Source organism: Ambystoma mexicanum, chromosome 7q (genome assembly GCF_040938575.1).
Source record: "Ambystoma mexicanum isolate Mex_15411 chromosome 7q, UKY_AmexF1_1, whole genome shotgun sequence".
Taxonomy (NCBI): domain Eukaryota; kingdom Metazoa; phylum Chordata; class Amphibia; order Caudata; family Ambystomatidae; genus Ambystoma; species Ambystoma mexicanum.
In genome coordinates, this window is record NC_090941.1 from 568,049,240 (window position 1) to 568,919,876 (window position 870,637).

The window sequence follows — 870,637 nt, forward strand, 5'->3', positions numbered from 1 at the left end:
AATCTAATAAACTACAATACACAACCAATCAGTTTCTGAACAAGTTCAGCTCCCCTCAAGTGGGAGCAAAATGGCACTTGAGTTACCTTTTTAAAAGGGGTAGAAAGATAAGGTTATAAGAATCAATAGCACAAATACTTCCATGGGCAGGGCAAAGGGTTTCAGTTCACTACAACCAGCAATTCGATTCAATAGGCCTGGGCCAAAGTCAATGGTTCAGAGTCTTGTATAGGAGAGCACAGTTCTGGTAGTAAACGGTTAAGTCTTTGCCACGGATCTTAGAAGAATTTGGCCAGACAAAAAGTTAGATGTTGGTTTAGGGAAGGACAAGCCTTCAAAGTCAGGAAAGTTTCACAAACTTTCGCCGCGGCCGAACGGAGTTCTGCACCACACTTGCACAGTACCTTGTAAGTGAAGAAAAGCTGTAGCTGAGGCAGTGGTTCCTGGCAGTTCCTGCAGATCTCGCTGTTCCTGAGCTTCAGTCGTGGGGACAAGAAGGAGGACGTCGGGAGGTTCCTGCACTGCCCAGGGGAGAGGCCACAAGCTTGGCACAACATCGGTTTAAGGTGTGGGTACCTTAAAGAACACAAAATGGTATCCTTCTCACTGGCTATCCGGTTTTCAGCAGCACTCTGAAGAAAATTCGACCAGTATGGAGATGGTGTCCAGGGGTCTTGTGAGTTGGTTGTTCCCACCAACCTCAAGGGAAGAAGTTAACCTTGAAGGGCTTCTCTGTCGATGAAGTTTCAGGCAATTCAGACCGGCAGCAGGGTGCACCAGTTGTCCAGGAGTTGCAGCAGTCGTCTTCCTTCAGCTTGTCTTCGGTTCTTTCGTTCCAGTGGTCGACTTTGCTTTTCAAGACCCAGAGACCTGCTTTTAAACAGTTTTCCCCCATTCATTCCAGCCTAGCTGTCACTCACACAGCAGGGTGTCTGTCCTTGCCGGACAGCCAGCCGGCCAATCACGCCAGAGTGCATTCAGGTCTCCTAGGAGACTAAGCACAGGGAGTTTCGGGCACCTCCTTCACATCCTGTCCACCCCAGACACTCAGGCGCCAGAGGAGGGCTTCAGCACTGGAGCCCGCCAAAGGCCAACAGACAAAGGGACCAAACCTGGTTAGGCGTGCAGAGACAAACACAAGAAGGACCTTTCCAAAAAGAAATGGTGAAAAAAGAGGACTGGAGTCTGTTTTTACAGATAGGTCTGGGGCGCCATATTGAAAAAAATGGCTGACCCGATTTTTAGCTACTGGTGTTCGCGGTCTGGAAAAATCATGATAGTTTGTTTAAAACCACTGCCTCCAGCCATTTCAAGTGGGAAAGGGTAACATTTGACTGTTACATGAGTGTTTAGACTCAGGGGAAGCTAGGCAACCCCTCCAGCACTCTATAGTAAGATAGTGTGTGCTGGGTCTGTAAATTTAAAAAGACTAGTAAAGTCAATTTAACTTTACATGCTCTGGGAGGCGGTAGTCTGTCCCAGAGAAGGTATTTAAACCTTGGGGAGTCTGAAAGACACCTCTGTGAAACTGCACTGAGGGTGCTGTGTGACACACAGAAAAAGATGATGCCTATGGAGTTGTTTTAAAACTCCATAGCCCAAGAACACAAAAGTAAAACACATTGAAAATGAAGTTCAAAGTCCCAAAATATAGCAAAAGAGCTGGAGGGCTCTAAGGTAGAGGGAATTTAGCACTTGGGTGAGAAATCTCCCTAACAGCCCCTTTCTGACCCGCGGGCGGACATTGGTGGGCACACCCCAGTCAGCAGGGAAGCCCCAAGTGGGGGAAGCCGAGGGAAACCTGGCTGTTCTCAAGGGATGTGAAGAAACATCAGTGGGCGAACGATGGCCAGGCCCACCTTCCCTCTTGCCCAGGTACCTGGAGCTCAGCCCATGCAGCCGGGCTAGGGTTTGAAGACTAGCGGTCCCAGCCGACCACCCCCTGTCTGTGCCGTATCTGGCCCGCCTCTCCACCCCCTCCCCGAAAGGGGAGGAGGGAAGGTCGGGGAAGGATGAGTGGATCGGGCCGAGTGGGCCAGCGGCAGAGTGGCCTGCCTCCATCCCCATGGGAAGCAGCGTGCTGCTGCAGGCGACGGGTAGGCTTCCCGGTCTTAGTGCCTGAAATGTTTTTCTTGGAGTTTTAAAACCACAATGGTCTCAGCCAACTCACAAGTGAGGAAGCTAGATGGGGCGCTGGGCTGTCTCGCCTCGGGCGGGACAGGCAGCGCTGCCTCCGCCCAGCCTCTCCTGCACCGGCAGGGTCAGGCCCACGTCTGGAACAAAAAAAGTTGCCTGGGACTCTTGGCGGTGGATCACTCGGCTCGCGCGTCGATGAACAGCTAGCTGTGAGAATTAGTGTGAACTGCAGAGCGCATTGATCATTGACACTTCGAAAGCACCTTGCGGCCCCGGTTTCCTCCCGCGACTACACCTGTCTGAGGGTCACCTGAACGTCAATCGCCCGGGGTTCCCTCCCAGGTGCGTGGCTGGGGCTGTCGCAGGGACCCCGTTCCATTCGTCCCCCTAAGGTCAGCACAGTTGCAGGATCCCTGGACCTGGCACTCCCCCATTTCCCCACCTTGTGTGGTTTTTTGGAGGGCCGGGCCCCTCGGCGTGCCCGGTGGTGGCGGCAGCAGCAGCAGGCCTAAAAAAAAGCCTGCCGCACCTTCACCCTACCCCAGGGCACCTGGCCATGCTGCGTGTGGCTATCTGTGGTGTCCCATGGCTGCCGGCGCAGGATGGCCCTGGAGTGCGGGCCTCGCAACCATGTGGGCTTCGGCTGCAGAGGCATGGGGCTGGGCAACCTGCTTAATTTAAGCATATTACTAAGCAGAGAAAAATAAGCTAACCAGGATTCTCTCAGTAACGGCGAGTGAAGAGAGAGGAGTCCAGCGGCAGGCATGGGAAATGTGGAGTACACAAGACCGACTCCAGTGTCGCTAAGGGGGCTCAAGTCCGTCTGATAGAGGCTCACCCCGCAGACTGTGTTAGGCCGGTAGCGGCCTCCGGCGTGCCGTGATCGGGTCTTTTTGGAGTCGGGTTGCTTGGGAATCTAGGGCTAAATACGGGCACGAGACTGATGGCTGTACTGTAAGGGAAAGTTGAAATGAACTTTGAAGAGAGTTCAAGAGGGCGTGAAACTGCCGAGAGGTAAACTGGTGGGGTCTGTGCATTCCTCCCGCAGGATTCGACATGGCAAGCAGGTTGTTTGCCCGGAACGGCGGATGCCCTTGCGGGACTGCTGCCTGGGCGCACCCGGCCCCAGCAGGGCACATTTCCTCTGTGGTGGTGCACTGCGACCAGCTGTGGGTCGGCTGTGAAGGCCCCTGGGGGTAGGTGGCTCTCTGCTTCGGCAGAGAGTGTTACAGCCCCCTGGCAGCAGTTTTACTGTGTCCGCAGGGGTGAGGGGGATTGACTGCCGCCGTGCCCTTCTCTGGCAACCGTCCCAGCCGCTCTTGGGGTGGGGGGGTGGTGGCGACAGGAGACAGGGCTCCCAATGGGACTTGTCGACTGTGGTGGACTGCCCTCAGTGTGCACCAACCATGATGCGCTGCTGGGCAGGGAGGCCCACAAAGGGCGCTGGGGTCTGCAGTGATGTCGGTTACCCACCCGACCCGTCTTGAAACATGGACCAAGGAGTTTTAACACTTGCACGAATCTGGCGGGGCTGAACGAAACCCTGTGGTGCAATGAAGGGGAGTACTGGCTGGGATGGGATCCCATCGCGGTAGGGGCACCACTGGCCCATCTCGCCTGCTTTGTCAGGGAGATGGAGCATGAGCGTGTGTGATAGGAACCGAAAGATGGTGAACTAGGCCTGGGCAGGACAAAGCCAGAGGAAACTTTGGTTGAGGGCTGTAGCGGTCCTGACGTGCAAAAACGGTTGTCTGACCTGGCTATAGGGGCGAAAGACTAATCAAACCATCTAGTAGCTGGTTTCCTCCAAAGTTTCCCTCAGTATAGCTGGCGCACAGAAACCCCAGTTTTATCTGGTAAAGTGAATGATTAGAGGTCATGGGGCCGATATGATCTTAACCTAGTCTGAAACTTTAAATTAGTAAGAAGCCTGGCTCGCTGGCGTGGAGTCGGGCATCAAATGCACTTTTGGTAAGCAGAACTGATGATGTGGGATCAACTGAACACTGGGTTAAGATGCTCGGTTAAGGTGCCCGATGCCAGTGCTCATCAGACCCCAGAAAATGTATTGGTTGATATAGACAGCAGGACAGTGGCCATGGAAGTCGGAATCCGCTAAGGAGTGTGTAACAACACACCTGCCGAATCAACTAGCCCTGAAAATGTACGGGGCTGAGAGCTTCTGGGGCTAAACCGCGACGAGTAGGAGGGCCGCTGCGGTGTACATGGAAGCCTGGGTCGAAGGCCCGGGGTGGAGCATCTGCAGGTGCAGATCTTGGTGGTAGTAGCAAACAATATGGTCGAGCGCCGGTCGAAAAGGAGTCTGGTTCAGATCCCCGAACCCGGAGTGGTGGAGACGGCTGCCCTTGCGGCATCCAGTTCGGTAATGCAAGCGATCCTAGAGAAGCAGGCGAGATCCCCGGGGAGAGTTCTGTTTTCTTTTTTAAGTGCAGGACGCCCTGGAATGGGTTCTCCCCAAGAGAGGGGCCCAAGCCTTGGAAAGCGTTGTGTTTCAGCAAGCGCTGGCTGGTCCTTTAAAATGTGAGGAGATGGTGTAAATCTCACGCCGGGCCATACCAATATCCGCAGTTCTCCATGGTGAACAGCCTTTGTTATGTTGTAATAATGTAGATAAGGGAAGTCAGCAAGTCGGATCTGTAACTTCAGGAAGGGCTGGGTCGGCCCCCTGCTAGGGTTCGAGGCCAGCATTCTGCCTCGGCCGACGCCTAGCAGCTGATTTAGAACTTGTGCAGACCAGTGGAATTTGACTGTTAAATTAAAAGAAAGCATTGCGTAAGGCCCACAATGTATGTTGATGCAATGCCCAGTGCTCTGAAAGTCAAAGTGAAGAAATACGCTGGTAAACGGCGGGAGTAACTATGACTCTTAAGGTAGCCAAAATGCCTCGTCATCTAATTAGTGACGCACATCAATGGATGAACGAGATTCCCACTGTCCCTACCTACTATCTAGCGAAACCACAGCCAAGGGAACAGGGTTGGCATAAAACCCCGCTGGGATTCACTCTAGTATGCCACTGTGAAGTGACACGAGGTGTAGGATAAGTGGGAGGCCCTCAGGCCGCCGGTGAAATACCACTACTCATTGTTTTTTCACTTGCCCATTGAGGCGGGGGTGAGCTCCGTGGGGCTCCCGCTTCTGGCTCCAAGCGCCCGCCGGGCGTGACCTGCTCCGGGGACAGTGGCAGGTGGGGAGTTTGACTGAGGCAGTATGCCTGGCAAACGATAACGCAGGTGTCCTAAGGTGAGCTCAGGGAGGACAGACATCTCCAGCGGAGCAGAACGGCAAAAGCTTGCTTGATCTCGATTTTCAGTATGAATACAGACCATGAAAGTGGGGCCTCTAGATCCTTCTGACTTTTTGGGTTTCAGGCAGGAGGTGTCAGAAAAGTTACCACAGGGATAACTGGCTTGTGGCGGCCAAGCGTTAATGGCGACGTCGCTTTTTGATCCTTCGATGTAGGCTCTTCCTATCATTATGAAGCAGAATTCACCAAGCGTTGGATTGTTCACCCACTAATAGGGAACATGAGTTGAGTTTAGACCGTTGTGAGACGGGTTAGCTTTACCCTACAGATGATGTGTTGTTGCAATAGTAATCCTGCTCAGTACGAGAAGAACCACAGGTTCAGACAATGCTTGACTGACGAGCCAATTGGACGAATCTACCATCCCGCCGCCTAAACTGTAACGATACTGCAGCGCTGTGGAGCCTCGGTTGGCCTAGGATAGCCGGCCTCTGGGCCGGTGAAAAGAGCTGCTCGTCTCAGGACTAGTGTGGCCAGAAGGGGACCACCGCTCTCGCCCGTAGTGCACTGCATGTTCACGGGGAACCTGGTGCTAAATCATTTGTAGACTACCTGGTTCTGGGTCACGGTTTCGTAAGTAGCAGAGCAGCTACCTCGCTGCGATCTATTGAAAGTCGTCCTCTGAGCCAAGCTTTTGTCAAAAGGTGCTGCGGGGGTACTGCAAGTGCCTCCATCCTTCCGATGTGCCGCAGGGGGCACACAAAACTCTCACCCACCCTGGGAGAACACCCATGGGGGTGTTGCGGGCTGCTCGGAGGGCGATCTCCTCCCTTCCCGGTCAGCCTTGCCTTGGGAGGCAGGTGGGGAAGAGAGGTGGCAGCTTAAAGCCCCAGCACACTGAGGCGGTAGTGCCTTAAGCCCCGGTCCTACGAGCCCTGTCATCTGGTAATTGGCCATAGGAATGAATGCAAGGACTAGATGGCCCAGGCTGCTCTAGAAGCCTGGATGGCCGTCAATTAGACTTTTTTCTCCAGTTTGGTCTATAAGGAGCCTGGATGCTTTTGCCAGCAGGTCCCTCTCTGTCACTCTTGGTACACAGATAAAAAGAAAGCTTAGTCACCTTCCTCCAGATTACTATAGACAGGGTGTGGGGGGCCACTTGGTTCTCGCTGCCCAACCCGGGCTACTTGGCAAAGCCACCATCCCCAAATCCCCCCCGGGAAAGCCAGGGCCTGTGCCCCCTGCAATGCCCCAGCAGAGACTGGCCTGCTGGGGACACTATCTTGAAGGACTGCGTCCCCTGATTGGTCCTCTGGTCACACATGCTGTTAATACTTTCTCACAGGTCAGATCCCAGCTTCTCTCAAACACGCCTTCTTTAGACCCTCTTGTCCTGGCTAATTTTCATACCATTTTGCTTCAATTTCTTATGAAGCTTTTTGAAGCCTTAGTCTGTCCTTTCCTGAGTTCCTTTCTTGAGTAATCTTTCTTACACGCATCGCAATCCAATTTTTTTTTTTGGGCCAGAACGCAGCATAGAGGGGCTGCTGGTCTCCAGCATTGACAATGTGGCTCAGCTGCACGACTCTGGCAGCGTCCGTGCTTTATTGTTACTTGATTTATGTGCCGCCTTTGATACCATTGACCATACCGTCCTGCTCGACCGGGACGGCCTTTCTGGTGCTTTTCTTTCCTGGTTTTCTTTGTTTCTCTCTGACCTAACAGTCAATTTCCCTCCCCCTTTTCACTCTGTGCCCACTGCCTTGACATGTGGAGTCCCTCAGAGTTCCTCCATCTTCCCGGTTTTGTTTAACATGTACATGCAACCTCTTACCAAGCTTATCTGCTCTCACGGCTTCCAATGTTACTCTTAACAGATGACACAGATTCTGGTCCGTTTAGATCTCTCTCTCTCTCTCTCTCTTTCTCTCTCTCTCTTTCTCTCTCTCTCTTGCTCTCTCTCTCGTTGAAGCAGCAACCAGATTTAGAGCCTGCTTCGAAGCTGTGGGTGTATGGATAAGTCATAGCTGGCTCAAGTTGAATGGGGAAAAACAGAGGTGTTTGTGGTGGGCCCTCCTTCCTCTACTGCCTTTTGGACTCCCTCTTTTTGGCCATCTTCTTTGGGCCCTTTTTCTTCTCCTGTACTGCTAGTGAAGGATTTAGGGGTAAAGATATTAGCCTCTCTGTCTGTGGAATCTCAGTAAGTGCAGTATGTCAAAGGGGTTATCTTCAACTGGTTCTTTTGTGTTCTCCTTTCTCAGTTACGTGCCCCTGTGGTGTCCTCACTTGTTATGTCCTCCATGGACCAGTGCAACACCCTATTTCTGGCACAACCTGTCTACCTCTTATGGCACCCTCAAGTCCTGCAGAACTCTGCAGCCAGAGTAGAGTAGCCACTTCCACACCTAGTTGTGCACAATCTTCATTGGCTACCCATGGCTAAGCGCATTCAAGTCAAGGCCTAATGTCTAGTTCATAATGCCTTTTATGAAACTGGGGCAGAATATCTATAGGATAAATTCTGTCTGTACCTTCCTGCTTGGACACTCTGCTTGGCGAATTCCTGTCTTGTTTCTGACCCCGATCCTTTCCAGTCACAAAAGCCCACCTTTGGTATTCTATACCCTGTGCTTTACGTGCCACTGAGAACTATATCTGATACCAAATACATATCTTTTCTAGCTCTTTCCATCCTCATTCCGCTAGCTACCGTGAAGATGTCTTTGGGTGTATGCTGCAGTTTACAAGTATTGGTAATATAACCGAACACATTGAAGAAGTTAAATTAAACCTTGTGAGCCTCTGTTCACAGGTTCAGAGAGAGGGAATAGGTCGTCAGGAATTGCAGGGTTGAATGGAGGGAAGCAACCAGACTTTGGGAATGCCTTTTATCCATACCTGAGCAAGAGTCTTGTGACGGACTCCAGTCTTTCAGGTTCAGGAGCCTAGTGGGGCAATTGGAGGTCCATGACCTTTATAGCTCAGAGGAAGAGGCACACCATATAAATTGACTAGCACTCTGAGCAATCTGACATTGAAGGCGTTCTGCACCATCTGGCAGGTCACTACTGTGTGTTGATCTACACTGACAACACAACAACTCAGTTTTATGTCGGCATGAGGTCTGCAACTCTCTGCATGTTTGCACTCAAGTTGTGGGGCTGGTGCCTGCAATGTTTTCCCAATAGCGTCCCACATGGCGAAAGAGGAGAATGTATGGGCCAATGTTCTGAGTTGTCAAACGTCCCCCATGAATGGGAACATCATGTGAAAACATTACAGCCAATCTTCTGAGCTTGGAGCATGCTGACTTGGGAGAAAAAAGTGTACTCTGTATGCATCTTGGGAGGGGTAGAACTCTCAACAGGGATGCCTTTCTCCCCACTTGAGATAGCCGGACTCTTTCCACCAGTCCCTCTAGTGCCCTGCACAAATTGAAGCACACAAGCATAGTTGCTTGTGTGCTTCAATGTATGCAGGGCACTAGAGGGTAGTCCATCTAATTCTGATTTCACTGAACTGGCTCAAGAGGTTGTGGTATTCCAACCAGAAAGTGCTGAGTTTGGAAGCCCTGCAGAGCTTTCTATTGAGGTTGGATCTTCTCAGACAGTAAAGGGGTGCATGGGTGTCTTGTACCCAAGCACAAATCTTTCCTTGATGGCCTGGTCCCGGAGGACTGTGGTGACCTAGAATGAGCAGCCTGACCAAAAGCAGGTATGGGTTTGTTTATAAACATTATGGACAAAAATATGCAACACCCATCTTGCCCCTTAATAGAGGTGGTTCCCTACCTCAACAAAACTAAAACGTGTGCCTGAAAATCTGTTGTTAAAAAGAAAGTATCAAAATCTGTTGTCAAAAAGTAAAAGAGGCACGCGCCTCAGCAAGTGGCCTCTCAAGTGGCCTGTGGACTCTGCGTCTGCTCCCAACGTCTTACAGCTCGGCAACTTCAACTCGTTATCTGTTATGGAAAAGTAACGTCCTGCATTTCCAGGAGCACGTGACACAGAGACTTGGTCACGCCCACTAAGGGGGAGTATCCATAAAAGTACGAGGCCGCGCGCCATCAGCGCGCGCGCCTCAGCAAGTGGCCTCTCAAGTGGCCTGTTTCGTCTGTTTAGTCTGTGGGATAGGTAGGAAGTTTGATTTCTGTACATTTGATTCCCTACTGTCTGTAAGCACCGTGATAGGCGCTTGCGAATGAATATAGTCACCGTTTAGTTGAATTTAAGAAGTGGCTTGAGGAAAAATGAGTGTAAAGAAATCTGTTATAAGCAAGCAGCAATTGGCTATAGTGCCGTTTTCTAAACAAATGGCTACTAGGATGAGCGTAGCTCGGGCTACTGCTGCGTGTCATCTAGGCTCACCATATTTAACCGAGGACCTTGTTGAATGTGCTAATCAGTGTTCATTAGAGCAGAGAATGGAAGAGATAGCCCAAGAGGCTGGGTCTAATGCGGAGTTGATTGAAAGTTCACAATCAGTGTTTGCAGAAGACGGGGATCTAAATTAGTTAAATCAGATTGTTGACCTAGAAAATAATATGGAAAAAGCGATTAGTGTGAGCAGTGAGAATGCTGACACTCCCCACGTCTTTAATACTGTCGATAGTTCGCTGCTGGTGTTGTCACAGCACTTGGATAAGAACATGCTGGATGAATTAGAGAGTGAGCATCATGCTGATACAATACACATATCAGAGACCGCAAGTAATGAGACACAATTACTAATACTATCAGAACTGAAATCTCAGTCGAATCTATTAAAAGAAATGGTGATGGCATTTATAGCATTACCTGATTTTATTAATGACCTGATGAACAGGACACGGAACGAGACAATAGAAAATATGCAAAGTTCCGTGCCTGCTCATAAAGGAGCATACACTAGAATTGATGTTATAGACAGAGAGCCGATACATGTTTATGAATTGAATAGTGAGGTTGCAAAATCTAATGTGTGGCCTATCAAGATACCTTTGGTAATTGTGCAAAACTGCAATATGCCAGAGACAAATACGTATCCAATTCTGGTAGAAACCATGGCAAATACTGAAGCGGATAATAAACCTGCCGCAGTGACTGTAATAAGTGATGATGATAACTCCATGTTTGTTGAAAAAATCTCTAAAAGGAAAGTGAAAAAGCAAAGGAGAAAACAGGCAAAAATGGCTAAAGCGAGTAATACATCCTCAAGAAAATTTCTGAGAAATGTGGATATACGTAAGGCATGGCCTGACTGTCAGGTTGTTGACAAAAGTAAGAAAGATCTAGAACAAAATAAATCCAGGGATAATACAAACAATGAGATAGTCAACGAAATAGAGATTGACAGTAACGCTGGCAATGGTTATATTGATAGATCTAGTTATAGTGAAGGATCTTCCATGCTCTCAGAGGTTCTGAAAAATAAAGTAACATCTGAAAGGATTGATAGCAATCTTCGAGCCTTAGAAAGAGGCGTTCAAGATATTTTCGACATTTTTAAAAATCCAGATGCTCCTTCAAGGCCAAATACACCTGTTTCAGTGGAACACCTCGAGCCTTCAATCAGTAAGTCACTGCTAAGTTCTACTACTACTACTGTAAAGAGTACACTGCAAGGAACTAAAGAGGCATTGGACTCATTAGTTCACCCTAAAGAGTCACAGGAAATTAAACAATCAAAGCAATCCTTAGATGAGTCCAATGGGCCAGTGCTGAAAGACACACAATTGAGTAGCAAAGCAATAAAATCGATTGAAACATAAGTATAAAGATCCAAATAGCTTGCTGCATGTCTTAAATACATTTCCAAATGGAAATGATCAAAGTATGAATAATGGAAGTAATCTACAACCTGAAGGCGGAGTAATAGATGAGCATAACATAACTGCCCGAGAACAAGTGAGTTTGATAGAAATACAGAAAAAAACAATTACTGATCTAGAGGAAGCCATCTATGATACAAACAAGGCCCCCCAGTTAAATAGAGCAGACTTAAGCACGCTTGTAGAAGAATTAATATATCAAAAAAGGCCAGCTTTTCCAAATGAACCAAGCCTTATAATTTACTATGTGTTTGATGAGGGTGGTCCGCGATTTCTCAATAGACACTACCTTCTATCCTTATTTGGGGAAATACCCGAATTAAGCTTAATAACAACAGATATTCAACTTGTGGACTTCATACACAATGAGGGGTATGACTATGTTAGACTAATCATAACATCTCCACTTGTAAAGGCTCTGATACTGAAGGAGGCGGGTGCCCTACAGAAGAGAGGCTTTGATGTACAAAAATATCAAGAATTTACGCAAAGGGAAGATGGTTTAAGAAAACAAGAATATAACATTCAAGAAGTAACGGGACATAGCACTGATAGACTTGGATCCCAGGTTACAACCACTAAGATGCAAGATAGATCAGTAATAGACGTTGCTAGGTCCCAGCTAATTGACATGCAGGAATGGAGGTCACTTGCTATGTCATTGCGAGACTCCATAGAGAATCTGAAATCCGCAAAATATCACTTTGACAAAGTGATCCCATTTAGTCTAGTTTCCTGGAACACAAGGGGATACTCACATATCGTAGCGAACAAAACAATTGTGAGTTTACTTGAAGAATATGACTTTTTGTTACTACAGGAAACATGGGCAACTAACAACCTGCTATGGGATGGTTATGGAATCATAAACCTGAAAGTGATTAAAGGACCAATTGGTTGACCTAGTGGAGGGATGCTTATGGCATACAAATCGGATGTAAATATTACCATGTTAACTAATCAGCAACTATTGGAATGTGTAATAATTGGTACATTCAAAATACGAACTACACAAATGATAATATACATCATGATAATAAACATATACTGGAATGCAGCCCTTCACTCAAACGACCAGCTGGTTGATGTATTGGAGTTGTTGAATAACAGAATTACGGCCTGGTTAGAGCAATATCCTATGGGCGCACTTGTATTGGCAGGAGATTTGAATGCAGATTGTGATTTAGGGCATTCAGATATCTCATGGACACTAACATCCATAAATCTTAATTCTGCAGCAGCATTTAGCAAACGATACAGAGGTAGTCTATGGATGGAATTTGCATCGAGTTGGGGTTTACAACCTATGTACAACTTAAGTCCCACTTGGAAAGCCAGAGGATTGAGCTCAGTCTTAGATTACATAATAGTCAGTAACCATTTTTTCTTAGATAGCTGCAATATGAAAGTGCAAAGCTGTAAGGAAAGCGATCATACAATGATATCAATACAATTTCCTTGGAATAAACAAAAAGTGATGGAAGAGTTATGTGATATACGTATAGAAATAAATGTAGCAGGCAATAGAGTGAAATGGACACTGTATAACCTTGAAAAGGTAAACTCTTTGTTATTACAGGACTATATGTCCTTTCCAATTGAATGGAAAATGTCTACATATACTGGCAGGGTCTTTAAAGATTACATACAAGAAACGCTAGACAAATGTAATGTAAAGAAAACATATGACCAAGTACCTGTAACTAAAAACATTAATGCAATTGACATTGATGTAAAAAAAAAGAAAGGCGCAACTACGTAAAGAGGTGCGTAGTCTGAACAAGTCGAAGGGCAATTTAGTTGAAATCACACAAAAAATTAAGCCCTGTTAACAGATATATAAAAATTGGATCATATCACATCGTGCACATATGGCAAAAGAGACGGTGAAGCTATGCTTGCAGCTATGAAGGATAGTAATACACGTAAAACATGGTCTTTGATCAATGGCACTGAAACTACGCAACTGCAACTTTCTTTGAACCCTATAGCAGGAGACATATGGGTGAACTACTTTGAAGATTTATATAAGAGCTCAAAGGTGCAAATGTTGAATAACTATAATTGTGATCAGGCTTGGTTGCTGGATATTTCGATAAAGAAGATTTTGACGTATATCAAAAAGGTCAAATCCTCAACTACACCAGGTCCAAAGAACTTATCCAATATCACATTAAAGCATAACATGGAGCTATGGGCTAACAGTTTGCACTGCTTATTTAAAGAGATTACAACTAAACAAATTCCGACTTCTTGGAAGATGGCATACGTAATTTTAATATTTAAAAAAGGTAACCGCTTAAGTCCTTTAAACTATCGACCCATAATGATAACAGATGTGGAATCAAAAATATATACTGCAATAGTATTAGAAGAAATAAATATTTGGATTGAGAATAACAATATACTGGACTCGAGACAAATAGGATTTAGGCAAGCCATGGGAACAGAAATAGGAGGCTTGATAGTTGCAAGTCTACAGGCGAAGGCTAAAGTGAAAGGCAACCACGCACTCTATATAGCTTCAATTGACCTCTCCATGGCTTTTGATAAAGTAGATAGAGGTACGTTATGGAGAACCCTAGAAAACCTGGGAATGGATAAAGGTCTATTAGAACTCTATATTCAGACACTGTAATGAGTGTGCGCTTAAGTAACAAGGGCTTACTATCAGAACAAATTAAAGCAAATAATGGTTTGAGGCAGGGATGTAGGTTAGCAGCCACTCTTTTTAATCTCTGCGTATCTCAGATAGGAAAAACTTTGGATGTAAGTGGCTTAGTTTCACCAAAGATAGGTAAATCCATTATAAAGTGGATAGCATATGCAGACGACTTTCTTCTGTTTGACGGGACGAAAGTAGGTCTGCAGAGAATGATGAACTCATTTGTAAATTTTATAAATGAGAGAAAACTGTTGGTAAATCCAAACAAAACTGTGATTTTTCACACCTATGTGAAACCATTAAAACAAGATTCTTTGGTAATGTTTTGTGATGATGTAAAAATAAAAAATCATTCCGTACTTAGATATTTAGGATATACCTATACCAATACATACACACTTAGTTACATGATAAAGGAACTTAAAAGGACGGCCTTGTGTATCGCTAACCAAATGATGGTAATTGAAAAAAAATATGGCAAGTTTACATTAAGTGCATGTATCATCTTTTATCGAACCAAAGCCATACCAAGATTGACCTATGGCCTCGAACTCTGTTCAAATGATCTGTTACCGTATTTGAAAACGATTGAAGCTTGCATATGGCGTAAAGTCCTAAGACATCTACCAAAATGTTTACCCATAGAAACAATAAGATATGAATTAGGTTTAACATCACTGAAAAGTATTGTATACCGGAAAAAGCTTCTATTAATGCGTAAATGTCTCATTGATAAAAAGAACACAATGTGTCAATAGCTAGGAAATGATTTAGAGGGAGTTTTCATGAAGAACTAAAAAAAATATGTGATAAGAAATTACTGGATTTAGGCCTTACAAACAAGACTTTACTAATGAATCCGCGGAAGGTAAAAGAATTAATAAAAGCCTATGATTGGCTAGAGAATAACGTGGTGATATTAAATTCTGCCCTGTATTATCAAGTGATTTCCTTCTGGAAATGGTATGCAGTTCCGGAGAAATACATAATGGAATATCCCTCTAGATCTTTCCGCAACTCAACAATGAGATTCCGTTTTAATGTTCTGAACACCTACGAAATACAGAGTATCAGAGCGAAAAATTATGTGACTCTTAAAACATGTAGACATTGTAACATATCAGGAACAAAAGAAACCTTAATACATTTGTTATTGATCTGTCCTAGATTATTGAAACAACGAATAGAATATATTTCAAAGTTTGTTAATGATACCTCAAATGTAAACAGGGAAAATTGATGGTATGAGATGATGCATGGAAATTCAACGATATTGAAAATACGCATTAATGAATTCTTGAGGATTTTATGTGATGTATCTTGAGGTTTGAATTTGCTCCAGTCTATTATAAGAACGTCACAAATTGCTGATAATTGCTGGATATCATTGTAAATGGTGTTTATTTTAGTATGTTTTAAAAGTATAAGAAAGAAATTATGAATTGTATAAACAGTTATAATCTTGGAATAGATTTTAAGATATTTTTAGGTTTCGAATGTACATATGATTGTTTGTACTGATTTAAAAATTGTGTTTTAGAAGTTTGTAATTGATTGATTCTCAAGAAAAAAATGTGTAAAGGTTTGTAAAAAAAACAAAAAATATAAAGATTATGATAATAATAATAATAATAATAATAATAATAATAATATAAAAAGAAAGTATTCCATCCTAGTCAAACTCCTAAACTATCCTTGTCATTACAAAACAAACAACAAAGCTAACCAAAGACTTCCTATCACAACCCAGGAGAGTAAATGTCTCAATTGTCTGTGTTCACAAAGTTCCACAATTGAATCCTTCATCAACTTGTTTAATTCCTTCCAATGCTTTGGTGGTCTCTTTACTTGAACACTGTCTTTCAACTTGGCCCCACTTGGATGAGGGAGAGGCTCCTCAAGTTTTTCTCAACTACTCAATAACACAGTTTTATGGAACTGACCAGGGAATTGCTTCACAAAATGATTTACTACTTTTGTCTCTGTTTCCAGTTCATAAATTGCCCCGGCCCCCTCATGGACTTATCACTGTTCAATTTACCTTCTCTCAGGGAATTCTTCACCGGTTTTGCCAGCGGTCGTGGGTTCGATCGGCTACTTTCTTCTTCCACTCTCCTTCTGCTGGCTAAACTTTGCGGCCTTCACTCTCTTCCCCTCTCTGCTTGACTTTGTGGTCTCTCACTCTCTTCTTTGGCCCGCTCAACGTTGCTGGCCGTCGCTCTCTTGTTTACTCTGCTTCGGCCCACTTGACTTTGTGGTCCGTTATGACTGTTGATCATGGTGCACGTTTTCGGACAGTCTACCCATTACAGGTCTTGCAACCACTAGTTTCTCATACTTCCCACATGGTTTGCCATAGGCTAGTTCTAATGGTCAGGGTGTCGTTCTTGGATCATATAATGACCCGCTACAGGTAACGCCACCACCGCACTGACTTTAGACTTCAGGTTTGCTGGCTCTCCACAAATGGATTAGACAGTTCCCTTGGTTCAACTCCAGCATTTCAGATGGCTGTCTCGCTACCGCCTCAAAATGTGGGCTTTTTGTCAGTGTTCTTGCTTGTCGGACTCTCCTCCCAGAGGTAGCTCTCTCTTCAGAGGTTATTTTCCTAGTCCTTCTTTACTGTATGTCTTAAGTAGCTGGGACTGCCCTAGCATAACATCAGTTGGATTGAGAGCAGCTAGTTGAATACTAGTGTTCTTGGTTTCTTCTTCCTCCCAGTCCTTATCACAGGGAGACTGTCTGACACATTACAATAATACATTGTCTCTGATTTTATCATATGTAAGGAAGAGTTGGGTCTTATTACCCCTTGTGTTTGGAGAAAGTCACTGTATCCCAAACTCTCATCCTTCTCTCCAAGCAAGGAGTTCCTCCCTATGAGGTCCTCCCTCATGTTACCACCTCTAGGGGGACTATCGGTTGGCGGCCTCACCTCCCTAAACTCCAAGAAAGAGTCTCCCCCCTGGGGAGAAGTGACACCATCTGAAGGATCATTACAGGACCTAGATTACAGTCACATGGGACCCTCTCAAACGATCATGGCTAGCATTAGGGCCACTAGGAAGGATTCCACCAGGTCACAGTACGCAAGTAATGGAGGTGTTGTTGCCACTGGTGTTTAGGGAGTGACAAAAACCCACTGCAGGCAAGACTGGATGATATCTCCTTTATCACCCAATTAGTGGAAAGTGGTGTGTCTGTGGTCTCTTATGGAACCTATTTGGCAGCTATAGGGCATATTAGAACAGTTGAATGCGGATGCTGTCATTTGCAAATCAAATAATTTGGAGTCATTTGAACGGTCTACATAGATTACTTGCCAAGGAGAATACTGCACAACCAGTGGGACCTCAATGTGGTTCTGTCGGCGCTCAACTGTTTGAACCGCCAATTGTCAATGGTTGTCGTCCACGGTGGACTTTTTGGTTGCAGTCACCCAGGCCTGCCAGTTAGGGGAGCATCAAGCGCTCCATACAGAACAGCCTTTTATTATCTTCTACATGCAAAAGGTGGTTCTCAGAATACACCCCAATTTAGGTGGATTTTGCCTTCCACATCAATGAAGAAATGGCACTACCAATTTCTGCAAAATATCACTGTCTGCTGTGCAGCAACAAATCTCAATACACAAAGAACTCCATGGGTATAGACTCACTAATTGACTAAATAAACATTACTAGCTTTATTGAAATCAGCAATAAAAGCTTAACAATAAATTGATGTACTTTGAGTAATTTTCCTCAATATGTCAGACACAACGTGGAGCATAAATAAGTGAATTGTTTGAACAAAAATAAAAGCGTAATGCATATAATACATGTAATGGCAGCCAAATATATGCAGGTGCACTTTAATGTAGAAATACGTACCACTCATTTTGCCCTGCTCAAAATGACTTATTGCAAAACACTAACCGCATACCTAACACAAAGAGCTCATCAAAAAAATAAGAATACATATCAAAATGCATAAATGCATGTTAAATACTGACAAAACTGCCTAGTACATACAAATCCATTATACATCCATATAAAAATGATGAGTGAAAAATGCGTCAAAGTCAATGCAGAACCATATTACTTCACCAAGGCAAATTATACATATTGGAAATGCCTGACTAAAGTGCAAAGAGTATACCAGATAAAAAAAAGTGCCAGGTGCGCTTTAGAAAAGTGTCAAGTGTTTCCGAGTTCCTTCCACTGTAATCACGTTTTTAATTTTAGGCAGTGTGAGTTGCTTTTCATGCTATTCTAACTCACTGTCATACATCCATATTTTGAGTGAAACTCTTAACTTGGAAATGTTCTTTCTGAGATCTTTAGTTGTTGAAGGCGAGCGTCCCCCAGATAGCACGATCCTCCCCACAATGAGAGACAATAATGGACTCTCCCAAGATGGGAATGAGGCTAAGACAAAGTGCGGGTGAGCTTAAATGGGAGTTTATCAATCAGAATAGGGCATGCAAAGGACTCTGCAAACTCCGAGAGCGCTCTGTCTGACAATAGCAAAGACAGGCGTATATATTTACAAAAAACGTCATAAGAACCTACATACTATAGGGGGCACAAGTTCGTGGAGATTGGGTGGCGACGACTAACTATAGGTGCCGCTGTGATGTGATTTGCCGTGGTTGGTGGACGTCACTGGTTACCCTCGTGGGCCGGATCAGCTGGGTTCATCCGGATGGTGTTGCTGTGCCAGCCGTGACCAGTGTCAGTGATGAACGTCTTTCCTGGCTTTCTGCCCTAAGGCCACGCACATCGCATTCATTCAACCTTGCAATATTATCTTCCCCGGTAAATCTTCCAATATGTTATACTACAGGTTAATGCAACACAGGAGGAATGCACCTAGAGTGGGGTCTTTTGGTGATACATCAATACATGGTTACCATCGTCCTGTTGACCGGGTATCATAGGTCGCGAGGTTGGGTCTCAGGGCAAGGGGCGAGCTATCCGAGTTATCGTGTCCCGTTAGAAGTCATTATGAATGCGTTCCTGTAGTGTTGCTATAATATTGGGTGTCCCAATTTTACAGGGGCCATTAACCTAGGGTGAGCCGGTGGGTCGTGGAGGCTAAGGAAGGGCGTCTTCGGCCTGCGTTTATGGCCGGGGTTTACTGCTGGGTTGTAAATAATTCAGGTGGCAGGCCGTGGCCCTGGGTGCTGCGGGGGAATGTGAATGTTTGAAACGGCTCCAGCCGAATTGGGGGAGGTGGAGCAGAGCAGCACAGGCCTCTGCTTTCCGTCTGGCAGGCTTCAATGGGGAGGAAGGGGGAATGGCCTTGGACATGCCCACAAAGGTATTTTCCTTGTGTGTTGCAGATTTAAGTGGAAGAAGCATAAACATTCATATAATATACAATACTCATTGAGTCTTTTCAAAGCTTATGTTTTCAACATTGTTAGTGCCTTTTACATGGCCATTTCAAATGCGTTACCTATATGTTAAGTATTTAACAACCACAACATTTTGTTACATTTCTATACATGCACGGTAAGCGAGGTAGTAGTAATAAGACTGATGGCAGTGACACATGGTGAGCTTGGACATACATACTGTGCATTTTCATGCACCATTTACATGAGCTCCCAATAGGGTTGTATTTGTCTTCCTTTGCACTCTAACAGCATTAGTTCAGTTATGGCATGGGACCTTGGGGTGCAGTCTTCTCGGCGAAACATATAACAATGAAAACCCCGGGACACTTTTACCATTTGCGCATAGCTACGGGGATGTGGGTACTTTAACCCGAATGCCATATAAACACACATTCTGCCATCTTCATGGAGGTTACATGTTTTTAGTCAGAAAGGTCATGGAGGGGGGGCGCTGTTGAGCAAAATGGCTGCCTAGCTTTCCAGCTCTGTGTGCCGCCGCTCTATATCTGCCTTCATCTGCGGTCTAACATCTTGCCCCATCCTCTAAACCGGCTCCTGCCTTGCAGGCACTTCGCCCCACCTGCCCGTGAAATTCTGGCCCGAATCGGACCTCCTGGGCCTGAGTTCGGCCGGTGGCGCGGCCCCGCGTTGGACTGATTGGGCCGCCGCTCTGCCGCTGAGCGGGGGACGGGTTGCGCGGCTGGGGCCCACCGCTGCCTGCGGCCCTACTGCTCGCTTATTCTCGCCGCCCGCCTCCCTGGCTCCCGGAGCCTTGGGGCTGTAGCTGATCGTGAGCGCGGAGGCCGCCATCACGACCTGTGCTGATACGCGTGGGCGAATCCTGCCTCAGACGTCGCGGCCTTGCCGCTGGGATCCCCCGCGGCCGTCCGCCACTCTGTGCCCGTGCGGCGCCGCTGCCTGACTTCTTCCCGCGGCCCCGTGTCTCCGCGGGACCCATCGCGGAGATCGCCCCCGCCGGACCTATGGCCGGGGGGCCCCTCAGCGCAGCGCTGAAACTGTGCCATTGACGGCGTGGGATCCCCTCGCGCGGGCTCGCAGGAGACTCCGCCACCCGGATCCTGCACAAGCGTAAGGTGAGGATACCCCCCGCTCCCTCATCGCTGCACTCCATGACATTGGGATTCCGCGGCGATTACCCATTCTGCCTCATATGATCCATTGAGGCGCGCTGCATGGTCGTCTCCCCAGACACTGCCTCCCCTACACCCTGGCTCAGGAGCCTGGATAATACGTTTCTTCTAACCCTGTGGGCTACTGCTACATCATCCAAAAAGCCAGATCTCCTTCCTTTGACCTTTTGCTTTGCACAGCCCCAGGTCATATACAGCACCCGTATTCTACTTACTCATATTACACAATGTCTAACAGATCCAGGAATACCAGTAAGACTGGAGCTATGGATAAATTTGCAAAAGCCACCCCGAGATCCGAGTCGGCCCATTCTTCTTGTGACCAGACCGACACACCACTCCCTGCGGAGGGGCCTCCTGCGGACCTGACGGCCATGATGGAGTCTATGGCTAGAAACTTTGCTGCATTTCACGAAAAGCTAGACGATATAAATGCTAATGTGGCATCTCTTAGGGCCAAACTGGATCAACAGGGGACGCGGATCACTGAGGCTGAAAATAGAATCGGTGCCAGTGAAGACAATATAGTTACACTGCAGAGTACAGTGGCCACCCTTGTCACGGACATGAAATCAGTAAAGGCTAAGTGTGATGACCTTGAATCCAGATCAAGGAGGAATAATATACGCATTATTGGGGTCCCGAAAAATGCGCTGAAGGGCCGACTCGAATTGGCCGTCGAAAACCTCTTGAAAGACCTGTTGGGCAACCCGGATTTGTCTCCCTTCTTCACAATCGAAAGGGCCCACAGGGCACTCGCCCCACATCCCAAACCTGGTGACTTTCCGAGGCCCATTATTGCAAAAATTCTGAGTTTTAGAGATCGTGACCAGATTCTCCACCTCGCACGTGAGAAGGGTGAGCTCAGAATGGACTCGCAGGTGATCCGAATTTTCCCTGACTTCTCGACCGGAGTCCAGCAGGAGCGCCGCCAATTTCTTGGAGTTAAGAAACTGCTCAGGGAGAGAAGCATTCCTTATGCCATCCTATTCCCTGCGCGTCTAAAGTTCACATTCAACAACAAGCTTTACTTCTTTACGGTGCCCTCGGAAGCAGTGAAATTCATAGAAGCGCATATTCCCCCCTCATCCACCCGCTGAGGATATGATGGAGAATGACTGAACTTTGTCCGAAGCTTGCTCCCCTTGATCGTCCTTTGGCCAGCCGGTCTGCTGGCTCCATCGCTCATTAGCCTCCTCCACAACTATCCTGCTGTCACATTCACATGTCCCATGCAATCCGGGCTGTACTCACAGCACCTAATCTCTCAGATATGCACTGCTAAATTACCATAATGTTGAACTACTCATCGTGATCATGTTGACTTCTTATTGTTGTTTAGTGTAACGTTCCTTTGATTCACATTGAGGCCTGGCACGGCCACTTTTAGATGCAGCGACATGCATTACCAAACCGCAAACACTGCTTGTCTTTTCACGGATCCCACTGGGTTCCAAGCGTGCTAGCACACGGCAATAGCGCACCCCACTGCGATTGCACTGTTCTTCATATCGTTGTTCTGGGTTAGCCCCTGTTGGGCTCCTGCACAGGCTGGATCATGTTGGGGTCGATCCGACTGTGCGCAGTTAAGGATGGGTGGGGTTCACACTGCTAAACTAGGGTTGGTGGTGAGGGTGGGGGGTGGGTACGGGATGTTATCTAAAAAAGGCACATGAGGTTGCATGGTGCGAGCACTGAAGGGACACGATTGCAGGATTGACTCCAAACTTTGGGGCACATACTATTGCTGGATCCGAGATGTCCACTGAGAATATGTGTGGTATAATGGTTTATTTGTCACTGCAATGTCTACCGTCATAAGGTCCTGGAATGTCCGTGGGTTAAGCAATCATACCAAGGCCCGCAAAATCATAGCTTATGCCAACAGACACAGCTGTAAAATACTTCCCCTACAGGAGACACACTCCAATGGCCACATACCTAGAACTATGGCCCCGGCATGGGGACCTGCGAGATTCTTTACCTCCTATTCCACTCAATCCAGGGGAGTACTAACGATGATTCATAAATCCATTAAGTTCACATTGCACAAACGTTACACCGACCCCGAGGGACGTTATGTAATACTACATTGTACTTTGGCTAACAAAGAATATCTACTTGTCAACACCTACTGCCCCAATGTGGACTCTCCCGAATTTTTTGATAATATCACTACCATACTGCTGGGATATGTGGGCATACCGATCTTTTGGGGTGGAGATTTAAATCTTATTCTTGACATGGTCCTAGACAGGACTGGAACTGCTCCCCGCTCTTTGTCCAGTGCTGCACGCAGACCGCACTCCCACATTAAGACCCTTGACATCTGCGACGTTTGGAGGACGTTACACCCCCAACTGAGGGATTACACTTACTATTCATCAGTGCATGATAGCTCTTCTAGGATAGACCTATTTTTTGTGTCAAGGGGAGTCATGGGCGGGGTGGTGGACTCCCAGGTCCTACCTCGCACACTGTCTGATCATGCCCCGATCACAATCTCGGCGAAGTTGGGGATACTTGTCCCGACATTCAGCACCTGGCGTTTCAAATCCGAGGCCCTTAGGGATGTTGTGTTTAAGGCTGAAATACTTGCTGACATTCTGTCTTTCTTTGAACGCACCACTCTTCGGGACACCTCGGCTGCAGTCCGGTGGGACGCCTTTAAAGTGTATATTAGGGGTATGTCCATCTCCCGGTAGGCTGGAGTGCTGAAAACAATCAGAGCCGCATTGGGTCGATCTGAAACCAAACTGAAGCAATTGGAACTGCGATGTGCCGCTAGGGCTGACCCTGCCATACTTGCACAGGTCTCCGATGAACTCCAGGCATTCAACAAACTCGCCGTCAGTGAAATACAATACCTTAGCCGCCCACAAGCAGCCAGGAAATATGGGGAGGGGGATAGGCCTGGGAAAACGTTAGCGACATTGATCAAAAGGGAATCTGTCCGAACGCAAATCACCTCTATTAAAGACAAACATGGTAACGCTCAATGGGCTGACCAACAAATCCTAGACACATTCACTGAGTTCTACAGGTCTCTCTACTCTCAACCTGCTGAACACACTGAACAATATACTCCTCGACCAGATCCCCACCACAGAGATCTCCTCCACTACTCGAGACAAATTGGACTCCCCAATTACACTGGATGAGATAGTAACAGCTATCTCCGACTTGCCCAAAGGCAAAGCCCCGGGACCTGACAGCCTAACCGCTGATTTCTACCAAGAACACGTCGCCATAATCGCTCCCAGGCTACTTGAGGTCTGGGATGAATCGCTCTGACTCTCTATCCTCCCCCTTTCCATGCGCGAGGCAGCCATTACAGTGCTGCTCAAGCCTGGTAAACCTGATGATGAATGCGGGTCCTACAGACCCCTTTCCCTTATGAATCTTGACACGAAGATCTTTGCAAAAATGATAGCGAACCGATTTCTGCCTATTATGACATACTTAGTACATGAAGACCAGGCCGGTTTTGTACCTGGAAGGTCTACCTCCCACAACATCAGAAGATTGTTCAACGTGATGTCCCGCATTGATCAGATGTGCAAGCGGTGGCGGTCACGCTGGATGCCCAGAAGGCCTTTGATATGGTCTCCTGGAAATACACATGGCATGGCTGGAGACTATGGGCATTGGCCCAAACATGCTTAGGTTCATCAAATTGTTATACACCTCTCCTGTGGCGCGGGTTAGAACCAATACATTGACATCTGATCTTTTCACACTCTTCAGGGGTACCCGACAGGGATGCCCCTTTTCTCCGATTCTATTCGCTCTAGCAATAGAGCCGATGGCAGACTATGTCCGTGCTCATCACGCCCGCAGGGGAATAAGATTGATAGACAGCCCAGAAATTATATCTCTATATGCGGACGATGTTTTGCTATATATCAGAGACCCCACAACACATCTTGACCCGATATTGAGAGATATCACTCGCATCGGCACTCACTCCGGCTTCACTATTAATTACTCAAAATCAGAGATCTTCCCGCTCACTGAATCCACCCAGCAGCTCACCACCGAATACCCCCTTCGCTGGTCACCGAATGGCGTTAGATATCTGGGTGTGCAAATATCCTTAGCCAAATCCACCCTCCTTGCTGATAATTACTCCGCGATAGCACGAATAGTTGAGACAAAAATCCTACGGTGGCGTGCCCTTCAACTATCCATTGCTGGATGGCTCTCCCTCATCAAAATGATCCTACTCCCCAAACTCCTTTACACGTTTAGTAACGTACCCGTGTGGCCCGGGAGGGAATATTTTACTAGACTACACACACTGTGTGCACAGTTCCTCTGGCACTCTGGCGGAGTACGCAAAAAGTGGACGGACATGACACTCCCTTACAGACAAGGGGGACTCACGGCTCTGGATCTGTCACTTTATTGGCACGCGGCCCAGGCCCAACATGCCACTCACAGGTACCCTGGTACTCCGGTGCGTCCCCATATCAAACTGGAGCGACTGGCAGCTGCTGGTATCGACCTAATGTCCATCATACTACATCGTCAATACACGCCCGACTCTCCCATCGACCCAATCAACACGACCCTTCAAGCCTGGGCTCACCTGCTATCTCAGACACCTGAAGCCTCCCCGTATTACAAATGGCTTCCTGTGTGGGCCTTCCCCGGCCTAGAACCCACTCATGATGCGGCGCTGGCCCGACACTGGGGGAAGCTGGGATACCAAGCACTGACAGACTTTTACCCCGATGGCAGGTTCATTGACCCCCAAATCTGGAAACCGGGACACACCGGGACCGCCTTGGAGACCCTTCAATGCTATAGATTACGGGCCGCGTTTCGCACCAAATGGCCCACATTCCCTGCTGAGCCCCCGGATAACTCTGCCATTGCATATATTGCCAACTCGGGCGGTGCCCGTGGAATAGTCTCTTCACTTTACAAGATCCTACAGGATGCTACCCCTACTCCCACTCTCAAGGCACGTGTTGAATGGGCTAGTGAACTAGACCTAGAACTATCAGACGGGGCCTGGGGCAATATGTGCCTACACACCCAAAAAGTCTCCCTCAATTTCCGTTTTCGCGCCATGCAGTACAAACTTTTCAATAGACTCTACTATACTCCGCATAGGACCTCGAGGTTCACTCGCACTACGGCGCATCTCTGCCCCCGTTGCGGGGCCACAGAAGCGGACCACTTACACATGTTCTGGTCTTGTGACAAGTTGCTTAGATTTTGGGAAAGTATCCTAGAAACACTCATGGCCAATCCTGAAACGGTTATTGACCCTGATCCTTTGGTCGTCCTGTTTGGAGCCTGGAATACTGATGACACCAGACGTTCGGCTAGATTTCTCAATATTGGGTGTATGATAGCCAAAAAATGCATTCTCCAGAGCTGGAAAAGTCCCTTCCCCCCGGTCCACCAGAAATGGCTCCATATGCTTACTTGGTCGCGAAACTGTGAGGAAGAATTTATATCCATGCTCCCCGCCACCTCTCGCCCCAAGAACATCTGGGTGGAATTCAACTCCTACCTTAACAGACAAGGCGTGGACGCTTCCAGCTCTGGCTCTTCCCCCACTCCTTCAATGACCACTCCTACTACTGGATCCCGTACTCGTATGAATCGTATGTGACCATTACCTGACAATGCTATTACTAATGTACCATGTTTTATGTATTGCTCCACCTTATGTTGCTTAGTCATGCTTGTTGCCTTGATGTGTGTACCTTTTAAACCTCTGCCGCCAAAAATAAAAGTTTAAAAAAAAAGAAAGGTCATGGAGAGAAGAATTTCATCACAGGTAGTTTGCCCATTAGTATTTGGGGGCTCTGCTTTTGTCAGGGGACCATTTTTCAGTTCTTTTCCACCCCGGCCCTGCTGGCCGGGTCATACTGGGAACAGTGATACACTGCGGAAGGTGAAATGTTACAGTGTTTGCATCTAGCACTAGCTCATGTCCGTCTGTTCGTGGGAACGGGCTCTCAGCGGATCTGCCAGGGAGTCGCAGCCGCAGGGACAAGTAAGACTCTCCAGGGGTGGGGGCCGCGCTGTGGTGCACAGGGCTCAAACCATTTTGATTTCACAAAATGGTTTCCAGGGCCTAGCTAAATACAGCATGTTTGGTCAATGTCTTCAGCCAGTGGTCCACCCGCCACCTGGGCCCTGGTGGTAGGGGGAACCCCTGACGAGCCATGGACTTCACAGGGGAGTAGAGGCTGCAGGGGAGGGGGGTCTCTTGGACCAATCCTCCCATACATTTCCCCCTTTCGTTACTTAAGTAACGAATACTGTAACTCCCTCAACCTCTTGCGTTCTTCTTCTTCAGCTACAGCCTCATCCCATGCAGGGGTACCTTTTATGGGCATCCATGCCCTACACACTCCTCGCAGGCTTTCCCCCCTTCTAGCATACTCATCCGGGGTGCAGGTCAGATATATACACCCTTCATCCTCGTTCAAATCCACCCACACCTCCTCATACCATTCAAGTATACGGGGCTCTTTAATTGTAGTGTGCCACAGCCTGTCTACTACATCTCCACTGTGGTACCTAGGCACCATCTGGTATCTTGGTGTGTTTTCTGTTCCTGTTTGTACCTCTACTTCCTGCATATGTTGTACCGTACCGCGAGCGTTGCCCATTGTCACCATCATCATTCCACCGTTTGGTACTGCGTTTGCACAACATCGAAGGCCCAGCTGGCGCATACAAAAGATAAAAAGAAGGAACACTACAGTCGGCATAACATGTCTTCTCATTCTGCAGCATTTTAAAAGTTACCTCATGTGCCTGGAAGGTGTTCTTAATCCTGCACAACGTAAGATGAAGGAGACATTGGGCATCGACAATAGGCAACTCTTTGGGCAACAATACTTTGGGTGTACCTGAAGCATGGGGAATGAGGGAGCAGACATAACAGCTCTCATGTGTTGTTTGCTTAGCCATTGCACTCATGTCCGCATACCATTTATTTGTCTGGTGGGGGTGTCGTGGGTCTTCCATTTTGTCCAGTCCCAACCCGTAATACTCGTATTTCCTTCTTCCCGCCTCCTTAGAAATTATTTCTAAGGTATCTCCCAGCTTCATGGGCAAGGAACAGTGTAGGCCCCCCCTTTCTCTCCTTCGCCCCCCTTTCCCCATTCATTGTATAATGCTTCGTATCTCACAGCCATCTTTTCATTCTCTTTCTTTATACTATCTAGCAGTGTGTTTTCTGTTGCGGGAGTGGACACGCTGGTGGGGGTGTTGTATAACCATGATATAACAGAGGGGTTGCGATCATTTAAACTGTGGGCATTGTAATTAGATGCTTTTGGCGGGGAAGTTGTGCTGTTTCACATTTTTTCCTGCAGCCTTTCATTTGGCGAGATAGCAACATTGGGCGATGTCGTGTAATATCCCCATACAAGTTTAGATCCGTCCCACACCAAAAAATCACCTTCTTTAGTATTTGCAGTTGTTGTTTCATTTGTCGCATTAATCCCGTTGTTCCCTCCCCCCTCGTTCATCTCGATAGAGATGAACGCTATAAACCAATATGTAACCAAGCCAAACAGTATTGTAAAAAATAATGTAATGCATACAGACAATCCACACTCATACGAATATCTACATCTTTCAGCTAAAACCTCTCTATATCTAACAAATCTATCCGTTGCAGGTTGCCCGTTAGTTGCCATGGTAGTTCCTGTTTGAGATATAAAAGTGCATTAAGTGCGTGCATGTAAACATTCTTTTTGGCACTGTATGTACCAGGAGGTCATGAAAGGGAGATGGGTTAGGTGAGGGAGGGGGGAAGATGGGAAATGCACAGAGAAGGGAGCAGACAATATACATATTTTTCGCATCGTTATTTTCACTTGAAGGCATTTTTTTTTTTTTTTTTCATTTATCTTGATCAATAACCTGTAATACAATTTCTTTCGTTAAGAATTTTGTCCATCAGTTACACTCCCCCATTCACTTGTTCATGCTCACTCATCATTTTCATTACTTTTGTTTGCTGTTGTCTGTGCCTCCCCATCTGCCTCTTCCTGGACACTATTATATGCCTTTCGCACATCTGTCATATGTATCCAGTACTTGAGCCCCTTCACTTTTACAGCTGTAGGTGTACAAAATACCACTTCGTACGGCCCATGGAACCTTGGGGCATTCCACCGGCGCACAAAGCTCCGGACATATATGAACTCTCCTGGCATTAATTGCGACTGTGCTTCATGTTCTGCAAGGGACACCGTCGTGTTTCCTTCTTCCCTTGTGAATGGTGGTGAGAGCTGCTTTGAGATTGCACGTGCTGCCCTAGTTAGCTTCTTCAGGTATTCTGTGAATTCATCTCCTAATATCGTGGCGCTTCTGTGTGCATCTAAGTGTTGGCGTAGTGGGGAATGTGCAGTGTGCATCCGTCTCCCTGTCACAATTTCGTGTGGGGACAGATGGTGGTCCTTGCTCGGCTGATTCCTCAGCTCAAACAGCGCAAGGGGTAAGCAGTAGATCCAGTTTTTCTGCAACGAAAAACATAATTTAGACAGTCTCCCTTTTAACAGTCCGTTCATCTTTTCGACAACGCCATTACTTTGAGGATGATAAATCGAGCACAATTTATGCTTTATTCCCAATAACGTGGTCACTTCTTTGAAGAGCTCGTTCACAAAATGAGTGCCGTTGTCTGAGCGAATTACGTCTCAAATTCCCCAACGCGGGAACACTTCCCTTACTAGGAACTTTGCAGCGCTTTTAGCATCAGGTCGCGCACATGGGCCTGCTTCCACCCACCTCGAAAATGGACATACAACCACTATCATGTAGCGTGCTCCATTACATCTCTCCCCCATGTCTGCGTAATCAATGTGCAGTTCTCTGAAGGGCCCTATGTGTTTTGGAATTGTCCCCCTGAGTGTTCGTAGCGTCATTCCAGAGTTATATATTTGGCACGTTGTGCACTCCATTGTCAATCTAGATATGTACTCCTGGAGACATGGCACGAACCAGTCTTCTTGTATCTCTGCTGCAATGTGTTGTTTAGTGTTATGCGCAGGAAAGTGTAATTGCTGAAATGCTATCTCTAACAGTTTGATGGGCATTACTACTTTTCCTGAGTTATTTTGGCGCCATAATAAGTCTGTTGCCGATTGGCTGCACCCTCTTTTTTCCCACACCATCTTTTCGTCACAACTGGCCCTTTCCTGCAGCTCTAGTATTTGTGATATGGGCATGGCATTGTATCCTTCTGGGAGCTCTTTGTTCGTCTTGTGCTGCAATAGCTACTCACCTGTTCCATGTCTTTCAAAATATGAAGCTTCCTTGGCAGCAGCGTCTGCTGCCGCGTTCCCCAAAGATAAAACGTCTGTGTTGGACGTATGTGCTTGGCACTTCACTATTGCTACCACTGTTGGATCTTTTAGGGCCTCAATCAATTCTTTCAGTAGTTCAGCATGTTGCACTGGGGTCCCATCTGCCCTTCGAAACCCTCTCCACCCCCACCGGGCTAGACCTCCGTGTACTGTCGTCGTCATGTAGGCTGAATCTGTATATATTGTTACTGCACATCCTTTAGCTGCATGTAATGCTTCTATTAGGGCGATAAGTTCCGCTGCTTGGGCTGATAAATGGGACGGAAGGCGGTACTGTACTAGTACTTCATACTCACCTTCTTCTAACCTCACTACTGCCAGTCCCACATGTTTCTCATCCATCCACAAAGTACACCTCTCCCTCGCTCAGGGCATTTTCGCACTCCACCGTGCCCTGCCCCGTTTCTCCTGTGTAAGTTGCACAATTGTGTTCTTGCATGTCCTCTAGTGTGCATGGTTCTGTGATAAATGTTGCCGGGTTTACTGTCCTGCACCTTACCACGTGAATATTGGCGCTGGACAATATTATCTCATAGGCAGTTGCTCGCTGTGTGGTCAGTGTACTTTTTGATCTTTCAAGTATTGCAAATAATGAGTGTTCCACGAACAACGTGACAGGGCACCCCATTACTATTGTGGCACTTTTCTCAATGGCGAACGCGGCGGCGGCGAGAGATTGCTCGCACGCGAAGTGGCCTTGCATCACCGCATCCAATGTGCCACTATAGTAAGCCAATGGTTTGTGTCCTAGGGAAGTCTTTTGTGTCAGTACAGCTGTCATAAGAGTTCCCTTACAATGTGAGAACAGGTAAAATTTGCCCTCATAATCAGGATTGGCGAGTACTGGAGCACTCGAAATCAGCTCTTTTAGCGACCCAAACGAGTCACTCATTTCTTCTGACCACTCTATTTTCCTGATCTCATGCTGGGCCTCCCTGAGTGCTTGCAGTATTGGCCTGGTGTAGGCTGCATAATCTAATATCCATGCTCTACATGTATAGTTACACATACCCAAGAATTTCTGCATCTTCTTCACTGTTGTTGGTTCTCTCACTGACCTTATTGCTTCCACTCTGTCAGGTATTATTCTTTTCCCGTCTTTTGATATCAGCTGTCCCAAGTACAGCACCTCTGACTGACAGTATTGTAGCTTTCCCTTGTCCACCTTGTACCCTTTGTTCACCAGCAGCGTCAAAAGTGTTACTGAGTCTTTTCTGCACGTCTCTTCACTCTGTGCGCAGACGAGCAAATCGTCTACGTACTGAATGATCGTGCTTTCAACTGATAAATTACCCAGGTCTTCGTGTAGTATGCGGTTGAATATGCTTGGACTTTCACAGTACCCCTGAGGCAACCTGCAATGCTCGTACCTCTTTCCCCCTAATGTGAATGCTGTCAGGTATCTGCTTTCTTCTGCCAAGGGGATGGAGAAGAATGCATTTTTCAAATCAACCACTGTGAAATGGGATGCCGTTTTTGGGATGCTGCATAATATTGAAGCAGGGTTCGGGACTAAAGGGAACTCTTTCTATATGACGTCATTTAGGGGGCGTAAATCCTGGATCATCCTCCAAGCCCCTCCCTTTGCTTTTTTGATCGGGTAGATACAGGTGTTACATGGGGAATTTGAAGGCACTATTATCCCCTGTGCTAGCAATGCATTTATTGTCTCTTTTATCCCTTCCTCAGCTTCGCGGGACAATGGCCATTGTTTCACTCGGGGCACAATTGCCCCTCGTTTGAGCTTTATTACCACTGGTGTCACTCCATGCAACAGACCTACATCATGGGGGCCTGTTGTCCACAAATTCTTTGGCACCAGTCGCATGTCATCATCAAAAAAGGACGGTGGCGTTCCCACTACTGCCATCAACTGGACGGGAACTTGTCTTGTCTGAATCAAAATGTCACAGGGCATTGCTATTTCCATTATTATCTCGCCATCATTTTCCGCATCAGAAAAGAGATCCTCATCAGATAAGTCCCGTAGGGCAATATCAGCATTGATGCACAGTACAGTGCGGCATTCACACCCGTCTATGTCCATCCCAATTACTGCAATCCTTTTTGCTGATACCTGTACAGCATGTACCTCTAAGGATACCACTGACCCTGGTGCTATGTCTGGGCGCACTATTGGGCGGAAGATAAATTCTGCGGGTATTTTCCACTCCAACTTTTTTAGCTCGGGGACTACTTGGGCCAGCGTTTTTAAGCCTTCGATGAACATTCTTTCGTCCACTGGCATGCCACGTATTTCCGGTGCCGTTGTCCGAGCCTGCACTACTAGCATTACGCGTAATGGGCATATTCCTGGAGTGGAGCACACTATCCCTCTTTCTGTAAATGATATTGTCATGTTAAGCTTGCTAAGAAGGTCCCTTCCGAGCAGGTTTATTGGCGATTTTTCATAATACAGTAAGGGTGTCTTTACCCCCCACTGTCACATCCAAATCTTCTGTGTAAGGAACTTCAATTACAGCCCCAGAGAACCCCTGCGTCTCTAACTTCCGGTTAGATAACGAAAACCGGCCCTCACGAATACATGATTTCTCTGCTCCCGAATCCACCATGAATATGAACTGCTTGTCTCCTATCTGCGCCCCTACCAATGGTTCGTCCGCTGCATCGTAGGTTGTAGATAGAACAGGACACGCAAGTGTTCTCTGTGGGCTGTCCTATGCTGGTTGTCTTGTTGTCCCCCCCTGGCTGAAGACACTTCCTGAAACTACTGACACACCACTATAGGGGGCTGGTGCTAGTGCTCCATTGGCATTCGTTGTGAAAGGGTTGCCTGGGGTGTAGTGCATAATGTCGTTGTTTTGTGGGCGATTCTGTGTTCTGTAGTGATGCACTTGCCTTTGCTCTGGGTATCCCTGCTCTTGTTCCCTCTGTTGTCGTCCCATTGGAAGACCATATGGGCTTCCCGGGTGAGGGTTGCCATAGTGTTCTATCTCTGGAAATCCGTTGTTTGTTCTACTCCTGCACTCTCTGGAAAAGTGCCCCCACCTCCCGCAGTTCCAACAGCTTCCCTGCGCACCTCTGGGACCTTGCATCCATTCCCTCCCATTCCCCCGTACCCTTGTCCACCCCCTCTACGACCCCTGTACCCACCTCGTCCCCCTCGAGGGGCCCAATCTTGCCACTGCGGACCTCCACTCTGCTCGTTCCACTGTCGTTGCCCCGCTCCTGCCCAATTCGTTGCCATCTGCCCCTGTATTGCTACCAGCCCCTCCTCCTCCTCTTCTCCCTCCCTTCTGTGTGGGAGCGCGGCTACTGCTGCAGCGACCTTTACCAGCTTCATTTGTACTAATTTTGCCTCGTCTGCCAATCTTTTCTGCGCTATCTCCTTTTCCCTCTCTTTTATTCGTTTACAGTGGTGAACTATTATGCTCTGTATTTCGGGCCATCCTTTTGCTTCAATACCTGCAATTTTGTCAAGTGCCTTTTGTACCTCTTTAGGGAGCCCCCTCTTTATTATGAAGTAGAATAATGATGTTGACTGATACCAGGGCGTGCCCGTTTCTGCTCTCCACATCTCCTGGACCCGGAAAATGTAATCCATAGCATCTTCCCCATCGTTCATCGTACATTGCATGACAGACTGCAAATCTGGGGTGTCTGGGAACGTCTCTCTTAATGCGTCCCACACCCTGGCACGTACTGTGTTAAACGAGGCCCCTTCATGGCGATCACAGTCGAACGTTACTCCCGGGAAGCCAGCCTTTACCCATACTCTGTCAGCTTGATCCCTGACTGCTGATACTAGCAGACTTTTCACATCACCTATTGCTAGAGGTACCCCGGCTGTGTGTTTCTCAAATGCATATATCCGCTTGCTTGCCCCTCCTGATAGCGGCGGTAATAAGGTAATAACTTTAACAGATTGGCCTTATCCATCTGAGCCCAGGGTATGTAATTCGGCCTCCCTCCTCCCCTGTGTATTAGGGGGAGTTGTAACCTCCCATTTGTTGTCTTATCTGCACTCACCTTCATTCCGTTCTTTCCTAGTGGTGCCATTTTCCCCAACCTATTCCTTAGTCGTCCTGTCCACTCTTCTTCCATGGTTCTCCCTGAACATGCGCCATCCAACCCCTCACTTCCTCCTCCCATTGCCATGCTTAATCTTTCACTTTCCTCTAAGTCCTCTCCTATATCACACAATAGCTCCTCTCTACCTCCTGTGGTCCTTATCTCATCGTCAGTGCGCTCCTCCCTCTCCTCTAGTTCAATTATTCGGGCCGGGTCTTCTTGTATCCTAAACAATATCTCCCCCTTCTTCCATCCCTCCTCAATGATTTTATCCTGACTCTGTGCCCTTGATGTGGGCTCTGACCTAGCAGCATTAGTCGCAGTCTGTTCACATATGCTTTTTATCCTCGAGAGCTCGTCTTTTGCTACAGAGAGCCTGGACTCTAGGTCTTCTGTTAGTTTTTCTATGTTCACTATTGGTGTACTTACCTGGTCGCGCTCTCTATGACTCTTATACGGTGGGGTGCTGTTGGCCCTTGAGTCGTAGTAACTGTTGTTGGGGGCACATATGTTGGGTCACTGTATCCTTCTGCGGGCACTGGCTTATTTAGTATAGGGTACAACCTAGTTACCTCTACCGGTAGCTCCCCTTCCGGCAACACCTTGTCGTCTTTTGGTATTAGTAATGGATTGTCAGTGGTAGATGGCAGATCAATACCTAATTCCCTTTTCTTAGGTGGGGGTACTTCTTCAAACAATCTCCATAGGTCTAATATTTCTCTCCTATTATGTAGCTGCTTCCCTTGTATTTCAAATTAATACATGTAGCTACCATATCTAGGACACTCTTGTCAAACGATCCCCCTTCGGGCCATATTTGGGGTAACCCTTCCCCCTTCAGCTCTGTAATCCACTGATCGTGATATTTCTTAATGCGTTCAGCATACCCAGGTAGATTCTTACAAATATGGACTAATGGTGTTTCTGTCCCCATAGTTCGTGGCTGCTCGATACGGATGTATATATATATATATATATATATATATATATATATATATATATATATATATATATATAGATGTATCACTAGCTATATCTGAGTATTTGTGTATCACTGCGTGTGGAGACCTGCGTGTGCTTCTACCACCTGAACAATCTAAGAATTGCTGTGCACAGCCTTTTTTCTGTATGCTTTTAGGGGGCACATACAAGAGCAAAGCACCCTTCGTACCCCGCCAATATCTTCAGCACATTTATCCAAAGAAAAAACTGTCACCTTACTGCATTGCGCTTTTCCTTGCAAAATTTCTTCTCGTCGCACTTACCATGACCGCACCATAATTATACACTTATGACCACTCTTATACATTCAACGTGACCAATATGTTCTGGCACATGTGATGCTTACACACTCATAGACAACACTCTATTCACCGCTCAATTTGTAGTCCCTTTCCTCCCTTACTAGCTGTCCCTGTCTTTTTTAATCTGATATTAGTTCGTCTTGTCGTTTTGATATACACTCGTCTTTCTTCTTACATTATTATTATTATTATTTTTTTTTTTTGTACTACCCCTGTTTTTTCCCCGTAAACCCAGAGAGAAGAATAGAAAGAATAGCGGTCCCTAATATATTCACCGTGTCTCCCTTTCACCAGACACCTTTATCTTATTTTCACTTCCTCATATATTCCCAGTACTAGTCAAGATAGCACTATGCGGCGCCGCCTTCTACCCCCTCACGGAGCTATGTTCCCGTCTCTTTATCTCTTTTCACCTCTTGATCCTAATGGCCATATGCAAAGAAAAAGTAAAGAAAGTCTAAAGTGGTTCTTAGTAGTCCCAAAGTGTCCCCTTTCAAACAACCTCGTTCCCTGTCCTGTTTTCCTCCCCTGCTCCCTTTATGGTCGCTCGCACTTAATACTCACGTGCCCGTCTTGAACCGAGAGTCTCCGAACTGGGTCCGTCCAGGCAGTGTTGCCATACACTCAACGGTTAGCCCCGGCTCCGGCGAGCGGTACTCACAGGGGATTTTTCAACCGGGATCCCGAACCCTCTCTCTGCCACCTGAATTATTTACAACCCAGCAGTAAACCCCGGCCATAAACGCAGGCCCGAAGATGCCCTTTCTTAGTCTCCACGACCCACCGGCTCACCCTAGGTTAATGGCCCCTGTAAAATTAGGACACCCAATATTATAGCAACACTACAGGAACACATTCATAATGACTTCTAACGGGACATGATAACTCGGACAGCTCGTCCCTTGCCCTGAGACCCAACCTCGTGACCTATGATACCCGGTCAACAGGACGATGGTAACCATGTATTGATGTATCACCAAAAGACCCCACTCTAGGTGCATTCCTCCTGTGTTGCATTAACCTGTAGTATAACCTATTGGAAGATTTACCGGGGAAGATAATATTGCAAGGTTGAATGAATGCGTTGTACGTGGCCTTAGGGCAGAAAGCCAGGAAAGACGTTCACTGTCACAGCTGGCACAGCAACACCGTCTGGATGAACCCAGCTGACCTGCCCGGCCCGCGAGGGTAACCAGTGACGTCCACCAACCACGGCAAATCACATCACAGCGGCACCTATAGTTAGTCGTCGCCACCCAATCCCCACGAACTTGTGCCCCCTATAGTATGTAGGTTCTTATGACGTTTTTTGTAAATATATACGCCTGTCTTTGCTATTGTCAGACAGAGCGCTCTCGGAGTTTGCAGAGTCCTTTGCATGCCCTATTCTGATTGATAAACTCCCATTTAAGCTCACGCGCACTTTGTCTTAGTGTAACGCTCACCTGACTCCCACGGAGGCGCTGGCCTGGTTCGCGCTGCTGTGACCTCTTCTAAGGTGATGCGCAGGGTTCGGAAGGCGGACTGGACCGGGCCCCCAAATCTGGCTTGTCTGGCTCGCAGAAGTATCCTTCTGTAGGTGAAAATAGGGGATTAACTGTCTGCGGGGTAATGCAATCGGCCTCCCACTTTCCCCTCTCACCCTCCTCGAAACCCTTCTGTGATTCCCCGTAGCGTCTCACCTTAGGGTCTGGAAGGACGAGCTCGCCATCCTGCTTCTGATGCAGGGGCGCGTTGGTATCCAGTTACTTCACTGGATTGTCGGATTGGTGAGAACCAAACTTGCTTGGCTTCCAGGTAAGTTTTTTGATAAGAGGTTCCCCTTGTGTCCATGCATTAATGTACTAATGCTAGTGTCTTTTTCCCCATAGGGGCCGGGGTACGGAATGCCGGGGGAACAGGCACCGACCCGAGATGAGAGGTGAAATCCTTGTAGAAATCAGGTAAGTCTTTAATGAGCGTTTTTTGGTAATGTCTTTTCATTCGCTCATTAACGCTGATGTCTCTTTTCCCCTTAGGGGCCGGGGTCCGGAAATGCCAGGATGCGGCACGGACCCGAAATGAAGAGGGAATGAATCAACAGGTAAATCTTAACATGGAGATTTAGCTTTCCTTATTCCCTTCTCTCTCTCACCTTTTGTTCTTGTCTTTTTCTCCCTAGGCGCTGGGGCGTGACTGCGAATCCGGATGATCGCTGCTGAACATGGAGGCGCCCTGTAAAGGTGAGTGGAATGCGGCGCTGCAGCGATCGACGCGATGAGCTTTTAAATAAAAGTCTTCCTTTTCAGGATTGTCGGCGAGATGTCTCCGGGATGCGGGTTTAGCAGGTAAGGACTTTTCCTTCTTCTGTTCCCTTATTCTCTTCCTTTGCAGGTGATCCAGGATGCTGGCAGGCGTGGCAGAAGTCAGGATGCAGGAGCAGACATGGTGAGCGTCCAGCTGCTAGATGCAGAACAACGCGAAGCACGTGTGGCTGTTCGGGTGGGGTTTAAATAGCCTTGGAAGAAGTTCCAGGTATGTATCCTTCCTCCAATCAGGTATGTATCCTTCCCCGACCACGCCTGGATGGTAAATTAGTCTCACAGGTAAAGTAGTTCCTTTCAGGCCTCAAGGAGGCCGGGATCCTGCAGCATGGTCTGCATCAGGTAAGTGCACCCAAGCACTCCCATAATGAGCCTGGCGCCATAGGCGCCAGGACACTGTCCAAAGGGCCCCTATATGGGGTTGCTGGGTCCTTCCCTGGGGACTGTATGTCCGCTTTCGGGGACGCAGGGCTTGAACCGGCTCCCCGGGAGCGGGCATCATGACACTTAGCCTCATTCCCATCTTGAGAGAGTCCATTATTGTCTCTCATTGTGGGGAGGATCGTGCTATCTGGGGGATGCTCGCCTTCAGTGGTGACCCCGACAGCGTGATGATTATTTTCTCTTAACATATATATCCCTACCGTCCCCTTTGGCACGAAAATCTCTGGTCGAAAAGGGATACGCACGGTGCGCCGGCTCCGGAAGGCTGCCCGCCAACGGCGACCGGTACGCTCAGAAATGCGCACTCAACAGAGAGAGGGTACGGGATCCCGGTTGAAAAATCCCCTTTGAGTACCGCTCGCCGGGGCTAACCGTTGAGCGTACGGCAACACTGCCTGGACGGACCCAGTTCGGAGACTCTCGGTTCAAGACGGGCACGTGAGTATTAAGTGCGAGCGACCATAAAGGGAGCAGGGGAGGAAAACAGGACAGGGAACGAGGTTGTTTGAAAGGGGACACTTTGGGACTACTAAGAACCACTTTAGACTTTCTTTACTTTTTCTTTGCATATGGCCATTAGGATCAAGAGGTGAAAAGAGATAAAGAGACGGGAACATAGCTCCGTGAGGGGGTAGAAGGCGGCGCCGCATAGTGCTATCTTGACTAGTACTGGGAATATATGAGGAAGTGAAAATAAGATAAAGGTGTCTGGTGGGTGGCTACGAGAGCCATGTAGGAGGACGCGTTCCAGCGGAGCTCCCGAGATCCTGAACAGATCCGGGCAAATCAGTGCAGTACGACTGCTTATTGAATACCGACGATATGCATGCCAGCGTGTGAAGGTGCTACCGAAGTACTGTGAACTTTTGGAGGTCATAGCAGCTACGACGGCTAAGATCGGAGAAGAAAAGTCGAGAGACGCTGAGAACAAAGGGCGACTCAAAATGGCCGACATAGGCCCGAGACGGGATTGAAAAGAGTTGCGGGAAGACCTAACCAGATCAGCGTGCAGTGCGCCCACTCATCATTCGGTAGACCTGCACATCCTCAGAACCATGTCCAGTAAGGCAGTGCGACCTAAGGCGAAACAGCCCACGCTGGACGACTTCACCAAAACGTCCCCGGGCCCGGACGCCACCAAGAATAAGGATGCACCGGCCGTGGGTAGCGCGACGACTTCGAGCTCTAACCAAGAAATCCTGGCAGCGATTGCGGACCTGAGAGCGGCCTGGGAGTCGAAATTAGAACTAGCTGTCTCTGAATTAAAAACGGCATTGGACCTCAAAGTTGGGGAGGTCCAGGAGGACGTCAATCTACTGAGACAAGACGTTAGGGTTCTGGCGGAGCGCACAGAGTCCCTGGAAAAAGAAGTCGGCCCGAATACGGCGGACTGCGCCACCCACAAGGCAAAACTGCACGCCCTAATCCAAAGGGTGGGCAACTTGGAAAGTAGAGTGGAGGAGGCGGAACGACGGGCCCGTCGCAACAATATCCGCATTGTGGGCCTACCGGAGGGGACGGAGGGCCGTGACCCTACTGACTTTGTTGAGACCATGTTGCTGCAAGAGATATCCGGAGGGGCCTTATCCCAAGGCTTCGCAGTGGAGAGAGCACATAGAGCCCTAACGAGGAGGCCGCCTCCCGGAAACCCGCCCAGACCCATCATTGCCAAAATTCTTAACTATCGTGATCGGGAAAGAATATTAGAACATTTTCGAAAAGGAGGCACGATCAAGAGAGGAGCAGCAAACATCACGGCGTATCCGGATTACACCCTAGCTGTGCAGCGGAGCCGCATGAACTTTGGGACTGTGAAACGGAGGCTGAGGGAGGCAGGTTACAAATATATGTTGCTTTACCCTGCAAAGCTGAAGGTCATACAGGCGCATAAAACTTTATTTTTCGAGACCCCAGAGGACGCCATGGAGTGGCTCGACGCACAGGGGTGCCCTCAAGAATCGGCGGACCGGCCCCAGAAGGACTCGGAGGAGCTGCGGAAGACGTAAAATGGCGCAAGATGGCGCGACTCATGGACCCTGAGACTTGATTATAGTCGGTTCGGAACCTTCGGTATGGAAGGTCAGTTGGTTGTACTGTTTGTCACAAACATTGAGATTATCATTGAACGGGAGCCCCATGGAGCGATACTCTCTCCCCACAATAGCTTAGGTTAGGTGGCCATTAGGGCGACCTCACCCTACTGGGCTCCGTGCACGGACCGGTGTTTGCGGAACCAGATGTGGGGGTGCCTGAGCTCTTTTGTTGAAGCTGGGCAACAGTTGGGGTGTGTGGTGTTGGGGGGAGGGTGGGAGAGAGAGGGGAAAGGGAGTTGGAGTTTGGTTGTGTGTGTGGTTAGTTTGGGAATGAGCTTATTCGCGGAGTGGCTGCAGTGGGACGCCTTCTGTGTCATGAGAACCGCTGGAGGTTCCCGTAGGTGGGGTGGGAAGACACATAGCTGCCATGGGTGACCTCAAGATTGCCACCTGGAACGTCCGAGGCCTCAATAATTACCTGAAAAGAAATAAAGTCATGTTGTATCTTAAACGACAGAAGATCGACATTGCCCTACTACAAGAAACGCACCTGGCCCAACATAAACTAGACCTTGTAAAGAAAAAATGGGGTGGTACAGTGGTGGGCTCCCCGTACTCGGCCTATGCCAGAGGTGTGCTGATCTGGGTGGCCCCGCATGTCCCACTCAGAATTGTACGAGAGGAGGTAGACACGGAGGGTAGGCTGGTAATACTGAGGGTACTGATTGAGAACAGAGGACTGAGTATTATTAATACATATGCCCCCAATCAGAATACTGCTGTATACTTCAGGACTCTATGTACACGCCTGGGCCCGTGCGCAGGGGAACCGATCATCTGGGGGGGGGGACTTTAACTGTGTTCTTGACCCCAGGATAGATAGGTCCGACAGTAAAGTAGACAGGCCCACCCCAGCGGCCAGGGCTCTACGGGTACTATTAGACGACTATGGACTAGAAGATGTCTGGAGATTGAAACACCCCACGGCCTTGCAGTACTCTCATTATTCGGCCCCTCAACAGTTGCACACGAGACTAGATTACTTCTTTGCTACGCCAGAAGTGGCGATAACAACTACACAGGTTGAATACAGAGCGAGGGTCCTGTCGGACCATTCGCCCTTGGTGATGGCCTGGCAATATGGCCGCCCCAGAGGGCGGATTCCAACATGGCGCCTTCGGGCGGAGGCGCTCAGAGACCCGGTCTTTAGAGAAGATATTAGAGAGACGATTACAAGGTATTTTGAGGAGAACACGGGCAGTGTGGATTCGGCTGGTACACTTTGGGAGGCCTTCAAGGTGGTAGTGAGGGGCGACGCTATTTCTAAATCAAAGGGCCTTCAGGGGGGGGTTTTAGCTGAGCTGGAGAAAGTGGAGAAAGAATTGGAGCGTGAATGTACCAGAGGGGGAGGGGACACAGACCTAGTACTCGAATTACAACAACGATGCTCAGAGCTTTGGGAGCGGCTTTGCGACCTCAATTACAGGAAATACGTGGAGAGGCAACATGCAGGAGGTGACAAAACCGGTCGCCTACTGGCATGGCTTTATAAGAGGGAAACCCCCAGGGCCCCGGTCATGATGATAGAAAGGGAAGACGGAGAGGAGGCTCACACTCAGGAAGAGGTTAACGCTGCTTTCTTAGATTATTATAAAGCGCTGTATGAGGACAAAGGGGAAGACAATCTGGATAAAATCAGGGACACACTGGAAGATATAGAACTGCCCAGGATTAGTGCAGAGGAAAGGGAGGAGTTAGATGGCCCCATTACGCTAGATGAACTGGAAGAGGTGGTGAAACGGCTGCCTACTTGCAAGACCCCGGGCACTGATGGACTCCCGAGTGAGTTCTACAAAACGTATAGCGCAGAGATACTCCCCCCTATGCTGGAGATGTATAACGAATCATTCGAGGGAGGCCGATTGCCAGACACGCTCAGAGAAGCGCTGATCGTACCACTACCCAAGCCTAACAAGCCGAGACAACACTGTGGATCGTACAGACCGCTGTCGATGTTGAACCAAGACAGTAAGATCCTGACAGCGGTCTTGGCGGACAGGCTGCGCAAGGTCATCGGCAGACTGATACACTCGGATCAGACAGGTTATGTCCCTGGCAGGAATATAACTCATAATCACAGGCGGCTCCACCGAGTGATAGAAGAAGGGAACAGAAGAGATGAGGAAATGGCAGTGATCTCCCTAGACGCAGTTAAGGCGTTTGATTCGGTGAGGTGGCCGTGGCTGTTTGCGGTCCTGAGGGAATATGGGTTTGGGCCAGGCTATATCAGATGGGCGAGACTACTGTATAGCCAGCCAACGGCTAGGGTGCGTACGGGATCAGTGATATCCGATAAGTGGCACCTAAGTAGGGGTACTAGGCAGGGATGTCCTTGGTCCCCGATGTTATACATATTGGCCTTGGAACCTTTAGCGGTATATCTTAGACAGCAATATGACCTGGTAGGCATCGAGGTGGGAGGAAAGAGCCATTTGATATCCTTATATGCCGATGACTTGCTGCTGTACTTAAAGTATCCGGAAGAGAACCTCCAGTATGTTTTAGAGGTCATGCAGAAGTATGCCGAATTGTCCGGCATAGCGGTTAATCCCGGCAAGTCGAGCATGTTCCCCCTAGGGTACTATTCGAGGGTCCCCACGGAACGCTTACCGGTATTGCCCGTGCCTTGGGCAGCCGAGTCCTTCCGATACCTCGGAATAGACATATATCACACTGTGGGAAACGAACATCTGCATAACACCGAGGTTGCTGTGGATAAAATCCGTGCGGCTATGCGATTTTGGGAAAAGCTGCCGCTAGCGATGATAGGGCGAGGGGCGTTGCTTAAAATGGTTGTCTTGCCTAGACTGCTGCATTTCTTCAACAACATACCATACTTAATAGCTAGGAAGTTCTTTACCAAACTCGACAGTATGTGCAGGGACTTCCTATGGCACGGCACTCGCAACCGAGTGGCGCTGTGGAAGCTACGAAACTTCTACGATAAAGGAGGGATTAAATTACCACATTTTGAGGCCTATTATGTAGCGAGCCAATTGCAATATGTTACACAGTGGCTCTCTGATGAGGAATCTCCCGAGTCCAGGTTGGTTGGGACAGATTGCACCCCGTTTTATTTGAAGGAGATCATCTGGGTCCCTAGACAAGACTTAAATCTTCGCCCTGGTATGCTGTTACTTGGGTGGAAAATGTGGCGTAGAGCATGCCGGCTACTGGAAAGCCCGGATCCGTGTTCGCCGCAGGTGCCACTGGTTGCCTTGACTGCGGGGGATGGTCAACTTAGAAAAACGATCAGAATGTACTGGGAACCGGTTGGGTTGGCCACGTTAGGAGATATATGGCAAGATGGGGCCATCAAGTATTTTGCAGACCTAGAAGAAGAAGCTGGGTTACATGGGGGCCAATACGTTACATACCTCAGGTTGGTACGGATTATCCGAAAATCTTGGCCTGAGACGGTGTTAGCGGAGGATCCGGACGCCCTGATTGATACAATATATGACATATCAGAGGGCGGACACAAGATCTCCAGATTGTATGAGGTGGTGATGTCCCGAGTGGGAAAGGACTTGACAGACTTGAGACTAGAATGGGAAATGGAGGTGGGGGTTCAGATGACTGATGGGATGTGGGAACGGGCTCTGGGATATCATAAAAAAGTGTCCAGAAATGCTAGATTACAGCAAATACAACTATATATCACACACAGAGCGTATATGACCCCCAAGAGAATAGCTAAGTTTGCGTACTCGGGCAGGCAGGCATGCCCGAAATGTAACGAGGAGGACGCGGACATGACGCATATGTTCTGGTCCTGCCCAGTAATCGAAGTCTTCTGGAGAGAAGTGTCACAGAAGTTGGCTGACAAAGGGGTCCCGATAAGCATTGACACGACCTGGGCTTGCCTTCTAGGGGGGTTCCCCAGACCGAAGAACACCAGACATCTGGGGAAACTGAGAGACCTAGCGTATATACTCGCTAAGAGGAGGATAGCTATGAACTGGAAGCAATGCTACAAACCTAGGATAGAGATGTGGTGGAGGGATCTCCAAAAATGGGCGGAAGCCGAAACCATGGTCTGGCAAGAGGCATGCAGTAAATGCGGGGAGGAGGATGTGGGCAACCTAGTAGCCTGGAGGTCATTAGTCACTGGTCTGTTTGGGGTACGAGGAGAACCTACTGCCTCGGAGGAGGAAGTCACCCGGCCACACCAGGTCGATACGGAACTACCCTGTGGATGAGCTCTTGGGGGGGAGGGGGGGAGTGTAGTGTTGTGTTTTGTTAAGTGTTTATTGTCTTATTGTATATAATGTCACAAGTTTGTTTATACTGTTTTCACTTAAAACAAAATAAAAATATATTTAAATAAAAAAAAAGGTGTCTGGTGAAAGGGAGACACGGTGAATATATTGGGGACCGCTATTCTTTCTATTCTTCTCTCTGGGTTTACGGGGAAAAACAGGGGTAGTACAAAAAAAAATAATGATAATGTAAGAAGAAAGACGAGTGTATATCAAAACTACAAGACGAACTAATATCAGATTAAGAAAGACAGGGACAGCTAGTAAGGGAGGAAAGGGACTACAAATTGAGCGGTGAATAGAGTGTTGTCTATGAGTGTGTAAGCATCACATGTGCCAGAACATATTGGTCACGTTGAATGTATAAGAGTGGTCATAAGTGTATAATTATGGTGTGGTCATGGTAAGTGCGACGAGAAGAAATTTTGCAAGGAAAAGCGCAATGCAGTAAGGTGACAGTTTTTTCTTTGGATAAATGTGCTGAAGATATTGGCGGGGTACGAAGGGTGCTTTGCTCTTGTATGTGCCCCCTAAAAGCATACAGAAAAAAGGCTGTGCACAGCAATTCTTAGATTGTTTAGGTGGTAGAAGCACACGCAGGTCCCCCACACGCAGTGATACACAAATACTCAGATATATCTAGTGATACATCTATATAAAGAGATACATCTATATATATATATATATATATATATATATATATATAGATATACATCCGTATCGAGCAGCCACGAACTATGGGGACAGAAACACAATTAGCCCATATTTGTAAGAATCTACCTGGGTATGCTGAACGCATTAAGAAATATCACGATCAGTGGATTACAGAGCTGAGGGGGGAAGGGTTACCCCAAACATGGCCCGAAGGGGGATCGTTTGACAAGAGTGTCCTAGATATGGTAGCTACATGTATTTATTTGAAATACAAGGGGAAGCAGCTACATAATAGGAGAGAAATATTAGACCTATGGAGATTGTTTGAAGAAGTACCCCCACCTATGAAAAGGGAATTAGGTATTGATCTGCCATCTACCACTGACAATCCATTACTAATACCAAAAGACGACAAGGTGTTGCCGGAAGGGAGCCACCGGTAGAGGTAACTAGGTTGTACCCTATACTAAATAAGCCAGTGCCCGCAGAAGGATACAGTGACCCAACATATGTGCCCCCAACAACAGTTACTACGACTCAAGGGCCAACAGCACCCCCACCGTATGAGAGTCATAGAGAGCGCGACCAGGTAAGTACACCAATAGTGAACATAGAAAAACTAACAGAAGACCTAGAGTCCAGGCTCTCTGTAGCAAAAGACGAGCTCGCGAGGATAAAAAGCATATGTGAACAGACTGCGACTAATGCTGCTAGGTCAGAGCCCACATCAAGAGCACAGAGTCAGGATAAAATCATTCAGGAGGGATGGAAGAAGGGGGAGATATTGTTTAGGATACAAGAATAACCGGCCCGAATAATTGAACTAGAGGAGAGGGAGGAGCGCACTGACTATGAGATAAGGACCACAGGAGGTAGAGAGGAGCTATTGTGTGATATAGGAGAGGACTTAGAGGAAAGTGAAAGATTAAACATGGCAATGGGAGGAGGAAGTGAGGGGTTGGATGGCGCATGTTCAGGGAGAACCATGGAAGAAGAGTGGACAGGACAACTAAGGAATAGGTTGGGGAAAATGGCACCACTAGGAAAGAACGGAATGAAGGTGAGTGCAGATAAGACAACAAAGGGGAGGTTACAACTCCCCCTAATACACAGGGGAGGAGGGAGGCCGAATTACATACCCTGGGCTCAGATGGATAAGGCCAATCTGCTAAAGTTATTACCGCCGCTATTTGGAGGGGCAAGCAAGTGGATATATGCATTTGAGAAACACACAGCCTCTAGCAATAGGTGATGTGAAAAGTCTGCTAGTATCAGCAGTCGGGGATCAAGCTGACAGAGTATGGGTAAAGGCTGGCTTCCCGGGAGTAACGTTAGACTGTGATCGCCATGATGGGGCCTTGTTTAACACAGTACGTGCCAGGGTGTGGGACGCATTAAGAGAGACGTTCCCAGACACCCCAGATTTGCAGTCTGTCATGCAATGTACGATGAACGATGGGGAAGATGCTATGGATTACATTTTTCGGGTCCAGGAGATGTGGAGAGCAGAAACGGGCACGCCCTGGTATCAGTCAACATCCTTATTCTACTTCATAATAAAGAGGGGGCTCCCTAAAGAGGTACAAAAGGCACTTGACAAAATTGCAGGTATTGAAGCAAAAGGATGGCCCGAAATACAGAGCATAATAGTTCACCACTGTAAACGAATAAAAGAGAGGGAAAAGGAGATAGCGCAGAAAAGATTGGCAGACGAGGCAAAATGAGCACAAACGAAGCTGGTGAAGGTCGCTCCAGCAGTAGCCGCGCTCCCACACAGCAGGGAGGGAGAAGAGGAGGAGGAGGGGCTGGTAGCAATACAGGGGCGGATGGCAACGAATTGGGCAGGAGCGGGGCAACGACAGTGGAACGAGCAGGAGCAGAGTGGAGGTCCACAGTGGCAAGATTGGGCCCCTCGAGGGGGACGAAGTGGGTACAGGGGTCGTAGAGGGGGTGGACAAGGGTACGGGGGAATGGGAGGGAATGGATGGCAAGGTCCCAGAGGTGCGCAGGGAAGCTGTTGGAACTGCGGGAGGTGGGGGCACTTTTCCAGAGAGTGCAGGAGTAGAACAAACAACGGATTTCCAGAGATAGAACACTATGGCAACCCTCACCCGGGAAGCCCATATGGTCTTCCAATGGGGCGACAACAGAGGGAACAAGAGCAGGGATACCCAGAGCAAAGGCAAGTGCATCACTACAGAACACAGAATCACCCACAAAACAACGACATTATGCACTAGACCCCAGGCAACCCTTTCGCAATGAATGCCAATGGAGCACCAGCACCAGCCCCCTATAGTGGTGTGTCAGTAGTTTCAGGAAGTGTCTTCAGCCGGGGGGGGACAACGAGACAACCAGCATAGGACAGCCCACAGAGAACACTTGCGTGTCCTGTTCTATCTACAACATACAATGCAGCAGAGGAACCATTGGTAGGGGCGCAGATAGGAGACAAGCAGTTCATATTCATGGTGGATTCGGGAGCGGAGAAATCATGTATTCGTGAGGGCCGGTATCCGTTATCTAACCGGAAGTTAGAGACGCAGGGGTTCTCTGGGGCTGTAATTGAAGTTCCTTACACAGAAGATTTGGATGTGACAGTGGGGGGTAAAACGGTAAAGACACCCTTACTGTATTATGAACAATCGCCAATAAACCTGCTTGGAAGGGACCTTCTTAGCTTAACATGACAATATCATTTACAGAAAGAGGGATAGTGTGCTCGACACCAGGAATATGCCCATTACGCGTAATGCTAGTAGTGCAGGCTCGGACAACGGCACCGGAAATACGTGGCATGCCAGTGGACGAAAGAATGTTCATCGAAGGCTTCAAAACGCTGGCCCAAGTAGTCCCCGAGCTAAAAAAGTTGGAGTGGAAAATACCCGCAGAATTTATCTTCCGCCCAATAGTGCGCCCAGACATAGCACCAGGGTCAGTGGTAACCTTAGACCTACATGCTGTACAGGTATCGGCAAAAAGGGTTGCAGTAATTGGGATGGACATAGACGGGTGTGAATGGCGCACTGAACTGTGCATCAATGCTGATATTGCCCTACGGGACTTATCTGATGAGGATCTCTTTTCTGATGTGGAAAATGATGGCGAGATAATAATGGAAATAGCAATGCCCTGTGACATTTTGATTCAGACAAGACAAGTTCCCGTCCAGTTGATGGAAGTGGTGGGAACGCCACCGTCCTTTTTTGATGATGACATGCGACTGGTGCCAAACAATTTGTGGACAACAGGCCCCCATGATGTAGGTCTGTTGCATGGAGTGACACCAGTGGTAATAAAGCTCAAACGAGGGGCAATTGTGCCCCGAGTGAAACAATAGCCATTGTCCCGCGAAGCTGAGGAAGGGATAAAAGAGACAATAAATGCATTGCTAGCACAGGGGATAATAGTGCCTTCAAACTCCCCATGTAACACCTCTATCTACCCGATCAAAAAAGCAAAGGGAGGGGCTTGGAGGATGATCCAGGATTTACGCCCCCTAAATGACGTCATACAGAAAGAGTTCCCTTTAGTCCCGAACCCTGCTGCAATATTATGCAGCATCCCAAAAACGGCATCACATTTCACAGTGGTTGATTTGAAAAATGCATTCTTCTCCATCCCCTTGGCAGAAGAAAGCAGATACCTGACAGCATTCACATTAGGGGGAAAGCGGTACGAGCATTGCAGGTTACCTCAGGGGTACTGTGAAAGTCCAAGCATATTCAACCGCATACTACACGAAGACCTGGGTAATTTATCAGTTGAAAGCACGATCATTCAGTACGTAGACGATTTGCTCATCTGCGCACAGAGTGAAGAGACGTGCAGAAAAGACTCAGTAACACTTTTGACGCTGCTGGCAAACAAAGGGTACAAGGTGGACAAGGGAAAGCTACAATACTGTCAGTCAGAGGTGCTGTACTCGGGACAGCTGATATCAAAAGACGGGAAAAGAATAATACCTGACAGAGTGGAAGCAATAAGGTCAGTGAGAGAACCAACAACAGTGAAGGGGATGCAGAAATTCTTGGGAATGTGTAACTATTGTAGAGTATGGATATTAGATTATGCAGCCTACACCAGGCCATTACTGCAAGCACTCAAGGAGGCCCAGCAAGAGAACAGGAAAATAGTGGTCAGAAGAAATGAGTGACTCGTTTGGGTCGCTAAAAGAGCTGATTTCGAGTGCTCCAGTACTCGCCAATCATGATTATGAGCGCACATTTTACCTGTTCTCACATTGTAAGGGAACTCTTATGACAGCTGTACTGACACAAAAGACTTCCCTAGGACACAAACAATTGGCTTACTATAGTGGCACATTGGATGCGGTGATGCAAGGCCACTTCGCGTGCGAGCAATCTCTCGCCGCCGCCGCTGCCGCGTTCGCCATTGAGAAAAGTGCCACAATTGTAATGGGGTGCCCTGTCACGTTGTTCGTGGAACACTCATTATTTGCAATACTTGAAAGATCAAAAAGTACACTGACCACACAGTGAGCAACTGCCTATGAGATAATATTGTCCAGCGCCAATATTTACGTGGTAAGGTGCAGGACAGTAAACCCGGCAACATTTATCACAGAACCATGCACACTAGAGGACATGCAAGAACACAATTGTGCAATTTACACAGGAGAAACGGGGGAGGGCATGGTGGTGTGCGAAAATGCCCTGAGCGAGGGAGAGGTGTACTTTGTGGATGGGTCAGCGTCGATTGACATGGACACAGGAGAGAAACATGTGTGACTGGCAGTAGTGAGGTTAGAAGAAGGTGAGTATGAAGTACTAGTACAGTACTGCCTTCCGTCCCATTTATCAGCCCAAGCAGCGGAACTTATCGCCCTAATAGAAGCATTACATGCAGCTAAAGGATGTGCAGTAACAATATATACAGATTCAGCCTACATGACGACGACAGTACACGGAGGTCTAGCCCGGTTGGGGCGGAGAGGGTTTCGAAGGGCAGATGGGACCCCAGTGCAACATGCTGAACTACTGGAAGAATTGATTGAGGCCCTAAAAGATCCAACAGTGGTAGCAATAGTGAAGTTCCAAGCACATACGTCCAACACAGACGTTTTATCTTTGGGGAACGCGGCAACAGACGCTGCCGCCAAGGAAGCTTCATATTTTGAAAGACATGGAACAGGTGAGTACCTATTGCAGCACAAGACGAACGAAGAGCTCCCAGAAGGATACAATGCCATGCCCATATCACAAATACTAGAGCTGCAGGAAGGGGCCAGTTGTGACGAAAAGATGGTGTGGGAAAAAAGAGGGTGCAGCCAATCGGCAACAGACTTATTATGGCGCCAAAATAACTCAGGAAAAGTAGTAATGCCCATCAAACTGTTAGAGATAGCATTTCAGCAATTACACTTTCCCGCGCATAACACTAAACACATTGCAGCAGAGATACAAGAAGACTGGTTCGTGCCATGTCTCCAGGAGCACATATCTAGATTGACAATGGAGTGCACAACGTGCCAAATATATAACTCTGGAATGACGCTACGAACACTCAGGGGGACAATTCCAAAACCCATAGGGCCCTTCAGAGAACTGCACATTGATTACGTAGACATGGGGGAGAGATGTAATGGAGCACGCTACATGATAGAGGTTGTATGTCCATTTTCGAGGTGGGTGGAAGCAGGCCCATGTACGCGACCTGATGCTAAAAGCGCTGCAAAGTTCCTAGTAAGGGAAGTGTTCCCGCGTTGGGGAATTTGCGACGTAATTCGCTCAGACAACGGCACTCATTTTGTGAACAAGCTCTTCAAAGAAGTGACCACGTTATTGGGAATAAAGCATAAATTGTGCTCGATTTATCATCCTCAAAGTAATGGCGTTGTCGAAAAGATGAATGGACTGTTAAAAGGGAGACTGTCTAAATTATGTTTTTCGTTGAAGAAAAACTGGATCTACTGCTTACCCCTTGCGCTGTTTGAGCTGAGGAATCAGCCGAGCAAGGACCACCATCTGTCCCCGCACGAAATTGTGACAGGGAGACGGATACACACTGCACATTCCCCACTACGCCAACACTCAGATGCACACAGAAGCACCACGATATTAGGAGATGAATTCATAGAATACCTGAAGAAGCTAACTAGGGCAGCACGTGCAATCTCAAAGCAGCTCTCACCACCATTCACAAGGGAAGAAGGAAACACAACGGTGTCCCTTGCAGAACATGAAGCACAGGCACAAATAATGCCAGGAGAGTTCATATATGTCCGGAGCTTTGTGCGCCGGTGGAATGCCCCAAGGTTCCATGGCCCGTACGAAGTGGTATTTTGTACGCCTACAGCTGTAAAAGTGAAGGGGCTCAAGTACTGGATACATTTGACAGATGTGTGAAAGGCATATAATAGTGTCCAGGAAGAGGCAGATGGGGAGGCACAGACAACAGCAAACAAAAGTAATGAAAATGATGAGTGAGCATGAACAAGTGAATGGGGGAGGGTAACTGATGGACAAAATTCTTAACGAAAGAAATTGTATTACAGGTTATTGATCAAGATAAATGAAAAAAAAAAATGCGTTCAAGTGAAAATAACGATGCGAAAAATATGTAAATTGTCTGCTCCCTTCTCTGTGCATTTCCCACCTTCCCCCCTCCCTCACCAACACCATCTCCCTTTCATGACCTCCTGGTACATACAGTGCCAAAAAGAATGTTTACATGTACGCACTTAATGCACTTATATATCTCAAACAGGAACTACCATGGCAACTAACGGGCAGCATGCAACGGATAGATTTGTTAGATATAGAGAAGTTTTAGCTGAAAGATGTAGATATTCCCCCCTCCCTCACCTAACCCATCTCCCTTTTATGACCTCCTGGTACATACAGTGCCAAAAAGAATGTTTACATGCACGCACTTAATGCACTTTTATATCTCAAACAGGAACTACCATGGCAACTAACGGGCAGCCTGCAACGGATAGATTTGTTAGATATAGAGAAGTTTTAGCTGAAAGATGTAGATATTCGTATGAGTGTGGATTGTCTGTATGCATTACATTATTTTTTACAATACTGTTTGGCTTGGTTACATATTGGTTTATAGCGTTCATCTCTATTGAGATGAACGAGGGGGGGGAACAACGGGATTAATGCGACAAATGAAACAACAACTGCAAATACTAAAGAAGTTGATTTCTTGGTGTGGGACGGATCTAAACTTGTATGGGGATATTACACGACATCGCCCAATGTTGCTATCTCGCCAAATGAAAGGCTGCAGGAAAAAATGTGAAACAGCACAACTTCCCCGCCAAAAGCATCTAATTACAATGCCCACAGTTTAAATGATCGCAACCTCTCTTTTATATCATGGTTATACAACACCCCCACCAGCGTGTCCACTCCCGCAACAGAAAACACACTGCTAGATAGTATAAAGAAAGAGAATGAAAAGATGGCTGTGAGATACGAAGCATTATACAATGAATGGGGAAAAGGGGGCCTACACTGTTCCTCGCCCATGAAGCTGGGAGATACCTTAGAAATAACAGGAGGAAAAGGGAGGCGGGAAGAAGAAAATACGACGAGTATTACGGGTTGGGACTGGACAAAATGGAAGACCCACGACACCCCCACCAGACAAATCGTATGCGGACATGAGTGCAACGGCTAAGCAAACAACAAATGAGAGCTGTTATGTCTGCTCCCTCATTCCCCATGCTTCAGGTACACCCAAAGTATTGTTGCCCAAAGAGTTGCCTATTGTCGATGCCCAATGTCTCCTTCATCTCACGTTGTGCAGGATTAAAAACACCTTCCAGGCACATGAGGTAACTTTTAAAATGCTGCAGAATGAGAAGACATGCTATCCGAAGGCGGTAGGAGTGATATGTTTGGAAGAACCATTTTTTATAATACAAGGGACACTATTTTCAGAAAATAAGTGGAAAGATGAAGAGATAATGTGCAAAGCTGAAGCGCTGCGAGGTGTGGCACCAGAGAAACTGCAATGGATAGAAAAAACATGCACACCAGTATGGAAGGAGCACATCTCAAAATTGACTTGGGTGACGGCCATTGAAGAAATAAACTATGAACTGTGTTTCAAGGGAGACGGGGAAAGTCATCATGGGGGTAAACAAAGATTGCAACAAGACCCTCACCATCCCCAGATATGAGAAAGGGGACAGCAGCCCTCATGGACACTTATTGGGTATGTGGCAACCAGGCATACCTGCACCTCCCACAATCCTGGAGTGGCAGCTGCTCATTGGCTACCCTACATTCTGCACTAATGGTGATACCGGAAAGCCACATTGATGGGAGCAAGAAAATGCGAGGGACCCCTCAGCAAAATGAGGCCCAGCCAACTGCAGTCACACAAGTATATGTCCTGTCTTCCGGTAACAAGGAGGAGATGCTGTCACGAAACAAACGATCATCGAACTACATATCAAAAGCATCATCAGAGCTGCTGGCACAGATCCCGGATAGATATTGATCATTCAGCTCTGCAGAAACTTTCTTTGCCTCACTCGTCCCTAGCATCCAGGCACGAGCAAATGCAAAATGGCTCCAAATTACACGCTGGGAGCTGATCCAGCTGGCGAATGACACTGAAGAAGGATTTAACGTAATAAAGGTGGAACTGCGAGCACTGCGGCTAATGACCATGCAAAATAGGTATGTCTTGGACCTGTTGACAGCAATGGACGGAGGTGTTTGCCGAAAAATTGGAAGTGCCTGCTGCACTTTCGTACCTTCCGAAGACGTAGATAATGGTTCCTTGTCCCATGTGATCGAAGCAGTACATAACCTAGGAGAAAGAATGAAAATGGAAGGTGGAGCAGAAGCAAGCACATGGTTCGACAACATCTTCTCCTGGGTCCCATCATGGCTGGGAATGACTGTTAAATTTTTGATTCCGACTGTAGTGTTCCTCCTTTTTATCTTTTGTATGTGCCAGGTGGGCCTTCGATGTTGTGCAAACGCAGTACCAAACGGTGCAATGATGATGGTGACAATGGGCAACGCTCGCGGTACGGTACAACATATGAAGGAAGTAGAGGTACAAACAGGAACAGAAAACACACCAAGATACCAGATGGTGCCTAGGTACCACAGCGGAGATGTAGTAGATAGGCTGTGGCACACTACAATTAAAGAGCCCCGTATACTTGAATGGTATGAGGAGGTGTGGGTGGATTTGAACGAGGTTGAAGGGTGTATATATCTGACCTGCACCCCGGACGAGTATGCTAGAAGGGGGGAAAGCCTGCGAGGAGTGTGTAGGGCATGGATGCCCATAAAAGGTACCCCTGCATGGGATGAGGCTGTAGCTGAAGAAGAAGAAGAATGCAAGAGGTTGAGGGAGTTACAGTATTCGTTACTTAAGTAACGAAAGGGGGGAAATGTATGGGAGGATTGGTCCAAGAGACCCCCCTCCCCTGCACCCTCTCCCCCCTGTGAAGTCCATGGCTCGTCAGGGGTTCCCCCTACCTCCAGGGCCCAGGTGGCGGGTGGACCACTGGCTGAAGACATTGACCAAACATGCTGTATTTAGCTAGGCCCTGGAAACCATTTTGTGAAATCAAAATGGTTTGAGCCCTGTGCACCACAGCGCGGCCCCCACCCCTGGAGAGTCTCACTTGTCCCTGCGGCTGCGACTCCCTGGCAGATCCGCTGAGAGCCCGTTCCCACGAACAGACGGACATGAGCTAGTGCTAGATGCAAACACTAACATTTCACCTTCCGCAGTGTATCACTGTTCCCAGTATGACCCGGCCAGCAGGGCCGGGGTGGAAAAGAACTGAAAAATGGTCCCCTGACAAAAGCAGAGCCCCCAAATACTAATGGGCAAACTACCTGTGATGAAATTCTTCTCTCCATGTAACCTCCATGAAGATGGCAGAATGTGTGTTTATATGGCATTTGGGTTGAAGTACCCACATCCCTGTAGCTATGCGCAAATGGTAAAAGTGTCCCGGGGTTTTCATTGTTATATGTTTCGCCGAGAAGACTGCACCCCAAGGTCCCATGCCATAACTGAACTAATACTGTTAGAGTGCAAAGGAAGACAAATACAACCCTATTGGGAGCTCATGTAAATGGTGCATGAAAATGCACAGTATGTATGTCCAAGCTCACCATGTGTCACTGCCATCAGTCTTATTAGCCGGTTGTTCCTGCGTGCTCCACCAACCTTACTACTACCTCGCTTACTGCGCATGTATAGAAATGTAACAAAATGTTGTGGTTGTTAAATACTTAACATATAGGTAACGCATTTGAAATGGCCATGTAAAAGGCACTAACAATGTTGAAAACATAAGCTTTGAAAAGACTCAATGAGTATGATATATTATATGAATGTTTATGCCTCTTCCACTTAAATCTGCAACACACAAGGAAAATACCTTTGTGGGCATGTCCAAGGCCATTCCCCCTTCCTCCCCATTAAAGCCTGCCAGACGGAAAGCAGAGGCCTGTGCTGCTCTGCTCCACCTCCCCCAATTCGGCTGGAGCCGCTTCAAACATTCACATTCCCCCGCAGCACCCAAGGCCACGGCCTGCCACCTGAAATTATTTACAACCCAGCAGTAAACCCCGGCCATAAACGCAGGCCCGAAGAGGCCCTTTCTTAGCCTCCACGACCCACCGGCTCACCCTAGGTTAATGGCCCCTGTAAAATTAGGACACCCAATATTATAGCAACACTATAGGGACACATACATAATGACTTCTAACGGGACACGATAACTCGGACAGCTCGTCCCTTGCCCTGAGACCCAACCTCGCAACCTATGATACCCGGTCAATAGGACGATGGTAACCATGTATTGATGTATCACCAAAAGACCCCACTCTAGGTGCATTCCTCCTGTGTTGCTGTAGTGTCTACCCGTACTTGTTGACACTCCAGCACCCTTATTCAAACAAATAATGTATAGATCGATAATTGCATCACAAACCTCTGCCACTGTGTATCACTGTGCCCCTGCTGAAGGTGTGAAGTTGTGAACTGTTGATCCCTTACAGAAAATATTGTGACAAAGGATTGTGAGCGTTTGCAATAATAAAGTTTACTTATTCCGTTATCAAATTCTTGCAGCTTTTCATGTGCAGTTATGAGAACCGTTTTTCCACAAATGTTTCACTATAAGGTTTCTTTTTCTTCCAATCCCCACCCAGGTAAAGGTTCACTCCATATGGCTCCACCAACTCAATCTTTGGTTTTACAAAGGCAATTGCCAAATATACTGTGTAATGTATAGTATGTATCCAGTCTACGCATGTATATGCACTAGTTATTGCTTTACAGTGTAAGTACTTGTCATAATAAAAACACTTCCATTACCCAATTGTCTATTTATTTCTTTAAGCTAATGTTTGTTATTCTTTTTTAAAGTGTAGATTTTCTATTAAGAATATTAGTGAACATAACATCAGTTAACAGTATAATTATAGGTATATGTAGTTTGGTCGCCCCTACCCCGCCCCCCCCCACCAACTGGTTGAAATCCCCCCACCCCCTCTTCAATTTCTTTACATTTTGTATACCACCAATGGTAGATGGTTTGGGTCAGGCCATATTGGATTGTGTAAGGGGTGGGGAGGAGGGTTGGTGGTGAAGGGGCGACCTACCCCAATTCTGAAATTTAAAAAAATTAGGTACAACACATTTGGAAAAATTGCAACTACCTCAGGTTCAATTAGAACATTAATCCATAATTATGCCAATGGACAAGATATCTTACACTTTCGTCCAATTAAATGGTTATAATAAATCTTAAGGTCTACTTTAACAATATAAATACTTTCATGGAATATAAATGACTGAAAATATGAAACTGTCAATGAAAAGAATTACATATTGAGTACAACAATGCACTGACTAAAAGCATAAAAAAGGAGAGAAATGTGACTGTTTCTAGGTGGACACATGGAAATGGAGCTACGAAACCACGGGGGGTGGGTGGCGTACCTTCTGAAAGAAATTAACCAGTATATAAGGTATTCCCCAAGGCATCTACCCTATCCACTTTCTCCTTTGCCAGGTACCAGTCTGTAATTCAAGACCTGGTAAAGTTTTGAACAATCAACAACTCTGCATTAGAAGGCCAAAAGGTCTGTGGGTATTGTCTTTGATCCAACTAAAAAAACATGTGCATACACTGTCTGCAAGATGGACTGTGAACAAGACATACTTGAGATTGAGGGTATACAATGAATTTGGCAGATGAGGAGGTTCAAGGTTGGCAGAATTATTGTGCAGCTGCCTGCAGGAGGCACCATGGTAGGATTAAGGCAGCTATCATGACAGCGCTGCCTGACTTCAAGTTGGCAGTATGACAATTTATAACTGATACAAACCACTAGATCTGAAGATGATTAGTTACTCAGAAGAGCCAATCCCTTTGTCACGTACACACAAGGACTTGGGTACATTCATTAACACCCTTACATTTTCAGTTTCAAAAGGGGCAGGACTATACAGGGAGGCTTGGGTCGAAGGCCTAGTATTGGAGTTTGGAAAAAAGCATTTCAATAAAGTGCGAAGTAAAAGAGGAAGAGGGAAGGCAAAGGGAGAGGAAGGAGAGTAAGACTTAGCAAGGTGGATGGTAGAGAGGTGATGGGAGAGGAAGGTGAAGATGGGTGAAAGGAAGGGAAAGGGGGAGAGCAGCACGTAGAGGAGAAACCTAGTAAGGGGGAAAAGGAGAGAGATGAAGGTGAGACACAAGAGAAAGGAGGAAATTACTTGGAGAACAGGTTTAAAGGTACAGACAAAATCGGTGTAGGAAGATGAGGGCCACTGATGGCGGGACATTTTGGAAGAGGTACTGAGAAGAAGGAGGTGGAGGAAGTAAGAAGTGCAGAAGGTGGTCTCTGAAAATAAGGTCAATACTGTGGAAGAAGGCCTGTGTCCGTTAAGAAGTATGCTAGCTGGTGCCTGGTTGTACATCTTAACCTAATAACTAGCCCATCAAAATTAGAGAGGGTTAGTGGAAAGGCAAGGAGTGCAGTACCCTGGGTAAACAACTTGACTGTGGTTTAACTCTCAACACCAAGGTGAGTGGTGCCTCTCTTCAGTTTCTGGCCCTGCTGATGCATCACATCATCAGTTTCTGGCCCCAGAAGGGCCTATCTTTGTCTTCAAGCCCAGGACAGACAAATGTTCTTTCTGGCCAGGAGAGAAAAAAATCTTCATGCCTAATAGGGCCAATGTGTCATCAATCCTAGGAGGGTTAACCCATGCTCATATAGAGCACTAGAGGGGGACTAACTGAACCATTCACACTTGGCAATACAACTCTAGTTGAGTAATATTAGAATACGGAAAGTGGACACCGGAATAAAGTACTGTAGAAGAAAGGGGGCCTCCTCACGGTGTTAGGAATGTCAGCAGAGGCAATGTTATGGATGTGGAATGCGAACAGAGAACACTAGAAGAGAATGCAAGGCAAGTAGTACGGTGTTTAGTGTGGGGGTGAAGACAGAGGGAGTTGTTACTGCATAAAGATAAACTAAAAAGAAATGAAGTCACATATACTGGCTGTGTCCTGGTTCACTTCCTTAACTGGTGATGAGTTGCAGCAATGCCAAAGAGCCTGAACTTGCCATTGATTGTGGTTGCCCTGGCTGAGCAGGTACAGGGTTAGTTGCACAGTCGAATGGTGGCTCATTTGGACTCACCAGGCCTGTATTGGGCAGTATCTGGGCTGTGCGTGAGCCTATGAGGACACAGGAAGCCCCCTAGCAGCATAGCCGTGCATGCACGCAACAGATCATGTGATCCAAGGACGCATCATCCGGTGTTGCCAGTTGTTACCTGGCAATTTTAGACATAAGGAGTTGACATGTCTGTTGCTTAGCTCTGTAACAAGCTGAAGGCCTTCACTGCGGGCTCTGCGCTCCGTGCTGTGCTCTTCCCAAATGCAGTGTAGCGACCGGAAGAAACACTTGCACCCATAAAAAAGAGAGCATGCCGTAGCACAATTGGCTGTTACTCTGAGAGGATTTTTTTCATTGCACCTTAAAAGGAAGATTACAGACATTTGTCCCTGTGAACAAGGTGACAAATACCAAGGACAAGAAAATAGGGAAGCAAAATAAACAAATTCAAAGAATATGGCAAACATACCAGTCACTTGGGTATTCCTAGGTTATTTAATGGAAAGAAAGATTCCAGAAGTATATGTTGGCAGTATATGGTCATAATTATTTGAGTAAAAAGAAAAAGGCACTGTTTGATTGTCGAGGTCGTGCTGGACAACCATTTCTTAAAACTACCTAAATGCATCGAAATGGGCAACCGACTCAGTTTGATATATCCATGTATAGGCAACATGGATAAGCATTGCGAGGTGAAGGGGAATACAATGTTGGCTTGTTATCAATTTGCCATCAGACAACAGAAATGTTGTGAGACCATTGAGGAGTTTGTTACAGCACTGAGAGGGTTGGCTATAAAGTGTTGTTTTGAACATTATCAGAAAGAGTACATTCGGGACAAGATGATGATCAACAGGAGAGCACGAGGTCCCTCATCGAATGGAAACTAGCCTATTGACACTAAAGCATCGATTTCCCATTAGAGAAACGGCCATCGAACCGGGAGAAGCAGAGGGGTCCTCTCGTCTAACGGTAACTAGTCTACTCACAATGAAGCATCGATTTCCCATTTGAGAAACAGCCCTCCAACCTGGAGAAGCAGAAAGGTCCTCTCGTCTAATGGGAACTAGCCTTTTCAGTGAGAGTAATCTAAAACCCATTATTATGCAGGACCTGACCACTAGGGGAGCAAAAAGGGCCCTTTCTCTAAAGGGAACTAGCCTTCTCAGTGAGAGTAATCTAAAACCCATTATTATGCAGGACGTGACCACTAAGGGCAAACACGTCACTTTCTATAATGGGAACTAGCCTACTCACAATGATGCAACTATTTCCCATCTGAGAAATGGACCTAGCAACCAAAGGCCTGTTTCTCAGATGGAACTAGTATCAACCGTTCTAGCAGTTCAATGCTGATCCTACGTCTTCGACGTAACTGGAGCTGTCAGAGTGGTTATCCAGTACCCTTGCGACATGGGAGCATTAGGGGGGATGTAGTCGAAAAAAAAGTTGTTCTACTGAAGGCACGAGCACGTCTAGCCCAAAACACAGGCTAAGCGTTCACCATTTGGTTGTAATATGCCTATTGCATGCCGTAAGAGAGCTGCAAACCTTTGTCTCTTCACTTTCTCTTAAAAATGATCACTTACCCATGTTTAGACGGGAGGACAAAAGAAACTCTGCCAAAAAGAGATTGGATATTCTCCTCCCAACATACACGCCAGTATGGTAGTACAATCCTGGGTTTAACTTTGCATTGATTCTGGCACTTGTAGTGCTGGATTTAAAGCCGGCCACTGAATGTGTCATTCATTACGAAAGCCCCTCCTCCATCTTGATGCTATAGAAACAGGAGATGTACATCACTTATGGCATCTGATGCCTCCCCACCACCATATCGCAGGTGTGTGAGACGGTACTCACTGAGGCAGCCCTACCGACCCTAGCCCTGGAGGAATCGCAGAAGAGCTGAATCTGCAGGCTATTGAGGACATAAACATGCTGTGATCGAGATGGTGACAGCGAACAACGTCACTACTAAACACTGACAAGCGTGGGTACATTAGACGCAAAGCACATAAGCATCCATCAGGAAGACACACAAACAATAGGTCAAATTGCACTTATACACGAAGAATATGCTTGCATCCAACAGGTGTCAGGTGGTGGGGGACACAGGCTGCAAAACAGATCTGAAACTACAACTTCCATGGTCCTCGGCAGGACGCTTTTGGAAAGCGTCCTGCAAGGGCCTTGACAAGCCACACCTGTCTGTGCCACGTTTGCTGATCATTGAGGATTTTACGGCACAGGCAGGTCGCAGCAGGGTCTGGAGTGGCTAGGCAGCGTTATCCAGTATTTGTTTGGAAACCGGGGTGCAGCGGTGAGCCTCTGCACACTCTTGTCGGAACATTGAGATCACACCTGCATTTCAGCACTCTGGGACGCCAGTTGGCTCCCCAAGCATAAGTGAAAATGCTATAACTTGCTGTCAAAATTTCACTGCAACGTTTTCTTAAATGCATGTATTGCTAAAGTTTTGGTGGACACGCTGGTTATATGTTCTAACAGAAAAAATGTATTACAAGATTGTAGTAACTGATGGTGGTGTGAAAGACTGAATTTACCCTGGAAAGCACTGTGAGGCAAACAGTGGATAGCTTGGAAGAAAATCTATTTGTTATGAATATACTGTGAGACAACAATGTTTTTAGAAGTTTGCAGAAACTGTTCATTTTGGCATGAAGAGGCAGAGAGCAATATAGGTCTCCGTATTGTCTCTCGACGATGCAACAGCGTGTGAAGCAACCATTTCCTTGTCTTTGTGGTTCATTGTTAACAGTGTACCCATGCCATCTTATGTGTTTTCATTTCATTGTTCGTTGTGATGCTTATTTTATGAGGTTTTGAGCAGATAGGCAACCAGGTAATCCAGTGTGTAAATCAGGAGGAGAAGAGAACGTGTATGCACGCAAGGAATTTGCAGACACTAAGTAAGGGAGTGTCTGAGACTGTGTAAGAGGTTTGCTAATGTATGAAGCACTGGAAGAGATCCTTTCCTAATTTCCCCCTACCTATCCATTACATCTCCCTAACCCTCTTTCCAGTGTACCTCTCTCCCCCTACCTATCCACAACCTCTGCATAACCCTACCCCCGCCACCCCCCAATCGGCTGTCTTGTGGTGACCTGTTGCTCTAGGTTGGAGGGTCGTACTCCATTCGGCTTTGGCTTCCGTGGTAGTGGCGGGGGATTGGATTTCCCACCCTGTATGGCTTGATCAACCCGCAATCGGGAAAATGAGCCACCCAAGCCAAATGCAGCCTCCCTCCACACCATTAGCAGATGTGCTAAAGGCATTAGAGGACATACAGGTAGAACTTGCACATTCCAGGTAAGAGACAGAAGCTTTAAAGGTGCAGGGTACACCATTGTGAGGAGCTGCCTCATCCTCTGCAGATAGACCAACAACAGTGGTAGTAAACCTGCCTTTGAATGTACCACTAGCAGCCCCTGAGCGTTTCTCTGGGGATCCTCGGAAATATTTAACTTTCCTTACTCTGTGTCAACTACATTTTCTATGGAAAAAGTGACCTATGTTACACAGTTTAACAGACTTATCATTGAAACAGATTGGCCAGAGGCTAAACAAACAGTACTATTTTATCAGGTTTTAAAAGAAGAACAAAAGGATGCCATAGCTCAGGTGGAACCTCATCCAGCCACTTGTACAGCCTTAAATGATTTGGCATTAAGGTTGGATTACACAATCAGTGAAGGGATCAGAATCATCTAGTGAGAGGTGAAGTTGTCCCATAGGAGGACTTCCATTTAAAGCCCCTCGCTGTTTGTGCTATGTTAATTGTTTTAATTGTATGATCTGGCAACTATATTTTAAAATGACTTATTTATGGTGCTGTGTTATTAATCACAGGCATTTACTTCTGTGTTATATTGTATCCTGCTACCACTGCTAGCCGCTCTTGCGGCTTGTCCACTTTCTCTGTCGGTTGACCGGCGCTTTGAACCGCATTCCTGCCTCGCTTCTGCTCCCTCTCTGGCATTTGTGCCTGGAGATAACGCCTGCGCAGCAGATGGGTGCAACGGATGCGCCAAAGGTACGTTTAAGGCAAGCCTGTCTGTGCCCTGGCGGTTACCCTATGCTAACTCATCTCAATATGCATACTGGTCCCGGTCTGATCTTCTTGCGCTGGCTCCAGCAGCCACTGTTCCTCCCGCCAATTTCAATACCTGTTCTTCTCTGAGAGTCTCTCTCACTAACTCTAACACGGCTAAGCCAAAGGGTCTTCTGTTGAACGCTCAGTCGGTGACAGCACATGCTCAGTATTGTAGGGATCTGGTAGAAGACCTCCAGCCTGATTTTGTTTTCATCCCCGAGACTTGGCTAACTCTCCATTCTGAACCTATTATCGCTCAAATTCTCCCCTGTAATTATATGTTGCGCTGTGATCGCAGTTCTCCCAGTGTTGGTGGGGGGGGGTTGTTTTTAAAACTGATCTTAAAGTTCGTTTTATTCAGATAAACCATGATCTTAATATTGATGGGATCCAGGTTGGCATCCCTCTGTCGGCCAGTAATACTATTTATATCTTGCTGATCTATCGACCACTGGGCTTGACCGAAGGTTTTGTTACGATCTCCCCGGATTGATTACTTCACTTCGACAGGAGATATTCCAACTTGGTAATTGTTGGAGATTTTAATCTCCCTCTCACAAAGGCCAATTGTTGTCTGGCAAAAAAATGTACTGCCTCAATGTCTGATTTGGGTTTTTCCCAACTAGTCACTGATCCTACCCATCAATTGGGTAATATGCTTGATCTTATTTTTCCCCGACCAGCATTTCTGTCGGTTTTTCCAGCATTTCTCATTATTTGGTCTGACCATTTGGTGGTTCCCTTTTCCTTGACGGCAATGGCTGTTCTCTCTCCTCACCCCCAAAAGTTTGTCCAGAAGCGAGGCTGGCATACTGTTTCTTTGCCTAAACTTGCCGCTTTGATTCTTTAGGGCTGTAGTAGAGTGTCTCAGCGTACATTCAAGACTGTTTCTCAGACATTTACATCGATGGCTGATGCTTTTGTTCCCCATAAGCGCTTCTTGGTGAAGACCCATCGGTCTGATCCCTGGTTAAAGATCTTAGACTTTGCTGTAGGCAGGCGGAAAGGAAGTGGAGGTTGGAATACCTGCCGACCAACCGTGCCTTATACCGGCTGACTACTCTCGACTATCATAAAGCCATTATGGTTGCTAAACAGACTTACTTCAGCAATATAATTGAACAAGCCATAAACCAACCTAGAGCTTTGTTCTCGATGGTCCAGTCTCTATCTCTGCAGGCTAAATCACAACCTGATATTCTCCCATCTCAGGATCTTTGTGACTCCTTGTCTGTGTTCTTCCATGAGAAGATTATTACCATCTGCAAAGCTATCAATAAGGTTCTTTCCCAGGAGACACAGCCTATACCCTCTCCTTGCCCCACTGGCCATGCTCTTGTTTTGACTGCTCAATGGTCTTGTTTCCCATTGTTCTCTGATAGAGAAGTGCTGGCAGCTCTTAATAGTCTCAGGCCAGCGTCACCCAGTGATGCCATCCTGCCATCCCGCTGTCTGTATTAAAGACTATTTCTGATGTCATTGTTCCGAGACTCGCTGAGGCTGTCTGTTAACGATTCCTTTTCTTCTGGAATTATTCTGGATAATCTTAAACATGCCATGGTCATTCCACTGCTGATAAAGCCTCATTTGGATACTGCTGTTTTATCCAATTTCCGGCCTATCTCTTTGCTCCTCTTCCTTATGAAGGTTTTGGAATCCCTGGTCTCCCCTCTCCTCAGTGCCATCTTGGTGTCGTTGGATTTCTTTGACCCATTCCAATCAGGATTTTGCCCCAGCCGGGGCATAGAGTCAGTACTAGTTTCAGTTATAGATGACCTGACCCGTTTGGTTGATCAGGGTGGGGTGGGAGCCCTGATTTAGCTTGAACTGTCAGCAGCGTTTGACACCATTGACCACCCTACCCCGATCACAGTATGTCTTCGGTTGGTCTTTCTGGCCAAGTTCTAGCGTGGTTCTCATCTTTCCTGATGGGTCGCTCCCAGTCTGTGTCTCTTGCCTCCTTTATGTCTCAGTCTATTTCATTACTCTGTGGAGTTCCCCAAGGCTCCTCATTGTCTCTGACACTGTTCAATCTTTATATCCAAACGCTTTTCAGTATTATTCATGCCTTTGACTTTTTATGTTACTCTTATGCTGATGATACCCAAATCATTGTACGGTTGGATTTAACCCAACCCGAGACGGCGGGTAGATTGAAGAAGTGTTTTCAGGCCATTGGTGACTGGATGGCCTCCAATTGGCTTAAGTTGAACATAGACAAAACAGAGGTGTTGGTGGTCGATACTGATTCACCCTCTTTGTTTTGGACCCCTGACTTCTGGCCTGAGGGCCTTGGCCCGTTCCCTGCGCCGGTCTCCTCTGTGAAAGATCTGGGCATAAAAAATATCTGCCTCTCTGTCTATGGCCGACCAAGTATCCTCGGCTTGCCAGAAAGCTCATTTCAAGCTTTGGACTCTTCACAAAGTCCTTCCTTGCATTCCTTTAAAGTTTCATGCACCGATGGTTTCTTTCCTGGGTATTAGCAATATTGATTATTGCAATGCTCTGTATCTTTCTCTTCCACATTATCTACTTCAGCGCCTTCAGTTATTGCAAAATGCAGCAGCCAGGACTGTTCTCCAACCCCCTTTTGGCACTCGGATGACCCTGCTTCTGCGTCAACTCCATTGGCTTCCTGTGGAGCAGCGTATTAAGTGTAAATCACTCAGCTTAGTACACAAAGCTGTCCACAAACTATGAGCAGAGTTTTTCCAGGCAAAGTTTACAATCTACAAGCCCGCCAGGCCACTCCGTTCGCATGCACTGAAGACTATTCAGCCCCCAGCGTTAGGCTTGTTCGAATGGGCGGTTGTGCCTTTTTTTTAAGTGGGCCTTTTTTTTAAGTGGTGGCAGCGAAGGCCTGAAATCTTCTCCCGCTCTGCTTACATAGCATTGTGTCTTACCTGTCTTTCCGCTGGGCATTGAAGACCTTTCTTTTCTAGTCTTCTGAGCTGGGTTGACCTTACCTCTTAGCTTTAATGCAAAGATGCCTTTGTGCCTATGTTGCGCTCTGAAAATGCATTTAAGATAAGATAAGAAGGGAAGGGAGAGAGGAAGAAGGGAAGAAACCAGAGATTCCATTTGTACGGTTTACAAGAGTAGGGAGTCCAGTACACAGCACTCAGAGGGGAACCTATGCAGATAGGTAGCATACGGGGTCCCCTTACAAGGAATAAAAAAGGAGAAGAGGCAAAAGGAAAATATCTGCCTTTATTGTGGGGAGACCATTTCATCCGCAATTGTCCCAACACGCCTCAGCAGAGGGGCGGTTCTAAACCAAGACAGGAGGTGGTAAAAGAGCAGGCTCGTCAGTAGGGGAAACTGGATTGACAAGTCCAAAGAGCGAAGGGTTCCCAAATTGTATTGCTAATCCAGTCCAGAATAAGACGCCTCATTTGTACATATTCGTGCCACTTTTCTTCCATCACAAAAGTGACGGTTTTGACCATGGTCGACTCTGGGGCTACTGGTAATTTTATAGATGTTGTGTTGGTGGATAAATTGAAGTTGCCCACACAAGCCAAGGGTGTGACCGAGCGAGTACGATCAGTGGATGGCTCTATGTTAACTTCAGGCCCCAATACTACTCAAACCCAGCCAATGCGAATGATATGTCTTCTGGGGCATGAGGAGGTATTTACATTCGATCTAATTGCCGCTCCTCAGTTCAGAGTGATTTTGGAAATGCCATGGGTAGTGGCTCACAACCCCACCACAGACTGGGTAGAACGCACATTATCATTTAATGCAGTGCAATGCCTAGAACATGTACACGAAAGGACAGGGCCAGCAACTTATTTGGTGAAAGGTGTGGAATGTCAAAAGAGTATGTGTGCTATGTGAGGAACTCATGGTGACAACAGTAAATACAGGCACAAGTGATCACAGTTCAAGGGTGTTCATTAAACTGTAAGTGCATGGTGGAAAAACGCCCAACCTAAACCTAAATCTAAGATGGGAACAAGCGTTCACCATCAAATGAAAAATGAGGCAGTCGGGAGGCCACCAGGGGGCGCGCAGGCAATGGCTGCCTGAACGCGCTGCTCTCCCCGAAGCCAGGCGTCCAGCGGGATTCGAGCCCCCCCGAGACCCCCCCGGCGGGCCCGACACGGCGGACGAAGCGGGTGAACCCCCGGGGCACCCCGCAGGAAAAAGAACGGGGTCCGCAGACCCCGGGGAGCCCGAGAAAGGCCACTGCGGAGGAGGACGCGGCCCGGACACGTGATCGCGTCCGAGCGGGCGCCGCAGCTGAGGTCCCTTCGCCGCGACGAGGAACCAGGGGTCCGGAAGCCCGGCGGCGGCCTGGGAGACAGGCTCCCCCCCGCCCCACCACACGGAACAGAGGTACGGAGGCTCGGCGACCGGCCGGGGGCCTCCGTGGCCGGTCCCGCTCGAACGGAGAGGACCGGCGCTCGGCCTCCCCCCGCCCCCGCCGGGCTGCCGCGGTCCGCGGGGTCCCGGAGGAGGGGGACAAGAGGAGTGATCGGCAGCGACGCGGAGGGGTCCGGGCCTGCCCCCCCCCGCCGGCGCGAGTGGAAACACCAAGAACACCGCGGGGAGGACCCCCGGGGAGCATTGATTCCGTCCTCCCCCTCCCCCCCTGCGGAAGGAAGACCTCGGGGCGGACGGGGTGAGAGGCCCCCGCCCGCCGTTGGCGGGGCGTGTGCCCGCCCCCACCCCCCCCACACACCACAAGTCCACGGGCCCAGGCCGCACGGGCCAGAAGAAGCGGACCGCTGGGCCCCGGAGGAGGGGGGCGAGAAAAGTGAGCAGTAGCAACGCGGAGGGGCCCCCCCCCCCAAGAACACCACGGGGAAGACCCCCGGGACGCACCGATTCCGCCCTGCCCCCTCGCGGAAAGGAGAAACCGGGGCGTGTGCCCTCCCCCACCTCCCTACACTAGCCACAGAAGCCCTCGGGCGCGGCGCCGAGGCAGAGGTGCCCTCCGCGCCCACTGGACCAGGCCGCACGGGCCGGAAGAAGCCCCGGAGCACGGGGAACGACATCGAGAGGGGTGTGAGGCCCCCACCCAGGAACGGGTGGGGCGTGTGCCCGCCCCCCTCAGGCAAAGGCTAACCCCCAGGAAAGAGCCAAGCCCCCAGGTGAACCGCTGAGGGAGGTCGGACACTGACCCGGAGCGGGGGGGCTTCGACACCACAAGTCGCAGGAGATTATCGGATGAATTGGCGGGAAGCCCTACAGGGATACCGTTTCCAGGAGACCCCCAGAGGCAACATGAGCGCGGACCCCAGGGAAACCATGGCCCGACAGGAAGACGCGGCCCCCTCGTCGGCAGCAATGGAAAGAGGCTTTGCCTCGATATTGCAGGAAATCAGGGACATGCGTTCAGATATAGCCCAGAAATTCGAAAAAATGGACCAGAGGGTGGACAAGGTCGAAGATAGACTACTACAAGTGGAGGCCAACCAATCATCGACAGCAGCCCAGGACATACAACTATGCATGAGGTTGGAAGCCCTGGAGAAGAGGGACGAGGAAAGGGCTCGACAGATGGATGACTTTGAAAACAGAGAGAGGCGGAACAACCTCAGAATTTTCGGCGTGCCTGAAGCGGAGGGGGAGACGGAGAGGGACGTCATTCGAATAGTGAAGGACATCATCACCCTCCTATTCGCAGAGGCAATGACAACCGAGCCAACATTTGACAGAGTGCATAGGGCGGGGGGCAGAGCGGGGGCCCCCCGATCGATCTTGGTCCGATTCCACTATTACTCCGAGAAGACAAAGGTGCTGGAGGAGGCCCGAAAGACCAGAGAAATTACCTACAACAACGCCCAGGTCTCTATATATCAGGATCTTTCCTCCTACACGCTGGCCAAGCGCAGATCATGCCGACCCCTCACACTACTATTCAAGGAGCAGGGCGTGCGCTATAGATGGGGCTACCCCTTCTCCCTGAGCTTTGAATATATGGGCCGACGCTCAACCCTGATCACGGAAGAAGACATCCGGAACGCAATTCAAGAATATACAGCGGAACCGCACCCCCGGAGGGGTCCAGTGGGACCAGAAAACCTCAGAACGAACAGCCCCGGTCCATCCGGGGAGAGGAGAAGGCGCACCGGCGCAAGGAAATTTCGGAAAATGAACACTCCATCTCCAGCAAAAGAGGGAGAACGGCACGACTCCGAGGACTGCGAACGGGGGTGCCCCACTGATTCCGAGACGGAGATGCGCAGATTTGGAGTCTACCACTACCACCGTCTTCACGAACAGCAAGTACAGGGGTCACACGGTCGGGTTACGACCGGGGGGGAACGTTAGGGGCTCGAAGGGATGAGCTTTATGGGTGAAATGCCTGGCCGAGGTGGGCAGGCTGGTGGTTCGGCCAAAAGCCAGCAGTGGCAGAACTAATTGGCTGGACGCCGGGGAGGGGGGTGGGGGAAAATTCGGGAGCAGGGGTTGTTCAGACACTGTTGGGACACGGTGGGCAGTTGGGGAGTTTCAGGCCCACCGGGGGGGGGGAAGAGATCCGTAAAGTAGAACCAAGGGAGCATGCGAAGGAGAGAGATGCGTGGGTAATGACCGAGAGGGAGGGAATCTGGGACTATGGCTGACAGTCTACCTGCCCTGGGAGTGGGATCCCTCAATGTACGAGGCTTGAACACACCCACAAAGAGATCCCTGGTCTGTAGAGAGTTCAGAAGGGCCAACCTCGACATCCTCTTCCTGCAGGAAACCCACTGGCCACGGGGGAAGGAACCCAAAATCCGGGGAGGAGGTATCGGGGAGGTCTTCAGTGCATCCCATAAGAACAAAAAGAGAGGGGTGGCCATCCTGGTTGCGAGGAACGTGGGGCTAGAGAAAGAGGCAGTGCTGAAGGACCCTGAGGGGCGCTACCTGATGGTGCGGGGAACCCTACAGGGTGCCCCACTCACCCTAGCCGTCGTCTACGGCCCAAATGAGGGCCAAATCCAGTTTTGGGAAGAGGTGAGGGATAAACTTAAAGGCTTTGTCCAGGGGACGGTGGTGGTGGGGGGGGATTTCAACATGGTCCTGGACCCAATACGGGACAGGAAACGGGTCGGTCCCCAGGCCCCCAGGGCACTCGATGAGACCATGGCACGGGGCTTCCAGAGGGTCAACTCGGAGCTGGGCCTGGTGGACACGGTCCCGTCCCCTAGAACGGACACCCCCATATTCACTTACTACTCGTCCGTACACACATCATTTTCCCGGATAGACTATGTCTTGGTGGATGAAACCTTGCACCCATTTATCTCTGGCCATAGGGTGGATCCAGTCCCCTGGTCCGACCACGACCTGGTGCGAGTCACCATAGCGAGAGGGGGCTTTAATGAACACAGGGGAAGATGGAAGTGTAACGATGCCCTCCTGAAGGACGAGGTCCTAGCCCAGGAAGTCCTTGACGCCATTACAGAATTTTTTGAATTCAATGACAACGGTGAGGTGTGTACACACACCTTGTGGGACGCGTTCAAAGCAACCCTGCGGGGAGTCCTGATCCGACTGGGAACCCGGAGGAAAAGAGAAAGGGAAGCCCAGGAGAGGCATCTGAGGGGAAAAATTGCCCAACTTCAGCCGGGAGGCTCCCCCACGGAACCCTTAGACCGGGACCGGGTGGCTGCCCTGGACGACTATAGGCTCCAACTAAAAGACCTTCTCCTCCACAAAACAGAGAGAAGCCTCCACCTGGTCAAACAAAAGTACTATGAAAAGGGGGACAGGGCGGACAGGATTCTAGCTTGGAGGCTGAGGGAAGTACAGAAGAGTAGAATGGTGAAGGCGGTAAAGAACGAGGTGGGGGAGCTGGGACACGATACTTCTCACATTGGAGAGGCCTTCCGCCGATACTACGAAAGGCTATACTCGTCTGAGTACAGAGGGGACGGGGGGGAGATTGAGGAATTCCTAAACTCCATACAGGTCCCGTCTCTGACCAGGGAGATGGCAGAGGGGTTGGAGGGTCCGGTGACTGAGGAGGAGGTGGAACATGCGATCAGCGGCATGAAGGTGGGCACTTCCCCGGGCGAAGATGGATACTCAGTGTACTTTTATAAAAGGTTTCGGTCGGCCCTCGCTCCCCACCTGGTCAGGGTGTTCAATGCGGTCCTGGAGGGTGGTCCTCTCCCGGACTCCATGATGGAGGCAATCATTGTAGTTCTCCCCAAGGACGGTAGAGACCCCTCGGAGTGCTCCTCCTACCGCCCGATCTCCTTGCTGAATATTGACGTTAAGATCCTGGCCAAGGTCATCGGGAGCCGGGTGGAGGGGGTCCTACCGAAGCTGGTCCATGGGGACCAGGTGGGATTCGTTAGGGGGAGACAGGGCTCGGACAATATTCGCAAATCCATAGACTTGTTTCATTATGCCCAGGTGTCGGACCTAGACGCGAGCGTCCTCTCCCTGGACTCAGAAAAGGCATTCGACAGGGTCGAATGGAGGTTCATGGAGCTCACTCTTCGGAAGATGGGCTTCGGGACCCACATTAGGGACTGGGTGGCCGCACTGTACAGGGCCCCTAAGGCCAGAGTCCAAGTGAATGGTAGACTGTCGGCCCCACTCCCTCTATCGCGAGGAACAAGACAGGGATGCCCACTATCCCCGTTGATTTATGTCCTAACCATGGAACCCCTGGCAATAGCAATCAGATCACACCCAGACATCAAGGGGATCAGGAGAGGCGACGTAGAATTCAAGCTCTCCCTGTTTGCAGATGACATTCTGGCCTATCTGGTGGACCCAAGATCCTCACTCCCACCTCTCCTGTCCCTGTTGTCCGCATTTGGGAGGTTCTCAGGCCTAAAGATCAACACATCTAAATCAGTCCTCCTCCCCATGAGAACTCAGGACCCAGGGCTAGACTCCCGGGACAGTCTGGGGGGAATAGCGGTGGGGAAGACCTCAATCCGATATCTGGGGATCCTCCTGACCAGGGACCTGCACAAACTCGCCCCTGCCAACTACGACCCTGTTATGTCACAGATCACCGCTGATTTACGGAGATGGGGCTCCACGATCCTGTCCTGGTATGGCCGCATGACGGCAGTGAAGATGAATATACTCCCGCGCCTACTATACCTTTTCACCGCCCTCCCCACCATCGTCCCCGACCAAACATTCAGGGTCCTCCAGAACGCGGTGCGCGAGTTTGTATGGCAGGGCAGGACCCCGAGAACCGCGAAGGCCATTCTTACCTTACCTAGAGAGGAGGGGGGGTTCGGGCTCCCTGATTTTCACCTCTATTTCCGCGCCGCTCAATTGCGCGTCCTCTTGGAACACATGAGGGAAGGGATGGGCACATACTGGTCGTATCTGGAGGATATGGATGCGCACCCACTCAAGGTACGCGACCTCTTATGGGCCCCACCAAAATTCATCCCGAACAGACTCAAATCCCACCCAACTCTGGGTGTTCTCTGGGCAATATGGAGGGAGGGCCCCCAAACGGCACATCTGACATCATGGCCGTCCCCGATGTCCTCCCTTTGGGGTCACCCACTCAGACTGGGAAACAAGGGGTTCCGTAATGCACAGTCCTGGTCGGACTCAGGGTTGGAATGGGCTGGACAATTGTTCAAAGAGGGAGATTTCCTACCATACGAGGACTTGCAGGCCGCCCTCGGCCCGGAGACAATCTCCATATTCGAGTACCTCCGATTGAAGGGTATCCTGTGCGATCAAGCATGGGGCCAGCGGCTCAAGAGGCAGATGACCCCCTTCGAGAAACTACTCGATACTGCAACCTCCAGGAAGGGGGCGGTATCTGCAATGTACAGAATCCTCAACACGGTTGACCTGGAGAAAAGGAGGGGGTTCCGCACTTTCTGGAACGAGCTGGCCGGGGAAGAAATATCTGAGGACTCCTGGTCGAGGATATTCAAAATAGCATTCCACGGGAACCTGTTCACTGCAGACATGGAGCACAACTTTAAAATTCTACAGGGGTGGCACAGAGATCCCGTCAAACTGTCAAAAATGTTCACGGGAACTTCCCCCGCCTGCCCGAGGGGATGTGACCAAGCAGGCACGAGGGGCCACATGTGGTGGCACTGTCCGAAAGCGCAAACATACTGGGAGAGGGTAAGGGGCTGGATCGCCGAAGTCACGGAGGAATCGCTTCCCCACAATCCCCTAACAATACTGCTGGGCCTCCCCCCAGAGGATACGGAGATACACAGATACCCGAGGATGTGGGAAACAATGCTGAGGGCCGGGAGGGTGGCTTTGGCCCAGAAATGGAAGAGCAGGGAGATGCCCACGAAGGAGGATTGGACACACAAGGTCAAAAACATGTTCTTGATGGACAAATTAACAGCGATGATGAACAATGATATGACCTCCTTTCAGACTAACTGGTACGGAGTACAGCAGATCTGGGGATGGGAGGTCCACTGAGGCTCGAGGAGGGAAGGTGGATGGAAATGAGGACCCACGTCCCGGGGGAGAACGGACGACATACAGCCTATCACGCAGTTGGAATTTTCTTGCTTTTTTCCCGAACTCCGGTCACACAAAGGTTGCAACGCATCTCCCTGCAAAGGGGACTCTACTGGATCCAAGTTAATGGGGGGGAGGGTGTTTTTTTTCCTTTTTTCACTTCTTTTCTTCCTTTTTCTTATCTGGGTGGGCGGGGGGGGGGGCTCCTCTTCTTTTCTCCTTTTTTGGGGGCTGATGACATGTTGAATCTATGGTAATGCTTCCAGCCTGTTTGTTATATTATGAAAATGTTAATAAAATAAAGTTTAAAAAAAAAAATGAGGCAGTCCTTGTGGCGTCTTGTCAAAGTAAAAAGCCTATACTAAGAAAAACCTATTGCCAATTCCTTACAACTAATTACGGAAAGAGTGTGGGATTGGGTATTCAAAATAAGGAAGAAAGTGTTCACAAAGAATAAGTCAGGATGTGATTGCCTCGAGTTCTCTCGTCCCTGTATTTTTAGCACAGGACAAGGTGGGATTTAGGAACACAGCACACGTTTGTTCGAGCCTTCTCAGCATGAGCTAACAGTTCTGTATCAGCTATCCGGTTCTTTGATGGTTATGTCTCTTTATGATGAAAAGTATCTTGCCTTCGAGGTCTGATGTTCAACAAACAAACACAAAGTTCTGTTCTACGAACACTTTGGGTGATGGCTTCACTCCTGGGTCCCCCTCTTCTGGGTGCTGAACCCTCAGACTTATTCACAAATTACCAAGACAGTTCCTTTCTCAGCGAACTTTGGGTGGTAACTTTCCACCCTTGGATCTGCCTTGGCCGGGCTCTGACCCGGAAGACAAGGGGAACACTTCCATTCCCCTTGTCTTGCAATGTTCACGCTTTCACAAATCTTAATGTCTTTTTAGACAGGTTTTCGGCTTCCCTCAGCCGGGTAAACTCTTGCCGCCTTTGGGTTGTTGGCTTCCCCCTGCCAGGTTCACTCTCGTCAACTTTTGTAACACATTGTTCATGTACTGCTATTCACCATGCGGATTTACTTCCCTTTAGCTTTCACAATTCTCTGTCGGTCAAAGACTTTCAACGGTACAGAGGCTTTAACGAGACCCCTGTATGACCTCTTTGACCGTTCTTCGCCTCTTCACAAGGCCTTCTGGTTACGGTAGTCTTTACCGTTACGTAATCGCCCAGAGTATCCTGTGTGAGCATCCATGTGGTGCTGGACTCCTCTGTATCTGGTTTTCCCCCTCTTTCTTCAATTATATCTTTTTGCTTTTAAACATTCAATTTAGCCTTTGGCTACTTTTCATTCAACACAGTTCGGTTTCTTACCAACACTCCCCTTGACTCACTGGCTGTGATGAACTGCTTGGCTTTCTGATGTCTTGGAGTCAAGGTTTGTACCACCGAGACCAGCGTCTCTCCCCGGCTTGGTAATCAGCAGAGGAGGGTCTCGCGTACCAGGCACTTCTGTTGCGATACAGGTTGGCTATTGTTTACTGATTTACCATTTCCTTTGGGCACTGTCGACTCTCTCCTGGTCTCCCTCTTGGTCTGCGCCGTCTTTCTCCTCTTCTTGAACTGCTGTGTTGAGTTAGCTCTTATGTCGTGCGGTCTGCCTTGCTCGTCTTGTGCTCTACCTTTTATTCCTGTGGGGAAGGGAAAGGGCAGTCCGGTGTGTGTGATTCTGGTCAATTGCCTGACTTTGCCTGACCCTGGTATTGGGACATGTCAGGTAATCGGCTTGGGCGTTAGTCCGTTGTCTTTTGTGTTGTGAGAAAGTGTTCGTGTGGAAAATGGGGGGGGCAGTGTTTTGGAATATCCTACGTGGGAGGATGGGGCAAATGTGTTGAAAGAAAGGGGATACCTCATCTCACCAGTCAGTGTCCCACTCCCAAACGACTCCCCATCCAGGTGATCCTCCCTCACTGGTCCACCCCCAGGAACTGGATCCTATAGTGATGGCTGTGTCCTGGTCACCTGGATGACAGATCCCCGGGGTCTAGCTATGGAGACACTGTCAGTTTTCTCACAGCTGTTGAGACAGTACTCCCGGAAGTCTATGCAGAAAATATTGACTTGTTTGACAAGGGGAAGGCCGAGACACTCCCACTGCACAGGCCATATGACTGCGTAATTGTTTTAGAAGACAATGCAAAACTACAATATAGTCGCATCTATGCTCTCACTGAGCAAGAAAATCAACACTTATGCATATACATTGACAAGATGTTACTGTCACACTCACCTGTGTCTCTGCAGGAGCGATGGATGATCCTCCTTGGACCCCGAGTTCTCACTTCCCCTGTTTCACCCGGAGGAACACCTGTCAAATATAAGATGCACACTCAGACCTGGATTTACCTGATTCCCCTGGGCCCCCTCCCTTCTCTCTACTGTGTGCTGTGATGTCCCCTAAGGGCTTACCTTGGTTTTTAGTGGGGTGTGCACTCCATCCTGCACCCGCAGGGGTGCGATTCTATGGGAGATTCACAGCCCTACACTCGTAAGGCTGATGCCAATGTCTGTTTGCCGAGTTCTGATGCCACACGCTGTTATATGCCTTCACAGCGAGGCAGAGTGTTCAATGTGCTAGTTTTATCACTAGCAATAAAGTCTTTTCCACACGGCGAATGTTGCGCGGTGGATTTTGAGAGTCCGGAATTGTCCAAATTGTCTTTATTTGCCACGGTATCTCGGGTGAGTAGCGCTGCGTGTAGAAGTCAGAACCGCCGGTAGGTATGTGCGGCGTTATAGGTTCGAGCGCACCTAGTAATTTCTCTCCTTTCCCTTGCAGGAGTGGATTATGGAGTTGCACCACGAGCTTGGGTTCAGCGCTAATGGAGAGCCTCGGTGGTCCGATAAGTATGCACAGAGACTTCGGTAAGTATGCACAGCGTTACTGGAGCGAGCGCAGTAAGTAATGCATCGCCTTTCTTTTGCAGGAATTTCGGTATGTATGCACAGCGTTACTGGAGCGAGCGCCGTAAGTAGTGTCTCTCTTTTCTTTTGCAGGAATTTGGGCACTCGCACTACGAACCTGGATTCCAGTGTAGCGGAAGATTCGGTGAGCACGCGCAGCGTTACTGGAGCGAGCGCACTAATGAAAGTTTCTCTTTGTGCTTACAGGTGCCGGTGTAGGTTTCACCTCGTGACCGGAGAAAGCTGCGGCGTGGAGAAAGCACAGAAGTTGATCCAGAGCAGGTAAGCAGGATGATCCGGAGCAGATAAGCAGAAGTAGGATGATCCGGAGCAGGTAAGCAGAAGCAGGATGATCCGGAGCAGGTAAGCAGAAGCAGGATGATCTGGAGCAGGTAGGCAGAAGCACGGTGAGTGTGTTGCTGATGCAGCTTACAGAAAGCAACACCAAGCACTGGAAGACTCTTGGGTGTGGCTTATATAGCCAGCCACACCCGAACACTAGAGAGCTCATGGACTGTCATGCCCTTCCTGTTTGGCAACAGGAAGTGGTAACCAGGAAGTTACTACAAACACCAGGAAGGAATTAAAAGGAGGTATCTGCTATGTTTTTTTTTGTGTGCCTATGCCAGGCCTGCCAGGCCTCCACCCAGCTTGCCCCGACTACATGCCTGGTACCCATGACAGTCTTCTCCCTCAAGACCCCTCCCAATGGTGTGAGTGTGGGTTTTGGCTTATCAGAATTGTCCCGATGGAATCTTCGCACCAATCATGGGGGCATGCACGTGTGTGCTGGGTTGCCATGATCTTTCCTGGGGTCCATACCCCTTCCATTCAATCAAGTAATACAGGGTCTTTCGTACTATTTTGGAATCTAATATGTTCTTTACCTCATATTCTGGTGCTTCTTCACCTACTTGTATGGGTGCGGGAGGTGTGGAGGCTCAGGTTCCTGGGTGTACTGTTTTAATAGCGATACATGAATTACGGGATGTATACGCATATGTTGAGGTAACGCCAGTCTCATGGCGGCTGGATTAATCACTGTCTCAATCGTATATGGGCCGATGTATCTAGGCTGAAATTGTTTGGGTCCTTTTGAAGCAACGTGTCTAGCTACCAGCCAGACCGAGTCTCCCACTTGATAATCTGGGGCTTTTTGTCGATGGCGATCAGCGTTTTTTTTTGTTCTCTTTGGCTTGCTGTAGGTTCTTGCTGGTGTCTGCGGCTGCTTTATTGATGCTGGCGTGCAGATTCTTTACCGCAGGCATCTCAATGTTTTCTGGCGGGTCGTAGACAGATGTTCGGGGGTTTCGACCATATATAGCAAAAAAAGGTGTTGCTTGGGTTGATGAGTGTGTTCAATTGTTGTAGGCATACTCTGCCATCCATAGTATTTCTGTCCAGCTTTGACTTATTTGGTGTAACAGACAGCGCAAATACTGCTCCATGGTCTGGTTCATGCGCTCGGTTTGACCATCAGTTTGAGGATGGTGACTAGAGGACAGACGGATTTCTACTCTTGCCAGGGCACAACATTTCTTCCAAAAACGAGATACAAATTGGCTGCCTCTGTCAGAAATGATTACGGTGGGGAATCCGTGTAACTTGATGATTCGGTATAGAAAAACCTGCTCCAGAGTCAGAGCTGAAGGAATACCTTTCAGAGCTATGAAATGGGCCATGTTGGAGAAGAGGTCCACTACTACGACGATGGTATTATAACCTGAGCTGGGAGGTAAGTCTGTGACAAAGTCCATTGATACTGTGTGCCAGGGCACTGGTGGAATGGCGATTGGTTGAAGGAGGCAGCTGGTTTTTGCCTGGATGTCTTACATTGTGCACACACCTCACAGGTGCCTATGTAGGTAGCAATATCCTCTCGCCAAGTTGGCCACCACTAAGATTTGCTTACTTTCTTCATGGTTTTAGCTATACCTGGATGGGCTTCCAACAGAGAGTCATGGTAGTCAGACATATTTGCTTGTTGCAGATCCTTAGTTGGAATGTAGAGACGTTTTTGGTAATATGGTAGTTTGTCTAGAATGGTGAACTGTTCTTCCTTCTTGTCCCAAGCCAGTTGGTCTCTTTCAGACATACTTTTATTTATTGCTTCCTGCAGTTTGTTTAACGGAGATGGGCCAATGCAGAAGCAGAGAATTTTATGGCTAGGTATGATCTCCACCGGGTTACGGGCATTATAGACTTCCTCTTCTGCGCCAATGGGGGATAACGCATCCGCTTTTCCGTTCTTAACTCCAGGGCAGTAGGTGATCACAAAGTCATATTCCATTAAGGATAGGGCCCAACGGAGCTGTCTTGAAGACTGAGCTTTTGCTGAGCGTAAGTATTGCAAGTTCTGATGATCTGTTATTATTGAGATGGGGTGTTTTGCTCCAATTAAGTAATGTCGCCATTCGCACAGTGCACTCTTGATTGCTAGGAGTTCTTTCTCAGAAATCGCATAGTTCAATTCTGCTGGGGAACATTTTCTCGACCAAAAGGCAATGGGATGAAGGCATCTGGTTTTGGGATTCTGTTGGGACAGTACGGCCCCCGTGGCACTGCTTGAAGCGTCCATTTCCACGATGTACGGTAAATCGGGCTGCGGGTGTTGTCATATTGGGGCTGAGGTGAATTTTTCCTTGAGGGCTCGGAAGGCTTCTTCGCTTGTGTACATTCGAATTTTCGGTGTTTACGCAGCAAGGACGTAATTGAGTGTACTAAATGTGAGAATCCTGGTATGAAGCGTCGATAGAAATTTGCAAAACCTAAGAAACTCTGTACTCCCTTTACAGACGTGGGTGAGGACCAAGTGAGGATTGCCTCCACTTTTCTATTGTCCATCTTGATTCACTGCGGTGTCAGTACATATCCCAGAAACTCCACCTCGGTGACATGGAAGGAACATTTTTCAAGTTTTGCATACAGTTGGTTTTCACGCAGTTTGCGGAGTACTGCTCGCACATGGGTTACGTGTTTTTGGGAGTGGTGGAGTAAATCAGAATGTCATCGATGTAGACGACTGCGCAGACATCGAGGAGTTCCCGTAACACATTGTTCATAAAATGCTGGAACGCACCCGGGGCATTGCATAGACAAAGGGCATGACCTGGTATTCATACAGACCATAGCGGGTACGCAACGCAGTCTTCCACTCGTCCCCTTTCTTCATACGTAGCAGGTGATATGCTCCACATAAGTCTAGTTTTGTGAAAATCTTTGCTTGTCTCACCTGGTCTACAAGTACTGGTATCAGAGGTAATGGGTACTTGTTCTTTATGGGGACTTGATTTAGGGCCCGGTAATCGATACACATTCTTAAATCCCCTCTTTCTTAGGTACGAAGAAAAGTGGGGAGGCGGCTGGTGACTTAGATGCTCTAATGAAACCGTTGGCCAGGTATTGATCTAAGTGTCATGACCATTGCCCCTGGCCCTCACTGGCAAGACAGCCTTCCAGTTAGGGCCAGGTCAAAGGCCTTAAAACTTCATCCAAGACTCTCTCAGAGTCAGTCCTGGCACCTTTGGCGCCAGACTCATAACCATCATGAAGACCAACATTAGAATGGGACTATTTAACTTGGGGGCGTTCAGCCAACATGGAGGCACACACATAGTTCAATTACAAGGAACTGAGCTATGCGGTCTAGTCTTTTGGGTGTGGCAGGCCTGGGACTACTTTACCTGGACTACTTTGGGTGTGGCAGGCCTGGGACTATTTTACCTGGACTGCTTTACCCAAGTGTTAGGGAGAATTCTCTCTTTAGGCTGAATTTCCTAACCTAGTGAGTCCCCCAGCAGCTTTGCTGGATTTCTGGAGTTTGTTTTTTTTCCTCCAGCCAAGAGTGAGGCTCTTTTTCTCCCACTCTTGGACATGATTAATGGTATTCCTTTGATTGGTAATGTGTTTTATGGGCTATGGGGTCCTTTACGCCATAGGGTCTCATGTGTTTTTCCTATGTGTGTTACACAGCACCCTCCGTGCAGTAGCACAGGGGTGTCATAGTGACACCCCACCATAGACTCCATACCCTGGGACTGACTACTGTCTCCCAGGGCATGTAAAGTCACCATTGGCTTTACTAGTCCCAAATTATTAACAGAAACCAGTACAAACCATCATATTGTGGACGTACTGGTCGGGGCAATTCGATTGCCCCGGGGTCTGTTAGTCGAGGGGGCATGTCTCCGTCCCCCCTGATCGAGTTTTGGCTGGTGGCAGTGGAAACTACTTTTTATATTCGACTGCAAATATTTTCCTATGGGATTTTCCCATTGTTCGAGGCTACCAACTTTAATTATTTAATTCTCATAGCCTCGAACATACCTCTGGTTTATTTAATCAATATTAATTCTCCGGTTGGTATTTTTTTCCAAGACTCGATTCTAAAATGGCGTTTATGTTCTCTTCTGTGACTCCAACCCAAGTCGAGCCCTTTGTTCCACTTTTTAGCGGGCTTCTCCACAGAAGCCTCCAAAAGTGGTGCCACTCTGTCTGGGTATCACAGGGGGTGTGGGAGGGGGTTTAGGCACCCTGGACCGAGTTACCTTCGTAACTCAGGTCACACTCTTGTGTGATTGGCCCAAGTGGTGAGCCGGCCGGCTCACCACTTAACATGTTTGAGTGACAGCTAGGCTGAGTGATTGGGGGTTCTCTGCATAAAAGCAGGGCTTTGGGGACTGGAACTGCAGAAGTCGCCACAAGACCTGAGAATCCGGCGAGGGAGAAGCTGAGCCGACCTAACACGACGACACCACCGGTGGAGCCCTGCGGAACCGACTCACCACTTCCCGACGACAGAGAAGATCTCCCGGCTGAAGAGGCTTCTTCCCCTGACTGGTGGGCACAACCAGTTTACCTTTCTTTCTTCGCACCCCAGCCCGGTTTGTGGTCGAACTGCGCGTGCCAAGCACCCCGGCAGCCGGATAGCCACTCACCACTGAACCGCGAATCACCGGACCGCTCCTTGTACCTGAGAAACTCTGCGGCTGGTTTCTTCCCTGGCAGTGCAACGGACTCCTGTCTTCCTCCACGACGAGATCCTCTCTTCCACCGGACGAAGCACTGACTTGCACCCGCTGCCAGGAACAACTGCCCCCGCTGGAGTGTTCTCACCACTTTAAGGTACCGTGTCCGCCAGGCCTCCCTTTCTAAAGATTGCAACAAGGTAATAATTACTCCTTAACCTTCTGGACTGGGCTGGCCGCCTTGACCCTCTAACTGGTCCCTTTCTTGGTCCAACTCCTTTTTTGAACCGTTACGAGACGTTTGTGCACTGCAACCGTGTGACCTTGGACACATTTCTTTTTGATCCTCTTAAAGCGGATCCAGCCTATTGACTCTGAATTCACGGAGTTACTTTGCCTTTCCCTCTTATGTGTTCGTAAAAAAGTGGTGTGATCTGTTGCAATTTATCATCTGCTTTTCTCTCCCTTTTGTTAAAATGAATTATTAGAGTGCCATCTATGTTAAGCGCTCACCGCTGTCTGAAAATAAGTGGGTCTTTACTTAAGACTTGTCTAATATTCTTTTAAGGGAGTGTATATCTTTTAGTGACCGTGTTTTTGAATTGCTTACTATTAGTGCCTATGTGTTTTTCTAGATGTGGTTTTAAATAAATAATTATATCTCTTTTACACCAAGCCCTGGTCAGTGTTTGCTTGTTCTACTGTGTTCTCTTGACCTATTGTGAATACTCTGTATACTGCCTAACTCTTCTTGAGGGAAATCTGACTGCTCAGCCACAGATACCAAGTGAATCTGTGTGGTACAGACTGCTACCAAGTGGGTTTACTGCCAAACACCTGTAGTCCTAAATCTTTTGCAGTGGTCCCAGAGGGAACTGCACAGGTTTCTGCCTAACACCAAGACTATTTAAATCGCACCCAAAAGCAGAACATGCTTCGCGTTATTCTGGTGTGGGCAGCGTAACGCTCACTGTGTCCAGTTCTTTGATGCCAGTTTACCTGAAACCAAGGACCTGCAGAGAGAGAAAGAACACTACAAAACTTACCTGGAACAGTATCTTGTCTTCAATCTATCGCCGACTTCAGTTCCACTTACCTGAAGGTACGAACTCCATCATCCGGCACTGCCTGCATCCTGGAATACCATAACCTGGAAAGAGGAGAAAGAAAGACAGCATTAGTAAGCATTTACTCACGTTTCCTCCCGAACGAAGAAAGCCACACAATTCTTACCTGGGTAGTCATCTCCTGGTCAGTATCATCGCTGGAACATTACGGCGCTCAGCGAGGAACATCGCGACCTGCAAGGAGAGAAGAGACACAGGTTAGCAATACAAAAGGCGAAACAGCACATCGCGCATTACTCACCGGACAGCATTGCGGACACCGCTCTTTCGCCTACCGGCCCATGCTCATCTTCAAACTGCATGACAATACCAAAATACCTTTCCATACCTAAATGGAAAGAAGCAAGACATTATTATTTGAACTAAGAGAACTGCATATAAAGACTGTAAAGCAGAAAACCTACGGAGTCGCAGCAGGCCTGGATTCCCACAGGGGGGCTTGCACCAGTGAAGTAACTTGGTCGCTGCTCGCCCCCCACATCTACGTGCCCCTCCCATGAGGAGCAGGACGGAGAATCCACCTTTTACAATATTAAGGTGAGGCGAAGGCCCAAGGGGGAGGAAGGAGTTGAAGTCAAGGGAGGTGGGAAAACAAAGACAACCTGGTATTGAATCCAGCTCTCCTATATTGCAGACCCATCTTTAACCAGAGGCCTTACCAAGGGACTGGGAGAGGGTTTGAGAGTGCAAATCATCCAACCAGGGCTGGGTGGCGTCCCTGTGGATACCAGGTGAGCGTAACAGTCTCTAAGCACTGACGGGACAGACCAGTCCGCCGCGAGTCCTCCTAAATAGGAGAGGACGAAGGCTACTTTAGCCTGGTCATTCAGAAAAGAGTCCGGTTTGCATATGAAGTGTAGGTGGCATTGATTCATGAATGCTCCAAATTTCTTGGGATCCCCAGTGAAACGTTCTGGGGGTGCTAAAGGGATATTGCCTGGAAGCAATACCTGAATGGGTGCGACTACTGGTGCCACGGTAGGCTGCCCCTGAGGGGCTCCATCTGGTAGGGGTTCTAGACCGGCTTGGGTCTGTAAGAGCTGTCTCGCCAAGTCGCCTGTTTTATCCCTGTTGACTACCAGTTCGCGCATTAAGGCATTAGTCTCTGAGCGGGCTGCATGCACCTCGGCCCGTAGTTCGCCTAACAATAGGGAAAGCTGGTCTACATCAGAGGTTTCCATCGCTCGGGCAGAGTTGTTGTGGACGGCTTCGTGTTCCATCACACTCACCAGTGTCTATGCAGGAGCGATGGAAACCTCTGATGTAGACCAGCTTTTCCCTATTGTTAGGCAAGATGCACACTCACACCTGGATTCACCTGATTCCCCTGGGCCCCTTCCCTTCTCTCTACTGAGCGCTGTGATGTCCCCTAAGGGCTTACCTTAGGGTTTTTAGTCGGGAGTGCACTCCATCCTGCATCTGCAGGGGCGCGATTCTATGGGAGATTCACAGCCCTACACTCGTAGGGCTGATGCCAATGTCTGTTTGCTGAGTTCTGATGCCACACGCTGTTATATGCCTTCACAGTGAGGCAGAGTGTTCAATGTGCTAGTTTCTTCACTAGCAAGAAAGTATTTTCCACAAGACGAATGCTGCGCGGTGGATTTTGAGAGTCCGGAATTGTCCGAATTGTCTTTATTTGCCAAGGTATCTCGGGTGAGTAGCGCTGCGTGTAGAACTCAGAACCGCTGGTAGGTATGCGTAGCATTATATGTTCGAGCGCACCTAGTAATGTCTCTCCTTTCCCTTGCAGGAGTGGATTATGCAACTGCACCATGAGCTTGGGTTCAGCGCTACTGGAGAGCCTGGGTGGTCCGATAAGTATGAAAAACAAAGAAGAAATCCAATGTGGATAGCCACGTCCCCTGCAAACTTTCTAGACGGCCAAGATAGGCCTTTTGAACATTTTTTGTAAATTTTTTGAAATACAGTGTTGATAACTTTCAATCAATTCTGTAGAAAATGTCCATAAATGATTCAGTTGAAACTTTCTGTTTTATAAAAAACAATTTTTGCTTTTTATTTGTCTTTTGGTGAGCTCAACGCGTTTCGAGTATAAAAAACTCTTCATCAGGGGCGGCATTTTTCAACAAATTAAAGTCTACAAAAGAAAATACATATATACTTCAATTAGTTTGAACTTAAAGCAGTTTTTACACAATTTTGAAAAACATCATATCAAACTTTTAGATCAATTTTAACAAATAAATTGTTTACAAGTCAGTCAGCCTAGTCTATAGGGCAACATCCCATTTTTCAGTACTCATTTTAAATCCATCTCCCACAGGGCTACAAGCTATAGGATTTCGTCAAAAACCAACAATTAAGGTTGATATGCAAATGACCTAAGTCTAGTATGGGCGTATAGTTTCTTATTAAATTTCGAATGTGGGGTAATGTGCCTTATGTATCCATAGTTGTGGTACACAGAATTGGAGAATGTGGTATAATATCTTAAGTAACTGTGAGTATACGGAGGAAGTGATGAGAGAAACAGGCTAGGAGAGGTGGGTTAAATAGTAGCATTCGGAATGTGAAAAAATGGGCAACCATCTTACCCAGGAACATATATTAGGCTCATGGAATGATGCAATATTAGCAGAGCTGATCCAGGTGTCAAGCGGACACTATGTAGTGCATCTCATGGAAAGAAGACTTTGGTGAGCCTTGATGAATATGGATATCTAAATGAGATAATGGTATAACCAAGCGGTTATTAAATTAGCTGAGCGGAATAATAAGTGCAAACAAAAGGGTCCAGCCTCTAACTCAAAAGGAACTTACAAGTTCAGTATCCATCTACGTACAGGAGTAGTCCGAGTACGATCGGGAACCGCACCAGAGTGATGTATTCACTCGGCGTCCCTGTTTATACACTGAAAAGAGGCTGTGAGGTCATCGCGCGCAAGTGCGTGCAACGTCACGAAAAGCGTGACGTCACCCGCGCACGCGCGCCAAGATGTAAACAAACCAAGAAAATATGTTTTAGGGGACCGGGTTGGATTTGAGCCATAAAAGAATTATGAGTGATAAGGATGGTCATGAAGTTGAACAGTATTTGTAAAGACTAGGTGATGTAAATCACGATCAGAAGGTATGTATAAAAGAAAGAGTTAGGCACATAACGAACAATTAAAAACAATGTTATTAGTCCCATAGATTATTGGGTGTGCTTTCTGGTGTTCGTCTAAATGGCAAGAAAATGTGTCTGGCAAGGGAATTATCAGAATGCAGACAGTTTAGATAAATCTAGAGAATGTCATTTACATTTTAATTTGAAAACAGAATATGTACACAAATCTCGAGATGCCAACAGTATAGATATCCTAGGTATACAGACTAGTACATGTAGGAATAATTTATGTTTAGAAAATGAGGTAGCATATAATACACAATATCAGTCACAAATTTCACAATATTAGTCCCAAATTACAATTGTTGTGAGTTTACATGACATGAGTAAACTGTACATTTATATTTTATACAAAAACCGGGTACAGGTGATCCCTTGTCTAGACAAACAGGTGCTAAAAGTGAATAAAGTTTTAAGGAGTGTCAGGCGAAACCCTGAATTTTAATATTTGCGCTCCTATCATGGAATGAGATGTTTGGGCTCAAAGTATTACAGGGGTAATTTACAAAAAAGGTCCTAAATAGTAATCTTCATTGATTCCAAGTGGAGTCATGGAATCAAGTTTGTTTATCCAAAAAAGTTCTCTTTGGGCCAGAAGTTTTGGAAGGTCCCCACTTCTACTTAGGGGTCGTAGGACTTCGAGTACCACCAATCTCATCTGTGATACATTGTGTTTTTCGTCTCGGAAGTGACTGTACACGGGGGATTTGCAATTTTTCGTCCTCACACAAGATTTGTGCTCTGTCCACCTGTCCTTAACCTTTCTGTTTGTTTTGCCTACGTAGTAAATACCACATGGGCAGCGGATTGCATAGATTACGTTCTTTGTATCACATGTAGCAAAGTTCCTTAGCATTATTTTTTTGCCATTGTGTGGGTGTCTAATATTGTCACCTTTGATCACGTTGTTACAATGTTGGCAATGTAGACAGGCGAAAGTGCCTGTTTTTTGTTTGCCGAGGGTCATCTGAGTTGTCTGTTTGGGTTTCTCTGCTTTTATCAAATGGTCTCTCAAGTTTCTGCCTCTTTTAATAGGCCATCATAGGTGGATAGACAAGGGATCACCTGTACCCGGTTTTTGTATAAAATATAAATGTACAGTTTACTCATGTCATGTAAACTCACAACAATTGTAATTTGGGACTAATATTGTGAAATTTGTGACTGATATTGTGTATTATATGCTACCTCATTTTCTAAACATAAATTATTCCTACATGTACTAGTCTGTATACATAGGATATCTATACTGTTGGCATCTCAAGATTTGTATACATATTCTGTTTTCAAATTGAAATGTAAATGATATTCTCTAGATTTATCTAAACTGTCTGCATTCTGATAATTCCCTTGCCAGACACATTTTTTTGCCATTTAGACGAACACCAGAAAGCACACCCAATAATCTATGGGACTAATAATATTGTTTTTAATTGTTCGTTATGTGCCTAACTCTTTCTTTTATACATACCTTCTGATCGTGATTTACATCACCTAGTCTTTACAAATACTGTTCAACTTCATGACCATCCTTATCAATCATAATTCTTTTATGGCTCAAATCCAACCCGGTCCCCTAAAATGTATTTTCTTGGTTTGTTTACATCTTGGCGCGCGTGCGCGGGTGACGTCACGCTTTTCGTGACGTTGCACGAACTTGCGCGCGATGACCTCACAGCCTCTTTTCAGTGTATAAACAGGGACGCCGAGTGAATACATCACTCTGGTGCGGTTCCCGATCGTACTCGGACTAATCCTGTACGTAGATGGATACTGAACTTGTAAGTTCCTTTTGAGTTAGAGGCTGGACCCTTTTGTTTGCACTTATTATTCCGCTCAGCTAATTTAATAACCGCTTGGTTATACCATTATCCCATTTAGATATCCATATCCATCAAGGCTTCACCAAAGTCTTATTTCCATGAGATGCACTACATAGTGTCTGCTTGACACCTGGATCAGCTCTGCTAATATTGGATCATTCCATGAGCCTAATATATGTTCCTGGGTAAGATGGTTGCCCATTTTTTCACATTCCGAATGCTACTATTTGACCCACCTCTCCTAGCCTGTTTCTCTCATCACTTCCTCCGTATACTCACAGTTGCTTAAGATATTATACCACGTTCTCCAATTCTGTGTACCACAACTATGGATACATAAGGCACATTACCCCACATTCGAAATTTAATAAGAAACTATACGCCCATACTAGACTTAGGTCATTTGCATATCAACCTTCGTTGTTGGTTTTTGATGAAATACTATAGCTTGTAGCCCTGTGGGAGATGGATTTAAAATGAGTACTGAAAAATGGGATGTTGCCCTATAGACTAGGCTGACTGCCTTGTAAACAATTTATTTGTTAAAATTGATCTAAAAGTTTGATATGATGTTTTTCAAAATTGTGTAAAAACTGCTTTAAGTTCAAACTAATTGAAGTATATATGTATTTTCTTTTGTAGACTTTAATTTGTTGAAAAATGCCGCCCCTGGTGAAGAGTTTTTTATACTCGAAACGCGTTGGGCTCACCAAAAGACAAATAAAAAGCAAAAATTGTTTTTTATAAAACAAAGTTTCAACTGAATCATTTATGGACATTTTCTACAGAATTGATTGAAAGTTATCAATATTGTATTTCAAAAAATGTACAAAAAATGTTCAAAAGGTCTATCTTGGCCATCTAGAAAGTGTGCAGGGGACTTGGCTATCCACATTGGATTTCTTCTTTGTTTTTTGTATATAACCAGCCTAGGTACCAAGGCTGTGTCTTTCTCCCCCGCACCTCGAATTATTTACTAAAGATTACCATTCTGTTTAAACCTAACTAAATTAAATTCAAATTGGTGTGCAAGTGTACTTACCTGTGTTGGTTTTCATTTGTTTCCCTCCTTCCGAGGGTTGGTACCTCTACAACACTAGCACCCACACACAGAATATGTCATTTTCAAGCATTAGTACGCTTACGGATAAATCAGCCACCACTCTAGCCTTTACAGCCGAAGAAGCCACAAGGATTCTTGGGCTAATCAAAGACACCGGTACAACCACACCATTGGACAATAATCCAGAAAGGCTTATACAAAAACTTGAACGCCTAATTAGACGCAAAATCTCACAGAAGCTTCACGCTACAACTCTCGCTCAATATTACAAAGCAAAACGTATTCCAAGAGGCCTCAGAATCTATCTCAGGCCCACCCTTTGCAAGGAAAATAAGGATTTTGTCACTAGATGGGAACACATCCTTAACAAGTGCTCATTAGATTTAATTCTTCTCACCATTGAAGAGCTTTCAAAGTCTGTTACTAACCTACAGGAAGAAATTGAAGATATTTCAACCCAACTATCTAAACTCAAGACAGAAGCAGAACTTGCACAAATCCTCGAAGATACCAATACGAAATTAGAATCCTACAAACAGGATATAGAGCAAAGAAAAATTAGAAAATTCTGCAGACACACCTTGGACTACGCCCAGGATATAGTGTACTCGTGGCAAGAGTTTTATGCAAACAGCCGACCAACACCAAGAAGACCCCCCAGGCAACCAACAGGGGCAAATAATCAAACAGACAGCAGCGAAGTAACTAGTGGTGAATTTGAAGAAACACCTAGTACATCAGCAGCCCAGAGCCAGACTGGGACAATCCCTGATCCACCTACAGAGTCTTCTGAGACTACCGGTAGACCAACAACTGGAACCCCACAAATTCCTTTTTTAGGAAACAAAAAGCCAGAAGAGGACAGAAGAAAACTACGGCAGAAAAAGAAATAAAGAAGAATCTTGTCATCAATATCTCCTCCAAATCCCTCACTCAGGCACAAATGGACACACTTAACCTGGGAATTTCATTCATTCCTACAAACTCCACCTCTTACTTTGAAGAAGAAATCAATCTCTTTAAACTAATAAGAAAGATGGAATTGAAGGTATTCTTCAACAACATTGAGGACAACCTGCAACCTAAGCCTACACCAAGATACCTTGAAATGAAAAATAAAAGTAATTTTTACCCTCAGGTAAATCACCCATTGATCAATTTATTTAAACAGAAAACTACAAAAGATCTCAAAAGACTAAAATATGTGCCACCTAAGAAACGAAATATCCGGAAACACCAATTAAGACTCTTTAAGCAACTTGCTAAAGACAGTAGTCTCACTCTAAAACAAGCCGACAAAGGAGGCGCGTTAGTCCTCATGGACACAACCCTCTATGATGCTGGCTGTGGCAAACTTTTGAATGACACTCGAACCTACACACTACTTGACAGCGATCCAATTATGGGGATTTCCAACATGATCAAAACAACGATTGAGAAAGCATTAACAATGGATTGGATATCGGAGAAAACAGCAGAATTTTTGACACAAAAATACCCAATAACCCCAGTTTTCTATGGCTTACCCAAGATACATAAAAACCTACAAGACCCATCATTTCGCCCAATTGTCACAGGAACAAATAGCATCTTCCAACCACTTGCTATATAACTTGATGCAGCACTTCAACCATTAGTACAAGCCACTCCAACATACCTCAAGGACACCACGCATTTTTTGAAAATTCTACAAGCTCAACACCGTACAGAGGACAACCTGATTCTTTTTACTATGGATGTCAACAGTCTATACACTTCCATCCCACACTCAGAAGGCATTGAAGCACTAGAATGGTTTTTACTAAATCATGGACGGGTAAACATTCAAAAAATGTTCGCATTAGAACTATTGAACATCATCCTCTATAACAATTACTTCAGACATAATGGTCAATATTATCTTCAGATCTCCGGAACATCAATGGGGTCCTCAGTGGCCCCATCTTATGCAAATATCTTCATGTACCACTATGAAAAGACCTTTGTACTTGATAATATACTCTGGAATGATAAAATCAAATTCTGGCAGAGATACATCAACGACATTTTCGGGATATGGAGTGGCACCGAAAAACAGAATTGCTAAACTTTTGGAATTTCCTTAACAGCTGTAACCCAAAAATCGGATTTACCATCGAAATCGGCAAGCCACATGTGAATTTTCTAGATGTCACGGTGGAAATCACAGGCTCCTCTGTGAAAACCAAGATATACAGAAAACCTACGGACGTGAACAGTTGTCTTCACCACACAAGCCATCATCCGAAACATCTGAAAGACAACCTACCGTACAGCCAGTTACTAAGAGTAAAGAGAATTACGTCAGAGGCAGACACTCTGCATAATGAATACAGCACAATGAAGAAAAGATTCTTGGATAGAGGTTTTCCTCCGGAGGTTGTTGATAGTGCCATAGCACGCACGGAAACTCAAGCCAGAAATACACTATTGGAAGGAAACCCAAAAAGAAAAGACAAAGGACTAATCCACACACTAAGATACTCATGTCAAAGCTTCCAGATCAAAAGAATAATACACAAAAATTGGGACCTTATCAAATCCGACAGTACACTATCTGAATTGTTCCCGGACCCGCCTATAAAAGAGGCAGAAACTTGAGAGACCATTTGATAAAAGCAGAGAAACCCAAACAGACAACTCAGATGACCCTCAGCAAACAAAAAACAGGCACTTTCGCCTGTCTACATTGCCAACATTGTAACAACGTGATCAAAGGTGACAATATTAGACACCCACACAATGGCAAAAAAATAATGCTAAGGAACTTTGCTACATGTGATACAAAGTACGTAATCTATGCAATCCGCTGCCCATGTGGTATGTACTACGTAGGCAAAACAAACAGAAAGGTTAAGGACAGGTGGACAGAGCACAAATCTTGTGTGAGGACGAAAAATTGCAAATCCCCCGTGTACAGACACTTCCGAGACGAAAAACACAATGTATCACAGATGAGATTGGTGGTACTCGAAGTCCTACGACCCCTAAGTAGAGGTGGAGACCTTCCAAAACTTCTGGCCCAAAGAGAACTTTTTTGGATAAACAAACTTGATTCCATGACTCCACTTGGAATCAATGAAGATTACTATTTAGGACCTTTTTTGTAAATTACCCCTGTAATACTTTGAGCCCAAACATCTCATTCCATGATAGGAGCGCAAATATTAAAATTCAGGGTTTCGCCTGACACTCCTTAAAACTTTATTCACTTTTAGCACCTGTTTGTCTAGACAAGGGATCACCTGTACCCGGTTTTTGTATAAAATATAAATGTACAGTTTACTCATGTCATGTAAACTCACAACAATTGTAATTTGGGACTAATATTGTGAAATTTGTGACTGATATTGTGTATTATATGCTACCTCATTTTCTAAACATAAATTATTCCTACATGTACTAGTCTGTATACCTAGGATATCTATACTGTTGGCATCTCGAGATTTGTGTACATATTCTGTTTTCAAATTAAAATGTAAATGACATTCTCTAGATTTATCTAAACTGTCTGCATTCTGATAATTCCCTTGCCAGACACATTTTCTTGCCATTTAGACGAACACCAGAAAGCACACCCAATAATCTATGGGACTAATAACATTGTTTTTAATTGTTCGTTATGTGCCTAACTCTTTCTTTTATACATACCTTCTGATCGTGATTTACATCACCTAGTCTTTACAAATACTGTTCAACTTCATGACCATCCTTATCACTCATAATTCTTTTATGGCTCAAATCCAACCCGGTCCCCTAAAACATATTTTCTTGGTTTGTTTACATCTTGGCGCGCGTGCGCGGGTGACGTCACGCTTTTCGTGACGTTGCACGCACTTGCGCACGATGACCTCACAGCCTCTTTTCAGTGTATAAACAGGGACGCCGAGTGAATACATCACTCTGGTGCGGTTCCCGATCGTACTCGGACTACTCCTGTACGTAGATGGATACTGAACTTGTAAGTTCCTTTTGAGTTAGAGGCTGGACCCTTTTGTTTGCACTTATTATTCCGCTCAGCTAATTTAATAACCGCTTGGTTATACCATTATCTCATTTAGATATCCATATTCATCAAGGCTTCACCAAAGTCTTCTTTCCATGAGATGCACTACATAGTGTCCGCTTGACACCTGGATCAGCTCTGCTAATATTGCATCATTCCATGAGCCTAATATATGTTCCTGGGTAAGATGGTTGCCCATTTTTTCACATTCCGAATGCTACTATTTAACCCACCTCTCCTAGCCTGTTTCTCTCATCACTTCCTCCGTATACTCACAGTTACTTAAGATATTATACCACGTTCTCCAATTCTGTGTACCACAACTATGGATACATAAGGCACATTACCCCACATTCGAAATTTAATAAGAAACTATACGCCCATACTAGACTTAGGTCATTTGCATATCAACCTTAATTGTTGGTTTTTGACGAAATCCAATAGCTTGTAGCCCTGTGGGAGATGGATTTAAAATGAGTACTGAAAAATGGGATGTTGCCCTATAGACTAGGCTGACTGCCTTGTAAACAATTTATTTGTTAAAATTGATCTAAAAGTTTGATATGATGTTTTTCAAAATTGTGTAAAAACTGCTTTAAGTTCAAACTAATTGAAGTATATATGTATTTTCTTTTGTAGACTTTAATTTGTTGAAAAATGCCGCCACTGATGAAGAGTTTTTTATACTCGAAACGTGTTGGGCTCACCAAAAGACAAATAAAAAGCAAAAATTGTTTTTTTTATAAAACAGAAAGTTTCAACTGAATCATTTATGGACATTTTCTACAGAATTGATTGAAAGTTATCAATATTGTATTTCAAAAAATTTACAAAAAATGTTCAAAAGGCCTATCTTGGCCGTCTAGAAAGTGTGCAGGGGACGTGGCTATCCACATTGGATTTCTTCTTTGTTTTTTGTATATAACCAGCCTAGGTACCAAGGCTGTGTCTTTCTCCCCCGCACCTCGAATTATTTACTAAAGATTACCATTCTGTTTAAACCTAACTAAATTACATTCAAATTGGTGTGCAAGTGTACTTACCTGTGTTGGTCCGATAAGTATGCACAGAGACTTCGGTAAGTATGCACAGCGTTACTGGAGCGAGCGCAGTAAGTAATGTCTCGCCTTTCTTTTGCAGGAATTTCGGTAAGTATGCGCAGCGTTACTGGAGCGAGTGCGCTAATGAAAGTTCCTCTTTGTGCTTATGGGTGCCGGTGTAGGTTTCACCTCGTGACCGGAGAAAGCTGCGGCGTGGAGAAAGCACAGAGGTTGATCCAGAGCAGGTAAGCAGAAGCAGGTTGATCCGGAGAAGGTAAGCAGAAGCAGGATGATCCGGAGAAGGTAAGCAGAATCAGGATGATCTGGAGCAGGTAGGCAGAAGCACGGTGAGTGTGTTGCTGATGCAGCTTACAGAAAGCAACACGAAGCACTGGAAGAATCTTGGGTGTGGCTTATATAGCCAGCCACACCCGAACACTAGAGAGCTCATGGACTGTCATGCACTTCCTGTTTGGCAACAGGAAGTGATAACCAGGAAGTTACTACAAACACCAGGAAGGAATTAAAAGAAGGTATCTGCTATGGTTTTTTTGTGTGCCTCTGCCAGGCCTGCCAAGCCTCCACCCAGCTTGCCCCGACTACATGCCTGGTACCCATGACAGTTACCATGTAGTTTCATAAGGACATCCAAGTCTCCAGTATCATCGCCTCTATTTTTGTCCCAAAGAAGGAAGGTACCTTGAGGACCTGTATAGATTGTAGGGCCTTGAACAAAGTAACCATTAAGATCAGGTTAAATCTGCTGTTATGTGAACCAAGCTGGACTTTAGAGGGGCATATCACTTGATCAGAGTTAAAGCTGGGGACGAATGGAAGATTGCATTTCGAACCAAGTTCGATCTGTATGAGTATTTGGTAATGCCGTTTGGATTGTGTACTGCTCCAGCAGCATTTCAACACTTTAAGACATTCTCAGAGAGTACATCAATCTGTCTGTAATTGTCTGCATTGACGATATTATGATTTTCTCAGAATCAAAGGAACAACATTTACGAGCGGTATTGCAAAAGCTTAAGGAGCATTGGCTGTACTCTAAGTTGGAAAAGTGTGTATTTCATGCTTACAGGGTGGAGTTTCTGGGGTTTATTCTGACGCCCAAGGGGATTGAGATGGATCAAAGAAAGGTACAGGCAGTCACAGAATGGCCATCTCTACAGAGTGTAAAAGACGTGCAATGTTTTTGGGGCTTTACAAATTTGTATAGCTGATTCATTGCACATTTTCTCAAATCATTACACCCGTCACTAGGTTGCTCAGGAAGACAAGTCAGTTCAAATGGGATGGGGAAGTGGAACAGGCTTTTCAGGTGTTGAAGAAGGCTTTTGCGAGGGCCCCATTTTACAACATCCAACTGAAGAGCAGCATTTCCAGGTGGAGACAGATGCTTCCAATGTGGCATTAGGTGCAGTGCTTTCACAGATAGGGCACACAGGAGTTATGCACCCTGTAGCATTCTTTTCATGGAAATTGACTAGTTGTGAGAAAAATGATTCCATTACGGATAAGGAGCTGCTGGCCATCAGGGTAGCTTTTCAGGAATGGAGGCATTATCTGATGGGTGCACGTCACCAAGTAACCGTGCTAACTGTGAGAAACCTGAAGGTGTCTCACCCTCTAGTCCCCGGAGATCTGTCATCCAGGTGGCCAGGACAAGGCCATCGCTATTGAATCCAGTTCCTGGGAGTGGACCAGATGGGGATGATCACCTGGATGGGGGGTCTTCAGGGAGTGGAAGTGGGACACCCGACGGGTGCGACGCGGTACCCTCTTCCTTATAACACCTTTTCCCCAATCCTACCCCGTAGGATATTTAGAAGCTCTACCCTCCGCCTCTTTCTGACACAAACACTTTCTTACACCGTGAAACACACCAGAGCCATTTACCTGACATATCCCAACACAAGGGTCAGGCAGAGTCAGGCAATTGACAATAACTACACACACCTGACAGGCCTTTCCCTTCTCCACAGGGATAAAAGGCAGAGCGCGAGAGCACACTTTGAGCCAGGCCAAATGCACGAGGAAGCAGCTATTCCAGGATGGCAGTTCAAACGGAGGAGAAAGGTGGCGAGACCTGAAAGGACGACAATGAGGAAAGTGCCCTTGCCCTTTACGACCCAGACTCGCGAAGCCTCCATGAAAGGAATCATAAGACCGGGAACTACAGCTGGCATGTGGTGTCACAGATATCAACGGTGCACAGGACCTTCCTGTACTGATAACCAATGGAGGGAGACGCACTTGCTACCGTGGTAACGTCCCTGACTCCAGAGACAAGAAACACCAAGGAGTTCAGCACAGCCGGTGAGTAGGAGGGAGGACCGATGGTAAACCGGACTGTTTTGAGTGAAGGTTCCAAATGGCAACATGATATGAATTGAAAGAACTTGTGAAGAAAGAACTTGTGTGTTACTGAACTTTTAAGAAAGCCCAGGGAAAGACCAGCTGCAGACTGGTCCGGTGCCACGTGGATGCTCATTCGAAAGACTCTGGCTGGTCCCCTTTTGTTGAAACTGCAAATACCAGGAGGCCCTGGGCGAGCCAGGCGTAAGAGGTCAAAGTGGTCATACAAGGGTTGAGTAAAACCCCTTGTACAATCAAAAGTCTTTGACATGTTGTCAAGAGGAAAACTAAGGGAAGTGAATCCTGCATTGTGATAAAGAAAAGTGAATTATGTATCTGGCAAATGTGAACCCGGCAGAGGGATGCCTGCAAGTCAGGGTGAAGCATAATAACCCTGTGAACATTGTGTTGGCAAGAGTAAACCCGGCTGCGGGATGTCCACAGTGAATGATTGTTTAAAAAAGACATTGAGACTCGTGACCACTAGAGGTGAAAATATTTTGAGTAAAAGGCTGTAGCGAACCCGATGGAGGGAGGTTAACTTTCGAAAAGGATTGGAGCCCAGTTGAGAGAGATACAGGGGTGAAGAGTCATCACCCAATGTAAAAGATTACAGAAAGGAACTTTTTGTTTTGTTTTGTTATTGTTGACACATCAGACCCTCTGAGGCAAGAGTCTTTGTATGAAAAAGACTTGGCCACAGAAGGTCCTGATATCGCTGAAAATTGCTGTAGCCTCGTGCTGGAGAAGCCCAGGTGTGTGTGTGTTGTGCTAAAAACATGGGAAGGGAGACCCCAGCTATACCATCCTGACGTATCATTTTGTGAACACTTCTTTCTTTTCTGGTGAACATTATCCCACAATATTTTGTAATTTAGCGGTAAGTATTAGCAATAGTTTATTTTAGTATAGGCCCTTTTTATTTGACAAGACGCCACTAGAACTGCCTTATTATTATTTGATGGTTGTAGCTTGCTGCCATCTTAGATTTAGGTTTAGATTAGGCGTGTTTCTCTCCCATTTATACAGTTTAATAAACACCCTTGAACTGGGGTTCACTTGTCTCTGTCTTTACTTTTGCCACATGAGTTCCTTACATAACGGATCATAAGAATCTTCAGTATTTGAGAACAGCTAAAAACCTGAGTTTCAGGCAGTTGCACTGGGCACAATACTTTGTAGAATTTGATTTCATCATCACGTACAGACCAGGCAGAAAGAATGGCAAGGCAGATGCACTAACCAGACAGCCGAGTGCAGAAACTACAGTACCAGAATTTCATTCTATAATTCCAGTCTATCGGATTGTGGGTGCAGTTACACAGGGGTTGCTGGAAGACATTAGGAAGAACATGACCAGGGAGGAGTTGCAGTCTTGGAAATCCTCGGGCAAGCTGAGGAAGGACAGTTAGGGATGGGTAACCCTGTTTTGCAAACAAATTGTTTATTTCTACGGAGCAGTTAAGGGGAAAAAGCATTGCTGTGGTGCCACAAGTCCCCTCTAGCAGGACATATGGGGGAGCAAAAGACGCAACTATTGCTACGAAGATATTTCTGGTGGTGTGGCATGCAAAGACAAGTACGGAACAAGTTACTTACCTGTAACTGTTGTTCTCCAGCATGGGTCTGGCATGGATTCACATGCTCATGAATATTCCCGGTCGTCAGGCTGGGAATCCTCGGTAAAGAAAAAATCTTTTTCCTAATAACCAATCACTGGTCTCTGGGTCATACTGCCCACAGCCAATGACTGCCCTCTACCTAAACCCCTCCTCTGGCAGCTATCTTCCGATTTGGTAGCACGTAAAGTGGCAGGAGGACAAAGAGCCGCAGAGGGGTAGGGAGGGTTCGCATGTGAATCCATGCCAGACCCATGCTGGAGAACAACATTTACAGGTAAGTAACTTGTTCCTTCTCCAGCATGGATTCACATGCTTATGAATACAAGAATACATAGCAGTACACACATGCACAACCACGGGTGGCAAGGCTCAACATTAAGAATTTCATCAACTCAACATTAAGCATCTCTTACCTCCTCACCAGGCCCACCTTCAGGCGAACAGGTTGCGCAGCACTGCCTGGCCGACTCTGAACTCCTCCCTGGAATCCCGGTCGACGCAGTAGAATCTCGTGAAGGTGTGCGTCGACCTCCACGTAGCCACCCTGCAGATGTCCAGCAGGGGCACACCAGATAGGAACGCCGTGGTAGCAGCGATTGCTCTGGTTGAATGGGATCTCGGATTGGCCGGGCAACGGTCGGTTTGCCAACCGGTGACAGTGCATGATGCAGCCGGAGAGCCATCTGGAAATGGAAGCCTTCGAGAGGGCCTTCCCTTGGTTCACAGGTCCAAAGTTCACAAACAGCTGTGATGTCTTCCGAAAACTCTTCGTGCGGTCCACGTAGAACTTCAGCGCTCTAGCTACATCCAGCGAGTGCAAAGTCCTCTCGGCCGGCGACGGGAAGAAAACAAGCAACACCAAGGGCTCGTTGAGATGGAAGTACGACGGCACCTTGGGCATGAAGGAGGGGTGCGTCCTCAGCACCACCCTCGTCTCGTGGAAAGTCAGGTATGGGGGCTTGCAGGAGAGGGTCTGGATCTCTCCCACTTATCGTGCGGAGGTGATGGCCACAAGAAACGCTGTTTTCCACGACAGGAACTTCAACGGTGCCGAATGCAGAGGCTCGAATGGTGGCCCCATGAGCCTGGTCAGCACGACGTTGAGCTCCCACGCTGGGGCCGGAGCCGGAGCCTTCACCGGCGGGAACAATCGGAACAGTCCCTTCATGAACTCCTTCACCAGGCGATGGGACCACAGGGATGAGCGCCCCGGAGTTCGGGTGTAGCGGGAGATAGCCACCTGATGGATCTTGATGGAGGCATGGGCCACCCCCGCCTTGGCCAGCGATAGTAAGTACGGCAGCACTGGAGGGGCCGCAATTCGCAGAGGGTTAATCTTCTGTTCCCGGCACCAGACAGAAAACCTCTTCCATTTGTGTCCATAGCACTTGAGAGTTGAGGATGCCCTGGCCTTTGCAAGCACCTCCTTGCAGTCCGCCGGGATATCGTACCCTCCAAACTCTAGTGCTGCAGGAGCCAGGCCTGCAAGTTCAGCGACCCCGGGTCGTGGTGGAGGATGGCGCATCCTTCTCTGGAGAGGAGATCCGTGTCTGTCGGCAGTTTGACTGGGGGGGACGCTGACATGTCCAGAAGGTCCGGGAACCAGATCTGTCTCGGCAACGCTGATGCGACGAGGATCATCCTGCACCAGGACCGTCTGAGTTGGTTGATGAGTCTCAGCAGCAACGGCAGGAACGCATAGAGGAACAGGCCGTCCCAGGGGAATGAGAAGGCATCGCCCATGCTCCCTGGCTGGGGAAACCTGCTGGCGAACCTCCGGCACTTGGTGTTCGTCGCCGTCGTGAATAAGTCGATCTGGGGATTGCCCCATCGTTGGAATAGCAGATCCACTTGATCCTGTCGCAGTTTCAACTCGTGACACGAGCGTAGCTCCCTGCTGAGTGAGTCGGCGATGGTGTTCTTTATTCCTGCCGGTGGAAGGGTACCACAAACATCGTTTGGGCAACGGCCTAGTGCCACAGATCCTGGGCCTCCTTGGATAGGGCTGGGGATCTGGTGCCTCCCCGCTTCCGGATGTAAAACATTGTGGTGGTGTTGTCGGTGAAGATCCTCACCACCTTGCCCTTGAGGGGCGGGAGGAACGACCTCAGGGCCCAGAACACGGCTCTGAGCTCCAGGACGTTGATGTGTAGTGACCTCTCCTCCGGTAGCCAAAGGCCTCTTGCGTGGAGATCTCCGGTGTGTGCTCCCCATCCCTCCAGGGAGGCATCCGTCGTCACTGTCTCCTGATGTGCCGGGGTCTGGAAGTCCATATCCGCCGCGAGATGCGCGCGGGTGCCCCATTGGCGGAAGGTCTCATTGAGCGAGATCCTGTCTTCGAAGCTGCCCGCCGCTTGCATCCAAAGAGCGTCGAGGAACTCTTGCAGTGGACGCATCCGCAGCCTTCACAGGCGCACGAGGTAGATGCACGAGGACATCATGCCAAGAAGGAACTTGATGGACCTCACCCTGGCCACGTCCATGGTCGACAGCCATTGCACCTTGCCCAGGATGGCCTTCATCCTTTCCTCTGATGGAGAGGCCAATCGTGCCACTGTGTCGAGCCTGGCTCCCGGGAACAGTGCGACTTGCGACGGAACCAAGTGGGATTTCGTGAAGTTGATGGAAAATCCCAGATCCGTGAGCAGCTGGACGGTCTTCGCTGTGTGCTCGACGGCGAGCTCTCTTGTCCTTGCTCGGATGAGCCAGTCATCCAGGTAGGGGTAGACGTGGATCCCCTGCAGGTGCAGCCGCGCCACCACTGGTGGTAGGCACTTGGTGAATACCCTGGGCGCCGATTTCAATCCAAAGGGGAGAGCCTTGAACTGGTAGTGCCGTCCTTGGACTACGAATCTGAGAAACCTTCGGTGTTCCTTTAGAATGGGGATGTGGAAGTAGGCATCCTCCAAGTCCAGCGACGATAGGAAGTCGCCCTCCTCCAGTTGCCCCAGCACGTTCTGGAGAGTGACCATCCCGAACTTCTGGGACTTGATGTACTTGTTTAAACGACGAAGGTCCAGGATGGGTCGCCAGCCGCCGGTCTTCTTTCTTACGAGGAAGTAACGTGAGTATACTCCAGAGCCCGAGAGCCTCCTTGGGACGAGCTCGATGGCACCTTTCTTCAGCATCGCCCTTACTTCCAGCAGCAGTTGAGGGACGTGGTTTTCCTTCCTGGCCACGGGTGGAATGCAGGGGCACTTCTTTAGAAACTCGAGAGTGTGCCCGTGGGCCAGGGCATCCAGCACCCATCGGTCAGTGGAGATGGACTCCCACACGCTGATGAACTTTGCCAGCCGGTCTCCCACCGGGGTGCTCAGGTGGGGGCCCGACGCTCCGGCCAGTTCAGTCCTGCTTGGTAGTGGCCTTGCCGCCTTGGCCTCCTTGACAATGACGATGATATCCTCCTGACTTTCCGCGTCCTCTGTAGGCCTCCTGCGACGAGGAGCGGACCGCTTGGCAGTACATCGAGGAGCCACCGCCAAATCTCTTGGAGGCAACTTGCTTGCTTCCAGAGTTCCAAAAGGGCGGCCATCGTTGCTGCAAAACTCCCAAGGCCCGCGCCGTTTCCGTGTCGACCTTGTTGGCCTGCAGTGACTCGTCCACTATCTTGCCAAACAGGTTGTTTCCGTTGAAAGGCATGTCCAAAACTCTGGTTTGCACGTCCTGGCAGAAATCGGTTGCCTTGAGCCAACCACGCCGGCGATGCCCATCTGGCAGAAGCCAGTGTCGGCAATGTCCGTGGCCAGCGTTATGGCGTGGTCTGATGCCACCTCACCTTCCTGCAGGATCTCCAGGGCTTCAGCCGTCTTGTCGTCTGGGAGGAAGTCCAGCGGAGGAGCGATCTTAAACCACAGCTCCCTGTCGTAGTAGGCCACAATCGCGAGGGCGTTGGCTCCTTTAATCGTCGTCCCTGCCGACGAGATGACCCGTCGTCCCATGGCGTCCAATTTCTTCCCTTCGCCGTCTGGTGGGGAGGTCGAAGTTGAAGCCGTCGCCCCCCCCCGCTTTCTTCTTGGCCGCCGCTGAGACGACCGAATCCGGGGTCGGCTGCGCCCTAAGGCACATGGGGGCAGAATCCGGGACCCGGTACTTCTTCTCGTACCGGTCTCTCTTGGCAGGGGTCGTGGATGGGTTCTTCAAGAGCTCAAGCCCCTCGTCCCAGATGTCGTCAAGTAACGGGACTATGAGGTCTTCCTCTTGGCCTCGCGCCATTGATAGAGGAAACCTTCCTTCTTCTGTTCTACGGGGCAGAGCTGGAAGAGCTCGGATTCCCTGGCGATCATGGCGTGGAAAGAGCCAATTTCGTCGGGCGGGGAGGCCCAAGGAGGTGGTGGTGGAAAGCGCATCCCGTCGTCACCACTGTTGTCATCCGTCCCCGTCGTGGCCGTCTGTTCCCGTGTCATCCCTCGGATCCAGGGAAGGAAATGAAGGCCGTGAAGGCCGCGCAGGCTGGAAGGGCGGTGCGGGATGAGTTCTCCTTCGCTTACTAGGAGGGCTTCCCGACGTTCCAGGCTCCGCTGGGTCGTCCGTTGGGGGTAAGGGCAACCTTGTCCTTATTTCTGTACACAAGGCCTAGATCACCATCAAGATTGCTCCTGAGTTGTGCTGTGGCCCAAGTACCGGCTGCGACGGTTGGGGAGTGGAATCCTCCGCCTCCACGGGAACCTCGTCGGTGCCACTGTCACTTTTTTCGCCCGCCTCGTCGGGATCCCTCCCGTGGGACCGGACTTCCTCAGACCTCTTGTCCAGGATCTTCACGACTTCAGCCAGCTCCTCTTCAGAGGCTGTATCCGTGTCCGTGATGGCCACTGCCCACCCCTCTTTTTCCACCAGGGTTTTCACGGGGGTCTTATCGATGGGCTGAAAAGAGGATTCCCTCCACGGTGGCAGGGAAACTCTGGGCCCCGAGGTCACATCCAGTGGGGTAGCCTCCACAGGCTTTGCCAGGGCTGCCACGACTCCCTCGATAGAGGCCTTAGCCGGGTGAATCAAGGCCTTCACGACTTTGGACGTGCTTGAGGTCTTCACCTTGGGAGGAGGGTCGCCGCCTCGCTCCCCCTCGGCTGTCTCTGTCGGGATCGACCGGGGTCATCTTAAAGCTTACCCGGGTTCTCCGACTTCCTTTTCCCCAAGCCAGAGTGTTGGCTTGTGGTTGATGGCTTTGGTGAAAATGCGCCCTGCCTGGCAGCCGGGGAGCCTGACCGTTCGGCGGACTCGCTGTGCTTTGCCTTATGTTGGGCCCCCATTGCCAGAGCGCCCTCAAAGGTCTTAGAAGACCGCTCTGACCTCTTGTTCTTCTCACCTGCTGCTGGGCTCATCCCCTCCAGCCAGTTGGTGAGGCGGATACGCCGATCCTTCATGGTCCGCTCCGACATGTTCTGGCAAAACGCACAGTCCTTCTCCACGTGTGTTTTGTCTTCGTGAAGGCAGTAGAGGCATCTAGAATGCTCGTCCTCCTTGAAGACATTCTGCAATCCGCATCCAGGGCAGCTCCTGAAAGCTTGGATCCGGCCGTCGTGCTCCCTTTGTCCTGGGCCATGTCCATGCGGGGTAGGCCTCAAAGATCTTCTGGAATCCTCTAAGAAGCGGAACTCAACGAAAACATCGCCCTTGAGGGGCGTAGAAAATTCCGAAACGGGTCCCTGTTGATCGGAAGTAGAAACGGTGGAGCTTGAGGCTCGGTTGACTGAAAAAATTAGATTAAACTCTTTGAAAAATCGCAAAACGCAGTAAAAGCTCGAGAGCTATAGCACGACGACTCCCAACACTTGAACATGCAGTAAAAATCTGAAGATGGCTGCCAGAGGAGGGCATAGGTAGAGGGCACTCATTGGCTGGGGGCAGTATGACCCAGAGACCAGTGATTGGTTATTAGGAGAAACACAGTTCAGAAATGAAACTGAAACTGATTTTTTTCTTTACCGAGGATTCCCAGCCTGACGACGGGGAATATTCATGAGCATGTGAATCCATGCCAGACCCCATGCTGGAGAAATGCTTATATACAACATTGTGAAACATGTATGAGAAATAAGGCTGATCATTCTAGGAAGAAAGGCTTGTTACATCCATTACCCACCCCAGAGGGGCTTTGGTCACATATATCGATGGACTTTGTTACAGACTTACCAGAAGACAATAAACATCACACCATTATGGTAGTGGTTGCCTATTTCTCAAAACAGGCGCATTTTGCCCCGCACCATTGTCTCTGATCGGGGTTCACAATTCACATCACGATTTTGGCGTGCCTTTTGTGGATATTTAGGAATCAACTATGCGCTATCAACTAGTTACCACCCACAGACAGATGGTCAAACTAAGCAAGGGAACCAAACCATGGAACAATATCTGTCACTTTGCAGATGGTTTGGGTTCATGAGTAAAATCACTTTGGCTAGTGGAATTCACATATAACAACTCTGAACATGCTTCGTTGGGCATGTCACCCAACATGTGTCTGTATGGAGCATATTCCGTCATTAAACCACTTACCTCTAGGGGCAGGAAGTGCCTAAATAGAGGGTGGGAGACAAGTGTGGTTATGTATGCACAACATCAGAATGGTGGTGGCGCATAAACTGTTGCTCCGATTCATTGGACCTTATGCAAATATTAAATGTATCTCTGACACAGCTGCAAAATTGAAATTGCCTGGAACTCTAAAGATACAAATGAATGGGCAAAGGAGTATATATCTTTTATGGTGTACACCTACCAGTTACTGTAAAACACATAAAAGGACTGTCCCTAATGGGGAGCACACCCTAACCCTGTTAGGGCAAGCTCTCTCTAGGTGGCTGGTGGTGCGTGTTTGCTGATTCTACGGCACAGGCAGGTCGCAGCACGGTTGGGAGCGGCTAGGCAGCTTTATCCAGTATTTGTTTGGAAACCCGGGGTGGGTAATGAGACTCCTGATTCCCTTAAGAATGGATCCAAGTCGGCACCTCCGCGCACTCGTCAGAAACCTTATTTTCACCCCTGCATTTCAGCCGGTCGGCTCTCCGAGCATAAGATAAGTGAAAACGCTATAACTTGCTGTCAACATTTTGCTGCAGCGTTTTGTTATATGCATGCCTTGCTAAAGGTTTGGTGCAAATGCTAGTTATATGTGCTAACAGAAAAAACGCATCACAAGATTGGAGTAACTGATGGTGGTGTTAAGCACTGAATTTACCCTGGAAAGCACTGTGAGGCAAACAGTGGATAGCTGGGGAGACAAACTGTATGTTATTAATATGCTGTGAGAGAACAGTGTGTTTAGAAGTTTGCAGAGACTGCTCATTTCGGCATGCAGATGCAGAGAGCAAAATAGGTCTCCCTATTGTGTCTCTAAACGATGCAACCGCGTGTGAAGCAACCATTTCCTTGTAGTTGTGGTTCATCGTTACAAGTGTACCCATGCCATCTTATATGCGTTTTCATCATGTTTTCATTTCGTTGTTCATTGTGGTGCTTATTTTATGAGGCTTTGAGCAGATAGGCCACAAGGTAATCCAGTGTGTAAGTCAGGATGATAAGAGAATGTGTATGCACGCAAGGAGTTTGCAAGCACTAAGAAGGGAATGCCTGAGTCTTGGTGTAAGAGGTTTGGTAATGCATGAAGCACTGCAAGAGATCCTTTCCTAATCTCCCCCTACCTATCCATTACATCACCCTAACCCTCTTTCCTGAATCCTCTCCCTAACCCTCTTCCCCCGCCCACCCTCCATTGGCTGTCTCGTGGTGACCTGTTGCTCTATAATCAGAATAAAAAAACAAATAATGCTGGACGGTCAGATTCCCACAGACTCGTACTTAATATTGAGAAAAGGGTAGCTCGAACAGGTCTTTAGAAGGCAAGGAAGGTAATAACACCTGCATTAAAAAGGGCTAAAATCCTCATAAATACTAGATGGCTGGGGAGAAAAACTGTATTTTATGAATATGCTGTTATCCAAAATGTGATCTCCACACACGTGACCTGCAGTTGGAGGATAATTCCTATTGATTGGATTCAGAGACAGACCGAGACCTTGGTTCCCTTCCATTTCTCGAGACAAAAGATGCAAGGTAATGCGAGGCTGAAAGCTAAACGTCCTGGCTTGTGGCCTAGAGAATCAGAAATGGTAACCTTATTGAGAAAGTAGCACCTTGGTGCCATTATCACCAACTCCTATTGTTGCTCATGTGCTGGTAACCTTCCAAGTGCCAAGGCTGAGAAAGACACCAGGGACCAATCCCTACTCACCTTTAACGCTCATCTGTCAATGTTGCAACGGTCAATTATATTGCATTATGACGACATGTTTTGACTTGTATCATTTTAGTAGGCGGTTTCAAGTGGAGCCACCAGACCGAATGCAGCCAGTAAGTGTACTAACCCATATGGAGTGTATATCTAGTTGATTCCCCTAACCAATCCCTTCCCACCTTAGGTTTTCTAGGATGAAACATCAATTGTTATGTTATCAGAATTCGTAAAGTGCACCTCGCCCAAGGGCATCATGGGAAGAGGACACAGTTGGCAAAGGCTAGCAATAACCTAAAAGAGTCAAGTTTTCAAGAAATGACGAAAATGTAAGTGGTTCTCGACCTGCCTAAAAGCGACGGGTAATTATTCCATAATTTAGCTACAGAAACAGAGAAGGCACGCCCCCAGTCCTTAAACAGTGGAAATTGAGGATAACCACCAAATGTGCGGTTGCCGAACGAAGGGCCCGACCAGGCACATAGAGCTGAAACCTATCCTGAAGATACTCTGATGGTAGAATGCTTTGTGCACCAGACACAGAGACTTAATTTGGATCCTTTTTGCTACTTGCAGCCAGTGAAGGGAACGGAGCACAGGACTCATGTGCTCCCCCATAAGGGGTAGGCGTAGCTACCCTAGCTGGCAGATTCTGAAGGCACTGCAGCCGATGATTAAGGCCAAGTGGTGAACCAAAAACAGGGTGTTGCAATAGTCAATTCGACTGATAACCGAGGCAACCACCTGAGGACAAAGATGGATAGGTAGATACGTTAGTACTCTGTGCAGTACACGTAGCAAAAAGTGCCCCGTTTTGCATACTACATTCACCTGAGCAGACATGGAAAGTGAGGCCGAGAGGTAAAGCCCCAAATTCTTAACCACCATCACTAGAGTAGGTAAGACATGAAAAGCAGTGGGCTAGAAAGAGGAAGTCCAAGGAGCAGAATCAAGGGGAGAACCCACCACCAGGATCTCAGTCTTGTTCCCATTAAGTTTCAGCCAATTGCTGTTCATCCAGCCCCTCAAGGCCAATAGGCACTCACATAGCCGGGAGGACACTTCAGACTGGTCAAGATCTAGACGGACCAAAATCAGTGTGTCATCGGCATAGGTGTAGCACCAAAATCCGTGGGAGCGGATGAGACGAATCAGTGGCTGACCATAGATGTTGAATAGTATAGGGGACAAGGCAGGGCCCTGAGGAACTCCACAAGAAAGAAAAGAGGAAGAAGAATAGAATGGGGGAAGAGAAAGGAATTGGCTCCTATCATACGGGAAGGATGAAAACCATACCAGGACTGGACCACAGAGGCCTGATGCCATCATGCGGGATACAAGGATGGAGTGGTCGACTGTCATGATGCCTACCTCCAAGGAGCCAGGTCCGACCCAGCAACCCCAGAGGCAGGCATCATTTTCCCCCAGGGAAGTGCCAGCGGGCCCAAGCTGGAGCCCTTTGGACACAGTCCTGGCGCCTTAGGCGCCAGGCTCATGTTGGACCCCTGTCGGCGCCAGGCTCATAAAGCTAGACATGTGTTCAAGTGTTTTAATGTGCACTTACCTGATGCAGACCATGCTGCTACATCCAGGCCCTCTTGAGGCCTGAATGGAACTACTTTACCTGTGGGACTACTTTCCCTGGGTGTGGTCGGGGAAGGATACATACCTGATCGGTGGAAGGATACATACCTGGAACTTCTTCCAAAGCTATTTAAACCACACCCGATCAGCAACTCACGCTTCGCGTTGTTCTGCTACTCGCAGCTGGACGCTCGCCGTGTCAGCTCCTGCTTCTGGACTTCAGCCACGCCTGTCAGCATCCTGGGTCACCTGCTAAGAGAGAATTGGAGAGAAAGAAGACCTTACCTGCTAAAGCAGCATCACAGAGACATCACACCGACAATCCTGAAAGGGAAGACATCATTTTAAAAGCATTTCGCTTCGATCGCTGCAGCACTGCATTTCACTCACCTTTCCTGGGCACCTCCATCTTCAGCAGCGATCATCCAGATCCGCAGCCACTTCCCAGAGCCTAGAGAGAAAAAGACAAGAACACAAGGTGAGAGAAGGAAGGGAATAGGAAAAGCTCAGTTTCCTTCTAAGACTTACCTGTTGGGTAATTCCCATTTCATTTCGGGTCCTGCCGCTTCCTGGCATTCCGGACCCCGGCCCCTATGGGGAAAAAAGACAAAGACATTGAATGAGCGAATGCAAAGACATTACCCGAACGCTCATCCAGAACTTACCTGTCATTTACTGGAACTGCACGTTTCACTTCGGGTCGGCGCCATATCTCTGGCATTTGGAACCCCGGCCCCTAAGGGGAAAAAGACATAAGCATTAGCGCTTGCTGCAATAAGACAATGAACATTATTATTAAGCTTGAACTTTTGAACTTGCTACAGAACTCTTACAGCGCCTTAGCTGAATAGTCAAGCTTATTTGAACTCCCATCAAACCTCAATCCAGTGAAGTAACTGGGTTTCAACGCGCCCCTGCATCAGAAGCAGGATGGAGAGCTCATCCTTCCTGACCCTAAGGTGAGACTTCACGGGGAATCGAGGAAGGGTATCGTGGAGGGTTGGAAGGGAGTGGGAGGCTAGAGCATTATTCCGTCAGTAGGTAATACTCCCTTTTCACGCACAGGGGAATATTCCTGCGAGCCAGTGAGTCCATCTTCAGAGTCCTGCGCTTCACCATTGAAGAAGCATCAGCACTCAAAGCCAGACCTGCGCCTCCGTGGGAATCAGGTGAGCGTGACAGAACGCGAAGCCTACCCACAATTTCCCACCCGGGCGCTATGGAGACTTCCGAGACAGATCAGCTGGCCCAGCTTTTGGGGGAATTACGGGCAGAAGTGCACTCAGCCCGCCAGGAGACTAACGCTCTCAAAAGAGAACTGATCCTATCCAAGGAAAGAACAGATGACCTGGCCAAAAGGTTATTGCAGGCCCAGGCAGGGCACACTCCTTTACCTAATTCCGGAGGTACTTCCACATCAATGGGTTTGAATAACCCGGTACAAATCAATCTACCTGAACACATGCCTTTGGCCCCGCCAGAACGTTTTGCGGGGGTTCCCAAGAAATATGCCGTCTTTATGAACCAATGTCGTTTACACTTTCTATGCAGACCCGGGGCCTTCCCTAACGATCAGACCAAGGTAGCCTTTATACTATCTTACCTCAGTGGCAGTGCTGCCGATTGGTCTATTCCATTGGTAAATCAGGATGATCCCATTCTCCAGAATTTTCAGGGTTTCCAGGCCAGCATGGAGAGATTGTTTGCTCGACACTCTCAAGGACAGGCCCTTGATAACAAACTGCTATCCTTACGACAAGGTAATCAGGATCTCTGTCCTACGTTGCCACCTTTAATAGACTGGTTGTGGAAACTGGATGGCCAGAAAACAAAAGGATCACATTGTTTCATCGAGGCCTGCGCGGAGAGCTTAAGGATGTTCTAGCTCAGATAGTAGATCCACCCCAGGTCTGCGCAGACTACATAGACTTGGTGGTTCAACTTGATCACAGACTTCAAAACAGAAAAGCAGATCGGTTCAAGTACGAAACCCGAGTACCGATCAAAACCCACGCTAACTCCAAGAGTTCCGACGTATCTCAACCTATGCAAATCGGCGGTGTTAAAGGACCATTAACGCAGAAGGAACGAGAGAGAAGGCGGCAAAAGCAACTTTGCCTGTATTGCGGGACTTCCGGTCACTTTCTTCGAAATTGTCCGGTTACACCACCTAAGAAGGTTGTTGGAGCCACTGATAACGATTTATTGACACCTGATTCGGGAAACGACCTAGCCCGACAAGCGTAGGGGTCCGCTTGCCGAGCTTGAAAACAAACTCTTTGACCTCGCATTTTGTCATGCCAATGGTGCTCGTGGACCCAAAACAGCCTCAGCTGTTGCATGCTATAAAAGCATACATCGACAGTGGAGCTATTGGAAATTACATAGACCGTGAATTGGCTTCCAGGATTAAGCTCCCTCTCCGCCCGAAAGTAACCCAAGATGTCATTACTACAGTAGATGGAACCGAAATAGCCTCAGGGCCTGTAACGCATTCCACTGTTGAAATGACCCTGGTGGGTCAGGATGGACATCGGGAAGCAATCGTGTTTGATGTGATCAAGGCCCCACAATTTCAAGTAATTCTTGGAATTCCTTCGTTAGAAACACATAATTCCAGAATTGACTGGCGAGCAAAGAAGATAAGTTTTCCTGATTGTGAACCAACTTGTTACCCAAGAAATCCAGTTATGGGTCTAGCCTCAGCAACTTCCACCCCTGTACAGCTACCGTCAGAATACCAAGAATTCCAAGACGTTTTTCAGAAGGAACAAGCTAACACGTTACCTCCCCATCGGTCTTATGATTGCCAAATCGATCTGGTACCCAATGCTCAACTACCTTGTAGAAGGATTTATGCTCTTACGGAACCTGAGAACCTACATTTGCGTCAGTATTTAGATCAGTACCTAGCCAATGGTTTTATTCGCCCGTCCAAGTCTCCTGTCTCCTCAGCTCTGTTCTTCGTGCCGAAAAAAGAGGGCGACCTTAGAACATGTATAGACTATCGCGCCCTAAATCAAATAACGATTAAGAATCGTTACCCTCTGCCCCTGATCCCTGAGCTTATCGACCAGGTGAAAGACGCTTGTGTGTACACCAAGTTAGATCTCCGAGGAGCTTATCACCTGGTGCGTATAAAAGAAGGCGACGAATGGAAGACTGCATTCCGCACCAAATTTGGGCTCTTCGAATATCAGGTGATGCCCTTCGGTTTGTGCAATGCACCTGCCGCCTTTCAGTACTTTATGAATGATGTTCTTCGGGAACTTATCGACGTCTGTGTCATTGTTTATATTGACGACATCCTGGTGTACTCTTCTTCAGAATCTGATCACAGAAAACATGTTAGGGCAGTTCTTGAGAAATTGCGCCAGCACAGACTATTTGCAAAGCTCGAAAAATGCGTTTTTCATACCACAGAAGTGGAGTTTCTCGGATTCATCCTGACACCTCAAGGAGTCCGAATGGACTCGCGAAAGGTGGACTCCATCCTCAAATGGCCATCTCCTAGCTCGGTGAAGGGAGTTCAGAGCATGCTCGGCTTCGCCAATTTCTATCGAAGATTCATCCCGGAATTTTCCCGAACAGTCCAACCCATCACAGCTCTCCTAAAGAAAAACAAACGCTTTGAATGGACTCTTGAGGCCGAACAAGCCTTTCAGGACCTGAAAACCAAATTCACCTGTGCACCTATATTGAAGCACCCGCACCCAGATCTCCCTTACATTGTGGAAACTGACGCATCCAGTTCGGCCATGGGAGCTGTCCTGTCGCAAAGAGACCCAGAAACTAACCGACTACACCCTGTGGCCTTTTGGTCCAGGAAATTTTCTCCTCCTGAAATCAACTACGCAATTACCGACAAAGAGTTACTGGCTATTAAATCTGCTTTCAAGGCTTGGCGTCACTACCTTCTCGGGGCAAGACACACCATCACCGTAATTACGGACCACAGAAATTTACAGTATTTAAAGACGGCCAAAGCTCAATCTTCGCGACAACTTCGATGGGCTCTATTCTTTGCGGAATTTGATTTTGTAATTACCTATCGCCCTGGCTGCAAGAATGGTAAAGTGGACGCCTTATCCCGGATTGGCATGGAAGAACCCAATTTGAGTTTAGAACCTGTGCCAATCATACCTGAACAAAGAATCTTAGGCCTAACTTCATTGCAAACTATTGAGGACATCCAAACGCAAGTAAAACAACTTCTAGACTCTTCAGCCTTACTGGAATGGAGTCAAAAGGGTCCTCATTACACAGTTAAGGATGACTTACCCTACTTCCAGGAGCGGTTGTTTCTGCCTAGTAAAGAATTGCAAGAACTTGTTATTGCCCATCATCATGAATCATTAATGGAAGGACACCCTGGTATCGCTAAAACGGAGGAAAAAAATCAAACGCCACTTCTGGTGGCCTTCTTGGAGAAAAGACAAAGTCTTTTGTATTGTTTTGCGGAATTTGCGCCCAAAACAAGGGTCAAAAGAAAAGGCCAGCCGGCCTACTTCAACCCTTGGACATTCCACCGGCACCATGGCACACCTTGTCAATGGACTTTATAACTGACCTGCCTCCTTGTGCTGGTTACAACACTATCCTTGTAATTGTGGATCTATTCTCCAAAATGGCCCACTTTATCCCTTTAAAAGGTTTGCCTTCAGCTTCCACCTTGGCCAAGGAATTTCTGGAGAATATAGTTCGCATACATGGTTTCCCTTCCATATTAGTCTCGGATCGTGGAAGTCAATTTATCTCCCATTTTTGGAAGAAGTGTTGCCAACTAGCACAAATAGATGTGCCGCTATCCACCAGCCACCACCCCCAGACCGACGGACAAACCGAGAGAACCAATCAGACTCTCGAGCAATATCTTCGGTGCATGTTACACCAATCCGAGTTAAATTGGAAAGACATCCTTTGGATCGCAGAATATGCATACAACAATTCAGTGCATTCTGGAACCGGACAAACTCCTTTTTATACTTTGTATGGTCACCATCCTCGGACCTCTGATCTAGATCCACCTCTGACCCTGGAAATGCCCGCAGTAAATCATCTGCATTCCACAATAACCCGAGCCTTCAAAGAAGCTGCAATTCATTTACAGCAAGCCAAGAAAAAGTATAAAGAAAATGCTGATTTGCACCGAAGTAAAACTCCTCCTTACCAAGTAGGAGATCAGGTAGGGCTAGCAACGAAACATTTACCCCTCAAGGGCCCGCGAACCTTCAATCCCAGATTCATAGGGCCTTATCCCATCAAGGCTATAATTAATCCCGTGGCCTTTAAACTGGATTTACCGTCTAACATGCGTATTCATCCAGTTTTTCATGCATCACTTTTGAAGCCAGTACAACCAGGGACCCGACTGTCCAAGCCTCCAGACCCAGTTCAAATTGAAGGGGAATTAGAATTCGAAGTTAAAGACATTTTAGACTCCAAGGTGTTAAAGTCCAAACTCTTCTATCTTGTTGACTGGAAGGGATATGGACCTCAGGAGAGATCGTGGGAGCCTAGTAACCATGTTCACGCACCTCGATTAATACAAAGGTTCCACCGGAGATTTCCGAACAAGCCAAAACCCCCGTAGGGAACAACCTTGGGAGGGGCCTTGAGGGGGGGTACTGTCATGATGCCTACCTCCAAGGAGCCAGGTCCGACCCAGCAACCCCAGAGGCAGGCATCATTTCCCCCAGGGAAGTGCCAGCGGGCCCAAGCTGGGGCCCTTTGGACACAGTCCTGGCGCCTTAGGCGCCAGGCTCATGTTGGACCCCTGTCCTGGCGCCTTAGGCGCCAGGCTCATAAAGCTAGACATGTGTTCAAGTGTTTTAATGTGCACTTACCTGATGCAGACAATGCTGCTACATCCAGGCCCTCTTGAGGCCTGAATGGAACTACTTTACCTGTGGGACTACTTTCCCTGGGTGTGGTCGTGGAAGGATACATACCTGATCGGTGGAAGGATACATACCTGGAACTTCTTCCAAAGCTATTTAAACCACACCCGATCAGCAACTCACGCTTCGCGTTGTTCTGCTACTCGCAGCTGGACGCTCACCGTGTCAGCTCCTGCTTCTGGACTTCAGCCACGCCTGTCAGCATCCTGGGTCACCTGCTAAGAGAGAATTGGAGAGAAAGAAGACCTTACCTGCTAAAGCAGCATCACGGAGACATCACACCGACAATCCTGAAAGGGAAGACATCATTTTAAAAGCATTTCGCTTCGATTGCTGCAGCACTGCATTTCACTCACCTTTCCTGGGCACCTCCATCTTCAGCAGCGATCATCCAGATCCGCAGCCACTTCCCAGAGCCTAGAGAGAAAAAGACAAGAACACAAGGTCAGAGAAGGAAGGGAATAGGAAAAGCTCAGTTTCCTTCTAAGACTTACCTGTTGGGTAATTCCCATTTCATTTCGGGTCCTGCCGCTTCCTGGCATTCCGGACCCCGGCCCCTATGGGGAAAAAAGACAAAGACATTGAATGAGCGAATGCAAAGACATTACCCGAACGCTCATCCAGAACTTACCTGTCATTTACTGGAACTGCACGTTTCACTTCGGGTCGGCGCCATATCTCCGGCATTCGGAACCCCGGCCCCTAAGGGGAAAAAGACATAAGCGGTAGCGCTTGCTGCAATAAGACAATGAACATTATTATTAAGCTTGAACTTTTGAACTTGCTACAGAACTCTTACAGTGCCTTACCTGAATAGTCAAGCTTATTTGAACTCCCATCAAACCTCAATCCAGTGAAGTAACTGGGTTTCAACGCGCCCCTGCATCAGAAGCAGGATGGAGAGCTCATCCTTCCTGACCCTAAGGTGAGACTTCACAGGGAATCGAGGAAGGGTATCGTGGAGGGTTGGAAGGGAGTGGGAGGCTAGAGCATTATTCCGTCAGTAGGTAATACTCCCTTTTCACGCACAGGGGAATATTCCTGCGAGCCAGTGAGTCCATCTTCAGAGTCCTGCGCTTCACCATTGAAGAAGCATCAGCACTCAAAGCCAGACCTGCGCCTCCGTGGGAATCAGTTGAGCGTGACATCGACAGTGCCAAAGGCCACTGACAAATCAAGCAATATCAGGGCACCCACTCGAACCTGGTCAACCAGCATGGTAAGAATGTCAACAACTGACACCAGGACACTCTCTGTTCTACTTGCAGGCCTGACTGAAAGGAGTCAAAGGGAAGAGAAGACTCAATAAAATAAGACAGTAGTGGAGAGACCAAAGATTCCAGCAGTTTCATGAGAAATGGGAGAAGTGAGATGGTATGATAGTTAGCAAGAACAAAGGCGTCCAGTGACGGCCTTTTGAGCAGGGGGATAACCAATGCCTGCTTAAGATTATTAGGAATGATGCCCGATTGACAAGAAAAATGTACTGCTGTGGTGACCGAGGAGATGATAGAGGGCATAATTTCTTGAAGTACCTTCAGAGGCACCGGATCAGAAGGAGCTGCCGACTTCAGTAGACTAGCTGCCCCAGAGACATCTTCCATGGAAAACTCAGGAAAATTAGACCAGGCTGAAGAGTTAGTGGTGGAACCATTAGCTCCAGTAATATTGGCAGGAGATGGGGCACATGACCCAATAAAATTACAGATATCCGTAATCTTAGTGACAAAAAACCTGGATAATGAGTCACAGAGTTGTTGAGTGAATACTACAGTAGGTGTAAAGCAGGCGGAGGAAGAGAAGGACTTCACCACTGAGAATACATCTCTGGATTGGTTAAGTGAAGATTAAAAACAGATTCCACTTTAGACGTGAAGTAGGATTGTTTTGCGGCACAGATAAGCGCATGATATTCGCAAGTAAGTTGACGATAGACCAGTTATGCTTTGTGGCTATAAGACAGGTATACAATCAGAAAGTGTATGGAGTAGGAAGCATCCACTGCCAGACGCACAAGAAGCGCTTCCATACCCAGATTGCGTGATAGCAATTGTAATGTCATACTCATTTTGAAGCCACTGTCAAGCGTGGAGCTATTCAAGAGCCCATAGATCGAAAGATCGTCTTGATGTCTCTAACTGTCCCTGTTTATATGGGTTTTGTTAAATAAAACAGTTTTGTCACATTTTTGGACTAGTCCGTTTTTGGGGCATGGGATTTCCCCTGGCCCCTTCTCTTGCTTATCCCCAAGGGGTCCTACCCCACTTTAACATGTGGTAGCAGAGGTTGATTAGCCAATGACCCCAGAGTTTTACTGCTTTTTCAAGCCACAAGCTTAAAGGACTATGGAGTAACCCGTGAGGACCGGATATCCCATCACCTGTGAACTGAGACGGTCGTCCGGAGCCTCCTCTGTAAAAATCTTGCCCGCTTCCAGCGGGATACACCGTAAGCAGAAGGCAGAATAGCTGATTGTGGGAGGAGCAATTCCGAAGGCCTCTGCTGACCCACAGATGTAAGTATGAGAGCATTAATTTGACAAAGGTGGGAGGCAGGTGTTTGCACATTTCGAGAAGTTGTTTGTATAAAGTTGTGGGGGAAAGTGATCAAGTGTTTTTATTCATGAGAGTTTACCTGTAGCCACAGTGGCGGACGGTGGCGCCTTACACTCAGAGAAAGGGTATTGAATACGAGAAAAAAAAAACAAAAAAAAAAACACAGAAGTATATGAGTTCACCTGTGTCGAGGGCATAGAAGACGACGTCAGGCCCCAAGGGGCAGTTATTAAGAAGATACAGATCCTTTGTCAGAAGTAGAACAGGAAGACGTGGGTTTGGATTATTGTGGCATTTGAGGGTGCGCCCGTCGGTCTATATACATGTGTAGAGGTTACTGACACTAGTGGTAGGGTGTGAGGAGGATTCAGAGAATTGTCAGCAGTAGGTTGTAAATAGAATTTGGAGGATTGATGGGAGACATTTGGTTGCCCATGGTAGGGGGCAAAAATGATTTTGGTGAAGGGATGGAAAAGGTTCTGGTTTTGTGGTGTCAGGTAATAGCTGAAGGGCGAGAAGTTGGCTTGAGGCTGTGAAATGAGGTGTTGATACTGTTTTATGTCATATGAGCATGTGCAGTTTGGTTTGGACCCAAAGGGCGGAGTCCTGGCAATGGGCAGCCTGCCTCAATTGGTGTTGTTTAAGCCAGAGTGGCTTGGATGAAATTTTGAAAAGTGTTTAAAACTGAAGAATATATAGTTGATGAGAAGGTTGTGAAGGGAGAGTGGTTATATTTTGAGTCTAAAGAATGGTAACGGTCAGGTAAGTATCGGCAGTCAAGAGAGTGACGTGCCATCATGAGGGACACTCCCCTTATGCATATGTGCAAGCCCCTCCATTGCTATAAGGATAATATTTGCAAGTATAACACGGAATGGGCTGGCGAAACATCGGGGAAAATGTTTAAAGCCTGGCCCAAGGAGGGCAGTCTTTCGAAATCTGTGCTGCAACATATGACTACATATTTACATGCTGCCTACAAGGGAAATAATGTATGCAACATGTTAGCAATTCTGGAGCTATGGAAGATGCTTGGGGACGAGGTGGAGGACCCACCTCGGACGGAGTGGATATTTAAACAGCATGAAGTGGAGGGCGAAGTGCCAACGGCTCCTCCTCCTCCTAACCAGTGCATCGATCTGCCAGCTGAGGAATAGGAATTTTACCCATTGAAAGAATTAAAAGCAGCGGCAGGCTATACTAACCCCGTATATTCACTCCCTGCATATAGTAGTGAAGACGCAAATGGAGCCAAGTTAAATAACCCAAAGCCAGCATCTATGCGCAATGAGTGTCAGGAGCGCTGCGTGCTGCAGGCGAAACTGACAGAGTGACAAGGACGGGACAATGACTGGCACAGATGAATGGGTGGGACGACAAATAGTGCTTAAATTAGACGGACAACACATGAGTTACACCAAAGCCAGAGAAAAGGAAGTTAAGGAGAAGCAGGACAAGGAGGGAGAAGAGACACAGCAGAGAAGGAAGTTAGAGGAAGAAGAAAGAATGGGAAGAAATAATGGAGTAAGTGAAGGAAAAGGAAAGGAAGGAGAAGAAATGACAGGAGACGATGAGGAGGAAATTAGACAAAGCTGAGAAAGAGAGAGGACAGAGAAAAACTGAGAAATCAGAAGGAGGAAAAGGAAAGACAAAAGGAAGCAGAAGTGAAGAGAATGAGCGAAGTCGAAGAAGAAAGATAAAGTCAGATGCAGCTAAGCCAAGATAGGCAGAGAAAGGCGGTTGAAAGTCTCATTACACAGTGTCTACACAAAAGAGAGAACGAGAGTAAGGAACAGAAGCGAGAAAGCAAAAGGAGTTGCGAGAGGTGTTTCAAGGAAATGGAGGAGATAATGACAAATCACACACTCCCAGATGAAGACAAGGGAGCAGGGATATGAAGGAGGATTGGGACACTGTGTAGAAGCAGGATGGACACCCTTAAGGTGAAAATAAGCGTAGCCGGATCTCCCCAGAGGGAGAAATAGGGTCTACCGGAGAAGGTAATGAAGGGACTGCACGGAAAGAATACATCAAAGGGACTAGACATTGGATATGAGGAGGGCGAAGAAAGTGATGACAGTTGTGGGATAATGGGGTCAGATGAGGAAAGGGGAAAAAAGTGAAGATGAAGAAGAGAGGAGGGATGCACATAGCCCCTTCGGAGGGTAAGGGGGCACCAAACCAAGAAAGGGAAGCATAATGGTCAGAGGGGGAAGAGAAAGAAGGGTGTGCAGTAGCACCTTTTGAGCGTTCATATGCGCAGAATGGGATTACCCTAATAAATGATCTCCGGCACAAATAACCAGACAGACTCAAAGAATATGGCAAAATACTACTTTATTATCAGTTCAATAAAGTAGGGAAACCTGGCGAACAACAAATTGTAGTCCACGCACTCTCAAATACATTTCAGTTACACAAAGGCCTTATGCATTGATGTGCGTCAGCTATGACGTCATCCTACATGGCAAATAAAACCTATTGGATGGAGGGATTGGTTAGGGGAACATATCTACTTATAATTTCTATAACATCATTGGCTGCCCCTCATCTGGCAGGCATACCTTCAACTTCCCTCTAACTACCTCTAATCCAGATTATAGCAGCGTAACAGCAGTGGATGGGCCCCTGCAACATTGTATGTTCACCATTGCATAGACCCTTACGATTGGTTGCCATTCTCTCCCAACCCTGGACATTCGGCTCATTAGCAGCACGTAAGCAAAACAAAACACAGGTGCAGAGAACAACATCAGACTGCTGTCCACTTGCCCAATTAGTCTAAAATCTCTCATCAGCCAAGCCTTCAGCCAAGGCCGCTTTTTTTGTACTTGACCTTGCTGGATGTTCTCTTCTCTGGAATTTTAAGGGGAGTTAAGGTACATCGCTCTCTTTCTTTGGAGCTTATGAATAGTCTTTGTTTTCTGGTCTCATACCACGTGTGAGGAGACCATGATTTTGTCCATCTCGCCTTTCTATTTAGTACTATTTGATTCAATTATCCTTGGTGGCATTACCTTCTTCAGCCTCTGGAGACTTAGTTGCTCCTTCTCACATATGCTTTCTGGACCTTTAATTGTTCAACACTTGGCATACATAAATGTTTACTCATTTACCTAATCTAAGAGAAATATGTCCTGCGTGCATTGCTTATCCTGTTGACTCCCTTTGTACTCTACAATTGCTTCTTGCTGTGGCATTTTTGATCTCTGGCCAACAGCTATTCTTTGTTCATGCACAAATTTGTATTTCCAGCATCTGTCAGCTCTGCAGCTCTGGTCTGTCCCCTTCGAGCTTCTCACTTAATTTTATTCAGAGCCAGGGACCATCTTTTCAACATGGCCGCTTGACCTATCTTTAGTTTCTACTGCAGAAAGCTTGTGACTCATCTACCTTGCATTTCTGCGTATATACATTTACTACTCATCTAGTTACTTATCTTCTTTGTATATATGGTTTCTTCTCACTCGTATACATGTTTACTTTACTTCTTCAATTACATCTTCATTCTTAAAGTATTCTTACATCATTTTAGTGTGTCATCAAGTCTTCTCCTTATGACATCACCTTGCACCTGTCAGATTCCCTTTACAGCTCTTCAATATTTAGTGGTGTCTGCAGGTCTACTGCTACCAATTCTGTTCCAGGTTACATTTGGTACGGTTGTCTGAGTGCATTACGTCTCTCATATACTCGATACAGCATTGGAATAATGCCTGTTGTCATGAAAACTGTCTTCTTGATCTTCCTACAATAAGTCAGAGGTGAGGGGGCGGGTTCCATCAATGACGTTCACGTCTGCTGTTCTACAAGGGGAAAAGCATGAACTTGTCACATATGGTAAACACACAAAGGGACGATCGCGCAGCTTAGAAGGCGCCATCCCATACACTCAGGGGCTGAGAGCATTACCAGGATAAAAGAGAATGAGCATGACTGGTGCCTTTATGATGACAAAGGAGGTCATTGATTCTGAACTTAATGTAGAATTGGCACAATTCCCATTGCTAGAAAAGGGGGGGTGTTGGCGGCCATACATACCATGGCCACAAAAGGACAATTTGAGATGTAAATTGCCTTCGTTGACATCGGGAGCGGGAAAAGGAATTTCCGAGTTAGAAAGAATGACTGCGGGAATGATGATAGCAGTGGGCGATATAAAGAGCTTGTTGGCTGCCATTATTGGGGAGAAGGCGGATGACTTTTGGAAGCGAGCAGAATACCCAGGGGTGACTGTACAGAATACAGCACATGACGGAGTGGCATTTAATATTTGCAGGGCAGCAGTATGGAGGCTGCTTAGAGTACACAAGACCTCATTACTAATTTGGCGCTAAGCTGTAAAATTGGAGGTATTTCCTTTACCGCCAACTTTACCACTACGTCAAATGATGAGTCACGGAATATTGGTGTTAATTCCACCGGCGGATATTCCTCCAGCAGAATAAGCTCCAGTGGTAAATCCTCCAACAATTGGCGGAATCAGCCCCAGGGGCCAAGGCCATCGGCGGAATTACCTCCCCAAAATAAAATCAACCTATTTCCGATGAATGACAGGTTGTGAATCACCAGAATGTCCTCCAATGAATGGAGGAATTACAGGCAAAAACACAGAGGATATACCTCCACTAAAATGGTGGAAGTAAATGCAGACAGGTCATTGAAATCAAGGCGCAGGTGCACCAGATCATGTATGTAAGGGCCACACCCTCCCCAACACACATCCAGCCAACGTTCATTATGGGCATCACTACCCCCTGCTCCACATACAGCTACAGCAGAATGCAAGACCCCAGCAGGGAAGGAGACAGGCACCACAACGGCACATGGTACGGGGAGCACCCATACCATGTATCCATCCACCCCCATGGACACAGACGTTAGCCAATCAGTGACCCTCTGCTGTTTGGACCGTCTGACCATCACAGACCTGCTCTCCCTGATCCAGGACGATCTCCAGAGTGCCATTGGAATCAGAACTGCCACCCCACACCCCTGCTGAAGTTGGCGTTGGTCCTACATGTCTGTGTCACGGGTGAATCCCAGCACACCGTGGGTACACTGCATGGGATGTCACAGCCTGCATTTACTAAGGTGCTGGACCAAGGCATGCACTAATGAGGCATGCACATCACCATGGCGCAGGTGCATGCAGCGAAGTCATGTTTGAACAACATTGCCCATTTCACTAGTACTATAGCGGCATTGGATTGCACACATGTGGCATTGGTATCCCCCAAAGGAAATTGAGCAAGCATACAGGAACAGGAAACGGTAGCAATCAATTAATGTGCAAATGCCATGTGACACTAACCTCACAATCACCCACTGCTGCACTCGATACCTTGGGGCCACAAATGATGCCATGATACTGAGGAAAAGCACCCTGCCAGCGTTCATGCGGAGACACAGAGGACAGCTCACCTGGCTTGTGGGTAAGGATCAGACATACTTTTTTTTTAAAAACAACTTTATTAAATGACCAGATGCAACAGAATACATATATATTCAACAAGAAAGGCAGCTGTGTGGTAGCACCTTATGTGGATTGAGCCCCTCCACCCTTCCCCCCCACCACATGAACATAGTCCAGAAAGCCTCCTGGATACCGCGTCCCTCCCTTGTGTGAGGGGGCGGGGGGCACTAAGGCCGTAGGAAACGTCTTGTTAGCTGTGGTTGGAAGGTCAGTGCCGGGAACGTTCTATTATATTCCAGGATGGGGGCCCAGCAGTTTGTAAACCGGTGTAATGCTCCCTCTTTGGCCGCCGTGACCTTTTCAGCCACTAATATATCCCAGACTTTCATCCACCATAGTGGTAATAGGGGGCCTTTCTGAGTCTTCCACGTGTGAGCCAGGGTGATCTTTGCCGCCAGAAGCAGTTGAGTGAGAAGCTTTGCAATCATTCTCGATTTCGGGTACCACTCTGGCCACGCTGCTCCCAGCAAGACCACCTCTGGGGTCAGCAGTAATTTGCAATGGGGAATCGTTTTGAATCACCTTCTCCCAGAAAATCTGCGCCCTCTGGCACTCCCACCACATGTGGAAGATGATCCCGTGTGCACCGCCTCCAGCAAGCCGGGTCCCGGGACCTCTGAAAGTGATGTTGGCGTTCCGGGGGATAGTACCATCGGTGGAGGAGCTTGAGTGCGCATTCCCTGTTGGTGATGCATCTTGAGGCTGAGTTATTCCTAGTCCAGATGTCGACCCATGTTTGGTCATCAATGGGGTGCCCCAAATCAGTTTCTCACAGGGACATGTATGCGGCCTGGTTGTTAACATGTCTTGTAGCAATCTATATAGCTTGGCGATGAGTCCCAGGCGTGGGCCCTCCTTTAGCGCGAGATCCAGGGAGTGAAGCTCCCTCGTGGCTCCTTGTTTGATCGTTGGTTGAGAGATCCAGTGCCGGATTAGGTGAATCCTTTTCTGCCAGGGAGAAGCGTCTCTTGCAATCTTCGAAAGTTAAAGGGGTGGCGTTCTCGTACAATTGAGAGAGAGATTGTAGGCCCCCGCTGACCTAGTTTCTAAAGTTTGCTGTTTCCAGGCCTGGGGAGAAGTCTGGGTTCTGGAGGACTGGGGAAAGTGGGCTCGGCCCCCTAGGAAGTTTCTTCTTTCGAAACGCCCAGTCCCAAGAACTTAAGGTGGTTCTAGTTGAAGAAACTATTGTCGAGCAGTGCAGGCGCACCTTTCCTGAAATGTACAATAGCGAGCCTATTGTGCGGGGAGGAGGGCGTCTTAGCTTGTTCAATGCATGTCCACCGTTGGGCGCAGCTTGCGCCCCCGACCCATGCGGTACCGTTTGATATTTGGGCCACTATGTAGTAATTGTGGAGATTAGGCGTCCCCATCCCGCCCCATTTGGCTGCATCGTTGATCGCCTTCAACGGGATCTGGGGCCTACCTCCTCTCCATATGAACTTAAGAAGCTGCTTTTGGAGACGCATTAGCGGTTGTCTTGGGAGTTGCACTGGGACAGCTGAGCATAGGTAAAGGAATCTGGGTAGCAGGTTCATTTTACATGCTGTAACTCTTCACCAGGAGTGAGATTTCCTGGCTCTCCCATCTATTAAGGTCTGCCTCTAGACCTTTAAACAGGGGGGGAAGTTCGCTGCATACAGTTGAGTAGGGTTTGCCAAAATGTGCACCCCAAGATATTTTGTCGACGTGGAGCTCCATTTCAAAGGGCATGTCCCCTGGAGGAGGTTCATTGTCTCTTTGGCCATGTTTACCCCAGTGCCTCTGACTTAGCGTAGTTGATAGCGAAACCCGCCACCTGTTCAAAAGCTTCCAGCTCCGCTAGGGTCGCTTGAAGGGAGGTTTGGCAGTTGGTGAGTGAGAGCATTACGTCATCTGCGTACAGAGATACCTTGAATTGTTCTCCCTTTAATGCCATCCCTGTTATGCTGTCATTCTTGCATATTCTCTGTGCGAACGGTTCCATTATGAGGGGAAGATGGGTAGAGCAGGCATCCCTGCCTCCTCCCACAGGAGAGAGGGATAGGGGCCGAGAGTTTTTGGTTTATCCTTAAGGTAGTTTTCGGCACCCTGTAGTTGGCCAGCAGCATCTGGCAGAACATTGGGCCGAACTGAAAGGCCTCCAAAGTGAGACGCATAAACGTCCAATCTACACGTTCAAAGGCTTTGATAGTGTCCAGGGTAAGTACAGCTAGTTCCTGTCATTCCCGTGATGCCACTTCGATGAGATTAAGGGCCCGCCTAATGTTGTCTCCAGTACTTCTTCCCTTGATGAAGCCCGTCTAGTCAGCGTTGATGATGGCCCGGAGCACCAGCACTTTGGAGTAGATATTTGCGTGTATATTACTCTGTTTTGATCAGGGCCTGGGCTGTATCTTCCGCAAAGTGTGCCTCCAGCTTGGTGGAGGCAATTCAGTGGGCTTTAGCGGACCACCCTTTCTTGAGGTTTTTCTCAGCCGCCGCCATGTCTTACTCGAGCTGTTCTTTAATCTTTCTGTGCCATTTCCTGTATGCAGATGCCTGCGTGATCGATTCCCCTCTGATAACCACTTTCATGGCCTCCCATCTGGTGGCTGTGGAGGTGAGGCCCGCAGGGTTCTGGATATGTCGTCTCGCAATGCCATGTCATGCAACATTGGGTCATAGAGGGACCACTGGGGTCTCGAGGGAGGGTCAGGATCATAGACTCGAGCTGTTAAGATTATCGGAGCGTGGTCAGAGAGTACCTTCGTGCCCATATCTTCCACTACCCTCATCTCATTTCGCACTTCCCTTAAATCCTTCATCCTCCAATCCCCACATTGAAGCCCCCCTACCCTCTCTACACCACCCGTCTTTCCCCTCTTCTAATCCCCCCTCCCTTACCACCTTCCCTTTCTGCTTTACACTCTCTCTCCCTTCCTTCTACACTCACTCAATCCTTCCCCGCCCCTCCCTTTTCTCTCCTGTTCCCACTCCATTTCTCCCCCCTCTGTCAATTGCTCTTTGCACTGTTTTGTTGCTGAATGATTCAAGTTGCCACTTTGCTCACATTGCTATTTGTTGTTATTACTCTGTATTTTGTTGTTCCATTGTACAGCGCCTTGGTGTAAAGCGCTCTATAAATAAATAAATCAATCAATCAATCATATCCATCTCATCGGTAAAGGAAAGAAGTTGAGGGCTGGCCAGTAGCATGTCAATTCGAGAGGCGGTGCGGTGGACGAGAAAAACAAGAAGTCTGTTGCTTCCGAGGGGAGGACCCTCCATGTATCTATGACCAATAGGGATTTAAGCAGATGGCATAGACCCAAGGCGATTTTGAAGTCTTTGGGCAAGGGTTGGTTGGTTTGACTTGTCCATTAAGTGGTTTGGGACACCATTGAAATCTCCTCCTATGACCACCAGGGGAGAAGCGTGGATTACAGCTCAGTGAAAAATGTTTCCTGGCCATCATTTGGGGCGTATTCTGAGACTTGCATGTGTAATTGGCCAAAGAGTTCACCTTTCACCACAATGTATCTTCCCTCCAGGCTCTGCAGGATCTCTCGCTCGTTGAATGGTGTTCCTTTTGCCAGCAAGATTGCTGTGCCACCCCTTTTGTATCCACTGGATGCCAGGTATTGTTTCGGGAATGTTCTGTCACGTAATCATAGGAAGTCTGCTGAGAGCAGGAGCGTCTCCTGGAGGAAGATGATCACTGAGCTGTAGCGGTCCCATAAGGGTCGATTTGTGTTTCTCAGGTGAGTTTAGGCCCCTGACGTTCAGAGAGACATGGCGCAGTTTCTGATGCAGTGGGGGAGCCTCTTGCGGCTCCGTCTCAGATATCGGTGGGGTATAGTAGCGGGCTGATAGCGGGCTTCTGCCTTCCATAGCCATGATGTTTGTCCATTTCTGCTGCGACCTGGGCTTTAACTGTAGGAATCTGGTAACAAACCTGACCAGGGAACGAGAAGAACCAACAACAAAACAAAGTCAAACTGGGCCCTTGGGGCCTTGAGCCGATGTGCGTGTCCATGCACTCGGCTGGGGCAGGCCGTGGGATGCCCAAGTTCCAAGGATGTGTTCTAGCAAGGAGAGAGGGTAACCTTTTGCCGATTCCATATTGGTGGAGGACTTGTCACTGGCCATGGGGAGATGGCTCATGAGTGTTTTAGATGGTTTGGTGGCTTCCCTCCTTTAGGAATGTTTGTCCAGCGTTTTGTTGCGTATTCGGAGACTCACCCCATTATTTCGCTGGGGACAGGCTCATTAGGTCTTCATCCGGAGTCACGGGTTGCCCACCGGGATACCCTCTACCTCCACCAATGAGTGAATTATACGAGTTTGGCCTCCAAATCAGAACTGGAGAGATGCCAGGAAGAGCCATTGATACTTCATTTTCCAGTCCTGGAGGAAGGTTGCGAGGGGCCTTAGGGCTCTGCGCTTCTGGACCGTTTTGGCCACTAGGTCCTGGGAAATTTGCAGTGGGGCCTCTTGATAAGTTAAGTCTCCCTGGGTGCGACTTGCGGTCATGATTTCTTGCTTCGTAGAAAAAAAGTGTACCAGTTTGATTACTTCAGGTGGGTCAGCAGCCGGGCAGCCCCTACTACACTGCAGTCTATGAGTGCGGTCAAACAAGAGCAAGGTTTTGTCGCAGTCGGGGAGGAGAGTTTGGAAAAGGTTGCTTATGTAAGCCGGTAGGGCCTGGTCCGAGATTGAACACAGCACTCCTCTGATCCGTATGTTATTCCTACGGGCCCTGTTCTCCAATTCCTCCTGCCTGTGCTTCCTTCCCTCGCTTTCCTCCTTCAGGACCTGGAGTTGTCTCAGCAGATTTGTAAGCTCAGTCGTATGATCCAGGGATTGGTCCCCCATTTCCTCCATACGGTTGTCCAGGCGTTCTATCTTAGTTGAAACTTCTGTCATGCAGCTCTGGAAGTGCGATTTGATGTCTGTTGAAAGGGCCTGTATATTGTTCTTCATGGCCGATTGGCCATGGCCCCGGACCTCTCGGGGGATTGAGTTTGGGCGTGTCCAGCGTCAGCTTCTTTATTCTTTTCCAGCGAAATGTCAGCCGATTTTGGCAGTTTCTGTTGCTTGGCCATATTAGCTATGGAAGCTGGGGCGGGGCTGGAGTGCTGCGACTTGAGCTCTCTATGAGTGTCCCGCCGGTGTCTGGATGGACTTTGGGTCTTCCGCTGTTCTGGCCGTTGTGTACCTCTGGTGCTGCGCCTTGTGGCTTAGGGCTTGCGGCCCGTGCATTCTGTGCAAACTGGGCTTGGGTCACCTCACGCTCCTCCCACTCGCCGGGATCAGGCATACTTGACGCACAGGACCACTGTCACACACATTGGATACATAAAGTTCAGCAAAGTGTAACAACTACAAGTCCCATGATGCAATGACAGAAGTGTACAGAACAGACCTAGTACACGGACTGACCCACCCTGGTACACAGACAGTACTCATGTGATGACACAGGGTATACTGCCATGCAAGGCAGCACAACGCATTCAGGCCACCCATCACAACCATAGTAAAAATGTACTGCAACACCATAACTGAAAAGTGCTTTGCAGATGACATGACGCTGTCAAGTCATTATGGCTGAATCCTGCAATGTGAATGATTGCAATTGTACCATGTTTGAAGAGTCACATCAACCTCACACAGTCCATTCACGTCTTGCGTGGGAAGCTGGCCATCCACAGTCACCATGGCTGAGTACGCCTGTGAGAAACCCTGACAAACCACAGCAGGAAGCTTACAGTGATGCACAGAGGACAAGGCCATGCAATGAGTGCACATTTGGATTTCTGAAATCTAGATTCAGGTGCCTACGCCCCACAGGTGCAAACCGGACGAAGTAGGCAAGATAGTATTCATCACTGTAATGATGCACTACTCGTGCACTTGAAGGCATATTTAAATGCCACCAGATGAGGTCCAATCACACCCTGGCTCGGATGACAGTATTTCTGAAGGTGTAAACAGGTCCGCACAGGACATAAATTGGGATGTGATGGAAGGAACAATGGTCTGCAAGGACCTGGGGACAATTGGCCTGGACTGTGTATTTATGCAACACTGAGGACAAAAGATGGGTCACTGAATACACAACTTACTCAACCACAGAATAAACACCTCACACAAACACTAACTTCAAACAGTAATTTATTCAGAACCTTACATACCCTGATCCACAACTACACCTGCCACCCCACACCCTGATCCCCAATTCCACCTCCCACCCCACACCCTGGTCCCCAACTCCACCTCCCACCCCACACTCTGATCCCCAACTCCACTTCCCACCCCATAACCTAGCCCCTGGACATGAACCCACTAGCGCAACCTCTTGTCCCCCTTGTCATCAGCCATTGCGGCATGTGCTGCACGGGGCTGTGAGTGCTTGGGTGGGGTGCTGGCTAATTAACTCTCAGTCGGGGGCAGTGGATTGTGAACTCCCCTGTGTGGCTCCACGGACATGGTTTATGGTGGGCTGGATGGCCCTGGCCTCAGGGGAGGATGACAACTGTTCAGCCAGTTCACGTACCCTCTGGCCCATTAGACAATGGCTTGCGTTGCTGCGCTCCGTGCTCCTGCATAGCTTGTCGATGGATTTGGAGAGCTGCCTGGAGGCTCCCTAGATACAGTCCTGCATGGCCCGAGAATGACCCAATTCTTCCTGGGCCATGGAGTGCATCTCAGCCTGCCTCTGCTCCATCCTGTTGAGACGGTCCCAGATGGACTGCATTGTGGGGCCAGCTTTGGCCTGCTGGAATTGGGTCCTGTCATCAACACTGTGTCTTACATAAGGGGCCCCATTCAACACCAGCTGTGGTTGTGTACTGCCTTGTTTGTTTATTTGTAGGACGCACCAAACCCGAGGGCATCTGGGCGCAACAGTGAAGGTTACAAGAATACTTTAGGCATGAGTTACAGCGGTTATAACAGTAAATACACAAGATTACAAACACAATTACAACAAGGCATGAATTAACAAAGGTTGGAACACGGTGGTTACAGGAGATGTCATAGAAATATACAAATGATGGTCATAGCAATTATAAACAAATGATGGTCATAGCAATTATATACAGGCAGCTGTAAGCGAACAAAGGTTTATGCATAGGTACAGGGGAGGTCAGGCAGTTGTGGTGGGGCAATGATCCTTGGCTCTAAGCCAATTAAGGTTGTTGTGCCTGAATTTTAGGAATGTTTGGTCAGCTCTCAACGGCGGGGGGAGGGCGTTCGACATCTGTGCTGCCATGACAGGGAAGCTACTGCCCCCAGCCTTTTTGAGTTTAAATCTGGGAACACCCAAGCAAAAAGAGTTTACTGTTCTTGTAGGGCGTTCCGACGTTCTTCTAGTGATTCTACCAGACAGGTAGAGTGGGGCAGCTTTGTTGAGACATTTGTGTGTCAATGAAACGGTTTTCAACAAGATTTTATTGTTGATGGATAACCATTTGTTTTGTTGCCTCCGCTCTGAGATATGTTCTCTCCTAGAAATGCCCTGTGCCGCTCTGAGGGCGTTATTTTGAAGGATTTGGATCTTGTTGATGATGTGCTTGCTCGCACCTAGGTATAGGGCATTGCAATAATCCAGCTTGGAAAGGATCAGGGCTCTAGCTAGAATAGTACAGCTGTCCTTTGAGAGGAACGGTTTACAGGCTCTGATCAACGTGCAGGTGGATGCTGTAGCTGAGGCCATGGTATGGACCTTTTTGTCTAGTGTAAGAGAGGAATCTAAGTAGAAGCCAAGAGTTTTGACCTCTTTAACCACTTTGATGAGGTTACCATTGATGTTAAAAGCAGAGTAGTTCGGGTTCAGTTTTTTTAGGTTAGCTGTGGTGCCGAGAATGAGGATCTCAGTTTTATCGTCATTTAAGCAAAGGCCGTGGTCGGCCATCCATGCCTGGATGATAAGATACATTTTATTTACAAGGGCAGTGTCCTTGTCGTAATAGTGGTCTGTGTTGCTGTTTTTGTGGTGGTGTACTGTCGATGCACCATGTCTGTGTCCTTCTCAGCGCTTGTTGGGCCTGTAGATTGCGTACTCACAAGGTGCCTTTTTTAGGTGGCACGATCCCATTGTTACGCTCACCTGGTATCCACGGGGACGCCACCCAGCCAGTTGGTCATTGGTGCCCTTCTCTATGACTCCCTGGTGTGGTTCTCAGTGTCGATGGGATTCCGCCTGGAAATGAAGACTATATTAGGACTGGACGACCAAGGTAAGTTTTTCCCCACCTCCCTTGTGTTTTCAGCCCCTCCGGGTTCTCTTCTCACCTGGCTGTCGGAATTGGTGAGCTCTCCGTCCTGCTCTCTGGGCAGGGGCGGTTTGTTGTCTTTTGTGGGTGTGGGCGGTCCAGTTACTTCACTGACTGCGGCCCTTGTAGTGTCTTTCAGGTAGGTCTTATTGCGATTGATGGCGTTGTTATTCTTGCATGCCTTTTCTCTGTTCTAAAATGTCTCTTTTATCTCCCTTAGGTGCGCGGAGTATCCGCTTGGAGAACTGGGTAGGCTGGTTCTCAGCGATAGATGATGGCACACAATAGCGCTATGATGCGGTAAAGAGGCGCTTTGCGCAGCACAGCAATGTCTTGTCCTCACTGACCTGTGCTTTTCTCTTTTTCGTAGGTCGCAGTGTGCTCCCAGCGCAGATGGAGTTCCGGAGCTATGCCGGTTGAAAATCAGCCAGCCAGGTAAGTCTCGAAGCGCTTCGTGGTTGTAATGTCTCTTTTACCTCCTTTAATAATGTCTTTCTCCCTTTTTTCAGGTCCTTCGATCTGGGCGGCAAACTCTTCAAACGGAGCTGCCCAGGAGCTGCGAGCAGTGAAGAATGGAGATTACAGGTAAGATTCTGCTGCTAACGATGTTCTTTGTTTTCTGCAGGTCCGGAATTCGTCAGGCTCGTGAGAAAGCTGGACATGGTGAGCGTCACGTTGCTAGTAGCAAAGTAACACGAAGCGTGTTGTCTTGTTCGGGTGTGGTTTAAATAGCCACTGCAAAGTAGACCAGGTAAAGTAGTCCCTAGGCCACCACACCCAAAACACTAGACCGCATAGCTTGGTTCTAGGAATCAAGCTATGTAGATGCCTCCATGTTGGCTGAAAGCCCTAAAAATTAGTTTCACAAGCAGATGTCAATCTTTGTTTATGAGCCTGGCGCCAAAGGCGCCAGGACTGGCCCCAAGAGGGCCTAAGAAGTGGATGCCAGGCCTTATAAGCGATCCGAGTCCTGATTCCACCTGGCCAATGGGCTTGCCAGTGGGGATCAGGGCTGAGGGTTGTGACAGCACTCCCCCCCCCCAAGGCCCCTCCCATGGTGTGTCTCCTGCCTGGTCCAGGTTTAGTTGGGAAGTTCTGGTGAAACTTCTTGATTAGACGTGGTGCATGGATGTTCTCACTGGGTTCCCAGGACCTATCTTGAGGCCCAAATCCCTTCCAGTCGACGAGATAATATAACTTGGCTCTAGAGTATTTTGAGTGCAGGATGCCTTTGACTTCGAATTCTGGTTCTCCGTCAATTAGTATGGGTTGAGGTGGTGTCTTGACTCGTGTACCGAGTTGCATTGGTTTTAAGAGGGATACATGGAATACCGGATGGATTTGTAGATTAGGTGGTAAATCCAATTTGACGGCTGCCAGGTTGATTATTGCCTTGATGGTATAGGGTCCCAAATATCGAGGATGGAAGGTCCGGGTCCCTTTGATGGGTACATATTTGGCGGCTAACCAAAACTGGTCTCCCACTTGATAGTCTGGAGCCTTTTTCCGATGCTGGTCGGCGAAGTGCTTTTGTTTTTCTTTGGCATGAATGAGATGTTCCTTCGCCTTTCTGAACGCCTGAGTGATGGTTGTGTGAAGAGTCTTTACTGCAGGCATTTCCAAGTTGTCAGGAAGGTCGAGTTCTGAGGTACGTGGATGTCTGCCATACAGGGTGTAAAAAGGTGTTTGTCCCGTCCTAGAATGTACGCAGTTGTTATATGCGTACTCAGCTACCCAAAGTAAGTCCTTTCAATCTCTTAATTCATTGTGCGGCATGCACCGTAAATACTGCTCGAGGGTCTGGTTGGTCCTCTCGGTTTGGCCGTCCGTTTGGGGGTGGTGACTGGTAGATAGCCAGACGTCAATCTGTGCCATTGCGCAACATTTTCTCCAAAAATTGGATACGAACTGGCTGCCTCGATCGGAGACCAGAACTGATGGAAAACCATGTAGTTTGACAATGTTTTTTCCAGAAATACTTCTGCCAGGGTGGATGCGTCCGGGAGGCCCTTGAGAGGAATAAAATGTGCCATTTTAGAGAACAAATCCACGACTGCAAGAATGGTGTTAAAACCTTGACTCGGTGGCAGATCAGTGATAAAGTCAAGGGAAAGAGTGGGCCATGGAGCGGGAGGGATGTCCAGTGGTTGTAGGAGACCCGATGGTTTCTGTTTCTGGGATTTATTTTGTGCACAGACGCCGCAGGACTGAACATACTGGACAATGTCCTTACGCCAGGTAGGCCACCAAAAGTTCTTTTTCACCTTGGCTAAGGTTTTAGCGATTCCAGGGTGTCCTTCGATCAGAGAGTCAAGATAGCCTGAAATGATATGCTGTTGTAACTCCTTCTTGGGTACATATAGCCGGTCCCTAAAAAAAGGTAACTGATCCTTGATGCAATATTGTTCTCCTTGAGTTTGCCATGCGAGGAAAGCATCCGGGCTCATTGACTGTCGAATTTCATTTTGTAATTCGGCTTGTGATAGGGTTGTTGTGATACCCAAAAGTTTGTCTTCTGGTATGATGGGTACTGGGTCTGGCATTGTATACACTGTTTCATTGATGCCCATCCCAGATAAGGCATCAGCTTTCCCATTCTTGACCCCAGGTCGAAAGGTGATCACATAGTCATATTCGGTGAAGAAGAGAGCCCACCGCAACTGGTGTGAAGACTGGGCTTTGGCTGTTTTAAGATATTGTAGGTTCCGGTGGTCTGTGATCACTGTAATGGTGTGTCTAGCTCCCAGAAGATAGTGTCGCCATGCCTTGAAAGCAGACTTGATGGCTAGGAGTTCTTTGTCCGTGATAGCGTAATTAATTTCCGGAGGTGAGAACTTTTTTGACCAGAAGGCCACAGGATGCAGCTGGCCAGTTTCTGGGTCTCTCTGTGAAAGGACCGCTCACATTGCTATACTGGAAGCATCAGTTTCTATGATATAAGGGAGGTCTGGGCGAGGGTGCCGCAGGATTTGAGCGGAGGTGAACCTTTGTTTCAGTTCCGGAAAGACTCTTTCTGCTTCCTCGGTCCAAGCAAACTTTTTATAGCATTTTCGTAGCAGTACTGTGATCGGGTGCACAACCTGAGAGAAGTCTGGGATAAATCGGCGGTAAAAGTTCGCAAAACCTAGCATGCTCTGTAGCCCCTTCAGAGATGTTGGTGATGGCCATTTTAGAATAGCGTCAACCTTATGTACGTCCATTCTGATCACTTTGGGCGAAAGGATGAAACCAAGAAATTCTACTTCGGTGACGTGAAAAAAATATTTCTCCAGTTTTGCATATAAACGATGTTGGCGGAGCTTGGTGAGGACTGAACGAACGTGTCTGATGTGATCTTGTTTTGAGGCTGCGTAAACCAAGTTGTCATCTATGTACACTAAGGCGTAAACGTCAATCAGTTCTCTCAATACATCATTCATGAAATATTGAAATGCTGCGGGAGCATTGCATAAGCCAAAAGGCATGACTTAATATTCAAACAAGCCATATTTGGTACGGAAAGTGGTTTTCCACTCATCTCCGCTTCTGACCCGGACCAGGTGGTATGCTCCCCGAAGGTCCAATTTGGTATAGATCTGGGCATCTTTGACTTGGTCTAGCATTTCCGGGATAAGAGGCAAGGGGTAGCGGTTCTTCACGGTTATCTGGTTTATTGCACGGTAATCAATACAGGTCCTCAAGTCCCCTTTCTTATTCGGTACGAAGAACAAAGGACTGGCTGCTGGGGACTTAGATGGGTGGATAAATCTGTTTGCAATGTACTGGTCCAAATAGGATTTCAGGTGAAGATTTTCTGGTTCGGTGAGAGCGTAGATCCTGCCACATGGAATTTGTGCCCCAGGAATAAAGTCAATTGGACAACCATAAGGCCTATGCGGCGGCAATGTGTTAGCCTGGTCTTACGCCAAACTCGTAATGAGGGCCAATATGCCGACACGTCATACATGAGCCTCATAATGACATGCAAAATGCAGGAGGACGTACAACCTGTTGCGTACATTCAGGAGATTCAAGATCATGGGAGCCCCGAGACTCGTGAACCATGGGACAAACAATAGCACTCTTTTATCACATATTGTCCCACGGACTACCTGAGCCAGTGCAGAGACTGTTGAAGAAACTAGTGGGAAGGAAGCGAAAGCATGGCCAGAGATACAGTTGACTATAGTTCAACATTGCCAGTTATTACACGAGAAGAAGGAAAGAGGAAGAAAGGAAGCTAGAAAAAAGTTAGTTCAGAAAAAACATTTGAAGTTTTCAATGGAAGGGGCCATGTTGACAAGTGGTGAGGGAGTGGTTAGTGAAGATGCGCAGCCAATGGCTAGGGGGAGTTTTGCAGGAAGGGGAGAATACAATTACTGGCCATGTGGAAAAGGGAGCGTGCCTAGAGGGAGAGGGGATGTCATATTTCATGTCCTGGGTGTTAGTCTTAGCAGTGCACGGTGGTGGCGCGAGTTATGGTTGTTTAGCTTACACATTTCTGAGGTTTTTCATTTTTACTTGTAACCATAATGTCCCTTTAACAAAGTTTTTTAAATGAATTTCATAGGTTGCTATTAGTGCAATTTAACCATAAAGTCCCTATAACAATGTTTTCTCATTGAATTTCATGGGTTTTCACCAGTGCATGTTATTTTCCTACAACTTACTAATATCATACTTATCCTAAGTAGCAATATTTGTGTCCAATTTACAAAGTTTTATCGTAAAGCTCTGCCATTCCCCACCTTGTAGCATCATTTTCAACACTTTTTGCAACTTTTTCAACTGATTTTGCGTCTCTAGACATCCACAAACATCTGACTTCATCACTGACCTTCTGGACAGTGCCACGTGAGCATACGGTGGTGCGCAGCATGATGATGTGTCTGAGAACGAGTCTGCAAAATTTCCCTTGCACAGCACCTACACCTATTCTTACTCATTATCCATTAACAATCTAATACACAGTACATACTTGGAAGAACTTAGCAAAACTGCTACTTATCTTAAAAATGGCATCAGCTATTGCCATCCGTCCTCCTCAAAAGCCACCACCACCACCAGCTGGAGGACCTTCACAATAAAAAAAACGCTGTACTCCCAAAGACAATGAAGAGGACCAAGAGGATGAGATAGAGGAAGTGCCTACCTCTAGCACCCAGAGAGAATCATGGGCATGGCAGTTCTTTAACTGTTGGGAATGTACCAAAGGCTAAAGCGGCCAAAGTGAAATGCATTGAGTGCAACTTTGTACCCAGGCGCACACTCCCTGACAGTACTCTTACGGGACTACCTCCATGTGCTGTCCCGCCAAATCCAATGAGCGCAATGCTCTCAGAAAGGTTGTTTCTTTCTTAGCAAGTAGGAGCCTATCTTCCTCTACCTCATCTTCGTCAATCAATACTGTAACCACGCAGCCTACTTCTGTGGGACACAAAATCCCACCAGCTATCTTGCAAGCAATAAAAGAGTCTGTTGATCCATTTTTTTTGAAGACCACAGCCTCTGTATGTACTACAAGACAACATTCTGCAGAGGGAAGCAATGTTGAAGCGCTTTTGAAGCGGTAATGAAGGAGCATGAGAAACACTGCCCCCTACCTTAAACGTAACACATGTGCAACATCTTCCCCTCTCCACCTGCCCCTCCATATTAGTACTTGGTGCCTCTTCCCTCTTTTCCCTCCCCACCTTTCGTACTAAGCTCTCCTGCCAAAAAAGTAAATACATCAAAAAACAAGAAAATAAATATTCCATTAGGAACCACCTTCCACAGTTAAAAAATAGAACAAAAAGAAAACCTATAGACTACATCTACTTTACATTTCTCAGTAAAGTAGATAGAGTCAACAATATTTTCCAACATTTCCATTTGCATTTTGTGTTATGCTAATGAGAATATTGTGGCGTTCATCCCCCGTTGCAAGGACTGCAACAGTGGATACCAGCCCGGCAGCCCAAGTTATCCGCCCAAGGGAAGCAAGGGTGGATAACGAGGTCTCCGGGCCATTATCTCCCATTCCAGCCCATGCAATGGGAGTAGAAGGGCATTAGCACCCCCGGTTCCAAAAGCGGGAACCCGGGGTGCTAAAAGGATTTTCCTTCCTACGCCGGAGTAAGGAAAATCCTTTTCCAAGATGGCCACCATGGAAAGGGAAAGCGCAGTTCCATACAGGGACCCTCTTCACTTTCCATGGCAGCTTGCAGAAGGCTAAGAGAGAACCATATGACTATATTACTACAAGCAGATTTTTCTTCCCTTTCAAACCTATCCCATTTTCGAATAACTTTACCACAAAGCCAGTCCCAGGTGGACATGGCCACTTTAACCCCATGTGTTGTCCCTCGTGGTCATGGCCAGTAGGCAGATTATCTGGATCATGAAATCTGCCCTTATTCCATGACCCAAACAATGTGGCCACTGGCCATGGCCACAGGTTACACCTCAGTCACCAAAGGTATGTCACTATTATTTGAACCTACATTATGACACTTGTCAAAAAATAAAACACGCCCACATTTGCAACACCATGCTTTAAGGTCTTTCCCAATGCTCCTTACACACTTTTGCAGGAACTGGACCCATGTTTTATTTTTTGAAAAGTGTCAAATGTATGCACATAAAATAGTCATATAACTTAGCCCCCACTTGACAAAATCGATTCAGACTTTACAGAAAAACATTTCTATCTACATCTAAGATAATTTTGCAAACGTTTATGTACATTCATCAAATGGCACCACATGTGTAAGCCTTTACAATATTTTGGGACCCCCCTCTAATTTTGCCCCCCTTGACGAAACCTCACCAAACTTTGCAAAATAATTCACAGTGGGCCATATATTATTTTATGCAAAGTTTGGAGAGGATTCGTCCAGGGGGAGCGAAGTTATAAGCCGCCCAAAAAGTGCTCTTCGTATGAGTTCAGCTACTGAACCATAACTACATGGCCGCTACCACAGGCCATGTAATATATATAAATATAGAGAGATAGAGAGAGCTAGCTAGTTTGCATACCCACAATGCCTTGCTGTTGTGGCTCAGAACTGGAGGTGAACTTCCAGCAATGGCTTCTAGGTGGCGTAGTGGAATGTGACTTGCCTCAAATGTACTTTCCTATTTATACATATATAATAAGCACCAGTTATGGTAGGCTAAGCAACCATAACTTGCCCCACCAGTGTGCACTGCAAGAACTAACACCCATGACATTAAAGATGCCATCACAAATCTCATTGATGACATCACATGTGCATTTAGTTTGCATGGAAAGCCTCCACAAGGGATTGTTATTGTGATGGTGGCAGAAAACTATCAAACATCATTGAACAAGGGGCGTGGCTACAGAGCCGTGGGCTAAGGTGCAATTCCTGAGAGCTCCCGTGATCAGACATCGATTTGTGCATAATATGGGTGTTAAATGCATACTGTAGCAGAAGATTGATCAGCCACTGCTGTGGGAAGGAGAGGAGCGTCTGCAGGAACCTTTTCCCAGGAAAACGGAGCTTGGCAAGATACATAACGGTGACAGAAAAGTGCTGCGATCCCTGTGACCATAATAGAAGGGAGTAGTTTCTTACCTGTAACTCCATTTCTCCAGCGTTGTTATCTTTCATGGATTCACATGCTTAGAATATTCCCCGTCGTCAGGCTGTGAACCATCGGTATACTTATTAAGATATTTTCCATTGGAAAAAATTCGACACTTCTGTGTCCTATCTATGTCGTTTTGGGGCGCTTACGCATGACCCAATAGGACGTACAGTATGAATAGCCACGCCTCCGTGGCTCGCTTCAGATTTTAACCCCCAAAGTAGTAGGGGCATATCCCGTTTGCATTCAGGGGAGGCCGGCGAGCGCATGTGAATCAATGAAAGATACCAACGCTGGAGAAATGGAGTTACAGGTAAGAAACTACTCCCTTCTCCAGCATTGGATCTTTCATGGATTAAAATGCTTAGAATAGATTATATAGCAGTACTCCTAATCTGGAGGTGTGCAATGCAAACCAATATTACAAGAGCCGCACATGCAGTTAGTAATACAAAACCCCAATCACGGTACATTGACAGTAACCCCAATCATGGTACATTGACAGGAAGATACACCCCTTTGTGGGGCTTACCTTACTGAAACAGGTGTCGCAGGACTACTCGCCCCATCTGCACATCCGCTGCATGCTGTTGTTCTAGGCAATAATGCCGAGTAAATGTATGTGGCACCGACCAGGATGCCGCTTGACAGATGTCCACCAACGGGATTCCGGACCACAATGCCGCCGATGACGAGGTGGATCTTGTTGAGTGAGCATTTGGACATCTTTCCAGAGGCTTCCCTGCTTTAGAGTGGCAGAAGGCAATAGTCGACAACACCCATCGAGCCAGTCCTTGTTTGGAGTTTGGTTTTCCCTTTACCGAAGGACCATAAACCACAAACAGTTGACTCGTACGCCTAAAGTCTTGAGTACTTTTCTTTTACAATAAAAAAAAACTGCAGTTCAATAAATCAATATCAAACTTTTGTTACAATTATGCCTCTTCCACATCGCATCGATGCCCCCAAGTCCTTATTCACAATCCATTCTTTATGATGGTGATACATGTAAGTCCTTATTGATTAACCTGTTGGTTTTTTATCACAAGCTTTATCACAAAGAATCATGTCTAGGTAATCAATTAGCCTACATGATAGCTTGATGTTTTGGCCGGCACTTACATATGACCACCATTTGTTCATATCATGGTTCTGGGGTTTAAAGCTATTCAAGTGTAAGGTCCGCTGGCTAGTTGTGCCTATGTATTCAAGTATCAAATGTTTTAGGGACTCTGTTTCGCCCAATCCACAGAATCTACATTTATTGTCTGCGATGTCTTTGTTTCGTCTTATACAGAGCATTTCTCAATTATTTAAGGCATTTAGCCTGAATTTTAGAAACCTGTTCCGGTGGTAGCGTGAAGGGCAGTCTAGTAGGTATTTCGGTGGCTTGTGCAGTTTGATTTCTCCTAATCCTGATGGAAGGGCTGTTTTTAGTTTCATGCGTTTTTCAATGTTTTGCATCCAATCCCATTCTTCTAGTTTTTTTTTAGCGTGTTGGGGGTGGTTGATTAGCTCAAGTCGGCTTATATTTGCAGCTTCCATGATGGCTTCAAGTTTTTGTTTCCAAATTTGGATTAATTTGGATTGCATGTCGTCGTTTCCGATCTTGAAGATTTCATATGCTGGTATCTTTTGGCTACAGTACATTTTCCTCATGGTGGAATAAGATTTCCAAATTATTGTCATATATAGAGAATTGAGTGCCAGTTTGTGTCTCAGCGCCAATACTGGAATATAGTGCGGAAGCCTCAATGCACGTTTCCAGAAGATGCCTTCCAATCTTTGCCATAAGCGAAAATCCAGGTTCCAACCCGCTTCAGCACCAAACACAATGGTTGGAATAACCTTCTGTAGATAGAATTTCAGTATTGGCGCAATAGTAAATTTCCCGTAGTCGTGATTAATCTTTGCTCCTTGTAGACCGAGTTTAATTGTTCTACCGGTCAGATCATTAATCCATGCTGTTTCGCAAACGGAGTTATTAAACATCACGCCCAGGTATCTTATGGATGTTACAATATTGAGTTTGTCACTATCGATTTGCCATTTGAATTTTTTTCTGCCTTCTTGGGAATGTGACTGATACTCATGATTTTTGTTTTGTCGGTATTTATCAGCAGCTCATTTGATTTCATGTACTCATTCAATCGTGTCAGAAGCCGCTGTAGGCCAATCTGTGTGTAATCAGTTAGTACTACGTCGTCTGCGTAGATAATGCATTTGATTTGGGTGTCATTGATCCTGGGCAAGAAACATGATACAGAGTTTAACCATGCCGGTAAGTCAGCTATAAAGATTTTAAATAGTTCAGCTGCCAGCGGGCAACCTTGCTTGACACCTTTGTGGGTTATTACCGGTGGGCTCAAATCGCCTTGTTGGTTAACCTGATCTGTATCGTGGTGTTAGAATGAAGTGCTTTTAGTGAATCCAAGATTGTTGAAGGACATCCCCACTTTTTTAGCTTAGACCATAGTTTCTCCCGGTTTATCGTATCGAAAGCTTGCCTTAAGTCTATAAATGCAAAGAAGATTTTCCTCTTTGCATGAAGAGCCTCGCGTTTTAAGATGTTCAGTAAAAGTAGGTTTACATCGACTCCAACCCCCTCGGTAAAACCTGTTTGTCGAATATCGTGTATTCCTGACTTGGAGGCCCATGAAGCAAGTCTCTTTCGAAGGAAGAAACCATAGACTTTCCCGATTGTATCTAGAAGGGCGATGGGACGATAATTTGTCGGATCGTTCCTGTCGCCCTTCTTCTAGATTGGTACCACGATCGCCTTTGACCATGACTCGGGAATTTTCTTGTTTTCCGACACTATTCTGAACAGAGATTCCATGAACTTGGCCCAATGTTCTTTGTTTTTCTTCAACATGATATTTGAAATTCGGTCAGGGCCCGCTGCTCTTCAGTTTTTTAACTTCTGTATTGCTATTTCTATTTCGTCGCTTTGAAGAGTTATATCCCACGGTAGTGCTGAGCTACTTTCTTGCACTTGAGTGTCTTCTCTGGGTTGTTTGTACACTTTCTCGAAGTGCTCTACCCATTTCGTACCATCAATTGGATTGGAGATTGTCGGTGCAACTTTTGTGTGGCCTTTATTTAGGATGGCCCAAATATCGCACGTGTTTTTTGTAATCAGCAATTGAAGCATCAACTCAGCACGATTTTGTTCTATCATTACTGAGTGCGCTTTTAGCCAATGTCGATATTCTTGACGTCTTGCTTTTACTTTGATCGCAATTTTCCCTGATGGTGACTTCTTTTTCTTGATCTGCCGCAAGTCTTCCCTTAAATCCCTTTTTGCTTTTGCAATGACATTGCTGAACAGATGTTTATTTGAGTGACCAATTACTCTAGAGTTTACAACTTCCAGCCGGCAATCTGACAACAAGGGGACATAGTTCACGTTGTTCTCATTGGTTATGTCAGTTGTAAGTTTCCCAATTTGCGACCGGTTGATCCTCAAGCGATTTCCTGCTGCATCTGATGTGACTTGTAAGTCGTATATTTTAGGAGGTTCTCCCAAGTCTGTCTCCAAAACTAGGCGAAGTAGATTGTGATCGCTGTGAGACATAGGTATTACCTTTAGGGAAATCACTTGGTCAAAAAGCTGTCGGGAGACCCAAATGTAGTCCAGTGTGTTTCGACTATGTGGGCCATGCCATGTTGGGTTACAGAGTTGGTCTCCTTTGGTTTTCCCATTGACCATGATACAGTTTCTTATTGCTAGGGCGTCAGACCAAAGCTTTCCTCTATATTCAACCTCATCAGGCTTCTTCAGCCTGTTTGTCTTTGTAGTTTTATCATATTTGTACCAACTACAGTTTAAATCACCACATACCATAATGGTTAAATTGTTGTATTTCAGTGATGTCTCGTCAATTAAGGTTGTCACAGTTCTGATTAAACCATTTGAGGAAATCTTTGCGGGATTCCAATATCCATTTATTAGAAGTAAGTATTGTTTCGCCAACGTTGTTGTAGCTGTTATTTGTACCAAAGTGCCTTGAACAAAAGGATTCGGGTTTTGGGATTCTAGCGGCGTCAACCAATTTTGGATCTTCAGTAAGGTGACCAAACCAGAGAATGGACGACCAGTTGCGTTTTTCCCAGCAGGATTTAGGAATGTAGTAAAGCCGCCTCGAGTTGGTGACTCGCGTAGCCATGTTTCCTGTAGGCATACAGCGAGGATGTTATCCATAGGCACCTCGAAGTTGTTAAATAGGTGGATAAATCCTCGGGTGTTCCATGATAGCACTATTTGGGCCGAATTATTCTTCTTCAATCATTGTTATTGGCGTTTATTTTTTGAGAGTCGGTTTCCGGGCCTTGTTCGGGAGGGAGAACCATGCGTCTTATTTTCGTTGTATTTTGCAGCATGATAAGCTAGTGATTTCCGCAGGGTATCACGTTGAGTGTCCAATCCTTCCGCCTTTTCACGGACGTCATACTCCAAGGTATCGTGTTGAGATTTGTGTTCAGGTTCCAGAGTAAGGTCAAAACCAAAAGGGAGTAATTCTTCTGTAGCTCGTAGTAGCATATTTTTCACCACTGAAGAGCCAATGTGTAGTAATACTTGATCAGAGGTTAACTCAGTTGGATATTCTACGATCTTTATGTCGTCCGACGATATTGTCCGTAGAACTGGGATGCATGCAAATAATTTCATGACATTTGCTCTATTTAACTTGACATCATTGTCATCAGATTGGATGTTTTGAAGTCGTAATTTCCAAAATCGATTATTGGAGGTTTGATTTTTGCCTGATTGCACCCTGGATGTATAACGGGTTTTAGTATTTCTTTGATTATGCGTCAGCTTTGGATTTAACTTGGATGCTAGTACTGACATTGGTCTCTCAATCGATTTTGCCGTTTCTTTTGGTGGGCCGATCCTGGTTGATTTTTTCCCGACCAGTGTTATTTGTTGTTTCCATTTTTCAGCAGGCGTTTTCGATCGAGTGCCCAGACTTTCTTTGGGATGGCCTATATTTATTGGCTCATCTAAGATGTCACCTTCTACCGAGTATGTTGAAAGATCGCATAGATCTATTGCCGAGGCATTCGCAGAGCTGCCAGTACTCGAATCCTCGGAGTCAAGACGCCGACGTTTTGTTGACTGTTTGTTAGGCACAATCGTTTCCTTTGTCTACATCTTGGTCAAGCACGTCATTTGACATCTGCTTGCTTGTTCCTGTTGTGCGGTCAAACACTTGTGGTTTTGTTGGCGTTGTGAGGTTCCTTATGAATTTTTTCACGTTTGGGTGTTTTGGCTTTGTTTGTCTTTTTTTATTTTCTTGAAGTAGTGCATAGTTTTTTATTTCCCTGCCATTCTAGCAGATTTTCCGGTCGTGGAAATGGTTTTAGATGACCCATTGAAAATGTCAAATGAGCTCTTTGTGATGTTGAAAGGCATTATAGATGTTGTGTTCTCCGGATTATTCGTTGATGCTGGGAGCGTGTGTGCCACTGGTGCAAGCAGTAACTTTCCAGCATCAGTTTTCAAGATGGTGTTTGCATTTGTAGTATCCTCAATGGTTTGTTGATGATTTATTTCCAGTATCCTGACATCAGTTTTGTCAGCGCTAAGAGGCTGAGGCCTTGCTTGAGACTCCGGGTTATTTACAAGCGGTGTCAGGGGATGAATGTCGTGAAGAGGCATCGCCAGTGGCCGTGAGCTTTCAGCCGTTGATGACATAGTTGCCAGGCAATGTCCCTGAGCCTTTAAGGTCTTGTTTCCACTTTTTGAGGGGGTCAGTTTTGGCAGATTATTTCGCGTCAAAAGAGAGTCGCTCGTCTGGATTTTCTTGTCTGCCTCTCCAGACTGATGACGCATCCATTTCACTGCTTCCAGCAAACTTTCGATTAAGTTATCGTTTTGGCAGTGATGTCTTGCAGCCAAATCGCATAACCGTTCCTGCCAACGAGCAGACAGGTCTGCCTGTGATTCAATTTGTTTTTGTAGGAAGCCTGTGAAAGATTCAAGTTTTTCCATTTTATTTGTTAAATTTGTAAGCGTCGCTCCTTGATCACTTATTGTCCCATTCAAGGATTCATACAATTTGGTGAACGGTAGTAGGACAATTGAAGAGGCCGCTACAACATTATTGTGAAGTTGGGTTAAGGTATCAACAGATAAGATCACTTGTTGCACCGATGAGTTGTGTCCATTTGATGATTGTTGTGAGTGTTCCATATCAAACTGATCATCCTGAAGTGAAGAGTTTTGTGCTTTTTTAGCATTTTCCCGGCTAGAGCTGTTTGGGTTTCTGGTGCATGGACTACTGACGTTTGTTGGTAATGGCTCCTGCTCATCGAAGGCGGACTGATTTAATTTTAATTTCAATTCAATGATTCGCTGGAGGTGGCGAGCTCTTGCAATGGAGCTTGAATCCATACTTGTCATCCTGGGTGTTTGACAAGATCGTCCTTGATCAGGTACCAGAGGATCGCTGCCTGATTTAGTCAAGTTGTTTTTCCCGAAATCATCTGGGGCCTGGCATGCGTATGCGCTTTGATTCGCGCTTTCCTTTCCCTGGTTGGTTTTCCGTGTCTCCATGTTTTCATGAGTTAAACTTCCTGCGAAGTTACTTTTAGGTACAGGTGAATTGTTCCCGTTACATGGTATTTGAGCGTCATTATGTATTTTGTCTGCTCGTGCCTTAAATGCTGACAGCACTGTGTTCGTATTATTTTTGATGGTGCAGTTGTTTCCTGTTGTGCCTTGTAGCTTTGGGTTTAAAGACAGCATCTCGGTTATGGTTCCTTGTCGTGCATGCAGACACGGTTGTACAGGAACAACAGGGGCATTTTTACTTGGTGTTTGTGCTATCTGATTTTCGTTTTCATCAGAAGTGCTTTTTGGCGTGGCACCTTCCACCTGCTCTTGAACTTCGTTAAAGGCTGTTTGTTGATCCACGTTCGAAACGTTGGCAGCATTAATTAGCTCAACGTCGGTGACCTCAATGGCAGAAAAAGGAGAGTTGAGGTTGTGAAACAAGTCACCGAGGTCGCTATTCATTTTCATGGTCATCTTTGTGTGTGAATTGGACAAGTCAGATGATGCTGCCTGACTAGTAGGTATGAACGACGGAGGAAGTAGCGTCGCCTGCATATTCGCAGTTTCAGATATATTTGTTGTTGCTTCCTTCTGAATTGCACTTGCTTCGATTGCCGTTTGTTGTTGATCTTGAGAGGTGTGAATACTATTGTTTTGAGGTTGATCATGGGTGTGACGAACCATGCATTTATTTATGTCTAAATTCGCAAGGGAAAGCGGTGGACTTTGAATGCGGGTGGTACACGAACAAGCGCCATCGTCGTGTGCAACAGACAAATCCTTTGACAAGTAAGTATTAGTCGGTGCAATAAGTATTTCCTGCGGAGGTGTGGCAGTGTGCAGAGGCGGGCCAGGGAGCACTTTTGCTTACATTACCGCCCCCGTCCGAGGTGGCTTTTAGAGCAGTCCATGGGTTTGCCATTCTACGGTAATGGAGCGTCTTCCTCTGTGTCTGGGGACCTTCCACGGACCACGTCATAAATCCACTAGCAGTTTTTGGGGTCGAGCTGCACAGAAGAAACCTGTGGTCAGCAAAGAGCAGAAAAGCAGCAAACAGCCAAACAGCCGGAATCTCAGCACTCGCGCTTAACGCGGCCGGGCTTCAAGTCTTGAGTACTACTGAGATAAAACTTCAAAGCTCTTTTGACATCCAATATATGGAGAGCTTTTTCCGCAAAAGAAGAGGCTGCTGCAAATAATGTTGGCAGCACAATTGAAGAATGCTTGTGGAATGTAGTTGGAACTTTTGGTATGAAATGAGGGTTGGTTGCCAGTACCACCTTGTCCTTGAGAAAATGCAAGTATGGGGGATCGATCACCAATGCTTGCAGCTCCGACAGTCTTCTTGCTGAAGTAATAGCTACTAAAAAGGCCATTTTCCACGACAAAAATTTTAGGGATGACGACGACATAGGCTCAAAAGGAGCCTTCATTAGTCCTGACAGCACCAGATTGAGACTCCAATTAGGAGGGAACTTTTTGGCTGGAGGAAAAGTCAGATATAAGCCTCTCCAGAAATGCTTAACCAGTCGATCGCTGAACAACAGAGTTGAATGCCTTTTACGAGTAAATCTTGAAATGGCTGCCAAATGAACCTTTATGGAGGAGAAAGATAACCCTCTTTCCGCTAAGTGTAGCAAATATGGAAGAACTTGCTCTGACTCGATGTTTAGGGGGTCCACCCCCGGTTGGTCCCTGCACCACACGCAGAATCTTTTCCACTTACATGCGTATGAAGTATTTGTGGACGTAGTTTGCACTGCCTCTAAAATTCAGTAGCAATCCGAGGAAATGTTCAGGGCCCCAAACTCGAAGTCAGGAGCCAGCTTGTCAGGCTGAGGGCGCGCGGGTCGTGATGCCAAACTGCTCCCTTGTCTTGAGATAGAAGGTCCGGAATCTTCTGGAACCTCACTGGCCCTGTATCGACAGCTGAAGAAGGTCCGAAAACCACAACTGTCTCGCCCAGTAAGGAGCGACTAGAATCACACGACATGGGTATTTGTGAACCCACTGGAGGGTCCGTCGAATGATAGGAAACGCGGGGAACGCATACGCGAACCTGCCCGTCCACGGGAAAGAGACTACATCCCCCAGCGAGCCGGGTTGTGGCCATCTGCTCGTGTAATGTTTGCACTTTTTGTTCTCTCTGGTTGCGAAAAGATCCAGAGAAGGATGACTCCACTTCTTGAAGATGTTTGCCAGTTGTTGATCGTTCAACTCCCACTCGTGCAGTTGATTCATCTCTCCCTGAGAGAGTCTGCTTGTACATTGTTCACCCCTGGCAGATGGTAAGCCATTAAGCTTATTTCCTGCTCCAGGGCCCAACGCCATATCTCCTGAGCTTTGCTTGAGAGCGTTCTGGAACAAGTGCCCCCTTGCTTCCTGAGGTAGAACATTGTTGTTGTATTGTCCGTTAATATTCTTATGACTGATCCCCGTATGCGTGGTAAAAATGATTTCAGCGCCCAACGTACCGCTCTTAACTCTAGCACGTTGATATGAAGCGTCGACTCTTCTGGGGACCATTGGTCTTGAACCTGCAGGGATCCCAGATGTGCTCCCCATCCTGTCTGCGATGCATCCGTTACCACCGTCAATTGAAAATCCGGTTCCTGCAGGGGTATCCCTCTCGTCAGATTTTCTGAGAGCTGCCACCACTGAAGCGCTTGTAGAAGGTCGCTGCTGATGCTCAACTTGTCAGACCACAATCCGCGACTTTGAGACCATGGGTCTGCCAGAAATTCTTGTATTGGTCTCATGAAGAAATGACAGTTGTTTACTGTGATGCTGGAAATGCATCGGAGGGACAGGGCCTCCGTATCCTTGTCCTTTACTGCTTTTTATCGTGTATTCTGTCGTGTTTTCCGTGCAGGAGTTCATGTGGGACTCCTGGCGGTGCAGCTTTCTCTCTTTTGGTTTGGTGAACAGACCCGTGGGATACCCTTATGGCACCCATGAGTGGGGGTACAACCCTGTGCCCCTAGTGTATGTTTTTGGGCACCTGTGGGTGGCCCACAGAGCAGGGTATGGGCTGGTGGCAGCTCAATGCTGAATTTGACAGGTGCGCGGAGTATCCTCCATTTTGGGATACCCCGGCCCTGCCATTGGGATCAGTTGGTTCCTGATGGAAAACAAGATGGCCCCGGTGGCCTCTTGCTTTCTATTACCCATTACCTTGTTTTCCCAAAGTCCTGGGAAGCCCTGACTCTGTCCCTTCCCCCTGACTGGCTGTTGGGTGGAAGTGCCATATATGGTGTTGTTGTGAAGGCCCAGTCAGACTAGCTGGAGCCTTCCCGGTGATGTATGTTGTGGGTACCTCCTGTGGGTGGGACCTGGGTGAATAGAGTGTGTGACGAATATGCATTCTTTGTTGCGGGTGTCTAGTATCTGGTGGTTGACACAATGACTGAGACCACCCTGCCCGAAACCGGTATGAATGCAGCTTGGAGTGTTGAATGGCTCGGTACTTGTCCCAATACACATAACTTGTTGTGAGTGTCTGGAGAGAAGTGAATGGCCTGAATACCTCGTGTGCCTGATTGGCTGCCTGCCTGCATGAATGCCCGTAGTCGTGATTGGATGCTTGAGTGTGACCCAGCGGAATGAATGGGAGATCAACAGTACATCTGGGGACCTCTCACTGCTAGGAATCGTGTTCAGAAGCTGAAGTCCACTACAACGAGTAACTGGATTAACTGACGCTTGACCTTGAAGCCCTGCTGGACGAGAAGAATTGCTGTTGCTCTCCTTCACAATCTGAAAGCTGCTGTGCCTCCAAGGACTGACCCAGAGAGGACCTGGTAAGGCGCCCTCTTCCCGAGCTACGAGGGACCATCGTGCACAGCTGATCTTTGCCAACGCTCCCTGGTAGACAGACCTTCGACAGGCTGCCAATCCGATACGGGGACTGCTGCGGAACTCCAAGGAGAAGCACCCGGACTGTTGTCCGCCACTGTCGCCGACCCCCGTCGCCGACCGGAGCCGCTGTGCTCCTGTTTGCCTAAGAACTTCCATTGATCATTCGACGCTCTCGTCTGCATCGTCACCCGCTTGTCTCCCGCTGGAGAAGGCCCGACCGTCGACGCGCCGAGGAGCATCCACCGGTGGGTTTCCCGCCACCTACAGACTGCAGAGACGCCGACGACTCGACTCCCTCGCTGGGCCACAGTTCTTCATCATCTCTTTGCGGTCCAGAACTATCGTCACCGAGGTGCCCTGCACGCCTCTTCCTTGCAGGACGCCAACGCTCTGTCGTCGACGAGCACCGCTGGGAACGAAGCTGCCACTTCCTTGCCGTAGTTCACCCTGTTCACCGTCGGACGTTCGACGACCCGTGACTCCTGCCTTAAAGGGAGGGCACTCAAGAAGGGCCGTCGATTCCCCGACACCGAACGCCAAGTTCCCCGACACCTCTCGACGATCCGTGGCTCCCGCCTGAAAGGGAGGCACTCAAGAAGGATCGGTCGACGCATCGTCGGAGAACTCTACTCCACCAGGTACATTGGGGGGGGGGTGTAAAACCTTAATAGGAAGAAGTAAGACTATCGGACAATATATGGACTGGGCTTGTGCTATATATCTTTATTTACAGGTTGCCCAGGTGGGGGGATCTCCACACAGAACTGTGCCTAGTGGTAGGGGTCAGCATTCTGCCTATTTCAACCATCTTACGTTCCTGCCCATCTCTATTGCTGGTTTACTCGTTATTGATCTGTGTGACATTTTAACCGTACAGTTGATGCACTTTAATGAGATTTGATAACATTAGTGGTACCACTCTAGATGTGTATATATTTATCATTATTGACTTCAAAGTACAAAGTGCGTTATTGTGATCGTGTACATACCTTTGAATATTAATTATATAAAGACTGTGTTTTCAGTTATACAGTGTGTGGACATTCCTTTGTGGGGGTTCGGGGACTACACTGTACTTAAGAATCAGCCTGCATCACCTCCTGAGAAGCTAGGCCTTGATTGCTTGTCCATTGCTACCGAATAGAGAATCTTGGCTGGGGTCCGCTGTGCCTCTCCTCTACCATATAGAGAGCGGAAGTACAGACACCCCCCACCAGTCTTTACATTCACCAATGGGCTAAACGACGCCATGGCCCCTAGCAGTGACATGTATTTCCTGACTGACACTCTGGTGCCAGCTTTCCACTCCTTCGCTTTTTGTTTGAGTTTTTGAACTCTTTCCAAGGACAGCTACATAAGCCCTGAATGAGTTTGGAATTCCACGCCCAAAAATACTAAGCTCCTTGAGGGAGCCAAATAGGACTTCTCAAAGTTGACTGCAAAGCCTAACCGCTGCAGAAGTTGCATGGTGGCTTCTAGGCTTGCTTGTGCCACTCCCGGTGACGAGCCCCTTACCAGCCAATCGTCCCGGTAAGGGTAAATATGATGACCTTTTCTTTGCAGCCAAGATGCCACTGGAGCCCAGCATTTTGTGAACGTCCTGGGAGACGATTTTAGTCCGAATGGAAGCACTTTGAATTGGTAATGACTCTGACCGACTACGAATCTTAGAAACTTTGTGTCACCGACACACGGGTATGTGGAAATATGCGTCTTGCAGGTCTAACGACGCCAGAAAATCCCCCGGCTGTATAGACCGGATAACCTCCTGAAGTGTAAGCATTTTGAACTTCAGGCGTTGCAGAGTCTTGTTGAGAGCTCGAAGGTCCAGAATGGGTCGCCACTTGCCGTTGGGTTTTTTGACCACGAAGTAACAGAAGTAAACTCCTAGACCTCTCTCAGCCACCAGAACAAATTCTATAGCCCCTTTTTGCAGCATAAGCACCACTTCCTGTTGTAATATGTGAAGATGGGGTTGTGCTGAATTCACAGGTGGAATATGAGATGGTAGCTTCTTGAACTGCAAAGAGTGGCCTAGTTTTACCGTGTTCAACACCTAACGGTCTGATGTTATCCTTTCCCACTCGTCGATGCGACGGGACACTCTGCCTCCCAAGACATCCTGAAACTCGTCATTGTTGGGACTTTGACTGCTTGCCTTTGGTGGATGAAGATTGTCCTCCTCTTCTCTTAGAGGCCTGGAAGTCTTGGCTTCTTCGCGTCGCTTGGACAGCTCGCCTGTACCCTTGGGAGGGGTAGGATGACCTGTTGAAACTCTGATCCCTGAATGCTGCAAATCGGGAATTCCCCGACGCTCCGCTCCGCGGAAGGGGCGGAAGGACCAAAATGCTCTACCACTTTGTAGGGCTCTGAGCGATCTTGCCTTGTCCACTTTCTCCCCGAACAACTGCTCACCCTCACATGGCATATCGAGCACCTTATATTGGACCTCCGGTCTAAAGTTCGTACATTTCAGCCAGGCTTGTGTTCTCAATACCACTCTGTTATTTATTTGCTTGAAACCGGATTTGGCCAAGTCCACGGCGATATTGATAGAGTGGTTTGATGCCTCCTCCCCCTCACGAACCAGTAACACGGCTGTTTTTCTGTGCTCCTCAGGCAGGTGTTCCAGGATGGGGGCCAAACGATGCCACATCTCACGGTCGTATCTTGCCATTATAGCCAGCGAGTTAGCTACCTTGACAGTCGTCGCTCCCACTGACAAGACCTTTTTACCAAAAGCATCCTGCCTTCTAGCCTCACTGTCCGGGGGTGGTGTACATTTATGCTGAGATCTGGCTTTTCTGGCAGCCGCTGCCGACACTACCGATTCCGGGGAGGGCTGTGCGGTCAAACATTTAGGAGTAGAATCTGGAGCTTTGAACTTCTTTTCCAACCTGCCCTTGATTGCAGGTTCCGAAAAAATGGATGACCCATGGTTCGCAAGCCTTCCTGCCAGACGTGGTCCAGAATGGGAACCGAGAAGACTGACTTCCTCCTCTTCCCCATATGGTCAAATAAGAAGCATTCATTCTTTTCTTCCTCTGGGGTCAGACCAAATTCAATACAGGCTTTCCCCATCATCACGTGAAAGGAGCCGATGTCATCTGGCGGTGACGGCTGAGCCAGGCTTCTAGGAGCTTCCACTTCACCCTCCGATTCCCATGTAGGATCTCTGGAAGGGGACGACGAAATGTCAGAGAAAGAGTCTCAAGGCCCTTGGTCTGACTCTAAATCTTGCAATTCCCCTTCTTCTGGGTGTGAGTGGGGAAGGTCCTCACTAATTGGACGGGAGGCCGGCAACCCAGTCGTTGACATTGACCACGGAGCGGGACCTGGTTCGTCGTCGGCAGGTATCGCTGGTATCGCTGGAGGTGTATCTATGGGGGGGTAACCTTGCACCCAATTGGCTCAATAAAGACTGCAGCGTGGTCAACACCTGTAAGGATAACACCGACTGAGGATTTAGCAAAGACGATGTAACAGGGACACTTTGCATTCCGGAGACCGTCGACGAGCCAACACCTTGCAAGCCAAGATCTGTTGGACAAACAATTTGTTCGCAGTCTTCTTCCATCGACGATATTGAGAACGCCGATTCCTGCTGCAACAGGGTATCCGGCAAAACTGCATCATACACTGCCGGTTGTCAAATCTCTGGTGGATTCACCGTCAACCATGATCTCGGAGGCCCTTCAATCGTCACTGCCGGGGTGGACGAAGCCACTGCAGGTATTGCCTGCTCTGGTGGTAATTAATCCGTCGACGACGGAACTCCCATTGAGGACAGTGGTGGCTGTGACGCAGTCTCTTTAGGCGATCCCGCCTTTTTTTAGCTAGACCTATGCTTCGTCGAGTCTCTACTCGAGGAAGACCTGTGATGGTCCCCTGAGGAGGAGGTCTTTAAGGGATCTCTTCTGTCTTTTTTTGATGAAGAGGAAGATTTTCCCTGTTTGAGGTCTTGGTCCACACGACCATGTCTCGATGATGAAATGGATTCTTTCGCCAGATGTTTTTCTAGCGAGGGACGTTTCTCTGTAGAACGTGGCTTCTTTGCCGGAGGCTCTGCAGATACAGAGCGCCGATGAACTATCAGAGATTTAGGCCTCAATGCCAAACTGTGCACAGATTCTACCTCCGATGAAGGGTACTGTCCTCCTCCTTCATTCAGCCACGTCACCAGATGCCTATTACGGTCTTTCAGGGTCTTCTGTGAGAATCCCTTACAAATCTCACAGCTGTCCGCCGAATGATGCGGGTGAAGACAATAAAGGCAATCCATGTGCCCATCTCCTTCGTAGACTTTCTTCAGTCTGCACGTGGCACACGGGTGGAACAAAGCCTTCCCAGACATTGGGAAAGAAAGACAAAGTTCAACCTTGTAAAGAGTCGAAAACGCGAGGTGCTCCCGCTACTTTGGAGACGGTTGAAATCTGAAGGAAGCCGCGGGGCGGGGCTATTTATACTGTACGTCCTATTGGGTCATGCGTAAGCTCCCCAAAACGATGTAGATAGGACACAGAAGTGACAATTATTTTCCAATGGAAAAAGTCTTAATAAGTATACCGAGGGTTCCCAGCCAGACGACTGGAAATATTCTAAGCATGTGAATCCATGAAAGATCCAAGGCAGCTAGAACAACAGAAATGGCCAGTCCCATAGTTATGATGAATAAAGTAAGTCTGAGAAACACAATGGATATTGTCATCCGGATGCATTGAGATATGCTCTGCTGAGAAGGAGCTGCTGAGCGCATGACATGTGGGATTGGAGTCCTCCAGAGACGGGGTGCCAGTAGCAAAGTGCGGTCAGTGAGAGAAGTGAATGAGCTGGACATTAGAGTAAAGACTAAACTGGCAAGAGGGCCCCTAAGGTGCCCTTTCCCATCAGATGCAAGACAATGAAAGTGGGAAGGGCGACCCTGGGGTGACTAACCACGCGGCCAGAAGAGCCAGGTCAGGCCTGGCCATATGAACTAGAGCACACGTGTGACCACAAGCAGGAGAGGCACGGCGCTGAGCAACAACAACTCGCTCCGCAGTGCCGAGTGAACTGGGAGACCCTACATTGACCCAAGCAAGAAAGAAAAGTCAGCCGAAAAAATCCAGTCCATTAGTCAAGAAGACCTAGTTGTGAATATCTCGAAATACAAATTGAGTAAATTCGAACGACAGACTCTACAGAAAGGTCTATCGTTCGTACCGTATCCTACCAGTACACTGTTGAAAGAAAAGATTAATTTTTTCAAATTGATGCGTAAGATGAAGCTGAAAGTGTTTTTTGATTCCATTGAGACCACAGAAAGTAGTCAAACATCTGAATACCTGGAGATGAAGCCTAAAAGTAATTTCTCTCCCCCTGTTCAGAATTGTACATTAGAAGCCTTTTAGAAATCAGTGCTGAAAGATCTGAAGAAAATCAACTTCAAGAAAAAACAAAGGACGAACCTGACTGCAAGAGAGAAACAAGTACTAAATAGACTTTGGCAAAACTCTGACATCATTATTAAGCCAGCGGATAAAGGCGGCGCCTTGGTAATCCTTGACACCAGTAAATATAAGGAGGAAGTTGTAAGACAATTGAGTGACAGAGATACTTACATGGAGGTCCTGAACGACCCTACAGAACAAGTGAGAGCCATTATTAAGAAAACCCTTGATGAGGCAGAAATTGAAGAATACATTTCGGACAAGACCAAAGCCTTTTTGACCAATTCCTTTCCAATCATATTGTGATATATGTGCTTCCTAAAATTCATAAGAATCTACAGAACCCTCCTGGATGTCCCATAATTGCAGCTTCAAACAGTCTGTTGGAACCATTACCACAATATCTAGACAAAATTATTCAACCATTAGCTCAAAAAGCTATTTCATATGTGAAAGATACGAATCACTTTTTAGTGAAACTTCAAACAGTTGATTTTATACCAAATACAGATATACTCTTTTCAATGGACGTGACCAGTTTGTACACCAATATTACTCACCAATCTGGAATTGAAGCAACGGAATGGGCACTTTTGAGTAGCCATGATGAAATAGGTAGTAACAAGCTATTTGTAATACAGCTACTTACAATTGTATTGAACAATAACTTTTTCATGTTTGAAGATCGATACTTTGTTCAAATCTCTGGTATGTCTATGGGTGCAGCAATGGCCCCGAGTTATGCTAACGTATACATGAGATATTTGGAAGAATCAAAGGTACTCAACAACCCATTATGGAAGAAGCATTTGAAATTTTATGTCAGATACATTGATGATCTGTTTGGTATCTGGTCAGGCACTGAATTTGAATTGCAAAACCTTTTTGAATACATGAATAATCGGACACCAAGGATTCATTTTACCTACAAGACCAGTACCACATCACTAGAATTTTTGGATGTTTTGGTGTATCTTGAGGGAAATAGACTGGCGACAACTGTTTATACGAAACAAACCGACAGAAACAGTTTACTTTTGGGATCAAGTTTCCAACCAAGAAGCACAGTGGAAAGCATACCACTGAGCCAATTACTAAGATATAGGCAGATAGTATCCGAAGAGGACGAATTTGACAGAAAAGCCAATGATCTTACAAAGAAGTTTCTTTTGAGGGGTTACGATCCCATGCGTATCCAACAGGACCTTACAAGAGTTAAGGAGATGTCGAGATCAGACATGTTGCAGACAAACAGAAGAACTGAGGAGGAGAAGCTGGTATTTGTAACCACATATTCACAACAAAGCCACCAAATCAAGAACATTATTAAAAAGAACTGGGAAACCTTAACTATGGATCCAAAATTACAGGAACTTTTCCCGATAACACCCATGTTTGCATACAGCAAAAGTAAATCTATAAAGGACCATCTAACAAAATCAGATTTTGGTTATCAGAAAGTGAAACCAACGTTATTTAAGGGTACTTTACCCTGTAACAACTGTAGCTGTTGCCATAATATCATCAAAGGCAACTACATACATCACCCACAAAATGGTAATAAGATCCCCCTTAGACACACTACAACGTGCGACACTAAGAGTGTTATATATGGGATAAGATGCCCATGTGGACTGTATTACATGGGCCTCACAGGCAGGAAAGCCAAACAAAGGTGGGTCGAACATAAATCCAATGTAAGGACAGGCTCAGTTAAATCCCCAGTTGCACAACATTACAAAGACTTTAAACACTCTGTGGCTCAACTACAATTTGTTATTCTTGAACATGTGGTATTACCCAGGCGAATTGGTAACCTTCAAAGACTTCTACAACAGAGAGACATATTGGATCGAAAATTTGGATTCAATGCATCCTAGGGGAATGAACCTTGAATGGGATCTATACTGTTTTTTGTAAATTGAGATACTGTCTGTTATGATTCTGTGTACATCCCACTGATCTGATATGTCGTGAGATATATTGTTATAGGATTGTGAAATTCATGGGAAGCCAAGGAATCTTTAATATCATTACAAGATCTCTTGATGAATGTTGATGATACATCACAGTTAGGATATAAGTATAAAGAACTGACATCTGTAGTATCGAAGAATAATGGTGACGGGAAAATATCTTGTGATAATGCGTGGTTTTATTATGCAAGCGATATAGGAACTTAACTGTTGGTCAAGTGGCTCACTAAAAAGAATTCTGGTAGACATGATGACGTCAATAATATACGGATCATTGAGTTGCAAGATGCTTGTTTAAACACATAACATCAAGAGGAAGTTTGGGCTAAGGAGCATGCGCGACTGTTTTGCATATTACGTGATTTGGGGAGAAAGTGGTTTCCAATTGGTAAACATCTAAAATTGTCATTTCTGTTGACTGATGAGAGAAAGTGGCTATCGTATTGAAAGCTCGGATAGTACGATTTATAACTTAACCGATAGAGTATATGGGAGTGATAGTTTTTTGGAACTTACTTGGAAAGATTGGTCGCCATTTTTTCTTCCAAGATGGCGCTGAACTAATAGTCCACTGGAAGCACACAGAAGGGGTCTAGTTTCAGTGAAACAATATACAACGAAGGTTCATTTCCGGGTGGAAACGGGATGAAAAGCGGCTTACTTTTACACTGCTGCATGCGGTCTAAAATTTAAGGCTTTAACGGTACTTGAGCAGCCAAGTTTACGAATGCGCGATGGAATCGTGGATTCGCGAGAAAAGAATAACGGAGTGTTTTTCTGGAATCAGTCGGCAACAGGTAGAGAACAACTGGGAATTATTTTCTGTGATCACGCTTGCACGTGTACACGAACCTAAAAGTAGAATGGTAACTTGTATTTTGATTTTTGATTAGAGACTGAAACGCTTGGGGTGAATAACAGAAAGGCTGAGACAGATCGTTAGCAGCGCCTATACCAACACGTAGATACTCCTGTTAACTCAAGAAGGAATCCTACTTGAGGTACTTGCATGTATGCGTTTGAGCAATTTATTGATTGGTTCTTTTAAATTCCCGTGAACCTGTGAGGTGACAACCATATACATGTCTCTTTCAAAGTTGGAGTCTCCTTAAACCCACAGAGATACCCAGCCAATTGAATATATCCTTTGGAGGGCTCTACAAACAGTCAGAGGTGAGCACCTGGTTACAAGTGATGAATCAAGAATTACTATACGAAGTCTCTGCGCCTCAGGAGATCTGTTTATTGTGCGGGACACCGCGTTTAATTACGTAATGTCCCCCCTCAGATCTCCTTGGGGTGCAGATAATTCATTGATGTCAAGCATGAATCCCTGAAGTCAATCTCCTGAATTGAATTCTATATATATTTTTTGATTTGTTTTTAGGGGGGCTAGTAAAGTACCCAAGAGACAACAGCGAAGACATTTGGCTGAGGAGTGTAGAAGACACAGGTTAGTGTATAAAAGACTCGTAACTCCAAAACCATTTTTTAATTTAACCTTGAGTATAGTGAGTACCTGAACATATTGACATACTTTATTTTCTATTATCTTATAGGAAGATACACAACGATATCTAATACCTGAAGAAGGGCACTTAGCCCGAAACGCGTAGTAATAAGACTAGTGGAGCATGGTTAAATAAGCATCTTGAACAAATCTCATGGTCTAGATATCGTGACAGGATAAGAAGTCCTACACTGAACAACTTTGAGACACATTGATTTATTTTTGTGGTGCATATTACTGTGATCATGAACAGTGTTTATTATGGGAATTGTTTAAATTGAATTGTATTTCTTTATGTGAATGTTCATCCATTTTTTACAAATATTTATATTGAGTCTTATGTATTATTTTTGAATTGTGAAATAGACACATTACACTCATGATTTATGTGTTTGATTGACATTTAATGATATTTATTGATAATAACTAATACTTTTGCAGTCTTTACTGCTTTAGCAGTGCACCTATTTGTGTCTCGGCAGGATTCTGAGGCACCATGTTTGTTTTTAGACCCTACATTGAAGACAGTCCATACATTCTTGGCAGTGCAAATGGCGACCAAAGGGTGTAGACCCAAAGGTAAACAGTCAACGATCGAGGATTTCACCAAGTCGTCTCCAGCCGGGGATGTGGTGAGACCTAAGAAGCCAGATACACAGGGGTAGATGACCCACACGCGAAGTGATTAACAGATCCTGGACGCTATTGCAGAGCTGAAGGAGGAATGCAAAATTGACACGGCCATAGCAGACTTGAGAACCTCACTAGAATTGAAAATTGATACTGTGAGTGTGGACGTCAACTTGCTGCGGCAAGATGTTAGGAAGCTGGCAGAGTACCCAGGTGAACTGGAGAAGGTTGTGATATTCAACACAACCACCTGCACGATAAACGCCAAGGAGGTCGCGGTATTGCAGTAGCAAGTGTGCAACCTGTAGAACAGAGCGGAGGAAGCGGAAGGGCGTTCACGCAGAAATAATATACGCATCGTAGGACTCCCGGAGGGAGAAGAAGGCTTGGACTCAACCGACTATGTCGAGAACATGTTACAGGAGATAAGTGGAAGAGCACTCGGCCAAGGATTTACAGTGTAAAGGGCGCACAGACCCCCCAACCAGGTGAACGCAGCCTGGAGCACCTCCCCGACCGCTCATAGCGAAAATATTAAACTATAAGGACAGAGAAAAGATTCTGGAACACTTTCGCAAGGGGGGGCATAAGCAGAGGATCGGCGACTGTCACGGCATACCCACTCTATACCTTTCTGGTCCAGCGACAGGGACTGAACTTTGTGGCCTTCAAAAGAAGGCTATGTGAGGCCGGATTCAAATACATGTCGCTGTACCCAGCGAAACTGAAATTGATACACAACAATAAGGCACACTTTTTTGATACCCCAGAGGATGTGGCGACTTGGCTGGACGCACGGAACTGTCCAATGGGGGCGGAAGACCAAGCGGGGAGCAGTCATATGAAGTAACGAGCATGCCACAAGGAAGTATTGTGACCTGGTCAGAGGGGAAGGCACCCATTGTAATGACACTGATTTTTGGACTAGAATATACATCGTAATATGGGGTGCTCGGAAGCGTTAGTACCCCCGATAGTTGAAAGGGATACTGGTAGGGCGGCATCCCCCTGTGGAGCCCAGAGTATCAACCAGGACTGAGAAAGGGACTAGATGCGGGGTAGCCTGAGATCCAGGGATGGAGCTGGGCATCAGTTGGGGAGTTGGAGGGGGTAGTTGGGGTGTTAAAAGAGGGGGCTGGGGGGAGTTTGAAGTGTTAAGGGGGGGAAGAGCCTACAATCACAAACCACTAAATAAGAAGAGGAGAACAGGTGAGGAGTCGGGGGGGAGTGGGGAATGGATGAGATGGGGGACCTAAAGATAGTGACTTGGAATGTGAGAGGGTTGAAAAATTATATCAAACGGAATAAGGTCATGATGTATCTGAGGAGACAGAAAATAGATATTGCATTGTTACAGGAAACACATTTGACCAGGGATAAGCAAGAGGTGTTGGGGAGGAAATGGAAGGGAACCACTATAGGAGCAACATACTCGACATATGCCAGAGGGGTTATAACATGGATAGCACCACATGTCCCGTTTAAACTGTTACAGTCTGATATAGAGTTAGACGGTACGATGGTGTTGGTAAAAGGGCTGGTGGAAAACAGAGAAGTGAACATCATCAACATCTATGCCCCGAATCAGGACACCACTGTTTACTTCAAGAAACTGTATGGTAAGATTAGCCTGTATATGGACGGTGCGGTTGTATTAGGGGGGGACTTCAACTGCGTATTGGACCCAAAGCTCGATAGATCGGATGAGAAGGTCGTCAGGTCTACTCCAGTGGCCAAGGCCTTGGGTACTTTATTAAGTGATTTTCAGTTAGTGGATGTATGGAGAACGCAACACACACAAGACAGAGTACTCGCACTATTCTGCCCCGCAAAACGTACACACCCAATTAGATTATATATTTGTTACAACAGAGTTAATGGGACAAATAGAGGGAGCAGAATACAAAGCTGCGCTCCTCTCTGACCATGCACTACTAGGAGTAACTTGGCAGAATGTGCCACCTAGGGCGAAAATCCTGATGTGGCGACTCGGGGTCGAGGCACTGAAAGACAGTGTTCAGAGGAGACCTGAGGAAGAAAATACGGGAGTACTTCGAACACAATACTGGCATTGTAAGATCGGCTGGTACAGTGTGGGAGGCATTCAAGGTGGTAGTGAGGGGGGCAGCAATATCTAAATCGAAAGGGCTACAGGGTGGTATACTACAGAAACTGCAAGACACAGAAAAGAGGATAGAAACCGAAATGAAGAAGGGGACGGGCTTCCTAGTGGAGACAGACCATACGCCAATGACTACAGGACTGTAGGGATCACTGGGAGACTATGTAAATTAAATTATAAAAAACATGTAGAGAGGTAGCACGCGGAGGGAGATAAGCCGGCAGACTACTTGCCTGGTTATATAAGAGCGAGACCCCCAGACAAACAATCGGAGAAGTGCAAGGGGTAGCTGGGCATACGCAAGAGACCCAAGAAGGAGTAAATAAATGTTTTTTGGACATTACCAGAATTTATACATAGACACGACCGAGGAGGAGGAAATTGACGTGATGGAACCACTGACTGAGATTGATTTACCCAAACTTGAGGCAGCAGAAAGGGAGAACTTAGAGGCTTCACTCACGCTAAAAGAGTTGGAACAAGTAATAATAATAATAATAATTTAGCATTTATATAGCGCTACAAACCCTGAGGTATCTGAGCGCTGCTTATTATTATCCACAGTGTGTGGTGCTCATTTATTGGCTCGGAAGGATGAAAGGCTGAGTTTGGCCCTGCCGGGATTCGAACCTGCGTCAGCAGGCTCTGCACGGATATCAAAGCGAGCGCTCTACTCACTGTGCTATTTGACCAACTGAGTGATTCAGTCTCTACCTACTAATAAGGCCCCAGGGGCGGATGTACTCGCGAGTGAATTGTATAAAACATACAGGTCACATCTGCTCCCCCCGATGCTAGCAATGTTAAATGAGGCGTTTGAAAGAGGCATGTTGCCTGAATCCCCCAGGGAAGTGATTATCATTCCGCTCCTCACAAAGCACCCACTGCGGATCATACAGACCGCTATTGATGCTCAATCAAGACAGTAAGATACTTACAGCAGTGGCCAACAGATTGAGACCGGTTATAAATAGACTTATACACTGTGACCAGACGGGGTACATCCCAGGCAGAGGCATATCCGACAACCTTAGAAGGCTGCATCATGTTATAGATCAGACGGAAGGGGGCTCTCAGGAGGTGGCAGTGGTCTCATTGGACACAGTGAAAGCTTTCGAATCAGTCAAATGGCCTTGGCTGATGGCTGTTTTGAGCGAATATGGGATTGGGCCTGCTTATTTGAAGTGGGCTCAATTATTATACAGCAAACCACTAGCTCGTGTCAAAACAGGAGCGATTATATCAGCATTGTTGACACTGAGCAGAGGCAAGGATGCCCATGGTTCTGGATGCTTTTTATTTTAGCACTCAAACCCCTAACGATAGTTTTAAGGCAGCAGTATAGGGAAGTGGGGATTAACACAAAGGGAGGGCAGCATTTGATATCCATGTATGCGGACAATATGTTGCTGTACTTGAAATATCCTGAGGAGAATCTTCAATAGATTTTAGAGGTTATGGAACAGTACGCAATGTTGTCGGGTATAACAATTAATCCTTGGAAGTCTAGCATATTCCCCTTGGGCGGATATGTCAGAAAAACGAGACATAGGGCCTCATTACGACCCAGGCGCTAATGGGTTAACGGCGCCGTAAAAGGCTGCGGCGCCGTTAACCTATTAGCGCCTAATTATGAGGTCCCTTTGTGGGAACCGACCTTAACGGCTGGTGTAGACCAGCCGTTAAAGTAGGGACCCACAAAGGGACCTTGGTGCTAATTACGGTGCCGCAATTTGCGGCACCGTACTTAGCGCCTTCCTCATTCCCATTGAGCCCTATGGGGCAAAAATGGGAATGGGGAAGGGCCATGGAGGAAGGGGGAATCACCGCCCCGCCAACCTTGTAATGGGGTGGTAATTCCCCCTTTCTCCATGGCGGAGTCGGTAACTTACCGGCATGGACCATGGTGCTAACAGCACCATGGTCTTCCGCCAGGGTCGTAATGAGGCCCATAGACTTCCAGTATTGCAGATTGAATGGGCTGCTGAAATGTTCAGGTACCTGGGAATAGATGTATACCACGATGTTGGGGTTGAGCATGAACAAAACACGGAAAAGGCGGTGTCCAAAATCAAGAACAGCATGATATTCTGGGCCAGGCTACCGTTGACTACGATGGGGAGGGTGGCACTGTTGAAGATGGTGGTGCTGACCAGACTATTACATTACTTTGCAAACCTCCCATTCATGATACCCAAGTGGTTCTTCGTCAAAGTTCAGAGTATATGTAGGGGGTTCATATACTCTAGAAATAGAATAGCATTGTGGAAGTTACAGAACCCATACGAACAAGGGGGCATCAAGTCGCCTAATTTTGAAGTGTACTTCCTAGCTAGCCAACTGCAATATGTGGCGAGGTGGTTATCAGAGGAACCTACACCGGAGGCTAAACTGTTGAGGGCTGAGTGCACTCCTTACTTTTTGAATGAATGGATGTGGTTGCCTATAGTGCAACAGAAAAATGGGACTAGGTTGCTTGATCTGGGTGGAAATATATGGTGGAGAGCCTGCCAAGTAATGGGAAACCCGTTACCGTGTTCCCCGCAGATACCGCTGGTGGCGCTAGGAGGGATGGATGTACAAATGAGGAAAACCATCAGATTGCATTGGGAACCATCAGGTATAGCGACTCTAAGGGATGTATGGCATGATGGGAAGATGATAGAGTTTGATACACTGAGAGAGGATACAGGGTTACATCAAGGACAATACATCACATACGCTACACTAGTAAAAATAATAAAGAGCATGTGGTCGGAGGCAGAACTGACCCAACAGCTGGATGCTGCCAATAGAAACATTTTGTGATGTGTTGGACGGGGGCCATGAGGTCTCCCGAATATATGAACTAATGATGTCCAGAGTTGGGAAGGAGGTGACTCAGATGAGACAGGGGTAGGAAGAGGAGGCAGGGGAGCAGATGGAAGATGCACTGTGGGCCAGGGTACAGGGATACCATAAGAAAGTGTCTAGGAATGCGAGGTTGCAGCAAATTTAGTTGTATGTTACCCATAGAGCATATATGACTCCGAAGAAGATAGCCAAGTTTAAAAACGCCAGAACACAGACATGTCTCATATGTGGGGAGGTGGATGAGGGAATGATGCATATGTTCTGGGCATTCCCGGAAATAAGGAGATTCTGGGGGAAGGTGGTTCACCTCTTGGCGGGAAAAGAAATAAACTTGGAAGTGGACTCCCTATGGGCATGTGTGGTGGGGGAAGGTTTCCCCAGGCCGCATAAGCTCAAACATGTGAGCAAATTCAAGGACTTGGCATATATATTGGCTAAACACAGGATATCGATGTGTTGGAAAGTGAGTAACAGACCGAAAGTGGAGGCTTGGTGGCGGGACCTTCAGAAATGGGCGGATGCTGAGACAGTGGTATTGAGTGAAGCTGTAAGAAGGGGTGGGGAGGATGAAGGGGATACGTTGATGGCCTGAAGACACTTGGTTGCCACACTGTCTGGGTCTGCACAGGCTGACCCAATAGGGGATAGCCCCACAGGAGAGGATGAAAGAGTTTCCCAAAGAGGAGACGGAGGAGGCTGAAGTGTGAGTTAGGCTCAGGGGGAGGATGGGACAGTTGGTGGGGGGGAGAAAATGACATGAAACTGTATATGATTATTGAAATGCATCCTTATTGTTACATTGTATGATGTTCATGTCGAAATCAATAAAAAAAAAAGAAAATTCTTCAAAAACAAAAAAACATCATTGAACAACTATCATGAGATAAGTAGTTCAGTCAGCAACACATTGGGCCTCATTACAACCCTGGCAGACAGCTGTGACGGTTATATAGGCACGGCTGCTGGCGGAGTAGTTTTTTTTTCCGGTGCCCTGGAACGGACAATTACCGGGGTATTACAACCCCGGCGGACCCGGTAATTGCCCATTCCAGGGCGCCAGAGAAAATTCTTCCCCATTTCCATTTGAACCCCATAGGGCTCAATGGGAATGGAGAAGCCGAATGCACCAGCACCATTTGTGAATGGTGCCGGTGCATGCACCATGCTGTGCTTGCGGGTGCCGCTCTGCCCACCAGGTCCGACCTGGCAGGCAGAAAGGCACCCGCGAGCACAACTCGTAGTTTGCCGGTCCGGGAACTACAGTACCAGCAAGCTTACTGGTACTGTAGTTCCTGGACCGGCAAACTTGTAATGAGGCCCATTGCTATACACACCACTGTATTACACACTTCCTTACAGTACATGAACCAACTCATGTGGACACATAGCCATTGGGTGCACCATGCCCCTTAGAAATGTAATCGTACATTCTTGCCATGTTACATACTGACATCATGAATGCTTTCGTTTTAGAGTTTCGGGTACTGTGAAACTTGTAATCGGTAGGTACCATTGCCTTACTAACTACATAATTGCAGTATGGCACGGAAAACATTAAGACACCACAATGCATACAAATATGAGTATATACAGGGAAATGACAGTAGGCAAACAAAGAGCAGTATTACCAGAAAGTGTTCATAATGTAACTGATTACCTTCAGGCACAGAAATGATTGCTGTGATTTACGCTTTCGTCTTCCCCTATATGTATATGCATCGTATGATATGAATGAACCCTGAGGAAACTAGTGAAGGAACATATGAGAAGGATGTTGTACACAAAGATAGAACCTTTTCATTTGTTACTTCCTGACTGGTAGTGAAGAAAAGCATCTGGCCTACTTATGTCAGTGAAGAAAAAAGGGGCAGGCACACGTGATGTCATCAGTGATTTCATCAATGAGATTTGTGATGGCATCTTTGATGTCATGGGTGTTAGTCCTTGTAGTGCACACTGGTGGCGCAAGTTGTGGTTGCTAAGCCTACAATAACTAGCAAATTTCGGGGGGTTTTCGGTTTTACCTGTAACCATAACGTCTCTGTAACCACATTTTCCCATTGAATTCCATAGGTTTTTGCTAGTGCAACTTAACAATAACGTCCCTTTAACAATGTTTTTTTGATAGTGAATTGCAATGGTTTTTAGTAGAGCACTGTAAACATAACATACCTTTTAGCATACTGCATTTAGAAATGATGCTATGTTTGTAGTACCGCACCTTCACCATAACGTCCCTTTAGGAATATTGCTTGCGGCTGATTATGATATAAAGCTTGTTTCAGAGTGTCACCATGTAAGTAGCAATGAAGGGAGGCAGTGCAACGCGCATCCTATACCCTCCACACAATTGTGTGATAAATGGAAGGAACCGTGGTACTGCGGAAAACACTGCAGTGGCAACGGGTAGAAATGGATGGCTGTGCAAACAGACAGTTGTGCGTGTTGCAGTGCCTTTTCAAGAGCGCAAGAGGAAGCACACACATTATTCCTATACTTGCAAAAAGCGCAGCAAGGCAATGTGTATAGAGCGTACAGAATTCGGAAATGCAGTAATATGAACAAGAATGCTATTTGTGGGGGAAACTGTTCGTGCTGTGAAACCATAGATTCCCATTTGTACAATACGGCAATGGCACAAGTTGTAGAAAGACACAAATACACTTCTTCACCATGTACCGCGGTTTCTCCATTTCCGGACCAAATAAAAAATAATGTGCCTACATGGGTGTCTGCATATTGGGATACAAAATGATGCAGGAGATTGCAAACAGAAGCATTACCTGGCCTACTGCCTCCCTCTGTACAAAGGGCACTGAAATCGTGTTACATAGTATGCATTTGTCCCTCCACAATCAACAACAATAATATCGTCCGGATCGAGAGTCACCATAGTCTCACACAGACAAACCAAAAGCAATCACTTCATTGTAGATGCTCCAGACGCGTACATACCCACATGATACACTGCACACATCACTCCCACCTGACTGTGTTTTCCATTCGCTGTCAAGTAATGTATGTGCAATTCATCCACAAAGCATACGCTGTGGCTCGTACAACACACAGCCATAAGGTCACCCTCTGCATTTAGGTCGAGAAATATACTGTATACCACAGTCTGTGCGTCCACTGCACACCCCCAAAGCGTATTGCGCAATCTCGTGTCCCCCACAGTTCCAAATATAGGATGGCCATGTGCAAAAGGGGTGTATGTTACACGTACGATCCTGCAACTGTCGCGATGTCCTCTGACTTTTGCAGGTGTGCGCGTGCGGGAGTAGGGGACTACATGTCAACCAGGGTAGGGGATGTCCTTTGTAGTGGTGGCTCTTAAAAAATCTGTTTTTTAATTTTTTAAAACCACTTCCACAGTAACAACTCTTTTTGTCAGGCTTTTAGATTTGATTTTATTTGTTGCACTGCGCCTCACATTCAAACAATAGCACCTTCAGTGCAGCCTGTAGATTGGAAAACCAAGGGGGTAATTCATAGAATTTCGCCCACAAGTGGCGCACGTGGCTGGCACACAGTGTGCGCGTGCGAATGTCTGCGCCAGCCGCATGCGCTAAAATAGATTTCCGCGCACAGCGTATTCATGGATTTTAGCCTCCAAAACCAGCCGTGGCACAGAGTGGCACAGCGACCCTGCAGCAGCGCCAGTTACGCCCCCAAGAATGCCCTCGCGCAAGGAAAAGCCATCAAAATCCCCAATCCAGCGCAAAGGGCTGCGCTAACCCTGGACCAGTTTACAGGGCTGCCAAACAGCAAACGCCAAGCGGGGAACGTTTATTACTGGGGTTTGCGTGAAGTTTCACACGCGATTGTGGCAGGGTACGTGTATTACGAGGTTCACGGGAAGTCACACACGCGAAAGGGCCTGTGCGAGTGGGGTACGTGTATAAATGGGGTTCGCGGGAAGTTTCACACGCGATTGGAGCAGGGTACGTGTATTACGGGGGTTCGCGGGAAGTCTCACACACGATTGGAGCAGGGTACATGTATTACGGGGGTTCGTGGGAAGTCTCACACGCGATTGGAGCAGGGTACGTGTATTCTGGGGGTGCGCGGGAAGTTTCACATGCGAAAGGGCCTGTGCGAGTGGGGTATGTGTATAACTGGGGTTTTCGGGAAGTTTCACGCGCGATAGGCCCTGTGCGAGCGGGGTACGTGTATTACTGGGGTTCGTGGGAAGTTTCACACGCGATTGGAGCAGGGTACGTGTATTACGGGGTTAGCGGGAAGTTTCACACGCGAAAGGGCCCTGTGCGAGTGGGGTACGTGTATAACTGGGGTTCGCGGGAAGTCTCACATGCGATTGGAGCCGGGTACGTGTATTCCTGGGGTGCGCGGGAAGTTTCACACGCGAAAGGGTCTGTGCGAGTGGGGTATGTGTATTCCTAGGGTTCGCGGGAAGTCTCACACGCGATTTCAGCAGGGTACGTGTATTTCGGGGGTGCCAGGGAGTCCTACACGTGAATTGGCAGTGTGGGTCCTCCCAGGTGTTCCCTCTACACCCTCCACGGCCCCTGCAGGCAGCCCACACCACAGGGGACTACGCTGCAACCCTGGTCATGTCCCGCAGGCAGCCCATCCACAATGGGCATGCCCCCCAGCCAAGCCACATGTCACCTTGCACTACTGATTACCAACTCATGTCCCCCTGCACCCCCACCCCCCAGCACTGTGGGGCACCTTCCAGCAGACCCCCACTCATGTCCCCCTGCACCCCCCAGCACTGAGGGGCACCTGCCAGCAGGCCCCCACTCATGTCCCCCTGCACCCCCAGCACTGTGGGGCACCTGCCAGCAGGCCCCCACTCATGTCCCACTCATGTCCCCCTGCACCCCCACCCCCCAGCACTGAGGGGCACCTGCCAGCAAGCCCCCACTCATGTCCCCCTGCACCCCCACCCCCCAGCACTGTGGGGCACCTGCCAGCAGGCCCCCACTCATGTCCCCCTGCACACCCACCCCCCAGCAGTGAAATGCCGATCTCATGACAATCCAAAAGTCAACTATGTACATCAACACATGCCCATCATACACATGCACTGGTTGGCATTTCTTGTGTAAACCCACATTTTCACATGCATCAACCCAATGAGCGAATCCCACACATGGAACTAAAAAATGAAAATGTATTATGTACATAAAATCAAAAATGAAATGAAAGCATACCAAAATATGAAACATGAAATGAAAAGCATGTGAAAAAGATGATTGAATGAAAACGATAACCAATCCAAAGAAATTAGAAAGAAAAACAGTCCAAAGTCATCCTCCAACAACGCAAATCCAAAGGAAATGTAAAAAAAAAATCTCCATTGCTTCATGTTCATAATTTAAAAAAAAGAGAAATCAATCCATAGTCCAACTATTTACAATCCATTGTCCGGAAAAAATAAATCCATTGCTCCATGTCTATAATGCAAAAAAAAAAAAAATGAATACATGATGAAACTATATACAATCCATTGTCCAAGGATGTAAAGGGTCCATGATCCCAACCAAACAAATGAAACCTACCTAACAAACTACCTATAAATATAACTATATACAAATGTGTGTGGCATTGTCCATTGACCACAAATAAAAGGAAAACGAAAAGGAAACCTAACTCTAAAAACTATTTAAAAGGGCAGCGGGCTGGTCCGACGTCTCACTTTTGGATGTCCCGGGCCAGGGCATCATCGAACTCCTGCTCAATGTCCTGGAGGCGGTCCTCTTCCATGGCCCCGAGTGTCATGATCTCTGCTTCCAAAGGGTCAGGGTTTTCCCAACTCCCTTGGAAGCAGATCCATAACCCAGGTTCCGAGCGCCAACCAGTCCCAATTGGGACCTTTTGGACCCAGTCCTGGCGCCAGTGGCACCAGGCTCATAAATATGCCCAGTCCCAGCGCTGGAAGCGCCGGGCTCATAATGCTTGGGTGGACTTACCTTCAGCAGACCATGCTGCTTACTTGCCTGCCAGTTGAGCCTCTGATCCTCTTCTGTTTGGAACTACTTTTCCTGTTGGGTGGGGCTGGAGCCACTCCCTAGATTCAGAACACTGGAACTCTTCTGGAAGGCAGGAACTCGTTTCTTACCAGGAACTCTTTTCTTACTTAGGCGTGGCTGTGGAAGGAGACACCTAAGCACTACAGGAGGCTATTTAAACCACACCCGGTGGATGAATCTTGCTTTGCGTTATTCTGCAACCTCTGCAGCAGAACGCTCATCGTGTCTTCTGCATCCGGTCCTGGGCCTAAGGAAAAAGGCTTACCATCCTGAATCCAGTCTTCAGCAACACCTATAAAGACAAGAAAGAACAGGTTAGCATTCCGGCATCTGAAAGGCAAAGGCTTACCATCCTGATTCCAGTCTTCAGCAACACCTATAAAGACAAGAAAGAACAGGTTAGCATTCCGGCATCTGAAAGGCAAAGGCTTACCTACTCTTCGTGCGCTCCGGAGGTCTTCACACTGCATTCCGGCATCTGAAAGACAAAAGTTTACCAACTCTTCGCACGCTCCGGAGGCCTTCGGCGCTGCATCCCGCATCTGAAAGACAAAACAAGGTGCGTTTAAAGACATTGGGGAACTTTAATACTCACGTGCCATTACTCCTTTCCACATCTAATCCAGTGGGTATTCCGGCACCCTGCAGCCGCTCCGAACTCGTACCTGCAAAATAAAAAGACAGTTAGAGCGCATAGTGAAGCAGGCAACAAGCGCTTACTTACGTGCTTCCAGGCGCTTCTATTCATCACACGGGCTCCATCTTCAACTCACTTCAGCCCGTCATCCGCCATCGCCGGAACCCTGCAAAACAAGAGACATCATTACTTAAGACTTTAAAGACATTTGAATGACTCGAAACTTACCGTTCGTGCAGTAAACGACGGACAGCAGTCCTCTGAAGTCAAGAGGCCTGCGCTACCTATCCAGTGAAGAAACTGGTTACAGCACCCTGCCCCGAGGCAGATGGAGAGCTCGGCATTCACTTACCTAAGGTGAGAGCGTTAACCTTTGGGGGTCTACAGGAGAGGAGAAGAGGAAAGAGATAGGGACACCCCAATAACCCCAGTTCATTAACCCCATATTTTCTATCTGCAGACATCTTACTCTACACGTCAGGCATACAGTGCACAGAGGTCCAGCCCAAAGAGCCAACCGGGTGCTACACATCACCTTTGAAGATACGGTAGTCGCCCAGTCAAGACCGGCGCCTCTGCGAGAATCAGGTGAGCGTTACAGAACGCAAAGCCTACCACAAAACTCTCGCCCAGGCGCTATGGAAACCTCGGATACTGACCCCCTAGCCCGGTTACTTGGGGAACTAAGGGCAGAAGTGCATGCAGCTCGTCAGGAAACTAATGCTCTAAGAAGGGAACTAATTATTTCCAAGGAGAGAACAGACAATCTTGCTAGACAAGTGCTACAGTCACAAGCCGGACAGACCCCGTTACCCGCATCAGGGGCAAATCTTCCTTCAACATCCTCTATGAATCCAGTGCAGATCAACCTACCTGGGAATGTACCTCTGGCTCCGCCCGAACGATTTTCTGGTGACCCAAAGAGGTTTGCAGTATTTATCAATCAGTGCCGGTTGCACTTCTTATGCCGGCCAGCAGCCTTTCCAACTGATCAAGCAAAAGTAGCTTTTGTACTTTCGTACCTTAGTGGCAATGCGGCAGACTGGTCGATCCCTCTAGTTAATCAAGATGATCCGGTTCTCCATGATTTTCAAGCCTTTCAGCTTAGTATGGAAAAACTGTTCGCAAGACATTCACAGGGGCAGGCCTTGGACAATGAGCTTCTTTCGTTGCGACAGGGTAATCAAGACCTTTTGGCTTATATTGCATCTTTCAATAGACTAATAGTGGAAACTCAATGGCCTGAGGACAAAAGGATTACGCTGTTTTATAGAGGTCTACGTGGAGAGCTCAAAGACGTTTTAGCCCAAGTAGTGAATCCCCCACAAGACTGTTCGGATTATATAGACTTGGTCGTTCAAATAGATCACAGGCTGCAGAACAGGAAGGCCGATCGTTCCAAGTTTGATGCTCGAGTATTTTCCAAACCGCCAACTCCTTCCAAAGGAGTAGACTCCGGGGAACCCATGCAAATAGGGGGTCTGAAAGGTCCTCTAACACAAAGGGAGCGGGAAAGGAGGAAACAGTTGCAATTATGCCTATATTGCGGAAATTCAGGGCACTTTCTTCGAGACTGTCCGGTGAAACCTGCCAAGAAGGCAGTAGGAGCTGCAGTTACCAAAGTTATAAACTCTGAGCAGGGAAACGACCTCGCCCGACAAGAATAGAGGTCCTCTTGCCGAGCGTGAAAACCAGTTCCGTGACCTCGCATTTCGTGATACCTATGGTCCTCATTAGCCCTGATAATCCGGATCGATTACATGCAATTGAAGCTTACGTCGACAGCGGTGCCATCGGCAATTATGTGGATCATGAAATGGTTTTGAGGATGAATCTAACTCTTTGTCCCAAGGCTGTAAAGGACGTCATTACTACGGTGGATGGTACGGAGATAGCCTCCGGGCCAGTAACGCATACCACTCAAGAGGTGACGCTAGTAAGTCAAGATGGACACCATGAGAAGATCGTGTTCGATGTGATCAAGGCCCCTCAGTTTCAGATTATTCTAGGAATACCTTGGTTAGAGAAACACAATCCTCTGATCGATTGGCGAGCAAGAACGGTCCAGTTTCCAGAATGTGTCTCTACTTGTCACCCTCCACCTGGTGTTGCACTGGCCGCAATTTCTTCAGAGACTCCCCAGTTACCTCCCGAATACCTAGAATACCAAGATGTTTTCCGGAAGGATCAGGCTAACTCTCTACCTCCTCATAGGTTTTATGACTGCCAGATAGACCTGATACCTGGATCTACTCCTCCTTGTAGTAGAATTTATGCCCTCACCGAGCCTGAGAACCTTCACCTTCGACAATACCTGGATCAATACCTGGCAAATGGGTTTATTCGTCCTTCCAAGTCCCCTGCTTCTTCAGCTTTGTTCTTCGTTCCAAAAAAGGAAGGAGACCTTAGAACTTGTATCGATTATCGCTCCCTGAACCAGATCACCGTTAAGAATAGATATCCGTTACCTTTGATCCCTGAACTCCTGGACCAAGTCAGAAAAGCATGCATATATACAAAGCTGGATCTTAGAGGAGCTTACCACTTGGTACGAGTAAAAGAGGGCGATGAATGGAAGACGGCCTTCCGCACCAAGTATGGGCTATTTGAATATCAGGTCATGCCCTTCGGACTTTGCAATGCCCCGGCCGCCTTTCAATATTTTATGAACGATGTCCTCAGAGAGCTTATAGATGTATGTGTTGTTGTTTACATTGACGACATCCTCGTTTATTCTTCATCGGAATCTGAACATCGGAAACACGTGAAAATGGTCCTCGAAAGATTGCGTCAACACAAACTTTTCGCTAAGTTGGAAAAATGTGTTTTCAACGTGACTGAAGTTGAATTCTTGGGATTCATATTATCACCTGGCGGAGTGCGTATGGATTCAAAGAAGGTCGATGCAGTTCTCAAATGGCCATCACCATCCTCCGTAAAAGGTGTGCAAAGCATGTTAGGCTTCGCTAACTTTTACCGCAGGTTTATCCCCGAATTCTCTCGAATAGTCCAGCCCATCACTGCCTTGTTAAAGAAAAACAAACGTTTTGAATGGTCTACCGAGGCGGAACAAGCTTTCCAGGATTTGAAGACTAAATTTATCTCTGCACCAATCTTAAAACACCCTCGCCCCGAACTCCCCTACATCGTGGAAACTGATGCTTCAAGCCTTGCCATGGGGGCAGTTCTATCACAAAAGGACCCGGTGACCAATCAGTTGCATCCCGTGGCATTTTGGTCCCGCAAATTCTCGCCTCCTGAAATCAATTACACGATTACTGACAAGGAACTTCTGGCTATCAAGTCTGCCTTTAAGGCTTGGCGGCATTATCTGCTGGGGGCCCGACACACCGTTACTGTGATTACGGATCACCGAAACCTGCAATATTTGAAGACCGCAAAAGCCCAATCCTCTAGACAACTCCGTTGGGCATTATTCTTTGCCGAGTTTGACTTCATAATTACCTATCGACCTGGTACAAACAACGGTAAAGCTGATGCCCTTTCTCGGATGGGAGTGGAAGAACACTTGGTCAACCCTAAACCTGTACCAATCATTCCCGAACGAAGAATTCTGGGTGTAATCGCCACATAATCCATAGAGGAAGTTAAGGATAAAGCCAGGCAACTTGTAACTCCAGCAGACATACAGAATTGGCATCTGCAGGGAAAGGACTTTGCAGTAAAGGACAACTTATTGTATTTCCAAGAACGATTATACCTACCCAGCACAGATTTACAGAAAAAAGTAATCTCTTGTTATCACGACTCTTTAATGGAAGGTCATCCCGGTATAGCCAAGACCTCAGAAAAGATCAAGCGCTACTTCTGGTGGCCGTCTTGGAAAAAAGATATCAGAGACTTTATAATGTCCTGTGGAGTATGCGCCCAAAACAAGAGTCAAAAGGAAAGACCAGCAGGCCTCTTACGCCCTATTGACATCCCACCTCGCCCTTGGCATACACTTTCTATGGACTTCATCACCGATCTACCTCCATGCTCCGGATACAATACGATTCTAGTAATCGTGGACTTATTCTCCAAAATGGCGCATTTCATTCCGCTCAAAGGCTTGCCAACAGCAGCAACTCTGGCCCGAGAATTTCTCGAAAACATCGTCCGACTGCACGGTTTTCCTTCGGTTCTAATTTCGGATCGAGGTAGTCAATTTATTTCTCATTTTTGGCGAAGTTGCTGTCGGTCGGCTCAAATTGATGTGAGACTATCGACCAGTCACCACCCTCAGACCGACGGACAAACCGAGAGGACCAATCAAACTCTGGAACAGTATTTACGCTGCATGCTGCAACAAACTGAAAAAACTTGGAAAGATATCCTTTGGATAGCCGAGTATGCCTACAATAACTCTGTCCATTCGGGAACTGGGAAAACCCAGTTTTTTCTTTTGTACGGCAGTCACCCTCGAACCTCGGAGTTGGATCCCCTCCAAGATCTTGAAACACCAGCAGTAGACTACCTGCATTCTACAATCACCCAAGCCTTTAAGGAAGCTGTTTCTCACCTTCAAAGGGCTAAAGAACAATACAAGAAAGGAGCAGATCAACATCGGAAGGAAGCCCCTCACTATCAAGTAGGGGATCACGTCTGGTTATCCACCAAATATCTATCTCTAAAAGGGCCACGCACATTCAACCCAAGATACCTTGGTCCCTATTCCATCACTACCATAGTAAACCCAGTAGCAGTCAAGTTGGACTTGCCCCCGCACATGAAGATACATCCGGTCTTCCACGTCTCTCTATTAAAACCCGTGCAACCTCAAACCCGACTAACCAAATCTCCAAAACCTATCCTAGTGGATGGAGAACTCGAGTTTGAAGTCAAAAGCATTCTGGACTCCAAGATCTCCAAATCTAAACTATTCTACCTAATTGACTGGAAAGGCTACGGCCCCCAAGAGAGATCCTGGGAACCTGCTGAATATGTCCACGCTCCTCGCCTAATCAAAAGATTTCACCGAACATTTCCTGACAAGCCAAAATCCCCGGAGAAGCCCGGTTTGGGAGGGGCCTTGAGGGGGGGTACTGTCATGATCTCTGCTTCCAAAGGGTCAGGGTTTTCCCAACTCCCTTGGAAGCAGATCCATAACCCAGGTTCCGAGTGCCAACCAGTCCCAATTGGGACCTTTTGGACCCAGTCCTGGCGCCAGTGGCACCAGGCTCATAAATATGCCCAGTCCCAGCGCTGGAAGCGCCGGGCTCATAATGCTTGGGTGGACTTACCTTCAGCAGACCATGCTGCTTACTTGCCTGCCAGTTGAGCCTCTGATCCTCTTCTGTTTGGAACTACTTTTCCTGTTGGGTGGGGCTGGAGCCACTCCCTAGATTCAGAACACTGGAACTCTTCTGGAAGGCAGGAACTCGTTTCTTACCAGGAACTCTTTTCTTACTTAGGCGTGGCTGTGGAAGGAGACACCTAAGCACTACAGGAGGCTATTTAAACCACACCCGGTGGATGAATCTTGCTTTGCGTTATTCTGCAACCTCTGCAGCAGAACGCTCATCGTGTCTTCTGCATCCGGTCCTGGGCCTAAGGAAAAAGGCTTACCATCCTGAATCCAGTCTTCAGCAACACCTATAAAGACAAGAAAGAACAGGTTAGCATTCCGGCATCTGAAAGGCAAAGGCTTACCATCCTGAATCCAGTCTTCAGCAACACCTATAAAGACAAGAAAGAACAGGTTAGCATTCCGGCATCTGAAAGGCAAAGGCTTACCTACTCTTCGTGCGCTCCGGAGGTCTTCACACTGCATTCCGGCATCTGAAAGACAAAAGTTTACCAACTCTTCGCACGCTCCGGAGGCCTTCGGCGCTGCATCCCGCATCTGAAAGACAAAACAAGGTGCGTTTAAAGACATTGGGGAACTTTAATACTCACGTGCCATTACTCCTTTCCACATCTAATCCAGTGGGTATTCCGGCACCCTGCAGCTGCTCCGAACTCGTACCTGCAAAATAAAAAGACAGTTAGAGCGCATAGTGAAGCAGGCAACAAGCGCTTACTTACGTGCTTCCAGGCGCTTCTATTCATCACACGGGCTCCATCTTCAACTCACTTCAGCCCGTCATCCGCCATCGCCGGAACCCTGCAAAACAAGAGACATCATTACTAAAGACTTTAAAGACATTTGAATGACTCGAAACTTACCGTTCGTGCAGTAAACGACGGACAGCAGTCCTCTGAAGTCAAGAGGCCTGCGCTACCTATCCAGTGAAGAAACTGGTTACAGCACCCTGCCCCGAGGCAGATGGAGAGCTCGGCATTCACTTACCTAAGGTGAGAGCGTTAACCTTTGGGGGTCTACAGGAGAGGAGAAGAGGAAAGAGATAGGGACACCCCAATAACCCCAGTTCATTAACCCCATATTTTCTATCTGCAGACATCTTACTCTACACGTCAGGCATACAGTGCACAGAGGTCCAGCCCAAAGAGCCAACCGGGTGCTACACATCACCTTTCAAGATACGGTAGTCGCCCAGTCAAGACCGGCGCCTCTGCGAGAATCAGGTGAGCGTTACACCGAGGGTTCGCAGGGACGACGACATGTTCTCCTCCAACTCCCTGCGAATTGCCTCGAGGCACTCGGCCCGCCTCAGGGCCCTCCGCATGGAGTTCTCCGCCTTGACCACAGTGAGCCGTGCCTCTTCTGCCCGCTGCCGCTCCGCATCTATAGCATGGCCTAACCGCTGCCACACAGAAGACACTTCTAGTTCTGGGTCCTCCTGCCCTCTGGCCGATGCCTGCCCCTCCGATGTCGAAGGCCCTGAGCCATGATGGCTCCCACCTTGTTGCTGCTGCTGCTGTGCCTCTGCCTGTGCCCTGGCTCTTGCTGCCTGCACATGCTCCTGTGGCTGGGGTGCAGTTGTTGAGGTGGCCACCCCTGCTGGACGTCTGACTCCCGACTGTGGCAGGGATGTGTCTTCCACCAGCCTAGCCGCAGGGTCAGAGGCAGCTCCACAGGGTACCCAGGTGATACATGGGTGGGAAGATGGCATGGAGGACGACTGGCGCGTAGGGGGTTCAGGTGAGGAGGGGGTCGCAAGGAGGTCCAGCACTAGTGACCCGTCCCAGCAGGTCAACGCGGTCAAAGAGGCACCCAAGATGATGTGCAGTCTCTTCACGAGAAAACTGCACATCACCTCGCATACCCCGTTGACGCAACGCTATCCTGGCCAGGACAGGCTCAACACGGTCCCGGATAGCCACGTCCGCAGGGAGAGGAAGGCCAGTTGTTGTGTGCTCATCCCCTCCCTGAAAACGGGTCTGGACGTAGGCATCCCTGCTGGTGCCAGATGATGCAGTGACAGGATCGGGGACAGGATTGCACACAGGCACCTCTGCGGCAGCCTGTGCTGCCTCCTGTCTCTGGTCCTGCACTGCACCACTAGCACCAGTGGAATCCCCACCTCCAGACCCCGTGTGTGTCCCTTCCACGGCCTCCTCCTCCACCAAACCCCCCACCAACCTGGATGACTCCATGCCATCTTCCTCTGTCGGAACCTGTGGGGTCTCAGCTGCCCCTTCGGCTGCCGAGGAGTCCACCTCCAACCTCCGCCTCTTGGACCTACCCTCGGCAGCTGGGGACTGGGACGCGGCACCAGACTCCTCACTCCCCGACGAGATGACAATCTGGGAGGGGAGCCAGGCCTTGCGTCTCCGGCTGGCGGGACGATCCCTGGCGCTGTGCTCCACAGCACCCTCTCCGCCCTCTTCTTCAGTTGACGCTGCAGACAGAGAGAGATAAAACACAGGCATCAGGGCACTGTACAATGGACTGATACACACATGACAGTTGCACATGAGTGGCAATGTTTAACTTCAGACAGGGCATCACACACCATGAGACACATGTAATTTTAACTCACACACATGAACATTTCAACAGCAATATTGCACCAGGCAGCACCATCCATACACATACAACAGCATGAACAGCCAAAGGTGAGCCTGACATCACATGAAACACAAGGAGTGCACTAGACATGCACACATGCCACCACACTTACATGCATGTCTACATCTCCTACAACTGTTGCAGTGATGAGATCGCCATACATGTCACATCTGCCATTCATCCTTCTACATATCAGTGTCACGTGCATCCATGTTGCATCACAGTTGCACACTTGTCAGATACACATACATGTACACAGTGCAGATACATGCATTATGAACCACCATCCATGCCACAACCATGCCAATGTACATACACAGAAATTCAAACATGTGTGCTCCCACACCTGCATTTGCCCAGCATGCTTACCAACACATACACCATCAATGTGTCTCACAGCTGAGAGAACTCACATGTGGCAGCCTCACGCCCATGTTCATACACATCCCTACATGGCCCTACATAAACACATGTGCAACCTGCACACTACTGGCACACCACGACACGCACAGCGTACTATCAACATGCATGTACACTTACCACTCGACTCCAGACGGGTCTGCCTCTTAAGGATCTGGACCTAGAGCGCTGGGCATATGCGTTCCAGGACCCTCATTTGATGGTTCGACAGCTGGCCCTGGCGCCCCTTGGCATCCGCTGCCTTAGCGAGGCGCCGGGTCTTGTTGAGGGTCCTGGACCTGAAGTCCTCCCAGCGCTTCTTGACATGATGTAAGTCGCGGACTGCCACCCCCTCCGCGTTGATGGCAGTCACAATGTCCATCCAGATCCTGGTCCGTCCTTCATTGTCGGCGTGCGAACTTCCAAAGAGGGCATCATACTACCCCAGGACTTGCTCCACCAGGACACCAACTTCGGTGGCAGTGAAGCTGGTGGCCCTCCGCCTCTCTGGCTGGGGGTTGCCAGTGCTGCCAGATGGTGTTGTACTGGACATGGCAACCCCAGAGGCAGGAGTGGGTGGGCAACTGGGTCCTGGGGCTGGGCTGTGGAGCGATGGAATCCCAGTCGGGAGTCTTCGGTTCCAGCAGGGGTGGTCACAGCAACTACACACCTGGCTGACGTGCAGGCAGCAAATGGCAGGGCACGTGGGCAGCAGGCAGCAGCAGATGGCAAGTGGGAGCGTGCTTGGGGCTCTTGGGGGCAGTAATTTGGCCTTCTGGGCAGGAGCGTGGTCTTCCGTGTGTTTTCGCGTGGCCAGCTTGATACGGAGTGATTTGGCACGTGAAAAAATTGCATGTCAGCGTGTAATTCGAGGAAAGGGCCTTAGTGCGTAAGCGCGTCAGCACACGCACACGATTTCATTGGACCAAAGGCCCTTAGCGCATAAGCACGTAAGTTACATTACGCGCGTGGGCGTTTCCCTCATAGCACGTGATGACAGAGCACACGTGGAAAAACTGCACGTCCGAGTGTCATCGCATGTAATTGGAGGAAAGCGCCCGCGTACACCCGTATCTGACGTGTACGTGTGGGCCGGTTTAAAAGCTACGTGTAGGACGCCATTTCCTTGTATGTGCTTTTCGTGGAGAGCGAGTGGGTGAAATCTGTACTTCTTGTCAGTTCACACGCGATTCCTTCACAGCGTTTCTAGTTCGTACTCCGTTACCTCTGACAGCTCTTTTCTGAATTTTTGTTGGGCCCGTTTCCTCAAACAGAGTTCACTTCCCCTTTTGTCCTGTCTCCTCAGACAGTGTACAATTCTTCTTTTGGCGGGGGTGTTGCCAACGCGCACATGCGTGTATTTTTCAGGTTCTTTTTCCAGGCAGACGGTGAGGTCCGCACGTACTTAGCAACTGTGCTTGCCCTGTGTGTCGCGTTCCCCTTCAGAGGTCATTGTAGGCTGCGTGTATTACGCGTACGCTTAGTTTTGTGTTTCTGGGTGCCACAGCGTAGTGCGGGTTCATTTTTTCACGCACGTGGTCGACGAGGGGTTGCGTGCACGTTAATTTTTGATTTTGGGCTGCCTGTGCGTTGCGTGACCCGTCATCTTCCCCCAGGGGTCACAGACAGCCTTGTTAGAGCATTAGGGTACGAATTCCATCTGGTATCCTACCCCTTTGACCCCCAATCGCCCAGGACAATAGTTTACTGCAACTCCCATATGCACAACAACATCAGTGTCATGGTTGGGAGGCGACCAAGCGGTAAGGGAGGCAAAGGTGGCCGACCTTCAAAAGGTGGGCGTGGTGGGCGCGGTAGGGGACGTGGCCGGGATTTGCAGGGTGCCCCTGTGCCCCCATGTTTGGAGCAACAATCAGGGACACCCATGCCCCCCCATGGTTGAGGGAAACGTGGCTGACACCATCCCAGCTCAGCCCCTGTTGGACCAGCCCATTGTGGCACCTGACCTGGCACAGGATGACTCCCTGGCTGACTTCCAGGTCAGCAAGTCTAGGCCACGTGTGGCAGTGCAAGTTGTTGTCACCAAGCCACGTGGATCTGGGGCAGCTATGTCATCTGCAGCCCCAAGTATGCAGGGTGGGGTGGCTGCAGGGGCAGCTGCAGCTCCATCCGCCCCAGCTCTGACTCTCCCAGCCAGGACAGTGTCAGTCCAGGTCCATCAAACTGACGTTCCCCCTGCCAACATTACCCTGCAACCAATGCCTGCATCAAGACCTATGGTCATTGTGCATTCCCACACTCCTACTACCCAGTCCACCGGTGCTTCTGCCCCTACTGACCAGGCTGAGACCCCAGACACGGCTACACACTCCGGCACGTCAAGGAAGCCTTGCTTTAATGACGCGGAACTTGATGCACTTGTGTCCTATGTGTCGGCACATAGCTGCGAAATGTTGGTGACTGCAGGGTGCAAGACCACACTTGGTCAACGTAGGGCACACTGGCAGACCATCGCCGACCGCATAAGTGCCCTTGGATTTGTGAGGCGCACAGCTGATGATTGCTACAAGCGGTGGAATGACCTGAAACGCAGAGCAAAGAACAAGCTGGCCTCAAATCATGCCGTTACTCTGGTGACTGGCGGTGGGTCTCTACAAGAGGACAACAAACTCACTGAACATGAGTCTGTTGCTGGGGCCTTCGTCACAGAGGAACAGATCTAAGGTGTGGGAGAACTACCCGATTATGATGCATTGTCCGGTGAGTGCCCACGCATGTGTGTGTAATGCATGTGTATGTTGTTTGGGTGACGGATTCTGATTGAGTGCCAGGTGAGGGTGTCTGTGCCCGAGTGGTATGGGTCACCCATGTGCTTCATCCAAAACATTCAGCGGCCTTGGATTTGGTTGTGACAGTATCCCTTCTGCCCACAGTAGTAATTTAGCGCAACATTACGGCAGTTGCCCTTGAAGTGGGATCTTGCAACAACATTGTATTTTTCAGTGTTCGTTCAGGCTGATTGTTTCAATTCTCCCACTTTTGCTACGCATTCCTCAGCCCTATTGTCACATTTGTGACATGCTTCTGTCATTGATGAACCCCACATTGGCCCACATGTGTTACCTTGTTAGGTGAATGATTTGACCATTCAGGCTGATTGAGTATTGGCCTGATCACATTAGTTTTTGGGGCCTGTTTGAATGTGGAACATGATAGTTGTTTCCTGTCATGTTGAAGTGGACAACCATTGATGTGTACATCGGCCTGGAATCCCTGTATTTCTGTACACTGGATGTGTTGCAGTGTGTGGCACATGTGTATTTTGTCACACTATGTAGCATTTTTCATCTCATCATGTCCATCTCACATGGATGGCTGACAGTACTCATTCACTGACATATGGATGTACTTGTGGAATGTACCATGGCTATGGTACATGCCATCTATGTGATGGCATGTGTCATGTATGTTTATTGGACATGCCACTCACAGGCCAATGTGTGATGGCAGGGCTACCCAGCATGCAGCAAATGTGTTGCTCTTCCATCTTGGTGTCATCAGTGTCTGCCTATTGCCTCCCCTTCCAACTCAGTGACAGCGCATGCATGGGAGGGTTGTAGTCATGTGGGACATGTGTAAATCATGTACTGGTTCTGTAGCTTGTCAGGCCTATTTGTGTGCTATGGTGCTAATGCCCGTTTCCATTTTTGGTCTTTCATGTTTTTGCAGTGGACGAGGCACTTGATGCTGTTAAGGTTGAGGAGATGGTGCAGACCCAGGAGGAATCTCATGCACGACCGGGCACCAGTGGGGGACGTGGTGTGGTGGTGGGTGAGAACCCAATCTTGCTGCAGACCATTCTGTCCAGGGGTGTCTCTGGGTGCACCTCCCCAGACCTCTATTCAGGTGCTGATTCGGATGATTCTGGCAGGGATTCTGTTCTGTCCAACCCACCTGCACCAGGGGTAGAACCCTCTATGGGGATGTCAGTGTTGGTAAGTCCGCCTTTGGCGGTTATGGATGCAGGGTCACACTCCACAACATCTGATCCTATTCCTGGGCCAGCAGATCAGAGGGGGAATGCAGTCCTGCAGCCTCAGGCAGTGCCGGCACAGCAAGGCGCAGATCGCCTTGCCCCAAACAGGTGTGGTGCCCGCCGACGCGGTGGCCGTACGCCACCAGGCAATACCGTATGGGAACAATCCATGTACGGTATGGCAACCCAACAGGCAGCATCAGTTGAGATGATGGCTCAAGCAATGGAGAGGGTGGCCACTTCCATTGTCCCCCCTGAAAGGCAGATGGAGCAACTACAGCAGGCAACAGACTCCATTTGCCAATCACACAGGGAAGACATGTTGGCGTCCAACAGGGACCGATGGGCGGCACTGGAGACTCTATGGCAATCGATATCAATAGAGTCCCAGGGCCACAGGGAAGCCCTGAGGGTAGAACTCCATCACCTCAGGGAGACTCTTGTTGACCTTGAGGCTTCCACTAACTTGAGGACACAACAGAAGCTGGAGCGGCTCACTCGTTCGCTCTCAGCTGAGATGCAGGCAACTCGGGAGGAGATCCGGGCATCACGTCAGGTGCTGCATGGGGATCTCCGCACTATAATCCTCCAGAACGAGACCCTCCACACCCGCATGCTTGCTGCCATGGAGGACCATACCAGGGCTTTGCATGGGATGCCTCCCATAGCACCACCACCTCCTGTGGCAGCAGCAGAGGGTGATGAGAGCGACAGCAGCAGTTCTCCCACATTGGCATAGCCGTGCAGGCCATGAGCCCATGGAGGTGTTTTTTCCCTCAACATCCACACAGGTGGCTGTTGGTGCACACCCTGTCCTCAGACCTCCTGGGTGCCCCCCCAGCCCCCACATGGCCATTTATGATTTTTCTTTACAGTGTGTTGCCTTGTGTGGCTCCCGTGGGCATCCACTGTATTCCGGCTGGGCACATGCTGGCTTGTCCTGAGTTTGGCTTATATCTGGGTTTGTGAGACACACACCCCTCCTGCTTCCCGTTTCCATGGGCTTGCAAAGGGTGTGCCCAAGTGACAGTGAATTACACAGTGATGTTGGACTCCCATGAGCTGTGTGGGCAGTCTGTAGTCAATACTGTGTATACATTCCTAGTGGGTATTGTTGTTGTATTGTACACTGCATGGTGTATTGATATGTGCTTGTGCATCCATGTCTTCCTCCTAATTTGCAGGTTCATTCCTCATGTCTTCACAAGGCCGTCTACTTTGGAGATGGAGTTTATGTTGTAATCAGTGCACTTACACATTTGCGTGGCAGCAACACTACAGTTGGAAGGGGTTGATGTGCTGGCGTAATCAGGTTGTAAGACTAGCACTACTTTAACTTAGTACTGTCATGTTTTTGCTATGTTTGAGGTTGTGTAGCTGCATTGTATTGTTGGTAAGTATTTGGTCATGTGTGTTGTTAGTTCTACATTGCTGGGAGCATATTGTGTGTGGCCAGTTTCCATTAGGGACACTGTACTTTGTGACACTTGTGTCAGGTTTTGAGGATTGCTTTGTTTGCTCTCACATAGCATGACATGCCATGGTGTGTTGGGTGGCGGTGCTGGGGATGGGTTGGGTGACATGGCACTGTTGTCATGTTGTATTTTGCAAGGGGGTAATGAATATAGCAGCATAGAAGTGTGTCTTTTGATGACACAGCATTGGTGGTGTTTGTGTAGGTAGGGATGCACACAATGTAACACTTCCAGGTGACCAATCTCAGGCTGGTATGGTTGTGACAGTTGACTGTCCCTTATGTCATCATCATTGATTGTAAGCTGGTATGTGCCAGGGCTGTGTGCACTCCACAGGGGTGTGATTTTAGGTGAGGTAATTAGCCACCAGCTGCATACGGGCTGCCTCATCCCGTGCCCTTTCCCCTCCCATGCGCAGCGGGCGTGCATGTGGTTGGGGATGTGGGGGCACCACCATGTCCACGGGCAGGCCCCGGCGTGTTGCAACATTGTGCAGGACACATGCTGCCACTATGATCCTGCACACTACTGGGGGAGCGTATAACAGCTGCCCGCCAGAATGGTCAAGGGAGCGAAAGCGTGACTTGAGCACTCCGAATGTGCGCTCCACTATGCCCCGGGTTGCAATGTGGGCTGTGTTGTATCTTACCTCGGGTGGCGTGGTGGGGTTCCGAATTGGCGTCATCATGTGGGTGCTCAGAGGGTAGGCACTGTCCCGTGGGGAGGTGGTGATGGGTATCATTAGTGGGGTTGTGACATTACTCAGTATCTGACATGCATGCATGTGCAGTGGCATTTATACTCACCAAGCAGCCATGTATCGCCATGCCGCCCAGCTTCTAGGTCCCGGTTTAGGGTTGATATTCTGTAAATGAAACTGTCGTGGGTGGACCCTGGATATTTGGCATATACTGAGGTGATGATTCCCTTGGCATCACATACTACCTGCACGTTGATGGAATGCCAGTGCTTGCGGTTTCTATAGATGTGCTCAGACCCCCTGGGGGGACGTAGAGCCACATGGGTGCAATCAATGGCACCTAGCACTTTGGGGAATTGTGCCACCCCATAGAAATCCTGGACGGCAGCCTGCCTTTCTGCAGGTGTTCTGGGCAGGTATATGTGCCTGCGGACTGATGAGCGTGCAGTCATGATGGCCAAGACCTGGTGTAGGCAGCGTGACTGTGTGGCCTGTGACACCGCCCCCCACTATAGCACTTGTCCGCTGAAATGATCCAGTGGCCAAGAAGTGCAGTACATTGAGGACCTTCTCCAGGGGGCTGAGTGCTTGGGAGCACAGGGTGGGTGATGTGAGGTCATCCTCCCACTCACTCACCAGGTCGAGTATTATGTGAGGTGGAAACCTGTACCTCCCATACACCTGGTCATCAGGCATCCCAAAAAGGCTGGTTCTGGGTGTGAAAATTCTGGGCCTGACTATCCTCCTCCTGCGGTATCCCACGACCACTGCTGCTAGGAACGGTATATTCATCCTGGCGTCTGAGCTTGTTTGTTGTTTGCGCGCATTTTTATGCTGCACGGGTCCACGTACGCCTGCTTCCTGCTGGCGTACGTGTTTCAGGATTAGCGCGTCTTTTTTGGCGCACGCGTTAGCCCCGTTCGAATCCATGAATACGTGTTTTGAACGTGCGTGCGGGCGTTCCGCGCATTTGCCTCCTGTACTTCCCCCGTGACGCCCACATTTTCACGCGTTGTTCCCCATTCCGCGTGTCACACCCTCTGTTCCTCCTACTTTTGTTGTGTGCGCCGCGCTATGTGCGATTTCGCTGTGCACGTAGCGCACGCTGTTTGGAGACCTGTGCGCCACGCAGAATTTTGGCACACATCCTGGGATTTACACGCGCACAGACTTCCATGAATCGCTGTCCCCGGGTTTTGCTGCGATTTTCGCACTGGCACTGCGATTCGCACGCTTGCGCTGAAAATTTCAGCGCACATTAATTCCATGAATCGGCCTGCAAATGTCATGGCCACTGGGCAACAATGAAATGCCATTGCCATTGAGAAGGTGCACATATCGATAAACAATGTTGTAATTGTCACATCAGTACATCCCAGCAGCACACAAAAACGTACACATGCTTCTGTTGATAAGACGCCTTCCCACCTCTGGCTGCCGGCAACATGCATTGGAATAGTTATATGCTGCACTTGGTGGTATACATGAGAAAAGCACCTTTGCAGTGGCAAAAATGCGCTGCACTTTTTTCATCATCGTTTGAGTTGACGGTTCACACTTGCACAAGCTATGGAACCCACAAGCAAAGCTCCATAGTGTACTACCACAACGTGTATAGTAACTAAAGTGGTCACTCGTTGACATTCTGCAAGCAAATGGTCGAAAGTACGGACAGGGACACCGCACCACAAAGCCTCCACTTCGTCCAAATTCAAATTGCCATTAAGTCCTCTTTCCACGGCATACTGCAGCAGATCTACCACAAAGCAATCACCCACTATGAAAACTTTGCATCTCGCCATCTCCGCCAGCCTCACTGCACAAAGTAATGAAAGAAAATATGGCCGCCCTTTCCTGTGAGGCACACCCTAACCACCTGATTGGACAATTGCAACAATCGCATTTCCACTGGCCATCATGTTCGGAAGCGGACAATGTAGCACGTGCCCCTCGCAAAGTATAGTGAGAGCCGCGCCACAGTAAATCATGAACAGTCCTCCTTCCCTTTCCAATATGCTCTTCACACCACGCCCTTATTATGTATTGCTAAGTACTCGCACACATCCACCAATGCCCTTCAAGACTTCCACATCCTACAGTGTCAGTTCTCCACAATACTTCATATCTACCGTTATAAAATCAGCCTGCACGTGTGCTGTTATTCGAAAGCATGTCCACTGGAAAGTTCAGTGAAACATTCCAGGACTATACATGCACAGTCATCCACATAAGCACCCATCACCACAAAAGAAAGGTATAAAATTATTTTTGCCAGTATGTTCACAACTCTGTTATAAGTGCCTCAGTGTATGATGTCTGCCTGTAAGCGTCCACTACGTGTTGAAAAAGCATATTGATGTTCTTCCCATCTGCTACCATGAAGTGGTAATTTCTTGTTATGTGCTTGCAACGTTTTCACTTACCCATATCATACACTATATTAGCGAAACAGAAACTCTGTTGTTTCCTTCCCACAATGCTACAACAATTACTCCCCACTAACCCACCAACTACGTAACTCTTAAAAAGAAGGCACTAAAGCCACCACTGAATGTATCCTACAGAAAGGTCATTGTCTGCACGGCTGTGGTGCTTTGCACACTGCACTGTTGCCACAGGCTCTTTTTAAATCTGCCAACTTCCACTGTGCCCCTCATCCTCATCATCAGCAACTCATCCATAAAAGGAGTGTGCAACTTATCCTTGACCTCAATGACAGGGATGGTATCTCTGGTAGACTGAAATGTCTGCAATAGCTCCCAGTGGCTGCAAACAATAAAATGAAAGACCTGTGCATTATTCAGAAGGCCTTCTGGTCCCTGGCACCTCAATACCTTGCACGCTCATTTGCTAATTATCTGCTTGCTCCAGCTCTTCCCACATCCGCCTCCTACTCCCTCCGGATCAGTTGCTTGTACACCAACTATACGGTAGTAGATGTGTTTCTTCTGCTGGGGCCTCCCCAGTGGAACACGCTCTATGTCTCCACGGACTTTCAGGAGAAGGATCGTGGGCTCTGAAAGCACCTGAAAACTTTTCTATGTGCATCTTCTTGTTCCCCCCCTCTCCCCTGCTCACTTCCTGGCTGAAAATTATTGTTCACTTGTTTCCTAACCACCCTATAAATCTGTGCCCCAGGCCACGTCCCGCCCTACATTTCCACCCCTGCACTGACTTTCTGCCAACCCCCGCACTTTGGGACTGTTCTCTAGAACCCTCACAGTCCAGCCACCACTTGATGTGTACACTTATCCTTGCACTTGCCAGCACCGGCTGTAGTTGCATGAATTTCTATGTAGTATTGTTCCCATGTACTGCACTTTGCCCTCGCCCTTCCCATTCAATTTCGCACTCTCAATGTCAGCTGGCCTAGAGGAATCAATGTGTCTGTGTGGCTTCCGTTCTGCCTCAGTTTCCTCAACGCACCTTCACACACTTATATGTAGGCACGATACAAATGGCACAAAATACCATAGCACATCATTTTAAATAATGCACACACTGCATGCGTTACAACATGATGCCTGCAACGTACCTTGTACACTTCACGATATGGTCTTGCCATTGTAATGCATGCACTACTAATGTCGGGAAAAGTGAAGTGATCCCACAAAAGCAGCAGCTAATGTATATTAGCAATGGTAAGAAACTGTGTGCAGTGCGTGCATACAAACAAGATGCATGCCCCTTACCTTGCCCACTTTCACCATGGCCTCCTACATTATCTGTACAAACAGACCATGTGTCAGTGTTTGGGTACACACCACAACCAGCAACCACATTGCCCACTGGCTTAGCCTCCACAGTGGCAATGCTATAGGTGCCATTGTAAAAACAGCCGGATGTGCCACGTCTAATCCTCAAAGTCCTGTGAAATCCGCGGCATTACCATGCTAGAAACTGGAGCGGGTTGAGGGGCAGTTTGGGGGGAAATGTAACACAGGGGTGGGTATTGTATCTTTAGGATTGTCTCTAAAAACAACATTTATTTTCTTTTTGTCGTGTTTTTGTTATGTACGTGCATTCATACATTTTTCTTCATGTTTTTCTCTTTTGCTCACTGTCTGTTTGCTTCTCCTCCTGACATTTTTCTCGACTGCAGATGAACACTTATCTTACATTTCTAAAGGATTCTCTGCAACGCTTTGTGCAGGGTGGCAAACACAATAGCATTGCCAAAGAAAGTTAAAAAAAATGCCATTTCCTTGGACCCACTGGAAATCTTTCTGGTTATTAACACATTCATAGTCGGTGCAGAACAGCCCAGCCCTGCACATAAAGTCGCACATGCTACTGTTTATCCAACATCTCCCGACCTCTGGCTGTGGACAAAATACACCGGCCTGCTCCCAGTGTCCTCTTGGTGTCATCGAGGAGAAAATCCCCTTTGCAGTAGGAAATATTTCCATCACAGCTGTCATCAACTTCTTTAAGTTAGCAAGCAAACGTGGGCACGTGTTCCAAATGTAGTGCTCCAAAATGCACGATCCACCACATCTACAGTACCAGCAGAGGCCAGACATTTGCAAAGGAGATCCATGCACCCGAAACCCCACTCCTAAACTGTGCCCCAAAAAGCCTGCACTTCCAACTGAAAGTCCGTATTGAAACCTCTTTCCACTGCATATTTGTGCAGATCGCGCACAAAAGTATCACTGACTATAAGCACTCGCCGTCTGTCCATCGCTGCAAACCTTACTGCATCAAACGTTCGGTAAATATGTCACTGCCCCTTCTGGTGAACCACACCCTCCAATTCTCATTGGAGAATCCCCACAGTTCCATTTGCGAAGGCTCCATGCTGACAAGGCCATGATGTGGCACGTGCGCTTTCCCAGCTACATCTAGGGCCACATCCCAGTAAAGCAGACACAATACTTCTTCCCTTTGCACTCCATTTTTTCAACAATCCCTTAGTGGTGCATATTGGCAACTATGATTTCTTCAAAAAGGCCTGCACCAATCACATAGTGACCCTCGGCATTGCACACTATCATTTCTGTACACAACTCCACACTTCCCGTTACACACCCTGAGAACACATTCCCTTTCCTTCCAAAGCCCCGCCATCAGAAAGTTTTCCTACAGGATGCCTTATTTCAGCATTCCCAATCATCCTTGCCCACACCCAGCACAACACTATGAATACATGCATGCGACCATGTGGGCAGCTAACATTGTGTACAAATGTAACATACGTAGCAGCCCTTCAACCCAACTCCCTCACACCATACAGCACCAATTCAAGAAAACAGATCGCAATTAGCAGCATCCATAAACATAGCACAGCCTCCACCACCCCTACCCACATCCATTCACAAAGTATTCTATCACTACCAACCTAGCCACAACCTTTGCACAACATTGGCCCTACTTCAACCAATCAGCACCCAGCATAGTACTCAAGCACATTTAAGGTACACTTGTACCATATCATCTTCCATACTGACCGTATGTAAACCCAGCACCCAGTGCCCACAATGCATGACTGTTCACATCACCATCGCCAAGTACACATCAAAAACGTTACCATCTTGTAACACTGTCCTGACATGCACGCATTGCAGCTCACTTCTGCTGCTCTATTGCACCCAACAGGCTAGGCCTTTAACACACACACTACAACGCAATGGCACCATGCATTTCACCAACTATGCCAATCCACATACACACCACTGCCACCAGCACTCCTACCAAACCTGCACACGCATCCACCAATCACATACTCAACCTCAACACTGCACCCATTCAGGAACACAGGTCGCCATCAGCAGAATCCACAAACACACCACAGCACCCCTACCCACACCCATTCACAAAGCATTGTGTCACTACCAACCTAAGCACAACCTTGTCACACCATTGCGCTACATCAACAATTCAGCACACAGCATAGTAACCAACCACAATTAAGGTACACTTCTAACACTTCCTCTTCCATACTGACAGTATTGAAACTCTGCACCCAGTGCCCACACTGCATAACATTTCACAGCACCATCGCCAAGTACACATCAAAAACTTTACCATGTTCTACCTGTGTCCTCACCTGCAAAACCAAACATCCACGCATGGCAGCTCATGCAGTTCACCATATCATCAACTATGCCAATCCACATACACACCACTGCCACCAGCACACCTACCCAATTTGCACACTCATCCGCCAATCGCATACTGAACCTCTACACTGCACCCATTCACGAAAACAGGTCGCTATCAGCAGAATCCACAAACATACCACAGCCTCCACCACCCCTACCCACACCCATTGATAAAGTATTGTGACACTAGCAACGTAACCACAACTTTTTCACAAGATGGGCCCTACTTCAGCAGTTTAGCACACAGCAGAGTACCCAAGCATAATTAAGGTACACTTGTACCACATCCTCTTCCATACTGACAGTATGCAAACCCAGTGCCCACACTGCATGACTTTTCACAGCACCATCACCAAGTATACATCCAAACCTTTATCATGTTCTAACAGTGTCCTCACCTGCAAAACCAAACATGCACGCATGGCAGCTCACTTCTCCTACTCTATTGCATCTGAAATGTGCTCCACACCCATTCTTTACAGGTTACCACCCTCTAACTGCTGCATAATCCAAAATGCATTACTACTGTGTGTGTCCTAAAGTCCTAGCCTCGTGAGCGCACGGCCTACGGCCTTCGGCCAAGCACCCGACAGTCTAGGCCTTCAACACTCCCCTGCTACATCATGGCAACATCCATTTCAGCATGTCACCAACTTAGAGTATACACATACACAGCACTACCACCAACACTCCTACCCAACCTGCGCACTGCCATGGAACTATGCAGCAACAAATTGCATCAGTTGCCATAATGTACAAAGAAAACACTCTCTCCTGCACCCCTGTGCACTTTCATGCACATACTATAGGCGGCGCCACTTCCATTCCCAAACCATTGTGTCGCTGCCAAAGTACCCACAACGTAATTCACCATGCATTTCACCATATCACCAACTACGCCAATCCACATACACGACTATCCAACCTACACACGCATCCACCAATCACATACTGCACCTCTGCATTGCACCCATTCACAAAAACAGGTTGCTATCAACAGAATTCACAAACCTACCACAGCCTCCACCACCCCTATCCACACCCATTCACAAACTATTGTGTCTCTATCAACCTAACCACAACTTTCTCCCAACATTGCCCCAACTGAAACAATTCAGCACACAGCATAGTAACCAAGGACAATCAAGGTACACTTCTACCATATCCTCTTCCATAGTAGCAGTATGCAAACCCATGCACCCAGTGTGAACACTACATGACTTTTCACAGCACCATCGCCAAGTACACATGAAAAAATGTACCACGTTGTAAGAGTGTCCTCACCTGCAAAAGCAAACATGCACATGTCAGCTCACTTCTTCTGTTCTATTGCATGTGATTTTTGCTTCATACCCAGTCTTTATAGGTCACCAGCCTCTAACTGCTGCAGAATTCAAAATGCATTACTGCTTTGTATGTCCTACAGTCCTAGCCTTTTGACTGCATGGCCTATGGCCTTTGGCCATGCACCCAACAGTGTAGACCTTCAACACTCTCACTGCTACATAATAGCACTGCACTAACACCAGCACTACTACCCAACCTGCACACCGCTACCTAACCTGCGCACCGCCACGGAACTATGTAGCAAAGAAATTGCAGCAGGTACCATAATGTAGAAAGGAAAAACTGTCTCCTGCACCTATGTGCACTTTCATGCACATACTATGGCCGTCCCCACTTCCATTCCCAAACTATTGTGGCGCTGCCAAACTACCCACATATGGTCTGCAACACTGGCCTACTGCAACCAATATGCACACATGGCACTATTCAAGCACCACACTGTACCGGATGCAAATGCACACTTGCATTACTGTGGTGGGTATAGTAAAGCCCTACGCCCTTCAGTGTATGCCTTACAGTCTACTTCCTTCGCCCATGCACCCTACAGTCTAATCCTTCCACAGACCCAACACAAATTCCTTCACCCATCCATGCCACCATGTGCCCAAATACTTTATTCCATCCGCCTAGCACACCCAACCACGCTCCCACCAAACCAAATGTCATGTGCAATTGATTTCCCTTCTAAAAATGAGCTGGCACCACTCACCGCGGAAAGAGGTTGCTGCAAACAGGTCACGGCAGAAGCAATAGCAAAGTACACATGAAAAAATGTACCACGTTGTTAGTGTGTCCTCAACTCCCAAAGCAAACATGCACACATGGCAGCTCACTTCTGCTCTATTGCGTGTGAATTTTGCTATACACACAGTATTTATAGGTCACCACTCTCTAACTGCTGCAGAATCCAAAATGCATTACTACCGTGTATGTCCTACAGTCCTAGCCTTTTGACTGCATGGCCTCTGGCCTACGGCCTTCGGCCATGCACCCAACAGTGTAGACCTTCAACACTTTCACTGCTACATAATGGCACAGCACTAACACCAGCACTACAACCCAACATGCGCACCGCGACGGAAATATGCAGTAACAAATTGCAGCAGATACCATATTGTAGAAAGAAAAAAAAACTGTCTCCTGCACCTCTGTGCACTTTCATGCACATACTATGGTCGTCCCCACTTCCACATCCCAAGCTATTGTGCCGCTGCCAAACTACCCACATTCGGTTTGTAACACTGCCCTACTGCAACCAATATGCACACATGGCAGTATGCAAGCACCACACTGTACCGGATGCACATCCAAACTTGCGTTACTGTGGTGGGTATGCTAAAGCCCTACGCTCTTCAGTGTGCCTGCAGTCTACTGCCTTCCCCCATGCACCCAACAGTCTAATCTTTCCACAGACCCAAGGCAACTTGCTTCACCCATCCTTGCCACCATGTGCCCAACTACCACATTCCATCTGCCTAGCACAGCCACCCGCGCTCCCAACCAACCTATGTCATGTGCAATTGATTGCCCTTCTAAAAATGACCTGCCACCACTGACTGCGGAAAGAGGTTGGTGAAAACAGGTTGCAGCAGAAGCTATCGGGCCGTTACAGCAACTGCCTCCAATCATCATACAAAGTACTTGTCAGTCTAGCTACCGGCAACTTGACGCAGTATGCGCAAAAACTGCACACACTCCCCTGCGTCTTCTTCCACCTACCTACATATGTCACATGAACCACTTCTCACTCCCCCACCCGTTCCCTCCCTTCCTGCCACCAACTAATGCTACACAGTACATTTTCCAGACTCTTCCGCCACAGCACTCCGATACACCATGGTGGCATTTCTCAAAAACTTTGACGCACATCACGCTTCCCTCCAGCCAACCACCGGCCGCGTCCAACGTTCGCCGACATCACAGAGTACCGCAGGCCAATGATAGTTCGGTCTGCAGAGCGGACCCAGATATCACTAATTTTTTGGGACGTACATTTCAGTAGTTTGCAACAAAAGTACTGGTTGGATTTCCACTAAACACACAAAAGCACGCTTTCTGGCCCAAGCCCCTAGCGCAAATTTGGTGAAAATCCGTCCAGCGTGTAGTTATGCGCAGGGTTTTTCCCCATTTGGTCTATGGGAAAAAAAATGTTAGGACTCCCCCCCCTATAACTTTGCACCCCCTGCACGAAACCTCACCCAACTTGGCGAACAAATTCAGAGCTGGCCATATATTATGTTTGCAAAGTTTGGTGAGGATTCGTCCAGGGGAGCCAAGTTATAAGCTGCCGGAAAAGTGCTCTTCCTAGGAGTTTAGCAACTTAACCATAACTACACAAAGGGGGGGTCTGGAAGTCTCTGAACCAGCACGAACACAGCCCAATGACCTGTTCTTGGGTGGATGGCCCCTGGGAGAGACTCTACCAAGTCTTGAGCTCACTGTCCCTTTCACAGAGAAGAGATTTCCCTGCATATCAGTCTTTGTCCTGCCCAGGGGGAGTCCAGCACCGAAATGCTAGGCACTTCTCCTCTAAACAAGAGTACCAACAGCAACCCCATACACGTGTTTCAGCCTTGTTGGGCATCATCAGTGAGGTGGAGCTGTGCCTCTCTAAGAACAGTGAGCAAGGGGTCCGCGTCTGGTTGTGTTTTATATATATATATATATTCAGTAAAAAAAAAACTTTGTTAAAGGGATGTTATGGTTCCAAGTAAAACCGAAAACCCCCTGAAATTCGTAAGTTATGGTAAGCTAAGCAACCATAACTCGCGCCACCACTGTGCACTGCTAAGACTAACACCCAGGACATCAAAGATGTCATCACAAATGTCATTGATGACATCATTGTTGACATCACAGGTGCATTTACTTTTCATGAAAAGTCTGTACAAGGGATTCTTATTATAATGTTGACAAAAAAGTGTCAAGGATTATTGGAATAAATATCATGAGCTACTTAGCGCATTAAGCAATGCATTGATATAAATAGCATTCTATTATGAAGTTCTATCCAGTATACTAAGCTACTCATGTAGAAACATAGGCATTGTGTGCAGCAAACATGATGGAGGTGCAATATTCATAATCTTGGCATGTTGAATAGTGAAATGATAACTGCTTTCTTATAAGAGTTTTGCGTACTGTGAAACATGTAATAAGTAGCTCATAAAACCCACTTACTACATTATTGCATTATTACAGACAAAACAAAAAGAGACAACAACACATACAAATAGGAGTATATACAGGGAAAGTGAAGTAAGCAAAAAAGCAGCGGTAGTAGCAGAAAGTGTTCATAAACTAACTGATTATCTTTATGCAGAGAAATGATTGCTCTGTTTCAAAGTTGCTACTTACCCTATGTATATGTATCAAATGATGTGACTTGGACCCTAAGGAAAGTAGTGCGAGTACAATGTATACAAATATGAGCATATACAGGGAAAGTACAGTAATAAAAAAACAACAGAACTATCAGAAACTGCTGATAACTCTACTGATTATCTTCATGGACAGAAAGGATTGCTGTCTTTCAAGCCTGTGTCTTCCCCTATGTATATGTTTCATGTGATGCGACTGGACCCTAAGGGAATTACTATAAGAACATACTTGAAGGATAAGTGTACAAATATAGTACCTTTTCAATTTTTAGTTCCCGACTGTTACTGAAGAAAACCATGTGGCCTAGATATGTCAGTAAAGGAAAAAAGGGGGAGCCAGACATGTGATGTCATCGGTGATGTCATCAATGACATTTGTGATGTCATCTTTGATGTCCTGGGTGTTAGTCTTAGCAGTGCACAGTGGTGGCACGAATTATGGTTGCTTAGCTTACCATAATTTACGAAGTTCAGGGGTTTTTCGGTTTTACTTGGAACCATAACATCCCTTTAACAAAGTTTTTTTACTGAATTTCATAGGTTTTTAGTAGCACAACTTAACCATAACGTCCCTTTTAACAAAGTTTTTTTTACTGAATATACATATACATACTATGAATTTGATGTATGTTTACTAGGATTCCCTTACTTTATATACATGTAACATAGAACATGCTGAACCTCCAGCTAGTGATTTTGATATCCGCGGACTGTGCGTATGTCCGCGGACCGACGCTGAAATGGGGGATGAAAGCCATTACCAACCTAGGTTCCCATAGCGGAACCCGGGGTGCTAAAAAAGAGGATTTTGCTTCCTACACAGGGACGCCTGTAGTGTCCCAGTATATGAAGGGAAATCCTTTTCCAAGCTGGCCACCATGGAAAAGGAAGGCAAGGGTTCCATACAGGGCCCTCTTCACTTTCCATGGCACCCTGCAGAAGGCAAAAAGAGAACCCTATGACCATATTACCACAAGCACATTTTTCTTCCCTTTCAGATCTATCCTAATTTCGAATAACTTTACCACAAAGCCAGTCCCAGGTGGACATGGCCACTTTAATCCTATGTTTTGTCCCTTGTGGTCATAGCCAGAAGCCAGATTGTCCGGATCATGACCTTATTCCATGAACCAGACAATCTGGCCACTGCCCATTGCCACAGGCTACCCCTCATTCACTAAAGGTATACTGCTATTTTTTATAGCTACATTATGACACTTAGCAAATAATAAAATACTGGCACATTGCCAAAACCATCCTTATAGGTCCTTGCCAATGCTCCTTACGCAAGTTTGCTGCAAATCCACCCATGTTTTATTTTTTCAAAAGTTTCAAATGAATGCACACACAATCGTCATACAACCTAGCCCCCACTTCACAAAATCCAGTCATACTGTACGAAAACATTTATATCTAGATCTATAATCTTTTTGCAAACCTTTGTGTAGATTTGTCAACTGGCACCACATTTATAAGCCTTTACATTATTTTGGCACCCCCCCTCTTGACAAAATCCCACCGAACTTCACAAAACATTTATATCTAGATCGATTATCAGTTTGCCAAAAGAAGTTTAGATTCATCAAATGTCACCTCATTTATAAGCCATTACATTATTTTGAGACCCCCTCTTTAATTTTCTCCCCTCATTACAGAATCCCACCAAACTTTGTAAACTCATTCGCAATCAAGTCACAAATATACCATCCCATCCTCATCACCCCTCACCTCCCTAGAGATTATTTGATAAGTTTGACAAGAGCAATGCTCAGAAAATATTATTGTTCCGAGGGTTCAGGCATGTATTTTTATACATACGTTGATCGATCGCACAAACATTTCCAATGCACCTTACCTTACTTTTCCCCTTTTGTACAGATGCGAAATCTGGCAACAGGGCACAGCCATCTTGTGCTAATCTTACCCGTTGCTGCATCGGCCTAAGCCTAAGGTGAACTGCCCTGACTGCACTAAATCATATGCCTCGCCCCTGAGCCTCACATCACCAAACCTAATGATATTGTCTGCTTTCTCGGTGACGTTCCTGGGCAGCGTACCCAAAACGCGCCCAGTCATCACCTACGTGACGCAGAACCCAAAAATCAACACACAACTTCTCACAACACAGCACAATTCGGAATACTAAACCGTACTTTACAAATTGTACAGTCTTGTTGTTTCTTTTTAAAGTACTTTTATTTCAGAATAAACGCTCCGACAACATCCGACTATTGCCATATTCAATCAAATTGGAAATTTCTTTCTTCGCTCGCGATCCAAAATTTTTATCGTGCATCACACATTATTCATTTTGCGTACACAAGGTGTTTGTTTTGGATAAAAGAAGCACTTGGGTCGCACAGTGAAATCCAGGGCTTGTGCATCAACTTAAGGCTAGACCACAGTAAAGGATGTTATGTTGCTCCTAATCGCTAGTACAGCGTAAGGGCATATCTGCCCTTGCCGATCGTCCCAAAAAACTGCCAAACACATCCAGTTGTTCACAAGTAGCTGGAGCTTCAGTTGGCATCTGGAATCTATGACAATCGCGGAATGGCAAAATGTACCTGGTTCAAAAACATAATAGAAATATATCTCACTAGCCGATCTTTATTACAATTTGCTTCCGAGAACATTGTTATGTACTATGATCAACTCTAAACGGGATACGAAAGCTGACACTACAATTCTAGGCGCTCATAGATGGCATTTTAATGAAATATTAGCGTTGAACCTGGGAGAACTGAGTAGTGGTCTACATGCATATCAATGCTGGCCTGCCCATCTGGACGGTAGAAAGAACATTACACACAAAGGTTATACTTGCATTTCATTGTAATATGCCACACAGAACAAACGAGTACAATGTCACCCACAAATAATGCTCAGATAATAAGTTGATGCTCGTTCGAGTATAAAATCATCCAAAATTGATGCTCGTTCGAGTATAAAATCATCCAAAATTAAACTTACATTACATTCACCATTTCCATTCTCTTGGCGTAACTCAGATCGTAAGGCAGACTCTATTCACACCAACGATTTTTCATAAACTGAATTTACATGTTCCTTAGTCCACTTTTTGAATACATAACCTTATCATATCTTACATTATAACAACCCTCCTTCATTCAATTCCTTTCAGAATGGTCCCTTTCTCGCAAGGTCAAAAAACAATTGAACCTTATACTGTGTGTCCGATGCGTGGGCTTCCTGAGCTCGCAAACAAAAATTCAAAGCTGGTGACCTTCACTCAGAATCAAAATACATTCTTACTTTCCAACACCTTGTCTCACCGCATCCTTGAGAACTGTAATTCTCATGCATGTGCAGGGCGTTCTTTGCATCAGGCGGTGCAGGTGGCTGCCTGAGGTGCCGACTGTAGGGGGCGTCAGTCTGACTCCATTATTACTTTAATTACATTTTAACACAGACATGAATAGCCCTTTCTTTGCCGCGCTCTGGGTGTAGCACAAGCACATCCCGGTCAACTCGACGAGAGGAGCGGGCAGGAGCCCCCTCTCCCGCCTCCCCAGCACGGAGCCACCAAGTGAGGAGATCAACACGATTCGCAGCGGCCTGCAAACTGCATCTATCATTGATGCACTTTTCCCACATTGTGCACTGGGCACAGTGTACATCACCCGCACCGAAATAAGGAACCTGAAGGCAAAAATACACTGAAAACGCTGCCCGCTCATTGATCCCCCATTGCTCATACTGCTCTTAATGGCTGCCACCTTTTTTGTGTCCCTGAGCCCATTGTAAAGGCGTAGGACCTGCCGAAGCTGTGATTGGCTACCCAGCTGTGATTGGCTACCCGGCTCTTTATCCTGCTCCCGCCTCCACCACCAGGCGGAAGCCGCCGCGCAGGAGTCAGAGTCGAAGGGCCAAGCCAAAGGGCCTGTCGTGAGCCCTTCCGCCTCACATCCCGGCCAACTCGACGAGAGGAGCGGGCAGGAGCCCCCTCTCCCGCCTCCCCAGCACGGAGCCACCAAGTGAGGAGATCAACACGATTCGCTGCAGCCTGCAAACTGCATCTATCATCGATGCACTTTTCCCACATTGTACAGCACCCGCACCGAAATCAAGAACCTGAAGGCAAAAATACACTGAAAACGCTCATTGATCCCCCCCATTGCTCATACTGCGTTTAATAGCCGCCACCTTTTTTTCGTCCCTGAGCCCATTGTAAAGGCGCAGGACCTGCCGAAGCAGTGATTGGCTACCTGGCCCCTTATCCTGCTCCCGCCACCACCGCCAGGCGGAAGCCGCCGCGCAGAAGTCAGCGCCGAAGGGCCAAGCTAAAGGGCCTGTCGTGAGTCTGTCTGGAGCTGTATGGACCATGGACTCCCATATGCCGATGCCCTACTGTCGATTCACGACAGTTCAATGCCACTGCATTAACTCTGTTGTTCACAGCTGATCCCTCCGAAGGAGCCGGAGCACCCCAGCGTCGCCGTGTGTTGCTGATGGAGTAGCACCCCTACCTGCATCCAGCCATGCTGACGAGGTAAGCTGGAGGCATATCACCCACTGCCTAACTAGCCCTTCCACGCTCAATCTCCCAAGCGCCAGCAATCTAACTTTAAAAATGCATACTGGCATTTAAATAACTTAAATTCAGCTTCTGATGATTGTGCTGAATTTATGCCGTGACTCAAGGGCATGGCTATTAGCCAGGATATTAGCCACCCTACTGCCACCCTTATTGCCTGCTCTTAATACACTAGCCTGTCTTTCTGCTCATCATGCCACCAGCATACTGAGTTGCTAGACCGTATATGCATCCTAACTGACATGAGCCTAACAAAATGTATTTTTGTAGCAACGCTGGCCTGCTCTAGCGAACCTACATTTAAGATGCCTGCACATGAAAAACAGTTATCCACCAATGCTTAGCTATACCCGCCTGCTTTAGCAATTATGCATTTAAATGACCATTAGCTACCAGCTAATGTTCAGCAACCCTTGCCTGCTGCCTCAGCTATTTTTGTTCCGAGAATCTGTATTCAGGTCGACTGTTTTGTTTCCACTAGACACCAGCCCATCTATTCCTGCCTGCCCTAGCAAATTCTGCATTTTGGTTGCCTGTCTTAGTAAACCTGCACTTATATTGTCTGCTCTAGTAAATATGCATTTTGGTTGCCTGTCTTAGTAAACCTGCATTTAGGTTGCCTGCTCTAGCAAATCTGCATTTAGATTGCCTGTCTTTGCAAACTTGCATTTAGGCTACCCGCTCTAATAAATTTGTATTTAGGCAGCCTGTCTGAGTAAACCTGCATCTAGGTTGCCTGTCCACTAGCTACCAGCCTACCTATTCCTGCCCGCCTCAGTAATCTCGCATTTAGGTTGCCCGTATATGCCCAACAGTTATCAGACAGTGCTTACTCATCTTCACTTGTACTATCAAAGCTGCTTTTAGGTGACCAGCTCTCCAAGGTAATTACTTTAGCTTACTATGTATCTTCCACTATTCTACACAGTTCTACTCAGAACCATCCTCTATTTATCCCAACCACAGACCCAACTACCCCGCGGAAGTGTACCCCAGGTGCAAACCATCATGGCCAACAATCCTTGCAGCCTCCAACAGAGTAACCTAAGACTCCGTGCCAGACTCCCAAGAATTTATGACCCGCTATCTAAGGTCCAACCTGCATCTAATCACAATAGGCACCCCTTGCATACCACCAATACTCCACTAGACATAGACAACCACTGGCCAACACTGACTACAATTTAACAGTCGAATCTTTAGAGAATCCACCTCCCCCCAAAACGCCAACACAAAGTCCAGCCGTTCACTGCCCCAACTACCCTACCTGGAATAAAAGGCGCCTTAATAAACACCCGTTCTATGGTAGCCCATGCCACTGAAATAGCGGACATAATCCAAAATGAGAACTTAGATCTCCTGGCCAATACAGAATCCTGGCTTCATCCTGCAGCAGGACTAGCCATCATGCTAGCCATCCCAGATAATTATACTCTTATACGCATGGATCGCACCACGTCTAGAGGTGGTGGCCTCGCTATAATTGTCAAAAATCACCTAGCTCTAAGACTCTCCTCACCTTATAATACTAATTCCTGTGAATCCCTCACAGCTAAACTTACCATTGCCAACAACCAAACTATCACCATCCACCTGATCTATCGACCACCAGGCCCCATAGGTTCCTTTGATGAGGACCTCATGAACCTATTATCTGACAATCTAAAAAAATCCACTCAATGTCTCATCCTAGGCGACTTCAACCTTGGATTCAATGACCCACGTGACCCCAATGACTTACAAATTAACAGCACCCTTGAAGAACTAGAATTTACCCAAAAGATTACAGATCCTACACACATCAAAGGAAGGACCCTCGATAGGATTGCCGAACATAACTGCCCAACCACCATCACCTCTATAATACCCCAGCTTTGGTCTGACCACCACATGGTATCCTTCACCCTAGAAGTTACCACACCCATGAACAACAGCATCCTAGCTCCCACCGCACCTACTAGAAATAAAAAAATATTACCCCTGAAAATCTTATCCCCCTCATTCTCCCCACATTAAACTCCATCTCAGATCAGTCTGACCCTGCCTCCATGGTAGAAAAGTACAATGAAGTGATGCTTGCCTCCCTGGACGCCATCACACCACTGAAAATTAGGAAGAGCAAACCCTACCAACACCTAAATACCTGGTTGTGACAAACTAGACTTCAGGAAACAGGCGGATGCTGAAATAATATTTATTTCTAACGGGTTAAGGGTCCTTAGCAAAACAAAGAATATAGTCCTCTGGTTTCCTTCACCAGTCTTTGACCCTTCCAGAATAGATTGAGGCAATCCCCCAACTTTGTTCTATCTCGTGGTGTCCGGATAGGCCCACCACTCCAGTCTTCGTTCCTCTTCCTCTTCTCTTTCCTGAAAAATGAGAGAACCTCATTAGTTTCATTTGGCGCGCTTTTATAGGCGTCTTCATTTTCAAGTCCCCACCAATCGACATCAGCCTGGCCTAGCTGAAATCTTATTGGCTGCCGAGGATTTGTCCCGCCTCCCACAAAGGCTGCCATGCCAGCGTGCACTATTCCCTGCTTCCGGTTTCCAGAGAATCGTCCGAGGCGATCATGTGATCGCGCCGGATATGGGCGGGTTCTGGGTCCCTTCCAGCCGCGACCTGCTCTGGGGCCGCCGCGGGACACACCACACTGGCGGACCGGTCGCCCACCTCCCACGGCGCCATCGAGAGTCCTCCCTGTCGTCCCACCCCCCTCGGGGTCGGGTTTCCCTTCAGGTGAGTGCAGCCGTGGTTCGCCGCATCTCTGAGCGGCGACTCGCGTTCCCTCACTCTCGGCGCCTATGACAGCCGAGAGCGAAGGAACCGACCCGCCGCCTCGGTTCTCAGGGCCCCCGATCACCGGTGCGCCCAACACCCCCCGTGGGCGCCGTGGCGCATCGCCACACTGGTTCACACCCCTACTGAAAGACATCAGACAAAAGAAACGCCTAAGTGAAAAAACCTGGAGATCTGACCTCTCAGACATCAACAAAAATAGCCTGAAGAATTTAGCTACCCTCTACAAAAAAGAAATCATCCTGGCGAAACAAACATCTTACAATACCCGTATTACTCAAGCTAAATCCAACACTAAAGAATTGTTCGCCATCCTAAAGGAAGTAGAATCCCCTATCCAAGCTCCCGATTCCTGCCTCAAGGATAAAGACTGGTGCACAGTGTTACTCACCGCCTGCAGGACTGCCCGGGGCGTTGAGAGAATGGAACACCAACTGGACCGGAAACTTCTGTCACTGCTGAGTATAGTCCGAAAAGGATCCCTCAGACCGGACTGCCTCTCTTGAGGCGGCTCTTTAAGATAATGAACCCCCTTGACTGTGTCAAGTAGAACAGGCAGGTTAGTGTATTACCCAAAAGAGCGGGGAAAAACCACACCACCACACCAAGCTGCAAAATACAAGAAAAGAGGTTAGAGGCAATATTAGAACGTTCAAGGTTGATGGAGATCTAGGAAGTGGATAAGTACCTGAAAGAGGGTTGGCAGCTAGTGGTTTGAGAGTTCTAAATAGAGGAAAGAAAAGCAGGGCTTAGTGTTGGAAGTTCTAGTTAGGAGAGTAATACTGATAGAAAACCAAAGGGAGACTCTTACCCCCTTATAGATTGGAAGATGTCCAAAAGAGAAACAGAACGGAGGTATAAAATAACAAACAGGTAAGGTTAGTAGAGGGTAGCTTCCCGAATGGCACGAGGGTCGCAACTAGGTTCGGGGTGGTGCAAGGAATCAGCAAGGCATCCAGCTTGCACAATTGAGCTATCACAAGTCTGTCTTAATACTCCTTTATAGCAGATTTCAATTGGTGAACAAGACCAATCCAAAAGTAGCTCGCAACTCTTACCGTAGGTAGGCTGAAGATAATAATAAGATCGATGGAGGTAATCGTCCAGCCAATAATTAGAGGGAATGTCATAGAAGAACTGGATCGAAGAGTGTAACGTAATACACTAACGGCAAATAGGAGGGAAATGGCAGATCAGGACAAGACGATAGGCAGGTCAATAAGCGTTCCAAGGTCGGGCTTCGAGTGGGCTGGCTGGGAGGATAATCCGAAGGCAGGTCAGTAAGCGTTCCAAAGTCGGGCTTCGAGTGGGCTGGCCGGGAGGATAATCCGAAGGCAGGTCAGTAGGCGTTCCAAAGTTCTAGTCAACAGCCGGTGAATCAACTGACAGACGAGGGGCGCGCAAAATAGAAATCAGGTAACAAGTCCGGAGTCAAGCACAGGAAAATATCCAAATCAGTACACAAGAACAACGGCGAGGAAAAGCAACGCTAATTAGAAGCGCCGTATCTTGAGTCACATGTGTTTTTATGTGATCGAGGAAGCGTCAAGGTCAGCTGATCCTGCGACGCAGCATACTCCTGCAGCGTGGTTTCTCTGACAACCGCCAACACCTCCAGAACGGGGAAGCAGGGAATGGCAGCCGTCCTCTTCGGGATCGAGAGCGCCGCGAGCTGAGCAGAGCGGGACGGTGTCCATGTGTAACACACAGGCATACAAAATGCCCTTGCCAATAAGATAATGCTTCAGGCGAAGTGTCACGCTCACCTGATTCCCACGGAGGCGCAGGTCTGGCTTCGAGTGCTGATGCTTCTTCAATGGTGAAGCGCAGGACTCTGATGATGGGAAGGAAGGGCCCCTCTACTCTGGCTTTTCTGGCTCGCAGGAATATTCCCGTGCGTGAAAAGGGAGTATTACCTACTGACGGAATAATGCTCAAGCCTCCCACTCCCTTCCAACCCTCCCCGATACCCTTTCACGATTCCCCGTGAAGTCTCACCTTAGGGTCTGGAAGGATGAGTTCTCCATCCTGCTTCTGATGCAGGGGCGCGTTGAAACCCAGTTACTTCACTGGATTGAGGTTTGATGGGAGTTCAAAATAAGCTTGACTATTCAGGTGAGGCGCTGTAAGAGTTCTGTTGCAAGTTCAAAAGTTCAAGCTTAATAATAATGTTCATTGTCTTATTGCAGCAAGCGCTAATGCTTATGTCTTTTTCTCCTTAGGGGCCGGGGTTCGGAATTGCCGGAGATATGGCGCCGACCCGAAGTGTAAGTTCTGGATGAGCGTTCAGGTAATGTCTTTGCATTCGCTCATTCAATGTCTTTGTCTTTTTTCCCCATTGGGGCCGGGGTCCGGAATGCCAGGAAGCGGCAGGACCCGAAATGAAATGGGAATGACCCAACAGATAAGTCTTAGAAGGAAACTGAGCTTTTCCTATTTCCCTTCCTTCTCTCACCTTGTTTTCTTGTCTTTTCTCTCTAGGCTCTGGGAAGTGGGTGCGGATCCGGATAATCGCTGCTGAAGATGGAGGCGCCCAGGAAAGGTGAGTGAAATGCAGCGCTGCAGCGATCGAAGCGAAATGCTTTTAAAATGATGTCTTCCCTTTCAGGATCGTCGGTGTGATGTCCCCGTGATGCAGCTTTAGCAGGTAAGGTCTTCTTTCTCCCCAATTCTCTCTTATCTCCCTTTGCAGGCGACCCAGGATGCTGACAGGCGTGGCTGAAGTCCAGATGCAGGAGCTGACACGGTGAGCGTCCAGCTGCGAGGAGCAGAACAACGCGAAGCGTGAGTTGCTGATCGGGCGTGGTTTAAATAGCTTTGGTAGAAGTTCCAGGCATGTATCCTTCCACCGATCAGGTATGTATCCTTCCCCGACCACACCCAAGTGGAAAGTAGTCCCACAGGTAAAGTAGTTCCATTCAGGCCTCAAGAGGGCCTGGATGTAGCAGCATGGTCTGCATCAGGTAAGTGCACATTAAAACACTTGAACACATGTCTAGCTTTATGAGCCTGGCGCCTAAGGCGCCAGGACAGGGGTCCAACATGAGCCTGGCGCCTAAGGCGCCAGGACTGTGTCCAAAGGGCCCCAGCTTGGGCCCGCTGGCACTTCCCTGGGGGGAATGATGCCTGCCTCTGGGGTTGCTGGGTCGGACCTGGCTCCTTGGAGGTAGGCATCATGACAGTATCCCCCCTCAAGACCCCTCCCAAGGTTGTTCCCTCCGGGGGTTTTGGCTTGTTTGGAAATCTCCGGTGGAACCTTTGTATTAATCGAGGTGCGTGAACATGGTTACTAGGCTCCCACGATCTCTCCTGAGGTCCATATCCCTTCCAGTCAACAAGATAGAAGAGTTTTGACTTTAACACCTTGGAGTCTAAAATGTCTTTAACTTCGAATTCTAATTCCCCTTCAATTTGAACTGGGTCTGGAGGTTTGGACAGTCGGGTCCCTGGTTGTACTGGCTTCAAAAGTGATGCATGAAAAACTGGATGAATACGCATGTTAGACGGTAAATCCAGTTTAAAGGCCACAGGATTGATTATAGCCTTGATGGGATAAGGTCCTATGAATCTGGGATTGAAGGTTCGCGGGCTCTTGAGGGGTAAATGTTTCGTTGCTAGCCATACCTGGTCTCCTACTTGGTAAGGAGGAGTTTTACTTTGGTGCAAATCAGCATTTTCTTTATACTTTTTCTTGGCTTGCTGTAAATGAGTTGCAGCTTCTTTGAAGGCTCGGGTTATTGTGGAATGCAGATGATTTACTGCGGGCATTTCCAGGGTCAGAGGTGGATCTAGGTCAGAGGTCCGAGGATGGTGACCATACAAAGTATAAAAAGGAGTTTGTCCGGTTCCAGAATGCACTGAATTGTTGTATGCATATTCTGCGATCCAAAGGATGTCTTTCCAATTTAACTCGGATTGGTGTAACATGCACCGAAGATACTGCTCGAGAGTCTGATTGGTTCTCTCGGTTTGTCCGTCGGTCTGGGGGTGGTGGCTGGTGGATAACCGCACATCTATTTGTGCTAGTTGGCAACATTTCTTCCAAAAATGGGAGATAAATTGACTTCCACGATCCGAGACTAATATGGAAGGAAAACCATGTATGCGAACTATATTCTCCAGAAATTCCTTGGCCAAGGTGGAAGCTGAAGGCAAACCTTTTAAAGGGATAAAGTGGGCCATTTTGGAGAATAGATCCACAATTACAAGGATAGTGTTGTAACCAGCACAAGGAGGCAGGTCAGTTATAAAGTCCATTGACAAGGTGTGCCATGGTGCCGGTGGAATGTCCAAGGGTTGAAGTAGGCCGGCTGGCCTTTTCTTTTGACCCTTGTTTTGGGCGCAAATTCCGCAAAACAATACAAAAGACTTTGTCTTTTCTCCAAGAAGGCCACCAGAAGTGGCGTTTGATTTTTTCCTCCGTTTTAGCGATACCAGGGTGTCCTTCCATTAATGATTCATGATGATGGGCAATAACAAGTTCTTGCAATTCTTTACTAGGCAGAAACAACCGCTCCTGGAAGTAGGGTAAGTCATCCTTAACGGTGTAATGAGGACCCTTTTGACTCCATTCCAGTAAGGCTGAAGAGTCTAGAAGTTGTTTTACTTGCGTTTGGATGTCCTCAATAGTTTGCAATGAAGTTAGGCCTAAGATTCTTTGTTCAGGTATGATTGGCACAGGTTCTAAACTCGAATTGGGTTCTTCCATGCCAATCCGGGATAAGGCGTCCACTTTACCATTCTTGCAGCCAGGGCGATAGGTAATTACAAAATCAAATTCCGCAAAGAATAGAGCCCATCGAAGTTGTCGCGAAGATTGAGCTTTGGCCGTCTTTAAATACTGTAAATTTCTGTGGTCCGTAATTACGGTGATGGTGTGTCTTGCCCCGAGAAGGTAGTGACGCCAAGCCTTGAAAGCAGATTTAATAGCCAGTAACTCTTTGTCGGTAATTGCGTAGTTGATTTCAGGAGGAGAACATTTCCTGGACCAAAAGGCCACAGGGTGTAGTCGGTTAGTTTCTGGGTCACTTTGCGACAGGACAGCTCCCATGGCCGAACTGGATGCGTCGGTTTCCACAATGTAAGGGAGATCTGGGTGCGGGTGCTTCAATATAGGTGCAGAGGTGAATTTGGTTTTCAGGTCCTGAAAGGCTTGTTCGGCCTCAAGAGTCCATTCAAAGCGTTTGTTTTTCTTTAGGAGAGCTGTGATGGGTTGGACTGTTTGGGAAAATTCCGGGATGAATCTTCGATAGAAATTGGCGAAGCCGAGCATGCTCTGAACTCCCTTCACCGAGCTAGGAGATGGCCATTTGAGGATGGCGTCCACCTTTCGCGAGTCCATTCGGACTCCTTGAGGTGTCAGGATGAATCCGAGAAACTCCACTTCTGTGGTATGAAAAACGCATTTTTCGAGCTTTGCAAATAGTCTGTGCTGGCGCAATTTCTCAAGAACTGCCCTAACATGTTTTCTGTGATCGGATTCTGAAGAAGAGTACACCAGGATGTCGTCAATATAAACAATGACACAGACTTCGATAAGTTCCCGAAGAACATCATTCATAAAGTACTGAAAGGCGGCAGGTGCATTGCACAAACCGAAGGGCATCACCTGATATTCGAAGAGCCCAAATTTGGTGCGGAATGCAGTCTTCCATTCGTCGCCTTCTTTTATACGCACCAGGTGATAAGCTCCTCGGAGATCTAACTTGGTGTACACACAAGCGTCTTTCACCTGGTCGATAAGCTCAGGGATCAGGGGCAGAGGGTAACGATTCTTAATCGTTATTTGATTTAGGGCGCGATAGTCTATACATGTTCTAAGGTCGCCCTCTTTTTTCGGCACGAAGAACAGAGCTGAGGAGACAGGAGACTTGGACGGGCGAATAAAACCATTGGCTAGGTACTGATCTAAATACTGACGCAAATGTAGGTTCTCAGGTTCCGTAAGAGCATAAATCCTTCTACAAGGTAGTTGAGCATTGGGTACCAGATCGATTTGGCAATCATAAGACCGATGGGGAGGTAACGTGTTAGCTTGTTCCTTCTGAAAAACGTCTTGGAATTCTTGGTATTCTGACGGTAGCTGTACAGGGGTGGAAGTTGCTGAGGCTAGACCCATAACTGGATTTCTTGGGTAACAAGTTGGTTCACAATCAGGAAAACTTATCTTCTTTGCTCGCCAGTCAATTCTGGGATTATGTGTTTCTAACGAAGGAATTCCAAGAATTACTTGAAATTGTGGGGCCTTGATCACATCAAACACGATTGCTTCCCGATGTCCATCCTGACCCACCAGGGTCATTTCAACAGTGGAATGCGTTACAGGCCCTGAGGCTATTTCGGTTCCATCTACTGTAGTAATGACATCTTGGGTTACTTTCGGGCGGAGAGGGAGCTTAATCCTGGAAGCCAATTCACGGTCTATGTAATTTCCAATAGCTCCACTGTCGATGTATGCTTTTATAGCATGCAACAGCTGAGGCTGTTTTGGGTCCACGAGCACCATTGGCATGACAAAATGCGAGGTCAAAGAGTTTGTTTTCAAGCTCGGCAAGCGGACCCCTACGCTTGTCGGGCTAGGTCGTTTCCCGAATCAGGTGTCAATAAATCGTTATCAGTGGCTCCAACAACCTTCTTAGGTGGTTTAACCGGACAATTTCGAAGAAAGTGACCGGAAGTCCCGCAATACAGGCAAAGTTGCTTTTGCCGCCTTCTCTCTCGTTCCTTCTGCGTTAATGGTCCTTTAACACCGCCGATTTGCATAGGTTCAGATACGTCGGAACTCTTGGAGTTAGCGTGGGTTTTGATCGGTACTCGGGTTTCGTACTTGAACCGATCTGCTTTTCTGTTTTGAAGTCTGTGATCAAGTTGAACCACCAAGTCTATGTAGTCTGCGCAGACCTGGGGTGGATCTACTATCTGAGCTACAACATCCTTAAGCTCTCCGCGCAGGCCTCGATGAAACAATGTGATCCTTTTGTTTTCTGGCCATCCAGTTTCCACAACCAGTCTATTAAAGGTGGCAACGTAGGACAGAGATCCTGATTACCTTGTCGTAAGGATAGCAGTTCGTTATCAAGGGCCTGTCCTTGAGAGTGTCGAGCAAACAATCTCTCCATGCTGGCCTGGAAACCCTGAAAATTCTGGAGAATGGGATCATCCTGATTTACCAATGGAATAGACCAATCGGCAGCACTGCCACTGAGGTAAGATAGTATAAAGGCTACCTTGGTCTGATCGTTAGGGAAGGCCCCGGGTCTGCATAGAAAGTGTAAACGACATTGGTTCATAAAGACGGCATATTTCTTGGGATCCCCCGCAAAACGTTCTGGCGGGGCCAAAGGCATGTGTTCAGGTAGATTGATTTGTACCGGGTTATTCAAACCCATTGATGTGGAAGTACCTCCGGAATTAGGTAAAGGAGTGTGCCCTGCCTGGGCCTGCAATAACCTTTTGGCCAGGTCATCTGTTCTTTCCTTGGATAGGATCAGTTCTCTTTTGAGAGCGTTAGTCTCCTGGCGGGCTGAGTGCACTTCTGCCCGTAATTCCCCCAAAAGCTGGGCCAGCTGATCTGTCTCGGAAGTCTCCATAGCGCCCGGGTGGGAAATTGTGGGTAGGCTTCGCGTTCTGTCACGCTCACCTGATTCCCACGGAGGCGCAGGTCTGGCTTTGAGTGCTGATGCTTCTTCAATGGTGAAGCGCAGGACTCTGAAGATGGACTCACTGGCTCGCAGGAATATTCCCCTGTGCGTGAAAAGGGAGTATTACCTACTGACGGAATAATGCTCTAGCCTCCCACTCCCTTCCAACCCTCCACGATACCCTTCCTCGATTCCCCGTGAAGTCTCACCTTAGGGTCAGGAAGGATGAGCTCTCCATCCTGCTTCTGATGCAGGGGCGCGTTGAAACCCAGTTACTTCACTGGATTGAGGTTTGATGGGAGTTCAAATAAGCTTGACTATTCAGGTAAGGCGCTGTAAGAGTTCTGTTGCAAGTTCAAAAGTTCAAGCTTAATAATAATGTTCATTGTCTTATTGCAGCAAGCGCTAATGCTTATGTCTTTTTCCCCTTAGGGGCCGGGGTTCGGAATTGCCGGAGATATGGCGCCGACCCGAAGTGTAAGTTCTGGATGAGCGTTCAGGTAATGTCTTTGCATTCGCTCATTCAATGCCTTTGTCTTTTTTCCCCATTGGGGCCGGGGTCCGGAATGCCAGGAAGCAGCAGGGCCCGAAATGAAATGGGAATGACCAAACAGGTAAGTCTTAGAAGGAAACTGAGCTTTTCCTATTTCCCTTCCTTCTCTCACCTTGTTTTCTTGTCTTTTCTCTCTAGGCTCTGGGAAGTGGGTGCGGATCCGGATAATCGCTGCTGAAGATGGAGGTGCCCAGGAAAGGTGAGTGAAATGCAGCGCTGCAGCGATCGAAGCGAAATGCTTTTAAAATGATGTCTTCCCTTTCAGGATCGTCGGTGTGATGTCCCCGTGATGCAGCTTTAGCAGGTAAGGTCTTCTTTCTCCCCAATTCTCTCTTATCTCCCTTTGCAGGCGACCCAGGATGCTGACAGGCGTGGCTGAAGTCCAGATGCAGGAGCTGACACAGTGAGCGTCCAGCTGCGAGGAGCAGAACAACGCGAAGCGTGAGTTGCTGATCGGGCGTGGTTTAAATAGCTTTGGAAGAAGTTCCAGGCATGTATCCTTCCACCGATCAGGTATGTATCCTTCCCCGACCACACCCAGGTGGAAAGTAGTCCCACAGGTAAAGTAGTTCCATTCAGGCCTCAAGAGGGCCTGGATGTAGCAGCATGGTCTGCATCAGGTAAGTGCACATTAAAACACTTGAACACATGTCTAGCTTTATGAGCCTAGCGCCTAAGGCGCCAGGACAGGGGTCCAACATGAGCCTGGCGTCTAAGGCGCCAGGACTGTGTCCAAAGGGCCCCAGCTTGGGCCCGCTGGCACTTCCCTGGGGGGAATGATGCCTGCCTCTGGGGTTGCTGGGTCGGACCTGGCTCCTTGGAGGTAGGCATCATGACACGAAGATCCACAACAAAAAAGCCTCCATAGCTATCCCAAATACTGTCAACACAGGCACCCCTTCCAAGGCTACCACAAATTCACTACCTCATGTGTAACAGCATCCGCCCCCAAAGAGAGCGGCAACCCCCGGGAAATGTGGAACTCCCGCAAGAGGTCAGGTGAGTGGATGTGTGACATGGGCTCCCAAGTCCTATCCTCTGGCCCATAGCCCTTCCAATCAACCAAATAATACAAGGAACCCCTGGAGAACTTGACATCCAAGATCCGGGCCACCTCAAGCTCCTCCTCCCCGTCTACCAGAACAGGCGTAGGACGGACCTGCAGGCGGGTGTCGGGCGGGCAGGGTTTCAATAGGGAAACATGAAACACCGGGTGAACCCTCCAGGAGGCTGGTAAAGACAGGCGCATCGCCACAGGATTGATCACGGCTGATACCCGAAAAGGACCCACAAAACAGGGTAAGAGAGCCCTCTTGCCGGGAATGCGTAAATGACGAGAAGACAACCAGACTGACATGCCCGCGGTATAAGTTGGAGCAGAGGTGCGATGGGCATCCGCAAATCTCTTGGCCCGTACCTGGGCCCGTAACAATGTCCCTGCACATCACGATACAACTGATCCATGTCCCGCACACAAATTTGGGCTGCCGGGTTGTCTATGGGTAACGTGGGATCCAGCGGTAGAGAGAGTGGATGAAAGCCATACAAGGCATAGAAAGGAGAAATCGTAGTTGCAGAATGCATAGAATTATTGTAGGCAAATTCTGCCTGAGGCAGGGCAGCCGACCAAGTACTTTGGTATTGTAGACATAAGCAGCGCAAGTATTGCTCCATAGTTGAATTGGTACGTTCCGTGAGACCATCAGTCTGAGGATGGTAAGAGGAGTACCACCTGCCATCAACAAGCAAAGAAGCGGTGAGAGCCCTCCAGAAGTGTGAAGTAAATTGTGATCCCCTATCGGAGATCAAGATTGAAGGAAGTCTGAATCTTTTGAAGATGTTGGCCACAAACGATTCCGCCAGCGCAGGGGCCGTTGGAAGACCGGAGCATGGAATGAAAACGGCATACCGGGTGAAATAATCGATAACCACTAAGATGGTATCGAAACCTCTTATGGTAGGCAGTTCAACCAGAAAATCCATGGCAACCATCTGCCAGGGTCTGTATGGAACCGGAAGCGGGTGCAACAACCCCATAGTTTGGACCTGGACGATTTACATTGGGCACAAATAGAACAAGAGGCCAGATGGTCAATGACGTCACGTGTCGTGGAAGGCCACCAGGACCATCTACGCAAGGACTCAATGGTTTTTTGTTGACCAGGATGTGCTGCTACCGCTGAGTCATGAGCCCATTGGAGAGCAAGGGTGCGGGCCCGGCCAGGCGGAACATAGATCCGTCCTTTGAAGTAGGGTAAACCATTAAGGATTTCAAGCTCGTAATCTGAGACAGGCGTTGGGTTGGAAGTTACCCATTCTTCCAGCATAGCCCGCAAAGAAGGTTGCACAGCGCAACCACATACCACATTGTCCTGTAGCAAAGGAGTTGGTTCAGGACGGAGCCGGGGAATCCCCGATGGTAGGCGGGACAAAGCATCCGCCGCGCCTGAAGACATGCTGGACGATTAGAAATAACAAATTGAAATTGTGTAAAGAACAATTACCACCGAGCCTGTTGAGCGGTCAGGCACTTCATAGATTTGAAGGCCAATAGACTTCTGTGATCTGAGTAAACCGTGACAGAATGTTTGGCCCCCAATAGATGATGTTGCCATTCGACGAAAGCCTCTTTGATAGCCAGAAGTTCCCTTTCGGTAATAGCATAGTTCTGTTCATCGATTGTAAGCTTCCCCGAGAAGTAAGCTACGGGGTGGATATCTCCGGTCTGAGGACAAGCTTGAGAAGAACAGCGCCAATAGCAAAACCCGAAGCATCTGCTTCAACAAAGAATGGCAGCTCCGGATTGGGATGTTGAAGAACAGGGGCGGTAGTAAAAGCCGCTTTAAGACTTTCAAATGCCGCCTGGGCCTTTTCAGACCAGACGAAAGGTACTTTGGAACTTGTTAAAGCAGTCAGTGGGGCCGCCAGGGAAGAGAAGGAGTGGATAAAACGCTGATAAAAGTTCGCAAATCCCAGGAAGGATTGCGGTGTCTTGATTGAAGTTGGGACCGGCCATTTCAATACTGCCTTGACCTTAGAGGAACTCATTCGACAGCCCTCGCTAGTTTATCAAACCCAAGAAATTCAACTTCCTGAGTGTGAAAAATGCACTTCTCCACCTTGACAAAGAGCTGGTTTTCACAGAGACGTTGGAGAACAGTGGAGACGTGTTTAACATGTTCAGTGAAAGATGGAGAATAGATGAGGATATCATCTAAATATATGATGACATATTGATCAAGGATGTCACGGAATACATCGTTCATGAACGCCTGAAACGTTGCTGGGGCGTTGCAGAGACCAAAAGGCATCACAAGATACTCGAAAAGGCCAAAACGAGTCTTGAAGGCGGTCTTCCATTCATCTCCACTTCTTATGCGCACCAGGTTGTACGCCCCGCGTAGGTCCAGTTTGGAGAAATAATTAGCTTGACCCAATTGATCTAGTAACACCGAAATCAGAGGCAGAGGATACTGATTCCTTACAGTTTTAGCGTTGAGAGCCCTGTAATCAATACAAGGCCTAAGGTCCCCTTCTTTTTTTAGGAACAAAAATGAGGGGTGAGGCCGCCGGAGAGGTCGATGGGCATATAAAACCCATAGTTAAGGCCTTGTCTAGATATTCCTCGAGTACCTGGTCTTCCTTTAGAGACAATGAGTAGACTCTGCCCGAAGGTATCTTAGCGCCCGGAATCAGCTCAATAGGGCAATCATATATACGATGAGGAGGGAGAGACTCAGCCTTGTTCTTGTCAAACACGTCGGCAAAGGAGGAGTACTCCCGAGGTATCAGTGGAGTGCTCTCAATTGATAATGCTCCGACAGAAGGTGAAACAGCCGCCAACAACCGACTGGTAGAGCTAGAGACAACCTCATGTGTAGTGAAACATTGATGGTTGCAGAAGGCGGAAGGGAATTGAATGACACCCAATGCCCAGTCGATATGTGGCTTATGTAACTGTAAACAAGGTATTCCCAAAATGATTCTGTAGGATGGGGCTTTGATCACATCGAAAGTGATCACCTCAGAATGACCGTCCGCAGTACTCATATTTAATGGTTCGGTTTGCTGGACTACCATTCCGGAGGCCAATGCTGAACCATCAACAGCACTAACCGACTCCGGTTGGGGTTTAGCCACTAAGACCACCCCAAAAGATTTGGCGTATTCATGGTCAATATAATTGCCCGTGGCGCCTGAGTCTATGACCACAGAGGCAGAAAAGGACGAACCCAGAACAGTAGAAAAGGTTGTTGACAAGTGAATCAAGGAAGGAGGACTAGCAATGATTGAGTCCAGGGCAGGTTTTCCCGACAAAGGGACTTGTTCTATTGTCGGGACTTGGCATTTCCCACCTTCTTTTTGGGGTTTTTGGTACAATCAGGTAGGTGGTCTGCCGATCCACAATACATGCAGAGATTGTTTTTTCTGTGATGTTCTCATTGAGCGGGAATCAACGGACCCCTGATGGTGCCTATTTGCATGGGTTCCGGGGTGGACGGTGTTGAAGGTATTGAATCTGAGACCACAGGAGGCAACATAGGTCTCTTTTCACCCTTTCGTTCCGCTCTTTGAGCGTCAATTTGAAGTACCAAATCCAGTAGGTCAGTAAAACCCATAGGGACCACTGGAACAGTAGACAAGTGTCCTTTAGTTCCTCAGGGAGGCCCTGGTAAAAAAACGCCGATTTCTTCTCCTCTGGACAGTCGGTTTCAGCAACAAACTGATTAAACCGTGCCAAATATGTGTCATGATGCCTACCCCCAAGGAGCCAGACCGGGCTCAGCAACCCCAGAGGCAGACATCATGTTCCCGGGGGAAGTCCCAGCGGCCCCAGGTAGGGGCCTTTTGGACTCAGTCCTGGCGCCTTTGGCGCCAGGCTCATGTTGGACAACAGTCCTGGCGCCATAGGCGCCAGGCTCAAAAAGGATGACTTTGTGTGAAGAAGTGCTTTGTGTGAACTTACCTGATGCAGACCGTGCTGCAACATCCAGGCCACCTAGAGGCCTGAATGGGACTATTTTACCTATGGGACTACTTTACCACACTGGTGTGGCCGGAGGAAGAATACATACCTTAGAGGAAGAATACATACCTGGAACTACTTTGAAGGCTATTTAAGCCACGCCCAAGCAGCAACTCCCGCTTCGCGTTGTTCTGCACCTAGCAGCTGGACGCTCACCGTGTCTGCTCCTGCATCCGGACTCCAGCCATGCCCGACAGCATCCTGGAACACCTGTAAAGGGAGAAGAGAAGAGAACAGGAGAAAGAAGAGACATTACCTGCTTAAGCCGCATTCCGGAGTCATCTCGCCGACGATCCTAAAGGGAAGACATTCATTTTTAAAAGCACATCGCATTGCTCGCTGCAGCGCCGCATTCCACTCACCTTTACTAGGCGCCTTCTTGCCCATCAGCGACCATCTGGATCATCCGCCGCATTTCAGCGCCTAAAGGAGAAAAAGACAAGAACAAAGGTGAGCGAGGAAAGAGAATAAGAAAGGCTTAATTTCCACCATAAGACTTACCTGTTGGGTCAATCCCTCTTCACTTCGGGTCGGCGCCGTTTCTTCGGCTTTTCCGCACCACGGCCCCTAAGGGGAAAAAGACATTAGCATTAGTGAGCGAATGCAAGGACATTAGCGGAACTCTCATCAAAGACTTACCTGATATTTATTGGGACATCTCTTCACACTTCGGGTCGGTGCCGTATCTTCGGCATTTCCGAACCCCGGCCCCTAAGGGGAAAAAGACACAAGCATTAGTGCATTAATGCAAGAACACAAGAGGAACCACTCATCAAAAACTCACCAGAGTTTTCCTTCGACGGTTCCATTTCCTAACTCGGAATCTTCATTCAGCACCTGAAATAGAGAAAACGGACAATGGTTATTTAAAGCTTGAACTTGCAACAGAATTCTTACGGTACCTTACCAGAAATCTCAAGCGAACTTGAACTCTCACCAATCCGAGATCCAGTGAAGTAACTGGATAACAACGCGCCCCTGCATCAGAAGCAGGATGGAGAGCTCGTCCTTTCAGACCCTAAGGTGAGACTTCACGGGGAATCGCAGAAGGGTTTCGTGGAGGGTGAGAAGGGAAGTGGGAGGCCTACGCATTATCCCACAGATTGTTAATACTCCCTTTTCACACACAGAAGGATATTTCTACGAGCCAGACAAGCCAGATTTGGGGGTCCGGTCCATTCCATCTTCCGAGTCCTGCGCATCACCCTAGAAGAGGCCACAACAATCCAAATCAGGCCAGCGCCTCCGTGGGAGTCAGGTGAGCGTTACAATATGCGAGGAGAGGGGTAGAGCCTTGTCTGAGTTTGAGGAGTTCGAGGTCAGAAGATTGGGTAGTATAGCGGGTATCAAACACTCTACTCATAGCGGAGAGAAGGGCATCGCAATTATAAAGAACATGGCTATTAGATTCCAGAAGCGGATTAGCCCATGCGGCTGCCGTACCCCCCAAACGGGATAACACAAATGCAGCCTTGTTGGTGGATGTAGGGAAAGATGAAGGCCAACAAAGAAAGTGAAGTTTATATTGGTTAACAAAAGTGCGGTAATGCTTAGGGTCCCCGGTAAAGCGCACAGGCGGGGCAAGGGGAGATGGAGTAGAGACCACTACTGAAGGCGGTTCTTTTGGAGAACCAGGGAACCCTGAACCGGAAGCAGACGCACCTGTTGCACCTGCCCCCTGTGAGGCAGATGACATTACCAGGCCTTGTAAGTCATCCACCCTCTGACGCAGAGAGTCTTGAGCAGAAAGCATATCAGCCCTTAGGTCAGACATCATCTGCATCACTTGAGCTAGAGTTTCCGAAGGTTCCATTTGGTGTCCTTTTCTTTTTGGCTTCTAATTCTGTTACTCACCGCCTGCAGGACTGCCCGGGGCGTTGAGAGAATGGAACACCGACTGGACCAGAAACTTCTGTCACTGCTGAGTATAGTCCGAAAAGGACCCCTCAGACCAGACTGCCTCTCTTGAGGCGGCTCTTTAAGATAATGAACCCCCTTGACTGTGTCAAGTAGAACAGGCAGGTTGGTGTATTACCCAAAAGAGCGGGGAAAAAAACCACACCGCCACACCAAGCTGCAAAATACAAGAAAAGAGGTTAGAGGCAATATTAGAACGTTAAAGGTTGATGGAGATCTAGGAAGTGGGTAAGTACCAGAAAGAGGGTTGGCAGCTGGTGGTTTGAGAGTTCTAAATAGAGGAAAGAAAAGCAGGGCGTAGTGTTGGAAGTTCTAGTTACGAGAATAATACTGATAGAAAACCAAAGAGAGACTCTTACCCCCTTATGGATTGGAAGATGTCCAAAAGAGAAACACAACGGAGGTATAAAATAACAAACGGGTAAGGTTAGTAGAGGGTAGCTTCCCGAACGGCACAAGGGTCGCAACTAGGTTCGGGGTGGTGCAAGGAATCAGCAAGGCGTCCAGCTTGCACAATTGAGCTATCACAAGTCTGTCTTAATACTCCTTTATAGCAGATTTCAATTGGTGAACAAGACAAATCCAGAAGTAGCTCTCAACTCTTACCGTAGGTAGGCTGAAGATAATAATAAGATAGATGGAGGTAATCGTTCAGCCAATAATTAGAGGGAATGCCACAGAAGATCTGGATCGAAGAGTGTAACGTAATACACTAACAGCAAAGAGGAGGGAAATGGCAGATCAGGACAAGACGATAGGCAGGTCAATAAGCATTCCAAGGTCGGGCTTCGAGTGGGCTGGCCGGGAGGATAATCCGAAGGCAGGTCAGTAAGCGTTCCAAAGTCGGGCTTCGAGTGGGATGGCCGGGAGGATAATCCGAAGGCAGGTCAGTAGGCGTTCCAAAGTTCCAGTCAACAGCCGGTGAATTAACTGACAGACGAGGGGCACGCGAAATAGAAATCAGGTAACAAGTCCTGAGTCAAGCACAGGAAAATATCCAAATCAGTACACAAGAACAACGGTGAGGAAAAGCAACGCTAATTAGAAGCGCCATATCTTGAGTCACGTGTGTTTTTATGTGATCAAGGAAGCGTCAAGGTCAGCTGATCCTGCGACGCAGCATACTCCTGCGGCGTGGTTTCCCTGACAACCGCCAACGCCTCCAGAACGGGGAAGCAGGGAATGGCAGCTGTCCTCTTCGGGATCGAGAGCGCCGTGAGCTGAGCAGAGCGGGACGGTGCCCATGTGTAACACACAGGCATACAAAATGCCCTTGCCAATAAGATAACAATGCTTCAGGCGAAGATCCACAACAAAAAAGCCTCCATAGCTATCCCAAATACTGTCAACACAGGCACCCCTTCCAAGGCTACCTCGAATTCACTACCTACCCTGAAATCCACTCCTTCTCCACCCATACACGACACCCCTCTCTTCTACTTTGGCAAAGTTTCCACTAAAGAAGTTGAGAAAGTCATCCTCACTCTCAAACCTTCCAATTGCCACGGCGACCCATGTCCAGCCCAAATCATAAAAGACGCTGCCGTGCCTTCATCACCAAACTTATAAACGCTTCTTTCACATCAGGTACCATACCTAGCAACCTGAAACACTCCTGGATCCTCCCCCCTCCTCAAAAAGCAAACACTGGACCCCTGCATCCCAACCGACTACCACCCCATTACCACTCTGCCGTTCCTACTGAAAATCCTGGACAAAGTAGCCTGCCTACAAATTCAGCACCACCTGGAAGGAACAAGTTACTTACCTGTAACTGTTGTTCTCCAGCATGGGTCTGGCATGGATTCACATGCTCATGATTATTCCCTGTCATCAGGCCGGGAATCCTCGGTATAGAAAAAAATCAGTATCAGTTTCGTTTCTGATCTGTCTTTCTTAGTAGTAACCAATCACTGGTCTCTGGGTCATACTGCCCCCGGCCAATGACTGCCCTCTCCCTAAGCCCCGCCTCCGGCAGCCATCCTCAGATTTGGTAGCACGTAAAGTGGCAGTATGACCAAGTGAAGAGCCGCAGAGGGGTAGGCGGGAGGGTTTGCATGTGAATCCATGCCAGACCCATGCTGGAGAACAACAGTTACAGTTAAGTAACTTGTTCCTTCTCCAGCATGGGGTCTGGCATGGATTCACATGCTCATGAATAAGAGAATACATAGCAGTACACACATGCACAACCACGGGAGGTGGCAACAGGCTCAACATTAAGCAATACAGCAACTCAACATTAAGCAACTCTTACCTCCTCACCAGGCTCACCTTAGGCGAACAGGCTGCGCAGCACTGCTTGGCCGACCCTGGACTCCTCCGTGGAGTCCAAATCGACGCAGTAGAATCTCGTGAAGGTGTGCGTCGACCTCCACGTCGCAGCCCTGCAGATGTCCAGCAGGGGCACACCAGACAGGAACGCCGTGGTAGCAGCGATCGCTCTGGTCGAATGGGCTCTCGGATGGCCAGGCAGCTGTCGGTTTGCCAACTGGTGACAGTGCATGTTGCAGCCGGAGAGCCATCTGGAAATGGAAGTCTTCGAGAGAGCCTTCCCTTGATTCACAGTCCCAAAGTTCACAAACAGCTGTGACGTCTTCCGAAAACTCTTTGTGCGGTCCACGTAGAACTTCAGCGCTCTAGCTACATCCAGCGAGTGCAAAGTCCTCTCAACCGGCGACGAAGGCGACGGGAAGAAAACTGGCAACACCAAGGGCTTGTTGAGGTGGAAGTCCGTCGGCACCCTGGGCATAAAGGATGGGTGTGTCCTCAGCACCACCCTCGTGTCATGAAAAGTCAAGTATGGAGGCTTGCAAGATAGGGCCTGGATCTCTCCCACTCGTCGTGCTGAGGTGATGGCCACGAGGAAAGCTGTCTTCCAGGACAGGAACTTCAAAGGCGCCGAATGCATAGGCACCACATTAAGCTCCCACGCCGGTGCAGGAGCCTTCACCGGCGGGAATGATCGGAAAAGTCCCTTCATGAATTCTTTCACCAGGCGATGAGACCACAAGGACGCCCGTCCCGTCGTCCTGGTATATCGGGAGATTGCAGCCAGATGTATTTTGATGGAGGCGTGAGCCAGTCCAGCTTTGGCAAGCGACAGTAGGTACGGCAGTACTTGAGGGGCCGTAATCCACAGAGGGTTAATCTTCTGTGCACGGCACCAGACAGAGAACCTCTTCCGTTTATGTCCGTAGCACTTGAGAGTTGAGGACGCCCTGGCCTTTGCAAGAACCTCTCTGCAGTCGGCCGGGATGTCGTACCCTCCAAACCCTAGTGCTGCAGGAGACAGGCCTGCAAGTTCAGCGACTCCGGGTTGTGGTGAAGAATGGCGCCTCCTTCTCTGGAGAGAAGGTCTGCGTCCGTCGGCAGCTTGACTGGTGGGGATGTTGACAAGTCCAGAAGGTCCAGGAACCAGATCTGCCTCGGCCACGCCGGTGCGACAAGGATCATCCTGCACCGGGACCTCTTGAGCTGGTTGATGAGCCGGAGCAGCAACGGCAGCGGAGGGAACGCATAAAGAAATAGGCCGTCCCAGGGGAACGAGAAAGCATCGCCCATGCTCCTCGGCTGGGGGAACCTGCTGGCGAACCTCCGACACTTGGAATTCGTCACCGTCGCAAAGAGATCGATTTGGGGTTCGCCCCATCGTCGGAAGAGTCGATCCACTTGATCCTGGCGTAGTTCCCACTCGTGGCACGAGCGCAGCTCCCTGCTGAGTGAGCCGGCGATCGTGTTTTTTATTCCTGCCAGATGAAGAGGCACCAGAAACATCCCTTGGGCGACGGCCCAATGCCACAGATCCTGGGCTTCCTTGGATAGGGCCGGGGACCTGGTTCCGCCCTGCTTCCGGATGTAGAACATCGTGGTGGTGTTGTCGGTGAAGATCCTCACCACCTTGCCCTTGAGGGACGGACGAAAGGACCTGAGGGCCCAGAACACCGCGCGGATCTCCAAGATGTTGATGTGGAGAGACTTCTCCTCCGGGAGCCAAAGGCCTCTCGCGTGAAGATCTCCGGAGTGTGCTCCCCAACCTTCCAGGGAGGCATCCGTCGTCACCGTAACCTGGTGAGCTGGGGTCTGAAAGTCTGTGCCCGCCGATAGATGGGAGCGGGTACCCCACCACCGGATCGCCTGACGGAACGTCTCGTTGAGAGGGATCCTGTCCTCGAAGCTGCCCGTCGACTGGATCCAGCGCGCGTCGAGGAACTCCTGTAAGGGTCTCATCCGAAGCCTGCAAAGGCGCGCCAGATAAATGCAGGAGGACATCATCCCGAGGAGGGACTTGATAGATCTTACCCTGGCCATGTCCGTGGCCAGCAGACGCTGCACCTTGCCCAGAATGGTCCTGGTCCTTTCCTCCGACGGCAAGGCCAGCCGCGCCACTGTGTCGAGCTTGGCTCCCAGAAACAGGGCGACTTGCGACAGAACCAGGTGGGATTTTGGAAAGTTGATGAAGAATCCTAGGTCCGTGAGCAGCTGGACGGTCTTCGCAGTGTGCTCCACGGCGAGCTCCCTTGTCCTTGCCCGGATGAGCCAGTCATCCAAGTAGGGGTAGACGTGGATCCCCTGTAGGCGCAGCCGCGCCGCCACCGGTGCGAGGCATTTGGTGAACAGCCTGGGTGCCGACTTCAATCTGAACGGGAGGGCCTTGAACTGGTAGTGCCGCCCTTGGACCACGAACCTGAGGAACTTTCGGTGTCTTTTTAGAATGGGGATGTGGAAGTACGCATCCTCCAAGTCCAACGACGACAGGAAATCGCCCTCCTCCAGCTGTCCCAGCACATGCTGGAGGGGGACCATACGGAACTTCTGTGCCTTGATGTACTTGTTCAGTCGTCGTAGGTCCAGGATGGGGCGCCATCCTCCTGTCTTCTTTTTTACGAGGAAGTACCTTGAGTAAACTCTGGTGCCCCGAAGCCTCTTTGGGACGAGCTCGATGGCACCCTTCTTGAGCATCGCCCTTACTTCCAACAGTAGTTGAGGGACGTGATTTTCCTTCCTGGCCACGGGTGGAACGCGAGGGCACTTCTTCTGAAACTTGAGGGCGTGCCCTTGGGCCAGGGCGTCCAGCACCCAACGGTCGGTGGAGATGGACTCCCACACGCTGACGAACCTCGCCAGCCGGCCTCCCACCGGGGTGCGTCGGCGGGGGCCCGACCCCACGGTCGGTTCAATCTTGTTTGGAGGCCGCCTTGCCTCCTTGACCTCCTTGTCGACGACGACGGGCACCACCTGACTTGCCGCATCCCCTGTAGGCTTCCTGGGACGAAGATCTTGCCGCTTGGCGGTAAGTGGAGGAGCCACTGCCGGATCCCTTGGAGGCACCTTGTCTGCCTCCGGAGCTCCGAAAGGACGCCCGTCCTTGTTGGAGCACTCCCAGTGCCCGGGCAGTCTCTGTGTCTGTCTTGATGGCCCGAAGGGACTCATCAACCGCCTTCCCAAACAGGTTGTTCCCGTCGAAGGGAATGTCCAAAACCTTGGTTTGTACGTCCTGGCGGAAATCCGTGGCCTTGAGCCATCCTCGTCGTCTCAAGCAAACGCTGTTGCCCAACTGACGGAAACCGGTGTCGGCGATGTCCGTTGCCACCGTGATGGCGTGGTCCGAAGCAATCTCCCCCTCCTGTAGGATTTCAAGGGCCTCAGCCCTTTTGGCGTCCGGAAAGAAGTCTAACAGAGGGGCGATTTTGAACCACAACTCCCTGTCGTAGCGGGCTACGATAGCCAGGGCGTTGGCCGCCTTGATAGTCGTCGCTGCGGATGAGATGATCCGTCGTCCCATCGTGTCCAGCTTCCTGCCCTCGCCGTTCGGCGGGTAAGTTGATGTCGAGGCCGATGCCCCCCCAGCTTTCTTCTCTGCCGCCGCCGAGATGACCGAATCCGGGGTAGGTTGTGCCCGAAGGCACAAGGGGGCAGCGTCGGGGACCCGGTACTTCTTCTCGTACCGGTCCCTCTTTGTGGGCACCGTGGCAGGGTTCTTGAGGAGGGCGAGCCCCTCATCCCAGATGTCATCAAGAAGCGGTACGGCGGAGACCGTCTTCCTTTTAACCTTGCACCGTTGGTAAAGGAACCCTTCGTTCTTCTTTTCTTCTGGGCAGAGCTGAAAATGCTCAGATGCACTGGAAATCATGGCATGAAAGGATCCAATCTCGTCGGGCGGGGACGCCCGAGCAGGGGGCGATGGGGGACATGTCCCGTCGTTGCCTCCGTCGTCATCTGTACCTGTCGTAGCGGTGTCCGTGCCTGTATCATCCCCGTGGGTAGTAGACCGGGGGGAAGGCAGAGCAGGCCGCAGAGGTGGGAGAGGTGGAGTAGGATGCGTCCACCTCTTCTTATGCGGTGGACTCTCCGAAGGTCCTGGCTCCGGTTCCCCCGTCAGGTCTGGCTCAGGTACCTCCGTCGGTCGGGGGAAGGGGCAACCTTGTCCTTATCTCCGAGCATAAGGACTGAATCGCTGACAAAATGGCCGCCGAGGTGTCCTGCGGCGCCGGAAACGACGGGCGCGAGGGCTCTTGAGGAGCCTTGTCGGCGACACCGTCGCTCTCGTCGTCGCCCTCGTTGGGATCCCTCCCGATGGACTGGGCCTCTTCCACGACTTCAATGAGCTCTTCTTCAGAGGTCGTGTCTGTATCCACGATGGCCACCAGCCCCTCCCCCACCTTTTCCAACAAGGACTTCGTGGGGGGCTTCTCAATGGGCCTGAAAAACGACTCCCTTTGCGGTGGCAGGGAGACTCTGGGTCCTGAGGGCGCCTCCACTGGTGTAGCCTCCACAGGCTGAGCCAGGGCCGCGGCAAAATCCTCAATCGAGGTCTTAGCAGGGTGAATTAAGGCCATCGTCACCTTCTGGATGCCTGGGGCCTTCACCTTGGGGAGGGCGGGGGGGGTCCGAGCCTCGCTCCCCTTTTGCCGGAATCTTCGAGATCGACCGGGGACTCTCCAGAAGCTTCGCCGGGTTCTCGGACTTCCTCTTACCCGAGCCAGAGCATTGGCTCGTGGTTGATGGCGCCGGGGAGTAAGCGCCCTGCCTGGCAGCCAAGGAGCCCGACCGTTCAGCGCTCCCGGTGCCTGCGGTGCTTAGCCTTTTGTTGGGCCCCCGTCGTCGGGGCACCCTCACAGGACTTAGAAGACCGCTCAGACTTCTTTTTCTTCTTCTCGCCTGACGGGCTCTTCCCTTCCAGCCAGTTGGCGAGACGGAGGTGGCGATCCTTCATGGTCCGCTCCGACATGTTCCCACAAAACGCACAGTCCTTCTCCTTGTGCGTCTTGTCCTCATGGAGACAGTAGAGGCATAACAAATGCTCGTCCTCCTTGAAAACATTCTGAAGCAGGCATTCAGGGCAGGTCCTGAACAGCTTCCCGGGCGTCGAGCTTCCTTTCTCCTGGGCCATGTCCGGGGTAGGCCTTGAAACTTCTGGAATCCTCCAAAAGCGTAACTCGACGAAATCTTCACCCTTGAGGGGCGTAGAAAACTCTGAAACGGATCCCCGTTGATCGGATGTAGAAACGGTGGAGCTTGAGGCTCTATTTAACCGAAAAAAGAGAAAAATCTCCTGAAAAAGCGTGAAAACGCAGAAAAAGCTCGAGAGCTTCAGCACGAGGACTCCCAACACTTGAATGTGCGGTAAAAATCTGAGGATGGCTGCCAGAGGCGGGGCTTAGGGAGAGGGCAATCATTGGCTGGGGGCAGTATGACCCAGAGACCAGTGATTGGTTACTACTGAGAAAGACAGATCAGAAACGAAACTGATACTGATTTTTTTTCTATACCGAGGATTCCCAGCCTGACGACAGGGAATATTCATGAGCATATGAATCCATGCCAGACCCCATGCTGGAGAAGTAAACCACCTCCTAGGAGTTCAACAGTCCGGCTTCAGACCACAGCATGGTACCGAGACTGCACTCCTAGACCTTAAGGCACGAATAAACACACTAAGAGATAAAGGCACGACTTCACTCCTACTACTCCTCGACCTTTCGGCCGCATTCGATCTGGTAGACCATGCAATACTTGGCAATCATCTGGTCTCGGCAGCCTGCTTCTCCCATGAAGCAGTCGCATGGATCCAGTCCTTCTTAGATAACAGGACAATGCGAGTCTTCTCTCCTCTAGCAGCTGCAGACCCCGCACCTATCTCATGTGGCATTCCTCAAGGATCATGTGTATCTCCCACCCTCTACAATATTTTCACAAAGCCCCTTTTCGATGATCTAGACGGTCTAGGTATCACCTACACTAACTACACAGATGATACACAGATCCTCATCCCGTTGACGGGAGATTATGACCAGGATTTGGCCTTTGTGAACAGAGTCTACCTCATCATCCAGGCATGGATGGCTTCCCATGGTCTATGCCTGAATGATGACAAAACTGAACTCCTCATTCTAGGCACTCCCTCCAACATCAAAAAACTAGGTCCCAACTATGACTCCTTCATAATTGACAACAACATCATTACTGTGGCCAAAGTAGTTAAAACCCTAGGCTTCTACATAGACTCCACGCTCACCTTTGGTAAACAAGTGAATGCCATGGCCTCAGCCACCTCCTACACCTGCAAGTTAATAAGAGCAGCCAAGCCCTTCCTTTCACCTAATAATTGCGTCATTCTAGCAAGGGCACTTATCCTATCAAAACTAGATTACTGCAACGCCCTCTACATAGACAGTAACAAACACATCACCGCCAAAATACAGACACTTCAAAATAATGCCCTGAGAGCCGCCTTAAAAAACGCCCATATATCAGACCTCAGGAGATCTACTAACTGGCTTACCACAAATGACAAAATCCTCCTCAAAAAGCATCCCTTACACACAAATGTCTTAACCACGCAGGCCCGCAATACCTTATAGACAGATTCACCAGACAAACAGCCTCTCGCCCCGTAAGAAAAGCCAACTCCAACCTTTTGTTAGTACCCAGATTCAAACTCACTAAATCTGGTGGGAGCAGCTTCGCTGTTAAAGCAGCACAATATTGGAACTCCCTTCCCCCTGCCCTACCGACAATTCAGATCCAACCTGATTCAATGGCTCAAAGACCATGATGCCTAACCCCTCTGACATCTAGGATCCCATGTATATTCTGTATATTTGTATATATATATTCCATGTCATACCTGCATTCTTGTAAACTTACTGTATATACATCTGTGATTCTTTGACAATACATATCTACAGCATAGTAAACGTTGCTGTACCCCTATGTTTAATCTGTAACCTGCAATTTAAGCTGAACAACCCTCTTTATGCCTTTGCGCATGTATACCCCCGGGTCTGGTGCGCAATATAAATAATAAAACAAACAAACATCAATTTATAAACATCAAGCGTTTTAATTAAGAGTGTAAAATAAGCTGAAATTTCTTCTATTTAATATTAATAAAATTGGTCAACCAATATAAACAATACAGAAGAACGGGCATTCAGAATGTAGTATTACTCTGTAATACCACAAGGTAAGGTTGGGGTTGCAGACTGCAGAAGCAACAATCTATGTTTACAAGTCCACCATTTACGTTTCTGCCTCACCATCTGTGTTGTCACTGAAATAATGCAATCAACTTGAAAATTAGTGAAGGTTACAGGCTAAAAGCACTGTGCAGAGAAGTGATACAGCACCCACTGCTAAGGGGTAAGGAAACTTTGCAATGACAGAATGCGCCCTACTTCAACATTGAAGTAGAGGGTACACAAAAAAGAGAAAGTGTTTCTAGCAATAGCCCCATGTGGGATTGTAAATCAATCAACCACTTCTTCCGGTCCTGCACAGGACTGTTCACGAAAATCATAACTGTTCGCACTTTCATGACAAAAAAAAACTGTTTTTTTGCTTCTTGCAGCCATATCCCATACCATCCTCATTACCCCTCACCTCCCTAGAGATTATTTGATAAGTTTGACAAGTGCAATGTTGTGTTTTTTAATATGTTTATACCGCGATGTCTGCGGACACCAAGCATGGATCCAAGATGGTGGGCATTTCCAAAAATCTGACGCACTTCACGCTCTTCACTATCCAATCAGGGGACACGTTGCATGTCCGCAGACATGACGTTAGCCGATTAGCTAATCGGTGTCCTGTCTGCGGAGTGAACAGGGAAGTGTGTCCGCGGAGCGGACATAGATATCACTAATTTTTTGTGACCTACTTTTCGGTCGTTTTAAAAATAACTACCAGATGGATTTTAACCAAATTTACAAAAGCACGCTTTCGGGACCAAGCCGCTGCTCCTGCCGCATATGGTGAAATTCCGTCCAGCGGTTTGGGCTCTAGACGTGAGCAAAGTTTTTCCCCATTCAGTCTATGGGAAAAAAGAAAATTTTGGGAACTCTCCCCCTCCCAGACCAAACCTCACCAAACTTTGCAAAACAATTCAGAGTGGGCCATATACTTCTTTTGCAAAGTCTGGTGTGGATTCGTCCAGTGGGAGCAAAGTTATAAGCTGCCCAAAAAGTGCTCTTCCTATGGGTTTAGCAACTTAACCATAACTACTACTGATTATTTGCAATACTAAGTGCAAACAATGAACATAAATCCAGGCAGGCCCATGTTTCTATGCATGGTTTGTATTTTATAGTGCAACTAATTGTAAATGCCTCCCTCCATATATGTGCGTGGTGGAAGGCCTTTACATTGATTCCTGTGGAATCTGAAAGTTTTTAGCAGGCGCAAAAAATGTTGGATTCCATAGGAATCCATAGCATCTCCCTCAGCATCACAATCTGATGCTGGCAGAGATGCTGGTGTATATCGAAAGCAGAGTGGAGGGGCAGGTGGGGCCACTCGTTAGGGTTTGTGCATCCTTAACATGATGTTTACACAAGCCATTTATGATCTGCTGTTGAAAATGTGGCACCTGTGTGCTCTGCCCAGAGATGCCTACCCTTCTTACCACTGGTTTAGCCTTTGAGTCGCACCAACAGTTTACCATCTCTTGTGCAAGAAATGAACGGGCTTCTTACAGTTTGAATGACATGGAATGAGGTAGATGCATAGAAAATGCATTAATTATTTCCCCCACATTGGTAACTACGAAGATGAATAAAAAAACACAACCTGTGCTCAGACGTTTGTAAATGAAAGGGCTTTAATGCAGATTAGTTGAATCATCACATTATGGGAAATGTGCTTCTTGGTTCACTTACTAACATTGCTTTACATGGTTATCTTCAGCAGCACCTAACTGAATGACAAAATAAATCTTTATTGTATGAAGACTGTGCAAGTAACATTGTAAACAAATAGTTTTAAAGAGCGTTGTTAGGAGTTTGCTCCTGGAAAAATTAGATTAGATATTTTCAAGTATTTTGTGAGAAGCCTCAGCTTCCACGTCACGGGCCCCAGAGCAGCACGGATAGTCCTATGCTCTGGGCTTTTTATTAGTGGTTTTCAGTGGAAGGATATATGACCTCAGGAAGAGGACTGTCGGAGAGGCATGGCTAGGGTGTGTGCTAGTCCTCATTCTTCATCCATGCCCTCAAGCACAAGCTGCTTCCAAATAATAAACCCCTTGGGTGCCAATCTAACAAACCACCACACCGAACACTAGGGTAATTTACAACATACATACATCTAATGTTTCTTTGTAGTCTTGAATCAAATCACTGGTTCTCAACCATCAACTTCAGAGCAGACAACCAATCCGGATCATCATCTTCCTCTTCGAATTCCCTGAAAAAAATAATCACAATTTAGACAGAGCACAAAATTAATGACCGTAAGTGAGTAGATAATTTTAGTAAGCGTTCAACAGTAAGAGCAGTGAAGATATGTTCCTGGAGTTCGATGAAACTAGGGACACCCAAATCATTGCTGCCTTATTCCATATTATTCTTCAATGTCTTGCAAGTGAAGAGTTAAACAGAAAATACAATTAACCATTTCACATTTGAAAACATGTAAACTCGTTTGTTGCACTTTTTTAGGACATGCAGTGTAATCCTTTTTCATAGGCATTAACTAGGCCTGTACATTCATTAAATGTCATCATAGGCTAGGGAAGTCCGGACACTCAGTTGGGCTACTTATGCTTGAGCAGAAAGCTAATTGTTGCGATCAGTTGCAAGAACTCACCATCTTGCTATGTGATGGGGTGAGCCGCTAAGGACAGAGTTGGTTCCGGCTGCTACCCAATGTGCCTCCCAGAGGGTGGAAGCAGTGGGATCCCACAGGCTTCCAGCTCACAGCAAGAGATATTTCCCCACTAGTGGAAAACAAAACTATGCTTCTAATCTCAAGAAAATATTTGTTGGGAGATCTGCACAAGGCCTAGAGTAAGACTATCATGCAATCCTGTTAACTAATCTAGCAGGAAATACATTGGAGTGTGTCATGACAATCCCTATTCGACTCACTGCAAACATCAATTTGAGTATTTCTCAGACCAATCTACATTGCCTCCAGAGATACGTGCGCAATATCTACACAAGAGCAAAAACGACATACCCACATTTTCTATCAGAACAGTGTGGATGATCGTGGCCCTCACAGTCTAAAAGACCTGCCACTCAAAGTCACAGATCTCCAGTCTGCTCAGGAAGAACGCTGGAGAAGCTGGTACAGAACCGGAGGAATTCCAACATGGCCACACAGCTATAGACCCAGACCCTGTTTATAGATGCAGAAGGAACAGGTAAGCTAAATCTCTCAATTAACCAATGTAGAGAAGCATAATACAGAGATTCATATATTCATTAAAGGTAGTGCAAGCTAGTAACTAATCTAAAACTCAAACTAAATAAACCTGTCTCCAGACAATCCAAAGACCCAAGATAAGTGCCTTGTCCCCCGATAGCACAATAAAGCGGGGGAAAGAGGGAGGAGGAGTTTGGAGAAAGCTGGCACAATTCACAGTCCCTCGATACGCAGGGGCCACGCTACCTGAGCAGAGGTGTAACATACCTTGGCGGACCTACACCATCTTCTCTAATGAAGGTTATGGCAGAGCCTATTCCCAGGCGAGACTGCTGAAGAGTGGAGGACCTAGTGGATGATCCGGTAGCAAGGAAAAGGCAGCCTGAAGGGTAATGCTTCCTGACTGATCTGTGGCAGTGGGGGGGGGGGGGTGGGGAGTAGTGACATAATATGGTCTGCCTGAAAAGGAATGTGAACGAAGTTGGGTAGAAATACCCACTAAAGTGATGTTGTGAACTTAATGTCGGGGAGAGACCTGTTGGGAAAGTTGATGAATCCCAAGGAGAGCCCTGATGTGAAATGTAATAAAAACCCAAGGTCGGTGAGAGACCTGCTGTGAAAGATGATGGTGCCAAGATCCGGGAGGGCGCCTGTTCTGAAAGTTGGTGAACCGTAAGGTTTGGGAAAAGGTGTGGTCAGAGGTCAAGTTCATATTGAAGCAACGAGAAGCTGAGGGAAGCTCAAGAGAAAGTATGTGATACAAGGAATTAGATACTGGAGAGAGGACTTAAGAGTGCTCGTGAAAGCAGGAAGACTGGAGGAGTAGAGTCTGTGAGTAAAAGCTTGGAAACATCTTCCCAAGACAAGTCGTTTGTTGTGCTTTGATTAACTGAGGACTCCATTTAAGAATAGGATTTTGGAATTCTTTTGTTGTTCAAAGATTGGGAAATGTGTGTCGTTAGCTTAGGGTAGCCAGGCTCTGTGGCAGGCTTGTTAAGGCAATGTAAAACCTCAGTGGAACGTATCACTACCGATTTCTCTGGTAACTGAAAAGGTGAAGACATGTTTTATGGTTTTGTGTAACAGTTTCATGGCAAGTTAAATTATAGGCACTGAAACTTGCTTATTGATTTGTTTTATTTTCACTATGTATTCTTGCATTCAAAACCAGTGCTCTTAACAGGACTGCAAGCTTGAGGAACGTCTCTTAAAGCCATCATTCATCAAGTAACCGATACACTTAAGTATAATTGAAGTGTCATAAAACTGTCCACTCTCCTATCCAAACATATCTCAGAAGCAAGAGAGGTTTCACAGATGAAGTAGTATCGCTACTTAAACAGTACACAAAGTTTGATGTTAAGTGCTAAATGCCTCCATACACAGTCAACTTTAAAATTACTAATAATTTCCATATTGTTCATGAATTAATTGATATTGCAATATTCATCAAAACCACAATCTATGGATCTTTTACATGATACTTGGAATATTAGGCAGTGATCCTTGTTGCTGCTTGGTCCTGCAGAGGTCTACAAAATGTACTGGCTATTGTGCATCTTCAATCATTCCACAAAACGTAGAGAAATGATTGGGGAAAAGTTCAGTCTGATTCCTTGCTAAAGAATTCTAAGCACCATAAATGATCACTGTGTTGTCACTAAGTGGGTTAACCATTCAGAAAAAATATGACTCCCTATTTACAGAAATTCCGGGAAAAGCCAGCATGGGGAAAAAACGCCCAGCAGGATTATTCCCGAATAGTCAAGTTGCACCAGATCACCAGGTGGCGAGGCTTCCCAATCTTTTGGCAAAGAGTGTGGTACACTCAAGATTGGTACAGCCTGATAAATTAAGTAATTCTGCAAAAACTAAGCTTAGATGTCTTCAGTAGAACATACTGTAGTTGTGTTATTTCATTTGATATCTCAACTGACACAGGATGCACCCATTGTCCCAATACAAGTCCTTTTGCCTCGGTGAGAAAGCTTTGGGTGATTTCTTTGTTACTTTTCATCACAATGCAGCCTAAACATAAGCCAATGGCCCCCTCCGGACCCTCCATGGTGTGGGCAAGACAACAAATGCACTGACTAAATGCAAGGTTTTTGATGAACCAAGTGCAAAGTGACATATGAGGATGTGTAACGTTTATCGTTGCTTTTTTTTCGAGCTTCATACATACAGTGTTGGAATGTCAAGTGGTTAGGAGATGGGTCTTCCAGTGAGGAAGAGGAGTCGTGAGAGGGCTTATTTGAGTGAGAGTGTGAAAACACAATCTTATAAGACCTGGTCGAGAATGCAGCATTTTTGGTAGTTTTATGAAGAATGCAGTGTCTTACTTGATAATATCACAGGTGCTCTGATTTAGTCAATTTAGGTATTGAAGGACAAAATATGTCCTTTTTGAAACACATGGGATAGGAATTCAAATACTTGAGATCCCAATGAACCTCTTTCAAAAAGCTGGTGTAAATTCCACGTTACAGTCAACTACAGTGTATCAGCCCACCCCATTGTGGTTTTCAGAGAGGAAGTTTATGCATGGCCTTAGGCCCATCTCTCTTTGAGACACATATAACACAGAGGTCTCTGCACAACACCCTCCTCGATCATCTTCCAACTCCCTGTCGTGACCCATTCCCTAAGAACCTGCAGATGTGAGACCTGATAATATCTCGTAAAATTTTGAAAAGTGAGTCCACCCATATTTCTATGTTTATAAAGTGAGCTAGTGAAACTCTAAGCAAACAGAGTTCTTCCACACAAGGAAGGATACCTCCTGTTGCAACTGTTTAGTTACAAATATTGCTATCTGGATGGGTAGAGCCTGGAAGAAGTACAAAAGTCATGTTGAATATAGAAATCTTCCCACTATCTTTTTGGCTTCTCAAGAGCGAGAAATTTATATTAGCGCCCAGGAATATACTGATCCCTCTCTTCTTGTACAAGATCAGTCTCCTGGAGGAATACCGCTTGTGCTACCCTCAATGTCTGCAACATTTGCACTCTTGTTCAAACCCATCACATTATATGTCAAGATCTTGAATTGTATCTCATAGGATCACATCTACGGCCATACTTTCTTTAGTGTGACAAAAACAGTAGTAGAAAGGCATTATACAGAGGCAAGATATAGTTGGCATGAATCTTGACTTCAAGTATAAACGTTTCCCGCCCCCAAACAACAAACTAAGCTATTAACCAAAATAATATGTAGGATGTACCTGACAAGTGGTTAAGTGGCAATGGTAGCCCAAAGACCCCTGCTGTCCAAAGCAAAATACTTTCTATCTAGGGAATTACATTTTATGGACTTATTGTACCTAGCAATGGAGTCCTTAACATCAGGGTCTCCGGTAGAGGGTGAATGGCCAAGAAGACCATGTCACCAGTAGCAAGTCTATGCTTTTAAGCCATTTTTTGAAAGACTGAGATAAAACAAAAGCGTGTTCCTGTGTAACTATTATTTAAACAGCTAGTTGGAAGGCTGCCAGCAATTATTCATCTGGTAGCTATCATGAATGAATCATACAATTTAGTAGAGAGATATATCGCCTATCCTACTATGCATGTGCAGTATGGGATACATTACTCACCGTAATCGTATTTCTGATGCTTGTATCTGCTTAGATTCACATGCTGTGCATAGGCCGACATCTAGTGGAAGCTGCGGAGTATTACAGTTTGTTTTTCGAAACTCGAAAATGGGCGTCGACACAGGCGTGCCAGTAATACTATCCCTAGTGCGATGTCCACTGTACCCAAGATCCCTCACGCGTCTAGGATCCTCAGATTGTATTTTTTCTGACATGAGGAAGCATGAGGAGTAGCGTGAGTACAGATAATCCAAGCAGATAGACAGAAAGGTAAGACTACAAGCAATCATGCGCCTTCTCTCGGAGGGGAGGAAGGGTGGGTCGCATGTGAATCTAAGCAGATACAAGCATCAGAAATACGATTACGGTGAGTAATGTATCCCTTCTGAGGCTTGTGGAATCTGCTTAGATCACATGCTGTGCATAGATTAGCGAGCAGTACCAGAAGAAGGAGGTGGGATGTGAGAAGGGTCATGAGCAAACAGGTGTCTTAGAACCGCTTGTCCCACTTGTGTATCTGTCTTGGAATGAGTGTCAATGCAGTAATGCTGAGTAAAAGTGTGAATAGAGCTCCAAGTAGCTGCTTTGCAAATGGTGTCGAGGGGAACATTTGCAATGAAAGCCAGAGTGGCCCCAATGCCTCTAGTAGAATGGGCCCTTGGCGTAACAGGCAGAGTTTTTTCAGAAAGAGAGTAACACAGCTGTATACAGTTGATAATCCACTTCGAGATCGCGCCTTTAGAGACGCGATCCCCCTCTCTGCCTGTAGCTACGGAGACAAACAGTTGATCTGTTTTCCTTAGCGGTCTGGTTTTATTTACATAGTAGAGGACCGCCCTACGCACATCAAGGGTGTGTAGTTTCACCTCAGCTGAGCTTTGCGGGTTCTGGAAGAAAGCCGGAAGCTCGATGGACTGGTTTACATGGAACTTAGATATAAATTTAGGTGAGAACCTAGGGTGTGTGCGTAAAACCAGTTTGTCCTTGTGGATAGTAAAGAAAGGATCCTGCACTGACAGAGCCTGAATTTCACTGACCCTTCTTATAGAGGTAATGGCTACTAAGAAGGCCGTTTTATAAGTCAGGTGTTTGAGACTACTTTTATGCATGGGTTCGAAAGGGGGGCCCATGAGCTTAGCTAGCACCACATTGAGGTCCCATCCTGGCGGTGGGTTCGAAATAGGAGGGTGAAGTCTCTTTACTCCTTCCATGAAGGCTTTAACTACTGGTACTTTCCACCACGATACTTTGTTATGGGATGTGGTGTAAGCCGAGAGGGCTGCCAGGTGTACTTTCAGAGAGTTAAAAACCAAACCTGTGTCCAGCAGGTGGAGCATGTATGTTACAACGTTGGAAGGAGTGCAATCAACTGGGTTGATTTGTTTATTCTGGCACCAAATAACAAATCTCTTCCACTTGTCAAAGTAACAGTGCCTTGTGTTTGGTTTCCTGGATTCTTTTAGGATGTCCATACACCTCTGTGGTAAATTGAGATGCCCAAACTCTATGACCTCAGGAGCCATGCTGCCAGGTTCATTGAGTTGGGTTCCTGGTGCACTGTTTGACCTTGTTGCTGGGACAGTAGGTTGTACCAGGCTGGGAGTTTGATGGGCTCGCACACCGCCATCCTGCGTAGGTGTGGAAACCATGGTTGTCTCGCCCACATGGGAGCAACTAGGATGAGCGTCATCGATTCCTTGTTCATCTTGTACACCACCTTCCTGATGAGAGGAGTTGGTGGAAAAGCGTACGCAAACATCCCTGACCAGTTCATCCACAGGGCGTTCCCTTGGGAGTCTGGCTGGGGGAACCTGGATGCAAATCCTGGGCATTGTTTGTTTCCGCTTGTGGCGAATAGGTCTATAGTGGGGAAACCCCACTGAGAGAAGAGATCTTCTACGATATCTCTGTGAAGGACCCATTCGTGTTCTTCTGGGAGGGAGTCTCTGCTTTGGGCATCCGCTAGGGAATAGAGCTCCCCTGGAACATGTTGTGATGACAGGAAGATGTTCCGTCTGAGTGCCCATATCCAGATTTTCTGGGCAAGCTTGGACAGATTTGGCGAACGAGTCCCTCCTTGTTTGTTCAGATAGAACATGGCTGTCGTGCTGTCCGTCTGGATCTGCACCGACAAGTTTAGCAGATGGGGCTCGAACGCCTGAAGCGCTCGGAATACTGCCAGAAGCTCTAGCAGGTTGATGTGGTTCTTGGCTACTGAGTGAGACCAGAGACCCTGAGCTGTGTGGTGGAGATGGTGAGCTCCCCACCCAGTCAGGCATGCATCTGTAGTCACCACTGCCTGTACTTCGGGATCGTAAAAGGGTTTTCCCCCTGCGAGATTCTCTCTTGTCCACCACTGTAAGCTCTGTACGAGTGTTGGCGAAACGACCACTAGATCGTCCCACTGACCACTTGCCTGAGACCACTGTTTCGCCAACCATTCCTGCATGGGACGCATGCGCAGACGCGCGTGGGGGACCAGGTAAATGCATGACGCCATCATGCCCAGTAACCGCATTGCTTTGCGTACCGTTATTTGTTGACCTGACTGATAATGTGGAATTTGCAGTAGTATATTCCGAATTCTCTCTTCCGAAGGGAAGGTCAACCCTTTCTGAGTATCTAGGATTGCTCCTAGGAACTGTTTTGAGGTGCTTGGCACCAGACTTGACTTCTTCTCGTTGATAGAGAAGCCTAATTCGTGGAGGAGGTCGATAGTCCTCTGAATGTTTGACCTGCAAATTCCTGGGGTTTCCCCCGTTATGAGCCAGTCGTCCAGATAAGGGTATACAGGGATTGCCTCCCTGCGTAGGTGTGCAGCTGCCACCGCCAGTACCTTGGTGAATACCCTTGGTGCTGAAGCTATCCCGAAGGGCAGTACCTTGAATTGGTAGTGGCGACTGTCCACCTTGAAGCGCAAGTATTTTCTGTGCGCTGGGAGCATGGAAATATGAAAATAGGCATCTTTCATATCCAAGGTTGCCATGTAATCCCCCTTTTTTAGGAGGGGGATTACCTCTTGTAGCGTGGTCATACGGAATTTTTGGGGCTTGACATACTTGTTGGCAGGCCGTAAGTCCAATACTGGGCGCATTGTCAAATCTTTCTTTGGCACAAGGAAGTAAGTTGAATAGATACCCTTGTTTACCTGGTGTCCTGGGACGAGTTCTATCGCGTCCTTTTCTAGCAGAATGGCGATCTCCTCGAGAAGGATCTTCTGATGTTCTAAGGAGTGTATTCTTTGTCGTGGAGGGTGGTTCCGGGGACGCTGCAGTAATTCTATACAATATCCTGCGGACACTGTTGAAAGCACCCATCTGTCTGAGGTGATCCCTTCCCAAGCCTGGGTGAAGTTGGAAATGCGTCCCCCTACTGGGGTTGCGTGAGAAGGGACCCTGAACTGAGCGTCACTGCTTTGGCGGAGGCGTGCCACCTCCCTTGTTGGGGCTGCCTCTGCCTCTTCCACGACCTCTCTTGTTACCTTTACTGTAACTTTGGGTAGATTGCTGGTTGTTGTTCCATTGTGTACCCTGTCCTTGGGCATAGTTGCCTCTATGTGAATTTTGGCCGCGTGGGCGACGAAAATTATTGTTCCCCCCCTGGTTCGGGGGTTTGTTGGTAAGCTGGCCAAGGGATTTGAGAGTCTCGTACTCGTCCTTGGCATTTTTAAGTGCGTCTTCGACCGCTTTCCCAAACAATAGATCTGGTTCCACCGGCTTGTCTATTAATGACGCCTGTGTTTCTGTCTTGAACCCCGACTGCCGTAACCACGCATGTCTCTTGATAACAGTACCTTCTGCTATCAATCTTCCTGCGTTGTCTGCAGTGTCGAAAGTTGCTTTCAAAATGCAACCAGACACGGCTCTCCCTTCTGCCGAGATCCGAGCCAACTGGCCCTTTAACGGTTCAGGAGCAGAGGCTATGAGCGCCGCGACCTCTTCCCATTGATGGCAGTTGTAACTTGCCAACAGGGTGGTGGAGTTAGCAATCCTTGCTTGGTAGGCGGACGTTGAGGCTACCTTCCTGCCAAACCCGTACAGTCTTTTGCTCTCCTTGTCGGGAGGAGCTTCCGACGACGATAAGGGTGTCCCAGCCCTCTTCCGAGTGTTGGTAACCACTAGGGAGTCTGGTTTAAGATGACCTCTTATATAAAGAGGGTCAGACTGGGCTGCCCGAAAAAGTTTTTCGACTCTGGGGTTGACGGCTCTGGTGAGGTTAGGATTCACCAGGGATGGATCGATTCTACGTTGGATGGATTTAAGGATAGGGATGGTCTGAGCGACCGGCCTCCTCTCTCCCACCAACTCTTCTGCGAAGTCCCTTTCCTCCTGTACACCGTGGGTGTCGATGTGAAAATGTTCTGCTGCGCGAGCAAGAACTTCATTAAGGAGGGGTTGGTTATCAACTGGCGAGTCGGTAACTGGGGCTTCGCTCTCTACCGGGGAATCTACTCTGTAAATTTCCTCATCTTCTACCTCCTCCAGGTCCTCATCCTCCGCATAGTATTCAGACCCGGTTCGTTCCTCCATAATTGAAAACTCCTGGTCCCCTTCAGGGAAAGGTTGTCCTTGGTATCTGGGGTGTGGAGTAGAGTATGGAGTAGAGTAAGGCTGCACCTCGAAGGGGTCAGGTGTTTCGACCCGGGCCTTTTTACTTAGGGGGATAGGATCAGAGGAGCCTGAGGGTGTGGCCCCTTGAGGGTCATACGAAAGGAAATGTTCTGGGTTTTTGTCATAAAAATCCGCTAAGGAAGACATTCTTGACATGACCCTGTCTATGTCCTCACTGGACCATTCTTTGGAACAGGGTATGGCTTTAGTAGGCAACTTAGAGGACTTATTGCTGGATGTTGCTGTCCCAGTAGATTTATGTTTATCTGTCTGCTTGGGGTGGAAGGATGGTCTTACAGGAGTGGAAGGCTGAGCTTTCCGCTGTTTCCCTCCCTCCCCGTGCGTGGAAAAATGTTTTCCCTGCCCCTTAGAGGCCCCAGAGACTTTCGACGCCTGGCGCCGAGGGTCGGGAGAGGTATTCTGTTTGGAGCGTGGGGCCTCGCTGGTGTTAACTGCGCTCTCGGTCTCTTGGAGCGCGGCCTGGGGGTGGAAGTCGTCTTCGTCTTCCGACGATGGAACTTCCGTTAATCTAGGGAGCGAGGCACTCTTGGCAAGAGTGGATGATTGCCTTGCGTCATGAGGCGATCTCGATCGAGAGCGCCCAGAGGACACCGAGTCGGACCGTTCTATCCGTGCCTCTTTCCGAGAAGTCGACGTAGTCGAGGTTCGGTTGGACTTAGTGTGCTTAGTGTGTGTAGGTGTAGCGCTTGCGTCGCCGGGGGTCTTCCCCATAGCCGCCCTGCCGGACAACCTTCCGAGGTCGGGGACCTGCGCTCGGCAGTCTTTCGACGCCGTAATGCCCTCGCCGTCCGAAAGTACGGCGTCGCTGCCATCGCTGAAGGCGCCCTCCGCTGCCATGGCTGCCTGCCTGGCGTGGTGGGCCCAACGCTTTGTCGAACGGTCCTTAAGTGTTTTAGGTTTAAACCTACTACACGCTCTGCAGTTCGCTTCGGGGTGGTCCCTCGGCAAGCAGAGATTGCACATGGCGTGCCTGTCGACCCAAGGGTATTTGCGATTGCACTTGGGGCAGAATTGGAAAGGGGTACCCTCCATACGCACCTTGAGGCAGCGGGCTGATAAGTGTAGGAAATATATATGTACCTATATACTAAGAGTGAAGAGTATGTACCACCCCCCACTCTCCCTACTTGCAGGGCCGAGGCCAGCGGCCTACTAGGCCCGGGCCGAGGCCAGCGGCCTTCCGAGGCCCAGATCCGTCGTGCAGCAGCCGACGGTCGATGTCTTCTCCAGCCGTCGTCGAGATCGATGGTCGACGTTGGGGTGGGGAAGGATGTCAATAAATAATTTTAAATTGCAATATAATAGCAAAAGTATGGCTAAGGCCAGGGGACTCCGCAAGATGCTTCCGACCAGTATGGCGGAAAAAAACAATCTGAGGATCCTAGACGCGTGAGGGATCTTGGGTACAGTGGACGTCACACTAGGGATAGTATTACTGGCACGCCTGTGTCGACGCCCATTTTCGAGTTTCGAAAAACAAACTGTAATACTCCGCAGCTTCCACTAGATGTCGGCCTATGCACAGCATGTGATCTAAGCAGATTCCACAAGCCTCAGAAATATTGTTATTAACACAAACCCACAAAGACACAATGGTAGACAAAATATACTTGTTTATAGGAAAGGAGAAACCAAATTTGAAACTTGTGTAAACTGTTTTGGATTACATCATTGCTTTTAAAGAAAATAATCAGGAATTTTACCAGAAGGTGACCATTATGTACAAAACTAACAACATATAGGTAATACACAAATACATTTGACTTTCAAAAATAAAAAAGAAAGAGGAGCTGAATTTGACAAATCACGCTCAGTATGGCAGCAGCCTGGGTCTGCCTGTAAGGCTAAATGTGCTGGATAGGTCATAAACCAGGCTATAGATAACTGTCCCTAGCTCAATTAGGGCTAGTATGTGTGGCCTTTTTATGTGGCAAAATCACACCAGAATGTAAAAATAAAAACTGGGTGAATTTTAGTTACTGGACAAATGCCAGTAGAGTTTTAAACTTATTCAAGTTAAACATGAAGCTTAAACAGATGTACAAAAGGCTGGAATCCTGTACAACTTATTCAAGTTAAACATGAAGCTTAGACAGATGTACTAAAGGCTGAAATAATGTACTACGCCTTCCGCTGTCCAAAGTAATGTTAAGGGGTCACCATGTCCGCTGGTCACGGGTGTAGGCACAGCCCCCGTGCAAAGACAGTGGCAAAACCGGCGTTTCGGTGATGTATACCAGTTAAATCATTGCTGGCAGCCTTCCAACTAGCTGTTTAAATAATAGTTACACGGGAACACACTTTTGTTTTATCTCAGTCTTTGACTCCACTTTGTTCCCGGGGTATTTGGAGTTCCTCTTTGTTTTCACTATCTTTTGAAAGACTGCAAGAGTGGAAGAATACCACTCCCAGAGCACAAGAACTAGCTTCTTCAAAGAGCTGCTAAAAGGGAAAATGTATTTCCTTCAATGTATTACACTCCAGAATCTGTCAGCTTGTGCACTGGCCTGGCATCAAAAGGGCGCAGACAACACATAAGTCAGCTGCCTTCTTGACCAACATATTCTAAAACAAGACCTGATCCAAAAGTTCTGCATAAATTGGAAAAGGTTTGCTCAGGAGAATTCTAAACGTCACTGCCATTTTAGTCCCAAGGCCAGGTCCTCAGTGTCTAAGTCAGAAAAATAATAACTGTCCATACAATATCCTCTCCAGCCTCAAAGAGATACAACTTTTTAGAGATCCTTATTAAAAAAAAAGCTCTAAAAATTAGCCAAGCTTTATTATCTGGAAACCTTCATATGATGGGCAATGTCCCCAGCACTAAGCCTTGGACAATATCGGTGCAGATTTGGCTGCCAGTTTAATTGTCAGCAGCAGTAACAATCGCAAATCCGGGGGACCTTTGAAGGACAGCTTTGCTCCAGAATCAAACACCACTGGTGCCCTGAGGCCTCCAGGAAGTGTTAGACAAGGCGCAAAGTCCAGCCCCTGAGAAGTACAGAGGATGGCAGAGGGCTTAACCATATTTTTGAGTGTATCCAGCCAGTACTCCTTTTCCATCAAAGGAGCTGTGGGTGTCAGGGTGCTCTGGTGGAAAATAGTGAGCACAACCTGCCTAAAGTATACTTTCAATTTCTCAGAACAGAAATTGGTTTCTCCTCAGACTCTGGCAGAGCGAAGCATGAAGTCATTGATGTGGCCCTTGGTGGGATAAGAATTTCTTCATCCAGTTTGCGCCTGGAGAGCTTGTTCAAGGATGAGGACTCTGTAAGAGAAAATAAGGGATATGGGTTGTTTGACCGAGGTCAAATAATTTGCGGTGGAATTGACCATAGTTGATTTTGCAGCAAATCTATTTGACCTTCGGCCAAACAAGCGAAATCCCTGGCCCGCCGGCAGCCTTATAGCCATCCTCTCTCCTCTACTTACCTTATTGCAGTCTGCCTTTACACCCCTGTGACGTCAGTTTCGTCCCTGCAACGTGGGTCGGAACTGATGCCGCAGGGTCCCTTTCTCAATTTTTTTAAAAGAAAGTCCCCCGCTTCCAATGTCGCGGAAGCAGGGGGACACCCCTGCAACTCCGTTCCCATTATAGCGAGCAAAGGGAGCGGGGGGGGCACCCCTGCAACCCCTGTTCCCCTTCTTTGCTATAATGGAACCGTATGACCTAGTTGTACACATTTTTGGTTGTACGATCATTTTGTACAGCCTAAATTCGGTCAACTAGGCCACATTTATTTTTGGTCAGATTGGATAATTCCAAAATAACAAAGTTACTTGTCGTAGTTACTCCTAGTCCATAGTCCCCTTTCCTCCATACTTTTGGGACACTGTCCATCGGGACGGGACCGGAGCACTTTTGAAGCATCAAAAATAATTTGTTGTCCTTCTATTTGTACACAGGGCACCCGCACGTGACCGTAGCCCTGCCTTCATGAGCTCCGCCCTGCGGATCACCCTTCAGTCCTTTTCTATCGCCAAAGTCAAGGGACTATTAGCAAAATAGAGGATACTTATTAGAGGGAACAGCGGGCGTATGGAGGAAAGGGTACTATGGACTAGGAGTAAGGTAGCCACTACGGTAAGTAACTTTGTTATAGTCCTACATCCCGTCCCCTTTCCTCCATACCTTTGGGAGATTCCCAAGCCCTGACAAAAGAAACAGGAGGATGGAAACTTCCCTTACTGGAACAGGTTCTTAAGAACTGCCTGGCAAACTGTGCATCAGCCCGGGAGCTCAGGTCAAGACAATAGTGTCTGCAAAAAGCCGTAGGAGAAGCCCACGTAGCAGCCTTGGCTATGGACTCCCAAGGGATATATTTCTGGAAGGCAACTGCGGCCGCTTTGCCACAGACCAAATGTGCATGAATGCCCTTTGGGGGCTGAAGGCCTTGAGTTTTATAAGCCTCTGAGATGCATGAAGCGATCCAGCGTGAGATGGACGCTTTCAAAGCGGTTTCCCCTTTGGGTAACCGAAAGTAACCAAGAGTTCTAAAGAACTAAGTTTGCTTGTTCTGTCGAGGTAAAACTTCAAAGCTTTTCTGTTGTCTAGGTTATGTAGAACCCTCTCTGCATCGGAGACCGGGTACGGAAAAAAAATCGGTAAGGATATTGTTTGATTTATGTGGAACTCCGATAGAATTTTTAGAAGGAAAGAAGGATGAGTGCGAAGCACAACCTCATCCTTGTGAACAGTTAGGAACGGATAATTGACAGAGAGAGCTTGAAGCTCACTTATTCTTCTCGCAGATGTTACCGCAGTCAAGAAGGACACTTTCCAAGACAGGAACTTGATCTCGGTAGTGGCCATTGGTTCAAATGGCTTATGACACAAATCGGAGAGGACCACGTTCAGATCCCATTTCGGATGAGAATGCCTGACCGGAGGAAAGAGACGAAGAAGACCTGCAAATTCCTCTCGATTACTGGGTTTGCCGGTGAAAAAGAGCAACTGTCTGTAGACAAATAAGCTGCAATGGCAGATAGGTACGCTCTGCACAATAAGACTTGGATGCCAGAGGCCGATAGGTCTGATATAAAAGATAAGACACAGTCAATAGAAGCCTGCCGAGGATCAAGCTGTTTAGCTAGACGCCAATGACAAAAACAAAGCCATTTGCTTTTGTACTGAGCCCTCGTAGAAGGCTTACGTGCTACCTGAATTATGCGCATATTATCCTCTGAAAGGTTAAACTGCGCTAAGGACCTGAACCAGGTACCAGGCCGCCAAGCTGAAGGATTGTGGGCAGGGGTGCCACACCTGGTGATTACTCTGGTGGAGGGGAGGTTGAACATCTGCGGCAACCTGATCGGGTTGCATATCGATAGGTGCTGCAGCTCTGAAAACCAGAACCTGGCTGGCCACCAAGAAGCTATGTAGAGGAGAGTGCAGTTGGAAGCGCTCCTGAGTTTACAGAGCAGCCAATCAATCAACGGCAAAGACGGGAAGGCGTAAGCCTTCATGTTGTCTCAAGCAATCTCGAGGGCATCCCCTAAGTAAGATGCTCTGAGACCGTCCCTGGAAGCATAAAGATGCAGTTTCCTGTTCACTGCCGTTGCAAAGAGGTCCACCGCTGGAGAACCCCATTGCTGGAAAATCTTGGTAAGAACATTGCTGTTCATCTCCCACTAGTAACTCACCACTGACTGGTGACTCAAGGAATGTGCCGCAAAATTGATCAGACACGGAATGTGCATGGCCTGTATCCAGACATTGTGCTGGACAGTCCAATTCCAAATCTGGATGGCTAAATCCACCAGAGGAAGGGACATGGTGCCACCCTGCTTGTTAATGTAGAACATTGCTAAAGAATTGTCTGTGGGAATTCGCACCACTCTGTTGATGATAGAGGGCTGGCAAGCTTTCAATGCCAGAAAAACTGCTAGGAGTTCTAGGTAATTGATATGAGACATTCTGTCCTGGGCCGTCCACAGATCGTTCACCTCGAGGTGATGCAGCTTTGCCCTCCACCCTATGAGGGAGGAGTCTGTTGTAAACGTAACCTGTGGGCAGGGCTCCTGGATGAAGGTTTCCACTGAAAGGTTGCTGGCGGATGACCACCATTGAAGATCCACCGTCATGGAGGATGGGATGGGAATCATTTTGGAGTCCAGGTCCACGGCCTGGGACCAGCAGTCCCGAAGAGCAAGCTGGGTGCATCTCATCTTCAGTCTTGCAAGGGGTAGGGCTAATCCGCATGACGCCATCAAGCCCAGGAGTCTCTGGAACCACCAGGCCGACATGTGGGAGGCCTCCAGGAAAAGCTGGCACATGGCCGATAAATCCGCATTTCTGTCCTCCGTTAGGAACACTGTGTCACTGACAGTATCCCAACGGAAACCTAGAAAAATCAGCTCTCGAGCAACCGTCATAGACTTATTTCCACCAGTTCACTGACAGCCCCAAATGGAACAGGAGCTGGAGGAGTGACTGAAGATTGGCCGATGCAGCCCATGGGCAAAGACTCTGCAGAAGCCAATTGTCCAAATATGGAAGGGACATGAACTCCCTGCAGTCTGAGGAACTCTGCAATGACCGGCATCATCTTCGTAAAGACATGCGGTGCCGAGCTGAGACTAAACAGCAGTACTCGATACTGGAAGTGTTCCGTTCCCACAGAAAAACAAAGGTATTTCTGATGTGGCCCCCAGATCAGCATATGCATGTAAGCGTCCTGAAAATCTACCACACTGAGCCAATCGCCCTTATGACGAGAGAGGACCTTATCTGGCTGGGTGTGATCATCTTCAATATCTCTTGGAGTAGGAAAAGATTGAAGTTGGAGAGGTTGAGGATAGTGCGCAGGCCAGCCTGGTTGGGTTTGGGCACTGTAAACAGACGGAAGTAATAGCCCTCCCCTTGCTCCCGCACGGGAACAGGTTCCACCACTCTGAGGTCCAGAAGTTTCTGTACCTCAGCTCTGAAGGAGGGTGACCAAGTCTGCTGAAGAGGAGGGTGATTGGGTGGGGTTTGAAGGAGGGGCAAGCGAAAGCCCGCTCGGGCAAGAGACAAAACCCATTGGTCTGATGAGATGATCTGCCACGCCATCAGATGAGATGATATTCGTCCTCCCACTGCAGTCTTGTGAGACCAATGAAAAACATAATTTAGATGGTTTGTCAGCAGTGAGACCACCTGTTCCCGAAGAGGAGGCTGATGACCGAGAGAAAAACTGGCTACTTTGCCTTTTCTGCTCACGGCGAGGGCCACCAGAGGAACCTTCTGCCCGGCGTGCACAGTGCTCCTGGGCCCCTCTGAAACCTGAGAAGGACCTTGTCTGGGTCCCTGACCTCTGCGCGTAGGCCGCTTTAGCTGGGGGTTTGGCAAGGACCGACCTAGATTTAGACGTTTGAGTGCTTGCATTTGTATTATTGGGTTCGTCATCGGTGGAGGAGTGGAACAGCTCCTTACCTTCTAAGGGAAGATCAAGTACTTTGTCCTGAACCTCCTTCAAGAATTTTGTAGCACGCAACCACGCTTTGTGGGAGATGTCTACTCCAACCTTAAGGCCCCAAGCAGAAGTATCTAGATGATGGGCCGCAACCTCCAGCTGGTCTTGAGCCAGCATTCTGGCATCAGGTAGGCCCTCTTTAAAATCTTCCAGCCTGTCCTGAGGGATACATTCCTGAAATTTAAAAAGCTCCTTCCACAGCTTGAGATTTGCTGCTGCTGCCAGGATGACTTCAGTAGCTGAAGTGCAGAATTGGAAAATACTTTTTTCCCAATGGCATCAAGACGTCTGTCCTCTTTGGACAACACCTGAAAGGCAGCCGCAGAGGATGTTGAGGACAGCTTAGACTATAGTGTAGCTGCTGCCACCACTGTTGATGAGGGGAGTGGACATACAGTCAAGGGTATGTCTTCTGACGAGTGTAGTTTGTAGCAAGTGTCAGTTTTTCTATTTATGTGCTGCCCGGAATGAGGTTTTTCCCGGACCTTGCAGGCTTCAGCTAGCACATCCTTTTGAAGGAAAAGGCCTGTGATCTCCTGTGTCATAAGAGTTAAGGCTTCTGAAAGAACATCATCTTGTGGCGCTGGAAGCTCGGGTATCGGAATATCCAGCAACGCCATCATATCCACGACCCGGTCATGAAAGGCTCTGACAGAGTGGGGCGGGTCCTCGCTTTCCTGGTCTGCTTGTTCTTCATCAGATGCAGCGGGAACAGAAAACTGATCCGCAGCACATGGTACCTCAGACCCTGTGGGCATACTTGACTGTGCAATGGGCATCTTAAGCACAGGTGAAAGTGGAGGCAGTGGAGCAGGGGGCGGCACTACCAAAACCTGCTGAGGGGTTGTAGGAGCAGGCTGCAGCTCGAGAGCCTTGAGATACATTTCTTTGAATAGATCCTTAAAGTATGTCTTCATCGGGTCAGAGTGCAGAAGAGCTTGGAATTTGCCAAAGAAATGCATCCTCAGCATGGGATGAACTACCACTTTGTCACTGCCTGAGGTGAACTGTGTCACAGGTGTCAGTGAGGCCATTGTCACCACAGGGTTTTCAGGGGCTTTTTTTATCCATTTTGGCTGTGTGACAAGGAACCTCGGCAGAGCCGGTACTAGCAGATCTAGAGCGCTTTTGAGCCCCTTTGTGATCTGCATAAGAATTAGCCCTCAGTGAGGGAACATCAGCAGGGCCGGTACTTGAAGATTTAGGGCCTTTGCCCCCCTTCTTTGCTACCTCAACAGGATCGGTACGACCCCAAGATTGTTTGTGGGAAGGCTTAGGGTCACTGTAAAAACTGGAGGGGGGTGTCTGTACTCATGCCCTCTATATGGCAGAGTAGAAGCACAGAGGACCCCAGCCAAGATTCTCTATAGGGTACCTATGGTCGAGCAATCAAGGCGTAAGCTCTCAGGAGGTGATGCGGGCTGGTTCTTAAGTACAGTGTAGTCCCTGATCCCCTGACAAAGGAATGTCCACACACTGTTAGTGATAACACAGCTCTTTATATAAATAAGGTTCAATATATATACACACAATCAATTACACACTTGAACTCCGGCATTTCTAATGGTAAATATATGTCTATGTGGTACCACACTAGTTATCGACTCCTTTAAAATTCATCAACTGCAAACAGTTCAAATGGCATACGATTCAAATAACAATGCGTATCGCATAGGACATGGGAGAGAAGACAAGGCTTGGTTAAACAATGGCAGATTACTGGGTCCCTTCCACTAGACACAGTTCTGTGTGAGGATTCCCCCCCACCTGGGCAACCTGTAAACAAATGTAATAACAAGCCCTGTCCAATAATGTTTAATGAGTCTTGTTCATCAGTAAATGTTCTACAACACCAATGTATCTAAGTTCAGTAGAGTTCTGTTCCATTGTTCGGTGACAGCCTCTTCTTGAGTGAACTCCCTTTAAGGCAGGAGCCACGGGTCGTCGCGATTCCTACAAAGGAAGATGAACACTGTCGTCCGGACAGCAGCTTCAGTCTGTGCGGTGCTTGTTGACGATTGATCATAGCCACCCTGCGTGGACGAGACATGCTGTGCACCTCGATGACAAGGGTATTGTTTCCACAAAGGAGACCGATGAAGAACGTAGGCCCAGCAAGGGTGTCGGGTCGTCGGCGATCGGGACTCGACCACGGCAGACTTTGGATCTTCGTCGGCGTCTTTGAGGACTTCGGGTGGTGGGAAACCAACCGGTGTATTCTCCTCGGCCATCGACGACCTTGACTTTCCCCAGTCGGGAAAAGCAGTCAACAGTGATGACGACCATAACAATGGCCCTCGCCCAGTCAATGATGGCTTGGACAACATGGAAAATGACCGACTGATGCAGGAATCGCTCAATGCTCTCCTGTTTTCAGAACACACATACATATTCAACATGGATACCATTGGGCCGGCTGCAGTCACTGCAACCAGCTGCGAGATAGCAGCTTCTGTTCACAGAACTCCCCTGGATATTCCCACAGTTTATTTCAGGGTACATCGTCAAGTTGGGGGTGATGATGCGGTGGTGGGGTGAATTATCGTTGAATTGGGGTAAACAACGGACAATTGCACCAAAGGTTATTGGAGTTGTTTTAAACTTGTAGCAATGTTTTTATGTTCAAACAAAACAAGTGCAGACTGTTCCCAAAGTACTAATTGAAAGGAAATAGTTACTAACGATGTTAGCGAGGCATATACATTGAATACGGCAGGCAAGTCGAAATGGTTGACAAGATCTCCTTCCTAACCTGCAATGTTCGGCTAAACAACCCTATTAAAGCAAGGAAAATACTGACATATATTAATCGGCATGGTCCAAATGTTGTGATGTTACAGGAAACCCATTCCCAGGGAGCACTCAATGAAAGATTTGCATCCCGCTGAGGGAATCAGCGAGGTTACACTGACTACTCCTCTCAGGCTAGGGGAGTTATGACACTGATACACCAGTCGTTACCCTTTCAAGAAAACAAGCGTTTTATAGAACCCCAGGGTCGATATGTGATTATTTGGGGCAGACTCGCAGACTCGCAATACATATGGTCCCAACTTGGATGACCCCGAATACTAATGGCAAATAGCGGAGACTCTCGCCAGAGGTCCACAGTCCTTGATTGTGTCGGGAGGGGACTTCAATACGATCCTGGACTGCGCAATGGACCATTCCAAAGATACCCAACGGGACCTGACAAATGTATCATATTTGAAATTATGCACCAAACGGAACTGGTGGATGCATGGAGGGTCCGCAACCCGGGCTTTCGAGAATACAATTATTACTCATCGGTGCACGACGCGCATTCCAGGATCTATTACTGGTTGGTCCCATCGGCACTGATGACCCGTGTACGAGAATGTAAGATATATCCTAGAACCATTTCTGATGATTCATTAGTTGCCCTAACAGTAGTATGGGGTGGGCCTGATACCCCCGCCTGCCATGGAGATTGTCCCCTTCGTGCCTTCTCTACACACTGTTTCTTGCGATACTGTGTGAGGGTGAGGTGATTTCGGCCTCATCCCGGTGTTTTAGAGAGACGCAGCAGGAGCTGGGCAGGGTGGAGACAGACCTTCGTCAGCTCGAAAATGAATATGGTACGACACACAGCAGAGCACTACTGGGCCTAATCGAGGGCAAGGGCAACCTGTTACAGTTTATGGACCTAGCTGACAAAGAGGTCCGACTGATGAACCAGCCCATCCAGGCACGACGATACAGGGATGCTGATAGGCCGGGTCACAAAAAGGGCCACAACTCATCACTGGGATCTTGGGCTAATCCAGCAACATATGAACTACTCATGAAGAAATCAATAGCGAGTTCCAACAATCCTATAAAGCCCTCTACACCAATTGTGTTCTCTGCACTTCTGCCGAGTTGACCAGCTATCTAAATGATATCTCCCCCCATCCATGTCAGACGAAAACACAGTTAGAACATAACCACCCAATTGCACTAGAAGAAGTTGTCGAAGACATAATGGCCCTTCGGTCGGGTAAGGCCCTCCGGGCCTCATGGCATTGGAATTGAACTATATGAAGAGCTTCATCAAATCCTAGCGCCCAACACCTGAAAGTCTGGGAGGAGTCCTTACAAACTGGCAGGCTACCCCCTTGCTATCCAAAGCCGGTATCACTGTACTGTTGAAACCAAACAGACCAGCTTCGGATATGGCCTCATACAGGTAACTACCCTTAATCAACTCGGATACCAAAATATTTGCCAAAATTCTGTCCACCCGGCTCCTCCCTCCCCACATGCTAACATTGATTCATCCTGATCAATCCGGATTCATCCCAGGCCGGTCAACTGCATTTAACCTGCGTAGACTCTTTTATATCATAGCCCAAACAGACCCAAGAGCGAAGGCTGTGGCTGCCTCACTTGACGCAAAGAAAGCATTAGACTCTGTCTCTTGGCAGTTCCTTTTCGTGGTGCTTTGTTGGATGCAACTGGGGAGTCAATTAAATTCTTAAGTCTACTTTACGCTAACCCAACAGCTAGACTGCGCATTAATGGCACGTTATCTCCCACCTTCCAATTAGGCCGTGGCACGAGACAGGGCTGCCCATTTTCTCCACTTCTTTTCGCCATGACGATTGAACCCCTGGCCTGCATAATGCGGCATAGACACAGCAACGGGGGTCTCCAGATAGTGGACCTGCCACAAATTATATCCCTTTATGCCGACAACACACTGCTGTACATCTGAAATCCGGAACTAAACATGGCTCCGTTACTAGAGGAGATCCGAAAATTCACGACACACTCAGGTTACCGTATCAATGAGGCCAAGTCAGAGCTGTTCCCGCTGACCGATGCAACACATACACTGGCTGACTTATTGGGTTTCAGATGGGTCTCGCCCAAACGCAAACATCTGGGCATACTGGTTTCTCTTGTCACTTTGCTCTTTACTCGCAGATAACCAGGAAACCTATTTAGATTCTCTGGCTGTGAAGCTGCAACTTTGGGCTAGATTCCCTTTATCGCTAAACGGCAGACTCTCAATGCTTAAAATTATCACAGTACCCAAGCTGCTATACTATTTCTGCAACATACCAGCATGGCCAGATTGTGCTTTCTTCCACAAACTTCGCTCCATAGTAATCAAATACACATGGGGAACAGGAACTCCACGAATGAAAAGGGAGGGATTGACAGCCATTTGAAAAAGGGGGCCTCATAGCACCTGACTTTGAGCTTTACTACATCGTAGCACAGGCACAATATGCAGGACATTGGTACACATCACACAACACCCCCACTACACTTGATCCTGGAAGCGTATAGCGCCTTGCCCTCTAATCTAAAATCTATTATCCTTGCTGGCAGTGCTCCAGATAAGATTTTGAGGTGGGATTATTTTACGCATGATTTTTCAAATTGGAGAGTAAATGCAATTTCAAGAGAGTAAAAATGAGTTTTCTCCTCTGCAAGAGAGTAAAACGTATCCAACATACACCCAATGCATACGTAAAATCAGACCTGTAAAATCAGACCTGTAGACCAAAAGAGTTGTAGATCAAAGTTGTCTGGCTTGCCTTTAACCATTTTATTACACGTGTGGAAAATATTCTGCCATAATAACTTGTAAGTACATGCTACATACACAGCTTCATTTTCAAAATTCTGGACCCTAGAAACTCTGTTAAGAACTACTATAGATAGAGACTAATGTATTGCTTGCAGAGGAGTGTGAGTAAGCAAGTGTTAGCATATGATTTACTTACAGGAACTTGCACACATAATCTCAGCAACAGTCACAACCTGCTAAACTACCTTCACTGCTGTCTGCTGCAGGAAATTAATGTGGATCCCCACATTGTGTACAAAACCAAAAACATGATTCTGGCAATTACAGTTGGGAAGAAATGCAGACAAGTGCATAGGTTGCAGACTGGTCCAAAATCCCTGCTTCAACACTAAAGTGTATGATCCTGGGCAACAAATGTTGCCACTGTGCCTTTTTAGCAAAAACAGAAATGTCTATAACAAGTGATTTATTGCCAACTAGTTACTACTCAAAAAAGCCTGACCCCTTTTCCACTGTTTGAACTATACCATTAATAGTAGTGACCATTTATATAATGCACATGACAAAGGGCCTAATTCATTGAGCGTTTTCCAATGGGGTGTTGCCATTATAAAAGGTTTCTGTGAATTAGGCCCAACGTGTATATGTCTCGTGGCTTACTCCTTGCTGCTTCTTTAATATAAATTCCCATGAACTCCGAGTATTAAAAACTCGCCTGTTCCTTCCCCCCCCATCTTGTACTTCCATCATAGGTGAGCAGTCTTAATTGCCCAATAGGTTTCTTCCAAGATAGTCAAGAATCTGCATCTCTGGCATGACACGCATCATAGCCAATTTAGCCCGTAATCGCTAATCACATCAGGGGGATTAAAGAGTGGTGGAAGAGCAAAAAAAGAAAGGAACTACTGGTACTCTGGCTGCATTCAAAAAGGAGGGAGTGGGGTGGCCAGACAGATGGGGTGGGTAGGCAAGGGGGGAGTGCGGGACGGGACCAGGATCACAACCTTGCCTGAACTGTGAAGCAAGGATTTTAATCCACTCTGCAAATTTGACCACATTGCTTCCAAGCTTTCCTTGGTACAAATAGTTTGGATTTCAAAGCCAACAGTAAGTTTACTTACAAAAAGCACAAATTGCATAATAACGCCACATGACAACATGTAAATCCTTACAGCTACGTGTTAAGCCAAAAGAATATCATTGAGGATTTAATGTTCATCCTGAATGGTATACTAGAAGTCCCAGAATGCAAGATAATGTCAACCTGAAAGATCTAGTTAACCCCACAGTACTTGCAGTGATTTAAGCCATGTAATAAAAGATGCTGTATAATAAACTCAGATATGGAGATTCTTTGCAACAAACCTCCAGCTCATTGTTATTCATGAAGTTGAAAACATTTGATTAGTGACTTAAAGCAACTTATTTTTTTTGCGTGTCAAGCTAGATATATAAAGCGCCCATTTAATGATGTGTTAATATAAACACATAATTAAATGGGCGCTTTGGGTTGCTCACTTTAACTACCATGCATATTAAAGGCTCTGCCACTTACAAAAGAAATGTGTTTGCAAGCTGAGCACTTAACCTGCAGAGCCGTGCGTCTGCCTAGTGAGACCTGGTAAACTGTCAGTGCTTGAATGTCAGCCTGAGCCGATTCTAGAACTGGCTTGGGAGAAAGAAAAAACATCCCAACGCAGGTGAGATAGCAGCAGCAAAAGGGCAGGATGCTCACCTGGCTGGTGTCTCCTGGCATCACCACCCCTGTGGGTTTGTGGCCCCCTGTCTCAGCTGCGAGGCCCCCTGTCTCAGCTGCGAGCCCAAGGCTACTCTTCCTATGAAAGTATGCGGCAGTACTGTGGAGTGAAGGACACTTGCGCAGGAAATGTCTTGCGGAAGGGAGGGGGCGAGGGCGAGCCCTGGTTACATGTCTCAGAGAGACCAGGAAGGGAAGGGGCGAGCGGGGCAGAACAATGCACTTATTATGCCACATGCTGCATATGTGTTAGCTCTGCAGGAAGGCCCAAGGGGTGGAGAAGGTGTTCACAACTTGACACAGCATGATTGGCAGTGAGCCTGGTTTCACCTTGTACTTTAAGTTTAAGGCTTTCCTTCCCGGTGGCTGTCCAGACTGCTAGTCACTGTTCACGCTGCTATTTAATGTTTGCCTCCACATCCCTGGCTTACTCTGGCCAATCGAATCAATAAAGGCTCCTCCTCCTCGAGCCCTTGACCAAGCGAGACATTATTGATCCATAAATGCCCTCCCCACAGACGATTACTGTTTTTATGAAAAGGGTGAATTCTTTGTTTTCGTTTTTCTAGGTATTACTCCTCTCATTCGGAGCTCCTGGCCTGCATGGGAATCTTCTCAGAAGTCAGGGAATGCAGCAAAACATTCCCTGGAGGACACCTACGGCCTGTATTTCATTTTTAGGGGCTTGTTCCATAAGCTCCTAGACCCAGCACGGCACACTGGTGCAGATCCAAGACACCTTTTGTACTCTGGTGCCATCTAGTGGAGGGAAGTATGCTTTTAAATGAAAATAAATACAGCGTAAACAGTACGCAGAAGAAAATGAAATGCTCAGTAATGGCCATAATTACATGCGTAAACTGGAGCAATACGCACCTTATCTGGAGGGCTGGGTAGAGTCTGCAATAGGAGGGGACAAGCGGGATGAAGGTAGATGCAAAAGCAGCAGCTGACACTCATTTCATCGGACAGATGTTCGTGAACGAGGTTGGCAGGGGAAGGTGCAGTCAGATGGCAGAAAGGGCCCAGGCGAGAGTAGATAAGGGTCTGACACAGGAGAGAGGGTTGGTGACTCGGGAGGAGAGCAAGAGATCAGTGTGGATGATGGCATCAATAGTGTGTACAGCCCAGTGGGTAGGACCAGAGGGAAGAATGGAGAGGGAGACCAAAGGTGCAAAGGTCACAGAAGAGAGTGGAAGCCGTGATTGAGGAGTCAAGGTGGATGTTGAAGTTACCAAGGAAAAGGAGCTTAGAGGTGGATGAGAGGAGAGAGGGGAAGTGAAATCAGCCCATTCAGAGAGGAACAGGGTGGTAGAGCCAGGTGGCCAGTAGATAGTGTCAATGGTGAGGGAGAGATGACCAGTTTGCAAACCAGGCTCTCGAAGGAAGAGCACGGCTGGGTGGGTATGAGAGAAGAAGGGACCTACTCAGGGATGATCAGGGCAACCCCACAGCCAGCGCGGTTCGGAGATAATTGTATATCCATCAAGGAGAATCGAGTCAAAAGCAGTGACTGAACTGGCATTGAACCACGTCTCGGTAAAAGCGAGGATATCGAGGTGAAGATCTTCAAGGAGAAGGCAGATGTCGGCAGAGTGTTTTATAGCAGAGTGAGCATTAAGCGTTGCTAGATGCAAGAGGTCACTGATTTTGAAGGTTTTCCGAGGAGGGGTACAGGGGTGTGGTACACCAGTCGGAGGGTGGGATGAAAGAGAGAGTGGAAGAAGGAGTAGCAGGTGTGGGAAGCAAGTTGAGGAGGGACGGCAAGCACTTGTCAAAGAGGAGGAGGTTGGGTTGAGGGTCCCGAGTCAAGATAGTGCCTTTGAGGTAGACAATAATGATACACCTGGATGATGAGAAGCCCGCCAAGACTACTTCCCATCTAGTGCCACCGTTAATGGGTGAAGATGTGAGAGGAGAGCGAGTAGAGATAAGATGAGGAGTCCATAGTTCTGGAGAAGGGACAGAAAAGAGGATATCAATGAAAATATTTCTGGAAGTTGCATGGACATAGCGATGGTCAACACCTTGACTCAGGCTCATTGGACCCGGTCTGCACAACAGTCAACGCCTGGGCAAGACTTTTCAAGAGACTTGGGGTGGAGACGCCGTACTGTGGGGCAGTTCCATTGTGGCGATGCCCGGGTCTCCCTCCGACATATGACAAAGACATTAAAAATATGTGGGACACAGGAAGCGAACTGACACTCCACAATCTCTTTCCTGACGGAACATTTGTCACACTTGAGGATTTTAAGGCCAACTGGGAAATAACCCAATTAGATCACTCCAATACTTCAGAATGCATGCAGCATTCTGGCTCTGAAGACCCTCCTTTTCTCAAGAACCGAACCCCTTTGCACTGGCAGAAATGCTTGTGACTAGTAAAGACCCCAGAAGACTTGTATCAGACTGTACAAGGAATGCCAGCCCAATCAAATAATTAACAATAAGGCTAAAGGAAAATGGGAAAGGGATCAAGGTATAACAATACACGAAGAGCAATGGCGGCGCTGGTGCTGCTTGACGAAAGATCTCCCTGAATGTCCGGTTTAGGCTGATACAATTTAAGATATTAAACCAATTACACTACACACCGGCATATATTGCTAGATTTGCATCAGCGCCAAGTGGCGAATGCCCAACATGCGACTTGCAGACTCCCTCCACATGTTCTGGAATTGCCTGCGTGTCTCACAGTTTTGGCAATTTGGGTTGCCTAATTGCTAGAAAAATGCATTTTGAAGTATTGGAAGTATTGGAAGTCCACTGCAGCGCCCAGTATCAATGAATGGCTCAGAGAACTGACCTATGCCAATGACAGGGAGGTATGATATATCTCCATGATTTTACCTGTCTGTAGACCCAAGGACATTTCGCAATTTCCTACAGAAATCGAGTGTTGAGCAGTAATGCCTATTTTGATGAATACTGTCAGTGTTACGATGCTCCCTCATCTAATGATACACTGACGTTTTATGCTGATACACTGTGATGTTGCAATTGTCTCTCTCAAATTATACTTTGTGGTAACATGTCTGTGACTGCACGAAGTGTTTTAAAAAATATGGTGACTATCGGGTGGGGTACAAAATCAAGGCTGCCCATTATCTCTGCTATTGTACGCTATATATTTACAACCCCTATTAGCCAGGATCGGGGCAGCAGATCAGGTAAAAGGGATATCTATGGCGGGAGAAGAGCACAAAGCAATAGCAATTGCAGATGACATGTTGATAGCCCTATCTGACCAGGAAATTTCTTTGCCGGCATTGATGAACGAACTGGAGGTGTTCAGGATAGTGTCAGGGTTAAAGGTAAAATAGAAGTCGGAAATGTTGGACTTGTCAGTGAACCCAGATATGTTGGCAAGGATGAGTTCCCAGACACAATTATGGATAGTGGAAAAGTGAATCTCTAATCTAGGAATAACCCTTACTAGAACGCTGTGAATGATGTATGGGGCGAACTATCCTCAACTACTCGCCAAGGTTAAAACTGATTTTATGAAATGGAGTCCCATAACCATTTCCTGGTTGGGGGAGACTGATGATGATAAATATTGTAGTGCTTCCAAGACTACTGTATTATTTCCAAGCGTTGCCCATTAGGGTCCCAAAGATTTTTTTCCTTCCCTCACCAAACCCCTGTCTTTATATACATGGCGGAATAAACCCCCTAGGGTGGCAATGTCTACCTTGTCGGCTCAGAGGAATAGAGGGGGTATGGCATTTCCCCACTTCTACAGATATTTTGAGGCAGCACAGTTAAGGGTTATGCGCAAGTGGTTTGCAGACTGTCCGCAGAAAATGTGGGCTCAGCAGGACAGGGCAGTGGCTGGTATATCTCTTTCGGTGTTTTTGTGGCTAGACAAAAAGCATAGACAAACTAATGTCCAGGTCAGTGAAATAAATGGCTTGGGGGCGGAGGTGTGGGACTCTGCTGTAAAGCGGGGGGCCCTCACCTTTCTTCCCAATGCTTGATTATCCAGAGTTTCCGCTAGGAATGGAAAAAGGGGTGTTAATGCATGTAAGGGGCGGGATGCTGAAAAATGTGGGATATGTTCCAGAGACAGACCCTTCGGGATATTTGAGGAGTCCATTCGAGATTTGTGGTTAAGGGACAGGTTTAAGTATAATCAATGTATAATCAATTGAAACATTGGCTGACAGACCCGAGGATTAAAGCAGCTGCTACTAGACAGCTGTCGCCTTTTGAGGGATAGGTTACGACCCACCCAGGATCAAGGAAACTGGTATCAACTCTTTATAGATCTCTTGATTATGAAGAGATGCAATAGAAGTATATGAAAAAATTGAGGGAAACTCTGGGGGTAGCTGTCCCCGAAAAATATTGGGGGTACCTGTGGGGAGCCATCCCAAAGTTAATGCGCTCTATACAGATGAGGGAGATATGGATTAAACTAATAAACACAATTTAAAAAAAAATAAGAAATGCAAGAAACTATCTTCTCGCAAAAGTACTTTTAGCCTCTTATTAGCCAGGATGCATCCCACCAAATATGAATAGTAGTCTGTCCGAGGACCTGTGAGACTTTGTCGTCTCAAGATATAACCTCAAGGCCCTTCGCACATCTAGGGTGGGCAAGATCTAATCAGCTTCTGATTGTGGGTCTGGAAAAAACAAGGGTAACATGATCTCCTGGTTTATATGGAAATCAGAAACCGTCCTCAATAAACAGGATGGATGTGTCTGCATTACTACCTTGTGCTGGTGAAATGAAAGCTAAGGTTCCCCTATAGATAGGGCTTGGAGATCGCTGATCCAGCAGGCGGAAGAGATTGCCAACAGGGAAGCGGTCTTCCAAGTGACCAGCCATAAATCAACCGATGCAATTGGTTTGCATGATTTGTGTGCTAAGGCCATCAAAACTAATTTGCAATTGGGTGTCTAGTAGGGGGAAACAGATGGACCAGTCCTCCAAAGTGACGCTTGATTATTGGGTTAGTGAGACTAGACTGTCTTTATTTGCGAGTTAAGCCCTAATAGCCAGTAGATATGATTTGTAGGAAGAGATTTGGGTTCCTGTTTGCGCAAGGTTTGACAAGAACGACTGGATGTCATCTATGGATGCTTTAAGGGGGTCTCTTGCCTTATCCAAAAACAAAGCCATTTTCCTCCATATTGCAAGCAAGTGTAAGGGTTCCGTGATGCTCCGGTCATCCTGAGGTTATGGTCTGATAAACCCAAGTGGCCAAAGATTAATGTTTCAGGGGCCAGAGCACCAATGAAAGTGTTGTGGGAAGGGGTGAATCACGCGGACCTCCTGCTTGTGAAGCATTTGCTGAAGGAGGGGTTAGAGAAGATGTGGTCCACTTGCCACAAGCAGGTCTGAGAACCAATGCATCTGTGGCCAATGTGGAGCTACCAGAAGGGTTTGCTCTGACTGGAGGCTCTGAATTTCTGCAAGACCTTTGGAATCAGAGGAAGAGGAAGAAAACATATGCCAACAGGTTGTTCCATGTGATCGACAATACGTCTCCATGTGACCCTTTCCCTCTCCCGGCATAATGGCGACACTTGGTGTTCCGTTCCATTCCATTGGGGATAGGTCCACTGTGGGCGCACCCACGTAGGACCTGCTCGCTCATTTCCCACTCGTGGTTGGCAACAGATCTTCTGCTCAGCTTGTACGCCTGGACATTGTCTGTTCCAGCAAAATGGGCTTCCTGAGCAATAATGTTGTGGCTAACTCATCACGGCAGTTGAAGAGGAGGAGAAAGACGGCACATACTGAGGGGGTGACAAGGAGAGAAGCAACCTTGCCCTTTCCGACCAAGGCCTGTGAATCCTCCACAGAAGGAATCATAAGACCGCAAACAATAGCCAGCGTGTGTTGCAGCAAATGTCTACGGTACACAAGACCCTCCTCTGCTGATAACCAAGCCGGGGAGAGACGCAGGTCTCTGCGGTACCAACCTTGACTCGAAGGAGAAAGAAAGCCAAGCAGTTCATCACAGCCAGTGAGTCGGGAGGAGAGTCGATAAGAAACCGAACTGTGGTGAACAAAAAGTAGCCAACGGCTAATTTGAACTTTGAAAAGCTTGAAGATACTATTGATGAAAAAGTGGGAAAACTAGTAACAGGAGTTCGGCACTACATGTGTGTTCATGCAGGAAACTCTGGGTGAATACCCAATGGTAGAAACTACTGTAACCAGAAGGACTTGGGAAGAGGTGGGAAGAGGTCAAAGTGGTCATACAGGGGTCTTGTAAAATTCTCTGTACCATCGAAAGTCTTTGACCTACAGATGATTGTGAAGGAAAGGGAGATGAATCTTGCTTGGTGAAACTAGCGCATAAAGTGTGTGTCGTAAAAGTTGGCAAGAGTGAACCCGGCGGAGGGATGCCAACAAGAAGGGGTGAAGCCTGAAGTGCACAGTGGACGGTTTGGTAATAGTTGGCAAGAGTGAATCCGGGAGAGGAATGCTAACGAAAACGGGCGAAGCCTGAAGTCCCTATGAATAGTGTGTTGACAGGAGTGAACCCGACCGAGGGATGTCCACATTGAACTGTTTTGCAGAAGGTGGCCAGAATGAACCCCGGCAGAGGGAGGCCGCCAAACAGGGTTGAACCCTGAGGAACTGTTTAAAAAGACATTAAGACCCGTGAAAGTAAGAAAAGCCAAAGTGAAACCGAAGGAGGGAGGTTAACGTCTGAAAGGGGTTCGAGCCTTAAGGAGGGAGATCCAGGGGTGGAAAGTCATCACCCCAAAGCTCATTTTGGAAAGGAACTTTTTGTTTGTTTGTTTGAACCCATCAGGCCCCGGCGGCAAGAGACTTAACCACCGGATGCCCTGATTGCTGAAAGTGCAACTTTTGGCTCGTGCTGGGAAAGCTTGAGGGTGTGCTGTGCTCCAAAGTCCCACTGTGCTGAAAACGTGGGGAAGGGAGACCTTAAGTATTGCATCCTTTTGTTAACACTTTTTTCTTTCTTAAAGACCATTATCCCACACTTCTTTTTGTATTTAGCGTAAGGATTGGCAATCGTTTTTTAAGTATAGGCCCTTTTAATTTGACAAGATGCCACAAGGACTGCCTTATTTTTCATTTGATGGTAGAAGCTTGCAGCCATCTTAGATCTGGGTTAGGCATTTTTTCACCCTGCATTTACATTTTAATAAACACCCATGAACTGTGATCACTTATGTCTGTCTTTACTGTTGCCACCACATTGTCTTGAACTTTTCTCGTGGTAAAAAAAGGTCGACGGGGGAAAGGTCTAGCCCCGTCTGCAGGCCAGCCTTGATTTTCTTCGAAACGGTGAAGAACCTTGAATACAAATCTGGACCCTCCTCCTCCAAGGGATGTACCCTTTCAAATTCCTCTACGAGTAGCATTTTACATATCTCCTGTGAGATGGAGTGTGATTTTCTTAAAATGAGGGGGGAGAGAGATTGCCGGTTGGGTGGAAGAGGGAGGCATAGTCTCTCAGGACTACCGATAGAGACCAGCTGTTACAGGTTGTTGTCCTCCAATGGGCAAGAGGTTGGCACACTCAACCTTATACTGGTGTTGTGTGGATCTCAACCCTCCTGCCACTTAGACTGCTTTGATTCTGGAGTGGGGGAGGGCTCGGAGAAGAATCCCTGGGGAGATGGGCCTGCTTTCTTCATAAGAAGTGCGCTCGGAGATCTGTCCTTTACTCTGGCAGTCGTGGAAGGATTCTAAAACCTTGTGAACTCTTGCCAGTAAATGACTTGACTCTGTAGACCCGAGGAGTGTGGTTCCACATGAGGTGAGGGGATTGATTAGAACTGCTAAGGACATCACTGTTTGTCCACTATTTTTCTTTTTATTCAGCTCCTCGTCTGTATGCAAGCTGAAAAGTTCAGTTTCGTCAAACGGTAGGTCCATAATTTGCCCTTGGATGTCGGATTGGAACTTCATGGCTTTAAACAGCACCTGCATCCTAAGAGGTGCACTTCTGGCCATACCCCTAGCACCTGTGTCCAGGTGGTGATAGGAGCCTCCATGAGTTCTTGCGCTTTTTGGTGAGCATCTGTCAGACCTGAGCAGAATTCAGCGTCATATTCAGGAGGGAGGAGCGAGTTGTAGTCACCCAGTTCTTTACAGAACTTAAGGTTGGCTGCTGCCATAACTGCTTTGGCATTGGCCTGCCTAAAGCTCAGGGTAGAGCTTTGGCAAACTCTCTTCCCTGCCCTCTCTAGGAGGCAGTTTTCCCCACCCTAGAATATTCTGCGAAGAAGAAGAGTAAGACATTGCTTGACTCTTACCAAAGAGTGTAGCTTCCGACACTATCATGGAGTGAGTTCAGAGTGGCTGGTTATGCAAAGTTTCTGCGCTGGAATGGATCTGTACCCCATGTCCACTCTTCTTGCCACTGGGTGAACCCAGGCCAGATTTTGACAAATGTTTAATGCTTCCCCACGACATCCGGTTGAAGGTGTATACTTGACCTCTCTGTGACCTTGCTTGAAAGGACTGAAGAAAGGACTTGTTGGTCCGTCTGTGGAGTTCCTGGCACTAGAATCCACCTACATAAAACCTTGAACCCTGTCATGAAATGCTTTGACCGACATGAGCTCTTCCATACGGTTTTCTGACATGCCATCTTGGTCGTCCGCTGTATCATCATCTGGAGAACCAGGAGCAAGAGGAGGTGGAGGAGAGGTGGATCATTCGGGAGCAGAGGAGAAACAGGTACCATGGGTTGAAAGCCCATGTCCCCCACCACTTGAGGAGAAGCCAGTGGCACCTATCATTATCCGAGGAGCTGTGGGTTGCTTTGAGGTTTCACTGGCTGAGAAGTGGGATCCAGCACTTCTTTCATGAGGGACTTAAAATATTTCCTCATTGGTCCCGAGTGTAATACTCCTGGAACTTATGAAATGACCAGTCTTCCCTTTGGGGTCCTTGAGTTAAGGTTTCTAGTGGGGATTTCGGGGCCCAGTTGCTGATAGGCATAGAGAGAGGAGGGGCAGAATACCCCCTCATATTGGGGGACTATGCTACCCAAGGTATAAAGGGTGGGAGCTGCGAAGCACCGGGAGGCAGAGGTAGAAGAAATGTATCTGCATCGCTCAGAGTATGCTCCAATGTAGCCGGAGATGCGTCACCCGGAAAATAGCCAGAATCCAACTCGGAGACTGTGACAGCTGAGGCGCGGTAAGTCATGGCCTGCCGTGGTCGAGGTATTATCTTGGACACTGTAAAGGCTGTTGTGCCCCCTGAGGAAGCCTGAGCAGAGGGGCTTACTAATGCCGCAGACCTTTGCTTGCCCTTGGGTATTTGCCCAGTGAGTGGCGCGTACAAGGAGGCCTCAGACTGTGGTACGGTACGAAGCAAGTCTCCCTTGGGAACAACAAGCCTGGTACAAGCCTCGTCAGGGACTGAAGTTCCCTTTTGCCGAAGCCTTGTACCAGACTTGTGCGAGTCTTTGACGCTGGTAGAAGTAGTCTGGGAGACCTTGAGGCATTCCCCAGTGACAAGCCGCAGCAGACCCCAAAGAAGCCCTCCCGCTTCGGCTAACACCATGGAAAGTGTCACCTGGGCGGGGTGCCGAGGTTTATACTAACTCTCTTGGACTTAATGTAGTTCTTGAGGTGAGCCTCAGCCGGTGGCCAAAAGGTGTCCTCCCACTCCGTCAACGGACTCCTGAAGGATGTCGGAGAAAGTGCATCATAGAATGCACAGGCATCCCAGCGATGAAGCAGGACCAAATACTCTAAGAAAAAAGTGTGTAAATCTGCTGCCGAGAGCGACCTGTGACACCCCATGCACACAGAAAACCCGGCTTCACCTGGCATAAAAAGTGACGGTGCAAGCGGAGAAGCGATGAAAAAGACCAGGTTCAAGTTACCATGGGGAAGCGATAAAAGCAAAAAGAAGAAATAAAGATGGCTGCGTCAGGTGTCCGACCTGTTCGACGTGGAGAAAGGGACTAAGGGAAAGGAGCATGAAAGCTGGGGTTTTGGATGAGGTCACGTTACTGGCACGTGTCCGACTTCCACTCTATATCTAAATTCTTAAAGCGGAAGCGTGCTTGGACCTGCTATGGGTCTGGTCCCATCACTGCTCCACGGTAATGTCACGACCCTCACCCCAGACACCCACTGGCAAGCTCACTTGCCAGGTGGGATCAGTGCTCGGGTCTCCATTAAGGCCCTGAAGGCCTGGCACCCACTCCCAAGGCTCTCTTGGGGCCAGTACTGGCGCCTATGGGGCCAGTACTGGCGCCTGTGGCGCCAGGCTCACACACCTTGAAGATCATGTGTGCAGGGAGACTACTTTTTTATTTGAGGCCTGCAGCCAACATAGAGGCCCCCGCATAGCTTGGTTCCCAGGAACCAAGCTATGCGGTATAGTGTTTTGGGTGTGGTGGCCTAGGGACTACTTTACCTGGACTACTTTGTTGAGGCTATTTAAATCACACCGGAACAAGAAAGCACGCTTTCCGTTACTTTGCAGACTACAACGTGACACTCACCGTGTCCTGTGATCCCCACGAGCCTCGAAGAAGCGAACCTGCAGAGGAGACAAAAGGGACATTGGGCCTCATTACACGGATGGCGGTAAGGGTTTACCGGTATTTTACCGGTACCGGTAAATCCTTACCGCCTTACTACGAGGTCCCTTTGCGGGTTGGGGAATTTAACGCCTGCTTTTTGCAGGCGTTAAAAACCAACCCGCAAAGGGACCAGGGAGCTAGTTACGGTACTGCAATTTGCGGTACCGTAATTAGCGCCTTCCCGATTCCCATAGAGCCCTATGGGGCAAAAATGGGAATGGGGAAGGGCAATGGTGGAAGGGGGAATTACCGCCCTGCCAACCTTGGAATAGGGCGGTAATTCCCCTTTCCACCAAGGCGGTGCCGGTATTTTACCAGCATGAACCATGGCGCTAATAGCGCCATGGTTCACCGCCATCCGTGTAATGAGGCCCAGTGTTAGCAGCATCTTACCTTCAATCTCCATCTGATTATCCGCTCTCAGCTCCAGTGAACAGCTTCCTCTGGATTCCACATACCATCCGGACTGAAAGACCTGAAAGAGGAGCGGACAATATCAGAGAAGGCATATTTGGCATTACTAATCACAAACAGCACAAGAAGCTTACCTGGCTGGTTGCCTCTCAGCCAGCAATGCTCCGGATTTCCACACACGCTGGAGAAGCACCGCGACCTGTAATGAAGGAAGAAAACAGGTTAGCAAAGACAAGACAAGGCAGCGCTGCGCATAGCGCTTACTTACCGCAACGTAGCGCACATCACGCGCTATCATTTACTGGCGAGACCAAACTCAGTCAGTTCACCACGCTGAAGCTCCGCACACCCAGGGGAGAAAAAATACATTATTAAACAAAGAAAGGCATGCAAGAATAACAACGCCATACAGAACTGCTGCAATAAGACCTACCTGAAAGACACCTAAGCGGGCACGCGCCAGTGAAGTAACTTGGCCGCACACGCCCACAGAAGACAACACGCCCGTGCCAAGAAGGCAGGACGGAGAGCACGCCTAATTCCACAACAAGGTGAGGAGAAGGCCCAAAGGGGCTGAAGTCACGCGGGGTGGTGGGAGGATACTTACCTCAGTCGGCTAGTCTTGAACACAGCCCGCCTGTATTTCAGGCAGAACTTCCTCCCTAGACTGCATCTGAGAAAACTGGGAAGAAGGTACCAGCAACCAACCCGGGCTGAGTGGCGTCCCTGTGGATACCAGGTGAGCGTAACAGTTAACTCCAATAAGTATGGATGGACATAGGTGTATATGGATTTGTCTTTCTAATTTATTTATTGTTTATTTGTATAGTGCCAATACACAGAGAAGTGTTTCAAAGCGCTCAAGGAGGGTAGGGGAACAGTGGGAAAAAAACAACAGTCATTCAGAGCCCTTGACTTTATGAATAATACAGGCCTGCACATAGCTGGGGTGTGGGGGGTGAGATGGGAATGGAAGAGTTTAGGAAAGGTAGACTACTGGGCATTACTATGCTCCGAGTAGTTAAGTAATTTTAAGGTATAAGGAAATGGGCAAGTAGGATGGAGGGGAGAGGAGGATGGGATGGGGCAGGGCTGAAAAACGGAAGGGGGGACAATTCACCAACAATACAAGGAGGATAGAAGAGGAGAGTGCTAGCAGAGAGGGTAGCGAGGAGGGGGAAAAGGGGCAGGAAGTAGAGGCTGCAGGACAAGGTGAAAACACACACAGCAATTGGGCACAGCTAAATTCGATTTTAATGAATGATAAATCTGAAATGGCGAGCCGCGCTCTGGTTAGTGCTTGTTGTATCAAATGTATACATTCACAATTGCAACAAAAGAATATTTGATGATTTATTCCTGATGTAGACAGCTGATACGTTTCGACCTCATGGTCGTTATCAAGCCTGTACAGTATAGAAAAAATGTGATTCAACATGTGCAGAAATCAATGTAAAGAACCATACCAAAAAGACATTAAAGAAATGAAAATGATTAGGTCATTACGTTTAAAACATGGTCATACATGGCAATATGAATGGGGGCCCAAATGAGAATGGGGAATGGCATTTTCAATGGGGACTTACCGGTCCCGCAAAGGTCGGACTACACCGGTAAGTCCCCATTGAACTAGAGCGGTGCCGGACCAGTTATTGGTGGCAGTCATGGCGCAAATAGCGCCATGACTACCACCAACCTCGGAATGAGGCCCTAACGATGGAATGAGGCCTCTAACGATATTGCACAATCGTACCACAGTCACCTCAAGAGAGAAACGGGGTGATACGGTAGGTAGAACTTCTATTTGCCCATATAATGGCTTATTGAATGGTCTATTGGGTGCATAATGCATCCTATGGATGTTAACTTGGTATTTTACCACCCATCTCACATTTTAGGTGGAGCACATGCCCTTCAAAAACAAAGGGTAAGAATCCAAGATCACTGACCATTTTTTCACTTTGGTCATTTAACAAATACTATTTTAAACCAATGGGAGATATTACCATCACAATTGACATAATCACAGTATTTCCCCGTTTTATACATATCACAAATGGGTGCAACCTCGGTCTCATCAACAGGACGAACAGGGTACACCTACTACTTGCCAAAGTTTGTACCACTGCAATGGGTGTTGCTAATCGGATGACCTAATGGTATTAGTGCTAATCCATCCAATGGCAATATATTGTGAAACCAGAGAATGTACTAAACATGTCAATGTGTTCTTTTTCTTTCTATTTTCTGTTTGCCTCCCGCAATATCCCAGCCAAATGGATGTATGGTATGTTCTTTCATGTTATATTATTTCTATCTTGGCCATCATTTTGCCATCTATGCACATGTTTTAAACGTAATGACCTAATAATTTAAATTTCTTTAATGTCTTTTTGGTATGGTTCTGTACCATGAATCACATTTTTTCTATACTGTACAGCCTTGATAACGACCACAAGGTCAAAACACGTGTCAGCTGTCTACATCAGGAATAAATCATCAAAAAATGATTTTGTTGCAAGTGTGACTGTATACATTTGATACAAGTATTAACCAGAGCGTGGCTCACCCTTTCAGATGTATCATTCATTTCACTTAACTTTAACCTACGATGGGTGGGTTTCTGTGAAAAGGTGTCTGCAGCCAGTCCCCATATAACATCATTCATTTAGAGTGGTAAATAGCCCATGGTTACATTTTGGAACCCATCATTTTTAATACATTTGATTTTAGGCAGGGCAAGGTGAAAAACACATACAGCAACTGGGCACAGCTAAATTAGATTTTAGCCAGGACAAGGATAAAACACACGTAGCAACTGGCACAGCTAAATTAGTGGGTGTCCGGATGAGATGGAGTGAGAGTTGGGACAGTCCCAGGTGAGAACGAAGAGGATCGATGAAGGTAGTCGAGGGAACTGACCTTCAGAGAAATGTTAAATGCTCCATTAATTCAGTGTGTCCGGAACGTATGGGGTTCTCCTCAGCCTCCCTGTGCATGTGGGGGGTGCGAGGGGTGTAGGAGAGGACCCACAGACCCGGCCATGCAACGGACAGGGGAACAGACGGGGCCTTAAGATGTGGGCCTTTGGAGAGGGGGCCGGCTAAAGCCTGCCGGTATCCAATAGGCCACTAAGTGAAGCTCCCAGGCCAATCAGCATGCAGGTGATGGGAGAGAGGAGGAGTCCAAGCCTCCTACTCATGTGCGCGGCAAACAATGGCCATTTTGAAGTAGCCACGATGACCACCAGGCAAAAGGGCAATTTCAGAAGTTTACCCCTTTGGCCACATGCACGCCGCCCCAGCATGATAGATGGGCAGAAAAATGTAGCGCGGAGGTCGATGCATTCAGAACAGCGCAATAATAAAAATATTTTGCATTTTTGTCGTTTCCGATTTCTTCTTCATAGAAATCCTCAATCTTTCTTCACATAAAAAAAACCACTGCAGATGATTCACGCTTCAAGATATTGCAATGAAAATCAACACTGAACTTCAGTTTCTTTATTGTTTATTACGTACACATACTGGAACAATTGGCAAGAAATCCTGGCCACCATATTGGTGTAGGACACTGATCAACTAGCGGCACCAAACGGTAAAGAGGACTAAGAGGGGGCAGAACAGTGGAAAGGAACTGGACAATGATGGGGAACTGAGGCGAGGCAGTGATAGGGATAGGATGTTGAAGAGGAAGTAGAGGAAGTAGAGTCAGTAAGCGTCTGAGGGGGCGCCTAAACGCAGCTCTACCGACTCCCAGGTCGAGGGTGTCACACCTACTGGTCTAGGCCCAAGGAGCAGTGTAGGCCTTGAGATCCACACTCAAGAGTCTTGGAGGCTGGGCCCAGTGAGCCGAGCAACACGACGCAGGCATGTGGCAGGCAGCTGGACAAAATGGCCACCGTGCCAGACATGGGCACCCGTCCGACGCCATTCCAGGAGTTTGGCAAAGAATGAGTGTCAAGGTGGGACTGGCCTCAACCAGGTACGTGTCCTAAAGCGTATCCTTCATTTGCGCAGGGCAGGTCCCACTGCGTCCTCACGGGCAGTGTATGCAGCGGCTCCAGAAGCCTCCCGCTACCCCGTCGGTACCCCCTACCACCTCTCTGGCCTGTGAAGAGGGGTTCTTCAAGAGGTTCCTCGGGCTCATTAAGTCACCTCGGATGGGGGTTATCCACAGGGACGCCATCAGGGATGTGAACCCTTCGATGCTACTGGCACCACAGGCTCCTCCTCCGGCGCCCCCAGCCCTGGCGCAGCCTCTGCCTTTGGCTCCCCAGCCGGTGCCTCAGGTGGTTCTGTACCAACCTCCTCCCCAGCCTCCGTCTCCGGTCCCCGTACCCCAGCTTCTGGCTCCGGCTACTCCTCCACCTATGCAGGATCCTCTTGACCCACAGTATACGGATGAGGAGGAGGATCCCCACACGCCATCCTCAGCCAGGGCCTTCCATGAACGTCCTGCAGGGCTGGTGAAGTACCTGGGCCTACCTCAACAAGAGGTCGAGCAGCCGGCAGAGGGGGTTCTGGCTGAAGTCCTCATGCATTACCCTCTCTGCCAAAATTGGAATTCCACGGGCAGACCGATGTAGTCTCCCTGGCTAAAATGGGTTGGCGCAAGCCCCACTCTGTCCAGCCAGTCCATCAACACCTGGACGCCAAGTACAGGCAGATGGAGGGGGATACACTCTTGCCATCTGCCCATCGTCAGCCACACTCCTCGGTGATCGCTGCGGCATCACTATACTCCAAGCCTCAGTCATCCTCAACCTCCTCCACGGCAACGCTACTAAGCAAGGAGGAGAAGATCTTGGAGGCGTACGGGAAGAAGCTGTATTCCAACGCGTCCCTACATCTTAGTCAGGCCAACGCAGATGCCATTGCTGGCAGTCCCTAACTAAAGGTTATGGCGGGAAATTGCAGACTTCCTCTGGGAACTCCCTACGCAGAGCCAATCACGTTTCAAGACGGGACTGGCTGAGGCCGAGCTGGTGGCGTGGGACCTCATGGAATCCACCATGGCCCATATTGACACCTCTGGCCGTGCCATCTGTATCACCATGAGAAAGACAGCCTGGCTCCAGACAACGAAATTCAACCCGGACGTCCAGGAACGCATATTAGATCTGCCATTCGAGGGGGGGACCTCTTCCACTCCACCACGGATGAAGAGCTGGACAAAAAGAAAAACAGCTCACAAATGGCAAAGTCTTTATTTATCTTGACAAAGACCACGCCCAAGTCGTACACCCAGTCACAGCACCGCTCCGACAGGGGGAATACGTACCGAGGGTTCCGCGGCTTCCAGGAACAGATATCCATACAGCCTAACCGCTCGCCGTCTTAAAGCCGGCACAAGCAACAAAGAGGGGGTGGGGAGCAAGGACTTTTTCCAGTCCCCCTCCTCGGAGCCAGCCTCTGAGGGAAAGAAGGCATGACATGCCCCTTCGGGTCCACGTGTCTCCAGTGGAGGGCAGGCTTGCTCTGCATGCACATTTCTGGCGCCAGAATTTCGCGGACCCCTGGATCCTCTCTGTAGTATCCACGGGGTACCGCCTACCCATCCCAGCCTCTCCTCCCTCCTCCCCTCCAGTCCCTCAAGTTGGGACAGCAACTCTTCTGGAAGAGATCCTGTCGCTCGTAGAGAGCCAGGCAGTGGAGGAAGTCCCAGCATCCCAGCGAGGCTTGGGCTTTTACTCCAGGATTTTCGCCATTCAGAAGAACCACCAGACGTGCCTGAGAGTTGTGCTGGACCTTTCCACCCTAAACCTATCCTTACCCCTACAAAAATTTAAGATGGTTATGCCAGCTTTTATAGCGAAGACATTGTGCAAGGGAGACAGGATGTGCTCCCTGGATCTGAAGGACGCGTACCGACACGTCCCGATTTGGCAACCCATCGTTCTTTCCTACAGTTCAGGATCATGGGCTACCATTTTCAATACAAGGTCCTTCCTTTTGGCCTCAACTCGGCCCCCAGGTTCTATAGCAGGCTCAGGAATACGGTGGCTGCCCTCCTCAGAGCGCAGGGCTTCCACATCTACCCATACCTCAACGACTGGCTCGTCAGGGCTACATCTCCGGAAGCGGTTCACCACTCTTCTCATGCCCTTATGAGCACACTGCACGATCTGGGCTTCTCGCTCAATCTCAAGAAGTTGCAACTGCAGCCCACGCAGAATGACATTCTTGGGCCTCATCTGGGACACATGCTATGAGAAGGTATTTCCGTCGGAGGACAAGATCTCGGCCATCAAGAGGGCCACCACCCACTTCCTCAGCAGAGAGGTGACCTCGACATGGTGGTACCAGCATCTCCTGGGTCTCTTGGTGGCTGTCCTACACACGAGATTGAGGATGAGAAGAATTCAGCTGCACTTGGCGGCCTCATGGAACCAGGAGAGGGGCTCTCAATCTGAGATGATCAACGTTCCCCCAACTCTCCACCCGGACCTAACATGGTGGTACAGGGACTGCAACCTACGGATGGGCAAGCCCTTTTGGCTGCCCACCTCGCAGGCCACCATCACCACAGACTCCTCGCTAGAGGGCTGGGGAGCCACCCTGGACAATCTCTCGGTCCACAGCACCTGGACTTGACAGGAGCAGGAATACAACATCAATTGGTTAGAGCTGAACGCCATCTGGCTAGCGCTCAGAGCATTCGTACCACTTCTCAGGGGCAAGGTTGTCCTCATCCAGAAAGACAAGTCGACCAGCATGTACTACGTCAACAATTAGGGAAGCACCAGATCCCCTCCTCTGTGTAGACTGGCAATCAGCATGTGGGAGTGGGCCCTGGAAAACGGCATCTACCTCACGGCAGTCCACCTCCCAGGGAATCCAACCTGGAGGCAGACAGGCTCAGCAGATTGGGAGCAGACAATTACGAGTGGCAGCTAAACAACCTCGTTATTCAGGAGATCTTCAACAGGTGGGGTAATCCCCAGGTGGATCTCTTTGCCACCTGGCACAACAAGAAGTGCCCTCAGTTTGCCTCCTGGCAGGGACAGGGCCCCGGTTCCCTGGGCGATGCATTTTGGCTTCAGTGGAACTGCATGAAGGCTTACGCCTTCCCGCCCACACCGTTGATTCACAGAGTGATTTGCAAGATCAAGGAGTCTCGCCAACTCAACATCATTCTAATAGCTCCATGGTGGCCAGCCAGGCCATGGTTTTCGGAGCTGCTGAGCCTCTTGGAGATGCCTCCGATTCACCTCCCGACTGGCCCAGCACATCTTCTGGCGCAGCAGGGGGGGCAGGGTCATCCACCCCGTGCCACAGAAACTAGCCCTCACAGCGTGGTACCTGAGCAGGTAACGCTGCAGCACCTCAGCCTCTCCCAGGCTAATCTGGGAATCATAGAGGGCGCAAGGAGCAAGGCTACCAGGGCCCAGTATAAAAGTAAATGTACCAGATTCTGCCACTGGGCAGACGCCAAGGAAATCGACCCCCTGCATGTACTTTGGACGATGTGCTCTCCTTCTCGGCTCACCTCGCCCACTCTGGTGTGCAGGTGGACACCTGCCGTACATACCTCGCAGTCATCAGGGCTTACAGGAACTCGGAGGAGGGAATCTTCTCCTCCAAACCTATCGTCTAGAAACATTTGACGGGGCTCGCAAGATTTACCCGCCCGTCGAGAGGCTGCACCCCTTGCTGGACCTCAGCATAGTCTTGGGTGTCCTGGCGCACAGTTTGAGCCAATGGCGTCCGCGGACATCAGACTGGTCACCATCAATACGGCCTTACTAGTCGGCCTCACCCCAGCTCATAGAGTTAGCGAAATCCAGGCACTGGTCGCCTCAGAAGCATATCCTACCTTTCACAGGGACAAAGTAGTCCTGCGGACACACCCAGCATTTCTGCCCAAGGTGCGTCTGCTTTCCACTTGAACAAGGAAATAATCCTTCCTACATTCTTTGCTGATCCTAAGGATGAAGCACAGAGAGTGCTGCACTGCCTGGATGTCAGGCATGCCCTGAATTCTACTAGGACAGGACCAAGGGCTTCCGCAAATCGGACGCCCTGTTTGTCACTTTCGGAGGCTCAAGACCAGGCTATCAGGCCTCCAAATCCCGCTGGATGGTCTTGGCTATCAAGGAAGCGTACGAGTGCCAGCACAAGCTGCTTCCGGCCAACATGCACGCCCACGCAGTCATGGCCAAGGCAACAGCCATCGCATTCCAGCGCCATGTCCCTTGGCAAGTCATAAGCAGGGCGGCCACTTGGGCCACTCCCCCGGCTTTCTGCAAGCATTACTGTTTGGAGGCCGGCGCTAGATCTGATGCGGCTTTGGGACATATTTGCTTAAGGAGGGTCACCTCTCCACCCTGGGGCTACATTCAGTTGTAATCGCCCATACAGTATGGAGGAAAGGGGACAGAATGTAAGAGTAATTATAAGTTACTCACCGTAGTGACTAACCTTTCCTCCATACGGCCCACCATCCTCCCCCCTAATAATACTGGTGTCATTAGGCAATGTTAAATCTATTTTCGATGCGTCAATGGGGCCTGAGGTGTGGCGCCGGAAGGCGGAGTCAGGCCAGCACATGCTCCCAGGGCTGCACCCCTGCGCGCCTCTAAATTTTAAGGGGAAGAAGGTTTTTTCTGGTGCAAAAGGTTCCGTCTCCCGTTCCTTGGAAGGGACGCCCATGTAATATGGAGGAAAGGGGACTAAGGACTTATCACTACGGTGAGTAACTAATAATTGTTCTTTGAAGTGGGGTCTTCAACACCCACAGTGCTAAACAAGTGTGTAATTCATTTAGCAAACCAGTGATATTGCATTGAAAATTGCTATGCGATACTGTCCAGTGGGTGGAGATGGAGCTCCTAAATAGTTGTGCTTCTTTATTAAAGTGAAGGCTTTTTTTTTTCTTTTACACATTTTTTAATGCATCCAAGCTGACTAGTTAAGAGTTACTACAGATTCTTATCTCAGTTTATTTGATACTCACGTGTCCTCCTCATCGCTTCTAGGTTCAAACCGCTCTTGATCCACAGCAATATCTTCCTCTCTGCTGTCTGTAGTATCTTGAGCATCCATGTCATCACTTAGCGGGCCAGATAAATGCGCTGCACCAGCTTTTCATAAATGCATTAAAAAAAAGAAAACAAATTCTATTACACACTTCCAAGCAACGATTAACAGCTCGGCTCAACAAATTATTACTATTGCATGTACATTTAAATGTTACAAGACTTGCTTTTTGAGGAGTCAGTAAGGATTAAGGACTTCAGACTATGGGTTTGAATAGAGCAGAACTTTATTGAAACCCGTAAATTAAGATGAACACTTTTTAAGATACACTTGGATACACTTGGATTATATGCTCAGTGCAAAGATGTTGGCTGCTGCTGGGCACTGAGGGGGAATGAAGACCTATGTGCCCGACTCTTGTGGTGTTGAAATTACGTAGACATAAAAAAACAGCTCGAGGACAATTCTATTACAATGCAACACAAGAGATTTAAAATCTGCCCATGGTGATTCTTTTTGCCCAATATTCTACGGCGATGGCATTGGGTCTGTGTATCTCTAGCTATGAGAATAAGAAATGTACTTAAGACCAAGTCCCTGCCTAACCTTGATGGTGGATGGTTGCATTCGCCACACGCTAGGGGATGCAGTGCACAGAGCCGGCATGGCGAGGATCAATTAGGAAGACATATCCTCATTTTACTGAGACAAACACATCAGCCTCATTTTATTAATACAGACACATATCAGTCTCACTTTGTTAATGCATACACGTATCAGCCTCAGCTGCGTGCTGGGACGTGGAGGACGACAGCACGGGTAATGCAAAACTACTGTTCTAATGGTGAGCGGTCTAGTCTTTCCTGGAACTATTATGACGGCGGGAACTTTAAAAACTGACATCCTTTTGCAAATTAAGTCAGCTTTGGAAGGCATGGCAGCAGGGTCAGCTGTGGAGGCCAAGGCAGCAGCTGGGAACACAACTCCAGGTCAGCAGCGTGGCAAGCAGAGCGCTCGAGACCCGCCTACAGATGCAGAGTTTATGTAGCAGGAAGCAAAGCCAAGGAATGCTGTAGGGCGGTAGAAGCCAACAAGAGGGAGGCCAGCGTGACTGAGCAAAGCAGTCACAAGAATCCTGACTGGCAGGTGGAGCATCGCTGGGGAGCAACGCCACAAAGAGCCGCTGGAAGAGGAAGAGAGGGTCCGTACGGGAAGGCGAAAACCTGTGGCAGCAGAGACCTTGCAACGCCATAAGCTCTAACCGGTGAGTGTCAGAAACACTGGGCTGACAAGCGCATATGCCATGAACATTGTTTTGAATACCGAACAAACTGAAAGTTACTACAAGTACTTTTGAATGCCGAACGAACTGCAAGTATTGAACGACGAACAGAGTAAAAGCAAGTTTTGAGCACTTGTGAGTGGAGTGAAAGAAAAGTGGTGAAACTAGATGATACCACAAACTGTATTTTCCGAAGCACAAGGATTGACAAAGTGAAGCGAATACCAAGAAGGGTATGATTTGAGAAACCCAGTATGGGCCAAAGTAAAAATAGCTAGATGAATTGCATGTTATGAGGAAACCTACATTGGCAAGAGCCCGAAAGAATACAAGAAAGCGTAACCAGTGCATGGTGGCCTAGTAAGCCACGGTACAGTGTCAGAAGAGTGTGACCCTGGTGTATGAAATCAAACGTCACTGTTAAATGGAAGTAGTGGCACATTGAAGCTAGAAAGCAGCCAAGAAAAGGGTATCGGTTGCGTGACCTGTAATGGGTGGACCATGTGGTTAGACAACTGCCCCTAGACGCATTGCCCCCCTGTATGGAGAAACCACTGAAAGTATACATAAAGAAGCTTGTGTTTTACAACAACCGCTTATGTGATTTGGAAGTTAAAATATTGAACTGCCTATGTGAACTAGTGAAAAGAACCAATATAAAAAGAGGTGGGACGAGTCTCAAGCAAATGTGTTATTTTTTAAAGCTGGAAGATCTGAACTCTTGGGGAAGGGAGCCCTAGTGTCTTGTGAACTGTTTGAACTTAGGTAAGGGGAGAATGATTACAAGACAAGAGCTGGAAGAAGCTTTGAACTTTACTTTGAACACTATTAATGTTGATGCTGACATCCCTACACATGTGTACAGTTAGTTGTGAGGGCACGTATAGGTTTTGGACACAGACAGACATTTGATTTGGACCTCCTGACACAAGAGTATCCTTAGTTTTCTTTCGGTAGAGAATTCCCACCTTAGCATAGGACAAGATAGGCCTTACTTCATCTTGCATTTTGAGTTAAATAAAAAATTGAAGATACAACTTGACTATGTTGTCTGTGTCTGCTTCATGATGCCTTCACAGGAGCTAGAGTAAAAGAAAAACAAGTTGAATGAGGAATTATTTAGTGAGGGGAAGGAGCGAAAGGGGAAGGTGGAGGTGAAAGAAGAAATGAAAGTGAAACTGGCCAAAACACAAAAGCGGTGAAAGAGGATACAGGAGAAGGAGGTCAAGAGAAGAAGCAGAGGAATAACAGAGCGGAAGGAGGAGGTAACAGAAGAAAAGAAGTAGAGGAAAAAGCAATGGACAAGGAAGCATTGAGAAGAGACTGGTGTCAACCAGGAGTAGAGAAGGAGGGAGATATTTTGTTGAGTGAGAAGATAGGTATATGAACAAGCACATGTTAGAGAAGAGAGGGAATATACCAGGATCTGGGAACGTTGGGCGAAGAGATCCTTAGATAGAATCTTGAAGTGAGACAGCCAGGAGATGCAGTGGAATTGGAGAGCAAATAATGCAAGACCCTGAGGAAGGGAGGCCATGAGGGCCTCAGAAGGACCCTACACACAGCCTATGGCAGCCTACTGTCATCCTGTGGCTCCAACCTGGCAAGGCCAGCTCCATTAGATGGATGACTACAGAACAACCACTAGAAACCTGTGCAGTGCCGAGATCTGTGGGAGGAGGGTGCCTCACCACCACCCTCTAGCGTCATAAGACTTTCTTCATGAAAGCCACGGAGCCAAGAAATTTAGATTTTGCCGAGACCGACGGAGAGATGCCCCCAGAAACCACAAGATGAACAACAAGAGGAACCATGAGAGTCACTGTATTTGGAACGCTTGTTCGGTTAAATTGGGTTGCATATCCCACACCTCTTTCACCATGTTAAGATGTAAATTGGGACCATCACAAGCTTGGTAAAAACAGAAAGAACCTTTGTTTGAACACCAAGTTCCCCAAGAGACACTACCTTTTAAAGCTTCCCAAAGTATTGAGCACATCCTAGAAAACCACCCAACTGACAACTTTAGTTTACTTCAGAACACCTTTCTTGTTATTCATACAGAATCCCTAATAAAGCATTCATCAGTGTCAACAACGTGACAGGCACTATTAAACTTGGACTAGGTATGAAAAAGTTTGTTATGAACTGCGCTTGAACATACTTTCACTTCACTTTGCATGCATAGCACCTGTACACAGGCCTCCAGATAAGTGTTGTACTGGGCCTTTTAAGGCATTACAATCTTCTTATTACGACACCTTTTATCTTTCCATGTATATCATTTATGCACTAGTTGCAAGCAGAGGGCAATGTAAAGGGCAGCTGATTTGACAGAAACCAGAGCGCATCTTTTAATTCTCATCTGCATGGAAGAAATTGCAGGCCATGAATGAGCAGTCCGAAAACACATTTTTCTTTGAGCAGAGAGGAGACTGCTGCGTTGGAACCATTGAGAGCGGAGCGGTGAGGAGAGGAAAGCAAGTGGCCATGGTGCCGTTCTGTGACCTTGAAGCACAATGAAGCAGCAGTTGGAGTGCAGGGAAAAACTAAAAACAGAGTTACATGGAAATAAATGATATTTACTCTAAACTAAAAACAAAGATAGGCGGGCCAGACAGGACAGCACTGTTTGGACCGTGGTGCTTTTGGATTACACTTCCCTTCTATCCTGCAACACACCATTTCCTCTAGTAAAGAACTGCCCCTGTTCCACATAATACTAACGAATTGCAGTGACTGGAGAGGTTTTAATTCCCTTTGAGCCGTATACGAGTGGGACAGCGGCAAGCGCCATGAAGGTAGTGAAAGTAGTGAAGGTAACTTAGAATTACCTTCTGAAAACAATTGCTTACGGAGTGTCTTTGTGTTATTTTATTTGTGAGTCGGGGTGTGGGGGTCACGGCCATATTTTACATGCTGTAAAACCAGACGGTCCTGCTCTCATTGCAGTAAGTGGAGGAGAAGTGGGGAGTGAAGTGGTTTCTGGTGGTGGAGTCTGCAGAGTATTTCCTTATTGTTTACCTATAGGAGGAGGAGTCCCTATGAACTGGACTGCCACCACTACAAAAACCCCAGTACAGCGCGGAGCGTGGCTCAGAGGAGAAGTGGGGAGTGAAGTGGTTTCTGGTGGTGGAGTCTGTAGAGTATTTCCTTACTGTTTACCTTGAGGAGGAGGAGTCCCTGTGAACTGGTCTGCAACCACTACAGTGCAGCGCGGAGAAGTGGGGAGTGAAGTGGTTTGTGGTGTGGTGGTAGTGGGAGAAAATAAGTTACATTTTACCAGGCAAATTAATTATTTCTCATTGTACTTGTGACCCGCCTGCCCACCACCGCAACGGTCACTTTGCGTTGGTGTCTAAGGATATGGTAATCCCCACATCGTTACCCAGGCATGTAACAACCTAACATTTTTTATAATAAACCTGCTTCTTAGGGCACCACTGGATTCTGCCCAGCAAACAAGGCTCACAGTGCGTTTGTATTGCTTACTGCCTCCTTCGCCCAGCTCTCGCAGGCCCTCCATCGGATTCAGGAGCTCTGTTCAGCATCTAGGGGAGAGGCAAAGTCGGGGGGCGGTGCTTTGGCCCCGGGGCCTCTCGGCAAACACTGAACTCAGGCTGGGGGGAAGAGATGGACTAAAGTGGCTCTCAGAGCTGTCGGGTGTCCTCGTCTGACATTTAATGTTACACAGAGCCACAGAGACCACAGGAGTATAAGCAGGGGAATACGGGTTAGTCCTTTGATTTGACTTCAGCCGTGAAATTCTGCTGCTGCTTCTGCCCCGCTGGGCTTTGCATCCGGACCATACCACTAAGGTTCGCTCAAGAGGGGGAATCTTTCTTCTCTTCATTTTTGTTTTGTTTTTCATTGGGGAAAACACAGCCTAAACTGCTCAAATTCCAAATGGCATATGGAAAGTTCCTAACCTTTAATGTTTATTTCGGGGTGTTTTTATATGTCGTTGCTTTTACTCCCTTACATATCTACAGCTTTTATACATATATATTTAAGGATTGTTTGCAGCTTTGGTGTACTGATTTGCGATTATATGTACATACTTATTACTTACTAACCTATGGTTATATTTAAACAAACCTTAAAGCGTTGAAGACATACACCCTGATTCATGGATTATTTGCGCCGAAAAAAAATGGATTTATGCACCATTCTGCCCGCAAATCCCTGTTTAACAAATGGGGGTTTGCGGGCAGAATGGCGCACAAATCCCATTTTTTTCGGTGCAAATAATCCATGAATCAGGGCCTTTAAGTTTTACTGTATGTTTTACTTATTTCATTTTTACCTACTTTTATCCCCCTTTCTCCTTTTAAATTAGGTACATAGGTATATGGGCTTATAGTGGGCTTGCTATTATTTTGTATATTCTAGTGTTGTGAGTGCTAGCAGAATATTTGTGCCATTAAAGCACACAGACTTGGCAGTCTTGGTTGCCGCACCAAACCATATCTCTGAACATAGACAATATGGTGAAATGAAAATCCAGGGGCGAAGGTGGCTTGGGGAAAATAGCCACCAGTGCAAAAAAATAGGAAACAATCTAGAGCCCCTAAACCTACAGTTAGGATAGTAAGGGCCAAACGGCCCACCTCCCAACTCTCGCTGGATCTATACCTAAAGAACATGGCAGGGAACCTGGAAGACAGGATCCAGGCCACGGAAAAGACCATATAGGAAGCGCCCTCTTGTATTGGGGGACTAAATAAGAGGGGCCTAGGTGGGGCCTTGTCTGTGGCCCGAAATGTGAGTAATAAGGATATCTGCCCGGAGGTAGAGGTTTGTGCCGAGTTGACATCCCAGTTAATGGGAACACTTTTGTCAGGCTCCAATGTGGACCCAGCAGAATTAACTGTTGCTGTAGGCTGTAGGTAAATACACTGAACCCAATTAGTACAGTATTTCAAAGTAACACTTACAAACAGATAATGGTACATTAAAATATTTATTAAAATTTACACAAGGGTTGTCTTAAAATACTTAGATCACTTAATCAACACACAAAAGAATACTTATAAATACATTTCAAAGGCCACTGCTTAGTTGGTAGTTGCTCGAGGCACAATTGTTACAGAGTTTGAACTATTATCGGTACAACCGTGCACTCGCGCACAGACACATATATACAGTAATTGTATTTAGTTAGCAAAACCACATAAGATAAAGTCTTTTAGGAAGGAAAAAAGTTGGTTGGTCATACAGTAGCAGAGCTTTCGGTTCTAAAGGCATTTTCTTAGCAAACTAAAGCTTTTAAAGTCTGATCCCTAACTCTGTGCAAAAGTCAATTCGGAGAGGGTTCAAAGTCTTACGAAGCAGCAGAACAGCAAATGTTCCTGTGGATAATTTCAGTCTCTAGGACAAGATGCTAGAAGAGTTAACACAATGATGGAGACCCTGTAAAAGGACTCACTAAAGGAAAACAAGCTGACAGATTGGGTCAGAGGTTGGAGTGGGCACCCTGGACACCTCTTTGTGCACTCCAAAACCATGGAGTGACTTTCTTGGTTTTGGTAAACGAGGCATCTTGTGAATGCTGGGTACCTGTTCTTCCTGGTGAGCGGGGTGGTGAGGCTGCCAGTCTGTCGATGTATACTTAAGATGTAGAACAAGCAACGCAGGATACCAATCCAACACCCTCCTGGTAAACTCCAACAGGGCTGGACTGGCTCCCTAATCCACGGTACGGCGCTTCTCTGATTAGCGTGATGACAGGACAGTGCAAGCACTGGCAGAGAAGGCCCAGCTGGAGTCCAGATGAAGATTCTTATGAGCTAACCACCACCGTGGACACAGAAACTTCATACCTTATTGATATGCGCACCGTCTCTGGTCCCAGCGCCATGACATTTGATTGGTAACAGTATTCATATTGGTATCGCGTGCCACACACGCTTCTATCTCCTTGCCGACTAAGCGTTTTTTTAGCCACATTCTATGCGTAATGCCTTGCATCTGCTACCAGTATATGCTAATTGCAAGCACTACCTATATTTTGTGCGTCGCCTGCTAGTTCTACCCTTATTTGTGTAAAGCAAATTACGTTATGCATGTGCCGGTCAACTCTCACTGCCTGCTTTCACTCATGCTAGTCAATCGGATTCGCTTACGGCTGAGCTTGGCTACGGTGCCATTCTAGGTCTGTTTCATTTATGCCCTGTTAGCCTTATTCTAACTGCACCCATTGTGCTTCTATAGGTCGCCAGCCTATCCATGCCCACTACCCTTAACCGTGCATATATGCTACATTCTTGTGCCCTGCCAGATACATTTAATTGTGCTTCTATCGGCCTCCGGTCAATCCTCGCCTTTAGCAGATCTCCTTCGATAGTCAATTTCAATTGTTTTTGTTTAGCCTGGTCACCGTGCCTATTGCTCGCTTGCTTTTCCAGGTCTGTTGCTTGTGCGCCTTGCTAGACAAACTGTACAACATACAAGTCATTTGATTGGTATACAGTGTAGCCCACTCGTGTATATACAGGCCGACTTTATCAGCCAGCATTTGTACCTGACTGCTAGCCTATCTTACTTCTATATTGCACGCTCCGGCCCAATTAGTATTGACCCGTTGTTTAGAGAGGTAATTTCGGTTCCACCCTCTCTTCACACCCATCTGGCTCAGCTTCTATAATGCATTGCTCCTCGGACATTCACCCTCACCACCTAGCCACACCTAACAGTGTACCAAGGTGTGCACCCTGGTCTATTCGTCACCTCGCCACGTACTTACTGCTCACCTTTCAGGTTCTAACTTGGTCACAGCTCCTCACCCGCACCACACAGCTCTACATCTCATTCACTCCCACAACTAGTACATCTACATATCCCGAACTACCTTTCACACTCACCATGACTGGCCCCAATCCTTACCTAAACGCGCCGGCCCTCTGGCTACTACATTTCGCCACCAAACCCACCCCTAACCAACCATGCCCCACTCTCACTAGAAACTCCAGGCTCGGCTCGCGCCTGCGCCATCTACCGCCCCAGCAATCTACATCTATCAACAACTCAGCTAGACATCACACTGTGCCTCACCACGACATATCGACCGTACCTAACCATGCCAGTCAACCATGTGCCTCTTCAGTGCGTAACCAAAGACTAGCCTCCAGGTGTCAACATTGGTCCTACCACTTAAACAATCCCACGCTCAACAAAATTTCTAACGCCAGTGATAATAACACCACTCTCCTCTGGCTCCTAAAATTGACCTGCCTCCCCATGCTCATAATGCCATCATTGCCCCTAAACTTAAAGGCGCACTCATCAACGCACATTCCGTCCGTGCGCATGGTCTAGATATTCCAGATCTCATAGTTACTGAAAACCTGGACTTTCTCGCAATCACGGAAACGTGGCTGCATGCAACATCCGGCCCTTCTCTAACCTTGCCCATCCCCGACAACTATTCCATTATCAGGTGTGACAGAGACACCAATCAAACTAAGGGGGTTGGGGTGATTAGCCTTCATATTTAAGAGCTTGCTTAACCTTAGAGCGGCTAACAGCCTGCGCCTGCCATCAGCGGAACTACTTTCTATCACACTGCCGATCTCACCCAATCACACGGCCACAGTACACCTCATTTACAGGCCCCCTGGCCCTTCCTCCTCATTCACTGAAGACATCTCATCTATCCTAGCTACCAGCACTAAGCCCACTTCTCAAATCATTATACTGGGTGACTTCAATCTAGGTTACCAGGATACGAATGACGCTAAAGCCATTGACTTAGAAAGAGTCCTGGCTGACTTCGGTCTCACCCAACATGTCATTGAGCCCACCACACCAAGGGCCGCATCCTTGACTGGGTTTCTGACCTGAATTGTGCGCTTAACGTCACCTCTGTATCGCCTTGCCCGTGGTCTGATCACCACAAAATCTCATTCACCATTAACGCCTGTCCACCTACAGATAAACCTGTCCTTGCCCCCCAACCCCCACTGCCAGACGCAACAAAAAGGATATTACAGTTGAGAAATTACTCCCTATTATCCTTCCTTTTTTGAACTCAGCGTCCACCACATGCTCGGACCCTACAGTGCTGGTAGACACCTACAACCGTGCCAAGTTAAAAGCCCTCAACACTATCGTCCCACTCAAATTGCAGAAACAAAAACCACGACTCCACCTTAATTACTGGTTTACCCCGCACTTACGCGACCTGCGTAAAGAAAAAAGAAAAGCTGAGGCTCAGTGGAAAAGCTCACCTTCTCTAGGCAACAAAAATAACCTTACCGCAGCCTCCCTTTCATACAAAGAAGCCATCCTAGCGACAAAAAAGGAAGTTTATAACAAAAGGATTACTCAAGCCCAATAAAATACTAAGGAACTCTTTAAGATCCTTAAGGAATTGGAGTCCCATGTTGCCCCGCTCGATTCATGCACTCCTGACACGGAATGGTGCTCCAATATACAAAAGGCACTGCTTAACAAAATCACCATGCTCCAAGCCAAAATCAATACTAAAAAAAGCCACCTCTCTGAGTCAACGGGTAACAACCCTCCGGCTCACAAAACCCTGTTGCCTAAACATTCTGTCAAACCTTTCAGCTTCTCACCCCTCACCATCAAGGAAGTTGAAAATATTATAATGAAGCTTAAGCCTTCCAATTGCCAAGGCGATGCCTGCCCTGCTCCGATCATAAAGGAAGCCACACATGATCTTGCCCCATTCATTACCTCATTCATCAATGCCTCTTTCAAATCAGGCATTGTACCCGACAACCTTAAGAATGTATGGGTCATCCCCTTAATCAAAAAACCTAATCTCGATCCCAGTAATCCCTCTAACTACAGGCCCATCACCACGGTGCCATACCTTCTCAAAATTCTTGATCGTGCGGCCTATCTCCAAATCCAGGAATATCTTGAAACCAACAATCTACTAGTGCTTAGACAATCTGGCTTCCGTCCCAGACACGGTACAGAGACAGCCTTAATTGATTTGAAAAGGAGGGTCGTGGCCGGCGCCCATGGCGTAAAGACGTGACTCGCCATCGCTCCTGCCAGAGATTCTGCTACGGAACGAACAATACAGCATATACTTGTTTAACGGGCACGAAACCGATAACATCGTGGAGGGGAACCGATTTCCAACACTCGGTGCGGTTTTTGTGTGAAACCGGACCGCCGAAACCAGCGGTTGGAGACAGCAAAGTGGAGCCTCCCGACCCGCAAGATAGCGGCACCCAGGACTTTGCCATAGATCGCAGCGACGCGGAGCAGGCAGCCCGCTGGGGGAAGGGCGCGCGGGCTACTATCCGTGAATCTACCTAACGAGGGCTCACTGAGGGACACCAGCGCCTATGACAGGACGCACTCTGGTGCCCTGCACACGGCCGCTTGCGCCGACACGGAGAAGGCTCTGACTGGCGGGAAGCCCAGAGGCGCGTGACAGTGAACACGGCGAGAGGATGCAAGGAACGGACACCACCTGGCTGGATCCCTGCGGAAGAGACGAGGATGGAGAACGAGAGACATAAATGCCCGGAGTGGGCTGGCTGGAGGATCCTGCCGGAACAGGCACAACTGACTCGCAGGAGAGGCTGAACGGCCCCCAGGGGCCGTAGGAGGTACAGGTGAAAACCGCCACTGCCCAGCACAGAACACTGAGCTTGGGCACGAAAGGCGCCCGCAGCGCAACGAGGAGGCCTGCTGGGCGGCGGAACAGAGGGCCCGAGTGCAATCCGGAGGGCTTGGGGAGAAGCAGCAACCACACAGCAGTACACATGAAGGAGCTAAGCTCTGTGCGCAGCTTACCCTGCACGTTAAAGGAACTGTGGCAGCCTGCAATCTAAAACCCAAGAATACAGCCACCACCTGATGAATGGCCCGACAACATTAGTAAAAAGGCGGCCTGGGTGCGAGAAGACACAGGCACCAAACTTGCTAACCGAGAACGGACGGAAAGCGGCGCCGCGGGGGACGGAGTACGGAGGAAACCAACCCCTCACAAGGGGCCTTGGACCCAGGGGGGAGAAGGACCCAAAGGGCAGCGCACCTCAGGCCAACAGAATAGAGGACTGAGACAGCAAAAGGCTGATGCCAGGACCGCCCAGCCACAGAAAATAAAGAGGGCTGCCGCCGACACGAAGGGGCGAACTGCACGCCCAAAGACAGGAGATGTCACCCCCCAAGAGCAAAGTAAAAATCGCAACAATGGATTCCTACACAGTGGTCAGGCCCAAACAACAGCAGAAAGCAAGGACTGCAGAAGAGCCACTGACCCAGGAAGAGGACCCCACAAACGCGCAAGTACTGCAGGCCATAGCAGCACTACGCACCTCTATTGAAACCGATAGACGAAGTGAAATCGGACATACAGCTGATAAGGCAGGATGCACGCAATCTCACAGAGAGTGACCACAGCGGAGGTAGCCTTACAGGATACAGTGGAAAGCACGACGGACCTCAAGTCTAAGGTACAGGACTTGGAACTAAAGGTAGCACGGCTAGAGGCGAGGTCGGAGGATGCGGAAGGGTGAGCCGCCGCAACAACATCCAAATCCTGGGGGTCCCGGAGGGAATGGAGGGATCGGACCCAACAGAATTCATAGAGACAGTGTTACAACAGGAAATCGGAGCCGGCAACCTGACCCAGGGATTCTCAATAGAACGAGCCCACAGATCTCTGCAAAAAAGACCTCCACCGGGCTCGCACCCGCGCCCAATGATCGCAAAAGTCCTAAACTTCTGCGACAGAGAGACGATATTGCGATACTCGAGAGAAGGAGAGGAAATCAAGAGACAGGATGCCAAAATAGTCATGTACCCGGACTATACTGCCATCGTGCAAAGGGCAAGGAACTCATTTATCCCGGTGAAAGCAAGACTACGAGAACTTAACCTAAAGTACATGCTAATGTACCCGTCGCGTCTCAAGGTAATACACAAAGGAAAATCTGTCTTCATGGAGACTCCTGCGGCGGCGAATTTGTGGCTCGGGCACAACAACCTCGCAGATGACAAGGAAGGGGCAACGAAGGTGATCACTGGCCACTGAACAACCGAAAGTAACAGGAAACGATTGATGCTCACACAACATGAAAAAAAAACGTAGCACCACATCAAGCACTATAGTATAATGAATGCAACATCGGGCAGGAGCGCACTGGCCCACATGAGCGCCGATGACGTCGACACACCCCTTCAGGAAACGTGGAGGCCGACCGCCGACACACCACCCGTGCCGGGAGGCCTGGAAAGGTCCAAATGGCTAGGGAGCCCCTGAGCGCTGCAAGTTAGAAGCAACTGCTGGGGGCAGTTCAAAGTTGCAGTTTGTTGTTCTCGTTCATTGGAACGAATGTTACTACTGTTGATAAGTCTCCAAATGGTACAGGGGTGGGGGGGGGTCGAGCAGAGGAAAGGGGGAGGCTGGACACTAACTCACGCACAGGTAGGGTCTCCAACATCAGAGCCACGATCACGATCAATAAAGAGGGGTAAGCAGGACAAGCGCAATATCTCTTTTGAACCACCATGACTACGTCAGCAATTAAAATAATGACGTGGAATGTGAGGGGCCTGAGAACATATTTTCGCAGAAACAGAATCAAGGCCTACCTACATAGAAAAGGGGTGATGATACCATTTCTACAGGAGACCCACTGTACGGCGGACTCCGTAAACAAACTTCAAACTCACTGGGGGGGACAGGGATTTGGCACCACTTACTCTGAATACGCAAGAGGAGTTTACACCTGGATCCACCCACAGCTCCCATTCCGCCTGTCCAAATCGGAGATAGACCCGGAGGGCAGATTCGTAATGCTATGGGGACACGTTGAACAAACTGAATTATACATCATGAATTCCTACTTCCCCAATAATAACATACCGGCCCACCTGAGCTCGCTGTACCTTAGAATCACACAACACAGAAATGGCCTGTTCATCTTGGGAGGGAGACCTCAATTGCGTAAGCGACTCAACGCTGGATAGGTCCATACCTCAATTGAGAGGCCCTTCGGCAGCTACAACAGCCCTGAACGCAATGTTAGATAGACTGGACCTGGCGGATGTATGGCGAGAAACACACCCAGCAATAAGAGGCTACTCATACTACTCGTCCCCACATAATCTTCACACAAGATTAGATTACATTCTTATCGGAAGGGAACATCTACCCCAGGTGGGAGGGGCACAATACCTTGGAAGAACCATTTCTGACCACTCCCCACTATTAGTGACATGGAATCACAACGGCCCGAGACCCCCAATCCCCATGTGGAAAATGCCTGCGGATGCCTTAAAGGACCCAGCCTTTAGAGAGGGCCTACAAGAATCTATAGACAACTACATAGAAGTTAATGTGGGCAGTGTAGAACATAGAAGCATAGAATGGGACGCTTTCAAAACAGTGATAAGGGAAGAAACTATTGCAAAGGCCGGGGGAATTAGGAGAACTCTCAGGAAAGAGCTAGACCAGGTGGAGAAAGAAATTGAAAGGTGGGAGGCCGCCCCCATAAGCACTCAGCAGGGAGAAATGGAGCTCCAGGAACTTAGAGGGAAGAATGCAACTGCCTGGAATAGGCTAGAAAAGTATGACTACACTGTCAGAACGAATAGGGCACATGTAGAGGCGGACAGGCCGGGCAGGCTACTGGCCTGGCTATGCCGAAAGGAACATCCCAGACATTCCACCACAACATTGCGAGACGACGTAGGGAACACGCACCACACGCAGCAGGATATAAACAACACCTTCAAAAGTTTCTATGAGCACCTATACTCCCACAAAGAACAGGTCCCTCAAGAGCAGATAATGGACACACTTGACGAGATAGGGCTCCCCAGAATGTCCCCGGAACAGGCCAATACACTAGAAACAGATATCTCACTCGAAGATATAACTGAAGCTATTCGGTCCCTGGCCACGTGTAAGGCACCTGGCACTGACGGCCTGCCCTCCGAATTTTATAAGGCTTATGAGCCCTTCTTGACACCCTTGTTACATGAGGTATACCGGGAAGCATACGAGAGGGGGATACTCCTTGAGAGCATGAGGGAAACACTGGTGGTCCCGATCCTTAAACCCAATAAACCGGCGGACCGATGTGACTCCTACCACCCACTTGCGATGCTTAACTATGACGTGAAAATCTTAACCACAATATTAGCTAAGCGGATGTCCAGAATAATTGGGGATATAATACACGCTGACCAGTGCAGCTTCGTGCCGGGCCGCAACACAACCATGAACCTGCGCAGGCTGCAGCACATTATAGTGCAAACTGAAAAAGACAAGGACTCGTACGCACTACTATCCCTGGATGCCATAAAGGCGTTCGACTCCATATATTGGGAATGGCTAGTGGCTGTACTCAAGGAATTTGGATTTGGACCGGGGTTTATCAGATGGATCACAATACTATACGCAAAGCCAAGAGCAAGGGTAAAATCTGGGAAACATGTGTCGGAGGCCTGGGACATACAGAGAGGGACCAGACAGGGCTGCCCACTGTCCCCAATGCTGTACATACTGGGCCTGGAGCCTATAGCAATCTACTTCAGGAAGCAATTTTTCGATGCCGGCATAAGGCTGGGAGGCATAGATCATGTCATCTAACTCTACGCAGATGATGTACTCATATACGTCAGAAACCCACACCACAATGTGCCCACCATGTTAGATGTTTTGGATAATTACTCTAAGGTCTCGGGAATCCAATTCAGCAAGTCGAAATCCTGTCCGTTTCCCCTAGCGGCCCTGAGACATGAGGACAGGGAGGCACTTCCGGCAGTGGGGATAGAATGGTGGACCACTTTGTTCCAATACCTCGGAATCCAAATAATGCACACCCCTGCACTGATGCATGAGCACAACACAAAAGCAGCACTCCTGCTCCTGCGTAAGTCAATGAACTTCTGGGCGAAACTCCCCCTATCGATGATGGGGAGGGCCTCGATAGTCAAGATGATTGTATTACCAAGGTTCCTGTACGGGTTCCAGAATGTACATTACTATATTCTTTCGACTGCTCGAGACGCTAATAAAAGAGTTCTTATGGGGGAAAAACAGACACAGGCTAGCGCTGTCGACGTTAGTCCTACCATACAGCCAGGGAGGCATCCAACTTCCTAACCTGGAAAAATACTACCTGGCAGCACAGCTAAGCTTCGTGACTAAATGGTTAACCGATGAGCCCACATCTGAAACGCCCCTATTGCAAGCCATGATCCTCCCGTTCCAACTACAGGAACTGGTCTGGACACCCTCACGATTACTGGGAAATGCACCCTCCTTAGTCACCCTGGGGAAAAAAGTTTGGCACAGAACGAAAATGTTCACCCACTCATGAAACCCCTATGTACCAGAAGTGCCGCTGCTCGCAGATCTTTGCACAACGGTCACGGATCTGAAACAACTCAGACTATGTGAAAGGAAAGGGGTCTACACTTGGGGAGACCTCTATGAAGAGGGCACTTTCAAAGATTTTGCTTCGCTACAAGAAACAGAAGGCATCCACACAGGCCAATTCCTATGGTATCAAAGAGTCCGTACCAGAGCACGACACAAGTGAGACACTTGGCCTGAAGAACCGGACTCGGACCCATTCTTAACGCTGTTATACAACCTGGGGGAGGGCAGCAGACCAATATCCCAAATATATGGCCATTTGAGCGACATACCCAATCCCCGGAGCATGGAGTTGAAAAACAAATGGGAATTCGATATAGGCAGAGAAATGACAGAGGGGGAGTGGAACAGAGCGCTCACATTCTCTAAGGAAGTGTCAAGAAATCACAGGTTCAGACAGATACAGATGAATGTACTGCACCGAACCTACCTGACCCCAAACCGAATAACCAAATTTAATAAACAGGCCCTACCCAACTGCACCTGGTGTATGGGGGACAAGGCCAATCTAATTCACATGCTGTGGGATTGCCCCAAAACAAGGTCCCTCTGGGACAAAGTGCAACAGACATGTGAGAAAGCAGGCATGACCAAATACAAATGGACGCCAGAAGAGTGCCTATTGGGAACTTATCCTAGAATGGCCAAGCTCAAGCACATGGCAAGACTCATGGATTTAGCGTGCATACTGGTCAAAAGGACCATTGCTATGTCTTGGGAAAAAACCTGCAGGACCACAATACAAAATATGGCAAAGTGAAGCGGAGCAGTGGTTGTTAGCTGAGACCAAAGCATGGGAGGAATGCGTTGCTAGGTCCACTGATGAATCTAGTAGGGCGCTCGAGGTTCATAGACATAATTTCGAATACAAAATATTCGAAAGTCAAAAAGTCGAAAAAAAAACGTCGAAAAAAAAAATGTCGAATTTTTTTTTAATGACGTTTTTTTTTCGAAATGGGGGGGTTCCCCCCCAACCCCCCCTTTTTTTATTTTTACCTATTTTTTTCACAGAAACTAGAGCCCAAAAAAAAATATCGAAAAAAAAAAACAATTCGACATTTTTTTTTTCGACATTTTTGATTCGACTTTTTTGACTTTCGAAATTATGTTTTCGAAATTATGACTGGACACCGCGCTCGAGGCATGGAGAGAACTCACAAGACATTTGTTTCACCCCTCTGATGACAGACCCCCATGAGCTAATGGCCACAGAATAGGTATTCCTGCGAGACAAACCTGGACAACCAGGGAGAAGCCACTAAAGATAAAACTGGCCCTCCGAGGGTGCCCCCCCGCTCCCCATGGACATCCGTTACCCACCCCCATACCCCCTGGGACAAGAGACGTGGAACTGTAAGAACAAAACAAGGAGACAGTTGTTGTTGTTTATGTTAATGTTTAGTGTTAAGTTGAAGCACATCATAGTTTTATGTGCGTGAGGCACACTTGAATGTCATGCGGACGATATTTAAAAAAATGCCAATAAACAAATTTAAAAATAAATTAATTGATTTGAAAACCCAAATCGAAGAGCTGAAAGACAAGGGTAAACTGTTGCTCCTGCTCCTCCTTGATCTTTCAGCTGCCTTTGATTTGGTCGACCACCAAATCCTATGCCACCACCTCAAAATCGCGGCCCACTTCTCTGACGCAGCCACATCCTGGATCAGCTCCTTTCTGGCTAACAGAACCATGAGGGTCTTCTCATCACTAGCCGCAGCTGACCCAGCCCACGTCCCATGCGGAGTTCCACAAGGATCTTGTGTATCTCCCACTCTTTATAACGTCTTTACTAAACCGCTCTTTGATATACTCGACTATCTGGGTGTCTCCTACACTAATTATGCGGATGACACCCAGATATTCATCCCTATCACTGGTGATTATGTAACAGATGTTAAAGCACTCAATGCAGTCTACACTGTCATCCAAGCCTGGATGGCTCATCTTGGGCTTTGCCTCAATGATGAAAAGACTGAATTAATCATTCTTGGTTCTCAATACAAACTTACTAGACTTGACCCCAAATACAATTCTTTCATCATTGACGGGAGTGACATCCAAGTCGCCAACGTCACAAAAACACTTGGAATATATCTAGACTCTACTCTGTCACTCAACCGACAAACCAACGCAGTTGTCTCAGCATCTTCCTACACATGTAAATTGATTACAGCATGTCGCCCCTTTCTGACAACGGAGAACTGTCTGATTCTCGCCAGAACCCTCATTTTGTCCAAAATAGATTACTGCAATGCCCTCTACCTAGGGAATAGTCAAAGAAACATGGATAAACACCAGGTCACGCAGAACAACGCCATAAGAGCAGCTCTTATTGTTCCCAGGCGCGCACACATATCCATCACTAGACGCAACTTGCACTGGCTACCCATTTCGCACTGCATTTCCCTCAAAGCACTTGTTCTAACTCACAAGGCACAGAACAATGCAGCCCCGGCTTACCTCTCCTCACGATTCATACAACACTCAGCAACTAGACCGCTACGATCCTCCCAGGCTCACACCTTGACTATTCCTAGTTTCAAGCTACAGACAGCCGGAGGCTCGAGCTTCCCAGTCCTCGCGGCTAAGCTTTGGAACACCTTACCCAATGACCTCAGAAACATTCATCACACTCATTCCTTCAAAGCCAAAACCGAATTATGGCTACACTAACGGGATGACCTAGCCTCATCCCTATAATCCTCATGTCTGCTAATCTCTTTACCGACTGCTCCTTGTACATAGACTGTTTATACTGTATACTCAGACTTGTTCCTTCTACTTTCTATGCGATGTACTGAACTATGTTGTAAATATATGTAAAAAATGTACAATGTATAACGTATCCATGTGCTGTAACCTGTACCTCTGAAACATGCGCCCAGATGCCCCGGGGCAAGGTGCGCAATACAAATAAACAAAATACAAATACAAGATGGAGGTTTCTGGATGTCCAGCTGCAATCCGGATGGGAATGGTGTTTTTTACAGGAGGCTGGGTACTAGCAAGGCACAAGGCAGGGCAATAACAAGAGACAGGCCAGTGACTGCTAGGGGAAGCCCAAGTAAGCAAGGAATTAATTCCCAGAGACAGGAAGGGGAAAGCAGGCAACCTCTAAGAGAAGGTAGAGAACCAAGGAGCCAGGTCCCAACCCAGACCCAGGAAGGCAAGCTGACCCAAGGACAGCCAACAAGGAAGAGAAATAGGGACCAGGGAAGAGCAGAAGGTAGGACAAGGCTAGGCAAGGCAAAGAGCAAGGCTAGACTAGCCAGACGCAAGTGACACGATCAGGAGAACTGACTGCATTGAGACGCAGTGATTCCTTACCTTCGGGACCCGGATATAGGCCGGGATCCAAAGCGAGGCTTGGAGCGCAAGCTTCGGAATCCAAGCGGACTGCGCATACACAGAGCGTCAGGCACGCAATCATGGCGGCGCCCAAGGAGCCGGAGACCCGGACCGGAGGAGTCTGTCCAATGCGCCATCAGGGGTAAAGCCTCCACGATGGGACCCGCGGGAGCAGAAGACCATGCCTCCCAGACCCAGTAAGTGGCGTGACAGGTTTAAGGTAAGCAATACCTTTTCACCCCACAGTACCTTAGGTTAGAAGAAATGTTTGTGGTTGTATTCTCCTCTGTGTAGCAGCGGCAGACCTGGTCTCCGGATTCCTCAGTCTGGTGACGAGAGGACGGTCTTTGATGAACCTGGCACTCATGTGAGGCTGAAGCGGGAACTTGTCAGAAATATGAGCATGAAATCCTCAATTTAAACATACGGAAAGGTGCATTATGGGACATGTAGTGGAACTACAACCACAAAGACATCTGCACCTTGCCTATAACTTGTGAACTGTGGACAGATGCTACAGAGTAACAGAGTGGTCCAGCATAGTGAAAGTGCCCAATTGAAAGTCTCTGTTTAGATGAACATTTAAGACTGTGAGAAACTGTGAATTAAAGGGATTGGAAGTTTAGGGGAAGGAAACCCCTACCAGTGTTGTGATTGCGAGGTACGAGCTCGGCTGAGGGAGACCTATGTGGAATCAAGTGCTTCTTGTTGAAAGAGGTCCGAGCCCGACTGAGGGAGATCAGTAACCGAACATTGGGCCTCATTATGACATTGCCGGTAGGTTTACCGGCACCGTTGTTACCGGACCGGCAAAGTACAAGTTTGTGGGAGAGATAGAATCCTGCCTGCCAGGTCCGACCTGGCGGGTGGAACGGCATCCATCCGCAGACTTTGACGGACACACCGGCACTGTTACACACAGTGCCGGTGCATCCATTCTCCCCATTCCCATTGAGTCCTATGGGACTCAATGGGAATGGGGAGTGACATTTTCTGGCGCCTGGCTTCTGGGACCGGCGGGGCTGTAATGCCCCGGTGATTCCCCAAAGCCAGGTGCCGTAAAAAAATGCGCAACTCTGGTGGCAGCCTGCCGTTTTTACTGGCAGAGCTACTGCAGTAGTTGTAATGACCCCATTGTGTTTAAAAAGGTCAGAGCCCGACCGAGGGAGACCCAGCAGGAACTGTGAATCAGAGCCTTGAGAACTTTGAGATCCTAAAGAGAAGGAACTTTGTTTTGTGTGTGCCCAGGCATTCTGCAAATGAGACTTTGTTTTGGAAAGGGACGTGGTCACGGAAGGCCCTGGCTTATGTACCGAACTGCATCCTCGAGCCGAAGAAGCCATAGAGTATTCCAAAACCGGAGTGTGCCACCTTGTCCCATGCTGAAAAAGTGGGGAAGGGAACTCCACTGTTCAGTCATCCAGATGCACACTTTCTTGAGCACTGTTTTCTTCTGCATACACCTTTTTCCCTGCACACATTTGTTATAGCTTAAGGATTGGCAATAGTTTATTTTTTATTTTTTTAGTATAGGCCATTTCGATTTGACAAGACACTACTAGGACTGTTTTATTTATTATTTGATAGTCGTGCTTGCTCCCATCTTTAGATATAGGGCTAGATAGGCACTCTACCACCTCATCTATGCTATATAAACATGCTTCAACTGTGCATCATTTGTCTCTGTCTTTATTCATGATGCTATGCCTTCCTTACATATACCTGTGTTGGAAGCATAAGTCTGGACTAAGAAGGCCAGAGTATAATCTGGCGCTCTCAGCACTGGAGTCTTACAGAGGACATCATTCAGCCCCTGAAATGCTTTTTAACAGTCCTCATTCCACTTGACTTTTTTAGGGTACTTGGGAGAGGACACAGTATTCAGAAGGGAAGCTATGGTCCCATAGTTCTCAATGAAGTTTGTGTAGTATCCAGTAAGTCATGTGAAGGCATCATGAAAAAGGCACAGACAACATATTCTAGATTCAAAACAAGCCATTTTATTAATTTAAATGTCAGTATGTAAAGAGGCCTAACTTGCCCTATGCCAAGGTGGGATTTCCCTACCTAAATAAACTAAGGAAAGTTTGAGTCAAAGAGTTCAATTTAGGAATCTGTCTGCGTCCAAAACCTATGCTTGCCCTCACAACTAATCTATACAATGTGTAGGGATGTCAGCAACCAAAAGAAAACAGTGTTTAACTTAAGTTCTGAGCTTCTTCCAGCTCGCAGCTTCCTTGCAGCTCCCTTCCCCAAGAATAAAACAGTTCCACAAAAAGAAGTCTCAAAGTTCGCCTTTCCTAAATGTAGGATGCAATAGTCTTATTCCGGTCTCTGGGATTCCTCATCCCAAGTTCCAAGTTAGACAGTTCAAACAACCTTGAAATGGAATGTTCCTGGTTAAAACTCAGGGTTCCCTTTCCCAAATTTCAAGTGATAGTTAAAAAGAAACACAAAATATCCCTGTCTATACAATTCAGTTAATGTTGGTTTAAGTATATTTGTTCAGATAACGTGCAGCTTGCATACAGGTTGAAAATTCCACTGTTAATTTGGATTTCAGCATACTGTTTGTTTCGAGTTCTATTCCTTTTTTCCATTTCAACATATATTGGTTTGCTTGTAATAGTCTTCTCCCCCATCTGTGATTCAAAAGTTCTAATTCTGCTTGTTAGCAAGGTTTTCATTTTAGTTTGGTATTCAATAATTAGCCTCTTGCTTATTGTCCATTTCACTTTATTTAGAGTTCAGTATTTGTTTGTTTCACTTTAATAGCAGGGTTCATTATTCAGAGATCTTTGAAAAAGTGTTTTCCGTTAGACGCGACCCCTCCGCTACAAATTATTCTCATCTATGTCCTAATTGAAAATGAATGGGATCAGAGACTTTCCAAAATGTGTTGTTCCCAAGCATGCGACCACTCAGATACACAGTATTGAAGAAATAAAGAGTTCACAGAAGCAGACCGGTTTTCTCAAGCATTAGAAACCCACCAGTCGATTTTAGAAGCTTGTGCTGTGGCACAGATCACACAGCCTTCTTCCTTTAGTGTTGGGGTTCCAGTTCCTGCCCCTCAGACACTCCAGGGGTGGTCCACCACCACAGAGGAACAAGCATATTGAGTAGAAGGGAAAGGGGCAGTGTTCCTGCACAGCTCCCCTCACATTTCCCAGTCTGCTCCAGGGAATCACAATTCCCACACCACGCTGTAGGTTCCTTCGCTGCATGCACCAACCTCCTGGTCCTTCTCCTGTCGCTCCTCTCTGCCACTGCGTTGGGCTCCATTCATACACCTGCAGCCCTTTAACAGGCTTCAGGTGTGGATGACCAATCAGCCTTGCCTGACCACCATTAAAGGGACATGCCTGACCTTCACTGCTCTTAGCAGACATCTTCCTCGTCCCAATACTAAAGTGGTAAAAGAGCATGCTCTTCATTGCTCTTAGTTGCCCCTTCTTCGTCCGAGTACTGTCAAGTGTCAATTGTGGAGAAAAGAGGGAAGCTGGCTTACAATAGCAAATGAAGGTTGGGGAAGAGTTGGGTTGGTTATCACTAGGAAAAGGGAGATACCGTGTCTCGCCCAAGGGCACAACACTATCAGTTCCTCCACCGAGGTGCTCCTCCCTTGCTTCTCCGTCCCCAGGGTCGGGATCCAATAGCGATGGCCTTTCCCTGGCCACCTGCGCAGATGATCCAAGGTTTTAGGAGTGGGAATACCCTCAGGTTTCTCACAGCCCTGAGAAGGCTCTTACTTGAGTGTGAGTCGTTGTTGTGGCCCAGGCCTGTACAGCTTGTACTTTGCTGGGTAAGGGTTTGATCTCACCTCCTCCTACTTCATGTCCAAGGTAGACCACTTTGCTCTGACCATATTGGCACTTACTGGCTTTGACTGGTCAGATTGGCATGTTGAAGGGCCTGTAACACTTGTTCCAGGTGGATAATATGTTCTTCCCAGGTAGGGCTAAACAATGCAATGTCATCCAAGTATGCCATGCCGAAGTACTCTAACCCATTCAGAACAGGATTAACCATTCTCTGAAATGTGGCAGGAGCATTTTTCAATCTAAAGGGCATGACCTTGAACTGGTACAAGCCTTCTGGGGTAGAAAATGCTGTTTTCTCCTTGGCATGGCCAGTCATGGCAATCTGCCAGTAACCACTTGTCAAGTCAAAAGGTACTGAGGAAATTAGCTGAGCCCAGCTTATCCACCAATTCATCTGTCCATGGCAAAGGATGGGCATCCGTTTTGGTAACTGAATTCAAGGCCCTATAGTCCACACAGAACCGAAGTTCTTTTGTACCTGCTTTTGACACTAACACAATTGGGCTAACCCATAGACATGCAGAATGTTCAATCACACCAAGGTAAAGCATCGTGTTGACCTCTTCTTTATTGTGATTCCTCCCATTATCTGATATCCTGTAGCCTCTGCTTTTTACAGGTACACTATCACCAGTGTCAATATCATGCTGGCCCAAGGGGTCAAGCCTGGTGTAAGTGAGAACGGAGGGGCAAACTGAGTTAACAAAGATTTGCACTCCTCTTGTTGCTGCAGTATCAAATTAGAAGAGAGATTAACTCCTTCTATAGACCCATCTGAAGGGTGTCCCTTTAGAACATCTTGGAGAGACGCCCTACCCTCCTCTTCTTGAGCAGAGGCTAAGAGCAACACTCCTATTTGTGGTCTACAGAAATAAGCCTTCAGGCGGTTGGTATGAAGGACCCTAGGGGCCTCCTTGGGGTTGCCCAAGTCTACCAAACAGTTGACCTCTCTAAGCTTGCCTACAACCTTGAAGGGTCCTGTCGGACCCTCCATCTAACTGGGACCATGATAATAACGTGTTGGTCTGGAGTAAACTCCACCATGTTAGGCCTTCTTGTCATGCCATCGCTTGACCAGAGCTTAACCAACTTTCAAGTTCTCAGAAGCCTCTGTCATCATCTGTGCCATCTTCGGTCTGAGGCCTAGCACATAGTAATCCTTACTGGCTTGAGTGTTGGAGCACACACCAGACCCTTCTTAATCGGGGCCAAAGGGCCTCCGATAGGATGACCATAAAGTAACTCAAAGGGGCTAAGGCCCACTCCAGCTTGAGGTACCTCTATAGGTAAAAAGAAGGCATGGCAGTAGAAGGTCCCACTCTCTTCTATGTCGAGAACGTGTAGGTAACCCCACAGGTTTTCCATGTGGCCTGCATGTTGTGGGACATAAAATATGATCCCCTGTCAGATACAAACTCCTTACGAAATCCTACTGTGGCAGAAAATACCAAGTAGGGTCTTAGCCACTGCCTGAGCAGTAGCATTAACAGTTCTCATTGGAATAGCTTCATGGTATTGTAAGGGAGGCATAGTATCACAAGTATGACACTGACACAAAAGGTACAATTTGTAAAATCTTTATTCAATTCTCGGGGGTTTGGAAAAACTCCTACTTTGCCCTATAGCTAAGATGGGAGTACTCTTTACCATCAAATAATAAATAAAACAGTCCTAGTGGAGTCCGTCAAGGGCCTATACTAAATAAACCTATTGCCTGCCCTTACGCCATTACAAATATGTTCGGGATAATGGTTTATACAAAGAAAAATCAGTGCGAGAATATAAAGAATCAAAGTGGCTGAGTCAGCTCTCCTCCCCTCGTTGAACAGCACGGAATAAGGCGGTCCCTGTAGACAGGATGACACACTCTGGCTCAGGTTCTCAAAACAAAGCAGTTCAAAACGTGGATCGAGGCCAACCTGGCCTTCCATGTTAAAGTCACTTTTCCGGCGTTCCAAAAGTTCTTTCACAGTTCAACAAAAAAAGTGTTCACTCTTCAAGCAAACGTTCATGCAGCCCTCTTTGTGTCAGGCTCGGACCTCTCAATCACAACACATGCAGGGGTTCCCTTCTCCAAGCTTTATTCACCTTCGTTAGGGGTTCCCTTCCCCAAACCTATCACACTTCCGGTCTCTCTCAGTCGGGCTCAGGCCTTTTCCTGATGTCAAAGACTTTCGAATGTGCAAGGTTTTCACTATAGAGCTCTGCAGGACCTCTTCGACTTTCGCTTGAGCTCGCACTCTTGTGTTATTTGCTCCACTGGTCCTTGGTCTAGGTAATACAATATGATAAGAACACGAGTTCAACATTCACTTTCCACTTCCCCTTTTTGCCGGAGTCGATCTTGATCATCACACTCTTTGAAGTTCATTCACTTCGTTGCTTTAAACTCATTTCATCTTTTACAAAGACTTTCGAGTGAGCTACTTCCTTTCACCGGACCACTACGCTACTCTGTTTCTTTGGCCTTGGTAACTTCAAGTTCAACACATGTCTGCCTTTCTTAGCGTCTCCTCCACCCGCTTGCAGCCTTCAATTGTAAGATATATTGTTGCCACTTTAATCCTTCCTTAACACACACTGGTCTTTTATCTCGCTCGCCAACTCACTGGTTGTGTGCATTCTTTTCTTGTCTTTGCCGTTCAATTCACGAATCAAGGTTAATAACACAGCTTGGCCTCTCCTACCTCACTCATGTCGTTCACCAGGAGGGTTGCAGGTGCCTTTGAAACACAATGCAGTCTTCTTGTCTGGGATTTGGCCTTCTGCGTGTATCTCTTATGGTTCTCTAGAGGCAACAACCTCCTGCAGGGAACTCCTGGGTTCCTTTGCCCTCTGCTTTTGTCCCTCTATCCGTCGCTCTGCACCAGTAGGTTTGCCTTCACCCCGGAAGTTCTGCTGCTTCTTTTGTTCCACCTTGCTCAGAGTGTGTCTCTATGTTCTGCCCTTTTATCCATGTGGAGAAGGCTAATGGGTATCAGATGAATGTGATTAAAGTCAAGTGCCTGACTTTGCCTGACCCGATTAGCAGGACATGTCCAATGGGATGTATAAGGGTTGGCCTTGTTACTCTCCGTCGCCCTCTTCCTCGGCCCAGTGTTTGTGTAGAAAAGGGGGGGGGTGGGACATCAGAGAAACCTATGAAATAGGAGGGGTCATGGCTACCGCAAAGGGGGAATACTGCATTTCATCATTGGTCGTCTCACCCCCACTTCCCAAAGAAGGTGATCCTCTTGCACTGGTCCACCCCCAGGGTCTGGATCCAAAGGCGATGGTCATGCCCTGGCCACCTGAGAGAGAGATCCCTGGGGACTACTAGGTGAAACACCCTTTGGTTTCTCACAGTATCTAGTGGCATGGTCCACAAAAACCAATATAAATCGGTTACCTGAAGAAGCTGGAGGGTCCAGGGGACCAACAATGTCAATCCCCACCCTCTCAAAAGGAACTCCCACTACTGGGAGAGGCACTAAAGGTGCCACATTCTTGGAACCATTTTAACCAGATAACTGGCAAGTGTGGCAACTTCTGCAATGTTTCTCAAACTCTGCACCCGTCTTGTGCCAGTAGAAGTACAATGAGATCCTCTCCTCCTTGGTCCTTTTTGAACTTAAATGACCAGCCAGGGGGACTTCATGTGCTAATAGCAGGAATTTGGATCTCAATTCTTGGGGTACCACCAGTATCTGTAGGTCCCCTGGAATAGATGCCATAGGTTCACTGTAGAGGAGGCCATCCTCCCAGTAAAGCCTATGCTTCCCAGGTTCTTGCCCTTCACTTTGGGAAGCTGCCTCTCTGTGCCCCTTACTGACGTCTGTCATAGAGGGCCCATCTTCCGCAAGAAAAGTCTGCAGCTCAGGATGGTCTCTAGGATCCAGATCTTCCAGACAAGGTTAAATCTCCTCCACCTCCGACTCATCAGAAGATGGTTCTTCTGGGGATTCTTCTGGCACCAACTCAGCCTCAGCTCAGCTGGAGGTGGGGTCACAGGTGTGACCTGGAGTTTCTTTTCTACAGGAACTCTCTTCTTTGAGGGAGGTTTGGGCTTGAGGCCCTTCTTTCCTTTTGGCACTCTGAATTTCTCCTTGGTCTCTGTTGGAAGGTCTCTTAGGGTTGCCTCCCTTGCATTTCTTGTCAGCTCCCTTCTCTTTTAGAAGGAGACCATTTAACGATAGCTGGCAATATTGACACATTTGGACTGGAACGCCTGCTAACTTGATAAGCCTTTTGGGAGCCTTAGCAACTTCCTCAGACTTAAATAAACTTTCATCTACCAGTCATGCTGGCCCCAGTGTCCCTAATGGCAGGGGTGTCCTGACCATTAACAAGCCGACTGTCTTTATACTACTCTTTAGTATTATCAGGAATGAAATTATAGACTTCAATGTTCTGTTGTTCCCACAGTCCCAGAGATATTAAAGAAACTCTAGCTTGAAAACCTAGCTTGAACACCAATGGGTTCTTCAGCTGGAGTGTGAAAGCTAGCACGTTCATTGGTACATCCGCATCGTGAGTGAAGGCTAAGCTGACAGATGGGATCCCTGAAGGTTTACCCTTACATCTGGGATCTACTTTCACATGGTCGCCAGACTCGCAAACCACACATTTCCAAAATGTCTTATGGAATAGGGGTTTCTGATAACCTTCAATTCTTTCAAATTAGTAAAATGTCTCTTAGTCCAGCCAGCAAGATAGGATATGTTTTATTCAGATATTTTACTAATTTGAAAGAATGGATGGGTGGTAACTGATGTTAAACATTTTATATTATAGGTTATATGCAAGCTGCTGGACATCATTTAATTATTTAGTTATAATATTTAAACAGAAGAAAGGTAAAGTATTACCCCACTTTGGGATGAATCAAGGCACATCAGGGCATTGGTGCGCAATGAATTGTTAGCGCTCACGGGTGAGAGCAAGGCAGTAGGCATTTGGGGTCATTTGTAGAGCACACGGAGGTGTGAGATAGCGTTGCACTAGAATTTGCGGTCTCAATAAAATTGAATGGGGAATGCCCAAGGGTAATATTAACAAGGTTATATCCAGTTATAACATGAATCACATTGGACATGGTGATGTAGAAAATGGGAAATGAGTAATAAATACTCATGAGGTATTTTATTAGCTGATGTAAAGATACTACAGTAGTATTATTGTTTTTCTTTCTTGTTATATCAACGGTTGATAATGACAACCCATCCCCTGGATGCGAAACGTTTCCTGATTTGCTTGTTATGCAGTATTTATATTGTTGACAACAAGCACTGATCACTTTTTGAATAATATTGTTTACATGCGTTCTGTACTTGGATCGTGCTTGGTACATTATGCTGATTTTGTATTTTGTGTATTTTATGTTTACTATTATTAATCATTGTAATGTTAAAAGGTGATACATTGGCCCTGAAGAAGACCTGTGTTCTGTAAGGTCGAAATACGTGTTGGCAGGAGCAAATTAATCACAAAATTGAAATTAAATTTGAACGTAAAGAATCTGTTGAAAACTCTCATTTCAGAACAATTGGAACGAATACTGATACCTATTGATAAAACTGTATATTAAGTAGAGGATTGATCAATGGTCTATGCACAGTGGTTGAACCAATACCTTGTCTGTTTTCAGGTGCATACAGTTTGCTACAGTCCATCTCATGAGGCAACGTATCCCCATAATCGGGAAAGCCCATTAGAGGGGGAAGCAGACCCCATTATCCCAGCCATTTCTCAACTTCACCATCTCAGAGTTCCCTCAGAGGACCATCACTCCCGCTGCTATTCCGTACTAAAGCTCAATCAACTTGTTTCCAACTCAGAACTCCCTCCGTGGAGGGCACTGATTTTATATCAAGTAAATTATCTTTTGCTTTTGTCACCCTTTCCCCCTGGCTAGGTAGCCTCGCCCTTTTCCACTGGCCCACCAGGCATGCCCTAGCTGCCAATCGAAAGTGCACCATGTGTGGCAGGCTCCTACATTCCCTCTCTGCCTCATCTAAACAAAATAAAACCAATGAGGGGGCCAAAGGATGAGAGTTTCCCTCCACTTCTTTAATCCACCCAAGCACTGCCCCACAGTCCCACCACATGTGCCAATATGAGGTGCGCCCCCCACTATCATGCCAACAGAGCGGGCTAACCCCTGCGAACATTATAGCCAGGGAAACTGGTTTGTATTGCCACCTATGGAGCAGCTTGATACAGTGCAGCTTATACTGACAGGAAATCAAAGTCTTAAACACTCTACAGGACATCTTACGCCTCTTCAATTTCCCCTTCCCATATCTCGTTCCCATTTCACCCTCAGCATCTCAGTATCAGACACTCCCACTTCCAGGAATGCCCCATCAAAATCGAAATCGGGCCCTTCATCTCCAGGCTAGAATCCAAAATATGCTCTGTGGGAGTCAGCTTCCTCTGTATCTGTCAGTTCCACCATTTTGCCGTAAGCACCTCCTTAATCTGCAGGTAGAGAAATACTGATAACTTCCCTATGTGCAAGGCCTCCTCCAGATCCTGGATGGAGATGAACCCACCATCCCGCCACAAATGACCAATCCTTGCTAATCCAGCCTTAAACCATGCCTGATATTTACCCAGCTCAGGAATCACCTCCCTCATCCCTGGTGCCCACAGGTGGCTCATAGGTGAGGGCCATGTTGTGATCCCACGCATCCAAGCCGCCGGATAGCACAAGTTCCATATCACCCCCAAGATGGGATTCTCCCGAATTCTATGTGGAATCGATGGTCGGGCGCCCAAAGCCATTCACCCACCGTAGCGGGTTGCAAATGTAGATTCTCGAGACAGGTCCATTGCCTACCAACATCCTCCCGGAGGTGCAGTGCTTAAGTGTGCTGCCCTATTGTACCCCCAGAGATGGGGGGATCCCACCCACAAATCCCCCTCTCTTTGGCCAAAATCAAAGTACCATATGCCACCCGTGGCTTCTTTCTCTGCCATAGAAACCTCAGCATGCGCCCTTTGGCCTCCCTCAATAACGTCTCTGGGACCGCCATCGAGGAATATCTGAAAAAGATACAATATCCTATGTAGGAAATTCATTTTAAGAGCATTGAATCATCCCATCCAGGATATTATGAGTTTCGGCTTGATGTTTACCATTCTAATCTTTTTCCATTATTAGGCACCAACCAAGCATCTTGAAATAGAGGACACTATGCCACTGAACACACAGTTATGTGAATTCGACTAGATTCGCAAGTTATAAGCATCCCACAACATCCACAAAGACCCATGTATGAGCTGTTAAATTCATCGGTGCTCTAGACAATGTAGTAAGTAATAGTGATTTGCCCTTTCCTTGCTGCCCTCTCGCCTTAGTTTTGCCATATAGCACTGGTCTGTAACAAGGATTATAACCCTAGTGACCCACATAATTATCGAGCTCTATGGCATGCCAGCCTACTGTATGCAAGAGAGAATGTTGAGTTCAAGTGGGAGGAGACACATTTTGTATATTAATCACCAATTGTTGGCATTGATCGACCGTGGTGAGCAGAGAGCAATTAGGGATAAACAATCAAAATATAATGGAAATGACAAGTAATAAACACTTGTGAGAATAATTATAATGCAATAGAAATGTGAAGTGATATGCATATTAATGTTGTTTCAGAAGAATACATTGGGTGGACTGCCACTGAATAGATCCAAATCACAGAATGAAATGAGATAGTTGAATTGAACCGGAATACAATATGATGATGCAGTGATTGGAAAGAAGGGAAATAACATACATTAAACCCTTGAAGAATTTCCTATAGTAGTTTTTTTAATATAGAAGAAGTAATTAAACATGTTGGGTGAATGTAGTATGAACAGTATGATTGAGTATAGTGGTTTTTAGAAATTGTGTACTATTGTGTGTAATATACTGTATGCATTTAGTTATACGATGCATTGCAAAACACAAAGCACTTTAGTTTCTTCTCCGTGCAATACTGTTATGTATATTTCCCTACTGCACGTGTTTTAGAAAGATATAAATCAAATTAAAATATGGTATTTTTTGCATATTAAGAGATTGAGTGTTTTCTAATAAACATTTGTATATAATAGAGTCAAGAAAGGCATGACCCTCACCACAACTTCTGAAACGACTTGACCCAGTGATACTTGTGTTAGTTTAAGGTTAATAACCTGTAGAGTGGTTGTTTAACTGGGCGTGATACCCCCTCTAGTCTCCTTTTGTGTTGTTTAGGCTCATAGGTGAGGGCCACATCGTGATCCCATGCATCCCAGTCCCCGGATGCCACAAGTTCCATATCACTCCCAAGATGGGATGCTCCCGAATTCTACATGGAATCGATGGTCAGGGTGCCCACAGCCATTCACCGGCCATAGTGGGTTGCAAATGTAGATTCTCGAGACAGGTCCATTGCCTACCAACATCCTCCCGGAGGTGCAGTGCTTTACTGCGCTGCCCTGTAGTACCCCCAGAGATCTTGGAATCCCCCCCGCCAATACCCCCTCTCCTTGGCCTGAATCAAAGTACTATATGCTGTTAGGGAGAATTCTCTGTTAAAGCTAATATCCCAAACCTAGTGAGTCCCCCAGCAGCTTTGCTGGATTTTTGGGGTTGATTTTTTTCTCCTGCTAAGAGTGAGACTCTTTTACTCCCACTCTTAGACATGATTTGGGGGTGTTCCTTTGACTTTGAATGTCTTTTATGGGCTATGGGGTCTTTTACTCCATAGGGCTTCATGTGTTTTTGGTATGTGTGTTACTACTGTCTCCCAGAGCATGTAGAGTCACCATTGGCTTTTCCAGTCCTAAATTGTGAACAGAACCAGTACAAACCATCATATTGTGGATGTACTGGTAGGGGCAATTCGATTGCCCCTGGGTCTGTTGTTCGAGGGGGCACTGTCCAGTCCCCCCTGAACGAGTTTTGATTGGTGGCAGTGGATACTACTTTTTATATTCAACTGCACATATATTCCTATGGGATGTCCCCATTGTTCGAGGCTATTACTTTTTAGCATAGCCTCGAACATACCGCGGTTTATTAAATTAATATTAATTCACCGGTTGGGATTTTTTGCCAGAACTCAGTGCCAAAATGGCGTCTGTGTTTGCTTTAACTACTCTAACCCAAGTCGAGCCCTTTGTTCCACTTTTTGGCGGGCTTCTGCACAGAAGCCCTCCAAAGTGGTGCCACTGTCTGGGTCTACAGGATGTGTGGTAGGGGGGTTTAGGCACCCTGGACTGAGTTGCCTCGGCAACTCAAGTCGCACTCTTGTGTGATTGGCCCAGTGGTGAGCCGCCCGGCTCACCACTTAGCATGTTTGAGTGACAGCTAGGACTGATGAATGGGGGTTTTCTGCATAAAAGCAGGGCTTTGGGGACTGGAACTTGAGAAGTCGCCACAGGACCAAAGAATCCGAAGAGGGAGAAGCTGAGCCAACCTGCAAAGACGACACCACCGGTGGAGCCCTGCTGAACCGCCTCACCACTTCCCAACGACAGAGAAGATCTTCATCCCGGAGAGTCTTCTTCCTTTGAACTGGTGGGGATAACCAGTTCTCCCTCTTTTTCGCCTTCCTGGATCGTCTCATAGTCGAATCGCCCGTGCCAAGCACCCCGGCGGCCGGATAGCCACGCTTCACCACTGCCGCGAATAAAAGGGTAGTACCTTTTAACCGGGAAACTCAGCGGCTGGTTTCTTCCCTGGCAGTGCAACAACCTCCAGCTTTCCTCCACATCAAGATCCTCTCTTCCCCTGGACGAAGCATCGACTTGCACCCGCTGCCAGGAACAACTGCCTCCGCTGGAGCTTTCTCACCATTTCAGGTACTGTGTTCCGCCTGGTCTCCCTTGCAACAGACTGTTCAAGGTGTCCCGTAAATCCTTGACTCTCTATCCTGGGGTGACCTGGGACCTGCTAACTAACTTTTTCCAAACGGATCCAACTCCTTTTGAACTATCTGCAAAGACTTCTAAAGTACAATTCAACTGTGTGATCTTGGACACATTCCGTCTTGCTCTCTCCAAGAGTGGGCCTGGCCTGTGAACTTTCTTGCTCTACAGTAGACTCTGCCTTTCTTGCCTTGCTTTGGTTCTTTTAAAAGTGTTGGTATTGTATGCTTTCTAATTCTGCCTTTTCCCTCCCTTTTTAACTAACTTATTGGAGTGCCATCTTAGGTTAAGCGCTCACCTCTGTCTGCAAATAAGTGGTGTTTTAACTAAGACTTGTCCAAAAAGTAATCAGGGATGTATATATATTGATAGTGACTGTGTTTTGAACTTGCTTGCCATATTAGTGTTAGTGTATTTTTACAAGTGTTTTTAAATAAATAATTATATACTTTTATACTTTTATACCAAATCTCTGGTCAGTGTTTGCTTGTGCTACTGTATTTTGGTACCTAATGTGTATACTCTATATACTGCCTAACTCTTCTTGAGAGAAGTCTGACTGCTCAGCCACAGCTACCAGGTAAATCTGGGTGGTGCAGACTGCTACCAATTGGGTTTACTGCCAACACCTGTAGTCTTAAGCCTTTTGCAGTGGTCCCTAAGGGAACTGCACAGGTTTCTGCACAGGTTTCTGCCTAACATACGCCACCGGTGGCTTCTTTCCCTGCCATGGAAACCTCAGCATGCACCTCCATCTCCAAAGACTCGATTTCCTGCGTCTCTTTCGGCGTCCTCATCAAAGGGGAACAACATAGATTTAGCCCTATTCATTTTAAACCTTGAGAACGTCCGGTACTGCTTTATCACCCTTAACACCACCAGGACAGACGTATTCGGGTTTCATAGATGCAAAAAACATCATCAGCGTACTACCCAAGCTTAAACACGGTGTCCCCTTCCTAAATCCCCTTGACCTGAGGTGTACTCCTAAGCTTCTCAGCCAGTGACTCCACGAATGATAAGGGGGAGAGAGAGCACCCCTGCCTGGTACCACTCTATAGCCGGAATGCTCTGGAGAATCTACCATTAACGGCCACCCTTGCTGTGGTACCCAAATATAAAGCTCAAATGCAGACCAGGGTGTTCTCCCCAAACCCCTATTTCCATAGCACTGAATACAAGAAGACCCAGTTCACCCTATCAAAGGCATTCTCTGCGTATAAGGCCAGTAGTGTTGCGTTACCCACTTTCCCCCAGGCCATATCCATCAAATGCAGAGTTTTTCTCAGAGTGTCAGCTCCTTGTCTCCCACGAATGAAACCCACCTGATCGATCCGCGTGGACTAATCTGGGAATCAGTGTCTCAAACCGAGAAGACTGGACCCTAGTGCGTCAACATTCAGTAATGATATTGGTCGGTAGGGCATGTGGACCCACACGCCCTGGCACCATCCCCTTAGGAATCAGCGTTATCAAAGCCCGGCCAAAGGGCTTCGGGGCTCTCCCCGTCTCCTGGATATGGTTGAACAACTTTCCCACATGTGGAGCAAGCAGCCCTGAGTAAGACTTATAAATCCTGATAGTGAAACCGTCTTCCTCAAGTGCCTTCCCCGCCTGCATCCCATGAATCGTCAGTAGAATCACTTTCAGGAAAAATATCCCACCCACCATCTTCATTTCCTCCTTTATCAGAGTCGGGAGTGTAATCTCCCTCAAGTACGAGTCCAGCTCCTCCCCGTCAGCACGTCTCAACTCCATAGAGCCCTTCATAGAATCTCATGAAGCAGCCCGCTATATCCCAACAAGGGACGTGTCAAACCACCCATCCGACCCGGTAATCTCATCAACCCATCTCTCCGCCATCTGCCCTCGCAGTCGGGATGTTAGTAAGCCGTCAGCCCTGTCCCTCTTCTCATAGTACTTTTGTTTCAGGAATTGTAGCTGACTAACCACCTTTCCCAGCTCCAGAGATTTCAACTCCTCCCTCTTGGCTCTAACCTCTTACATCAACCCCAACCTACCCACGCCACCCACCTGTATTCCACATTCTAAGGTGACAATATCCTTCCTCAAGTTACTCTCCAGGACTTTGCTTTCCCTCTTCTTATTGGCACCTTCTTTAATCAACATGCCGCGGCAGGTAGCCTTGGCCGCCGCCCCAAACCGTGCAATAGTACACCTCCTCTGTATCATTTATACTGAAATATTTCTTGTACCCCGTCTCTAATTCCTCCCAAAACCTTGCATCCTTCCACAGAATCATTGCACCGCCATATTGAGCCCTGCCTCTGCATTCCCTCTAAAGAGAACTCCATGTGAACCATATCATGGTCTGTCCAGCTAATTGGCACATGAGCACAGTCCAACACTCGGCCCCACAGGTCCCTGCCCACACAGATATAGTTGATATGGGTGTAAGTACCGTGGGGAAGAGAGAAAAAAGTGTATCCCAGATCGAACGGGTGGAGCCATCTCCAAACATCCTGCGACCCGTATACGTCCAAGCAATCGTCTAAACCCCCTTAGCCCACCTCTGCCGCCTGCCCCCTTCACACACCAGGGCCCTCCTATCAAGCTTGGTGTTAGCCCACATATTAAAGTCTCCCCCCAGTATGAGGACACCCTTAGCCTCTCCCATCAATTGGGCCAAAGTATCCACCAAAAAAGCCTTCTGTCCCTGGTTTGGGCAATATACCCTTGCAAATGACATCCATGCACCATCCCTTCTGCCTGCTAAAAGCAGGGCCCTCCTCTCCCGCCCTCTCCAGACCTTGGCCTCAGTTCATCTCAATCTCTTGTACATCAGGATCCCAACTCCACCTTTCTTCACCCCCCCAGGTGCGCAGAACCCTCTGCCAATCAACCCAGATGGAATGTGTCTCTCTTCACACTCAACCAACCAAGTCTCTGGCAACAACAGCACATCCAACCCCGCTCTCTGAAAATCCCTGGCAACCAACATACGTTTAGTCAGGGAATTTAAACCTTTCACATTCAAGGTCCCAACAGCCAGGTGGACTGCCCTTTCCCCTTTATTACCTCCTACTGTTGCCATTGCTTCTTCCATCTCATCTCGAGATGGCTGTAGCACACCCTGTAGCCATATTCCCCAGCTTCCAAACCATTCCCTATGCCACCTGACCCCCAATCCCAAAGAACACAACCATTACGCCCTCAGACCCCCCCACCACAACCCATGAGACGCCCATCAAATGCTGGGCCACCATGGACGGAACACCACCCACCCCGTCCCCATCTCCACATAACCACACTCAATGCAAACAAAGGCATAACCATAAATCATCACCACAGAGATCTTAACGCTCCCTTAATAGACAGAGCAGCCGTAACGTCTCCTTCTTTCAATTCACCGGCGAGGGAGTGTTACGCTTTTGAAACCAGGCTGTAAGAGGTCGACAGTCCCAGCGCCTGGCCAGCATGAAACTCAAAAGATCTTGATACATTTGCATAGTATCTCCTTCGTACTGAATATTAAGCAGCTGTTTTGCTCTTTCCAGGACAGCAGCCTTCTCTGTATATCTCAAGAACTTCACCACCACCGATCTCGGGCCTCTGTCCCTGGCCATCCCTCCATGGTGCGCTCGTTCAATCTCCACCTCCATTCCACCTTCTTCGACAAACAGAGCATTCACTAACGCCTTGACCTTCCGTACTATGTCTTTGGTCCTCTCTCCCTTCTTCCCCTGGAGACCAAACACTCGAAGATTGTTCCTTCTTTCTCTATTTTCAAGGTCATCCAATTTCAATTGATAATCCTCACCCTGCATTTCGAGATCTGACAACCTCCCTTCGAACCTCATTTTCGCTCAGATGATTATTTTTCATCCTTTCAAATTTGTTTTCCAGGACCTCAACCCTGCCCCTAAAGTCTGAGACCGAAGCCTGCAGTTCTCCTCGCATAGCCCTAATCTCTTGCATTATATCCTTTATGTCCTCTTTTGTGGCTGGAGCCTTGATGTCGAATTCCTCTCACTGCCAGACCAGACCTCCCTTGATGCACCAATCTTCTGAGTCCCGGCCACAACCCGAGGAGCTACAAGTCCCCTCCACAGCCCCCAGCCCCTCCCAGTCCCGCTGTCACTGTACTTTGAGGCACTCTTCCTCTCCTCCATACTCTTCACTGGTGCCAGAGGCCCACCTACCTCCCCACTGCCTCACCTCTTACAATGTCCAGAACGGACCTCCCAGCTAAAGACCTGCACACACTGCCATATCAGCCTACGGGCCCTGGCCGTCTCCCTCTCCAAATGCCTGCCTCTACCAATTCATCAGCGGGCTGAGCACCGGCCTCTGGCTCTCTTCTTCCCAGTGTCAAGCCCAGTCTTGTCTCTGCTGCCGACTGCTCCCTCTGTCACCACTGGGCTCTGTGTTCTCCACTACACAGGCCTCAGGGGCCAACACTCTGCCCTGCGGCTTCCTTCCGCCGCTGCGCTCTCCTACTCCATTCACACAAATCTGGTATTGCCCCCTGCAGATTACACCCCACAGGGTGGCTACAAGCACCAACCCCCACCATCCCAGCAGTCCTGGGAGGGGCTGAAACAGCCTCAGGCCCCCTGCAGGGCAAAGGCCCCTACTGCGGCTGCCTCCGGGTAGAATGCCCACAGCAGGGGACCCCATTCAGCACGTCTCCCCAGAGGGTCGACTCCCACCACTCCAGCGCTCTGATGCATCGGCTTCCATTCCTCCATCCCCAGGGGCCACCTGCCCCAGTCCAACACCACGGCTCACCGCCAGCACAGTGTCCGGAACAGCACTCGACCATGGATCGGAGCCCGAAGTCTGCCGGGCCCTCCAGAGCACCCCTGCGGCAGCAACCTCAAGCACCTGTCACCAACACCAGGGAAAACACCTCTACGCACCAGGCCCTTGGCAGCAGAGTCTGCCTCCACCAACTGCGGTCCGGCCCACCTGCTGCACCCGCTCCAGGCCCACACGATTCCTGGGGTCGCTTGTCTCCAAGGAGGCCTCCACTATGTCTCATGTACCAGTGCGGGTCTGGAGCTCGCCGACCCCACAGTGCACCGCAAGCAAGCCTTCTGCTGATATATATCCGTGGCCTTCCGCACACCAGAACCTCTGTGGCCGTTTCCCAACTGGAATTTCACATCAATATGTCTTTGCTCGCTCTCAGGCCACCATGGGGGACGATGGTGTGCAGAGATCCTCTAAAGCACGGCCATGCTGGTCTGCGCCCCCTGATGGTCTCCTGTGGCCCTCTTTTGGTGGGAGATTTTTGGAATGATCCTTCTCATCTTTTTTATGCTTCTTCCCATCACTCTTTCTTGTGAGGATCCCCAGAATCCTTGTGAGTAGCCCTGCTGGCCACCCACAAGTCAGCAGCTAGTGCCAACTTCTTGGGGTCCAGTTTCTTAGAGACAGCAAGGTGCTGCCTCAGCTCTGGGGAACAGGCATCAAAAATACTTTCTAGCATGACAAGACAGCTCATAATGGCATAATTGCTCACTTTGTAGCCCTTAATCCACTCATCTATTTCAGGCTTTCACACATCCAAGTGGCCCACAACCTTTAATCTTTCTTCTTGTGGTCCCTAAACCTTTTCAGGTATTGGGAAGGGGTCTTCCCAAACCTGGCAATGAGAGCATTTTTTCCCAACTGGTAATCTTGTCTATAAGCTTCACTCTACTCCATCCATAGCCATTCTCGGAGAGCCTAGAGATAGCCCATGGAACGAGCTCACTCTCACATATAACTTGCACGTTACATTTAAATTCAAATGTACCGTGCCAATTCAGAATATCAGTTTTCACATAATACACACTCACCAAATCTTTTGGAAGGCTTCCTGAACCTGAAGGTGTCTGGCAGAGAAGACTCTGAAACAGAAGGGGAGTCAAGAGACAACCTTTTTATATACAACTCTTGCTGCATCTCTTATTCTCGAATTTGCAGTTCCTTCCTCATTTCTTTGTCTTGCATTTCAGACTCTAGCTCTAGCTTTCTGTATTCAAGCTGCATTTTAATTTTTTCTAGCTCTAGAATCCGTTCTGCTGACATGTTAGACATAGGTAATTGTAACTGCGAGGTTAGAAGGTTATGAGGTGGATTAACAATCATAATAACATCCACATCATCTTCTTCCTCAATTCTTGGAGGATGAGGACTAAGGGTTAAACTTTGTTACTTGCTGATCCACTTTGGATCAGTTCAGCTTTCTTTCCTTTAGTACTAAGGTATTTTTCTTTACACATCTCTTTCAGTTTTTCAACAGGTAGATTAATAAGAGCTTCTGCCTTATAGTTTTCCATTGTAATAATTATTTGTAGTGGTTTACAGTATAGTAACCAGCCTTGTGGATGGAGTCTTTTCACATAGGTACAACCAGGAGCCAATGCAATCCAACCCACTTTAAGGCAGGCATGGTATCAACAATAAGACGGACACAAGTGACCGCAGTTCAAGGGTGTTCACTAAACTTTCACAAAGGTGAAATAAACGCCCATCTAAACATAAATCCACAGATGGGAGCAAGCTACAACCATCAAATAATAATAAGGCGGTCCTAGTGGAGTCTTGTCAAATTAGAAAAGGGCCTATACCAGAACACCTATTGCCAATCCTTACCACTAATTTACAAAATAAGGTGGGGTGATGTTCATGAAAAAGAAAGAAGTGTTCACAAAATAAGTCAGGATATTCGGGCCGTTGACCTCCCTTCCCCACGTTTTCAGCATGGCACAAGGCGGTTCACTTGAGCAAAGCCAGTTCAGGACCTTCTGTGTTCAAGCCTCTTTACTTCTTGCAAGTCTCTTGACTCCGAGGGCCTGGTACACAAAAACAACACGCAAATGTTCCTTTCATTTCTCAGCACTCAATTTGGGTGTTCATATCCCTTTCAAACTATATTCACATAATTCTTTCTCTGGTGACTCACGATTCACCCCGGATCCCCCTCAGCCAGGCACAGATCCCTTTCTTTCTCTCAATTAGTCTCCCTCAGCCAGGCTTGGACCAATTGTGATGTACATTCAACTATCGAAGACTTTCAAATGTGCACAGGGTTTAGCTTGACCCACTGCACAACCATTTCAATCTCAATATTCTTTTTTCTCACACTCAGCATATGAGCACCCACGTGGCGCCGGACCACTCTGCATATGGTATCTTTTCTTGGCCTCCCAAAGTTCAATTATAAATTTCAATTACTCCTTTGGTCTCCAAATATATTTGCGCTGCTCATCACAAAACGCCTCATACTCCGTCCCCTTTGTACAATGTTGCCGCTTGCAACCTTGGTTCAAAATACAAGCTGCTTTGGTATCAGTCTCTCCGACTCACCGGCTGTGCTGTCTTTTCTGACACCCCTTTATTGTAGGAGCCAAGGACAGTACCACAGCAGCAATCACTCCTCCCCGCCTTGGTTATCGACGCAGGAGAGCCCCGGGTTCCTCTGACACATAGTGCAGGTTTGATCAGCCTTAGTTCCTGGTCTTCGGATTCTTACTTTCCAAGGCTCATGAAAGTAACGGTCTTTAGAGGTCACAGGTACTTCCCTCCTTTTGTGGTTTTCCTCGCTTAGTGTGCTTTCGTGCTCCGCCTTTTACTCTGTGGGGAAGTGTGATGGAAGTCAAGTGTGAGCAATGATCCGTAATTGCCTGACCTTGCCTGCCCATGGTGTTGGGACATGTCAGGTATGCGGCTCTTTTGTTAGTCCGTTGACGCTCACGGTGGGCTGTCCGTGAGAAAGTGTTTTTGTCGGGAAAGGGGGCTGGGTTTGAGTTCCTAGGTATCCTTCCTTGTAGGATGGGGAAAAGGTGTTATCTGGAAGGAGATACTCCGTCTCACCCTCTGGTGTCCCACTTCTACTCCCCAAAGACCCCTCATCCAGGTGATCCTCCTGCACTGGTCCACCCCCTGGAACTGGACCCAAAAGCGATGGCTGTAATCCTGGCCACTGGATGACAAATCCCCGGGACTAGCGGGTGAGACACCTTCAAGTTTCTCACACTACACAATCCCTTCAGCTGTAACACCATTGTTAGTTTTATTTTCTTAAAGTCCACTTGAAGTAAGACTTCATAAAACTAGATCTATAGCATACAGATCCCCAACTCTTAGCATCAGTCCGTACTACTCATGGAACCTTAGAGTGGCAGAGCAGTCAGGCTTATCATAAGAGGAAGACGTGAGCTGTAGGTAAGTATACTGAACTCAATTAGTACAGCCGTTCAAAGAAACACTTACACAGATGTTATATTAAAATATGTATTATATTTATCAAGGGCTATCTTAAAATACTTAAATCACTTAACCAACACACATTGGAATACTTATAAATACTTTTCAAAGGCCACTGCTTAGCTGGTAGTTGCTTGTGGTACAATTGTTACACAGTTTGAGACTGACACTTCTACTGTATCATTGGTACGACCGTGCACTCACGCACAAAGATATACAATATGATATGATATATATATATATATATAAAGCCCCTGTACACAAGTGTTTCTAGGTGTGACAAGACAAGGAAGGGAAGACAGAGGGAGGACAAGACAAACAATCTTACAAGGCCTTGTGTCATTCAGATCGTGCAAGTGCGACAAAGCCAAGTGAAGTGGGAAGAGAGAGGGGGAAGTGCCGAGGAGCAGGAAGGGGGAAGTGCAATCAGGGCAGCATTGCTCTGAGTAAGTGCAGCCAGGGCAGCATGGCTCTGTCTAAGTGCAAGGAGGTTGGGGACTGTAGAGGTTACAGTTACAGCCCCTGAGTGCGCGGTAGGCCTGGAGGCAGTGCAGGGGTGACTGATCATGGAGGAGCCTGGTACCCAGTGAGACTCTTGAGGGTAGCAAAGCAACCAGTCAGCGCCGCAGACATGTAGGTCAGCAGGAGAGGGAGAGAAGGCAGAGGATACAAGGATGGTCTTGAGCTGCTTCTGGAACTTCAGGTGATCCGGCTGATGTTTGAGAGGGGCAGGGAGGCCATTCCAGAGGGAGGCACCTGCATATGAAAGAGATCTACCCCCCACTCTCTGCCTGGAGAAGCGTCTGACCCTCAGAGTTGAAGGTAGCTGAGCGAAGGGCTCTAAAAGGAAGGTATATTGGAAGAGAGGGTTGGATGTAGTGCGGGACCCGGCCCCAGAAAGACTTGTGGACGATGAAGAGGGACTTGAACGTGATCCTTGCAGCCACCGGGAGCCAATGGAGAGATTTCAGGGCTGGAGAGATACAGTCCCTGGGCTTGAGGCAAAGGATAAATCTTGCAGTCCTGTTCTGGATTAGTTGCAGAGGGAGGAGAGTAGAGGAAGGCAGATTGAGAAAGAGGCTGCTGCAGTAGTCCAGCCTAGAGAGAACCAGGGCTCTAGAGACAATGAGCTTCTGGGGGTGTTAGGCAAGATTGTATGCAGTACCCTGTGTGAGACTGCGCCAGCCTTGTCCTCTTGGCAATAGTTGACCCAACCTTTGATATAAGCATATACTACACAAGTTGGTAGAGTGACTGAGCAGCCAGGCTTATCTCAAGATGGGGCAATGTGAGCTGTAAGGTTTTAACACAGAGTTTCACTAAAAATACACTTCAAAATGCACACTCTTAGTTTCTCTAAATCAGTAGATACCTATTGGGGATGGCACACAGACACTTCCTACGCCCTGAGGTGGCTTAAATAGCTTGGGCATTGTGGACATTTATTTAACACTGGTACATTTAGAGCAATACTGAGTTTGGTGTCAAAGGAAAAAGGTTTTGGAATAAAATAAAGGTTAACAAATATTCTTAAGCAGGTAAGTACTTTTGAACTCCCCAATGCAAAGTAAATTAACCCTTTCCCAGCAACACAAGTTATAGAATGTGTGACTTTTTGGAGGGACAGATTAAAGCACAAAGTCGGAGGTCAGAAGAGTATCAGGGAGCCAGGACAGCCAATGTTATTTTTAGCAAACACTTGCAGAACTGAAGGTGTTCTTGCAGGTAAGTAAATGTCTTCACAATGTTTAAGAAATGTTTGTAGAAATGAAATCACTGTAGGGCCACAAGCTGGCAGGCTTGTGAGGGGCCAAGCTCAAGCAACTATGCAAAAGGGCAACCAAGACAAGCCTCAACTGAGAGCTAGCAAGGCTACACAACAAGAGGTAAGTACCCCTTAGTTTACAGTACCTCATGTCTGAAGAAATTGATTCCAGCTGGTTTCTGTTCCAGTAGTAGTATGGCAGATCCTGTTGTGCCTGGGCCTCAGTTGTGGGGACTAGAGGTTGAGCATCTGGGGACTCCTGCACTACGATTTGAAGGTCAGCGGCAGCAACGGGCAAACTTCAGATCAGCGGCACTTCGCGGTTTCAGCTCCTTGCGGCTCTCGTAAATAGCACCACTGCGGTTCTCGGATACCTTATGGACTTTCCTCGCATCTGGGGTCCAGCACTCTGTTGAGATGGCTCAGGCTCGGTCAGTCCTGCTTCATGGGAGTCCGGAGGATCTTCCTGGAGCTCGGGTCTGACTTAAAAACGAGACACTTGAATCTGGTGTTCCCCTGCCTGGCAATCGGTTTGTGCAGCAGCAATGGAAGTACAGTCAGCTCTGAAAGGATGTCCAGACGAGTTCGCTTTGGGGTTGATTGGTCCCACCAATCCAAGGGGAGAAGTCGTCCTTGCAGGGCATCTCTAGTCGAGGCGAATTTGGAGCTTTAGCACAGCAGCAGGGCTTCACCGGACAAACCAATGGTCCAGGAGTTGCAGCAGGCGTCTCTTCCAAGTTCTTCTTCGGATTCCTTCGTCCAATGGTCGACTCTGCCTTCCAAGCAAAAGACCCTGCCTTTCATGCAGGTTTCTCTCATTCATTCGCATCCTAGCTGTCACTCACACAGCAGGGTGGCTATACTCCAAGGACAGCCAGCCAGCCAATCATCTTTGCGTGCATTCCTGTCAACTAGGAGATTAAGCACAGGGAGTTTCGGGAACCTCTCTCGCTTCCTGCCCTGCCAGACATGCTGGTGCCAGAGGCGGGCTTCATCAGTAAACCCCACCAAAGACAAAATGAACAAAAGGGACCAAACCTGGCTTGGCACAAGTAAATCTCAAGAAGGCCCTTTCCAACAAGAAATGCAGAAAAAAGAAGACTGGGTCCATTTTGACAAAATGGGCACCCATGAGTGCTTTACTGTGGCTGAAATTGCAGCCAGCGGTAAAAACACACAATGGTAGAAAAAAGTAAATCACTGACACCAGCCATTAATTGTAGAAGGGGTAAAATAAAATGTTACATGAGAAACTAGACAAAGGGGATAGTAAGTAACCCCTCCAGCACCCTATTGTAAGATAGTGTGTGCTGGGTCTAGAAAGTTACACATGTAAGTAAAGTCAATTTCACTTCACTGCTCTTGGAAACAGTAGCTTAACCAAGAGAAGGTATTTAAAAAACTTTGGGAAATCTGAAAGACTTCCCTGTTCCACTGCACTGAAGGTGCTGTGTGACACAATGTAAAAAGATGATGCCTATGGAGTTTGTGAGACTACAAAACCAAAAGAAACACAGAAACCAAATCAGACCAAAACACATGGGTGAGTGAGAAAAAGGGCTCACTCATTCCAGGTTAAAATCCAAAAAGTCCCAAGGTCCAGCAAAAGAGCTGGGGGTCTCTACGGAGGGAGGAATTGGAAACTAAAATAAAAATTCTCCCTAACAGGGGAAAGTGAGAAAAGGAAGAATACCTCTGAGGAGGTGCAGCTGGTAGTGGGCCTTCTTGGCAAGGTCTGATGTGCGGCGAGGAGACGGTGGAGTCTAAGATGATACCAAGGTTTTTCGCCTCTCAGGAAGGTGAAGGAGAGGGCCCAAGGAGGACGACCAGAGTGAGAGGGAAAGCGGGAGCAGGCGTCCCAATGAGAAGGATCTCTGTCTTATTGGCATTAAGGCAGCGGTCGTTGGAGGTGCACCATAGGCAGTCAGGAATGAGCGAGAGAGGAGGCTGAGGGGAGCTTGAAGGAGAGCTGAGTGTCATCCGCATAACAGTGAAAGTCAGAGGAGGCAAAAAAAGAAAGGAGACCCTATGGTGCACAACAGTCACAGTCTGAGATAAAAATGAGCACCATAGTTGGTAGAAAATGTCCACTGCCACCAGCCAACGATAGGAGGTTGTCTATGTGACTGAAAAGTCACAGGAGCAGAGAAAAGAGGGATAATAGGCATTCCCTTAGCACTCCACATAAGGTGGTGTTTGCTATTCTCTCATAGTATAATGTTTTAGGAAGGATACAAAGTATCCCCTATATCCTTAAGAACAGTAGTTACTTAAAGGAATGGTTCGGTCAACATTTTTTATTGTCCCTACTGGTCGGCCATGTGTTTTTCAGCCTAAATCGCATGATTTTAGAAAACTTTCCTATGGACCTTACCCGAGTTTTCGTCCATTAAACGCACGCGAAAACAGGCACCATGGCGCTGCCATTTTGTGATAATCCTATCACTTGCCCCATCGCCCTGGCTGACCTGCTTTTGCGGCACTAAATCATATCCCCCGCCCCCGAGCCTGTCATCAGCAGACGCGTACCGCCCATTTCACAACGCCAAAGCACGTTCGTGTCAACAATCGCTGCGCTTGAGCTAATGACGTGTCGCCATGGAAATGGCAGGAAGCCTCTTTACTCAATAAGTATAAACAGACTGTTTCACAACACACAGCAGCAGATTTTCGATTCCATTCCTCTCTCTGTGTTACTTTGAGTATTCTGTGACTCGTTTCTGTGCTCTGGTCAGCTACCTTTGCCGCTTGTAGCCCGTGTGAACACCTGTACCATCGCTATAAATTATTTTAGTTTTTTTACCACACAATGGCTACAATAATGCCCTACATGTACGACGAGCCCGAGTAGGAACTACTGGAAAGGGAAACGCGCAAAAACGATGGGGCTTCAGACGGCAGTTGGCAGGACGAATCAACGGATGAAGACACTGGACCTAGTCGCATGAACGGTGTTTCCACCTGGTGCACAGGCAATCGGTGCGAGCTAATGCCAACCGAGGAGGAGAACTGCTGCTGCTATGAAAACTCGGGATGCATGTTCCTACATCTCGGAAGGCGAGCCACGACCGCAATGCATCACCGAGCTGCCAGACCTCAGGGCAGCCTGCCTCACACAGTCCGTGTTGAGGATAATGATGGTGCTTATGCACGAACTTCGCGCAACTGTTCATCCTCGTAATCCGAATAACGAGTAAATATACTCTGCTTGTGATGCCACTCCTATTTCATGGTTTTCTACTATATCCAAAATTACATATACATATCATGTTAACGCATGAAAGTCGTTCAATAGTGTGCAGTCTCTAGATAGCATTTTTCCAACCAGAATTCCATTAGTTACAAGAATTGTCATTGACAACAAACGTTTAATAAACTTATCTTGTTCATTTAAAAACAGTTTGTATGATTCTTTTTCACAGGTGGTACCGGCTGGTGGCCTATCGTTCCTTTACATGGTGGCTTCACTGGAGGCTTGGACACCGCGTTCGAAGAGTAATACCCACCTGTGCCATTCGTGCCATAAGAGAAACTTTCGCGAGTGACAGCGGTCAGTACAGGGGATTTTCCCTCGCTGTGCTGCAACCTGACCTGTACAATGTGTAAAGTCTTGTATTTTTGTGCCATCAAAATGAGATACAAAATAAAACACCACATATATTTCAACAACGGTTCTTTAGATTTTTTAAATGAATAAAGTGTGTCTTCATTCAAGGATGGACGTCAGACATCTGTGCTCCGAATGGGTGAAGGTCAGGTCGCTGTGAAGCGGGGTGGTCACTATCTAAGCTAACATAATATATTCTCAATAATGCATGGACTAAATAACACTTGTTCAAAGTCTTTCAGTAGGTTATGTCTCTATAAAGGTCACACATATATCTATACTATCAATTAACACACTGGTTGAAGTGTGGGTCTGTGCTCACAAGAATCTCCGGTATGTGTCATTTGTTATTGATAGGCAACGATATACTGTGGTAGGGGTCTAATGTTAGTTGGGGATCTGCTAGGTGGGCATCATGGCGTGGTCAGTGGTCTGGCACATAAAGAGAATACCTTGCAGGGACACAGGGTCAGAATGGCAGTAAGTTTCCACTGGCGAGGGCTCGTGGGCAAGGACACGTTTGTGGAGATGAACAAGCTATGTGCTTAGCTATGTGGTTCACATGCAGGACAGTGATCTCAGAGGAAGATTGATGTGTTACATTTATTAGCTGTTGTAAATACCTCCGGAGTTTTCCAGTCAGAGTGGGAATGAGGGTGGGGGCCATGTGCTCTGCGCGCTGTACTATCGCAGTGAGGCCTGGTCACCAAGATGGAGTCGAAAGGGGGTACAAAAATGGATGCCCCGTGTCCTGCTCAGTGGTCCCATCTACGCAAATGTCAACCAAAGTTAACATCACATAAGGGCAAGGGGCGAACTCACTACTGGAGGCACTTGGTCCGAGTTTCTACTGGGAAGTAAAGGATGAGAGGGGCCTGATGGCAACTCGCTCCCACACACTTGCCTGCACGCCCACCGGCCCATCCATCCACCCCCCCCCCGCCCCTATCAAAGGCATTTCGCACCCGTGGATGAGCGCTGCCATGGTGTGCTGTCAGGGGCGATAACGGCCAAGGTGCCAAACACCATGTGCCAAAGGAGCAATCGCTCACATGGCCTCCTCAGACCCCGTGTCTGCAGGCAGGCCTCCCCTGAGGCAGACCGCCCTCCTGCAATCCACATAAGTGTGTCTCCATTCAGCAGTCTTCCTGTGCCTTTTCTGCACGCCCACCGGCCCATCCATCCACCCACCCCCTGTCCCCTTTCAAAGGCATTTCGCACCCGTGCATGAGCGCTGCCATGGTGTGCTGTCAGGGGCGATAACGGCCAAGGTGCCAAACACTATGTACCCTTCAAAAGGTGTCCCACGCCAAAGGGGCAATCGCTCACATGGCCTCCTCAGACCCTGTGTCTGCAGGCAGGCCTCCCCTGAGGCAGGCCGCCCCCCTGCAAACCACATAATACCACGACATACACACGTCATTCATTCACAAACACACCCGTGTTTCTAATACTTTATAAACCACTTGATATGTCTCATGAGAACATCTTTGTGCTTTGCAAGTCAACTCCTGAACGTTCTACATGAGAAGCACTGAGATCTATGCTAATCTGCTCGTCGTCGTGCCATCTGTGACCGCTTCGAGCAAACTCGTCAGTGTGCTACCTGTGGCCATCAACCTTTTCTCCGGCAACATACTGCTGGGCCTGCTGAATCCAACTGTTTGTTGGTCAAGGTAAGGCCATGTTTCCTAGTCATATTTCGGTCATTTTTAAATATCTATCTATTTGCGATTAGAGTACCCAATAGTGCTATGTTCATTTGGCTCATTGCTATTGACTTGAGTTTCAATTGGTATGCTATCGATAGATCTATTTATTTTCATATGTGTCAATTGTCATCGAATTGCATCCTTCGGGGGTCCAGTCTATAATGTAAGCATTTTCCTTCTCGTGCAAGACAGAACATCCAAGGGACGAGTCACATGTTCAGAGTTTAGTCACATCATTTACAAATTTCTGCAATTTATGCAAACACTAAGCCGCACATGATGAACTGGTATAGTTCCGGCGAGTAAAACAAACTTTGCATTGAACATTGTATGGTTCATTTACTTTTGTATCACATTTTTATTCATCAAGATTGTTTAATAATGTCGATATTGACTTTTCAGAATTTTCAACAATGCCTGCCTGTTCGATTAGCGGTTGCCCTTCAAAGACCCATGCTAAATCTGAAGGCACTACAATGCATGTATTCCCGAAAACTGTTGATCGAATAAGAGAATGGGTCAGACATTGCGGATATCCACTGCATGAGCTTGAAATTAGAGTCCAACAAGTCTTTGAGGACAAGAGGGGTGATCGATACCGCATCTGCAGCCGGCACTTTCCCTCGAACATGTACGCCACATCTTGGGTAACAAAGAAGAATAAACGGCGAACGACACGAAAATTGCTCGCAAACGCTATTCCCACTCTATTCGTCCACATTCCGCCACTGGTGAGTCAAGTGTCCATTTTTAGCTTTAGGCCTTGCGGTAGTGTGTAGGTAGCCGAATGGATTCATTGATATTTTAGGTGTTTTTTCCAATTTGTAATACTTTCGACATTGATATGAGTGTATAGCTTTTTGAATAATGCCATTTATCAATATATTATTTTTAGATTTCATAACCCACAAATGAAATCTATATATGGGCACAAGGAACTGTGCTATATTGCGCATTTTCAAATGCATTACTCAAGTATTCTGTCTCCTTACATGGCAATTTTGAAATATTGGCATTTCATTATCAAACAATTTACCTTTACAACTGCTTGACTATCCCTTGAATCTGAAGCAAGAACATTCTACTTCCGTGACGTGCCCGCAGTTATCAACCACTTCTAGCGCGTATCAGGTAATCTTACTTGGCTATTCCGCTACAGACTTGTTTTATGCATGTCAAGTAATAGTTTTTATGTATCGTGTGCTTATTTTACCAATTGTTTGGTTAGTGCTTTCCAATTGATATACACCTTAGTTGTCGTCCACTGGTGTTTGTTTGCAGTTATAATTAGTGTTATCCATACTAATGCAAGTACTGTCTTTCAGGGAGATGCTGAAGCGTCCACCACATTGACAACAGCCCTAGATGTTCTTCAGCAGCACGAGGTATGGATACTGACAGCTCCATCGACTGTGATCATCAGGACTGGAACACTTGTCGTTTGTTCTGCACCATGTTTCATTCGTGGTTAGCCATTGATATGTACCTGTGCGGTCGACCCCAAGTGTGTGTTATGTTTTCAATATTGTAATCCTTACTAAAGAAATCAGAGAAATAAGTCGATTAAATCTGATCATATTTAAATATTCCTTGATTCTTTTAGACAAAGCATCATTTGTGGTTATCTCTTTATATGTACCTGTGCCGTCTACCCCAAGTGTGTGTATGTTTACAATATTGAAAACCATACTAACGCAAGTACTGTGTTTCAGGGAGTTGCTGATGCATCCTCTCCAATACAATCATTCATGGCAGTCCATGCAGAGCCAGAGGTATGGATACTGACAGTTCCATCTAACTAGGTCATCAGAGCTCGAATACTTGTCGTTTGATTGTTCTACACAATGTTTAAATCGTGTTTAGCTATTTAGATGTACCTGTGTGTTCGTCCTCACGTGCGTTTTATGCTAACAATATTGTGATACATAGTAATGAAAGTACTGTGTTTCAGGGAGTCGATGGAGCCTCAATCCGTGCTGTCTATGCGGATATGATATGATATGATATGGCATTTGTAACGCGCCTATACACAAGTGTTTCAAGGCGCGACGAGGCAGGGAGGGGGGAACAAGGGGAAGAGAGACAACGATCCTACTAGGCCAGGTGTCATTCAGACCGCGCAGGGGTAGGGGGAAGGGAAAAAGGGGAAGGGGAAGGGGAAGGGGAGGGGGAAGTGCAGTACAAAGTAAGTAGAATACAAAATAAATAAATAGGGTCAGCTGGTGGAAAGTGCAAGGTAAGTGCTGGGAAGGGGGGCTGTAGGGATACAGAAACAGTCCCACAGTGCAGGGGTTGCCAGGGAGGCAGTGCAAGTGGAGAGTGGCTGGGCCCAGGACCGAGGTCGGTGAGGGTGGCCCAGTTGCAGATTCAGTGCAGTTTCAGTGAAGAATCTAGCAGGGGAGAGGGAGAGAGAAAGCGGAAGCAAAGAGGAAGGTTTTGAGGTGCTTCCGGAACCGGAGATGGTTCTCCTCAAGTTTCAGGGAGGCAGGAAGGCTGTTCCAGAGGGAGGCCCCTGCCGCGGAGAGAGATCTACCCCCAGCTCGTTGCTTCGAGAAGCGGCTGACCCTGAGGGAGTTGGAGACGGATGAGCGAAGGGCTCGGGAAGGACGATATTTAGGAAGAGAGAGTTGAAGGTATTTAGGCCCCATGCCCCAGAAGGCCTTGTGGACAATGCAGAGGGTTTTGAACTTAATCCTCGCAGCCACTGGGAGCCAGTGTAGAGATTTCAGTCCTGGAGAGATACGGTCCCTGGGCTTGAGGCCAAGGACAAGTCTCGCAGTTCTGTTCTGGATGAGTTGCAGAGGGCGGAGAGTGGAGGCAGGCAGATTAAGATAGAGGCTGTTACAGTAGTCCAGCTTCGAGAGAACCAGGGCTCGGGAGACAGTGAGCTTCTGGGGGAAGGAGAGGAAGGGAAGAATACCTCTGAGGAGGTGCAGCTGGTAGTGTGACTTCTTAGAGACGTCAGATATATGAGGAGAGAAGGAGAGTGTGGAGTTGAAGATGACCCCGAGGTTTTTTGCCTTGCAGGTAGGAGCAGGAAGAGGGCCAAGAGAGGCTGGCCAGAGAGCTGCAGGGAAGGTGGGAGTGGGATACAGAAAATATAGTCGTTGCAGTGCAACAGGAAGGGAAGAGATGCGGAAACGTATCAGAGCTACAACGTGCAGATGTTGAAGGCTGAGTCAAAAAAGTTGCAAAGAAAAGAAACAAAAATAAGGTTAGTTACAATCAGTTCATAACTTTAGAAATGTTTTTGTGCTGGGGACTATTTTATGTTTTTTTCCAGTCAATTGTACTATACTTTATCTTGTGTTTAAACTGAACATCCCTTTTCCAATCTGTCCTCTAGTTACCCATGGGTGTACGAACTATACATACACACAGTGAAGCGAATGAGAGATGTTGCTTGCCAGACCATTTACACTAAGGAGGAACTATTAATTCGGACGCTGCGTGTTGAGACTAGAGATGCTCATGTCCAATGGCCAGAACATGAAATGAATGTGTCCGGAGAATCCAGTAAAGTTGTAATGGACCATTGCTACAGTGCGACTGCAACACCACAAGAAAATGATACTGAATGTATTGAAGATAGCTCTGAAGTAGTCGCAGATCAATTCACAAAATCTACACCTGCCAAAAAAATGCCACCCAAAACGCTGTCGACAATGTTGTGTTCTCCCATCAATGTTGAAGTAACAGATGTTGAAATGACAGAGAATGAACCAGCAGCAGCATTCACCGACGCATCAGAACCTGATATCGGCGATATTTCTTTCAATGCTGCTGATATGTCCTCAACGATGCAGTCCGAAACAAGTGTGATGGCGGATGACAGTCTAATGAAAGAGGGCAAATACATAGTATTCGACAGTTGTTTGATGGATATTATAAGTATGCTGAAATGTGGGCATTCCGTCAGAGGGAAAGTATGTCGGAAGCCATTGATTCATGTGACTCGTCAAAAACAAGGCAGTAACGTCACAATACATGCCGCCTGTAGATTAAATCATACGTTCTCATGGTCTGCACAACCGATGCTGGGGAAACTGCCAGCAGGTAATCTACTGTGTGCAGCTGCAGCACTTTTTAGTGGCTCCAGTTTTAGAAAGTTAAAGTCTTTCTTTCAGTTCGTGGGACTCCTTTTCATTTCAAAAACGCAGTACTACAGATACCAACTTGATTATCTATTTCCGGCCATTAGTGATGCTTGGAAAATTGAACAATTGTCTCCAGCAAGTACATTCGAAGGCAAACGATTCAGGCTAGCCGGCGATGGACAGTGCGACAGCCCTGGATTTTCTGCCAAATACTGCACCTACCACTTTCAGGACATGGATAGTAAGAAAATTGTGAGTTCAGTGGTCGTGCAGGTGTCCCAATGTAAATCCTCAGTGGCCATGAAGAAACTAGGATTTATAAAATCAGTGGAATATCTACAATCGAGGGGAATGCACATCAACCTCATAGCCACGGACAGACACGTTTCAATTGCCAAGACAATCACAGAGCAGTTCTCACATATTAAACATCAATTTGATGTATGGCATCTTGCTAAATCAATCAATAAGAAAATCTCAGCTGCAGGGAAAAAAAAAAGGTTTGGAAAGTATTTCACAGTGGTCCCAGTCTATCAGCAACCATCTTTGGTGGAGCTCCAAAACTTGTGAAGGGTCAGTGGAAATCCTACTTGAAAAATGGCGGTCACTGATGCACCACTGTACCAACGTTCACCGCTGGACAGAAAACCTACATTTCCACCAATGTGAACATGGCCCTTTGTCCCCAGAGGAGGCTCAGAAGAAGAAGTGGTTGGTTCCATCTTCGCCCACACACAAAGCCATTTAGAAGATTGTTTTCGATAAAACTCTATCAAGAGATTTGAGGGGGCTGACAGAATTCTGTCACACAGGAGGTTTGGAAGTGTTCCACAATATGTGCCTAAAGTACAAGCCAAAGCGCTTGCATTTCAGCATGCAGGGCATGAAATATAGGACTCTACTTGCGGTCTTGGCCCATAACGAGAATGTGAGCCGTGAACAATCTAGAACTACAGGTAATGTAGGGATGCTTCGCTACACTACGGCCTTTGCAAAAAGAAGTAAGCAATGGGTGATCAAACCAGTCTATGAGGAAATTGAGTTCGACTTTGTTAAAGGCCTTATTGTTGCTGTACTCGAGAAGCACAGATATGGAATTTTGAGCGTTTCTGTGCAGAGCACTGATGCATTGCCACCAAACATTGCCACTGTGCCATGTCCATCCAAAGAAGAACTCGTTGAGAAGTACAAATCCCGGTTTAAATCATTATAATCTGATTGTCTTTTTGTAAAACAAATGTTATTGTACAGTGTACATACAAAGTATGCAAACCCTAACCCCTACCTTCACCATCCTGGGTGGCGAACAACCTGGGTGTCATCTTTGACTTCTCTCTCTATTCACCTCATATCGCTGACCTTGTGAATATGTGTATGTATGTATTTTTGTTGATGTAACTAAGTTTCGCAATCTCATGTAAATGCTGCACACTGTTAATCAAGGGAAGGCTTGCGTATTGCAAATAATAAAACAAACAATAAATCTCACTTTCAACTCAACTCCTCGGGTACTTTATACTTTCCCTGACCTTCCCCCAAAAAGTCAATATCCCCATAGTTATGGTTCTCTAGGGCTGCAAAGCTCGCGGACAACAAGGACAAAATTGGGGGCCTTAGAACGCGCCAAGCGAGCCGTTGCAGATGGGAGAGAAGCCAGTTCACATTTGCACATTGAGGCCCAGTACATAGATGGATTTGAAAATTGAAGTTCTCACAGCTGGCTTTACTACGGGATGTTGCAAAGTAAGAATGGATGCTCATTTCGAGTGAAGGTCAGCGGCTTTGATTTTCAGCTTGCGGCCTGAAGAGGCCCACAACTCGCACTGGCAGTATAAGGTTCTATTGTTTTTTTACTTTGAGAGACAGGGACCATGCCGAAAGGACTTCATTTGAAGGAGGTGGGCAATAACGTAAGGGACGATAAGGCAGAAAATTCAGAAACTAGACCGAGTTTCGTGTTAGTTCAGTATACGAAAAATCGTTGTCACGAGCACAGTGGGATTTACGGACTGCATTACGCAGAGACAGAATGGAAATTGCAAATATAATGTAAGTAACTCTTTAGACGCTATTATACCGGAATGAAGAATTAATGAATGGATGAATGAATGAACGAACGAAGAGCAAGTAAAACGTTTGTGGGTTCGTCTTTGTACCGGGCACATGGGCATGCAGGTCCACATTCCACACGCATGTAGACAAAAAGTTGTTTCTCATTGTGTGTTAACCTTGATTTATTTCGTTAGTTTTCGCATTGATTTTAGAGCCGAACATTCTCCATTGCACTATCCTTGCAAGCAAATAGTTTCTGATCGGCCGTAATAAATTAAATGAATAATAGTAATAAAGATCGGCTGGCGAGACTATTTATAATTTTTATGTTTTCAAAACAGGTATATCCTACCCTACTGCTACTGCCACCAGTTTCAGACCCCGGCAGATGGTTTTTTCAACCGCCAGCTGCAGCTTTTCGTAAACAACTGCACCACTTTGAGGATCTTATGGGACGATCGCCAAGGGCCCATATGCCCTTATGCGGTACTAGCGGCTAGAAGCAACATACCAACCTTTACGCTGGCCTAGTGCCTAGTTGATGGAACAGCCTTGCGGTTCACCATGCAACCAAAGTGCTTCTTTTAACGAAAACCAACACCCTGTGTACCATAAAGGAACAGCGCGTGACTCACGATAAACTTTTGCGGATCGAGAGAAAAGAAAAGAAAAAAAAAAAAAAAAAAATCACATTCCGATTTAATATGCAAATTGATGAATATTCTATAAACATTTAATGTCAAATAAATGTACTTTACCAAATGTATTCTGTTGCTGTTTGATTTTAAAGTACAGTTTCATATTCCGAATTGTGGCGCGCTGTGTTGCGAGTTGATCTGTGTTGATTTCCGGGTTCTGTGTGAAGTCGCGTAGAAGACGACTGGGCGCGTTTGCCTACGCAGCACAGTAACGTCACAGAGAGAGGCGGGGAATATGAATGTTTTGATAATGTCACGCTCAGGGGCGGGGGATATGATTTAGTGCCGCAAAAGCAGGTCAGCCAGGGCGATGCGGCAAGTGATCGGATTATCACAAAATGGCAGCGCCCTGGTGCCCGTTTTCGCGTGCGTTTAATGGACGAAAACTCGGGTAAGTTCCATAAAAAAAATGTCTAAAATCGTGCGACTTAGCCTTAAAAACACATGGCCGACCCGTAGGGACAATAACATTTTTTGACCGAACCATTCCTTTAAGGATAGTAAAAATAATCTCAAAGGAGTACCCAAGGGGTCCCTAGCAACACTGCACATAGGGGGTTGTAGGATGCAAACGTTAAACACATATGCCTTTAAAAGAGATATAGAGGAAAGCAGACACTATAAGAAAGAGAACAGAGTTGCAAGTCAGAGCAAATAAGAATGAATGAGGTGAAAAAGGAGCCTATCATTCAGGACAGAAAGAAAAAGTTCCAGAAGTTCAGCATTAAGTGTTGGGGGTCTCACTTGGAGAGGGGATGAAGCATATAAATGATAAATATCCCTAACAGTTGGCAAGTCTAGTTCCCAAAAAACCTATTGAAACTTGACTGAGTCTACTGGCATTGATTTGACTGTAACGCTGTGATTGTGGAAACCATCACAGCGTTAAAGTCATTTGTCGATGCTTGGAAAGGCTTTAAACAAGGGTAAAACTACAAAGCAAAGGCAGACAAAGCCATACGTAAAAATGCTTACAACACGATTGCGGAAAACAGCTAATGAAACGGAAAAGGCGACTGAATTGAATGGGGAAAAATCCTGTGACAGCAAACAAATAGACGATATTAATGACCGAGGGAGGATAACAGTCTTTTTCCATCCCTTTCCCCCACCCCCCCTGCCACAGCCGCCTATTCTGCCCATGGCGCCGGCAAACACGTACAGAATGTCAGCAACCCCAGTGCTGTTCCCAGACTCAACGGAAGTGGGAGCATTAGAGGGACTGGAAATTCAAATTGCACAGTCCATAGTAATTCAAGCAACATGGGGCCAAATGGGAGCCAGGAAACACTGCAGTTCACTGTCAATATCCTACTGAAACTCTGTGGAACTACTTTACAGGAGGTAAATCTTCAGGGTGCTGCAATTTAACATTTGACAGAATAGACGGCAGTAGGAGAAAGACCCCTACAAACAGATGACAATGCATTACTTACCGTAAAAGCATTTCTGATGATTGTATCTGCTTAGATTCACATGCTGTGCATAGGTCCGACATCCAGTGGTCACTGCGGAGTATTGCATCTTGTTTTTCGTAGTCGAAAAGGGACGTCGACCGGGCGTGTCTGAAATACTATCCCTATAGTGACGTGTGTTGTACCCATAATCCCTCACGCGTCGAGGTCCCTCTGTTTGTATTTTTCTGCCCTGAGGGAGCCTTCTAGACGTGAGTGAGTACAGAAAAGAGAGATGTAAAAGGAAGTCTATGTTCCTTCCATCCGAGCGGGGAGGAAGGGTGGGCGCATGTGAATCTAAGCAGATACAATCATCAGAAATGCTTTTACGGTAAGTAATGCATTGTCTTCTGATGCTTGTTAATCTGCTTAGAATCACATGCTGTGCATAGACTAGCGAGCAGTACCCGGAGTTGGCGGTGGGTTATGAGAAGGAACAGTAGAGAAAAGATGTCTTAGTACTGCCTGACCCATCAGTGAGTCAGATCTCGAGTGTGCATCTAGACAGTAGTGTTTTGTAAAGGTGTGCACAGAACTCCAGGTAGCCGCTTTGCAGATGGACTCAAGGGGAACATTTGCAATGAATGCTATGGACGCCCCCGTGCCCCGAGTAGAGTGTGCTCTAGGCTTAAAGGGCAGTTCTCTCTTAGCAAGAGTATAGCAGAGAGTGATGCATTGAACAATCCATCTAGAAATAGTGGACTTTGAAACTGCATCCCCTTCTCTTCCTGCTGCCACCGAGACGAAGAACTGATTAGTCTTCCTCAGTGGTCTGGTTCTTTCCATGTAGAACATGACCGCTCTGCGCACATCTAGTGTATGCAGAATTTTTTCTCCCACATTGGAAGGATTTTGAAAGAACGTTGGCAGTTCTATAGACTGGTTTACGTGGAATTTCGATATGAACTTCGGAGCAAACCTTGGGTGCGTGCGTAGAACCACCTTACCTCTGTGAACTGTAACGAAGGGGTCTAGAACAGAAAGAGCCTGTAGTTCACTTACCCTCCTGATGGAGGTGATAGCTATTAAAAAAGCAGTCTTAAGAGTAAGGTCTTTAAGAGATGCTTTGTGCATGGGTTCGAAAGGTGAGCCCATGAGTCTGGTAAGTACCACGTTAAGGTCCCATCCGGGAGCTGGGTTAGCTATCGGGGGGTGTATTCTCTTTATTCCCTCCATGAAGGCCTTTATAACAGGGATCTTCCACCACGACACCTTGAGTTGGGAAGTGGTGTATGCAGAAAGTGCCGCTAGGTGGACTTTAATGGAATTGAACACTAGACCTGAATCCAACAAGTGGGTCAGGTATAGAACAATGTGTGTGGGAGAGCAGTCAATTGGGTTGATGCCTTCCCCTCTGCACCAGATGACAAATCTCCTCCACTTGCTAGAGTAGCAGTGGCGAGTGTTAGGTTTTCTGGCTTCCCTGAGAATGTCCATACATCTCTGCGGGAGCAGTAGATGTCCGAATTCTATGATCTCAGGAGCCAAGCTGCTAAGTTCATGTTCTGGGGGCATGGATGCAGAGTCCTGCCCTTGTCTTGTGACAGCATGTTGTACGGGCAGGGGAGTTTCACTGGGGGAGATAGAGACATCTCCATCAAGTGAGCGAACCATGGCTGTCGGGCCCACATTGGGGCCACCAGTATCATGGTTACTTGTTCCTGGTGCATCTTGTGCACCACCTTGTTGAGAAGGGGAGTCGGGGGAAAAGCGTAAACAAATTTCCCTGACCATTGCATCGACAGACCGTTCCCCTTGGATTGGTTCTGGGGGTACCTGGAGGCGTAACTTAGGCATTGTGAGTTCTCCAGGGTTGCGAATAGGTCTATTTCTGGGAATCCCCATTGTGTGAAGACGTCGAAGACGATGTCTTCGTGTAGTCGCGTTTCGTACTCTTCGGGCAGGGGAAAATCTCTGCTGAGTTTGTCTGCCAGCAGATTGAGTTCCCCTGGTACATGTTCTGACAGTAGGAACATGTTTTGTTTGAGAGCCCACTTCCATATATTTTGGGCCAGTTTGGACAGTCCTGGAGAGTGGGTGCCCCCCTGCTTGTTGATGTAGTACATGGCTGTGGTGCTGTCTGTAAGGACCAACACCGTTTTGCCCTGTAGGTGTTCCTGGAAGGCTTTTAGCGCCTTGAACACAGCTAGTAGCTCCAGCAGATTTATGTGTTTGGATGCTACGTTCGGAGTCCACACTCCGTGAGCAGTCTGATGGGATAGGTGAGCCCCCCCATCCTGTTAGGGATGCATCTGTGGTTAGAGTGGCTTCTGCCGCGGGTGTGGCAAAAGGTTTCCCTTTTTCCAGGTTTTCCTTTGTCCACCATCGTAGCGAGAGAACTAAGGCCTGCGAGACCACCACTGGATCGTCCCATAATCCGCTGGCCTGACACCACTGGCTGTTGAGCCACTCTTGCATAGGGCGCATGCGCAGGCGCCCGTGAGGTACCAAATAAATACACGACGCCATCATGCCTAGCAAGCGCATTGCTTTGCGTACCGTCACCTCTCGACCGGGCACATATTGAGGGATCTGAAACAGCATGTTTTGGACCCTCTCGTTGGAGGGGAAGACGAGGCCGTCCTTTGTTTGAATTAGAGCCCCTAGGAATTGTTTGATTTGGCTGGGGTCTAGGCTGGACTTCTTTTCGTTGATGGAGAAGCCCAACTGGAACAAAAGGTCTACAGTCTTTTGGGTATTGGAGAAGCATGTTTCGTAAGAATCCCCTGTTATGAGCCAGTCGTCGAGGTAAGGGTAAACTGGGATGGACAACCTGCGCAGGTGGGCCGCTGCCACTGCCAGTACCTTCGTGAATACCCTTGGTGCTGATGCTATGCCGAAGGGTAGCACTCTGAACTGGTAGTGTTTGCCCTCTATCATAAACCTGAGGTATCTTCTGTGCGCTGGCAACATTAAAATATGAAAGTATGCATCTTTCATGTACAATGTTGTCATGTAATCTCCCTGTGATAGCAGTGGGATCACTTCCTGTAAGGTTACCATACGAAACTTCTGGGGTTTGATAAACTTATTCGCTGGGCGCAGATCTAATACAGGGCGCACGGTTAGATCCTTTTTGGGTACAAGGAAGTACACCGAATAAATACCTTCCGTTACCTGAGATAGAGGCACGACCTCTATGGCTCCTTTTTCCAGCAGTTGTTGTACTTCTTGGAGAAGGATGGCAAGGTGTTCCGGTGTCATGCGTCGTCCCCTCGGGGGTCTGTATGTTGGGGAACTGTTGAATTCGATGCAGTATCCGTGGGCTACGGTGGAAAGTACCCAGCGGTCTGACGTTATTCCCTGCCATGCTGGAAGAAAGGATGTTATCCGGCCCCCGACCGGTGTTGCATGGGAGGGGACGCGAATCTTCGCGTCACTTGGTGTTGTTGGGGGCTTGGGAGCCTCTGGGGGTGGACCCCCGCCCTCTCCCCTTGCCCCTGCGCTGTCCTCTTTGGCTGTACTGCCCACTATTGGTCTGGTAACTGGTGGCAGGGTACTGTTGCTGCTGATTCTGCTTTTGGCGTTGGCCACGAAAAAAGCGTGTGTTGCCATAGCCGCGTCTGGTAGTGGGCTTAGAGATCTGGTCAAGAGTTTCGATAGTATCAAACTCTTTTTTAGCCATTTCCAGAGCCTCATCCACCGCCTTCCCGAAGAGGTTTGCGTCTTCAACAGGTTTATTTATTAAAGACGCCTGTGTCTCCGGTTTGAACCCTGAGTTGCGCAGCCATACATGGCGTTTTAGGAGTATTCCCTGAACCAGGGAACGTCCCGCTGTCTCAGCAGCATCCAGAGAGTTCTTTACAATACTCTGGTTGACCTGGGTTCCTTCGCCAATAGTTGAAAGCAGGCGTGTACGTAATGGTTCCGGCGCTTCTTCGGCGTCCTTGCGCAGTTTGGCCCACTGCGCGTCCGCGTAGCTAGCTAGCAAAGAATTGTTGTTCGCAATTCTTGCCGAAAAGGCAGCCGAGGATGTGACTCTTTTAGCAAGGGCATATAACCTCTTGCCCTCCTTGTCAGGTGGTGCCTCACTGGTGGACAGCGGCACCCCTGCCCTCTTCCTTGCATTAGATACTACAAGGGAATCCGGAATGGAATGTCCCCTTATGTACAGCGGGTCTGAGGGTGAAGGAGTGAAAAGTTTTTCAATCCTTGGATTAACTCCTCTGATTAGTGCGGGTGTGGATAGCGAAGGGATGATTCTTCTCTTCACTGAAGCGAGGAGGGGAATGGTCTGGCTGACTGGGGGTTTCTCCTTAATTACTTTTTCCACAAAGTCTATTTCCGGAGAGATCTCCCCAGTGTCCAGTTCGAAATGTGCTGCTGCTCTGCGCAACAGGGCATTGAATGTGGGCTGATCGTCAATGGGAGACGTGTTTCTGACAGGTGAATTGTCTGGAGGATTTAGGTTCAGGACATCAGTGTCCGAATATCCTGATGGGGATTGCCAGGGATGAGAAGGTCCTTCTTCTGGATTTTCTCCGAAGCCTTCTCCTACCATGTCTGGGCTGTCTTCCAGACCTTCCTCTTGGTTCTGTCCTTCTTCATTGTCCACAAAATCATCCTCCTCTTCTAAGTATTGTTCCTCACCAGTGAGGTCATACACATTATGGATGTCTAAGGCTGTATCCTGCCTCGGGTATTTGGCCCTGGGGTCCTCCTGAGGCCCTTCTCTTGTTCTCCTGGGAGTGGGAGGGTTCTGGGTGTTCATAAACCTCTCCATTCTCTCCATGCAGAGATGGAGCCTTTCCATGGTTTCATGGGGTACCCCTGAGCGGTCTAGCGGGGGAAAATTAGTGTTTTCTTGCTGAAAACGGCTCGACCTCTCCCACAACGTCGAGGAAAGTGTCCCGTCGCCCTCCGAAAAGCCTTCCGGTGTGCTGGGGGTCCCCCCGACTGAAGGGGGTAGTCCCTGTTTTTCTTCGGGCTTTTTCGGCGTGTCTTTCGACCTTTGCGTAGCGCTCGATGTGTCTTTCGGCGTACGCTTCTGGGCGTCGGCTACAACGATCCTCGCCAAGCTCTCTGTGACTCGTTTGTCAGCGGAGGGCTGTGGTTTGGACGTTACGGGTGTCGAACGTTCTACGGCGGCGTGCGCTCTCTGCTGGTGCGCGCCGGCTGATGGTTTGGGGGCGGCGCCCTTATTTGCCAAAAGCCCAGTCGCTGGTCGCGGCTGCGGTTGCGAGAGGGGCTTCGAACCCGAACGGTCCGAGGAGGCCGCCGGTGTAACCTGCGTCTCCGTGGGCGCTGATGCTTTCTTCGTCTTCGACGAAGAAGAGCTATGGGTTGTGTGCTTATGTGATGTATCGTGTGCGTCCGTGTCGCCGGGGTGTTCATCCCCATAAGCAGGGCGTGAGCCGAGCCCGTCGGGGCCGGGGACAGACGACGAAGAGCGCGAGCGCTCTTTAGAGGGGTGTACGACTTCCATAGCGGAGGTCGTGTTATCACGTTCCTCGTCACTGTCGGTGGTAGCAGCGGCGGGTGAAGACCCGGCCTTCGACATAGCGTAGGCCGCCCACCTCTTGACCCTACGGTCTTTTAGAGTCTTTGGCTTTAGAAGCCGACAAGCCGAGCAACCCTCCTCTACGTGATCGAGGGGCAAGCAGCGGTTACACCGTGAATGCTTGTCCTTCCAAGTAAACTTGCCCTTACAAAGTGGGCAAAATCTAAAGGGTGTCCTCTCCATAGCCGAGGCAATAAAGCGTGATAACTTCCCCAAGGGAAAGGAAGGGGAAAAGGAAAGGCATTCTCAGAAAAAGAAACAGAGATGTCCCACGACCTCACTCTCCCTACTGTATTTGGCCTGCGAGGCCAGGCCACGTGTTCGGCAACGCCGACGGATCTCCTCCGCTCGTCCCCTCCGTCGAAGATCTTGCTCGGCGGAGACAGCTTCACCACTGCGTCGAGGGAGGGATCGATATATTAAATCTTTAAACAGGAAAAAACGACCAAAGGTCGAGGAGATGGAATCTGCAATGTCTCTCGAGGAGCTCCGCGTAAAGGCGACCAGTAGCTGGGCGGAAAAAACAATCTGAGGGACCTCGACGCGTGAGCGATTGTGGGTACAACACACGTCACTATAGGGATAGTATTTCAGACACGCCCGGTCGACGTCCCTTTTCGACTACGAAAAACAAGATGCAATACTCCGCAGTGACCACTGGATGTCGGACCTATGCACAGCATGTGATTCTAAGCAGATTAACAAGCATCAGAAATAAGTATACCTCCCAACACAGTGACTATGGGATCAGACCCGGCCATGGGGGTTCCAACAGAAGGATCAGAAATAGAAGACCAATTGTCGATCTTCCAAACACAGAAGCAACGACGGATGGCAAAGAGCCACCAAATTGGACCAAGCAGGCTAGCCGAAGGAATAAAGCTGTCACCCGAAACTATCCAGAACGACCCCCTAAACTCTACAACCAATACAGTGACTCACCCTAAAACCCAGAGGACTTCGAGGATGGAATGCAGGTGTGAAAAAAGGGCCCATATGGGGCCTAGGACTCTGTCTAGTTGGTTGCTAAAGGGAAAGGAGAGAGTCGATTGAAGAAATTGAAAGTGACAAGTCTCTTATCTCCTACAATCTATCACAGTGAAGCACAAGTAAGCCTTCTAGTGCCATAGCTGCACCAGTAGTGATCAGAGAGCGCATAGACCGTACACAGATTGCCCCCATTTGTAAGGAGAAGACTGCCACTCTGGTACATGCAGAATGGGAGGTGGGCATATGGTATTTACAATAGAGGTTGAACCAGCTGACAACAAAGGGAAGGATAAATTGCAGCGAACTTCTACGCATACTGCATACAATTCCTTACTTCAGTGTCTTAAACTCCAGTGATTTTGATTTTGGGGAGCCTCTTGTCCATAATAATGGCACAATTTCTCATATTCATTGTGCTCTCCCTGAGATAGCACATTTGATACGCTCCCACCAACCCACCCTAGATGAAGAGGTGGTAGATGATAGGGCCACAGGGTGTTGGGAGCGATGTCAGAGCCAGGTAATAGAAGGGTGGAATGCAATGGGTGGTAAGATTCTGGTCCCACAGGCACCACTAGACTAAAATGAGAAAGATTGTGCCTCTGGAAGGGTTTCCTACGTATGCAACGTGTGGAGACAAAGTGAAATATCAAGGTTGCCTTTTGGAATACCAGGGGGCACGTGCACCTATTGAAGAGATCGGGGTCTTTCGATACTCTGTTAAAGCATGATATTATCATGTTACAGGAGACCTAGCTGATCCCGTCAATAGGTATTAATGGCTTCCAGTTATATTAAGTATTTGTGAAGAAGGGATCTTGGGCTGCCTCATCATTGGGGTTTCCCATGAATTTAAATCTCATGCTATTCTGTTAACTACCATAAATGACGATGTGATGGCAGTTGAGGTCCTATTGAACAAGGGGAAAGGGTCTGAAAAATTGCTTTTGGTGATTGTTTATATTCCGCCAGGACTTGCGAATCTAGACGCAATTTTTGATTGTATTGAGGACATCTGCACAAAATGGGGTGCTGGGGGGGACAAAAAGTAAGAAGCAATCGTGATGAGTGGTGACCTAAATTCCTGATGTTTTCACGACACTGAATGTGCGGCTTATAGAAACATTGAGTAAGAGTAATATGTTGCAGAAAAAGAGAAATAAGAATGGTAAGCTTTGGGTGGGATTTTATGAAAGAGTGGGAGCGGATTCTTATAAACAGGAGGACCAAGGGGGGTGTGCCAGGGATGCTCACCTGGAAAACTGGGAAGAGTTGGGCAATCTTGGACCACTTGTTTGGTAGCAATGCATTTTTGGAAAAGGTTCTCGAGCTCAACATTAATTTAGTTGAAAATAGTGATCATGCGGTACTCACTGTTTATACAAATAGAAATGGGAAAAAGTAACCTTAGGTTTAATGGTGGACTGCACTGAAATTTTGCAGGAAACCGCATTTATTGGTCAATAGATAACCTTAAAAAGGTCACGAGTGCAGCCCTGCATGCAACACTGCACGAAATAGACACACTGACCAACTTTGCACTTGAAGAATTTGAAGACTGGTTGAAGTGGGCGGCAGATGGAACAGGAGCACGCAAGTGCAAGCGCATGGCCGTCTCGGAAAACAGACCCTCAAAGTATTCGATGCTGTCCTCCGAGACGCAAAATGTAAATTAAGAAGAGTTCTAAGACTAGTGAGAAACTCCAAGCAACCACTGGAGGAAAAATTTGCCTAAGTAAGAACTGAAAAATGTAGGTACCAAAATTGGCTTAGATCCTGGAAATTCTCAATTAAGAATGCGCAATGCCAATGAATGTTATGGGTGCTTCGTAGAATAAACACCCACTCTATATGGCAAATTCTATCCCAAGCTAAGGGGGTTAATATCAAGAAATTAGTAAACCCAATTAAAGAAGATGTTTGGGTTAGCCACTTAAAAAAGTTAGAGGAACAAGAGGCTTATGCCCCTGATGGTGACCCTAATGTTGAAGAACAGGGGCCCACAGCGTTTACACATGTGGACCTAGTGGTAGTGATTGAGAAGCTAAAATGCTCAAGAGCGCGGGGACCCAATGGGTTGGCCAACTTGGTATTCAAAAAGGCACCCAGCATTTGGGCAAACATTCTGCTGGTTTTGTTACGTTCCGTCCTCATGGCGGCAGTCTATCCTTGTCCCGGTCTTCAAGAAAGGAGACAGGAACATTCCAGACAATTATAGACTGCTTTCCATGTTGGACGTAACGGGGAAGCTCTTTGGATAATTTTTGTTAAAGGAATTGCAGAGATGGGCAAAGATTACTGGGGTTCTCTATGAATATCAGACGGGCTTCTGCCCTTTCTCAACCATATCTCACAACATAAGGTTGTTGGATAGATTTATGAAAGGGGCTGTCGGGAAAGATAGACCATCATTATATGTGTCATATGTGGATTTTAAGGCTGCTTTCGACTGCATTGACCGTGAGATATTGTGGCGGACATTGTTGAGGATGGGATGTACCAATTGGTTAGTCTATACAATACAGCTGCTACATAGGAACACCGCAGCGAGAGTATACTTGGATAATGGAGGTGGAATCTCAGTATTGATTTATATAAAAGAGGTGAGTCAAGCAAGGTCGTGTGCTGGCTCCCCTGCTGTTTAATCTTTACCCGACAGATCTGGCAAAGCCGAACTGCCCTCACAAATTGGGTGTGGCTTATGTGGCTAGCATGCTTTCTGCAGATGACTTAGTGATCCTCGACTACACCTATAGAAGGATGAAATGCACGCTTAATGAGTTACACTGTTATGCATTAGAAAATAAGCTGCCCATAAATGTCACTAAGACTAAAAGCATGCTGATCACAGGTAAAAAGGTCAACAAGTTGGCAATGATAACCACACTGGGCAGTATTGACTATGTAAATACCTACATCTGTTTGGACCGACAAATATGCAATGATAACAGCTACCACCTACTAAGGGATACCAAAGAAAGAAAAGCACAGTGGCAACTTGCGCTTCATCTGTGCAGGTTTGCAAGGAAGACGGGGGGTTATACCATTGAGGAGGTGCTCACACTATATAAACAGTGTTTTTGCCCCATGGTATCATATGGGCTCGAGGCACTCACAATGAGGGAGGTTGGATGGCTAAATCAGTTGGAGGGCCTAGTTTGGCATAAGGCCCTAAATATACCCCCGTCAAACACAATGGAGTACTTGAGACTCGAGCTGGGGATTGTTTCTCTAAGCACGCAAATGAAATGGGTGAGCTATACATCAAATCTACAATAGCACCAAAGTGCCCCCTACTGAAGGCACTGGGGTACAATTATGATTCTCAAGTGGTCAGGTGAGGTACACAATTTGAATAATTAAATCTGGACTTCTTCAGAAGTATAAATTGGATTCCGCAGCCTGAATGCTGGACACATTTTAAGGCAATAAAGGATTCTCTACATAGAAAGGGCAATCTGTAGGATTGGAATACAAATTATACACATTCATCTAACCTATGCAACTAAAGTGCAGTGACACAGGTATCTCACCGATATATGTAAGTGCAGCGTTATTTACTTCAGAGCCTGAGCCCCGCAGGAATAAATGTTATGTTGCGGCTGTGCACAAATCAGCTTCCCTTATTAACAATTCGAGGTTTGCTATTTGGCATTCCTTTAGAGAAGAGGTTTTCTTGACACTGCACACATTCCAATCATTTGGAATCAGCAAAGCATGTGTTCACTGAATATAATACCCTGGGATAGGTATATAGGAGTACGCTTGACAAATTTGTACATAATTATGATACGATTAAGTCTGAGACCTTTTGGACATACTGGGCCTCATTACAAGTCTGGCGGTAGCTGTGCCGGTAAAACCGGCAGGCAGCCACTGGACTTGCGAATTTTACCAGCACCTGGCTTGCCGGAAACAATGGGGCATTACAGCCCCGGCGTTCTGGAAAATCAGGCACCTGTAAATAGTAATTCCCCATTCCCATCGAGTCCTATAGGACAATGGGAATGGGGAACACTGACGCACCGGCACCGTTAAAAACGGTGCCGGTGCTTCTGTGATGGTCTGCTTACCGTGGCCGCTGTGCCCGGCAGAGTCAGACCTGCCAGGCACAGCAATTCAGGCAAGCAGACTCGTAGTGTTCTGGTCCGGTAACAACAGTGGGGGTAGGCTTACCTGCACCGTTGTTACCGGACCGGCACACTTGTAATGAGGCCCACTGTCTGAATTCAGAATTGAACTCATTGTATGTCGCACTTTACTGGGTTTGGCATTGAGTGGAAAAATATTTGAAAACCTCCAATTTATAAGGCAATTGATAAGCAAGAGATGTTTTGAGAGGAATGGTCAAAGATCTCTGGAAAGTGTGTGAAAAGGACATCATTCGATAATCTGATAATAATGTGATAATTTAATCATTTATACAAATTCTTAAGATTTTGCTACATCCTTTTAAAGTATTCATTTATTGGAAGCAAATGGGATACTTCCGATGAAATTTAAGAAATTAAATTTGAAATGTAAACTGGAATTTACTTTGGATTTTAAATTGAATTTAATGTCAGTGGTTTTATGTATCTTTGCTATAGTATTTCTGTGTTCATTTGAAAATTTGGATTGTGAAATATATATGGAAAAATGTATGAAGCTGATAATGTTTCTTTGTTGGCTCTTTTAAATTTGCAAAGAAATACATATAAATAAATACATTATTTGAAAAATAAAAATAAATTCTTGACTAGCACTCCCACCAAGAGCTTCAGCACTTAAGAGTGGAGGAGATGATTACTGATGCACTCTCTCTCTCCATTAGCCCCTTTGAAATTGCAGAGAAAGAGGGTGAAAAGAGCCCTCAAGGCAAGAGAGGAATGCAGGGTGTGCTGTGCTTTCATTGAACAGGGTAACTTAAATAGCTAGCTTTGCTACAGAAGTGTCAATTTGATTAGCAAACCTACAGAATGTCATGGCAAATTGCTATGTGCCACTGCTTATTTTATGCCTTCTACAAATTAATTCACACTCTAATTATTAAAGCAGTGTGTAAAATAAAATAGCTCCTTTTCAAGTTGATCTATTTTTTGTTAGCTAAGCTTTGAACAGTTTATGCTGCTGTTATACCTATCATCTCAGAAAGGTAGTGCTCATTTGTTCCATTTGTGAGTGGGTGTTTGTTCTACTCAACATGGTGTATTTTCTGTTAATTGTGAGAGACGCCAGCTTTTCTTTCACGATGTGGATCGCTGGTGCATGATCATGATCTTCATAGAAGTTAACTTTTTGCATACGTTGCCTGGACGTCTCAACCTTTTCACTCTTGTGAAGGAGAAAACTCATATTTGCTCCATTGATATTGCATTTACTCTTAAAATTTAAATATGTGGAGTAAAATACTCCCATCTACAAAATCTTATCTGGAGCACTGCCTATACACAAAGGTTTGGAGGGCATGTTGGTAAGGGAAATATGGATTTGGAGGATACCGGTTTAATTGAACCACAATAAGTAAAATACAGATATCAGACATATGTAATGGACTTTTGGACCATAGCAGCTCCATCTTCATGTATTTAAAGTGAATTGGCTCAACACTTATTTTATTTCTTAAAGGAAAATTGGTGGATTCTGAGCAATATCATGAGATTTGTACCATACAGTTATTTTAATATATAATTATAATAGTCTATAGAAAATTTGGTAACCCCGCTTTACAATGCGTGTATCCAGTACTATTTTTAGTATTGTTCATATAGGCTGCTGAGATTACCAGTTTGGATTGCGGGAAGTCTGGTTGTGCCTGCTCCATACAATCATTACTAATAAAATCTCCTTAAGAGACTTGAAACGTGTGTTTCCAGTTCTTTTTCATTCTATATTTCAATAAATCAAAGGGGTTTTAGGACCATATCTAGATCCTTTTCAGAACACCCAATCTGTCCTGACCAATTGGGATACAGTAAAATACTGGGCATTAAGAACCAATGGCTAGGTGGAGTTTCTGCTTCCTTGCCAGCCAGCTGCAATAAGCATTCTGCACCTTATCACTCTTGGTCACCTAACTTATCCCTCACCACACTCCTGTGCATTGTTTTCCCCTTGATCCGCCTCCACATACTGTTCCCTGCCAGCCTCTTCTCCCAGTGGCTAGCCCAATCACTGTGAAGTCCTGCTCTTTGCCTGATGGTGGCACACACCTCCTCTGCCTTACAGGGTGCTCCAGCGCCTGCATCACTCAGACGACTACTTTCTTTGTGGGCAGTACGGGTCGCCATGAGAATGTGCCACCATGCACCAGCTGCACAGCTCTTGCTTCCTCCATTTCATTAAAATAACAGCCCTGAAACCTGCTCTCCCCCTCCACTCAGGAATGTTAAAAGCTTTAACATGCATGGGGGCACAATTTCCGGCCATTATGTGCCTCACATTCATTCTTAAGGGCCCTCGCTTCGCTCTGGGCCCCTATGTTGGACCTCCTTCCAGACACCTAATGGGGGAATTCTGCCCCTTCATCCCCTTAGGTACTAATGCTTAAATAGTTATTGTTATTAACTACTTTTATAAGAATTTGTAGTTTCAGAAGATCTGCAAATGTACGGCAAGAGCAAACTGTAAGCTTTTGATCCAGGTCATTAACTTCTTGAATATCACTACGAGAGGGAAATCGCTTAAAACGATTGAGAGAAACAGCCATATACATTGGACGTTTGTGACGCATTTTCTTTGAACATTCCTGGACTACTAGACTTTCTATACAAAGCTACAAAAATCACAGATGAAATCTATTTGTGTCAAAGTGCTGCATACTACTCCAAACAAATGTGATGAGATATACCTGTCCCTCAATGGGCAACCCGCAGGCAACAGTGCCAGTGGTGCTATTCTACGGAAAGCCACTACAAATACTCAGGGGTGTTGCTTTGGAAAGCCTTCTGACAAATTGGAAACACAATTCTGTGGTCATTTGGGCCTGCTGGTGGCAGTGAGTGTCCGGAAACCGGTCTCTGTATGTATATTTTATTTATACATTTGTATGGCGCCCAGACCTGGAGGTATTACAGAGCTTGTACAGTGGGTCGGTAAGCAAGTACAACATCTGTCAGGAAGCAAGTGTAAATATCAAATGAGGTACAGATTAGTCATATTTATCGAAAAAACTGGTTTTCAGCAGTTTTCTGAAGGCAAGATGCAAGGATTTGTTTCTGATGTGGGCGGGAGTGAGTTGCATAGTGTTGGCACAGTGACGCAAAAGCTGACGCAATATCTCTTTTAGGAAAGAGTATCATTCATGATATCATATTGGCAACCATTTTATAAAAGAACAATTAATCCATAGCATTGTTTGAGAACTGCCTAGCTGCTGTGAATGAACTAAAGAGAATATGTTCTCACAGATTATCAACCACATTGGCTGGGGAGTTAATGACTTTTCCGATCTAATGTAGAATTATAACAGACAGGCTCAGCTGCGAGGATGAAAATACCAACTCTACAAATATTTAAATGGATAATGTACAATGCCTTACAAGTTGTTGAGCACTGCCCTGAGAAAAAAAAAACACAATTTACCTGGTTTATATATTGTGTACGTTTGAAATGCAAAACTCAGATCGGCATTCATGAGAATATTGAGCAACGTTTCTGGAGACTCCTTAACCCATTGCTTCCGACTCCTACTTTCATTAAACTTTATAACTCCACCACCTGCAAACAAAGGGGAGTGTGCAATTAGTGCCACCAAAAAAACACACATACAGAAAAATACACCTTTCTTTAAATATTTACATGTGGCTGTGTAAAGGTAGTTTTTGTACCACCCTCTGTACAACCACTGACCTTAATGCCAGATTATACACCTGACAAGAAAGGGAAGCCAAACCTCTTAAAAGTGGGTGACATTGAAAGAGAGAAAAAGTGTCATTCTCGGGTAGGAATGGCTGACACAAAGATACAATTAGTCCAGATACATATCTCTAGAAAATACTCTACATTGATATACTGAAAAAATATACACTTTACTAAGTCACACACAGAATTCTATCAGGCCAGTTAAATACTTGAGGTATAATATGCAGTATTAAACAGATACCCAGTAGATTATAACAAAAAACAGGAACAGTCTTAAAGGTATAGTTCACTCTAAAATGTTATTGGCTCAAAAGATGTGCCATGATCAAAAATATATATAAAAAATATTTTTTTAAGAAATTTCCTATTTAAACTTTTGAGCAAATGAGGCTCAAAGTCACACATTTTAAGCACTAGGAGGCATCCATTTTGTGAAATGGATGAGCCTCCTGTGCTTATGTTAATCTCTGCCCTTGCGGCACTAATGAAGCAAAAGCCACCTGCTGGTAGCTTTTATTACAGCAGCTTTTGCTTCATTAGTGCCGGAGAGCAGAGAAGGCAGGCAGGAAGGCTGCTGCTGGTAAGTGCTTTTAATTTCATAATTTATTTTAAAACCACTGCTATCATGAATACAACTTAACTCTCTTGGGCTCCCCCGGGTCGGGGAGCCCAGGAGACTCAAAGCTGAAGCCACCGCAAACATAAATACATTGTTGTATTTATAAATGCAGCAGTTTTCTTTCTAAGTTTCCCGGGCTCCTCCGAGCCGGAGGAACCTGGGAAACTTGGAAAGAAAACCGCTGCATTTATAAATACAACAACATTGTACTTATGTCTGCAGCGGCTTTCATTTCGAGTCTCCTGGGCTCCCCCGAATGGGGGAGCCCAGGAGACTCAAAGCTGAAGCCACCGTAAACTAATACAAACGTTGTTGTATTTATAAATGCTGCAGTTTTCTTTCTAAGTTTCCCAGGCTCCTCCCCCGGGGGAGCCAAGGAGACTCAAAGCTGAAGCCACCACAATCATAAATACAAGGTTGTTCTATTTATGATTTCCGGGGTTTTCTAACCATGGCAATCATAAATACAACAACGCTGTATTTATGATTGCTGTGCCTTTGCTTGTAGGCAGGTCCAGGCAATTATGAATACTTCGCCGGCATCTGGCAGAGTTTTCATAATTGCTGCGACTTTCATTGCTAGTTTCCTGCACGGGAAACTAGAAAAGAAAGTGGCAGCAATTATGAAAACTCCGCCGGTGAAGTTTTTATAATTGCTCTGCCTTTCATTTTACGTTTTCTGTGCTTGCCTGGGCTTGGGGAGCACCGAAAACGTAAAATGAAAGTGAAGGAAGCCTCCTCCATATTCAGCTCTGCTCTGGCTGCAGTAAGCAAAAGCTCCCAGGTATGGGGCTTTTGCAGCTTGAATAGTGCAGCCAGGGCAGAGCTTAACATGTAAAGAGGAGGCTGCTTGAAGTGACGAAATGAATGCTCCCATGTAAACACTTTGAGCCTCGTTTGCTCAAATGTTTACATAGGAACTATTCCTTTAAAGGGCTCTCCTTACATCACTCCCTGTGTGTGGTCCCACAATCAGAGGTAGGCACATGGGCGTCGCCAGCCGCTGGCTTGGGAGTGCGTAAGCCCTCCCGCTTTGAGGCAGAAGACATCTCTCTGCTGTGAAGTCCAGCCCGTGGCTCTGATAGAAAAGGGTGCGATGGCAAGAGCCAGCCAAATTGCTCACTGTTGAGAGCTTAAATACTTTTAAACAATTATTATTGCGAAGGCAGAAGCAGCAGCAAACGAGTGACAGGGGATAAAAGCCTGCCCAGGTAATATCTTTTATTACTCTGATGATTAGCATGTTTGTGAAACAAAGTAGCCTCTCAACATGGTTGATAGATGCATCCGGTTGGCCAACGGAAAGCAATGTCATGTAGCAGGGCCCATTATGCACAGAAGGGGGATATATTAGCACATGTGATGCCATTTCATGTCAGCATTTCTCTCATTCACCGTACACCTGAAAGCAAGTAAGAGAAAACTGGCCTTGGCCTTGGCCTGAGGCCTGTGAAGTATTCTAATGTCAGGGTAGGATATGGTGCCTAGAGTTCTTAGTTGGTAAATGTTCAATGCAGGAAAGCGCTACATGATGAAAGGTGACCCGAGCATCAGCTAAGTGAGATATGTGCCTTTAAGAAAATGTTCTTCATTTTGAATGTACTTCTGCATAGAATACTAAAATGCGCAAACGTGAAACAAGCAGCCAGCAACTGGAAAAAAATCTATTCATTTTTTTATTCCTTCCAAAAGGGATTTTTACAGTAGCTCACAAGGAAAACTATGTAAACAGTCCTTGTCCTTTGTACAAGGAAAAACAAGTGGTTGTTGATAACAAAACAATGCTACTTAATCGCCCATAGAAATCGCTTTGGGGACAAAGTAAGCAGTACATTTGCATCAGTTGAAATGACATCAGTAATAGAGAATTATTCAACACACCTATCAATTAGGTGAATTTGGTGACCAACTTAAAAGAATGGGGGCATGAAAATTGAACAAGCACACCCTGGAGCTAGGGTGTCAGAACCCTTGCTTCACAGAATTGCATTGGGAATGCCAGGCTCAGACGGATGTCCATCAAGTGAAGAGTCCTGGGGGATTTCCATCAAAAAGGTATACCAATGTCCAGCAGCCTTCCTTAGATAGACTGGCACGCAAGCAGACTGGAAGAGGACATGTCCTGATGGGTGAGCTGAGAAGCAGTGCTGAAGATCTCCATCTTTGCTTAAAAGCAGGCATCCAATAAGTGCTGGGTCTAGGCTCTTGAATTGAAACAGGCTCATTCAGCATTTACTATCATTATTGTATTCCATTGTGGAATTGCATATTGGCATTTGAAGATAGAACTGGATGCTTTTGAATTATTTTTCATTTGATGTTTGCATTATGAACTTGCATTATTTGCATTTTGATTAGCATGTTTCTGAAATAGTGCAGTGCTTAACATTGGTTTCCATTGCAGTTGCCTTTGTTTTTTTTTTGCAGGTTTATTAGTTATTAAACGCATTTGCCTTACAAGATTGCTTTTCTCTAGCTTTGAGAAAGAGATACATCATTTTGGTTTAGTTGACCGTGTTTGGATAGGTAGCAAACAGCATTTTGTAGACATGCTTCTGCTACTTTCAGGTAGACTATTACTGACATCCTCTTTTCTGTCCCCTCCCCGGACCTATGGACTCCCCACTTGGTCTCCACTCTCTCCCCGTTCTCCTCGTCACCCATTAATGGTAGCACTAGATGGGAAGTAATCTAGGCATACTTCTAATCCTCTCGGTGCATCATTAATGTCTATCACAATGGAACTATCATGGCCCAAGGCTCTCAACCTACCCATCTCCTCCTTGACCGGCGCCTGCCCTCTCTCATTAACTTCCCCCCTTCTCCTGCTACTCCACCTTCCTCCTGGCTAACCTCTCCACCACCACCGATGGGAGTACCACACCTCTGTACCCCCCCTCAGAAAACTTTAAAAGGTGGTAATCAGCTTTACTTAGCTACTTTGAATGCTCGTTCTGCTGTGAAACACTCCTCCGACACCTGTCTCCTTGAAGACTTTGACCCCAACGTCCTCACCCTTACTGAGATGTGGTTCAATGTCAGCTCTGTCACTGCTCTTGACACTCTCCTTCTGGAGGGCTACAAACTCTCTCCAAACCCATGCCCAACCGGCCTGGGGGTGGAGTAGCCCTGATTTTCCCCGAGTGGGTCCCTGATTCCATCATACCTACTCAATCCTACACCTCTTTTGAATGCCTCGTCTGTAGGCTCGGGGTCTCACCTACTCTCTCACTCACTCTCACTACCATCTACAAGCCCCTTGCCCCTATCCCTCACTTCCTCTCAGAATGGGCAGAGCTCTTCTCCTCCCTCTTGACCTCCACTACCAGACTCCTCCTCCTAGGTGACTTTTATATCCAACTGCTCTGAACTCAGAACTTCCGTGACCTCTGTGACTCCCCCTCTCCCCATTCTTCCTTGCGGTCCGACCTAATCACCCGGACGCAATCTGGATGCCTTCATCTCTGCAGACATCCATATCTCTAACCCAGTCCCCACCCCCCTATCCTGGTCTGACCACTCTCTCCTCTCCTCCCAGTTAGGGCCCCTCAGCACTCTGTCCGAGCCGCCTCCCGCACTGCCACCCTCCTTCGCCGTTATTCGACAGATGAAGAGAGAGTCAGTCACTGCCTTTACCTCCACTTTCATCCCGCTTCTGTCCCCTGCTTCTGACTCTCCCTCTGACTCTGTCCTCGATAACCTTCACCTCTCCATCTCGGACACCCTTGCCCCTGTCATGAGGATCCACTTGAAGCCTGCCTCTAAGTGTAATGGATGGTACAACGCTGATCTAGCCTCTCTGAAACACAAGTTCAGAGTTGCTGAATGGAAGTGGCAGACTTCGGGTTCATCCTCTGACAAACTGGCCTGCCGCCTGTTCCAAAGGCAATAACGTGTTTCTATCCGCTCCAAGAAGAGGACCCACATCCAAACCTGCATCTCTGGAGCCACTAATAACATGTCTGAACTTTTTAGAATCTGCAAGGAACTCGCCATTCCAACTGCAGTTTCCACCTCTCTCCTTCCTTCCCAGGCACTCTGTACCACGCAGGCCTCCCATTTCACATCTAAAATGCAGGACATCCTGTCCTCACTTTCCACCACTCCCATCCCTACTCCCACTCCTGTTACCCTGCCTCTCTTGGCTCCCCTACCCCCAACCCCCTTACTCTCCTCCTTCCTGCCCATAGCACCCAATGAGGTCTCTAAAGTTGTCCACTCTATAAAGGTCTCACCAAACAGGTGTTCCCCTGCTCGTCTAGAACCATTAAGGACAACATCTCCTCTCTCGCCCCGGCTCTTGCCCACTTCTGTAACCACTCATTTCCCACTGGCTCTTTCCCCCGTTCCCTCAAGCACTCACTTGTGCACCCTCTCCTAAAAAAGCCATCTGCTGACCCAGCTAACTATCGGCCTATCTCCACCACCCTCTTCCTTGGTAAACTCTTGGAGAAATTGTTCCTCCCCCAATTGAGCCTTCATACTGAACTTGTTGGTTGCCTCTATGACCATCAATCTGGACTCCAGGCATCCAGAGGCACGGAAACTGCTCTTCTGAACACCTGTGAAGATAGGAGTAAATCTGGACTACTCATCTTACTGGACCTCTCGGCAGCTTTTGACTTGTTAGATCATCAGAAGCTCCAAGAGGCCCTAGATGAACAAGTTACTTTCTTACCTGGTAACGTTCGTTCGATGGGATGTTCCGATGACGTATTCCACATCTATGACAGGTAATCACCACAGCTGTGCTGCTTCAGAAAATTGTTCTGCGTCCTGAGTCGATGACGTCGATAACGCTGTCCTCGAGGGGCTCCGTCGAGCCGACGTCACCGGATGTTATAAGTAGGACGCACGACGCCTGTAGCCTCAGTTGTAGTTTTTTTCCCAGAACGTGTGGCACCAATCTTCTGCCAGAATGACTACAGAAAGCCTTGCGGAAATGAAAGCTGCAATCGCATAAGAAATTCTGTAGAGGGGCAGGTAGGGAGGGACCGATGTGGAATACGTCGTCGGAACATCCCATCGAAAGAACGTTACCAGGTAAGAAAGTAACTTGTTCTTCGAAGGGATTGGTTCCTCCGACATATTCCACATCTATGACAGACTCCCAAAGCAGTACCAACGTATGGAGGTGGGAAAAGAATTTAGAATTTTAGAATGCCCAATCAAATTGCAGAATAGAGGACTGCCTAACCAAAGGCCAAATCTTGCCCATGGACAGTATCCAGGGAGTAGTGTTTGACAAAGGTATGGACAGAGGCCCATGTGGCTGCTTCACAAATTTTACGAACGGGAACACCCCTCTGCATAGCAGTGGAGGTAGCCACACCCCTAGTAGAATGGGCCCTCAAGCCTACCGGAGGGTCCTTACCTGCCAGACGGTAGCATTCCGAGATGGTCAAAATAATCCACCTGGACAAGGTCTGCTTAGTAACAGCTTGACCCAAATGCCTTCCAGCGTATCCAACAAAGAGCTGATCGTCCACTCTGACCCGGGACATGCGTGAGATGTAGAAGCTTAACGCTCTACTAGGATCCAACCTATGGAGCCTCTCCTCTTCCTTACCAGGATGCGGAGGAGGATAGAACACCGGAAGTATGACCTTCTGGCTTAAATGAAATTCTGACACAACCTTCGGAAGAAAAGAAGGACAAACCCTAAGGACAACCCTGTCCTTATCGAACACTGTGAGGGGTGCGTTGGTGGATAGTGCCTGCAACTCATTCACTCTGCGAGCGGAAGTAACCTCAACTAAAAATACAGTTTTAAAGGTCAACAGTCTCAAAGGGCAAGAATGAAAAGGCTCAAACAGTGCTCCCAAGAGGAATTTTAGAACCAGGTTCAAATCCCAACCAGGCACCTGGAAAGGTGACGGTGGGAACACATTAGTGAGCCCTTTCAGAAACTGAGAAATCAAAGGAATCTTAAAATAAGAACACTCCTCAGACAAGCGCTTAAATATGGACAGGGCCGCCAGGTAACCTTTAATGGTACCCACTTGCAGGCCCTTGTGGGCTAACGAAAGCAAAAAAGACAGAATCACAGGAATGGCACATGAAAGTTCCACATTCTTAACCCTGCACCAGTCGCAGAACTTTCTCCAACGGCAACGGTACAAGGACTTTGTTGCAGGCCTTCCGGCCGAAAGCAACACCTCCATCACATCTTCAGGGAGGTCCCAATCCTTAGACCTCAACCTTTCAGAAGCCAAGCATGAAGGTTGAGGGACTTGACCTCTGGATGGAGAACCTGACCCCCCTCCCGTGAGAGCAGATCGTCTCGGTAGGGAAGACGGCTTGGAGGGCAGATGGACATGTCGAGAAGGTCCGGGTACCACGTTCTCCTGGCCCATGCCGGAGCAATGAGGATCATTCGGGAACCGAACCTCCGCAACTTCGGCAGTACTTGCGGAATGACGGGCACTGGAGGAAACGCGTACAGCAGTGGGAAGGACCACTCCACTATGAACGCGTCCCCTAAGGCTCCTCTTGGAGGAAATTCCCACGAGCAGAACCTTTTGCACACTCCGGTTGACACTGGTGGCGAAGAGATCCACTTGTGGGGTCCCCCAAAGGGCAAAGATCTCCAGGAGAATCTCCTGAGCCAGCTCCCACTCGTGAGAGACCGTGCTCTGCCTGCTCAGAGCGTCTGCCGCCACGTTTTCATCTCCGGCCAGATGAACTGCCGAGATCGAAATTTCCTGCTGGAGGGCCCAGAACCAGAGCTGCATCGCCTCTCTGCACAGAGAGAGAGACCCTGCCCCCCCTTTTTGTTGAGGTAGTGCATGGCCACTGTATTGTCTGTCAGAATCAGGACATTCTTCCCATGCACAGATGGCAGAAAAGCCTTCAGGGCTAGCCTGACGGCCCACAGCTCCTACAGATTGATATGAAGTCTGGACTCCAACGGAGACCAAACGACCGCTGACTGTCGACTCATTCGCATGAGCTCCCCATCCCGTGAGGGATGCGTCGTCACGATTGTCACCTCCGGCCAGGGTAGCCAAAATGGAGCCCCCTTCATCAGATTGCCTTCGAAGGCCCACCACAGAAGATCCTGGGCGACCGAGAGCAGCACCTGAATGGGTCCGACATCCTGCCGGAGGACTGCGACCACTGCAGCTTGAGATCTCATCCGCAACCTGACCTCTGGCACCAGAAGAATGCAGGATGCCATGAGGCCGAGCAACCTCAAGAACTTGAACGCCGGGAGACTCTGGGCATGTTGAAACTTGTACACCATCTGCAGAATGTGATGAGCCCTCACCTCTTTCTGGCTTGTAGAGGTTGGAGCAGGAGCTCCCTCTCCCACCAGCTGCTGGAGCAGCTCCATGCAGCCACAAGCACTGTCTGGACAAAGGTAAGTCTGGAGGCTCCACCAATTGTTATTAGGCATTGCCCTATCATCATCCAGAAAATCGCCTATTTCATCTCCTAATCAAGGGCCTCTCTTCGTGCTGCCTTAGAAATCATTCCAGCCCTTTACGCTTCCTGGAATCCAAAAACAAAGCCTACTACACCTAAATTCAAAATGCAAAAACACGAGGTTTTTGCCACTTAAAGATGGCCTCCGACGCTTTTTCATATTGATTTTGCTCTGTTACAAAGCCCCTGAAGCCTGCTGCCCCGTGATTGGCTGCCTGTACCTTCTTAGCCAATTGGGGTGCACCGGCAGGCGAAAGCCGGCCCCCGACAAAGGCAACCGAAAAAGGCTCCTTCCTGACTGAGCCTGACCGAGCTTGGGCGTGCTCAGTGGCTCTGGTGATCGAGTAACCTAGGTGAGACTTCCGTGCCCCCTCCCAGTCACTTTGCAAATTTGCTAACTTCCCCCTCTCCTGTAATCCGCTACACAGTGTGCGCCTCTTGCGGTCCTCCCGCCACCTTCCATCAGCTGAGTGCCGCCTGCGCTTGATTACGCCGACTAGCCACGCGACTCTGCCTATTGTAAACATTCACTTTTAAGCAGCACGCAAGCCTGCTATAACACGGCTCCGGCGTGTAGGCCCTGCTATGGTGCCTCATCCAAGACGACTACCTAACCACGAACATTCTTACCCACATGTCCAAGTGTAACATGGAACTCCTCTCTCAGCTCTACCTACCGCTGCTCCGGTAAATAAATGTATCCACATGCCAATCTGCACTGTACCTAACGGCATCCACGTACACCGCAGTTGTTAGTTTGCTTAATGCCCGCAGCGCAAGTATCTTATGACTGCATTTCTATGCCTTTTCAACTGTGTGCATATAGCCTGTGCTTAGGTAGCCGCGACTGCCTGCAACTGCCAATGCTATGCCTGCTAGGATGTTTTAAGTGTCGCTATTGCTCAGTTAGTATGTGACTAGTGCTTGTGTCATATTGGTCGGCAATTGCCCGACTCCCTCTAACTTGGGTGTTAACTCGCCCGCACTACATTACCAGTGTGAGGCCAGCACCCTTACATGTTTCTGGATCTGCATCGCTCAACTGTACACCTGAATAAAGCCACTGCTTCCCCATGCTTGATTGCAATGCTCCTCATACTACCCCATAACTGCTTGTATTTAAACTCCTTGATGTTCACCTGCCATTATTGCATATGAATATGTGGCTAACGTCCCCTGTGCCCTCACTCTACTGGCTTTAATTAATTGATGACATGAGCCCTCACTGTTCGCTATTGTGACACGCATTTATTACATTGCTAACGTGTGGGCAGGGCCTCCATATGTCTGCCCGCCCTATCTTATTTGCTCGTGCATGAGGCCTACACCGTTAGGGTATTGGGATTGCACACCTATTCCATTTCTTACTTGAATGAGCCTAGTGCTTCCCCTTGCTTGACTGACTTGTTCCGCTATGCTGACTGCCTCGCTACTGCTTGAGTCTAATTTGTTTGCTGCTTAATTGCCTTGATGTTCAACTGCCAGCACTGTACATTACCATGCGGCCTGCGCCCCTCTGTGCCTCATCTCATCTCCAAGGATCTGCCATGACCCAGTTTGCCTTGGGACAGCCCAATCCCGTATCGGCCTAGGCCCCTGATTACCTATCCTAAGCGATAGGCTAACCATTTAGACATCTACGAAACACTTGCCACAACCATTTAGTATGATCCCCTTGGCCACTAGCCAGCCCGTCTGCCTCTTGCTCTTTATAAGCAGCATCTCGCTGTTCAGCATGTCACCGCACTCACCCACCACCATGTACTCATCTATCCCCCACAACAAGTCATCTAGTAGATCACTTGTAGATATAAATGACTCACAACTGCCACTAATCTGTAACCCCTGCCCAACTCTAGCCAGGAATTTAAGACCCAGAGCCAGATTAGCTAAAATCCATGAGCCTCCCGCCCGCTCTATGCCTATTATGCACAGACTAAGAACCACGTCAGCTTGGCCTTGCCAAACTACCCTAAAATCTAACCCACCTCATAACTCTGACCTCAGACTTCCACATAGTCCTCCTAATCAGAGCAAACCGGAAATAATAGAAGTCCACCACCCCATTACAACCATCGCGAGTCCCCAGATCAAGGGAGCCCTAATCAATGCCAGATCGTTAGTAGCTCGCGCAACAGAAATTGCAGATTTGATCCTTAAAGAAGACCTCGACTTCCTTGCCATCACTGAGACTTGGCTACATCCGGCAGCAGGCCCTATGCTCATGCTAGCAGTCTCAGATAACTATTCCATCTTGAGACAAGACAGACTTAATTCCAGAGGAGGGGGTGTTGCTATTATCTACAAATGTAGTCTCACAAGGAGATTAGCTACCCCTATCAACGTCCTCTCATGTGAATTACTCTCTGTTGAAGTTCCACTTACTAATGCCCAAACTCTCAACATCCACCTGATTTACCGTCCCCCAGGCCCAACAAGTACATTTGATGAGGACATCAACATCATTTTGTCCAGTAACCTCAAATGTTCCACACAAGTACTTATTCTTGGGGACTTTACTATGGGCTTCAATGACCCGTCGGACCAGCTTGCCAGTACTACGCTCAACACCCTCTCTGAATTAGGATTTACTCAAAGAAGTACTGAACCTACACATGCCAAAGGCAGAATACTCGAATGGGTGGCTGACTACAATTGTCAAGCTAATATCACCGCCATTTCACCTCTAGCTTGGACTGACCACCATTTGGTATCTTTCATGCTTTCCACCATCCGACCCCCACCCCTGCCAGTCACCAAGGCTCCGCCCACGTTTACGAGAAATATCACTGTGGAGAGACTTATCCCGACCTTACTCCCCACACTCACAGTCCCCGACAACTCTGATCCTGAGACCTTGGTTGAAGAATACAATAAAATCACGTCCACCTCGCTGGACCTAATCGCCCCCCTCAAACTCAGATCAAGTAGGCCTAAAACGCATCTGAACAAATGGTTTACACCATTCCTTAAAAATCTAAGGCAGCAAAAAAGAAACTGAGGCCACCTGGATAAAAACTCCCTTCAGCAGCCAATAAACTTATATTTACTAAACTCTCAGCCCTCTACAAAAAAAGAAATTTGCCTAGCAAAGCGAACATCCTTCGACTCCCGCATATCCCAAGCCAAATCAAATATGAAGGAATTATTCTCCATCCTCAAAGAAATAGAGACCCCTTTAGCACCACCTGATACGTGTACTAAAGATAAAAACTGGTGTTCAGAGATCCAAAATGCTCTAGCAAACAAGATTTCTCCCTTACAAAACAAGATTTCCTGCAAAAGAGCCTCCTTGAATGACCCCATCCCATCCAAACCTACTGAGAATCCCACAGTTATTGAATCCACCCGCTTCAACTTCTCTAAAGTCACCATACTTGAAGTAGAAAGAATCATTTTGTCACTGAAACCCTCCAACTGTCGGGGTGATCTGTGCCGTGCACAGCTCATTAAGAATGCTGCCCAAGACCTCTCCCCTTTCATCACAAAGTTAATCAATGCTTCCTTCTCCTCTGGTTCTAACCCCACCAATCTAAAACAATCTTGGGTACTTCCACTACTAAAAAAACCCACCCATGACCCAGCCACGTCAACAAATTATAGACTCATCACGACCGTACCATTTCGCCTAAAACTTTTGGACAAGGTTGCCTACGTACAAATACAGAAGCACTTGGAAGCACACCACCTACTAGGACCGAGACAATCAGGCTTCCGTCCCCAACATGGGACCGAGACTGCTCTCACTGACCTTAAGACACAGGTTGATGAGCTTAGAGACAACAGCCAAGCCGCCCTACTCCTCCTTCTAGACCTCTCTGGGCATTTGACCCAGTTGACCATTCTGTCCTATGTACCCACCTCAACACAACTGCTCACTTCTCTGCTGAGGCCATCACTTGGATTAGATCATTCCTAAACGGCCGAACCATGAGGGTCTTCTCACCCACAGCAGCAGTAGACCCCATACCCATCACCTGCGGTGTGCCAAAGGGCTCTTGTGTCTCGCCCACACTGTACAATATATTTACCAAGCCCCTTTTCGATGATCTGGATCATCTCGGTATCACCTACACCAACTATGCAGATGATACCCAGATCCTCCTTCCGCTTTCTGGGGATAATGGAAAGGATTTGGCCTTGGTGAATAGAGTGTACATCATCATCCAGGCATGGATGGCCACACATGGACTATGCCTGAATGATGATAAAACTGAACTTATCATCCTGGGCATTACCTCCAGCCTAAAGAAATTAGGCCCCGTTTATTCCTCTTTTATAATTGATGGCAACAGTACCAAAGTAGGGCAAGAGGTCATAACGCTGGGCTTTTACCTGGACTCAAACTTCTCTTTTAACTAACAGGTGACCTCCTTAGCATCTTCCACGGCCTACACGTGTAAATTGATCCGTGTAGCCAAACCCTTTCTCTCCGATACTAGCTGCACGACCCTTGCAAGAGCCCTTGTATTGTCCCACCTGGACTATTGTAATGCTCTTTATCTTGGGTCTTTCAAAGCCACCATCAGTAAAATACAAACTCTTCAAAATAACGCCCTCAGAGCGGCATTAGGCATCTCCAGAAGAGACCACATTTCTTCATATAGCCAACAGAATAACTGGCTCCCTATCAAAGATAAAATTCTCCTAAAAACCGTGTCACTCACTCATAAATCTCTCAATAACGCTGCTCCTATCTACTTGGTCGAGATATTCCACAGACAGACCTCCCTGAGACCCACAAGAACAGTTTACAAAGATTGCCTTTCTGTCCCTAACTTCAAACGCTCCACCATAGGGGGCAACAGCTTCCCAGTGAAAGCAGCTAAACTGTGGAATTCCCTACCCCCAACTCTTAGAATGGACCTACCCTACCACAACTTCCGATCTAAGGTTGTACTATGGTTGAAAACCTGTGCTCTTAAACGCAATTTGGTGTTAAGTCTTTCGTATTCCACCTCTTTACATATATTGTACCCACATGTGTATATTTGTATATAATCCTGCTATTACTGTGCGTATGTATATATTCTCGTTGTTGTAACTAAGCTTCGCATATACATGTAACTGCTGCGCCCTGTTACCTGAGGGTATGATCGCGCATTACAAATAATAAAACAAACAAACAAACAACCTGGGGAGGCGAACACTGCCCCAGGGACGTGTTGAGCACTGCTCCGATGTAGTGGAGCCGCTGGGTAGGTGTCAAGTGGGACTTCTTTAAGTTCAGGGAGAAGCCCAGCTTGTGAAGGGAGTGGGAGGTGACTGACAGATGATCCAAGACTTGCTCGGGAGAGCGTGCCCTGATCAACCAATCATCCAGGTAGGGGTAGACGTGAATCCCCCCTTTCCTGAGATACGCTGCCACCACCCACCATGAGCTTGGTGAAGACCCTCGGGCGGAGGTCAATCCGAACGGCAGGACCCGAAACTGAAAATGCGAGTCACCAACCGCGAACCTCAGGTACTTCTTGTGCTTGGGATGAATCGGCACATGAAAATAAGCGTCTTTGAGGTCAAGAGACACCAGCCAGTCCTGAATTTGAAGGACCTGGAGGACTTGAAAGCGAGTAACCATCTTGAACTTGTCCTTCCTGAGGAGCTTGTTCAAACAACGCAAGTCCATGATGGGTCTCAATCCCCCCTCTTTTTTCGGGATAAAAAAATATGGGGAATACCATCCCTTGTTCCTCTCCGCTACAGGCACCAGTTCTATGGCGCCTTTCTCCAGCAGGGATTTCATTTCCTGCGCAAGGAGCGGATCCAGACTCTTCAAAGAGAGATTCCCTGGTGGATTGTCGTGAGGCCTCTGCCAGAAAGGAAGACAGTAGCTGTGGGCTATGATCACCAGAACCCACACATCTGAAGTAATGGCACGCCATTCTACAAGATGCTGCGCCAGCCTTCCCCCAACTGGTGAACCATGGGACATGGCCTCATGACTGAGCTGAAGCGGCTGCGGTAGTGCCTGAGGGCAAAGAGGCAACTGCCCGAGCAGCCTTGGCACCTCGAGTACCCTGTTTTCCATATCTTGTACTCCTACGGTGACCCCTTTGACTTGCAGCTCCCCTCGATCTACCAAAGGAAGAGTAGTATCGAAAGGAACCTCCCCTCCATTCCTGTCCCCTAGGACAAAAAGGCAGAGGCTGGCGAACTGCAGAGCTCAACGACTTCACTGCAGCTTTGGAGGTCTGCAACCTCTCAAGGCTCTCGTCAGCCTTGCTGCCAAAAAGATGTTCACCATCAAAGGGCATGTTGAGAAGCCGGGCTTGTACGTCAGGAGCAAACCCCGACTTCCGCAACCAAGCAAATCTGCGCATCACAGTGCTCGCCGCCATGGAATGGCTGACACAGTCCCCCATGTCCAGACCCAACTGAACGGATTCACACATGGCATTCTTGCCATGAGGGCAAGAAAACCATCCCGTTCCTCCCCTTCGGGAATATGTTCAGCCGCCAAAGACACACAATTCCACAGAGTGTGAGTGAAACGTGCTAAGGCACACATGGAGTTGGCTGCCTGTAAAGCCATACCCCCTGAAGAAAACACTTTCTTCACCCAGCCCTCAAAACGTTTGTCATCCCTATCAGGAGGGATGGTAGGGTACGACGCCTGCTTTGTTGGGGCCATAGCCGCCTGCACCACCAAACTCTCCGGAGTGGGGTGTGTAGTCAAGTAGCAGGGGTCGCTACTGGCTGGACGGTATTTTTTCAGCAACGACTTTCTCACCGCCGGGAGACTCTCCAGAGCAGTCCAAGCCGCTGCCACCCTTCTCTGTAAAGCTATATGAAATGGCAGCACCGGGTCAATGGGCGGACCTTGGTCAAGGATATCTGTCAGGTCATCCTGCAGAAAATCCACTGGTGGCGCAGACCACCCCAAGTACTCCGTCACCCTCGACATGAGTCGCCTGTATGAAGATTCAGCATGCGTACCAGGCTCAGGCCTGCCAAACTCAACCTCCGGGGAGGTATCAAGACCACTGGCGTTGTGCAAAGACTGAGGCAGGTCTTCCAACTGGCTATGACCAGATAACAGGTCATCAAGAACCTCATCGGGAACCAAACCTTCCTCAGACCCTTCATCCACCTCAGAGATGTAATCCAGAGACTGGAATAAATCCCTGGATGAGGGCACAGAAAAAGGCTCAAATACAGGCTTTGCTGACTTCTTCAGGGCCTTCCTTGGAGTTTCCACCGATGCACGGGGTACCTCCGGTAAAGCCTCCATAAAAGGTGTTGAGGGCGTTGACAAAATCGGCGTTGACGTCGAACGTGGCGCCGATGGCTTCGACACAGGCCTCGAGGGTGGTGCCCAGAGCGTGTCCTTCAACGGCCTTGGCGCCAAAGGCATCGATGACTTCCTCGGAGGCGGGGCCTCGAGTGTGTGCCTCGACGGACATGGCGCCGATGGCGTCATCGTCTTCTTAGAAGACCTCACAGGCTCTACCGGTCTTGAGGGCGGCGAGGACCGGGACCTGGAGCGGGCATGGCTAGAGCGATCCACCTTGTCCGACCGGGACCTTAAAGGTTCCCAGTGATCGCACCAACCGCCCGAGCCCGAAGACGTGCGAACGGTGGCACTAACGCGTAACTTGCCGGCTTCTCTCGAAGGCGCGGCCAGAACGGAGCCCTGCGACTCAAAAATCGCCATAATTTCCTTACGAAATGCGTCCCATTCCGCAGGAGAGGAATGCTTGGTAGGACAAGCTACCCGCCGTCTGGCGGAGTCCTCTGACGAGGAAGGCGACCGGTGACGGTGCTTCCGCGAGTGCCTTGAAGAGGCAGAGGAATGGCGGGAACCACTCCGTGACCGAGACCGCCTGGACTTACGCAGACAAAACGGAGAGTCGCCCCTCGAATCGTCGGTCGAAAGCCCAGCAGATTTCGACTTTCGGGGCTTCGAAACCCTACCTACCGACAACAAATTCTTTCTCTCCCGCAAGGCCTTTGACGTCAAAGACTGGCATTCGTCACAGTCGTCGGTGGCGTGGTCCTCGCCGAGGCACCAGAGGCAGACGTTGTGCGGGTCCGTAAGTGACATCTTGGAACCGCAGTCCCGACACTTCTTGAATCCCGACCGCAGGGTAGAAGAAGAAGAAGACATGATAACTTCACAAACCAAGTTCGAAGAACCGAGGCGCACCGAGATCTCCGAAGCAAACACGTTCACGGAAAAAACAGAACTGAGGCTACGGGCGTCGTGCGTCCTACTTATAACATCCGGTGACGTTGGCCCGACGGAGGCCCTCGAGAACAGCGTATCGATGTCATTGACGCAGGACGCAGACGCCAAAAAAATTTCCGAAGCAGCACAGCTGTGGTGATTACCTGTCATAGATGTGGAATACATCGGAGGAACCAATCCCTTTGAAAAGGCAGGTAACTGCTCACAAGAGGCTATTGATTGGATCGCCTCAGTTCTTGGGAACAGGAGCTCCAAGATACAATGGGGCGAATACTCATCAGCTTCCCAACCAGTAGACTGTGGTGTGCCCCAAGGAGCCAGCTTTCCCCCGCTCCTTTTTAATATCTATATGCGTCATTTCTGCACCCTCCTCACCAACGTGGGCATATTTTTTGCCAATTTTGCAGATGACACGCAATTAGTAATGGAGTTAACAGGCTGTCACACCCCCGATAATGACAAACTCAATACTATCTACAACTCCATTGAGGCATGGATAAAGTCCAACTGGATGTGCCTCAATGGAGTGAAAACGGAACTTATGGTATTTGGTTCTACTCAATCTAGAGCCAAACTTGCTCCAGCCTACAAGGCATTTAAGATCAAAAATACCATGGTCAAGGTATCAGATAAAGTAAAGACCCTTGGTGTATACCTACAGGCCTCCTTGGGAACAGACGCACATGTTGCACATCTGAAACAAACCTGCCGGTACCACCAAAACATTTTAAACCAAATCAAACCTCATTTGAATCAACAAAATAGCTCTACTATTGCTAGAGCTATTGTCCTGTCCAGACTTGATTACGGAAACTCTTTTTTGATGGGAGCAAGCATTAAATGCATCAAGCAATGCCCAATTGTCCAGAACAACGCAGTCAGGACTATCTCCGGCAAAACCAAAAGGGATCACATTACCAATGATAGATAGGAAAGCCCTTCATTGGTTATTGATTCAATTTCGTATTACCTTTAAGGCAAGGACTTTAGTCCACCATTGCCTATATGGAACCGCCCCGGAGTACCTGAAAAAGCAAATAAGTCCATATATGCCCAGAAGGACCTTAAGGTCTGAAAATAAAGGTCTAATTCGATCAGTAACTGCTAAAAAAGCAAATGGAATGGGTCTGGCTTTTCCCACCAAAGCTGCCCAAGGATGGAATGAACTCCCACGTTCCCTCAGACAAGAATCAAACTATTTTAAATTTACAAAGAATCTGAAAACAGTTATTTTCAGATAAACCCGCACCCCAGAACCTTCTACTTCTGTCGATCTTCAGGGCCTGAATGTCTCGTCATTTATCTGTGGTCCCCGTCTACATGGCGCTATATAAACAAACACATGTTCGCAAATCTTAATTCTTACTCTCTTGCTGTTCTCATTCTCCTTGACCTCTCCTATGCCTTTGGCATGGTCAACCATTCTATCCTAATTAAACGGCTCCATGATACCTTAGGCATCACAGACCGGGGCACTGGATTGGCTGACCTCCTTCCTCACTAACCGCCCTTCTGAGTTACAACTGGGCGCTTTCTCCTCCTCCACCTCACTCTCCACCTGCGGTGTCCCCCAGGGCTCTATCCTTTCGCCGTGGCTCTTTAATAACTATCTCGCCCCTCTTGCTCACCTCATCTCATCCTTCTCTCCTCATTTCCAGGGTTATGATGATGACACTGAACTCTCTTTCAAACTTCCCTCAACTACCTCCTCTTCCTCCTCTCTCATCCCCAATTGTCCGACGGCCATCCAGGCATCTCTGGACCTCATTACGAGTTCGGCGGTAAGTGGTAAAACTGGCCGTAACTCTGTTACTGCCAAATTTACCACTATGCCAAATTACGCGTGACCCACAAATTGGTGGTAATTCCTCAGGTGGAATCACCTCCAGCAGTAAATCCGCCAAGAATAAGCAGAAACATTGCTGGGGCTAATTCCACCGATGGAATCACTGCCAAAGAACAAAAATCCATTATTGCCAGATTGCAAGTACAAAAATAGCAGCATTACCTAAAAAAAGTGGAGGAAATTCTGCCAAAAACACAGCACAAGTACCTACACAAAAATGTGACAGTAAATGTGTGCAGGTGTCACAAATCAAGAAACCTGATCCACTTGGGTGGAGTATAAAAGGCCCACCCTCACCCCCAACATACATCCAAGCAGCATGCAGCCACAAGCATATGTAGATTACGGGCTCCACAATCTGCTACTGTACTTCGAGCTACAGCAGCATGATGTACCACAGCAAGGAAGGAGACAGGTGCAACAAAGTCACAGTAGACGCATGATGCGGAGGGCACCCCCATACCACATGTCCGACCATCCCTGTGGACACTCACAGACAGCCAATTAGTCACCTTATAACGATTGGACCGTCCAACCATAACCAAAATGCTCACCCTGACACATGCACAACTGAAGAGTGCCATTTCCATCAGAACAGCCATTCCTCCCCCTGCGGAAGCTTGTGGCAGTCCTACATTTCTGTGGCACAGATGCCTTCCATCACACAGTAGGGACACTGCATGGTATGTCCCAGCCCCCATTTCCCAAGGTGCTAGACCAAGTTCTGGATGCCCTAATGATGCAAGCCCATCTGCACATCTCCATGCCCATCACCCAGGCACAGGTGCATTCAACCAAGGCAAGGTTCTACAACATTGCCCGTTTCCCCAACACCATTGCAGCATTGGATTGCACCCATGTGGTGTTGGACCCCACAGCCCCTTCCAGCAACAAAGTGCCATACTGCAACCAGAAACAATATCATTCGATGAATGTGCAGATGACCTACAATGCCGACCTCACTATCAGTCACTGCTGTGCCCGATATCCTGGGGCCGCACATGATTCACTGATTCTGAGAAACAGCACCTTAGCTGCATACATGGAGAGGCACAGAGGACAGCAAACCTGGCTTGTGGGTAAGTAGCACCCCGACCTGAATGCCGAAAGCACGGACACACACCTGGGGTATGTAAGCAGTAGTAAAGTGTATGAACTATAAGTTCCATGATGTAAAACCACTAATAGACAAAACAGGCAAAGCATCCTGTATGACCCACCCCAGGACACAGACTTGATCCATGTGATGGCACAGGGTTTCCAACCATGCAAGGCAGCACCACACTATCAGGGCTACGTACAACTCATGTAAGCATTGCCATGTACCCTATACGGCGTACTGCCACACCATAGTTGACCAGTGCATTGCTAATGTCACAGTGACAGCCACCACATGACTGCTGACTCCCACAACGTGAATGACTGCAAGTGAGCCATGTAGCCCATGTCCCATCAACCTCTATGCACACAAGGTGCACCATGCCCATACACTGAGTCATGCACACAGGGGTACACACTGATATGTCTCACAGAGTCGCACCATGTTTTGCAGGTGACGCTGGATATGGGTAGTTGCAATGGCTAAGGACCCCTGTGAGAAACCCTGCTACACAATAGGAGATAGGCTATAATGAGGCGCAGAGGAGAACAAGATCATGCATCAAGCAGACATTTGGCCTTCTGAAATCTAGGTTCAGGTGCCTACATCACACAGGCGGTGCACTGATATACAGCCCCGAAAAAGTTGGGAAAATAGTGTGGTGGTCTGCGCCATGCTGCACAACATGTGCATATGGTCGGAATGTTGAAATGCCCGCAGATGAGGACAATGACCCCGGTAGCTGTGATGAAGGAGAGAGGCTGGAGGAGGGAACAGGGCACCACAGGCCATATGTGGGGAAGTAAGTGAAGGTCGGATGGTCTGCCAGGAGCTCATGGAATAAAATTGTTGACTCTAGAAACATGCTACCCATACATGCATATGTCCAAATTGCATTGAATGAAAACCGTCTAACTGATCATGATTCAAGTGTGTTTATTTTGGGCAAAAAGGAAACCTCAACACCAACTCCCACCCCATCCCCAACACCAATGCCCACCCCATCCACAGCACCAAGTACTACTCCCATTAGCGATTGTGCTTATCCCCCTTGTCCGCAGGTTTAGCAGCATTTGAGGCATGCCGTTGTGAGTGCTTGGGCGGGGTGTTCGCCAATGACCCCTCATTAGGGGTAGCAGACTGTGAGCTCCCCTGCACGCTCCCCCATAGATTGTCCATGCTGAGATGTATGGCTCTGGTCATGGACTCATGAAATGAGGACATTTGTTCAGCCAGCTCCCGCACACTCTGGCTTGTGAGGCACAGGCTTGCATTGCATGTCACTTTGCTCCTGCAAAGACAGTCGACTGACTTCGACAACCGTCTCGAGGCCTCCCAGATACAATCACACATGGCCTCAGCATGCCCCAAGTATTTCTGTGCGATGGCACACATTTCCGCCTGGCTCTGTTCCATCCAGTCCAGATGGTCCCAGATGGCCTGGAGTGTAGGGGTCAGGCACTGGACGTGGTGAATGTCCTCAGTCATGTTCCTCATGCTGCCCGTGACGGCGAGCATTCCCGGCCTGCTCCTCAGATGAGTCCTTTGCATAGCTTAGGAATGGACGGGAATCCCAATGGGATGATGGTGTGTGCAGTGGGGAGAGGCTGCGCAGGTGGGGGTGGACTCTTGCAAAAAATGGCTGACGGGGGAATATAACTGTTCGTCCACCGTGCCTGCAGTGGTCTGCTCTAATTGAAGGCTGTCATCCACACTCTGTCCCACCTGTGCATCCACAGTCGGACCCGCTGTGGTTGTGTCCTGGCTTGTTTCTGGTGGCACAGATTGCAAAATTGGGGTCTGTGGTGGTCCTGTGGGTGTGTTCGTCTGCATGGCCAGAGTGTCTGTTGGTGGCCTGATGCCTTTTCTTGGGTGCCACTCCCCAAACTGCCTTGGCCTGGCTGCTTGCTGGCAGTGGTTGGTGCTGGTGTTGTGGAGGGGCCAGCCTCCTTGGCCCTTTACTGGGTGTCTTGCGTTCCGGTTGGGACAAATTGACATGTGCGTTACCACATTGATGAGGTGCTTGGCAAATCAACATTCACTGTCACTTGTACTATGTCGTCACTGTGTGTTGGACCTCCTGGTGGGCTGGCATTATGTGTCGGCCACTGTGTACATGGCATACATTGCGTCTGGATGGCCGGGTGTGGGTTGGCCAGCTTAATTTGATGATGCATCCCTGGGATGTGTTGGGCTACAGGCTGTCCTGTTCAGTGGTGCATAAGGACTGTTGCTGACGGGTATCCGGTGGTGCAGTTAGGTGGGTGCAGTGCATTTGGTTGTGTGTGGGTCAGGTGGGCATGTTGCGAGATATTTACTCCTCAATGTGTATTTACATGGGGCATTGTAGTCGACGGGCTAATGACTGTGAAGCAACTATCCACAGTTGTGTATCCATGGGCATAGACAAGTTGTAGGGTTGCATGGTGGCTATGTTGACAGTGCATGGGTGTCATGTCAGTGGGCTCCTGTAGCCACTGATTATCGTCATTGTGGCCTGATGCCTCACAGCGATGGTGATTGCTTGCTGAGGTTCACGTTGCTTGCTTGCATGGCAGTGTGGGTGTTCGTGGATGCCTGCAGGGTTGTCCATTTATGGGAGAATATGTCACTGTGGTACTCACCAAATTCAGCTTTTCTGCTGGCTCCTAGCTCGGCCGTGCCCATGCCCTCGATCCCGACCATGTGCAGGATGCCACTGACCAGGTCCTCCAATGGTGTCAGTTGCAAGGGTTCCACTGACCCACATCCAGTGGCAGCTGTCTCCTGGCAGTGGATGGAGATGAGGCTCCTGGCCTTGAGGTAATTCCACCTCTTTTTTCATGTCCTCCACTTCACATTGAACATGCCCTATTGTCACCACCTTGTCTCTGAATTCTGCCCATTTGTTGTCCTTGCGCTGTTGGCTGGTCTTCCTGTGTGATGCCCCATACTGCTCCTCAGAGTGGGCGACCACTTGCTCTGCCAACACTGTCAGCTCCTGCTCCATGAATTTAGGCTTCCGCTGCCTCATTTCGGGCCTCCTTTCTTTGCCCTTTCCTGAAGACATGCTTGGCCTTAGCTGGGTGTCTGGATGGCACTCCTATCTCGAGATAGTCAATGGTTTGTGATTTCCAAAATGGCTGCCGCACGCGACCGGCAGGTAATTCGGCAGAAACTCTGCTGAACCACACAGCGGTAACGATAATCCTGCTGCAGCAGAGTTACCACCGGAATACAGCCAAACTCGTAATGAGGCCCTCTGCCTTAATGCGAGTAAGACAGAGATCCTTCTCATTGGGACACATGCACCCTGTTTCCCTCCTACCCTCTTGCCACCCTCCCTGTGCCCTCTACCCTCACCATCCCTGGGAGGCCAAAAATCTTGGGGTCATCTTCAACTCTGCTCTCTCCTTCAGGCCTCACATTTGGACCTTGCCAAGAAGGCCCAATTCCAGCTGCACCTCCTTAGAGGCATTCTCCCTTTTCGCACCTTTCCTCAGAAGCTCAACATCTCCAGAGCTCTGGCCCTCTCCAGGCTGGACTATTGCAACCGCCTCTTCCTCAATCTCCCCCTTTCCTCCATACGCCCCCTTCAGCTAATCCAGAACAGGGCTGCAAAATGTATCTTTGGCCTCAAGCGCAGGTACTGTATCGCTCCAGCCCTAGAATCTCTCCACTGGCTCCCGGTGGTCGCGAGGATCAAATTCAAGACCCTCTGCATCACTCACAAGGCTTTCTGGGGCCTGGGACCACGGTATCTCCAACTGTCCAACTTTCCCTCCCTAAATACCTCCCTGCTAGAACTCTCTGTTCCTCTAACTCCAACTCTCTGCTTGTCAAACGCTTCTCTAAGCAGAGTGGGGGGGCAGATTCAGCTGATGCCTCTCTCTGGAACAGCCTTCCTGCCCCTCTCAGACTTGAGTAGGACCTCCTTAAATTTCTCAAACCCCTGCATTTCTCTACCTCCTTCTCTCTTTCCCTTCCCTGCTAACCACCCCACTGCCACTGAGACTGGTGGCCTGGACCTTCATGAATCTCACAGGGTCCAGGACCGCGACCCAATCAACACCAGCACCCCCCCCCCCGCCCCACCTCCCTTAGCACTACCCCTGGAGGCCCCTGCCTGGTGGTTGTACATCCTGCCTGGGATTCCTCCGCCCTAGCACTTAGCCAGTGGCCTACTCCCTGGCTCCCCTTGCACTTCCTTCCCGGGCTACCACCAGCACTTTCCATACATTGCTCTCCCCGCCCCCTTCCTTCCCTAACTCCAGCACTTCTCTTGCACGTCCGAATGTCACAAAGCCTAGTAGGACCACGATTGCATAATTACTGTTTTTGCCATTGTTATTTACTCCCCTGTTCCCTCCCCATTTGTCTTGTGGCACCTGGAAACACAATTTTGTTTTATAGGTGCCTAACAAATGCTCAATAAATAAATAAAAATCCTGGTGTTTTGAATTTACTGTAGTTTGATCTCAGCATTTCCAAGAGATTGTGCCTTGCTCATTGGGGCCCTGATGAAAGGAGCAGTTATTGTGTGTTGATGTTATGACAAGGGTTTCTATTTTCAGCACCTGCTCAGAATGAAATGTGAATTGTGAATTATATGTGGTGAAAAGATGGATTAAGATTTATTGTATTGTGGCATTTAAGGAGTAAGCTGAGTCCTATGAGATGCACCCACAAACTCACATATTTGTAGTTGCAGGCATGGAAAGGGTTGTGCTCATAGTCACGGCGGAGATGTCTGCCAGTATCTATGTCATAACCTGTGATGCTTGTCGCCTTAGAAATTGGGTGCTAGGTCCGTCCTGCTGTCCAGGTGGGGATATACCACTTAAGAGCCAGCACTTCCTAAACTAGCCGAGTATTATCAAGCATAACGCGACAGCAAAAACGCTATTCAGCCTACATTGCCTAGGGGAAGGCAGGCAGATTACCCTGACAGCCCAGTGGGTATAATGGGCCCACTCACTACCAGATTTCAAAAACGGTCATCCAACTCCAAAAAGTTTAAGGCTGGCTCTGCCCCTGGACCTTAGGCACCTGCCATAAATTAACAGGGGATGTAGAGAATAAGGGAACCACACAACCTAACAAGCAGATAAAGGCCCTCAATGGGACTGAACAATCATGTACACTAAAGACACCACCAGCACTGGTATATGTGGAAGACCCTAGACCTGGTGGTTAGCACCTAACACATATTGGTAGGGGTAGACCGAAAAAAAGGAACTCAATGCATTTGTATCTAACTGACAAATAGTCTAAACATCCCTAAGGCCTACACCAACATTCATATTAATTTGGACACCGAGGGCATAGTAGTTAAAGTAATGCAAATGCACACATGACACTCATAGCCATAGAGGGTAGGACATATTTCCAAACCATAGCCAAAGGCTTCCAAGAATTAGGATACATTTTATCAATCATTAGCGTAAAAATACATTTCATGGAAAAATATTTACAGTGTCACCAAAATTAGCCATAGTGTTAAAATAAATTCACCATTAGAGAAATGCAGACCATGAAGTAAAAATCACAGGCAAGTACTAAAATTATAGTTCTTGGTCCAGAGTTCACTGAACCCCTTGTAGGAATAGGGAAGATTTAAAGGGGCAGGTAAGTACCCCCAGAGTCAATTTACGAAAGTTCCAGAGTGAGTTGAAAGTTCCATAGGAATCAATGGGATTAGAGTCAATGGGCCAGGCAATTTAATGGAGGCAATTCAGTTCTACCCCACAGGTGCAGATGCTGTGGGCAAATAGCTCCAGATAAGGCCAGAAGAGACCCCAAAGAATCTCAACCCAGGACTAGAGGGATCGCTTAGAGTATTGCAACAATTTGCCCAACCAGAATCAAAAAGGTATGTACTGGCTATTTTGGTGATAATGGCTCCAGCACGGCAAAACAAATTGGTACGTACAGGGCGTCTTTTCCAGGATCTGGTGCCCAGGCTCTTGCACTCTGAGCCAAAGAGGTCCTAGATGACCCAGAAAAGGAACAAAGGACCTTCCCAGGACATCAACTTTCAAACCTGAAGTGATGAACTTGTCGAAGCAGACCCGGGGATGGTGAGGGAACCCACAAACATGGCTTCTGGAGGCTCAAGGAACAAAGGACGAAGGCAGCACAGCAGCAAATGATCCCCGGATAGTAAAAACGGCTGGAGGCTCCGTGGGTTGTCCTACACTGAAGATCTGACATGGTGATGAATTCTCAGCAGCCTTCTAGACAACAGCAGTGACCCACAATGACGCAGATGATTCTGGAGAGAAATAGCAGGATGCAGCAGTGAATGACCAAACAACAGTTCCATCATGAACGGCTCAATCCAAAGATGAGGGGAAGAAGCAGGAGTCTTCAGACCTGACCTTCAGAAGCCAGTAAGGGCTTTAAACAGAGGGAAAAACTTCTTAAGCAGATCAACAGGCCTGTTTCTTCCAAGCAGAAGAACAGGAAAATAAGACATAGAAGCAGGGTATAGTCCACAATCGCTAGAGGGTGCTGGGGGAAAAGGTTTAGATTTCCAACCATAATGGTTGGTCAATAGAACCTCCACTCAGCCTAGACCACCAACCCCACATGAAGGGGAGATAGAATTCCAGGACTTAAAGTGTCCAAACCAGTTTAAAATCAATATGGAGGCTTTCATTGTGGGCTTGAAGTCAGAATTACCATTTTAATGCCAACCTGTGTATGCCAGAGCCTAAAACGACAAAATGAAAAGAGAAATATAAAAAACAAATGCTCTAGTGCCCCAATGGCTACTAAACAGGCACATTGGGCTACCAATGTGGTAAAATGGCTTGCACTCCTGGTGAAGCAGAAACTACGCTATAGCTGTCACCAACCTACTCCCTAAAACCGATGTACGGTTTTAGAATCACCCTAGGGCAAACATGGGGTGCCTCAGTAGCACCCCCAGGGCTGTGCACTATGGCAGTTCAGTAGAAGATCACAGAACCTAGGACATTTTTACTGGTGTTTATTTGAATAATGAAGATAAAGCATATATTTCCCTATTGCTATGTGGGTGTTCCCTGCCTACGTAAATAATTAAGGTGCTCGTCAGTCATCAGAAAGTCGCAAATGAATCAGTCCGCTGTCCAAAAAAGAGTTCAAACTAACCCTACCACTATTGTAACCAAATCAAATAAGACCAGGAGAATGTCTCCCTTCCCCTGATTGCAGTATGGCAATGTCTCTTCTTCTCTTCACAATGCCTTTTTAGTAGGCTATTCTTAAATAGTCTCTGGTCTACCGGGGCAAGTTTCTCCTGCTTCATAATGATTCGCAGATAGCCTCCCGGTTCTCCCATTCTCTCCATTATCTTTAATTCTGCATGGGAAAGTCACAGGGCTTGTATTGGCTCAGGTTCTCTGTTTGCTCCGCTTCTCTGTCTTATTGAATCTGCCAGCGTCCCACCCTCTGACCTCTCTTTCCCCGAGATCAGGTATTGCTGCAGATAAGCAGATGCCTGGCTGTTTCTCTGTGTTGTGGTTTTGGCGTCGTTGGACGTGCGTTATGCCCACCACAAAAGGGACATGGTCACGCCATCACTGGGATTTGAATTCCAGTCTCCCCGGCTCACACAGCGTGTTAACGCCTGTACCTCCAGGGTTTTGTTTTCGTGTTCAGGCCAATTCTGAAAGTTCTGAGCTCTGCGGCTCCACCCCTCACAGGTGTCATTCCGTAATGGGGCTTCCCCTGCTTACTCTCTCTGCGCTCTCCCTCGACTCCTCGGCATGTCTTGCTCTCTCTTCAGTCTACTCACAGTTTCATGGAGGTCTCTAATTAAAGAGACACATCCTCTTTCTTGATCGCAAAGGTATTTTTCAGTTTTGTCTTCTGCCGAGTCCATGGCTTCTACAGTGTTCTTCTGATAGTCCCATATATGCCACTATGGGAAATGGCTTAGGAAGTTCCTTGCCGAAACGGGAGTCATTGTCTCCTAAGGGGGAGTCTCTCCGAGTGAGGTCCCACTTGCCCAGACCCCTAGCGAGGTCCTTGCGAAGCAGACTCACCTACCTAGCTTCAAAGGGGGAGGCTCCCCCTTGGGGAGAAGGGACGAATTCCCTCGATTTGTCAGAACACCTAAGGGTGACCCAATACCATACACCTTCAGTAAGGTAAAAAGGTTTGAATGGCAGGGAAACCTCAGAAGACGTCCGCTTTGCTGGAATGCAGTGATTCAGTGTTGACCGCGACTTTGCTTCCGCGACCGCAAGGTTGTGGAAAGAAGGGCCGATTACGGCACGTGGGTCGCGCGCAACACACCGAGGCGGAAACGGAGTCACCGCCGTCACGTAAACACCTACGCGCGCGGACTTAGCGCCACAGAAAACGGCGTTAGAACCGTGTCCGCCCCTGCCGACACAGAAACACCGGAAGCGGAAATACCATGACCGCGGGGAAAAAAACGGAAACAGAGGCAGCCATTATATAAAGCACAATCCACTTCCATCCTCAGACACCACAGGTCAGATCACCGCCCTTAGACTGACAAACCATCCAACACCATCATGGCATCCAGGATACCAGCACGCAGACAGAAAAAGCAGCGCTTCAGTGAGGCTGAGCTCACAGTACTGGTGGAGCACATTGTTGAGCATGCTGAAATGCTCTTAAGTGCAGATCAGCGGCGCGCTTCTCAGCAACGCCACAAGGAGGTGTGGGCAGAGGCAGCACGCAAGTGCACAGCGGTTGGCGTGACCACACGCTCAGTGAAGGAGTGCCACAAGAGGTGGGATGACGTCAGGCTCCGGGTGCGCAACCTCATCACAGTACACCGCCAACACAGCACTGGTACTGATGGAGGCCCTGCATCCCCTCTGAAGCTGCAATCGTAGGAGGAGCGCTGCATCAGTGTCATGCACCTTGAAGGGATCCACGGCATAGGAGAGGCAGGAGTGAGCCCACCTGCAGATGCTGGTAAGTGCACAGAGTACAAAGCCACATGTGTGATTGGGAGTGACCCAATGGACCCACTCCCAATGCCCCCCCCAAACATGGCAGGAGTGCCCCATTGGACCCACTCCCAATGCCCCCCCCAAACAGGGTAGGAGTGACCCAATGGACCCACTCCCAATGCCCCCCCCCAAACAGGGCAGGAGTGACCCAATGGACCCACTCCCAATGCCCCCCCAAACAGGGCAGGAGTGACCCAATGGACCCACTCCCAATGCCCCCCCCCCCAAACAGGGCAGGAGTGGCCCAATGGATGCACTCCCAATGCCCCCCGCCCAAACAGGGCAGGAGTGACCCAATGGACCCACTCCCAATGCCCCCCCAAACAGGGCAGGAGTGACCCAATGGACCCACTGACTGGCCAAACGACGAGTATCACATCCCCAAAGCACGACCCCTCGAAATTCACACAGTGCGTGCCTGACTGGAAGCAGAGACACACACCAGTGTGTATCAATAGTCAAAAGTGTTGAATTGCAAGTGGACATGGATTGTGATGTTTGATGCATGTGATGGACACATTACTTAACACCACACACCTAACCGCATGCCCTCTGTATCCCCACAGTCGTGACAAGTGACAGCGACGACGGACAAGAGGCTACGCAGCGGCCACCTGCAGGCACACAACGCAGCACTCATGTCCAGGAGGATGATGCGAGCTGCTCTGGCACACAGGCACCGGAAGAACCAGGCATACCAGCAACATCAGGCACACCGGCTGCAGCAGGCACACCGGCAACAGCAGGCACACCGGCTGCAGCAGGCACACCAGCAGACAACACCATCCCCATGCAGCCACCCACCCTGGCCCCTGATGATGATTCGCAACCCATCTGCATAGCTGAGGAGGCTGCATCAAGTGATGGGAGTGCCCCGGCCATGCAGGCGAAGCAGTACAACAGGGTGAGGGGGACAACATAGATGGCCTGTCACCCATCCATGGCCTACAGTTCAGCCCCCCAGAACTGCACAGCCCCATGCGCTCCCCAACTCCATCCATGGCTGAGCTCTGTACACAATTGCAGCACATCGAGCAACAACAGACCACCCTGACGCAGCTGGTGGAAAGACAGCTGGAGGAGGCCAGGCTGCAGCGTGAGGAGGCCATGCAACAGCGGGAGGAGGCCAGGCTGCAGCGGGAGAGCAATGCCACGTCGGTGCGTCGGCTCACCAGGTCGATTGGACGATTTGCAACCACAATTCTCACCCTGGCACGCCATGTCAGGGAAGGGAACAGTGTGCAGTCCAGCATTGCAGAGTCAATGTTGGGAGCCCAGCAGGCGTTTCAAGGACGCTTGCTCATAGTTACACCGACAGTCACCTCAGCCAGCACCACCCCATCCAGCTCTGCTACTGGCAGCCCACGTCGGTTGACTGGATCCGCCAGCAAGGACACACCTGCGCCCAAGCACCCCCGCAAATAGTGGCATGTGGGGATGCCTGTCAACATGACATTTGGGGACACCATGGGTGTTGGAGGGTTGGGAACGTTTGGGTGGTGGGTGGTCATGCGTGTACAGCTTGCCTACCCAATGTACTTTCTTCCATGTTTAATTGATAATACAAAACCTTTGAAAACTACCATAATGAGTGGACATCTGTCATTTCATTAGCAGACAAAAATCATTTATTCACTGGCATCGTCATAACCATGCTTTGCTGTCCATGTGCAGTCTCTCAAAAGTAAATGCGAGTGAGTGCATCCCGTGCTTGTTGGCCATCTTGCGCACCCCTGGGAGGTTGTGCTGCCACCCCATCCCCATCGACATCTCCATCCCCATCTCCATCTCCATCTCCATCCCCATCTCCATCCCCATCTTCTGCGTCTGGGGGCAGCGGAATGTTCCTGCGCAAGCACAGATTGTGCAGCATGGCACACACAAGCACAATTTTACCCGTCTTCACTGGGTTGTAGAGCAGTGATCCTCCAGATCTGCTCAAGCAGCAGAACCTGGCCTTCAGTAGGCCAAATGTCCTGTCAATCATGCCACGTGTGCGGACGTGTGCCCTGTTGTACGCCTCCTCATGCCTGTTCCTTGGCCTCCGTACAGGTGTCATCAACCATGGCGTGAGTGCATATCCAGCATCACCTACGTGGGATGTAAATGTGTGGGACATGTCAGTGTTTGTGGTTCATCTCATGATCTGATGCAATGCAATATTGTGTCATCATACATTCATCCATATGGGCCTAGCCGCGGTCGGAAGGGCATGTGATTGCCATCCATGGGTAATTGTTGTAGATGGTGGCATTTGGACATTGCACTATTACTTGCTGTGCATATGAAGTGGACCTTATACACGATACTGGTTGGTAAGTAAGGCACTGTGCAATGACAAACAAACATGGGGGAGTCATTCCATGGCCTGTGATGATTTGGCTGTTGCAGGATGTCTTATGTGCAGCCGTCATGTGCTTGGGGGGGGGGGAAGTGGTCCTAAGTGTGGGTGGCTGGATTGAGTGGATCAACTTGTATGGCATTGGCCTGTTGGTAGTTTTGGTCGTATGTCTACTTAGGCAGGGTGTGAACTGTGGCAACCTGTCATGTGTAGATATGTGATGTTTGGGTTATGCTGACCGGCCATTACATGGGCCAGGGGGTGATGCATGTGCAGTGGTAGCAGCCAACTTACACAGGTCATTGGCCTGGGCACTCACCACACTTCCACAGGGCCTATGCATTGGCAGTTGTACTCACCCAATAGCCATGTGCTTTGTCCAGCGTAGCGTTCCATGTAGCGTGGCAATGTGGAATTCCGCAGGACCACTGAGTCGTTTGTTGACCCCAGAAAATGTGCGCAGCAATGTGTAATCAGCAGTCCGGCATTACATACCATCTGTACATTCAGTGAGTGGTACTGTTTCCTATTGCGGTACACCATCTCCATTGCACGTGGTACTGTCAGCTCTATGTGGGTGCAGTCTAATGCACCTATGCAATTTGGCATGGCTGCAATGGCATGGAATGCCAACTTGGTTGCAATGACCTCTGCAAGTGAACGGGGTAAGGCGATGTGTTCCGACACATGGCGCAGCAGAGCGTCCAGTACCTGTCCCAATATTTTTGAAAAACAGGGTTGTGAGAGCCTGTGCCTGCTTACCAACTGTGTGCTGATAAGTTCCGGTGCCTAGGAAATGCAGTACTGACACCACCTTCAGGAGGGGGGGGGATTGCGGTTGAGATGGCAATGTGGCTGCTGATGTCGTCCTCAATCATGGCGGTGATGTACATGATTGTTGGACGGTCCAGCCGGTATAATGTGTGGATCTGTCCTGGGGTCAGATTCCAGGGTGAGGCGCTGATGCGGGGTATTGCAGGCTGCCTGCGGGGTCGTGCTGGCTGCACAATTGGGTTTGGCATGGGTGCAGGGTTTGCTAACTGACGCCTGCGCCTCCTCCGCCTCATCCTCCTCTGCACCATTGCTGCCACCATGTGCACTGCTGCCTGTAGGTTCAATAGTCCCAGTCCCAATGCTGCTGCTGCCTGCATTGTTGTGTTTGGAGTTGGCCAGGGTGTGGGTGTGGCCCTTTTGTAGCCTCCCAGTGACCTGCTGGGTCCGGCTGGCCTCATTTGGGGTACCTGTGGCCTGATTCACTTCACCTGGTACTGTTTAACGTCATGTTCGCGGTGGCGTCGATACCGCCTCCGTGGCCACGGTTTTTCCGCCATTTTTGTGGCGGTGTTTCCATGTCTGTGGTACTCGTGATGCCCATGGTGTTTCGTGTTGCTGGTAACTGGGTGGTTTCGCCGCTGTCGCATTCTATGGATCCCTTAACTCCGCGGCGGCGGTTTGTGGTGGTGGTTTTTCCTGGTCCGTGGGTCGTGACTGCACGGTCACGTAAACAACGCCGGTATGGTTTTACCGGTGGCGTTAAGTCCGGGTCGGCAGACTCGTAATGTGGCCCAATGATCCAAAAATCAAAAGGGGAAAAAGGGACCTTAAAAAGTGGCTCTAGAATTCCCCAAAATTAGGAATTCTGTCTTAACAGGATGACTGTGTGCATGATATTAATTCTGTACGATTTTTAAAGCATCTTAATGAACTTGCACTGTAGAAACCATGCGACTCCTTATTTTATAAAACATTACATCTGCATGTGTTTTCACAGTTTAGAATCAGATAGCCAATTCATATTACTTACTTTCGCTCTCTTCAGCTTTAATGCTAGACTTAAGAATGGATGCATTTTCCAGGCAATTCAAAACTGAATTTGATGGCCCACTTCCCCATTTCTTCCTCTGGGCAATATATGGCAGATTACCTTCCTTTCCAATTTCCAAATCACCTTCTGCTAAAAGGACAATGAAAAAAACACCACCGTCAGTACATCCTACACATTTGTATTTTTGCTTGTTGGTAGTGAAATTGAATTATCATTTATTTAGCATGGTAATAATTGTAAATCATTCCAAAATACATTTTCAATTCCATCTGTTGTCTAAAATAAGAACCAGTGTGTACAGAGAAGAACACAATACTTTATGCTGAGCAGCGAACGTTATGAGGCCATGTAAAAAGAACCAGCACCTGCCTTATTTAAGTTCCTTGACATTAAGCAATGCCCAATCTATAATGATTTCACCCAATGAATCCAAGACGCCAATCAAGAGACATGGCTTTGGTGTGGGTACGTCCAAAACCTACATTCCTCAGTCCTTTGAATAGTGCACTGTAGCTACACAGAAGCTTTTGTAATTCACAGTAAGGAATGGTTAAATTATGATTAAGATGTGCTTTAGTCTGTTTAATGTAGTGCACTCCATTTGCTCATGTCCAACCCATTTTCTTTTGACTTTCAAATACATACTTTGAATCCCTACATAACACATTTCAAGGCATGAGATAAAATATAATTATCAAAATACCTGTGATGTTCCCATAACTACATGGTAATGAAAGTAAGAGGTATTTTAAAAAGAAGTCTAAAGATTATCAGTTTTTATTTTAACAGAACAAACCACACTGCCTCTCCCGAGATCCCTCAAGGTGCCTCACTAATTCTGTGTGAGGCAAAGGAAAGACCCTTTGCTTCTGTAGGTCTTGAAACTGCATGTGAAGACCAGTCCAGCAGGGGAACTGGAGCAGGTGATTACGCCACCTGCCCTCATGATAAAGAGGAAAGAACATCCAGTAAGTGTGCCTTTTTGCAGGACGAAAATCATTTGTACAAGCGCCCCCCCATAAAATCCTCCATGGCAAACACCACTAAATTGCACCCCCAATAGCATTTAAGATGGGCAATTAAGACGTTTCCAATTTATTTCTGCAATGCATTGGTCCTTTTATGATATGATATATGATATGATAGTTTATTTATATAGCGCCTATACACAATGGGCCTCATTACGAGTCCGGCCGTAACCACGGCGGTAAAATCGCCTGGTTACCGCCGGACTCGTATTACCATTCCGCCTCCGTGACTCCCGGAATTACCAGGGCATTACAGCCCCGGTGTCCCTGGAATTCCGGAGGCGGAATTCGGTAAATTCGAATTCGGAAGGACTCAATGGGAATGGGGAAGTGGAAACACCGGCACCACCTTGTGATGGTGCTGGTGTTTCCACGTCCGCCTATAGGTGGGAGGTGTTCAACCCGCCAGGTCAGACCTGGCGGGAAGATCACCTCCCGCCTGCAGGACTCGGGATCGGGCGGTCCTGAATTAACAGTGCCGGTGGGTTTACTGCCACTGTTAATTCCGGACCGCCCGAACCGTAATGAGGCCCAATGTGTTTCAAAGCGCTTCAAGGCAAGGGAGGGAACAAGGGAAAATACAATGACATTCTTACATGCCATGAACAGTAAGGATGTGACATTAACTATCGTACTCGGCCTGACGACATTTCAGATAGTGCAAGAGCTAAGACATAGATAAGGAAGGGAGGGGGAGAGTGGGAAGGAAATGGAAACAGACAGGCAACTACCGTACTAGGCCTGACAACATTTCTGGTAGAGCCGGAGAAAAACAAAGGGTGAGGGAGAGGGGGGGCAGACTTTATGCCACCTTTCCTCACTCTTTATCATTGCAGGCTGCGCATTACAAGGGCAGTCCCATCCAGTCCTGTTGTAAACAAGGGGCAAGGGATGGCTGGCTCTAGTCTCTGAAATTCCCTCTCTTAGATCACTTAGATCTATTGATTCTTGCATTCTCTTTCGTATGAAATTAAAGCCCTTTTCCTTAAACTCCTGCTCCCGAAGACCATGCTTTTGCAACATCTGCCCCCAGATGCAGTTTGGTCTGCTCTGCATTCAGCGCAACATAAATGTGTTCAATCAAATCAAAATGAGATGGTAGAACCTTCCTTGATACCCGATGTCAAGACGTATGGTACCAAAAGAATGATTGTCCTTGGTCTTGCACGGATATTAATATCAAACTTTTTTTTCATAACTTACTTTAAACAGTTTGGATGGGGAGCAATGACATTGGGCCCAGGGTTTAGGAAACTTGCCTTTAGGCACAGCTGAAATCTGAAACCATTTCAAGACCCATTATTTTTATTAAAAAGTTCTCCCCAAGCTATCAAGACCTGGTAACTAAACTATGGTGGACGGTATACTTTTCACTGTTAGCCTGCTTGATGCTCATACATAGTGCCTTGCAAACATTTGTACATATGTAATCCACAACTTTATTGTAACTCATGTGACAAAGTAACTCCCTGCCCATCGACTGCTGCATAACACAGGGTTTATCTCACTGCAGAAGAGATGCACTGGTGAACGGTTTCAGTTTCCAGAGGAAACTGGTTTGCGATCCCATCCGTACAAGACATCTCTTATTCGGCACAGAACAGATGGTACCCGGAGAAAATCAGTGTCCCAGACAGTTCCCGAGGAGTGAAGCCACGAAGAACCAAACTCGTTCCAGGATGTTAAATCACTACTTGTGGAAATACAATGGCCCAGAATGCAGGGAGACAGCATCAAACGAAGAACTCGTCCCTTTGTTACGCTTCTTTGATGTCCTGGGTGTTAGTCTTAACACTGCATCGCAGTGGCGCTAGTAATGGTTGCATAGCAAACCATAACTGGAGTATTTCTTGGGTTTTTCGATTTTACTTTTATAACCACAACATCCCTTTAACAACAGTTTTTTCCCTGAATTTCGTGGGTTTTTATTAGTAGAACTTACCTATAAGTCTCTTCAACTAAAGTTTAGTCACTGAATTCTATAGGTTTTTACCAGTGCAACTTAACCATAGCGTCCACTTAACGTTTTTTTCAGTTAATATTTATAGTTTTTACGAGTGCAACTTAATTATACCGTCAATTTAACAAGGTTTTTTCTGTGAGATATATATATATATGCCTTAATGTTACATGCATATCACATATTGCAAACATGGTTTCATGCTTACGTTCATTCTGAGCATTATGTTTTCTTGGAAGTCGTATTCAGCAGATTGGGATATATGATGTAAGGCTTGATACCGGTGTATTTCCATTGAGTTCATGCTGCTGTATGAGTAACAGCGTTGCGATGAATGTATTTGTGTTGAGTAGATTGGGCATAGGACTTAAGTCCTTTGGCAGACTTATTTTCTATTGAGTTGATTGGGGCATATATGACATATGTCCTTGGTAGGTGTGTATTTGTTTTCAGTACATTGGGGTGCATGACTGGCAGACTTGCTGTTAGCATATTTGTATCAGTGATGTGACAGGATTGTTATGCTACATTATGCTCTCTCATACATTTAGGCCTCAGATCCTCCATTTTGTCTTTGTCTGAGGCCTACCACTGCACTCAGATCCTCTGATATGCCCACACCCCGCCTGGAGCACATTAGACCAAGACACACATTAGACCAAGACCCCCTAACAAAGCAAAGGGACAAGCCAGACCTTCTCTTCCGTTTGCTCTCTACAAGTATAGCATTAGCACCATATATGGTAGATAACAGTGTCAAGTCTGCCTGAAGAATCCCGCAGGAGTGAAGCTGGCCCACCAGACCCCCTAAGCCTGCCGGCCCAACAATCCTGCTACTTAAAAACTATTGGACTGGCAAACCCAAGGGGAAATGGGAATGGAGAAAATAATAAACTCAGGATCTTCTACTACTTTTGTCTTCTGCCTGTCTTTTCACAATTTGGCCTGGTCAGTAGAGTTCCTAAAAGGGAATTATAACATGTGGTCAGTCTGCTAATATTACCCTCCTGGAAACTACCTCTGCCCCCATATCAATCTTCCTTTACCTGTGGCCTAAGCTTTATTGCCTTTAGGCTTTCGATAACTTCTTGAACTAACTGATGATAGTCTTTCATTAGTCACACTGGCTCTGCGCGCACAAATGCTGAAAACCCTCTTAGCCTCCTCAAGTGTCTTCCTCTGTTCTCTCTCTTTTTCTCTCTGGTGTGACCTTCAATTCAATTAGCCCAAAATGTCTATTTAATCTTTAGTCACAAAAATATTTCTGCGTGTCTTCTCAATTGTCTTTATTTTACTTGTTCAGAACATGAGATCTTCACACGACTACACGCAAAGTCTCGAAGTCTCTTCTTAATACCCACTTACTGAAATTCTGATCTGGAAAGTCACTTGCTCCTGCACGAAGTCCGGAATTACAGAGATTCCTCGTCAAAAACATATTCAATCAGAATGATTTGCTCTCTTCTAAAAAAGCTGCGATCGCAACAAAAAGAAAACGGTCCTTCTGCAAATGGCGGCGACACACGAGCCACATCGTACGGTCCCTTCCTCTAACTCGCGCTGGACGGAAAGCTATAGTTAAGCGCCCGCAATAGCAAACGAACTCCAGGAAAAGTTGCCCGTAGCAAACGTTACTACTTAATACATTCAAACAATTAGTAACGCGACGATTCTTGTCCGCTCACCCAATTAATAACCATTGTATATGTTACACGCGCCAGATAATTAAAGTGAAAACACGCTATTGCTCTTACTGTTCTCTCCACTGAATTCAGCACCTTCTTAAAAACCGCTACTGGATCTCCTCACAGAATTGCATTCACAGACTCTTCTTATAGTAGAAGATACAGCTCTCCTTACAGTTTACTCAAGACTTCCTTTATCTCTCAGTTACAAATATTAGCACACTTAGCTTTGACTGGTCTTCAACTGCCACTGCAAATCTGCTTTCTCTGCTACTTTTGTTTCTTCAAATGACCTCAGCTGCAGACTCCTTCTTTCACCTAAACATGGATTGGGCTTTAAACTATCACTAAACAAAGGGTCTATAGACTTTCTAAGGAACTTAAAAGCTGTTATTTACTGGAGTACAAGATATCATGACCTACTCTGATGAAAACTAAAATGCAAGGCAGTTTAGAATTCCACTGAGAGTTCTAAGTGGTGACAACACAATGTCAGAGCCAATCACTGTTGTAGTATTGATCCTCCATCTTGGCTTGGGGAAACAAAGGCTTCCCGATGAGGAAAATTAAGGATAACAAATGCATAAACCCAAACCTGCCACACAAAGCAAACTCTCTCTCCCAACCAACCTAATACTTAAACAGACCTCCCTTTCTACACCTCAGAACAAATGCCTAAAACCCCAACAGTTACTGAATCCCTAACAGTGTGCAGAACATAGTGTGGAATCCTGTCAAACAGTAGGGTTTCTGCGAATGCTGCTTATCCATTTTACAGCACAATGTACCTGCAAGGCTTCGTCACAAGGTTACAAGTGAGAAGATAACTATTGCCAAATGTCTGCAATTTCATGTCCAGTACCTCCCACCATTGTGAAAATGCTATAATATATTAGTGATTGCTTCTGATATGCTATATAACCTGCGCTCTAAGGGCTGTCCTGAGAGAGCTCAGAGTGCTGACTGCCCACCACTTGCCCTTATGTATTTTCCTGCATTTCCGTTGATAATTTCTCTGTATGCTGTTTATTCTCTATCTAATAAGAAGCTTGTTTTTATCCATCAGTCTGATGTCTCGTCTCCTTATTGCTGTAAGCTGAGGCTGATGCCAAGGTGGCCCTTGGAAAGGGGCCAACCTTGGCTACCACAGACTGGTGCTGTGGCTCTGCCTCCCTATACATCCACCATCCCACAAAATGGTGCCATGGCTCTGCCTCCCCCTACATCCACCATCCCACAGAACGGTGCCTGTGACTCTAGCCTAACTGCGCAAGAGTTTTCTGTGGGCTGCTCTCAACCGCAAGGCCGAGTAACAAAAGGTCCTCACCATACCAGAGGTCGCTTTTAGAAGCTTGCCAAACCGTTTGACTGCGAAGTTGCCAAATTTGCGGTGTGGTTTGAGAGGTGGGCCACGGAAGATCTACAGCACAGCGCATGGCTGTGAACCTATTCCCCTCTGGCTGATCAGTAAATAAAACCTTCCTTCCACTTATTTTCGGTCACTTTGTTTTTGTCGGTATTGCCCTATATTTTGACTAAAAGTTGATTTGCCATGTCATGTATATGCTGTCTCTACCTATAACCCCCTCGTATATTTTGCATTCGTCTATATCTAAGTATCAGATTTTTTTGTTGCTTTGCTCTGTCGGTCACATTCAGCGCATTTACCATGTCTGCCAAACTTCTAGTGGTTTTTGTGTTAGGCGCGGCTTTGCTGGCTAAAGTGTAGAGCTCAAAATGAGTCTCCACAAGTGGATTAGTGCTGCAGGCTTCCCTGTGCGTAGGTATTTCTGAGGCCATCGCTGAGAGACAAATAGGGTTACAAGTAGTGAGTACATCGATATTAAGTTAAAAAGACAGATATCCCATGGTAGTTTATAGAGCAGCACTCTGCAGACACGGAAGCACTGGCAGGGTGCCTGCCAGAGCCCACGTCAAAGCCAATGTTTATGCCAAACATAAAACAAAGATAAAGGCAAGCACTGAACTACAGAATGCAGTCCTTATGTAGTTCTATATAGTAGTTTTAATCTGGGTATCTTAGTTCACTTACTCCCGCTCTTCCCTCAATGAAGATCTGCACATTTTAGAGGGTCTTTCGTGCAAACAACTTGTACGGGGTTTTACTGCATTTGTTGTGTTATGTTAAAATTGCTTCTGCTGCTGATGTTTATTTTTTTCATCTCTTTCTTCACACTTTTGCCGGGGATGTTTTGTTTTCTATTTTTGGTTTGTCATGTTAGGTTTAACCGTTGCTGTTCGGTTTACAGTTCACACTGTTTTAAAGATGATGTTTTGATCCTCATTGCACTTTCTTGTGATTCAGGCCTACGGCCACCCACCGTGTGACGTCAGTCTTTTTCTGGTGTTTGCAATCTATTTGGACATGCTACTGTCTCCAGATTTAGTGAGTTTCAGAGTCACTGCACCCGTGGTTAATCTGTGCCGCCACATAACCATGATTTGTGACCTGGGTGGGTGTACAGAGTGGTGGCTGGGTGCAAGTGATGGTGCTGCATGGCCCCCACGATTGGCTGCAGGTTCCGTTGCATTTGCCCCTGGTTGTCTATTAAGAGTTCTTTCTCAGTGTGCCATCACTGATTATTATCCATTCCTGGGGCTGCCGTTTCTATGGTCACAGCTGATTGTGTTGCCTTGTGTAAGTCCTCAGCCGCGGTGTTATTTTTGCCTTTCTACGCTGCGTGGGTTGAAATTCGCCACAGAAGGTCACCGTGGTGTGCCATTACTGCACATATCTCTGGCCTGATATCCAGTTAATATGTCGAAAACATTTTTTCGACATACCAAAATGTCGAACCAGAAGTGCTGAATTTCTTTTTCTCGAATGTATTGTTTTTTTATTTTATAGGGTTTAGTCAGTAAAAAAAAAGATTTTTTTTAAAAGACAGGAGTTTGGGGTATCCCGCTCAAAAATAAATAAATAAATAATTTTTTAAAAAAAGGCATTCAAAAAAAATAAATTTGGCAATTTTGGTTCGACATATTGCTATGTCGAAATAGTGACTGTCAAAAAAAACTATAAACCCCCTGCCCTACTACTGGCATCTTTAAATTGCTGTCAGCAGACCTGCCTTGTCTTGGGGATTTCCATATTCCTTTGGGGTTACTTGTCATAGTAATTTTTGGTTGATGAATTGACTTTGTGTTTAATTTCTTGATTTATTATTGTGGGTATTGTCAAGATTATTTTGCTACTATGCACCAGCGCCCTGTCCATGCTACAGACACCTTAGTGCACAGACATACCTACAAGCCTTACTACCATGCTCAGGGGAGGCTTTGATTGGCAAAAACAAAACATTTAATCATAACTAAATTTTCGTGATTGGCCCTCCTTCATTACTTTATCTACTACAATACTCAGAGCCTTGCAGTCTATATAATTGTTCTTTTTCACAGGCGATGCTGATGGCGTTTGGCCATTTGGGACTTAAGTGCCAAAAGTTATTTCTGAGCTAACCCTGAAGCGGTTCCACATTACATCTTGTGTATTACTTTATCTTTACATTCAGCACCTGTATCAAACCTTGCTCACTCCTGTTTCACCTTCTGTGCCAGTTTGTCTTTCTGCTATCACCAATGGTAAATACCAATTAACGTTACGTTGTGTGCACCACCCCTCTTGACCTGCACGACCTGCAGGCCCATCTACCTTTGTGTCTCCCTGCTCTTTTAAATTCCTAGACTTAGTCATGGGCTCTGAGCTATCCACAACACCGCTTACACCTGCAGTAGGGACCAATGACTTCATGTTTTCAATGTATGGGGTGTTCACCTGTAAATATTTGAAAGATTGGAATTTTTGGACTCAGGTTCAAAAGGAATTACAGTGGCCACTTGAGCGCTCATTTCATGTGGATCAACTTGTTGTCTTGCACAGGGCTTTGGATTAAAGAAATTCTAAGGTGTCTGATGGTCAGCCTATTTCGCCTGTTACACTGAATCAATGATCAGATTACATGACAGTCAGACTAGATCACTTAGGAACTCTCAGGCTAAGCTAGAGAAGGAATTCAAACAATACAAGCATCCCTTCAAGGCCGGACAGCCAAACAAATACACTTGCAAAACAGGCCTCTACCCAAGTGTTTCTTCAGACACTGTTAAGGACTCCCCTTCAGAAGCACCTACAGTGCCACCTGTTGGACGAACTACCACCATACTCGCCTCTCACGGTTGCCGGTACACCACCTACTCTGCATCAGAGGAGCCCACCATCTCCTAAGCCACAGCGAGCTGACATGCCAGCTCAGCGACCCACATACTCCCACCACCCTCCCCTGCTCTCACACCCCACCTGCCCCATCTTTCTCTCCGACCACAAACTTGGTTTACTCCTCGAGGAGACTTAACAGTATCTCCTCCCCCTGCCCTGCCTACACTTCCAACGCTAGCTGCCTCTACCTTCACACCACCCTGGACTTGCTCCCAACCAAGTCGGTTCCCACCTCAATCTACATCCATTCCCCTGCCTACCCTTCCCCAGTCCTACAGGTACATGTCTTACTTCTGCCAAAAATAGATTGATGTCTTGCAGGCACTGTCCAACTCTTACCCTTTTAACCCCAGGCCAGGACAATTTACCAGGCAGGATATTGAATTGTCTAATTCATCCATGTATGAGCCACCCTCGCTACACACTATGCACGCCTCACCATCCTCTGCTGCTGCCACAGCCCTTATGCCTAGGCGTGCCTACACTCAGGCCATTACCGATGCAGTACCTATGAGAATTCACACTCCCTGTAGCGCCACTGACTTATACCATATGGCACAATTATTCCCCACTTTGCCAGACAACACCACTGCTTTCATGGAACATTTCAACACAGTGATTGCCTGTTATAACCCCACCATTGGAGACCTTGAACAACTCATACGAGCTGTGCTCAAAGAAATTCTATACAAACAAATTATGGACACACTACAATGGCTTGATACGCTGGTGGAAGGTGAGGCTATTGTTACGCTCAGCTGGCCTCTGCGGGGACGTTGGGGCACGGTTGCAGCCCTCCCAGGAAGTAGAACTGCCCCGTCTGCTTTCTCCCGCTGCATATAGGCTGTGGGCTGCTGCAACGAATTGGAACACTGCTCCCGCGTAGCTATGAGAGGACGTACGTTTGCTGGCCTGTGAGTGAATTCCCGCTCAAACCCTTCTTCCCATAGCGTGATTTCAGTGAGCATGCATCGATCCATTAAGGCTCACCTGTAGATTATTAATGGTGAGCTCTCCGTCCTGCTACTTCTGGTAGAGGCGCATTTAGGATGAGGACCGAGTTCCTTCACGGGTCCTTCGTACGTGGTGTCCAGTCCAGCTGCGACTATTCCACGCCTTTCTGATAAGTGTCTCTCAGTTTTCTCTTTGTCTTGAAGTATTTGTATTTTCTTTCTCACAGCATGTTGTCAACTTTGTAATAATGTCTATCTTTCTCCCAAATAGGTGTGATTGTGGCCCAGCAGAGCACGAGGTGGCCCCAGATGAGGAACGGAGGATCCCGCAGCGGTCAGGCAGCAGGTAAGTGAGCTTTTAAGGATAAGTGCAAAGAGTTTTGCAAGAGTGACCTCAAACTGAAAGTTCGTAATGTCTAACCTTGCCTTTTGTCCTTTTACAGGGCCGCCTTAGTGGATGAAGAAGATGTCGTGCTGCGGTGCCCAGAGCTGAAGTCCTGCGTGCCGGAGAGTGAAGAAGATGTCGTGCTGCGGTGCCCAGAGCTGAAGTCCGGCATGCCGGGGGATGAAGATGATGTCGTGCTGCGGTGCCCAGAGCGGAGGTCCTGCGTTCCGGAGGATGAAGAATAAACGTCAGGCTCACCGGTGAAGAATGCAGGTGAATGCTGACTCCAGGTGGTAAGCATATGGGCAGGAGACTGGATTCCCAAAGGTAAGTGCTGCTTTATCCCAGGCAGCAGTGAGTGTTACGCTGCATGCAAATGCAGATTAACACGAAGCATGTGCCTTGGGGTTGGGTTGGCTTTTATATCTGAGCTCTTAAGGCCACACCCGCTAGTTCTGTTCTGCTTGCCACAGCCTGCCACTCCTTGAAGTTGCACGTGCATCTTATGCAGCTCAAGATGGAAAGCCACACCCGGACTGACTGCACACACGTGGAAAGTTCCTGAAAAGCGCCCTGCCCATAATAAAGAGTCTTGCTTATGTTTCTCTATGAGCCTGGCGCCAAACTGAGTCCAACCGGGCCCCCTGTGTATAAACGTCCCAAAGGGACGTGCGTGAACCATGGTACCCCTTGCTCCCACAACGTGATGGTGCAGCTCCTGTGATCCTGGGCAAGTGGCCATGACAGCTGCTAATATTATCGCACTTACAGCCCTCAACAAAGAAAAAAACCTTGTCAAATCTGACTGGTAAAAAATAGCGGCCTGCAAGCAGAGGCAGTCTGAATCTCCCTCTGACTACCCATCTAGATTGACAGACTGTGTCGCTAAATATTCAGTATTGCAAATGCAGGGGGACAAGCTAAACCTGCATTGGTGTCTCATTCTGTGAATGGTGGTCTTCCTGAAATAATATTCAACATTTTCAGATTAGGTGGCAAGCTGAATTTATTGAAAAAGTACTGCAAGCAGCTTAACATTTCTATGACAAGCTCAAATTGCCAGGAGCAAAGTGGTGCCACCCGCCTCATGGCTTTGCAAATACAGCATGCTCAACAAAAAACTGCCTCTGGTGGCCGGGGATGCCCGGGTACCCCATGCCAAGCCAATACCCAACAAACTCCTTCCCCTTTTCACCAGCCACAACAGACTTTTGCTCACCCAGGTTTGTCTGCCCAGCCACCCATGCCAGGGCAGCCTTTCTGCAGCTATTGTAAGTAGACCGGCCATCTCCTCCAGCAATATAGTCCCACTACTCCACGCAATGATTCCATTCCTCCTGGTAATTGTAATTTCTACCCTCCACCCCGCCACCGCCACCTCCGCCTCCTCCCTCTCCTAACAGGGGCTACCAAGAAATGCATATCTCCATTGGTCCACAATGACATGGACAGCTGTCTGCTGCTTGGCTCCTGCTGGACCGGTCTGGTCCCTATCTCAAGTGTGACATCTAAGGAAAAAGGGCGAATTGTTTAATTGACACAGGTGCCAGGCGCTCCACGCTGCGAGCTGCTGAATTTCCAAATGTTGATGTTTCAAAAGGAAATTGTGAATGCTGTTGGGATTTGTGGCACCACTATTCCACACCCAGGATCAAATGAATTGTCTTTTTCTATTGGTCCCATCACTGAACATCATGCCTTTGAGTCCTTGCTCACCTGCAAATCTGTAGGGTATTGATCCAGTATGCAAAATGCATTGTACCATTTATTGTTCTCCTGATGGTATTTATCTAGTCGTTCCGCAATCTAGGCAAGCTGAATGTTTGTTTCTCCTCCAACAACCCACTCAAGCGGAGCCTCCTACAGAGCCTCAGTCACTCTCAAACCTGCACAAGCTACACAGGTACAACACCTTATTAACTCATTGCCAGTTGCTAGGGCACATTCTCTCTGCTAAACCTGTTCACACCACTCTCCTCTCCCACTTGTGCCCCAGTACGGAATATCCCCTAAAGCACAGGAAGGTATCAAGCCTGTCATCTCTTCCCTCACTGATCAGGGCATCTGTTACTACACCACTAGCCCTTGCAATACTCTGGTGCTCACAATTGAGAAAAAGGGCACAGGCAAATTCCATTTTGTGCACGATTTGCATGCCCTTAATAAGGCCGTGATACCCTCTCATCAGGTAGTCCCGGACCCCCTGACCATTCTCTCCTGTATCCTGCCACAGGCCCAATTTTTAACTTGCATTGATCTTGCCTCTGCCTACAAGGGTCGTTAGCTCACCTATAGGTCCGTTCCCATGGGATATGTTGACCCTCCCCCCATCCCTCTTCTCCCAGATTATGCAGGAAGACCTCCAGGATCTCACCTTCCTGGGGGGCTCCACTATGATCCAATACGTAGATGACCTTCTCCTAGCATCACCGTCCTTTCAGGACTCCCTCTCCGACTCCAAAGTGCTCTTCACTGCCCTGCAAGCAAAAGGTCACAAAGTAAACGGGGCTAAATTGCAGCTCTGCCTCCCCACCGTCCGTTACCTGGGACACAGCATTTCCCATGGCGTTAGGCGCCTTGCCCCCTCTCTCGTTTCGGGCATCTTAAAATGTCCCATGCCCGCCACTGAAAGACAGTTACGTTACTTTTTAGGAATGAGTAATTTTTGCCACCCCTGGAACCTTGATTATGCCTCTACGGTAGCACCTTTGCAAAATATGCTACATGACTCCCAACCTGACAAACGCACATGGCCTCCTGACGCTTCCACAGCCTTCTCCAAGAGCAAGACTGCCCTCTCCATTTCCCCTGCCTTTCCGGACTACTCTAAATCATTCACCCTGTTTTGTGATGAGAAAGAGGGGTGTGCCTTAGGTGTACTCACACAGAAGCACAGGGACCTACAAGGCCCTGTAGCCAATTTTAGCTCACAGTTAGACCCTGTAGCCTCTGCCTTTCCCAAATGTCTCAGAGCGGTAGCTGCCTCTGCCCTTCCCCTTACAAAAGCAGAAAAGTTACCCTAGAACACCACATAAATGTAGCAGTGCCACACTCTGTATTAGCACTCCTCCACAGGGGTAAAACGTATCACCTATTTGCTGCACATATCACAAAATATGAAAAACTTCTCTCTGCCTCCAACATCACTCATCAGATGAGCCCCACTCAACCCTGCTTCTCTCCTACCCACACCTGATGACTGGCACCGGCACGAATGCCTTGCAGCGGATGACTTATCACCAAGAACTGACCCCAGGGATATTCCCCTCCCCAATCCAGATCTCATTCTCTTTGTTGATGGTTCTTGTCTTAGAGATTCAACAGGGAATCTCCAGGCAGGTTTTGCCATTTGCACCTCCTTTGAAGTGTTAGGAGATTTTCAGCTCCCATCAAAACGATCAGCACAAGTTGCTGAACTCAATGCCCTCACACAGGTTTGCATGACCACCACAAAATGCACAGCCACAATATACACTGAGTAACGTTATGCATTTCGTATCTCACACGACTACGGGACCCACTGGAAACAGAGCTGTCCAAGGTACTCCCATTCGTAATGCACCTTATGTTGAAGCACTGCTTACCACAATTCTGCAACCTACTGAGTTTGCAATTGTGAAATGCAAGGCCCACACTCGATTTTCCGACAGCACCTCGCAGGGTAACGCATTGGCTGACTGCCAGGCGAAAAATGCGGCCCTGCATGGCCCTCAGACTCCTGATTATGTGTTGCTGTTTCTCCTCTCATTTGAGGACCCCCTAGCATCTCTTTCCGTCCTGGCAGACCTCCAAGATGCGGTCCCCCAGGCCGAGAAACAGGCCTAGGAAAGTAAAGGATTTGTTTGTTGCTCTGATTGCCTATAGTGAGAGAAGTCTGGCCGGTTAGTGTCCCCACTCTCGTTATTACAGTATCTAGCGCGTGTTGCTCACTGTGTCCCATTCAAGCAAGGGAAAAATGACCTCAGAGGTCAAGAGATACCGGTTTGCTCCTACGTTCCCCTCCATTGCTCAGAAATACTGTCCTCACTGTCCAACATGTCTAACACTGAACCCTTTGGAAAGCCTGTGAAAACCACTCCAGCGGCACATGAAGTCCCTTTTGGCCCCTTCGTGAATCTCAAATCGACTTCATTAGCATGTCCAGGTGTGCCTCCTTCGACTACGTCCTTGTAGTAATAGGCAACATTTTCTGGATGGACTGAGGCCTGGCCCTGTAAATATGCCGATACTATTATAGTGGCCAAGAAACTGTAGAAAGAATTTATCCCATGTTTTGGCATTCCATTTTCCATAAACTCTGACAGAGGCACCCATTTCACTGGACAAATTGCATAGAACATTTGCAGTGCCTTAGGGATCCTCCAGAACTTGTAGTTTTCACCCACAATCGGCAGGGGCGGTAGAATGCCAAAACTTCGACGTGAAGCTGCGCCTTGCCAACGTCTGCCAGGAAACAGGCCTAAAGTGGCCTGTTACCCTCCCTCTTGTACTCGTGGACATAACACCGTAAATAGAGTACACAGCCTCTCCCCACATGAGATTCTCATGGGGAGGCCCATGAGAATGTCAGTTACTTTGCCATCTTCCCCTAAACTCTGTGATTAACAACTGAATGATGATCTTGTTGGTTCCTATTGCAAAAGACTAATGCTTGTTGCCAGTCCTAACTTCCAGCAAATCCAAGAAGCTTTGCCTCGACCGCCTGAAACGTAGTGCCACAGCCTCCTGCAGGGAGACTGGATGGTCCTGAAAGTGCATCAGCGAAATATCAGCCCTGCACCCTCGCTGGAAGGGACCTTCACAGGTCCTGCTGACAACCCACGCCACAGTATGCTGTAGAGGCCAGTACTCATGGGTCCATGCCAGTCAGTGTGTGAAAAGAGGGCCTCCAATCAACAACGAAGAACAGAAAGTGATCCAGGACAAAGACACCCTGCCATCTGCCAGCACCAAAGACACAGCAAAGCTATGAAAACACCCCTTTTGAGCTGCCCACTTAGGTCCCAGCAGCTAAATCCCAGTGACTCCACATCCAGCACTCCTCAATGACGAAGCGCTGCTACCTATCCCAAGGTACAACTTGCAGAGTGCAGCCACAACCTCACCTGACATTAGCACGGGTGGCCCATGGCTCTTTAAAGTTTTTTCACCAAGCAGCTACAATAACGCTGCACACATGGAGTATAGGTGCATAAGTAATACAGCCTTGGGGGTTTGGAGGCCAGCTGAATGTGCCCAGCACCGCAGCTGAACGTTTTTTCTGCAGTTATTGGTCTCTGCATATGGCGTCCGTGCCTGACCCACATGAAGCACCTGGGTCTCCTCCTCGCTGGGGTGGGGGGAAGGGGGCAGGGTCGAGGACGAGGGTGCCTGCTTTAGATCAGTTGCTTTATTCACATGTCAGGAACTCTCTGGCATGCCCACCTCTGTCTTCGACTTGCAGCTGGCCAGGCTAGAACACTACAACAACGGCCGGATTTCATCCAGCTCTACGCTTAGGTCATCGTCATCTTGGCAGGGATCCTAAACGTTTGCATCATCCTCTCGCCTGAGTCCGGTAACGATTCACACTTTTTTGAACTTTTGGGCACAAGGCCCCAATCCCCATAGGGTTGGACTGCTAAAGCTAGGAATAACGCTGCTATTGCATTACGGATGCATTCACCATTCACTGTCCGAATTGTTTCCCACATGTTCCTTACCATGGTATTTGCTCTGCCTCCCCCTACATGCACCATCCTAAACCCATGTACCAACACCTTCCTCAACTTCTCTTGGGCCTAAGCTGACCTAATGAATGCCTCAGATTGCTATGTATGCTCCCACACTCCTAGGTACGCCAGATGGGGGATTCCCTTCATCCCGGCCTGTTCAATCTTGCTGAATTATATTATGACCTCTTGATCAATGACTCTTCTTGTCCCAATTTGACTCATCCCTTCCCCCTGGGGATTCTATTCTAGCTATGCCAATACTTTACCTCCTAAGATACGACCGCATTTGTTCCACACACTGATCTCTTTCACCGCGATAGGCACCCTGCCTTCAATGGGTATTGCACCAGTCACCTTTGTCCTTAACAGAAGTGCTACCACCACCACCACCTATAACCACACAGCTGTCAATAGGATAGGACAATTTCATGGTAATGGCACACCTAGCACTGCAATAGCACTCTACACCCACAGAGGGTTATATTTCCTTTGTGAGGCTAGCGCCTACCAATGGTTGCCAGCTAACTGGACTGGGCAGTGCACCATAAGGTTCAATCATCCAGCGATCCACCATGTGTCACTTTTTCCAAATGTTCACTACACACCCAATGATCCAAACGCGACGCACGGACATGGTTTAAAGGCCTCCTAGGGTTCCTGGTCCCGAATATTGGCACTACGATCAACATGGCCGATCTCCATTCCCTATCACTCCTCCTCGAACAGGTAGCCAACAAGGAATACAGATAGTTAAAAGCAAACAAGTTGCACTCAGAACTATGGTCCTCCAGAACAGAATGGCACTCGATTATTTACCACCTTACACAACATAAACTTTTGCTTCACTGGGCTCTTCCATATCCACATGGTATTTTAATGATTGTTGTTATGGTTGCTGCCATTGCAATAATAGTTTTTATTATTCGCTGCCTTCTGTCATCCTGTGCTAAACCGGTGTCTCACTTGCCCGCCGAGGCCAGGCTGCTGCCACTCGAAATAAGGACACCTCTAATTGAGGAGGATGCCATCAAAGATGCCTCTAGTGAACAGGAAATGGTGGATGTGTTAGGACAGATGTCCGACGCCGAATGCTAGGAATTTCCTAATTGAGACCTTAGAGGCCGACGATCTAAGTCTCTAAAGTAACATCCTTTCTATGACATCCCTGTGGCTATCCACTGTATCCCTAGGCCACCCGTGTACCTGGGCATCTTTGATCGATGCTATGCCCCAATCCTGCTCCCTGTGGTATACGCCCGGTCTCAGGGACGACCAAACGGGAGGTTGATGTGGCAGGATTGTTATGCTATGCTATACTACATTATGTTCTCATACATTTAGGGCTCAGATCCTCTATTTTGACTTTGCCTGAGGCCTGCCTCTACACTCAGCTCCTCTGACATGCCCACACCCCGACTGGAGCACATTAGACCAAGACACTGTAACAAGGCAAAGGGATATGTCAGACCTTCTCTTCCGTTGCTCTCTACAAGAATAGCATTAGCACCATATATGGTAGATAACAGTAGGGTTACTGCGAATGCCGCTTATCCATATTATAACACAATGTACCTTCAAGGCTTTGTCACAAGGTCACAAGTGAGAGGATGACAGCTATTGCCAAATGTCTGCAATTTCATGCCAAGTACTTCCCACCATTGTGAAAATGCTATAATATATTAGTGATTGCTTATGATATGCTATATAACCTGAGCTCTAAGGGCTGTCCTGAGAGAGCTCTTCCAGCCACTTGTCCGTCTGTATTTTCCTGCTTCTCTGCTGATAATTTCTCTGTATGCTGTTCATTTTCTATCTAATACAAGAAGCTTGTTTTTATCCATCAGTCCAGTGTCTTGTCTCCCTATCGATGCCGAGGTGATCCTTGGCAAGGGGCCATCCTTGGCTACCACATCCGGTAGATATGGCTTTTGACCCATGACCTTGCTACACAAGTTCTCCTCTGAAGTTAATTGAGAAGTATGACTCACAGCCTTGGTATGCTAGAATTTCTGTTTACATATGTTCTTCAATGCTTGTTGCCAATTGTGTGTTCCTATGTTTGTTATTAATGTGTTCTTGTTGTCCTATTGTGTGGCACAGTTTCATGGAGTGAGTGTTGGCTCATATGTGTTTTACAGATGTGATATGATTTTGTGTGTGTGCTTGCGCCATCTGCAAATGCACATTTTAGTTGTGTTTGTCTGTTTCACATGTGCTATTATTGGGCTGTGTGTGCATATGTGTTCAAGCACCATTAGCAAACCTGGATACGGCTTCATACTATGCTATTACTGTGCATCTACAAATATATAGATATATTTTGAGATTTTGAAAAGTCAATAACCCAAGTTTGGTTGATATGATTTTCCAAATTATTGCAGCTTGCAACAGTTCTAGATAGAGGTTAGTCCGTGCAGCAAAATCTCAAAAATCATAATGGTCAATTTGTTGTGCTCCCAAAACCATGTTTCTACATGAAATTGTCCATGAAAGTTCAACAAATGTCAGCAAAAGCATTCATGTGTGGCCAGATCAGTTGCTTGCCAAATGTGGTCTTTCAAGGACAGGCTCAAAAACAACAGAAGTTTTTTCATTTTCCTATCTACGATGTAATTTAACCTCAACTATAGTTGCACCACTATAATGTGTTATTACATTCGGTTTCTGAATTTGTTATGTGCACACTTTCTTCTAAAGTTTGCATTGTTTTACAAATGATTTTGTAGACATGCAGGATATTTGCCACAATAACATGGCAACATTGTTCCTTGGGTGAGAGTCCATGAGATGGTTGGGTTCAGGCAGTCACCTGTTATTGTGAAGACCGTTGCTTCCCTAGTTGGGTCCGAAGTACCTGTGGAGTATACAAACATTGTTCATAGTCGGCTCTCTCAGTCTGCCAGTAGATATTACTCCAGTGGTGGCTAGGTCTGGCTCTGGTTTCTGTTAGACCACTTCCCCAGTGGTATGGTTCCAAGTTCTGGGTTGCAAAGTTCAGGTTTGACAAATGCCGTTCCTCCTTGGATTAACAGTCTTTGCACCGTTATGTCTGCTTGCAATTATTCAGTCCTAAATTAAAGTGTCCCTCACCCAGTCTTGGGGTATTTCTTCCTTCTCCCTACTTGGGAGACTTGTTGCTCCCACCTTGCCTTGGGGTCTGCTTCTCGCACACCGCCTTGGTGTTTGGCTTCTCACGGCCAGTCTTGGAATCTCTGATTCCTTGCCCTGTTTTGGGCGATTTGTTTTCTCAGCACTTCCTGTGCTATTTGGTTTCTCACCGCTGCGTTGGGCATTTGGCTACTCATCCCTCTTGGGGTGTTTGGTTTCTGCCCCGTCTTGGGCTATCCGGCTTCTCACCCCTCTTGGGGTGTTTGGTTTCCCGCTCGTCTTGAACTATCTGGCATCGCACCCCTCTTGGGGTGTTTGATTTCCTGCTGCGTCTTGGCCTATTTGGATTCTCACCCCCTCTTAGGCTATTTAGTTTACCCCCTCATCTTAGGCTATTTGGTTTCTCACCCCATCTTGGGACATGGCTGGGCCTGTCTGCCCTCCTCCCAGTTCCCTGGATGCACTGCATACCTTGTTCGCTGCTGCAGTGTACCTCAGGCGGTCTTCTCGGCCAATGCAGGACTGCGACTCTGGCTTCTTTCCAGTCTTCTGCAGCAGTTCACTTGCATAGGTTCTTCCCGTCGGCTCGTGACATAACTTCAGTGTCGGGTCCATCAGATGCCAGTCGACCACTTTCCGTGCAGTCTCATCTCTATTCGGTTCTGCAGGCCTGACCTTCTCCAGTCCCTGCCCTGGTTACAGGCAGTAGTGCTCCATGGGCGTGTGCTCTGTGGGCTCTCTTACTCCTCCAATCTCTATGCTGTGTGTGTGGTGCTGTTTCCGGGCTCTGCCGCAAAGGGGGATGTTCCCTCCTCTCCGTTACTCTGCAGGCTTGCATCTCCCTCTTTGGCTCTTTCTCTTCCTCTTGGTCTCATGAGACCTTTATGGTCCTCCCTGCAGTGGGATTGGGCAACCCATTGGTCCTGTGTTTCATGCAAGGATGGCAACAGCAAAAGGTCAGAAACCACACCAGCCACTTCTCTCTGGGGATATTCATACAGTTGTCCTTTGCAATCTACATATAGTCAATACAGACATTAGTTTCCTGAAACAAGTGTGATGAACCCTATGGATCCTTCACTGAACCCCTGCCTGAAGTCTCCTCCCAGGTGGACAGGGAAAGGCAGATGCTTCCTGATCCTGGCCTTGGGGGTGATGTATTGCGGGAGGATCATCTGGTAGAAGACGAGGCCCAGTGTGGTGAGGAGATCTTGTGGGATGAGACGCAATATTTGTCCTTTAAAAGATAAGGCTTTCAAGGTTTCCAAAGCAGGTAATGGCTTACTGTCATTATAATGTCCCTAAACCCTATATAAGATCTGTGGCTCTGGGCACAAGTACCATAAACCCTGAGCAAGTCTTTCCCACAGAAAGACCCTTCAAGGTATTTCAGGATAAACACCCTCCTTACTCCCAAAGGTATAATGGAAAGGAATCTAGAAATATTGCCTTAAATATACTGTCTTCCTCTGTAACAACAAATTCAAATGATTCATGCTTAAATAACCTTAAGGGGAATACATCTACCCTGTAAATCCAGAAGTTGTTGAAAAGAACTAACTTTGTTGTTAAGCACTACAAGTCCCATAATCCTTTAAGTACTGGGACGAGGAAGAGGGCTGAAGAGTCAGGCTTAATTGCCTGACTACTACTACAGCATAACAGCCCACACCTGAAGGAACCAGGGAGGCATAACATGCCCCCTCAGGTGCAGACAATGAGAAGGATCTGGAACTGTGACTGAAGTGTGTGCTGTAGAAGCAGAGGCAGAAAGCAGAAGACAGTGTTAATAATCCAGGCAGAAGTGGGAGAACCAAAGGTACGCGGAACGTGGATGCAGCAGATTTCACCTGCTTGTTCTGACAGGGTCCTGTTCCCCCAAACTCTGAAGTGCAGAGACTGCGTAGCCGAAGGCATGCAGGAAAGCTGACTTTCCCCATGTCAGCCTAATTGTGGAGATTGCTGTGCCAAAAGTGTATAGGAGACTGAGGCAAGGAGCTGTTGTAACGCTCTGTGTGTCAGGAGTGAGAGGTGCTCCTTAAACGAGTAGCCGAACCGGAGACTCCTTCAGCGAAGAGGGGTGTGGGTCCCTGTGAAGCCAGAAGCAGTAGAAGTTGTGCCAAAGTTGTGCAACCCGCAGAACAAGGATCACAGAAGTCGGTGAGTCAAGCCTGGCATTCTGATTCCTTGCGTGAGCATAGCCGGCAACAGTATCCAGCTTACTTTTCCCTCACATGTAGTCAGACGCGAGCTGAAGTTGTTAGTTGAACTATCAAACAATGGGACAATGGAAAAGTAGCACTCGCATGTGATCAGTAATTTTTCTTTTCACTCGCGTGAATAGAAAACGCTGCCGAAAGCCATTGTAAATCTGATGAAGAAATGGTTGCATGTGCCTAATTTAGATTTCCAAGGAAAGGGGGAACTTTGCATCTTTATTCACGTGAACATTAATTGTTCACAAAAGAAGTAAAGTGTTTTAACATTGTCTCTATAGTTGAAGAGAGAGCAAGCATTGCCCAAGCCAAGAGCATTTCCCTATTGAGACTGAAATCAGCCTTTTGTGAGGCCAAAAAGCAATCTAAACAACACTGTGAGCGTAACGGAAGTCCATCCTTCCCTAAGATACAAGTGTGCAAGTATTACCTGAAGCAAAGTGAGTGGCACCAAGGCTTCGGGGTAATTATTTTGGCTAACAATTGGCAGAGAGAGGAAGGCAAGGTTGGGGAAGGGAAACCTGCTGCTTATATGTATTACTTGAAGTTGACATAACCTATATGGACAAAGACTGCAAGCAACAGACAGAGAAGTGGGTCATAAAGACAAACTTGAGTTGTTGCTGTGGCAGACAGAGAGGCAAAGAGGCTGCACCTTTTGAAGAGAGATATTCAGAGGAAGAGTGCCTTGCCTGTTTGAAGGGGTTGAAGTTGGTTGTTAGGGGAGTTTTCCTAAAGTCCTATTGGTAGTAAGACTTTAGTAAGCTATCCCATTGGTTTGTAGATCTCCAGCTCTTAGTATCAGTCTGTATTAGCTCAGGACCTTGGTAGCGTGGCAGAGGAGTCAGGCTTATCTGAAGAGGAAGATGTGATTTGTAGGTAAGTACACTGAACCTAGTTAGACATGCACACCAAAGAAACTCTTACACTTATAATTTATATAAAATTATATTACACAGCCACGTAAGTGGCTGTGTAGTTATGGTTAAGTTGCTGTTTCAATAGGAAGAACACTTTTTGGGCGGCCTATAACTCCGCTCCCCCTGGACGAATTGTCACCAAACTTTGCAAAAAAAAGTATATGGGCCACTCTGAATTTTTTTGCAAAGTTTGGAGATGTTTGGTCCAGGGGGGGCAGAAGTTATAGGGGGGGGGGTCCCAAAACGTCTTTTTTTCCCATACACTGAATGGGGGAAAAACATTGCGCACGCCTACAAGTCAAACCGCTGGACGGATTTTCACTAAATTTGATGCAGGGGCTTGGTCCCGAAAGCGTGCTTTTGTAAATTTGGTGAAAATCCGTCCAGTAGTTTCCTTTAAAAAGAACAAAAAATATGTCGCAAAAAATTAGTGATATCTATGTTCGCTCCGCGGACAAGATACCGATTGGCTAGGGGGTGGAGTCATGACCGCGGACACGCAACGTCTTCGCCGATTGGTTGCAGTGAGCCGTGATGTGCGTCAGAATGTGTGGATGCGCTCGACATCTTGGATCCAACGACAGCGCGGTCGCACCAGAGGCAAAATGCTGTTTCAGAAACTGTTTTGGTCTGCTACAGTACTTGGGGAGGTTCAGAGAGTAAGAGATGGGTGAAATATTGAACTTGTTTAGGCGGCAGGTGTTAATGATGTATTTGCCATGCCTGCCTTGTCCGGGATATTTGTAAGTACTGAAAATGAGGGGTCTCATAAGGATAGTACTTCAGTCCATGTTGTGGGCAGGCAACTTCAAACTGTTCTATGGACACGCGTGGTGTTAGCGAACATTACAATTGAGTACATGCTGTAGTTACTATTTTTGTTTGTATGGGTGTGCTACTAATTTATATGCCGCCATGGGTGTGATATGCTGCGGTAGTTGTGGCCAGGGCCTAGAGTCTTGGGTGCATGGCCGTAGGCCGTAGGCCATACTCCCAAGACGCTAGGCCCTGGCCACAACTACCGCAGCATATCACAGCTATACCTTCACACGTAGTCTCGCATATCGATCAGGTGTTTGTGGGGAGGGCCTTGAGACTGGAATGCATGGCCAAAGGCCATGTACACAAGATCAAATTTGTACGTTGAGATTTTATGAAGCACTATGGGTACAATATGCTATGGTAGTTGTGGACAGTACATAGAGTATTGGCTGCATGGCTGAAGGTCATGCACCCTAAAAAACACATTTATAAACACTGCAGTTATAAGCCACTATGGGTTTCATATACTGGACACCCATGCATTCACATATATATGGCCTTACACCCAAGACTTTAGCCTCTGGCCACAACCACTGCAGCATATCACAGCTATAGATACACCCGTAGTATCAAACATCAATCAGGTGGTTGTGGGGAGGGCCTAGAGTCTTGGGTGCATGGCTGAACGTAGTGCACTTACAAGCCACAATGGGTGCAATATTCTGTGGTGGTCATGGCCAGGATGTAGAGTTTTGGTTGTATGGCCTTCTTATAAGCACTGAAGTTATAAGGCACCATGATTTTTAAGGCACCATGATTTTTATATAGTGCATTGGTTGTGGGCAGGATGTAGAGTTTTGTCTGCATGGGTGCACACCGTAGGCCGTGCGCCATACCCCCCAAACTCTAGGCCCTGCCCACAACCACTGCAGCATATTACATAGCCACGGTAGCGGCTGTGTACTTATGGTGAAGTTGCTGTTTCCATAGGAAGAGTACTTTTTGGGTGCCTTATAACTCTGCTCCCCCTGGACGAATCCTTACCAAACGTTGCAAAAAAAGTATATGGGGCATTCTGAATTTCTTTGGAAACTTTGGTGATGTTTGCTCCAGGGGGGAAAAAGTTATAAAAGGGGTTCCCAAAACGTCTCTTTTCCCCTTAGAGTGAATGGGGGGAAAAGTGTGTGTCCGCAGACATGTGGTACTTTCCCTGATTGGTTGTGGAACAGCATGAAATACGTCAGCTTTCTTTGGTGCCCCCGCCATCTTTTATTCATGTTTTGGTGTACGCGGACATCACCAGTTACACATACAAATCAAGACACCATTACACTTGTCCCACTTATGAAATACTATTTCAGAAGGTGACCTTTAAGGAGGCTGGAATGGGATGTGCTAGCACAACTCAAAAGTTTTCTTGTCACCAAAGTCATAAGGTTAAATGGAAGTTGGTGCTCACTGTACCACTACCAATTAGTGCGTCTGGGTTACAATGTTTTTGGAATAATATTGCCGTCAGACTGGCGTCCTAAGTTTTGAAAACTAAGCCCGCCATCTGCACTGCTTGCTGGAAACAGCGATTCTGGAGGTGTATGGGAGTAGCGGTTCTCATAATTGTATTTCAATATAATGTTGCAAAGTAAGAATGTATTTGCCTTCTGAGTGAAGGTCACATGAGTTGTTTTTTGGGTTGCACGCTCAATAGGATCACGCATCCGAGTGAATCTATAAGGGGCAATTGTTTTTTTGACCTTGCGCGAAAGGGAAACTTTAGAAGCAATTCAAGGAATGAAAGGTTCGAAAAAAATAGCAATTGATAAGGTAATGTTTTAAAAACATTTGTAAGGCACATGAAATACATTGGTGTCTGACTTGGCCAAAAAGAATGGACGCAGTAAATATTATGTAAGTTTACTTTTGACCACTCTACACCGACCTGCTTTTTAATTTTAAATTACCCACCCACTAATTGTGACAATATATATTACCTTTCTGCGCTGTTATATTTTTCCTCCAATAATGGAGAGTGCAGAGTTTCCGCGTTTGCAGGGTATGACTACACTCACCCTTTTTTAGCGTTAATATTTCTTGTTTGCAACGTTATGTTTGCCCACATAGCTTTGTGTATCACTTTGCACGTTCTGTTGGTCTTGTTTGAAATCACGAGATGTAAATTGTTTTTACTTGTCCATTCATTTTGCCTTCATAACTGAATTATCGTCTTCCTGTGTAGTTGCCATTTTTTTGTACCTTACGGCGCATTAGGAATCTCGGCGTTTGTAGCCTGTTACTATATTTACACATGGTCAACACTAACATTTCACTAAAATGTTATGTTTGACCACTTACATTTGTGTATTACTTTCCACATTCGTTGTGTCTTTTTTGCAATTTTTTTGCTAAAGGTTCGGTACTGACACGTATTTTCGTTTACATTTTCCGCCCAGGTACATCTTGCCGTACTGTCCGTGCCATGGTTTCCAGATGCCAAGTGACGCCTTTTTTGGACACCAAATACAACTGCTCGTGACCGGTTGCCTGTCCATCACAATTATGTGGTATGACAGCCCAGGGCCGCTATGCCCGTACGCTGAACTTGCTATTAGGAGCAACATCACATCATTTATGGTGCTGTAGGCCGAAGGTCATGGCGCCTTCTTGAAAATCACCGTGCAAACAAAGCGGCTGCTTTAACCAAGAACGCATATTTTTTGTATGGGAAAAGAACAACGTGTGCCTCATCTTTAACGTTTGCAATGACGCCCTTAGAACCATTGTTACCATTTCATTAAAAATGGGATTACTCCGATGGTCTCTGACAGTTTCTTGTTAAATAAACCTACTTTACGAACTCTAAAATGTTAACGTTTTCTTTCACAATCCAGTCTATCATTTCAAAATGTAAGGTACTCCGTTGTACGTCGCTGTATGTTCATTTACAGGTTCTGCTTCACGTCACGTACTTGTGCTTTTTGCAGACTACCATGCAAAGGGAAGAGGGGCTATGTATGAAACAACCGCCTTCCCTTTCTATGGTGGCCATCTTGAAAAAGGATTTTGTTTTGTAATGCGACCCGCCAAAGGCACGCCGGATTACAACCAGTAATACTATTTTTTAGTAGCACACATTACTGCTTTGCAAATCTAGACTATTACTGGCAAATATTATTGCGTCTATGTCATTTACTGAGAAACATGAAGTACATGGAGTGTATGCAATTTAAAAAACAAATTATTTACACTGTGAAAGGTCGCTCTTAACGGAATATGTACTTTGTTTACGGGTGACTTTCTTTTTTGGTAGAACAGCTAATAAGGCAATTTGCGAACGACAATGAGCAAAGAGGCAACAAACTGTAATATGGGCCGGTAGATGGACGGCGAACGGCGAAAAATGTTGTGCGTTTGTTATTTGTAAGGTAGCGGCACTGTTTCTCATGCTTCTTCATTACAGCAGTGCTGCTGTTTCTTGGGGAGCAGGGATGGCCTTAGCTGATGTCATTTTCAGATAAGTAGAACTTTTGCTAAAAGTATATAATGTGTTGTGCATTGCTAATGGCTGCCTACCAATACGTGTTGGCGCTGTGTAAGGGAAATGTTGAAGGTGGACGTTCCTTCATCAATATAAAATCTATTTCTACACTGTCCACGAGGCATAGATCTTACTGTTAAGTGTGCACTGATTCTGGGACACGTCAGCGTGCTGTACGCCAGCATATTGTCATGTGGCATTCTCCGCAAGGTGTATACTGTTTACTAAAAGAACCTTGTTAAAGGGGCGTTATGGTTAAATTGCCCTACTAAAAACCCGTGAAATTCACTAAAAAAAACTTTATAACATTATGGTTCGAGGTAAAACCGAAAAAACCCCTGAAATTCCCCAGTTATGGTATCCTAAGCAACCATAACTGCCTGCACCACTGTGCACTGCTAACACTAACACCAGCTAAGCAACCATAACTTGCGCCACCACCGTGCACTGCTAAGACTAACACCCAGGACGTCAAAGATGACATCACAAATATCATTGATGACATCACTGATGACATCACATGTGCATTTACCTTTCATACAAGGGGTTGTGAATGTAATGTTGGCAAAAAAATATCACTTGGGAATCTACCATTACAGGCCCTAAGACCCAGCTGCAGGAACAACCTTGCTACTTCCTCAGCAGGTCTGTAAAGTTTCTTTGAATGTTCTGCCACTAAGTCCCCCACCCCCATCTCGTATCCTCCTCGTCCGTGATCCCTACCATAATGTCGAGTGGCACGAATTGGAGATTCAAATCACCACAAATTATGACGCTTATTGAGCCAGCGTGCATTTCCCTCCGGTTAGTCACTCTTTCTTCCAAGAGTGACAACACAGGGTTACGTGAGGTAGCATCATGGCGATTGTACAAATTAATAAACAACAAGTTAGACCCATCAGGACAGCACATTTTAATTTCCATATAATCACCATGAACAATAGGAGACATGCATATTGCCGAGAATATTTTTATGTTAACCCACAGATTAAACCCCCCGCTTGGGCGCCCTTTTTTCCCCTTTGAAGCCAGTACGTTGAATGTTACAAAACCCTGGATATCATGGGTCACCAGTGACCATGTCTCTTGTAGTGCTATAATGTCATAGGAGTATATCAAGTCCAGTCACTCTGGATCCTCCATGTACTTCTGAATGCCTGCTATATTCCACAACATCACCCACATTAATTCCAATGACATTGACATAGGGGTTTGGGGTATTTGTGCAAGCTTAGAATCAGACCCCGAATCATCAGATAGTTTTACCCCCAGGGTGTGTTTTCGGCGTCATTGGTTATTCGAGATCACATCGTTTATAGCCCCAACCGCAGACTCTCTGGTCCTACCAACTTCATTATAAGAACCTGCACCCAGTCTCAACAGACCCGGCCTCTCAGGCGGGCGATCTACAGCACATTTGCATGCCCATGGGGTATACATGGGGCCCCTTGAGTTGGCTTCGTCATAGTTCTTGGGTGGTTGTTTGTAGCATACCTTTACCCCGAAGCCCAGCTCATACAACATGCTTGAACACATGTCTGTATAATAAGGTGACTACCATAGGAGACGTCAGCTTAATTAGGGCCCAATTTGGGGTGCTAGACCATTTTGGAAGTTCCACACGCAGTATGGCGGCATTGGTAATGGCCAAGAGGCCCGGGATCCGTCTCCATAAGGCCAACAGAAACAATCTGTTTGGAAACGGGCTCTCAGCATTTGGACTTGTTTCCTCAATTTCTGCCAGGTTCCCGAACTGGATCTGTGGTTCAGGGCCGCGATCCGTGTGACATGTGGCCCAGGTATCAGTTGGTAGGGCCCGATTCGGACAAGGAAATGGAGGCATTGGGGCATTCAGGCGCTGCAATGGACCAGCTGGTGCCGTGGGAGGGACCCGTGGCACCGATATACAGTGGTTGTGTGTCTGGCTCCTGTTGCTTGACTCCATCTCAGCTGGTACTGGCGTAGGTATTGCGACAGGGGCCACATGGGCTGGTGGAAAGTGAAGCCAGGAGTCAATGGGCCCACGCAGAGCCACCTTCCTGATTGTGCCGTCCCCCTGGTGACTATGATGTATTTAGATGTATTGATGGATGGCTGGGCAGCATCTACAGCTGGCAGGGTAGCCGGCAAAGCTGGATTCTTGTGTCGGGTTTTTGAGTGTCGTTTTTTAGATGTTCGTACCCATAGAGGGCTGTTCAGCATTAACAATTCCGTTTGTAGTGCTGCTAATGCATGCTCCTTTCATTCTGCAGGTCGTGACACTGGGTTCTATGCAGTGATCGGCAAGGTTCAAAGGGGATACTGGGCCCTTTGTGGGTCCTGTTCCATTAAGTAGCAGATTGATGGTGCATGTTTGCTGCAACCTCTGGTGATGATAGTTGAACTTCATACCTCTCTGATACACCTGCCCTTAGTCTTATATGGCGAGTGTTGCAGTCCAATATGATGTGCACCAGAATCCTTTTTCTCTCAAGGTGATCCTCTGCCAGATTTGTGCATAGCACCAAAAGAGCATCTGCCCTTTTCTGAGTGCTCCTTGGTTTCTCGAGCCTGCTGGACTGTTTCGAGGTGTTCGTCGGCAAGAGGAATTTTCATGTGCCACGAAACACGCCTCGTTGGACTGCTGCTGCTGCTGTGACGTGGTGCCTTGCACGCACACAAGTGCTCCTATTGGTTCCTCCCAGCCCACGCCCACCAACGTGTTCCCGCAGCCCTTATTTCCCGAGTGCACGCGCATCCGCGCGCGCGCATCCCGGAAGTGCATTCGTAAGTGCACCGACTGTTGGACTGTCTGCCCTTTTCTGAGTGCTCCTTGGTTTCTCGAGCCTGCTGGACTGTTTCGAGGTGTTCGTCGGCAAGAGGAATTTTCATGTGCCACGAAACACGCCTCGTTGGACTGCTGCTGCTGTGACGTGGTGCCTTGCACGCACACAAGTAATTATACGAGACGTGTGCATAGTCTCTGTGTCTCTGTGTGGTGTTGTGTTGTGTTGTGCTCGGTCCTGGTCAGGAGCTACTGTGTCTGCTTTGTTCTCTTCTTCACTATTGTGAAAGGGCTTCTTCTTTTTGTTTTAGGTGCTCCTATTGGTTCCTCCCAGCCCACGCCCACCAACGTGTTCCCGCAGCCCTTATTTCCCGAGTGCACGCGCATCCGCGCGCGCATCCCGGAAGTGCATTCGTAAGTGCACCGACTGTTGGACTGTCTGCCCTTTTCTGAGTGCTCCTTGGTTTCTCGAGCCTGCTGGACTGTTTCGAGGTGTTCGTCGGCAAGAGGAATTTTCATGTGCCACGAAACACGCCTCGTTGGACTGCTGCTGCTGTGACGTGGTGCCTTGCACGCACACAAGTAATTATACGAGACGTGTGCATAGTCTCTGTGTCTCTGTGTGGTGTTGTGTTGTGTTGTGTTGTGCTCGGTCCTGGTCAGGAGCTACTGTGTCTGCTTTGTTCTCTTCTTCATTATTGTGAAAGGGCTTCTTCTTTTTGTTTTAGGTGCTCCTATTGGTTCCTCCCAGCCCACGCCCACCAACGTGTTCCCGCAGCCCTTATTTCCCGAGTGCACGCGCATCCGCGCGCGCGCATCCCGGAAGTGCATTCGTAAGTGCACCGACTGTTGGACTGTCTGCCCTTTTCTGAGTGCTCCTTGGTTTCTCGAGCCGGCTGGACTGTTTCGAGGTGTTCGTCGGCAAGAGGAATTTTCATGTGCCACGAAACACGCCTCGTTGGACTGCTGCTGCTGTGACGTGGTGCCTTGCACGCACACAAGTAATTATACGAGACGTGTGCATAGTCTCTGTGTGGTGTTGTGTTGTGTTGTGCTCGGTCCTGGTCAGGAGCTACTGTGTCTGCTTTGTTCTCTTCTTCACTATTGTGAAAGGGCTTCTTCTTTTTGTTTTAGGTGCTCCTATTGGTTCCTCCCAGCCCACGCCCACCAACGTGTTCCCGCAGCCCTTATTTCCCGAGTGCACGCGCATCCGCGCGCGCGCATCCCGGAAGTGCATTCGTAAGTGCACCGACTGTTGGACTGTTTGACGGGACACGGGCTGGGCTGGTTAGAGGTGATATATAGCGATCTGATTCATAGAATTTCTTAGACGTGTGAGTTAGAAGGTTGGAAGGCCCCGTCTACCGCTTACACGAGAGTATAGGAAATTTAAAAACATGGTCAATGGCCTACGCAGTGGGCGGAAAATCTGTGACACCCAACCTGAATTCAGTAATGATTCAGGTAATATCATTAACGAGTCCATTAAGGGGGTTTCCCTATCTGCCACTGCAAATATGGGGCGATCCTTGGCTGATGTCTCTCTGTGTGTTGGTCCTATGCTCAACTCATGCCCTAGAGTTACGACCAAGATGCGTATGTTAGAGAATGCCCCCTCTATCCATCATTTGATTGGAGTTGGTGATATGGGTCCCACTGACCCTTCTGAGAATGTTGCTACCTTTAAAATTAATGATCTTAATGAATGTGAGGAGATAGCGTATAACCAATCTCCCTCGACGTCTCCGAAGTCTTCTATTAATATGGGTGCTCCGGCTTCTGCTGGAGCTACGTCAAGTAACAACAAATTAGCGGATGTTTCTATAATACCACCTGGTATCGAGGCTGCATTGGGGAATCGTATGAGGTTCTCAAAGGCTCCCTCCACACCTGTTACTCAAGCAAGATTTGGTATTGAAAACGTCCATTTATTTAATAACGTTGTTGCTCCATCCCAAAGCATGAGTGGGACAGCTATTATGGGCCCTCACAAATTGATGGGAAGGGACTACAATAAAGTTAAATCCAGTTCCCCCACCGATACTAAAATCAATAATGACCCTATAGATGTACTCTCTCTGTCGGAACATGAAATTGCGATGTTCTCTGCCTCACAGAATCCAGATGTTAGACATTTTGGTACTCTTAATGTAATGGAGCAACAGAAATCATGTAATGGGTCTATGGGTACTGATTTTCCGGTAATGACAAGATTATTAAACCTGTTAGATAAAGGCCATGAACAAACGCATGGCGAAATGGGTATCCTAAAAGCTGTTCTAGTTGACGTTTTGTCAAAGATTAGTAGGATAGAAGGTTATCTATTTGCCTGTGATGTGGGTGCTACGAGTAAGGACATAAAAAAGGTGGCTTACTCGTCTGCCAACCAAATGATACACCAAGAACTGAAATCAGAGGCAACCCAACCTCGTAATGAGGGCATCCATCAGGCCTCGCAAACCTTGGCAGATCCAAGGATGGCAGGGGACAGTAAACCATCCTTTGCTGCTATAACAGCTGTCCCCAAAATCGATCCCAAAGATGGGACAGAATCAATGATTCAGAAGCTGTCATTGGCCATTTCAGCCAATGTGCTAGCTATACAGCAGTTGACAAATCGTTTTAGTGATTTCCCGCGTGACTTGCCTTTTGCAGATCGTACAATTCGAGAAACGGGGGGAACAGAGGAAGGGCTACATATTGAGGGGAGTGTACTCCCCAGTAATCTGTCTGATCTTACCAATCTAATTGATCTTGGGGACGAACTATATCCCAAAGATCCACCCATAGCTATCCTATCTCCCCCCTCAGTTTCTCAAGTCCCGATTGGCGAAGTCATGACCAGGAAGCAGAGAAAAATGGCTGCAAGAGCCCAAAAAAGGAAATTCCATCAAGAAAAAAATATTAAAGCTGCCAACAAAAAAACAAAAAATGACTTTACGACAACATATGCCCTTATTGAGGCGACCAAGAAGCCGTGTTCTCTTATGATATCTGAAGACCAGGTCATTGACTTGGAGCAACTTAATCCAGAATCCAAGGAACTATTGAACTTACCTGGGTCCCGTGACTCTTCTGGTGTAAACACTAAGAGCTTGCGTGCTAATAATAGCAATATGCACGCTAATTTGGAATCAGGTATCCCAGGTGACGCAATAGAAGCTGTACAACAAAATACTAATTTGGAACCAACTAATTTTAAGCAATCAAATCTGCTGAATTTCTTCCCAAACATGAGAATTAAGAAAGCATCGCACATAATGAAGGGAGGTAATGGTCCTAGAGTGTTGAAAGAGCACAGAAACTCAGCTCAAAAACACGTGACTAAGATCGACATTAAAGAACCTCAGGAAGGTCCTCGGGCTCCTTCGCACGTGAATGGTTTAACTGACCCTCCGATTCTGGAAGACCATGGTGGAGATATCACCGGGGCTGGTGTCCCTATTAATGTACTCCCTGATGAGGTTGATTTACAGCTGTCTCCAGAGATGCCATCTATTATGGGGTGGGAATCTAATGAAATATCCAATGGGAAAATGTGCCTAAATCGATCTGCTATCCTCAAAGCTTTTCAGGATATACCAGCATTGAGAACTATCAGATCGTCTGATATTGATTGGGTCAGGCTGTCTTCCAATAATAACAATAGGATGATCTGTGGCTACCACTCGCATATCATCATGAGGATGATTTGGGCTCAAAGATCCGACTTCGAATTGATAGGTTTAACTCCATCGATATTTCAAAATGAAGACTTAGCGAAATCCTTTGTTGATAAAATAGTCCCTAAGCAGATAACGCAAATGGGGCCTAATGAGGGACTATTCCCTGCCCCATTAAACAAAGAACTCTTTAAGCAATTTATGACTTTAGCGATGGCCTGTTCTGGTATTAAGTCAAATGATCATTCAGACCAGTTCTCGTCCTTTCAGAATCTAGTCAATAAATAGAATAAGGAGAAGGGACTTACATTAATGTCCTGGAATGCCTGCGGCCTGAAAAATTTTAGGCTCTGGGCATCCCGAGTGGAACCTGAAGCCCGCCCTATTATCATCCTGATTCAAGAATCTATGCATTTATCCCACTTCGATGTTCCAGGGTATTGTACCCACATTCAACCCGCCATCAAGGGCCCACTGGGACGTCCATCTGGTGGCCTTGCCGTTCTTATTGATAAGGCCTACAGAATCTCCTCCGAATTGATTTTTGCTGACTACTCTATAATAGCACTAAAAGTAAGAGGTACAGGTTGTGGTACTGGCACATTGGTGGTTATTTGTTTGTATTGGAATTATGTCCACATAGCACAGTCTGATCTACAGGAGGTCTTAGACAAAATCCTTGTTGACATTATATCCAATGATCCAGGTATTCCAATTATAGTTGGGGGGGACTTTAATGCCTCGTGTTTTATACCATCCAATTGTATACATTCTCGTTCCTCGAATATTTCTATGCAGTTGGGGAAGCAGTGGGTTGATTATTTTCTTGCATGGGACATTCAATTGGTAACCCCCAACCTTGATCATTACAGTTACACCTGGGCTCGGGGTAAGGCATCATCAATGATCGATTATTTCTTTGTTTCTACCAGTCTCATGTCTGATGTTGTTTCACTAGACATATGTGACCCATTTTTGGGTGACCATATGGCTTTACTCCTTAATTTGAAATCTTTGCCCCGACAATATGATAAAGATCTGGTTTTAACTACAATTGCTTTAGATCGGCCAAAAATCAGTTTACGTTGTAACGGCAGATTATGCTCGAGAATGATGGACCGACTGAAACAAGACACTACTATATATGTCCCAGAGGTTAGAGCTGGTAGTGACTGTCCCATTGTCGAAAGGAATAATGGACTGAGAATTCATACTCATGTTCAGCACTTAACATCAATAAATCAAAATACTCATTCATTATCTCATCATCATACATTTAATTCAGCAATAATTAATCTTCGCAAAGAGAAACGTAAGGACATACGTAGCCTTGGCCCTCCTTATTTGATGGGGGACAATTATGCGAAGCTAAAAGCGAAAATCAATCAGAGATATCGTAATAGGCTTAAAATTATGAAATATGAGTTGTTGATAGCTGACAATCAGAATATCCTATCCTGCCTCCTAAGACATGATTCTCGGCAAGTTTGGTCTGCTTTACGACAGCTGACAGGAGTTTCTTCGTCAGTGAAAGAAGCAGCCGTAACTGCCACTACCTGGGTTACATATGTACAAGCTAAATTTGCCCTTCCACCACGCTTTGCTGATATTGACACCATGAACTATCATACCATGATTTTAAAAAAATCCCCCTGGGTTCTGGATGATATTATTCGAGCGATTGGTAAGATCAAGCCCTCTCGGGCCCCTGGCCCTGATGGCATTCCACCATGTCTGATAAAGAAAGACCCCTTGTTTTGGGCAAAAATTCTTGAGAACAAATTTGACAGTGTCTATTTGACAGCCTGTATTCCACCTTCGTGGTGCTCGGCGAATATCATCCCCATTTATAAAAAAGGGAGTTGGGATGACCCGAACAATTTTAGACCCATTGCACTTATGGATGCATCAGCGAAGATTTTTACTTACTTACTGCTGGAATCCATTTTACAGATTATAGATCGGTTAGACATTTTGCCTAAATATCAGGTGGGTTTTCGCAAACGAATGGGGTGCTCGCTCAATGCCTTTATACTAGCACATCTATACGCCCAAACCAAGGGGAAACACACTGGTCCGATTTATATGGCAGCCTTGGATCTAACGGCGGCGTTTGATTCAATCATCCGCGCAGTTCTTTGGGAAAAAATGGCCGCTTATGGCTTCCCGATGTCCTTGGTGGCCATATTAGCCCTTCTCCACCAAAATACCACTTATCGAATAAGACTAACTAAAGAAGGAGCTCTAACTGATAAAATACCCACAGAAATCGGTCTTAAACAGGGATGTAATTTGGCTGCGGTGTTATTTAACCTATATTTGGCTGACCTTGACACAGCCTGGGCTGATGTTGTGTCATTTCCAGTGAAATTGGGTAGTCTGGTAATCAACTGGCTTGCATTTGCGGACGATCTTTTGTTTATGGATCGCACCCCGTTTGGCCTACAGGCCAAATTGACAGCCTTTCAAACGTATGCTGATAAAAACAACCTTCAAGTGAACACACTGAAATCGTTTATTATTGTGATATCTGATGGGAAAAAGAAAATTACAAAATTTACCTGGTCACTCAAGGAGTGTATGATTCCTAAAGTTAGGATGATGCGCTATCTTGGCTATCAGCTTTCCGATTCCTATTCTATAGGAATGTGGAAAGAGATGATTAAGAATAAAGTAAAACCTCTTACTTCCCAAATGAAAATCATATATTACAGATATTGTAATTTTTCCTTGGACCCTTTGATACAGTTTTACTTATTAAAGGTTGAACCAATACTCTTGTATAGTCTGGACATTTGCATATCTGAGATAGAGTTTTTCTTGGATTGCATACAGGGGAAATTATGGAAGCAAGTTCTGGGGATGGCTATGTCAATACCGAACACGATGATTTGCCACGAAGTTGGGATCCTACCCATATCTGTTAAATGGCATTGGCGACGACTTAATAACTATGTCAAACTACTGGCTCCACCAAAAAAATCCCTCTATGAGGATTTAGCACAATTACTCAATGAAGAGAATGTACCTTCAATGGTAAAATACAAAGATAAAATGGACAAAATGTTAAATGAAACCATGATTGATAAGGTTGACTTAATAATGGGAATTCCAGCATGTAAAAAGAAATTCCAAAAATACTTCTGGTGTGTTATGGTGGATCAAATTGGTAAAAGCAAAATGTATTATGAATATGCCAAATTCACCAGAAAACTTGGAGATCGTGCGCATTACTTGGCCATTTTCCCGTGTAACACTGCTAGAAAGTTGTATATGAGGTTCAAACTGAATCAATTTATCACGAATGAAAGGTTGTTTCTGTGGGATCAATCCAGTTGCAGTAAATCTATGGGTTACTGTCGCTTTTGTGAACAAGGGAGAGTGCTTGAAACCTTGAAACACCTTACCATGTTTTGTCCATTTTTCAACTCCCAAAGAAATCTATCCTTTGGGTTGTATATGTACAATTATTCTGATACATGGAAAGAATCCTTGTGGAGAAGGTGTATGGAAGGTTCCAGTCAACGGCTGACCTTATGTTTGACAAGATTTCTAGGATCTTTGGATTCAATTTTAATGGCACAGTATAAACTACTTACAGAAACTACGGTTTAGCCCATCTCGAGATACTGAAGTTTTAACCTGATAAGGATATTGTATTATATGGTATTCTGTTTGTGCGATATTGTTATGCCTTTTGAGGGATGGGTGAGGGGAAATTTTAGATGTATTTGAACTTGTAAATTCGAAAGTGATTTGAAAATCGATTTATAATTATTAAAACTTTCTATATTATTTTTTATATGCAATTTGTTTTGATTTTGTAAAGGTTTGTTTTAAACCATAAACAATAAAAAAAAAAAAAAAAAAAGAGCATCTAGTTTGGACAAAAGAACATTTGATGTTGATGCTCGTGGGGATGGATCGCTGGAGAGAAGCGTTGAGGATCTGCCAAATATGAAACTGTCCGCACCAGTGACATGTTCTTGGTCTCCTTCACCACCACTAGACAATCCCTCCATCGGGGGTTGCCTTGTCCCAGAGTTAGGACATGTAGACGAGTTAGTACCAATGATAGTATCCGGCTCTGTAGGAGGCATTCGCTGCACATTTCTGTGGCGTGTGCGACATAAATTCAGGAGGGATTCATTGTTGTCAATAAGTGGGGAGGTAGGTGGTGTGCTTTTCCCAGTACTGCCAATACCCACTGCGCCCACTGCATCCTCAGCACACACCGGCGCCAGCAGTGAATGCTTGTTAGCTGGTGGGCCCCCTGTGACTGCCATCGAGCCGAAGAAATTACTGGTCTTGGGTTGCCCATCCAGTTGCAGCAGCTTAGACTTTTTTGAGCGCAAGGATTTCTTGTCACAAGAGGAACTACGGGGGTGTTTGCCCTTGCCAGGCATCCTGCTCCGTAGGCTATAATGGTTTTTGCTCGGTGGACTTGGAGGACTTTGTGGACTTGACAGACTTCTTTGTCTTCATGACCCCACAGGCTCTCGCTGATGTAAGTAGCAGAGATGTAGGTGGGGTTTTAGTTGTGGGTTTTAATTGTGCATGGCCAATAAAATAGTGATGAAAATGAAAGGGGTCCAATAGGGAGCAGCCAAGGTGCAACTTGTGCTTACATTCTAATCGGAAGGGACAAGGAGTCGATCTCGTGTCTGGGAGAGAGCGGCGTGTAGCGTGAACTCCACCCACCGGTCCTAGATAGCAAACTCGGCGTGGTCACGCAACCACAAAAACACAGACTTGTTTGTTTATTTGTTTATTCATTTATATTGCGCACCGGACCCAAAGGTATCAGGGCGCATGAAGTTACAGGAAGATTTGCAGCTTAAACTTGCAACAAAGGAACACTTCATGCAATCCGTGTGGAGTGAGGTAAGTGAAGGTTGAGTTTCCTCCTCCCATGCTGGAATCAGTGGAAAGAGGAGAAACACCTTTGCATTTTTGGAAGTAAAAATCCGGGAAAGCAGCAAAACAAAGTGCCAGAGTCCCACACCCACAGGAACAATATGCACACTTCTGGGGGTAGGTAACGGTAGGTTACTGTAAAGGTAGAGTAGAATACGGGGTGGTACGATGGGTAGGTAACTCTTGACTTGGATCAGGGTGCTGCTTGCACTCACTGAAGGTCACCAGAGAGAACTAGTAAAGCCACCCATCTCACCTTCTAAACCTTCTAATGCGTTGTGCCACCAACGCCCTTTACCAAACTTTGCAATTGCAGGTTCCTCATCGGTCCTCGGCACTCAGCAATGCCCCACGATGCCTGGGGCTGCGATGGTCACTATCTCTCTACGACGTCCTGAACTGCTGCCGCAGAGGCTCTGTGCCTGAGCCTGTGTCCCTCACGAACAGATTAGACTAGAGGAAAGGACCGCGGGTGGTCTAGCATGTCAGGCACGCTAAGACGCACTGCCATCAATCGGGAGTCAGAGTTTAACAAAGCAGCCGCTTCCGACATGATTAGGATGACCTGTAGTGAAAATAGAGTAACTGCATTTAGTGCCCCATAGTCTAGTCCACGCAGAATCTAAGTTCCTTAGTTCCTGCCTTTGGTACTAACACAACTGGGCTAGCCCATGTACTTGTGGAATGTTCAATCACTCCAAGGTCAAGCATCTTATTGACCTCTTCTTTTATGTGATTCCTCACATTATCTGACATCCTGTAGCCCCTGCTTTTAACAGGTACACTATCACCAGTGTCTGTCATGATGGCCCCAAGGGGTCAAGCCTGGTGTAAGCGACAATAGAGGGGCAAAATGAGTTAACACAGCTTTGCAGTCCTCTTGTTGCTGCACTGTCAGATTAGGAGATAATGTTAGCCCTTCTACTGACCCATATGAAGCGTGTCCCCTTAAAAGATCTGGGAGAGCCTCCACCCCTCCTCTTCTTGATCAGAAGCTAAGAGCAAAGTTCCTATCTCTGGGCTGGAAACATAAGCCTTCAGGCGGTTGGCATGAGAGACCCTCTCCAGGTTTTCCTACAACTTAAAAGGGTTCTGTCCACTTGTCCTGTAAGACCCTCTGTCTTAGTGGGACCATGATGAGAACCTGTTGGTCTGGAGTGAACTCCACTATGTTTGCCTTCTGGTCATGCCACTGCTTAACCAGAGTTTAACCAGCTTTCAAATTCTCAGTAGCCTCTGTCATCATTTGTGCCATCCTCTTTCTAAGGCCTAGCACATGGGCAGTAATCCTTACTGGCTTGAGGGAAGGAGCACTCTCCAGACCCTCCTTGAAAGGCCTCGGACAGGATGACCATAAAGTAACTCAAAGGGGCTAAAGCCCACTCCAGCTTGAGGAACCTCTCTGTCAGCAAATAGAAGGCATGACAGACAAAAGTCCCACTTTCTCCTAAGTAGTTTTTTCAAAGCTCCAGTCATGATCTTTGTTGCTCTATTAAACCTCTCTACCAATCCATTTGTCTTAGGGTGGTAGTGTAACGCTCACCTGATTCCCGCAGAGGCGCCGGTCTTGACTGGGTGAATGCCGTATCTTCAAAGGTGATGTGTAACACACGGTTGGCTCTTTGGGCTGGACCTCTGTGCACTGTATGTCTGACTCGAAGAGTAAGATGTCTGCAGATAGAAAATATGGGATTAATGAACTGGGGTTATTGGGTGCCTCTCTCCTCCTCCCTTTCTCTTCTCCTGTAGAACCCCAAAGGTTAACGCCCTCACCTTAGGTAAGTGAACGCCGAGCTCTCCATCTGCCTCGGGGCAGGGTGCCGTAACCAGTTTCTTCACTGGATAAGGGTGCAGGCCTCTTGACCTCAGAGGACTGCTGTCCGTCGTTAACTGCACGAACGGTAAGTTCTGGGCACTTCAAATGTCTTAAAAGGCTTTTGTAATGATATCTCTTGTTTTGCAGGGTTCCGGCGATGGCGGGCTGATGAGAGTTGAGGATCGAACCCGCGTGAGGAATAGAAGTGCCTGGAAGCACGTAAGTAAGCGCTTGTAGCCTGCTTCACGATGCGCACTAACTGTCCCTTTTATCTTGCAGGTACAAGTTCGGAGCTTTAGAGAAGCTGAAGGGTGCTGGAATACCCACTGGATTTGGCGTGGGAAGGAGTAATGGCACGTGAGTAATAAAGTTGCCCAATGTCTTTAAACGCACCTTCTTTTGTCTTTCAGATGCGGGATGCAGCGCCGAAGGCCTCCGGAGCGTGCGAAGAGCTGGTAAGCTTTTGTCTTTCAGATGCCGGAATGCAGTGCGAAGACCTCCGGAGCATGCGAAGAGTAGGTAAGCCTTTGTCTTTCAGATGCCGGAATGCAGCGCGAGGCGTTGGTGACTGCCGATGGACCAGGTAAGAGATGCGCTGCCACTGAAGACCGTAGTGTTAACCTGTTCTCTCTTTGGGCCTCATTACGACCCAGGCGGTAAGTTACCGCCTGGGCCGTGACTTTACCACCATGGCGTAAACTACGTTTACGCCATGGTGGTTGGCGGACTTACCGCCCCATTCCGACCTTGGCGGGGCGGTAAGTCCCCAATCCCCATTTACCCTTCCCCATTCCCATTTTTGCCCCATAGGGTATAATGGGAGTGGGGAAGGCGTTAATTACGCCACCGTAAATTACGGTGGCGTAATTAACTCCTTGGTCCCTTAGCGCCATGGATTTTAACACCTGCGAAAAGCAGGTGTTAAAAGCGCCATGGCGCTAAGGGACCTCGTACTCAGGCGGTAAGGGTCGGCGCTGTTAACGCTGCCGTTAACCCCTTACCGCCTGGGTCGTAATGAGGCCCTTTGTCTTTACAGGTGCTGCTGAAGACTGAATTCCAGGATGGTAAGCCTTTGTTCCCTTAGGCCCAGGATCAGAAGCAGAAGACACGATGAGCGTTCTGCTGCAGAGAATGCAGAATAACGCAAAGCAAGATTCATCCATCGGGTGTGGTTTAAATAGCCTCCTGTAGTGCTTAGGTGTCTCCTTCCACAGCCTCGCCTAGGTGAGAAAAGATTTCCTGCTTTCCAGAAGAGTTCCAGTGTTCTGAACCTAGGGAGTGGCTCCTGCCCCACCCAACAGGAAAAGTAGTCCCAAACAGAAGAGGATCAGGGGCTCAACTGGCAGGTAAGTAAGCAGCATGGTCTGCTGCAGGTAAGTCCACCCAAGCATTATGAGCCCGGCGCTTCCAGCGCTGGGACTGGGCATCTTTATGAGCCTGGTGCCACTGGCGCCAGGACAGGGTCCAAAAGGTCCCAATTGGGACTGGCTGGCACTCGGAACCAGGGTTATGGGTCTGCTTCCAAGGGAGTCGGGCAAGTCCTGATCTTTTGGAAGCAGAGATCATGACAGCACCCCCCCCTCAAGGCCCCTCCCAAACCGGGCTTCTCCGGGGGTTGGGCTTGTTAGGAAATGTTCGATGAAATCTTTTGATTAGACGAGGGGCGTGGACATATTCTGCAGGTTCCCAGGATCTTTCTTGGGGACCGTAGCCTTTCCAGTCAATCAGGTAAAATAGTTTAGATTTGGAGATCTTGGAATCCAGGATGCTTTTGACTTCAAACTCGAGTTCTCCATCAACTAGAATAGGTTTTGGAGATTTAGTTAGTCGGGTTTGAGGTTGCACGGGTTTTAATAGAGAGACGTGGAAGACCGGATGTATCTTCATGTGAGGGGGCAAGTCCAACTTGACCGCTACTGGATTTACTATGGTAGTGATGGAATAGGGACCAAGGTATCTTGGGTTGAATCGCGTGGTCCTTTTAGAGGTAGATATTTGGTGGATAACCAGACTTGATCTCCTACTTGATATTGGGGGACTTCCTTCCGATGTTGGTCTGCTCCTTTCTTGTATTGTTCTTTAGCCCTTTGAAGGTGAGAAACGGCTTCCTTAAAGGCTTGAGTGATTGTAGAATGCAGGTGGTCTACTGCTGGTGTTCCAAGATCTTGGAGTGGATCCAACTCCGAGGTTCGAGGGTGACTCCCGTATAAAAGAAAAAACGGGGTCTTCCCAGTTCCCGAGTGGACAGAGTTATTGTAGGCATATTCGGCTATCCAAAGGATATCTTTCCAAGTTTTTTCAGTTTGTTGTAGGATGCAGCGCAAATACTGTTCCAGAGTTTGATTGGTCCTCTCGGTTTGTCCGTCGGTTTGAGGGTGGTGGCTGGTCGAAAGTCTCACATCAATTTGAGCCGACCGACAGCAACTTCGCCAAAAATGAGAAATAAATTGACTACCTCGATCCGAAATGAGAACTGAAGGAAAACCGTGCAGTCGGACAATGTTTTCGAGAAATTCTCGGGCCAGAGTTGCTGCTGTTGGTAAGCCTTTGAGTGGAATGAAATGCGCCATCTTGGAGAATAGGTCCACGATTACTAGGATCGTATTGTATCCGGAGCATGGAGGTAGATCGGTGATGAAGTCCATAGAAAGCGTATGCCAAGGGCGAGGTGGGATGTCAATAGGGCGTAAGAGGCCGGCTGGTTTTTCCTTTTGACTCTTGTTTTGGGCGCATACTCCACAGGACATTATAAAGTCTCTGATATCTTTTTTCCAAGACGGCCACCAGAAGTAGCGCTTGATCTTTTCCGAGGTCTTGGTCATACCGGGATGTCCTTCCATTAAAGAATCGTGATAACAAGAGATTACCTTTTTCTGTAAATCTGTGCTCGGCAGGTATAACCGTTCTTGGAAATATAATAGGTTGTCCTTCACCGTAAAGTCCTTTCCCTCCAGATGCCAATTCTGTATGTCTGCTGGAGTTACCAGTAGCCTGGCTTTATCCTTAACTTCCTCTATGGATTGTGTGGCGATTACACCTAGAATTCTTTGTTCGGGAATGATAGGTACAGGTTTAGGATTGATCAAATGTTCTTCCACTCCCATCCGAGAAAGGGCATCAGCTTTACCGTTTTTTGTACCAGGTCGATAGGTAATTATGAAGTCAAACTCGGCAAAGAATAGTGCCCAACGGAGTTGCCTAGAGGATTGAGCTTTTGCGGTTTTCAAATATTGCAGGTTTCGGTGATCTGTAATCACAGTAACGGTGTGTCGGGCCCCCAGAAGATAATGCCGCCAAGCCTTAAAGGCGGACTTGATAGCTAGAAGTTCCTTATCAGTAATAGTGTAATTGATTTCAGGAGGCGAGAATTTGCAGGACCAAAATCCCACGGGATGCAACTGATTGGTTACTGGGTCCTTTTGTGATAGAACTGCCCCCATGGCAAGGCTCGAAGCATCAGTTTCAACGATGTAGGGGAGTTCTGGGCGAGGATGTTTTAAGATCGGTGCAGAGATAAATCTAGTCTTCAAATTCTGGAAAGCTTGTTCCGCCTCGGTAGACCATTCAAAACGTTTGTTTTTCTTTAACAAGGCGGTGATGGGCTGGACTATTCGAGAGAATTCGGGGATAAACCTGCGGTAAAAGTTAGCGAAGCCTAACATGCTTTGAACACCTTTTACGGAGGATGGCGATGGCCATTTGAGAATTGCATCGACCTTCTTTGAATCCATACGCACTCCGCTAGGTGATAATATGAATCCCAAGAATTCAACTTCAGTCACGTTGAAAACACATTTTTCCAACTTAGCGAAAAGTTTGTGTTGACGCAATCTTTCGAGGACCATTTTCATATGTTTCCGATGTTCAGTTTCCGATGAAGAATAAACTAGGATGTCGTCAATGTAAACAACAACACACACATCTATGAGCTCTCTGAGGACATCGTTCATAAAATATTGAAAGGCGGCCGGGGCATTGCAAAGTCCGAAGGGCATGACCTGATATTCAAATAGCCCATACTTGGTGCGGAAGGCTGTCTTCCATTCATCGCCCTCTTTTACTCGTACCAAGTGGTAGGCTCCTCTAAGATCCAGCTTTGTATATATGCATGCTTTTCTGACTTGGTCCAGGAGTTCAGGGATCAAAGGTAACGGATATCTATTCTTAACGGTGATCTGGTTCAGGGCGCGATAATCTATACAAGTTCTAAGGTCCCCTTCTTTTTTTGGAACGAAGAACAAAGCTGAGGAAGCAGGGGACTTGGAAGGACGAATAAACCCATTCGCTAGGTATTCATCCAGGTATTGTCGGAGGTGAAGATTCTCAGGCTCAGTGAGGGCATAAATTCTACTACAAGGAGGAGTAGATCCAGGTATCAGGTCTATCTGGCAGTCATAAGACCTATGAGGAGGTAGAGAGTTAGCCTGATCCTTCCGGAAAACATCTTGGAATTCTAGGTATTCAGGAGGTAACTGGGGAGCCTCCGAGGAAATTGCTGCCAGTGCAACACCAGGTCGAGGGTGACACGTAGAGACACATTCTGGAAACTGAACCGTTCTTGCTCGCCAATCGATCTGAGGATTGTGCTTCTCTAACCAAGGAATTCCTAGAATAATCTGGAACTGAGGGGCCTTGATCACATCGAACACGATCTTCTCATGGTGTCCATCTTGACTTACTAGCGTCACTTCTTGGGTGGTATGCGTTACTGGTCCGGAGGCTATCTCCGTACCATCCACCGTAGTAATGACGTCCTTTACAGCCTTTGGACAAAGAGTCAGATTCATCCTCAAAACCATTTCATGATCCACATAATTGCCGATGGCACCACTGTCGACGTAAGCTCCAATCGCATGTAATCGATCCGGATGTTCAGGGCTAATGAGGACCATAGGTATCACGAAATGCGAGGTCACGGAACTGGTTTTAACGCTCGGCAAGAGAACCTCTATTCTTGTCGGGCGAGGTCGTTTCCCTGCTCAGAGTTTGTGACCCTGGTAACTGCAGCTCCTACTGCCTTCTTGGCTGGTTTCACCGGACAGTCTCGAAGAAAGTGCCCCGAGTTTCCGCAATAGAGGCATAATTGCAGCTGTTTTCTCCTTTCCCGCTCCTTTTGTGTTAGTGGTCCTTTCAGGCCCCCTATTTGCATGGGTTCCCCGGAGTCTACTCCTTTGGTAGGAGTTGGTGGTTTGGAAAATACTCGAGCATCAAACTTGGAACGATCGGCCTTCCTGTTCTGCAGTCTGTGGTCAATTTGAACGACTAAGTCAATATAGTCCGAACAGTCTTGCGGGGGATTCACTACTTGGGCTAACACATCTTTGAGCTCTCCACGTAGACCTCTATAAAACAGCGTAATCCTTTTGTCCTCAGGCCATCGAGTTTCCACTATCAGTCTGTTGAAAGACGCAATATAAGCCAAACGGTCTTGATTACCCTGTCGCAATGAAAGGAGCTCATTGTCCAAGGCCTGCCCCTGTGAATGTCTTGCAAACAGTTTTTCCATACTGAGCTGAAAAGCTTGAAAATCATGGAGAACCGGATCATCTTGATTAACTAGAGGGATCGACCAGTCTGCCGCATTGCCACTAAGGTACGAAAGCACGAAAGCTACCTTAGCTTGATCAGTTGGAAAGGCTGCTGGCCGGCATAAGAAGTGCAACCGGCACTGATTAATAAATACTGCAAACCTCTTTGGGTCACCAGAAAATCGTTCGGGCGGAGCCAGAGGTACATTCCCAGGTAGGTTGATCTGCACTGGGTTCGTAGAAGATGTTGAAGGAAGATTTGCCCCTGATGCGGGTAACAGAGTTTGTCCGGCTTGTGACTGTAGCAATTGTCTAGCGAGATCGTCTGTTCGCTCTTTGGAAATAATCAGTTCCCTTCTTAGAGCATTCGTTTCCTGACGGGCTGCATGCACTTCTGCTCTTAGTTCCCCAAGTAACTGGGCTAGCTGGTCGGTATCCGAGGTTTCCATAGCGCCTGGGTGGGAGTTTTGCGGTCGGCTTTGCGTTCTGTAACGCTCACCTGATTCCCGCAGAGGCGCCGGTCTTGACTGGGTGAATGCCGTATCTTCAAAGGTGATGTGTAACACACGGTTGACTCTTTGGGCTGGACCTCTGTGCACTGTATGTCTGACTCGAAGAGTAAGATGTCTGCAGATAGAAAATATGGGATTAATGAACTGGGGTTATTGGGTGCCTCTCTCCTCCTCCCTTTCTCTTCTCCTGTAGAACCCAAAGGTTAACGCCCTCACCTTAGGTAAGTGAACGCCGAGCTCTCCATCTGCCTCGGGGCAGGGTGCCGTAACCAGTTTCTTCACTGGATAAGGGTGCAGGCCTCTTGACCTCAGAGGACTGCTGTCCGTCGTTAACTGCACGAACGGTAAGTTCTGGCCACTTCAAATGTCTTAAAAGTCTTTTGTAATGATATCTCTTGTTTTGCAGGGTTCCGGCGATGGCGGATGGCGGGCTGATGAGAGTTGAGGATCGAACCCGCGTGAGGAATAGAAGCGCCTGGAAGCACGTAAGTAAGCGCTTGTAGCCTGCTTCACGATGCGCACTAACTGTCCCTTTTATCTTGCAGGTACAAGTTCGGAGCTTTAGAGAAGCTGAAGGGTGCTGGAATACCCACTGGATTCGGCGTGGGAAGGAGTAATGGCACGTGAGTAATAAAGTTGCCCAATGTCTTTAAACGCACCTTCTTTTGTCTTTCAGATGCGGGATGCAGCGCCGAAGGCCTCCGGAGCGTGCGAAGAGCTGGTAAGCTTTTGTCTTTCAGATGCCGGAATGCAGTGCGAAGACCTCCGGAGCATGCGAAGAGTAGGTAAGCCTTTGTCTTTCAGATGCCGGAATGCAGCGCGAGGCGTTGGTGACTGCCGATGGACCAGGTAAGAGATGCACTGCCACTGAAGACTGTAGTGTTAACCTGTTCTTTCTTTGTCTTTACAGGTGCTGCTGAAGACTGGATTCCAGGATGGTAAGCCTTTGTTCCCTTAGGCCCAGGATCAGAAGCAGAAGACACGATGATCGTTCTGCTGCAGAGAATGCAGAATAACGCAAAGCAAGATTCATCCATCGGGTGTGGTTTAAATAGCCTCCTGTAGTGCTATTATGAGCCCGGCGCTTCCAGCGCTGGGACTGGGCATCTTGATGAGCCTGGTGCCTCTGGCGCCAGGACAGGGTCCAAAAGGTCCCAATTGGGACTGGCTGGCACTCGGAACCAGGGTTATGGGTCTGCTTCCAAGGGAGTCGGGCAAGTCCTGATCTTTTGGAAGCAGAGATCATGACAGGTAGGCGGTTTAGAACTTGTACTTGACCCCACAGGTTTTTGCACATGGCATGCATGTAGTGGGACATAAAATATGACCCCCTGTCGGATATGACCTCCTTAGGAAATTCTGCTCTGGTAAAAATACCACATAGGGTCTTAGCCACTGACTGAGCAGTAACAGTTCTCATTGGAATAGCTTCAGGGTACCTGGTGGCATCCACAAGCAATATAAATCGGTTACCTGAAGATGTTGGAGGGTCTAGGGGACCAGCAATGTCAATCCCCACCCTCTAAAAAGTAGCTCCCACTACTCCGAGTGGCACCAACGGTGCTACATTCTTGCCTCCACTCTTACCAGATAACTGGCAAGTGTGAACATTCCTACAGTGTTTTTCAATCTCTGCACCCATCCGGGGCCAATAAAAGTACAATGAAATTCTCTCCTTGGTCCTCTTGAAGCTTAAGTGACCAGCCAGGGGGACTTCATATGCCAACCTGCAGGAATTTGGTTCTCAATTATTGGGGTACCACAGTCTCTTGAGGTCCCCTGGAATAGCCTCAATAGGCTCACTGTATAGAAGTACATCCTACCAGGATAGCCTATGCTTCCCAGGGTCTTACCCTTCACTCTGAGAAGCTGCCTGCTGACACAGACCTTCTAGAGAGGCATCCACTCTCTGTCCCTTACTGAAGTCTGTCCTTGAGGGTCCACCTTCTGCAATAAAAGTCTGCACCTCGGAATAGCTCTTGGATCCAGATCTTCCAGACAGGGTTGAATCTCCTCCTCTTCTGACTAATCAGATGAGGATTCTCCAGGGCATTCCTATGGCAGCAACCCAGCCTCAGCTGGTGGTGGGGTCACAGGGATGACCTCTAGGTTTTCAACAGGAACCTTTTTCATTCTGGACGTTTTGGGCTTGGTGCCCTTCGTTCCTTTAGAGACTCTATGTTTCCTCTTTGTCTCAGTTGAAGATCTCTTAAGGTTGCCTCTCTGGCTTTCCTTGTCAACTCCCTTCTCTTCTTAGAGGGGGGTTTGCGTGTGCTGGAGACTACAACCAAGGCCTTCAAATCAGTGGCCAAAAATACCCTTCCTGGTACTTCTGACTGAATACTTACAGGTATTTTTACAGTCATTTCATTACATTTAATGATAGCTGGCAGTACTAGGCACATTTGGAATGGCACTCCTGCTAACCTGGTAAGCCTTCTGGGAGCCTTAGCAACTTTCTCAAGTTGAAAGAAACATTCATCTGCCACAGTTATACTGGCCCCAGTCTCTGTGATGGCAGGGTTGCCCTGGCCATTTACAAGCACACTATCTTTATAATACTCTTTAATATTATCAGGAATGGAATTATAGAACTTAATGTTCTGTTGTTCCCACAGTCCCAGAGATACTAAAGAAACTCTAGCCTGAACACCAATGGGTCCTTCAGCTTGAGGGTGAAAGCTAGCTCTTGTCATTGGTATATCCACAGCATGTGTGAATGCTAAGCTGACAGAGGGGATCCCTGAAGGTTTACCCTTACATCTGGTATCTCCTTTTACATGGTTACCAGACCCACAAACCACACATTTCCCAAATGTCTTTTGGAATGGGGGTTTCTGATAACATCCCCCTGGTTTGGGTCCAGAGGTTTCACTTGCCCTCTAAGGCTGTTTAGGGGGATATTTACCCTTGTTATGTTTGTAGCCCTCTTTTGGTGGGGGATTTTTAAAATGATCCTTCACATCCTTTTAATGCGTTCTCCCCTCCTCTTTCTTGTGAGTAGCCCCAGAATCCTTGTGAGTAGCCCTGTTGGCGACCCACGAGTCAGCAGCAACTGCTAGCTTATTGTGGTCCTGTTCCTTAGAGTCTTCAAGTTGTTGTATCAGCTCTGGGGAACAGGCATAAAAAATCATTCCAGCATGAAGAGACACCTCGTGCCTTCATAAGAGCTCACTTTGTGACCCTAATCCACCCATCCGTGTTTTTCAGGCTTTCACACACCCAAGTAGCCCACAAGTTACCATCTCTCTTCTTGTGGTACCTAAACCTTTTTAGTTATTGGGAAGGGGTCTTCCCAAACCTGGCTAGGAGAGCAGTTTTTACCAACTGGTAATCTTGTCTATCAACATCATTCAACTCCATCACAGCCATTCTGGGGGAGCCTAGAGATTACCCATGGGACAAACTCACGTTCACAGATACCTTGTATTTACATGTAAATTCAAATGTACTCAACCAATCAAGAATATCATGAAAAAGTTAACTCTCACACAATAACTGCGCCACAAGAGATGCTTAGTCATTTAGCCTGATTGCTTTTAATTTAATCTTTCAACTCCCGTGGGAGAACCCTTTTGATTACACGTGTTTCAGCATACCAAGTGCCTTTCTGAAATCTGGGCTTGTTAAGTTTATAAATGTTTCATAGCAACAGTTTCCAAATCATAATTGGCAACTTATTGTCTTGTGGCAACTAAGCATCTCTTGTGGCGCAGTTATTGTGTGAGAGCTAACTTTTTCATGTATACAACGGAGGTGGAGTATCAGTCCTCCTATTTCTCTCATGCACACGCGACACGTAATAACATATTGTGACGTGGTCGCAGGGCAACCGGAATTGGTACTCATAAACCCCTCTACATTTGTCAATCAAGAATATCAGTTTTCACATCATACAAACTCACCAAATCTTTGGGGAGATGAGACTTCCTGCTTCTGGAGTGGTCTGGCAAAGAGGACTCTGAAACAGAAGTGGAATCAAGGGGTAACCTTTTCATCTCTAGTTCATGCTGCATCTCTTTTTCCCTGAGTTGCAGTTCCTTCCTCATTTCTTTGTCTCATTTCAGAATGAATTTTAAGTTTTCAAAATTCAAGCTGCATTTTCATTTTTTCTATCTCTAGAACCAGCTCAGCTGACATGTTAGATACAGGTAGGGGTGAGGTTAGAGGATTGGGAGGTGGATTCACATTTCCATTCTCTTCCATCTCATCATCTACCTCATTTTCTGGAAGTTGAGTGCTAAAAGTTATACTTTGACCATCATTACCTTCTAGATAAATTCTGGAAGTAGGAGTTAGAGGCCTACTTGCAGTTTGGTAATCCAACAAGTTTTGGATAAAATCAGCTTTTTTTCCCTTTTGTACTAAGGCATTTATCTTTACACATTTCTTTCAGTTTTTCAACAGTAAGAGATATAAGAGCTTCCGCCTTATAGTTTTCCATAGTGAACATAGGTTTTTAAAATTTTGTTATTGTGAATTAGGTTATAACAAACCTTTTACACACTATTCATCCATCTTTAAAATCTCATAACTCAATTCCCATAAAAATTCGATTTGTATATGTCCCATAAATCCATAGGAGTTTCCTATTCAGCTTGTTTTTGGTAGGTCGCTCATTATTTTGTGTAAAAAATGTATTTATTCCTGCACATACTAGTGCCGGTTTCCAACCACCAAGAAATAGGTTCCACCATTCATCAACAGCCAGAGAACTTGCCTCCTCAATGTATTTCAAGAGAAATAGTGATCTTTCCACAGTCACTGCAGGACACATCGTTATGTGTTTCACTTTCTCCATATTCTCGAGGATGTTAAAAAAATGACATACGCTATTGTTAATCCCCTGTTGCCCCTTCGTATGCAAGTATTTGTTTGTCGAGTAGGTGTTTAATCCTATATGGAGGAGCTGATCCCGATGGTATATACTCAGGAATTTCAGTAAATAGGCTGGCATTGTGTTTAAAGCCTGCTGTTCCTTGGGCCGAATTCTTAAGTGATTTATAGCGTGCTTTTAGTTTGAGACCGTGAATCCAATCTGCTCTTCTCAGTTTTGCTTTTACTCCACAAAGATTAGAGATAAGTGCTTCCAAAGACGACCCCAAGTATTCGAGTTGCTTCAAGCATTGTTCTTTCAATGTATTCAGGAGTTATACGCATTTACCTGAACCCTTTGGTTTTAGAATACTATATGGAATGGCTGAATAGTCCATTGCTATTTTCCTTAACATCCCTAGGGATTTCCATAGAATAATGGGGTGCAAGGATTGCAACCCAAATTCGAATCTAGAACACAGACGTGGTCCGCCGTGGAGGTAAGTGGGTTGAGAGGTCGGTAGGGGTATGCGGGGTGGGGGAGGTGGGTAAAGTGATCTATTTGATCACTGCACCGTGCCATAATTGCCATCGATATTTTGGGCAGCACAGTTACGAGCGGTACAGTGATCAAATAGACTCAACCTCAACATTTTGTGATCACTACTTTGTTGGGAGAGGACATCTAGACACGTTATTTGATGTAAATCATTTCTTGATGTCAAGATATAGTCGCTTTTTGACGACTGCGTCCCGTTCCCCCAGGTCTTCTTTCCTGGCATATCATCTGAGATTTGTCCATTTAACATGTAGAAGTTCTGAGCTCTCATCAATTGCATCGTTTTACGCTGTTAGTCAGCACCAAGCCTAGGCCACCACATGAGTCACCAAGAGGACAACCATCTTTATCCAAGCACTTGATGTTTAAATCGCTAAAATAAGCGCAAGAGGTCTGCATAGATCTCTGTACTCGTCATCAATAATGGCAGCCCCTGCTCGTAGAAAAATATCTGTTAGTATTTTCGCTGAATTGCAGTAAATATTCAGAATTACCATATGCGTAGGGTCAGTGTCTTCACGTTGAACATACTGTAGTAACGTCCACTGGGCAAATGGGTTGGGATTTCCTATGTTAACCACTTTTAGATTCCTATTGTGCTTTACCAGTGTTAAAAGCCCTGCATATGGTCTGCCGTGGGTTCCTTTTTCGGTCAGATTTGTAAGTATTTCATATTCTTCACAGGCTGGGACACTGCGCATCCAAGTTTCTTGTAAGCAGATTATCAATGCTCCTTTAAATTGCAGAGTAGAGTGAATGAATACGTGCTTAAACCATCGAGTTTTCCAAGCAGGGAGGTTTCTCCTAGTGGTTTCTCAATTAGCTTCCCGATATTCAGAACTTGATTTTGTTAAGACAAGGGCCAGCCAAGACCAATCGGCGATATCTTTTGGATTGTCAGCTTGCTTACTGGAGAATGTTCCTATGGCAGGCACCTTCTTAATGTTGGCAAATGTAAGTTTTAGGTGAGCAAACTGGTCGTCATGTGTCTTTTTTGATGACTGCATATTGTGGTGTGAGCTTTCCGCAACCTCCTGAACTGTCCACATCTCTTGCCAATTATTATCACCAAATGGATTGGCTGTCCCGTGCTCCCGCAATTCAAAGCCGAACGGTAGAATTGCTGGACTTGCCTCCAATAATATTTCCTTTATCGACTGCCTATATTTCCTTTATCGACTTCCTAATATTGACTGCATCGAAGCGCTTTGAAACACATTGGGCCTCATTACGAGTTTGGAGGTAGCCATGGTGCTATTAGCGCCATGGCTGCCTCCAAAATCGGTCCGGGTTTCTTGAATGAGGAATTACCCGGCCATTCCAACCTTGGAGGACCCGGTAATTCCTCATTCAAAATACCCATCCCCATTCACATTGGAGCCCTCATAGGGCTCAATGGGGAGGGAACTAATAACGGGCCCGTTAACAACGGGCCCGTTTTAGCTCCCTGGTCCTTTAGCGGCTCCCGCTAAGGGCAGCTGGACACATTTCAATACCAAGCAACCAATGTAAGTAGATTTTTACTCTATTGGCACTCTATGGACCATTATAGCAAATGCGACAATGTACATTATCATTATTCAAGCACTACAGCACTATAATATTTTGTTCACAGCATTTATGTCATATCAATGATAATTTCCTCCTGAAGAACCGCTGCAATACACAGCGGGGAAACACGTGTTAAGGACATCTTCAGAGTATCATGAGGATATCTCTAGCGAAATTTCATTACAGAGGACATCTTTTGAGAAACTTGAGGATATCTCTTGTGAAATTCACTAACAATACAAGGATCAATCAAGGACATCGTTTGAGAAACTTGAGGCTATCTGTTGGGACGAATATATTCATGAAAGACAATTAGCACCTCCATCAGAGTATATTTTCTGAGAAACTTAAGGACATCTCTTGCAAAATACAACAACAATACAAGGACCGATTTATTCATGACAGATATTTAGAACCTCTATGATGAAACAATAGAGTGCACAAACTACGGCAGAGATCGACAGAGGACAAGCAACAGTAGCCATCAAACTAACCTCTATGATTAAACAATAGAGGCTGAAAACATCTTCGGAGAAACTAGAGGAGATATCAATACATTTTGACATTGGCACAACTAACCTGATCTCTAGTGCGTTATTGGTTCATATTTTTATTGGTATTAGCATAGTTAGAACATTAACAATCCTCTTCCCATCCCATTCCCCCCCTCTCACCTCCCCTAACCTCTCTCCTCCCGGATTGCTGCATAGTGCTTTGCTCCATACTTTCCATAGTTCACATAAAAGGGGCTTATGGTCTGAGTCTAAAAGATATCCAGCAATCAGTTTTTTGGGGGCACCATTGTTCACGGAAGTCTTTATGCAGGAATTCCAAAACTATGTCCCAGTCTTCCTTAAATTTGGTGCTGTCCCCTTGTATGGAGTAAGTTACACATTCCAGCGAGGTGTAGTGCCAGATTTTTGCGGTCCATGCATGTTCGGTAGGGATCTTGGCTTGTTTCCACTTTTGCGCTATTAAGGAGAGGGCCGCCACACTCAATACTATATACGCTTTCCTCTAGGGTTTGGTAGGGAGTATATCCAGAAAATCACCAAGACCCTGCAAGGCTTCCCTGCACCCTCTCCATATTTGGGGGCCGAACATCATATTCATGGCACTATTTATGGATTCAACGGCTTCAGCATGGGGCAGGTCCACCAAACATGCAGCCAAGAGCCTACCTCGCTGCAGCTCCGTCAGCAAAGCCGGGACATTGCAGAATAGATTTGATGTAGCTTCTCTGTGGTTAGATGCCATTGTACCAGCATTCTAGTCCACATTTCCCTAATCTGCATCCCGCTCATTAATTTGGGAATCCTTTGCCACACTTCCTACCATTGTTCCTCTGAAATTGGGAGGGGTAGCAAATCTGCCAATTGTTTCATATAGGTCCACTGGGTCTGGGCTGCTTGCGGGGATGATAACAGATTGTACAATTTGCTTATCATTTGGCAGTCTCCAGGGCTTGTCAGTAGGTATTTTTCCAGGGGGTGAAGTCCCTGGTTACGGATTGGTTCATGCCCGGGGACAGTAATCAGTGTCTCAGTTGGGCGTATCGGAATCTGTCCTCCTCCCTAAGCCCCATAGTTTGCTTGCATTGGTGAAAAGTGTTAACCGCCTGTTTATCCATCATGTCCCTTGCTTTAAGGCAGCCTGCCTTCTCCCATCTGGCGAATGCCCCCATCTCCAGCCTGGGTGTGAATTGTGGGTTTCTTAGTAGGGGTGTAAATGGGGACCGGAAAGGATGTGATGCCTGATTGTTTAACCGTAGTGTCCTATATGTCACCAACCAGGGCTGCTATCTGGCTTCTGTACATATTAGGGGGTCTGTCCTCCCTGGGGCTCCACTGGACTTCATCAAGGGGTCTTCCCACCACTGCCAAGTCCATCCTCTGCCAGATCTTGTCGGGGTTCCCATTAAACCATTCATGAATTACTCGCAATTGGGTTGCTCGGTAGTACGTCAGGAAGTTTGGTGCACCCATTACCAAGGCCCTGTCTGCGCATCATGATTTTCCATGACACCCGTGGCATTTCTCCTTGCCATATGAAGTTGCTTACCAGTTTATTCAAGGCTTTATATTTTTTGGGGGGACTTGCCAGAGGTAGAGCTTGAAAGTAATATAGTACTCTGGGTAGGATTATCATTTTTACAACATTAATCCGGCCCATCCAGGAGATGTTGAGGGGGCCCCTATCTCCCAGCCATGTCTTGATCATTTCCAGTAGGTGGGAATAGTTGGCTTGTTACATGTTGCCTATGGTATTCGTGATCACGACCCCCAGGTTCCACAGGCTTCCCTCTGCTTGCGCGAATTGCCCTATGTGTGGTAGTTCTGAGGGTGGGGGCTCGATCCCTGAAGAATCATTTGTTCGGATTTTTGTTTGTTTATCTTCAGCCCTGCCACTCTACCGAATTCGAATTCCCCTAGGAGTGTGATCAGTTTCGGGAGTGACGAATTCAAGTCGGTCATTGCAACCATTAAGTCGTCCGTGAAGGCCATTGATTTGTGTTCCTCACCCCTGAACGTGATCCCTTTTATGTTCGCCTCGTGTTTGATCTTGGCTAGGAGGGGTTCTAGGTATATCGCGTATAAGATCCCGGACATAGCGCAACTCGGCTTGGTACCCCTGGTTACCGGGATAGCCTGGGATAAATGCCCATTTATGGCCAGCCTGATGTACGGTGACCTGTAGTTGGCCCTGACCAGCCGGAGAAAGCCCGGGCTGAACCCCCATAGCTTCCATGGTGCATAACAGGAATGGCCATTCCACACGATCGAAGGCCTTCTCCGCATCCACGGCCAGTATCCCCGCTGCGTAGCCTCTTTTGTTTGCTTTTTCAATCAGGTGGCATAGTCGCCATATGCTCTCAACGGTTTGTCACCCCCTGACTAAGCCTGATTGGTCGGGATGAATCAACTCAGGGATTATTTTATCCATTTTGGTGGTCAATATTTTTGTAAAGATCTTGCCGTCTAGGTTTATTAGCGCAATAGGGCGGTACGAGCTACATTGCGTCTTGTCCTTATTGGGTTTGGGAAAAAGGACCTCCTTTGCCTCTTGCATGGTTCGTGAAATTTGCACCGAGGTAGAGAACAAGTTGTAGAGGGATGTCAAGGTGGGAGTTAGGGCATCTTGAAACATTTTATAGAATACTGCAGGGAAACAGTTTGGGCTGGGGGTTTTGTTCAGGGGCAGGGATCTAATCGCCGCCCAGACTTCGTCCTTTGTGATCTCACTCTCCAGGGAGTCTCTCCGACTTTGATCTATTCTTTGGAGCAGGCAAGATCTTAGGAAGGCCTTTATTAAGTGGTTCCCGTTGGCGGACTACGAAGAGTAGAGAGTCGAGTAGAATTCCATGAATACCTGGAGGATCTCCTCCGATTCTGTAGCCTCGTTTCCCCCATGTGTCCGGATACAACAAATCGTTCCCGCCGCCTCTCTTTTCTTTATCTGCCTGGCCAAGAGGCGATCAGCTTTGTTTGCCCGGACGTAACAAAGCTGTTTGGCCAGTAGAGTACTAATTTGCCCTTTAAGGTGTCTATATTCCTTCCTGGTGGTCACCACCTCCTGATCCGCATTCTTGTCATCACCTCTTTCAGGCGTGTCTCTAGGTCTGCTTGTAGGGCCTTCTCCTGTTTGGTTTGCAGTGCCGTCTTTGCTATAAGCTCTCCCCGCATGGTTGCCTTAAAGGCGTCCCATACAACCTGTTTCTGTAGGGCCGGGGTCTTATTCCTTTAAAAAAATGTGCATATGAAAGCCTCGATGTCGTTACTGATCGCCGGGTCCCTCATTTGATGGTGGAGAAATTGCCACTGCCACAGCCCTGAGCCCCCCGCTCCCTCCCATTGTAGTTCCATCAACAGGGGGGCAATGGGCCCCAGTTCCAAGCTTCGGAACTGGCCTAGCAGCGTAACGGAGACCCAGATGTATTCGATTCTTGAGAATGTTCGATGGACGTGGGAGAAGAACGTTCACCCCTTGGCACCCCCCTGTAGTTCATGCCAGATATTGACCAGGGTTAATTGGTCTATGCTGGCCCGCAGGTTCTGGGACGGGCCTTTAGATGTGGGGGTCTCACCCGCACTTCTATCTTCCGTGGGGTGATAGGCCATTTTAAAGTCCCCGGTTACTATGAACTGCCCCCTTGTAACCCGGTCAAGGTTTTCCATCACCCCCGTAGGAATCCATCCTGGCCCGAGTTGGGGGCGTACACCATAGCTATCGTGAGTGGTTTTCCTCCCCATTGAAGCCGAACAAATGGGAATCTCCCTTCATTATCTACTTTCATCCCCTCTATTTTTAGGTTGGTTAATTGTCTAAGCGCTATCAGGACCCCTTGCGTCTTTCCCTTGTCGTTTGCCTGAAAAATATGGGGATATCCCCTTAATCTCAATTTACCCTCGTCTTTTAAATGGATGGGGTTTTGCCTCTGACAGGAGGTTCTCTAGTTTCCGTCTCTTAGTTGGATTGTTCAGCCCCCTGATGTTCAGTGAGAGTAGGTGTATCCCTTTTTCTTTACCCATTCCCTCTTTGTGCCCAGTATGTTTTCCACTTGCAGCAATCCCCTTCTGCCTTTCCTCCACCCCCATAAACTCAGCCATGGTAGCTGAGCCTCATTAAACACCTGGAGATCGTAACTGCGGGTGAAGCATTTCCCTTGCCCTCCCCCGATTTCAAGTGCTGTGTCAATCCCTCCCACTTCCCCGTGCAGTCCCCCTCTGGATGTGAGCCCCCCCGGGGTGTATGAATCTCACCTCTTAGGGTCGCCCTCTTGGGTCTCGCTGCCCCCAGGCATTGTTGCTGCCTGGGTCTTTTCGTTTAGACTGGAGACTCTGGCCGTTGACCCTCTGGACCTCTTGGAGGTTTGCGCCTTGGCTTTGGCTCTCCTACTTTCCTCCATTCCCAGGGTTTCTCTTGGAGCCTCTCGTACCGTGGCCACTTGGCTCCCGCTCCTTGTAATACCCAGTCTTCCTCTTTGATGGTCAATATCTTGAGCCCTTACTCAAGCGAGGCTTTGCGATGTTGGCGGCCCTCCCACGTGAAGACTATCCCAAGTGGAAAGGTCCATCTGTAACGAATCTGAGCCTGGGGTAGGGCCTTAGTTACCGGCCCATTTGCCTCCTTTTTGCCAGTATGGTCTTGGCCAGGGTTCGATAGAGCTGTATTTCGGTGCCATTGATTTTCACTGGAGTTGCCTTCCTTGCCACTTGCAGAATCATTTCTTTTTGGTCATATTGTTGCAGTGCCATTACTACTTCCCTGGGCCTAGAACATGGTTCTGCTCCGACTGGGCCCACTCGATGGATTCCGTCGATGAGGATCTCCCCCCTCCCCCCTGCTTCTATGTCCAGTAAGTTCTTTAACACTTGCTGCATTGTCTCGCGTAGGTCGGGGTCGCTCATGCTTTCGCTTAACCCTGATGTTTGACCTTCTCGAACTATTCCCCAGGTCTTTAGTTTGGAACTCATGTGTCATGATCTCTGCTTCCAAAAGGTCAGGGTTTTCCCAACTCCCTTGGAAGCAGATCCATAACCCAGGTTCCGAGTGCCAACCAGTCCCAATTGGGACCTTTTGGACCCAGTCCTGGCGCCAGTGGCACCAGGCTCATAAATATGCCCATTCCCAGCGCTGGAAGCGCCGGGCTCATAATGCTTGGGTGGACTTACCTGCAGCAGACCATGCTGCTTACTTGCCTGCCAGTTGAGCCTCTGATCCTCTTCTGTTTGGAACTACTTTTCCTGTTGGGTGGGGCAGGAGCCACTCCCTAGATTCAGAACACCGGAACTCTTCTGGAAAGCAGGAACTCTTTTCTTACCTAGGCGTGGCTCTGGAAGGAGACACCTAAGCACACCAGGAGGCTATTTAAACCACACCCGATGGATGAATCTTGCTTTGCGTTATTCTGCATCCTCTGCAGCAGAAAGCTCATCGTGTCTTCTGCATCTGATCCTGGGCCTAAGGAAAAAGGCTTACCATCCTGAATCCAGTCTTCAGCAACACCTATAAAGACAAGAAAGAACAGGTTAGCATTACGGTCTTCAGTGACAGCTCTTCACTTACCTGGTCCATCGGCTGTCACCAACGCCTCGCGCTGCATTCCGGCATCTGAAAGACAAAGGCTTACCTACTCTTCGTGCGCTCCGGAGGTCTTCACACTGCATTCCGGCATCTGAAAGACAAAAGCTTACCAACTCTTCGCACGCTCCGGAGGCCTTCGGCGCTGCATCCCGCATCTGAAAGACAAAACAAGGTGCGTTTAAAGACATTGGGGAACTTTAATACTCACGTGCCATTACTCCTTTCCACATCTAACCCAGTGGGTATTCCGGCACCCTGCAGCCGCTCCGAACTTGTACCTGCAAAATAAAAAGACAGTTAGAGCGCATCGTGAAGCAGGCAACAAGCGCTTACTTACGTGCTTCCAGGCGCTTCTATTCATCACACGGGCTCCATCTTCAACTCACTTCAGCCCGTCATCCGCCATCGCCGGAACCCTGCAAAACAAGAGACATCATTACTAAAGACTTTAAAGACATTAGAATTACTCGAAACTTACAGTTCGTGCAGTAAACGACGGACAGCAGTCCTCTGAAGTCAAGAGGCCGGCTCCCCTTATCCAGTGAAGAAACTGGTTACAGCACCCTGCCCCGAGGCAGATGGAGAGCACAGCGTTCACTTACCTAAGGTGAGAGCGTTAACCTTTGGGGTTCTACAGGAGAAGAGAAAGGGAAGAAGAGAGAGACATTCAATAACCCAGTTCCTTAATCCCATATTTTCTATCTGCAGACATCTTACCCTTCGAGTCAGACATACAGTGCACAGAGGTCCAGCCCAAAGAGCCAGCCGTGAGTTACACCTCACCTTTGAAGATACGGTATACGGCCAGTCAAGACCGGCGCCTCTACGGGAATCAGGTGAGCGTTACAGAACGCAAAGCCTACCACAAAACTCCCGTCCAGGCGCTATGGAAACCTCGGATACCGACCAGCTAGCCCAGTTACTTGGGGAACTAAGGGCAGAAGTGCATGCAGCCCGTCAGGAAACAAACGCTCTAAGAAGGGAACTGATTATTTCCAAGGAGCGAACAGATGATCTTGCTAGACAATTGCTACAGTCACAAGCCGGACAGACCCCGTTACCCGCATCTGGGGGAAATCTTCCTTCTACATCCTCTATGAATCCAGTGCAGATCAACCTACCTGGGAATGTACCTCTGGCTCCGCCCGAATGATTTTCTGGTGACCCAAAGAGGTTTGCAGTATTTATCAATCAGTGCCGGTTGCATTTCTTATGCCGGCCAGCAGCCTTTCCAACTGATCAAGCTAAAGTAGCTTTCGTGCTTTCGTACCTTAGTGGCAATGCGGCAGACTGGTCGATCCCTCTAGTAAATCAAGATGATCCGGTCCTCCATGATTTTCAAGCTTTTCAGCTCAGTATGGAAAAACTGTTCGCAAGACATTCACAGGGGCAGGCCTTGGACAATGAGCTTCTTTCGTTGCGACAAGGTAATCAAGACCTTTTGGCTTATATTGCGTCTTTCAACAGACTGATAGTGGAAACTCAATGGCCTGAGGACAAAAGGATTACGCTGTTTTATAGAGGTCTACGTGGAGAGCTCAAAGATGTGTTAGCCCAAGTAGTGAATCCCCCACAAGATTGTTCGGACTATATAGACTTAGTCGTTCAAATAGATCACAGACTGCAGAACAGGAAGGCCGATCGTTCCAAGTTTGATGCTCGAGTATTTTCCAAACTGCCAACTCCTTCCAAAGGAGTAGACTCCGGGGAACCCATGCAAATAGGGGGTCTAAAAGGTCCTCTAACACAAAAGGAGCGGGAAAGGAGAAAACAGTTGCAATTATGCCTCTATTGCGGAAACTCAGGGCACTTTCTTCGAGACTGTCCGGTGAAACCTGCCAAGAAGGCAGTAGGAGCTGCAGTTACCAAAGTTACAAACTCTGAGCAGGGAAACGACCTCGCCCGACAAGAAAAGAGGTCCTCTTGCCGAGCGTGAAAACCAGTTCCGTGACCTCGCATTTCGTGATACCTATGGTCCTCATTAGCCCTGATAATCCGGATCGATTACATGCAATTGAAGCTTACGTCGACAGCGGTGCCATCGGCAACTATGTGGATCATGAAATGGTTTTGAGGATGAATCTAACTCTTTGTCCCAAGGCTGTAAAGGACGTCATTTCTACGGTGGATGGTATGGAGATAGCCTCCGGGCCAGTAACGCATACCACTCAAGAGGTGACGCTAGTAAGTCAAGATGGACACCATGAGAAGATCGTGTTCAATGTGATCAAGGCCCCTCAGTTTCAGATTATTCTAGGAATACCTTGGTTAGAGAAACACAATCCTCTGATCGATTGGCGAGCAAGAATGGTCCAATTTCCAGAATGTGTCTCTACTTGTCACCCTCCACCTGGTGTTGCACTGGCAGCAATTTCTTCAGAGACGCCCCAGTTACCTCCCGAATACCTAGAATACCAAGATGTTTTCCGGAAGGATCAGGCTAACTCTCTACCTCCTCATAGGTCTTATGACTGCCAGATAGACCTGATACCTGGATCTACTCCTCCTTGTAGTAGAATTTATGCCCTCACCGAGCCTGAGAACCTTCACCTTCGACTATACCTGGATCAATACCTGGCAAATGGGTTTATTCGTCCTTCCAAGTCCCCTGCTTCTTCAGCTTTGTTCTTCGTTCCAAAAAAGGAAGGAGACCTTAGAACTTGTATAGATTATCGCTCCCTGAACCAGATCACCGTTAAGAATAGATATCCGTTACCTTTGATCCCTGAACTCCTGGACCAAGTCAGAAAAGCATGCATATATACAAAGCTGGATTTTAGAGGAGCTTACCACTTGGTACGAGTAAAAGAGGGCGATGAATGGAAGACGGCCTTCCGCACCAAGTATGGGCTATTTGAATATCAGGTCATGCCCTTCGGACTTTGCAATGCCCCGGCCGCCTTTCAATATTTTATGAACGATGTCCTCAGAGAGCTCATAGATGTGTGTGTTGTTGTTTACATTGACGACATCCTCGTTTATTCTTCATCGGAATCTGAACATCGGAAACACGTGAAAATGGTCCTCGAAAGATTGCGTCAACACAAACTTTTCGCTAAGTTGGAAAAATGTGTTTTCAACGTGACTGAAGTTGAATTCTTGGGATTCATATTATCACCTGGCGGAGTGCGTATGGATTCAAAGAAGGTCGATGCAGCTCTCAAATGGCCATCACCATCCTCCGTAAAAGGTGTGCAAAGCATGTTAGGCTTTGCTAACTTTTACCGCAGGTTTATCCCCGAATTCTCTCGAATAGTCCAGCCCATCACTGCCTTGTTAAAGAAAAACAAACATTTTGAATGGTCTACCGAGGCGGAACAAGCTTTCCAGGATTTGAAGACTAAATTTATCTCTGCACCAATCTTAAAACACCCTCGCCCCGAACTCCCGTACATCGTGGAAACTGATGCTTCAAGCCTTGCCATGGGGGCAGTTCTATCACAAAAGGACCCGGTAACCAATCAGTTGCATCCCGTGGCATTTTGGTCCCGCAAATTCTCGCCTCCTGAAATCAATTGCACGATTACTGACAAGGAACTTCTGGCTATAAAGTCTGCCTTTAAGGCTTGGCGGCATTATATGCTGGGGGCCCGACACACCGTTACTGTGATTACGGATCACCGAAACCTGCAATATTTGAAAACCGCAAAAGCCCAATCCTCTAGACAACTCGGTTGGGCATTATTCTTTGCCGAGTTTGACTTCATAATTACCTATCGACCTGGTACAAAGAACGGTAAAGCTGATGCCCTTTCTCGGATGGGAGTGGAAGAACACTTGATCAACCCTAAACCTGTACCAATCATTCCCGAACAAAGAATTCTGGGTGTAATCGCCACAGAATCCATAGAGGAAGTTAAGGATAAAGCCAGGCAACTTGTAACTCCAGCAGACATACAGAATTGGCATCTGCAGGGAAAGGACTTTGCAGTAAAGGACAACTTATTGTATTTCCAAGAACGATTATACCTACCCAGCACAGATTTACAGAAAAAAGTAATCTCTTGTTATCACGATTCTTTAATGGAAGGACATCCCGGTATGGCCAAGACCTCAGAAAAGATCAAGCGCTACTTCTGGTGGCCGTCTTGGAAAAAAGATATCAGAGACTTTATAATGTCCTGTGGAGTATGCGCCCAAAACAAGAGTCAAAAGGAAAGACCAGCAGGCCTCTTACGCCCTATTGACATCCCACCTCGCCCTTGGCATACGCTTTCTATGGACTTCATCACCGATCTACCTCCATGCTCCGGATACAATACGATTCTAGTAATCGTGGACTTATTCTCCAAGATGGCGCATTTCATTCCGCTCAAAGGCTTGCCAACAGCAGCAACTCTGGCCCGAGAATTTCTCGAAAACATCGTCCGACTGCACGGTTTTCCTTCGGTTCTAATTTCGGATCGAGGTAGTCAATTTATTTCTCATTTTTGGCGAAGTTGCTGTCGGTCGGCTCAAATTGATGTGAGACTATCGACCAGTCACCACCCTCAGACCGACGGACAAACCGAGAGGACCAATCAAACTCTGGAACAGTATTTACGCTGCATGCTGCAACAAACTGAAAAAACTTGGAAAGACATCCTTTGGATAGCCGAATATGCCTACAGTAACTCTGTCCATTCGGGAACTGGGAAAACCCCGTTTTTTCTTTTGTACGGCAGTCACCCTCGAACCTCGGAGTTGGATCCCCTCCAAGATCTTGAAACACCAGCAGTAGACTACCTGCATTCTACAATCACCCAAGCCTTTAAGGAAGCTGTTTCTCACCTTCAAAGGACTAAAGAACAATACAAGAAAGGAGCAGATCAACATCGGAAGGAAGCCCCTCAATATCAAGTAGGGGATCATGTCTGGTTATCCACCAAATATCTACCTCTAAAAGGGCCACGCACATTCAACCCAAGATACCTTGGTCCCTATTCCATCACTACCATAGTAAACCCAGTAGCGGTCAAGTTGGACTTGCCCCCGCACATGAAGATACATCCGGTCTTCCACGTCTCTCTATTAAAACCCGTGCAACCTCAAACCCGACTAACTAAATCTCCAAAACCTATCCTAGTTGATGGAGAACTCGAGTTTAAAGTCAAAAGCATTCTGGACTCCAAGATCTCCAAATCTAAACTATTTTACCTAATTGACTGGAAAGGCTACGGCCCCCAAGAGAGATCCTGGGAACCTGCTGAATATGTCCACGCTCCTCGCCTAATCAAAAGATTTCACCGAACATTTCCTGACAAGCCAAAACCCCCAGAGAAGCCCGGTTTGGGAGGGGCCTTGGGGGGGGGGGGTACTGTCATGATCTCTGCTTCCAAAAGGTCAGGGTTTTCCCAACTCCCTTGGAAGCAGATCCATAACCCAGGTTCCGAGTGCCAACCAGTCCCAATTGGGACCTTTTGGACCCAGTCCTGGCGCCAGTGGCACCAGGCTCATAAATATGCCCAGTCCCAGCGCTGGAAGCGCCGGGCTCATAATGCTTGGGTGGACTTACCTGCAGCAGACCATGCTGCTTACTTGCCTGCCAGTTGAGCCTCTGATCCTCTTCTGTTTGGAACTACTTTTCCTGTTGGGTGGGGCAGGAGCCACTCCCTAGATTCAGAACACTGGAACTCTTCTGGAAAGCAGGAACTCTTTTCTTACCTAGGCGTGGCTGTGGAAGGAGACACCTAAGCACACCAGGAGGCTATTTAAACCACACCCGATGGATGAATCTTGCTTTGCGTTATTCTGCATTCTCTGCAGCAGAACGCTCATCGTGTCTTCTGCTTCTGATCCTGGGCCTAAGGGAACAAAGGCTTACCATCCTGGAATCCAGTCTTCAGCAGCACCTGAAAAGACAAAGAAAGAACAGGTTAGCACTACGGTCTTCAGTGGCAGCGCATCTCTTACCTGGTCCATCGGCTGTCACCAACGCCTCGCGCTGCATTCCGGCATCTGAAAGACAAAGGCTTACCTACTCTTCGCATGCTCCGGAGGTCTTCGCACTGCATTCCGGCATCTGAAAGACAAAAGCTTACCAGCTCTTCGCACGCTCCGGGGGCCTTCGGCGCTGCATCCCGCATCTGAAAGACAAAAGAAGGTGCGTTTAAAGACATTGGGCAACTTTATTACTCACGTGCCATTACTCCTTCCCACGCCAAATCCAGTGGGTATTCCAGCACCCTTCAGCTTCTCTAAAGCTCCGAACTTGTACCTGCAAGATAAAAGGGACAGTTAGTGCGCATCGTGAAGCAGGCTACAAGCGCTTACTTACGTGCTTCCAGGCGCTTCTATTCCTCACGCGGATTCGATCCTCAACTCTCATCAGCCCGCCATCCGCCATCGCCGGAACCCTGCAAAACAAGAGATATCATTACAAAAGACCTTTAAGACATTTGAAGTGCCCAGAACTTACCGTTCGTGCAGTTAACGACGGACAGCAGTCCTCTGAGGTCAAGAGGCCTGCACCCTTATCCAGTGAAGAAACTGGTTACGGCACCCTGCCCCGAGGCAGATGGAGAGCTCGGCGTTCACTTACCTAAGGTGAGGGCGTTAACCTTTGGGGTTCTACAGGAGAAGAGAAAGGGAAGAGGAGAGAGGCACCCAATAACCCCAGTTCATTAATCCCATATTTTCTATCTGCAGACATCTTACTCTTTGAGTCAGACATACAGTGCACAGAGGTCCAGCCCAAAGAGCCAACCGTGTGTTACACATCACCTTTGAAGATACGGCATTCACCCAGTCAAGACCGGCGCCTCTGCGGGAATCAGGTGAGCGTTACACTTATTTTATGCGATTGATATTGCTCTCAAAATCTCAATGTGAAAGGTGCAACAAAAGAGCTCCGTCATTCACCAAAAAAGTCCATCATTCATTATATTTTGAGTGGACATAGGTACCATTTCAGAGATGAGAGAAGTCTTTGGATCTATACATATTGCAACAAGAAATCCCCATCAGAAAAACAAGGGCATACATCCAATCTTTAAATGCGTCATAAATAATAGGTATTAAGGAAAAGAGGACAAACATATGTATGGAAGGCAAACAATAACATGCAATGGGAGTAAAAGCAGCTCTGAGAACAAAGTTTACCATTACAGTGTACCAATGTGAAATGTTAAACATTACAATGATGGCTCACGTATATTTCCTAGTAGGTTGTTGGAATCTCCTTCAGCCTCCTTTTTCAACTGTTCTTCAAAATCAGCCAGCTCCTCAAAGAAAGGAAAATGCAGAGAAGCATAAGCAACAAAACACAGAATGATCATATGCCTGCGGAAGAAATAGCAATTTTGGTATCCTCGACCAACCTAAGGGCATGCAATGGCTGGTTCCCATGGGATTGCCCTGTGGCCCCAACCTTTGACAATAATCTGCTGTCAAGTTAAATTTATTATATATTTGGTAACCTCAGGTTTGGGGAGCTATTGAATCATTCTCAGTTATTGAGAGGGTGGAGAGTGACCCTCACTTTTGCTCCTTGGAGGTGTCTGAGGATGTGTGGGGGGGGTCGCAGGTGGGAGTCAGGTACGCCATGAGAAAAGTGCATTTTTTCTATAAACCGTAGGACACGCCAAGAACATTTTGAGGTGGGGTGGGATTGATTTGGATGGAGTTCTCCCCTTGGTGTATGATGATATCTGCCCCCTGTTGGAGGCGTATGCGAAGGCTGACCCTAGTGTCACAACAGCATTTATCTCTCTTCATGAGGACATAATGCTGCGGGTGGGTCAGCATTTCAAAAAGCCAGCAAAAACGGTTTGCAAGTTTACGGAGAAAGTCACCCCCTGGTATGACAAGGAATGCAGGGCAGCCAAGGGGCAGCTTGTCGTGGCTGTTAAGAACCAAGGGACCTAGAGGGCTGCTGTGGTGAGGCGGGCAAGAGGGGAATACTGCAGGCTCCTATAGAAGAAGAGGGGGTGGCATGATGACCTATGGAAGGAGCTCTTAGAAGCAATAGGAAGAAGGGATTCCAGGGGCTTCTGGACAAAGATGGGGCAGGCCAGCGAGGGAGTCGCAACCAACTGCAGGGCTCGATCCCTGTACAAGTATGGGTAGAATACTACGGCAACCTGTACCAGAAAGAGGCAGTCACACCTATGACACTGAGCCCAGTCAGGGAATGTGTTGCCTCATCTGGAGAGTCTCACCCAACCCCATTGACACTCATTACAAATGAAGTAGAAGTGGCACTGGCGTGTCAAAAAACAGGCAAGGCACCAGGACCAGACAGGGTTCCGATAGACTTCTATAGAAACAAGACTACCGTTTGGGTACCCTACCTGACCAAAATATTGAATGCAGCATTATGTAGGAAGCAGGTCCCTGGACTACTGCAGAAATAGTTCCTATACATAAAAAGGGAGCCCATGATGACCCTGCAAATTTCAGGCAAATTTCTCTTTTAGATGCCAGGGAAAAACATTTGCCTGGGCATTATTGTTTCAACTGAATGAATGGGCCCTGAGTAATGGGATAATAAATCACCGCTAGGCTGGCTTCTGTGAGGGCTTGAGTACCATAGACCAGAGCCTCCACCGTCGGCTGGTGTGTGAGAAATACGCTGTGCTCAAAGACAAATATGTTTGCAGTATTTGTCTATTTAAGAACTGCATTCAACACTGTACCAAGAACACGACTTTGGGAGATGCAAGCAGAGCTTGGCATCCCAGGTGCACTGCTTTCAGCTATTCAGAGCCTACATACAGAGAACACTGTGCTGGTCTGATGGGGGGCTGATGGAAGTACAACCAGCAGTATCGACATCAGGAATGGGGTCCGCCAGGGTTGTGTATTGGCTCCCAAATCGTTCTGCATCTTCATCAATGTTCTGAAAAAGCTCCTGGGTGCGCAGACTGACGCACCTTCCCTGGCGGCTGATAAGCTCCCAGCTCTGCTGTTTGTAGACAACGCAGTACTTCTGTCTTTAACCCCTGCAGGTGTCCTCAAGCAGTTGGTGATTTCTGTTGATTTCAGCAAAAGGAATGGGCTGTCGCACATCAGCAAAACTAAGGTCATGATCTTTAACTCTAATGTGAGGAAGAAATAGAAGGCCTCTCACCCTCGAGGATGGAGTAATTGAACAGGTTGCTTCATATGATTATCTGGGGGTGAGAGTCATGCCATCCTGAGGATGGGCACTGCAGGTTGAGAAGGCTAAAATCACGTTGGCCAGGTATTGTGGGGCCCTTGCTAAGTTTACGAATGAGCACGGAAATGGGGCGGTGTGCGTCTCATTGGAGGCGTACAAAGCCCAGGTGTGCAAGGCCGCTCTATGGGACTGAACTCTAGGGGCACAAGGCTATTGAGCCCCTTGCAGTGGTGGAGAGTAAAGTTTTGAAAAATATCCTGGGGCTCCCCATTAGTGTTACGCTCACCTGGTCTCTGCGGAGGCATTGGGGCAGGGTTGCAGCCCTCCCTGAACTTGAATCACCCCCTTCAGGCCTCTCCCTCAGTACGTGGTGATACTGCTCCTGCATGGAGATAACAGTGTGTGAGTGCGCCAATCTGTGATTGTTGTACCTCTCGAACCCTTCACCCCAAAGTACGGTTTCTGTGAGCATACGCCGGCCCATAAAGCTCACCTGTGAATTATGGAAGATAAGCTCTCCATCCTGCTACTTCTGGCAGGGGCGCGTCGAATGGGATCTAGTTCCTTCACTGATCCCTGATAAGGATAAGTCCAGTCCAGCTGCGACTATGCTTCTCCTTATGATTGGTAAGTCTTTCTTGAGCTCTTGTGACGCTGTTCGTTCTCTTTAATGTCTTTATATGTTGCTCCTATTTATGCCCGCAATAATGTCTCTCTTCTGTTTTCTTCCCTTAGATGGAAATGCGGCCTCAATGCAGATGTGAGACGCGAGACGCGGCCAGATCGAAGATGGATGCTACCGCAATGTTCGACAGCAGGTAAGTGATGGTTTAAGGAAAAGCGCGAAGTATGGCGAAGCGCAACCTTAAACTGACTGTTTTTTCGATTTCTAACCTCGTCTTCTGTTTTTCCTTGCAGGCGCTGCTGATGACGATGGAGCGTGTCGTGCTGAGGTGCCAAGATGAAGATATCGGCGTTCCGGAAAGTGTAAAAATTAATACTTGGTTCGCCAAAGAGATGTACAGGTAAGAACAGCTTGCCCCAGTTGGTAAGTATGCTGGCAGGAAGCAGGGTGTCCAGGAAGCAGGATCTTCAAAGGTAAATCTGACCTCAGGCGACGCTGAGCGTCACGCTGCTTGCAGGTGCAGAATAACGCAAAGCGTCTGTCTTAAGGATCGGGGCAGCTTATATAGCTGAGATTGTGGGCACGCCCATTAGAGCCGGCTTACCAGCCACACCCTGCCACTCCTAGAGAGTGAGCACATGCAAAGGGAATCCATTAGCAGCACACCCAAGAATACACTGGGGGCTGCTTAATGGATGGAAGGTTCAAGGTTAATGCATCCTACTTAATGGATGGAATGTTCAAGGTTAATGCATCTGAAGTGCTATGTCCATAATAAAAGCTTTTTGGTGTTAAATGGATGTTCTTGTTTACTTTTGTTCATGAGCCTGGCGCCAAAGGTGCCAGGACAGTGTCCACCCAGGTCTCCTGTGCATGCGACCCCTGCATGCCTGTGCCCCTGACTTCATGACCATGACAGTTAGTGCTTCAAATATTCCAGTGCTGCTTGAGACTGGCCTGCAGGGGTTTGATTCAATCTGTAAATTGCATCCAGTGCTCTCTTGGGTCCACTTATGGACAAATGAAAATCTTTGTAAATATAAAGAAGCAGTCCAGGATGTTCTGTCCCAGCAAGTGCCCCTCTAAAGTGGGTCTCCCATGTAAAAAAACAGCTTGAGACAAATGGGGTTAGGGGAGTGCTGGTCCAACCCGGCTGCCATGACATCTGCTTCCAAGGAAGAAATAGTGCTGCACAGGGTAGGGCAGAGAGAGACACCCTGATGAAATCCAGGGCCTCTGAGTCGCTGGCCCGGTATCTTGTGATCAGGAAAGGGGTCGGCTGCGAAGAGTACCTGGACTATGTTACCCCTAGGAGGGAAAAAGTTGTATATTTCAAGTTTCGTCTTGGGATCTTGCCCACTGCTGCCCTACTCCATAAATGGAATAATGCCCATCCTCCTACATGCATTCTATGTGAAGATGCTGTGGAAGATCTTTGCCATTATTTAGTGTTCTGTCCCAGGACTAAGTCCCTGAGGAAATGATACCTGAAGCCGTTCTTTTTAAATCGTGGCTGTAGAACCACGGGCGTTGCACTGGCTAAATGCCTGGACTCAGACGTTTTGGCTGTTTTTGCCACTAGTAACCATCAGAGCCGGGCATGGATAGTCCACCTGAAGAAGCTTAAGGAGTCAGCCTAGCCAATCTTTGTAACCATCTTATCACCTAATGTTATGATTATGTACGTCACACTTCCCTATTTTATCCATGTTTTATTGTTTTACTGACTTATAACGATGAATTCTTGTACGATTGTATTTTACTGGTGTGTTAATTTCATATGGTGTATTTTTACTATTGCTTTTATGTCTTTTACTGTCGAAATAAAGCCTATAAACGAGAATGATCCTATGTAGTTACCCACACGGTGGGTGTTGTGTGTGTGTGGCTTTCCTCAAATTTCCTGTCATGAGAAGTTCCTGCCTTTGATAGATGTTGCTACCAAGATATCAACTGACAACTCAGAGCTCAAGTTAGATTTAAGGGTCTTTATTATACAACACTAAGGACGAGGATAAGAAATAAGTGAAAATAATCTCGTGGGGAAGTTAGATGAACAAATCAAGCCATATTCTATCAGTCCTGTCCTCTCTCCCTTAGGCTCAACCAGCCGGCAGTCAAAATGTCACTCGCAGTAAATGGATTTAAGTTCTCCAGAACTTTCTTCTTGGCTCTTGTAGTTGTCAGCTTGTCTTTCGCTGAACTTGTCAGAATGTTCTTTTCTGTAGATGTCGCCAGCACCTCAGATGCGCAGGGTCATCTAGACCCGAGAGAGCCCTCATGTTGCCCGTCATCATAGCCAAGGCCACAGTGGGCTCAGTGATTGTCAAGTGGAATCCCACTTGGTCTCAGTGGCAGAACCTGCTAGCACCCTTTGGGATGGGACGAAGCATGATTTGAATATGGTCTTTCCCATTCTGTAAGGTTGCCCACAGCAATGCCAGTGGATTTCGATTCATTCAAAACCTTCCAGCCATCATTTCTCAATGCTGCATCTGCCAGGGTCTCCACCAGCACTTGGGCCTCATTCTTCCTACAAGATTATTTCCCTTTGAATCAAGGGCCTCTTCCTCAACTCTCCCTTATTCCCCTTCTCAGACTCCCTCCTTGACAGTTCGCAACACTCTGCTCTTCTACTCCTTCCTTCTCAACTTTCATTGACAGCAGGTAAGCATGCACCAACATGTGTTTACACCCTCTGTCCCCACAGGCCATCCCGACCCTCTCTGGTCCCCCCGTGCTGTTCCCTTGTGCCCCCCCCTTCCTGCACACAGGAGTCTGTCCTGATACATTCAGGTTTCACCATCACCATCTTGTGGCCAATGCTGGATTTGACTTTTATAGACTTCATTGATTCATAGTGCGTCACCCCTCTCAACTCTCATGCTGGACTTCCTTTGCATCTTGTACTCATGGTGGCCCTGAATCATGATGTTCCCATCTTCATTTTGTATCCAGACTTGCAACATTATGTGTTACTACTGACTTCTGGAATTGTATTTGCTCTCTCCTCTTGCTTCTCCACTCTTTTTGACTACTTACTCTGTTCTCTCCTCACCCTCCCCTCTCCCCTCTCCCTTTTCCTATCTGCTCTCCTCCTCCCCTTACTTTCTTCTATGCACTTACTCTATCAGAATTGTCCCTGGACCTAGTATGATAGCAACCTCGTCTGTCGCTCCCCCACCCCATTACTGTTCCCCCCCCTCCAGCACTATCCGAAACGTTGTTAGGCCTAGTACAATAGTCCCTTGTTTTGTTCCTCCCCTCCCTTGCTGCACTCCTCTCCCTCACCTTTTGTTTTCCTCCGGCTCTACCAGAAATGTCATCAAGCCTAGTACGGTAGTCGCCTGCCTGTTTCCATTTCCTTCCCACTCTCCCCCTCTCTTCCTTATCTATGTTTTAGCTCTTGCACTATCTGAAATGTCCTCAGGCCGAGTACGATAGTTAACTTCACATCCTTACTGTTCATGGTTTGTAAGAATGTCGTCATATTTTTCCCTGTTCCCTCCCTTGCCTTGAAGCGCTTTGAAACACATTGTGTATAGGCGCTATATAATTAAACTATCACATCATATCATTCTCATCACCTCTTGTTTCTCTTACTTTTCACAATATACTCTTCCGCTCTGACTTGCTTTACCTTTGTGCCACCACTTCCGTTCATCACTTTACCCTCCTTTGCTGCAGTCTCCCTTTTCCTTTTGATTCCTTCTCTCTCAACTTCTCTTCCTCAGTGATCACCTACACCTTCCTTTGATAACTTCTCTGCTCCTCCTGCACCTTCACTACGCGTCTTTCCTCTTTATCCTCCTCCTTTGCACAGCCATACAATCACCCACTACCTACTCCTAATGTCGCTGATGATGCCAAACAAGGCTTAAACACTTGTCTTGGGTTGCCTTTAGTACTCTTGTACAGAGGAGAATTGCCTCGTATTGTGGTGTTGGACAGTCCTTGTGAACAGGACCAGACTGATATGCAAACAAACCTTTTCCTCTGGTAAGGCACAGTGGCCCACAACATGATGGTCACCATCCTGATCAGGTACTTCGCAGAGAAGAATCTATTTGAGCTGAATGCTTCTTCAGTAGAAGGAGCGTTCCCATTTGTGGCTAATATTTGGGTTAGGGGAGAGGTTCTCCACTTGTGTGCAGGGGGGTCCCTGCCACTAAAGTGCTCCTCAAAGGTTTGGGAACCAATGCCATATTTCTTCCAGGGCACGACCGGTTTTATATTTCTTCTTTGTTCTCCCTGGGTGGCAATAATAAAACATGACTTTAATCATCCTGTCTCCATGTTTTATAGATAGGAATTTGGGGTTCTGGTGAGCTTGTGAGCCTCTTGGTTTGTTACACTCAGGGTGGCTAGGTTTTCTGACCCTGGGTGCTACTTTGAGGCTGGTGATGGACTGGGAAGACTGAGGGATCATCTGTGTACCTCCCACATATCGTGGCTCAGGGAACAGGTAGTGGCACCCCGACAGCAAGGTCAAGCACGCCCCATTACTTAACCTCCTACATGGGACTCCATCACACAGACAACAGCCATTTACTCATGAGATAACATTTTTGGTCCACTACTTAATGAAATAGATAGGACTTTAGAACCTGAGAGCAAAAAATCTAGAAGCATTTTGCCACACACTTTAAAAGGTGGCCAGCCAGCTGTAAACCAGAGGCCACAAATTAGAGGAAGCACACTTGTTTTTTATTTTCACAGTACTCCTTCCAATTGTTTCCCTCATAAAGACACCTGGTAGATTTCTTTTATCAGGCAGACCATGACTCAAATGACTGAGTAAGGGTGGTGAAGATCACTATGTATTACAAAAAAAACATTTAATACCCTTTGACATTTTATGTGTATGCATTGACAAAATCTCTATGACTTGCAATATTCTTATTGCATAGGGTATCAAGTACTTCATCCCACACATATTGGATGGTGAATTAAATGCAGTCTCCCTGAATAAAACAGGTCATGCTGATAGATCACACTGCAGGCTTCTTTTATTTTAATTGTTTTAGATTATCAGTTCTATCATTATGTACATGATGGGAATGAAGTATTGTTCCTCTGGGTTCCTGTCCTAGAAACAATAACCAACACATTCATAGAATGCTTTTTTGATCACACCAAAGCTTCAAACCTATTCTGGTTAGGACGGATGAGCTTGCACACTCAAACTATTTGTCATTCTTTACTCACATCCAAGAGAAATCCCAATACAGAATGCACTAACATTTGTCGGAAAAAACCTACCTCAGCTGGTAGACACTGCTTGATATACTTTGCTAAACTGCTCCTAGAAAGTATAGTGCTGGCGGAAGGCCGGTCCTTCGGGCTTCTCTTAAACATTTGCTTTAAGAGATAGTGTAGCTCATAAGAGTACTGCGACGGAAGCGGACTATAGGATCCTTGGCAGATTTTACGAATGAGGTTCTTCCAACTGTTCGCCTGAAACTGAAAGTAAGGAGGATCACTCATTCTTGAAGGGAGACCATAATACAGAGTAGTTGCCAGTGTGTTAATTTTACATTCAGTGGATGAACCGAGCATTCACTTTTCAGAGACATGGGAGCACAGGTAACGAAAGAGAAATTGGTGGACACCATTGGGCACTAATCAACATTTTGCAGCTGCACCATTTCAAATGTAGTGGCCGTTTACAAATAACAATCCTTTGACTTTCGCTTGTAAGAAGAAACTATTTTCACAATCTCACCTGTTTTCAAATTACATACATAAAATCACAGTAATTAGGAGACACAATGGGCCTCATTACACATTGTGCGGTAAGGGAATACCGGTAAGGAATTACCGGTACCGGTAATTTCCCAAGCCAATCACGACCCGGACCCACCGCTATCAGCGCACCCCTTAATTACGGTCCCACTAATAGCGGCAAGGCCGCGGGCACGCGACCCCTAGGCCGGAATTAGCGCCATGGCGCTAATACCAGGCCATCACAAGCCATGCGGACATGGCATTAGCGGCATGGAAAACACCCAAAAACCCCTTACCGGCATGGCGCTAATAACGGCATCGAAAAGCACCCGTTAAGAGACCCGAGCAGTGTACCCATCTACCACAGGTGGACACAATCAGCACATGTGCATGCAATGGAGACAGGCAGCACAAAAGAGCACACCACACCCCTACCCACACCCCTTCCCACACCAAGATGGTCCCAATAGCAGCAGCATGACATGACGGGCTTGACTACATGATAGCAGTGCAGCACCAACAACAACAGCCCGCACCAGAGGTGACCTGTAACAGGTACCCATTCCTCACACCATACAGGCGATGCCAGCTATCCACTGAGGAGGTGGCTCCTAACCCCTGTATGGAACCCACAGAACCAGCAGGAAGAGGACAACAATTGCACATCCCCGTACCTGCGTCGTGATAGAGCTGGCAGTCAGCCTTCCAATGACAGTGCTCCGCTGCCTAAGCAGCCTGGGTGAGGCACTCCTGTACAGCCGTGTCAAAGTGGCAAAGATAACCATGGCATGTGTAGAGCATCAAAAAATGTGCATATGATGGAATGTGCCAATGCCACCTGAAATTGACATGCAACCACCAGAAGAGCATGATGTGGATGGGGATGAGTACGGGTGGAATGCCCCGGCAGGACATGCAAGAGGCAATGCCAAGGAGGCACACGATGTGCGTCAGCATCTGATTCTGAAATCCCATCAGGCACAAAGGTGAAATGGCATGGACGGAGACGGATATTGTTGCCCTGGTGCATGTTTTGAGTCCCACAAAGGACCCTGTCCAAAATAAATGACACATACGCAATGATGGAGACCACGCTTGGGTTTCAACTTCAAAACAGTTTATAATGAACAGAATGTGTTAAGAAGAGCAACACCCCAACACACCCAAATGCACCCTTACCCCCCTCACCCCAACACATCCAAATGCGCCTTTACCCCCCTCCCCCCAATACACCCAAATGCACCCTTACCCCCCCCCCCCCCAAAACACCCAGGTGAGTCTTATGGTGTCTACGTTTCCTGCCCCACATGTGCCACCTGGTCCTTGGTGGACCTAAGCCTCAGGGCCTCCACCAACATTGGGTTGGTGTGATGTGGGGCGCCTCAGGTTGCGCAGAGAGCGGCGCAGGGGGCTGGTCTGCTGGGAACTCGCTGAGGAGGAGGTTCCCGGTCGATCCTGTGTTGGGGGTTGGTGATGCTGCTCCATGATGTCCCCAATACGTAAAATGGCCTGGCGGAGTTGGCCCATTTCCTGGCATATCCTGTCAGTGCAGGCCTCAATGGCCTCCTTTGTTTGCCCTGCATATTTGTTGAGGTCATCCCTTAGACGGCCTGTCTCGGCCACATGCTGGGCGACCAGCGCAGTAATGTCTCCCTGCCTCCGGGTGATGGTTGCAAGGTCAGGCAGGGTGGTAGGTGCTGCTGGGCTGGACGGTGCGCCCTGGTCCGTGCTTCCGGCATCCGGTGAGGACACCTGAGGGCTCCATGCACCTTCTACAGTGTGGGTGTCATGTGCTCCCTGGCTAGCAGATCCGGACGGTGCCCTTGGACTCCCCTCAATAGACCATGTTGGGCTGGGGGTATGGATTAGTTGTAGGACGTCGATTGCATCCTCCTCATCAGTGGGCGGTGCGGTGGCTGCTGCCTCCCCAGTTGAGCTGGTGGCAGCGGAGTGCGTGCCCTCCGCGCTCATCTCAGCAATGATGGGGCACACTGGCGTGGGTTCAGTTACAACAGGAGCCGTGCCCTCAGGCTGTGATGAAATGGTGCTCCTGCCGCCCTTGGCCCTCTGCAGATGGACTGTCCTCCCAGTTCCCCTGGATGTGGTGGCGGTGTCACCTTCCTCATGCATCCTGGCTTTTTTGGCTGCTGGGGGAGTACGTGCTGCAGTGCTTGTGTCTCCAGTGTCTGTCGGTGATCCTGTGGAGGACATAAATAGGGTACATCATCGTTAATGGGTCTAGGTGCCTCATGCAGAATGTTCACGTCATGCTGCTCTATGCATTGGGGCCTATTTATCAGTGATTCTTGTAATGGGGATGTCGGGTTGGTCATGCATTGATGGGTCTGTATTGCACGTGTATATGGTGATGCATGCATGTATGTGTGTGGCTGGATCAATGGCCTGGTCATCGACACATGTTTGGGGTACCCCCTCACCCTTCACTGTGCATTGTTTGACGTATACACTCACCTCCATCAGATGAGATGGCCACACCATGCTCCATATCTCCGACCCCCTCTATGGTTTCGACTCCTATTGTGGAGGCACATGTCTCCTCCCACTCCATCTTCAGAGGTGATTCTGCGCCACCTCCTGTGGCCATTGCAAGGTTGTGGTTGACAGATAGGATATTCCGCACACGGAGCCGGAGGCCGTCCCACCTCTTGCGGCAGTCCTTTACACTGTGGGTGGTAGTGCCCACCGCACTAACTTTGCGGGCAACTTCGTCCCAGATGGCCTTTTTCTTGATGATAGCCTCCCGGCGCATATCATTGGCGAAGACGACTTCGGCATTGGCTGCAAGTGTGCTAGTCAGCAGTATGAGCTCCTCTGGTGTAAATTTCTCTTTCCGCTGACGATCTGAGTTTTTTTTTAAGGCCTTTGACATCTTCGGGCAGTCCTGGATGGTTTCTTGTCAGAGTTCTACGTAAAGAGGTTCTGGATGCAGAGGATGGCAATGGATTGTGTTTTTAAAGATGGCCGCCGTTCTCTTTCCCGTTCCTGTGCGATGACGCTATTTCCGGTTCCGCTTTTTAGCGGTGACCGCTATTTGCATGTTGCGTGAGGGAGGAGGTGCTATCAGCACTTTGGTCGAGGCCGGTAATGGGCATTTTGTTGACTTTTGCGGCATGGCGGTAAAGTCATTTACGGCATGGCGCTATGCTCGTGTCCGCGAACTCGTAATGGGATGCTATTAGCTGTCTTTTGCGAGGGCGGACACGCTAATAGCGCCATGCTGTAAAATTCCGATTTTTACCGCACAACGTGTAATGAGGCCCAATGTATGCTATTTTTAATGTGACTTCCTTAGATATGTATATTTATCATTTGTAGTGCCTCTACTTAAGCCTTAATCTGGCCTAAAAAAAGCATACATTCATATATATATATATATATACGTCTTGACGGTTCCAGCTGTCGATGTCCGGTCATGATGTTTCATCGACGGAACCGCCATAGACGAAGCCACTGCCGTCAATGTATGCCCTGGGGATTGCTAGCTGTGGACAATCTTTATGCAATGACGTATAATATACATAAATAAATAAATTATAGCAGTGTGGCTGCATGACACTTCATACAGAAAAATGTAAAACATCACCCATGAAGGATCATCAACTGTGGAAAAACTATTTTTCAGTCATAACCAGACTCGCACGCCACAGTTGGTGGAATTTCATGAACTTTTCTATGTTAAGAAAGAATGTGCATAAAAAGGTATTACATACTCTGACAAAAACCTATTTTCAGGAAGAATGTTGACTTTTTTTGCTTTGAGATTGACAATTTTTGGCATACACCGACCTCAACATAGAAAACGTGAATGCCACAAAATTTGGAGGCCCGCTGCAGGGTGACGAAAGAATGTGGTAGATTGAAAGCACAATGAATAACTTCTCACTGGAGACCGACAACTCATTTTTCAAAAGAGGTTTCCAAAAGCCCAGAGGTTGAGCAGAACATGTTCTCAGACACTCTGAAAGTAAGCTGCTATGAGGAGGTGGTAGCTAGTTGCTATTGCGATTAGTCAATAACGGAGTTGTGTGGATGGCTGCTCACAGACTGGCTAGGTTTCCCCCAAAGTTAGGAATGCAAAGGTTCTTGGCAGTTCAGATCGAGGGATTACATGAATGGCTCATCATGCGGGTAAATAGAGAGGTTGGGTCCAATCAGCCGGAGGGAGGCACACTGAGATGTGTGATAAGAAGGGAAGTGTTTGGATTTGTAAATGTTGTGGATTGGCATACTGAATAGCTCCCGTCTTCTTCCCCTTCCCCTTCCTTAACCCCATTCCTAAGAAGGCTGCAGCTAGATGATAGATGTATTAGTTGCTTACCTGTAACTGTATTTCTCCAGCATTGGTATCTTTCATAGATTCACTTGCTTGAATTATTCCCCACTGTCAGACTGGGAATCTCTGTTGTATATATAATGTCATGTATAAAGCAATTGACATTGCCTCACTTTAGTTCTTTTGTTCCTAACCAATGAGGTGGTAGCGCTTTAGCTCCACCCAGGCTGCCATCTCCAGATTTGAGACTCAAGTCAAGTTACTGACTAACTGAAGCATCCTCACAATGGAGGAGGGCATGCGAATCTATGAAAGATACCAATGCTGGAGAAATAAAGTAACAGGAAAGCAACTAATGCTTCTCCAGCATTGGATCTTTCATAGATTCACATGATTAAATAGAATACGAAGCAGTGGTACCATGCAGCCGGATGTGTGCATCCTCCAATACACCTTATAAGGACCCCAAGAAAATGATTACTACCATGTTACATTCATGCATGCTTACACAAAGAGGGGAATGAGGGCAAGGCTGCATGTAAATTATGAGAATAGATGCTGTAACACTGCCTGGCCAACAGCAGACTCTTTTCAGTCGTCTTCATCCAGGCAGTAATGCTTGGCAAACATAAGGAGTGTTCTCCATGTGGCCGCTCTGCAGATGCCTTTCATGGATACCCCTGCATGGAATGCTGCCGTCGCAGCTCTTCCTTCGGTTGAGTCGGCAGAAGCTGTGCATAGGTTTCCCATAGTTTCATGGCAGTGAGTGATGCAGCCGGCCACCCAGCTGTGATAGCTGAGAGATGTACCATAAGGGAAGGTTGAGATAGGCTTGTCTTAACCGGATGGAGCATGTAGGGTAGTAACTGATCCATCGTTACTTCTAATAGGTACAACACCACATGGAGAACACCCCCATTCCTTGCAGTAAGTTTTAAGTTCTGCATGTAACGAGTGCGATAGATGCTGAATGATGTCCCAACATTGGTCCAGTAAACTTAGAAGGGTGCATTTCTGCTGTTCAGCCGCTAGGCCCTGAGTGATAGGGCCAAGGGGGGTCGTGGTGGTGTACCTGGCCATTCTGCTGCATTAGCAGCACCTGATGCACCCTGAGGAGGATGGGTGCCACGCATGTCATCCTCAAGAGGATCAGGTACCAGATCTGTCGTGGCCAAGCTCGGATGATGACTATTTTGCACGGTTGTGTCTGCATCTATCTTATTTCTGGATATCAAGGGAATAGGGGGAAAGGCATACCCTGTTGGTACCAGGTAGGGAAAAGGCATCCCCCAGAGATCCCAGCTCCGGGTATCTTGTTGCAAAGAGGGCACCTGGCATTGGCCCTTGTGGCGAAGAGGTCGATTAGTGGTACCCCCATTTTCTGTAGACTCGTTCGAGCTTGGTCTAATCCAGCTCCCATTCGTGGGCTCGGATGTTGTCTTTCCCCAGGAGGTGCTCCACTATGATGTGGATCCCTTTGCTGAGGGCACATTTGCACAGCTCCTATGCCTCTGCAGATAGCTGAGCCAATCTTGTACCCCCTGCTTGTTGGTACAGTGCATTGACGTTGTGTTGTCCATGTGCACTGTTATTACGCAGCCCTTCAGGACCAGTTGAAACTAATCCAACGCCCACCAGATGGCTCTTCCCTCCAGGACATTGATATACAGAGCTGACTCCACCCTTGACCACGTGCCATTCGCTTGCAGGTTGCCCAGATGCACTTCCCACCCTGTTAGGGATGCATCCATTCTGAGGATAAGGGTCTACGTTGGCGACTGAAACGGCATACTCGCTAGGAAGTTGCGCTCATTGTGCCACCACTGTAGCACTCGGTGGAAGCTGCGAGTCAGGTTAATGAAGTCTTCCCAGGAGCCTGTGGCTTGTGTCCACTGTTGGTCTAACTCTTCCTGGATAGGGTGCATGATTAGCCTGCAGTTTGGCACTAGCAATATACATGTGAATATCATGCACAGCAGGGACTCACATCCTCATATTGTGGTGGCATTTGGTGCCATGAACCAGCCTACCAGCTGTACCAGTGCTGTAATTTGTTCGTCGGATGGGTTTGTGAGAGGGATTGATGTGTTCAGATCCACTCCCAGGAATCTCGCTGTTTGCGATGAGGCATCCATGGATTTCGCGGTGTTGATAGAGAACCCTGGCATGGTGAGTATCGTCTGTCTGACACTCTTGGGTGCCTGTTCCTCTGAAGCTGCCTTTATAAAAGCCGGTCATCCAGGTATGAAAAGAAAACAACTCCACTTCGGATCTCCAAAATTGTGCCGGCGCGAAGCATTTCATAAAATCTATATGAGCTGATTTTATGCCGAATGGGAGTACTCAAAATTGGTAGTGTTGGTTCCCAACTGTAAATCTCAGTTAGTGTCGGTGAACGGGGTGAATTGGTGAACCTGTCTTCAAGTCGATGGTAGCCAGAAAATCGTCCTTCTGTACTTATGGGATGACCTGTTGAAGAATGGTCATTTTCAACTTAATGCGCTTCACGTGCTTGTTGAGGCGGGGCAGGTGCAGGATCGGACACCATTCACCCCTCTTTCTCTTCATGAGGAAAAACAGGAATATAATCCCTTTACCCTCTGCAGGCATGAAACTCTTTCTATGCCTGCTTTCTTTAATGGCTTGCATGTCTCCAACTTGAGCTAGTGTAAGTGAGGAGGTCTTGTCTTTTGCAGCAATGATCTTGGCTGCGACTTTAGGAATTCTAGCATTTGGCCTCTGGCCACCATTTCTAGCACCCATTTGTTCGACATGATTTTTCGCCAGTGATGTACAAGGCGGTTGACCGACCCTCCCACTGCAGTGCAGTGTGGGAGGGGGGTTCTTGGTACTCAGGCCTGCTTGGACATCTAGAGGCACAATTGTACCAAACCCCATGCTGCTCCTTTGCGCACTGTATTTTGTGGAGGACTGCTTATACCTCGATGACGGCGAGTGCCTCAATGTTCACATGTGTGAAGTGTACCTTCTACATGATGATGTGTGAAATGTTCCTATGCCTCCTTGCAAGGAGAGAAATGGTTTGCACTCCCGGTCCTTTAAGGAACTAATCGCTCTTGCCGTGTATGTGCTGGTTTTGATTCCCTTAAAGTGGTTATCGATCTTCTTCCCATACAGCTCCTGCCTATCAAACGTTATGGGAGGAAGGTGGTCTCCTTCATCCAGGCCCGCAGCCAGAGGACGGATCTGTGTGCCATCTGTCTAAACCCTGCTACTGTTGCATCAACTGCATATCTGGTGGTCTGATGTGGTTTGTCAGTCCTTTACAATGGCCTTACACTCGTCTTGCAGGTACGCTCGCAGATTTGTAATTTGTTTTTTTTGTTTTAATTGTATTTGCAGCGCACATAACCCGTAGGTATCTAGGTGCTAGTTTCATTGAATTGTGGAAGTGCATGTTATTTATAACGCGCTTCGTTTTTTCAAGCACTAATCCGGGTTTCGAAGCTGTGTTTGCTCAGCGTGGTCTTGCTTCCAAATCCTGCGCGTTGCCACAGTATCCTCCCATATAATCCATGAATGTTCATCTTATGCCAAAGCTCCCTATCATAGAGGGCGTCCATGGCAAGTGCATTTGCTGCTCTGATTGATAGTGAAGTTGATACCTTTCTGCCAATTGCCTCCAATTTTCTGCCCCCCTTGTCTGGGGACTGTGAGCGGGGATGCTGGGTTAGTCAGGTGACCTTGGAGGCACAGCGGTGAGCTATCCGTGGCTGTGTACATCTTTTCCAGCCGGGCCGTTGTAGCTGGCGTAGATAACGGTCTCTTAATTATAGCCTCACCAGTTTCCTATATGGTGTCTAGTATGGGTATAGCGTGGGTGTTCTCCTTCTTTTATCCCTGTGCTCATACAGCACCAATTTGTTCTTCTGCGTTGAGATCTGGAGGTTCAACATTTGTGCGTCTTTGCTTATTATTGCCTGGAACGAGAGGATGTCATTAGATGGTGAAGACCCACCAGGGGAGTCCCGCTTCTTCTGCTTTGTGATGGCAGTCATCCCATTCTTCCACATGTTCTTTCGGTGAATTCTGTGGGATATCTCCCTCTTCTGGTTCCTCCGCTGGTGCCCCTTCATTCTAGAACTCATGATATGGGCCTCCCACTGGGCCGTCCCATGGATAGGGCGGGGGGGGTCGTCTCTGTAGTCTGAAACAATGGCTTGATGCCAAGTGTGAGAAACTCTTTGGCCTCTTGAGTGGTGGTACTGCCGTGGGGTCAGACATACCAAAGTGTGCACACGAACCTGAGGGTGAAGGACTCCTCTGCCTATGAACTGTTGGCGCTGTGGCAGGGTCCCCGCCGTCCTCGGTGGCCTGCTGCCTCATGGTAGTTGTAGGCAAGCGAATTCTCTGCCTCCTCTGAATCGCCACCAGAATATTCTGCAGTGATTGCATGAGGGCAGGTTGGAACAGATCATTGGCATCCTCTGGCGGTTCCAAGTGTGGTTGCCAGGCAGGGCTGTACTGTTTTGTTACTCTTTTCGCCATGACAGGGTGTTCCTCTATGTCTGAAAATTCATCGTGAAAGATAATGTCAGGCAGCTCGGCCATCTCCTTTATTGTTGAGAGGTTTCCTATGTTGATCCCAGATGACTATGGGGTTGACGGGGCCTGTTACTTGTCCCTTGCTGTGGATGGGTGGTGGTCCATCAACAAACTATGCTGCTCTATTGACTACTGAGAGGGCAACAAGTGTTTACTCGTGGATGAGGTCTTCTTCGGTGGATGGTCTCTTCCCCGTCGATGAGTTCCTCGGTTTGCGAGGACTTTCTAGTCGACAGTCTACGGTCTTCTTTGACGGTTCCGGCTGTCGATGTCCGGTCATGATGTTTCATCGATGTGACCGCCATAGACGAAGCCACTGCTGTCAATGTATGCCCTGGGGATTGCTAGCTGTGGACAACCTTTATGCGATGACGTACCTGTCGTGGACGAGCTCGAGGATAATGTCTTGTCCATCTTAGTTGAGGTCCTGCTCATCAACGGATGTATTTCAGTCGACGAGGAGCAACTTACCGTCGATTTTGGTCACCTTTTCGGCAATAGATGGGCCCCTCTGATTTGTCTCCACTCTGCTATTGGTCCTAGGGGTGGTGCCATACCCCTTTCTACCGAGGAAGCTCCCCTTTTTTACTGGAGCATGCTTATCACAGGTTCTGCACAGAAACGCTGGGCTGTCCAGATAGATTCCTCATCCGAGGGATGGCACCTGTTTTCGTCTAAAAAAATTAAGAAAAAGTCTCGAAGGGTTTCCCGAGTGAAAGTCCAACATATCTCACATGCCACAGTGCCATGTGGGTGCAGGCAATAAATGCATTCTTGACGAGGGTCTCTCAGAAAAACATTTTTCTTGCCACATCCTGTGCAATCCTTGAAGAGGGATTGTTTCATCTTTGAAGAGTCTTCCCTGCTTACCACAGCCATGACCACGAGGAGCCAGGTGAAAATAGAACAAGCAGCTAAAAAGCACAATAGCATGTAGAGTAGGTCTTGATCTTTCAAAAAATGTGTAACTTGGTGGTAAATAATTAAACATTTAAAATATTCTAATAAAAAGGATCACAGAGCTTTGATTCCCTAGTCACTTAGACTGCAGTGAACAATCTGAAGATGGCTGCTGTCATGATCTCTGCTTCCAAAAGATCAGGACTTGCCCGACTCCCTTGGAAGCAGACCCATAACCCCGGTTCCGAGTGCCAGCCATTCCCAATTGGGACCTTTTGGACCCTGTCCTGGCGCCAGTGGCACCAGGCTCATAAAGATGCCCAGCCCCAGCGCTGGAAGCGCCGGGCTCATAATGCTTGGGTGGACCTACCTGCAGCAGACCATGCTGCTTACTTACCTGCCAGTTGAACCCCTGATCCTCTTCTGTTTGGGACTACTTTTCCTGTTGGGTGGGGGAGGAGCCACTCCCTAGGTTCAGAACACTGGAACTCTTCTGGAAAGCAGGAACTCTTTTCTTACCTAGGCGTGGCTGTGGAAGGAGACACCTAAGCACTACAGGAGGCTATTTAAACCACACCCGATGGATGAATCTTGCTTTGCGTTATTCTGCATTCTCTGCAGCAGAACGCTCATCGTGTCTTCTGCTTCTGATCCTGGGCCTAAGGGAACAAAGACTTACCATCCTGGAATCCAGTCTTCAGCAGCACCTGTAAAGACAAAGAAAGAACAGGTTAGCACTACGGTCTTCAGTGGCAGCGCATCTCTTACCTGGTCCATCAGCTGTCACCAACGCCTCGCGCTGCATTCCGGCATCTGAAAGACAAAGGCTTACCTACTCTTCGCATGCTCCGGAGGTCTTCGCACTGCATTCCGGCATCTGAAAGACAAAAGCTTGCCAGCTCTTCGCACGCTCCGGAGGCCTTCGGCGCTGCATCCCGCATCTGAAAGACAAAAGAAGGTGCGTTTAAAGACATTGGGCAACTTTATTACTCACGTGCCATTACTCCTTCCCACGCCGAATCCAGTGGGTATTCCAGCACCCTTCAGCTTCTCTAAAGCTCCGAACTTGTACCTGCAAGATAAAAGGGACAGTTAGTGCGCACCGTGAAGCAGGCTACAAGCGCTTACTTACGTGCTTCCAGGCGCTTCTATTCCTCACGCGGGTTCGATCCTCAACTCTCATCAGCCCGCCATCCGCCATCGCCGGAACCCTGCAAAACAAGAGATATCATTACATTTGAAGTGCCCAGAACTTACCGTTCGTGCAGTTAACGACGGACAGCAGTCCTCTGAGGTCAAGAGGCCTGCACCCTTATCCAGTGAAGAAACTGGTTACGGCACCCTGCCCTGAGGCAGATGGAGAGCTCGGCGTTCACTTACCTAAGGTGAGGGCGTTAACCTTTGGGGTTCTACAGGAGAAGAGAAAGGGAAGAGGAGAGAGGCACCCAATAACCCCAGTTCATTAATCCCATATTTTCGATCTGCAGACATCTTACTCTTCGAGTCAGACATACAGTGCACAGAGGTCCAGCCCAAAGAGCCAACCGTGTGTTACACATCACCTTTGAAGATACGGCATTCACCCAGTCAAGACCGGCGCCTCTGCGGGAATCAGGTGAGCGTTACAGCTGCCTAGGGTGGAGCCAAAGCACTACTGCCTCATTGGCTAGGAGAAAAAGAACCAACATAAAGGTGGATAGGGAAGCCTTTAAGGTTTTCTTAGCAATGTCCATTGTTTTATATTAGTCATTATAAAGATATACCAGGGATTCCCAGTCTGACGATGGAAAATAATTCAAGCATGTGAATCTATGAAAGATCTAATGCTGGAGAATTATTAATTGTGATGGATAAGTCCATGTTTTATCACAGCTGGGCTAAAGAAACACCAATTTGATGGATGGTTCAAGGGATTTTATTTTTAGATTTCTTTGGTAGATCGTGGTAGTAGTTGGTGGGTGATTCGACTAAAGGGGTCTTCTAGCTGGTCCCTAAGCATCCCCAGGGTCCCTCCACCCTGGCCTGGGCTTCCCAAGGTCAAATAAAACATTAGAGATGGGTAACCCCTACTATCTACACTAACCCCTGTACTGTGGGAAGGTTTAAAGGCTGAGGCCTTTTTTCCTAACTCCCTTAGGACTTCCTAATGGCTATGCTACTCTAACCCTATTCTTATTATAGTTTTCTCAAAGGAAGGTTGCTGGTTTTCCCTCAGTCACTCTGACCTTCACTCTCTCCCTCTCACTCACTACGCTCCCTGATCTCACATCTCCCTATCCGATATGCCTCCTGTACTGGTCCCCCCATCTTCTTCTCTCGCCTCCTACCTCTGGTTCCTCCCCCTCCTGTACATTCCTCCCTTCCCACAGCTCCTATACTTTCTCCCCCTTCCTCTCTCTCTTCCCACCTCTTGCCTCCCTTTTCTCTCTGATATTCTAACTCCTCTCTCATCTACCTCCACCACCTACTCTCTCCCACTACCCCTCTTACTCTAAATCCTCTGCTTCTTCACTCAATAAATGTTACTACTCCACTCACTCCCCACTTCCTCTCTCCCTTGCCACTCTAATACTCTCATTTTCCTCCTACACCCAATACACGCTTATGCTACCTCTCCCACATATCATTCGCTCGCCCATACACTCTCCCAATCACACCTACACTCTTTCCACTAGGAACCACGCCCTCAAACACACAATACCTCAACCTGCACTGCCATCCCGGTGCTACACAGACTTCTCAATGCATCACTCCACCATGCCTCCTCTTTCTGGTCTCTGTCCTCTTGCATGCCTCCTGAACTCACCCGAAAATCCCACACACTGCAGTCTTCACTGGCTTTTTGTGCCCATGTATTTTCAGTTTCCCTTCTCCCACTCCCCCCACCATTGGCTCTAATTCTGGGACCCAAGTATCGGCCTTTTCTCGGACGGACGGGGTGGGGTCATTTCATTGAAAATACATAAAAACTTTTAGCCAGCCCCCTTTTGCTCTGCAGGTAATTCAACAGTCTTTATGATGGACCTGCTGGAAATTGGGTCAGCGTCTCACTGTTTCCACCCTGTGGTGAGTGTTACTTCTTTCTCTTGAGCCACACCGGTTTATTGGCTTTGCTAGGACAGCGTTGGGCTTCTTCTATGGCCTCCTGAGCTCCTCTGGTCTGACAATGCATCCTGGTCCGGATAGTTCTAAACGAAAACACAGGGAACTCGGGTGAGACTTGAGGGTGCATGGCATTGGGTGATTGAAAGTGGTACTACTCGTCACATCTATGTTGTGCTCCAAAGGTTATTTGGGGACTTCGCCCCCCCTGCTCCTCAACTCCCTCACTCTATCTGTAGGGTTAAACTGGCTCTGGCATTTGCCCTGGTAGCAGTGGTCAAAATGGGCAGGAGCGGTTGTGAGAGGTGCTCCTCTACATTTTTAAATTAAGTTTTACTGTTCCTACATTTGTATTTTAAAAATAAACTTCCAGAATTCTTTCATTTTAAATTAAAAGTATAGAAAGCAATTGAAAATGGTACTTCAGTGCACTGCACTGAAGGTAAACAGCAGGTGCATTTGTTTGGGGGTTTGTATTGTGCGTGGGAGGGGGCGTTGTGATGGGGTTGGTGGGGAGAGGGGCAGGCCAGCAGTGAACACAGTTCCACTATTTATTTCATACACTTTGACCACTGCCTAGTAGGCCTCCTTCTCCAGTCTGGGAGAGGCCCCTGTTCTATCTGACAGAGTCAAGCACTTGTCCTTGTCATAGTAATTAATCAATTAAGCAGAAGTGAGTGTTTCTCTAATAAAACAAGTATTGCTGATGGAAGACATAATGTGCATGTTTGGAGTTTGTTTATTTTCAAGCAATGACACATACGCTTATGTATCTCATTCCTCGAAGCAAGTCTTTAAAATCTTAAATAGCCATAAAAATCCATTGCCTAATTTAAAATCTGCACCTGCATATCCATCTTGGTGCAAAAAGATTCAAACCTTTTTCAGTGAAAAAGATTCTCAAGATTAGATGCAAGGTTAATTCTTCACAGGCTTCTGTCACATTTTTTTCTAGTAAACAACCTATAACCAATGTGACTATCAGTTAATCCTATCCACAACCAGTAGATCAGAATGTTGTTTTATTTCCATGCTATTTTCCTGGATGAAACCAAATCCCTCCTGGCCTCTTTGTAGCCTACTAATTGTTCCATCAATCCATGCCCATGCTTCGTTGTGAAGGAATGTGCTGAAACTATGTTCCTGTAGTGCAACGCACCGGCAGCATGCACCACAGTCATGGCCACACCAGCACCATCAGAATTTGCTTCAGACTCAGCTACGGTGGCGCTTGCCCTGGCAACTCGACTTCCATGATGAAAGGCAGCCTTGACACGTTGACACAGAATCTTTCCGTCACGTGAGGCTCCTGTTAGGCTAGGTTTGTTTGTTAAGTAGGCGTTCCTCTCAGGGTGTGCAGCTTCTCAATGAACCTTATCGGCATTCGTGGGTGCTGTTTGTTTTCGCTACAGATTCTTGTACACGCATGTCTTTTGCCTGATTGTTTTCATTTTCTGGAGTTCCTTGTTGTGTGGAAGTGAAGTCCTGGTTTCCTACCCTGGTTTGATTATTTTGGATCATTTTCTCCTACCAGACCCGGTTCCCCACAAACTGCCTTTTTTTGGGAACTGAATAATTCTTGCCAGAACCCAAGGATTTGGGGAATAGCACTTTAGATTCGGGTGCTCACCTTACCACCTACCCTTCTGGATGACCTGAAGAACCTTCTCTTTGCTGCCAAGGTGCAGCACATTTGTTTTTCCTTTAGGCGTCCTCATGCCGTCGAGACAGCTACCCTAGAACTTTTCTCTGAACTTGTTGCAGTGGTCTTTTCCTGCTTACTGCTTGGGCACGCTGTGATAAATCCCTTGATGTCGTCACTTCTGCCCCAGGGGGGGACCCTTCCAATGGGGCTAGGGCGGTGAGGCCACTACCGATAGTCCCCTTGGCAGTGGTACTCAGCGGGAGGATCCCATTGGAGGGTACCCCCTCTGCGGGAGAAGGGAACACTATTCAAGGGAGAACACAATATAGCAACCACCATTCTGCCCTACATGAGCCACCACGCAACACAGATAGGGCCCAAGCACCCCCATCCTCTAAGTCTCCACATTCTTCTGTTAGTTACTTCATGCATAGTAGCCTTGTCTATCAGATAGATAATACTGCGACGAGGAAGAGTGAGTAAAGTATGGGAGTAGATGGCTCCACATGTACGGACATGAAGAAGAGCAGTGCAGTGAACAGCCCTACGCGGAACCAAGACAAACATGCTAGCTATCCAAGGTTCAAGAGCCGACTTACCATAAAAACTGACAAAGTACTTTGCTCAGTTTCAGTCATGCCCCAGAAAAGCATCGAGCTGGGGAGCGAAGCCGCGTTGCAGACCTGGATGCCTGGAGAAGGAAGTCTGAAAAGGCAGAGGAGAGCCTAAACTCACCCGAAGGCTGGGAAACCAACACCTGGTGGTCCCTGCGAGACCCGACATGCAGGGAGAAAACAGCATGGAGGAACCGCCTTGAGCAGACTACAAGAGCCAAGGGGAAGCCAGAGAAGCTTGCTGGTGTTGCTGAGGCCCGGAACCCTCGTGGAACAACTTAGAAGTTAGACAGAGGGCACGGAAGGCGCTGGGAACCCCTAGGGGTTGTGGTTGGGAGGAAGTGCAGAACCATCTTCCTCATCCCAGTGGGACTGAGCAGAGAAACTAAACAGACACACTTGATGAGAGAGCCTCCCTCATCCCCCCCCCCAAAGAAACCAGAAGAGAATAAAAGTGTCTGGGACCCATATTTTGTGAGAATTGGAGAATTGTACATGTGAGACAATGCCTGGCAGGATAGTGGACCAGGCCCGATTAAGAGACAGTATAAACCTGAGAAAAGGGCCTGGGATCGATCCACATAATGAGAAGAGAAGACCAAGGGGCGAGAGAGATATCCTTTGGCAGAAGTCAAGAGAAGACCAGAGCAGGAAAGATACATCCTCTGGTAAAAATCCAGACAGTGAGTTTATTGAAGGAGAGCCAAAGAAAGGCCTGGGGAAGGGATGCATTTTCCCCATCTTTATAGAACTGTAAAGAATCGCCTGAAAAGGCCTCGAGAAGGGAGACCCCCTCCCCCTTCTGTTTGGAACAATACAGTAAATCCTAAAGAGGGCCAGGGGAAGGGGATAGTCCCCGATCATTTACAAACTGCATAAAACCAGTATGAACTTGGAGAAGACCAAGAAGGGTCTGGGACCCACAGTACGAACTTGGGGAAGACCAAGAAGGATCTGGGATGCGCAGTACTAGTTTGGGGAAGCAAGGCCCGAGAGAGGTTAAGGGAAGAGAAGGAGAAACCCTTACCTTGTGAATTTGCAAAAACACTCCAGTATTTTGGTTGACCATGTCAAAGGCAGAGGAGAGATTAAGTAGAATGAGGACAGCTGGAGAGTTAGAATCCAGAAATGCAAGCAGCTCGTCACAGGTGTTCAGAAGAGCAGTTTCTCTGCCTCTGAATGCGCAGAATCATTGATGGTCGTGGAGACCGCCAACAGGTTCAGTGTGTGAAGTTAAGTTGGGGGAAGGCCAGCTTCTCCAGGAGTTTCCAGAGGAAGGGGGTGATAGAAATTGGGCGGTAGTTGGCTGGACAATTGGGGTCTGCATAAGGTTTTTTCAGGAGGCGGCGCACAAAGGAGTGCTTGAGGGAGGAGGGGAAAGATCCAGTGGCAAAAGAGTTGTTGCAGAAATCAATAAGTGCAGGGGCAAGGGTGCCAATGTTGTCCTTAATGGTTCTGGATGAGCAAGGGGAAACTGTTTGGAGGAGACCTTCATGGAGCAGAAAACTGGTGACCTCATCAGGTGTGACAGGGGAGAAGGAGAAGAGAGGAAGAAGGAGTGTGGGGTAGAGGGACTCAAGGGTGCTCAGGTCCTGAGTTTTAGTAGTAAAGTGTGTGGCCAATGCGTTGGAGAGGGCTTGGGAAGGGAGGGGTGAGGAGGAGACTGCGGAATGGTTGGCTGGTTCCCTGCAGAGAAAAAAACAGTTTGTGGGAATCTAAGGAACTCGGCGATGCGTATCAGGTTTAGGAGGTGCGACACGTGTTTCAACCCCACAAGGGTCTTTATCGAGGCAATGTTATATTTCTTAATGGCTTGGTAGGTATGGCTTGTAGCCTGTAGAAGCTTCTTTTAAGATAACACTGATTAGTGATCTATGGAGGGTGTTAGCCTTGCGGTCTGTCTCTGCCGTTGTCATTGGGGTTGAAACACGTGTCGGCACCTCGAGCAACAATAAAGACCTAGAGCAAGAATTATTGTGACACAGCATTCCCAAGTATCTAAAACCAATCATAAACCTGATATGCAGCACCGAGTTCTTTAGATTCCCACAAAAGGTTTTTTCTCTCATCATTTGGGGTGCTTGAGCACTGTCCCATGGTAATCTTATAATTGGCAGCTCAACGTATTGTTACTAATCAGGCCAGTTCAGCGCAGCATCCTCATGTTCCCTGTGCTCTCATCTTCTTCTTGATAGTTCCCTGCAGATTTGAAATATTTCAGCTGTGTTTTTGGATGCACCAGAGACCCGCGCCTGGATGTGGGCCCTTTTCTTGGTGCGGATGGAAAGTCTGTATTGTTTTTGGAGCAGGCGTCGGGCCAGTTTTTCAGAGGTTGAGCCGGAGGGCTGCTTGAGAAACCAAAGGGTATCTCACTTTCTAGTCCCAGGGGATCTCTCTCTCTCAGGTGGCCAGGGCATGGCAAACGCCTTTGGATCCAGACCCTGGGGGTGGGCCAGTGCAGGAGGATCACCTGAATGAGGGGTCTTCAGGGCGTGAGGGTGGGCCAGCAGATTGTGAGACACGGTATTCCCCACTTTCCCGCACCCATTCCTCATCCTATTTTATAGGATTCTCCAACATACCAACCACCCTACACAAACACTGGTCAGAGGAAGAGAACGACTGAGAGTAAAGAGGCTAACACTTGCATATCTCATTGGACATGTGCCACTAATCGGGTCAGGCAAAGTCAGGCACTTGAGTTTAATCACATACATCCGATACCCATTAGCTCTCCCCACATGGATAAAAGGCGGAGCAAAGAGACACACTCTGAGCGAGGTGGAACATGAGAAGGAGCAGAACTTCCCGGGCGAAGGCGAACCTACTGGAGCAGGACGCCCGATCGAGCAACCAGAGCAAAGGGTAGGGAAACCCTGAAGATACCTGCAGGAGGATGTTGCTTCTGGGAAACCGTGAAGGAGAAGCGGAGAAAGCCAAATCGCAGCCAAAAAGAAACCTGCATTGTGTTTCAAGGACGCCAGCGACTCTCCTGTGTGAACGACAGAGTTGAGGAGGGGATGCCAAGCCTGTGGTATTAACCTTGACTCTTGAATCAAAGCCGCAGAGACAGGAAAGGAACACGCACAACCAGCGAGTTAGTTAAAGACATGAAAGGCCGGTTTGCGTCAAGTAAAGATTGAAGCTGCAATAGTATCTCACAAGGGAAGGTTGAACACATGCTGATGAGATGCGAAAGAAAGCTAGCCAGTGATGACATTTTAACATTTTGATGACATTCATAACATTTTGACATTATAACTGTGAAGCCAGTGATACAGAGTAGCGGAGTGGTCCGGCGAAAGGAAGTAGCCCACTGGAAAGCTTCTGCAAATTTGTGGAATGTTTTGTTATAAAGCAGCAAAGAGAACAAACTCTGAAATGTATAATGGTCAATATTAACCCTGGCAAAAGGGGAGGTGAAAAGGTGAATGCTTGAAGAGAAAGATGTCTTTGAACTTTTGTGCTTATGGTACTGAGCTACCAAGAGACACTGGGGCAAATAACATAAGTGTGTGAGCTGAAGAGAAAGTGAAAGTGGTCCTGCAGAGGTCTATGGTAAAAGCCTTGCACATTCTAAAGTATTCGACATCAGAAAAGGCAACCCCTGCAAGTGCTGTGATTGCGAGGTCTGAGCCCGGCTGAGGGAGACCTATGCAAACTATTAAAGTTTTGAGAGGTCCGAGCCAGACGAAGGGAGACCTAAGTGAACTTTTTGTTGAACTGTGAAAGAACTTTTGGAACGCTGGAATAAGTGACTTTAACGTGGAAGGCCAGGCGGCCCTCGATCCACGGTTTGAACTGCCTTTGTTTTGTGCCAGAGTAAGAAAAAATGAGAATACCCTTGCTAGAGAACAATGCTCAAAGGCAAATATATGATTGGACCAGTTCAGGTATTTGGGCTGGTCCAAACGGTTCAATAAGATTTATTTGCTCATACAGACTAACATATAGTGCATAAATTATAAAACAATGCTGTGAAATACAACATACAGATGCAAAAGCAACAATATTACAGAATGACATCAAATAACATAGAAAAAATGTAATATATACAACTTGGTGAGAATGAATGGAGACCTATATGTTGAGTATACAGGTAGAGTTCAACAATTCCATTGTTGTAAAACAGTATGCAAGTCCTTATAGAACTGAATGTTTTTCGTGAAAACAATCCAAAATTGAAAAATTCGAAAAAAATGGAAACGGGAGGGGCTAAAGGGCTACCCAAACCTCAAAAGAAAATCCTCGTTCATTGGAGATTTCTTGTTTCTAATATGTATTTCTTCTGATTATGACAATGAATGTTCCAGGGTCATAGAAAAAACTAGATATCTATTAAGCCTAGATATCTTTTAAGCCAACGTGGCAGAAACTGAAAGTGCAGAGACTGGTATGACTGGGAACCTTTCAAAGCAGGTCTTCCCAGCTCCTATCACGCTTCGGCGGAGATGCATGAGATTGCGTCCGCCTTCATCAGGGCTCCGTGGGGGCGACCCTGTAAAGTATATGAGAGGACTCCAGTGAGTATAATTATGGAACATGAGGAAAACCTTCAGTAATGCTCAAAAAACTGTGCTGGCAGCTTACCTGCCAGTGCTTAAAATCCCAAGTTCTCGGTTCTGATTCCACTAAGAGGGCAAGGCTGAGGAAAGGACCTTCTCCAGCTAGGTCCTGCTGGAAGCTGCGGACCCTCGTTACGGAGGGTGAACTCTACATCATAGGGCTGTGCAAAGAGTAAAAACAAACATAATGCTGTATGAGGCAAAAGGAAGCTGGACCATATTGCTACAGTGCTCCGTCATGAGAGGAAGATGCATAGTTCTGCATGATAGAGAATTTGAAAATAATATATAAGGGTACCTGTCCATCGGGCAACAAATTAACCGATGCTTGACATTGTTGGTAAAGCGTGCGGTGATGATTCTTGCAATCAACCAACTGGGAACTTGGGATGAATCCTGCATGGGTCAGGAAAACTGGGAAAAGTGTAAAGAAGGGGTAAGAGAACCGCGAGGGAATGGGGAAGGGAGGCGAGAGAGAGAAAAAAAGACAGGAGCACAGATGAGGCTAGGCAAGGGATATTGGCCTTCAAAGTGCATAGTGCAGAACATTATTGTGGGCAGATCCCTACTCAGTCTCCCGGATGAGGCCCCCCTGTGTGTAGCAAGCGTGTCGAATCCCACGTGGAGCCTGCTGTGTAATGTTACAACGAACTAGTACAACCAGCGTTAGTGGTACGGGTGATGTGCCTTGGAGCGGAGAAAGTGGTGCAGCCGGCCTTAGAGGATGTCGCCTGGCGTGTGTAAATCATTTAAAAAGTACGGGGAAAAAGTGTTCAATATTTATTTGAGGAGAGCCCCTGCTCGCATAAAAATCCTGTTGCCAAGTGGAACATGGAAAGGAGGTACAGCACCTGTGCTGGGGGCTCGGCCCAGATAGAACACCAGAGCAGGAAAAACCGTGCAGAAAGACTTGCGTGGACAGCTTCTGATCGTGTTCAGAGCGTACGCGAGCGCTGGGAGCCAGCGACTAAATGTTGGCGTCCCTAGCGACCGCGCATGCGTGAAGCAGGAGGTTCCACGGCACGAGTCAATCATGAAGGACCAGGAAGTGCGGTCCGATGAGGATGCGGACGCGCTCTTCCAGCTGGTTGGTGTATCTGCAGATCACCATGGCGACCCGTGTGGAACACGGGTCTGCAGCATATCGGACGCTGAAAGGGCGAGGCCGCTGGTGTGGTCGTCTGTGCCATAGTTGCGAGGTACCCACTTTGTGCTGTATGTATATCCAGCAGGTAAGTAGGGAAATAATGCGAACGGACCGAGGGGTGCGGTCCGGTGCGGGAGCGGATGCGCGCTCTCAGTGGCGAGCGGCCATGCAGATCACTATGACGTCCAGTGACCATGCAAATCACTATGACGTCCACGTGACTTTAACGTGGAAGGCCAGGCGGCCCTCGATCCACGGTTTGAACTGCCTTTGTTTTGTGCCAGAGTGAATCATCCTGTCTACGGGGGCTGCCTTACTCCGTGCTGTCCAACTTGGGGAGGAGAGCTGACTCAGCCACTTTGATTCTTTGTCATAACATGATTTTCCTTTGCATACATATTCCTCTTTACACACTTTTTGTATGAGAGATAGGGCAGGCATTAAGTTGTTAGTATAGGCCATTTTGATTTGACAGACTGACTAGGACTGTGTTTTCTTTATTAATTGATGGTAGAGACTACTGAATTGAATAAAGGTTTTGTAACTCTTGTGTCAGTGTCATACATGCGATACCATGCCTCCCTTACATCTGCCACTTCCATACTGCAGCTGTGCACTTGCGTTTCAGGGCTGCAAGTTCAGAGTCGTACCAGGTGTTACGCTTCGAGGCAGGTTTCAGGCAGATCCGTATGACTGAGGTAAGAATGTCCAGAGTGTTAGTAATTACCAGATGGAGGTTGGTGAAAGCAGAGTCAGTGGTAGAGTTTAGGGTGGGGGAATACGGGTGATTAAGGTGCATGCAAAGGCAGCAGCTGACACTTGTTTCATCGGATGGATGTTCGTGAACGAGATTGGCAGGGCTGGAGGAGGTGCAGTCAGAGGGCCGAGGGGACCCAGGTGAGAGGAGAGGAGAGAGTGGTCTGACCAGGAGAGAGGGGTGATTAGTGGGGAGGAGAGTGAAATATCTGAGTGGATTAGGGCATCCAGAGTGTGTCCAGCGGAGTGGGTTGGACCAGAAGGGAGAATGGAGAGGGATAGCGAAGTGCAGAGGTTGTGGAAGAGAGTGGATGCCATGACAGAGGAGTCCAGATGGATGTTGAAATCACCCAAGAGAAGGAGTTTGAAGGCGTTTGAAAGGAGAGAGGAGCAGAAATCGGCCCACTCAGAGAGGAACAGGGTGGTAGAGCCAGGAGGCCTGTAGATAGTGGCAATGGTCAGAGAGGAGGAGGGAGAGATGAGCAACTTGGAAACCAGGCTCTCAAGAAGTGTAAGGCTACTGGCCACCAGGGGGCACACGGATGAGGACAGCCTCTGTGTGAGCTCTGCCCCCCTGGTCCTAGAAGCGGTCTGAGCCCCCCACTTCTGGACCCCCCCCCATGGGCAAAAATGTGTACCAGGCTGCATGAAGGTGCCCCCCCTCCGCAGGAAGAAACCCAGTGCAAATCGGGAATGATTTTTGCCTAGAAACAACCGACTGAATACACCAGTCATCTACGCTGGAGGCTCCTCGGAAGTGAGAAAAGATCCTGTCCACTCCTCGTGCCGTGGGACAGCTTTGAAGCACATAACGGCAACAAATAACCTTCCTCTAGTACAGAAACCTACACGACTATCACATGTATCCTCTACGAAGTAAGCAGTGAATCCGGCGGGCGGCTGGATAGAAGGGCTGAAGCGACCTCGAAAACAGACGAGACGAATTTAACTGGAGCAGCGAGGTGCCGGAGCGCTTCCTCGCTCACGTGCAGCTCGCACAGATCTTCCCGTCCCAGGGGCTGGCCTGCTCTGAGGAATCGGGGACCTTGGTGGCGCAATATACGAGATTTCCCGAGGGAAGCCTGACACGATGAAATAGCCCTACCACTCCCCGGGCACAAAGAGGGGCCTTCCCTCAGACATAAGCTCCTGTGATAACACTAGAGACGCATCCCATGGTCCTGCCCGGCCCCGACAGACCCGCACATCTATAACTGGCCCAACCAAAGCGGACTCACACAGCGCTCAACTGATGAGTGGGAACATAGAAAGCAGGCCTACCGAGCTGAGGCCATCTGCTACTTCTCGCCAGCTACAAACCGCGCCACGGAGCCAGGCAAGCGCACTGAGGCAAACAAAGTGAACAAGGTCAGCCAGTCCTGGGGAGAGATACCAGTGGGTCCGGGCTCAATTCTGATCTGCTGGTCCTACAAAGGCTCGCCACCCGCCGGACGAGGTTCACAGCAGCCGGAGAATCTTGACTTTTATGCACACAGATGCCCCTGAGCCGAATGCAACGTAAGAGCTCAGTGAACGCGGGATAACATTAACTCTAGGTCACTGAGTTCACTCTGTTACCACACAGAACCTGTGACACAGATATTGTGCACAACGGAGAACCCCGCAGCCAATACAGGCCTTAGCATGCACAAGCTTCTGGTCCATTACGTTAGAGGCAGGAAAGTGAAAACGGGGCATGGAAATCCCTGCTCCTCATAAGAGCATGGTCTCTGACTCAGTAACCTGCTAGACCCGGATCCCGCTCCTGGCCTCGTGAGTAATTGGGGACTCCTTCCCAAGTAGATTTCAGCGACACAGTCCAGATCCTGCACTGGGTACCCATAAGGTCTGGAAGACCAGGAACCTCTCATTGGATATAAACGCGGACGTGGAGCGGAACCTCATTGCTCCACCCTACGCCCTATTCACAGACTTAACCAGGACACAGCAGCCCCACTTTCTGTGGGTTCCGCAACGCTCTCGGGGGGCGTACTTCCTGGATCATTACTCCTGGAATCATTCACAACACATCCATTCTGAGTTCTGGCATTGACAACCTGGCCGGCTGGCATGACATTGTTGTGCAGATGGCGCACCATGATTCCTTTTGGGTAGAGCGGCAAACGCAGTCAAGGAAGAGGAACCACGAATACTAGGCACTTCATTTAGTGGCACAGAGATTGCCCCGTGTCATCATAAGAACCGAGTGAGAGTCACAAAGCAACTGCATGTGAACGGCAGCGTATCCCCAGGAGGCAGACAACAACCGAGCAAGGGCGACACTCCTTAGAGTGCCCTTGAGGAACCGCACGACAGGTGGCGGCACCACAGTCATGCAACAGGGACGCTCTCCCCCCTATGACACCAGTCAAGGATTATATTTCTTCTTGCCTCTGGTGTCCCCGCGAAATATCGTCAGACGCCACATTTCACGGGATCCCAAAGGGCAACCCCTGAAACTCTACAAGGGTGCACTGGAAGCGGTTGTCCCACTCTTTTGACACAGTGGTTGTGAGAGGTAAAAAATGCTCCCTTTTTTTTCTTTCCTTCCTTTCTGTCGTCCACGAACCTCACACTTCATCGAGAAGGTTGGGCCCTCTTACTATAGAGGCATGTGCCCTCTTCTCCCTACGTGGAAGAAAACAGCGGTTTGCTTCGTGCAGTGCCCTTGAGCACTTCCAGTCAATAGTGCCCTTCCAAGTGCCTAGAGCCTCGAACATATGAACGTAAGGAAAAACTTGCATCCTATAAGTTCTCCCTGCATCGTACTTGCGGCACTCCCCCTCGTGCCGTTGCAATGGCGTCCTCCGGACCAGAAGCAGAGGCAACTAAGGCAGATGTGGCTGACTTATTATCCGAAATGAAGAGTATGAGAGCTGATATAAGCGGGAAAATAGACAACATAACTTGCAGTATAGACAAAATGAAGGAAAGGCTTGACGAAGTGGAGCACAATCAGACCTCCTTGTCCACGCTGGAATCGTAAATGGACGCCAGAATCGCAGATATTGAAAATAGAGAAGAACAATTTTGCCTCAAGTTTGAGGACCGGGAAAATCGAGAGCGCCGTAATAACATACGCGTATTCGGCGTTCCGGAACGAGAGGGGGAGACAGAGACTGATCTGAAAAGAAGCTTGCACACACTGCTGAAAATTCTGTTCGAAGACGACTCCGTCGATGAGCCAAAGCTCGACCGTATCCATCGAGCCGGCGGCGCGGCAGGGGGTCCGAGAACAATTTTAGCTCGATTCCACAATAATGCAGACAAGGCACGAGTTCTCGACAAGGCCGGACGTGGAACGCAGATTCCCCTGGACAATGCAAGCGTATCTATCTACCAGGATCTCTCCTCTCTCACCCTTGCCATGACGAGAAAGTGCCTCCCACTCACCAAATTCTTGAAAGAAAAAGCAGTGCGGTACCGATGGGGATATCCTTTCTCGCTGACATTTGAATGGGAAGGGAGCACGATAAAGCTGAAAACCGAAAAGGACATCGACAGCTGCATAACAGACTTGGTCGGAGATCAGGAGTAGGGATCGGCCCCAGAAGGTGGAAGGAATAGAGACAGAGAGTGGAAGATCAAGGGACCAAGGCGAAGAAAGATACCAGGTTCAAGGAAGTTTAGGAGGATGAACGCATCACCGGACATGGAACATTGAACTCTTTGCTTCGATCAGGTGTTGTAATTGCAACACTGACCTGGGTTAATAGTTCACTGACCTTGCCAGGACTTAGATGCTCCCATATCAAGATCGACTGCATCCGCACAGAGAGCGATGAAGACAAAGTGGATTGAAAGTAGGGTTCAATTGTATATACTCATGGGTGAAGATAACCCAGATGGATCGGACTCCGCATAGGGACAAATGGGGGGTGGGAGGAGAGGGGAGGGTGGGGGTGTTCAAGACAGGTATAGATAATGAAGCATGCAGTATCGGGACATGGATGTTGAATGATAGCTGGGTGGGGCCTGTGATCAGACAGTTTCATAATGATTATGTCCCAGACAACTGACTGCTCTGCAGACAAATCCGGATTCCTTAGCGCTGGTACCTTGAATGTTAAGGGTCTCAACTCCCCCACTAAACGGTCACTTGTTGCTCGGGAATTCAGAAGGGCCAACCTCGATATACCCTTCCTACAAGAGACTAGAAACATACGCGAGGAAGAACACAAGGTCCTTTATGCCCAAAATAGGACTTGAATACTGGGGATCGGGTCCTCTACGGAAGGCTGGAGTGGGTATCCTGGTTCGAAAATGGGTTAAATTTCAGGTTGTAAAGACTTGGTCGGATGTGGGAGGTAGAGCCATTGTACTGGTAGACTGGCTGCACAACTCTCACTCTAGCATTCCTCTACGCACCCAACACGGGACAGTCCCGCTTTCTCAAGCACATGATCCCAAAGATTAAGCTTGAGGCCGAGGGGGAAGTCATTCTTGGGGGCGACTTCAATATGTGGGCTGATCCTGCACTAGATAGGCAGGCTGGCAACCAGGGTCACACGAACCACCTGACGGTGGCCGGGTCGAGGTGATTAAAATGATAGATATGTATGGACTACATGATATATGGCGTCAGCTACACCCCCTCCACACAGGCTATACATTCTATTAGGCCACGCCCACTCCACATTCACGAGAATAGACTATATATATGTCACTGCTGGATTAAGAGATGCAGCACCTGTGTCTGAGATTGTCCCGATCTCTTGGTCAGACTACGATATGGCCACCACCGCCCTTAATCTCCTGGCCCTCCCGCATAAAAACTCGAGATGGCAGTGCAATGAATCGCTGTGGAAGGACCCTGCTTTTCGAGAACAGCTAGCAAAAGAGGTCACAGAGTACTTTGAACTAAATGATACGGGGGAGGTATCCAAAAACACGGTGTGGGAGGCTGGGAAGGCTACCTGGAGGGGCGTATTGATCCAAGAGGGAGCTGAGAAGAAGAGCGAGAGAGCCATAATAGAAAATAAACTCAGAAAGGAGATTGTACAAATAGACCTTCTAGCCCAATCTGGAGGAGAGGGGATAGAATAGCTGAGGCCGACCAGAAGAGGGAGGAACTTTGTCGATTGGAGGAGGGCATAGTCATCCGCAAGTTACAATTCTTAAAACAGAAACACTATAAGAGAGGGGACAAGGCTAATGCCCTCCTGGCGGCTAGGCTTGGATCGCAGCCATTGACGACGGACATAACCCCCAGGCGATAGAACCTAAAAGTATCACAGAGACCTTTGCCGACTTTTATGAACACCTTTACAAATCTGAAACCATACAGGGAGAGGCAGACATAAACCGCTACATGAATGGGGTCAATATGCCGAAACTCTGCCGTGATAAAGCTGATTCACTAGAATCTCCCATAACCTCTGAGGAGGTGTAAAATGCCATTAAAAGGTTACCGTTGGGGAAAGCACCAGGGAATGATGTGTACACTGCGGGTTTCTACAAGACCTTCTGGGCTCTCTCCTCCCCTTCATGGTGAAGCTATTTAATCAGATTTTGCAAACAGGAGTAGCACCCCCATCCTTCTCGCAGGCACTGATCTCAGTAATTCCGAAGGATGGCAAAGACCCTAAACTTTGTGCATCTTACTGCCCAATTTCCCTTCTTAATATTGACGCTAAAATGTACACGCGTGCAGAAAATGTCTAATGCCCCCTCACTACTGTCCATCGACAAGGAGAAGGCATTCGACAGAGTAGAGTGGGATTTCTTAGAAGCAGTGTTACGCAAAGTGGGACTCAGAAAAGGGGTTAAAGCAGTGTACACATCGCCCCAAGCGTCGGTCATGGTAAACTCGAAATACTCAAAATGCTTCTCTCTTGAAAGGGGTACGAGGCAGGGTTGCCATTTCTTGGCAATATTGTTTGCTCTCTCTCTAGAGCCCCTTGCTTAATCACTCAGAGCCGACGACCAGGTAGAAGGTTTGCGGGTTCATGGAAGAGAATACAAACTAGCCCTATATGCTGACGATATCCTGCTCCATCTACAGAACCCCCTGACCTCAATACCTTATCCGGATTTAAAATCAACCAATCCAACTCTATCCTCTTTCCCCTACATGAGCCTACCCCAGAATCTTCTAGGGAACTCTCTCAACTAGGTTTGGCGATGGGTGACCCAATGCTACGTTACTTGGGGATCAACCTAACTAGGAAAGTCATGATATGTATGAAGCAAATTTTCCACAGCTCCTCTCTGCGTTTAAAGCAGACCTATTAAGATGGCGCCCTCTCACAATCTCATGGATGCCGGGAGTATAGAGGGCTATTGGCAGTGGTTGCCAACAGCCTTTAAAACCCATTTTCAGCAATGTCCCTGATGAGATAGGGGTATTTATGTCTTGGAATACCCGCAGGAATCTACACTATGTTGAGGAGGGTGGGCTACTAGAAAATATAGATTTGTTATGCATAGTAGCACTCCAGGAAACATGGCTATATAAATCCTGTGACTTTGATGGTCGTAATACCATACAAAGCCTAGCCATTAAAGGGAAAAAAGGGCACCCAAAAGGTGGATTGATAATCTCAATTAAAAATCCTTGGTCTGGAGAAAATACCAAATGGTCAACCGAGATGGTATTAGCAGTTAAAGTCAATGCGAACTTGGTGGAATTCCCACATATATTGGCAATTAATATATATAATCCCCCAAATGGAACATATGATAAAATAAATATAACCACTGTGTCTAAAATTTTGTATGAATGTAGTAAGGAAATCGGATACTCTTCTACAGGGGTAACCCCACGTTCTGATGATAATCCCTCCTACTAAGTGGGGATGTATAACATGTATTTCAACAAAAGGAAGGAATATACAACAAACTATATCAAACAATGAACATATCCCCTCAGAAAGCAATTTTAAATAGCAGCCGCTAAACCAATATAGGCTGCATTCTGTGTTCTCAATAGACATAAAACAGTATTGTAAAAAAATATCATTTTTAATATATTAATCTCTAATTCAGCACAAGTAATCCAAAAATTGTTAAAAAACATATACACATAGCATAGTCATATACATGTTAAAAACTTTCCACCTCACAGTATTGAAACATTTCTGCCGACAATTAGATCAGCAAAACACAACAATGGCAACTTAATTGATCTCATTTCCCATTGTGTGTACCAGCCCAACTTATATAAGTTTCTGTCCTCTGTGTTCCCAGTAACCGGACATTCATCAGGGGCAGAAGTAGTCCTGTGCTTCAGGTAGATTCTTCCTATTCAACCAACAACTTGCTATTTCTATCTCCGACTCTTGTAAGCCAACCAGTATATGATCTAAACAGAGTCCATCTGAATCAGGCCTCTTCCTCTTCACAGATGTGAACTTCTCGCTCTGCCATGGTCAGGTTGTTCTTCGAACAGATCGTCATCGGTGACATCAGTCACTCGATACCGTTCTTCAATGGCAACGATTGCACACCATTGTCTGCCTTCATTGTCATATCCTTCAACTAATACCACTCTCCCTCGCACTGCGGCAGATTGTATCATTAGGGGGAATACTTGTCCCTCCTCTTCGTGCATGGGTATTCTTGGTCTGAATAGAAATTCATCAGGGGTTCTCATAGTTCTGTCTGAGAGGCCCGGCAATCCCGCCATAAGCACTCCCACGCCATATGCGAAGACTTTTGGCTCCAGCGGTATAGCCCTCATGGCTGCACATCCAGAATATGCTCTGATCATTTCACACACGTTTGAGTAGTGCATTCCTGGGGTGGAACACAGTATACCATTCTTGGTAAACGAGATGGGTCATGTTTAGTTTAGTCATCAGGTCCCAACCCAGAATTTTACTGGGGTTTGACGCGAAATAGAGGTACATTCATTTCACGCTCTCCCACTGAGACTGGGAGTGCGTCTGTAAATGGAACTCTAATATGAGCTCCAGTGAAACTCTGGGTATCTATGGCCTCGTCGGACAAGGAAAATGTGCCTTCTCGTATGCACGAACGCGTTGCACCCGTGTCAACTAGGAAGGAATATTCTTTACCCCCTATGGTGACATTCACCCTAGGTTCCCTATTAGGGTCTGTGTCACTGATAGGATAGAACACATCAGGGTCTCCCGTGAGCTGTCCTATTTTATATATAGGTTCGGTCCACTGTACACTTGTGGGTTTCCCCAATTTCCACGGTTAATTCCCCCTCTGGCATTATTGCCCTGAGCCATCTGCGGCGATGCCTGCTGGGGTTGTCCTTGTGGCATACTCTCCATGTTCGGTGGTTGAACCACTTGCTGTGCACCTTGCTGCAAGCCTGCCGCCTGCTGCTGCACCGTGCAACTTTGGGCACCACCCTGTTGCGGGATGGCAGGTTGATTCGCCATGCCTGCCCCCATCCCTTGGTTATTTTGCCACATGCCATTGCTTCTGCACATGCGAGGCACGTGTCCAGTCATTCCACACAGCCAACATATTGGCGGTGGTCGGGCCATCTGTCCATCTGGCATAGTTGGATTGCCCATCTGTGTGTTCTGGAAGCCACCTTGAACATTCTGAAACCATCCTTGGTTACCTCGAAACCCTCCCTGATTACTCTGCCATCCTCTATTTCCAAACCCTCTTCCCCTCGAGTAAAATCCAGTGCTACCTTGATTATTTTGCGAGGGGTTAGTCGCTTGCTGTATGCTTGATTCGGCCGGGCTGGTGAGCATTGCTCCCTCGAGAGCATACTTCGAGAGCTTCCTTTGCACCAGCTTTGCCTCCTCCCCCTTACGCGTTGCCTCCTTTTTCCAATTCTTTTCTTGTAACTATCTACAATAATGTGCAATTGTTAACTGGATTTCGGCCCATGGTTTAGCTTCTATTCCTACCAATTTCTTGAGCTGTTTTTGCACCGGTTCTGAGAACCCTTGGCACAATATATGATAGAATACAGGGATGGATTTCGTCCAAGATTCATGCGTTTCGAGCACCCACGCATCTTGAAAATTCTGGCTATAAAGCAACGGATCCTCGGACTCTTTCATTTTTCGAGTCATTATTGCTCCCATATCAGACGTGTCTGGATATAGCGTACGAAGTGCTTTCCATACTGCTGCTCTACAGTTATTAAATGGTGCTCCATCACGGGAGGTGTCAGTTAGGGTTACCCTAGGGTAGCCTGCCCGTTTCCATACATCATCGGCTCTTTCACCCAGTATGGCAATTAGGAGGCCCTTAATGTCCCCTATAGCTAAGCTGACACCCCCCGTCATTTTCTCTAACTCATGTATCCACTTTCCGGCTCCCGATGTCAGCATTGGAAGCTTATTTTTTAGGTTTTCTCGGTCCATGTGTGGCCATGGAATATATTGTGGTCTTGCTCCCCCATTTTCTAGCAACGGGAATTGGAAAGCACAGTCCTCCTTTTCTTTCCCCATAGTTCTCCGGTCTACCGCCGGGGCTATGTTCCCACCTTGCCGTCTGCCTGGCAATGCCCTTAACCTGTCTCCATAGGCAGGCGCCGACGCCCGCCCTCTGACCGTGGGGTGTTTCTTCATGTCAGCTGGATTGTCCAGCGGACCTCGGTGTCCTACTCGCGGACCCGCTAGCGCCTGACCATCGTACCTCTCGGTCCCTTGGGAGCCGCTTTTCGCACCGTCTCTCTTCGTCATATGCCACTTCCTCCGTTTCCCCACCGAAGTCAGACCCTGAATACTCCCAGTTTACGCAACTTCTTGCATCTTCTTCGTTCTACCCAATCTCTAGCCTGTCTAGGGACAGTCCCCTGCTCCCACTACTTCGGGTGACATCCTCAGTGTCATATAGCAGAGTGCTTTCTAAGCGCTCATCCTCCCTTCCCACTTGGGAAATTAGTTCTATCTCCATCTCATCATACATTTTATCAATCGTTTCCCCGATGCTTCTGGTGTCGAAGTCATCTTCAATTTTTGTCCCGCTTGTACCTGGTACTGCATCGCTTGCAGGAAAGAATTCTATGTCTTCCCATTCTACAACAGGATTGGGTTTTTTAACTTCCCGTTGTAAATATTCTAAATCTCGTGCCATCTGTCTGTACTTACGTTCCGCTTCCTCATCTATTTCTTTTCGCTTCTTTGCTTCTTCTCTAGCCTTATCTAATTCCCTCATCCGTTCATTTCTACGTTCTTTTGCCCTTCTACTTTCTGCTTCTTTACTTTCCTTTCTTGCACTCTCCTTTCTTCCTCTAACTTTAGCATATTCTGCCTGTACTTCTCATAGGCTGCGCATTGTGTGCGACTGAGCGGTATTCCTTGCTCTTCGCGATATAGTTGTTCTCGCCTCAACCTATTCTTTCTTATCCTGTCATCTCTCATATCCTTATCTTTCTCCTTTTCCTTTCTCAGCACCTCATCAGACCATTCCCTCGGTCTTATGTCATCACTCCCTTTACCATCAAGTTTTAGCAATATCTGACCTCCCATCCACTCGTCCTTTGCGAATGCTAACTCGCTACTATCTTTCTGCTTCTTTCCCTCTCTCTCTAGAGATGTACTACTCTGTGCCTGATCCTTTCCTTCATCACCGCGTCCCTCCTTGTCCCTCTGGACTACGGAGGCAAGATTACTTTCCTGCTCTTTTTCTTTGATGTTGTCACCACTGCATGCAGGCGACTCATATGCCGGGTTGCTGTACCCCGTGGCTGCCTTAAGTTCTCTTAGCGGGTAAAGACCCTCTGACTTACTCCCTTCGATTACTGGTTCAGGTGGGGTAGGTGGTGCGATACGCGTCTAACCCCCCCTATGTACATACATTTAATATCCAATCTGCGGGTGGTTCTTCCACCTTCGTTTCTTCAAACATTTTCCACAGTTCCAGCACAGCAAGACGTTTCTCTAGCTTTTTGCCGGTATATGTGGCATGTAGGAAGGTGGTCATGTGCTGTAAAACAGCCTTAGATAGTGACCTGTTCTGGGGCCACGGCATAAACATCTTATTTGTGGTGCCCTTAACCCACTCCTGGCTATATTTCTTCTGCTTTGTTGCATGCTTGGGCAGTTGCTTGCATAAATGCGCAAGCGGGGTAACTTCCTCCATTCTTAATTCCGTCACCAATCAATAACTATACAGTTCTTCTACTCTTTTAATAGTATGAGCGGGCACCAAATACGCAAGCTCCAATCCAATCTTTTCCCGCCAAATTTTATACCAACAATTTACTCAAAACTCATCAATTCAGTGGCGAGTCCCTCTCGGTTACAGAATCGCGTAAATCCAAAATGCATTTTAAACAATCACCAATACAATTATTTTACATTCGACATACAACAGAACATAGATAACAGACGTTTGACTGACTAGACAGACACCAGCTGGTCATACGTATACCTGCCTTCTAATTAATACCCCGTCATGGGATTTGAACAAACCCCCTTATGACGTCTTTAAACGTCATTGTAGCCTAAATTGTCCCCCCACTGTGGGCTCTAGGTTCACGTTCCTTCTGACCACTCTTCAAAGTACAGGAACAAGGCAAATCTTTACGTTTTTACTTCAGGTGCCCCCCTGATTGTTTTATTTCTTATGCTGGAGTCATTAACCCCTATATATATATATATATATATATATATATATATATACATACACACAGTCTTCTCTACTTCTAACTATTTTATTGTGTCTCCACCACCCTCCGTTACCTTTCCCTTGCTGGCTCTAATGCCTACACGACATTTGCCAAAGTAACAAGTTTACTGCTTCACTCACCGATCGCATCATTTCCTCTCTGGAACTTCGGGATCACCGACCCTTCCTCTTCCTGCTTTTAAGGTTTTCGTCCGATCCGCTGCCTGTGGGAATGAGAAGGGTTATGCTTGGAAAGGCGGGTTCCTTCAGACCCACTGCAGATTTTTAGAAATGTTTACTCTATCATTGTCCACAGGAAGCTTCTCAGTCTACTCAGCCGGAATGGCGAAAGGACTGCTCTTACCGAAGGCCCAGAGTTACTTCGTGCCTTCGGTCTAAGGGTGTTTTATGACTATATCAATCGCTAATCTATAATCGATGGCCGTCACCATCCTCACGCTACCAAGTGTTCACATGGAGAGGAATTCGCTGACAGGCCCATTGGTCAGCACTCACCCTCTGGAACTTATAAGACAAGATAGCTGCACCATGTGAGGACAGGGGGTGCAGGATTCACTTACTCTGACACGACTCAATAACGAGAACTCAGTAGTTTGGCAAAGTGAAGTCTGTTTAATGATACATATATCAAACAAGGAAACAAATGGGAATCAGCTGTAGTGCGATCACCGGTCTCGCTCCGACTTCCTCGAACTTCAGTTGAACAACAATTTTATAGGCACAAATTGTCATCACTGACGTCTACTTTCTAAAAAAAACATCATGCAATATAATTGGTTAGGAAAGGTAACTTAAATATAGGTGTTATATCTGTATATGATAATGGAGCATGTGGATTGGATAACTCTTATCGGGTGGGCGTCTACACCCATCCCTCTATATCACACGTGATTGACGTCACTACAAGTGCGAGGTCTCATTGGCTACAGTGTCTATAGGACCCTAGATTACATGGTCCATTGTGATTGGGCAAGTTACACCCATAAACATAAATCTCCACTTTAATTAGCAGCATGCAGAATAGACACCCCTGTGCCTGGTGTTCCACGTTTCACCCTGCCTCCCTTCCATCAATCAGTGTTTTAGGGCGACGTGTCAATTAGTTGGCCAAGGATGGCCTCGAAACTGTAGTCTCTAATCGGGAAATGTTATGGCATCCTCGGGTCCCGGGTGACATCAGGCGATGGTACTTCTTCGCGCCTGGCTGGTCACATGTTAGTTCACCATGAATCTGCTTCCGTTTTCAGCTTTTAGTGCTTTCAATTCCGTGTCGGCCTAGCCACCTGCACGGGCCCCGACTTATCTTGACCTACACGAGGCAGACTGGTATGCTCTGAAGTTGGAGTCTTGTGAGCTGACGCTCTCCTCCCCTTCTCCGGTTGACCTCGATTTCCTAGGCATGAGCCGCTCTTTGTTGAGTTTCGATTCTGCTCCTTCTCTTGCCTTAGGCTGGGTTTCGAAACTTGGCCTGGAAGGCCTCTGGTCGCCTGGGTACCTTTTCTGCTTTTACAAAATGGAGTCACACTTGTATAATGTGCCTTTTTGAAGTAGATATACGGTTGGCGCTTGCCGCTCTATCTTCTACTAAGCATTGCAAGCAATATCGATTTCTTAGCATCTTGCGTTTCAAGCCTATTTACACACGTTTAACAGGACGGTTGCTTCCATCTTGTCTCGTAACACTGTTTCCTGGCGTTGTAACATTGTCTCCTCTCTGTGCCTATTCCATTCAATTTTGTAGTTACTCGCACTGGTGTGTTATCTTCGATAGCTGCTCTTGTTCATTCTTGAATCTGTTCAGGCGTTTGTGTCATTTCCACGGGCCTTCCATTAAGGCTTTTGGGGTCTCTTCTTGGACCGTGTGTAGGTACTCCTCATTTCGTATCAGCGGCTGGTATGGCTGTCTGATAGGGTACCGTTCTGCCCAATGTTGCCTGGTTATGGGTGCTTCAACCGGTATGGATCTTCTGATGTATACTGGGCAGAGTCCCACTGCAGCTCTTTGTAGGTTCATTTGCTCTTCATACGTCACATACCTTGTCGAGAGCGTTCCTGGTGCCTCGAAAGGAGGGGGAGGGGTGCAGGCCATCTCTGGGACCTCCTCTACACCTCTATGAACATTAGGAGTCTACACTTTATATAATGGAACATGTCCAACATTCAGAGGAGGAAATGGCCTTGATGACATAAGATGCCACAAAGTCCTTTGATTCTGTGGAGTGGAAGCGGCTATTTAAGGTCCTAGAAGGGATTGGGATGGGACCTTAAATACTGCAGTGGATTCAGCTATTGTACGCAAGTCCCCAAGCATGGGTTAAAACAGGCGATGGGATATCTGGGAAATGGACACTAGAAAGAGACACCCGTCAAGGATGCACGGCATCAGCAATACTGTTCGCCCTAGCAATAGAACCTCTGCCAGGATATTTCAGACAATATATACAGTAGACAGGGATTAGAGTCCATGACATAATGCACAATATATCACTATACGCAGATGATGCGTTAATATATGTGAGTAACCCCAGGACGAATGTTCTGGTAATATTATGCGTACTAGCTAACTTCAGGAGATTATCGGGCTACAGTATGAATAAGGGAAAATCCCTGGTGTTACTGTTAGGATCAATGTGCACACAACCGGCGGATTCTCTCCCGCAATGGGGGATTTGTTGGGAACAGGAATTCTTCTGCTATCTGGGAATCACAATTTTCCATGAAATAGTGGAGACCTTTATGTTGAATATTGGGAGAGCAGTGGTGACTCAATACAATTTTGGAAATCCCTGCCTCTCTCCTTGATAGGGAAAATAGCCCTGTGCAAAATGGTGATACTACCAAGATTGCTTTATTATTTTATTAATATTCCGTATAAGATCAAGAAAGTATTCTTTAAAATGATGGATACTAACAAAGGGGAACTGCCCTGGTGTTCGAACTGGAGAAGGGTGGCGGTAATTACTTTGCTGAGGCCATATACAGAAGGGAGACTTACCTTACCAGATTTTGAGGCCTATTACGCAGCAGCCAAACTGCGAACAATCTCCAACTGGGTGGATACATCGGAAGGAGACTTGAGACGGCTATTACAGAATTTTCCAACACATAAGAAAGGGATTGAACTATTGTGGGACCCAATGGCAAGTCTGGGAAGGAGTGAGATATACACAGTACCAAGGGAAATCTGGAAACAGACATTAGGGAAATTACAGAACCCCACCCATATAAAAAAAGATCTACTGCTGAGCTTTGACCCAGTGCTAAGGGGAATACTGACTAATCTCAATTGGTCTAGATTACGATAAAAAGGGTGCACGAGACTGGGGGATCTTTATGAGGAAAGAAAATTGCTCCCATTCCAACAATGGCGCCTACGATATGATAGGCCTGAGGGGGCTTTCTTGAGTTATACCCGAATCGTGAGAAGAAAGCTGCCCTGTGGGAGGAGACCCCGATGGAACCAGAACATAGCTCCCTAATGCATCAGATACTAAACGCAAAAAACAGTAAAGGACTGATCTCACGCATGTACCAGCAGATGGGGGAACAAAAGAAACTCACGGAATTGGGTGCTAAGGCAAAATGGGGGCGAGAATTTCGGAAAGAGATATCCGAAGAGCAGTGGGCCAGGATATGGGAACAAACTCGTAAAGTGTCAAGAAACACCAGGTTCAGGCTCATAAGGTTCAGGCTCATACAGTACCATTTCATTCACAGAGTATATAAGACACCATCCAGACTCCACACGATTAACCAGCAACACACACACACACACACTTGCCCTAGATGCAAGGAGGCCTCCACGGGATTCTGGCATATGATTGGGGACTGCCCAAAGATCAGGATATTCTCAGAGGAAGTAGTGAGTAATACCAACTCCTGGGCCCATAGCGAGTACACCTGCACACCAGAAACGTGCTTATGCGGGATACTACCTGGTGGAAAGAGACCCAAGACCAAAAGGAAAATAGTGGCCTTCCTGCTCATATTAGTCAAACGCAGGCTTGCGACCTCGTAGAAAAACCCAGGGGGTCCATCGACTCAGTTATGGATGAAAGATTTACATCGTTGGGGGATGGGAGAGATGGAGTTATTAAGAGATCAGACCCCAACAGACCCAATGGAAGATAGGGGAATGGACTGGGGACAAATGGTATGAACTGATGAATACTGCTGACTTACGCCCACCATGACGGGAGACGTAAGGGAACGGATCTACCGAGAGTAAAATGCTAGTCTTTATTAGAAATTGGACTAGATACAGAGTTGTTGACCTGATTATTGCTACCCATCTGGTTGCTCACACATGTTGTGTAAACAGGCGCAGATTTTCATAACCCTGCACCTCAGACCGGAACATTTAAGTTGCATGTTACACTTTCTAGGTCTACATTTTATGATTCGAAATGTTTAGTACCCTAGTAATGTTTGATGAGTTGCGGTATTGTACGCATTTGCTGAGAATGTAACTGAAGCTGCCATTACTTCATCAATAAACAAATATATAAAAAAAGATGATTGTCCTACCCACAAATGAGTTATACTCTGAAAAAACATTAGATCCTTGGACCCTCACTTCAGATCAGTCAAATCTGTACAAACCCTTTGCAGCACCTAAAGTGTGGCTCGCAAAGTAACTCGGTCAAAGGATAAAAAAGCTCTAAATTCGAAGTAACATTCTGGCTTTTACAAAAAAGATTCCAGATCTTTATTTGTTCTCCATCCAAGACATTGATTGCCTTTCTTTTTCGTACGATAAATGTACTCCCATTGCTGAACTCATCTTAAAAAAAGGTGTTACTTGTGTCCCCCCCCGCCCCTAGCCCCATCTGAAATGTCATCAGGCCTAGTACAATAGTCGCTTGTTTTGTTCCTCCCCTCCCTTTCTGCACCCCTTTCCCTCACCTTTTCTTTTTCTCCGGCTCTACCAGATATGTCGTCAGGCCCAGTACAGTAGTCACCTGTCTGTTTCCATTTCCTTCCCACTCTCCCCCTCCCTTCCTTATCTATGTCTTAGCTCTTGCACTATCTGAAATGTCGTCAGGCCGAGTACGATAGTTAATTTCACATCCTTACTGTTCATGGCCTGTAAGAATGTCATTGTGTTTTCCCGTCTTCCCTCCCTCGCCTTGAAGCGCTTTGAAACACATTGTGTATAGGCGATATATAAATAAACTATCATATCAAATCACTGTGGGCATTATTGTCATTAGATGTATGATAAAGTTGTTACATTATATTAGGAATTCCCCCGCGTGTAGAGGAATGGTGTCCGCACTGTACAAACTACTTCAGACTGACTCGCCCCGGGAGCCACTTAAGTGTAAGAGGAAATGGGAAGAGGACTCCGGAGTGGCCCACACAAACAATGGGCGGTGGTTTGCGGCACCACACATAAAAGGGGTTTTTAACTGCAGGCTACAGCTAATTCAGTTTAAGATGCTGCACAGGGTATACGTTTCTCCAGCACGTGCACACCAATATGACACTACAAGACCTGCTAACTGCCCGAGATGTAACGTGGACACTGTGAATATGTTACACATGCTGTGGGCCTGTGTTAAACTACGCCCCTTTTGGGAGTGGGTGGTCAGTGTCATGTCAGAAATCTTGGGGCAATCAGTGCTGGGTAAGTTGTTGTGTGGCATGTTTGGGTGGCTCCCGGGGTTGCCAAAAAAATACCGTAAACTATTATCCACCTGCATGATCATAGCGAGAATATGTATTTTGATGAAGTGGACAAGTGCCCCCCACCCACCCCCAGGGTGCAAGCATGGAGGAGAGATTTAATATGGTTCAGTGTTACAGACATGGAATACGGAAACCTGTGTGGGTTGCAAAATCGACCCAAAAACATCCGGAACCCTTTTACTATGTGGTTATGATTAATCCAAAACCTTCCAGCCATCAACTTTCTGTTTTGCGAAAGTCACCCCGAGTGGGACGAGTATGCCCAGACGAGGGTCCCCGAGTCTGCCGGGCGTAGAGACCCAAGCTACTCCTCACTGATGACGCCCAACAAGGCTGAAACATGTCTGGGGATGCTTGCGGTCTCGTGCAGAAGGGATGTGACCTACCAGTTCGGGCTGGACTGCCCCTTTTGGGGTAGGACCAAGCCTGATTTGCATATGGTTTTTCCCTTTCTGTAATGGCTTGGCAGGCTGAAAAATGATGGCCTGGAGGGTTGCCCAGAGCTTTGGCTGTGGTTATGATTAATTCAAAACCTTCCAGCCATCAACTTTCTGTTTTGCTAAAGTCACCCCGAGTGGGACGGGTATACCCAGACGTGGGTGTCGAGTCTGCGGGGCCTATAGACCCAAGCTACTACTCATTGATGACGCCCAACAAGGCCGAAACATGTCTGGGGATGCTTGTGGTCTCGTGCAGAAGGGATGTGACCTACCAGTTCGGGCTGGACTGCCCCTTTTGGGGCAGGACCAAGCCTGATTTGCATATGGTTTTTCCCTTTCTGTAATGGCTTGGCAGGCTGAAAAACGATGGCCTGGAGGGTTGCCCAGAGCTTTGGCTGTGGTTATGATTAATTCAAAACCTTCCAGCCATCAACTTTCTGTTTTGCTAAACCCTTTTACTACGTACCTATTAACACGGGAAGTTCCCCCGGACTGACCCCCCCAATCAGAGCAGAGAGTACGATGCCATATGAGGGTGGCTTTTTCCTGGTAACGGCAGACTCTTATGAAGCGTTCTAATCCTCTCATTGAGTGTAATTGTGCTCCCATGATGTCTGACTGCTTATCTGCCAGCCTTAATGTTTTATATGCAAAAGTTCAGCTGTAACCTGTTTTGGTTTCTTTTTGGTGATCAATATTGTAAAATGTGCTAAAAATGTATGGCCGTCGTCGATGAGGTGCGAATCATTCAATAAAGAAATAAATAAAAAAAAGATGTATAATAAAGTGGGGCAATACAACAAGAGGCTTACTCTTAGTCAACATCTATTGGAACCCCACAAGTACTGGTTTATTGCCATTTTTGGAAAATCTCTGTATTCTTCTAGCAGAAATTAATATTTGATTTCCTAACAATTTAATTATAATAGGTGGTGATTTTAATGCCTACCACTCACCATTAGTTAGACATGTTTCAAAGTCAGAGCTTAATAATTGTAATGGTGAAGTCGGGAATAGCTTGTTGGAACTTGAACATTATTAATGGAAACGTAAACAATGACTCCCCTCCGGCACCCACATGGATGAATGGCAAAGCAAAATAAACAATTGATTATATAGTGGTGTCATTAGAGTACTCCAGTGCTGCCACAAGTTTACTGTTATTACCATGAAGCATAGTCATCATAGTTCCCTACAAACTAGCTTTCTTGTTAACCAACTGAAAACTAAAAAAATATTTACGCCAAAACGTCAGGTTAATCCGCAAGGCAATTGAATTTCTTATTTTGGCAATCAGGGCTCGAAACTACATTCTTAATTACAGTCCATCGTAGATCGTGACCTTGAAATGGAAATGAAACCTTTATGTTGGCCAGGAAACTTTGTAGAATTTCTGTGGGATTTGTATCCCCAAAAACCAAAAAAGGCACTAGCATAAAGAATCATAAACATATTTTTCATGAGGTAAACTATGCAAAAAAAAAAAGTGTCTTAACAAAAGGTTACTTGATTTAAAGAGCATGGGTTTATCTGAATCAATGTTGCTATTAGAAAGGAATAGAAGAAATATAGATATTTGTCACGTGAATGGCGTATTTTATGTAATATGCAATTATGCTCCAAGCCCTCTTGCCAACACAAACTCGACATTTTTGGTTGATTGTTAACCGCAATGCACAATCCCAGGGTGCACAGCAATCTACCACGATAGCAAATGATACTTGGATAAAATATTTTTCAGAATCATCGGTAAAGCAATCTGTGCCTCAGGCTGATAACAAAATAAAGGTTATCTGGTTACTTCACATTGAAAAAGAACAGATAGAGGGCTTTATTAAAAAATCCTCCAATTCTCGTGCACCTGGCCCAAATGGCCTAACCAACGCGATACTAAAACTTGACACTTCAACCTGGTCAATCATTTTATTTAAGCCTTTCAAAAAAATGATAAAAACACAAACAATTACAGAATCTTGGAAACAAGCTATTGTTATTCCGATTTACAAAAAGGGCGAAAGAATCAATCCAGCAAACTATTGCCCAATAACCTTGTTAGATTGTGACAGTAAAATATTTGCTCGCTTAGTCCTCCAAGATCTGATGAAATGGGTGGAGTGTCACTCAATCCTATCCAAATTCCAGACTGGGTTTTGAAAAGGCTTATCGACCTTAGTGAACAGGCTAACTCTAAACATCTTAAAAGACACAGCATCTGAAAAAACTATTTTTGACCCATCAATGGCTTTTGACTTGGTGGATAGAGGAAAACTATGGAGTAAGTTGGAAACATCCCAGAAGGTCTGTTACATATAATCATGGCCTTACATGAACATACTATAGTCCGAGTAAGACTAAACATGAACAGTGATTTAACATCGGAGTTATACATTAAAAACAATCTAAGACAAGGTTGCATTCTTACAGCTTTCTTGTTTAACCTCTATCTAGCAGACCTGGCTGACTTCCTATTAACTCACTCCTTTGTGAGTTCCTCTATGGGCAAATTCAAAATCAGTTTCTTGGCTTATGCTGATGGTCTCGCATTAATTGATTGTACTACAGTAGGGTTACAACATTTGATCAAAGGAATGGAATTGTATGCTCATGAAAGTCATTTGGTTGGTAATGCATCAAAATCAAATATATGATATTTGGTAAACAATCACATAAAAAACAAATCAAATTGGATAATGAGCCAATGCATACTGCCAATTGTTAAGAAGGTCCAATATCTAGGTTTTCATTTAAACACGACCAAGTCATTGAAAATCCTAACTATTTAATTAGAAAACAAGATACTCCAATACACATGCCAAATGAAAAATTGTTAAACACTCTGTGCAGAATTTTGCTTTTACTTCTGCTTACATTTTATAAAATCAAAGTGATACCGGCCCTGTTATATGGCTTAGAACTTAATTCCTGTGCTCGCTCTGTTAATTGGTCACGCTTAGAAGATCTGCTCTGGAAGAAGACACTGAGCTTACCTATGTCTTTGCCGATTTCTCAATTGCACTATGAACTTGACCTGCATTCATTACAATCGTACTTCAATTGGAAAGTTCTTGCATTATATAGATTAATTCTTGCTCCACGCTTTAACTCCTTTTATGAAGATATTGAGCCCCACAGAGTGTAAAAAAACAGCAAATGTGTCTTCGCTCCAAGCTGATTCTTCAAACATGTGAATCAACTAGTGAGACACTTGTTATAAATCCAGACAAAGTGAAACGATCATTAATGAGAGCTGACTGGATTTTAACCGGAGCATCTTTTTCTTATATAAAAAGCATTAGAAACGTTGGTGTCTTTGAAAACCCAGTAACTATGTACTCCCTTATTTAAGAAAATTTCTGAATCCAACCTTGTATTATCACTTGCTACGGTTTCATTTAAATCTGGTCAAAACTAACGAAACGTTAAGGATTTAGCAAAATTTAGATCAGGTTGAAGGAGATTGCAAGTTGTGTGGTGAGGGATATCCCAAAGACATGAGACATATCCTTATAAGCTGTACAGCAACACAAACTGAAAGAGAAAAATATTTAGCAAAGTTTGTGCATGATACTGAATAGCTTTACACTCAGGAATTCTGGAATTCTGGAATAGGCTTTCAGCTGTGAAAGAAATGTCTTTGTCTATTGCACTGCTAAATCTTTTAAATGACTTTCACTTTATTCAAATCGCAGATCAGTTGATATTTAATTTTAAACAGCTTGTTATTTTAATATGTTGTCTGGAATGTGTATTTGTTTAAGAATTTACTATTTTATTAATCTTGCATTCCTTAATTGTAATTGTATATTGTTGTGTGTGTAAAAAAAGTCCAATTGTGACTGAATGCACACAAAAAATATATTTAAAAAAAAAGAGGTAGAATAGGCGAGTCCAGGAAGGTAGAGTGAGATAGGCACCGTTTTGGTTCTGGATCAGGGTTTGTTAGTGGAGGAGGTAGTGGTGATATCAGCCACCACTCACTTTGATCTGCAGAGAGCGAGGAGTTGCAGGGGCTTAAGTTCATGTGAGTGCCGGCTACATCTGGAGGCTGCTTCATAGTTTGTGAGAGATGGTGAGAAGGTGAGGGCCCGCCTCGACCCGGACAGGCACAGACAGGAGCCTTAGAAGTGGGGCCTTGGTGAGGGGGCCGCTGTTCGCTTGCTGGCTTCCTGATTGGCCAAGTTGATGGGACACAAGCCAATCACAGCAGCATCAGGCTGCCTCAGGTAGGGCTGAACTGCTCATTTTTACGGCAGCCATTTTTGAAGGTCGAAATTTTACAATGTAGTATGGCCCAATGATGGAAAAAAGAATAAAGTAGCAACGCACTCGCACTGTTCACATATTAAATAGTGATCAATTAGATGATGCAATGGAGGGCTCCATTTGATGAAATTATAGCGCCCCACGAGCTTCGTAGCTCGAGTGAGGCCTAGCTGGCACTGCAATGATGGATGCAAGTGCCCAATGCTCATGGGAGCCTCATTGTGCTGGGGGAGGCTACCTGCAGCCTGCAGATGTCGATCGTCCGGCTTCTGTAGAAATCGAGGTGAAGATCATGCTTGTTGGCACATCCGCACAAATTCACAAAGCACTGGCTACTTACCCATTCTATGTTTTTACATGACATACAATAAAAACTAAAATCAAAGCTAAAATTTTAGGGGTAATTCTAGACGCTTCTCTGACTCTAAATCCCACAAATAAATAATGCCCTCAGTACCTCATCTTTACAAATGATGATTTTAAGAAAGGTTAGAACGTTACTCTCAGAAAAACGTTGTGCGATTATTGCTCGAGCTATTGTTGGTGCCAATTTGGACTACTGCAATCCCCTGTATACCGGATTTGAGTTTATAGTCTCTGCTCTGCAGAGGCTGTATATTATTAAGAACTATCAGCATGTAATGTTACCAACACCCCGAGGCATGCCCATATTTCTACTGTTTTAAGAAAACTACATTGAGGGCATGGCCTGGTTGGAGGGTAATGGAGTCGCAAGACCTGTGAGCTCCATAGCCCTGCTGAGGAACACGCAGCTTTGTGGTGCCCCAGATTCATATTTTAACATGAGATCGGCAGACATGGCTTCCAGAAACCCGCGAGATCACCCTGGCGCAGCCTTGACATGATCACCCTGCCACTTCGACCTGAAGTATGAAAATATTTTCTGAGCTCATTGCGGCCTAGCAACCTAAGATGCACACGCTCTCCTAAGGAACTGAGGCAGCTGGGTTTCTGCATTATCTACACAGCCGTAGCTGCAGAGAAAGTGTAGGCGGTGTGCCCCACTCGGGACTGAAGACGGAGCAAGTTGACCTTGCGTGCCTTTCCTTATCCTGGCTGAGTCAGACTTTGCCATTGCATCCCCGGCGGGCCGTCAATACCAGGGCTGCTGCTGACGGTTGTTGGTATTTGCTCCGGTAAACCCACTGGATTCACAGCGCAAACAGAAATATTGTTCTGCGCACCTTGGCTTGCATTATCTGGATTTCAATGTGGTGCGCTTTGTGTGGGTTGAGTGCCTCAAGGACAACTGATATCGAGTAGCAGTGAGCAGCTTTCTAATGAGTGGCTGTGTCATGACTGATCCGCTTTTCTACTTCTGCCTTGCTAACCCAGTGGATTATACAGCCCCCAAGAGTACTGATCTACCTATTAGACTTTCTGAAGGCTGGTGAGTTGTCTGGCATCTGACACGCCCTGTTAATGCCACATGATCGTTCGCAGCTTCTTTTATCAGTGGATCTCCAGTTCTGGTGGCTTGCTCCTTTCTCACTAGGGCCCAGCTTGCTCCGCTTTCCTGACTTGGGCAGCCTCCTGGATCATTGTATCCGCAGGCTGTTCGCTGCTGCTCTTACGCCTTGCTTGTGGGTACTTGGATTGGACCACCCCTTTTGAAGTAGACCATTTGTGGAAGCGTAAATATCTCCTTGCTTTTTCTGCCTGTGTTCCTGGAATCTCCTTTGAGTTATCTTTCTTTGGGCAGCAGCTTGGGGCGTCCTCCTCAGGCCTGAATACCTGAATATGAAGTCCAGCAAATCCAAAGACAAGTCTACGACATCCATTAAGGACTTGCTACAACCATTTAAATCAGCCACATCTTTGTCGCCAAGCATGGATCCACTTCCTACATTGTATTCCAAATCACAGCCAACCACTAAGGGAGATATGGCACACTACTTCAATCTATCCAAAAAGAAATGGCATCCACCCTTCAAGATCTGAAAGGCTCTTTCCAGCAACTAACACATAATGTGCAACAAGTGGAACATCGGCTAAACGACCTAGTGTGTGCTTTTTGCAATCAGGCAAATTCTCACAATCAGTTTGAGCAGAGGGTGGCGGCATTGGAAATGCATAAGGCAATCACGGATGAGCAGCTGGAAGACAGTGAGAACCACTGTAGAAGAAATAACGCCAGGATCTGCAGAATCCCTGATAAAGTCCTGGATCAAGACTTGGAAGCATATGCGCAGCATCTCTTTCACAGCATCCTAGGTGAAGATGAACAAGTGGATCTCACATTGGATCATACACACAGAGTTTATTAGAATTTCCAGCAACGTCAGAATCATCTCCCAGATGTGCTGTCCAGAGTTACCTTTTTGCGGACCAAGGAACTTATCTTTAAAAAAACCAGGGCACTGCACAACATGATGTTTAGAGGGGTTGAACTGCAAATATTCCAAGATCTAGCACAAGGGACAATACAGGGGTGCCAGCATATGCGACCACTTACTCAGTGGCTGATAAAGAAGGACATCCAGTACCGATGGGGATACCCATTCTGCATCATGTTTAGCTACAAAGGTGTTCAACATCAATTTCTATCTCTTGCTGCAACGCTGGAAGTACTAAAGATTCCCTGTGCATAATCTTCAGCTGCCCGAAGGTTTTGAGCAGGATGCCACCCAAAAAGACTGGTCCAAGATGCCCTCTAGGAAGAATAGGCACAGAGATCCACAAAGTTGCTTGTAGTTTTCGAGTTTAGGTATATATGGGCAGGGCAACAGCAGTACATGCCCTCATTGGGTTCATTGGTGACCCAATGCTTGTCTCAACATGATGGATTTTTCGTTTTCTTTCTTTTTTATCAAAATTTTGCATAGCACGGTTTTGTTCCCGAAGGTCGACTTCTGGCTGGTTGGCTCTATTCATTCAGTGTGGGCCGCAATGTGCTGGGATTGTCTTTTGCTCTCTGGGCATTATTGGGCCTTTGCTTTGGTGTGGGGTCATGGCTGTGGGGTTAACGAGCTGTGGGGCACCTGCCTGAATGGGGGAACCTTAAAGTGATTTTGTTGAATGTGCAAGAGCTTAATTTAAAGAGTGTTTTGGCTAAGCTGATAAAATGGAAAGCCGATGTTGTCCTGTTGCAAGAGACACACTTATTGTGGCTGATTGTGCCAGGCTTCGCTCTAAATGGTTTCCCCGCCAGTATTTTTCATCACCCTCAGCTAAACGGGCGAGTGTGGCTATTTTATTTGCCCATTCCTTAAATTTTACCATGGTAAAGATGGCCAAGGATGCTAAGGGGTGGATTTTGGGTCTACATATTCGTCTTGGAGATGTTGATCTTACTTTATTTTCGGTTTATGGTCCCAATCATTCCCAAGATGCATTTTATGCCCAGACGCTCCCACACATTGCTCATTTCCAGGTTGGTGAACTCAAATTGGGTGGGGATTTTAACGTAGTGCTGGATAGTGGGATTGACAGTTCTGCCTTAGCGGGAGGGTCTGATGTAACCAGGTCCGAATCTCGTAGGCAGGCAATGGCAGATTTACAATTGGTGGACATTTGGAGACTACAACACCCTCTGGAGAAAGAGACTATACCTGCTTCTCCCATGTACACCATAGTCACTCCCGGCTTAATTTCTTTTTAGTCTCCCGCTCCTCGGTTCCAAAAGTGACTGATACTACTATTGGGTTGGGTGTGGTTTCTGAGCATGCTCCAATTACGCTCCAGGTCGATGCATTTGCTTTGGGGGCCAAGAAAATGGCCTTATGGAAAATAAATGACCCCTTGCTTTCAGATGTTGCTTATAGCACTGCAATCTCCGAGCGGATTGCTTTATATTTTCTGGAAAATCTCATGGGCGCCGTACCAATTGCGAAAGTGCGGGATGATCTTAAGCCCACTTGGCGGGTGAGCTTATTAGACTGACCTCTGCAAGGAATCGGCTGTTGATGTCCTAAAGGGAAGAAGCAGAGAAACGATTGCTGGAATTAGACCTGCAATAGAAATGTCGGGGCACCAGGAAGGTCTATACACAGCTTAAAATAACTAGACCTGAACTAAAGGCGCTCTTTGGCATCCGATGTTTCCCAGAAACGACTCCAAACTAAGCAATTTTATTTTAGCACTTCCAACAAAGCTTCACGCTTCCTTGCATACAAATTAAAGGGGCTAAAAATACTATTGCTAAATTGCAGGAAGGTAATGGCCAGCTTCAGGATGATGAAGCCTCTAAAATGCGCATTTTAGTGGGATACTACACGTCTTTATTCAGCGCAGACAGCTGGAATACAGAGGCTCAAAGAGTTTATTCGGGAGGCCAACTTAACTTCAATTTCTGCAGAGGCACTGCATAATTTAGAGAGTCTGATTACACCGGTCCCTCCCTAATAATAAAACTCCTGGGCCTGATGGCTATTCGGCCTTATTTTATAAGATGTTTGTCGATCTTCTCGCCCCTCATTTGGGTAGCTTATTTATTAGTTTCGCTGACACTGGGGCAATCTCACCTACTATGGGTGAATCCTTGTTATCACTTATTGGCAAGCCAGATAAGGATCCCACCCTCAGTACATCATACAGACCGATTGCAGTCTTAAATGACTATTCCTGCATTTACTCAAAGGTCCTCGCATCCTGTTTGGCAGGCATTCTCCCCACATTGTCCAAATTGACCAAACAGGCTTCATCCCGGGGCATCAGCCATTTGATAATGTTTGTAGGACTTTGAATGTGATTAAGTATGCAAGGCGACATAACCAGCAACTTGCTGTATTATCTATAGATGCTGCAAAAGCATTTGATCGCATAGACTGGGCATATATCTTTGAAGTTTTAGGTAGTTTTGGGTTTGGTCCCACTTTTATGAGAAGAATTCAAGCTAATTTTGTCCACTTGACTACTTGCATAAAACTGAATGGAGCCTTGTCTGAGCCTCTGGTACTTTCTAGAGGAACCAAGCAGGGGTGCCCGTTATCCCCCGTCCATGGAGCCTTTAGCAAGTAAGGTTCGGCTGGCATATAATATACGTGGGATCAATATTGCTGGGTAACAGCATAAGGTTGCACTTCATGCTGATGACATTCTCTTTTATGCATCACTCTCAGACAACCCTTCCCCGCATAGCTTCTCTGCTAGAATCATTCCATCGGATCTCTGGCTTTAAGATTAATCATACTAAATATGTTTTATGGTGAATATGTTGAATGACATTTTTTCGAATCCCATTATGTCGGAAAAAAAAAGCCGAAAAAATTGATTTCATTCATTCTTAATGTTTCTGAGTTACCCGAGACAGGGCAGGAACTTCAGGGGGCGCTTGACTGTCAATGGACTGAGATCACCTTAAAATATTTAGGAGTTCAGATCACACTCTGACTCTCAGCTGTATGCTAGAAACATCCCCAACCTTTTTTCTTTGGCCAAAACTAACCTGTTTCGGTGGACGCAATCTGATATTTCATGGTTTGGATGCGCGACAGCGCTTAAAATGACTACTAACACGATTACTATATGTCTTCCAGGCCCTCCCGATCTGGATTCCCAAACAGACACTTAGAGATTTGCAAACCTCTATTTTTAGTTTTATCTGGTATAAAAAATCCCTGAGGGCCTACCGACGCACATGGATGACAGTGAAAGATAAATGTGGCCTGGTTATTCCAGATATGGAGAGTTATCTCTATGCAGCGCAGCTTGCCCCCCGTTTGGTTATTCCAGATATGGTGAGTTATCTCAAACGGGGGGCAAGTTGCCCTGCATAGACGATATGAATGCAGCCTGGAACCCCAAACACTGGGTAAACATTGAGCAGTCAGTAATTCAGGTTTCCTTGCATGATTGGTGCTGGAGGTCCCCCAGGATTCGGAAAATGGAGTCTCGCCTCCTCTCGACAACCCGGGTTCTGATGGAATATTAGGAAAAAGCAGCCCGTTAGTATTTAGGGACTATGCCCCCCCCCTTACACGTATATGGAATATGCCCAAATTCCCGCTAGGTTGTCAACAGGGTAGGTTTGTGAGATGAATTGAGGGAGGTTTGGGACGGCTGGGTCAACTATTTTAATCCGAACAGCCCCTGACCTTTGATAAGTGCATACAGGTCTTCAGGGTACGGCACATTGACAAGTATACTTACATGCAACATCGCCATTGGATATCCTGTGCGAAGGTGTCCCAGCATGCTAAACGTGAAACAACCCCATTTGAAGATCTCTGTTGGGGATCCCACTCCCCCAAGGTTTCTTCTCGGTATCATGTTATTAATGCTTGTCGCTTTAAGTCCCGGCATGCCTCTACATTAAAATGGGAGGAGGATTTAAATATTCCCTTGGGGGGCCTTGCATGGTACAATGTTCGGACTAGGGCCAATAAGTCATCCAGGTGTGTGCTGCTGAAAGAGTGTAGTTATAAATTGTTGTTCCGCTGGTATCTTACCCCTGTACAACTTCATAAAATGGACCCTTCTATTTCAGACCAATGCTCGAGGTGCATACAGGCCCCAAGGACACTCTTCTATCTATGGTGGTCCTGTACGCTGATCCAGTCCTATTGGAAGAAAATCTTAGCCCAGATTAAGAGGATTAGTGGGATAGAAACTCCGATTCAACCCTTAGTGTTATTGCTAGGGGATGAACTTCTGGTAGGGCACTACAAGCCGACAGCAAAATTGGCTAGATTTTTTTACACATTTCCTGGTTTCTGGCAGGATAGGGCTGGCGCATAATTGGAAATATCCTACCGCGCCTGATCTGGGATGGTGGGTCAAATTATGGTTTGTGTAGCTAGGTGCAAGATTGAGGCCACTCTTAAAGGCAAATTGCCCACATTTCTTGCAGAATTGTAATCTTTCATTCAGTTTGTAGCCCAGAATGATAACCCTGGACTACATTATAAGCCACATGATATGATGTATTTTACGCTGTTATGCTACATGATGTTTATACCTGCCGACTGATTATGCTATTGGACTGTGAACTTGCTGTGAACTTGTGAACTTTGTGTTCTCTAGATTGTTCATTTTTCATTTTCCTTCTCTGTTTTTCGAATTTTCTTTTCCCTTATTTTGTCCCATGCTGTAGCGTGCCTGTTTTCTCTGCTTATGTTTAAAGAATGTCGGTCAATGAAGCTGTCCATTTCTTTAATGGTATTATGCATTTGTCCGGTATATTTGACCGGATATTGTTCTGTCTCCTTTCTTTCAATAAAGATGTAAATGGCAAAAAAAAAAAAAAACTACACTGGTTACTCATGGAGGCACAAATAGTTCAGCTTTTAAATATAGCCCATAGAGCCCTTTATCGCTTAGCTCCCAGGTTTATTAAAAGTCTCAGGAAACGGCATTGCTTGATAAGCAACATTATATGCCATGATTCTAAATGGTTTCAGATTCTCCAAAGGCCTTGGCTGCTTGTTTGCATTCACTGGTGCCAAACTCTGGAACGGGCTACCGGAAGACATTTGCTGCATGAGTAATCTGATGGCGTTTAGAAAGAAAATGAAACTCGCTTTACTCTAGTCATTCTGTTGACCCCTGTTTGGGCCGTGTGGTCATTCTGATATGAGGTTAGATAACTTCGGGTCGTAGCACCTAGACTGCCTATTACCACCCCCAGTGGCGTGCGTGTGTGTGTGTGTGTGCTTGATATAACAACATTTTAGGATGTCTGTCCAATAAAAGGTTTGAAACAGAAAGTGCAATAAACACTTAATTGGAAACACTATAAAGAAAAGCCCAATAGACATCACATCAACAGACAAGCAACAGTCATCCTCACCAGAAATTGCTTTGTCAATGCTTGTTAACATTGGATTATGTAGTTGGGTGTATGCTAAACTGGCTGAAGCAGGATTTACGCCTTTAGGATGTTTAAGATATTGAAATATATGCAGTAAATGTGCATTTCAAATCACTTACTGGGTGTTTTAGAGTGCACAGCTCATATAAAACGCATCCCAAAGACCAGATATCACTGTAGGATCAAAAGACAAACACAAAGGTATAATAACAAACAGGGAGATTGCAGTGTTAACGAGGTATTGTATACAAGGAACAATGTTCAAATCTACTGTATTACTTTCAAAGATTTGTTAGAAGGACAATAAGAAAAACAGAAAAAATTGTCTGTCAAAAGTAAAATAGGGCACAGTTTTTCTCTTGTAGTATGCATACATTCATAGACCAAGCATATTAGACCACGAATATCCAAGAAAATGTTCATTCTGCAGCGCTACAGCGCCTAATAAATGTAGTCAATCAAAACTGCAAAATCTGCTACTGGTTGCACCTTTCTTTTATTTGCACCACTTCGATAGTTTGCTGATTTGGTACCCTGCTAATTAATTTTTCACTGTTATCCTTGTACCACTGCAACCTTCACTGCTACCCCCCCTATAATGTTTGTACCACTGTGATAACCTAACCATCGGCACATGTTCCAATTTTGCAGCACAGCAATCTTTCCTCCGACTGCACTCATTAATATGTACACTATTGTGACCTTTGCTTCTGGTTAAACCTTCTGATATTTGAGCCACTATGATATTTTGTTGACGAGTTGTAGAAATGATTTGACTAAGACTTTTCATTAAACAATGTGCATTTTGAATGACTTTACATATTCATATCATGTTAGCTAATGTAAAATCGACAAGAAAAAGTGTTTTTCAAAAACGAAATTAGCTAATGCAAAAGATTGTCTGTATTTATGCAGCCATGTTACATAAAGAACATGCAGAATTATACAAGTTATATACTCAGGAAGATGATACATAGAATGTGTTTTACAAGTTATCTGATAAGGGGCGGCGTGGCCAAGTGGCGGCAAGATGCCGCATAATTCGGCAGCTCTCTCGGACAGAGAGATAATACCTCAAATATGGACCTGTAACAATATATAAACTGCTTCTATAATATGCACATCTTCATCATTTGAGGCAACGCGCAAGTAAACTTACTTTGGCGTTGTTTACCAACCTGTCAACTTTCGGGCATTCGTTGCATAAGCCCCGAGCTCCTGTACCTCATTGGCGGCTCCCTGAGCAGAGCAGCACTGGGTCCTCGTGCAGGAGTTGTGCTGGCCCTTGCTGCCTTCGGAGACCAACAGCGAGGATTTCCATTCCATCGGTGGGACTTTCTCCACGGTGTCCAGGCTAAAAGCGCAGTGCATGGGATCTCCTTCCCTCATGTGTGCGCTCTGGTGCTTGCTGGGCAATTTGAGGTAATTGAGGAGGGTTAAACTTGTCTCTCTGTGTGTCCACTGCCCTGTTGTCGGTGCCTTCCTTCAACAACATCTTTGTGGTCTTGTTGCGCCATTTATTTCGGTGCGCAAATTCATTTCAGGGGAGCCTTTTCTGCTGGACAGTGCCCGTTCCTCTTCCTTCTGTTGCCCACGCATAATGGTGACAACAGGGAGATTGATCAGGCTTCACTGTGGTTTCACTTTCGTCTGGCTGGGCCTACTCACTGCTAACACCCGGTGTCTAAAGAGGCTACTACCAGTGCATTACTGGCTTTTTCTATATTCCAGCCTTTATCATTATTGAATCTTGCATTACATTGGCTGATAATACCAAGAACACATCTCTCACTGATGCTACCTCACTCAACTCCTGCATGGAAAAAAGCTTCTCTATTTCTATGCTTGGCACATGCTCTTCAAGTATTCAAGAGGATATAAAATGTTTCAAGAGTGAAATAAAGATGGTAACTGGAAGACTGGATGAGGCTGAGGAAAGCAAATCCTTTGTAGAAGATTGGGTCGAGGGATTGGAGAACATGCGACAACGATTATTCCAACTAGAATAAGATGTTACAGAACTAGAGGATAGAAATAGGAGAGATAATTTGTGCTTTTATGGGACTCCAGAAAACGCTGAATCTGATGATCCAATTAATTGTCTCACAAATTGGATTCGCAAAGCACTTAATATCACTTTTTCTCTTCCTTTGGAACTACAGTGAGCAAATCGAATAAAGCAGCAATTCTCCTTCAGCAATTCTTCCCCCAGACCAATTATTGCGCACTTTCTACGACATCAACAAGCTTGTCAAATTCCCATTGCAGCTAAAAAGAACTCTCCTATCTTGTATATGTGTAGGGTCAACAAATATTAATTTCTCCTTACTTTTCTAAACGCACTCAATCCAAGCGAAAAATATTTCTTGACATGAGACCATCCTTGAAAAAAATGGATTTCAGATATGGACTTCTTGAACAAGCTAGAATGATTCTAACCATTCCTGATGGCCCTACCAAAGAATTTACTGACCCCAATGACTTATTCATGTTTCTTCAATCTCTTCAGATAACAGAGATGGATACCACTCCTTTCAGAGATTCACCCTCAACTTCAACACAAATAGTGACACCTCCACAACAACCAGCTTCCAAGAGAACTAAAACTAAGGAAGCAAAATATAGCACTTCGCGCAATAGATCTAAATTGTTGGCACTGGTTACTGGTTACTCCTCCTAGTAGTCCTGATAGATCTAGAGACAAATTAAGATCTCCCATTTAAGTTACGGAACAATCTCTTAGCTCTTTGCAATGTTAACTTGGTTTATTCTCTTGCTAGGTTCCACATACATTAATCTTTAATCAAAGTATCATAATGTTTTTTGCTTACTCATTTTAATATTTATTCTCGCTACACATTTCTTTCTGGTCCTTTTACCTTGAATTGAAGTGTATTCTCCTTGTCTCTTGTTAGATCTCTGTTGGATCTTATGCTGAGCTCATCTTGTGCTTCTGAAACTCCCATGATACTATTATTCTTTTAGTATGCTTTTCTTTTTTTGCTTGCTTTTTCCATTTTGTACTTCCTTATTGCTATAACCTTCACTTTTATTTATTTTCCTTATCGTTTTGTTCACCATCCCTTATGTGTTCCCTCTTCCATGTTTATATAACGCTTTTCTAAAGCCAGTTTATTCTTCTATAATATTAAGTACGAATCTTATTACAGAACGTTGTCTTTGTCGTGATCTTTTGTGCACTGTATTTATGATGATTACCCTTTATTTTTTCCTCCACAAATGACTATCAAAATGATTATCTGGAATGTTAAAGGCATAAATCATCCCATCACCCGTCAAAAAATACATTTCTCAGCTTGCTAAATTTAAAGTTGATTTTGCTCATCTTCAGGAAACCCACCTTAATTCGGACTGTGAAAATGAAAAGATTAAGGGGTCCTGTATTGGTCATACTTTTTATTCAAATTGATTGGGTAAAAAAGGAGGTGTATCTATTTTGGTTAACAAACAAATATCTTTTACTTTAATCAAGGAAGAAAAGGTTCTGGAAGGCCGCTGGATAATTATTGATGCTTTGGTAAATAGTTTGCTTGTTACCATAGTTAATGTCTACAGTCCTACACCTCCTAACCCTTCTTTCTGGTCCAAAACAAAGCTGAAACTATTACAAAAATATTGCAATAGATTGTTTGTGGTGACTAATCAGATTTCTGATTTTACCTTAGATCAAAAATCAACTTCGAACTTTATAAATTCCAAGTCACGCAAACATTTTTCTGAATTTATTAGATAACCTTAATATAGTGGACTCCTGGCTCCTGGTGAATTTGTCATCCGGACGTTAGAGATTAAACTTTTTACTCACCTCCTCACCAATCCCTATCCAGGATAAATTATATTTTTGTTAACCCTTCATTAGCCTCTGCTATAATTAACTCAGACATAGGATCTATAAATACTTCAGATCATGCCTCTGTCATTACTGCCTTACGATTGTCACCAAGGTGGAGATTCAATTCTGTTCTCTTAAAGGATCCCAAATGTATCCAGAAAGCTAACGTCTTTATTAAGGAGTATTTTTCAAATTAATTCTTCAGAACATACCTCTACTCATAATAACTGGGATGCTTTCAAAGCGGTGTGAGAAACCTGAAGATATCTCAGCCGTTAGTCCGCTGGGATCTGTTGTCCAGGTGGCCAGAACATGGCCATCGCAATTCGTTCCAGTTCCTCGGGGTGGATCAGTGAGGGAGGATCACCTCGATGAGGGGTCCTCGGGAGTTGAAATGGGACACAGAGGGGTGAGACGCTGTACCCCCCTTTCCTGGAACACCTTTTCCCCATCCTACCAGGTAGGATATTTAGGAACTCAAACCCCCCCCTTCCCGACAGGGACACATTCTCACAAACAACTCGCTGTGAGCGACAGCAAGACTACATCCCCTTTCTCAACAGTATCTGTTCTGGATTTTCCTACACTTACTAGTGAAAACTACAATCCCCATAATTCCTCCCCTCTGTTCTTTTCTGAAGTCAATGAGACGAGGAGGAGAGAGATTGGGAGGATGAAGATTACCAATACTGAACCACAGACACAGAAAACAGACTCTGAACCACTTTCTACAGCAGACTGTACCATTAATGAGGCCAGGCTAAGTCAGGCCTCCCTCCTTCTACTTGCACCTGACTCCACTTGTCTCTCCCAGGCAGCATAAAAGGCGGAGCAGGAAAGCACACTTTGAGCGAGTCAGGGAGGCTGGAAGGTTCAGGAGAGAAGGAGAAAGCCCTAGTGAGCTGCAGAAGCCCTGGAAGGCCTGGAGGAGAAGAAAAACGCCCAAACACTGGCCCTGCTATTTGAGAGTAGACTGCAGTGTGGAGGAGGGAGCTGTACTTCAAGAAGGCAAGACCAGATGCAGCTAGGGTTGCCTGGCGGTACATATAGCAGAACTCCTCCCCTGGGGCTAGACAGGTGAAACCAGGTACATGAGGGGCAGGAGGTAAGACCCTGACCTCATTGAAACATCTCCCTTGTGGCTCCTACAGCTCCCAAAACATGGAATGCTGTTTTGGGGATCTGTGAAGTGGGGGCAAAATTATCACAAGTGCATTCTGGGACTGGGAGTCCAAAAACATACTTTTGAAGATTGTGAACTTTGTGAGAAGGATCTGAGCCCGGCAGAGGGAGACTTTGTGAACTTTTGTGAGAGAAACTGGCACCAGAGATAGAGTGGTCCGTCACACATTGGCACTCATTTGAAGGTCTCTGGCTGGTGCCCACTCTCCCGAACCAGGAGAAACGAGTACCAAGAAGCCTTAGGAGAGGCCAGCGTGAGGTGTCAAGTTGGTCATACGAGGGTCAAATCAAACCCCTTGTACAGTCGAAAGTCATTGACACGTTGTGGAGGCAAACATGAACTCGACTGAGGGACACCTGCATATTGGGGTGAACCCTAACACACCTTAGAACATTTTAATGAATTAACTGTCCGAAGCCTGACTGGGGATTGAGAGAAAAACTGACTGGGGCTTTAGATAGAGCCTGACTGGGGGCTTAAGGGAAAGCCTGACTGGGGGCTGATACCCAGACTGCGGTAAAGGGAAGAACCTAAGGGGTTTAAAATGACTTTGTTGAAATGTGAACTATGGCAAATGCAAACCCGAGGGATGCGAGTGGAAAGCTAGGGGGAAGGGAAACCCCCTTTCTGATGAGATTTTGAAATTGTGAACTGTGAAAAGTGTGAACCTGGCTCAGGAAATTGTGAAACTCGCGTTTGCGCCCGGCTGAGGGGAATGCTTTGCAAACTGTAATATTGTGAAGCACGCACTTGCCATTGAATAACAGAGTGACCCAGCGAGACGTGATCGCGCTTTGGAAGCCTCTGTTTAAATTGACAAGTGCTTTGAGAGGCTAATGCTGAAAGAAAGATTGGAGCAGCAATATGTGATTGGATACATATTTTGTTCACCCCATTCCTGCTTGACCTTCCGACGTTCTGTTCGTCTTTTCCTCTCTTTAATGGACGGTGTAGCAATTTCCTGGTCATGAAAGGGAGCGCTTTCCAACCAGTTCTTCTCTATGTTTTGTATCAAGCGGGGAAGATTAGGTACATCTGATCTGACCAGGAGGGTTTCCGGTAACACCGGCATCATGGCAGCCCTTACACCTATTTGTTCCCCCGCCACCTTCAACCGTATCTCCTTAGTTGGGTATCTTTTCATGTACCCATGCACACACCGTATAGGGATGTTAATATTCGACTCAGGCACATCACCTACAAGATATGGGCTGACTGCTGTTTGAAGACTCCCAGTATCAATCATTGCTCGCGTCTGGCGACCCTCCACTTCAGCCTCACAGGTGTACACATAGGAAGATTTCGTGAGTTGAGCTGCTTCAGGATTGTGACTCTCCTTAGGGACCTCAAAGGTTCCCACATCCATTGGTTCTGTTTTGCTTCGTTTGGGGCAGAGTCCTGCGAGATGGCCCCACTCCCCACATTCAAAACACTGTGGCCCTCTGGAGCTCACGCTGCGTGGCCTAACCAAAGCCGAACCTGAGGAACCTTCACTGCCAGACCGGGATCGGGTACCTTCCCAATCCGATCGTAGAATCATAGAATTTGGCCACCTTTGTATATTCACAGGTCTGCTTGCTAAAGCCGGGGAACCATTGACAATTTTGGATGGGCCGGCATATGTCACCATTCTGCTTTGCCGGCCCTTTGATATGCTGAGGCGATATTAACTGCTTCCATTAGACTGGGATGATGGTGCTGTGCTGTACGGGTAGCGGAAGAGCTTCTACAAACTGCTCGAGCACAATCTTTTTGGCCATTTCTTGAGTTGAGGTAGTGACTGTCTGCAGCCATTTATCCCCCAGCTCCTTCACCCGGTAGTACAGTTGTCATGGAGTCTCATCACTTTGCAGTTTGGTTTCTCAGAACTTGATTCGGTAAGCCTCTTCTTCATGGCCCTGTCTCTCGAGCACCACTCTTTTCATATCAACGTAGTTGGTGTCTGCCGTTGGATTTGCAGCTTGATAGGCACTCTGCATTTCCCCTGTCATCAGGGAGCAATGTAGTGGCACCATCTATCTGACGGCCACTGTGCGTTTCTGGCTACACTCTTAAAATTTACAAACAAATGTGCCGGATCTTCGCCATTAGTATATTTCTGCAAAACTGAAGCAGGTACCTGTGAATGTCTCCCTAAATTAGTTGCATCAATTAGCTGGGCTTGTTGAACCTGAAAGGCCTGCTGGAACGCCTGGTGGTCCGCCTGAGCCTGTTGGCTTTGTAATTGTAGTGCTTGCTGCAGTAGATGTTGGCCCTCACTTAAAGTTTTTATTAATGCCTCCATGGTGTTCTGCCTTATCCCACCGCTGCCACCAAATGTCACAATCTTGTGGTGGGAAGAAGGACAACACTCTCTTAGAGTTTCAAACAGTAACTTTTATTGAACAATCTTCTAAAAAAAAAAATGGTAAAATAGAGAACTAGGCATAACTTCTGCTTCTGGTGTCACTTTCTTTGTAAAGGTTTTCTCAGTTTACAGTTCAGAGGCTGTTCTGCTCCGTGGCTGAGATCCTCCTCTGCATAAATGTTCCAAACGTTTTTATTCTTTGACCCTTACCAGGTTATCTTCATGCAGGAACCAAAAGAAACATACCACTTCTCTCCCTTTGTACGGCTTCTCATTTCACACATTCAAAGTGAGTGGTTCTCCTGTGGCCTGAAGGTTTCTTTAAAACTTGGTGCTATTTATGTTCCCCTTTTTGACAAACGTGCTTTCTTTCTCTTCAAACACAAAGTGTGGAAACGCTACAGTCTCTCCTTTTTTTAATGTCTTACCGGGACTTGGCTTCAGTCAGTTACGGTGCAGCCATTCACCTTCAGGCTGCAGCGTGCAGCGACTTGTAATAAGGAGAGCTGATTAGGCCACGGCCGGCGTCTGAAACGCCATGCCCCTCCAGCTGATCCGCTTCGCCGGCGTCAGGCTTACCATCTGAACCTCTGATCTTTGTATAAATCTGCATATCTATAAATATCTACATCCATCTGCCTCATCTATGTAACTACCAGGCATTGTGTACCCCCCCACTCCAAAACTATATGTAACTTGTATGTTAATGATTTATGTACTTATCTGTATTCTGTAACTAAGTTTCAAGTATCCTTGTAACTGCTGCGCCCAGCTATCTAAGGATTTGGTGCGCATTACCAAATAAACAAACAACGCTGACACCGCACAGCTGATCAGGCCGCGGCCATCGTATGATGAATCACGCCTCTTCAGGGAATTTTAGGAGCCGGCTGTTACGGCAAACCTCCTCTGTTTCAGCGACGGTCTCCTTCGTACTACTGCAAATAGGGGTCGCCTCGGCTTCTCACGGACAGGCGCCCTAGCGCAACAGGATACAGTCTTTCAACTTATTGCTCACAGCTTAACAACGCCGTTTCAACAATTCTACGACTCACAAACAAACTGTTATCTTCTTACAGGCCGGGCTTGTATCAATACGCCCATTCATAACGGACATACTCCTCTCTCCTCACCTGTTCCCTGTCAAACGAAAACTACTAGTATTAGATGAAAGCACCTTCACAGCTGATAGTTCATTTCCCACTCGTTCGTGACCTGTCCATCAAACCCCTAAGGACCACCTCCTTGTATTCACCCTTTTACCCTTTCACTGCTGTGATGCCTGATGTTCACAGACAACTCCTTCTGGCTCACTTTCCTGGATCCAGCCCTTTCACAGCAATATAGAAGTTAAATAATCTGCATATGCAGATGATCTTCTGCTTTATTTATCTAATCCGGCCATGTCGATGCAAAATCTAATTTCCACTATTGATGACTTTTCTTTAGTATCTGGATACAAGCTAAACCTTGACAAATCTGAGGTTATGCCGCTTACCAATGCATGCACTTTAACTAATACTTCTTTCGTTGGAATGACCTGGCATCTTTCTCTGTTAAATATCTTCGTTTACAGTTTTCTAAAGTTCTCTCCTTCGCTCTGAAACTAAATGTTATGGGAGTTCTAATAAAGCTGCCAAAATCCTTGCCTCCTATTTGAAGCATAAAAAGAAAAATCAATTATTACCTCGATTGTTGACCCGGAGGTAAGAGATTGACTAAAGAGAATACTATTAGCAAAGCCTTCTTAGACTTTTACTCCAATCTATACTCTGCAGATCCAACAATTAAATTCTGAAATTCAATCCTTTTTCGATCAGACCTAATTGACCTTTCTCTATTAACAATCCTATCACTTTACTTGAAATCAAACAAGCCATTTTAGATCTTAAACTTGGGAAAGCACCTGGCCCTGATGGTTACTCCATTGATTGAAGTCCTTCACAGATTTACTCGCCCCCCCAAACTCCTTGATTTTTGTAATATTTTTCTGGAACAGAGTTCTAGCTGTGGCACCTTTGGTAAAGCACTTCTTATTTTATTTCCCATGGCCAACAAAGACCCATCATCCGGTAAAAGGTACACACCAATTAGCCTCATCAATTCAGATTCAAAAATATTTGCTAAAATCCTGGCCAAAAGACTTGAGAATTATCTCCCCAAACTCATTCATATTGATCAATCTAGTTTAATAAAGGGCCACTTTGCTTCTTCTAATACCTGATAACTTTTTTATATTCTTTCTCACTCCCAAAAATCAGAAGACCCCTAAGTTTTAACTACTTTAGATGCTGAAAAAGCATTTGATCGAATTTCTTGGATGTTTATGTTTGAATTCTTGAAGTGGCATGGCTTTTCTCCGAGCGTCATTAAGCTTGTTCAAATTCTCTATTCTCAGCTATTCACCAAAATAATAACTCTCTTTCTCAGGCTTTCTCCATCACTAGGGGCACATGGCAAAGCTGCCCTATATCACCACTACTTTTTATTCTAGCCCTTGAACCTCCTCTTAAGAATATTAGAACAGATGTTGATATTAATATTGTGAGAATTATTTTAGGCAATATAGAAGTAAAATCTGTGTATGCAGATGATCTTCTGCTTTATTTATCTAATCCAGACATGCCGAAACAAAATCTAATTTCCACTATTGATGACTTTTCTTTAATATCTGGGTACAAGCTAAATCTTGACAAATCCGAGGTTGTGCTGCATACCAATGCATGCACTTTAACTTATACTTCTTTATTTGGAATGACCTGGCAATCTTTCTCTATTAAATATCTTTGGTTACAGTTTTCTAAAGATACTCAGACAACCATTACTCTAAACACTAACCTTATGCTTGATAAAGTTAAAGATTTGGTATCAAGATGGTCACCATTATTTTAGTCCTGCGGGGATGTTTGGATTCCATCAAAATGATGCTGAGCCCTATCATTCTGTATTATTTATCCATGATATCCATATTCTGTCCCGTAGACTTAAAAAAAACAAAAAAAACTAGACAGTATGATAATGAAATTACTCTGCAATCAAAAAACACCAAGATTTGCAGTTAATAAATGTAAACTTCCCAAATATGCTGGTGCTGTAATATTTCCAGATGTTTTGCAGTATCATAGAGCTTTCAATCTCAAACAAATGACCATGTTTCTTCATTATGAAAGTCATTTATTTGATGCCCCCACCTGGATCAATATTGAAGCCAATTGAATTGCTCCTCTTAATCTCCCCCCATTTCCTTCTAACTTCCTCTTGGCCAAATAAAAATGTTCCTTCCCTGGATTTTTTCAAAACTATTTGGAACAAACTCCAAATTAATTTATTTACGCCTACCGATACTGTCAACATATTTATTTGGTTCAATAAATTAATTTCTATTAAATCCTACCATTTGTAATAGATGGTATTCTTCTGGTATTAATCAAATTAACAAAAGATGCCATAATTTTGTAGAAATCCTGTTTCCAAAATTGTGTGATTAATGTAATGTTCTTGCTTCTGATCTTACTTGCCATTGTTTTCTTATCAAATCCATCTCCAAATCAATGTTAACTCAAAAATCTCCTTCCCCTTTGTTAACCTCATTGCTCAATGAACTCTCCACTAAAGCTGCAAACTTATATTCTTTTTTAAATGAATCGAACACACAAATCTATCCAATACCATTATTGCTAGACCATGGGAATTAGGTTGTAACTTTCAGCCTTCCCCTAATATTTGGACCAGCATCTGGACACAGTATTACTCTACTTCTGTTGCAGCGTACCCAGCCCAAACTAATTTGTTCATTCTACATCGTGCCTTCTTAACACCCTCAAGAATTGCTAAAATATCAAGTAACTCCTAGTAATTGTCTTGCCAAACTCCTAATGCTGACCTTTTACACTTAATTGCTATTGTTCAGTTTCAAGAACCGCTTAGACTCTGCTATTTAATGATTGGTCCCATTGTTAACCTGTACATGCAAAATATTGTTTCCCCCAACTTATTTTATCTTTTTATCTGCAATGATTTTCATATCACTACCTGCAACTATACATTATGGTGGAACTTTATATTCTCTACTCATTGAATTTTCTACAAATAACTTTCAGAAATTCAATAGTAAATGGGATATATTTACTCAGTATCTTAATCATTCAGATTTGAATTGTTGAATTTCTCATCATCATATTTATGAAAATATTAATGCTGTGATCTCCTCCCCCCTCCTTTATCTTACATCTCTGGTTTGTCTTATTCTTCTCCCTTGTTTGTCCTTAAATTAGTCATTTAATCATATAATTATTCAGATATTTGTTGATAAATAATTCCGACAACTGTTATTTGCAAAATGTTATCTTTTACATTTTTCAATCATTTCATTTGTGAACATGCTAATGTATTAATATATCTCAAGTAAAAAAAATCAATAATTAAAAAAGAGTTATCAGATGGACTGAGTTAAAGGCCTACCCTTTATTAAATGGTCATTACCAGTACATATTATACGTGGATGTGCCATTCACCCAAATTTAACATCCTTGGGGTAGAAAGAGTCCTCTGAGGGACCGATACACTGTATTCATGGATATATTCAAGATGACCCCTTTACTCCACTATCTATGACCATCTTGGGAGAAACCTTACATACAGAGGCAGCCGTTATCACTAACCTACTCGAGGATGTGATTCTAGGTAGCAATGTCCCACAAATTCATCAGTGGTTGACTGAAATCGCCCAGGAGGAGATTAACATGTATTCTCTGCTTTTAGACAATGAAGAAGTGGAAGCCAGCCCAGTTAAGGTAAGGGTATGTGACGAGTCACGGGATTCAGTCACTTCTGCCCACAGGGGGGGGGGGGGGGGAGGGGTTTCCTGTGAGGCTAGGGAAGTGAGCCCGCTATGCAACACCCTCCCTTGGTAGGGAAGACAGCGTGGAGGGCAGATGGATAAGTCGAGAAGGTCCGGGTACCACGTTGAAGGGCCCATGCCGGAGCAATGATGATCATCCGGGAACCGAACCTCCGTAAACTCTGCAGCACTTGCGGAATGACGGGGACTGGAGGAAACGCGTACAGCAGTGGGAAGGACCACTCCACCACGAACGCGTCCCCTAAGGCTCCTCTTGGAGGAAATTCCCACGAGCAGAACCTTTCGCACTTCCGGTTGACACTGGTGGCAAAGGGATCCACTTGTGGGGTCCCTCAAAGGGCGAAGATCTCCAGGAAAATCTCCTGAGCCAGCTCCCACTCGTGAGAGATCGTGCTCTGCCTGCTCAGAGCGTCCGCCGTCTCGTTTTTGTCTCCGGCCAGATGAACTGCCGAGATCGAAATTTCCTGCTGGATGGCGCAGAACCAGAGCTGCATCGCCGCTCTACACAGAGGAAGTGACCCTGCCCCCCCCCCCCTTTTTGTTGAGGTAGTGCATGGCCACTGTGTTGTCCATCAGAATCAGGACATTCTTCCCTCGCACAGTCGGCAGAAAAGCCTTCAGGGCGAGCCTGACGGCCCTCAGCTCCAACAGATTGATATGGAGTCTGGACTCCGACAGAGACCAACGACCGCTGACTGTCAACTCGTTGGCATGAGCTCACCATCCCTTGAGGGATGCGTCCGTCACAATCGTCACCTCCAGCCAGGGTAGCCAAAACAGAGCACCCTCCAATAGATTGCCTTTGACGGCCAACCACTGAAGGTCCTGGGCGACCGAGGGTGGCACCTGAACGGGGTCTGACATCCTGCCGGAGGACTGTGACCAGTGTATCTTGAGAGCCCACTGCAGAGATCTCATCCGCAGCCGCGCCTCTGGCACCAGAAGAATGCAGGATGCCATGAGGCCGAGCAATCTCAAGCACTCGAATGCTGGGAGACTCTGGGCATGTTGAAACTTGTGCACCATCTGCAGAATGTGATGAGCCCTCACCTGGGGAGGGAAACACTCCCCCAGGGACGTGTCGAGCACTGTTCCGATGTACTGGAGCCGCTGTGTTGGCGTCAAGTGGGACTTCTTTAAGTTGAGGGAGAAGCCCAGCCTGTGAAGGGAGTGGCAGGTGACGGACAGATGATCCAGGACTTGCTCCGGAGAGAGCGCCCTGATCAACCAATCGTCCAGGTAGGGGTAGACGTGAATTCCCCCCTTTCCCGAGATACACTGCCACCACCACCACCATGAGCTTGGTGAAAACCCTCGGGGCAGAGGTTAATCTGAACGGCAGGACCAGAAACTGAAAATGCGAGTCGCCAACCGCGAACCTCAGGTACTTCTTGTGCTTGCAATGGATCGGCACAAGAAAATAACCGTCCTTGAGGTTGGGAGACACCAACCAGTCCTGACGTTGAAGGGCCTGGAGGACTTGAGAGAGAGTAACCATCTTGAACTTGTCCTTCCTGAGGAGCTGGTTCAAACCACGCAACTCCATGATGGGTCTCAATCCCCTGTCTTTCTTCGGAATCAAAAAATAAGGGGAATACCATCCCTTGTTCCTCTCCGCTACAGGCACCAGTTCTATGGCGCCTTTCTCCAGCAGGGATTTGATTTCCTGCGCAAGGAGTGGATCTGGACTCTTCAAGGAGAGATTCCCTGGTGGATTGTCGTGAGGCCTCTGCCGGAAAGGAAGACAGTAGCCGTGGGCTATGATCTCCAGGACCCACACATCTGAAGTAATGGCACACCATTCTACAAGAGGCTGCGCCAGCCTTCCCCCAACCGGCGAACCATGGGACATGGCCTCATGACTGACCTGAAGCGGCTGCGGCAGTGCCTGACGGCAAAGAGGCAACTGCTAGAGTGGCCTTGGCACCTCGAGTACCCTGTTTTCCACCTCTGGTACTACTACTTTGGCCTCTTTGACTTGCAGCTCCCCTCGATTTACCAAAGGTCAAGTAATATCGAAAGGAACCTCCCCTCCATTGCTGTCCCCTAGGACAAAACGGCAGAGGCTGGCGAACTGCAGCGCTCAGCGACTTTGCTGCAGCCTTCGAGGTCTGCAACCTCTCAAGGCTCTCGTCAGCCTTGCTGCCAAAAAGATGGTCACCATCAAAGGGCATGTTGAGAAGTCGGGCTTGTACATCTGGAGCAAACCCCGACTTCCGCAACCATGCAAATCTGTGCATTACGGTGCTCGCCGCCATGGACTGGCTGACACAGTCTGCCACGTCCAGACCTGACTGAACGGATTCACACATGGCATCCTTGCCGTCCTGTACAAGGGCAAGAAAGCCACCCCGTTCCTCCCCTTCGGGAATATGTTCAGCCGCTAAGGAAACACAATTCCACAGAGTATGAGTGAAACGTGCTAAAGCACACATGGAGTTGACTGCTTTCAAAGCCATACCCCCTGAAGAAAACACTTTCTTCGCCCAACCGTCAAAACGCTTGTCGTCCCTATCAGGAGGGATGGTAGGGTACGACGCCTGTTTAGTCAGGACCGTAGCAGCCTGCACCACCAAACTCTCCGGAATAGGGTGCACGGACAAGTAGACGGGGTCGCCACTGGCTGGGCGGTACTTTTTCGGCAACGACTTTCCCACTGCCAGGAGACTCTCCGGAGCATTTCAAGCCACTGCTACCCTTCTTTGCAAGGCCATATGGAATGGCAGAACTGGGTCAATTGGTGGATCTGGGTCCAGGATATCTGTCAGTTCATCCTGCAGAAAATCCACTGGGGCGCAGATTACCCCAAGTACTCCGACACCCTTGACATAAGCCGCCGGTATGAAGACTCGGCGTGCGTGCCAGGCTCAGGCCTACCAAACTACACCTCCGGAGAGGTATCCAGACAACCGGCGTCGTGCAACGACTGACGCAGGTCTTCAATCTGGCTATGACCAGACAATATTTCATCAGGTACCTCATCAGGAACCAAACCTTCCTCAGACCCTTCTTCCACCTCAGAAATATAATCCAGAGGTTGGAATGGGGGCACAGAAAAAGGGACAAATACATTCTTGGACTTGGCCAGAGCCTTTTTCGGGGTTTCCACCGGTATCTGGGGTACCTCCGACAAAGCATCCTCGAAAGGCGTCGAGGACGTCGATGGAACCAGCGTCAACGTCGCGCGTGGCGCCGACGTCTTTGACACAAGCCTTGAGGGCGGTGCCCCGAGCGTGTCCTTTGATGGCCTCGGCGCAAATGGCGTCGAGGGCCTCCTCGGAGCCAGAGCCTCGAGTGAACCTCTCGACGGACATGGCGCTGATGGCGTCGATGTCTTTGAAGAAGACCTCACAGGAGCGGGCATGGCTAGAGCGATCCACCTTGTCCGATCGGGACCTCGAAGGTTCCCGATGATCGCGCCGACCACCCGAGCCCAAAGGCGTGCGAGTGGTGGCTCTAGCACGGTCACGGCCGGCTTCTTTCAAAGGCGCGGACAGACCGGAGCCAAACGAAATTCCTCCCATTCCACAGGAGTAGAATGCTTGCCGGGACAAGCAACCTGTCGACGGGCAGAGTCATCAGACGAGGACGGGGAAGGCGACCGGTGACAGCGCTTCCGCGAGTGCCTCGACAAGACAGAGGAATGGCGGGAACCACTCCGAGACCCCCTGGACTTACGCCGCCGACGCAGAGAGTCGCCCCTCGAATCGTCAGTGGAAAATCCAGTGGACGTCGGCTTACGGGGTTTAGAAATCCTACCTACAGAAAGCAGCTTCTTCCGCTCCCGCAAGGCCTTCGATGTTAACGACTGGCACTCGTCACAATTGTCAGTAGCGTGGTCCTCACCGAGGCACCAGAGGTAGGCGTCGTGCGGGTCCGTAATCGACATCTTGGAACCGCAGACCCGACACTTCTTGAAACCCAACCGCAGGGTTCAGAAAGAACCGAGGCGCGCCGAGATATCCAAAGCGAACACGTTCGCTGAAAAAACGGAACTGAGGCTACGGGCGTCGTGCGTCCTACTTAGAACATCCGGTGACGTCAGCTCGACGGAGGCCATCGAGAACAGCGTATCAACGTCATCAACGCAGATGCCGAAAATGTTCCAAAGCAGCACAGCTGTGGTGATTATCTGTCATAGATATAGAATACGTCAGAGGAACCAATCCCCTCGAAGCACCAATTTTGTTAGCTTTTAGGCCAAACTTTGTCTAGTCTTTGCTGAATTTGGAGGCCAAGAACCTAGAGATAGTTAGTTCTTTAAATGTGCACTTTCCATCCATCAGTCCAATACAATATCAGTGGGTTGATTTATGGACAGCAGTACACAACAAGAGGTTTGTGTGATAATCATCTCCAGAGTCTACATTACAATTCAACACAAAACCAGATTAAAGAAACTATATTCTCAACTGTCCCCTTCAAACATTTTAGTCGACAGTAACAAGAACCATTCCCACTTTTGTAGTCCCCACCGAGCCAATCTGCAACCCCATGAAAACTGGTACAATGCAACACACTTGTCTTATCTGCCTCAATGAATTCCTCTAAACTGGAAAATCCATGGGGTACAGAGTTCTGGTTATAGATTACACATGTGCCCACCACCTCAATTGGATCATGACGAGTTTCCCAGTATCCTGCCGGTAATTCCGTATGGATATCAGGAAACTGACCCTACCTTTACTGGCATCTGATATCCCAGTATTACCAGGCTATTCCAAGTGCCGGCAACAGCGGTAATTCCCCATTCCCTATAGGTATCCATGGAGGGGATTGCTGAAATTACCAATGCACAGGAATTACCACTTCTCTACTCCAAATGCCTTCTGCCTTGAGTGTCTGTCAACGTGCTTTATCCAGTCTTAGTTTTGCGGCTCTGCCTTTGGAAATTGTTTTCATGCCCTCCGAAGTTCTCTATATAGTGCATTATGGACATACAAACCCATTTTGTCAGTCTGTGCAGCTATTAATGGAACACCACAAATGGATATGCATTTCTTGTAAGGAATTTGCCTTTTTCTCCTATAGTTTTTGTACTTCCTATTGCCTGGATATTTCCCACCGTATTTGATGTTATCTAGCTTTGATTTTAGCCATGTCAGGTAATGTAGGAGGACACCTTTATAACCAATACCAGATCACACACGATACACCACGTAGCGGTCTTATGTACACGAAGCGAACAGCTTCATGGAACCCAAGCGATAGAAACAAAATAAATGAATCCTATAAAATAAATGACAAAACGTTTGCAAATTCATGGATGAAGAAGGTGTCAAACCTACATGAAGTTTTACAAAGTTCTCCCAGCAGTACATACCTTTTATTGTTATAGGGTGTATTCTCCCAGATTTCAGGCGGTACATAGTAAGGTGTTCCAACATATGTACAAGCATTAGCTTTTGCACTGATAAAAATAACAGAAGATTACAAAACATAAACAACTTCTTGATAATACGTAAACATTGTTCAATAGGTGCACAGTGACAGAAAGAAAAAAATATTTATGTGCCAGCTTATCTAAGCAAATAAAGTTCAAAGGTAACCAATATCATATTGATTGTTCAGAGTCAAAAATCCTGGTATCAAACATTGCATTCACCCCATGCAAAGCGCTGTTGCAATACTTTACAAAATCTAACAGTAGAACTTTTGTCTTGCTAATCCTACAGTAAAAGTCTCAAAACAGGCAATCAAAACTCAAAATAAAGTCAAATGGAAGGAGCGGATTGTGTACAGCTTTCTAAACTGATCGCTTGACGAGGCACACCCACAATCTTAGGTTAGAGGGTGCCCCAGACCCATATTACTGCATTCAAGAAGGATTGATTACCAAGTGCTGCATGAAGTATCCTAGGCATAGTGAGTAAGCACTACTCAGTGGTGTGACGGATTAAGTACCACACATACGAGGAATCAGCCCCATATTCGGAGGCCATCTCCATGGCAGATTCTTGGTGAATACGTTGCTGTTCACTTCCAAACAGAGAACATAGCAACATATTCATTGCATTTGTTTTTGTAATAACAGAGAGAGAGCAAAAGGGAGATTTTTTACAGCATATTTTCTTAAAGGATATGGTCTTATGGCATAAAAAGAAAGCTGCTAGTCTTTGTTTAAATGTGTTAAGGATTCAAGGAAGAGAGAGCAGGATGTAGCGGGGTGGGTGATCTTCCAATGCATCTTATTGGGAGACGGGTGTAGGCGGGCACCAAATATACAGGTTAACCCACCCTTCACTTATAACTTGGCCCACCTCATTCCTGTCTACAAACCCTGCTCCCCTGGGTTGAAGATCACCCTGGTGTACCTCACTAGGACGATGGTAAGGGTAGGGAAGATCAAGAGGTTAGGGCAGGCAGGTTCCTCAAATACCCCCAAGGAGAAAACACAAGGTTAGAGTAACAGGAGCACAAAAGAAGGGGTGGACAAAAGGAAGGCTGGTGTATGGTTCTTTTAGTTAGTAAAAGCGTACTTATATTCTTTTCCGATACACCAGCAGGGTTGTGTGCGTCGTTTTACAAAAAGAGCAGAAAACAAGACACTATATACAACTTAAATTACCCCTAAGCAGCTGCGTTACTAAAAAATAAATAAAACACAGATATGTAAAAAGAGTCCCCCCACCCCCCACAACTACACCCCACCTGGGCCACATCTGTCAAGTGTGGCCCAGGGAGTCCAGGTGGCCCACCCATCAGGGTAGATGATCCCTTAATTTAAAATCATCCCCAGGAGGCTATGGGGAGCGCCATTACTTATAAGGGCCTGGAACCCAGCTGATAGGATGCCACTTGGGGGTATCGATGCTTAGAGGCAGTCCCCTGCTAATCATGGGAGTGTCAGCATAAAGGTCTGAGCTTCGACGGTGAATGAGCGGTCCACTCGCATTGTCAATGTTTTTTTTCTCATTTCAGAGTAAAGGGACCCGTGCACGAGGGTCTCTTACTCTATTTTTTAAAAATGTATTTCCAGCGCAGCTCTCATACCGAGAATCCGATTTTCTTTTTTTCATTTCCGGGATACCCGGCGCGGCTTCAGGGATCCTGTCTTCTTTCCACCCGACCAGAGGTTACATGCTCCCCCCCCTTTGCACTATCCTCAGTCCCGAGAATGCCTTTGGCCTGATCAATATATTTATCCAGCCATGCTGTAGAACAGGCCACCGGTTGCCACCCAGTACCCTGAATTTCAGGCACCTCCCACAGTGCCCCTGAATTCCCAGGTACCTGCTCTAGAGAAGGAGTGACAGAAGACTGAGAGGAACGGACTGGAGCCTCACACTGGACCCCTGGTGTATCATATGTTAATTTCATAACAGATCTGCTCTCCCTGGTGGTAAGACGGAGAGCAGTCAGGGCCTCACATAGGTTTTCGCGTGGACTTGGAGAACTCTGCACCAAATCGGGGGCCCTATCTTCCAGTGAAGGAATGGGTAAGGGTTCCGATTGGAACAGGATCAGGATCAAACTCTCAAGGAATACTCGGAGCATGGGGTTCAGGTGCGCTAGGAATGGAATCTGGCTCTATGGGTGTAGAGACTGAGAAACCAGAAGGTGTCTCACCCACTAGACCCCGGGACCTGTCATCCAGGTGGCCAGAATAAGGAGAGTGGAAGTGGGAGATCAGATGGTGAGAAGCGGTATCCCCTTTCTTGTAACACTGTTACCCCATCCTACCCGGGAGAATACTTAGGAAATCTCCCCCCGAACCTCCTTTACAACATAAACACTTTCTCACTGACAGCCAGCTCTAAAGGAAAACAGACTAACAGCCGAGCCATGTACATGACATGTCCCAATACTATGGTCAGGCAGTGATCAGGCAATTCTCCACACGGATAAAAGGCATAGCACGAGAGCACACTCTGAGCGAGGCAAAGCACACGAGGAAGCAGCAGCTTCGAGACAGCAGCTCAGCAAGAGAAGAAAGGTGGCAGAAGTGACAGATCGCAAGGAGAGAAATTCCCCTGACCTTTTTGACAAGGAACTGTTACTTTCCTGAAAGCTTGAGACAAAGTGTGAGACCAGGAAACCAGGCTGAAGAATCCTCCACTGTGTGTCAGAGATACCCAGGGCCCTCCGGCATCAACATTCAAGGCGGGGAGAATCACCGGCCACCATGGTACTGCCCTTAGCTCCAAGTACAAAGCCGCCTCAGTGAAAGCAACACAGCCTGTGAGTTGGGGAGACCGATACAAGACCGGTCTGTGTTGAAGCCAAGGTTGCAAGCAGCATTGTTAAAACGTGTGTGATAAGAGACGCAAGTGAAGTTAAACTGCTGATGAGTGATTGAACTTTAAAGCAAGCTACAATACCTTTGACAGGGTGGTCCAGCACAGCAGGGGTGCTCAATCGAAGATCTCTGTAAGGTATCCAGCTGAGGAGTAACGAAAGTAGATACATTTGATCTGTGCCCAGCGATGGGTGATCATTTGAAAGTGAACAAATAAATGTGAATCGAAGTGGTCCTGCGACAGGTCAAGCAAAATCCAGCGCTCAGTCGAAGGTCTACGATTGTGATGAAATAGAGAAAGTTTGGAAAAATACATGACTCTGGTCCAAGCCCTGTAGAGGGAGACCAATTGAAGATTTTGTGTTAAAGTGGGTCTGAGCCTGGCAGAGGGGGACCCGGGCTGAATAGAAAATCATCCAGAAGTTGTACATGAGAATCCAGGGGAGAAAGGAACTTTTTAATGTTTGTTTGTCGTATCAGGCCCTCTGAAATAAGACACTTTAAATGGCAAAGAGACATTGGTACAGAAAGCCCTGATACTGAGATTTGAACTGCATCCTCGTGCTAGAGAAGCCAGAGACTGTGCTAAACTCGAGTGTGCCGCTTTGTCCCGTGCTGAAAACGTGAGGAAGGGAAGCCAACGGCTTGAATATCATGACATATTATTTCTTGAACACTTTTCTTTTGCATAACATTGTTTCCCACACTATTTGTATTTAGAAGACTGGAGACCGATGAAGAACCGGTCAAGGGGCCGGTGACGAGACAGCAGCGACTGCGATGAAAGGCCCAAAGAGGGTGACCGGTTTGGCGTCCACCTAGACTAATGGTTCCATCAGACACTTGTGTGGGTCCTGTAAGGAACTCATGGTGGTAACAGTAAAGACAGACACAAGTGATCACAGTTCAAGGGTGTTTATTAAACTGTATAAATGGGTGAGAAAAATGCCTAATCTAAACCTAACTCTAAAATGGGAGCAAGCAACGACCATCAAATAATAATAAGGCAGTCCTAGTGGCGTCTTGTCAAATAAAAAAGGGCCTATATTAATAAAACCTATTGCCAATCCCTACTGCAAAGTTACAAAAATAGTGTGGGATAGTGCTCACAAGAAAAGAAAGAAGTGTTCACAAAATGATAAGTAAGGATGTTATGCCTGGGGTCACCCTTCCCCATGTTTTGAGCACAGGACAAGGCGACACTCTCGAGCACAGCACACTCCTGGGCTTCTCCAGCACGAGGTTACAGTTCCTTGCAGCGATATCAGGACCTTCGATGGCCAAATCTCTTACCTGAAAAAGTCTCTTGCCTCCGAGGGCCTGATGTATCAAAATAACAAAACAAAAGTTCCCCCCCGTATTCTTTTCTGTAGGGTGAAGACTCTTCACTCCTGAATCCCCCACAATCGGGCTGTGATCCTCTCGAATTTTCGCCTCCCTCCGTCGGGTTCACTATAGCCTTTCACTCAGAATAATTTCACCTGTCGTATTCATGAGTCTTAATGTCGTTTTAAACAACCTTTCACTGTGGCCATCCCTCAGCTGGGTTCACACTTGTAAACACAATGTTCACGGGGTTATCGTGCTTCACCCCACTTTGCAGGCATCCCTCAGCCGGGTTCACATTTGCCAGCTACACTGTTCCATCAGAAAGTCATTCTAGGCCCCTTAGGTTGTCCACTTTACCAACATCCGGATTGTAGCCCCAAGCCAGGCTCTTCTTTTGAAGCCCCCAGTCAGGCTTCACACAGTTGTTTCACACTATGTTCTAGGGTGTGTTAGGGTTCAACCCAATTCCCAGGCATCCCTCAGTCGGGTTTACGTCTGCCTCCACACCATGTCAAAACCTCTACAATGTGTCAAGGGATTTCGATTGTACAAGGGGTTTGCTTTGACCCTTGTATGACCACCTTGACACCTCACGCCGGCCTTCTATATGGCCTCCTGGCACTTTGCTTTACCACAATTGTGGGATTCACTTCCCTTAGCTTATCTCTTGGTATACGATAGCCTCTGTCAATCGGGCTCAGACCATCAATTCACTGCGGACATCCCTCAGTCGGGTTCATGCTTGTCCTCACACAGTTCACGTGTATCTCACTTCCTCTTGGTTACAGGGCAAAGACTTTCGCTTGTACAAGGGTTTTTTACTCAACCCTTGTATGACCACTTTGACCCCTTTCGTCAGGCCCTCCTAGGACCTCCTGGTATCTGTAGTTTTAACAAAAAGGGGACCAACCAGAAACTTTCCAATAAGCGCCAGACCACTCTGCAGCTGGTCCTCCCCTGGTTCTCAAAAGTTCAGAAACATACACAAGTTTTTTGTTCATAAGTTCTTTCAATTCATATCATGTTGCCGTTTGAAACCTTCGCTCAACACAGCTCGGTCTGCTATCGGTTCTCCCTCCAACTCACCGGCTGTGCTGAACTCCTTGGTGTTTCTGGTCTCTGGAGTTAAGAACGGTACCACGGTAGCAAGCGCCTCTCTCTGCCTTGGTTATCAGTGAGGGAGAGCCCTGTGCACCGTTCACATCTGTCGCGGGTCTGGGTCGAAAAAGGCAAGGGCACTTCCCTCCTTATCGTCTTTTCAGCTTCTGCTGCTTTTCTCCTCCTTTTGAACTACCGTCTTGGAACCACCTCCTCGGCTTGCGTCTTGCCTTGCTCGTAGTGCGCTCTCGTGCTCCAACTTTTATCCCTGTGGCAAAGGGAAAGGGCCGTCAGGTGTGTGTAGTTAACATCAATTGCCTGATTCTGCCTAACCCTTGTGTTGGGACATGTCAGGTAAACAGCCCTGATTTTAGTCTGTTGTCTTTCATGGTGTAAGAAAGTGTTTGTGTCGGAAAAGGGGGTCTAGTCAGTGAGACACCTTCAGGTTTCTCACACCACCGGGATGTTCTGTATTCCTCGCCTGTCCATCTCCAGCCTGAGGAAGTCGATGCAGACGAGGTCCAGGGGCCCGGAACACTGCAGATGATGAAGGTAGACTGCAGGACAAGCCGCGGTCTTCCTGGTGACACACCTGGTGCAGTGCTGGCAATAATACTAGATATCTGCTGCTAGTCTGGGCTAGAAAAACCTTGAGCGGACCAACTCGAAGGTTCTGTCGCTGCCAGGATGTCTGCGCTGGTCCTGGAGTGCAAACAATACAGCTCAGTGGAATCTCTGTGGCAAAACCAGGCCTAGCCGGTCTCCAACTTTGCTTTCCTTGTACAGGATTCCACCCTTCTGCACAAGCGTCTTCCACTCCTTCAGCATTGCAGCTTACTCTGGGTCACTAAGGACGTCTCTGGACACAACCGCTCCTGTGGTCTTGGCGTTCAGGAACGGAGTGATGCTAGGATCCGTTAGCTGTGACTCGGAAGCAACCTGTCTTGTCTCACCGTTGGTCTCCTGGCAGAGAACACCCCCAATCCCTCCAAACCCACGTCCACATGCAGGACGTAAGGTAACAGCGGATCCGCGCAGGCCAGAACACATGCTGTGGCGAGAATCTGCTTGAGCTCCTGAAAGGCCTGCTGGTGGCATTGATCAGTTACCAAAGGGCTCCCGTGGATGATATAGATGGTCTGCAGAGTTGACACTGTTCTTCCGGCTCCTCTTGGTAGGTGGGTACCCTTTGGTGAGGTCCACAAGTGGTCGGGTAATGTTGGCGTATCGCGCGACAATCCTCCTTTAGTCCGGCATCCATGTTTGCCGGATCCACGGCGATGCCATCCGCGGAGATGATGTGTCCGATGTACTTGACACTTGTCTGGCAAAACTGGCACTTGTCCACACTGACCTTTAGCCCTTGCTCCCACAGGCGATCCAGCACCTTCATGAGACTCCTGTTGTGTTCCCCAAGGGTTCTCCTGAACACAATGAGGTCATCTAGGTACACCAGTACCTCAAGGAGGTTCATGTCACTGACGGTCTTCTTCATATGGTGCTGGAAAGTCGCTGGCGCACCGGACACCCCCTGAGGCATCTTGACTAACTCGTAAAATCCCATGGGACAGATGACAGCTGTCTTCTCACGATCGGCTGGATGCATCAGGATCTGGTAGTAGCCACTCTGCAAGCCCAGGACCGAAAACCACTTACTACCAGTCAGGCAGTCCAGTGCCTCACCCACCCGGGGCATAGTGTACTGGTCCGGAATAGAGTGAGTGCTGAGTCGACGGTAGTCGAACACCTGGACATCCCCATTTTTCTTCCGGACGACGCCAATTGGATAAAAGTAGAGGTTCCCGGACTCCTGGATAATCCCTGCCTGCAGAAGATCTTCCAGACGGTGACGTACCTCCAAGTCTCCTGGTGCCAGGTGTCGCAATCGCTCCCGAAAGGCAGAATCATCAGACACCCGGATCCGATGTTCCACTCCATGGGCCTTGCAAATTTCCCAGGGGCTTGTGGAGAATGCCTCAGCGTGCAGGGCGAGCTGCTTCCTCAGGTGGTCCTTGTCCCTCTGCGAGATCGGGGAGTTTCCAAAGTCCAAGGTGTTTGGATCCAACGCTGTCTCGGATGAGCTGGTGGTGACACTCACTGGGGCTACAGGTGCGGTCAGGTGGAACTGTGAAATGATGGTCCTATTGGTCACATTAATGATCGGTATCTTGATGGTTTTCAGGTGTGTTCCATCCGTTGTCACCAGGGTCTGCTGTACAAGTAAACCCCCTGGGAGTTCTCCATATTCTGGTGCCCCCATCACCAGCCGGCTTGGTCATTGCTCCCCGCTGAGTCGCACTCTGCCAGGAACCATCACAGTGGCATGTACTGGGATTGTGATCTGCCCGAACCGGGTGGTGCGAACATCTCCAATGGGTCCATCGTGTGGAGCTCTGGACTGGATCTCTCTCTGCAAGTATGCCTGTTGGCACATGGGGTGCATGGACAACATGCTGGCATATTGCGGTCCAGCCATCTCACGACACAATGCCGCCAGTGCATCAAACATCAAGGAATTGGTTCCAACCATCACTCGTGTTGGGAGAGCTTCACTCTGACTACTACAGACCAGAGCCAGGGTGTTGAGCGCTGACTCCAGCTACATTGCGTGGAAACTGCAGTCTGACCCCAGATATTTGCAAGGGTTGCCTCCCACGCTGAGAAGATTCAGCCCAGTCAAGGGATCCAATGGGATATGCGCCAGGTGTTTTCTGTATTACAGCTCATAAAACGATGGTCACCTGTGAGCCAATATACAGAAGCACTTGTGCCCGTCAACCAGCGATGGCAATTGTCACAGTGGCTGGTGGTCCTACGAGCCCATTGGATATTTCCCATGATGTTCGGGTGTTGCGCTTGCTGGTAGTTTGACTACAGGTGATCTTCTGCCCGGGTGGATTAGCCGGCCTTGGTGGATTCTGGTTATCGGAGGACTTGCCCACCGGTGGTGTCACCGCAGCCTTGGGCCCGTCTGGTGGCGCTTGTTAGTTGTCACCTATACTTGGTTGGAGCTAAGTAGCATTGAGGATTCAGGTGCTCCGCTTCCTGGTCCTCGTTGGTGTTTCCCACCATTATGGGTGTTGGAGTCTTCAAGGCCTGGAACCTTGCAGCGACTTGCATGTAATCCGGTGGATTTGTGCAAATACGGAAAGGGCGGCCCTCCTATCCACACCTATGGCAGAAATGCCAAGGCTGGAGCAGTGTGGTGCGCCGTTGGTTCACTTGTGGCTGCCGTGGCTCTCGAGCACGCCAGAAGAGCTGAAGTTCACTCTGGATGAGCCAATCGTCCAGGTAGGGGTAGACGTGGATCCTCTGCAGGCGCAGCCGCGCCGTCACTGGTGCCAGGCACTTGGTGAATACCCTGGGCGGCGACTTCAATCCGAATGGAAGGGCCTTGAACTGGTAGTGCCATCCTTGGACCACGAACCTGAGAAACGTTCAGTGTCCTTTTAGAATGGGGATGTGAAAGTACGCATCCTCCAAATCCAACGACGATAAGAAGTCGCCTTCCTCCAGCTGGCCCAGCACGTGCTGGAGGGTGACCATCCGGAACCCCTGTGCCTTGATGTATTTGTTTAATCGACGCAGGTCCAGGATGGGACGCCCTCCTCCTGTCTTCTTTCTGACGAGGAAGTATCTGGAGTACACTCCGGAGCCCCGGAGCCTCTTTGGGACAAGCTTGATGGCTCCTTTCTTGAGCATCGCCCTTACTTCTATCACCAGTTGAGGGACGTGGTTTTTCTTCCTGGCCACGGGAGGAATGCGGGGGCACTTTTTTAGAAATTCTAGAGAGTGCCCGTGGGCCAGGGCATCCAGCACCCAATGGTCGGTGGTGATGGACTCCCACACGCTGACAAACTTTGCCAGCCGGCCTCCCACCGGGGTGCTCAGGTGGGGGCCCGACGCTACGGCCCGTTCAGTCTTGCTTGGCAGCGGCCATGCCACCTTGGCCTCCCTGGCGACGATGGTGAGATCCATCCGACTTGCCTCGTCCTCTGTAGGCCTCTTGCGACGAGGAGCGAGCTGCCTGACGGTACGTCGAAGAGCCACCGCCGAATCCTTTGGAAGCACCTTGCTTGCCTCCGGAGTTCCGAAAGGGCGGCCGTCGTTTCTGCAGAACTCCCACGGCCCGAGCTGTCTCTGTGCCGGTCTTGATGGCCTGAAGTGACTCATCCACTGTCTTTCCAAACAGATTGTTCCCGTCGAAGGGCATGTCCAAAACTTTGGTCTGCACGTCTTGGCGGAAATCTGTCGCCTTGAGCCACCCCCGCCATCAAAGGCAAACGCTGTTGCCCAACTGGCGGAAACCGGTGTTGGCAATGTACATGGCTACCGTTATGGCGTGGTCCGACACCACCTCACCTTCCTGTAGGATCTCCAGGGCCTCTGCCCTCTTGTCGTCCGGTAGGAAGTCCAACAAGGGGGCGATCTTGTACCACAACTCCCTGTCGTAGCGGGACACAATTGCTAGGGCGTTGGCCGCCTTAATCCTCGTCACCGGAGACGAGATGACTTGCCGTCCCATGGCGTCCAGTTTCTTTCCCTCGCCGTCCGGTGGGGAAGTTGAAGCCGATGCCCCTGCCGCTTTCTTCTTGGCCACCGCAGAGACGACCAAATCCGGTGTCGGCTGTGTCCTAAGGCACAAAGGGGCGGTGTCGGGGACCCGGTACTTCTTCTCGTACCGGTCCCTCTTGGCAGGCGTCGTGGACGGGTTCTTCAAAAGAGCAAGTCCCTCGTCCCAGATGTCATCCAGCAACAGCACCGCGAGGACCGCCTTCCTCTTGGCCTTGCGCCGTTGGTAGAGGAAGCCTTCCTTCTTCTGTTATTCGGGGCAGAGCTGGAAAAGCTCGGATGCCCTGGCAATCATGGCGTGGAAGGAGCCAATTTCATCGGGTGGGGAGGCCCGAGGGGGTGGTGATGGAAGGCCCATCCTGTCGTCACCACTGTCGTCATCCGTCCCTGTCGTGGCCGTATCTGTTCCCGTGTCATCCCTAGGATCAGGGGAAGGCAATGGAGGCTGAGAGGGCCACGAGGGCTGGAAAGGCAGTGTAACGCTCACCTGATTCTCGCAGAGGCGCCGGTCTTGACTGGGCGACTACCGTATCTTCAAAGGTGATGTGTAGCACCCGGTTGGCTCTTTGGGCTGGACCTCTGTGCACTGTATGCCTGACGTGTAGAGTAAGATGTCTGCAGATAGAAAATATGGGGTTAATGAACTGGGGTTATTGGGGTGTCCCTATCTCTTTCCTCTTCTCCTCTCCTGTAGACCCCCAAAGGTTAACGCTCTCACCTTAGGTAAGTGAATGCCGAGCTCTCCATCTGCCTCGGGGCAGGGTGCTGTAACCAGTTTCTTCACTGGATAGGTAGCGCAGGCCTCTTGACTTCAGAGGACTGCTGTCCGTCGTTTACTGCACGAACGGTAAGTTTCGAGTCATTCAAATGTCTTTAAAGTCTTTAGTAATGATGTCTCTTGTTTTGCAGGGTTCCGGCGATGGCGGATGACGGGCTGAAGTGAGTTGAAGATGGAGCCCGTGTGATGAATAGAAGCGCCTGGAAGCACGTAAGTAAGCGCTTGTTGCCTGCTTCACTATGCGCTCTAACTGTCTTTTTATTTTGCAGGTACGAGTTCGGAGCGGCTGCAGGGTGCCGGAATACCCACTGGATTAGATGTGGAAAGGAGTAATGGCACGTGAGTATTAAAGTTCCCCAATGTCTTTAAACGCACCTTGTTTTGGCTTTCAGATGCGGGATGCAGCGCCGAAGGCCTCCAGCGCATACGAAGAGTAGGTAAGCCTTTGCCTTTCAGATGCCGGAATGCTAACCTGTTCTTTCTTGTCTTTATAGGTGTTGCTGAAGACTGGATTCAGGATGATAAGCCTTTGCCTTTCAGATGCCGGAATGCTAACCTGTTCTTTCTTGTCTTTATAGGTGTTGCTGAAGACTGGATTCAGGATGGTAAGCCTTTTTCCTTAGGCCCAGGACCGGATGCAGAAGACACGATGAGCGTTCTGCTGCAGAGGTTGCAGAATAACGCAAAGCAAGATTCATCCACCGGGTGTGGTTTAAATAGCCTCCTGTAGTGCTTAGGTGTCTCCTTCCACAGCCACGCCTAAGTAAGAAAAGAGTTCCTGGTAAGAAAAGAGTTCCTGCCTTCCAGAAGAGTTCCAGTGTTCTGAATCTAGGGAGTGGCTCCAGCCCCACCCAACAGGAAAAGTAGTTCCAAACAGAAGAGGATCAGAGGCTCAACTGGCAGGCAAGTAAGCAGCATGGTCTGGTGAAGGTAAGTCCACCCAAGCATTATGAGCCCGGCGCTTCCAGCGCTGGGACTGGGCATATTTATGAGTCTGGTGCCACTGGCGCCAGGACTGGGTCCAAAAGGTCCCAATTGGGACTGGTTGGCACTCGGAACCTGGGTTATGGATCTGCTTCCAAGGGAGTTGGGAAAACCCTGACCTTTTGGAAGCAGAGATCATGACAGTACCCCCCCTCAAGGCCCCTCCCAAACCGGGCTTCTCCGGGGGTTTTGGCTTATCAGGAAATGTTCGGTGAAATCTTTTGATTAGGCGAGGAGCGTGGACATATTCAGCAGGTTCCCAGGATCTCTCTTGGGGGCCGTAGCCTTTCCAGTCAATTAGGTAGAATAGTTTAGATTTGGAGATCTTGGAGTCCAGAATGCTTTTGACTTCAAACTCGAGTTCTCCATCCACTAGGATAGGTTTTGGAGATTTGGTTAGTCGGGTTTGAGGTTGCACGGGTTTTAATAGAGAGACGTGGAAGACCGGATGTATCTTCATGTGCGGGGGCAAGTCCAACTTGACCGCTACTGGGTTTACTATGGTAGTGATGGAATAGGGACCAAGGTATCTTGGGTTGAATGTGCGTGGCCCTTTTAGAGATAGATATTTGGTGGATAACCAGACTTGATCCCCTACTTGATAGTGAGGGGCTTCCTTCCGATGTTGATCTGCTCCTTTCTTGTATTGTTCTTTAACCCTTTGAAGGTGAGAAACAGCTTCCTTAAAGGCTTGGGTGATTGTAGAATGCAGGTAGTCTACTGCTGGTGTTTCAAGATCTTGGAGGGGATCCAACTCCGAGGTTCGAGGGTGACTGCCGTACAAAAGAAAAAAGGGGGTTTTCCCAGTTCCCGAATGGACAGAGTTATTGTAGGCATACTCGGCTATCCAAAGGATATCTTTCCAAGTTTTTTCAGTTTGTTGCAGCATGCAGCGTAAATACTGTTCCAGAGTTTGATTGGTCCTCTCGGTTTGTCCGTCGGTCTGAGGGTGGTGACTGGTCGATAGTCTCACATCAATTTGAGCCGACCGACAGCAACTTCGCCAAAAATGAGAAATAAATTGACTACCTCGATCCGAAATTAGAACCGAAGGAAAACCGTGCAGTCGGACAATGTTTTCGAGAAATTCTCGGGCCAGAGTTGCTGCTGTTGGCAAGCCTTTGAGCGGAATGAAATGCGCCATCTTGGAGAATAAGTCCACGATTACTAGAATCGTATTGTATCCAGAGCATGGAGGTAGATCGGTGATGAAGTCCATAGAAAGCGTATGCCAAGGGCGAGGTGGGATGTCAATAGGGCGTAAGAGGCCTGCTGGTCTTTCCTTTGGACTCTTGTTTTGGGCGCATACTCCACAGGACATTATAAAGTCTCTGATATCTTTTTTCCAAGACGGCCACCAGAAGTAGCGCTTGATCTTTTCTGAGGTCTTGGCTATACCGGGATGACCTTCCATTAAAGAGTCGTGATAACAAGAGATTACTTTTTTCTGTAAATCTGTGCTGGGTAGGTATAATCGTTCTTGGAAATACAATAAGTTGTCCTTTACTGCAAAGTCCTTTCCCTGCAGATGCCAATTCTGTATGTCTGCTGGAGTTACAAGTTGCCTGGCTTTATCCTTAACTTCCTCTATGGATTCTGTGGCGATTACACCCAGAATTCTTTGTTCGGGAATGATTGGTACAGGTTTAGGGTTGACCAAGTGTTCTTCCACTCCCATCCGAGAAAGGGCATCGGCTTTACCGTTCTTTGTACCAGGTCGATAGGTAATTATGAAGTCAAACTCGGCAAAGAATAATGCCCAACGGAGTTGTCTAGAGGATTGGGCTTTTGCGGTCTTCAAATATTGCAGGTTTCGGTGATCCGTAATCACAGTAACGGTGTGTCGGGCCCCCAGCAGATAATGCCGCCAAGCCTTAAAGGCAGACTTGATAGCCAGAAGTTCCTTGTCAGTAATCGTGTAATTGATTTCAGGAGGCGAGAATTTGCGGGACCAAAATGCCACGGGATGCAACTGATTGGTTACCGGGTCCTTTTGTGATAGAACTGCCCCCATGGCAAGGCTTGAAGCATCAGTTTCCACAATGTAGGGGAGTTCGGGGCGAGGGTGTTTTAAGATTGGTGCAGAGATAAATTTAGTCTTCAAATCCTGGAAAGCTTGTTCCGCCTCGGTAGACCATTCAAAACGTTTGTTTTTCTTTAACAAGGCAGTGATGGGCTGGACTATTCGAGAGAATTCGGGGATAAACCTGCGGTAAAAGTTAGCGAAGCCTAACATGCTTTGCACACCTTTTACGGAGGATGGTGATGGCCATTTGAGAACTGCATCGACCTTCTTTGAATCCATACGCACTCCGCCAGGTGATAATATGAATCCCAAGAATTCAACTTCAGTCACGTTGAAAACACATTTTTCCAACTTAGCGAAAAGTTTGTGTTGACGCAATCTTTCGAGGACCATTTTCACGTGTTTCCGATGTTCAGATTCCGATGAAGAATAAACGAGGATGTCGTCAATGTAAACAACAACACATACATCTATGAGCTCTCTGAGGACATCGTTCATAAAATATTGAAAGGCGGCCGGGGCATTGCAAAGTCCGAAGGGCATGACCTGATATTCAAATAGCCCATACTTGGTGCGGAAGGCCGTCTTCCATTCATCGCCCTCTTTTACTCGTACCAAGTGGTAAGCTCCTCTAAGATCCAGCTTTGTATATATGCATGCTTTTCTGACTTGGTCCAGGAGTTCAGGGATCAAAGGTAACGGATATCTATTCTTAATGGTGATCTGGTTCAGGGAGCGATAATCGATACAAGTTCTAAGGTCTCCTTCCTTTTTTGGAACGAAGAACAAAGCTGAAGAAGCAGGGGACTTGGAAGGACGAATAAACCCATTTGCCAGGTATTGATCCAGGTATTGTCGAAGGTGAAGGTTCTCAGGCTCGGTGAGGGCATAAATTCTACTACAAGGAGGAGTAGATCCAGGTATCAGGTCTATCTGGCAGTCATAAGACCTATGAGGAGGTAGAGAGTTAGCCTGATCCTTCCGGAAAACATCTTGGTATTCTAGGTATTCGGGAGGTAACTGGGGAGTCTCTGAAGAAATTGCGGCCAGTGCAACACCAGGTGGAGGGTGACAAGTAGAGACACATTCTGGAAACTGGACCGTTCTTGCTCGCCAATCGATCAGAGGATTGTGTTTCTCTAACCAAGGTATTCCTAGAATAATCTGAAACTGAGGGGCCTTGATCACATCGAACACGATCTTCTCATGGTGTCCATCTTGACTTACTAGCGTCACCTCTTGAGTGGTATGCGTTACTGGCCCGGAGGCTATCTCCGTACCATCCACCGTAGTAATGACGTCCTTTACAGCCTTGGGACAAAGAGTTAGATTCATCCTCAAAACCATTTCATGATCCACATAATTACCGATGGCACCGCTGTCGACGTAAGCTTCAATTGCATGTAATCGATCCGGATTATCAGGGCTAATGAGGACCATAGGTATCACGAAATGCGAGGTCACGGAACTGGTTTTCACGCTCGGCAAGAGGACCTCTATTCTTGTCGGGCGAGGTCGTTTCCCTGCTCAGAGTTTGTAACTTTGGTAACTGCAGCTCCTACTGCCTTCTTGGCAGGTTTCACCGGACAGTCTCGAAGAAAGTGCCCTGAGTTTCCGCAATATAGGCATAATTGCAACTGTTTCCTCCTTTCCCGCTCCCTTTGTGTTAGAGGACCTTTCAGACCCCCTATTTGCATGGGTTCCCCGGAGTCTACTCCTTTGGAAGGAGTTGGCGGTTTGGAAAATACTCGAGCATCAAACTTGGAACGATCGGCCTTCCTGTTCTGCAGCCTGTGATCTATTTGAACGACCAAGTCTATATAATCCGAACAGTCTTGTGGGGGATTCACTACTTGGGCTAAAACGTCTTTGAGCTCTCCACGTAGACCTCTATAAAACAGCGTAATCCTTTTGTCCTCAGTCCATTGAGTTTCCACTATTAGTCTATTGAAAGATGCAATATAAGCCAAAAGGTCTTGATTACCCTGTCGCAACGAAAGAAGCTCATTGTCCAAGGCCTGCCCCTGTGAATGTCTTGCGAACAGTTTTTCCATACTAAGCTGAAAGGCTTGAAAATCATAGAGAACCGGATCATCTTGATTAACTAGAGGGATCGACCAGTCTGCCGCATTGCCACTAAGGTACGAAAGTACAAAAGCTACTTTTGCTTGATCAGTTGGAAAGGCTGCTGGCCGGCATAAGAAGTGCAACCGGCACTGATTGATAAATACTGCAAACCTCTTTGGGTCACCAGAAAATCGTTCGGGCGGAGCCAGAGGTACATTCCCAGGTAGGTTGATCTGCACTGGATTCATAGAGGATGTTGAAGGAAGATTTGCCCCTGATGCGGGTAACGGGGTCTGTCCGGCTTGTGACTGTAGCACTTGTCTAGCAAGATTGTCTGTTCTCTCCTTGGAAATAATTAGTTCCCTTCTTAGAGCATTCGTTTCCTGACGAGCTGTATGCACTTCTGCCCTTAGTTCCCCAAGTAACCGGGCTAGGGGGTCAGTATCCGAGGTTTCCATAGCGCCTGGGCGAGAGTTTTGCGGTAGGCTTTGCGTTCTGTAACGCTCACCTGATTCTCGCAGAGGCGCCGGTCTTGACTGGGCGACTACCGTATCTTCAAAGGTGATGTGTAGCACCCGGTTGGCTCTTTGGGCTGGACCTCTGTGCACTGTATGCCTGACGTGTAGAGTAAGATGTCTGCAGATAGAAAATATGGGGTTAATGAACTGGGGTTATTGGGGTGTCCCTATCTCTTTCCTCTTCTCCTCTCCTGTAGACCCCCAAAGGTTAACGCTCTCACCTTAGGTAAGTGAATGCCGAGCTCTCCATCTGCCTCGGGGCAGGGTGCTGTAACCAGTTTCTTCACTGGATAGGTAGCGCAGGCCTCTTGACTTCAGAGGACTGCTGTCCGTCGTTTACTGCACGAACGGTAAGTTTCGAGTCATTCAAATGTCTTTAAAGTCTTTAGTAATGATGTCTCTTGTTTTGCAGGGTTTCGGCGATGGCGGATGACGGGCTGAAGTGAGTTGAAGATGGAGCCCGTGTGATGAATAGAAGCGCCTGGAAGCACGTAAGTAAGCGCTTGTTGCCTGCTTCACTATGCGCTCTAACTGTCTTTTTATTTTGCAGGTACGAGTTCGGAGCGGCTGCAGGGTGCCGGAATACCCACTGGATTAGATGTGGAAAGGAGTAATGGCACGTGAGTATTAAAGTTCCCCAATGTCTTTAAACGCACCTTGTTTTGTCTTTCAGATGCGGGATGCAGCGCCGAAGGCCTCCGGAGCATACGAAGAGTAGGTAAGCCTTTGCCTTTCAGATGCCGGAATGCTAACCTGTTCTTTCTTGTCTTTATAGGTGTTGCTGAAGACTGGATTCAGGATGATAAGCCTTTGCCTTTCAGATGCCGGAATGCTAACCTGTTCTTTCTTGTCTTTATAGGTGTTGCTGAAGACTGGATTCAGGATGGTAAGCCTTTTTCCTTAGGCCCAGGACCGGATGCAGAAGACACGATGAGCGTTCTGCTGCAGAGGTTGCAGAATAACGCAAAGCAAGATTCATCCACCGGGTGTGGTTTAAATAGCCTCCTGTAGTGCTTAGGTGTCTCCTTCCACAGCCACGCCTAAGTAAGAAAAGAGTTCCTGGTAAGAAAAGAGTTCCTGCCTTCCAGAAGAGTTCCAGTGTTCTGAATCTAGGGAGTGGCTCCAGCCCCACCCAACAGGAAAAGTAGTTCCAAACAGAAGAGGATCAGAGGCTCAACTGGCAGGCAAGTAAGCAGCATGGTCTGGTGAAGGTAAGTCCACCCAAGCATTATGAGCCCGGCGCTTCCAGCGCTGGGACTGGGCATATTTATGAGTCTGGTGCCACTGGCGCCAGGACTGGGTCCAAAAGGTCCCAATTGGGACTGGTTGGCACTCGGAACCTGGGTTATGGATCTGCTTCAAAGGGAGTTGGGAAAACCCTGACCTTTTGGAAGCAGAGATCATGACAGGCAGGGGTGGATGAACTCTCCTCCTCTTGTTTGGAGGGCTTCCCGACGGGCCCGGTTCTGCTGTGTCATCCGTTGTGGGTAGAGGCAATCTCCTCCTTATCTCCGTGCATAAGGTTTGGATTGCCATCAAAATGGCCACTGAGTTGTCCTGTGGCTCGGGTTGAGACGGGTTCAATTGCTGCTCCTCCTCCATGGGACCCTCGTCGGCGCCACTGTCGCTCTCTTCCTCCTCCTCGTTGGGATTCCTACCGTGGGACCGGACCTCCTCAAACCTCTTGTTGAGGCCCTTCACGACTTCAACCAGCTCCTGCTGTATCCGTGTCCGTAACGGCCACCACCCCCCCCCTCTTTTTCCACCGGGGTCTTCATGGGGGTCTTCTCGATGGGCTGAAAAGAGGATTCCCTCCGCGGTGGCAGGGAAACTCTAGGCACCGAGGTCGCCTCCAGTGGGGTAGCCTCCACAGGCTTCGCCAGGGCCGCTGCGACTACCTTTGGTAAACTAGGGCTTTTTTCTCCCCTCGCAGGACTCTCAAACTTAGGTGGCCTCTATTCTGGGTACCTAATTCGTATTTACTGTGCTACTGTTGCTCTGTAATTGTGGTAAACTAGGGCTTACCGCTATCACTCCTGTCCGCTTGCTCTCATCTGCCCCCCCCACTCCCTCCTTATTCCATGGTGCTCTCTATCTCTCCTATCTTGTCTAACTGCTTCTCCATTGACTATCCTGCTCTCCTCACTAAATCTGGTAGGAAAAAGTTTAAAAAAGATATCCTGGTCTCCAACCTAGGCCTCCCTATCGCTGACACCTATACCAGTGCCTCCTCCAAGGAAACTCTTACTGACATCCTCTTTTTCGTGCCTTTCCCTGACCTATGGACCCTTCATATGGTCTCCGTGCTCTCTCCCTTCTCCTCTTCTCCCATTAATGGTGGCACTATTTGGGATGTCCTCTTGGCCCCCTTCCGCTCCTCTAAGGCCATCATTAATGTCTACGCTAATGGGACCGTCTTGGTCCAAGGCCCTCAGGCCAACCTCCACCTCTTTGATCGACGCTTCCCGCGCCTCATCAACTTCCTTTCCTCTACTGCTGTCCCCTCTTCTCTGTCCTCGGCTACCTTGCCTCCACCCTCTCACCCTGCCCTCTCTCTTGCTCCTTCCTCTTCACCTCCACAGGGCGTACCTCTGAACTGTACCCCTCCCTGGAAGTCCTTTAAGGATGGCAACCTTATCCTCATTGCCACTCTCAACTCTTGCTCTGCCGTCAAACATTCCTCCGATATCTGTCGCCTTCTTGAGGAACTGGACCTTGACATTCTCTGTCTCACTGAGACATGGTTCACAGCCAGCTCTGTCACCAGCTTTGACACACTCCTACCTGACGGTTACAAGATCCTCTCCTTGCCCAGGCCCAACCGTGCTGGGGGGGGTGTGGCCCTTATCTTCCCTGAGTGGATTCCTGCCACTGTCACCCCTACGCAGACCTACTCCTCCTTTGAATGCCTGTCTGCCGACTCTCTCTCTCTCTCTCTCCTAGCCATTCCTTTACCGTGGCTACTAGCTATCGGCCACCTGGTCAAATTTCATCCTTCCTCTCTGAGTGGGCTGACCTCTCCCCCTCACTCCTATCCTCAACCACTCAACTCCTCTTTCTTGGAGACTTCAATATCCACCTTGATGCCTCCTATCCTCCCTCTGGACTCTTTTGTGACCTCTGCGACTCTCTCTCACTCTCTATTCTCCCGTCTGGGCCGACCCATTCTGCAGGGCACACTCTTGATGCTCTGATCTCTTCTAACCTTCCCCTCTCGGTCCCTCTCTCCACTCCTCTCTCCTGGAGTGATCACTTTCTCCTATCCTCCCACCTCACCTTCCCTACCCCACAGGCAAAGCCACCCTCATCACTGCCACCCACCTTCGCGGTCATCCGACCCATGAAGTGTGTGTCAGTTGAGGCTTTCGCCTCCACCTTCTCGCCCCCCCACCCCCTTCGGCTGACTCCCACCCTGACACAGCCCTCTCCACTCTCCACTCTGCTATATCTGATACCCTTGATATCCTTGCCCCTGTCATGGGAATCCGCTTGAAGCCCAAAGCCAAATGTAACTCCTGGTGCGACTCAGATCTCGTCACCCTTAAACGCAAGTGCAGGGTGGCAGAAAGGAAATGGCGTGCTTCATGTTCATCCTCTGACAAACTGGCCTGCCGCCTGCTCCAAAGGCAATACCGGCTCTCCGTTCTCACTAAGAAGAGAGCCCTTATCCAAGCCTGCATCTCTGCGGCATCTAACAATTCGGCTGAACTCTTTAAAATCTGCAAGGAGCTGGCCAACCCTGCTGCAGTCTCCACCTCTCCTGCCCCTCCCAGGCCCTCTGCACGGCACTGGCCTCTCACTTCATTTAAAAAACTCAGGACATCCTGTCCTCACTCTCCTCCTATCACCTCCCCTCCTCTATTCCCTGCTCTCCCTCTGGCCCTTCTGCAGCCACCCCCTCCTCCCTCCTTCTCTGCCTTTCCCCTTTTTTCTGCTGACGAGGTTTCGAGACAAGTCCGATCTATGAAAGTCTCGTCACAACAGGCCCACCCCTGTTCCTCCAAAACTATCAAGGACCACATTGACTCCCTGGTGCCTGCCCTGGCTGATTTATGCAATCACTCCTTCGCCTCTGGAGTCTTCCCATCCCCCCTCACGCACTCCCTTTTGCACCCCCTCCTTAAGAAACCCTCTTCCGACCCCTCCTGCCAGCTAACTATCGCCCAATCTCTATCACTCCCTTCCTGGGCAAGCTCCTGGAGAAACTGCCCATCTCCCAGCTTAATCTCCATGCTGAATCTGTTGGTAGTCTTCATGACCATCAGTCTGGCTTCAGAGCTGCCAGAAGCACGGAAACTGCTCTCCTGAACATCCGTGAGGACCTGCTCTCAAACCTTGACTCTAACACCCCTTGTGTTCTCATTTTGCTCGACCTCTCTTCTGCCTTTGACACTGTCAACCACACCATCCTGCTCAAACGTCTCCGTGATAACCTGGGTATCACTGGTCAGGCTCTGGCGTGGCTGACCACCTTCCTCTCCAATCGACCCTCCCAGGTCCAACTCGGTTCCTTCCTCTCTGACATCTTTTTCTCTACCTGTGGTGTCCCCCAGGGATCTAACCTCTCCCCCTGGCTGTTCAACCAGTACCTGGCACTTCTTGCTCACCGCATCGCCGCTCTCTGTCCCAACTTTCAGTGCTATGCGGATGATACCCAGTTCATTTTCAGGCTACCCTCGGCCTCCTCCTCCCCTTCCCTCATCTCCGACTGTCTTTCTGCTATCCAGGAATGGTGTACCGCCAACAACCTCTGCCTTAATGCCAGTAAGACTGAGATTCTACTTATCGGCACACCCACTCCCTCCTTCCCTGCAGCTCTCTGGCCGGCCTCCCTTGGCCCTCTTCCTGCTCCTACCTGCAAGGCAAAAAACCTTGGGGTCTTCTTTGACTCCACACTCTCCTTCTCTCCTCACATATCTGACGCCTCTAAGAAGTCACACTACCAGCTACACCTCCTCAGAGGTATCCTTCCTTTCCTCTCCTTCCCCCAGAAGCTCACTGTCTCCAGAGCCCTGGTTCTCTCGAAGCTGGACTACTGTAACAGTCTCTATCTAAATCTTCCTGCCTCTACTCTCCGGCCTTTGCAACTCATCCAGAACAGGACTGCGAGACTTGTCCTTGGCCTCAAGCCCAGGGACCGTATCTCTCCAGGACTGAAATCACTACACTGGCTCCCAGTGGCTGCGAGGATTAAGTTCAAAACCCTCTGCATTGTCCACAAGGCCTTCTGGGGCCTTGGGCCAAAATACCTTCAACTCTCCCTTCCTAAATATCTTCCTCCTCGAGCTCTTCGCTGTTCCACCTTCAGCTACCTCAGGGTCAGCCGCTTCTCCAAGCAACGAGCTGGGGGTAGATCTCTCTCCGCAGCAGGGGCCTCCCTCTGGAACAGCCTTCCTGCCTCCCTAAAACTTAAGGAGAACTATCTCTGGTTCCGGAATCACCTCAAAACCTTCTTCTTTGCCTCCGCCTTCTCTCCCTCTCTCCCCTGATAAAATCACTGAACCTACACTGAATCTGCAACTGGCCACTCACCGACCTCGGTCCTTGGCCCAGCCACTCTTCCCTGCACTGACTACCTGCACTATGGGACTGTCTCTGTATCCTACAGCCCCTTCTCCCGGCACTTACCTTGCACTTGCCACCAGCTGGCCCTATTATTTATCTTGTTTTCTACTAACCACTTACTGCACTCTCCTTGCACTTGCCACCAGCTGGCCCTATTAATTATCTTGTATTCTACTAACCATGTACTGCACTTACCCTCTCCCCCTTCCCCTTGCACTTTTCCCAGTCCCCCTACCCTTGCACTTGCGCGATCTGAATGACACCTCGCCTAGTAGGATCGTTGTCTGTTATCCCCTTGTCCCCCCTCCCTGCCTCGTCGCGCCTTGAAACACTTGTGTATAGGCGCGTTACAAATGCCATATCATATCATATCGATAGAGGCCTTAGCCAGGTGAATCAAGGCCTGCACCAACTTGTGCGCGCTTGAGGCCTTCACCTTAGGAGGGGTCACCGCCTCGCTCTCCCTCGGCTGGTTCCTTCGCGATCGACCAGGGCCTCTCCAGAAGCTTAGCCGGGTTCTCGGATTTTCTCTTCCCCGAGCCAGAGCGTTAGCTCGTGGTTGATGGCGCCGGTGAAGGTGCGCCCTGCCTGGCAGCCGAGGAGCCCGACTGTTCCGGGCTCCCGGTGCCTGCGGACTCGCGGTGCTTTGCCTTTTGATGGGCCCCTGTCGCCGGAGCACCCTCACAGGACTGCGAAGACTGCTCAGACTTCTTCTCACCTGCTGGGCTCTTTCCTTTCAGCCAGTTGGCGAGACGGGTCCGACGATCCCTCATAGTCCGATCCGTCATGCTCATGCAAAATGCACAGTCCTTCTCCACGTGTGTTTTGTCTTCGTGAAGGCAGTAGAGGCATCTCGAATGCTCGTCCTCCTTGAACACATTCTGTAATCCGCATCCCGGGCAGTTCCTAAACAGCTTGGATCCGGGTGTCGAGCTTCCCTTTTCCTGGGCCATGTGCACGAGGTAGGGCTCAGAAAGTTCTGGAATCCTCCAAGAAGCGTAACTCGACGAAAACTTCGCCCTTGAGGGGCGTAGAAAATTCTGAAATGGGTCCCCATTAATTGGAAATAGAAACGGTGGAGCTTGAAGCTCGATTGACCGAAAAATGAGATAAAACTCTCAACTCCCAACACTTGAACGTGCGGTAAAAATCTGAGGATGGCTGCCAGGGGAGGGGTTTAGGGAGAGGGCAGTCATTGGCTGGGGGCAGTATGACCCAGAGACCAGTGATTGGTTACTACTAAGAAAGACAGAAACGAAACTGATACTGATTTTGTCTTTACCGAGGATTCCCAGCCTGACGACGGAGAATATTCATGAGCATGTGAATCCATGCCAGACCCCATGCTGGAGAAATGAGATAATGTATGTAAGCTTCTTGCAATATTAATGCAATGTTATTCTATGGACTGTGTTTGTTCCATAAAAGAACTGGGCTGATGCACCATGTTTGGTTCCCGAGAGAATGTTGTGTTTTGAAGAGAAGGACCGTTGTGGTTGAAGGAAAGGCTTGGGGCTGTTGGAGTTAGAACTGAATAAATAACTGTAAAACTCTCTTCGCCTCATTACGAGTCAGCCGGTCCGGAAAGAATGGTGGTGGTAAAACCGCCACCACCGTTCTTTCCGGACCGGCTGATTCCGAGTCCTGCAGGCGGGAGGTGTCTCTCCCGCCAAACATCACCCACCTGCAGGCGGACGTGGAAACACTGGCACCATTACAGCATGGTGCCGGTGTTTCCACTTGCCCATTCCCATGGAGTCCTATGGGACTCCATGGGAATGGGGATTTACCGAATTCCGCCTCCGGAATTATCGGGTCACCGGGGTTGTAATGCCCCGGTGATTCCGGGAATCACAGAGGTGGAATGGTAATACGAGTCCGGCGGTAACCTGCCGGTTTTTCCGGTTTGGTTACCGCCGGACTCGTAATGAGGTGTCCAGAGGATCATTTGAGCGTAATCGAGTCCATGCAAATGGCAGAAGTGCCTGGTATAAATCCCTCTAATATACCATAGCAAACACACTTTCAATACATGTTGGCACTAGGGCAAATGTTGCCAGAGTGCTAATACAATTTCTGTGAAAGAGCATGTCATTGCACTATGGACATTTTTACCCGAGTGTTTAGATCATGAAAACTGACACTTGTCACGGTGCAAATATTTTTGACTATAGCCTAAATGTTTATTTTCACTAGGGCAAACTGCCCTAGTGCTAATACAGTGCAACATTGAAGCGGAGAATCAAAGCAGATTTCACCAGGCTGATGTTAGTTGCTTCTTTGGAGCTCATTGTTGATCTTGTAAGTTGTGTGTATGAGATTAATGTTCTGAGCATTATAATTTATATGGGAGTTTAAAACAAATTCCTGTGGCAACATCCAGCCAAGGCACTGTGGAGGACAAAATTCAATTCAAGGCCTTGACTCTGACACATAGGTGTCTACACAGGAAAGCCTCAGCCTACCTTAATAAGAAACTGGTCGCCTATAAACCGGGCCGCGTGCTTAGATCAGATTCTAAAAGCCAAATTGAGATAGCAAGGTTTAAGAAAACAAGCGGCCTGGGCAAAGCTTTCCACATTAAAGCTGCCACCAAATGGAATAATCTGCCATTACAGATCAGGCTGGAACAGAAATACACACACGTAAAAAACTTAAAACTCATCTTTTCAGATAATGACCCCTGATGACCTGGCTTGCGCCCTTACGGCGCGATATAAACAAATACATTTTTTTAAAAACAGTTCCACGTAACGATCAGATAAAGACATACAGCAAGTAGCATGCGGGAGAATTTCTCAAAGGAAGAAAACAATAAACTCACTCAATCAGGCCTTTCGTGTCCTTGGTTAGGACAGGGTTTATTCTTTCATCCAACGTGCGGACTTTCTCCACTAAGGGTAAACATTTCAAGTTGTAAGCTACAAGCCAGCCATAAAAAGGCACCTGCCAGTGCCAACTCAATTCTATACATCAGGACAGCAAAACCTTTCTTACTCGCCACGAGTACATTATTACTGGGCAATTGCTAGTGTCGAGTGCCCAGTTATCATCCTGACTTCTCCGTAGCCACCATTTCAAAAGGACTGAAACGCTTTCCTTTTCAGCCGTTGTCATGGAGAACAGGCTCTGTTTTCCTGCCAATATCCATGTGGGGTTTTTACACTATTTCTGCATCTAGTTATTTAAAATGGTCATCCTTCATGTTTTGCCCTGGTACATTTGAAAGCTCACAAAGTATTTTTCACAAGCACAAAATGCCATACCTTTTCTTGCAAGTCCCTTGCAAAGTGATGGTCAGTGGGTGGATTGGACCATGACTGATCCTGGTGGCAGCCCACTTACACCCGCTATCCGCACGCTGAATTCCTATCATGAGCACCCCTTGTCTTGATAGCTAGATCCTCCTGAGATTGTACACTCCATAATACAATCTGCACAGCATTCAGCTACTTTATCTGTGACTTATACTGTACGCACCTGATCAGAAGGCGTGCAGATCCAAAGTCACCCAATTTAACATGTCCATGCTGAGTAAGGAATATATTCTGAAATTGCAAAATAGAAAAAATAAACACATATATCTGAATTCAGATTTATAAATCTACAAATGTTATCTCCATGTCATGAAGCAGTTAGAAAAATGGTCACTTGTTCGGTGTCTTACTGCATTCACAGCCTTGCACTCTCGCGCTCCAAACCCACCCCAAAACTCTAGCATTTTATATTTAAAGTGGTCTTGCCATACACCTTTCAACAGCTGGTGCTACACTGATGGACAGTTGTGGGTGTCTGAGAAATTAAATAAAACTGAAAAAAGTACCAACATTTAGCTGAGTGGATGCCCACTGCTTTGTTCCATAGTAAATATGTGGAAGAAGAGAACTGGGAGGCAGGATTTGTAAACATGGGAGGTATGCGACCCCTGAAGTGAAATCCTTATGATCCAAAAGGATGTGGCGAGTTCCCAGTCCCAGTACCTGTGATGCCTGTTTACAGAGGATATTTATTCACACTTTTTGGCCCTGCAGACTCATGAGTCAAGTCAGCGAATTCATAGCCTGCGAACCTGCAAATGCACAAGCAAACTTAAAAATAGTTCAAAAGTAGTTTCAACAATAAAGGAACTACAAGATATCCCTACCCAAGACCTTGCTATGTGATGCACCACTTTCAAGCAGCACAGGCAGCAAGACAGCAGCTCCATCAGTTCAGAGGTTAAAGGGAAGGGTTAACACTAGAAGAGAGAGGCGCAAAGGAGAGAGTAATGGAGAGGCCATAGAAGATACCAACTGAGAGAAGGAGAGACAAGATAATGAAAGAGAAGAGGGTTGTTTAGAGGAGCGGAAAAAGGAAAACAGGAAATTGGAAGTGCATTGAGAGTTGGAAGAAAGATACCATTAAAGGAGGCACAGAAGGGTTAAAAGCCTAGTGAGTGTATGGGTTGACGATCGAGTCGAAATGCAGCGAGTCCTCATTGTAACCACTGACTATCTTAAACTTTTGTTTCACCCATATCATGATGGTCGTTTTGATATGCTTTCTAAATGTTGTCACTGAGAGGATGTAAGCGCAAACCTATTGCTTCAATAAAATACTATTTTCAACAAATAAAAAGCTTAGTAAGGGAGGAAGGCTCAAAACCTCCCAAATAAATACAGGGAAGGAAAGATCATTTTCTGAGAGAAAGACGACAAAGAGGTCCAGAAGGACTAAGTTGAACCTAGAGAGTGAACAGGAGAGTGGAGGAACGAGACAGCACAACTATGCTGGGGGATAGACAGGATAGCCCAAGAAAAGAGAAGTCAGTGCAAAAGTCCAGGCCAAACCCAGACGGGAGCAAGGGAAGAGAGGAGAAGAGAAGGTAGGGACACACTTCTCAAACAAAGCAAAATACACCTTTGCTGAGGCGCCAACCTGACACCCAGCCGGCTGATGGTCTTTACAGACCCTTCAGAAGAGTGACCTACCAAACCAAAACTGCCTAAGAGGCAGGAGGACCACACTGTCATGCACTTACCTACCACTCCTCTGCGGCGTTGCACTCTCATGTTCTCCAGAGCTTCCCGCTGCTCCTGGATGTTGCGTTGTTGTTAGCGGCTTCCGTGGCACCTGACCAACACTACACAACGGTCATGGATGATGCGTCGGTGAAGGTGCACCATTATCACGTGATGGTGAGGTTTACATGTGACTCAAGGCGTCGCTTCCTGGAAGAGGCTCAAATTGGGCTATTTAAACAGCTCTGGCGCATTCTCCAGTGCTTCTCCACTGTTCTGATAAGTGGTGTTTGGATTTGTTTGCTTCCGGATCTCCTGGTTCTTGGATTTCAGCTCGTGGACTTTGGTCTGCCTCTTGGATTCTCCCTTTGGATTTGGCGTTCCTTGGGACTTTGGTCTCTGCCTGTGAACTGTGGACTGCCTTGTGGAACAGCTCTTTGGATTTGGTGTTTCTGGACTTTTTGGCCTCCCCAGTCCTTAGCTGCGCCCTCGTGCCTTCCGGGTCCAGTTCCCTCCTTTTCCTACTTGCTACTACCACATCACCTATCAACATCACAGGCATGTCATAAAGTGGAAGGGATCCGGATAGGTAAGTGGGATTCCTTTTGCAATAGTTGTGTATTGATATTGTTTTTTCCTTGCAGCTACCGAGTGTCTGGCAGCGCCAATTCCTGTTCCACTTGTTATCCTATTGGTTAGTAAGGGATTGTGTTCTGCAGTTTTTCTAAGTGTCCCATAGGGACGAAGGTTTTTAATTCACCTGGGAACATCTGTGACACACGAAAACATCTGGCTGCAAGAGAGCCATGGGTATGAGTCAGGAGAAGGGTTACAGCCTGAGGTAGAGTGTGGATAACTAGAAGATGCCCATGGGTTCGACCCCTAGAGCATAACTAGAAGATGCCCATGGGCTCGACCCTGAGAGCATCAAGGACACCCTTCGTTAGGAATACAACTTTAGCTTTGCCTTTTACATTTTATAAGAGACTTTACAGAATGTTGATGAACTTCGGTTTGCACACTTCATTTGTTTTGGATTACTAAGCATTGTTTGTTGGGACTTTGGAGAGACTGACTATTGTTTTGAGGAACAAACAGGGAAGAGAGTGGGCACCACGGATTAGAAGTCTTTCAAATCTTAAAGTCAATGTGAAGGTAAATGTATGCAAACTGTAGTTCAGAAGGAGCAGGCTGGGACAAGTTTGGAGACGCCCTGACTTAAAATTACAACAAAAGCTAGAGACCAAGTAGGAATACCAGGTCACACAGCCACTCTCAATGGGGCCCAGACAAGGGCTAATACCACCCGCAACGAGGTTGTGACGTACTTTCATTCATTGCCGATTTCATGTATTATCATCATTTCAAATGCAAATTAATCCACTAGTCAGAGATGTGTAGTATCCCAAAAAAGGAGTGCCACAAATGAGTTCCAGGTTAATTTTCATGTTTTATGCTTTATTAATTGTATGTTGCTTTTTATGTATCTCAATATGTCAAGTTGTTTTCTTTCTGTTCATGTCGGACCCTATTGTGGTCCCGTTAACACTCGAGTATTTTTTCTATTTCTATGTTCTATTTCCATTGATTTTCTTTTTTGGGCTAAATACATTTTTTTTTTTTTACACAGGACATCATGCAGGTATGCCCGTAAATTATTCACTTTTTTTAACCATGCAGGCTTGCACCTGCTATGCACTTCGTTTCGTGACCACCGGCCACCTAATGGCGCGAGATGGTCACATGTAACATAAATGAGTCGTTGTCCTGGCAACCGCCTAACACGGCAGTCCGAGATTTTGCCCGGCAACTGCACGCAGAAGCTCTCACACGCTCCGTGTGCTCAGAGGTACAAGACGCAATCCCAATATTTGCAAACTACCGTTTTGGAAACTCTTGCTTGTCACGCTGTTCTACTCACTCTCGTCCTTTCCCTTCATCAGATTCTATTCACAAACACGATTGTGTTTAACAATATAGCCGCTGTATCCACGGCTCATCGTTGTGACCCATGCTGCTGTGGGCATTAACAACGAACATTTTCGTCTGTTCAACACTATTAAGGTAACCACAGTTCCTCACATATCTTTCTGTTTTTGTTACTCACAAGACAATCAACTCATTATTTCTTTCCATTTATTTCTCTTAATTTTCTTTGGAAAATCTAATGACTGTTATGTTGACATCATTATTTTTACAAATATATGCAATTGTTATGCTGACATTGGTGCATTATGTTATTTACGTGCAATTGATTAGACTTGCCCTGAAGAAGGAAATAATTTCTGAAATGCATTGGCTTTAGTCTGTATTACATATGAGTTGCGGCAACCGCTCCCTCACTAAGAAGATATTAGTGACAGCTTTGTTTTTCTTCGGATAAATTACTACTTAAAAATCAACAGACTCCTTTTTATGTTTTTACTTTTTACTTTTGATACCTGAAAAAGAACTACATTTTCAAACTTTGAAAGATTATTAGCCCTTGTCTGGGCCCCATTGAGAGCGGCTGTGTGACCTGGTATTCCTACTTGGTCTCTAGCTTTTGTTATTGTTTTGAGGAACCCGTTGGAGCTAAAGGGAGAACTTTATTTTGCTGAGTGACTGACCCTTAATATACCTCATCATACTGACATTTAAAGATTTTGTTATTCTGTTCTTTGGGATACATGAACATCCTGACCCTTTATAGTTGTTTTGCTATCCTCAAAACATTTGACTTTATTATTTTTACTTTACTTTAGCTTAGCTTATTTTTAAGGCGCAACAAAAGTGACCCAGAGGCATATGGGCGCTGATGAAGCAAAAGGTGACAGGTGTTAGTGGATCGGACAGAGGGTGCCTAGCCCAGCAGAATTATCTAAAATTATATGTTTTAAGCTGTTTCAACACTCCAGAGAGGGGCAACTTCTTAGCTCGAGGGGCAAGGCATTCCATTTGGCAGGAGCAGCCATCCAAAAGGCCCCATTTTTTACCAGTTAAAGTGAGACTTTTGGTATTTGCAACAGTTTTGCTCTGTTTGAGCGGAGAGAGCGTACTTCAGGTTTGTTTTTAAGTCTACAGGCTGTATATGCAGGGAAAAGCCCTGCTAAAGATTTATAGGTAATAGTAAGTAACCTCAAGTCTATCCTAGCGGCAATAGGTAGCCAGTGCAGACTTCTACGCACCTCAGACACATGCGCATACTTCTGCATCCCCATAATCGCTCTAACAGTTCTGCTTTGTACTACCTGAAGTTTGGAAAGTTCTCCTTTACCCACCCCTACGAGAAGGGAGCTGCAGTAGTCAATTTCTGATGAAATAATGGCTCGGGCTACCGTTTCGCTGCCCTTTTGTGAGAGAAATGGGCGAATATGCGAAAGGAGCCTTATGTAATAGGCCGATGCTGAAACAAGACTGTTAACCTGAGCGGTCATATTTAGTGACTGATCAAAGATCACTCCCAGTATTTCTGTTTTCCCTTTGGTGGGGATACCGTGATTCGCAATGCGGAAGGAATCATAATCCGAATTGAGCGTCAGAAGTCTAGGCCTGGAGCCAACAATCATGAGTTCAGTTTTTTCGTGGTTCAAGGGCAGCCCACTCATGTGTTAGATCATACATTTCGTTTTTTTTGTAACATCTTTTTATTAGATTTCCAACCAAATATAATTCCATCACATAAGTTTCAATGAATTACAACAACAAAAGCTAATACAATAACAATAGCCTTTCAATAACACTATTAACATATAACTAGAATTCCAGTACACCCTCACCTAAATATATCAACATACTATCACCCTATGCAAATAGCAAAAACAAAGCAATTATAAAATCCACACCAACACACATAAAACATCACAAAAGACAAGAGAAAGAGAGAGAGAAAAAAAAACAAGAAAAAAAGGGGGTTTATCGAAAGCCGACTGAAGCGAATTCTGTGCTATTTGCTCAAAGCAGTCACCAATGGTCTACGATCAATAATATTCCGGGGGGAGAATTTTACAGGGCGAGGAGGAACTGTAGTTGTGATACTGACAATGTGGAAGAATGCGATGTACTCACACAATGGTTTTTGAACAGAGGGTATCACCCTAACAGCATTAAAGCTGTCTTTAACAAATATGACACAACGAAACAATCAGAACTTCTAGTTGAGAAAAGTAAGTCAAATTCTCATCAACAACGCATTGCTATTATTACACAGTTTTCAGAGGATTCCTCTACTCTATACCAACTGGCTTTGAAACAGTGGCACATTCTCAGACTTGATAAGGATCTGCTACGTTTCTTGTCGGACAAAGCCAAATTCACGTTCACAAAAGCACATACGATCAAACAAAAATTGAGCCCCTCATTTCTGAGCAACACTGATCAGAGCACTAACAAGAAGTGGCTCAGTCCATGTTTTTTTCAAATGAGGCAATTGTAATTTTTGCAAATATGCACATGAGAATTGTCAAGTTTTTTTGGATGAATCCGGCACAACAATCAGGATTAATGTTTTATTAATTGTAAAACATGCTAGGTTGTATACGCCATAATATGTGTTTGCGGCAAATTATATGATGGAAGCACTATCAGACAGTTGAGAATGCGGATAAGGGAGCACCTTGCGAGTCTGAGAAGTGCTGACCCTAAATCACCACTAGCCATACATTGGCAAGAACATCATCGGTGGGGTAATATAGAGGATTTACGATTTATTAGACTTATGAAAGCAAAGAAGCAGAAGAGAGGAGGCAACATTAGGCTCAAACTGAGACAATTGGAATGTAAATGAATCTGTTTTCTCAGATGTACAACTAATGGCCTTAATAGTGACCATGAGATGAATGTTTTTTCATAATTTAATTATTCATTGTATCCAAATGTCACGGTGCATACCTTAAGTACTAGAAATGATTGTCTGATGTGGCAGCATACCTCTATACATTTCAAAGATGTGAGGCCATATTGACTTGCCACTAGCTAACACATACTCACTTTAGTTGATATTAGCGAACAACTGATCCATGAACACCAGACCAATATCACTAATTGATGCTTCTTACTACACGTTTTATGACCGTTGGATGTATTATAACAGCCTACACGAAGAGGGTTGGTGGATTCCATGACTACCTTGTATTATAATGTACAATTAAATGCAACAGAGACCATGCTGCTTATATGCCCAATTCCAGAGGTTTTACATGACAATTGTTTTTATCTAGGACAGGTCGATCAGGGGTCGGATCAAGCCTGCCAGCACCCCCATTTTCCTATATATTACTATGTTTTTGGAGGATTAATTTGAACTAATTACATATCACTTCTTTATATTGCTTCATACGGAATGCTCTTTAAATAATGTTTTTCTCTCACCCATCATGGGTCATTACAGATATTACTCCCGATTTTATTTCATCCGTTTTATCATACAGACAATGTACATCACGTGCTTGAGTGTTTTTACATGATGTCATGCGTTGATTTACGCATGATATGATGTGCGGGCTTTAGCGCGTTGGATATTGGTTCTTTCCATTTGAGACTTCTTTATACTGCCTTACGTTAAGAGTCCCCAACACTCTTCTTCCAACCATTATGGGCAATAGCAGCTATTCATGTCACATTATAATGAAAACGGACATGACGTGTATTATTGTTTATATATGACGTCACGCGTTGCCCTACGCATGACGTCATCACGTACGGATGCCTTCACGCAGGGGTACGCGCGAAGGATTTTAGAGTGTTTTCACATTAGATTCAATTCCTTCAGGCATTGTCCATGTGACATTGTTCCAGGGATTCACCCCATACTATTCTTTCACCTATTTAAGGTAAGCTCCGATGTTATTCAGCAAGCGTCTCACTCCCTCGCATTTATTGTGCCTCCTTTCCGATTCTTTTCAAATTTCACCTTACGTGTGCGTGCAATTATAGCGGGATATTATTGCAAAGGAAGGATATGGGCAATCCATAGGGGATTCACCATTTTATAATTAGGGGAGACCAATGTGCCTGAACTGACCGGATCATGATGATAATTTCATCCATCCAAATTTCCCTGACCGCTCCATTGTGAATTATGGTTATCCTTATCTTTCCAGGTCATATATATATCACATTAATTCTATCAAGTACCGGGAAACCGCAGCACATTTTCCACACCACATTTGGATGTCTTATCTATTTAGTTTAGTTTAGTTTAGTTTAGTTTATTATTTGTATAGCGCCGCCTGGCCCTAGGGCATCCAGGCGCTTGCGATGAATACAACAAGAATAATACAACAGAAATGTACAAACCGATTACATATTTACAAATTTACAGTCTTGGTGCATGCTAGTAAGGTAGGGCTAGGCAGTTTACGTTTCTTTGGATAGAAGCCAAATTTTGGTGTTGTGTCTAAATCTGTGAAAGGAAGGTTCTGATCTCAGCTCGAGTGGAAGTGAATTCCAAAGTTTGGAGGCAAGCACGGGGAAGCTGGAGCCACCTGCTTTTTGGAGCTTAAATCTTGGGATATTTAAGCAATGTGTTTGAGCTGATCTGGTAGGGCGCACTGGGGTGTGGTGATTGAGATTGTCGGGTAGGTATCTGGGTGCTTGGTTAGCTAGGCATTTGTGTGTGAGTGAGATGGTTTTATATTCAATTCTTTGTGGTATGGATAGCCAATGGCAGGTGCGTCTGGCGTCCGAAATGTGTTCATGTTTGGGTGTGTTCAGGGCTGCTCGCAAGGCGTTGTTTTGTATGACTTGTAGTTTGTTGATGTTTTTCTGACTGGTTCCCAAGTATAACGCATTGCAGTAGTCAACTTTGGAAAGGACTAGCGCTCTGGCTAAGGTGATGCAGTTGGATGGTGAGAGGTAAGGTCTGCTGGCATTGATGAGTTTACAGGTGTAAGCAGTGGCTGATGATATGGAATTGATCTGTCTTGTCAGTGTGAGGGAGGAGTCGAGGTAGATTCCTAGGGTTTTGACGCTGTTAGAGACGATGATGTTATTGCCGTCTATAGTGAATGCTTGATAGAGTTTGTCGAGTTTATTAAGTCTGGGTTGGGAACCTAGGAGAAGAAGTTCGGTCTTGTCGTCATTGAGGCATAGGCCATGCTTGGCCATCCATTCTTGGATAATGGAATAAATGTTGTTGAGAGCAGTGAGGTCGGTGGAGTAGTCGCCTGTTAAAGGGATCAGTATTTGGGTGTCATCTGCGTAGTTGGTGTAGATGACACCCAAGCGGTCCAATATGTCAAAGAGGGGTTTCGTGAACACATTATATAGAGTGGGGGAGACGCAGGAGCCCTGGGGGACACCGCAAGTGACTGGGGCTGGGATGGCAGAGGCTGTGGGTGCGTAGACTCTCATGGATCTGTTGTTAAGGAAGGAATGGATCCATGCGTTGGCGTTATCTGAAAATTTGGCTGCTGAGGATAGATGTTTGCAGAGGATGTCGTGGTTGACCAGGTCGAAGGCGGCCGATAAGTCAAGAAGGAGAAGGATGGCTAGTTTACCATTGTCTTTAATGTTGTCCATCTGTATCTTAAGGTCAATCAGGGCGGTCTCAGTGCCGTGTTTGGGGCGGAATCCTGATTGTCTGAGTCCTAGTAAGTTATTTTTCTCAAGGTGGTTCTGTATCTGAAGATAGGCAGCTCTGTCGAGGATTTTTAGTAGGAAGGGTACGGTCGTAATGGGTCTGTAGTTGGTGGGGACATTAGGGTCAAGGGTGGGCTTCTTAAGTAAAGGAAGAACCCAGGAGTCCTTGAGGTTGTTGGGCACTATGTTGGAGGTGAAAGATGAGTTGATGAGCGAAGTGATGAAGGGAGCAAGTTGTTTGGCTGCATCTTTAATGACTGGGGCTGGGCAGGTATCGCCTTGGCATTTGGACGGTTTAAGAGAGTAGATTATTTCTTCAACCTCTTTGATGGTTATGGTGGAAAACTCAAAGAGGTTATTGTCATCATTTTGGGGGGTGGTGTGTGTAGAGGGGGTGATGTTATCAGTGAGGGTGAGGCTTTCTTTCTTTGTCAGGATTTTGGCTTGTAGTGTGGCAATTTTGCCTAGGAGTGCTTCCTGGATGCTCGTGGATGTCTTTGTTACAAGTGTCTGGAGTGGGGGAGGGTGATTCGAGTTCTCTCAGGATATTGAATAGCTCTTTGGTATTAGATTTGGCGTTGCTGATTCTTTCATTGTACATGTTTTTTTTAGACTGGATGATGGCTGATTTATAGATGTTCGATGCCAGTGCGTAAGATGTCTTATTAATAGTGGATGGTGACTGTTTCCTTGCTAATTCAGCTTGTCTTTTGGATTTGCGGAGTGTTTTTAGTTTGGGGGTGAACCAAGAATTGAGGTGTGCTCGTGGTTTGGCTTTCCGAAGCTTGAGTGGTGCTATGGTGTTTATGGCCTTAAGGATAGTTGTGTTGTATAACTCTACTAGTTCAGTAGGGTTGGTCATGGTGGGTGAGAAGTCGATGATGGGTTGGAGTAACGGGAGGAGTTTCTCTAGTGTGATATTTTTGTTGTTTCTTGTGAGTGTGGGTGGGGCATTGGAGGAAGGCCCTGGTGTTTGAGTGCCTTTGTTGTTGGTGAAGGTAATAAGGTGGTGATCAGTCCAAGCGCATGGAGTGTTGGAAAGGATGGTAGTGTTGCAGTTGAGGTCAGCTATCCAGTCAAGGATGCGGCCTTTGTTGTGTGTGGGTTGTGTGATATGGTGGGTGAGTCCTAATTCTGAAATTGTGTTGGCGACAGTGTGAGCTTTGTCATCTTTCTCATCATTGAGACCTAGATTAAAGTCTCCTAGGATGAGTAGTCGAGAGTTAGGTTTGATATTGTCAGAGAGTAAAAGGGCTATGTCGTCATTAAAGGATAGTATAGGGCCTGGCGGTCTGTAAATGAGGTGGATGGTGATAGTGCTTGTGTGCGTTGTGTATAGTTTGAGGGTGAGTAGTTCCGCTGATGGCAGTGATTGGTTTTGTATGTGTCTTATGTTGATGGAGCTTTTTGCAATAATGGCTACTCCACCACCTTTAGCTGTTTGTCTGTCTGCACGGTAGATGGTATAGTCATTGGGTATAGCAAGTGATAGAGAGGGGCCAGACGCTGGGTGGAGCCAGGTCTCTGTAATAGCTATGAAGTCGAGATCATTGAAGGAAATAATGTCGGCTATGTCTAGGGCATGGGCGACTACAGATCTCGCATTGATGAGTGCACCTTTGATGGTTTCGGTGGTGATGCATGATTTTTTGATGTGGGTGCGGGGGGAGGGTGCGTTCAGGCCGTGTGATATCTGGTCTGACGGAAGTGTAGGGCGTGTGCAGGAAGGGGCAGATTTGGTTAAGGTTATATTTTGTTTGTTGCCTAGATTGAGGAAGGATACGGGTGTGTGTGTTCAAGATCTGAGTCGGGTGAGTCTCGATAAGCCTGAGCAGGGATAGGATTTGCTGGTAGTGAGGTTCGTGATAGTGGATTGGCCGATGGGAGTAGTTTGTGATGCTTCTTGGGGGCTGGAGGAGTCTGCTGTGCGATGAGAGTCGATGGAGGAGGTAGGCTGGAAGGGGTTGATTTTGGGTAGGAAGGGGGTGGGGCAGGGTATGGGATAATGTCTGGGGCAGGCTAGTCTGCTGAGGCCATTGGGGTGTAAGCGAAAGTGTGGCCCTGTACAAGGGGTGTCATGGGGGACCAGGCAGAATGGGAACATAATGAGGAAGGTCCAGGTTATCATATCTGAATTTAGAGGGAACTGGCGCACAAAATCATCAGAGAGAAGCTAGTACGCCATGTAAGTGCACAATGGTGCTGCAGTGAGGGTACTAACGCAGAGAATCAGAGAAATGCTAGTACACAGTGCTAATACACAGTTCTAATACACAGTGCTAATACACAGTGTACTCTAAGCGACCATGAGGCACTACACAATGTCACAGTGGTCTCTAAGCGACCATAAGGCACAACACTATGTCACAGTGGTCTCTAAGCGACCATAAGGCACAACACAATGTCACAGTGGTCTCTAAGCGACCCTAAGGCATAACACTATGTCACAGTGGTCTCTAAGCGACCATAAGGCACAACACAATGTCACAGTGGTCTCTAAGCGACCCTAAGGCATAACACTATGTCACAGTGGTCTCTAAGCGACCATAAGGCACAATACAATGTCACAGTGGTCTCTAAGCGACCTTAAGGCATAACACAATGTCACAGTGGTCTCTAAGCGACCTTAAGGTATAACACTATGTCACAGTGGTCTCTAAGCGACCCTAAGGCACAACACAATGTCACAGTGGTCTCTAAGCAACCATAAGGCACAACACAATGTCACAGTGGTCTCTAAGCGACCCTAAGGCATAACACTATGGCACAGTGGTCTCTAAGCGACCATAAGACTATACCAGTGAAACGAAACCTCAGGTAGGGGGTTTTCAGATATTTTCAATGGCATTAGGCCAGGTTCCATACCTAATCATACTTAATGCTGATCATTCATCATAGTTGCACAACAGATGAGGCATTTACTGAATTTTGGAATGGCTAAACTGCTTCGTATTACAATGTTCGAGATCATTTCATCCTTTCAACGAATACTCAATCATGCAAGGTATGTTCGAATCACACCATCGTCAGCGACCCAATTAGAACATCACTTTCTCAGTTCCCGATTCTTAGAATACAACATTTTATTTCTTAATATTTTTGTCACGTCTACAGGAAACAAGATTTTGGCCTCTCCAAGTTGGGTAATCACGATTTTGTAGTTTTGAGAATAACTGACCAATCAAACTATTTCACCATTTCATGATATGCCCCTAATTCCAATTCTTAATTGGATCCATGACTTAGAACACAATATTTTTTGTCCACCACATTTTCCACAGGCACGGGTGACTCACTGTTAGCAAGCTCAGTTCATGCATATTTGACTTATTTCACCTTGAATTCACATGGCTATCATTGAGGGCAAGCATGGTGGCCTCACATCTCACGCTTTCCATCAATCATTTTGCCTTGGGTTAATAAGGATCTCATAACATTAATTGATATTAGATGTTTTGTACCATTAATATCTAAATTGTACATGTCCTTTATTTTGATTTGTGTATTTTCTCTTGCAATTGCAATCAATCGGCTCTACTCTCCGTCTCTGTCCTGAAATGTGGCTTGCTTGGGGTGTTGTATATTTGATTATTTTTTCATCTTTTGTTAATTTACAATTCTGCTTTTACCTTGATATGTGCATAATTTGATGAACACATTTTGGAAAATTTCGTGAAAATGTTATGTCTAATGTTCTGTTTATAACTACTCATAGGGCCTCATTACGACCCAGGCGCTAATGGGTTAACGGCGCCGCAAAAGGCTGCGGCGCCGTTAACCTATTAGCGCCTAATTACGAGGTCCCTTTGCGGGACCCGACCTCAACGGCTGGTTTTACCAGCCGTTAAAGTAGGGTGCCGCAAAGGGACCTTGGTGCTAAGTACGGTGCCGCAATTTGCGGCACCGTACTTAGCGCCTTCCCCATTCCCATTGAGCCCTATGGGGCAAAAATGGGAATGGGGAAGGGCCCATGGTGAATGGGGAATTACCGCCCCGCCAACCTTGGAATGGGGCGGTAATTCCGCCATTCACCATGGCGGACCCCGGCATGGACCATGGTGCTTATAGCACCATGGTTTAGCGCCGGGGTCGTAATGAGGCATATAGCCTTGAGAGCGACCAGGTGGTCGAAACACGTGTCGGCTGTACATCACAAGAAATAAAATCTCGTTTTTTCATGGACGGATCCGTCATAGTGATATTTATTCACATCATTACTTAGTTCTACAATCACCAGTGGTTTGAGCGCGAGTCACCTTGCCTGATCTCCAATCCAAGTAGAAGAGCAGTAGCAGGAAGTGGAGTAGTTGTGGCACCTCCATGTGGCAAAGTTAGAGAAGAGCAGTAGCAGGAGGTGGAGTAGTTGTGGCACTTTCACGTGGTAGCAGGAGCAGTAACAGGAGGTGGAGTAGTTCTGGCACCACCACAGGGCTGCAGAAGTAGAGGTTAGAGGAGAGCAGAGACACTGGGACCACCCTTGTGTGTCGAACGGATGTCGAACCTGGGAGGGTCTCTTCTGCCCGAGACCTTGATTGCAGAGGTTGTGCAGCAGCAAGTGTTGGGATTGACAGCTTTCCCCCTGAGGACTGCACCTGCAGAGGTCGTGCACTGGAAATTGCGCAATTTGAAATCTTTCTATGTCAGTTGTGCACTAGAGAGCCGTAGGAGCGAGGAGAGCTCCTTTTTTCGACTGGCACGGGCCATGGGAAGCAGAGATGGAGAGGTTGCCGGGCCGCACAGGAAAGCAGAAGCAGAGGACCAAGAGGCAGTGAGGCGAACTGATGCCCACACCAGATCCGGTAGTTTCACTAGTAGATTGTGACCTGGGGCACTCCCTAACAGCCCTCTGACCAAGTGTGGGCGCCTTAAGCACAGAAACAATATAAAGAAAGTGAAATGGGAAAATAAACATTTCTTTGAATACCGAGCTGATAGAAGGCTGCCTAATCATTCTTTTACTAATCAAGCAGACTCAAAAAGGAGCAGGTGGCAGAATAAAATGTTGACCGTCAGACCAGAAGGGTGTAATTGTATCTATGTGGGTTTGAATAAAGGTCAGCAACAAGAGAGGGCAATAATCAGAGAAACCAATACAATCAACTACTGCCAAAGCCAAAAGAGAATCATTCCATTGCAAGATAAAAAGAACAAACTTTGTCAAAGCCAACAGGGGCAATTAAGATATGTTTGTAAAACATATTGCCCATGTGTAAAGGATGTTATAAGAGGAACTGGCGAGAGAGAGAACCATTGTCAGCATGTGGTTTATGCGGAAGTGGGGAAATAAGAGTGGCAGGGGGGCTGTCCTTCTGGCAGGAGATATTCAGGAGGAATGAAGCAAAACCAGCAATGCGTGTGGCAATCACAAGCGTGTAACAAATAGCACCAATGTGTTTCTTGTTTTCCCAGAAGAAATACTTAAACTTGATGTTATGAAGCAAGAGACATTGCTAACTTGTTGGAAACTAACCCTTACCACAAAAGTACTTATAGTTAGTAGTTTTATTCTGTCCTGGCAGGAGAGTAAACCAGGGCAGAGAACATTAAAGTAGTAGGCCTGGCATGTGAGTGCACCAGGTGGAACAAAGTCTTGAAGAAGAAGTGGCAGAACCACTAAAGTGTTTTTGTGAACTGTTACAGAATCATCCTGACAAATTAATATTGTTGAAGAAAGTGTTGTGTGACTTGGTGCAGAATCATCTAACATTGTTAAAATAAGTGGTTTGTGAAATGTTGCAGAATTATCCTGACAAAGACATTTTTGTTGCTCCTATGAACCATGGAAGCATTCTTGGTTCATGAGAAGAAGTTATTTTGAGTGCTTTGTCACAAGTGGAAAGAAGAAAACCTTGACCATTTTGGAACTTTTGGTTGGATTCTAGCTGGAACATTTATTGTCAAGTTGGAATCAAAAGAAATGAAGTGGAACTTTGTTACAAGACAGGATTTCCTTATCCTTTTGGAACTGTTGAATAGAATCCTGCTTGAATCTGGGGAAGAGGAATTCACCCAGATTATAAGGAAAGACAATTAGCAGGTTGTGAACATAACTGTTAGATTTGGGTTATTTGAATTGTCATATATTACCTTGTTGAGTTGTTGTATGTACAAGACCTATAGGGCGTGGCTGTCGGAGGCGGCTGCAACTTTGGTTGCGGTGCGGCTTGACGGCCTGACGTTTTCAGGACGTTAGTGGGTCCTTTACTCTAACTTTCTCCTATAGTAAGGCGCAAGGGTCGTAGGTTGCTATCAGAGCTTGGCAGCCGTACCAGCAGAAGTTCAAACAACCTCCTTTCAGGGGGTTTTAGTGCGGTCCACCACCTTCTGTCGCCAGGAGCAACGGTTTCCATTCTGCTCTTGAAGACTCTGCATAATCTCTCTGTGTAGAGCAGGTTCGGGCGGCGGTGTTTACCGTTTCTTTTCTCCAGCGCTCGGTATCAATTACTGAGTGGGTACGCTCAGATTCCTTCCATGTTTCAGCATTTGACTTGATGTTGCACCTAAACCTGTTTCGCCCTCATTTTTTGAGGCGCTTTAAATACGAGTTACCATTTATACAGTAACGTGATTATTGGCATAGTTGTTTGTATGAGCAGATTCCAACAGTCTAGGTTTCTCTGATAGTAGCGTGGCGTGTTTCCCCACACCGCCTGCTCCTTGAAATCCTTGAGGCTTATCATGGAGGACCGCAATGAGCATGGTTTTTCAAACTCATTGCCCAGCAGTCAGGTATTAAATAACTCCATAACTGATCCAAGAGATGTTATCTCCTGGTCTGGAGTGGGATTGGCTGCTGCCTCTCCCTTGGTTAATAGGGACCGCGTGACAGAGGTCCGAGCCCTAAATTATCGTAGGAGACAGAGGTTACATGGGGGTAACCTCAGCACGGTCCTGAATCTTACTGTACAAGATTCCATACGAAGAATCTTAATAGTGATTTAGGCAGTCGGTCAGTAAGGACTAATATTGCAGGCCTGGCCACCCCAGAACGATCTTTGGAAAGGGTCACGATTCACTCCATCTCCTCTGCCTTCTCACCAGCATTGACGTCTCTATTGGGGGAGATAAAGGAATACGCCAAGATGGATTCTGGGCATTTAACTCCTTCGCCATTAACCTCAGCAAAGGGCCCCAATCTATCAGCCATTCAAACTATCTACACCTCCTCCCAGTTTGCAAACTTTAAAGTGAATCTTCTGAAAGAGCTCAATTTGTGTCATAGCCTCCAGGACTTCTGTGCACTCATGGTCATCGTGAATGAGTTTGTCTCAACTGTATGTCCTTATAGAGAAAGTACAGCAGCACAGCCCACTATATAATCTCCTATAGCTGTACAGAATCAATTGAATAAAAAGGACACTGGAAGCCAGGCTAATCTTCTAGTGGAGAGTTGAGACAAAGCATGTCAAGCCGTCATAATAGCAGAGAGCGCGGATCAAGTTTCCCATGCCAATCCTATCTGTGACACTCATCTGGCACCTCCTATGATCACACCTTCCATCAACTTTCAGGACAACCGTGCCAGCATTACTGCTGAGATTTTAGACATTGAATCCCCTTTTGCATCCGGGCACTGCATTATAATCATGACCATAACCCTAATGTACGAGATACAGATAGCCATGCTGCCCCGAAGCAAGCTCACATGAGGAATGGGCAACAAAAAAAATGTCATATGCCTAGAATTAAGGATATCAGTAACTGTGACTTTATTATGGATAATAGAAATTTCGTTATTACTAATATCAACAAAATAGTTGGAACTGAGACTAAAGAAGCCCTACGTAACAAAGTATTAGCCTGGTTGCGGCAAAAGAGGAGTCATGATGGGCTTGGCATAATCCTTCGTGTAGTCATGGTATTATTGGACGGAGGAGACAAGTGACGTATATACGAAGAGCAAAGATGACAAAAAAAGTATCATTAGTAAAAAGATGGTGGGCTTATGTCTGGAGCATTTCAGAAATTAAAACAATCCCTGCTTTGTTGAAAAATGAATAATGGAAACTCTGCATGGAATATGTAAATGGGGAAGATGCCTGCCTTGGAAAGCAGAGCTCCCGATAAGCTAGGAACATGCACCTTTACTCTCTGAAGTCTGCCCAATAAAGCCAACACATCAAAGGTCACTTGTTACAACTTGCACTTCTGTGGGGATGTGTTCTACATAGTGGTATATAAAGTATGTGTCACAAAGATGAGGACTATATTTCTCTTGCTTAATCTAAAGAGGTCTGTCCAATAAAAATACATTTTGTCTTTTGCTGGTACTATTACCTACAAAAACAATATCTCCCCCTCACCCTCTCTGTCTCTCTCCTTCCCTCTCGGCCCCTCCCTCCAACCAGATCATCTTTACAAGGGCATCTATTATATATAAAGACTAGGCAACAGGCTTTCTCGTCTTGCCAACAAACAATACTATGGAACAACATCTCAGCAGACATCCAGATGGCTCCAATGATCTTACAGGTCAGGAGAGAACTGAAGACACTGCTATTCAAGGAGCTTTTCCTTAAGGTCACTGAACCACAAAGGACCTAAAACATGTGTGCATCCATCTCCACAGGCCATGTGTGGAGGCTGCCATTCCTACAGTCATGTTGTAGGCCATGTTATCAACCCCTGAATAGAGCTCTGTTGCTTTCTATGCAACTTGACAAATCAATAAAAAAAATACACATTTTCTGAAGCTCTTATAGTAAGCCAGCTCAAATGAACATTTCCTGCTATAATATGCACATACAAGACTTCCCAGAGAGAATTTCAAATACTCAACAACAATGGAAGCATCAATGCGCATGAGTGAACAAGGCACTCAAAGATTTGCTGACAGTGATCCAGAAGGGAGTGTGGGAAATGCTTTCTCCTAAAATTATGATATTTCATAGAATAATATTGTATTTACTTAAATTTGCTTGCAGAATTTAAAAGAAGTCAGAAATAGATAAGACTGAAAAAAGCATGTGAAAGAAATATCTTTAATGTAAGGACTTTGGGCGTATACCATGATGCCACCCTGTCCTTATCCAGGCAGGTCAATGCAATCACCTCTTTTGTGGCACACACTTCTAAACTCATCAATGCATGCAGACACTTTCTGTCCCCCGACAACTGCATCACTATTGCGAGAGCACTTATTGGCTTGAGACTGGATTATTGCAATGTCCTATTTGCACATACGCCCTGACTCAACATTAACTGCAATTATCCAAAACCCTTGCCCTTGACATTGAGTTCTGAACAATCATACTGGGTGTTCCAGAAACAACTTAAAACTCTACTCTTTTCGTTGAACACTCCTCTTGATTACCTCATTGACTCTATAGGCATTTGTTCAATTTTATTGATCATTTGTCCTTGTTCTTTGTCATTTGTGTCCCATGTGATGTAACCAGTGCCTTGATGCTTCTGGGTTTAGTGATTATGCTTTCTAGTCCAGTAACATTTCTATGAGGGCTCTAGTGTAAATAGAGCTGATCAGGCTATTCGGCTAATACTTTTCATGTTCTCCCTTAACACAAATTGGAGAGAAATGCAATTATTCAAAACCACACCAGAGCACAATTACCTTGGACTTAATGTCTCTATGCAGCACTCTCTTGTCGTGAATGTGTTTCACTCCCCTGCACAACTGTACAAACCATTGAAGAATCTGGAGAAAAAAAAATTACTCGTGAGCAAAGTAAAATGTGTGGTGCACATTTTGGAGTCGCTTTCTGTTTATAATAAAAGGGTATGCTTTCCAGAAGAACTCAACAAAATATGGGTGGAATGTTATCAGCAAGAACTAACAGCATAGTACATTTAATAATGCCATTTTATGGACAATAGATAATCTGTGCAGTCACTATCTTTCAACTCCAACCAGACAGAAAACTCCCCACACTTTCAACAGATTTGGGAGGTGGTAGGGAAAAGGAAATGTAACACAGCACATTTGGTGTGCCAAATTAGTAGAACCTATGGTTATGCTGCTTCCTGAATTGATGCCCTAAACTACTAAGTGTTGTGTCAAAGTCACCCAAGCCTCGTCTATTGAGGAGGACTTGGGAACTCTGGTGGCCAGAGGATGCCACCCGCTAAATAATGCAACCCCTGGAGTAGGTACATGCTGGCACCTTCAGAGCTGCTTCTCGGTTGCCTCAGCCATGGTGCAGAAGCATCCTAGGGCAGAATAACATGTCTCATAAGTAATTGAGACAGGGCTCAGTGTCATGTCTGGGTGCCAGCACTACTCCCAGAAGAAGCAACCTCGAGAAAAATCAACCCCAGGAAACCTTTAACATGCATGTATTACAAGTAGTTATTTGCCAAGCACTTCAGAATCTGTTTGCGGCTCCACGTGTGGAAAGTGACTTTGTAAAGAGTGCACATTGGATGCACAAGTACCATCAAATTAGGGAAACCAGTCAAATGTCAATCAGAGCAGCAAGGGAAACCAGTCAGATCAAGCATCCCCCCACACAGTGCGAGGAGTCAGACACTTGGAAAATGAACTTGCTCACATCTGACCACAAGGACACTGCTGCATGATACCAACATAGCGAGCATGCTTCTGATGATTTCGGACTGCATGAGCTGATCCAAATCATTAAAACAAAAGCCAGATGTGAGAGTAAAGGAAGCTAAGCAGCGGTTAGCTGGGGAGTGTTGAAACAGTTAGGAGAGAACCTATCACAAATGTCCTCACTAATGGTAAAATGGACCCACAAACTAGGCCACATTTGAGTTCCATTTGTAATTGTCACAACTTTGAAGAGTGGCAGAAGCCTCCTGACTTTAAACACGTTTGGTCGAATTTCCAGCTTGTTAGTTGTGCGGCAGAGAGAATAAGAGGAGGAGAAGAGTCAGAGAGCCTTCATTGGCCAAGCCTAATAGGCCATACAGCATGAACGATTCAGAACAGAGGGTGACTAAGCCAAGTTCACCACACTGTAAAACAGGACAGGCTTAAGGGTAAGACTAGTCTAGAAAACCTCTTAGAAGCCTGGGCTCAACGGCTTGTATATGCCAGACCTCAAGAGAAGAGGCAGGAGAGAAAGCTGCTAGAAGCTCTAGCTGAAAAGCCACCAGCACCCACAAAAGAGGTTTGCATGGTTGGATATAGAGTGGGCTTGGGGATCACAGTTACTTAAGGGGATAATTATCTGAGGGGTGGAGGGGTGAGACAATCTTATTCAGAAGAATCCATAGGGCAAGAAGGGAAGCTATAGCTATTGCCTACGTTTCCCGAGACTTCCCCAGAGCAGAATTGGCAAATATACAGGGTGGGCTAAAGCATCCCAGGAAACTAAACAATATCAGAATCAACTGAGAAGTTCGAGACAAAGAAGTGAGCTGAGGTACTTAAAACGACCCAGAGATGGCTACAGCGAAGGTGGCGCATTGGGTGTACACGTTTTCTTGATCCTCTGCGAGGCCAGCTAGACAGCCGTTTCTGGGAAGCATTATGAAAAAATGAAATATTGGCACTGGCCCTCATTACGACCCTGGCGGAAAGTAACTGACCCGACCGCCATAGCGTAAATAGCGTTTCCGCCATTGCACGATGGAGTAAAGTGCGGCCAATTATGACCCATCGGGCACGAGCATTACGCCATGGCGGAAGTGCAAAGTCCGCGATGGCGGAAATGTCCCCAAAACGCCCCTCTCCGCCGTCGTACGGCGCCCTAGGTGCAATTCCGCCACCCATCATAGCGGTCACCGTAATGAGCGCCAATCGCAAAATACGGTGACCGTAAATATACGGAAACGGAAGTAAAAACATGGGGCCGGAACGGGAAACAGCACGCCGCACACCTATAAAATCAGAATCCCAACACAACCATTAAAAATCCGACCCTGAGACACATCCCAACCCGACAGCCACCCTAGTTAAAACAAAGAAAATGGGAAAAGTAGCAAAAAAAGCGTGCGACCGCAAGCGGCAGGTCCACTTCTCCCATGAGGAATTCACCGTGCTCACAGAGACCCTCCAGGAGAATGCTGCCGTCATCTTCTCGACGCAAATGACCAGGACGGCACTTGCGAACAAGAAGGCCACATGGGCCCTGGTGGCACAGCGGGTAAGTGCGGTGGGGACCGCACCCCGCAACCCACAGCAATGCAGAAAGCGATGGGACGACCTGCGGATACGCGTACGGAGCATACTATCAGCCAACCGTAACATTGCCACAGCTACCGGGGGAGGATCGGAATCACCCATCAAGTTGACCCCCTGGGAAGAAATCTGTGCCTCCACCATTGGAATGGAGAGCATAGAGGGAGTCGGAGGGATGGAGAAAGGAGTGCAGACATCCGAAGAATCAGGTAGGTGGGCCAAATAAAACAATGCTAAATCCACAATGTCCAATCATGTGAAGTACCATGTGGCCACATAGTGCAACAGAAACACATGTCCAGGAGAACGGCCACATACATTGGCCTGATAGCGCACTTTAAAAGTCACATTAAATACATAAATAATAAAAAATCCTAATAACACCTACATGTGCAGCATGCACACCCTAACTGCAGGCTGCAAAACAACTGCATCCTCAATCCACACAGAAATGAAACCACCTCCAAGGCCCTGACCCAAATCACCCTCAGGTACCACCCCAATGCATGTGATACATTGCCATTCCAATTTCCACAGACCCATAAATAACGCTCGCCCTCCTTTACTCCACCACAGGGTCCGAGTCAAACGACGAGCTGCAGGACACCCCTACCAGCACACCTGCAAAGAGGGCCAAGACCAACGGCCAAAGACCGTCCACCTCAGCTGCACGGATCAAGACACGGCAGCAGCCCAGATCAAGTGGCAGCACACAGGAGGGGACTTCAACAGGCACCCCAGCAGCCAGCATGCCCACACCAGCAGCACCACAGGTCCCCCCAATGGATGCCACAGAAGGCACTGCTTCTGATGGCAGCAGCACCATAGGTGACACTGCATTAATGACAGACAACGGTGCTGTCGATGTAGGACCCATCCATGACCTGTCTCAATCCCCCTGTTTGTTTCATCCCCTACACCATGAGGATACCACGCAGGGGCACCCACAAGACGACGACTGGCCATCCCCCACAAGCCCTGTGGCAAGGCAACATGAGTTGAACAGCCCCTCTGTGACACCACCGCAAATGGCCATGGCACAGCAGAGGCAACAGTCCCTCGACCAGGTGATCGTGCAACAGCAGCAACTGGCCACGCTCCTCAAGGACCATGCTGATGAATGTGGGGGTACTAAGGCAGCCATAGAAACATCTACTGAGACACTTAGGGCACAAATGGAGAGAAGCACCGAGAGCCTGAGGGTACAAATGGAGAGAAGCACCGAGAGCCTGAGGGTACAAATGGAGAGAAGCACCGAGAGCCTGAGGGGGGAACTGCATGCGACGTCCAAAGACGTATGTGCTGAACTTGCCGCTGTGCGCCGTGTGCTCACTGAGCTCTCACAAACCCTTAGGGACATGCATGGACGTGAGCAGGCAGAGACATCATCCGTTGCAAGTTCCGTCCAGGGCAGCCCCCAAAGTAGATCTGGGAGGAACCTGCGCTCCACAGGCAGGGGTGGCCCTGATACCCGGAGAGGGAGCTTGCAATAGCGTCTGCCCACTGACAATGAGCATCTTTGGACACTGGTGTTCGGGGGGGAGGTAGGAGGGTGGAGGGGGGGTGTTGGGCTTTCTTGGGTGGCGGGTCGATGGGGTGTGTAATATAAATTCACATATGCTATAAACATTTCATAATCATCCAATGAGACGTGTGGACATTGATCTTTGTGTACGAGGCCTTTATAGGCGTACAGTCCACATTGTGCATGTTCCAGACACACACAGTGCCACAAGTCCCGTGTCCATGTATCAGCCACCAGGCGTGAGTGCTAGAAGCATGAATCTATGATACTCTGACGAATTTCACGGGCCTCCTGTGCCTCGCGGACTCCCTGAGGTGCTGCCACATCCCCAGCCTCATCATGACCATCTTCAGGTGCTAGCAGTTCTGCGTCAGGGGGCATGGGCACATTTCTACGTACGCACATGTTGTGTAGCATGACACATGCCATGACTATCTTTGCAACCTTCTCATGGCGGTACAGGAGTGCCCCGCCAGACCTGCTGAGGCAGCGGAAACGAGCCTTCAGTAGGCCGAATGCCTGTTCTATGACTACACGGGTACGTGAGTGGGCATGGTTGTAGTCCTCCTCATGCTGGTCCTGTGGGTTCCGGAGTGGTGTAAGGAGCCATCTCTTCAGTGGATACCCGGCATCACCTGTATGTGGACAAGAAAGGATGTTTGTGGAATGACATTGCTACGTACGCATTCCCCCCCCCTTCCTGCCAGGTCATTGCCGCATCACATACCCCACATTATCATGCATGGAATGAGACTCACCGAGTAGCCAGGATCTGTTCCCTGCGTGTCGCTCCATGTAGCGTGGTATTGTAGAGTTCCTCAAGACCATAGAATCATGGGTTGATCCAGGAAATCGGGCACAACAATGTGTAAAGATCCTGTTGGAGTCACACACCATCTGTACATTAAGAGAATGATATTGCTTCCGGTTGCGGTACTGGGCCTCCATGGCATGTGGGACAACCAATTCCACATGGGTGCAGTCGATGGCACCAATGCAACCCGGTATGCCGGCCAGTGCATGGAATCCAACTTTTGTGTTTGTAATCTCCTGCTCCGAGCGTGGTAAAGAGATGTAGTCGTCTGCGTGCTTCAGGAGGGCATCGAGCACTTGCAATAGTGTCCGTGAGAACAGTGGCTGTGAAATGCCATGCAACTGTCCGACTGTGTGCTGGTAGGTGCCTGTGGCCAGGAAGTGAAGTACAGACACCACCTTCAGTAGGGGTGGGATGGCGGTTGGGCTATCTATCAAGCTGACAAGGTCAGCGTGTGTCATGTCCACAATGGAGATTATGGTGTCCCGGTCCAAACGGTAGAGGGTGTGGATCTGCTCAGCAGTGAGGTTGAACGGATGAGCTCGGAGGCGTGGGATTGCGGGCTGCCTGCGTGGTGGTAGTGGCTGTGCTGGTGGGCCTTGCCCTCCTCCTCCTCCTGCGTCTCCTCTGTGCGGCCGGTTGTTGTAGTAGTTGGTGTTCGTCTTCTTCTTGAAGTTGGAGTACTTGCAGTGCTATCAGGTCCCCCAGGCCCAACATCGCTAGTCCTGCCGGTAGCATTTTGGAGTGGGTGTGGTTGTGGGAGGGGGTTGGGTGTGCAATTTATGTGTTTTCAGGCTGTATAGCCTCCACCTGTGGTGATTCATTCCACCTGTGCCAGCTGCAATCCCCTTTGGGCGAGCACTGTACCGAGGTTCACCGACGGGCGGGGCGTCCCATTTGTGAGTGAAGCCAGTTGCCATTTTCACACACTGCCGCACTACATGGATGATTTTGTGATTTCGAGCGCCCACGGATGCCTTTTCGACGTGATGTTGCAAATGAGGAATTCGAAGGACAGCGCTTTCGGTTTTCAGCTAGCGGCGAGGAGACGCCCACAGGTCTGACTGCAAATATAACGTTCTATTGTTTAATGTCCTTGGGACAGGGGCCATGGCGAGAATGCAATGATTGATATGAATAGTATGGGATGCGCAATAGCGTAGTGGACGATAAGGCAGGACGTTCCCAAATACATGTTACTTCACATCACTAGAATTCTGGGCTGGAGCACAGTGGATTTTGCAGGCTGCATTACGCACAGACTCAATGGAGATTTCAAATGTAATGTGAGTTAATGATCATGCGTTTTTATACCGGGATGAGGGAATGATGTATGGATGCATGGACAGATGATTTAATAGAGAGTTTGCCATGTACATGGCTTCTTGGTATCTATCCCCTTCCCCTGCGCTATGTGATGCAGAGCTGCCATAGTGGGACCATCGTCTATCTGCCCTTGTTGAACCCTCCCTGTCTCGACGCGCCTTCCAACACTTGTGTCTATGCACGTTACTAATCCCATCTCATGGATTCTGTTTTAACAGACGCATGCACACAAACACTCGTTTGTAATAGTGTTTTCACCTCGATTTATATTGTTATGATTGGCAAGTGATTCATGGGTGGAAATAATCCTTTTGAGTGGGCTAGCATGCATATGGCTGTAGATTTGGTGTGATCATTGAAGTGAGTGATTCAAATGAAGTTCTGATGGCCATACTATTCTTTTTCATTTCATTTGGGTGACAGGTATCTCCTCCCCTTTTGCCGCTGCCATCTGTATGCCACTCCTGCAGATGGCTTTTACTCCCGACACCTGCTGCTTCGAGTTAATCAGTGGAGCACCATTACGATCTTATGGGACGATCGCCAATGGGCCACATGCCCTTACGCAGTACTAGTGGCTAGGAGCAACATATCTACCTTTCAGCTGGACTAGTGCCTACCTAATGGGACGGGCCTGCGGTTCTAGGCGCTTCCATGTTGCCTTTTTGAACGTGAATGTAGCCCCTGTGTACCATGAAGGAACAGGGCGTCACACAAGGAGTAGCTGGTCATTTATTGCGGATGCAGCCCACAGTAATGTAGATATTTTGGGGTTCATGACCTAATAGCTGTATGGGCTTGGTGAATTTGATGTGCATTAAAATTTTAGTCTGATGTTAACCGTGTAGCGTTATTCTTTGGAAGTAATGTAGCATATTCCTATTTGTGGAGCGATGTATTGTGAGTAGATCTGCATTGGGTTCCGGCTTCTGAGTATAGTTGCGTGGTACTGTACTGGCCGCGTTTGCCTACGAAGCCCACTAAGGTCAGGGATAGGGGCTGCCATCATGACTGTTTTAATGATGTCATGCTTAGGGGCGGGGGTTTAGCTTTTGTGTAACAGATGCCGGTCAGCCAGGTGGATTGGTGGAATGATGTGATTATCAGATAATGGCTGGTCACAGGTGCCTGTGTTTGCGTGCGTTTCTTGGAGGGAGACTGAGGTCATGTCCATTGGAATAGCTTCTGTATTCGTGCCATCTGTGCCCTGCAGCTCCCATTGGCCCCTCTTGAGATGAGCCTGGCTGCTCAGTCACTCTGCCAACTTGTGTGGTACATGCTTATGCTGATGGTTGGTTTGTTTACTGGCATGTGTACAGGGCTGGTGCAGTCTCCCTAAGGATAATGCTTTGAATGTTGCCTTACACTGGTGTCAGGCGATGGGGGCCTGTTGTTGTTTTGTCTCATCTTTCAGTTCATTTTGCTGTACTTGAACCTTCGCATGCCTGTGCTGCATCAGTACGGCAATGGTGACATGCCAAATATGGATGGCCACTCACAAGGCACTTGGAGCCCCTACATTCATTTGTTCGTTGGCATGCGTGGGTGACTTGTGCATTTCACTGGTTGCATTTTACTTCATTGCATCTACGAGGTGTTGTGCAATGTGGCCAGGGAGTGGTGTACAGGCACTCAGTTGGGCCATTTACGGTTGGTTCACGATGCCGTATTTCTCGCCATGGCGGATTGGTACTTTCCGCCATGCTTGATGGCGTTATGTAAATGTCCGCTAGGGTCAGAATTCGCGTACCGTTGCGCCATGGTGGTAATTACGGTTTTGCATGGCGCGCGTGCGCGTACTTGGTGCAGTTAGCGTTGGCGTTCACTACGGTGTCGCTAATGGCATCGTACTTTACGGTGACGGGTCATAGTCGCAACGAGCGGTATTCGATGGCGGTATTGCATTTCCGCCATCGTTTTTCGATTTCCGCAAGGGTCGTAATGAGGGCCACTGTCACTTGGGTCCAGGCTTGTGGTGATCAGGGGATAAAGGATCTTCAAAAATGGTGTGGACTTGTGGAACTTCCAAGTTGCTGCGACCACCGGTCATACTCCGCATGATCTTTCACATTGGCACCTGTGGTTTGCAGTGTGCAAGAACCAAATGAAATGTGAGTACCTAAGAAGGCCTACACTGTTGCCCAGGAGAAGGGCGAGTAGGAGGGAAACGGCTCCGCTGTGAGGACCCTGACTGTCAACTGCTGTTGATATAGTGCATTGTACAACACTCATGTGGTCTCGGGCCCGGCTGGCATGATAATGTTACGATAAGCATTCTAGATTTGACAGAGGCAGGGATTACAAGTGATCTCCCAAGCACTGGCAGTGCCGGTCAGGTTGGCTGTGCCTCCCAGGGGTATGCAGTGATAAAATTGCAGCAAAAATGCTGTGGTTTGACCCGTTAAAGGTGTACCCCATTACACCATTTAAGGGGAGCTGGGATTGCGAGTGTGTCCCCCGCTCCCTTTGAATGGTATAATGGGTCCGGGGGTTGTCACTGCCTTTTTGCCACGATATTTTGTGTTCACTGCCATTTCTGCCACGATTTTAACACATGGAACCCTCCCATGTCCTACTGCAGTAACTGAGGTGAAGTAGCTGGGCATGACTTCATCCTTCAGATGGAGCTTAAAATGATGCCAGGACAGTCTAAAACTGAGAGGGAATTTGTGAATTACAGACTTTTTCCATTCACCTTGATTTAACTGGATAGATCCTGAGAAGGGAAGGTACCATAGCGCTGTGAAGTTGAAGATGCAACCATTCCACTGATCTCCTTCTCCAATCATATTTTTTCTCACAATTGGACGGTGTTTCCTTGTGAATTGATGTCTTCAGTGAGATTTCCACTGGATTATCACTTAAGTATTAGGGGAATCCAATGGATTGCAGGATTGAGCCTTGGAATAGAGTTGGGTTTATTAAGTGACGGGCCAGTTACTGGGTCTCTAAACACCTTACAATGTCCCAGAAGTCTAGCAAGAGTAATTCAACTAATAAAAAAGACACAGCATTACTTTTGGGAGCCAGTACTAAAGACTCTGCACTGGCAACAGCAAGACCGAGGTTGGAAGACCAGGGAATACCCACAATGTTCAACGAAAAGAACAAGACTGGTCCTGGAGAATCACTAACGAGAAATCTGTGAGGATGCTTTAAAAGAGTTCAAAATGATGCCAAGGACATCAATAAGTCGTTTGAGCCCTTAAAAAGAAAAGTGATAAGCATCTACATATGTGAGCAACTAGGGCTAATGGCTGCAGATAAGGATAGCTAAACATTGGTTAGCTGCCTTGGCCCCCACTGCTTAGCAATGGTATATCAAGATGACATGTTAAGAGTTGAGTGTAGCACAATGTATTAGGGGTGGAAGTGAAGAAGACGAGGCTTCGTGAATGTTGTCATGGGAGCCCATGATGAGTGAGCTACAGTTACCACAGACTGTCATCCACAACTTTTTTTTCCTATTTATATGGATGAGTCACAGTTTACATAAGAGATGTTTTCAATGTTGCATCTATGAAGAATATTACATCTGATAACAGTGAACAGATGTGATAATATGGTGTATTGCAGAGCCCTCAAAGAATGTTAGAGGTGTATTTACTTATTCGCATTGTTTGGATATTTTATATCTTTAAGGGCCAGTGAATGCTTATATTAGTTTTGATAATAGACCACTGATTATTATTATCGTATTATATATGAACATATACCGAAATGTCTTTATTTGGGGAATATGTTCTGCTTTGCTGACAGTTACTTTTATTGTTCTTGTACTAAGTAAATACTTAATAAAGAAATCTGAAAAAAGGAAATCAATCAGTTGGAGACAGGCACTCTCGGAATGGATTTAACTGAACAGTTAATGAAATAAAAGAAATACAATGAAGCTCTAGACACGAGTCAAAGCCTGCAAAACTGATGTGACAAATGGCTGCATCAATCTTTCTCACCTCTACTTTAGCATTGCAGGTCTGCACGTCTCTGAATCTTTGAGAACAATTTCGAGATTTGAAGAGCAGATAACAGAGAAAACATTTGAGTAAGGCACTCCAAGGAGCGAACTGAGAGCTAGGACATGCCACAGCTCATCAGTGCATTTTTTGTAAATCTACTGGGATATGAAGACCCCAGTGAAATCCATATTGACAGAGCCCAAAAAGGGCCCTGGTGCGCCAACCAGCAACATCCTCATAAAAATCCATGACTTCTGATTCTAACATAAATAATGCTAGCAGCCAAGGGAAACAACAGCTTGCAAAAATCAGGATGCTCAGTCCAACTTTTTCATGATTTGTCACCCATCACTCTAGGAATGCGCCCTTACATGCAAGTGGTTCTAGACATTAATTCAAAAACATTATGCGACTGGTGGACCTTTCCTTTTTGACTGCACTTTGAAACCCATGAGGTCACAATCGCAAAGAAAGAGTCCCTGCAATCATTTGGTGGTAGTCCTTCTCTTACTCATGAAACTAAGGAAAGATTGCTGATGGAGAGTGAATTTGAATAATCTTCACAAGGAGGTTGTTTGAAAGGGAATTGGATTTGGCAGGAGTTGATTGTTTAATCAGTCCATAAGATGTTTCCTACGATCACACTGCTGTCATCCTCACAGTGGATTGCTAGTGTTGTGATACTTCTGCTTAACTAAAACCTGGGGCTCAAGGGCGTGGGTGGACCCCAGGGCAGCTGAGGGGTTGAGAGGGCTGAGCGGGGGGGGGGAGGGGTGGGGAGTACTACATCTAGTATGCTACAGAAGATTTTCACTGGCTCCCTTATTGACGGGTTGGGGTAGAACAGCGAGGGGAAATAATGGAAATAATGAGTGGATTTGTATTGATGGAATTATATGGATCACATATGGATAGAGGTTTGAATACTGGGGTGTATACACGTGTATCATTTCTAATTGACACTTTATCAGAAATGTCTTGTAGGTTTGTGAGTCCATCGAGAACAAGGCAGTATTTTTCTCAGTAGATGGCTATGCATTACCACCATCACTTTTATATCCAATATAAAACATTTAGACTGCAATAACCTGTTATGTTATGTTGCTGGGGTTTTAATTAAGTGTGGCGGGCATCTTGGTGCTATATCATGGCTGTGCACTATAGAAGTCTGTTAGTCTGTTAGTTCACCAAATTAAGACAGGTTGATGAGGAATGTTTTTAGATGTTTCCTGAAGGTTAGCAAGTTACCCTCATTATATTATGATGGACGTAGGCTGTTCCAGATCGTTTCTACTTGTACTGTAAACAGGCGACTGCCTTTTCTCTCCTTCTTGTAAGATGGAATAATTAGCTGTCTTGTCTGATTAGTTTTTAATGGTCGGTTAGACGATTGTACCAGATGGTATATACAAAAGAACATGCATTGAATGGATCTTTGACATAGCTCAATTGTGCATGTTACTGCATGTTATTCAGTGTGCATGTGCTCTGCATGTAAAATATAGCAGAGCCCTCAACTGTAGACAGGCCCCCGCTTGCATTGCAACCCATAGAATACAGCTGAATCCCACCAAAAGAAAAATCGGCCCAGCTCTTACATTGTTACTGACATAGCAGTAATTTCTCTACCTAAACACAATGCTCTGCATGATTCTTAGAATGTTTAAACTAGTCATCTCTGCTAGCAATTGACTAGTCGACTAATTCGAATTACTATTTGCATGCAATCTAATGCTCATTTTATTTTCCTGTTTCCACAGACTACGGTTTCCAAAGGGCCTTCCACCCCACAACACTTCAAAGCCACAACAATGGCAGGAGGCACTATACAAATATCAAATAACATATATGCCAAATATACGGATTACTATTGAAGCAAACATTTTGAAGATTCAAATTTTTTAGCACATTGGTTTGCCAGATTTGTCCCCATGTTCATAGACAGTGATCAAAAGGGGTTTATTCCCCAAAGAAGAGTCTTCGGAAATCATATCATTGACAAAATCAAATAGGTCCCACGTGATACTACCTTCTTGGCATTAGATGCAGAGAAGGTTTTCGATAAGAGTAAACTGGGGGCTTCATGGTGCACACATTAAAGAAATGTGGGGTAGATTAAAAAACGTTAACAATGATCTTGGCCAAATATCAAAAACCCAGGGATAGAATGTGAATTAATAGCGCACACACACAGATCCATTGCATGGCAGTTGTCAGGACAAGACACACTAGGTGGATGGCTAAGGCGCTGGCCAGAAAGGCTTGCCAAACAGAAGGTTTTTTCATGCATTATAATGAATTACAGAAGAGATGTAAACCCATCTGAGCTAAAGTAGCTGCACTCCTGCAATACAGGGGTAGCCTGCGGCATACCACAGTGCTCATATGTCTAATAGTCACTAACTTGGTAGTGGAAGGTGGGATTTTGTCCATCGACATATGTTTTTATGCATGCATGCAACATGGTCTGGCTCAAAATTAAAAACATGGATTGTAATTGTAAATGGTGTTTTATAAGGCGCTCAATACCCAGAGGATTCTAAGCGCTGACCCGGGGATCGGACCTGTGTTGCTTCGGGTTGTCTTGCTTCCAAGGTGAGCACGTTGCACCTGAGCTATCCTCCCGAGACTTACTAGGAAGAAGTATTGATAAAATAATGTTTCCCAGACCAGGTCACCCATGCTGGTCAGAGTGATAGTAATCTCTTGAATGGATTATGTATTTTTTTAAATTTGTTCTTAATATTGTTAATTTATCTGTTGATATTTTTGTTGATGTAATGTTAATGTTCTTAAAATATGCTGAAGGTTATTATTTAACCAAATGCACAATAAAGGAAATGCATACCCCCTGGAACTTCAGGAAGAAGAGCATGAACCAGCCACAGCAGAAACCTATGAGTTAGGCATAGGAGTCCCAGCTTTATAATGTTCAGCAACAAGGAGCTGAATGGCCTTTTCCACACAATCTCAGAATAGGTCAAGGAGCACCATTTTCTCTCAAACATGTGAATTTGCACGAACAGCGTGATAGATATAAAAAAAGTGAAACAATGCCGCAGTCCACCCGTGTACCGACCCTATGGTGAAGAATGTGTTGCAGTGTTTACTCTCAAGCTGTAGTACATCGGCAGTTGTGTCACTTTCACGGGTGGGATAATTTATAGCTGCAGGTATTATGTGCAAAGAAAATGTTGATGCTGAGTTAGTCGAGTTTTAAAATCCTTAAATCGGTCTAACTGGAATTATTAGGCAGAGATGGTGCAATGCGTTAGCTTTAGAAGTCCCCTAGGATTCTTCATCAGATGATCACTGAAGTCTAGGGGACTTTAGAAAGCTAATGCATTGTGCCATCTCTGCATAATCTTTCCAGGTAGTTCAATAAAAGGTATCAAAACGTGCATTTTGTGTAGCATTTCTGGGAAAGATAACTAACAAGATGCCCAACTGATTTTCTCACTTTCCAAGCAATGCTGTATTACACAGGTTAGGGTTTGCCCGTGTATGCCAGTGAATGTCTGTCCAGTATAGGTTACAGAACCAAGATAAACAAGTTGGCTGAGGATATGTGCATGTTGAGGGTAAAAACATAGTGTCAATGTTTTATGTGGGTCGTCTGATGTTAAAATGATGGTCCAACATGAAACCTACTGTGAAAGTCTTTAAATTAATTGCTAATTGCACATTTTGGAATGCCATTGCAGAATAATAGTACTTTTATGATAAAAGTTCACTTAAAAGCAGGGCTAAAGCATCTAATAGGCCACAAGGGTGGCAGTGAATAGATGGGACACTGATGACATTTGACTGCGGTGCGCCTGCGCTTCAAAGGGCCACCTAAGCACCACCGAAGCAGCACTGCCTTGTTCTTTAGGATTACACCCCCGACCCCCAAGAGACCCGCCTCTATCACAACCTCATATTTCCTAGAAGGGGTTAAGGGCAGAATTCGAAGTGGGGACTTTCCATGTTGGGCAGTGGCCACTGTTGCTTTTAGCAAGAGAACATGTTAGCAAGTGTGTGTGTTTCGCAACAACAGGTGCTCCTTTCACTCCTACCAAGTAGAAAGATAGGCAGTGAGCTAATGCAGAGAAAAAAATGCATCATCTGATGAAGAATCTTCTAAAGCAGTGTGCCCCCTGTGTTCCCCCCTCCCTCTTCCAAGTCAGTACATGGTCATTGGTAAGAGCTACTGTTTGGGGGAGGGAGTCATGTGAAAGCATAACTCTCTGCATACATGAGAGTTGGCAGGCTGCATGGAGCCAGCATCCATGCTATACCTGTTCTTTGCAACTGAAATTTGCCCCGGCTCTGTTCACATTGTGCATATACCCATTTTTTGTTTTTGTTTACGTATATGGGCTTTTTGCATCGGTTTAAGGAGACAACATAATCCTCCCCCTGCCAGCCATACTGGGGAGAACAAAAATCCCAGTTATCCCTTCTAGTCCTCCTTCATCACAGTCATTCTTCATAGTTCGTCTGCTTCATCACTGCTCTTTATTAGTTGCCCTTCAACACAGGCCGCCTCCTTTGTCATCACAATCATTTTCCTGAAGTCATAGTCCTTCTTAGTCACATTCCTTCTCCTTCCTCAGAGCCCTTCTCATTCAGCACAGTCCTCCGTCACAGTTCTTTATCACATGCCTTCTCTGTCACAGTCCTACACCACAGTCCCCCTCCTTTGTCAGTCGTTCTCCCTGAACACAGTCCTTCTCCATTTTTCTTCATAATCATTCATGCACACATCCACCTCCGCTCTTTCATTCATCAATTCTCACATTCATATTGAAATCACATAACCCGTCTGCACAATCTCTTTACTCTGTATAATATCCGCCCAACATATACCCACCAGCCCATATAAGTGTGTGTCATTTACCCAAGAAACATAACAGACAAATCTATTGGCGTCGTCAGTGCTAGTCAAGCTGGTGTGAAGTGGCCTGACCATGCTGTACCTGTAACCTTTTGTAAGTGAATCATGCGCTGGTCGGTACAGATAGAGCATGGTAATGGTATGAGGGAAGCTTGCACTGGTCCTTTTTGTGCTACACATGTACCCATTAATGTGAGAAATGTGCATCAGCCCTTGTAGAGATTTTCCCTGCTACTGCTACACCTATACATGGTCGTAAGAGAAACTTGCGCTTGCCCCAGCAATCTGTACAAGTAACTGTTTGCAAGGGACTTGCACTGGGCCTGCTCCTGCTGTACCAGTTAGTGAGAAATGTTTGCCCTACCCTGCCCAGCCCGTACCTTTTTGTGAGGCAATCTTGCATTTGTCTTACCCGTGCTCTACATGTACCCATTTCTGGGGAAAGCTTGTCCCGGCAGTCCTGTCCGTGCTGTACCTGTGCCCGCCTTGGAGAGCAACATGCACTGCACCTGTACCTGTTTGTGGGGGGGAAGCTTGAGGTGACCATGCCCTAGCTGTACTGTATTGCGAGTATAGTATAATTTGCGCATGCTGAACAGTTTGTGAAGGAATCTTGCTCTCACCATACCCACAGTGTACCTGTTTGAGGCTGAAGCTTCTGCTAGCACTGTCCTTGCTGATGGCACACTTGTTTGTTAGGGAAGCTTGCAGTCACCCTGCACATACTGCACCAGTTTGTGATGAAAGCTAACACTGGCCTAACCAATGCTGTACCCGTTGGATTTTGAGGGAAGCTTGCACTAGTCCAGTCCATCAAGTGCATGTTTGCGAAAAATTCGCAAGTACGCTGTGTCTGTACTGGTTCTATATGTAAGGGAAGCCTGTGTTGGTCCTGCCCGTGTACTAACTCTATGCGCCGCATACTTTTGGGAACTTTGCAGCACTGCTGCCAGGGCTGTGATGGTTATGTGTGCATGTGAAGGAGGCTGGTACTGCTGTTACTAGATTCTGTACCCGTTTGGTGTATGTTCACGGCTTGCAGTGCTGCTCCCCATGGTGTACCTGTCCAGTGTGTGATGGAAGCTTTCAATGCCGCTTGCTCCCTGTGCTGTACCTGTTCCTTGCGTGGGTGTCACTTGCTCTAATGTTAACTATATTGCATCTTTCCCGTATTTCGGAATTTAATCTGCTACATGTGCTTTTTTCTATGTGTGAATAAAGTCTGCACTGTTTCTACGAGTGCTGTACTGGTTTAGTTAATATTTTTATTTTTTTATTTTTTATTTTACTGGGCCTCATTACGAGGCGGGTGGTAAGGGATTACCGGCACCGGTAAGGGCACCAGTGCCGGTAATCCCTTACCGCCCTACTACGAGTTCCCTCTGCGGGTCCTTCCTTAACGCCTGGTTTTTCCAGGCGTTAAGGACGGGACCCGCAAAGGGACTCTGGAGCTAATAACGGTACCGCAATTTGCAGTACCGTTATTAGCGCCTTCCCCATTCCCATTGAGCCCTATGGGGGCTCAAATGGGAATGGGGAAGGGCCCTGGTGAATGGGGAATTACCGGTCCCGCCACCCTTGGAATGGACCGGTAATTGCTCCATTCACCAGGGCGGAGTCGGTAGGGTTTTGGAGGCAGCCATGGAGCTAGTGGCTCCATGGCTGCCTCCAACCTCGTAATGAGGCCCATTGGGCCTCATTACACGGAAGGCGGTGAGCCATGGCGCTATTAGCGCCATGGCTCATGCCGGTAAAATACCGGCACCACCTTGGCGGAAAGGGGATTTACCGCCCCATTCCAAGGTTGGAGGGGCGGTAAATCCCTTTTCCGCCATTGCCCTTCCCCATTCCCATTTCTGCCCCATAGGGCTCTATGGAAATGGGGAAGGCGCTAATTACGCCACCGCAATTTTGCGGTGCCGTAATTAGCTCCGAGGTCCCTTAGCGGGTTGGATTTTAACACCTGCAAGAAGCAGGCGTTAAATCCTCCAACCCGCAAAGGGACCTCGTAGTACGGCGGTAAGGGTTAACGGTCACCGTTGCCATTAACTGTGACCTTACCGCCGTCCGTGTAATGAGGCCCACTGTGTTTCAGTTCGAAGAATTTTTCACAAATATAACAAAACATACATAAAATAGAGAATAAGATTCCAATAAAAAGGAGGGGAATACAATTAGTGAATTAAGGAAGTGGTGAGGCCAACATTCACGAAACATGATGAATTTACACAACAAACTGTATAGCACCAGAGGGGATCTATTGGGCTGTTTGTGGGAAATGGTACATTTGAAAGAACATTGGGCCAGCAAATTTGGTTAAAACTCTCAGCTGTACTCTGTACTAAAGCCACTATCAGGAACCTGGCAGAAGCAAAACCTCGGACACATCTCCACTCAACCTCCTGGCAGACAGAGCCACTGCCCCATTTTCAAATCTGGCACTAACCGAGACACATTGGTGAAAATCGGCCTGGGTGAACTTTCAACAGGTGGATTACCTGGACTGCCAGATGGTACTTTGGGTAGCGTACAACCTGCTCACGGCTGGTGAAGAACGTCTCACTCCTATCCCCCTCCCAGATGTTAGAGAAAAACTCCCTCAGATAGGCCACAAATATAAAGCCGATCAAAGGTTATGTCTTTGCCATTTCCGATGGCTGGACGGAGGAGGCAAGAGGGGCCACCACCATCCTAGAGCTAGCAGCAGAGATAGTAAAGCGACTGACAGCCACTAACACCCCACGCCTTTTCATTGACCCAAGCAACTGGTTTTATGTATCTCAGTTCAGTGAAGGTGGAATGGAGGCAGGGCAGAGATATCGCAAGCAAAGTCAGCAGTCCCTCCACCTCCAAATCGATAAGGTTCGCTGATGGAGCCAGCAGCGTTGTTGTTGGAAGGAAGCGTTACCACCCTTCCAACAACACTTAAATAGACGCTTGCTGCAAATCTTCAAAGTGGACCATAGTGGCCCAAAAAGCTGACTCCCACAGAGAAAGATTCCAGTGGGGGTGGGGAGGAATTTGATGGTCATCCATTATCATTTTAGCTGATATCATGGATTTTTGCTAATCCTGCCTCATAAGGTCAGTTCTAATTCTGCCTGGTGGGCTCATTATTTTTAATCCTGTGTGTTATGGACTGTGTGATTAAGCGTGAGTGTTTACATTTTCCCTTGGTATGAAAGGAAGGTCTAAAACATGATGACTAAGCAGCAAAATTTAATGGTGGTGGGCAAGAAATGCATGCATAGCGAACAGGTCAGAACACATTTGGCAGGAGGGAATACTATAGTCAGGACAAATGGGTGTCATGATGCATACCCCCGGGCATCCAGACCACGTCCATCAGCCCCGGGAGCAGGCCTCATGTTGCCTCGAAAAAACCCAGAAACCCCTGCTAGGGGCTGTCTGGGTTCAGTCCTGGCGCCAATGGTGCCAGGCTCATAGGTGCACACTTACCTGATGCAGACCATGCTGCAAGAAGATCCAAGCCCATGTGAGGCCTGGAAGGGACTACTTTACCTTAGGGACTATTTTGTTACTCGGGTGTGGTCGGGGAGGAATACTTAACTGGGACTACTTTGGAGGCTATTTAAACCACGCCCGAAGAGCAGCACACGCTTTGCGTTATTCTGCATCCAGCAGCGTAACGTTCACCGTGCCAGCAGCAGCATCCAGCCTTCTGCCACGCCCGCCTCGAACCTGGAGCACCAAAAAGAAGGAAAGAAGCAAAGGTTAGAACAAGAGTATTACCTGATTTCTTACCTGATCCCGGATTCATCGCATCTTCAAACCTGAGGAAAGACTTTGTTTTAAACGAGTCGCATCGCCAGCAGCAGCGCCGCGCCATACTCACCGTTCCACGCAGCATCTCTTCGATCCGGCGCTGTCTCCATCTTTACATCGCCGAAATTCCGGCACCTGAGGGGGACAAGAAACAACAAGGTGAGCAGAGAGAACAGACAGAGACAATGGGGGTCATTCCGAGGTTGGAGGTAAGGGATTACCGGCGCCTGTAAGGGCACCGATGGCGATAATCCCTTACCTCCGTATTCCGAGTTCCCTTTGCGGGTCCCTCTTTACCTCCTGCTTTTAGCAGGAGTAAATTACGGGACCCGCAAAGTGACCTTGGAGTAAATTACGGCACCGTAATTTACGGTGCCGTAATTACCTCCTTCCCCATTCCCATTGAGCCCTATGTGGGCAGAAATGGGGATGGGGAAGGGCTATGGTGAATGGGGAATTACCGGTCCATCCAACCTTGGAATGGACCGGAAATTACTCCATTCACCATGCCGGTATTCCATGGAGTAAATAGCTCCATGGTTGCCAACCAAGTGGCTAAATCCATCTCTCCACTTGTAGGAGAATATTTCTACGGGTCAAGCAGACAAGAATTGGAGGGCAGATCCAGTCAGTCATCTCTGCACTACGTATCACGTGGGTGGAGGCCGCAGCAGTCCGGGTCCGACCGACGCCCCTGTGGGAGCCAGGTGAGCGTAACAGAACGCGAAGCCTATCTACAAATCCCCACCAGGGCGTTATGGAAACTTCAGAAACCGACCAACTGGCCCAACTATTGGGGGAACTTAGGGCGGAAGTGCACGCCGCTCGCCAAGTGACCAATTCCCTCAGAAGAGAACTAATTGTATCGAAGGAGCGCACAGATGATCTCGCCAGACAACTGCTGCAAAACCAAGCTGGACAAACACCCCTGCCTGGGTTTGGGGGGAATCCAGCCCCAGTTTCATCAAGCAATCCTGTGCAAGTGATTTTACCAGGAAATATTCCGTTAGCTCCACCCGAACACTGTGCTGGGGACCCCAAGAGGTTCGCCGTGTTCATGAACCAATGCCGCTTGCACTTTTTATGCAGACCGGGAGCCTTTCCAAACGACCAAGCTAAAGTAGCCTTTGTATTATCATATCTTAGTGGCAGCGCAACGGATTGGTCCATTCCGCTAGTCAACCAGGATGACCCTCTTCTCCGGGATTTTCAGGGTTTTCAAATGAGCATGGAAAGACTATTCGCCAGACATTCACAGGGACAAGCCCTGGATAACAAACTCTTATCCTTACGACAGGGTAACCAGGATCTGCTAACCTTTATCGCAACCTTCAATAGATTGGTGGAGGAAACCGGATGGCCTGAAGAAAAACGAATCACGTTATTTCATCGAGGAGAACTCAAGGATGTCTTGGCTCAAGTCGTGAACCCACTTCAAGACTGCGCTGAATATCTAGACTTAGTGGTCCAGTTAGATCACAGAATTCAGAACAGAAAGCCTGATCGAGCCAAGTTTGAGAATCGGGTGTTGGTCAAAACCCACGCTAACCCCAAAGGAGCAGATGCTTCAGAACCCATGAAATCTGAGGGGTTAAAGGACTCCTAACCCAGAAGGAAAGAGAAAGGAGACGGCAAATGCAATTGTGTCTATATTGTTGAACCTCTGGACATTTTCTACAGGATTGCTCTGTAAAACCACCCAAGAAGGTGGTAGGAGCTGCTGATAAAAGCCATATGGAGTCAGACTCTGGAAACGACCACGCCCGACAAGCGTAGAGGTCCGCTTGCCGAGCTTGAAGAAGGATACTCAGACCTCGCATTTCATCATACCAATGGTCCTTTTAGATCCAGGGCAGCCATCGCGTATGCACACAGTAAGGGCATACATTGATAGCGGGGCCATAGGAAACTATGTGGACTATGAATTGGCTTCCAGGATGAATCTACCTCTCTGCCGAAAAACCACCTCAGATGTCATCACCACAGTCGATGGAACTGAAATTGCCTCTGGACCTGTAACTCACTCTACCGCAGAGATGACACTATTGGGTCAGGATGGGCATCGAGAGACTATTGTGTTTAATCTAATCAAAGCCCCAGAGTTCCAAATAATACTGGGGATACCTTGGTTGGAAACACATAATCCTTGTATTGATTGGCGAGAAAAGAGAATAACCTTCCCAGATTGTGCACAAACCTGTTACCCAAAGAAAAATCAGAACACAGGCCTGGCCACAGTAACCACAGCAGTCCTGCAACTACCTCCAGAATACCAAGAATTCCACAATGTCTTCCAAAAGGAACAGGCAAACACCTTACCTCCTCACAGATCGTACGATTGTCAAATCGATCTCATACCCGGTGCACAACCCCCTTGTAGCAGGATCTATGCCCTTACGGAACCTGAGAACCTTCGCCTACGACAATACTTAGACCAGTACCTTGCCAATGGCTTTATTCGCCCATCCAAGTCCTCTGCATCTTCAGCTTTGTTCTTCGTACCCAAAAAGGAAGGTGACCTCAGAACGTGCATAGACTACCGCGCATTGAACCAGATAACTGTTAAGAACCGATACCCGTTGCCTCTAATCCCTGAACTACTAGACCAAGTGAAGGATGCTTGTATCTACACTAAGTTAGATCTCCGAGGGGCATATCATCTGGTACGTGTAAAGAAAGGCGACGAATGGAAGACAGCCTTTCGCACCAAGTACGGATTATTCGAGTATCAGGTGATGCCCTTCGGGTTGTCCAATGCACCAGCAGCCTTCCAGTATTTTATGAACGATGTCCTTCGTGAACTCATTGACGTCTGTGTTGTCGTATACATAGACGATATTCTAGTGTACTCCTCCTCAGAATCAGACCATGTTAAGCACGTACGTGCAGTCCTTGAGAAAGAACGCCAGCACAAGTTATATGCAAAATTGGAAAAATGTGTTTTTCATGTTACGGAAGTTGAATTCCTTGGTTTTATCCTGACTCCAAAAGGAGTCCGAATGGACTCACGAAAGGTGGACGCAATTCTCAAGTGGCCATCACCTAGTTCAGTTAAAGGGGTACAAAGCATGCTCGGATTTGCCTATTTCTACCGCAGATTAATTCCGGACTTCTCACATGTTGTGCATCCCATCACAGCACTTTTGCGAAAGAACAAACGCTTCTTGTGGACCGAAGAGGCTGAAAAGGCCTTCCAAGAGCTGAAAGCGAAATTCACGTCTGCGCCTGTCTTAAGACATCCACGCCCAGAGCTTCCATACATAGTGGAAACTGATGTATCCAGTTTAGCCATGGGAGCTGTCCTGTCCCAGAAGGATCCTGAAACTGGTCAACTTCACCCAGTGGCATTTTGGTCTCTCGGCACCCGAGTTAAACTATGCGGTTACCGATAAAGAATTATTAGCCATCAAATCCGCCTTTAAGGCTTGGCAACACTATCTTCTCGGTGCCAGGCATAGCATTACTGTAATCACCGATCACCAGAACTTGCAGTATCTAAAAACAGCCAAAGCCCAATCATCGCACCAACTTCGATGGGCATTGTTCTTTGCCGAATTCGATTTTGTGATCACTTATCGACCAGGCTGTAAAAATGGCAAGGCAGATGCCTTATCCCGAATAGGAATGGAAGAAGCATATGCGAACCCGGAGCCGGTGCCTATAATTTCTGAACAAAGAATTCTTGGCATAACTACTTTACAGACACTAGAAGAAATTCATTTAAAAATCCAAAAACTCTTCGATCCAGCAGCCCTGCAGGACTGGGTAAAGAAAGGCCCGGATTACTCAGTCATCAATGATCTACCCTACTATCAAGGACGACTATTTCTACCACACAAGGAATTACAGGAACTTGTCATCTCCAATTATCATGATACCCTGATGGAAGGTCACCCAGGTATCGCAAAAACCAAAGCTAAAATTAAGAGACAATTCTGGTGGCCCACCTGGCGAAAAGATATAAAGTCATTTGTGATGTCTTGCGGCATTTGCGCCCAAAACAAAAGTCAGAAGAAAAAAACAGCTGGCCTTTTACAACCTTTGGATATTCGACCTACACCATGGCACACCTTGTCTTTAGACTTTATTACTGATCTACCTCCATGTAATGGATTTAACACCATTCTAGTTATCGTGGATCTTTTTTCCAAGTTGGCCCACTTTATTCCTCTGAAGGGATTACCTTCTGCTTCAATTCAGGCCAAGGAGTTCCTCGGAAACATCGTTCGAATACATGGGTTTCCTTCCGTATTGGTCTCTGACCGAGGTAGTCAATTCATTTCACATTTTTGGAAGAAATGTTGCCAATTGGCGCAAATCGACGTAAGGTTATCAACCAGTCACCATCCCCAGACCGATGGTCAGATCGAGAGGACCAACCAGAACCTTTAACAGTACCTATGTTGCATGCTTCACCAGACCGAATGTAATTGGAAAGAAATTTTATGGATTTCCGAATATGCATACAATAACACTGTACATTCAGGAACCGGACAAAGCCCCTTTTATACCATATATGGACACCACCCTCGAACCTCAGAACTCGATTCGCCTCAGCACTCAGCCAAATGCCCGTATTTGCATTCTACTATTACACAAGCCTTCAAGGAAGCAACAGAACATTTGAAGCAAGCAAAAGAGAAATACAAGAAAAATGCTGATCTACATAGAAGTGAAACTCCACAGTACCAAATTGGAGATCAGGTTTGGCTAGCTACAAAACACATACCTCTGAAAGGAACTCAGACTTTTAATCCTAGATATTTAGGACCTTACACCATTAAGGCCATTATCAACCCGGTGGCCGTCAAACTGGAATTACCCTCCAATATGCAAATTCATCCGGTCTTTCATGTTTCACTTTTAAAACCAGTTCAACCAGGAAAAAGATTAACCAAACCACCAGATCCTATCTTGATAGATGGAGAACCTGAATTCGAGGTGAAAAACATCCTGGACTCCAAGGTGGTTAAATCAAAACTTTTTTAACTTAATCGATCGGAAAGGTTACGGGCCACAGGAAAGGTCATGGGAGCCTAGTGACCACGTTCATGCACCTCCATTAGTGAAGAGATTCCATCGGGACTTCCCAGACAAACCAGGACCAAGGGGAAGAACTTTAGGAGGGGCCTTGAGGGGGGAGTGCTGTCATGATGCATATCCCCGGGCATCCAGACTACGTCCATCAGCCCCGGGAGCAGGTATCGTGTTGCCTCGGAAAAACCCAGAAACCTCTGCTAGGGGCTGTCTGGGTTCAGTCCTGGCACCAATGGCGCCAGGCTCATAGGTGCACAAGTACCTGATGCAGACCATCCTGCAAGAAGATCCAAGCCCATGTGAGGCCTGGAAGGGACTACTTTACCTTAGGGACTATTTTGTTACTCGGGTGTGGTCGGGGAGGAATACCTAACTGGGACTACTTTGGAGGTTATTTAAACCGCGCCCGAAGAGCAGCACACGCTTCGCGTTATTCTGCATCCAGCAGCGTAACGTTCACCGTGCCAGCAGCAGCATCCAGCCTTCTGCCACTTCCGCCTCGAACCTGGAGCACCAGAAAGAAGGAAAGAAGCAAAGGTTAGAACAAGAGTATTACCTGATTTCTTACCTGATCCTGGATTCATCGCATCTTCAAACCTGAGGAAAGACTTTGTTTTAAATGCGTCGCATCGCCAGCAGCAGCGCTGCGCCATACTCACCATTCCACGCAGCATCTCTTCGAAACGGCACTGTCTCCATCTTTACATCGCCGAAATTCCGGCACCTAAGGGGGACAAGAAACAACAAGGTGAGCAGAGAGAACAGACAGAGACAATCTCTTTAGCCGCCATATGCTTACCTGATTTTACCGCCGGAGGTATTATTCATCAGCACGCCACATCTTCTTATGCCGCACCTGTGAGAAAAGGAGAAAGCAGCAAGTTTAACCCTTGGCATTATTTACCGGACAGTGTTGGGTAACACAGACTTTTACCGGAGCGCTTTCAGCTGTCAATCTTCTTATTGGGCCAAAGCTGCAAGATAAAAGAGGAATTGGACAGTAGTGAATTCCAGACATTTTGAACTCTTACGAACTATATACTTACGGCTCTTAGCCAGGACCTTTTGGAGTCAGGATTCCTCTACAACTCTTCCAATATCTTCAGGCCATTGAAGTAACTGGTCATCAACGTGCCCCTGCGTACTTCGCAGGATGGAAGGCTCATCCTTCAAGAATATAAGGTGAGATTGCTGAGAGGGCACTTCAGAGGTGATTAGAGGGGAGGACAGCGGGGGAGCTATCACTTGAATCCACAAGTGGCTAAATCCATCTCTCCACTTGTAGGAGAATATTTCTACAGGTCAAGCAGACAAGAATTGGAGGGCAGATCCAGTCAGTCATCGCTGCACTACGCATCACGTGGGTGGAGGCCGCAGCAGTCCGGGTCCGACCGACGCCCCTGTGGGAGCCAGGTGAGCGTAACAATGGGGTTGGCAAAGGGCAAGGGGTGGATGTACCAAACAACGGATCTCTTAAACCGAGTAATTAAATGTTTTCAGGACTGTAAATCTGACTTCTGCGTCACTGAAAATGTCACATATCAACAATGGCAGTTCTGGCACTGGGTTGCGCGTTTCTGAATGTCCGACGATTTGTGGTATTGTAGGATTTCTATCCCCACAAAACTCCTGGCTGGATGTCAGATCCACCATTGGTAAGATGATTGGGTACCCTATCTTGAATACATAAAGTTCCTGCTTTAGTTTGACTCTCTAAGTCTGAAGGACGGCAATCTGCTCCTGAAGACACTTTACTGGTAAACAAAGGCCTCTAGAAAGATAAATGGTACACTGGACCTCATTAAGAGTCTGGCGTAGCCGTGACGGTAAATCCGGCAAGCTGCTGCCGGACCCGTAAACAGTTACCGGCGCCTGGCTTACAACCCCGGCTGCCAGTAAATCAGGCGCCAGTAACTATGTTGTTCCCCATTTCTATAGAGTCCTATAGGATTTTATGGGAGTGGGGACCACTGAATCACCGGCACTGTTAATAACGGTGCCTGTGTTTCACTGAAAGTCTGCGGGCCGGTCCCGTTCCGCCCGCCAGGGCAGACCTGGGGGGCGGGACGGCAACCCGCCCGCAAACTCATGTAATGAGGGCAGTTGTCTCAAAAGGATACACCTGCTAAAATCATTTGCTTGGTGATGTGCTGGAATATATAAACTATTGAAAGAATGATCTATGGTTTGAATAATACCCTCTCAGAATTTACGCACCTGGGTTTCCTTTTTTGCATTTGGAGGAAAAGGATCTGGTGAACAATTATTGCCCAAACAGGCTCTATGCTCTCAGTTGGTTTGACCTGTGAGATCTCTAGGTGAATTCAATTTATGGGGCTAACGTTGACATTTCCGTATGTACTTTTCCTTCCTGTGGAGCCCTGTAGAGATGTGGGGAACTATAAGCAAAGTTGAAACTATACTGTTCAATTTCATAATGCTTCAATGAGGCTGGCCAAAAAAAAGCTACCCTGAGACTTACTGAACTGAAAAATACTTTCCTGGGTGCAGAAGCCTGAGGAGCTCGCAAGTCAGGTTAGGGGGTGGCCATTGAACTCATGGAACTAGGTCCTTTTAAAATAGGCCCTTAACTGAAGTTAAGCCTCCCATCCTAGCGGTTTTTTCACATAGAAACTTCTCTATTGTGTGCTTTAACTCTCTCCCAGGTCCTGTAGGAGTTTATGTGAATGTCAATTGTGTACATGTCAACTGGACGTGCTATTTACAGTACATTTTCTTGTCATTGTCCCACCTTAGCATCTGTATGGGGGGACAGGTCTTTAGGACCCCCCCTCCCTCACATTGCCCACCTACGTGAGGCTCATGACTCATCGGCAGCCCCCCAATGCGCCTGGGCCCGGGAGGCAAGGTGGGTGCGGATCCACATGCGAGGCTGCACGACCCGTAGTGTAGCATAACATAAACACCATTTTATAACACACCAAGACTCCATTTTGAGCACACTGAACCCAGGCCCCAGTAGAACAGCCTGCGTACAAACGCTGCAGCTCGGCCCCGATTTGACCGCGCACAGAGAGTCCCGCACTTCCCCATTCCTCCCCTCATGGCAGATCCGCTGAAGGCCTGTTCTCACGAGCAACTAGACACGAACAAGTAACAGAACAAACACTGTATCATTTACCTTCCGCAGTATATCATTGCCCTAGAAGTGACCAGACTTGTAGTCGGGGTCTGAGAAAGAACAAAAGTCGTCCCTATCATGTGTACCCTGACCCTGCGCCTAACCCCCCGCACTTGTGATATATGATGCTCATGACCCCCATCCCCGTTCTCCCAGATGAAGCGTTAAACCATATATGCCAAACTCTCGAGTCTCTCAGTCTTATCCATGCTGCTAAAGGATGTGTGTTAGATAGTGTTATAACGTATAATGCAAGTCACTCATATTAAAGCGAGGTGACCCCCGCCCATCCCCGAGACACCTTCATGTTCTAAGGTCCAGTGTACGATCACTCGAAAATCCGCTTTGTACCAACTAATGTTTGCTGCTATTGGAACAAAGGGTAACAGAAAAGCAATACATAAAATACTTGTGTATGATGTGACGAAATATATTGTATTGCATGTAGGGATGTAACGGTATAACGGTATACCGTTAAAGATACCGTGAACCACTTAATTGAACAATAATAACCGTCACATTGTTTATACCGTTCATACCGTAAAGTGTGCTTTTCAATCTGATTTGGAAAGGCTGCAGTAAGCAAGTGCTGCGCAGTCTTGGTCTTGCACTGTTGGATGTGCCGTCTGCCAAGTAGTTTCAGTTGGAGCAGTTTTTAATGCCATTCCATAAACCACACGTGCCTGACACAAAATCAATATGTTAGCAATAGGAAGAATAGATACAGTGCCAAGAAGGAAAAGGGTTTACTTTGGGTTGGTGGCTTTGGGGTTTATATATTTATAATGGATAATGTTCTCTAAACATATGGCAATGGGGGATTTCCCTGGTTCTATCATTGAATGTACAAATAATAAGTCACACTGCGAAATTCACTCATCTCTGTGGGTATTCCCTGCTGCCATACCAAAGGGTAACATGTCCGTGATTACTGAACACCTTTTGGCCCGCAAGTAAACTAAAGGCTGTAACGTAAAGAGTGCGTCTGTGTGTGTGTGTGTGTGTGTGTGTGTCTGTGTGTGTATATGCGCACAAGCGTATACTACCATCAGCCTCCATTGATCGGTGGCATGCAGGTTATCAAGATGGCAACATGTTCATCTTCACCAGTAGCCAGTGGGGGAGCATAAAGCCTAAATGACCACTTAAGTAAAGCTATTCAGTTTGCTTTGCCAGTTGCAGCAGGGCTCCCCCCCTCCTCCTCTCTACACGTGTGTTTGTGTTTGGTGGAAGCAAGGCATTTCAGTGGAAAGTATGTTGAAAAGCCCAATTCTGGCCCTGGGTGCCTGGTTTTGTTTGTGATGCTAAATCTGTCAATTTATGACCTTTTAGAAAATATTTGTTAAGATTAGTTAACTCCACCTGCTATACCGCGATAACCATGATATACCGTCATTTGGCAAGAAGGTTATCGTACCGTCATAAAACTAATACCGTGACACCCCTAATTGCATGTAAGCCACCTAGGGCATTGAGCCAGTCTTTACTATAATCGAAATGTTAGATTAACACAGTGCATTCTTACTCCCGAATATATAACCCAACTTGATACTACCTCACGTTTGTCATATGTTCACCTTTCTCATGAATTACAAGCATAAGACCGACTAATGTTATGTAATGTATGTGCCAATGAAAAACCTCCATTGTTATAAACCAAGTAATGTAAGCCCATGGAAACAGCAGAAATATGTAATTTACCTGATGCCCCCAGCCCTAACATCTGTCCTCTCTAATAGTATTTGTGCATCCCAGTGAATAGAGACTCGCACAAAGTTACAAGGTCATCTCCCCCTCCACCCCCCAAGGCCCGCCGGGGCTTGCTGGTGTTCGAACAGCAGAGCTTCACCTCCCCACATTCCTGTTGGACCCGCTTCAAGTATTTACCTCCCCCAAGTCAGAGGCCGCCATACAACCACTGTGTACTGCCATGGCCAGGCCATGTGAATTACGAGTTACTCGGTCCCAAATCCCACCACCTTTGAGGTGCCAGCTATATGCCCCCTCTGACCTAATGGTATTCCAGTTTACCCCAAATTCAACAGACCAAGAAGACAGTTATCCGTCCTTGTGCAAAAATCCCCCAGAGCCATCATTTACTGCATCCAACAGGATAAAATGATGAAGGTAGCTTGACCCATGCCCTCAGATAAGACACCTGGACCCATGAGACTGGACCCTTTGTTAATGACAAATTTATGGTGATGTATGGAGAAAGCCTCTTATTGTATACTGCTTTCCTATGTTCCCACCGAGATATTAGATAGTAGATTGATGTGTTAGAAGTTTTACATAACAACCTGGCATAGATGAGTGTGATGAATGGGTATGAAAGGCCACAAGGGCAAGTTTCTAGAACCAAAGTGGTGAATCTCCGTTGACAGCCAGTGCCCTGGAGCTCCACCCCGGCAAGCCCAGCTGACCCAAACACCACGTGGATCCCCGCCAATCATCGAGCACCGAGCATATAGACAACATAGTAGCTAGACATCGCCATCCAATCCCCAGGACTATGTGGCCCCTATAGCTTAGCTCATGCATGACGTGTATTTGTAATATCACTGACTGTCTTTGCTATTGTCAGACGGAGCGCTCTCGAAGTTTGCAGAGTCCTTTGCATGCCCTATATTGATAAAATCTTTTAATCTCAACCGCACTTGGTCCTGGTCTCATTCCCTCCTGGGGTGTGTCCTTTACTGCCTAACAGTGGAGACGCACGGCGCACCCGCTCAAGAGAGCTCCCCGCCTACGGTAACTGGTAAGCTTAGACGTGCGCACGCAGTAGGACGAAAGGGTACGGCTCCCGCTCCAAAAAACCTTTAGTACTGCTCGCCGGAGCCGGGGGCGGCCATTGAGTGTGAGGCAGCGCCGCCTGGACGGACCGGGTCCGGAGAGTCTCGGATCAAGACGGGCACGTGAGTATTAAGTGCGAGTGACAATAAAAGGAGGGGGATAAAGACCAGAGTGTACAAGGTCAAGTGAGGTAAAGAAGGGACTTTTCTTAGGTGTAAATCGACTGGTACTATAATACATTAATACTATCCTCTTTCTGTGCATATGGCCATTAGGATAATAAGGTGAAAAAAGGAAGACTGGAACCTAGCTCTGCAAGGGGGTAGAAGGCGGCGCCGCATAGTGCTACTTGACTAGTACTGGGAATAAGTGAAATAGTGGAAAATAGAATTAAAGGTGTCTGAGAAGAAAGAGACACAGTGTATAGATTAGAAAATGCTTTTTCTTTTTCTTTATTCTGGGTGAATTAATATCAGGGAATATTCTATAAATTTCAAGGGTTGAAAGGATTAACTGGGGGAGGGACAGAGGGTCTTTTTCAAAGAAAATTACAGGGCAAGGGCAAGGAGGGTCTTTGTTATGTGTTGTATGTTAAATGTTTGTTGGATGTCTGGTCTATCATGAGTTGAATATGTTATGTTTTTACTAGTTAAAAAATTGTACTGCACTGTAACAATGTTAAATTAATGGTAACAGGGGTTTCTGTGAAATTGTCATTGTAATAGTGACCCGGTAAGGTTTAGGGTAGAGATATTGTGTAGAACTATTTTTGTATTCAAGAATTTTCAGTACACACACACACACACACACACACACGCACACGCACACACACACACACACGCACACACACACGAGCCACAGTGATAGTCACAGGTAACACAGGAGGGTGAACAACGAGAGAACATGGGGGCTGAAACACCCCTGGCCCACATCTGTAAAAATGTACCAGGCTATGCAGAACGCATAACCATGTATCATGACCGGTGGGTCACGGAATTGAAGGGAGAAGGGCTACCCCAGATATGGCCCCAAGGAGGGTCGTTTGATAAAAGCTTCCTGGACATGGTAGCCACATGCATATTCATAAAATACAGGGGAAAACAATTCCATAATGGAATAGAAATACTAGATTTATGGAGACTATTTGAAGAGGTGCCACCACTCAAAAGGAAAGACATAACACCAGAGCAGCCCACCACTACCACCACCACTCCCCTGGCAGCAAACGAGAGTGAAGGTGAGGGTTGGGGGAAAGAGGGGTCAATAGAGGTTACATGATTGTACCCCCTCCTAAATAAGCCAGTGCCCGCCGAGGGGTATAGTGATCCCGTGTATGTGTCCACCCCTACCCCCGCAGCTGCCCCACGACCAACTGCACCACCACCATATGATAACCCCAGGACTAGCGGGCAGGTAAGTACTCCCACAGTAGTTATGAAAAATTAACAGAAGACTTAGATTCCCGACTCTCAATGGCCCAGAGTGAGCTAACTAGAATACGAAAAATATGTGAACAGGGTGGAACGAGCATGTCAAGAACAGAGCAAACGTCAAGGACACAAGCACTTGACAGGTCCTCCGAGGAAGGGTGGAAAAAAGGGGAAATATTATTCTGAATACAGTTAGAGCCAACTAGAATAATAGAATTAGTACCACATGCACTCAGAGAAAATATAGGGGAGGAAGGAATGGCCACTGGGGGAATGGAAGAGCTGTCGTGTGACAGAGTACGATGAGCTGGAAGCTGGAAGACGGAGTAGCAGCTGGGGGAAGGTTGGAAAGGTTGGATGAGACACCTCTGGGGAGGGCCATGGAAGAAGAGTGGACTGGGAGGCTAAGAAACAGGATGGGAACAATGGCCACGTTTGGGAAAAAAGGGTCAAAGGTGAGTATTGGGAAAGGAATCGAGAATAAAATGCAGCTTCCGCTGATACATAGAGGAGGTGGGAGGCCAAATTACATACCCTGGGCTCAGATGGAGAAGGCTAACTTATTAAAATGATTGCCCCCGCTGTCGGGAGGAGTAAGTAAGTGGATATATGCATTCGAGAAGCATACAGCGAGGGTGCCATTAGCAGTGGGGGATGTCAAAAGTTTGTTAGTATCAGCAGTGGGTGACCAAGCAGATCAGGTTTGGGCAAAGACTGGTTTCCCAGGAATAACATAAGATCGTGACCGCCATGATGGAGCTTCCTTTAATACAGTGCACGCAAGGATATGGGACGCTTTGAGAGCCACATTCCCAGACACGCCTGATTTACAGTCAGTAATGCAGTGTACAATGAATGATGGGGAAGATGCTATGGATTTCATTCTACGGGTGCAGGAGATGTGTAGAGCGGAGACGGGTACGGCCTGGGATCAATCAACGTCACTTTTTTACTTTATAATAAAGAGGGGGCTCCCAAAGGAAGTTCAGAAAGCACTCGACAAAATAGCAGGGATTCAAGCAAAGGGCTGGCCTGAAATTCAAAGCATAATAGTACACCACTGCAAGAGAATAAAAGAAAGGGAGAAGGAGCTAGCACAGAGAAGGTTGGCAGACGAGGCAAAGTTAATACAGACGAAACTGGTGAAGGTCGCCGCAGCTGTAGCAGCACTCCCTACAGATAGAGATGCAGAGGAGGAGGAGAGGTCAGTAGTGATACAAAGAAGGATGGCAGCAAATTGGGCTGGCAATGGGCAGTCACAGTGGAATGGACAGGGGCAGTACGGAGGACCGCAGTGGCAAGTGTGGAGCCCCGGGGAGGAAGAGGTGGGCGCAGAGGGGGTGGTCCGGGGTATGGAGGAAATGGCGGGTATGGGGGGCAAGGACCTAGAGGAGGACAAGGAAATTGTTGGAACTGTGGGAGATGGGGACACTTCTCACGAGAATGTAGAAGCAGGCCAAACAATAATTACCAAGATGACCAGCATTACGGCCACCCACACCCAGGGAGCCCATACGGGTTACCAATGGAAGGAGGGCAAGGACAGCAAGAACAAAGGTGCCCAGAACAACATAGGGAACAAACACGTAATGCTCAACAGCACCCACATGCCATACACACAGAATAACCCCTTCGCAACATGGCAAATGATGCCCCTGCACCGTATGGGGGAGTGGCGGTGGTATCAGGAAATGGTTTAGCCAAGGGGGGACCACGAGACACCCAGAATAGGACAGCCCAAAAGAGAGCACTTGCGTGTCCAGTACTATCGAAGACCCTCGATGCAGCAGAGGAACCATTAATAGGGGCGGAGATAGTGAACAAACAATTCATTTTTATGGTGGATTCGGGAGCTGAAAAAAAATCATGTTTACGTGAGGGCAGGTTTCCGCTATCTAATCGTAAATTGAAACCGCAGGGGTTCTCTGGGGCGGTGGTCGAAGTTTCTTACACAGAAGAATTGGATGTAACAGTGGGGGGAAAAACAGTAAGAGCACCCTTATTGTACTATGAACAATCCCCGATTAACTTGTTGGGGAGGGACCACCTCAGTAAGCTTAACATGACCATCTCCTTTACACAGATGAATAGTATGCTCAACACCAGGGATTTTCCCCATGCAAGTGATGCTGGTAGTGCACGCACGAGCAACAGCACCAGAAGGGCGCGCCATACCAGTGGACCCAGATATGTTCATACAGGGGTTAAAAATGTTGGCACGGGTTGGGGGGCGCTGTTGCGCACAACGAACATGGCCGCCTGAAGGGAGAGCTCCGGCTCTAACATAAATCCTTTCTTTCATTACTCCTTTCAGCGCAGCTCCAAACGCTTGAGAGAGGAAGATTTGTGGCGGAAGACCTCCGGGCAAGCACCCGAAAAGCTGAGTGGCTATGTTTTGGAAAACCTACAATATCTGGCCGGGAGAGTTTCGGCGGACAGGAGGCGCTGGCGCGGCCACCCGCCGGCTCCACAGAACAGCTACTGTGTGCCGGAGGTGCGCCGAGAAGAGCGGGCCGCAGTGGGGGAGCGGCGCTGCAGTAACGTCCATACCGCGTCGCCCGTGAGGCTGAGGACTGTGCTGCCGTCCCCGGCTCGGAGCATGGAGGAGCTACCGGCGGAGGGCATCGCCACCTGCAGCTGATTGCAGCAGGAGAGGGGAGCGGAAGGCCAGCCGAGAAGCCGAAGGTTCGTTGTACCGCTCTCGCGGCTGTGCTATGCGCGGAGCTGCAACTGCTGCCGATGTGCCAGCCCATTCATCCCCTGCGAGGAGAACACGGAGGAGAAACACAAAGGGGGGCGTGTCGCACCCCCCACTCTAAGTAAGTGAAGCAGACAGGGTGGCTCCCCCCCTCACGACAACAAGCATAAGTGCCACGCCAGCCCTCGGGGTGAGAACACAGGGAGGCTCAGGAATAAATCCCAGGAACTGTTGCCGACAAAATCAAATGAGCATAGCGCCCTGTGGAAAACAACGCAGGAAACACGGCGGAGACCGTTGAGGGGGCATAGGAGGTGGGATCTCCCCTCCCCCCCTGACTCGTGGTGGGGCACGCCGAGCAAGACTTCATTGCCGGATTACCGCTAACATCCCGGTGCATATAAGGGCAGACCTGGGCAGCCCCGCCGAGTAAATACCCCATCAAGCCTGGAGTGGTGCACGGGGACACCCCACTGAGAGCCGTGTAGGGGACAGTCTCTGCAAACAAACTTTTGGGACCTGCCCGGCTAAAATCCTGGCCCCGTAGGAGGCACGAATAAATACTAAAAGAGCCTAAAGACAGTAGGTGTGCAGACGGCCAAACGCTCCCACACTACCCGCCTGTTTTGCTCTCATCTGAACATTTATACACCAGTACATAATAGGTGGGAGGACACAGTCCACTCAAAGGCCGCACACATCACATGGGATGCACCAAAAGGAAAGGCGCAGGAGGGGAAAAGACCGGCCCGATGGACTCCTTCGCCAGCTCCCAGCCACACAGGGCGCCCAATGGGACACCACAGGAACACGATAAGCAGGGGGAAGACCCCCTGGACCGCCTGGCGACACTGGTTCAAAATGGATTCATGGCAGTAAATGTAAAACTCAATGACATAGTCGCAATGATTGGGTCCCTGAAGGCTCGAGTGGAAAAGGAGAGCACGCAAATTACAGAAGCGGAAAACAGGATAAGCACGAACGAGGACACAATTTTACGCATGGCCGCGACGTAGCCCACCTCCAGACAGAGCTACGCAAAACTCAACATAAGTGCAAAGATTTAGAATCAAGATCTCGAAGGAATATTATCCGGATTGCTGGAATTGCGGAAACTTTTGGCAAAGGTGACATGGAGAGGCAAGTGGAAAACCTGCTGAGAAATATCCTGGGAGTAGACTCTTTCTCCGAACATTTTCTTGTGGAGAGGGCCCACCGCACGCTGGCACCATTACCGAAACCTGGGGCGCCTCCTCGCACCATAATAGCTTGCCTCCTCAATTATAGAGACAGGGACTCGATACTCAGACTGTCCAGAGAGAAAGGCACTCTACATTTTGAACACAACAGGATTCATATATATCCAGACTTCTCTGCTGGTATACATGCGAACCGGTTAAAAAACAGCTGCGGATACGCAATGTACCATATCGCCTCATCTTCCCAGCAAAAATGAGAATCCAACATGGCAGGAGAGCCCACTTCTTCGAAAACTCAACGGAAGCCATGACATATATAGAGGCCTCCATTCCGCTACCTCCCAGAGACCAAATAATAGACCCGAACGCCAGACCACGACCCGGAGATGAGATACCAGACGCAGCTGACTGACCAGAGTAAACCTTCTGCTCCCCAACACTGGGGAAAAATCAGGAGGGGGGAAAGTTTGGTTTTCTTTTTTCCTTCTTAAAGGGGAAGCCAGTGTCATGATCTCTGCTTCCAAAAGGTCAGGGTTTTCCCAACTCCCTTGGAAGCAGATCCATAACCCAGGTTCCGAGTGCCAACCAGTCCCAATTGGGACCTTTTGGACCCAGTCCTGGCGCCAGTGGCACCAGGCTCATAAATATGCCCAGTCCCAGCGCTGGAAGCGCCGGGCTCATAATGCTTGGGTGGACTTACCTGCAGCAGACCATGCTGCTTACTTGCCTGCCAGTTGAGCCTCTGATCCTCTTCTGTTTGGAACTACTTTTCCTGTTGGGTGGGGCAGGAGCCACTCCCTAGATTCAGAACACTGGAACTCTTCTGGAAAGCAGGAACTCTTTTCTTACCTAGGCGTGGCTGTGGAAGGAGACACCTAAGCACTACAGGAGGCTATTTAAACCACACCCAATGGATGAATCTTGCTTTGCGTTATTCTGCATCCTCTGCAGCAGAACGCTCATCGTGTCTAATGCATCTGATCCTGGGCCTAAGGAAAAAGGCTTACCATCCTGAATCCAGTCTTCAGCAACACCTATAAAGACAAGAAAGAACAGGTTAGCATTCAGTGACCGCTCTTCACTTACCTGGTCCATCGGCTGTCTCCAACGCCTCGGGCTGCATTCCGGCATCTGAAAGACAAAGGCTTACCTACTCTTCGTGCGCTCCGGAGGTCTTCACACTGCATTCCGGCATCTGAAAGACAAAAGCTTACCAACTCTTCGCACGCTCCGGAGGCCTTCGGCGCTGCATCCCGCATCTGAAAGACAAAACAAGGTGCGTTTAAAGACATTGGGGAACTTTAATACTCACGTGCCATTACTCCTTTCCACATCTAACCCAGTGGGTATTCCGGCACCCTGCAGCCGCTCCGAACTTGTACCTGCAAAATAAAAAGACAGTTAGAGCGCACCGTGAAGCAGGCAACAAGCGCTTACTTACGTGCTTCCAGGTGCTTCTATTCATCACACGGGCTCCATCTTCAACTCACTTCAGCCCGTCATCCGTCATCGCCTGAACCCTGCAAAACAAGAAACATCATTACTAAAGACTTTAAAGACATTAGGATTACTCGAAACTTACCGTTCGTGCAGTAAACGACGGACAGCAGTCCTCTGAAGTCAAGAGGCCTGCTCCCCTTATCCAGTGAAGAAACTGGTTACAGCACCCTGCCCCGAGGCAGATGGAGAGCACGGCGTTCACTTACCTAAGGTGAGAGCGTTAACCTTTGGGGTTCTACAGGAGAAGAGAAAGGGAAGAAGAGAGAGACATTCAATAACCCAGTTCCTTAATCCCATATTTTCTATCTGCAGACATCTTACCCTTCAAGTCAGACATACAGTGCACAGAGGTCCAGCCCAAAGAGCCAGCCGTGTGTTACACATCACCTTTGCAGATACGGTATACGCCCAGTCAAGACCGGCGCCTCTACGGGAATCAGGTGAGCGTTACAGCCAGCTCCTCACCGCCCAGAGAAAGGAAAACTCTGTACTATGGACGGACTGAATGAAGACCCATGATTAACTGAGCCGAGAGCCTCCGTTGGGGCAAGCCAGGTGTAAGCAACGGGCGACCCTCAGGAAGGTTCCATCAGTTTAAGGGAATGAACGTTACAGGGCAGCATCGTCAAGTTGGGGGAGATGATGTGGGTGGGGGACCAAAGTATCACAGGATGTTTAGCTCCGTTGAGCAATACGGGAAGGGGCGGGGGGTTTGAGGGTTTGGGACTCAGTTGGAAGAGCCCCACAAGTTAAAAATGGTGGTGACATTGCAGTGTATGGAACTCTCCTGACCATCAGCAAGTCTGGAGGCACAACAAGGGTATACAGATATGGCTAATCCTGTAATGACGGCCCGACGGCTTAAACTAAAACTTCTTATGTGGAACGTCCAGGGTCTGAACAATCGAGCCAAATTGCACAAGGTGGGAGCCTATGTCACTCGGCACCATCCCCAGATAATCATGTTACAAGAAACTCATGCGCTCCAGAAGGTCAACACCGAGCTTTTGAAAGGGTGGGGTAAGCATAGATATCATACTGAATACTCTTCACAGGCGAGAGGAGTACTTATCCTGATCCACCCCTCCGTTGGGTTCCAATTGGAAAAAAGTAAAATAGACCCTCTGGGTCGATACGTGATAGTGTGGGGCAACATCGTTGGGGAAGAACCGATAATAATAAACACGTATGGTCCGAACGTGGACGACCCTGACTTCTACATAAATGTAATGCAGGAGGTTGGCTTCTCTGGAAGCGAGCAAATATTTGGGGCGGGGGGGACTTCAATACCATATTAGATACCACCCTAGACTGCTCCACCGCCACACACAGGAATCCCACAAAACAGCTGTTATTTTACAACAAATCATAGCGCAACTAACACTGGTAGTTGCCTGGAGAACACTACACCCCCATAAAAGACAGTATTCCTTTTACTCCTCGGTGCATGACACCGAATCTCGTTTAGATTACTGGTTGGTTTCCGCATCCCTTATGAACCAAATCGACAATAGCAAAATACTTCCCTGCACCCTGTCGGATCACTCCCCTATCCTGTTAGATATGGTACTAGGAAACCTGAAACCACCGGTCAGGAGATGGAGAATGCCTCTCGGCATCCTTAAGGATCCCGCAGTGGCAGAGGAACTACATACAGAGGTAGAATTCTTCATTGAAACCAATAGAGACTCAGTCAACAGCGCTGCAACTTTATGGGAGGCATTTAAGGCATGGGTGAGGGGGAATCTGATTTCCAAATCCACGGGGTTGCTAAAAGCGGTCAGGGGGGAACTGGCAGACGTAGAGAAATGGTTGGGCGAGTTAGAGCAGCGATATACAGCCATACATGAGGACAGCACCCTTGCGGACATCAATAGTAACATACAAGAGTTCAATAAACTGGCCACCAGGGAACTGCTGTACATGGCTACCCCAGTCAGAGCACGCCGGCATGGCGAGGGAAACAGGGCGGGTCGCACCCTAGCCAACCTACTAAAGGCCGAAAGACACCATACCACGATTTCCAGCATAATAGCAGGGGATGGCACTGTAACCACAAGTGAGGAGGGCATAAATAGAGAATTTTCCCGATTTTACACAGAACTATACGCCAATCATCACCTGAAAAACCCCAATGACATTAGGGAATACTTAGACAACATCACGCTCCCGATGCTGTCAACAGAAAATAGACTGCTGCTAGACCAGCCCCTAACGGTCGATGAGATAAAAGAAGCGATTAAATCACTAGCCAATGGGAAGGCACCCGGCTCAGATGGACTGGGAGCCGAGTTGTATAAGGAGCTCTGTGAGGAGCTGGCCCCGATACTACTGTTCGTGTGGGAGGAGGCCATAGAGGTAGGGACACTTCCAACGTCCATGAGAGAGGCCATATTAACTGTACTCCTCAAGCCCAGGCGCCCGCCGAGCGAAATGTCCTTGTACCGACCCCTATCCCTTATAAACTGTGACGCCAAGATATTTGCAAAGATTCTGGCCACTAGACTCCTGCCTAACATGCCTGTGTTGGTACACCCGGACCAATGCGGATTTATCCCCACCAGATCGACGGCACTGAATCTGTGTAGGCTGTTTGGTGTTATGGCCCAGATTAAGCCAGAAGCCCAGGCGGTGGCGGTGTCTCTAGATGCCGAAAAGGCGTTTGATTCAGTGTCATGGACATACCTGTTCATGTTGTTTGAGAAATTTGGACTAGGCCCATACTTCCTAAAATGCGTCAAGGTACTATACACTAACCCGGGAGCCAGAGTATTGACCAATCGCACCATGTCAGAATGGTTTGAGCTGGACAGGAGTAGGAGTAGGAGACAGGGTTGCCCATTCTCCCCCATACTGTTTGCTCTTACTATGGAACCGGTTGCAGCAGCAATTAGGGAACACCAGGGACGGAGGGGTATATGGATGTCGGGCCTAACCCAATCCATTTCACTATATGCAGATGACACCCTGTTGTACATTCGGGAGCAAGACACACACCTGGGGCCAGCAATGGAGGCTGTGCACAAATTCGCAGAATACTCAGGTTACAAAACTAATCGCTCCAAATCCGAAATCTTTCCTCTGACCCCTGCCACTAGATGCCCAAACACGCATGGTCTGCAGTGGTCCCCTGACAAGATAAAATATCTGGGTGTAATTGTGTCAGGTGATAGAGCATCCCTATTCTCGAACAACCACGACTCCCTGTTGACTACGATTTCTTCCAAACTCCGCTTCTGGGCTAAACGTCCCATCTCACTTATCGGCCGGGTTGCTATATTGAAAATGGTCATTCTCCCCAAACTGCTATATATATTTACTAATATCCCGATATGGCCTGGTAGGAAATTCTTTGATACTCTCAGATCCATCGCGGTGGAGTTTGTCTGGTGCGGGGGGCGACCAGAATGAAGTGGGAGAAAATGGTGGAACCCTACAACAAAGGGGGCATGGCAGCCCCAGACTTTGACTTGTATTATCTGGTGGCACAGGCCCAGTTTGTTAAACACTGGTATGATGAGCAGGACACCTCACCCCACATTTGTTTAGAAAAACATGCCGCACGCCCAACCGACTTAAGGTCAGTCATCTTTAAAGGAAAGCACAGGGATGAGTGTTCATTCGACCCAGTCAGTACAACTGTGTATGCATGGGCCAAAATTTACTGTAGGCTCGGGTTGGAAACACCTTACTACGCTGAGGCCCCGTTCTGGAACTTCCCCGGTATAACACCCACATATGACCCAGATGTGCAGAAGACATGGGACCCAGAGAGAGAATTTAAAATTAAAGACATATTTCCCAATGGCAGATTTATAACGCTGGATGAGTTCAAAACGGGTATGGGGAGGGATCAATTGAAGATATTACAATACCATAGAATGAGAATGGCTTTTAAGGCTAGGTGGCCAATGTTCCCCGATGAACCCCTGCCACACCCGTGCCTGGTGGCCCTGTCAACCCGGTCAGGAACCAGTGTCTCGGGACTATACATGGCTGTACAGGCGAACACTCCATCGGCAAACAATATAAAGATCTCCTGCGAGGCGGATCTGGGTGCTGCCAGAGCTGAAAGGTCCTGGGAGAGGTACTGTGAACTGACCAAGAGGGTATCCATGAATGCGGGCCTCCGGCTCATCCAATTTAAGGTGTTGAATAAGTTGCACTACACCCCCCAAAAGATTGCGAAATTCACAAATAACAGTCCCGGCAGGTGTCAGAAGTGTGGGACTGATCAGGCAGAATAAACATGTACTGGAGCTGCCCACACATATGTGTATTCTGGGGGGAGGTGGCGAAAATCCTAGAGGAAGTGATTCAGATACCGGCAGACCTCACACCGCAAAAGTACCTATTCGGGGATATAGGAAAACAGTCAGAGGTAACTAGAATGCTCTTTAATATTACGTGCGTGGTTGCAAAAAAGTGCATTCTGCAAAAATGGAAGAGTGCACAGGGACCACAAGTGAGCCACTTTCTTAAGGAACTGATGTACGTTAATGAATGTGAGGAACACTACATAATGTCACTCCCGAATACATGTAAACCAAAGGACATTTGGGCCCCGTTTCAGAGTATATCTATGCGAAGCAGACTCGACCAGTAGCAGCCTGGCAGGGCCCAGTAATACGCCTACTCTGAATACCACACTTTGTGTTATATAACTAAATTGAACGTCTCTGATATGGATATATATGAAATTTCATGTTGTTGCAATGTTGTGTACCACAATCATTAAATAAAGTTTTTTAAAAAAAGAAGAAAAAAAAACGTTGACACGGGTGGCCTAGAATGGAGGGTGCCTGCAGAGTTTGTTTTCCGTCCCATAGCACGCCCGGAGATAGTGCCCCGAACCATGATGTCATTAGATTTACATGCAGTTCAGGTCTCAGCCCAAAGAATAGCAGTAATTGCAATGGGCGTAAATGGCTGTGAATGGCACACTGGCGCACAGTGCTGTCCATCAATGCTGACATTGCACTGCGAGATTTATCAGATGAAGACCTCTTCACAGATTGAGATAGTGATGGGGAAATAATAATGGAAATAGCAATCCCCTGTGATATCATGATACAGACAAGTGCCAGTGCAACTGAACTGATGGCAGTGGTAGGAGCACCACCTTCATTTTTTGATGATGACATGCAATCAGTGCCGGGTGACCTGTGGACCACCGGCCCACATGATGTGGGACTATTGCATGGGGTGACACCAGTTCAGATAAAACTCGAACAAGGAGCCATCCTGTCCAGAGTAAAACAATACCCCCTGTCCCGGGAAGAAGAAGAAGGGATAAAAGAAACAATCACTGCATTGTTAGCACAAAGAATAGTAGTGCCCTCAAACTCACCAAGCAATACTTGTATCTACCCCATTAAAAAAGCAAAGGGAGGGGCATGGAGGATGATCCAAGATCTACGCTCACTCAATGACATCATCCAAAAAGAGTTCCCCTTGGTCCCCAACCCTGCATCCATCCTATGCAGCATCCCGAAAGATGCGTCTCACTTCACAGTTGTTGATTTGAAAAACGCCTTCTTCTCAGTACCACTCCCGGAAGAGTGCAGATATCTTACAGCATTTACATTGGGAGGAAAAAGGTATGAGCACTGCAGACTACCCCAGGCGTACTGCGAAAGTCCAAGCATATTCAACAGAATTCTACACGAAGATCTAGGAAATGTGACAACAGACAGCACAATTATTTGGTACGTGGATGATATGCTGATCTGCGGAAAAAATGAGGAGTGCAGGAAAGATTCTTTGACTCTCTTGACATTGTTGGCCCACAAAGGTTACAAGGGAGATAAAGGAAAGCTACAATTGTCAGCGAGAAGTGTTGTACCTGGGACAGCTAATTTCAAAAGACGGAAAGAGAATCATACCAGACAGGGTAGCTGCCATCACAGCAGTAGGCAAAAATTTCTCGGCATGTGTAACTATTGCTGAGCATGGATATTAGATTATGCAGCATACACAAGGCCATTACTGCAGGGACTCAAAGAAGTTCAGAGAGAAAAAACAGAAATACAATGGTCAGAAGAACTAGATGATACTTTCATATCACTCAAGGAACTAATTTCAAGTGCACCAGTACTCGCAAACCCAGATTATGAGCACAAGTTCTATCTGTTCTCAGATTGCAAGGGGTCACCTGTACAGCATGCAGAACTTCTAAAAGAACTGATAGAGGCATTAAAAGACCCCACCGTGGTAGCCATAGTGAAGTGCCAGGCCCATACAAACAATACAGATGTGATCTTTTTGGGAAATGCAGCAGCGGACGCTGCTGCCAAGGAAGCTTCTTACTTAATAAAAGAGAGAACAGGTGAGTACCTAATACAAAAACATGTAGAAGAGGATCTCCCAGATGGCTATAATGCCATGCCAGTGTCGCAAATATTGGAGCTGCAAGACGGCGCCACAAAAGAGGAAAAAGAATTGTAGGAAAAAAGGGGGTGTAGCCAGTCAGCAACAGACCTCCTATGGCGTCAAAACAGCACAGGTAAAGTAGTAATGCCAATCAAACTATTAGAAGTAGCCTTCCAACAACTACATTTCCCAGCACACAATGCAAAACAACATATCGCCGCAGAAATACAGGAGAATTGGTTTGTCCCAGGTCTGCAGGAGCAACTTTCGAAAAAATGGCAATGGAATGTACAACGTGCCAATTATATAATTCAGGAATGACACTAAGGACATTAAAAGGAACAATACCAAAACCGACAGGCCCCTTCAGAGAGCTGCACATCGACTATGCAGACATGGGAGAGAGGTGCAATGGGTCACGTTACATGATAGTAGTGGTTTGTCCATTCTCACGATGGGTCGAGGCAGGACCATGTGCACATCCGGATGCCAAATGTGCTGCAAAGTTCTTGGTGAGGGGGGTATTCCCGCGCTGGGGAATTTGCGACGTAATTCGCTCCGACAATGGCACACATTTTGTCAATGATCTCTTCAAGGAAGTAACAGCTTTGCTAGGAATCAAACACAAAATATGCTTGATTTATCACCCGCAAAGTAATGGTGTAGTTGAGAAGATCAACGGCCTCCTGAAAGGGAGGTTGTCAAAATTGTGTTTCTCACTCAAGAAAAATTGGGTGCATTGTTTGCCCTTGGCCTTGTTCGAGCTGAGAAATCAGCCTAGCAAGGACCACCATCTGTCAACAAACGAAATTGTGACAGGAAGGCGCATGCACATGGCACACTCCCCACTCTGCAGACAGACGCCCATAGAAGCGCCACTGTACTAGGTGACGAGTTCAATGAGTACTTAACAAAACTCACGAAAGCGGCTCGTATGATAGCAAAACAGCTCGCACCACCGTTCATAAATGAGGAAGGAAGTGAGGAAATAACGCTCCCAGAAGACAACCCAACCAGTCAGCTAATGCCAGGGGAGATGGTGTATGTAAGGAGTTTCGTGCATATGTGGAAAGCCCCAAGATTTCATGGCCTGTACGAGGTAGTGTATTGCACGTCGACGGCAGTGAACTTGAAGGGCTTGAGATATTGGATACATTTAACAGACGTGCGAAAGGCCTATGATAATGTCACACGAGGACAAAGGAGTACAAGACACAGTACAAGAGTCACAATAAATAAAGAAAAAAGATGTAGCTGCATCCTATCATTAGATAGTGGTATACACTAGAAAGAAATAACCGAATTAAATGACTGTGTAACTTGTAAAATATAAATAATTTTGAAAATGGAACGCGAAGATCTCTCTCTCTCGATCTAATAAAAATGATATATATAATTATTATTTGAGGATGCTTAATGCACTGTTATGTTTTAATGTATAGGAGAAACCATGGCACCGAATGGGCAGCCCGCACGGAATAATGTTAGGGCAGACAGAAATGGCAACGAGAATTTTGATTTGCGTAGATACTCGTATGAGTGTGGTCTGTTTGTGTGCGCAATTATATTCTTTACAATGATGTTTGGACTAATTTTCTATTGGGCGATTACATTAATCTCTATCGATATGAATGAGGGGGGAGGGAATTGAACCAACATGGGGAATGGAACAAAGATGGTTAAAGAAGGGGCCTATTTAATCTGGGATGGCTTTCAGCTCATATGGGGTTACGACACTCACCATGATCATGCACAGCACCCAAATGACACCAACAATAGGCTGACCCCCCACGTCAGACTTCCCCGTACAATGCCTCTGAATATAGTGTCTATGGTTTAAATGATCGTAATCCTTCTGTTTTATCATGGTTATATGACACTACCGCCACCCTGCCCACACCAACAGTCAATCCATCCACAGAACATGAATACCTCACAAGTATGCCGGAAGAGAATGCAGAAATGACTGAAAGATTCCTTGCCCTATATGAGGAGTGGGAAAAGGGACGGGCGGATGAACAGGGCAAACACTGCACGCAGCAAGGAATGCGAAAGAGTACCTCAAAAGCAGCAGAAGGAGGAGGGTGGGAAGAAGGAGGAAATATGACGAGTATTCCGGCCTGGGGCTAGACACAATAGAAGACCCTAGGCATCCACATCAAAAATTAATGGTATGCAGATATGAGTTCCACTGCAAAGCAAAAAACAAATTAGAGCTGTTACATATGCTCCTTGATTTCCCATGCCCCAGGCACACCTAAGGTACTACTGCCTCAAGAATTGCCTCTTGCAGACACCCAGTGTCTCCTTCATCTCACCCTATGCAGAATTAAGAACACCTTCCAGGCACACACAGTATCTTTTGAAATAATGCAGAACAAGAAGACGTACTATTCCAGACACAAAGGAGTGATATGTTTAAAAGAACCGTTTTTTGTGATCAAAGGAACATTGTTCTCAGAAAATAAGTGGAAAGAGGAAGTAACAACATGCAAAGCAGAAGCGCTATGAGGATTGCCAGAGGAGAAATTGCAATGGATCGAGAAAACCTGCACACCAGTTTGGACCGAGCATATCACAAAGCTAACCTGGGTGACAGCCATAGAAAAACCCTTCAAATTGCAAAAAGAAATCACGTATGAACTATGCTTCCTTGGCGAGGGGAAAAACAACATGGGCATAAATAAAAACTGCAATAGAACGCTTATTATCCCAGACATGAAGAAAGGGCAGCTGCCCTTATGGACACTTACTGGGTCTGTGGTAAACAGGCATACTTGCACCTCCCACAATCTTGGAGGGGCACATGTTCTTTGGCGTCGCTGCGCTCTGCCCTGATGGTGATCCCGGAGAGTCACATCGAAGGAGGAGAAGGACTGGAAGCCGCCCGTCGCCGAGAAAAATCACAACCAATAGAAGAACCACCAATGTATGTCCTGTCCGCGGACAACGCACAGGGTGTGATATCCAGCAAGCGGAGGTCGTCCAACTCCATATCCAAGGCCTCCACAGAACTGTTGGCACAAAATCCTGACAGGTAACGGCTATTCAACTAAGCGGAAACATTTTTTGCCTCCCTCGTCCCTAGTATCCAGGTGCGAGCCAATGCAAAATGGCTGCAAATCACGCGCTGGGAATTGATCCAATTGGCCAACGACACAGAAGAAGGGTTCAACGTGATCAAGGTGGAGCTAAGGGCCCTAAGGCTAATAACAATGCAGAACAGCTATGTCCTAGACCCGTTAACGGCGATGGATGGAGGTGTTTGCCGAAAAATCGGGAGCGCGTGCTGCACATTTGTGCCTTCTGCAGATGCGGACAACGGAACTCTATGGAACAAGTTACATACCTGTAACTGTTGTTCTCCAGCATGGGTCTGGCATGGATTCACATGCTCATGAATATTCCCGTCGTCAGGCTGGGAGTCCTCGGTAAAGAAAAAATCAGTATCAGTTTCGTTTCTGATCTGTCTTTCGTAGTAGTAACCAATCACTGATCTCTGCGTCATACTGACCACAGCCAATGACTGCCCTCTACCTAAGCCCCGCCTCTGGCAGCCATCTTCAGATTTGGTAGCACGTGAAGTGGCAGTATGACCAAGTGAAGAGCCGCAGAGGGGTAGGCGGGAGGGTTCGCATGTGAATCCATGCCAGACCCATGCTGGAGAACAACAGTTACAGGTAAGTGACTTGTTCCTTCTCCAGCATGGGGTCTGGCATGGATTCACATGCTCATGAATAAAGAATACATAGCAGTACACACATGCACAACCATGGGAGGTGGCAAAGGCTCAACATTAAGCATTACATCAAACTCAACATTAAGCAATTCTTACCTCCTCACCAGGCTCACCTTAGGCAAACAGATTGTGCAGCACTGCTTGGCCGACCCTGGACTCCTCCCTGGAATCCCGATCGACGCAGTAGAATTTCGTGAAGGTGTGCGTCGACCTCCACGTAGCAGCCCTGCAGATGTCCAGCAAGGGCACACCAGATAGGAACGCCGTGGTAGCTGCGATCGCTCTGGTGGAATGGCTCTCGGACGGCCAGGCAGCGGTCGGTTTGCCAACCAATGACAGTACATGATACAGCCGGAGAGCCATCTGGAAATGGAGGCCTTTGAGAGAGCCTTCCCCTGATTGACAGGTCCAAAGTTCACAAAAAGTTGTGACGTCTTCCGAAAACACTTCGTGCGGTCCACATAAAACTTCAGCGCTCTAGCCACATCCAGCGAGTGCAAAGTCCTTTCGGCCGGCGACAAAGGCGACGGGAAGAAAACAGGCAACACCAAGGGTTCGTTGAGGTGGAAGTCCGACGGCACCTTGGGCATGAAGGAGGGGTGCGTCCTGAGCACTACCCTCGTGTCGTGAAAAGTCAAGTACGGGGGTTTGCAGGAAAGGGACTGGATCTCTCCCACTCTTCGTGCAGAGGTGATGGCCACAAGAAACGCTGGTTTCCACGACAAGAACTTCAACGGAGCCGAGTGCAGAGGCTCGAACGGAGGTCCCATGAGCTTGGTCAGCACCACGTTGAGCTCCCACGCCGGGGCCGGAGCCTTCACCGGCGGGAACAATCTGAACAGTCCCTTCATGAATTCTTTCACCAGACGATGAGACCACAAAGACGTCCGCCCCGTGGTTCTGGTGTATCGGGAGATCGCAGCAAGATGAATCTTGATGGATGCGTGCGCCAGTCCAGCCTTGGCCAGCGTCAGAAGGTACGGCAGTACCTGGGGAGCCGTAATCCGTAGAGGGTTAATCTTCTGTGCGTGGCACCAGACAGAGAACCTCTTCCATTTGTGTCCATAGCATTCAAGAGTTGAGGACGCCCTGGCCTTTGCAAGAACCTCTCTGCAGTCGGCCGGTATGTCGTATCCTCCAAACTCTAACGCTGCAGGAGCCAGGCCTGCGAGTTCAGCGACTTCGGGTCGTGATGGAGGATGGCGCCTCCTTCCCTGGAGAGAAGATCCGCATCCACTGGCAGCTTGATTGACGGGGACGCTGACCAAGTCCAGAAGGTCCGGGAACCATATCTGCCTCGGCCACGCAGGTGCGACGAGGATCATCCTGCACCGTGACCTCTTGAGCTGGTTGATGAGCCGGATCAGCAATGGCAATGGAGGGAACGCGTATAGAAACAGGCCTTCCCACGGGAACGAGAAAGCATCGCCCATGCTCCTCGGCTGGGGAAACCTGCTGGCGAACCTCCGGCACTTGGAGTTCGTCGCGAACAGATCGATCTGGGGTGTGCCCCACCTTCGGAAGAGGCGGTCCACTAGATCCTGTCGTAGTTCCCACTCGTGGCACGAGCGCAGCTCTCTGCTGAGCGAGTTGGCGATGGTGTTTTTTATCCCTGCCAGATGAAACGGCACCAGAAACATCCCTTGGGCGACGGCCCAATGCCACAGATCATGCGCCTCCTTGGATAGGGCTGGGGATCTGGTACCGCCCTGCTTCCTGATGTAGAACATGGTGGTGGTGTTGTCGGTGAAGATCCTCACCACCTTGCCCTTGAGGGACGGAAGAAAGGACCTGAGGGCCCAAAACACTGCACGGAGCTCCAGGACGTTGATATGGAGGGACTTCTCCGTCGGAAGCCGAAGGCCTCTCGCGTGCAGATTTTCGGTGTGCGCTCCCCACCCTTCCAGGGAGGCATCCGTGGTCACTGTCTCCTGGTGGCCGGGGGTCTGGAAGTCCATGCCCGCCGTCAGATGCGCGTGGGTGCCCCACCACTGGATCGCTCGTCGGAAACTCTCGTCGAGTGTGATCCTCTCCTCGAAGCTGCCCGTCGTCTGGATCCAGCGCGCGTCCAGGAACTCCTGCAACGTGCGGATCCGGAGCCTGCACAGGCGGATGAGATAAATGCAAGAAGACATCATTCCGAGGAGGGACTTGATGGACCTCACCCTGGCCGCGTCCGCAACCAGCATCCGCTGCACCTTGCCCAAGATGGCCCTCGTCCTTTCCTCCGACGGAGAGGCCAGAAGCGACACTGTGTCGAGCTTCGCTCCCAGAAACAGAGCGTCTTGCGCGGGCACCAGGTGGGACTTGGTGTAGTTTATGGAAAATCCCAGGTCCGTGAGTAGTTGGACGGTCCTTGCCGTGTGCTCCACGGCGAGCTCCTTCGTCTTTGCTCGGATGAGCCAGTCGTCCAGGTAGGGGTAGACGTGGATCCCCTCTCGGCGCAGCTGCGCCACCACCGGTGTGAGGCACTTGGTGAACACCCTGGGTGCCGACCTCAATCCGAAGGGAAGGGCTCTGAACTGGTAGTGACGCCCTTGGACCACGAACCTGAGAAACTTTCGGTGTCCCTTTAGGATGGGAATATGAAAGTAGGCATCCTCCAAATCCAACGATGACAGGAAATCGCCCTCCTCCAGTTGACCCAGGACATGTTGGAGGGTGACCATCCGGAACTTCTGTGCCTTGATGAATTTGTTCAGTCGTCGTAGGTCCAGGATGGGACGCCATCCTCCCGTCTTCTTCTTCACGAGGAAGTATCTTGAGTAAACTCCGGAGCCCCGAAGCCTCTTTGGGACGAGCTCGATGGCGCCCTTCTTGAGCATCGCCTTTACCTCCAAGAGAAGTTGAGGGACGTGATGTTCTTTCCTGGCCACAGGGGGGACGCGCGGGCACCTCTTTAGAAACTCGAGCGCGTGACCCTGAGCTAGGGCGTCCAGCACCCAACGGTCGGTGGAGATGGACTCCCACACGCTGACGAAGCTCGCCAGCCGGCCTCCCACCGGGGTGCTTCGGTGGGGGCCCGACCCCACGGCCGGTTCAGTCCTGCTTCGACGAGGCTTTGCCGCGTTGTCCTCCTTGGCGACGACGGCGGAGTCCGCCTGACTTGCTTCGTCCCATGTAAGCTTCCTGTGACGACGAACGGGCCGCTTGATTGTAGGTGGAAAATCCGCCGCTGGAACCTTTGGAGGCACCCTGTTTGCCTCCGCCTCTCCGAAAGGGCGGCCGCCGTTGCTGGAGAACCCCAAGAGCCCGGGCCGTCTCCGTGTCCGCCTTGATGGCTTGAAGGGAATCGTCCACTGTTTTCCCAAACAGGTTGTTTCCGTCGAACGGCATGTCCAAGACTCTGGTTTGCACGTCCTGACGGAAGTCAGTAGCCTTGAGCCATCCACGCCGCCTAAGGCACACGCCGTTGCCCAACTGGCGAAATCCAGTGTCAGCGATGTCCGTCGCAATCGTAATGGCGTGGTCCGACGCCACCTCTCCTTCCTGCAAGATCTCTAGGGCTTCCGCCCTCTTGTCGTCTGGTAGGAAGTCCAGCAGGGGGGCCAGTTTGTACCACAACTCCCTGTCGTAGCGGGCTACGATAGCCAAGGCGTTGGCCGCCTTAATGGTCGTCGCTGCCGACGAGATGACTCTGCGTCCCATCGTGTCTAATTTCTTTCCCTCGGCGTCCGGCGGGGAGGTTGACGTAGAGGCCGCGCCCCCCCCGCTTTCTTCCTGGCCGCCGCGGAGACGACCGAGTCCGGGGTCGGCTGTGCCCGAAGGCACAAGGGGGCCGCGTCCGGGACCCGGTACTTCTTCTCGTACCGATCCCTTCTAGCCAGCGTCGTGGATGGGTTCCTGAGGAGGGCGAGGCCCTCATCCCAAATATCGTCTAGTAGAGGTACAGCGAGGACCGTCTTCCTCTTGGTCTTGCGCCGTTGATAAAGGAAACCTTCCTTCTTCTTCTCTTACGGGCAGAGCTGGAAAAGCTCGGATGCCCTGGCGATCACGGAGTGAAACGATCCAATCTCGTCGGGCGGGGAAGCCCGGGTGGGAGGTGACGACGGGAGATCCTCGTCGTCTGTACCCGTCGCGGCCGTGTCAGTCCCCGTATCATCCCCACGTGTAGTGGACGGGGAGGAGGGCTGAACAGGGCGCGATGGCTGAAAAGGAGGTGGAGGATGAATCCTTCTTCTCTTAGGGGGAGGGCTCCCAGAAGGGCCTGGCTCTGGGTCCCCCGTCGGGAGCGGTTCCTCCGTTGGTGGTAACGGCAGTCTCGTCCTTATCTCCGAGCATAAGGACTGTATAGCCAACAAAATGGCCGCCGAGTTGTCTTACGGCACTGGTTGAGGGAGATCCGACGGGCGATCAGGAGCCCCGTCGGCATCCTCAACGCCCTCGTCGTCTTCCACGTCGGGGTCCCTCCCGACAGGATGGTCTTCTTCCACGCCAGAGCCGTGGCCTAAGACTTCGATCAGCTCCTCCCCAGAGGTTGAGGCCGAGTCCACGACGACCTCCTGCCCCCCCTTTTTCTTCTCCGTCGGAGGTTTCACGGGGCTCCTGTCGATGGGCATGAAAGAGGACTCCCTCCGCGGTGGCAGGGAGATTCTGGGCCCCGGGGTCGCCACCACTGGTGTAGCCTCCACAGGCTGAGCCAGGGCCGCCGCAACTGTCTCGATAGAGGTCTTGGCCGGATGGATCAAGGCTTTCACCACCTTAGGTGCGCTCACCGCCTTCTCCTTGGGGGGAGGGTCACCACCTCGCTCCCCCTCCGATGGGGCCTTAGGGCACGACCGGGGTCTCTCCAGGAGTTTCGCCGGGTGTTCGGCCTTCCTCTTACCCGAGCCAGAGCTTTGGCTCGTGGTTGATGGCGCCGGGGAGGATGCGCCCTGCCTGGCGCCCGTAGAGCCCGACCGTTTGGCGCTCCCGGTGCCAGCGGACTCACAGTGCTTGGCCTTCTGTTGGACCCCGTCGCCGGGGCGCCCTCAAAGGTCTTAGAAGACCGCTCGGACTTCTTCTTCTTCTCGCCTGACGGGCTCTTTCCTTCCAGCCAGTTGGCGAGACGTTGATGGCGGTCCTTCATGGTCCGCTCCGACATATTGCCGCAAAACGCACAGTCCTTCTCCACGTGCGTCTTGTCCTCATGTAGGCAGTAAAGGCAAAGGGAGTGTTCGTCCTCCTTAAAGACATTCTGAAGCTGGCAATCAGGGCAGACCCTGAACAGCTTTCCGGGCGTCGAGCTTCCCTTCTCCTGGGCCATGTTCGAGATGGGCCTGAGAAACTTCTGGAGTCCTCCAAAAGCACGGCTCGACAAAATCTTCACCCTTGAGGGGCGTAGACGAATCCGACACGGGTCCCCGTTGATCAGATGAAGAAACGGTGGAGCTTGAGGCTCTTTTGACCGAAAAAAAGAGAAATTTATCTGAGAAAAAACGTGAAAAATAGCACTAACGCTCAAGAGCAATAGCACGAGGATCCCAACACTTGAACGTGCGGTAAAAATCTGAAGATGGCTGCCAGAGGCGGGGCTTAGGTAGAGGGCAGTCATTGGCTGTGGTCAGTATGACGCAGAGATCAGTGATTGGTTACTACTACGAAAGACAGATCAGAAACGAAACTGATACTGATTTTTTCTTTACCGAGGATTCCCAGCCTGACGACGGGGAATATTCATGAGCATGTGAATCCATGCCAGACCCCATGCTGGAGAACTCACGTTATCGCGGCAGTGCACAATTTGGGGGAACGGATGAAGAAAGGAGGTGGCGTGGACTCAAGCTCTTGGTGCAACATTTTTTCTTGGGTACCATCTTGGCTAGGATTGACTGTCAAAATGCTGATACCCATCATCGTATTTCTTCTCCTGATTTTTTGTGTGTGCCAGCTAGGTCTTCGGTGCTGCGCAAACGCAGTCCCTAATGGTGCAATGGGCAACGCTAGAGGAGCAGCACAAATGATGCAGGAAGCACAAGTGCAAACAGGTGAGGATCCTGAACCCAAATATAGGATGGTGCCATTATACTATGACAGGGATATAGTGGAGTGGATAGGTTATACCACACAACAATGAAAGAGCCTCTGGAACGAGAATGGTATAAGAAGGTATGGGTCAACTTGGAGGGGGATGGGGGATGCATATATATGACCGGCACACCGGATGAGTATGCTAGAAGGGGGGAAAGTCTCTGAGGGGTGTGTAGAGCCTGGATGCCAATAAAGGGGACACCGGCGTGGGATGAAGCAGTTGCTAATGAAAAGGAACGTCAAAGGTTGGCTGAGTTACAGTATTCGTTACTTAAGTAACGAAAGGGGGGAAATGTATGGGAGGACAGGTCTTTAGGACCCCCCTCCCTCACATTGCCCACCTACGTGAGGCTCATGACTCATCGGCAGCCCCCCATGAGCCTGGGCCCGGGAGGCAGGGTGGCTGCAGATTGACACGCGAGGCTGCACGGCCCGTAGTGTAGCATAACAAACACCATTTTCTAACACACCAAGACTCCATTTTGAGCACACTGAACCCAGGCCCCAATGGAACAGCCTGCGTACAAACGCTGCAGCTCAGCCCCTACTTCACCGCGTACAGAGAGTCCTGCACTTCCTCCTTCCTCCCCCCATGGCAGATCCACTGAAGGCCCGTTCTCACGAGCAACTAGACGAGAACAAGTAACAGAACAAACACTGTATCATTTACCTTCCGCAGTATATCATTGCCCTAGAAGTGACCGGACTTGTAGTCGGGGTCTGAGAAAGAACAAAAGTCGTCCCCATCATGTGTACCCTGACCCTGCGCCTAACAACCCGCGCTTGTGATGTATGGTGCTCATGACCCCCAGCCCCGTTCTCCCAGATGAAGCGTTAAACCATATATGCTAAACTCTCGAGTCTCTCAGTTTTATCCATGCTGCTAAAGGATGTGTGTTAGATAGTGTTATAACATATAATGAAAGTCACTCATATTAAAGCGAGGTGACCCCCGCCCACCCCCGAGGCACCTTCATGTTCTAAGGTCCAGTGTACGATCACTCGAAAATCCGCTTTGTACCAACTAATGTCTGCTGCTATTGTAACAAAGGGTAACGGAAAAGCAATATATAAAATACTTGTGTATGATGTGACGAAATATGTTGTATTGCATGTAAACCACCTAGGGCATTGAGTCAGTCTTTACTATAATCGAAATGTTAGATTAACACAGTGCATTCTTACTCCCGAGTATATAACCCAACCTGATATTACCTCACGTTTGTCATATGTTCACCTTTCTCATGAATTACAAGCATAAGAACGATTAACGTTATGTAATGTATGTGCCAATGAAAAACCTCCATTATTATAAACCAAGTAATGTAAGCCCATGGAAATGGCAGAAATATGTAATTTACCTGATGCCCCCAGCCCTAACATCTGCCCTCTCTAATAGTATTTGTGCATTCCAGTGAATAGAGACTTGCAAAGTTACAAGGTCATGTCCCCCTCCACCCGCCAAGGCCCGCCGGGGTTTGCTGGTGTTCGAACAGCACAGCTTCACCTCCCCACATTCCTGCTGGACCCGCTTCAAGTATTTACCTCCCCCATGTCAGAGGCCGCCATACAACCACTGTGTACTGCCATGGCCAGGCCACGTGAATTACGAGTTACTCGGTCCCAAATCCCGCCGCCTTTGAGGTGTCAGCTATATGCCCCCTCTGACCTAATGGTATTCCAGTTTACCCCAAAATCAACAGACTACGAAGACAGTTATCCATCCTTGTGCAAACATCCCCCAGAGTCATCATTTACTGTATCTAACAGGATGAAATGAGGAAGGTAGCTTGACCCATGCCCCAGATAAGACACCTGGACCCATGAGACTGGACCCTTTGTTAATGACAAATTTATGGTGATGTATGGAGGAAGCCTCTTATAGTATACTGCTTTCCTGTGTCCCCACCCAGATATTAGATATTAGATTGATGTGTTAGAAGTTTTACATAACAACCTGGCATAGATGAGTGTGTTGAATGGGTATGAAAGGCCACAAGGGCAAGTTTCCAGAACCAAAGTGGTGAATCTCCGTTGACAGCCAGTGCCCTGGAGCTCCACCCCGACAAGCCCAGCTGACCCAAGCACTTTGTGATGCCACTACATGGATCCCCACCAATCATGGAGCACCGGGGATATAGACAACATAGTAGCTAGACGTCACCATCCAATCCCCAGGACTATGTTACCCCTATAGCTTAGCTCATGCATGACGTGTATTTGTAATATAACTGACTGTCTTTGCTATTGTCAGACAGAGCACTCTCGGAGTTTGCAGAGTACTTTGCATGCCCTATATTGATAAAACCTTTTAATCTCAACCGCACTTGGTCCTGGTCTCATTCGCTCCTGTGGTGTGTCCTTTACTGCCTCTCATTGAGGGGGGTTAACTGCCATATTGGGGGGACGCTTACTTTCACATCCTATGAATTCATCATTATAGCATATATATTTTTTGTTGCAATTTACCTGACAACAAAAACAATAGTTCTCAAAAGCATAATAACTTATTCAGTACATTTTAGTTGGGGCATCTTGACCTTTGACAAATATTATTTAAAAGTAGAATACAGACAAGATCAATCTGGGACAGATGATAGAACAAGCGTCTACTCGTGTACATCCTGCACTCTATGGGAGCCCAAGAAGGCTCTAATGTCTGTCCAAATATCTTTTGGCTGACAACTTGGAGATACAAGAGAGGCGTACAACTCTTCATTGTTATTGGGCCAAATCAAATCCCAGAAGCACGTATCAATTGATGGTGCAACACGCTGCCTCCATTTCTTGAGAACACATTGCTTTGCCAGTAGGAAACCTAGGTTCACAAATCTCTTTTTAACAGTAGAATGTGTAACCAAGTCTTACAGGAGGTCACATTCAGGACCCTATAACAGAGGCACACATACAATAGAGGTTAATTTGTCACAACCCCCTTCAAGAATCCAGGCAGAGCAGAGCAAGGCCATATACATTCTGTGACCTCTGATCAACACCTGGGACAACAGCACTCGCAACCTGAATTAAACATCTGTAACGCTTCAAGGGCGGCTGGGCCGGATGGCCTGACCAATGAAACATTGAAAAAAGATCCTGTCTGATGGGCAAAGTTTATCTCCAAACTGTTTGAGACGGTCACAAGGGCCAAAAAGATTCCAACATCCTGGACTAAGTCCATTGTGGTTCCCATTTTTAAGAGAGGTGATAGGTCTAATCCTTGCAACTATAGGCCTATCGCCCTTCTTGATGTGGTGGGCAAAATATTTGCAGCAATCATCTTGAAGCACTTAAATTAATGGAGTCTGAAGTCCCATCATCAGGACCAGTGGCAGCCAGGGTTCCGAAAGGGGATAGGTTTCGCCTTAAATGTCTTTATCATCAATGTGCTCAAGTGTTTGGTCAAACAAAAACAGATAAGGACAATTTACATCGCCTCGATTGACCTTGAACAGGCTTTCAATTCTGTGGACCGGAGAATCTTGTGGGGCATGTTAAAGAAGTGGGGTTGTCCCAAGGCTCTGAGTGAACCCATGGAAGCCTTGCATAGAGATACCACACTAAAAATCAGACTGGACAGAATGGCTACATTGTCAAATGAAATTTCTGCAGAAAATGGCCTAAAACAGGGGTGTCGTTTGGCACCGGCAGTCTTCTGTCTATTTATATCAGACATGGTAGAGGCTTTTGTGAAAACAAGATGTTTTCCACCAAACATCGTGGGCCATCCAGTAGGCCGCTTACTGTTTGCAGACGACTTACTCCTTTTAGATCAAACGGAAATTGGGCTCCAGAGACAGTTGATGGACCTGTCCCTATACATTCAAAAAAATTCTTTAAAGATCAATGCAAAAAAATCAAAAATTCTGATCTTGGGAGATCACGGTAAGGCAAGAAAGCGGACCAAATTCAACTGGTTCCTGAATGGAGAACAAATACCGGTTGTACTTAAGTGAACAAAACCAAAATTTCAGGGTGAGAGATCACACCAATCCTACATGTTAACACATAGAACAGTCACTAGTAATGAATTTCCGAACTGAATGTATTTAATAACATTTAGACAAAAAATGGTGGGGATAGAGCACCCAGTGGTACTTAAAATACAATACAAGTACGTATAATCCAGTAAACAAGAGCTGGATTTGAATGCAACAACAACAACAATAAACTGCCAAACTAAGTCAATTGTTTCAATTGTGCAGTTACAGAATGAACATAAACACAGTTTCGTGGACATTTCAAAAGAAAACAACAGCAATGCTTGAGCTGTGCACTGTTCAGGTGGTATAATCGTCGACACAACAGTGTTTCGGCCTAGAAAAGAGCTGTAAGATGCAGCTTTGTGTGCAGGCCTTCATCAGGATGTGTGATGGGGTGAGTGGTAGTCCCGGGAACTCTATCTACAAATAACAAATGTAGTGTGATGAGTAAGGGAGTGACCTTGGAATTAAAATGGTAATTCATTAAGCTCCCAAAGGATGGCTCATTAAAACATAAGAGAAAGAAGCGCCACGATAGTGTAGCCTAGTTCTTACCAGTGGCTTATCCAGTACATCGATAAGCGGTAATATCCATCAAGAGTGTAGATATCTGGACGGCAATGAGTGGGCCAATAAAGGAACAAATATGTACCTGGAACAAAATGATAGGACCTATAAGCAGTGCTTAATTGGTGGGGGTGTTTGCCGGTCCCCAACACTGGCACTCTTTTTTGGGGACCGGAATATCATTGGGCGGCTGCCGCACGTGTAATTCCTTTGTTTGCACACTTAAACTAGTTTCATGATCATCATAAATCATTCTGCTGCTGCTCTCCTTGCAGAGACATGGCTGGCTCCTGGCTGGCTGGGCCTACAGAGTACAACAACAACAGCCAATGAACACCAACATTCTGTTGTTACTATGCAGTATCTGATACATTCTGTATAGTAACACAGAATGCACAGTTTTCATTGGCTGTGTTGTTAACTTGTTGACTCCAGGCTCCAGCCAGTGAAATGACATGATGACGTGAGTGTGTGGGGGTGGGTGTCACATGGGTCTGTTGAGCAGAGGCAGGAGCACACTTGTTAAGGCGTGGTGAGGGTGAGACTCGTGTTCTGTCTGTGCTCCGCCTCCGCGTCCAGGCCTACTTGAGTTCCTCAGGGGCAGGCCAGGCCGCGCCACGCTTGCTGAACAACACAGCGCCGCCGGCAGTAAGGTAAGTGAAGAAAGTTAACTGGTTGACTCAGACTGTCTTTTTTTCTATCTGTTCGGGCCTGCAGTGCCGCTGCGTCTCCGCCCGCCGCCGTGAATGTATACGATGCTCAGTTCTGTGACATCCACGGCGGCGGGCCCTGTGCGCGCGCCCTCCATATGACGGGGAGGGCAGTGCGACCCCCCCGCACACCTGCCCCCCCAAATTTGACCCCGGACGCCGTTGTCGTGAAATGCAATGCAGCATGCTGCATGCATTGCAGGAGCAGCAGTGTGTGTGCCACTGCCGCCGCGGCCTGCTCCGTGGCCGCCCTGTCTGATCTGCAGCCGGGCTGGCGCCTAGCTGAGCGCCAGAGTTCGACTCAGCAGCAGGCAGTGGCCCGCGAGGCAAATGCGAGCAGGCCGCAGCCCGCGAGGAGAATGCGAGCGGGCCGGCGGTGGCGGCACTGGCTAATGGGATCATGATCTGCATGCATCAATATTGATGATGCAGATGATCCCATAGCCAGTGCGGCCGCCAGCTGCTGCCCGCAATAACAAGCCGAGCGTGAAGAAGTGCGGAAAGCGCCCCGTCCCCGCGGCAGCCTTGGTCTTTCCCCTCTTGGGAAACTGCAATGCTTTAAAGAAGTGTGCTCGACTTTGTGAGGCTCAGCAGAGCCATCTGATCAGCAGTCCAACCAAATGCACAGTCAAGCTGGTGCTACGTGGGTAACATTGGGATATGAAGCAATATGTATAGGTGGAGGCTGCACCAACCTCCTATTACCACACCTCCACCGTTGTGAGGCAGATTTACATTTACATCCAGCACAAACTTCAATGTTGTACCCTTATAGTTGTCAGAGTACACAATTTGCATTATATGTTTACCTAATATGGGTCCAGAAAATGTATTAAATATCACTTTGGGAAAATGCGTGTGGAGTGATTGTGCAACTGTTTGTGATTATTTGATGATTGCTGCATAAATTAACTTACATTAATAGGCTCAATCTATAATAGTTATTAGATTATTACATTAAGCAAGAGTGGAGAGTGTTGTTATATTCTGGTTATTAATGTTTCCTATGTTATACGTGATCAGTTGGTTGACAGGCTTACATGATAACTTCGCAAAGCCATAATGCTGCAATATTTTGAAGAGCATCCTTCTTTTAAGCCAGTACAACAGATTATCTGTCAAAACAGACATCAGCCAAAGCATCAGTGGTCTTCCAGCCCTTAGTTATTAATGTAGATGTGCGCTTCCATTTGTATATTACGATGAATCCAGATGGTGTTTTAGTACTAGAGTTTGGAGAACCGTGTTCAAATCTGTTTGTTTATACCTTAAGAAATATCTGGCAGCAGGTATTTATCAGACCATCAAGACTGTAATTGGTAAACAGCCAATTATCTCATGAAGGTTCTAATCAAGTGGTATTGTTGCTTTATTTTCTGCCCATAAATGTAGTACAATTGGAAGGGCATATTTTATGAAAACTGCAGCCAAACACTCAATTCAATGATCATACTGCTCATCGAATCCTGGGACCAACCGGACCACCACGCGGGACTCTTGATTCACAAAGTGGACCTGCTTGCAGATGGAAGGTTAAGAAGGAAGCGCTCCTGCTTCAAAACACAGCCCCCGAACCCCCATATCTGAAATTTTGGTCACAAAATGTGATATTATATTGATATCCAAATAAATACTGACTCCACCCCTCAGCCATTTTGGTGAAGGGTGGAGGAATAGGGCCAGCACACCACCACACGGTTAATCGCTTCGAGTAAAGCACTGTAAAGAGTGGGTCACTTGGACGGCCATGTTGTATTGCCACCACCCCTATGTCCATACTAGGAATGGAAAATATGAATAGAAACGCTCACCCATGATCTTTTCTAGTATTGCCACTTTAAGGCTTGCAGTATTTTGAAATGGAACTTGCCTGTTGCGTGCGTTCCCCCACACCGGGGCTGCGACACAACAGACCAGGCTCAATTGGAGTGTTTTGCAAGGCAAGCCCACCCCACGGCACATCTCTTTTCTTAATTACGGCACATCTCTTTTCTTAATTAGGTATTAGCAATCTAATATGCTGCCCACATCCACTGTTGCTTTCGGGGGAAGTAATAGCAGTTAGGATCTAGCACTTTAAGAATAAAGATGTGTGCATCTGGCTCCAAATGTGTCCGCGCCTGATTGTGTGTAGCAGTTAGGCGGCTGTGTGGGTGCATAGCTCCAGGCAAATTAAGAGCTCGGGCAGGTTTACTGAGGGACCAGGTGTGCTGGGCTAGCTATTTGAAGAGTGGTTTGGCTTGGTTGCAAAAAATGCCAGCAAACACTGTAGTGGGGCAAACAATAAAACAGAACAATTACCATGTGAGCAGGGAGAGCCACCCCAATACAATTTGCAATGGAGAATGGTTGTATACCACCGCGCAACGTTGTCTGCCTTTCCCCAACCCCCTCACCCCCGCCCCCGTTAATTTTAAGTTACAGCTTGGGTAAACTTTAAAGCATTATACTTTCTCAACCCATGTGTGCCCTTCCCATCCATCCCACTACTAGCCTGTGCCAGCAGTTGCTGCAGCGCCAAACATGTGACATGGAGCAGCAGCAGTGTGATGGGCTGCTGGTGGGCCGATCTAGGTAGGTCTAGCACTGAACTGGCGTGGGGCACGCGGCCGCACTGCGGGGCGGCGCCGCGCCCAGCATTATGGGGCCAATATTTTTTGGGCACTGGCACTTATTTTTTTACAAATTAAGCACTGCCTATAAGGATACTGTACAGGTCATGATCCAATGTATTGCTCAATAGAAGACATGGGAGAAATCTTACCTCAAGCGGTAAGTAGTGCCTTCTTAAGTGGAAATAGTGAATACACCCACTGTGTATAGATAGTGTCTTCTCTAGTGAAATGATGGAGACACTCACTGTGCTTGACTACTGCTGCCCCAGGCTGTCTTAATGCGACAAAACCTGTTTATGAAAAAAACGCATGGTTGAGAGATTATTGAGTTGTCGCGGCGCGTGTGAAAGCAAAGCAACAAAACTCGGTATAACAAGAGTACGGGCCTAATCAAGGTGCAATTACTCAGGAAAATAATGGATTTCCCCTAAGTCTAGACGCGGACAAAGCTAGTGTCCTGAAACTTACTTGTAACAGGTTATTTTCGCGTTCATCCGGGGCTGCGCTGCACGGCGTCTCCGTCAAGGGGAACTGCTGAGAAAGTGAAACCGTTTCTAAGGAAACGCCGGGTCATCATACTCGCAAACCATCCTGATTGGATGGGCCATGGCGCTCCCCTGTTCGCGCGTCATTTGACGAGTGGCAAATCGCGAGCTGCCACATGGGAGAAGGGGTGGGCCTTGAGACTAAGCCGAATCTGAAATGCAAAACATAATGCTAGATATCGAGAAAAACCGTAACCTGGTCAACTTCTCGTGTCTGGTAGGGACAAAACAGCACTAAATTAAATCAAGACGGGAATCTCTGTGGATACAAGTGTAGTCTACTGTGGTGTAAGTCTACGTATGGTGGCGAGTCAACCTACTAAGCTGCATGGTGCCAACAGATGTGTTGGTTGCACGTATAAGCGACATGTATTTCTGTACCATACAACCTTCGGGCCTTAAATAAAGCTCTGTATGTATTTGGTTGTGCATAAGTGTGATCAAAAAATGCATAAGTACAAAGACACAGTATTAAGGAGGCATTCAGTGTTTTGCCCCAATCACTGCCTCAGTTGTCACTGAACAGCAAAGAATTTTTTTTTTTTTAAAAATGAATACAACATATAACTCCTTCTCCCAGGGTTACATGGGAGTGACACAAGCATATGAACCTAATTTTGAACACATGTTCCTGGGTACACAATACGTGCACAATAATATACGTATGTCATGGGCATAATGATGGCACATTTTGGAGGACTCAACGTGCCGCACTACAAAATAAACATTGAAAAATGATTGTAAAGTTTGCCCTATCTTATCAGAACTGAATAGGTCAAAATACAGGTGTACTTTTCTAGACCCACAACCCCTTGCAGAATGGAAGACCATATAGGACCTTACGGGATAGTTGGGTAATATTCAGGAGGTAGTAATTGTTTACCACAATCAAAATAGAATCTCCTGTGAGCCCACAGAGATGAAAAAGAGGATACCCCTCTAGAATACTCAGTTGAAATATGTGGCTAAAGTGAAACTGTCAATAGCTATTCACTGATTGTAGAAATGTTTCCATTCCACGGAAACATTCAGTCCTGTTTTCACAGTGTCTAGTTTGTGAACCCAATGCTGTTCGAGCCTTGTGAGTGCTTTGTCCCTGTCGCCTCCTCTCTTTTGCGGAGTTAGTTGTTGGATGACAGTCCATGAGAGGTCTTCATTGGTGTGTCCTAGTCGACTAAAATGTTCGACCATGGGCTTGTCCGGTGTTGGAAAAAAATCCCAAAAAATCCAAGACAACCGCCAGGCAGACCTATAGTTTCGGCTTGTGACTCTCTTTTAGAGCCTCTGTCATTATATACAGACTTCTTCCTAAAACCTTTTGTGGGTAAAATGCCTTCCGACATCAAGGACTCCACAAATGTGATACAAATTCTACAAGAACTTGATTTACCCCAACATTGCATTATGGCTACGATGGATATCATACATATATATAAGTATACATATAAGTACGCCTACCTGGGTTTTTCAGGGTTTTGCCAGGTGCCCTTACATTTAATCCAATACCAGTTGTTACATTGGTGGTTTATTTAGGGATAACCCTGAATGACAGTTTGAACGATGCTCCCTGAGTCAACCACTTGAGAAGTAAAGTGAAAAATCTAGCGTCCCAAGCTCTGCTGATCAAAAAGCATTACTGCAAGTTCTCCATGACATCACTTCTGGACTTTTACAGGATGAAAGTTTCGCCAATTCTCACATACGCTGCAGGAGCTAACCTTTTCATTAGCCCTACAATCTGGCCTTGCTTGGAAGGTCTTTTTTGGAAGAGGGTCCTGTTGCTCCCAAACTCGCTCCCAATAGAACGGGTACGGAGAGAACTGGGTCTAACATCACTCTCTACACAAATTAAATGCAGAACAATATCCCTCTTCACAAAATGCCACCAACCACCAGGCGTCAGTGGATTTTCTATCACCAAGGAGGCCATTGAAGGGAAACAGATCAAAGTCTTAAACATCTGGCAAGAATTGTGCTCTTCCATTTTGTCCAAAATTGCTCACTCGGAAAAAACACTAATTGAAAACCCGGCTGTGATGAAGATAAAATTATTCGACTCGAATTAGATTTTGACAGACCAAAAGGTGAAAGCCCATAAATTGTTCAAAGAAGAGCCAGTGGAACATTACAGAAGAGGAACAGTTCTGCCTTACCTTGAGAGGTTCCCTTCACAGTATGAGAGGCAACATTTCTTAAGGCTTTGGTTAAACCTCTTTCCTACAAGAGAGGTTACAGGCAGAAGGATAAAGGCCCGGGTAGATAGGATCTTAAACTGCTGGATTTGTGGGAAGAGTACTGAAACTTTGAAGCACTTAGTATTGGAGTGTGAGCCTCTAATTGGTAAAAGAGACAGGTACTTGAGAAGATTCGTTGCAGAACCTAATATAAGAGCGTTGGAGGACTGGTGGGCTATTGGAGATGGGGAAGGAGGCTCTCCATGACATTGGCCCTGTTACAGCTTGTGAGGGAAATATTCGTAATTCTGGATGAAAAGGACAATTGTTAATCATGATTGAAGAAAAACTTTTATGATCCCAGTCCTCTGGGAAAGAGGGTTTATTTTGTGTTTCTGTTTCTTTTTTGTGTGTTTTTATTATCTGTATTTCCTTTTTAGGTTTACATTTAAACCAACTGATGTGTAATAAAAAAATTAAATAAAAAAAACATCTTTATTTTGGCCAGGTTATAATGGAGTCTATTAAGTGCATTAAATGGTATTACATTAAATCTCGAATGGAGATTGGAGGGAAATATGTGTAGTAAATACACACATATCTTGCCATTGTTCATCTGTTAGCTCCAACCCTAAATCCACACTCCACCAGTCAGGCATTGCACAGAACACAGCAGTCTATGCCATTGAAAAAATGTGCCTTCAGGCAGCAGAGTGGACTACACATTGGGCCTCATTATGACTATGGAGGTAGCCATGCTGCTTTTTGCGGCATGGCAACCCCCATACCAGGTACCGGGTCCGGATTCCTTGAATGGGGAAATACCGGGCCATTCCGACCTTTGAGGGCCCGGTATTTCCCCATTCAAGGAACCCGGACCCGGTACATCCCCATTCCCATTTGAGCCCCCATAGGGATGTTCCTGCGGTAGACTGTTCCAGAGTCTGGGACTGAAGACTGCAAATCGTCTGTCCCCTCTAGTAACAAAAAACGTAAGGGGGCTGCTCAGCAGCAGCTGGTCCCTTGACTGGAGTGTCCTCGGGGGGTTGCGATGACAGATTTGTTCACCTTGCTGTAGTTCAGTCTATCTCTTGCACCCTATTAATACACTTGGAAATGAACGTACTCACAACCCAAACTCAAGTTTTCTTTTGTTATGGGAAAAAAGGCCCTCTTTGGTCATAGGACATCCTACACCATTCCCACTGCCAATCCAATGGTCAATCCACTGGTCTTTAGAAGGAACACATTTAGAAGAAACTGCATTCTGAATAATCTATAGCGAGTAATGTTGTTGCACTGTGCTTTACACAGGACCATGCACCTTCTAGGTGCCATGCACAGCAAACATGAAAATGGCAAATAATGTGGTCTTTCATCCAACACCTTACCAGAAACTGGCTAGGCACATTCATTCTCCCCTCAATGTTAAGGAGAATGCTTAAGTATATTGGACGATAGTCTGCAGGACCTATGTAGGAGGATTTATTTTTGGGAATGGACAGAAGGTTGCGTCTCCCCTTGCTTCCCTCACATACCAGGTTTCACATACATAGAGCCCTCAACTGTCATTGCCTCCACCTTACTTCAATAAATAGTCTTCATGGACAGCAAAGCGACTCAACCAAACATTCCTGCCACACCAACACCATAAATGCATGAAACTTTATTAAAAACATGGGTTTCTAGACATGTGCGTGTAACAAATTAAAAATGTACATTCCACTGACTGATGCAGAAGAATGACATTATGTCAATATCTTCTCCCAATACATATAATCATATTTTTCACATTTAACGAATTAGCAGTGTTCCTTCCCTACGTCTTGTATACTACTCTTGGAAAAATAAACACTTCTTAATGGGAGAGTACTCTTGTCTTAACAAGGGTTTTTTTCCCCCAGAGCTTTAACTTCCCTAAAAGGAGGTCAGACAGGCTAGATAGGGGAATCTTCTATCCCATCTTAAAAATCCCAAATTGCCAAAGCTTTCTCCACTTGGACTCTCGGGTGAGAGTCCTGCAAACTGATTTTCTTTCACACAGCAACAATGCTCCTTCTCACCAGCCATAGGTTGAGTTGTAATTGCAAAGTGTCTTGCAGTCTCTTTTCACATACACCCTCAATGTCTCATAATTTACAACATATCTTTACTCGTATAGGCTACAGAGAAATCCTTAATCTGATTATAATAGATATATCCTTTTTCTTTCCCCCAACCCCCCACCATGGGATATGTTTGTGTTCATCCAAATGGGCAGACTTCACCAACATTAGTTACAGCATTTACTTGCCAAAAAAATTACATTTTAAAACTTGTTCAATATGCAAAATGACAATACATATCATGTGCAACAAATAGGTTTCTGGGAAGAGTACAAAAAGCTGGCAAAATGTGACTACCTCTTAACTCATTCCAGGACAAATTGGTCATGTTCAAAGGTATGCACTGTGACGAATCGATGGAATCAGTCCCATCTCCCCAAAGGGGAGCCTCCCCCGCCCCTTTGAGGCTGAGAGGTGAGCCCGCGTTGCAAGACCCTGCCTAGGAATCTGGGCAAGTGGGACCTCACTGGGAGAGACTTCACCTTAGAGGACACAAACTCCCATTCCTGTGAGGAACTCCCCAAGTCATTCCCCAGGATGGCATACATGGGTTTATCAGAGGTGAAGAACAGAATAAAAGTCAGAGACTTGGCTGTAGACAAAACCAAAAGCTATTGGGGCAATCAAGAAAGAGGATCTGCCCCTTTAAAAGGAGACCTTCACTTAACTGAGATGAGGGGGCTACAAAGAGAGGACACGTCGAGATGAGAAGAAGAGAGACACCTACTGTGAGGAATTTGACTATCCGCATGGGGAGTGGGGCGCTCGCCTTGTTTGATTTTTTTTAATGAAAATGAATGATGGGAGATCAACCTCTGAAAATGTCTGAGGCCATCCCGCACTCATTTTCCATGCTCACCGCACAACAAATGCACAGTCAAGTGTACTCCGGGAGGACACAGACTACAGGTGCCGTCCTGCCCTATCATGTTCAGCTGGAATGTGACAGCCGCCGGTACATCAAAGCATCTCAAGAAGGGGGAAGGCAACACCTTTCTCCGGCCATGAGCAGCCTAATTAAAATATCAAAGGCTCCATGGATCTGCCGTCCTATTGTCTAAACTGCTGGTGGCAGAGCATACTAATAGGAGTTAATTGGAACAGGCCTGCGTCAGCCTTGTTCGCGGAATGGACAAGAGGAAGGGAGGACTAACACCACTTGGATATGCAATGTGTCAATTTGAAGCTAGCTCACACCGCTCTGTATGAAGGACAGTGAATGGCATGTCTGGGTCCACTATTTACCGTAGGCAATCCCTGCATAGCTGACCCATTTTCAGTATGTGATTGAGGGAGACAGAAGTCTGTTCTCACCACAAACTTCAAGGGAGACCTGTGCTTTGATCAAGAGCCACAGAGGGCTCAGTTAACTAGAGAGACACTTTGATCTACAACAGACAGGAAGATGGGTGGGACTTAGGAGTACATGTTGTCACCTCTTTGTCAGGTCCCAGAGTAACAGAAGGCATTAGTTTAGACTTTGTCAAGTGTTAATAGTGGTCAGGTACGGTTAATTTCATTGAAAGGACATTTTCTTAATTTATTCATATATCAGCCAGCTACTATTGTCCCAGCTCAAGATGGTGGAGTATTTCCTGTTCAGCAGTGATTGGTTAATGACTACTGTGATGCAGTTTGGAACCTAAAGAAAGGTTCTAAACTGCCTTTCATTCAAGATCCGTTTATGGATGGTCACAGTGCATTAGAGCTCCAGAGAAATCAGAAGAAAAACCAAAGAAATCACAGAGTACCAGTCATCAACTCATCAGAGAAAGCCAGAGAGAAGAGGAAACTCAGATAAGTGACTGAAGTTATACAAAAAGCAACTTGTGAGAAAATATTTTCATGTCACAATTTAAGTTAGAGCAAGTTCAGCTTTGGAAAGTCATATAATTTTCATAATATAGAAGAAACGTCAAAGACTGTTAGTTACAACAAAATGTAAATACGTTCTGGAACGGAAAAGCATTGCAATGTACTACTGAACATTTGTTTTGATTGTGCGTGCGCCGGCGTATAAGTAATTGAATTTCTGCCTGTGTGCCACTCTTGAAGGCGCATCTGAGTAAATAGAAAACGTTTGTATATGCGTCGCGTGCCGGCCGCTTTAGAGGAAAGGACCCAGAAGCGCAAGGCGGCGTGCCCAGGAAGTTCTAGCAGGCGTCGCGTAATTCATTTTATCGGTTCAGTGGAGATATTTATTTTATCTGTGGAGGCGTGCCGTTCGTATCACGTGTGCGCGCAAGTGAAAATACAAGTAAGCAGCATTCTTTAATCAGCTGTTAAAAGAAGTAAACAGCGATCACTTACTAGCGCGATCTTGTGGCAGCGCGGAAATTCAGGCAGCGTGTGCACACACATTAAGAGACATTCAACTGTGAACAAGATTTAGTATTTTTGGAGTTTACCAGTTAACCTTAATTCAGAAATAATATTAAAGCAGTAACTTGACAAATACAAGTACAGAAGAAGTTTCAAAAAGAGATTCAGATATTTCTCACAAGTCAATGAGTTTTCATGAAGCATTGAGAGATCTATAATAAAATATGCAAAACAAGAGAAAGTTTTCAAAGAAACAGAAATCAACACAAGTTTTGTGCTCAATGACTGAAAGTATTACACAATACAAAAGAAATCCAGATAATAATGAAGATATTGAAATCTTTATGCATCCATCTGAGAAATTATAAAGATTATTCTTTGAAGAGTCTCTCAGTAAATAAATAGAGACTGTCAGGTAACGAAGGGGTTTTGGGAAGGTATATATTGAAAAAAGTTAATGAAGTTTAACCCAGAATTTAATTGTTGATATATCATTTGCAGGTATCAAGAGTTCCGAGGTGTAAAGCAGTCAAGGACTCCAGTGTTATCCTGACCATTTGTTACTTTCTCCAATTCCCCCTTTCCCCCACTCTGGTCAATCCAACAATTGTTCAATTGATTGTTGGGTATACTGGTTTGAGGGACTAGGTGGGCTATTCATCTGCTCCTGCAGGACACCAGCGCTGGCACCTGATTCTCTTACCTTTCCTGTTGCAAAGCACTCTGGTCCTGACCTCACGCATAATAGAACATTGTTGGTAGGGACGCAGAATTGGTTCATTAAGGCAGGCTTAGCCTGAACCAATCACTGGGGCCCATTTGGCTTTAAAAGAGGGCTGAGCTCTTCCCTTAGCAGATCATCCAACGACTTTGAAAGGAGTAAGAAGAAGGACTCATTTGGACGTTGGCTGAAAGTACAGTCTGCCTTACATCTTCAGCCAGTGAAGGAAGGCCTGCAATTCCAAGAGGGAAGCAAGATCCCTCCCCTAAACATCTCCCAGTGAACAGAGGGAGATACCGGACTCAGAGGACCCGTCAAGCAGCTCCAGAACTGGTACCCAGCCAGCACACAGCGTGCACTGCTAGGTTCTGGGAGCAAGCTTCCTGGGTGGGAAGTGCCAGAGAGTCTCTGAACAAAGGACAAGGCCGTTGCTTGGAGACAGTCTCCTCAGCTTTGGGCTGTCTGCCCTTAAAGGACGACACAAGCCCTACGAAGAAGCTAGGAGGAGTGCCACAACAAGCATCAACCAGTATTCATCTTTTAAGGACATTTTCGAGGCAGTCGAGCCTTCATACCGCGACCGGCTGCACCACTGACCAGCGTCATAGATCTGCCAACCAGCACAGATGATTCTTGACCCCGAGCCGCCATGTAGGCCAGCCTGCAGACGTCCATCCAGCCTCACTTGCCGAACTGCCTGCCACCTGACACCCACAGCTTTCTCCCATCTTGAATTCTGTCGCAGGAGGTGCAAAGCTTCCTGGAACTGACTCGACGCTGTCGAGCATCAAGATCATCTGAAGCACCAGGTACATTGTTGTTCTGTCCCCCCGGTCCTTCTCCGAAGACCCCTAGTGACATTTAGGACCCCTTGGTCCCTTGTTGCTGCAACCAAATAACCTTGAACAGTTAAGACCGATTGCTTTACCGACTACCCTCCTGTCAGTACCCAGAGTGCATCCCTTTCCTTCGAGAAACTGTCTGTCCTCTGGGTTGTATTTAGTAGTGTGCATTAGTAGTTTATCATTGGGTAATAATTGTATTTTTGCTGTGTTACAACTAACCAACGATCCACGACCTTGCAGAGATAAGCCTGCCGGTCTGTCCACGTTACCAAAATTGGACTAGGAGGTTCCTAATTTACTTGTGTTTCCAATCTGTTTGCATCCCTTCCGGGGTACTAGAGGTGTGGGGCGGATTGATGGTTTAGAAACCGATGGTCACCCCTGGACCACTGGTGCCCCAGAAGTTGATTCGTCGGACGTACGCAAGCAGGGGAAGATCCCTGACGTCCCCATGCCTAAGAAAGGCAGAGCCAAGGAGTGCCGTGGAACCCGGGACTTTCCGAATTGCCTAGAAAGTAAGTACAATGCTGGAAGCCCAGCATTGCTACAAAGAGTGAAACTGAGGAGAAGGAAACCTGTATTCCCGGTGGTAGTGCGACAACAACGACTTCATGGTGGGCAGCGTGCCCGTTCAATGAAGCCGAAATCACTACACTAGAAAGGCAGCAAAGCGGCCGCTTACCTGCAGGCCCGGGAGCGAGGCATCAGAGAAAACGAGAAGGCAAATAACTGGAGAAATCAAAGAGGACTTACATGATTAGAGGGCCCCAGAAACATTCCTCTGCAGATTCCAAGGCAACGGAGTGAACGTGACTGCCGGGGGGCCGCCAGGGAATCGTTATGCAAAACGGAAAACTCGACCCAGTAAAATAAACGAGACAGTAAAGTTGATGAAGTGGAACTGTAATAATCTAAGAAAATCTTGCTACAAGTTAGAAAAGAGCATATTAAGAGGAGAAAACACATATGTTAAGACCTGAAGAGTGGGTCAAATCTGAGAGAGAGAGAATATCCAAAAACACAGAAAGAGAACTCTATGAAGTGACAAGTTAATCCCATAAGGGGAGAGATACACCAGACAAAACAACCCAGGGAAAAGGGAACATCACTTATACAGAAACCATATCCCATTTAAGAAAGTATATAATACAACAGTACCAAAGACATATCAGTCAGACGCAAAGAATAAGAGAGAGTTAAAAAGGAATCCTGGAAGAAAACCCCTAAAGAGGAGGGAATACCTAAAGACCTTGTGAAAGAGCTACAAGAACTGATAGACATGGTGACAAGAGGCTATTTGAAGTTAACCTATTAATAGGAAATCTGAAGAAAAGGAGAAACCTTGCAAGAAAGACATTCTCCTGACTGTATTTTTGTAAAATAGTGGTAGGGTCAGCTAGAATTCCTTTTTCCTGGACAGCTGACTTTTTTTGTTTGACTATCTGATGACAGACAAGCACCTTAGTTAATTATATAGGCAGGGAACAATAGCAATAGGGAAGGTCAGGCCTTTTTCTTATTATGTAACAAATAACAAGTGAGAATGTCAAAAAATGTCTGCATCCTTCTTCTGACCCACCACAGTGCATAATTTACAAACATAACACACACATGAACAAGAGATGTATAATCTGACATCCATTACCCATCAAACAAAATAGTCCCAAAAGGTAAACTTCTGTTTCTTGGCTGGAACGGACATTGTGGACTCACCATATGTTCAGGAAACCGGTTTCCCTTTTGTTGTTTGATGGCTTGCAGGAGATCTCCGCCATCACAGTACTCCATTACTATGTACAGATGTCCATCTGCTGAAGGAACAGAAGAATTGCACCGATCAATGCAGAATCTGTCAGAACGTTACTTCTCAATAAAGCTATTAACTCTTGCTGTACTTACCTTCAAAGGACTCTTTAAAAGCAACAATATTCGGGTGTCTCATTTTGGCCAAAAGAATAGCTTCTTGTCTACTGTTCCGGATGCCATCTGGAGACTGAATGTAAAAAGATTATTATGAAAAACATAAGTCACATTGATTTATAAAAACAAATTCAGTATAGTTTTACCTTGTAGTTCATTCATTTAAGCAGATGTTAGCACTTATAAATCACTACAATATATTTATAATCGCGGTCACTGGTAAAATTAGTGGAGCAGACATAAGAACAAACATCAAAAATAGGTGTTACAGATACAACTGAATCCCATCATTATTTAAAAGAGTTCCTGATGTTCAGTCTTTTCATTGGTTACTGATAAAGGAATATTACCAATTTAAAACCTTGCGCTTGGTCCAGAACATACTAAATGTGTGGTCTTTAGGATACCTCTCAAATGTTTACCAGCCCCACCGACCAACAACTAAGACATTCAGACAAAAGAATTGGGGGAGATCTATTAATTTTCAGGGCTCCTCCATTTGAAACACCCACCCACCAAACAGAAGAGGACACATTGATTTACTTAAATTCAAGTTGTAAAAACACACCTTATGCACTGCCTCAGGTCAAGACAAATTACTTCACATTGCCTTTCAATATTCACTGTATGAACAAACCTCACTAGTCCTAATCCTAAAACCGTTCAGACCTACTTTCCAGCCACAGACAGTCACATGGATTTAAAGCCCTCTCAATCTTAAACCCCAATTCTCACCAGCAGCTTATTATTCGCAGAACACCCATTGATACCCATCCATCTTCAGGTATGCTGTAGAAGCTTTTGCTGTTTCATTACTTCATCAAGGATATGGCTGAAAACCTAAAGGGATGAGCTTCCAATAACCTAATCTGGACGATTGCTTGAATGCTGAACCATTCCAATGGTTTCAAAGTGCCGACTTATAACTAATGAGAATACATTTTCCAAGTCTTAAACCAGGAGTATTTGATATTGTCAACAACTCCCTACTTGCTCTTAATTCATTCCCCTTGTATAGCGTTATCATGCCAACATGCAGCGGTATTTTGAAAGACTGAACAAATGAAAGCATGTCTGTATTCCTTCCTTCTTGTGCTGCCTAGCTACGGCCTTTGCTTAGTTGTGCTGTCTGAAAGCTATTGTTCTGAAGTTTGTCAATCACCATTGTAGACCATAAGGATCAAAACTGAACATACTATTCTAATTATGGGCTCATCAACATACTAAAATGGTATTATTTCTACTCTCCCTCTGCTCATTATACGTTTATAATACAGATCAGCATGAAAGATCTGCATACAAATCCAGTCAATAACATGAATACACTATAGTAGTGATATCACTACTTACCTTTAACGATAAATTAGATCACCTTTGCAGCTGTAAAAACGTATTAAATTTGAGCTGTGATGTCAGAAGGCCTGTTCCTTGTGCCATTACAGAATTCCAGCTGATACAGGTGCTCTTACTTAAAGCCATGTCTACCTTTTCAGATTCCTTTCTCCTGAAAAGCTTTCTATGACACTTTCCAGCCATTAATTGATAAGGAACTAATTATGGTAGCATTTTTATTTCGTGCACCTCTCTATCTGCATTTTATCACTTATTTTATGCCACAAAATAGTTTTTTATGCATTGTATTAAAATGCTAAAACTGCTTTTTGCAACACATTACAAGCTGCATATTAGAGTTGCTTTCCTCCAACTAGATTCTATATTTATTAATGGAAGAGTTCTTGCATTAGAATATGAAAGAGACCAAGTAATACATGGGTTGACAGTACAGTCATGTACTATCAGTAATAAAATACCCCCTAAAAAGTGGGTAATGAGTATATTGTTGTTGCTTTTCTGGAATGTACAGCCTTGTTGCGCTATTTGGTCACAAAATGTCTTGGTCACTTGCAACATCCTTATTACGTATAGTAGAGTTGTACCATATAAAATATATAAATAGTAGTTATATAATGAATAGTTAAAGATATATTTTAGAGTCTAGAAGCCATTTGAAATGGCCAACACCTGGTAGATGCTTTTGTCTCCCTATACATTTATTCTCTCACTGACCCAGAGCCTACTTCTAGGGCAACAGAAGAAAGAAAACAAACCTGAAGCAATCCCACAGAATATAGTAGAGCCACAGACATACTTCCTGGGCACAAGCCACCTGTGCCCGAGCAGTACTTGGGATGCTCGAAATGCATTGGAGGGACAGGCCCTCCATGTCATTGTCCTGTACTCCCTTATCATGTGTGTTCTGTGTTGTTTTCTGCACAGGAGTCCAGTTTTTGGTTGTGGTGAACAGAGAACCGTGGGATACCCTTATGGAACCCATGGATGGGGGTAAAACCCTGTACCACTAGTGTGTTTGGGCACCTGTGTGTGGGTCACAGAGCAGGGTATAGGCTGGTGGCAGCTCCATGCTGAATTTGACAGGTGCTCCGAGTATCCTCCATTTTGGTATACCCAGGCCCTGCCACTGGCCCCTGGGACCTCTTGCTTTCTATTGCCTGTTACCTTGTTTTCCCAAAGTCCTGGGAAGTCCTGACTCTGTCCCTTCCCCCGACTGGCTGCTGGGTGGAAAAACCATATATGGTATTGTGAGGAAGTCGAGACCAGACTGGCTGGAGCCTTTACAGTGACTGTATGTTGTGGGTACACCCTTTGGGTGGGACCTGTGCAAATAGAGTGTGTGACCAATATGCATTCTATGTTATGGGTGTCTGGTTTCTGTGGGTGTGACACAATGAATGAGACAGCCCTGCCTGAAACTGACATGAATGCAGTGGGGTGTGCTGAAAGGCTGGGTACCTGCCCCAATACACATTCCTTGTTATGAGTGTCTGGCTGGAAGTGAATAGCCTGAATGCGTGTGAGCCGATTGGCTGCCTACCTGCATGAATGCCCTTCTGTGTGATTGGTTGACTGAGCCTGGCTCAGGCAGAGTGAATGAGGGATAGATGGGTATATCTGGGGACCTCTCGCTTCCCAATTTGTTCAGAAGCTGAAGTTGAAACTTGAAGCTGCTTATCCTTAAAGCCCAGCTGGAAGAAGAATTGCTGCTGCTTTCCTTCGACGAAATCTAAAAGCTGTTGAGTTTGTCGAGAACTGATCTGAGAGAGGACCTTTCTAGGAGACCTCTCCATGAGCTACAAGGGAACATCGTGCAGAAGCTGATCTTTATCGAGGTACCCTGGAAGCCAGTCCCGAAAGGCTGTCTACCCAAGAACAGGTTCACTGAGAATCTTGAAGTAAAGCGCCAGGACATCAAGGCCATCGAAGTCCATTGTCATCGACTGGGGTTTCAGAGGATTTTCGTAACCGCTGGAAGCTAGTCAAAGCGTGTTGCACAGAAGCGGGGACAGCTTGACACCGTGCTGCTCGACAACTGGAGCCGCAACGCTCCACCGTTGCCTAAGAACATTGAACAAAGGACTCCCTTGCCATCACGGTCGACCGCATTGTCCCGCCAGAGAATGTCGAGGTAATCGACGACCGAGGAAAGTCTGCCGGTGGGTTTCCCGCCAGCCGAAGCCAACAAAGACGCTAATGGAGTGAAGATCCAAAGTCCAGCCTGTGGTCGAGTCCCAATCGCCAAAGCTGTACAGACGCCCGCTGCTGGGCCTACATTCCTCACCAAGTCTTCTTTGCAGCCCCAAATACTTTGCATCAAGGTGGACAGCATGCCTCATCATTCCAGGACTTCCACGAATGATCATCGAAGAACACTGCAAAGGTCGAAGCTGCTGTCTCGACGCCAGTGTTCACTTTTCTTCGGGGAATCTCAACGCCATGTGGCTCCTGCTTTAGAGGGAGTCCACCCTCGAGGGATCCGTCAAATAAACTCTTCTAACTCAGGTACATCTGGGTAGTTGAACATTTTAATCAGGAAACAAGACTCTTTAAACATGAATGGGCTGGGCTTGTTAATACTCTTTATTACAGGTTGCCCAGGTGGGGGATCCTTACTAAGAACTGTGTCTTAGTAGCAAGAGAACAATTCTGCCATTGTTTAACCTAACTTGCCTTCCTTCCTATGATCTATGCTGATACACACTGCTGTATGATTTGTATGCCCTCATAACTGTCAGCAGTTGATGCATTTTAAAGGAATCAATAGCTAAGTATGGTACCACATTGGCAATTGTAATATGGCAAATATATACAATGTCTGAGTACAAAGTGTGTTATTAATTGATGTATATATCTTGAACCTTATTTTTATATAAAGAACTGGGTTAGCACATAACAGTGTGGACATTCCTTTGTTGGGGCTAGGGGACTACACTGTACTTAAAAACCAGCCCACATCACCCCCTGAGAGCTTAAAGAGGAAGTTAGCTCCAAAATGTTATTGTCCCAATCGTTTGTGCATGTATTTTTAAGCATTCTGCAATCGATCTTAACATTTTTTCCTATGCATCTTACCTTAGTTTTCCTCACTTTTACACATGCGAAAACAACAGGTTAGCGCAGCCATCATGTGCTTATCTTATCCGGTGATGCATCGCCCTAGGTTCAAGTGCCCTTCAGGCACTAAATCCTATCACCCGCCCCTGAAGCTGACATCACTAGTCTAAATGATATGCTCCACCTATTTTCGGGACATTTGGTCCAGCATAGCCAAACGTGCCTCATCGTCACCCACGCCTTAACGTTACTTAACACAGAACCAGGAAGATAAACACACACATCCTCTCACAGCTCATAACTTTTCTTTCCTGTCCCAAATAGGATAGCAAAACATTATTTTAAGAAAACATTGATAGCCTGCAATGTAACAAGTGCTTTTATTTATCAAAGAAAGCTCACAAGAGAATAGTAAGTCCAAGAAATGGACAATAATTTTTTGCCATACAAGTTATAGCTAGCGAACATCACATGTATCGAATGCTGTTTATAACTTCCTCATGGTACGCCAATTGCGATCAACGATTGATCAATCCCTGTACTCCAATTCTTGTGTGTTCTTATGTTACACCAGCAAAACATTCTAATGACGCACATGGTGTTGCGTTGGTGAGAATATATGGATTCTTTGCACTTACAAGCGCAACTCTTTCGCTTTAGCACGTGAACGCTGACAGGTTGCTCCTAATTGCTGGTACTGCCAAAGAGCAGATTGGTCCCCGACGGCCGTCCGACATAACGGTTGTACAATAAGTACAGTTTATCATTATCCGCCAATGTTGTTTGAAGAATCCATCCGACGGTAGCTGGAAGCTATGGCATATGCAGAACGGTACAATATATCTGTGTAGATAACAAAATAAAATAATGTATTTTAGTAGCCGTTCTGTAATCGAATATAACAAGTTACCGTATAATTCAGAAACTGGATGAAACCTAATCATAAACACAAACCACACTGAATGAACACACACATGACAACATGGGGGAGCATTTGAGACCACAACATGCATGAAAGGTTAGCGCTGTGAAGTAGGTATAGCTCCCTATGGCATGGCGAACCAGATGCACCCGCTGAACGTAGCAGGCCCAACCAGAAAATAAGGACAGAGATAGTAACGTTGTATGCTGAACCACAGACAGATGGCATTGTAATGGAACTGGTAAGATTAGTGATCGAAAAGAGAACCAAGTGCCCACTGAAAAGGTTCAGCCCCCGCCACTCCCTCTTTATGGTGCACAACGATTCAACGGTGACAGCACACCAGGATATTCCACGGGACAAAGCGGTTTAGATATCATTAGCCTGCATACAGGTTGTGGTTGCGGGTCTTCAATGAATAATCGTCGTAATATGCTCCAGCTAACAACCCATAAAAAGGCCAGTAAGCAATACGTAAAAAAATAAAAAAATAAATAAAACCTCTATTCACTCCTCTTTAAACTATACACAAATGATCATTACTAGAAAGATAGACAAACCACGAGTTACGCACTCAGTTTTTTATAGCGCGCAGTATAAATATCATTAAACATAACATAATGTGGCAATCCCTTTGATCAAATCGCACATTCAGACATCGCTGAATTAGTCATTATGCATACAGCACACATACCGTTTTTAATCGCACAAATAATATGTATGGTTGAGCTTACATAATTTCAGGAATTTCCATTCTCTCGTTGTCACACTGAGTAACCACCCTGAAAAACAGATGGCAGAAATGGAAACTACTTTCAATATAGTAAATATTATCATCTTTTGTGGTTATTCGTCACATTGTGTCCTTTGAATAGTTGCTGACTTTCGCTCAAAGCCAAATAACAATAGCAGCCTGTTTCAGTGATTGAAGCCAGAGACGGGTAGATTTTGAATTTGTGAAAGAATGGCACAAAATAAATACTGGACAAGACGCTGCTTCACGCAAGTGGTCCTGAAAACCAAGGATAGTTACAAACAGCTATGTAAAATATGTTTCCCCGACAGGAACGTAGGAACAATCCAGAATGGTATGTGTTGCTGCTACCTCTGGGGATATATCATCTATGTAAGAAAATTCAATCGAAAACCCACCTCTCCCTCGTCCAGCATTGTTTCATGGCACAAAGCGCAGAATGTGTGGTTCCGTGTGACTGTATTTCTTCCTCCCTTCCCGCTGGCACCAGCCCACGAGCCTCAGAGGTGCATTCCATAGTAATAGCATATTATCGTACTTTTGACAATGTAACTTATGAGAAACCTGACCTTCACTCCATGGAGAGATGAGCCCAGCTGACCCATGTGGGAATTGACAAACGGCTGAGAAACAAACCAATTGTAGCCTGGCATCCCCTATGGAGCAGGACCATGTACACTGTCTTACCAATCAACTGTGTGAGTTCAGCCCCTATATGTGATGTCATAACTGATGCTGTGGCCTCTCAAAAGGCACCAACATTTATTCTGGAGTCCTAACGTTCTCAAGCAGCACAGTCCTTTGCTGATATTTTTTGTATGCTGTACAATTAACCTTATTATCCTTGCAAGCTATTTCTTGGCTTCTTTCCCTAGAGGGTTGTATTCATTCTGGTATGAGCGTAACAGGGGACAGTCTTCAATTGCACAGCGCTTACTATAATTCATGCATTTCCGTTCATACTCCCTTGCGCACCTGAGCCAGCCCTCTCTACCTTCATGCGAGACAGTGACATTGCGTGCCCATACTAAATAACTCACATTCATGTTATGTCTTGTGCCAATCGTCCGTGCTAGTGCATAGGTTAAAGAAGGAGGACCTATGGATGTACAAGTGCTGGGGGAGGGTGTTAAAATGCATTTCTAAACTCTTACCTGATGTGCCCAAGTTTAGGAGGCCACCCTCAGTTTAGTGAAACAGGGGAACTTTCTGGACAAGCCAGACCAATCCTAGGTAGCTTGGCAGGCAGTCAAGACTAAGTCTCCGGACGGATGATAGTGATCGGAAGCCCACAATGAGCACACACAGCAACGAACCACAAATTAATCTTAGACAAGTGTATATGAAAGATAGCTATACATTTATTGTCAACAGGACCAATAGAGACAAGTAAACTTTAGTTATGCGAAAACAGTTACCCACACAATACCCTTCATAATGCGGAAAAATGAGGAAAACACCGCTGCAATCTGTAATGCGAAGGGTTACTTAACACGCTAGGAGCATTACAATTTTCAGAGTCGTTCCCTAACTTTCTAGTCCAGCCCTGAGAAGTGGGTAACCTTGTGCTTAACATTGCAGTAGTGCGTGAAAGCGCCCGATCGCGCCAGTGAGGCAAAAAGCAGTTCTGCTTGGGAAGGCTGCAGCAAGTCAGGAAGGGGCCTGAGGCGATCAAGAATTGGTTCCCACTATTCAAATAGGATGTGCCCTTGGCGGCAGATCAGTTTTCAAAAGGTGAGAATAGCTGGGGAGCGCAGGCTAACCAAGCCAACATCGAATACCTTTATGGGATATCCCTGCGTAAAAGGTATCGGTTGTGCCGGTCTGAAACCGTCAAGTGATGCAAGGGCTTGATCCATGTAGACAACTTGAGCCATGGGATAGATTTTATGTCTGCGATGACATGCTTTTACCCCTTTCAATGACCCTTTCATATAACTTATTGTCGACGGGACGCCTCTCCACCTCGTACATATATAAAACATATACCTTATTGTAACTACTTATTGCGTCTACTACGGGGAGGCTGTTAGGACAGTTTTTTTTAAAAATAAGGGCTTAGTAAAAACATTCAACTGAGGCAGACCAATACTCCAATCTTAGCATAATGCTGTACCACCTGAGTTCAGGGTAGCGTAGACAGAGCAGCTAGGCTTGTCTTAGGAGGGAGAGAGGGCTGTAGAATCAGTACAATTAAATTTTAATTCAAACAGTCCAAAGAAACACAGAAACACTATGTATTGTAAAAATAAATGGTTTATTTAAATACGAGTAGCCCCAGATAAATGTTGGAGGAAATAAGTACCATCACAGTATATATAACCACATTTATAAAAGCACAACACTATGCTTCAAGGTACACAGACCAAAGCATGTGCTAGTGATACACATATACTAGGCACAGTAGAAACCTATAACTCTGATTCAGGATAACACAGTTAGTTATTCTAGGGGGGTTGGACCTTGGGGTGTAATATTCAATTACAGTTGATTTTCAGTTCACAGACTAAGGGAAGCAATAACTAACTTATTTTAGGATAACATAGTTACACTCAAGGTAAGTAAAACCGAAAGTCCGATCTATGAAAGTCTCGTCAAAACAGGTCCACCCATGCTCCTCCAAAACCATCAAGGACCACATTGACTCCTTGGCTCCTGCCCTGGCTGACTTCTGCAATCACTCCTTCGCCTCTAGAGTCTTCCCATCCCCCTTCAAGCCCTCCCTAGTGCACCCCCTTCTTAAGAAACCCTCCTCGACCCCTGCTGCCCAGCTAACTATCGCCCAATCTCTATCACTCCCTTCCTGGGCAAGCTCCTGGAGAAACTGGCCATCTCCCAGCTTAATCTCCATGCTGAATCTGTTGGTAGTCTTCACGACCATCAGTCTGGCTTCAGAGCCGCCAGAAGCACAGAAACTGCTCTCCTGAACATCCGTGAGGACCTGCTCTTGAACCTTGACTCAAACACTCCTTGTGTTCTCATTTTGCTTGATCTCTCCTCTGCCTTTGATACTGTCAACCATACCATCCTGCTCAACCGTCTCTGCAATAACCTGGGTATCACTGGTCAGGCTCTGGCGTAGCTGTCCTCTTTCCTCTCCAATCGACCCTCCCAAGTCCAACTGGGGTCCTTCCTCTATGACATCTTTTTCTCTACCTGTGGTGTCCCCCACGGATCTAACCTCTCTCCCTGGATGTTCAACCAGTACTTGGCACTTCTTGCCCACCGCATCGCCGCTCTCTGCCCCAATTGTCAGTGCTATGCGGATGATACCCAGCTCATTTTCAGGCTACCCTCGGCCTCCTCCTCTCCTTCCCTCATCTCTGACTGTCTTTCTGCTATCCAGGAATGGTGTGCCGCCAATGACCTCTGCCTTAATGCCAGTAAGACAGATTCTACTCTTCGGCAAACCCACTCCCTCCTTCCCTGCAGCTCTCTGGCCGGCCTCTCTTGGCCCTCTTCCTGCAAAGCTAAAAACCTTGGGGTCATCTTCGACTCCACACTCTTTCTTTCATCACATATCTGACGTCTCTAAGAAGTCACACTACCAGCTTCACCTCCTCAGAGGTATACTTCCTTTCCTCTCCTTCCCCCAGAAGCTCACTGTCTCTAGAGCCCTGGTTCTCTCGAAGCTGAACTACTGTAACAGCCTCTATCTGAATCTGCCTGCCTCTACTCTCTGCCCTTTGCAACTCATCCAGAACAGGACTGCGAGACTTGTCCTTGGCCTTAAGCCCAGGGATCGTATCTCTCCAGGACTGAAATCGCTACACTGGCTCCCAGTGGCTGTGAGGATTAAGTTCAAAACCCTCTGCATTGTCCACAAGGCCTTCTGGGGCCTCGGGCCAAAATACCTTCAACTCTCTCTTCCTAAATATCTTCCTTCTCAAGCTCTTCGCTCATCCACCTCCAACTCCCTCAGGGTCAGCCGCTTCTCCAAGCAACAAGTTGGGGGTAGATCTCTCTCCGCAGCAGGGGCCTCCCTCTGGAACAGCCTCCTGCCTCCCTGAAACTTGAGGAGAACCATCTCCGGTTCCGGAAGCACCTCAAAACCTTCCTCTTTGCCTCCGCTTTCTCTCCCCCTCTCCCCTGTTAATATTACTGAAACTGCACTGAATCTGCAACGGGCCCACTTACCTATCCCCGTCTGCGGCCCTGCCACTCTCCCCTGCACTGCCTCCCTGGCAACCCCTGCACTGTGGGACTGTCTCTGTATCCCTACAGCCCCTCCTCCCAGCACTTGTCTGCGCTTATACTGCACTTGCCACCAGCTGGCCCTTATTATTTATCTTGTTCTACTAAACCTGTAATGCACTTCTCCTCTCCCTTTCCCCCTTGCACTTTTCCCTTCCCCTCCACCCTGCACTTGCGCGATCTGAATGACACCTGGCCTAATAGGATCGTTGTCTGTCTCCCCTTGTTCCCCCCCCCTGCCTTGTCGCGCCTTGAAACACTTGTGTTTAGGCGCGTTATAAATGCCGTATCATATCATATCATACTATAAGCAACTAGAACACAGGTGTAACCTAAGACTCTTTTTGTGTCTATCTAACACAGTCCAGGGATAGCAAAACCCAGTCTTACACTGTATGAATTACCCAAAGTTATTCTATGTAGGTACAACCTAATGGAAACTTTTTTTGGACAAGCTAACTGCAAGTCAGGGGAAGCAAACCCCAGTTGGGGGATACTTATACAATTATCCTTACAGGAATAATAAAGTGAAACCAACAGCATTACCAATTCACAGGTGAGCAAAATAACCGTATATATACTTTCCAGAATAGCAGAACATGTCTAAAGGTAAGTAAACTAACCTTTTATATACTTTGCAGAAAGGTGAGAACATAATTTCTTATAATGTGAAGACAGTTTGAATCCTCTAATGAAGTCTAGGTAAGCCTTTCACATCAGTTAACGTGTTAAACAAATTACTGCCACCAGCCATTAATGGTAGGTTTGTCCGTGTAACATAAACGTTACATTTCTTATAATGAGATAGGGGATACATAGTATCACCCCAGCACTCCACTTAAGGTTGGGGGTGCTGGTCTGACTCAATAAAATGTAAAAGGGATCCAAACATCCTTTCTACCCTTGGTAGCGGTTGTTCTCTCAAGGATAGCCAAAGAAAGTTAAAAGTGGAGCACCTAGGGCGACCTAGCAACAACAGGCACTTATTGCCAAAAAGTTGCCAAAGAGGATGCATTTGAAAATACACTATGGACACGCCCATAAAAAAGTGAAATATTCTGCGAGTGTGGAAAAAGGTTGTAACTCACAGAGGTAGAAGAAAAAATAATCCACCAGTAAAGCTAAAGGTTCTGGGGTTGACACAGGTCAGGAAGATGTATCATTACTATGAAAATCTTACCTAAAAGAGGCCATAAGCGCAAGTGCCATGGATTGTATGTGTGCATGTGGTTTGCGTCTAGGAGAGGGTTTGACAGACAGCAAACCTCAGTGTACCTTTCACAGATGGTAAATATCCATTTACACATCAGTCTTTCTCCGACCCAAATGGGGATTTCAGCACTGATGTGCTAGGTCAATTCACTTCTGAACAATAGTACCAATATCATCCACAGAAACGTGTCTTCTAGACATAGGAGAAGTAATATAAATGAAGGAAAGATAAAAGATACACATTAATGCATCATAAACCCGATTATATCGGCGTAAATAAATACATTGTAATACATTATCTAGCATTGAAATTTCAAGTGTAATAGCATTCGATTGTTTCTGTACAATGTCCAAACATTGGGGAACATATCTAAAATGATATTGTGAGCAGATTTTGAAGACCGCTACAAATCATTTAAATCTGGAAGTCAACCTTTCAACAAGTTCCAATTTTGGAGGACAAGGCTTGTTTGCAATGTTGTGTGGCATTGTATGTGTCCTGGGAACAAAATCAGGATGCACATCAGGAGTATGCATGGCCAACACAGTCATGTCAGATCTTTCACAAATTAAAAATCCATTTCCTGGTATATTGGCTTGGCTACCCATTGTTTGCCTTGTTTTGTAAAGGCCATTGAGGTAACAGAGCATCCTGAATGTTCCTGCAGTTTCCGCTCCCAATGTTCTCATTGTGCTCAAGTACAGCTAATCTTGTTCTGGCCTTCATATCATCAATGCCGAAATGCAACCTTTTGGGCCTGTACTTTAGGCAAATATTATGGAACACCTCCAAAGCACCAGTATGACCAAATTCTGTAAGTCTCTTCAGGTATCTTGAAAGCGTTTTATCGTACACGATCTTCTCAAGTGCTTTTTGTGTAGGCGAATATGGCACCAACCACCACTTCTTCTTTCCTGCTCCTTCAATAAAGGTCCATGTGCATAATCGTGGAAATGTTGGTTTTCTGTCCATGAGTGTACGCTGGAACAATGGTGCATCAATGAATGCCATTTTTCAAGTAGAATTTCTAAAGATCCATCACAAGATTTGGAGCTCCACCAAAGATGGTTGCAGATCACTAAAGACCACTTTAAAAGGTTTTCTGAACCCTTTTTTTTTACCAGCAGCTATAACTTTTTTATTGATTGATTTGGCAATGTGCCACACATCAAATTGATGCCGAATGTGTGGCAACTGCTCTTGCATGGCCTTGGCTATTGAAACGTGCTTGTCAGTGGCTATCAGGTCTATTTGCATTCCCCTTGATTCCAGATGTTCGATGGATTTAATGAAACCATGTTTCTCCATGGCCACAGACGATGTACATTCAGACACGATGACTGAATTTACCATTTTTTTACTTTCCATGTCTTGAGAGTGTTATGTGCAGTACTTATTGGAAAATCCTGAACTGTCACTCTGTCCGTTGCCAGCTAGCCTGAAATGTTTGGCAGAGAATGTTCTGTCCATTGACATCTGTTCGAGTTTCCAGGCATGACTAATAGCGGGGAATAAGACTTCCCTCTGATATTTGTAGTACTGCATTTTAGCAAGGAACTCAATTCCCACAAATTGACAAAAACTGGAAATCTTACTGCAAGTCGATCTGCTGAACAGTAAAGCTGCTGAACAAAGTACATATCCAGCAGGCACTTTGCCGAGCATCAGTTGAGCAGACCGTGAAAATGTATTATGGAGGTGGACATAGCTTGCCTGGATTTTCAGGTCGGTGCCTTGCAAGTTGTAATGCACGAGACACATTCACCAATGGCTCCCTGCATATGTTCCCTCATAATTTATTATCACATTTCAGTATTTGTACAATCTCTAGCAGGCAGCTGTCCAATACAATATATTTTTGCTCTTTTAATAGGCAATCATCCTGCAGTACAGTGTTTTGCGACTCGACGGTGTTGGACAATTCCCCAAAGTAGGCAAATTGAAGTCGAGATCTTGAGCAAATTCATTAGTCAATTGTGTTGAAGCTTCAGCCTCTGTTAGTTCAGGTTGTGATCTTTCCACATGAATTGGAGAAGCAGGTAATATTGAATGTTTGTAGCGTGGGACATTTTTAGAGGGTGTAGATTGTGTGAAAGGGTCTGCGAGCAATAGCAATGCATCTTGATTGTATTCAGTTTCATCGGGGCGAGTTTGCACAAAGTAGCAATGCTCCATGGTAACTTTGTATGGTTCGCAGGTGAGATTCCATTCATTTTCCGGCACTGGCCATATGCATCACAAGTCTGAATATTGACTCTACCATGCTGTGGCTCAAATAGTAGTTGCTCCATTGTGAAATCTGTTTAGCAAGCGACATCTTTGGTTTCAGTTGTTGTCTGAGTCTTTATACTCCTCTTCCTTCCTCAATGTGTAGCACATATACAGAAGATACGATTTCCCAACTAAAAACATAATATGACTAAAACATCCACTTAAAAACGTCTCCAAAACAAACTGGTTAATTCTTTCGTTCAAGCAAAACAGGCAACACCTGTGTGCGACAAACCAATATACCAACAAACATAACAAACTCATTGTCCACTACTCACCTGAGCCAGCGTGCGCCGAAATTGCATTTGCAGGCAATTTACGAAGAATTCTGGGTCAGCAATTTATTGTGTACTTTGATTGTTCATACATATCGTCGGTAAAGTGCAGGCTGCAAAGGCTTGCAAGACAGCCTGGGCTTTACTTTCAATCTCGTCCACTGGAAATACGCAATTTGTAATCCATCTTCTTATTAAATCAATATCCTTCGGGAATGTATGCAGGACTGTGCCCTGAGTTTTGTCATGGCTCACAGAAGGACAACCGATAAAGATTCATGAAGGCATTCTTGAAAAGTCTGTAAGATCTGTATAAAAAATATAATTAATTATTACGAATAATACTGTATGGATGTGAATAAAGCAATTATTACACAGCTTTGTCTGTAAAGTTTCTTTTAAATAAAGAAAGAAACCCTTTGTAACCTAGTCGAATGACTTTCCTACAGAATTTATTGTTATACCCCAAATCATAACGTGGTGCTCAGCCATTGAATTAACTTTCAAGCAACAAAAGAAAACATGCTTGTAAACATGGACCACAAAACATTCCATTCTATTACAATGCACAGTGATGCAAGGTACTATTTAACGAAATCAAAATACATCAAACATTCGATAACAGTGAGGTCTTTGAGATAAATTAACATTATAATACTGGGTAAATTAGGTGGAAATCGAAAGAAACATTCAGAGCAGCGATCGATGAACATAGAGAAGCTAATAGGTGACCTATCCTTACTTGGATGAACAAATGAGCCGATTCAGCAAGCAGGGGAACAAGTAGCAGTGGAACAGGTACCCAGGGAACAGGTAGCTCGATGATGGTATACCTTGTAGATCTCAGAGATGTTCTCCTGGTAAATGTCAAGGTGTTTATAAAGGCTTAGAAAAGTAGGTGTGTATGTGAATGTGTGACATGTTTGTCAACACCCACTCATCCTCAATGCCAATGTTTCACATCTGACATACCCACCCGGCCACCTTGTGAGCACACAGGCATAGACCTGCTCGTACTGCCTATAGGGCAATAGGGCCAGGGTTGAACCACAAATGCAAAATGCTTGTGTATGTCATTTCTTTTATGAAAGTGGCCAACTTTTTTGGGCCATGTGGCCAGTTTGATGAGTTACTTCAATATGTGGCTAGTAGCAGTGAAAACTGAATATATATATTTTTTAAATGCACAATTTGCATCACCTTTTCACCAAATTCCTCACCTTTGGGTAATATTCAAACTGTGTCCGAAAAGGTATGAACAGCGACTTTGAAATGTGTGTGTTTTCATTGGTGCCTGAGACAAACTTATGGCCCAGTACGACCCCGTTCATAGATGCCAACTGCCATTGATAGTAGGGAGGAGGATGGATGGGGTCGAGGTAAGTGCAAAAGTCCCGGAACAATGCCCAACCGACAAAAACATATGTTGATTGCAGGGATGGGGTCTTGAAGAGGGGAGTCAGGAGACATTGGGTCTGGCCTGGACCTGTGGACAACAGATATCACAGAATATGGGACGCATTCTTTGAAGATAGTCGCAGCCACATCAGCATGGCGTGGAGACACAAGTAGTCAACAAGATAGGAGGTTTGAAATCACATTGTTTCACAAGATGCATAAAACCACAGCTAACATAAGGAATATCTTTAACAGATAAGAGAAACCCTACAAATCAGTATTCATCATGTGACATTCCTTTGTGGGTAGGACAGGAAAGGGGACCGAAGAGTCAAGAAGCCAGCTATCATTTAAAACCATGATCACATCCTGGTGGGAGCAGTCTATTCTGACCCAGAGCGTTTCCACAAAAATGGAACACACCTATCAGTAAATGGGATGGAATTATTCCATATAGGGATTATAAACATACTAGCAACAAGGGTGTGTGAATAGAGCTTTAGGAGAGCAAGGGTCTTTTGGGTGAACCTGAGTGGCCCTAGACCCACTCAGGTGTGGCGGCATGGGCCTGGAAGGAAGCTGCCAGCAAGCGCAAGAGTGCTCACCAGACAAGATGTGGTCCCCAACACACAGACCTGAAAAGCCACAATGGGGGCAGTTGGTTAAAGTTCAGAACCATGATAACGCTGCACACCTGTTGATTTGTGACAAACACAGTAATCTTGTTCGGTTTATTATTGTTATGGCGTAAAGCGCTATATAAAATGTAATAAATACTAATACTAAAAGCCACAGACTTTTATTGCCAACATAAAAACAAAAAGTCTGCATAATTTTGTATGATGCGTAATGTATATTTTAAATGCTACACAGAGGCTAGCGATTCCACCGCTTGTTGCACCTTGAGCGTCCACACCCACCCAGCTGCCTTGCGAGCGCATGGTCTTAGTTGCAAACTGCCGTCGATACTGGGGAGGCATTGAGGGAGGAGTATGGATGGTATTGAAGAGGGGAGTCTGGAGACACTGGGTCTGGGGTGGCAATGTGAACAATGGTCACCGTGCGGAAAATCCCTTTGAGGTGTACATGGTGTTTGGCAACTTGAGTGATCCCACCCACCCAGCCCCCTTGGGAGCGCACGTGCATAGGTGTGAACTGCCTTTGATACTGGAGGGGGGATGGATGGACATGAAGCGAGCGCAAAAGGCCCTGAACACTGCTGACGGGACAAAACGTATGTTGATTGTAGGGGCAGGGTCTTGAAAAGGGGGAGTCTGGAGGATCCCTTGAGTTTTACATGATGTTTGGCACATTCACCGTTCCCACCCACCCACTACTGGAGGGGGGATGGATGGGGACGAGGCGAGCACAAAAGGGCACCAACCATTCTTTCATGACCCTCATAGACGAATGAGTGGGTTCTTGACTCACTGAAAAATTCAAACAATTATTTGTATATGCTCATTTGTATTTTATTTAGTTTGGTGATGTTGATGGCACAAACTACAAATTGTATACTTGTGGTTGCAGTGAAGTGTGTGAAAATCCCCTGTACTGTCCACTGTCACTGAGGAATTTGGCGCGAATGGCTTGAATGACACAGGCGGGTATTACTCCATCCCAGTACGACCCTGTCCATAGGTGCCAACAGCCATTGATAGTAGGGAGGATGGATGGGGTCGAATCCAAGCCTCCCATAAAGCCACCATATAAACGAACGGTAGGCCACCAGCCCGGACCACCTGTGAAAGAGAAACAAACATTTTAATTGAATGAACGAGATAAGTGTACCACCTTAGTAAAAAATGCATCCTAAATTCTATGGCATAGCTGCCCTTAGAAAAGTAACTTTCTGGAAAAATGTACTTGGGCTTTGAAGTATAGACAGATTAGAAAAGTGAACACCCATTCAAGCCAGAACGGTTTGGGCCATTGCGAAAAACTGTTGTTTAGCTGAAAGTGAAAGACACATAAGCGATGAACACTCTGATTTGCAATAAGCGAAAGAAATGTATTCAATTTACATACTAAATTAATTTGTCATTGATCGACCTAAGTTATGACAGTGTAGGAGAACAACATGAAATGTTAGTCGTCTCAGTGGTCAAAATTACATCACATCTAGAGTATACTTATTCCTTACTTGGATTGCAAGGGGGAATTGTTGCACGAAGTTCGTGCCTAAGCACCATCACAATCCTCAACACGGACCTTGTGAGGCAGGCTTCCCTGAAGTCATGCAGCTCGATAACGCATAACGTGGTGTGTCTTCTTCGGCTATGTAGGCCGAGCATCCAGAGTTTTCTTGTATTTGTATTTATCAAGTTTAAATATCGCTTTACGCCAAAGCGCTTTACATTACAACAACAAGAATGCATTACAATAAACTAGAAGCAAAAACATGAAACAAACCATCAAAAACAGTATGTAGAACAATTTACCAAGCTCAAAAAGAGGAATAGAGCAGAGGAAGAATAAGCGGGAAGTAATAAGGGGTGTCAGGGTGGGGGAAGAGGATGAGATTTCAGGAGGCAGCGAGGATGGATGAGAGCGAATGGGGAAGATAGGGGGATGCAGGAAGGAGGGAAGGACTGAGGGCTGTAGGAGTGAAGTAGGGAAAGTAGCAGTTCTCCACCTTGGTTGGCATGACCTAGCAACGATTGCAGGTACACCAGATGGAAAAGTCTTCCATGCGACTAGGCTCAGGCTCATGCTCCAGTGATTTATCTTCCCAACTATCGTCCAATTCCCCATTGTTTCTGCTTCTTTCTCTATCCATTATTTCCTCTTCGGAATACTCAGGCTCGTACTGGTAGGGCTATATTGTTGCGATTATATGACACATATTTAAATAAAACCAAAGTATCTCACTTCTGCTAGTGTAAGTACCTGTTTGTGGGGCTTCGTACTAGGAAGATAGCTGAACAGAGCAGAAACGAGTCATAGGCGATTGACACTAAATACAGTGAAACGATTGGCTCAGAAAGGGTCCTGTCATTTGGAGTCACGTCAATAGCTTGCGCACAGAGAACATTGACACAAGACTTAAGCGTCTAGTGGTGTCAGCTTCAGGGGCAGGTGATATGATGTAGTGCTGTGAGGGCACTTGAACTTATGGTGATGCATCAAAGGATAAGACTGGCACATGATGGCTGCGCCCAACTCGTTGTTTTCGATTGTGTATAAGTGAGGAAAACTAAAGTAAGATGCATAGGAATTTTTTTATGATCGATTACAGTATGCTTAAAAATACATGCCCGAATGATCGGGACAGTAACATTTTTGAGCAAACTTCCCCTTTAAGCCTTGGTTGCTCATATATACTACCATATAGAGAATCTTGGCTGGGCTGTTCTGTGAGTCGACTCTACCATACAGAGAGGAGTACAGATACCCCCCTTCAGTCTTAACAGTACTATTCCTCTGTGAGGAAAAGTAGGAATGACAACAATAGCATTCCTGCCAGAAGTCCACCCTCCCGCCAGAAACAATCCATAAAAGCTGCAATACAAAAACAGTATTTTTGGTTTCCAGAAGTAAAACAAACAAATCCTATCTACCTAATAAAATAACAGCCATTTCATTATTTAAAGAAGAGGCACCCAACTATAAATACAAAATTGATGAATAGCATAACCCCAACGTGCACACTTTAAGAAAATAATAGGTTTGGAGAATAGTTTTGTAGTATTACAGTTGCAAATAACCAGCATGAATAAATAAAAAGCCTACAAATAATGTTCTTATTTTAGGCCTACTCTATAATCAGGTATTACGTTCCAGTTATGACGTCATAATGTCTGCTGCTGCCCGAGTAGATTTCCAGTTCTGACTGCAGTATTTAATTAAAGCACAAACAAGATTTACAAATTCCTCTCTTGTAAACAATCGCTTTCTCTCACACTTTACTATAATTAACTGATAAGGAACAGTGTAAGGTAGTATGTTTATTTTGTGGACTGCTGGAGTTCAACACAGGAGAGAAAGAATCTGCACGTTATTGCTTCTTTTAAAGCACAAAACGACAGCTGTTAGGTACATTTTTGTCAATGGTTTAAACAATTTGCAACACTTTAGAAGCTGCAGGGGGTGTGGGAGGGTGGGCAAGGTGGCAGCAAGAGATCTACAAACACCCGGGTAGGAAACAGCAGGGAGCAGTTCATCCAGCCTCATGTAGGGTAGAGAGTAGCCATTCCTTGAAGAGGAGGGTCCTGAGGTCCTTCATGAAATGCAGAAGCAAGGGGGCGAGTATGGTGTTGACAGAGAGGAAGTTCCAGAGTCTTGGGGCATGGACAGAAGGCCTGTCTTCTAGTTATTTCCTTCCTGCATTCTCAGAGTATACGTCTGTACATATCCTTGCTTCTGGTGGATTGTAGGCCCTGGAGATGCTGAGTTCCTCAGTGAGGTAGCTTGGGTACTTCATGGCATCAGCCTTGTAGATTATGCAACAGGATTTGAAGAGGAGATAGGCTTGCAGCAGTAGCCAATGCATTTCAATGAGGTTTGGGGTGATGTGGTCGAATTTGCACAGTCCTTTGAGGAGTCATACTGCAAATTGCAGGGCACGTCTCAGGGGTGCCAGTGTAGTCGCTGGAAGACCTTTCAAAAGGGAATTGCTGACACCCAGCAGAAAAAGGGCCAATGCTTGGACAGCAGATTTCAAGTTATTTTCTGGGATGAAGGGCTTGATTTTCCACAGGAGAGAAAGTTGGTACAAAGCCGTTTGTGTCTCCCTTGCTATGTGCTGTTTGAAGGAGAGGTGTCTGTCAATGTCAAACCCAGGGGACTTGGCGCAGGTGGCCAGCTCTGTTGTGAAGCCCTCGAGGTTCATAGCAGACAGCCAGGTCTGGATGCCAGGGTTGTTGCTGTTGTTGGTCAGCAGCATGAATTCCGTCTTGGAGGGGTTGAGGTTCAGGTAAGCGCTGGAAATCCATGTGATGCAGGCCTTGAGCCTGTGGATGTCTTTGATGGAGATAACTATAATTCATGATGTTATAAGAAGTATGAGTAAAATATTATTAACTTCATCTTTTATTGCAGGTTATATTTTTATTATTCAAATGTGTTGCGAACAGGGTGATTAAGTAGATGTGGTATCAGTATAATGAAGTCCCATCAATTGACAGCAAATGAGTGGTTGGTTGATTTACAGTTGGAAGGCACTTTTGTATAAGTTAAGCATTACATATGATCCCTTATTTGTGTATACTGCTCGCTGCTTGACAGAACATGTGCATTTGCTGTGCAGCAACTATTAATGTTGCTGAAGATTCATGAATTACTGGTCTGCTGCTAGCACCTATTGTTCTCCGCATACAGGGGCCAGACATAGCATTTCAGTGAGGTCAGCAGTTATACGAGCTGTGTTATCTGTTTTCTATGAAATATACTTTGTAGTAAATTATCACCTCTTGAAAATTGGTTCATCTATGTAGTAAACAGATCACATGGATTGTCCATGCTATCTAGTCGTGACCTCTAACTTACTTTTTTAAGTCCTCTTTCAGCATTGGTGCCCCACATGATTAATCTTCAAAGGTTCTGTGTGGCTGACTGCCCATTTTCGCTCCACACCCATCTCCTAACATACTATTTAATATAACTTGACATTTAGCCCTTATTTGTTGTAAAGCTTTATGTTGCCATTTCAGTTAACACCCACTATTACAAAAAACATGTTAAGGCATTTTAAGTGTGAGTACAATATTTCTCTTTCAATAATTTCAATGCAAACGTTACATAAAATGTGTTGAAATGAAAACAAAAATAGACAACTATGGGATAAATGCAACAGGTCAACTGAATTGTTATGTAATACTGAGGGATATGGATACCTTGGGAAGCCGGACTTCCTTCATCACATACTTGTGGTGGCTGCTCTCTTGCTGCACTAACAGAGCTCGCCCGAAAGAGCCCTCCCCAATAGTCTTCAGTAACGTGTATTGGTCCATAGTTGACAGCTAGCGTACAGGCTTTATTCCATGATTAATCCTGGAAAAGCTGCATACCTGAAAAATTAGATTGCAACATAATTTAAGATTTGCATTGAAATCACATATTCAAAAACACATTGTATCGACTACGGGTAACAATGGGGATTACTTTCTAGCTTGCTTAATGTTCAGATTACTCTAAGAGATCGAGATTAAGACTCGGACACAGTGGTAATATGGTGATTGTTAAAGAGTTTTTTTGAAAAGAGTTTTGGGGAAATCCTAGCTATCGGTATCTCTAGGATGGGTTTCCCTGCCTCAACAAAACTAAGGAATGTCTGTATAAGAATGTCCAAAACAAAGTTCTCCGTCCTGTGTCTAAAATCCTAACCTGACCCTCACATACTAAACTCAATAGAACATGAAGGGGAACATGTCTTTCAACTAATCACCTGGAGCTCTTTTCAAAAGTTCCAGCATAAAGTTGCAAAGTGTAAAATAAACCAACCAAGTTCAACCAGTAAAAAGGGTTTCCCCTTACCCAGGATTTCTGTAGGTCTTCAATGTTCTTCACTTTGAAATTACCATACTCCACAATCCCAAGGGGGAAAGACACTTCCCCTGAGTTTCCTCTGGTTTACACAGTTCATCAACTCAAGATATCCGATTTCTCTCTTGACCTCCTTTTGGATTATACCATTCCACAATTTAAAGGGGCATAGCCCTTCCCTTGAGATTTTCACAGTTCCACAATTCACAGGTTCAAGGAGTGTGCCTCTGCCCCCTGAGCTTCCTTAACTTTTCCGCAGTTGACCGATTTTACAGTTCCACAATCCACAGCTTCCAGGGTTATGCTTCTTCTGAATTTCCTTAGCATTTCCACAGTTTACAGGTTTCACAATTCACAGGCTCAAGGGAGATGCTTCTTCCCCTGAGTTTACTTGATTTTTCCAGTTTACAGACTTCACAACTAAAGGGGAGGGAAGACTCCCTTCCCCTAGATTCCACACATTTGGGGAACTGCTTTACCCCTTTTCCCAGTTCGGTAATCTTGATTGGGTGCGGGCCCCACACTCGCACTTCTCATCAGCAATCACCTTCTCTTTTATATAGTTTATAGATTCTTTACTTACTTTTCATACATTGGGTCAGCAACCCCTTTTAATTTGTCTTAGTCTCTTTGCTCAATTGCCCCGTGTCCCAGCTGCGCTGTTTGGGTTCATCAGGTTCATTAACGGTACGCGGCATCCGCCATGAAGTGCCCTGGTGTCCCAACCTCTCTGGGTTCACCTGTCTCCATCGGCTGCTTCCCCATTCTTTGCGGCTCACCGTTCTCACGGCTGAGAAGGCATCCCGTCTGCACTCCGGTTTTCTGCTTTGCCTCCTTTTTCACCTGACCGATCCTGCTGTCCGTGGCAAAAGCGTGGTGAAACCTCCGCTTCCAGACTTCCCTGGGCAGCATCTTCAGCAGCTTCTCCGCTCCCCGTTGCAGCCTGCTCTCCTTTGATGTCCCGACCAATGTCGGGACAAGTGAGTCTCTCTTTCTCTCAAGGTGTGGTGCACTTAAATCTGCTCTCTTATCTTGACTCCAGCCTTCCTCTGTCCTCATCCTCCTTGACCTTTCCTCTGCTTTTGACATGGTCAATCACGCCATGCTGATCAATCGACTCCGTGAGAACCTGGACATCAAGGATCAGGCCCTGGAGTGGTTGATCACCTTCCTCCCGGACCGGCCTACCCAGGTTCAACTTGGGTCCTTTCTCTACACCACCTCTCTCTCCATATGTGGTGTTCCCCAGGGTTCTATCCTCTCACCCTGGCTCTTCAATGTCTACTTGGCCCCTTTGGCCCACCTGATCTCTACCTTCTCCTCTAACTTCCAGTGTTATGCAGATGACACTCAGCTCTCTTTCAGGCTCCCCCTCAGCCTCCTCTCTCGCTCATTCCCGACTGTCTATCCGCGATTCAGGATTAGTGTGCCTCCAACGATCTCTTCCTTACTGCCAGTAAGACGGCGATCCTTCTCATTGGGACCCCTGCTCCTGCTTCCCTCTCTCACTCTGGCTGCCCTCCTTGGGCCCTCTTCCTTCACCTTTCTTGAGGCAAAAAGCCTTGGTGTCATTGTTAAGATAGAGTTCTAAACTCTGACCTGGTAGGCAGACGTTTAGGAGGCCACCCTAGTTTAGTGGAACAGGGGAACCTTCTGGACAAGCCAGACCAATCACACTAGCTTGGCAGACAGTCAAGACTAAGTCTTAGGAGGGGAGAGAGTGAAAGGAAGCCCACAATGACCACACACAGTAAAACTCCACAGAATATGCTTATACAGGTGTATATAAGAAATACATACACATTTATTTTTGCCTTTAATAATTAAACACGAATACACCAAAGTAATATCAAACAGTTACCACACATACCTTTCACTATTTAACATTTATAGAATTACATTTCACCTAATGCAGAAAAGGGGAAAACACAACCGCAACCTGCAACAGAAGGGTGAGTTAACACAAACATAGCATTAGGCAGTTCTTCAGAGTTGATCCCTCACTTAAGCAGTCCAGCCCTACGAAGTGGTGAGCCTTTTGCCCAAAAGTACAGTAGTGTGTGGAAAACATTTCCATGTCATTTCATCACAGGATGTATTTTCACAGGGTCTTTAACCGCGATATTTTTTTATGAAAAAAACCCATCAAATTTTGTAAATTTCTTTTTATGGGGGGGGGTTCCTCCCTAACACCCCCATTTTCTTTAATTTGTATTTATTCCCAAACACCCACACCCTATATATGGGATACATTACTCACCGTAATTGTATTTCTGATGCTTGTATCTGCTTAGATTCACATGCTGTGCATAGGCCGACATCTAGTGGAAGCTGCGGAGTATTACAGTTTGTTTTTCGAAACTCGAAAATGGGCGTCGACACAGGCGTGCCAGTAATACTATCCCTAGTGTGACGTCCACTGTACCCAAGATCCCTCACGCGTCTGGGATCCTCAGATTGTATTTTTTCTGACATGAGGAAGCATGAGGAGTAGCGTCAGTACAGATAATCCAAGCAGATAGACAGAAAGGTAAGACTACAAGCAATCATGCACCTTCTCTCGGAGGGGAGGAAGGGTGGGTCGCATGTGAATCTAAGCAGATACAAGCATCAGAAATACGATTACGGTGAGTAATGTATCCCTTCTGAGGCTTGTGGAATCTGCTTAGATCACATGCTGTGCATAGATTAGCGAGCAGTACCCGAAGAAGGAGGTGGGATGTGAGAAGGGTCATGAGCAAACAGGTGTCTTAGAACCGCTTGTCCCACTTGTGTATCTGTCTTGGAATGAGTGTCAATGCAGTAATGCTGAGTAAAAGTGTGAATAGAGCTCCAAGTAGCTGCTTTGCAAATGGTGTCGAGGGGAACATTTGCAATGAAAGCCAGAGTGGCCCCAATGCCTCTAGTAGAATGGGCCCTTGGCGTAAAAGGCAGAGTTTTTTCAGAAAGAGAGTAACACAGCTGTATACAGTTGATAATCCACTTCGAGATCGCGCCTTTAGAGACGCGATCCCCCTCTCTGCCTGTAGCTACGGAGCCAAACAGTTGATCTGTTTTCCTTAGCGGTCTGGTTTTATTTACATAGTAGAGGACCGCCCTACGCACATCAAGGGTGTGTAGTTTCACCTCAGCTGAGCTTTGCGGGTTCTGGAAGAAAGCCGGAAGCTCGATGGACTGGTTTACATGGAATATAGATATAAATTTAGGTGTGAACCTAGGGTGTGTGCGTAAAACCAGTTTGTCTTTGTGGATAGTAAAGAAAGGATCCTGCACTGACAGAGCCTGAATTTCACTGACCCTTCTTATAGAGGTAATGGCTACTAAGAAGGCCGTTTTATAAGTCAGGTGTTTGAGACTACTTTTATGCATGGGTTTGAAAGGGGGGCCCATGAGCTTAGCTAGCACCACATTGAGGTCCCATCCTGGCGGTGGGTTCGAAATAGGAGGGTGAAGTCTCTTTACTCCTTCCATGAAGGCTTTAACTACTGGTACTTTCCACCACGATACTTTGTTATGGGATGTGGTGTAAGCCGAGAGGGCTGCCAGGTGTACTTTCAGAGAGTTAAAAACCAAACCTGCGTCCAGCAGGTGGAGCATGTATGTTACAACGTTGGAAGGAGTGCAATCAACTGGGTTGATTTGTTTATTCTGGCACCAAATAACGAATCTCTTCCACTTGTCAAAGTAACAGTGCCTTGTGTTTGGTTTCCTGGATTCTTTTAGGATGTCCATACACCTCTGTGGTAAATTGAGATGCCCAAACTCTATGACCTCAGGAGCCATGCTGCCAGGTTCATTGAGTTGGGTTCCTGGTGCACTGTTTGACCTTGTTGCTGGGACAGTAGGTTGTACCAGGCTGGGAGTTTGATGGGCTCGCACACCGCCATCCTGCGTAGGTGTGGAAACCATGGTTGTCTCGCCCACATGGGAGCAACTAGGATGAGCGTCATCGATTCCTTGTTCATCTTGTACACCACCTTCCTGATGAGGAGTTGGTGGAAAAGCGTAGCAAACATCCCTGACCAGTTCATCCACAGGGCGTTCCCTTGGGAGTCTGGCTGGGGGAACCTGGATGCAAATCCTGGGCATTGTTTGTTTTCGCTTGTGGCGAATAGGTCTATAGTGGGGACACCCCACTGAGAGAAGAGATCTTCTACGATATCTCTGTGAAGGACCCATTCGTGTTCTTCTGGGAGGGAGTCTCTGCTTAGGGCATCCGCTAGGGAATTGAGCTCCCCTGGAACATGTTGTGATGACAGGAAGATGTTCCGTCTGAGTGCCCATATCCAGAATTTCTGGGCAAGCTTGGACAGATTTGGCGAACGAGTGCCTCCTTGTTTGTTCAGATAGAACATGGCTGTCGTGCTGTCCGTCCGGATCTGCACCGACAAGTTTAGCAGATGGGGCTCGAACGCCCGAAGCGCTCGGAATACTGCCAGAAGCTCTAGCAGGTTGATGTGGTTCTTGGCTACTGAGTGAGACCAGAGACCCTGAGCTGTGTGGTGGAGATGGTGAGCTCCCCACCCAGTCAGGCATGCATCTGTAGTCACCACTGCCTGTACTTCGGGATCGTAAAAGGGTTTTCCCCTTGCGAGATTCTCTCTTGTCCACCAGTGTAAGCTCTGTACGAGTGTTGGCGAAACGACCACTAGATCGTCCCACTGACCACTTGCCTGAGACCACTGTTTCGCCAACCATTCCTGCATGGGACGCATGCACAGACGCGCGTGGGGGACCAGGTAAATGCATGACGCCATCATGCCCAGTAACCGCATTGCTTTGCGTACCGTTATTTGTTGACCTGACTGATAATGTGGAATTTGCAGTAGTATATTCCGAATTCTCTCTTCCGAAGGGATGGTCAACCCTTTTTGAGTATCTAGGATTGCTCCTAGGAACTGTTTTGAGGTGCTTGGCACCAGACTTGACTTTTTCTCGTTGATAGAGAAGCCTAATTCGTGGAGGAGGTCGATAGTCCTCTGAATGTTTGACCTGCAAATTCCTGGGGTTTCCCCCGTTATGAGCCAGTCGTCCAGATAAGGGTACACTGGGATTGCCTCCCTGCGTCGGTGTGCAGCTGCCACCGCCAGTACCTTGGTGAATACCCTTGGTGCTGAAGCTATCCCGAAGGGCAGTACCTTGAATTGGTAGTGGCGACTGTCCACTTTGAAGCGCAAGTATTTTCTCTGTGCTGGGAGCATGGAAATATGAAAATAAGCATCTTTCATATCCAAGGTTGCCATGTAATCCCCACTTTTTAGGAGGGGGATTACCTCTTGTAGCGTGGTCATACGGAATTTTTGGGGCTTGACATACTTGTTGGCAGGCCGTAAGTCCAATACTGGGCGCATTGTCAAATCTTTCTTTGGCACAAGGAAGTAAGTTGAATAGATACCCTTGTTTACCTGGTGTCCTGGGACGAGTTCTATCGCGTCCTTTTCTAGCAGAATGGCGATCTCCTCGAGAAGGATCTTCTGATGTTCTAAGGAGTGTATTCTTTGTCGTGGAGGGTGGTTCCGGGGACGCTGCAGTAATTCTATACAATATCCTGTGGACACTGTTGACAGCACCCATCTGTCTGAGGTGATCCCTTCCCAAGCCTGGGTGAAGTTGGAAATGCGTCCCCCTACTGGGGTTGCGTGAGAAGGGACCCTGAACTGAGCGTCACTGCTTTGGTGGAGGCGTGCCACCTCCCTTGTTGGGGCTGCCTCTGCCTCTTCCACGACCTCTCTTGTTACCCCTGCCGTAACTTTGGGTAGACTGCTGGTTGTTGTTCCATTGTGTACCCTGTCCTTGGGCATAGTTGCCTCTTTGTGAATTTTGGCCGCGTGGGCGACGAAAATTACTGTTCCCCCTCTGGTTAGGGGGTTTGTTGGTAAGCTGGCCAAGGGATTTGAGAGTCTCGTACTCGTCCTTGGCATTTTTAAGTGCGTCTTCGACCGCTTTCCCAAACAATAGATCGGGTTCCACCGGCTTGTCTATTAATGAAGCCTGGGTTTCTGTTTTGAACCCCGACTGCCGTAACCACGCATGTCTTTTGATAACAGTACCTTCTGCTATCAATCTTCCTGCGTTGTCCGCGGCGTCGAAAGTTGCTTTTAATATGTAACCAGACACGGCTCTCCCTTCTGCCGAGATCCGAGCCAACTGGCCCTTTAACGGTTCAGGAGCAGAGGCTATGAGCGCCGCGACCTCTTCCCATTGATGGCAGTTGTAACTAGCCAACAGGGTGGTGGAGTTTGCAATCCTTGCTTGGTAGGCGGACTTTGAGGCTACCTTCCTGCCAAACCCGTACAGTCTTTTGCTCTCCTTGTCGGGAGGAGCTTCTGACGACGATAAGGGTGTCCCAGCCCTCTTCCGAGTGTTGGTAACCACTAGGGAGTCTGGTTTAAGATGTCCTCTTATATAAAGAGGGTCAGACTGGGCTGCCCGAAAATGTTTTTCGACTCTGGGGTTGACGGCTCTGGTGAGGTTAGGATTCACCAGGGATGGATCTATTCTACGTTGGATGGATTTAAGGATAGGGATGGTCTGAGCGACCGGCCTCCTCTCTCCCACCAACTCTTCTGCGAAGTCCCTTTCCTCTTGTACACCGTGGGTGTCGATGTGAAAATGTTCTGCTGCGCGAGCGAGAACTTCATTAAGGAGGGGCTGGTTATCAACTGGCGAGTCGGTAACTGGGGCTTCGCTCTCTACCGGGGAATCTACTCTGTAAATTTCCTGTTCATCTTCTACCTCCTCCAGGTCCTCATCATCCGCATAGTATTCAGTCCCGGTTTGTTCCTCCATAATTGTAAACTCCTGGTCCCCTTCAGGGAAAGGCTGTCCTTGGTATCTGGGGTGTGGAGTAGAGTATGGAGTAGAGAAAGGCTGCACCTCGAAGGGTTCAGGTCTTTCGAACCGGGCCTTTTTACTTAGGGGGATAGGATCAGAGGAGCCTGAGGGTGTGGCCCCTTGAGGGTCATACGAAAGGAAATGTTCTGGGTTTTTGTCATAAAAATCAGCTAAGGAAGACATCCTTGACATGACCCTGTCTATGTCTTCACTGGACCATTCTTTGGAACAGGGTATGACTTTAGTAGGCAACTTAGAGGACTTATCAAGGGTACCTTTGCTGGATGTTGATGTCCCAGTAGATTTATGTTTGTCTGTCTGCTTAGGGTGGAAGGATGGTCTTACAGGAGTGGAAGGCTGTGCTTTCCGCTGTTTCCCCCCCTCCCCGTGCGTGGAAAAATGTTTTCCCTGCCCCTTGGAGGCCCCAGAGACTTTCGACGCCTGGCGTCGAGGGTCTGGAGAGGTATCTTGTTTCGAGCGTGGGGCCTCGCTGGTGTTAACTGCGGCCTCGGTCTCCTGGAGCGCGGCCTGGGGGTGGAAGTCGTCTTCGTCTTCCGACGATCGAACTTCCGTTAATCTAGGAAGCGAGGCACTCTTGGCAAGAGTGGATGATTGCCTTGCGTCATGAGGCGATCTCGATCGAGAGCGCCCAGAGGACACCGAGTCGGACCGTTCTATTTGTGCCTCTTTCCGAGAAGTCGACGTCGTCAAGGTTCGGTTGGACTTAGTGTGCTTAGTGTGTGTAGGGTGTGTAGCGCTTGCGTCGCCCGGGGTCTTCCCCATAGCCGCCCTGCCGGACAACCTTCCGAGGTCGGGGACCTGCGCTCGGCAGTCTTTCGACGCCGTAATGCCCTCGCCGTCCGAAAGTACGGCGTCGCTGCCATCGCTGAAGGCGCCCTCCGCTGCCATGGCCGCCTGCCTGGCGTGGTGGGCCCAACGCTTTGTCGAACGGTCCTTAAGTGTCTTAGACTTAAACCTACTACATGCTCTGCAGTTCGCTTCGGGGTGGTCCCTCGGCAAGCAGAGATTGCACGTGGCGTGCCTGTCGACCCAAGGGTATTGGGGCAGAATTGGAAAGGGGTACCCTCCATACGCACCTTGAGGCAGCGGGCTGGTAAGTGTAGGAAATATATAAGGTGTACCTATATACCAAGAGTGAAGAGTATGTACCACCCCCCACTCTCCCTACTTGCAGGGCCGAGGCCAGCGGCCTACTAGGCCCGGGCCGAGGCCAGCGGCCTTCCGAGGCCCAGATCCGTCGTGCAGCAGCCGACGGTCGATGTCTTCTCCAGCCGTCGTCGAGTGTCGAGGGTCGACGTTGGGGTGGGGAAGGATGTCAGTAAATAATTTTAAACTTCTATAATTAGCAAAAGTATGGCTAAGGCCAGGGGACTCCGCAAGATGCTTCCGACCAGTATGGCGGAAAAAAACAATCTGAGGATCCCAGACGCGTGAGGGATCTTGGGTACAGTGGACGTCACACTAGGGATAGTATTACTGGCACGCCTGTGTCGACGCCCATTTTCGAGTTTCGAAAAACAAACTGTAATACTCCGCAGCTTCCACTAGTCGGCCTATGCACAGCATGTGATCTAAGCAGATTCCACAAGCCTCAGAAATATATATATATATATATATATATATATATATATATATATATATATATATATATATATATATATATATATATATATATATACACACAATTTACTTACCCCCCTAAAAAATTCGATGGCTATTTTCGAAAAGAAATTTGCGGTAAAAAATCCCAGCGCAAAAAACATCCGCGATGAAAGGACGTTGAACCGTTGAAAACGCATGGTTGTGCTCATGAGAGAAAGCGGGTCCTCTTGCGGGAGCTGTAGCCGTTCAGGAAGGGGCTTCAGGTGATGAAGAACGGTGTCCTACTATTCGAGGAGGGTCTACTGTTGCAGGCAGAGAAAGTTTTGGGAATAGCTAGGGAGCGCAGGCTAGCCCAGCTAAGGTGATTTTTTTTTCAGAGATTCTTGTGCGTAAAGAACAATGGCTGTGCCAGGGGGCCACCGGTAAGTGATGCAAGTACTCACAGACCCTCGACACAGTGCGGGCCAAACTTTGCCAGTCTAGGCCGGGTCGCTTGTCGGTTCAACCTCTGCAGTTACACGTCACTCCGGCTCTCAGCGGCCATGGGATGGGACGATCGCACATGGCGAGACAGTAGCCTTTTCTGAGCTCTTGATGAAGAGAAGAGGACACGTCCGGTGCAGCACGTCTCAGGGCACAGGGGGGCAGGTATGCAAGGCTCCTACAACAACCATCACAACAGGGTGACACAGGGACCTCAAATGTTTGTGGCATGGTGCACACTCTTAAATCGCAAACCCAGAGGACATAGGGCTACGAAATTTGGTGGTAGAGGGGCCAGGACCGCAAGCTGGCGATTCCTCAAGACTTGAGTGTCAACTCGGGATGGTGGCACTCCTAGGCAGTAGCCCGGGTTCCGAGCTGGTCAGTTCACTGGATGTCCCAGCAACACTTCTGAAGAGGCTCTACTGGAGGGTTTATCAGATGTCGAGATTAGTTGTTCCCACTACTCCAAAGGGTCAAAACACCCTTGCAGGCCTTCAATGATCGATGCAAAAACAGGGGTCTGACGGGACAACAGCGGACTCAGGGTGACAAACCTTGCAGCACGTCTCCAGCGGTTCCAGGGGTCTGCTTTAGAGTTACAGGATACTTGGCTCCTTCTGTAGACCGGTGTGAACTTCAGGTGATCAACCTGGAATGGGTGCAGAGCCCTTTCTCTTATTCAAGATTTGTTTCGTGCCCAAATCTGGGTTAACCAATCGAAGATCGCCTCTCCTGCATTCACGCCAGGTGTGGGCCAATCTCAGCCCATGGTGGTTCCAGTCATTCAGGCATACCAGACATACTGGCACCAGTAGTGTGGATTGGGTCCAGACTGTCCCAATCATCTTACTGAGCACTAGCAAACATGACATGCAGGAGCCCACAAAAGATGAGGGGCCTCATTCCGACCCTGGCGTTAACCAAGGCGCTACTAGCGCCTTGGTTGACGCCGTTATCTTTCCAACTCCGCCACGGTGAATGGCGGAATTACCGCCCCATTCCAAGGTTGGCGGGGTCGGTAATTCCCCAATTCACCAAGGGCCCTTCCCCATTCCCATTTTTGCCCCATAGGGCTCAATGGGAATGGGCAAGGCGCTAATTACGGCACCGTAAATTACGGTGCCGTAATTAGCTCCTAGGTCCCTTTGCGGGTTGGTTTTTTAACGCCTGCAAAAAGCAGGCGTTAAGTACCAACCCGCAAAGGGAACTCGGAATAGGGCGGTAAGGGTTTAACGGCACCGGTCTCGTTAACGGTGACCGTTAACCCTTACCGCCCTACTCAGAATGGCCCCTGAGGTTTTTTGCGGGAGGCTGCATGTCCAAATAAGGAATTCCCGGATCAGCCCGACCTGGGGGAAGGCAAAGGGACAAAATGGCCAAAGAACAGAACAAAAGACTTTGTGGCATGTCCATTTTCGGCACTGGTCACAGTCTTGAGCCAAACACGATAAGTGTGATATGGTGCGTTAAAAAAAGTACAAATACTATAAAAGTAAATTGCTGCCACCAGTGCATCCTAGGCACACTTGTACAATCACCAAACAATCCTTAGAGGGTGTCTAGGGCCATAAAACAAAAAAAGGACCCCTATGCACGGTGCTGTAATGTACTCGGCACATAAGTTACAAAGAAAGGGCAACATAGTCAAAGACTAAGGGAAACAGTTTCCCAGTACTGACAGCCTGAAGGACGTGTCCGTTTCCCCGTAACATATGAGCAAAAGCCCAGAGGAGCGCAGCTGAAGGCTTTGCTCCGCTAGGAAAGTCAGGTTAGGTTAGCCAAACAAAAGCAAAACGTTTGGGGGAGTTCATAAATGGTGGGAAAATTGCACCTGAGGGAAGTCTTTCCTAACAGTCATCTTCAACTCCACTCTCCTTCTCTCCTCACATCACGGAGATTGCAAAGAAGGCCCAATACCAGCTGCACCTCCTCAGAGGTTTTCTTCCTTCTTTCACTTTCCTGCAGAAGCTCACTGTCTACAGAGACCTGGTTCTTTCTACTCTGGACTACTGCAATAGCCTCTTTCTCAATCTGTCTTCCTCTACTCTCCGGCTTCTGCAACTAATCCAGAACAGGATTGGGAGATTTATCCTTGGCCTCAAGCCCAGGGACTGTACTCTCCAGCCCTGAAATCTCTCCACTGGCTCCCGGTGGCTGCAAGGATTAAGTTCAAGACCCTCTGCTTTGTCCACAAGGCTTTCTGGGGCCAGGGCCCACACTACATCCAACTCTCTCTTCCAAAATACCTTCCTTCTCGAGCCCTTCGCTCAGCTACCTCCAACTTTCTATGCGTCAGAAGCTTCTCCAGGCAGAGAGTGGGGGGTAGATCTCTCTCCTCTGCAGGTGCCTCCCTTTGGAATGGCCTCTCTGCCCCTCTGAAACTTGAGCCGCACCACCCGAAGTTCCGGAAACAGGTCAATGCCTTCCTTTTCTCCTCTGCTCTCTCTCCCCCTCCCCTGCTGACCTACCCGTATGCTGCGCCAACTGGTTGCTTGGCTACCCTCAGAGCTCACTGGGTACCACAGTCCTCCATGATCAGTCTCGCCTGCACTGCCCCCGGCCTACCGCGCATTTCGAGGCCATAACTGTAACCTCTACAGTCCTGTGCCTCCTTGCACTTACTCAGAGCCGCGCCGCCCTGGCTGCGCTTACTCAGAGCAATGCTGCCCTTATTGCACTTCCCCTTCCCTCTCCCTGCCATTACCCTTCCCCCTGAACTTTGTGTTGTCACACTTGCACAATCTGAACGACACAAGGCCTAGTAAGATCGTTTGTCTTGTCCTCCCCCTGCCTTCCCTCCCTTGTCTTGTTGCACCTAGAAACACTTGTGTAGAGGCGCATTATAAATAACATATCATAAATGTCCTGGCAACTGTTAACCTTTCCCAACAACTAGAACGCAGCATTTTCTTTCCGGTTCTAGTGATCTTCATTACTCCAGTCCCCTTCCTCATCTCTGTGTTATCAAGTAAATGGGAATGTAAATACAGTTGGTGATTGGTCATGACTGGAGGTTCTCTGTTATAATGTATGCCTCCCTCTTATCCCCGAGTGTGGTGATGTCGGTGTAGAGTGCCCGCTATTCTGTGATGTCACTATGGAGTGTCAGTGTTGTGATCTGAATGTATGTTCCAAGGGGGTCAATTGGAGAACGAGACCTGGCTATGAAGGGCGTGCCAGTGTTTGCTGTTACTAACTTAAACAATAAACCCACAGTAACTTACCTGCTGGTCCAGATGTCTTCCTTGTGGATCCACGATACTTCACTGGCGACGAGGAAGGGATCCTGTCTTGGACGGGGCAGCAGTTGAGCAGGACACCGCCTCCAAGTGCACACGTCCTAGGAGTGAACCAGCTGTGCAACTCTGGGCACCTGGACCTGAGTTGCTGTTAGTGGTGCTGAAGGAGTAAGGAGAGGCTCCTTTGACAGTTGGAGCTGGTGCCCGGATGGAGTGAGATCCCAGGTGCCGCTTTGGAGTACTAGTTCCAGTGGGTTGCTCTACGGCTGTCTGCAGCGGAGGCCTGTAAAGTGTACAGTGCCTTTGGGACCAGTAGCAGGTTTAGGAGCAAAACTGGAGGCTTTGAGGATTCCAGAGGTAGAGCGCGAGCAGGTGACAAGTGACATTTCCCTAGCATCCACGCTGGTGGTACCCACAGCTTTGGCAAAGTGAGACAATACCCCGGGGTCCGGTGTTGGGTGGGTGCCGGTCGAGGGAGGATTGTTATAGAGAGCCATTTGTGACGTTGCGTATGCAGTTGGTGTTTGCGGTCATGGGGGGCGCCGGCCAGGAGGTTTTCCGGTGCCGTGGACTGCGAGCTGATCCACTGTGTTGAATGCGCAGGAGAAGTGAACTCTGCGTTGTCTTGGGTGAAATGATGACGTTTGCTAGTCATAACAGAGCGTTCCTGTGCAAGTGGCTGGAGCGCAGTGAGAATCCAGAATGCAGTGTGCGGTGCGCAGGGAACGGAGTGACGCTGCCATCTCTGTTTCAGGAAGAAGATCACACCTCTCGTGTCCATGGCAACTATGGATCTTGTTACGGTAGGCGGATGGCGGACTGGGGAAGTGCGGATTACTGCAGCAGAGTGTTGTGTAATGGCAGAAGTTTCCCAGGGAGATAATGTGGATTTGCTTCAGGAGTACGGGGCAAGGATGCTTCTGGAGGCAACGTGTTTGAGGAGAGGAGATCTTTCGCCAAAGTGGGAGTGCAGCGTGTTCAGGCCTGTGACAGCCTGATGCGAGCAGGACGTTCAGTGTGAGAAATGTCATATGTATGTGTTGTGGCCTATATATATGTTTAGAAAGGTAGTGGTCTCTAGATTTGGAAATGACCTTGCTGGGCTCTGTGTTCTTTGTGTATCGGGGTAAGAAAGCAAGTTGCTATGTTTATGATATATATGTTTAGTTCCTGTATTGTGTGTCAGGCCAGTATGGTGCGAGTGTTCGTGTTGTGGCCTTGTTAATGCAAAATTACTGTAAGATTAAAAGTGTTGTTTGTGTTTAACATGTTTCTCTTGCAGGTGGGGCTGGTCAGGACTGGGGACGTTGGTTCAACTCCTTTCACCATTTCATGGATATATTTTTATTGTTGCTCCGGGAGTGAGGGAGGTTTCAGTTCTGGCACTTGTGGGAGGTAAGGTGTTGCACTAGTGACATGGAACTTGTTTGGGTTCTGCCCACCTTGCAGTTTGTTTTCTGACAATTTCACACGTTATTGTGCAACATAAAAAAAACAGAAACGTCGTCAGTGAGAGCACACAACATTGCGTGAGGGACACTTGATTTTTATGCTTTGTTGCTCTCATGTTCTAGTGAAATAATTGTTGTCTTCGTGTTGAGGTGTGAGTGAGTGCATGTGGTGTGTTCCGAGTGTTGGTTCGTACATTGTGTACTTGTTTGACAATTGTGGTAGCCTAGTTTTTGCTAGGGGTCCCATATTATGGTGGTGTCTACCGCTGTCGTGCTTTAGCTGGGACCAGGGGTCCCGTGGCATTGGTATAGTATTATAGGCAGTATGTGTGTCCGCATTTTGGTGTTGTACTACGGCTGTTGTTAGCAGGGACCAGGGAGGTCCCATATCTGTGAGTGGGGGGTTACTGCCGGGGGAGTGTTGGAATGCCCAGGTGCAGTTTGGCTGAGACTTCTGTTTTGGGTGTGTGGAGGTGTACTGTAGGCGCAGTTAGGTGCGCTGCGATGCATTTTTGGCAGGAACAAGGGGTCCTGGTTGTGTGGAGGTGTACTGTAGGTGCAGTTAGGTGCACTGTGATGCATTTTTGGCAGGAACAAGGGGTCCTGGTTTTGTGGAGGTGTACTGTAGGCGCAGTTAGGTGTGCTGCGATGCATTTTGGCAGGGATTAGGGCTTGTGTGATGTGAGGCGGTGTACGGCGTGCAGTTAGGAGCAGTCATATTTTCGGGTTTTGGTTGGTGATGGACGTGTTGTGTTCTGTGTTGAGAGCAGTTTGGGGACTGATGTCTGTTAGTTGTGCTTGTTGTTGCTCTGTTGAGCTGGGTTAGTGCCCGGGGGTGGCAGCCTCGGTGCCCTGGGGTGCAGACCAGGGTGGAAGGATGTAGGTGCACTGAAGGGTTCCGATAGTTAGTGTAATGTGCTTTTGGGGGAATGCTGGGGCGTGGCAGGCTCTAGGTTTCAAGGGGAAGCTTGAAACAGGTGGAGTGCGTAGTTTATTGTTTTTGTTACTTGTGTGTTTTCCAGTTCAGTTGAGGGGAGGTGTTAGCCGTTGCTCCATTTCGGTGGGTTCCTCTTTCAGTTGTGATTATTGTGTGGGAACGGAGTGGAGCTGATGGTATTGTTTGGCATGGTTTGGGTTTAGATTAGTTTGTGTGCCTCATGTGGTTTTATTGTGTAACTCAGGGTTTTTGTGTGCCATTTGTGTTGTGTAGGGCATTCTTTGTTGGTGCTCATGTTGGCTACTTGGGGTGTGAATGGGCTCCAGCTGGACAGTTCCCTAAGTGTTGGGTCACGTGTCCATTTGGCGTTTTTGTGTTGTTGGTGCAGGTACGTGGGGGCCACACATATTTGTAGGGCTGTATGGTTAGGAGTGTATTAAGTGCGGGGTAGGAATACTGCTTAACATTTTCTATGTTTTCAGAAATGTAGGGAGGGAGAGGTGTTATAATGTATGTCTCCCTCTTATCCCTGAGTGTGGTGATGTCGGTGTAGAGTGCACGCTATTCTGTGATGTCACTATGGAGTGTCAGTGTTGTGATCTGAATGTATGTACCAATGGGGACAGTTGAAGAAGGAGAGCTGGCTATGAAGGGCGTGCCAGTGTTTGCTGTTACTATCTTAAACAATAAGCCCACAGTAACTTACGTGCTGGTCCAGGTGTCTTCCTTGTGGGTCCACAAGTACTTCACGGTCCAGGTACCCAGAGTTGCACAGCTGGTTAACTCCTAGGACGTGTGCACTTGGAGGGCAGTGTCCTGCTCAACTACTGCCCCCTCCACGACAGGATCCCACCCTTGTCGCCATTGAAGTATCGTGGACCCACAAGGAAGACACCTGGACCAGCAGGTAAATTACTGTGGGTTTATTGTTTAAGATAGTAACAGCAAGCACCGGCAAGCCCTTCATGGCCACTAAAGGGTGTGAGAAACCAAAGGGTACTTCACCTGCTAGTCCCCATGGATCTCTCTCTCAGGTAGCCAGGGCGCGGCCATCGGCTTGGGATCCAGACCCTAGGGGTGGACCAGTGTGGCAGGATCACCTGGGTGAGGAGTCCTCAGGGAGTGGGGGTGGGACAGCTGAATGTGAGACACAGTATTGCTCCCTTTCCCGTACCCATCATCCCTCCTATCTCATAGGATTCTCCGATTTCCCAACCCCCCCCCCTTTTCTACACAAACACTTGGCCGAGGAAGAGGGTGACAGAGTAACAATGCTAACTCTTAAATATCACAGACATGTCCCACTAATTGGATCAGGCAAAGTCAGGCACTTGACTCTAAGTGCATACATCTGATACCAATTAGCTCTCCTCTCACGGATAAAAGGCGGAACATAGAGACACACTCTGATCAAGGTGGAACATGAGCAAAGCAGAACTTCCGGGGTGAAGGCGAACATACTAGAGCAGAGCAAAGGACCGAGGGAAGAGAGCCACAGGTGAAGATCCCAGGAAATCCCTGCATGAAGTTGTTACCTCAAAAAGGCAGTGAAAGACATGTGGAGAAGGACAAATCCCAAACAAGAAGGCTGCATTTTGTTTCAAGGATGACAGTGACCCTCCCGGGTGAACGGCAGAGTTGGGGAGGCGAGTCCAAGCCTCTGGTACTAACCTTGACTTGTAAACTGGATAACAGTAAAGACAAGAAAGAAACTAACACAACCAGAGAGTTGGCAAGTGACATAAAAGACTGGTGTCTGCTAAAGAAAGATTGAAGTGGCAACATTATATCTCGCAATTGAAGGCTGCACACGTTTGGATAGATGTGAAGAAAGTCTGACCTGCGAATGAACCTTGAAGTAACGATAGCTGTAAAGTCAGCGATACGGAGTAACAGAGCGGTCCAGCGAAAGGAAATAGCCCACTCGAAAGTCTCAGTGAAAGGTTTGTAGCGATAAAGAGAATGGACTGTAAAAACAAGATGATCAAAATGAACCCAGAGAAAAGGGGGAAGTAAAAAGGTGAACATTGACATAAGACAGTGAACTACCCAGACCAGGAAGGACTGGGGCAAATAACATAAGAGTGTGAGGTCGAGGTGGTCCTGCAGAGGTCTATAGAAAAAGCCACGCACATTTGAAAGTCTTCGACATCAGGAAACGGTCTGAGCCCTACTAAGGGATACCAGAAGTGTAATAAGTTAGGGGAAGGGATCCCCTAAAGGAAATGAATTAAGCTTGGGGAAGGGAACCCGTGCAAGTGTTTTGTTTTGTTTTGCTTTAGGAGGTCTGAGCATGACAGGGGGGGACCGATATGAACTTTGGTGAACTACGTTTTGGAAATTGGAAAGTAAGACTTTAACATGGAAGGCCAGGCGGGCCTCGATTCACGTTTTGAACTGCCTTTGTGTTAAGAATCTGAGCCAGAGTGCGTCATTGTGCCTACAGGGACCACCTTACTCCGTGTGGTCCAACATGGGGAGGAGAGCTGACTCAACCATATTTTTCTTTTTATTTGAACACTGACTTTACTTTGCATACATATTCTCCTTTTCACGCCAGGCATTTGGTTTCATTAGCATAGGCCATTTTGATTTGACAGACTCAACTAGGACCATTTTATTTATTATTTGATGGTCGAGACTACTCCCATCCTAGCAATAGGGCATAGAAGGAGTTTCTCCAACCCCATTGAAACTTCAATAAAAGGTTTTACAAATGGTATCTTTTGTGTCAGTGTCATACTTGTGATACCATGCCTCTCTTACAAGGGGCAATAGGCATTATTAGCTGAGGAGCAAGAGGGTCTGATGGGGCACAAGAGGGGTTAGCCTTCATCAGTAGAGATAGCACTTTGCCAGTATTAGTGTGACTATAGGGGGGGAGTGGCTTGGCAGCCATGGACTAGGCTGCTCTCCTTGTGAGCTCCTAGATCCGAAAATTGATCCGGACACGCGCATGATTTATGACTTCTAATTCCAGCAAGAAAAGAGGACTACAACAACATGAATGTAAGCGGACTCCAATGCACGTTGCCGCGAGCAGATCGAGTGGGTATATCAGAAGTTATGGAACTTTGATGTTTCCGACGAGCGCTGCGGAGCTGGCAACAAAATGGCGGTGGACTGCGAACAAAGGAGTCCCTGGGCGTGAGGACCATGCCCGTTGCGAGGATCGAGGTGGCAAGGTGGCAAGAGGAGCCGGCGTTTTCCCTGATGGTGCTGACCATAGCTAGGCACCAAGAAGCATACCCAGCGGGGACTCTGGGAAGCTCAGTTGAGCAAAGCTGCCTGCACCGGGGCGCCCGTGGGACAGTGGCAGCAGGGGGCTGCCCAAGGGGTACCTGAGAACGGGAAGTGGATTCCCCCGAAGAAGCGCAGGGACAACTGCGCCGCGACGCCTGGTGGCCCCACAATGAGGACATGAAACGCCCATAAACTGGGCTAAAACGGTGGCTCCAGGTATTGCAGAAGGACTGTGCAGCCAGGAACGGCGAGCGGCTGCTAGCAATAAGACGAACATCGCAAGCGCATACACAACGAATGAGCGGCTGTAACATGCAAAAGACGTGCCGTACAGAAGACAAAGGGAACTCCGGCGGACCGCACTGCAAAGTGAAAACCAATGGAACGAGGACACCACCACTGACAAGTAACACTGCTTGAAGTCAAGTCAAGGACAAAGCAGACACAGCCCTGCCATAGGAAAGTGCTATGTAACACTGATGCACCATCTCCCCTGCAGGCCAATGTGCATCATATAGAAAGAGCAGCACACCCAGACTATGGACCATGGTAAAATAGTGACAAGGTGAGGAGCACCGGGCGTGTGGTATATGAGAAGTAGCCCCTCACAGGGGAGACAGGTGGCAAGCCTTGAGGCACCAAGGGGCTGCCACCAAAAGACGCGCACACCGGAGCGAGGCTGCACACACGGAACACACGGGAATGGTGCCTTGAGGACGCTAGGCCAGAGGCTGAACACTGAACTGCCGAAAGGCTGGGCCCCCCGCCCATCGGGAACGGAGGAACTAAGCCCCAGTCAGAGGCGCCCAGGCAGCAGGCTTTGATGCATAAGGAGGCAGCGATTGGAGGCACACCCCCCACAATCAAAAGACAGAGGCAAACTAAAAGGGTGTGGAGAAGTGAGGAGAACACCCTCGGCGAAGTGCGTGAGGAACACCGGACTGCCAAAATAAGGCACCGAACAACAACGTGGCACAGGTAGCCCCGCAAAATGCCATTAGACCAGCAGAGCTAACATATGGCCCGTCCTAAACCGCCAAAACAGCACCCTAGTCCTGGAGGAAGGACTAAAAACATTCTAACAGCCAGCACGCACCACTGCCTGGGTAGGGGTGGCGCACACGGACACATAGGAGTGGGGTCTAGTGGAGACTGAGCTAAGGCCCAAGCACAGAACTGGTGTAGTACTGGGGCCCCCATTGAATAGTTAAGAGTATGCAGGGCCAAAAGGCCACTGGGTTAGAGCTGCAAATTCCACACGTGGTGGATCGGCACACTGAGGAATAAGCACACACAGCAGACAGTGCCACAAGGAGCCCCGCACCTGAGAAGTTAAGGCCGCGGGCCAACACAAGAACCAACATACCGCTGGCGAGACACAATCTTGTGCAGCAGGCGGGCAGGGCCAGGGACATCCAGTGCAATGGCTCAAGGGGGGCAAAGGTAAAGGCAAGCAGCAAACAATAGACATTTTTACTAAACCCCAGCAGTCCCCGACCATGCCGGCACAAGCTATGGCCGATACACCGGAAGAGACGACTTCGACCAAGGGGCAACCACCTGATCCTTGCAGCCATAACGGAACTGAAATCCACATGGGGGGCTGCGATGGCAGACCTGAAAGCGGCACTGGAAACTAAGATCGACGCAGTAGGGATAAAGGTCAACCTATTGAGGCAGGATGTAAGAGCGCTGGTGGAACGAACGAGTGGCCTAGAGAGCGCCGTGAAAATCGACACGGATTTTAGCACCACCAACGCCAAGGAGGTCCACATATTGAAACAAGTGTCCAATCTGGAAAACCGAGCTGAGGAGGCAGAAGGGCGAGCAAGATGCAATAGACGCATTGTGGGCCTACCGGAAGGAGAAGAAGGCCTGGCTCCTACGGACTATGTGGAAAACATGATCATCCAGGAAATAGGGGCTAGCATGCTCTCCCAGGGGTTTGCGATTGAACAAGCGCACATGGCCCTGATGAGAAGGCCTCAACCTGGGGCTCCTCCCCGTGCAATCATAGCAAAGATATTGAACTACAGAGACAGGGAAAAGATCCTGGAATTTTTTCGGAAAGGTGGAACAAGGACGCGGGCGTCAGCGACTGTCACCGTATACCCGGATTATACCATGCTGGTACAGAGACAACGGTACAGCTACGTGGCGGTGAAAAGAAGATTGCGGACAGCCGGATTCAAATACTTGCTTTTGTACCCTGCGAAACTTAAGGTCTTACACAAAGGCAAAGCACACTTCTTCGAAACCCCGGAAGAGGCGGCATGCTGGCTGGATGCCCAGGGCTACCCAGAGTCTGGAGACGGTCAAGAGCGAGACGGACAGGATACGTGACCCGACGCCATGCTTAATATTGCGGGGGGGCAGGTGAAGCTACAGCGGGGATATCAGAAGGGGGTGTACGTTAGAAAAGTGTGAATGCTAACTAATTGATACACTCAATAGGTGGACTTGCTGGACTGGAATATAGAAATGTATAAGGTAGCTATGAGCCACAAATGCGCTGCGAACTATGGCCAATATAGGAGACACCGGATGTAGACGACCTATCCCCAGTAGGTAGAGTAGTTGAAGCGCCAGTAGGGTGATATCTCCCTGCTGTGCCCAGAGTACTGGCGATAGCCAAGAAAAGGGCTGGTTGCGGGGGTGCCTGAGATCCAGGGATGGAGCTGGGCATCAGTTGGGATGGGGAGGGAATCTAGGGAGTTGGGGATTGGGTTGGGGCAGGGAAGGGAGGGGTGAGGGAGGGAAGTTGGGGAAGTTGCAGTGTTAATAGTTAAGGGTAGTTTAAGTTGGGGTACAAGCTTACACGCACTAGCATTTGCACTCCGGGCAGGGGTTGGGAAGATACAGAAGGGGGGCGGGAAGCGGCTGGAACATGGGGGACCTTAAGGTAATTTCTTGGACTGTCAGGGGGCTCAATAGCTACCTAAAAAGGAACAAGGTCATGATGTATCTGAGAAGGTAGAAAATAGATATAGCTCTACTACAGGAGACTCACCTCACAAAAGAAAAATTAGAGGTTATCCAGAAGAAGTGGAGGGGGACCGTCATCGGGGCAACATATTCGGCATATGCCAGGGTGGTGATCACATGGGTAGCACCGAATGTCCCATTTCAATTACTACAGTACACAGTTGAAGCGGATGGGAGGATGGTAGCTATACGGGGGCTGGTGGAATATAAACAAATATGCATTATTAATACATATGCCCCGAATCAGGACACAGTGACATACTTCAAGAAGACCCTATACAACAAATTGAGCTTGTATATGGGGGGGGCAGTGATCTGGGGAGGAGATTTTCATTGCACATTAAACCCGAAGGTAGGCAGGTCAGATAATAAACAAAACAGGCCCGTCCCTGCTGCCAAGGCCCTACAGACTCTGTTAACAGATCTCTGGCTAGAAGATACAATGAGGGTGCACCACAAGACAGACAATATTCGCATTATTCTGCCCCACATCATTTGTACACAAGACTAGACTACATGTTCGCCACGCAGGAAGTGATAGCAGAAGTAGTACAGACAGAATACAAGGCAAGGGTCCTATCGGACCACTCGCCATTGGTTCTAATATGGCAATACCGACCTCCAAGGGCAAGATACCAACTTGGCGACTCAGAGCCGAAGCACTAAAATATACAATGTTTAGGGAGGATCTGAGAGAAGAAATTGTAAGTTACTTTGAGAACAATACTGGGAGCGTGGAGTCGGCCAGTACACTTTGGGAAGCTTTCAAGGTGGTGGTGAGAGGGATAGCAATAGCCAAATCCAAAGGGCTGCAGGCAGGTATAGTAAGGGAATTGCAGAGGGCTGAAACCAAACTAGAGATAACCTTGGGCAAGGGAGGTAGCACGAAGGAGGATGCCGAAACTATAGGCCAACTGCAACAGGAATGTGCAGAATACTGGGAGAGACAATGTAATCTGAACTATAAAAAGTATGTAGAGCGGCAGCATGCGGGGGGAGATATACCAGGAAGGATGTTGGCATGGTTGTATAAAAGAGAGACCCCCAGACCCACGATTAGAGCAATAACAGGGGAGGATGGGCAATTAGCGGACACCCAGGAGGGCATTAATCGAGAGTTCTTTGAATACTATCGGAAACTATATGGGGACGAAGAAGGGAGCGACAGCGGGGAAATAATGGACACACTGGAGGACATAGGCTTGCCACGAATAAGCGCGGCGGAGCGAGAGGACCTAGATGCCACGATCACTCTAGAAGAGCTAGAGGAGGTGGTTATGCAACTACCCACCAGTAAGACCCCAGTGGCTGATGGGCTCCCCAGTGAATTTGATAAAAATGTACAGAAACAAGGTTCTTCCCCCACTGTTAACAATGCTAAATGAAGCATTCGAAACAGGGTGGTTGCCAGAATCCCTAAGAGAAGCAATTATTATCCCACTCCCTAAACCCAACAAGCCAGGCAAGGATTGCGGATCGTTCAGACCGCTATCGATGATGAATCAAGATAGCAAAATGCTTACAGCGGTGTTGGCAAACAGAATGAAACGGATCATTAATAAATGAATACACCCTGACCGAACAGGATATGTCCCGTGCAGGAACATATCCAACAATCTTAGACAACTCCACCAGGTTATAGAACACTCAAAAGAAGACTCGGTGAGATGGCAATTTTATCACTGGATGCAATAAAAGCCTTTGACTCTGTCAAATGGCCCTGGCTGATTGCAGCCCTGACTCACTATGAGATAGGACTGGGGTACCTCAAATGGGTTAAACTACTGTATAGTGCAGCGCTAGCCAGAGTTAAAATGGGAGCTATCATCTCCGAAAGATGGCAACTGAGCAGGGGTACTAGACAAGGATGCCCATGGTCTCGGATGCTGTATATCTTAGCACTGGAGCCCCTGGCAATATACCCGAGGCAGCAGTACGAGGTGATAGGGATCAGAATAAAAAGGGAGCCGCATTTAATTTTGCTATACGCAGACGACATGCTGCTGTACTTACGGTACCCTGAAGAAAATCTCCAATATATCTTGGAAGTGATGGAGCGATTTGCGTTGCTATCGGGAATAGCGGTGAATCCCAGAAAATCATGCATATTCCCACTAGGGAGGTGGTAGGAGTCCCATGCAATCAATTACCGGTTTTACAAATACCATGGGAGCCAAACACGTTCAGATACCTGGGGAATAGACATTTATCACACGGTAGAGGCGGAACATCAGCATAACACTGAGAAAGGGGTACAGAAAATTGAAAATAGTATGAAGTTCTGATCTAAGCTCCCCTTGGCAATGATGGGAAGAGGGGCGCTGCTGAAGATGGTGGCATTGCCAAGACTATTACATTTTTTCGGGAATATACCATACCTGATACCAAGGCGATTCTTTATGAAGCTACAGAGCATATGCAGGGGGTTTCTATGGCACAGGACTAAACAGAATCGCCCTTTGGAAGTTGCAGAATACACATGATAAAGGGGGTATAAAACTGCTGAACTATGAGATCTACTACCTAGCAAGTCAACTACAATATGTGGCCAAGTGGTTATCAGAAGACCCCACCTCAGAATCAAGACTGTTGAGACTAGTGCCCCATTCTTCCTCAAAGAAATGATATGGCTGCCCAAATTAGAGTTCAAAGAGCGCTCAAAGATGCTGGTACTAGGATGGAAGGTATGGCGAAGAGCTTGTCAGGTCATGGAGAACCCAACACCGTGTTCACCACAAATGCCGCTGGTCGCATTGGCGGGAGGGGATGGGCAACTAATGAAGACAATTAGGAGGCACTGGGAACCGGTGGGAATTGTAACAATAGGAGACATATCGCAAGAAGGGGAGATAAAGGTATTCAGGGCGTTGGTGGAGGAAACGGGGTTGCAGGAGGGGCAATATATCACATATAACAGAATTGTACGGCGGATTAAAGAGACATGGTCGGAAGTAACATCATACGAGCAACCTGACGCTACCAAAGAAACGATATATGATATAGCAGAAGGAGGGCATGAGATATCCAGACTATACGAACTATGGATGTCCCAAGTGGGGAAGGAAGTGGCACAATTAAGACATGACCGGGAACAAGAGGAGGGTGTGACCATGAGTGATGGGATGGGGGAGCGGGCCCAAGGGTACCACACAAAAGTGTCTAGGAACGCGAGGCTACTGAAAATACAGCTATATATAATCCAGAAGGCATATGACTCCGCAAAGAATAGCTAGATTCAAGAACGCAGAACAGCAAACATGCCCCAAATGTGGGGAAGAAAACGTTGGGATGACACATTTGTTTTGGGCATGCCCAGAAATTAGAAAATTCTGGGAAGAAGTAGCCCACCGACTAGATGAGAAGGGGATCAAAATAAATGTTGAATCAGCATGGGCATGTTTGGTAGGAGGATTCCCTAGGCCACGCCAACTAAAACATGTGAGCAAATTAAAGGACTTGGCATACATACTTGCCAAGTGTAGAATTGCCATGGGATGGAAGGCATGTAACAGATCTAGGATAGAAGTTTGGTGGAGAGACCTTCAGAAATGGACTGAAGCTGAAACAGCAGCATGGCATGAAATGGGAAGTAGAGGAGGGGAGGAAGAAGCAGAAACCCGGACGGCCTGGAAGCACTTAGTGGCCACACTGTATGGGCCCACCCAGGACTGGTAGAGCAACCAGGACTCCGTTGAGGATACAGAAAAAGGAACCCCTTTAGAAGAAATAGGTGCAGATCGAGAAGCGGAGTAACCTCGGATGGGGGGGGAGGGGCGAGGGGCAGGCAGCAGACATGGAAGTATAAATGTACATTTTTAAATATTATGATATGTACTGCAAGTTTGCTGTATATTGTTTTGGTTGTAATAAAATCTATAAAAATTGTTTTTTAAAAAAAAAGTGTGAGATAAAAGATGATGGTAGAGTAGGCAGAGTGTAAATTGTAGGAGCAGGGAGTGTGAGGAAGGTCAGGAGACAGTCTCTAAATTTGGAAATGTTTGCAGCGAAGTATTCAGCTAGGTCATTAGGAGGAGTGAGGACTGGGTTTAGGGTGCCCTGTAGCCGGCAAGGATGGTTGGAGTGAGAGTCATGGAGGGTTGAGTAGAATTCCCTTTTCGCTCTATCAAGAGTGCACTTGAGAGTGTTCAAGGCAATTTTCGCAGCAGCTGACACATGTCTGTGTGGAGAAAGCATAACAATGGGGTGACACATGACTGAGGATGCAGAGACCTATGGGTGAAAGGAAGCAGTCGGAAGTGAAAGGAGAATGAGTCATGTAGTATGGATTGGAAGCTGTAAAAAAAAAAATAAATAAATGAAAGTTGGTTGCAGAGGCATTGGTTGTGAAGGAGGAGTGCGAGAACTGTAAATCGGTGAGAAAGGGGGGAATGGCAGAAGGTTTACATTTCCTTTTAGTAATAGGTGAAGCAAGCGGTGAAGAAAGATCAGAGGGTGGAAAGGAAATGGTTGTGGAAACAATTGAGTGATCAGATATGGATGATGTGACAATAGTATTAGTGGCTGAGAGGAGGAGATGAATAAGAGATCCAAAGAGTTACCCCCTGTATGGGTAGGAAGGTTATGGTTAGAGTAGAGAGCGTGGTCACTGAGAAAGAGTGAAGTTAACATTTCTGAGAAGTGGTTGGAGAGGGAAGTCCGACGTCACCAAAGAAAATTAGGTGATGTGTAGTGGAAAGAGAATCCAGGAGTTTCCCAAGATCATCAAAGAACTGTCTAGTGGGACAAGGATGGCGATAAATATAGATGATGTGAACCGAGTAAGGCAGAGCAAGAGTAGAGATGGTGAATTCAAAAAAAGTAGGAGAGGACTTGGCATTGGAGATTTGTGAGGCATTGACGCAGGAATATAGTAGATATCCGATGCCGCCACCTCTGCCAGTTAGTCGAGGAGAATGAATGAAAGATAGTTTGGAGTCGTGTAGGGCCACAGAGTGGCAGTGTCAGATGGCAAAATCCAGGTTTCATTGATAGCAAGAGGGTCTAGGGGATGAGAGCTGGAGTGAAAGTTGTCATTGACAAAGGAGGTTTTGTTGCATACAGACCGAGCACTCCAGAGTACAATGTTCAGTTGATGCAGTAAGGAAGGGTAGAGAAGTTGAGTCTCAGAGGTAGCTAAGCGAGGTGGATAGGTATTAGGGGAGGTAGGGTTAGCTCGTCGGCTTAGTTTGTTGGAAGGAGGTGGAAGAGAGATGGAGTAGTGGGAGTCAAGTTGTGAGTTTTAGAATAGGGATGGGAAAGGAGGAAGTTGTAGCGTGATTGGAGAAAAAGTAGGGAGAGGTGAGGAGGAGAAAGAGTGAATGCATTATAGGCAAGTAGCAGTGTGGAGAGAGTACAGTAATTAGGAAGCTAAGGGTACTGTGAGGAACTCATGGTGACAACAAGAAAGACAGACACAAGTGAACACAGTTCAAGAGTATTCATTGAACATCCAAAGGCTGTCTGCAAGTTGGTAAAATGCCTAATCTAAACCTAAATCTAAGATTGGAGCAAGCGTCAACCATCAAATGAATATAAGGCCGTCCTAGTTGTGTCAAAACAGAAGGGCCTATACTAAAGGAAACTATTGCCAAACCTCACAACTAACACAAAAAAGGGGTGTGGGATAGTTCTCAAGAAAAAAAAGAAGTGTTCTCAAATAATATGTCAGGATGCATGGCATGGGTCTCCCTTCCCTACGTTTTGGACACAGGATAAGATGGGAGCTTAAAGCACAGTACAGTCTCTGGCTTCTCCAGCACAAGACGACAGTTCCAATGGCAGCTCTCAGGACACACTCTCTGGCTCCACGAGCTTTCAGTTATCAAGGCCGTTAACGGCCAAGTCTCGTTTCACTTGAAAGTCTCTTGCCTTCGAGGACCTGACATGTTCAAACAACAAACAAAAGTTCCTTTAACAAATGAAAGATCTTTTCCAATGTTCGCTGCGTGATGGATTCACCCCTGGGTCCCCCTCTTCTGGGTGCTGACCCTTCTCAATTTCCAAAATATATCGCAGTTCCTTTATCAATGAACTTTGGGTTACAGCTTCACCCCTGGATCTTCCTCGGTCGGGCTTGGACCCCTCTTGCCTTTTGCAGGATTTCTTTTCCCTTGGTTTATCAATGTTTTTTTCTCACTGTGGGATACACTTCCCTCTCTCTCACACTGTTGGTAGATCAAATTCTTTCGAGTTTTATGGGGATTTTGCTTGACCTTCTGTATGACCACTTTGACCTATTCCATGGGCTCTCCTATGGCCTTCTGCTACTTGTAGTTTCTCCCATATGGGGCTCTCGAGTTAGCACCCATTTGGTGCCGCTGTCCCTCTGCAGCTTGTCTCCCCTTCACATTTTTAACAGTTAATTCAAAGTTAATCAGCTTTGGTTAAAAAATTGCTACTTTGCGATTTTAACTCAACACAGCATGTTTCTTATCGGTTCTCCCCTTGACTCCCCGGCTGTGAAGAACCGCTTTGATGTTGGCTTCTCTGGAGTCAAGACCGGGCACCAGGGGTGTGGGAGCTTCCGCGCTCCTGCCTATCGGCGGTTTATAGTCAAAATGTCGAAAAATAAATGTCGACAAACAAAAATGTCGAAAAAAAAATGTCGAAAATAATAATGTCGACATCCTATACTTATAATGTAAAAAGTCATTTTTTCGAAAAAAAAATGTCGAAAAAAAAATGGCACTTAAAACTATCAACACCTCACCCAACACCCCCCTGCCACCCCCACCCACACCCCCCACCACCACCCTCCCACCCCTCATACTCAACACATTCTAATTATATATTTATTTATTTATTTTTTCAATAAATAAATAACCAAAAAGAGTATTATTTACTATTGGGGGGGGTCCCCCCAACCCCCCCTCACCCAACACCCCCCTGCCACCCCCCCCCCACACCCCCTCCAACCACCCTCCCACCCCTCATACTCAACACATTCTAATTATATATTTATTTATTCTTACAATAAATACAAAATTTCGAAAAAATATCGAAAAATGTCGACATTTTTGTTTGTCGACATTATTGTTTTTCGACATTTATTTGTCGACATTTTGACTGTCGACATTATGACTGCACACCCCTATCGGCATAGGCTTGCCCCGTGTACCGTTGGCATCTGCTGCAGGACACTTGTGATAGGTTGTTTGCGGCCTTAGGCTCTCTTCCACAAAGGTTCTGCGGGTCTGGGACGAAAAGGGCAAGGTCACTTCTCTCCTCGCCACCCTCTTGATTCCTGCTGCCTTTCTCCTTCTCTTGAACGGCCACGTGGTAGCCGTCACGTGTGCTCTCTGGCTCCACCTTTTATCTCTGTGGGGAAGGGAAAGGGCGGTTGGGTGTGTGTGATTCTAATCAATTGCCTGACTTTGCCGGACCCTTATATTGGGACATGTCAGGTAAATGGCTCTGATGTAAGTCCATTGTTCTTTGTGTTGTGCAAAAGTGTTAGAAGGGGCGAGGGGGCAGTGGTTTGGAATGTCCTATGTGAGAGGAAGGGGAAAAGGAAGGGGGGATACAGTGTCTCACCCGTTGCTGTCCACTCCCACTCCCCGAGGACCCCCAATCTGGGTGACCCTCCCCCACTGGTCCACCCTCAGGAACTGGATCCAATAGCGATGGCCGTGTCCTGGCCACCTGGATGACAGATCCCCGGGGACTAGCTAGGGAGACACCTTCAGGTTTCTCACAGTACTCACCAGGCAAAGGTGTACGCAAATAGTTGTTTTAGTGGAGGATTGAATTTAGATTTGAATGTTGTTTGTGTGCTGTATGCAAGGCATTGTTGTGGTAACCTGTGGCAAATAGGGGCTAACAGGGAACACAGAATAAAATAGAGAAGGATATAGTATCAACCCTTAGCTCTGTCTTGCCTTTGCTCTGAACGCCCGGGCGAATGGATGCCCAATGGACAGTGCTTATATACCCAATGTAACCCAGAAGTAACTGTCAGAGGTCACTGGGGCAGTCCCTAGATCGATCCTGGATGTTTCTTTTGGGTCCCCTGACCTCTGCAGACAGCCTCAGGCAGATGGAAAGCCCTTGGCCAACTTTTCCAGCGACCTCGGCAGAGTTTGCCATTGGCTGCTGATATAGGCTTCTGACAAGGTATTGTCCATCTGAACCACAGCCGAGTGGCCCAGCACCCAGCTCGATAACGCCACCCATGCTCTGGCAATAGACGCCAACTCACACTAACTAGAGGAATGTCTCCTCCCTTCTTCCTGATGTTTGAATTTCCCCAGTGTTGCTTCTCACCCTGGCATGGGTGGTTAACTATGATCAGCACTGGTCACACCAGTGAGAATGTAGATTAGCATTTCTAGTTGAGGTGCTATGCACAATAAGCACAGTGTCTGTATGGTATGTGCCCGAGGCAAATTGGCCAATGGGCATGGGCACCCATTGGGCACAATGGGTGCTTAGAAGGTCCTGGGCAAAGTGGTCACTGTGCATCGCTGCAGGCCATGCCACATGGTAATATTGGGTGGCTTGGGGGTGCCAGAGGCATGGCTTAAGGCCATGTCTGAGGCAAGCCACCCAATTGCAATTTTGCCTCTGACATGGGCTTAAGCCATGCCTCTGGCACCCCCAAGAGGCAAGGAAAGATGGCCATGCTCAGTGTGCACATCAAGTGTTAGGCGTTTTCCCACCAGGCAAAGTGGTACTCACCCTTTTTGTTGAAAGTAAAGTGATGCATTTTATTTACTGCAAAAAGGTAGATGGTAGGTTGAGGTTAGGTATATAGTAAGGGGGAAGAGGTGGGCGGGTGGCGGGGTCACACTCCACATTTTGCAGTAAACAATTTGGTTAAAAGTATTTAACTATTTCAGAGCAAAAACATGCATTGTTGTAACATAGAACCGGCAACGGTGGCTGTTGTGCATGCCAGCAGGACATTTCCAGTGGGCACACCAGGTGGTTTGTGGGTGCCTGGGGTAAGGCCCAAGGCTATGCCCCAGAAAAAAAGTAGCCAGGGACATAAGGTGTGCAAGTGGTGTCCAGGCCATGGCTTGACGCCATTCCCTAGTGTGCGCGGTGCCCTCGGAAAAGTGGTCAGTGGGCATACTGGGTGGCTTAGAGTTGCTAGCTTTGCCATGCGGACAACGCTATGCCATGTGGACAGTGCACAGTGGATATGAGCACATGACATGTCTAGTCAGCTGATTTAATGGCTTGGGGTTGCTTAAAGTATGCATGAAGGTAATGTCCACTAGGTATGACTGGAGGACAGCAAAATGGGATCTAGGTGTTACTGAGGCACCCTGCTCATGGCTGAAGGGCATATGTTGGGCATAAGAAACACACGTGCGTTGCTCAATAAGAATGGATAAAGTGTATCTTGTGCAATCTAGTTAGCAGACTTTGATTTATTATAGTTTGTATTTGCTGTGTCAAAATCAAGTGGCTGGTAGTCACCAGACCACATATCGTTCCGTATGAAGCAATCCGCTGCATGTGGTGATTGTGCCTCATGGGGATGCAGAGCGGAATTGTACTGGCGTAGTGCAGAATGGTTAAGCTATGCCTCCCAAGGTTAAATGAGGTTGCGTTAAGAAGTGTATTGTTCCAATGCAACTTACTAAATATATCTTCTGGTTTTATTTATTATTCTCATTGTGTAAAACCCTATAAAAACCCAGTACAATCTGTGCTTGGGCCATTTCCTGAAACAGGGATACTCTGCCGGGTTTTCCCGTGATCTACAACTTTACAGAAATAAAATGCGATTCTGTTGCTTCTGCATTGGTTACTGTGGTTAATGCTATGGAGTCATCACTGATCCCCAGCGTAAAGTCTCCTCCTGTGTGGCCAGGGAATAGGAGCCGCTACCTGATCCTGACCATGGGGGTGGTATCCTGGGGGTGGAGATGGCTGTCAGGGGGAGGTGGTGACTCCAACAGGAGAGACGTGGTACTCTTCCCTTTCCAGTGAAGAAGAAACCCTAATTCCAGAATCCCTGATGGCATGTTGCCATTATTCAGAACCTTCCAATGGTAAAACCCGGAAAACCGCTTTTAATAAACTTTCCAAACAGAACTCTATTTACTCTTCAGAAGTACCCAACAACTCTAAACACATTTAAAATCTAATCCTTGGGACTTAAAGTCCCAAAAAGCATCAAGTTCTGAGGCGAAGAAGAGGAGAAAAGAGTCATTGTGTAATGAAAGTGATACCAAGTGCAATGTGCTATCTAGTGGTCAGGTTCACAAACAGCTTTGCGGGACCTTTTAAACCTTGAAATCATCCACAAGGGAGAGAAGGAGAGGAGAGCTGCGTGGTGCGGGAAGCGAACTCAGAGGCAGAGGCAGATTCACAGCGGCGAGCCGTGCAGGAAGAAGTGAACGTTTACAGGCAACTGCCTGGAGCTGTAGAGTACTGGAGGAGAGGAACTCCGGTGAAGTTATAGCGGGTGAGGAGGAGATGCAGTCTTGTGGAGTGGCAATGGCTCCATCGGCGAAGGAGTGAAAAGTCAACACAGGAACCAAGGGAGACTCTGCCAAGCTGGGGAATCCTGCCCGATGAAAACTCTTTGCCGCAGCTGCACGTTACACCGGTGAGTCAACCCATAGGAGTTGGGGGCCACAGGACATGCTATCAAGTTAACAAATACTTGGGGAGTCATTTGAATACCGACCAAGTAGAATTGAAGAATAAGGGCAAAAAGGGTACAATTCTCCTTATATGAGATGCTAATTTGGGAAAACTTGGAACCCGCTTTGACCATAGGCCAAGAGACATTGAAGAAGAGATAGAAGGGCACAAGTTGTACATTTTTCCTTAAATGAGATGTCAGTTTGGGGAAACTTGGAACACGCATTGTCAAAACCAAAATATACTAAGAAGGAAGTTCACAGATATAACTTGAACAAACCCCCATATGTGGGATTTCAATAAGGGGGACGTTGAAACAAATGATACCCGGGAGTCAACTGTGTTATACTTTAAAGGAAAGTAAACATTGTAGCAAAGACTTGGTGCAAGATATGCATCGGGCAGTGAGCCCTTTTTGGAAAGAGATACCTTGCAGGGGAGTATACCAGGAATTCATAAAGGTGGAGAACACTGGAAGATGCCTGGCAGGGGAATATACCAGGATATCTAGATATTCAGTTGAGAAATTCCTGGCAGGAGAGTATACCAGGAAAGAACAAGTTACTTCTTACCTTGTAACGTTCTTTCGACGGGATGTTCCTCCGACGTATTCCTCATCTTAGATATCTCCTTCCAGCTCTGCTGGCCTCGTAAATTTTTTTCTCTAGAGGGCGCTGCCCGTCGACGTCCTCCGAGTCGATGTCCCTCGACAGCCGCCGTATCGACGTCGACATCATCCTGCCTATAAAGGCCGCGCGCAGCGTCCGTTGCTCAGTTCCGTTTTGTAGCCCACAATAATACTTTCTGGACTAACTAATCACCCTGAAGGAGCGTAAGCTGCAACAACAAGGGAAGTAGAACTGCGGGGATGGATGGTAGGGTCGATGAGGAATACGTCGGAGGAACATCCCGTCGAAAGAACGTTACAAGGTAAGAAGTACCTTCGAAGGGATTGTGTCCTCCGACGTATTCCTCATCTTAGATAGGCTCCCATACAGTATTCTATTATTGGAGGAGGGAGTACTGACTTCACGCTGTCTTCTATTGATGAATAGAAGACAGTACAGCCCTTCCAAACCTAGTCTCTTGACTGGAGGAGGAATCCAAATTGTAAAAACGTGTAAAGGTATGGACAGACGACCATGTAGCGGCCGCACATATGTCCTTAACCGGCACGCCTCTTTTGAGGGCTGATGAAGCTGCAATACCTCTGGTCAAATGAGCCCTAAGGTTTTGAGGGGGCTCTTTCCCTGCCAGTTTATAACATTCCAGAATGGCTAGAATGATCCATCTGGAAATGGTCTGCTTAGTTATTGGTAACCCCAGCTTGTGACCTGCGTAACCTACAAACAGCTGGTCTGCCTGTCTTATCCTGGCTAGTCTACTGATGTAAAAACTTAAAGCCCTCCTAGTGTCTAGCCTGTGTAACCTCTCTTCCTCTTTCCCCGGGTGAGGAGGAGGATAGAAAGATGGTAGGGTAATCTTCTGAGTGATATGGAATTCAGAAACCACCTTTGGGAGGAAATTAGGCTTCACTTGCAGGACAACTTTGTCTTTGTGAAATATTGTGTGAGGGGGTTTACAAGAAAGAGCTTGTAATTCGCTCACCCTTCTAGCAGATGTAAGTGCTATTAATAAAACAGTTTTAAGGGTAAAGAATCTTAATGAACAAGAAAGGAGAGGTTCGAAAGGTGTACCCATCAGGAAAGTTAGTACTAAGTTTAAATCCCATAGGGGAATTTGGAATGGTCTTAGGGGATAAACATTGGTTAACCCCTTTAGAAACTGTATTACCAAGGGTAATTTGAAATAGGATGGTTCTTCCGCAGTACGCTTAAAGATGGATAGCGCTGCGAGATAGCCCTTAATGGTGCCAACTTGAAGGGCTGAATTTGCCAAATGTAGTAGGAAGGACAAAACCATTGGTGTACCACATGAAAAAGGGTCGATATTCTGTTCTCTACACCAGCTGCAAAATCTGTTCCAACGGCAGCGGTATAAAGACTTTGTTGCTGGCCTCCTTGCCGAAAGCAACACCTCCATATCATCATCAGGGAGGTCCCAATCCTTGTACCTCAGCCTTTCAGAAGCCAAGCGTGAAGGTTGAGGGTTTTGATGTCTGGATGGAGAACCTGACCTCCCTTCTGTGAGAGTAGGTTCTCTCTGAGTGGAAGTCGAATTGGAGGGCAGATGGACAAGTCTAGAAGGTCCGGGTACCACGTTCTCCTGGCCCAATCCGGGGCAATTAGGATCATGGTTCTCCGGAATCTTCTCAACCTCCTGATCATTTGAGGAATGACAGGGACCGGTGGGAACGCGTACAGAAGCGGAAACTCACAGTCCACTATGAACGCGTCTCCCAAAGCTCCTCTCGGGGGAAATTCCCTTGAGCAGAACAGGTCGCATTTCCTGTTTAGGCTGGTGGCGAACAGATCTACCTGAGGGGTTCCCCAAAGGGCGAAGATCTCTTGAAGGACTTCCTGAACTAGCTCCCACTCGTGGGAGACTGTGTTCTGCCTGCTCAGAGCGTCCGCTGTCAAGTTCTTCTCTCCGGCTAGGTGAACTGCCGATAGAGAGATTCCTTCTTGGATTGCCCAAAACCAGAGCTGCATCGCCTCTCTGCACAGGGGTAGTGATCCTACGCCTCCTCTTTTGTTGAGGTAATGCATGGCCACCGTGTTGTCTGTCATTATCAGGACGTTCTTCCCTTGTACAGCTGGCAGGAACGCCTTCAGCGCAAGTCTGATGGCTCTCAGCTCTAACAGGTTGATATGTAGTCTTGGCTCCGATGGAGACCAACGACCGCTGATGGTCAAGTCGTTGGCGTGGGCTCCCCACCCCGTGAGTGAGGCATCCGTGACTACTGTTATCTCCGGCCAGGGTTGCCAAAACTGTTCTCCTTTCAGAATGTTCTCCTGACAGGCCCACCACTGAAGGTCTCGAGCCACCCTGCCGGGAACCTGAAGAAGATCTGTCATTCTCCCTGAGAATTGTGACCACTGAGTCCTCAGTGCCCACTGGAGGGATCTCATTCTCAGGCGAGCCTCTGGCACTAGGAAAATGCAGGATGCCATGAGGCCTAGCAACCTCAAAAAGTCGAAGGCTGGGAGACGTTGGGCATGTTGGAACTTGGTAACCATCTGTAGAATATCTTGAGCCCTCACCTCTGGTGGCGAGGCTTTTCCCAGGGAAGTGTCCAGGATCGCTCCTATGAACTGGAGTCTCTGCGATGGTATCATTTGTGACTTCTTTAAATTGAGGGAGAAGCCCAGTCTGTGAAGGAAGTGGCACACGTGATTTAGCTGGATCTGAGCTTGTTCCGGAGAAACAGCCCTGATCAACCAATCGTCCAGGTAGGGGTAGACGTGAATCCCTTCCCTCCTTAGACTTGCAGCCACTACCGACATTAACTTGGTGAAGACCCTCGGGCGGAGGTCAGCCCAAATGGCAGCACTCGAAATTGATAGTGAGAGTTGCCAATTGCGAACCTCAGGTATTTCCTGTGTTTGAGATGGATAGGCACATGGAAATAAGCGTCCTGAAGGTCCAGAGATACCAACCAGTCCTGGAACTGAAGGGCCTGGAGGATCTGAGAAAGAGTGACCATCTTGAATTTGTCTTTTCTGAGGAATTTGTTCAATTCTCGCAAGTCCAAGATGGGTCTCAGTCCTCCGTCTTTCTTTGGAATGAGAAAGTAAGGGGAGTACCAGCCCTTGTTCCTCTCCGCTACAGGTACCGGTTCTATGGCACCTTTCTCTAGCAGGTCCAAAATTTCCTGCAAGAGGAGCGGATCTGGAGCTTTCTGAGAGCTGATCCCCGGTGGATGACTCTGAGGTATACGTAGGAAAGGCAGGCAGTAACCTTGGGCAACTGTTTCCAATGCCCAAGCATCTGACGTGATAGCCTGCCATACCGCCAGATGTTGAGTCAACCTGCCTCCTACAGGTGTCCTGTGAGGGAAGTCCTCAGAGTGGTTTTGGGGCGGCTGATGCAGATGCCGATGGTAAAGAGGCACCTGATGTTGCTGCGGCTTTTGAATATCTACCCCGTCCACCTCGGGTAGTTCTTCTTTGTCCCCTTTGAGCCGGTCGTCCTCTACCTTTTCCGAATGCGGAGTAGAAGCGAAAGGACTTGCCTCTCGCAGAGGTTCCTGTGGGACGAAAAGGAGTCTGACGGATTGCAGCTCCTAGGGATTTTGCTGCTGCTTTTGAAGTTTGCAGTTTCTCTAAACTGTCATCCGCCTTTTTCCCGAACAAAGAAGAGCCATCGAATGGCATGTTCAAGAGCCTGGCTTGCACATCTGGGGCAAAACCAGACTTTCTCAATCAAGCGAATCTCCTGGTTGATGTACTTGCCGCCATTGCTCTGCTGATACTGTCAGCCGAATCAATGCCCGTCTGGAGGGATTCGCACATAGCGTCTTTACCGTCCTGTATAATATTCAGGAACGCATCCCTTTCTTCTCCCTCCGGGATGCAGTCAGCCGCTGTAGAAGCACACTCCCAAAGTGTATGGCTGAACCTAGCAAGGGTGCAAGTAGCATTAACAGAATTTAACGCCATGCTACATGCTGAAAAGACTTTCTTTGCCATAGCATCATATTTTTTATCGTCCCTGTCCTGTGGGACGGTAGGATAAGCCGTCTTGACATAGGTAGAGGATGCTGCCTGTACCACCAGACTTTCTGGGGATGGGTGTTTTGACAAAAACTCCGGGTCTGTAGAAGATACCCTGTACTTTGTAGACAGTTTTTTATTTACTGCTGGTACTACATCTGGGGTTTCCCAGTTTGTCATGATCTTCCTCTGAAGAGCCTTATGAAAAGGCACCACAGGATCCTCCTGTGGGCCTTTGTCAAGAATATATGTGAGGTCATCTTGTTGGCAAGATTGTGAAGGTGCAGACCACCCCATGAACTCTGTGATTCTGGCCATTAAGGCTCTATAGGGGGTTTCAGCATGCTCCCCCGGGTCTGGCCTAGCAAACTCCACCTCAGGGGAAGTGTCTAACCCACTTGCCTCATGTAAGGAATCATGAAGATCCTTTAACCTGCGTTCTTCAGAGGAAAATTCCTCTCTAATTGGGGTTACAGATCCCTGCAAGTCAAATGTGTCTTCCTGTTCAGACAATTCACCCTCTTCCAAAATTGAGGACATAGTTCTCAATTGTTCTGAACTCATAAAAGGAGTAAATCCCATTTCCAAGGCAGAGGGTGCCGAACTTGTCATAATCGGTCTCGAAAACGTCGATGTCGTCGACGCCGACGTCGAAGGCTTCGAGCGTGGCGTCGAAAACAAAGGCGGAGGCCTCGATGACCTCGACAGAATTGGAATTCTGCTCGACAATCTCGACGCCATCGACGTCGAGGACCTGGGGATAGTCACTGGGTGTGTCGTAACCGTGACTTTTCTTGGCGTCGACGCCGGTGTCGAAGCTGGCGTCGAGTTGACAGACCCGTGTGTCGAAGGTCCCTTCGACAACGGCGTCGAAGACATCGACCTCGGCGTTGACGGAACCCTCGTCGACGGAACCTTCGAGGAAGGTTTGGAAGTCATAGTCCTACTCGAGGGTTCGAGACGCGCTCGAGAGGTTACCTTCGCCGGGTACTGCGACTCACAGCGTTTTTGACCTTCGGCTCTTTCGACCAGAGCATTGATCTCGGCAGTCTTCGAGGGGGTCGAGGCCGCTTTCTCGAAGACGCTCATCATATTTTTGCGGAATTCCTCCCATTCAGCCCGGGAACTATGTTTCGTGGGGCAAGGGATTCTTTTTGGCGAAACAGAGGAAGAGGAAGACGGAGAAGGGGATCTTCGACGTCTCCTCTTCGAGTGCTTCGATCTCGAGGAGTGACGAGACCCACTCCGAGACCTGGAGCGCGAATGGTGATGAGGAGACGAGTGTCTCGACTTCGTCGACGAAGAAGAAGCTTTAAAAGTCTTACCTTTCTCCAGCTTCCCCCTACGCTCCTTCAGGGCCTTAGCTGTCATGGACATACAGTCCTCGCATTCCGAACAATGGTGTTCAGCTCCCAAACACCACAAACTCTGTGAGGGTCAGTCAACGACATCTTTTTCCCACAATCTCGGCATTTTTTGAAGCCGGATCGAGGAGTTGTCGGTTCCGACGAGGAAGCCATCGAGTACGGATCGAATGACTCGAGGTAAATAGGATTAATCTGACTAAGAACTGAGCAACGGTATTCCGAGGCACTGAGTAAGCGCGGAAAAACGGAACTGAGCAACGGACGCTGCGCGTGGCCTTTATAGGCAGGATGACGTCGATACGGCGGCTGTCGAGGGACATCGACTCGGAGGACGTCGACGCGCAGCGCCCTCTAGAGAAAAGATTTTCGGAGGCCAGCAGAGCTGGAAGGAGATATCTAAAATGAGGAATACGTCGGAGGACACATTCCCTTCGAAGCATCATTTTGAACAGTGGTGCGAAAGAAACACTTTATCATTTGAAGCACTTGCTGAAGTTAAAAAGACACTTCTTTTGGCATCCTGAGAAAAGTATTCTGTAGAAAAGACATGTGTTTTTCCATCTTGAGGAAAGCATTATATAGAAGAGACATTTGCCTTGCCAACTTGAGGAAAGTATTTTGTGAAAAAGACATTTTCATTGACTTTAACAGAACCTTGTTGGAACAATACAGTGTTCCTAAAATAGTTCAGGGAAAGAGGATCAACTCCCTGGACACAAGGAGTGTCTTGTTGGACTTAAGATTTGTTCACATTTTTGTTGATTTAAAAACAGACATTTACCTTGCATCATTTGCTTGTGTGTGTTAGTGTGAGCGTCAGATATCTTTTAGACACAAGGTCAGGGTGCTTTAATTTTACTTTCACAGGCAGGGACACTCTTGTTAGGATAGGGACATAGGCCTTTATGCCAACCCCTTTTTATTTTAATAAAAATGGCTAATGTTGAAAACATTACAACTTCATGTCCGCCTCTCATTTCTGAACCCTCACATTACATTGTTAGCTTTATTGGGTGGAACCCCACAGTGGTATGTGGTTATTAACGAAACAATTGGTTCATTTCAGTTTATTGACATCAGCTGTAATACATTCATTTTACTCATAACATTCAGGACTGTTCAATTAGTGAAAAGGAATTCCCTATACAATCATGCAAAACACACACCAACATACATATATAGATAGCGACAGGTTTGTACAGCATCAAATTCATCCAAAACATCGGGGGACTCATCATCAAGTGACAAGGAACCCCCTCATGCCCCACACACAAATACAACTTACTAAAATATTAAATTAAACATTTATTCTTGATCCCCTATATCTCACACACAACACACATACATAAATCACAGGTTTATATTGCAACACAAAAAACACAGAATAAAATACTCACTGAGTGACACGGAATCGTCACCCACCACCTCACAAACTGTCCAATACGTAGGTTTAGTAGCGAGTGGTGCATGATCTCATGCGCAAACCCCCTTCAAAAACATACCGCAGATTAATAAACAACCACATATCACAACATGCACAAGTCTTCCATAGCAATTCTCCCAGCACTCATTCACACCCTATACAAATAAGCCATAATACTATTTGAACCCCAACTTTTAGTACTGATAAACAAAAAAGGGAATCCCCTCATACAAAACACTCACAAACATGTACGTCACATACCACATTAAAAAAAATCTGGAACGTCAAAAGACTTTACCGAAAAAGAATCTCAAATAACTTACACACAACACGCACTACAAGATAATATCACAAGATCAAAAGATTGAATGTCATACTAACCATACTCCCAGAAGAAATGATACCCTGTACAAATATTTAAAACACTATCACTTATTACAATCAACATACTTTTTTAACTGAATTAATTATCAATGCAGGAGGAGGCCTATAGACTTTGCCAACAACACAACCCACTAGAACAAACCAGCACAGTTATTTCTATAGGAAACTACCACCAATCAAATACAGCATGAAAAAACAAAGTTAAACCACATTTCTAACAGCTAGCAAACATGTATTTAGAGAAACAGCATCATTACCACCCCAGGAAAAAGAAACCTCTTCCCAAGACCAACATGAAACCACTAGACAGGCCCGCCCAACTTCTTGCCCTGGAAAAGGGCCAAAGCACCACTTGTAGTGGTACAAAAGTGTCTTGTGACCATTTACAACGGTTTTGGGTAATTCCATCAAATCTATTTAGCCGAGTTTTGTTTTCTTCAAACTCGATTTGGCCACAAATATATGTGTGGGGAGACCCCAGCATCCTTCCCCCTGACCAACCTCTATTTTTATATTCACAACCCCCCCACATATATTAGCAGTCAATTTTGTTAAAAATAACTGTGACCAAATCGAATTCGACCAATTGTACGGTGCAGTAATCTGCCATTATCTTTACAACTACAGTATTAATACCTTCTACACTAAATACAAGCGTGAAAATGCACAATGTATAATTCATTACATTGACAAAAGAGAAGAGAAAAGGATAAACCATAAAAAGAGAAAGTCACATAAAACACTATTTTCATCATTCCAGTAATAATAAATGAGAAATCAATACAACAATCTATTGTTGTAAAAGCTACAGTATGCATGTGTGCAGAGCATACGTTTTGATTTCTTGTTTTTGAGGGTAAGTTAAGGAGAGAAGAAACACTTACTAATCAAAAACAAATTAAAGTTGGTACCATGACAAGATTTAAAAAAAAACTATTTAGGATTAGTACATGTAACAACAAATACAGCATTCTGAACTATTACATATACATTTATTAGCAGTTTCCAATCAATATAAGTCCCACAGGGAGACATACGTTATACTGGGAGAATAAACGTGCCGCCACCAACACCTGGAAAAAAACAACGAAAGCAAGGAACATTAGAAGAGCAAGTGAGTGAGCAACACCTGCAAAATGCCAGAAGTGCTAGGGATGCCTGGAAAGGGAAAAGAAGAATTACAACCAACCAGAAAGTTTCACATTCATCAAAGTTGAAATTGGGGGAAATCAACCTATCGAGATGGAAAATAAAAAAATAACAAGCCACTAATAGTTTGTCAACAAACAATACATTAGCACATATTACTACACAAAGAAGACCCCCTAATCAAAAGTGCCATATCTGGGAGTAGGCACCACAGGAAGCCCAAAGGCCATAAGTCGCAGAGACATCATGGCCATCACTAAAGTAATTGAACCATTTGTCTGCTTAACAAGCATTACCTGTGTCAAGAACCACTAACAGTACGTATACCTGTAATGGTATTTATCTACAAGCACTTACTAAACAACTTATCTCTACAAAACTAAAAATGTACATCATATGCACATCTATTTGTAGAAACGGCTTCACAAAGCCCTACAGCATCAACACAGCTGATCAAAAGCATCCCATTGCAGTAGAAAAGAATATAGAGCCAGCAACAATTGAAGCTGTTAAGATTACATTACAACCTTCCAAGCTAAGGTATCCATGCCTAAAAGTTGTTAGTGAAAAAGCAACTTTACATACGGATATAGAATAAGATTGCTAAAGACATGTGTGGTAACTGGATTTAGTAGAGATTAAATGGACTTTTAATATGTACATAAGTACGAACAAAACATGGAAAACATTAACAGGTAAAATTGACAATAACAACATATGCAGATCTAATTTATTTCACCTCAGTGCAGGCGGCGCCGAGGAACCTCAACTTTAGGTTGCTCTGCGCTAGCTGCAGCAGATCCATCATTCCGGGTGCACTGTGAATCCGAATAGCAGAACTAATTATACTAAACCCAAACAAAAACAATAAACACTAAAAAAGAAATTAAAAGAGTTATCTACTTTCTGTCTTGCAGCTATACCTTCATGTGATCTTGGTCCAGGGGATCCTCACCAACGCACTCCCATCCCACCCACATACCCGACATCCACCGACTACACAATCCACATCAAATTCCTACTACTGCGCTACCAATCACGATCATCGTACCTACTGACCGCACACCACTTCTAAGTGGACACATCCACACTAAAAAGATGACACAAACTCACTTTCAGCACTGAATCAGAAGACTTTTCCACCCAGACAACACACACTAATGAAGACAACAATAGCATTCACAAATCCACCATCACGATGATAGACGTCACAACTCATTTGCCTACTAGTGTCACCCACGCTGTACCTATGGAAAAGCTCAGTTCTTGTGTTCAGAACTATCTTGAAGTACTACACTGCTAAGATGTGAAAAGCACAACACCGTCATTTACTCTCCTGTCCAATTTGCAGTGAATCAAGTACAGCCTGGGGACATCTTGTATGTTCATCCATGTGCAGGGCTCCAACTGTTTTCATAAGAGCTTGTTTTAAAGTACAGATATTTGTTATTAAATTTAAGGTGCATATTATTACTATTTTTCTGTTGTGTTGTTTTAGAACTTATTGTATATTTCTATGCATGCAAGTTTGTTTTTGGTGTGTGTTGTAAAAGCTACAGTATGCATGCGTGCAGATCAGTGTTTTATTTCTTGCTTTTTTGAGGGCAAGTCAAGGTTTCAATAATGTTGTTATTGTTTTATGACGATTGTACTTCTTAGCATTGGTATTGGCAATTTGTTATAAGTAGTTAGATAAACTATTTTAAAAATAATAAACAAAATCACTTCTTTTGAAGAATACAAATTTTACTGTTAATTTCTTTATTTTTTTAAAGGGGGTTTTGCTTTATTTGTGTGCATGTTATGTTGACAGCTTGGTTTGTAGTTACAAGCTTTTAATTACGTGCACAGTGTTTTCTTGATGGTGTGTGTGGATCATTTGACGAGTGATCGGATTTGACTTTTTGTGCTGTATTAATATATTGTTGGTTAATTAAAACTATAAAGAAAGTTCAATGTGACCTTTTTGGGCTTATGTTAATTATTTGTATTTGCAACTGTGCTTTTTGGTACATTATTACCTTTAATGCTTTTATGAAGGCACACGTGTTCATTAGGTTTGTCAAATTCAGACCAGTTGGTTCATGGGTTCCTTTTGTGTGTGTTGGCACTTGTAACTTTAAAGTTCTGCGCATTTTTATGATAGTTTGCTCTTAAGGAGGGATGTCATTTAGAGGCATTTTTAAAATGAGCATGGTATATGATGGCAGGACGTGCACATGCAAGTCTGTCCCTTATATTTGATGAGAATCACATGCATATCAAATATTTACTAGTATTACATGGCATTGCTGGCTCCTGGTTGCTCTTGACATATAACAGCAACACAAATGCAGCAGGACTGTAGCTTGCATATGGAGACAATACTGGGCATAGGAAGCACAGGCTCACATTTTCTAAGCTTGTTAGGATGCAATTGGCATATGATGGCAACACCTGTACATGTGAGGCTGCACATGCTGACCATACCAGGGATATGATACAGTAGGTGGCAATATGTAGGTATTTTTCTGAGGAAATGGCGACTGCACTTGGCATATAAATGGCTGCTCTTGAACATGGCAGGCTGTATCTTAAATATGACTGACATACCTGGTACAGGAGCCTATAGCAAGCATAAGGCAGTATTTCAATTTTTCTGCATAGTTGGTGTTGGTGGTACCTGGTATTATAGGACTGCATGAAGCATATAACAACTATAATTGCAGAGTAAGCTATAGCTACCATTAACCGGCCCTGTGCAACTGTAGTGGGAATATGAAGGTGGTGCTCCTTCCCTAGGATGGTTGGTTCCGATGTCTGCCCATCATCATCTCATCAACCCATGTACGGCATATCAAGATCGCAGTACAACTTAAATAGGGTTGGTAAATAAAAGAGCCTTATGTCTTCTTTAGTAACTTTTTATTAAGTGCAAGATTATTTAACTATTCTTCACATCTGCAACATTAGTTAGTTTCAGATGACACCACTTCCTGTAAGGTCATCAGGTGTGTGATGTCACTTCTGCTACCGCTAGCATTTTGGTGCATAGACGTCCATGCTCCAAGTATACCTTATTGAATTTGTAAAGCTTAATACGTAGTATTTTGTTTTTAAGTTTTGAATTTTTGAAAGTGGCCACTCAAGGTTGTTACAAAGTTATCTTATGTTATGTTAATATGCTTTTATAGTGCTTTTATTGTGTACCACATCATCACTGTAGTGGTTTCAGAGCACCTATGCTTGTCCGTATAGGTGGATTTTGTGCCCCAGCCAGGGGTATCTAGATGTTAGTCTGCTGGAGAAAAGGGAATGAGGAAGATAAGTGATAGGGAAAGTATAAAATAGTTGCTACAAACACAGTCAGGGAGAGATGCAGTGGGGTGTGCGGTTGCTTTGTGATAGCATGCGTGCATGCCAGTCCTCTGAGGTGGATCATATTTCTGCAAAAGGGAGGAGAGGGGATATGTCCTAAAGTGCTGTGATAACTGGGTTGATTTTGAAAATTGTAAGTTAGTACAAAATGTAATGTTGGATACATGATGGCCTCAAGAGTTTGTTCAAACAATTCAGTAATTTTGTTACTTATTTGCCCGGGCATCTGTATATATTATATCACCCGAATGTTAATTCTGCAAAGCCTGAGCCAAGAGTGGCATAGTCAAGAATAAACTGCAAACTAGACCTCAGATGAGTGATTCCCATGAATATTAGCCATTTTGTTTGTGGAATCCATCTTTCTTTGTACGTTGCTTGCTCTTTTGTGCCCTGCCTCTTACCAGCCTTTGTTCCTCCTTCCCAGTCTGTGAATAGGTCCTCCCAGTGGATCAGATGACCCAGAAGGAGTAAGCAGCCACATCATTCAGTGCTCCAAGCCTCACATCCAGCACTGCCTTTGGGCAACTTAGATATCTGGGGAGCGTTTCCCTTAAATATGGGCCTTTTTGTATGTGAAATCCATGTTTCTTTATAGTCCCTCCTTTCCTAGCTGTGGATTGGTCTTCTCTGTGGGTCAGTTGACCGTGGCTCTTCTCAAGGTCCCCAGGACAGTCTTACATGGGCAACTGGCGAAGGCAAAGGGTGACACCTGGTTGCCCATTTCCCTGGCACCAAAGCCCTGCTCCTGCCACCTTTTCACCTACCAAACAGATCAGCGTACTAGGTAAGACAGAGCATCAATATTTTAATTATATTTACATATTAGTCATATTTTGCTACCAGAGACTTCATTGCATAGATACATTTACTTTGCTACCAGAATATCCACTGCACAGCTAGATTAATGTTACATTCTGCTGCCAGAGAAATCATTGCACAGCTAAACTAATTTAAAGCGGTTACCTGAGAATCTATTGCATAGCTAGGGTAAATTATTTCACTGCCAGAGTGTTTATTGTATAGCCAGATTAATTACTGTTGCTACCAGATAATCAGATGCATAGCCAGATTGTTTTATTGTGTTGCCAAAAATGTTATTTGGTAGCAGCCTTAACATTAATCTGGCTATGCAATAACTCACTGCATATATTTATTTATTTTCTACTACAGAATCAATTGCGTAGCTATCTTGATTTATTTGATAGAGAATTAATTTCATAGTTAAGATTGTTTTTTTTCATTTTGCTGCGAGAGTAATCATTTCACAGCCAAGCGAATTTACTGTTGCCACAAGAGAACCCAATGCATAGCTAGAAAGAACGTATTTGCAACCAGAAGATCCATTGCATAGACAGACTGATTTGTTTGGCTTCCAAATAATTTAAATGCATGTCCAGATTAATTTTACGGTTCATATCAGAGAATCCACCACATAGGGAAATGGATGTGTTTGCTACCAGACAACCCAGTGCACAGCTAGGTTATTTTTTCATTTTGCTGCCAGAGTCATTATTGCACGGTCAGGCTAATGTACCACTGCTACCAGAAAATACATTGCATGGCTATATTGATTGTTTTGACTGTATAGCCAGATTATTTACTGATGCTTCCAATGAATCCTTTGCATAGCTAGATTGATTAATCTTGCTGCTAGACCATCCATTGTATAGCCACATAAATCTACCGTTGCCACCAGATAATTCATTGCATAGCTAAGAAGGCATTGTTCTTCATTGTTTTCTCTGTGTCCCAGAGAAAAGCATCTACAGGTCAATCAGGCTAAAGCATGCCACACTACATGCAAATGTTTCCTGCATCTAAGTGTTCCCAGGGTAAAGCATGCTGCACCATATTGCATTGTACCCTGCTTCTGGGTGTCCCAGGGAAAAGTGTATTGCATCATTCATTATTGTTTTCTGCAACTAGGTGTCCGTAATCTGAAAAGCACCATATTATATCATGTTCTGCATCTAGGTGTTCCAGACAAAAGCATATTGCATTTTACTCTATCATGCCCTGCAAAGAGTGTAAAGGAAACTGTGTTGTGTTCTACACTCAAGTACTCCCAGGTAAAACATATCTTACTGCATCTTACTCTATTTTGATTCTAGAGGACCAGAGTGTGAAGCATATGGCAATCCCCAGGCCTCGAAAATGCTTTAAAATCCCACTAGTCCTGCCGGGCGAGTTCCTTAGTTAACATACTCGAGCTAAGAGAAATGCACTTGCCCCATAGTGACAAAATATTTAGTAGTGGTTTCTGTAAAATGGTGCATGTCACCATAAACACATCTCATGTTTGGTGCAATGCTGTCAGCAATGCACAGTCAAAGTTATTTTACATTTACTGCAATGTTTGTTTGCAGTAAATGTTAAATAAAAGCTTCAAACATTCTCATGCTCATCAGGAAAGTCGAGTACACAGCAAATGGTATAAGCCCTTCATACAATCTCCTCGCCAATGTGAGCAGGCTATTAGATTTTGTAAACCCTAGCAATGCCCTATATTTCATTCTGCATTTAGCTGCCACAGGATTAAAGCATATTAGATAGTCTGAAGGTTTTCTATTCTCAAGTTTTCCAGGGTGAACAATAGCACATCGAATCCTATTGCGAGTTGAATTTACCTATGTGCATGGTCAAGGTTTTTTTTGTTGTAATCACGCCATACCACTCCACCACTAGGGGTCTTGGAGTAAAAAAACATTTAATACAAATCCCAGCTATTTCCTGCTTCTGGATAACTTAGGGTAAAACACATAGCGCTTCTTTCTTGATGTCCCAAAGTTACAGCATATAGCATTGCACCCTATTGTAAACTTCCTAGTTGTGGATGTGAGGCACAAGAACCTTACACTGTGTCCTAGTAGTCTGCCTTATTGCTGCATAACCTGGTCTTTTTAGCTCAGGAACAGAAAAGAGAAAGAGACATGTATTGCTACCTGTCTGCCCACAGTGCACTCCAATGGGAGGAGAACCCCCCAGAATATTAGTTTAGTAAGTAATTAACATAGGTTGTCTAGTTCAAAATGTTTCACATTGTAGCACTCAGTAGACACTCTCAATTGTATTAATAAAATAATTCAGCAGACCATTTGTTTGAAAAAGGAAAAGCAACCTTTTACTGGTATGTTTAGGTTTAAAAAAATGCATACAACACTAATCTTTGTCAATGTATTAGGTCAATCAAAATAATTTAGGATTAATGTAACTAAATAATTTCATCACTAGTGTTACCAAAAAACAGAACACTGTCAAACTTCAAAAGACAATTTTTCCTTAGAGTCTCACATGAATCGCAGTGCAACTAGCTTTTTTTTAAAGCTGATCATTGGTGTGGGGTCCTGTTATTCCCAGGACATTGTGTATCTGTCCATCAATGTAAGTACAAAAATTCCCAGGACATTGTGTATCTGTCCATCAATGTAAGTACAAAAATTCAACAGGTTGAGGTTTGTCGATCCCAAAAAAGTACCAAGTCTATTTTAATTTGTTGCCAACGCGTTTCGGACTAACAATCAGTCCATCTTCAGGGCAGAAGATACCATTGGTTCCAGAACATGTGTTCATTCTATAAGAAGGAACACCAACCATTAGGATTATAGTCAATAATGGCTAACAAATTCAAGGCAAAGAGATGAAAACGTAATACCTACGGATATTCCCACTAACTCACTCGAGTATATGCAATCGGTAGAACCATACTCCCCGAAATGGCACACCTAAGGAAAGACAGCCAAGTCAAAAGAGAATTAACCAACAGATAGACCAGTCATACAATAGACAACATGCAACCATATGACGAATAGCTTGCCCTCATATCACCTAGCAACAGGGCATACCTTTGCAGAAAAAAAGTCTGCAAGCCAGACGCAAAACGATTTACGGCTCAAGTTACTTCTCCACCTACTGACATGCACTGCACACTTCAGAAAAATCTTAGAAAGGAACAAGAAAAAAGTTCCCAGTTAGGGAACTCCCGTCCCCCGCACACTATCACAGGCCCTCAAATTAGAGCCAAATATTTAAACAAATCCATGCAATTTTCGCATATATTGTAGGATCATTTGATAACCACAGACTTTCCATATATAGTTAATATCACAAAAGTGTCTTGAAACAGGTAGCTTAACATATAGTTAATTGTGTATTCTTGTAGCCCAACGCATTTCAAGAATAGAATTCTCTTCATCAGGGGTTCTTATTCCTCATCATTTCTATAAAATAATCTAAATAGCAACATTTTAGACCTAGTTTTACAACAGACAATCATCAAAAAAAGGGTAATTAATCATAGTTTGTAAGTTTGAAAACACTAAGGTGAACTTCTCCACAGGATAAGAATAACTTCAAAATGTATATTTGCTTTCAAATAATCCCTATTTGATAAAATAAAGCTGAGCAGTTAATTACTATTTTGCATATCACAAATGTATGTGTTCAGTACATCAGAAAATTATCAATTAGCAATACCTCACCTTCTGGTTAGAATTCCAGAACTTCTTATGCTCGCTTGTATACTCTTCCTATACCTTTAAATAAAGGCTGTTCCATATACCTTTATGTATAAACTTAAAAAAGACGAATTCACTTAATCTTGTCAAGCATCTGTACGCAGACACTTGCTATCCATGGTATATACACTCACCTAGTCTTAGTCACACGGTGCTTACATAGTGGTTTACTTCATATGAGGTATTCTAAGGGCGTTTGACACAGGGCTTCTGAAAGAAAAAAACAGAATAGTTTTGACTTTAAAACACGCGGGATTGAGTATATGCTTGTCACAGCTATTTCAGGAAAAGAAGAATTATCATGCTTACCTATGCACTAGAGAAGATTCACAGTCATTCCCTCGCGGTGTACTTGAACAGTATTTTCAAGTCTGCCGCCAATATGGCTGCCTATTTAAATTTCCTATAGTCACATTACCCTAATAATAATAATAATAATAATACAATGGCCCAATTTACAACCCATTAGACCCATTTATCAAGGAAGCAATAGCGTTAGTGCAGGTGGCCACCCTCACAACCAACCAAATATACAACAAACTGGACCCTGATACGCACACCATGGACAAGACCAATAGAGGGAAACCAATTACACTAAAATGGGAACCAGAGACAGGAGACCAACAGAAAAACTCCCTCTCCCTCCTCCAACAACAGTTATGCACTACTGAATAAAACAGCAAGCCCAATGCTTGAAACCACCCGTTGTAAAGAGATCCACTGCTCTTGAGCTAGGTTTGCGCTATTTATATTTATAAAAGTCACAATTTGTTTGTGGCGTGTCGAAGCATTGTTCCTTATAGAATTGCACACAGTTTCACCAATCTGCACCAGCTTTTGCATAGTTATCTTTTAGGACCCCCCGGACATTAGCGGCTACATGACATTTGGACACCCCACACCTTTCCCCGGATTTCGCACCTTCACACGTGCGATGGTTGCCTGAAATTGGTAAAACATCATTGAGGTCAGAGAAGGACTGGTCTCGAAATGAGGAAACCCACGTTTCAAGGTCCTACGATACACGGTTTCCGAGATATTTGCACCGCAATGCACTGCAATGAACTGCACCACACCAGGGTGAGGCGGCAGGTGGGGAGAGAGCACAGAAGATCCCAGTATGCAGCAGCACACAAGCTATCGGCTCCCCCTCAACGTCTGCTCTGGGGTATGTCAGCCAGCCACGCGCAGCCATTCTCAGTACAGTTTACTTCAGAGTGCAAAGCACATCAAGCGAGAAGCGAATCGGAACCACGACCTACAGGATCATTGATTTACAACAACTGATGAGTGTTGCCAAGTCTGTCTACATAACCCGTTCGCAGAACGGGTACATTTTGCTAGTAAACAATACAAATAAATCAAAGAAAATAAGGAGACAAGATAAACTGTGGCTTGATCAATGACCACTCCATCTCTTAGCAATGAGACATGCTCCAATATAACAGAAACTGGTTATCAGAGGACTACAAGGTAATAGCCCACAAATCTATCCCCAAAAACATAAAACTCATACAGGCCCACTGATTGGTAACAGAGAAGGTATCAGTGTGCCGCACAAGGAATACCTCAAAATCTCAACGTCACACCCGACAACTCAATCCAACCTCGGTTTCCTGCTTATTTACAGAACAATCTCATAAAACCCAGCCTCATACAACCCAGCCTCCAGAGAACATTTCTTCAGCATAATTGATAGAACAAAAACACCTTACTATCTTCCGAGATTACCACTTTGTCTAATGAACAAATATTTATCAGAGCTAAAAAGCATGGAGCGCCTACAAGGCCAGCAGCCACCTCAATCAAATGGAAATGGAACCAGGCCACAATGTAGTCTCAATCTTGTGCAAAGAAAGCACAATAAACACCCAATTCGGATACTAGGGACAATAAACATACCAATGCAATAAACTCCAGATGCCCAAAGGCCATAAAACCACCAACTGAAGAACTGAAGAAACTGGATAACACTAAACCTTGAAGAATTTGTAAATCTAACTCGGAACGATTAAGCCAACACCCCCATGAATCAGATCGATTCAGAAGAAAGAGAGCAACAAGATGGTTTCAATCCCTTTTAAGAACCCCAAAAATAGAACACTGGAAAAAACATGGAGGAAACATGATAAGCAACATGACAAAGCAGCATACCAAAGACAGAGCCACCATTACAAAGCAGAAATTCTTAATTACTGCTCCGAACGGGTCAGCAATGCCGATCAGCCAGAGAAAGAACTCTACCAAATCATTAATGAGATTAGAAACCGTGAATCTTGCAGCACAGCAACGACCCCAAATAAAACTACTTCTGAAATAAAGTATTAAATACAACATGCGGCAAAGACACATTAAGGAACGGACGCAACATTCTAATCCCTGAATAGAACAATCATCCCACAACCCCTGAAATGAATCAATTTAAAATCATTAACTGACCCAGACTTTGAAAAAAATGTTAAACTGAGCAACAAAGCCTTCTGAGAGACAAGAGAATTCAGCAAAGGAACGAGAGGTAGTGGAGAGAGTATTAATGAAAGTAGGAACATTTTGCGATTACAAGTAAAGATAGAAGAAAGGGGAAGATTAAAAGAAGCAGAAGGAAAGAGGAAAATGAGAGAAGATGATCAGAAGGAAAGAATACGGTAGCAGTGATCATAGAGTTATCAGGAACAGAAGAGACAATTAAATCCAGAGAAGAACCAGAATTATGAGACAGGGAGAACAGTACTGGACAAGAGGACAGGATTTAAGCAGGGAAAGAAAGGGAGAGGATGCAGGTGTTGCCACTAGGTGGAGCTTAAAGTATCCAAGAAGAAAAGAAAGGAGAAAGGACAGGAGAGAATCTAGATTGTCACAGAAAGAGAAAAAGGGGACCAGGAGGACAACAGATGACCAAAAATGAATGGAAACCAAAATGGAATGTGAACTTGGAGCTGAACTAGGACCTTCCAAATTCAAATAACTTTTACAATGGAAATTGACACTGTCAGTGAAAGCTATGGCTTACTTGAGACAAATATGTGTTATAAAATCTCGCATGACGTTTACTGTGTCCCCCTTCCTGAAAACTTCAAATGAATTTAATAAGTTAGCAGGAAGTACTTGCAAATAATAATCAGCAAGTTCTGCAGAGAAAGGCTCACTATCTGCCTTCACCACTATGGTAAGTTGTCAAACTTTGGAACATGCTACAATACAGGGCCGCTTCGAATTGCAAATGAAATCATAATAAATAAGAAAGTCTGGCTTTTCAACACATAATCAACAGAAATTAGTGAACACTTGAACAGTGGAAGCAGCGCTTCTCAATCGAAGAACTACCACTTATTGACTTGTCCCACCTCCTGCCCCAATCTTTCTCAATCATCTTCATAACTTTGCTTTGCCAACCTACTTCCAAACTTGTTTACATTGGTCGTGTCCCCACCAATTTTTACCCATAGCCACACAATGAATTAAGATACCAAAGGTTTACAAGGGACACCCAGGTCTTGTTGGCAGTGTGAGCGGGGGATTCCTTTTTTTGGCACTCGACCCTCCTCCTTCTCAACATGTCGTTCGAATATATTTTTGATTATTGATCACAGACACGTGGCTTTATGGGCCGAACCAATAAACCAGGAAGCACCATCTTGGAACGAGGCAATCTTGGCAAGGTGGCTGCTCATCTCTGACATAGATTCCTCTTGTTTGCATCTGAGACCCTTGGCTCTTTCTCACCATCTCTTCTGGTCTCCCTTCTTGTAAACAGCCTCCTTTCTTGGTTATCGTGCAGAGAACAACTGATGAGTTTGAAAGCACCTCCTGCTCTTGTGCCAGCTACCCACATCATTCTGGGCTACGAATCTGTTCCCATGAGTTTCAAAGTCTCAAGTGGCTATGATAAACATCTGGGGGTGAGTGTCTGTGGGCCAGGTGAGCAGACTTTACGGCAGGATGCTCTGGGGTATCTCTTATATATTACCTCTATAATCAGCATTGCGGGGCAGGTATTCCCAAGCCCTCACAGTCTTTTAGAACCTCCTTACCAAACTGTCCACGTGTGACTTCAACACAATTAACTGTTGAATACAAAACTCGCTGAAATTAATATTGATCTTCACAAGATGTACCAACACACACATCAGTGACAAATTAATGCTCATTTCCATGTTTCATACAATGGAACTGGTCTCCAGATAACAATATTTGGTAAGTGCTAGAGCAACCCGTTTTAAGGTCACTAATTGTATTGATCAATTGGTTTAATTCAACACCATTGCCTTGCACGCTTATGCTTCAAATCCGGTTGACTGCATGGTTCTTTTGGGAATCATCATGACCAAGTCTTCATACTTGGCATGCGGCCAAAAATGTCCATACCTCTGCAGGCATGCTTTACTGTCACCAAACACTGCATAGAACAGTAGAACAAATATGGGAAATTGCAATCAAGTTTACAGACGAGCAGTAAAAAGTATATTTATCCACCAAGTAAAGTCAACTTGCAAATATTTTGCAGCCCATACAAATCGAGTTAATAGGACAGCCAGTCATATAAGAAAGGGTGAAATCCAAAATGTAGCTTTCTTCTGTACCTTGCGCTTAGATACATTTAAATCACAGTATGAAAGGGCCAATGGTAAATGTTGCCCATGTCTAACTCCTGTATTAACATGAGTCAGTAATACATACATGGCATAAGTGTGTAAGTGTGTATAGGGGAAAGACAAAGTCAAAACATTGGCATAAATGTATCAAACTGAGAATGACATCCTCTTGTGTTCACACTCGTAGCATTCTTTTTTTTCTCCAAAAGGTGTTGATTAACGCCACCTACGAGCCAAAACCTACAAACTAATAATAAGCAAATGCTACACTGTGAATAACTCTTCGGGCAGAACTCAAAATTGATGGGAGCTTTTTAGCTCCTCGTTATAGATTAGAAGAGGCTGGTGTGAGAAACCTGAAGGTGTCTCCCTGGCTAAACCCCGGGGATCTGTCATCCAGGTGGCCAGGACACAGCCATCGCTATTGGATCCAGTACCTGGGGTAGTCTAGTTGGATCCAGTACCTGGGGTAGTCTAGTGAGGGTGATCACCTGGATGGGGTGTCCTCGGGGAGTAGGGGTGGGACAATGATGGGTGAGACGTGGTATCCCTATTCCTTCAACACCTTTTCCCCATCCTCTTACATAGGACATTCAAAAACACTACCCCTTTCCGACACGAACACTTTTGCACAACACGAAAGACAACAGAATAACCCCAGAGCCATTTACCTGACATGGACCAATACAAGAGTCAGGCAAAGTCAGGCAATTGACCTAAATCAAACACACCTGACGGCCCTACCCTTTGCCCACAGGCAGACAGCATGACGAGACAGCTATCCAGGCCTGGCAGTTCAAGAGCAGGAGAAAGGCAGCGAATATCAAGAGGCTGACAAGGAGAGACACGACCTTGCCCTTTTTCGTGCAGACCCGCGAACCCTTTGCAGAGGGAATCATAAGAACGAGGACAATAGCCCAAGTGTGCTGCAACAGATGTCAACGGTCCACGCAGCGTGTCGACGACGCTGAAAGCGGGAGCAAGGGAAACTCCTGCTACCGTTGTACCGGCCTTGACTCCAGTTACGGGAAAAGCCAAGTGGTTCATCACAGCCGGTGAGTCGAGGGAGGGGAGAGACAATATGAGTCGGGTTGTTGTGAAAGTGGCAAGTTGAACCAAGTTCAAAGAATTGTAACAGTCTTAAGGGAGACCAGCTGCCGAGAGAACCGGCACTAGGTGGGTGCTAACTCGAGAGAGACACTGGTCGATCCCCATCTGAGTGAAACTACAGATACCAGAAGGCTGTAGGAGAGCCGCCAAGTTAGGTCAAAATGGTCATACAGGAGGTCAAGCAAAATCCCTGTACATTCGAAAGCCTTTGACCTAAGGACTGTAGAGGAAGTAAGGGAAGTGAATCCCGCCTCGTAAGAAAGCAAGGGAAGTGAACACTGCAATCATTGAAAGCAAAGTGAATGTGAAGTTAGCAAGAGTGAACGCGGTAGAGGGATGCTGACATAGAGGGAGAAAAGTCTAAAAGTCCCAATAAACAGTGTGTTGACAAGAGTGAACCCGGCGGAGGGATGTCAATGAGAACCGTTTAAAAAGATATTAAGATTCTGTGAACAGCGGAAAAGCCATAGTAAACCCAGCGGAGGGAGGCTGAAAGATAAAAAAGGGGTCAGTCCCCAAAAGAGGAGAATCCAGGGGTGGAAAGCCATCGCCCTAAAAGTGGTAAAGAAAAGCCATAGTAAACCAGACGGAGGTAGGCTGGAAGTAAAGAGGGGTCAGCGACCAGAAGAGGGGGACCCAGGGAGTGAAGAATCCTCACCTTCAGTAAAACAAGGAAACAAACATGATTGTGTTGAAGGAACTTTTGTTTTTTGGTTTGGCATACGTCAGGTCCTCGAAAGCAAGAGATTTTCAAGAGGATCGAGACTTGGCCATCGACTGCCCTGATAGCTGAAAGAGTGCTGGAAGAGCTCGAGAGTGTGCTGTGCACCAAGATCCCATGTTACCCTGTGCTTAAAAAGTGGGGAAGGAAGATCCAAGCTACTGCATCCTGACATATTTCTTATATTATTTGTCAACCTGACATATTATTTGTGAACACTTCTTTCTTTTCTTGAAAACTATCCCACACCCTTTTGTATTAGTTGTAAGGATTGGCAATAGGTTGTTTCTTAGTATAGGCTCTTTCATTTGACACAACGCCACTAGGACCGCCTGATTTTTCATTTGATGGTCAACTCTTGCTCCCATCTTATATTTAGGTTTAGATTAGGCGTTTTTCCAACCTGCATACAGTTTAATAAACACCCTTGAACTGTGATCACTTGTGTCTGTCTTTACTGTTGCCACCATGAGTTCCTTACACTGGTCATCTTGAAGACAACAGCTACCAGGAGCTACCTTTGGCTCCTCAAGCTAATTGGTGTCCATACAAATATACTTCAGTGGCATTAACTCTGGGTGACTGGGAATTTGCATGAGGGTGCATTGCGAATCTTCTAGAAGACGTTTGAACAACAAACGGTATTACTGAAAGGACAAAAGGTTCTAGTTTGCATCTCATGTGGAAGTTACATTGCAGCACCTTACCTATTAGCTCTTGGTTTTCAAAAGGTCGCTCCTGCTCATGATTTTATGCACAATACCAGAAGCTGCCTTTAACTCGTGCTCATCAATTCTTTAGTTCAATCCCTGTGACAGACACCAAAACGTAATGAATGGAAAGTTTGAAATAATCTCGACCACAGGCATTGCTCTTGGCAGCCTCAATTTAAATGTAATTGGCCCAACAATAACATTACCGTAGGGGAAAAGCCATATGCAAATCAGTCATGATCCTGCCACCAAGGGCAACTAGATCCTCCAGGCACAACGAGCAAGAAACCCACCTCTGTACATACCCCCTCTAATTTATGGAGAGCCCCAGTGGACACCAACAACTGATACAGGAAGCGTTGAGATCATCTTTTCCACTGGCATGGCTCTGGACAACTTCCATTTAATTGTTTTAAGCCTCTCGTTGCACTTGCAGAAGTGGACAGTCATATGCAAATCAGTTCTGGTCAGCCCATGAAAAGTGCTGTCAAAGTTGCTAGGCCAGGTACCCTCTGCACGGGAATAAAAGCAAAGAGGCACGTTTCAGCCCAGTGCCCCAAGCTATACCTCACTGTAGCTCTGGACAACCGGCTAAACTTTTGACTTCCAATGAGGCGAAACAGGTCTAGGGTTGCTTTGGGTCTTGTGCAGAAGAGGTATAATCTAGCAGTCTGAATGGGAGCAAACCACATTTGCACATCTTTCTCCCCCTTCTGTAATGGCACAACAGGCTGAAAGGTGATGGTTTGGAGGGATGCCCAGAGCAATGACCGTGGTTATGATTTATTCAAAAATCTTCATCACTGTATTGTATAAGTCACCCTATATGTGCCACGAGCTCCTAGGCTGCATACCAGATTGTAACAGAAAGCCTTGGCCTTAAATCTTAGAACTGCAAAGCGTTTTGTCTAAGAATAAGAAGGGGGATTGTAACATGTGGCAAGCTGCATCAAAGACCTCTCCAACAATAACACAGTGGCAAAAAGAACTGGCCTCTTCCACCAGGAAACAACAAGGGGGACAAGGGGGAGCTGACAGGAAGAGAACAAAGTGCTGCACAGGACCAGTTAAACTGGAGACAGCCGTTCCCTTTTACACCACTTAAGGAAATCAACAAAAATCAGACCGCAATCAGCGGCACTCCACGGAGCCAGGCAGGGTCGGATTGGCCCCTCAGCCTTTCGTCCCTGGGTGGTGGGGGCCGGTTTCTGGCCATGCCTGGGCTGGTTTGGAAGAAAAAAAAAAATGTTTTAAATATTTTTTTTTCTTTTTCCAAAAAGCCTTTCACCCTTCTTAGGTCGATAAAGGAGTACCAACACAGGTTGGGTGATATTGTATGCATATTTGCACTATTAAAAATAGCTTAAGCGTAAGTGCTATACAATAACATATCATTTGGCATTGGACGTCTGCTTGGATTCACAGTAATTTAGTCTACTTAGGAACAATGCTATTTGATGCCACTTCCTGTTTTGTCAAGGGGTGAAAGGTCGTGTTTCATTGCTTCCCGGGATGTCACTTTGGGGTGGGGTCACATGACATCACTTCCGGTGATGTCATCAGAGGCCAAGGGTCATGTGACGTGGGGTGGGTCACTTTTTTGAGGCGAGGGATGGGTCACTTTTTTTTGGGTGACAGGGCCATTTCTTGTCCCTGTCCGACCCTGGAGCCAGGTGCCCCAGATATTCGAGTCACAGGCATGAAGGTGGGCTTTTGGGTCACTTGTCCCTGTGTCAAGGGTTGGAGTCCCTTTCTCCTTTAGTCAGTGGTTGGGAACTCCTTGATTCTAGGGTAAAGTCCTTGCAGTCAGTGGGAGATCACCGTTTCCATCACAGTGAACAGAAAACTCTAATCTCTTCGAAAAACAGGACGCTGTCAAATGGTTGGGAGCAGCGATGGAGGGAGAGCCGTGGGTGCCCAGCTGAAACTGCAGGGAAAGACTAGTGTGTAGGCAGCGTTCTAGGTACCGACATCGAGTGAACTGGGGGAGTCAACTTCCCTTACTGATCCTCATCTCCAGAGCTATTACTTTGCTTGCCTCTTTGGTTTCCCACCTCCTCACTGTCTAGGATTTTGTGTCTTCGGTCTGCACCTCAGTGCTCGACTGTGCATCCCTCCCCTTGCCCCATCTATCATCAGCTTGCAGCTGAGTTCAGTCTTTTGGCTGCTTTGTGTGTTGGGCATGGCCCTTCTGGTATTTTTTTTCAAACTGCCACTCTGCTCTGAGGTTGTCCTATCCTGTAGGTTGGTCCTCGCCTTTCTGGCATTCATCTGTAGAGTTATCCACCGGACTTAATATGGCCTGTGGCTTCCTCCACCTGCCATCCACCTACCTTCCCTGTCTTCCCACCATCTGTTTACAGCTTGGTCCTTTGGATGCCCTTTGAGATGGGGCCTTCTATCTCTAGGTTTTCCACCTTCTGAAAGCTTCTTGCCTGTGGCCCCTCCCAACCACTCTCCATACCATCTGATTGCAGGTTGGTCCTTCGGCTGCCCTGTGGGTTGTCCCCACACCTTCAGCGTTATTCCATCTGCAGACATCCCCGGTTAGGAGTTCGTCTTAGACCCCTTCCATCTACCATTCTTTCCATAGGACTACGGCTCCTCTCTCTAGCTGCCTTGTGGGATGTGCCCCGGCTCATCTAGCATTTCTCAGTCCAACCAGGCATTTAAGATAAGGAACTGGCATGAGGTCCCTTCCTTACCGTCCTACTGCAGCTTTCTGCTTGGGCTGGGTCCTGCCCCGTTGTCGTTTTTACATCTGCCCTGGGATCCACAGACAGGAGCTGGCGTGTGGTCTTTCTCTTGCTGTCCCTCTCACCATTTGACTTTTGGCCTCTCCCACCAGTCTTTCTTTCTATATGACTCTGGCTGCCTTGTGGTTTGTGTTTGTGTCCTGATCCTTTGGCGCCTTCTGATCACGTTTTCTTGGTGAGGAGTTATTCTGAGGTCCTACCCACCCTATTTACCAGCTGTCTGAATCTCGGCTTCCCAGCTGCTTTCAGGTTGGGCTCTGCTCTCCCTTTTCCTTTTCCTTCTCCTGTACTGGTAGTCTTTCTTGACAAGGGCTTTATTTCCTTTGTTTTGTTCTGCCCATGTCCAGCTCTGTGCCCCTTCCCTTGCTGCTTTCCTATCTCTGCATTATGTTGTTCTCTCCTATATTGCGCCTTATTTAGCCCTTCTTTCGCATTAAAGAGCTTTGTTTACATTCTCCTGAAAGATTGTTCCTTCTTACTTTCTGCCGATCAATCGATTTCCTCTTGTTTTGCTTTCACTATGCATATACCTGTCGATGTGACCTCCAGTTCTTTTACTGTCCATCCAAACTCTCCTAAATTCAACAATCTAATTTCTGTTCCATCTTCCAACCTTCCTCCTTCTTTTTCCGTTGGACTCCTAAACACATTGGTCTGTGTGCAATAAAGCTCACTCTAGTCTCGATCTTTTATTCTGCTTAAGTCTTTAATTTCTCGGCATTACTGAAACCTGGATCACCTCTCTGGACAATGTGGTTCCATCTGCCTTTTTTTCCAATCCAGTTCTACTTCCTTTTTCCATTCTCCTTGCCTTAATTGACCTGGCGGAAGCACTGGCATTCGATTTCATTCTTCTTTTATCCCTCTCCCACTTCTGCTCTCCCATCCTTTTCGTGTTTGGAATATAATTTTGTCTCTTTTTCCAAGCCTTACTCACTTTCTTTTCTCACCATTTATCTTCCTACTGGATGTTTTCTTCATTTTGTGATTATCTTGACATCTTACAGTCTTCTCTTTTTTCTTTTGCATTTCCCATCTTTTTACTTGGCTACTTTAATCGTTATCTTTCTTCCACTCATGCTCTTTGGCCACTTCTGTCCCCGCTCATCTCTAATGGGCTATCCTCCACCTGCTCACACTTCGGGCTCTACCCTTTTTTTGGTCTTTTCATCCATTGACTATCTCTCCTATTGTTGCTAGCCACTTTTTTATGCTGACCATGCTCTCATTTCATTTTCCTCTTCACGCTCCCATCCTCCTTCTCTTCCAGCATCCTCTAACTCGCCATCTTTTTGTAGTCCTAATCTCGGGAAAAGTAATCCCTCGGCTCTTCTCTTAGCCAAAACCTCCTACTATTCTGGTCTTATTTTTCAATTCTCCCCTCACCCTCGAGGTCTCTTCCAAATGGTGGATTGCTTACTTTCTCCTCCCTCTCCAGATCGTACTTCTCTTTCTTCCCTCTCTGCTCTTAATTTTTCTAACTGTTTCTCCTCCTCTAGGATCTCACAACTACAAGCTCCCTTACCTTCCTCCTCCACCTTTCCTTTTCCTGTCTCTTCCACGATTTTCCATTCTTTTTTGTTCTCTTTTACTGCAGTCTCCGATTCTGAGACAGCCACTATTCTTTCCAGTTTCCATCCTACCACTTCCCCATATGACCCATTTCCCTAGCTTTTTTTGAAAGACTCCAAACTCTTTCCTGTAATTCTTACCTTTCTTCTCTTATTAACTCTTCCTTTTCATCTTTTTCTTACCCCGCTGCCCTCAAGCATGTCATAATAATGCCCATCTTGAAAAGGCCTTCTCTGGATCCATCTCTCCCTTCTATCTATCGCCCAATCTCCCTTTTTCCTCTTTCTTTCTAAGCTACTATCACTATCTTCACTGCCACTCTCTCCTTCTGCTTGACCAATCGGGCTTGCGTCCCATGCACTCTACTGAAACAGCTTTAATTCACATCACTAACTCGCTCCTCACTGCCAGTCACTCCAAGCAGTCTTCTATCCTTACGCTTCTTGGTCTCTCTGTGGCGTTCGACACTGTCAATCACCCTACACTTCTTCTTTCTTCACCCTCTTTTCTTGGATTTTCTGGCTCAGTCCTTCAATGGTTTTCTTTGTATTTTTCCAATCACACCTTTTCTATTTCTTGGTCTGTTACTATTCTCCTTCCTCATCTCTCTTATGTGGGGTTCCCCAAAACTATTCTAAGCCCCCTCCTTTTATCTCTGTACACGTCCTCTCTGACATCTCTACATTTGGCCTTTCTTTTCATTTATATGCTGATACACTGCTCTTCCTCTCCTTTTCCGATTTTCTGACATTCTTCATACGTATCTTTTTGCATGTTTAAACACAATCCAACAATGGATGAATTATTGCTTTCTTCGTCTGAATTCCCCCAAGACTCAAGTTCTTTTCTTCTCGGCTTCTTGCACCCTTAATCCCCTTGTTTCTGCTCTCCCTTTTCCTCCCGCTGTACTGACTTTTTCTAAATTTGCTTGCAATCTAGGCAGAACTTTTGATTCCCCTCTCTCTTTTCCCAACACAATAACTCTACTGCCCATAGCTGTTGGCTCCAACTAAGATTCACCCTAGATTCATCTTTGTTTGCCTCTAAAACCCTTATCTCTGCTTTCATTTCCCCCCTCGTCTTTTCTACGGCTCTTCCCTTCTGTTTGGTCTCCCTCCCTATCAGCTTGCCCCTCTTTGATCTGTCCACCATCTCTCAATTCAAACTTTACTTTCTCTTCCTCCACGTTCGTCCATTTTCTCAGGTCTTATCTCACTGTCCTGGTTGTCTTTTGAATCACGTCTCCTCTTTAATTTTGTATGCATTGTATTTAAAACTCTCTATGGTCTTGCGCCACCCATATCGGTCTTCTCTTATTTCCTTCTATTCATCTCCCTGTTCTCTCCATTCTCAGTCTTTATTTCTTCTTGCTGTGCCAAAACTTCCTTGTGCCGCCTCCTGGTTTCGATCCTTCGCTCTTCTTGCCCCCAAGTATTGGAACTCCCTTCCTCTTCCAATCCGCTGTTCTCCCTCTTTACCAGTCTTCCACTCTCAACTTAGATATGTTCTTTTGTCTGCTCCTTCATAATTCAATTTGATTATTTTCTTGATCTGCATTAACAACTATTATTGTACCGTTTTTCCTTTTGGTCGTCGCTTAGGTGTACGCGCATTATAAAAATCAATATAAATACAAGACTGCATCCAGAATCACCCATTGCCTTCCGATTTGCCCAAGTAACTTTAATGGTCCTCATGTGTGCCCATCACTCTCATTGACCCCAGAACTGTCCAATTTCCCTAGTTTCAGTCCATGTTACTTATTGCCCCAGTGAGTTGCCCCTTGATTTGTTCTAGCTCAATCTTATTGTCACCCATGTCACTCCTATGCCAAATCTGTTCTTCAACCCTTCATTCACAAAAGATACTTGTACACATACTCTCAAACACTTATCTGCGCAAACAAACACACATTCTTTTTTTACAACTGAACGTTGTTAGCAGTCCGGTACCTCATCTCCAGCAATGGCATCTTGATGGTGCATGCAAAGATTAAGCAAGGATAGAGAGATCAGTCACTAATCTCTTATTAGTGCCACTTTCGCTGTGACCTATGGGAGGAGTATGCCCAGATGTAGGCCCAAATCTGGTGTGCCTAGAGTCCCAACCTACACCTCACTGATGCAGGCAAAACATGCCTGGGATTGATTGTGGTCCCACACTGAAGTGGTGGCGACAAGCACTTTGGGTGGGACTGTTGCCTTTCTGCATAATTATAAGCAAGACATAAACAGTGGTTTGGAAGGTTGCCCAGAGCAAAGTCAGTGGGTTATGATGTATTCAATCCTTTGCATCTATCACTCTTCTGTGATGTGGGACTAGCTGTAAACCCAGCCACTTGACACGATATTAACATTATCTCATAGCTTCCAACAATTCAAAGTTGTATGAGAGTCCTTAAACATTCAATTGTTACTCAACCATTACAGAACATCGGGAGCAGAGGAGAGGGGTGGGGGTAAATCGATCCATTTTTTGGTGGGACACAGTAGTAATCAAGCCATTTTTTTTTTCTAAAGAAAGCTAAAATGAGAGTAAGTTATTATGTGAGAGTTGGAAACCCAACCCTTTACATCTTAGCTTCATTCTTCACAGGGAATCACAAGAGGACCGACCATAAATTAACATGACTCAGTGCAGAGTCCTGTGCACACAGCCACATTCTCTCCCGGTGTGTGTTCCCTTGACCCCGCAAGGACTCCATAGCTCCCACATGGGATTATGGGGGACAAACAGCGCAAGTTACAGTGGGGGTGAAATGGAGGATATTGTTGAGCATGCACAGCGTTAGCTTAAGCTCATGGTGAGTGCATTGTGTCCATCATTTGAGAACTGGAGATTGTGCACCAGGAAGTGGGATGATCCCCCCTTCCATTGACTGCCATTTGAGAAAAGTACATTTGTATATGGAGAAAGTTACAAATTGTTGTAAAATATTTTGGGCCAAACCCTCGTGAGTCTCCCTCAAAAATCATGGGACCTTCGGATACTTATTGGTTTCAGTGTTATTTCCCACCTCGTGTCAGGGTTGAGCTACCTCCCCTGCACCCAAGTTTTATTTACCTAATTTGTTTATAATCCATCTTTACATTTTAGGTGTGCACTTACACTATTTTTCTGCATGTTTCCTTACAGTGGCATTATCGGCAAAGACAACACGAGAGTACAATTTTGTGGGAATACAAGCATGTATGACTGTGCAGCTCTGGTTCCACAGCATCTGTGGGCCTTCTTTTTGTGAACTTATTGTTACTTTCTACTTGTCCGTTTTCTCTCAGATGGTGTAACAATACCTTGGAATGCACAATTCCATACAGTTTGGTATGCTTTGAGACGTGAATTGAACGCCATTGTCTGAAACTAGGTACTTTGGTTAGCAATCTCACCTGAAAACGTCTTGAAAGCCATTGAGCGTGGAGGAAGCAGTGAGTTCACCCATGAAGAATTTTTCTAGCCAGTGTGAGGTATTATCAGTCACTATTACTGTGTACTTCTATTCAAGAGAAAAGCTATCTAATGTTAGGGTGACCATACGTCCCTGTTTTGCTGGGAATGTCCCAGAATTGGGCCCCCAGTCCCAACAGTTTTTCTAAATTAAAAACCGTGTGATCACTAGGGTGGGGGGAGCCGAGAATTTGATAGCGGCTAGTCCTACATTTATGTCTGTGGCAGTCCAAGTTTTTTATTTTGAAACTCTAGTTACCCTATCTAATGTACACAAAGTCCACATGTAGGGGCATGAAGTTAACCTTTTGGCAGTATTGGCCCGACCGCCAGCCACTGCAGTCTTCGTCGGGCAGCACCCAGCAGACACAATCCAGCCTCTCAACTCACTGACCACCGCTCCATTACTTTGCCGGGCAACACCCAGCAGACGCAGCCGGCTGTCTAGGAAGCCCTGCCCGCAGCACGTACCTGCTCATTAGCACGCGCGCCTAAGCATAATTTAGCTCCTTAACATGAGGGGTTTAAAAAAAAAAGTAATGTCCCCACCTGCTGGTCAAAATCTAGAAGTTATGGGCCCCTACACTTGTTAAACACCCTCGATGACTTTAGGCCTTTTACTCGGTTTTCAGGGCCCTTACCTCCTGTTACAACTCTCATGTTTGGTCTATAAGGCTTAATTAGTGCCTTGAGAGTGTCCATTGTGCACTCTCATTGGCCAATTTGCAAACTATATGAACCAGTACAGCCCGCAGATCATTCAATATATCTTCTTTTCCATGTTAATGGATCACAGCCTTGAAAAGTGTGTATTTCAGTAAAACACTAACCACCCAACTCCAGTAGCAGAAATGGAGATTAAAAACTCAAGCACACATTATGACTGCTGGATTTGATGTAAGCCCAATATTGCTGGATCTGGAACAAGACAAATACCAAATTGCCACTAGGGTGAGGGCTACTAGTGTGCCAAAGGTACCAAAAGCTTTATAGACCCACACCTAAGGCCATACAGGATATTATGAGCTGTTATGGCTTAGTAAATGCCTTGGCTTAACAAAGACCTTTAACACTGTCTGCAGGGCCAATAATACACGGTATGTCCCTCAGGCCAGCTTAGTAAGGCTTACTTAACTATTCTCTTTTCCAAGAAAGAAGGATGGAGCAATATCCTGGACCCACAGCTATGTCCCCTCTCTAAGCGTGGTCCCTTGTTGCAGTATGGACCCAGGATCTCCCGTAGAGCACTGTGTGGCGAAGAGTTTGGCACAGTGAGCAAAGAGAAAGACAGGAACTTGAGTGTGTGGCCCATTAGTTCAGGCATTCAGTTCTGTGTTATTTAGGTATCTTAGCATGAAGCAGTTTAATAGGTTACAAGAATGGGCTGCATACTATTGGATGTGCATCAATCCTCTTGATGGGCAATATTAAGTTGGGAAGACATGATCATAGTACCTGAAAAGACGGTAAAAGTGTACACAATGATTAGGGTGGGGCACGGTGTGATGGATCAGCAAAGGGCCAATTGATCATCAGATGATCCTCAAATCAATTTTCAGAAATTGATGTCTGTAAAGCAGTTGGCGCTGCATCTGTTTCCTTCCACATCTTGATATAGCCCTACACGGGTTGTCTTAATGTGCCTAAGTATGTGCTTCAGCTAGTTATTCTGAGGGTAAATTGGGGACAAACTGAGAACTCTGACCCAGTTTAGCATACATGTCAACTTTTTAGACCACCCAATGGGGATATTTTGCGGCAGACAGCGAGAAACTGATTTTGTCCGTTGACTTGCATTAGGGCTAGTGATATTTTAGGAAGGAGAAAATAAAATATTAGCATTTTTGTCAACACAAATACATCAGTAATCTCCTTCCTAAATAGAGAGGGTTGGCAAGAACTGCGTTGCCTCATTTTCATGTTTTCGTCCACAAGTCACGTTGTAACTAATCAGGACAGGCATTGGTGGATTTTGTGTGCCACTTCGGCAAAAACATACCCCCTCCGCCGCACTCAATGTACTTAACGGAGACGGTTTTCAAAAACAAATCCGCGGCATGTTACACACATTGTTGGCATGATGCCTTTTATCCTATTCAAAGCAATAGCTGCACATGCACAATTAACAACAAAGGCTAAACGGGTGCTGTGTGTGCAGAACAATGTGATGCGCTACAGACCTTCGTGCTGTATGGCATGTGTTGAGATGGATTGATGTGTTGCCTAGCAGTGTTAATGTGCGGTCGGTGCTCTTGAATAGATGTAATGGTTTCTTATTAGTGGGGACCTGTGCCTCCCCTTTTGCGGTCACGAAGTTAAGTTTACCTGGCAGGAAAAAGTGCCTTTATTATAAATCACCCAACAGAAACAGCTGCGAGCCGCGTTGGCATCGGGTAGTTTCCTAGACAGTTAGTTCCGGTGTTCGCGGCCGTTCAGTCTCCGTGCAGCAGCGCCCCACTTTGCTGGCAGCCACACCTTTGAGTGAACTGTAGACTGAAATCTTTCACTTTCACAACAGCAACAAAGAAACAGCATGGGCGGAGCCAGCCAGCGTGCACCAATTGAAAATAGCAAAGATTGGTTACTATGCACGGGTGAGGTCAATGTTTCTCCTTTCCTAATGAGAAGGACTTCCCCCAGGTCCTAGAGTCGGTATCGTTAGAAGGCTACTTCAACTGTGAGAGCATACATGCCGGTTCTTCCATAAACGAGTGCAGAAACTAGCCATTCCTGGCTGATTCTCTTCAACTGCATCGTTTGTACTTCCTTTCGGTTTTCTAATTAATGGCTGTACCAATTCTAAAGTTACCGAGGTCGTCATTTGTAAATTCAGTATTTTATTGTCATAGCATGGGAATGTTCTAATAGACAATATTGTGACCAAGGGGAAACACCAAATTAGCCCAGCTCACGTTGCTCCTCTACTGCTACCCCGTTCTACATGCCCTCTCCAATTAACACGTTTACAACTAGGTAGACAACAATATTACACACGAATTCATTTTCATTATGTTAATTATTGTGTAAAAATAGGGGGCGTGGCTTGGATGGCCACGTAGGAGGCTGTGCCTTCACGGAGCTCCGCAGATCCTGCATTGATCCTGGGGAGATGGAGCGCGCGCGGTGACCGGCCGCCGCTGCAAAAATACACACACGTGTATGAATGTTGCGGCGATATTCGCTGAAAGTTTGGTGCGTGGGGAATGCTCCGAGCTCGAGTTATCCTCACCGTGTTGCAGTGGGTCCCGGACCGCGGACACAGACAAAATGGCGGCCAGCACAAAGAAGATGACGGGAGCCGCGAGGGAGCCGATGCGGTCTTGGGCTTGAAACTGGTGAGACCCCAATAACGAACTTTACGCTTGCCGCCCGAGACAAGATCGAAGAGCGGAGCGGGAGTGAACACTGTGGGGACAAGACAGTCTCGCGGGCAGTGGGCAGCTGAGATCCCGCTGGGCGACTTGCTATATGCCCAAGCAGATATATTGTTGCCGCGTGAGGGGGAAAGCCAATGCGGTCCTCGCTGGCAACAAGGTCGCTGTAGAGCACTGGGGGATGCGCTGGGCCCCCCCCTGATGACGTTAGGAGCAGTGGAGGATGTGCTGATAGACACCAACCCCCAAGTTAAGTGTGCACTGGCACTGTGCCCGCACGCGGAGGGGGTGGCACGAGCTTCTTGAACGGGCTGATTTGGACTCCTGGAAGCCCCTTGCACCCACGGGGGCCCCCCCGGAATATTGGAACGGAAGCCCCACAGTGAGGTCCACCCCACAAAACGTAGGACGCTGGGTTTGTGAACTTGAAGCACCAAGGCACCGTGGAGTGCTGTTCATGGACGGCAGGGCCCAGTAATTCAACGCCAGGGGTGCGGGAGCACGTGGAGCATGTGGGAAGACGCAGCCCACTCGGGGCGTATGCCGCAGGCGAGCGCAGACTTGCACAGCGGAGGGTGAGCAGCGACCACGCGAACAGTGCAGCGAGGGGCAGCACGGTGAGACCGTGCCCAATTGTCGCGACAAGATGTCCACCAAAGCGGTGAGACCCCGGGTCAAGCAGCCCACGATGGAGGCCTACACCAAGTCTCCCCCGAGCGCCCCTGCGGCGGCGGGAGACCCACCGGGCACAATCCAGGAGGTGCTGGCAGCAATCGCTGATTTGAAGGTGGCTTGGGAAACGAAGCTGGGCCTAGCCATGAAGGAGCTACAGGTGGGCTTGGACCTCAAGATCGGAGCGGTCCAGGAAGAGGTGAACCTGCTGCGACAAGACGTGCGAACGATCGCAGAGCGCACTGGGGCACTGGAAAAGGAGTTGATCCCGAACACGGAGGCGTGCGCTTCACATGCTAAGGAGCTGCATGCTCTAGTGCAGCGAGTTGGCAACTTGGAGGACAGAGCGGAGCAAGCGGAAGGGCGAGCCAGACGCAACAACATTCGTATAGTGGGTATACCAGAAGGAATTGAGGGTCCGAACCCCACGGAATACGTCGAAACCATGCTTTTGCAGGAGATAACTGGCGGGGTGCTGACCCAGGGGTTTGCGGTAGAAAGGGCGCATAGGGCCCTGACCAGGAGACCGGCCCCGGGGGCCCCCCCACGGCCGCTGATCGCGAAGATCTTGAATTATCGTGACCGCGAGAAGATCCTTGAATTTTTCCGGAAAGGAGGAACGATAGAAAGGGGGTCAGCGAATATAACGGCATACCCGGACTACACGCTCCTGGTGCAGCGGAACCAAATGAACTTTGGAGCGGTAAAGAGGAGGCTCAGAGAAGCAGGTCACCGCTACATGTTGCTCTACCCCGCCAGGCTGAAGGTATTTTACAAGAACAAATCCCTGTTCTTCGAGACTCCTACTGAGGCGATGGATTGGCTGGACTTGCAGGGCCAACTTCAAGAACCGGATGCCCAGATGGAAGCGGCCGAGGATAAGTAGCACGTAACAAGAGCACCCTAAGTGCCATAGTTATGACACTGGGACTAGAATATAGAATGATGTTGTGCTTGTGGTACGGAAGCCAAGGTAGTTGCCGGCGGGTCCCGTCGGACGCGCCTCTCCTGACATAGATGACAGAGTTCCTGGGAAGCGCTCTCTGACCCCAATAGTAGTTTATTTAGTTAGGTCACTGTTAGATTGGTGACGCCCTACAGGGTCCTTGTTCTCGAATACGGGACAGGTCCAGAAGTGGGTAGGCCTGAGATCCAGGGATGGAGCTGGGCAACTGTTGGGGGTTGGTAGGAAGGGGGGAGGGAGGGAGTTGTGTGCTGTGGGGTGGATGTGGGGGAGGGGGTAAGGGGATTCTGTTTGTAACTCATTGGGAAAGAGCCGAAAAATTAATCAGTAACAGGAGCATCGGGAGTAAGGTTGGGATGGGAATGGCCAGAACAGATGGCGTCGGGTAATCTCAAAGTTGTGACCTGGAATGTACGGGGCCTCAACAGCTACCTGAAACGGAATAAAGTGATGCTGTACTTAAAGAGAATGCGCATAGATATAGCCCTGCTGCAGGAGACACACCTTACCAGAGAGAAGCAGGAGATGGTTAAGAAGAAATGGAAGGGCACTGTGGTGGGGGCTGCGTACTCGGCATATGCTAGAGGGGTCATCACATGGGTGGCGCCGCATGTGCCGTTCCGAGTGCTTAGCTCCACGGCAGACTCGGAGGGCAGGATGGTGGTGGTGACGGGCCTCTTGGAGAACAGAGAAGTGCACATTGTAAACGTGTATGCCCCCAATAACGATACGGCAGCTTACTTTAGGACTCTTTATGGTACACTGGGGTCCCTGGCAGGGAGTACGGTAGTGTGGGGGGGGGACTTTAATTGCACTCTGAATCCTAAGATGGACAGATCAATGGACAGGGCGGGAAAAACGGCGCCGGCGGCCAGAGCGCTGGGAACATTATTGAGAGACCTAAACTTAGTGGATGTATGGAGGAGGATGCACCCAGAGGATAGGCAATATTCACACTACGCAGCGCCACATAATTTGCACACCAGGCTTGATTACATATTTGTAACGGCCGAGATAGTAGGAGACATAGTGGGGGCGGAATATAGGGCCCGAGTATTATCTGACCACTCGCCCCTGGTAGTGGAATGGAAACACCAGCCCCCAAGACCGCTGATCCCGACATGGAGGCTCAGGACCGAGGCGCTACAGGACGAGGGGTTCCGGGAGGGCCTACGGGATTCCATTGAGGAATACTTTGATATAAACACGGGCAGTGTACGTTCGATGGGCACTCTGTGGGAAGCGTTCAAGGTGGTGGTGCGCGGGGTGGCCATTTCTAAGGCTAACGGGCTCCAGGGGGGTATAGAAAAGGAACTCCAAGCAACGGAAAGGGAGCTGGAAGACCTCACGCGGTGTGAAAACACCGCTCATGACGACAGAACTAGGATAAAAGAATTGCAGACTACCTGCAGTGAACTCTGGGACAGGCTGTGCAGACTTAATCACAGGAGATATACAGAGAGGATACATGCAGGTGGCGACAAGCCAGGCAGACTGCTGGCCTGGCTATATAAGAGTGAGACTCCCCGCTCGGTGATCAGTGAGGTCAAGGATGATGGAGGTTGCATGTGCAACACCCAAGTGGAGGTAAACGAGCAGTTCCATAAGTTTTATAGGCACCTGTACATGGACACAGGGGAGGATATGGGTCAAGTTATACTTGACACATTGGAGGACATAGAGTTGCCCACTCTTGATGACCTAGAACGCGCAGAATTAGACGCACCTGTCACCTCAGATGAGCTGGAGGTAGTGATCAAGAATTTGCCCACATGCAAGGCACCTGGTTCAGACGGATTGCCTACTGAGTTCTACAAAACATATAAGCAGGAGCTGATCCAACCACTGCTAGCTACTTTCAACGAGGCCTATGAGCAGGGCGAACTCCCGTTGTCCCTCCGCGAGGCTGTGATCATCCCACTTTTGAAGCCAGGGAAGCCAGCCGACGAGTGCGGATTTTATAGACCACTGTCCATGCTCAACCAGGACAGCAAAATACTCACTGCGGTGCTGGCCAACAGGTTGAAGAGGGTGATTGGGAAGCTGATACACCCAGACCAGACAGGTTACGTCCCAGGTAGAAACATTACAGATAACCACAGGAAGCTACACCATGTTATTGACCAGACTGAAGGGGATTCGGGCGAGCTAACCATAGTGTCACTAGACGCAGTCAAGGCTTTTGATTCAGTAAGATGGCCCTGGTTGAAAGCGGTCTTGAAGAGATTTGGAATGGGACCTGGATACCTCAGGTGGGTCCAGCTGCTCTACAGCGCCCCGCTGGCGAGAGTCAAAACTGGGTCCACAATCTCAGACGCCTGGCAACTTAGTAGAGGGACCAGACAGGGGTGCCCCTGGTCGCCCATGCTATATATACTAGCATTAGAGCCGTTGGCAATATGCCTGCGTCATCAATACGGGGAAGTGGGCATAAGCAGGAATAGCGGTAGGCACCTGATATCACTATATGCGGATGACATGCTACTTTACTTGCGTTATCCGGAAGAAAATCTGCAGTACGTGTTAGAGGTAATGGAGCGATATGCCACCCTTTCTGGCATATCGGTGAATCTCGGAAAGTCCAGTCTCTTTCCTCTGGGTAGATACAGGAACGTCCCGTCGCAGAGGTTGCCTATCCTACCGATTCCATGGCAGACGGAAACGTTCAGGTATCTGGGATTAAACATCTACCACAAAATAGAGGCAGAACACAAACACAATACGGAAAGAGCGCTGGAAGGGATTAAAAACAGCATGGTTTTTTGGGCCAGATTGCCCCTGACCATGATGGGGAGAGCGGCCTTGCTTAAGATGGTGGTCTTGCCTAGACTTTTGCACTTTTTTGTGAACGTCCCGTTTCTGATACCAAGAAGCCTGTTCGTTAAACTACATAGCATGTGCAGGGGTTTTCTATGGGGAAGCTCCAGGAACAGGGTGGCCCTGTGGAAGCTCCAGAACCTGTATGACAAGGGTGGCATAGGCCTGCCAAACTTTGAGCTCTACTACCTGGCGGGGCAGCTGTTGTATGTGGCTAGGTGGCTTTCAGTGGAAGACTCGGCAGAGGTGCGGCTTCTGCATGGAGATTCAGCCCCATACTTCCTGCAGGAGGTGGTGTGGTTGTGCGGGGATGAAATGGTGGGCAGGGGACGGCTGTTGAGACTGGGCTGGGAGATCTGGCAAAGGACTTGGAAGATGATGGGAGATCGAGAACCATACTCTCGGCAGGCCCCGCTGGTGGCTCTGTGCGGGGACGACTCTCAGCTATTCGAATCAGTCCGAAGATACTGGGAGCAGGTAGGCCTGGCCACCCTCGGAGACATATGGCAGGATGGCGAGGCACTGGACTTCCAGAGGTTGCAGGAGGAGGCGGGGGTGCATGAAGGCCAATATATAACTTACGCCAGGCTTGTTAAAAAGACTAGAGAAAGATGGCCCGAGACAGTGCTAGCGAAGGACCCTGAGACCTCCCTAGAAACCATGTATGATGTGTCAGAGGGCGGGCACGAAATCTCGAGGATATATGAACTCTTACGAGAGAGGGCGGGGAAGGAGTTGCCCCGACTAAGACAGGAATGGGAGGAGGAGGTGGGAGGACCTATGCTGGATGGGCAATGGGAGTGGGCACAGAGATACCATAAAAAGGTGTCTCGAAATGCTAGATTCCAACAGCTTCAGCTGTATGTTACTCACAGGGCCTACCTGACCCCTGGGAAGATTGCAAGGTTTGGGGGCCTAGCCACGCAGCAATGCCCCAGGTGTGGGGAGGTGGACGCAGGGCTGCTGCATATGTTCTGGGCCTGCCCGGAAGTGCTCAAGTTCTGGTATGAGGTCAAAACGAGGCTGGCGGGTGGGGGAGTGGTGCTGGATGTGGAATCGGCTTGGTCATGCATGCTAGGGCTCTTTCCCAGACCCAGGCACTCCAAACACATAAGCAAAATGAAGGACCTGGCCTATGTTCTGGCCAAGCGCAGGATCGCAATGGGCTGGAAGGCGGCCCGTCGACCCAGGGTGGAACTATGGTGGGTAGACCTCTTGAAATGGGCGGAAGCCGAATCTGTTGTCTGGTTTGAGGCGGTTACCAGGGGGGGCGAAGAGGAAGTGGGGCCCCTGCTGGCCTGGCGGCAACTGGTGTCCTCCATAGCTAATTCCTGCCAGAGTAACAACGAAACAGAAGACTTGGGCAATGACCGTTTAGATACTGCACTGCCCGATAACGCTCCAGCAGCTGACATGGGAGATTCGGCTCTAGTTTAAGGGGGGGGGGGGGTGATTTGGGGAGTTCTGATGGAAATTAAATCGCACAATGATGTTTTTTTTGTATATTGAAACAGTTGAAATGTATGTTTTGTTTGGTTTTGAAAATTGAATAAAAATATTTAAAAAAAAAAAAAAATTATTGTGTAAAAATAATGAAGGGCAGTTTGCTTGATGTTGTCGCTGCAAAAGCTTGATTTTTGCTGCAATCTATTATTTTCCAAATTCTTTGCATTGGTATTTATTGAACACCAGTATCCATTGTCTGTATAGTGTGACCAATATGAAGATGTCATCCCTTCTCCCATAGGGGGAGACCTTTCTCGTGAGGCCAGGACGCTGCATCCTCATTATTACATTCCCCATGGGGGAAGTGCACCGAGAGATGATCACATGGGGAATAAATACCTCCATGGGATTGGGGACAACCATCATTGGAGAACATGGTATGACCCCGTTTCAGTACCTTTGACCCCTTCAACCCTAAATCCTCCTTCCCGCTGTCTGGACAGAGTTAATGTATTTTGTTGTCAAGTCAGTCACGCCAATACACATGACAAGATGGAGAAACCAAAAAGTACATACTACTTTGAAGAAGAATAAGATGACTGGGAGTCCGAGGATCACTGCAGAGAAGCAGCGTGAATGGAATATCTTCTTACCACAAGGGATTGATCCACAGAAGTACAACTATCCCATGCAGGAGTTTCAAAGCAGATCAGTTGGGATACCAGCACGAGAGATGACTGACACCTTATTTCCCCTACCTGCACGGGTGGCCAAACACCTGGCAGTGGAGATCACACCTTATATGACACAGTTTGTGAACCAGTCATTGTCCACTGGGTCAGTCCCGCCAGAGCTATAAAATAAATCAATGGTCACACCGCGCCTGAAGAAACCTAACCTGGATCCAGAGATTTACCCCGATTACCGGCCAGTAGCAGGCTTGGCTTGGCCGGGTAAAGTACTTGAGAAGGTAGTCACAACACACCTACAGGAGTACGTAGAAAAAGAGCAGCTCCTGGACCCTTCACATTCTGGTTTCCGGTCATTCTTTCGCACAAAGATGGCCCTATCAGTATGGGATGATCTCCTCAGAGCGGCGGATGGGGAGATGTAACTCTGTTGGTTATGCTGGACCTTTCGGACGCTTTTGATACGGTGGACCACTGTATCTTAATTAGTTGACTGAGTGAGTTTGGAAAAGTGTCAACACAAGCGCTTGCTTGGTTCGAGTCCTTTCTATCAGGAAGGCAACAGCAGGTCAAATTGGGAGGCTGGGTGTCTGCCTCTCTAGCCCAGACCTGTGGAGTGCCACAGGGATCCTCCCTCTCTCCCCTGTTGTTTAACCTATACTTACATCCACTGATGTACATTTTCAGGAAGCATGTGGTGAACTTTCATGATACACAGATTTATGTCAGCATAGGCAATATGTAGGAGTCCTTCCTTAGATTTGAGGATTGTCTGGAGGTCAGTAGCTGGAGGTCAGTAGCTGGATGTCAGCTAACTGGTATCAGGTAATAATATCCCCATATATATGGTCACTGTAAATAATATCGCCGGGAAAAAGTTGTGGCGATATTATTTGGGTGACCATATATATGGGGACAGGGGCAAAAAAAAAATAGAAAAAAAATAGAACAAAAAGAAGTCTGGGGGTTGCGGGGGTGTCCCCCGCATGTTCCATGCAATAATGTCGCCACAAAAAACGGCCATTTTTCAGCGATATTTTTGCATGGCGAGATTTTTGTGGCGACATTATTACATGAAACCAGCTAACTGGCACCAGCCTAATGGCAAGAAAACGGAGGTGGGCTTGTTTGGGCCCAAAACATGTCTTGGAAGCAGGTAATTGCCCCCAGACACCTCACTTTTTGGGAACAGATCTTCCACTAGCTTCAAAGATTATGAATTTGAGCTGCATATGGCAGGGAACCTGCAGTGGTCGGCATGTGTTAGTAAATTCTCAATTAGACTACTGCAATAGTCTGCTTGCAGGAATCCCACTCAAGCAGTGCCAACGACTGCAAAGAGCTCAAAATGCAACAGTGAGATTGGTGGTGGGAGCATGGAGGTCTGATAATATTTTGGGATCCTGTGGGTCCTTGAATTGGCTATCTGCAAGGGACTGAATTGATTTTAAAGTCATGTGTCTTATTTTTAAATGCCTTAACAATCTGGCTCTGGCCTATCCGGCAGACAAAATTCATAGATACTGTCCAATTTAAGTATTCCATCCTCTTCTTGCGTGTCCAGGAGCGGTCAAAGTTTTGCAATCTATGGCCCAGAATCTGGAACAAACTACCTATATAGATTTGTGCAATCAAATCACCGAGTCTGTTTAGGAAACGGCTAAAGACCAGTTTATTCAAATGAAGCTTGCCATTTATAGGAATTGCATGGACCTGTGATAAACCCCACCCATTGTAGCTGGGTTGAACCCTTATTATTATGCTTTTATTCAATGATCATTTCCTTGATGAGTCAGCTGTGCACGAATACGATTAGTTCGTCAGGCTTGCGCATTAAAATAAATCAAATCAAAAAGCGGTCCTCTGAGGAGGAAATGCAGGAGCCATGCAGGAAAGCAGCCAACGTAAGCCGCTAGGGAAACAGAACATAGAGGAAAGGGTGAACCGGAAGCTGGTCCACCAGGAGAGGACTACTCGGGTTGCCACAGAGAACATCCTCGAAGGGTCCCAGGCCTTGACGAAGTGCGAGAGAAGGAGAACGTGCAGCAGAGGAATGACAGAAGATTGCTGAGGCACTGCAGAAAACGCTGGAAGCCCAAACACTACCAGAGCCCCAGAGAGGGACGCAGCTGCCCGGGAACCGCAGATACTTGTAAGTAGGAAGGAAACAGGTACACAGGGTGTCCGGGAGGTGCAAGAGTTCCGGAAACCAACAGAAAACCTACAAAGCTAGAAGAAGAGGGTCTGGGACCCTGAGTGAGGTGTATACTTGGCAGGAGAGTGAACCAATTGTATACAATGAAATAGTGCAGTGCAAGTCTGGGACCCACATCCAAGTAAGACAACGAGAAGAAGAGGGTCTGCGTCCCTGAGTGAGGTGGATACTTGGCAGGAGAGTGAACCAAGTGTATACTAGGAAGCAGTGTGAGTCTGGGGCCAGCACCTAAGTGAGATAACAAGAAGAAGAGGATCTGGGACCTTGAACAAGTTGTGTACTTGGTAGGAGAGTGACTGGGAAATGTTCTTTTAGTTGAAAACACAAAGAACAATTTTTACTTTGAGAAGTGAACATCCTTGCACAGTTACCATAGATTGTTAGTGTTAGGGGGGAAAGACGTAGGTTTGAGACACAACAGTGATGGACTTTTTAGTTTTGGACTTCTTGACAATTTCCCTAATTTTCTTTGAGGTAGGGACCCCTCTTAGTTTTGGGGACATGGAAGCATTTTTCCAACCTTTTATTATTAAATAAATGTTTATACCTCAAAACATGCCACCATTGTGTCAGAGCCTTACTTCTGCACCCTTACATATGGTGTCGGGAATGGGACCAGACCTAGTGGACACAAACTGGGGGACCCTGAGATTTTCCAAATTCTATGTCAAGACGGATGCGAGCATTATGCTTCATCTTCTTATTTATTTGCTTTCCAGCAGTTTCAACAGAACAAATAAAATGTCCATCTATACGATGGCACAAACACATTTTTTTTTTCTTTTTCAAAAACTTCATTTCCCATCAGCCTAGGCCCTGAACCCAGTGTCCTGGTCATGTGACCTAGTCCTTCCTCTTCCTGTAAACCTCCTCTTCTTTTCCTGCTCTCCAAAGAGATAAGTACCCTTTCACTTAGCTGCGCATTTCTGTCAGCTTTTTGTCTTGGGTTATCAGTTGTAGCGATGATATATAACGTTTTTCTCATGACCTATCATTAGGGCAGCGCGCAGGAGTCGCGCTGTAAGGGGATTCAATTCAGCACTACAGCTAAGTTAACGCCTAGTCTAGAATACTGAATGAAAACCCTTATTGATATATCTTTAGGTCCAGTTCATGCGTTCTGGATGACTACCCCTATATAACACCCCTCTCTTGGAATCCCCCTGACCCCACTGAGCCAAGAAGTAGTTCTGTTTTGCAAGTTAAAAGGGTTTATTCGATAATTTAAACAATAGATATATATATGACACTTTATAATAAATTAATAATTGAATATCACACTTAATCTGATATGATACAGATTAACAACAGAGAATCTGGCACTAGCACACTTCTTTATAATTACTAAGGAGTTGAGATGAAATGGATAAGATAGCACACAGGTGAATAGGTACAGAAGTATAATGTGGTAGAGAATGCTTTATAGAGTTCAACTGGATGTAATGTTGAATGAATGCAGTACAGAAAATACTCAATATGATTTCAACCAAACAATGTAATCACTTTTCTCTGGCTATTCACTCCCCCCCTCTTTATGCAATGCAAGGAAATGGGAGGAAAGCACACAGTTCTCAGAAATGCAATCAATGTAATCAGTTCAATCCAGCAAGCTTAGACAACAGAAAACAGATAGGAGTTTTGAAATCACAGGCCCAAATTGCTTTGATATGTGCTGGCAATGAATGAGAAATATGCTGGAAACGCTTTTAATTCCCTTTCAGAGGTTCAGGGTGAGTGGTATCTAGTTAATATTAGTCCAGGCTCACACTAGCAATGATGCAGGGATAGTTAGCAGGTTAAAACGAATTTCTGGCAAATGGAAAGCAAACAGCAGCAGTTTTTACATGTGAAGAAATTGCAAATCGCGGTAAAATTCGCGGATGCGTGTTCCGCGATTGCGGTAAAACTATAAGGGGTAGGAATGCGGTTCTTGGTGCGATTCAAAGCTACGATTCTAAGCTATCAGAGGAAAGTTACTGCAAGTCTCTAGCCCAAACGGTCGCGGAGATATGAGCGATTTAATAAAGGTCGTTTTTGGGTTTGCAAATTTCAAAAGCTCAAAATGACAAGTGCAGCTTGCAACTAGCAAATCACAGGTGACAGCTTTACAAGTGACAGGTGACAGTTAGGAGACAGTTCTACTTAGATTAAAATAGGATTGAATTATATTATTTTAACTAAGAGATTGGTTCTGCACAGTATTCTAGGTACTCACACTATATTCTTGAGTGAAATGGGCCTCGCCACGGATCTGGTCAGGGTTTTAGACTGGACTCTGGTCTGGTCTGGTCTGGCCTCTGCACTTCACAGTGATCTGGGTCAGCTCTCTCTGCTGGTCTGGGTCTCTCTGGGTACAGCACTGCTTTCTCTCTGGTTCTCTTAGTTCTGGATAGATTGAAGTCTCTAGTTTGGCTTTCTGGAGGTTGATGGAGGTAAGTATGGATTCTTCCGGCAGAGCGTCCCGCTGCAGATGGATTTGGAAAGTCCCTATCTGTCCTGTCTGTCTGCTTTTATGTGTTTAGAATGTGGGTGTGTTCTAGCATCACTGACCCTACCTCTCTCTCAGCTTCTAATTGGTCAAACTTCCATTTATCATTTGATTGGGGAATGAACTGTGAGTCAGAGTGATGTCATTTTACAGCCTGCAGAAAGTCCACTCCTCCTGTCAACTTACACACAAATCTAGATTTGAAACAAATACATATTTTCAGAGGTACATATTGTTTTAAAATCATATGCACCCATCATGCATTACAGGAGGTATACCCTGTTCAAACTCTGCTCTTCCTGGGAGCTTGCATTCAGAAATGGCACATATTTCACTTTTTAACTGATTTTGCAATTTCTGACATTGACCCAACTTTACATACATGTGTGCAGGGAGTAGGGACATTAACTGATGAAGTTTCAGATTTTTAACATGCATACATTTAGAGTAATATCCACTTTTCCGCTGACACCCCCCTGAACATGCCACCGGGTCGAAAAACCTCTTAAAATGTGTGCAGAAAAATCACAAGAATTATGGTATCATTTATAAAATTTTCACATGTCCGCTCTATGAGTTATTCATCTTTTTAAAGTTATGTTCTGGCTCCAAAGGGGTGTGGTTTCCCAGGTCACATGGTATAGAAACCAGTCTTTCCAGTTTCTGCCAAGCCAGCTTGCTCTCACAGGCAGTGCCCCTCCCAGCTCCTGCCAAGAGGAAGCTACAATTTACGACTGCGGTAATAAAAACCTTTGCCTGAGTGAAGAGGGCTTTGTTCACTCTCTTGCAGAGCACAGATAATTCAATTATCAGATAGATGGCATATCCTTAGTGTGGGCAGCAAAAGGAAGGTTGGCCTGGGAACACAGTGGTGACTCAAGTTTCACTACTGATGGGGTAGTTGCCAGGCAGAATCAAGTTCCTTAAGCCAGATTTCAGATAAAATGTCACTTTGTGTTCCCCAGTTTCTGCATTCAAATAAAACTAAACATTTTCACATATGCAGCTAGAAGGCTGATTCTAAGTTTAAAACTATGACATTTAAACAGTTACAACCTATGTGACACTCAAAAGTAGGTCACTCAGTCAATTTAAACATTTAGATTTTAGTGTCTTTAAATCCAGTGCAACTTAAACTGCTGACTCCATAGCTCAGCTAGTTTTGTTATAAGCATTGTTCTGGGCTCTTCATTTCCCAGATTTTGTAGGCACACAAAACTCCATTCTACCAAATGTCTGCTGGTGTCCAGTGAGTTTTTAGATGTGTTGCAATGTTTAAAATAGACAGTTTGAGCCTGCCTTCAGAGAAACACAGGGTGGTTTTAAACTGCCGGCTTTTGGATAGTGGTGAGTACTGGTACTGCACCCATTTTTGGGATTTAAGAAAATGAATTCCCAACAGTTATGGGTTTGCTTTTGGCAATCAGCATTGCCACTCCCAATGGTTTCAGACTACTGTGCGGGTAGTCCAATGGTGGTTTTAAAGCGCTTTGAAGCTAACCGGCGCTACTGTTTTTCCTTTGGCAACCCATTTCCCTCATGGCAACCCAGCCTTTCATTCTCGCACTGGTGGGTGGCAAGTGAGGCAACCATTTTAGTGTGCGCACAAACTGCGCAGCTTTCCTGGATTTCAGCGCACATGTGGGTTTTCCGCCATCTTGAATTTTCTAAGCCCACAGCACCAAATGTTGCAGCATGATAGCTTAAACGTGGGTCAGGACACCCAACAAGCCCCCCCACGCGACTGCACTTTGAATTTGAGTCGATGGGGAGTCGCGTGCCCATGGGTTTTGACCCACGCACCGGTCTGTCCGCATAATCTTCTTCCTCTTCTGTAGATGGCACAGTTCAGCATCTTCTTCTCCATCCGGTACTGATCGATCGGTTCTCCTCGCCAGTCCTGATGGGAGTATTGGGCGGTCCACTGGGCCCATTGGATCTTCGTTCCCGGTCTCCGGATCATCCTCCTTGGCCAGTCTCAAGGTCTTCTTTCTCCTAGGACGACAAAGGAAGAGCGGCAATACCTACTCATAGACGTTTTTCCACCACTGTTGAGATGGTGGGACAGCATATGCATTTCATCATGACGAAACATTACATTCTTACTTTGATAAAAAAAAAACAGTATAACTAAGAGACAGTTTCATGCAAATCACAATATTTTAGAGACTAGATGTGGTATGTTTTATGATTGGAACTGAATTAGTCTGAGACAGTACCCGCTAGGATTCCAGAGGATTCCTCCAGTTGTTGCAGAGTGTGCCTGGGATGGCAACATTTCAACTGGTTTATGTGGACCCACTTGTCTTCCCCCGCTGCCAAAGGACCTTTGGGGATGTGGATTTTGTAGGCCACAGGGGAGATCTTATCGACGATCTCAAAGGGTCCCTTCCATGTAGGCAAAAATTTGCGCTGCTTGGCCTGGTTCCTTTGGAAGTTGTATAGATAGACCCGGTCTCCCACCTGATATTCCTTCCTGGAAGTTTTCAGGTCATAATGGGTCTTCATGCTATCAGCCGATCTTTCTAGATTCCGCTGAGCATAAGCAAAAGCATGTTGGAGGTGTTTCCTTAAGTTCTCTACATACTCATGAGTAGTGGAGGCATTTATCAGTGTCTGCTCTTGGGTCCTGTAGAGCAAATGCTGCGGAAGCACCATCTTGCGCCCAGTCATCAACTCAAATGGTGACATTTTGGTTGCAGATGAAGGGGTAGATCTGATGGCCATTAGGACCAGAGGTAATCGGATATCCCAACTTGGCCCAGAATCTGCCACAAACTTCTTTAATATGCTCACAATTGTCCGGTTATATCTCTCTACTGCCCCAGAAGAAGCTGGCCGATAAGCAATATGCAACTTCCTTTTGACCCCCAGTATCTCCCACATCTTTGTCATTACTTCACTGGTGAAGTGGCTACCTCTGTCTGACTCAATCCTTTGAGGTAGACCAAAACGGGAAAAGATGTGGTTAATCATCAAGGCAGCTGCAGTTTCTGCCTTGCAATTTGGGGCTGGGAGACATTCCACCCACTTGGTAAACAAGCATGTCACAGTCAACATGTACTTATTCCCCCTAGCCGAGCGAATCACAGGGCCTACAAAGTCGATTTGTAAATCTGACCATGGCAGTGTCATTCCCCTCTTTTGTAAAGGCGCCCGGTGTGTGAGGGATGTCGGCTGAAATTGTGCACACACAAGACAACCCTTCAAATATTGGTTGAGGTCCTGGCCCATGTGTGGCCAGTATGCAACCTCTCTTAAGATTTCCAATGTTGTGTGAAACCCCCTATGACCGGCGGTGGCCGCATCATGGGCGTGACTTAACATCAGGCTTCGGAATGAGGTAGGAACCACCCACTGATCGTGGCCAGCTTTGGATTTCCTTACCAGCAAACCGTCTTGGATTCGGAACATTTTTGGACATTTCATCAACACTCTTAGGTCCTCTTTCCCAATGTAATCGGTATCCGTCAGGGGAAAGTTCTCAGGGTCCTCAAGGTGCTGGTAAAATTTACCAATAATTGGATCCCCCTTCTGAGCGGTAATCAAATCAGCATCAGGGGTCTCCTTACTCCATTGTGCAATTGAAAGGTCATTGTGAGCATTTGTCTGGGACCTAGTGATAGCAGTGACCTGGATTTCCCCCAACAGGGACTCAATCTCAATTAGATCCCCTTGGATGGCCCCGGTTTTGGCCAGCTGATCAGCTAAGTCATTTCCAGTTTTGTCTGGTCCCTCTACTTTGGAATGACCCTTGATCTTTTTCCAATAGATGGTCATCCCATTCGATGTGACCAGATCATCAATGTTTTGGATCAACTTCCCATGTTTCAAGGGTTTGTTGTTAGCACTTAACATGCCTCTGGTTTTCCAATTAACCAGGTGCTCCACGAACCCGTTCCGTACATAATCCGAATCTGTGATTATGACCAGTTCGTGGAGTTGATGCTGGACAGCAGTGAGGATGGCATGATGCACAGCCATCAATTCTGCCACCCGACTACTTCGGGGACCAATTTTGTATCCAGCGGAGGGTTCTGGGGACTCATTCACCCATGCATTCCCTACGCCAGCCACCAGTTCTTTCTCCCCGTCGTTGTCAACATGGTAAGAGCATCCATCCACATAGACAGTGGGCATTCCCTCACACTTGTCCTCTTCAAAGACTTTGTGGGGGGAATTAAGGTATGCCTCCATGTTGTCCTTGATTTTTAGACTTTCGTCCTCGAGACAGTTTTCTCTGGCACAATCATGCAAGTCAGCCAGACCTTGCGCGAGGGGACTCTTCTTGTTTTGGCCATATCTGACCTCCACAGGAAAGCCTTGCATTGACAGAATCCAGGAAGTAATTCGGGAATTACTCACATTTCCGGCCCGGATTCTGTCACTTTGGAGATATTGCAGAGGCTGGTGTGGAGTCTCCACTATGATGTGTTCCCCCTGGATAAACGGGCGGTAATTCTTCAATGCCCACACCGTTGCCAGGAGTGCCTTCTCACAATCGTTGAATTTTTCCTCCACAGAGGATAAAGTTTTGCTCGCATAGGAGATTACTTTATTGACCTTGTCATGCTTTTGGTATAATACTGCCGTCAAGCACGTATTAGAGAACCCTGTCTCCAGGAAGAACTCCTTGTTTCTGACAGGGTAAGCTAGGCAAGGCGCTTGTGAGAGGCTTCTCTTGAGTTGTTTTACTGCCTCGGCTTGTTCTGGACCCCATTCCCACTTGACCCCCCCCTTCAGGAGATGAATCAGGGGTCTGGTGATCTCTGCGTAGCCCTCAATGAACTTTCTGCTGTAATTAGTCAGTCCAAGGAGGCTCCTTAGTTCCCGCAGGGTTGTGGGGTCTTTCAGTTTCTGAAGTGCTTCCACTTTCTTTTCCTGGGGACAAAGACCCTGAGGAGTAATCTCATGCCCCAAGAAATTAACACGGGTTCTACACCACTGTGCTTTCTGAAAGGAAAGTTTTGCTCCGGCGGCCCTCAACTGTGTCAGAACATAACGGATCTCCGCTATATGTTCCTCCACAGATGAACTTTTGATGAGGACATCATCTACATAAGCCAGGTTACCCCTTGCACCCAGGTCGGGCATGGCCTTATGTAGGAAAATATTGAACTCATTACCGGAGTTAAGGTATCCGAAGGGAGTCCGGGTCCATGTGTACTGCTGGCCCCCAAAGGTAAAAGCCAGTTTGTATTGGTCCTCCCTACTGACAGGCACGGTCCAGTACCCATTGGTCAGGTCTATTGCAGTGAATACCTGTGACCCCTGGATCTGGGCCAGCCCTTGGTCAATGTAGGGCAGAGGCCATCGGGAAGTATGGACCCGTTTGTTGAGCTCCCTGAGGTCGGCACAGAGTCTCCACTGGCCGTTTGGCTTCAATATTCCCAGCACCGGATTATTGAAGGTGCTGTGGACTGGACGGATTATTCCCCGGGACTCAAGGTTCTTAATTATTTCAGTAAGGGACTCCATTGATGCGAGAGGCAAGCGATATTGCTTCACAAACACAGGAGTCATGCCAGGGTCCATGGGGATTGTTGTTGTGTGGATGTCAGTGCGACCACAGTCATATGAGTCTACCGCAAAGAGATCTTGGAAATCCAAGAAAACTTGTTTCAACTTTTGCTTTTGTTCCAGAGTCACACAGGCATCAGCTAGGTTGACTCTCTCTTCCACCATCTGCCTGAAGCCTGGAAAGACTTCTGGTTTGGCTATTTCAGCGGCCTCCTCCAGCTGGGTGGAGAAGTCCCTGGTCAGAGTGCTGATTTGGACCGGAGGCTTCAGGTGGGAAAGGCAGCCCTCATGGACCTGGAAAATCACCTCATCCCTCCTGAAGTCACAAGTCACATCTTCCTTACCATAGGGGCAGGAAGTGTACACCAGGAAGTTCCCCCCATGCCGGGTAAAGATCCTGTCTGGTGTTGTATTGTCATCACTGTCACTGTCAAAACAGTCCTTGGGGATTGGTCCTAACAGTTCATTTACTAAGTCGATGGAAAAATGTCGGTCATCAACCGCCATTCCAATAATGGTGCCTGCGGCTAGAGTAATACTCTTTAAGTCGCTGTTATCCACCTCTATTGGAATGGTGTCATGTTCTATGTTGACTAATGGAGTTGGGTTTACCCCCAACCCTTGCTGTTGGAGAGAAGCATTTAGATGTATGTAAGCATCAGGGTTTTTCAACTCTTGTCCCCTTTTGACTTTCACTTCCAGGGAGAATTGTCGGGTCCTTTCTGGGATGGTGACTTCCTCTTTAACCTGAATTTCAACTGCATAAGGTAGCAATTGAGCTGACCTAAATGCTTTTTCTGGATCATCAAAGCCCATGGGATTATCCGCTAATCGGGACCAAGCTTTGAAGTTTATTAGGTCCAAACTAATGGCAAAGCGATTGAGAATGTCACTGCCTAAGTAAAAGGCGGCAGTGACGTCTCGCACGACCCAACAATTGTGGACTATGCTCTTGTTGCCAATGGAGATTTTGAGCATACACCTGCTTGGCAGGAGATGTTTGGAATTAGGTGCTTCCAGGTCCATTTCCCATTTGTCTATCAGTTTGAAGGTGGGAATGGCTGGATCTTTTGGGAGTTGGCGGAACATGGCTTCGCTGATGAAGCTCTTACCGTTGTTTACACACACTCGAGCGAGAACAGAGTCCTTCCCATCATTTAACTGAACAGGGATGAACAACTGCTCTTCAATTTGCTGAATATCAGCCAGGCTCTGAGCCGATTTCACATCTTTCTGGACTATAGGAGTGGGAGTTTCTGATTGTGGATTAGTATAGAATTTCAGAGTGTTTCCTTCCAGCGTGGAATACCACTTTAGACTGGAAGGAAGGTTGATTTTCAGAAATAGAGAGGACCCCCCATCACCAGTCTGTTGTCCTACTGCTATTACTGTCACGTCTGGAATTTGGTTGTTCTGGAAGTGAAATTCTACTTGGTCAGATTTTTGTTCAACCATGTGGCATGTGCCGTTTAAACTAACATGGTTGACACTCTGTTTTAATTTTATGGGTCGGCTAGTCTGAGTCCAGAGGACCTTGTTTACGCAGTCTATTAGGGGTGACAACCTTCTCAGGAGGTCATTCCCTAGTAAACAAGGGGTGCCCTCTGGGGTCACAACTATGACCGGGTGTTTCAACTTATGTCGCCCGATCTTAATGTCCAAGTCTGCAGTCCCCTCAACGGGAATTTCCTTCCCGTCAAAGTTCTGCAGTTGTCCAGGAAGAGAGGTGAGAGGAATTTGGTAATTCTCTCCCCTTCCTGCATTCAGTTCGTCAAAGGCCCTTCTGGACAGAAGGGTAGCTTGAGATCCAGTGTCCACCAGTGCCGAGATTGTACCCTGCCCCTGTACTTGTACCGGGGCATAATATCTTCCCTCCTTCTCCTCAAGGGGGCACAGATAATGTACATTTTTGGACAACTGGTGGGCTAACTTTCTGGTTTTGGACATCGATAGCGAAGAGATTTGGGCAGAATTCTGTGGAGAGCCTTGGGAATCTGAAAGAAAAAGTTGGCAACTGGAGATCAGAGCCATTGTGGGTTCCCCTGGTTCCGGTTCTGGGCTGCCCCCCCCTTTTTGGAGGCAGTCACCAGGATGGGTTTGAACCAGGGGGTTTTCTTGCTGTTGGTTCTGGGATGAGATGGTGGGCGGCGGTAGCTCAGTCTCCACATCTCCCCAGTCTGGATTTGCATCCCTAGGGACCCATTTTTCTTTGGGAGGAGTTCCCCCCTCTCTGAAGGAGAAGATCCTTTTCCCAGGATCCTCTGAGGATCCCTCTCCCTCAAATTGGAAGATCTGTACCTCCTCCTCAAACTGAGTCTGTTTGGGTCTTTTGTTTCTCCTACCCCCCCTCTGCTCCTTAGGAGGCAGACTTTCAGGGGCAAGAGATTTTGTTTCCGGTTCCTGGGTTTCCAGGGGCTGTTTACAAGTGAGGAAGGAAGCTTCCTCCAAGGCTTTACACCCCCCTTCCCTTTGTGCCTCCTCCCTGGGAACCGGTGAGTTATCGGGGTGCTGCCCCCGTCATTGTTCTGGAGCACCAGGTCCAGAGTTGGGTGCGTTCTGCGCCGGCACGCCCATCCGAGGGTTCTGCTGAGCCCTCAGTATGTGACCCAGGTCCCGCGCCATGTTTTGAACCTGGCGCTCTAACTGGGAAACCCGCTCAGGCTGATACGGGGCCCTGTTTTCTCCCCTGGGCTGATCCCGGGAAGGGTAGCTGTCCCTCCTCTGGTGATACCCCGGGTTGGGAAGATTTGGGTACCCCTCCACCCTTGGCCTCCCCTCTCCCGGATTCAGTGGTCTGGGCTCAGGGAATTGGGGAGAGAAGGATGGATGGTTTTGGGGCTGGAAGTCGGGTGGATATCTGGGGAAAAAGTTCTGCCCAGGGTTTGGTAAATTTCTGCCCTCCTGTGGGAAGTTTGGAGGGAAGTTCCCTGGGTTAGGTGCTTGTCTGGATCCCCCCCCTTGGGCTGGAGGAGTCCACACATAACCCAGGATGGGTCGATTTCCCTTGTAACGGGGACTTACATAATCAGGAGAGCGAGGGACCCCATTTGTGGGGCTGCCTCCCTGGCTCCCTGTCTGTGACTGGCCCGAGGACCTTCTGGGCCTAGCATTATTAGGTGCAGGTAGGTTTTTAGGCCCCCCCATCTCCAGATCCAAAACGGGGGTGACCTTTACCTCTGCCACCTTGACAGCAGCAGGGGTGCTGTTGGCTTTGGGGTTTTTCTGGGCATTGCTTTTATTTTCTATGGGCTTCTGCACCTCGTAGATCCGGGTAGCCTGTTCAATGACCCAGTCTAAAGATCTTTTCTCATGAAAATCTCTCACGAGCTGGGTCATTATATATTTGGGCAAGGCATGGAAAAATGTATTGACAAACTCTCTACTATCTGTGCGCACCCTTCTTGTGGTCTGTGCAAAAGCACGCTTTAACTCCTGCACAAATTCTTGTGGGGCCTGATCCTCCCCACATTGCAAATTGTAGGCTGCCTTGCGAGCCTCTTGAGGATTTCTGTGAACAGAAAAATGTTTCAAGATGGCCGCCTTATAGGTGGACCATCTTAAATGATTTTGGTCCTCCAGCCCTGCAAAGAAACTGGAGTATTCCGGGGAGAAGGTCCACTTTACATACTGAATACAGCTTTGGCTGTCCTTCAAATGGAAAGTCTCCATCATTTGTTCAAACAACTCTAAGTGCTCCCAAACAGAATACTTAGCGTTCTTATGGTAAGGCGTGATGACGCTCCTGATCGCCTTAATCTGCTTTAAGGGGTCCTTAAGCAAGGCCCTTTTTGCCTTATTGGCCTTTTTGGTTCGGGTAACCCTTGTCCATTCTTCCTCGGACTCAGAGGCACTGCTCCCAGAGGTTCCCGTCTGTTCTTCCAGGTTTTCCCGGATTCTGCGAGCCTGGGAATGGCTGGCAGAATGTGGGGACCTGGTCTCCTGTTTCCTGCGCAGTTCAGAGGAGTCTTCAGATTCCTCCTTGCTGCCAGGATTTGATGGGTACCCCCTCCACTGACCTAACTGGGCAGAGGTTTTCAGGATGCCCTTAATGGGCCTACTCTCCTGGGGTTCCCCATTGAACTGTACTGTACTTGGGTGCCCATACCCGGATGCCCACCCCTCCATTCCTGAGTGGTTCTGGCCTATGAGCCCCATACTCTTAGCTGGATAGTAATCTGCCATCCCTGTGGCCCTGTGCTCATGTGCGCCAGGGAACATGGGGGTGGCAGAGTCCAGGGACTGAGAGGTATGAGGTCCTCTGGTACTAGGGCTCCTGAGGTTATGCTCCGGAGTTTCCCTTTCCCAGCGAACCTCATCTCTATCCACCCCTGCTCCCTGTTGCAATGCAAGAGCCTGCATTTGTGCCTTCAGTTCTTCAGTTAAGGCCTTACTGGACTCTATCAGTCTCTCCTGCATCGCTACCTGTTGTTGGAGCCTATCATTGTGTTCACAGAGGGCCTCGTTTTCCCTCTGTGCTTCCTGGTTGGTCCTGGAGAACTGGGCCAGTCTTTGCTGCAGGAGGGTTACCTCCTGAGCTGTGTCCCTATTGGCCTTCTCCTTTCTTGCTAGAGCATCCTCCACCCTCCTGGTGTGCTCTAACAAGTTCTGGTGTTCTTTTTGGAGATCACCCAGTCCCTGGTGGGCCAGGTGATTTTCTTCCATTTTTCTTTTTAAATGGCAGACTTCCTGGCCTAAGGCGTCTCTTTCCTGACTAAGAGCCTGCATTTGTGCCGCCAGGTCGTCCCTTTGCCGTTGAAGGGCACCAGCTTTTTGGCGCTCCTCATCAAACTCTGCCTGGGTATCCAGGTCTTTCAAGATCAGCTTGTTGCTCTCTACCTTCACTCTATCTAGATGACTTTGCAGGGTGGCTACCTGCTCCGTGCATGCCCTGTTAAAGTCTAATTGTTGCTCCAGCTTTTTCTGGCTCTGCAGTAAGGAGTCCAAACTGTCTTGGTGCTCCTTCTGCAGGGCCAGAAATCTGGTATCCTGTTCTGACTTTTCCTTTTGCAGCACATCCATATCCTCCTTCATTTTAGTGATGTACAGTCTGCTGTCATTTTCTGACTCCTGGCTCCTCTGCAGCCTCTGCTCAGAAGAGACCAGGTCAGATTGGACCTTCTCTAACACCATCTGTTGCCTATTTGCCAGATTTTGGCTTTCAGCACATCTATCCTGCATGTCTCCCATATATAGGTACAGGTATGCCGCTATCCTAACAATCTTGTCGTGTTCCTCTTTGGCTTTAGGAGCCATATATAGTTCACTCAGGGCCACATGTAAGGGACCCTGATCTCTATATATATCTGACCCTGTTTCAGTGACCTGTTGTGTGATGGCCTGCAACCACGCATCCTGGCCCTGTTCAACCCATTCACCTCTCACAAATAGCTTATGCAAGAGGTGCTCTCTGGCTATTTTCATGTCTACTAAGGTCGTCATTCTAGAGATTGGTCTCTGTCCTGACTTACAGAAGTTTGTATTTTATTTTTGCAGAACAGAACTTTTCTTGGAGTGTCCCTTTTGAGGAGTGCTTTACAGCGTAATGCAGCGTGGTGATCCGACTGGATGTATGTATCCCGTCAGTTAGCACACTGTATTAAGCTGCACAAGTGGTATTCTAACCCAACGTCTCGGCTCGAGCCCCCAATTTGTAAGGGGATTCAATTCAGCACTACAGCTAAGTTAACGCCTAGTCTAGAATACTGAATGAAAACCCTTATTGATATATCTTTAGGTCCAGTTCATGCGTTCTGGATGACTACCCCTATATAACACCCCTCTCTTGGAATCCCCCTGACCCCACTGAGCCAAGAAGTAGTTCTGTTTTGCAAGTTAAAAGGGTTTATTCGATAATTTAAACAATAGATATATATATGACACTTTATAATAAATTAATAATTGAATATCACACTTAATCTGATATGATACAGATTAACAACAGAGAATCTGGCACTAGCACACTTCTTTATAATTACTAAGGAGTTGAGATGAAATGGATAAGATAGCACACAGGTGAATAGGTACAGAAGTATAATGTGGTAGAGAATGCTTTATAGAGTTCAACTGGATGTAATGTTGAATGAATGCAGTACAGAAAATACTCAATATGATTTCAACCAAACAATGTAATCACTTTTCTCTGGCTATTCACTCCCCCCCTCTTTATGCAATGCAAGGAAATGGGAGGAAAGCACACAGTTCTCAGAAATGCAATCAATGTAATCAGTTCAATCCAGCAAGCTTAGACAACAGAAAACAGATAGGAGTTTTGAAATCACAGGCCCAAATTGCTTTGATATGTGCTGGCAATGAATGAGAAATATGCTGGAAACGCTTTTAATTCCCTTTCAGAGGTTCAGGGTGAGTGGTATCTAGTTAATATTAGTCCAGGCTCACACTAGCAATGATGCAGGGATAGTTAGCAGGTTAAAACGAATTTCTGGCAAATGGAAAGCAAACAGCAGCAGTTTTTACATGTGAAGAAATTGCAAATCGCGGTAAAATTCGCGGATGCGTGTTCCGCGATTGCGGTAAAACTATAAGGGGTAGGAATGCGGTTCTTGGTGCGATTCAAAGCTACGATTCTAAGCTATCAGAGGAAAGTTACTGCAAGTCTCTAGCCCAAACGGTCGCGGAGATATGAGCGATTTAATAAAGGTCGTTTTTGGGTTTGCAAATTTCAAAAGCTCAAAATGACAAGTGCAGCTTGCAACTAGCAAATCACAGGTGACAGCTTTACAAGTGACAGGTGACAGTTAGGAGACAGTTCTACTTAGATTAAAATAGGATTGAATTATATTATTTTAACTAAGAGATTGGTTCTGCACAGTATTCTAGGTACTCACACTATATTCTTGAGTGAAATGGGCCTCGCCACGGATCTGGTCAGGGTTTTAGACTGGACTCTGGTCTGGTCTGGCCTCTGCACTTCACAGTGATCTGGGTCAGCTCTCTCTGCTGGTCTGGGTCTCTCTGGGTACAGCACTGCTTTCTCTCTGGTTCTCTTAGTTCTGGATAGATTGAAGTCTCTAGTTTGGCTTTCTGGAGGTTGATGGAGGTAAGTATGGATTCTTCCGGCAGAGCGTCCCGCTGCAGATGGATTTGGAAAGTCCCTATCTGTCCTGTCTGTCTGCTTTTATGTGTTTAGAATGTGGGTGTGTTCTAGCATCACTGACCCTACCTCTCTCTCAGCTTCTAATTGGTCAAACTTCCATTTATCATTTGATTGGGGAATGAACTGTGAGTCAGAGTGATGTCATTTTACAGCCTGCAGAAAGTCCACTCCTCCTGTCAACTTACACACAAATCTAGATTTGAAACAAATACATATTTTCAGAGGTACATATTGTTTTAAAATCATATGCACCCATCATGCATTACAGGAGGTATACCCTGTTCAAACTCTGCTCTTCCTGGGAGCTTGCATTCAGAAATGGCACATATTTCACTTTTTAACTGATTTTGCAATTTCTGACATTGACCCAACTTTACATACATGTGTGCAGGGAGTAGGGACATTAACTGATGAAGTTTCAGATTTTTAACATGCATACATTTAGAGTAATATCCACTTTTCCGCTGACACCCCCCTGAACATGCCACCGGGTCGAAAAACCTCTTAAAATGTGTGCAGAAAAATCACAAGAATTATGGTATCATTTATAAAATTTTCACATGTCCGCTCTATGAGTTATTCATCTTTTTAAAGTTATGTTCTGGCTCCAAAGGGGTGTGGTTTCCCAGGTCACATGGTATAGAAACCAGTCTTTCCAGTTTCTGCCAAGCCAGCTTGCTCTCACAGGCAGTGCCCCTCCCAGCTCCTGCCAAGAGGAAGCTACAATTTACGACTGCGGTAATAAAAACCTTTGCCTGAGTGAAGAGGGCTTTGTTCACTCTCTTGCAGAGCACAGATAATTCAATTATCAGATAGATGGCATATCCTTAGTGTGGGCAGCAAAAGGAAGGTTGGCCTGGGAACACAGTGGTGACTCAAGTTTCACTGCTGATGGGGTAGTTGCCAGGCAGAATCAAGTTCCTTAAGCCAGATTTCAGATAAAATGTCACTTTGTGTTCCCCAGTTTCTGCATTCAAATAAAACTAAACATTTTCACATATGCAGCTAGAAGGCTGATTCTAAGTTTAAAACTATGACATTTAAACAGTTACAACCTATGTGACACTCAAAAGTAGGTCACTCAGTCAATTTAAACATTTAGATTTTAGTGTCTTTAAATCCAGTGCAACTTAAACTGCTGACTCCATAGCTCAGCTAGTTTTGTTATAAGCATTGTTCTGGGCTCTTCATTTCCCAGATTTTGTAGGCACACAAAACTCCATTCTACCAAATGTCTGCTGGTGTCCAGTGAGTTTTTAGATGTGTTGCAATGTTTAAAATAGACAGTTTGAGCCTGCCTTCAGAGAAACACAGGGTGGTTTTAAACTGCCGGCTTTTGGATAGTGGTGAGTACTGGTACTGCACCCATTTTTGGGATTTAAGAAAATGAATTCCCAACAGTTATGGGTTTGCTTTTGGCAATCAGCATTGCCACTCCCAATGGTTTCAGACTACTGTGCGGGTAGTCCAATGGTGGTTTTAAAGCGCTTTGAAGCTAACCGGCGCTACTGTTTTTCCTTTGGCAACCCATTTCCCTCATGGCAACCCAGCCTTTCATTCTCGCACTGGTGGGTGGCAAGTGAGGCAACCATTTTAGTGTGCGCACAAACTGCGCAGCTTTCCTGGATTTCAGCGCACATGTGGGTTTTCCGCCATCTTGAATTTTCTAAGCCCACAGCACCAAATGTTGCAGCATGATAGCTTAAACGTGGGTCAGGACACCCAACAGCGCAGCGTAGGGAGGATTCGACAATCCTTTACTTTAATTAGTTTTTAGCCTGGCCCCGTGCTGCAGTATCAGCACCTCAGGGGCCGGCCTAGGACACCACACTCGCGCCGACAGTGAGGGAGCGAGACCCCCACCTTCGTGAGGGAGGCGCGAGAAACAGAGTTAACGCCCATCGCGGGCGACGCCGGAGGAGATACGTCTTTTCCCCAGCTCCCCCGCCCTCGCGGAGGCGGGGCTTCGCCGAGGAAAAGATCTGTAATCTTTACCGGAGAGCGCTCATTCGAGCGAATTGGTGAACTCAGTGCCTACACTGAAAAAAGTAAAAAAGCTGCTTTGCAGTCAGGTGCAGCCTCTAGATAAAGGAGTGAGAAGTGGACGTGCCCCTACACCTTTTCAGGTACTATCAGGCACCTACTAGCACGTATCATGGCCGATTTTGAGTGGAGTGAGGAGGAGCAAGAAGCCACGTACTCGGAAGACCTGGCTCAGAGCTTCAAGGACGTGCTGGGTAATTCACTCATAGAGGCAGTGGCTCTAGGAGTCAGACCCTGCAGGACCGCCTGCTAACTATCGAGACTGTCCTAAGCCAAAAGGACAGAAGCACCGTACCATCGACAAGCACGTCCACCAGGGCCACGCCAGAGAGCCCTCAGGGGTGTACGAAGGCCCGGAAGAGCGCGAACTCTTCTGACCCCCCGGGCCAACCTGAAGGGGCGAATCCAAAGGCCCCGGAGGCATCCGACGCTTTCAATAGGCTCAGAGAAGCCTTTATGGCCAAGTCGGAGGTGCCGAGCCTCATGACCCCCTACCCAGGGGAAGAGAATATGGGAGACGCAGGAGAGGAGGCCCCTCGAGAAGAGGAATTCGCAGAATCTCCGACATCCTCACAGGAGGAGGAAGATAAAGACGGAGACGAAGGGAGCCTGCCGCCTCCGAAAAAGAGACTGAGAAAACTGAATCACCTAGAAGTGGAAACCTCAGACATGTTCCAACCCGAGGAGATTAGGAACCCGAGATCTTCGGAATGGGTGCCCTCCCCGAGAGTGGCACGATACATGACGCAGAGGCTGCGCAAGGCCTTAGAGAAGGAAGTGAGGCAAAGAATGAGGGCGGAATGCCCCAGACCGGAACTCCCGGCGAAGGTAGCAGAAGCGCCAGAATTAGACCCTAAAATGTTAGCGTTTGTGGCGAAATCGAATAGAGACCCTAGGAAAGGGATCGACCGCTCCTGGAGGAGTTGCCAGGAGAAAGTCCTGGATCTAACAGGCCCATTAGCCAAGATCATGGACCTGGCAGAGAGAGCGAAAGACACAGGCGAAGAAATTGACCCGGATGTATTAGCGAACTGGGCCCAAAGAGCCGTATGCCTATTGGGTAACGCGAACTGCGCCATATCCTCAGAGCGTAGGAGGGGACTGCTTCTGAAGATAGATCAAAAGCTAGGAGACCTGTCCTCCTACGAAGCAGGAGAGGCCGCGCAAGGACTGCTGTTCGGCGAAACCTTCGGAAAGGAGATGGGGAGGTTCGTAGGAACCTACACCTCATTGGAGAAGGCGCAAGCCTCCATTCGAAAAATCTTCCCCGGAAGGGTTTTTGGAGGGACCGGTTGCTACAGAGGCCGAGCGTCCGGTCGTTATCAGTCAGCCAGAAGGCCTCAATCGAACAGAGCGCAATATTGGGAAGATAAGAAGCCAGACACCTTCTTCCAACCCAGAGGCCGTTTCCCCAGAGGAAGACGAGGCAGAGGACAGGGAAGAGGTCAATACGTTCCCACAGGTGAGAGTATCCGCTTACCCTGCAGTAGGGGGGAGGACAGCGATGTACTGGGAGAACTGGCGCACGCTTTCCTGCGACGCTTGGGTGCTTCAGTCAGTCAGAGGCCTACACATACAATTCACTCAGACCCCAGTCCAATACAGAACCCCCAGGTTGATAGTGACAGCGCGAACAGAAGCAGCCCTGTTGCGAACAGAACTTCAGAGTTTAGCGGAGAAACGGGCCATCGAGCCTTGCGTAGCTCCGAAATTTATAAGCAATATGTTCCTGGTCCACAGGAAAGAGAAAGTGAGGCCAGTAATAAATCTGAAGGACTTGAACGAGTGGGTAGTTTACAACCACTTCAAGATGGAAGGGACCCACCAACTGCGAGACACGCTCAGACAGGGCGACTGGCTCACGAGGATAGACCTGAAAGACGCGTATCTCACGATCCCAGTAGATCAGGAATACCGACCCTTCCTGGCCTTCAACTGGGACGGGCGAGTATGGCATTTCGCCACGATGCCTTTCGGACTAGCGTCCGCTCCCTGGGCTTTTACGAAAATGATGAGACCAGTAGCAGCAGCAATCAGAGAGAAGGGCATCCGGATCATCATCTACCTAGACGATATCCTAATAATGGCAAGCAGCGAAGAAGCGCTGCGATATCAGACCAGATGGGTAGCGAATCTATTAACCTCCTTGGGATTCCTAGTGAACCAAGAGAAATCAGAAACTGTACCAGCCAGGAGGATAGAATTCCTAGGTTTCATTATAGATACCAGGTCGGCGACCCTGGAGCTGCCGAACAGGAAGATCAGAGATATTCGAAGGGAGATAAGGACCTGCCTCACCAGACCGACCACATCGCTGCGAACAATCGCAAGAATTGTGGGTCTGCTGGCGGCGTCAATCCAATCGATATTCCCAGGGCCTCTTCATTACCGAGCGCTCCAGAGGTTGAAAATAAGACACCTACAGCAAGGGCTCGGCTATCACCAGCTAGTCCAGCTAGACCAAGAAGCCCGAACGGAGCTGGAGTGGTGGCTCCAGAACATGGAGGCATGGAACGGCAGAGCCATTTTTGGCGACCGCCCGGACATGGTAATAGAATCGGACGCCAGCAGAGCAGGCTGGGGTGCCCGATGCGGAGAACTGCAAACGGGAGGCAGATGGAGCTCGGAGGAGCTCAAGCTTCACATAAACTGCCTGGAGCTCCTGGCCGGCTCTTTTGCTATCAGAGCCTTCACCAAGGACAGAGTGAACTCTTGTATACTTCTGAAGATGGACAACATCTCAGCAGTCTAATACATAAATCACTTAGGTGGGACGAAGTCCAGATTGCTAGCAGAGATAGCCAAGGACTTCTGGCACTCTTGTCTGGAGTCGGGAACAGCAGTGACGGCAGAATATCTACCAGGAGCCCAGAACGTGGTGGCAGACTGGAACTCCAGACATCTCACAGACACCAGCGACTGGATGCTGCACAGAGCGACATTTCAGCGAATAGAGAAGCTCTGGGGACCGTTTCACGTAGATCTATTTGCGTCCAGACTGAACGCTCAAATGGGCAGGTTTTTCAGCTGGAGGCTGGACCCAGTAGCAGCAGGGACAGATGCTTTTCTGCAAGATTGGAGAGGGCAAACGCTATATGCTTTTCCCCCATTTATAATGATAAGCAGAGTTCTAACAAAAGTCCGCAAGGAGGAAGCCAATCTGATCATAGTAGTACCGATATGGAAGTCCCAAGTCTGGTTTCCGGCGTTAATGGAACTGTTGGCGGACTATCCCCGAGTGTTGCCGCAAGAGGAAGATCTCCTCACGGACCCAGCTGGGTCGTATCACCCTCTGAGAGTGAAGGGGACGATGCCGCTAATGGCGTGCAAGATAGCAGGAGACGTTGGAATCTCCCGGGAATTTCGTCTCAGGCTGCGAGCCTCATCGCAGAGTCATGGGCTCCATCGACTAGAAGGAGCTACGATGCAGCTTGGTACAAGTGGTCAAGATGGTGCAAGGCGAGAGGTTTTCATCCCATTTCGGCCCCTCTAGTAGAGATCGTGAATTTCCTGGCAGAACTTCTGCAGGACGGTAAAGCCTACCGTACGATAGGGGTATATCGATCCGCAATATCGACAGGCCATATGCCTATTGAAGGAGTACCAGTGGGTGAGAACGTGGCAGTAATTAGACTCCTGAAGGGGATAAAATATAGAAAGCCTCCGCAACCGAGGTATAAATCGCTATGGGACGTTACAGTAGTGCTTCGACTATTAGCCGACTGGCCCAGTAATAGGTACCTAACACTGGGAAGACTGTCGGAGAAATTAGCGATGCTTCTATGCATGGTCTCCTGCAGGAGAGTGGCAGACGTCAGAGCTTTAGAGGTAGACAGATTGATATACGGGCCAGACGGAGTGACTTTTCATCTGGCCAGGAGGACAAAGACAGACTCCTCGTCAATAACGTATCCATATATGCAAGATCATCCTAAATGGTGCGTAGCCGCATGCATAAGAGAATATGTAAATAGAACAGCTGAGCTGAGATCAGCGGGGACGACGCAATTGTTGATAGCGCGCAGGAAACCGCATAAAGGCGTAGCGACAGCCACCATAGCAAGGTGGGTTAGAGAAGTCATGAGTCTAGCAGGGATAGACATGGCGAAGTTTGGAGCACACTCTGTAAGAGGAGCGGGGGCATCCAAAGCACTCCGTCAAGGAGCGACATTGCAGGATATTTTGAAAGCAGCCGATTGGGCGAGTGATAGCACGTTCAGAACGTTTTATTTTAAGCCAATTAATGCACTGGCAGAAGCTATGGTAAGAAGCTTTGAACAAGCATAATGCTCGCCTCCGTCTTGACATAGAATGAAGATTCCCCCTGCTAATAGCGCAGGGAGCTCTTGATTCTATTAAAGACAAGGAGGCGAGCATTAAGTTCCCACCCGAGATACACGAGGGAAGAATAAAAGAGGATATTGTAATAGTAAGATATGTACGGAGTAAATAACAAGTGCATTTTTTCCTCAGAAATAGGGTGTGTATCCGCCGCCCTAATTTGTACTGTTGTTTTTTCCGTCTTAGGAGAAGATCAGAAGAACGGCTGAGTAAGCACGTGAGCTGATCGGAAAGCATCGATCGTGATCGCAAGTTTGGAAGCGAGATTTCGTTTCACAGTTCTACAGTTCAAAGACCTCCCGGATCAAGTTGTCAGTTCAGGAGATGTTTACAATGTTGGTTGGAATACAGTCAAAGAAGAGGAGGTTTACAGGAAGAGGAAGGACTAGGTCACATGACCAGGACACTGGGTTCAGGGCCTAGGCTGATGGGAAATGAAGTTTTTGAGAAAAAAAAAAAAATGTGTTTGTGCCATCGTATAGATGGACATTTTATTTGTTGTGTTGAAACTGCTGGAGAGCAAATAAATAAGAAGATGAAGCATAATGCTCGCCTCCTTGTCTTTAATAGAATCAAGAGCTCCCTGCGCTATTAGCAGGGGGAATCTTCATTGACCTAGACTAGTTCTAACCCCACAAGTTATACATCTGGAAAAAGCTGCCCACACATCATATGTTCCACCAGTGTGTTAAATGCTCCAAAGATAATTCAAGAGGCCATTTGTCTTGCAGGGCCCAGGATGGGAGTACATTTTTTTCCACCTGACCCTGCAAGCCATTCTGCCAACTAGGAAGAACGTCGAACAGAATAAGTATAGCCTTTTCTTCTCATGCAAACGTGAGGTTCCCAGTAGGGATAAGGTGGTCACCTCCCTAGAGCTGAGGATACATATCCCCACCCACCCCCTCGTGTACTTCATGCCTCCCAAAGGAGCTGGACGAAAGCATAAAGAGTACTGTCCCTCTTAACCTGGGGAGAAGAGATGACATATATCCTCTTGAATTTCTCAGCTAACCCGATTAAGTTTAAAAGGGGCGAGCTGTTGGGTTACCTAATGTATGAAACCCTATGGGAACCTTCTTCCAACCAAACACACAGAGGAAGAGCTAGTGATGAAAAAAGAAATCAACCATTGGGGGGAGCCGGGAGAATACCAGGATTATTTTGTTGTTGTTCCCCAGAGCTGATAATGGAGAGTATGGTCTCATTAAAACTATAGATTCTCAGATTTTGCCAAAACCTAGGGAACCCTGCTCCCCAATAGCAACAGAAAACCATGAGGATCCAAAGGCAACATTCTCTATACCATTCTCTCAAGACGATGATGCTTTAGAACTCAGAAGAGTAGACATTCCCTTCAATACTGAGGATATCATTTCCTACACGGAGGGTGTTAAAACATCAGAGTCAATAAAGGAAAAATTCCCACCAACTTTCCTGGCCAGAACGTCGTCTGTTGTAGTTATCCTGGGGGAACAAAAAGAAAATCTCCATGCATGAATTCCAAACAAAAAGAAGAAAACCAAAGTTCTGCTTTCTCAAACAGACAGACCGCAGATTATCAAACACCCTTCCTTTCCGGTGTCCCAAAGCAAGAAAATTCAAATAGAACAGGAAGAATCAGCTAACTTGTTAAAACCCCTTCATATGGGCCAATGATGAGACACTCCCAATCCAATCAGTGAGATGATAACACCAATAAAGATTCAAGACCACTCACAGTCTACAGACGATTTTAAGTTAAGAGAGGAAGAAGGAAAGAAGGGAAGCCCCAACTTACTCCCCACAAAAAGAGACTCCCATATTCTGTCCCGTACCGGAGAAGACAATGGCAACTTAGTCCACATTTTGTCATCCAGAAATCCATAGGCAATACACTTAAGGAATGCGAAACAAGGAAAGAGAATTATTCCTTGGGAGAAACTGGCCCGTTAACTTTACCAACACCATCCTTCATTGAGAGACTTTTACACAGTTTAGAGGGAGGTTTAAGTCATCCGATGAGGGATTGTGCCTGTAATATAAGATCTCTTACCAATTTACCAGTTGAGCCATACCCTAAAAAGAAGTGAGAGATCCAAGGGAAAAGTTCCACGTCAGCCTATGCCAATATCCTCTATACCCAAGCAAAGGAGATTATAAAACATGGTGAGTTTATCATTAGAGGGAGGAAAAAGGAAAAGACCAACTCCTTCTGTTTGTGATTGCAACTCCTTTTTATATACAGGGAATAAAACCACCTACAGAGTCCCTGACACTTTAGAAGGAAAATCTATCTTAGCCCAACTAGACAGCAGGAGGTGTTCTGTAAGATTAGCCCTACTCTCCTCCGGATGGAAGAGAAAGCATAAGCTGTATCCATGGTCATGTACAAAGACACCCCCAAACACAAGTCCACTTAACCATCTAAGGAACAAAACTGTGGGTCACAGTCTCAGTAATCCCTAACTTGCCAGCCCAAATAGTTATAGGAAGTAGTGTACCCTACTTCGACCAAGGGGTCTCCCACATAGCCCAAGTTGGGGTAAAAATAAGAACCCAAAAGGGTGGACCTCCCTGTTTGATAGAACCAGCTACCCAAAGGTAGGAGAACCCCCATTGTTCTTTTTTGAAGACAGCAAGATAAGGCGCTGGTCTCTTGACCTTCAAGAGAACAAAAAAAGGTAAAGAACCAGTAAAAGTGGACCTCTCAGACCATTTTCCCTTGATGGACAAAGAGAACAATGTCTTAAGGGGAAAAGTATGTGATGATTCTGTGGATGTCGTCCCTTCTCCCCTAGGGGAGTCCTTACTCATGGGAACAGGGCAGTGTGTCCTCAGTATAATAGTCCCCCTGGGGGTGGTGGATCGAGGGAGGATCACATTGGGAAGGAATCCCTCTATGGGATTGGGGACAACTATCATTGGAGAATGCAGTATGGCACTGCTTCTAAACCTTTTCCTCCTTCTTCAACCCTAAATCCTCCTTCCCCCTGTCTGAACAGAGTTAATGTATTTTTTTGTCAAGTCAGTCACACAAATACACATGACAAGACGGAGAAACCAAAAAGTACAAAGTGTTTTACATATAAACTGGAAACTGGTACTGTGAAGAAGAAGATGGCCGGGAGTCAGAGGATCACTTGGGAGAAGCAGAGTGAACTGTCTAGTTTCTTACCACAAGGCATTGGTCCACAGAAGTACAACTATCCCATGTGGAAGTTTCAAAGAAGATCAGCTGGGATACCGATGAGAGAGAGCGGCCCTCTGGTGCAGGAAGGCAGCCGACGTGAGCCACAAGGGTAGCTGAACAGAGAGGAAAGAGAGATACCGAAGGTGGTCTGCCAGGAGAGAGCTGCTCGGGTTGCCACAGAGAAAATCCTCTAAGCATCCCAGGCTCAGCAAAGTGCGTGAGAAGGAGAATGCACAGCCGAAGAACGTCTGAAAATTGCTGAGCCGCTGCAGACCCAGCTAGAAGACTGAATTCTACTGCAGCCCCACAGAGGACACAACTGCCCGGGAACGCCAGATACCTGTAAGAAGACAGGGAACAGGTAGGTGGGGTGTCCGGGAAGTGGAAGAGGTCCGAGGAAGCAATGGAAACCCTACAAAGCTAGAAGAAGAGGGTCTGGGACCCTGAGTGAGGTGTATACTTGGCAGAAGAGTGCACCAAGTGTATACAACGAAGCAGTGCGAGTCTGGGGCCCACACCCAAGTGAGAAAACAAGAAGAGGGTTTGAGACCCTTAACGAGTTGCGTACTTGGCAGGGGAGTGAGCCAGGTGGCTGCAACACCACAGTGCGAGTCTGGGACCTGCACCCATATGAGAGAAATAAGGTATCAGAGCTTATGAGAAGAAACTGAGACACTTCAAGAGAAAACACTGGCTTGGCAGGAGAGTGAACCAAGCCATGTAAAGTATTGAGAGTGTGGGACTCCATCCCACATGGGAAATGAATCCTACTCTTGATAGCGAATTGTGCCAAGTGCTAGGATAAAGAAACACAAGATGCCTTACCTTGTGAACGACACTGTGACATTCTGTATAAGAGAAAAAGGGGCTCAGGAGCACTAACCGAATAAGCACAAGATAAGTAGAAGTCTAGGGGAAAGGAGCACAACACTAGCATTGGAATCTGCCATTTTTAGAACTGTATTTTGCATCACTTTCTATTACCAGAATGACTGGGAGCTTCTGTTAGTTGAAAACACAAAGAACCCATTTTACTTTGAGAAGAGAACCTTAGATTGTTAGTGTTAGGGACAGAGGTAGGTTTGAGAAAAAAACAGTGACAGACTTTTTAGTTTTGGACTTCCTGACAATTTCACTAGTTTTCTTTGAGGTAGTGAAGCCCCTCTTAGTTTTAGGGACAAAGAGGCATTTTCCAACCTTTTATTATTAAATAAAAGTTTATACCCAAAAACATGCCATCATTTTGTCCAAGCCTTACTTCTGCACCTTTACAATAGTAAACAATATAACTCTCTGCTAAAATATGCCATACCAGAAATCCTCCCCTCAGTCCCTTCACGGTCGCCTAATCATACCAACCTTCTAGTCAGTACAAGGAACATCAAACACCACATTAATACTTAAACAAGCTTCAGATCATAGGAGAGTAAACTGTAAACATCTGTAATACTGAATACTATAAGTAAATTCCCAGGTAGATGTGTGTGATTGTTTTTCTTAGGTGTTACAATATGGGATCCCATGTCCTTTCAAATTTGTTTTTTTTATGTACCTGCCAGGTCTTTCATGGTCATTGTTTCACAGAATTTCTTCATCCAAAGGACAATGGAGAGGGCCTCTGCTTTCCTCCACATTGCAACAATGGTCATTTTTGCTACCTGGTTGAGCTTATTTATAAGATTATAGTATCGGTTTATCTGTTTTCTTTCTACTTCCATCACAATGGAATCTGAATGTATGTACGCAATCATCTTCCTACACACTGCTTGGGCAATGTATTGGATTTAATTTTTGTGAACGATGCTCTAGTAGCTACTTTTGCTCCCCTGCCACTGGCTGGTCAGATCACTTTCTTTTGCCTTTTATGATTTTCTTTTAGTCCTGTTGGGCCCTCTTCTAAACTGCCAATTACAAGGCATTTTTCAGAATGGGTCCACCTCTCTGCACTGGCAGAAGGCTTACTGACCAGCACAAGTCAGTTGATGGCTGTTGAAGGGCAGGAACCAGACACTGCCCTGATCAATGCCATGAATGAGGTAGCTGAGAACTTGGCACCAGTGGAGATGCTACTATGTCGCACAAAGCCTTTGGCTCCCTGGTTTAATTCCAATTTGCGGGCCTGTAAACGAGCATGCCACCGGGCAGAACGATGTTGGCACAGAGGATACGAACCTGAAGCGAGATTAACCTACGGACAGGAAATGCACCAATATCATGGGCTGATTAAAGAACTAAGTTAAGCTTCTACGCTAACCGTATCACTTCAGCAGCGTGCTCCTCTAGAGAGCTGTTTAGGGTGGCAAAGGAGCCATCTGCAACACCTCTACCAGGACACCTCTCTGCGGGGTCTCAGAGACAATATTATGCCATCAGTGCTTTTTTCTCAGCGAAAATATGTAAAATCCAACAATCGATAGCCGCTGATGCCCAGAACGAGCCTAAGGGCCAGCCTTGGGATGGTCCTCTCACTTGGACTAAACCTGTACTACCCTTGAAACTGTTTTTAGTTACCTATGATATGCTGACCTTCGCATGTCACAAATTGAAGTAAGCTTCCCCTTTGGATCACTCCCCTCTCCATATCCTCAAGGGATTTCCACAGACTATATACCAGCCTTTACAGCTGCACTTCAGCATTTCTTTTCATCTGGCACAATTCCTTGTTCATTGAAACATGCACTGATCATGCCTCTCTTAAAGAAGCCACATTTAGATCCATCCCTACCTGCTAACTATCGCCCGATTTCACTCATGCCAGTGCTTATGAAACATATGGAGTTGATTATTATACCTCTGGGTTCATGCTTCTCAGAAGGGAATAAACTTCTTCACCCTTTCCAGTCCGGCTTCAGACCCCGGATGGGCACTGAATCAGTCAAAGTCTCGCTGCTTAATGATATTGTACTGCTTCTAGACTGCGGAAGGGTCAGGTGCCGATTCTCCTAGACCTCTCAGCGGCCGTTGATACAGTTGAGCATTTGATTCTTTTGCAGTGACTGGAGCAGGCCAATATTTCTGGAATCCCCCTTTCCTATCCAATCACGTGCAAACTGTGTCCCTACGCCCCTGTCACTTGGTCCCGACCGTCCTCTCCTGCGGGGTCCCGTAGGGGGTTCTCTCTTTCCCATCTCCTTTTTAACGTATACCTCCGCCCCCTTGCCAACCGTATGGTCCATCATGGGGTGCCTTCTATACTTACGCAGACGCCACGCAGCTGGTGTTCCAGCTTGATTTACCAGTGCTGGAGCCACCAAAAATATTAAAAACACACCTCGGATGGCAGAAAACGGTCTTAAATTGAACAGAGAGAAAACCGAAGTTCTGCTGGTCGGCTCCCCCAGCCTCAACTCTAACTGGCGGACGGAATTCTGGCGAACCTCCCCTGGACCTTGCCCCATTCCATGTAGTTCAGTAAAGTGCCTTGGGGTGAAGTTATTACCCTCGGGCTCTAGAGAGGCTCAGAGCTCTGCAGTGTCTGCTGCCGGGTTCATTAAACTAAAAACCATTAGGAAGAGTCTCCCTTTTTTTTCCCTCTACTGCAAAAGACAAGTAGTCACAGCCTCCATCGAGGGGTCGCTTGACTATTGTAATGGGATATACTAGGGACAACAAGGAGAGGCGCCTTGTTGCCTCCCCATTATCAAGATGAAGCCAACCATGAAAGGACCTCGGGTGGCTGGAAAATGTGGGCAGTACACTGTGTTCTAGCCTGCATTTTCAGACACATGATTGGCTGAGTGCCCTTCCCCGGATGCAAATGTGATATTTTAGTTCTTCTCTCCAATGCTTTTGGAATGCTCACTCATCCCTGTCATTGTCGTCTATCAGGCAGGCATATATTCTGCCTAGAAGCCTTCTCATGCAATTCGATTCTTGAAGAGGTTTTTCTAGTGGGGTCACTTTCCGAGTTGCATGCCGCCTTGTTTCTATTGTGGTTGATTCAATGCCTCAATTGATGATAGCGGTACAGTTTCTGGGGGACCAAAATCTTGTTTTACATTGAATACAAGATGTTACCATTCCCTGCAAAGCCAGGTGTCCCATTTTCCTGCATCCCTCCCTGTGCCACATATCAAATTCCCTATCATTCAGGGCTGGTGTAAAGTTTGTATTTCCCTGGATTGGTGTAAAGGGTGAGGTGAAGGTTACTAGTTTTTCCCCTTCATGAAATCATGCCCAATCCCTCCATTGTACCTTTCGTGATTGGGTTCATGCCCCTTGCTCTCTGGTTTTTGAATAGCCATGGCTGTCTCCATAAGTGTTGTCCCGCTATTGCCTATTTGACAAACAACCTGATTTGCTTTGCATTCATTCCACTACTATTCTAGGTGTGTGCTGCCAAGTAATATCTTAAATATATCCGGGTAGGAAAAGTCTCCCCTTTTTTTTTTACTTGATAACATGCTTTATTTTTTTTACTTTTTGATTGTTTTGATACATCAGGTCCTATGAATCAAGAGACTTTGATGGGTAAAGAGACTTGGGCACAGAAGGCCCTGATATTGGTAATGGAACTGTAGCCTTGTGCCGAAGAAGCCAAGAGTGTGCTATGCTCGAGTGAAACACCTTGGCCCCTGCTGGAAACGTGGGGAAGGGAGGCCAACAGCCTGAACATCCTGATATATAATTTTTGTGAACACTTCTTTCTTTTTCATACACACTACCCCACACTATTTGTATTTAGAAGTAAGGATTAGCAATCGTTTTTTAGTTTAGGCCCTTTTATTTTGACGAGACTCCACTAGGACTGCATTATTATTATTTGATGGTCATAGCTTGCTCCCATCTGTAGATTTAGGATTAGATAGGCATTTATCACGCCCTTGTTGAAGTTCAATAAACACCCTTGAACTGTGGTCACTTGTGTCTGTTTTACTGTTGATACCATGCTTCCTTATACTTCCCAACTCCCAGCCTCCACCAAAAGGAGAAATAGACACCGTAGTGCCAGGACCCACATTAGATGCATCCCAACCACCATAAAAAGGCCCCTGAGCATATCAAGCAACCAAGTAAAAAGTAAACCTGCCCACCCCCTCTCAATAGCGCTAGCCTCCAATGGAAATCCAGATAGCTTTAAAGAAGAACAGGAGGAGGGATAACCATCCCCCCCAGGGACACCCCCCTCTCATTCCCAGGGATGGGAGACAGCCGATAGACCTAAAGGTAGCAGGCCAGGTTTGGGCACTATAGTGATAGGGAGTGGAAAAGGGGATCTACCATCCATTATACCCCCATCTCTTAACCTAGATCTGAAGTGCCTCTCCTGTAGAGGCTTTGGCCACCGTGCAAGACTTTGTCCTTTGAATGTCTTACCTCCACAATTATTAACATCTGAGGAGGAAAACCCAATGGATGATCTAAGTCCTAATAAGATCAGGGAAAACCAAGGGAAGAGTCCTAATCCACTTTTTGCCAAATTCCTTTGGGCAGAGACCACAACCCTGAACCCAGAAGACAAAATCCAATAATGTTCCCTTAGAAAGAAAAAACAATCCCAGAAAAAGAACAAAAACACCAGCCTGTTCACAAACGGGAGGAACATCTATAGGGTGCCCACCACTATTTGAGGAAAATAAATCTGGGCGAATCTAGATAGTGGAAGTAAGGGTTGTTCCGTCCATCCTCAATTTCTGCCCAAGGGCTGGAAGAGAGTCTTCCAAACGTGTGAGATATTAACTTGTTGGGAAGAGTTTTGTTTATCAATTCTATCAGACATTGATTTATCGCTAGAAGAATGGATTGAACGGCTAAAAAATGTCAAGGAAAAATTATATGATTGTGACTGGATTTTAAATAGAGAGGTTGGTTAAATTCATGGTGTTTGAGCATTTAAAATAGGACATCAAGTCCTATAATCTACTACCGGCCTATGTTAAAAAATCTGTCATGGAGGGGGCATGGCCAGGTGGTAACCGAGTCGGATGCGTCTGCTGTGCGCCCTGAAAAATCCCCTTAAAATGCTTCTCAATTGAATATACTACTCCCCATACATTGGCGTAGCCCCCCTGAAGGTGCTGCCCATACTGCTGGTGATATGAGAACCCGGTCCCGACACGAGCCGCTGTTGAAAATTATGCCTGCACCGCAGCCGGCGGCAGAGACATCATGGCGGTCACTGTGTGACTGAGGCCGCCCCACAGCGCAACCACAGTGAGCGGGCTGACTGTCAGAGCCCTGTGCGAGGGCGGGTCGGCTGACCGGAATTCCCATAGTTGGGAGTTGACATTGCAGAACCCTGAAACACTGGTGAACCCGGCCTGAACTGACATCTTCTGGCCAGGAAAATCCAGGTGTGTGGGGGACTGTTGGCTTTGTCCCATTCGGCAGGCTGTGTGACGCTGCCCAGCAGCAAATGAAGCAGCGTCCTAGCAGTCCGTCTGACTCGCAGGCAGTGATCAGAGCACAGTAGATCAGAGGTGCCTGCATTAATATGCAAAGTGGCAAGGCAAAGGAGGGGCGCGAGTGCTGCCATCCGCTGTTATTTACAGCACACACTGAGGAATATAGCCACTCCGTGGTGAAAAGTGCAGATCTCAGGCACAGCTAAATAATTATGGCACCATATAGTGGATCCAGTCCCACTTGAACACTGCAGGCCCTAATTTTCATTGGCAACTCAATGGATCATGTGGCAGCAGGGCACAACCCCACCTCAGTCAGTTTCCTGCTCATAATGGTCACTCTTTCGTATGTATGCTGGGGCCTATCCTACCTGACGGGAGGAGCTGTATAGCGCAGGCAACGTGGGTGTCCCATTGGATTCTGAATACAGCTTTGGTTTTGCCCCGCAGTGAGTGGGGTCCACACCAGCTGCAGAAAGATATATTCTCCAAATCTCTGCCGACGGCTGGCCTGAACTGTGAGTACAGCTGGTCCCCATGCCAGGAAGCTGAAGGACGTTACTGGCTGAGATCATCTTTCACTGTACAAATATGGTAATATCTGGGGCAAAATCTAAAGAGAGCAACATCAAATCACTATTAGCCATGCAGGAGAAAGATAGGGGTGCCAAGGAAATCCAGGCTGAGATCCACCACCCTCATTCTGGAACTACTGGTTATAAGCAGAAAAATGTAGGGCAAGGGGTACCTTCTTTTTTGTTTAAGGGGGGCTTTGAGCCAGGAAGGTAAGTCACATATATATTTAGAAGAGGATTGATTCAACAGCTACCCCAGTTCAACCATGCAATAGAGGTAGGTATGCAAAACAGCAAGCTAGGTTTAACAAATACTAGCTGATAGAGGTCACATACGAGGCTAGGGAGTTAAAGGAGTCCAATTTTAATTAAATCAAAAAGATCAAGACACACATTTAAAAGTTGTAGGTCTAGGTACACAGAATTAGACCTTAAAAACACAAAGATTCCTATACTACTTTGCATTAGTAGTATGCTGCTGTTGTCATGGGAATATAAAGTAGTATAGGAATCTGTATTAACATCTGTCTATTAACCCTCACTTGAATGTGAAGTGTAACTTTTCGAACTTTTGGCCCCTCGGGCATATTTGTGTTTTTAAGGCCTAATTCTGTGTACCTAGACCTACAACTTTTAGATGTGTGTCTTAATCTTTTTGATTTAATTAAAATTATTGGACTTCTTTAACTCCCTAGCCTTGCATGTGACCTCTATCAGCTAGTATTTGTTAAACCTAGCTTGCTGTGTTGCATACCTACCTCTATTGCATGGTTGAACAGGGGTAGCTGTTGAACCAATCCTCTTCTATATATAAATAAACTACTGGTTATAACCCATCATTCACCAAAGAAGATCTTAAGGAAATGATCTCCACCCTAAAACAGGACCTCATGGCAGAGATCAAGGTGACAAAAGAGGCAATGGTCAAGACAGTTGCAGATCTTAATTCACATATGATGGGGCTAGACTCTTGTGTGAACGAAGTCGAGAACACTCTAAGCGACCAGGCACACAAACATGCTGAGCTGACGAACAGGGTGGTGAACATTGAAGAGCAGCTGGAAGGGATCTAGGCCAAACAAGAGGACCTAGAAAATAGATTGCAGAGAAATAACATCCGGTTCGAGGCATCGCACGACACATACAAGACCAAGACCTTCCAGACTATGTGATAGGCTTGTTCCGATCCTTTCTGGACGTTCCGGACACCATGGCTCTGGAGCTGGATAGAACACATTGGGTCTACTCCTTAACGCAGCAGCAATGTTACCTAGTGCCTGATGTACTCTCCAGGGTCCACTTCCTTCGACAGAAAGAAGAAATTATGTTGCCGGCCCAGAAGAAGGAACCTGTTGAATTTCATGGGACAAAGCACTCCCTATACCAATACCTTTCCCCTCGGACTCTGGTAAATGAGCGAAGACTGCATATAGTTACGGTCTTGCTGCGATCACAGAACACTAAATACTTCTGGGGATTCCCCTGCAAACTGCTCATTGAATACAACAATCAAAGATACGCGACTGGCTCGGAAGAAGAAGCATCCGACCTGATGGACACTTCTCCAGACGTTGACTCCGGAGAGGGTCTGGATCGGACAGATCCATTAGGATCAGCGCCAGGCAACCCAGAGGGAGACGGAACTCTGGGAAACAATTGTCAGCTGATGTTCTGGGGTCGGGTCAGAGAGCCCCCACCTGATGTCTTAAGCTGCCTTGGCGTCGGCTGCTGCTCACTTCTTGAGTTTGTTTTAGCTTTATTCTAGCTTCCGCACCGTGGGTTTAGATTCTCACCAGCAGGGACAGTGTAGAAGAAAGATTGTTTGTTTCATGTTTGATGTGGGGGAATACTTGGGGATTTGTAAGGGGCCTCAGGGGATTTGCGCCCATTGGGAGGTTATTGTGATTGTTTGAAGTTTGGCTTCTCATGAGTTGTAATATTGTTGTTAGGGGGCATTGAGGGATCCGTTTTACTTCACTGTTTTGGCGGCCACACAAATATGTTGGTTGGTTAAAAAGATGTGGGGTTCCCCGGAAGTGGCCTTTTCACTGGCCCGTTGGTCTGCTAAGATTCAAATTGATGGGTTGACTTTCTGGAAACTCATTCTTTGTATTTTTCTTTTTTGTTTTCTTTTGGTTCTGGTCATCCACAAGTTTTTAGGCCTTCTGTCTCGACAGTGTTTTCCCAAGTGGTACCTTCTGAGTCCCTGTCTGTCTTAGAGATGGAGTCTTGGCCCGGGGCGTTCCATGATGGCATTACCTGATATCTCATGTCTGACCCTGAATGTTCGAGGTCTAAATTCTCCAGTAAAGCACAAAGCAATATTACATAGACTTTCCTCCTTATAAGTGGATTTGGTATTCTTACAAGAGACTCATTTGGTAAAAGGAGATGAAAAGCATCTCATTACCAAATCGTACATGCAGATATTTTTCATGACTAGCAGTCTTAAAAAACGAGTAGCCGCCATCATGGTGTGCAGGGGCCTGCCGTTGTGCAGATTACAAGTTTTGCGCGATACAGAAGGGAGGTATTTGCTTCACTAAAGGGCTGCCTAGGGAATCGCAAACTCACATTGGGAGTACTATACGGCCCTAATGAAAAGCAGGCTGACTTTTTGGGGAAGTTCTCTGAGACATTGGCAGACTTTATGGAAGGGGAATTCATATTGGGAGGGGATTTCAATTGTGTGGTGGACTCAACTGTAGATAAATAGCTGGCTTCCACTGCTAATGACAGAAGTAACTACTATGCCATGAGGTGCTTTTGAGAGAGTTCTCTTTAATAGAGACCTAGCGTTTTTTCCACTGTGGGGAGAGAGAATATACCTTTTATTCTGCTGTGCATGGGGGCTTCTCCAGACTTCCCATGTTTATGGTATCCAATACCCTCGTCCCGTTGGTTATGGGAATTGAGATCCTCATGAGAGCGCTTACAGAGCACTCTACTGTGAAACTGGACCTCTGTGGAGATTTAATTAGGCTATACTAACGGATATGGTAGCCAGACCCCATATTGAGGAGGCTATAATCAACTATTTTCAAGAACATATTACAGAGGGTATGGACATGCATACTTTGTGGGATGCTGAGAAGGCAGTCTTTCGAGGGGTCATTATTGAGCAATCAGTAGCCTGGGTAGAACTCAAAACCTTCATCAGGCCAAATTGGAGGAGGTAGTCCGTGACAGGGAGCAGGTACATGCAGCAAAGAGGAATAGGCGTTCACTACGTGACCTCAGAATAGCTAGACAGGCCCTGGAAATTCATATGATGGGGAAGGCTGCACAGTCTATACTTAGGACGAAACAATTTTATTCTAGGGGCAACAGGGCAAATAGGCTGTTAGCAGCTAAGCTTAAGAAAGTGACAACTCGTAACTATATTGGCGCTTTGAGGGATGATGAGGGAAGCGACTGATCATGGAAGTAGGGAAGCTGAAGATCATGGAAGACTTCTTTCATAAGGTTTCCGCCCTACATCAGGATAACCCTATTCAGGTCTGGGAATTTATTGATCAGGCGCAACTCCCTCAAATCTCTGTTGTTATGAGAGAAACACTACAGAACCCTGTATCTGCCCAAGAGGTGGTTCAAGCCATATGTTCCCTCCCAGCGGGTAAGGCCTCTGGCCCAGACGGGTTTACTAACAGATTTTACAAAGCATTTGCGGGCCCCCTAATCTCGCAACTCACTGGTTTATTTAATTCCTTCTCCAAATCGGGGAAAGTAACAGATTCTATGGCAGAATCCACAACCACACTCCTTTTGAAACCAGAGAAAGACCCTGAGATCTGCACCTCTTACGGGCCCATAGCTCTCCTGAATACTGTAAGGAACTCATATGTAAGGAATGCATGGTGGCAACAGTAAAGACAGACACAAGTGATCACAGTTCAAGGGTGTTTATTAAACTGTATGCAGGTTGGAAAAACACCTAATCTAAACCTAAATCTAAGATGGGAGCAAGCGTCGACCATCAAATGAAAATAAGGCAGTCCTACTGGCGCTGTGTCAAATAAAAGGGGCCTATACTAAGAAACCTATTGCCAATCCTTACAACTAATACAAAAAAATAAATAATAATAATAATAATTTGGCATTTATATAGCGCTACGAACCCTCAGGTATCTGAGCGCTGCTTATTATTACCCACGGTGTGTGGTGCTCATTTATCGACCTCGGAAGGATGAAACGCTGAGTTTGGCGCTGCCGGGATTCGGCTCTGCACTGATGTCAAAGCGAGCGCTCTACTCGCTGAGCCACTTGACCGGCATGAAAAAGGGTGTGGGATGGTTTTCAAGAAAAGAAAGAAGTGTTCACAAATAATATGTCTGGATGCAGTAGCTTGGATCTCTTTTTGCCACATTTTGAGCATGAGGTAAAGTGGAATCTTGGAGCACAGTACACTTTCAAGCTTTCCCAGCACAAGACGACCGTTCCGCTTGTAGCTATCAGGGCCGTTGATGGCCAAGTCTCGCTTCACTTGAAAGTCTCTTTGCCTTCGATGACCTGACATTTTCTTTTTTTCTTTTTTTTTAAAACATATCTTTATTATTTTCATTGGTCATTAACACAAAAAAAAACTTTGTACCAACATTTCACCCCCAACTCACCCTCCCCCCTCCCGCCCAGGGACCCATGTGACTTGATTCGTGGATTTCTTTATGCGTTGAAAATGTCTGTGACCTTTATGTTGTGGGGGCACCATTGATCCATAAAGTCTGACTGCAGGTGTTCCAAGACCCCACCCCATTCTTTGGTGAACCTGTTCTTAGTGCCTTGGATTGTATGAGTGACTTTTTCCATTGCTAGCTGCGCCCATACTTTTTGAAGCCACGTAAATATTAGCGGTGTATCCTTCTTTTTCCAATTTTGGGCAATTGTTGTCCATGCTGCGATGAGAAGTCCCACAAAGCTTCTCCATTGTGCTTTCGTGTAGCTTCTTGTAGTGTCATCTCTCATGCCACACATCCATACGCTCTCATCTAGTTGACCCACATCTGGAAATATCTTGCCCATTTCTCCCTTAACTTCTTCCCAGAACGGCACTATTCCTTTACAGGCCCACCAGATGTGTCTCCACGTCCCTACTTCTCAGCACTCCCTCCAGCAGAGGTTAGATGTTCCTGGGAACATAGTATGCAGTCTCTCAGGCGTGTAGTGCCACTGAGTCACTATTTTAATCCACATTTCTCTCATCTGCACCGCTCTTGTCAGTTTGGGGATCTGGGCCCATATGTCCTCCCACTGTTTTCTCGTGAGTTCCATTCCCAGCGTTCTATCCCATTTGCGCATATATGCCCATTTGATCTCTTCACCTTGTTTGTTTATAAAGGAATATAGTGTCGAAATCCATTTCTTTGCCCCTGAGTTGGTTGTGATGTATTTCTCAAATGGGGTTAGGGTTCTCGTTGCCGCCTTCGCTATTTCAGGAGTTTTTAGACAGTGCTTAAGTTGTTCATAACTATATCTATTCCGTGTGGTTCTTGTTGGGAGTGTGAGGCATGATTCGTATTGAATAATTTCATTGTTGCAAAACATTTCCCCAATTTTCGTTATGCCCGCCTCCTCCCAGTTGTCTGATGTACCCTGCTCCAACCCTGGCGGGAACTGCGGGTTCCTCCATATGGGTGTGAATGGGCCTAGTGTGTTGGACATTGCGCCCTTTCTTGTTTGGGTGTCCCACGCCTCCAAGGTCGTGCTCAGTATTACGCTGATCCCTATGTTGGGATGTCTGTGCTGTTTCTGCTTCCAGAGTAGTTCCACTAGTGGGGTTCTAGCCACCGCCCTATCTTGTGCTGCCCATAGCTGTTGTGGGTCTTCTCCCAGCCATTCCCGAAGCACCTTTAGTTGGGCCGCTTGGTGGTATTTTTGAAAGTGGGGCAGTGCCATCCCTCCTTCCCTAGTTGACGAGGTTAAGACCGCCCTGGACAGCCTCGGAGTTTTCCCCTTCCACACAAAAGTTGAGACTACCCTCAGGAGTGATTTGAAGAATGAGCGGGGAATCCCCACCGGCAGGGCTTGGAAGTGGTATAGGAGCCTTGGGAGAATGGTCATCTTTACCGCCTGAATTCTACCCCACCATGATATCAGCAATGGGTTCCATCTTCCTATGTCTCTTCGAACGCTAGTAAGTAGCTGCGGGTAGTTTTTACTGTACAGTTGGTCTACCTTGTGTGTGAGAGTAATTCCCAGGTATTTAATACCCTCCTCTGCTATCTTGAGGTTGAGTGCCCTTGCTTCTCTCTTAATCTTATCCCCGTCTCCTGCCAGTATTAGAATTTCTGATTTATTTCTATTGATTTTTAGCCCCGAGATGGCCCCGAAAGTTTCTAGCTCTCCCATTGCTGCAGCCAGCGATCGGTCCGGCTCCTCTAGTGCCAACAGCATATCGTCCGCATAAGCGGTAATCTTGTGTTGCATGCCTGCCATCTCTATCCCCTTAACATACGCAGCTTCCCTAATTTTCATCAGTAGGGGTTCTAGGAATATAGCATATAATAGGGGAGAGAGTGGACACCCTTGTTTAGTTCCCCGAGATATGTACACCTTTTCTGTTACCTCCCCATTGATGGCCACTCTGCAAGTTGGGGCGTTGTAGTTTGCTTTAATTCTGGCAATAAAGTGTTCCCCAAATCCCATACATTGAAGTGTCTTAAATAACATGGACCATTCCACTCGGTCAAATGCTTTTTCGGCATCAAGTGCCAGGAGAATTGCTGGGATTCGCTTTATACCAATCTTTTCCACCAGATGGGTGACCCTTCTGAGATTGTCGTGTGTTTGTCTTCCTGGGATAAAGCCTGATTGATCTAGGTGAATTAATTTAGGAAGAAGCGGGGAGAGCCTAGCTGCTAATATCTTAGTGTATATTTTGGCATCTATATTTATCAGTGAAATTGGTCTATATGAGGCCGGGCAGGATGGGTCCTTCCCTAGTTTGTGAAATACCAGGACCTTCGCTTCGTTCATGGTGGGGGTCACATTGCCACTTTCTTTAAAGGAATTCAATAACTTGGTTAGAACCGGGGTCAATTGGTCCGCATATTTTTTATAAAATGGGGCCGTATAGCCATCCGGGCCTGGGGCTTTATTTTTCGGTAGTTCATTTATTGCTTTTCTAACTTCTTCTCCCCTTATGGGGTCTTCTAAGGCCTGCTTGTCTGCCGGTGAGATTTGCTGGAATGTGAGGGATTTCAGATATGTGTCCTGTGCGTCTGCCTCCGGTTGGTCTGTGGTATACAGTTTCTGGTAGTATTCTCTGAAGACTTCCCCTATGTCTTGTGTGCGTGTAAAGTGTTCCCCTTTCATGTTTGTAATGCTTTTAATTGTTATGTCTTTCTGTTTGGCACGTAATTGTCTCGCCAGCAACTTATCTGCTTTATTTGCTTTAATGTAGTACCTTTGTCTTAGGTATAAAAGGCTCCTTTCCGCCCCCTTTGTGCGCAGCATTTCTAGCTGGCCCTGCGTGTGTCTAAGAGTCCTCTGAAGTTCCCTGGAGGGTTGTGTCAGTATCTTCCCTTGTATCTCAGTAATTGACCTTTCCAATTCTTTTTCCCACACCGACCTCTGTTTCTCCATCGTTATTTTTAGTGCCATTAGTTTCCCTTGGATCACTGCTTTAAACGCCTCCCAGACTGTGGAGATTGATACTTCCCCTGTATCATTGTCCGTGAAGTATTCTTCTATCATTCCCTTTATGGTTTCCCCCGTGACCTTGTCCTGGATTATGTCCTCCGGCAATCTCCACCTCCACAGACCTCTAGATTTCCCCTGAAGTTTCATATCGAGCCACAAGGGTGCGTGCCCCCTTTTCCACCTCCTGGATTCTGCCCATGAGGCCCACCGAAGCCCATAGGTAGTCGATTCGTGACATCGAGTTGTGGACATGTGAGAAGTAAGTGTACCCGTTTTGGTCCCCTCTGAGTTCCCTCCATACATCACTCAGGGCCATCTGGTCCATTTGCTGCTTAAGTCGTTTCGATGGAGCCCCCTGGCTATATGCCCCTCCAGTGCTTCTGTCCCTTTGTGGGTCCCACGCCATATTCAGATCTCCTCCCAAGATCACTTCCCCTCTTGCGAAGGATTCTAATTTGTCCAGGGTGTCTCTTAGAAAGCCGTCCTGTCCCACATTGGGCGCATATATTGACGCTAGGGTGATCCTCTGCCCCTCCAGCACCACATTTGCGAACGCATACCTTCCCTCCTTATCTGTGATGGAGTTCTCCAGTATGGCGTCCCTTCCGGTCCTCATTGCTATGATGACTCCCGCCCTCTTGTCAGTGGCGTTAGCCTGGGCCCATATTGTATATCCCCTTATCCGAGCCTTTTGTTTGTCTTTTGCTCTTATATGCGTTTCTTGTAGGAGAAGGAGGTCCGCCCCTTCCCTTTTGAGTAATTTCTCCAGTTTCACCCTTTTTGCGGGGTGATTCATCCCCCTTATGTTATAGGTCACTATGCGTATCTTCCCCATTTTGTAAGGCACAAGTTCAGAGTATTTGACATCCCTTCCTTCTCCGCTGCCCTCTGTCTGTTGTCCCGGTCCCTCATTCCCCACCCTCTTAACTCCCCCCCCCCCACTGGTAACAAAAACAGAACCGAACTTGTTGCCCCCGAGTAGGGCAAGGGTTCCTACTGATGCCAGGACGTTGCGCCCGCAGCTCCCTGCCCTCCGTCCTCTCGGGGGGGGTGTGTGTGGGGGCTCTTAAACTCCACATAAATGTCTTATCTTACCCGATTCCAAGCCGGAGGGTCCATCCCGGACCGCCTTCTTCAGTTCTTGTACAGCTGCTATGTTCTCTCCCGCCCCCTCACCTGAGTTTGGTGCGATGTCGCTTGGCGCCCTCCGTTCTCTCTGTGTCTTATCCTCTTTTCATGTCGGCTTCCTACGGCTTTCTCTTCCTTTGGCTGGTCTATTGTGCTTGATCGTTTCCCATCCTTTAGGTCTTCTCCTTTGCTCTTCGCTGGGTGCCGCTTGATCCCTGTCCTCCGTATCGCCCTGAAGGCCCATTATGCTGAGGCCTTCTTCCCAAGTGGTTGCTCTCCGCTGTTTCCCTTCCCATGTAAACGTCAGCCCGAATGGAAAAGTCCACTTGTATCGAATTTTTTTTTTTATTCGCCAGTAGGGCCTTGACTAGTGGGGCCATCGCCCTTCTCTTCTGCAGTGTAATCAGTGCCAGATCTTGGTACAATTGGATTTCTTGACCGTTCATTCTTATGTGATCCATTTCTCTGGCCTTCCTCAGGATTTGTTCTTTTTGCGGGTAGGAGGAAAGCGCCACCAGGACGTCCCTTGGCCTCTCCCCAGGTGCTCCCGATCTTTTTGGGCCGACCCTGTGGGCTCTGTCGACTCCGATTGTATCCGGCTCTGCTGCATCTAGGATATTGCTGAACACTTCCTTAACTGCCGACATGAGGTCTCTGTCCTGTACTGTTTCCGCCATATTTTTGATGCGGATGTTGGAGCGTCTGGAGCGGTTCTCCAAATCCTCGCACTGAATCTCAAGGTTATGGGTGAGTCTCATCAAATGTTCCTGGGTTTCACTCGTCTGCTGCGTTTCCTCATCTATCCCCTGGAGTGTTCTTTCCAATATATTGGTTCTTTCCTCCAGTTTCGCCACATCGATCCTTAGGTCTTGGACCGCTTGTTTCATGTCGTTTTTCATCGTCGTGAACTGTTCCTGTACGGAGGACATGAATTTTTCTTGGAGTTCCTGGAACCATGATTGCATGTCATCCCTGGATGGGGGTTGTATGGGGTTCGCCTGTGCCATTTCTTCCCTTTGTTGGTTGTCTTGCGGCTTTCCCTTCGCTTGCGGCGTGGTGTCCGCCGACCACAGTTGTAGGATATTTGCGTCTTGCTTTGAGGGGATCGGGGTCTGCTGGGTGGCACTAATTTTACTTTTTGCCCTTGACATGTTATGAATGTCTCTTGGAATATGTGAGGGCTTCTGATGGTCCCCTGTGTGCTTATTGGTGTTTTCCCGGGGTGTGCGAGGGCTTCTGATAGTCCCCTGTGTACTTAGTGCTGTGCCCCCCTGGAGCTCAAGAGGGTGTCTTCTTGGATCGCCCCTAGGCGCCCCGTTCCAATATGTCTGTGCCTGCTTGGGGTCTGCTTAGGCGGGTCCTCTCTTCCCGGGGTGAGTTTCTTTCCTTGTACAGTATTCCTGTCTTGGCCTCGGGGGCTCCTTTCTATGGTCCCGTCGATCAGCTGGACTCTCCTGTGTCTTGTTACGGGATCCACTCGCCCACTGGTTGTGTCCCCTGTCTGTGGGCTCCTACTCCAGTGATTCCCTGCCGCTTCCCGTCTTTTTTTCCTCTTCCTATAGAGTATGTATTTCTCCCTGCTGTTAGATGTGACGGCGCCTGGGGAGATCACTCTGCTTGGGTACGGTTTCCCCTCATTCGCGCTGCTCCGCTCCCTTCTGGGGGGGGGTGTCTTTTCTCGCCGGATTTATATGGCCGCCGCACTCTCTCCCCAATCCTTGGTGCTCACCTTGTGCGGGGGGCGCCCGCCAACTTTCTCCGCTTCAACCCCGTGATCCTTGGGGTCTCTCGCTCGTGCCTCTGCTCTGCGCCGTGTCGGGGGCCCTGTGCCCTTAGTGCCGGTCTCTGGGCGTCTTTCTTTGTGGCTCTCTTTCCTTCCTCTGCGCTGGGCGCGGGGGAGTGGGCTGGAATGACCGCTCCGTCGCCCGCTGTTGCTGCCGCCTGTAGTCCGGTTCCCTCTGGGGGGGGGGGGCGATGCCTCCGTGGTTCTCCTGGGAGGGGTAGGGAGTCGCCCCCACCACCTCTGTCCCTTCTCCCTCGGCGTCGTTGCAGGCGGTCTGCCCTTCCGCTCCGCAGCGTTGGAGCTGCCGGCCCGGCGGCGGGAATCTCCCGATGGGGGAGGGGTGACTTCTCCGAGGGTACCGTCCTCGGCGTTCGGCGCCCCGCCGACGTGCACCCTATCGTCCGGAGCCCACGGGCAGCGTTGGGAGGAGCGATCTGCTCGTGTGCTGCGCTGACTTCGCTTCGAATTGTGCTTATTTAGGCGGCCCGGTACGAGCGCGGCTTAGTCGCAGCTCGTCTCCGCGGCGGCCATCTTGGAATCCCGACATTTTCTTTTTAACACTTTATTTAGTTAACAGGCGGTCAGGTCACCGACATTTCACATAATACATAAGACTGTACCATAGTTAAGTGTCTTATAAACCTTACAGTAATATCAACTGCAATTATGCAATGCAGTACAGTGCCCGTTTCTATTGTCTCTTAGATACCTTCGAAAAAATGGTTCCCATATGTCCTTGGGTTTATTCGTCACATACATTGTTCCAACGTAACACATTTCCCTTTCTTGCACATAAGTCAGTTCTTTAAGCCACTCGCGTGCTGTTGGTGCAAATCTGGACTTTCATTTTCGTAATATACACTTTTTTAGCAATAAAACATCCCATGTTAAATAGCCTGTGGGTCTTTTGACTGATCTTTCTGATGTCGCCCAGTAGGTATTTAAGGACGAGTAGGATTGGAGGGATGTCTGTAATTGTGTGAAGTGTTTCAGCTACTTCTGCCCAGAAAGTTGCTACTCTAGGGCAGCTACAAAACATGTGTAACGTGTCTGCCCTCTCTGCACTGCACTTCATACATTTGTCTAGGGATTCACTAGAGAATCACGCTACCCTTACCTGGGTATAATGAAGCCTGTTTAATACTTTAAATTGAATGAGTCTCAGGCAAGAGTTTAGTGAGACTTCCTTAGTTAGCTGGCAGAATCTCCGCCATTTGGTATCGTCTATGTTGGTTGCTGCATCTCTTTCCCATTTCCCCTTCATGGTGTTTTGTGAAATAGAGTCCCCCTGTACCTTCCCGTATAAGCTGGATATTAGCCCTAATCATTCTTCTCCCAGCACTACAGCCTCGATGCAGTCTGGTGTCTCTGGCTCTGTGGGGAACGATGGCCACTTTTTGCGTGCTGCTGCTGGCATTCTATGGTATTGTAGTATTTTAATGCGTTATTGTCTGGCCTTGAAACCTTCCTTTGTTATGAAGTGGCCCTCTGGGAATAGGTCTCTCAGTTTAATTTCCTTCCCTTGGTCCCAGGATATCTGAATGTCTGTGTCAAAGGTTGGGGGAAGGCCCAGGCAGTTCCATCGGGGCATGTTGCCATTGTACAGGGTTTGTATGTCTAGGTGCTTGAATATGCGCTACTATGCATTTACTGTTGTGCTCACTGGGTCGAATGTATATGTGTCTGTGTAATGATCATCTAATATAACTGAGTTGAGGTTTGTCGGGGCTGCAGCATATTGTTCTAAAGCTCGGTATCATGATCCAGGACATGTTCAATACCAGTCTCCCGCATAGTGCGCCTGTGCCAATATATATTATAATTCGTAATCTGCCGTAGCTAGCCCTCCTCGGTCATACGGTTCAGTCAGCCTTTCCCAACTCATGCAGGGTGTCTTACTTTCCCAAATAAATTGTTTCGTGATCGTACGAAGTTTCATGAAAAATGTACACCCCGGCCATATCGGGATGCTGTAGAAGTAGTAGAGTAGCTTGGAGACCACTACCATCTTCAGCAGTGAGATCCTACCGTGTAAGGATAGTGGGACCGTAGTCCATATATCTAGCTCTACAGCCAAAGTGTTGAGATATTTCCTGTGGTTTTTCTCATACAGCATTTTTTGTGTTCGGGCTATCTCGACCCCAAGTACTTCAGGCTGGTTCCAGCCCACTTGCTCCAGCACAGGTCACTCGGTTCCGTGGTGCTTGTGGTCAGCGGGAACAGTTCAGACTTGGTTGTATTGATTTTATACCCTGAATGATGGGTACATTTAGTTACTTCGTCTATAACTGGTTTAATGTTGAAATCTGGACTCTGTATGTATAGTAGGGCATCATCTGCTTATAGGGGGATTATTAGGGTGGCCTGCGATATGTATCCCTCTTTTGCTGTGTCTATGACTCCTCTTTTGTGCCAAGGGTTCAATTGTCAATGCAAAAATCAGTGGTGAGAAGGGACAAGCCTGTTGGTTTCCCATGGCCAGTGGGAATGCCCCTGGTACTAACCGCTTAGTGCTGACTCTCGCGTCGGGTTCGTGTACAGTAGCCCAATATACCCTCTGAAGCAGCTTCCCAGTCCCAAGCGTCTCAACACAGTAAACAAGAAGTTCCAGGACACGGAGTCGAATGCCTTTTCGGCATCGAGTGAAGCCACAATTGCGGATGCTTGTGGGTCTGTCTGGGAGGGGATGCCAAATAATCGCATGAGGTTTAGGGCCGTGGATCTGCCTGGAATGAAGCCTGATTGGTCGGGGTGGACCAGCAGGGGCATGTATGGAAGTAGCCTATTGGTGAGAACTTTGGCCATTATCTTCGTGTCAGTATTAATAAGCGACAGTGGGCGATACAAGGCCACTTCCTTCAGTGATTTACCTGGCTTCAGAAGTACTGTGATGATTGCCTCAGACATTGACGACAGGAGGGCACCATTGGCATGTGCTTCCTCCCACACTCTAAGCAGGTGAGGGGCCAGAATTTCCTTGCATGTTTTATATAGTTCCATCGTCAGTCCATCCGGACAATGGGCCTCATTACGACCCTGGCGGAACGGGTTAACGGGCTCCGCAAAAGGAGGCAGACCCGTTAAACCCGTTCCGCCACATTACGAGGTCCCCTCGCAGGCGTCCTTACCGGGTCCCGCGAGGGGAAGAGGAAGCAAACAACGGGCCACTTGTAATCGCCCCGTTGTTTGCTCCCTTACCCATTCCCTCCAAACTCGGAATGGCCCGGTAATTCCCCATTCTGGGAACCCGGACTCGGATGCGATTTCGGCGGCAGCCATGCCGCCAATAGTGGCATGGCTACCGCTGAGGTCGTAATGAGGCCCAATGTGTTTTATCTGATGCCAGGGAGGCGATGGCTTCTTTTAATTCTTCTAGTGATATTGGTTTATCTAGTGACTCACAGGCTTCGACACTCATGTCTGTAAGTATTTTCTCCTCCAAGTATCGATCCATACTTTCCTGGGTACAGGTGTCTGCGTTGGCATATAACCTTTTACAGTAGTTCACGAAGGCTGCTTTAATATCTTCCGTTTTGGTTAGCAAGTACCTCCCATCATCTTCTATGCCTATTCTAGTCTGTGCACCGCATTCGCCCTGGGTCACCCCAGCTACATATCGCCCAGGTCTGTCCTCTTCCCCATAGCGCCAAGCCTGCACTGGAGATGCTATGAGTTGTACTTCTTGGTCTGCAAGATCACTACATTTCAGTAGGTTCCCCTTAATAATTCCCAGGAGGGCCTTGTCCCTTGTGTTACCATACTCATTTTCAAGTCTGCATAGTTCCCGTTCTGTTTCACCCAGTTCTCTCCTAGTATTCCTAAGGATCCCGGATGTGAGCAAAATAGCTGTGCCCCGCATCTATACTTTGAACGTTGCATGTTGTGAAACTGCCCTCATTAGTTTTAAAAAACTCCTCTATCTCTATTCCTAAGGTAGACGCCAGTGTGGCGTCTGCAAACGCCATTGAGGGCATTCTTCATAATGATCAGGGTCTGGGTATCATGTTCAATGTAATGTGCATTATGATTGGAGAGTGGTCTGATAGGGTGCGTGGGAGAATCTTGTTTTCTCGCAGCCTGTGCATTAATGTTGCTGACATCAGCCAGTATTCTTTCCGGGACATTGCGTCATGTACTGATGAATAATGTGTACTCGCTCGCCTCTGGATGCCTCTCCCTCCAGACGTCCACCAGCTCATATAACGACATTATTTGTTGTATCATGTGGGCAGTCACTGTGAGGTCCCGCTACCGTAAACTAGATCTGTCCTTTACTACGTCTAGTATTGTGTTAAAGTCTCCTCCCCAAATTATGGGAACTCCCATAGTTTTTGCTAATATTCTTGAAATCTGGGTATAAAAGGCAGGGTCATCTATGTTTGGACCATAGGTGTTCACCATTGTTATTTCATCGCCAGCTAGTTTGCCTCTAATTATGACATATCTTCCCTCTGGGTCGACATGTTTGTCGTCAGCTCTAAAGGATAACGACTTATCTATTAGCGTGAGCACCCCCCCTCGATTGGGATGAGTAGGCTGTATAGTGTCTTTGTCGCCCCCATTTACATGCAAATCCCTTGTGTGACGGGGTCAGTGCGTGCGTTTCCTGTAGCATCATCATTTTGGGAATGTGTCATTCTATGTATGCTAGGACCTTCCTGGCTTTAATCGGATTGTTGAGGCCCTGTACATTCCAGGAAATAAAACCTATTGTTTCACTCATTCGGTTTTAGTTGCTTTCTCATCGTTCCGCACCTGTGTATCTTCATGGTCGTGAGTAAGAAATGTTAATCCGTTTGTCTATGTACCTGTCCGCCAACCTTTCCATAACATGTCCCCCTCCCTTCAGTCCAATGGTGCATATCCAGCCACCCCTTTGGGGTTACTTTCCCCCTAACATATTCAACATCGTGAACTCACCCCCAAACCCTCACCATCTGCCCCAACTTGATGATGTACCCCTTTAGTAACCATGGCACATCCCAGGGGCACTTCGCTAGCAATTACTTTCTCTTGAACTGCCAATAGGGTGGCACCACATAGGCTTCGTATAAACCATTTTTGCGCTTATCCACTTAGGCTAAATTAGTATTGTTACTTTAAGGATACAGTACTTTGTCCGTCTCAGTCGCAGGTGATACACAGTCTGTCCTCCTCTCTCGGTTTGTGATTCCGGTCCCCTCCTGGGATTGGCCGCGGGGGAGGAATGGTCACCTCCATATAGTTCATGGCATCTGTAGGATTCTTGAAACAATGTGTGCTCTCCCGCTGTGTTGTATTCGCAGTTGCGCCGGAAACATCAATGTGTATGGCACCTTTCTTGCTCTCAGTAGCCTTTTCACTGGATCATAGGTTCTCCTTTTGGCTTATATCTCGGCGGAGAAGTCTGGATATATATGTATATTGCTTGCCTTGTAGTGAAGGGTACTGTGTTCTCTTGCTAATTTCAGGATTAAGTCTCTGTCTCTGTAATTAAGCATTTTAGCGATAACTGTGCGTGGTGGGGTCCCCGTCTTCAAGACAGGAGCTAAGGTGTGGTGTGCCTGCTCCACAAGGAAGTGGGCAAAGAAGGCAGTCAGTTCGAATAGGGTTTTGCACATTGTCTCAGTGAACGGCTCCATTGGGCTCTTGCAAGCCGTCTCCGGTATCCCGACTATGCACAGGTTGTTTCTACGCGAGCGTGATTCGAGGTCCTCGCACTTTCCCTTCACTTTGTTGAGTTCCATCTTCAAGTTGGCGATGTCCCGATCATTTTGTCCGACCTTGTCTTCCGTTTCGCTGATTATGGTCTCTGCTTCATTTATACACTGTTCTCCTTTTCCAGCTTGGATTTGAGGGAGCCAATGGTTGCTATGATGTCATCTAATTTTACGTTTACTGCCATGAATCCACTCTGCAAAGCGGCTAGCAGGTGATCCTCACGAATGTTGTTAGCCATAGTCTCTGAACTGCTGTCCTGGGTTGGGGCTGTCACCCCTTGGGTGGAGGTCTCTGAGCTGGTAAAGGAGTGCATTGGGCCCTTTTTCTTTCTTGCACCTTTTATCATCTTCTGTTGTTGCATTCAGAAGCCGCGTGCTCCAATGGGCACCATCAGTCTGCGCTGCAGTTGTAGTTCAGCTGTACGTTTCTAATGTCGGGACTCCTGTGGGTCCTTTCGCCGTAGGAGTCTGTGGTCGGTGCTGTAATCACTTATATATTCGTGTTGACAAATACCCTTATATTCTCCATACAATTGGAGATCTCTCTCACGGAACAGGATGGCTACTGTGGTAATGGTCCTCTTGGGAGAGGGTTTCATGAGTATATGTGGCTCACTGTATTCTGGCAAGTTTCCCACCAACACTTCTTATTAAGCCTCTGGTGCTCGCCTTCAGGCACTTGGTGGTATCCGACCATACTCCTCAGGTCCCTCTTGCATTTGTTGTGATCTTAATTATGGGCGGGATAGCAGGAGCGAATGTGCGATCCTCAGATCTGATGTCGTGGGCTTGGAGGTATAATTATAACCACCTTTATGGGATCTTCTCCTGCCCCATCCCTAGTCCGGCAATCATAACCATAATAGAAATGTATTTGTCATGCTGCGTCACTAAGTAGCCTTGGTGCCCTTATTATTAATGCTGGTGGCTTCTTTTGTTATTAATTCCTTTGCCTGGGAAATTCAGGGTGTGGTGGGGGGTGGGGGAAGACAGCTCAACTCCCTCGGTTTCGGGAGGCCATCTGTGGAGGGAGCCTCCCGTAGGTGCCACTGGCAGACCACGCCTGCGGGACCCCCGTTGGGAGCCATCGCCAGACACTCCGGCAGTGCGGTCTCCGGCCCGGCCTCCGTGTGGGGCCGCTCTGTCTGCCTCAGGCCGGGCACCAATGAGGGACAGCTTCCTGCGCTCCCGGGACTTTCTCAGGGCGCAGAGTGGTTATGTGCCATCTCGGCGTTAGAGGAGAGAGGGGGCTTGGGTCCCCAAAGGGATAAGGTTGTTTGTGGCGTACCTGCTAACAGTCTGGGTCTGTGCATGCTCACGATCTCTGGCATCTGGGTCCACAGCTGGGACCGACTCATTCCAGGGCAAAGAGGTTACACGAGGCGCCAACTCGGTGAGGGCTCCCAGCTTCTCATCTGCCCATTGTTACCAGGGTGTCGGAAGGGGGCTTGACCTTGTCCGTCCCCCAGGCAGGCCTCCACAGTGCCGGCCTCAAGTCAGGGCGCACCCGCCCCTGTCAGACATCAGGAGTGGCCTCCAAGCTCACTGCACGTCGTGGGAACACAAGCCTGCTTTACCTCCGCTGTCGCTCCTGCAGGAGGGGACAGATTTCACCTGTTGGTACTATAGAAGGGTAGTTTCCTCACAGTGTTAAGGTTTCCAGTGGTTGTTGGGTGCTTAAGGATATTTATTAAGCAGGATGTTGCCTTTTGTGGAGCTCCTGGATTAGTCCGCAATTTCTTTCGTCCCCAACCTGAAGTTTTCAATAACAAAACAAAACGTTCCTTCAACAAAATGAAAGTTTGTTTTCTGGTTTTACTTAGAGTGAGGATTCTTCACCCCTTTGGTCCCCCTCTTTCGGGCACTGGGCCACTTTACTTTCAGCCCCCCTCCGCCGGCTTGTCCTTTAAACAACAATCTTAATGTCTTTTTATACAGTTCCAGTGGACATCCCTCGGTTGGGTTCACCTTTGTCAACACACTGTTTCTTGGGACTTTAGACTATGCCCCCTTCTCATTAGCATCCCTCTTCTGGGTTCACCCGTGCCAACTACACATTCAGATTTAGTTTCAATGTTAGCGGGATTCACTTCCCTTGCTTTCTTTATAGTTCTTAGATCAAAGGCTTTCGACTGTACTGAGATTCTGCACAACCTCCTGTATGAATACTTTGACCTATCTTGGCGGCTCTACCACAGCCTTCAGGTATCTGTAGTTTTACTCCGATGGGGATCGACCAGAGTTTCTCGGAGCAGCACCCACGTGGTGCCGGTCCCCTTCTGCAGCTAGTCTCCCCTTTACAATCTTACAGTTCTTTGAACTTCTTTCGTTCTGCCACTTTGCGACTTTCATTCATCACAGCCCGGTTCTTATTGGTTCTCCCATCGACCCACCCGCTGTGATGAACTGCTTGGCCTTTCTTGTAGCTGGAGTTAAGGCCGGTACCACGGTAGCAGGAGTCTCCCTTGCTCCGGCTTCTCAGCGTTGATACGCTGCATGTACCGTTGACATCTGCTGCAACACACTTGGGCTATTGTCCTCGGTCTTAAGATTCCTTCTGCGGAGGTTTTGCAGGGTTTTGGTCGAAAAGGGCAAGGTCATGTCTCCCCTCGTCAGCCTCTCGATATTCGCCGCCTTTCTCCTCCTCTCGAACTGCGGGGTCTTGATATCTGTCTCATCGTGCGGTCTGCATTGCTCGTACTGCGCTACCTTGCTCTACCTTTTTTTCCCTGTGGGGATGGAGAAGAGCCGTCAGGTGTGTGTGATTCTGATCAATTGCCTGACTTTACCTGACCTTTGTATTGGGACATGTCAGTTAAACAGCTCTGGTATTAGTCCGTTCTCTTGTGTGTCGTGCAAAAGTGTTCATGTTGGAAAAGGGGGGAGGGCAGTGGTTTTGAATGTCCTACGTGGTAGGCTGGGGAAAAGGTGTTGAAAGAAGGGGGATACCGCGTCTCATCCATCAATGTCCCACTCCCCGAGGACCCCCCCATCCAGGTGATCCTCCCTGACTGGTCCACCCCAGGAACTGGATCCAATAGCGATGGCCGTGTCCTGACCACCTGGAGGACAGATCCCCGGGAACTAACTAGGGAGACACCTTCAGGTTTCTCACAATACTGAAGCTAAACTTTATAGTAAAATCTTAGCTACAAGGCTGGGAGAGGTCCTTCCTCGCCTCATTACTGAAGATCAAACTGGGTTTATAAAAATAGAGGGGCTCACGACAACATTCGGCGGGTGGTTGATTTAGTGGCAATGACTCCAATATTCCCAGAGTGTTTGTCACTCTTTTCCCTAGATGCCCATCAGGCTTTTGACAGCATGTCATGGGATTTTTTGCAAGCAGTACTGCCAGCATATGGTTTTGGTCCTCTTTTCACCAAATTAATATTGGCTAACTTTCAAATTCTATCCGCCATAATTAAAGTGAATGCCGCCAAAACTGCTTGACTTCCCCTATGTAGGGGCACGAGGCAAGGATGCGCCTTGTCTCCTTTACATTTTTGCACTGGCTTTAGAACCCTTAGCACAAATGTTCCAGAGCAATCCATGCATATTGCGTCCAACACATGAGGATAATACACATAGTGGCGTTGTACGCCAATGATATTATATGTTTCCTTCAGTTAAGTGAAAGCACTGGTCTGTTGGTGATACAGAGCAACAGGATTGCATTTGAGTGACAAAAAACTGCTTTTATCCCAGCCAGCTCCCCCCTCCACACAGCACTGCGAGCACTAGGCTCTTGCTGTTCTTCGGGAGGCGGAGCCGCTGAGGAGCACGTGACACGGTCACGTGCCCACGCGAGGACCTTTAAATCTGCCGCAAAGCCACCCTTGTGGCAGAAGGGCTGATGCTGTTTGGCTTTTCAGCATGGACGGCTGCCGGATGCTGCTGCATTATAGTAAGCATTTTATTTCATTACATTTTTGGACATCTTTGATCTACTATTTGACTTTTATATTTGGTCTGATTAGCTCACAAGTTACTGATTTTGCTTCCACCCACGCTGTGTGCTCTGGATACTGAGAAGCATCTTTATTCCTCTATACTGTATTTTATCAGAGACTGCGGGGTTTACAGATCTAATACCACAACTGCAAACTCTTTGATCTGGTAATACGTGTCTTCAGTTTAAGGTGCCTTGTGCTTAGCGTCATCACCCTGGACCTGTTCACTAATATTTTAACCAATTTTAGAAGTTTGTTTACCTCACGTGCCCTAAGGCTCTCTTAATACTCTCTACAACTATGAGGTCGGGCCTACGCAGTCAAAAAGGGGTCTTCTATGCTCCCAGATGCGATTTTGGCGGACATAGTGTGTAGCAGCCAACCACCTCCTGCTTTGATTAAGTGTTGGCTTCCTACCAGTGGACAATTAACTTCCTCAACCTCACTTTGTGCTGCACCTTTGCAAATTACCTCACATTTAAAAGAGGGACTGTCATCTAGCTTTTCTACAGCGAAGCACACAATTCCAATCTACGAGACTTGTCCCTCCGCAACTACTCACAAAGCACTGATTCATAACTCTGAGGCTGCAGGTGCCTTTGTTATCCTGCCTACTCCCAATAGGAAACTGCATCATAAAACTCCCAGACAGTCAAAACTAACTCAGCCTGTACCAGGCCAAACATTTATGGACGAATATATTTTGAAGGCAACCTCTACCAGCACTGAAATCAAATTACCCAAAGCTTTCAGAGGCAATGCTATGCTGGGCCACTCAGCTATGACTACCCAGGCTTTTTATGACTGCAATAATAATATTACTGACATTAGTATTATCGAATGCGCAGATAAAGCGATGGACCTGCCCTCTGCTGATGAAATTCCTGCAAACTCGATCTTGCTGTATCAAGAGGGCCTGTCCCAGAATACTCCAACTGCCCTAACAAATATTATTGAAGGCATTGATCCAATTAATGTAGACCCTGCCGGGGAAGCAAGCTCATGGGACGCTAATCAGATCCATGCACATTCTCCTAGACTACACTACACTTTGAAAGATCTGGATGAATGGATTTGTATGACTTGTACGACAATGTCTGGGCTGAACTTATTGTAAAATCTTCTCTGCTCTACTTCTTACACATTTAAAGGATCGGGAAAAAACCAGCCACCCTTTGAGTCCTTTGCAAACTGGCTTTTGCAAATTCCATCCTACAAATATCAATGGAATTGTGGTCAAGTGCATTCAAGAGGCTGCCTGGACTTCTGTTAGGGGCCCTACTTTTATGGCCTCTGTGGATCTCTCGGCAGCCTTTGACTGCGTTGACCGAGATAGGCTCTGGCGCAAACTAGCATCCTGGGGCCTACCGAGGGGACTACTGAGCCTTCTGGAAGGGGTCTATAATAACTCGGGCGTAAGAATACGACTAAACCAAAAGGGAGACATGTCAGCTGTTGTTCACACATTTCGGGGGGTTAGACAGGGGTGCGTCTTAGCCCCATGGGTGTTTAATCAGTATGTCTCTGATGCAGCGGAACAGCTACTTAAGGAGGGTCTCTTAGCACCAAGACTTGGCTCTGTGAAGATTATATGGCTGGCCTATGCGGATGATTTTTTATTATCTGACCTAACAAGGGTGGGGCTGCAGCACCTTCTAGAAGCCTTCGCCAAATATGCTAGGTTAAATGGTTTGAACATCAACCCCGTCAAAACTAAAATCCTTGCCTTATGGAAAGGTCTTTGCAGGAAGAAAACCAACTCCTGGAACCTGGGGCGGGGGGGTCATGATAACTACCTCCATCTGTTTTACCTATCTTGGCTATTATGTTGGGGCGAATAGGGGCGAGTAGGGGCGAGAAAGATCAGATTAATTTGCTTCTGAACAAAGCTAAGGTACTTGGTAAACAGATTCTTAAAATCGATCGCAAATATGGCCAATTTTCTATCAGACCAGCTCTTCTCTTCTTCGAAGGTAAAATAGCTCTGAAATTGACACATGGTTTGGAGCTATGTACGGAGCTAACCATTTCTAAACTTGATGCGATTGAAGGTGATATCTGGAGACGGGTTCTACTCCTACCTAACGTGGTCCCTTTGGCTGTGATTCGATTTGAGGTAAGCTATACCTCTTTAAAATCTCGAGTCTACTGGATGATGCTTATGCTTTATGCTAAACGTAAGGTTCCCATACCCAACACTTTATACGAACTTGCTGGTAGTAATATTAATCAATCTGGTTTCTTATCCAAATTTTGCAATTTGTGTGCAATTATTCTTTGCAATATTGACTCAGATCTAGAACAGTTAACAACTAACCCTGCAAAAACAAAAAAGAAACAGTAGTATTATGATTGGTGCCTCACCACGGACTCTTTGCACTCATGTAGATCTATGTCTCATTTAGCACATGAACATAAGAAAAGAGGTTTCCCCTCTCCAGTTCTCATGATTTTCCCTAATCGAAACCATCGACATGCCTTTTTAAGATTGCACTGGAATATTCTTCCAACACTGGACACTAAACTGAGGTGGAAACAAATTACGGTGGAAGACAGCCTTTGAAGATTTTGCCACTTAGTCCTTGAAACGGATAAACATCTCATCCTGTTTTGCACGCAACTTGGCGTCTTCAGAGACTCTTGTTTGAATGCACTAAAACTCCTATATCTGGGCTTACCAACTGACTTGGTATGTCAACGCTGTCTGTGCATTCAAACTATGTGTGAGGGTCTGGCATTGTCTGGCTTTATTCGTAACCTCTACTTGGACCATATGTGAAAATAAATAAAATAAATGGTTGAAGTCGTGTTTTAATATGTAGGCCTCTCTAGCCAATAATTGTTACTATCTTAACTTTACACGATGACTGCTATATGACTATGATTTTTTTTATGCTTACATTCCCTGGCAATATATTTATTGTATATGAATTACTTCTATGTAATGTAAATTCTTATTACTGTTTTTTACTTCTTTTTTTGTAAAGGTTTAATAAAACCATACACAAATAAAAAATAAATTAATATGTTTCCTTCAGAAACCTTGCCTGACGATCCTGCCTTAATTGGATCTCCTTGAGAGAATCTATACTGTGTCAGGCTTTTGTATTAATCATCAGAAATCGGTGGGACCGGCAATCAAGGAACCACCTGAAACCTGCCTAGCATTGCAATCAGCCTTTCCTTTCTGATGGGCGGATAATGAGATTACATATTTAGGGGTGCATATTACTAAATCGTATAAAACCCTTCTGGGATCCAACATCCTCCCCCTGTGGATGGAGACTAAGGCCACTCTGAAGCAGTGGGAAATGCAAGAAAAATCCATGCTAGGTAGGGTCAGCGCAATTAAAATGACAATATTACCAAAACTTCTGTTTGTCTTTCAAGCACTCCCAATCCTCGTCCCTGAAAAGGATCTTTTAGATTTACAGAAAGCATTGGGTCAATTCTTCTGGAAAAGGAAACCACCTAGAATTCCACACCATATACTCCTCAGGTCAAAGGGGACGGGTCCTGTCTATACAACGTTATTTTCAAGCAGCGCAGATTGTGCCAATGATCGAATGGCGCTAAAAGATAGGTGTCCGAAGTGGAAGATAATAGAGCAAGGCTGCTCCCGTCTCCCTTTATTTGCCATTCCTACCAAAATCGGCCAGGGCCTCTTTGCTAGAATCCACCCGGTCTACTCTTGCTATCTGGGGAAAGGCTTGCAGACATTTGGGGGTTAAAACGGACCTTGGGTCCCCATCACCAGTGTTACAGAATCCAGAATTTTCCCTGGGAATGGTGAGTGAGAATTTTGCACATTGGGAAACACTTGGGACTCTGAGGCTCAGAGACATGTATAATGACAGACATCCTCTCACATTTATAGAATGCAAAGAAAAGTTTACGTTTCCAGTATTTTCAGATTAGACACTGGGTTTCCAATGCTCAAGTTTCTCAGGCAGGTTCAAGTCCCCCCCATAGGGATTGAACTTCATGTCTCTGGGGGCAAAGAAAATCTCTAATTGCTATTGCCTACTAGAAAAAGCCTTGGTCGAGGACAAGCTACCATACATGCTACGATGGGAAAGGGAACTGGGGATGGAGATCCCTGTAGGATCTTGGCAGAAAATATGGGCTTGAACCCAAAAAAAGCTCAAGGTGCACCTGGTTCAAGGAGTGCTTGTTGAAAATATGTTATCGTTGGTACATGACCCCACAACGATTACATGCGATTTTACCTGAACACTTGGATCTCTGTTGGCATGGGTGTGGGCATTTGGGGGATCTTGCACACATATGGTGGCTTTGCCCCACAATTCAAATGTACTGGTGGAATTTGGTCTAGAATAAAAGAGATCACAGGATGGTTACTTCTTATGTGCCCCCTTGTTATGTTATTGGGGGATGTTCGTAAGGATAGTTCTTTTCCTGCATCGGGTCCCAGGGCAGAGCTTATAACACAGCTATTACTGGCAGCTAAACTGAATCGTGCACAATTCTGGAAAACAACTGAGGGGCCAATTTGATCATACTGGTGGGTTAAGATAAGGGAAATAATAGCCATCGAAAAGCTGACCATGCACGCCAGAGACCACGACTCGATTCTCTTGCATCTGGGCCCTTTCTTCAAATTTGTGCAAGACAAGGAAGACATGTTTTTTAGACCAGATTCTGAAGCACTTGTTCCAAAATTAAAATAGTGGCCGCAGCTGGTGAACTCTATGGGGGATGGGAACGTTGAGCGGGAGAAAGCAGACTTGGAGCACTGTTTGAGACAAGGAAAGACATTGGGACATTTTGTGGAACCAACTGTTATTCATTTGTTGTTAATTGTATTATTATTTTTGGGGATTCAGAAATAGAATTGAAAACAAGTTTCAATATTTGTATCTGAAGGTTCTTGGCTGTTGATTTTAGGACTATGTTCAATCCCCAAGCAAGAAAGACTGTGCCGCTTCTGCATGTTGGAAGTTGAATCGCTCCACCATTTATTTGAATGTACTCAATTGTCAGCCACATGAATGGATTTGTTTAGAAAGTTTGTGATGAACATAGATGACATTACTTTGGAAAGGTATTGGCTTTGCCTCTTATGTGGACCGGAACCGGCCTATGCATTGCAGCTATGAGAGTTTTAAAATTGTTATTTAAGGAAGATATATTTTAAATTGGTATTGTTTTGAGTTCTAACATTTTTTGAGAGTTTTTATGGGTTTTATAGGGGGTTCTCAATGTACTTTTAACATGATATATGTGTATGCTTAGGCATGTGCTTAATGACATATTTTGGGAATCTTGTAATGGTTTTAAAAAAGAACTCTTGTATGATTATTTATTCTAGGGCTGAGTTATGTGTGCTGTTTTAGATGGTGATGTATTATATGTCTTAAATGTGTGAAAGGTTTATATGTTTGAAATCTGTGTAAAGTTTAATGTAACTATGACACAGAATACAAATAAATACAATTTCTGCCCAAGGGCTTATAGAGAGTCTTCTGGAAGAAAGCACAGTCTGAACACAGCCATACCGATGCTTACCCTTGGACCAAGGTACCAGTGACCATTTTAGGGAAGGAAGTATAGATTACGGTGGCAATAATCCCCAATTTACTGGCCCAGTTAGTCATAGGAAGTGACTTGCCCCAATGTGATCAATGGGTTTCCCATGTGGTTCTAAAAGGGATGATAGTGAAAACATTAATGGGTCAGGAGGCCACCCTGATCAAGTCATACTGGAGGAAAGCTCGAGGGATCCGGTCATTTCCCTTGGAAGGGGAAGCAACTATCCGAAGGGGAAGGGTATGTGATGAATCCCAGGGTATTGTCACGGCTTCCATAGAGGGAGCCCCTTCCCATAGGTCCAGGAAGGTGAGGCCACTACCCAATAGTCCACATTGAGGTGGAACTCAGTGGGTGGATCTCATGGGAGGGGAGACCCTGTTTGGGACCAGTGACGACCACATCAGGGGAATGCGTATTCCCACCCAAAACATGACCGTGGTACCCCTTTCCGGAATTGCCCCATCTTTCCTTCCTCCCCTCATTCCTCTTCACACTTACAGTCACATCCCATCTATTTTGCTAAGGCCACTCCAATAGAGAATACTGAGACAAAGAGGAGTACTAGTGAGTTAACATCTCAATACTCATTTAGTACTGGGACAAGGAAGAGGACTAGCGAGTTATCTCAATACTCACATGGGACTCAGACGAGGAGGGAATGTGGAGTAATAGAGAATCAGCATTGAAACCACTTTCAGCAGTCTAGTAGTTCATGGTCTGTGATTGGCAGGAGCAAGATAAAAACCAACGAGGAACTTGACAGAGGACATAGCCCTCCCAGGAGGAACCATGAGAGCCAAAGCGAGCCCGGCGTGCAGACGGGCGCTGACACGGACGCCGTGCAGAGGAGTAGAGAATCCAGGGCTGGTCCAGGATGTAAGGACAGCGCGGCCCAGAAGCAGAACAAGACTCAAGGCATCCCAAAGACCGGGGGAACTCAAAGGCACCTCAGCACGCCATCCCCAAACAGAAGAGGGGAGAGAATCTCAGGAAAGCTACCAGACTACCACGAGTGAGCCCAGTTGCCTCAAGGGAGCCAGCACTCGCCCATACTATGCAACAAGGTACACAGGAAGCCACAGGGGCTCAGAAACCTCAAGGAGGTCATTGCCAACAACTAAGTCTACAAAAAGTGAGAATATCGCCAGAAAGGCAAGTCATGCATGGAACTGTACTACTAAGGCTTGGCAAGAGAGTGAACCAGGTCTACAACTTGGAGGGAGCATCCAGGCAATGCGTGTACAGTGCATTGCTTGGTGAAAGGGAACCAGGTCTTCACCAAAGGGTCAGGGACCCATACAGCGTGCAGAGAGCATCCAGGAAAGGATTTTCAGTGCATTAACTGGTGTGGGTAAGCCAAAGCTTCCAAACAGGGTCTGGAAGGCTGTTGAAAGACAGCCATTTCTCTTACAGCCAAGGAGTGGCTGGTGTTAGATGAAGAGAATCTGAGAAGAACTGCCTTTTGTCCAGGGAAGAGAAACACCCCTCTGGATCAAGAAGACACCTCCTTTTTGTTTAGTTAGCTTAGTGTGCAAGGGACAGAGTTAGGATTTTGATACTGGACAGTGGGACATTTACTTTGGACATTCTGACACTAGTTATTTACGATGAGACAGGGAAACCCCTCTTAGAGTTAGGGCAAGTTAGGGCTTTCTTTTCCTTTTGCACCTTTGAATAAAGGTGTATAGTCAGTACCATGACCCCTTTGTGTCAGAGTCTTACTTCTGCACCCTTACAACCCACATGAATAATATGTTCTCACAAGATGTCAGTGCAGCTTTCAATAACCATGCCTGTGTGACTTTCACTAAACATGAGTGTTACTTGCAGTCTGTACCTGTGTGTATTTGTATTTGATTTTATTTATTTATGTTGCGCACCTTGCCCTGGGGCATCTGGCGCATGGTAAGAAAACGGTTACATACATTCTTTTGCAGTTACACAAGTCAAATTTCAGGTGAGCAAGAACAGATAAGGCAGTGGCAATATCGTTACAAGAAGTGCAGTCAGTTGTGGTTACAAGCAATCAGATTACAGATGAGCAGAAACAGCGCTGTAGATAACGGTCACGTTACAAGTGTAGCATAGGAAGAATCATAGATGCAAAGTGACATGCAGGGACAGTTACCGAATGCGCTTAAGTGGAAGTGGCAGAAGCATCAAGTTCATGTAGCCATATTTTGGTTCTGAGTGTGGTGGGTAAGGTATTCCATAGTTTAGCAGCCAGGACAGGGAAAGTAGATCCTCCGGCTGTCTGCAGCTTGTTGCTAGGTATGGTGAGTGTATGTATATGTGCAGACCTCAACGGCCTGATAGCTGTGTGTTGCTTAAATCGGTTGGTCAAGTATGCAGGGGCCAGATTGTTCAGGGCGTTATGAGTTAGGGCAAGAGTTTTGAGAGAGATACGGTGGGATACAGGGAGCCAGTGTAGATTGCGTCTTGTGTCAGAGATGTGGGATCTCCTTGAGAGGTTGAGTGCCGCCCTGATGGCGTTGTTCTGAGTGACCTGTAACTTATCAATGTTTCTTTGGCAAGTCCCTAAGTAGAGGGCGTTACAAGAGTCTATTTTAGACATGATGAGGGTTCTGGCAAAGATAATGCAATTTTCAGTCGTACGGAAGGGTCTGCAGGCAGTGATGAGTTTGCAGGTATAGGCCGAAGTGGAGACTACAGCATTAGTTTGTCTGGTTGGGGGAGAGTGAGGAGTCTAAGTAGATGCCAAGAGTTTTTGTATCCTTAGACACTTTGATAATGTTCCCATCGATCGTAAATGATTTGTAGGCTGGGTCAAGATTACTTAGTTTGAAGTGGGAGCCAAGGATGAGAAGCTCAGTTTTTTCATCGTTGAGGCATAGCCCGTGATGAACAATCCATGCCTGGATGGCTGAATAGACTTTGTTGATAGCTTTAGAGTCAGTTGATTAGTCACCAGAGATGGTGATGAGTACCTGGGTGTCGTCAGCATAATTGGTATATGAGACACCCAGATAGTCAAGTATGTCAAAGAGTGGTTTAGTAAACACGTTGTACAGTGTTGGGGATACACAGGATCCTTGTGGGACACCACACATGACTGGGGCTGGTTCAGCCGAAGCAGACGAGGAGAAAACCCTCATAGTTCTGTTGGCCAGGAAGGAACTGATGCATGATGTGGCGGCATCAGAAAAGTGGGCAGCTGTTTTAAGGTGGTGACAGAGAATGGGATGATCAACCAAATCAAAAGCAGCTGAAAGATCAAGAAGAAGTAGGAGTGCCATCTTGCCCTTGTCTTTCAGATCCTCAATTTGTGTTTTTAGATCGATCAAGGCTGTCTCTGTCCCGTGTCTCGGTCGGAATCCTGATTGTCTTAGACCTAGTAATTTGTTTGATTCGAGGTAGTCCTGGATTTGTAAGTAGGCTGTGAGTTTGTGTGACTGTGGATACAGCTATATATGCAGATTTAAATGGATGTGTGTTTATGTGCTGTTTTCAAGCTAATTGGATGTGCAACTTTCAACCTATGTATTTCTGAACAACTTTAATGCATCTCTGGGTGTGATTTTCAACCGGCATATATTTTCGGGCTGAAGATATACTATTCCCCTGTAACATGTACAATGTTAAAATCCTCACTGTTCTTCCATATGTCACATGAGCCTGCTTGTGCTTTGAAAGATAATGGAATTCAGGGTTTTGCACTTCGCACAATACATAATAAATTGAATCAATTGTTTGTGCTCATTTTTGTTGTGCTAACATCTGATCAATGACTTTGCCTCCCTGCGGAAGCATTAATGCACAAAATCTCCCTAGGCGATAATATTTTAGGACAATACTATGGGCATCATTACGACTTTGGAGGCAGCCGTGCCCTTAATAGGGGCACGGCTGCCTCCAAAGTCGGGTCCGGGTTCCTTGAATGAGGAATTACCGGGCCATTCCAACCTTGGAGGACCCGGTAATTCCTCATTCAATTTACCCATCCCCATTCCCATTTGAGCCCCCATAGGGCTCAATGGGAATGGGTGGGAGCTAAACCCAAAGGCGTTGTCATCGCCCTGGTCCCCACGCGGGACCCGCAAAGGACGTCTGGTCTGACCAGATGTCCAGAGCGGGTCCCGCAAGGGGACCTCGTAATAGGGCGGAATGGGTTTAACGGCTCCGGCACCTTTACCGGCGCCATTAAACCCATTCCGCCAGCCTCCTAATGAGGCCCTATAACCCAAGATGACTCTGCACCGGCTAGTGCTTAACTTTACAAAGGCAATAGTGCTTAACTTTACAAAGGCAATTTCACATTAAAGTGGTTCTAAAATGAATTCAGTTATAAATTTCGTTTTTCTATTGCAACTAGATTCGGCCTCAAAGGAACAACATCTTACTTTCTATTCCATGTAGATGGGGGAAACACAGGGCACTGAAATATTGCCACCCACGTTCCTGTTTTGAAATTGCATTCCCTGCAGTTCCTTGATCTTTTAATCCCAGATTTCACCCTAGTCATTCTACAAGGATATTGTGGGATAGAGAGGGGTTTAATTTACCTTTTGAATGTAGCATTTGATTCTGGAGAGCAACCAAGGAACTCAGTCAGCCTGAAATCAACCCTTCAGCAAACCCTCTCTTCACGCTTCCCTCAATGGACTGGCCCCCTGGGGTCAATCCTCCATGTTCATCTCCCCATATTCCAAAACCCTTCCTTTCTTCTGTCGTCTATGCATTGTGACGAATCAAGGGAATTCATCCCTTCTCCCCCAAGGGGGAGCCCCCCATCAGTCTACGGAGGTGATCCCGCTCTGCAATATCCTTTCTGGGGTAGAGGCAAGTGGGACCTCACTCTGAGAGATTCCCTCCTTAGGGGACAAGGACTCGTGTTCCGTGAGGAACTAAACCTGTACACCTGATGGCTTACATGGGATGATCTCAAATATCTGAAATCGTTTTACAGAAAAACTGGACCAAAAAAAACTCCAGAAATGACTGAGACGAGTATGTTGATTAATGTAGCTTCAAAAACACAGAGTGAGAGAGGAACAATTGGGCGTCAGCCTGGGGAGGTACAGAGCCACACAACACCCGTAGGAAGCAGAGGTCAGAGAGCCTGCAAGTTTCAAACTCACTCAAGTGCAGAGAACTGAATGCCAGAGCTACAGCGTAGCCGCAGCCCGAGAAACCAGGTAAGCAAAAGCCCAGGAATATGTGGTGGAAAGACCACGGTTAAGAACCCATGGTGGACCACTGGTCCGACCAACTTGGCTGATACCATTGTGTATGTAAAGCCACAGGAAACCCAGTAATATAGCTGAGCACCTAAGTTAGTTTACATAGTGGTAGGGTCAGCTAGGGTAGTTTTGGACAGTGAACTTTAATATTTGGACTTCCACAACTGACTGACGAGCACCTTAGTTAGTAAGATAGGTAGGCACCACCCATAGTGATAGGGAAAGTTAGGCCATATAAATTGTATTTATTTATTTATTTTTACCATTCAAATTATATTGAAAATTATAACACAAAGATACATACATTGGTGGTGCAACCAAAATTCGAACGACTGACCATATATCACCTATGTACATTATCTTCTAATGTGTATCGAAAATAATGCTAAACAATTGCATCACAGTCAAAGAAAAGAACATTGTCTATGTTTAAAACTAAACAGTACTGTTGTTCATCTATCTGTTAATGAATTGGTGTACAACATTTTGACAATATAACGGATGTCATATCATGAGGTCTATGGTGTACTCCAGGATTATCATTCTGGTTCACAAAATAAATGAAAGGTTCCCATTCCTCAAGAAATGTAGACATTTCCCCACTGGCCCGCCCCCCACCATCCCACCGAGGGTAGCTTCAATTTTGCACATTGCTGCCACAAACCACAGTTTCGCCCACCATTCCCTTATATCGGGTGCAGTTGAGGCTTACCTATTCGGTGCTATTACCACTCTTGCCGCCCCTAGGAAATGGGTTGATAGTTTAGCAGAATTGGCCCCTAATTTGTATCGCCCATCTGAATCTTCGTCCCCTAAAAGTACTACTAGGGATTCAGCTGGTAGATCTACTCCACAGATCTTTTTCATTTGTGAAAGTACTTCTTTCCAATACAGTTGTACAAGGGTACCTGGCCCGCATATATGAGATAATGTGCCTGGGACATGTGCGGATCTCCAGCACCTAGTCTCAGGGGTGAGATACCACCTAAACAACAATTTGAAGCTATTTTCATTCAACTGCACGCATCTAGATGACTTCCCTGACCTTGTCCATATGTTATAACATGTTAATTCCTCCATTCCCATATATGTGTGGAGAGGTTTAAATCGACTGGCATTGAGGACTTAGTATAATGACAAAACCTTACGTGAGGGAGGATCCCCTACAAATAGATCTTCAAACTGTGTCATCTCCCTTTTTTTTGGTTCGCCACTCTTTCCCAATACTCCAACATAACCTTGGATGATGCAAGTAACCAAACTACTTTCATTCTGGTTGATCTCCAGCACCAATCGTGTAAAGGAACCCCAACTATGGATTGTTTGATATCTATCCAGTGTTTTGGAGTCTGAGCTTCACTTCTACTATCCAATAGGGGAGTCAGTTGAGCTGCATATAGATAACTTTCGATGTCTGGAACCGCCAAGCCATCTTTGTCACTCGCTGCCATTAACATTTGCCTAGAAACTCTCAGGGATTTCCTAGACAAAATAAACCGAAATATATAGTTTGGGAGATCTTTAATCACCTACTTTGGAATCCAGATCGCAAGAGCCTGAAAGACATACAACAACTTTGGCAGTAAAGTCATTTTGATAGCTCCCACCCTCCACAGCCGCAAGATATCTGATTTAGCCCAGCACGCCAAGTCCACCTTGCATGAGAAGATGAGGTCCGGGATGTTAATGGAGTATAGTTGATTATGCTTGGGCGTGAGCTGATCCCCCAAATATTTCAAAGTGCTCGAGACCCATTGGAATCAAAATGATCTTACTGCCAAGTCAATCTGTGCACCGTCACGGGCTTCTCCGAAACAATAAGTATAATCGACTTTGTGAAGTTCAATTTAAAGCCGGAGATGTGATAAAATGACTGATGTGGTTTGCAAGTTATGCATACAAAAAAGATCTGAGTATAGTGCTACTTTGTATTGATACCCAGCTATTTCCATCCATTCAATTTCAACTGACGTGCGGACCCTACATGCTGAAGGTTCCACGGACAATACAAATAAAAGAAGGGACAACGGGCACCCTTGATGAGTGCCTCTTGTTAGGCTCAGCGCTTATAACATTGCTCCATTTAGATTTAAACAGATGGTCGGGTGGACAAAATTAGCCAATACCCTTTTTATAAAAACAGGTCCAAATTCCAAAAACTCTGTAACACTTCTGAGAGGTATGCCCTGTCCATTCTGTCAAACACTTTTTCAGCATCGACCGAAAACATAGCCAATTCTTGGTTACCCCATCATGCCCACTCAATAACATCTATGGCTCTTTGAATGTTGTCATGTGCTTGTTGCCCGGGGATAAATCCTGGCTGATCCTTCCTGACAATACCTGGGAGAATGCCTGACAATCGGGTTGCTAAAACCTTAGAGTAAATTAGGGAATCATAAGTGAAAACCGTGATGGGACTGTATGCTCAGAGTGAGATCTTTGCCTGGCTTGCCGAATAGTGTTAAGTAGAGATTCCCCCATTGTGGGTGTTATCGCCTCAGTTTCAGTTAAGCCGTTAAATAACGTGACTAAATGTGGGGCCAGTAACGCTGTGAATTCTTTTATAGAATAAAGCCGAATATCCATAAGGCCCTGGGGCTCTATTATTAGAAAGTGAGCGAAGGACTTGAGTGACTTCCTGCACCGTTATCAGGCCTTCTAGCGTCTATCTTCTTCAGTGATTGAAGGAAGATTTGCATCCCAGATAAAGGCCCTCATCACGGGTTGGGCGGAACAGTAAAAATGCAGCAGTAACACTATTACTGGTACATTACCGCTTCGCCCAATCCAGAATTGGGGCTGTAAATTGGAGATTTACCTTCAGCTTTGAGCTGGGGGTCAATCAGGCCACTTTCTGCCCATTTACGGCACTATTACTGTGGTGCTATTAGCGTTGCGATAGTAGGGACCAAAATGCCCCATTGGGTCCAATGGACCCAATGGGAATGGGGACTTTCCGCCCCCACCACAACTCAGGATTTGGCGGGATACTGGCCAACTTGTGATGAGGCCCAAAGTCAGTTTGAGCCAAGATATCCTGCCTGTTCCGTGTAATGTTGTGTCAGAATATGCATTTTGGTGGGCTCATCATCATGCATGCTCCTTTTACCCAAAGCTGAGATATAGGGCCTCATTACGAGTCCGGCGGTAACTCATAACACTTTTCATATCCCGGTGCCACAGCGGATTGGGAACTCAGGCGCAGGAAAATGTTGTTCCCCATTCCCGTGGAGTCCCATAGGACTCCATGAGAGTGGGGAGACGGAAGTACCGGCACCATTGCTAGCAGTGCCAGTGCTTCCATGACAAGTTTGCCTATCGGGACCATTGCGCCCGGCTCAACGGCCCCGGCAGGCAGAGTTGTAGTGTGGCGGTCCGGAAAGGGTCCCGGTACGTTGCTACCGGCACCCTTATTTCCGGACCACCACATTTGTAATGAGGCCCATAGTGTTCCTAGTCTTCAGGGCTCTTAGTTAATATGGCAAGATATGTGAAGCTTTATTGGAGGTGCAAAATTAGAATTGTTTGGTTTGAAGCATTGTATGTGAGATACCCTTGCCCTGAGTGCTTTCACTTCGGCCCTTGCTACTTGTAGATGTCTCTATGTCCTCCGGGAACCATTCCGCTTATATTGCGTGTCCAACCTATGTACCCTCTTCTCAGCTTTTAACCGCTGGGCCAATAGCAGCTATTTTCTTGCAGAGGCTAGACTAATGAGTTCTCCTCTCAGCCTCGGTTTAAAGACATCCCAGACTGTCGCCATCAGGGTTTCCTCTAATGTTTTCCTGAAAATATAAGGAGATCAGCTTCCCTTTCTGGAATTGTGCCATGTGTGGGAATACCTGCGCATAAAATTCTTCCTGATTTTGATTCGGACTGGATATTGAAAACAAGGCGAGTTATTTCTCCTCCCAAACAACTCTGAAGGCCCAAATATCTCCCTTGGGTATCCTTGATCACCTTCACCATTGTAATATTGAGGGAATAATTAATCAGGATTGCGACTCCTGCTCTCTGATGCAAAGTATTGATGCGGAAACCAATAAGATTGGAGTCTAGGCCAATCTTCTTTCAATGAGTTTCCTGAAGTAATACAACATCAGCTTTCAATTTAACCATCTTGGACAATACACTCTCTCTTCCTAGGGGAGTTCAGTGCCTGCGTATTGAAAGATAAAATCTTAAGATCCCTCATTCACGGCATACCTCCCCATCTTTACCTCTATACTAGCCCCTCCAATCCACTGAAACCCACGCCATATGCCTAGTGAGTGCATACCCAGAAGAACACATCGCCTCAAGATCACTACAAGTCTCTGTACCATATGTTTATGAGCCAACCATATATCAATAACACTAGTACGGTATGAATCTTTAAAAAGAAAGTAAAAATAAAACCATCCTGGTTGGGATAAACATTAGGTTACAGAAACGTTTGGGTGGGTACTCCTGTTGCCCTGCCTTCGCCGGAAACTGAATCTTAATACCAACTTTGTGTAGTTAAGAACAAAATGCTAACTTTACCTACATCTAATTTTCCTCCCATCTTTCCATCCAACCTTCTCCTCCAGTACCAGCCATCCCGGGTCCCCACTTCTCTCGTGTCTATCCATGGAAGTTCTTCTGCAATTTCTATGCCTATCTTTCCTGGATCTTTCTCTAGACCAGTCCATTTTAGGGGCATTCTGCACCAAACCTTCTGGCAGTTGGAGTTCTTCATGTGGAATTTGTATGACCTCTATTGCCACTTGAAGGAAAGCAAATTTGTGTTGAAACCGTTATACTTGAAAGGTATGCAAAATGGGTAGTCCCACCTATATTGAATACCATTGTTTTCTAACCATTGAGTTAGTGGTTTCATTTGACAGCACCTTTGAATGGTTCCTTGTGTGAGATCTTGAATAGCATCAAGGTGCTCCCTGAATGGTATGCCGCTGTGTTCTGGTTTTTTGAAAGATCCGTTCTTTGCTTTTAAAGAGGTGGACCCTCGTTAGAAAGTCCGGAAGAAGATTTTGGTGCTGCTGAAAGTTGGAATAGACACTTTGTGTGCGGTCTAATGTGAGATCTTTTTCAGCATCACTACCTAATATGTCCTGAAAAAGATCTCAAACATATGCTTGCAGTTCAAAGCCAGTGATCTCACAAGGAATACCTCTGATCCGGAAGTTATGCCTCCTCGAACGATTTTCACGGTCCTCCAACTTCACTTCCAGAGTAGCTCGATGCATCTCAATAGCCACCACCCTTTGCTCCAACTGATCATAGTTATTTTCCTGATTGCAAAAGGCAGTTTTCCAGGTCCCCTAGCCAGTGTTCAGCTTGTTGAACATTGTGAGCAAGTTTATGGAAGGAACCCTTTAGCTCTTGGAGGGTAGTTGCCATCTCCTTCTGAATAGACTAGAACAGTTGCGTGATATCTCCTTTAGTGGCTGGTTGCACGTCTAACTCATGACCCAGTGTCTGGTCCATGCCGAATTACCCAGATTGGGCCGGTCTAGATGGCTGGAGCAAGTATTTATTGGAGGTCCCTCGATTGTTCTTTGGATTTGCTAGTCTTGCAGGAGGCTGGAAATAAGATTTGCATCAGTCTGTTTTAGAGAAGGGTAGAATGGCTGGTTTAGTTTCACATCATGACAATATTTTATTTACACATTTGTAGGTTTCCCAATTCTACCCTAATCTCTTTATATTGATATACATTACAGTTTCTTGTATAATTCTACAATTGGTTTTAAGTTTGCATTCTTCTTCAAACATTCATCCTTTCAGTCTAATCCTTCATACTTCATCTCTTTATGTAGATTTGGTAACAGTTTGTCTGATTAGGAGGAACCGACTCCTAGGCATTTTGAGACTGGCAGGCTTTCAGCTGGTTCAGGTGGACCTAACTTTACTCGTCCTGTTCTCCTTTTGGGATCCTGATTTTTTAGGCAAGGGGAGAGATCTTATCAATGATCTCATACGATCCCTTTCAGTTGGCAAGGAATGTATGTTCCTTAGTCCGATTCCTTTGGAAATTGTTAAGATAAATTCTATCACCAACTTGGTATTCCTTTTTAGACGTCTTCACTTCTAAGCCTGCTACCAAGTTGGAGCGTTGTGCATCCTGCACACAGACCTCATCTAAACTTGCCTTGGATTCCCAATGCCCAAGAAAAGACCCAAGAGCGGTAAAGGCGATGTGCTGGCACTCATGCACAATCAGGACAGATCCAAGAAGCTGGAGCCGCTAGATGATGTCCAGGCACATGCAACACACGATGAGAGGGATACTGCATCGCTTGTGTGGATTCAATCGCGACACCCTGGGGGTCGTGATACTGTTGGGTTCCGCTTTGAATTTGTTGTGAACTCAGGTATGTTGCCTGGACCCCTTCTCACGTGCTTTATGTTTCACTTCTGTTATCATATTATTTTGACTATTACCTATTGCGACATGTGATTGCAGTTTTTCTTTTCTCAGATAAGATGTGGTCCGGGGGTGGCCCCTACCCAGGTTTCCCCCATGGCCCGCAAGTCTTTTAGGGGGTATTTGGCCCTTGTTGGATTTGGGTGGTGAAAGGGGGTTGCTTTGTTTAGTTTTGTTGGTTTGGGGTTTATTGCAGTACTCATCTATGAGTAGAATGGCATGGGCTGGTTGGATATCCCCTTGTTGAAGGTCATGGAGATGTGCCAGTTATTCGACAACTGTCTGTTGCTGTCTTCCTAATCCAAGACATGAATTACAGAGGCAGAATTATTCAAATTGGCGACCCTTAATGCAAAGGGCCTGAATTCCCCTGTCATGAGGAGGTTGATGATGGGAAGGCTCCAGACATCCGGGGTTCATATAGTCATGGTTGAAGAGACTTGCTTGCTTCCACAGGATCAATGCAGACTATGAAGCAGAGCATTCCCGAAGAAATTCTTCGCCTCTGCCACTGTTAAAAAGAAAGGCGTGGCGAACTTGTTAGCGAAAGCTACCCCCTTTGCCCTTTGTCACAAAAAATATTTTGAGGGACTGACAGAAGGTCTCTCTTTCTAAAGGGACCTTGTTCCGGAGTCCTATGATCTTGAGCTCTCTATACCTCCCAAACGATAACCAACATGAGTTTCTGGAAACTCTACTCCCTGCCCTAGCAGCGTTTGTGGAGTGTGAATTTCTGTTAGGTGGAGATTTCAACTTAATTCCAGATCCCACATTAGACAAATCTCTTCCCCATCTACAAGCACACCATATCCTACCATACCTCGCCAGAATCATGGAACGCTTTGTAACTACCCAACTGCAACAACACATCACCACAAACAACCTACTCAACCCCTTCCAATCTGGCTTTCAACCTGGAACACAGTAATGGGAGACCGCTACTCTTTACATCCTCGATGATCTCCACAGCATCAGAGACAAAGGACCCACGGCACTACTCATACTCCTCGACCTCTCTGCAGCCTTCAATATTAACGACCACACCATTCTACTAGACATCATACTCGACTGGTTCAACTCCTTCCTCACTGACAGCACACACTTTGTCTCCATACCCCCTTTTTAATCGATTCCCACCCTGGTCAACTACGGGTTCCCATAAGGCCCTTCCCTGTCCCCCACTCCTCTTCACCCTACATATACTGAATCCCTTGAGCAGACGCTTAGCAAACAAAGCATCAATTTCTACCAATACACAGATGATATGCAAATATACTTCCACATCTCATCCCCCTCACAACGCCACATCCTCAAAAGTCATCTCTCCACCATCACCACTTGGATTGCCACCAACTTTCTCAAGCTCTACCCTTCCAAAACGGAATACCTCTTTGTATGTCCCCCTGCCCAGACGCAAACCAAAACTTAGCCCTGGATAAAAGAACTCACCATGAACAACCCACACATATCCCTCTCCACACCTGTTAAATCCAAATCCCTTACCTTCACCATCAACCCCCACATTTCCTTCACACACCACATAGCTGCTGTTATTAAAACATGCAATTATATCTCCTACGAAAGATCAGACACATTCCTCCTCCCGATGACTTCTGCACTGCAGTCCAAGCACGGGTTCTCTCCAAGCCGTACTACAGCAATGCTCACCTCACTGGACTCCCCAGCAGAACACTCCCCCCCCTGCAAGCCATACAAAACACAGTAATCAGACTCATTCTCTATTTACCAAAACATTCACATATCACCCCTACTGTCACCCAGCTCCACTGGCTCCCTGCAACCCAAAGAATTTCCTTCCAAGGACTCTGCATTGTTTTCAAAGTCATCCACCACAAAACCTCACCTTAATGACAAACTCAAGCCCATCACACGCACTAACACCAGACAAGCAAGCCAGCATCTCCTACACATTCCACTTTGCAAACCGTCATGCATACAAAAACAAACATTTACCCAATGGGCACCAAGGACATGGCACACCACACCCCTTCACATCAGCACTGCACCCTCCATCACCACTTTCATAAAGAGCCTCAAAGCATACCTGTTTCACCACATGTAGCCCAGCCCCCGTCTCCCCTGCTATAGTAATCTATTCTAATCTTTCTATCCTATCCTGAAAACATGTTATACCTTCTGTTTCACTTCCCACCTTTTGAACCTTGTAAGGAGCTCCGAGAAACTCTGGGAAGGGCCAGCATTGAGCAGAATTTCTTATAAATAAATACCGAATGGTGACTGCAGCAGGCATTGTTTGGCATGATTTTCCTTGTTTTTAGGAGTTGTTGGGTTATGTGTTTTATAGATCCTCGTAGCATGCCTGATCAGCCACATGAGTATTCTTGAGTGATAAAAACCGCAGACTAATTGAGTCAATTTGTATTTTGGAAGGGTATGGAAGAATGTGGTTTTGAATTCTCGACTTTCAGTATCGACACATCCAGAAATCTGGGTAAATGCGCACTTGAGTTCTTGAGCAAACTCTCGAGCAGGTTGGACTTCATCACACATTCAATTGTAGGCTGCCTTGCAGACTTCTTGGGGATTTCCGTAGCTTGGAAAATATTTGAAAATGGCCACCTTGATTACGTTTTTGACTCCCCGACCGAGCGGACAGCAGTGATTCCAGAGCTCTACCGACCTAGGTGCTGACTTGGACAGCTAGCCCTGTGGATCCTCCATTTCGCTCACATTCAGGATTCCACGCAGCCTGTTATTGCTGCCCTAGTATGAGGACAGATATGATTCGATCAACACATGAAGAACTCTAGTGTCCTGAAGAAGATGGTTCACAACTTTCTATAACCATCGAAACCGGTCGACCAGACCCGTTGTGGCTCCTCCACGACAACACACGGCACCCCCAAGACCAAGAGGCGGGTACTGACAAATTGCTTTCTACAAACCCAGTCCAGCATGGGTTTGCCAGCACGTCCCAGGGACTAGTGGGACTGTGCATTTTTTAGATTCAAACAGAACACTTGGCTGGAAAACTAGCTTTTATTTATGTTTTTCTATGGGCAATCACCCACATGTAAAGAGTTTCTTTGAGCCATCAGGGTAAATAAAGTATCCACGGAAATCCCGATGTCTCTGACCTGCACATGGTAGCCAAAACCATTTTGGTCTACAACAACGAGATTCAATCCCCCTCTCGTTATTGATTCACCAGCATGATGGTTGCCCCATCTGTTTTTTTATTCCGTTTTTTGATTGTTTTTGCCCTTTTTTTGTTTTTTCAGGCTGTTGGTGTCAACACTGCATGTGGTACATAATCACCCACATGCAGAGAGCCTAACTCCACTCTTATTCCCTCCCTCCCACACAGGTATTACATCTTTCCCTGTCCACAGCCAGGCAACCACAGGGAACGAAAAAAACCCCGAACCCAACCTCCCCCCCAGACCCTCCTGTTTCAACTCCGGCGGGATTGTGGGTGTCTGACTAGAGGGCCAGAGCAGCTCTTCTTCTTGTGTCCAACGACCAGGACTCCCACCACCACCATTACCATTACCTCTCTTTCCTCGTTTCTACCCTGAAGTAGTTTCTCCATTGAACCGTCCACTGTGTACCATCTTGTAAGAGGACCATTTGTTAAGATTTTGATCTTCCAGGCCAGCAAAGAAACTAGAAAACTTGGGCGAGAACATCCATTTTTCAAAGTCCATATTATTTTGATAGTTCTTCAGTCCAAATGATGCCAGCATCTGACATTTCTAAACATTCCCACACAGAATATTTAGCATTTTTGTGGTAAGGCGTCAAAGCTGTTTATGGCTTTAATCTGTTTGATGAAGAGAAAAACAGTGAGGTCCACCGTGTAAACCCAGTGCTCCTCCTTGCTCCTTAATGGGAGCTAATTTCATTCCTCTGTAAATTCCAAAACAATAAAGCTGGTATTTAAAGTTCAGTTATGTGCGATGCATCAAGTTGTAGAATTTCAAATTTCACGAATGCAATGAAGTTTCAAACTCTTTCTAAAAGTAAATAGTTTGTGTTTTAATCACACATTATTTCAGGCGAATAAGTAATTCCCAGGCTTCAAGTTTAAGCTGTTTGCCAATGCATTTCGGTGCATAGCACCATCTTCAGGGCTACATTAATCAAAATAAACACAATTGTAATACATTGATATTGAAAGAGTTATAAATATACATACCGCCATGATGCGTCAATTCATATATATGCGTAAAGACCAGGAAAAGGAAAAAACACAGTGTTTCTATTAGTGTCCTAGGCTGTATTGCATTGCTGGGTGAACTGTTACAACATAATCATAGGAGAAAAGAAAAGATAAAACTGAGGCACTTTTGAACATGTAATTCCAATAACATCATTTACTCCATAAGATGTCCCTGTGGACTTTACTAAGTGGGACAATCGACACGCACTGCTAAAGTGAGATGGAACGAGCACCGCTCTTGTATACGCAATCACAACAAGAATTCCGCAGTGGCACGACACTGGGATGCAAGAAAACATTATTTATCCAAGATAAGATTCCAAATTCTTGAAGTGGTGAAGAAAAGAGAACCCCATATGAACTTGCAACAGAGACTTGACCAGAGGTAATCCTTCTGGAACGATAAACTTGGCACTTTAACACCAATAGGATTGAATGAAGAAATTAATTTTGATTGTTTTCTTTAAAAAATTGTATGGTGTGTTTTTTCATTGTTAAGAGCTATGAATTTGATAGACACAACTGATTATGAGGGGTGTTCTCTTGAAGAAATGAATTATGCATGTTTTCCTTAATATTTGTTTTTTTTGTTGATTTTTTTTGCATTTTTTCCTTAAAATTGTGTTTTTTGTAAAGGAGCTATAATAGGATGGACACAATCGAGCACTAGGGTCGCTCCCCTTGAAACTGTAAATATGATTTTGGTCAACACACCCGTTGGACCCTTAGGATTGTTCTGTTGGTTCTCTGCAAACTGCGCATTTGAATGTTATGTTATTTTGCATTTATATAGCGCCTTATATACCATTGGTATGGTCTGAAGGCGCTGGTAGGTTGAACGCCCTTGGGAACGAAGTTCAGTTCAGTAGAGAGAGAAGGGAGAGTCAACGGCGTGTGTGCGCACCGGGTATGTGTGCAGCTGCTGCGGTATTTGTGAAATAGCTGCTTCTTATCGGTAGGTGTGGTGGTTGAGATCAGGGCTATGTGTTCGTTATGGCAGGATTTATCCAGACCGACTGTGGCTGCGTTAGGCCTGAGGAGAACGCCTGGCTGGGGGGGGGTGTAACCAGCAGTGTTTACTTAGAATGATGGGGAGTGAGCGGGAGATGCTAGTATGAGAACAGTTATACCAAATGGTGTCATAGTATCTCTGTGTTCTAGTTGAGTGGTGGTGTAAAGAAGAGAGTAGGCGTGGGGTGTGATATGATGGGTTACATGCTCTTTCAAACGTTCCCTGCATTCCAGACCATACTATGTATGTCGAGCAGTTCTATGCGCTCCAGTCCATTCTATGTACTTTTATTCATTCCATGCGTCCCCGTCTGTGCTACACACTCCGGTCTGTGTGGTTGAAACATAGGTTGGAACATGTAAATTGCCCTGATTAATTGGTCACCACGTATGCCAAAAGATATGCCCCGTGGCTGTTCAGTTTATATTATTTGATTTTTATTGATCCCAGTTTACTTTATATTACCCACTAGACCTGCACGAGTAGCTACCATGGTGACCATTATTATATACCAGACGAGACAGTGAGGTGTCCCCGTATACTTATGGGAGTGGGGCACGCATTACTGCTCAGCTCCGTAGATCATATTTTAACACAACTCTAATGTCGATATGTATATGAGCTACATATTTATCTTTCAGTGCCCAGAAACACCTACAGCATGACGGGCTGTGCCCTGATCCAAAACAAAGGATGCACGGTCCTGGTTCACGCATTAGACTCGCACGCATGTGCAGTTGCCATGGTGGTCACCAGTCCCGCCCTCTCATTTCAATGGAGGGGTGGGACTGGAGGTGCGCCCGCTTTGTCCAATCCTGGATGCGGGACGTCACCGCGATTACCATGGCAACACTGAAAACGAAAGTTAGAACGGGCGCGAGCACTTGCAACCGGATCCTCGAGGCAGAGGGACCGTAGCTCTGCAGAGGTAAGCACCTTTGTCTGCATGCTGCAGCTGAATTAGAAGTAGTCTTTAGAGTAGCACTTGAGTGAAGCTCAATACGTGTTTCTTCAAATAGGGATGACCGTTTCCCGATGCACTTGATGGATTGTCCGCAAGGCGATACCAACTTCGAAGCTAGGATTAAGCTAAGGTAACCGTGATACACGGGTTTGGAAACAGTTATGATTATGTCACAACAGTTCACCCGGCAATGCAATACAGCCTAGGACACTAATAGAAACACTGTTTTTTCCTTTTCCTGGTCTTTACGCATATATATGAATTGACGCATCACGGCGGTATGTATATTTATAACTCTCTTTCAATATCAATGTATTACAATTGTGTTTATTTTGATTAATGTAGCCTGAAGATGGTGCTATGCAGCGAAATGCATTGGCAAACAGCTTATACTTGAAGCATGGGAATTGCTTATTCGCCTGAAATAATGTGTGATTAAAACACAAACTATTTACTTTTAGAAAGAGTTTGAAACTTCATTGCATTCATGAAATTTGAAATTCTACAGCTTGATGTATCGCACATAACTGAACTTTAAATTGTCACAGGTTTCCCCCCTTCTCACCTGTCTATGTTGCCTGATGTCCCCTTTAGGTGGAGTGTTCTTTCGTATGGTTCGGGACTTGAATAAGCCCGCTCGGCCGTCCTCTGCTTCAAGATTACGTTCAGCTTCGATGTCCAGGATCACGGGAAACTCCGGGAGTATTCAAGAAGGAGTTGGGGGGCACGCGGAAGCAACGCAGGGATTCCGGGAATTTAGGAAAGAGGGAAGAAGTTGGGAGAAGGGAATCCAGGGGCCAGGGGATAGCAAGTAGCACTAGAGAAGGTTCGGAGCACAAGTCCGATCACAGCTAGTAGCAGCGTTGAGACGCGCGGGGGTGTGGCTTCTTTATAGAGGACGCTGCGTAGAACGTGAAGACTGGTGAGCGGCGTTCTGAGCTTGCAGCCATGTTGGTAGTATTATGGAGTGTAAGGCCCGACGTGTCAGAGACCAGGAGGCCCAGAAGGGGCGAATTCGATGGTTCATCACAGCATGCCTCCTCCGCAAACTCGTTCCACCGGGTTTGCCCGGGTGTATGAGATGGAACCTTCTGAGTAGCCTGGGGGTATTTAGATTTGAGATAGGTTCCCAAGTGCGTTCACTGGGGGGATATCCTTTCCATTCCACCAGGTACTGGAGTTTGCCACGTCTATATCTAGAATCGCAAATCCTGGAGACCTCATACTCCAGTTGGTCATTGATGAGTACTGGTTTGGGCCGGAGGTTAGTTCGAGAGGTCTGAACATATGGCTTCATTAAGGACGTGTGAAAGACTGGGTGGATTTTCTTCCAGGAGTCTGGAAGCTTGAGTCGGTAGGCCACTGGGTTGATGATTTCCTTTATAAGGAATGGCCCATAATATAGAGGAACCAATTTATTTGGTCGCAAATGCCGTGGTAGCAGTTTCGAGGACAGCCAAACCGTATCCCCTATTGTGTAGGAGGGGCTTGGTCTTCGTTTGGAGTCCGCATACAGTTTGGTCTGGGTCCTGGCCTTTTCTAATTGTTCTTTGGCTTCTCTTTGAACATTAATGAGCATTTCAATCCAGGAATCGACTGTTGGAACTGGTGTAGGATGAGGAAGGATGGAGGGTAGAACCGAAGGGTGGAATCCATGGCTACAGAAAAAAGGACTGGTCTTAATAGCAGAGTGGTCCGAATTATTATAGGCGAATTCTGCCACTGGTATTAAGAGGGACCAATCGTCCTGGACCTTGGTAGCAAAGCAATGGAGGTATTGTTCCATGGTTTGGTTTAAGCGCTCTGTGGCTCCGTTGGTTTGGGGATGATATCCTGAGGAAAGAGCGCGTTGGATTCCTAGTATTTGGCAAAGATGTTTCCAGAACTGAGAAATGTATTGGGGCCCTCTGTCTGATATGATCTTGGAAGGAAGTCCATGCAGTCGGAATATGTGTTCCAGGAAAATTCCAGCAAGTTCTGACGAGGATGGCAGTTTAAACATAGGTGTAAAATGGGCCACATGGGTGAACAAATCAATGGTGACCATGATGGTTGTGTATCCCCTGGAAGGTGGTAATTCCACAATGAAGTCCGTTGCTATGAATTCCCAAGGCCTTGTTGGAAGTGGAGGTTGCTGCAATAGACCCGCTGGTCTCTTGTTGTCATGTTTGTTTTGATTACAGACAGAGCATGCCTGGATATACCTTTGTACATCAGCTTTCACTCCAGGCCACCAAAATTGCCTTTGCATTAATCGGAGGGTATTGGTAATACCACGATGGCGGAGTAAAGAGTATTGTGACAGAGATTTATTATCCTTTGCTGTAGTTTTTGTGTTGGGATGACCAAGGCATTGTCCTTGAACAAGTATCCATTTTTGGTCTTCAGTTTCCACTGGTTCTTGTCCAAGATATCTTTCCAGAGTTCTGAAGATTGAGTCTGACTGCGGACTTCATCTAGGAGGCTGGTCGCCTGGGCTACAATTATTGTGTGGGGAAACATCTTGGGAAATGTTCGGTCATCAGGAGGTTCATAGTCAGGGCGCCGAGACAAGGCGTCAGCAATTACGTTTTGTGTTCCCGGAACATGGTGAATTTGGAAATGGTATTGAGCAAAGAAGAACGCCCAACGGGCCCGACGGCTGTTCCTGCATTCTAGGGCCTGTAACACTTGGAGATTTCGATGGTCCGTCCAAACCTGGACAGGATGTTTAGCTCCTAGAAGTAAATGACGACACTCGGTGAAGGCTTGACGGGTGGCTAGAAGTTCCTTTTCTAAGACTGAGTAATGAGTTTCACTGGAGGTCAATGTCCGTGAAAGATAGGCAATATGATGTTCCAGCCCGTCATCTAGTTCCTGTTTCAGAACTGCTCCGATGGCATAGTTAGAGGCATCTGTTTCCACTAGGAATGGTCGATTTATATCAGGTTGAACCAGGATGGGGGCTTGTGTAAATTCTGTTTTCAGGCGTTGGAAGGCCTTGTCCTGGGCTGGGGTCCAATGATAGGGAGTATCTTTCTTCAACAAGGTGATGATCGGTTGAACAATCTCGGAGAAGGATGGTATAAACGTCTGATAGAAATTGGCCAAGCCCAGGAAAGATTGGATCTATTTTACGGAGGTCGGAGTTGGCCAGGATAGCATGGCCTTAACCTTGGATTGATCCATGCCTATGCCATCTGGGCTAAGGGCAAATCCTAGATAGTGAACAGTGGAAACATGAAATAGGCATTTCTCGGGTTTTGCTAGAAGCTTGTGTTCACGTAGCCGTTGTAACACTGATTTAACATGTTCTTCATGCTTGAGAGGATCCTTAGAGAATATGAAAATATCGTCCAAGTAGACGATAACGAAAAGAAATAACATATCCGAAAACACCCGGTCCATAAAGCGTTGGAAGATTGCCGGAGCATTAGAGAGTCCAAAGGGCATGACCAAGTATTCGTAATGACCATAGGGTGTTCTGAAGGCTGTCTTCCATTTGTCACCTTCTCTAATACGAATCAAGTGATAAGCACCCCTGAGATCCAATTTGGTAAATATTACGGCTCCTCTTACGGCTTCCAGGATATTCGAGATCAAGGGTAATGGATAACGATCCTTAAGGGTGCACTGATTAAGACCTCGATAATCAAGACAAGGTCTGAGTTCCTTGGTGTCTTTTTTAGGAACAAAAAATAATGAGGCTCCAGCCGGAGACTTGGATGGGCGTATGGTGCAGTTTTTTAGGTTAGTGTCTAGGTATTCACGAAGGGCCTTTTTCTCTGGTTCAGACAGGATAAACATCCTTCCAAAGGGAATCACGGCTGAAGGTTCGGTCTCAATAGCACAGTCCTCAGGCCTATGGGGTGGTAGGGCTTGGACAGTAGCAGAAGAGAACACATCGGCGTATTCCTGGTAGGTTTTAGGAACCTGGATGATGTTGGAGACCATAAGAGGATCTTGCTGAGTTGTTGAATGTTCTTCTGATGTTGTCGGTGAAGGATCCTGGAGCAGACAATGGGACATGCAAAATTCGGAACCTAGGAACAGGGAACCAGCTGTCCAATTGATGTATGGGTTGTGTTTTTGTAGCCAGGGCATTCCCAAAACCATTGGGTAATGGGCAGAATTTATGATGTCAAACTTTATCCTTTCTCAGTGATGGTTTATAGCAAGCTAAATTTCCTTAGTCTGAAGGGTTATGGGTCCAGAAGAAAGAGGTCTTCCATCAATTGCTTCTACAGGTTGCAGGACGTTCCGGGATTCGTAAGGAATATGATGTTTAAGGATCCATTCCTGATCTATGAATATTCCCATGGCCCCACAGTCCACTAGTGTCAGAATGGGGTAGGATTCCTTCTTAGATGACGATAGAAAAGCCTGTAAGACTACCAGGGAGTTTTGTCCAGGAGAGTTCAAGGATGGTATAGATGTGGAGCCTGCATCTCTCTCCCGAAACTGAGCTCCATCTAGGATCGGGAGCTGGCGTTTCCTGAACGCCGTGGAGGGGATAAGGGACATTCTCTGACTAAATGCTTGTCCGAGGCACAGTACATGCATACGGGAGTATAGATCCTTCTCAGCCTTTCTTGGGGGGATATGGGTCCACGGACGGCCCCTAGCTGCATGGGTTTGGGTTCATTTGTAGGAACAGGAGAATCTTCGGATTTTGAAGGGCTCACAAGAGGACTTTTTTGGATGGTTGACTTAGTCTTCCTTTTCTCTGCCTTGCTTTCCTGGATGCAGAAATCAATCTGTAGAGCAAGTTCCATAAGTGCCTGGTAAGAACTAGGACGTGCTACCCTGGCTAATTCATCCTTAACATCTTCATTTAGCCCTCTTCGAAAGAGGGTGAAGCAAGCTTCAGAAGGCCAACCCGCTTCTTTAGCCAATTGCTTGAATCGAGTTACGTAGGTGAGCATGTCCTGAGAGCCTTGCTGGAAATCAAGTAAACGTTCTTGAGCACTAAAGACCTGTTCTGGGCGGTCAAACAGTCTTTAGTGCTTGAATGAATCCATCATAATCATCCAAAAGGGAATCTACGGTGTTAACTAATGGTGTGGCCCAGGCTAAGGCATTCCCACAGAGGTGGGAAATAATAAAGCCCACTTTAGCCCTGGGGGTGGAAAAATAATAAGGTTTGAAGGTAAAGTGGACCAAACAAGAATCCAGGAATCCTCGGAGGGTTTTTGCACAGCCGTCATATTTGTCAACAATGCCGCCCAATAGCACGCTGTCCTTTGAGGCAGAGTCGCGTGAAAGCACCAATTGTTTCAGCGCGGCGTTCTCCGCTTTCAAGTTCTGTACTTCGGTCGATAGTTCTTGCATGCCACGCACAAGATCCTGGATGGCCGCCTCAATGTCTGTATCGACTTCGGTCTGGTGGCGTCTCAATCTGTCACAGGTTTCCCCCCTTCTCACCTGTCTATGTTGCCTGATGTTCTCTTTAGGTGGAGTCTTCTTTCGTATGGTTCGGGACCAGAATAAGCCCACTCGGCCGTCCTCGGCTTCCAGATTACATTCAGCTTCGATGTCCAGGATCACGGGAAACTCCGGGAATATTCAAGAAGGAGTTGGGGGGCACGCGGAAACGACGCAGGGATTCTGGGAAGTTAGGAAAGAGGGAAGAAGTCGGGAGAAGGGAATCCAGGGGCCAGGATATAGCAAGTAGCACTAGAGAAGGTTCGGAGCACACGTCCGATCACAGCTAGTAGCAGCGTTGAGACGCGCGGAGCTGTGGGGGTTTGGCTTCTTTATAGAGGACGCTGCGTAGAAAGTGAAGACTGGTGAGCAGCGTTCTGAGCTTGCCGCCATGTTGGTAGTATTATGGAGTGTAAGGCCCGACGTGTCAGGGACCAGGAGGCCCAGAAGGGGCGAATTTGATGGTTCATGACATAAATATCAGCTATATTGTTTTGGAATTTACAGAGGAATGAAATTAGCTCCCATTAAGGAGCAAGGAGGAGCACTGGGTTTACAGGGTGGACCTCACTCTGTTTTTCTCTTAGTCAGTATTTTGTATAGTCCGAGTGTCATTGGGCTATTCTCAACCTGGTAGCTCCACATAGAAGCAACAAACGCATAAAGTAATATATTGTATATCAACTTATTTAATTAAATAGAACCAACAGTGGTGCCCACCTCATCTCCACACTTTTTAATCTGTTTGATCTCACTAACTGTGAGTGTGGCTTTCTTTTTCTATACCTCTGTACCTGAATCCAGTTTCCTCATCAGAATCAGAGGCACTACTTGAATCCCCTGCCTAGCTTGCATATTTCCCCCTCGTCACTACGACTTTAAGGAGGTTGTCTATGAGGACGTACTGGGGACCCACTCCAATTTCTCTTTCCCATTGTTCTTCTGGATTCAGGGACTCAACCGTTTTCTGGGTGACTGTATAGTATGGTATGGTATGCCATCGTCACTCAAACTCAAGTGTTTCTCCATCTACCCAGGGGCTCTGGAGCATCACCAGAGTCCCTGACATAGATAGGTGCTTTTAAAATGCTCTTATGAGGTTGCAATTTCTGTCTATCAATGTTAACCAAGTGGGTTAAATTGTCTCTCTGTTGAATCAAATGCTGTAATTCTTGTTCCCTTAACTCCTTTTCATCTCTTGGCTCACTAATTCTCTGTTTGGGTGTACTTTCCCGCCCACTCCTGTCCACCTCTGACATGCTAAGTGTGCCACTCGCCTCTTCGCTCACCTGGTTTTATCTATATTCCTCTGTATCCGACAGGGATATTAGGTCTTCCTGTGTATCTGGGTGAGTTTGGGAAGAAGAGATGGTGTGTCTGGCATCCAATATGTCTTGCACATGAATAGGTGCACCAAAACCACTAGCATGACCCTCAGAGGTTTTTAGCAATGGAGAGGTAGTCTCATAGATTGGGGACAATCTCCCCTCTTCCATGAAACTGATCTGTCTGTGACTGAGTCCAAAGGCGCATTGGATAGCTTTGATTTCTTACCCCAATGTAGCGCGTTGATCCATTTCAATTAAGATGATTTACTTCATACTAGCTTTCACTAGACTCATTAAAACTAGCTTGACTAGTATCAAATGCCCTAGTTTCGAAAGTGTTTGCGTCCTTATTTTGTCATTCCTTCTATAATGCATCTCTTTGTTGCCAATACATCTGTGTTTCATCTGCTGATTCCAGAATGCTATTGTCAATTCTTTCTTTTAATGATACATTTTCTTCTATCCCCTGTATTAACTCTTGTGCAGCCACCTGACTCTGACCATCTTGCGTTGGGGCATGTGTCAGTTGTGCGGTAAGCTGGTGTACCTGCTGAATGGCAGCATCTATCTCATGTAATAACGAGCTCATTACTTCATAATGGTTTTGAAATCAATATATAGCTGATCAATTTCTGTCTTTAAGTCAATCTGCTTCTTTATCAGTTTCGCATTGTCACCTTGACCGTCTCAAATGGTTTTTTATACTCACAATGTCATCTAGAAAGTCTTCATTATAAATGGCTTGATTAGTTATGTTGGCCTTTAATTCCTCATGTGTTAACATACATTGACTATGAATGGCATTCAGGTTGGAGCTCTCAGCCTCTAGGTGCTGTTTGGCTTCGTGCACCAATGCTAATTCTGCAGAGGCCTCACGTATATCTTGTGTATAGAACTGTAAATCGTGTGAGCTTTCAGATTATCAACTCTCCATCATTTGTAGGTAAAAGAAATGGTGTGCCAAAACAATCACAAGATTCTGTTTTCCTTTAGTGGCAGTCATGTACACTTTTTAAAGGGCCTCCTCTAACGGGTCTTGCTGCAGCAAAATATCTGGGCCCTCGCTTTCAATCATCTGCCTATTCTCTGAGTTCCATGTTTCCAGATCTTGTGTCTGCTATTGACCGTGCAGAAAAGATCTCGGTCAAAAGTCGCATCCAGAATTTCCCATGACTTCCTGTGTTGTCATGCCTATATTGTATCTCTACAAATCTGATCAATTAATGTATTTACTAACCTTCAATCAGCATAAACAGCACCTTTTTTCCAAAATATGAATTTTGCACTTTCAATTGTGAAAACAAATTTGCCAGCACTGTCTGTAGAATCTATGAGATATCACACACATTACTCAATGCACTCCTTATAATAAATACAGTAAGATAGTTAGAACATTTACATAACTGTGTATAATCAAATTATAGGTGCGAGGGGGAAAAGTCAACCCTGGCACAGAGGTTGAAAAACTGAAGCAGAACAAGATAAAGTTCCCAGATAGGGAACTCCCGTCCCTCGCACACTTTCCTAGGCTCAATAAAAGCCAATGGGCCTCATTACGACCCAGGTGGTAACCATGGCGCTGTTTGCGCCATGGTTACCTCCAAAACCTTACCGATTCCGCCATGGTGAATGGAGCAATTACCGCCCCATTCCAAGGTTGGCGGGGGCAGTAATTCCCCATTCACCATGGCCCTTCCCCATTCCCATTTGAGCCCCCATAGGGCTCAAATGGGAATGGGAAAGGCGCCAATAACGGTACCGCTAATTGCGGTGCCGTTATTAGCTCCAGAGTACCTTTGCGGGTCCTGTCCTTAACGCCTGGTAAAAACAGGCGTTAAGGGAGGACCTGCAAAGGGACCTCGGAATAGGGCGGTAAGGGATTACCGGCACCAGTGCCCTTACCGGTACCGGTATTCCCTTACCGCCCGGGTCGTAATGAGGCCCAATAGCTTTTAATATTTTGAGACCCTTCTCAAGCAAATGTAGTAAACAAACAACAATCTCTCAAAATAACATCTTTCATGTGGTCAATTATTATTCAAAACAAATGATCAAAGCGTCCAAATATCCGCAAAGACAAAGTTCATTGGTTTTTCATATGGTTTTATTCATCATGCCCAACGCGTTTTGAGATCACATATCTCTTCATCAGGGGCTGTATTCTACGTCAATTCTAAAGGAAAATGTAAATAAAGCACATTCAGTGGAGTATTCCCAATTGACAAATAATTACAGTACACTCATTACTTCAATAAACACTCTCAATCACAGAATGACCTCCATGTCATGTGGTCTCCCTTTAGTCAATGTCTAGAGATTCCACAGCAACACTCTTGCTCTCTAGATCTTTATAGCTTTGTCTAGTGAATCCACCTAGGCCATATTTCGAATTAGTCAATAGTCCATACCATCCTCGTGTTTACAATCTATTGCTCTAATAGTCATAGACAAAGTGTACAGTTCCCTTCAATTTAGTTCCAAACACCCAAATAGCATAACATTCTAACCTATGAACGGTCTCATAAACATAATGTGATATGCTCTGTCACTTGAAAGATTGTCCAAGAGACTAAAAACAAGCTCACCTCTCTGTAGACGTGGTGATCCCAGAGTTGAAACAGTAAAGTAATATGTACATTTCGTCCCAATGTTCACAGAAGGTTGTGAAGTCTATAAATAAAATATGTACCAATCGCTGGCCTATGTCTAATTATACGAGTGTAAAACTATAGTATGACTATGTTAGTCAATGGTAAGTGATCGGGTCAGTAACCCGCTACTCACCATAGGAAAAATTTTGTAGATCCAGGAAAATTCAAGGAGGCTTCAAGGAAGTCAAGTCATCCCCTAGTGCGGCCACTTTCTGTCAAAAATACAATGAAAACTCTCAGGACTGAGCCCTGTCCCAATGTCTGACCTGATTCTAGCACAGGCCCCTCTAAGTTCAGTGCTCCTTTCCCCCAGTGTATTTACCTGTATGCACCCGGAGCATGTTTTCAGGGGATCTGTTGCTCTGTGCCCTGTGAGAAAACAGCATGCCCTAATATATGCAGAATATTTTATGTATTTAAATATTGGCTGAAGCAGGTGTGGCATGCCAAACTCACACCCCCACTTAAACAATCCCACCCTACAATTCTGGCCAAGGAACAGACAGTGAGGTAGTCAGAAAATGAAATATATTCAAAAGAATAATGTAACTTCAACCAACTTGGTCTCCAACTTTACGCCACAGAGATCAATACGAGGCTATGTATTACAAATCCAAAAGTCTTTTAAAAAACTGACTTGCCTGCCCAGATGAATCTCACTATGGTCGGTCTATGCAAGCATTCACTCTAAATTCAAACAGTTTTCTTATAAATGTAGTCTATTATGAAGCATACTGCGCATCATAATTATTCCAATACATTTTTTGATCTCAGAAACTGAACTTCAAAATTAACACGGCCGCTTCTCGGTCAGTGCATTCTCATTTACAAGGAAACCCCTCAATACACTTTTCAGAATTCAAGTTATTCTCCAGTATCATGACAAGTATGGTAATGGAAAACATTATTTGAATAATTAGTTGATAGTACATCCACAATCAACCAACTCTCCTCTGCAGGCATGATGTAGTGAAGGTTGTGACGAATGTTTGGATGTCGTCCTAGCTCCCCTAAGGGGGGCCCCTCTTCATGAGGCCAGGGAGGTAAGGTTGCTAACTGATAGTCCCCCTGGGGGTGGTACTCAGTGTGAGGATCGCATGAGCAGGCATCCCCCCTGGGGAACTGGGGACGACTATCTGAGGAGAACACGGTATCCCTATAACCTCCCTTACCTCTCATTCACCTCCTCCCTCCCCATACCATCCTCCTATGCCATGTATTTTTGTCAAACAGAAGTAGAGAGTACCTAGATGAGAAATATCTCTGGGGAGTTACAACCTCAGAACTCAATCAGAAGTGGGATAAGGAAGAGTGGAGCAATATACAATACCTACCAGAACCACTTTTCCCATTCTAGTGCTACTCAACAGCTGATTGGAAGAAGTGGTGTTAAAAGCAAAGAAGAACTTGACCTGATGTCAAGCCCACCCAGGAAGAACCACAAGATGGAATACACTTTGGGAAGAAGGAAGGCAGACTAGGGAGCCAAGCAAGAAGGTCACTGTGAAGCTGGTCCGGTGTGGAGGTAAAGCGCAGTGAACAGCAAGGAAAATGCTCCTGGCCTCCTCGAAGGTTGGCAGCCATGGAGGAGCAGTACCAGGCCGACAAGGAGGAAGCGGGCATGGCAGAGCTGCCAGCCGGCAGAGGAGACGAGAGAAGGAAGCACGGAAAGCCTCACTGTGGACAGCAAGCACACGAGACTTCACGAGAACATTGCAGACCTCGAAATAAGGTTTGCTGATGAACGAGGAGGCGCTGGGGCCGTGTATGGTGGCAGAGATAGTGAAAACAGGCAAGCAAGCTTAAAAAGAGACACATGAAATGGTCTGGGATATTCAGAAAAAAGTTTAGCAGGATACTGGTGGGGACATGCACCCATGTAATGAGAATACTACTTAGCCAAACTGTGAACCACATTTTGCTCGGACTGCTGGAGACCTGCTGTGCGAGTCTGGGACCCGCACCAACATAAAGCGAACTGTGAAAGTGACATACACTAAGTACAGTACTTGGCAAGCGAGAAACCAAGTCTTTATGTGATACCACTGCTTGGGGAGTACATTAAAGCTATTAGTCTTCATCGCATTATCTAGTGGGAGGAAACCAGGTCTGGCAACTAGGGCAAATGATACAATACAGCTTGGGGAGTGCATCCAAGCTATTAGTCTACATCGCATTATGTGGTTGGAGGAAACCAGGTCTGCCAATCAGGCACAGGGACCTAAATACAGAAAAGGAAGCCTGAGAAAGACCAGCAAAAGAACAGAGGTGTTCCTAACAACTGTTGAACTTTGCAAAAAGCCTGAACAAGGCTGGGGAAATTAGATACTCCCCAATGCTACAAGATTTCAACTGTCTTTTGCTAGGCGAAGGGACCCTCCCCCTTTGAGTTAGAAAGACCCTCTTTTCATTTAGTTTAACCTTAGAGTGTGAGAGACAGAGTTAGGATTCTGACATTGGGACTTTTGCTTTGGACATTCTGACTCTAGCTATTACGTTTGAGCCGGGAAACCCCTCTTAGAGCTAGGGCGAGATGGGGTTTTCTTTTCCTTTCTGCACTTAAATAAAAGTTTCTAATGACCACCATGACCCCTCTGTGTCAGAGTCTTAATTCTGCACCCTTACATATGGTGTGAGGAATGGGATTCGTCCTGGTTGAACCAAACTTGGGGACCCTTAGATTTTCTAAGTTGATTCATTCCAGTCTTATAGATCCTGGGAAATGACAATGAATGCCCTCTGACATGGTGGACACAAACCAGGGGATAAACAACATAAGTAGGTGGCATAGTGATACCTTTAACCCCACTATCAAAGACCCTGGGCACCATGGGTTTGAAACCAAGGAGTATCACTGTGGGAGTGTTAATAGGTTGGGACGTTAACCTCCCAATCCACTTAGGACGAATTTTGAGGGAAATGGATACAAACTACTAAGACCCTATAAGTGCCAGATCTCTGAGAGGTAGAAGATAACTCTCCTTAGACCTTCAGGTCCATGTACATCCCAATCTAGTTTTGAGCCTGAGACAGAACAAAGGGCTGAGAATCCTACCACTCTTCCCATGTGACCAAAACATCCAAGTCACAATCTTGAATTCTTTTGACAACCCTGTTGAAATTCAGAAGAGAGGACTAGTCAGGTATTTGAGTTATGAGTTCTCAAGGGAAAGTCCACAAACTATCCTAGAGGACCCATCCCATGAGCCTAGTACCCAAGGGCAAAATCTTTATCACTCAGAAGTGGAAGCTGAGCTCCACTCTAACTTGGAGTATGATCATACCAAGGGCGAGGCCTCATGGGAAAACCTTACAATTCCCTATACTCTTGGGAAAGTTCATCATCCCCGAGTAGGGAGCAGGAACAGGTCAGGAACTCTACGTTGTGGGGGCACATACTGAAGAAAGCTATGAGGGTCAGGCCACTCTCTCCCCAATGGTAACATCCTTGGAGGGACGCATGGATGACTCATTTCAGGACCCCGAGCAGGCTGAAGAAAGCTATCTCATAACCATACGTTTTCCTTCCACCTCTCCACCCAATAACAGTGTCCATGAGGTTCAGAAAAACAGAGACCATCGGAACCCCTCCCTCAGAGGTTTCATACTGTCAATGAAATAAGTAGAGCGCTCCCTAACCTTTCTCTTGTAGTCTTTTCTTGATGTTTTGGAAAGGTCCCCCTTAAGGTATCCAGTTCCCTGTGTGTGAAATACAGGGAGCTGTGTGCCTTCAGGGGAAACCCTCAATGGGGGGGAAAAACCCTGAAGTCCCACAGTGATAAAAGATGCAAATTCCAGGAGTCCTGTAAGTGTTCCTCCGTGAGAAGGCTAGGCTCCAGGAAGACACCGAGTGAAATATTCACGAACAGGTAGCCAGCGGGAAGTTGAAGGGGAACAGGCATAGCTGCAGAAACAGGATAGAAGGAACGTTGCTCAGAGGACGCAGTGGTGATAGAAATTGAAGGATACGAGTAATCCAAAAAGGAAGAGCGAGAGCTGTCGGAACTGCAAAGGAATGAAGGAGAGCAAGGAAGCTCAGAAAAGAAGCACAGCGCCAGTGTTTGTAAAGAAATGAATCGACACACTGCACCCACCGCTGGCTGGCCTTAAATAAATATTGCAGTTCTTGGCTGTGGGAATGCTGGTTGTTGTGAGGGTCATTTTGGAAACAGCTAGAGCGCTGTTTGCAATGTGTGGTGTGGAACATGTCGGCATCATGTTGGATTTCTCCCAAGGCTTGGATACACTGTTGCCTTCCATCTGTGCCACTGTGACCATGCAGGAACGCGTTTCCTGACACATACCTAGATAGCTTTCAGAAAGAACAGGAGGAGAGTGTACCATCCACAGAAAATGCCATGAAGGACCCATGAGTCCTCCTACAGGAAGCAGGGACACCGGGGAATATTGGCAATCATGCCAGATGCAAGCATTTGTTGATACTGCACATGAAAGCGAACAAGCTAATCAGAATCACTTTAAAGGGGAAAACAAAACCACAATAAGAAACTTTCAAGCGTGTGAATGTATACGAAATGCAGATAAGAAAATATGTGGCAGAATAATATACCAGGCAGATGGAAGAGTAGAAAACGTTACCTATCAAACTTGGAGGTGGGAGCAAAGTCCACGTCAGAAAAGCCCTGCCAGGAGAGTATACCAGGCAAAATACAAATTGCAAGTGTGTTCAAAAAGAGAAACCATTGCAGGAGAGTGTACCAGGTCGATATATGTTATGAGCATCTGTATGCGGAAAAGCCCTGGCAGGAAGGTATACCAGGCATAGTAAAGATGAACAGTGTATGAGAGAAAGACAAGAAGTCCTGATAAAGGGACATCAGGAAAAGGTTGTGAAAATACAAGAGAGGAAAGGATAAACCTGGTAGGAAAGTACACCAGGTACCCTAACAAGATAAAGATTAAAAACCAAGTTATTTTGTTCTATTTGTGTTATTTATTTTTTGTATTTTATTTTTTAATTTTGTATTTATTGTATTTATTGCATATGGTTAAAGAACAAACCTTTAGCAAAATACATTTCATATAAAAAAATACCCAAATCAAGCAGTATCAAATTACATGTTTGCACATATTGTACGTGCCTCATCAAAAACAAAAAATACACAATTCAAATAGTAAATAATTATGAATAGTACTAACGTATAATCTGTAATCAACAATCATCTAAAAAAAAAGAGATTTAGTACACATTTACTAATGCAATTTGGCGTAATGCTTCTTTCCATAAATGGAAAGCCGCTGCAGTTATGACAATACACTTCACTCCATATATGTATAGAGCAAATGTTATGCACAAAACAACTATAGCTTTTAGTATGACAAATCATCAACATATGACATTGAGTGAGTAGATGGCAAGCAGTCTCAAGCTTCAAAATACACAGCTGACAAGTTATTTTTGGTGTGCAATTTAATCCAACGGCCGGTGTACCCACGGGCAGGAAGTATATTGAAACACAAACAACAAATCTGCGACTATTTAAAGAAATTAACTTGGTTATGTATGTAGGGAGATAGTCACGACAAAACCCCTGCGTACTAAAAACACTATAATTTATCTTTTTACTTAAAAAGGAAATGTTAGAGATAAAGTCATAGTTACCGTTTTTCTCCTTTTAAATAATATGCGCAGTGGGTGATGTGATCATCTCATCCAACTCAATGTTAATATTTTGAAAATGTTTTGTTGCAGTTTCCTGTAGTTGAATAAGTAATTTGTTGGTACAAACCTTGCCATATGATCGAGTTAGAATGCTTAATACATTGTTAGCCAAGGGGCAGGGGGAATAGATAGAGAGGAACAACTTACATCGCTAATGCAACCAAAGTTTTCAGATGGTTGGAACCCCAAGTTCGCATCAGAGAGCCTCTACAGGCAAAGAAGAAGGTACTCCTAATATCGATCTCAGGATTTTTCCTTCAAATCCATACGCCCACACCATCATCTGCTCATTAAAAATTGGTGTGCCATATATGATCCCAGGAATGATACTCTTACGATCCACAGCCACTAGACCTTCAATATTGTGGCCGCCCTTTTGACCTATGAAACTCTTGAATATCAGCCATTTCTTCATTATTTTTGCTCTTATGAAGTTGTCAAAGTATTGCTTGGTGGAGGTGCTACAAATGGGTACACCTAGATATAAATGTTAATTAACTACTTCAATGGTGAACACTTAAAACACCAAATAAAATTCTGTTTAACTTTCTTTTTCTTGCTAAATATCAATATTTTAGTCTTGGTGCTTTTTACCTGCAGGTTATTTTCAGTATATATGGCAAGGCCATCATGTGACTGCTGTAGGCCTATGGGTGTTCTATCTAGCAGTATTGCGCCATCTGCATAGCCTAACCAAGGCACCAGGATATTATCTATACGTGGCAGAAAGTTGTGTGTGGATTCTATGGCTCGGCCCATGTCAGAGACATATACATTGTACAATAATGGGCCAAGGCACAACCCTACTTTAGCCCCGTATTTGTTTTTATCTCGTCTGTAATATCTCCACCTTGATTTACACAAACATATACAAACGTATTAGTATGGAGCGATATAAGGAAATAAAGGAGTGTATGATCTATGCCCCAACTTGCTAATTTGTTCCACAGTAAGGTATGGGAGACTATCAAATGCTTTAGTGAAATCCAGAAAACATAAGTATAGGTTACCATAAGTGCTATCCTGACAATGTGAAGTAATAGCATGCAATGCGCTAAGATTATGTAACGCGCTGTGTGATTTACGAAAACCAATCTGGAATGGCGAGAACATGTTTTTTTCTAAGACCCATTTAGTGTATCTTTTCTGTAGCATTGTAGCAAAGATTTTAGAGCTACTATCTAACATTGCAAGTAATCTATAGTCTTGAGGGTTAGCATGATCAGCCATTTTAAAAACCGGGTTAAGTATGGATTTACGCTACCTCGTTGGTATATTATCCGATTTTAAAATGTGTACAACATTTTTTTCCAAAATAGAGTACCAATATTCAGGATCTGCCTTAAACATCACGTTAGCCCTGCTATCCCGGCCCAGGAGCACGGGAACTCTCAAACGATTTAATAATAATTATCTCGATCTCATTTTTGTCAAATACCATGCTAAAAATTAGAGTTAAGAGATATAGGGCAATGAAATTGCTCCAATTTCTGGTTTATCATACAAAAATGTTATAGCGTCAGTCCATCTCAGCACACTAATGGGATTCAATTCTAGCTTACAAGTACCATTAACAAATTATCTGATTTTTGACCAAAATGTTCCATCATCATTGCTTCTTAATAGGCAAAACATAGCTTCCTAATCCGCACCCATCATTGAGAATTTATGACTATGTTGCCAGTTCTTATATTAATTAGAGAGGTGGGCCAATAGGCTCTTTTTCTCCAGGTGACTGTAGTTTACAGATTTCCTAATGGCACTATACCTCCTTCGATGGGCTTTCTTAGTGTTATGTACAATGATATCAAAATTACTCGAATGACCAATCAGCAGGGTAGGGACATTATGGCTCCTGTGTAACTGCTTGTTCAAAAATGTTATCACTTTATCCGAATGGCTTGCTGAGCAAGAGTGGGACATATCTAGTGTGTATTGGTTATGTTGGACGAAATTGCTAATTCTAGTTACATTCCTATCACTCAAAACATCACGGTGGCCCTGCATACTAACAGATGCAGAAAAATCCATACATTTCAAATATCTTGGAGTAGTTAGATTGTGGGTCCACCGTAGCATAGCATGGTCACTAATAGTGTTGAATGTTATAGTATGATCCCCACAAATATCCCAATTTCACCTGTCAACAAATATATAGTCCACACAGGACGAACTGGTACCATTAGGCCAAGTATCTCTAGAAATCGGATTGTCTCTGTGTTTAATATTTAAGCAGGCGAGATCATGGACCTCAAACAAATTCATCCACCCAGAAGCAGTAGAGGAGGCAAGATGAATATTTCCTTCCCCACCAGTTTTATCGATAACATCCAGAGAGAGCAACACAAGAGACGTTTAGATCCCATACAATAATCACCCCACCCTAGGGCAAGCATCCTGCCAACTCATCAACGTTTTCTCAACATTTGTGATAATCCCAGCTGTAGCCATGCCACCCAAGGGTCATAAATATTGATAATGAGAATACTGTTTGTGGGATTTAAGAGCTTAGCGGCCATCACAAATGGTGAGTATGTGTGCATGTTGTAAGCTTTTAAGGTGTATTTGAACTGAGCACAAATTGCCAGGCCTCCGCGAGGTCGTCCCAAATACCACGTAATGGCGGAGAGAATAATATATTATAGCCATCAATTGTAAACTCTTCAGATGCCCAGGACTCCTGCAACAAAAATATATCACTTGCTTCAATGTGGTCTATGCCTAAGGGGTTCAGTAGAAATGACCGAAAACCACGTGTGTTCCAGCACAGCCCTTTTGTTGTTGCATCCTGTTGCCGCAGTCAAATATCCTCCTGTGTCATGTAGGAGGATTCTCTATAGTCATGCCTCCTACTACCCCTAAGGTGAGACTGGTTGTGAATTGGTTTATAAGAGGGACGCCACCTCTCTAAATTAGGAGGCTCATTACTCAATCTAATACATAGGGGGTCTTTGAGATGCAGATATTTCTTTTCCTCACTCCTGTTACAACTGAGTTTTAAGCCCATCGATTTCAATGATTCAACTCAGGTCCATAGTAATGACGCAACGGCTGGAGATCTAAATTCAATGAGAACCCAACTCTGTATGCTATCCCACTTCGGTATCTCTAGGCGGAGGATATAAAAATTTGTAATAGCAGCAAGCCTAGGGATGGATTTCCTAGCGATTGTAGATTAGTATGATTGAAGAAAGTTAGGGTACATTTCTTCAAGTTTCACCAGCTTTCCCAGTGATGTGAAAAAAAATCACCTCTGCTTGTGCAAAGCGGTTGTCAGGTCGTTGATCAAGGCAGTTAGGCCCGGTGGGATAGATAATGCTTTTAAGAGCTCAGGCAGGTGTCTGACATTTTTATGGCTTCCAACGGCATTTACATCCATCCTCGTCAAAGACTTGATTACTGCTTTTGAATTGGATCAAAGCAGCACAGATAGTAGGCGAGGAGTGGTTGGCTGGTCAGAGCATATCCATTTATCCATAGGCCCCTGCAAAGTCGCATGCCGAATAGTGCCATCCCCCTATTCCTTTGATACTACCCTGTGTCGGGAGGGGGCGACAACATGGTTATCATGGCGTCATGATTACCAAGCTGACAAATAGTGGGTGTATTGGCAAAAATCACACGTTTTCGTGACCGAGCTTCTGTGGTGGCAATAGCTTGCTTACGTTGTTTCCTCTTTCCTCCAATAGGAGGGCTGTCAATCAATGATAATTTGTTACAAAATGCCTCCATGGCATTGCTTTCCGAGGCCGCTATGATATTCAACGTATCAGATATAACAATCGCATTCTGAGATGTATCACAATCCAATTGGCCCCCTATTTCGTTTGCCACATCACTAGGCTTTGCCGTTAATAAATTGTTGGTATTTGTGTCCTCATTTTCTTGTGCTATGAAGGCAGAGGCACTGCCGTCTGGGATTATGCCCAGCACTTTGCCCAACGTGTATTTTAACTTACGTTGCTCGGCAGCAATTTTCACACACAGAGGGAGTAAAGCCTCAATTTTCGCCCAAATGGCATCAGTTGATGGTAGAAATTGTACCTCACAGTTAGGGGGCAATATGGCCAGTGGTACTAGACATTGCCTCATCCCCACTCTTCATACACAGACTCCAACGGGGATGCCAGTACTTCTAGGTTAGGTGTTTCTGAGATGTTACAGTGGTCTTCCGTTATAGCAACGCCGGTGCCGATCCCTGTGAGTTACTTTCATGATTCCTACATAGATTAAGAAGTGAGCCATTGTTATCAATGGAAGCCAAGCAATGGGAATTATTATCACAGGTGTTAATGAGTTCCAAGAGCAGGGACTGTACCACAGTCCGTTCCATGTCATGGCTGTGAGGCACAGTTGGCTGAATGTGCGGTACCTCGGGCACAGTCAGAGCTAGTGTCATGTCCCAAACCCCAGTCAGCTTAGGCTGCGAAGTAGTGGTGCTTAAACAAGTTATCCAGTCTGCTTTTGTTGTTAGAGGCACCATCCTCGACCTTTTAGAGATTTTACAGGGCTCTGGGTAGACTTCCCAGGCTTAGTTGTTTCTCCACAGAGCATATACTTTTTCTTGGAAGGTATTTCAAAGCAGTCAGGCATTCACATGCAATGTGTGTCAGCCAGGTAGCGCTCACGATATGGGAGATTATGCAATGCAGGGTCCAGGAGAATTACAGGGTCGGAAGGGCTGACCCTAGATAGCAAGTTCTGTCAGACCAACACTGCGCACCCGCACTCCAAAACACCACAACACTCTTCTCACCAGAGAAACTCCTGCAACCAGGTCTGTGCCACGCTAGTGCCTTGCAAGGGCTTTTCAGTGGCGTGGGTTGTCAGTCTGTTGCAGTCTAATGTAACACCAGCAAGCCCTGAAACAAATGAAAACAGGAGTGGTGACCCCCCCCCCCTCCTGAAGCCTACGTATTCCTCCTTACCTCCAGGACACAGCCTAGCTAACAAGCAGGGCACAGTATGTACTCACTGCAGTGTTGTGTGGCGCAACATGGGGGAAGCAGGAAAAGTCTTACTCAGGATGGAGGGTGGAAGTTTCTGGGGTTACAGTGCCTTGGGGGAGCGTCTCTATCTCTGCGTCGGCCCGACTCCCGACTCCAGCCCAGCCCAACCGTCTCCCAGCCATAGCACAGCCGCAATCGGCAGTCATAGCAAACACAGGGCAAGCTTGAGGAAAGGACCCAACAACGTTGTCGTTAAACCGCACTGTACTCGCAATACACACGAAACACAGCCGCTTCCGACAGCAATCAGTTTTGGGGATCACAATTTTGAGAAGCACAATGCCTCAAGAGTGCTGAGGTGGGCCGGGCTAAACTAAGCCCAGCCGTACTCTGACTAATCTGTAGAAGAAGGCAGACGCAAAGTCCGGTTTGCCTAACAGTTTAATCACTTTAACAATTTTGAGGGCAGATAGTCCAGCAGCCCTCAGCTATAACCTAAATGTTCTCAGTGCCGTTCCTCAGAACAAAGGAGGTCCTGAACCCTGGGCCTTGAACCTGCAGTGCCTGCGACCATGCCCCTAGCCCCCCCACCCAACACCCACCTCAAGACCTCCTTACCAGACCCGAGGTTGCTCGAGCCCTGAAGGTGCTGCCATCAGGCACTGCCGGTCGCTTGCCGAGACAATGTCTGGATCAGCTTGTATCTGCAAAGTCACCCCGGGCCACTCAGCTGGCGCTAGCTCAAAACCAAAGCCAAGGCCATAGCACCCGGCACTGACAACGCTGTAAACGTGAATGCATCTCCACGGCGGGTCCAGGTCTAGCATGATCCGGATGTTAGAGGAAAGCCCTAGAGACAGCACGGGGAATGTGAAAGTCATGTCAAGCCACACTGCTCGCAACACAACGCAGCAGCCGCTTCCGATACGCAGCGTTCACTTTGTTGTGTTATTGAGCAAGATAGACTCAAAGAGCGGACATTCCTGAAAATAAACAAGAAAGTAGAGAAATCCAGCTGAAGGGAACCACCCCTTGGATCCAAGAACTCTTAATATTTTAGAGTTTTGTGTTAAAGTTACACATTTCCTTTTTGAACATTTATTCATCACTAAAGGCCAAGGACATGATCCCTTCTCACCTTAGAATTGTTTTATTAGAACATGAGGGCCAGAATGGTACTTTTGACACAGGAAGTTTAAAAGAGATACCTATGATTACCATAACGACGAGGTTTATACCTGGATGGATAAATATAGACAGTCTGGACAACCTCAACATTCTAGGAACTCCTCTGATCAATCCAGTTCAGACTCAGATATACAATCTCGCCCAAGTACTTCAAGAAGGCCTACTCTCCCTAATGAAGAACAAACTACTGCCACAGAGGATACTGTAAGGAATGACGATCGAGCACCCAGAGAAGAGAGACTGCCTAGGCAGTCTTTTTTAGACAAAAGGAAAGCAAGAAAAGAACCAGGAGGGGCCGCAGGAAAAGAAATCTCACAGAAACCAGAGGCGCGATATCCGAACAGGAGAGTCTAATCATCAATATATCCAAACGCAATTTAAGTAACGTTGAAGAAAAAATCCTTCAAAAAGGACTTAGCTTTGTACCAACTCACAGCACGAGTCTTTTTAACACCAAGGTAGAACTTTTTAAATTTGTTCGGAAATTGAAACTGAGGGCATTTTTTGCTGAGATTGAAATACCCGAAGAACAAACAACCAATAACTATCTTGAACTTAAATCCAAGAGCTCTTTCATACCACCTTTACCACACGGTACAATTGATATTTTTCATGAAGCTGTCCTACGAGATCTGAAGAAAATTTCCTTTCAAACACCTAAATTTCGTAACCTCAATCGTAGGGATCTGTCGGTCATTAGGAATTTGTATGAAGATGAGATGATTACCATCCGACCAGCAGACAAAGGCGGGGCCCTGGTGGTGATGGACTCTGCCGATTACAGAAATGAATGCCAGAGACAATTAAATGACATCAACATCTATAAGTCTCTACCTTGTAATCCAATTAGAGGAATTTCAAATAAGCTTAAAATCATGCTTGAAATGGCAGAAGAGAATGAATGGATAAGTGAAAAGACGAAAGATTTTTTGACTCAGAAATTCCCTCAAACTCCACACCTCTATCTACTTCCAAAAATCCATAAATCTCTTTTGAATCCCCCTGGTCGACCAATCGTGGCTGCCACTAATAGCATTCTCCAACCTCTTGGCATCTATATTGATACGATTCTGCAACCAATCATACAGAAACATCACACCTATATCAAAGATACCACGCATTTTCTGAACAGATTGGCTAACATTCAATTGGAAGAACATGATCTCCTAGTAACCATTGATGTTAATAGCCTATATACCTCGATTCCTCACTGTCTTGGCAAACAAGCAGTGGATTGGCTTCTATTACAAGAAGAAGAAATAGGGGCATGCAAAGAATGGATTATGATGTTGCTTTGCTTCATTGCACAAAATGCTTATTTTCAATATGATAAACAATACTATTCACAAATTAGTGGCACGGCCATGGGAGCCACCATGGCTCCAGCATATGCCAACTCATTCATGTTGAAATTTGAAGAGGACCATATTATCAAACATCCAGTCTGGCATCAATATATTAAACACTGGGGCAGATATATTGACGATATCTTCCTAGTGTGGTCTGGTCCACACGCAACTTTAGATTCATTTCTGGGATACATCAACTTGATAGATGAAAGAATCCAATTCACGTATGAAATAGGCCATCCTAGTGTACACTTTCTAGATGTTCTAGTGATTCCAAATGCACCATCATTCAACACAGAGGTCTATCATAAACCAACTGACAGAAACAACCTTCTCCACAGGATGAGTTTTCATCCAACAGCTACAATAAGGAGTTTGCCATATAGCCAATTGCTACGTATTAAAAGAATCACTAATATAGACTCTAAATATACGCAAGAAAAAGAAGAACTATTCCGTAAATTCAAAGCAAGAGGCTTTAAAGAAGATGAACTGAATCTGGCTGTAGAGAAAGCAGATATGCAAGAAAGAACTCATTTACTGGAGACAAAAGTATCCAACAGCAAAGAGAATCCATTGGTGTTCGTTAGCAAATACAGTGTTCAGTCATCTAAAATTAAGAAGTCAATTCTCAAACATTGGCCGATGCTAACTTGCGACGCGAAAATCCAGAATTTGTTTCAAGAAAGACCTGTCTTTGCTAATCAACGGAGCAGCAACCTGAGGGATTTGTTGGTTAACACCAAACCCAAAATAACCAAACAAGTCCTGTCAAAGAAACAAGGGACATTTCCATGTATGTCGTGTAATAATTGTAATAACATCACTAAAGGTGACTCAGTCACACACCCCAGAACTGGACAAATAATAAAAATCAAGGACCACTCTACTTGTTTGTCAGAAGGAGTCATATACTGCATCAAATGCCCTTGTGGCCTATTATACATTGGACAGACCAGCAGAAAGGCACGAGTAAGATGGAACGAACATAAATCAAATGTTAGAACCAACAACCAACATTCACAAATTGCTAGACATTTTAATCAAGCTAAGCATCAGATAGCACAAATGCGATTCCAAATTCTCGAAGTAGTACAACTGAAGAACATCAACACAAGTGCCACAAAAAGACTTGAGCAACGTGAAGCATATTGGATCGAGAGACTCGATACGGTATCACCACGTGGTCTTAATGAAGAACTTAATCTATATTGCTTTTTATGAAAGAGTTATCATCCAGTTGATTTTGCCTTGTCTTAACTTTTTTTCTTTTTTTCACAGGAAATACATTTAGTAACTAATTACACTAGCTGTTGTCAAGTCAGATACAAGACCTTTAAACACGCCATAGGGGTAGATAGATAGTGTAGATAGGAGAGTAATATTGATGAGAGACTTTTAAACATGCCATAGGGGTGTGGAGCTAGGAGAGTAATATTGATGAGAGTGGCATAATATTGTAAGTAACTGCAAGTAATGATTGGTTTAGTTTGGATTACTCGTGTAGTCCGTCTCTTCTTTGATAGACATACTTGTGTAACATTTGCATTTAACTCATTAGTACTCACATGTTGAAAATCAGGATGAGTTATATGCTTTTTTTATCTGTACCTTTTTTTTGCATTCTGCGTAAATAGGTTTGGTACTGATGGTTTTTTGGATGTTTTGAATATGTCATGCAATGTTTATTATTTGATCTGCACTATTCTGTAATTTTTGTAATTTATTTCCTATTATATCTGTATAACAACTTCCGTGGCTTAATGCACGGTTTAGGTAACCCCATTAGAGTTACTTATCTTGTTTATTACCTTGTCTGATTTTATTTTATTCTGTCATAAGGATTGCAAAAAAAAGTAACTGTTTACTGTAGACTGTGTATGCACCCACGCACATTTTTGACAGTATCATAGTTACTCTAATTATTATCAGCCGTGCTTTACACCTCGTAGTCTAGTTGCCACTGTATATATCAACACAAGAGCACTGTCACGCCATTAGGTAAACATTGCATAATGAGTACTTGCAGATAACGCCCGCGCTCTATTAGTTTATTACTGTTGTTTCACTGCAATTGCAACTTCGCGCTGGTGCTTTCCTTGCTAGTAGCCCAGAGTTTCTAGTTTTTTGTAATTGCTGTTGTATACACATCTCTTTAGCAACAGACAGCATTGACTCGTTGCCATGACTCTGATTAACATCAGCGTAAGATCACGTAACCACGTCACGCGTCTAACAAAAGCGTCTTCATGACAACGCTCGTACTTATTCACTAACAGCTCGCGGCCAGATTAAAACCGCGTCTCACTGTGTCTCTGCTTTCAACTCGACACTACGGGGTAGGTTAATCATTAATGTGTATCTATGCCCATTTTAGTGTGTAAGGCTAGTTAGTAAATACCATTTTGACACTTAGATTTCCTTTGTTCGACAGGCGGGACTCTTTGCGCTCTGTTGGTTTTTCCATGGAGTGTAAGCATACACGTACCTAGCTTACAGCAACGTTACTGGCAGCCCTAATGACTTCCATCACCATCTTGCTATAGTATGAAGATAGCTTTAGCATGTTATGAGGTAAGCTTTCACAGTGTTATATTAGTTTCCTTTAAATAATATTAGGTACGTTTTAGATATCTTACCACTGCATCATCCTACCTGCTTTACAGATGGGATTGTTATAAGTGGATTTACATTGGAATGAAGACCTCTAATAAACAGCACGTGCAACAAGATTAGTAACGCACGCGCCACAATAGTTTTTAATGCAGCAATATATACAAGCAGGTATGTGTTTCTTTACCATTACAATGTAGTAAGCATAAATTGGCATTCTTAAACGGGATGACTATTGTTTGTATGATGATGCAAGATGTTGGGTCGCATTAAAATGATTACACTAGAATGTTTCACAGATACACATCTGGGTACTCTCGGAATTCTCGAGATTGCATATAGAAACTATTAAGTTATTTCCGATATTTCTGAATTTTTGCAAAATTATGGCGTAACTCAACGCTTGATATGCATTGAAATATTATGAGGATAATAGTAACATTATTATGATGAAATAGTGACAAGGACAGATATAAATGCAGATTTTGGTTTTATTTGAGATGGTCATTTGTGGCAAGCAATGAAATTGGTTTATGTAAATACTCGTTATGACTGTTTCTTCTTGTTTTCTCTGTGTATGTTTTTTCCTTGTACTACAGAAATTCGCCCTGATGAAGGACCAAGTATAGGTCCGAAATGCATTGGCACATCATTTCTGCTTCTTCTTAACAAATGAAGTAAAGAATCAATTTACTAAAAGTTTTGTTTTGGATACATTTTTTTCAAGAGCATTTTTGTGCCTTCAGGCACAATTTTCTACAACGTATCTATTTACTTAATATGAATGAATTTAATTTCCTTCAGTAGTCTTCACTACAATTGGCGACCCAAGGTCTGATGGCAATTCTTTCCCATCAGACATTTATGCAACTCTTCGGTACACCCAGTATAGTGTATACTGGTTTACTTGGTGACGCCATTAATCGCCTGTTCTAATTAACTAGTAGCCATACGAATGCAAAAAGAAACTCAGCGGTGCCCGCCCTAACCACTTTTTCTTTGCCGGGCTAAACTAAGCCCAGCCGTACTCTGACTAATCTGTAGAAGAAGGCAGACGCAAAGTCCGGTTTGCCTAACAGTTTAATCACTTTAACAATTTTGAGGGCAGATAGTCCAGCAGCCCTCAGCTATAACCTAAATGTTCTCAGTGCCGTTCCTCAGAACAAAGGAGGTCCTGAACCCTGGGCCTTGAACCTGCAGTGCCTGCGACCATGCCCCTAGCCCCCCCACCCAACACCCACCTCAAGACCTCCTTACCAGACCCGAGGTTGCTCGAGCCCTGAAGGTGCTGCCATCAGGCACTGCCGGTCGCTTGCCGAGACAATGTCTGGATCAGCTTGTATCTGCAAAGTCACCCCGGGCCACTCAGCTGGCGCTAGCTCAAAACCAAAGCCAAGGCCATAGCACCCGGCACTGACAACGCTGTAAACGTGAATGCATCTCCACGGCGGGTCCAGGTCTAGCATGATCCGGATGTTAGAGGAAAGCCCTAGAGACAGCACGGGGAATGTGAAAGTCATGTCAAGCCACACTGCTCGCAACACAACGCAGCAGCCGCTTCCGATACGCAGCGTTCACTTTGTTGTGTTATTGAGCAAGATAGACTCAAAGAGCGGACATTCCTGAAAATAAACAAGAAAGTAGAGAAATCCAGCTGAAGGGAACCACCCCTTGGATCCAAGAACTCTTAATATTTTAGAGTTTTGTGTTAAAGTTACACATTTCCTTTTTGAACATTTATTCATCACTAAAGGCCAAGGACATGATCCCTTCTCACCTTAGAATTGTTTTATTAGAACATGAGGGCCAGAATGGTACTTTTGACACAGGAAGTTTTATTTTGGACATTCTGACCACTGACAGATCCTTAGTTTTGGATTAACATAGGTAAACACCTATAGAGCAGGAACAGAGGCCTTTCCCCAACCCCCTTTTTATTTTAATAAAAGTCTTTGACCAAAACTATGAAACCCTTGTGTCTGAGTCTCATTCCTGGCTCCTCACAAGAAGGAAGTACAGTGTGTATACGGCCATACCGAGGCTTACACTTGAACCTAGATACCGGTGACCATTATGGGGAAAGAAGTATGGATCATGGTGGCAATAATCCCCAACTTTCTGGCCCAGTTAGTCCTAGGAAGTGACTTGCCCCAATTCGATCAATGGGTTTCACATGTGGCTCAAATCGGTAGGAAAATGAAAACACCAATGGGTCAAGAAGCAACCCTGATCAAATCATACTCCAGGAAAGCTCAAGAGACCCTATCATTTCCTTTAGAAGTGGCAGACCTGGTGGGAGGGAACCAGGTCTGCCAACCAGGGTCAAGGATGTACTACAGCTTGGAGAGTATATTCAAGCTATTCTTCTTCATCGCAGTATCTGGTGGGAGGGAACCAGGTCTGCCAAACAGGGTCAAGGACCCACCACGGCTTGGAGAAAGCTAGTCAAAGCATATGGTGGGCGGAAACCAGGTCTCCCAACAGCTTTGGGGACCCACCACAGCATGGGGCGTGCATGCAAGATATTCTTCATCACAGTATCAGGTGGGAGGAACCAGGACTGCCAATCAGGGTCAGACCTTTGCAAAAAGCCTGAACAAGGCCGGGGAAGCAAGATATTCCCCACTACTTCCTTTTGCCCAGGGGAAGGAAGCCACCCCCTTTAGGTTAGAAAGACCCTCTTGTCATTCAGCTCAAACTTAAAGTGAGGGGGACAGAGTTAGTATTCTGACAATGGGCATTGGGGCTTTTGCTTTAGACATTCTGACACTTGTTATTTTGGGCGAGGCAGGGAAACCCCTCTTAGAGTTGGGGCGAGATAGGGTATTCTTTTCCTTTTTGCACTTCAATAAAAGTCTCTAATAATCACCATGACCCCTACATGTCAGAGTCTTACTTCTGCACCCTTACAATGTGTACAAGCTACATTCAGGCCACTTGGCAGCAGACAATGGCCAGTTTACATTTGTCTTCTGCAGGTTTGAATGTGAAATCAGAATGTCTAAAGCAAAAGCCCCAATGCCCATTCTCAGAATACTAACTCTGTCCCCCTCACTTTAAGTTTGAGCTGAATGACAAGAGGGTCTTTCTAACCTAAAGGGGGTGGCTTCCTTCCCCTGGGCAAAAGGAAGTATTGGGGAATATCTTGCTTCCCCGGCCTTGTTCAGGCTTTTTACAAAGAAAGAACACCATACATGCCATGTTTTATTCATTTAAGACATTTAAATGCTACAAAAATTGGCCAAATCGTGGTCTCCTGTCACGTGACCTGAGGATGGAAATAGAGTTGAGCATGGAGTTCTAGAATAACGATAGTATGTGCTCGCACTCCCTTATATTTCCAGAGACAAGGATACTTTGCAAGGCCAAGTTCAAAGATAATCTTCATGGCATAAGGCAGCGGTGATGAGAGATGTGGGGCTAATTGGATGGGGAGGTAAGTCCACCTCCTAGGACCTGGGTCTGAGCTTACGTGCTGCTAAGTGAGCCGAATGTTCCAGAAGGGCACGAGCATGCCAACCAGTTTTAGAGGGACATATAACGAAGGACCTTATAGTTTGAGAGCCAATGATATACTGTGTACTTAATGGTGTTGAAGATGACAATGCTTTAGAGGTAGGCATAAATTGTGCACCTGACAGTAGATATCCAATCATAATCCAACCCCTTATAGAAAGTATACTTAGATGTTTCCCCTGGAACCAATCACAACCCCTCATAGGTTTTTCTTATTTGCCACGTAGTATGACATCACCTCTGACGAATTTTCAGTATAAAGTCTCTGTTTTTATGAGATGCGCTGAGCGACTCGAGCGAACATCCGTTGATGTCTGTTGTAACTCCCAGTTTTAGATACTTGTTAGTAAAACAGCAACCTTTGCCATCTTCCAGAGTTGGTTCCATTATTTGGTGTTGGAGTTATTCTGCAAACCCATCCATTGCATGCACGTTATCCAAAGGGCCCTACACTCATATGTATTGCATAGAGGATTCTAGCCTGTTGGTTATTACTTTGGTGAAAATGTTTGCATCCACATGGAGTAGCGATATAGGTCCATTCGACACACAATTAGTGGGGTCCTTCCCTTCTTTCGGGATAAGTACAACATTTGTTTCTAGCATGGCCTTTGCCATGGCTTACACCCCCACTAATAGAGTTCAAGGTTATCAATCCTGCAAATAGTCCATCCGGGCCTGCTCTTTTCCCTCTTTTCTGGCTCTTTTATTGCTGTTGCACGAGTGTAGCCATGTAGTATATTGTTTGTGCTGAAGTCTGGTCTGGTCTTTGGACAGCAGATGGGTTTCCTGCAGTGCTACTATACTGGCGTCTTCTCTCTTAGCTTCCCAAAATAGCTGGGCCCACTTGTTTGGGGTATTTAGCCCTCTAACATTACCAGACCATTGTCTAAATTTCATGTCAGTCTGCTTTAGAGCAAGTATGCCTGTTTGCATCGATGCTGCCTGTGATGTTTCACCCTGAGTGCTCTCATTTCCTTTAGACCCTTTCGACTTTATCCCCCACACCATTTTTCCCAATACAGCCCGTTACATCTCCCACAACCTTTACAACAAATGATACCCCTTGTTCCTCCAGTAACATTTCAAAACAGCTCCCACCGCCCTCCTCGTGCCCCTTTCCCATTGAAAACTTTTTAAATACCCCAGTGGATTTACTCCCATCATGCACGACTTTCAGTCCACCTGTCATTATGCTTGTTGAGTGCCCTCTATATGATAGCTGTCTTCCATAGTTTCCTTCAATATTGCAATTTGTTATGTCCACATCCAGGCTTGCTCCTTTGGATTTTATCCAGTGAGTAGGAAGGTAGGGGGCAGCTATGATAGCAACCTATGGAGATCTGGCTAGTGGATGGATGCTGTGATGAGCTGTCTGGAGAGTCTGCAAGTCAAGGAGACTCTGTGCCCAGCTAGACTGAATATTTTTGTGGGACTTATCTGCATTCTAGTGGCAGAGGTGATGTGCATTGGAGTAGTAGACAATTGGCAGATATATGCAGGTGGGTAGCCATGACCTGGGAGGGATACAGCCATCTTCCATTGAGATTGAGCGCATAGCGGAAGTCATGGCTGATATGTAGTTGTGATGAGTGAATGCAGAAAAACGACTCCAGTCGATGTGTGCTTGTTGCGGTTTTCCATCTCCTCGAGTGACGCATCAAAATACCCACCTAGGGGTGATAGTTCACCCTTGAAGATGGACTAGGTCAGATAGGGTGCTAAAGGCAAGAGCCAGGTCTTGAGTGCCTTCCGAAAGGTGAAGTGATGCTCAATGCAGCAGATGCTGAGAGGGATAGAATTTCATATGGTGAGTACTTGGACGGAGAAGGATGACCCCCTCCTGTTCACTTTTCAGGTCGATTGTTGGCAAATAGGATGACAAGAAGGAGAGCTGTACCAGATCTCAGGTTTGTTGGGCCTATAGTGTGTGAGCTTTTGTTGTAGATATTATGGGCCAATGTTGTACACAGCACGGTGGGTTATGCATAGGGCCTTGAAGGTGGTCCGGCGCCTGAACAGTAGCCAGTGAAGGATACAAAGCATGGGTCCGATGTTGTCTGGGGCTTAGGGCAAGAAGGAGCCTTGCAACAGAGTTTTGGACCCGTTGGAGTTTTCCGAGTTGCAATGAAGGGGCGCCAAGGTATAAGGCGTTGGTATAATTGAGGAAAGAGAAGATGATAGCTGTGATTGCAGCGACTGTGTGCAGAGGTCAGATGGTGGGAAGATGCATCAGAGGGTGCGTAAGTGTAGATAGCAGGATTTTGACACTGAGCTGATGTAGTGTGATAGTGTCAGATCTGTGTCCATTCTGCATCAAAGGTTATTTACTGTGGGGGAGTGATCTATGTGATCACTGCAACCACATATAATTGTGACGGCCAAAAATGCTGACTTTTTTTTAAATGAAACCCCCTTTACACCACATAAATATGTGGGGGGGAGATCCCCCGCATCCCCCCATATTACTATAATATCCCATACCCCCCACATATATATGTGGTGTAAAGAGGGTGTTAAAAATAAATTAAAAATATGTCAGTCATCGCAATTGTGAGGGTGACATTTTGGGCCATTTCCTGGGGGAGGGCCTAGAATGGGCTGCCAAGGGTTGTGTTGGGGTGTTTTGAAAAGGGCAGTCTTTCTGCAGATCAGGATTTCAGATTTTCCTGGGTTGAGAACAAGGTTAACAGTCATGCAGTGGTCAATTTCTGAGAGGCAAAAGGCAAGGTTGTGGGGGATAGAGGGGTCCTTTGGGATTCTGAAGAGGATTTGGGTGTCATCTGCATAGTTTTACCAAGTCAGACCATATGAGCAGATGATCGCAGGGAAGAGGCCCAGGTAGAGGTTAAAAAGCAGGGTTAAAGAGGCACCCTGTGGTACCCCATTGGTGACAGGGTGGGGAGAAGGGTGGCATGTGTATCATTTGGGACCTGCAGGAGGGGATCCACTTCAATGCAGCACCCCTAATGCAGTGTGAGTGGAGTCTGCCTGTGAGGGTGCAGTGGTCAATGGTGTTAAAAACTGCAGAGAGGTCAAGAAGGAATCATGCGGCACAACTTTCACTAATCAGAGGTTCTTTTGAGATAATCCCAGATGGGGGACTAAGCACGATTCAGTTCCTCATAAGAGTCTGAAGCCGGATTGGGCAGGGTCCAGGAGGTGGTTAGATTCTGTGACAAAGCATAGCTGGGTGTGGGCTATTCGGTCTATTAGTTTGGCTATGAAACCATTGTTGTTTGCCAGTACCGTTTTTTTTAGCAAGGGTTTGATGTGAGGTCTTAAAACCCGGAAAAATGCCTGAAGCAGTGGATGCATTAAAGGAATAGTGTACTCAAAAATATGATTGTCTCAAGCGTTCGGACATGTGGTTTTAGGCAAACTGTGGTCAAGCATAAAAACATTTCCTATGCACCTGACCTTAGTTTCCTCACTTTTACATATGCAAAATCAAGCAGCGGGGCGCAGCCATCTTGTGCTAATCTTATCCTTTGCCTCATTGCCCTAAGTTGAACTGCCATTGCGGCACTAAATCGTATCCCCCAGCCCTGAAGCTGACATCACTAGACGCGTACGGCCCATTTCACGACACAAATGCACGTCTCGTGTCAACGTTCTCTGTGCACCAGCTAATGACATGTCTCCATGGAAATGGCAGGACACCTCTTTTCTCAATAAGTATAAACAGACCGCTTCTCATCAGACAACATCTGAGTTGCTTTTTCAATCGTTTCACTGTCTTTTCTTGTATAGCCTGTGACTCGTTTCTGCTCTGTTCAGCTCTCTTCGTTGCCCGTAGCCTGTGCAAACAGATACTAGTACTATAATTACTATCAATTTTAATTTTGTCATATAATGGTAACAATACAGCCCTACCAGTCTGAGCCAGAGTATTCCGAGGCAGAATTAGTTGAAAGAGAAAGATGCAGAAACGATGGGGCATCAGACGATAGTTGGGAGGACGAATTGCAGGTCATGAGCCTGAGCTTAGTCGCATGGAAGACGTTTGCACCTGGTGTACCTGCAATCTGTGCAAGGGCATGCCAAGCGAAGAGAACTGCTGCTGCAAAGAAAACTCTGGATGCTTGGCCTACATATCGGAAGAAGACACACCACTGCTATGCGTTACCGAGTTGCAGGACTTCAGGGCAGCCTGCCTCACAAGGTCCGTGTTGAAGATTATGATGGTGCTTATGCACGAACTTCGCGCAACAGTTCGCCCTCGCAATCCAAGTAACAAGTAAGTGTTCTCCAGATGTGATGTCACTTTGACCACTGAGGCCACTAACATTTCATGTTTGTCTCCTATATTGTCTTAACTTTCATCTATCACTGACAAATGAATATAGTCTGGCAATTCAATACATCTCTCAAGCTTTGGGGAAATCATAGTGGTCATCTTATGTGTCTCCAACATTTCTCTATGCCCCAAACGTTATGGATTGCATGGATGTTCACTTTTGTACTGTGTCTACACTTTAAAGCCCAAGTTGATTCATCCATGAAGTAACATTTCTACGGGCAACCATGCCATAGGATACAGGGTGCATTTTCAAATAAGCTTTGTACAATTATCAGGTTCATTTAAATACAGTATGTATGTTTCTCTTCCACAGGTGGTACAGGCTGGTGGCCTATCGTTCATTTACATGGTGGCGTCATGGGAGGCTTGGATACCACGTTCGACGAGTAATACCCGCCTGTGTCGTTGGAGCCATTCGAGCCAATTTCCCAGTGACAGCGGTCAGTACAGGGGATTTTCCCACACTGTGCTGCAACCAGAAGTATACAATTTGTAGTACATTTGTGCCATCAACCCCAGCAATAAAATAAAAAATCATAAGTGTTTGTCCCTTCAGCAGTGTTCCGGCCCTTTTCTGCATGCCTCATGGGCAACAATGCCCCCTCCAGTATCAATGGCAGTTTGCACCTGTGGCCGTGCACTCCCAAGGGTGGCTGGCAGGGTGGGAACGGCCAAGGTGGCAAACACCATGTACACTTCAAAGGTATCGTCCGCGCAGGGGGCCATTGTTTGCATGGCCTCCCCAGACCCAGTGTCTCCAGGCTCCCCTGAATCAGACCCATCTTGCAGGAAGATGAATGGCATGACTTACTTCATCAAAAGAGGTCATTTATAAAATGCAGACAAATATATGGGCATTGTAACCCAAGTTTCTATGGGGGCAAGGGTCTTCCTTTAAGGTGCCTTATCAGAAGGGCTGATTAGTGAGTTGTTGCCCCTGACCCTCTTTATTCCAGACACATGGGAGATGTGCATTAATTTTAGAAGTGGATATATGACTGCACAAAGATTGTTATATGGCTGGCAATTTAGGGTGGTCAAGAGGGAGGGCTTTATAGGCAGCTGTATTCAAAGGGAAATAGAGGGCAAGAGGGCACCGGACCATGGCTTAGCAGGGAGGGAGTAGAGAGGGCATGAGTCAGTCACCAGAGATGGATCGGGCGCTGGGTCTGGAGCAGGCCGTACTATCACACTCTGCGATGAGAACATCCTGTCAGTTCTTGATGCTTGCTAATAGCAACAATGAAATAGCTGAGTTTTCGTGAGAACAGGACTTACGCGGCACTGGCAGGGGGAGGAGGTGGCAGGGGCTGGTTGTGAGTGGTGCAGGGAGAGCTGACAATCCAGCAGAGGTCTAGCAAAAGATAGCGTTTAGAAGAAACAAAATGGAGTCTAACCTACATACACAATCACTGCATTAATACACTTCTATCAAGAAATAGGTGATATACATAGATACAGGAGGGGCAGAGATGGATCCCGTTAACTCATACATATTTTACCTGGGGTGAGAATGGTACAGGGGGCATGACAAACTGCATCTCCCCTAACACAACCATGCCCCCTTCTTTATCAATGGCAGTTTGCACCTGTGCTGCCAAGGTGGCTGCCAGGGTTTGTTTTATTGTTTGTTTGTTTAGTATTTATTATGCACACCGGACCCGGGGGTATAAGGGCGCAGGAGGTAAGAAAACATACAATTTAGTGCGAGGTTAAGAAAACATACAGCTTAGTGCAAGGTTACAGTGTGTCATTCATGTGTCAGGGTTAACAGTTGTGTCAGGCATGTAAGTAAAAGGTGGGAGCAAATTCATACTTTCATTTAACATTTGTCGCTATCAACCAACTGATTACATTTTGCCTGAATTTGGTAAAGGATTGTTCTGTTATCACTGTGACGGGTAGCTTGTTCCATAATTGAGCGGCTTTGGCTGGGAAGCTAGTGCCACCTATAGTGGCGAGTTTGAATCAGGGTACTTGAAGGCGATTGGTTTTAGCTAGTCTAGTTTGTCTAACGGAGTTTGTTCTAAAGAATCTATCCGCTAAGTATTGTGGGGGCTTTATTGTTTAGTGATTTGTGTGTGAGAGATGCAGTTTTAAGTCTAATTTTCTCATAGGTGGTAAGCCATTTATGTTTCCTTCTTGTTTCCGAGATATGTTCTCTCTTAGGAATGTTCAGTGCTGCTCAAAGAGCATTATTTTGCTGTATCCGAATTTTGTTAATGGTAGATTTAGTTTCTCCAATGTACAGGGCGTTACAATAGTCTAGTTTGGAGATGATGAAAGCTCTGGCTAACGTTAGGCAACTGTTCTGAGATAAGAATTGTTTTCCCGCTCTGATTAGTTTACATGTGTAAACTGTTGATGAGGCTAGAGTATTTACCTGTTTGGTAAATGATAAGGTGGAGTCAAGGCATATACCTAGTGTTTTTGCTTCCTTGGCTACTTGGATACAGTTCTCATCAATGATTAAGTACAAATTACTCTTCCTTCATTTGTTGATGATGGATGTGGTGCCCAGGATGAGAAGCTCCGTTTTATCATCGTTCAGGCTTAGGCCATGGGTGGCCATCCATGCCTGAACGATGCTGTAGATTCTGTTCACCATTGCTAGGTCCTCATCATAGTCACCTGTAAGTGGGAGGAGGATCTGGGTATCGTCTGCATAATTGGTGTAGGTGATACCCAGCATGTCCAAGTCATCAAACAGGGGCTTAGTGAAGATGTTATATAGCGTTGGTGAAACGCATGAGCCCTGTGGCACGCCGCAGGTGATGGGGTCCGCAGCTGCTGTTGGTGAGAAGACCCTCATGGTGCGGTCGCTAAGGAATGATTGGATCCACACTATTGCCTCAGTGGAGAAGTGTGCTGCTGTATCCAAGTGGTTACACAAAACCTTGTGATCCACTAAGTCAAATGCGGCAGATAAGTCTATTAGGAGTAGTAGTGCCGGTTTTCCAGTGTCTCGTAGTTTATCTATTTGGGCTTAAAGATCGATAAGTGCAGTTTCTGTGCCGTGTAGTGGACGGAAACCGGATTGACAGGAGCCTAGTAATTGGTTCAGTTCGAGGAAGTTCTGGATTTGGATATGTGCAACCTTATCCAGAATCTTCAGGAGGAACGGCACAGTTGTGATCAGTCTATAATTAGTGGGTATAGCCAGGTCTAAGGTTTGCTTTTTGAGGAGTGGGAGCACCCATGATTCCTTTAAGTTACTCGGGATGGTGCCGGAGGTAAAATCAGCTTAGTGATAAATGGTGCTAGATCCCGCGCAGCCTCTTTGATCAGTTGTGCTGGGCAGAGATCTCCTTTGCAGTTTGAGTGCTTCAGTCCAAGTATTACTTTCTCCATCTCTATTATGGAAACTTCGGAGAAGTAGAATTGGGTGGATGGTTTAGTTTTGGACGGTGTTTTTGTAGTGGGCAATGTGGGGGGGGGGGGGGTGGCTAGTGTCTCTCTCTTTGATTCCATTTTCTTTTGGAGGTTTAGGACTTTGTTGGATAATGCATACTGGATTTCAGAGCACCATTTTTTTATCTTTAAGACAGTTGTCTTGAGGCGTTATGGGATTTTCCAGTTCTCCAAGTATGGAGAACAATTCTTTCGTGCTTGAGTTGGCTTGTGTGATTCTGTTATTGTAAGTCTCTTGTTTTGCTGAGAGGATCTCTATTGAGATGAGATGTTGATTAGTTTCAATTTATTTTCCGCAGTAGGTTGAAGTTTCCAGGTATTTTCGCATTTTCTTTTTTCTAGTCTAAGGTTTTTTAGGAGAGGGGTGAACCAATTATTCAGATGGCTGTGTGGTTTGCTGTTTCTAAGCTTTAATGGGGCAATATTATCAAGGGTTTTGTTCATGATTTTGTTGAATTCTTCAACTAAGGCATTGGGATCTAGGTTGTCTGGTAGAGCATTTAAAGTGGGCATGCTGCCAGGGAGCAATTTGTCTAACGTCATATATTTTTTATTTCTGGTAAGTGCGGGTGGTGCACAGAGTTGTTGAAGTTTGGGAGTTTTAGTATCTAGTGTGAATATCAGATGATGATCTGTCCATATTTGAGGTGAGATAGTAAGGAGACGTTGCAGTTGTGGTCAGCAACCCAATCTAAGATTCTCCCTTTAGTGTGCGTGGGCTCATTCACTCTTTGGGAGAAGCCTAATTCTGTCAGGATGTTAGAAGCTGCTGTGGCTTGTGGATCATTAGTGTCATTAAAGCCTATATTGAGGTCGCCAAGTAGTAATGTTTGGGTGGTGTCTTTTAGGTTTTCTGAGAGGATGGTAGGTAAGTCTTCTATGAATGTCTTGATGGGACGAGGTCTGTATATCAAGTGGCGGTTGAGTGTTTGAGAATTGGCTGTAGGTATTTTAGTAGACATTATCTTGCAAGATTTGGTGACCGGTGAGGGAGTGAGTCTCATACCAAGCTTAGTTTTGACGATGATGGCTAGTCCGCCACCTCGAGCTTCACGTCTATCCATTCTGAGGATAGTGTAGTTGTTAGGCACAGCTAGGGACAGTGCTGGGCCTGATGCCTCGTGGAGCCATGTTTCCGTGATGGCTAGGAAGTCACAGCCTTCAGTGGAGATGACTTCAGATATTTCTATAGCATGGCCGACTAGAGATCTGGCGTTTATTTGAGTGCCTTTGAGTTTAGGTATAGAATCGGTTGGAGGGAGATAATGTTTAGGGGTGGTAGTTTTTTCCCCTATTTGTTTGAACGCCATTAAGTCTTTTATAATTGTAAGAGTTAGATTTGGGAATGGTTCGGAGGCCATTTTGGTTCAGCGGATGTTCGTTTCATATTTGATAAGGGGATCAAAGATTCTAGGTAGTCGTGCACGTAGTCTGGCATTTCTCAAGGCTATATTGCATTGTGTAGTTAGTTGTGGATTATGCTGATGGCTGGTGTAGGAGGCAATAAGAGGTTATTAAAGTTGTCTATTGTAGCTCCTCTTGGAGATGACAGTGTGCAATAACACTAGTGTGAGTAAAGTGCCCAAGTATGCTAGGTTGGACAATATTAGGTACATTGTATGATGTGTGAGGTACACTGGGTCTAGGTGATAGGACTTACTAGTCTAATAATGTTGGCAGGTGAAGTAGCAGGTCATAGAAAGCTAGTCTGTTGGCACAACTAGGTTCGAGTTTCAAAGTACAGCCCGAATCACAGTTAGAGCCACCTAAGGCAGGCACACATATATGATGCTAAGCTCTGATCATCTTACTAAAACTTGTCTATAGGGCAGCACTAAAGCGTAAGTGCAGAGGGGGTGTATCCTAAATGCTTAATCTAAATAAGCTGGCCCACCCTGGCTGCCAGGATGGGACCAACCAAGGTCTCAAACACCATGTACACTTCACAGCTATCTTCCGCACAGGGGCCATTGTTCACATGGCCTCCCCAGGCCCAGTGTCTCCAGGCTCCCCCCTCTTGCAGACCCTGCCCCTACAATCCACAATCGTGTCTCCCTTCAGCAGTGTTCCGGGCCTTTTCTGCATGTCTCATGCCCATCCATCCCCTCTCCAGTATCAATGTAAGTTCACACCCGTGGCCGTGCACTCCCATGGGGGCTAGCAGGGTGGGAACAGCCGAGTTGACAAACACCATGTACACTTCAAAGCCATCATCTGCACAGGGGCCATTGTTCACATGGCCTAGCCAGACCGAGTCTCTTCAGGCTCCCCTGAAGCAGGCTACGCCAGAAATAGGTCACTAATTCACATACACAACCACTTTTCGAATTCTTCATAAACCCCTTGATATTTATCCTGAGAACATCTGTGAGCACTGGAAGTCAACTCTTGATCGTGCTACCTGTTCTCCTGCTACTAACTACCCTGCTTGCTGAATCTAATTGTTTGTTAGTCAAGGTAAGGAGCAGTTCACCTATTAACTTCACTGTAATAATCTTTCCGATCTCAACATTTCTATCTATTTCGTCCAAATGTACCCAGTAGTGAAATGTTTGTTCATCGCAATCCCTTTACCATTGTCTAATGTTTAAAGTGTTCTGATCTTGATCTATAGAAAATTTCATCACTGTCAATTGTGATAGAATCACATCTTTCTCTGACCATGTCTATAAGCAGGTTTCCTTTTGATGCATGAAAGTACATTCAACGGACGAGTAACACGTTACGATTTGCGCTACATCAATCAATTCTGTATGAAAGTTATCCCAGTGTATGTTCAACTACGCTACACAGCTTTTGCTTCTTTGACCAAAACAAACATTGCATAGAAAACTTTCATATAATTCCATCAATCTCATGCATTCATTACAACTTTTTTGTAATTGTGTACTTTTTTATACAGATCTTATCGATTTTTCAAGAATGCTTGCTTGTATGGTTTTCAGTTGCCATTGCAGGAGCTATGTCAAAAGTAAGGGCACAATTCTGCATAAATTCCTGAGGAATATTGACTTAATAAGAGAATGGGTACGACATTGTGGTTTTTCGGTGGACGAGCTTTAAAGTAGAGCCCAGGCTGTCTTGGGAGACTCAAGGGCCAATTGATTACACATCTGAAGCCTGCACTTTACAGAAGATACGTATGACCAATCGCAGTATACAAAAATTTACTCACAACGTCTCGTAAATTGCTTCCAAATACAATTCAAACTCTATTCTTGCACACACTGCCTCAGGTGAGTCCAGCATGATGTATTAGCTATAGGCGTTGGGGTACTGAACAGGTAACTACATGAACGGATTGGTGCTTTGGGTGTAAATGGGTCTTACTAAAGCTTGCACATTTACCAGATTCTATTACATTTTAACTATACCACATTTTACTACACATCTGTTGCGGGTTTATGTAGCATCAAAGCAAGTAAACATACCATAGAAAACAATGCATATTGCCATTCAAAAGAAGCATAAGCTTTTCATAATAGGTTGCTTGACATGTCAATTTTTTTAGGAGCGCTTACTGACAGAGGCACAGACCCTGGCAATTGACAAAACAGTCGACACATCCAGTATACCAATGGTGAAACCTACAGACTTGCAGAAGTTCATATTCTAGACAGTTGGATCTTCCCACATATCTAATGCAAATCTTATTTTCCCTTTTGCCACTTCGTCACAATGCACTGAAAATGAAGGAGCAAGATTCTGCATACGCAGTCAACAACTTCAAGCGCCCATCAGGTAATTTTATTTCAATTACCAGAATTATTATGCTTGGAATTTAAAATAATACGAAATCTATTATGTATTCAGGGGGTTGTTTACACTATGCGTCATTTATGGGTTTCTCTTTATATGTACCATTGTCTGCATCCCATTGTCTCTGTTCCATTTCGCTGTTTTCATCCGTACTAAAATAAGTAGAGCGTTATAGGGGGGTGCTGGTACTTCGACTACAATTACATCGTCCTTTGGAGCAGGTCCAGAGTATGAGGTATGCGTACTGACAGTTCCCTTGAATTAAAGAAAACTACTATTAGACAGTGACATTCATTTAAAACATGCAGTGTTTAAAACTTTTATGATTTCAGTTCTAACCTTACACTTCCTCCCTAATGCAGAATACATTGCAAAATGTATTAGGGCAACAGCAATCAGAATGTTTTGTACAATGATCTCTTATCAAGTACACTTGCCATCAATGAGGTGAAATTTAAAATGTATATTTAGACAAAATGACGTACACTGTTTGCGAGGGCATGTGTGTAAGCGCTGTGTGTGATGAAAGTTTTTAATTTCCAATACGATTGACTTTTTTTTAATGAATATTCTATTCAAGGAATTTACACAAGGTGTGGAATTAGAAGTGGAGGCACATGGATCACAGGTGGTGGATGAGCTTGCTGGTAAAGTTACAGAGAAGACCACGGTTTCACAGAAAATCAAGAAAACAAGGGTAAATAACAAACAATTTCGTTTTTTAGAAGTGTTTTGGGCTGGTCTTTTCTTCATAACATTGTTTTGTATTTAAAGTGCCATCTGTTGTGTGTGTGCTATACATTGAACACATTTTTACAACCCATCTCCTAGATGCCCAGAAGGAAACGAAGTATGAAGACACAGACAACAAATGAAACCAAAGATGCCACTTGCCAAACAGATTTCACCATGGAGCAGCTATTATTTGAGGTGCACTGTGGTCCAGTCAATAAGCAGTGTTAAGTAAAGATTTGGGGTAGTACCCTTAGGGCGCACTACAACAATCTCAGCCTCCTTGTAATAGGACTCATCCTTTGGTATGAATCTGAACTACACAGATTAGTAGTGTGGTACAGCAGCCAGGCTCATCTCAAAAGGGGTCAACATGAGCTGTAGAGTGGTTACACAAGGATTCACAGTGACAAGTATTCAAACAAACACTTAAACTCAAGGTTTCTTGATAAAACAATTATTTAACAGTCATTTGTTTAAGCCTTCTTTAGAAGGGAGTAATATAATAGCAACACACAAATACCTTCAAAATACACACTTAGTTCCTAAGTCAGCAAGCACCGATTGGGGATGCCACGAAGACACTATCTACACCCTCGGGTGACATCAATAGTTAGGACACTGGGCATTCATATGTTACTGTTAGCATTTAGAATAGCACTGAGAGGTGTTAAAGAAAAGGTTAAGGACAAACAAGAGATCACAAATATTCTTAAGCAGGCAAATACTTTTCAATCCTCCCCAGCGTCAGAGGAGAGAAGAGTCTTTCAGTGAAACAGGCTAGGCCAAATCAATAGGCAAAATTCTATGTAGCTGAAGTATTCTTGCAGGTAAGTACAAAAAGTCTTTGCACAATGTTTTAGAAGTCTTAAGTGAAGAAGAAGAATCAATGTAGGGTGACAAGCTGTTAGGCTTGTGAAGAGCAGAAGCAAATCTACAACAAGAGGCAAGTTCTCACACTTTACAGTACCTTTAGTTAGAAGAAAATGCAGCAGATGACTTCTGTTCCTGTGCAGCTCTGCAGATCCTGGTGTTCCTGGGCCTCAGTCGTGGGGACAAGAGGGAGGACATCTGGGGACTCCTGCACTGTAATGGGACGGTTACCGACAGCAACCGGCAATCTTCAAACTAGTGGCAATTCGGTGTTTCAGCTCCTCGCGTCTACTGCAAACAGCATCACTGCGCTTCCTGGTTGTCGAAAATGGGCTTTCCTTGCATCTGGGGTCGAGCACTCTGTTGAGGTGGCTCAGGCTCGGTCAGTCCTGCTTCCTGGGAGTCCGGAGGATTTTCCTGGAGCTCTTGGCCAGTTTAAAAGCAAACGCACACAAACTGGTGTTCCTCTCCCTGGTTACGGTTTCCAGCAGCAACTTTGTGGAAATTCAACCAGCTCAGAGAAGGACGTCCAGGTGGCTTACTTTGGAGTTGATTGGTCCCACCAACTCAAAGGGAGAAGTCGTCCTTGCAGGGGCTTCTCTGTCAATACGAATTTGGAGTTTCAGCACAGCAGCAAGGCTTCACCAGGCAAACCAACAGTCCAGGAGTTGCACAGGCATCCTCTTCAAGTTCTTCTTTGGATTCCTTCATCCAGTGGTCAACTCTGCCTTCCAAGCCAAAAAGCCTCGCCTTTTATGCAGGGTTCTCCCATTCATTCTAGCCTTGCTGTCAATCATCCAGCAGGGTGGCTGTCCTTGCCAGACAGCCAGCTGGCCAATCACCTAGGAGTGCATTACTGTCTCCTAGGAGACTAAGCACAGGGAGCATCGGGCACCTCCCTCACTTCCTGCCCCACTAAACACCCTGGAGCCAGAGGCGGCTTTACTATGAATCCTGCCAAAGACAAAATGAACAAAGGGACCAAATCTGGTTTGGCACACAGAGTAAATCTCAAGAAGGACCTTTCCACAAAGAAATGGTGAAAAAAGAAGACCGGGCCATTTTGATAGAAATGGCACCCAAGGGTGCTTTACTGCAGCTGCGAACGCAGCCCGCAGTAAAGACACACCACGGTAGTAAAAAGTGAACCACTGCCGAAGAAAGGGTAACATAAAAATGTTACATGGGAAGCTAGACAAAAGGGATACTATGTAACCCCTCCAGCACCCTACTGTAAGAGGGCGTGCTGGGTACTATGTAACCCCTCCAGCACCCTTAAGTGTGTGCTGGGTCTAGAAATTTAGAAGTGCAAGTAAAGTCAATTTCACTTTACTGCTCTTGGAAACAGTAGTTATCCAAGAGAAGTAGTTAAATCTTTGGGGAAACATGGAAGACTTCCCTGTAGCACTACACTGAAGGTTCTGTGTGCTACAATGTAAAAAGATGCCTATGGAGTTTGTCAAACTCCAAAAACCAAAAGAAAAAGTAAAAATCACATTAAAATACAAGAGAGTGGGGAAAAGGTCTCTCTCTCTCCAGGTAAAAATGAAAAAGTCCTAGACTCCAGCAAAAGAGCTGGGGGTCTCTAAAGTAGAGGAATTAGCACATTTCTGAGAATCCTCCCTAACAGGCAGACTCGAGATGCTTATGTCCAATGGCCTGAAACTGAATTGAACGAAGTGTTCTTGGACCATTGCTACAATGTGAGAAATACACAAGATGATGCTCAATATAATGGGTTCCATGTGTTAAAATCGCGGCCAAAAGGCTGTGGTTTCGCTGCCACCGCCATCCATGTAAAGGATGTGGGGGACACCCCTGCAACCCCTACTCCGCTTAAATGGTATAATGGGGTACACATTTACCAGGACAAACCACAGCATTTTTTCCACGATTTTTGTAAAGGCAACATTTTTGCCACAATTTTATTACTGCACATCATATAATGAAGATACATTGGAATACCTCACAGATCACTTGACACAATCTACACCTGCAAAAGAAATTCCACACAATAAACATTAGATGTTGACGGTTTCTCCAATTCGTGTGGAAATTGCCCAAACAAAACTAACAGGGACTGAAGCTTCAACGCAATTGACAGAGGAACTTACCAACGATCTCAACTTTGCTAATAAAGGAGCACAAATACATTGTATTCAACAGCTGCCTAGTAGAGATTATACTGATGCTGAAATGTGTCCATCCAGTGAGTGGGAAAATATGCAAGGAGCCATTGGTGATTGTGACTCATGTTTTGCAAGGCACAAACCTGAAAATCCAAGCCAGCTGTGTCCAGCTCCATAAGACATTTTCATGGTCCGCTCAACCGATGCTGGGCAAAGTGCCAGCTGGAAATCTATGTTCAGCAGCTTTACTTTTCAGTGGCTCCACTTTTAGTAAGTTATCCAGTTTCTGTCAATTTGTGGGAGTTCAGTTCCTTGCTAAAACCCAGTACTACAACTATCAAAGAGAATTCTTATTCCCCGCTATTAGCCAAGTGTGGAAAATTTAACAAATGTCAATTGAAAACACATTCACTGGCAAACGGTTAAGGCTAGCTGGCGACGGACAGTGTGATAGCCCAGGATTCTCAGCAAAGTACTGCACATACCACTTTCAAGACATGGAAACTAAATAGAAGGTGAGCTTGTAGATCATGCAGGTAACCAAATGTAAAGCCTCTGTGGCCATGGAAAGACATGGCTTCATAAAATCCGTCGAATATCTTCAATCAAGGGGAATGCAAATAGACCTCACAGCCACTGACAGACACGTTTCAATAGCCAAGGCCATGCAAGAGCAGTTTCCAAACATTTGTCTTCAATTTGATGTATGGCACGCTGTAAAATCAGTGAATAAAAGAATTACTGCTGCTGGTAAAAAAAAGGGTTCAGAAAATATTTTAAAGTGGTCTCAGTTTTTCAGCAACCATCTTTGGTGGAGCTCCAAAACGTGTGATGGGTCAGTGGAAAATGGTGCTCAGTGATGCACCATTGTTCCAATGTTCACTCATGGACAGAAAACTTACATTTTCACGAATGCACACATGGACCTTTATCTGAGGAGCAGGAACGCAAGAAGTGGTTGGTTCCATCTTCACCTCCACACAAAACTCTTGAGAAGATTGTGTTTGATAAAACTCTTTCAAGAGACCTAGAGGGACTCTCAGAATTCTGTTACACCGGATATTTGGAGGTGTTCCACAATATGTGCCTAAAGTACAGACCAAAAAGGTAGCATTTCAGCAGAGACAGAATGCAAGCTCGAACATTACTAGCGGTATTATCAAATAACTAGAACCTAGGGAGAGGACATTTGCGAACTGCAGGAAACCTTGGGATGCCTTGTTACACATTGGCCTTTACAAAACAAAGCAAAAAAAATGGGTGGCCAAGCCAATATACCAGGAAATGGAATCGATTTTTTGAAAGATCTCCCTTTGACTTTTTTGGCCATGCATACTCATGGAATCAATCAAGCCCTGTCCACCTAAAGCAGAACTCATTGAACAGTTGACTTTCCAGTACAAATTATTTGCAGCAGTGTTAATTAAGCAGTTCTTAATGTGCTGAATATAACTTTTGGGATATGTTCCCCAATGTTTGTACGTTGTATATGAACAATGGAATGCTATTAAACTTGAATTTCAACGCTATTAAAAGTATTAAGAAGTATTTAATTATGCACATTTAATCCTGTTTATGAATCATGCAGGTTATCTTTGGCGATTTAAATGTCTATGGTTGCTTGGTGTCTGTAAAGCTCAACATTGTTGGCCATACCGTCCAAATAGTGTTTTCAAATGTATCCTCTCAATTTTTTTTCACAAGAAGTGCCTTTTGTAGGATGACATACAGTAACTGTTTTCCCCTTCCCACTTTAGGCCAGCTCTTGTGGGTCCTTCACTCACCAAGACACGGGAGGGTCAGATGGATATCAGCATGAAAGGAACTGCTGGGTCTGAGCTGGTGGGCTCAGTGTTACGCTCACCTGGTATCCACAGGGACGCCACCCAGCTAGGTTACTCGCTGGTATGCTTCTCAGCTTTGCCCAGATGTGGTCTGCGGGGAAGGTTCTGCCTGAAAATACAGGAGGACTGTGTTCAAGACTGACCGACTGGGGTAAGTATCCTCCCTCCACCCCCGTATGATTTCGGCCCCTCTGGCGCCCTCTCCTCACCTTGTGTTAGAGTTAGGCGTGCTCTCCATCCTGCCTTCTTTGCAGGGGCGCATTGTCTTTCATGGGCATGTGCGGTCCAGTTACTTCACTGACGCTGGCCCGTTTGATATTGTTCAGGCAGGTCTTATTGCTGTTCTTTAGTTTTGTTGCTATCCTGCATGCCTTTCTTTGTTTAAAATGTCTTTTTTCTCCCTTAGGTATGCGGAGCTTCAGCGCGGCAAACTGGCTTGGTTGAGCCCCGCTGGTAAATGATGGCACATTAAGAGCGCTATGATGTGGTAAGCGCTATGTGCAGCGCTGCAAAGTCTTGCCTTTGCTAACCTGTGTTTTCCTTCCTTGTAGGTCGCGGTGTTCTTCAGCGCGAGTGGAATGTCCGGAGTGGTGCCAGCCGAGAGGCGACCAGCCAGGTAAGCCTTTTGAGCAGTTCGTAATTTGCAAGTGTCTCTACTGCTTACTTTAATGTTGCCTCCATCTTCCTCTTTCAGGTCGTTCTGTCCGGGAGGCATGCAGATTCGAGGAAGCTGTTCTCAGTAGCTAAAGATGAAGACTGCAGGTAAGATGCTGCTGCTAATGATGTTCCTTTTGTCTCCTTGCAGGTTCTGCTTCTCCGAGGTTCGAGGGAATAGCTGGACACAGTGAGCGTCACGTTGCAAGCTGCAAGTAACGCGAAGCGTGTTGTCTTGCTCGGGTGTGGTTGAAATAGCCCCAACAAAATAGTCCAGGTAAAGTAGTCCCTAGGCTACCACACCCAAAACACTAGACTGCATAGCTTGGTTCCTTGGAACCAAGCTATGTGGATGCCTCCATGTTGGCTGACAATACATTAAGTAGTTCCCAAGCACATGTTTTTTCATGGTGTATGAGCCTGGCGCCATAGGCGCCAGGAGTGGCCCCTAGAGGGTTTTGGAAGAGGATGCCAGGCTCTAGAGGCCCGAGTCCTGACTCCACCTGGCCAATGGGTTTGCCAGAGGGGGGTTTTGGGCGAGGGTCGTGACACTCAGTCCTGGCAGGGTGTAGGTAGTTAGTGCACGGGAGGTTCAGTGGAGATGGAAGGGCACTTGGATTTATGACTGGTCTGTTTCTCACGTTATCTGCAGAGCACATTCCTCTGCAAAAACAGGGCCCACAGAGACGTGGTAATGGGGAGGAAATTATGTGGGCTTGCGGAGCTAGGTGCTGCGGATTGCAGAGCTGCATTTGCACAGAGATGGATTTTCGGGCCTAGTAGTCAGATGTCATTGGGCCTATTTGAAAATTCCTCGTTATCTGTTTTACTTACCCTGACTGGAATGGTTGCCCCCAAAAGAACTAAATTACTAATGTTGGGGCAGCAGCAAGTTCCGCCGCCCCCCCGCACTCCTGCATCATTCTCGCCATAAGTAAATCAGGTATGAGCTAAGAGGGGAGTCATCTCCACCCCTATTGCATAGATTTGTATCCCCATCCTAGTTATATGTGTATAAAAGCATTACTAATGTGTGTAGAGTGGACTCCATTTTGTCTCTTCAGAACATCATCTTTTTCTCGGCCTCTGCCGAATTATCAGCCTCTCCCAGCGCCACGCACAGCCAGCCCCCCCATCACATCCACCCCTTGCCAGCTCTGCGTGAGTCAGTTCTCACGGAAAATACAGTCATTCAATGTTGCCTTTTGCAAGTATCAAACACTGACAATTTGTTTATTTTTCTAACATATTTCAAATGGCACATCGGTCGGCCGGGCTAATTGCTGCCATGGATTGAAGGTCACAGCCTTTGATGTCGCTTGTGGAGAGTTCACACCGACGCTTCTTGTACAGTAGTTTTTGATTTGTGACTTTCCTTCAGGAAAACGAAACTTAGCATACGCGCTCCTAAAAAGGTTCAATTGTTGTTCGACCCTGGAAGAAAGGATTCGCTATGGATTGAAGGATGCTGTAGCGTTTCATATCCACAAAAATGATAAGGTTCACCATTTTAAAACTGGACAAAGGAACATGTAATTTCATTATATCGAAACATTGGTCTGAGTGGACACTCCTCGTTACGCCAAGACAATGGAAATACCAAATATAATGTAAGTTTGACTGTAGACGATCTTATAGACAAACAAGTCAAGGTTTCATTTTCTGACCAGTATTGCTTGCTTGCACTGTAATGGGTTGTTGGCTGGGGCATATTGTGACCACACGCAAATAAAACCTGTATGCATTTGTCTTTTTCCCAGGCAGATGGCCAGTCCAACAGCGAAAGTTCTTTGCTAATATTCCATTATAATGCCGTCTATGTGTTCAAATTTTTCCATCAGCTTCCGCAACCCATTGCGAGCTAAACATAATCCACTGCACTAAAATCTGTAGCACATCGTAGACTCCAACTTTCCACAATGTTTTCTCTGCGTTTCCATGGTTTGTGTCCATTATCAGGTTGATACATAGGAATAAAGAACAGCTACTGAAATATATTATGTTTTCTACACAGCTACATTCTCCCTTTCTGCGAATGTCATCGTTTCCAGATGCCTAGTGATGGGTTCTTTAACCGGCAGTGGCAGATACACCTCAATAGATGGATATTACTCTATTGTGGGACGATTGCCCCAGACCTATATGCCCTTTGGTGGTACCAGCCACGAGGAGCAACCAGTCATCGTTTACAGTGGTCTAGTAAGAAGCAGATACCGAAGCCTTGCAATTCAAGGTGCGTCGAATGCGCTTATTCCACCGAAAGAAACACTGACTCATGAGGATTTGATGCTCGAACACTATGAAATAAAAATGTTGTTGAAAATCGAAATTGATGAATGTTCTGGGAGCTTTCATTTGAAATAAAAGCACATAATTTGCAGAGTATTGATGTTTCCTTCAAAAACAGTTTTCTATTCCGATTTGGGAGGCACTGTGCTGTGAGGATGTGTGTGTTGATATTCCGGGTTCTGCGTCAACTGACGTTTATACATTGGTGATGACTGGGCCCGTTTGGCTACACTGCCCACTAATGTCATGAAAATAGGTGGAGAATATCGCTATGGAATAGTGATGTCAGCTTCAGGGGCGGGGATATGATTTAGTGCCGTGAGGGCAGTTCAACTAAGGGCGATGCGGCAATGGATAAAATTATCACAAAATGGCCATGCCTAGCTGCTCGATTTCGTACGTGTAAAAGTGAGGAAAACTAAGGTAAGGTACATAGGAAATGTTTTTACGATCAATCACAGTTTGCCATAAACCACATGTCTGAACGCTCGGGACAATAATATTTTTGAGTGCACTACTCCTTTAACAATGATCTTGCAATGCTATTGGCACAGGTTGAGGACAGGATTCTTTCAGAAGAAATGGAGGGCATGGATCTGCAGGGGATCCTGAGGGACTGCCACTAGCTAGTTGCTTAAGACATCAGGATAGGAAATCAGGAAGAAGGAAGAGGAGCTTGCGGCAAGCTGGCGGGTCGGAGTGCTCGGAAGTGGATGCAAAGAAGTGGGGCGGGAGCAATGCTATTTTAGAGCCAATGGTGAGGTTTCTATCCAGGGTTAGGTTTTGGAAGTGGTCAGAGAACCAGAGCTTGGGTGGGGGATGGGAAGGTGCAAAGAGGGGCCTTAAATTCGGAGATGATCTTGTGGAGTTCCCTCTGGATGTTGGGTGCATTGGCAATTCTATTCCAGTGGAAGTATTTCTTTTGGCCTTGCAAATTTCTGCTTAGTATGTTTTAATCTGCTGGCCGTAAGATGCTCTATTCTGTGCTGAAGGGTCCACCCACCATCTGAGTTTTAGGATGTGGTTTTGAAGGATTTGAGAGCAGGAGCGAGGGGCCTTGTCTGTTGGAGAAGGGTTTGGTAGGTGTGAGGGGGGCTAAGAGTCATTGGTCAAATTGGCTGATGGGGAGATGAGCCAGGTAGGGAAGCAAGTAGGGGTCAGCCAAGTCTGCGGTTACTTTGACCTTGTTCCATAGGGGCGTTCAGCAGTGGATGGAGAGGATGGTCGGTCGACAGCCGACAGGGTGAAAAGGGCTACATGGTCTGTCCAGGTTAGTGGCCGGGATAGGAGCATAGAGATCAGTTCAGGAGAACCTAAGATTGCATCAGGGGCGTGGCCTGCCAAGTGTGTGGGGCCCGATACTAGTTGTGTCAGCTATAGCAATTCCAACTTGTCCAGGATGGGCATGCCATGGGGTTATGAGGGACACCAAACCATATGTTGAAGTTCCCTAGCATAGTGAGGGAGGGGTGAGTGATCAGGATGGCAGCTAATAGGTCACTGAGGTTTAGCGAAATTTCTGTTGTAGCCCGGGAGTCTATTTACGAGTAAGAAGCTGCGAGTATGTGTAGGGGTGGAGATATTTCACTAGGAGTGACTTGCAATCTGAGTTGCAGGCTTGTTCCTTGGGAGTGTGAAATGGCGACAAGGAATTTGTAAAGGATAGCCATTCCACCAACCCTACTGATCCGGTTATGCATGATAAGGACGTAGCCGGGTGGGACGGCCTCATGCCTGATGGGCCGAAGTCATGGGAGAACCAGGTTTCTGTGATGAAAGGGATGTCGGGGCTTTCAGAGGATGTTAAGTCATAAATGTTGTGGCCGTTTGTCAACAGATCTGGCGTTGATAAGGATGCATGTCAGTCTGTTGCTTGAATCTTTAGCTGCAGAGGTAGCTGTGGGGGTAGGAGGATTATTGGGGGTCTGGAAGGCAGTGGTGGCTGCCCCCCGGTGCAACAGAGTATGTGGGAGGGTAGGGGAAGGCTGGACCAGAGACCTACTTGGGAGGGGCAGCCAGGGGTGTGGTGGGAGGGGGGGGGGGTTTGAGCAGACAGGGTGAAGTAGGGACTGCTAGTTAAAGGAAGGAGAATGGATTCGAGTGGTGGGCCTGTTCCGGGAGTAGTGAGGGAGGCAGAGTGTATTAATGTTGCATGTGTGAAGAGAACTCTGGTATAGGCGAGTGTGTTGGTTAAAGGGTGTGGGAGCATGTTAGGGGTTTGCGGGTGGAAACCCTGGTCCGAGGTGTGGAAAGGGAAGTGGCTTCTGCAGTTGGGAGGGGGTGTGGGCAGGTTTGTGGGGCAGTGACCAGGGAAGGCAGAGTAGTTTCCTGTTGAAGGGGAGAGGTCAGGTGAGTCTTCTGAGGTCAGTGAAGGGGTCTGGGGACTGAGGAGCAGGGGGGTGTAAAATTATGTTGGTGCAAGGTGTGTTGTATGGTGGGGGGCTGTAACGATATAGGTGGGGGGATATTCTGGGTCCGCAAGACAGAGTGGTGTGCAGTGAGGAAAATACCTGGGTAGTGCAGTGTGTTTTTTAGGTGATCCTGGGGGGCCCAGGGTGTGTGTGCGGGTCGGAGGGCAGCGAAGTGAGGGGTTACTGCTAGGATAGCCCAGGCATAGTTTAGGGACGCAAAGGGTGGGTTATTGCAGAGTGGATGAGAGGGGGGGGGGAAGGTGGGAGGTCTGGTGGAGGGGGGCCTAGTTGGGGGCCGGGTGGATGGTGCAGGTGGGTAGGTCTGTGAAGGTCAGTGGCTCGTGATGTGTACATCGGGGGTGGGGGGGCAGGGTGAGACAGAGGTTGTAAGTAGGTGTGGAGTATGGATGGAAGTGCCAGGAGGTGTCTGGTGTGCCAGATTGCCCCTCTTAACATTTGCACTGCTTGGAATGGTGTAGGACCTGCAGCTTCCATTTTAAGGGAGGAGGTGCAAGAGTAGAGAGCACCCACCGACTAGTGCGATGTCCGTGAAGGTTAGTGGAGAGTGCAGGCAGCTCTCTTAGAGGGGTTTGGTGTAGGCTGGGGTGTGGGGGGGAGAATTTAGAGGGTGGGTTGGGCGAGACTGTCCCTTGCCCCAGCGGAAGTAAAAGCAAACCTGCGACAGTATCCCTGGGAAAATGCAGGGTAGTGGCACAATAAAGTAGCTAAATTCAATTTACAGCTAGGTTCAAAATTCTGCTGGATTCAAAACACAGCTAGATTCTAGATACAGGCCTACAGCACAATGCCTGGGGGAAAGATTCAGGACGTGCCACAATACAGTAGCTAAATTCAAATAACAGCCCTACAAAGAACCGCTGTTCCCTACCAGAATTGTAGCAGCAGACGGGGGTGGGGGGGGGGGGGGGGTCGAGGCCTGGCAGGGTCATCCAGGGCAAACAGGCAAACGGTGATGAGGTACCCAGGGAGAAGTCCTTTGCCGGCTGCCATGAGACGCTGCCTTTGACGAGAAAGTGTTTCTTGACCAATCTGAGCTGAAGAGGAAATGTGGGGGGGGGGTGTGGGAGGAAGGTTCAGGGTCTGGGAGGCTACAGAGGAAGGGGGCAGGCGACTTTCAGAAAATTCTAAATTCCCCAGAGCAAAATGGGAGTTGAAAGGGGCGCAGGCCTTGCTACCGTGTTGATGGCTCTTCTGCCGAGCTGAATCTGCCAGGGGAGCTTCCTGTTCCTCGGATGAAGAATTCCCTGGCGGGATAGACCATCACAATACCGAAGGCCTGGTGCCATGTCAAAACCTGGTGAGTGTCCATGGGTGGTGGTGGAGGGGGCATTTTCATTTTGGAGTAGGCGAAAAGGGCTGGAGGGATATCGGGTAGACCTCTGGGCAAAATGAACAGCGATTCTAGCCCCTGCTCCGACCAATGCCTGATAAACACCTTCTTGACCGGCCCAAACAGGCAGCATTCTCAGCAGGTCGCTGAGCACAGCACCCGAGCATGGTGTGCTTTCAGGCATCTCGGTCTGCCACCCAACATGCTAATAAAAGGCAAATGGGTGAATGGCCTCACATTTCAAGTAGCCCCTTCTCTGAACCAAAGGTTCTTGCCTCCCATAACCCTCAGCTGTAGCTTTTGGCAATTGACTGGAGTTTAGACTGCCCCTTCCCAGTCATCTACCAACTCGCAGATGCTTGTTTTGCTGCACTTGGCATTCGAGAGATTGGTGACAGGCAGTGTGAACTAGTGAAATGGTAACTGTATGCAAGAGGCCAGTTGTGGAAGTGCAGGGTTGCAGGTTGCTTTGCGCCTTGTAAGGCCTACTTCCCCATTTGCCTGACTAACCACCACCCCTCCAAGATACCCTACCTACACTATGCACATAAACCCCCGCCCCAACCCCACTATACAGACCTAGCCGGGAGCACATCACACTAACCGAGACACAATTAAGCTTTCCTCATTATCCCAGTCTCACACAGCCCATCAGCGGCTGTCCAGACCCAGAACGATGTAGTCGATCAGATCTTGTGTTCTTCCCTAGGGAAGACGTTGCCACCAAACCCACAGAAAGTAGATTGGCACTCAGGACACTTCCGACCTACACCCATCAATACCACAGGTTTTAAGTCTGCTGTCCCACTAATGAATCCCGCCTTTTTTTTCTTTCAACATAAGCACAGCAAGGCCACAAATGGTGGCAGACAGGTGCTATACAAGACCACTAACATTACATAATACATATACAAAAGCCAAAACCTTTATCTTTGTTAGTACTAGTTTGACAGGACTTCGATGTGTGCCCTTGTACTTGTCTTATTTGTATTATAACAGGAACTCATTTACATGCACAATTAAGGCATTACATCTCAGAAGACCGCTTAATAACATACATCACAAACTATGTTACTACATGATACACTATGATTTACACAGAGGGGCTCCTCACCCCATGTTACTTTGATTGTTTTCATACGCTACGTTTCAGAATGCCTTTTCACAATACTATTAGCTTGTCATTCCTGCTGATATACTGCCATCTATACATTTCCTCATATGAAACTCTCATTGGTCTACTGCTTATGCCCGAGTGGGTCCACCTGATGAGTGGACATGTGTTAGTGTGTCGCAGATGTGACTGCCAAGTCTGCATGTCGATTTGTGTTGTCATTGTGCTTGTGGTTTAGCATTAGGCTTTTGGTGGTGAAAGGGTGACTGCATGGTCCCAACAGGTGCATACTTACTAGAATTCTCACTAGCCCAAGGTCAGGTGCACAGGACTCTGAAGGCAAGCGTCCCCAGATAGCACGATCCTCCCCGCAATGAGAGACAATAATGGACTCTCCCAGGATGGGAATAAGGCCAGGACAAAGTGCGGGTGAGCTTAAATGTTAGTTTATCAATCAAAATAGGGCATGCAAAGAACTCTGCAAACTCCCAGAGCGCTCTGTCTGACAATAGCAAAGACAGGCGTATATATTTACAAAAAACGTCATAAGAACCTACATGCTATAGGGGGCACAAGTTCATGGGGATTGGGTGGCGACGACTAGCTATAGGTGCTGCTGCGATGTGGTTTGCTGCGGCTGGAGGACGTCACTGGTTACCCTCGTGGGTTGGGCTGGGCCTGGCCGGTCAGCTGGGCTCATCCGGGCGGTGTTGTTGTTCCAACCGTGATCAGTGTCAGAGATGAATGTCTTTCCTGACTTTCTGCCCTAGGGCCACGCACACCGCAGTCATTCAACATTGCAATATTATCTTCCCTGGTAAATCTTCCAATAGGTTATTCTACAGGTTAATGCAACACAGGAGGAATGCACCTGGAGTGGGGTCTGTTGGCGATTCGTCAATACATGGTTACCACCATCCTGTTGACGGGGTATCAGAGGTCGTGGGGTTGGGTCTCGGGGCATGGGACAGGTGGTCCGTGTCATCAGGTCTTGTTAGAAGTCATTATAGCTGTGTTCTTGTAATGTTGCCATAATATTGGGTGTCCTAATTTTCCAGGGGCCATTAACCTAAGGTGGGCCGGCGGGTCGTGGAGTCTAAGAAAGGGCACCTTTGGATCTGTGTTTTAAGGCCGGGGTTTACTGCTGGGTTGTAAATAATTCAGGTGGCAGGCCATGGCCTTTGGTGCTGCGGGGGAATGCGAATGCTTGAAGCGGCTCCAGCCGAATTGGGGGAGGTGGAGCAGTGCGGCACAGGCCTCCGCTTCTTCGTCTGGCAGGCTTCACTGGGAGGAAGGGGGGAATGGCCTTGCATGTACTCACAAAGGTATTTTCCTCATGTGTTGCAGACTTTAGGTGGAAGAGACATAAACATTCATATAATATACAATACTCATTGAGTCTTTCCAAAGCTCATGTTTTTGACATTGCTAGTGCCATTCATATGGCCAATTTGAGCACATTGCTTGTACACTACGTTTTTAGCAACTACAACATTTTGTTAGAACTCCTAAAACTGTGCCTCACACCGAATCGACATCCTGAACCGTTAAGGGTGTCAAAACTGCCAGGAGGCGTATGGGAAGCCGTGGCGGCTGACTTCTTTGGTCCAATAGAATGGGGTGGGGAAGAGATATGTATTGGCAGTCAAGTATAACTACTCCAGATACCCTGAAGCTCAAATCGCATTTTCGACTGCAGCCCACCACGTCATACCAGTGCTGGACTGTATCTTCACAGCCTACGGTGTCCCTCGGACAATGAAGACTGACAACGGCCCTCCGTTCAATGGACACAGCTTCACAAAGTTCAGCAAATACCATGGGGTTTCACCATCACAAGGTCACCCCACAGTGGCCTCAGGCCAATGGCATGATTGAACGGTTCATGGCCAACCTGAAGAGCATTGCAGGTGGCCCAGCTCACAGGTCAACCGTATGAGCAAGTACTTTACCAATTGCTCAGGGACTACCGAAGCACACCCCACATCTCCATGGGGAAAACTCCAGCGGAGGTCATGTTTGGAAGAGACATCAGGACAAGACTACCACAGGACACTCTTCCCAAAAATCGACCGGCGACAGACACTGAAATGGGAGAACGGGATCTAGCTGCACAGGATTGCATGAAAGACTATGCCGATAGGTGGCGAAGGCGCGGGACCCTCACCTAGAGATGGGGCACATCGTTGCTGTGAAACAACCCCAAACGCACAAGCACACGGCAGCCAGCGTTACATGAGGAACCCCTGATCATCATGGAGAAGGGCTCCATGATCACGGCACAAGGAGACAATGGTGCAACCACCCGTAGTTACTCTCATTTCAAGAGGATTCACCTGTCCGGATCCCGACGATTAAGTGGTAGAGTGGAGATTCCCATTGACTACGTTTCTAATGATCCATATCAAGGTGACCACGAAGACTCTGAAGCATCTGGCCAAGAGGACTTTTATGAGGGCTTTGGTGTCAGTGGCTCTAGTGAACGTTTCAGCTCTCGACCACAGAGGACCAGGAATAAGTGAACAAGGTTCCTGGATGGTTTATCACCCCGTTGGGTAACTGTTTTAATTGGGGAGTGTCATGTTGACAGTGTTATTCCGGGTCAAGGGGAGGGAAGTATCGTGGGAGGGCGGGGGTACTGGCAGTTGGAGCCAGACATTGAATAAAGAGTGACATATGTTGAGGACCTCAGTGTCTGATGAATTAATGCGCAGCGAGGTGTGCACGAGAGGCATCCACTTAGGCCACCACAGCCCCAGCAAGAAGTTGCAGTAGTCAGGACCATGGTTGCCAGTAACACTTACTGGTCTGACACCTTCCTTGAACGAAGTCAGAGGGGACTTGGTACCCATCACCAAAAAACTTCCTCCCAGCATTTCAGTATAGGACAGATTGCCCGTACCAACAGCAAGTTGCAATGGAAGCCAGCGTTACAGCACTCACAGTAGTGTGTGGGGATCAAAGGTTGTGGAGTGACACCTGCACGATGCACAGGAGGCAAACCCCTCTTTATCCGATCGACAGAAACGGGCTGAAAGCCTGGAACGAGGAGAGAAAAAAAAAAAAAGGACTGCAAGAAAAAACATTTATGCAGGAGTCGAGGACCACAAACTCACTCAAGGGCAAGAACAGGGGGCTGGGGGATATAGTGGGGCAGGGCCAACGTTACACATGCGCCAGCCCTCGCATATAAAAAACAATTTGGTGCTACAAAATGTTCCAGTCCTGTCCCATACAGTGGAAAGTTTACGTATGGAAGAAAGATGGCGAGAGTGCAAGTATTAACACTTAAAAAAGGTTTAGGAGAGCACCTATAAGCCGCATCACACACAGCTGAATACACGTGATCGGAGTCCACTCGCGCATCTTATTCAGCTAAAGGAGAGGGTACACAGCCAATTGGTCCTGTATCGAGAGCAGATGGTAGGTTCTGGCTCTTTCAATCACTTTCAATTACTTTCCGATAGACCCTAGCGACTTGCGTTCAGCGACTAAGGAGCCAGCCGACTAAAGTCTGCAACTAAAGGAATGGGCAAAGAACATTCCCTTCTGAGAAAATCTCCTGCAGTACTGGTGCAACCATTGGGCCTCTTGATGCCAGTTCGATCGGCTCTCAAACCCACATCCTGGCTGGCCAGTTGGTGTCACAAGGACCATTGAAGCATTGACTGCTGACCACCGCGTGGCCGTCACTTTGCGAATCATCGGAATACACAGAATGCAAACATTGTGCAACTGCCCCAAGGGATGAGGGCATCAGCCAGAGTGTCAACATCCCGCCCCATGATGCAAATGTCTTGCAGTTTGGATTGGTTGCTGTGCAAAACACATCGGTTAGAGGAATACCCCATTTGAAAAACAGTTCTGAAGCTCCCAGTTGTGATTGGAGTCGTGCAGCTTGCTCAGTTTGTCCGCTACCACATTCCTCCCTGTAAAGTGACAGCTGTGAAAAATATGGCGATCCGAGGACTCCCTCCACAATCTCCAATGTCAGTTGGCAGCGGGATGGGCATGGGTGCCCCTACCTGTTGGTACAAGCAGGTCATGTCAATTTGGAGAAACCGGACCATGTCAGTGATTGATGCTAGGAAGATCCTCAGAGCCATGGAAATATCTGAGCTGCAACATATTGACAGTCGGTCCGATCTAGGCTTAACCACAGTCCGTGAGCTGAAAGGTCTTTTAATGTCACACCCCGACCCTTAAGGGCCAAGTGATCACCGCTGTGGGGAACATCTGAAAAAGACATGCTTCTTCAGGAGGTTGTGCTGGATCCAGCAGAGGTGGTACCTGTGACGAAGCCTATAAATGGAACTTCTAGACATTAACCTTGTCATATGTTCTTAAAGTGCTTTCCTTAGTGTTTGGTTTCAGCTCATGGTGCACATACATGGGGCAATAAGCAGGCCTCAAACACACAATTTCTACATATGAAGATAAACTTTAATTTATTAACATTTTGTGATGATGCTGTTTTTCTTCCTTACTTTAGTCTCCATGTGCGTGCCTCTGATTTGTATGCATTGTGGGTCTTCATACGTATAGTTTGTACTAGCATAAGTGTGTAGTAAGTCTTGGATTGTTAACTAGTTATTACGTGCACCATTACTCAAAACTTTGATATGGTACATTCATTATTTTACTATCCAAATTACAAAATTATAAATATTTTACTTATATGGTGCATGCTGCAGCCATTGCCTATTTTATGTATGATTAGGTTCCAATATTAACACTTCAATACAGTGTCCTTTAGATGAGTACATTCTTTAGCAGATAAAGTGGTTCATGATAGGTCTCCCGATCACCCCTGACATCTTGTTATCCAACATTATAAACACAACCCCTTGTAGGTAACTTTTCATCAAAATTAATTTCACATGTGAGGTCAGTGATGTCAATGACATTTGTGATGTCATCTTTGATGTCCTGGGTGTTGGGTCTTAGCAGTGCCTGGTGATGGTGAGAGTTATGGTTGCTTAGCTTACCATAACTGGCAAATTTGTGGCGTTTTTTCGGTTTTACTTTGAACCATAACGGTTTTTAAATATATAAATAAATAGGGTATGTAATTTTACAACTACATGGTAATGAGAAATGTGTTTTGACAATCAACTGCATAATCATTTTCCAAAGACTCCCATACACACCTTTAGAAGTTAAACCCCAGGAACTCGTCAAACAAGAACATTGAAAAGCGTCCTTGAGAAAGGAATGATGCTCGAATGCAACAAATTAAATGTACAGGTGCTGTGAAGTAAATAAGTTACTCACCGTAGTGGCTAACGTACTCTTAGTCCTTAGTCCCCTTTCCTCCATATTGCATGGGCGTCCCTTCCAAGGGACAGGAGACAGAACCTTTTTCACCCAAAAAACCCTTCCCTTTTAAATAGAGGCGCACAGGGTTGCAGCCCTGGGAGCATGTGCTGCCCTGACTCCGCCCCCCGGCACCACACCTCTGTCCCCCTAGACACATCGGCAATAGAACAACATTGCCTAATGACACCAGTTTTATTAGAGGGTGGGGGTATGGGGGGACGTATGGAGGAAAGGGGACTAAAAGACTAAGAGTATGTTAGTCACTACGGTGAGTAACTTATAATTACTCTTACATCCCGTCCCCTTTCCTCCATACTGCATGGGCAATTAAAACTGAATGTAGCCCCAGGGTGTAGATGAGACCCTCCTTAAGCAAAGAGGTTCCTAAGACGCGCCTGTCCAAAAGCTGCATCTGATCTAGAGTCGGCATCTAAACAGTAGTGCTTGCAGAAAGCCAAAGGGGTGGCCCAGGTGGCTGCCCTGCTTGTGACTTGCGAGGGGGCATGCCGTTGCCTTGGCCCTGACCGCATGGGCATGCATGCTGGCTGGGAGTGGCTTATGCTGACCCTCGGATGCTTTTTTGATGGCCGAGACCATCCACCGGGCTATGGAGGTCTTGGAGGCCTGATAACCTGGTCTTGAACCTCCAAAGGTTCCAAATCGGGCATCCAACTTGCGGAAGCCTTTGGTCTTGTCCAAGTAGAATTTTAAGGGCACATCGGACATCAAGGCAGTGCAGAGCTCTCTGTGCCTCGTCCTTGGTTTCAGCAAAAAACATAGGAAGTACTATTTCCTCGGTCAGATGGAAAGCAGATAGCAACTTAGGCCGGAATGATGGATGTGTTAGCAGGACTACTTTATCCTTGTAAAAGGTAGCGTAAGGCTGAGCCAACCAGCGCCTGGATTTGACTGACTCTGCGAGCTGAGGTGAGGTGAGGCCGACTAGTAAGGCCGTCTTAATGGTGACCAGCCTGATGTCCACGGACACCATTGGCTTGAATGGTTGTGTGCCAGGGCACCCAAGACTATGTTCAAGTCCCATACAGGGTGGGGCCTCTTGATGGGCAGGTAGAGTCTGGCGAGTCCCGTCAAATGCTTCTTGACAATCGGATTGGAGGAGAAGACCTCTTCCTCCGAGTTCCTGTAAGCCCCGATGGCTGCAAGCCAAGTGCAGCAAGTGTCCACCTTCACGCCCGAGTTGGGCAAGGTGCGCCGAGAAGGAGCATGTCGTCCAACGTTCATGCAAGGGGGGGGGGGGGGGGTCGATATTCTTGGAGGCTGCCCAATTGCAGAACCTTGTCCACTTGCTCTTATACTGGGCCCTAGTAGCCTTGATCCTTGCGCCCTGTATGACCTCTAGGATTAGCCTGGGAGAGGCTGAGGTGCCTTGGTGTGACCTGCTCAGGAACCACGCTGCGATGGCTAGTTTCTGTGGCACTGGGTGGATGACCCTGCGCCCCTGCTGCGCCAGAAGATGTGCTGGGCCCGTCGGTAGGTGAATAGGTGGTATTTCCAAGAGGCTGAGCAGCGCCGAGAACCATGGCCTGGCTGGCCACTATGGAGCTATTAGAATGATGCAGAGTTGGGTAGACTCCTTGATCTTGCATATCATTCTGAATCAGCTATGTGGGCGGGAAGGCGTATGCTGTCATGCCGTTCCACTGAATCTGAAATGTGTCGCCCAGGGAGCTGGGGCCCTGTCCCTGCCAGGAGGCGAACTGTTGGCATTTCTTGTTGTTTCAGGTGGCAAAAACGTCCACCTTGGGGTGTCCCCATTTGTCAAAATCTTCTTCAGCGTGAGGCCGTTTAGTTGCCACTCCCCCCGGAAGGTGAACTGCCGTGAGGTAGATATTTTCCAGGGCCCATTCCCACATGCTGATTGCCAGTCTGCACAGTGGAGGTGATTTGGTGCCTCCCTGCTTGTTGACATAGTACATGCTGGCCAAGTTGTCGGTCTGAATGAGGACAACCTTGCCACCGATTAGCGGAAGGAATGCTATGAGTGCTAGCTAGATGGCATTAAGCTCCAACCAATTGATGTGGTACTCTTGCTGCTGCCGGGGTCAGGTGCCATGGACTGAATGGTTGTCTAGGGTGGCCCCCCCATCCCTCGAGAGAGGAGTCCGTAGTGATGGTGACCTGCGGGGTGGGAGGCTGGAAGGGATTGCCCATCAGCAGGTTGCAGTCCTTGGACCACCATGTGAGGTCCGGGTGAAGAGGTGAAGGAACGTTGATCATCTCGGCCCGAGAGCTCCGCTCCTGGTTCCATGATGCAGCGAAGTGGAGCTGTATCCTCTTTCAGAGTCTCGTGTGGGGGCCGGCCACGAGGACCGCTGCCATGGCACCCAGTAGGTGCTGGTACCACCATGTCGAGGTCACCTCTCTGCTGAGGAAGTGAGATGTGGCCCTCTTGATGGCAGTGATCTTGTGCTCAGACGGAAAAACTTGGAGCAAGTGTTCCATATGAGGCCCAAGAAGGTCAGTCTCTGCATAGGCTGCAGCTGCGACTTGAGTTTGAGCGAAAAGCCCAGATCGTGCAGTAGGTTCATAAGAGCATGGTAAGTGTGGTGCACCGCTTCCAGAGATGTAGCCCCGACGAGCCTGTCATCGAGGTACGGGTGGATGTGGAAGCCCGAGGAGGGCGTTACTGTATTCATCAGCCTGGTAAATACCCTGGGGGCCGAGGTGAGGCCAAAAGGAAGCACCTGGTATTGGAAATGGTAGCCCATGATCCTGAATGGTAGAAAAGAACGATGGGGCCGCCAAATCGGGACATGCTAGTACGCGTCCTTCAGATACAGGGAGCAATTCCCGTCTCCCTTGCACAATGTCTCCGCTATAAAAGCTGGCGTAACCATCTTGAAATATTGTAGAGGTAGGGAGAGGTTGAGGGTGGAAAGGTCCAGCACAACTCTCAGGCCCGCCTGGTTCTTTTCTGAATGGCAAAAATCCTGGAGTAAAAGCCCAAGCCTCGCTGGGAGGCTGAGACTTCCTCCACTACCTGGCTCTCGACGAGCGATTGGATCTCTGCCAAAAGAGTTGCGGTCCCAATCTGTGGGAGGGGAGGAGAGGCTGAGATGGGTAGGTGGTACCCCCTGGATACTATGGAGAGGATCCAGGGGTCAACGAAATTCTGGTGCCAGAAATGTGCATGGAGAGCAAGCCTGACCCCGACTGGAGACATGCGGACCTGGAGGGACGCGTCATGCCTCCTTTCCCTCCGAGGCTGTTGAGGAGGAGGGGGGACTGGAAAAAGCCCTTACCTCCCCACCATTTTTGTTGCTTGCACCGATGTTGAGTCGGCGAGCGGTCCGGCTGCCTGGACCTCCGTTCCTAGAAGCTGCGGAAACCTCCGTATGTATGCCCCTTGTCCGAGCACTGCTGTGACTGGGTGCACGATTTGGGTGTGGTCTTTGTAAGGATGGATAAACAGTTTGCTGTTTGTGAGCCGTTTTTCTTTTTATCCAGCTCCTCGTCCGTAGTGGAGTCGAAGAGGTCACCCCCTTCGAACGGCAGGTCTAATATGCGTTCCTGGACGTCGGGGTTGAATTCAGTAGTACAGAGCCAGGCAGTTCTCATGTCCGTGGCAATGCAGATGGCCCGGACAGAGGTGTCAATTTGTGCCACGGTGGATTCCATGATGTTCTGGCCACCATCTTGGCCTCAACCAGTCCCGTCTTAAAACGTGATTGCTCTGGGTGGAAATCGGCAATTTCCACCACAGCCTCTGGTTAACAGCCACCAGCATGGCATCTGCGTTGGCCTGATTAAGATGCAGGGACGCGTTGTAATACAGGTTCTTCCCGTACGCCTCCAAGATCTTCTCCTTGCCTAGCAGAGGAAGAGGCCGAGGCCGACTGAGGCTTGGAGTATAGTGATGCTGCAGCAATCACTGAGGAGTGCGACTGAGGACGGGCCGATGGCAAGAGTGTATCCCCCTCCATCTGCCTGCATTTTGCGTCCCGGCTTCGATTGACTGGCTGGACCGAGTGGGGCTTAATTCAACCCTTCTTAGCCAAGGCGACGTCCTTCTGCATCGGGATTCCGGTCCTAGCAGAGGGGTGTAGTTTGAGGACTTCTGCGAGGACCCCCTCTGCTGGTTGCTCGACCTCAGGTTGAGGCAGGCCCAGGTACTCCGCCAGTCCTGCAAGACGTTTGTGGAAGGCCTTGGCTGACGATTGTGTGTCGGGCGGGGTCCTCCCCCTAGTCCCTGTCCACCTGGGGAAACAGAGGATCCAGTACCAGTGGAGGTGTTGTGAGCCGGAGGCTGAGGTGCGGCGACCAGAGTCGAAGGCTGTGGCGCAGGCTGGTACGGAGCCACCAACAGAATTGGTTAGGGGGCCGGAGCAGGTGGAGGCTGCGCTGGGCCAGAGGAGCCTGCGATGCCGGAGCCATTGACGGAGCATGTCCCTGATGGCGTCCAAGGATGACCCCCATCATAGGAGATTTCATGAGCCCGAGGAACCTCTCAAAGAACCTGTGCTCGCAGGCTGGAGGGGTGGTAGGTGATATTGATGGGGTGGCGAGAGGCTGCTGGAGGCACTGTGTGCCCTGCCCACATGGACGCAGCGGGAACCTGCCCTGCACAAATGAACGATAGGCTGTTGGCCACGTACCTGGTTGACAGTCCCACCTTGACACTCGTTCCTTGACCTGCTCCCTTTCCTGGTGCGGCATCGTACGGGTGCTGATGTCTGGCACGGTGGCCATCTGGTCAACCTGCCTTACACGTGCCTGCGTCATGTTGCTTGGCTCACTGGGCCCAGCCTTCTCCAGGACACTTGTGTGGATCATGAGGCCTACCGTGCTCAGGCCGAGGCCTGGTAGGCGTTACACCCTCGGCCGAGAGGCCAGTAGAGTTACGTTTAGGCACCCCCTCGGACATATTGCCGGTACTAGGTTGTGGCCCCTTGGGTGAAGACCCGGTAAGAGAAACTTCCGGTCCCTCAGCACCGTCACTGGAAGGATACACTGATCCCTCAGCCTGTAGGCCGATAGCTCAAGTAGCCTCGGTGCACGTGCTGGTACGAGAACCCGAGTGGTCCCTTCCGTGCGGGCGTGTCCTTGGGAAGGAGTCTCCCTTGCAGGGTGTGATGGAGAAGAGTGACCATACCTTGGGCCTGGATCGATGGTAGACGAAGTTCTTCAGGTCCTCTGTATGCGATTAAGAGCTCCCTCCACCTGGCTAGTCTGTTCTTCAGAGACCTTGAGGAAAGGGCGTTGCACGCGGTAAAAGTTTGCCAGCCGTTGTCTGGGCCAAGGCAACATAGGCAGAAGGCGTGGAGGTCTGAAGTTGGAAAGAACCTATTGCAGGATGGACACCTGCTGAACCCTGTGGAAGTTGACATGCACCGGGGAGGAGCGCGGCGCCTGAGGACTGAGTACCTGAATGATAAAAAGACAGAAGTATCCATGCATGGAATTACATGGCCGAAGCCAAACCCAGGAGCGCTGGTGAATTTGGCACGTTCCTGTCGGCACGGAAAAAAGGCACCGAGGTGTGGCCCCGGGGGGTGGCGTCAGGGCAGGGCATGCCCTCAGGGCCGCAATCCTGCGCGCCTCTAAATTTAAAGAGGAAGGAGGTGTTTTCTGGTGAAAAACGTTTGTCTCCCGTCCCTTGGAAGGGACGCCCATGCAGTATGGAGGGAAGGGGACAGGACGCAAGAGTACCGTTTGCATCAGGTGCTTAACAAATAATAATACACAGAAAGGGACCATTCTACAATATCTAGAGCTCCATGTCAGATTCTTTGATTCCATGTTGTGTAATGCTACTCAATGTATGAACCCTGGAAAGATAAAAGGGTTGAATCGACCTGGTGCGCATCCAAATTTGTATCCAAGCTTCGAATGAAAGAAAACCTGGCTCTGGTTTGCCTATCGTAAACTATAAAGTAGTAATATTCATGGGGACTACAAGGCATGCCGGGACCCAACTGTCTATAAATCTGTATGCCATGAATTCTTGGGATAAAATGTAACATTTCAATAATGCTACAGACTACCGGTCAAGAATTTATACATTGAAATCAACATTTTCAATAGTAAGAGACTCCATTAAATGACGGCCCCTTAATTTATAAGGAAATTAGGTATTCTAGGTAGATAAATGCCTGAACCCAGGGCTTGTAATAAATTCAGGTTTTTGTTCAGACTACTGACATTTCTCAAGGTACAGGGTGCTTAAGAGGACATACCAATAATGAAGGGAATGACAATTGATTTCAACATTAAGAATGAGATTTAGTCTTTCATTGACTCAGACATTTCAGTCTTTGGTGAGTACATAGAGGGGCTTTGCACACTGTTTTCTTGGGTACGGTTTCTAAATGCCTTATCTCGCCATGACATTGTACAAGACTCAAAAGCATTGCCTTAGACAACCTCTGTTCTTCAGCACCACACACAACTAGGGTTCTGGGAGCCACCATATCAATTAGAAAAGCACTATTCAGAGTTATTTTTTTTGTTACTAGCTTTTGCGGTAGATTTTGCTAATGTGGGAAATTTGGATTTCTGACATAGGCCCCCAACATTTGGGGGAGGAGG

At 46.9% G+C, this 870,637-nt stretch overlaps 1 protein-coding gene and 1 pseudogene across 12 annotated transcripts; one reads left to right on the top strand and one right to left on the bottom strand.

Moving 5' to 3' along the window:
- Positions 1 to 2,296: 2,296 nt before the first annotated feature.
- On the top strand, positions 2,297 to 2,445 carry LOC138529139 (5.8S ribosomal RNA; annotated as a pseudogene).
- A 224,705-nt stretch (positions 2,446 to 227,150) lies between these two features.
- On the bottom strand, positions 227,151 to 720,381 carry NEK3 (NIMA related kinase 3). Of its 12 annotated transcripts, none has more exons than XM_069640012.1 (16): positions 720,224 to 720,377; positions 703,125 to 703,200; positions 702,955 to 703,034; positions 654,132 to 654,305; positions 632,840 to 632,933; positions 632,654 to 632,751; positions 561,617 to 561,700; positions 542,966 to 543,033; positions 517,633 to 517,719; positions 500,185 to 500,239; positions 448,273 to 448,473; positions 440,436 to 440,505; positions 374,578 to 374,727; positions 342,017 to 342,151; positions 271,620 to 271,746; positions 227,151 to 227,752 (listed from the first exon to the last, which is right to left on the bottom strand). In XM_069640012.1, the coding sequence occupies exons 4-16, from the start codon at positions 654,246 to 654,248 to the stop codon at positions 227,683 to 227,685; spliced, it is 1,356 nt and encodes a 451-aa protein (XP_069496113.1). In that variant the 5' UTR covers positions 654,249 to 654,305; positions 702,955 to 703,034; positions 703,125 to 703,200; positions 720,224 to 720,377; the 3' UTR covers positions 227,151 to 227,682. The 12 variants fall into 12 exon arrangements, with proteins under 12 accessions (XP_069496113.1, XP_069496110.1, XP_069496117.1 ...); XM_069640009.1 differs by having other exon boundaries at positions 440,436 to 440,508; XM_069640016.1 differs by having other exon boundaries at positions 440,436 to 440,508; positions 632,654 to 632,748; positions 720,224 to 720,362.
- Positions 720,382 to 870,637: the final 150,256 nt, after the last annotated feature.

Coding starts and splice junctions, on each gene's coding strand:
- NEK3 (XM_069640010.1), bottom strand. CDS start 654,248: ATGGACCAATACACGTTACTGAAGACTATTGGGGAGGGCTCTTTCGGG. Junction 500,240..517,632: donor ACACCCTATAACAATAAAAG/GTATGTACTGCT, acceptor TTGATCCTACAG/TGATATCTGGTCTTTGGGAT. Junction 374,728..440,435: donor CAACCTACTAGGAAATATAC/GTGAGCCATCAT, acceptor TTGTCCTTTTAG/CAGAAGGTGATTTGGAAATT.